Genomic DNA, 1153433 nt, shown 5'->3' with positions numbered 1-1153433 from the left:
AGTGTTTCTCCACCACGGGAAGTGAAATAAATAACATTTGGAGGCCTTTATTGTTCAATCAAAAATGCCTGATTTTTGACGAAAGAGATACCCCCCTTACGACATGCTCCAGAAACTAAAAAAATGTGCCGTTTTCAAATGTTGCGTCTTTGAACTAAAATTCACACTTGTACGTGGATAATCACTTTTAGAGATCAAATGAGATGTTTAAAGTGATTTTCATGCTTCCAGGGGCCCTGAACGCAAAATTTGTGGAATGGGTAAACATGAATGAAAATGGCCAATTTACTCACTCTGAGGCCTTAAAAAGTGTTTATCCACCTCGGGAAGTGAAATAAATAACATTTGGAGGCCTTTATTGTTCAATCAAAAATGCCCAATTTTTGACAAAAGAGATAACCACCCCCCCTTACGACATGCTTCAGAAACTAAAAAAATGATCAGTTTTCAAATGTTGCGTCTTTGAACTAAAATTCACATTTGTACGTGGATAATCACTTTTAAAGATAAAATGAGATGTTTAAAGTGATTTTCATGCTTCCAGGGGCCCTGAACGCAAGATTTGTGGAATGGGTAAACGTGAATGAAAATGGCCAATTTACTCACTCTGAGGCCTTAAAAAGTGTTTATCCACCTCGGGAAGTGAAATAAATAACATTTGGAGGCCTTTATTGTTCAATCAAAAATGCCAAATTTTTGACGAAAGAGATAACCACCCCCCCTTACGACATGCTTCAGAAACTAAAAAAATGGTCCGTTTTCAAATGTTGCGTCTTTGAACTAAAATTCACATTTGTACGTGGATAATCACTTTTAGAGATAAAATGAGATGTTTAAAGTGATTTTCATGCTTCCAGGGGATATGAACGCAAAATTTGTGGAATGGGTAAACGTGAATGAAAAGGGACAATTTACTCACTCTGAGGCCTTAAAAAGTGTTTCTCCACCACGGGAAGTGAATTAAATAACATTTTTAGGCCTTTATTGTTCAATCAAAAATGCCCAATTTTTGACAAAAGAGATAACCACCCCCCCTTACGACATGCTTCAGAAACTAAAAAAATGGTCTGTTTTCAAATGTTGCGTCTTTGAACTAAAATTCACATTTGTACGTGGATAATCACTTTTAGAGATAAAATGAGATGTTTAAAGTGATTTGCATGCTTCCAGGGGCCCTGAACGCAAGATTTCTGGAATGGGTAAACGTGAATGAAAATGGCCAATTTACTCACTCTGAGGCCTTAAAAAGTGTTTCTCCACCACAGGAAGTGAATTAAATTACATTTTTAGGCCTTTATTGTTCAATCAAAAATGCCCAATTTTTGACAAAAGAGATAACCACCCCCCCTTACGACATGCTTCAGAAACTAAAAAAATGGTCCGTTTTCAAATGTTGCATCTTTGAACTAAAATTCACATTTGTACGTGGATAATCACTTTTAGAGATAAAATGAGATGTTTAAAGTGATTTTCATGCTTCCAGGGGATATGAACGCAAAATTTGTGGAATGGGTAAACGTGAATGAAAAGGGCCAATTTACTCACTCTGAGGCCTTAAAAAGTGTTTCTCCACCACGGGAAGTGAAATAAATACCATTTGGAGGCCTTTATTGTTCAATCAAAAATGCCTGATTTTTGACAAAAGAGATAACCACCCCCCCTTACGACATGCTCCAGAAACTAAAAAAATGTGCCGTTTTCAAATGTTGCGTCTTTGAACTAAAATTCACATTTGTACGTGGATAATCACTTTAAGAGATCAAATGAGATGTTTAAAGTGATTTGCATGCTTCCAGGGGCCCTAAACGCAAGATTTCTGGAATGGGTAAACGTGAATAAAAATGGCCAATTTACTCACTCTGAGGCCTTAAAAAGTGTTTCTCCACCACAGGAAGTGATTTAAATTACATTTTTAGGCCTTTATTGTTCAATCAAAAATGCCCAATTTTTGACAAAAGAGATTACCACCCACCCTTACGACATGCTTCAGAAACTAAAAAAATGGTCCGTTTTCAAATGTTGCGTCTTTGAACTAAAATTCACATTTGTACGTGGATAATCACTTTTAGAGATAAAATGAGATGTTTAAAGTGATTTTCATGCTTCCAGGGGCCCTGAACGCAAGATTTGTGGAATGGGTAAACGTGAATGAAAATGGCCAATTTACTCACTCTGAGGCCTTAAAAAGTGTTTATCCACCTCGGGAAGTGAAATAAAAACCATTTGGAGGCCTTTATTGTTCAATCAAAAATGCCAACTTTTTGACGAAAGAGATAACCACCCCCCCTTATGACATGCTTCAGAAACTAAAAAAAATGGTCCGTTTTCAAATGTTGCGTCTTTGCACTAAAATTCACGTTTGTACGTGGATAATCACTTTTAGAGATAAAATGAGATGTTTAAAGTGATTTTCATGCTTCCAGGGGCCCTGAACGCAAGCTTTGTGGAATGGGTAAACGTGAATGAAAATGGCCAATTTACTCACTCTGAGGCCTTAAAAAGTGTTTCTCCACCACTGGAAGTGAATTAAATTACATTTTTAGGCCTTTATTGTTCAATCAAAAATGCCCAATTTTTGATAAAAGAGATAACCACCCCCCCCTTACGCCATGCTTCAGAAACTAAAAAAATGGTCCGTTTTCAAATGTTGCGTCTTTGAACTAAAATTCACATTTGTTCGTGGATAATCACTTTTAGAGATAAAATGAGATGTTTAAAGTGATTTTCATGCTTCCAGAGGCCGTGAACGCAAAATTTGTGGAATGGGTAAACGTGAATGAAAATGGCCAATTTACTCACTCTGAGGCCTTAAAAAGTGTTTCTCCACCACGGGAAGTTTAATAAATAACATTTGGAGGCCTTTATTATTCAATCAAAAATGCCCAATTTTTGACGAAAGAGATAACCACCCCCCCTTACGACATGCTTCAGAAAGTAAAAAAATGGTCCGTTTTCAAATGTTGCGTCTTTGAACTAAAATTCACGTTTGTACGTGGATAATCACTTTTAGAGATAAAATGAGATGTTTAAAGTGATTTTCATGCTTCCAGGGGCCCTGAACGCAAGCTTTGTGGAATGGGTAAACGTGAATGAAAATGGCCAATTTACTCACTCTGAGGCCTTAAAAAGTGTTTCTCCACCACTGGAAGTGAATTAAATTACATTTTTAGGCCTTTATTGTTCAATCAAAAATGCCCAATTTTTGACAAAAGAGATAACCACCCCCCCCTTACGCCATGCTTCAGAAACTAAAAAAATGGTCCGTTTTCAAATGTTGCGTCTTTGAACTAAAATTCACATTTGTTCGTGGATAATCACTTTTAGAGATAAAATGAGATGTTTAAAGTGATTTTCATGCTTCCAGAGGCCGTGAACGCAAAATTTGTGGAATGGGTAAACGTGAATGAAAATGGCCAATTTACTCACTCTGAGGCCTTAAAAAGTGTTTCTCCACCACGGGAAGTGAAATAAATAACATTTGGAGGCCTTTATTGTTCAATCAAAAATGCCCAATTTTTGACGAAAGAGATAACCACCCCCCCCTTACGACATGCTTCAGAAAGTAAAAAAATGGTCCGTTTTCAAATGTTGCGTCTTTGAACTAAAATTCACATTTGTACGTGGATAATCACTTTTAGAGATAAAATGAGATGTTTAAAGTGATTTGCATGCTTCCAGGGGCCCTGAACGCAAGATTTCTGGAATGGGTAAACGTGAATTAAAATGGCCAATTTACTCACTCTGAGGCCTTAAAAAGTGTTTCTCCACCACAGGAAGTGAATTAAATTACATTTTTAGGCCTTTATTGGTCAATCAAAAATGCCCAATTTTTGACAAAAGAGATAACCACCCCCCCTTACGACATGCTTCAGAAACTAAAAAAATGGTCCGTTTTCAAATGTTGCGTCTTTGAACTAAAATTCACATTTGTTCGTGGATAATCACTTTTAGAGATAAAATGAGATGTTTAAAGTGATTTTCATGCTTCCAGAGGCCGTGAACGCAAAATTTGTGGAATGGGTAAACGTGAATGAAAATGGCCAATTTACTCACTCTGAGGCCTTAAAAAGTGTTTCTCCACCACGGGAAGTTTAATAAATAACATTTGGAGGCCTTTATTATTCAATCAAAAATGCCCAATTTTTGACGAAAGAGATAACCACCCCCCCTTACGACATGCTTCAGAAAGTAAAAAAATGGTCCGTTTTCAAATGTTGCGTCTTTGAACTAAAATTCACGTTTGTACGTGGATAATCACTTTTAGAGATAAAATGAGATGTTTAAAGTGATTTTCATGCTTCCAGGGGCCCTGAACGCAAGCTTTGTGGAATGGGTAAACGTGAATGAAAATGGCCAATTTACTCACTCTGAGGCCTTAAAAAGTGTTTCTCCACCACTGGAAGTGAATTAAATTACATTTTTAGGCCTTTATTGTTCAATCAAAAATGCCCAATTTTTGACAAAAGAGATAACCACCCCCCCCTTACGCCATGCTTCAGAAACTAAAAAAATGGTCCGTTTTCAAATGTTGCGTCTTTGAACTAAAATTCACATTTGTTCGTGGATAATCACTTTTAGAGATAAAATGAGATGTTTAAAGTGATTTTCATGCTTCCAGGGGCCCTGAACGCAAGATTTGTGGAATGGGTAAACGTGAATGAAAATGGCCAATTTACTCACTCTGAGGCCTTAAAAAGTGTTTATCCACCTCGGGAAGTGAAATAAATAACATTGGGAGGCCTTTATTGTTCAATCAAAAATGCCCAATTTTTGACGAAAGAGATAACCACCCCCCCTTACGACATGCTTCAGAAACTAAAAAAATGGTCCGTTTTCAAATGTTGCGTCTTTGAACTAAAATTCACATTTGTACGTGGATAATCACTTTTAGAGATAAAATGAGATGTTTAAAGTGATTTGCATGCTTCCAGGGGCCCTGAACGCAAGATTTCTGGAATGGGTAAACGTGAATTAAAATGGCCAATTTACTCACTCTGAGGCCTTAAAAAGTGTTTCTCCACCACAGGAAGTGAATTAAATTACATTTTTAGGCCTTTATTGGTCAATCAAAAATGCCCAATTTTTGACAAAAGAGATAACCACCCCCCCTTACGACATGCTTCAGAAACAAAAAAAATGGTCCGTTTTCAAATGTTGCGTCTTTGAACTAAAATTAACATTTGTACGTGGATAATCACTTTTAGAGATAAAATGAGATGTTTAAAGTGATTTTCATGCTTCCAGGGGATATGAACGCAAAATTTGTGGAATGGGTAAACGTGAATGAAAAGGGCCAATTTACTCACTCTGAGGCCTTAAAAAGTGTTTCTCCACCTCGGGAAGTGAAATAAATAACATTTGGAGGCCTTTATTGTTCAATCAAAAATGCCCAATTTTTGACAAAAGAGATAACCACCCCCCCTAACGACATGCTTCAGAAACTAAAAAAATGGTCCGTTTTCAAATGTTGCGTCTTTGAACTAAAATTCACATTTGTACGTGGATAATCACTTTTAGAGATAAAATGAGATGCTTAAAGTGATTTGCATGCTTCCAGGGGCCCTGAACGCAAGATTTGTGGAATGGGTAAAAGTGAATGAAAATGGCCAATTTACTCACTCTGAGGCCTTAAAAAGTGTTTCTCCACCACGGGAAGTGAATTAAATTACATTTTTAGGCCTTTATTGTTCAATCAAAAATGCCCAATTTTTGACAAAAGAGATAACCACCCCCCCTTACGACATGCTTCAGAAACTAAAAAAATGATCAGTTTTCAAATGTTGCGTCTTTGAACTAAAATTCACATTTGTACGTGGATAATCACTTTTAAAGATAAAATGAGATGTTTAAAGTGATTTTCATGCTTCCAGGGGCCCTGAACGCAAGATTTGTGGAATGGGTAAACGTGAATGAAAATGGCCAATTTACTCACTCTGAGGCCTTAAAAAGTGTTTATCCACCTCGGGAAGTGAAATAAATAACATTTGGAGGCCTTTATTGTTCAATCAAAAATGCCAAATTTTTGACGAAAGAGATAACCACCCTCCCTTACGACATGCTTCAGAAACTAAAAAAATGGTCCGTTTTCAAATGTTGCGTCTTTGAACTAAAATTCACATTTGTACGTGGATAATCACTTTTAGAGATAAAATGAGATGTTTAAAGTGATTTTCATGCTTCCAGGGGATATGAACGCAAAATTTGTGGAATGGGTAAACGTGAATGAAAAGGGACAATTTACTCACTCTGAGGCCTTAAAAAGTGTTTCTCCACCACGGGAAGTGAATTAAATAACATTTTTAGGCCTTTATTGTTCAATCAAAAATGCCCAATTTTTGACAAAAGAGATAACCACCCCCCCCTTACGACATGCTTCAGAAACTAAAAAAATGGTCTGTTTTCAAATGTTGCGTCTTTGAACTAAAATTCACATTTGTACGTGGATAATCACTTTTAGAGATAAAATGAGATGTTTAAAGTGATTTGCATGCTTCCAGGGGCCCTGAACGCAAGATTTCTGGAATGGGTAAACGTGAATGAAAATGGCCAATTTACTCACTCTGAGGCCTTAAAAAGTGTTTCTCCACCACAGGAAGTGAATTAAATTACATTTTTAGGCCTTTATTGTTCAATCAAAAATGCCCAATTTTTGACAAAAGAGATAACCACCCCCCCTTACGACATGCTTCAGAAACTAAAAAAATGGTCCGTTTTCAAATGTTGCATCTTTGAACTAAAATTCACATTTGTACGTGGATAATCACTTTTAGAGATAAAATGAGATGTTTAAAGTGATTTTCATGCTTCCAGGGGATATGAACGCAAAATTTGTGGAATGGGTAAACGTGAATGAAAAGGGCCAATTTACTCACTCTGAGGCCTTAAAAAGTGTTTCTCCACCACGGGAAGTGAAATAAATACCATTTGGAGGCCTTTATTGTTCAATCAAAAATGCCTGATTTTTGACAAAAGAGATAACCACCCCCCCTTACGACATGCTCCAGAAACTAAAAAAATGTGCCGTTTTCAAATGTTGCGTCTTTGAACTAAAATTCACATTTGTACGTGGATAATCACTTTAAGAGATCAAATGAGATGTTTAAAGTGATTTGCATGCTTCCAGGGGCCCTGAACGCAAGATTTCTGGAATGGGTAAACGTGAATAAAAATGGCCAATTTACTCACTCTGAGGCCTTAAAAAGTGTTTCTCCACCACAGGAAGTGATTTAAATTACATTTTTAGGCCTTTATTGTTCAATCAAAAATGCCCAATTTTTGACAAAAGAGATTACCACCCCCCCTTACGACATGCTTCAGAAACTAAAAAAATGGTCCGTTTTCAAATGTTGCGTCTTTGAACTAAAATTCACATTTGTACGTGGATAATCACTTTTAGAGATAAAATGAGATGTTTAAAGTGATTTTCATGCTTCCAGGGGCCCTGAACGCAAGATTTGTGGAATGGGTAAACGTGAATGAAAATGGCCAATTTACTCACTCTGAGGCCTTAAAAAGTGTTTATCCACCTCGGGAAGTGAAATAAAAACCATTTGGAGGCCTTTATTGTTCAATCAAAAATGCCAACTTTTTGACGAAAGAGATAACCACCCCCCCTTATGACATGCTTCAGAAACTAAAAAAAATGGTCCGTTTTCAAATGTTGCGTCTTTGCACTAAAATTCACGTTTGTACGTGGATAATCACTTTTAGAGATAAAATGAGATGTTTAAAGTGATTTTCATGCTTCCAGGGGCCCTGAACGCAAGCTTTGTGGAATGGGTAAACGTGAATGAAAATGGCCAATTTACTCACTCTGAGGCCTTAAAAAGTGTTTCTCCACCACTGGAAGTGAATTAAATTACATTTTTAGGCCTTTATTGTTCAATCAAAAATGCCCAATTTTTGATAAAAGAGATAACCACCCCCCCCTTACGCCATGCTTCAGAAACTAAAAAAATGGTCCGTTTTCAAATGTTGCGTCTTTGAACTAAAATTCACATTTGTTCGTGGATAATCACTTTTAGAGATAAAATGAGATGTTTAAAGTGATTTTCATGCTTCCAGAGGCCGTGAACGCAAAATTTGTGGAATGGGTAAACGTGAATGAAAATGGCCAATTTACTCACTCTGAGGCCTTAAAAAGTGTTTCTCCACCACGGGAAGTTTAATAAATAACATTTGGAGGCCTTTATTATTCAATCAAAAATGCCCAATTTTTGACGAAAGAGATAACCACCCCCCCTTACGACATGCTTCAGAAAGTAAAAAAATGGTCCGTTTTCAAATGTTGCGTCTTCGAACTAAAATTCACATTTGTACGTGGATAATCACTTTTAGAGATAAAATGAGATGTTTAAAGTGATTTTCATGCTTCCAGGGGATATGAACGCAAAATTTGTGGAATGGGGAAACGTGAATGAAAAGGGCCAATTTACTCACTCTGAGGCCTTAAAAAGTGTTTCTCCACCACGGGAAGTGAAATAAATAACATTTGGAGGCCTTTATTGTTCAATCAAAAATGCCTGATTTTTGACAAAAGAGATAACCACCCCCCCTTACGAAATGCTCCAGAAACTAAAAAAATGTGCCGTTTTCAAATGCTGCGTCTTTGAACTAAAATTCACATTTGTACGTGGATAATCACTTTTAGAGATAAAATGAGATGTTTAAAGTGATTTTCATGCTTCCAGGGGCCCTGAACGCAAAATTTGTGGAATGGGTAAACGTGAATGAAAATGGCCAATTTACTCACTCTGAGGCCTTAAAAAGTGTTTATCCACCTCGGGAAGTGAAATAAATAACATTTGGAGGCCTTTATTGTTCAATCAAAAATGCCCAATTTTTGACAAAAGAGATAACCACCCCCCCTTACGACATGCTTCAGAAACTAAAAAAATGGTCCATTTTCAAATGTTGCGTCTTTGAACTAAAATTCACATTTGTACGTGGATAATCACTTTTAGAGATAAAATGAGATGTTTAAAGGGATTTTCATGCTTCCAGGGGCCCTGAACGCAAAATTTGTGGAATGGGTAAACGTGAATGAAAATGGCCAATTTACTCACTCTGAGGCCTTAAAAAGTGTTTCTCCACCACGGGAAGTGAAATAAATAACAGTTGGAGGCCTTTATTGTTCAATCAAAAATGCCCAATTTTTGACGAAAGAGATAACCACCCCCCCCTTACGACATGCTCCAGAAACTAAAAAAATGTGCCGTTTTCAAATGCAGCGTCTTTGAACTAAAATTCACATTTGTACGTGGATAATCACTTTTAGAGATAAAATGAGATGTTTAAAGTGATTTTCATGCTTCCAGGGGCCCTGAACGCAAGCTTTGTGGAATGGGTAAACGTGAATGAAAATGGCCAATTTACTCACTCTGAGGCCTTAAAAAGTGTTTCTCCACCACAGGAAGTGAATTAAATTACATTTTTAGGCCTTTATTGTTCAATCAAAAATGCCCAATTTTTGACAAAAGAGATAACCACCCCCCTTACGACATGCTCAAGAAACTAAAAAAATGTGCCGTTTTCAAATGTTGCGTCTTTGAACTAAAATTCACATTTGTTCGTGGATAATCACTTTTAGAGATAAAAGAGATGTTTAAAGTGATTTTCATGCTTCCAGAGGCCGTGAACGCAAAATTTGTGGAATGGGTAAACGTGAATGAAAATGGCCAATTTACTCACTCTGAGGCCTTAAAAAGTGTTTCTCCACCACGGGAAGTGAAATAAATAACATTTGGAGGCCTTTATTGTTCAATCAAAAATGCCCAATTTTTGACGAAAGAGATAACCACCCCCCCCTTACGACATGCTTCAGAAAGTAAAAAAATGGTCCGTTTTCAAATGTTGCGTCTTTGAACTAAAATTCACATTTGTACGTGGATAATCACTTTTAGAGATAAAATGAGATGTTTAAAGTGATTTTCATGCTTCCAGGGGATATGAACGCAAAATTTGTGGAATGGGTAAACGTGAATGAAAAGGGACAATTTACTCACTCTGAGGCCTTAAAAAGTGTTTCTCCACCACGGGAAGTGAATTAAATTACATTTTTAGGCCTTTATTGTTCAATCAAAAATGCCCAATTTTTGACAAAAGAGATAACCACCCCCCCTTACGCCATGCTTCAGAAACTAAAAAAATGGTCCGTTTTCAAATGTTGCGTCTTTGAACTAAAATTCACATTTGTTCGTGGATAATCACTTTTAGAGATAAAATGAGATGTTTAAAGTGATTTTCATGCTTCCAGAGGCCGTGAACGCAAAATTTGTGGAATGGGTAAACGTGAATGAAAATGGCCAATTTACTCACTCTGAGGCCTTAAAAAGTGTTTCTCCACCACGGGAAGTGAAATAAATAACATTTGGAGGCCTTTATTGTTCAATCAAAAATGCCCAATTTTTGACGAAAGAGATAACCACCCCCCCTTACGACATGCTTCAGAAAGTAAAAAAATGGTCCGTTTTCAAATGTTGCGTCTTTGAACTAAAATTCACATTTGTACGTGGATAATCACTTTTAGAGATAAAATGAGATGTTTAAAGTGATTTTCATGCTTCCAGGGGATATGAACGCAAAATTTGTGGAATGGGGAAACGTGAATGAAAAGGGCCAATTTACTCACTCTGTGGCCTTAAAAAGTGTTTCTCCACCACGGGAAGTGAAATAAATAACATTTGGAGGCCTTTATTGTTCAATCAAAAATGCCTGATTTTTGACAAAAGAGATAACCACCCCCCCTTACGAAATGCTCCAGAAACTAAAAAAATGTGCCGTTTTCAAATGCTGCGTCTTTGAACTAAAATTCACATTTGTACGTGGATAATCACTTTTAGAGATCAAATGAGATGTTTAAAGTGATTTTCATGCTTCCAGGGGCCCTGAACGCAAAATTTGTGGAATGGGTAAACGTGAATGAAAATGGCCAATTTACTCACTCTGAGGCCTTAAAAAGTGTTTATCCACCTCGGGAAGTGAAATAAATAACATTTGGAGGCCTTTATTGTTCAATCAAAAATACCCAATTTTTGACAAAAGAGATAACCCCCCCCCTTACGACATGCTTCAGAAACTAAAAAAATGGTCCATTTTCAAATGTTGCGTCTTTGAACTAAAATTCCCATTTGTACGTGGATAATCACTTTTAGAGATAAAATGAGATGTTTAAAGTGATTTTCATGCTTCCAGGGGCCCTGAACGCAAAATTTGTGGAATGGGTAAACGTGAATGAAAATGGCCAATTTACTCACTCTGAGGCCTTAAAAAGTGTTTCTCCACCACGGGAAGTGAAATAAATAACAGTTGGAGGCCTTTATTGTTCAATCAAAAATACCCAATTTTTGACGAAAGAGATAACCACCCCCCCCTTACGACATGCTCCAGAAACTAAAAAAATGTGCCGTTTTCAAATGCTGCGTCTTTGAACTAAAATTCACATTTGTACGTGGATAATCACTTTTAGAGATAAAATGAGATGTTTAAAGTGATTTTCATGCTTCCAGGGGATATGAACGCAAAATTTGTGGAATGGGTAAACGTGAATGAAAAGGGCCGATTTACTCACTCTGAGGCCTTAAAAAGTGTTTCTCCACCACGGGAAGTGAAATAAATAACATTTGGAGGCCTTTATTGTTCAATCAAAAATGCCTGATTTTTGACGAAATAGATAACCACCCCCCCTTACGACATGCTCAAGAAACTAAAAAAATGTGCCGTTTTCAAATGTTGCGTCTTTGAACTAAAATTCACATTTGTACGTGGATAATCACTTTTAGAGATAAAATGAGATGTTTAAAGTGATTTTCATGCTTCCAGGTGCCCTGAACGCAAAATTTGTGGAATGGGTAAACGTGAATCAAAATGGCCAATTTACTCACTCTGAGGCCTTAAAAAGTGTTTCTCCACCACGGGAAGTAAATTAAATAACATTTTTAGGCCTTTATTGTTCAATCAAAAATGCCCAATTTTTGACAAAAGAGATAACCACCCCCCCTTACGACATGCTTCAGAAACTAAAAAAATGGTCCGTTTTCAAATGTTGCGTCTTTGAACTAAAATTCACATTTGTTCGTGGATAATCACTTTTAGAGATAAAATGAGATGTTTAAAGTGATTTTCATGCTTCCAGGGGCCCTGAACGCAAGATTTGTGGAATGGGTAAACGTGAATGAAAATGGCCAATTTACTCACTCTGAGGCCTTAAAAAGTGTTTATCCACCTCGGGAAGTGAAATAAATAACATTGGGAGGCCTTTATTGTTCAATCAAAAATGCCCAATTTTTGACGAAAGAGATAACCACCCCCCCTTACGACATGCTTCAGAAACTAAAAAAATGGTCCGTTTTCAAATGTTGCGTCTTTGAACTAAAATTCACGTTTGTACATGGATAATCACTTTTAGAGATAAAATGAGATGTTTAAAGTGATTTGCATGCTTCCAGGGGCCCTGAACGCAAGATTTCTGGAATGGGTAAACGTGAATTAAAATGGCCAATTTACTCACTCTGAGGCCTTAAAAAGTGTTTCTCCACCACAGGAAGTGAATTAAATTACATTTTTAGGCCTTTATTGTTCAATCAAAAATGCCCAATTTTTGACAAAAGAGATAACCACCCCCCCTTACGACATGCTTCAGAAACTAAAAAAATGGTCCGTTTTCAAATGTTGCGTCTTTGAACTAAAATTCACATTTGTACGTGGATAATCACTTTTAGAGATAAAATGAGATGTTTAAAGTGATTTTCATGCTTCCAGGGGATATGAACGCAAAATTTGTGGAATGGGTAAACGTGAATGAAAAGGGCCAATTTACTCACTCTGAGGCCTTAAAAAGTGTTTCTCCACCACGGGAAGTGAAATAAATAACATTTGGAGGCCTTTATTGTTCAATCAAAAATGCCTGATTTTTGACGAAAGAGATACCCCCCTTACGACATGCTCCAGAAACTAAAAAAATGTGCCGTTTTCAAATGTTGCGTCTTTGAACTAAAATTCACACTTGTACGTGGATAATCACTTTTAGAGATCAAATGAGATGTTTAAAGTGATTTTCATGCTTCCAGGGGCCCTGAACGCAAAATTTGTGGAATGGGTAAACATGAATGAAAATGGCCAATTTACTCACTCTGAGGCCTTAAAAAGTGTTTATCCACCTCGGGAAGTGAAATAAATAACATTTGGAGGCCTTTATTGTTCAATCAAAAATGCCCAATTTTTGACAAAAGAGATAACCACCCCCCCTAACGACATGCTTCAGAAACTAAAAAAATGGTCCGTTTTCAAATGTTGCGTCTTTGAACTAAAATTCACATTTGTACGTGGATAATCACTTTTAGAGATAAAATGAGATGCTTAAAGTGATTTGCATGCTTCCAGGGGCCCTGAACGCAAGATTTGTGGAATGGGTAAAAGTGAATGAAAATGGCCAATTTACTCACTCTGAGGCCTTAAAAAGTGTTTCTCCACCACGGGAAGTGAATTAAATTACATTTTTAGGCCTTTATTGTTCAATCAAAAATGCCCAATTTTTGACAAAAGAGATAACCACCCCCCCTTACGACATGCTTCAGAAACTAAAAAAATGATCAGTTTTCAAATGTTGCGTCTTTGAACTAAAATTCACATTTGTACGTGGATAATCACTTTTAAAGATAAAATGAGATGTTTAAAGTGATTTTCATGCTTCCAGGGGCCCTGAACGCAAGATTTGTGGAATGGGTAAACGTGAATGAAAATGGCCAATTTACTCACTCTGAGGCCTTAAAAAGTGTTTATCCACCTCGGGAAGTGAAATAAATAACATTTGGAGGCCTTTATTGTTCAATCAAAAATGCCAAATTTTTGACGAAAGAGATAACCACCCCCCCTTACGACATGCTTCAGAAACTAAAAAAATGGTCCGTTTTCAAATGTTGCGTCTTTGAACTAAAATTCACATTTGTACGTGGATAATCACTTTTAGAGATAAAATGAGATGTTTAAAGTGATTTTCATGCTTCCAGGGGATATGAACGCAAAATTTGTGGAATGGGTAAACGTGAATGAAAAGGGACAATTTACTCACTCTGAGGCCTTAAAAAGTGTTTCTCCACCACGGGAAGTGAATTAAATAACATTTTTAGGCCTTTATTGTTCAATCAAAAATGCCCAATTTTTGACAAAAGAGATAACCACCCCCCCTTACGACATGCTTCAGAAACTAAAAAAATGGTCTGTTTTCAAATGTTGCGTCTTTGAACTAAAATTCACATTTGTACGTGGATAATCACTTTTAGAGATAAAATGAGATGTTTAAAGTGATTTGCATGCTTCCAGGGGCCCTGAACGTAAGATTTCTGGAATGGGTAAACGTGAATGAAAATGGCCAATTTACTCACTCTGAGGCCTTAAAAAGTGTTTCTCCACCACAGGAAGTGAATTAAATTACATTTTTAGGCCTTTATTGTTCAATCAAAAATGCCCAATTTTTGACAAAAGAGATAACCACCCCCCCTTACGACATGCTTCAGAAACTAAAAAAATGGTCCGTTTTCAAATGTTGCATCTTTGAACTAAAATTCACATTTGTACGTGGATAATCACTTTTAGAGATAAAATGAGATGTTTAAAGTGATTTTCATGCTTCCAGGGGATATGAACGCAAAATTTGTGGAATGGGTAAACGTGAATGAAAAGGGCCAATTTACTCACTCTGAGGCCTTAAAAAGTGTTTCTCCACCACGGGAAGTGAAATAAATACCATTTGGAGGCCTTTATTGTTCAATCAAAAATGCCTGATTTTTGACAAAAGAGATAACCACCCCCCCTTACGACATGCTCCAGAAACTAAAAAAATGTGCCGTTTTCAAATGTTGCGTCTTTGAACTAAAATTCACATTTGTACGTGGATAATCACTTTAAGAGATCAAATGAGATGTTTAAAGTGATTTGCATGCTTCCAGGGGCCCTGAACGCAAGATTTCTGGAATGGGTAAACGTGAATAAAAATGGCCAATTTACTCACTCTGAGGCCTTAAAAAGTGTTTATCCTCCTCGGGAAGTGAAATAAATAACATTTGGAGGCCTTTATTGTTCAATCAAAAATGCCCAATTTTTGACGAAAGAGATAACCACCCCCCCTTACGACATGCTTCAGAAACTAAAAAAATGGTCCGTTTTCAAATGTTGCGTCTTTGAACTAAAATTCACGTTTGTACGTGGATAATCACTTTTAGAGATAAAATGAGATGTTTAAAGTGATTTTCATGCTTCCAGGGGCCCTGAACGCAAGCTTTGTGGAATGGGTAAACGTGAATGAAAATGGCCAATTTACTCACTCTGAGGCCTTAAAAAGTGTTTCTCCACCACTGGAAGTGAATTAAATTACATTTTTAGGCCTTTATTGTTCAATCAAAAATGCCCAATTTTTGACAAAAGAGATAACCACCCCCCCCCTTACGCCACGCTTCAGAAACTAAAAAAATGGTCCGTTTTCAAATGTTGCGTCTTTGAACTAAAATTCACATTTGTTCGTGGATAATCACTTTTAGAGATAAAATGAGATGTTTAAAGTGATTTGCATGCTTCCAGGGGCCCTGAACGCAAGATTTCTGGAATGGGTAAACGGGAATGAAAATGGCAAATTTACTCACTCTGAGGCCTTAAAAAGTGTTTCTCCACCACAGGAAGTGAATTAAATTACATTTTTAGGCCTTTATTGTTCAATCAAAAATGCCCAATTTTTGACAAAAGAGATAACCACCCCCCCTTACGACATGCTTCAGAAACTAAAAAAATGGTCCGTTTTCAAATGTTGCGTCTTTGAACTAAAATTCACATTTGTACGTGGATAATCACTTTTAGAGATAAAATGAGATGTTTAAAGTGATTTTCATGCTTCCAGGGGCCCTGAACGCAAGATTTGTGGAATGGGTAAACGTGAATGAAAATGGCCAATTTACTCACTCTGAGGCCTTAAAAAGTGTTTATCCACCTCGGGAAGTGAAATAAAAACCATTTGGAGGCCTTTATTGTTCAATCAAAAATGCCTGATTTTTGACGAAATAGATAACCACCCCCCCTTACGACATGCTCAAGAAACTAAAAAAATGTGCCGTTTTCAAATGTTGCGTCTTTGAACTAAAATTCACATTTGTACGTGGATAATCACTTTTAGAGATAAAATGAGATGTTTAAAGTGATTTTCATGCTTCCAGGTGCCCTGAACGCAAAATTTGTGGAATGGGTAAACGTGAATCAAAATGGCCAATTTACTCACTCTGAGGCCTTAAAAAGTGTTTCTCCACCACGGGAAGTAAATTAAATAACATTTTTAGGCCTTTATTGTTCAATCAAAAATGCCCAATTTTTGACAAAAGAGATAACCACCCCCCCTTACGACATGCTTCAGAAACTAAAAAAATGGTCCGTTTTCAAATGTTGCGTCTTTGAACTAACATTCACATTTGTTCGTGGATAATCACTTTTAGAGATAAAATGAGATGTTTAAAGTGATTTTCATGCTTCCAGGGGCCCTGAACGCAAGATTTGTGGAATGGGTAAACGTGAATGAAAATGGCCAATTTACTCACTCTGAGGCCTTAAAAAGTGTTTATCCACCTCGGGAAGTGAAATAAATAACATTGGGAGGCCTTTATTGTTCAATCAAAAATGCCCAATTTTTGACGAAAGAGATAACCACCCCCCCTTACGACATGCTTCAGAAACTAAAAAAATGGTCCGTTTTCAAATGTTGCGTCTTTGAACTAAAATTCACGTTTGTACATGGATAATCACTTTTAGAGATAAAATGAGATGTTTAAAGTGATTTGCATGCTTCCAGGGGCCCTGAACGCAAGATTTCTGGAATGGGTAAACGTGAATTAAAATGGCCAATTTACTCACTCTGAGGCCTTAAAAAGTGTTTCTCCACCACAGGAAGTGAATTAAATTACATTTTTAGGCCTTTATTGTTCAATCAAAAATGCCCAATTTTTGACAAAAGAGATAACCACCCCCCCTTACGACATGCTTCAGAAACTAAAAAAATGGTCCGTTTTCAAATGTTGCGTCTTTGAACTAAAATTCACATTTGTACGTGGATAATCACTTTTAGAGATAAAATGAGATGTTTAAAGTGATTTTCATGCTTCCAGGGGATATGAACGCAAAATTTGTGGAATGGGTAAACGTGAATGAAAAGGGCCAATTTACTCACTCTGAGGCCTTAAAAAGTGTTTCTCCACCACGGGAAGTGAAATAAATAACATTTGGAGGCCTTTATTGTTCAATCAAAAATGCCTGATTTTTGACGAAAGAGATAACCCCCCTTACGACATGCTCCAGAAACTAAAAAAATGTGCCGTTTTCAAATGTTGCGTCTTTGAACTAAAATTCACACTTGTACGTGGATAATCACTTTTAGAGATCAAATGAGATGTTTAAAGTGATTTTCATGCTTCCAGGGGCCCTGAACGCAAAATTTGTGGAATGGGTAAACATGAATGAAAATGGCCAATTTACTCACTCTGAGGCCTTAAAAAGTGTTTATCCACCTCGGGAAGTGAAATAAATAACATTTGGAGGCCTTTATTGTTCAATCAAAAATGCCCAATTTTTGACAAAAGAGATAACCACCCCCCCTAACGACATGCTTCAGAAACTAAAAAAATGGTCCGTTTTCAAATGTTGCGTCTTTGAACTAAAATTCACATTTGTACGTGGATAATCACTTTTAGAGATAAAATGAGATGCTTAAAGTGATTTGCATGCTTCCAGGGGCCCTGAACGCAAGATTTGTGGAATGGGTAAAAGTGAATGAAAATGGCCAATTTACTCACTCTGAGGCCTTAAAAAGTGTTTCTCCACCACGGGAAGTGAATTAAATTACATTTTTAGGCCTTTATTGTTCAATCAAAAATGCCCAATTTTTGACAAAAGAGATAACCACCCCCCCTTACGACATGCTTCAGAAACTAAAAAAATGATCAGTTTTCAAATGTTGCGTCTTTGAACTAAAATTCACATTTGTACGTGGATAATCACTTTTAAAGATAAAATGAGATGTTTAAAGTGATTTTCATGCTTCCAGGGGCCCTGAAAGCAAGATTTGTGGAATGGGTAAACGTGAATGAAAATGGCCAATTTACTCACTCTGAGGCCTTAAAAAGTGTTTATCCACCTCGGGAAGTGAAATAAATAACATTTGGAGGCCTTTATTGTTCAATCAAAAATGCCAAATTTTTGACGAAAGAGATAACCACCCCCCCTTACGACATGCTTCAGAAACTAAAAAAATGGTCCGTTTTCAAATGTTGCGTCTTTGAACTAAAATTCACATTTGTACGTGGATAATCACTTTTAGAGATAAAATGAGATGTTTAAAGTGATTTTCATGCTTCCAGGGGATATGAACGCAAAATTTGTGGAATGGGTAAACGTGAATGAAAAGGGACAATTTACTCACTCTGAGGCCTTAAAAAGTGTTTCTCCACCACGGGAAGTGAATTAAATAACATTTTTAGGCCTTTATTGTTCAATCAAAAATGCCCAATTTTTGACAAAAGAGATAACCACCCCCCCTTACGACATGCTTCAGAAACTAAAAAAATGGTCTGTTTTCAAATGTTGCGTCTTTGAACTAAAATTCACATTTGTAATGTGGAAATGTGGATTTTCCTGGTCAGTTATGTCCCCTATCTTGGACCCCAACGGTTCTATATGCATGTTACAAGTACATGTATGTTCCCTCCAGTTCCAGTTTCTAAGACGCAAACATATGTGTGTCTACCGTCAACATGTTCTCTGTCAGATCCGCCATCTATGGGCTGGATATTCGATTCCTAGGTATGAAAGGCCACCGACTTTACATGGCTAAGTTACTCCATTTTTACAGTTCAGGCGAGTAGGCCCGATTCTGTCCTCAAAGCCTTTCCCTGCTCTCTGTCTCTGACAGCTTCAGCTTGAGCTCGCATCTGTATCCATGAACTTTGTCCTACTCCCTGTGCAGCTAACGGTGCCTGCCTCGGCCAGTTTTCGCTTGTCTGCCAAGAAGTTGTATTTCACCTTCGAATTATCTATTTTGCTCTCCAGCCGATGCATTCCTGCCTAGTGATTTAGGTAAACATTTCCTTTAGCTCACAAGCAAAGGACTCAGCCTTTCCGTCCTCCTGCAAGTGATTCATAGCCCTGTTGCTATGGAAAGTTTTCTGCCCCTCGCATCTCATATAGACACTTAGACGCTCACGCACATAGTCAGTATAGAATAGATTCTGTCCGAGAGTCTCTTCCTTGTGGATAACATAGTTCTTTAAACATAGGATGTTAGATATGATTTGGGATTAGGTTGACATAACCCCAGACTTCTCGTCTCCACATGTAGAGCTAAATGTCAAGTCCCCTTCACCCCCTAGTTACACGTCAATTACACGTCATGCTGCTGCGCGCGCATCTATGCCAAGTATTATCTTATAGATCCACCTATGTCTGATAATTCTAACCAATTATGTTTCTTTTATTCTTTATTACGCCTAGTTTCGATTATGTCACTGTCACGTCATTTTTCTTATCAAATGTTACGCCTTCTACATTCGTTTCATTGTAATGTACTTATTATAAAAATACATGTCTGTTAATAAATTATTGTACTTCACTTCCTGAACCTTCGTGGTGACGGAACCTGAGGGCCGCGACTCGAGTCGGCCATTTTGAATGGAATAAAGCCCATTAGAAACCTCTTATACCACGGATTCTGCCTCTTGTTATTTTGAGCTATTTACTTTAATTTAAGATTCCGCATGAAATTCAGTCCGGTAATATTTATTTTATTTACCACATAATGGCGCCCGAATAGGGACACTTTCTCATCTCACGCGCCGGCGGTGCGTTGCAGGCCCGGTCTCCTGCCACAGCTGGACGGACCATAAACGCGTACCAGCAGGATTTCCTGTAAGCTCCCTCCGGTCAAGCGGGGGCGACTGAGGCTGCGATCAACCCAGACGAGGCGGTGAGAAGTGCGAAGTATCCCGACCAGAGCCTAGCTGAGAGAGCAAGATCCGAGGTATACAGAGGCCCACCAGGTTTTCCGAAATTCCGATGTGCAGAGGGCCCGATGTCCACAGTCGTCGAGTCCTGTCCATTCTCTGAGGCCTTCCGTTTCAAGGAGCTACTCGGTGAGTACCATCGCCGGGGAGGCGTGTTGACGCGCACATAGGTTGTGCCGGTCAAGACGGATTTGGGTACACAAATCCGGTCTGCACTGTTTAGCAGTGTATATGTACTGTTTAGCAGTATATCAAGTATTCCGAAGTATTCAGTTATTGTCAAGAATTCAGCGTGGTGATTAGTTAAGCAGACTGTCATCATTGTCGACCATTATTAAATGTTTAATGTTTAATGTTTAAAGTATTCAGAAAATGTCTTGCATATTGTGGTATGAATGACTGTTCATTGTTCACTGTTCATTATTGTGTTTCTCGTATTAAGTAAGTTCAAGAGTAAGTATCAGATCAGTTGTTAATATGCCGCTCTTCTCGAAGTTAAGACAGATTACCACCAGAAAAGGGGTGCTTGAAGAAGCAGTTCCTATTCCTCCTAGAGACACTCCAGGACATTTCATGTACCATAAACATGGCTTAGATGCCATATTGTTTCTTGATCTATGGGTAGATTATACCAAGGGATTACCGGAAAGTCAAAGGTGGCCCGCAACGGGAACCTGGGATGCAGAGTGCATCATGAAAGTGGAGGAAGAGTTATGGAAAAGAAAGGTCAGACAGTCACAGAAAGACGCTATCGAGTTATGGCGTAAAGAATCTCATAGACGAACAGAAAAAGTACGTAGACAAGAAGAGAGGAGTAAAGAAAGTTCAAATAAAGTTCAAGAAAATCTATTAATTGAGGAAGGGATCCGAGTGAAATCAGAACAAGTAAATAGACAAAGTAATGCTCTTATGAATGGTATGTATCCCCTTCTAGCCGAAGGACTACCTAAGGCTGCTCCAGAGATGCCAAAAGACTTGCCACCCCCATTATTTCCAATTAAGGTACATCCAAAAGGGCATCCCAGAACCGCAGAAGACGTTTTCCTTTCCTCATATCTAGATGATGCAGCCCCCGAGTATGCTAACGCCACACCACATAGACCGTCTGGCGGAGGGGTTCAACGTCAGGATCAGGTATCTGTCCCCGTGCAACAGCAAGTCCCGACGCAAGCTTCGGCAAGCACATCTGTTTCCGCATCTGTCTCCGCAGTCGACTCTACAGGGGTATCGACACCCATAGTTGCCGTGTCACGTTCAACGAATCCTTTCACACCCGACGCCCCAGATGGGGCCACGGGAGGTGCTAGCAGTATTTTTACACCACCTAGAATAAATAAACTTGTTTTTCAAGAGTCAGCACATTCACGTACACCTAAGTTCGTAAATGAACGTACGCTTAAGGAACTCCTTGTAAATTGTAGATATGACCCCGTGGTTGGTAAAGAGGACGAAATGGTCCTGGCATCATTACGTATCAGACGAGCCGCAGAGTATTTAGCAAGGTTACCAGGGATGGCTACGCATCTAGATAACATATATCATTTTGTTCAAACAGGACGAGATCCAGGATGTATTAACAGAGCTATGGAATTCCAGAAAGTAGAGATACAAGGGGAACTGTTACGTTTCCTCATAAACTGTGTGATCAGAAATCAAGATCGTCCGGGGGTAGACCGGAATGCAATGCTTATTCTTACAAGATGGAGTCAGAATATATCAGAAGGGAGACACGATAAGCAAAATTGTATAATAGCCATGTGCCGAAAAATACGTAAAGAAATAGAGCGTATTCATGAAGAGAGATTGGGAACAGACGAGTTTGAGCAAGATGAAGTGTCCGAATCAGGGGACTCTGCAAGACAGTCAGAGACCATAGCCTATGTAGGCAGAGGAAGATCTTGTGAAAATACTAGATGTTTTTCTGATCCAATACACTCTGTATGTCCAAATAATAGCAGAACGTATCCGACGCCTGTAATAAATCTGAAATCTCCTGAACATTCGTTTCAAGCCGCAGATAAAATACTACGAGAACGAAGGGGTTATCACCTCCTCGATTCCATGGATGAGCAAGAATTAGCCAGATCAGCCGTTCACTGGATTGTTAGTCCTGAAAAATACGGTGATGAGACCGTAGCACACACGTTTCTCAACCTCAGTACAGATGAACAACGTTTAGCTGGAATCTATATGATTCAGCAACTCCTCATATTATATAAGAGCCAACATGCTGACCCTGGTCCTTTACCTGATATATTAACGGAACTACTTACGTACAGATGGAGAGGTTCTAGTAACAAGCTAATTAAAGAGATATTAGTGTCACGTAAGCAGTACGTCCTTTTTGTAAATCCAGATTCTCTCTCCCTGCCCCCCAGAGAAAGAGCACCGTACTACATGGATAGACAAAATCCTCTACGAGAAGTGCACCCAATAAAAGGCGAAGACAATGAGTTGCACCGTGTATTTGTTTACACACCCATATCAAAAATGGAATTATTAGAAATGAAAAAAGTAGTACCTAGTCATGACAAAGACCCAGCGGGTTTCCACCGAGAAATTAAAGACATGTTACTGATGGGAGAGTACACCTTTCCTGATATTATGACGATTTTAAAAGTGCTTTTGCCTGCTGGCATATATGAAAAACTGAAAGAAAAAGAGTGGGAAGTGGGAGACCAAAAGATAGACTGGACAGCATTAGCAGAGGAAGAAAGGGGCCGAGCCGCAGGTTCAGGGCTCGGGGATAAAGTTAAACTATTACCAGGTTTACTAGTACAGGTACTGCCACGTTTATTAACTACAAAAAAGGAAGATTGGGGTGCAATCACAGCCTGCAAACAAAAGCAAGATGAAGACACAAGCGATTATTATGCTCGATTTGAAAAATGTTTTGGTATAAATAGTGGTATAAAAGCAAGTAGTGACTCATATCCACATTTATTTGTGACAAAATTAGTGGAAAATGCATTGCCTCCAGTGAAGAATAGAATATTGAAATTCGAGAGTACCTGGCAAAGTAACACTCCGTCGCAAATGCTACAAATGTTACAGTATCATCACAATAGAATTAGGGATGAACAAGAACACGAGCATAGACGCATGAAGGATACAAAAATGAAAATGCTAGTTTCTCAGACAGTACCAGCAGATGGTCACAAAAAGGGTGTGACACATTCTGGTGATTCTGCAGTTCCTGTAAAGGGAACCTGCAATTACTGTAAACAACTAGGCCATTATGTACATGATTGTCAAGTCCTGAAACGAAATATAGCTACAGGTATTGCAAAAGAGAGACCACGATTAGTTAGACAAGATCAGAATGAAAAAGGAGCTATGCAGCATGGACAGTCCGTGCCAGTTCAGCAACAGTCTATGCCAGCCTCACAGCAACCCATACAGTTTGTGCCAGCTGCACCACCGTTGCCTACTACTGCCACACAAACCACAACACAACAAATGTATCAGACTGCACAGTATGAATACCCTGAGTATCAGCGTTACGCATGAACCAGCCTAGAGAGGGAAGTTGACTTACCGCTTATCGAGATTCCGGTAGATCAAGAAGGACCTTATGTACATAGTGAATTATTAGGTCAAGATAGAAAATTCTTACTCGATACAGGGGCAAGTCGAACAACCATAAAACGTAGTGAAGTTCCAGGGGCACCCCTCTCAGGCTCTCAAAATGTTTCCCTTGGTTTTTCAGGAAAACCTATTGTTAATGAAGTATCACAGCCTCTACCACTTACGATAGGACCTTTGACACGAATTACAGATTTATTGCTTACTAAATCATGCCCAGAAAATTTGTTAGGAATTAAAACTCTGAAAGCACTAGGAGCCATAATATGTTGTTCTCCGGAAGGAGTAAGGTTGTTTTTGCGTGATTTTAAAGGTCACTATGTGTCTAGAGACATGGATCCCCGACTACAGATTTTACCAGTACATCTATGGGCACAAGGCCCTACGGATGTTGGCTGCATGAACATTACACCCTATCGAGTTACATTGAAAGCAGGAGTGGTACTACCACGAATGCGACAATACAAGTTACCGCATGATGCTGTAGTGGCTTTGTTGAAAATCATTGATGAACTAATTGCCCAGGGAGTAGTTGTAGAAACAGACTCCAATGTATGTAATTCACCGATAATTCCGATTCTTAAACGAACTGATCCTACTGCTCCACCAGTGTACCGATTGGTTATTGATTTGCGTGAACTAAACAAGTGTATTGTACCACAATTCCCTGTGGTCCCTGATATATCATCATTATTGACAGCAATTGATTCCGAAGCAACATTTTTTACTGTAATTGATCTCAAGAATGCTTTTTTCAGCGTCCCAATAGATCCGGAAAGCCAATACTTGTTCGGATTCAGTTTAAATGGGCGCAGCTTTAAATTCTCACGCGCTCCCCAAGGATTCACAGAAAGCCCCAGCATCTACAGCCAAGCACTGAAACGAGAACTTGACAGTATCCACATGCCAGTCGATACAGCACTGCTTCAATATGTCGATGATCTGCTGATCACCGCGAGAAGCGAGCCAGAATGTGAAAAAGCTTCTCTGACAGTTTTACATTTCCTAGCCGACAAGGGGCACAAGGTGTCCCCTTCTAAGCTGCAATTCTGTGTTCAGCGAGTTATTTATCTTGGTCACTCGCTGTCCAAGGAGGGAAGGCAGCTTACACCAGACCGTATCCAGTTAATTGCTAACATGTCAATACCCCAGACACAGAAGGAGGTGCGGGCTTTCATAGGCCTCACTTCATATTGTAGACAGTGGATCCCTCAGTACGCATTTCTAGCAAAACCACTCATTCAGTTAACCACACAGGAGGCAGCCACATCGACTGTTCTCCCTTGGACTCAGGAACATACACAAGCTTTTGAAAGCCTAAAAGAAGCCTTATGTCAAGCACCTGTTTTAGCAACACCATGTTATAGCAAACATTTTACACTCTTTGTTACAGAACGCGAAGGTACTGCCTTGTCAGTACTCACTCAGGATCAAGCAGGATCACGCAAGCCATGTGCTTATTTTTCCAGTACATTAGATCCCGTAGCTCAGGCTTTGCCTGCATGCCTGAAATCAGTGGCAGCGACAGCTTTAGCAATCAGACAAAGCGATGCCATAGTATTAGGACACCCATTGACAGTACAAGTACCACATGCAGTAGAGATTCTTGTGAACCGAACACAAACACAACACTTGACCATAGCAAGACTTACCGGTTATGAACTGACATTGTTTCAACCACACATAGAGATCCGACGGTGTAATACATTGAATCCTGCTACACTATTACCTGTAATTGGAACAGACCCACTAGCTCATGATTGTGTTGAAATCATTGAAATAAAGACGAAACCTAGACAAGACTTGACAGACGTTCCATTGTTAGATCCAGACCTGACGTTGTATGTAGACGGATCGTGCATGAGAACAAATACAGGAGATTTAGTGGCCGCGTATGCAGTCACAACAGACACTGAAGTTATTGAGACAAATTGTATAGATACTTTGTCAGCCCAAGCAGCAGAACTTATTGCTCTAACACAAGCCTGTATTCAAGCCACAAATAAGAAAGTTAATGTATACACTGACTCACGTTATGCATTCGGAGTTGTACACGACTTCGGCGTGCTATGGCGAGAGAGAGGTTATTTAACGTCCCATGGTGCCCACATTCAGCACGGACCCCTCATTCATGCCTTGTTAGACGCAATACATCTACCCACTGCTATATCGATTATGAAATGTAAAGCACACACGAAGGTTACTGATACCATTTCTCAAGGCAATGATTTAGCTGACAGAACAGCTAAACAGACTGCTCAGAATCGCACATTAGACATGACAAAGCCAATAGTTCAGACCCCAACACAGTGTATGGCAATTAAGGATCCCACACTTGACGTAATTGACATACAGACACATGCCACAGCAGAAGAAATAAAGAAGTGGACGGAATTAGGAGGGATCCAGACAGATCAAGGATGGATGACGAAGGAGAAATCTGTATGGTTTCTCCCTGATTCCATGGTTCAAGCCATTATAGCTACAGTTCACAGTCCAGCACATTTAGGAGAGAAGGCTATGCTAGACAGCATTCAGCACATTTGGTTCAACAAACATTTACGAGCAGCAGCTAAACAAAAAGTTCGTACCTGTATGATATGTTGTCAGTTTAATCCAGGAAAGAGTGTTCCCGTAGAGCAGGGTGGATTTCAGCCTCCTGACCATCCTTTTGAAGTCCTCCAGATGGATTATATTCAGATGGAACGTTGTCGAGGATTCAAATATGTCCTCGTAGTTGTCTGCGCTCTCTCCCGTTGGACAGAGGCGTATCCCGTATCAGATTACACTGCCCCGACTACTGCCAAACAGTTAGTTCGAGAATTCTTCCCACGGTACGGTTTACCACGTGTTGTATATTCAGATAACGGTCAGCCTTTCTCATCCGAATTAATGAAACATGTCTCACTCTTGTTGGGATATCAGTGGAAATTCCACTGTGTCCGACACCCCGAGGCAGCAGGTCTCGTAGAAAGACATAACCAGACACTGAAAATCAGACTGTCCAAAATATGTAGAGAGAAAGGTGTCGACTGGATAGTAGCATTACCAGTTGCACTCTTTTACATGAGAATGGTAGCACACTCTAGAACAGGGCTATCCCCGTATGAGGTGATCTTTGGTAGACCACCGAATATGTGGGGGACGCCTATACCCCGTAAAATAACTGATGTTGACTGTAATATGCTGACAGATTACCTGGCTTCCTTGATGTCTGCACTACAATCTTCTCGTTCACAGGTAGCTGCAGCCTTTCCCGACAACACTGAGGCGAAACCCCATGACGTTGTTCCGGGTAATCTTGTCTTTGTGAGAAATTTCGACAGGAAGAGTCAATTGGAGCCCAGGTGGAAAGCACCCAAGTTGGTCCTGTTGACCACAAGAACAGCCGTGAAGATCGAGGGACGAAAAGGGTGGATTCATTCCAGTCACGTAAAAAAATTTCATGGACTACCTTCAGATATAGACACTGTGCCCTGCACTCCCTCACAGACTGATTCAAAACTTCCTTTTGTTGAACTGAATGACTCTCAGTGCTATAAACAGAAACTCAGGTCCAGATCTAAACTGTCGGACGATTTGATTGTTTAAGTCCTCTCCAAGGTGAAGCGGTTGAATCTGTCCCGACATGTACCCTTTAGGTCTGAATCATGTAGAGTCCAGAATCATAATGAAACGACATGCTTATTGTAAATTACTGCGTAACCACTGTATTGTGACATTATTAATTTTGTTTTTATTGAGTATTTTAGTAATTATTACGAGTATGATTTTGCACATATATCATCCTGTTTCTAAACGTGTTTTCAATATAACTGATGAACATTCTTTTAGTGACCTACCGCCACATGAATTATCTTATAGACTTGCGCTGCGCAATAACACATTCATTAGTATGTTACATCATTCCCATCAGACTAGTAATGCGACCAATTGTTGGGTGTGTGGCCGACTCCCTCCCTATCAGAATAACAAAGGAGTTCTGCCTTTCTTTCCACATCCATTTACACGCAATGGCTCCTGTGGAGCATGGTTTAGTTTATTAAATTCCATAGACCCAGACACAGCAGTTTATCAACAACATTGGATATGGGGAAATCTGAATCTAGTTTTATTCAAAGTCTGTCACCCTAATAAGGAGGGTTACCCCAGTAGAACAGGAACTGATTTAGAAAATGAAGTGTATAAATTAAGTAATTTTACGCCTAATCTTATGATTTTGAATGTCAAATCCGAAGTTGAACTAATTCTGCCCACTATGTCAGTATTTCCAGTTAAGGGTGAATTATGTGTGAGAAAAGTTGGTTCCATACATATGGGCCATAGCCAATGCGTTACTACAGTAGAATATAGTGATCAAGGCAAATCTTCATTTAGAGCTTCTCGCCATTCTTACTTTATATGTGGTCAGACGGCATATATGCGTCTGCCTCTAGATTGGGATGGTACCTGTTATATAGCATTCCTTTTGCCACCTGTTTTCCTAGCTCCCCCTGATTATTATCGAAATGTTCATTTAGTACACAATAGAGAGCGAAGAGATCTCCCAGTTGTCGATTATACTGAGACGGCATGGGACAAGTATGTAGATTTCAATAAAGGTATCTTTCCCTATATAGGTACTATATCAAATAGTAAGCTGATACGCAGACTCACCAAGACTCTTGAAGCTGTAGTAAACGAGACTATAGCCGCCCTAGGCAATCTGACAGAGGAACAATCAGTGATGAGAATTGTTGTTCTCCAGAATCGTCTTGTCCTTGACGTCATCCTGGCCGATAGGGGCGGAGCTTGCAGGGTCATCGGATCCAGCTGCTGCATATTCATACCAGAAAATTCGCCATCTGTATATAAAGCTATAACACGCCTTCATAAGATTGTAAGCCAGATACACGAGAATTCAGGCACTTGGACGTGGTCCGGGTGGTTTTGGAGTGTGATATCAGCCTGGGGATGGAGAGTTCTATCCTTCCTAGGTATTGGCCTTCTTATGCTCTTCAGTTGTTGTCTATGCCTGCAATGTGGACCAGCGATTTGTGGTCTGTGTGCCACATCGTGTATTCCACATCAAGGTTTTGGCTCAAGATCCCGGAAGAAGAAAGAAGAAGAAATGATGCTCCATGAGCAAATCGATGGAATGATGAAGATTAATATCTCTTGAAGGGCAAGAAGGGGACAAGGAGGGAATGTGGAAATGTGGATTTTCCTGGTCAGTTATGTCCCCTATCTTGGACCCCAACGGTTCTATATGCATGTTACAAGTACATGTATGTTCCCTCCAGTTCCAGTTTCTAAGACGCAAACATATGTGTGTCTACCGTCAACATGTTCTCTGTCAGATCCGCCATCTATGGGCTGGATATTCGATTCCTAGGTATGAAAGGCCACCGACTTTACATGGCTAAGTTACTCCATTTTTACAGTTCAGGCGAGTAGGCCCGATTCTGTCCTCAAAGCCTTTCCCTGCTCTCTGTCTCTGACAGCTTCAGCTTGAGCTCGCATCTGTATCCATGAACTTTGTCCTACTCCCTGTGCAGCTAACGGTGCCTGCCTCGGCCAGTTTTCGCTTGTCTGCCAAGAAGTTGTATTTCACCTTCGAATTATCTATTTTGCTCTCCAGCCGATGCATTCCTGCCTAGTGATTTAGGTAAACATTTCCTTTAGCTCACAAGCAAAGGACTCAGCCTTTCCGTCCTCCTGCAAGTGATTCATAGCCCTGTTGCTATGGAAAGTTTTCTGCCCCTCGCATCTCATATAGACACTTAGACGCTCACGCACATAGTCAGTATAGAATAGATTCTGTCCGAGAGTCTCTTCCTTGTGGATAACATAGTTCTTTAAACATAGGATGTTAGATATGATTTGGGATTAGGTTGACATAACCCCAGACTTCTCGTCTCCACATGTAGAGCTAAATGTCAAGTCCCCTTCACCCCCTAGTTACACGTCAATTACACGTCATGCTGCTGCGCGCGCATCTATGCCAAGTATTATCTTATAGATCCACCTATGTCTGATAATTCTAACCAATTATGTTTCTTTTATTCTTTATTACGCCTAGTTTCGATTATGTCACTGTCACGTCATTTTTCTTATCAAATGTTACGCCTTCTACATTCGTTTCATTGTAATGTACTTATTATAAAAATACATGTCTGTTAATAAATTATTGTACTTCACTTCCTGAACCTTCGTGGTGACGGAACCTGAGGGCCGCGACTCGAGTCGGCCATTTTGAATGGAATAAAGCCCATTAGAAACCTCTTATACCACGGATTCTGCCTCTTGTTATTTTGAGCTATTTACTTTAATTTAAGATTCCGCATGAAATTCAGTCCGGTAATATTTATTTTATTTACCACAGTACGTGGATAATCACTTTTAGAGATAAAATGAGATGTTTAAAGTGATTTGCATGCTTCCAGGGGCCCTGAACGCAAGATTTCTGGAATGGGTAAACGTGAATGAAAATGGCCAATTTACTCACTCTGAGGCCTTAAAAAGTGTTTCTCCACCACAGGAAGTGATTTAAATTACATTTTTAGGCCTTTATTGTTCAATCAAAAATGCCCAATTTTTGACAAAAGAGATTACCACCCCCCCTTACGACATGCTTCAGAAACTAAAAAAATGGTCCGTTTTCAAATGTTGCATCTTTGAACTAAAATTCACATTTGTAAGTGGATAATCACTTTTAGAGATAAAATGAGATGTTTAAAGTGATTTTCATGCTTCCAGGGGATATGAACGCAAAATTTGTGGAATGGGTAAACGTGAATGAAAAGGGCCAATTTACTCACTCTGAGGCCTTAAAAAGTGTTTCTCCACCACGGGAAGTGAAATAAATACCATTTGGAGGCCTTTATTGTTCAATCAAAAATGCCCAATTTTTGACAAAAGAGATTACCACCCCCCCTTACGACATGCTCCAGAAACTAAAAAAATGTGCCGTTTTCAAATGTTGCGTCTTTGAACTAAAATTCACATTTGTACGTGGATAATCACTTTAAGAGATCAAATGAGATGTTTAAAGTGATTTGCATGCTTCCAGGGGCCCTGAACGCAAGATTTCTGGAATGGGTAAACGTGAATAAAAATGGCCAATTTACTCACTCTGAGGCCTTAAAAAGTGTTTCTCCACCACAGGAAGTGATTTAAATTACATTTTTAGGCCTTTATTGTTCAATCAAAAATGCCCAATTTTTGACAAAAGAGATTACCACCCCCCCTTACGACATGCTTCAGAAACTAAAAAAATGGTCCGTTTTCAAATGTTGCGTCTTTGAACAAAAATTCACATTTGTACGTGGATAATCACTTTTAGAGATAAAATGAGATGTTTAAAGTGATTTTCATGCTTCCAGGGGCCCTGAACGCAAGATTTGTGGAATGGGTAAACGTGAATGAAAATGGCCAATTTACTCACTCTGAGGCCTTAAAAAGTGTTTATCCTCCTCGGGAAGTGAAATAAACAACATTTGGAGGCCTTTATTGTTCAATCAAAAATGCCCAATTTTTGACGAAAGAGATAACCACCCCCCCTTACGCCATGCTTCAGAAACTTAAAAAAATGGTCCGTTTTCAAATGTTGCGTCTTTGAACTAAAATTCACATTTGTTCGTGGATAATCACTTTTAGAGATAAAATGAGATGTTTAAAGTGATTTGCATGCTTCCAGGGGCCCTGAACGCAAAATTTGTGGAATGGGTAAACATGAATGAAAATGGCCAATTTACTCACTCTGAGGCCTTAAAAAGTGTTTATCCACCTCAGGAAGTGAAATAAATAACATTTGGAGGCCTTTATTGTTCAATCAAAAATGCCCAATTTTTGACAAAAGAGATAACCACCCCCCCTAACGACATGCTTCAGAAACTAAAAAAATGGTCCGTTTTCAAATGTTGCGTCTTTGAACTAAAATTCACATTTGTACGTGGATAATCACTTTTAGAGATAAAATGAGATGCTTAAAGTGATTTGCATGCTTCCAGGGGCCCTGAACGCAAGATTTGTGGAATGGGTAAAAGTGAATGAAAATGGCCAATTTACTGACTCTGAGGCCTTAAAAAGTGTTTCTCCACCACAGGAAGTGAATTAAATTACATTTTTAGGCCTTTATTGTTCAATCAAAAATGCCCAATTTTTGACAAAAGAGATAACCACCCCCCCTTACGACATGCTTCAGAAACTAAAAAAATGGTCCGTTTTCAAATGTTGCATCTTTGAACTAAAATTCACATTTGTACGTGGATAATCACTTTTAGAGATAAAATGAGATGTTTAAAGTGATTTTCATGCTTCCAGGGGATATGAACGCAAAATTTGTGGAATGGGTAAACGTGAATGAAAAGGGCCAATTTACTCACTCTGAGGCCTTAAAAAGTGTTTCTCCACCACGGGAAGTGAAATAAATACCATTTGGAGGCCTTTATTGTTCAATCAAAAATGCCTGATTTTTGACAAAAGAGATAACCACCCCCCCTTACGACATGCTCCAGAAACTAAAAAAATGTGCCGTTTTCAAATGTTGCGTCTTTGAACTAAAATTCACATTTGTACGTGGATAATCACTTTAAGAGATCAAATGAGATGTTTAAAGTGATTTGCATGCTTCCAGGGGCCCTGAACGCAAGATTTCTGGAATGGGTAAACGTGAATAAAAATGGCCAATTTACTCACTCTGAGGCCTTAAAAAGTGTTTCTCCACCACAGGAAGTGATTTAAATTACATTTTTAGGCCTTTATTGTTCAATCAAAAATGCCCAATTTTTGACAAAAGAGATTACCACCCCCCCTTACGACATGCTTCAGAAACTAAAAAAATGGTCCGTTTTCAAATGTTGCGTCTTTGAACTAAAATTCACATTTGTACGTGGATAATCACTTTTAGAGATAAAATGAGATGTTTAAAGTGATTTTCATGCTTCCAGGGGCCCTGAACGCAAGATTTGTGGAATGGGTAAACGTGAATGAAAATGGCCAATTTACTCACTCTGAGGCCTTAAAAAGTGTTTATCCTCCTCGGGAAGTGAAATAAATAACATTTGGAGGCCTTTATTGTTCAATCAAAAATGCCCAATTTTTGACGAAAGAGATAACCACCCCCCCTTACGACATGCTTCAGAAACTAAAAAAATGGTCAGTTTTCAAATGTTGCGTCTTTGAACTAAAATTCACGTTTGTACGTGGATAATCACTTTTAGAGATAAAATGAGATGTTTAAAGTGATTTTCATGCTTCCAGGGGCCCTGAACGCAAGCTTTGTGGAATGGGTAAACGTGAATGAAAATGGCCAATTTACTCACTCTGAGGCCTTAAAAAGTGTTTCTCCACCACTGGAAGTGAATTAAATTACATTTTTAGGCCTTTATTGTTCAATCAAAAATGCCCAATTTTTGACAAAAGAGATAACCACCCCCCCCCTTACGCCATGCTTCAGAAACTAAAAAAATGGTCCGTTTTCAAATGTTGCGTCTTTGAACTAAAATTCACATTTGTTCGTGGATAATCACTTTTAGAGATAAAATGAGATGTTTAAAGTGATTTGCATGCTTCCAGGGGCCCTGAACGCAAGATTTCTGGAATGGGTAAACGGGAATGAAAATGGCAAATTTACTCACTCTGAGGCCTTAAAAAGTGTTTCTCCACCACAGGAAGTGAATTAAATTACATTTTTAGGCCTTTATTGTTCAATCAAAAATGCCCAATTTTTGACAAAAGAGATAACCACCCCCCCTTACGACATGCTTCAGAAACTAAAAAAATGGTCCGTTTTCAAATGTTGCGTCTTTGAACTAAAATTCACATTTGTACGTGGATAATCACTTTTAGAGATAAAATGAGATGTTTAAAGTGATTTTCATGCTTCCAGGGGCCCTGAACGCAAGATTTGTGGAATGGGTAAACGTGAATGAAAATGGCCAATTTACTCACTCTGAGGCCTTAAAAAGTGTTTATCCACCTCGGGAAGTGAAATAAAAACCATTTGGAGGCCTTTATTGTTCAATCAAAAATGCCAAATTTTTGACGAAAGAGATAACCACCCCCCCTTATGACATGCTTCAGAAACTAAAAAAAATGGTCCGTTTTCAAATGTTGCGTCTTTGAACTAAAATTCACACTTGTACGTGGATAATCACATTTAGAGATCAAATGAGATGTTTAAAGTGATTTTCATGCTTCCAGGAGCCCTGAACGCAAAATTTGTGGAATGGGTAAACATGAATGAAAATGGCCAATTTACTCACTCTGAGGCCTTAAAAAGTGTTTATCCACCTCAGGAAGTGAAATAAATAACATTTGGAGGCCTTTATTGTTCAATCAAAAATGCCCAATTTTTGACAAAAGAGATAACCACCCCCCCTAACGACATGCTTCAGAAACTAAAAAAATGGTCCGTTTTCAAATGTTGCGTCTTTGAACTAAAATTCACATTTGTACGTGGATAATCACTTTTAGAGATAAAATGAGATGCTTAAAGTGATTTGCATGCTTCCAGGGGCCCTGAACGCAAGATTTGTGGAATGGGTAAAAGTGAATGAAAATGGCCAATTTACTGACTCTGAGGCCTTAAAAAGTGTTTCTCCACCACAGGAAGTGAATTAAATTACATTTTTAGGCCTTTATTGTTCAATCAAAAATGCCCAATTTTTGACAAAAGAGATAACCACCCCCCCTTACGACATGCTTCAGAAACTAAAAAAATGGTCCGTTTTCAAATGTTGCATCTTTGAACTAAAATTCACATTTGTACGTGGATAATCACTTTTAGAGATAAAATGAGATGTTTAAAGTGATTTTCATGCTTCCAGGGGATATGAACGCAAAATTTGTGGAATGGGTAAACGTGAATGAAAAGGGCCAATTTACTCACTCTGAGGCCTTAAAAAGTGTTTCTCCACCACGGGAAGTGAAATAAATACCATTTGGAGGCCTTTATTGTTCAATCAAAAATGCCTGATTTTTGACAAAAGAGATAACCACCCCCCCTTACGACATGCTCCAGAAACTAAAAAAATGTGCCGTTTTCAAATGTTGCGTCTTTGAACTAAAATTCACATTTGTACGTGGATAATCACTTTAAGAGATCAAATGAGATGTTTAAAGTGATTTGCATGCTTCCAGGGGCCCTGAACGCAAGATTTCTGGAATGGGTAAACGTGAATAAAAATGGCCAATTTACTCACTCTGAGGCCTTAAAAAGTGTTTCTCCACCACAGGAAGTGATTTAAATTACATTTTTAGGCCTTTATTGTTCAATCAAAAATGCCCAATTTTTGACAAAAGAGATTACCACCCCCCCTTACGACATGCTTCAGAAACTAAAAAAATGGTCCGTTTTCAAATGTTGCGTCTTTGAACTAAAATTCACATTTGTACGTGGATAATCACTTTTAGAGATAAAATGAGATGTTTAAAGTGATTTTCATGCTTCCAGGGGCCCTGAACGCAAGATTTGTGGAATGGGTAAACGTGAATGAAAATGGCCAATTTACTCACTCTGAGGCCTTAAAAAGTGTTTATCCACCTCGGGAAGTGAAATAAAAACCATTTGGAGGCCTTTATTGTTCAATCAAAAATGCCAACTTTTTGACGAAAGAGATAACCACCCCCCCTTATGACATGCTTCAGAAACTAAAAAAAATGGTCCGTTTTCAAATGTTGCGTCTTTGCACTAAAATTCACGTTTGTACGTGGATAATCACTTTTAGAGATAAAATGAGATGTTTAAAGTGATTTTCATGCTTCCAGGGGCCCTGAACGCAAGCTTTGTGGAATGGGTAAACGTGAATGAAAATGGCCAATTTACTCACTCTGAGGCCTTAAAAAGTGTTTCTCCACCACTGGAAGTGAATTAAATTACATTTTTAGGCCTTTATTGTTCAATCAAAAATGCCCAATTTTTGATAAAAGAGATAACCACCCCCCCCTTACGCCATGCTTCAGAAACTAAAAAAATGGTCCGTTTTCAAATGTTGCGTCTTTGAACTAAAATTCACATTTGTTCGTGGATAATCACTTTTAGAGATAAAATGAGATGTTTAAAGTGATTTTCATGCTTCCAGAGGCCGTGCACGCAAAATTTGTGGAATGGGTAAACGTGAATGAAAATGGCCAATTTACTCACTCTGAGGCCTTAAAAAGTGTTTCTCCACCACGGGAAGTTTAATAAATAACATTTGGAGGCCTTTATTATTCAATCAAAAATGCCCAATTTTTGACGAAAGAGATAACCACCCCCCCTTACGACATGCTTCAGAAAGTAAAAAAATGGTCCGTTTTCAAATGTTGCGTCTTTGAACTAAAATTCACATTTGTACGTGGATAATCACTTTTAGAGATAAAATGAGATGTTTAAAGTGATTTTCATGCTTCCAGGGGATATGAACGCAAAATTTGTGGAATGGGGAAACGTGAATGAAAAGGGCCAATTTACTCACTCTGAGGCCTTAAAAAGTGTTTCTCCACCACGGGAAGTGAAATAAATAACATTTGGAGGCCTTTATTGTTCAATCAAAAATGCCTGATTTTTGACAAAAGAGATAACCACCCCCCCTTACGAAATGCTCCAGAAACTAAAAAAATGTGCCGTTTTCAAATGCTGCGTCTTTGAACTAAAATTCACATTTGTACGTGGATAATCACTTTTAGAGATCAAATGAGATGTTTAAAGTGATTTTCATGCTTCCAGGGGCCCTGAACGCAAAATTTGTGGAATGGGTAAACGTGAATGAAAATGGCCAATTTACTCACTCTGAGGCCTTAAAAAGTGTTTCTCCACCACGGGAAGTGAAATAAATAACAGTTGGAGGCCTTTATTGTTCAATCAAAAATGCCCAATTTTTGACGAAAGAGATAACCACCCCCCCCTTACGACATGCTCCAGAAACTAAAAAAATGTGCCGTTTTCAAATGCAGCGTCTTTGAACTAAAATTCACATTTGTACGTGGATAATCACTTTTAGAGATAAAATGAGATGTTTAAAGTGATTTTCATGCTTCCAGGGGCCCTGAACGCAAGCTTTGTGGAATGGGTAAACGTGAATGAAAATGGCCAATTTACTCACTCTGAGGCCTTAAAAAGTGTTTCTCCACCACAGGAAGTGAATTAAATTACATTTTTAGGCCTTTATTGTTCAATCAAAAATGCCCAATTTTTGACAAAAGAGATAACCACCCCCCCTTACGACATGCTCAAGAAACTAAAAAAATGTGCCGTTTTCAAATGTTGCGTCTTTGAACTAAAACTCACATTTGTACGTGGATAATCACTTTTAGAGATAAAATGAGATGTTTAAAGTGATTTTCATGCTTCCAGGGGCCCTGAACGCAAAATTTGTGGAATGGGTAAACGTGAATCAAAATGGCCAATTTACTCACTCTGAGGCCTTAAAAAGTGTTTCTCCACCACTGGAAGTGAATTAAATAACATTTTTAGGCCTTTATTGTTCAATCAAAAATGCCCAATTTTTGACAAAAGAGATAACCACCCCCCCTTACGCCATGCTTCAGAAACTAAAAAAATGGTCAGTTTTCAAATGTTGCGTCTTTGAACTAAAATTCACATTTGTTCGTGGATAATCACTTTTAGAGATAAAATGAGATGTTTAAAGTGATTTTCATGCTTCCAGGGGCCCTGAACGCAAAATTTGTGGAATGGGTAAACTTGAATGAAAATGGCCAATTTACTCACTCTGAGGCCTTAAAAAGTGTTTCTCCACCACGGGAAGTGAAATAAATAACATTTGGAGGCCTTTATTGTTCAATCAAAAATGCCCAATTTTTGACGAAAGAGATAACCACCCCCCCCTTACGACATGCTTCAGAAAGTAAAAAAATGGTCCGTTTTCAAATGTTGCGTCTTTGAACTAAAATTCACATTTGTACGTGGATAATCACTTTTAGAGATAAAATGAGATGTTTAAAGTGATTTTCATGCTTCCAGGGGATATGAACGCAAAATTTGTGGAATGGGTAAACGTGAATGAAAAGGGACAATTTACTCACTCTGAGGCCTTAAAAAGTGTTTCTCCACCACGGGAAGTGAATTAAATAACATTTTTAGGCCTTTATTGTTCAATCAAAAATGCCCAATTTTTGACAAAAGAGATAACCACCCCCCCTTACGACATGCTTCAGAAACTAAAAAAATGGTCTGTTTTCAAATGTTGCGTCTTTGAACTAAAATTCACATTTGTACGTGGATAATCACTTTTAGAGATAAAATGAGATGTTTAAAGTGATTTTCATGCTTCCAGGGGCCCTGAACGCAAGATTTGTGGAATGGGTAAACGTGAATGAAAATGGCCAATTTACTCACTCTGAGGCCTTAAAAAGTGTTTCTCCACCACAGGAAGTGAATTAAATTACATTTTTAGGCCTTTATTGTTCAATTAAAAATGCCCAATTTTTGACAAAAGAGATAACCACCCCCCTTACGACATGCTTCAGAAACTAAAAAAATGGTCCGTTTTCAAATGTTGCGTCTTTGAACTAAAATTCACATTTGTACGTGGATAATCACTTTTAGAGATAAAATGAGATGTTTAAAGTGATTTTCATGCTTCCAGGGGCCCTGAACGCAAGATTTGTGGAATGGGTAAACGTGAATGAAAATGGCCAATTTACTCACTCTGAGGCCTTAAAAAGTGTTTATCCACCTCGGGAAGTGAAATAAAAACCATTTGGAGGCCTTTATTGTTCAATCAAAAATGCCAAATTTTTGACGAAAGAGATAACCACCCCCCCCTTACGACATGCTTCAGAAAGTAAAAAAATGGTCCGTTTTCAAATGTTGCGTCTTTGAACTAAAATTCACATTTGTACGTGCATAATCACTTTTAGAGATAAAATGAGATGTTTAAAGTGATTTTCATGCTTCCAGGGGATATGAACTCAAAATTTGTGGAATGGGTAAACGTGAATGAAAAGGGACAATTTACTCACTCTGAGGCCTCAAAAAGTGTTTCTTCACCACGGGAAGTGAATTAAATAACATTTTTAGGCCTTTATTGTTCAATCAAAAATGCCCAATTTTTGACAAAAGAGATAACCACCCCCCCTTACGACATGCTTCAGAAACTAAAAAAATGGTCTGTTTTCAAATGTTGCGTCTTTGAACTAAAATTCACATTTGTACGTGGATAATCACTTTTAGAGATAAAATGAGATGTTTAAAGTGATTTTCATGCTTCCAGGGGCCCTGAACGCAAGATTTGTGGAATGGGTAAACGTGAATGAAAATGGCCAATTTACTCACTCTGAGGCCTTAAAAAGTGTTTCTCCACCACAGGAAGTGAATTAAATTACATTTTTAGGCCTTTATTGTTCAATCAAAAATGCCAAATTTTTGACGAAAGAGATAACCACCCCCCCCTTATGACATGCTTCAGAAACTAAAAAAAATGGTCCGTTTTCAAATGTTGCGTCTTTGAACTAAAATTCACATTTGTACGTGGATAATCACTTTTAGAGATAAAATGAGATGTTTAAAGTGATTTTCATGCTTCCAGGGGATATGAACGCAAAATTTGTGGAATGGGTAAACGTGAATGAAAAGGGCCAATTTACTCACTCTGAGGCCTTAAAAAGTGTTTCTCCACCACGGGAAGTGAATTAAATAACATTTTTAGGCCTTTATTGTTCAATCAAAAATGCCCAATTTTTGACAAAAGAGATAACCACCCCCCCTTACGACATGCTTCAGAAACTAAAAAAATGGTCCGTTTTCAAATGTTGCGTCTTTGAACTAAAATTCACGTTTGTACGTGGATAATCACTTTTAGAGATAAAATGAGATGTTTAAAGTGATTTTCATGCTTCCAGGGGCCCTGAACGCAAGCTTTGTGGAATGGGTAAACGTGAATGAAAATGGCCAATTTACTCACTCTGAGGCCTTAAAAAGTGTTTCTCCACCACTGGAAGTGAATTAAATTACATTTTTAGGCCTTTATTGTTCAATCAAAAATGCCCAATTTTTGACAAAAGAGATAACCACCCCCCCCTTACGCCATGCTTCAGAAACTAAAAAAATGGTCCGTTTTCAAATGTTGCGTCTTTGAACTAAAATTCACATTTGTTCGTGGATAATCACTTTTAGAGATAAAATGAGATGTTTAAAGTGATTTTCATGCTTCCAGAGGCCGTGAACGCAAAATTTGTGGAATGGGTAAACGTGAATGAAAATGGCCAATTTACTCACTCTGAGGCCTTAAAAAGTGTTTCTCCACCACGGGAAGTGAAATAAATAACATTTGGAGGCCTTTATTGTTCAATCAAAAATGCCCAATTTTTGACGAAAGAGATAACCACCCCCCTTACGACATGCTTCAGAAAGTAAAAAAATGGTCCGTTTTCAAATGTTGCGTCTTTGAACTAAAATTCACATTTGTACGTGGATAATCACTTTTAGAGATAAAATGAGATGTTTAAAGTGATTTTCATGCTTCCAGGGGATATGAACGCAAAATTTGTGGAATGGGGAAACGTGAATGAAAAGGGCCAATTTACTCACTCTGTGGCCTTAAAAAGTGTTTCTCCACCACGGGAAGTGAAATAAATAACATTTGGAGGCCTTTATTGTTCAATCAAAAATGCCTGATTTTTGACAAAAGAGATAACCACCCCCCCTTACGAAATGCTCCAGAAACTAAAAAAATGTGCCGTTTTCAAATGCTGCGTCTTTGAACTAAAATTCACATTTGTACGTGGATAATCACTTTTAGAGATCAAATGAGATGTTTAAAGTGATTTTCATGCTTCTAGGGGCCCTGAACGCAAAATTTGTGGAATGGGTAAACGTGAATGAAAATGGCCAATTTACTCACTCTGAGGCCTTAAAAAGTGTTTATCCACCTCTGGAAGTGAAATAAATAACATTTGGAGGCCTTTATTGTTCAATCAAAAATACCCAATTTTTGACAAAAGAGATAACCACCCCCCTTACGACATGCTTCAGAAACTAAAAAAATGGTCCATTTTCAAATGTTGCGTCTTTGAACTAAAATTCCCATTTGTACGTGGATAATCACTTTTAGAGATAAAATGAGATGTTTAAAGTGATTTTCATGCTTCCAGGGGCCCTGAACGCAAAATTTGTGGAATGGGTAAACGTGAATGAAAATGGCCAATTTACTCACTCTGAGGCCTTAAAAAGTGTTTCTCCACCACGGGAAGTGAAATAAATAACAGTTGGAGGCCTTTATTGTTCAATCAAAAATACCCAATTTTTGACGAAAGAGATAACCACCCCCCCCTTACGACATGCTCCAGAAACTAAAAAAATGTGCCGTTTTCAAATGCTGCGTCTTTGAACTAAAATTCACATTTGTACGTGGATAATCACTTTTAGAGATAAAATGAGATGTTTGAAGTGATTTTCATGCTTCCAGGGGCCCTGAACGCAAGCTTTGTGGAATGGGTAAACGTGAATGAAAATGACCAATTTACTCACTCTGAGGCCTTAAAAAGTGTTTCTCCACCACAGGAAGTGAATTAAATTACATTTTTAGGCCTTTATTGTTCAATCAAAAATGCCCAATTTTTGACAAAAGAGATAACCACCCCCCCTTACGACATGCTTCAGAAACTAAAAAAATGGTCCGTTTTCAAATGTTGCGTCTTTGAACTAAAATTCACATTTGTACGTGGATAATCACCTTTAGAGATAAAATGAGATGTTTAAAGTGATTTTCATGCTTCCAGGGGATATGAACGCAAAATTTGTGGAATGGGTAAACGTGAATGAAAAGGGCCAATTTACTCACTCTGAGGCCTTAAAAAGTGTTTCTCCACCACGGGAAGTGAAATAAATAACATTTGGAGGCCTTTATTGTTCAATCAAAAATGCCTGATTTTTGACGAAATAGATAACCACCCCCCCTTACGACATGCTCAAGAAACTAAAAAAATGTGCCGTTTTCAAATGTTGCGTCTTTGAACTAAAATTCACATTTGTACGTGGATAATCACTTTTAGAGATAAAATGAGATGTTTAAAGTGATTTTCATGCTTCCAGGTGCCCTGAACGCAAAATTTGTGGAATGGGTAAACGTGAATCAAAATGGCCAATTTACTCACTCTGAGGCCTTAAAAAGTGTTTCTCAACCACGGGAAGTAAATTAAATAACATTTTTAGGCCTTTATTGTTCAATCAAAAATGCCCAATTTTTGACAAAAGAGATAACCACCCCCCCTTACGACATGCTTCAGAAACTAAAAAAATGGTCCGTTTTCAAATGTTGCGTCTTTGAACTAACATTCACATTTGTTCGTGGATAATCACTTTTAGAGATAAAATGAGATGTTTAAAGTGATTTTCATGCTTCCAGGGGCCCTGAACGCAAGATTTGTGGAATGGGTAAACGTGAATGAAAATGGCCAATTTACTCACTCTGAGGCCTTAAAAAGTGTTTATCCACCTCGGGAAGTGAAATAAATAACATTGGGAGGCCTTTATTGTTCAATCAAAAATGCCCAATTTTTGACGAAAGAGATAACCACCCCCCCTTACGACATGCTTCAGAAACTAAAAAAATGGTCCGTTTTCAAATGTTGCGTCTTTGAACTAAAATTCACGTTTGTACATGGATAATCACTTTTAGAGATAAAATGAGATGTTTAAAGTGATTTGCATGCTTCCAGGGGCCCTGAACGCAAGATTTCTGGAATGGGTAAACGTGAATTAAAATGGCCAATTTACTCACTCTGAGGCCTTAAAAAGTGTTTCTCCACCACAGGAAGTGAATTAAATTACATTTTTAGGCCTTTATTGTTCAATCAAAAATGCCCAATTTTTGACAAAAGAGATAACCACCCCCCCTTACGACATGCTTCAGAAACTAAAAAAATGGTCCGTTTTCAAATGTTGCGTCTTTGAACTAAAATTCACATTTGTACGTGGATAATCACTTTTAGAGATAAAATGAGATGTTTAAAGTGATTTTCATGCTTCCAGGGGATATGAACGCAAAATTTGTGGAATGGGTAAACGTGAATGAAAAGGGCCAATTTACTCACTCTGAGGCCTTAAAAAGTGTTTCTCCACCACGGGAAGTGAAATAAATAACATTTGGAGGCCTTTATTGTTCAATCAAAAATGCCTGATTTTTGACGAAAGAGATAACCCCCCTTACGACATGCTCCAGAAACTAAAAAAATGTGCCGTTTTCAAATGTTGCGTCTTTGAACTAAAATTCACACTTGTACGTGGATAATCACTTTTAGAGATCAAATGAGATGTTTAAAGTGATTTTCATGCTTCCAGGGGCCCTGAACGCAAAATTTGTGGAATGGGTAAACATGAATGAAAATGGCCAATTTACTCACTCTGAGGCCTTAAAAAGTGTTTATCCACCTCGGGAAGTGAAATAAATAACATTTGGAGGCCTTTATTGTTCAATCAAAAATGCCCAATTTTTGACAAAAGAGATAACCACCCCCCCTAACGACATGCTTCAGAAACTAAAAAAATGGTCCGTTTTCAAATGTTGCGTCTTTGAACTAAAATTCACATTTGTACGTGGATAATCACTTTTAGAGATAAAATGAGATGCTTAAAGTGATTTGCATGCTTCCAGGGGCCCTGAACGCAAGATTTGTGGAATGGGTAAAAGTGAATGAAAATGGCCAATTTACTCACTCTGAGGCCTTAAAAAGTGTTTCTCCACCACGGGAAGTGAATTAAATTACATTTTTAGGCCTTTATTGTTCAATCAAAAATGCCCAATTTTTGACAAAAGAGATAACCACCCCCCCTTACGACATGCTTCAGAAACTAAAAAAATGATCAGTTTTCAAATGTTGCGTCTTTGAACTAAAATTCACATTTGTACGTGGATAATCACTTTTAAAGATAAAATGAGATGTTTAAAGTGATTTTCATGCTTCCAGGGGCCCTGAACGCAAGATTTGTGGAATGGGTAAACGTGAATGAAAATGGCCAATTTACTCACTCTGAGGCCTTAAAAAGTGTTTATCCACCTCGGGAAGTGAAATAAATAACATTTGGAGGCCTTTATTGTTCAATCAAAAATGCCAAATTTTTGACGAAAGAGATAACCACCCCCCCCTTACGACATGCTTCAGAAACTAAAAAAATGGTCCGTTTTCAAATGTTGCGTCTTTGAACTAAAATTCACATTTGTACGTGGATAATCACTTTTAGAGATAAAATGAGATGTTTAAAGTGATTTTCATGCTTCCAGGGGATATGAACGCAAAATTTGTGGAATGGGTAAACGTGAATGAAAAGGGACAATTTACTCACTCTGAGGCCTTAAAAAGTGTTTCTCCACCACGGGAAGTGAATTAAATAACATTTTTAGGCCTTTATTGTTCAATCAAAAATGCCCAATTTTTGACAAAAGAGATAACCACCCCCCCTTACGACATGCTTCAGAAACTAAAAAAATGGTCTGTTTTCAAATGTTGCGTCTTTGAACTAAAATTCACATTTGTACGTGGATAATCACTTTTAGAGATAAAATGAGATGTTTAAAGTGATTTGCATGCTTCCAGGGGCCCTGAACGCAAGATTTCTGGAATGGGTAAACGTGAATGAAAATGGCCAATTTACTCACTCTGAGGCCTTAAAAAGTGTTTCTCCACCACAGGAAGTGAATTAAATTACATTTTTAGGCCTTTATTGTTCAATCAAAAATGCCCAATTTTTGACAAAAGAGATAACCACCCCCCCTTACGACATGCTTCAGAAACTAAAAAAATGGTCCGTTTTCAAATGTTGCATCTTTGAACTAAAATTCACATTTGTACGTGGATAATCACTTTTAGAGATAAAATGAGATGTTTAAAGTGATTTTCATGCTTCCAGGGGATATGAACGCAAAATTTGTGGAATGGGTAAACGTGAATGAAAAGGGCCAATTTACTCACTCTGAGGCCTTAAAAAGTGTTTCTCCACCACGGGAAGTGAAATAAATACCATTTGGAGGCCTTTATTGTTCAATCAAAAATGCCTGATTTTTGACAAAAGAGATAACCACCCCCCCTTACGACATGCTCCAGAAACTAAAAAAATGTGCCGTTTTCAAATGTTGCGTCTTTGAACTAAAATTCACATTTGTACGTGGATAATCACTTTAAGAGATCAAATGAGATGTTTAAAGTGATTTGCATGCTTCCAGGGGCCCTGAACGCAAGATTTCTGGAATGGGTAAACGTGAATAAAAATGGCCAATTTACTCACTCTGAGGCCTTAAAAAGTGTTTTTCCACCACAGGAAGTGATTTAAATTACATTTTTAGGCCTTTATTGTTCAATCAAAAATGCCCAATTTTTGACAAAAGAGATTACCACCCCCCCTTACGACATGCTTCAGAAACTAAAAAAATGGTCCGTTTTCAAATGTTGCGTCTTTGAACTAAAATTCACATTTGTACGTGGATAATCACTTTTAGAGATAAAATGAGATGTTTAAAGTGATTTTCATGCTTCCAGGGGCCCTGAACGCAAGATTTGTGGAATGGGTAAACGTGAATGAAAATGGCCAATTTACTCACTCTGAGGCCTTAAAAAGTGTTTATCCTCCTCGGGAAGTGAAATAAATAACATTTGGAGGCCTTTATTGTTCAATCAAAAATGCCCAATTTTTGACGAAAGAGATAACCACCCCCCCTTACGACATGCTTCAGAAACTAAAAAAATGGTCCGTTTTCAAATGTTGCGTCTTTGAACTAAAATTCACGTTTGTACGTGGATAATCACTTTTAGAGATAAAATGAGATGTTTAAAGTGATTTTCATGCTTCCAGGGGCCCTGAACGCAAGCTTTGTGGAATGGGTAAACGTGAATGAAAATGGCCAATTTACTCACTCTGAGGCCTTAAAAAGTGTTTCTCCACCACTGGAAGTGAATTAAATTACATTTTTAGGCCTTTATTGTTCAATCAAAAATGCCCAATTTTTGACAAAAGAGATAACCACCCCCCCCTTACGCCATGCTTCAGAAACTAAAAAAATGGTCCGTTTTCAAATGTTGCGTCTTTGAACTAAAATTCACATTTGTTCGTGGATAATCACTTTTAGAGATAAAATGAGATGTTTAAAGTGATTTGCATGCTTCCAGGGGCCCTGAACGCAAGATTTCTGGAATGGGTAAACGGGAATGAAAATGGCAAATTTACTCACTCTGAGGCCTTAAAAAGTGTTTCTCCACCACAGGAAGTGAATTAAATTACATTTTTAGGCCTTTATTGTTCAATCAAAAATGCCCAATTTTTGACAAAAGAGATAACCACCCCCCCTTACGACATGCTTCAGAAACTAAAAAAATGGTCCGTTTTCAAATGTTGCGTCTTTGAACTAAAATTCACATTTGTACGTGGATAATCACTTTTAGAGATAAAATGAGATGTTTAAAGTGATTTTCATGCTTCCAGGGGCCCTGAACGCAAGATTTGTGGAATGGGTAAACGTGAATGAAAATGGCCAATTTACTCACTCTGAGGCCTTAAAAAGTGTTTATCCACCTCGGGAAGTGAAATAAAAACCATTTGGAGGCCTTTATTGTTCAATCAAAAATGCCAAATTTTTGACGAAAGAGATAACCACCCCCCCCTTATGACATGCTTCAGAAACTAAAAAAAATGGTCCGTTTTCAAATGTTGCGTCTTTGAACTAAAATTCACACTTGTACGTGGATAATCACTTTTAGAGATCAAATGAGATGTTTAAAGTGATTTTCATGCTTCCAGGAGCCCTGAACGCAAAATTTGTGGAATGGGTAAACATGAATGAAAATGGCCAATTTACTCACTCTGAGGCCTTAAAAAGTGTTTATCCACCTCAGGAAGTGAAATAAATAACATTTGGAGGCCTTTATTGTTCAATCAAAAATGCCCAATTTTTGACAAAAGAGATAACCACCCCCCCTAACGACATGCTTCAGAAACTAAAAAAATGGTCCGTTTTCAAATGTTGCGTCTTTGAACTAAAATTCACATTTGTACGTGGATAATCACTTTTAGAGATAAAATGAGATGCTTAAAGTGATTTTCATGCTTCCAGGGGATATGAACGCAAAATTTGTGGAATGGGTAAACGTGAATGAAAAGGGACAATTTACTCACTCTGAGGCCTTAAAAAGTGTTTCTCCACCACGGGAAGTGAATTAAATAACATTTTTAGGCCTTTATTGTTCAATCAAAAATGCCCAATTTTTGACAAAAGAGATAACCACCCCCCCTTACGACATGCTTCAGAAACTAAAAAAATGGTCTGTTTTCAAATGTTGCGTCTTTGAACTAAAATTCACATTTGTACGTGGATAATCACTTTTAGAGATAAAATGAGATGTTTAAAGTGATTTTCATGCTTCCAGGGGCCCTGAACGCAAGATTTGTGGAATGGGTAAACGTGAATGAAAATGGCCAATTTACTCACTCTGAGGCCTTAAAAAGTGTTTCTCCACCACAGGAAGTGAATTAAATTACATTTTTAGGCCTTTATTGTTCAATCAAAAATGCCCAATTTTTGACAAAAGAGATAACCACCCCCCTTACGACATGCTTCAGAAACTAAAAAAATGGTCCATTTTCAAATGTTGCGTCTTTGAACTAAAATTCACATTTGTACGTGGATAATCACTTTTAGAGATAAAATGAGATGTTTAAAGTGATTTTCATGCTTCCAGGGGCCCTGAACGCAAGATTTGTGGAATGGGTAAACGTGAATGAAAATGGCCAATTTACTCACTCTGAGGCCTTAAAAAGTGTTTATCCACCTCGGGAAGTGAAATAAAAACCATTTGGAGGCCTTTATTGTTCAATCAAAAATGCCAAATTTTTGACGAAAGAGATAACCACCCCCCCTTATGACATGCTTCAGAAACTAAAAAAAATGGTCCGTTTTCAAATGTTGCGGCTTTGAACTAAAATTCACATTTGTACGTGGATAATCACTTTTAGAGATAAAATGAGATGTTTAAAGTGATTTTCATGCTTCCAGGGGATATGAACGCAAAATTTGTGGAATGGGTAAACGTGAATGAAAAGGGCCAATTTACTCACTCTGAGGCCTTAAAAAGTGTTTCTCCACCACGGGAAGTGAATTAAATAACATTTTTAGGCCTTTATTGTTCAATCAAAAATGCCCAATTTTTGACAAAAGAGATAACCACCCCCCCTTACGACATGCTTCAGAAACTAAAAAAATGGTCCGTTTTCAAATGTTGCGTCTTTGAACTAAAATTCACGTTTGTACGTGGATAATCATTTTTAGAGATAAAATGAGATGTTTAAAGTGATTTTCATGCTTCCAGGGTCCCTGAACGCAAGCTTTGTGGAATGGGTAAACGTGAATGAAAATGGCCAATTTACTCACTCTGAGGCCTTAAAAAGTGTTTCTCCACCACGGGAAGTGAAATAAATAACATTTGGAGGCCTTTATTGTTCAATCAAAAATGCCCAATTTTTGACAAAAGAGATAACCACCCCCCCTTACGACATGCTTCAGAAACTAAAAAAATGGTCCATTTTCAAATGTTGCGTCTTTGAACTAAAATTCACATTTGTACGTGGATAATCACTTTTAGAGATAAAATGAGATGTTTAAAGTGATTTTCATGCTTCCAGGGGCCCTGAACGCAAAATTTGTGGAATGGGTAAAAGTGAATGAAAATGGCCAATTTACTCACTCTGAGGCCTTAAAAAGTGTTTCTCCACCACGGGAAGTGAAATAAATAACAGTTGGAGGCCTTAATTGTTCAATCAAAAATGCCCAATTTTTGACGAAAGAGATAACCACCCCCCCCTTACGACATGCTCCAGAAACTAAAAAAATGTGCCGTTTTCAAATGCTGCGTCTTTGAACTAAAATTCACATTTGTACGTGGATAATCACTTTTAGAGATAAAATGAGATGTTTAAAGTGATTTTCATGCTTCCAGGGGCCCTGAACGCAAGCTTTGTGGAATGGGTAAACGTGAATGAAAATGGCCAATTTACTCACTCTGAGGCCTTAAAAAGTGTTTCTCCACCACAGGAAGTGAATTAAATTACATTTTTAGGCCTTTATTGTTCAATCAAAAATGCCCAATTTTTGACAAAAGAGATAACCACCCCCCCTTACGACATGCTTCAGAAACTAAAAAAATGGTCCGTTTTCAAATGTTGCGTCTTTGAACTAAAATTCACATTTGTACGTGGATAATCACTTTTAGAGATAAAATGAGATGTTTAAAGTGATTTTCATGCTTCCAGGGGATATGAACGCAAAATTTGTGGAATGGGTAAACGTGAATGAAAAGGGCCAATTTACTCACTCTGAGGCCTTAAAAAGTGTTTCTCCACCACGGGAAGTGAAATAAATAACATTTGGAGGCCTTTATTGTTCAATCAAAAATGCCTGATTTTTGACAAAAGAGATAACCACCCCCCCTTACGACATGCTCCAGAAACTAAAAAAATGTGCCGTTTTCAAATGTTGCGTCTTTGAACTAAAATTCACATTTGTACGTGGATAATCACTTTTAGAGATCAAATGAGATGTTTAAAGTGATTTTCATGCTTCCAGGGGCCCTGAACGCAAAATTTGTGGAATGGGTAAACGTGAATGAAAATGGCCAATTTACTCACTCTGAGGCCTTAAAAAGTGTTTATCCACCTCGGGAAGTGAAATAAATTTACATTTGGAGGCCTTCATTGTTCAATCAAAAATGCCCAATTTTTGACAAAAGAGATAACCACCCCCCCTTACGACATGCTTCAGAAATAAAAAAAATGGTCCGTTTTCAAATGTTGCGTCTTTGAACTAAAATTCACATTTGTACGTGGATAATCACTTTTAGAGATAAAATGAGATGTTTAAAGTGATTTTCATGCTTCCAGGAGATATGAACGCAAAATTTGTGGAATGGGTAAACGTGAATGAAAAGGGCCAATTTACTCACTCTGAGGCCTTAAAAAGTGTTTCTCCACCACGGGAAGTGAAATAAATAACATTTTTAGGCCTTCATTGTTCAATCAAAAATGCCCAATTTTTGACGAAAGAGATAACCACCCCCCCTTACGACATGCTTCAGAAACTAAAAAAATGGTCCGTTTTCAAATGTTGCGTCTTTGAACTAAAATTCACATTTGTACGTGGATAATCACCTTTAGAGATAAAATGAGATGTTTAAAGTGATTTTCATGCTTCCAGGGGATATGAACGCAAAATTTGTGGAATGGGTAAACGTGAATGAAAAGGGCCAATTTACTCACTCTGAGGCCTTAAAAAGTGTTTCTCCACCACGGGAAGTGAAATAAATAACATTTGGAGGCCTTTATTGTTCAATCAAAAATGCCTGATTTTTGACGAAATAGATAACCACCCCCCCTTACGACATGCTCAAGAAACTAAAAAAATGTGCCGTTTTCAAATGTTGCGTCTTTGAACTAAAATTCACATTTGTACGTGGATAATCAATTTTAGAGATAAAATGAGATGTTTAAAGTGATTTTCATGCTTCCAGGTGCCCTGAACGCAAAATTTGTGGAATGGGTAAACGTGAATCAAAATGGCCAATTTACTCACTCTGAGGCCTTAAAAAGTGTTTATCCACCTCGGGAAGTGAAATAAATAACATTTGGAGGCCTTTATTGTTCAATCAAAAATGCCCAATTTTTGACGAAAGAGATAACCACCCCCCCTTACGACATGCTTCAGAAACTAAAAAAATGGTCCGTTTTCAAATGTTGCGTCTTTGAACTAAAATTCACATTTGTGTGTGGATAATCACTTTTAGAGATAAAATGAGATGTTTAAAGTGATTTTCATGCTTCCAGGGGCCCTGAACGCAAGATTTGTGGAATGGGTAAACGTGAATGAAAATGGCCAATTTACTCACTCTGAGGCCTTAAAAAGTGTTTCTCCACCACTGGAAGTGAATTAAATAACATTTTTAGGCCTTTATTGTTCAATCAAAAATGCCCAATTTTTGACAAAAGAGATAACCACCCCCCCTTACGCCATGCTTCAGAAACTAAAAAAATGGTCCGTTTTCAAATGTTGCGTCTTTGAACTAAAATTCACATTTGTTCGTGGATAATCACTTTTAGAGATAAAATGAGATGTTTAAAGTGATTTTCATGCTTCCAGAGGCCGTGAACGCAAAATTTGTGGAATGGGTAAACGTGAATGAAAATGGCCAATTTACTCACTCTGAGGCCTTAAAAAGTGTTTCTCCACCACGGGAAGTGAAATAAATAACATTTGGAGGCCTTTATTGTTCAATCAAAAATGCCCAATTTTTGACGAAAGAGATAACCACCCCCCCTTACGACATGCTTCAGAAAGTAAAAAAATGGTCCGTTTTCAAATGTTGCGTCTTTGAACTAAAATTCACATTTGTACGTGGATAATCACTTTTAGAGATAAAATGAGATGTTTAAAGTGATTTGCATGCTTCCAGGGGCCCTGAACGCAAGATTTCTGGAATGGGTAAACGTGAATAAAAATGGCCAATTTACTCACTCTGAGGCCTTAAAAAGTGTTTCTCCACCACAGGAAGTGAATTGAATTACATTTTTAGGCCTTTATTGTTCAATCAAAAATGCCCAATTTTTGACAAAAGAGATAACCACCCCCCCTTACGACATGCTTCAGAAACTAAAAAAATGGTCCGTTTTCAAATGTTGCATCTTTGAACTAAAATTCACATTTGTACGTGGATAATCACTTTTAGAGATAAAATGAGATGTTTAAAGTGATTTTCATGCTTCCAGGGGATATGAACGCAAAATTTGTGGAATGGGTAAACGTGAATGAAAAGGGCCAATTTACTCACTCTGAGGCCTTAAAAAGTGTTTGTCCACCACGGGAAGTGAAATAAATACCATTTGGAGGCCTTTATTGTTCAATCAAAAATGCCTGATTTTTGACAAAAGAGATAACCACCCCCCCTTACGACATGCTCCAGAAACTAAAAAAATGTGCCGTTTTCAAATGTTGCGTCTTTGAACTAAAATTCACATTTGTACGTGGATAATCACTTTAAGAGATCAAATGAGATGTTTAAAGTGATTTTCATGCTTCCAGGGGCCCTGAACGCAAGCTTTGTGGAATGGGTAAACGTGAATGAAAATGGCCAATTTACTCACTCTGAGGCCTTAAAAAGTGTTTCTCCACCACTGGAAGTGAATTAAATAACATTTTTAGGCCTTTATTGTTCAATCAAAAATGCCCAATTTTTGACAAAAGAGATAACCACCCCCCCTTACTCCATGCTTCAGAAACTAAAAAAATGGTCCGTTTTCAAATGTTGCGTCTTTGACCTAAAATTCACATTTGTTCGTGGATAATCACTTTTAGAGATAAAATGAGATGTTTAAAGTGATTTTCATGCTTCCAGAGGCCGTGAACGCAAAATGTGTGGAATGGGTAAACGTGAATGAAAATGGCCAATTTACTCACTCTGAGGCCTTAAAAAGTGTTTCTCCACCACGGGAAGTGAAATAAATAACATTTGGAGGCCTTTATTGTTCAATCAAAAATGCCCATTTTTTTGACGAAAGAGATAACCACCCCCCCTTACGACATGCTTCAGAAAGTAAAAAAATGGTCCGTTTTCAAATGTTGCGTCTTTGAACTAAAATTCACATTTGTACGTGGATAATCACTTTTAGAGATAAAATGAGATGTTTAAAGTGATTTGCATGCTTCCAGGGGCCCTGAACGCAAGATTTCTGGAATGGGTAAACGTGAATGAAAATGGCCAATTTACTCACTCTGAGGCCTTAAAAAGTGTTTCTCCACCACAGGAAGTGAATTAAATTACATTTTTAGGCCTTTATTGTTCAATCAAAAATGCCCAATTTTTGACAAAAGAGATAACCACCCCCCTTACGACATGCTTCAGAAACTAAAAAAATGGTCCGTTTTCAAATGTTGCGTCTTTGAACTAAAATTCACATTTGTACGTGGATAATCACTTTTAGAGATAAAATGAGATGTTTAAAGTGATTTTCATGCTTCCAGGGGCCCCGAACGCAAGATTTGTGGAATGGGTAAATGTGAATGAAAATGGCCAATTTACTCACTCTGAGGCCTTAAAAAGTGTTTCTCCACCACTGGAAGTGAATTAAATAACATTTTTAGGCCTTTATTGTTCAATCAAAAATGCCCAATTTTTGACAAAAGAGATAACCACCCCCCCTTACGCCATGCTTCAGAAACTAAAAAAATGGTCCGTTTTCAAATGTTGCGTCTTTGAACTAAAATTCACATTTGTTCGTGGATAATCACTTTTAGAGATAAAATGAGATGTTTAAAGTGATTTTCATGCTTCCAGGGGCCCTGAACGCAAAATTTGTGGAATGGGTAAACGTGAATGAAAATGGCCAATTTACTCACTCTGAGGCCTTAAAAAGTGTTTCTCCACCACGGGAAGTGAAATAAATAACATTTGGAGGCCTTTATTGTTCAATCAAAAATGCCCATTTTTTTGACGAAAGAGTTAACCACCCCCCCTTACGACATGCTTCAGAAAGTAAAAAAATGGTCCGTTTTCAAATGTTGCGTCTTTGACCTAAAATTCACATTTGTTCGTGGATAATCACTTTTAGAGATAAAATGAGATGTTTAAAGTGATTTTCATGCTTCCAGAGGCCGTGAACGCAAAATGTGTGGAATGGGTAAACGTGAATGAAAATGGCCAATTTACTCACTCTGAGGCCTTAAAAAGTGTTTCTCCACCACGGGAAGTGAAATAAATAACATTTGGAGGCCTTTATTGTTCAATCAAAAATGCCCATTTTTTTGACGAAAGAGATAACCACCCCCCCTTACGACATGCTTCAGAAAGTAAAAAAATGGTCCGTTTTCAAATGTTGCGTCTTTGAACTAAAATTCACATTTGTACGTGGATAATCACTTTTAGAGATAAAATGAGATGTTTAAAGTGATTTGCATGCTTCCAGGGGCCCTGAACGCAAGTTTTCTGGAATGGGTAAACGTGAATGAAAATGGCCAATTTACTCACTCTGAGGCCTTAAAAAGTGTTTCTCCACCACAGGAAGTGAATTAAATTACATTTTTAGGCCTTTATTGTTCAATCAAAAATGCCCAATTTTTGACAAAAGAGATAACCACCCCTCCTTACGACATGCTTCAGAAACTAAAAAAATGGTCCGTTTTCAAATGTTGCGTCTTTGAACTAAAATTCACATTTGTACGTGGATAATCACTTTTAGAGATAAAATGAGATGTTTAAAGTGATTTTCATGCTTCCAGGGGATATGAACGCAAAATTTGTGGAATGGGTAAACGTGAATGAAAAGGGCCAATTTACTCACTCTGAGGCCTTAAAAAGTGTTTCTCCACCACAGGAAGTGAAATAAATAACATTTGGAGGCCTTTATTGTTCAATCAAAAATGCCTGATTTTTGACAAAAGAGATAACCACCCCCCCTTACGACATGCTCCAGAAACTAAAAAAATGTGCCGTTTTCAAATGTTGCGTCTTTGAACTAAAATTCACATTTGTACGTGGATAATCACTTTTAGAGTTCAAATGAGATGTTTAAAGTGATTTTCATGCTTCCAGGGGCCCTGAACGCAAAATTTGTGGAATGGGTAAACGTGAATGAAAATGGCCAATTTACTCACTCTGAGGCCTTAAAAAGTGTTTATCCACCTCGGGAAGTGAAATAAATAACATTTGGAGGCCTTTATTGTTCAATCAAAAATGCCCAATTTTTGACAAAAGAGATAACCACCCCCCCTTACGACATGCTCCAGAAACTAAAAAAATGTGCCGTTTTCAAATGTTGCGTCTTTGAACTAAAATTCACATTTGTACGTGGATAATCACTTTTAGAGTTCAAATGAGATGTTTAAAGTGATTTTCATGCTTCCAGGGGCCCTGAACGCAAGCTTTGTGGAATGGGTAAACGTGAATGAAAATGGCCAATTTACTCACTCTGAGGCCTTAAAAAGTGTTTCTCCACCACTGGAAGTGAATTAAATAACATTTTTAGGCCTTTATTGTTCAATCAAAAATGCCCAATTTTTGACAAAAGAGATAACCACCCCCCCTTACTCCATGCTTCAGAAACTAAAAAAATGGTCCGTTTTCAAATGTTGCGTCTTTGACCTAAAATTCACATTTGTTCGTGGATAATCACTTTTAGAGATAAAATGAGATGTTTAAAGTGATTTTCATGCTTCCAGAGGCCGTGAACGCAAAATGTGTGGAATGGGTAAACGTGAATGAAAATGGCCAATTTACTCACTCTGAGGCCTTAAAAAGTGTTTCTCCACCACGGGAAGTGAAATAAATAACATTTGGAGGCCTTTATTGTTCAATCAAAAATGCCCATTTTTTTGACGAAAGAGATAACCACCCCCCCTTACGACATGCTTCAGAAAGTAAAAAAATGGTCCGTTTTCAAATGTTGCGTCTTTGAACTAAAATTCACATTTGTACGTGGATAATCACTTTTAGAGATAAAATGAGATGTTTAAAGTGATTTGCATGCTTCCAGGGGCCCTGAACGCAAGATTTCTGGAATGGGTAAACGTGAATGAAAATGGCCAATTTACTCACTCTGAGGCCTTAAAAAGTGTTTCTCCACCACAGGAAGTGAATTAAATTACATTTTTAGGCCTTTATTGTTCAATCAAAAATGCCCAATTTTTGACAAAAGAGATAACCACCCCCCTTACGACATGCTTCAGAAACTAAAAAAATGGTCCGTTTTCAAATGTTGCGTCTTTGAACTAAAATTCACATTTGTACGTGGATAATCACTTTTAGAGATAAAATGAGATGTTTAAAGTGATTTTCATGCTTCCAGGGGCCCCGAACGCAAGATTTGTGGAATGGGTAAATGTGAATGAAAATGGCCAATTTACTCACTCTGAGGCCTTAAAAAGTGTTTCTCCACCACTGGAAGTGAATTAAATAACATTTTTAGGCCTTTATTGTTCAATCAAAAATGCCCAATTTTTGACAAAAGAGATAACCACCCCCCCTTACGCCATGCTTCAGAAACTAAAAAAATGGTCCGTTTTCAAATGTTGCGTCTTTGAACTAAAATTCACATTTGTTCGTGGATAATCAGTTTTAGAGATAAAATGAGATGTTTAAAGTGATTTTCATGCTTCCAGGGGCCCTGAACGCAAAATTTGTGGAATGGGTAAACGTGAATGAAAATGGCCAATTTACTCACTCTGAGGCCTTAAAAAGTGTTTCTCCACCACGGGAAGTGAAATAAATAACATTTGGAGGCCTTTATTGTTCAATCAAAAATGCCCATTTTTTTGACGAAAGAGATAACCACCCCCCCTTACGACATGCTTCAGAAAGTAAAAAAATGGTCCGTTTTCAAATGTTGCGTCTTTGACCTAAAATTCACATTTGTTCGTGGATAATCACTTTTAGAGATAAAATGAGATGTTTAAAGTGATTTTCATGCTTCCAGAGGCCGTGAACGCAAAATGTGTGGAATGGGTAAACATGAATGAAAATGGCCAATTTACTCACTCTGAGGCCTTAAAAAGTGTTTCTCCACCACGGGAAGTGAAATAAATAACATTTGGAGGCCTTTATTGTTCAATCAAAAATGCCCATTTTTTTGACGAAAGAGATAACCACCCCCCCTTACGACATGCTTCAGAAAGTAAAAAAATGGTCCGTTTTCAAATGTTGCGTCTTTGAACTAAAATTCACATTTGTACGTGGATAATCACTTTTAGAGATAAAATGAGATGTTTAAAGTGATTTGCATGCTTCCAGGGGCCCTGAACGCAAGATTTCTGGAATGGGTAAACGTGAATGAAAATGGCCAATTTACTCACTCTGAGGCCTTAAAAAGTGTTTCTCCACCACAGGAAGTGAATTAAATTACATTTTTAGGCCTTTATTGTTCAATCAAAAATGCCCAATTTTTGACAAAAGAGATAACCACCCCCCTTACGACATGCTTCAGAAACTAAAAAAATGGTCCGTTTTCAAATGTTGCGTCTTTGAACTAAAATTCACATTTGTACGTGGATAATCACTTTTAGAGATAAAATTAGATGTTTAAAGTGATTTTCATGCTTCCAGGGGCCCCGAACGCAAGATTTGTGGAATGGGTAAATGTGAATGAAAATGGCCAATTTACTCACTCTGAGGCCTTAAAAAGTGTTTCTCCACCACTGGAAGTGAATTAAATAACATTTTTAGGCCTTTATTGTTCAATCAAAAATGCCCAATTTTTGACAAAAGAGATAACCACCCCCCCTTACGCCATGCTTCAGAAACTAAAAAAATGGTCCGTTTTCAAATGTTGCGTCTTTGAACTAAAATTCACATTTGTTCGTGGATAATCACTTTTAGAGATAAAATGAGATGTTTAAAGTGATTTTCATGCTTCCAGGGGCCCTGAACGCAAAATTTGTGGAATGGGTAAACGTGAATGAAAATGGCCAATTTACTCACTCTGAGGCCTTAAAAAGTGTTTCTCCACCACGGGAAGTGAAATAAATAACATTTGGAGGCCTTTATTGTTCAATCAAAAATGCCCAATTTTTGACGAAAGAGAGAACCACCCCCCCTTACGACATGCTTCAGAAACTAAAAAAATGGTCCGTTTTCAAATGTTGCGTCTTTGAACTAAAATTCACATTTGTACGTGGATAATCACTTTTAGAGATAAAATGAGATGTTTAAAGTGATTTGCATGCTTCCAGGGGCCCTGAACGCAAGTTTTCTGGAATGGGTAAACGTGAATGAAAATGGCCAATTTACTCACTCTGAGGCCTTAAAAAGTGTTTCTCCACCACAGGAAGTGAATTAAATTACATTTTTAGGCCTTTATTGTTCAATCAAAAATGCCCAATTTTTGACAAAAGAGATAACCACCCCTCCTTACGACATGCTTCAGAAACTAAAAAAATGGTCCGTTTTCAAATGTTGCGTCTTTGAACTAAAATTCACATTTGTACGTGGATAATCACTTTTAGAGATAAAATGAGATGTTTAAAGTGATTTTCATGCTTCCAGGGGATATGAACGCAAAATTTGTGGAATGGGTAAACGTGAATGAAAAGGGCCAATTTACTCACTCTGAGGCCTTAAAAAGTGTTTCTCCACCACAGGAAGTGAAATAAATAACATTTGGAGGCCTTTATTGTTCAATCAAAAATGCCTGATTTTTGACAAAAGAGATAACCACCCCCCCTTACGACATGCTCCAGAAACTAAAAAAATGTGCCGTTTTCAAATGTTGCGTCTTTGAACTAAAATTCACATTTGTACGTGGATAATCACTTTTAGAGTTCAAATGAGATGTTTAAAGTGATTTTCATGCTTCCAGGGGCCCTGAACGCAAAATTTGTGGAATGGGTAAACGTGAATGAAAATGGCCAATTTACTCACTCTGAGGCCTTAAAAAGTGTTTATCCACCTCGGGAAGTGAAATAAATAACATTTGGAGGCCTTTATTGTTCAATCAAAAATGCCCAATTTTTGACAAAAGAGATAACCACCCCCCCTTACGACATGCTCCAGAAACTAAAAAAATGTGCCGTTTTCAAATGTTGCGTCTTTGAACTAAAATTCACATTTGTACGTGGATAATCACTTTTAGAGTTCAAATGAGATGTTTAAAGTGATTTTCATGCTTCCAGGGGCCCTGAACGCAAGCTTTGTGGAATGGGTAAACGTGAATGAAAATGGCCAATTTACTCACTCTGAGGCCTTAAAAAGTGTTTCTCCACCACTGGAAGTGAATTAAATAACATTTTTAGGCCTTTATTGTTCAATCAAAAATGCCCAATTTTTGACAAAAGAGATAACCACCCCCCCTTACTCCATGCTTCAGAAACTAAAAAAATGGTCCGTTTTCAAATGTTGCGTCTTTGACCTAAAATTCACATTTGTTCGTGGATAATCACTTTTAGAGATAAAATGAGATGTTTAAAGTGATTTTCATGCTTCCAGAGGCCGTGAACGCAAAATGTGTGGAATGGGTAAACGTGAATGAAAATGGCCAATTTACTCACTCTGAGGCCTTAAAAAGTGTTTCTCCACCACGGGAAGTGAAATAAATAACATTTGGAGGCCTTTATTGTTCAATCAAAAATGCCCATTTTTTTGACGAAAGAGATAACCACCCCCCCTTACGACATGCTTCAGAAAGTAAAAAAATGGTCCGTTTTCAAATGTTGCGTCTTTGAACTAAAATTCACATTTGTACGTGGATAATCACTTTTAGAGATAAAATGAGATGTTTAAAGTGATTTGCATGCTTCCAGGGGCCCTGAACGCAAGATTTCTGGAATGGGTAAACGTGAATGAAAATGGCCAATTTACTCACTCTGAGGCCTTAAAAAGTGTTTCTCCACCACAGGAAGTGAATTAAATTACATTTTTAGGCCTTTATTGTTCAATCAAAAATGCCCAATTTTTGACAAAAGAGATAACCACCCCCCTTACGACATGCTTCAGAAACTAAAAAAATGGTCCGTTTTCAAATGTTGCGTCTTTGAACTAAAATTCACATTTGTACGTGGATAATCACTTTTAGAGATAAAATGAGATGTTTAAAGTGATTTTCATGCTTCCAGGGGCCCCGAACGCAAGATTTGTGGAATGGGTAAATGTGAATGAAAATGGCCAATTTACTCACTCTGAGGCCTTAAAAAGTGTTTCTCCACCACTGGAAGTGAATTAAATAACATTTTTAGGCCTTTATTGTTCAATCAAAAATGCCCAATTTTTGACAAAAGAGATAACCACCCCCCCTTACGCCATGCTTCAGAAACTAAAAAAATGGTCCGTTTTCAAATGTTGCGTCTTTGAACTAAAATTCACATTTGTTCGTGGATAATCACTTTTAGAGATAAAATGAGATGTTTAAAGTGATTTTCATGCTTCCAGGGGCCCTGAACGCAAAATTTGTGGAATGGGTAAACGTGAATGAAAATGGCCAATTTACTCACTCTGAGGCCTTAAAAAGTGTTTCTCCACCACGGGAAGTGAAATAAATAACATTTGGAGGCCTTTATTGTTCAATCAAAAATGCCCATTTTTTTGACGAAAGAGATAACCACCCCCCCTTACGACATGCTTCAGAAAGTAAAAAAATGGTCCGTTTTCAAATGTTGCGTCTTTGACCTAAAATTCACATTTGTTCGTGGATAATCACTTTTAGAGATAAAATGAGATGTTTAAAGTGATTTTCATGCTTCCAGAGGCCGTGAACGCAAAATGTGTGGAATGGGTAAACGTGAATGAAAATGGCCAATTTACTCACTCTGAGGCCTTAAAAAGTGTTTCTCCACCACGGGAAGTGAAATAAATAACATTTGGAGGCCTTTATTGTTCAATCAAAAATGCCCATTTTTTTGACGAAAGAGATAACCACCCCCCCTTACGACATGCTTCAGAAAGTAAAAAAATGGTCCGTTTTCAAATGTTGCGTCTTTGAACTAAAATTCACATTTGTACGTGGATAATCACTTTTAGAGATAAAATGAGATGTTTAAAGTGATTTGCATGCTTCCAGGGGCCCTGAACGCAAGATTTCTGGAATGGGTAAACGTGAATGAAAATGGCCAATTTACTCACTCTGAGGCCTTAAAAAGTGTTTCTCCACCACAGGAAGTGAATTAAATTACATTTTTAGGCCTTTATTGTTCAATCAAAAATGCCCAATTTTTGACAAAAGAGATAACCACCCCCCTTACGACATGCTTCAGAAACTAAAAAAATGGTCCGTTTTCAAATGTTGCGTCTTTGAACTAAAATTCACATTTGTACGTGGATAATCACTTTTAGAGATAAAATGAGATGTTTAAAGTGATTTTCATGCTTCCAGGGGCCCCGAACGCAAGATTTGTGGAATGGGTAAATGTGAATGAAAATGGCCAATTTACTCACTCTGAGGCCTTAAAAAGTGTTTCTCCACCACTGGAAGTGAATTAAATAACATTTTTAGGCCTTTATTGTTCAATCAAAAATGCCCAATTTTTGACAAAAGAGATAACCACCCCCCCTTACGCCATGCTTCAGAAACTAAAAAAATGGTCCGTTTTCAAATGTTGCGTCTTTGAACTAAAATTCACATTTGTTCGTGGATAATCACTTTTAGAGATAAAATGAGATGTTTAAAGTGATTTTCATGCTTCCAGGGGCCCTGAACGCAAAATTTGTGGAATGGGTAAACGTGAATGAAAATGGCCAATTTACTCACTCTGAGGCCTTAAAAAGTGTTTCTCCACCACGGGAAGTGAAATAAATAACATTTGGAGGCCTTTATTGTTCAATCAAAAATGCCCAATTTTTGACGAAAGAGAGAACCACCCCCCCTTACGACATGCTTCAGAAACTAAAAAAATGGTCCGTTTTCAAATGTTGCGTCTTTGAACTAAAATTCACATTTGTACGTGGATAATCACTTTTAGAGATAAAATGAGATGTTTAAAGTGATTTGCATGCTTCCAGGGGCCCTGAACGCAAGTTTTCTGGAATGGGTAAACGTGAATGAAAATGGCCAATTTACTCACTCTGAGGCCTTAAAAAGTGTTTCTCCACCACAGGAAGTGAATTAAATTACATTTTTAGGCCTTTATTGTTCAATCAAAAATGCCCAATTTTTGACAAAAGAGATAACCACCCCTCCTTACGACATGCTTCAGAAACTAAAAAAATGGTCCGTTTTCAAATGTTGCGTCTTTGAACTAAAATTCACATTTGTACGTGGATAATCACTTTTAGAGATAAAATGAGATGTTTAAAGTGATTTTCATGCTTCCAGGGGATATGAACGCAAAATTTGTGGAATGGGTAAACGTGAATGAAAAGGGCCAATTTACTCACTCTGAGGCCTTAAAAAGTGTTTCTCCACCACAGGAAGTGAAATAAATAACATTTGGAGGCCTTTATTGTTCAATCAAAAATGCCTGATTTTTGACAAAAGAGATAACCACCCCCCCTTACGACATGCTCCAGAAACTAAAAAAATGTGCCGTTTTCAAATGTTGCGTCTTTGAACTAAAATTCACATTTGTACGTGGATAATCACTTTTAGAGTTCAAATGAGATGTTTAAAGTGATTTTCATGCTTCCAGGGGCCCTGAACGCAAAATTTGTGGAATGGGTAAACGTGAATGAAAATGGCCAATTTACTCACTCTGAGGCCTTAAAAAGTGTTTATCCACCTCGGGAAGTGAAATAAATAACATTTGGAGGCCTTTATTGTTCAATCAAAAATGCCCAATTTTTGACAAAAGAGATAACCACCCCCCCTTACGACATGCTCCAGAAACTAAAAAAATGTGCCGTTTTCAAATGTTGCGTCTTTGAACTAAAATTCACATTTGTACGTGGATAATCACTTTTAGAGTTCAAATGAGATGTTTAAAGTGATTTTCATGCTTCCAGGGGCCCTGAACGCAAGCTTTGTGGAATGGGTAAACGTGAATGAAAATGGCCAATTTACTCACTCTGAGGCCTTAAAAAGTGTTTCTCCACCACTGGAAGTGAATTAAATAACATTTTTAGGCCTTTATTGTTCAATCAAAAATGCCCAATTTTTGACAAAAGAGATAACCACCCCCCCTTACTCCATGCTTCAGAAACTAAAAAAATGGTCCGTTTTCAAATGTTGCGTCTTTGACCTAAAATTCACATTTGTTCGTGGATAATCACTTTTAGAGATAAAATGAGATGTTTAAAGTGATTTTCATGCTTCCAGAGGCCGTGAACGCAAAATGTGTGGAATGGGTAAACGTGAATGAAAATGGCCAATTTACTCACTCTGAGGCCTTAAAAAGTGTTTCTCCACCACGGGAAGTGAAATAAATAACATTTGGAGGCCTTTATTGTTCAATCAAAAATGCCCATTTTTTTGACGAAAGAGATAACCACCCCCCCTTACGACATGCTTCAGAAAGTAAAAAAATGGTCCGTTTTCAAATGTTGCGTCTTTGAACTAAAATTCACATTTGTACGTGGATAATCACTTTTAGAGATAAAATGAGATGTTTAAAGTGATTTGCATGCTTCCAGGGGCCCTGAACGCAAGATTTCTGGAATGGGTAAACGTGAATGAAAATGGCCAATTTACTCACTCTGAGGCCTTAAAAAGTGTTTCTCCACCACAGGAAGTGAATTAAATTACATTTTTAGGCCTTTATTGTTCAATCAAAAATGCCCAATTTTTGACAAAAGAGATAACCACCCCCCCTTACGCCATGCTTCAGAAACTAAAAAAATGGTCCGTTTTCAAATGTTGCGTCTTTGAACTAAAATTCACATTTGTTCGTGGATAATCACTTTTAGAGATAAAATGAGATGTTTAAAGTGATTTTCATGCTTCCAGGGGCCCTGAACGCAAAATTTGTGGAATGGGTAAACGTGAATGAAAATGGCCAATTTACTCACTCTGAGGCCTTAAAAAGTGTTTCTCCACCACGGGAAGTGAAATAAATAACATTTGGAGGCCTTTATTGTTCAATCAAAAATGCCCATTTTTTTGACGAAAGAGATAACCACCCCCCCTTACGACATGCTTCAGAAAGTAAAAAAATGGTCCGTTTTCAAATGTTGCGTCTTTGACCTAAAATTCACATTTGTTCGTGGATAATCACTTTTAGAGATAAAATGAGATGTTTAAAGTGATTTTCATGCTTCCAGAGGCCGTGAACGCAAAATGTGCGGAATGGGTAAACGTGAATGAAAATGGCCAATTTACTCACTCTGAGGCCTTAAAAAGTGTTTCTCCACCACGGGAAGTGAAATAAATAACATTTGGAGGCCTTTATTGTTCAATCAAAAATGCCCATTTTTTTGACGAAAGAGATAACCACCCCCCCTTACGACATGCTTCAGAAAGTAAAAAAATGGTCCGTTTTCAAATGTTGCGTCTTTGAACTAAAATTCACATTTGTACGTGGATAATCACTTTTAGAGATAAAATGAGATGTTTAAAGTGATTTGCATGCTTCCAGGGGCCCTGAACGCAAGATTTCTGGAATGGGTAAACGTGAATGAAAATGGCCAATTTACTCACTCTGAGGCCTTAAAAAGTGTTTCTCCACCACAGGAAGTGAATTAAATTACATTTTTAGGCCTTTATTGTTCAATCAAAAATGCCCAATTTTTGACAAAAGAGATAACCACCCCCCTTACGACATGCTTCAGAAACTAAAAAAATGGTCCGTTTTCAAATGTTGCGTCTTTGAACTAAAATTCACATTTGTACGTGGATAATCACTTTTAGAGATAAAATGAGATGTTTAAAGTGATTTTCATGCTTCCAGGGGCCCCGAACGCAAGATTTGTGGAATGGGTAAATGTGAATGAAAATGGCCAATTTACTCACTCTGAGGCCTTAAAAAGTGTTTCTCCACCACTGGAAGTGAATTAAATAACATTTTTAGGCCTTTATTGTTCAATCAAAAATGCCCAATTTTTGACAAAAGAGATAACCACCCCCCCTTACGCCATGCTTCAGAAACTAAAAAAATGGTCCGTTTTCAAATGTTGCGTCTTTGAACTAAAATTCACATTTGTTCGTGGATAATCACTTTTAGAGATAAAATGAGATGTTTAAAGTGATTTTCATGCTTCCAGGGGCCCTGAACGCAAAATTTGTGGAATGGGTAAACGTGAATGAAAATGGCCAATTTACTCACTCTGAGGCCTTAAAAAGTGTTTCTCCACCACGGGAAGTGAAATAAATAACATTTGGAGGCCTTTATTGTTCAATCAAAAATGCCCAATTTTTGACGAAAGAGAGAACCACCCCCCCTTACGACATGCTTCAGAAACTAAAAAAATGGTCCGTTTTCAAATGTTGCGTCTTTGAACTAAAATTCACATTTGTACGTGGATAATCACTTTTAGAGATAAAATGAGATGTTTAAAGTGATTTGCATGCTTCCAGGGGCCCTGAACGCAAGTTTTCTGGAATGGGTAAACGTGAATGAAAATGGCCAATTTACTCACTCTGAGGCCTTAAAAAGTGTTTCTCCACCACAGGAAGTGAATTAAATTACATTTTTAGGCCTTTATTGTTCAATCAAAAATGCCCAATTTTTGACAAAAGAGATAACCACCCCTCCTTACGACATGCTTCAGAAACTAAAAAAATGGTCCGTTTTCAAATGTTGCGTCTTTGAACTAAAATTCACATTTGTACGTGGATAATCACTTTTAGAGATAAAATGAGATGTTTAAAGTGATTTTCATGCTTCCAGGGGATATGAACGCAAAATTTGTGGAATGGGTAAACGTGAATGAAAAGGGCCAATTTACTCACTCTGAGGCCTTAAAAAGTGTTTCTCCACCACAGGAAGTGAAATAAATAACATTTGGAGGCCTTTATTGTTCAATCAAAAATGCCTGATTTTTGACAAAAGAGATAACCACCCCCCCTTACGACATGCTCCAGAAACTAAAAAAATGTGCCGTTTTCAAATGTTGCGTCTTTGAACTAAAATTCACATTTGTACGTGGATAATCACTTTTAGAGTTCAAATGAGATGTTTAAAGTGATTTTCATGCTTCCAGGGGCCCTGAACGCAAAATTTGTGGAATGGGTAAACGTGAATGAAAATGGCCAATTTACTCACTCTGAGGCCTTAAAAAGTGTTTATCCACCTCGGGAAGTGAAATAAATAACATTTGGAGGCCTTTATTGTTCAATCAAAAATGCCCAATTTTTGACAAAAGAGATAACCACCCCCCCTTACGACATGCTCCAGAAACTAAAAAAATGTGCCGTTTTCAAATGTTGCGTCTTTGAACTAAAATTCACATTTGTACGTGGATAATCACTTTTAGAGTTCAAATGAGATGTTTAAAGTGATTTTCATGCTTCCAGGGGCCCTGAACGCAAGCTTTGTGGAATGGGTAAACGTGAATGAAAATGGCCAATTTACTCACTCTGAGGCCTTAAAATGTGTTTCTCCACCACTGGAAGTGAATTAAATAACATTTTTAGGCCTTTATTGTTCAATCAAAAATGCCCAATTTTTGACAAAAGAGATAACCACCCCCCCTTACTCCATGCTTCAGAAACTAAAAAAATGGTCCGTTTTCAAATGTTGCGTCTTTGACCTAAAATTCACATTTGTTCGTGGATAATCACTTTTAGAGATAAAATGAGATGTTTAAAGTGATTTTCATGCTTCCAGAGGCCGTGAACGCAAAATGTGTGGAATGGGTAAACGTGAATGAAAATGGCCAATTTACTCACTCTGAGGCCTTAAAAAGTGTTTCTCCACCACGGGAAGTGAAATAAATAACATTTGGAGGCCTTTATTGTTCAATCAAAAATGCCCATTTTTTTGACGAAAGAGATAACCACCCCCCCTTACGACATGCTTCAGAAAGTAAAAAAATGGTCCGTTTTCAAATGTTGCGTCTTTGAACTAAAATTCACATTTGTACGTGGATAATCACTTTTAGAGATAAAATGAGATGTTTAAAGTGATTTGCATGCTTCCAGGGGCCCTGAACGCAAGATTTCTGGAATGGGTAAACGTGAATGAAAATGGCCAATTTACTCACTCTGAGGCCTTAAAAAGTGTTTCTCCACCACAGGAAGTGAATTAAATTACATTTTTAGGCCTTTATTGTTCAATCAAAAATGCCCAATTTTTGACAAAAGAGATAACCACCCCCCTTACGACATGCTTCAGAAACTAAAAAAATGGTCCGTTTTCAAATGTTGCGTCTTTGAACTAAAATTCACATTTGTACGTGGATAATCACTTTTAGAGATAAAATGAGATGTTTAAAGTGATTTTCATGCTTCCAGGGGCCCCGAACGCAAGATTTGTGGAATGGGTAAATGTGAATGAAAATGGCCAATTTACTCACTCTGAGGCCTTAAAAAGTGTTTCTCCACCACTGGAAGTGAATTAAATAACATTTTTAGGCCTTTATTGTTCAATCAAAAATGCCCAATTTTTGACAAAAGAGATAACCACCCCCCCTTACGCCATGCTTCAGAAACTAAAAAAATGGTCCGTTTTCAAATGTTGCGTCTTTGAACTAAAATTCACATTTGTTCGTGGATAATCACTTTTAGAGATAAAATGAGATGTTTAAAGTGATTTTCATGCTTCCAGGGGCCCTGAACGCAAAATTTGTGGAATGGGTAAACGTGAATGAAAATGGCCAATTTACTCACTCTGAGGCCTTAAAAAGTGTTTCTCCACCACGGGAAGTGAAATAAATAACATTTGGAGGCCTTTATTGTTCAATCAAAAATGCCAATTTTTTTGACGAAAGAGATAACCACCCCCCCTTACGACATGCTTCAGAAAGTAAAAAAATGGTCCGTTTTCAAATGTTGCGTCTTTGACCTAAAATTCACATTTGTTCGTGGATAATCACTTTTAGAGATAAAATGAGATGTTTAAAGTGATTTTCATGCTTCCAGAGGCCGTGAACGCAAAATGTGTGGAATGGGTAAACGTGAATGAAAATGGCCAATTTACTCACTCTGAGGCCTTAAAAAGTGTTTCTCCACCACAGGAAGTGAAATAAATAACATTTGGAGGCCTTTATTGTTCAATCAAAAATGCCTGATTTTTGACAAAAGAGATAACCACCCCCCCTTACGACATGCTCCAGAAACTAAAAAAATTTGCCGTTTTCAAATGTTGCGTCTTTGAACTAAAATTCACATTTGTACGTGGATAATCACTTTTAGAGTTCAAATGAGATGTTTAAAGTGATTTTCATGCTTCCAGGGGCCCTGAACGCAAAATTTGTGGAATGGGTAAACGTGAATGAAAATGGCCAATTTACTCACTCTGAGGCCTTAAAAAGTGTTTATCCACCTCGGGAAGTGAAATAAATAACATTTGGAGGCCTTTATTGTTCAATCAAAAATGCCCAATTTTTGACAAAAGAGATAACCACCCCCCCTTACGACATGCTTCAGAAACTAAAAAAATGGTCCGTTTTCAAATGTTGCGTCTTTGAACTAAAATTCACATTTGTACGTGGATAATCACTTTTAGAGATAAAATGAGATGTTTAAAGTGATTTTCATGCTTCCAGGGGCCCTGAACGCAAGCTTTGTGGAATGGGTAAACGTGAATGAAAATGGCCAATTTACTCACTCTGAGGCCTTAAAAAGTGTTTCTCCACCACTGGAAGTGAATTAAATAACATTTTTAGGCCTTTATTGTTCAATCAAAAATGCCCAATTTGTGACAAAAGAGATAACCACCCCCCCTTACGCCATGCTTCAGAAACTAAAAAAATGGTCCGTTTTCAAATGCTGCGTCTTTGAACTAAAATTCACATTTGTACGTGGATAATCACTTTTAGAGATAAAATGAGATGTTTAAAGTGATTTGCATGCTTCCAGGGGCCCTGAACGCAAGTTTTCTGGAATGGGTAAACGTGAATGAAAATGGCCAATTTACTCACTCTGAGGCCTTAAAAAGTGTTTCTCCACCACAGGAAGTGAATTAAATTACATTTTTAGGCCTTTATTGTTCAATCAAAAATGCCCAATTTTTGACAAAAGAGATAACCACCCCTCCTTACGACATGCTTCAGAAACTAAAAAAATGGTCCGTTTTCAAATGTTGCGTCTTTGAACTAAAATTCACATTTGTACGTGGATAATCACTTTTAGAGATAAAATGAGATGTTTAAAGTGATTTTCATGCTTCCAGGGGATATGAACGCAAAATTTGTGGAATGGGTAAACGTGAATGAAAAGGGCCAATTTACTCACTCTGAGGCCTTAAAAAGTGTTTCTCCACCACAGGAAGTGAAATAAATAACATTTGGAGGCCTTTATTGTTCAATCAAAAATGCCTGATTTTTGACAAAAGAGATAACCACCCCCCCTTACGACATGCTCCAGAAACTAAAAAAATGTGCCGTTTTCAAATGTTGCGTCTTTGAACTAAAATTCACATTTGTACGTGGATAATCACTTTTAGAGTTCAAATGAGATGTTTAAAGTGATTTTCATGCTTCCAGGGGCCCTGAACGCAAAATTTGTGGAATGGGTAAACGTGAATGAAAATGGCCAATTTACTCACTCTGAGGCCTTAAAAAGTGTTTATCCACCTCGGGAAGTGAAATAAATAACATTTGGAGGCCTTTATTGTTCAATCAAAAATGCCCAATTTTTGACAAAAGAGATAACCACCCCCCCTTACGACATGCTCCAGAAACTAAAAAAATGTGCCGTTTTCAAATGTTGCGTCTTTGAACTAAAATTCACATTTGTACGTGGATAATCACTTTTAGAGTTCAAATGAGATGTTTAAAGTGATTTTCATGCTTCCAGGGGCCCTGAACGCAAGCTTTGTGGAATGGGTAAACGTGAATGAAAATGGCCAATTTACTCACTCTGAGGCCTTAAAAAGTGTTTCTCCACCACTGGAAGTGAATTAAATAACATTTTTAGGCCTTTATTGTTCAATCAAAAATGCCCAATTTTTGACAAAAGAGATAACCACCCCCCCTTACTCCATGCTTCAGAAACTAAAAAAATGGTCCGTTTTCAAATGTTGCGTCTTTGACCTAAAATTCACATTTGTTCGTGGATAATCACTTTTAGAGATAAAATGAGATGTTTAAAGTGATTTTCATGCTTCCAGAGGCCGTGAACGCAAAATGTGTGGAATGGGTAAACGTGAATGAAAATGGCCAATTTACTCACTCTGAGGCCTTAAAAAGTGTTTCTCCACCACGGGAAGTGAAATAAATAACATTTGGAGGCCTTTATTGTTCAATCAAAAATGCCCATTTTTTTGACGAAAGAGATAACCACCCCCCCTTACGACATGCTTCAGAAAGTAAAAAAATGGTCCGTTTTCAAATGTTGCGTCTTTGAACTAAAATTCACATTTGTACGTGGATAATCACTTTTAGAGATAAAATGAGATGTTTAAAGTGATTTGCATGCTTCCAGGGGCCCTGAACGCAAGATTTCTGGAATGGGTAAACGTGAATGAAAATGGCCAATTTACTCACTCTGAGGCCTTAAAAAGTGTTTCTCCACCACAGGAAGTGAATTAAATTACATTTTTAGGCCTTTATTGTTCAATCAAAAATGCCCAATTTTTGACAAAAGAGATAACCACCCCCCTTACGACATGCTTCAGAAACTAAAAAAATGGTCCGTTTTCAAATGTTGCGTCTTTGAACTAAAATTCACATTTGTACGTGGATAATCACTTTTAGAGATAAAATGAGATGTTTAAAGTGATTTTCATGCTTCCAGGGGCCCCGAACGCAAGATTTGTGGAATGGGTAAATGTGAATGAAAATGGCCAATTTACTCACTCTGAGGCCTTAAAAAGTGTTTCTCCACCACTGGAAGTGAATTAAATAACATTTTTAGGCCTTTATTGTTCAATCAAAAATGCCCAATTTTTGACAAAAGAGATAACCACCCCCCCTTACGCCATGCTTCAGAAACTAAAAAAATGGTCCGTTTTCAAATGTTGCGTCTTTGAACTAAAATTCACATTTGTTCGTGGATAATCACTTTTAGAGATAAAATGAGATGTTTAAAGTGATTTTCATGCTTCCAGGGGCCCTGAACGCAAAATTTGTGGAATGGGTAAACGTGAATGAAAATGGCCAATTTACTCACTCTGAGGCCTTAAAAAGTGTTTCTCCACCACGGGAAGTGAAATAAATAACATTTGGAGGCCTTTATTGTTCAATCAAAAATGCCAATTTTTTTGACGAAAGAGATAACCACCCCCCCTTACGACATGCTTCAGAAAGTAAAAAAATGGTCCGTTTTCAAATGTTGCGTCTTTGACCTAAAATTCACATTTGTTCGTGGATAATCACTTTTAGAGATAAAATGAGATGTTTAAAGTGATTTTCATGCTTCCAGAGGCCGTGAACGCAAAATGTGTGGAATGGGTAAACGTGAATGAAAATGGCCAATTTACTCACTCTGAGGCCTTAAAAAGTGTTTCTCCACCACAGGAAGTGAAATAAATAACATTTGGAGGCCTTTATTGTTCAATCAAAAATGCCTGATTCTTGACAAAAGAGATAACCACCCCCCCTTACGACATGCTCCAGAAACTAAAAAAATTTGCCGTTTTCAAATGTTGCGTCTTTGAACTAAAATTCACATTTGTACGTGGATAATCACTTTTAGAGTTCAAATGAGATGTTTAAAGTGATTTTCATGCTTCCAGGGGCCCTGAACGCAAAATTTGTGGAATGGGTAAACGTGAATGAAAATGGCCAATTTACTCACTCTGAGGCCTTAAAAAGTGTTTATCCACCTCGGGAAGTGAAATAAATAACATTTGGAGGCCTTTATTGTTCAATCAAAAATGCCCAATTTTTGACAAAAGAGATAACCACCCCCCCTTACGACATGCTTCAGAAACTAAAAAAATGGTCCGTTTTCAAATGTTGCGTCTTTGAACTAAAATTCACATTTGTACGTGGATAATCACTTTTAGAGATAAAATGAGATGTTTAAAGTGATTTTCATGCTTCCAGGGGCCCTGAACGCAAGCTTTGTGGAATGGGTAAACGTGAATGAAAATGGCCAATTTACTCACTCTGAGGCCTTAAAAAGTGTTTCTCCACCACTGGAAGTGAATTAAATAACATTTTTAGGCCTTTATTGTTCAATCAAAAATGCCCAATTTGTGACAAAAGAGATAACCACCCCCCCTTACGCCATGCTTCAGAAACTAAAAAAATGGTCCGTTTTCAAATGCTGCGTCTTTGAACTAAAATTCACATTTATACGTGGATAATCACTTTTAGAGATAAAATGAGATGTTTAAAGTGATTTGCATGCTTCCAAAGGCCCTGAACGCAAGATTTCTGGAATGGGTAAACGTGAATGAAAATGGCCAATTTACTCACTCTGAGGCCTTAAAAAGTGTTTCTCCACCACAGGAAGTGAACTAAATTACATTTTTAGGCCTTTATTGTTCAATCAAAAATGCCCAATTTTTGACAAAAGAGATAACCACCCCCCCTTACGACATGCTTCAGAAACTAAAAAAATGGTCCGTTTTCAAATGTTGCGTCTTTGAACTAAAATTCACATTTGTACGTGGATAATCACTTTTAGAGATAAAATGAGATGTTTAAAGTGATTTTCATGCTTCCAGGGGATATGAACGCAAAATTTGTGGAATGGGTAAACGTGAATGAAAAGGGCCAATTTACTCACTCTGAGTCCTTAAAAAGTGTTTCTCCACCACGGGAAGGGAAATAAATAACATTTGGAGGCCTTTATTGTTCAATCAAAAATGCCCAATTTTTGACAAAAGAGATAACCACCCCCCCTTACGACATGCTCCAGAAACTAAAAAAATGTGCCGTTTTCAAATGTTGCGTCTTTGAACTAAAATTCACATTTGTACGTGGATAATCACTTTTAGAGATCAAATGAGATTTTTAAAGTGATTTTCATGCTTCCAGGGGCCCTGAACGCAAAATTTGTGGAATGGGTAAACGTGAATGAAAATGGCCAATTTACTCACTCTGAGGCCTTAAAAAGTGTTTATCCACCTCGGGAAGTGAAATAAATTTACATTTGGAGGCCTTTATTGTTCAATCAAAAATGCCCAATTTTTGACAAAAGAGATAACCACCCCCCCTTACGACATGCTTCAGAAATAAAAAAAATGGTCCGTTTTCAAATGTTGCGTCTTTGAACTAAAATTCACATTTGTACGTGGATAATCACTTTTAGAGATAAAATGAGATGTTTAAAGTGATTTTCATGCTTCCAGGAGATATGAACGCAAAATTTGTGGAATGGGTAAACGTGAATGAAAAGGGCCAATTTACTCACTCTGAGGCCTTAAAAAGTGTTTCTCCACCACGGGAAGTGAAATAAATAACATTTTTAGGCCTTCATTGTTCAATCAAAAATGCCCAATTTTTGACGAAAGAGATAACCACCCCCCCTTACGACATGCTTCAGAAACTAAAAAAATGGTCCGTTTTCAAATGTTGCGTCTTTGAACTAAAATTCACATTTGTACGTGGATAATCACCTTTAGAGATAAAATGAGATGTTTAAAGTGATTTTCATGCTTCCAGGGGATATGAACGCAAAATTTGTGGAATGGGTAAACGTGAATGAAAAGGGCCAATTTACTCACTCTGAGGCCTTAAAAAGTGTTTCTCCACCACAGGAAGTGAAATAAATAACATTTGGAGGCCTTTCTTGTTCAATCAAAAATGCCTGATTTTTGACGAAATAGATAACCACCCCCCCTTACGACATGCTCAAGAAACTAAAAAAATGTGCCGTTTTCAAATGTTGCGTCTTTGAACTAAAATTCACATTTGTACGTGGATAATCACTTTTAGAGATAAAATGAGATGTTTAAAGTGATTTTCATGCTTCCAGGGGCCCTGAACGCAAGATTTGTGGAATGGGTAAACGTGAATGAAAATGGCCAATTTACTCACTCTGAGGCCTTAAAAAGTGTTTCTCCACCACTGGAAGTGAATTAAATACCATTTTTAGGCCTTTATTGTTCAATCAAAAATGCCCAATTTTTGACAAAAGAGATAACCACCCCCCCTTACGCCATGCTTCAGAAACTAAAAAAATGGTCCGTTTTCAAATGTTGCGTCTTTGAACTAAAATTCACATTTGTTCGTGGATAATCACTTTTAGAGATAAAATGAGATGTTTAAAGTGATTTTCATGCTTCCAGAGGCCGTGAACGCAAAATTTGTGGAATGGGTAAACGTGAATGAAAATGGCCAATTTACTCACTCTGAGGCCTTAAAAAGTGTTTCTCCACCACGGGAAGTGAAATAAATAACATTTGGAGGCCTTTATTGTTCAATCAAAAATGCCCAATTTTTGACGAAAGAGATAACCACCCCCCCTTACGACATGCTTCAGAAAGTAAAAAAATGGTCCGTTTTCAAATGTTGCGTCTTTGAACTAAAATTCACATTTGTACGTGGATAATCACTTTTAGAGATAAAATGAGATGTTTAAAGTGATTTGCATGCTTCCAGGGGCCCTGAACGCAAGATTTCTGGAATGGGTAAACGTGAATAAAAATGGCCAATTTACTCACTCTGAGGCCTTAAAAAGTGTTTCTCCACCACAGGAAGTGAATTAAATTACATTTTTAGGCCTTTATTGTTCAATCAAAAATGCCCAGTTTTTGACAAAAGAGATAACCACCCCCCCTTACGACATGCTTCAGAAACTAAAAAAATGGTCCGTTTTCAAATGTTGCATCTTTGAACTAAAATTCACATTTGTACGTGGATAATCACTTTTAGAGATAAAATGAGATGTTTAAAGTGATTTTCATGCTTCCAGGGGATATGAACGCAAAATTTGTGGAATGGGTAAACGTGAATGAAAAGGGCCAATTTACTCACTCTGAGGCCTTAAAAAGTGTTTCTCCACCACGGGAAGTGAAATAAATACCATTTGGAGGCCTTTATTGTTCAATCAAAAATGCCTGATTTTTGACAAAAGAGATAACCACCCCCCCTTACGACATGCTCCAGAAACTAAAAAAATGTGCCGTTTTCAAATGTTGCGTCTTTGGACTAAAATTCACATTTGTACGTGGATAATCACTTTAAGAGATCAAATGAGATGTTTAAAGTGATTTTCATGCTTCCAGGGGCCCTGAACGCAAGCTTTGTGGAATGGGTAAACGTGAATGAAAATGGCCAATTTACTCACTCTGAGGCCTTAAAAAGTGTTTCTCCACCACTGGAAGTGAATTAAATAACATTTTTAGGCCTTTATTGTTCAATCAAAAATGCCCAATTTTTGACAAAAGAGATAACCACCCCCCCTTACTCCGTGCTTCAGAAACTAAAAAAATGGTCCGTTTTCAAATGTTGCGTCTTTGACCTAAAATTCACATTTGTTCGTGGATAATCACTTTTAGAGATAAAATGAGATGTTTAAAGTGATTTTCATGCTTCCAGAGGCCGTGAACGCAAAATATGTGGAATGGGTAAACGTGAATGAAAATGGCCAATTTACTCACTCTGAGGCCTTAAAAAGTGTTTCTCCACCACAGGAAGTGAATTAAATTAAATTTTTAGGCCTTTATTGTTCAATCAAAAATGCCCAATTTTTGACAAAAGAGATAACCACCCCCCTTACGACATGCTTCAGAAACTAAAAAAATGGTCCGTTTTCAAATGTTGCGTCTTTGAACTAAAATTCACATTTGTACGTGGATAATCACTTTTAGAGATAAAATGAGATGTTTAAAGTGATTTTCATGCTTCCAGGGGCCCCGAACGCAAGATTTGTGGAATGGGTAAACGTGAATGAAAATGGCCAATTTACTCACTCTGAGGCCTTAAAAAGTGTTTCTCCACCACTGGAAGTGAAATAAATAACATTTGGAGGCCTTTATTGTTCAATCAAAAATGCCCAATTTTTGACAAAAGAGATAACCACCCCCCCCTTACGACATGCTTCAGAAACTAAAAAAATGGTCCGTTTTCAAATGTTGCGTCTTTGAACTAAAATTCACATTTGTACGTGGATAATCACTTTTAGAGATAAAATGAGATGTTTAAAGTGATTTTCATGCTTCCAGGGGCCCTGAACGCAAGCTTTGTGGAATGGGTAAACGTGAATGAAAATGGCCAATTTACTCACTCTGAGGCCTTAAAAAGTGTTTCTCCACCACTGGAAGTGAATTAAATAACATTTTTAGGCCTTTATTGTTCAATCAAAAATGCCCAATTTGTGACAAAAGAGATAACCACCCCCCCTTACGCCATGCTTCAGAAACTAAAAAAATGGTCCGTTTTCAAATGTTGCGTCTTTGAACTAAAATTCACATTTATACGTGGATAATCACTTTTAGAGATAAAATGAGATGTTTAAAGTGATTTGCATGCTTCCAGGGGCCCTGAACGCAAGATTTCTGGAATGGGTAAACGTGAATGAAAATGGCCAATTTACTCACTCTGAGGCCTTAAAAAGTGTTTCTCCACCACAGGAAGTGAACTAAATTACATTTTTAGGCCTTTATTGTTCAATCAAAAATGCCCAATTTTTGACAAAAGAGATACCCACCCCCCCTTACGACATGCTTCAGAAACTAAAAAAATGGTCCGTTTTCAAATGTTGCGTCTTTGAACTAAAATTCACATTTGTACGTGGATAATCACCTTTAGAGATAAAAGGAGATGTTTAAAGTGATTTTCATGCTTCCAGGGGATATGAACGCAAAATTTGTGGAATGGGTAAACGTGAATGAAAAGGGCCAATTTACTCACTCTGAGGCCTTAAAAAGTGTTTCTCCACCACTGGAAGTGAATTAAATAACATTTTTAGGCCTTTATTGTTCAATCAAAAATGCCCAATTTTTGACAAAAGAGATAACCACCCCCCCTTACGACATGCTTCAGAAACTAAAAAAATGGTCCGTTTTCAAATGTTGCGTCTTTGAACTAAAATTCACATTTGTACGTGGATAATCACCTTTAGAGATAAAAGGAGATGTTTAAAGTGATTTTCATGCTTCCAGGGGCCCTGAACGCAAAATTTGTGGAATGGGTAAACGTGAATGAAAATGGCCAATTTACTCACTCTGAGGCCTTAAAAAGTGTTTCTCCACCACGGGAAGTGAAATAAATAACATTTGGAGGCCTTTATTGTTCAATCAAAAATGCCCATTTTTTTGACGAAAGAGATAACCACCCCCCCTTACGACATGCTTCAGAAAGTAAAAAAATGGTCCGTTTTCAAATGTTGCGTCTTTGACCTAAAATTCACATTTGTTCGTGGATAATCACTTTTAGAGATAAAATGAGATGTTTAAAGTGATTTTCATGCTTCCAGAGGCCGTGAACGCAAAATGTGTGGAATGGGTAAACGTGAATGAAAATGGCCAATTTACTCACTCTGAGGCCTTAAAAAGTGTTTCTCCACCACGGGAAGTGAAATAAATAACATTTGGAGGCCTTTATTGTTCAATCAAAAATGCCCATTTTTTTGACGAAAGAGATAACCACCCCCCCTTACGACATGCTTCAGAAAGTAAAAAAATGGTCCGTTTTCAAATGTTGCGTCTTTGAACTAAAATTCACATTTGTACGTGGATAATCACTTTTAGAGATAAAATGAGATGTTTAAAGTGATTTGCATGCTTCCAGGGGCCCTGAACGCAAGATTTCTGGAATGGGTAAACGTGAATGAAAATGGCCAATTTACTCACTCTGAGGCCTTAAAAAGTGTTTCTCCACCACAGGAAGTGAATTAAATTACATTTTTAGGCCTTTATTGTTCAATCAAAAATGCCCAATTTTTGACAAAAGAGATAACCACCCCCCTTACGACATGCTTCAGAAACTAAAAAAATGGTCCGTTTTCAAATGTTGCGTCTTTGAACTAAAATTCACATTTGTACGTGGATAATCACTTTTAGAGATAAAATGAGATGTTTAAAGTGATTTTCATGCTTCCAGGGGCCCCGAACGCAAGATTTGTGGAATGGGTAAATGTGAATGAAAATGGCCAATTTACTCACTCTGAGGCCTTAAAAAGTGTTTCTCCACCACTGGAAGTGAATTAAATAACATTTTTAGGCCTTTATTGTTCAATCAAAAATGCCCAATTTTTGACAAAAGAGATAACCACCCCCCCTTACGCCATGCTTCAGAAACTAAAAAAATGGTCCGTTTTCAAATGTTGCGTCTTTGAACTAAAATTCACATTTGTTCGTGGATAATCACTTTTAGAGATAAAATGAGATGTTTAAAGTGATTTTCATGCTTCCAGGGGCCCTGAACGCAAAATTTGTGGAATGGGTAAACGTGAATGAAAATGGCCAATTTACTCACTCTGAGGCCTTAAAAAGTGTTTCTCCACCACGGGAAGTGAAATAAATAACATTTGGAGGCCTTTATTGTTCAATCAAAAATGCCCAATTTTTGACGAAAGAGAGAACCACCCCCCCTTACGACATGCTTCAGAAACTAAAAAAATGGTCCGTTTTCAAATGTTGCGTCTTTGAACTAAAATTCACATTTGTACGTGGATAATCACTTTTAGAGATAAAATGAGATGTTTAAAGTGATTTGCATGCTTCCAGGGGCCCTGAACGCAAGTTTTCTGGAATGGGTAAACGTGAATGAAAATGGCCAATTTACTCACTCTGAGGCCTTAAAAAGTGTTTCTCCACCACAGGAAGTGAATTAAATTACATTTTTAGGCCTTTATTGTTCAATCAAAAATGCCCAATTTTTGACAAAAGAGATAACCACCCCTCCTTACGACATGCTTCAGAAACTAAAAAAATGGTCCGTTTTCAAATGTTGCGTCTTTGAACTAAAATTCACATTTGTACGTGGATAATCACTTTTAGAGATAAAATGAGATGTTTAAAGTGATTTTCATGCTTCCAGGGGATATGAACGCAAAATTTGTGGAATGGGTAAACGTGAATGAAAAGGGCCAATTTACTCACTCTGAGGCCTTAAAAAGTGTTTCTCCACCACAGGAAGTGAAATAAATAACATTTGGAGGCCTTTATTGTTCAATCAAAAATGCCTGATTTTTGACAAAAGAGATAACCACCCCCCCTTACGACATGCTCCAGAAACTAAAAAAATTTGCCGTTTTCAAATGTTGCGTCTTTGAACTAAAATTCACATTTGTACGTGGATAATCACTTTTAGAGTTCAAATGAGATGTTTAAAGTGATTTTCATGCTTCCAGGGGCCCTGAACGCAAAATTTGTGGAATGGGTAAACGTGAATGAAAATGGCCAATTTACTCACTCTGAGGCCTTAAAAAGTGTTTATCCACCTCGGGAAGTGAAATAAATAACATTTGGAGGCCTTTATTGTTCAATCAAAAATGCCCAATTTTTGACAAAAGAGATAACCACCCCCCCTTACGACATGCTTCAGAAACTAAAAAAATGGTCCGTTTTCAAATGTTGCGTCTTTGAACTAAAATTCACATTTGTACGTGGATAATCACTTTTAGAGATAAAATGAGATGTTTAAAGTGATTTTCATGCTTCCAGGGGCCCTGAACGCAAGCTTTGTGGAATGGGTAAACGTGAATGAAAATGGCCAATTTACTCACTCTGAGGCCTTAAAAAGTGTTTCTCCACCACTGGAAGTGAATTAAATAACATTTTTAGGCCTTTATTGTTCAATCAAAAATGCCCAATTTGTGACAAAAGAGATAACCACCCCCCCTTACGCCATGCTTCAGAAACTAAAAAAATGGTCCGTTTTCAAATGTTGCGTCTTTGAACTAAAATTCACATTTATACGTGGATAATCACTTTTAGAGATAAAATGAGATGTTTAAAGTGATTTGCATGCTTCCAGGGGCCCTGAACGCAAGATTTCTGGAATGGGTAAACGTGAATGAAAATGGCCAATTTACTCACTCTGAGGCCTTAAAAAGTGTTTCTCCCCACAGGAAGTGAACTAAATTACATTTTTAGGCCTTTATTGTTCAATCAAAAATGCCCAATTTTTGACAAAAGAGATAACCACCCCCCCTTACGACATGCTTCAGAAACTAAAAAAATGGTCCGTTTTCAAATGTTGCGTCTTTGAACTAAAATTCACATTTGTACGTGGATAATCACTTTTAGAGATAAAATGAGATGTTTAAAGTGATTTTCATGCTTCCAGGGGATATGAACGCAAAATTTGTGGAATGGGTAAACGTGAATGAAAAGGGCCAATTTACTCACTCTGAGTCCTTAAAAAGTGTTTCTCCACCACGGGAAGGGAAATAAATAACATTTGGAGGCCTTTATTGTTCAATCAAAAATGCCCAATTTTTGACAAAAGAGATAACCACCCCCCCTTACGACATGCTCCAGAAACTAAAAAAATGTGCCGTTTTCAAATGTTGCGTCTTTGAACTAAAATTCACATTTGTACGTGGATAATCACTTTTAGAGATCAAATGAGATGTTTAAAGTGATTTTCATGCTTCCAGGGGCCCTGAACGCAAAATTTGTGGAATGGGTAAACGTGAATGAAAATGGCCAATTTACTCACTCTGAGGCCTTAAAAAGTGTTTATCCACCTCGGGAAGTGAAATAAATAACATTTGGAGGCCTTTATTGTTCAATCAAAAATGCCCAATTTTTGACAAAAGAGATAACTACCCCCCCTTACGACATGCTTCAGAAACTAAAAAAATGGTCCGTTTTCAAATGTTGCGTCTTTGAACTAAAATTCACATTTGTACGTGGATAATCACTTTTAGAGATAAAATGAGATGTTTAAAGTGATTTTCATGCTTCCAGGGGATATGAACGCAAAATTTGTGGAATGGGTAAACGTGAATGAAAAGGGCCAATTTACTCACTCTGAGGCCTTAAAAAGTGTTTCTCCACCACGGGAAGTGAAATAAATAACATTTTTAGGCCTTCATTGTTCAATCAAAAATGCCCAATTTTTGACGAAAGAGATAACCACCCCCCTTACGACATGCTTCAGAAACTAAAAAAATGGTCCGTTTTCAAATGTTGCGTCTTTGAACTAAAATTCACATTTGTACGTGGATAATCACCTTTAGAGATAAAAGGAGATGTTTAAAGTGATTTTCATGCTTCCAGGGGATATGAACGCAAAATTTGTGGAATGGGTAAACGTGAATGAAAAGGGCCAATTTACTCACTCTGAGGCCTTAAAAAGTGTTTCTCCACCACGGGAAGTGAAATAAATAACATTTGGAGGCCTTTATTGTTCAATCAAAAATGCCTGATTTTTGACAAAAGAGATAACCACCCCCCCCTTACGACATGCTCCAGAAACTAAAAAAATGTGCCGTTTTCAAATGTTGCTTCTTTGAACTAAAATTCACATTTGTACGTGGATAATCACTTTTAGAGATAAAATGAGATGTTTAAAGTGATTTTCATGCTTCCAGGAGATATGAACGCAAAATTTGTGGAATGGGTAAACGTGAATGAAAAGGGCCAATTTACTCACTCTGAGGCCTTAAAAAGTGTTTCTCCACCACTGGAAGTGAATTAAATACCATTTTTAGGCCTTTATTGTTCAATCAAAAATGCCCAATTTTTGACAAAAGAGATAACCACCCCCCCTTACGCCATGCTTCAGAAACTAAAAAAATGGTCCGTTTTCAAATGTTGCGTCTTTGAACTAAAATTCACATTTGTTCGTGGATAATCACTTTTAGAGATAAAATGAGATGTTTAAAGTGATTTTCATGCTTCCAGAGGCCGTGAACGCAAAATGTGTGGAATCAAGATTTGTGGAATGGGTAAACGTGAATGAAAATGGCCAATTTACTCACTCTGAGGCCTTAAAAAGTGTTTCTCCACCACTGGAAGTGAATTAAATACCATTTTTAGGCCTTTATTGTTCAATCAAAAATGCCCAATTTTTGACAAAAGAGATAACCACCCCCCCTTACGCCATGCTTCAGAAACTAAAAAAATGGTCCGTTTTCAAATGTTGCGTCTTTGAACTAAAATTCACATTTGTTCGTGGATAATCACTTTTAGAGATAAAATGAGATGTTTAAAGTGATTTTCATGCTTCCAGAGGCCGTGAACGCAAAATTTGTGGAATGGGTAAACGTGAATGAAAATGGCCAATTTACTCACTCTGAGGCCTTAAAAAGTGTTTCTCCACCACGGGAAGTGAAATAAATAACATTTGGAGGCCTTTATTGTTCAATCAAAAATGCCCAATTTTTGACGAAAGAGATAACCACCCCCCCTTACGACATGCTTCAGAAAGTAAAAAAATGGTCCGTTTTCAAATGTTGCGTCTTTGACCTAAAATTCACATTTGTTCGTGGATAATCACTTTTAGAGATAAAATGAGATGTTTAAAGTGATTTTCATGCTTCCAGAGGCCGTGAACGCAAAATGTGTGGAATGGGTAAACGTGAATGAAAATGGCCAATTTACTCACTCTGAGGCCTTAAAAAGTGTTTCTCCACCACGGGAAGTGAAATAAATAACATTTGGAGGCCTTTATTGTTCAATCAAAAATGCCCATTTTTTTGACGAAAGAGATAACCACCCCCCCTTACGACATGCTTCAGAAAGTAAAAAAATGGTCCGTTTTCAAATGTTGCGTCTTTGAACTAAAATTCACATTTGTACGTGGATAATCACTTTTAGAGATAAAATGAGATGTTTAAAGTGATTTGCATGCTTCCAGGGGCCCTGAACGCAAGATTTGTGGAATGGGTAAACGTGAATGAAAATGGCCAATTTACTCACTCTGAGGCCTTAAAAAGTGTTTCTCCACCACAGGAAGTGAATTAAATTACATTTTTAGGCCTTTATTGTTCAATCAAAAATGCCCAATTTTTGACAAAAGAGATAACCACCCCTCCTTACGACATGCTTCAGAAACTAAAAAAATGGTCCGTTTTCAAATGTTGCGTCTTTGAACTAAAATTCACATTTGTACGTGGATAATCACTTTTAGAGATAAAATGAGATGTTTAAAGTGATTTTCATGCTTCCAGGGGATATGAACGCAAAATTTGTGGAATGGGTAAACGTGAATGAAAAGGGCCAATTTACTCACTCTGAGGCCTTAAAAAGTGTTTATCCACCTCGGGAAGTGAAATAAATAACATTTGGAGGCCTTTATTGTTCAATCAAAAATGCCCAATTTTTGACAAAAGAGATAACCACCCCCCCTTACGACATGCTTCAGAAACTAAAAAAATGGTCCGTTTTCAAATGTTGCGTCTTTGAACTAAAATTCACATTTGTACGTGGATAATCACTTTTAGAGATAAAATGAGATGTTTAAAGTGATTTTCATGCTTCCAGGGGCCCTGAACGCAAGCTTTGTGGAATGGGTAAACGTGAATGAAAATGGCCAATTTACTCACTCTGAGGCCTTAAAAAGTGTTTCTCCACCACTGGAAGTGAATTAAATAACATTTTTAGGCCTTTATTGTTCAATCAAAAATGCCCAATTTGTGACAAAAGAGATAACCACCCCCCCTTATGCCATGCTTCAGAAACTAAAAAAATGGTCCGTTTTCAAATGTTGCGTCTTTGAACTAAAATTCACATTTATACATGGATAATCACTTTTAGAGATAAAATGAGATGTTTAAAGTGATTTGCATGCTTCCAGGGGCCCTGAACGCAAGATTTCTGGAATGGGTAAACGTGAATGAAAATGGCCAATTTACTCACTCTGAGGCCTTAAAAAGTGTTTCTCCACCACAGGAAGTGAACTAAATTACATTTTTAGGCCTTTATTGTTCAATCAAAAATGCCCAATTTTTGACAAAAGAGATAACCACCCCCCCTTACGACATGCTTCAGAAACTAAAAAAATGGTCCGTTTTCAAATGTTGCGTCTTTGAACTAAAATTCACATTTGTACGTGGATAATCACTTTTAGAGATCAAATGAGATGTTTAAAGTGATTTTCATGCTTCCAGGGGCCCTGAACGCAAAATTTGTGGAATGGGTAAACGTGAATGAAAATGGCCAATTTACTCACTCTGAGGCCTTAAAAAGTGTTTATCCACCTCGGGAAGTGAAATAAATAACATTTGGAGGCCTTTATTGTTCAATCAAAAATGCCCAATTTTTGACAAAAGAGATAACCACCCCCCCTTACGACATGCTTCAGAAACTAAAAAAATGGTCCGTTTTCAAATGTTGCGTCTTTGAACTAAAATTCACATTTGTACGTGGATAATCACTTTTAGAGATAAAATGAGATGTTTAAAGTGATTTTCATGCTTCCAGGGGATATGAACGCAAAATTTGTGGAATGGGTAAACGTGAATGAAAAGGGCCAATTTACTCACTCTGAGGCCTTAAAAAGTGTTTCTCCACCACGGGAAGTGAAATAAATAACATTTTTAGGCCTTCATTGTTCAATCAAAAATGCCCAATTTTTGACGAAAGAGATAACCACCCCCCCTTACGACATGCTTCAGAAACTAAAAAAATGGTCCGTTTTCAAATGTTGCGTCTTTGAACTAAAATTCACATTTGTACGTGGATAATCACCTTTAGAGATAAAAGGAGATGTTTAAAGTGATTTTCATGCTTCCAGGGGATATGAACGCAAAATTTGTGAAATGGGTAAACGTGAATGAAAAGGGCCAATTTACTCACTCTGAGGCCTTAAAAAGTGTTTCTCCACCACGGGAAGTGAAATAAATAACATTTGGAGGCCTTTATTGTTCAATCAAAAATGCCTGATTTTTGACAAAAGAGATAACCACCCCCCCCTTACGACATGCTCCAGAAACTAAAAAAATGTGCCGTTTTCAAATGTTGCTTCTTTGAACTAAAATTCACATTTGTACGTGGATAATCACTTTTAGAGATCAAATGAGATGTTTAAAAGTGATTTTCATGCTTCCAGGGGCCCTGAACGCAAAATTTGTGGAATGGGTAAACGTGAATGAAAATGGCCAATTTACTCACTCTGAGGCCTTAAAAAGTGTTTATCCACCTCGGGAAGTGAAATAAATTTACATTTGGAGGCCTTTATTGTTCAATCAAAAATGCCCAATTTTTGACAAAAGAGATAACCACCCCCCCTTACGACATGCTTCAGAAATAAAAAAAATGGTCCGTTTTCAAATGTTGCGTCTTTGAACTAAAATTCACATTTGTACGTGGATAATCACTTTTAGAGATAAAATGAGATGTTTAAAGTGATTTTCATGCTTCCAGGAGATATGAACGCAAAATTTGTGGAATGGGTAAACGTGAATGAAAAGGGCCAATTTACTCACTCTGAGGCCTTAAAAAGTGTTTCTCCACCACGGGAAGTGAAATAAATAACATTTTTAGGCCTTCATTGTTCAATCAAAAATGCCCAATTTTTGACGAAAGAGATAACCACCCCCCCTTACGACATGCTTCAGAAACTAAAAAAATGGTCCGTTTTCAAATGTTGCGTCTTTGAACTAAAATTCACATTTGTACGTGGATAATCACCTTTAGAGATAAAATGAGATGTTTAAAGTGATTTTCATGCTTCCAGGGGATATGAACGCAAAATTTGTGGAATGGGTAAACGTGAATGAAAAGGGCCAATTTACTCACTCTGAGGCCTTAAAAAGTGTTTCTCCACCACGGGAAGTGAAATAAATAACATTTGGAGGCCTTTCTTGTTCAATCAAAAATGCCTGATTTTTGACGAAAGAGATAACCACCCCCCCTTACGACATGCTTCAGAAAGTAAAAAAATGGTCCGTTTTCAAATGTTGCGTCTTTGAACTAAAATTCACATTTGTACGTGGATAATCACTTTTAGAGATAAAATGAGATGTTTAAAGTGATTTGCATGCTTCCAGGGGCCCTGAACGCAAGATTTCTGGAATGGGTAAACGTGAATAAAAATGGCCAATTTACTCACTCTGAGGCCTTAAAAAGTGTTTCTCCACCACAGGAAGTGAATTAAATTACATTTTTAGGCCTTTATTGTTCAATCAAAAATGCCCAATTTTTGACAAAAGAGATAACCACCCCCCCTTACGACATGCTTCAGAAACTAAAAAAATGGTCCGTTTTCAAATGTTGCATCTTTGAACTAAAATTCACATTTGTACGTGGATAATCACTTTTAGAGATAAAATGAGATGTTTAAAGTGATTTTCATGCTTCCAGGGGATATGAACGCAAAATTTGTGGAATGGGTAAACGTGAATGAAAAGGGCCAATTTACTCACTCTGAGGCCTTAAAAAGTGTTTCTCCACCACGGGAAGTGAAATGAATACCATTTGGAGGCCTTTATTGTTCAATCAAAAATGCCTGATTTTTGACAAAAGAGATAACCACCCCCCCTTACGACATGCTCCAGAAACTAAAAAAATGTGCCGTTTTCAAATGTTGCGTCTTTGGACTAAAATTCACATTTGTACGTGGATAATCACTTTAAGAGATCAAATGAGATGTTTAAAGTGATTTTCATGCTTCCAGGGGCCCTGAACGCAAGCTTTGTGGAATGGGTAAACGTGAATGAAAATGGCCAATTTACTCACTCTGAGGCCTTAAAAAGTGTTTCTCCACCACTGGAAGTGAATTAAATAACATTTTTAGGCCTTTATTGTTCAATCAAAAATGCCCAATTTTTGACAAAAGAGATAACCACCCCCCCTTACTCCATGCTTCAGAAACTAAAAAAATGGTCCGTTTTCAAATGTTGCGTCTTTGACCTAAAATTCACATTTGTTCGTGGATAATCACTTTTAGAGATAAAATGAGATGTTTAAAGTGATTTTCATGCTTCCAGAGCCCGTGAACGCAAAATGTGTGGAATGGGTAAACGTGAATGAAAATGGCCAATTTACTCACTCTGAGGCCTTAAAAAGTGTTTCTCCACCACAGGAAGTGAATTAAATTAAATTTTTAGTCCTTTATTGTTCAATCAAAAATGCCCAATTTTTGACAAAAGAGATAACCACCCCCCTTACGACATGCTTCAGAAACTAAAAAAATGGTCCGTTTTCAAATGTTGCGTCTTTGAACTAAAATTCACATTTGTACATGGATAATCACTTTTAGAGATAAAATGAGATGTTTAAAGTGATTTTCATGCTTCCAGGGGCCCCGAACGCAAGATTTGTGGAATGGGTAAACGTGAATGAAAATGGCCAATTTACTCACTCTGAGGCCTTAAAAAGTGTTTCTCCACCACTGGAAGTGAAATAAATAACATTTGGAGGCCTTTATTGTTCAATCAAAAATGCCCAATTTTTGACAAAAGAGATAACCACCCCCCCCTTACGACATGCTTCAGAAACTAAAAAAATGGTCCGTTTTCAAATGTTGCGTCTTTGAACTAAAATTCACATTTGTACGTGGATAATCACTTTTAGAGATAAAATGAGATGTTTAAAGTGATTTTCATGCTTCCAGGGGCCCTGAACGCAAGCTTTGTGGAATGGGTAAACGTGAATGAAAATGGCCAATTTACTCACTCTGAGGCCTTAAAAAGTGTTTCTCCACCACTGGAAGTGAATTAAATAACATTTTTAGGCCTTTATTGTTCAATCAAAAATGCCCAATTTGTGACAAAAGAGATAACCACCCCCCCTTACGCCATGCTTCAGAAACTAAAAAAATGGTCCGTTTTCAAATGTTGCGTCTTTGAACTAAAATTCACATTTATACGTGGATAATCACTTTTAGAGATAAAATGAGATGTTTAAAGTGATTTGCATGCTTCCAGGGGCCCTGAACGCAAGATTTCTGGAATGGGTAAACGTGAATGAAAATGGCCAATTTACTCACTCTGAGGCCTTAAAAAGTGTTTCTCCACCACAGGAAGTGAACTAAATTACATTTTTAGGCCTTTATTGTTCAATCAAAAATGCCCAATTTTTGACAAAAGAGATAACCACCCCCCCTTACGACATGCTTCAGAAACTAAAAAAATGGTCCGTTTTCAAATGTTGCGTCTTTGAACTAAAATTCACATTTGTACGTGGATAATCACTTTTAGAGATAAAATGAGATGTTTAAAGTGATTTTCATGCTTCCAGGAGATATGAACGCAAAATTTGTGGAATGGGTAAACGTGAATGAAAAGGGCCAATTTACTCACTCTGAGTCCTTAAAAAGTGTTTCTCCACCACGGGAAGGGAAATAAATAACATTTGGAGGCCTTTATTGTTCAATCAAAAATGCCCAATTTTTGACAAAAGAGATAACCACCCCCCCTTACGACATGCTCCAGAAACTAAAAAAATGTGCCGTTTTCAAATGTTGCGTCTTTGAACTAAAATTCACATTTGTACGTGGATAATCACTTTTAGAGATCAAATGAGATGTTTAAAGTGATTTTCATGCTTCCAGGGGCCCTGAACGCAAAATTTGTGGAATGGGTAAACGTGAATGAAAATGGCCAATTTACTCACTCTGAGGCCTTAAAAAGTGTTTATCCACCTCGGGAAGTGAAATAAATAACATTTGGAGGCCTTTATTGTTCAATCAAAAATGCCCAATTTTTGACAAAAGAGATAACCACCCCCCCTTACGACATGCTTCAGAAACTAAAAAAATGGTCCGTTTTCAAATGTTGCGTCTTTGAACTAAAATTCACATTTGTACGTGGATAATCACTTTTAGAGATAAAATGAGATGTTTAAAGTGATTTTCATGCTTCCAGGGGATATGAACGCAAAATTTGTGGAATGGGTAAACGTGAATGAAAAGGGCCAATTTACTCACTCTGAGGCCTTAAAAAGTGTTTCTCCACCACGGGAAGTGAAATAAATAACATTTTTAGGCCTTCATTGTTCAATCAAAAATGCCCAATTTTTGACGAAAGAGATAACCACCCCCCCTTACGACATGCTTCAGAAACTAAAAAAATGGTCCGTTTTCAAATGTTGCGTCTTTGAACTAAAATTCACATTTGTACGTGGATAATCACCTTTAGAGATAAAAGGAGATGTTTAAAGTGATTTTCATGCTTCCAGGGGATATGAACGCAAAATTTGTGGAATGGGTAAACGTGAATGAAAAGGGCCAATTTACTCACTCTGAGGCCTTAAAAAGTGTTTCTCCACCACGGGAAGTGAAATAAATAACATTTGGAGGCCTTTATTGTTCAATCAAAAATGCCTGATTTTTGACGAAATAGATAACCCCCCCCCCTTACGACATGCTCAAGAAACTAAAAAAATGTGCCGTTTTCAAATGTTGCGTCTTTGAACTAAATATCACATTTGTACGTGGATAATCACTTTTAGAGATAAAATGAGATGTTTAAAGTGATTTTCATGCTTCCAGGGGCCCTGAACGCAAAATTTCTGGAAAGGGTAAACGTGAATGAAAATGGCCAATTTACTCACTCTGAGGCCTTAAAAAGTGTTTATCCACCTCGGGAAGTGAAATAAATAACATTTGGAGGCCTTTATTGTTCAATCAAAAATGCCCAATTTTTGACAAAAGAGATAACCACCCCCCCTTACGACATGCTTCAGAAACTAAAAAAATGGTCCGTTTTCAAATGTTGCGTCTTTGAACTAAAATTCACATTTGTACGTGGATAATCACTTTTAGAGATAAAATGACATGTTTAAAGTGATTTTCAGGCTTCCAGGGGATATGAACGCAAAATTTGTGGAATGGGTAAACGTGAATGAAAAGGGCCAATTTACTCACTCTGAGGCCTTAAAAAGTGTTTCTCCACCACGGGAAGTGAAATAAATAACATTTTTAGGCCTTCATTGTTCAATCAAAAATGCCCAATTTTTGACAAAAGAGATAACCACCCCCCCTTACGACATGCTTCAGAAACTAAAAAAATGGTCCGTTTTCAAATGTTGCGTCTTTGAACTGAAATTCACATTTGTACGTGGATAATCACCTTTAGAGATAAAAGGAGATGTTTAAAGTGATTTTCATGCTTCCAGGGGATATGAACGCAAAATTTGTGGAATGGGTAAACGTGAATGAAAAGGGCCAATTTACTCACTCTGAGGCCTTAAAAAGTGTTTCTCCACCACGGGAAGTGAAATAAATAACATTTGGAGGCCTTTATTGTTCAATCAAAAATGCCTGATTTTTGACGAAATAGATAACCACCCCCCCCTTACGACATGCTCAAGAAACTAAAAAAATGTGCCGTTTTCAAATGTTGCGTCTTTGAACTAAAATTCACATTTGTACGTGGATAATCACTTTTAGAGATAAAATGAGATGTTTAAAGTGATTTTCATGCTTCCAGGGGCCCTGAACGCAAAATTTCTGGAATGGGTAAACGTGAATGAAAATGGCCAATTTACTCACTCTGAGGCCTTAAAAAGTGTTTCTCCACCACAGGAAGTGAATTAAATTACATTTTTAGGCCTTTATTGTTCAATCAACAATGCCCAATTTTTGACAAAAGAGATAACCACCCCCCCTTACGCCATGCTTCAGAAACTAAAAAAATGGTCCGTTTTCAAATGTTGCGTCTTTGAACTAAAATTCACATTTGTTCGTGGATAATCACTTTTAGAGATAAAATGAGATGTTTAAAGTGATTTTCATGCTTCCAGAGGCCGTGAACGCAAAATTTGTGGAATGGGTAAACGTGAATGAAAATGGCCAATTTACTCACTCTGAGGCCTTAAAAAGTGTTTCTCCACCACGGGAAGTGAAATAAATAACATTTGGAGGCCTTTATTGTTCAATCAACAATGCCCAATTTTTGACAAAAGAGATAACCACCCCCCTTACGACATGCTTCAGAAACTAAAAAAATGGTCCGTTTTCAAATGTTGCGTCTTTGAACTAAAATTCACATTTGTACGTGGATAATCACTTTTAGAGATAAAATGAGATGTTTAAAGTGATTTTCATGCTTCCAGGGGCCCCGAACGCAAGATTTGTGGAATGGGTAAATGTGAATGAAAATGGCCAATTTACTCACTCTGAGGCCTTAAAAAGTGTTTCTCCACCACTGGAAGTGAATTAAATAACATTTTTAGGCCTTTATTGTTCAATCAAAAATGCCCAATTTTTGACAAAAGAGATAACCACCCCCCCTTACGCCATGCTTCAGAAACTAAAAAAATGGTCCGTTTTCAAATGTTGCGTCTTTGAACTAAAATTCACATTTGTTCGTGGATAATCACTTTTAGAGATAAAATGAGATGTTTAAAGTGATTTTCATGCTTCCAGGGGCCCTGAACGCAAAATTTGTGGAATGGGTAAACGTGAATGAAAATGGCCAATTTACTCACTCTGAGGCCTTAAAAAGTGTTTCTCCACCACGGGAAGTGAAATAAATAACATTTGGAGGCCTTTATTGTTCAATCAAAAATGCCCATTTTTTTGACGAAAGAGATAACCACCCCCCCTTACGACATGCTTCAGAAAGTAAAAAAATGGTCCGTTTTCAAATGTTGCGTCTTTGACCTAAAATTCACATTTGTTCGTGGATAATCACTTTTAGAGATAAAATGAGATGTTTAAAGTGATTTTCATGCTTCCCGAGGCCGTGAACGCAAAATGTGTGGAATGGGTAAACGTGAATGAAAATGGCCAATTTACTCACTCTGAGGCCTTAAAAAGTGTTTCTCCACCACGGGAAGTGAAATAAATAACATTTGGAGGCCTTTATTGTTCAATCAAAAATGCCCATTTTTTTGACGAAAGAGATAACCACCCCCCCTTACGACATGCTTCAGAAAGTAAAAAAATGGTCCGTTTTCAAATGTTGCGTCTTTGAACTAAAATTCACATTTGTACGTGGATAATCACTTTTAGAGATAAAATGAGATGTTTAAAGTGATTTGCATGCTTCCAGGGGCCCTGAACGCAAGATTTCTGGAATGGGTAAACGTGAATGAAAATGGCCAATTTACTCACTCTGAGGCCTTAAAAAGTGTTTCTCCACCACAGGAAGTGAATTAAATTACATTTTTAGGCCTTTATTGTTCAATCAAAAATGCCCAATTTTTGACAAAAGAGATAACCACCCCCCTTACGACATGCTTCAGAAACTAAAAAAATGGTCCGTTTTCAAATGTTGCGTCTTTGAACTAAAATTCACATTTGTACGTGGATAATCACTTTTAGAGATAAAATGAGATGTTTAAAGTGATTTTCATGCTTCCAGGGGCCCCGAACGCAAGATTTGTGGAATGGGTAAATGTGAATGAAAATGGCCAATTTACTCACTCTGAGGCCTTAAAAAGTGTTTCTCCACCACTGGAAGTGAATTAAATAACATTTTTAGGCCTTTATTGTTCAATCAAAAATGCCCAATTTTTGACAAAAGAGATAACCACCCCCCCTTACGCCATGCTTCAGAAACTAAAAAAATGGTCCGTTTTCAAATGTTGCGTCTTTGAACTAAAATTCACATTTGTTCGTGGATAATCACTTTTAGAGATAAAATGAGATGTTTAAAGTGATTTTCATGCTTCCAGGGGCCCTGAACGCAAAATTTGTGGAATGGGTAAACGTGAATGAAAATGGCCAATTTACTCACTCTGAGGCCTTAAAAAGTGTTTCTCCACCACTGGAAGTGAATTAAATAACATTTTTAGGCCTTTATTGTTCAATCAAAAATGCCCAATTTTTGACAAAAGAGATAACCACCCCTCCTTACGACATGCTTCAGAAACTAAAAAAATGGTCCGTTTTCAAATGTTGCGTCTTTGACCTAAAATTCACATTTGTTCGTGGATAATCACTTTTAGAGATAAAATGAGATGTTTAAAGTGATTTTCATGCTTCCCGAGGCCGTGAACGCAAAATGTGTGGAATGGGTAAACGTGAATGAAAATGGCCAATTTACTCACTCTGAGGCCTTAAAAAGTGTTTCTCCACCACGGGAAGTGAAATAAATAACATTTGGAGGCCTTTATTGTTCAATCAAAAATGCCCATTTTTTTGACGAAAGAGATAACCACCCCCCTTACGCCATGCTTCAGAAACTAAAAAAATGGTCCGTTTTCAAATGTTGCGTCTTTGAACTAAAATTCACATTTGTTCGTGGATAATCACTTTTAGAGATAAAATGAGATGTTTAAAGTGATTTTCATGCTTCCAGGGGCCCTGAACGCAAAATTTGTGGAATGGGTAAACGTGAATGAAAATGGCCAATTTACTCACTCTGAGGCCTTAAAAAGTGTTTCTCCACCACGGGAAGTGAAATAAATAACATTTGGAGGCCTTTATTGTTCAATCAAAAATGCCCAATTTTTGACGAAAGAGAGAACCACCCCCCCTTACGACATGCTTCAGAAACTAAAAAAAGGTCCGTTTTCAAATGTTGCGTCTTTGAACTAAAATTCACATTTGTACGTGGATAATCACTTTTAGAGATAAAATGAGATGTTTAAAGTGATTTGCATGCTTCCAGGGGCCCTGAACGCAAGTTTTCTGGAATGGGTAAACGTGAATGAAAATGGCCAATTTACTCACTCTGAGGCCTTAAAAAGTGTTTCTCCACCACAGGAAGTGAATTAAATTACATTTTTAGGCCTTTATTGTTCAATCAAAAATGCCCAATTTTTGACAAAAGAGATAACCACCCCTCCTTACGACATGCTTCAGAAACTAAAAAAATGGTCCGTTTTCAAATGTTGCGTCTTTGAACTAAAATTCACATTTGTACGTGGATAATCACTTTTAGAGATAAAATGAGATGTTTAAAGTGATTTTCATGCTTCCAGGGGATATGAACGCAAAATTTGTGGAATGGGTAAACGTGAATGAAAAGGGCCAATTTACTCACTCTGAGGCCTTAAAAAGTGTTTCTCCACCACAGGAAGTGAAATAAATAACATTTGGAGGCCTTTATTGTTCAATCAAAAATGCCTGATTTTTGACAAAAGAGATAACCACCCCCCCCTTACGACATGCTCCAGAAACTAAAAAAATTTGCCGTTTTCAAATGTTGCGTCTTTGAACTAAAATTCACATTTGTACGTGGATAATCACTTTTAGAGTTCAAATGAGATGTTTAAAGTGATTTTCATGCTTCCAGGGGCCCTGAACGCAAAATTTGTGGAATGGGTAAACGTGAATGAAAATGGCCAATTTACTCACTCTGAGGCCTTAAAAAGTGTTTATCCACCTCGGGAAGTGAAATAAATAACATTTGGAGGCCTTTATTGTTCAATCAAAAATGCCCAATTTTTGACAAAAGAGATAACCAACCCCCTTACGACATGCTTCAGAAACTAAAAAAATGGTCCGTTTTCAAATGTTGCGTCTTTGAACTAAAATTCACATTTGTACGTGGATAATCACTTTTAGAGATAAAATGAGATGTTTAAAGTGATTTGCATGCTTCCAGGGGCCCTGAACGCAAGTTTTCTGGAATGGGTAAACGTGAATGAAAATGGCCAATTTACTCACTCTGAGGCCTTAAAAAGTGTTTCTCCACCACAGGAAGTGAACTAAATTACATTTTTAGGCCTTTATTGTTCAATCAAAAATGCCCAATTTTTGACAAAAGAGATAACCACCCCCCCTTACGACATGCTCCAGAAACTAAAAAAATGTGCCGTTTTCAAATGTTGCGTCTTTGAACTAAAATTCACATTTGTACGTGGATAATCACTTTTAGAGATCAAATGAGATGTTTAAAGTGATTTTCATGCTTCCAGGGGCCCTGAACGCAAAATTTGTGGAATGGGTAAACGTGAACAAAATGGCCAATTTACTCACTCTGAGGCCTTAAAAAGTGTTTATCCACCTCGGGAAGTGAAATAAATAACATTTGGAGGCCTTTATTGTTCAATCAAAAATGCCCAATTTTTGACAAAAGAGATAACCACCCCCCCTTACGACATGCTTCAGAAACTAAAAAAATGGTCCGTTTTCAAATGTTGCGTCTTTGAACTAAAATTCACATTTGTACGTGGATAATCACTTTTAGAGATAAAATGAGATGTTTAAAGTGATTTTCATGCTTCCAGGGGATATGAACGCAAAATTTGTGGAATGGGTAAACGTGAATGAAAAGGGCCAATTTACTCACTCTGAGGCCTTAAAAAGTGTTTCTCCACCACGGAAAGTGAAATAAATAACATTTTTAGGCCTTCATTGTTCAATCAAAAATGCCCAATTTTTGACGAAAGAGATAACCACCCCCCCTTACGACATGCTTCAGAAACTAAAAAAATGGTCCGTTTTCAAATGTTGCGTCTTTGAACTAAAATTCACATTTGTACGTGGATAATCACCTTTAGAGATAAAAGGAGATGTTTAAAGTGATTTTCATGCTTCCAGGGGATATGAACGCAAAATTTGTGGAATGGGTAAACGTGAATGAAAAGGGCCAATTTACTCACTCTGAGGCCTTAAAAAGTGTTTCTCCACCACGGGAAGTGAAATAAATAACATTTGGAGGCCTTTATTGTTCAATCAAAAATGCCTGATTTTTGACAAAAGAGATAACCACCCCCCCCTTACGACATGCTCCAGAAACTAAAAAAATGTGCCGTTTTCAAATGTTGCTTCTTTGAACTAAAATTCACATTTGTACGTGGATAATCACTTTTAGAGATCAAATGAGATGTTTAAAGTGATTTTCATGCTTCCAGGGGCCCTGAACGCAAAATTTGTGGAATGGGTAAACGTGAATGAAAATGGCCAATTTACTCACTCTGAGGCCTTAAAAAGTGTTTATCCACCTCGGGAAGTGAAATAAATTTACATTTGGAGGCCTTTATTGTTCAATCAAAAATGCCCAATTTTTGACAAAAGAGATAACCACCCCCCCTTACGACATGCTTCAGAAATAAAAAAAATGGTCCGTTTTCAAATGTTGCGTCTTTGAACTAAAATTCACGTTTGTACGTGGATAATCACTTTTAGAGATAAAATGAGATGTTTAAAGTGATTTTCATGCTTCCAGGAGATATGAACGCAAAATTTGTGGAATGGGTAAACGTGAATGAAAAGGGCCAATTTACTCACTCTGAGGCCTTAAAAAGTGTTTCTCCACCACGGGAAGTGAAATAAATAACATTTTTAGGCCTTCATTGTTCAATCGAAAATGCCCAATTTTTGACGAAAGAGATAACCACCCCCCCTTACGACATGCTTCAGAAACTAAAAAAATGGTCCGTTTTCAAATGTTGCGTCTTTGAACTAAAATTCACATTTGTACGTGGATAATCACCTTTAGAGATAAAATGAGATGTTTAAAGTGATTTTCATGCTTCCAGGGGATATGAACGCAAAACTTGTGGAATGGGTAAACGTGAATGAAAAGGGCCAATTTACTCACTCTGAGGCCTTAAAAAGTGTTTCTCCACCACGGGAAGTGAAATAAATAACATTTGGAGGCCTTTCTTGTTCAATCAAAAATGCCTGATTTTTGACGAAATAGATAACCACCCCCCCTTACGACATGCTCAAGAAACTAAAAAAATGTGCCGTTTTCAAATGTTGCGTCTTTGAACTAAAATTCACATTTGTACGTGGATAATCACTTTTAGAGATAAAATGAGATGTTTAAAGTGATTTTCATGCTTCCAGGGGCCCTGAACGCAAGATTTGTGGAATGGGTAAACGTGAATGAAAATGGCCAATTTACTCACTCTGAGGCCTTAAAAAGTGTTTCTCCACCACTGGAAGTGAATTAAATACCATTTTTAGGCCTTTATTGTTCAATCAAAAATGCCCAATTTTTGACAAAAGAGATAACCACCCCCCCTTACGCCATGCTTCAGAAACTAAAAAAATGGTCCGTTTTCAAATGTTGCGTCTTTGAACTAAAATTCACATTTGTTCGTGGATAATCACTTTTAGAGATAAAATGAGATGTTTAAAGTGATTTTCATGCTTCCAGAGGCCGTGAACGCAAAATTTGTGGAATGGGTAAACGTGAATGAAAATGGCCAATTTACTCACTCTGAGGCCTTAAAAAGTGTTTCTCCACCACGGGAAGTGAAATAAATAACATTTGGAGGCCTTTATTGTTCAATCAAAAATGCCCAATTTTTGACGAAAGAGATAACCACCCCCCCTTACGACATGCTTCAGAAAGTAAAAAAATGGTCCGTTTTCAAATGTTGCGTCTTTGAACTAAAATTCACATTTGTACGTGGATAATCACTTTTAGAGATAAAATGAGATGTTTAAAGTGATTTGCATGCTTCCAGGGGCCCTGAACGCAAGATTTCTGGAATGGGTAAACGTGAATAAAAATGGCCAATTTACTCACTCTGAGGCCTTAAAAAGTGTTTCTCCACCACAGGAAGTGAATTAAATTACATTTTTAGGCCTTTATTGTTCAATCAAAAATGCCCAATTTTTGACAAAAGAGATAACCACCCCCCCTTACGACATGCTTCAGAAACTAAAAAAATGGTCCGTTTTCAAATGTTGCATCTTTGAACTAAAATTCACATTTGTACGTGGATAATCACTTTTAGAGATAAAATGAGATGTTTAAAGTGATTTTCATGCTTCCAGGGGATATGAACGCAAAATTTGTGGAATGGGTAAACGTGAATGAAAAGGGCCAATTTACTCACTCTGAGGCCTTAAAAAGTGTTTCTCCACCACGGGAAGTGAAATAAATACCATTTGGAGGCCTTTATTGTTCAATCAAAAATGCCTGATTTTTGACAAAAGAGGTAACCACCCCCCCTTACGACATGCTCCAGAAACTAAAAAAATGTGCCGTTTTCAAATGTTGCGTCTTTGGACTAAAATTCACATTTGTACGTGGATAATCACTTTAAGAGATCAAATGAGATGTTTAAAGTGATTTTCATGCTTCCAGGGGCTCTGAACGCAAGCTTTGTGGAATGGGTAAACGTGAATGAAAATGGCCAATTTACTCACTCTGAGGCCTTAAAAAGTGTTTCTCCACCACTGGAAGTGAATTAAATAACATTTTTAGGCCTTTATTGTTCAATCAAAAATGCCCAATTTTTGACAAAAGAGATAACCACCCCCCCTTACTCCATGCTTCAGAAACTAAAAAAATGGTCCGTTTTCAAATGTTGCGTAGTTGACCTAAAATTCACATTTGTTCGTGGATAATCACTTTTAGAGATAAAATGAGATGTTTAAAGTGATTTTCATGCTTCCAGAGGCCGTGAACGCAAAATGTGTGGAATGGGTAAACGTGAATGAAAATGGCCAATTTACTCACTCTGAGGCCTTAAAAAGTGTTTCTCCACCACAGGAAGTGAATTAAATTAAATTTTTAGGCCTTTATTGTTCAATCAAAAATGCCCAATTTTTGACAAAAGAGATAACCACCCCCCTTACGACATGCTTCAGAAACTAAAAAATTGGTCCGTTTTCAAATGTTGCGTCTTTGAACTAAAATTCACATTTGTACGTGGATAATCACTTTTAGAGATAAAATGAGATGTTTAAAGTGATTTTCATGCTTCCAGGGGCCCCGAACGCAAGATTTGTGGAATGGGTAAACGTGAATGAAAATGGCCAATTTACTCACTCTGAGGCCTTAAAAAGTGTTTCTCCACCACTGGAAGTGAAATAAATAACATTTGGAGGCCTTTATTGTTCAATCAAAAATGCCCAATTTTTGACAAAAGAGATAACCACCCCCCCCTTACGACATGCTTCAGAAACTAAAAAAATGGTCCGTTTTCAAATGTTGCGTCTTTGAACTAAAATTCACATTTGTACGTGGATAATCACTTTTAGAGATAAAATGAGATGTTTAAAGTGATTTTCATGCTTCCAGGGGCCCTGAACGCAAGCTTTGTGGAATGGGTAAACGTGAATGAAAATGGCCAATTTACTCACTCTGAGGCCTTAAAAAGTGTTTCTCCACCACTGGAAGTGAATTAAATAACATTTTTAGGCCTTTATTGTTCAATCAAAAATGCCCAATTTGTGACAAAAGAGATAACCACCCCCCCTTACGCCATGCTTCAGAAACTAAAAAAATGGTCCGTTTTCAAATGTTGCGTCTTTGAACTAAAATTCACATTTATACGTGGATAATCACTTTTAGAGATAAAATGAGATGTTTAAAGTGATTTGCATGCTTCCAGGGGCCCTGAACGCAAGATTTCTGGAATGGGTAAACGTGAATGAAAATGGCCAATTTACTCACTCTGAGGCCTTAAAAAGTGTTTCTCCACCACAGGAAGTGAACTAAATTACATTTTTAGGCCTTTATTGTTCAATCAAAAATGCCCAATTTTTGACAAAAGAGATAACCACCCCCCCTTACGACATGCTTCAGAAACTTAAAAAATGGTCCGTTTTCAAATGTTGCGTCTTTGAACTAAAATTCACATTTGTACGTGGATAATCACTTTTAGAGATAAAATGAGATGTTTAAAGTGATTTTCATGCTTCCAGGGGATATGAACGCAAAATTTGTGGAATGGGTAAACGTGAATGAAAAGGGCCAATTTACTCACTCTGAGTCCTTAAAAAGTGTTTCTCCACCACGGGAAGGGAAATAAATAACATTTGGAGGCCTTTATTGTTCAATCAAAAATGCCCAATTTTTGACAAAAGAGATAACCACCCCCCCTTACGACATGCTCCAGAAACTAAAAAAATGTGCCGTTTTCAAATGTTGCGTCTTTGAACTAAAATTCACATTTGTACGTGGATAATCACTTTTAGAGATCAAATGAGATGTTTAAAGTGATTTTCATGCTTCCAGGGGCCCTGAACGCAAAATTTGTGGAATGGGTAAACGTGAATGAAAATGGCCAATTTACTCACTCTGAGGCCTTAAAAAGTGTTTATCCACCTCGGGAAGTGAAATAAATAACATTTGGAGGCCTTTATTGTTCAATCAAAAATGCCCAATTTTTGACAAAAGAGATAACCACCCCCCCTTACGACATGCTTCAGAAACTAAAAAAATGGTCCGTTTTCAAATGTTGCGTCTTTGAACTAAAATTCACATTTGTACGTGGATAATCACTTTTAGAGATAAAATGAGATGTTTAAAGTGATTTTCATGCTTCCAGGGGATATGAACGCAAAATTTGTGGAATGGGTAAACGTGAATGAAAAGGGCCAATTTACTCACTCTGAGGCCTTAAAAAGTGTTTCTCCACCACGGGAAGTGAAATAAATAACATTTTTAGGCCTTCATTGTTCAATCAAAAATGCCCAATTTTTGACGAAAGAGATAACCACCCCCCCTTACGACATGCTTCAGAAACTAAAAAAATGGTCCGTTTTCAAATGTTGCGTCTTTGAACTAAAATTCACATTTGTACGTGGATAATCACCTTTAGAGATAAAAGGAGATGTTTAAAGTGATTTTCATGCTTCCAGGGGATATGAACGCAAAATTTGTGGAATGGGTAAACGTGAATGAAAAGGGCCAATTTACTCACTCTGAGGCCTTAAAAAGTGTTTCTCCACCACGGGAAGTGAAATAAATAACATTTGGAGGCCTTTATTGTTCAATCAAAAATGCCTGATTTTTGACGAAATAGATAACCCCCCCCCCCCCTTACGACATGCTCAAGAAACTAAAAAAATGTGCCGTTTTCAAATGTTGCGTCTTTGAACTAAAATTCACATTTGTACGTGGATAATCACTTTTAGAGATAAAATGAGATGTTTAAAGTGATTTTCATGCTTCCAGGGGCCCTGAACGCAAAATTTCTGGAATGGGTAAACGTGAATGAAAATGGCCAATTTACTCACTCTGAGGCCTTAAAAAGTGTTTATCCACCTCGGGAAGTGAAATAAATAACATTTGGAGGCCTTTATTGTTCAATCAAAAATGCCCAATTTTTGACAAAAGAGATAACCACCCCCCCTTACGACATGCTTCAGAAACTAAAAAAATGGTCCGTTTTCAAATGTTGCGTCTTTGAACTAAAATTCACATTTGTACGTGGATAATCACTTTTAGAGATAAAATGACATGTTTAAAGTGATTTTCATGCTTCCAGGGGATATGAACGCAAAATTTGTGGAATGGGTAAACGTGAATGAAAAGGGCCAATTTACTCACTCTGAGGCCTTAAAAAGTGTTTCTCCACCACGGGAAGTGAAATAAATAACATTTGGAGGCCTTTATTGTTCAATCAAAAATGCCTGATTTTTGACGAAATAGATAACCACCCCCCCCTTACGACATGCTCAAGAAACTAAAAAAATGTGCCGTTTTCAAATGTTGCGTCTTTGAACTAAAATTCACATTTGTACGTGGATAATCACTTTTAGAGATAAAATGAGATGTTTAAAGTGATTTTCATGCTTCCAGGGGCCCTGAACGCAAAATTTCTGGAATGGGTAAACGTGAATGAAAATGGCCAATTTACTCACTCTGAGGCCTTAAAAAGTGTTTCTCCACCACAGGAAGTGAATTAAATTACATTTTTAGGCCTTTATTGTTCAATCAAAAATGCCCAATTTTTGACAAAAGAGATAACCACCCCCCCTTACGACATGCTTCAGAAACTAAAAAAATGGTCCGTTTTCAAATGTTGCGTCTTTGAACTAAAATTCACATTTGTACGTGGATAATCACTTTTAGAGATAAAATGAGATGTTTAAAGTGATTTTCATGCTTCCAGGGGATATGAACGCAAAATTTGTGGAATGGGTAAACGTGAATGAAAAGGGCCAATTTACTCACTCTGAGGCCTTAAAAAGTGTTTCTCCACCACGGGAAGTGAAATAAATAACATTTGGAGGCCTTTATTGTTCAATCAAAAATGCCTGATTTTTGACAAAAGAGATAACCACCCCCCCTTACGACATGCTCCAGAAACTAAAAAAATGTGCCGTTTTCAAATGTTGCGTCTTTGAACTAAAATTCACATTTGTACGTGGATAATCACTTTTAGAGATCAAATGAGATGTTTAAAGTGATTTTCATGCTTCCAGGGGCCCTGAACGCAAAATTTGTGGAATGGGTAAACGTGAATGAAAATGGCCAATTTACTCACTCTGAGGCCTTAAAAAGTGTTTATCCACCTCGGGAAGTGAAATAAATAACATTTGGAGGCCTTTATTGTTCAATCGAAAATGCCCAATTTTTGACAAAAGAGATAACCACCCCCCCTTACGACATGCTTCAGAAACTAAAAAAATGGTCCGTTTTCAAATGTTGCGTCTTTGAACTAAAATTCACATTTGTACGTGGATAATCACTTTTAGAGATACAATGAGATGTTTAAAGTGATTTTCATGCTTCCAGGGGATATGAACGCAAAATTTGTGGAATGGGTAAACGTGAATGAAAAGGGCCAATTTACTCACTCTGAGGCCTTAAAAAGTGTTTCTCCACCACGGGAAGTGAAATAAATAACATTTTTAGGCCTTCATTGTTCAATCAAAAATGCCCAATTTTTGACGAAAGAGATAACCACCCCCCCTTACGACATGCTTCAGAAACTAAAAAAATGGTCCGTTTTCAAATGTTGCGTCTTTGAACTAAAATTCACATTTGTACGTGGATAATCACCTTTAGAGATAAAATGAGATGTTTAAAGTGATTTTCATGCTTCCAGGGGATATGAACGCAAAATTTGTGGAATGGGTAAACGTGAATGAAAAGGGCCAATTTACTCACTCTGAGGCCTTAAAAAGTGTTTCTCCACCACGGGAAGTGAAATAAATAACATTTGGAGGCCTTTATTGTTCAATCAAAAATGCCTGATTTTTGACGAAATAGATAACCACCCCCCCTTACGACATGCTCAAGAAACTAAAAAAATGTGCCGTTTTCAAATGTTGCGTCTTTGAACTAAAACTCACATTTGTACGTGGATAATCACTTTTAGAGATAAAATGAGATGTTTAAAGTGATTTTCATGCTTCCAGGGGCCCTGAACGCAAAATTTATGGAATGGGTAAACGTGAATCAAAATGGCCAATTTACTCACTCTGAGGCCTTAAAAAGTGTTTCTCCACCACGGGAAGTAAATTAAATAACATTTTTAGGCCTTTATTGTTCAATCAAAAAGGCCCAATTTTTGACAAAAGAGATAACCACCCCCCCTTACGACATGCTTCAGAAACTAAAAAAATGGTCCGTTTTCAAATGTTGCGTCTTTGAACTAACATTCACATTTGTTCGTGGATAATCACTTTTAGAGATAAAATGAGATGTTTAAAGTGATTTTCATGCTTCCAGGGGCCCTGAACGCAAGATTTGTGGAATGGGTAAACGTGAATGAAAATGGCCAATTTACTCACTCTGAGGCCTTAAAAAGTGTTTATCCACCTCGGGAAGTGAAATAAATAACATTTGGAGGCCTTTATTGTTCAATCAAAAATGCCCAATTTTTGACGAAAGAGATAACCACCCCCCCTTACGACATGCTTCAGAAACTAAAAAAATGGTCAGTTTTCAAATGTTGCGTCTTTGAACTAAAATTCACATTTGTACGTGGATAATCACTTTTAGAGATAAAATGAGATGTTTAAAGTGATTTTCATGCTTCCAGGGGCCCTGAACGCAAGCTTTGTGGAATGGGTAAACGTGAATGAAAATGGCCAATTTACTCACTCTGAGGCCTTAAAAAGTGTTTCTCCACCACTGGAAGTGAATTAAATAACATTTTTAGGCCTTTATTGTTCAATCAAAAATGCCCAATTTTTGACAAAAGAGATAACCACCCCCCCTTACGCCATGCTTCAGAAACTAAAAAAATGGTCCGTTTTCAAATGTTGCGTCTTTGAACTAAAATTCACATTTGTTCGTGGATAATCACTTTTAGAGATAAAATGAGATGTTTAAAGTGATTTTCATGCTTCCAGAGGCCGTGAACGCAAAATTTGTGGAATGGGTAAACGTGAATGAAAATGGCCAATTTACTCACTCTGAGGCCTTAAAAAGTGTTTCTCCACCACGGGAAGTGAAATAAATAACATTTGGAGGCCTTTATTGTTCAATCAAAAATGCCCAATTTTTGACGAAAGAGATAACCACCCCCCCTTACGACATGCTTCAGAAAGTAAAAAAATGGTCCGTTTTCAAATGTTGCGTCTTTGAACTAAAATTCACATTTGTACGTGGATAATCACTTTTAGAGATAAAATGAGATGTTTAAAGTGATTTGCATGCTTCCAGGGGCCCTGAACGCAAGATTTCTGGAATGGGTAAACGTGAATGAAAATGGCCAATTTACTCACTCTGAGGCCTTAAAAAGTGTTTCTCCACCACAGGAAGTGAATTAAATTACATTTTTAGGCCTTTATTGTTCAATCAAAAATGCCCAATTTTTGACAAAAGAGATAACCACCCCCCCCCTTACGACATGCTTCAGAAACTAAAAAAATGGTCCGTTTTCAAATGTTGCGTCTTTGAACTAAAATTCACATTTGTACGTGGATAATCACTTTTAGAGATAAAATGAGATGTTTAAAGTGATTTTCATGCTTCCAGGGGATATGAACGCAAAATTTGTGGAATGGGAAAACGTGAATGAAAATGGCCAATTTACTCACTCTGAGGCCTTAAAAAGTGTTTCTCCACCACGGGAAGTGAAATAAATAACATTTGGAGGCCTTTATTGTTCAATCAAAAATGCCCAATTTTTGACGAAAGAGATAACCACCCCCCCTTACGACATGCTTCAGAAAGTAAAAAAATGGTCCGTTTTCAAATGTTGCGTCTTTGAACTAAAATTCACATTTGTACGTGGATAATCACTTTTAGAGATAAAATGAGATGTTTAAAGTGATTTGCATGCTTCCAGGGGCCCTGAACGCAAGATTTCTGGAATGGGTAAACGTGAATAAAAATGGCCAATTTACTCACTCTGAGGCCTTAAAAAGTGTTTCTCCACCACAGGAAGTGAATTAAATTACATTTTTAGGCCTTTATTGTTCAATCAAAAATGCCCAATTTTTGACAAAAGAGATAACCACCCCCCCTTACGACATGCTTCAGAAACTAAAAAAATGGTCCGTTTTCAAATGTTGCATCTTTGAACTAAAATTCACATTTGTACGTGGATAATCACTTTTAGAGATAAAATGAGATGTTTAAAGTGATTTTCATGCTTCCAGGGGATATGAACGCAAAATTTGTGGAATGGGTAAACGTGAATGAAAAGGGCCAATTTACTCACTCTGAGGCCTTAAAAAGTGTTTCTCCACCACGGGAAGTGAAATAAATACCATTTGGAGGCCTTTATTGTTCAATCAAAAATGCCTGATTTTTGACAAAAGAGATAACCACCCCCCCTTACGACATGCTCCAGAAACTAAAAAAATGTGCCGTTTTCAAATGTTGCGTCTTTGGACTAAAATTCACATTTGTACGTGGATAATCACTTTAAGAGATCAAATGAGATGTTTAAAGTGATTTTCATGCTTCCAGGGGCCCTGAACGCAAGCTTTGTGGAATGGGTAAACGTGAATGAAAATGGCCAATTTACTCACTCTGAGGCCTTAAAAAGTGTTTCTCCACCACTGGAAGTGAATTAAATAACATTTTTAGGCCTTTATTGTTCAATCAAAAATGCCCAATTTTTGACAAAAGAGATAACCACCCCCCCTTACTCCATGCTTCAGAAACTAAAAAAATGGTCCGTTTTCAAATGTTGCGTAGTTGACCTAAAATTCACATTTGTTCGTGGATAATCACTTTTAGAGATAAAATGAGATGTTTAAAGTGATTTTCATGCTTCCAGAGGCCGTGAACGCAAAATGTGTGGAATGGGTAAACGTGAATGAAAATGGCCAATTTACTCACTCTGAGGCCTTAAAAAGTGTTTCTCCACCACAGGAAGTGAATTAAATTAAATTTTTAGGCCTTTATTGTTCAATCAAAAATGCCCAATTTTTGACAAAAGAGATAACCACCCCCCTTACGACATGCTTCAGAAACTAAAAAATTGGTCCGTTTTCAAATGTTGCGTCTTTGAACTAAAATTCACATTTGTACGTGGATAATCACTTTTAGAGATAAAATGAGATGTTTAAAGTGATTTTCATGCTTCCAGGGGCCCCGAACGCAAGATTTGTGGAATGGGTAAACGTGAATGAAAATGGCCAATTTACTCACTCTGAGGCCTTAAAAAGTGTTTCTCCACCACTGGAAGTGAAATAAATAACATTTGGAGGCCTTTATTGTTCAATCAAAAATGCCCAATTTTTGACAAAAGAGATAACCACCCCCCCCTTACGACATGCTTCAGAAACTAAAAAAATGGTCCGTTTTCAAATGTTGCGTCTTTGAACTAAAATTCACATTTGTACGTGGATAATCACTTTTAGAGATAAAATGAGATGTTTAAAGTGATTTTCATGCTTCCAGGGGCCCTGAACGCAAGCTTTGTGGAATGGGTAAACGTGAATGAAAATGGCCAATTTACTCACTCTGAGGCCTTAAAAAGTGTTTCTCCACCACTGGAAGTGAATTAAATAACATTTTTAGGCCTTTATTGTTCAATCAAAAATGCCCAATTTGTGACAAAAGAGATAACCACCCCCCTTACGCCATGCTTCAGAAACTAAAAAAATGGTCCGTTTTCAAATGTTGCGTCTTTGAACTAAAATTCACATTTATACGTGGATAATCACTTTTAGAGATAAAATGAGATGTTTAAAGTGATTTGCATGCTTCCAGGGGCCCTGAACGCAAGATTTCTGGAATGGGTAAACGTGAATGAAAATGGCCAATTTACTCACTCTGAGGCCTTAAAAAGTGTTTCTCCACCACAGGAAGTGAACTAAATTACATTTTTAGGCCTTTATTGTTCAATCAAAAATGCCCAATTTTTGACAAAAGAGATAACCACCCCCCCTTACGACATGCTTCAGAAACTTAAAAAATGGTCCGTTTTCAAATGTTGCGTCTTTGAACTAAAATTCACATTTGTACGTGGATAATCACTTTTAGAGATAAAATGAGATGTTTAAAGTGATTTTCATGCTTCCAGGGGATATGAACGCAAAATTTGTGGAATGGGTAAACGTGAATGAAAAGGGCCAATTTACTCACTCTGAGTCCTTAAAAAGTGTTTCTCCACCACGGGAAGGGAAATAAATAACATTTGGAGGCCTTTATTGTTCAATCAAAAATGCCCAATTTTTGACAAAAGAGATAACCACCCCCCCTTACGACATGCTCCAGAAACTAAAAAAATGTGCCGTTTTCAAATGTTGCGTCTTTGAACTAAAATTCACATTTGTACGTGGATAATCACTTTTAGAGATCAAATGAGATGTTTAAAGTGATTTTCATGCTTCCAGGGGCCCTGAACGCAAAATTTGTGGAATGGGTAAACGTGAATGAAAATGGCCAATTTACTCACTCTGAGGCCTTAAAAAGTGTTTATCCACCTCGGGAAGTGAAATAAATAACATTTGGAGGCCTTTATTGTTCAATCAAAAATGCCCAATTTTTGACAAAAGAGATAACCACCCCCCCTTACGACATGCTTCAGAAACTAAAAAAATGGTCCGTTTTCAAATGTTGCGTCTTTGAACTAAAATTCACATTTGTACGTGGATAATCACTTTTAGAGATAAAATGAGATGTTTAAAGTGATTTTCATGCTTCCAGGGGATATGAACGCAAAATTTGTGGAATGGGTAAACGTGAATGAAAAGGGCCAATTTACTCACTCTGAGGCCTTAAAAAGTGTTTCTCCACCACGGGAAGTGAAATAAATAACATTTTTAGGCCTTCATTGTTCAATCAAAAATGCCCAATTTTTGACGAAAGAGATAACCACCCCCCCTTACGACATGCTTCAGAAACTAAAAAAATGGTCCGTTTTCAAATGTTGCGTCTTTGAACTAAAATTCACATTTGTACGTGGATAATCACCTTTAGAGATAAAAGGAGATGTTTAAAGTGATTTTCATGCTTCCAGGGGATATGAACGCAAAATTTGTGGAATGGGTAAACGTGAATGAAAAGGGCCAATTTACTCACTCTGAGGCCTTAAAAAGTGTTTCTCCACCACGGGAAGTGAAATAAATAACATTTGGAGGCCTTTATTGTTCAATCAAAAATGCCTGATTTTTGACGAAATAGATAACCCCCCCCCCCCTTACGACATGCTCAAGAAACTAAAAAAATGTGCCGTTTTCAAATGTTGCGTCTTTGAACTAAAATTCACATTTGTACGTGGATAATCACTTTTAGAGATAAAATGAGATGTTTAAAGTGATTTTCATGCTTCCAGGGGCCCTGAACGCAAAATTTCTGGAATGGGTAAACGTGAATGAAAATGGCCAATTTACTCACTCTGAGGCCTTAAAAAGTGTTTATCCACCTCGGGAAGTGAAATAAATAACATTTGGAGGCCTTTATTGTTCAATCAAAAATGCCCAATTTTTGACAAAAGAGATAACCACCCCCCCTTACGACATGCTTCAGAAACTAAAAAAATGGTCCGTTTTCAAATGTTGCGTCTTTGAACTAAAATTCACATTTGTACGTGGATAATCACTTTTAGAGATAAAATGACATGTTTAAAGTGATTTTCATGCTTCCAGGGGATATGAACGCAAAATTTGTGGAATGGGTAAACGTGAATGAAAAGGGCCAATTTACTCACTCTGAGGCCTTAAAAAGTGTTTCTCCACCACGGGAAGTGAAATAAATAACATTTGGAGGCCTTTATTGTTCAATCAAAAATGCCTGATTTTTGACGAAATAGATAACCACCCCCCCCTTACGACATGCTCAAGAAACTAAAAAAATGTGCCGTTTTCAAATGTTGCGTCTTTGAACTAAAATTCACATTTGTACGTGGATAATCACTTTTAGAGATAAAATGAGATGTTTAAAGTGATTTTCATGCTTCCAGGGGCCCTGAACGCAAAATTTCTGGAATGGGTAAACGTGAATGAAAATGGCCAATTTACTCACTCTGAGGCCTTAAAAAGTGTTTCTCCACCACAGGAAGTGAATTAAATTACATTTTTAGGCCTTTATTGTTCAATCAAAAATGCCCAATTTTTGACAAAAGAGATAACCACCCCCCCTTACGACATGCTTCAGAAACTAAAAAAATGGTCCGTTTTCAAATGTTGCGTCTTTGAACTAAAATTCACATTTGTACGTGGATAATCACTTTTAGAGATAAAATGAGATGTTTAAAGTGATTTTCATGCTTCCAGGGGATATGAACGCAAAATTTGTGGAATGGGTAAACGTGAATGAAAAGGGCCAATTTACTCACTCTGAGGCCTTAAAAAGTGTTTCTCCACCACGGGAAGTGAAATAAATAACATTTGGAGGCCTTTATTGTTCAATCAAAAATGCCTGATTTTTGACAAAAGAGATAACCACCCCCCCTTACGACATGCTCCAGAAACTAAAAAAATGTGCCGTTTTCAAATGTTGCGTCTTTGAACTAAAATTCACATTTGTACGTGGATAATCACTTTTAGAGATCAAATGAGATGTTTAAAGTGATTTTCATGCTTCCAGGGGCCCTGAACGCAAAATTTGTGGAATGGGTAAACGTGAATGAAAATGGCCAATTTACTCACTCTGAGGCCTTAAAAAGTGTTTATCCACCTCGGGAAGTGAAATAAATAACATTTGGAGGCCTTTATTGTTCAATCGAAAATGCCCAATTTTTGACAAAAGAGATAACCACCCCCCCTTACGACATGCTTCAGAAACTAAAAAAATGGTCCGTTTTCAAATGTTGCGTCTTTGAACTAAAATTCACATTTGTACGTGGATAATCACTTTTAGAGATACAATGAGATGTTTAAAGTGATTTTCATGCTTCCAGGGGATATGAACGCAAAATTTGTGGAATGGGTAAACGTGAATGAAAAGGGCCAATTTACTCACTCTGAGGCCTTAAAAAGTGTTTCTCCACCACGGGAAGTGAAATAAATAACATTTTTAGGCCTTCATTGTTCAATCAAAAATGCCCAATTTTTGACGAAAGAGATAACCACCCCCCCTTACGACATGCTTCAGAAACTAAAAAAATGGTCCGTTTTCAAATGTTGCGTCTTTGAACTAAAATTCACATTTGTACGTGGATAATCACCTTTAGAGATAAAATGAGATGTTTAAAGTGATTTTCATGCTTCCAGGGGATATGAACGCAAAATTTGTGGAATGGGTAAACGTGAATGAAAAGGGCCAATTTACTCACTCTGAGGCCTTAAAAAGTGTTTCTCCACCACGGGAAGTGAAATAAATAACATTTGGAGGCCTTTATTGTTCAATCAAAAATGCCTGATTTTTGACGAAATAGATAACCACCCCCCCTTACGACATGCTCAAGAAACTAAAAAAATGTGCCGTTTTCAAATGTTGCGTCTTTGAACTAAAACTCACATTTGTACGTGGATAATCACTTTTAGAGATAAAATGAGATGTTTAAAGTGATTTTCATGCTTCCAGGGGCCCTGAACGCAAAATTTATGGAATGGGTAAACGTGAATCAAAATGGCCAATTTACTCACTCTGAGGCCTTAAAAAGTGTTTCTCCACCACGGGAAGTAAATTAAATAACATTTTTAGGCCTTTATTGTTCAATCAAAAAGGCCCAATTTTTGACAAAAGAGATAACCACCCCCCCTTACGACATGCTTCAGAAACTAAAAAAATGGTCCGTTTTCAAATGTTGCGTCTTTGAACTAACATTCACATTTGTTCGTGGATAATCACTTTTAGAGATAAAATGAGATGTTTAAAGTGATTTTCATGCTTCCAGGGGCCCTGAACGCAAGATTTGTGGAATGGGTAAACGTGAATGAAAATGGCCAATTTACTCACTCTGAGGCCTTAAAAAGTGTTTATCCACCTCGGGAAGTGAAATAAATAACATTTGGAGGCCTTTATTGTTCAATCAAAAATGCCCAATTTTTGACGAAAGAGATAACCACCCCCCCTTACGACATGCTTCAGAAACTAAAAAAATGGTCAGTTTTCAAATGTTGCGTCTTTGAACTAAAATTCACATTTGTACGTGGATAATCACTTTTAGAGATAAAATGAGATGTTTAAAGTGATTTTCATGCTTCCAGGGGCCCTGAACGCAAGCTTTGTGGAATGGGTAAACGTGAATGAAAATGGCCAATTTACTCACTCTGAGGCCTTAAAAAGTGTTTCTCCACCACTGGAAGTGAATTAAATAACATTTTTAGGCCTTTATTGTTCAATCAAAAATGCCCAATTTTTGACAAAAGAGATAACCACCCCCCCTTACGCCATGCTTCAGAAACTAAAAAAATGGTCCGTTTTCAAATGTTGCGTCTTTGAACTAAAATTCACATTTGTTCGTGGATAATCACTTTTAGAGATAAAATGAGATGTTTAAAGTGATTTTCATGCTTCCAGAGGCCGTGAACGCAAAATTTGTGGAATGGGTAAACGTGAATGAAAATGGCCAATTTACTCACTCTGAGGCCTTAAAAAGTGTTTCTCCACCACGGGAAGTGAAATAAATAACATTTGGAGGCCTTTATTGTTCAATCAAAAATGCCCAATTTTTGACGAAAGAGATAACCACCCCCCCTTACGACATGCTTCAGAAAGTAAAAAAATGGTCCGTTTTCAAATGTTGCGTCTTTGAACTAAAATTCACATTTGTACGTGGATAATCACTTTTAGAGATAAAATGAGATGTTTAAAGTGATTTGCATGCTTCCAGGGGCCCTGAACGCAAGATTTCTGGAATGGGTAAACGTGAATGAAAATGGCCAATTTACTCACTCTGAGGCCTTAAAAAGTGTTTCTCCACCACAGGAAGTGAATTAAATTACATTTTTAGGCCTTTATTGTTCAATCAAAAATGCCCAATTTTTGACAAAAGAGATAACCACCCCCCCCCTTACGACATGCTTCAGAAACTAAAAAAATGGTCCGTTTTCAAATGTTGCGTCTTTGAACTAAAATTCACATTTGTACGTGGATAATCACTTTTAGAGATAAAATGAGATGTTTAAAGTGATTTTCATGCTTCCAGGGGATATGAACGCAAAATTTGTGGAATGGGAAAACGTGAATGAAAATGGCCAATTTACTCACTCTGAGGCCTTAAAAAGTGTTTCTCCACCACGGGAAGTGAAATAAATAACATTTGGAGGCCTTTATTGTTCAATCAAAAATGCCCAATTTTTGACGAAAGAGATAACCACCCCCCCTTACGACATGCTTCAGAAAGTAAAAAAATGGTCCGTTTTCAAATGTTGCGTCTTTGAACTAAAATTCACATTTGTACGTGGATAATCACTTTTAGAGATAAAATGAGATGTTTAAAGTGATTTGCATGCTTCCAGGGGCCCTGAACGCAAGATTTCTGGAATGGGTAAACGTGAATAAAAATGGCCAATTTACTCACTCTGAGGCCTTAAAAAGTGTTTCTCCACCACAGGAAGTGAATTAAAATACATTTTTAGGCCTTTATTGTTCAATCAAAAATGCCCAATTTTTGACAAAAGAGATAACCACCCCCCCTTACGACATGCTTCAGAAACTAAAAAAATGGTCCGTTTTCAAATGTTGCATCTTTGAACTAAAATTCACATTTGTACGTGGATAATCACTTTTAGAGATAAAATGAGATGTTTAAAGTGATTTTCATGCTTCCAGGGGATATGAACGCAAAATTTGTGGAATGGGTAAACGTGAATGAAAAGGGCCAATTTACTCACTCTGAGGCCTTAAAAAGTGTTTCTCCACCACGGGAAGTGAAATAAATACCATTTGGAGGCCTTTATTGTTCAATCAAAAATGCCTGATTTTTGACAAAAGAGATAACCACCCCCCCTTACGACATGCTCCAGAAACTAAAAAAATGTGCCGTTTTCAAATGTTGCGTCTTTGGACTAAAATTCACATTTGTACGTGGATAATCACTTTAAGAGATCAAATGAGATGTTTAAAGTGATTTTCATGCTTCCAGGGGCCCTGAACGCAAGCTTTGTGGAATGGGTAAACGTGAATGAAAATGGCCAATTTACTCACTCTGAGGCCTTAAAAAGTGTTTCTCCACCACTGGAAGTGAATTAAATAACATTTTTAGGCCTTTATTGTTCAATCAAAAATGCCCAATTTTTGACAAAAGAGATAACCACCCCCCCTTACTCCATGCTTCAGAAACTAAAAAAATGGTCCGTTTTCAAATGTTGCGTCTTTGACCTAAAATTCACATTTGTTCGTGGATAATCACTTTTAGAGATAAAATGAGATGTTTAAAGTGATTTTCATGCTTCTAGAGGCCGTGAACGCAAAATGTGTGGAATGGGTAAACGTGAATGAAAATGGCCAATTTACTCACTCTGAGGCCTTAAAAAGTGTTTCTCCACCACAGGAAGTGAATTAAATTAAATTTTTAGGCCTTTATTGTTCAATCAAAAATGCCCAATTTTTGACAAAAGAGATAACCACCCCCCTTACGACATGCTTCAGAAACTAAAAAAATGGTCCGTTTTCAAATGTTGCGTCTTTGAACTAAAATTCACATTTGTACGTGGATAATCACTTTTAGAGATAAAATGAGATGTTTAAAGTGATTTTCATGCTTCCAGGGGCCCCGAACGCAAGATTTGTGGAATGGGTAAACGTGAATGAAAATGGCCAATTTACTCACTCTGAGGCCTTAAAAAGTGTTTCTCCACCACTGGAAGTGAAATAAATAACATTTGGAGGCCTTTATTGTTCAATCAAAAATGCCCAATTTTTGACAAAAGAGATAACCACCCCCCCCTTACGACATGCTTCAGAAACTAAAAAAATGGTCCGTTTTCAAATGTTGCGTCTTTGAACTAAAATTCACATTTGTACGTGGATAATCACTTTTAGAGATAAAATGAGATGTTTAAAGTGATTTTCATGCTTCCAGGGGCCCTGAACGCAAGCTTTGTGGAATGGGTAAACGTGAATGAAAATGGCCAATTTACTCACTCTGAGGCCTTAAAAAGTGTTTCTCCACCACTGGAAGTGAATTAAATAACATTTTTAGGCCTTTATTGTTCAATCAAAAATGCCCAATTTGTGACAAAAGAGATAACCACCCCCCCTTACGCCATGCTTCAGAAACTAAAAAAATGGTCCGTTTTCAAATGTTGCGTCTTTGAACTAAAATTCACATTTATACGTGGATAATCACTTTTAGAGATAAAATGAGATGTTTAAAGTGATTTGCATGCTTCCAGGGGCCCAGAACGCAAGATTTCTGGAATGGGTAAACGTGAATGAAAATGGCCAATTTACTCACTCTGAGGCCTTAAAAAGTGTTTCTCCACCACAGGAAGTGAACTAAATTACATTTTTAGGCCTTTATTGTTCAATCAAAAATGCCCAATTTTTGACAAAAGAGATAACCACCCCCCCTTACGACATGCTTCAGAAACTAAAAAAATGGTCCGTTTTCAAATGTTGCGTCTTTGAACTAAAATTCACATTTGTACGTGGATAATCACTTTTAGAGATAAAATGAGATGTTTAAAGTGATTTTCATGCTTCCAGGGGATATGAACGCAAAATTTGTGGAATGGGTAAACGTGAATGAAAAGGGCCAATTTACTCACTCTGAGTCCTTAAAAAGTGTTTCTCCACCACGGGAAGGGAAATAAATAACATTTGGAGGCCTTTATTGTTCAATCAAAAATGCCCAATTTTTGACAAAAGAGATAACCACCCCCCCTTACGACATGCTCCAGAAACTAAAAAAATGTGCCGTTTTCAAATGTTGCGTCTTTGAACTAAAATTCACATTTGTACGTGGATAATCACTTTTAGAGATCAAATGAGATGTTTAAAGTGATTTTCATGCTTCCAGGGGCCCTGAACGCAAAATTTGTGGAATGGGTAAACGTGAATGAAAATGGCCAATTTACTCACTCTGAGGCCTTAAAAAGTGTTTATCCACCTCGGGAAGTGAAATAAATAACATTTGGAGGCCTTTATTGTTCAATCAAAAATGCCCAATTTTTGACAAAAGAGATAACCACCCCCCCTTACGACATGCTTCAGAAACTAAAAAAATGGTCCGTTTTCAAATGTTGCGTCTTTGAACTAAAATTCACATTTGTACGTGGATAATCACTTTTAGAGATAAAATGAGATGTTTAAAGTGATTTTCATGCTTCCAGGGGATATGAACGCAAAATTTGTGGAATGGGTAAACGTGAATGAAAAGGGCCAATTTACTCACTCTGAGGCCTTAAAAAGTGTTTCTCCACCACGGGAAGTGAAATAAATAACATTTTTAGGCCTTCATTGTTCAATCAAAAATGCCCAATTTTTGACGAAAGAGATAACCACCCCCCCTTACGACATGCTTCAGAAACTAAAAAAATGGTCCGTTTTCAAATGTTGCGTCTTTGAACTAAAATTCACATTTGTACGTGGATAATCACCTTTAGAGATAAAAGGAGATGTTTAAAGTGATTTTCATGCTTCCAGGGGATATGAACGCAAAATTTGTGGAATGGGTAAACGTGAATGAAAAGGGCCAATTTACTCACTCTGAGGCCTTAAAAAGTGTTTCTCCACCACGGGAAGTGAAATAAATAACATTTGGAGGCCTTTATTGTTCAATCAAAAATGCCTGATTTTTGACGAAATAGATAACCCCCCCCCCCTTACGACATGCTCAAGAAACTAAAAAAATGGTCCGTTTTCAAATGTTGCGTCTTTGAACTAAAATTCACATTTGTACGTGGATAATCACTTTTAGAGATAAAATGAGATGTTTAAAGTGATTTTCATGCTTCCAGGGGCCCTGAACGCAAAATTTCTGGAATGGGTAAACGTGAATGAAAATGGCCAATTTACTCACTCTGAGGCCTTAAAAAGTGTTTATCCACCTCGGAAAGTGAAATAAATAACATTTGGAGGCCTTTATTGTTCAATCAAAAATGCCCAATTTTTGACAAAAGAGATAACCACCCCCCCTTACGACATGCTTCAGAAACTAAAAAAATGGTCCGTTTTCAAATGTTGCGTCTTTGAACTAAAATTCACATTTGTACGTGGATAATCACTTTTAGAGATAAAATGACATGTTTAAAGTGATTTTCATGCTTCCAGGGGATATGAACGCAAAATTTGTGGAATGGGTAAACGTGAATGAAAAGGGCCAATTTACTCACTCTGAGGCCTTAAAAAGTGTTTCTCCACCACGGGAAGTGAAATAAATAACATTTTTAGGCCTTCATTGTTCAATCAAAAATGCCCAATTTTTGACAAAAGAGATAACCACCCCCCCTTACGACATGCTTCAGAAACTAAAAAAATGGTCCGTTTTCAAATGTTGCGTCTTTGAACTAAAATTCACATTTGTACGTGGATAATCACCTTTAGAGATAAAAGGAGATGTTTAAAGTGATTTTCATGCTTCCAGGGGATATGAACGCAAAATTTGTGGAATGGGTAAACGTGAATGAAAAGGGCCAATTTACTCACTCTGAGGCCTTAAAAAGTGTTTCTCCACCACGGGAAGTGAAATAAATAACATTTGGAGGCCTTTATTGTTCAATCAAAAATGCCTGATTTTTGACGAAATAGATAACCACCCCCCCCTTACGACATGCTCAAGAAACTAAAAAAATGTGCCGTTTTCAAATGTTGCGTCTTTGAACTAAAATTCACATTTGTACGTGGATAATCACTTTTAGAGATAAAATGAGATGTTTAAAGTGATTTTCATGCTTCCAGGGGCCCTGAACGCAAAATTTCTGGAATGGGTAAACGTGAATGAAAATGGCCAATTTACTCACTCTGAGGCCTTAAAAAGTGTTTCTCCACCACAGGAAGTGAATTAAATTACATTTTTAGGCCTTTATTGTTCAATCAAAAATGCCCAATTTTTGACAAAAGAGATAACCACCCCCCCTTACGACATGCTTCAGAAACTAAAAAAATGGTCCGTTTTCAAATGTTGCATCTTTGAACTAAAATTCACATTTGTACGTGGATAATCACTTTTAGAGATAAAATGAGATGTTTAAAGTGATTTTCATGCTTCCAGGGGATATGAACGCAAAATTTGTGGAATGGGTAAACGTGAATGAAAAGGGCCAATTTACTCACTCTGAGGCCTTAAAAAGTGTTTCTCCACCACGGGAAGTGAAATAAATAACATTTGGAGGCCTTTATTGTTCAATCAAAAATGCCTGATTTTTGACAAAAGAGATAACCACCCCCCCTTACGACATGCTCCAGAAACTAAAAAAATGTGCCGTTTTCAAATGTTGCGTCTTTGAACTAAAATTCACATTTGTACGTGGATAATCACTTTTAGAGATCAAATGAGATGTTTAAAGTGATTTTCATGCTTCCAGGGGCCCTGAACGCAAAATTTGTGGAATGGGTAAACGTGAATGAAAATGGCCAATTTACTCACTCTGAGGCCTTAAAAAGTGTTTATCCACCTCGGGAAGTGAAATAAATAACATTTGGAGGCCTTTATTGTTCAATCGAAAATGCCCAATTTTTGACAAAAGAGATAACCACCCCCCCTTACGACATGCTTCAGAAACTAAAAAAATGGTCCGTTTTCAAATGTTGCGTCTTTGAACTAAAATTCACATTTGTACGTGGATAATCACTTTTAGAGATACAATGAGATGTTTAAAGTGATTTTCATGCTTCCAGGGGATATGAACGCAAAATTTGTGGAATGGGTAAACGTGAATGAAAAGGGCCAATTTACTCACTCTGAGGCCTTAAAAAGTGTTTCTCCACCACGGGAAGTGAAATAAATAACATTTTTAGGCCTTCATTGTTCAATCAAAAATGCCCAATTTTTGACGAAAGAGATAACCACCCCCCCTTACGACATGCTTCAGAAACTAAAAAAATGGTCCGTTTTCAAATGTTGCGTCTTTGAACTAAAATTCACATTTGTACGTGGATAATCACCTTTAGAGATAAAATGAGATGTTTAAAGTGATTTTCATGCTTCCAGGGGATATGAACGCAAAATTTGTGGAATGGGTAAACGTGAATGAAAAGGGCCAATTTACTCACTCTGAGGCCTTAAAAAGTGTTTCTCCACCACGGGAAGTGAAATAAATAACATTTGGAGGCCTTTATTGTTCAATCAAAAATGCCTGATTTTTGACGAAATAGATAACCACCCCCCCTTACGACATGCTCAAGAAACTAAAAAAATGTGCCGTTTTCAAATGTTGCGTCTTTGAACTAAAACTCACATTTGTACGTGGATAATCACTTTTAGAGATAAAATGAGATGTTTAAAGTGATTTTCATGCTTCCAGGGGCCCTGAACGCAAAATTTATGGAATGGGTAAACGTGAATCAAAATGGCCAATTTACTCACTCTGAGGCCTTAAAAAGTGTTTCTCCACCACGGGAAGTAAATTAAATAACATTTTTAGGCCTTTATTGTTCAATCAAAAAGGCCCAATTTTTGACAAAAGAGATAACCACCCCCCCTTACGACATGCTTCAGAAACTAAAAAAATGGTCCGTTTTCAAAGTTGCGTCTTTGAACTAACATTCACATTTGTTCGTGGATAATCACTTTTAGAGATAAAATGAGATGTTTAAAGTGATTTTCATGCTTCCAGGGGCCCTGAACGCAAGATTTGTGGAATGGGTAAACGTGAATGAAAATGGCCAATTTACTCACTCTGAGGCCTTAAAAAGTGTTTATCCACCTCGGGAAGTGAAATAAATAACATTTGGAGGCCTTTATTGTTCAATCAAAAATGCCCAATTTTTGACGAAAGAGATAACTACCCCCCCTTACGACATGCTTCAGAAACTAAAAAAATGGTCAGTTTTCAAATGTTGCGTCTTTGAACTAAAATTCACATTTGTACGTGGATAATCACTTTTAGAGATAAAATGAGATGTTTAAAGTGATTTTCATGCTTCCAGGGGCCCTGAACGCAAGCTTTGTGGAATGGGTAAACGTGAATGAAAATGGCCAATTTACTCACTCTGAGGCCTTAAAAAGTGTTTCTCCACCACTGGAAGTGAATTAAATAACATTTTTAGGCCTTTATTGTTCAATCAAAAATGCCCAATTTTTGACAAAAGAGATAACCACCCCCCCCTTACGCCATGCTTCAGAAACTAAAAAAATGGTCCGTTTTCAAATGTTGCGTCTTTGAACTAAAACTCACATTTGTACGTGGATAATCACTTTTAGAGATAAAATGAGATGTTTAAAGTGATTTTCATGCTTCCAGGGGCCCTGAACGCAAAATTTGTGGAATGGGTAAACGTGAATGAAAATGGCCAATTTACTCACTCTGAGGCCTTAAAAAGTGTTTCTCCACCACGGGAAGTGAAATAAATAACATTTGGAGGCCTTTATTGTTCAATCAAAAATGCCCAATTTTTGACGAAAGAGATAACCACCCCCCCTTACGACATGCTTCAGAAAGTAAAAAAATGGTCCGTTTTCAAATGTTGCGTCTTTGAACTAAAATTCACATTTGTACGTGGATAATCACTTTTAGAGATAAAATGAGATGTTTAAAGTGATTTGCATGCTTCCAGGGGCCCTGAACGCAAGATTTCTGGAATGGGTAAACGTGAATGAAAATGGCCAATTTACTCACTCTGAGGCCTTAAAAAGTGTTTCTCCACCACAGGAAGTGAATTAAATTACATTTTTAGGCCTTTATTGTTCAATCAAAAATGCCCAATTTTTGACAAAAGAGATAACCACCCCCACCTTACGACATGCTTCAGAAACTAAAAAAATGGTCCGTTTTCAAATGTTGCGTCTTTGAACTAAAATTCACATTTGTACGTGGATAATCACTTTTAGAGATAAAATGAGATGTTTAAAGTGATTTTCATGCTTCCAGGGGATATGAACGCAAAATTTGTGGAATGGGAAAACGTGAATGAAAAGGGCCAATTTACTCACTCTGAGGCCTTAAAAAGTGTTACTCCACCACGGGAAGTGAAATAAATACCATTTGGAGGCCTTTATTGTTCAATCAAAAATGCCTGATTTTTGACAAAAGAGATAACCACCCCCCCTTACGACATGCTCCAGAAACTAAAAAAATGTGCCGTTTTCAAATGTTGCGTCTTTGAACTAAAATTCACATTTGTACGTGGATAATCACTTTAAGAGATCAAATGAGATGTTTAAAGTGATTTTCATGCTTCCAGGGGCCCTGAACGCAAGCTTCTTGGAATGGGTAAACGTGAATGAAAATGGCCAATTTACTCACTCTGAGGCCTTAAAAAGTGTTTCTCCACCACTGGAAGTGAATTAAATAACATTTTTAGGCCTTTATTGTTCAATCAAAAATGCCCAATTTTTGACAAAAGAGATAACCACCCCCCCTTAAGCCATGCTTCAGAAACTAAAAAAATGGTCCGTTTTCAAATGTTGCGTCTTTGAACTAAAATTCACATTTGTTCGTGGATAATCACTTTTAGAGATAAACTGAGATGTTTAAAGTGATTTTCATGCTTCCAGAGGCCGTGAACGCAAAATTTGTGGAATGGGTAAACGTGAATGAAAATGGCCAATTTACTCACTCTAAGGCCTTAAAAAGTGTTTCTCCACCACGGGAAGTGAAATAAATAACATTTGGAGGCCTTTATTGTTCAATCAAAAATGCCCAATTTTTGACGAAAGAGATAACCACCCCCCCTTACGACATGCTTCAGAAAGTAAAAAAATGGTCCGTTTTCAAATGTTGCGTCTTTGAACTAAAATTCACATTTGTACGTGGATAATCACTTTTAGAGATAAAATGAGATGTTTAAAGTGATTTGCATGCTTCCAGGGGCCCTGAACGCAAGATTTCTGGAATGGGTAAACGTGAATAAAAATGGCCAATTTACTCACTCTGAGGCCTTAAAAAGTGTTTCTCCACCACAGGAAGTGAATTAAATTACATTTTTAGGCCTTTATTGTTCAATCAAAAATGCCTAATTTTTGACAAAAGAGATAACCACCCCCCCTTACGACATGCTTCAGAAACTAAAAAAATGGTCCGTTTTCAAATGTTGCGTCTTTGAACTAAAATTCACATTGGTACGTGGATAATCACTTTTAGAGATAAAATGAGATGTTTAAAGTGATTTTCATGCTTCCAGGGGCCCTGAACGCAAGATTTGTGGAATGGGTAAACGTGAATGAAAATGGCCAATTTACTCACTCTGAGGCCTTAAAAAGTGTTTCTCCACCACTGGAAGTGAATTAAATAACATTTTTAGGCCTTTATTGTTCAATCAAAAATGCCCAATTTTTGACAAAAGAGATAACCACCCCCCCTTACGACATGCTTCAGAAACTAAAAAAATGGTCCGTTTTCAAATGTTGCGTCTTTGAACTAAAATTCACATTTGTTCGTGGATAATCACTTTTAGAGATAAAATGAGATGTTTAAAGTGATTTTCATGCTTCCAGGGGCCCTGAACGTAAAATTTGTGGAATGGGTAAACGTGAATGAAAATGGCCAATTTACTCACTCTGAGGCCTTAAAAAGTGTTTCTCCACCACGGGAAGTGAAATAAATAACATTTGGAGGCCTTTATTGTTCAATCAAAAATGTCCAATTTTTGACGAAAGAGAGAACCACCCCCCCTTACGACATGCTTCAGAAACTAAAAAAATGGTCCGTTTTCAAATGTTGCGTCTTTGAACTAAAATTCACATTTGTACGTGGATAATCACTTTTAGAGATAAAATGAGATGTTTAAAGTGATTTGCATGCTTCCAGGGGCCCTGAACGCAAGTTTTCTGGAATGGGTAAACGTGAATGAAAATGGCCAATTTACTCACTCTGAGGCCTTAAAAAGTGTTTCTCCACCACAGGAAGTGAATTAAATTACATTTTTAGGCCTTTATTGTTCAATCAAAAATGCCCAATTTTTGACAAAAGAGATAACCACCCCCCCTTACGACATGCTTCAGAAACTAAAAAAATGGTCATTTTTCAAATGTTGCGTCTTTGAACTAAAATTCACATTTGTACGTGGATAATCACTTTTAGAGATAAAATGAGATGTTTAAAGTGATTTTCATGCTTCCAGGGGATATGAACGCAAAATTTGTGGAATGGGTAAACGTGAATGAAAAGGGCCAATTTACTCACTCTGAGGCCTTAAAAAGTGTTTCTCCACCACAGGAAGTGAAATAAATAACATTTGGAGGCCTTTATTGTTCAATCAAAAATGCCTGATTTTTGACAAAAGAGATAACCACCCCCCCTTACGACATGCTCCAGAAACTAAAAAAATGTGCCGTTTTCAAATGTTGCGTCTTTGAACTAAAATTCACATTTGTACGTGGATAATCACTTTTAGAGATCAAATGAGATGTTTAAAGTGATTTTCATGCTTCCAGGGGCCCTGAACGCAAAATTTGTGGAATGGGTAAACGTGAATGAAAATGGCCAATTTACTCACTCTGAGGCCTTAAAAAGTGTTTATCCACCTCGGGAAGTGAAATAAATAACATTTGGAGGCCTTTATTGTTCAATCAAAAATGCCCAATTTTTGACAAAAGAGATAACCACCCCCCCTTACGACATGCTTCAGAAACTAAAAAAATGGTCCGTTTTCAAATGTTGCGTCTTTGAACTAAAATTCACATTTGTACGTGGATAATCACTTTTAGAGATAAAATGAGATGTTTAAAGTGATTTTCATGCTTCCAGGGGCCCTGAACGCAAGCTTTGTGGAATGGGTAAACGTGAATGAAAATGGCCAATTTACTCACTCTGAGGCCTTAAAAAGTGTTTCTCCACCACTGGAAGTGAATTAAATAACATTTTTAGGCCTTTATTGTTCAATCAAAAACGCCCAATTTTTGACAAAAGAGATAACCACCCCCCCCTTACGCCATGCTTCAGAAACTAAAAAAATGGTCCGTTTTCAAATGTTGCGTCTTTGAACTAAAATTCACATTTGTACGTGGATAATCACTTTTAGAGATAAAATGAGATGTTTAAAGTGATTTGCATGCTTCCAGGGGCCCTGAACGCAAGATTTCTGGAATGGGTAAACGTGAATGAAAATGGCCAATTTACTCACTCTGAGGCCTTAAAAAGTGTTTCTCCACCACAGGAAGTGAATTAAATTACATTTTTAGGCCTTTATTGTTCAATCAAAAATGCCCAATTTTTGACAATAGAGATAACCACCCCCCCTTACGACATGCTTCAGAAACTAAAAAAATGGTCCGTTTTCAAATGTTGCGTCTTTGAACTAAAATTCACATTTGTACGTGGATAATCCCTTTTAGAGATCAAATGAGATGTTTAAAGTTATTTTCATGCTTCCAGGGGCCCTGAACGCAAAATTTGTGGAATGGGTAAACGTGAATGAAAATGGCCAATTTACTCACTCTGAGGCCTTAAAAAGTGTTTATCCACCTCGGGAAGTGAAATAAATAACATTTGGAGGCCTTTATTGTTCAATCAAAAATGCCCAATTTTTGACAAAAGAGATAACCACCCCCCCTTACGACATGCTTCAGAAACTAAAAAAATGGTCCGTTTTCAAATGTTGCGTCTTTGAACTAAAATTCACATTTGTACGTGGATAATCACTTTTAGAGATAAAATGAGATGTTTAAAGTGATTTTCATGCTTCCAGGGGATATGAACGCAAAATTTGTGGAATGGGTAAACGTGAATGAAAAGGGCCAATTTACTCACTCTGAGGCCTTAAAAAGTGTTTCTCCACCACGGGAAGTGAAATAAATAACATTTTTAGGCCTTCATTGTTCAATCAAAAATGCCCAATTTTTGATGAAAGAGATAACCACCCCCCCTTACGACATGCTTCAGAAACTAAAAAAATGGTCCGTTTTCAAATGTTGCGTCTTTGAACTAAAATTCACATTTGTACGTGGATAATCACCTTTAGAGATAAAATGAGATGTTTAAAGTGATTTTCATGCTTCCAGGGGATATGAACGCAAAATTTGTGGAATGGGTAAACGTGAATGAAAAGGGCCAATTTACTCACTCTGAGACCTTAAAAAGTGTTTCTCCACCACGGGAAGTGAAATAAATAACATTTGGAGGCCTTTATTGTTCAATCAAAAATGCCCAATTTTTGACGAAAGAGATAACAACCCCCCCTTACGACATGCTTCAGAAAGTAAAAAAATGGTCCGTTTTCAAATGTTGCGTCTTTGAACTAAAATTCACATTTGTACGTGGATAATCACTTTTAGAGATAAAATGAGATGTTTAAAGTGATTTGCATGCTTCCAGGGGCCCTGAACGCAAGATTTCTGGAATGGGTAAACGTGAATGAAAATGGCCAATTTACTCACTCTGAGGCCTTAAAAAGTGTTTCTCCACCACTGGAAGTGAATTAAATAACATTTTTAGGCCTTTATTGTTCAATCAAAAATGCCCAATTTTTGACAAAAGAGATAACCACCCCCCCTTACGCCATGCTTCAGGCACTAAAAAAATGGTCCGTTTTCAAATGTTGCGTCTTTGAACTAAAATTCACATTTGTTCGTGGATAATCACTTTTAGAGATAAAATGAGATGTTTAAAGTGATTTTCATGCTTCCAGGGGCCCTGAACGTAAAATTTGTGGAATGGGTAAACGTGAATGAAAAGGGCCAATTTACTCACTCTGAGGCCTTAAAAAGTGTTTCTCCACCACGGGAAGTGAAATAAATACCATTTGGAGGCCTTTATTGTTCAATCAAAAATGCCTGATTTTTGACAAAAGAGATAACCACCCCCCCTTACGACATGCTCCAGAAACTAAAAAAATGTGCCGTTTTCAAATGTTGCGTCTTTGAACTAAAATTCACATTTGTACGTGGATAATCACTTTTAGAGATAAAATGAGATGTTTAAAGTGATTTGCATGCTTCCAGGGGCCCTGAACGCAAGATTTCTGGAATGGGTAAACGTGAATAAAAATGGCCAATTTACTCACTCTGAGGCCTTAAAAAGTGTTTCTCCACCACAGGAAGTGAATTAAATTACATTTTTAGGCCTTTATTGTTCAATCAAAAATGCCCAATTTTTGACAAAAGAGATAACCACCCCCCCTTACGACATGCTTCAGAAACTAAAAAAATGGTCCGTTTTCAAATGTTGCGTCTTTGAACTAAAATTCACATTGGTACGTGGATAATCACTTTTAGAGATAAAATGAGATGTTTAAAGTGATTTTCATGCTTCCAGGGGCCCTGAACGCAAGATTTGTGGAATGGGTAAACGTGAATGAAAATGGCCAATTTACTCACTCTGAGGCCTTAAAAAGTGTTTCTCCACCACTGGAAGTGAATTAAATAACATTTTTAGGCCTTTATTGTTCAATCAAAAATGCCCAATTTTTGACAAAAGAGATAACCACCCCCCCTTACGCCATGCTTCAGGCACTAAAAAAATGGTCCGTTTTCAAATGTTGCGTCTTTGAACTAAAATTCACATTTGTTCGTGGATAATCACTTTTAGAGATAAAATGAGATGTTTAAAGTGATTTTCATGCTTCCAGGGGCCCTGAACGTAAAATTTGTGGAATGGGTAAACGTGAATGAAAATGGCCAATTTACTCACTCTGAGGCCTTAAAAAGTGTTTCTCCACCACGGGAAGTGAAATAAATAACATTTGGAGGCCTTTATTGTTCAATCAAAAATGCCCAATTTTTGACGAAAGAGAGAACCACCCCCCCTTACGACATGCTTCAGAAACTAAAAAAATGGTCCGTTTTCAAATGTTGCGTCTTTGAACTAAAATTCACATTTGTACGTGGATAATCACTTTTAGAGATAAAATGAGATGTTTAAAGTGATTTTCATGCTTCCAGGGGATATGAACGCAAAATTTGTGGAATGGGTAAACGTGAATGAAAAGGGCCAATTTACTCACTCTGAGGCCTTAAAAAGTGTTTCTCCACCACAGGGAGTGAAATAAATAACATTTGGAGGCCTTTATTGTTCAATCAAAAATGCCTGATTTTTGACAAAAGAGATAACCACCCCCCCTTACGACATGCTCCAGAAACTAAAAAAATGTGCCGTTTTCAAATGTTGCGTCTTTGAACTAAAATTCACATTTGTACGTGGATAATCACTTTTAGAGATCAAATGAGATGTTTAAAGTGATTTTCATGCTTCCAGGGGCCCTGAACGCAAAATTTGTGGAATGGGTAAACGTGAATGAAAATGGCCAATTTACTCACTCTGAGGCCTTAAAAAGTGTTTATCCACCTCGGGAAGTGAAATAAATAACATTTGGAGGCCTTTATTGTTCAATCAAAAATGCCCAATTTTTGACAAAAGAGATAACCACCCCCCCTTACGACATGCTTCAGAAACTAAAAAAATGGTCCGTTTTCAAATGTTGCGTCTTTGAACTAAAATTCACATTTGTACGTGGATAATCACTTTTAGAGATAAAATGAGATGTTTAAAGTGATTTGCATGCTTCCAGGGGCCCTGAACGCAAGATTTCTGGAATGGGTAAACGTGAATGAAAATGGCCAATTTACTCACTCTGAGGCCTTAAAAAGTGTTTCTCCACCACAGGAAGTGAATTAAATTACATTTTTAGGCCTTTATTGTTCAATCAAAAATGCCCAATTTTTGACAAAAGAGATAACCACCCCCCCCCTTACGACATGCTTCAGAAACTAAAAAAATGGTCCGTTTTCAAATGTTGCGTCTTTGAACTAAAATTCACATTTGTACGTGGATAATCACTTTTAGAGATAAAATGAGATGTTTAAAGTGATTTTCATGCTTCCAGGGGATATGAACGCAAAATTTGTGGAATGGGAAAACGTGAATGAAAATGGCCAATTTACTCACTCTGAGGCCTTAAAAAGTGTTTCTCCACCACGGGAAGTGAAATAAATAACATTTGGAGGCCTTTATTGTTCAATCAAAAATGCCCAATTTTTGACGAAAGAGATAACCACCCCCCCTTACGACATGCTTCAGAAAGTAAAAAAATGGTCCGTTTTCAAATGTTGCGTCTTTGAACTAAAATTTACATTTGTACGTGGATAATCACTTTTAGAGATAAAATGAGATGTTTAAAGTGATTTGCATGCTTCCAGGGGCCCTGAACGCAAGATTTCTGGAATGGGTAAACGTGAATAAAAATGGCCAATTTACTCACTCTGAGGCCTTAAAAAGTGTTTCTCCACCACAGGAAGTGAATTAAATTACATTTTTAGGCCTTTATTGTTCAATCAAAAATGCCCAATTTTTGACAAAAGAGATAACCACCCCCCCTTACGACATGCTTCAGAAACTAAAAAAATGGTCCGTTTTCAAATGTTGCGTCTTTGAACTAAAATTCACATTTGTACGTGGATAATCACTTTTAGAGATCAAATGAGATGTTTAAAGTTATTTTCATGCTTCCAGGGGCCATGAACGCAAAATTTGTGGAATGGGTAAACGTGAATGAAAATGGCCAATTTACTCACTCTGAGGCCTTAAAAAGTGTTTATCCACCTCGGGAAGTGAAATAAATAACATTTGGAGGCCTTTATTGTTCAATCAAAAATGCCCAATTTTTGACAAAAGAGATAACCACCCCCCCTTACGACATGCTTCAGAAACTAAAAAAATGTGCCGTTTTCAAATGTTGCGTCTTTGAACTAAAACTCACATTTGTACGTGGATAATCACTTTTAGAGATAAAATGAGATGTTTAAAGTGATTTTCATGCTTCCAGGGGCCCTGAACGCAAAATTTATGGAATGGGTAAACGTGAATCAAAATGGCCAATTTACTCACTCTGAGGCCTTAAAAAGTGTTTCTCCACCACGGGAAGTAAATTAAATAACATTTTTAGGCCTTTATTGTTCAATCAAAAAGGCCCAATTTTTGACAAAAGAGATAACCACCCCCCCTTACGACATGCTTCAGAAACTAAAAAAATGGTCCGTTTTCAAAGTTGCGTCTTTGAACTAACATTCACATTTGTTCGTGGATAATCACTTTTAGAGATAAAATGAGATGTTTAAAGTGATTTTCATGCTTCCAGGGGCCCTGAACGCAAGATTTGTGGAATGGGTAAACGTGAATGAAAATGGCCAATTTACTCACTCTGAGGCCTTAAAAAGTGTTTATCCACCTCGGGAAGTGAAATAAATAACATTTGGAGGCCTTTATTGTTCAATCAAAAATGCCGAATTTTTGACGAAAGAGATAACTACCCCCCCTTACGACATGCTTCAGAAACTAAAAAAATGGTCAGTTTTCAAATGTTGCGTCTTTGAACTAAAATTCACATTTGTACGTGGATAATCACTTTTAGAGATAAAATGAGATGTTTAAAGTGATTTTCATGCTTCCAGGGGCCCTGAACGCAAGCTTTGTGGAATGGGTAAACGTGAATGAAAATGGCCAATTTACTCACTCTGAGGCCTTAAAAAGTGTTTCTCCACCACTGGAAGTGAATTAAATAACATTTTTAGGCCTTTATTGTTCAATCAAAAATGCCCAATTTTTGACAAAAGAGATAACCACCCCCCCCTTACGCCATGCTTCAGAAACTAAAAAAATGGTCCGTTTTCAAATGTTGCGTCTTTGAACTAAAACTCACATTTGTACGTGGATAATCACTTTTAGAGATAAAATGAGATGTTTAAAGTGATTTTCATGCTTCCAGGGGCCCTGAACGCAAAATTTGTGGAATGGGTAAACGTGAATGAAAATGGCCAATTTACTCACTCTGAGGCCTTAAAAAGTGTTTCTCCACCACGGGAAGTGAAATAAATAACATTTGGAGGCCTTTATTGTTCAATCAAAAATGCCCAATTTTTGACGAAAGAGATAACCACCCCCCCTTACGACATGCTTCAGAAAGTAAAAAAATGGTCCGTTTTCAAATGTTGCGTCTTTGAACTAAAATTCACATTTGTACGTGGATAATCACTTTTAGAGATAAAATGAGATGTTTAAAGTGATTTGCATGCTTCCAGGGGCCCTGAACGCAAGATTTCTGGAATGGGTAAACGTGAATGAAAATGGCCAATTTACTCACTCTGAGGCCTTAAAAAGTGTTTCTCCACCACAGGAAGTGACTTAAATTACATTTTTAGGCCTTTATTGTTCAATCAAAAATGCCCAATTTTTGACAAAAGAGATAACCACCCCCACCTTACGACATGCTTCAGAAACTAAAAAAATGGTCCGTTTTCAAATGTTGCGTCTTTGAACTAAAATTCACATTTGTACGTGGATAATCACTTTTAGAGATAAAATGAGATGTTTAAAGTGATTTTCATGCTTCCAGGGGATATGAACGCAAAATTTGTGGAATGGGAAAACGTGAATGAAAAGGGCCAATTTACTCACTCTGAGGCCTTAAAAAGTGTTACTCCACCACGGGAAGTGAAATAAATACCATTTGGAGGCCTTTATTGTTCAATCAAAAATGCCTGATTTTTGACAAAAGAGATAACCACCCCCCCTTACGACATGCTCCAGAAACTAAAAAAATGTGCCGTTTTCAAATGTTGCGTCTTTGAACTAAAATTCACATTTGTACGTGGATAATCACTTTAAGAGATCAAATGAGATGTTTAAAGTGATTTTCATGCTTCCAGGGGCCCTGAACGCAAGCTTCTTGGAATGGGTAAACGTGAATGAAAATGGCCAATTTACTCACTCTGAGGCCTTAAAAAGTGTTTCTCCACCACTGGAAGTGAATTAAATAACATTTTTAGGCCTTTATTGTTCAATCAAAAATGCCCAATTTTTGACAAAAGAGATAACCACCCCCCCTTAAGCCATGCTTCAGAAACTAAAAAAATGGTCCGTTTTCAAATGTTGCGTCTTTGAACTAAAATTCACATTTGTTCGTGGATAATCACTTTTAGAGATAAACTGAGATGTTTAAAGTGATTTTCATGCTTCCAGAGGCCGTGAACGCAAAATTTGTGGAATGGGTAAACGTGAATGAAAATGGCCAATTTACTCACTCTAAGGCCTTAAAAAGTGTTTCTCCACCACGGGAAGTGAAATAAATAACATTTGGAGGCCTTTATTGTTCAATCAAAAATGCCCAATTTTTGACGAAAGAGATAACCACCCCCCCTTACGACATGCTTCAGAAAGTAAAAAAATGGTCCGTTTTCAAATGTTGCGTCTTTGAACTAAAATTCACATTTGTACGTGGATAATCACTTTTAGAGATAAAATGAGATGTTTAAAGTGATTTGCATGCTTCCAGGGGCCCTGAACGCAAGATTTCTGGAATGGGTAAACGTGAATAAAAATGGCCAATTTACTCACTCTGAGGCCTTAAAAAGTGTTTCTCCACCACAGGAAGTGAATTAAATTACATTTTTAGGCCTTTATTGTTCAATCAAAAATGCCTAATTTTTGACAAAAGAGATAACCACCCCCCCTTACGACATGCTTCAGAAACTAAAAAAATGGTCCGTTTTCAAATGTTGCGTCTTTGAACTAAAATTCACATTGGTACGTGGATAATCACTTTTAGAGATAAAATGAGATGTTTAAAGTGATTTTCATGCTTCCAGGGGCCCTGAACGCAAGATTTGTGGAATGGGTAAACGTGAATGAAAATGGCCAATTTACTCACTCTGAGGCCTTAAAAAGTGTTTCTCCACCACTGGAAGTGAATTAAATAACATTTTTAGGCCTTTATTGTTCAATCAAAAATGCCCAATTTTTGACAAAAGAGATAACCACCCCCCCTTACGACATGCTTCAGAAACTAAAAAAATGGTCCGTTTTCAAATGTTGCGTCTTTGAACTAAAATTCACATTTGTTCGTGGATAATCACTTTTAGAGATAAAATGAGATGTTTAAAGTGATTTTCATGCTTCCAGGGGCCCTGAACGTAAAATTTGTGGAATGGGTAAACGTGAATGAAAATGGCCAATTTACTCACTCTGAGGCCTTAAAAAGTGTTTCTCCACCACGGGAAGTGAAATAAATAACATTTGGAGGCCTTTATTGTTCAATCAAAAATGTCCAATTTTTGACGAAAGAGAGAACCACCCCCCCTTACGACATGCTTCAGAAACTAAAAAAATGGTCCGTTTTCAAATGTTGCGTCTTTGAACTAAAATTCACATTTGTACGTGGATAATCACTTTTAGAGATAAAATGAGATGTTTAAAGTGATTTGCATGCTTCCAGGGGCCCTGAACGCAAGTTTTCTGGAATGGGTAAACGTGAATGAAAATGGCCAATTTACTCACTCTGAGGCCTTAAAAAGTGTTTCTCCACCACAGGAAGTGAATTAAATTACATTTTTAGGCCTTTATTGTTCAATCAAAAATGCCCAATTTTTGACAAAAGAGATAACCACCCCCCCTTACGACATGCTTCAGAAACTAAAAAAATGGTCAGTTTTCAAATGTTGCGTCTTTGAACTAAAATTCACATTTGTACGTGGATAATCACTTTTAGAGATAAAATGAGATGTTTAAAGTGATTTTCATGCTTCCAGGGGATATGAACGCAAAATTTGTGGAATGGGTAAACGTGAATGAAAAGGGCCAATTTACTCACTCTGAGGCCTTAAAAAGTGTTTCTCCACCACAGGAAGTGAAATAAATAACATTTGGAGGCCTTTATTGTTCAATCAAAAATGCCTGATTTTTGACAAAAGAGATAACCACCCCCCCTTACGACATGCTCCAGAAACTAAAAAAATGTGCCGTTTTCAAATGTTGCGTCTTTGAACTAAAATTCACATTTGTACGTGGATAATCACTTTTAGAGATCAAATGAGATGTTTAAAGTGATTTTCATGCTTCCAGGGGCCCTGAACGCAAAATTTGTGGAATGGGTAAACGTGAATGAAAATGGCCAATTTACTCACTCTGAGGCCTTAAAAAGTGTTTCTCCACCACAGGAAGTGAATTAAATTACATTTTTAGGCCTTTATTGTTCAATCAAAAATGCCCAATTTTTGACAAAAGAGATAACCACCCCCCCTTACGACATGCTTCAGAAACTAAAAAAATGGTCAGTTTTCAAATGTTGCGTCTTTGAACTAAAATTCACATTTGTACGTGGATAATCACTTTTAGAGATAAAATGAGATGTTTAAAGTGATTTTCATGCTTCCAGGGGATATGAACGCAAAATTTGTGGAATGGGTAAACGTGAATGAAAAGGGCCAATTTACTCACTCTGAGGCCTTAAAAAGTGTTTCTCCACCACAGGAAGTGAAATAAATAACATTTGGAGGCCTTTATTGTTCAATCAAAAATGTCCAATTTTTGACGAAAGAGAGAACCACCCCCCCTTACGACATGCTTCAGAAACTAAAAAAATGGTCCGTTTTCAAATGTTGCGTCTTTGAACTAAAATTCACATTTGTACGTGGATAATCACTTTTAGAGATAAAATGAGATGTTTAAAGTGATTTGCATGCTTCCAGGGGCCCTGAACGCAAGTTTTCTGGAATGGGTAAACGTGAATGAAAATGGCCAATTTACTCACTCTGAGGCCTTAAAAAGTGTTTCTCCACCACAGGAAGTGAATTAAATTACATTTTTAGGCCTTTATTGTTCAATCAAAAATGCCCAATTTTTGACAAAAGAGATAACCACCCCCCCTTACGACATGCTTCAGAAACTAAAAAAATGGTCAGTTTTCAAATGTTGCGTCTTTGAACTAAAATTCACATTTGTACGTGGATAATCACTTTTAGAGATAAAATGAGATGTTTAAAGTGATTTTCATGCTTCCAGGGGATATGAACGCAAAATTTGTGGAATGGGTAAACGTGAATGAAAAGGGCCAATTTACTCACTCTGAGGCCTTAAAAAGTGTTTCTCCACCACAGGAAGTGAAATAAATAACATTTGGAGGCCTTTATTGTTCAATCAAAAATGCCTGATTTTTGACAAAAGAGATAACCACCCCCCCTTACGACATGCTCCAGAAACTAAAAAAATGTGCCGTTTTCAAATGTTGCGTCTTTGAACTAAAATTCACATTTGTACGTGGATAATCACTTTTAGAGATCAAATGAGATGTTTAAAGTGATTTTCATGCTTCCAGGGGCCCTGAACGCAAAATTTGTGGAATGGGTAAACGTGAATGAAAATGGCCAATTTACTCACTCTGAGGCCTTAAAAAGTGTTTCTCCACCACAGGAAGTGAATTAAATTACATTTTTAGGCCTTTATTGTTCAATCAAAAATGCCCAATTTTTGACAAAAGAGATAACCACCCCCCCTTACGACATGCTTCAGAAACTAAAAAAATGGTCAGTTTTCAAATGTTGCGTCTTTGAACTAAAATTCACATTTGTACGTGGATAATCACTTTTAGAGATAAAATGAGATGTTTAAAGTGATTTTCATGCTTCCAGGGGATATGAACGCAAAATTTGTGGAATGGGTAAACGTGAATGAAAAGGGCCAATTTACTCACTCTGAGGCCTTAAAAAGTGTTTCTCCACCACAGGAAGTGAAATAAATAACATTTGGAGGCCTTTATTGTTCAATCAAAAATGCCTGATTTTTGACAAAAGAGATAACCACCCCCCCTTACGACATGCTCCAGAAACTAAAAAAATGTGCCGTTTTCAAATGTTGCGTCTTTGAACTAAAATTCACATTTGTACGTGGATAATCACTTTTAGAGATCAAATGAGATGTTTAAAGTGATTTTCATGCTTCCAGGGGCCCTGAACGCAAAATTTGTGGAATGGGTAAACGTGAATGAAAATGGCCAATTTACTCACTCTGAGGCCTTAAAAAGTGTTTATCCACCTCGGGAAGTGAAATAAATAACATTTGGAGGCCTTTATTGTTCAATCAAAAATGCCCAATTTTTGACAAAAGAGATAACCACCCCCCCTTACGACATGCTTCAGAAACTAAAAAAATGGTCCGTTTTCAAATGTTGCGTCTTTGAACTAAAATTCACATTTGTACGTGGATAATCACTTTTAGAGATAAAATGAGATGTTTAAAGTGATTTGCATGCTTCCAGGGGCCCTGAACGCAAGATTTCTGGAATGGGTAAACGTGAATGAAAATGGCCAATTTACTCACTCTGAGGCCTTAAAAAGTGTTTCTCCACCACAGGAAGTGACTTAAATTACATTTTTAGGCCTTTATTGTTCAATCAAAAATGCCCAATTTTTGACAAAAGAGATAACCACCCCCACCTTACGACATGCTTCAGAAACTAAAAAAATGGTCCGTTTTCAAATGTTGCGTCTTTGAACTAAAATTCACATTTGTACGTGGATAATCACTTTTAGAGATAAAATGAGATGTTTAAAGTGATTTTCATGCTTCCAGGGGATATGAACGCAAAATTTGTGGAATGGGAAAACGTGAATGAAAAGGGCCAATTTACTCACTCTGAGGCCTTAAAAAGTGTTACTCCACCACGGGAAGTGAAATAAATACCATTTGGAGGCCTTTATTGTTCAATCAAAAATGCCTGATTTTTGACAAAAGAGATAACCACCCCCCCTTACGACATGCTCCAGAAACTAAAAAAATGTGCCGTTTTCAAATGTTGCGTCTTTGAACTAAAATTCACATTTGTACGTGGATAATCACTTTAAGAGATCAAATGAGATGTTTAAAGTGATTTTCATGCTTCCAGGGGCCCTGAACGCAAGCTTCTTGGAATGGGTAAACGTGAATGAAAATGGCCAATTTACTCACTCTGAGGCCTTAAAAAGTGTTTCTCCACCACTGGAAGTGAATTAAATAACATTTTTAGGCCTTTATTGTTCAATCAAAAATGCCCAATTTTTGACAAAAGAGATAACCACCCCCCCTTAAGCCATGCTTCAGAAACTAAAAAAATGGTCCGTTTTCAAATGTTGCGTCTTTGAACTAAAATTCACATTTGTTCGTGGATAATCACTTTTAGAGATAAACTGAGATGTTTAAAGTGATTTTCATGCTTCCAGAGGCCGTGAACGCAAAATTTGTGGAATGGGTAAACGTGAATGAAAATGGCCAATTTACTCACTCTAAGGCCTTAAAAAGTGTTTCTCCACCACGGGAAGTGAAATAAATAACATTTGGAGGCCTTTATTGTTCAATCAAAAATGCCCAATTTTTGACGAAAGAGATAACCACCCCCCCTTACGACATGCTTCAGAAAGTAAAAAAATGGTCCGTTTTCAAATGTTGCGTCTTTGAACTAAAATTCACATTTGTACGTGGATAATCACTTTTAGAGATAAAATGAGATGTTTAAAGTGATTTGCATGCTTCCAGGGGCCCTGAACGCAAGATTTCTGGAATGGGTAAACGTGAATAAAAATGGCCAATTTACTCACTCTGAGGCCTTAAAAAGTGTTTCTCCACCACAGGAAGTGAATTAAATTACATTTTTAGGCCTTTATTGTTCAATCAAAAATGCCTAATTTTTGACAAAAGAGATAACCACCCCCCCTTACGACATGCTTCAGAAACTAAAAAAATGGTCCGTTTTCAAATGTTGCGTCTTTGAACTAAAATTCACATTGGTACGTGGATAATCACTTTTAGAGATAAAATGAGATGTTTAAAGTGATTTTCATGCTTCCAGGGGCCCTGAACGCAAGATTTGTGGAATGGGTAAACGTGAATGAAAATGGCCAATTTACTCACTCTGAGGCCTTAAAAAGTGTTTCTCCACCACTGGAAGTGAATTAAATAACATTTTTAGGCCTTTATTGTTCAATCAAAAATGCCCAATTTTTGACAAAAGAGATAACCACCCCCCCTTACGACATGCTTCAGAAACTAAAAAAATGGTCCGTTTTCAAATGTTGCGTCTTTGAACTAAAATTCACATTTGTTCGTGGATAATCACTTTTAGAGATAAAATGAGATGTTTAAAGTGATTTTCATGCTTCCAGGGGCCCTGAACGTAAAATTTGTGGAATGGGTAAACGTGAATGAAAATGGCCAATTTACTCACTCTGAGGCCTTAAAAAGTGTTTCTCCACCACGGGAAGTGAAATAAATAACATTTGGAGGCCTTTATTGTTCAATCAAAAATGTCCAATTTTTGACGAAAGAGAGAACCACCCCCCCTTACGACATGCTTCAGAAACTAAAAAAATGGTCAGTTTTCAAATGTTGCGTCTTTGAACTAAAATTCACATTTGTACGTGGATAATCACTTTTAGAGATAAAATGAGATGTTTAAAGTGATTTGCATGCTTCCAGGGGCCCTGAACGCAAGTTTTCTGGAATGGGTAAACGTGAATGAAAATGGCCAATTTACTCACTCTGAGGCCTTAAAAAGTGTTTCTCCACCACAGGAAGTGAATTAAATTACATTTTTAGGCCTTTATTGTTCAATCAAAAATGCCCAATTTTTGACAAAAGAGATAACCACCCCCCCTTACGACATGCTTCAGAAACTAAAAAAATGGTCAGTTTTCAAATGTTGCGTCTTTGAACTAAAATTCACATTTGTACGTGGATAATCACTTTTAGAGATAAAATGAGATGTTTAAAGTGATTTTCATGCTTCCAGGGGATATGAACGCAAAATTTGTGGAATGGGTAAACGTGAATGAAAAGGGCCAATTTACTCACTCTGAGGCCTTAAAAAGTGTTTCTCCACCACAGGAAGTGAAATAAATAACATTTGGAGGCCTTTATTGTTCAATCAAAAATGCCTGATTTTTGACAAAAGAGATAACCACCCCCCCTTACGACATGCTCCAGAAACTAAAAAAATGTGCCGTTTTCAAATGTTGCGTCTTTGAACTAAAATTCACATTTGTACGTGGATAATCACTTTTAGAGATCAAATGAGATGTTTAAAGTGATTTTCATGCTTCCAGGGGCCCTGAACGCAAAATTTGTGGAATGGGTAAACGTGAATGAAAATGGCCAATTTACTCACTCTGAGGCCTTAAAAAGTGTTTATCCACCTCGGGAAGTGAAATAAATAACATTTGGAGGCCTTTATTGTTCAATCAAAAATGCCCAATTTTTGACAAAAGAGATAACCACCCCCCCTTACGACATGCTTCAGAAACTAAAAAAATGGTCCGTTTTCAAATGTTGCGTCTTTGAACTAAAATTCACATTTGTACGTGGATAATCACTTTTAGAGATAAAATGAGATGTTTAAAGTGATTTTCATGCTTCCAGGGGCCCTGAACGCAAGCTTTGTGGAATGGGTAAACGTGAATGAAAATGGCCAATTTACTCACTCTGAGGCCTTAAAAAGTGTTTCTCCACCACTGGAAGTGAATTAAATAACATTTTTAGGCCTTTATTGTTCAATCAAAAACGCCCAATTTTTGACAAAAGAGATAACCACCCCCCCCTTACGCCATGCTTCAGAAACTAAAAAAATGGTCCGTTTTCAAATGTTGCGTCTTTGAACTAAAATTCACATTTGTACGTGGATAATCACTTTTAGAGATAAAATGAGATGTTTAAAGTGATTTGCATGCTTCCAGGGGCCCTGAACGCAAGATTTCTGGAATGGGTAAACGTGAATGAAAATGGCCAATTTACTCACTCTGAGGCCTTAAAAAGTGTTTATCCACCTCGGGAAGTGAAATAAATAACATTTGGAGGCCTTTATTGTTCAATCAAAAATGCCCAATTTTTGACAAAAGAGATAACCACCCCCCCTTACGACATGCTTCAGAAACTAAAAAAATGGTCCGTTTTCAAATGTTGCGTCTTTGAACTAAAATTCACATTTGTACGTGGATAATCACTTTTAGAGATAAAATGAGATGTTTAAAGTGATTTTCATGCTTCCAGGGGATATGAACGCAAAATTTGTGGAATGGGTAAACGTGAATGAAAAGGGCCAATTTACTCACTCTGAGGCCTTAAAAAGTGTTTCTCCACCACGGGAAGTGAAATAAATAACATTTTTAGGCCTTCATTGTTCAATCAAAAATGCCCAATTTTTGATGAAAGAGATAACCACCCCCCCTTACGACATGCTTCAGAAACTAAAAAAATGGTCCGTTTTCAAATGTTGCGTCTTTGAACTAAAATTCACATTTGTACGTGGATAATCACCTTTAGAGATAAAATGAGATGTTTAAAGTGATTTTCATGCTTCCAGGGGATATGAACGCAAAATTTGTGGAATGGGTAAACGTGAATGAAAAGGGCCAATTTACTCACTCTGAGACCTTAAAAAGTGTTTCTCCACCACGGGAAGTGAAATAAATAACATTTGGAGGCCTTTATTGTTCAATCAAAAATGCCCAATTTTTGACGAAAGAGATAACAACCCCCCCTTACGACATGCTTCAGAAAGTAAAAAAATGGTCCGTTTTCAAATGTTGCGTCTTTGAACTAAAATTCACATTTGTACGTGGATAATCACTTTTAGAGATAAAATGAGATGTTTAAAGTGATTTGCATGCTTCCAGGGGCCCTGAACGCAAGATTTCTGGAATGGGTAAACGTGAATGAAAATGGCCAATTTACTCACTCTGAGGCCTTAAAAAGTGTTTCTCCACCACTGGAAGTGAATTAAATAACATTTTTAGGCCTTTATTGTTCAATCAAAAATGCCCAATTTTTGACAAAAGAGATAACCACCCCCCCTTACGCCATGCTTCAGGCACTAAAAAAATGGTCCGTTTTCAAATGTTGCGTCTTTGAACTAAAATTCACATTTGTTCGTGGATAATCACTTTTAGAGATAAAATGAGATGTTTAAAGTGATTTTCATGCTTCCAGGGGCCCTGAACGTAAAATTTGTGGAATGGGTAAACGTGAATGAAAAGGGCCAATTTACTCACTCTGAGGCCTTAAAAAGTGTTTCTCCACCACGGGAAGTGAAATAAATACCATTTGGAGGCCTTTATTGTTCAATCAAAAATGCCTGATTTTTGACAAAAGAGATAACCACCCCCCCTTACGACATGCTCCAGAAACTAAAAAAATGTGCCGTTTTCAAATGTTGCGTCTTTGAACTAAAATTCACATTTGTACGTGGATAATCACTTTTAGAGATAAAATGAGATGTTTAAAGTGATTTGCATGCTTCCAGGGGCCCTGAACGCAAGATTTCTGGAATGGGTAAACGTGAATAAAAATGGCCAATTTACTCACTCTGAGGCCTTAAAAAGTGTTTCTCCACCACAGGAAGTGAATTAAATTACATTTTTAGGCCTTTATTGTTCAATCAAAAATGCCCAATTTTTGACAAAAGAGATAACCACCCCCCCTTACGACATGCTTCAGAAACTAAAAAAATGGTCCGTTTTCAAATGTTGCGTCTTTGAACTAAAATTCACATTGGTACGTGGATAATCACTTTTAGAGATAAAATGAGATGTTTAAAGTGATTTTCATGCTTCCAGGGGCCCTGAACGCAAGATTTGTGGAATGGGTAAACGTGAATGAAAATGGCCAATTTACTCACTCTGAGGCCTTAAAAAGTGTTTCTCCACCACTGGAAGTGAATTAAATAACATTTTTAGGCCTTTATTGTTCAATCAAAAATGCCCAATTTTTGACAAAAGAGATAACCACCCCCCCTTACGCCATGCTTCAGGCACTAAAAAAATGGTCCGTTTTCAAATGTTGCGTCTTTGAACTAAAATTCACATTTGTTCGTGGATAATCACTTTTAGAGATAAAATGAGATGTTTAAAGTGATTTTCATGCTTCCAGGGGCCCTGAACGTAAAATTTGTGGAATGGGTAAACGTGAATGAAAATGGCCAATTTACTCACTCTGAGGCCTTAAAAAGTGTTTCTCCACCACGGGAAGTGAAATAAATAACATTTGGAGGCCTTTATTGTTCAATCAAAAATGCCCAATTTTTGACGAAAGAGAGAACCACCCCCCCTTACGACATGCTTCAGAAACTAAAAAAATGGTCCGTTTTCAAATGTTGCGTCTTTGAACTAAAATTCACATTTGTACGTGGATAATCACTTTTAGAGATAAAATGAGATGTTTAAAGTGATTTTCATGCTTCCAGGGGATATGAACGCAAAATTTGTGGAATGGGTAAACGTGAATGAAAAGGGCCAATTTACTCACTCTGAGGCCTTAAAAAGTGTTTCTCCACCACAGGGAGTGAAATAAATAACATTTGGAGGCCTTTATTGTTCAATCAAAAATGCCTGATTTTTGACAAAAGAGATAACCACCCCCCCTTACGACATGCTCCAGAAACTAAAAAAATGTGCCGTTTTCAAATGTTGCGTCTTTGAACTAAAATTCACATTTGTACGTGGATAATCACTTTTAGAGATCAAATGAGATGTTTAAAGTGATTTTCATGCTTCCAGGGGCCCTGAACGCAAAATTTGTGGAATGGGTAAACGTGAATGAAAATGGCCAATTTACTCACTCTGAGGCCTTAAAAAGTGTTTATCCACCTCGGGAAGTGAAATAAATAACATTTGGAGGCCTTTATTGTTCAATCAAAAATGCCCAATTTTTGACAAAAGAGATAACCACCCCCCCTTACGACATGCTTCAGAAACTAAAAAAATGGTCCGTTTTCAAATGTTGCGTCTTTGAACTAAAATTCACATTTGTACGTGGATAATCACTTTTAGAGATAAAATGAGATGTTTAAAGTGATTTGCATGCTTCCAGGGGCCCTGAACGCAAGATTTCTGGAATGGGTAAACGTGAATGAAAATGGCCAATTTACTCACTCTGAGGCCTTAAAAAGTGTTTCTCCACCACAGGAAGTGAATTAAATTACATTTTTAGGCCTTTATTGTTCAATCAAAAATGCCCAATTTTTGACAAAAGAGATAACCACCCCCCCCCTTACGACATGCTTCAGAAACTAAAAAAATGGTCCGTTTTCAAATGTTGCGTCTTTGAACTAAAATTCACATTTGTACGTGGATAATCACTTTTAGAGATAAAATGAGATGTTTAAAGTGATTTTCATGCTTCCAGGGGATATGAACGCAAAATTTGTGGAATGGGAAAACGTGAATGAAAATGGCCAATTTACTCACTCTGAGGCCTTAAAAAGTGTTTCTCCACCACGGGAAGTGAAATAAATAACATTTGGAGGCCTTTATTGTTCAATCAAAAATGCCCAATTTTTGACGAAAGAGATAACCACCCCCCCTTACGACATGCTTCAGAAAGTGAAAAAATGGTCCGTTTTCAAATGTTGCGTCTTTGAACTAAAATTTACATTTGTACGTGGATAATCACTTTTAGAGATAACATGAGATGTTTAAAGTGATTTGCATGCTTCCAGGGGCCCTGAACGCAAGATTTCTGGAATGGGTAAACGTGAATAAAAATGGCCAATTTACTCACTCTGAGGCCTTAAAAAGTGTTTCTCCACCACAGGAAGTGAATTAAATTACATTTTTAGGCCTTTATTGTTCAATCAAAAATGCCCAATTTTTGACAAAAGAGATAACCACCCCCCCTTACGACATGCTTCAGAAACTAAAAAAATGGTCCGTTTTCAAATGTTGCGTCTTTGAACTAAAATTCACATTTGTACGTGGATAATCACTTTTAGAGATCAAATGAGATGTTTAAAGTTATTTTCATGCTTCCAGGGGCCATGAACGCAAAATTTGTGGAATGGGTAAACGTGAATGAAAATGGCCAATTTACTCACTCTGAGGCCTTAAAAAGTGTTTATCCACCTCGGGAAGTGAAATAAATAACATTTGGAGGCCTTTATTGTTCAATCAAAAATGCCCAATTTTTGACAAAAGAGATAACCACCCCCCCTTACGACATGCTTCAGAAACTAAAAAAATGGTCCGTTTTCAAATGTTGCGTCTTTGAACTAAAATTCACATTTGTACGTGGATAATCACTTTTAGAGATAAAATGAGATGTTTAAAGTGATTTTCATGCTTCCAGGGGATATGAACGCAAAATTTGTGGAATGGGTAAACGTGAATGAAAAGGGCCAATTTACTCACTCTGAGGCCTTAAAAAGTGTTTCTCCACCACGGGAAGTGAAATAAATAACATTTTTAGGCCTTCATTGTTCAATCAAAAATGCCCAATTTTTGACAAAAGAGATAACCACCCCCCCTTACGACATGCTTCAGAAACTAAAAAAATGGTCCGTTTTCAAATGTTGCGTCTTTGAACTAAAATTCACATTGGTACGTGGATAATCACTTTTAGAGATAAAATGACATGTTTAAAGTGATTTTCATGCTTCCAGGGGCCCTGAACGCAAGATTTGTGGAATGGGTAAACGTGAATGAAAATGGCCAATTTACTCACTCTGAGGCCTTAAAAAGTGTTTCTCCACCACTGGAAGTGAATTAAATAACATTTTTAGGCCTTTATTGTTCAATCAAAAATGCCCAATTTTTGACAAAAGAGATAACCACCCCCCCTTACGCCATGCTTCAGGCACTAAAAAAATGGTCCGTTTTCAAATGTTGCGTCTTTGAACTAAAATTCACATTTGTTCGTGGATAATCACTTTTAGAGATAAAATGAGATGTTTAAAGTGATTTTCATGCTTCCAGGGGCCCTGAACGTAAAATTTGTGGAATGGGTAAACGTGAATGAAAATGGCCAATTTACTCACTCTGAGGCCTTAAAAAGTGTTTCTCCACCACGGGAAGTGAAATAAATAACATTTGGAGGCCTTTATTGTTCAATCAAAAATGCCCAATTTTTGACGAAAGAGAGAACCACCCCCCCTTACGACATGCTTCAGAAACTAAAAAAATGGTCCGTTTTCAAATGTTGCGTCTTTGAACTAAAATTCACATTTGTACGTGGATAATCACTTTTAGAGATACAATGAGATGTTTAAAGTGATTTTCATGCTTCCAGGGTATATGAACGCAAAATTTGTGGAATGGGTAAACGTGAATGAAAAGGGCCAATTTACTCACTCTGAGGCCTTAAAAAGTGTTTCTCCACCACGGGAAGTGAAATAAATAACATTTTTAGGCCTTCATTGTTCAATCAAAAATGCCCAATTTTTGACGAAAGAGATAACCACCCCCCCTTACGACATGCTTCAGAAACTAAAAAAATGGTCCGTTTTCAAATGTTGCGTCTTTGAACTAAAATTCACATTTGTACGTGGATAATCACCTTTAGAGATAAAATGAGATGTTTAAAGTGATTTTCATGCTTCCAGGGGATATGAACGCAAAATTTGTGGAATGGGTAAACGTGAATGAAAAGGGCCAATTTACTCACTCTGAGGCCTTAAAAAGTGTTTCTCCACCACGGGAAGTGAAATAAATAACATTTGGAGGCCTTTATTGTTCAATCAAAAATGCCTGATTTTTGACGAAATAGATAACCACCCCCCCTTACGACATGCTCAAGAAACTAAAAAAATGTGCCGTTTTCAAATGTTGCGTCTTTGAACTAAAACTCACATTTGTACGTGGATAATCACTTTTAGAGATAAAATGAGATGTTTAAAGTGATTTTCATCCTTCCAGGGGCCCTGAACGCAAAATTTATGGAATGGGTAAACGTGAATCAAAATGGCCAATTTACTCACTCTGAGGCCTTAAAAAGTGTTTCTCCACCACGGGAAGTAAATTAAATAACATTTTTAGGCCTTTATTGTTCAATCAAAAAGGCCCAATTTTTGACAAAAGAGATAACCACCCCCCCTTACGACATGCTTCAGAAACTAAAAAAATGGTCCGTTTTCAAATGTTGCATCTTTGAACTAACATTCACATTTGTTCGTGGATAATCACTTTTAGAGATAAAATGAGATGTTTAAAGTGATTTTCATGCTTCCAGGGGCCCTGAACGCAAGATTTGTGGAATGGGTAAACGTGAATGAAAATGGCCAATTTACTCACTCTGAGGCCTTAAAAAGTGTTTATCCACCTCGGGAAGTGAAATAAATAACATTTGGAGGCCTTTATTGTTCAATCAAAAATGCCCAATTTTTGACGAAAGAGATAACTACCCCCCCTTACGACATGCTTCAGAAACTAAAAAAATGGTCAGTTTTCAAATGTTGCGTCTTTGAACTAAAATTCACATTTGTACGTGGATAATCACTTTTAGAGATAAAATGAGATGTTTAAAGTGATTTTCATGCTTCCAGGGGCCCTGAACGCAAGCTTTGTGGAATGGGTAAACGTGAATGAAAATGGCCAATTTACTCACTCTGAGGCCTTAAAAAGTGTTTCTCCACCACTGGAAGTGAATTAAATAACATTTTTAGGCCTTTATTGTTCAATCAAAAATGCCCAATTTTTGACAAAAGAGATAACCACCCCCCCTTACGCCATGCTTCAGAAACTAAAAAAATGGTCCGTTTTCAAATGTTGCGTCTTTGAACTAAAATTCACATTTGTTCGTGGATAATCACTTTTAGAGATAAAATGAGATGTTTAAAGTGATTTTCATGCTTCCAGAGGCCGTGAACGCAAAATTTGTGGAATGGGTAAACGTGAATGAAAATGGCCAATTTACTCACTCTGAGGCCTTAAAAAGTGTTTCTCCACCACGGGAAGTGAAATAAATAACATTTGGAGGCCTTTATTGTTCAATCAAAAATGCCCAATTTTTGACGAAAGAGATAACCACCCCCCCTTACGACATGCTTCAGAAAGTAAAAAAATGGTCCGTTTTCAAATGTTGCGTCTTTGAACTAAAATTCACATTTGTACGTGGATAATCACTTTTAGAGATAAAATGAGATGTTTAAAGTGATTTGCATGCTTCCAGGGGCCCTGAACGCAAGATTTCTGGAATGGGTAAACGTGAATGAAAATGGCCAATTTACTCACTCTGAGGCCTTAAAAAGTGTTTCTCCACCACAGGAAGTGAATTAAATTACATTTTTAGGCCTTTATTGTTCAATCAAAAATGCCCAATTTTTGACAAAAGAGATAACCACCCCCCCCTTACGACATGCTTCAGAAACTAAAAAAATGGTCCGTTTTCAAATGTTGCGTCTTTGAACTAAAATTCACATTTGTACGTGGATAATCACTTTTAGAGATAAAATGAGATGTTTAAAGTGATTTTCATGCTTCCAGGGGATATGAACGCAAAATTTGTGGAATGGGAAAACGTGAATGAAAAGGGCCAATTTACTCACTCTGAGGCCTTAAAAAGTGTTTCTCCACCACGGGAAGTGAAATAAATACCATTTGGAGGCCTTTATTGTTCAATCAAAAATGCCTGATTTTTGACAAAAGAGATAACCACCCCCCCTTACGACATGCTCCAGAAACTAAAAAAATGTGCCGTTTTCAAATGTTGCGTCTTTGAACTAAAATTCACATTTGTACGTGGATAATCACTTTTAGAGATAAAATGAGATGTTTAAAGTGATTTTCATGCTTCCAGGGGCCCTGAACGTAAAATTTGTGGAATGGGTAAACGTGAATGAAAATGGCCAATTTACTCACTCTGAGGCCTTAAAAAGTGTTTCTCCACCACGGGAAGTGAAATAAATAACATTTGGAGGCCTTTATTGTTCAATCAAAAATGCCCAATTTTTGACGAAAGAGAGAACCACCCCCCCTTACGACATGCTTCAGAAACTAAAAAAATGGTCCGTTTTCAAATGTTGCGTCTTTGAACTAAAATTCACATTTGTACGTGGATAATCACTTTTAGAGATAAAATGAGATGTTTAAAGTGATTTGCATGCTTCCAGGGGCCCTGAACGCAAGTTTTCTGGAATGGGTAAACGTGAATGAAAATGGCCAATTTACTCACTCTGAGGCCTTAAAAAGTGTTTATCCACCTCGGGAAGTGAAATAAATAACATTTGGAGGCCTTTATTGTTCAATCAAAAATGCCCAATTTTTGACAAAAGAGATAACCACCCCCCCTTACGACATGCTTCAGAAACTAAAAAAATGGTCCGTTTTCAAATGTTGCGTCTTTGAACTAAAATTCACATTTGTACGTGGATAATCACTTTTAGAGATAAAATGAGATGTTTAAAGTGATTTTCATGCTTCCAGGGGATATGAACGCAAAATTTGTGGAATGGGTAAACGTGAATGAAAAGGGCCAATTTACTCACTCTGAGGCCTTAAAAAGTGTTTCTCCACCACGGGAAGTGAAATAAATAACATTTTTAGGCCTTCATTGTTCAATCAAAAATGCCCAATTTTTGACAAAAGAGATAACCACCCCCCCTTACGACATGCTTCAGAAACTAAAAAAATGGTCCGTTTTCAAATGTTGCGTCTTTGAACTAAAATTCACATTGGTACGTGGATAATCACTTTTAGAGATAAAATGACATGTTTAAAGTGATTTTCATGCTTCCAGGGGCCCTGAACGCAAGATTTGTGGAATGGGTAAACGTGAATGAAAATGGCCAATTTACTCACTCTGAGGCCTTAAAAAGTGTTTCTCCACCACTGGAAGTGAATTAAATAACATTTTTAGGCCTTTATTGTTCAATCAAAAATGCCCAATTTTTGACAAAAGAGATAACCACCCCCCCTTACGCCATGCTTCAGGCACTAAAAAAATGGTCCGTTTTCAAATGTTGCGTCTTTGAACTAAAATTCACATTTGTACGTGGATAATCACTTTTAGAGATAAAATGAGATGTTTAAAGTGATTTGCATGCTTCCAGGGGCCCTGAACGCAAGATTTCTGGAATGGGTAAACGTGAATGAAAATGGCCAATTTACTCACTCTGAGGCCTTAAAAAGTGTTTCTCCACCACAGGAAGTGAATTAAATTACATTTTTAGGCCTTTATTGTTCAATCAAAAATGCCCAATTTTTGACAAAAGAGATAACCACCCCCCCCCTTACGACATGCTTCAGAAACTAAAAAAATGGTCCGTTTTCAAATGTTGCGTCTTTGAACTAAAATTCACATTTGTACGTGGATAATCACTTTTAGAGATAAAATGAGATGTTTAAAGTGATTTTCATGCTTCCAGGGGATATGAACGCAAAATTTGTGGAATGGGTAAACGTGAATGAAAAGGGCCAATTTACTCACTCTGAGGCCTTAAAAAGTGTTTCTCCACCACGGGAAGTGAAATAAATAACATTTGGAGGCCTTTATTGTTCAATCAAAAATGCCCAATTTTTGACGAAAGAGATAACAACCCCCCCTTACGACATGCTTCAGAAAGTAAAAAAATGGTCCGTTTTCAAATGTTGCGTCTTTGAACTAAAATTCACATTTGTACGTGGATAATCACTTTTAGAGATAAAATGAGATGTTTAAAGTGATTTGCATGCTTCCAGGGGCCCTGAACGCAAGATTTCTGGAATGGGTAAACGTGAATGAAAATGGCCAATTTACTCACTCTGAGGCCTTAAAAAGTGTTTCTCCACCACTGGAAGTGAATTAAATAACATTTTTAGGCCTTTATTGTTCAATCAAAAATGCCCAATTTTTGACAAAAGAGATAACCACCCCCCCTTACGCCATGCTTCAGGCACTAAAAAAATGGTCCGTTTTCAAATGTTGCGTCTTTGAACTAAAATTCACATTTGTTCGTGGATAATCACTTTTAGAGATAAAATGAGATGTTTAAAGTGATTTTCATGCTTCCAGGGGCCCTGAACGTAAAATTTGTGGAATGGGTAAACGTGAATGAAAAGGGCCAATTTACTCACTCTGAGGCCTTAAAAAGTGTTTCTCCACCACGGGAAGTGAAATAAATACCATTTGGAGGCCTTTATTGTTCAATCAAAAATGCCCAATTTTTGACAAAAGAGATAACCACCCCCCCTTACGACATGCTTCAGAAACTAAAAAAATGGTCCGTTTTCAAATGTTGCGTCTTTGAACTAAAATTCACATTTGTACGTGGATAATCACTTTTAGAGATAAAATGAGATGTTTAAAGTGATTTTCATGCTTCCAGGGGATATGAACGCAAAATTTGTGGAATGGGTAAACGTGAATGAAAAGGGCCAATTTACTCACTCTGAGGCCTTAAAAAGTGTTTCTCCACCACGGGAAGTGAAATAAATAACATTTTTAGGCCTTCATTGTTCAATCAAAAATGCCCAATTTTTGACAAAAGAGATAACCACCCCCCCTTACGACATGCTTCAGAAACTAAAAAAATGGTCCGTTTTCAAATGTTGCGTCTTTGAACTAAAATTCACATTGGTACGTGGATAATCACTTTTAGAGATAAAATGACACGTTTAAAGTGATTTTCATGCTTCCAGGGGCCCTGAACGCAAGATTTGTGGAATGGGTAAACGTGAATGAAAATGGCCAATTTACTCACTCTGAGGCCTTAAAAAGTGTTTCTCCACCACTGGAAGTGAATTAAATAACATTTTTAGGCCTTTATTGTTCAATCAAAAATGCCCAATTTTTGACAAAAGAGATAACCACCCCCCCTTACGCCATGCTTCAGGCACTAAAAAAATGGTCCGTTTTCAAATGTTGCGTCTTTGAACTAAAATTCACATTTGTTCGTGGATAATCACTTTTAGAGATAAAATGAGATGTTTAAAGTGATTTTCATGCTTCCAGGGGCCCTGAACGTAAAATTTGTGGAATGGGTAAACGTGAATGAAAATGGCCAATTTACTCACTCTGAGGCCTTAAAAAGTGTTTCTCCACCACGGGAAGTGAAATAAATAACATTTGGAGGCCTTTATTGTTCAATCAAAAATGCCCAATTTTTGACGAAAGAGAGAACCACCCCCCCTTACGACATGCTTCAGAAACTAAAAAAATGGTCCGTTTTCAAATGTTGCGTCTTTGAACTAAAATTCACATTTGTACGTGGATAATCACTTTTAGAGATACAATGAGATGTTTAAAGTGATTTTCATGCTTCCAGGGTATATGAACGCAAAATTTGTGGAATGGGTAAACGTGAATGAAAAGGGCCAATTTACTCACTCTGAGGCCTTAAAAAGTGTTTCTCCACCACGGGAAGTGAAATAAATAACATTTTTAGGCCTTCATTGTTCAATCAAAAATGCCCAATTTTTGACGAAAGAGATAACCACCCCCCCTTACGACATGCTTCAGAAACTAAAAAAATGGTCCGTTTTCAAATGTTGCGTCTTTGAACTAAAATTCACATTTGTACGTGGATAATCACCTTTAGAGATAAAATGAGATGTTTAAAGTGATTTTCATGCTTCCAGGGGATATGAACGCAAAATTTGTGGAATGGGTAAACGTGAATGAAAAGGGCCAATTTACTCACTCTGAGGCCTTAAAAAGTGTTTCTCCACCACGGGAAGTGAAATAAATAACATTTGGAGGCCTTTATTGTTCAATCAAAAATGCCTGATTTTTGACGAAATAGATAACCACCCCCCCTTACGACATGCTCAAGAAACTAAAAAAATGTGCCGTTTTCAAATGTTGCGTCTTTGAACTAAAACTCACATTTGTACGTGGATAATCACTTTTAGAGATAAAATGAGATGTTTAAAGTGATTTTCATCCTTCCAGGGGCCCTGAACGCAAAATTTATGGAATGGGTAAACGTGAATCAAAATGGCCAATTTACTCACTCTGAGGCCTTAAAAAGTGTTTCTCCACCACGGGAAGTAAATTAAATAACATTTTTAGGCCTTTATTGTTCAATCAAAAAGGCCCAATTTTTGACAAAAGAGATAACCACCCCCCCTTACGACATGCTTCAGAAACTAAAAAAATGGTCCGTTTTCAAATGTTGCGTCTTTGAACTAACATTCACATTTGTTCGTGGATAATCACTTTTAGAGATAAAATGAGATGTTTAAAGTGATTTTCATGCTTCCAGGGGCCCTGAACGCAAGATTTGTGGAATGGGTACACGTGAATGAAAATGGCCAATTTACTCACTCTGAGGCCTTAAAAAGTGTTTATCCACCTCGGGAAGTGAAATAAATAACATTTGGAGGCCTTTATTGTTCAATCAAAAATGCCCAATTTTTGACGAAAGAGATAACTACCCCCCCTTACGACATGCTTCAGAAACTAAAAAAATGGTCAGTTTTCAAATGTTGCGTCTTTGAACTAAAATTCACATTTGTACGTGGATAATCACTTTTAGAGATAAAATGAGATGTTTAAAGTGATTTTCATGCTTCCAGGGGCCCTGAACGCAAGCTTTGTGGAATGGGTAAACGTGAATGAAAATGGCCAATTTACTCACTCTGAGGCCTTAAAAAGTGTTTCTCCACCACTGGAAGTGAATTAAATAACATTTTTAGGCCTTTATTGTTCAATCAAAAATGCCCAATTTTTGACAAAAGAGATAACCACCCCCCCTTACGCCATGCTTCAGAAACTAAAAAAATGGTCCGTTTTCAAATGTTGCGTCTTTGAACTAAAATTCACATTTGTTCGTGGATAATCACTTTTAGAGATAAAATGAGATGTTTAAAGTGATTTTCATGCTTCCAGAGGCCGTGAACGCAAAATTTGTGGAATGGGTAAACGTGAATGAAAATGGCCAATTTACTCACTCTGAGGCCTTAAAAAGTGTTTCTCCACCACGGGAAGTGAAATAAATAACATTTGGAGGCCTTTATTGTTCAATCAAAAATGCCCAATTTTTGACGAAAGAGATAACCACCCCCCCTTACGACATGCTTCAGAAAGTAAAAAAATGGTCCGTTTTCAAATGTTGCGTCTTTGAACTAAAATTCACATTTGTACGTGGATAATCACTTTTAGAGATAAAATGAGATGTTTAAAGTGATTTGCATGCTTCCAGGGGCCCTGAACGCAAGATTTCTGGAATGGGTAAACGTGAATGAAAATGGCCAATTTACTCACTCTGAGGCCTTAAAAAGTGTTTCTCCACCACAGGAAGTGAATTAAATTACATTTTTAGGCCTTTATTGTTCAATCAAAAATGCCCAATTTTTGACAAAAGAGATAACCACCCCCCCCTTACGACATGCTTCAGAAACTAAAAAAATGGTCCGTTTTCAAATGTTGCGTCTTTGAACTAAAATTCACATTTGTTCGTGGATAATCACTTTTAGAGATAAAATGAGATGTTTAAAGTGATTTTCATGCTTCCAGGGGATATGAACGCAAAATTTGTGGAATGGGAAAACGTGAATGAAAAGGGCCAATTTACTCACTCTGAGGCCTTAAAAAGTGTTTCTCCACCACGGGAAGTGAAATAAATACCATTTGGAGGCCTTTATTGTTCAATCAAAAATGCCTGATTTTTGACAAAAGAGATAACCACCCCCCCTTACGACATGCTCCAGAAACTAAAAAAATGTGCCGTTTTCAAATGTTGCGTCTTTGAACTAAAATTCACATTTGTACGTGGATAATCACTTTTAGAGATAAAATGAGATGTTTAAAGTGATTTTCATGCTTCCAGGGGCCCTGAACGTAAAATTTGTGGAATGGGTAAACGTGAATGAAAATGGCCAATTTACTCACTCTGAGGCCTTAAAAAGTGTTTCTCCACCACGGGAAGTGAAATAAATAACATTTGGAGGCCTTTATTGTTCAATCAAAAATGCCCAATTTTTGACGAAAGAGAGAACCACCCCCCCTTACGACATGCTTCAGAAACTAAAAAAATGGTCCGTTTTCAAATGTTGCGTCTTTGAACTAAAATTCACATTTGTACGTGGATAATCACTTTTAGAGATAAAATGAGATGTTTAAAGTGATTTGCATGCTTCCAGGGGCCCTGAACGCAAGTTTTCTGGAATGGGTAAACGTGAATGAAAATGGCCAATTTACTCACTCTGAGGCCTTAAAAAGTGTTTATCCACCTCGGGAAGTGAAATAAATAACATTTGGAGGCCTTTATTGTTCAATCAAAAATGCCCAATTTTTGACAAAAGAGATAACCACCCCCCCTTACGACATGCTTCAGAAACTAAAAAAATGGTCCGTTTTCAAATGTTGCGTCTTTGAACTAAAATTCACATTTGTACGTGGATAATCACTTTTAGAGATAAAATGAGATGTTTAAAGTGATTTTCATGCTTCCAGGGGATATGAACGCAAAATTTGTGGAATGGGTAAACGTGAATGAAAAGGGCCAATTTACTCACTCTGAGGCCTTAAAAAGTGTTTCTCCACCACGGGAAGTGAAATAAATAACATTTTTAGGCCTTCATTGTTCAATCAAAAATGCCCAATTTTTGACAAAAGAGATAACCACCCCCCCTTACGACATGCTTCAGAAACTAAAAAAATGGTCCGTTTTCAAATGTTGCGTCTTTGAACTAAAATTCACATTGGTACGTGGATAATCACTTTTAGAGATAAAATGACATGTTTAAAGTGATTTTCATGCTTCCAGGGGCCCTGAACGCAAGATTTGTGGAATGGGTAAACGTGAATGAAAATGGCCAATTTACTCACTCTGAGGCCTTAAAAAGTGTTTCTCCACCACTGGAAGTGAATTAAATAACATTTTTAGGCCTTTATTGTTCAATCAAAAATGCCCAATTTTTGACAAAAGAGATAACCACCCCCCCTTACGCCATGCTTCAGGCACTAAAAAAATGGTCCGTTTTCAAATGTTGCGTCTTTGAACTAAAATTCACATTTGTACGTGGATAATCACTTTTAGAGATAAAATGAGATGTTTAAAGTGATTTGCATGCTTCCAGGGGCCCTGAACGCAAGATTTCTGGAATGGGTAAACGTGAATGAAAATGGCCAATTTACTCACTCTGAGGCCTTAAAAAGTGTTTCTCCACCACAGGAAGTGAATTAAATTACATTTTTAGGCCTTTATTGTTCAATCAAAAATGCCCAATTTTTGACAAAAGAGATAACCACCCCCCCCCTTACGACATGCTTCAGAAACTAAAAAAATGGTCCGTTTTCAAATGTTGCGTCTTTGAACTAAAATTCACATTTGTACGTGGATAATCACTTTTAGAGATAAAATGAGATGTTTAAAGTGATTTTCATGCTTCCAGGGGATATGAACGCAAAATTTGTGGAATGGGTAAACGTGAATGAAAAGGGCCAATTTACTCACTCTGAGGCCTTAAAAAGTGTTTCTCCACCACGGGAAGTGAAATAAATAACATTTGGAGGCCTTTATTGTTCAATCAAAAATGCCCAATTTTTGACGAAAGAGATAACAACCCCCCCTTACGACATGCTTCAGAAAGTAAAAAAATGGTCCGTTTTCAAATGTTGCGTCTTTGAACTAAAATTCACATTTGTACGTGGATAATCACTTTTAGAGATAAAATGAGATGTTTAAAGTGATTTGCATGCTTCCAGGGGCCCTGAACGCAAGATTTCTGGAATGGGTAAACGTGAATGAAAATGGCCAATTTACTCACTCTGAGGCCTTAAAAAGTGTTTCTCCACCACTGGAAGTGAATTAAATAACATTTTTAGGCCTTTATTGTTCAATCAAAAATGCCCAATTTTTGACAAAAGAGATAACCACCCCCCCTTACGCCATGCTTCAGGCACTAAAAAAATGGTCCGTTTTCAAATGTTGCGTCTTTGAACTAAAATTCACATTTGTTCGTGGATAATCACTTTTAGAGATAAAATGAGATGTTTAAAGTGATTTTCATGCTTCCAGGGGCCCTGAACGTAAAATTTGTGGAATGGGTAAACGTGAATGAAAAGGGCCAATTTACTCACTCTGAGGCCTTAAAAAGTGTTTCTCCACCACGGGAAGTGAAATAAATACCATTTGGAGGCCTTTATTGTTCAATCAAAAATGCCTGATTTTTGACAAAAGAGATAACCACCCCCCCTTACGACATGCTCCAGAAACTAAAAAAATGTGCCGTTTTCAAATGTTGCGTCTTTGAACTAAAATTCACATTTGTACGTGGATAATCACTTTTAGAGATAAAATGAGATGTTTAAAGTGATTTGCATGCTTCCAGGGGCCCTGAACGCAAGATTTCTGGAATGGGTAAACGTGAATAAAAATGGCCAATTTACTCACTCTGAGGCCTTAAAAAGTGTTTCTCCACCACAGGAAGTGAATTAAATTACATTTTTAGGCCTTTATTGTTCAATCAAAAATGCCCAATTTTTGACAAAAGAGATAACCACCCCCCCTTACGACATGCTTCAGAAACTAAAAAAATGGTCCGTTTTCAAATGTTGCGTCTTTGAACTAAAATTCACATTGGTACGTGGATAATCACTTTTAGAGATAAAATGAGATGTTTAAAGTGATTTTCATGCTTCCAGGGGCCCTGAACGCAAGATTTGTGGAATGGGTAAACGTGAATGAAAATGGCCAATTTACTCACTCTGAGGCCTTAAAAAGTGTTTCTCCACCACTGGAAGTGAATTAAATAACATTTTTAGGCCTTTATTGTTCAATCAAAAATGCCCAATTTTTGACAAAAGAGATAACCACCCCCCCTTACGCCATGCTTCAGGCACTAAAAAAATGGTCCGTTTTCAAATGTTGCGTCTTTGAACTAAAATTCACATTTGTTCGTGGATAATCACTTTTAGAGATAAAATGAGATGTTTAAAGTGATTTTCATGCTTCCAGGGGCCCTGAACGTAAAATTTGTGGAATGGGTAAACGTGAATGAAAATGGCCAATTTACTCACTCTGAGGCCTTAAAAAGTGTTTCTCCACCACGGGAAGTGAAATAAATAACATTTGGAGGCCTTTATTGTTCAATCAAAAATGCCCAATTTTTGACGAAAGAGAGAACCACCCCCCCTTACGACATGCTTCAGAAACTAAAAAAATGGTCCGTTTTCAAATGTTGCGTCTTTGAACTAAAATTCACATTTGTACGTGGATAATCACTTTTAGAGATAAAATGAGATGTTTAAAGTGATTTTCATGCTTCCAGGGGATATGAACGCAAAATTTGTGGAATGGGTAAACGTGAATGAAAAGGGCCAATTTACTCACTCTGAGGCCTTAAAAAGTGTTTCTCCACCACAGGGAGTGAAATAAATAACATTTGGAGGCCTTTATTGTTCAATCAAAAATGCCTGATTTTTGACAAAAGAGATAACCACCCCCCCTTACGACATGCTCCAGAAACTAAAAAAATGTGCCGTTTTCAAATGTTGCGTCTTTGAACTAAAATTCACATTTGTACGTGGATAATCACTTTTAGAGATCAAATGAGATGTTTAAAGTGATTTTCATGCTTCCAGGGGCCCTGAACGCAAAATTTGTGGAATGGGTAAACGTGAATGAAAATGGCCAATTTACTCACTCTGAGGCCTTAAAAAGTGTTTATCCACCTCGGGAAGTGAAATAAATAACATTTGGAGGCCTTTATTGTTCAATCAAAAATGCCCAATTTTTGACAAAAGAGATAACCACCCCCCCTTACGACATGCTTCAGAAACTAAAAAAATGGTCCGTTTTCAAATGTTGCGTCTTTGAACTAAAATTCACATTTGTACGTGGATAATCACTTTTAGAGATAAAATGAGATGTTTAAAGTGATTTGCATGCTTCCAGGGGCCCTGAACGCAAGATTTCTGGAATGGGTAAACGTGAATGAAAATGGCCAATTTACTCACTCTGAGGCCTTAAAAAGTGTTTCTCCACCACAGGAAGTGAATTAAATTACATTTTTAGGCCTTTATTGTTCAATCAAAAATGCCCAATTTTTGACAAAAGAGATAACCACCCCCCCCCTTACGACATGCTTCAGAAACTAAAAAAATGGTCCGTTTTCAAATGTTGCGTCTTTGAACTAAAATTCACATTTGTACGTGGATAATCACTTTTAGAGATAAAATGAGATGTTTAAAGTGATTTTCATGCTTCCAGGGGATATGAACGCAAAATTTGTGGAATGGGAAAACGTGAATGAAAATGGCCAATTTACTCACTCTGAGGCCTTAAAAAGTGTTTCTCCACCACGGGAAGTGAAATAAATAACATTTGGAGGCCTTTATTGTTCAATCAAAAATGCCCAATTTTTGACGAAAGAGATAACCACCCCCCCTTACGACATGCTTCAGAAAGTAAAAAAATGGTCCGTTTTCAAATGTTGCGTCTTTGAACTAAAATTTACATTTGTACGTGGATAATCACTTTTAGAGATAAAATGAGATGTTTAAAGTGATTTGCATGCTTCCAGGGGCCCTGAACGCAAGATTTCTGGAATGGGTAAACGTGAATAAAAATGGCCAATTTACTCACTCTGAGGCCTTAAAAAGTGTTTCTCCACCACAGGAAGTGAATTAAATTACATTTTTAGGCCTTTATTGTTCAATCAAAAATGCCCAATTTTTGACAAAAGAGATAACCACCCCCCCTTACGACATGCTTCAGAAACTAAAAAAATGGTCCGTTTTCAAATGTTGCGTCTTTGAACTAAAATTCACATTTGTACGTGGATAATCACTTTTAGAGATCAAATGAGATGTTTAAAGTTATTTTCATGCTTCCAGGGGCCATGAACGCAAAATTTGTGGAATGGGTAAACGTGAATGAAAATGGCCAATTTACTCACTCTGAGGCCTTAAAAAGTGTTTATCCACCTCGGGAAGTGAAATAAATAACATTTGGAGGCCTTTATTGTTCAATCAAAAATGCCCAATTTTTGACAAAAGAGATAACCACCCCCCCTTACGACATGCTTCAGAAACTAAAAAAATGGTCCGTTTTCAAATGTTGCGTCTTTGAACTAAAATTCACATTTGTACGTGGATAATCACTTTTAGAGATAAAATGAGATGTTTAAAGTGATTTTCATGCTTCCAGGGGATATGAACGCAAAATTTGTGGAATGGGTAAACGTGAATGAAAAGGGCCAATTTACTCACTCTGAGGCCTTAAAAAGTGTTTCTCCACCACGGGAAGTGAAATAAATAACATTTTTAGGCCTTCATTGTTCAATCAAAAATGCCCAATTTTTGACAAAAGAGATAACCACCCCCCCTTACGACATGCTTCAGAAACTAAAAAAATGGTCCGTTTTCAAATGTTGCGTCTTTGAACTAAAATTCACATTGGTACGTGGATAATCACTTTTAGAGATAAAATGACATGTTTAAAGTGATTTTCATGCTTCCAGGGGCCCTGAACGCAAGATTTGTGGAATGGGTAAACGTGAATGAAAATGGCCAATTTACTCACTCTGAGGCCTTAAAAAGTGTTTCTCCACCACTGGAAGTGAATTAAATAACATTTTTAGGCCTTTATTGTTCAATCAAAAATGCCCAATTTTTGACAAAAGAGATAACCACCCCCCCTTACGCCATGCTTCAGGCACTAAAAAAATGGTCCGTTTTCAAATGTTGCGTCTTTGAACTAAAATTCACATTTGTTCGTGGATAATCACTTTTAGAGATAAAATGAGATGTTTAAAGTGATTTTCATGCTTCCAGGGGCCCTGAACGTAAAATTTGTGGAATGGGTAAACGTGAATGAAAATGGCCAATTTACTCACTCTGAGGCCTTAAAAAGTGTTTCTCCACCACGGGAAGTGAAATAAATAACATTTGGAGGCCTTTATTGTTCAATCAAAAATGCCCAATTTTTGACGAAAGAGAGAACCACCCCCCCTTACGACATGCTTCAGAAACTAAAAAAATGGTCCGTTTTCAAATGTTGCGTCTTTGAACTAAAATTCACATTTGTACGTGGATAATCACTTTTAGAGATACAATGAGATGTTTAAAGTGATTTTCATGCTTCCAGGGGATATGAACGCAAAATTTGTGGAATGGGTAAACGTGAATGAAAAGGGCCAATTTACTCACTCTGAGGCCTTAAAAAGTGTTTCTCCACCACGGGAAGTGAAATAAATAACATTTTTAGGCCTTCATTGTTCAATCAAAAATGCCCAATTTTTGACGAAAGAGATAACCACCCCCCCTTACGACATGCTTCAGAAACTAAAAAAATGGTCCGTTTTCAAATGTTGCGTCTTTGAACTAAAATTCACATTTGTACGTGGATAATCACCTTTAGAGATAAAATGAGAGGTTTAAAGTGATTTTCATGCTTCCAGGGGATATGAACGCAAAATTTGTGGAATGGGTAAACGTGAATGAAAAGGGCCAATTTACTCACTCTGAGGCCTTAAAAAGTGTTTCTCCACCACGGGAAGTGAAATAAATAACATTTGGAGGCCTTTATTGTTCAATCAAAAATGCCTGATTTTTGACGAAATAGATAACCACCCCCCCTTACGACATGCTCAAGAAACTAAAAAAATGTGCCGTTTTCAAATGTTGCGTCTTTGAACTAAAACTCACATTTGTACGTGGATAATCACTTTTAGAGATAAAATGAGATGTTTAAAGTGATTTTCATCCTTCCAGGGGCCCTGAACGCAAAATTTATGGAATGGGTAAACGTGAATCAAAATGGCCAATTTACTCACTCTGAGGCCTTAAAAAGTGTTTCTCCACCACGGGAAGTAAATTAAATAACATTTTTAGGCCTTTATTGTTCAATCAAAAAGGCCCAATTTTTGACAAAAGAGATAACCACCCCCCCTTACGACATGCTTCAGAAACTAAAAAAATGGTCCGTTTTCAAATGTTGCGTCTTTGAACTAACATTCACATTTGTTCGTGGATAATCACTTTTAGAGATAAAATGAGATGTTTAAAGTGATTTTCATGCTTCCAGGGGCCCTGAACGCAAGATTTGTGGAATGGGTAAACGTGAATGAAAATGGCCAATTTACTCACTCTGAGGCCTTAAAAAGTGTTTATCCACCTCGGGAAGTGAAATAAATAACATTTGGAGGCCTTTATTGTTCAATCAAAAATGCCCAATTTTTGACGAAAGAGATAACTACCCCCCCTTACGACATGCTTCAGAAACTAAAAAAATGGTCAGTTTTCAAATGTTGCGTCTTTGAACTAAAATTCACATTTGTACGTGGATAATCACTTTTAGAGATAAAATGAGATGTTTAAAGTGATTTTCATGCTTCCAGGGGCCCTGAACGCAAGCTTTGTGGAATGGGTAAACGTGAATGAAAATGGCCAATTTACTCACTCTGAGGCCTTAAAAAGTGTTTCTCCACCACTGGAAGTGAATTAAATAACATTTTTAGGCCTTTATTGTTCAATCAAAAATGCCCAATTTTTGACAAAAGAGATAACCACCCCCCCTTACGCCATGCTTCAGAAACTAAAAAAATGGTCCGTTTTCAAATGTTGCGTCTTTGAACTAAAATTCACATTTGTTCGTGGATAATCACTTTTAGAGATAAAATGAGATGTTTAAAGTGATTTTCATGCTTCCAGAGGCCGTGAACGCAAAATTTGTGGAATGGGTAAACGTGAATGAAAATGGCCAATTTACTCACTCTGAGGCCTTAAAAAGTGTTTCTCCACCACGGGAAGTGAAATAAATAACATTTGGAGGCCTTTATTGTTCAATCAAAAATGCCCAATTTTTGACGAAAGAGATAACCACCCCCCCTTACGACATGCTTCAGAAAGTAAAAAAATGGTCCGTTTTCAAATGTTGCGTCTTTGAACTAAAATTCACATTTGTACGTGGATAATCACTTTTAGAGATAAAATGAGATGTTTAAAGTGATTTGCATGCTTCCAGGGGCCCTGAACGCAAGATTTCTGGAATGGGTAAACGTGAATGAAAATGGCCAATTTACTCACTCTGAGGCCTTAAAAAGTGTTTCTCCACCACAGGAAGTGAATTAAATTACATTTTTAGGCCTTTATTGTTCAATCAAAAATGCCCAATTTTTGACAAAAGAGATAACCACCCCCCCCTTACGACATGCTTCAGAAACTAAAAAAATGGTCCGTTTTCAAATGTTGCGTCTTTGAACTAAAATTCACATTTGTACGTGGATAATCACTTTTAGAGATAAAATGAGATGTTTAAAGTGATTTTCATGCTTCCAGGGGATATGAACGCAAAATTTGTGGAATGGGAAAACGTGAATGAAAAGGGCCAATTTACTCACTCTGAGGCCTTAAAAAGTGTTTCTCCACCACGGGAAGTGAAATAAATACCATTTGGAGGCCTTTATTGTTCAATCAAAAATGCCTGATTTTTGACAAAAGAGATAACCACCCCCCCTTACGACATGCTCCAGAAACTAAAAAAATGTGCCGTTTTCAAATGTTGCGTCTTTGAACTAAAATTCACATTTGTACGTGGATAATCACTTTTAGAGATAAAATGAGATGTTTAAAGTGATTTTCATGCTTCCAGGGGCCCTGAACGTAAAATTTGTGGAATGGGTAAACGTGAATGAAAATGGCCAATTTACTCACTCTGAGGCCTTAAAAAGTGTTTCTCCACCACGGGAAGTGAAATAAATAACATTTGGAGGCCTTTATTGTTCAATCAAAAATGCCCAATTTTTGACGAAAGAGAGAACCACCCCCCCTTACGACATGCTTCAGAAACTAAAAAAATGGTCCGTTTTCAAATGTTGCGTCTTTGAACTAAAATTCACATTTGTACGTGGATAATCACTTTTAGAGATAAAATGAGATGTTTAAAGTGATTTGCATGCTTCCAGGGGCCCTGAACGCAAGTTTTCTGGAATGGGTAAACGTGAATGAAAATGGCCAATTTACTCACTCTGAGGCCTTAAAAAGTGTTTATCCACCTCGGGAAGTGAAATAAATAACATTTGGAGGCCTTTATTGTTCAATCAAAAATGCCCAATTTTTGACAAAAGAGATAACCACCCCCCCTTACGACATGCTTCAGAAACTAAAAAAATGGTCCGTTTTCAAATGTTGCGTCTTTGAACTAAAATTCACATTTGTACGTGGATAATCACTTTTAGAGATAAAATGAGATGTTTAAAGTGATTTTCATGCTTCCAGGGGATATGAACGCAAAATTTGTGGAATGGGTAAACGTGAATGAAAAGGGCCAATTTACTCACTCTGAGGCCTTAAAAAGTGTTTCTCCACCACGGGAAGTGAAATAAATAACATTTTTAGGCCTTCATTGTTCAATCAAAAATGCCCAATTTTTGACAAAAGAGATAACCACCCCCCCTTACGACATGCTTCAGAAACTAAAAAAATGGTCCATTTTCAAATGTTGCGTCTTTGAACTAAAATTCACATTGGTACGTGGATAATCACTTTTAGAGATAAAATGACATGTTTAAAGTGATTTTCATGCTTCCAGGGGCCCTGAACGCAAGATTTGTGGAATGGGTAAACGTGAATGAAAATGGCCAATTTACTCACTCTGAGGCCTTAAAAAGTGTTTCTCCACCACTGGAAGTGAATTAAATAACATTTTTAGGCCTTTATTGTTCAATCAAAAATGCCCAATTTTTGACAAAAGAGATAACCACCCCCCCTTACGCCATGCTTCAGGCACTAAAAAAATGGTCCGTTTTCAAATGTTGCGTCTTTGAACTAAAATTCACATTTGTACGTGGATAATCACTTTTAGAGATAAAATGAGATGTTTAAAGTGATTTGCATGCTTCCAGGGGCCCTGAACGCAAGATTTCTGGAATGGGTAAACGTGAATGAAAATGGCCAATTTACTCACTCTGAGGCCTTAAAAAGTGTTTCTCCACCACAGGAAGTGAATTAAATTACATTTTTAGGCCTTTATTGTTCAATCAAAAATGCCCAATTTTTGACAAAAGAGATAACCACCCCCCCCCTTACGACATGCTTCAGAAACTAAAAAAATGGTCCGTTTTCAAATGTTGCGTCTTTGAACTAAAATTCACATTTGTACGTGGATAATCACTTTTAGAGATAAAATGAGATGTTTAAAGTGATTTTCATGCTTCCAGGGGATATGAACGCAAAATTTGTGGAATGGGAAAACGTGAATGAAAATGGCCAATTTACTCACTCTGAGGCCTTAAAAAGTGTTTCTCCACCACGGGAAGTGAAATAAATAACATTTGGAGGCCTTTATTGTTCAATCAAAAATGCCCAATTTTTGACGAAAGAGATAACCACCCCCCCTTACGACATGCTTCAGAAAGTAAAAAAATGGTCCGTTTTCAAATGTTGCGTCTTTGAACTAAAATTCACATTTGTACGTGGATAATCACTTTTAGAGATAAAATGAGATGTTTAAAGTGATTTGCATGCTTCCAGGGGCCCTGAACGCAAGATTTCTGGAATGGGTAAACGTGAATAAAAATGGCCAATTTACTCACTCTGAGGCCTTAAAAAGTGTTTCTCCACCACAGGAAGTGAATTAAATTACATTTTTAGGCCTTTATTGTTCAATCAAAAATGCCCAATTTTTGACAAAAGAGATAACCACCCCCCCTTACGACATGCTTCAGAAACTAAAAAAATGGTCCGTTTTCAAATGTTGCATCTTTGAACTAAAATTCACATTTGTACGTGGATAATCACTTTTAGAGATAAAATGAGATGTTTAAAGTGATTTTCATGCTTCCAGGGGATATGAACGCAAAATTTGTGGAATGGGTAAACGTGAATGAAAAGGGCCAATTTACTCACTCTGAGGCCTTAAAAAGTGTTTCTCCACCACGGGAAGTGAAATAAATACCATTTGGAGGCCTTTATTGTTCAATCAAAAATGCCTGATTTTTGACAAAAGAGATAACCACCCCCCCTTACGACATGCTCCAGAAACTAAAAAAATGTGCAGTTTTCAAATGTTGCGTCTTTGGACTAAAATTCACATTTGTACGTGGATAATCACTTTAAGAGATCAAATGAGATGTTTAAAGTGATTTTCATGCTTCCAGGGGCCCTGAACGCAAGCTTTGTGGAATGGGTAAACGTGAATGAAAATGGCCAATTTACTCACTCTGAGGCCTTAAAAAGTGTTTCTCCACCACTGGAAGTGAATTAAATAACATTTTTAGGCCTTTATTGTTCAATCAAAAATGCCCAATTTTTGACAAAAGAGATAACCACCCCCCCTTACTCCATGCTTCAGAAACTAAAAAAATGGTCCGTTTTCAAATGTTGCGTCTTTGACCTAAAATTCACATTTGTTCGTGGATAATCACTTTTAGAGATAAAATGAGATGTTTAAAGTGATTTTCATGCTTCCAGAGGCCGTGAACGCAAAATGTGTGGAATGGGTAAACGTGAATGAAAATGGCCAATTTACTCACTCTGAGGCCTTAAAAAGTGTTTCTCCACCACAGGAAGTGAATTAAATTAAATTTTTAGGCCTTTATTGTTCAATCAAAAATGCCCAATTTTTGACAAAAGAGATAACCACCCCCCTTACGACATGCTTCAGAAACTAAAAAAATGGTCCGTTTTCAAATGTTGCGTCTTTGAACTAAAATTCACATTTGTACGTGGATAATCACTTTTAGAGATAAAATGAGATGTTTAAAGTGATTTTCATGCTTCCAGGGGCCCCGAACGCAAGATTTGTGGAATGGGTAAACGTGAATGAAAATGGCCAATTTACTCACTCTGAGGCCTTAAAAAGTGTTTCTCCACCACTGGAAGTGAAATAAATAACATTTGGAGGCCTTTATTGTTCAATCAAAAATGCCCAATTTTTGACAAAAGAGATAACCACCCCCCCCTTACGACATGCTTCAGAAACTAAAAAAATGGTCCGTTTTCAAATGTTGCGTCTTTGAACTAAAATTCACATTTGTACGTGGATAATCACTTTTAGAGATAAAATGAGATGTTTAAAGTGATTTTCATGCTTCCAGGGGCCCTGAACGCAAGCTTTGTGGAATGGGTAAACGTGAATGAAAATGGCCAATTTACTCACTCTGAGGCCTTAAAAAGTGTTTCTCCACCACTGGAAGTGAATTAAATAACATTTTTAGGCCTTTATTGTTCAATCAAAAATGCCCAATTTGTGACAAAAGAGATAACCACCCCCCCTTACGCCATGCTTCAGAAACTAAAAAAATGGTCCGTTTTCAAATGTTGCGTCTTTGAACTAAAATTCACATTTATACGTGGATAATCACTTTTAGAGATAAAATGAGATGTTTAAAGTGATTTGCATGCTTCCAGGGGCCCTGAACGCAAGATTTCTGGAATGGGTAAACGTGAATGAAAATGGCCAATTTACTCACTCTGAGGCCTTAAAAAGTGTTTCTCCACCACAGGAAGTGAACTAAATTACATTTTTAGGCCTTTATTGTTCAATCAAAAATGCCCAATTTTTGACAAAAGAGATAACCACCCCCCCTTACGACATGCTTCAGAAACTAAAAAAATGGTCCGTTTTCAAATGTTGCGTCTTTGAACTAAAATTCACATTTGTACGTGGATAATCACTTTTAGAGATAAAATGAGATGTTTAAAGTGATTTTCATGCTTCCAGGGGATATGAACGCAAAATTTGTGGAATGGGTAAACGTGAATGAAAAGGGCCAATTTACTCACTCTGAGTCCTTAAAAAGTGTTTCTCCACCACGGGAAGGGAAATAAATAACATTTGGAGGCCTTTATTGTTCAATCAAAAATGCCCAATTTTTGACAAAAGAGATAACCACCCCCCCTTACGACATGCTCCAGAAACTAAAAAAATGTGCCGTTTTCAAATGTTGCGTCTTTGAACTAAAATTCACATTTGTACGTGGATAATCACTTTTAGAGATCAAATGAGATGTTTAAAGTGATTTTCATGCTTCCAGGGGCCCTGAACGCAAAATTTGTGGAATGGGTAAACGTGAATGAAAATGGCCAATTTACTCACTCTGAGGCCTTAAAAAGTGTTTATCCACCTCGAGAAGTGAAATAAATAACATTTGGAGGCCTTTATTGTTCAATCAAAAATGCCCAATTTTTGACAAAAGAGATAACCACCCCCCCTTACGACATGCTTCAGAAACTAAAAAAATGGTCCGTTTTCAAATGTTGCGTCTTTGAACTAAAATTCACATTTGTACGTGGATAATCACTTTTAGAGATAAAATGAGATGTTTAAAGTGATTTTCATGCTTCCAGGGGATATGAACGCAAAATTTGTGGAATGGGTAAACGTGAATGAAAAGGGCCAATTTACTCACTCTGAGGCCTTAAAAAGTGTTTCTCCACCACGGGAAGTGAAATAAATAACATTTTTAGGCCTTCATTGTTCAATCAAAAATGCCCAATTTTTGACGAAAGAGATAACCACCCCCCCTTACGACATGCTTCAGAAACTAAAAAAATGGTCCGTTTTCAAATGTTGCGTCTTTGAACTAAAATTCACATTTGTACGTGGATAATCACCTTTAGAGATAAAAGGAGATGTTTAAAGTGATTTTCATGCTTCCAGGGGATATGAACGCAAAATTTGTGGAATGGGTAAACGTGAATGAAAAGGGCCAATTTACTCACTCTGAGGCCTTAAAAAGTGTTTCTCCACCACGGGAAGTGAAATAAATAACATTTGGAGGCCTTTATTGTTCAATCAAAAATGCCTGATTTTTGACAAAAGAGATAACCACCCCCCCTTACGACATGCTCCAGAAACTAAAAAAATGTGCCGTTTTCAAATGTTGCGTCTTTGAACTAAAATTCACATTTGTACGTGGATAATCACTTTTAGAGATCAAATGAGATGTTTAAAGTGATTTTCATGCTTCCAGGGGCCCTGAACGCAAAATTTGTGGAATGGGTAAACGTGAATGAAAATGGCCAATTTACTCACTCTGAGGCCTTAAAAAGTGTTTATCCACCTCGGGAAGTGAAATAAATAACATTTGGAGGCCTTTATTGTTCAATCAAAAATGCCCAATTTTTGACAAAAGAGATAACCACCCCCCCTTACGACATGCTTCAGAAACTAAAAAAATGGTCCGTTTTCAAATGTTGCGTCTTTGAACTAAAATTCACATTTGTACGTGGATAATCACTTTTAGAGATAAAATGAGATGTTTAAAGTGATTTTCATGCTTCCAGGGGCCCTGAACGCAAGCTTTGTGGAATGGGTAAACGTGAATGAAAATGGCCAATTTACTCACTCTGAGGCCTTAAAAAGTGTTTCTCCACCACTGGAAGTGAATTAAATAACATTTTTAGGCCTTTATTGTTCAATCAAAAATGCCCAATTTTTGACAAAAGAGATAACCACCCCCCCCTTACGCCATGCTTCAGAAACTAAAAAAATGGTCCGTTTTCAAATGTTGCGTCTTTGAACTAAAATTCACATTTGTACGTGGATAATCACTTTTAGAGATAAAATGAGATGTTTAAAGTGATTTGCATGCTTCCAGGGGCCCTGAACGCAAGATTTCTGGAATGGGTAAACGTGAATGAAAATGGCCAATTTACTCACTCTGAGGCCTTAAAAAGTGTTTCTCCACCACAGGAAGTGAATTAAATTACATTTTTAGGCCTTTATTGTTCAATCAAAAATGCCCAATTTTTGACAAAAGAGATAACCACCCCCCCTTACGACATGCTTCAGAAACTAAAAAAATGGTCCGTTTTCAAATGTTGCGTCTTTGAACTAAAATTCACATTTGTACGTGGATAATCCCTTTTAGAGATCAAATGAGATGTTTAAAGTTATTTTCATGCTTCCAGGGGCCCTGAACGCAAAATTTGTGGAATGGGTAAACGTGAATGAAAATGGCCAATTTACTCACTCTGAGGCCTTAAAAAGTGTTTATCCACCTCGGGAAGTGAAATAAATAACATTTGGAGGCCTTTATTGTTCAATCAAAAATGCCCAATTTTTGACAAAAGAGATAACCACCCCCCCTTACGACATGCTTCAGAAACTAAAAAAATGGTCCGTTTTCAAATGTTGCGTCTTTGAACTAAAATTCACATTTGTACGTGGATAATCACTTTTAGAGATAAAATGAGATGTTTAAAGTGATTTTCATGCTTCCAGGGGATATGAACGCAAAATTTGTGGAATGGGTAAACGTGAATGAAAAGGGCCAATTTACTCACTCTGAGGCCTTAAAAAGTGTTTCTCCACCACGGGAAGTGAAATAAATAACATTTTTAGGCCTTCATTGTTCAATCAAAAATGCCCAATTTTTGATGAAAGAGATAACCACCCCCCCTTACGACATGCTTCAGAAACTAAAAAAATGGTCCGTTTTCAAATGTTGCGTCTTTGAACTAAAATTCACATTTGTACGTGGATAATCACCTTTAGAGATAAAATGAGATGTTTAAAGTGATTTTCATGCTTCCAGGGGATATGAACGCAAAATTTGTGGAATGGGTAAACGTGAATGAAAAGGGCCAATTTACTCACTCTGAGACCTTAAAAAGTGTTTCTCCACCACGGGAAGTGAAATAAATAACATTTGGAGGCCTTTATTGTTCAATCAAAAATGCCCAATTTTTGACGAAAGAGATAACCACCCCCCCTTACGACATGCTTCAGAAAGTAAAAAAATGGTCCGTTTTCAAATGTTGCGTCTTTGAACTAAAATTCACATTTGTACGTGGATAATCACTTTTAGAGATAAAATGAGATGTTTAAAGTGATTTGCATGCTTCCAGGGGCCCTGAACGCAAGATTTCTGGAATGGGTAAACGTGAATGAAAATGGCCAATTTACTCACTCTGAGGCCTTAAAAAGTGTTTCTCCACCACTGGAAGTGAATTAAATAACATTTTTAGGCCTTTATTGTTCAATCAAAAATGCCCAATTTTTGACAAAAGAGATAACCACCCCCCCTTACGCCATGCTTCAGGCACTAAAAAAATGGTCCGTTTTCAAATGTTGCGTCTTTGAACTAAAATTCACATTTGTTCGTGGATAATCACTTTTAGAGATAAAATGAGATGTTTAAAGTGATTTTCATGCTTCCAGGGGCCCTGAACGTAAAATTTGTGGAATGGGTAAACGTGAATGAAAAGGGCCAATTTACTCACTCTGAGGCCTTAAAAAGTGTTTCTCCACCACGGGAAGTGAAATAAATACCATTTGGAGGCCTTTATTGTTCAATCAAAAATGCCTGATTTTTGACAAAAGAGATAACCACCCCCCCTTACGACATGCTCCAGAAACTAAAAAAATGTGCCGTTTTCAAATGTTGCGTCTTTGAACTAAAATTCACATTTGTACGTGGATAATCACTTTTAGAGATAAAATGAGATGTTTAAAGTGATTTGCATGCTTCCAGGGGCCCTGAACGCAAGATTTCTGGAATGGGTAAACGTGAATAAAAATGGCCAATTTACTCACTCTGAGGCCTTAAAAAGTGTTTCTCCACCACAGGAAGTGAATTAAATTACATTTTTAGGCCTTTATTGTTCAATCAAAAATGCCCAATTTTTGACAAAAGAGATAACCACCCCCCCTTACGACATGCTTCAGAAACTAAAAAAATGGTCCGTTTTCAAATGTTGCGTCTTTGAACTAAAATTCACATTGGTACGTGGATAATCACTTTTAGAGATAAAATGAGATGTTTAAAGTGATTTTCATGCTTCCAGGGGCCCTGAACGCAAGATTTGTGGAATGGGTAAACGTGAATGAAAATGGCCAATTTACTCACTCTGAGGCCTTAAAAAGTGTTTCTCCACCACTGGAAGTGAATTAAATAACATTTTTAGGCCTTTATTGTTCAATCAAAAATGCCCAATTTTTGACAAAAGAGATAACCACCCCCCCTTACGCCATGCTTCAGGCACTAAAAAAATGGTCCGTTTTCAAATGTTGCGTCTTTGAACTAAAATTCACATTTGTTCGTGGATAATCACTTTTAGAGATAAAATGAGATGTTTAAAGTGATTTTCATGCTTCCAGGGGCCCTGAACGTAAAATTTGTGGAATGGGTAAACGTGAATGAAAATGGCCAATTTACTCACTCTGAGGCCTTAAAAAGTGTTTCTCCACCACGGGAAGTGAAATAAATAACATTTGGAGGCCTTTATTGTTCAATCAAAAATGCCCAATTTTTGACGAAAGAGAGAACCACCCCCCCTTACGACATGCTTCAGAAACTAAAAAAATGGTCCGTTTTCAAATGTTGCGTCTTTGAACTAAAATTCACATTTGTACGTGGATAATCACTTTTAGAGATAAAATGAGATGTTTAAAGTGATTTTCATGCTTCCAGGGGATATGAACGCAAAATTTGTGGAATGGGTAAACGTGAATGAAAAGGGCCAATTTACTCACTCTGAGGCCTTAAAAAGTGTTTCTCCATCACAGGGAGTGAAATAAATAACATTTGGAGGCCTTTATTGTTCAATCAAAAATGCCTGATTTTTGACAAAAGAGATAACCACCCCCCCTTACGACATGCTCCAGAAACTAAAAAAATGTGCCGTTTTCAAATGTTGCGTCTTTGAACTAAAATTCACATTTGTACGTGGATAATCACTTTTAGAGATCAAATGAGATGTTTAAAGTGATTTTCATGCTTCCAGGGGCCCTGAACGCAAAATTTGTGGAATGGGTAAACGTGAATGAAAATGGCCAATTTACTCACTCTGAGGCCTTAAAAAGTGTTTATCCACCTCGGGAAGTGAAATAAATAACATTTGGAGGCCTTTATTGTTCAATCAAAAATGCCCAATTTTTGACAAAAGAGATAACCACCCCCCCTTACGACATGCTTCAGAAACTAAAAAAATGGTCCGTTTTCAAATGTTGCGTCTTTGAACTAAAATTCACATTTGTACGTGGATAATCACTTTTAGAGATAAAATGAGATGTTTAAAGTGATTTGCATGCTTCCAGGGGCCCTGAACGCAAGATTTCTGGAATGGGTAAACGTGAATGAAAATGGCCAATTTACTCACTCTGAGGCCTTAAAAAGTGTTTCTCCACCACAGGAAGTGAATTAAATTACATTTTTAGGCCTTTATTGTTCAATCAAAAATGCCCAATTTTTGACAAAAGAGATAACCACCCCCCCTTACGACATGCTTCAGAAACTAAAAAAATGGTCCGTTTTCAAATGTTGCGTCTTTGAACTAAAATTCACATTTGTACGTGGATAATCACTTTTAGAGATAAAATGAGATGTTTAAAGTGATTTTCATGCTTCCAGGGGATATGAACGCAAAATTTGTGGAATGGGTAAACGTGAATGAAAAGGGCCAATTTACTCACTCTGAGGCCTTAAAAAGTGTTTCTCCACCACGGGAAGTGAAATAAATAACATTTGGAGGCCTTTATTGTTCAATCAAAAATGCCTGATTTTTGACAAAAGAGATAACCACCCCCCCTTACGACATGCTCCAGAAACTAAAAAAATGTGCCGTTTTCAAATGTTGCGTCTTTGAACTAAAATTCACATTTGTACGTGGATAATCACTTTTAGAGATCAAATGAGATGTTTAAAGTTATTTTCATGCTTCCAGGGGCCATGAACGCAAAATTTGTGGAATGGGTAAACGTGAATGAAAATGGCCAATTTACTCACTCTGAGGCCTTAAAAAGTGTTTATCCACCTCGGGAAGTGAAATAAATAACATTTGGAGGCCTTTATTGTTCAATCAAAAATGCCCAATTTTTGACAAAAGAGATAACCACCCCCCCTTACGACATGCTTCAGAAACTAAAAAAATGGTCCGTTTTCAAATGTTGCGTCTTTGAACTAAAATTCACATTTGTACGTGGATAATCACTTTTAGAGATAAAATGAGATGTTTAAAGTGATTTTCATGCTTCCAGGGGATATGAACGCAAAATTTGTGGAATGGGTAAACGTGAATGAAAAGGGCCAATTTACTCACTCTGAGGCCTTAAAAAGTGTTTCTCCACCACGGGAAGTGAAATAAATAACATTTTTAGGCCTTCATTGTTCAATCAAAAATGCCCAATTTTTGACAAAAGAGATAACCACCCCCCCTTACGACATGCTTCAGAAACTAAAAAAATGGTCCGTTTTCAAATGTTGCGTCTTTGAACTTAAATTCACATTGGTACGTGGATAATCACTTTTAGAGATAAAATGACATGTTTAAAGTGATTTTCATGCTTCCAGGGGCCCTGAACGCAAGATTTGTGGAATGGGTAAACGTGAATGAAAATGGCCAATTTACTCACTCTGAGGCCTTAAAAAGTGTTTCTCCACCACTGGAAGTGAATTAAATAACATTTTTAGGCCTTTATTGTTCAATCAAAAATGCCCAATTTTTGACAAAAGAGATAACCACCCCCCCTTACGCCATGCTTCAGGCACTAAAAAAATGGTCCGTTTTCAAATGTTGCGTCTTTGAACTAAAATTCACATTTGTTCGTGGATAATCACTTTTAGAGATAAAATGAGATGTTTAAAGTGATTTTCATGCTTCCAGGGGCCCTGAACGTAAAATTTGTGGAATGGGTAAACGTGAATGAAAATGGCCAATTTACTCACTCTGAGGCCTTAAAAAGTGTTTCTCCACCACGGGAAGTGAAATAAATAACATTTGGAGGCCTTTATTGTTCAATCAAAAATGCCCAATTTTTGACGAAAGAGAGAACCACCCCCCCTTACGACATGCTTCAGAAACTAAAAAAATGGTCCGTTTTCAAATGTTGCGTCTTTGAACTAAAATTCACATTTGTACGTGGATAATCACTTTTAGAGATACAATGAGATGTTTAAAGTGATTTTCATGCTTCCAGGGGATATGAACGCAAAATTTGTGGAATGGGTAAACGTGAATGAAAAGGGCCAATTTACTCACTCTGAGGCCTTAAAAAGTGTTTCTCCACCACGGGAAGTGAAATAAATAACATTTTTAGGCCTTCATTGTTCAATCAAAAATGCCCAATTTTTGACGAAAGAGATAACCACCCCCCCTTACGACATGCTTCAGAAACTAAAAAAATGGTCCGTTTTCAAATGTTGCGTCTTTGAACTAAAATTCACATTTGTACGTGGATAATCACCTTTAGAGATAAAATGAGATGTTTAAAGTGATTTTCATGCTTCCAGGGGATATGAACGCAAAATTTGTGGAATGGGTAAACGTGAATGAAAAGGGCCAATTTACTCACTCTGAGGCCTTAAAAAGTGTTTCTCCACCACGGGAAGTGAAATAAATAACATTTGGAGGCCTTTATTGTTCAATCAAAAATGCCTGATTTTTGACGAAATAGATAACCACCCCCCCTTACGACATGCTCAAGAAACTAAAAAAATGTGCCGTTTTCAAATGTTGCGTCTTTGAACTAAAACTCACATTTGTACGTGGATAATCACTTTTAGAGATAAAATGAGATGTTTAAAGTGATTTTCATGCTTCCAGGGGCCCTGAACGCAAAATTTATGGAATGGGTAAACGTGAATCAAAATGGCCAATTTACTCACTCTGAGGCCTTAAAAAGTGTTTCTCCACCACGGGAAGTAAATTAAATAACATTTTTAGGCCTTTATTGTTCAATCAAAAAGGCCCAATTTTTGACAAAAGAGATAACCACCCCCCCTTACGACATGCTTCAGAAACTAAAAAAATGGTCCGTTTTCAAATGTTGCGTCTTTGAACTAACATTCACATTTGTTCGTGGATAATCACTTTTAGAGATAAAATGAGATGTTTAAAGTGATTTTCATGCTTCCAGGGGCCCTGAACGCAAGATTTGTGGAATGGGTAAACGTGAATGAAAATGGCCAATTTACTCACTCTGAGGCCTTAAAAAGTGTTTATCCACCTCGGGAAGTGAAATAAATAACATTTGGAGGCCTTTATTGTTCAATCAAAAATGCCCAATTTTTGACGAAAGAGATAACTACCCCCCCTTACGACATGCTTCAGAAACTAAAAAAATGGTCAGTTTTCAAATGTTGCATCTTTGAACTAAAATTCACATTTGTACGTGGATAATCACTTTTAGAGATAAAATGAGATGTTTAAAGTGATTTTCATGCTTCCAGGGGCCCTGAACGCAAGCTTTGTGGAATGGGTAAACGTGAATGAAAATGGCCAATTTACTCACTCTGAGGCCTTAAAAAGTGTTTCTCCACCACTGGAAGTGAATTAAATAACATTTTTAGGCCTTTATTGTTCAATCAAAAATGCCCAATTTTTGACAAAAGAGATAACCACCCCCCCTTACGCCATGCTTCAGAAACTAAAAAAATGGTCCGTTTTCAAATGTTGCGTCTTTGAACTAAAATTCACATTTGTTCGTGGATAATCACTTTTAGAGATAAAATGAGATGTTTAAAGTGATTTTCATGCTTCCAGAGGCCGTGAACGCAAAATTTGTGGAATGGGTAAACGTGAATGAAAATGGCCAATTTACTCACTCTGAGGCCTTAAAAAGTGTTTCTCCACCACGGGAAGTGAAATAAATAACATTTGGAGGCCTTTATTGTTCAATCAAAAATGCCCAATTTTTGACGAAAGAGATAACCACCCCCCCTTACGACATGCTTCAGAAAGTAAAAAAATGGTCCGTTTTCAAATGTTGCGTCTTTGAACTAAAATTCACATTTGTACGTGGATAATCACTTTTAGAGATAAAATTAGATGTTTAAAGTGATTTGCATGCTTCCAGGGGCCCTGAACGCAAGATTTCTGGAATGGGTAAACGTGAATGAAAATGGCCAATTTACTCACTCTGAGGCCTTAAAAAGTGTTTCTCCACCACAGGAAGTGAATTAAATTACATTTTTAGGCCTTTATTGTTCAATCAAAAATGCCCAATTTTTGACAAAAGAGATAACCACCCCCCCCTTACGACATGCTTCAGAAACTAAAAAAATGGTCCGTTTTCAAATGTTGCGTCTTTGAACTAAAATTCACATTTGTACGTGGATAATCACTTTTAGAGATAAAATGAGATGTTTAAAGTGATTTTCATGCTTCCAGGGGATATGAACGCAAAATTTGTGGAATGGGAAAACGTGAATGAAAAGGGCCAATTTACTCACTCTGAGGCCTTAAAAAGTGTTTCTCCACCACGGGAAGTGAAATAAATACCATTTGGAGGCCTTTATTGTTCAATCAAAAATGCCTGATTTTTGACAAAAGAGATAACCACCCCCCCTTACGACATGCTCCAGAAACTAAAAAAATGTGCCGTTTTCAAATGTTGCGTCTTTGAACTAAAATTCACATTTGTACGTGGATAATCACTTTTAGAGATAAAATGAGATGTTTAAAGTGATTTTCATGCTTCCAGGGGCCCTGAACGTAAAATTTGTGGAATGGGTAAACGTGAATGAAAATGGCCAATTTACTCACTCTGAGGCCTTAAAAAGTGTTTCTCCACCACGGGAAGTGAAATAAATAACATTTGGAGGCCTTTATTGTTCAATCAAAAATGCCCAATTTTTGACGAAAGAGAGAACCACCCCCCCTTACGACATGCTTCAGAAACTAAAAAAATGGTCCGTTTTCAAATGTTGCGTCTTTGAACTAAAATTCACATTTGTACGTGGATAATCACTTTTAGAGATAAAATGAGATGTTTAAAGTGATTTGCATGCTTCCAGGGGCCCTGAACGCAAGTTTTCTGGAATGGGTAAACGTGAATGAAAATGGCCAATTTACTCACTCTGAGGCCTTAAAAAGTGTTTATCCACCTCGGGAAGTGAAATAAATAACATTTGGAGGCCTTTATTGTTCAATCAAAAATGCCCAATTTTTGACAAAAGAGATAACCACCCCCCCTTACGACATGCTTCAGAAACTAAAAAAATGGTCCGTTTTCAAATGTTGCGTCTTTGACCTAAAATTCACATTTGTACGTGGATAATCACTTTTAGAGATAAAATGAGATGTTTAAAGTGATTTTCATGCTTCCAGGGGATATGAACGCAAAATTTGTGGAATGGGTAAACGTGAATGAAAAGGGCCAATTTACTCACTCTGAGGCCTTAAAAAGTGTTTCTCCACCACGGGAAGTGAAATAAATAACATTTTTAGGCCTTCATTGTTCAATCAAAAATGCCCAATTTTTGACAAAAGAGATAACCACCCCCCCTTACGACATGCTTCAGAAACTAAAAAAACGGTCCGTTTTCAAATGTTGCGTCTTTGAACTAAAATTCACATTGGTACGTGGATAATCACTTTTAGAGATAAAATGACATGTTTAAAGTGATTTTCATGCTTCCAGGGGCCCTGAACGCAAGATTTGTGGAATGGGTAAACGTGAATGAAAATGGCCAATTTACTCACTCTGAGGCCTTAAAAAGTGTTTCTCCACCACTGGAAGTGAATTAAATAACATTTTTAGGCCTTTATTGTTCAATCAAAAATGCCCAATTTTTGACAAAAGAGATAACCACCCCCCCTTACGCCATGCTTCAGGCACTAAAAAAATGGTCCGTTTTCAAATGTTGCGTCTTTGAACTAAAATTCACATTTGTTCGTGGATAATCACTTTTAGAGATAAAATGAGATGTTTAAAGTGATTTTCATGCTTCCAGGGGCCCTGAACGTAAAATTTGTGGAATGGGTAAACGTGAATGAAAATGGCCAATTTACTCACTCTGAGGCCTTAAAAAGTGTTTCTCCACCACGGGAAGTGAAATAAATAACATTTGGAGGCCTTTATTGTTCAATCAAAAATGCCCAATTTTTGACGAAAGAGAGAACCACCCCCCCTTACGACATGCTTCAGAAACTAAAAAAATGGTCCGTTTTCAAATGTTGCGTCTTTGAACTAAAATTCACATTTGTACGTGGATAATCACTTTTAGAGATACAATGAGATGTTTAAAGTGATTTTCATGCTTCCAGGGGATATGAACGCAAAATTTGTGGAATGGGTAAACGTGAATGAAAAGGGCCAATTTACTCACTCTGAGGCCTTAAAAAGTGTTTCTCCACCACGGGAAGTGAAATAAATAACATTTTTAGGCCTTCATTGTTCAATCAAAAATGCCCAATTTTTGACGAAAGAGATAACCACCCCCCCTTACGACATGCTTCAGAAACTAAAAAAATGGTCCGTTTTCAAATGTTGCGTCTTTGAACTAAAATTCACATTTGTACGTGGATAATCACCTTTAGAGATAAAATGAGATGTTTAAAGTGATTTTCATGCTTCCAGGGGATATGAACGCAAAATTTGTGGAATGGGTAAACGTGAATGAAAAGGGCCAATTTACTCACTCTGAGGCCTTAAAAAGTGTTTCTCCACCACGGGAAGTGAAATAAATAACATTTGGAGGCCTTTATTGTTCAATCAAAAATGCCTGATTTTTGACGAAATAGATAACCACCCCCCCTTACGACATGCTCAAGAAACTAAAAAAATGTGCCGTTTTCAAATGTTGCGTCTTTGAACTAAAACTCACATTTGTACGTGGATAATCACTTTTAGAGATAAAATGAGATGTTTAAAGTGATTTTCATGCTTCCAGGGGCCCTGAACGCAAAATTTATGGAATGGGTAAACGTGAATCAAAATGGCCAATTTACTCACTCTGAGGCCTTAAAAAGTGTTTCTCCACCACGGGAAGTAAATTAAATAACATTTTTAGGCCTTTATTGTTCAATCAAAAAGGCCCAATTTTTGACAAAAGAGATAACCACCCCCCCTTACGACATGCTTCAGAAACTAAAAAAATGGTCCGTTTTCAAATGTTGCGTCTTTGAACTAACATTCACATTTGTTCGTGGATAATCACTTTTAGAGATAAAATGAGATGTTTAAAGTGATTTTCATGCTTCCAGGGGCCCTGAACGCAAGATTTGTGGAATGGGTAAACGTGAATGAAAATGGCCAATTTACTCACTCTGAGGCCTTAAAAAGTGTTTATCCACCTCGGGAAGTGAAATAAATAACATTTGGAGGCCTTTATTGTTCAATCAAAAATGCCCAATTTTTGACGAAAGAGATAACCACCCCCCCTTACGCCATGCTTCAGAAACTAAAAAAATGGTCCGTTTTCAAATGTTGCGTCTTTGAACTAAAATTCACATTGGTACGTGGATAATCACTTTTAGAGATAAAATGAGATGTTTAAAGTGATTTTCATGCTTCCAGGGGCCCTGAACGCAAGATTTGTGGAATGGGTAAACGTGAATGAAAATGGCCAATTTACTCACTCTGAGGCCTTAAAAAGTGTTTCTCCACCACTGGAAGTGAATTAAATAACATTTTTAGGCCTTTATTGTTCAATCAAAAATGCCCAATTTTTGACAAAAGAGATAACCACCCCCCCTTACGCCATGCTTCAGGCACTAAAAAAATGGTCCGTTTTCAAATGTTGCGTCTTTGAACTAAAATTCACATTTGTTCGTGGATAATCACTTTTAGAGATAAAATGAGATGTTTAAAGTGATTTTCATGCTTCCAGGGGCCCTGAACGTAAAATTTGTGGAATGGGTAAACGTGAATGAAAATGGCCAATTTACTCACTCTGAGGCCTTAAAAAGTGTTTCTCCACCACGGGAAGTGAAATAAATAACATTTGGAGGCCTTTATTGTTCAATCAAAAATGCCCAATTTTTGACGAAAGAGAGAACCACCCCCCCTTACGACATGCTTCAGAAACTAAAAAAATGGTCCGTTTTCAAATGTTGCGTCTTTGAACTAAAATTCACATTTGTACGTGGATAATCACTTTTAGAGATAAAATGAGATGTTTAAAGTGATTTGCATGCTTCCAGGGGCCCTGAACGCAAGTTTTCTGGAATGGGTAAACGTGAATGAAAATGGCCAATTTACTCACTCTGAGGCCTTAAAAAGTGTTTCTCCACCACAGGAAGTGAATTAAATTACATTTTTAGGCCTTTATTGTTCAATCAAAAATGCCCAATTTTTGACAAAAGAGATAACCACCCCCCCTTACGACATGCTTCAGAAACTAAAAAAATGGTCAGTTTTCAAATGTTGCGTCTTTGAACTAAAATTCACATTTGTACGTGGATAATCACTTTTAGAGATAAAATGAGATGTTTAAAGTGATTTTCATGCTTCCAGGGGATATGAACGCAAAATTTGTGGAATGGGTAAACGTGAATGAAAAGGGCCAATTTACTCACTCTGAGGCCTTAAAAAGTGTTTCTCCACCACAGGAAGTGAAATACATAACATTTGGAGGCCTTTATTGTTCAATCAAAAATGCCTGATTTTTGACAAAAGAGATAACCACCCCCCCTTACGACATGCTCCAGAAACTAAAAAAATGTGCCGTTTTCAAATGTTGCGTCTTTGAACTAAAATTCACATTTGTACGTGGATAATCACTTTTAGAGATCAAATGAGATGTTTAAAGTGATTTTCATGCTTCCAGGGGCCCTGAACGCAAAATTTGTGGAATGGGTAAACGTGAATGAAAATGGCCAATTTACTCACTCTGAGGCCTTAAAAAGTGTTTATCCACCTCGGGAAGTGAAATAAATAACATTTGGAGGCCTTTATTGTTCAATCAAAAATGCCCAATTTTTGACAAAAGAGATAACCACCCCCCCTTACGACATGCTTCGGAAACTAAAAAAATGGTCCGTTTTCAAATGTTGCGTCTTTGAACTAAAATTCACATTTGTACGTGGATAATCACTTTTAGAGATAAAATGAGATGTTTAAAGTGATTTTCATGCTTCCAGGGGCCCTGAACGCAAGCTTTGTGGAATGGGTAAACGTGAATGAAAATGGCCAATTTACTCACTCTGAGGCCTTAAAAAGTGTTTCTCCACCACTGGAAGTGAATTAAATAACATTTTTAGGCCTTTATTGTTCAATCAAAAATGCCCAATTTTTGACAAAAGAGATAACCACCCCCCCCTTACGACATGCTTCAGAAACTAAAAAAATGGTCCGTTTTCAAATGTTGCGTCTTTGAACTAAAATTCACATTTGTACGTGGATAATCACTTTTAGAGATAAAATGAGATGTTTAAAGTGATTTGCATGCTTCCAGGGGCCCTGAACGCAAGATTTCTGGAATGGGTAAACGTGAATGAAAATGGCCAATTTACTCACTCTGAGGCCTTAAAAAGTGTTTCTCCACCACAGGAAGTGAATTAAATTACATTTTTAGGCCTTTATTGTTCAATCAAAAATGCCCAATTTTTGACAAAAGAGATAACCACCCCCCCTTACGACATGCTTCAGAAACTAAAAAAATGGTCCGTTTTCAAATGTTGCGTCTTTGAACTAAAATTCACATTTGTACGTGGATAATCCCTTTTAGAGATCAAATGAGATGTTTAAAGTTATTTTCATGCTTCCAGGGGCCCTGAACGCAAAATTTGTGGAATGGGTAAACGTGAATGAAAATGGCCAATTTACTCACTCTGAGGCCTTAAAAAGTGTTTATCCACCTCGGGAAGTGAAATAAATAACATTTGGAGGCCTTTATTGTTCAATCAAAAATGCCCAATTTTTGACAAAAGAGATAACCACCCCCCCTTACGACATGCTTCAGAAACTAAAAAAATGGTCCGTTTTCAAATGTTGCGTCTTTGAACTAAAATTCACATTTGTACGTGGATAATCACTTTTAGAGATAAAATGAGATGTTTAAAGTGATTTTCATGCTTCCAGGGGATATGAACGCAAAATTTGTGGAATGGGTAAACGTGAATGAAAAGGGCCAATTTACTCACTCTGAGGCCTTAAAAAGTGTTTCTCCACCACGGGAAGTGAAATAAATAACATTTTTAGGCCTTCATTGTTCAATCAAAAATGCCCAATTTTTGATGAAAGAGATAACCACCCCCCCTTACGACATGCTTCAGAAACTAAAAAAATGGTCCGTTTTCAAATGTTGCGTCTTTGAACTAAAATTCACATTTGTACGTGGATAATCACCTTTAGAGATAAAATGAGATGTTTAAAGTGATTTTCATGCTTCCAGGGGATATGAACGCAAAATTTGTGGAATGGGTAAACGTGAATGAAAAGGGCCAATTTACTCACTCTGAGACCTTAAAAAGTGTTTCTCCACCACGGGAAGTGAAATAAATAACATTTGGAGGCCTTTATTGTTCAATCAAAAATGCCCAATTTTTGACGAAAGAGATAACCACCCCCCCTTACGACATGCTTCAGAAAGTAAAAAAATGGTCCGTTTTCAAATGTTGCGTCTTTGAACTAAAATTCACATTTGTACGTGGATAATCACTTTTAGAGATAAAATGAGATGTTTAAAGTGATTTGCATGCTTCCAGGGGCCCTGAACGCAAGATTTCTGGAATGGGTAAACGTGAATGAAAATGGCCAATTTACTCACTCTGAGGCCTTAAAAAGTGTTTCTCCACCACTGGAAGTGAATTAAATAACATTTTTAGGCCTTTATTGTTCAATCAAAAATGCCCAATTTTTGACAAAAGAGATAACCACCCCCCCTTACGCCATGCTTCAGGCACTAAAAAAATGGTCCGTTTTCAAATGTTGCGTCTTTGAACTAAAATTCACATTTGTTCGTGGATAATCACTTTTAGAGATAAAATGAGATGTTTAAAGTGATTTTCATGCTTCCAGGGGCCCTGAACGTAAAATTTGTGGAATGGGTAAACGTGAATGAAAAGGGCCAATTTACTCACTCTGAGGCCTTAAAAAGTGTTTCTCCACCACGGGAAGTGAAATAAATACCATTTGGAGGCCTTTATTGTTCAATCAAAAATGCCTGATTTTTGACAAAAGAGATAACCACCCCCCCTTACGACATGCTCCAGAAACTAAAAAAATGTGCCGTTTTCAAATGTTGCGTCTTTGAACTAAAATTCACATTTGTACGTGGATAATCACTTTTAGAGATAAAATGAGATGTTTAAAGTGATTTGCATGCTTCCAGGGGCCCTGAACGCAAGATTTCTGGAATGGGTAAACGTGAATAAAAATGGCCAATTTACTCACTCTGAGGCCTTAAAAAGTGTTTCTCCACCACAGGAAGTGAATTAAATTACATTTTTAGGCCTTTATTGTTCAATCAAAAATGCCCAATTTTTGACAAAAGAGATAACCACCCCCCCTTACGACATGCTTCAGAAACTAAAAAAATGGTCCGTTTTCAAATGTTGCGTCTTTGAACTAAAATTCACATTGGTACGTGGATAATCACTTTTAGAGATAAAATGAGATGTTTAAAGTGATTTTCATGCTTCCAGGGGCCCTGAACGCAAGATTTGTGGAATGGGTAAACGTGAATGAAAATGGCCAATTTACTCACTCTGAGGCCTTAAAAAGTGTTTCTCCACCACTGGAAGTGAATTAAATAACATTTTTAGGCCTTTATTGTTCAATCAAAAATGCCCAATTTTTGACAAAAGAGATAACCACCCCCCCTTACGCCATGCTTCAGGCACTAAAAAAATGGTCCGTTTTCAAATGTTGCGTCTTTGAACTAAAATTCACATTTGTTCGTGGATAATCACTTTTAGAGATAAAATGAGATGTTTAAAGTGATTTTCATGCTTCCAGGGGCCCTGAACGTAAAATTTGTGGAATGGGTAAACGTGAATGAAAATGGCCAATTTACTCACTCTGAGGCCTTAAAAAGTGTTTCTCCACCACTGGAAGTGAATTAAATAACATTTTTAGGCCTTTATTGTTCAATCAAAAATGCCCAATTTTTGACAAAAGAGATAACCACCCCCCCTTACGCCATGCTTCAGGCACTAAAAAAATGGTCCGTTTTCAAATGTTGCGTCTTTGAACTAAAATTCACATTTGTACGTGGATAATCACTTTTAGAGATAAAATGAGATGTTTAAAGTGATTTTCATGCTTCCAGGGGATATGAACGCAAAATTTGTGGAATGGGTAAACGTGAATGAAAAGGGCCAATTTACTCACTCTGAGGCCTTAAAAAGTGTTTCTCCACCACAGGGAGTGAAATAAATAACATTTGGAGGCCTTTATTGTTCAATCAAAAATGCCTGATTTTTGACAAAAGAGATAACCACCCCCCCCTTACGACATGCTCCAGAAACTAAAAAAATGTGCCGTTTTCAAATGTTGCGTCTTTGAACTAAAATTCACATTTGTACGTGGATAATCACTTTTAGAGATCAAATGAGATGTTTAAAGTGATTTTCATGCTTCCAGGGGCCCTGAACGCAAAATTTGTGGAATGGGTAAACGTGAATGAAAATGGCCAATTTACTCACTCTGAGGCCTTAAAAAGTGTTTATCCACCTCGGGAAGTGAAATAAATAACATTTGGAGGCCTTTATTGTTCAATCAAAAATGCCCAATTTTTGACAAAAGAGATAACCACCCCCCCTTACGACATGCTTCAGAAACTAAAAAAATGGTCCGTTTTCAAATGTTGCGTCTTTGAACTAAAATTCACATTTGTACGTGGATAATCACTTTTAGAGATAAAATGAGATGTTTAAAGTGATTTGCATGCTTCCAGGGGCCCTGAACGCAAGATTTCTGGAATGGGTAAACGTGAATGAAAATGGCCAATTTACTCACTCTGAGGCCTTAAAAAGTGTTTCTCCACCACAGGAAGTGAATTAAATTACATTTTTAGGCCTTTATTGTTCAATCAAAAATGCCCAATTTTTGACAAAAGAGATAACCACCCCCCCTTACGACATGCTTCAGAAACTAAAAAAATGGTCCGTTTTCAAATGTTGCGTCTTTGAACTAAAATTCACATTTGTACGTGGATAATCACTTTTAGAGATAAAATGAGATGTTTAAAGTGATTTTCATGCTTCCAGGGGATATGAACGCAAAATTTGTGGAATGGGTAAACGTGAATGAAAAGGGCCAATTTACTCACTCTGAGGCCTTAAAAAGTGTTTCTCCACCACGGGAAGTGAAATAAATAACATTTGGAGGCCTTTATTGTTCAATCAAAAATGCCTGATTTTTGACAAAAGAGATAACCACCCCCCCTTACGACATGCTCCAGAAACTAAAAAAATGTGCCGTTTTCAAATGTTGCGTCTTTGAACTAAAATTCACATTTGTACGTGGATAATCACTTTTAGAGATCAAATGAGATGTTTAAAGTTATTTTCATGCTTCCAGGGGCCATGAACGCAAAATTTGTGGAATGGGTAAACGTGAATGAAAATGGCCAATTTACTCACTCTGAGGCCTTAAAAAGTGTTTATCCACCTCGGGAAGTGAAATAAATAACATTTGGAGGCCTTTATTGTTCAATCAAAAATGCCCAATTTTTGACAAAAGAGATAACCACCCCCCCTTACGACATGCTTCAGAAACTAAAAAAATGGTCCGTTTTCAAATGTTGCGTCTTTGAACTAAAATTCACATTTGTACGTGGATAATCACTTTTAGAGATAAAATGAGATGTTTAAAGTGATTTTCATGCTTCCAGGGGATATGAACGCAAAATTTGTGGAATGGGTAAACGTGAATGAAAAGGGCCAATTTACTCACTCTGAGGCCTTAAAAAGTGTTTCTCCACCACGGGAAGTGAAATAAATAACATTTTTAGGCCTTCATTGTTCAATCAAAAATGCCCAATTTTTGACAAAAGAGATAACCACCCCCCCTTACGCCATGCTTCAGGCACTAAAAAAATGGTCCGTTTTCAAATGTTGCGTCTTTGAACTAAAATTCACATTTGTTCGTGGATAATCACTTTTAGAGATAAAATGAGATGTTTAAAGTGATTTTCATGCTTCCAGGGGCCCTGAACGTAAAATTTGTGGAATGGGTAAACGTGAATGAAAATGGCCAATTTACTCACTCTGAGGCCTTAAAAAGTGTTTCTCCACCACGGGAAGTGAAATAAATAACATTTGGAGGCCTTTATTGTTCAATCAAAAATGCCCAATTTTTGACGAAAGAGAGAACCACCCCCCCTTACGACATGCTTCAGAAACTAAAAAAATGGTCCGTTTTCAAATGTTGTGTCTTTGAACTAAAATTCACATTTGTACGTGGATAATCACTTTTAGAGATAAAATGAGATGTTTAAAGTGATTTGCATGCTTCCAGGGGCACTGAACGCAAGTTTTCTGGAATGGGTAAACGTGAATGAAAATGGCCAATTTACTCACTCTGAGGCCTTAAAAAGTGTTTCTCCACCACAGGAAGTGAATTAAATAACATTTTTAGGCCTTTATTGTTCAATCAAAAATGCCCAATTTTTGACAAAAGAGATAACCACCCCACTTACGACATGCTTCAGAAACTAAAAAAATGGTCCGTTTTCAAATGTTGCGTCTTTGAACTAAAATTCACATTTGTACATGGATAATCACTTTTAGAGATAAAATGAGATGTTTAAAGTGATTTTCATGCTTCCAGGGGATATGAACGCAAAATTTGTGAAATGGGTAAACGTGAATGAAAAGGGCCAATTTACTCACTCTGAGGCCTTAAAAAGTGTTTCTCCACCACAGGAAGTGAAATAAATAACATTTGGAGGCCTTTATTGTTCAATCAAAAATGCCTGATTTTTGACAAAAGAGATAACCACCCCCCCTTACGACATGCTCCAGAAACTAAAAAAATGTGCCGTTTTCAAATGTTGCGTCTTTGAACTAAAATTTACATTTGTACGTGGATAATCACTTTTAGAGATCAAATGAGATGTTTAAAGTGATTTTCAGGCTTCCAGGGGCCCTGAACGCAAAATTTGTGGAATGGGTAAACGTGAATGAAAATGGCCAATTTACTCACTCTGAGGCCTTAAAAAGTGTTTATCCACCTCGGGAAGTGAAATAAATAACATTTGGAGGCCTTTATTGTTCAATCAAAAATGCCCAATTTTTGACAAAAGAGATAACCACCCCCCCTTACGACATGCTTCAGAAACTAAAAAAATGGTCCGTTTTCAAATGTTGCGTCTTTGAACTAAAATTCACATTTGTACGTGGATAATCACTTTTAGAGATAAAATGAGATGTTTAAAGTGATTTGCATGCTTCCAGGGGCCCTGAACGCAAGATTTCTGGAATGGGTAAACGTGAATGAAAATGGCCAATTTACTCACTCTGAGGCCTTAAAAAGTGTTTCTCCACCACAGGAAGTGAATTAAATTACATTTTTAGGCCTTTATTGTTCAATCAAAAATGCCCAATTTTTGACAAAAGAGATAACCACCCCCCCTTACGACATGCTTCAGAAACTAAAAAAATGGTCCGTTTTCAAATGTTGCGTCTTTGAACTAAAATTCACATTTGTGCGTGGATAATCACTTTTAGAGATAAAATGAGATGTTTAAAGTGATTTTCATGCTTCCAGGGGATATGAACGCAAAATTTGTGGAATGGGTAAACGTGAATGAAAAGGGCCAATTTACTCACTCTGAGGCCTTAAAAAGTGTTTCTCCACCACGGGAAGTGAAATAAATAACATTTGGAGGCCTTTATTGTTCAATCAAAAATGCCTGATTTTTGACAAAAGAGATAACCACCCCCCCTTACGACATGCTCCAGAAACTAAAAAAATGTGCCGTTTTCAAATGTTGCGTCTTTGAACTAAAATTCACATTTGTACGTGGATAATCACTTTTAGAGATCAAATGAGATGTTTAAAGTTATTTTCATGCTTCCAGGGGCCATGAACGCAAAATTTGTGGAATGGGTAAACGTGAATGAAAATGGCCAATTTACTCACTCTGAGGCCTTAAAAAGTGTTTATCCACCTCGGGAAGTGAAATAAATAACATTTGGAGGCCTTTATTGTTCAATCAAAAATGCCCAATTTTTGACAAAAGAGATAACCACCCCCCCTTACGACATGCTTCAGAAACTAAAAAAATGGTCCGTTTTCAAATGTTGCGTCTTTGAACTAAAATTCACATTTGTACGTGGATAATCACTTTTAGAGATAAAATGAGATGTTTAAAGTGATTTTCATGCTTCCAGGGGATATGAACGCAAAATTTGTGGAATGGGTAAACGTGAATGAAAAGGGCCAATTTACTCACTCTGAGGCCTTAAAAAGTGTTTCTCCACCACGGGAAGTGAAATAAATAACATTTTTAGGCCTTCATTGTTCAATCAAAAATGCCCAATTTTTGATGAAAGAGATAACCCCCCCCCTTACGACATGCTTCAGAAACTAAAAAAATGGTCCGTTTTCAAATGTTGCGTCTTTGAACTAAAATTCACATTTGTACGTGGATAATCACCTTTAGAGATAAAATGAGATGTTTAAAGTGATTTTCATGCTTCCAGGGGATATGAACGCAAAATTTGTGGAATGGGTAAACGTGAATGAAAAGGGCCAATTTACTCACTCTGAGGCCTTAAAAAGTGTTTCTCCACCACGGGAAGTGAAATAAATAACATTTGGAGGCCTTTATTGTTCAATCAAAAATGCCTGATTTTTGACGAAATAGATAACCACCCCCCCTTACGACATGCTCAAGAAACTAAAAAAATGTGCCGCTTTCAAATGTTGCGTCTTTGAACTAAAATTCACATTTGTACGTGGATAATCACTTTTAGAGATAAAATGAGATGTTTAAAGTGATTTTCATGCTTCCAGGGGCCCTGAACGCAAAATTTGTGGAATGGGTAAACGTGAATCAAAATGGCCAATTTACTCACTCTGAGGCCTTAAAAAGTGTTTCTCCACCACGGGAAGTAAATTAAATAACATTTTTAGGCCTTTATTGTTCAATCAAAAATGCCCAATTTTTGACAAAAGAGATAACCACCCCCCCTTACGACATGCTTCAGAAACTAAAAAAATGGTCCGTTTTCAAATGTTGCGTCTTTGAACTAACATTCACATTTGTTCGTGGATAATCACTTTTAGAGATGAAATGAGATGTTTAAAGTGATTTTCATGCTTCCAGGGGATATGAACGCAAAATTTGTGGAATGGGTAAACGTGAATGAAAAGGGCCAATTTACTCACTCTGAGGCCTTAAAAAGTGTTTCTCCACCACGGGAAGTGAAATAAATAACATTTGGAGGCCTTTATTGTTCAATCAAAAATGCCTGATTTTTGACGAAATAGATAACCACCCCCCTTACGACATGCTCAAGAAACTAAAAAAATGTGCCGTTTTCAAATGTTGCGTCTTTGAACTAAAATTCATATTTGTACGCGGATAATAACTTTTAGAGATAAAATGAGATGTTTAAAGTGATTTGCATGCTTCCAGGGGCCCTGAACGCAAGATTTCTGGAATGGATAAACGTGAATGAAAATGGCCAATTTACTCACTCTGAGGCCTTAAAAAGTGTTTCTCCACCACAGGAAGTGAATTAAATTACATTTTTAGGCCTTTATTGTTCAATCAAAAATGCCCAATTTTTGACAAAAGAGATAACCACCCCCCCTTACGACATAATTCAGAAACTAAAAAAATGGTCCGTTTTCAAATGTTGCGTCTTTGAACTAAAATTCACATTTGTACGTGGATAATCACTTTTAGTGATAAAATGAGATGTTTAAAGTGATTTTCATGCTTCCAGGGGAGATGAACGCAAAATTTGTGGAATGGGTAAACGTGAATGAAAAGGGCCAATTTACTCACTCTGAGGCCTTAAAAAGTGTTTCTCCACCACGGGAAGTGAAATAAATAACATTTGGAGGCCTTTATTGTTCAATCAAAAATGCCTGATTTTTGACAAAAGAGATAACCACCCCCCCTTACGACATGCTCCAGAAACTAAAAAAATGTGCCGTTTTCAAATGTTGCGTCTTTGAACTAAAATTCACATTTGTACGTGGATAATCACTTTTAAACATCAAATGAGATGTTTAAAGTGATTTTCATGCTTCCAGGGGCCCTGAACGCAAAATTTGTGGAATGGCTAAACGTGAATGAAAATGGCCAATTTACTCACTCTGAGGCCTTAAAAAGTGTTTATCCACCTCGGGAACTGAAATAAATAACATTTGGAGGCCTTTATTGTTCAATCAAAAATGCCCAATTTTTGACAAAAGAGATAACCACCCCCCCTTACGACATGCTTCAGAAACTAAAAAAATGGTCCGTTTTCAAATGTTGCGTCTTTGAACTAAAATTCACATTTGTACGTGGATAATCACTTTTAGAGATAAAATGAGATGTTTAAAGTGATTTTCATGCTTCCAGGGGATATGAACGCAAAATTTGTGGAATGGGTAAACGTGAATGAAAAGGGCCAATTTACTCACTCTGAGGCCTTAAAAAGTGTTTCTCCACCACGGGAAGTGAAATAAATAAAATTTTTAGGCCTTCATTGTTCAATCAAAAATGCCCAATTTTTGACAAAAGAGATAACCACCCCCCCTTACGCCATGCTTCAGAAACTAAAAAAATGGTCCGTTTTCAAATGTTGCGTCTTTGAACTAAAATTCACATTTGTTCGTGGATAATCACTTTTAGAGATAAAATGAGATGTTTAAAGTGATTTTCATGCTTCCAGAGGCCGTGAACGCAAAATTTGTGGAATGGGTAAACGTGAATGAAAATGGCCAATTTACTCACTCTGAGGCCTTAAAAAGTGTTTCTCCACCACGGGAAGTGAAATAAATAACATTTGGAGGCCTTTATTGTTCAATCAAAAATGCCCAATTTTTGACGAAAGAGATAACCACCCCCCCTTACGACATGCTTCAGAAAGTAAAAAAATGGTCCGTTTTCAAATGTTGCGTCTTTGAACTAAAATTCACATTTGTACGTGGATAATCACTTTTAGAGATAAAATGAGATGTTTAAAGTGATTTGCATGCTTCCAGGGGCCCTGAACGCAAGATTTCTGGAATGGGTAAACGTGAATGAAAATGGCCAATTTACTCACTCTGAGGCCTTAAAAAGTGTTTCTCCACCACAGGAAGTGAATTAAATTACATTTTTAGGCCTTTATTGTTCAATCAAAAATGCCCAATTTTTGGCAAAAGAGATAACCACCCCCCCCTTACGACATGCTTCAGAAACTAAAAAAATGGTCCGTTTTCAAATGTTGCGTCTTTGAACTAAAATTCACATTTGTACGTGGATAATCACTTTTAGAGAGAAAATGAGATGTTTAAAGTGATTTTCATGCTTCCAGGGGATATGAACGCAAAATTTGTGGAATGGGAAAACGTGAATGAAAAGGGCCAATTTACTCACTCTGAGGCCTTAAAAAGTGTTTCTCCACCACGGGAAGTGAAATAAATACCATTTGGAGGCCTTTATTGTTCAATCAAAAATGCCTGATTTTTGACAAAAGAGATAACCACCCCCCCTTACGACATGCTCCAGAAACTAAAAAAATGTGCCGTTTTCAAATGTTGCGTCTTTGAACTAAAATTCACATTTGTACGTGGATAATCACTTTAAGAGATCAAATGAGATGTTTAAAGTGATTTTCATGCTTCCAGGGGCCCTGAACGCAAGCTTCTTGGAAAGGGTAAACGTGAATGAAAATGGACAATTTACTCACTCTGAGGCCTTAAAAAGTGTTTCTCCACCACTGGAAGTGAATTAAATAACATTTTTAGGCCTTTATTGTTCAATCAAAAATGCCCAATTTTTGACAAAAGAGATAACCACCCCCCCTTAAGCCATGCTTCAGAAACTAAAAAAATGGTCCGTTTTCAAATGTTGCGTCTTTGAACTAAAATTCACATTTGTTCGTGGATAATCACTTTTAGAGATAAACTGAGATGTTTAAAGTGATTTTCATGCTTCCAGAGGCCGTGAACGCAAAATTTGTGGAATGGGTAAACGTGAATGAAAATGGCCAATTTACTCACTCTAAGGCCTTAAAAAGTGTTTCTCCACCACGGGAAGTGAAATAAATAACATTTGGAGGCCTTTATTGTTCAATCAAAAATGCCCAATTTTTGACGAAAGAGATAACCACCCCCCCTTACGACATGCTTCAGAAAGTAAAAAAATGGTCCGTTTTCAAATGTTGCGTCTTTGAACTAAAATTCACATTTGTACGTGGATAATCACTTTTAGAGATAAAATGAGATGTTTAAAGTGATTTGCATGCTTCCAGGGGCCCTGAACGCAAGATTTCTGGAATGGGTAAACGTGAATAAAAATGGCCAATTTACTCACTCTGAGGCCTTAAAAAGTGTTTCTCCACCACAGGAAGTGAATTAAATTACATTTTTAGGCCTTTATTGTTCAATCAAAAATGCCTAATTTTTGACAAAAGAGATAACCACCCCCCTTACGACATGCTTCAGAAACTAAAAAAATGGTCCGTTTTCAAATGTTGCGTCTTTGAACTAAAATTCACATTGGTACGTGGATAATCACTTTTAGAGATAAAATGAGATGTTTAAAGTGATTTTCATGCTTCCAGGGGCCCTGAACGCAAGATTTGTGGAATGGGTAAACGTGAATGAAAATGGCCAATTTACTCACTCTGAGGCCTTAAAAAGTGTTTCTCCACCACTGGAAGTGAATTAAATAACATTTTTAGGCCTTTATTGTTCAATCAAAAATGCCTAATTTTTGACAAAAGAGATAACCACCCCCCCTTACGCCATGCTTCAGGCACTAAAAAAATGGTCCGTTTTCAAATGTTGCGTCTTTGAACTAAAATTCACATTTGTTCGTGGATAATCACTTTTAGAGATAAAATGAGATGTTTAAAGTGATTTTCATGCTTCCAGGGGCCCTGAACGTAAAATTTGTGGAATGGGTAAACGTGAATGAAAATGGCCAATTTACTCACTCTGAGGCCTTAAAAAGTGTTTCTCCACCACGGGAAGTGAAATAAATAACATTTGGAGGCCTTTATTGTTCAATCAAAAATGCCCAATTTTTGACGAAAGAGAGAACCACCCCCCCTTACGACATGCTTCAGAAACTAAAAAAATGGTCCGTTTTCAAATGTTGCGTCTTTGAACTAAAATTCACATTTGTACGTGGATAATCACTTTTAGAGATAAAATGAGATGTTTAAAGTGATTTGCATGCTTCCAGGGGCCCTGAACGCAAGTTTTCTGGAATGGGTAAACGTGAATGAAAATGGCCAATTTACTCACTCTGAGGCCTTAAAAAGTGTTTCTCCACCACAGGAAGTGAATTAAATTACATTTTTAGGCCTTTATTGTTCAATCAAAAATGCCCAATTTTTGACAAAAGAGATAACCACCCCCCCTTACGACATGCTTCAGAAACTAAAAAAATGGTCAGTTTTCAAATGTTGCGTCTTTGAACTAAAATTCACATTTGTACGTGGATAATCACTTTTAGAGATAAAATGAGATGTTTAAAGTGATTTTCATGCTTCCAGGGGATATGAACGCAAAATTTGTGGAATGGGTAAACGTGAATGAAAAGGGCCAATTTACTCACTCTGAGGCCTTAAAAAGTGTTTCTCCACCACAGGAAGTGAAATAAATAACATTTGGAGGCCTTTATTGTTCAATCAAAAATGCCTGATTTTTGACAAAAGAGATAACCACCCCCCCTTACGACATACTCCAGAAACTAAAAAAATGTGCCGTTTTCAAATGTTGCGTCTTTGAACTAAAATTCACATTTGTACGTGGATAATCACTTTTAGAGATCAAATGAGATGTTTAAAGTGATTTTCATGCTTCCAGGGGCCCTGAACGCAAAATTTGTGGAATGGGTAAACGTGAATGAAAATGGCCAATTTACTCACTCTGAGGCCTTAAAAAGTGTTTATCCACCTCGGGAAGTGAAATAAATAACATTTGGAGGCCTTTATTGTTCAATCAAAAATGCCCAATTTTTGACAAAAGAGATAACCACCCCCCCTTACGACATGCTTCAGAAACTAAAAAAATGGTCCGTTTTCAAATGTTGCGTCTTTGAACTAAAATTCACATTTGTACGTGGATAATCACTTTTAGAGATAAAATGAGATGTTTAAAGTGATTTTCATGCTTCCAGGGGCCCTGAACGCAAGCTTTGTGGAATGGGTAAACGTGAATGAAAATGGCCAATTTACTCACTCTGAGGCCTTAAAAAGTGTATCTCCACCACTGGAAGTGAATTAAATAACATTTTTAGGCCTTTATTGTTCAATCAAAAATGCCCAATTTTTGACAAAAGAGATAACCACCCCCCCCTTACGCCATGCTTCAGAAACTAAAAAAATGGTCCGTTTTCAAATGTTGCGTCTTTGAACTAAAATTCACATTTGTACGTGGATAATCACTTTTAGAGATAAAATGAGATGTTTAAAGTGATTTGCATGCTTCCAGGGGCCCTGAACGCAAGATTTCTGGAATGGGTAAACGTGAATGAAAATGGCCAATTTACTCACTCTGAGGCCTTAAAAAGTGTTTCTCCACCACAGGAAGTGAATTAAATTACATTTTTAGGCCTTTATTGTTCAATCAAAAATGCCCAATTTTTGACAAAAGAGATAACCACCCCCCCTTACGACATGCTTCAGAAACTAAAAAAATGGTCCGTTTTCAAATGTTGCGTCTTTGAACTAAAATTCACATTTGTACGTGGATAATCCCTTTTAGAGATCAAATGAGATGTTTAAAGTTATTTTCATGCTTCCAGGGGCCCTGAACGCAAAATTTGTGGAATGGGTAAACGTGAATGAAAATGGCCAATTTACTCACTCTGAGGCCTTAAAAAGTGTTTATCCACCTCGGGAAGTGAAATAAATAACATTTGGAGGCCTTTATTGTTCAATCAAAAATGCCCAATTTTTGACAAAAGAGATAACCACCCCCCCTTACGACATGCTTCAGAAACTAAAAAAATGGTCCGTTTTCAAATGTTGCGTCTTTGAACTAAAATTCACATTTGTACGTGGATAATCACTTTTAGAGATAAAATGAGATGTTTAAAGTGATTTTCATGCTTCCAGGGGATATGAACGCAAAATTTGTGGAATGGGTAAACGTGAATGAAAAGGGCCAATTTACTCACTCTGAGACCTTAAAAAGTGTTTCTCCACCACGGGAAGTGAAATAAATAACATTTGGAGGCCTTTATTGTTCAATCAAAAATGCCCAATTTTTGACGAAAGAGATAACCACCCCCCCTTACGACATGCTTCAGAAAGTAAAAAAATGGTCCGTTTTCAAATGTTGCGTCTTTGAACTAAAATTCACATTTGTACGTGGATAATCACTTTTAGAGATAAAATGAGATGTTTAAAGTGATTTGCATGCCTCCAGGGGCCCTGAACGCAAGATTTCTGGAATGGGTAAACGTGAATGAAAATGGCCAATTTACTCACTCTGAGGCCTTAAAAAGTGTTTCTCCACCACTGGAAGTGAATTAAATAACATTTTTAGGCCTTTATTGTTCAATCAAAAATGCCCAATTTTTGACAAAAGAGATAACCACCCCCCCTTACGCCATGCTTCAGGCACTAAAAAAATGGTCCGTTTTCAAATGTTGCGTCTTTGAACTAAAATTCACATTTGTTCGTGGATAATCACTTTTAGAGATAAAATGAGATGTTTAAAGTGATTTTCATGCTTCCAGGGGCCCTGAACGTAAAATTTGTGGAATGGGTAAACGTGAATGAAAAGGGCCAATTTACTCACTCTGAGGCCTTAAAAAGTGTTTCTCCACCACGGGAAGTGAAATAAATACCATTTGGAGGCCTTTATTGTTCAATCAAAAATGCCTGATTTTTGACAAAAGAGATAACCACCCCCCCTTACGACATGCTCCAGAAACTAAAAAAATGTGCCGTTTTCAAATGTTGCGTCTTTGAACTAAAATTCACATTTGTACGTGGATAATCACTTTTAGAGATAAAATGAGATGTTTAAAGTGATTTGCATGCTTCCAGGGGCCCTGAACGCAAGATTTCTGGAATGGGTAAACGTGAATAAAAATGGCCAATTTACTCACTCTGAGGCCTTAAAAAGTGTTTCTCCACCACAGGAAGTGAATTAAATTACATTTTTAGGCCTTTATTGTTCAATCAAAAATGCCCAATTTTTGACAAAAGAGATAACCACCCCCCCTTACGACATGCTTCAGAAACTAAAAAAATGGTCCGTTTTCAAATGTTGCGTCTTTGAACTAAAATTCACATTGGTACGTGGATAATCACTTTTAGAGATAAAATGAGATGTTTAAAGTGATTTTCATGCTTCCAGGGGCCCTGAACGCAAGATTTGTGGAATGGGTAAACGTGAATGAAAATGGCCAATTTACTCACTCTGAGGCCTTAAAAAGTGTTTCTCCACCACTGGAAGTGAATTAAATAACATTTTTAGGCCTTTATTGTTCAATCAAAAATGCCCAATTTTTGACAAAAGAGATAACCACCCCCCCTTACGCCATGCTTCAGGCACTAAAAAAATGGTCCGTTTTCAAATGTTGCGTCTTTGAACTAAAATTCACATTTGTTCGTGGATAATCACTTTTAGAGATAAAATGAGATGTTTAAAGTGATTTTCATGCTTCCAGGGGCCCTGAACGTAAAATTTGTGGAATGGGTAAACGTGAATGAAAATGGCCAATTTACTCACTCTGAGGCCTTAAAAAGTGTTTCTCCACCACGGGAAGTGAAATAAATAACATTTGGAGGCCTTTATTGTTCAATCAAAAATGCCCAATTTTTGACGAAAGAGAGAACCACCCCCCCTTACGACATGCTTCAGAAACAAAAAAAATGGTCCGTTTTCAAATGTTGCGTCTTTGAACTAAAATTCACATTTGTACGTGGATAATCACTTTTAGAGATAAAATTAGATGTTTAAAGTGATTTTCATGCTTCCAGGGGATATGAACGCAAAATTTGTGGAATGGGTAAACGTGAATGAAAAGGGCCAATTTACTCACTCTGAGGCCTTAAAAAGTGTTTCTCCACCACAGGGAGTGAAATAAATAACATTTGGAGGCCTTTATTGTTCAATCAAAAATGCCTGATTTTTGACAAAAGAGATAACCACCCCCCCTTACGACATGCTCCAGAAACTAAAAAAATGTGCCGTTTTCAAATGTTGCGTCTTTGAACTAAAATTCACATTTGTACGTGGATAATCACTTTTAGAGATCAAATGAGATGTTTAAAGTGATTTTCATGCTTCCAGGGGCCCTGAACGCAAAATTTGTGGAGTGGGTAAACGTGAATGAAAATGGCCAATTTACTCACTCTGAGGCCTTAAAAAGTGTTTATCCACCTCGGGAAGTGAAATAAATAACATTTGGAGGCCTTTATTGTTCAATCAAAAATGCCCAATTTTTGACAAAAGAGATAACCACCCCCCCTTACGACATGCTTCAGAAACTAAAAAAATGGTCCGTTTTCAAATGTTGCGTCTTTGAACTAAAATTCACATTTGTACGTGGATAATCACTTTTAGAGATAAAATGAGATGTTTAAAGTGATTTGCATGCTTCCAGGGGCCCTGAACGCAAAATTTGTGGAATGGGTAAACGTGAATGAAAAGGGCCAATTTACTCACTCTGAGGCCTTAAAAAGTGTTTCTCCACCACGGGAAGTGAAATAAATAACATTTTTAGGCCTTCATTGTTCAATCAAAAATGCCCAATTTTTGACAAAAGAGATAACCACCCCCCCTTACGACATGCTTCAGAAACTAAAAAAATGGTCCGTTTTCAAATGTTGCGTCTTTGAACTAAAATTCACATTGGTACGTGGATAATCACTTTTAGAGATAAAATGACATGTTTAAAGTGATTTTCATGCTTCCAGGGGCCCTGAACGCAAGATTTGTGGAATGGGTAAACGTGAATGAAAATGGCCAATTTACTCACTCTGAGGCCTTAAAAAGTGTTTCTCCACCACTGGAAGTGAATTAAATAACATTTTTAGGCCTTTATTGTTCAATCAAAAATGCCCAATTTTTGACAAAAGAGATAACCACCCCCCCTTACGCCATGCTTCAGGCACTAAAAAAATGGTCCGTTTTCAAATGTTGCGTCTTTGAACTAAAATTCACATTTGTTCGTGGATAATCACTTTTAGAGATAAAATGAGATGTTTAAAGTGATTTTCATGCTTCCAGGGGCCCTGAACGTAAAATTTGTGGAATGGGTAAACGTGAATGAAAATGGCCAATTTACTCACTCTGAGGCCTTAAAAAGTGTTTCTCCACCACGGGAAGTGAAATAAATAACATTTGGAGGCCTTTATTGTTCAATCAAAAATGCCCAATTTTTGACGAAAGAGAGAACCACCCCCCCTTACGACATGCTTCAGAAACTAAAAAAATGGTCCGTTTTCAAATGTTGCGTCTTTGAACTAAAATTCACATTTGTACGTGGATAATCACTTTTAGAGATAAAATGAGATGTTTAAAGTGATTTGCATGCTTCCAGGGGCCCTGAACGCAAGTTTTCTGGAATGGGTAAACGTGAATGAAAATGGCCAATTTACTCACTCTGAGGCCTTAAAAAGTGTTTCTCCACCACAGGAAGTGAATTAAATAACATTTTTAGGCCTTTATTGTTCAATCAAAAATGCCCAATTTTTGACAAAAGAGATAACCACCCCCCTTACGACATGCTTCAGAAACTAAAAAAATGGTCCGTTTTCAAATGTTGCGTCTTTGAACTAAAATTCACATTTGTACGTGGATAATCACTTTTAGAGATAAAATGAGATGTTTAAAGTGATTTTCATGCTTCCAGGGGATATGAACGCAACATTTGTGGAATGGGTAAACGTGAATGAAAAGGGCCAATTTACTCACTCTGAGGCCTTAAAAAGTGTTTCTCCACCACAGGAAGTGAAATAAATAACATTTGGAGGCCTTTATTGTTCAATCAAAAATGCCTGATTTTTGACAAAAGAGATAACCACCCCCCCTTACGACATGCTCCAGAAACTAAAAAAATGTGCCGTTTTCAAATGTTGCGTCTTTGAACTAAAATTTACATTTGTACGTGGATAATCACTTTTAGAGATCAAATGAGATGTTTAAAGTGATTTTCAGGCTTCCAGGGGCCCTGAACGCAAAATTTGTGGAATGGGTAAACGTGAATGAAAATGGCCAATTTACTCACTCTGAGGCCTTAAAAAGTGTTTATCCACCTCGGGAAGTGAAATAAATAACATTTGGAGGCCTTTATTGTTCAATCAAAAATGCCCAATTTTTGACAAAAGAGATAACCACCCCCCCTTACGACATGCTTCAGAAACTAAAAAAATGGTCCGTTTTCAAATGTTGCGTCTTTGAACTAAAATTCACATTTGTACGTGGATAATCACTTTTAGAGATAAAATGAGATGTTTAAAGTGATTTGCATGCTTCCAGGGGCCCTGAACGCAAGATTTCTGGAATGGGTAAACGTGAATGAAAATGGCCAATTTACTCACTCTGAGGCCTTAAAAAGTGTTTCTCCACCACAGGAAGTGAATTAAATTACATTTTTAGGCCTTTATTGTTCAATCAAAAATGCCCAATTTTTGACAAAAGAGATAACCACCCCCCCTTACGACATGCTTCAGAAACTAAAAAAATGGTCCGTTTTCAAATGTTGCGTCTTTGAACTAAAATTCACATTTGTTCGTGGATAATCACTTTTAGAGATAAAATGAGATGTTTAAAGTGATTTTCATGCTTCCAGAGGCCGTGAACGCAAAATTTGTGGAATGGGTAAACGTGAATGAAAAGGGCCAATTTACTCACTCTGAGGCCTTAAAAAGTGTTTCTCCACCACAGGAAGTGAAATAAATAACATTTGGAGGCCTTTATTGTTCAATCAAAAATGCCTGATTTTTGACAAAAGAGATAACCACCCCCCCTTACGACATGCTCCAGAAACTAAAAAAATGTGCCGTTTTCAAATGTTGCGTCTTTGAACTAAAATTTACATTTGTACGTGGATAATCACTTTTAGAGATCAAATGAGATGTTTAAAGTGATTTTCAGGCTTCCAGGGGCCCTGAACGCAAAATTTGTGGAATGGGTAAACGTGAATGAAAATGGCCAATTTACTCACTCTGAGGCCTTAAAAAGTGTTTATCCACCTCGGGAAGTGAAATAAATAACATTTGGAGGCCTTTATTGTTCAATCAAAAATGCCCAATTTTTGACAAAAGAGATAACCACCCCCCCTTACGACATGCTTCAGAAACTAAAAAAATGGTCCGTTTTCAAATGTTGCGTCTTTGAACTAAAATTCACATTTGTACGTGGATAATCACTTTTAGAGATAAAATGAGATGTTTAAAGTGATTTTCATGCTTCCAGGGGATATGAACGCAAAATTTGTGGAATGGGTAAACGTGAATGAAAAGGGCCAATTTACTCACTCTGAGGCCTTAAAAAGTGTTTCTCCACCACGGGAAGTGAAATAAATAACATTTGGAGGCCTTTATTGTTCAATCAAAAATGCCTGATTTTTGACAAAAGAGATAACCACCCCCCCTTACGACATGCTCCAGAAACTAAAAAAATGTGCCGTTTTCAAATGTTGCGTCTTTGAACTAAAATTCACATTTGTACGTGGATAATCACTTTTAGAGATAAAATGAGATGTTTAAAGTGATTTTCATGCTTCCAGGGGCCCTGAACGCAAAATTTCTGGAATGGGTAAACGTGAATGAAAATGGCCAATTTACTCACTCTGAGGCCTTAAAAAGTGTTTATCCACCTCGGGAAGTGAATTAAATAACATTTTTAGGCCTTTATTGTTCAATCAAAAATGCCCAATTTTTGACAAAAGAGATAACCACCCCCCCTTACGACATGCTTCAGAAACTAAAAAAATGGTCCGTTTTCAAATGTTGCGTCTTTGAACTAACATTCACATTTGTTCGTGGATAATCACTTTTAGAGATGAAATGAGATGTTTAAAGTGATTTTCATGCTTCCAGGGGATATGAACGCAAAATTTGTGGAATGGGTAAACGTGAATGAAAAGGGCCAATTTACTCACTCTGAGGCCTTAAAAAGTGTTTCTCCACCACGGGAAGTGAAATAAATAACATTTGGAGGCCTTTATTGTTCAATCAAAAATGCCTGATTTTTGACGAAATAGATAACCACCCCCCTTACGACATGCTCAAGAAACTAAAAAAATGTGCCGTTTTCAAATGTTGCGTCTTTGAACTAAAATTCACATTTGTACGCGGATAATAACTTTTAGAGATAAAATGAGATGTTTAAAGTGATTTGCATGCTTCCAGGGGCCCTGAACGCAAGATTTCTGGAATGGATAAACGTGAATGAAAATGGCCAATTTACTCACTCTGAGGCCTTAAAAAGTGTTTCTCCACCACAGGAAGTGAATTAAATTACATTTTTAGGCCTTTATTGTTCAATCAAAAATGCCCAATTTTTGACAAAAGAGATAACCACCCCCCCTTACGACATAATTCAGAAACTAAAAAAATGGTCCGTTTTCAAATGTTGCGTCTTTGAACTAAAATTCACATTTGTACGTGGATAATCACTTTTAGTGATAAAATGAGATGTTTAAAGTGATTTTCATGCTTCCAGGGGAGATGAACGCAAAATTTGTGGAATGGGTAAACGTGAATGAAAAGGGCCAATTTACTCACTCTGAGGCCTTAAAAAGTGTTTCTCCACCACGGGAAGTGAAATAAATAACATTTGGAGGCCTTTATTGTTCAATCAAAAATGCCTGATTTTTGACAAAAGAGATAACCACCCCCCCTTACGACATGCTCCAGAAACTAAAAAAATGTGCCGTTTTCAAATGTTGCGTCTTTGAACTAAAATTCACATTTGTACGTGGATAATCACTTTTAGACATCAAATGAGATGTTTAAAGTGATTTTCATGCTTCCAGGGGCCCTGAACGCAAAATTTGTGGAATGGGTAAACGTGAATGAAAATGGCCAATTTACTCACTCTGAGGCCTTAAAAAGTGTTTATCCACCTCGGGAACTGAAATAAATAACATTTGGAGGCCTTTATTGTTCAATCAAAAATGCCCAATTTTTGACAAAAGAGATAACCACCCCCCCTTACGACATGCTTCAGAAACTAAAAAAATGGTCCGTTTTCAAATGTTGCGTCTTTGAACTAAAATTCACATTTGTACGTGGATAATCACTTTTAGAGATAAAATGAGATGTTTAAAGTGATTTTCATGCTTCCAGGGGATATGAACGCAAAATTTGTGGAATGGGTAAACGTGAATGAAAAGGGCCAATTTACTCACTCTGAGGCCTTAAAAAGTGTTTCTCCACCACGGGAAGTGAAATAAATAACATTTTTAGGCCTTCATTGTTCAATCAAAAATGCCCAATTTTTGACAAAAGAGATAACCACCCCCCCTTACGACATGCTTCAGAAACTAAAAAAATGGTCCGTTTTCAAATGTTGCGTCTTTGAACTAACATTCACATTTGTTCGTGGATAATCACTTTTAGAGATAAAATGAGATGTTTAAAGTGATTTTCATGCTTCCAGGGGCCCTGAACGTAAGATTTGTGGAATGAGTAAATGTGAATGAAAATGGCCAATTTACTCACTCTGAGGCCTTAAAAAGTGTTTATCCACCTCGGGAAGTGAAATAAATAACATTTGGAGGCCTTTATTGTTCAATCAACAATGCCCAATTTTTGACGAAAGAGATAACCACCCCCCCTTACGACATGCTTCAGAAACTAAAAAAATGGTCAGTTTTCAAATGTTGCGTCTTTGAACTAAAATTCACATTTGTACGTGGATAATCACTTTTAGAGATAAAATGAGATGTTTAGAGTGATTTTCATGCTTCCAGGGGCCCTGAACGCAAGCTTTGTGGAATGGGTAAACGTGAATGAAAATGGCCAATTTACTCACTCTGAGGCCTTAAAAAGTGTTTCTCCACCACTGGAAGTGAATTAAATAACATTTTTAGGCCTTTATTGTTCAATCAAAAATGCCCAATTTTTGACAAAAGAGATAACCCCCCCCCCTTACGCCATGCTTCAGAAACTAAAAAAATGGTCCGTTTTCAAATGTTGCGTCTTTGAACTAAAATTCACATTTGTTCGTGGATAATCACTTTTAGAGATAAAATGAGATGTTTAAAGTGATTTTCATGCTTCCAGAGGCCGTGAACGCAAAATTTGTGGAATGGGTAAACGTGAATGAAAATGGCCAATTTACTCACTCTGAGGCCTTAAAAAGTGTTTCTCCACCACGGGAAGTGAAATAAATAACATTTGGAGGCCTTTATTGTTCAATCAAAAATGCCCAATTTTTGACGAAAGAGATAACCACCCCCCCCCTTACGACATGCTTCAGAAAGTAAAAAAATGGTCCGTTTTCAAATGATGCGTCTTTGAACTAAAATTCACATTTGTACGTGGATAATCACTTTTAGAGATAAAATGAGAGGTTTAAAGTGATTTGCATGCTTCCAGGGGCCCTGAACGCAAGATTTCTGGAATGGGTAAACGTGAATGAAAATGGCCAATTTACTCACTCTGAGGCCTTAAAAAGTGTTTCTCCACCACAGGAAGTGAATTAAATTACATTTTTAGGCCTTTATTGTTCAATCAAAAATGCCCAATTTTTGACAAAAGAGATAACCACCCCCCCCTTACGACATGCTTCAGAAACTAAAAAAATGGTCCGTTTTCAAATGTTGCGTCTTTGAACTAAAATTCACATTTGTACGTGGATAATCACTTTTAGAGATAAAATGAGATGTTTAAAGTGATTTTCATGCTTCCAGGGGATATGAACGCAAAATTTGTGGAATGGGTAAACGTGAATGAAAAGGGCCAATTTACTCACTCTGAGGCCTTAAAAAGTGTTTCTCCACCACGGGAAGTGAAATAAATACCATTTGGAGGCCTTTATTGTTCAATCAAAAATGCCTGATTTTTGACAAAAGAGATAACCACCCCCCCTTACGACATGCTCCAGAAACTAAAAAAATGTGCCGTTTTCAAATGTTGCGTCTTTGAACTAAAATTCACATTTGTACGTGGATAATCACTTTAAGAGATCAAATGAGATGTTTAAAGTGATTTTCATGCTTCCAGGGGCCCTGAACGCAAGCTTTGTGGAATGGGTAAACGTGAATGAAAATGGCCAATTTACTCACTCTGAGGCCTTAAAAAGTGTTTCTCCACCACTGGAAGTGAATTAAATAACATTTTTAGGCCTTTATTGTTCAATCAAAAATGCCCAATTTTTGACAAAAGAGATAACCACCCCCCCTTACGCCATGCTTCAGAAACTAAAAAAATGGTCCGTTTTCAAATGTTGCGTCTTTGAACTAACATTCACATTTGTTCGTGGATAATCACTTTTAGAGATAAAATGAGATGTTTAAAGTGATTTTCATGCTTCCAGGGGCCCTGAACGCAAGATTTGTGGAATGGGTAAACGTGAATGAAAATGGCCAATTTACTCACTCTGAGGCCTTAAAAAGTGTTTATCCACCTCGGGAAGTGAAATAAATAACATTTGGAGGCCTTTATTGTTCAATCAAAAATGCCCAATTTTTGACAAAAAAGATAACCACCCCCCCCCTTACGACATGCTTCAGAAACTAAAAAAAGGTCCGTTTTCAAATGTTGCGTCTTTGAACTAAAATTCACATTTGTACGTGGATAATCACTTTTAGAGATAAAATGAGATGTTTAAAGTGATTTTCATGCTTCCAGGGGCCCTGAACGCAAGCTTTGTGGAATGGGTAAACGTGAATGAAAATGGCCAATTTACTCACTCTGAGGCCTTAAAAAGTGTTTCTCCACCACTGGAAGTGAATTAAATAACATTTTTAGGCCTTTATTGTTCAATCAAAAATGCCCAATTTTTGACAAAAGAGATAACCACCCCCCCTTACGCCATGCTTCAGAAACTAAAAAAATGGTCCGTTTTCAAATGTTGCGTCTTTGAACTAAAATTCACATTTGTACGTGGATAATCACTTTAAGAGATAAAATGAGATGTTTAAAGTGATTTGCATGCTTCCAGGGGCCCTGAACGCAAGATTTCTGGAATGGGTAAACGTGAATGAAAATGGCCAATTTACTCACTCTGAGGCCTTAAAAAGTGTTTCTCCACCACAGGAAGTGAATTAAATTACATTTTTAGGCCTTTAATGTTCAATCAAAAATGCCCAATTTTTGACAAAAGAGATAACCACCCCCCCTTACGACATGCTTCAGAAACTAAAAAAATGGTCCGTTTTCAAATGTTGCGTCTTTGAACTAAAATTCACATTTGTACGTGGATAATCACTTTTAGAGATAAAATGAGATGTTTAAAGTGATTTTCATGCTTCCAGGGGATATGAACGCAAAATTTGTGGAATGGGTAAACGTGAATGAAAAGGGCCAATTTACTCACTCTGAGGCCTTAAAAAGTGTTTCTCCACCACGTGAAGTGAAATAAATAACATTTGGAGGCCTTTATTGTTCAATCAAAAATGCCTGATTTTTGACAAAAGAGATAACCACCCCCCCTTACGACATGCTCCAGAAACTAAAAAAATGTGCCGTTTTCAAATGTTGCGTCTTTGAACTAAAATTCACATTTGTACGTGGATAATCACTTTTAGAGATAAAATGAGATGTTTAAAGTGATTTGCATTCTTCCAGGGGCCCTGAACGCAAGATTTGTGGAATGGGTAAACGTGAATGAAAATGGCCAATTTACTCACTCTGAGGCCTTAAAAAGTGTTTCTCCACCACGGGAAGTGAATTAAATTACATTTTTAGGCCTTTATTGTTCAATCAATAATGCCCAATTTTTGACAAAAGAGATAACCACCCCCCCTTACGACATGCTTCAGAAACTAAAAAAATGGTCCGTTTTCAAATGTTGCGTCTTTGAACTAAAATTCACATTTGTACGTGGATAATCACTTTTAGAGATAAAATGAGATGTTTAAAGTTATTTTCATGCTTCCAGGGGCCATGAACGCAAAATTTGTGGAATGGGTAAACGTGAATGAAAATGGCCAATTTACTCACTCTGAGGCCTTAAAAAGTGTTTATCCACCTCGGGAAGTGAAATAAATAACATTTGGAGGCCTTTATTGTTCAATCAAAAATGCCCAATTTTTGACAAAAGAGATAACCACCCCCCCTTACGACATGCTTCAGAAACTAAAAAAATGGTCCGTTTTCAAATGTTGCGTCTTTGAACTAAAATTCACATTTGTACGTGGATAATCACTTTTAGAGATAAAATGAGATGTTTAAAGTGATTTTCATGCTTCCAGGGGATATGAACGCAAAATTTGTGGAATGGGTAAACGTGAATGAAAAGGGCCAATTTACTCACTCTGAGGCCTTAAAAAGTGTTTCTCCACCACGGGAAGTGAAATAAATAACATTTGGAGGCCTTTATTGTTCAATCAAAAATGCCTGATTTTTGACGAAATAGATAACCACCCCCCCTTACGACATGCTCAAGAAACTAAAAAAATGTGCCGTTTTCAAATGTTGCGTCTTTGAACTAAAATTCACATTTGTACGTGGATAATCACTTTTAGAGATAAAATGAGATGTTTAAAGTGATTTTCATGCTTCCAGGGGCCCTGAACGCAAAATTTGTGGAATGGGTAAACGTGAATCAAAATGGCCAATTTACTCACTCTGAGGCCTTAAAAAGTGTTTCTCCACCACGGGAAGTAAATTAAATAACATTTTTAGGCCTTTATTGTTCAATCAAAAATGCCCAATTTTTGACAAAAGAGATAACCACCCCCCCTTACGACATGCTTCAGAAACTAAAAAAATGGTCCGTTTTCAAATGTTGCGTCTTTGAACTAACATTCACATTTGTTCGTGGATAATCACTTTTAGAGATGAAATGAGATGTTTAAAGTGATTTTCATGCTTCCAGGGGATATGAACGCAAAATTTGTGGAATGGGTAAACGTGAATGAAAAGGGCCAATTTACTCACTCTGAGGCCTTAAAAAGTGTTTCTCCACCACGGGAAGTGAAATAAATAACATTTGGAGGCCTTTATTGTTCAATCAAAAATGCCTGATTTTTGACGAAATAGATAACCACCCCCCTTACGACATGCTCAAGAAACTAAAAAAATGTGCCGTTTTCAAATGTTGCGTCTTTGAACTAAAATTCACATTTGTACGCGGATAATAACTTTTAGAGATAAAATGAGATGTTTAAAGTGATTTGCATGCTTCCAGGGGCCCTGAACGCAAGATTTCTGGAATGGGTAAACGTGAATGAAAATGGCCAATTTACTCACTCTGAGGCCTTAAAAAGTGTTTCTCCACCACAGGAAGTGAATTAAATTACATTTTTAGGCCTTTATTGTTCAATCAAAAATGCCCAATTTTTGACAAAAGAGATAACCACCCCCCCTTACGACATAATTCAGAAACTAAAAAAATGGTCCGTTTTCAAATGTTGCGTCTTTGAACTAAAATTCACATTTGTACGTGGATAATCACTTTTAGTGATAAAATGAGATGTTTAAAGTGATTTTCATGCTTCCAGGGGAGATGAACGCAAAATTTGTGGAATGGGTAAACGTGAATGAAAAGGGCCAATTTACTCACTCTGAGGCCTTAAAAAGTGTTTCTCCACCACGGGAAGTGAAATAAATAACATTTGGAGGCCTTTATTGTTCAATCAAAAATGCCTGATTTTTGACAAAAGAGATAACCACCCCCCCCTTACGACATGCTCCAGAAACTAAAAAAATGTGCCGTTTTCAAATGTTGCGTCTTTGAACTAAAATTCACATTTGTACGTGGATAATCACTTTTAGACATCAAATGAGATGTTTAAAGTGATTTTCATGCTTCCAGGGGCCCTGAACGCAAAATTTGTGGAATGGGTAAACGTGAATGAAAATGGCCAATTTACTCACTCTGAGGCCTTAAAAAGTGTTTATCCACCTCGGGAACTGAAATAAATAACATTTGGAGGCCTTTATTGTTCAATCAAAAATGCCCAATTTTTGACAAAAGAGATAACCACCCCCCCCTTACGACATGCTTCAGAAACTAAAAAAATGGTCCGTTTTCAAATGTTGCGTCTTTGAACTAAAATTCACATTTGTACGTGGATAATCACTTTTAGAGATAAAATGAGATGTTTAAAGTGATTTTCATGCTTCCAGGGGATATGAACGCAAAATTTGTGGAATGGGTAAACGTGAATGAAAAGGGCCAATTTACTCACTCTGAGGCCTTAAAAAGTGTTTCTCCACCACGGGAAGTGAAATAAATAACATTTTTAGGCCTTCATTGTTCAATCAAAAATGCCCAATTTTTGACAAAAGAGATAACCACCCCCCCTTACGACATGCTTCAGAAACTAAAAAAATGGTCCGTTTTCAAATGTTGCGTCTTTGAACTAACATTCACATTTGTTCGTGGATAATCACTTTTAGAGATAAAATGAGATGTTTAAAGTGATTTTCATGCTTCCAGGGGCCCTGAACGTAAGATTTGTGGAATGAGTAAATGTGAATGAAAATGGCCAATTTACTCACTCTGAGGCCTTAAAAAGTGTTTATCCACCTCGGGAAGTGAAATAAATAACATTTGGAGGCCTTTATTGTTCAATCAACAATGCCCAATTTTTGACGAAAGAGATAACCACCCCCCCTTACGACATGCTTCAGAAACTAAAAAAATGGTCAGTTTTCAAATGTTGCGTCTTTGAACTAAAATTCACATTTGTACGTGGATAATCACTTTTAGAGATAAAATGAGATGTTTAGAGTGATTTTCATGCTTCCAGGGGCCCTGAACGCAAGCTTTGTGGAATGGGTAAACGTGAATGAAAATGGCCAATTTACTCACTCTGAGGCCTTAAAAAGTGTTTCTCCACCACTGGAAGTGAATTAAATAACATTTTTAGGCCTTTATTGTTCAATCAAAAATGCCCAATTTTTGACAAAAGAGATAACCCCCCCCCTTACGCCATGCTTCAGAAACTAAAAAAATGGTCCGTTTTCAAATGTTGCGTCTTTGAACTAAAATTCACATTTGTTCGTGGATAATCACTTTTAGAGATAAAATGAGATGTTTAAAGTGATTTTCATGCTTCCAGAGGCCGTGAACGCAAAATTTGTGGAATGGGTAAACGTGAATGAAAATGGCCAATTTACTCACTCTGAGGCCTTAAAAAGTGTTTCTCCACCACGGGAAGTGAAATAAATAACATTTGGAGGCCTTTATTGTTCAATCAAAAATGCCCAATTTTTGACGAAAGAGATAACCACCCCCCCCTTACGACATGCTTCAGAAAGTAAAAAAATGGTCCGTTTTCAAATGATGCGTCTTTGAACTAAAATTCACATTTGTACGTGGATAATCACTTTTAGAGATAAAATGAGAGGTTTAAAGTGATTTGCATGCTTCCAGGGGCCCTGAACGCAAGATTTCTGGAATGGGTAAACGTGAATGAAAATGGCCAATTTACTCACTCTGAGGCCTTAAAAAGTGTTTCTCCACCACAGGAAGTGAATTAAATTACATTTTTAGGCCTTTATTGTTCAATCAAAAATGCCCAATTTTTGACAAAAGAGATAACCACCCCCCCCTTACGACATGCTTCAGAAACTAAAAAAATGGTCCGTTTTCAAATGTTGCGTCTTTGAACTAAAATTCACATTTGTACGTGGATAATCACTTTTAGAGATAAAATGAGATGTTTAAAGTGATTTTCATGCTTCCAGGGGATATGAACGCAAAATTTGTGGAATGGGTAAACGTGAATGAAAAGGGCCAATTTACTCACTCTGAGGCCTTAAAAAGTGTTTCTCCACCACGGGAAGTGAAATAAATACCATTTGGAGGCCTTTATTGTTCAATCAAAAATGCCTGATTTTTGACAAAAGAGATAACCACCCCCCCTTACGACATGCTCCAGAAACTAAAAAAATGTGCCGTTTTCAAATGTTGCGTCTTTGAACTAAAATTCACATTTGTACGTGGATAATCACTTTAAGAGATCAAATGAGATGTTTAAAGTGATTTTCATGCTTCCAGGGGCACTGAACGCAAGCTTAGTGGAATGGGTAAACGTGAATGAAAATGGCCAATTTACTCACTCTGAGGCCTTAAAAAGTGTTTCTCCACCACTGGAAGTGAATTAAATAACATTTTTAGGCCTTTATTGTTCAATCAAAAATGCCCAATTTTTGACAAAAGAGATAACCACCCCCCCTTACGCCATGCTTCAGAAACTAAAAAAATGGTCCGTTTTCAAATGTTGCGTCTTTGAACTAACATTCACATTTGTTCGTGGATAATCACTTTTAGAGATAAAATGAGATGTTTAAAGTGATTTTCATGCTTCCAGGGGCCCTGAACGCAAGATTTGTGGAATGGGTAAACGTGAATGAAAATGGCCAATTTACTCACTCTGAGGCCTTAAAAAGTGTTTATCCACCTCGGGAAGTGAAATAAATAACATTTGGAGGCCTTTATTGTTCAATCAAAAATGCCCAATTTTTGACAAAAGAGATAACCACCCACCCCTTACGACATGCTTCAGAAACTAAAAAAAGGTCCGTTTTCAAATGTTGCGTCTTTGAACTAAAATTCACATTTGTACGTGGATAATCACTTTTAGAGATAAAATGAGATGTTTAAAGTGATTTTCATGCTTCCAGGGGCCCTGAACGCAAGCTTTGTGGAATGGGTAAACGTGAATGAAAATGGCCAATTTACTCACTCTGAGGCCTTAAAAAGTGTTTCTCCACCACTGGAAGTGAATTAAATAACATTTTTAGGCCTTTATTGTTCAATCAAAAATGCCCAATTTTTGACAAAAGAGATAACCACCCCCCCTTACGCCATGCTTCAGAAACTAAAAAAATGGTCCGTTTTCAAATGTTGCGTCTTTGAACTAAAATTCACATTTGTACGTGGATAATCACTTTAAGAGATAAAATGAGATGTTTAAAGTGATTTGCATGCTTCCAGGGGCCCTGAACGCAAGATTTCTGGAATGGGTAAACGTGAATGAAAATGGCCAATTTACTCACTCTGAGGCCTTAAAAAGTGTTTCTCCACCACAGGAAGTGAATTAAATTACATTTTTAGGCCTTTAATGTTCAATCAAAAATGCCCAATTTTTGACAAAAGAGATAACCACCCCCCCTTACGACATGCTTCAGAAACTAAAAAAATGGTCCGTTTTCAAATGTTGCGTCTTTGAACTAAAATTCACATTTGTACGTGGATAATCACTTTTAGAGATAAAATGAGATGTTTAAAGTGATTTTCATGCTTCCAGGGGATATGAACGCAAAATTTGTGGAATGGGTAAACGTGAATGAAAAGGGCCAATTTACTCACTCTGAGGCCTTAAAAAGTGTTTCTCCACCACGTGAAGTGAAATAAATAACATTTGGAGGCCTTTATTGTTCAATCAAAAATGCCTGATTTCTGACAAAAGACATAACCACCCCCGCTTACGACATGCTCCAGAAACTAAAAAAATGTGCCGTTTTCAAATGTCGCGTCTTTGAACTAAAATTCACATTTGTACGTGGATAATCACTTTTAGAGATCAAATGAGATGTTTAAAGTGATTTTCATGCTTTCAGGGGCCCTGAACGCAAAATTTGTGGAATGGGTAAACATGAATGAAAATGGCCAATTTACTCACTCTGAGGCCTTAAAAAGTGTTTATCCACCTCGGGAAGTGAAATAAATAACATTTGGAGGCCTTTATTGTTCAATCAAAAATGCCCAATTTTTGACAAAAGACATAACCACCCCCCCTTACGACATGCTTCAGAAACTAAAAAAATGGTCCGTTTTCAAATGTTGCGTCTTTGAACTAAAATTCACATTTGTACGTGGATAATCACTTTTAGAGATAAAATGAGATGTTTAAAGTGATTTTCATGCTTCCAGGGGATATGAACGCAAAATTTGTGGAATGGGTAAACGTGAATTAAAATGGCCAATTTACTCACTCTGAGGCCTTAAAAAGTGTTTATCCACCTCGGGAAGTGAAATAAATAACATTTGGAGGCCTTTATTGTTCAATCAAAAATGCCCAATTTTTGACGAAAGAGATAACCACCCCCCCTTACGACATGCTTCAGAAACTAAAAAAATGGTCAGTTTTCAAATGTTGCGTCTTTGAACTAAAATTCACATTTGTACGTGGATAATCACTTTTAGAGATAAAATGAGATGTTTGAAGTGATTTTCATGCTTCCAGGGGCCCTGAACGCAAGCTTTGTGGAATGGGTAAACGTGAATGAAAATGGCCAATTTACTCACTCTGAGGCCTTAAAAAGTGTTTCTCCACCACAGGAAGTGAATTAAATTACATTTTTAGGCCTTTATTGTTCAATCAAAAATGCCCAATTTTTGACAAAAGAGATAACCACCCCCCCTTACGTCATGCTTCAGAAACTAAAAAAATGGTCCGTTTTCAAATGTTGTGTCTTTGAACTAAAATTCACATTTGTACGTGGATAATCACTTTTAGAGATAAAATGAGATGTTTAAAGTGATTTTCATGCTTCCAGGGGATATGAACGCAAAATTTGTGGAATGGGTAAACGTGAATGAAAAGGGCCAATTTACTCACTCTGAGGCCTTAAAAAGTGTTTCCCCACCACGGGAAGTGAAATAAATACCATTTGGAGGCCTTTATTGTTCAATCAAAAATGCCTGATTTTTGACAAAAGAGATAACCACCCCCCCTTACGACATGCTCCAGAAACTAAAAAAATGTGCCGTTTTCAAATGTTGCGTCTTTGAACTAAAATTCACATTTGTACGTGGATAATCACTTTTAGAGATAAAATGAGATGTTTAAAGTGATTTGCATGCTTCCAGGGGCCCTGAACGCAAGATTTCTGGAATGGGTAAACGTGAATAAAAATGGCCAATTTACTCACTCTGAGGCCTTAAAAAGTGTTTCTCCACCACAGGAAGTGAATTAAATTACATTTTTAGGCCTTTATTGTTCAATCAAAAATGCCCAATTTTTGACAAAAGAGATAACCACCCCCCCTTACGACATGCTTCAGAAACTAAAAAAATGGTCCGTTTTCAAAAGTTGCGTCTTTGAACTAAAATTCACATTGGTACGTGGATAATCACTTTTAGAGATAAAATGAGATGTTTAAAGTGATTTTCATGCTTCCAGGGGCCCTGAACGCAAGATTTGTGGAATGGGTAAACGTGAATGAAAATGGCCAATTTACTCACTCTGAGGCCTTAAAAAGTGTTTCTCCACCACTGGAAGTGAATTAAATAACATTTTTAGGCCTTTATTGTTCAATCAAAAATGCCCAATTTTTGACAAAAGAGATAACCACCCCCCCCTTACGCCATGCTTCAGGCACTAAAAAAATGGTCCGTTTTCAAATGTTGCGTCTTTGAACTAAAATTCACATTTGTTCGTGGATAATCACTTTTAGAGATAAAATGAGATGTTTAAAGTGATTTTCATGCTTCCAGGGGCCCTGAACGTAAAATTTGTGGAATGGGTAAACGTGAATGAAAATGGCCAATTTACTCACTCTGAGGCCTTAAAAAGTGTTTCTCCACCACGGGAAGTGAAATAAATAACATTTGGAGGCCTTTATTGTTCAATCAAAAATGCCCAATTTTTGACGAAAGAGAGAACCACCCCCCCTTACGACATGCTTCAGAAACTAAAAAAATGGTCCGTTTTCAAATGTTGCGTCTTTGAACTAAAATTCACATTTGTACGTGGATAATCACTTTTAGAGATAAAATGAGATGTTTAAAGTGATTTGCATGCTTCCAGGGGCCCTGAACGCAAGTTTTCTGGAATGGGTAAACGTGAATGAAAATGGCCAATTTACTCACTCTGAGGCCTTAAAAAGTGTTTATCCACCACAGGAAGTGAATTAAATTACATTTTTAGGCCTTTATTGTTCAATCAAAAAAGCCCAATTTTTGACAAAAGAGATAACCACCCCCCCTTACGACATGCTTCAGAAACTAAAAAAATGGTCCGTTTTCAAATGTTGCGTCTTTGAACTAAAATTCACATTTGTACGTGGATAATCACTTTTAGAGATAAAATGAGATGTTTAAAGTGATTTTCATGCTTCCAGGGGATATGAACGCAAAATTTGTGGAATGGGTAAACGTGAATGAAAAGGGCCAATTTACTCACTCTGAGGCCTTAAAAAGTGTTTCTCCACCACAGGAAGTGAAATAAATAACATTTGGAGGCCTTTATTGTTCAATCAAAAATGCCTGATTTTTGACAAAAGAGATAACCACCCCCCCTTACGACATGCTCCAGAAACTAAAAAAATGTGCCGTTTTCAAATGTTGCGTCTTTGAACTAAAATTCACATTTGTACGTGGATAATCACTTTTAGAGATCAAATGAGATGTTTAAAGTGATTTTCATGCTTCCAGGGGCCCTGAATGCAAAATTTGTGGAATGGGTAAACGTGAATGAAAATGGCCAATTTACTCACTCTGAGGCCTTAAAAAGCGTTTATCCACCTCGGGAAGTGAAATAAATACCATTTGGAGGCCTTTATTGTTCAATCAAAAATGCCCAATTTTTGACAAAAGAGATAACCACCCCCCCTTACGACATGCTTCAGAAACTAAAAAAATGGTCCGTTTTCAAATGTTGCGTCTTTGAACTAAAATTCACATTTGTACGTGGATAATCACTTTTAGAGATAAAATGAGATGTTTAAAGTGATTTGCATGCTTCCAGGGGCCCTGAACGCAAGATTTCTGGAATGGGTAAACGTGAATGAAAATGGCCAATTTACTCACTCTGAGGCCTTAAAAAGTGTTTCTCCACCACAGGAAGTGAATTAAATTACATTTTTAGGCCTTTATTGTTCAATCAAAAATGCCCAATTTTTGACAAAAGAGATAACCACCCCCCCTTACGACATGCTTCAGAAACTAAAAAAATGGTCCGTTTTCAAATGTTGCGTCTTTGAACTAAAATTCACATTTGTACGTGGATAATCACTTTTAGAGATAAAATGAGATGTTTAAAGTGATTTACATGCTTCCAGGGGATATGAACGCAAAATTTGTGGAATGGGTAAACGTGAATGAAAAGGGCCAATTTACTCACTCTGAGGCCTTAAAAAGTGTTTCTCCACCACGGGAAGTGAAATAAATAACATTTGGAGGCCTTTATTGTTCAATCAAAAATGCCTGATTTTTGACAAAAGAGATAACCACCCCCCCTTACGACATGCTCCAGAAACTAAAAAAATGTGCCGTTTTCAAATGTTGCGTCTTTGAACTAAAATTCACATTTGTACGTGGATAATCACTTTTAGAGATCAAATGAGATGTTTAAAGTTATTTTCATGCTTCCAGGGGCCATGAACGCAAAATTTGTGGAATGGGTAAACGTGAATGAAAATGGCCAATTTACTCACTCTGAGGCCTTAAATAGTGTTTATCCACCTCGGGAAGTGAAATAAATAACATTTGGAGGCCTTTATTGTTCAATCAAAAATGCCCAATTTTTGACAAAAGAGATAACCACCCCCCCTTACGACATGCTTCAGAAACTAAAAAAATGGTCCGTTTTCAAATGTTGCGTCTTTGAACTAAAATTCACATTTGTACGTGGATAATCACTTTTAGAGATAAAATGAGATGTTTAAAGTGATTTTCATGCTTCCAGGGGATATGAACGCAAAATTTGTGGAATGGGTAAACGTGAATGAAAAGGGCCAATTTACTCACTCTGAGGCCTTAAAAAGTGTTTCTCCACCACGGGAAGTGAAATAAATAACATTTTTAGGCCTTCATTGTTCAATCAAAAATGCCCAATTTTTGACAAAAGAGATAACCACCCCCCCTTACGCCATGCTTCAGGCACTAAAAAAATGGTCCATTTTCAAATGTTGCGTCTTTGAACTAAAATTCACATTTGTTCGTGGATAATCACTTTTAGAGATAAAATGAGATGTTTAAAGTGATTTTCATGCTTCCAGGGGCCCTGAACGTAAAATTTGTGGAATGGGTAAACGTGAATGAAAATGGCCAATTTACTCACTCTGAGGCCTTAAAAAGTGTTTCTCCACCACGGGAAGTGAAATAAATAACATTTGGAGGCCTTTATTGTTCAATCAAAAATGCCCAATTTTTGACGAAAGAGAGAACCACCCCCCCTTACGACATGCTTCAGAAACTAAAAAAATGGTCCGTTTTCAAATGTTGCGTCTTTGAACTAAAATTCACATTTGTACGTGGATAATCACTTTTAGAGATAAAATGAGATGTTTAAAGTGATTTTCATGCTTCCAGGGGATATGAACGCAAAATTTGTGGAATGGGTAAACGTGAATGAAAAGGGCCAATTTACTCACTCTGAGGCCTTAAAAAGTGTTTCTCCACCACAGGAAGTGAAATAAATAACATTTGGAGGCCTTTATTGTTCAATCAAAAATGCCTGATTTTTGACAAAAGAGATAACCACCCCCCCTTACGACATGCTCCAGAAACTAAAAAAATGTGCCGTTTTCAAATGTTGCGTCTTTGAACTAAAATTCACATTTGTACGCGGATAATAACTTTTAGAGATAAAATGAGATGTTTAAAGTGATTTGCATGCTTCCAGGGGCCCTGAACGCAAGATTTCTGGAATGGGTAAACGTGAATGAAAATGGCCAATTTACTCACTCTGAGGCCTTAAAAAGTGTTTCTCCACCACAGGAAGTGAATTAAATTACATTTTTAGGCCTTTATTGTTCAATCAAAAATGCCCAATTTTTGACAAAAGAGATAACCACCCCCCCTTACGACATAATTCAGAAACTAAAAAAATGGTCCGTTTTCAAATGTTGCGTCTTTGAACTAAAATTCACATTTGTACGTGGATAATCACTTTTAGTGATAAAATGAGATGTTTAAAGTGATTTTCATGCTTCCAGGGGAGATGAACGCAAAATTTGTGGAATGGGTAAACGTGAATGAAAAGGGCCAATTTACTCACTCTGAGGCCTTAAAAAGTGTTTCTCCACCACGGGAAGTGAAATAAATAACATTTGGAGGCCTTTATTGTTCAATCAAAAATGCCTGATTTTTGACAAAAGAGATAACCACCCCCCCCTTACGACATGCTCCAGAAACTAAAAAAATGTGCCGTTTTCAAATGTTGCGTCTTTGAACTAAAATTCACATTTGTACGTGGATAATCACTTTTAGACATCAAATGAGATGTTTAAAGTGATTTTCATGCTTCCAGGGGCCCTGAACGCAAAATTTGTGGAATGGGTAAACGTGAATGAAAATGGCCAATTTACTCACTCTGAGGCCTTAAAAAGTGTTTATCCACCTCGGGAACTGAAATAAATAACATTTGGAGGCCTTTATTGTTCAATCAAAAATGCCCAATTTTTGACAAAAGAGATAACCACCCCCCCCTTACGACATGCTTCAGAAACTAAAAAAATGGTCCGTTTTCAAATGTTGCGTCTTTGAACTAAAATTCACATTTGTACGTGGATAATCACTTTTAGAGATAAAATGAGATGTTTAAAGTGATTTTCATGCTTCCAGGGGATATGAACGCAAAATTTGTGGAATGGGTAAACGTGAATGAAAAGGGCCAATTTACTCACTCTGAGGCCTTAAAAAGTGTTTCTCCACCACGGGAAGTGAAATAAATAACATTTTTAGGCCTTCATTGTTCAATCAAAAATGCCCAATTTTTGACAAAAGAGATAACCACCCCCCCTTACGACATGCTTCAGAAACTAAAAAAATGGTCCGTTTTCAAATGTTGCGTCTTTGAACTAACATTCACATTTGTTCGTGGATAATCACTTTTAGAGATAAAATGAGATGTTTAAAGTGATTTTCATGCTTCCAGGGGCCCTGAACGTAAGATTTGTGGAATGAGTAAATGTGAATGAAAATGGCCAATTTACTCACTCTGAGGCCTTAAAAAGTGTTTATCCACCTCGGGAAGTGAAATAAATAACATTTGGAGGCCTTTATTGTTCAATCAACAATGCCCAATTTTTGACGAAAGAGATAACCACCCCCCCTTACGACATGCTTCAGAAACTAAAAAAATGGTCAGTTTTCAAATGTTGCGTCTTTGAACTAAAATTCACATTTGTACGTGGATAATCACTTTTAGAGATAAAATGAGATGTTTAAAGTGATTTTCATGCTTCCAGGGGATATGAACGCAAAATTTGTGGAATGGGTAAACGTGAATGAAAAGGGCCAATTTACTCACTCTGAGGCCTTAAAAAGTGTTTCTCCACCACGGGAAGTGAAATAAATAACATTTGGAGGCCTTTATTGTTCAATCAAAAATGCCCAATTTTTGACGAAAGAGATAACCACCCCCCCCTTACGACATGCTTCAGAAAGTAAAAAAATGGTCCGTTTTCAAATGATGCGTCTTTGAACTAAAATTCACATTTGTACGTGGATAATCACTTTTAGAGATAAAATGAGAGGTTTAAAGTGATTTGCATGCTTCCAGGGGCCCTGAACGCAAGATTTCTGGAATGGGTAAACGTGAATGAAAATGGCCAATTTACTCACTCTGAGGCCTTAAAAAGTGTTTCTCCACCACAGGAAGTGAATTAAATTACATTTTTAGGCCTTTATTGTTCAATCAAAAATGCCCAATTTTTGACAAAAGAGATAACCACCCCCCCCTTACGACATGCTTCAGAAACTAAAAAAATGGTCCGTTTTCAAATGTTGCGTCTTTGAACTAAAATTCACATTTGTACGTGGATAATCACTTTTAGAGATAAAATGAGATGTTTAAAGTGATTTTCATGCTTCCAGGGGATATGAACGCAAAATTTGTGGAATGGGTAAACGTGAATGAAAAGGGCCAATTTACTCACTCTGAGGCCTTAAAAAGTGTTTCTCCACCACGGGAAGTGAAATAAATACCATTTGGAGGCCTTTATTGTTCAATCAAAAATGCCTGATTTTTGACAAAAGAGATAACCACCCCCCCTTACGACATGCTCCAGAAACTAAAAAAATGTGCCGTTTTCAAATGTTGCGTCTTTGAACTAAAATTCACATTTGTACGTGGATAATCACTTTAAGAGATCAAATGAGATGTTTAAAGTGATTTTCATGCTTCCAGGGGCACTGAACGCAAGCTTTGTGGAATGGGTAAACGTGAATGAAAATGGCCAATTTACTCACTCTGAGGCCTTAAAAAGTGTTTCTCCACCACTGGAAGTGAATTAAATAACATTTTTAGGCCTTTATTGTTCAATCAAAAATGCCCAATTTTTGACAAAAGAGATAACCACCCCCCCCTTACGCCATGCTTCAGAAACTAAAAAAATGGTCCGTTTTCAAATGTTGCGTCTTTGAACTAACATTCACATTTGTTCGTGGATAATCACTTTTAGAGATAAAATGAGATGTTTAAAGTGATTTTCATGCTTCCAGGGGCCCTGAACGCAAGATTTGTGGAATGGGTAAACGTGAATGAAAATGGCCAATTTACTCACTCTGAGGCCTTAAAAAGTGTTTATCCACCTCGGGAAGTGAAATAAATAACATTTGGAGGCCTTTATTGTTCAATCAAAAATGCCCAATTTTTGACAAAAGAGATAACCACCCACCCCTTACGACATGCTTCAGAAACTAAAAAAAGGTCCGTTTTCAAATGTTGCGTCTTTGAACTAAAATTCACATTTGTACGTGGATAATCACTTTTAGAGATAAAATGAGATGTTTAAAGTGATTTTCATGCTTCCAGGGGCCCTGAACGCAAGCTTTGTGGAATGGGTAAACGTGAATGAAAATGGCCAATTTACTCACTCTGAGGCCTTAAAAAGTGTTTCTCCACCACTGGAAGTGAATTAAATAACATTTTTAGGCCTTTATTGTTCAATCAAAAGTGCCCAATTTTTGACAAAAGAGATAACCACCCCCCCTTACGCCATGCTTCAGAAACTAAAAAAATGGTCCGTTTTCAAATGTTGCGTCTTTGAACTAAAATTCACATTTGTACGTGGATAATCACTTTAAGAGATAAAATGAGATGTTTAAAGTGATTTGCATGCTTCCAGGGGCCCTGAACGCAAGATTTCTGGAATGGGTAAACGTGAATGAAAATGGCCAATTTACTCACTCTGAGGCCTTAAAAAGTGTTTCTCCACCACAGGAAGTGAATTAAATTACATTTTTAGGCCTTTAATGTTCAATCAAAAATGCCCAATTTTTGACAAAAGAGATAACCACCCCCCCTTACGACATGCTTCAGAAACTAAAAAAATGGTCCGTTTTCAAATGTTGCGTCTTTGAACTAAAATTCACATTTGTACGTGGATAATCACTTTAAGAGATAAAATGAGATGTTTAAAGTGATTTTCATGCTTCCAGGGGATATGAACGCAAAATTTGTGGAATGGGTAAACGTGAATGAAAAGGGCCAATTTACTCACTCTGAGGCCTTAAAAAGTGTTTCTCCACCACGTGAAGTGAAATAAATAACATTTGGAGGCCTTTATTGTTCAATCAAAAATGCCTGATTTCTGACAAAAGACATAACCACCCCCGCTTACGACATGCTCCAGAAACTAAAAAAATGTGCCGTTTTCAAATGTCGCGTCTTTGAACTAAAATTCACATTTGTACGTGGATAATCACTTTTAGAGATCAAATGAGATGTTTAAAGTGATTTTCATGCTTTCAGGGGCCCTGAACGCAAAATTTGTGGAATGGGTAAACATGAATGAAAATGGCCAATTTACTCACTCTGAGGCCTTAAAAAGTGTTTATCCACCTCGGGAAGTGAAATAAATAACATTTGGAGGCCTTTATTGTTCAATCAAAAATGCCCAATTTTTGACAAAAGACATAACCACCCCCCCTTACGACATGCTTCAGAAACTAAAAAAATGGTCCGTTTTCAAATGTTGCGTCTTTGAACTAAAATTCACATTTGTACGTGGATAATCACTTTTAGAGATAAAATGAGATGTTTAAAGTGATTTTCATGCTTCCAGGGGATATGAACGCAAAATTTGTGGAATGGGTAAACGTGAATTAAAATGGCCAATTTACTCACTCTGAGGCCTTAAAAAGTGTTTATCCACCTCGGGAAGTGAAATAAATAACATTTGGAGGCCTTTATTGTTCAATCAAAAATGCCCAATTTTTGACGAAAGAGATAACCACCCCCCCTTACGACATGCTTCAGAAACTAAAAAAATGGTCAGTTTTCAAATGTTGCGTCTTTGAACTAAAATTCACATTTGTACGTGGATAATCACTTTTAGAGATAAAATGAGATGTTTGAAGTGATTTTCATGCTTCCAGGGGCCCTGAACGCAAGCTTTGTGGAATGGGTAAACGTGAATGAAAATGGCCAATTTACTCACTCTGAGGCCTTAAAAAGTGTTTCTCCACCACAGGAAGTGAATTAAATTACATTTTTAGGCCTTTATTGTTCAATCAAAAATGCCCAATTTTTGACAAAAGAGATAACCACCCCCCCTTACGACATGCTTCAGAAACTAAAAAAATGGTCCGTTTTCAAATGTTGTGTCTTTGAACTAAAATTCACATTTGTACGTGGATAATCACTTTTAGAGATAAAATGAGATGTTTAAAGTGATTTTCATGCTTCCAGGGGATATGAACGCAAAATTTGTGGAATGGGTAAACGTGAATGAAAAGGGCCAATTTACTCACTCTGAGGCCTTAAAAAGTGTTTCTCCACCACGGGAAGTGAAATAAATACCATTTGGAGGCCTTTATTGTTCAATCAAAAATGCCTGATTTTTGACAAAAGAGATAACCACCCCCCCTTACGACATGCTCCAGAAACTAAAAAATGTGCCGTTTTCAAATGTTGCGTCTTTGAACTAAAATTCACATTTGTACGTGGATAATCACTTTTAGAGATAAAATGAGATGTTTAAAGTGATTTGCATGCTTCCAGGGGCCCTGAACGCAAGATTTCTGGAATGGGTAAACGTGAATAAAAATGGCCAATTTACTCACTCTGAGGCCTTAAAAAGTGTTTCTCCACCACAGGAAGTGAATTAAATTACATTTTTAGGCCTTTATTGTTCAATCAAAAATGCCCAATTTTTGAAAAAAGAGATAACCACCCCCCCTTACGCCATGCTTCAGGCACTAAAAAAATGGTCCGTTTTCAAATGTTGCGTCTTTGAACTAAAATTCACATTTGTTCGTGGATAATCACTTTTAGAGCTAAAATGAGATGTTTAAAGTGATTTTCATGCTTCCAGGGGCCTGAACGTAAAATTTGTGGAATGGGTAAACGTGAATGAAAATGGCCAATTTACTCACTCTGAGGCCTTAAAAAGTGTTTCTCCACCACGGGAAGTGAAATAAATAACATTTGGAGGCCTTTATTGTTCAATCAAAAATGCCCAATTTTTGACGAAAGAGAGAACCACCCCCCCTTACGACATGCTTCAGAAACTAAAAAAATGGTCCGTTTTCAAATGTTGCGTCTTTGAACTAAAATTCACATTTGTACGTGGATAATCACTTTTAGAGATAAAATGAGATGTTTAAAGTGATTTGCATGCTTCCAGGGGCCCTGAACGCAAGTTTTCTGGAATGGGTAAACGTGAATGAAAATGGCCAATTTACTCACTCTGAGGCCTTAAAAAGTGTTTCTCCACCACAGGAAGTGAATTAAATTACATTTTTAGGCCTTTATTGTTCAATCAAAAATGCCCAATTTTTGACAAAAGAGATAACCACCCCCCCTTACGACATGCTTCAGAAACTAAAAAAATGGTCCGTTTTCAAATGTTGCGTCTTTGAACTAAAATTCACATTTGTACGTGGATAATCACTTTTAGAGATAAAATGAGATGTTTAAAGTGATTTTCATGCTTCCAGGGGATATGAACGCAAAATTTGTGGAATGGGTAAACGTGAATGAAAAGGGCCAATTTACTCACTCTGAGGCCTTAAAAAGTGTTTCTCCACCACAGGAAGTGAAATAAATAACATTTGGAGGCCTTTATTGTTCAATCAAAAATGCCTGATTTTTGACAAAAGAGATAACCACCCCCCCTTACGACATGCTCCAGAAACTAAAAAAATGTGCCGTTTTCAAATGTTGCGTCTTTGAACTAAAATTCACATTTGTACGTGGATAATCACTTTTAGAGATCAAATGAGATGTTTAAAGTGATTTTCATGCTTCCAGGGGCCCTGAACGCAAAATTTGTGGAATGGGTAAACGTGAATGAAAATGGCCAATTTACTCACTCTGAGGCCTTAAAAAGCGTTTATCCACCTCGGGAAGTGAAATAAATACCATTTGGAGGCCTTTATTGTTCAATCAAAAATGCCCAATTTTTGACAAAAGAGATAACCACCCCCCCTTACGACATGCTTCAGAAACTAAAAAAATGGTCCGTTTTCAAATGTTGCGTCTTTGAACTAAAATTCACATTTGTACGTGGATAATCACTTTTAGAGATAAAATGAGATGTTTAAAGTGATTTGCATGCTTCCAGGGGCCCTGAACGCAAGATTTCTGGAATGGGTAAACGTGAATGAAAATGGCCAATTTACTCACTCTGAGGCCTTAAAAAGTGTTTCTCCACCACAGGAAGTGAATTAAATTACATTTTTAGGCCTTTATTGTTCAATCAAAAATGCCCAATTTTTGACAAAAGAGATAACCACCCCCCCTTACGACATGCTTCAGAAACTAAAAAAATGGTCCGTTTTCAAATGTTGCGTCTTTGAACTAACATTCACATTTGTTCGTGGATAATCACTTTTAGAGATAAAATGAGATGTTTAAAGTGATTTTCATGCTTCCAGGGGATATGAACGCAAAATTTGTGGAATGGGTAAACGTGAATGAAAAGGGCCAATTTACTCACTCTGAGGCCTTAAAAAGTGTTTCTCCATCACGGGAAGTGAAATAAATAACATTTGGAGGCCTTTATTGTTCAATCAAAAATGCCTGATTTTTGACGAAATAGATAACCACCCCCCTTACGACATGCTCAAGAAACTAAAAAAATGTGCCGTTTTCAAATGTTGCGTCTTTGAACTAAAATTCACATTTGTACGCGGATAATAACTTTTAGAGATAAAATGAGATGTTTAAAGTGATTTGCATGCTTCCAGGGGCCCTGAACGCAAGATTTCTGGAATGGGTAAACGTGAATGAAAATGGCCAATTTACTCACTCTGAGGCCTTAAAAAGTGTTTCTCCACCACAGGAAGTGAATTAAATTACATTTTTAGGCCTTTATTGTTCAATCAAAAATGCCCAATTTTTGACAAAAGAGATAACCACCCCCCCTTACGACATAATTCAGAAACTAAAAAAATGGTCCGTTTTCAAATGTTGCGTCTTTGAACTAAAATTCACATTTGTACGTGGATAATCACTTTTAGTGATAAAATGAGATGTTTAAAGTGATTTTCATGCTTCCAGGGGAGATGAACGCAAAATTTGTGGAATGGGTAAACGTGAATGAAAAGGGCCAATTTACTCACTCTGAGGCCTTAAAAAGTGTTTCTCCACCACGGGAAGTGAAATAAATAACATTTGGAGGCCTTTATTGTTCAATCAAAAATGCCTGATTTTTGACAAAAGAGATAACCACCCCCCCCTTACGACATGCTCCAGAAACTAAAAAAATGTGCCGTTTTCAAATGTTGCGTCTTTGAACTAAAATTCACATTTGTACGTGGATAATCACTTTTAGACATCAAATGAGATGTTTAAAGTGATTTTCATGCTTCCAGGGGCCCTGAACGCAAAATTTGTGGAATGGGTAAACGTGAATGAAAATGGCCAATTTACTCACTCTGAGGCCTTAAAAAGTGTTTATCCACCTCGGGAACTGAAATAAATAACATTTGGAGGCCTTTATTGTTCAATCAAAAATGCCCAATTTTTGACAAAAGAGATAACCACCCCCCCCCCTTACGACATGCTTCAGAAACTAAAAAAATGGTCCGTTTTCAAATGTTGCGTCTTTGAACTAAAATTCACATTTGTACGTGGATAATCACTTTTAGAGATAAAATGAGATGTTTAAAGTGATTTTCATGCTTCCAGGGGATATGAACGCAAAATTTGTGGAATGGGTAAACGTGAATGAAAAGGGCCAATTTACTCACTCTGAGGCCTTAAAAAGTGTTTCTCCACCACGGGAAGTGAAATAAATAACATTTTTAGGCCTTCATTGTTCAATCAAAAATGCCCAATTTTTGACAAAAGAGATAACCACCCCCCCTTACGACATGCTTCAGAAACTAAAAAAATGGTCCGTTTTCAAATGTTGCGTCTTTGAACTAACATTCACATTTGTTCGTGGATAATCACTTTTAGAGATAAAATGAGATGTTTAAAGTGATTTTCATGCTTCCAGGGGCCCTGAACGTAAGATTTGTGGAATGAGTAAATGTGAATGAAAATGGCCAATTTACTCACTCTGAGGCCTTAAAAAGTGTTTATCCACCTCGGGAAGTGAAATAAATAACATTTGGAGGCCTTTATTGTTCAATCAACAATGCCCAATTTTTGACGAAAGAGATAACCACCCCCCCTTACGACATGCTTCAGAAACTAAAAAAATGGTCAGTTTTCAAATGTTGCGTCTTTGAACTAAAATTCACATTTGTACGTGGATAATCACTTTTAGAGATAAAATGAGATGTTTAGAGTGATTTTCATGCTTCCAGGGGCCCTGAACGCAAGCTTTGTGGAATGGGTAAACGTGAATGAAAATGGCCAATTTACTCACTCTGAGGCCTTAAAAAGTGTTTCTCCACCACTGGAAGTGAATTAAATAACATTTTTAGGCCTTTATTGTTCAATCAAAAATGCCCAATTTTTGACAAAAGAGATAACCCCCCCCCTTACGCCATGCTTCAGAAACTAAAAAAATGGTCCGTTTTCAAATGTTGCGTCTTTGAACTAAAATTCACATTTGTTCGTGGATAATCACTTTTAGAGATAAAATGAGATGTTTAAAGTGATTTTCATGCTTCCAGAGGCCGTGAACGCAAAATTTGTGGAATGGGTAAACGTGAATGAAAATGGCCAATTTACTCACTCTGAGGCCTTAAAAAGTGTTTCTCCACCACGGGAAGTGAAATAAATAACATTTGGAGGCCTTTATTGTTCAATCAAAAATGCCCAATTTTTGACGAAAGAGATAACCACCCCCCCCCTTACGACATGCTTCAGAAAGTAAAAAAATGGTCCGTTTTCAAATGATGCGTCTTTGAACTAAAATTCACATTTGTACGTGGATAATCACTTTTAGAGATAAAATGAGAGGTTTAAAGTGATTTGCATGCTTCCAGGGGCCCTGAACGCAAGATTTCTGGAATGGGTAAACGTGAATGAAAATGGCCAATTTACTCACTCTGAGGCCTTAAAAAGTGTTTCTCCACCACAGGAAGTGAATTAAATTACATTTTTAGGCCTTTATTGTTCAATCAAAAATGCCCAATTTTTGACAAAAGAGATAACCACCCCCCCCTTACGACATGCTTCAGAAACTAAAAAAATGGTCCGTTTTCAAATGTTGCGTCTTTGAACTAAAATTCACATTTGTACGTGGATAATCACTTTTAGAGATAAAATGAGATGTTTAAAGTGATTTTCATGCTTCCAGGGGATATGAACGCAAAATTTGTGGAATGGGTAAACGTGAATGAAAAGGGCCAATTTACTCACTCTGAGGCCTTAAAAAGTGTTTCTCCACCACGGGAAGTGAAATAAATACCATTTGGAGGCCTTTATTGTTCAATCAAAAATGCCTGATTTTTGACAAAAGAGATAACCACCCCCCCTTACGACATGCTCCAGAAACTAAAAAAATGTGCCGTTTTCAAATGTTGCGTCTTTGAACTAAAATTCACATTTGTACGTGGATAATCACTTTAAGAGATCAAATGAGATGTTTAAAGTGATTTTCATGCTTCCAGGGGCACTGAACGCAAGCTTTGTGGAATGGGTAAACGTGAATGAAAATGGCCAATTTACTCACTCTGAGGCCTTAAAAAGTGTTTCTCCACCACTGGAAGTGAATTAAATAACATTTTTAGGCCTTTATTGTTCAATCAAAAATGCCCAATTTTTGACAAAAGAGATAACCACCCCCCCTTACGCCATGCTTCAGAAACTAAAAAAATGGTCCGTTTTCAAATGTTGCGTCTTTGAACTAACATTCACATTTGTTCGTGGATAATCACTTTTAGAGATAAAATGAGATGTTTAAAGTGATTTTCATGCTTCCAGGGGCCCTGAACGCAAGATTTGTGGAATGGGTAAACGTGAATGAAAATGGCCAATTTACTCACTCTGAGGCCTTAAAAAGTGTTTATCCACCTCGGGAAGTGAAATAAATAACATTTGGAGGCCTTTATTGTTCAATCAAAAATGCCCAATTTTTGACAAAAGAGATAACCACCCACCCCTTACGACATGCTTCAGAAACTAAAAAAAGGTCCGTTTTCAAATGTTGCGTCTTTGAACTAAAATTCACATTTGTACGTGGATAATCACTTTTAGAGATAAAATGAGATGTTTAAAGTGATTTTCATGCTTCCAGGGGCCCTGAACGCAAGCTTTGTGGAATGGGTAAACGTGAATGAAAATGGCCAATTTACTCACTCTGAGGCCTTAAAAAGTGTTTCTCCACCACTGGAAGTGAATTAAATAACATTTTTAGGCCTTTATTGTTCAATCAAAAATGCCCAATTTTTGACAAAAGAGATAACCACCCTCCCTTACGCCATGCTTCAGAAACTAAAAAAATGGTCCGTTTTCAAATGTTGCGTCTTTGAACTAAAATTCACATTTGTACGTGGATAATCACTTTAAGAGATAAAATGAGATGTTTAAAGTGATTTGCATGCTTCCAGGGGCCCTGAACGCAAGATTTCTGGAATGGGTAAACGTGAATGAAAATGGCCAATTTACTCACTCTGAGGCCTTAAAAAGTGTTTCTCCACCACAGGAAGTGAATTAAATTACATTTTTAGGCCTTTAATGTTCAATCAAAAATGCCCAATTTTTGACAAAAGAGATAACCACCCCCCCTTACGACATGCTTCAGAAACTAAAAAAATGGTCCGTTTTCAAATGTTGCGTCTTTGAACTAAAATTCACATTTGTACGTGGATAATCACTTTTAGAGATAAAATGAGATGTTTAAAGTGATTTTCATGCTTCCAGGGGATATGAACGCAAAATTTGTGGAATGGGTAAACGTGAATGAAAAGGGCCAATTTACTCACTCTGAGGCCTTAAAAAGTGTTTCTCCACCACGTGAAGTGAAATAAATAACATTTGGAGGCCTTTATTGTTCAATCAAAAATGCCTGATTTCTGACAAAAGACATAACCACCCCCGCTTACGACATGCTCCAGAAACTAAAAAAATGTGCCGTTTTCAAATGTCGCGTCTTTGAACTAAAATTCACATTTGTACGTGGATAATCACTTTTAGAGATCAAATGAGATGTTTAAAGTGATTTTCATGCTTTCAGGGGCCCTGAACGCAAAATTTGTGGAATGGGTAAACATGAATGAAAATGGCCAATTTACTCACTCTGAGGCCTTAAAAAGTGTTTATCCACCTCGGGAAGTGAAATAAATAACATTTGGAGGCCTTTATTGTTCAATCAAAAATGCCCAATTTTTGACAAAAGACATAACCACCCCCCCTTACGACATGCTTCAGAAACTAAAAAAATGGTCCGTTTTCAAATGTTGCGTCTTTGAACTAAAATTCACATTTGTACGTGGATAATCACTTTTAGAGATAAAATGAGATGTTTAAAGTGATTTTCATGCTTCCAGGGGATATGAACGCAAAATTTGTGGAATGGGTAAACGTGAATTAAAATGGCCAATTTACTCACTCTGAGGCCTTAAAAAGTGTTTATCCACCTCGGGAAGTGAAATAAATAACATTTGGAGGCCTTTATTGTTCAATCAAAAATGCCCAATTTTTGACGAAAGAGATAACCACCCCCCCTTACGACATGCTTCAGAAACTAAAAAAATGGTCAGTTTTCAAATGTTGCGTCTTTGAACTAAAATTCACATTTGTACGTGGATAATCACTTTTAGAGATAAAATGAGATGTTTGAAGTGATTTTCATGCTTCCAGGGGCCCTGAACGCAAGCTTTGTGGAATGGGTAAACGTGAATGAAAATGGCCAATTTACTCACTCTGAGGCCTTAAAAAGTGTTTCTCCACCACAGGAAGTGAATTAAATTACATTTTTAGGCCTTTATTGTTCAATCAAAAATGCCCAATTTTTGACAAAAGAGATAACCACCCCCCCTTACGACATGCTTCAGAAACTAAAAAAATGGTCCGTTTTCAAATGTTGTGTCTTTGAACTAAAATTCACATTTGTACGTGGATAATCACTTTTAGAGATAAAATGAGATGTTTAAAGTGATTTTCATGCTTCCAGGGGATATGAACGCAAAATTTGTGGAATGGGTAAACGTGAATGAAAAGGGCCAATTTACTCACTCTGAGGCCTTAAAAAGTGTTTCTCCACCACGGGAAGTGAAATAAATACCATTTGGAGGCCTTTATTGTTCAATCAAAAATGCCTGATTTTTGACAAAAGAGATAACCACCCCCCCTTACGACATGCTCCAGAAACTAAAAAAATGTGCCGTTTTCAAATGTTGCGTCTTTGAACTAAAATTCACATTTGTACGTGGATAATCACTTTTAGAGATAAAATGAGATGTTTAAAGTGATTTGCATGCTTCCAGGGGCCCTGAACGCAAGATTTCTGGAATGGGTAAACGTGAATAAAAATGGCCAATTTACTCACTCTGAGGCCTTAAAAAGTGTTTCTCCACCACAGGAAGTGAATTAAATTACATTTTTAGGCCTTTATTGTTCAATCAAAAATGCCCAATTTTTGACAAAAGAGATAACCACCCCCCCTTACGACATGCTTCAGAAACTAAAAAAATGGTCCGTTTTCAAAAGTTGCGTCTTTGAACTAAAATTCACATTGGTACGTGGATAATCACTTTTAGAGATAAAATGAGATGTTTAAAGTGATTTTCATGCTTCCAGGGGCCCTGAACGCAAGATTTGTGGAATGGGTAAACATGAATGAAAATGGCCAATTTACTCACTCTGAGGCCTTAAAAAGTGTTTATCCACCTCGGGAAGTGAAATAAATAACATTTGGAGGCCTTTATTGTTCAATCAAAAATGCCCAATTTTTGACAAAAGACATAACCACCCCCCCTTACGACATGCTTCAGAAACTAAAAAAATGGTCCGTTTTCAAATGTTGCGTCTTTGAACTAAAATTCACATTTGTACGTGGATAATCACTTTTAGAGATAAAATGAGATGTTTAAAGTGATTTTCATGCTTCCAGGGGATATGAACGCAAAATTTGTGGAATGGGTAAACGTGAATTAAAATGGCCAATTTACTCACTCTGAGGCCTTAAAAAGTGTTTATCCACCTCGGGAAGTGAAATAAATAACATTTGGAGGCCTTTATTGTTCAATCAAAAATGCCCAATTTTTGACGAAAGAGATAACCACCCCCCCTTACGACATGCTTCAGAAACTAAAAAAATGGTCAGTTTTCAAATGTTGCGTCTTTGAACTAAAATTCACATTTGTACGTGGATAATCACTTTTAGAGATAAAATGAGATGTTTGAAGTGATTTTCATGCTTCCAGGGGCCCTGAACGCAAGCTTTGTGGAATGGGTAAACGTGAATGAAAATGGCCAATTTACTCACTCTGAGGCCTTAAAAAGTGTTTCTCCACCACAGGAAGTGAATTAAATTACATTTTTAGGCCTTTATTGTTCAATCAAAAATGCCCAATTTTTGACAAAAGAGATAACCACCCCCCCTTACGACATGCTTCAGAAACTAAAAAAATGGTCCGTTTTCAAATGTTGCGTCTTTGAACTAAAATTCACATTTGTACGTGGATAATCACTTTTAGAGATAAAATGAGATGTTTAAAGTGATTTGCATGCTTCCAGGGGCCCTGAACGCAAGATTTCTGGAATGGGTAAACGTGAATGAAAATGGCCAATTTACTCACTCTGAGGCCTTAAAAAGTGTTTCTCCACCACAGGAAGTGAATTAAATTACATTTTTAGGCCTTTATTGTTCAATCAAAAATGCCCAATTTTTGACAAAAGAGATAACCACCCCCCCTTACGACATGCTTCAGAAACTAAAAAAATGGTCCGTTTTCAAATGTTGCGTCTTTGAACTAAAATTCACATTTGTACGTGGATAATCACTTTTAGAGATAAAATGAGATGTTTAAAGTGATTTACATGCTTCCAGGGGATATGAACGCAAAATTTGTGGAATGGGTAAACGTGAATGAAAAGGGCCAATTTACTCACTCTGAGGCCTTAAAAAGTGTTTCTCCACCACGGGAAGTGAAATAAATAACATTTGGAGGCCTTTATTGTTCAATCAAAAATGCCTGATTTTTGACAAAAGAGATAACCACCCCCCCTTACGACATGCTCCAGAAACTAAAAAAATGTGCCGTTTTCAAATGTTGCGTCTTTGAACTAAAATTCACATTTGTACGTGGATAATCACTTTTAGAGATCAAATGAGATGTTTAAAGTTATTTTCATGCTTCCAGGGGCCATGAACGCAAAATTTGTGGAATGGGTAAACGTGAATGAAAATGGCCAATTTACTCACTCTGAGGCCTTAAAAAGTGTTTATCCACCTCGGGAAGTGAAATAAATAACATTTGGAGGCCTTTATTGTTCAATCAAAAATGCCCAATTTTTGACAAAAGAGATAACCACCCCCCCTTACGACATGCTTCAGAAACTAAAAAAATGGTCCGTTTTCAAATGTTGCGTCTTTGAACTAAAATTCACATTTGTACGTGGATAATCACTTTTAGAGATAAAATGAGATGTTTAAAGTGATTTTCATGCTTCCAGGGGATATGAACGCAAAATTTGTGGAATGGGTAAACGTGAATGAAAAGGGCCAATTTACTCACTCTGAGGCCTTAAAAAGTGTTTCTCCACCACGGGAAGTGAAATAAATAACATTTTTAGGCCTTCATTGTTCAATCAAAAATGCCCAATTTTTGACAAAAGAGATAACCACCCCCCTTACGCCATGCTTCAGGCACTAAAAAAATGGTCCGTTTTCAAATGTTGCGTCTTTGAACTAAAATTCACATTTGTTCGTGGATAATCACTTTTAGAGATAAAATGAGATGTTTAAAGTGATTTTCATGCTTCCAGGGGCCCTGAACGTAAAATTTGTGGAATGGGTAAACGTGAATGAAAATGGCCAATTTACTCACTCTGAGGCCTTAAAAAGTGTTTCTCCACCACGGGAAGTGAAATAAATAACATTTGGAGGCCTTTATTGTTCAATCAAAAATGCCCAATTTTTGACGAAAGAGAGAACCACCCCCCCTTACGACATGCTTCAGAAACTAAAAAAATGGTCCGTTTTCAAATGTTGCGTCTTTGAACTAAAATTCACATTTGTACGTGGATAATCACTTTTAGAGATAAAATGAGATGTTTAAAGTGATTTTCATGCTTCCAGGGGATATGAAGGCAAAATTTGTGGAATGGGTAAACGTGAATGAAAAGGGCCAATTTACTCACTCTGAGGCCTTAAAAAGTGTTTCTCCACCACAGGAAGTGAAATAAATAACATTTGGAGGCCTTTATTGTTCAATCAAAAATGCCTGATTTTTGACAAAAGAGATAACCACCCCCCCTTACGACATGCTCCAGAAACTAAAAAAATGTGTCGTTTTCAAATGTTGCGTCTTTGAACTAAAATTCACATTTGTACGTGGATAATCACTTTTAGAGATCAAATGAGATGTTTAAAGTGATTTTCAGGCTTCCAGGGGCCCTGAACGCAAAATTTGTGGAATGGGTAAACGTGAATGAAAATGGCCAATTTACTCACTCTGAGGCCTTAAAAAGTGTTTATCCACCTCGGGAAGTGAAATAAATAACATTTGGAGGCCTTTATTGTTCAATCAAAAATGCCCAATTTTTGACAAAAGAGATAACCACCCCCCCTTACGACATGCTTCAGAAACTAAAAAAATGGTCCGTTTTCAAATGTTGCGTCTTTGAACTAAAATTCACATTTGTACGTGGATAATCACTTTTAGAGATAAAATGAGATGTTTAAAGTGATTTGCATGCTTCCAGGGGCCCTGAACGCAAGATTTCTGGAATGGGTAAACGTGAATGAAAATGGCCAATTTACTCACTCTGAGGCCTTAAAAAGTGTTTCTCCACCACAGGAAGTGAATTAAATTACATTTTTAGGCCTTTATTGTTCAATCAAAAATGCCCAATTTTTGACAAAAGAGATAAGCACCCCCCCTTACGACATGCTTCAGAAACTAAAAAAATGGTCCGTTTTCAAATGTTGCGTCTTTGAACTAAAATTCACATTTGTACGTGGATAATCACTTTTAGAGATAAAATGAGATGTTTAAAGTGATTTTCATGCTTCCAGGGGATATGAACGCAAAATTTGTGGAATGGGTAAACGTGAATGAAAAGGGCCAATTTACTCACTCTGAGGCCTTAAAAAGTGTTTCTCCACCACGGGAAGTGAAATAAATAACATTTGGAGGCCTTTATTGTTCAATCAAAAATGCCTGATTTTTGACAAAAGAGATAACCACCCCCCCTTACGACATGCTCCAGAAACTAAAAAAATGTGCCGTTTTCAAATGTTGCGTCTTTGAACTAAAATTCACATTTGTACGTGGATAATCACTTTTAGAGATCAAATGAGATGTTTAAAGTTATTTTCATGCTTCCAGGGGCCATGAACGCAAAATTTGTGGAATGGGTAAACGTGAATGAAAATGGCCAATTTACTCACTCTGAGGCCTTAAAAAGTGTTTATCCACCTCGGGAAGTGAAATAAATAACATTTGGAGGCCTTTATTGTTCAATCAAAAATGCCCAATTTTTGACAAAAGAGATAACCACCCCCCCTTACGACATGCTTCAGAAACTAAAAAAATGGTCCGTTTTCAAATGTTGCGTCTTTGAACTAAAATTCACATTTGTACGTGGATAATCACTTTTAGAGATAAAATGAGATGTTTAAAGTGATTTTCATGCTTCCAGGGGATATGAACGCAAAATTTGTGGAATGGGTAAACGTGAATGAAAAGGGCCAATTTACTCACTCTGAGGCCTTAAAAAGTGTTTCTCCACCACGGGAAGTGAAATAAATAACATTTTTAGGCCTTCATTGTTCAATCAAAAATGCCCAATTTTTGATGAAAGAGATAACCACCCCCCCTTACGACATGCTTCAGAAACTAAAAAAATGGTCCGTTTTCAAATGTTGCGTCTTTGAACTAAAATTCACATTTGTACGTGGATAATCACCTTTAGAGATAAAATGAGATGTTTAAAGTGATTTTCATGCTTCCAGGGGATATGAACGCAAAATTTGTGGAATGGGTAAACGTGAATGAAAGGGCCAATTTACTCACTCTGAGGCCTTAAAAAGTGTTTCTCCACCACGGGAAGTGAAATAAATAACATTTGGAGGCCTTTATTGTTCAATCAAAAATGCCTGATTTTTGACGAAATAGATAACCACCCCCCCTTACGACATGCTCAAGAAACTAAAAAAATGTGCCGTTTTCAAATGTTGCGTCTTTGAACTAAAATTCACATTTGTACGTGGATAATCACTTTTAGAGATAAAATGAGATGTTTAAAGTGATTTTCATGCTTCCAGGGGCCCTGAACGCAAAATTTGTGGAATGGGTAAACGTGAATCAAAATGGCCAATTTACTCACTCTGAGGCCTTAAAAAGTGTTTCTCCACCACGGGAAGTAAATTAAATAACATTTTTAGGCCTTTATTGTTCAATCAAAAATGCCCAATTTTTGACAAAAGAGATAACCACCCCCCCTTACGACATGCTTCAGAAACTAAAAAAATGGTCCGTTTTCAAATGTTGCGTCTTTGAACTAACATTCACATTTGTTCGTGGATAATCACTTTTAGAGATAAAATGAGATGTTTAAAGTGATTTTCATGCTTCCAGGGGATATGAACGCAAAATTTGTGGAATGGGTAAACGTGAATGAAAAGGGCCAATTTACTCACTCTGAGGCCTTAAAAAGTGTTTCTCCATCACGGGAAGTGAAATAAATAACATTTGGAGGCCTTTATTGTTCAATCAAAAATGCCTGATTTTTGACGAAATAGATAACCACCCCCCTTACGACATGCTCAAGAAACTAAAAAAATGTGCCGTTTTCAAATGTTGCGTCTTTGAACTAAAATTCACATTTGTACGCGGATAATAACTTTTAGAGATAAAATGAGATGTTTAAAGTGATTTGCATGCTTCCAGGGGCCCTGAACGCAAGATTTCTGGAATGGGTAAACGTGAATGAAAATGGCCAATTTACTCACTCTGAGGCCTTAAAAAGTGTTTCTCCACCACAGGAAGTGAATTAAATTACATTTTTAGGCCTTTATTGTTCAATCAAAAATGCCCAATTTTTGACAAAAGAGATAACCACCCCCCCTTACGACATAATTCAGAAACTAAAAAAATGGTCCGTTTTCAAATGTTGCGTCTTTGAACTAAAATTCACATTTGTACGTGGATAATCACTTTTAGTGATAAAATGAGATGTTTAAAGTGATTTTCATGCTTCCAGGGGAGATGAACGCAAAATTTGTGGAATGGGTAAACGTGAATGAAAAGGGCCAATTTACTCACTCTGAGGCCTTAAAAAGTGTTTCTCCACCACGGGAAGTGAAATAAATAACATTTGGAGGCCTTTATTGTTCAATCAAAAATGCCTGATTTTTGACAAAAGAGATAACCACCCCCCCCTTACGACATGCTCCAGAAACTAAAAAAATGTGCCGTTTTCAAATGTTGCGTCTTTGAACTAAAATTCACATTTGTACGTGGATAATCACTTTTAGACATCAAATGAGATGTTTAAAGTGATTTTCATGCTTCCAGGGGCCCTGAACGCAAAATTTGTGGAATGGGTAAACGTGAATGAAAATGGCCAATTTACTCACTCTGAGGCCTTAAAAAGTGTTTATCCACCTCGGGAACTGAAATAAATAACATTTGGAGGCCTTTATTGTTCAATCAAAAATGCCCAATTTTTGACAAAAGAGATAACCACCCCCCCTTACGACATGCTTCAGAAACTAAAAAAATGGTCCGTTTTCAAATGTTGCGTCTTTGAACTAAAATTCACATTTGTACGTGGATAATCACTTTTAGAGATAAAATGAGATGTTTAAAGTGATTTTCATGCTTCCAGGGGATATGAACGCAAAATTTGTGGAATGGGTAAACGTGAATGAAAAGGGCCAATTTACTAACTCTGAGGCCTTAAAAAGTGTTTCTCCACCACGGGAAGTGAAATAAATAACATTTTTAGGCCTTCATTGTTCAATCAAAAATGCCCAATTTTTGACAAAAGAGATAACCACCCCCCCTTACGACATGCTTCAGAAACTAAAAAAATGGTCCGTTTTCAAATGTTGCGTCTTTGAACTAACATTCACATTTGTTCGTGGATAATCACTTTTAGAGATAAAATGAGATGTTTAAAGTGATTTTCATGCTTCCAGGGGCCCTGAACGTAAGATTTGTGGAATGAGTAAATGTGAATGAAAATGGCCAATTTACTCACTCTGAGGCCTTAAAAAGTGTTTATCCACCACTGGAAGTGAATTAAATAACATTTTTAGGCCTTTATTGTTCAATCAAAAATGCCCAATTTTTGACAAAAGAGATAACCCCCCCCCCTTACGCCATGCTTCAGAAACTAAAAAAATGGTCCGTTTTCAAATGTTGCGTCTTTGAACTAAAATTCACATTTGTTCGTGGATAATCACTTTTAGAGATAAAATGAGATGTTTAAAGTGATTTTCATGCTTCCAGAGGCCGTGAACGCAAAATTTGTGGAATGGGTAAACGTGAATGAAAATGGCCAATTTACTCACTCTGAGGCCTTAAAAAGTGTTTCTCCACCACGGGAAGTGAAATAAATAACATTTGGAGGCCTTTATTGTTCAATCAAAAATGCCCAATTTTTGACGAAAGAGATAACCACCCCCCCCTTACGACATGCTTCAGAAAGTAAAAAAATGGTCCGTTTTCAAATGATGCGTCTTTGAACTAAAATTCACATTTGTACGTGGATAATCACTTTTAGAGATAAAATGAGAGGTTTAAAGTGATTTGCATGCTTCCAGGGGCCCTGAACGCAAGATTTCTGGAATGGGTAAACGTGAATGAAAATGGCCAATTTACTCACTCTGAGGCCTTAAAAAGTGTTTCTCCACCACAGGAAGTGAATTAAATTACATTTTTAGGCCTTTATTGTTCAATCAAAAATGCCCAATTTTTGACAAAAGAGATAACCACCCCCCCCTTACGACATGCTTCAGAAACTAAAAAAATGGTCCGTTTTCAAATGTTGCGTCTTTGAACTAAAATTCACATTTGTACGTGGATAATCACTTTTAGAGATAAAATGAGATGTTTAAAGTGATTTTCATGCTTCCAGGGGATATGAACGCAAAATTTGTGGAATGGGTAAACGTGAATGAAAAGGGCCAATTTACTCACTCTGAGGCCTTAAAAAGTGTTTCTCCACCACGGGAAGTGAAATAAATACCATTTGGAGGCCTTTATTGTTCAATCAAAAATGCCTGATTTTTGACAAAAGAGATAACCACCCCCCCTTACGACATGCTCCAGAAACTAAAAAAATGTGCCGTTTTCAAATGTTGCGTCTTTGAACTAAAATTCACATTTGTACGTGGATAATCACTTTAAGAGATCAAATGAGATGTTTAAAGTGATTTTCATGCTTCCAGGGGCCCTGAACGCAAGCTTTGTGGAATGGGTAAACGTGAATGAAAATGGCCAATTTACTCACTCTGAGGCCTTAAAAAGTGTTTCTCCACCACTGGAAGTGAATTAAATAACATTTTTAGGCCTTTATTGTTCAATCAAAAATGCCCAATTTTTGACAAAAGAGATAACCACCCCCCCTTACGCCATGCTTCAGAAACTAAAAAAATGGTCCGTTTTCAAATGTTGCGTCTTTGAACTAACATTCACATTTGTTCGTGGATAATCACTTTTAGAGATAAAATGAGATGTTTAAAGTGATTTTCATGCTTCCAGGGGCCCTGAACGCAAGATTTGTGGAATGGGTAAACGTGAATGAAAATGGCCAATTTACTCACTCTGAGGCCTTAAAAAGTGTTTATCCACCTCGGGAAGTGAAATAAATAACATTTGGAGGCCTTTATTGTTCAATCAAAAATGCCCAATTTTTGACAAAAGAGATAACCACCCCCCCCTTACGACATGCTTCAGAAACTAAAAAAAGGTCTGTTTTCAAATGTTGCGTCTTTGAACTAAAATTCACATTTGTACGTGGATAATCACTTTTAGAGATAAAATGAGATGTTTAAAGTGATTTTCATGCTTCCAGGGGCCCTGAACGCAAGCTTTGTGGAATGGGTAAACGTGAATGAAAATGGCCAATTTACTCACTCTGAGGCCTTAAAAAGTGTTTCTCCACCACTGGAAGTGAATTAAATAACATTTTTAGGCCTTTATTGTTCAATCAAAAATGCCCAATTTTTGACAAAAGAGATAACCACCCCCCCTTACGCCATGCTTCAGAAACTAAAAAAATGGTCCGTTTTCAAATGTTGCGTCTTTGAACTAAAATTCACATTTGTACGTGGATAATCACTTTAAGAGATAAAATGAGATGTTTAAAGTGATTTGCATGCTTCCAGGGGCCCTGAACGCAAGATTTCTGGAATGGGTAAACGTGAATGAAAATGGCCAATTTACTCACTCTGAGGCCTTAAAAAGTGTTTCTCCACCACAGGAAGTGAATTAAATTACATTTTTAGGCCTTTATTGTTCAATCAAAAATGCCCAATTTTTGACAAAAGAGATAACCACCCCCCCTTACGACATGCTCCAGAAACTAAAAAAATGTGCCGTTTTCAAATGTTGCGTCTTTGAACTAAAATTTAAATTTGTACGTGGATAATCACTTTTAGAGATAAAATGAGATGTTTAAAGTGATTTTCATGCTTCCAGGGGCCCTGAACGCAAAATTTGTGGAATGGGTAAACGTGAATGAAAATGGACAATTTACTCACTCTGAGGCCTTTAAAAGTGTTTCTCCACCACGGGAAGTGAAATAAATAACATTTGGAGGCCTTTATTGTTCAATCAAAAATGCCCAATTTTTGACGAAAGAGATAACCACCCCCCCTTACGACATGCTTCAGAAACTAAAAAAATGGTCCGTTTTCAAATGTTGCGTCTTTGAACTAAAATTCACATTTGTACGTGGATAATCACTTTTAGAGATAAAATGAGATGTTTAAAGTGATTTTCATGCTTCCAGGGGATATGAACGCAAAATTTGTGGAATGGGTAAACGTGAATGAAAAGGGCCAATTTACTCACTCTGAGGCCTTAAAAAGTGTTTCTCCACCACGTGAAGTGAAATAAATAACATTTGGAGGCCTTTATTGTTCAATCAAAAATGCCTGATTTCTGACAAAAGAGATAACCACCCCCGCTTACGACATGCTCCAGAAACTAAAAAAATGTGCCGTTTTCAAATGTTGCGTCTTTGAACTAAAATTCACATTTGTACGTGGATAATCACTTTTAGAGATCAAATGAGATGTTTAAAGTGATTTTCATGCTTCCAGGGGCCCTGAACGCAAAATTTGTGGAATGGGTAAACATGAATGAAAATGGCCAATTTACTCACTCTGAGGCCTTAAAAAGTGTTTATCCACCTCGGGAAGTGAAATAAATAACATTTGGAGGCCTTTATTGTTCAATCAAAAATGCCCAATTTTTGACAAAAGACATAACCACCCCCCCTTACGACATGCTTCAGAAATTAAAAAAATGGTCCGTTTTCAAATGTTGCGTCTTTGAACTAAAATTCACATTTGTACGTGGATAATCACTTTTAGAGATAAAATGAGATGTTTAAAGTGATTTTCATGCTTCCAGGGGATATGAACGCAAAATTTGTGGAATGGGTAAACGTGAATTAAAATGGCCAATTTACTCACTCTGAGGCCTTAAAAAGTGTTTATCCACCTCGGGAAGTGAAATAAATAACATTTGGAGGCCTTTATTGTTCAATCAAAAATGCCCAATTTTTGACGAAAGAGATAACCACCCCCCCTTACGACATGCTTCAGAAACTAAAAAAATGGTCAGTTTTCAAATGTTGCGTCTTTGAACTAAAATTCACATTTGTACGTGGATAATCACTTTTAGAGATAAAATGAGATGTTTGAAGTGATTTTCATGCTTCCAGGGGCCCTGAACGCAAGCTTTGTGGAATGGGTAAACGTGAATGAAAATGGCCAATTTACTCACTCTGAGGCCTTAAAAAGTGTTTCTCCACCACTGGAAGTGAATTAAATAACATTTTTAGGCCTTTATTGTTCAATCAAAAATGCCCAATTTTTGACAAAAGAGATAACCACCCCCCCTTACGACATGCTTCAGAAACTAAAAAAATGGTCCGTTTTCAAATGTTGCGTCTTTGAACTAAAATTCACATTTGTACGTGGATAATCACTTTTAGAGATAAAATGAGATGTTTAAAGTGATTTTCATGCTTCCAGGGGATATGAACGCAAAATTTGTGGAATGGGTAAACGTGAATGAAAAGGGCCAATTTACTCACTCTGAGGCCTTAAAAAGTGTTTCTCCACCACGGGAAGTGAAATAAATACCATTTGGAGGCCTTTATTGTTCAATCAAAAATGACTGATTTTTGACAAAAGAGATAACCACCCCCCCTTACGACATGCTCCAGAAACTAAAAAAATGTGCCGTTTTCAAATGTTGCGTCTTTGAACTAAAATTCACATTTGTACGTGGATAATCACTTTAAGAGATCAAATGAGATGTTTAAAGTGATTTTCATGCTTCCAGGGGCCCTGAACGCAAGCTTTGTGGAATGGGTAAACGTGAATGAAAATGGGCAATTTACTCACTCTGAGGCCTTAAAAAGTGTTTCTCCACCACTGGAAGTGAATTAAATAACATTTTTAGGCCTTTATTGTTCAATCAAAAATGCCCAATTTTTGACAAAAGAGATAACCACCCCCCCTTAAGCCATGCTTCAGAAACTAAAAAAATGGTCCGTTTTCAAATGTTGCGTCTTTGAACTAAAATTCACATTGGTACGTGGATAATCACTTTTAGAGATAAAATGAGATGTTTAAAGTGATTTTCATGCTTCCAGGGGCCCTGAACGCAAGATTTGTGGAATGGGTAAACATGAATGAAAATGGCCAATTTACTCACTCTGAGGCCTTAAAAAGTGTTTATCCACCTCGGGAAGTGAAATAAATAACATTTGGAGGCCTTTATTGTTCAATCAAAAATGCCCAATTTTTGACAAAAGACATAACCACCCCCCCTTACGACATGCTTCAGAAACTAAAAAAATGGTCCGTTTTCAAATGTTGCGTCTTTGAACTAAAATTCACATTTGTACGTGGATAATCACTTTTAGAGATAAAATGAGATGTTTAAAGTGATTTTCATGCTTCCAGGGGATATGAACGCAAAATTTGTGGAATGGGTAAACGTGAATTAAAATGGCCAATTTACTCACTCTGAGGCCTTAAAAAGTGTTTATCCACCTCGGGAAGTGAAATAAATAACATTTGGAGGCCTTTATTGTTCAATCAAAAATGCCCAATTTTTGACGAAAGAGATAACCACCCCCCCTTACGACATGCTTCAGAAACTAAAAAAATGGTCAGTTTTCAAATGTTGCGTCTTTGAACTAAAATTCACATTTGTACGTGGATAATCACTTTTAGAGATAAAATGAGATGTTTGAAGTGATTTTCATGCTTCCAGGGGCCCTGAACGCAAGCTTTGTGGAATGGGTAAACGTGAATGAAAATGGCCAATTTACTCACTCTGAGGCCTTAAAAAGTGTTTCTCCACCACAGGAAGTGAATTAAATTACATTTTTAGGCCTTTATTGTTCAATCAAAAATGCCCAATTTTTGACAAAAGAGATAACCACCCCCCCTTACGACATGCTTCAGAAACTAAAAAAATGGTCCGTTTTCAAATGTTGTGTCTTTGAACTAAAATTCACATTTGTACGTGGATAATCACTTTTAGAGATAAAATGAGATGTTTAAAGTGATTTTCATGCTTCCAGGGGATATGAACGCAAAATTTGTGGAATGGGTAAACGTGAATGAAAAGGGCCAATTTACTCACTCTGAGGCCTTAAAAAGTGTTTCTCCACCACGGGAAGTGAAATAAATACCATTTGGAGGCCTTTATTGTTCAATCAAAAATGCCTGATTTTTGACAAAAGAGATAACCACCCCCCCTTACGACATGCTCCAGAAACTAAAAAAATGTGCCGTTTTCAAATGTTGCGTCTTTGAACTAAAATTCACATTTGTACGTGGATAATCACTTTTAGAGATAAAATGAGATGTTTAAAGTGATTTGCATGCTTCCAGGGGCCCTGAACGCAAGATTTCTGGAATGGGTAAACGTGAATAAAAATGGCCAATTTACTCACTCTGAGGCCTTAAAAAGTGTTTCTCCACCACAGGAAGTGAATTAAATTACATTTTTAGGCCTTTATTGTTCAATCAAAAATGCCCAATTTTTGACAAAAGAGATAACCACCCCCCCTTACGACATGCTTCAGAAACTAAAAAAATGGTCCGTTTTCAAAAGTTGCGTCTTTGAACTAAAATTCACATTGGTACGTGGATAATCACTTTTAGAGATAAAATGAGATGTTTAAAGTGATTTTCATGCTTCCAGGGGCCCTGAACCCAAGATTTGTGGAATGGGTAAACGTGAATGAAAATGGCCAATTTACTCACTCTGAGGCCTTAAAAAGTGTTTCTCCACCACTGGAAGTGAATTAAATAACATTTTTAGGCCTTTATTGTTCAATCAAAAATGCCCAATTTTTGACAAAAGAGATAACCACCCCCCCCCTTACGCCATGCTTCAGGCACTAAAAAAATGGTCCGTTTTCAAATGTTGCGTCTTTGAACTAAAATTCACATTTGTACGTGGATAATCACTTTTAGAGATAAAATGAGATGTTTAAAGTGATTTTCATGCTTCCAGGGGATATGAACGCAAAATTTGTGGAATGGGTAAACGTGAATGAAAAGGGCCAATTTACTCACTCTGAGGCCTTAAAAAGTGTTTCTCCACCACGGGAAGTGAAATAAATAACATTTGGAGGCCTTTATTGTTCAATCAAAAATGCCCAATTTTTGACGAAAGAGAGAACCACCCCCCCTTACGACATGCTTCAGAAACTAAAAAAATGGTCCGTTTTCAAATGTTGCGTCTTTAAACTAAAATTCACATTTGTACGTGGATAATCACTTTTAGAGATAAAATGAGATGTTTAAAGTGATTTGCATGCTTCCAGGGGCCCTGAACGCAAGTTTTCTGGAATGGGTAAACGTGAATGAAAATGGCCAATTTACTCACTCTGAGGCCTTAAAAAGTGTTTCTCCACCACAGGAAGTGAATTAAATTACATTTTTAGGCCTTTATTGTTCAATCAAAAATGCCCAATTTTTGACAAAAGAGATAACCACCCCCCCTTACGACATGCTTCAGAAACTAAAAAAATGGTCCGTTTTCAAATGTTGCGTCTTTGAACTAAAATTCACATTTGTACGTGGATAATCACTTTTAGAGATAAAATGAGATGTTTAAAGTGATTTTCATGCTTCCAGGGGATATGAACGCAAAATTTGTGGAATGGGTAAACGTGAATGAAAAGGGCCAATTTACTCACTCTGAGGCCTTAAAAAGTGTTTCTCCACCACAGGAAGTGAAATAAATAACATTTGGAGGCCTTTATTGTTCAATCAAAAATGCCTGATTTTTGACAAAAGAGATAACCACCCCCCCTTACGACATGCTCCAGAAACTAAAAAAATGTGCCGTTTTCAAATGTTGCGTCTTTGAACTAAAATTCACATTTGTACGTGGATAATCACTTTTAGAGATCAAATGAGATGTTTAAAGTGATTTTCATGCTTCCAGGGGCCCTGAACGCAAAATTTGTGGAATGGGTAAACGTGAATGAAAATGGCCAATTTACTCACTCTGAGGCCTTAAAAAGCGTTTATCCACCTCGGGAAGTGAAATAAATACCATTTGGAGGCCTTTATTGTTCAATCAAAAATGCCCAATTTTTGACAAAAGAGATAACCACCCCCCCTTACGACATGCTTCAGAAACTAAAAAAATGGTCCGTTTTCAAATGTTGCGTCTTTGAACTAAAATTCACATTTGTACGTGGATAATCACTTTTAGAGATAAAATGAGATGTTTAAAGTGATTTGCATGCTTCCAGGGGCCCTGAACGCAAGATTTCTGGAATGGGTAAACGTGAATGAAAATGGCCAATTTACTCACTCTGAGGCCTTAAAAAGTGTTTCTCCACCACAGGAAGTGAATTAAATTACATTTTTAGGCCTTTATTGTTCAATCAAAAATGCCCAATTTTTGACAAAAGAGATAACCACCCCCCCTTACGACATGCTTCAGAAACTAAAAAAATGGTCCGTTTTCAAATGTTGCGTCTTTGAACTAAAATTCACATTTGTACGTGGATAATCACTTTTAGAGATAAAATGAGATGTTTAAAGTGATTTACATGCTTCCAGGGGATATGAACGCAAAATTTGTGGAATGGGTAAACGTGAATGAAAAGGGCCAATTTACTCACTCTGAGGCCTTAAAAAGTGTTTCTCCACCACGGGAAGTGAAATAAATAACATTTGGAGGCCTTTATTGTTCAATCAAAAATGCCTGATTTTTGACAAAAGAGATAACCACCCCCCCTTACGACATGCTCCAGAAACTAAAAAAATGTGCCGTTTTCAAATGTTGCGTCTTTGAACTAAAATTCACATTTGTACGTGGATAATCACTTTTAGAGATCAAATGAGATGTTTAAAGTTATTTTCATGCTTCCAGGGGCCATGAACGCAAAATTTGTGGAATGGGTAAACGTGAATGAAAATGGCCAATTTACTCACTCTGAGGCCTTAAAAAGTGTTTATCCACCTCGGGAAGTGAAATAAATAACATTTGGAGGCCTTTATTGTTCAATCAAAAATGCCCAATTTTTGACAAAAGAGATAACCACCCCCCCTTACGACATGCTTCAGAAACTAAAAAAATGGTCCGTTTTCAAATGTTGCGTCTTTGAACTAAAATTCACATTTGTACGTGGATAATCACTTTTAGAGATAAAATGAGATGTTTAAAGTGATTTTCATGCTTCCAGGGGATATGAACGCAAAATTTGTGGAATGGGTAAACGTGAATGAAAAGGGCCAATTTACTCACTCTGAGGCCTTAAAAAGTGTTTCTCCACCACGGGAAGTGAAATAAATAACATTTTTAGGCCTTCATTGTTCAATCAAAAATGCCCAATTTTTGACAAAAGAGATAACCACCCCCCTTACGCCATGCTTCAGGCACTAAAAAAATGGTCCGTTTTCAAATGTTGCGTCTTTGAACTAAAATTCACATTTGTTCGTGGATAATCACTTTTAGAGATAAAATGAGATGTTTAAAGTGATTTTCATGCTTCCAGGGGCCCTGAACGTAAAATTTGTGGAATGGGTAAACGTGAATGAAAATGGCCAATTTACTCACTCTGAGGCCTTAAAAAGTGTTTCTCCACCACGGGAAGTGAAATAAATAACATTTGGAGGCCTTTATTGTTCAATCAAAAATGCCCAATTTTTGACGAAAGAGAGAACCACCCCCCCTTACGACATGCTTCAGAAACTAAAAAAATGGTCCGTTTTCAAATGTTGCGTCTTTGAACTAAAATTCACATTTGTACGTGGATAATCACTTTTAGAGATAAAATGAGATGTTTAAAGTGATTTTCATGCTTCCAGGGGATATGAAGGCAAAATTTGTGGAATGGGTAAACGTGAATGAAAAGGGCCAATTTACTCACTCTGAGGCCTTAAAAAGTGTTTCTCCACCACAGGAAGTGAAATAAATAACATTTGGAGGCCTTTATTGTTCAATCAAAAATGCCTGATTTTTGACAAAAGAGATAACCACCCCCCCTTACGACATGCTCCAGAAACTAAAAAAATGTGTCGTTTTCAAATGTTGCGTCTTTGAACTAAAATTCACATTTGTACGTGGATAATCACTTTTAGAGATCAAATGAGATGTTTAAAGTGATTTTCAGGCTTCCAGGGGCCCTGAACGCAAAATTTGTGGAATGGGTAAACGTGAATGAAAATGGCCAATTTACTCACTCTGAGGCCTTAAAAAGTGTTTATCCACCTCGGGAAGTGAAATAAATAACATTTGGAGGCCTTTATTGTTCAATCAAAAATGCCCAATTTTTGACAAAAGAGATAACCACCCCCCCTTACGACATGCTTCAGAAACTAAAAAAATGGTCCGTTTTCAAATGTTGCGTCTTTGAACTAAAATTCACATTTGTACGTGGATAATCACTTTTAGAGATAAAATGAGATGTTTAAAGTGATTTGCATGCTTCCAGGGGCCCTGAACGCAAGATTTCTGGAATGGGTAAACGTGAATGAAAATGGCCAATTTACTCACTCTGAGGCCTTAAAAAGTGTTTCTCCACCACAGGAAGTGAATTAAATTACATTTTTAGGCCTTTATTGTTCAATCAAAAATGCCCAATTTTTGACAAAAGAGATAAGCACCCCCCCTTACGACATGCTTCAGAAACTAAAAAAATGGTCCGTTTTCAAATGTTGCGTCTTTGAACTAAAATTCACATTTGTACGTGGATAATCACTTTTAGAGATAAAATGAGATGTTTAAAGTGATTTTCATGCTTCCAGGGGATATGAACGCAAAATTTGTGGAATGGGTAAACGTGAATGAAAAGGGCCAATTTACTCACTCTGAGGCCTTAAAAAGTGTTTCTCCACCACGGGAAGTGAAATAAATAACATTTGGAGGCCTTTATTGTTCAATCAAAAATGCCTGATTTTTGACAAAAGAGATAACCACCCCCCCTTACGACATGCTCCAGAAACTAAAAAAATGTGCCGTTTTCAAATGTTGCGTCTTTGAACTAAAATTCACATTTGTACGTGGATAATCACTTTTAGAGATCAAATGAGATGTTTAAAGTTATTTTCATGCTTCCAGGGGCCATGAACGCAAAATTTGTGGAATGGGTAAACGTGAATGAAAATGGCCAATTTACTCACTCTGAGGCCTTAAAAAGTGTTTATCCACCTCGGGAAGTGAAATAAATAACATTTGGAGGCCTTTATTGTTCAATCAAAAATGCCCAATTTTTGACAAAAGAGATAACCACCCCCCCTTACGACATGCTTCAGAAACTAAAAAAATGGTCCGTTTTCAAATGTTGCGTCTTTGAACTAAAATTCACATTTGTACGTGGATAATCACTTTTAGAGATAAAATGAGATGTTTAAAGTGATTTTCATGCTTCCAGGGGATATGAACGCAAAATTTGTGGAATGGGTAAACGTGAATGAAAAGGGCCAATTTACTCACTCTGAGGCCTTAAAAAGTGTTTCTCCACCACGGGAAGTGAAATAAATAACATTTTTAGGCCTTCATTGTTCAATCAAAAATGCCCAATTTTTGATGAAAGAGATAACCACCCCCCCTTACGACATGCTTCAGAAACTAAAAAAATGGTCCGTTTTCAAATGTTGCGTCTTTGAACTAAAATTCACATTTGTACGTGGATAATCACCTTTAGAGATAAAATGAGATGTTTAAAGTGATTTTCATGCTTCCAGGGGATATGAACGCAAAATTTGTGGAATGGGTAAACGTGAATGAAAGGGCCAATTTACTCACTCTGAGGCCTTAAAAAGTGTTTCTCCACCACGGGAAGTGAAATAAATAACATTTGGAGGCCTTTATTGTTCAATCAAAAATGCCTGATTTTTGACGAAATAGATAACCACCCCCCCTTACGACATGCTCAAGAAACTAAAAAAATGTGCCGTTTTCAAATGTTGCGTCTTTGAACTAAAATTCACATTTGTACGTGGATAATCACTTTTAGAGATAAAATGAGATGTTTAAAGTGATTTTCATGCTTCCAGGGGCCCTGAACGCAAAATTTGTGGAATGGGTAAACGTGAATCAAAATGGCCAATTTACTCACTCTGAGGCCTTAAAAAGTGTTTCTCCACCACGGGAAGTAAATTAAATAACATTTTTAGGCCTTTATTGTTCAATCAAAAATGCCCAATTTTTGACAAAAGAGATAACCACCCCCCCTTACGACATGCTTCAGAAACTAAAAAAATGGTCCGTTTTCAAATGTTGCGTCTTTGAACTAACATTCACATTTGTTCGTGGATAATCACTTTTAGAGATAAAATGAGATGTTTAAAGTGATTTTCATGCTTCCAGGGGATATGAACGCAAAATTTGTGGAATGGGTAAACGTGAATGAAAAGGGCCAATTTACTCACTCTGAGGCCTTAAAAAGTGTTTCTCCATCACGGGAAGTGAAATAAATAACATTTGGAGGCCTTTATTGTTCAATCAAAAATGCCTGATTTTTGACGAAATAGATAACCACCCCCCTTACGACATGCTCAAGAAACTAAAAAAATGTGCCGTTTTCAAATGTTGCGTCTTTGAACTAAAATTCACATTTGTACGCGGATAATAACTTTTAGAGATAAAATGAGATGTTTAAAGTGATTTGCATGCTTCCAGGGGCCCTGAACGCAAGATTTCTGGAATGGGTAAACGTGAATGAAAATGGCCAATTTACTCACTCTGAGGCCTTAAAAAGTGTTTCTCCACCACAGGAAGTGAATTAAATTACATTTTTAGGCCTTTATTGTTCAATCAAAAATGCCCAATTTTTGACAAAAGAGATAACCACCCCCCCTTACGACATAATTCAGAAACTAAAAAAATGGTCCGTTTTCAAATGTTGCGTCTTTGAACTAAAATTCACATTTGTACGTGGATAATCACTTTTAGTGATAAAATGAGATGTTTAAAGTGATTTTCATGCTTCCAGGGGAGATGAACGCAAAATTTGTGGAATGGGTAAACGTGAATGAAAAGGGCCAATTTACTCACTCTGAGGCCTTAAAAAGTGTTTCTCCACCACGGGAAGTGAAATAAATAACATTTGGAGGCCTTTATTGTTCAATCAAAAATGCCTGATTTTTGACAAAAGAGATAACCACCCCCCCCTTACGACATGCTCCAGAAACTAAAAAAATGTGCCGTTTTCAAATGTTGCGTCTTTGAACTAAAATTCACATTTGTACGTGGATAATCACTTTTAGACATCAAATGAGATGTTTAAAGTGATTTTCATGCTTCCAGGGGCCCTGAACGCAAAATTTGTGGAATGGGTAAACGTGAATGAAAATGGCCAATTTACTCACTCTGAGGCCTTAAAAAGTGTTTATCCACCTCGGGAACTGAAATAAATAACATTTGGAGGCCTTTATTGTTCAATCAAAAATGCCCAATTTTTGACAAAAGAGATAACCACCCCCCCTTACGACATGCTTCAGAAACTAAAAAAATGGTCCATTTTCAAATGTTGCGTCTTTGAACTAAAATTCACATTTGTACGTGGATAATCACTTTTAGAGATAAAATGAGATGTTTAAAGTGATTTTCATGCTTCCAGGGGATATGAACGCAAAATTTGTGGAATGGGTAAACGTGAATGAAAAGGGCCAATTTACTAACTCTGAGGCCTTAAAAAGTGTTTCTCCACCACGGGAAGTGAAATAAATAACATTTTTAGGCCTTCATTGTTCAATCAAAAATGCCCAATTTTTGACAAAAGAGATAACCACCCCCCCTTACGACATGCTTCAGAAACTAAAAAAATGGTCCGTTTTCAAATGTTGCGTCTTTGAACTAACATTCACATTTGTTCGTGGATAATCACTTTTAGAGATAAAATGAGATGTTTAAAGTGATTTTCATGCTTCCAGGGGCCCTGAACGTAAGATTTGTGGAATGAGTAAATGTGAATGAAAATGGCCAATTTACTCACTCTGAGGCCTTAAAAAGTGTTTATCCACCACTGGAAGTGAATTAAATAACATTTTTAGGCCTTTATTGTTCAATCAAAAATGCCCAATTTTTGACAAAAGAGATAACCCCCCCCCCTTACGCCATGCTTCAGAAACTAAAAAAATGGTCCGTTTTCAAATGTTGCGTCTTTGAACTAAAATTCACATTTGTTCGTGGATAATCACTTTTAGAGATAAAATGAGATGTTTAAAGTGATTTTCATGCTTCCAGAGGCCGTGAACGCAAAATTTGTGGAATGGGTAAACGTGAATGAAAATGGCCAATTTACTCACTCTGAGGCCTTAAAAAGTGTTTCTCCACCACGGGAAGTGAAATAAATAACATTTGGAGGCCTTTATTGTTCAATCAAAAATGCCGAATTTTTGACGAAAGAGATAACCACCCCCCCCTTACGACATGCTTCAGAAAGTAAAAAAATGGTCCGTTTTCAAATGATGCGTCTTTGAACTAAAATTCACATTTGTACGTGGATAATCACTTTTAGAGATAAAATGAGAGGTTTAAAGTGATTTGCATGCTTCCAGGGGCCCTGAACGCAAGATTTCTGGAATGGGTAAACGTGAATGAAAATGGCCAATTTACTCACTCTGAGGCCTTAAAAAGTGTTTCTCCACCACAGGAAGTGAATTAAATTACATTTTTAGGCCTTTATTGTTCAATCAAAAATGCCCAATTTTTGACAAAAGAGATAACCACCCCCCCCTTACGACATGCTTCAGAAACTAAAAAAATGGTCCGTTTTCAAATGTTGCGTCTTTGAACTAAAATTCACATTTGTACGTGGATAATCACTTTTAGAGATAAAATGAGATGTTTAAAGTGATTTTCATGCTTCCAGGGGATATGAACGCAAAATTTGTGGAATGGGTAAACGTGAATGAAAAGGGCCAATTTACTCACTCTGAGGCCTTAAAAAGTGTTTCTCCACCACGGGAAGTGAAATAAATACCATTTGGAGGCCTTTATTGTTCAATCAAAAATGCCTGATTTTTGACAAAAGAGATAACCACCCCCCCTTACGACATGCTCCAGAAACTAAAAAAATGTGCCGTTTTCAAATGTTGCGTCTTTGAACTAAAATTCACATTTGTACGTGGATAATCACTTTAAGAGATCAAATGAGATGTTTAAAGTGATTTTCATGCTTCCAGGGGCCCTGAACGCAAGCTTTGTGGAATGGGTAAACGTGAATGAAAATGGCCAATTTACTCACTCTGAGGCCTTAAAAAGTGTTTCTCCACCACTGGAAGTGAATTAAATAACATTTTTAGGCCTTTATTGTTCAATCAAAAATGCCCAATTTTTGACAAAAGAGATAACCACCCCCCCTTACGCCATGCTTCAGAAACTAAAAAAATGGTCCGTTTTCAAATGTTGCGTCTTTGAACTAACATTCACATTTGTTCGTGGATAATCACTTTTAGAGATAAAATGAGATGTTTAAAGTGATTTTCATGCTTCCAGGGGCCCTGAACGCAAGATTTGTGGAATGGGTAAACGTGAATGAAAATGGCCAATTTACTCACTCTGAGGCCTTAAAAAGTGTTTATCCACCTCGGGAAGTGAAATAAATAACATTTGGAGGCCTTTATTGTTCAATCAAAAATGCCCAATTTTTGACAAAAGAGATAACCACCCCCCCCTTACGACATGCTTCAGAAACTAAAAAAAGGTCTGTTTTCAAATGTTGCGTCTTTGAACTAAAATTCACATTTGTACGTGGATAATCACTTTTAGAGATAAAATGAGATGTTTAAAGTGATTTTCATGCTTCCAGGGGCCCTGAACGCAAGCTTTGTGGAATGGGTAAACGTGAATGAAAATGGCCAATTTACTCACTCTGAGGCCTTAAAAAGTGTTTCTCCACCACTGGAAGTGAATTAAATAACATTTTTAGGCCTTTATTGTTCAATCAAAAATGCCCAATTTTTGACAAAAGAGATAACCACCCCCCCTTACGCCATGCTTCAGAAACTAAAAAAATGGTCCGTTTTCAAATGTTGCGTCTTTGAACTAAAATTCACATTTGTACGTGGATAATCACTTTAAGAGATAAAATGAGATGTTTAAAGTGATTTGCATGCTTCCAGGGGCCCTGAACGCAAGATTTCTGGAATGGGTAAACGTGAATGAAAATGGCCAATTTACTCACTCTGAGGCCTTAAAAAGTGTTTCTCCACCACAGGAAGTGAATTAAATTACATTTTTAGGCCTTTATTGTTCAATCAAAAATGCCCAATTTTTGACAAAAGAGATAACCACCCCCCCTTACGACATGCTCCAGAAACTAAAAAAATGTGCCGTTTTCAAATGTTGCGTCTTTGAACTAAAATTTAAATTTGTACGTGGATAATCACTTTTAGAGATAAAATGAGATGTTTAAAGTGATTTTCATGCTTCCAGGGGCCCTGAACGCAAAATTTGTGGAATGGGTAAACGTGAATGAAAATGGACAATTTACTCACTCTGAGGCCTTTAAAAGTGTTTCTCCACCACGGGAAGTGAAATAAATAACATTTGGAGGCCTTTATTGTTCAATCAAAAATGCCCAATTTTTGACGAAAGAGATAACCACCCCCCCTTACGACATGCTTCAGAAACTAAAAAAATGGTCCGTTTTCAAATGTTGCGTCTTTGAACTAAAATTCACATTTGTACGTGGATAATCACTTTTAGAGATAAAATGAGATGTTTAAAGTGATTTTCATGCTTCCAGGGGATATGAACGCAAAATTTGTGGAATGGGTAAACGTGAATGAAAAGGGCCAATTTACTCACTCTGAGGCCTTAAAAAGTGTTTCTCCACCACGTGAAGTGAAATAAATAACATTTGGAGGCCTTTATTGTTCAATCAAAAATGCCTGATTTCTGACAAAAGAGATAACCACCCCCGCTTACGACATGCTCCAGAAACTAAAAAAATGTGCCGTTTTCAAATGTTGCGTCTTTGAACTAAAATTCACATTTGTACGTGGATAATCACTTTTAGAGATCAAATGAGATGTTTAAAGTGATTTTCATGCTTCCAGGGGCCCTGAACGCAAAATTTGTGGAATGGGTAAACATGAATGAAAATGGCCAATTTACTCACTCTGAGGCCTTAAAAAGTGTTTATCCACCTCGGGAAGTGAAATAAATAACATTTGGAGGCCTTTATTGTTCAATCAAAAATGCCCAATTTTTGACAAAAGACATAACCACCCCCCCTTACGACATGCTTCAGAAATTAAAAAAATGGTCCGTTTTCAAATGTTGCGTCTTTGAACTAAAATTCACATTTGTACGTGGATAATCACTTTTAGAGATAAAATGAGATGTTTAAAGTGATTTTCATGCTTCCAGGGGATATGAACGCAAAATTTGTGGAATGGGTAAACGTGAATTAAAATGGCCAATTTACTCACTCTGAGGCCTTAAAAAGTGTTTATCCACCTCGGGAAGTGAAATAAATAACATTTGGAGGCCTTTATTGTTCAATCAAAAATGCCCAATTTTTGACGAAAGAGATAACCACCCCCCCTTACGACATGCTTCAGAAACTAAAAAAATGGTCAGTTTTCAAATGTTGCGTCTTTGAACTAAAATTCACATTTGTACGTGGATAATCACTTTTAGAGATAAAATGAGATGTTTGAAGTGATTTTCATGCTTCCAGGGGCCCTGAACGCAAGCTTTGTGGAATGGGTAAACGTGAATGAAAATGGCCAATTTACTCACTCTGAGGCCTTAAAAAGTGTTTCTCCACCACTGGAAGTGAATTAAATAACATTTTTAGGCCTTTATTGTTCAATCAAAAATGCCCAATTTTTGACAAAAGAGATAACCACCCCCCCCTTACGACATGCTTCAGAAACTAAAAAAATGGTCCGTTTTCAAATGTTGCGTCTTTGAACTAAAATTCACATTTGTACGTGGATAATCACTTTTAGAGATAAAATGAGATGTTTAAAGTGATTTTCATGCTTCCAGGGGATATGAACGCAAAATTTGTGGAATGGGTAAACGTGAATGAAAAGGGCCAATTTACTCACTCTGAGGCCTTAAAAAGTGTTTCTCCACCACGGGAAGTGAAATAAATACCATTTGGAGGCCTTTATTGTTCAATCAAAAATGACTGATTTTTGACAAAAGAGATAACCACCCCCCCTTACGACATGCTCCAGAAACTAAAAAAATGTGCCGTTTTCAAATGTTGCGTCTTTGAACTAAAATTCACATTTGTACGTGGATAATCACTTTAAGAGATCAAATGAGATGTTTAAAGTGATTTTCATGCTTCCAGGGGCCCTGAACGCAAGCTTTGTGGAATGGGTAAACGTGAATGAAAATGGGCAATTTACTCACTCTGAGGCCTTAAAAAGTGTTTCTCCACCACTGGAAGTGAATTAAATAACATTTTTAGGCCTTTATTGTTCAATCAAAAATGCCCAATTTTTGACAAAAGAGATAACCACCCCCCCTTAAGCCATGCTTCAGAAACTAAAAAAATGGTCCGTTTTCAAATGTTGCGTCTTTGAACTAAAATTCACATTTGTTCGTGGATAATCACTTTTAGAGATAAACTGAGATGTTTAAAGTGATTTTCATGCTTCCAGAGGCCGTGAACGCAAAATTTGTGGAATGGGTAAACGTGAATGAAAATGGCCAATTTACTCACTCTAAGGCCTTAAAAAGTGTTTCTCCACCACGGGAAGTGAAATAAATAACATTTGGAGGCCTTTATTGTTCAATCAAAAATGCCCAATTTTTGACGAAAGAGATAACCACCCCCCCTTACGACATGCTTCAGAAAGTAAAAAAATGGTCCGTTTTCAAATGTTGCGTCTTTGAACTAAAATTCACATTTGTACGTGGATAATCACTTTTAGAGATAAAATGAGATGTTTAAAGTGATTTTCATGCTTCCAGGGGCCCTGAACGCAAGATTTGTGGAATGGGTAAACGTGAATGAAAATGGCCAATTTACTCACTCTGAGGCCTTAAAAAGTGTTTCTCCACCACTGGAAGTGAATTAAATAACATTTTTAGGCCTTTATTGTTCAATCAAAAATGCCCAATTTTTGACAAAAGAGATAACCACCCCCCCTTACGCCATGCTTCAGGCACTAAAAAAATGGTCCGTTTTCAAATGTTGCGTCTTTGAACTAAAATTCACATTTGTTCGTAGATAATCACTTTTAGAGATAAAATGAGATGTTTAAAGTGATTTTCATGCTTCCAGGGGCCCTGAACGTAAAATTTGTGGAATGGGTAAACGTGAATGAAAATGGCCAATTTACTCACTCTGAGGCCTTAAAAAGTGTTTCTCCACCACGGGAAGTGAAATAAATAACATTTGGAGGCCTTTATTGTTCAATCAAAAATGCCCAATTTTTGACGAAAGAGATAACCACCCCCCATTACGACATGCTTCAGAAAGTAAAAAAATGGTCCGTTTTCAAATGTTGCGTCTTTGAACTAAAATTCACATTTGTACGTGGATAATCACTTTTAGAGATAAAATGAGATGTTTAAAGTGATTTGCATGCTTCCAGGGGCCCTGAACGCAAGTTTTCTGGAATGGGTAAACGTGAATGAAAATGGCCAATTTACTCACTCTGAGGCCTTAAAAAGTGTCTCTCCACCACAGGAAGTGAATTAAATTACATTTTTAGGCCTTTATTGTTCAATCAAAAATGCCCAATTTTTGACAAAAGAGATAACCACCCCCCCTTACGACATGCTTCAGAAACTAAAAAAATGGTCCGTTTTCAAATGTTGCGTCTTTGAACTAAAATTCACATTTGTACGTGGATAATCACTTTTAGAGATAAAATGAGATGTTTAAAGTGATTTTCATGCTTCCAGGGGATATGAACGCAAAATTTGTGGAATGGGTAAACGTGAATGAAAAGGGCCAATTTACTCACTCTGAGGCCTTAAAAAGTGTTTCTCCACCACAGGAAGTGAAATAAATAACATTTGGAGGCCTTTATTGTTCAATCAAAAATGCCTGATTTTTGACAAAAGAGATAACCACCCCCCCTTACGACATGCTCCAGAAACTAAAAAAATGTGCCGTTTTCAAATGTTGCGTCTTTGAACTAAAATTCACATTTGTACGTGGATAATCACTTTTAGAGATCAAATGAGATGTTTAAAGTGATTTTCATGCTTCCAGGGGCCCTGAACGCAAAATTTGTGGAATGGGTAAACGTGAATGAAAATGGCCAATTTACTCACTCTGAGGCCTTAAAAAGTGTTTATCCACCTCGGGAAGTGAAATAAATAACATTTGGAGGCCTTTATTGTTCAATCAAAAATGCCCAATTTTTGACAAAAGAGATAACCACCCCCCCTTACGACATGCTTCAGAAACTAAAAAAATGGTCCGTTTTCAAATGTTGCGTCTTTGAACTAAAATTCACATTTGTACGTGGATAATCACTTTTAGAGATAAAATGAGATGTTTAAAGTGATTTTCATGCTTCCAGGGGCCCTGAACGCAAGCTTTGTGGAATGGGTAAACGTGAATGAAAATGGCCAATTTACTCACTCTGAGGCCTTAAGAAGTGTTTCTCCACCACTGGAAGTGAATTAAATACCATTTTTAGGCCTTTATTGTTCAATCAAAAATGCCCAATTTTTGACAAAAGAGATAGCCACCCCCCCTTACGCCATGCTTCAGAAACTAAAAAAATGGTCCGTTTTCAAATGTTGCGTCTTTTAACTAAAATTCACATTTGTACGTGGATAATCACTTTTAGAGATAAAATGAGATGTTTAAAGTGATTTGCATGCTTCCAGGGGCCCTGAACGCAAGATTTCTGGAATGGGTAAACGTGAATGAAAATGGCCAATTTACTCACTCTGAGGCCTTAAAAAGTGTTTCTCCACCACAGGAAGTGAATTAAATTACATTTTTAGGCCTTTATTGTTCAATCAAAAATGCCCAATTTTTGACAAAAGAGATAACCACCCCGCCTTACGACATGCTTCAGAAACTAAAAAAATGGTCCGTTTTCAAATGTTGTGTCTTTGAACTAAAATTCACATTTGTACGTGGATAATCACTTTTAGAGATAAAATGAGATGTTTAAAGTGATTTTCATGCTTCCAGGGGATATGAACGCAAAATTTGTGGAATGGGTAAACGTGAATGAAAAGGGCCAATTTACTCACTCTGAGGCCTTAAAAAGTGTTTCTCCACCACGGGAAGTGAAATAAATAACATTTGGAGGCCTTTATTGTTCAATCAAAAATGCCTGATTTTTGACAAAAGAGATAACCACCCCCCCTTACGACATGCTCCAGAAACTAAAAAAATGTGCCGTTTTCAAATGTTGCGTCTTTGAACTAAAATTCACATTTGTACGTGGATAATCACTTTTAGAGATCAAATGAGATGTTTAAAGTTATTTTCATGCTTCCAGGGGCCCTGAACGCAAAATTTGTGGAATGGGTAAACGTGAATGAAAATGGCCAATTTACTCACTCTGAGGCCTTAAAAAGTGTTTATCCACCTCGGGAAGTGAAATAAATAACATTTGGAGGCCTTTATTGTTCAATCAAAAATGCCCAATTTTTGACAAAAGAGATAACCACCCCCCCTTACGACATGCTTCAGAAACTAAAAAAATGGTCCGTTTTCAAATGTTGCGTCTTTGAACTAAAATTCACATTTGTACGTGGATAATCACTTTTAGAGATAAAATGAGATGTTTAAAGTGATTTTCATGCTTCCAGGGGATATGAACGCAAAATTTGTGGAATGGGTAAACGTGAATGAAAAGGGCCAATTTACTCACTCTGAGGCCTTAAAAAGTGTTTCTCCACCACGGGAAGTGAAATAAATAACATTTTTAGGCCTTCATTGTTCAATCAAAAATGCCCAATTTTTGATGAAAGAGATAACCACCCCCCCTTACGACATGCTTCAGAAACTAAAAAAATGGTCCGTTTTCAAATGTTGCGTCTTTGAACTAAAATTCACATTTGTACGTGGATAATCACCTTTAGAGATAAAATGAGATGTTTAAAGTGATTTTCATGCTTCCAGGGGATATGAACGCAAAATTTGTGGAATGGGTAAACGTGAATGAAAAGGGCCAATTTACTCACTCTGAGGCCTTAAAAAGTGTTTCTCCACCACGGGAAGTGAAATAAATAACATTTGGAGGCCTTTATTGTTCAATCAAAAATGCCCAATTTTTGACGAAAGAGATAACCACCCCCCCTTACGACATGCTTCAGAAAGTAAAAAAATGGTCCGTTTTCAAATGTTGCGTCTTTGAACTAAAATTCACATTTGTACGTGGATAATCACTTTTAGAGATAAAATGAGATGTTTAAAGTGATTTGCATGCTTCCAGGGGCCCTGAACGCAAGATTTCTGGAATGGGTAAACGTGAATGAAAATGGCCAATTTACTCACTCTGAGGCCTTAAAAAGTGTTTCTCCACCACAGGAAGTGAATTAAATTACATTTTTAGGCCTTTATTGTTCAATCAAAAATGCCCAATTTTTGACAAAAGAGATAACCACCCCCCCCTTACGACATGCTTCAGAAACTAAAAAAATGGTCCGTTTTCAAATGTTGCGTCTTTGAACTAAAATTCACATTTGTACGTGGATAATCACTTTTAGAGATAAAATGAGATGTTTAAAGTGATTTTCATGCTTCCAGGGGATATGAACGCAAAATTTGTGGAATGGGTAAACGTGAATGAAAAGGGCCAATTTACTCACTCTGAGGCCTTAAAAAGTGTTTATCCACCTCGGGAAGTGAAATAAATACCATTTGGAGGCCTTTATTGTTCAATCAAAAATGCCTGATTTTTGACAAAAGAGATAACCACCCCCCCTTACGACATGCTCCAGAAACTAAAAAAATGTGCCGTTTTCAAATGTTGCGTCTTTGAACTAAAATTCACATTTGTACGTGGATAATCACTTTAAGAGATCAAATGAGATGTTTAAAGTGATTTTCATGCTTCCAGGGGCCCTGAACGCAAGCTTTGTGGAATGGGTAAACGTGAATGAAAATGGCCAATTTACTCACTCTGAGGCCTTAAAAAGTGTTTCTCCACCACTGGAAGTGAATTAAATAACATTTTTAGGCCTTTATTGTTCAATCAAAAATGCCCAATTTTTGACAAAAGAGATAACCACCCCCCATTACGACATGCTTCAGAAAGTAAAAAAATGGTCCGTTTTCAAATGTTGCGTCTTTGAACTAAAATTCACATTTGTACGTGGATAATCACTTTTAGGGATAAAATGAGATGTTTAAAGTGATTTGCATGCTTCCAGGGGCCCTGAACGCAAGATTTCTGGAATGGGTAAACGTGAATAAAAATGGCCAATTTACTCACTCTGAGGCCTTAAAAAGTGTTTCTCCACCACAGGAAGTGAATTAAATTACATTTTTAGGCCTTTATTGTTCAATCAAAAATGCCCAATTTTTGACAAAAGAGATATCCACCCCCCCTTACGACATGCTTCAGAAACTAAAAAAATGGTCCGTTTTCAAATGTTGCGTCTTTGAACTAAAATTCACATTGGTACGTGGATAATCACTTTTAGAGATAAAATGAGATGTTTAAAGTGATTTTCATGCTTCCAGGGGCCCTGAACGCAAGATTTGTGGAATGGGTAAACGTGAATGAAAATGGCCAATTTACTCACTCTGAGGCCTTAAAAAGTGTTTCTCCACCACTGGAAGTGAATTAAATAACATTTTTAGGCCTTTATTGTTCAATCAAAAATGCCCAATTTTTGACAAAAGAGATAACCACCCCCCCTTACGCCATGCTTCAGGCACTAAAAAAATGGTCCGTTTTCAAATGTTGCGTCTTTGAACTAAAATTCACATTTGTTCGTGGATAATCACTTTTAGAGATAAAATGAGATGTTTAAAGTGATTTTCATGCTTCCAGGGGCCCTGAACGTAAAATTTGTGGAATGGGTAAACGTGAATGAAAATGGCCAATTTACTCACTCTGAGGCCTTAAAAAGTGTTTCTCCACCACGGGAAGTGAAATAAATACCATTTGGAGGCCTTTATTGTTCAATCAAAAATGCCCAATTTTTGACGAAAGAGAGAACCACCCCCCCTTACGACATGCTTCAGAAACTAAAAAAATGGTCCGTTTTCAAATGTTGCGTCTTTGAACTAAAATTCACATTTGTACGTGGATAATCACTTTTAGAGATAAAATGAGATGTTTAAAGTGATTTGCATGCTTCCAGGGGCCCTGAACGCAAGTTTTCTGGAATGGGTAAACGTGAATGAAAATGGCCAATTTACTCACTCTGAGGCCTTAAAAAGTGTTTCTCCACCACAGGAAGTGAATTAAATTACATTTTTAGGCCTTTATTGTTCAATCAAAAATGCCCAATTTTTGACAAAAGAGATAACCACCCCCCCTTACGACATGCTTCAGAAACTAAAAAAATGGTCCGTTTTCAAATGTTGCGTCTTTGAACTAAAATTCACATTTGTACGTGGATAATCACTTTTAGAGATAAAATGAGATGTTTAAAGTGATTTTCATGCTTCCAGGGGATATGAACGCAAAATTTGTGGAATGGGTAAACGTGAATGAAAAGGGCCAATTTACTCACTCTGAGGCCTTAAAAAGTGTTTCTCCACCACGGGAAGTGAAATAAATAACATTTTTAGGCCTTCATTGTTCAATCAAAAATGCCCAATTTTTGATGAAAGAGATAACCACCCCCCTTACGACATGCTTCAGAAACTAAAAAAATGGTCAGTTTTCAAATGTTGCGTCTTTGAAATAAATTCACATTTGTACGTGGATAATCACCTTTAGAGATAAAATGAGATGTTTAAAGTGATTTTCATGCTTCCAGGGGATATGAACGCAAAATTTGTGGAATGGGTAAACGTGAATGAAAAGGGCCAATTTACTCACTCTGAGGCCTTAAAAAGTGTTTCTCCACCACGGGAAGTGAAATAAATAACATTTGGAGGCCTTTATTGTTCAATCAAAAATGCCCAATTTTTGACGAAAGAGATAACCACCCCCCCTTACGACATGCTTCAGAAAGTAAAAATATGGTCCGTTTTCAAATGTTGCGTCTTTGAACTAAAATTCACATTTGTACGTGGATAATCACTTTTAGAGATAAAATGAGATGTTTAAAGTGATTTGCATGCTTCCAGGGGCCCTGAACGCAAGATTTCTGGAATGGGTAAACGTGAATGAAAATGGCCAATTTACTCACTCTGAGGCCTTAAAAAGTGTTTCTCCACCACAGGAAGTGAATTAAATTACATTTTTAGGCCTTTATTGTTCAATCAAAAATGCCCAATTTTTGACAAAAGAGATAACCACCCCCCCCTTACGACATGCTTCAGAAACTAAAAAAATGGTCCGTTTTCAAATGTTGCGTCTTTGAACTAAAATTCACATTTGTACGTGGATAATCACTTTTAGAGATAAAATGAGATGTTTAAAGTGATTTTCATGCTTCCAGGGGATATGAACGCAAAATTTGTGGAATGGGTAAACGTGAATGAAAAGGGCCAATTTACTCACTCTGAGGCCTTAAAAAGTGTTTCTCCACCACGGGAAGTGAAATAAATACCATTTGGAGGCCTTTATTGTTCAATCAAAAATGCCTGATTTTTGACAAAAGAGATAACCACCCCCACTTACGACATGCTTCAGAAACTAAAAAAATGGTCCGTTTTCAAATGTTGCGTCTTTGAACTAAAATTCACATTTGTTCGTGGATAATCACTTTTAGAGATAAACTGAGATGTTTAAAGTGATTTTCATGCTTCCAGAGGCCGTGAACGCAAAATTTGTGGAATGGGTAAACGTGAATGAAAATGGCCAATTTACTCACTCTAAGGCCTTAAAAAGTGTTTCTCCACCACGGGAAGTGAAATAAATAACATTTGGAGGCCTTTATTGTTCAATCAAAAATGCCCAATTTTTGACGAAAGAGATAACCACCCCCCCTTACGACATGCTTCAGAAAGTAAAAAAATGGTCCGTTTTCAAATGTTGCGTCTTTGAACTAAAATTCACATTTGTACGTGGATAATCACTTTTAGAGATAAAATGAGATGTTTAAAGTGATTTGCATGCTTCCAGGGGCCCTGAACGCAAGATTTCTGGAATGGGTAAACGTGAATAAAAATGGCCAATTTACTCACTCTGAGGCCTTAAAAAGTGTTTCTCCACCACAGGAAGTGAATTAAATTACATTTTTAGGCCTTTATTGTTTAATCAAAAATGCCCAATTTTTGACAAAATAGATAACCACCCCCCCTTACGACATGCTTCAGAAACTAAAAAAATGGTCCGTTTTCAAATGTTGCGTCTTTGAACTAAAATTCACATTGGTACGTGGATAATCACTTTTAGAGATAAAATGAGATGTTTAAAGTGATTTTCATGCTTCCAGGGGCCCTGAACGTAAAATTTGTGGAATGGGTAAACGTGAATGAAAATGGCCAATTTACTCACTCTGAGGCCTTAAAAAGTGTTTCTCCACCACGGGAAGTGAAATAAATAACATTTGGAGGCCTTTATTGTTCAATCAAAAATGCCCAATTTTTGACGAAAGAGAGAACCACCCCCCCTTACGACATGCTTCAGAAACTAAAAAAATGGTCCGTTTTCAAATGTTGCGTCTTTGAACTAAAATTCACATTTGTACGTGGATAATCACTTTTAGAGATAAAATGAGATGTTTAAAGTGATTTGCATGCTTCCAGGGGCCCTGAACGCAAGTTTTCTGGAATGGGTAAACGTGAATGAAAATGGCCAATTTACTCACTCTGAGGCCTTAAAAAGTGTTTCTCCACCACAGGAAGTGAATTAAATTACATTTTTAGGCCTTTATTGTTCAATCAAAAATGCCCAATTTTTGACAAAAGAGATAACCACCCCCCCTTACGACATGCTTCAGAAACTAAAAAAATGGTCCGTTTTCAAATGTTGCGTCTTTGAACTAAAATTCACATTTGTACGTGGATAATCACTTTTAGAGATAAAATGAGATGTTTAAAGTGATTTTCATGCTTCCAGGGGATATGAACGCAAAATTTGTGGAATGGGTAAACGTGAATGAAAAGGGCCAATTTACTCACTCTGAGGCCTTAAAAAGTGTTTCTCCACCACAGGAAGTGAAATAAATAACATTTGGAGGCCTTTATTGTTCAATCAAAAATGCCTGATTTTTGACAAAAGAGATAACCACCCCCCCTTACGACATGCTCCAGAAACTAAAAAAATGTGCCGTTTTCAAATGTTGCGTCTTTGAACTAAAATTCACATTTGTACGTGGATAATCACTTTTAGAGATCAAATGAGATGTTTAAAGTGATTTTCATGCTTCCAGGGGCCCTGAACGCAAGCTTTGTGGAATGGGTAAACGTGAATGAAAATGGCCAATTTACTCACTCTGAGGCCTTAAGAAGTGTTTCTCCACCACTGGAAGTGAATTAAATAACATTTTTAGGCCTTTATTGTTCAATCAAAAATGCCTGATTTTTGACAAAAGAGATAACCACCCCCCCTTACGACATGCTCCAGAAACTAAAAAAATGTGCCGTTTTCAAATGTTGCGTCTTTGAACTAAAATTCACATTTGTACGTGGATAATCACTTTTAGAGATAAAATGAGATGTTTAAAGTGATTTGCATGCTTCCAGGGGCCCTGAACGCAAGTTTTCTGGAATGGGTAAACGTGAATGAAAATGGCCAATTTACTCACTCTGAGGCCTTAAAAAGTGTTTCTCCACCACAGGAAGTGAATTAAATTACATTTTTAGGCCTTTATTGTTCAATCAAAAATGCCCAATTTTTGACAAAAGAGATAACCACCCCCCCTTACGACATGCTTCAGAAACTAAAAAAATGGTCCGTTTTCAAATGTTGCGTCTTTGAACTAAAATTCACATTTGTACGTGGATAATCACTTTTAGAGATAAAATGAGATGTTTAAAGTGATTTTCATGCTTCCAGGGGATATGAACGCAAAATTTGTGGAATGGGTAAACGTGAATGAAAAGGGCCAATTTACTCACTCTGAGGCCTTAAAAAGTGTTTCTCCACCACAGGAAGTGAAATAAATAACATTTGGAGGCCTTTATTGTTCAATCAAAAATGCCTGATTTTTGACAAAAGAGATAACCACCCCCCCTTACGACATGCTCCAGAAACTAAAAAAATGTGCCGTTTTCAAATGTTGCGTCTTTGAACTAAAATTCACATTTGTACGTGGATAATCACTTTTAGAGATCAAATGAGATGTTTAAAGTGATTTTCATGCTTCCAGGGGCCCTGAACGCAAAATTTGTGGAATGGGTAAACGTGAATGAAAATGGCCAATTTACTCACTCTGAGGCCTTAAAAAGTGTTTATCCACCTCGGGAAGTGAAATAAATAACATTTGGAGAACTTTATTGTTCAATCAAAAATGCCCAATTTTTGACAAAAGAGATAACCACCCCCCCTTACGACATGCTTCAGAAACTAAAAAAATGGTCCGTTTTCAAATGTTGCGTCTTTGAACTAAAATTCACATTTGTACGTGGATAATCACTTTTAGAGATAAAATGAGATGTTTAAAGTGATTTTCATGCTTCCAGGGGCCCTGAACGCAAGCTTTGTGGAATGGGTAAACGTGAATGAAAATGGCCAATTTACTCACTCTGAGGCCTTAAAAAAAGTTTCTCCACCACTGGAAGTGAATTAAATAACATTTTTAGGCCTTTATTGTTCAATCAAAAATGCCCAATTTTTGACAAAAGAGATAACCACCCCCCCTTACGCCATGCTTCAGAAACTAAAAAAATGGTCCGTTTTCAAATGTTGCGTCTTTGAACTAAAATTCACATTTGTACGTGAATAATCACTTTTAGAGATAAAATGAGATGTTTAAAGTGATTTGCATGCTTCCAGGGGCCCTGAACGCAAGATTTCTGGAATGGGTAAACGTGAATGAAAATGGCCAATTTACTCACTCTGAGGCCTTAAAAAGTGTTTCTCCACCACAGGAAGTGAATTAAATTACATTTTTAGGCCTTTGTTGTTCAATCAAAAATGCCCAATTTTTGACAAAAGAGATAACCACCCCCCCTTACGACATGCTTCAGAAACTAAAAAAATGGTCCGTTTTCAAATGTTGCGTCTTTGAACTAAAATTCACATTTGTACGTGGATAATCACTTTTAGAGATAAAATGAGATGTTTAAAGTGATTTTCATGCTTCCAGGGGATATGAACGCAAAATTTGTGGAATGGGTAAACGTGAATGAAAAGGGCCAATTTACTCACTCTGAGGCCTTAAAAAGTGTTTCTCCACCACGGGAAGTGAAATAAATAACATTTGGAGGCCTTTATTGTTCAATCAAAAATGCCTGATTTTTGACAAAAGAGATAACCACCCCCCCTTACGCCATGCTTCAGAAACTAAAAAAATGGTCCGTTTTCAAATGTTGCGTCTTTGAACTAAAATTCACATTTGTACGTGAATAATCACTTTTAGAGATAAAATGAGATGTTTAAAGTGATTTGCATGCTTCCAGGGGCCCTGAACGCAAGATTTCTGGAATGGGTAAACGTGAATGAAAATGGCCAATTTACTCACTCTGAGGCCTTAAAAAGTGTTTCTCCACCACAGGAAGTGAATTAAATTACATTTTTAGGCCTTTGTTGTTCAATCAAAAATGCCCAATTTTTGACAAAAGAGATAACCACCCCCCCTTACGACATGCTTCAGAAACTAAAAAAATGGTCCGTTTTCAAATGTTGCGTCTTTGAACTAAAATTCACATTTGTACGTGGATAATCACTTTTAGAGATAAAATGAGATGTTTAAAGTGATTTTCATGCTTCCAGGGGATATGAACGCAAAATTTGTGGAATGGGTAAACGTGAATGAAAAGGGCCAATTTACTCACTCTGAGGCCTTAAAAAGTGTTTCTCCACCACGGGAAGTGAAATAAATAACATTTGGAGGCCTTTATTGTTCAATCAAAAATGCCTGATTTTTGACAAAAGAGATAACCACCCCCCCTTACGACATGCTCCAGAAACTAAAAAAATGTGCCGTTTTCAAATGTTGCGTCTTTGAACTAAAATTCACATTTGTACGTGGATAATCACTTTTAGAGATCAAATGAGATGTTTAAAGTTATTTTCATGCTTCCAGGGGCCCTGAACGCAAAATTTGTGGAATGGGTAAACGTGAATGAAAATGGCCAATTTACTCACGCTGAGGCCTTAAAAAGTGTTTATCCACCTCGGGAAGGGAAATAAATAACATTTGGAGGCCTTTATTGTTCAATCAAAAATGCCCAATTTTTGACAAAAGAGATAACCACCCCCCCTTACGACATGCTTCAGAAACTAAAAAAATGGTCCGTTTTCAAATGTTGCGTCTTTGAACTAAAATTCACATTTGTACGTGGATAATCACTTTTAGAGATAAAATGAGATGTTTAAAGTGATTTTCATGCTTCCAGGGGATATGAACGCAAAATTTGTGGAATGGGTAAACGTGAATGAAAAGGGCCAATTTACTCACTCTGAGGCCTTAAAAAGTGTTTCTCCACCACGGGAAGTGAAATAAATAACATTTTTAGGCCTTCATTGTTCAATCAAAAATGCCCAATTTTTGATGAAAGAGATAACCACCCCCCCTTACGACATGCTTCAGAAACTAAAAAAATGGTCCGTTTTCAAATGTTGCGTCTTTGAAATAAATTCACATTTGTACGTGGATAATCACCTTTAGAGATAAAATGAGATGTTTAAAGTGATTTTCATGCTTCCAGGGGATATGAACGCAAAATTTGTGGAATGGGTAAACGTGAATGAAAAGGGCCAATTTACTCACTCTGAGGCCTTAAAAAGTGTTTCTCCACCACGGGAAGTGAAATAAATAACATTTGGAGGCCTTTATTGTTCAATCAAAAATGCCCAATTTTTGACGAAAGAGATAACCACCCCCCCTTACGACATGCTTCAGAAAGTAAAAAAATGGTCCGTTTTCAAATGTTGCGTCTTTGAACTAAAATTCACATTTGTACGTGGATAATCACTTTTAGAGATAAAATGAGATGTTTAAAGTGATTTGCATGCTTCCAGGGGCCCTGAACGCAAGATTTCTGGAATGGGTAAACGTGAATGAAAATGGCCAATTTACTCTCTCTGAGGCCTTAAAAAGTGTTTCTCCACCACAGGAAGTGAATTAAATTACATTTTTAGGCCTTTATTGTTCAATCAAAAATGCCCAATTTTTGACAAAAGAGATAACCACCCCCCCCTTACGACATGCTTCAGAAACTAAAAAAATGGTCCGTTTTCAAATGTTGCGTCTTTGAACTAAAATTCACATTTGTACGTGGATAATCACTTTTAGAGATAAAATGAGATGTTTAAAGTGATTTTCATGCTTCCAGGGGATATGAACGCACAATTTGTGGAATGGGTAAACGTGAATGAAAAGGGCCAATTTACTCACTCTGAGGCCTTAAAAAGTGTTTCTCCACCACGGGAAGTGAAATAAATACCATTTGGAGGCCTTTATTGTTCAATCAAAAATGCCTGATTTTTGACAAAAGAGATAACCACCCCCACTTACGACATGCTTCAGAAACTAAAAAAATGGTCCGTTTTCAAATGTTGCGTCTTTGAACTAAAATTCACATTTGTTCGTGGATAATCACTTTTAGAGATAAACTGAGATGTTTAAAGTGATTTTCATGCTTCCAGAGGCCGTGAACGCAAAATTTGTGGAATGGGTAAACGTGAATGAAAATGGCCAATTTACTCACTCTAAGGCCTTAAAAAGTGTTTCTCCACCACGGGAAGTGAAATAAATAACATTTGGAGGCCTTTATTGTGCAATCAAAATGCCCAATTTTTGACGAAAGAGATAACCACCCCCCCTTACGACATGCTTCAGAAAGTAAAAAAATGGTCCGTTTTCAAATGTTGCGTCTTTGAACTAAAATTCACATTTGTACGTGGATGATCACTTTTAGAGATAAAATGAGATGTTTAAAGTGATTTGCATGCTTCCAGGGGCCCTGAACGCAAGATTTCTGGAATGGGTAAACGTGAATAAAAATGGCCAATTTACTCACTCTGAGGCCTTAAAAAGTGTTTCTCCACCACAGGAAGTGAATTAAATTACATTTTTAGGCCTTTATTGTTTAATCAAAAATGCCCAATTTTTGACAAAATAGATAACCACCCCCCCTTACGACATGCTTCAGAAACTAAAAAAATGGTCCGTTTTCAAATGTTGCGTCTTTGAACTAAAATTCACATTGGTACGTGGATAATCACTTTTAGAGATAAAATGAGATGTTTAAAGTGATTTTCATGCTTCCAGGGGCCCTGAACGCAAGATTTGTGGAATGGGTAAAAGTGAATGAAAATGGCCAATTTACTCACTCTGAGGCCTTAAAAAATGTTTCTCCACCACTGGAAGTGAATTAAATAACATTTTTAGGCCTTTATTGTTCAATCAAAAATGCCCAATTTTTGACAAAAGAGATAACCACCCCCCCTTACGCCATGCTTCAGGCACTAAAAAAATGGTCCGTTTTCAAATGTTGCGTCTTTGAACTAAAATTCACATTTGTTCGTGGATAATCACTTTTAGAGATAAAATGAGATGTTTAAAGTGATTTTCATGCTTCCAGGGGCCCTGAACGTAAAATTTGTGGAATGGGTAAACGTGAATGAAAATGGCCAATTTACTCACTCTGAGGCCTTAAAAAGTGTTTCTCCACCACGGGAAGTGAAATAAATAACATTTGGAGGCCTTTATTGTTCAATCAAAAATGCCCAATTTTTGACGAAAGAGAGAACCACCCCCCCTTACGACATGCTTCAGAAACTAAAAAAATGGTCCGTTTTCAAATGTTGCGTCTTTGAACTAAAATTCACATTTGTACGTGGATAATCACTTTTAGAGATAAAATGAGATGTTTAAAGTGATTTGCATGCTTCCAGGGGCCCTGAACGCAAGTTTTCTGGAATGGGTAAACGTGAATGAAAATGGCCAATTTACTCACTCTGAGGCCTTAAAAAGTGTTTCTCCACCACAGGAAGTGAATTAAATTACATTTTTAGGCCTTTATTGTTCAATCAAAAATGCCCAATTTTTGACAAAAGAGATAACCACCCCCCCTTACGACATGCTTCAGAAACTAAAAAAATGGTCCGTTTTCAAATGTTGCGTCTTTGAACTAAAATTCACATTTGTACGTGGATAATCACTTTTAGAGATAAAATGAGATGTTTAAAGTGACTTTCATGCTTCCAGGGGATATGAACGCAAAATTTGTGGAATGGGTAAACGTGAATGAAAAGGGCCAATTTACTCACTCTGAGGCCTTAAAAAGTGTTTCTCCACCACAGGAAGTGAAATAAATAACATTTGGAGGCCTTTATTGTTCAATCAAAAATGCCTGATTTTTGACAAAAGAGATAACCACCCCCCCTTACGACATGCTCCAGAAACTAAAAAAATGTGCCGTTTTCAAATGTTGCGTCTTTGAACTAAAATTCACATTTGTACGTGGATAATCACTTTTAGAGATCAAATGAGATGTTTAAAGTGATTTTCATGCTTCCAGGGGCCCTGAACGCAAAATTTGTGGAATGGGTAAACGTGAATGAAAATGGCCAATTTACTCACTCTGAGGCCTTAAAAAGTGTTTATCCACCTCGGGAAGTGAAATAAATAACATTTGGAGAACTTTATTGTTCAATCAAAAATGCCCAATTTTTGACAAAAGAGATAACCACCCCCCCTTACGACATGCTTCAGAAACTAAAAAAATGGTCCGTTTTCAAATGTTGCGTCTTTGAACTAAAATTCACATTTGTACGTGGATAATCACTTTTAGAGATAAAATGAGATGTTTAAAGTGATTTTCATGCTTCCAGGGGCCCTGAACGCAAGCTTTGTGGAATGGGTAAACGTGAATGAAAATGGCCAATTTACTCACTCTGAGGCCTTAAAAAAAGTTTCTCCACCACTGGAAGTGAATTAAATAACATTTTTAGGCCTTTATTGTTCAATCAAAAATGCCCAATTTTTGACAAAAGAGATAACCACCCCCCCTTACGCCATGCTTCAGAAACTAAAAAAATGGTCCGTTTTCAAATGTTGCGTCTTTGAACTAAAATTCACATTTGTACGTGAATAATCACTTTTAGAGATAAAATGAGATGTTTAAAGTGATTTGCATGCTTCCAGGGGCCCTGAACGCAAGATTTCTGGAATGGGTAAACGTGAATGAAAATGGCCAATTTACTCACTCTGAGGCCTTAAAAAGTGTTTCTCCACCACAGGAAGTGAATTAAATTACATTTTTAGGCCTTTGTTGTTCAATCAAAAATGCCCAATTTTTGACAAAAGAGATAACCACCCCCCCTTACGACATGCTTCAGAAACTAAAAAAATGGTCCGTTTTCAAATGTTGCGTCTTTGAACTAAAATTCACATTTGTACGTGGATAATCACTTTTAGAGATAAAATGAGATGTTTAAAGTGATTTTCATGCTTCCAGGGGATATGAACGCAAAATTTGTGGAATGGGTAAACGTGAATGAAAAGGGCCAATTTACTCACTCTGAGGCCTTAAAAAGTGTTTCTCCACCACGGGAAGTGAAATAAATAACATTTGGAGGCCTTTATTGTTCAATCAAAAATGCCTGATTTTTGACAAAAGAGATAACCACCCCCCCTTACGACATGCTCCAGAAACTAAAAAAATGTGCCGTTTTCAAATGTTGCGTCTTTGAACTAAAATTCACATTTGTACGTGGATAATCACTTTTAGAGATCAAATGAGATGTTTAAAGTGATTTTCATGCTTCCAGGGGATATGAACGCAAAATTTGTGGAATGGGTAAACGTGAATGAAAAGGGCAAATTTACTCACTCTGAGGCCTTAAAAAGTGTTTATCCACCTCGGGAAGTGAAATAAATAACATTTGGAGGCCTTTATTGTTCAATCAAAAATGCCCAATTTTTGACAAAAGAGATAACCACCCCCCCTTACGACATGCTTCAGAAACTAAAAAAATGGTCCGTTTTCAAATGTTGCGTCTTTGAACTAAAATTCACATTTGTACGTGGATAATCACTTTTAGAGATAAAATGAGATGTTTAAAGTGATTTTCATGCTTCCAGGGGATATGAACGCAAAATTTGTGGAATGGGTAAACGTGAATGAAAAGGGCCAATTTACTCACTCTGAGGCCTTAAAAAGTGTTTCTCCACCACGGGAAGTAAATTAAATAACATTTTTAGGCCTTTATTGTTCAATCAAAAATGCCCAATTTTTGACAAAAGAGATAACCACCCCCCCTTACGACATGCTTCAGAAACTAAAAAAATGGTCCGTTTTCAAATGTTGCGTCTTTGAACTAACATTCACATTTGTTCGTGGATAATCACTTTTAGAGATAAAATGAGATGTTTAAAGTGATTTTCATGCTTCCAGGGGATATGAACGCAAAATTTGTAGAATGGGTAAACGTGAATGAAAAGGGCCAATTTACTCACTCTGAGGCCTTAAAAAGTGTTTCTCCACCACGGGAAGTGAAATAAATAACATTTGGAGGCCTTTATTGTTCAATCAAAAATGCCTGATTTTTGACGAAATAGATAACCACCCCCCTTACGACATGCTCAAGAAACTAAAAAAATGTGCCGTTTTCAAATGTTGCGTCTTTGAACTAAAATTCACATTTGTACGTGGATAATAACTTTTAGAGATAAAATGAGATGTTTAAAGTGATTTGCATGCTTCCAGGGGCCCTGAACGCAAGATTTCTGGAATGGGTAAACGTGAATGAAAATGGCCAATTTACTCACTCTGAGGCCTTAAAAAGTGTTTCTCCACCACAGGAAGTGAATTAAATTACATTTTTAGGCCTTTATTGTTCAATCAAAAATGCCCAATTTTTGACAAAAGAGATAACCACCCCCCCTTACGACATAATTCAGAAACTAAAAAAATGGTCCGTTTTCAAATGTTGCGTCTTTGAACTAAAATTCACATTTGTACGTGGATAATCACTTTTAGAGATAAAATGAGATGTTTAAAGTGATTTTCATGCTTCCAGGGGAGATGAACGCAAAATTTGTGGAATGGGTAAACGTGAATGAAAAGGGCCAATTTACTCACTCTGAGGCCTTAAAAAGTGTTTCTCCACCACGGGAAGTGAAATAAATAACATTTGGAGGCCTTTATTGTTCAATCAAAAATGCCTGATTTTTGACAAAAGAGATAACCACCCCCCCTTACGACATGCTCCAGAAACTAAAAAAATGTGCCGTTTTCAAATGTTGCGTCTTTGAACTAAAATTCACATTTGTACGTGGATAATCACTTTTAGACATCAAATGAGATGTTTAAAGTGATTTTCATGCTTCCAGGGGCCCTGAACGCAAAATTTGTGGAATGGGTAAACGTGAATGAAAATGGCCAATTTACTCACTCTGAGGCCTTAAAAAGTGTTTATCCACCTCGGGAAGTGAAATAAATAACATTTGGAGGCCTTTATTGTTCAATCAAAAATGCCCAATTTTTGACAAAAGAGATAACCACCCCCCCTTACGACATGCTTCAGAAACTAAAAAAATGGTCCGTTTTCAAATGTTGCGTCTTTGAACTAAAATTCACATTTGTACGTGGATAATCACTTTTAGAGATAAAATGAGATGTTTAAAGTGATTTTCATGCTTCCAGGGGATATGAACGCAAAATTTGTGGAATGGGTAAACGTGAATGAAAAGGGCCAATTTACTCACTCTGAGGCCTTAAAAAGTGTTTATCCACCTCGGGAAGTGAAATAAATAACATTTGGAGGCCTTTATTGTTCAATCAACAATGCCCAATTTTTGACGAAAGAGATAACCACCCCCCCTTACGACATGCTTCAGAAACTAAAAAAATGGTCAGTTTTCAAATGTTGCGTCTTTGAACTAAAATTCACATTTGTACATGGATAATCACTTTTAGAGATAAAATGAGATGTTTAAAGTGATTTTCATGCTTCCAGGGGCCCTGAACGCAAGCTTTGTGGGATGGGTAAACGTGAATGAAAATGGCCAATTTACTCACTCTGAGGCCTTAAAAAGTGTTTCTCCACCACTGGAAGTGAATTAAATAACATTTTTAGGCCTTTATTGTTCAATCACAAATGCCCAATTTTTGACAAAAGAGATAACCCCCCCCTTACGCCATGCTTCAGAAACTAAAAAAATTGTCCGTTTTCAAATGTTGCGTCTTTGAACTAAAATTCACATTTGTTCGTGGATAATCACTTTTAGAGATAAAATGAGATGTTTAAAGTGATTTTCATGCTTCCAGAGGCCGTGAACGCAAAATTTGTGGAATGGGTAAACGTGAATGAAAATGGCCAATTTACTCACTCTGAGGCCTTAAAAAGTGTTTCTCCACCACGGGAAGTGAAATAAATAACATTTGGAGGCCTTTATTGTTCAATCAAAAATGCCCAATTTTTGACGAAAGAGATAACCACCCCCCCTTACGACATGCTTCAGAAAGTAAAAAAATGGTCCGTTTTCAAATGATGCGTCTTTGAACTAAAATTCACATTTGTACGTGGATAATCACTTTTAGAGATAAAATGAGATGTTTAAAGTGATTTGCATGCTTCCAGGGGCCCTGAACGCAAGATTTCTGGAATGGGTAAACGTGAATGAAAATGGCCAATTTACTCACTCTGAGGCCTTAAAAAGTGTTTCTCCACCACAGGAAGTGAATTAAATTACATTTTTAGGCCTTTATTGTTCAATCAAAAATGCCCAATTTTTGACAAAAGAGATAACCACCCCCCCTTACGACATGCTTCAGAAACTAAAAAAATGGTCCGTTTTCAAATGTTGCGTCTTTGAACTAAAATTCACATTTGTACGTGGATAATCACTTTTAGAGATAAAATGAGATGTTTAAAGTGATTTTCATGCTTCCAGGGGATATGAACGCAAAATTTGTGGAATGGGTAAACGTGAATGAAAAGGGCCAATTTACTCACTCTGAGGCCTTAAAAAGTGTTTCTCCACCACGGGAAGTGAAATAAATACCATTTGGAGGCCTTTATTGTTCAATCAAAAATGCCTGATTTTTGACAAAAGAGATAACCACCCCCCCTTACGACATGCTCCAGAAACTAAAAAAATGTGCCATTTTCAAATGTTGCGTCTTTGAACTAAAATTCACATTTGTACGTGGATAATCACTTTAAGAGATCAAATGAGATGTTTAAAGTGATTTTCATGCTTCCAGGGGCCCTGAACGCAAGCTTTGTGGAATGGGTAAACGTGAATGAAAATGGCCAATTTACTCACTCTGAGGCCTTAAAAAGTGTTTCTCCACCACAGGAAGTGAAATAAATAACATTTGGAGGCCTTTATTGTTCAATCAAAAATGCCTGATTTTTGACAAAAGAGATAACCACCCCCCCTTACGACATGCTCCAGAAACTAAAAAAATTTGCCGTTTTCAAATGTTGCGTCTTTGAACTAAAATTCACATTTGTACGTGGATAATCACTTTTAGAGATCAAATGAGATGTTTAAAGTGATTTTCATGCTTCCAGGGGCCCTGAACGCAAAATTTGTGGAATGGGTAAACGTGAATGAAAATGGCCAATTTACTCACTCTGAGGCCTTAAAAAGTGTTTATCCACCTCGGGAAGTGAAATAAATAACATTTGGAGAACTTTATTGTTCAATCAAAAATGCCCAATTTTTGACAAAAGAGATAACCACCCCCCCTTACGACATGCTTCAGAAACTAAAAAAATGGTCCGTTTTCAAATGTTGCGTCTTTGAACTAAAATTCACATTTGTACGTGGATAATCACTTTTAGAGATAAAATGAGATGTTTAAAGTGATTTTCATGCTTCCAGGGGCCCTGAACGCAAGCTTTGTGGAATGGGTAAACGTGAATGAAAATGGCCAATTTACTCACTCTGAGGCCTTAAAAAGTGTTTCTCCACCACTGGAAGTGAATTAAATAACATTTTTAGGCCTTTATTGTTCAATCAAAAATGCCCAATTTTTGACAAAAGAGATAACCACCCCCCCTTACGCCATGCTTCAGAAACTAATAAAATGGTCCGTTTTCAAATGTTGCGTCTTTGAACTAAAATTCACATTTGTACGTGGATAATCACTTTTAGAGATAAAATGAGATGTTTAAAGTGATTTGCATGCTTCCAGGGGCCCTGAACGCAAGATTTCTGGAATGGGTAAACGTGAATGAAAATGGCCAATTTACTCACTCTGAGGCCTTAAAAAGTGTTTCTCCACCACAGGAAGTGAATTAAATTACATTTTTAGGCCTTTGTTGTTCAATCAAAAATGCCCAATTTTTGACAAAAGAGATAACCACCCCCCCTTACGACATGCTTCAGAAACTAAAAAAATGGTCCGTTTTCAAATGTTGCGTCTTTGAACTAAAATTCACATTTGTACGTGGATAATCACTTTTAGAGATAAAATGAGATGTTTAAAGTGATTTTCATGCTTCCAGGGGATATGAACGCAAAATTTGTGGAATGGGTAAACGTGAATGAAAAGGGCCAATTTACTCACTCTGAGGCCTTAAAAAGTGTTTCTCCACCACGGGAAGTGAAATAAATACCATTTGGAGGCCTTTATTGTTCAATCAAAAATGCCTGATTTTTGACAAAAGAGATAACCACCCCCCCTTACGACATGCTCCAGAAACTAAAAAAAATGTGCCGTTTTCAAATGTTGCGTCTTAGAACTAAAATTCACATTTGTACGTGGATAATCACTTTTAGAGATAAAATGAGATGTTTAAAGTGATTTGCATGCTTCCAGGGGCCCTGAACGCAAGTTTTCTGGAATGGGTAAACGTGAATGAAAATGGCCAATTTACTCACTCTGAGGCCTTAAAAAGTGTTTCTCCACCACAGGAAGTGAATTAAATTACATTTTTAGCCCTTTATTGTTCAATCAAAAATGCCCAATTTTTGACAAAAGAGATAACCACCCCCCCTTACGACATGCTTCAGAAACTAAAAAAATGGTCCGTTTTCAAATGTTGCGTCTTTGAACTAAAATTCACATTTGTACGTGGATAATCACTTTTAGAGATAAAATGAGATGTTTAAAGTGACTTTCATGCTTCCAGGGGATATGAACGCAAAATTTGTGGAATGGGTAAACGTGAATGAAAAGGGCCAATTTACTCACTCTGAGGCCTTAAAAAGTGTTTCTCCACCACAGGAAGTGAAATAAATAACATTTGGAGGCCTTTATTGTTCAATCAAAAATGCCTGATTTTTGACAAAAGAGATAACCACCCCCCCTTACGACATGCTTCAGAAACTAAAAAAATGGTCCGTTTTCAAATGTTGCGTCTTTGAACTAAAATTCACATTTGTACGTGGATAATCACTTTTAGAGATAAAATGAGATGTTTAAAGTGATTTTCATGCTTCCAGGGGCCCTGAACGCAAGCTTTGTGGAATGGGTAAACGTGAATGAAAATGGCCAATTTACTCACTCTGAGGCCTTAAAAAGTGTTTCTCCACCACTGGAAGTGAATTAAATAACATTTTTAGGCCTTTATTGTTCAATCAAAAATGCCCAATTTTTGACAAAAGAGATAACCACCCCCCCTTACGCCATGCTTCAGAAACTAATAAAATGGTCCGTTTTCAAATGTTGCGTCTTTGAACTAAAATTCACATTTGTACGTGGATAATCACTTTTAGAGATAAAATGAGATGTTTAAAGTGATTTGCATGTTTCCAGGGGCCCTGAACGCAAGATTTCTGGAATGGGTAAACGTGAATGAAAATGGCCAATTTACTCACTCTGAGGCCTTAAAAAGTGTTTCTCCACCACAGGAAGTGAATTAAATTACATTTTTAGGCCTTTGTTGTTCAATCAAAAATGCCCAATTTTTGACAAAAGAGATAACCACCCCCCCTTACGACATGCTTCAGAAACTAAAAAAATGGTCCGTTTTCAAATGTTGCGTCTTTGAACTAAAATTCACATTTGTACGTGGATAATCACTTTTAGAGATAAAATGAGATGTTTAAAGTGATTTTCATGCTTCCAGGGGATATGAACGCAAAATTTGTGGAATGGGTAAACGTGAATGAAAAGGGCCAATTTACTCACTCTGAGGCCTTAAAAAGTGTTTCTCCACCACGGGAAGTGAAATAAATACCATTTGGAGGCCTTTATTGTTCAATCAAAAATGCCCAATTTTTGACGAAAGAGATAACCACCCCCCCTTACGACATGCTTCAGAAAGTAAAAAAATGGTCCATTTTCAAATGTTGCGTCTTTGAACTAAAATTCACATTTGTACGTGGATAATCACTTTTAGAGATAAAATGAGATGTTTAAAGTGATTTTCATGCTTCCAGAGGCCGTGAACGCAAAATTTGTGGAATGGGTAAACGTGAATGAAAATGGCCAATTTACTCACTCTGAGGCCTTAAAAAGTGTTTCTCCACCACGGGAAGTGAAATAAATAACATTTGGAGGCCTTTATTGTTCAATCAAAAATGCCTGATTTTTGACAAAAGAGATAACCACCCCCCCTTACGACATGCTCCAGAAACTAAAAAAATGTGCCGTTTTCAAATGTTGCGTCTTTGAACTAAAATTCACATTTGTACGTGGATAATCACTTTTAGACATCAAATGAGATGTTTAAAGTGATTTTCATGCTTCCAGGGGCCCTGAACGCAAAATTTGTGGAATGGGTAAACGTGAATGAAAATGGCCAATTTACTCACTCTGAGGCCTTAAAAAGTGTTTATCCACCTCGGGAAGTGAAATAAATAACATTTGGAGGCCTTTATTGTTCAATCAAAAATGCCCAATTTTTGACAAAAGAGATAACCACCCCCCCTTACGACATGCTTCAGAAACTAAAAAAATGGTCCGTTTTCAAATGTTGCGTCTTTGAACTAAAATTCACATTTGTACGTGGATAATCACTTTTAGAGATAAAATGAGATGTTTAAAGTGATTTTCATGCTTCCAGGGGATATGAACGCAAAATTTGTGGAATGGGTAAACGTGAATGAAAAGGGCCAATTTACTCACTCTGAGGCCTTAAAAAGTGTTTCTCCACCACGGGAAGTGAAATAAATAACATTTTTAGGCCTTCATTGTTCAATCAAAAATGCCCAATTTTTGACGAAAGAGATAACCACCCCCCCCTTACGACATGCTTCAGAAACTAAAAAAATGGTCCGTTTTCAAATGTTGCGTCTTTGAACTAAAATTCACATTTGTACGTGGATAATCACCTTTAGAGATAAAATGAGATGTTTAAAGTGATTTTCATGCTTCCAGGGGATATGAACGCAAAATTTGTGGAATGGGTGAACGTGAATGAAAAGGGCCAATTTACTCACTCTGAGGCCTTAAAAAGTGTCTCTCCACCACGGGAAGTGAAATAAATAACATTTGGAGGCCTTTATTGTGCAATCAAAAATGTCTGATTTTTGACGATATAGATAACCACCCCCCCTTACGACATGCTCAAGAAACTAAAAAAATGTGCCGTTTTCAAATGTTGCGTCTTTGAACTAACATTCACATTTGTTCGTGGATAATCACTTTTAGAGATAAAATGAGATGTTTAAAGTGATTTTCATGCTTCCAGAGGCCATGAACGCAAAATTTGTGGAATGGGTAAACGTGAATGAAAATGGCCAATTTACTCACTCTGAGGCCTTAAAAAGTGTTTCTCCACCACGGGAAGTGAAATAAATAACATTTGGAGGCCTTTATTGTTCAATCAAAAATGCCCAATTTTTGACAAAAGAGATAACCACCCCCCCTTACGACATGCTTCAGAAACTAAAAAAATGGTCAGTTTTCAAATGTTGCGTCTTTGAACTAAAATTCACATTTGTACGTGGATAATCACTTTTAGAGATAAAATGAGATGTTTAAAGTGATTTTCATGCTTCCAGGGGCCCTGAACGCAAGCTTTGTGGAATGGGTAAACGTGAATGAAAATGGCCAATTTACTCACTCTGAGGCCTTAAAAAGTGTTTCTCCACCACTGGAAGTGAATTAAATAACATTTTTAGGCCTTTATTGTTCAATCAAAAATGCCCAATTTTTGACAAAAGAGATAACCACCCCCCCTTACGCCATGCTTCAGAAACTAAAAAAATGGTCCGTTTTCAAATGTTGCGTCTTTGAACTAAAATTCACATTTGTTCGTGGATAATCACTTTTAGAGATAAAATGAGATGTTTAAAGTGATTTTCATGCTTCCAGAGGCCGTGAACGCAAAATTTGTGGAATGGGTAAACGTGAATGAAAATGGCCAATTTACTCACTCTGAGGCCTTAAAAAGTGTTTCTCCACCACGGGAAGTGAAATAAATAACATTTGGAGGCCTTTATTGTTCAATCAAAAATGCCCAATTTTTGACGAAAGAGATAACCACCCCCCCTTACGACATGCTTCAGAAAGTAAAAAAATGGTCCGTTTTCAAATGTTGCGTCTTTGAACTAAAATTCACATTTGTACGTGGATAATCACCTTTAGAGATAAAATGAGATGTTTAAAGTGATTTTCATGCTTCCAGGGGATATGAACGCAAAATTTGTGGAATGGGTGAACGTGAATGAAAAGGGCCAATTTACTCACTCTGAGGCCTTAAAAAGTGTCTCTCCACCACGGGAAGTGAAATAAATAACATTTGGAGGCCTTTATTGTTCAATCAAAAATGCCTGATTTTTGACGATATAGATAACCACCCCCCCTTACGACATGCTCAAGAAACTAAAAAAATGTGCCGTTTTCAAATGTTGCGTCTTTGAACTAACATTCACATTTGTTCGTGGATAATCACTTTTAGAGATAAAATGAGATGTTTAAAGTGATTTTCATGCTTCCAGAGGCCATGAACGCAAAATTTGTGGAATGGGTAAACGTGAATGAAAATGGCCAATTTACTCACTCTGAGGCCTTAAAAAGTGTTTCTCCACCACGGGAAGTGAAATAAATAACATTTGGAGGCCTTTATTGTTCAATCAAAAATGCCCAATTTTTGACGAAAGAGATAACCACCCCCCCTTACGACATGCTTCAGAAAGTAAAAAAATGGTCCGTTTTCAAATGTTGCGTCTTTGAACTAAAATTCACATTTGTACGTGGATAATCACTTTTAGAGATAAAATGAGATGTTTAAAGTGATTTGCATGCTTCCAGGGGCCCTGAATGCAAGATTTCTGGAATGGGTAAACGTGAATGAAAATGGCCAATTTACTCACTCTGAGGCCTTAAAAAGTGTTTCTCCACCACAGGAAGTGAACTAAATTACATTTTTAGGCCTTTATTGTTCAATCAAAAATGCCCAATTTTTGACAAAAGAGATAACCACCCCCCCCCTTACGACATGCTTCAGAAACTAAAAAAATGGTCCGTTTTCAAATGTTGCGTCTTTGAACTAAAATTCACATTTGTACGTGGATAATCACTTTTAGAGATAAAATGAGATGTTTAAAGTGATTTTCATGCTTCCAGGGGATATGAACGCAAAATTTGTGGAATGGGTAAACGTGAATGAAAAGGGCCAATTTACTCACTCTGAGGCCTTAAAAAGTGTTTCTCCACCACGGGAAGTGAAATAAATACCATTTGGAGGCCTTTATTGTTCAATCAAAAATGCCTGATTTTTGACAAAAGAGATAACCACCCCCCCTTACGACATGCTCCAGAAACTAAAAAAAATGTGCCGTTTTCAAATGTTGCGTCTTTGAACTAAAATTCACATTTGTACGTGGATAATCACTTTAAGAGATCAAATGAGATGTTTAAAGTGATTTTCATGCTTCCAGGGGCCCTGAACGCAAGCTTTGTGGAATGGGTAAACGTGAATGAAAATGGCCAATTTACTCACTCTGAGGCCTTAAAAAGTGTTTCTCCACCACTGGAAGTGAATTAAATAACATTTTTAGGCCTTTATTGTTCAATCAAAAATGCCCAATTTTTGACAAAAGAGATAACCACCCCCCCTTACGCCATGCTTCAGAAAGTAAAAAAATGGTCCGTTTTCAAATGTTGCGTCTTTGAACTAACATTCACATTTGTTCGTGGATAATCACTTTTAGAGATAAAATGAGATGTTTAAAGTGATTTTCATGCTTCCAGAGGCCGTGAACGCAAAATTTGTGGAATGGGTAAACGTGAATGAAAATGGCCAATTTACTCACTCTGGGGCCTTAAAAAGTGTTTCTCCACCACGGGAAGTGAAATAAATAACATTTGGAGGCCTTTATTGTTCAATCAAAAATGCCCAATTTTTGACGAAAGAGATAACCACCCCCCCTTACGACATGCTTCAGAAAGTAAAAAAATGGTCCATTTTCAAATGTTGCGTCTTTGAACTAAAATTCACATTTGTACGTGGATAATCACTTTTAGAGATAAAATGAGATGTTTAAAGTGATTTTCATGCTTCCAGAGGCCGTGAACGCAAAATTTGTGGAATGGGTAAACGTGAATGAAAATGGCCAATTTACTCACTCTGAGGCCTTAAAAAGTGTTTCTCCACCACGGGAAGTGAAATAAATAACATTTGGAGGCCTTTATTGTTCAATCAAAAATGCCCAATTTTTGACGAAAGAGATAACCACCCCCCCTTACGACATGCTTCAGAAAGTAAAAAAATGGTCCGTTTTCAAATGTTGCGTCTTTGAACTAAAATTCACATTTGTACGTGGATAATCACTTTTAGAGATAAAATGAGATGTTTAAAGTGATTTTCATGCTTCCAGGGGAGATGAACGCAAAATTTGTGGAATGGGTAAACGTGAATGAAAAGGGCCAATTTACTCACTCTGAGGCCTTAAAAAGTGTTTCTCCACCACGGGAAGTGAAATAAATAACATTTGGAGGCCTTTATTGTTCAATCAAAAATGCCTGATTTTTGACAAAAGAGATAACCACCCCCCCTTACGACATGCTCCAGAAACTAAAAAAATGTGCCGTTTTCAAATGTTGCGTCTTTGAACTAAAATTCACATTTGTACGTGGATAATCACTTTTAGACATCAAATGAGATGTTTAAAGTGATTTTCATGCTTCCAGGGGCCCTGAACGCAAAATTTGTGGAATGGGTAAACGTGAATGAAAATGGCCAATTTACTCACTCTGAGGCCTTAAAAAGTGTTTATCCACCTCGGGAAGTGAAATAAATAACATTTGGAGGCCTTTATTGTTCAATCAAAAATGCCCAATTTTTGACAAAAGAGATAACCACCCCCCCTTACGACATGCTTCAGAAACTAAAAAAATGGTCCATTTTCAAATGTTGCGTCTTTGAACTAAAATTCACATTTGTACGTGGATAATCACTTTTAGAGATAAAATGAGATGTTTAAAGTGATTTTCATGCTTCCAGGGGATATGAACGCAAAATTTGTGGAATGGGTAAACGTGAATGAAAAGGGCCAATTTACTCACTCTGAGGCCTTAAAAAGTGTTTCTCCACCACGGGAAGTGAAATAAATAACATTTTTAGGCCTTCATTGTTCAATCAAAAATGCCCAATTTTTGACGAAAGAGATAACCACCCCCCCCTTACGACATGCTTCAGAAACTAAAAAAATGGTCCGTTTTCAAATGTTGCGTCTTTGAACTAAAATTCACATTTGTACGTGGATAATCACCTTTAGAGATAAAATGAGATGTTTAAAGTGATTTTCATGCTTCCAGGGGATATGAACGCAAAATTTGTGGAATGGGTGAACGTGAATGAAAAGGGCCAATTTACTCACTCTGAGGCCTTAAAAAGTGTTTCTCCACCACGGGAAGTGAAATAAATAACATTTGGAGGCCTTTATTGTTCAATCAAAAATGCCTGATTTTTGACGATATAGATAACCACCCCCCCTTACGACATGCTCAAGAAACTAAAAAAATGTACCGTTTTCAAATGTTGCGTCTTTGAACTAACATTCACATTTGTTCGTGGATAATCACTTTTAGAGATAAAATGAGATGTTTAAAGTGATTTTCATGCTTCCAGGGGCCCTGAACGCAAGATTTGTGGAATGGGTAAATGTGAATGAAAATGGCCAATTTACTCACTCTGAGGCCTTATAAAGTGTTTATCCACCTCGGGAAGTGAAATAAATAACATTTGGAGGCCTTTATTGTTCAATCAACAATGCCCAATTTTTGACGAAAGAGATAACCACCCCCCCTTACGACATGCTTCAGAAACTAAAAAAATGGTCAGTTTTCAAATGTTGCGTCTTTGAACTAAAATTCACATTTGTACGTGGATAATCACTTTTAGAGATAAAATGAGATGTTTAAAGTGATTTTCATGCTTCCAGGGGCCCTGAACGCAAGCTTTGTTGAATGGGTAAACGTGAATGAAAATGGCCAATTTACTCACTCTGAGGCCTTAAAAAGTGTTTCTCCACCACTGGAAGTGAATTAAATAACATTTTTAGGCCTTTATTGTTCAATCAAAAATGCCCAATTTTTGACAAAAGAGATAACCACCCCCCCTTACGCCATGCTTCAGAAACTAAAAAAATGGTCCGTTTTCAAATGTTGCGTCTTTGAACTAAAATTCACATTTGTTCATGGATAATCACTTTTAGAGATAAAATGAGATGTTTAAAGTGATTTTCATGCTTCCAGAGGCCGTGAACGCAAAATTTGTGGAATGGGTAAACGTGAATGAAAATGGCCAATTTACTCACTCTGAGGCCTTAAAAAGTGTTTCTCCACCACAGGAAGTGAATTAAATTACATTTTTAGGCCTTTATTGTTCAATCAAAAATGCCCAATTTTTGACAAAAGAGATAACCACCCCCCCCTTACGACATGCTTCAGAAACTAAAAAAATGGTCCATTTTCAAATGTTGCGTCTTTGAACTAAAATTCACATTTGTACGTGGATAATCACCTTTAGAGATAAAATGAGATGTTTAAAGTGATTTTCATGCTTCCAGGGGATATGAACGCAAAATTTGTGGAATGGGTGAACGTGAATGAAAAGGGCCAATTTACTCACTCTGACCCCTTAAAAAGTGTTTCTCCACCACGGGAAGTGAAATAAATAACATTTGGAGGCCTTTATTGTTCAATCAAAAATGCCTGATTTTTGACGATATAGATAACCACCCCCCCTTACGACATGCTCAAGAAACTAAAAAAATGTACCGTTTTCAAATGTTGCGTCTTTGAACTAACATTCACATTTGTTCGTGGATAATCACTTTTAGAGATAAAATGAGATGTTTAAAGTGATTTTCATGCTTCCAGGGGCCCTGAACGCAAGCTTTGTTGAATGGGTAAACGTGAATGAAAATGGCCAATTTACTCACTCTGAGGCCTTAAAAAGTGTTTCTCCACCACTGGAAGTGAATTAAATAACATTTTTAGGCCTTTATTGTTCAATCAAAAATGCCCAATTTTTGACAAAAGAGATAACCACCCCCCCTTACGCCATGCTTCAGAAACTAAAAAAATGGTCCGTTTTCAAATGTTGCGTCTTTGAACTAAAATTCACATTTGTTCATGGATAATCACTTTTAGAGATAAAATGAGATGTTTAAAGTGATTTTCATGCTTCCAGAGGCCGTGAACGCAAAATTTGTGGAATGGGTAAACGTGAATGAAAATGGCCAATTTACTCACTCTGAGGCCTTAAAAAGTGTTTCTCCACCACAGGAAGTGAATTAAATTACATTTTTAGGCCTTTATTGTTCAATCAAAAATGCCCAATTTTTGACAAAAGAGATAACCACCCCCCCCTTACGACATGCTTCAGAAACTAAAAAAATGGTCCGTTTTCAAATGTTGCGTCTTTGAACTAAAATTCACATTTGTACGTGGATAATCACTTTTAGAGATAAAATGAGATGTTTAAAGTGATTTTCATGCTTCCAGGGGATATGAACGCAAAATTTGTGGAATGGGTAAACGTGAATGAAAAGGGCCAATTTACTCACTCTGAGGCCTTAAAAAGTGTTTCTCCACCACGGGAAGTGAAATAAATACCATTTGGAGGCCTTTATTGTTCAATCAAAAATGCCTGATTTTTGACAAAAGAGATAACCACCCCCCCTTACGACATGCTCCAGAAACTAAAAAAATGTGCCGTTTTCAAATGTTGCGTCTTTGAACTAAAATTCACATTTGTACGTGGATAATCACTTTAAGAGATCAAATGAGATGTTTAAAGTGATTTTCATGCTTTCAGGGGCCCTGAACGCAAGCTTTGTGGAATGGGTAAACGTGAATGAAAATGGCCAATTTACTCACTCTGAGGCCTTAAAAAGTGTTTCTCCACCACTGGAAGTGAATTAAATAACATTTTTAGGCCTTTATTGTTCAATCAAAAATGCCCAATTTTTGACAAAAGAGATAACCACCCCCCCTTACGCCATGCTTCAGAAACTAAAAAAATGGTCCGTTTTCAAATGTTGCGTCTTTGAACTAACATTCACATTTGTTCGTGGATAATCACTTTTAGAGATAAAATGAGATGTTTAAAGTGATTTTCATGCTTCCAGAGGCCGTGAACGCAAAATTTGTGGAATGGGTAAACGTGAATGAAAATGGCCAATTTACTCACTCTGAGGCCTTAAAAAGTGTTTCTCCACCACGGGAAGTGAAATAAATAACATTTGGAGGCCTTTATTGTTCAATCAAAAATGCCCAATTTTTGACGAAAGAGATAACCACCCCCCCTTACGACATGCTTCAGAAAGTAAAAAAATGGTCCGTTTTCAAATGTTGCGTCTTTGAACTAAAATTCACATTTGTACGTGGATAATCACTTTTAGAGATAAAATGAGATGTTTAAAGTGATTTGCATGCTTCCAGGGGCCCTGAACGCAAGATTTCTGGAATGGGTAAACGTGAATGAAAATGGCCAATTTACTCACTCTGAGGCCTTAAAAAGTGTTTCTCCACCACAGGAAGTGAATTAAATTACATTTTTAGGCCTTTATTGTTCAATCAAAAATGCCCAATTTTTGACAAAAGAGATAACCACCCCCCCTTACGACATGCTTCAGAAACTAAAAAAATGGTCCGTTTTCAAATGTTGCGTCTTTGAACTAAAATTCACATTTGTACGTGGATAATCACTTTTAGAGATAAAATGAGATGTTTAAAGTGATTTTCATGCTTCCAGGGGATATGAACGCAAAATTTGTGGAATGGGTAAACGTGAATGAAAAGGGCCAATTTACTCACTCTGAGGCCTTAGAAAGTGTTTCTCCACCACTGGAAGTGAATTAAATAACATTTTTAGGCCTTTAATGTTCAATCAAAAATGCCCAATTTTTGACAAAAGAGATAACCACCCCCCCTCACGCCATGCTTCAGAAACTAAAAAAATGGTCCGTTTTCAAATGTTGCGTCTTTGAACTAACATTCACATTTGTTCGTGGATAATCACTTTTAGAGATAAAATGAGATGTTTAAAGTGATTTTCATGCTTCCAGGGGCCCTGAACGCAAGATTTGTGGAATGGGTAAACGTGAATGAAAATGGCCAATTTACTCACTCTGAGGCCTTAAAAAGTGTTTATCCACCTCGGGAAGTGAAATAAATAACATTTGGAGGCCTTTATTGTTCAATCAAAAATGCCCAATTTTTGACAAAAGAGATAACCACCCCCCCCTTACGACATGCTTCAGAAACTAAAAAAATGGTCCGTTTTCAAATGTTGTGTCTTTGAACTAAAATTCACATTTGTACGTGGATAATCACTTTTAGAGATAAAATGAGATGTTTAAAGTGATTTTCATGCTTCCAGGGGCCCTGAACGCAAGCTTTGTGGAATGGGTAAACGTGAATGAAAATGGCCAATTTACTCACTCTGAGGCCTTAAAAAGTTTCTCCACCACTGGAAGTGAATTAAATAACATTTTTAGGCCTTTATTGTTCAATCAAAAATGCCCAATTTTTGACAAAAGAGATAACCACCCCCCCTTACGCCATGCTTCAGAAACTAAAAAAATGGTCCGTTTTCAAATGTTGCGTCTTTGAACTAAAATTGACATTTGTACGTGGATAATCACTTTAAGAGATAAAATGAGATGTTTAAAGTGATTTGCATGCTTCCAGGGGCCCTGAACGCAAGATTTCTAGAATGAGTAAACGTGAATGAAAATGGCCAATTTACTCACTCTGAGGCCTTAAAAAGTGTTTCTCCACCACAGGAAGTGAATTAAATTACATTTTTAGGCCTTTATTGTTCAATCAAAAATGCCCAATTTTTGACAAAAGAGATAACCACCCCCCCTTACGACATGCTTCAGAAACTAAAAAAATGGTCCGTTTTCAAATGTTGCGTCTTTGAACTAAAATTCACATTTGTACGTGGATAATCACTTTTAGAGATAAAATGAGATGTTTAAAGTGATTTTCATGCTTCCAGGGGATATGAACGCAAAATTTGTGGAATGGGTAAACGTGAATGAAAAGGGCCAATTTACTCACTCTGAGGCCTTAAAAAGTGTTTCTCCACCACGGGAAGTGAAATAAATAACATTTGGAGGCCTTTATTGTTCAATCAAAAATGCCTGATTTTTGACGAAATAGATAACCACCCCCCCTTACGACATGCTCAAGAAACTAAAAAAATGTGCCGTTTTCAAATGTTGCGTCTTTGAACTAAAATTCACATTTGTACGTGGATAATCACTTTTAGAGATAAAATGAGATGTTTAAAGTGATTTTCATGCTTCCAGGGGCCCTGAACGCAAAATTTGTGGAATGGGTAAACGTGAATCAAAATGGCCAATTTACTCACTCTGAGGCCTTAAAAAGTGTTTCTCCACCACGGGAAGTAAATTAAATAACATTTTTAGGCCTTTATTGTTCAATCAAAAATGCCCAATTTTTGACAAAAGAGATAACCACCACCCCTTACGACATGCTTCAGAAACTAAAAAAATGGTCCGTTTTCAAATGTTGCGTCTTTGAACTCACATTCACATTTGTTCGTGGATAATCACTTTTAGAGATAAAATGAGATGTTTAAAGTGATTTTCATGCTTCCAGGGGCCCTGAACGCAAGATTTGTGGAATGGGTAAACGTGAATGAAAATGGCCAATTTACTCACTCTGAGGCCTTAAAAAGTGTTTATCCACCTCGGGAAGTGAAATAAATAACATTTGGAGGCCTTTATTGTTCAATCAAAAATGCCCAATTTTTGACGAAAGAGATAACCACCCCCCCTTACGACATGCTTCAGAAACTAAAAAAATGGTCAGTTTTCAAATGTTGCGTCTTTGAACTAACATTCACATTTGTTCGTGGATAATCACTTTTAGAGATAAAATGAGATGTTTAAAGTGATTTTCATGCTTCCAGAGGCCGTGAACGCAAAATTTGTGGAATGGGTAAACGTGAATGAAAATGGCCAATTTACTCACTCTGAGGCCTTAAAAAGTGTTTCTCCACCACGGGAAGTGAAATAAATAACATTTGGAGGCCTTTATTGTTCAATCAAAAATGCCTGATTTTTGACAAAAGAGATAACCACCCCCCCTTACGACATGCTCCAGAAACTAAAAAAATGTGCCGTTTTCAAATGTTGCGTCTTTGAACTAAAATTCACATTTGTACGTGGATAATCACTTTAAGAGATCAAATGAGATGTTTAAAGTGATTTTCATGCTTCCAGGGGCCCTGAACGCAAGCTTTGTGGAATGGGTAAACGTGAATGAAAATGGCCAATTTACTCACTCTGAGGCCTTAAAAAGTGTTTCTCCACCACTGGAAGTGAATTAAATAACATTTTTAGGCCTTTATTGTTCAATCAAAAATGCCCAATTTTTGACAAAAGAGATAACCACCCCCCCTTACGCCATGCTTCAGAAACTAAAAAAATGGTCCGTTTTCAAATGTTGCGTCTTTGAACTAACATTCACATTTGTTCGTGGATAATCACTTTTAGAGATAAAATGAGATGTTTAAAGTGATTTTCATGCTTCCAGAGGCCGTGAATGCAAAATTTGTGGAATGGGTAAACGTGAATGAAAATGGCCAATTTACTCACTCTGAGGCCTTAAAAAGTGTTTCTCCACCACGGGAAGTGAAATAAATAACATTTGGAGGCCTTTATTGTTCAATCAAAAATGCCCAATTTTTGACGAAAGAGATAACCACCCCCCCTTACGACATGCTTCAGAAAGTAAAAAAATGGTCCGTTTTCAAATGTTGCGTCTTTGAACTAAAATTCACATTTGTACGTGGATAATCACTTTTAGAGATAAAATGAGATGTTTAAAGTGATTTGCATGCTTCCAGGGGCCCTGAACGCAAGATTTCTGGAATGGGTAAACGTGAATGAAAATGGCCAATTTACTCACTCTGAGGCCTTAAAAAGTGTTTCTCCACCACAGGAAGTGAATTAAATTACATTTTTAGGCCTTTTTTGTTCAATCAAAAATGCCCAATTTTTGACAAAAGAGATAACCACCCCCCCCTTACGACATGCTTCAGAAACTAAAAAAATGGTCCGTTTTCAAATGTTGCGTCTTTGAACTAAAATTCACATTTGTTCGTGGATAATCACTTTTAGAGATAAAATGAGATGTTTAAAGTGATTTTCATGCTTCCAGGGGATATGAACGCAAAATTTGTGGAATGGGTAAACGTGAATGAAAAGGGCCAATTTACTCACTCTGAGGCCTTAAAAAGTGTTTCTCCACCACGGGAAGTGAAATAAATACCATTTGGAGGCCTTTATTGTTCAATCAAAAATGCCTGATTTTTGACAAAAGAGATAACCACCCCCCCTTACGACATGCTCCAGAAACTAAAAAAATGTGCCGTTTTCAAATGTTGCGTCTTTGAACTAAAATTCACATTTGTACGTGGATAATCACTTTAAGAGATCAAATGAGATGTTTAAAGTGATTTTCATGCTTCCAGGGGCCCTGAACGCAAGCTTTGTGGAATGGGTAAACGTGAATGAAAATGGCCAATTTACTCACTCTGAGGCCTTAAAAAGTGTTTATCCACCTCAGGAAGTGAAATAAATAACATTTGGAGGCCTTTATTGTTCAATCAAAAATGCCCAATTTTTGACGAAAGAGATAACCACCCCCCCTTACAACATGCTTCAGAAACTAAAAAAATGGTCAGTTTTCAAATGTTGCGTCTTTGAACTAAAATTCACATTTGTACGTGGATAATCACTTTTAGAGATAAAATGAGATGTTTAAAGTGATTTTCATGCTTCCAGGGGCCCTGAACGCAAGCTTTGTGGAATGGGTAAACGTGAATGAAAATGGCCAATTTACTCACTCTGAGGCCTTAAAAAGTGTTTCTCCACCACTGGAAGTGAACTAAATAACATTTTTAGGCCTTTATTGTTCAATCAAAAATGCCCAATTTTTGACAAAAGAGATAACCACCCCCCCTTACGCCATGCTTCAGAAACTAAAAAAATGGTCCGTTTTCAAATGTTGCGTCTTTGAACTAAAATTCACATTTGTTCGTGGATAATCACTTTTAGAGATAAAATGAGACGTTTAAAGTGATTTTCATGCTTCCAGATGCCGTGAACGCAAAATTTGTGGAATGGGTAAACGTGAATGAAAATGGCCAATTTACTCACTCTGAGGCCTTAAAAAGTGTTTCTCCACCACGGGAAGTGAAATAAATAACCTTTGGAGGCCTTAACTGTTCAATCAAAAATGCCCAATTTTTGACGAAAGAGATAACCACCCCCCCTTACGACATGCTTCAGAAAGTAAAAAAATGGTCCGTTTTCAAATGTTGCGTCTTTGAACTAAAATTCACATTTGTACGTGGATAATCACTTTTAGAGATAAAATGAGATGTTTAAAGTGATTTGCATGCTTCCAGGGGCCCTGAACGCAAGATTTCTGGAATGGGTAAACGTGAATGAAAATGGCCAATTTACTCACTCTGAGGCCTTAAAAAGTGTTTCTCCACCACAGGAAGTGAATTAAATTACATTTTTAGGCCTTTTTTGTTCAATCAAAAATGCCCAATTTTTGACAAAAGAGATAACCACCACCCCTTACGACATGCTTCAGAAACTAAAAAAATGGTCCGTTTTCAAATGTTGCGTCTTTGAACTAAAATTCACATTTGTACGTGGATAATCACTTTTAGAGATAAAATGAGATGTTTAAAGTGATTTTCATGCTTCCAGGGGATATGAACGCAAAATTTGTGGAATGGGTAAACGTGAATGAAAAGGGCCAATTTACTCACTCTGAGGCCTTAAAAAGTGTTTCTCCACCACGGGAAGTAAAATAAATACCATTTGGAGGCCTTTATTGTTCAATCAAAAATGCCTGATTTTTGACAAAAGAGATAACCACCCCCCCTTACGACATGCTCCAGAAACTAAAAAAATGTGCCGTTTTCAATTGTTGCGTCTTTGAACTAAAATTCACATTTGTACGTGGATAATCACTTTAAGAGATCAAATGAGATGTTTAAAGTGATTTTCATGCTTCCAGGGGCCCTGAACGCAAGCTTTGTGGAATGGGTAAACGTGAATGAAAATGGCCAATTTACTCACTCTGAGGCCTTAAAAAGTGTTTCTCCACCACTGGAAGTGAATTAAATAACATTTTTAGGCCTTTATTGTTCAATCAAAAATGCCCAATTTTTGACAAAAGAGATAACCACCCCCCCTTACGCCATGCTTCAGAAACTAAAAAAAATGGTCCGTTTTCAAATGTTGCGTCTTTGAACTAAAATTCACATTTGTTCGTGGATAATCACTTTTAGAGATAAAATGAGATGTTTAAAGTGATTTTCATGCTTCCAGAGGCCGTGAACGCAAAATTTGTGGAATGGGTAAACGTGAATGAAAATGGCCAATTTACTCACTCTGAGGCCTTAAAAAGTGTTTCTCCACCACGGGAAGTGAAATAAATAACATTTGGAGGCCTTTATTGTTCAATCAAAAATGCCCAATTTTTGACGAAAGAGATAACCACCCCCCCTTACGACATGCTTCAGAAAGTAAAAAAATGGTCCGTTTTCAAATGTTGCGTCTTTGAACTAAAATTCACATTTGTACGTGGATAATCACTTTTAGAGATAAAATGAGATGTTTAAAGTGATTTTCATGCTTCCAAGGGATATGAACGCAAAATTTGTGGAATGGGTAAACGTGAATGAAAAGGGCCAATTTACTCACTCTGAGGCCTTAAAAAGTGTTTCTCCACCACGGGAAGTGAAATAAATACCATTTGGAGGCCTTTATTGTTCAATCAAAAATGCCTGATTTTTGACAAAAGAGATAACCACCCCCCCTTACGACATGCTCCAGAAACTAAAAAAATGTGCCGTTTTCAAATGTTGCGTCTTTGAACTAAAATTCACATTTGTACGTGGATAATCACTTTAAGAGATCAAATGAGATGTTTAAAGTGATTTTCATGCTTCCAGGGGCCCTGAACGCAAGCTTTGTGGAATGGGTAAACGTGAATGAAAATGGCCAATTTACTCACTCTGAGGCCTTAAAAAGTGTTTCTCCACCACTGGAAGTGAATTAAATAACATTTTTAGGCCTTTATTGTTCAATCAAAAATGCCCAATTTTTGACAAAAGAGATAACCACCCCCCCTTACGCCATGCTTCAGAAACTAAAAAAATGGTCCGTTTTCAAATGTTGCGTCTTTGAACTAAAATTCACATTTGTTCGTGGATAATCACTTTTAGAGATAAAATGAGATGTTTAAAGTGATTTTCATGCTTCCAGAGGCCGTGAACGCAAAATTTGTGGAATGGGTAAACGTGAATGAAAATGGCCAATTTACTCACTCTGAGGCCTTAAAAAGTGTTTCTCCACCACGGGAAGTGAAATAAATAACATTTGGAGGCCTTTATTGTTCAATCAAAAATGCCCAATTTTTGACAAAAGAGATAACCACCCCCCCTTACGCCATGCTTCAGAAACTAAAAAAATGGTCCGTTTTCAAATGTTGCGTCTTTGAACTAAAATTCACATTTGTTCGTGGATAATCACTTTTAGAGATAAAATGAGATGTTTAAAGTGATTTTCATGCTTCCAGAGGCCGTGAACGCAAAATTTGTGGAATGGGTAAACGTGAATGAAAATGGCCAATTTACTCACTCTGAGGCCTTAAAAAGTGTCTCTCCACCACAGGAAGTGAATTAAATTACATTTGGAGGCCTTTATTGTTCAATCAAAAATGCCCAATTTTTGACGAAAGAGATAACCACCCCCCCTTACGACATGCTTCAGAAAGTAAAAAAATGGTCCGTTTTCAAATGTTGCGTCTTTGAACTAAAATTCACATTTGTACATGGATAATCACTTTTAGAGATAAAATGAGATGTTTAAAGTGATTTGCATGCTTCCAGGGGCCCTGAACGCAAGATTTGTGGAATGGGTAAACGTGAATGAAAATGGCCAATTTACTCACTCTGAGGCCTTAAAAAGTGTTTCTCCACCACAGGAAGTGAATTAAATTACATTTTTAGGCCTTTATTGTTCAATCAAAAATGCCCAATTTTTGACAAAAGAGATAACCACCCCCCCTTACGACATGCTTCAGAAACTAAAAAAATGGTCCGTTTTCAAATGTTGCGTCTTTGAACTAAAATTCACATTTGTACGTGGATAATCACTTTTAGAGATAAAATGAGATGTTTAAAGTGATTTTCATGCTTCCAGGGGCCCTGAACGCAAGATTTGTGGAATGGGTAAACGTGAATGAAAATGGCCAATTTACTCACTCTGAGGCCTTAAAAAGTGTTTCTCCACCACTGGAAGTGAATTAAATAACATTTTTAGGCCTTTATTGTTCAATCAAAAATGCCCAATTTTTGACAAAAGAGATAACCACCCCCCCTTACGCCATGCTTCAGAAACTAAAAAAATGGTCCGTTTTCAAATGTTGCGTCTTTGAACTAAAATTCACATTTGTTCGTGGATAATCACTTTTAGAGATAAAATGAGATGTTTAAAGTGATTTTCATGCTTCCAGGGGCCCTGAACGCAAAATTTGTGGAATGGGTAAACGTGAATGAAAATGGCCAATTTACTCACTCTGAGGCCTTAAAAAGTGTTTCTCCACCACGGGAAGTGAAATAAATAACATTTGGAGGCCTTTATTGTTCAATCAAAAATGCCCAATTTTTGACGAAAGAGATAACCACCCCCCCTTACGACATGCTTCAGAAACTAAAAAAATGGTCCGTTTTCAAATGTTGCGTCTTTGAACTAAAATTCACATTTGTACGTGGATAATCACTTTTAGAGATAAAATGAGATGTTTAAAGTGATTTGCATGCTTCCAGGGGCCCTGAACGCAAGATTTCTGGAATGGGTAAACGTGAATGAAAATGGCCAATTTACTCACTCTGAGGCCTTAAAAAGTGTTTCTCCACCACAGGAAGTGAATTAAATTACATTTTTAGGCCTTTATTGTTCAATCAAAAATGCCCAATTTTTGACAAAAGAGATAACCACCCCCCCTTACGACATGCTTCAGAAACTAAAAAAATGGTCCGTTTTCAAATGTTGCGTCTTTGAACTAAAATTCACATTTGTACGTGGATAATCACTTTTAGAGATAAAATGAGATGTTTAAAGTGATTTTCATGATTCCAGGGGCCCTGAACGCAAAATTTGTGGAATGGGTAAACGTGAATGAAAATGGCCAATTTACTCACTCTGAGGCCTTAAAAAGTGTTTCTCCACCACGGGAAGTGAAATAAATAACATTTGGAGGCCTTTATTGTTCAATCAAAAATGCCCAATTTTTGACGAAAGAGATAACCACCCCCCCTTACGACATGCTTCAGAAAGTAAAAAAATGGTCCATTTTCAAATGTTGCGTCTTTGAACTAAAATTCACATTTGTACGTGGATAATCACTTTTAGAGATAAAATGAGATGTTTAAAGTGATTTTCATGCTTCCAGAGGCCGTGAACGCAAAATTTGTGGAATGGGTAAACGTGAATGAAAATGGCCAATTTACTCACTCTGAGGCCTTAAAAAGTGTTTCTCCACCACGGGAAGTGAAATAAATAACATTTGGAGGCCTTTATTGTTCAATCAAAAATGCCCTATTTTTGACGAAAGAGATAACCACCCCCCCTTACGACATGCTTCAGAAAGTAAAAAAATGGTCCGTTTTCAAATGTTGCGTCTTTGAACTAAAATTCACATTTGTACGTGGATAATCACTTTTAGAGATAAAATGAGATGTTTAAAGTGATTTTCATGCTTCCAGGGGAGATGAACGCAAAATTTGTGGAATGGGTAAACGTGAATGAAAAGGGCCAATTTACTCACTCTGAGGCCTTAAAAAGTGTTTCTCCACCACGGGAAGTGAAATAAATAACATTTGGAGGCCTTTATTGTTCAATCAAAAAGGCCTGATTTTTGACAAAAGAGATAACCACCCCCCCTTACGACATGCTCCAGAAACTAAAAAAATGTGCCGTTTTCAAATGTTGCGTCTTTGAACTAAAATTCACATTTGTACGTGGATAATCACTTTTAGACATCAAATGAGATGTTTAAAGTGATTTTCATGCTTCCAGGGGCCCTGAACGCAAAATTTGTGGAATGGGTAAACGTGAATGAAAATGGCCAATTTACTCACTCTGAGGCCTTAAAAAGTGTTTATCCACCTCGGGAAGTGAAATAAATAACATTTGGAGGCCTTTATTGTTCAATCAAAAATGCCCAATTTTTGACAAAAGAGATAACCACCCCCCCTTACGACATGCTTCAGAAACTAAAAAAATGGTCCGTTTTCAAATGTTGCGTCTTTGAACTAAAATTCACATTTGTACGTGGATAATCACTTTTAGAGATAAAATGAGATGTTTAAAGTGATTTTCATGCTTCCAGGGGATATGAACGCAAAATTTGTGGAATGGGTAAACGTGAATGAAAAGGGCCAATTTACTCACTCTGAGGCCTTAAAAAGTGTTTCTCCACCACGGGAAGTGAAATAAATAACATTTTTAGGCCTTCATTGTTCAATCAAAAATGCCCAATTTTTGACGAAAGAGATAACCACCCCCCCCCTTACGACATGCTTCAGAAACTAAAAAAATGGTCCGTTTTCAAATGTTGCGTCTTTGAACTAAAATTCACATTTGTACGTGGATAATCACCTTTAGAGATAAAATGAGATGTTTAAAGTGATTTTCATGCTTCCAGGGGATATGAACGCAAAATTTGTGGAATGGGTGAACGTGAATGAAAAGGGCCAATTTACTCACTCTGAGGCCTTAAAAAGTGTTTCTCCACCACGGGAAGTGAAATAAATAACATTTGGAGGCCTTTATTGTTCAATCAAAAATGCCTGATTTTTGACGATATAGATAACCACCCCCCCTTACGACATGCTCAAGAAACTAAAAAAATGTACCGTTTTCAAATGTTGCGTCTTTGAACTAACATTCACATTTGTTCGTGGATAATCACTTTTAGAGATAAAATGAGATGTTTAAAGTGATTTTCATGCTTCCAGGGGCCCTGAACGCAAGATTTGTGGAATGGGTAAATGTGAATGAAAATGGCCAATTTACTCACTCTGAGGCCTTAAAAAGTGTTTATCCACCTCGGGAAGTGAAATAAATAACATTTGGAGGCCTTTATTGTTCAATCAACAATGCCCAATTTTTGACGAAAGAGATAACCACCCCCCCTTACGACATGCTTCAGAAACTAAAAAAATGGTCAGTTTTCAAATGTTGCGTCTTTGAACTAAAATTCACATTTGTACGTGGATAATCACTTTTAGAGATAAAATGAGATGTTTAAAGTGATTTTCATTCTTCCAGGGGCCCTGAACGCAAGCTTTGTGGAATGGGTAAACATGAATGAAAATGGCCAATTTACTCACTCTGAGGCCTTAAAAAGTGTTTCTCCACCACTGGAAGTGAATTAAATAACATTTTTAGGCCTTTATTGTTCAATCAAAAATGCCCAATTTTTGACAAAAGAGATAACCACCCCCCCTTACGCCATGCTTCAGAAACTAAAAAAATGGTCCGTTTTCAAATGTTGCGTCTTTGAACTAAAATTCACATTTGTTCATGGATAATCACTTTTAGAGATAAAATGAGATGTTTAAAGTGATTTTCATGCTTCCAGAGGCCGTGAACGCAAAATTTGTGGAATGGGTAAACGTGAATGAAAATGGCCAATTTACTCACTCTGAGGCCTTAAAAAGTGTTTCTCCACCACAGGAAGTGAATTAAATTACATTTTTAGGCCTTTATTGTTCAATCAAAAATGCCCAATTTTTGACAAAAGAGATAACCACCCCCCCCTTACGACATGCTTCAGAAACTAAAAAAATGGTCCGTTTTCAAATGTTGCGTCTTTGAACTAAAATTCACATTTGTACGTGGATAATCACCTTTAGAGATAAAATGAGATGTTTAAAGTGATTTTCATGCTTCCAGGGGATATGAACGCAAAATTTGTGGAATGGGTGAACGTGAATGAAAAGGGCCAATTTACTCACTCTGAGGCCTTAAAAAGTGTTTCTCCACCACGGGAAGTGAAATAAATAACATTTGGAGGCCTTTATTGTTCAATCAAAAATGCCTGATTTTTGACGATATAGATAACCACCCCCCCTTACGACATGCTCAAGAAACTAAAAAAATGTACCGTTTTCAAATGTTGTGTCTTTGAACTAACATTCACATTTGTTCGTGGATAATCACTTTTAGAGATAAAATGAGATGTTTAAAGTGATTTTCATGCTTCCAGGGGCCCTGAACGCAAGATTTGTGGAATGGGTAAATGTGAATGAAAATGGCCAATTTACTCACTCTGAGGCCTTAAAAAGTGTTTATCCACCTCGGGAAGTGAAATAAATAACATTTGGAGGCCTTTATTGTTCAATCAACAATGCCCAATTTTTGACGAAAGAGATAACCACCCCCCCTTACGACATGCTTCAGAAACTAAAAAAATGGTCAGTTTTCAAATGTTGCGTCTTTGAACTAAAATTCACATTTGTACGTGGATAATCACTTTTAGAGATAAAATGAGATGTTTAAAGTGATTTTCATGCTTCCAGGGGCCCTGAACGCAAGCTTTGTGGAATGGGTAAACGTGAATGAAAATGGCCAATTTACTCACTCTGAGGCCTTAAAAAGTGTTTCTCCACCACTGGAAGTGAATTAAATAACATTTTTTAGGCCTTTATTGTTCAATCAAAAATGCCCAATTTTTGACAAAAGAGATAACCACCCCCCCTTACGCCATGCTTCAGAATCTAAAAAAATGGTCCGTTTTCAAATGTTGCGTCTTTGAACTAAAATTCACATTTGTTCATGGATAATCACTTTTAGAGATAAAATGAGATGTTTAAAGTGATTTTCATGCTTCCAGAGGCCGTGAACGCAAAATTTGTGGAATGGGTAAACGTGAATGAAAATGGCCAATTTACTCACTCTGAGGCCTTAAAAAGTGTTTCTCCACCACAGGAAGTGAATTAAATTACATTTTTAGGCCTTTATTGTTCAATCAAAAATGCCCAATTTTTGACAAAAGAGATAACCACCCCCCCTTACGACATGCTTCAGAAACTAAAAAAATGGTCCATTTTCAAATGTTGCGTCTTTGAACTAAAATTCACATTTGTACGTGGATAATCACTTTTAGAGATAAAATGAGATGTTTAAAGTGATTTTCATGCTTCCAGGGGATATGAACGCAAAATTTGTGGAATGGGTAAACGTGAATGAAAAGGGCCAATTTACTCACTCTGAGGCCTTAAAAAGTGTTTCTCCACCACGGGAAGTGAAATAAATACCATTTGGAGGCCTTTATTGTTCAATCAAAAATGCCTGATTTTTGACAAAAGAGATAACCACCCCCCCTTACGACATGCTCCAGAAACTAAAAAAATGTGCCGTTTTCAAATGTTGCGTCTTTGAACTAAAATTCACATTTGTACGTGGATAATCACTTTAAGAGATCAAATGAGATGTTTAAAGTGATTTTCATGCTTCCAGGGGCCCTGAACGCAAGCTTTGTGGAATGGGTAAACGTGAATGAAAATGGCCAATTTACTCACTCTGAGGCCTTAAAAAGTGTTTCTCCACCACTGGAAGTGAATTAAATAACATTTTTAGGCCTTTATTGTTCAATCAAAAATGCCCAATTTTTGACAAAAGAGATAACCACCCCCCCTTACGCCATGCTTCAGAAACTAAAAAAATGGTCCGTTTTCAAATGTTGCGTCTTTGAACTAACATTCACATTTGTTCGTGGATAATCACTTTTAGAGATAAAATGAGATGTTTAAAGTGATTTTCATGCTTCCAGAGGCCGTGAACGCAAAATTTGTGGAATGGGTAAACGTGAATGAAAATGGCCAATTTACTCACTCTGAGGCCTTAAAAAGTGTTTCTCCACCACGGGAAGTGAAATAAATAACATTTGGAGGCCTTTATTGTTCAATCAAAAATGCCCAATTTTTGACGAAAGAGATAACCACCCCCCCTTACGACATGCTTCAGAAACTAAAAAAATGGTCCGTTTTCAAATGTTGTGTCTTTGAACTAAAATTCACATTTGTACGTGGATAATCACTTTTAGAGATAAAATGAGATGTTTAAAGTGATTTTCATGCTTCCAGGGGCCCTGAACGCAAGCTTTGTGGAATGGGTAAACGTGAATGAAAATGGCCAATTTACTCACTCTGAGGCCTTAAAAAGTTTCTCCACCACTGGAAGTGAATTAAATAACATTTTTAGGCCTTTATTGTTCAATCAAAAATGCCCAATTTTTGACAAAAGAGATAACCACCCCCCCTTACGCCATGCTTCAGAAACTAAAAAAATGGTCCGTTTTCAAATGTTGCGTCTTTGAACTAAAATTCACATTTGTACGTGGATAATCACTTTTAGAGATAAAATGAGATGTTTAAAGTGATTTTCATGCTTCCAGGGGATATGAACGCAAAATTTGTGGAATTGGTAAACGTGAATGAAAAAGGCCAATTTACTCACTCTGAGGCCTTAAAAAGTGTTTCTCCACCACGGGAAGTGAAATAAATACCATTTGGAGGCCTTTATTGTTCAATCAAAAATGCCTGATTTTTGACAAAAGAGATAACCACCCCCCCCTTACGACATGCTCCAGAAACAAAAAAAATGTGCCGTTTTCAAATGTTGCGTCTTTGAACTAAAATTCACATTTGTACGTGGATAATCACTTTAAGAGATCAAATGAGATGTTTAAAGTGATTTTCATGCTTCCAGGGGCCCTGAACGCAAGCTTTGTGGAATGGGTAAACGTGAATGAAAATGGCCAATTTACTCACTCTGAGGCCTTAAAAAGTGTTTCTCCACCACTGGAAGTGAATTAAATAACATTTTTAGGCCTTTATTGTTCAATCAAAAATGCCCAATTTTTGACAAAAGAGATAACCACCCCCCCTTACGCCATGCTTCAGAAACCAAAAAAATGGTCAGTTTTCAAATGTTGCGTCTTTGAACTAAAATTCACATTTGTACGTGGATAATCACTTTTAGAGATAAAATGAGATGTTTAAAGTGATTTTCATGCTTCCAGGGGCCCTGAACGCAAGCTTTGTGGAATGGGTAAACGTGAATGAAAATGGCCAATTTACTCACTCTGAGGCCTTAAAAAGTGTTTCTCCACCACTGGAAGTGAACTAAATAACATTTTTAGGCCTTTATTGTTCAATCAAAAATGCCCAATTTTTGACAAAAGAGATAACCACCCCCCCTTACGCCATGCTTCAGAAACTAAAAAAATGGTCCGTTTTCAAATGTTGCGTCTTTGAACTAAAATTCACATTTGTTCGTGGATAATCACTTTTAGAGATAAAATGAGACGTTTAAAGTGATTTTCATGCTTCCAGATGCCGTGAACGCAAAATTTGTGGAATGGGTAAACGTGAATGAAAATGGCCAATTTACTCACTCTGAGGCCTTAAAAAGTGTTTCTCCACCACGGGAAGTGAAATAAATAACCTTTGGAGGCCTTAACTGTTCAATCAAAAATGCCCAATTTTTGACGAAAGAGATAACCACCCCCCCTTACGACATGCTTCAGAAAGTAAAAAAATGGTCCATTTTCAAATGTTGCGTCTTTGAACTAAAATTCACATTTGTACGTGGATAATCACTTTTAGAGATAAAATGAGATGTTTAAAGTGATTTGCATGCTTCCAGGGGCCCTGAACGCAAGGTTTCTGGAATGGGTAAACGTGAATGAAAATGGCCAATTTACTCACTCTGAGGCCTTAAAAAGTGTTTCTCCACCACAGGAAGTGAATTAAATTACATTTTTAGGCCTTTTTTGTTCAATCAAAAATGGCCAATTTTTGACAAAAGAGATAACCACCCCCCCCCTTACGACATGCTTCAGAAACTAAAAAAATGGTCCGTTTTCAAATGTTGCGTCTTTGAACTAAAATTCACATTTGTACGTGGATAATCACTTTTAGAGATAAAATGAGATGTTTAAAGTGATTTTCATGCTTCCAGGGGATATGAACGCAAAATTTGTGGAATTGGTAAACGTGAATGAAAAAGGCCAATTTACTCACTCTGAGGCCTTAAAAAGTGTTTCTCCACCACGGGAAGTGAAATAAATACCATTTGGAGGCCTTTATTGTTCAATCAAAAATGCCTGATTTTTGACAAAAGAGATAACCACCCCCCCCTTACGACATGCTCCAGAAACAAAAAAAATGTGCCGTTTTCAAATGTTGCGTCTTTGAACTAAAATTCACATTTGTACGTGGATAATCACTTTAAGAGATCAAATGAGATGTTTAAAGTGATTTTCATGCTTCCAGGGGCCCTGAACGCAAGCTTTGTGGAATGGGTAAACGTGAATGAAAATGGCCAATTTACTCACTCTGAGGCCTTAAAAAGTGTTTCTCCACCACTGGAAGTGAATTAAATAACATTTTTAGGCCTTTATTGTTCAATCAAAAATGCCCAATTTTTGACAAAAGAGATAACCACCCCCCCCTTACGCCATGCTTCAGAAACCAAAAAAATGGTCAGTTTTCAAATGTTGCGTCTTTGAACTAAAATTCACATTTGTACGTGGATAATCACTTTTAGAGATAAAATGAGATGTTTAAAGTGATTTTCATGCTTCCAGGGGCCCTGAACGCAAGCTTTGTGGAATGGGTAAACGTGAATGAAAATGGCCAATTTACTCACTCTGAGGCCTTAAAAAGTTTCTCCACCACTGGAAGTGAATTAAATAACATTTTTAGGCCTTTATTGTTCAATCAAAAATGCCCAATTTTTGACAAAAGAGATAACCACCCCCCCTTACGCCATGCTTCAGAAACTAAAAAAATGGTCCGTTTTCAAATGTTGCGTCTTTGAACTAAAATTCACATTTGTACGTGGATAATCACTTTTAGAGATAAAATGAGATGTTTAAAGTGATTTTCATGCTTCCAGGGGATATGAACGCAAAATTTGTGGAATTGGTAAACGTGAATGAAAAAGGCCAATTTACTCACTCTGAGGCCTTAAAAAGTGTTTCTCCACCACGGGAAGTGAAATAAATACCATTTGGAGGCCTTTATTGTTCAATCAAAAATGCCTGATTTTTGACAAAAGAGATAACCACCCCCCCCTTACGACATGCTCCAGAAACAAAAAAAATGTGCCGTTTTCAAATGTTGCGTCTTTGAACTAAAATTCACATTTGTACGTGGATAATCACTTTAAGAGATCAAATGAGATGTTTAAAGTGATTTTCATGCTTCCAGGGGCCCTGAACGCAAGCTTTGTGGAATGGGTAAACGTGAATGAAAATGGCCAATTTACTCACTCTGAGGCCTTAAAAAGTGTTTCTCCACCACTGGAAGTGAACTAAATAACATTTTTAGGCCTTTATTGTTCAATCAAAAATGCCCAATTTTTGACAAAAGAGATAACCACCCCCCCTTACGCCATGCTTCAGAAACTAAAAAAATGGTCCGTTTTCAAATGTTGCGTCTTTGAACTAAAATTCACATTTGTACGTGGATAATCACTTTTAGAGATAAAATGAGATGTTTAAAGTGATTTTCATGCTTCCAGGGGCCCTGAACGCAAGCTTTGTGGAATGGGTAAACGTGAATGAAAATGGCCAATTTACTCACTCTGAGGCCTTAAAAAGTGTTTCTCCACCACTGGAAGTGAACTAAATAACATTTTTAGGCCTTTATTGTTCAATCAAAAATGCCCAATTTTTGACAAAAGAGATAACCACCCCCCCTTACGCCATGCTTCAGAAACTAAAAAAATGGTCCGTTTTCAAATGATGCGTCTTTGAACTAAAATTCACATTTGTTCGTGGATAATCACTTTTAGAGATAAAATGAGACGTTTAAAGTGATTTTCATGCTTCCAGATGCCGTGAACGCAAAATTTGTGGAATGGGTAAACGTGAATGAAAATGGCCAATTTACTCACTCTGAGGCCTTAAAAAGTGTTTCTCCACCACGGGAAGTGAAATAAATAACCTTTGGAGGCCTTAACTGTTCAATCAAAAATGCCCAATTTTTGACGAAAGAGATAACCACCCCCCCTTACGACATGCTTCAGAAAGTAAAAAAATGGTCCATTTTCAAATGTTGCGTCTTTGAACTAAAATTCACATTTGTACGTGGATAATCACTTTTAGAGATAAAATGAGATGTTTAAAGTGATTTGCATGCTTCCAGGGGCCCTGAACGCAAGGTTTCTGGAATGGGTAAACGTGAATGAAAATGGCCAATTTACTCACTCTGAGGCCTTAAAAAGTGTTTCTCCACCACAGGAAGTGAATTAAATTACATTTTTAGGCCTTTTTTGTTCAATCAAAAATGGCCAATTTTTGACAAAAGAGATAACCACCCCCCCCCTTACGACATGCTTCAGAAACTAAAAAAATGGTCCGTTTTCAAATGTTGCGTCTTTGAACTAAAATTCACATTTGTACGTGGATAATCACTTTTAGAGATAAAATGAGATGTTTAAAGTGATTTTCATGCTTCCAGGGGATATGAACGCAAAATTTGTGGAATTGGTAAACGTGAATGAAAAAGGCCAATTTACTCACTCTGAGGCCTTAAAAAGTGTTTCTCCACCACGGGAAGTGAAATAAATACCATTTGGAGGCCTTTATTGTTCAATCAAAAATGCCTGATTTTTGACAAAAGAGATAACCACCCCCCCCTTACGACATGCTCCAGAAACAAAAAAAATGTGCCGTTTTCAAATGTTGCGTCTTTGAACTAAAATTCACATTTGTACGTGGATAATCACTTTAAGAGATCAAATGAGATGTTTAAAGTGATTTTCATGCTTCCAGGGGCCCTGAACGCAAGCTTTGTGGAATGGGTAAACGTGAATGAAAATGGCCAATTTACTCACTCTGAGGCCTTAAAAAGTGTTTCTCCACCACTGGAAGTGAATTAAATAACATTTTTAGGCCTTTATTGTTCAATCAAAAATGCCCAATTTTTGACAAAAGAGATAACCACCCCCCCTTACGCCATGCTTCAGAAACCAAAAAAATGGTCAGTTTTCAAATGTTGCGTCTTTGAACTAAAATTCACATTTGTACGTGGATAATCACTTTTAGAGATAAAATGAGATGTTTAAAGTGATTTTCATGCTTCCAGGGGCCCTGAACGCAAGCTTTGTGGAATGGGTAAACGTGAATGAAAATGGCCAATTTACTCACTCTGAGGCCTTAAAAAGTGTTTCTCCACCACTGGAAGTGAACTAAATAACATTTTTAGGCCTTTATTGTTCAATCAAAAATGCCCAATTTTTGACAAAAGAGATAACCACCCCCCCTTACGCCATGCTTCAGAAACTAAAAAAATGGTCCGTTTTCAAATGTTGCGTCTTTGAACTAAAATTCACATTTGTTCGTGGATAATCACTTTTAGAGATAAAATGAGACGTTTAAAGTGATTTTCATGCTTCCAGATGCCGTGAACGCAAAATTTGTGGAATGGGTAAACGTGAATGAAAATGGCCAATTTACTCACTCTGAGGCCTTAAAAAGTGTTTCTCCACCACGGGAAGTGAAATAAATAACCTTTGGAGGCCTTAACTGTTCAATCAAAAATGCCCAATTTTTGACGAAAGAGATAACCACCCCCCCTTACGACATGCTTCAGAAAGTAAAAAAATGGTCCATTTTCAAATGTTGCGTCTTTGAACTAAAATTCACATTTGTACGTGGATAATCACTTTTAGAGATAAAATGAGATGTTTAAAGTGATTTGCATGCTTCCAGGGGCCCTGAACGCAAGGTTTCTGGAATGGGTAAACGTGAATGAAAATGGCCAATTTACTCACTCTGAGGCCTTAAAAAGTGTTTCTCCACCACAGGAAGTGAATTAAATTACATTTTTAGGCCTTTTTTGTTCAATCAAAAATGGCCAATTTTTGACAAAAGAGATAACCACCCCCCCCCTTACGACATGCTTCAGAAACTAAAAAAATGGTCCGTTTTCAAATGTTGCGTCTTTGAACTAAAATTCACATTTGTACGTGGATAATCACTTTTAGAGATAAAATGAGATGTTTAAAGTGATTTTCATGCTTCCAGGGGATATGAATGCAAAATTTGTGGAATGGGTAAACGTGAATGAAAAGGGCCAATTTACTCACTCTGAGGCCTTAAAAAGTGTTTCTCCACCACGGGAAGTGAAATAAATACCATTTGGAGGCCTTTATTGTTCAATCAAAAATGCCTGATTTTTGACAAAAGAGATAACCACCCCCCCTTACGACATGCTCCAGAAACTAAAAAAATGTGCCGTTTTCAAATGTTGCGTCTTTGAACTAAAATTCACATTTGTACGTGGATAATCACTTTAAGAGATCAAATGAGATGTTTAAAGTGATTTTCATGCTTCCAGGGGCCCTGAACGCAAGCTTTGTGGAATGGGTAAACGTGAATGAAAATGGCCAATTTACTCACTCTGAGGCCTTAAAAAGTGTTTCTCCACCACGGGAAGTGAAATAAATAACATTTGGAGGCCTTTATTGTTCAATCAAAAATGCCCAATTTTTGACGAAAGAGATAACCACCCCCCCTTACGACATGCTTCAGAAAGTAAAAAAATGGTCCGTTTTCAAATGTTGCGTCTTTGAACTAAAATTCACATTTGTACGTGGATAATCACTTTTAGAGATAAAATGAGATGTTTAAAGTGATTTGCATGCTTCCAGGGGCCCTGAACGCAAGATTTCTGGAATGGGTAAACGTGAATGAAAATGGCCAATTTACTCACTCTGAGGCCTTAAAAAGTGTTTCTCCACCACAGGAAGTGAATTAAATTACATTTTTAGGCCTTTATTGTTCAATCAAAAATGCCCAATTTTTGACAAAAGAGATAACCACCCCCCCCTTACGACATGCTTCAGAAACTAAAAAAATGGTCCGTTTTCAAATGTTGCGTCTTTGAACTAAAATTCACATTTGTACGTGGATAATCACTTTTAGAGATAAAATGAGATGTTTAAAGTGATTTTCATGCTTCCAGGGGATATGAACGCAAAATTTGTGGAATGGGTAAACGTGAATGAAAAGGGCCAATTTACTCACTCTGAGGCCTTAAAAAGTGTTTCTCCACCACGGGAAGTGAAATAAATACCATTTGGAGGCCTTTATTGTTCAATCAAAAATGCCTGATTTTTGACAAAAGAGATAACCACCCCCCCTTACGACATGCTCCAGAAACTAAAAAAATGTGCCGTTTTCAAATGTTGCGTCTTTGAACTAAAATTCACATTTGTACGTGGATAATCACTTTAAGAGATCAAATGAGATGTTTAAAGTGATTTTCATGCTTCCAGGGGCCCTGAATGCAAGCTTTGTGGAATGGGTAAACGTGAATGAAAATGGCCAATTTACTCACTCTGAGGCCTTAAAAAGTGTTTCTCCACCACTGGAAGTGAATTAAATAACATTTTTAGGCCTTTATTGTTCAATCAAAAATGCCCAATTTTTGACAAAAGAGATAACCACCCCCCCTTACGCCATGCTTCAGAAACTAAAAAAATGGTCCGTTTTCAAATGTTGCGTCTTTGAACTAAAATTCACATTTGTTCGTGGATAATCACTTTTAGAGATAAAATGAGATGTTTAAAGTGATTTTCATGCTTCCAGAGGCCGTGAACGCAAAATTTGTGGAATGGGTAAACGTGAATGAAAATGGCCAATTTACTCACTCTGAGGCCTTAAAAAGTGTTTCTCCACCACGGGAATTGAAATAAATAACATTTGGAGGCCTTTATTGTTCAATCAAAAATGCCCAATTTTTGACGAAAGAGATAACCACCCCCCCTTACGACATGCTTCAGAAAGTAAAAAAATGGTCCGTTTTCAAATGTTGCGTCTTTGAACTAAAATTCACATTTGTACGTGGATAATCACTTTTAGAGATAAAATGAGATGTTTAAAGTGATTTGCATGCTTCCAGGGGCCCTGAACGCAAGATTTCTGGAATGGGTAAACGTGAATGAAAATGGCCAATTTACTCACTCTGAGGCCTTAAAAAGTGTTTCTCCACCACAGGAAGTGAATTAAATTACATTTTTAGGCCTTTATTGTTCAATCAAAAATGCCCAATTTTTGACAAAAGAGATAACCACCCCCCCTTACGACATGCTTCAGAAACTAAAAAAATGGTCCGTTTTCAAATGTTGCGTCTTTGAACTAAAATTCACATTTGTACGTGGATAATCACTTTTAGAGATAAAATGAGATGTTTAAAGTGATTTTCATGCTTCCAGGGGCCCTGAACGCAAGATTTGTGGAATGGGTAAACGTGAATGAAAATGGCCAATTTACTCACTCTGAGGCCTTAAAAAGTGTTTCTCCACCACTGGAAGTGAATTAAATAACATTTTTAGGCCTTTATTGTTCAATCAAAAATGCCCAATTTTTGACAAAAGAGATAACCACCCCCCCTTACGCCATGCTTCAGAAACTAAAAAAATGGTCCGTTTTCAAATGTTGCGTCTTTGAACTAAAATTCACATTTGTTCGTGGATAATCACTTTTAGAGATAAAATGAGATGTTTAAAGTGATTTTCATGCTTCCAGGGGCCCTGAACGCAAAATTTGTGGAATGGGTAAACGTGAATGAAAATGGCCAATTTACTCACTCTGAGGCCTTAAAAAGTGTTTCTCCACCACGGGAAGTGAAATAAATAACATTTTTAGGCCTTTATTGTTCAATCAAAAATGCCCAATTTTTGACAAAAGAGATAACCACCCCCCCTTACAACATGCTTCAGAAACTAAAAAAATGGTCAGTTTTCAAATGTTGCGTCTTTGAACTAAAATTCACATTTGTACGTGGATAATCACTTTTAGAGATAAAATGAGATGTTTAAAGTGATTTTCATGCTTCCAGGGGCCCTGAACGCAAGCTTTGTGGAATGGGTAAACGTGAATGAAAATGGCCAATTTACTCACTCTGAGGCCTTAAAAAGTGTTTCTCCACCACTGGAAGTGAACTAAATAACATTTTTAGGCCTTTATTGTTCAATCAAAAATGCCCAATTTTTGACAAAAGAGATAACCACCCCCCCTTACGCCATGCTTCAGAAACTAAAAAAATGGTCCGTTTTCAAATGTTGCGTCTTTGAACTAAAATTCACATTTGTTCGTGGATAATCACTTTTAGAGATAAAATGAGACGTTTAAAGTGATTTTCATGCTTCCAGATGCCGTGAACGCAAAATTTGTGGAATGGGTAAACGTGAATGAAAATGGCCAATTTACTCACTCTGAGGCCTTAAAAAGTGTTTCTCCACCACGGGAAGTGAAATAAATAACCTTTGGAGGCCTTAACTGTTCAATCAAAAATGCCCAATTTTTGACGAAAGAGATAACCACCCCCCCTTACGACATGCTTCAGAAAGTAAAAAAATGGTCCATTTTCAAATGTTGCGTCTTTGAACTAAAATTCACATTTGTACGTGGATAATCACTTTTAGAGATAAAATGAGATGTTTAAAGTGATTTGCATGCTTCCAGGGGCCCTGAACGCAAGCTTTGTGGAATGGGTAAACGTGAATGAAAATGGCCAATTTACTCACTCTGAGGCCTTAAAAAGTGTTTCTCCACCACTGGAAGTGAATTAAATAACATTTTTAGGCCTTTATTGTTCAATCAAAAATGCCCAATTTTTGACAAAAGAGATAACCACCCCCCCTTACGCCATGCTTCAGAAACTAAAAAAAATGGTCCGTTTTCAAATGTTGCGTCTTTGAACTAAAATTCACATTTGTACGTGGATAATCACTTTTAGAGATAAAATGAGATGTTTAAAGTGATTTTCATGCTTCCAGGGGATATGAACGCAAAATTTGTGGAATGGGTAAACGTGAATGAAAAGGGCCAATTTACTCACTCTGAGGCCTTAAAAATTGTTTCTCCACCACGGGAAGTGAAATAAATAACATTTGGAGGCCTTTATTGTGCAATCAAAAATGCCTGATTTTTGACAAAAGAGATAACCACCCCCCCTTACGACATGCTCCAGAAACTAAAAAAATGTGCCGTTTTCAAATGTTGCGTCTTTGAACTAAAATTCACATTTGTACGTGGATAATCACTTTTAGAGATCAAATGAGATGTTTAAAGTGATTTTCATGCTTCCAGGGGCCCTGAACGCAAAATTTGTGGAATGGGTAAACGTGAATGAAAATGGCCAATTTACTCACTCTGAGGCCTTAAAAAGTGTTTATCCACCTCGGGAAGTGAAATAAATAACATTTGGAGGCCTTTATTGTTCAATCAAAAATGCCCAATTTTTGACAAACGAGATAACCACCCCCCCTTACGACATGCTTCAGAAACTAAAAAATTGGTCCGTTTTCAAATGTTCCGTCTTTGAACTAAAATTCACATTTATACGTGGATAATCACTTTTAGAGATAAAATGAGATGTTTAAAGTGATTTTCATGCTTCCAGGGGCCCTGAACGCAAAATTTGTGGAATGGGTAAAGGTGAATCAAAATGGCCAATTTACTCACTCTGAGGCCTTAAAAAGTGTTTCTCCACCACGGGAAGTAAATTAAATAACATTTTTAGGCCTTTATTGTTCAATCAAAAATGCCCAATTTTTGACAAAAGAGATAACCACCACCCCTTACGACATGCTTCAGAAACTAAAAAAATGGTCCATTTTCAAATGTTGCGTCTTTGAACTCACATTCACATTTGTTCGTGGATAATCACTTTTAGAGATAAAATGAGATGTTTAAAGTGATTTTCATGCTTCCAGGGGCCCTGAACGCAAGATTTGTGGAATGGGTAAACGTGAATGAAAATGGCCAATTTACTCACTCTGAGGCCTTAAAAAGTGTTTATCCACCTCGGGAAGTGAAATAAAAAACATTTGGAGGCCTTTATTGTTCAATCAAAAATGCCCAATTTTTGACGAAAGAGATAACCACCCCCCCTTACGACATGCTTCAGAAACTAAAAAAATGGTCAGTTTTCAAATGTTGCGTCTTTGAACTAAAATTCACATTTGTTCGTGGATAATCACTTTTAGAGATAAAATGAGATGTTTAAAGTGATTTTCATGCTTCCAGAGGCCGTGAACGCAAAATTTGTGGAATGGGTAAACGTGAATGAAAATGGCCAATTTACTCACTCTGAGGCCTTAAAAAGTGTTTCTCCACCACGGGAAGTGAAATAAATAACATTTGGAGGCCTTTATTGTTCAATCAAAAATGCCCAATTTTTGACGAAAGAGATAACCACCCCCCCTTACGACATGCTTCAGAAAGTAAAAAAATGGTCCGTTTTCAAATGTTGCGTCTTTGAACTAAAATTCACATTTGTACGTGGATAATCACTTTTAGAGATAAAATGAGATGTTTAAAGTGATTTGCATGCTTCCAGGGGCCCTGAACGCAAGATTTCTGGAATGGGTAAACGTGAATAAAAATGGCCAATTTACTCACTCTGAGGCCTTAAAAAGTGTTTCTCCACCACAGGAAGTGAATTAAATTACATTTTTAGGCCTTTATTGTTCAATCAAAAATGCCCAATTTTTGACAAAAGAGATAACCACCCCCCCTTACGCCATGCTTCAGAAACTAAAAAAATGGTCCGTTTTCAAATGTTGCGTCTTTGAACTAAAATTCACATTTGTTCGTGGATAATCACTTTTAGAGATAAAATGAGATGTTTAAAGTGATTTTCATGCTTCCAGAGGCCGTGAACGCAAAATTTGTGGAATGGGTAAACGTGAATGAAAATGGCCAATTTACTCACTCTGAGGCCTTAAAAAGTGTTTCTCCACCACGGGAAGTGAAATAAATAACATTTGGAGGCCTTTATTGTTCAATCAAAAATGCCCAATTTTTGACGAAAGAGATAACCACCCCCCCTTACGACATGCTTCAGAAAGTAAAAAAATGGTCCGTTTTCAAATGTTGCGTCTTTGAACTAAAATTCACATTTGTACGTGGATAATCACTTTCAGAGATAAAATGAGATGTTTAAAGTGATTTGCATGCTTCCAGGGGCCCTGAACGCAAGATTTCTGGAATGGGTAAACGTGAATGAAAATGGCCAATTTACTCACTCTGAGGCCTTAAAAAGTGTTTCTCCACCACAGGAAGTGAATTAAATTACATTTTTAGGCCTTTATTGTTCAATCAAAAATGCCCAATTTTTGACAAAAGAGATAACCACCCCCCCTTACGACATGCTTCAGAAACTAAAAAAATGGTCCGTTTTCAAATGTTGCGTCTTTGAACAAAAATTCACATTTGTACGTGGATAATCACTTTTAGAGATAAAATGAGATGTTTAAAGTGATTTTCATGCTTCCAGGGGCCCTGAACGCAAGATTTGTGGAATGGGTAAACGTGAATGAAAATGGCCAATTTACTCACTCTGAGGCCTTAAAAAGTGTTTCTCCACCACTGGAAGTGAATTAAATAACATTTTTAGGCCTTTATTGTTCAATCAAAAATGCCCAATTTTTGACAAAAGAGATAACCACCCCCCCTTACGCCATGCTTCAGAAACTAAAAAAATGGTCCGTTTTCAAATGTTGCGTCTTTGAACTAAAATTCACATTTGTTCGTGGATAATCACTTTTAGAGATAAAATGAGATGTTTAAAGTGATTTTCATGCTTCCAGGGGCCCTGAACGCAAAATTTGTGGAATGGGTAAACGTGAATGAAAATGGCCAATTTACTCACTCTGAGGCCTTAAAAAGTGTTTCTCCACCACGGGAAGTGAAATAAATAACATTTGGAGGCCTTTATTGTTCAATCAAAAATGCCCAATTTTTGACGAAAGAGATAACCACCCCCCCTTACGACATGCTTCAGAAACTAAAAAAATGGTCCGTTTTCAAATGTTGCGTCTTTGAACTAAAATTCACATTTGTACGTGGATAATCACTTTTAGAGATAAAATGAGATGTTTAAAGTGATTTGCATGCTTCCAGGGGCCCTGAACGCAAGATTTCTGGAATGGGTAAACGTGAATGAAAATGGCCAATTTACTCACTCTGAGGCCTTAAAAAGTGTATCTCCACCACAGGAAGTGAATTAAATTACATTTTTAGGCCTTTATTGTTCAATCAAAAATGCCCAATTTTTGACAAAAGAGATAACCACCCCCCCTTACGACATGCTTCAGAAACTAAAAAAATGGTCCGTTTTCAAATGTTGCGTCTTTGAACTAAAATTCACATTTGTACGTGGATAATCACTTTTAGAGATAAAATGAGATGTTTAAAGTGATTTTCATGCTTCCAGGGGATATGAACGCAAAATTTGTGGAATGGGTAAACGTGAATGAAAATGGCCAATTTACTCACTCTGAGGCCTTAAAAAGTGTTTCTCCACCACAGGAAGTGAATTAAATTACATTTTTAGGCCTTTATTGTTCAATCAAAAATGCCCAATTTTTGACAAAAGAGATAACCACCCCCCCTTACGCCATGCTTCAGAAACTAAAAAAATGGTCCGTTTTCAAATGTTGCGTCTTTGAACTAAAATTCACATTTGTTCGTGGATCATCACTTTTAGAGATAAAATGAGATGTTTAAAGTGATTTTCATGATTCCAGGGGCCCTGAACGCAAAATTTGTGGAATGGGTAAACGTGAATGAAAATGGCCAATTTACTCACTCTGAGGCCTTAAAAAGTGTTTCTCCACCACGGGAAGTGAAATAAATAACATTTGGAGGCCTTTATTGTTCAATCAAAAATGCCCAATTTTTGACGAAAGAGATAACCACCCCCCCTTACGACATGCTTCAGAAACTAAAAAAATGGTCCGTTTTCAAATGTTGCGTCTTTGAACTAAAATTCACATTTGTACGTGGATAATCACTTTTAGAGATAAAATGAGATGTTTAAAGTGATTTGCATGCTTCCAGGGGCCCTGAACGCAAGATTTCTGGAATGGGTAAACGTGAATGAAAATGGCCAATTTACTCACTCTGAGGCCTTAAAAAGTGTATCTCCACCACAGGAAGTGAATTAAATTACATTTTTAGGCCTTTATTGTTCAATCAAAAATGCCCAATTTTTGACAAAAGAGATAACCACCCCCCCTTACGACATGCTTCAGAAACTAAAAAAATGGTCCGTTTTCAAATGTTGCGTCTTTGAACTAAAATTCACATTTGTACGTGGATAATCACTTTTAGAGATAAAATGAGATGTTTAAAGTGATTTTCATGCTTCCAGGGGATATGAACGCAAAGCTTGTGGAATGGGTAAACGTGAATGAAAAGGGCCAATTTACTCACTCTGAGGCCTTAAAAAGTGTTTCTCCACCACAGGAAGTGAAATAAATAACATTTGGAGGCCTTTATTGTTCAATCAAAAATGCCTGATTTTTGACAAAAGAGATAACCACCCCCCCTTACGACATGCTCCAGAAACTAAAAAAATGTGCCGTTTTCAAATGTTGCGTCTTTGAACTAAAATTCACATTTGTACGTGGATAATCACTTTTAGAGATCAAATGAGATGTTTAAAGTGATTTTCATGCTTCCAGGGGCCCTGAACGCAAGCTTTGTGGAATGGGTAAACGTGAATGAAAATGGCCAATTTACTCACTCTGAGGCCTTAAAAAGTGTTTCTCCACCACTGGAAGTGAATTAAATAACATTTTTAGGCCTTTATTGTTCAATCAAAAATGCCCAATTTTTGACAAAAGAGATAACCACCCCCTTACGCCATGCTTCAGAAACTAAAAAAATGGTCCGTTTTCAAATGTTGCGTCTTTGAACTAAAATTCACATTTGTATGTGGATAATCACTTTTAGAGATAAAATGAGATGTTTAAAGTGATTTGCATGCTTCCAGGGGCCCTGAACGCAAGATTTCTGGAGTAGGTAAACGTGAATGAAAATGGGCAATTTACTCACTCTGAGGCCTTAAAAAGTGTTTCTCCACCACAGGAAGTGAATTAAATTACATTTTTAGGCCTTTATTGTTCAATCAAAAATGCCCAATTTTTGACAAAAGAGATAACCACCCCCCCTTACGACATGCTTCAGAAACTAAAAAAATGGTCCGTTTTCAAATGTTGCGTCTTTGAACTAAAATTCACATTTGTACGTGGATAATCACTTTTAGAGATAAAATGAGATGTTTAAAGTGATTTTCATGCTTCCAGGGGATATGAACGCAAAATTTGTGGAATGGGTAAACGTGAATGAAAAGGGCCAATTTACTCACTCTGAGGCCTTAAAAATTGTTTCTCCACCACGGGAAGTGAAATAAATAACATTTGGAGGCCTTTATTGTTCAATCAAAAATGCCTGATTTTTGACAAAAGAGATAACCACCCCCCCTTACGACATGCTCCAGAAACAAAAAAATGTGCCGTTTTCAAATGTTGCGTCTTTGAACTAAAATTCACATTTGTACGTGGATAATCACTTTTAGAGATCAAATGAGATGTTTAAAGTGATTTTCATGCTTCCAGGGGCCCTGAACGCAAAATTTGTGGAATGGGTAAACGTGAATGAAAATGGCCAATTTACTCACTCTGAGGCCTTAAAAAGTGTTTATCCACCTCGGGAAGTGAAATAAATAACATTTGGAGGCCTTTATTGTTCAATCAAAAATGCCCAATTTTTGACAAAAGAGATAACCACCACCCCTTACGACATGCTTCAGAAACTAAAAAAATGGTCCGTTTTCAAATGTTGCGTCTTTGAACTCACATTCACATTTGTTCATGGATAATCACTTTTAGAGATAAAATGAGATGTTTAAAGTGATTTTCATGCTTCCAGGGGCCCTGAACGCAAGATTTGTGGAATGGGTAAACGTGAATGAAAATGGCCAATTTACTCACTCTGAGGCCTTAAAAAGTGTTTATCCACCTCGGGAAGTAAAATAAATAACATTTGGAGGCCTTTATTGTTCAATCAAAAATGCCCAATTTTTGACGAAAGAGATAACCACCCCCCCTTACGACATGCTTCAGAAACTAAAAAAATGGTCAGTTTTCAAATGTTGCGTCTTTGAACTAAAATTCACATTTGTTCGTGGATAATCACTTTTAGAGATAAAATGAGATGTTTAAAGTGATTTTCATGCTTCCAGAGGCCGTGAACGCAAAATTTGTGGAATGGGTAAACGTGAATGAAAATGGCCAATTTACTCACTCTGAGGCCTTAAAAAGTGTTTCTCCACCACGGGAAGTGAAATAAATCACATTTGGAGGCCTTTATTGTTCAATCAAAAATGCCCAATTTTTGACGAAAGAGATAACCACCCCCCCTTACGACATGCTTCAGAAAGTAAAAAAATGGTCCGTTTTCAAATGTTGCGTCTTTGAACTAAAATTCACATTTGTACGTGGATAATCACTTTTAGAGATAAAATGAGATGTTTAAAGTGATTTGCATGCTTCCAGGGGCCCTGAACGCAAGATTTCTGGAATGGGTAAACGTGAATAAAAATGGCCAATTTACTCACTCTGAGGCCTTAAAAAGTGTTTCTCCACCACAGGAAGTGAATTAAATTACATTTTTAGGCCTTTATTGTTCAATCAAAAATGCCCAATTTTTGACAAAAGAGATAACCACCCCCCCTTACGACATGCTTCAGAAACTAAAAAAATGGTCCGTTTTCAAATGTTGCGTCTTTGAACTAAAATTCACATTTGTACGTGGATAATCACTTTTAGAGATAAAATGAGATGTTTAAAGTGATTTTCATGCTTCCAGGGGATATGAACGCAAAATTTGTGGAATGGGTAAACGTGAATGAAAAGGGCCAATTTACTCACTCTGAGGCCTTAAAAAGTGTTTCTCCACCACGGGAAGTGAAATAAATACCATTTGGAGGCCTTTATTGTTCAATCAAAAATGCCTGATTTTTGACAAAAGAGATAACCACCCCCCCCTTACGACATGCTCCAGAAACAAAAAAAATGTGCCGTTTTCAAATGTTGCGTCTTTGAACTAAAATTCACATTTGTACGTGGATAATCACTTTAAGAGATCAAATGAGATGTTTAAAGTGATTTTCATGCTTCCAGGGGCCCTGAACGCAAGCTTTGTGGAATGGGTAAACGTGAATGAAAATGGCCAATTTACTCACTCTGAGGCCTTAAAAAGTGTTTATCCACCTCGGGAAGTGAAATAAATAACATTTGGAGGCCTTTATTGTTCAATCAAAAATGCCCAATTTTTGACGAAAGAGATAACCACCCCCCCTTACGCCATGCTTCAGAAACTAAAAAAATGGTCCGTTTTCAAATGTTGCGTCTTTGAACTAAAATTCACATTTGTTCGTGGATAATCACTTTTAGAGATAAAATGAGATGTTTAAAGTGATTTTCATGCTTCCAGGGGATATGAACGCAAAATTTGTGGAATGGGTAAACGTGAATGAAAAGGGCCAATTTACTCACTCTGAGGCCTTAAAAATTGTTTCTCCACCACGGGAAGTGAAATAAATAACATTTGGAGGCCTTTATTGTTCAATCAAAAATGCCTGATTTTTGACAAAAGAGATAACCACCCCCCCTTACGACATGCTCCAGAAACTAAAAAAATGTGCCGTTTTCAAATGTTGCGTCTTTGAACTAAAATTCACATTTGTACGTGGATAATCACTTTTAGAGATCAAATGAGATGTTTAAAGTGATTTTCATGCTTCCAGGGGCCCTGAACGCAAAATTTGTGGAATGGGTAAACGTGAATGAAAATGGCCAATTTACTCACTCTGAGGCCTTAAAAAGTGTTTATCCACCTCGGGAAGTGAAATAAATAACATTTGGAGGCCTTTATTGTTCAATCAAAAATGCCCAATTTTTGACAAACGAGATAACCACCCCCCCTTACGACATGCTTCAGAAACTAAAAAATTGGTCCGTTTTCAAATGTTGCGTCTTTGAACTAAAATTCACATTTATACGTGGATAATCACTTTTAGAGATAAAATGAGATGTTTAAAGTGATTTTCATGATTCCAGGGGCCCTGAACGCAAAATTTGTGGAATGGGTAAACGTGAATCAAATGGCCAATTTACTCTTTCTGAGGCCTTAAAAAGTGTTTCTCCACCACGGGAAGTAAATTAAATAACATTTTTAGGCCTTTATTGTTCAATCAAAAATGCCCAATTTTTGACAAAAGAGATAACCACCACCCCTTACGACATGCTTCAGAAACTAAAAAAATGGTCCGTTTTCAAATGTTGCGTCTTTGAACTCACATTCACATTTGTTCGTGGATAATCACTTTTAGAGATAAAATGAGATGTTTAAAGTGATTTTCATGCTTCCAGGGGCCCTGAACGCAAGATTTGTGGAATGGGTAAACGTGAATGAAAATGGCCAATTTACTCACTCTGAGGCCTTAAAAAGTGTTTATCCACCTCGGGAAGTGAAATAAATAACATTTGGAGGCCTTTATTGTTCAATCAAAAATGCCCAATTTTTGACGAAAGAGATAACCACCCCCCCTTACGACATGCTTCAGAAACTAAAAAAATGGTCAGTTTTCAAATGTTGCGTCTTTGAACTAAAATTCACATTTGTTCGTGGATAATCACTTTTAGAGATAAAATGAGATGTTTAAAGTGATTTTCATGCTTCCAGAGGCCGTGAACGCAAAATTTGTGGAATGGGTAAACGTGAATGAAAATGGCCAATTTACTCACTCTGAGGCCTTAAAAAGTGTTTCTCCACCACGGGAAGTGAAATAAATAACATTTGGAGGCCTTTATTGTTCAATCAAAAATGCCCAATTTTTGACGAAAGAGATAACCACCCCCCCTTACGACATGCTTCAGAAACTAAAAAAATGGTCCGTTTTCAAATGTTGCGTCTTTGAACTAAAATTCACATTTGTACGTGGATAATCACTTTTAGAGATCAAATGAGATGTTTAAAGTGATTTTCATGCTTCCAGGGGCCCTGAACGCAAAATTTGTGGAATGGGTAAACGTGAATGAAAATGGCCAATTTACTCACTCTGAGGCCTTAAAAAGTGTTTATCCACCTCGGGAAGTGAAATAAATAACATTTGGAGGCCTTTATTGTTCAATCAAAAATGCCCAATTTTTGACAAACGAGATAACCACCCCCCCTTACGACATGCTTCAGAAACTAAAAAATTGGTCCGTTTTCAAATGTTGCGTCTTTGAACTAAAATTCACATTTATACGTGGATAATCACTTTTAGAGATAAAATGAGATGTTTAAAGTGATTTTCATGCTTCCAGGGGCCCTGAACGCAAAATTTGTGGAATGGCTAAACGTGAATCAAAATGGCCAATTTACTTACTCTGAGGCCTTAAAAAGTGTTTCTCCACCACGGGAAGTAAATTAAATAACATTTTTAGGCCTTTATTGTTCAATCAAAAATGCCCAATTTTTGACAAAAGAGATAACCACCACCCCTTACGACATGCTTCAGAAACTAAAAAAATGGTCCGTTTTCAAATGTTGCGTCTTTGAACTCACATTCACATTTGTACGTGGATAATCACTTTAAGAGATCAAATGAGATGTTTAAAGTGATTTTCATGCTTCCAGGGGCCCTGAACGCAAGCTTTGTGGAATGGGTAAACGTGAATGAAAATGGCCAATTTACTCACTCTGAGGCCTTAAAAAGTGTTTATCCACCTCGGGAAGTGAAATAAATAACATTTGGAGGCCTTTATTGTTCAATCAAAAATGCCCAATTTTTGACGAAAGAGATAACCACCCCCCCTTACAACATGCTTCAGAAACTAAAAAAATGGTCCGTTTTCAAATGTTGCGTCTTTGAACTAAAATTCACATTTGTACGTGGATAATCACTTTTAGAGATAAAATGAGATGTTTAAAGTGATTTTCATGCTTCCAGGGGCCCTGAACGCAAGCTTTGTGGAATGGGTAAACGTGAATGAAAATGGCCAATTTACTCACTCTGAGGCCTTAAAAAGTGTTTCTCCACCACTGGAAGTGAATTAAATAACATTTTTAGGCCTTTATTGTTCAATCAAAAATGCCCAATTTTTGACAAAAGAGATAACCACCCCCCCCTTACGACATGCTCCAGAAACAAAAAAAATGTGCCGTTTTCAAATGTTGCGTCTTTGAACTAAAATTCACATTTGTACGTGGATAATCACTTTAAGAGATCAAATGAGATGTTTAAAGTGATTTTCATGCTTCCAGGGGCCCTGAACGCAAGCTTTGTGGAATGGGTAAACGTGAATGAAAATGGCCAATTTACTCACTCTGAGGCCTTAAAAAGTGTTTATCCACCTCGGGAAGTGAAATAAATAACATTTGGAGGCCTTTATTGTTCAATCAAAAATGCCCAATTTTTGACGAAAGAGATAACCACCCCCCCTTACGCCATGCTTCAGAAACTAAAAAAATGGTCCGTTTTCAAATGTTGCGTCTTTGAACTAAAATTCACATTTGTTCGTGGATAATCACTTTTAGAGATAAAATGAGATGTTTAAAGTGATTTTCATGCTTCCAGGGGATATGAACGCAAAATTTGTGGAATGGGTAAACGTGAATGAAAAGGGCCAATTTACTCACTCTGAGGCCTTAAAAATTGTTTCTCCACCACGGGAAGTGAAATAAATAACATTTGGAGGCCTTTATTGTTCAATCAAAAATGCCTGATTTTTGACAAAAGAGATAACCACCCCCCCTTACGACATGCTCCAGAAACTAAAAAAATGTGCCGTTTTCAAATGTTGCGTCTTTGAACTAAAATTCACATTTGTACGTGGATAATCACTTTTAGAGATCAAATGAGATGTTTAAAGTGATTTTCATGCTTCCAGGGGCCCTGAATGCAAAATTTGTGGAATGGGTAAACGTGAATGAAAATGGCCAATTTACTCACTCTGAGGCCTTAAAAAGTGTTTATCCACCTCGGGAAGTGAAATAAATAACATTTGGAGGCCTTTATTGTTCAATCAAAAATGCCCAATTTTTGACAAACGAGATAACCACCCCCCCTTACGACATGCTTCAGAAACTAAAAAATTGGTCCGTTTTCAAATGTTGCGTCTTTGAACTAAAATTCACATTTATACGTGGATAATCACTTTTAGAGATAAAATGAGATGTTTAAAGTGATTTTCATGCTTCCAGGGGCCCTGAACGCAAAATTTGTGGAATGGCTAAACGTGAATCAAAATGGCCAATTTACTTACTCTGAGGCCTTAAAAAGTGTTTCTCCACCACGGGAAGTAAATTAAATAACATTTTTAGGCCTTTATTGTTCAATCAAAAATGCCCAATTTTTGACAAAAGAGATAACCACCACCCCTTACGACATGCTTCAGAAACTAAAAAAATGGTCCGTTTTCAAATGTTGCGTCTTTGAACTCACATTCACATTTGTTCGTGGATAATCACTTTTAGAGATAAAATGAGATGTTTAAAGTGATTTTCATGCTTCCAGGGGCCCTGAACGCAAGATTTGTGGAATGGGTAAACGTGAATGAAAATGGCCAATTTACTCACTCTGAGGCCTTAAAAAGTGTTTATCCACCTCGGGAAGTGAAATAAATAACATTTGGAGGCCTTTATTGTTCAATCAAAAATGCCCAATTTTTGACGAAAGAGATAACCACCCCCCCTTACGACATGCTTCAGAAACTAAAAAAATGGTCAGTTTTCAAATGTTGCTTCTTTGAACTAAAATTCACATTTGTTCGTGGATAATCACTTTTAGAGATAAAATGAGATGTTTAAAGTGATTTTCATGATTCCAGGGGCCCTGAACGCAAAATTTGTGGAATGGGTAAACGTGAATGAAAATGGCCAATTTACTCACTCTGAGGCCTTAGAAAGTGTTTCTCCACCACTGGAAGTGAATTAAATAACATTTTTAGGCCTTTATTGTTCAATCAAAAATGCCCAATTTTTGACAAAAGAGATAACCACCCCCCCTTACGACATGCTTCAGAAACTAAAAAAATGGTCCGTTTTCAAATGTTGCGTCTTTGAACTAAAATTCACATTTGTACGTGGATAATCACTTTTAGAGATAAAATGAGATGTTTAAAGTGATTTTCATGCTTCCAGGGGATATGAACGCAAAATTTGTGGAATTGGTAAACGTGAATGAAAAGGGCCAATTTACTCACTCTGAGGCCTTAAAAAGTGTTTCTCCACCACGGGAAGTGAAATAAATACCATTTGGAGGCCTTTATTGTTCAATCAAAAATGCCTGATTTTTGACAAAAGAGATAACCACCCCCCCCTTACGACATGCTCCAGAAACAAAAAAAATGTGCCGTTTTCAAATGTTGCGTCTTTGAACTAAAATTCACATTTGTACGTGGATAATCACTTTAAGAGATCAAATGAGATGTTTAAAGTGATTTTCATGCTTCCAGGGGCCCTGAACGCAAGCTTTGTGGAATGGGTAAACGTGAATGAAAATGGCCAATTTACTCACTCTGAGGCCTTAAAAAGTGTTTATCCAACTCGGGAAGTGAAATAAATAACATTTGGAGGCCTTTATTGTTCAATCAAAAATGCCCAATTTTTGACGAAAGAGATAACCACCCCCCCTTACAACATGCTTCAGAAACTAAAAAAATGGTCCGTTTTCAAATGTTGCGTCTTTGAACTAAAATTCACATTTGTACGTGGATAATCACTTTTAGAGATAAAATGAGATGTTTAAAGTGATTTTCATGCTTCCAGGGGCCCTGAACGCAAGCTTTGTGGAATGGGTAAACGTGAATGAAAATGGCCAATTTACTCACTCTGAGGCCTTAAAAAGTGTTTCTCCACCACTGGAAGTGAATTAAATAACATTTTTAGGCCTTTATTGTTCAATCAAAAATGCCCAATTTTTGACAAAAGAGATAACCACCCCCCCTTACGCCATGCTTCAGAAACTAAAAAAATGGTCCGTTTTCAAATGTTGCGTCTTTGAACTAAAATTCACATTTGTTCGTGGATAATCACTTTTAGAGATAAAATGAGATGTTTAAAGTGATTTTCATGCTTCCAGAGGCCGTGAACGCAAAATTTGTGGAATGGGTAAACGTGAATGAAAATGGCCAATTTACTCACTCTGAGGCCTTAAAAAGTTTTTCTCCACCACGGGAAGTGAAATAAATAACATTTGGAGGCCTTTATTGTTCAATCAAAAATGCCCAATTTTTGACGAAAGAGATAACCACCCCCCCTTACGACATGCTTCAGAAAGTAAAAAAATGGTCCGTTTTCAAATGTTGCGTCTTTGAACTAAAATTCACATTTGTACGTGGATAATCACTTTTAGAGATAAAATGAGATGTTTAAAGTGATTTGCATGCTTCCAGGGGCCCTGAACGCAAGATTTCTGGAATGGGTAAACGTGAATGAAAATGGCCAATTTACTCACTCTGAGGCCTTAAAAAGTGTTTCTCCACCACAGGAAGTGAATTAAATTACATTTTTAGGCCTTTATTGTTCAATCAAAAATGCCCAATTTTTGACAAAAGAGATAACCACCCCCCCTTACGACATGCTTCAGAAACTAAAAAAATGGTCCGTTTTCAAATGTTGCGTCTTTGAACTAAAATTCACATTTGTACGTGGATAATCACTTTTAGAGATAAAATGAGATGTTTAAAGTGATTTTCATGCTTCCAGGGGCCCTGAACGCAAGATTTGTGGAATGGGTAAACGTGAATGAAAATGGCCAATTTACTCACTCTGAGGCCTTAAAAAGTGTTTCTCCACCACTGGAAGTGAATTAAATAACATTTTTAGGCCTTTATTGTTCAATCAAAAATGCCCAATTTTTGACAAAAGAGATAACCACCCCCCCTCACGCCATGGTTCAGAAACTAAAAAAATGGTCCGTTTTCAAATGTTGCGTCTTTGAACTAAAATTCACATTTGTTCGTGGATAATCACTTTTAGAGATAAAATGAGATGTTTAAAGTGATTTTCATGCTTCCAGGGGCCCTGAACGCAAAATTTGTGGAATGGGTAAACGTGAATGAAAATGGCCAATTTACTCACTCTGAGGCCTTAAAAAGTGTTTCTCCACCACGGGAAGTGAAATAAATAACATTTGGAGGCCTTTATTGTTCAATCAAAAATGCCCAATTTTTGACGAAAGAGATAACCACCCCCCCTTACGACATGCTTCAGAAACTAAAAAAATGGTCCGTTTTCAAATGTTGCGTCTTTGAACTAAAATTCACATTTGTACGTGGATAATCACTTTTAGAGATAAAATGAGATGTTTAAAGTGAGTTTCATGCTTCCAGGGGCCCTGAACGCAAGATTTATGGAATGGGTAAACGTGAATGAAAATGGCCAATTTACTCACTCTGAGGCCTTAAAAAGTGTTTCTCCACCACTGGAAGTGAATTAAATAACATTTTTAGGCCTTTATTGTTCAATCAAAAATGCACAATTTTTGACAAAAGAGATAACCACCCCCCCTTACGACATGCTTCAGAAACTAAAAAAATGGTCCGTTTTCAAATGTTGCGTCTTTGAACTAAAATTCACATTTGTACGTGGATAATCACTTTTAGAGATAAAATGAGATGTTTAAAGTGATTTTCATGCTTCCAGGGGATATGAACGCAAAATTTGTGGAATGGGTAAACGTGAATTAAAATGGCCAATTTACTCACTCTGAGGCCTTAAAAAGTGTTTCTCCACCACAGGAAGTGAATTAAATTACATTTTTAGGCCTTTATTGTTCAATCAAAAATGCCCAATTTTTGACAAAAGAGATAACCACCCCCCCCTTACGACATGCTTCAGAAACTAAAAAAATGGTCCGTTTTCAAATGTTGCGTCTTTGAACTAAAATTCACATTTGTACGTGGATAATCACTTTTAGAGATAAAATGAGATGTTTAAAGTGATTTTCATGCTTCCAGGGGCCCTGAACGCAAGATTTATGGAATGGGTAAACGTGAATGAAAATGGCCAATTTACTCACTCTGAGGCCTTAAAAAGTGTTTCTCCACCACTGGAAGTGAATTAAATAACATTTTTAGGCCTTTATTGTTCAATCAAAAATGCACAATTTTTGACAAAAGAGATAACCACCCCCCCTTACGCCATGCTTCAGAAACTAAAAAAATGGTCCGTTTTCAAATGTTGCGTCTTTGAACTAAAATTCACATTTGTTCGTGGATAATCACTTTTAGAGATAAAATGAGATGTTTAAAGTGATTTTCATGATTCCAGGGGCCCTGAACGCAAAATTTGTGGAATGGGTAAACGTGAATGAAAATGGCCAATTTACTCACTCTGAGGCCTTAAAAAGTGTTTCTCCACCACGGGAAGTGAAATAAATAACATTTGGAGGCCTTTATTGTTCAATCAAAAATGCCCAATTTTTGACGAAAGAGATAACCACCCCCCCTTACGACATGCTTCAGAAAGTAAAAAAATGGTCCGTTTTCAAATGTTGCGTCTTTGAACTAAAATTCACATTTGTACGTGGATAATCACTTTTAGAGATAAAATGAGATGTTTAAAGTGATTTGCATGCTTCCACGGGCCCTGAACGCAAGATTTGTGGAATGGGTAAACGTGAATGAAAATGGCCAATTTACTCACTCTGAGGCCTTAAAAAGTGTTTCTCCACCACAGGAAGTGAATTAAATTACATTTTTAGGCCTTTATTGTTCAATCAAAAATGCCCAATTTTTGACAAAAGAGATAACCACCCCCCCTTACGACATGCTTCAGAAACTAAAAAAACTGGTCCGTTTTCAAATGTTGCGTCTTTGAACTAAAATTCACATTTGTACGTGGATAATCACTTTTAGAGATAAAATGAGATGTTTAAAGTGATTTTCATGCTTCCAGGGGCCCTGAACGCAAGATTTGTGGAATGGGTAAACGTGAATGAAAATGGCCAATTTACTCACTCTGAGGCCTTAAAAAGTGTTTCTCCACCACTGGAAGTGAATTAAATAACATTTTTAGGCCTTTATTGTTCAATCAAAAATGCCCAATTTTTGACGAAAGAGATAACCACCCCCCCTTACGACATGCTTCAGAAACTAAAAAAATGGTCCGTTTTCAAATGTTGCGTCTTTGAACTAAAATTCACATTTGTACGTGGATAATCACTTTTAGAGATAAAATGAGATGTTTAAAGTGATTTGCATGCTTCCAGGGGCCCTGAACGCAAGATTTCTGGAATGGGTAAACGTGAATGAAAATGGCCAATTTACTCACTCTGAGGCCTTAAAAAGTGTATCTCCACCACAGGAAGTGAATTAAATTACATTTTTAGGCCTTTATTGTTCAATCAAAAATGCCCAATTTTTGACAAAAGAGATAACCACCCCCCCTTACGACATGCTTCAGAAACTAAAAAAATGGTCCGTTTTCAAATGTTGCGTCTTTGAACTAAAATTCACATTTGTTCGTGGATAATCACTTTTAGAGATAAAATGAGATGTTTAAAGTGATTTTCATGCTTCCAGAGGCCGTGAACGCAAAATTTGTGGAATGGGTAAACGTGAATGAAAATGGCCAATTTACTCACTCTGAGGCCTTAAAAAGTTTTTCTCCACCACGGGAAGTGAAATAAATAACATTTGGAGGCCTTTATTGTTCAATCAAAAATGCCCAATTTTTGACGAAAGAGATAACCACCCCCCCTTACGACATGCTTCAGAAAGTAAAAAAATGGTCCGTTTTCAAATGTTGCGTCTTTGAACTAAAATTCACATTTGTACGTGGATAATCACTTTTAGAGATAAAATGAGATGTTTAAAGTGATTTGCATGCTTCCAGGGGCCCTGAACGCAAGATTTCTGGAATGGGTAAACGTGAATGAAAATGGCCAATTTACTCACTCTGAGGCCTTAAAAAGTGTTTCTCCACCACAGGAAGTGAATTAAATTACATTTTTAGGCCTTTATTGTTCAATCAAAAATGCCCAATTTTTGACAAAAGAGATAACCACCCCCCCTTACGACATGCTTCAGAAACTAAAAAAATGGTCCGTTTTCAAATGTTGCGTCTTTGAACTAAAATTCACATTTGTACGTGGATAATCACTTTTAGAGATAAAATGAGATGTTTAAAGTGATTTTCATGCTTCCAGGGGCCCTGAACGCAAGATTTGTGGAATGGGTAAACGTGAATGAAAATGGCCAATTTACTCACTCTGAGGCCTTAAAAAGTGTTTCTCCACCACTGGAAGTGAATTAAATAACATTTTTAGGCCTTTATTGTTCAATCAAAAATGCCCAATTTTTGACAAAAGAGATAACCACCCCCCCTCACGCCATGGTTCAGAAACTAAAAAAATGGTCCGTTTTCAAATGTTGCGTCTTTGAACTAAAATTCACATTTGTTCGTGGATAATCACTTTTAGAGATAAAATGAGATGTTTAAAGTGATTTTCATGCTTCCAGGGGCCCTGAACGCAAAATTTGTGGAATGGGTAAACGTGAATGAAAATGGCCAATTTACTCACTCTGAGGCCTTAAAAAGTGTTTCTCCACCACGGGAAGTGAAATAAATAACATTTGGAGGCCTTTATTGTTCAATCAAAAATGCCCAATTTTTGACGAAAGAGATAACCACCCCCCCTTACGACATGCTTCAGAAACTAAAAAAATGGTCCGTTTTCAAATGTTGCGTCTTTGAACTAAAATTCACATTTGTACGTGGATAATCACTTTTAGAGATAAAATGAGATGTTTAAAGTGAGTTTCATGCTTCCAGGGGCCCTGAACGCAAGATTTATGGAATGGGTAAACGTGAATGAAAATGGCCAATTTACTCACTCTGAGGCCTTAAAAAGTGTTTCTCCACCACTGGAAGTGAATTAAATAACATTTTTAGGCCTTTATTGTTCAATCAAAAATGCACAATTTTTGACAAAAGAGATAACCACCCCCCCTTACGACATGCTTCAGAAACTAAAAAAATGGTCCGTTTTCAAATGTTGCGTCTTTGAACTAAAATTCACATTTGTACGTGGATAATCACTTTTAGAGATAAAATGAGATGTTTAAAGTGATTTTCATGCTTCCAGGGGATATGAACGCAAAATTTGTGGAATGGGTAAACGTGAATTAAAATGGCCAATTTACTCACTCTGAGGCCTTAAAAAGTGTTTCTCCACCACAGGAAGTGAATTAAATTACATTTTTAGGCCTTTATTGTTCAATCAAAAATGCCCAATTTTTGACAAAAGAGATAACCACCCCCCCTTACGACATGCTTCAGAAACTAAAAAAATGGTCCGTTTTCAAATGTTGCGTCTTTGAACTAAAATTCACATTTGTACGTGGATAATCACTTTTAGAGATAAAATGAGATGTTTAAAGTGATTTTCATGCTTCCAGGGGCCCTGAACGCAAGATTTATGGAATGGGTAAACGTGAATGAAAATGGCCAATTTACTCACTCTGAGGCCTTAAAAAGTGTTTCTCCACCACTGGAAGTGAATTAAATAACATTTTTAGGCCTTTATTGTTCAATCAAAAATGCACAATTTTTGACAAAAGAGATAACCACCCCCCCTTACGCCATGCTTCAGAAACTAAAAAAATGGTCCGTTTTCAAATGTTGCGTCTTTGAACTAAAATTCACATTTGTTCGTGGATAATCACTTTTAGAGATAAAATGAGATGTTTAAAGTGATTTTCATGATTCCAGGGGCCCTGAACGCAAAATTTGTGGAATGGGTAAACGTGAATGAAAATGGCCAATTTACTCACTCTGAGGCCTTAAAAAGTGTTTCTCCACCACGGGAAGTGAAATAAATAACATTTGGAGGCCTTTATTGTTCAATCAAAAATGCCCAATTTTTGACGAAAGAGATAACCACCCCCCCTTACGACATGCTTCAGAAAGTAAAAAAATGGTCCGTTTTCAAATGTTGCGTCTTTGAACTAAAATTCACATTTGTACGTGGATAATCACTTTTAGAGATAAAATGAGATGTTTAAAGTGATTTGCATGCTTCCACGGGCCCTGAACGCAAGATTTGTGGAATGGGTAAACGTGAATGAAAATGGCCAATTTACTCACTCTGAGGCCTTAAAAAGTGTTTCTCCACCACAGGAAGTGAATTAAATTACATTTTTAGGCCTTTATTGTTCAATCAAAAATGCCCAATTTTTGACAAAAGAGATAACCACCCCCCCTTACGACATGCTTCAGAAACTAAAAAAACTGGTCCGTTTTCAAATGTTGCGTCTTTGAACTAAAATTCACATTTGTACGTGGATAATCACTTTTAGAGATAAAATGAGATGTTTAAAGTGATTTTCATGCTTCCAGGGGCCCTGAACGCAAGATTTGTGGAATGGGTAAACGTGAATGAAAATGGCCAATTTACTCACTCTGAGGCCTTAAAAAGTGTTTCTCCACCACTGGAAGTGAATTAAATAACATTTTTAGGCCTTTATTGTTCAATCAAAAATGCCCAATTTTTGACAAAAGAGATAACCACCCCCCCTTACGCCATGCTTCAGAAACTAAAAAAATGGTCCGTTTTCAAATGTTGCGTCTTTGAACTAAAATTCACATTTGTTCGTGGATAATCACTTTTAGAGATAAAATGAGATGTTTAAAGTGATTTTCATGCTTCCAGGGGCCCTGAACGCAAAATTTGTGGAATGGGTAAACGTGAATGAAAATGGCCAATTTACTCACTCTGAGGACTTGAAAAGTGTTTCTCCACCACGGGAAGTGAAATAAATAACATTTGGAGGCCTTTATTGTTCAATCAAAAATGCCCAATTTTTGACGAAAGAGATAACCACCCCCCCTTACGACATGCTTCAGAAACTAAAAAAATGGTCCTTTTTTCAAATGTTGCGTCTTTGAACTAAAATTCACATTTGTACGTGGATAATCACTTTTAGAGATAAAATGAGATGTTTAAAGTGATTTGCATGCTTCCAGGGGCCCTGAACGCAAGATTTCTGGAATGGGTAAACGTGAATGAAAATGGCCAATTTACTCACTCTGAGGCCTTAAAAAGTGTATCTCCACCACAGGAAGTGAATTAAATTACATTTTTAGGCCTTTATTGTTCAATCAAAAATGCCCAATTTTTGACAAAAGAGATAACCACCCCCCTTACGACATGCTTCAGAAACTAAAAAAATGGTCCGTTTTCAAATGTTGCGTCTTTGAACTAAAATTCACATTTGTACGTGGATAATCACTTTTAGAGATAAAATGAGATGTTTAAAGTGATTTTCATGCTTCCAGGGGATATGAACGCAAAATTTGTGGAATGGGTAAACGTGAATGAAAATGGCCAATTTACTCACTCTGAGGCCTTAAAAAGTGTTTCTCCACCACAGGAAGTGAATTAAATTACATTTTTAGGCCTTTATTGTTCAATCAAAAATGCCCAATTTTTGACAAAAGAGATAACCACCCCCCCTTACGACATGCTTCAGAAACTAAAAAAATGGTCCGTTTTCAAATGTTGCGTCTTTGAACTAAAATTCACATTTGTACGTGGATAATCACTTTTAGAGATAAAATGAGATGTTTAAAGTGATTTTCATGCTTCCAGGGGCCCTGAACGCAAGATTTATGGAATGGGTAAACGTGAATGAAAATGGCCAATTTACTCACTCTGAGGCCTTAAAAAGTGTTTCTCCACCACTGGAAGTGAATTAAATAACATTTTTAGGCCTTTATTGTTCAATCAAAAATGCACAATTTTTGACAAAAGAGATAACCACCCCCCCTTACGCCATGCTTCAGAAACTAAAAAAATGGTCCGTTTTCAAATGTTGCGTCTTTGAACTAAAATTCACATTTGTTCGTGGATAATCACTTTTAGAGATAAAATGAGATGTTTAAAGTGATTTTCATGATTCCAGGGGCCCTGAACGCAAAATTTGTGGAATGGGTAAACGTGAATGAAAATGGCCAATTTACTCACTCTGAGGCCTTAAAAAGTGTTTCTCCACCACGGGAAGTGAAATAAATAACATTTGGAGGCCTTTATTGTTCAATCAAAAATGCCCAATTTTTGACGAAAGAGATAACCACCCCCCCTTACGACATGCTTCAGAAACTAAAAAAATGGTCCGTTTTCAAATGTTGCGTCTTTGAACTAAAATTCACATTTGTACGTGGATAATCACTTTTAGAGATAAAATGAGATGTTTAAAGTGATTTGCATGCTTCCAGGGGCCCTGAACGCAAGATTTCTGGAATGGGTAAACGTGAATGAAAATGGCCAATTTACTCACTCTGAGGCCTTAAAAAGTGTATCTCCACCACAGGAAGTGAATTAAATTACATTTTTAGGCCTTTATTGTTCAATCAAAAATGCCCAATTTTTGACAAAAGAGATAACCACCCCCCCTTACGACATGCTTCAGAAACTAAAAAAATGGTCCGTTTTCAAATGTTGCGTCTTTGAACTAAAATTCTCATTTGTACGTGGATAATCACTTTTAGAGATAAAATGAGATGTTTAAAGTGATTTTCATGCTTCCAGGGGATATGAACGCAAAGCTTGTGGAATGGGTAAACGTGAATGAAAAGGGCCAATTTACTCACTCTGAGGCCTTAAAAAGTGTTTCTCCACCACAGGAAGTGAAATAAATAACATTTGGAGGCCTTTATTGTTCAATCAAAAATGCCTGATTTTTGACAAAAGAGAAAACCACCCCCCCTTACGACATGCTCCAGAAACTAAAAAAATGTGCCGTTTTCAAATGTTGCGTCTTTGAACTAAAATTCACATTTGTACGTGGATAATCACTTTTAGAGATAAAATGAGATGTTTAAAGTGATTTTCATGCTTTCAGGGGCCCTGAACGCAAGCTTTGTGGAATGGGTAAACGTGAATGAAAATGGCCAATTTACTCACTCTGAGGCCTTAAAAAGTGTTTCTCCACCACTGGAAGTGAATTAAATAACATTTTTAGGCCTTTATTGTTCAATCAAAAATGCCCAATTTTTGACAAAAGAGATAACCACCCCTTTACGCCATGCTTCAGAAACTAAAAAAATGGTCCGTTTTCAAATGTTGCGTCTTTGAACTAAAATTCACATTTGTATGTGGATAATCACTTTTAGAGATAAAATGAGATGTTTAAAGTGATTTGCATGCTTCCAGGGGCCCTGAACGCAAGATTTCTGGAGTAGGTAAACGTGAATGAAAATGGCCAATTTACTCACTCTGAGGCCTTAAAAAGTGTTTATCCACCTCGGGAAGTGAAATAAATAACATTTGGAGGCCTTTATTGTTCAATCAAAAATGCCCAATTTTTGACAAAAGAGATAACCACCCCCCCTTACGACATGCTTCAGAAACTAAAAAATTGGTCCGTTTTCAAATGTTGCGTCTTTGAACTAAAATTCACATTTATACGTGGATAATCACTTTTAGAGATAAAATGAGATGTTTAAAGTGATTTTCATGCTTCCAGGGGCCCTGAACGCAAAATTTGTGGAATGGGTAAACGTGAATCAAAATGGCCAATTTACTCACTCTGAGGCCTTAAAAAGTGTTTCTCCACCACGGGAAGTAAATTAAATAACATTTTTAGGCCTTTATTGTTCAATCAAAAATGCCCAATTTTTGACAAAAGAGATAACCACCCCCCCTTACGACATGCTTCAGAAACTAAAAAAACTGGTCCGTTTTCAAATGTTGCGTCTTTGAACTAAAATTCACATTTGTACGTGGATAATCACTTTTAGAGATAAAATGAGATGTTTAAAGTGATTTTCATGCTTCCAGGGGCCCTGAACGCAAGATTTGTGGAATGGGTAAACGTGAATGAAAATGGCCAATTTACTCACTCTGAGGCCTTAAAAAGTGTTTCTCCACCACTGGAAGTGAATTAAATAACATTTTTAGGCCTTTATTGTTCAATCAAAAATGCCCAATTTTTGACAAAAGAGATAACCACCCCCCTTACGCCATGCTTCAGAAACTAAAAAAATGGTCCGTTTTCAAATGTTGCGTCTTTGAACTAAAATTCACATTTGTTCGTGGATAATCACTTTTAGAGATAAAATGAGATGTTTAAAGTGATTTTCATGCTTCCAGGGGCCCTGAACGCAAAATTTGTGGAATGGGTAAACGTGAATGAAAATGGCCAATTTACTCACTCTGAGGACTTGAAAAGTGTTTCTCCACCACGGGAAGTGAAATAAATAACATTTGGAGGCCTTTATTGTTCAATCAAAAATGCCCAATTTTTGACGAAAGAAATAACCACCCCCCCTTACGACATGCTTCAGAAACTAAAAAAATGGTCCGTTTTCAAATGTTGCGTCTTTGAACTAAAATTCACATTTGTACGTGGATAATCACTTTTAGAGATAAAATGAGATGTTTAAAGTGATTTGCATGCTTCCAGGGGCCCTGAACGCAAGATTTCTGGAATGGGTAAACGTGAATGAAAATGGCCAATTTACTCACTCTGAGGCCTTAAAAAGTGTATCTCCACCACAGGAAGTGAATTAAATTACATTTTTAGGCCTTTATTGTTCAATCAAAAATGCCCAATTTTTGACAAAAGAGATAACCACCCCCCCTTACGACATGCTTCAGAAACTAAAAAAATGGTCCGTTTTCAAATGTTGCGTCTTTGAACTAAAATTCACATTTGTACGTGGATAATCACTTTTAGAGATAAAATGAGATGTTTAAAGTGATTTTCATGCTTCCAGGGGATATGAACGCAAAATTTGTGGAATGGGTAAACGTGAATGAAAATGGCCAATTTACTCACTCTGAGGCCTTAAAAAGTGTTTCTCCACCACAGGAAGTGAATTAAATTACATTTTTAGGCCTTTATTGTTCAATCAAAAATGCCCAATTTTTGACAAAAGAGATAACCACCCCCCCTTACGACATGCTTCAGAAACTAAAAAAATGGTCCGTTTTCAAATGTTGCGTCTTTGAACTAAAATTCACATTTGTACGTGGATAATCACTTTTAGAGATAAAATGAGATGTTTAAAGTGATTTTCATGCTTCCAGGGGCCCTGAACGCAAGATTTATGGAATGGGTAAACGTGAATGAAAATGGCCAATTTACTCACTCTGAGGCCTTAAAAAGTGTTTCTCCACCACTGGAAGTGAATTAAATAACATTTTTAGGCCTTTATTGTTCAATCAAAAATGCACAATTTTTGACAAAAGAGATAACCACCCCCCCTTACGCCATGCTTCAGAAACTAAAAAAATGGTCCGTTTTCAAATGTTGCGTCTTTGAACTAAAATTCACATTTGTTCGTGGATAATCACTTTTAGAGATAAAATGAGATGTTTAAAGTGATTTTCATGATTCCAGGGGCCCTGAACGCAAAATTTGTGGAATGGGTAAACGTGAATGAAAATGGCCAATTTACTCACTCTGAGGCCTTAAAAAGTGTTTCTCCACCACGGGAAGTGAATTAAATAACATTTGGAGGCCTTTATTGTTCAATCAAAAATGCCCAATTTTTGACGAAAGAGATAACCACCCCCCCTTACGACATGCTTCAGAAACTAAAAAAATGGTCCGTTTTCTAATGTTGCGTCTTTGAACTAAAATTCACATTTGTACGTGGATAATCACTTTTAGAGATAAAATGAGATGTTTAAAGTGATTTGCATGCTTCCAGGGGCCCTGAACGCAAGATTTCTGGAATGGGTAAACGTGAATGAAAATGGCCAATTTACTCACTCTGAGGCCTTAAAAAGTGTATCTCCACCACAGGAAGTGAATTAAATTACATTTTTAGGCCTTTATTGTTCAATCAAAAATGCCCAATTTTTGACAAAAGAGATAACCACCCCCCCTTACGACATGCTTCAGAAACTAAAAAAATGGTCCGTTTTCAAATGTTGCGTCTTTGAACTAAAATTCTCATTTGTACGTGGATAATCACTTTTAGAGATAAAATGAGATGTTTAAAGTGATTTTCATGCTTCCAGGGGATATGAACGCAAAGCTTGTGGAATGGGTAAACGTGAATGAAAAGGGCCAATTTACTCACTCTGAGGCCTTAAAAAGTGTTTCTCCACCACAGGAAGTGAAATAAATAACATTTGGAGGCCTTTATTGTTCAATCAAAAATGCCTGATTTTTGACAAAAGAGATAACCACCCCCCCTTACGACATGCTCCAGAAACTAAAAAAATGTGCCGTTTTCAAATGTTGCGTCTTTGAACTAAAATTCACATTTGTACGTGGATAATCACTTTTAGAGATAAAATGAGATGTTTAAAGTGATTTTCATGCTTTCAGGGGCCCTGAACGCAAGCTTTGTGGAATGGGTAAACGTGAATGAAAATGGCCAATTTACTCACTCTGAGGCCTTAAAAAGTGTTTCTCCACCACTGGAAGTGAATTAAATAACATTTTTAGGCCTTTATTGTTCAATCAAAAATGCCCAATTTTTGACAAAAGAGATAACCACCCCCTTACGCCATGCTTCAGAAACTAAAAAAATGGTCCGTTTTCAAATGTTGCGTCTTTGAACTAAAATTCACATTTGTATGTGGATAATCACTTTTAGAGATAAAATGAGATGTTTAAAGTGATTTGCATGCTTCCAGGGGCCCTGAACGCAAGATTTCTGGAGTAGGTAAACGTGAATGAAAATGGCCAATTTACTCACTCTGAGGCCTTAAAAAGTGTTTATCCACCTCGGGAAGTGAAATAAATAACATTTGGAGGCCTTTATTGTTCAATCAAAAATGCCCAATTTTTGACAAAAGAGATAACCACCCCCCCTTACGACATGCTTCAGAAACTAAAAAATTGGTCCGTTTTCAAATGTTGCGTCTTTGAACTAAAATTCACATTTATACGTGGATAATCACTTTTAGAGATAAAATGAGATGTTTAAAGTGATTTTCATGCTTCCAGGGGCCCTGAACGCAAAATTTGTGGAATGGGTAAACGTGAATCAAAATGGCCAATTTACTCACTCTGAGGCCTTAAAAAGTGTTTCTCCACCACGGGAAGTAAATTAAATAACATTTTTAGGCCTTTATTGTTCAATCAAAAATGCCCAATTTTTGACAAAAGAGATAACCACCACCCCTTACGACATGCTTCAGAAACTAAAAAAATGGTCCGTTTTCAAATGTTGCGTCTTTGAACTCACATTCACATTTGTTCGTGGATAATCACTTTTAGAGATAAAATGAGATGTTTAAAGTGATTTTCATGCTTCCAGGGGCCCTGAACGCAAGATTTGTGGAATGGGTAAACGTGAATGAAAATGGCCAATTTACTCACTCTGAGGCCTTAAAAAGTGTTTATCCACCTCGGGAAGTGAAATAAATAACATTTGGAGGCCTTTATTGTTCAATCAAAAATGCCCAATTTTTGACGAAAGAGAGAACCACCCCCCCTTACGACATGCTTCAGAAACTAAAAAAATGGTCAGTTTTCAAATGTTGCGTCTTTGAACTAAAATTCACATTTGTTCGTGGATAATCACTTTTAGAGATAAAATGAGATGTTTAAAGTGATTTTCATGCTTCCAGAGGCCGTGAACGCAAAATTTGTGGAATGGGTAAACGTGAATGAAAATGGCCAATTTACTCACTCTGAGGCCTTAAAAAGTGTTTCTCCACCACGGGAAGTGAAATAAATAACATTTGGAGGCCTTTATTGTTCAATCAAAAATGCCCAATTTTTGACGAAAGAGATAACCACCCCCCCTTACGACATGCTTCAGAAAGTAAAAAAATGGTCCGTTTTCAAATGTTGCGTCTTTGAACTAAAATTCACATTTGTACGTGGATAATCACTTTTAGAGATAAAATGAGATGTTTAAAGTGATTTGCATGCTTCCAGGGGCCCTGAACGCAAGATTTCTGGAATGGGTAAACGTGAATAAAAATGGCCAATTTACTCACTCTGAGGCCTTAAAAAGTGTTTCTCCACCACAGGAAGTGAATTAAATTACATTTTTAGGCCTTTATTGTTCAATCAAAAATGCCCAATTTTTGACAAAAGAGATAACCACCCCCCCTTACGACATGCTTCAGAAACTAAAAAAATGGTCCGTTTTCAAATGTTGCGTCTTTGAACTAAAATTCACATTTGTACGTGGATAATCACTTTTAGAGATAAAATGAGATGTTTAAAGTGATTTTCATGCTTCCAGGGGATATGAACGCAAAATTTGTGGAATTGGTAAACGTGAATGAAAAGGGCCAATTTACTCACTCTGAGGCCTTAAAAAGTGTTTCTCCACCACGGGAAGTGAAATAAATACCATTTGGAGGCCTTTATTGTTCAATCAAAAATGCCTGATTTTTGACAAAAGAGATAACCACCCCCCCTTACGACATGCTCCAGAAACAAAAAAAATGTGCCGTTTTCAAATGTTGCGTCTTTGAACTAAAATTCACATTTGTACGTGGATAATCACTTTAAGAGATCAAATGAGATGTTTAAAGTGATTTTCATGCTTCCAGGGGCCCTGAACGCAAGCTTTGTGGAATGGGTAAACGTGAATGAAAATGGCCAATTTACTCACTCTGAGGCCTTAAAAAGTGTTTCTCCACCACTGGAAGTGAATTAAATAACATTTTTAGGCCTTTATTGTTCAATCAAAAATGCCCAATTTTTGACAAAAGAGATAACCACCCCCCCTTACGCCATGCTTCAGAAACCAAAAAAATGGTCCGTTTTCAAATGTTGCGTCTTTGAACTAACATTCACATTTGTTCGTGGATAATCACTTTTAGAGATAAAATGAGATGTTTAAAGTGATTTTCATGCTTCCAGGGGCCCTGAACGCAAGATTTGTGGAATGGGTAAACGTGAATGAAAATGGCCAATTTACTCACTCTGAGGCCTTAAAAAGTGTTTATCCACCTTGGGAAGTGAAATAAATAACATTTGGAGGCCTTTATTGTTCAATCAAAAATGCCCAATTTTTGACGAAAGTGATAACCACCCCCCCTTACAACATGCTTCAGAAACTAAAAAAATGGTCAGTTTTCAAATGTTGCGTCTTTGAACTAAAATTCACATTTGTACGTGGATAATCACTTTTAGAGATAAAATGAGATGTTTAAAGTGATTTTCATGCTTCCAGGGGCCCTGAACGCAAGCTTTGTGGAATGGGTAAACGTGAATGAAAATGGCCAATTTACTCACTCTGAGGCCTTAAAAAGTGTTTCTCCACCACTGGAAGTGAATTAAATAACATTTTTAGGCCTTTATTGTTCAATCAAAAATGCCCAATTTTTGACAAAAGAGATAACCACCCCCTTACGCCATGCTTCAGAAACTAAAAAAATGGTCCGTTTTCAAATGTTGCGTCTTTGAACTAAAATTCACATTTGTATGTGGATAATCACTTTTAGAGATAAAATGAGATGTTTAAAGTGATTTTCATGCTTCCAGGGGATATGAACGCAAAATTTGTGGAATGGGTAAACGTGAATGAAAAGGGCCAATTTACTCACTCTGAGGCCTTAAAAATTGTTTCTCCACCACGGGAAGTGAAATAAATAACATTTGGAGGCCTTTATTGTTCAATCAAAAATGCCTGATTTTTGACAAAAGAGATAACCACCCCCCCTTACGACATGCTCCAGAAACAAAAAAAATGTGCCGTTTTCAAATGTTGCGTCTTTGAACTAAAATTCACATTTGTACGTGGATAATCACTTTTAGAGATCAAATGAGATGTTTAAAGTGATTTTCATGCTTCCAGGGGCCCTGAACGCAAAATTTGTGGAATGGGTAAACGTGAATGAAAATGGCCAATTTACTCACTCTGAGGCCTTAAAAAGTGTTTATCCACCTCGGGAAGTGAAATAAATAACATTTGGAGGCCTTGATTGTTCAATCAAAAATGCCCAATTTTTGACAAACGAGATAACCACCCCCCCTTACGACATGCTTCAGAAACTAAAAAATTGGTCCGTTTTCAAATGTTGCATCTTTGAACTAAAATTCACATTTATACGTGGATAATCACTTTTAGAGATAAAATGAGATGTTTAAAGTGATTTTCATGCTTCCAGGGGCCCTGAACGCAAAATTTGTGGAATGGGTAAACGTGAATCAAAATGGCCAATTTACTCACTCTGAGGCCTTAAAAAGTGTTTCTCCACCACGGGAAGTAAATTAAATAACATTTTTAGGCCTTTATTGTTCAATCAAAAATGCCCAATTTTTGACAAAAGAGATAACCACCACCCCTTACGACATGCTTCAGAAACTAAAAAAATGGTCCGTTTTCAAATGTTGCGTCTTTGAACTCACATTCACATTTGTTCGTGGATAATCACTTTTAGAGATAAAATGAGATGTTTAAAGTGATTTTCATGCTTCCAGGGGCCCTGAACGCAAGATTTGTGGAATGGGTAAACGTGAATGAAAATGGCCAATTTACTCACTCTGAGGCCTTAAAAAGTGTTTATCCACCTCGGGAAGTGAAATAAATAACATTTGGAGGCCTTTATTGTTCAATCAAAAATGCCCAATTTTTGACGAAAGAGATAACCACCCCCCCTTACGACATGCTTCAGAAACTAAAAAAATGGTCAGTTTTCAAATGTTGCGTCTTTGAACTAAAATTCACATTTGTTCGTGGATAATCACTTTTAGAGATAAAATGAGATGTTTAAAGTGATTTTCATGCTTCCAGAGGCCGTGAACGCAAAATTTGTGGAATGGGTAAACGTGAATGAAAATGGCCAATTTACTCACTCTGAGGCCTTAAAAAGTGTTTCTCCACCACGGGAAGTGAAATAAATAACATTTGGGGGCCTTTATTGTTCAATCAAAAATGCCCAATTTTTGACGAAAGAGATAACCACCCCCCCTTACGACATGCTTCAGAAAGTAAAAAAATGGTCCGTTTTCAAATGTTGCGTCTTTGAACTAAAATTCACATTTGTACGTGGATAATCACTTTTAGAGATAAAATGAGATGTTTAAAGTGATTTGCATGCTTCCAGGGGCCCTGAACGCAAGATTTCTGGAATGGGTAAACGTGAATAAAAATGGCCAATTTACTCACTCTGAGGCCTTAAAAAGTGTTTCTCCACCACAGGAAGTGAATTAAATTACATTTTTAGGCCTTTATTGTTCAATCAAAAATGCCCAATTTTTGACAAAAGAGATAACCCCCCTCCCCTTACGACATGCTTCAGAAACTAAAAAAATGGTCCGTTTTCAAATGTTGCGTCTTTGAACTAAAATTCACATTTGTACGTGGATAATCACTTTTAGAGATAAAATGAGATGTTTAAAGTGATTTTCATGCTTCCAGGGGATATGAACGCAAAATTTGTGGAATTGGTAAACGTGAATGAAAAGGGCCAATTTACTCACTCTGAGGCCTTAAAAAGTGTTTCTCCACCACGGGAAGTGAAATAAATACCATTTGGAGGCCTTTATTGTTCAATCAAAAATGCCTGATTTTTGACAAAAGAGATAACCACCCCCCCCTTACGACATGCTCCAGAAACAAAAAAAATGTGCCGTTTTCAAATGTTGCGTCTTTGAACTAAAATTCACATTTGTACGTGGATAATCACTTTAAGAGATCAAATGAGATGTTTAAAGTGATTTTCATGCTTCCAGGGGCCCTGAACGCAAGCTTTGTGGAATGGGTAAACGTGAATGAAAATGGCCAATTTACTCACTCTGAGGCCTTAAAAAGTGTTTCTCCACCACTGGAAGTGAATTAAATAACATTTTTAGGCCTTTATTGTTCAATCAAAAATGCCCAATTTTTGACAAAAGAGATAACCACCCCCCCTTACGCCATGCTTCAGAAACAAAAAAAATGGTCCGTTTTCAAATGTTGCGTCTTTGAACTAACATTCACATTTGTTCGTGGATAATCACTTTTAGAGATAAAATGAGATGTTTAAAGTGATTTTCATGCTTCCAGGGGCCCTGAACGCAAGATTTGTGGAATGGGTAAACGTGAATGAAAATGGCCAATTTACTCACTCTGAGGCCTTAAAAAGTGTTTATCCACCTTGGGAAGTGAAATAAATAACATTTGGAGGCCTTTATTGTTCAATCAAAAATGCCCAATTTTTGACGAAAGAGATAACCACCCCCCCTTACAACATGCTTCAGAAACTAAAAAAATGGTCAGTTTTCAAATGTTGCGTCTTTGAACTAAAATTCACATTTGTACGTGGATAATCACTTTTAAAGATAAAATGAGATGTTTAAAGTGATTTTCATGCTTCCAGGGGCCCTGAACGCAAGCTTTGTGGAATGGGTAAACGTGAATGAAAATGGCCAATTTACTCACTCTGAGGCCTTAAAAAGTGTTTCTCCACCACTGGAAGTGAACTAAATAACATTTTTAGGCCTTTATTGTTCAATCAAAAATGCCCAATTTTTGACAAAAGAGATAACCACCCCCCCTTACGCCATGCTTCAGAAACTAAAAAAATGGTCCGTTTTCAAATGTTGCGTCTTTGAACTAAAATTCACATTTGTTCGTGGATAATCACTTTTAGAGATAAAATGAGACGTTTAAAGTGATTTTCATGCTTCCAGATGCCGTGAACGCAAAATTTGTGGAATGGGTAAACGTGAATGAAAATGGCCAATTTACTCACTCTGAGGCCCTAAAAAGTGTTTCTCCACCACGGGAAGTGAAATAAATAACCTTTGGAGGCCTTAACTGTTCAATAAAAAATGCCCAATTTTTGACGAAAGAGATAACCACCCCCCCTTACGACATGCTTCAGAAAGTAAAAAAATGGTCCGTTTTCAAATGTTGCGTCTTTGAACTAAAATTCACATTTGTACGTGGATAATCACTTTTAGAGATAAAATGAGATGTTTAAAGTGATTTGCATGCTTCCAGGGGCCCTGAACGCAAGATTTCTGGAATGGGTAAACGTGAATGAAAATGGCCAATTTACTCACTCTGAGGCCTTAAAAAGTGTTTCTCCACCACAGGAAGTGAATTAAATTACATTTTTAGGCCTTTTTTGTTCAATCAAAAATGCCCAATTTTTGACAAAAGAGATAACCACCCCCCCCTTACGACATGCTTCAGAAACTAAAAAAATGGTCCGTTTTCAAATGTTGCGTCTTTGAACTAAAATTCACATTTGTACGTGGATAATCACTTTTAGAGATAAAATGAGATGTTTAAAGTGATTTTCATGCTTCCAGGGGATATGAACGCAAAATTTGTGGAATGGGTAAACGTGAATGAAAAGGGCCAATTTACTCACTCTGAGGCCTTAAAAAGTGTTTCTCCATCACGGGAAGTGAAATAAATACCATTTGGAGGCCTTTATTGTTCAATCAAAAATGCCTGATTTTTGACAAAAGAGATAACCACCCCCCCTTACGACATGCTCCAGAAACTAAAAAAATGTGCCGTTTTCAAATGTTGCGTCTTTGAACTAAAATTCACATTTGTACGTGGATAATCACTTTAAGAGATCAAATGAGATGTTTAAAGTGATTTTCATGCTTCCAGGGGCCCTGAACGCAAGCTTTGTGGAATGGGTAAACGTGAATGAAAATGGCCAATTTACTCACTCTGAGGCCTTAAAAAGTGTTTCTCCACCACTGGAAGTGAATTAAATAACATTTTTAGGCCTTTATTGTTCAATCAAAAATGCCCAATTTTTGACAAAAGAGATAACCACCCCCCCTTACGCCATGCTTCAGAAACTAAAAAAATGGTCCGTTTTCAAATGTTGCGTCTTTGAACTAAAATTCACATTTGTTCGTGGATAATCACTTTTAGAGATAAAATGAGATGTTTAAAGTGATTTTCATGCTTCCAGAGGCCGTGAACGCAAAATTTGTGGAATGGGTAAACGTGAATGAAAATGGCCAATTTACTCACTCTGAGGCCTTAAAAAGTGTTTCTCCACCACGGGAAGTGAAATAAATAACATTTGGAGGCCTTTATTGTTCAATCAAAAATGCCCAATTTTTGACGAAAGAGATAACCACCCCCCCTTACGACATGCTTCAGAAAGTAAAAAAATGGTCCGTTTTCAAATGTTGCGTCTTTGAACTAAAATTCACATTTGTACGTAGATAATCACTTTTAGAGATAAAATGAGATGTTTAAAGTGATTTGCATGCTTCCAGGGGCCCTGAACGCAAGTTTTGTGGAATGGGTAAACGTGAATGAAAATGGCCAATTTACTCACTCTGAGGCCTTAAAAAGTGTTTCTCCACCACAGGAAGTGAATTAAATTACATTTTTAGGCCTTTATTGTTCAATCAAAAATGCCCAATTTTTGACAAAAGAGAAAACCACCCCCCCTTACGACATGCTTCAGAAACTAAAAAAATGGTCCGTTTTCAAATGTTGCGTCTTTGAACTAAAATTCACATTTGTACGTGGATAATCACTTTTAGAGATCAAATGAGATGTTTAAAGTGATTTTCATGCTTCCAGGGGCCCTGAACGCAAAATTTGTGGAATGGGTAAACGTGAATGAAAATGGCCAATTTACTCACTCTGAGGCCTTAAAAAGTGTTTATCCACCTCGGGAAGTGAAATAAATAACATTTGGAGGCCTTGATTGTTCAATCAAAAATGCCCAATTTTTGACAAACGAGATAACCACCCCCCCTTACGACATGCTTCAGAAACTAAAAAATTGGTCCGTTTTCAAATGTTGCGTCTTTGAACTAAAATTCACATTTATACGTGGATAATCACTTTTAGAGATAAAATGAGATGTTTAAAGTGATTTTCATGCTTCCAGGGGCCCTGAACGCAAAATTTGTGGAATGGGTAAACGTGAATCAAAATGGCCAATTTACTCACTCTGAGGCCTTAAAAAGTGTTTCTCCACCACGGGAAGTAAATTAAATAACATTTTTAGGCCTTTATTGTTCAATCAAAAATGCCCAATTTTTGACAAAAGAGATAACCACCACCCCTTACGACATGCTTCAGAAACTAAAAAAATGGTCCGTTTTCAAATGTTGCGTCTTTGAACTCACATTCACATTTGTTCGTGGATAATCACTTTTAGAGATAAAATGAGATGTTTAAAGTGATTTTCATGCTTCCAGGGGCCCTGAACGCAAGATTTGTGGAATGGGTAAACGTGAATGAAAATGGCCAATTTACTCACTCTGAGGCCTTAAAAAGTGTTTATCCACCTCGGGAAGTGAAATAAATAACATTTGGAGGCCTTTATTGTTCAATCAAAAATGCCCAATTTTTGACGAAAGAGATAACCACCCCCCCTTACGACATGCTTCAGAAACTAAAAAAATGGTCAGTTTTCAAATGTTGCGTCTTTGAACTAAAATTCACATTTGTTCGTGGATAATCACTTTTAGAGATAAAATGAGATGTTTAAAGTGATTTTCATGCTTCCAGAGGCCGTGAACGCAAAATTTGTGGAATGGGTAAACGTGAATGAAAATGGCCAATTTACTCACTCTGAGGCCTTAAAAAGTGTTTCTCCACCACGGGAAGTGAAATAAATAACATTTGGGGGCCTTTATTGTTCAATCAAAAATGCCCAATTTTTGACGAAAGAGATAACCACCCCCCCTTACGACATGCTTCAGAAAGTAAAAAAATGGTCCGTTTTCAAATGTTGCGTCTTTGAACTAAAATTCACATTTGTACGTGGATAATCACTTTTAGAGATAAAATGAGATGTTTAAAGTGATTTGCATGCTTCCAGGGGCCCTGAACGCAAGATTTCTGGAATGGGTAAACGTGAATAAAAATGGCCAATTTACTCACTCTGAGGCCTTAAAAAGTGTTTCTCCACCACAGGAAGTGAATTAAATTACATTTTTAGGCCTTTATTGTTCAATCAAAAATGCCCAATTTTTGACAAAAGAGATAACCCCCCTCCCCTTACGACATGCTTCAGAAACTAAAAAAATGGTCCGTTTTCAAATGTTGCGTCTTTGAACTAAAATTCACATTTGTACGTGGATAATCACTTTTAGAGATAAAATGAGATGTTTAAAGTGATTTTCATGCTTCCAGGGGATATGAACGCAAAATTTGTGGAATTGGTAAACGTGAATGAAAAGGGCCAATTTACTCACTCTGAGGCCTTAAAAAGTGTTTCTCCACCACGGGAAGTGAAATAAATACCATTTGGAGGCCTTTATTGTTCAATCAAAAATGCCTGATTTTTGACAAAAGAGATAACCACCCCCCCCTTACGACATGCTCCAGAAACAAAAAAAATGTGCCGTTTTCAAATGTTGCGTCTTTGAACTAAAATTCACATTTGTACGTGGATAATCACTTTAAGAGATCAAATGAGATGTTTAAAGTGATTTTCATGCTTCCAGGGGCCCTGAACGCAAGCTTTGTGGAATGGGTAAACGTGAATGAAAATGGCCAATTTACTCACTCTGAGGCCTTAAAAAGTGTTTCTCCACCACTGGAAGTGAATTAAATAACATTTTTAGGCCTTTATTGTTCAATCAAAAATGCCCAATTTTTGACAAAAGAGATAACCACCCCCCCTTACGCCATGCTTCAGAAACAAAAAAAATGGTCCGTTTTCAAATGTTGCGTCTTTGAACTAACATTCACATTTGTTCGTGGATAATCACTTTTAGAGATAAAATGAGATGTTTAAAGTGATTTTCATGCTTCCAGGGGCCCTGAACGCAAGATTTGTGGAATGGGTAAACGTGAATGAAAATGGCCAATTTACTCACTCTGAGGCCTTAAAAAGTGTTTATCCACCTTGGGAAGTGAAATAAATAACATTTGGAGGCCTTTATTGTTCAATCAAAAATGCCCAATTTTTGACGAAAGAGATAACCACCCCCCCTTACAACATGCTTCAGAAACTAAAAAAATGGTCAGTTTTCAAATGTTGCGTCTTTGAACTAAAATTCACATTTGTACGTGGATAATCACTTTTAAAGATAAAATGAGATGTTTAAAGTGATTTTCATGCTTCCAGGGGCCCTGAACGCAAGCTTTGTGGAATGGGTAAACGTGAATGAAAATGGCCAATTTACTCACTCTGAGGCCTTAAAAAGTGTTTCTCCACCACTGGAAGTGAACTAAATAACATTTTTAGGCCTTTATTGTTCAATCAAAAATGCCCAATTTTTGACAAAAGAGATAACCACCCCCCCTTACGCCATGCTTCAGAAACTAAAAAAATGGTCCGTTTTCAAATGTTGCGTCTTTGAACTAAAATTCACATTTGTTCGTGGATAATCACTTTTAGAGATAAAATGAGACGTTTAAAGTGATTTTCATGCTTCCAGATGCCGTGAACGCAAAATTTGTGGAATGGGTAAACGTGAATGAAAATGGCCAATTTACTCACTCTGAGGCCCTAAAAAGTGTTTCTCCACCACGGGAAGTGAAATAAATAACCTTTGGAGGCCTTAACTGTTCAATAAAAAATGCCCAATTTTTGACGAAAGAGATAACCACCCCCCCTTACGACATGCTTCAGAAAGTAAAAAAATGGTCCGTTTTCAAATGTTGCGTCTTTGAACTAAAATTCACATTTGTACGTGGATAATCACTTTTAGAGATAAAATGAGATGTTTAAAGTGATTTGCATGCTTCCAGGGGCCCTGAACGCAAGATTTCTGGAATGGGTAAACGTGAATGAAAATGGCCAATTTACTCACTCTGAGGCCTTAAAAAGTGTTTCTCCACCACAGGAAGTGAATTAAATTACATTTTTAGGCCTTTTTTGTTCAATCAAAAATGCCCAATTTTTGACAAAAGAGATAACCACCCCCCCCTTACGACATGCTTCAGAAACTAAAAAAATGGTCCGTTTTCAAATGTTGCGTCTTTGAACTAAAATTCACATTTGTACGTGGATAATCACTTTTAGAGATAAAATGAGATGTTTAAAGTGATTTTCATGCTTCCAGGGGATATGAACGCAAAATTTGTGGAATGGGTAAACGTGAATGAAAAGGGCCAATTTACTCACTCTGAGGCCTTAAAAAGTGTTTCTCCATCACGGGAAGTGAAATAAATACCATTTGGAGGCCTTTATTGTTCAATCAAAAATGCCTGATTTTTGACAAAAGAGATAACCACCCCCCCTTACGACATGCTCCAGAAACTAAAAAAATGTGCCGTTTTCAAATGTTGCGTCTTTGAACTAAAATTCACATTTGTACGTGGATAATCACTTTAAGAGATCAAATGAGATGTTTAAAGTGATTTTCATGCTTCCAGGGGCCCTGAACGCAAGCTTTGTGGAATGGGTAAACGTGAATGAAAATGGCCAATTTACTCACTCTGAGGCCTTAAAAAGTGTTTCTCCACCACTGGAAGTGAATTAAATAACATTTTTAGGCCTTTATTGTTCAATCAAAAATGCCCAATTTTTGACAAAAGAGATAACCACCCCCCCTTACGCCATGCTTCAGAAACTAAAAAAATGGTCCGTTTTCAAATGTTGCGTCTTTGAACTAAAATTCACATTTGTTCGTGGATAATCACTTTTAGAGATAAAATGAGATGTTTAAAGTGATTTTCATGCTTCCAGAGGCCGTGAACGCAAAATTTGTGGAATGGGTAAACGTGAATGAAAATGGCCAATTTACTCACTCTGAGGCCTTAAAAAGTGTTTCTCCACCACGGGAAGTGAAATAAATAACATTTGGAGGCCTTTATTGTTCAATCAAAAATGCCCAATTTTTGACGAAAGAGATAACCACCCCCCCTTACGACATGCTTCAGAAAGTAAAAAAATGGTCCGTTTTCAAATGTTGCGTCTTTGAACTAAAATTCACATTTGTACGTAGATAATCACTTTTAGAGATAAAATGAGATGTTTAAAGTGATTTGCATGCTTCCAGGGGCCCTGAACGCAAGTTTTGTGGAATGGGTAAACGTGAATGAAAATGGCCAATTTACTCACTCTGAGGCCTTAAAAAGTGTTTCTCCACCACAGGAAGTGAATTAAATTACATTTTTAGGCCTTTATTGTTCAATCAAAAATGCCCAATTTTTGACAAAAGAGAAAACCACCCCCCCTTACGACATGCTTCAGAAACTAAAAAAATGGTCCGTTTTCAAATGTTGCGTCTTTGAACTAAAATTCACATTTGTACGTGGATAATCACTTTTAGAGATCAAATGAGATGTTTAAAGTGATTTTCATGCTTCCAGGGGCCCTGAACGCAAAATTTGTGGAATGGGTAAACGTGAATGAAAATGGCCAATTTACTCACTCTGAGGCCTTAAAAAGTGTTTATCCACCTCGGGAAGTGAAATAAATAACATTTGGAGGCCTTGATTGTTCAATCAAAAATGCCCAATTTTTGACAAACGAGATAACCACCCCCCCTTACGACATGCTTCAGAAACTAAAAAATTGGTCCGTTTTCAAATGTTGCGTCTTTGAACTAAAATTCACATTTATACGTGGATAATCACTTTTAGAGATAAAATGAGATGTTTAAAGTGATTTTCATGCTTCCAGGGGCCCTGAACGCAAAATTTGTGGAATGGGTAAACGTGAATCAAAATGGCCAATTTACTCACTCTGAGGCCTTAAAAAGTGTTTCTCCACCACGGGAAGTAAATTAAATAACATTTTTAGGCCTTTATTGTTCAATCAAAAATGCCCAATTTTTGACAAAAGAGATAACCACCACCCCTTACGACATGCTTCAGAAACTAAAAAAATGGTCCGTTTTCAAATGTTGCGTCTTTGAACTCACATTCACATTTGTTCGTGGATAATCACTTTTAGAGATAAAATGAGATGTTTAAAGTGATTTTCATGCTTCCAGGGGCCCTGAACGCAAGATTTGTGGAATGGGTAAACGTGAATGAAAATGGCCAATTTACTCACTCTGAGGCCTTAAAAAGTGTTTATCCACCTCGGGAAGTGAAATAAATAACATTTGGAGGCCTTTATTGTTCAATCAAAAATGCCCAATTTTTGACGAAAGAGATAACCACCCCCCCTTACGACATGCTTCAGAAACTAAAAAAATGGTCAGTTTTCAAATGTTGCGTCTTTGAACTAAAATTCACATTTGTTCGTGGATAATCACTTTTAGAGATAAAATGAGATGTTTAAAGTGATTTTCATGCTTCCAGAGGCCGTGAACGCAAAATTTGTGGAATGGGTAAACGTGAATGAAAATGGCCAATTTACTCACTCTGAGGCCTTAAAAAGTGTTTCTCCACCACGGGAAGTGAAATAAATAACATTTGGGGGCCTTTATTGTTCAATCAAAAATGCCCAATTTTTGACGAAAGAGATAACCACCCCCCCTTACGACATGCTTCAGAAAGTAAAAAAATGGTCCGTTTTCAAATGTTGCGTCTTTGAACTAAAATTCACATTTGTACGTGGATAATCACTTTTAGAGATAAAATGAGATGTTTAAAGTGATTTGCATGCTTCCAGGGGCCCTGAACGCAAGATTTCTGGAATGGGTAAACGTGAATAAAAATGGCCAATTTACTCACTCTGAGGCCTTAAAAAGTGTTTCTCCACCACAGGAAGTGAATTAAATTACATTTTTAGGCCTTTATTGTTCAATCAAAAATGCCCAATTTTTGACAAAAGAGATAACCCCCCTCCCCTTACGACATGCTTCAGAAACTAAAAAAATGGTCCGTTTTCAAATGTTGCGTCTTTGAACTAAAATTCACATTTGTACGTGGATAATCACTTTTAGAGATAAAATGAGATGTTTAAAGTGATTTTCATGCTTCCAGGGGATATGAACGCAAAATTTGTGGAATTGGTAAACGTGAATGAAAAGGGCCAATTTACTCACTCTGAGGCCTTAAAAAGTGTTTCTCCACCACGGGAAGTGAAATAAATACCATTTGGAGGCCTTTATTGTTCAATCAAAAATGCCTGATTTTTGACAAAAGAGATAACCACCCCCCCCTTACGACATGCTCCAGAAACAAAAAAAATGTGCCGTTTTCAAATGTTGCGTCTTTGAACTAAAATTCACATTTGTACGTGGATAATCACTTTAAGAGATCAAATGAGATGTTTAAAGTGATTTTCATGCTTCCAGGGGCCCTGAACGCAAGCTTTGTGGAATGGGTAAACGTGAATGAAAATGGCCAATTTACTCACTCTGAGGCCTTAAAAAGTGTTTCTCCACCACTGGAAGTGAATTAAATAACATTTTTAGGCCTTTATTGTTCAATCAAAAATGCCCAATTTTTGACAAAAGAGATAACCACCCCCCCTTACGCCATGCTTCAGAAACAAAAAAAATGGTCCGTTTTCAAATGTTGCGTCTTTGAACTAACATTCACATTTGTTCGTGGATAATCACTTTTAGAGATAAAATGAGATGTTTAAAGTGATTTTCATGCTTCCAGGGGCCCTGAACGCAAGATTTGTGGAATGGGTAAACGTGAATGAAAATGGCCAATTTACTCACTCTGAGGCCTTAAAAAGTGTTTATCCACCTTGGGAAGTGAAATAAATAACATTTGGAGGCCTTTATTGTTCAATCAAAAATGCCCAATTTTTGACGAAAGAGATAACCACCCCCCCTTACAACATGCTTCAGAAACTAAAAAAATGGTCAGTTTTCAAATGTTGCGTCTTTGAACTAAAATTCACATTTGTACGTGGATAATCACTTTTAAAGATAAAATGAGATGTTTAAAGTGATTTTCATGCTTCCAGGGGCCCTGAACGCAAGCTTTGTGGAATGGGTAAACGTGAATGAAAATGGCCAATTTACTCACTCTGAGGCCTTAAAAAGTGTTTCTCCACCACTGGAAGTGAACTAAATAACATTTTTAGGCCTTTATTGTTCAATCAAAAATGCCCAATTTTTGACAAAAGAGATAACCACCCCCCCTTACGCCATGCTTCAGAAACTAAAAAAATGGTCCGTTTTCAAATGTTGCGTCTTTGAACTAAAATTCACATTTGTTCGTGGATAATCACTTTTAGAGATAAAATGAGACGTTTAAAGTGATTTTCATGCTTCCAGATGCCGTGAACGCAAAATTTGTGGAATGGGTAAACGTGATGAAAATGGCCAATTTACTCACTCTGAGGCCTAAAAAAGTGTTTCTCCACCACGGGAAGTGAAATAAATAACCTTTGGAGGCCTTAACTGTTCAATAAAAAATGCCCAATTTTTGACGAAAGAGATAACCACCCCCCCTTACGACATGCTTCAGAAAGTAAAAAAATGGTCCGTTTTCAAATGTTGCGTCTTTGAACTAAAATTCACATTTGTACGTGGATAATCACTTTAGAGATAAATGAGATGTTTAAAGTGATTTGCATGCTTCCAGGGGCCCTGAACGCAAGATTTCTGGAATGGGTAAACGTGAATGAAAAAGGCCAATTTACTCACTCTGAGGCCTTAAAAAGTGTTTCTCCACCACAGGAAGTGAATTAAATTACATTTTTAGGCCTTTTTGTTCAATCAAAAAATGCCCAATTTTTGACAAAAGAGATAACCACCCCCCCCTTACGACATGCTCAGAAACTAAAAAAATGGTCCGTTTCAAATGTTGCGTCTTTGAACTAAAATTCACATTTGTACGTGGATAATCACTTTTAGAGTAAAATGAGATGTTAAAGTGATTTTCATGCTTCCAGGGGATATGAACGCAAAAATTTGTGGAATGGGTAAACGTGAATGAAAAGGGCCAATTTACTCACTCTGAGGCCTTAAAAAGTGTTTCTCCATCACGGGAAGTGAAATAAATACCATTTGGAGGCCTTTATTGTTCAATCAAAAATGCCTGATTTTTTGACAAAAGAGATAACCACCCCCCTTACGACATGCTCCAGAAACTAAAAAAATGTGCCCGTTTTCAAATGTTGCGTCTTTGAACTAAAATTCACATCTTGTACGTGGATAATCACTTTAAGAGATCAATGAGATGTTTAAAGTGATTTTCATGCTTCCAGGGGCCCTGAACGCAAGCTTTGTGGAATGGGTAAACGTGAATGAAAATGGCCAATTTACTCACTCTGAGGCCTTAAAAAGTGTTTCTCCACCACTGGAAGTGAATTAAATAACATTTTTAGGCCTTTATTGTTCAATCAAAAATGCCCAATTTTGACAAAAGAGATAACCACCCCCCCTTACGCCATGCTTCAGAAACTAAAAAAATGGTCCGTTTTCAAATGTTGCGTCTTTGAACTAAAATTCACATTTGTTCGTGGATAATCACTTTTAGAGATAAAATGAGATGTTTAAAGTGATTTTCATGCTTCCCAGAGGCCGTGAACGCAAATTTGTGGAATGGGTAAACGTGAATGAAAATGGCCAATTTACTCACTCTGAGGCCTTAAAAAGTGTTTCTCCACCACGGGAAAGTGAAATAAATAACATTTGGGAGGCCTTTATTGTTCAATCAAAAATGCCCAATTTTTGACGAAAGAGGATAACCACCCCCCCTTACGACATGCTTCAGAAAGTAAAAAATGGTCCGTTTTCAAATGTTGCGTCTTTGAACTAAAATTCACATTTGTACGTAGATAATCACTTTTAGAGATAAATGAGATGTTTAAAGTGATTTGCATGCTTCCAGGGGCCCTGAACGCAAGTTTTGTGGAATGGGTAAACGTGAATGAAAATGGCCAATTTACTCACTCTGAGGCCTTAAAAAGTGTTTCTCCACCACAGGAAGTGAATTAAATTACATTTTTAGGCCTTTATTGTTCAATCAAAAATGCCCAATTTTTGACAAAAGAGAAACCACCCCCCCTTACGACATGCTTCAGAAACTAAAAAAATGGTCCGTTTTCAAATGTTGCGTCTTTGAACTAAAATTCACATTTGTACGTGGATAATCACTTTTAGAGATAAAATGAGATGTTTAAAGTGATTTTCTTGCTTCCAGGGAGCCCTGAACGCAAGATTTGTGGAATGGGTAAACGTGAATGAAAATGGCCAATTTACTCAACTCACTCTGAGGCCTTAAAAAGTGTTTCTCCACCACTGGAAGTGAATTAAATAACATTTTTAGGCCTTTATTGTTCAATCAAAAATGCCCAATTTTTGACAAAAGAGATAACCACCCCCCCTTACGCCATGCTTCAGAAACTAAAAAAATGGTCCGTTTTCAAATGTTGCGTCTTTGAACTAAAATTCACATTTGTTCGTGGATAATCACTTTTAGAGATAAAATGAGATGTTTAAAGTGATTTTCATGCTTCCAGGGGCCCTGAATGCAAAATTTGTGGAATGGGTAAACGTGAATGAAAATGGCCAATTTACTCACTCTGAGGCCTTAAAAAGTGTTTCTCCACCACGGGAAGTGAAATAAATAACATTTGGAGGCCTTTATTGTTCAATCAAAAATGCCCAATTTTTGACGAAAGAGATAACCACCCCCCCTTACGACATGCTTCAGAAACTAAAAAAATGGTCCGTTTTCAAATGTTGCGTCTTTGAACTAAAATTCACATTTGTACGTGGATAATCACTTTTAGAGATAAAATGAGATGTTTAAAGTGATTTGCATGCTTCCAGGGGCCCTGAACGCAAGATTTCTGGAATGGGTAAACGTGAATGAAAATGGCCAATTTACTCACTCTGAGGCCTTAAAAAGTGTATCTCCACCACAGGAAGTGAATTAAATTACATTTTTAGGCCTTTATTGTTCAATCAAAAATGCCCAATTTTTGACAAAAGAGATAACCACCCCCCCTTACGACATGCTTCAGAAACTAAAAAAATGGTCCGTTTTCAAATGTTGCGTCTTTGAACTAAAATTCACATTTGTACGTGGATAATCACTTTTAGAGATAAAATGAGATGTTTAAAGTGATTTTCATGCTTCCAGGGGATATGAACGCAAAATTTGTGGAATGGGTAAACGTGAATGAAAATGGCCAATTTACTCACTCTGAGGCCTTAAAAAGTGTTTCTCCACCACAGGAAGTGAATTAAATTACATTTTTAGGCCTTTATTGTTCAATCAAAAATGCCCAATTTTTGACAAAAGAGATAACCACCCCCCCTTACGACATGCTTCAGAAACTAAAAAAATGGTCCGTTTTCAAATGTTGCGTCTTTGAACTAAAATTCACATTTGTACGTGGATAATCACTTTTAGAGATAAAATGAGATGTTTAAAGTGATTTTCATGCTTCCAGGGGCCCTGAACGCAAGATTTATGGAATGGGTAAACGTGAATGAAAATGGCCAATTTACTCACTCTGAGGCCTTAAAAAGTGTTTCTCCACCACTGGAAGTGAAATAAATAACATTTTTAGGCCTTTATTGTTCAATCAAAAATGCCCAATTTTTGACGAAAGAGATAACCACCCCCCCTTACGACATGCTTCAGAAACTAAAAAAATGTGCCGTTTTCAAATGTTGCGTCTTTGAACTAAAATTCACATTTGTACGTGGATAATCACTTTTAGAGATAAAATGAGATGTTTAAAGTGATTTTCATGCTTCCAGGGGCCCTGAACGCAAGCTTTGTGGAATGGGTAAACGTGAATGAAAATGGCCAATTTACTCACTCTGAGGCCTTAAAAAGTGTTTCTCCACCACTGGAAGTGAATTAAATAACATTTTTAGGCCTTTATTGTTCAATCAAAAATGCCCAATTTTTGACAAAAGAGATAACCACCCCCTTACGCCATGCTTCAGAAACTAAAAAAATGGTCCGTTTTCAAATGTTGCGTCTTTGAACTAAAATTCACATTTGTATGTGGATAATCACTTTTAGAGATAAAATGAGATGTTTAAAGTGATTTGCATGCTTCCAGGGGCCCTGAACGCAAGATTTCTGGAGTAGGTAAACGTGAATGAAAATGGGCAATTTACTCACTCTGAGGCCTTAAAAAGTGTTTCTCCACCACAGGAAGTGAATTAAATTACATTTTTAGGCCTTTATTGTTCAATCAAAAATGCCCAATTTTTGACAAAAGAGATAACCACCCCCCCTTACGACATGCTTCAGAAACTAAAAAAAATGGTCCGTTTTCAAATGTTGCGTCTTTGAACTAAAATTCACATTTGTACGTGGATAATCACTTTTAGAGATAAAATGAGATGTTTAAAGTGATTTTCATGCTTCCAGGGGATATGAACGCAAAATTTGTGGAATGGGTAAACGTGAATGAAAAGGGCCAATTTACTCACTCTGAGGCCTTAAAAATTGTTTCTCCACCACGGGAAGTGAAATAAATAACATTTGGAGGCCTTTATTGTTCAATCAAAAATGCCTGATTTTTGACAAAAGAGATAACCACCCCCCCTTACGACATGCTCCAGAAACTAAAAAAATGTGCCGTTTTCAAATGTTGCGTCTTTGAACTAAAATTCACATTTGTACGTGGATAATCACTTTTAGAGATCAAATGAGATGTTTAAAGTGATTTTCATGCTTCCAGGGGCCCTGAACGCAAAATTTGTGGAATGGGTAAACGTGAATGAAAATGGCCAATTTACTCACTCTGAGGCCTTAAAAAGTGTTTATCCACCTCGGGAAGTGAAATAAATAACATTTGGAGGCCTTTATTGTTCAATCAAAAATGCCCAATTTTTGACAAACGAGATAACCACCCCCCCTTACGACATGCTTCAGAAACTAAAAAATTGGTCCGTTTTCAAATGTTGCGTCTTTGAACTAAAATTCACATTTATACGTGGATAATCACTTTTAGAGATAAAATGAGATGTTTAAAGTGATTTTCATGCTTCCAGGGGATATGAACGCAAAATTTGTGGAATGGGTAAACGTGAATGAAAAGGGCCAATTTACTCACTCTGAGGCCTTAAAAAGTGTTTCTCCACCACGGGAAGTGAAATAAATAACATTTTTAGGCCTTCATTGTTCAATCAAAAATGCCCAATTTTTGACGAAAGAGATAACCACCCCACCTTACGACATGCTTCAGAAACAAAAAAAATGGTCCGTTTTCAAATGTTGCGTCTTTGAACTAAAATTCACATTTGTACGTGGATAATCACCTTTAGAGATAAAATGAGATGTTTAAAGTGATTTTCATGCTTCCAGGGGATATGAACGCAAAATTTGTGGAATGGGTAAACGTGAATGAAAAGGGCCAATTTACTCACTCTGAGGCCTTAAAAAGTGTTTCTCCACCACGGGAAGTGAAATGAATAACATTTGGAGGCCTTTATTGTTCAATCAAAAATGCCTGATTTTTGACAAAAGAGATAACCACCCCCCCTTACGACATGCTTCAGAAACTAAAAAAATGGTCCGTTTTCAAATGTTGCGTCTTTGAACTAACATTTACATTTGTTCGTGGATAATCACTTTTAGAGATAAAATGAGATGTTTAAAGTGATTTTCATGCTTCCAGGGGCCCTGAACGCAAGATTTGTGGAATGGGTAAACGTGAATGAAAATGGCCAATTTACTCACTCTGAGGCCTTAAAAAGTGTTTATCCACCTCGGGAAGTGAAATAAATAACATTTGGAGGCCTTTATTGTTCAATCAAAAATGCCCAATTTTTGACGAAAGAGATAACCACCCCCCCTTACGACATGCTTCAGAAACTAAAAAAATGGTCAGTTTTCAAATGTTGCGTCTTTGAACTAAAATTCACATTTGTACGTGGATAATCACTTTTAGAGATAAAATGAGATGTTTAAAGTGATTTTCATGCTTCCAGGGGCCCTGAACGCAAGCTTTGTGGAATGGGTAAACGTGAATGAAAATGGCCAATTTACTCACTCTGAGGCCTTAAAAAGTGTTTCTCCACCACTGGAAGTGAATTAAATAACATTTTTAGGCCTTTATTGTTCAATCAAAAATGCCCAATTTTTGACGAAAGAGATAACCACCCCCCCTTACGACATGCTTCAGAAACTAAAAAAATGGTCCGTTTTCAAATGTTGCGTCTTTGAACTAAAATTCACATTTGTACGTGGATAATCACTTTTAGAGATAAAATGAGATGTTTAAAGTGATTTGCATGCTTCCAGGGGCCCTGAACGCAAGATTTCTGGAATGGGTAAACGTGAATGAAAATGGCCAATTTACTCACTCTGAGGCCTTAAAAAGTGTATCTCCACCACAGGAAGTGAATTAAATTACATTTTTATGCCTTTATTGTTCAATCAAAAATGCCCAATTTTTGACAAAAGAGATAACCACCCCCCCTTACGACATGCTTCAGAAACTAAAAAAATGGTCCGTTTTCAAATGTTGCGTCTTTGAACTAAAATTCACATTTGTACGTGGATAATCACTTTTAGAGATAAAATGAGATGTTTAAAGTGATTTTCATGCTTCCAGGGGATATGAACGCAAAATTTGTGGAATGGGTAAATGTGAATGAAAATGGCCAATTTACTCACTCTGAGGCCTTAAAAAGTGTTTCTCCACCACAGGAAGTGAATTAAATTACATTTTTAGGCCTTTATTGTTCAATCAAAAATGCCCAATTTTTGACAAAAGAGATAACCACCCCCCCTTACGACATGCTTCAGAAACTAAAAAAATGGTCCGTTTTCAAATGTTGCGTCTTTGAACTAAAATTCACATTTGTACGTGGATAATCACTTTTAGAGATAAAATGAGATGTTTAAAGTGATTTTCATGCTTCCAGGGGCACTGAACGCAAGATTTGTGGAATGGGTAAACGTGAATGAAAATGGCCAATTTACTCACTCTGAGGCCTTAAAAAGTGTTTCTCCACCACTGGAAGTGAATTAAATAACATTTTTAGGCCTTTATTGTTCAATCAAAAATGCCCAATTTTTGACAAAAGAGATAACCACCCCCCCTTACGCCATGCTTCAGAAACTAAAAAAATGGTCCGTTTTCAAATGTTGCGTCTTTGAACTAAAATTCACATTTGTTCGTGGATAATCACTTTTAGAGATAAAATGAGATGTTTAAAGTTATTTTCATGATTCCAGGGGCCCTGAACGCAAAATTTGTGGAATGGGTAAACGTGAATGAAAATGGCCAATTTACTCACTCTGAGGCCTTAAAAAGTGTTTCTCCACCACGGGAAGTGAAATAAATAACATTTGGAGGCCTTTATTGTTCAATCAAAAATGCCCAATTTTTGACGAAAGAGATAACCACCCCCCCTTACGACATGCTTCAGAAACTAAAAAAAATGGTCCGTTTTCAAATGTTGCGTCTTTGAACTAAAATTCACATTTGTACGTGGATAATCACTTTTAGAGATAAAATGAGATGTTTAAAGTGATTTGCATGCTTCCAGGGGCCCTGAACGCAAGATTTCTGGAATGGGTAAACGTGAATGAAAAGGGCCAATTTACTCACTCTGAGGCCTTAAAAATTGTTTCTCCACCACGGGAAGTGAAATAAATAACATTTGGAGGCCTTTATTGTTCAATCAAAAATGCCTGATTTTTGACAAAAGAGATAACCACCCCCCCTTACGACATGCTCCAGAAACTAAAAAAATGTGCCGTTTTCAAATGTTGCGTCTTTGAACTAAAATTCACATTTGTACGTGGATAATCACTTTTAGAGATCAAATGAGATGTTTAAAGTGATTTTCATGCTTCCAGGGGCCCTGAACGCAAAATTTGTTTAATGGGTAAACGTGAATGAAAATGGCCAATTTACTCACTCTGAGGCCTTAAAAAGTGTTTATCCACCTCGGGAAGTGAAATAAATAACATTTGGAGGCCTTTATTGTTCAATCAAAAATGCCCAATTTTTGACAAACGAGATAACCACCCCCCCTTACGACATGCTTCAGAAACTAAAAAATTGGTCCGTTTTCAAATGTTGCGTCTTTGAACTAAAATTCACATTTATACGTGGATAATCACTTTTAGAGATAAAATGAGATGTTTAAAGTGATTTTCATGCTTCCAGGGGATATGAACGCAAAATTTGTGGAATGGGTAAACGTGAATGAAAAGGGCCAATTTACTCACTCTGAGGCCTTAAAAAGTGTTTCTCCACCACGGGAAGTGAAATAAATAACATTTTTAGGCCTTTATTGTTCAATCAAAAATGCCCAATTTTTGACGAAAGAGATAACCACCCCCCCTTACGACATGCTTCAGAAACAAAAAAAATGGTCCGTTTTCAAATGTTGCGTCTTTGAACTAAAATTCACATTTGTACGTGGATAATCACCTTTAGAGATAAAATGAGATGTTTAAAGTGATTTTCATGCTTCCAGGGGATATGAACGCAAAATTTGTGGAATGGGTAAACGTGAATGAAAAGGGCCAATTTACTCACTCTGAGGCCTTAAAAAGTGTTTCTCCACCACGGGAAGTGAAATGAATAACATTTGGAGGCCTTTATTGTTCAATCAAAAATGCCTGATTTTTGACAAAAGAGATAACCACCCCCCCTTACGACATGCTTCAGAAACTAAAAAAATGTCCCGTTTTCAAATGTTGCGTCTTTGAACTAACATTTACATTTGTTCGTGGATAATCACTTTTAGAGATAAAATGAGATGTTTAAAGTGATTTTCATGCTTCCAGGGGCCCTGAACGCAAGATTTGTGGAATGGGTAAACTTGAATGAAAATGGCCAATTTACTCACTCTGAGGCCTTAAAAAGTGTTTATCCACCTCGGGAAGTGAAATAAATAACATTTGGAGGCCTTTATTGTTCAATCAAAAATGCCCAATTTTTGACGAAAGAGATAACCACCCCCCCTTACGACATGCTTCAGAAACTAAAAAAATGGTCAGTTTTCAAATGTTGCGTCTTTGAACTAAAATTCACATTTGTACGTGGATAATCACTTTTAGAGATAAAATGAGATGTTTAAAGTGATTTTCATGCTTCCAGGGGCCCTGAACGCAAGCTTTGTGGAATGGGTAAACGTGAATGAAAATGGCCAATTTACTCACTCTGAGGCCTTAAAAAGTGTATCTCCACCACAGGAAGTGAATTAAATTACATTTTTATGCCTTTATTGTTCAATCAAAAATGCCCAATTTTTGACAAAAGAGATAACCCCCCCCCCTTACGCCATGCTTCAGAAACTAAAAAAATGGTCCGTTTTCAAATGTTGCGTCTTTGAACTAAAATTCACATTTGTACGTGGATAATCACTTTTAGAGATAAAATGAGATGTTTAAAGTGATTTGCATGCTTCCAGGGGCCCTGAACGCAAGATTTCTGGAATGGGTAAACGTGAATGAAAATGGCCAATTTACTCACTCTGAGGCCTTAAAAAGTGTATCTCCACCACAGGAAGTGAATTAAATTACATTTTTATGCCTTTATTGTTCAATCAAAAATGCCCAATTTTTGACAAAAGAGATAACCACCCCCCCTTACGACATGCTTCAGAAACTAAAAAAATGGTCCGTTTTCAAATGTTGCGTCATTGAACTAAAATTCACATTTGTACGTGGATAATCACTTTTAGAGATAAAATGAGATGTTTAAAGTGATTTTCATGCTTCCAGGGGATATGAACGCAAAATTTGTGGAATGGGTAAATGTGAATGAAAATGGCCAATTTACTCACTCTGAGGCCTTAAAAAGTGTTTCTCCACCACAGGAAGTGAATTAAATTACATTTTTAGGCCTTTATTGTTCAATCAAAAATGCCCAATTTTTGACAAAAGAGATAACCACCCCCCCTTACGACATGCTTCAGAAACTAAAAAAATGGTCCGTTTTCAAATGTTGCGTCTTTGAACTAAAATTCACATTTGTACGTGGATAATCACTTTTAGAGATAAAATGAGATGTTTAAAGTGATTTTCATGCTTCCAGGGGCCCTGAACGCAAGATTTGTGGAATGGGTAAACGTGAATGAAAATGGCCAATTTACTCACTCTGAGGCCTTAAAAAGTGTTTCTCCACCACTGGAAGTGAATTAAATAACATTTTTAGGCCTTTATTGTTCAATCAAAAATGCCCAATTTTTGACAAAAGAGATAACCACCCCCCCTTACGCCATGCTTCAGAAACTAAAAAAATGGTCCGTTTTCAAATGTTGCGTCTTTGAACTAAAATTCACATTTGTTCGTGGATAATCACTTTTAGAGATAAAATGAGATGTTTAAAGTTATTTTCATGATTCCAGGGGCCCTGAACGCAAAATTTGTGGAATGGGTAAACGTGAATGAAAATGGCCAATTTACTCACTCTGAGGCCTTAAAAAGTGTTTCTCCACCACGGGAAGTGAAATAAATAACATTTGGAGGCCTTTATTGTTCAATCAAAAATGCCCAATTTTTGACGAAAGAGATAACCACCCAACCTTACGACATGCTTCAGAAACTAAAAAAAATGGTCCGTTTTCAAATGTTGCGTCTTTGAACTAAAATTCACATTTGTACGTGGATAATCACTTTTAGAGATAAAATGAGATGTTTAAAGTGATTTGCATGCTTCCAGGGGCCCTGAACGCAAGATTTCTGGAATGGGTAAACGTGAATGAAAATGGCCAATTTACTCACTCTGAGGCCTTAAAAAGTGTATCTCCACCACAGGAAGTGAATTAAATTACATTTTTAGGCCTTTATTGTTCAATCAAAAATGCCCAATTTTTGACGAAAGAGATAACCACCCCCCCTTACGACATGCTTCAGAAACTAAAAAAATGGTCAGTTTTCAAATGTTGCGTCTTTGAACTAAAATTCACATTTGTACGTGGATAATCACTTTTAGGGATAAAATGAGATGTTTAAAGTGATTTTCATGCTTCCAGGGGATATGAACGCAAAATTTGTGGAATGGGTAAACGTGAATGAAAAGGGCCAATTTACTCACTCTGAGGCCTTAAAAAGTGTTTCTCCACCACAGGAAGTGAAATAAATAACATTTGGAGGCCTTTATTGTTCAATCAAAAATGCCCAATTTTTGACGAAAGAGATAACCACCCCCCCTTACGACATGCTTCAGAAACTAAAAAAATGGTCCGTTTTCAAATGTTGCGTCTATGAACTAAAATTCACATTTGTACGTGGATAATCACTTTTAGAGATAAAATGAGATGTTTAAAGTGATTTGCATGCTTCCAGGTGCCCTGAACGCAAGATTTCTGGAATGGGTAAACGTGAATGAAAATGGCCAATTTACTCACTCTGAGGCCTTAAAAAGTGTATCTCCACCACAGGAAGTGAATTAAATTACATTTTTAGGCCTTTATTGTTCAATCAAAAATGCCCAATTTTTGACAAAAGAGATAACCACCCCCTTACGCCATGCTTCAGAAACTAAAAAAATGGTCCGTTTTCAAATGTTGCGTCTTTGAACTAAAATTCACATTTGTGCGTGGATAATCACTTTTAGAGATAAAATGAGATGTTTAAAGTGATTTTCATGCTTCCAGGGGATATGAACGCAAAATTTGTGGAATGGGTAAACGTGAATGAAAAGGGCCAATTTACTCACTCTGAGGCCTTAAAAAGTGTTTCTCCACCACGGGAAGTGAAATAAATAACATTTTTAGGCCTTCATTGTTCAATCAAAAATGCCCAATTTTTGACGAAAGAGATAACCACCCCCCCTTACGACATGCTTCAGAAACAAAAAAAATGGTCAGTTTTCAAATGTTGCGTCTTTGAACTAAAATTCACATTTGTACGTGGATAATCACTTTTAGGGATAAAATGAGATGTTTAAAGTGATTTTCATGCTTCCAGGGGATATGAACGCAAAATTTGTGGAATGGGTAAACGTGAATGAAAAGGGCCAATTTACTCACTCTGAGGCCTTAAAAAGTGTTTCTCCACCACAGGAAGTGAAATAAATAACATTTGGAGGCCTTTATTGTTTAATCAAAAATGCCTGATTTTTGACAAAAGAGATAACCACCCCCCCTTACGACATGCTCCAGAAACTAAAAAAATGTGCCGTTTTCAAATGTTGCGTCTTTGAACTAAAATTCACATTTGTACGTGGATAATCACTTTAAGAGATAAAATGAGATGTTTAAAGTGATTTTCATGCTTCCAGGGGCCCTGAACGCAAGCTTTGTGGAATGGGTAAACGTGAATGAAAATGGCCAATTTACTCACTCTGAGGCCTTAAAAAGTGTTTCTCCACCACTGGAAGTGAATTAAATAACATTTTTAGGCCTTTATTGTTCAATCAAAAATGCCCAATTTTTGACAAAAGAGATAACCACCCCCTTACGCCATGCTTCAGAAACTAAAAAAATGGTCCGTTTTCAAATGTTGCGTCTTTGAACTAAAATTCACATTTGTGCGTGGATAATCACTTTTAGAGATAAAATGAGATGTTTAAAGTGATTTTCATGCTTCCAGGGGATATGAACGCAAAATTTGTGGAATGGGTAAACGTGAATGAAAAGGGCCAATTTACTCACTCTGAGGCCTTAAAAAGTGTTTCTCCACCACGGGAAGTGAAATAAATAACATTTGGAGGCCTTCATTGTTCAATCAAAAATGCCCAATTTTTGACGAAATAGATAACCACCCCCCCTTACGACATGCTCAAGAAACTAAAAAAATGTGCCGTTTTCAAATGTTGCGTCTTTGAACTAAAATTCAGATTTGTACGTGGATAATCACTTTTAGAGATAAAATGAGATGTTTAAAGTGATTTTCATGCTTCCAGGGGCCCTGAACGCAAAATTTGTGGAATGGGTAAACGTGAATCAAAATGGCCAATTTACTCACTCTGAGGCCTTAAAAAGTGTTTCTCCACCACGGGAAGTAAATTAAATAACATTTTTAGGCCTTTATTGTTCAATCAAAAATGCCCAATTTTTGACAAAAGAGATAACCCCCCCCCTTACGCCATGCTTCAGAAACTAAAAAAATGGTCCGTTTTCAAATGTTGCGTCTTTGAACTAAAATTCCCATTTGTTCGTGGATAATCACTTTTAGAGATAAAATGAGATGTTTAAAGTGATTTTCATGCTTCCAGAGGCCGTGAACGCAAAATTTGTGGAATGGGTAAACGTGAATGAAAATGGCCAATTTACTCACTCTGAGGCCTTAGAAAGTGTTTCTCCACCACGGGAAGTGAAATAAATAACATTTGGAGGCCTTTATTGTTCAATCAAAAATGCCCAATTTTTGACGAAAGAGATTACCACCCCCCCTTACGACATGCTTCAGAAAGTAAAAAAATGGTCCGTTTTCAAATGTTGCGTCTTTGAACTAAAATTCACATTTGTACGTGGATAATCACTTTTAGAGATAAAATGAGATGTTTAAAGTGATTTGCATGCTTCCAGGGGCCCTGAACGCAAGGTTTGTGGAATGGGTAAACGTGAATGAAAATGGCCAATTTACTCACTCTGAGGCCTTAAAAAGTGTTTCTCCACCACTGGAAGTGAATTAAATAACATTTTTAGGCCTTTATTGTTCAATCAAAAATGCCCAATTTTTGACGAAAGAGATAACCACCCCCCCTTACGACATGCTTCAGAAACTAAAAAAATGGTCCGTTTTCAAATGTTGCGTCTTTGAACTAAAATTCACATTTGTACGTGGATAATCACTTTTAGAGATAAAATGAGATGTTTAAAGTGATTTGCATGCTTCCAGGGGCCCTGAACGCAAGATTTCTGGAATGGGTAAACGTGAATGAAAATGGCCAATTTACTCACTCTGAGGCCTTAAAAAGTGTATCTCCACCACAGGAAGTGAATTAAATTACATTTTTATGCCTTTATTGTTCAATCAAAAATGCCCAATTTTTGACAAAAGAGATAACCACCCCCCCTTACGACATGCTTCAGAAACTAAAAAAATGGTCCGTTTTCAAATGTTGCGTCTTTGAACTAAAATTCACATTTGTACGTGGATAATCACTTTTAGAGATAAAATGAGATGTTTAAAGTGATTTTCATGCTTCCAGGGGATATGAACGCAAAATTTGTGGAATGGGTAAACGTGAATGAAAATGGCCAATTTACTCACTCTGAGGCCTTAAAAAGTGTTTCTCCACCACAGGAAGTGAATTAAATTACATTTTTAGGCCTTTATTGTTCAATCAAAAATGCCCAATTTTTGACAAAAGAGATAACCACCCCCCCTTACGACATGCTTCAGAAACTAAAAAAATGGTCCGTTTTCAAATGTTGCGTCTTTGAACTAAAATTCACATTTGTACGTGGATAATCACTTTTAGAGATAAAATGAGATGTTTAAAGTGATTTTCATGCTTCCAGGGGCCCTGAACGCAAGATTTGTGGAATGGGTAAACGTGAATGAAAATGGCCAATTTACTCACTCTGAGGCCTTAAAAAGTGTTTCTCCACCACTGGAAGTGAATTAAATAACATTTTTAGGCCTTTATTGTTCAAGCAATAATGCCCAATTTTTGACAAAAGAGATAACCACCCCCCCTTACGCCATGCTTCAGAAACTAAAAAAATGGTCCGTTTTCAAATGTTGCGTCTTTGAACTAAAATTCACATTTGTACGTGGATAATCACTTTTAGAGATAAAATGAGATGTTTAAAGTGATTTTCATGCTTCCAGGGGCCCTGAACCCAAGATTTGTGGAATGGGTAAACGTGAATGAAAATGGCCAATTTACTCACTCTGAGGCCTTAAAAAGTGTTTCTCCACCACGGGAAGTGAAATAAATAACATTTGGAGGCCTTTATTGTTCAATCAAAAATGCCCAATTTTTGACGAAAGAGATAACCACCCCCCCTTACGACATGCTTCAGAAACTAAAAAAAATGGTCCGTTTTCAAATGTTGCGTCTTTGAACTAAAATTCACATTTGTACGTGGATAATCACTTTTAGAGATAAAATGAGATGTTTAAAGTGATTTGCATGCTTCCAGGGGCCCTGAACGCAAGATTTCTGGAATGGGTAAACGTGAATGAAAATGGCCAATTTACTCACTCTGAGGCCTTAAAAAGTGTATCTCCACCACAGGAAGTGAATTAAATTACATTTTTAGGCCTTTATTGTTCAATCAAAAATGCCCAATTTTTGACAAAAGAGATAACCACCCCCCCTTACGACATGCTTCAGAAACTAAAAAAATGGTCAGTTTTCAAATGTTGCGTCTTTGAACTAAAATTCACATTTGTACGTGGATAATCACTTTTAGAGATAAAATGAGATGTTTAAAGTGATTTTCATGCTTCCAGGGGATATGAACGCAAAATTTGTGGAATGGGTAAACGTGAATGAAAAGGGCCAATTTACTCACTCTGAGGCCTTAAAAAGTGTTTCTCCACCACAGGAAGTGAAATAAATAACATTTGGAGGCCTTTATTGTTCAATCAAAAATGCCTGATTTTTGACAAAAGAGATAACCACCCCCCCTTACGACATGCTCCAGAAACTAAAAAAATGTGCCGTTTTCAAATCTTGCGTCTTTGAACTAAAATTCACATTTGTACGTGGATAATCACTTTAAGAGATAAAATGAGATGTTTAAAGTGATTTTCATGCTTCCAGGGGCCCTGAACGCAAGCTTTGTGGAATGGGTAAACGTGAATGAAAATGGCCAATTTACTCACTCTGAGGCCTTAAAAAGTGTTTCTCCACCACTGGAAGTGAATTAAATAACATTTTTAGGCCTTTATTGTTCAATCAAAAATGCCCAATTTTTGACAAAAGAGATAACCACCCCCTTACGCCATGCTTCAGAAACTAAAAAAATGGTCCGTTTTCAAATGTTGCGTCTTTGAACTAAAATTCACATTTGTATGTGGATAATCACTTTTAGAGATAAAATGAGATGTTTAAAGTGATTTTCATGCTTCCAGAGGCCGTGAATGCAAAATTTGTGGAATGGGTAAACGTGAATGAAAATGGCCAATTTACTCACTCTGAGGCCTTAAAAAGTGTTTCTCCACCACGGGAAGTGAAATAAATAACGTTTGGAGGCCTTTATTGTTCAATCAAAAATACCCAATTTTTCACGAAAGAGATAACCACCCCCCCTTACGACATGCTTCAGAAAGTAAAAAAATGGTCCATTTTCAAATGTTGCGTCTTTGAACTAAAATTCACATTTGTACGTGGATAATCACTTTTAGAGATAAAATGAGATGTTTAAAGTGATTTGCATGCTTCCAGGGGCCCTGAACGCAAGATTTCTGGAATGGGTAAACGTGAATGAAAAGGGCCAATTTACTCACTCTGAGGCCTTAAAAAGTGTTTCTCCACCACAGGAAGTGAATTAAATTACATTTTTAGGCCTTTATTGTTCAATCAAAAATGCCCAATTTTTGACAAAAGAGATAACCACCCCCCCTTACGACATGCTTCAGAAACTAAAAAAATGGTCCGTTTTCAAATGTTGCGTCTTTGAACTAAAATTCACATTTGTACGTGGATAATCACTTTTAGAGATAAAATGAGATGTTTAAAGTGATTTTCATGCTTCCAGGGGATATGAACGCAAAATTTGTGGAATGGGTAAACGTGAATGAAAAGGGCCAATTTACTCACTCTGAGGCCTTAAAAAGTGTTTCTCCACCACGGGAAGTGAAATAAATAACATTTGGAGGCCTTTATTGTTCAATCAAAAATGCCTGATTTTTGACAAAAGAGATAACCACCCCCCCTTACGACATGCTTCAGAAACTAAAAAAATGGTCCGTTTTCAAATGTTGCGTCTTTGAATTAAAATTCACATTTGTACGTGGATAATCACTTTTAGAGATAAAATGAGATGTTTAAAGTGATTTGCATGCTTCCAGGGGCCCTGAACGCAAGATTTCTGGAATGGGTAAACGTGAATGAAAATGGCCAATTTACTCACTCTGAGGCCTTAAAAAGTGTTTCTCCACCACAGTGAGTGAATTAAATTACATTTTTAGGCCTTTATTGTTCAATCAAAAATGCCCAATTTTTGACAAAAGAGATAACCACCCCCCCTTACGACATGCTTCAGAAACTAAAAAAATGGTCCGTTTTCAAATGTTGCGTCTTTGAACTAAAATTCACATTTGTACGTGGATAATCACTTTTAGAGATAAAATGAGATGTTTAAAGTGATTTTCATGCTTCCAGGGGCCCTGAACGCAAGATTTGTGGAATGGGTAAACGTGAATGAAAATGGCCAATTTACTCACTCTGAGGCCTTAAAAAGTGTTTATCCACCTCGGGAAGTGAAATAAATAACATTTGGAGGCCTTTATTGTTCAATCAAAAATGCCTGATTTTTGACGAAATAGATAACCACCCCCCCTTACGACATGCTCAAGAAACTAAAAAAATGTGCCGTTTTCAAATGTTGCGTCTTTGAACTAAAATTCACATTTGTACGTGGATAATCACTTTTAGAGATAAAATGAGATGTTTAAAGTGATTTTCATGCTTCCAGGGGCCCTGAACGCAAAATTTGTGGAATGGGTAAACGTGAATCAAAATGGCCAATTTACTCACTCTGAGGCCTTAAAAAGTGTTTCTCCACCACGGGAAGTGAATTAAATAACATTTTTAGGCCTTTATTGTTCAATCAAAAATGCCCAATTTTTGACAAAAGAGATAACCACCCCCCCTTACGACATGCTTCAGAAACTAAAAAAATGGTCCGTTTTCAAATGTTGCGTCTTTGAACTAAAATTCACATTTGTACGTGGATAATCACTTTTAGAGATAAAATGAGATGTTTAAAGTGATTTTCATGCTTCCAGGGGCCCTGAACCCAAGATTTGTGGAATGGGTAAACGTGAATGAAAATGGCCAATTTACTCACTCTGAGGCCTTAAAAAGTGTTTATCCACCTCGGGAAGTGAAATAAATAACATTTGGAGGCCTTTATTGTTCAATCAAAAATGCCCAATTTTTGACAAAAGAGATAACCACACCCCCTTACGCCATGCTTCAGAAACTAAAAAAATGGTCCGTTTTCAAATGTTGCGTCTTTGAACTAAAATTCACATTTGTTCGTGGATAATCACTTTTAGAGATAAAATGAGATGTTTAAAGAGATTTTCATGCTTCCAGAGGCCGTGAACGCAAAATTTGTGGAATGGGTAAACGTGAATGAAAATGGCCAATTTACTCACTCTGAGGCCTTAAAAAGTTTTTCTCCACCACGGAAAGTGAAATAAATAACATTTGGAGGCCTTTATTGTTCAATCAAAAATGCCCAATTTTTGACGAAAGAGATAACCACCCCCCCCCTTACGACATGCTTCAGAAAGTAAAAAAATGGTCCGTTTTCAAATGTTGCGTCTTTGAACTAAAATTCACATTTGTACGTGGATAATCACTTTTAGAGATAAAATGAGATGTTTAAAGTGATTTGCATGCTTCCAGGGGCCCTGAACGCAAGATTTCTGGAATGGGTAAACGTGAATGAAAATGGCCAATTTACTCACTCTGAGGCCTTAAAAAGTGTTTCTCCACCACGGGAAGTGAAATAAATAACATTTGGAGGCCTTTATTGTTCAATCAAAAATGCCCAATTTTTGACGAAAGAGATAACCACCCCCCCTTACGACATGCTTCAGAAACTAAAAAAATGGTCTGTTTTCAAATGTTGCGTCTTTGAATTAAAATTCACATTTGTACGTGGATAATCACTTTTAGAGATAAAATGAGATGTTTAAAGTGATTTGCATGCTTCCAGGGGCCCTGAACGCAAGATTTCTGGAATGGGTAAACGTGAATGAAAATGGCCAATTTACTCACTCTGAGGCCTTAAAAAGTGTTTCTCCACCACAGTGAGTGAATTAAATTACATTTTTAGGCCTTTATTGTTCAATCAAAAATGCCCAATTTTTGACAAAAGAGATAACCACCCCCCCTTACGACATGCTTCAGAAACTAAAAAAATGGTCCGTTTTCAAATGTTGCGTCTTTGAACTAAAATTCACATTTGTACGTGGATAATCACTTTTAGAGATAAAATGAGATGTTTAAAGTGATTTTCATGCTTCCAGGGGCCCTGAACGCAAGATTTGTGGAATGGGTAAACGTGAATAAAAATGGCCAATTTACTCACTCTGAGGCCTTAAAAAGTGTTTATCCACCTCGGGAAGTGAAATAAATAACATTTGGAGGCCTTTATTGTTCAATCAAAAATGCCTGATTTTTGACGAAATAGATAACCACCCCCCCTTACGACATGCTCAAGAAACTAAAAAAATGTGCCGTTTTCAAATGTTGCGTCTTTGAACTAAAATTCACATTTGTACGTGGATAATCACTTTTAGAGATAAAATGAGATGTTTAAAGTGATTTTCATGCTTCCAGGGGCCCTGAACGCAAAATTTGTGGAATGGGTAAACGTGAATCAAAATGGCCAATTTACTCACTCTGAGGCCTTAAAAAGTGTTTCTCCACCACGGGAAGTGAATTAAATAACATTTTTAGGCCTTTATTGTTCAATCAAAAATGCCCAATTTTTGACAAAAGAGATAACCACCCCCCCTTACGACATGCTTCAGAAACTAAAAAAATGGTCCGTTTTCAAATGTTGCGTCTTTGAACTAAAATTCACATTTGTACGTGGATAATCACTTTTAGAGATAAAATGAGATGTTTAAAGTGATTTTCATGCTTCCAGGGGCCCTGAACCCAAGATTTGTGGAATGGGTAAACGTGAATGAAAATGGCCAATTTACTCACTCTGAGGCCTTAAAAAGTGTTTATCCACCTCGGGAAGTGAAATAAATAACATTTGGAGGCCTTTATTGTTCAATCAAAAATGCCCAATTTTTGACAAAAGAGATAACCACACCCCCTTACGCCATGCTTCAGAAACTAAAAAAATGGTCCGTTTTCAAATGTTGCGTCTTTGAACTAAAATTCACATTTGTTCGTGGATAATCACTTTTAGAGATAAAATGAGATGTTTAAAGAGATTTTCATGCTTCCAGAGGCCGTGAACGCAAAATTTGTGGAATGGGTAAACGTGAATGAAAATGGCCAATTTACTCACTCTGAGGCCTTAAAAAGTTTTTCTCCACCACGGAAAGTGAAATAAATAACATTTGGAGGCCTTTATTGTTCAATCAAAAATGCCCAATTTTTGACGAAAGAGATAACCACCCCCCCCTTACGACATGCTTCAGAAAGTAAAAAAATGGTCCGTTTTCAAATGTTGCGTCTTTGAACTAAAATTCACATTTGTACGTGGATAATCACTTTTAGAGATAAAATGAGATGTTTAAAGTGATTTGCATGCTTCCAGGGGCCCTGAACGCAAGATTTCTGGAATGGGTAAACGTGAATGAAAATGGCCAATTTACTCACTCTGAGGCCTTAAAAAGTGTTTCTCCACCACAGGAAGTGAATTAAATTACATTTTTAGGCCTTTATTGTTCAATCAAAAATGCCCAATTTTTGACAAAAGAGATAACCACCCCCCCTTACGACATGCTTCAGAAACAAAAAAAATGGTCCGTTTTCAAATGTTGCGTCTTTGAACTAAAATTCACATTTGTACGTGGATAATCACTTTTAGAGATAAAATGAGATGTTTAAAGTGATTTTCATGCTTCCAGGGGATATGAACGCAAAATTTGTGGAATGGTTAAACGTGAATGAAAAGGGCCAATTTACTCACTCTGAGGCCTTAAAAAGTGTTTCTCCACCACGGGAAGTGAAATAAATAACATTTGGAGGCCTTTATTGTTCAATCAAAAATGCCTGATTTTTGACAAAAGAGATAACCACCCCCCCTTACGACATGCTCCAGAAACTAAAAAAATGTGCCGTTTTCAAATGTTGCGTCTTTGAACTAAAATTCACATTTGTACGTGGATAATCCCTTTTAGAGATAAAATGAGATGTTTAAAGTGATTTTCATGCTTCCAGGGGCCCTGAACGCAAGATTTGTGGAATGGGTAAACGTGAATGAAAATGGCCAATTTACTCACTCTGAGGCCTTAAAAAGTGTTTCTCCACCACTGGAAGTGAAGTAAATAACATTTTTAGGCCTTTATTGTTCAATCAAAAATGCCCAATTTTTGACAAAAGAGATAACCACCCCCCCTTTCGCCATGCTTCAGAAAGTAAAAAAATGGTCCGTTTTCAAATGTTGCGTCTTTGAACTAAAATTCACATTTGTTCGTGGATAATCACTTTTAGAGATAAAATGAGATGTTTAAAGTGATTTTCATGCTTCCAGGGGCCCTGAACGCAAAATTTGTGGAATGGGTAAACGTGAATGAAAATGGCCAATTTACTCACTCTGAGGCCTTAAAAAGTGTTTCTCCACCACGGGAAGTGAAATAAATAACATTTGGAGGCCTTTACTGTTCAATCAAAAATGCCCAATTTTTGACGAAAGAGATAACCACCCCCCCTTACGACATGCTTCAGAAACTAAAAAAATGGTCCGTTTTCAAATGTTGCGTCTTTGAACTAAAATTCACATTTGTACCTGGATAATCACTTTTAGAGATAAAATGAGATGTTTAAAGTGATTTGCATGCTTCCAGGGGCCCTGAACGCAAGATTTCTGGAATGGGTAAACGTGAATGAAAATGGCCAATTTACTCACTCTGAGGCCTTAAAAAGTGTTTCTCCACCACAGGAAGTGAATTAAATTACATTTTTAGGCCTTTATTGTTCAATCAAAAATGCCCAATTTTTGACAAAAGAGATAACCACCCCCCCTTACGACATGCTTCAGAAACTAAAAAAATGGTCCGTTTTCAAATGTTGCGTCTTTGAACTAAAATTCACATTTGTACGTGGATAATCACTTTTAGAGATAAAATGAGATGTTTAAAGTGATTTTCATGCTTCCAGGGGATATGAACGCAAAATTTGTGGAATGGGTAAACGTGAATGAAAAGGGCCAATTTACTCACTCTGAGGCCTTAAAAAGTGTTTCTCCACCACGGGAAGTGAAATAAATAACATTTTTAGGCCTTCATTGTTCAATCAAAAATGCCCAATTTTTGACAAAAGAGATAACCACCCCCCCTTACGACATGCTTCAGAAACTAAAAAAAATGGTCCGTTTTCAAATGTTGCGTCTTTGAACTAAAATTCACATTTGTACGTGGATAATCACTTTTAGAGATAAAATGAGATGTTTAAAGTGATTTTCATGCTTCCAGGGGATATGAACGCAAAATTTGTGGAATGGGTAAACGTGAATGAAAATGGCCAATTTATTCACTCTGAGGCCTTAAAAAGTGTTTCTCCACCACGGGAAGTGAAATAAATAACATGTGGAGGCCTTTATTGTTCAATCAAAAATGCCTGATTTTTGACGAAATAGATAACCACCCCCCCTTACGACATGCTCAAGAAACTAAAAAATTGTGCCGTTTTCAAATGTTGCGTCTTTGAACTAAAATTCACATTTGTACGTGGATAATCACTTTTAGAGATAAAATGAGATGTTTAAAGTGATTTTCATGCTTCCAGGGGCCCTGAACGCAAGATTTGTGGAATGGGTAAACGTGAATGAAAATGGCCAATTTACTCACTCTGAGGCCTTAAAAAGTGTTTCTCCACCACTGGAAGTGAAGTAAATAACATTTTTAGGCCTTTATTGTTCAATCAAAAATGCCCAATTTTTGACAAAAGAGATAACCACCCCCCCTTACGCCATGCTTCAGAAACTACAAAAATGGTCCGTTTTCAAATGTTGCGTCTTTGAACTAAAATTCACATTTGTACGTGGATAATCACTTTTAGAGATAAAATGAGATGTTTAAAGTGATTTTCATGCTTCCAGGGGATATGAACGCAAAATTTGTGGAATGGGTAAACGTGAATGAAAATGGCCAATTTACTCACTCTGATGCCTTAAAAAGTGTTTCTCCACCACGGGAAGTGAAATAAATAACATTTGGAGGCCTTTATTGTTCAATCAAAAATGCCTGATTTTTGACGAAATAGATAACCACCCCCCCTTACGACATGCTCAAGAAACTAAAAAAATGTGCCGTTTTCAAATGTTGCGTCTTTGAACTAAAATTCACATTTGTACGTGGATAATCACTTTTAGAGATAAAATGAGATGTTTAAAGTGATTTTCATGCTTCCAGGGGCTCTGAACGCAAAATTTGTTGAATGGGTAAACGTGAATGAAAATGGCCAATTTACTCACTCTGAGGCCTTAAAAAGTGTTTCTCCACCACTGGAAGTGAAGTAAATAACATTTTTAGGCCTTTATTGTTCAATCAAAAATGCCCAATTTTTGACAAAAGAGATAACCACCCCCCCTTACGCCATGCTTCAGAAACTACAAAAATGGCCCGTTTTCAAATGTTGCGTCTTTGAACTAAAATTCACATTTGTTCGTGGATAATCACTTTTAGAGATAAAATGAGATGTTTAAAGTGATTTTCATGCTTCCAGGGGCCCTGAACGCAAAATTTGTGGAATGGGTAAACGTGAATGAAAATGGCCAATTTACTCACTCTGAGGCCTTAAAAAGTGTTTCTCCACCACGGGAAGTGAAATAAATAACATTTGGAAGCCTTTATTGTTCAATCAAAACTGCCCAATTTTTGACGAAAGAGATAACCACCCCCCCTTACGACATGCTTCAGAAACTAAAAAAATGGTCCGTTTTCAAATGTTGCGTCTTTGAACTAAAATTCACATTTGTACCTGGATAATCACTTTTAGAGATAAAATGAGATGTTTAAAGTGATTTTCATGCTTCCAGGGGCCCTGAACGCAAGCTTTGTGGAATGGGTAAACGTGAATGAAAATGGCCAATTTACTCACTCTGAGGCCTTAAAAAGTGTTTCTCCACCACTGGAAGTGAATTAAATAACATTTTTAGGCCTTTATTGTTCAATCAAAAATGCCCAATTTTTGACAAAAGAGATAACCACCCCCTTACGCCATGCTTCAGAAACTAAAAAAATGGTCCGTTTTCAAATGTTGCGTCTTTGAACTAAAATTCACATTTGTGCGTGGATAATCACTTTTAGAGATAAAATGAGATGTTTAAAGTGATTTTCATGCTTCCAGGGGATATGAACGCAAAATTTGTGGAATGGGTAAACGTGAATGAAAAGGGCCAATTTACTCACTCTGAGGCCTTAAAAAGTGTTTCTCCACCACAGGAAGTGAAATAAATAACATTTGGAGGCCTTTATTGTTTAATCAAAAATGCCTGATTTTTGACAAAAGAGATAACCACCCCCCCTTACGACATGCTCCAGAAACTAAAAAAATGTGCCGTTTTCAAATGTTGCGTCTTTGAACTAAAATTCACATTTGTACGTGGATAATCACTTTAAGAGATAAAATGAGATGTTTAAAGTGATTTTCATGCTTCCAGGGGCCCTGAACGCAAGCTTTGTGGAATGGGTAAACGTGAATGAAAATGGCCAATTTACTCACTCTGAGGCCTTAAAAAGTGTTTCTCCACCACTGGAAGTGAATTAAATAACATTTTTAGGCCTTTATTGTTCAATCAAAAATGCCCAATTTTTGACAAAAGAGATAACCACCCCCTTACGCCATGCTTCAGAAACTAAAAAAATGGTCCGTTTTCAAATGTTGCGTCTTTGAACTAAAATTCACATTTGTGCGTGGATAATCACTTTTAGAGATAAAATGAGATGTTTAAAGTGATTTTCATGCTTCCAGGGGATATGAACGCAAAATTTGTGGAATGGGTAAACGTGAATCAAAAGGGCCAATTTACTCACTCTGAGGCCTTAAAAAGTGTTTCTCCACCACGGGAAGTGAAATAAATAACATTTGGAGGCCTTCATTGTTCAATCAAAAATGCCCAATTTTTGACGAAATAGATAACCACCCCCCCTTACGACATGCTCAAGAAACTAAAAAAATGTGCCGTTTTCAAATGTTGCGTCTTTGAACTAAAATTCAGATTTGTACGTGGATAATCACTTTTAGAGATAAAATGAGATGTTTAAAGTGATTTTCATGCTTCCAGGGGCCCTGAACGCAAAATTTGTGGAATGGGTAAACGTGAATCAAAATGGCCAATTTACTCACTCTGAGGCCTTAAAAAGTGTTTCTCCACCACGGGAAGTAAATTAAATAACATTTTTAGGCCTTTATTGTTCAATCAAAAATGCCCAATTTTTGACAAAAGAGATAACCCCCCCCCTTACGCCATGCTTCAGAAACTAAAAAAATGGTCCGTTTTCAAATGTTGCGTCTTTGAACTAAAATTCCCATTTGTTCGTGGATAATCACTTTTAGAGATAAAATGAGATGTTTAAAGTGATTTTCATGCTTCCAGAGGCCGTGAACGCAAAATTTGTGGAATGGGTAAACGTGAATGAAAATGGCCAATTTACTCACTCTGAGGCCTTAAAAAGTGTATCTCCACCACAGGAAGTGAATTAAATTACATTTTTATGCCTTTATTGTTCAATCAAAAATGCCCAATTTTTGACAAAAGAGATAACCACCCCCCCTTACGACATGCTTCAGAAACTAAAAAAATGGTCCGTTTTCAAATGTTGCGTCTTTGAACTAAAATTCACATTTGTACGTGGATAATCACTTTTAGAGATAAAATGAGATGTTTAAAGTGATTTTCATGCTTCCAGGGGATATGAACGCAAAATTTGTGGAATGGGTAAACGTGAATGAAAATGGCCAATTTACTCACTCTGAGGCCTTAAAAAGTGTTTCTCCACCACAGGAAGTGAATTAAATTACATTTTTAGGCCTTTATTGTTCAATCAAAAATGCCCAATTTTTGACAAAAGAGATAACCACCCCCCCTTACGACATGCTTCAGAAACTAAAAAAATGGTCCGTTTTCAAATGTTGCGTCTTTGAACTAAAATTCACATTTGTACGTGGATAATCACTTTTAGAGATAAAATGAGATGTTTAAAGTGATTTTCATGCTTCCAGGGGATATGAACGCAAAATTTGTGGAATGGGTAAACGTGAATGAAAATGGCCAATTTATTCACTCTGAGGCCTTAAAAAGTGTTTCTCCACCACGGGAAGTGAAATAAATAACATGTGGAGGCCTTTATTGTTCAATCAAAAATGCCTGATTTTTGACGAAATAGATAACCACCCCCCCTTACGACATGCTCAAGAAACTAAAAAATTGTGCCGTTTTCAAATGTTGCGTCTTTGAACTAAAATTCACATTTGTACGTGGATAATCACTTTTAGAGATAAAATGAGATGTTTAAAGTGATTTTCATGCTTCCAGGGGCCCTGAACGCAAGATTTGTGGAATGGGTAAACGTGAATGAAAATGGCCAATTTACTCACTCTGAGGCCTTAAAAAGTGTTTCTCCACCACTGGAAGTGAAGTAAATAACATTTTTAGGCCTTTATTGTTCAATCAAAAATGCCCAATTTTTGACAAAAGAGATAACCACCCCCCCTTACGCCATGCTTCAGAAACTACAAAAATGGTCCGTTTTCAAATGTTGCGTCTTTGAACTAAAATTCACATTTGTACGTGGATAATCACTTTTAGAGATAAAATGAGATGTTTAAAGTGATTTTCATGCTTCCAGGGGATATGAACGCAAAATTTGTGGAATGGGTAAACGTGAATGAAAATGGCCAATTTACTCACTCTGATGCCTTAAAAAGTGTTTCTCCACCACGGGAAGTGAAATAAATAACATTTGGAGGCCTTTATTGTTCAATCAAAAATGCCTGATTTTTGACGAAATAGATAACCACCCCCCCTTACGACATGCTCAAGAAACTAAAAAAATGTGCCGTTTTCAAATGTTGCGTCTTTGAACTAAAATTCACATTTGTACGTGGATAATCACTTTTAGAGATAAAATGAGATGTTTAAAGTGATTTTCATGCTTCCAGGGGCTCTGAACGCAAAATTTGTTGAATGGGTAAACGTGAATGAAAATGGCCAATTTACTCACTCTGAGGCCTTAAAAAGTGTTTCTCCACCACTGGAAGTGAAGTAAATAACATTTTTAGGCCTTTATTGTTCAATCAAAAATGCCCAATTTTTGACAAAAGAGATAACCACCCCCCCTTACGCCATGCTTCAGAAACTACAAAAATGGCCCGTTTTCAAATGTTGCGTCTTTGAACTAAAATTCACATTTGTTCGTGGATAATCACTTTTAGAGATAAAATGAGATGTTTAAAGTGATTTTCATGCTTCCAGGGGCCCTGAACGCAAAATTTGTGGAATGGGTAAACGTGAATGAAAATGGCCAATTTACTCACTCTGAGGCCTTAAAAAGTGTTTCTCCACCACGGGAAGTGAAATAAATAACATTTGGAAGCCTTTATTGTTCAATCAAAACTGCCCAATTTTTGACGAAAGAGATAACCACCCCCCCTTACGACATGCTTCAGAAACTAAAAAAATGGTCCGTTTTCAAATGTTGCGTCTTTGAACTAAAATTCACATTTGTACCTGGATAATCACTTTTAGAGATAAAATGAGATGTTTAAAGTGATTTTCATGCTTCCAGGGGCCCTGAACGCAAGCTTTGTGGAATGGGTAAACGTGAATGAAAATGGCCAATTTACTCACTCTGAGGCCTTAAAAAGTGTTTCTCCACCACTGGAAGTGAATTAAATAACATTTTTAGGCCTTTATTGTTCAATCAAAAATGCCCAATTTTTGACAAAAGAGATAACCACCCCCTTACGCCATGCTTCAGAAACTAAAAAAATGGTCCGTTTTCAAATGTTGCGTCTTTGAACTAAAATTCACATTTGTGCGTGGATAATCACTTTTAGAGATAAAATGAGATGTTTAAAGTGATTTTCATGCTTCCAGGGGATATGAACGCAAAATTTGTGGAATGGGTAAACGTGAATGAAAAGGGCCAATTTACTCACTCTGAGGCCTTAAAAAGTGTTTCTCCACCACAGGAAGTGAAATAAATAACATTTGGAGGCCTTTATTGTTTAATCAAAAATGCCTGATTTTTGACAAAAGAGATAACCACCCCCCCTTACGACATGCTCCAGAAACTAAAAAAATGTGCCGTTTTCAAATGTTGCGTCTTTGAACTAAAATTCACATTTGTACGTGGATAATCACTTTAAGAGATAAAATGAGATGTTTAAAGTGATTTTCATGCTTCCAGGGGCCCTGAACGCAAGCTTTGTGGAATGGGTAAACGTGAATGAAAATGGCCAATTTACTCACTCTGAGGCCTTAAAAAGTGTTTCTCCACCACTGGAAGTGAATTAAATAACATTTTTAGGCCTTTATTGTTCAATCAAAAATGCCCAATTTTTGACAAAAGAGATAACCACCCCCTTACGCCATGCTTCAGAAACTAAAAAAATGGTCCGTTTTCAAATGTTGCGTCTTTGAACTAAAATTCACATTTGTGCGTGGATAATCACTTTTAGAGATAAAATGAGATGTTTAAAGTGATTTTCATGCTTCCAGGGGATATGAACGCAAAATTTGTGGAATGGGTAAACGTGAATCAAAAGGGCCAATTTACTCACTCTGAGGCCTTAAAAAGTGTTTCTCCACCACGGGAAGTGAAATAAATAACATTTGGAGGCCTTCATTGTTCAATCAAAAATGCCCAATTTTTGACGAAATAGATAACCACCCCCCCTTACGACATGCTCAAGAAACTAAAAAAATGTGCCGTTTTCAAATGTTGCGTCTTTGAACTAAAATTCAGATTTGTACGTGGATAATCACTTTTAGAGATAAAATGAGATGTTTAAAGTGATTTTCATGCTTCCAGGGGCCCTGAACGCAAAATTTGTGGAATGGGTAAACGTGAATCAAAATGGCCAATTTACTCACTCTGAGGCCTTAAAAAGTGTTTCTCCACCACGGGAAGTAAATTAAATAACATTTTTAGGCCTTTATTGTTCAATCAAAAATGCCCAATTTTTGACAAAAGAGATAACCCCCCCCCTTACGCCATGCTTCAGAAACTAAAAAAATGGTCCGTTTTCAAATGTTGCGTCTTTGAACTAAAATTCCCATTTGTTCGTGGATAATCACTTTTAGAGATAAAATGAGATGTTTAAAGTGATTTTCATGCTTCCAGAGGCCGTGAACGCAAAATTTGTGGAATGGGTAAACGTGAATGAAAATGGCCAATTTACTCACTCTGAGGCCTTAAAAAGTGTATCTCCACCACAGGAAGTGAATTAAATTACATTTTTATGCCTTTATTGTTCAATCAAAAATGCCCAATTTTTGACAAAAGAGATAACCACCCCCCCTTACGACATGCTTCAGAAACTAAAAAAATGGTCCGTTTTCAAATGTTGCGTCTTTGAACTAAAATTCACATTTGTACGTGGATAATCACTTTTAGAGATAAAATGAGATGTTTAAAGTGATTTTCATGCTTCCAGGGGATATGAACGCAAAATTTGTGGAATGGGTAAACGTGAATGAAAATGGCCAATTTACTCACTCTGAGGCCTTAAAAAGTGTTTCTCCACCACAGGAAGTGAATTAAATTACATTTTTAGGCCTTTATTGTTCAATCAAAAATGCCCAATTTTTGACAAAAGAGATAACCACCCCCCCTTACGACATGCTTCAGAAACTAAAAAAATGGTCCGTTTTCAAATGTTGCGTCTTTGAACTAAAATTCACATTTGTACGTGGATAATCACTTTTAGAGATAAAATGAGATGTTTAAAGTGATTTTCATGCTTCCAGGGGCCCTGAACGCAAGATTTGTGGAATGGGTAAACGTGAATGAAAATGGCCAATTTACTCACTCTGAGGCCTTAAAAAGTGTTTCTCCACCACTGGAAGTGAATTAAATAACATTTTTAGGCCTTTATTGTTCAAGCAATAATGCCCAATTTTTGACAAAAGAGATAACCACCCCCCCTTACGCCATGCTTCAGAAACTAAAAAAATGGTCCGTTTTCAAATGTTGCGTCTTTGAACTAAAATTCACATTTGTACGTGGATAATCACTTTTAGAGATAAAATGAGATGTTTAAAGTGATTTTCATGCTTCCAGGGGCCCTGAACCCAAGATTTGTGGAATGGGTAAACGTGAATGAAAATGGCCAATTTACTCACTCTGAGGCCTTAGAAAGTGTTTCTCCACCACGGGAAGTGAAATAAATAACATTTGGAGGCCTTTATTGTTCAATCAAAAATGCCCAATTTTTGACGAAAGAGATAACCACCCCCCCTTACGACATGCTTCAGAAACTAAAAAAAATGGTCCGTTTTCAAATGTTGCGTCTTTGAACTAAAATTCACATTTGTACGTGGATAATCACTTTTAGAGATAAAATGAGATGTTTAAAGTGATTTGCATGCTTCCAGGGGCCCTGAACGCAAGATTTCTGGAATGGGTAAACGTGAATGAAAATGGCCAATTTACTCACTCTGAGGCCTTAAAAAGTGTTTCTCCACCACGGGAAGTGAATTAAATAACATTTTTAGGCCTTTATTGTTCAATCAAAAATGCCCAATTTTTGACAAAAGAGATAACCACCCCCCCTTACGACATGCTTCAGAAACTAAAAAAATGGTCCGTTTTCAAATGTTGCGTCTTTGAACTAAAATTCACATTTGTACGTGGATAATCACTTTTAGAGATAAAATGAGATGTTTAAAGTGATTTTCATGCTTCCAGGGGCCCTGAACCCAAGATTTGTGGAATGGGTAAACGTGAATGAAAATGGCCAATTTACTCACTCTGAGGCCTTAAAAAGTGTTTATCCACCTCGGGAAGTGAAATAAATAACATTTGGAGGCCTTTATTGTTCAATCAAAAATGCCCAATTTTTGACAAAAGAGATAACCACACCCCCTTACGCCATGCTTCAGAAACTAAAAAAATGGTCCGTTTTCAAATGTTGCGTCTTTGAACTAAAATTCACATTTGTTCGTGGATAATCACTTTTAGAGATAAAATGAGATGTTTAAAGAGATTTTCATGCTTCCAGAGGCCGTGAACGCAAAATTTGTGGAATGGGTAAACGTGAATGAAAATGGCCAATTTACTCACTCTGAGGCCTTAAAAAGTTTTTCTCCACCACGGAAAGTGAAATAAATAACATTTTTAGGCCTTTATTGTTCAATCAAAAATGCCCAATTTTTGACAAAAGAGATAACCACCCCCCCTTACGCCATGCTTCAGAAACTACAAAAATGGCCCGTTTTCAAATGTTGCGTCTTTGAACTAAAATTCACATTTGTTCGTGGATAATCACTTTTAGAGATAAAATGAGATGTTTAAAGTGATTTTCATGCTTCCAGGGGCCCTGAACGCAAAATTTGTGGAATGGGTAAACGTGAATGAAAATGGCCAATTTACTCACTCTGAGGCCTTAAAAAGTGTTTCTCCACCACGGGAAGTGAAATAAATAACATTTGGAAGCCTTTATTGTTCAATCAAAACTGCCCAATTTTTGACGAAAGAGATAACCACCCCCCCTTACGACATGCTTCAGAAACTAAAAAAATGGTCCGTTTTCAAATGTTGCGTCTTTGAACTAAAATTCACATTTGTACCTGGATAATCACTTTTAGAGATAAAATGAGATGTTTAAAGTGATTTTCATGCTTCCAGGGGCCCTGAACGCAAGCTTTGTGGAATGGGTAAACGTGAATGAAAATGGCCAATTTACTCACTCTGAGGCCTTAAAAAGTGTTTCTCCACCACTGGAAGTGAATTAAATAACATTTTTAGGCCTTTATTGTTCAATCAAAAATGCCCAATTTTTGACAAAAGAGATAACCACCCCCTTACGCCATGCTTCAGAAACTAAAAAAATGGTCCGTTTTCAAATGTTGCGTCTTTGAACTAAAATTCACATTTGTGCGTGGATAATCACTTTTAGAGATAAAATGAGATGTTTAAAGTGATTTTCATGCTTCCAGGGGATATGAACGCAAAATTTGTGGAATGGGTAAACGTGAATGAAAAGGGCCAATTTACTCACTCTGAGGCCTTAAAAAGTGTTTCTCCACCACAGGAAGTGAAATAAATAACATTTGGAGGCCTTTATTGTTTAATCAAAAATGCCTGATTTTTGACAAAAGAGATAACCACCCCCCCTTACGACATGCTCCAGAAACTAAAAAAATGTGCCGTTTTCAAATGTTGCGTCTTTGAACTAAAATTCACATTTGTACGTGGATAATCACTTTAAGAGATAAAATGAGATGTTTAAAGTGATTTTCATGCTTCCAGGGGCCCTGAACGCAAGCTTTGTGGAATGGGTAAACGTGAATGAAAATGGCCAATTTACTCACTCTGAGGCCTTAAAAAGTGTTTCTCCACCACTGGAAGTGAATTAAATAACATTTTTAGGCCTTTATTGTTCAATCAAAAATGCCCAATTTTTGACAAAAGAGATAACCACCCCCTTACGCCATGCTTCAGAAACTAAAAAAATGGTCCGTTTTCAAATGTTGCGTCTTTGAACTAAAATTCACATTTGTGCGTGGATAATCACTTTTAGAGATAAAATGAGATGTTTAAAGTGATTTTCATGCTTCCAGGGGATATGAACGCAAAATTTGTGGAATGGGTAAACGTGAATGAAAATGGCCAATTTACTCACTCTGAGGCCTTAAAAAGTTTTTCTCCACCACGGAAAGTGAAATAAATAACATTTTTAGGCCTTTATTGTTCAATCAAAAATGCCCAATTTTTGACAAAAGAGATAACCACCCCCCCTTACGCCATGCTTCAGAAACTACAAAAATGGCCCGTTTTCAAATGTTGCGTCTTTGAACTAAAATTCACATTTGTTCGTGGATAATCACTTTTAGAGATAAAATGAGATGTTTAAAGTGATTTTCATGCTTCCAGGGGCCCTGAACGCAAAATTTGTGGAATGGGTAAACGTGAATGAAAATGGCCAATTTACTCACTCTGAGGCCTTAAAAAGTGTTTCTCCACCACGGGAAGTGAAATAAATAACATTTGGAAGCCTTTATTGTTCAATCAAAACTGCCCAATTTTTGACGAAAGAGATAACCACCCCCCCTTACGACATGCTTCAGAAACTAAAAAAATGGTCCGTTTTCAAATGTTGCGTCTTTGAACTAAAATTCACATTTGTACCTGGATAATCACTTTTAGAGATAAAATGAGATGTTTAAAGTGATTTTCATGCTTCCAGGGGCCCTGAACGCAAGCTTTGTGGAATGGGTAAACGTGAATGAAAATGGCCAATTTACTCACTCTGAGGCCTTAAAAAGTGTTTCTCCACCACTGGAAGTGAATTAAATAACATTTTTAGGCCTTTATTGTTCAATCAAAAATGCCCAATTTTTGACAAAAGAGATAACCACCCCCTTACGCCATGCTTCAGAAACTAAAAAAATGGTCCGTTTTCAAATGTTGCGTCTTTGAACTAAAATTCACATTTGTGCGTGGATAATCACTTTTAGAGATAAAATGAGATGTTTAAAGTGATTTTCATGCTTCCAGGGGATATGAACGCAAAATTTGTGGAATGGGTAAACGTGAATGAAAAGGGCCAATTTACTCACTCTGAGGCCTTAAAAAGTGTTTCTCCACCACAGGAAGTGAAATAAATAACATTTGGAGGCCTTTATTGTTTAATCAAAAATGCCTGATTTTTGACAAAAGAGATAACCACCCCCCCTTACGACATGCTCCAGAAACTAAAAAAATGTGCCGTTTTCAAATGTTGCGTCTTTGAACTAAAATTCACATTTGTACGTGGATAATCACTTTAAGAGATAAAATGAGATGTTTAAAGTGATTTTCATGCTTCCAGGGGCCCTGAACGCAAGCTTTGTGGAATGGGTAAACGTGAATGAAAATGGCCAATTTACTCACTCTGAGGCCTTAAAAAGTGTTTCTCCACCACTGGAAGTGAATTAAATAACATTTTTAGGCCTTTATTGTTCAATCAAAAATGCCCAATTTTTGACAAAAGAGATAACCACCCCCTTACGCCATGCTTCAGAAACTAAAAAAATGGTCCGTTTTCAAATGTTGCGTCTTTGAACTAAAATTCACATTTGTGCGTGGATAATCACTTTTAGAGATAAAATGAGATGTTTAAAGTGATTTTCATGCTTCCAGGGGCCCTGAACGCAAAATTTGTGGAATGGGTAAACGTGAATCAAAATGGCCAATTTACTCACTCTGAGGCCTTAAAAAGTGTTTCTCCACCACGGGAAGTAAATTAAATAACATTTTTAGGCCTTTATTGTTCAATCAAAAATGCCCAATTTTTGACAAAAGAGATAACCCCCCCCCTTACGCCATGCTTCAGAAACTAAAAAAATGGTCCGTTTTCAAATGTTGCGTCTTTGAACTAAAATTCCCATTTGTTCGTGGATAATCACTTTTAGAGATAAAATGAGATGTTTAAAGTGATTTTCATGCTTCCAGAGGCCGTGAACGCAAAATTTGTGGAATGGGTAAACGTGAATGAAAATGGCCAATTTACTCACTCTGAGGCCTTAAAAAGTGTATCTCCACCACAGGAAGTGAATTAAATTACATTTTTATGCCTTTATTGTTCAATCAAAAATGCCCAATTTTTGACAAAAGAGATAACCACCCCCCCTTACGACATGCTTCAGAAACTAAAAAAATGGTCCGTTTTCAAATGTTGCGTCTTTGAACTAAAATTCACATTTGTACGTGGATAATCACTTTTAGAGATAAAATGAGATGTTTAAAGTGATTTTCATGCTTCCAGGGGATATGAACGCAAAATTTGTGGAATGGGTAAACGTGAATGAAAATGGCCAATTTACTCACTCTGAGGCCTTAAAAAGTGTTTCTCCACCACAGGAAGTGAATTAAATTACATTTTTAGGCCTTTATTGTTCAATCAAAAATGCCCAATTTTTGACAAAAGAGATAACCACCCCCCCTTACGACATGCTTCAGAAACTAAAAAAATGGTCCGTTTTCAAATGTTGCGTCTTTGAACTAAAATTCACATTTGTACGTGGATAATCACTTTTAGAGATAAAATGAGATGTTTAAAGTGATTTTCATGCTTCCAGGGGCCCTGAACGCAAGATTTGTGGAATGGGTAAACGTGAATGAAAATGGCCAATTTACTCACTCTGAGGCCTTAAAAAGTGTTTCTCCACCACTGGAAGTGAATTAAATAACATTTTTAGGCCTTTATTGTTCAAGCAATAATGCCCAATTTTTGACAAAAGAGATAACCACCCCCCCTTACGCCATGCTTCAGAAACTAAAAAAATGGTCCGTTTTCAAATGTTGCGTCTTTGAACTAAAATTCACATTTGTACGTGGATAATCACTTTTAGAGATAAAATGAGATGTTTAAAGTGATTTTCATGCTTCCAGGGGCCCTGAACCCAAGATTTGTGGAATGGGTAAACGTGAATGAAAATGGCCAATTTACTCACTCTGAGGCCTTAAAAAGTGTTTCTCCACCACGGGAAGTGAAATAAATAACATTTGGAGGCCTTTATTGTTCAATCAAAAATGCCCAATTTTTGACGAAAGAGATAACCACCCCCCCTTACGACATGCTTCAGAAACTAAAAAAAATGGTCCGTTTTCAAATGTTGCGTCTTTGAACTAAAATTCACATTTGTACGTGGATAATCACTTTTAGAGATAAAATGAGATGTTTAAAGTGATTTGCATGCTTCCAGGGGCCCTGAACGCAAGATTTCTGGAATGGGTAAACGTGAATGAAAATGGCCAATTTACTCACTCTGAGGCCTTAAAAAGTGTTTCTCCACCACGGGAAGTGAATTAAATAACATTTTTAGGCCTTTATTGTTCAATCAAAAATGCCCAATTTTTGACAAAAGAGATAACCACCCCCCCTTACGACATGCTTCAGAAACTAAAAAAATGGTCCGTTTTCAAATGTTGCGTCTTTGAACTAAAATTCACATTTGTACGTGGATAATCACTTTTAGAGATAAAATGAGATGTTTAAAGTGATTTTCATGCTTCCAGGGGCCCTGAACCCAAGATTTGTGGAATGGGTAAACGTGAATGAAAATGGCCAATTTACTCACTCTGAGGCCTTAAAAAGTGTTTATCCACCTCGGGAAGTGAAATAAATAACATTTGGAGGCCTTTATTGTTCAATCAAAAATGCCCAATTTTTGACAAAAGAGATAACCACACCCCCTTACGCCATGCTTCAGAAACTAAAAAAATGGTCCGTTTTCAAATGTTGCGTCTTTGAACTAAAATTCACATTTGTTCGTGGATAATCACTTTTAGAGATAAAATGAGATGTTTAAAGAGATTTTCATGCTTCCAGAGGCCGTGAACGCAAAATTTGTGGAATGGGTAAACGTGAATGAAAATGGCCAATTTACTCACTCTGAGGCCTTAAAAAGTTTTTCTCCACCACGGAAAGTGAAATAAATAACATTTTTAGGCCTTTATTGTTCAATCAAAAATGCCCAATTTTTGACAAAAGAGATAACCACCCCCCCTTACGCCATGCTTCAGAAACTACAAAAATGGCCCGTTTTCAAATGTTGCGTCTTTGAACTAAAATTCACATTTGTTCGTGGATAATCACTTTTAGAGATAAAATGAGATGTTTAAAGTGATTTTCATGCTTCCAGGGGCCCTGAACGCAAAATTTGTGGAATGGGTAAACGTGAATGAAAATGGCCAATTTACTCACTCTGAGGCCTTAAAAAGTGTTTCTCCACCACGGGAAGTGAAATAAATAACATTTGGAAGCCTTTATTGTTCAATCAAAACTGCCCAATTTTTGACGAAAGAGATAACCACCCCCCCTTACGACATGCTTCAGAAACTAAAAAAATGGTCCGTTTTCAAATGTTGCGTCTTTGAACTAAAATTCACATTTGTACCTGGATAATCACTTTTAGAGATAAAATGAGATGTTTAAAGTGATTTTCATGCTTCCAGGGGCCCTGAACGCAAGCTTTGTGGAATGGGTAAACGTGAATGAAAATGGCCAATTTACTCACTCTGAGGCCTTAAAAAGTGTTTCTCCACCACTGGAAGTGAATTAAATAACATTTTTAGGCCTTTATTGTTCAATCAAAAATGCCCAATTTTTGACAAAAGAGATAACCACCCCCTTACGCCATGCTTCAGAAACTAAAAAAATGGTCCGTTTTCAAATGTTGCGTCTTTGAACTAAAATTCACATTTGTGCGTGGATAATCACTTTTAGAGATAAAATGAGATGTTTAAAGTGATTTTCATGCTTCCAGGGGATATGAACGCAAAATTTGTGGAATGGGTAAACGTGAATGAAAAGGGCCAATTTACTCACTCTGAGGCCTTAAAAAGTGTTTCTCCACCACAGGAAGTGAAATAAATAACATTTGGAGGCCTTTATTGTTTAATCAAAAATGCCTGATTTTTGACAAAAGAGATAACCACCCCCCCTTACGACATGCTCCAGAAACTAAAAAAATGTGCCGTTTTCAAATGTTGCGTCTTTGAACTAAAATTCACATTTGTACGTGGATAATCACTTTAAGAGATAAAATGAGATGTTTAAAGTGATTTTCATGCTTCCAGGGGCCCTGAACGCAAGCTTTGTGGAATGGGTAAACGTGAATGAAAATGGCCAATTTACTCACTCTGAGGCCTTAAAAAGTGTTTCTCCACCACTGGAAGTGAATTAAATAACATTTTTAGGCCTTTATTGTTCAATCAAAAATGCCCAATTTTTGACAAAAGAGATAACCACCCCCTTACGCCATGCTTCAGAAACTAAAAAAATGGTCCGTTTTCAAATGTTGCGTCTTTGAACTAAAATTCACATTTGTGCGTGGATAATCACTTTTAGAGATAAAATGAGATGTTTAAAGTGATTTTCATGCTTCCAGGGGATATGAACGCAAAATTTGTGGAATGGGTAAACGTGAATGAAAAGGGCCAATTTACTCACTCTGAGGCCTTAAAAAGTGTTTCTCCACCACGGGAAGTGAAATAAATAACATTTGGAGGCCTTCATTGTTCAATCAAAAATGCCCAATTTTTGACGAAATAGATAACCACCCCCCCTTACGACATGCTCAAGAAACTAAAAAAATGTGCCGTTTTCAAATGTTGCGTCTTTGAACTAAAATTCAGATTTGTACGTGGATAATCACTTTTAGAGATAAAATGAGATGTTTAAAGTGATTTTCATGCTTCCAGGGGCCCTGAACGCAAAATTTGTGGAATGGGTAAACGTGAATCAAAATGGCCAATTTACTCACTCTGAGGCCTTAAAAAGTGTTTCTCCACCACGGGAAGTAAATTAAATAACATTTTTAGGCCTTTATTGTTCAATCAAAAATGCCCAATTTTTGACAAAAGAGATAACCCCCCCCCTTACGCCATGCTTCAGAAACTAAAAAAATGGTCCGTTTTCAAATGTTGCGTCTTTGAACTAAAATTCCCATTTGTTCGTGGATAATCACTTTTAGAGATAAAATGAGATGTTTAAAGTGATTTTCATGCTTCCAGAGGCCGTGAACGCAAAATTTGTGGAATGGGTAAACGTGAATGAAAATGGCCAATTTACTCACTCTGAGGCCTTAAAAAGTGTATCTCCACCACAGGAAGTGAATTAAATTACATTTTTATGCCTTTATTGTTCAATCAAAAATGCCCAATTTTTGACAAAAGAGATAACCACCCCCCCTTACGACATGCTTCAGAAACTAAAAAAATGGTCCGTTTTCAAATGTTGCGTCTTTGAACTAAAATTCACATTTGTACGTGGATAATCACTTTTAGAGATAAAATGAGATGTTTAAAGTGATTTTCATGCTTCCAGGGGATATGAACGCAAAATTTGTGGAATGGGTAAACGTGAATGAAAATGGCCAATTTACTCACTCTGAGGCCTTAAAAAGTGTTTCTCCACCACAGGAAGTGAATTAAATTACGTTTTTAGGCCTTTATTGTTCAATCAAAAATGCCCAATTTTTGACAAAAGAGATAACCACCCCCCCTTACGACATGCTTCAGAAACTAAAAAAATGGTCCGTTTTCAAATGTTGCGTCTTTGAACTAAAATTCACATTTGTACGTGGATAATCACTTTTAGAGATAAAATGAGATGTTTAAAGTGATTTTCATGCTTCCAGGGGCCCTGAACCCAAGATTTGTGGAATGGGTAAACGTGAATGAAAATGGCCAATTTACTCACTCTGAGGCCTTAAAAAGTGTTTATCCACCTCGGGAAGTGAAATAAATAACATTTGGAGGCCTTTATTGTTCAATCAAAAATGCCCAATTTTTGACAAAAGAGATAACCACACCCCCTTACGCCATGCTTCAGAAACTAAAAAAATGGTCCGTTTTCAAATGTTGCGTCTTTGAACTAAAATTCACATTTGTTCGTGGATAATCACTTTTAGAGATAAAATGAGATGTTTAAAGAGATTTTCATGCTTCCAGAGGCCGTGAACGCAAAATTTGTGGAATGGGTAAACGTGAATGAAAATGGCCAATTTACTCACTCTGAGGCCTTAAAAAGTTTTTCTCCACCACGGAAAGTGAAATAAATAACATTTGGAGGCCTTTATTGTTCAATCAAAAATGCCCAATTTTTGACGAAAGAGATAACCACCCCCCCCTTACGACATGCTTCAGAAAGTAAAAAAATGGTCCGTTTTCAAATGTTGCGTCTTTGAACTAAAATTCACATTTGTACGTGGATAATCACTTTTAGAGATAAAATGAGATGTTTAAAGTGATTTGCATGCTTCCAGGGGCCCTGAACGCAAGATTTCTGGAATGGGTAAACGTGAATGAAAATGGCCAATTTACTCACTCTGAGGCCTTAAAAAGTGTTTCTCCACCACGGGAAGTGAAATAAATAACATTTGGAGGCCTTTATTGTTCAATCAAAAATGTCCAATTTTTGACGAAAGAGATAACCACCCCCCCTTACGACATGCTTCAGAAACTAAAAAAATGGTCCGTTTTCAAATGTTGCGTCTTTGAATTAAAATTCACATTTGTACGTGGATAATCACTTTTAGAGATAAAATGAGATGTTTAAAGTGATTTGCATGCTTCCAGGGGCCCTGAACGCAAGATTTCTGGAATGGGTAAACGTGAATGAAAATGGCCAATTTACTCACTCTGAGGCCTTAAAAAGTGTTTCTCCACCACAGTGAGTGAATTAAATTACATTTTTAGGCCTTTATTGTTCAATCAAAAATGCCCAATTTTTGACAAAAGAGATAACCACCCCCCCTTACGACATGCTTCAGAAACTAAAAAAATGGTCCGTTTTCAAATGTTGCGTCTTTGAACTAAAATTCACATTTGTACGTGGATAATCACTTTTAGAGATAAAATGAGATGTTTAAAGTGATTTTCATGCTTCCAGGGGCCCTGAACGCAAGATTTGTGGAATGGGTAAACGTGAATAAAAATGGCCAATTTACTCACTCTGAGGCCTTAAAAAGTGTTTATCCACCTCGGGAAGTGAAATAAATAACATTTGGAGGCCTTTATTGTTCAATCAAAAATGCCCAATTTTTGACAAAAGAGATAACCCCCCCCCTTACGCCATGCTTCAGAAACTAAAAAAATGTGCCGTTTTCAAATGTTGCGTCTTTGAACTAAAATTCACATTTGTACGTGGATAATCACTTTAAGAGATAAAATGAGATGTTTAAAGTGATTTTCATGCTTCCAGGGGCCCTGAACGCAAGCTTTGTGGAATGGGTAAACGTGAATGAAAATGGCCAATTTACTCACTCTGAGGCCTTAAAAAGTGTTTCTCCACCACTGGAAGTGAATTAAATAACATTTTTAGGCCTTTATTGTTCAATCAAAAATGCCCAATTTTTGACAAAAGAGATAACCACCCCCTTACGCCATGCTTCAGAAACTAAAAAAATGGTCCGTTTTCAAATGTTGCGTCTTTGAACTAAAATTCACATTTGTGCGTGGATAATCACTTTTAGAGATAAAATGAGATGTTTAAAGTGATTTTCATGCTTCCAGGGGATATGAACGCAAAATTTGTGGAATGGGTAAACGTGAATCAAAAGGGCCAATTTACTCACTCTGAGGCCTTAAAAAGTGTTTCTCCACCACGGGAAGTGAAATAAATAACATTTGGAGGCCTTCATTGTTCAATCAAAAATGCCCAATTTTTGACGAAATAGATAACCACCCCCCCTTACGACATGCTCAAGAAACTAAAAAAATGTGCCGTTTTCAAATGTTGCGTCTTTGAACTAAAATTCAGATTTGTACGTGGATAATCACTTTTAGAGATAAAATGAGATGTTTAAAGTGATTTTCATGCTTCCAGGGGCCCTGAACGCAAAATTTGTGGAATGGGTAAACGTGAATCAAAATGGCCAATTTACTCACTCTGAGGCCTTAAAAAGTGTTTCTCCACCACGGGAAGTAAATTAAATAACATTTTTAGGCCTTTATTGTTCAATCAAAAATGCCCAATTTTTGACAAAAGAGATAACCCCCCCCCTTACGCCATGCTTCAGAAACTAAAAAAATGGTCCGTTTTCAAATGTTGCGTCTTTGAACTAAAATTCCCATTTGTTCGTGGATAATCACTTTTAGAGATAAAATGAGATGTTTAAAGTGATTTTCATGCTTCCAGAGGCCGTGAACGCAAAATTTGTGGAATGGGTAAACGTGAATGAAAATGGCCAATTTACTCACTCTGAGGCCTTAAAAAGTGTATCTCCACCACAGGAAGTGAATTAAATTACATTTTTATGCCTTTATTGTTCAATCAAAAATGCCCAATTTTTGACAAAAGAGATAACCACCCCCCCTTACGACATGCTTCAGAAACTAAAAAAATGGTCCGTTTTCAAATGTTGCGTCTTTGAACTAAAATTCACATTTGTACGTGGATAATCACTTTTAGAGATAAAATGAGATGTTTAAAGTGATTTTCATGCTTCCAGGGGATATGAACGCAAAATTTGTGGAATGGGTAAACGTGAATGAAAATGGCCAATTTACTCACTCTGAGGCCTTAAAAAGTGTTTCTCCACCACAGGAAGTGAATTAAATTACATTTTTAGGCCTTTATTGTTCAATCAAAAATGCCCAATTTTTGACAAAAGAGATAACCACCCCCCCTTACGACATGCTTCAGAAACTAAAAAAATGGTCCGTTTTCAAATGTTGCGTCTTTGAACTAAAATTCACATTTGTACGTGGATAATCACTTTTAGAGATAAAATGAGATGTTTAAAGTGATTTTCATGCTTCCAGGGGCCCTGAACGCAAGATTTGTGGAATGGGTAAACGTGATTGAAAATGGCCAATTTACTCACTCTGAGGCCTTAAAAAGTGTTTCTCCACCACTGGAAGTGAATTAAATAACATTTTTAGGCCTTTATTGTTCAAGCAATAATGCCCAATTTTTGACAAAAGAGATAACCACCCCCCCTTACGCCATGCTTCAGAAACTAAAAAAATGGTCCGTTTTCAAATGTTGCGTCTTTGAACTAAAATTCACATTTGTACGTGGATAATCACTTTTAGAGATAAAATGAGATGTTTAAAGTGATTTTCATGCTTCCAGGGGCCCTGAACCCAAGATTTGTGGAATGGGTAAACGTGAATGAAAATGGCCAATTTACTCACTCTGAGGCCTTAAAAAGTGTTTCTCCACCACGGGAAGTGAAATAAATAACATTTGGAGGCCTTTATTGTTCAATCAAAAATGCCCAATTTTTGACGAAAGAGATAACCACCCCCCCTTACGACATGCTTCAGAAACTAAAAAAAATGGTCCGTTTTCAAATGTTGCGTCTTTGAACTAAAATTCACATTTGTACGTGGATAATCACTTTTAGAGATAAAATGAGATGTTTAAAGTGATTTGCATTCTTCCAGGGGCCCTGAACGCAAGATTTCTGGAATGGGTAAACGTGAATGAAAATGGCCAATTTACTCACTCTGAGGCCTTAAAAAGTGTTTCTCCACCACGGGAAGTGAATTAAATAACATTTTTAGGCCTTTATTGTTCAATCAAAAATGCCCAATTTTTGACAAAAGAGATAACCACCCCCCCTTACGACATGCTTCAGAAACTAAAAAAATGGTCCGTTTTCAAATGTTGCGTCTTTGAACTAAAATTCACATTTGTACGTGGATAATCACTTTTAGAGATAAAATGAGATGTTTAAAGTGATTTTCATGCTTCCAGGGGCCCTGAACCCAAGATTTGTGGAATGGGTAAACGTGAATGAAAATGGCCAATTTACTCACTCTGAGGCCTTAAAAAGTGTTTATCCACCTCGGGAAGTGAAATAAATAACATTTGGAGGCCTTTATTGTTCAATCAAAAATGCCCAATTTTTGACAAAAGAGATAACCACACCCCCTTACGCCATGCTTCAGAAACTAAAAAAATGGTCCGTTTTCAAATGTTGCGTCTTTGAACTAAAATTCACATTTGTTCGTGGATAATCACTTTTAGAGATAAAATGAGATGTTTAAAGAGATTTTCATGCTTCCAGAGGCCGTGAACGCAAAATTTGTGGAATGGGTAAACGTGAATGAAAATGGCCAATTTACTCACTCTGAGGCCTTAAAAAGTTTTTCTCCACCACGGAAAGTGAAATAAATAACATTTTTAGGCCTTTATTGTTCAATCAAAAATGCCCAATTTTTGACAAAAGAGATAACCACCCCCCCTTACGCCATGCTTCAGAAACTACAAAAATGGCCCGTTTTCAAATGTTGCGTCTTTGAACTAAAATTCACATTTGTTCGTGGATAATCACTTTTAGAGATAAAATGAGATGTTTAAAGTGATTTTCATGCTTCCAGGGGCCCTGAACGCAAAATTTGTGGAATGGGTAAACGTGAATGAAAATGGCCAATTTACTCACTCTGAGGCCTTAAAAAGTGTTTCTCCACCACGGGAAGTGAAATAAATAACATTTGGAAGCCTTTATTGTTCAATCAAAACTGCCCAATTTTTGACGAAAGAGATAACCACCCCCCCTTACGACATGCTTCAGAAACTAAAAAAATGGTCCGTTTTCAAATGTTGCGTCTTTGAACTAAAATTCACATTTGTACCTGGATAATCACTTTTAGAGATAAAATGAGATGTTTAAAGTGATTTTCATGCTTCCAGGGGCCCTGAACGCAAGCTTTGTGGAATGGGTAAACGTGAATGAAAATGGCCAATTTACTCACTCTGAGGCCTTAAAAAGTGTTTCTCCACCACTGGAAGTGAATTAAATAACATTTTTAGGCCTTTATTGTTCAATCAAAAATGCCCAATTTTTGACAAAAGAGATAACCACCCCCTTACGCCATGCTTCAGAAACTAAAAAAATGGTCCGTTTTCAAATGTTGCGTCTTTGAACTAAAATTCACATTTGTGCGTGGATAATCACTTTTAGAGATAAAATGAGATGTTTAAAGTGATTTTCATGCTTCCAGGGGATATGAACGCAAAATTTGTGGAATGGGTAAACGTGAATGAAAAGGGCCAATTTACTCACTCTGAGGCCTTAAAAAGTGTTTCTCCACCACAGGAAGTGAAATAAATAACATTTGGAGGCCTTTATTGTTTAATCAAAAATGCCTGATTTTTGACAAAAGAGATAACCACCCCCCCTTACGACATGCTCCAGAAACTAAAAAAATGTGCCGTTTTCAAATGTTGCGTCTTTGAACTAAAATTCACATTTGTACGTGGATAATCACTTTAAGAGATAAAATGAGATGTTTAAAGTGATTTTCATGCTTCCAGGGGCCCTGAACGCAAGCTTTGTGGAATGGGTAAACGTGAATGAAAATGGCCAATTTACTCACTCTGAGGCCTTAAAAAGTGTTTCTCCACCACTGGAAGTGAATTAAATAACATTTTTAGGCCTTTATTGTTCAATCAAAAATGCCCAATTTTTGACAAAAGAGATAACCACCCCCTTACGCCATGCTTCAGAAACTAAAAAAATGGTCCGTTTTCAAATGTTGCGTCTTTGAACTAAAATTCACATTTGTGCGTGGATAATCACTTTTAGAGATAAAATGAGATGTTTAAAGTGATTTTCATGCTTCCAGGGGATATGAACGCAAAATTTGTGGAATGGGTAAACGTGAATGAAAATGGCCAATTTACTCACTCTGAGGCCTTAAAAAGTTTTTCTCCACCACGGAAAGTGAAATAAATAACATTTTTAGGCCTTTATTGTTCAATCAAAAATGCCCAATTTTTGACAAAAGAGATAACCACCCCCCCTTACGCCATGCTTCAGAAACTACAAAAATGGCCCGTTTTCAAATGTTGCGTCTTTGAACTAAAATTCACATTTGTTCGTGGATAATCACTTTTAGAGATAAAATGAGATGTTTAAAGTGATTTTCATGCTTCCAGGGGCCCTGAACGCAAAATTTGTGGAATGGGTAAACGTGAATGAAAATGGCCAATTTACTCACTCTGAGGCCTTAAAAAGTGTTTCTCCACCACGGGAAGTGAAATAAATAACATTTGGAAGCCTTTATTGTTCAATCAAAACTGCCCAATTTTTGACGAAAGAGATAACCACCCCCCCTTACGACATGCTTCAGAAACTAAAAAAATGGTCCGTTTTCAAATGTTGCGTCTTTGAACTAAAATTCACATTTGTACCTGGATAATCACTTTTAGAGATAAAATGAGATGTTTAAAGTGATTTTCATGCTTCCAGGGGCCCTGAACGCAAGCTTTGTGGAATGGGTAAACGTGAATGAAAATGGCCAATTTACTCACTCTGAGGCCTTAAAAAGTGTTTCTCCACCACTGGAAGTGAATTAAATAACATTTTTAGGCCTTTATTGTTCAATCAAAAATGCCCAATTTTTGACAAAAGAGATAACCACCCCCTTACGCCATGCTTCAGAAACTAAAAAAATGGTCCGTTTTCAAATGTTGCGTCTTTGAACTAAAATTCACATTTGTGCGTGGATAATCACTTTTAGAGATAAAATGAGATGTTTAAAGTGATTTTCATGCTTCCAGGGGATATGAACGCAAAATTTGTGGAATGGGTAAACGTGAATGAAAAGGGCCAATTTACTCACTCTGAGGCCTTAAAAAGTGTTTCTCCACCACAGGAAGTGAAATAAATAACATTTGGAGGCCTTTATTGTTTAATCAAAAATGCCTGATTTTTGACAAAAGAGATAACCACCCCCCCTTACGACATGCTCCAGAAACTAAAAAAATGTGCCGTTTTCAAATGTTGCGTCTTTGAACTAAAATTCACATTTGTACGTGGATAATCACTTTAAGAGATAAAATGAGATGTTTAAAGTGATTTTCATGCTTCCAGGGGCCCTGAACGCAAGCTTTGTGGAATGGGTAAACGTGAATGAAAATGGCCAATTTACTCACTCTGAGGCCTTAAAAAGTGTTTCTCCACCACTGGAAGTGAATTAAATAACATTTTTAGGCCTTTATTGTTCAATCAAAAATGCCCAATTTTTGACAAAAGAGATAACCACCCCCTTACGCCATGCTTCAGAAACTAAAAAAATGGTCCGTTTTCAAATGTTGCGTCTTTGAACTAAAATTCACATTTGTGCGTGGATAATCACTTTTAGAGATAAAATGAGATGTTTAAAGTGATTTTCATGCTTCCAGGGGCCCTGAACGCAAAATTTGTGGAATGGGTAAACGTGAATCAAAATGGCCAATTTACTCACTCTGAGGCCTTAAAAAGTGTTTCTCCACCACGGGAAGTAAATTAAATAACATTTTTAGGCCTTTATTGTTCAATCAAAAATGCCCAATTTTTGACAAAAGAGATAACCCCCCCCCTTACGCCATGCTTCAGAAACTAAAAAAATGGTCCGTTTTCAAATGTTGCGTCTTTGAACTAAAATTCCCATTTGTTCGTGGATAATCACTTTTAGAGATAAAATGAGATGTTTAAAGTGATTTTCATGCTTCCAGAGGCCGTGAACGCAAAATTTGTGGAATGGGTAAACGTGAATGAAAATGGCCAATTTACTCACTCTGAGGCCTTAAAAAGTGTATCTCCACCACAGGAAGTGAATTAAATTACATTTTTATGCCTTTATTGTTCAATCAAAAATGCCCAATTTTTGACAAAAGAGATAACCACCCCCCCTTACGACATGCTTCAGAAACTAAAAAAATGGTCCGTTTTCAAATGTTGCGTCTTTGAACTAAAATTCACATTTGTACGTGGATAATCACTTTTAGAGATAAAATGAGATGTTTAAAGTGATTTTCATGCTTCCAGGGGATATGAACGCAAAATTTGTGGAATGGGTAAACGTGAATGAAAATGGCCAATTTACTCACTCTGAGGCCTTAAAAAGTGTTTCTCCACCACAGGAAGTGAATTAAATTACATTTTTAGGCCTTTATTGTTCAATCAAAAATGCCCAATTTTTGACAAAAGAGATAACCACCCCCCCTTACGACATGCTTCAGAAACTAAAAAAATGGTCCGTTTTCAAATGTTGCGTCTTTGAACTAAAATTCACATTTGTACGTGGATAATCACTTTTAGAGATAAAATGAGATGTTTAAAGTGATTTTCATGCTTCCAGGGGCCCTGAACGCAAGATTTGTGGAATGGGTAAACGTGAATGAAAATGGCCAATTTACTCACTCTGAGGCCTTAAAAAGTGTTTCTCCACCACTGGAAGTGAATTAAATAACATTTTTAGGCCTTTATTGTTCAAGCAATAATGCCCAATTTTTGACAAAAGAGATAACCACCCCCCCTTACGCCATGCTTCAGAAACTAAAAAAATGGTCCGTTTTCAAATGTTGCGTCTTTGAACTAAAATTCACATTTGTACGTGGATAATCACTTTTAGAGATAAAATGAGATGTTTAAAGTGATTTTCATGCTTCCAGGGGCCCTGAACCCAAGATTTGTGGAATGGGTAAACGTGAATGAAAATGGCCAATTTACTCACTCTGAGGCCTTAAAAAGTGTTTCTCCACCACGGGAAGTGAAATAAATAACATTTGGAGGCCTTTATTGTTCAATCAAAAATGCCCAATTTTTGACGAAAGAGATAACCACCCCCCCTTACGACATGCTTCAGAAACTAAAAAAAATGGTCCGTTTTCAAATGTTGCGTCTTTGAACTAAAATTCACATTTGTACGTGGATAATCACTTTTAGAGATAAAATGAGATGTTTAAAGTGATTTGCATGCTTCCAGGGGCCCTGAACGCAAGATTTCTGGAATGGGTAAACGTGAATGAAAATGGCCAATTTACTCACTCTGAGGCCTTAAAAAGTGTTTCTCCACCACGGGAAGTGAATTAAATAACATTTTTAGGCCTTTATTGTTCAATCAAAAATGCCCAATTTTTGACAAAAGAGATAACCACCCCCCCTTACGACATGCTTCAGAAACTAAAAAAATGGTCCGTTTTCAAATGTTGCGTCTTTGAACTAAAATTCACATTTGTACGTGGATAATCACTTTTAGAGATAAAATGAGATGTTTAAAGTGATTTTCATGCTTCCAGGGGCCCTGAACCCAAGATTTGTGGAATGGGTAAACGTGAATGAAAATGGCCAATTTACTCACTCTGAGGCCTTAAAAAGTGTTTATCCACCTCGGGAAGTGAAATAAATAACATTTGGAGGCCTTTATTGTTCAATCAAAAATGCCCAATTTTTGACAAAAGAGATAACCACACCCCCTTACGCCATGCTTCAGAAACTAAAAAAATGGTCCGTTTTCAAATGTTGCGTCTTTGAACTAAAATTCACATTTGTTCGTGGATAATCACTTTTAGAGATAAAATGAGATGTTTAAAGAGATTTTCATGCTTCCAGAGGCCGTGAACGCAAAATTTGTGGAATGGGTAAACGTGAATGAAAATGGCCAATTTACTCACTCTGAGGCCTTAAAAAGTTTTTCTCCACCACGGAAAGTGAAATAAATAACATTTTTAGGCCTTTATTGTTCAATCAAAAATGCCCAATTTTTGACAAAAGAGATAACCACCCCCCCTTACGCCATGCTTCAGAAACTACAAAAATGGCCCGTTTTCAAATGTTGCGTCTTTGAACTAAAATTCACATTTGTTCGTGGATAATCACTTTTAGAGATAAAATGAGATGTTTAAAGTGATTTTCATGCTTCCAGGGGCCCTGAACGCAAAATTTGTGGAATGGGTAAACGTGAATGAAAATGGCCAATTTACTCACTCTGAGGCCTTAAAAAGTGTTTCTCCACCACGGGAAGTGAAATAAATAACATTTGGAAGCCTTTATTGTTCAATCAAAACTGCCCAATTTTTGACGAAAGAGATAACCACCCCCCCTTACGACATGCTTCAGAAACTAAAAAAATGGTCCGTTTTCAAATGTTGCGTCTTTGAACTAAAATTCACATTTGTACCTGGATAATCACTTTTAGAGATAAAATGAGATGTTTAAAGTGATTTTCATGCTTCCAGGGGCCCTGAACGCAAGCTTTGTGGAATGGGTAAACGTGAATGAAAATGGCCAATTTACTCACTCTGAGGCCTTAAAAAGTGTTTCTCCACCACTGGAAGTGAATTAAATAACATTTTTAGGCCTTTATTGTTCAATCAAAAATGCCCAATTTTTGACAAAAGAGATAACCACCCCCTTACGCCATGCTTCAGAAACTAAAAAAATGGTCCGTTTTCAAATGTTGCGTCTTTGAACTAAAATTCACATTTGTGCGTGGATAATCACTTTTAGAGATAAAATGAGATGTTTAAAGTGATTTTCATGCTTCCAGGGGATATGAACGCAAAATTTGTGGAATGGGTAAACGTGAATGAAAAGGGCCAATTTACTCACTCTGAGGCCTTAAAAAGTGTTTCTCCACCACAGGAAGTGAAATAAATAACATTTGGAGGCCTTTATTGTTTAATCAAAAATGCCTGATTTTTGACAAAAGAGATAACCACCCCCCCTTACGACATGCTCCAGAAACTAAAAAAATGTGCCGTTTTCAAATGTTGCGTCTTTGAACTAAAATTCACATTTGTACGTGGATAATCACTTTAAGAGATAAAATGAGATGTTTAAAGTGATTTTCATGCTTCCAGGGGCCCTGAACGCAAGCTTTGTGGAATGGGTAAACGTGAATGAAAATGGCCAATTTACTCACTCTGAGGCCTTAAAAAGTGTTTCTCCACCACTGGAAGTGAATTAAATAACATTTTTAGGCCTTTATTGTTCAATCAAAAATGCCCAATTTTTGACAAAAGAGATAACCACCCCCTTACGCCATGCTTCAGAAACTAAAAAAATGGTCCGTTTTCAAATGTTGCGTCTTTGAACTAAAATTCACATTTGTGCGTGGATAATCACTTTTAGAGATAAAATGAGATGTTTAAAGTGATTTTCATGCTTCCAGGGGATATGAACGCAAAATTTGTGGAATGGGTAAACGTGAATGAAAAGGGCCAATTTACTCACTCTGAGGCCTTAAAAAGTGTTTCTCCACCACGGGAAGTGAAATAAATAACATTTGGAGGCCTTCATTGTTCAATCAAAAATGCCCAATTTTTGACGAAATAGATAACCACCCCCCCTTACGACATGCTCAAGAAACTAAAAAAATGTGCCGTTTTCAAATGTTGCGTCTTTGAACTAAAATTCAGATTTGTACGTGGATAATCACTTTTAGAGATAAAATGAGATGTTTAAAGTGATTTTCATGCTTCCAGGGGCCCTGAACGCAAAATTTGTGGAATGGGTAAACGTGAATCAAAATGGCCAATTTACTCACTCTGAGGCCTTAAAAAGTGTTTCTCCACCACGGGAAGTAAATTAAATAACATTTTTAGGCCTTTATTGTTCAATCAAAAATGCCCAATTTTTGACAAAAGAGATAACCCCCCCCCTTACGCCATGCTTCAGAAACTAAAAAAATGGTCCGTTTTCAAATGTTGCGTCTTTGAACTAAAATTCCCATTTGTTCGTGGATAATCACTTTTAGAGATAAAATGAGATGTTTAAAGTGATTTTCATGCTTCCAGAGGCCGTGAACGCAAAATTTGTGGAATGGGTAAACGTGAATGAAAATGGCCAATTTACTCACTCTGAGGCCTTAAAAAGTGTATCTCCACCACAGGAAGTGAATTAAATTACATTTTTATGCCTTTATTGTTCAATCAAAAATGCCCAATTTTTGACAAAAGAGATAACCACCCCCCCTTACGACATGCTTCAGAAACTAAAAAAATGGTCCGTTTTCAAATGTTGCGTCTTTGAACTAAAATTCACATTTGTACGTGGATAATCACTTTTAGAGATAAAATGAGATGTTTAAAGTGATTTTCATGCTTCCAGGGGATATGAACGCAAAATTTGTGGAATGGGTAAACGTGAATGAAAATGGCCAATTTACTCACTCTGAGGCCTTAAAAAGTGTTTCTCCACCACAGGAAGTGAATTAAATTACGTTTTTAGGCCTTTATTGTTCAATCAAAAATGCCCAATTTTTGACAAAAGAGATAACCACCCCCCCTTACGACATGCTTCAGAAACTAAAAAAATGGTCCGTTTTCAAATGTTGCGTCTTTGAACTAAAATTCACATTTGTACGTGGATAATCACTTTTAGAGATAAAATGAGATGTTTAAAGTGATTTTCATGCTTCCAGGGGCCCTGAACCCAAGATTTGTGGAATGGGTAAACGTGAATGAAAATGGCCAATTTACTCACTCTGAGGCCTTAAAAAGTGTTTATCCACCTCGGGAAGTGAAATAAATAACATTTGGAGGCCTTTATTGTTCAATCAAAAATGCCCAATTTTTGACAAAAGAGATAACCACACCCCCTTACGCCATGCTTCAGAAACTAAAAAAATGGTCCGTTTTCAAATGTTGCGTCTTTGAACTAAAATTCACATTTGTTCGTGGATAATCACTTTTAGAGATAAAATGAGATGTTTAAAGAGATTTTCATGCTTCCAGAGGCCGTGAACGCAAAATTTGTGGAATGGGTAAACGTGAATGAAAATGGCCAATTTACTCACTCTGAGGCCTTAAAAAGTTTTTCTCCACCACGGAAAGTGAAATAAATAACATTTGGAGGCCTTTATTGTTCAATCAAAAATGCCCAATTTTTGACGAAAGAGATAACCACCCCCCCCTTACGACATGCTTCAGAAAGTAAAAAAATGGTCCGTTTTCAAATGTTGCGTCTTTGAACTAAAATTCACATTTGTACGTGGATAATCACTTTTAGAGATAAAATGAGATGTTTAAAGTGATTTGCATGCTTCCAGGGGCCCTGAACGCAAGATTTCTGGAATGGGTAAACGTGAATGAAAATGGCCAATTTACTCACTCTGAGGCCTTAAAAAGTGTTTCTCCACCACGGGAAGTGAAATAAATAACATTTGGAGGCCTTTATTGTTCAATCAAAAATGTCCAATTTTTGACGAAAGAGATAACCACCCCCCCTTACGACATGCTTCAGAAACTAAAAAAATGGTCCGTTTTCAAATGTTGCGTCTTTGAATTAAAATTCACATTTGTACGTGGATAATCACTTTTAGAGATAAAATGAGATGTTTAAAGTGATTTGCATGCTTCCAGGGGCCCTGAACGCAAGATTTCTGGAATGGGTAAACGTGAATGAAAATGGCCAATTTACTCACTCTGAGGCCTTAAAAAGTGTTTCTCCACCACAGTGAGTGAATTAAATTACATTTTTAGGCCTTTATTGTTCAATCAAAAATGCCCAATTTTTGACAAAAGAGATAACCACCCCCCCTTACGACATGCTTCAGAAACTAAAAAAATGGTCCGTTTTCAAATGTTGCGTCTTTGAACTAAAATTCACATTTGTACGTGGATAATCACTTTTAGAGATAAAATGAGATGTTTAAAGTGATTTTCATGCTTCCAGGGGCCCTGAACGCAAGATTTGTGGAATGGGTAAACGTGAATAAAAATGGCCAATTTACTCACTCTGAGGCCTTAAAAAGTGTTTATCCACCTCGGGAAGTGAAATAAATAACATTTGGAGGCCTTTATTGTTCAATCAAAAATGCCCAATTTTTGACAAAAGAGATAACCCCCCCCCTTACGCCATGCTTCAGAAACTAAAAAAATGTGCCGTTTTCAAATGTTGCGTCTTTGAACTAAAATTCACATTTGTACGTGGATAATCACTTTAAGAGATAAAATGAGATGTTTAAAGTGATTTTCATGCTTCCAGGGGCCCTGAACGCAAGCTTTGTGGAATGGGTAAACGTGAATGAAAATGGCCAATTTACTCACTCTGAGGCCTTAAAAAGTGTTTCTCCACCACTGGAAGTGAATTAAATAACATTTTTAGGCCTTTATTGTTCAATCAAAAATGCCCAATTTTTGACAAAAGAGATAACCACCCCCTTACGCCATGCTTCAGAAACTAAAAAAATGGTCCGTTTTCAAATGTTGCGTCTTTGAACTAAAATTCACATTTGTGCGTGGATAATCACTTTTAGAGATAAAATGAGATGTTTAAAGTGATTTTCATGCTTCCAGGGGATATGAACGCAAAATTTGTGGAATGGGTAAACGTGAATCAAAAGGGCCAATTTACTCACTCTGAGGCCTTAAAAAGTGTTTCTCCACCACGGGAAGTGAAATAAATAACATTTGGAGGCCTTCATTGTTCAATCAAAAATGCCCAATTTTTGACGAAATAGATAACCACCCCCCTTACGACATGCTCAAGAAACTAAAAAAATGTGCCGTTTTCAAATGTTGCGTCTTTGAACTAAAATTCAGATTTGTACGTGGATAATCACTTTTAGAGATAAAATGAGATGTTTAAAGTGATTTTCATGCTTCCAGGGGCCCTGAACGCAAAATTTGTGGAATGGGTAAACGTGAATCAAAATGGCCAATTTACTCACTCTGAGGCCTTAAAAAGTGTTTCTCCACCACGGGAAGTAAATTAAATAACATTTTTAGGCCTTTATTGTTCAATCAAAAATGCCCAATTTTTGACAAAAGAGATAACCCCCCCCCTTACGCCATGCTTCAGAAACTAAAAAAATGGTCCGTTTTCAAATGTTGCGTCTTTGAACTAAAATTCCCATTTGTTCGTGGATAATCACTTTTAGAGATAAAATGAGATGTTTAAAGTGATTTTCATGCTTCCAGAGGCCGTGAACGCAAAATTTGTGGAATGGGTAAACGTGAATGAAAATGGCCAATTTACTCACTCTGAGGCCTTAAAAAGTGTATCTCCACCACAGGAAGTGAATTAAATTACATTTTTATGCCTTTATTGTTCAATCAAAAATGCCCAATTTTTGACAAAAGAGATAACCACCCCCCCTTACGACATGCTTCAGAAACTAAAAAAATGGTCCGTTTTCAAATGTTGCGTCTTTGAACTAAAATTCACATTTGTACGTGGATAATCACTTTTAGAGATAAAATGAGATGTTTAAAGTGATTTTCATGCTTCCAGGGGATATGAACGCAAAATTTGTGGAATGGGTAAACGTGAATGAAAATGGCCAATTTACTCACTCTGAGGCCTTAAAAAGTGTTTCTCCACCACAGGAAGTGAATTAAATTACATTTTTAGGCCTTTATTGTTCAATCAAAAATGCCCAATTTTTGACAAAAGAGATAACCACCCCCCCTTACGACATGCTTCAGAAACTAAAAAAATGGTCCGTTTTCAAATGTTGCGTCTTTGAACTAAAATTCACATTTGTACGTGGATAATCACTTTTAGAGATAAAATGAGATGTTTAAAGTGATTTTCATGCTTCCAGGGGCCCTGAACGCAAGATTTGTGGAATGGGTAAACGTGATTGAAAATGGCCAATTTACTCACTCTGAGGCCTTAAAAAGTGTTTCTCCACCACTGGAAGTGAATTAAATAACATTTTTAGGCCTTTATTGTTCAAGCAATAATGCCCAATTTTTGACAAAAGAGATAACCACCCCCCCTTACGCCATGCTTCAGAAACTAAAAAAATGGTCCGTTTTCAAATGTTGCGTCTTTGAACTAAAATTCACATTTGTACGTGGATAATCACTTTTAGAGATAAAATGAGATGTTTAAAGTGATTTTCATGCTTCCAGGGGCCCTGAACCCAAGATTTGTGGAATGGGTAAACGTGAATGAAAATGGCCAATTTACTCACTCTGAGGCCTTAAAAAGTGTTTCTCCACCACGGGAAGTGAAATAAATAACATTTGGAGGCCTTTATTGTTCAATCAAAAATGCCCAATTTTTGACGAAAGAGATAACCACCCCCCCTTACGACATGCTTCAGAAACTAAAAAAAATGGTCCGTTTTCAAATGTTGCGTCTTTGAACTAAAATTCACATTTGTACGTGGATAATCACTTTTAGAGATAAAATGAGATGTTTAAAGTGATTTGCATTCTTCCAGGGGCCCTGAACGCAAGATTTCTGGAATGGGTAAACGTGAATGAAAATGGCCAATTTACTCACTCTGAGGCCTTAAAAAGTGTTTCTCCACCACGGGAAGTGAATTAAATAACATTTTTAGGCCTTTATTGTTCAATCAAAAATGCCCAATTTTTGACAAAAGAGATAACCACCCCCCCTTACGACATGCTTCAGAAACTAAAAAAATGGTCCGTTTTCAAATGTTGCGTCTTTGAACTAAAATTCACATTTGTACGTGGATAATCACTTTTAGAGATAAAATGAGATGTTTAAAGTGATTTTCATGCTTCCAGGGGCCCTGAACCCAAGATTTGTGGAATGGGTAAACGTGAATGAAAATGGCCAATTTACTCACTCTGAGGCCTTAAAAAGTGTTTATCCACCTCGGGAAGTGAAATAAATAACATTTGGAGGCCTTTATTGTTCAATCAAAAATGCCCAATTTTTGACAAAAGAGATAACCACACCCCCTTACGCCATGCTTCAGAAACTAAAAAAATGGTCCGTTTTCAAATGTTGCGTCTTTGAACTAAAATTCACATTTGTTCGTGGATAATCACTTTTAGAGATAAAATGAGATGTTTAAAGAGATTTTCATGCTTCCAGAGGCCGTGAACGCAAAATTTGTGGAATGGGTAAACGTGAATGAAAATGGCCAATTTACTCACTCTGAGGCCTTAAAAAGTTTTTCTCCACCACGGAAAGTGAAATAAATAACATTTTTAGGCCTTTATTGTTCAATCAAAAATGCCCAATTTTTGACAAAAGAGATAACCACCCCCCCTTACGCCATGCTTCAGAAACTACAAAAATGGCCCGTTTTCAAATGTTGCGTCTTTGAACTAAAATTCACATTTGTTCGTGGATAATCACTTTTAGAGATAAAATGAGATGTTTAAAGTGATTTTCATGCTTCCAGGGGCCCTGAACGCAAAATTTGTGGAATGGGTAAACGTGAATGAAAATGGCCAATTTACTCACTCTGAGGCCTTAAAAAGTGTTTCTCCACCACGGGAAGTGAAATAAATAACATTTGGAAGCCTTTATTGTTCAATCAAAACTGCCCAATTTTTGACGAAAGAGATAACCACCCCCCCTTACGACATGCTTCAGAAACTAAAAAAATGGTCCGTTTTCAAATGTTGCGTCTTTGAACTAAAATTCACATTTGTACCTGGATAATCACTTTTAGAGATAAAATGAGATGTTTAAAGTGATTTTCATGCTTCCAGGGGCCCTGAACGCAAGCTTTGTGGAATGGGTAAACGTGAATGAAAATGGCCAATTTACTCACTCTGAGGCCTTAAAAAGTGTTTCTCCACCACTGGAAGTGAATTAAATAACATTTTTAGGCCTTTATTGTTCAATCAAAAATGCCCAATTTTTGACAAAAGAGATAACCACCCCCTTACGCCATGCTTCAGAAACTAAAAAAATGGTCCGTTTTCAAATGTTGCGTCTTTGAACTAAAATTCACATTTGTGCGTGGATAATCACTTTTAGAGATAAAATGAGATGTTTAAAGTGATTTTCATGCTTCCAGGGGATATGAACGCAAAATTTGTGGAATGGGTAAACGTGAATGAAAAGGGCCAATTTACTCACTCTGAGGCCTTAAAAAGTGTTTCTCCACCACAGGAAGTGAAATAAATAACATTTGGAGGCCTTTATTGTTTAATCAAAAATGCCTGATTTTTGACAAAAGAGATAACCACCCCCCCTTACGACATGCTCCAGAAACTAAAAAAATGTGCCGTTTTCAAATGTTGCGTCTTTGAACTAAAATTCACATTTGTACGTGGATAATCACTTTAAGAGATAAAATGAGATGTTTAAAGTGATTTTCATGCTTCCAGGGGCCCTGAACGCAAGCTTTGTGGAATGGGTAAACGTGAATGAAAATGGCCAATTTACTCACTCTGAGGCCTTAAAAAGTGTTTCTCCACCACTGGAAGTGAATTAAATAACATTTTTAGGCCTTTATTGTTCAATCAAAAATGCCCAATTTTTGACAAAAGAGATAACCACCCCCTTACGCCATGCTTCAGAAACTAAAAAAATGGTCCGTTTTCAAATGTTGCGTCTTTGAACTAAAATTCACATTTGTGCGTGGATAATCACTTTTAGAGATAAAATGAGATGTTTAAAGTGATTTTCATGCTTCCAGGGGATATGAACGCAAAATTTGTGGAATGGGTAAACGTGAATGAAAAGGGCCAATTTACTCACTCTGAGGCCTTAAAAAGTGTTTCTCCACCACGGGAAGTGAAATAAATAACATTTGGAGGCCTTCATTGTTCAATCAAAAATGCCCAATTTTTGACGAAATAGATAACCACCCCCCCTTACGACATGCTCAAGAAACTAAAAAAATGTGCCGTTTTCAAATGTTGCGTCTTTGAACTAAAATTCAGATTTGTACGTGGATAATCACTTTTAGAGATAAAATGAGATGTTTAAAGTGATTTTCATGCTTCCAGGGGCCCTGAACGCAAAATTTGTGGAATGGGTAAACGTGAATCAAAATGGCCAATTTACTCACTCTGAGGCCTTAAAAAGTGTTTCTCCACCACGGGAAGTAAATTAAATAACATTTTTAGGCCTTTATTGTTCAATCAAAAATGCCCAATTTTTGACAAAAGAGATAACCCCCCCCCTTACGCCATGCTTCAGAAACTAAAAAAATGGTCCGTTTTCAAATGTTGCGTCTTTGAACTAAAATTCCCATTTGTTCGTGGATAATCACTTTTAGAGATAAAATGAGATGTTTAAAGTGATTTTCATGCTTCCAGAGGCCGTGAACGCAAAATTTGTGGAATGGGTAAACGTGAATGAAAATGGCCAATTTACTCACTCTGAGGCCTTAAAAAGTGTATCTCCACCACAGGAAGTGAATTAAATTACATTTTTATGCCTTTATTGTTCAATCAAAAATGCCCAATTTTTGACAAAAGAGATAACCACCCCCCCTTACGACATGCTTCAGAAACTAAAAAAATGGTCCGTTTTCAAATGTTGCGTCTTTGAACTAAAATTCACATTTGTACGTGGATAATCACTTTTAGAGATAAAATGAGATGTTTAAAGTGATTTTCATGCTTCCAGGGGATATGAACGCAAAATTTGTGGAATGGGTAAACGTGAATGAAAATGGCCAATTTACTCACTCTGAGGCCTTAAAAAGTGTTTCTCCACCACAGGAAGTGAATTAAATTACATTTTTAGGCCTTTATTGTTCAATCAAAAATGCCCAATTTTTGACAAAAGAGATAACCACCCCCCCTTACGACATGCTTCAGAAACTAAAAAAATGGTCCGTTTTCAAATGTTGCGTCTTTGAACTAAAATTCACATTTGTACGTGGATAATCACTTTTAGAGATAAAATGAGATGTTTAAAGTGATTTTCATGCTTCCAGGGGCCCTGAACCCAAGATTTGTGGAATGGGTAAACGTGAATGAAAATGGCCAATTTACTCACTCTGAGGCCTTAAAAAGTGTTTATCCACCTCGGGAAGTGAAATAAATAACATTTGGAGGCCTTTATTGTTCAATCAAAAATGCCCAATTTTTGACAAAAGAGATAACCACACCCCCTTACGCCATGCTTCAGAAACTAAAAAAATGGTCCGTTTTCAAATGTTGCGTCTTTGAACTAAAATTCACATTTGTTCGTGGATAATCACTTTTAGAGATAAAATGAGATGTTTAAAGAGATTTTCATGCTTCCAGAGGCCGTGAACGCAAAATTTGTGGAATGGGTAAACGTGAATGAAAATGGCCAATTTACTCACTCTGAGGCCTTAAAAAGTTTTTCTCCACCACGGAAAGTGAAATAAATAACATTTGGAGGCCTTTATTGTTCAATCAAAAATGCCCAATTTTTGACGAAAGAGATAACCACCCCCCCCTTACGACATGCTTCAGAAAGTAAAAAAATGGTCCGTTTTCAAATGTTGCGTCTTTGAACTAAAATTCACATTTGTACGTGGATAATCACTTTTAGAGATAAAATGAGATGTTTAAAGTGATTTGCATGCTTCCAGGGGCCCTGAACGCAAGATTTCTGGAATGGGTAAACGTGAATGAAAATGGCCAATTTACTCACTCTGAGGCCTTAAAAAGTGTTTCTCCACCACGGGAAGTGAAATAAATAACATTTGGAGGCCTTTATTGTTCAATCAAAAATGTCCAATTTTTGACGAAAGAGATAACCACCCCCCCTTACGACATGCTTCAGAAACTAAAAAAATGGTCCGTTTTCAAATGTTGCGTCTTTGAATTAAAATTCACATTTGTACGTGGATAATCACTTTTAGAGATAAAATGAGATGTTTAAAGTGATTTGCATGCTTCCAGGGGCCCTGAACGCAAGATTTCTGGAATGGGTAAACGTGAATGAAAATGGCCAATTTACTCACTCTGAGGCCTTAAAAAGTGTTTCTCCACCACAGTGAGTGAATTAAATTACATTTTTAGGCCTTTATTGTTCAATCAAAAATGCCCAATTTTTGACAAAAGAGATAACCACCCCCCCTTACGACATGCTTCAGAAACTAAAAAAATGGTCCGTTTTCAAATGTTGCGTCTTTGAACTAAAATTCACATTTGTACGTGGATAATCACTTTTAGAGATAAAATGAGATGTTTAAAGTGATTTTCATGCTTCCAGGGGCCCTGAACGCAAGATTTGTGGAATGGGTAAACGTGAATAAAAATGGCCAATTTACTCACTCTGAGGCCTTAAAAAGTGTTTATCCACCTCGGGAAGTGAAATAAATAACATTTGGAGGCCTTTATTGTTCAATCAAAAATGCCTGATTTTTGACGAAATAGATAACCACCCCCCCTTATGACATGCTCAAGAAACTAAAAAAATGTGCCGTTTTCAAATGTTGCGTCTTTGAACTAAAATTCACATTTGTACGTGGATAATCACTTTTAGAGATAAAATGAGATGTTTAAAGTGATTTTCATGCTTCCAGGGGCCCTGAACGCAAAATTTGTGGAATGGGTAAACGTGAATCAAAATGGCCAATTTACTCACTCTGAGGCCTTAAAAAGTGTTTCTCCACCACGGGAAGTGAATTAAATAACATTTTTAGGCCTTTATTGTTCAATCAAAAATGCCCAATTTTTGACAAAAGAGATAACCACCCCCCCTTACGACATGCTTCAGAAACTAAAAAAATGGTCCGTTTTCAAATGTTGCGTCTTTGAACTAAAATTCACATTTGTACGTGGATAATCACTTTTAGAGATAAAATGAGATGTTTAAAGTGATTTTCATGCTTCCAGGGGCCCTGAACCCAAGATTTGTGGAATGGGTAAACGTGAATGAAAATGGCCAATTTACTCACTCTGAGGCCTTAAAAAGTGTTTATCCACCTCGGGAAGTGAAATAAATAACATTTGGAGGCCTTTATTGTTCAATCAAAAATGCCCAATTTTTGACAAAAGAGATAACCACACCCCCTTACGCCATGCTTCAGAAACTAAAAAAATGGTCCGTTTTCAAATGTTGCGTCTTTGAACTAAAATTCACATTTGTTCGTGGATAATCACTTTTAGAGATAAAATGAGATGTTTAAAGAGATTTTCATGCTTCCAGAGGCCGTGAACGCAAAATTTGTGGAATGGGTAAACGTGAATGAAAATGGCCAATTTACTCACTCTGAGGCCTTAAAAAGTTTTTCTCCACCACGGAAAGTGAAATAAATAACATTTGGAGGCCTTTATTGTTCAATCAAAAATGCCCAATTTTTGACAAAAGAGATAACCACCCCCCCCTTACGACATGCTTCAGAAAGTAAAAAAATGGTCCGTTTTCAAATGTTGCGTCTTTGAACTAAAATTCACATTTGTACGTGGATAATCACTTTTAGAGATAAAATGAGATGTTTAAAGTGATTTGCATGCTTCCAGGGGCCCTGAACGCAAGATTTCTGGAATGGGTAAACGTGAATGAAAATGGCCAATTTACTCACTCTGAGGCCTTAAAAAGTGTTTCTCCACCACAGGAAGTGAATTAAATTACATTTTTAGGCCTTTATTGTTCAATCAAAAATGCCCAATTTTTGACAAAAGAGATAACCACCCCCCCTTACGACATGCTTCAGAAACAAAAAAAATGGTCCGTTTTCAAATGTTGCGTCTTTGAACTAAAATTCACATTTGTACGTGGATAATCACTTTTAGAGATAAAATGAGATGTTTAAAGTGATTTTCATGCTTCCAGGGGATATGAACGCAAAATTTGTGGAATGGTTAAACGTGAATGAAAAGGGCCAATTTACTCACTCTGAGGCCTTAAAAAGTGTTTCTCCACCACGGGAAGTGAAATAAATAACATTTGGAGGCCTTTATTGTTCAATCAAAAATGCCTGATTTTTGACAAAAGAGATAACCACCCCCCCTTACGACATGCTCCAGAAACTAAAAAAATGTGCCGTTTTCAAATGTTGCGTCTTTGAACTAAAATTCACATTTGTACGTGGATAATCCCTTTTAGAGATAAAATGAGATGTTTAAAGTGATTTTCATGCTTCCAGGGGCCCTGAACGCAAGATTTGTGGAATGGGTAAACGTGAATGAAAATGGCCAATTTACTCACTCTGAGGCCTTAAAAAGTGTTTCTCCACCACTGGAAGTGAAGTAAATAACATTTTTAGGCCTTTATTGTTCAATCAAAAATGCCCAATTTTTGACAAAAGAGATAACCACCCCCCCTTTCGCCATGCTTCAGAAAGTAAAAAAATGGTCCGTTTTCAAATGTTGCGTCTTTGAACTAAAATTCACATTTGTTCGTGGATAATCACTTTTAGAGATAAAATGAGATGTTTAAAGTGATTTTCATGCTTCCAGGGGCCCTGAACGCAAAATTTGTGGAATGGGTAAACGTGAATGAAAATGGCCAATTTACTCACTCTGAGGCCTTAAAAAGTGTTTCTCCACCACGGGAAGTGAAATAAATAACATTTGGAGGCCTTTACTGTTCAATCAAAAATGCCCAATTTTTGACGAAAGAGATAACCACCCCCCCTTACGACATGCTTCAGAAACTAAAAAAATGGTCCGTTTTCAAATGTTGCGTCTTTGAACTAAAATTCACATTTGTACCTGGATAATCACTTTTAGAGATAAAATGAGATGTTTAAAGTGATTTGCATGCTTCCAGGGGCCCTGAACGCAAGATTTCTGGAATGGGTAAACGTGAATGAAAATGGCCAATTTACTCACTCTGAGGCCTTAAAAAGTGTTACTCCACCACAGGAAGTGAATTAAATTACATTTTTAGGCCTTTATTGTTCAATCAAAAATGCCCAATTTTTGACAAAAGAGATAACCACCCCCCCTTACGACATGCTTCAGAAACTAAAAAAATGGTCCGTTTTCAAATGTTGCGTCTTTGAACTAAAATTCACATTTGTACGTGGATAATCACTTTTAGAGATAAAATGAGATGTTTAAAGTGATTTTCATGCTTCCAGGGGATATGAACGCAAAATTTGTGGAATGGGTAAACGTGAATGAAAAGGGCCAATTTACTCACTCTGAGGCCTTAAAAAGTGTTTCTCCACCACGGGAAGTGAAATAAATAACATTTTTAGGCCTTCATTGTTCAATCAAAAATGCCCAATTTTTGACAAAAGAGATAACCACCCCCCCTTACGACATGCTTCAGAAACTAAAAAAAATGGTCCGTTTTCAAATGTTGTGTCTTTGAACTAAAATTCACATTTGTACGTGGATAATCACTTTTAGAGATAAAATGAGATGTTTAAAGTGATTTTCATGCTTCCAGGGGATATGAACGCAAAATTTGTGGAATGGGTAAACGTGAATGAAAATGGCCAATTTATTCACTCTGAGGCCTTAAAAAGTGTTTCTCCACCACGGGAAGTGAAATAAATAACATGTGGAGGCCTTTATTGTTCAATCAAAAATGCCTGATTTTTGACGAAATAGATAACCACCCCCCCTTACGACATGCTCAAGAAACTAAAAAATTGTGCCGTTTTCAAATGTTGCGTCTTTGAACTAAAATTCACATTTGTACGTGGATAATCACTTTTAGAGATAAAATGAGATGTTTAAAGTGATTTTCATGCTTCCAGGGGCCCTGAACGCAAGATTTGTGGAATGGGTAAACGTGAATGAAAATGGCCAATTTACTCACTCTGAGGCCTTAAAAAGTGTTTCTCCACCACTGGAAGTGAAGTAAATAACATTTTTAGGCCTTTATTGTTCAATCAAAAATGCCCAATTTTTGACAAAAGAGATAACCACCCCCCCTTACGCCATGCTTCAGAAACTACAAAAATGGTCCGTTTTCAAATGTTGCGTCTTTGAACTAAAATTCACATTTGTACGTGGATAATCACTTTTAGAGATAAAATGAGATGTTTAAAGTGATTTTCATGCTTCCAGGGGATATGAACGCAAAATTTGTGGAATGGGTAAACGTGAATGAAAATGGCCAATTTACTCACTCTGATGCCTTAAAAAGTGTTTCTCCACCACGGGAAGTGAAATAAATAACATTTGGAGGCCTTTATTGTTCAATCAAAAATGCCTGATTTTTGACGAAATAGATAACCACCCCCCTTACGACATGCTCAAGAAACTAAAAAAATGTGCCGTTTTCAAATGTTGCGTCTTTGAACTAAAATTCACATTTGTACGTGGATAATCACTTTTAGAGATAAAATGAGATGTTTAAAGTGATTTTCATGCTTCCAGGGGCTCTGAACGCAAAATTTGTTGAATGGGTAAACGTGAATGAAAATGGCCAATTTACTCACTCTGAGGCCTTAAAAAGTGTTTCTCCACCACTGGAAGTGAAGTAAATAACATTTTTAGGCCTTTATTGTTCAATCAAAAATGCCCAATTTTTGACAAAAGAGATAACCACCCCCCCCTTACGCCATGCTTCAGAAACTACAAAAATGGCCCGTTTTCAAATGTTGCGTCTTTGAACTAAAATTCACATTTGTTCGTGGATAATCACTTTTAGAGATAAAATGAGATGTTTAAAGTGATTTTCATGCTTCCAGGGGCCCTGAACGCAAAATTTGTGGAATGGGTAAACGTGAATGAAAATGGCCAATTTACTCACTCTGAGGCCTTAAAAAGTGTTTCTCCACCACGGGAAGTGAAATAAATAACATTTGGAAGCCTTTATTGTTCAATCAAAACTGCCCAATTTTTGACGAAAGAGATAACCACCCCCCCTTACGACATGCTTCAGAAACTAAAAAAATGGTCCGTTTTCAAATGTTGCGTCTTTGAACTAAAATTCACATTTGTACCTGGATAATCACTTTTAGAGATAAAATGAGATGTTTAAAGTGATTTTCATGCTTCCAGGGGCCCTGAACGCAAGCTTTGTGGAATGGGTAAACGTGAATGAAAATGGCCAATTTACTCACTCTGAGGCCTTAAAAAGTGTTTCTCCACCACTGGAAGTGAATTAAATAACATTTTTAGGCCTTTATTGTTCAATCAAAAATGCCCAATTTTTGACAAAAGAGATAACCACCCCCTTACGCCATGCTTCAGAAACTAAAAAAATGGTCCGTTTTCAAATGTTGCGTCTTTGAACTAAAATTCACATTTGTGCGTGGATAATCACTTTTAGAGATAAAATGAGATGGTTAAAGTGATTTTCATGCTTCCAGGGGATATGAACGCAAAATTTGTGGAATGGGTAAACGTGAATGAAAAGGGCCAATTTACTCACTCTGAGGCCTTAAAAAGTGTTTCTCCACCACAGGAAGTGAAATAAATAACATTTGGAGGCCTTTATTGTTTAATCAAAAATGCCTGATTTTTGACAAAAGAGATAACCACCCCCCCTTACGACATGCTCCAGAAACTAAAAAAATGTGCCGTTTTCAAATGTTGCGTCTTTGAACTAAAATTCACATTTGTACGTGGATAATCACTTTAAGAGATAAAATGAGATGTTTAAAGTGATTTTCATGCTTCCAGGGGCCCTGAACGCAAGCTTTGTGGAATGGGTAAACGTGAATGAAAAGGGCCAATTTACTCACTCTGAGGCCTTAAAAAGTGTTTCTCCACCACGGGAAGTGAAATAAATAACATTTGGAGGCCTTCATTGTTCAATCAAAAATGCCCAATTTTTGACGAAATAGATAACCACCCCCCCTTACGACATGCTCAAGAAACTAAAAAAATGTGCCGTTTTCAAATGTTGCGTCTTTGAACTAAAATTCAGATTTGTACGTGGATAATCACTTTTAGAGATAAAATGAGATGTTTAAAGTGATTTTCATGCTTCCAGGGGCCCTGAACGCAAAATTTGTGGAATGGGTAAACGTGAATCAAAATGGCCAATTTACTCACTCTGAGGCCTTAAAAAGTGTTTCTCCACCACGGGAAGTAAATTAAATAACATTTTTAGGCCTTTATTGTTCAATCAAAAATGCCCAATTTTTGACAAAAGAGATAACCCCCCCCCTTACGCCATGCTTCAGAAACTAAAAAAATGGTCCGTTTTCAAATGTTGCGTCTTTGAACTAAAATTCCCATTTGTTCGTGGATAATCACTTTTAGAGATAAAATGAGATGTTTAAAGTGATTTTCATGCTTCCAGAGGCCGTGAACGCAAAATTTGTGGAATGGGTAAACGTGAATGAAAATGGCCAATTTACTCACTCTGAGGCCTTAAAAACTGTATCTCCACCACAGGAAGTGAATTAAATTACATTTTTATGCCTTTATTGTTCAATCAAAAATGCCCAATTTTTGACAAAAGAGATAACCACCCCCCCTTACGACATGCTTCAGAAACTAAAAAAATGGTCCGTTTTCAAATGTTGCGTCTTTGAACTAAAATTCACATTTGTACGTGGATAATCACTTTTAGAGATAAAATGAGATGTTTAAAGTGATTTTCATGCTTCCAGGGGATATGAACGCAAAATTTGTGGAATGGGTAAACGTGAATGAAAATGGCCAATTTACTCACTCTGAGGCCTTAAAAAGTGTTTCTCCACCACAGGAAGTGAATTAAATTACATTTTTAGGCCTTTATTGTTCAATCAAAAATGCCCAATTTTTGACAAAAGAGATAACCACCCCCCCTTACGACATGCTTCAGAAACTAAAAAAATGGTCCGTTTTCAAATGTTGCGTCTTTGAACTAAAATTCACATTTGTACGTGGATAATCACTTTTAGAGATAAAATGAGATGTTTAAAGTGATTTTCATGCTTCCAGGGGCCCTGAACGCAAGATTTGTGGAATGGGTAAACGTGAATGAAAATGGCCAATTTACTCACTCTGAGGCCTTAAAAAGTGTTTCTCCACCACTGGAAGTGAATTAAATAACATTTTTAGGCCTTTATTGTTCAAGCAATAATGCCCAATTTTTGACAAAAGAGATAACCACCCCCCCTTACGCCATGCTTCAGAAACTAAAAAAATGGTCCGTTTTCAAATGTTGCGTCTTTGAACTAAAATTCACATTTGTACGTGGATAATCACTTTTAGAGATAAAATGAGATGTTTAAAGTGATTTTCATGCTTCCAGGGGCCCTGAACCCAAGATTTGTGGAATGGGTAAACGTGAATGAAAATGGCCAATTTACTCACTCTGAGGCCTTAAAAAGTGTTTCTCCACCACGGGAAGTGAAATAAATAACATTTGGAGGCCTTTATTGTTCAATCAAAAATGCCCAATTTTTGACGAAAGAGATAACCACCCCCCCTTACGACATGCTTCAGAAACTAAAAAAAATGGTCCGTTTTCAAATGTTGCGTCTTTGAACTAAAATTCACATTTGTACGTGGATAATCACTTTTAGAGATAAAATGAGATGTTTAAAGTGATTTGCATGCTTCCAGGGGCCCTGAACGCAAGATTTCTGGAATGGGTAAACGTGAATGAAAATGGCCAATTTACTCACTCTGAGGCTTAAAAAGTGTATCTCCACCACAGGAAGTGAATTAAATTACATTTTTAGGCCTTTATTGTTCAATCAAAAATGCCCAATTTTTGACAAAAGAGATAACCACCCCCTTACGCCATGCTTCAGAAACTAAAAAAATGGTCCGTTTTCAAATGTTGCGTCTTTGAACTAAAATTCACATATGTATGTGGATAATCACTTTTAGAGATAAAATGAGATGTTTAAAGTGATTTTCATGCTTCCAGAGGCCGTGAATGCAAAATTTGTGGAATGGGTAAACGTGAATGAAAATGGCCAATTTACTCACTCTGAGGCCTTAAAAAGTGTTTCTCCACCACGGGAAGTGAAATAAATAACGTTTGGAGGCCTTTATTGTTCAATCAAAAATGCCCAATTTTTCACGAAAGAGATAACCACCCCCCCTTACGACATGCTTCAGAAAGTAAAAAAATGGTCCATTTTCAAATGTTGCGTCTTTGAACTAAAATTCACATTTGTACGTGGATAATCACTTTTAGAGATAAAATGAGATGTTTAAAGTGATTTGCATGCTTCCAGGGGCCCTGAACGCAAGATTTCTGGAATGGGTAAACGTGAATGAAAAGGGCCAATTTACTCACTCTGAGGCCTTAAAAAGTGTTTCTCCACCACAGGAAGTGAATTAAATTACATTTTTAGGCCTTTATTGTTCAATCAAAAATGCCCAATTTTTGACAAAAGAGATAACCACCCCCCCTTACGACATGCTTCAGAAACTAAAAAAATGGTCCGTTTTCAAATGTTGCGTCTTTGAACTAAAATTCACATTTGTACGTGGATAATCACTTTTAGAGATAAAATGAGATGTTTAAAGTGATTTTCATGCTTCCAGGGGATATGAACGCAAAATTTGTGGAATGGGTAAACGTGAATGAAAAGGGCCAATTTACTCACTCTGAGGCCTTAAAAAGTGTTTCTCCACCACGGGAAGTGAAATAAATAACATTTGGAGGCCTTTATTGTTCAATCAAAAATGCCTGATTTTTGACAAAAGAGATAACCACCCCCCCTTACGACATGCTCCAGAAACTAAAAAAATGTGCCGTTTTCAAATGTTGCGTCTTTGAACTAAAATTCACATTTGTACGTGGATAATCACTTTTAGAGATAAAATGAGATGTTTAAAGTGATTTTCATGCTTCCAGGGGCCCTGAACGCAAGATTTGTGGAATGGGTAAACGTGAATGAAAATGGCCAATTTACTCACTCTGAGGCCTTAAAAAGTGTTTCTCCACCACTGGAAGTGAATTAAATAACATTTTTAGGCCTTTATTGTTCAATCAAAAATGCCCAATTTTTGACAAAAGAGATAACCACACCCCCTTACGCCATGCTTCAGAAACTAAAAAAATGGTCCGTTTTCAAATGTTGCGTCTTTGAACTAAAATTCACATTTGTTCGTGGATAATCACTTTTAGAGATAAAATGAGATGTTTAAAGAGATTTTCATGCTTCCAGAGGCCGTGAACGCAAAATTTGTGGAATGGGTAAACGTGAATGAAAATGGCCAATTTACTCACTCTGAGGCCTTAAAAAGTTTTTCTCCACCACGGAAAGTGAAATAAATAACATTTGGAGGCCTTTATTGTTCAATCAAAAATGCCCAATTTTTGACGAAAGAGATAACCACCCCCCCCTTACGACATGCTTCAGAAAGTAAAAAAATGGTCCGTTTTCAAATGTTGCGTCTTTGAACTAAAATTCACATTTGTACGTGGATAATCACTTTTAGAGATAAAATGAGATGTTTAAAGTGATTTGCATGCTTCCAGGGGCCCTGAACGCAAGATTTCTGGAATGGGTAAACGTGAATGAAAATGGCCAATTTACTCACTCTGAGGCCTTAAAAAGTGTTTCTCCACCACGGGAAGTGAAATAAATAACATTTGGAGGCCTTTATTGTTCAATCAAAAATGCCCAATTTTTGACGAAAGAGATAACCACCCCCCCTTACGACATGCTTCAGAAACTAAAAAAATGGTCCGTTTTCAAATGTTGCGTCTTTGAATTAAAATTCACATTTGTACGTGGATAATCACTTTTAGAGATAAAATGAGATGTTTAAAGTGATTTGCATGCTTCCAGGGGCCCTGAACGCAAGATTTCTGGAATGGGTAAACGTGAATGAAAATGGCCAATTTACTCACTCTGAGGCCTTAAAAAGTGTTTCTCCGCCACAGTGAGTGAATTAAATTACATTTTTAGGCCTTTATTGTTCAATCAAAAATGCCCAATTTTTGACAAAAGAGATAACCACCCCCCCTTACGACATGCTTCAGAAACTAAAAAAATGGTCCGTTTTCAAATGTTGCGTCTTTGAACTAAAATTCACATTTGTACGTGGATAATCACTTTTAGAGATAAAATGAGATGTTTAAAGTGATTTTCATGCTTCCAGGGGCCCTGAACGCAAGATTTGTGGAATGGGTAAACGTGAATAAAAATGGCCAATTTACTCACTCTGAGGCCTTAAAAAGTGTTTATCCACCTCGGGAAGTGAAATAAATAACATTTGGAGGCCTTTATTGTTCAATCAAAAATGCCTGATTTTTGACGAAATAGATAACCACCCCCCCTTACGACATGCTCAAGAAACTAAAAAAATGTGCCGTTTTCAAATGTTGCGTCTTTGAACTAAAATTCACATTTGTACGTGGATAATCACTTTTAGAGATAAAATGAGATGTTTAAAGTGATTTTCATGCTTCCAGGGGCCCTGAACGCAAAATTTGTGGAATGGGTAAACGTGAATCAAAATGGCCAATTTACTCACTCTGAGGCCTTAAAAAGTGTTTCTCCACCACGGGAAGTGAATTAAATAACATTTTTAGGCCTTTATTGTTCAATCAAAAATGCCCAATTTTTGACAAAAGAGATAACCACCCCCCCTTACGACATGCTTCAGAAACTAAAAAAATGGTCCGTTTTCAAATGTTGCGTCTTTGAACTAAAATTCACATTTGTACGTGGATAATCACTTTTAGAGATAAAATGAGATGTTTAAAGTGATTTTCATGCTTCCAGGGGCCCTGAACCCAAGATTTGTGGAATGGGTAAACGTGAATGAAAATGGCCAATTTACTCACTCTGAGGCCTTAAAAAGTGTTTATCCACCTCGGGAAGTGAAATAAATAACATTTGGAGGCCTTTATTGTTCAATCAAAAATGCCCAATTTTTGACAAAAGAGATAACCACACCCCCTTACGCCATGCTTCAGAAACTAAAAAAATGGTCCGTTTTCAAATGTTGCGTCTTTGAACTAAAATTCACATTTGTTCGTGGATAATCACTTTTAGAGATAAAATGAGATGTTTAAAGAGATTTTCATGCTTCCAGAGGCCGTGAACGCAAAATTTATGGAATGGGTAAACGTGAATGAAAATGGCCAATTTACTCACTCTGAGGCCTTAAAAAGTTTTTCTCCACCACGGAAAGTGAAATAAATAACATTTGGAGGCCTTTATTGTTCAATCAAAAATGCCCAATTTTTGACGAAAGAGATAACCACCCCCCCCTTACGACATGCTTCAGAAAGTAAAAAAATGGTCCGTTTTCAAATGTTGCGTCTTTGAACTAAAATTCACATTTGTACGTGGATAATCACTTTTAGAGATAAAATGAGATGTTTAAAGTGATTTGCATGCTTCCAGGGGCCCTGAACGCAAGATTTCTGGAATGGGTAAACGTGAATGAAAATGGCCAATTTACTCACTCTGAGGCCTTAAAAAGTGTTTCTCCACCACAGGAAGTGAATTAAATTACATTTTTAGGCCTTTATTGTTCAATCAAAAATGCCCAATTTTTGACAAAAGAGATAACCACCCCCCCTTACGACATGCTTCAGAAACAAAAAAAATGGTCCGTTTTCAAATGTTGCGTCTTTGAACTAAAATTCACATTTGTACGTGGATAATCACTTTTAGAGATAAAATGAGATGTTTAAAGTGATTTTCATGCTTCCAGGGGATATGAACGCAAAATTTGTGGAATGGTTAAACGTGAATGAAAAGGGCCAATTTACTCACTCTGAGGCCTTAAAAAGTGTTTCTCCACCACGGGAAGTGAAATAAATAACATTTGGAGGCCTTTATTGTTCAATCAAAAATGCCTGATTTTTGACAAAAGAGATAACCACCCCCCCTTACGACATGCTCCAGAAACTAAAAAAATGTGCCGTTTTCAAATGTTGCGTCTTTGAACTAAAATTCACATTTGTACGTGGATAATCCCTTTTAGAGATAAAATGAGATGTTTAAAGTGATTTTCATGCTTCCAGGGGCCCTGAACGCAAGATTTGTGGAATGGGTAAACGTGAATGAAAATGGCCAATTTACTCACTCTGAGGCCTTAAAAAGTGTTTCTCCACCACTGGAAGTGAAGTAAATAACATTTTTAGGCCTTTATTGTTCAATCAAAAATGCCCAATTTTTGACAAAAGAGATAACCACCCCCCCTTTCGCCATGCTTCAGAAAGTAAAAAAATGGTCCGTTTTCAAATGTTGCGTCTTTGAACTAAAATTCACATTTGTTCGTGGATAATCACTTTTAGAGATAAAATGAGATGTTTAAAGTGATTTTCATGCTTCCAGGGGCCCTGAACGCAAAATTTGTGGAATGGGTAAACGTGAATGAAAATGGCCAATTTACTCACTCTGAGGCCTTAAAAAGTGTTTCTCCACCACGGGAAGTGAAATAAATAACATTTGGAGGCCTTTACTGTTCAATCAAAAATGCCCAATTTTTGACGAAAGAGATAACCACCCCCCCTTACGACATGCTTCAGAAACTAAAAAAATGGTCCGTTTTCAAATGTTGCGTCTTTGAACTAAAATTCACATTTGTACCTGGATAATCACTTTTAGAGATAAAATGAGATGTTTAAAGTGATTTGCATGCTTCCAGGGGCCCTGAACGCAAGATTTCTGGAATGGGTAAACGTGAATGAAAATGGCCAATTTACTCACTCTGAGGCCTTAAAAAGTGTTTCTCCACCACAGGAAGTGAATTAAATTACATTTTTAGGCCTTTATTGTTCAATCAAAAATGCCCAATTTTTGACAAAAGAGATAACCACCCCCCCTTACGACATGCTTCAGAAACTAAAAAAATGGTCCGTTTTCAAATGTTGCGTCTTTGAACTAAAATTCACATTTGTACGTGGATAATCACTTTTAGAGATAAAATGAGATGTTTAAAGTGATTTTCATGCTTCCAGGGGATATGAACGCAAAATTTGTGGAATGGGTAAACGTGAATGAAAAGGGCCAATTTACTCACTCTGAGGCCTTAAAAAGTGTTTCTCCACCACGGGAAGTGAAATAAATAACATTTTTAGGCCTTCATTGTTCAATCAAAAATGCCCAATTTTTGACAAAAGAGATAACCACCCCCCCTTACGACATGCTTCAGAAACTAAAAAAAATGGTCCGTTTTCAAATGTTGCGTCTTTGAACTAAAATTCACATTTGTACGTGGATAATCACTTTTAGAGATAAAATGAGATGTTTAAAGTGATTTTCATGCTTCCAGGGGATATGAACGCAAAATTTGTGGAATGGGTAAACGTGAATGAAAATGGCCAATTTATTCACTCTGAGGCCTTAAAAAGTGTTTCTCCACCACGGGAAGTGAAATAAATAACATGTGGAGGCCTTTATTGTTCAATCAAAAATGCCTGATTTTTGACGAAATAGATAACCACCCCCCCTTACGACATGCTCAAGAAACTAAAAAATTGTGCCGTTTTCAAATGTTGCGTCTTTGAACTAAAATTCACATTTGTACGTGGATAATCACTTTTAGAGATAAAATGAGATGTTTAAAGTGATTTTCATGCTTCCAGGGGCCCTGAACGCAAGATTTGTGGAATGGGTAAACGTGAATGAAAATGGCCAATTTACTCACTCTGAGGCCTTAAAAAGTGTTTCTCCACCACTGGAAGTGAAGTAAATAACATTTTTAGGCCTTTATTGTTCAATCAAAAATGCCCAATTTTTGACAAAAGAGATAACCACCCCCCCTTACGCCATGCTTCAGAAACTACAAAAATGGTCCGTTTTCAAATGTTGCGTCTTTGAACTAAAATTCACATTTGTACGTGGATAATCACTTTTAGAGATAAAATGAGATGTTTAAAGTGATTTTCATGCTTCCAGGGGATATGAACGCAAAATTTGTGGAATGGGTAAACGTGAATGAAAATGGCCAATTTACTCACTCTGATGCCTTAAAAAGTGTTTCTCCACCACGGGAAGTGAAATAAATAACATTTGGAGGCCTTTATTGTTCAATCAAAAATGCCTGATTTTTGACGAAATAGATAACCACCCCCCCTTACGACATGCTCAAGAAACTAAAAAAATGTGCCGTTTTCAAATGTTGCGTCTTTGAACTAAAATTCACATTTGTACGTGGATAATCACTTTTAGAGATAAAATGAGATGTTTAAAGTGATTTTCATGCTTCCAGGGGCTCTGAACGCAAAATTTGTTGAATGGGTAAACGTGAATGAAAATGGCCAATTTACTCACTCTGAGGCCTTAAAAAGTGTTTCTCCACCACTGGAAGTGAAGTAAATAACATTTTTAGGCCTTTATTGTTCAATCAAAAATGCCCAATTTTTGACAAAAGAGATAACCACCCCCCCTTACGCCATGCTTCAGAAACTACAAAAATGGCCCGTTTTCAAATGTTGCGTCTTTGAACTAAAATTCACATTTGTTCGTGGATAATCACTTTTAGAGATAAAATGAGATGTTTAAAGTGATTTTCATGCTTCCAGGGGCCCTGAACGCAAAATTTGTGGAATGGGTAAACGTGAATGAAAATGGCCAATTTACTCACTCTGAGGCCTTAAAAAGTGTTTCTCCACCACGGGAAGTGAAATAAATAACATTTGGAAGCCTTTATTGTTCAATCAAAACTGCCCAATTTTTGACGAAAGAGATAACCACCCCCCCTTACGACATGCTTCAGAAACTAAAAAAATGGTCCGTTTTCAAATGTTGCGTCTTTGAACTAAAATTCACATTTGTACCTGGATAATCACTTTTAGAGATAAAATGAGATGTTTAAAGTGATTTTCATGCTTCCAGGGGCCCTGAACGCAAGCTTTGTGGAATGGGTAAACGTGAATGAAAATGGCCAATTTACTCACTCTGAGGCCTTAAAAAGTGTTTCTCCACCACTGGAAGTGAATTAAATAACATTTTTAGGCCTTTATTGTTCAATCAAAAATGCCCAATTTTTGACAAAAGAGATAACCACCCCCTTACGCCATGCTTCAGAAACTAAAAAAATGGTCCGTTTTCAAATGTTGCGTCTTTGAACTAAAATTCACATTTGTGCGTGGATAATCACTTTTAGAGATAAAATGAGATGTTTAAAGTGATTTTCATGCTTCCAGGGGATATGAACGCAAAATTTGTGGAATGGGTAAACGTGAATGAAAAGGGCCAATTTACTCACTCTGAGGCCTTAAAAAGTGTTTCTCCACCACAGGAAGTGAAATAAATAACATTTGGAGGCCTTTATTGTTTAATCAAAAATGCCTGATTTTTGACAAAAGAGATAACCACCCCCCCTTACGACATGCTCCAGAAACTAAAAAAATGTGCCGTTTTCAAATGTTGCGTCTTTGAACTAAAATTCACATTTGTACGTGGATAATCACTTTAAGAGATAAAATGAGATGTTTAAAGTGATTTTCATGCTTCCAGGGGCCCTGAACGCAAGCTTTGTGGAATGGGTAAACGTGAATGAAAATGGCCAATTTACTCACTCTGAGGCCTTAAAAAGTGTTTCTCCACCACTGGAAGTGAATTAAATAACATTTTTAGGCCTTTATTGTTCAATCAAAAATGCCCAATTTTTGACAAAAGAGATAACCACCCCCTTACGCCATGCTTCAGAAACTAAAAAAATGGTCCGTTTTCAAATGTTGCGTCTTTGAACTAAAATTCACATTTGTGCGTGGATAATCACTTTTAGAGATAAAATGAGATGTTTAAAGTGATTTTCATGCTTCCAGGGGATATGAACGCAAAATTTGTGGAATGGGTAAACGTGAATGAAAAGGGCCAATTTACTCACTCTGAGGCCTTAAAAAGTGTTTCTCCACCACGGGAAGTGAAATAAATAACATTTGGAGGCCTTCATTGTTCAATCAAGAATGCCCAATTTTTGACGAAATAGATAACCACCCCCCCTTACGACATGCTCAAGAAACTAAAAAAATGTGCCGTTTTCAAATGTTGCGTCTTTGAACTAAAATTCAGATTTGTACGTGGATAATCACTTTTAGAGATAAAATGAGATGTTTAAAGTGATTTTCATGCTTCCAGGGGCCCTGAACGCAAAATTTGTGGAATGGGTAAACGTGAATCAAAATGGCCAATTTACTCACTCTGAGGCCTTAAAAAGTGTTTCTCCACCACGGGAAGTAAATTAAATAACATTTTTAGGCCTTTATTGTTCAATCAAAAATGCCCAATTTTTGACAAAAGAGATAACCCCCCCCCTTACGCCATGCTTCAGAAACTAAAAAAATGGTCCGTTTTCAAATGTTGCGTCTTTGAACTAAAATTCCCATTTGTTCGTGGATAATCACTTTTAGAGATAAAATGAGATGTTTAAAGTGATTTTCATGCTTCCAGAGGCCGTGAACGCAAAATTTGTGGAATGGGTAAACGTGAATGAAAATGGCCAATTTACTCACTCTGAGGCCTTAAAAAGTGTATCTCCACCACAGGAAGTGAATTAAATTACATTTTTATGCCTTTATTGTTCAATCAAAAATGCCCAATTTTTGACAAAAGAGATAACCACCCCCCCTTACGACATGCTTCAGAAACTAAAAAAATGGTCCGTTTTCAAATGTTGCGTCTTTGAACTAAAATTCACATTTGTACGTGGATAATCACTTTTAGAGATAAAATGAGATGTTTAAAGTGATTTTCATGCTTCCAGGGGCCCTGAACGCAAGATTTGTGGAATGGGTAAACGTGAATGAAAATGGCCAATTTACTCACTCTGAGGCCTTAAAAAGTGTTTCTCCACCACTGGAAGTGAATTAAATAACATTTTTAGGCCTTTATTGTTCAAGCAATAATGCCCAATTTTTTGACAAAAGAGATAACCACCCCCCCTTACGCCATGCTTCAGAAACTAAAAAAATGGTCCGTTTTCAAATGTTGCGTCTTTGAACTAAAATTCACATTTGTACGTGGATAATCACTTTTAGAGATAAAATGAGATGTTTAAAGTGATTTTCATGCTTCCAGGGGCCCTGAACCCAAGATTTGTGGAATGGGTAAACGTGAATGAAAATGGCCAATTTACTCACTCTGAGGCCTTAAAAAGTGTTTCTCCACCACGGGAAGTGAAATAAATAACATTTGGAGGCCTTTATTGTTCAATCAAAAATGCCCAATTTTTGACGAAAGAGATAACCACCCCCCCTTACGACATGCTTCAGAAACTAAAAAAAATGGTCCGTTTTCAAATGTTGCGTCTTTGAACTAAAATTCACATTTGTACGTGGATAATCACTTTTAGAGATAAAATGAGATGTTTAAAGTGATTTGCATGCTTCCAGGGGCCCTGAACGCAAGATTTCTGGAATGGGTAAACGTGAATGAAAATGGCCAATTTACTCACTCTGAGGCCTTAAAAAGTGTATCTCCACCACAGGAAGTGAATTAAATTACATTTTTAGGCCTTTATTGTTCAATCAAAAATGCCCAATTTTTGACAAAAGAGATAACCACCCCCTTACGCCATGCTTCAGAAACTAAAAAAATGGTCCGTTTTCAAATGTTGCGTCTTTGAACTAAAATTCACATATGTATGTGGATAATCACTTTTAGAGATAAAATGAGATGTTTAAAGTGATTTTCATGCTTCCAGAGGCCGTGAATGCAAAATTTGTGGAATGGGTAAACGTGAATGAAAATGGCCAATTTACTCACTCTGAGGCCTTAAAAAGTGTTTCTCCACCACGGGAAGTGAAATAAATAACGTTTGGAGGCCTTTATTGTTCAATCAAAAATGCCCAATTTTTCACGAAAGAGATAACCACCCCCCCTTACGACATGCTTCAGAAAGTAAAAAAATGGTCCATTTTCAAATGTTGCGTCTTTGAACTAAAATTCACATTTGTACGTGGATAATCACTTTTAGAGATAAAATGAGATGTTTAAAGTGATTTGCATGCTTCCAGGGGCCCTGAACGCAAGATTTCTGGAATGGGTAAACGTGAATGAAAAGGGCCAATTTACTCACTCTGAGGCCTTAAAAAGTGTTTCTCCACCACAGGAAGTGAATTAAATTACATTTTTAGGCCTTTATTGTTCAATCAAAAATGCCCAATTTTTGACAAAAGAGATAACCACCCCCCCTTACGACATGCTTCAGAAACTAAAAAAATGGTCCGTTTTCAAATGTTGCGTCTTTGAACTAAAATTCACATTTGTACGTGGATAATCACTTTTAGAGATAAAATGAGATGTTTAAAGTGATTTTCATGCTTCCAGGGGATATGAACGCAAAATTTGTGGAATGGGTAAACGTGAATGAAAAGGGCCAATTTACTCACTCTGAGGCCTTAAAAAGTGTTTCTCCACCACGGGAAGTGAAATAAATAACATTTGGAGGCCTTTATTGTTCAATCAAAAATGCCTGATTTTTGACAAAAGAGATAACCACCCCCCCTTACGACATGCTCCAGAAACTAAAAAAATGTGCCGTTTTCAAATGTTGCGTCTTTGAACTAAAATTCACATTTGTACGTGGATAATCACTTTTAGAGATAAAATGAGATGTTTAAAGGGATTTTCATGCTTCCAGGGGCCCTGAACGCAAGATTTGTGGAATGGGTAAACGTGAATGAAAATGGCCAATTTACTCACTCTGAGGCCTTAAAAAGTGTTTCTCCACCACTGGAAGTGAATTAAATAACATTTTTAGGCCTTTATTGTTCAATCAAAAATGCCCAATTTTTGACAAAAGAGATAACCACCCCCCCTTACGCCATGCTTCAGAAACAAAAAAAATGGTCCGTTTTCAAATGTTGCGTCTTTGAACTAAAATTCACATTTGTTCGTGGATAATCACTTTTAGAGATAAAATGAGATGTTTGAAGTGATTTTCATGCTTCCAGGGGCCCTGAACGCAAAATTTGTGGAATGGGTAAACGTGAATGAAAATGGCCAATTTACTCACTCTGAGGCCTTAAAAAGTGTTTCTCCACCACGGGAAGTGAAATAAATAACATTTGGAGGCCTTTATTGTTCAATCAAAAATGCCCAATTTTTGACGAAAGAGATAACCACCCCCCCTTACGACATGCTTCAGAAACTAAAAAAATGGTCCGTTTTCAAATGTTGCGTCTTTGAACTAAAATTCACATTTGTACGTGGATAATCACTTTTAGAGATAAAATGAGATGTTTAAAGTGATTTTCATGCTTCCAGGGGCCCTGAACGCAAGATTTGTGGAATGGGTAAACGTGAATGAAAATGGCCAATTTACTCACTCTGAGGCCTTAAAAAGTGTTTATCCACCTCGGGAAGTGAAATAAATAACATTTGGAGGCCTTTATTGTTCAATCAAAAATGCCTGATTTTTGACGAAATAGATAACCACCCCCCCTTACGACATGCTCAAGAAACTAAAAAAATGTGCCGTTTTCAAATGTTGCGTCTTTGAACTAAAATTCACATTTGTACGTGGATAATCACTTTTAGAGATAAAATGAGATGTTTAAAGTGATTTTCATGCTTCCAGGGGCCCTGAACGCAAAATTTGTGGAATGGGTAAACGTGAATCAAAATGGCCAATTTACTCACTCTGAGGCCTTAAAAAGTGTTTCTCCACCACGGGAAGTGAATTAAATAACATTTTTAGGCCTTTATTGTTCAATCAAAAATGCCCAATTTTTGACAAAAGAGATAACCACCCCCCCTTACGACATGCTTCAGAAACTAAAAAAATGGTCCGTTTTCAAATGTTGCGTCTTTGAACTAAAATTCACATTTGTACGTGGATAATCACTTTTAGAGATAAAATGAGATGTTTAAAGTGATTTTCATGCTTCCAGGGGCCCTGAACCCAAGATTTGTGGAATGGGTAAACGTGAATGAAAATGGCCAATTTACTCACTCTGAGGCCTTAAAAAGTGTTTATCCACCTCGGGAAGTGAAATAAATAACATTTGGAGGCCTTTATTGTTCAATCAAAAATGCCCAATTTTTGACAAAAGAGATAACCACACCCCCTTACGCCATGCTTCAGAAACTAAAAAAATGGTCCGTTTTCAAATGTTGCGTCTTTGAACTAAAATTCACATTTGTTCGTGGATAATCACTTTTAGAGATAAAATGAGATGTTTAAAGAGATTTTCATGCTTCCAGAGGCCGTGAACGCAAAATTTGTGGAATGGGTAAACGTGAATGAAAATGGCCAATTTACTCACTCTGAGGCCTTAAAAAGTTTTTCTCCACCACGGAAAGTGAAATAAATAACATTTGGAGGCCTTTATTGTTCAATCAAAAATGCCCAATTTTTGACGAAAGAGATAACCACCCCCCCCTTACGACATGCTTCAGAAAGTAAAAAAATGGTCCGTTTTCAAATGTTGCGTCTTTGAACTAAAATTCACATTTGTACGTGGATAATCACTTTTAGAGATAAAATGAGATGTTTAAAGTGATTTGCATGCTTCCAGGGGCCCTGAATGCAAGATTTCTGGAATGGGTAAACGTGAATGAAAATGGCCAATTTACTCACTCTGAGGCCTTAAAAAGTGTTTCTCCACCACGGGAAGTGAAATAAATAACATTTGGAGGCCTTTATTGTTCAATCAAAAATGCCCAATTTTTGACGAAAGAGATAACCACCCCCCCTTACGACATGCTTCAGAAACTAAAAAAATGGTCCGTTTTCAAATGTTGCGTCTTTGAATTAAAATTCACATTTGTACGTGGATAATCACTTTTAGAGATAAAATGAGATGTTTAAAGTGATTTGCATGCTTCCAGGGGCCCTGAACGCAAGATTTCTGGAATGGGTAAACGTGAATGAAAATGGCCAATTTACTCACTCTGAGGCCTTAAAAAGTGTTTCTCCACCACAGTGAGTGAATTAAATTACATTTTTAGGCCTTTATTGTTCAATCAAAAATGCCCAATTTTTGACAAAAGAGATAACCACCCCCCCTTACGACATGCTTCAGAAACTAAAAAAATGGTCCGTTTTCAAATGTTGCGTCTTTGAACTAAAATTCACATTTGTACGTGGATAATCACTTTTAGAGATAAAATGAGATGTTTAAAGTGATTTTCATGCTTCCAGGGGCCCTGAACGCAAGATTTGTGGAATGGGTAAACGTGAATAAAAATGGCCAATTTACTCACTCTGAGGCCTTAAAAAGTGTTTATCCACCTCGGGAAGTGAAATAAATAACATTTGGAGGCCTTTATTGTTCAATCAAAAATGCCTGATTTTTGACGAAATAGATAACCACCCCCCCTTACGACATGCTCAAGAAACTAAAAAAATGTGCCGTTTTCAAATGTTGCGTCTTTGAACTAAAATTCACATTTGTACGTGGATAATCACTTTTAGAGATAAAATGAGATGTTTAAAGTGATTTTCATGCTTCCAGGGGCCCTGAACGCAAAATTTGTGGAATGGGTAAACGTGAATCAAAATGGCCAATTTACTCACTCTGAGGCCTTAAAAAGTGTTTCTCCACCACGGGAAGTGAATTAAATAACATTTTTAGGCCTTTATTGTTCAATCAAAAATGCCCAATTTTTGACAAAAGAGATAACCACCCCCCCTTACGACATGCTTCAGAAACTAAAAAAATGGTCCGTTTTCAAATGTTGCGTCTTTGAACTAAAATTCACATTTGTTCGTGGATAATCACTTTTAGAGATAAAATGAGATGTTTAAAGAGATTTTCATGCTTCCAGAGGCCGTGAACGCAAAATTTGTGGAATGGGTAAACGTGAATGAAAATGGCCAATTTACTCACTCTGAGGCCTTAAAAAGTTTTTCTCCACCACGGAAAGTGAAATAAATAACATTTGGAGGCCTTTATTGTTCAATCAAAAATGCCCAATTTTTGACGAAAGAGATAACCACCCCCCCCTTACGACATGCTTCAGAAAGTAAAAAAATGGTCCGTTTTCAAATGTTGCGTCTTTGAACTAAAATTCACATTTGTACGTGGATAATCACTTTTAGAGATAAAATGAGATGTTTAAAGTGATTTGCATGCTTCCAGGGGCCCTGAACGCAAGATTTCTGGAATGGGTAAACGTGAATGAAAATGGCCAATTTACTCACTCTGAGGCCTTAAAAAGTGTTTCTCCACCACAGGAAGTGAATTAAATTACATTTTTAGGCCTTTATTGTTCAATCAAAAATGCCCAATTTTTGACAAAAGAGATAACCACCCCCCCTTACGACATGCTTCAGAAACAAAAAAAATGGTCCGTTTTCAAATGTTGCGTCTTTGAACTAAAATTCACATTTGTACGTGGATAATCACTTTTAGAGATAAAATGAGATGTTTAAAGTGATTTTCATGCTTCCAGGGGATATGAACGCAAAATTTGTGGAATGGTTAAACGTGAATGAAAAGGGCCAATTTACTCACTCTGAGGCCTTAAAAAGTGTTTCTCCACCACGGGAAGTGAAATAAATAACATTTGGAGGCCTTTATTGTTCAATCAAAAATGCCTGATTTTTGACAAAAGAGATAACCACCCCCCCTTACGACATGCTCCAGAAACTAAAAAAATGTGCCGTTTTCAAATGTTGCGTCTTTGAACTAAAATTCACATTTGTACGTGGATAATCCCTTTTAGAGATAAAATGAGATGTTTAAAGTGATTTTCATGCTTCCAGGGGCCCTGAACGCAAGATTTGTGGAATGGGTAAACGTGAATGAAAATGGCCAATTTACTCACTCTGAGGCCTTAAAAAGTGTTTCTCCACCACTGGAAGTGAAGTAAATAACATTTTTAGGCCTTTATTGTTCAATCAAAAATGCCCAATTTTTGACAAAAGAGATAACCACCCCCCCTTTCGCCATGCTTCAGAAAGTAAAAAAATGGTCCGTTTTCAAATGTTGCGTCTTTGAACTAAAATTCACATTTGTTCGTGGATAATCACTTTTAGAGATAAAATGAGATGTTTAAAGTGATTTTCATGCTTCCAGGGGCCCTGAACGCAAAATTTGTGGAATGGGTAAACGTGAATGAAAATGGCCAATTTACTCACTCTGAGGCCTTAAAAAGTGTTTCTCCACCACGGGAAGTGAAATAAATAACATTTGGAGGCCTTTACTGTTCAATCAAAAATGCCCAATTTTTGACGAAAGAGATAACCACCCCCCCTTACGACATGCTTCAGAAACTAAAAAAATGGTCCGTTTTCAAATGTTGCGTCTTTGAACTAAAATTCACATTTGTACCTGGATAATCACTTTTAGAGATAAAATGAGATGTTTAAAGTGATTTGCATGCTTCCAGGGGCCCTGAACGCAAGATTTCTGGAATGGGTAAACGTGAATGAAAATGGCCAATTTACTCACTCTGAGGCCTTAAAAAGTGTTTCTCCACCACAGGAAGTGAATTAAATTACATTTTTAGGCCTTTATTGTTCAATCAAAAATGCCCAATTTTTGACAAAAGAGATAACCACCCCCCCTTACGACATGCTTCAGAAACTAAAAAAATGGTCCGTTTTCAAATGTTGCGTCTTTGAACTAAAATTCACATTTGTACGTGGATAATCACTTTTAGAGATAAAATGAGATGTTTAAAGTGATTTTCATGCTTCCAGGGGATATGAACGCAAAATTTGTGGAATGGGTAAACGTGAATGAAAAGGGCCAATTTACTCACTCTGAGGCCTTAAAAAGTGTTTCTCCACCACGGGAAGTGAAATAAATAACATTTTTAGGCCTTCATTGTTCAATCAAAAATGCCCAATTTTTGACAAAAGAGATAACCACCCCCCCTTACGACATGCTTCAGAAACTAAAAAAAATGGTCCGTTTTCAAATGTTGCGTCTTTGAACTAAAATTCACATTTGTACGTGGATAATCACTTTTAGAGATAAAATGAGATGTTTAAAGTGATTTTCATGCTTCCAGGGGATATGAACGCAAAATTTGTGGAATGGGTAAACGTGAATGAAAATGGCCAATTTATTCACTCTGAGGCCTTAAAAAGTGTTTCTCCACCACGGGAAGTGAAATAAATAACATGTGGAGGCCTTTATTGTTCAATCAAAAATGCCTGATTTTTGACGAAATAGATAACCACCCCCCCTTACGACATGCTCAAGAAACTAAAAAATTGTGCCGTTTTCAAATGTTGCGTCTTTGAACTAAAATTCACATTTGTACGTGGATAATCACTTTTAGAGATAAAATGAGATGTTTAAAGTGATTTTCATGCTTCCAGGGGCCCTGAACGCAAGATTTGTGGAATGGGTAAACGTGAATGAAAATGGCCAATTTACTCACTCTGAGGCCTTAAAAAGTGTTTCTCCACCACTGGAAGTGAAGTAAATAACATTTTTAGGCCTTTATTGTTCAATCAAAAATGCCCAATTTTTGACAAAAGAGATAACCACCCCCCCTTACGCCATGCTTCAGAAACTACAAAAATGGTCCGTTTTCAAATGTTGCGTCTTTGAACTAAAATTCACATTTGTACGTGGATAATCACTTTTAGAGATAAAATGAGATGTTTAAAGTGATTTTCATGCTTCCAGGGGATATGAACGCAAAATTTGTGGAATGGGTAAACGTGAATGAAAATGGCCAATTTACTCACTCTGATGCCTTAAAAAGTGTTTCTCCACCACGGGAAGTGAAATAAATAACATTTGGAGGCCTTTATTGTTCAATCAAAAATGCCTGATTTTTGACGAAATAGATAACCACCCCCCCTTACGACATGCTCAAGAAACTAAAAAAATGTGCCGTTTTCAAATGTTGCGTCTTTGAACTAAAATTCACATTTGTACGTGGATAATCACTTTTAGAGATAAAATGAGATGTTTAAAGTGATTTTCATGCTTCCAGGGGCTCTGAACGCAAAATTTGTTGAATGGGTAAACGTGAATGAAAATGGCCAATTTACTCACTCTGAGGCCTTAAAAAGTGTTTCTCCACCACTGGAAGTGAAGTAAATAACATTTTTAGGCCTTTATTGTTCAATCAAAAATGCCCAATTTTTGACAAAAGAGATAACCACCCCCCCTTACGCCATGCTTCAGAAACTACAAAAATGGCCCGTTTTCAAATGTTGCGTCTTTGAACTAAAATTCACATTTGTTCGTGGATAATCACTTTTAGAGATAAAATGAGATGTTTAAAGTGATTTTCATGCTTCCAGGGGCCCTGAACGCAAAATTTGTGGAATGGGTAAACGTGAATGAAAATGGCCAATTTACTCACTCTGAGGCCTTAAAAAGTGTTTCTCCACCACGGGAAGTGAAATAAATAACATTTGGAAGCCTTTATTGTTCAATCAAAACTGCCCAATTTTTGACGAAAGAGATAACCACCCCCCCTTACGACATGCTTCAGAAACTAAAAAAATGGTCCGTTTTCAAATGTTGCGTCTTTGAACTAAAATTCACATTTGTACCTGGATAATCACTTTTAGAGATAAAATGAGATGTTTAAAGTGATTTGCATGCTTCCAGGGGCCCTGAATGCAAGATTTCTGGAATGGGTAAACGTGAATGAAAATGGCCAATTTACTCACTCTGAGGCCTTAAAAAGTGTTTCTCCACCACAGGAAGTGAATTAAATTACATTTTTAGGCCTTTATTGTTCAATCAAAAATGCCCAATTTTTGACAAAAGAGATAACCACCCCCCCTTACGACATGCTTCAGAAACTAAAAAAATGGTCCGTTTTCAAATGTTGCGTCTTTGAACTAAAATTCACATTTGTACGTGGATAATCACTTTTAGAGATAAAATGAGATGTTTAAAGTGATTTTCATGCTTCTAGGGGCCCTGAACGCAAGATTTGTGGAATGGGTAAACGTGAATGAAAATGGCCAATTTACTCACTCTGAGGCCTTAAAAAGTGTTTATCCACCTCGGGAAGTGAAATAAATAACATTTGGAGGCCTTTATTGTTCAATCAAAAATGCCAAATTTTTGACGAAAGAGATAACCACCCCCCCTTATGACATGCTTCAGAAACTAAAAAAAATGGTCCGTTTTCAAATGTTGCGTCTTTGAACTAAAATTCACATTTGTACGTGGATAATCACTTTTAGAGATAAAATGAGATGTTTAAAGTGATTTTCATGCTTCCAGGGGATATGAACGCAAAATTTGTGGAATGGGTAAACGTGAATGAAAATGGCCAATTTACTCACTCTGAGGCCTTAAAAAGTGTTTCTCCACCACGGGAAGTGAAATAAATAAGATTTGGAGGCCTTTATTGTTCAATCAAAAATGCCTGATTTTTGACGAAATAGATAACCACCCCCCCTTACGACATGCTCAAGAAACTAAAAAAATGTGCCATTTTCAAATGTTGCGTCTTTGAACTAAAATTCACATTTGTACGTGGATAATCACTTTTAGAGATAAAATGCGATGTTTAAAGTGATTTTCATGCTTCCAGGGGCCCTGAACGCAAGATTTGTGGAATGGGTAAACGTGAATGAAAATGGCCAATTTACTCACTCTGGGGCCTTAAAAAGTGTTTATCCACCTCGGGAAGTGAATTAAATAACATTTTTAGGCCTTTATTGTTCAATCAAAAATGCCCAATTTTTGACAAAAGAGATAACCACACCCCCTTACGCCATGCTTTAGAAACTAAAAAAATGGTCCGTTTTCAAATGTTGCGTCTTTGAACTAAAATTCACATTTGTACGTGGATAATCACTTTTAGAGATAAAATGAGATGTTTAAAGTGATTTTCATGCTTCCAGGGGCTCTGAACGCAAAATTTGTTGAATGGGTAAACGTGAATGAAAATGGCCAATTTACTCACTCTGAGGCCTTAAAAAGTGTTTATCCACCTCGGGAAGTGAAATAAATAACATTTGGAGGCCTTTATTGTTCAATCAAAAATGCCCAATTTTTGACAAAAGAGATAACCACCCCCCCTTACGACATGCTTCAGAAACGAAAAAAATGGTCCGTTTTCAAATGTTGCGTCTTTGAACTAAAATTCACATTTGTACGTGGATAATCACTTTTAGAGATAAAATGAGATGTTTAAAGTGATTTTCATGCTTCCAGGGGATATGAACGCAAAATTTGTGGAATGGGTAAACGTGAATGAAAAGGGCCAATTTACTCACTCTGAGGCCTTAAAAGGTGTTTCTCCACCACGGGAAGTGAAATAAATAACATTTTTAGGCCTTCATTGTTCAATCAAAAATGCCCAATTTTTGACGAAAGAGATAACCACCCCCCCTTACGACATGCTTCAGAAACTAAAAAAATGGTCCGTTTTCAAATGTTGCGTCTTTGAACTAAAATTCACATTTGTACGTGGATAATCACTTTTAGAGATAAAATGAGATGTTTAAAGTGATTTTCATGCTTCCAGGGGATATGAACGCAAAATTTGTGGAATGGGTAAACGTGAATGAAAATGGCCAATTTACTCACTCTGAGGCCTTAAAAAGTGTTTCTCCACCACGGGAAGTGAAATAAATAAGATTTGGAGGCCTTTATTGTTCAATCAAAAATGCCTGATTTTTCACGAAATAGATAACCACCCCCCCTTACGACATGCTCAAGAAACTAAAAAAATGTGCCGTTTTCAAATGTTGCGTCTTTGAACTAAAATTCACATTTGTACGTGGATAATCACTTTTAGAGATAAAATGCGATGTTTAAAGTGATTTTCATGCTTCCAGGGGCCCTGAACGCAAGATTTGTGGAATGGGTAAACGTGAATGAAAATGGCCAATTTACTCACTCTGGGGCCTTAAAAAGTGTTTATCCACCTCGGGAAGTGAATTAAATAACATTTTTAGGCCTTTATTGTTCAATCAAAAATGCCCAATTTTTGACAAAAGAGATAACCACACCCCCTTACGCCATGCTTTAGAAACTAAAAAAATGGTCCGTTTTCAAATGTTGCGTCTTTGAACTAAAATTCACATTTGTACGTGGATAATCACTTTTAGAGATAAAATGAGATGTTTAAAGTGATTTTCATGCTTCCAGGGGCTCTGAACGCAAAATTTGTTGAATGGGTAAACGTGAATGAAAATGGCCAATTTACTCACTCTGAGGCCTTAAAAAGTGTTTATCCACCTCGGGAAGTGAAATAAATAACATTTGGAGGCCTTTATTGTTCAATCAAAAATGCCCAATTTTTGACAAAAGAGATAACCACCCCCCCTTACGACATGCTTCAGAAACTAAAAAAATGGTCCGTTTTCAAATGTTGCGTCTTTGAACTAAAATTCACATTTGTACGTGGATAATCACTTTTAGAGATAAAATGAGATGTTTAAAGTGATTTTCATGCTTCCAGGGGATATGAACGCAAAATTTGTGGAATGGGTAAACGTGAATGAAAAGGGCCAATTTACTCACTCTGAGGCCTTAAAAGGTGTTTCTCCACCACGGGAAGTGAAATAAATAACATTTTTAGGCCTTCATTGTTCAATCAAAAATGCCCAATTTTTGACGAAAGAGATAACCACCCCCCCTTACGACATGCTTCAGAAACTAAAAAAATGGTCCGTTTTCAAATGTTGCGTCTTTGAACTAAAATTCACATTTGTACGTGGATAATCACTTTTAGAGATAAAATGAGATGTTTAAAGTGATTTTCATGCTTCCAGGGGATATGAACGCAAAATTTGTGGAATGGGTAAACGTGAATGAAAAGGGCCAATTTACTCACTCTGAGGCCTTAAAAAGTGTTTCTCCACCACGGGAAGTGAATTAAATAACATTTTTAGGCCTTTATTGTTCAATCAAAAATGCCCAATTTTTGACAAAAGAGATAACCACCCCCCCTTACGCCATGCTTCAGAAACTAAAAAATGGTCCGTTTTCAAATGTTGCGTCTTTGAACTAAAATTCACATTTGTTCGTGGATAATCACTTTTAGAGATAAAATGAGATGTTTAAAGTGATTTTCATGCTTCCAGGGGCCCTGAACGCAAAATTTGTGGAATGGGTAAACGTGAATGAAAATGGCCAATTTACTCACTCTGAGGCCTTAAAAAGTGTTTCTCCACCACGGGAAGTGAAATAAATAACATTTGGAGGCCTTTATTGTTCAATCAAAAATGCCCAATTTTTGACAAAAGAGATAACCACCCCCCCTTACGACATGCTTCAGAAACTAAAAAAATGGTCCGTTTTCAAATGTTGCGTCTTTGAACTAAAATTCACATTTGTACGTGGATAATCACTTTTAGAGATAAAATGAGATGTTTAAAGTGATTTTCATGCTTCCAGGGGATATGAACGCAAAATTTGTGGAATGGGTAAACGTGAATGAAAAGGGCCAATTTACTCACTCTGAGGCCTTAAAAAGTGTTTCTCCACCACGGGAAGTGAAATAAATAACATTTGGAGGCTTTTATTGTTCAATCAAAAATGCCTGATTTTTGACAAAAGAGATAACCACCCCCCCTTACGACATGCTCCAGAAACAAAAAAAATGTGCCGTTTTCAAATGTTGCGTCTTTGAACTAAAATTCACATTTGTACGTGGATAATCACTTTTAGAGATCAAATGAGATGTTTAAAGTGATTTTCATGCTTCCAGGGGCCCTGAACGCAAAATTTGTTGAATGGGTAAACGTGAATGAAAATGGCCAATTTACTCACTCTGAGGCCTTAAAAAGTGTTTATCCACCTCGGGAAGTGAAATAAATAACATTTGGAGGCCTTTATTGTTCAATCAAAAATGCCCAATTTTTGACAAAAGAGATAACCACCCCCCTACGACATGCTTCAGAAACTAAAAAAATGGTCCGTTTTCAAATGTTGCGTCTTTGAACTAAAATTCACATTTGTACGTGGATAATCACTTTTAGAGATAAAATGAGAAGTTTAAAGTGATTTTCATGCTTCCAGGGGCCCTGAACGCAAAATTTGTGGAATGGGTAAACATGAATGAAAATGGCCAATTTATTCACTCTGAGGCCTTAAAAAGTGTTTCTCCACCACGGGAAGTGAAATAAATAACATTTGGAGGCCTTTATTGTTCAATCAAAAATGCCCAATTTTTGACGAAAGAGATAACCACCCCGCCTTACGACATGCTTCAGAAACTAAAAAAATGGTCCGTTTTCAAATGTTGCGTCTTTGAACTAAAATTCACATTTGTACGTGGACAATCACTTTTAGAGATAAAATGAGATGTTTAAAGTGATTTGCATGCTTCCAGGGGCCCTGAATGCAAAATTTCTGGAATGGGTAAACGTGAATGAAAATGGCCAATTTACTCACTCTGAGGCCTTAAAAAGTGTTTCTCCACCACAGGAAGTGAATTAAATTACATTTTTAGGCCTTTATTGTTCAATCAAAAATGCCCAATTTTTGACAAAAGAGATAACCACCCCCCCTTACGACATGCTTCAGAAACTAAAAAAATGGTCCGTTTTCAAATGTTGCGTCTTTGAACTAAAATTCACATTTGTACGTGGATAATCACTTTTAGAGATAAAATGAGATGTTTAAAGTGATTTTCATGCTTCCAGGGGATATGAACGCAAAATTTGTGGAATGGGTAAACGTGAATGAAAAGGGCCAATTTACTCACTCTGAGGCCTTAAAAAGTGTTTCTCCACCACGGGAAGTGAAATAAATAACATTTGGAGGCTTTTATTGTTCAATCAAAAATGCCTGATTTTTGACAAAAGAGATAACCACCCCCCCTTACGACATGCTCCAGAAACAAAAAAAATGTGCCGTTTTCAAATGTTGCGTCTTTGAACTAAAATTCACATTTGTACGTGGATAATCACTTTTAGAGATCAAATGAGATGTTTAAAGTGATTTTCATGCTTCCAGGGGCCCTGAACGCAAAATTTGTTGAATGGGTAAACGTGAATGAAAATGGCCAATTTACTCACTCTGAGGCCTTAAAAAGTGTTTATCCACCTCGGGAAGTGAAATAAATAACATTTGGAGGCCTTTATTGTTCAATCAAAAATGCCTGATTTTTGACGAAATAGATAACCACCCCCCCTTACGACATGCTCAAGAAACTAAAAAAATGTGCCGTTTTCAAATGTTGCGTCTTTGAACTAAAATTCACATTTGTACGTGGATAATCACTTTTAGAGATAAAATGAGATGTTTAAAGTGATTTTCATGCTTCCAGGGGCCCTGAACGCAAAATTTGTGGAATGGGTAAACGTGAATCAAAATGGCCAATTTACTCACTCTGAGGCCTTAAAAAGTGTTTCTCCACCACGGGAAGTGAATTAAATAACATTTTTAGGCCTTTATTGTTCAATCAAAAATGCCCAATTTTTGACAAAAGAGATAACCACCCCCCCTTACGACATGCTTCAGAAACTAAAAAAATGGTCCGTTTTCAAATGTTGCGTCTTTGAACTAAAATTCACATTTGTACGTGGATAATCACTTTTAGAGATAAAATGAGATGTTTAAAGTGATTTTCATGCTTCCAGGGGCCCTGAACCCAAGATTTGTGGAATGGGTAAACGTGAATGAAAATGGCCAATTTACTCACTCTGAGGCCTTAAAAAGTGTTTATCCACCTCGGGAAGTGAAATAAATAACATTTGGAGGCCTTTATTGTTCAATCAAAAATGCCCAATTTTTGACAAAAGAGATAACCACACCCCCTTACGCCATGCTTCAGAAACTAAAAAAATGGTCCGTTTTCAAATGTTGCGTCTTTGAACTAAAATTCACATTTGTTCGTGGATAATCACTTTTAGAGATAAAATGAGATGTTTAAAGAGATTTTCATGCTTCCAGAGGCCGTGAACGCAAAATTTGTGGAATGGGTAAACGTGAATGAAAATGGCCAATTTACTCACTCTGAGGCCTTAAAAAGTTTTTCTCCACCACGGAAAGTGAAATAAATAACATTTGGAGGCCTTTATTGTTCAATCAAAAATGCCCAATTTTTGACGAAAGAGATAACCACCCCCCCCTTACGACATGCTTCAGAAAGTAAAAAAATGGTCCGTTTTCAAATGTTGCGTCTTTGAACTAAAATTCACATTTGTACGTGGATAATCACTTTTAGAGATAAAATGAGATGTTTAAAGTGATTTGCATGCTTCCAGGGGCCCTGAACGCAAGATTTCTGGAATGGGTAAACGTGAATGAAAATGGCCAATTTACTCACTCTGAGGCCTTAAAAAGTGTTTCTCCACCACGGGAAGTGAAATAAATAACATTTGGAGGCCTTTATTGTTCAATCAAAAATGCCCAATTTTTGACGAAAGAGATAACCACCCCCCCTTACGACATGCTTCAGAAACTAAAAAAATGGTCCGTTTTCAAATGTTGCGTCTTTGAATTAAAATTCACATTTGTACGTGGATAATCACTTTTAGAGATAAAATGAGATGTTTAAAGTGATTTGCATGCTTCCAGGGGCCCTGAACGCAAGATTTCTGGAATGGGTAAACGTGAATGAAAATGGCCAATTTACTCACTCTGAGGCCTTAAAAAGTGTTTCTCCACCACAGTGAGTGAATTAAATTACATTTTTAGGCCTTTATTGTTCAATCAAAAATGCCCAATTTTTGACAAAAGAGATAACCACCCCCCCTTACGACATGCTTCAGAAACTAAAAAAATGGTCCGTTTTCAAATGTTGCGTCTTTGAACTAAAATTCACATTTGTACGTGGATAATCACTTTTAGAGATAAAATGAGATGTTTAAAGTGATTTTCATGCTTCCAGGGGCCCTGAACGCAAGATTTGTGGAATGGGTAAACGTGAATAAAAATGGCCAATTTACTCACTCTGAGGCCTTAAAAAGTGTTTATCCACCTCGGGAAGTGAAATAAATAACATTTGGAGGCCTTTATTGTTCAATCAAAAATGCCTGATTTTTGACGAAATAGATAACCACCCCCCCTTACGACATGCTCAAGAAACTAAAAAAATGTGCCGTTTTCAAATGTTGCGTCTTTGAACTAAAATTCACATTTGTACGTGGATAATCACTTTTAGAGATAAAATGAGATGTTTAAAGTGATTTTCATGCTTCCAGGGGCCCTGAACGCAAAATTTGTGGAATGGGTAAACGTGAATCAAAATGGCCAATTTACTCACTCTGAGGCCTTAAAAAGTGTTTCTCCACCACGGGAAGTGAATTAAATAACATTTTTAGGCCTTTATTGTTCAATCAAAAATGCCCAATTTTTGACAAAAGAGATAACCACCCCCCCTTACGACATGCTTCAGAAACTAAAAAAATGGTCCGTTTTCAAATGTTGCGTCTTTGAACTAAAATTCACATTTGTACGTGGATAATCACTTTTAGAGATAAAATGAGATGTTTAAAGTGATTTTCATGCTTCCAGGGGCCCTGAACCCAAGATTTGTGGAATGGGTAAACGTGAATGAAAATGGCCAATTTACTCACTCTGAGGCCTTAAAAAGTGTTTATCCACCTCGGGAAGTGAAATAAATAACATTTGGAGGCCTTTATTGTTCAATCAAAAATGCCCAATTTTTGACAAAAGAGATAACCACACCCCCTTACGCCATGCTTCAGAAACTAAAAAAATGGTCCGTTTTCAAATGTTGCGTCTTTGAACTAAAATTCACATTTGTTCGTGGATAATCACTTTTAGAGATAAAATGAGATGTTTAAAGAGATTTTCATGCTTCCAGAGGCCGTGAACGCAAAATTTGTGGAATGGGTAAACGTGAATGAAAATGGCCAATTTACTCACTCTGAGGCCTTAAAAAGTTTTTCTCCACCACGGAAAGTGAAATAAATAACATTTGGAGGCCTTTATTGTTCAATCAAAAATGCCCAATTTTTGACGAAAGAGATAACCACCCCCCCCTTACGACATGCTTCAGAAAGTAAAAAAATGGTCCGTTTTCAAATGTTGCGTCTTTGAACTAAAATTCACATTTGTACGTGGATAATCACTTTTAGAGATAAAATGAGATGTTTAAAGTGATTTGCATGCTTCCAGGGGCCCTGAACGCAAGATTTCTGGAATGGGTAAACATGAATGAAAATGGCCAATTTACTCACTCTGAGGCCTTAAAAAGTGTTTATCCACCTCGGGAAGTGAAATAAATAACATTTGGAGGCCTTTATTGTTCAATCAAAAATGCCCAATTTTTGACAAAAGAGATAACCACCCCCCTTACGACATGCTTCAGAAACTAAAAAAATGGTCCGTTTTCAAATGTTGCGTCTTTGAACTAAAATTCACATTTGTACGTGGATAATCACTTTTAGAGATAAAATGAGATGTTTAAAGTGATTTTCATGCTTCCAGGGGATATGAACGCAAAATTTGTGGAATGGTTAAACGTGAATGAAAAGGGCCAATTTACTCACTCTGAGGCCTTAAAAAGTGTTTCTCCACCACGGGAAGTGAAATAAATAACATTTGGAGGCCTTTATTGTTCAATCAAAAATGCCTGATTTTTGACAAAAGAGATAACCACCCCCCCTTACGACATGCTCCAGAAACTAAAAAAATGTGCCGTTTTCAAATGTTGCGTCTTTGAACTAAAATTCACATTTGTACGTGGATAATCCCTTTTAGAGATAAAATGAGATGTTTAAAGTGATTTTCATGCTTCCAGGGGCCCTGAACGCAAGATTTGTGGAATGGGTAAACGTGAATGAAAATGGCCAATTTACTCACTCTGAGGCCTTAAAAAGTGTTTCTCCACCACTGGAAGTGAAGTAAATAACATTTTTAGGCCTTTATTGTTCAATCAAAAATGCCCAATTTTTGACAAAAGAGATAACCACCCCCCCTTTCGCCATGCTTCAGAAAGTAAAAAAATGGTCCGTTTTCAAATGTTGCGTCTTTGAACTAAAATTCACATTTGTTCGTGGATAATCACTTTTAGAGATAAAATGAGATGTTTAAAGTGATTTTCATGCTTCCAGGGGCCCTGAACGCAAAATTTGTGGAATGGGTAAACGTGAATGAAAATGGCCAATTTACTCACTCTGAGGCCTTAAAAAGTGTTTCTCCACCACAGGAAGTGAAATAAATAACATTTGGAGGCCTTTACTGTTCAATCAAAAATGGCCAATTTTTGACGAAAGAGATAACCACCCCCCCTTACGACATGCTTCAGAAACTAAAAAAATGGTCCGTTTTCAAATGTTGCGTCTTTGAACTAAAATTCACATTTGTACCTGGATAATCACTTTTAGAGATAAAATGAGATGTTTAAAGTGATTTGCATGCTTCCAGGGGCCCTGAACGCAAGATTTCTGGAATGGGTAAACGTGAATGAAAATGGCCAATTTACTCACTCTGAGGCCTTAAAAAGTGTTTCTCCACCACAGGAAGTGAATTAAATTACATTTTTAGGCCTTTATTGTTCAATCAAAAATGCCCAATTTTTGACAAAAGAGATAACCACCCCCCCTTACGACATGCTTCAGAAACTAAAAAAATGGTCCGTTTTCAAATGTTGCGTCTTTGAACTAAAATTCACATTTGTACGTGGATAATCACTTTTAGAGATAAAATGAGATGTTTAAAGTGATTTTCATGCTTCCAGGGGATATGAACGCAAAATTTGTGGAATGGGTAAACGTGAATGAAAAGGGCCAATTTACTCACTCTGAGGCCTTAAAAAGTGTTTCTCCACCACGGGAAGTGAAATAAATAACATTTTTAGGCCTTCATTGTTCAATCAAAAATGCCCAATTTTTGACAAAAGAGATAACCACCCCCCCTTACGACATGCTTCAGAAACTAAAAAAAATGGTCCGTTTTCAAATGTTGCGTCTTTGAACTAAAATTCACATTTGTACGTGGATAATCACTTTTAGAGATAAAATGAGATGTTTAAAGTGATTTTCATGCTTCCAGGGGATATGAACGCAAAATTTGTGGAATGGGTAAACGTGAATGAAAATGGCCAATTTATTCACTCTGAGGCCTTAAAAAGTGTTTCTCCACCACGGGAAGTGAAATAAATAACATGTGGAGGCCTTTATTGTTCAATCAAAAATGCCTGATTTTTGACGAAATAGATAACCACCCCCCCTTACGACATGCTCAAGAAACTAAAAAATTGTGCCGTTTTCAAATGTTGCGTCTTTGAACTAAAATTCACATTTGTACGTGGATAATCACTTTTAGAGATAAAATGAGATGTTTAAAGTGATTTTCATGCTTCCAGGGGCCCTGAACGCAAGATTTGTGGAATGGGTAAACGTGAATGAAAATGGCCAATTTACTCACTCTGAGGCCTTAAAAAGTGTTTCTCCACCACTGGAAGTGAAGTAAATAACATTTTTAGGCCTTTATTGTTCAATCAAAAATGCCCAATTTTTGACAAAAGAGATAACCACCCCCCCTTACGCCATGCTTCAGAAACTACAAAAATGGTCCGTTTTCAAATGTTGCGTCTTTGAACTAAAATTCACATTTGTACGTGGATAATCACTTTTAGAGATAAAATGAGATGTTTAAAGTGATTTTCATGCTTCCAGGGGATATGAACGCAAAATTTGTGGAATGGGTAAACGTGAATGAAAATGGCCAATTTACTCACTCTGATGCCTTAAAAAGTGTTTCTCCACCACGGGAAGTGAAATAAATAACATTTGGAGGCCTTTATTGTTCAATCAAAAATGCCTGATTTTTGACGAAATAGATAACCACCCCCCCTTACGACATGCTCAAGAAACTAAAAAAATGTGCCGTTTTCAAATGTTGCGTCTTTGAACTAAAATTCACATTTGTACGTGGATAATCACTTTTAGAGATAAAATGAGATGTTTAAAGTGATTTTCATGCTTCCAGGGGCTCTGAACGCAAAATTTGTTGAATGGGTAAACGTGAATGAAAATGGCCAATTTACTCACTCTGAGGCCTTAAAAAGTGTTTCTCCACCACTGGAAGTGAAGTAAATAACATTTTTAGGCCTTTATTGTTCAATCAAAAATGCCCAATTTTTGACAAAAGAGATAACCACCCCCCCTTACGCCATGCTTCAGAAACTACAAAAATGGCCCGTTTTCAAATGTTGCGTCTTTGAACTAAAATTCACATTTGTTCGTGGATAATCACTTTTAGAGATAAAATGAGATGTTTAAAGTGATTTTCATGCTTCCAGGGGCCCTGAACGCAAAATTTGTGGAATGGGTAAACGTGAATGAAAATGGCCAATTTACTCACTCTGAGGCCTTAAAAAGTGTTTCTCCACCACGGGAAGTGAAATAAATAACATTTGGAAGCCTTTATTGTTCAATCAAAACTGCCCAATTTTTGACGAAAGAGATAACCACCCCCCCTTACGACATGCTTCAGAAACTAAAAAAATGGTCCGTTTTCAAATGTTGCGTCTTTGAACTAAAATTCACATTTGTACCTGGATAATCACTTTTAGAGATAAAATGAGATGTTTAAAGTGATTTGCATGCTTCCAGGGGCCCTGAATGCAAGATTTCTGGAATGGGTAAACGTGAATGAAAATGGCCAATTTACTCACTCTGAGGCCTTAAAAAGTGTTTCTCCACCACAGGAAGTGAATTAAATTACATTTTTAGGCCTTTATTGTTCAATCAAAAATGCCCAATTTTTGACAAAAGAGATAACCACCCCCCCTTACGACATGCTTCAGAAACTAAAAAAATGGTCCGTTTTCAAATGTTGCGTCTTTGAACTAAAATTCACATTTGTACGTGGATAATCACTTTTAGAGATAAAATGAGATGTTTAAAGTGATTTTCATGCTTCTAGGGGCCCTGAACGCAAGATTTGTGGAATGGGTAAACGTGAATGAAAATGGCCAATTTACTCACTCTGAGGCCTTAAAAAGTGTTTATCCACCTCGGGAAGTGAAATAAATAACATTTGGAGGCCTTTATTGTTCAATCAAAAATGCCAAATTTTTGACGAAAGAGATAACCACCCCCCCTTATGACATGCTTCAGAAACTAAAAAAAATGGTCCGTTTTCAAATGTTGCGTCTTTGAACTAAAATTCACATTTGTACGTGGATAATCACTTTTAGAGATAAAATGAGATGTTTAAAGTGATTTTCATGCTTCCAGGGGATATGAACGCAAAATTTGTGGAATGGGTAAACGTGAATGAAAATGGCCAATTTACTCACTCTGAGGCCTTAAAAAGTGTTTCTCCACCACGGGAAGTGAAATAAATAAGATTTGGAGGCCTTTATTGTTCAATCAAAAATGCCTGATTTTTGACGAAATAGATAACCACCCCCCCTTACGACATGCTCAAGAAACTAAAAAAATGTGCCGTTTTCAAATGTTGCGTCTTTGAACTAAAATTCACATTTGTACGTGGATAATCACTTTTAGAGATAAAATGCGATGTTTAAAGTGATTTTCATGCTTCCAGGGGCCCTGAACGCAAGATTTGTGGAATGGGTAAACGTGAATGAAAATGGCCAATTTACTCACTCTGGGGCCTTAAAAAGTGTTTATCCACCTCGGGAAGTGAATTAAATAACATTTTTAGGCCTTTATTGTTCAATCAAAAATGCCCAATTTTTGACAAAAGAGATAACCACACCCCCTTACGCCATGCTTTAGAAACTAAAAAAATGGTCCGTTTTCAAATGTTGCGTCTTTGAACTAAAATTCACATTTGTACGTGGATAATCACTTTTAGAGATAAAATGAGATGTTTAAAGTGATTTTCATGCTTCCAGGGGCTCTGAACGCAAAATTTGTTGAATGGGTAAACGTGAATGAAAATGGCCAATTTACTCACTCTGAGGCCTTAAAAAGTGTTTATCCACCTCGGGAAGTGAAATAAATAACATTTGGAGGCCTTTATTGTTCAATCAAAAATGCCCAATTTTTGACAAAAGAGATAACCACCCCCCCTTACGACATGCTTCAGAAACTAAAAAAATGGTCCGTTTTCAAATGTTGCGTCTTTGAACTAAAATTCACATTTGTACGTGGATAATCACTTTTAGAGATAAAATGAGATGTTTAAAGTGATTTTCATGCTTCCAGGGGATATGAACGCAAAATTTGTGGAATGGGTAAACGTGAATGAAAAGGGCCAATTTACTCACTCTGAGGCCTTAAAAGGTGTTTCTCCACCACGGGAAGTGAAATAAATAACATTTTTAGGCCTTCATTGTTCAATCAAAAATGCCCAATTTTTGACGAAAGAGATAACCACCCCCCCTTACGACATGCTTCAGAAACTAAAAAAATGGTCCGTTTTCAAATGTTGCGTCTTTGAACTAAAATTCACATTTGTACGTGGATAATCACTTTTAGAGATAAAATGAGATGTTTAAAGTGATTTTCATGCTTCCAGGGGATATGAACGCAAAATTTGTGGAATGGGTAAACGTGAATGAAAATGGCCAATTTACTCACTCTGAGGCCTTAAAAAGTGTTTCTCCACCACGGGAAGTGAAATAAATAAGATTTGGAGGCCTTTATTGTTCAATCAAAAATGCCTGATTTTTGACGAAATAGATAACCACCCCCCCTTACGACATGCTCAAGAAACTAAAAAAATGTGCCGTTTTCAAATGTTGCGTCTTTGAACTAAAATTCACATTTGTACGTGGATAATCACTTTTAGAGATAAAATGCGATGTTTAAAGTGATTTTCATGCTTCCAGGGGCCCTGAACGCAAGATTTGTGGAATGGGTAAACGTGAATGAAAATGGCCAATTTACTCACTCTGGGGCCTTAAAAAGTGTTTATCCACCTCGGGAAGTGAATTAAATAACATTTTTAGGCCTTTATTGTTCAATCAAAAATGCCCAATTTTTGACAAAAGAGATAACCACACCCCCTTACGCCATGCTTTAGAAACTAAAAAAATGGTCCGTTTTCAAATGTTGCGTCTTTGAACTAAAATTCACATTTGTACGTGGATAATCACTTTTAGAGATAAAATGAGATGTTTAAAGTGATTTTCATGCTTCCAGGGGCTCTGAACGCAAAATTTGTTGAATGGGTAAACGTGAATGAAAATGGCCAATTTACTCACTCTGAGGCCTTAAAAAGTGTTTATCCACCTCGGGAAGTGAAATAAATAACATTTGGAGGCCTTTATTGTTCAATCAAAAATGCCCAATTTTTGACAAAAGAGATAACCACCACCCCTTACGACATGCTTCAGAAACTAAAAAAATGGTCCGTTTTCAAATGTTGCGTCTTTGAACTAAAATTCACATTTGTACGTGGATAATCACTTTTAGAGATAAAATGAGATGTTTAAAGTGATTTTCATGCTTCCAGGGGATATGAATGCAAAATTTGTGGAATGGGTAAACGTGAATGAAAAGGGCCAATTTACTCACTCTGAGGCCTTAAAAGGTGTTTCTCCACCACGGGAAGTGAAATAAATAACATTTTTAGGCCTTCATTGTTCAATCAAAAATGCCCAATTTTTGACGAAAGAGATAACCACCCCCCCTTACGACATGCTTCAGAAACTAAAAAAATGGTCCGTTTTCAAATGTTGCGTCTTTGAACTAAAATTCACATTTGTACGTGGATAATCACTTTTAGAGATAAAATGAGATGTTTAAAGTGATTTTCATGCTTCCAGGGGATATGAACGCAAAATTTGTGGAATGGGTAAACGTGAATGAAAAGGGCCAATTTACTCACTCTGAGGCCTTAAAAAGTGTTTCTCCACCACGGGAAGTGAATTAAATAACATTTTTAGGCCTTTATTAATCAATCAAAAATGCCCAATTTTTGACAAAAGAGATAACCACCCCCCCTTACGCCATGCTTCAGAAACTAAAAAATGGTCCGTTTTCAAATGTTGCGTCTTTGAACTAAAATTCACATTTGTTCGTGGATAATCACTTTTAGAGATAAAATGAGATGTTTAAAGTGATTTTCATGCTTCCAGGGGCCCTGAACGCAAAATTTGTGGAATGGGTAAACGTGAATGAAAATGGCCAATTTACTCACTCTGAGGCCTTAAAAAGTGTTTCTCCACCACGGGAAGTGAAATAAATAACATTTGGAGGCCTTTATTGTTCAATCAAAAATGCCCAATTTTTGACGAAAGAGATAACCACCCCCCCTTACGACATGCTCAAGAAACTAAAAAAATGTGCCGTTTTCAAATGGGCGTCTTTGAACTAAAATTCACATTTGTACGTGGATAATCACTTTTAGAGATAAAATGAGATGTTTAAAGTGATTTGCATGCTTCCAGGGGCCCTGAACGCAAGATTTCTGGAATGGGTAAACGTGAATGAAAATGGCCAATTTACTCACTCTGAGGCCTTAAAAAGTGTTTCCCCACCACAGGAAGTGAATTAAATTACATTTTTAGGCCTTTATTGTTCAATCAAAAATGCCCAATTTTTGACAAAAGAGATAACCACCCCCCCTTACGACATGCTTCAGAAACTAAAAAAATGGTCCGTTTTCAAATGTTGCGTCTTTGAACTAAAATTCACATTTGTACGTGGATAATCACTTTTAGAGATAAAATGAGATGTTTAAAGTGATTTTCATGCTTCCAGGGGATATGAACGCAAAATTTGTGGAATGGGTAAACGTGAATGAAAAGGGCCAATTTACTCACTCTGAGGCCTTAAAAAGTGTTTCTCCACCACGGGAAGTGAAATAAATAACATTTGGAGGCTTTTATTGTTCAATCAAAAATGCCTGATTTTTGACAAAAGAGATAACCACCCCCCCTTACGACATGCTCCAGAAACAAAAAAAATGTGCCGTTTTCAAATGTTGCGTCTTTGAACTAAAATTCACATTTGTACGTGGATAATCACTTTTAGAGATCAAATGAGATGTTTAAAGTGATTTTCATGCTTCCAGGGGCCCTGAACGCAAAATTTGTTGAATGGGTAAACGTGAATGAAAATGGCCAATTTACTCACTCTGAGGCCTTAAAAAGTGTTTATCCACCTCGGGAAGTGAAATAAATAACATTTGGAGGCCTTTATTGTTCAATCAAAAATGCCCAATTTTTGACAAAAGAGATAACCACCCCCCTACGACATGCTTCAGAAACTAAAAAAATGGTCCGTTTTCAAATGTTGCGTCTTTGAACTAAAATTCACATTTGTACGTGGATAATCACTTTTAGAGATAAAATGAGAAGTTTAAAGTGATTTTCATGCTTCCAGGGGCCCTGAACGCAAAATTTGTGGAATGGGTAAACATGAATGAAAATGGCCAATTTATTCACTCTGAGGCCTTAAAAAGTGTTTCTCCACCACGGGAAGTGAAATAAATAACACTTGGAGGCCTTTATTGTTCAATCAAAAATGCCCAATTTTTGACGAAAGAGATAACCACCCCGCCTTACGACATGCTTCAGAAACTAAAAAAATGGTCCGTTTTCAAATGTTGCGTCTTTGAACTAAAATTCACATTTGTACGTGGATAATCACTTTTAGAGATAAAATGAGATGTTTAAAGTGATTTGCATGCTTCCAGGGGCCCTGAATGCAAAATTTCTGGAATGGGTAAACGTGAATGAAAATGGCCAATTTACTCACTCTGAGGCCTTAAAAAGTGTTTCTCCACCACAGGAAGTGAATTAAATTACATTTTTAGGCCTTTATTGTTCAATCAAAAATGCCCAATTTTTGACAAAAGAGATAACCACCCCCCCTTACGACATGCTTCAGAAACTAAAAAAATGGTCCGTTTTCAAATGTTGCGTCTTTGAACTAAAATTCACATTTGTACGTGGATAATCACTTTTAGAGATAAAATGAGATGTTTAAAGTGATTTTCATGCTTCCAGGGGATATGAACGCAAAATTTGTGGAATGGGTAAACGTGAATGAAAAGGGCCAATTTACTCACTCTGAGGCCTTAAAAAGTGTTTCTCCACCACGGGAAGTGAAATAAATAACATTTTTAGGCCTTCATTGTTCAATCAAAAATGCCCAATTTTTGACGAAAGAGATAACCACCCCCCCTTACGACATGCTTCAGAAACTAAAAAAACTGGTCCGTTTTCAAATGTTGCGTCTTTGAACTAAAATTCACATTTGTACGTGGATAATCACTTTTAGAGATAAAATGAGATGTTTAAAGTGATTTTCATGCTTCCAGGGGATATGAACGCAAAATTTGTGGAATGGGTAAACGTGAATGAAAAGGGCCAATTTACTCACTCTGAGGCCTTAAAAAGTGTTTCTCCACCACGGGAAGTGAATTAAATAACATTTTTAGGCCTTTATTGTTCAATCAAAAATGCCCAATTTTTGACAAAAGAGATAACCACCCCCCTTACGACATGCTTCAGAATCTAAAAAAATGGTCTGTTTTCAAATGTTGCGTCTTTGAACTAAAATTCACATTTGTACGTGGATAATCACTTTTAGAGATAAAATGAGATGTTTAAAGTGATTTTCATGCTTCCAGGGGCCCTGAACGCAAGATTTGTGGAATGGGTAAACGTGAATGAAAATGGCCAATTTACTCACTCTGAGGCCTTAAAAAGTGTTTCTCCACCACGGGAAGTGAATTAAATTACATTTTTAGGCCTTTATTGTTCAATCAAAAATGCCCAATTTTTGACAAAAGAGATAACCACCCCCCCTTACGACATGCTTCAGAAACTAAAAAAATGGTCCATTTTCAAATGTTGCGTCTTTGAACTAAAATTCACATTTGTACGTGGATAATCACTTTTAGAGATAAAATGAGATGTTTAAAGTGATTTTCATGCTTCCAGGGGATATGAACGCAAAATTTGTGGAATGGGTAAACGTGAATGAAAATCGCCAATTTATTCACTCTCAGGCCTTAAAAAGTGTTTCTCCACCACGGGAAGTGAAATAAATAACATTTGGAGGCCTTTATTGTTCAATCAAAAATGCCCAATTTTTGACGAAAGAGATAACCACCCCGCCTTACGACATGCTTCAGAAACTAAAAAAATGGTCCGTTTTCAAATGTTGCGTCTTTGAACTAAAATTCACATTTGTACGTGGATAATCACTTTTAGAGATAAAATGAGATGTTTAAAGTGATTTGCATGCTTCCAGGGGCCCTGAATGCAAAATTTCTGGAATGGGTAAACGTGAATGAAAATGGCCAATTTACTCACTCTGAGGCCTTAAAAAGTGTTTCTCCACCACAGGAAGTGAATTAAATTACATTTTTAGGCCTTTATTGTTCAATCAAAAATGCCCAATTTTTGACAAAAGAGATAACCACCCCCCCCTTACGACATGCTTCAGAAACTAAAAAAATGGTCCGTTTTCAAATGTTGCGTCTTTGAACTAAAATTCACATTTGTACGTGGATAATCACTTTTAGAGATAAAATGAGATGTTTAAAGTGATTTTCATGCTTCCAGGGGATATGAACGCAAAATTTGTGGAATGGGTAAACGTGAATGAAAAGGGCCAATTTACTCACTCTGAGGCCTTAAAAAGTGTTTCTCCACCACGGGAAGTGAAATAAATAACATTTTTAGGCCTTCATTGTTCAATCAAAAATGCCCAATTTTTGAAGAAAGAGATAACCACCCCCCCTTACGACATGCTTCAGAAACTAAAAAAATGGTCCGTTTTCAAATGTTGCGTCTTTGAACTAAAATTCACATTTGTACGTGGATAATCACTTTTAGAGATAAAATGAGATGTTTAAAGTGATTTTCATGCTTCCAGGGGATATGAACGCAAAATTTGTGGAATGGGTAAACGTGAATGAAAAGGGCCAATTTACTCACTCTGAGGCCTTAAAAAGTGTTTCTCCACCACGGGAAGTGAATTAAATAACATTTTTAGGCCTTTATTGTTCAATCAAAAATGCCCAATTTTTGACAAAAGAGATAACCACCCCCCTTACGACATGCTTCAGAATCTAAAAAAATGGTCTGTTTTCAAATGTTGCGTCTTTGAACTAAAATTCACATTTGTACGTGGATAATCACTTTTAGAGATAAAATGAGATGTTTAAAGTGATTTTCATGCTTCCAGGGGCCCTGAACGCAAGATTTGTGGAATGGGTAAACGTGAATGAAAATGGCCAATTTACTCACTCTGAGGCCTTAAAAAGTGTTTCTCCACCACGGGAAGTGAATTAAATTACATTTTTAGGCCTTTATTGTTCAATCAAAAATGCCCAATTTTTGACAAAAGAGATAACCACCCCCCCTTACGACATGCTTCAGAAACTAAAAAAATGGTCCATTTTTAAATGTTGCGTCTTTGAACTAAAATTCACATTTGTAGGTGGATAATCACTTTTAGAGATAAAATGAGATGTTTAAAGTGATTTTCATGCTTCCAGGGGCCCTGAACGCAAGATTTGTGGAATGGGTAAACGTGAATGAAAATGGCCAATTTACTCACTCTGAGGCCTTAAAAAGTGTTTCTCCACCACTGGAAGTGAATTAAATAACATTTTTAGGCCTTTATTGTTCAATCAAAAATGCCCAATTTTTGACAAAAGAGATAACCACCCCCCCTTACGCCATGCTTCAGAAACTAAAAAATGGTCCGTTTTCAAATGTTGCGTCTTTGAACTAAAATTCACATTTGTTCGTGGATAATCACTTTTAGAGATAAAATGAGATGTTTAAAGTGATTTTCATGCTTCCAGGGGCCCTGAACGCAAAATTTGTGGAATGGGTAAACGTGAATGAAAATGGCCAATTTACTCACTCTGAGGCCTTAAAAAGTGTTTCTCCACCACGGGAAGTGAAATAAATAACATTTGGAGGCCTTTATTGTTCAATCAAAAATGCCCAATTTTTGACGAAAGAGATAACCACCCCCCCTTACGACATGCTCAAGAAACTAAAAAAATGTGCCGTTTTCAAATGGGCGTCTTTGAACTAAAATTCACATTTGTACGTGGATAATCACTTTTAGAGATAAAATGAGATGTTTAAAGTGATTTGCATGCTTCCAGGGGCCCTGAACGCAAGATTTCTGGAATGGGTAAACGTGAATGAAAATGGCCAATTTACTCACTCTGAGGCCTTAAAAAGTGTTTCCCCACCACAGGAAGTGAATTAAATTACATTTTTAGGCCTTTATTGTTCAATCAAAAATGCCCAATTTTTGACAAAAGAGATAACCACCCCCCCTTACGACATGCTTCAGAAACTAAAAAAATGGTCCGTTTTCAAATGTTGCGTCTTTGAACTAAAATTCACATTTGTACGTGGATAATCACTTTTAGAGATAAAATGAGATGTTTAAAGTGATTTTCATGCTTCCAGGGGATATGAACGCAAAATTTGTGGAATGGGTAAACGTGAATGAAAAGGGCCAATTTACTCACTCTGAGGCCTTAAAAAGTGTTTCTCCACCACGGGAAGTGAAATAAATAACATTTGGAGGCTTTTGTTGTTCAATCAAAAATGCCTGATTTTTGACAAAAGAGATAACCACCCCCCCCTTACGACATGCTCCAGAAACAAAAAAAATGTGCCGTTTTCAAATGTTGCGTCTTTGAACTAAAATTCACATTTGTACGTGGATAATCACTTTTAGAGATCAAATGAGATGTTTAAAGTGATTTTCATGCTTCCAGGGGCCCTGAACGCAAAATTTGTTGAATGGGTAAACGTGAATGAAAATGGCCAATTTACTCACTCTGAGGCCTTAAAAAGTGTTTATCCACCTCGGGAAGTGAAATAAATAACATTTGGAGGCCTTTATTGTTCAATCAAAAATGCCCAATTTTTGACAAAAGAGATAACCACCCCCCTTACGACATGCTTCAGAAACTAAAAAAATGGTCCGTTTTCAAATGTTGCGTCTTTGAACTAAAATTCACATTTGTACGTGGATAATCACTTTTAGAGATAAAATGAGAAGTTTAAAGTGATTTTCATGCTTCCAGGGGCCCTGAACGCAAAATTTGTGGAATGGGTAAACATGAATGAAAATGGCCAATTTATTCACTCTGAGGCCTTAAAAAGTGTTTCTCCACCACGGGAAGTGAAATAAATAACATTTGGAGGCCTTTATTGTTCAATCAAAAATGCCCAATTTTTGACGAAAGAGATAACCACCCCGCCTTACGACATGCTTCAGAAACTAAAAAAATGGTCCGTTTTCAAATGTTGCGTCTTTGAACTAAAATTCACATTTGTACGTGGATAATCACTTTTAGAGATAAAATGAGATGTTTAAATTGATTTTCATGCTTCCAGGGGCCCTGAACGCAAAATTTGTGGAATGGGTAAACGTGAATGAAAATGGCCAATTTACTCACTCTGAGGCCTTAAAAAGTGTTTCTCCACCACGGGAAGTGAAATAAATAACATTTGGAGGCCTTTATTGTTCAATCAAAAATGCCCAATTTTTGACGAAAGAGATAACCACCCCCCCTTACGACATGCTCAAGAAACTAAAAAAATGTGCCGTTTTCAAATGGGCGTCTTTGAACTAAAATTCACATTTGTACGTGGATAATCACTTTTAGAGATAAAATGAGATGTTTAAAGTGATTTGCATGCTTCCAGGGGCCCTGAACGCAAGATTTCTGGAATGGGTAAACGTGAATGAAAATGGCCAATTTACTCACTCTGAGGCCTTAAAAAGTGTTTCTCCACCACGGGAAGTGAATTAAATTACATTTTTAGGCCTTTATTGTTCAATCAAAAATGCCCAATTTTTGACAAAAGAGATAACCACCCCCCCTTACGACATGCTTCAGAAACTAAAAAAATGGTCCATTTTCAAATGTTGCGTCTTTGAACTAAAATTCACATTTGTACGTGGATAATCACTTTTAGAGATAAAATGAGATGTTTAAAGTGATTTTCATGCTTCCAGGGGATATGAACGCAAAATTTGTGGAATGGGTAAACGTGAATGAAAATCGCCAATTTATTCACTCTCAGGCCTTAAAAAGTGTTTCTCCACCACGGGAAGTGAAATAAATAACATTTGGAGGCCTTTATTGTTCAATCAAAAATGCCCAATTTTTGACGAAAGAGATAACCACCCCGCCTTACGACATGCTTCAGAAACTAAAAAAATGGTCCGTTTTCAAATGTTGCGTCTTTGAACTAAAATTCACATTTGTACGTGGATAATCACTTTTAGAGATAAAATGAGATGTTTAAAGTGATTTGCATGCTTCCAGGGGCCCTGAATGCAAAATTTCTGGAATGGGTAAACGTGAATGAAAATGGCCAATTTACTCACTCTGAGGCCTTAAAAAGTGTTTCTCCACCACAGGAAGTGAATTAAATTACATTTTTAGGCCTTTATTGTTCAATCAAAAATGCCCAATTTTTGACAAAAGAGATAACCACCCCCCCTTACGACATGCTTCAGAAACTAAAAAAATGGTCCGTTTTCAAATGTTGCGTCTTTGAACTAAAATTCACATTTGTACGTGGATAATCACTTTTAGAGATAAAATGAGATGTTTAAAGTGATTTTCATGCTTCCAGGGGATATGAACGCAAAATTTGTGGAATGGGTAAACGTGAATGAAAAGGGCCAATTTACTCACTCTGAGGCCTTAAAAAGTGTTTCTCCACCACGGGAAGTGAAATAAATAACATTTTTAGGCCTTCATTGTTCAATCAAAAATGCCCAATTTTTGAAGAAAGAGATAACCACCCCCCCTTACGACATGCTTCAGAAACTAAAAAAATGGTCCGTTTTCAAATGTTGCGTCTTTGAACTAAAATTCACATTTGTACGTGGATAATCACTTTTAGAGATAAAATGAGATGTTTAAAGTGATTTTCATGCTTCCAGGGGATATGAACGCAAAATTTGTGGAATGGGTAAACGTGAATGAAAAGGGCCAATTTACTCACTCTGAGGCCTTAAAAAGTGTTTCTCCACCACGGGAAGTGAATTAAATAACATTTTTAGGCCTTTATTGTTCAATCAAAAATGCCCAATTTTTGACAAAAGAGATAACCACCCCCCTTACGACATGCTTCAGAATCTAAAAAAATGGTCTGTTTTCAAATGTTGCGTCTTTGAACTAAAATTCACATTTGTACGTGGATAATCACTTTTAGAGATAAAATGAGATGTTTAAAGTGATTTTCATGCTTCCAGGGGCCCTGAACGCAAGATTTGTGGAATGGGTAAACGTGAATGAAAATGGCCAATTTACTCACTCTGAGGCCTTAAAAAGTGTTTCTCCACCACGGGAAGTGAATTAAATTACATTTTTAGGCCTTTATTGTTCAATCAAAAATGCCCAATTTTTGACAAAAGAGATAACCACCCCCCCTTACGACATGCTTCAGAAACTAAAAAAATGGTCCATTTTCAAATGTTGCGTCTTTGAACTAAAATTCACATTTGTACGTGGATAATCACTTTTAGAGATAAAATGAGATGTTTAAAGTGATTTTCATGCTTCCAGGGGCCCTGAACGCAAGATTTGTGGAATGGGTAAACGTGAATGAAAATGGCCAATTTACTCACTCTGAGGCCTTAAAAAGTGTTTCTCCACCACTGGAAGTGAATTAAATAACATTTTTAGGCCTTTATTGTTCAATCAAAAATGCCCAATTTTTGACAAAAGAGATAACCACCCCCCCTTACGCCATGCTTCAGAAACTAAAAAATGGTCCGTTTTCAAATGTTGCGTCTTTGAACTAAAATTCACATTTGTTCGTGGATAATCACTTTTAGAGATAAAATGAGATGTTTAAAGTGATTTTCATGCTTCCAGGGGCCCTGAACGCAAAATTTGTGGAATGGGTAAACGTGAATGAAAATGGCCAATTTACTCACTCTGAGGCCTTAAAAAGTGTTTCTCCACCACGGGAAGTGAAATAAATAACATTTGGAGGCCTTTATTGTTCAATCAAAAATGCCCAATTTTTGACGAAAGAGATAACCACCCCCCCTTACGACATGCTCAAGAAACTAAAAAAATGTGCCGTTTTCAAATGGGCGTCTTTGAACTAAAATTCACATTTGTACGTGGATAATCACTTTTAGAGATAAAATGAGATGTTTAAAGTGATTTGCATGCTTCCAGGGGCCCTGAACGCAAGATTTCTGGAATGGGTAAACGTGAATGAAAATGGCCAATTTACTCACTCTGAGGCCTTAAAAAGTGTTTCTCCACCACGGGAAGTGAATTAAATTACATTTTTAGGCCTTTATTGTTCAATCAAAAATGCCCAATTTTTGACAAAAGAGATAACCACCCCCCCTTACGACATGCTTCAGAAACTAAAAAAATGGTCCGTTTTCAAATGTTGCGTCTTTGAACTAAAATTCACATTTGTACGTGGATAATCACTTTTAGAGATAAAATGAGATGTTTAAAGTGATTTTCATGCTTCCAGGGGATATGAACGCAAAATTTGTGGAATGGGTAAACGTGAATGAAAAGGGCCAATTTACTCACTCTGAGGCCTTAAAAAGTGTTTCTCCACCACGGGAAGTGAAATAAATAACATTTTTAGGCCTTCATTGTTCAATCAAAAATGCCCAATTTTTGACGAAAGAGATAACCACCCCCCCTTACGACATGCTTCAGAAACTAAAAAAATGGTCCGTTTTCAAATGTTGCGTCTTTGAACTAAAATTCACATTTGTACGTGGATAATCACTTTTAGAGATAAAATGAGATGTTTAAAGTGATTTTCATGCTTCCAGGGGATATGAACGCAAAATTTGTGGAATGGGTAAACGTGAATGAAAAGGGCCAATTTACTCACTCTGAGGCCTTAAAAAGTGTTTCTCCACCACGGGAAGTGAATTAAATAACATTTTTAGGCCTTTATTGTTCAATCAAAAATGCCCAATTTTTGACAAAAGAGATAACCACCCCCCTTACGACATGCTTCAGAATCTAAAAAAATGGTCTGTTTTCAAATGTTGCGTCTTTGAACTAAAATTCACATTTGTACGTGGATAATCACTTTTAGAGATAAAATGAGATGTTTAAAGTGATTTTCATGCTTCCAGGGGCCCTGAACGCAAGATTTGTGGAATGGGTAAACGTGAATGAAAATGGCCAATTTACTCACTCTGAGGCCTTAAAAAGTGTTTCTCCACCACGGGAAGTGAATTAAATTACATTTTTAGGCCTTTATTGTTCAATCAAAAATGCCCAATTTTTGACAAAAGAGATAACCACCCCCCCTTACGCCATGCTTCAGAAACTAAAAAATGGTCCGTTTTCAAATGTTGCGTCTTTGAACTAAAATTCACATTTGTTCGTGGATAATCACTTTTAGAGATAAAATGAGATGTTTAAAGTGATTTTCATGCTTCCAGGGGCCCTGAACGCAAAATTTGTGGAATGGGTAAACGTGAATGAAAATGGCCAATTTACTCACTCTGAGGCCTTAAAAAGTGTTTCTCCACCACGGGAAGTGAAATAAATAACATTTGGAGGCCTTTATTGTTCAATCAAAAATGCCCAATTTTTGACGAAAGAGATAACCACCCCCCCTTACGACATGCTCAAGAAACTAAAAAAATGTGCCGTTTTCAAATGGGCGTCTTTGAACTAAAATTCACATTTGTACGTGGATAATCACTTTTAGAGATAAAATGAGATGTTTAAAGTGATTTGCATGCTTCCAGGGGCCCTGAACGCAAGATTTCTGGAATGGGTAAACGTGAATGAAAATGGCCAATTTACTCACTCTGAGGCCTTAAAAAGTGTTTCCCCACCACAGGAAGTGAATTAAATTACATTTTTAGGCCTTTATTGTTCAATCAAAAATGCCCAATTTTTGACAAAAGAGATAACCACCCCCCCTTACGACATGCTTCAGAAACTAAAAAAATGGTCCGTTTTCAAATGTTGCGTCTTTGAACTAAAATTCACATTTGTACGTGGATAATCACTTTTAGAGATAAAATGAGATGTTTAAAGTGATTTTCATGCTTCCAGGGGATATGAACGCAAAATTTGTGGAATGGGTAAACGTGAATGAAAAGGGCCAATTTACTCACTCTGAGGCCTTAAAAAGTGTTTCTCCACCACGGGAAGTGAAATAAATAACATTTGGAGGCTTTTGTTGTTCAATCAAAAATGCCTGATTTTTGACAAAAGAGATAACCACCCCCCCCTTACGACATGCTCCAGAAACAAAAAAAATGTGCCGTTTTCAAATGTTGCGTCTTTGAACTAAAATTCACATTTGTACGTGGATAATCACTTTTAGAGATCAAATGAGATGTTTAAAGTGATTTTCATGCTTCCAGGGGCCCTGAACGCAAAATTTGTTGAATGGGTAAACGTGAATGAAAATGGCCAATTTACTCACTCTGAGGCCTTAAAAAGTGTTTATCCACCTCGGGAAGTGAAATAAATAACATTTGAAGGCCTTTATTGTTCAATCAAAAATGCCCAATTTTTGACAAAAGAGATAACCACCCCCCTTACGACATGCTTCAGAAACTAAAAAAATGGTCCGTTTTCAAATGTTGCGTCTTTGAACTAAAATTCACATTTGTACGTGGATAATCACTTTTAGAGATAAAATGAGAAGTTTAAAGTGATTTTCATGCTTCCAGGGGCCCTGAACGCAAAATTTGTGGAATGGGTAAACATGAATGAAAATGGCCAATTTATTCACTCTGAGGCCTTAAAAAGTGTTTCTCCACCACGGGAAGTGAAATAAATAACATTTGGAGGCCTTTATTGTTCAATCAAAAATGCCCAATTTTTGACGAAAGAGATAACCACCCCGCCTTACGACATGCTTCAGAAACTAAAAAAATGGTCCGTTTTCAAATGTTGCGTCTTTGAACTAAAATTCACATTTGTACGTGGATAATCACTTTTAGAGATAAAATGAGATGTTTAAAGTGATTTGCATGCTTCCAGGGGCCCTGAATGCAAAATTTCTGGAATGGGTAAACGTGAATGAAAATGGCCAGTTTACTCACTCTGAGGCCTTAAAAAGTGTTTCTCCACCACAGGAAGTGAATTAAATTACATTTTTAGGCCTTTATTGTTCAATCAAAAATGCCCAATTTTTGACAAAAGAGATAACCACCCCCCCTTACGACATGCTTCAGAAACTAAAAAAATGGTCCGTTTTCAAATGTTGCGTCTTTGAACTAAAATTCACATTTGTACGTGGATAATCACTTTTAGAGATAAAATGAGATGTTTAAAGTGATTTTCATGCTTCCAGGGGATATGAACGCAAAATTTGTGGAATGGGTAAACGTGAATGAAAAGGGCCAATTTACTCACTCTGAGGCCTTAAAAAGTGTTTCTCCACCACGGGAAGTGAAATAAATAACATTTTTAGGCCTTCATTGTTCAATCAAAAATGCCCAATTTTTGACGAAAGAGATAACCACCCCCCCTTACGACATGCTTCAGAAACTAAAAAAATGGTCCGTTTTCAAATGTTGCGTCTTTGAACTAAAATTCACATTTGTACGTGGATAATCACTTTTAGAGATAAAATGAGATGTTTAAAGTGATTTTCATGCTTCCACGGGATATGAACGCAAAATTTGTGGAAAGGGTAAACGTGAATGAAAAGGGCCAATTTACTCACTCTGAGGCCTTAAAAAGTGTTTCTCCACCACGGGAAGTGAATTAAATAACATTTTTAGGCCTTTATTGTTCAATCAAAAGTGCCCAATTTTTGACAAAAGAGATAACCACCCCCCTTACGACATGCTTCAGAATCTAAAAAAATGGTCTGTTTTCAAATGTTGCGTCTTTGAACTAAAATTCACATTTGTACGTGGATAATCACTTTTAGAGATAAAATGAGATGTTTAAAGTGATTTTCATGCTTCCAGGGGCCCTGAACGCAAGATTTGTGGAATGGGTAAACGTGAATGAAAATGGCCAATTTACTCACTCTGAGGCCTTAAAAAGTGTTTCTCCACCACGGGAAGTGAATTAAATTACATTTTTAGGCCTTTATTGTTCAATCAAAAATGCCCAATTTTTGACAAAAGAGATAACCACCCCCCCTTACGACATGCTTCAGAAACTAAAAAAATGGTCCATTTTCAAATGTTGCGTCTTTGAACTAAAATTCACATTTGTACGTGGATAATCACTCTTAGAGATAAAATGAGATGTTTAAAGTGATTTTCATGCTTCCAGGGGCCCTGAACGCAAGATTTCTGGAATGGGTAAACGTGAATGAAAATGGCCAATTTACTCACTCTGAGGCCTTAAAAAGTGTTTCCCCACCACAGGAAGTGAATTAAATTACATTTTTAGCCCTTTATTGTTCAATCAAAAATGCCCAATTTTTGACAAAAGAGATAACCACCCCCCCTTACGACATGCTTCAGAAACTAAAAAAATGGTCCGTTTTCAAATGTTGCGTCTTTGAACTAAAATTCACATTTGTACGTGGATAATCACTTTTAGAGATAAAATGAGATGTTTAAAGTGATTTTCATGCTTCCAGGGGATATGAACGCAAAATTTGTGGAATGGGTAAACGTGAATGAAAAGGGCCAATTTACTCACTCTGAGGCCTTAAAAAGTGTTTCTCCACCACGGGAAGTGAAATAAATAACATTTGGAGGCTTTTATTGTTCAATCAAAAATGCCTGATTTTTGACAAAAGAGATAACCACCCCCCCTTACGACATGCTCCAGAAACAAAAAAAATGTGCCGTTTTCAAATGTTGCGTCTTTGAACTAAAATTCACATTTGTACGTGGATAATCACTTTTAGAGGTCAAATGAGATGTTTAAAGTGATTTTCATGCTTCCAGGGGCCCTGAACGCAAAATTTGTTGAATGGGTAAACGTGAATGAAAATGGCCAATTTACTCACTCTGAGGCCTTAAAAAGTGTTTATCCACCTCGGGAAGTGAAATAAATAACATTTGGAGGCCTTTATTGTTCAATCAAAAATGCCCAATTTTTGACAAAAGAGATAACCACCCCCCTTACGACATGCTTCAGAAACTAAAAAAATGGTCCGTTTTCAAATGTTGCGTCTTTGAACTAAAATTCACATTTGTACGTGGATAATCACTTTTAGAGATAAAATGAGAAGTTTAAAGTGATTTTCATGCTTCCAGGGGCCCTGAACGCAAAATTTGTGGAATGGGTAAACATGAATGAAAATGGCCAATTTATTCACTCTGAGGCCTTAAAAAGTGTTTCTCCACCACGGGAAGTGAAATAAATAACATTTGGAGGCCTTTATTGTTCAATCAAAAATGCCCAATTTTTGACGAAAGAGATAACCACCCCGCCTTACGACATGCTTCAGAAACTAAAAAAATGGTCCGTTTTCAAATGTTGCGTCTTTGAACTAAAATTCACATTTGTACGTGGATAATCACTTTTAGAGATAAAATGAGATGTTTAAAGTGATTTGCATGCTTCCAGGGGCCCTGAATGCAAAATTTCTGGAATGGGTAAACGTGAATGAAAATGGCCAATTTACTCACTCTGAGGCCTTAAAAAGTGTTTCTCCACCACAGGAAGTGAATTAAATTACATTTTTAGGCCTTTATTGTTCAATCAAAAATGCCCAATTTTTGACAAAAGACATAACCACCCCCCCTTACGACATGCTTCAGAAACTAAAAAAATGGTCCGTTTTCAAATGTTGCGTCTTTGAACTAAAATTCACATTTGTACGTGGATAATCACTTTTAGAGATAAAATGAGATGTTTAAAGTGATTTTCATGCTTCCAGGGGATATGAACGCAAAATTTGTGGAATGGGTAAACGTGAATGAAAAGGGCCAATTTACTCACTCTGAGGCCTTAAAAAGTGTTTCTCCACCACGGGAAGTGAAATAAATAACATTTGGAGGCCTTTATTGTTCAATCAAAAATGCCTGATTTTTGACAAAAGAGATAACCACCCCCCCTTACGACATGCTCCAGAAACTAAAAAAATGTGCCGTTTTCAAATGTTGCGTCTTTGAACTAAAATTCACATTTGTACGTGGATAATCACTTTTAGAGATCAAATGAGATGTTTAAAGTGATTTTCATGCTTCAAGGGGCCCTGAACGCAAAATTTGTGGAATGGGTAAACGTGAATGAAAATGGCCAATTTACTCACTCTGAGGCCTTAAAAAGTGTTTATCCACCTCGAGAAGTGAAATAAATAACATTTGGAGGCCTTTATTGTTCAATCAAAAATGCCCAATTTTTGACAAAAGAGATAACCACCCCCCCTTACGACATGCTTCAGAAACTAAAAAAATGGTCCGTTTTCAAATGTTGCGTCTTTGAACTAAAATTCACATTTGTACGTGGATAATCACTTTTAGAGATAAAATGAGATGTTTAAAGTGATTTTCATGCTTCCAGGGGATATGATTGCAAAATTTGTGGAATGGGTAAACGTGAATGAAAAGGGCCAATTTACTCACTCTGAGGCCTTAAAAAGTGTTTCTCCACCACGGGAAGTGAAATAAATAACATTTTTAGGCCTTCATTGTTCAATCAAAAATGCCCAATTTTTGACGAAAGAGATAAACCACCCCCCCTACGACATGCTTCAGAAACTAAAAAAATGGTCCGTTTTCAAATGTTGCGTCTTTGAACTAAAATTCACATTTGTACGTGGATAATCACTTTTAGAGATAAAATGAGATGTTTAAAGTGATTTTCATGCTTCCAGGGGATATGAACGCAAAATTTGTGGAATGGGTAAACGTGAATGAAAAGGGCCAATTTACTCACTCTGAGGCCTTAAAAAGTGTTTCTCCACCACGGGAAGTGAATTAAATAACATTTTTAGGCCTTTATTGTTCAATCAAATATGCCCAATTTTTGACAAAAGAGATAACCACCTCCCCTTACGACATGCTTCAGAAACTAAAAAAATGGTCTGTTTTCAAATGTTGCGTCTTTGAACTAAAATTCACATTTGTACGCGGATAATCACTTTTAGAGATAAAATGAGATGTTTAAAGTGATTTTCATGCTTCCAGGGGCCCTGAACGCAAGATTTGTGGAATGGGTAAACGTGAATGAAAATGGCCAATTTACTCACTCTGAGGCCTTAAAAAGTGTTTCTCCACCACGGGAAGTGAATTAAATAACATTTTTAGGCCTTTATTGTTCAATCAAAAATGCCCAATTTTTGACAAAAGAGATAACCACCCCCCCTTACGCCATGCTTCAGAAACTAAAAAAATGGTCCGTTTTCAAATGTTGCGTCTTTGAACTAAAATTCACATTTGTTCGTGGATAATCACTTTTAGAGATAAAATGAGATGTTTGAAGTGATTTTCATGCTTCCAGGGGCCCTGAACGCAAAATTTGTGGAATGGGTAAACGTGAATGAAAATGGCCAATTTACTCACTCTGAGGCCTTAAAAAGTGTTTCTCCACCACGGGAAGTGAAATAAATAACATTTGGAGGCCTTATTGTTCAATCAAAAATGCCCAATTTTTGACGAAAGAGATAACCACCCCCCCTTACGACATGCTTCAGAAAGTAAAAAAATGGTCCGTTTTCAAATGTTGCGTCTTTGAACTAAAATTCACATTTGTACGTGGATAATCACTTTTAGAGATAAAATGAGATGTTTAAAGTGATTTTCATGCTTCCAGGGGATATGAACGCAAAATTTGTGGAATGGGTAAACGTGAATGAAAAGGGCCAATTTACTCACTCTGAGGCCTTAAAAAGTGTTTCTCCACCACGGGAAGTGAATTAAATAACATTTTTAGGCCTTTATTGTTCAATCAAAAATGCCCAATTTTTGACAAAAGAGATAACCACCTCCCCTTACGACATGCTTCAGAAACTAAAAAAATGGTCTGTTTTCAAATGTTGCGTCTTTGAACTAAAATTCACATTTGTACGTGGATAATCACTTTTAGAGATAAAATGAGATGTTTAAAGTGATTTTCATGCTTCCAGGGGCCCTGAACGCAAGATTTGTGGAATGGGTAAACGTGAATGAAAATGGCCAATTTACTCACTCTGAGGCCTTAAAACGTGTTTCTCCACCACGGGAAGTGAATTAAATTACATTTTTAGGCCTTTATTGTTCAATCAAAAATGCCCAATTTTTGACAAAAGAGATAACCACCCCCCCTTACGCCATGCTTCAGGAACTAAAAAAATGGTCCGTTTTCAAATGTTGCGTCTTTGAACTAAAATTCACATTTGTTCGTGGATAATCACTTTTAGAGATAAAATGAGATGTTTAAAGTGATTTTCATGCTTCTAGAGGCCGTGAATGCAAAATTTGTGGAATGGGTAAACGTGAATGAAAATGGCCAATTTACTCACTCTGAGGCCTTAAAAAGTGTTTCTCCACCACGGGAAGTGAAATAAATAACATTTGGTGGCCTTTATTGTTCAATCAAAAATGCCCAATTTTTGACGAAAGAGATAACCACCCCCCTTACGACGTGCTTCAGAAAGTAAAAAAATGGTCCGTTTTCAAATGTTGCGTCTTTGAACTAAAATTCACATTTGTACGTGGATAATCACTTTTAGAGATAAAATGAGATGTTTAAAGTGATGTGCATGCTTCCAGGGGCCCTGAACGCAAGATTTCTGGAATGGGTAAACGTGAATGAAAATGGCCAATTTACTCACTCTGAGGCCTTAAAAAGTGTTTCTCCACCACAGGAAGTGAATTAAATTAAATTTTTAGGCCTTTATTGTTCAATCAAAAATGCCCAATTTTTGACAAAAGAGATAACCACCCCCCCCTTACGACATGCTCCAGAAACTAAAAAAATGGTCCGTTTTCAAATGTGGCGTCTTTGAACTAAAATTCACATTTGTACGTGGATAATCACTTTTAGAGATAAAATGAGATGTTTAAAGTGATTTTCATGCTTCCAGGGGATATGAACGCAAAATTTGTGGAATGGGTAAACGTGAATGAAAAGGGACAATTTACTCACTCTGAGGCCTTAAAAAGTGTTTCTCCACCACGGGAAGTGAAATAAATAACATTTGGAGGCCTTTATTGTTCAATCAAAAATGCCTGATTTTTGACAAAAGAGATAACCACCCCCCCCTTACGACATGCTCCAGAAACTAAAAAAATGTGCCGTTTTCAAATGTTGCGTCTTTGAACTAAAATTCACATTTGTACGTGGATAATCACTTTTAGAGATCAAATGAGATGTTTAAAGTGATTTTCATGCTTCCAGGGGCCCTGAACGCAAAATTTGTGGAATGGGTAAACGTGAATGAAAAGGGCCAATTTACTCACTCTGAGGCCTTAAAAAGTGTTTCTCCACCACGGGAAGTGAAATAAATAACATTTGGAGGCTTTTATTGTTCAATCAAAAATGCCTGATTTTTGACAAAAGAGATAACCACCCCCCCTTACGACATGCTCCAGAAACAAAAAAAATGTGCCGTTTTCAAATGTTGCGTCTTTGAACTAAAATTCACATTTGTACGTGGATAATCACTTTTAGAGATCAAATGAGATGTTTAAAGTGATTTTCATGCTTCCAGGGGCCCTGAACGCAAAATTTGTTGAATGGGTAAACGTGAATGAAAATGGCCAATTTACTCACTCTGAGGCCTTAAAAAGTGTTTATCCACCTCGGGAAGTGAAATAAATAACATTTGGAGGCCTTTATTGTTCAATCAAAAATGCCCAATTTTTGACAAAAGAGATAACCACCCCCCCTTACGACATGCTTCAGAAACTAAAAAAATGGTCCGTTTTCAAATGTTGCGTCTTTGAACTAAAATTCACATTTGTACGTGGATAATCACTTTTAGAGATAAAATGAGAAGTTTAAAGTGATTTTCATGCTTCCAGGGGCCCTGAACGCAAAATTTGTGGAATGGGTAAACATGAATGAAAATGGCCAATTTATTCACTCTGAGGCCTTAAAAAGTGTTTCTCCACCACGGGAAGTGAAATAAATAACATTTGGAGGCCTTTATTGTTCAATCAAAAATGCCCAATTTTTGACGAAAGAGATAACCACCCCGCCTTACGACATGCTTCAGAAACTAAAAAAATGGTCCGTTTTCAAATGTTGCGTCTTTGAACTAAAATTCACATTTGTACGTGGATAATCACTTTTAGAGATAAAATGAGATGTTTAAAGTGATTTGCATGCTTCCAGGGGCCCTGAATGCAAAATTTCTGGAATGGGTAAACGTGAATGAAAATGGCCAATTTACTCACTCTGAGGCCTTAAAAAGTGTTTCTCCACCACAGGAAGTGAATTAAATTACATTTTTAGGCCTTTATTGTTCAATCAAAAATGCCCAATTTTTGACAAAAGAGATAACCACCCCCCCTTACGACATGCTTCAGAAACTAAAAAAATGGTCCGTTTTCAAATGTTGCGTCTTTGAACTAAAATTCACATTTGTACGTGGATAATCACTTTTAGAGATAAAATGAGATGTTTAAAGTGATTTTCATGCTTCCAGGGGATATGAACGCAAAATTTGTGGAATGGGTAAACGTGAATGAAAAGGGCCAATTTACTCACTCTGAGGCCTTAAAAAGTGTTTCTCCACCACGGGAAGTGAAATAAATAACATTTGGAGGCCTTTATTGTTCAATCAAAAATGCCTGATTTTTGACAAAAGAGATAACCACCCCCCCTTACGACATGCTCCAGAAACTAAAAAAATGTGCCGTTTTCAAATGTTGCGTCTTTGAACTAAAATTCACATTTGTACGTGGATAATCACTTTTAGAGATCAAATGAGATGTTTAAAGTGATTTTCATGCTTCAAGGGGCCCTGAACGCAAAATTTGTGGAATGGGTAAACGTGAATGAAAATGGCCAATTTACTCACTCTGAGGCCTTAAAAAGTGTTTATCCACCTCGAGAAGTGAAATAAATAACATTTGGAGGCCTTTATTGTTCAATCAAAAATGCCCAATTTTTGACAAAAGAGATAACCACCCCCCACTTACGACATGCTTCAGAAACTAAAAAAATGGTCCGTTTTCAAATGTTGCGTCTTTGAACTAAAATTCACATTTGTACGTGGATAATCACTTTTAGAGATAAAATGAGATGTTTAAAGTGATTTTCATGCTTCCAGGGGATATGATTGCAAAATTTGTGGAATGGGTAAACGTGAATGAAAAGGGCCAATTTACTCACTCTGAGGCCTTAAAAAGTGTTTCTCCACCACGGGAAGTGAAATAAATAACATTTTTAGGCCTTCATTGTTCAATCAAAAATGCCCAATTTTTGACGAAAGAGATAAACCACCCCCCCTTACGACATGCTTCAGAAACTAAAAAAATGGTCCGTTTTCAAATGTTGCGTCTTTGAACTAAAATTCACATTTGTACGTGGATAATCACTTTTAGAGATAAAATGAGATGTTTAAAGTGATTTTCATGCTTCCAGGGGATATGAACGCAAAATTTGTGGAATGGGTAAACGTGAATGAAAAGGGCCAATTTACTCACTCTGAGGCCTTAAAAAGTGTTTCTCCACCACGGGAAGTGAATTAAATAACATTTTTAGGCCTTTATTGTTCAATCAAATATGCCCAATTTTTGACAAGAGATAACCACCTCCCCTTACGACATGCTTCAGAAACTAAAAAAATGGTCTGTTTTCAAATGTTGCGTCTTTGAACTAAAATTCACATTTGTACGCGGATAATCACTTTTAGAGATAAAATGAGATGTTTAAAGTGATTTTCATGCTTCCAGGGGCCCTGAACGCAAGATTTGTGGAATGGGTAAACGTGAATGAAAATGGCCAATTTACTCACTCTGATGCCTTAAAAAGTGTTTCTCCACCACGGGAAGTGAATTAAATAACATTTTTAGGCCTTTATTGTTCAATCAAAAATGCCCAATTTTTGACAAAAGAGATAACCACCCCCCCTTACGCCATGCTTCAGAAACTAAAAAAATGGTCCGTTTTCAAATGTTGCGTCTTTGAACTAAAATTCACATTTGTTCGTGGATAATCACTTTTAGAGATAAAATGAGATGTTTGAAGTGATTTTCATGCTTCCAGGGGCCCTGAACGCAAAATTTGTGGAATGGGTAAACGTGAATGAAAATGGCCAATTTACTCACTCTGAGGCCTTAAAAAGTGTTTCTCCACCACGGGAAGTGAAATAAATAACATTTGGAGGCCTTTATTGTTCAATCAAAAATGCCCAATTTTTGACGAAAGAGATAACCACCCCCCCTTACGACATGCTTCAGAAAGTAAAAAAATGGTCCGTTTTCAAATGTTGCGTCTTTGAACTAAAATTCACATTTGTACGTGGATAATCACTTTTAGAGATAAAATGAGATGTTTAAAGTGATTTTCATGCTTCCAGGGGATATGAACGCAAAATTTGTGGAATGGGTAAACGTGAATGAAAAGGGCCAATTTACTCACTCTGAGGCCTTAAAAAGTGTTTCTCCACCACGGGAAGTGAATTAAATAACATTTTTAGGCCTTTATTGTTCAATCAAAAATGCCCAATTTTTGACAAAAGAGATAACCACCTCCCCTTACGACATGCTTCAGAAACTAAAAAAATGGTCTGTTTTCAAATGTTGCGTCTTTGAACTAAAATTCACATTTGTACGTGGATAATCACTTTTAGAGATAAAATGAGATGTTTAAAGTGATTTTCATGCTTCCAGGGGCCCTGAACACAAGATTTGTGGAATGGGTAAACGTGAATGAAAATGGCCAATTTACTCACTCTGAGGCCTTAAAACGTGTTTCTCCACCACGGGAAGTGAATTAAATTACATTTTTAGGCCTTTATTGTTCAATCAAAAATTCCCAATTTTTGACAAAAGAGATAACCACCCCCCCTTACGCCATGCTTCAGAAACTAAAAAAATGGTCCGTTTTCAAATGTTGCGTCTTTGAACTAAAATTCACATTTGTTCGTGGATAATCACTTTTAGAGATAAAATGAGATGTTTAAAGTGATTTTCATGCTTCTAGAGGCCGTGAATGCAAAATTTGTGGAATGGGTAAACGTGAATGAAAAGGGACAATTTACTCACTCTGAGGCCTTAAAAAGTGTTTCTCCACCACGGGAAGTGAAATAAATAACATTTGGAGGCCTTTATTGTTCAATCAAAAATGCCTGATTTTTGACAAAAGAGATAACCACCCCCCCCTTACGACATGCTCCAGAAACTAAAAAAATGTGCCGTTTTCAAATGTTGCGTCTTTGAACTAAAATTCACATTTGTACGTGGATAATCACTTTTAGAGGTCAAATGAGATGTTTAAAGTGATTTTCATGCTTCCAGGGGCCCTGAACGCAAAATTTGTGGAATGGGTAAACGTGAATGAAAATGGCCAATTTACTCACTCTGAGGCCTTAAAAAGTGTTTATCCACCTCGGGAAGTGAAATAAATAACATTTGGAGGCCTTTATTGTTCAATCAAAAATGCCCAATTTTTGACAAAAGAGATAACCACCCCCCCTTACGACATGCTTCAGAAACTAAAAAAATGGTCCGTTTTCAAATGTTGCGTCTTTGAACTAAAATTCACATTTGTACGTGGATAATCACTTTTAGAGATAAAATGAGATGTTTAAAGTGATTTTCATGCTTCCAGGGGATATGAACGCAAAATTTCTGGAATGGGTAAACGTGAATGAAAATGGCCAATTTACTCACTCTGAGGCCTTAAAAAGTGTTTCTCCACCACGGGAAGTGAATTAAATTACATTTTTAGGCCTTTATTGTTCAATCAAAAATGCCCAATTTTTGACAAAAGAGATAACCACCCCCCCTTACGACATGCTTCAGAAACTAAAAAAATGGTCCGTTTTCAAATGTTGCGTCTTTGAACTAAAATTCACATTTGTACGTGGATAATCACTTTTAGAGATAAAATGAGATGTTTAAAGTGATTTTCATGCTTCCAGGGGATATGAACGCAAAATTTGTGGAATGGGTAAACGTGAATGAAAAGGGCCAATTTACTCACTCTGAGGCCTTAAAAAGTGTTTCTCCACCACGGGAAGTGAAATAAATAACATTTTTAGGCCTTCATTGTTCAATCAAAAATGCCCAATTTTTGACGAAAGAGATAACCACCCCCCCTTACGACATGCTTCAGAAACTAAAAAAATGGTCCGTTTTCAAATGTTGCGTCTTTGAACTAAAATTCACATTTGTACGTGGATAATCACTTTTAGAGATAAAATGAGATGTTTAAAGTGATTTTCATGCTTCCAGGGGATATGAACGCAAAATTTGTGGAATGGGTAAACGTGAATGAAAAGGGCCAATTTACTCACTCTGAGGCCTTAAAAAGTGTTTCTCCACCACGGGAAGTGAATTAAATAACATTTTTAGGCCTTTATTGTTCAATCAAAAATGCCCAATTTTTGACAAAAGAGATAACCACCCCCCTTACGACATGCTTCAGAATCTAAAAAAATGGTCTGTTTTCAAATGTTGCGTCTTTGAACTAAAATTCACATTTGTACGTGGATAATCACTTTTAGAGATAAAATGAGATGTTTAAAGTGATTTTCATGCTTCCAGGGGCCCTGAACGCAAGATTTGTGGAATGGGTAAACGTGAATGAAAATGGCCAATTTACTCACTCTGAGGCCTTAAAAAGTGTTTCTCCACCACGGGAAGTGAATTAAATTACATTTTTAGGCCTTTATTGTTCAATCAAAAATGCCCAATTTTTGACAAAAGAGATAACCACCCCCCCTTACGACATGCTTCAGAAACTAAAAAAATGGTCCATTTTCAAATGTTGCGTCTTTGAACTAAAATTCACATTTGTACGTGGATAATCACTTTTAGAGATAAAATGAGATGTTTAAAGTGATTTTCATGCTTCCAGGGGCCCTGAACGCAAGATTTGTGGAATGGGTAAACGTGAATGAAAATGGCCAATTTACTCACTCTGAGGCCTTAAAAAGTGTTTCTCCACCACTGGAAGTGAATTAAATAACATTTTTAGGCCTTTATTGTTCAATCAAAAATGCCCAATTTTTGACAAAAGAGATAACCACCCCCCCTTACGCCATGCTTCAGAAACTAAAAAATGGTCCGTTTTCAAATGTTGCGTCTTTGAACTAAAATTCACATTTGTTCGTGGATAATCACTTTTAGAGATAAAATGAGATGTTTAAAGTGATTTTCATGCTTCCAGGGGCCCTGAACGCAAAATTTGTGGAATGGGTAAACGTGAATGAAAATGGCCAATTTACTCACTCTGAGGCCTTAAAAAGTGTTTCTCCACCACGGGAAGTGAAATAAATAACATTTGGAGGCCTTTATTGTTCAATCAAAAATGCCCAATTTTTGACGAAAGAGATAACCACCCCCCCTTACGACATGCTCAAGAAACTAAAAAAATGTGCCGTTTTCAAATGGGCGTCTTTGAACTAAAATTCACATTTGTACGTGGATAATCACTTTTAGAGATAAAATGAGATGTTTAAAGTGATTTGCATGCTTCCAGGGGCCCTGAACGCAAGATTTCTGGAATGGGTAAACGTGAATGAAAATGGCCAATTTACTCACTCTGAGGCCTTAAAAAGTGTTTCCCCACCACAGGAAGTGAATTAAATTACATTTTTAGGCCTTTATTGTTCAATCAAAAATGCCTGATTTTTGACAAAAGAGATAACCACCCCCCCTTACGACATGCTCCAGAAACTAAAAAAATGTGCCGTTTTCAAATGTTGCGTCTTTGAACTAAAATTCACATTTGTACGTGGATAATCACTTTTAGAGATCAAATGAGATGTTTAAAGTGATTTTCATGCTTCAAGGGGCCCTGAACGCAAAATTTGTGGAATGGGTAAACGTGAATGAAAATGGCCAATTTACTCACTCTGAGGCCTTAAAAAGTGTTTATCCACCTCGAGAAGTGAAATAAATAACATTTGGAGGCCTTTATTGTTCAATCAAAAATGCCCAATTTTTGACAAAAGAGATAACCACCCCCCCTTACGACATGCTTCAGAAACTAAAAAAATGGTCCGTTTTCAAATGTTGCGTCTTTGAACTAAAATTCACATTTGTACGTGGATAATCACTTTTAGAGATAAAATGAGATGTTTAAAGTGATTTTCATGCTTCCAGGGGATATGATTGCAAAATTTGTGGAATGGGTAAACGTGAATGAAAAGGGCCAATTTACTCACTCTGAGGCCTTAAAAAGTGTTTCTCCACCACGGGAAGTGAAATAAATAACATTTTTAGGCCTTCATTGTTCAATCAAAAATGCCCAATTTTTGACGAAAGAGATAAACCACCCCCCCTACGACATGCTTCAGAAACTAAAAAAATGGTCCGTTTTCAAATGTTGCGTCTTTGAACTAAAATTCACATTTGTACGTGGATAATCACTTTTAGAGATAAAATGAGATGTTTAAAGTGATTTTCATGCTTCCAGGGGATATGAACGCAAAATTTGTGGAATGGGTAAACGTGAATGAAAAGGGCCAATTTACTCACTCTGAGGCCTTAAAAAGTGTTTCTCCACCACGGGAAGTGAATTAAATAACATTTTTAGGCCTTTATTGTTCAATCAAATATGCCCAATTTTTGACAAAAGAGATAACCACCTCCCCTTACGACATGCTTCAGAAACTAAAAAAATGGTCTGTTTTCAAATGTTGCGTCTTTGAACTAAAATTCACATTTGTACGCGGATAATCACTTTTAGAGATAAAATGAGATGTTTAAAGTGATTTTCATGCTTCCAGGGGCCCTGAACGCAAGATTTGTGGAATGGGTAAACGTGAATGAAAATGGCCAATTTACTCACTCTGAGGCCTTAAAAAGTGTTTCTCCACCACGGGAAGTGAATTAAATAACATTTTTAGGCCTTTATTGTTCAATCAAAAATGCCCAATTTTTGACAAAAGAGATAACCACCCCCCCTTACGCCATGCTTCAGAAACTAAAAAAATGGTCCGTTTTCAAATGTTGCGTCTTTGAACTAAAATTCACATTTGTTCGTGGATAATCACTTTTAGAGATAAAATGAGATGTTTGAAGTGATTTTCATGCTTCCAGGGGCCCTGAACGCAAAATTTGTGGAATGGGTAAACGTGAATGAAAATGGCCAATTTACTCACTCTGAGGCCTTAAAAAGTGTTTCTCCACCACGGGAAGTGAAATAAATAACATTTGGAGGCCTTATTGTTCAATCAAAAATGCCCAATTTTTGACGAAAGAGATAACCACCCCCCCTTACGACATGCTTCAGAAAGTAAAAAAATGGTCCGTTTTCAAATGTTGCGTCTTTGAACTAAAATTCACATTTGTACGTGGATAATCACTTTTAGAGATAAAATGAGATGTTTAAAGTGATTTTCATGCTTCCAGGGGATATGAACGCAAAATTTGTGGAATGGGTAAACGTGAATGAAAAGGGCCAATTTACTCACTCTGAGGCCTTAAAAAGTGTTTCTCCACCACGGGAAGTGAATTAAATAACATTTTTAGGCCTTTATTGTTCAATCAAAAATGCCCAATTTTTGACAAAAGAAATAACCACCTCCCCTTACGACATGCTTCAGAAACTAAAAAAATGGTCTGTTTTCAAATGTTGCGTCTTTGAACTAAAATTCACATTTGTACGTGGATAATCACTTTTAGAGATAAAATGAGATGTTTAAAGTGATTTTCATGCTTCCAGGGGCCCTGAACGCAAGATTTGTGGAATGGGTAAACGTGAATGAAAATGGCCAATTTACTCACTCTGAGGCCTTAAAACGTGTTTCTCCACCACGGGAAGTGAATTAAATTACATTTTTAGGCCTTTATTGTTCAATCAAAAATGCCCAATTTTTGACAAAAGAGATAACCACCCCCCCTTACGCCATGCTTCAGAAACTAAAAAAATGGTCCGTTTTCAAATGTTGCGTCTTTGAACTAAAATTCACATTTGTTCGTGGATAATCACTTTTAGAGATAAAATGAGATGTTTAAAGTGATTTTCATGCTTCTAGAGGCCGTGAATGCAAAATTTGTGGAATGGGTAAACGTGAATGAAAATGGCCAATTTACTCACTCTGAGGCCTTAAAAAGTGTTTCTCCACCACGGGAAGTGAAATAAATAACATTTGGTGGCCTTTAATGTTGAATCAAAAATGCCCAATTTTTGACGAAAGAGATAACCACCCCCCTTACGACGTGCTTCAGAAAGTAAAAAAATGGTCCGTTTTCAAATGTTGCGTCTTTGAACTAAAATTCACATTTGTACGTGGATAATCACTTTTAGAGATAAAATGAGATGTTTAAAGTGATGTGCATGCTTCCAGGGGCCCTGAACGCAAGATTTCTGGAATGGGTAAACGTGAATGAAAATGGCCAATTTACTCACTCTGAGGCCTTAAAAAGTGTTTCTCCACCACAGGAAGTGAATTAAATTAAATTTTTAGGCCTTTATTGTTCAATCAAAAATGCCCAATTTTTGACAAAAGAGATAACCACCCCCCCCTTACGACATGCTCCAGAAACTAAAAAAATGGTCCGTTTTCAAATGTGGCGTCTTTGAACTAAAATTCACATTTGTACGTGGATAATCACTTTTAGAGATAAAATGAGATGTTTAAAGTGATTTTCATGCTTCCAGGGGATATGAACGCAAAATTTGTGGAATGGGTAAACGTGAATGAAAAGGGACAATTTACTCACTCTGAGGCCTTAAAAAGTGTTTCTCCACCACGGGAAGTGAAATAAATAACATTTGGAGGCCTTTATTGTTCAATCAAAAATGCCTGATTTTTGACAAAAGAGATAACCACCCCCCCCTTACGACATGCTCCAGAAACTAAAAAAATGTGCCGTTTTCAAATGTTGCGTCTTTGAACTAAAATTCACATTTGTACGTGGATAATCACTTTTAGAGATCAAATGAGATGTTTAAAGTGATTTTCATGCTTCCAGGGGCCCTGAACGCAAAATTTGTGGAATGGGTAAACGTGAATGAAAAGGGCCAATTTACTCTCTCTGAGGCCTTAAAAAGTGTTTCTCCACCACGGGAAGTGAAATAAATAACATTTGGAGGCTTTTATTGTTCAATCAAAAATGCCTGATTTTTGACAAAAGAGATAACCACCCCCCCTTACGACATGCTCCAGAAACAAAAAAAATGTGCCGTTTTCAAATGTTGCGTCTTTGAACTAAAATTCACATTTGTACGTGGATAATCACTTTTAGAGATCAAATGAGATGTTTAAAGTGATTTTCATGCTTCCAGGGGCCCTGAACGCAAAATTTGTTGAATGGGTAAACGTGAATGAAAATGGCCAATTTACTCACTCTGAGGCCTTAAAAAGTGTTTATCCACCTCGGGAAGTGAAATAAATAACATTTGGAGGCCTTTATTGTTCAATCAAAAATGCCCAATTTTTGACAAAAGAGATAACCACCCCCCCTTACGACATGCTTCAGAAACTAAAAAAATGGTCCGTTTTCAAATGTTGCGTCTTTGAACTAAAATTCACATTTGTACGTGGATAATCACTTTTAGAGATAAAATGAGAAGTTTAAAGTGATTTTCATGCTTCCAGGGGCCCTGAACGCAAAATTTGTGGAATGGGTAAACATGAATGAAAATGGCCAATTTATTCACTCTGAGGCCTTAAAAAGTGTTTCTCCACCACGGGAAGTGAAATAAATAACATTTGGAGGCCTTTATTGTTCAATCAAAAATGCCCAATTTTTGACGAAAGAGATAACCACCCCGCCTTACGACATGCTTCAGAAACTAAAAAAATGGTCCGTTTTCAAATGTTGCGTCTTTGAACTAAAATTCACATTTGTACGTGGATAATCACTTTTAGAGATAAAATGAGATGTTTAAAGTGATTTGCATGCTTCCAGGGGCCCTGAATGCAAAATTTCTGGAATGGGTAAACGTGAATGAAAATGGCCAATTTACTCACTCTGAGGCCTTAAAAAGTGTTTCTCCACCACAGGAAGTGAATTAAATTACATTTTTAGGCCTTTATTGTTCAATCAAAAATGCCCAATTTTTGACAAAAGAGATAACCACCCCCCCTTACGACATGCTTCAGAAACTAAAAAAATGGTCCGTTTTCAAATGTTGCGTCTTTGAACTAAAATTCACATTTGTACGTGGATAATCACTTTTAGAGATAAAATGAGATGTTTAAAGTGATTTTCATGCTTCCAGGGGATATGAACGCAAAATTTGTGGAATGGGTAAACGTGAATGAAAAGGGCCAATTTACTCACTCTGAGGCCTTAAAAAGTGTTTCTCCACCACGGGAAGTGAAATAAATAACATTTGGAGGCCTTTATTGTTCAATCAAAAATGCCTGATTTTTGACAAAAGAGATAACCACCCCCCCTTACGACATGCTCCAGAAACTAAAAAAATGTGCCGTTTTCAAATGTTGCGTCTTTGAACTAAAATTCACATTTGTACGTGGATAATCACTTTTAGAGATCAAATGAGATGTTTAAAGTGATTTTCATGCTTCAAGGGGCCCTGAACGCAAAATTTGTGGAATGGGTAAACGTGAATGAAAATGGCCAATTTACTCACTCTGAGGCCTTAAAAAGTGTTTATCCACCTCGAGAAGTGAAATAAATAACATTTGGAGGCCTTTATTGTTCAATCAAAAATGCCCAATTTTTGACAAAAGAGATAACCACCCCCCACTTACGACATGCTTCAGAAACTAAAAAAATGGTCCGTTTTCAAATGTTGCGTCTTTGAACTAAAATTCACATTTGTACGTGGATAATCACTTTTAGAGATAAAATGAGATGTTTAAAGTGATTTTCATGCTTCCAGGGGATATGATTGCAAAATTTGTGGAATGGGTAAACGTGAATGAAAAGGGCCAATTTACTCACTCTGAGGCCTTAAAAAGTGTTTCTCCACCACGGGAAGTGAAATAAATAACATTTTTAGGCCTTCATTGTTCAATCAAAAATGCCCAATTTTTGACGAAAGAGATAAACCACCCCCCCTTACGACATGCTTCAGAAACTAAAAAAATGGTCCGTTTTCAAATGTTGCGTCTTTGAACTAAAATTCACATTTGTACGTGGATAATCACTTTTAGAGATAAAATGAGATGTTTAAAGTGATTTTCATGCTTCCAGGGGATATGAACGCAAAATTTGTGGAATGGGTAAACGTGAATGAAAAGGGCCAATTTACTCACTCTGAGGCCTTAAAAAGTGTTTCTCCACCACGGGAAGTGAATTAAATAACATTTTTAGGCCTTTATTGTTCAATCAAATATGCCCAATTTTTGACAAAAGAGATAACCACCTCCCCTTACGACATGCTTCAGAAACTAAAAAAATGGTCTGTTTTCAAATGTTGCGTCTTTGAACTAAAATTCACATTTGTACGCGGATAATCACTTTTAGAGATAAAATGAGATGTTTAAAGTGATTTTCATGCTTCCAGGGGCCCTGAACGCAAGATTTGTGGAATGGGTAAACGTGAATGAAAATGGCCAATTTACTCACTCTGAGGCCTTAAAAAGTGTTTCTCCACCACGGGAAGTGAATTAAATAACATTTTTAGGCCTTTATTGTTCAATCAAAAATGCCCAATTTTTGACAAAAGAGATAACCACCCCCCCTTACGCCATGCTTCAGAAACTAAAAAAATGGTCCGTTTTCAAATGTTGCGTCTTTGAACTAAAATTCACATTTGTTCGTGGATAATCACTTTTAGAGATAAAATGAGATGTTTGAAGTGATTTTCATGCTTCCAGGGGCCCTGAACGCAAAATTTGTGGAATGGGTAAACGTGAATGAAAATGGCCAATTTACTCACTCTGAGGCCTTAAAAAGTGTTTCTCCACCACGGGAAGTGAAATAAATAACATTTGGAGGCCTTTATTGTTCAATCAAAAATGCCCAATTTTTGACGAAAGAGATAACCACCCCCCCTTACGACATGCTTCAGAAAGTAAAAAAATGGTCCGTTTTCAAATGTTGCGTTTTTGAACTAAAATTCACATTTGTACGTGGATAATCACTTTTAGAGATAAAATGAGATGTTTAAAGTGATTTTCATGCTTCTAGAGGCCGTGAATGCAAAATTTGTGGAATGGGTAAACGTGAATGAAAATGGCCAATTTACTCACTCTGAGGCCTTAAAAAGTGTTTCTCCACCACGGGAAGTGAAATAAATAACATTTGGTGGCCTTTAATGTTGAATCAAAAATGCCCAATTTTTGACGAAAGAGATAACCACCCCCCTTACGACGTGCTTCAGAAAGTAAAAAAATGGTCCGTTTTCAAATGTTGCGTCTTTGAACTAAAATTCACATTTGTACGTGGATAATCACTTTTAGAGATAAAATGAGATGTTTAAAGTGATGTGCATGCTTCCAGGGGCCCTGAACGCAAGATTTCTGGAATGGGTAAACGTGAATGAAAATGGCCAATTTACTCACTCTGAGGCCTTAAAAAGTGTTTCTCCACCACAGGAAGTGAATTAAATTAAATTTTTAGGCCTTTATTGTTCAATCAAAAATGCCCAATTTTTGACAAAAGAGATAACCACCCCCCCCTTACGACATGCTCCAGAAACTAAAAAAATGGTCCGTTTTCAAATGTGGCGTCTTTGAACTAAAATTCACATTTGTACGTGGATAATCACTTTTAGAGATAAAATGAGATGTTTAAAGTGATTTTCATGCTTCCAGGGGATATGAACGCAAAATTTGTGGAATGGGTAAACGTGAATGAAAAGGGACAATTTACTCACTCTGAGGCCTTAAAAAGTGTTTCTCCACCACGGGAAGTGAAATAAATAACATTTGGAGGCCTTTATTGTTCAATCAAAAATGCCTGATTTTTGACAAAAGAGATAACCACCCCCCCCTTACGACATGCTCCAGAAACTAAAAAAATGTGCCTTTTTCAAATGTTGCGTCTTTGAACTAAAATTCACATTTGTACGTGGATAATCACTTTTAGAGATCAAATGAGATGTTTAAAGTGATTTTCATGCTTCCAGGGGCCCTGAACGCAAAATTTGTGGAATGGGTAAACGTGAATGAAAAGGGCCAATTTACTCACTCTGAGGCCTTAAAAAGTGTTTCTCCACCACGGGAAGTGAAATAAATAACATTTGGAGGCTTTTATTGTTCAATCAAAAATGCCTGATTTTTGACAAAAGAGATAACCACCCCCCCTTACGACATGCTCCAGAAACAAAAAAAATGTGCCGTTTTCAAATGTTGCGTCTTTGAACTAAAATTCACATTTGTACGTGGATAATCACTTTTAGAGATCAAATGAGATGTTTAAAGTGATTTTCATGCTTCCAGGGGCCCTGAACGCAAAATTTGTTGAATGGGTAAACGTGAATGAAAATGGCCAATTTACTCACTCTGAGGCCTTAAAAAGTGTTTATCCACCTCGGGAAGTGAAATAAATAACATTTGGAGGCCTTTATTGTTCAATCAAAAATGCCCAATTTTTGACAAAAGAGATAACCACCCCCCCTTACGACATGCTTCAGAAACTAAAAAAATGGTCCGTTTTCAAATGTTGCGTCTTTGAACTAAAATTCACATTTGTACGTGGATAATCACTTTTAGAGATAAAATGAGAAGTTTAAAGTGATTTTCATGCTTCCAGGGGCCCTGAACGCAAAATTTGTGGAATGGGTAAACATGAATGAAAATGGCCAATTTATTCACTCTGAGGCCTTAAAAAGTGTTTCTCCACCACGGGAAGTGAAATAAATAACATTTGGAGGCCTTTATTGTTCAATCAAAAATGCCCAATTTTTGACGAAAGAGATAACCACCCCGCCTTACGACATGCTTCAGAAACTAAAAAAATGGTCCGTTTTCAAATGTTGCGTCTTTGAACTAAAATTCACATTTGTACGTGGATAATCACTTTTAGAGATAAAATGAGATGTTTAAAGTGATTTGCATGCTTCCAGGGGCCCTGAATGCAAAATTTCTGGAATGGGTAAACGTGAATGAAAATGGCCAATTTACTCACTCTGAGGCCTTAAAAAGTGTTTCTCCACCACAGGAAGTGAATTAAATTACATTTTTAGGCCTTTATTGTTCAATCAAAAATGCCCAATTTTTGACAAAAGAGATAACCACCCCCCCTTACGACATGCTTCAGAAACTAAAAAAATGGTCCGTTTTCAAATGTTGCGTCTTTGAACTAAAATTCACATTTGTACGTGGATAATCACTTTTAGAGATAAAATGAGATGTTTAAAGTGATTTTCATGCTTCCAGGGGATATGAACGCAAAATTTGTGGAATGGGTAAACGTGAATGAAAAGGGCCAATTTACTCACTCTGAGGCCTTAAAAAGTGTTTCTCCACCACGGGAAGTGAAATAAATAACATTTGGAGGCCTTTATTGTTCAATCAAAAATGCCTGATTTTTGACAAAAGAGATAACCACCCCCCCTTACGACATGCTCCAGAAACTAAAAAAATGTGCCGTTTTCAAATGTTGCGTCTTTGAACTAAAATTCACATTTGTACGTGGATAATCACTTTTAGAGATCAAATGAGATGTTTAAAGTGATTTTCATGCTTCAAGGGGCCCTGAACGCAAAATTTGTGGAATGGGTAAACGTGAATGAAAATGGCCAATTTACTCACTCTGAGGCCTTAAAAAGTGTTTATCCACCTCGAGAAGTGAAATAAATAACATTTGGAGGCCTTTATTGTTCAATCAAAAATGCCCAATTTTTGACAAAAGAGATAACCACCCCCCACTTACGACATGCTTCAGAAACTAAAAAAATGGTCCGTTTTCAAATGTTGCGTCTTTGAACTAAAATTCACATTTGTACGTGGATAATCACTTTTAGAGATAAAATGAGATGTTTAAAGTGATTTTCATGCTTCCAGGGGATATGATTGCAAAATTTGTGGAATGGGTAAACGTGAATGAAAAGGGCCAATTTACTCACTCTGAGGCCTTAAAAAGTGTTTCTCCACCACGGGAAGTGAAATAAATAACATTTTTAGGCCTTCATTGTTCAATCAAAAATGCCCAATTTTTGACGAAAGAGATAAACCACCCCCCCTTACGACATGCTTCAGAAACTAAAAAAATGGTCCGTTTTCAAATGTTGCGTCTTTGAACTAAAATTCACATTTGTACGTGGATAATCACTTTTAGAGATAAAATGAGATGTTTAAAGTGATTTTCATGCTTCCAGGGGATATGAACGCAAAATTTGTGGAATGGGTAAACGTGAATGAAAAGGGCCAATTTACTCACTCTGAGGCCTTAAAAAGTGTTTCTCCACCACGGGAAGTGAATTAAATAACATTTTTAGGCCTTTATTGTTCAATCAAATATGCCCAATTTTTGACAAAAGAGATAACCACCTCCCCTTACGACATGCTTCAGAAACTAAAAAAATGGTCTGTTTTCAAATGTTGCGTCTTTGAACTAAAATTCACATTTGTACGCGGATAATCACTTTTAGAGATAAAATGAGATGTTTAAAGTGATTTTCATGCTTCCAGGGGCCCTGAACGCAAGATTTGTGGAATGGGTAAACGTGAATGAAAATGGCCAATTTACTCACTCTGAGGCCTTAAAAAGTGTTTCTCCACCACGGGAAGTGAATTAAATAACATTTTTAGGCCTTTATTGTTCAATCAAAAATGCCCAATTTTTGACAAAAGAGATAACCACCCCCCCTTACGCCATGCTTCAGAAACTAAAAAAATGGTCCGTTTTCAAATGTTGCGTCTTTGAACTAAAATTCACATTTGTTCGTGGATAATCACTTTTAGAGATAAAATGAGATGTTTGAAGTGATTTTCATGCTTCCAGGGGCCCTGAACGCAAAATTTGTGGAATGGGTAAACGTGAATGAAAATGGCCAATTTACTCACTCTGAGGCCTTAAAAAGTGTTTCTCCACCACGGGAAGTGAAATAAATAACATTTGGAGGCCTTTATTGTTCAATCAAAAATGCCCAATTTTTGACGAAAGAGATAACCACCCCCCCTTACGACATGCTTCAGAAAGTAAAAAAATGGTCCGTTTTCAAATGTTGCGTCTTTGAACTAAAATTCACATTTGTACGTGGATAATCACTTTTAGAGATAAAATGAGATGTTTAAAGTGATTTTCATGCTTCCAGGGGATATGAACGCAAAATTTGTGGAATGGGTAAACGTGAATGAAAAGGGCCAATTTACTCACTCTGAGGCCTTAAAAAGTGTTTCTCCACCACGGGAAGTGAATTAAATAACATTTTTAGGCCTTTATTGTTCAATCAAAAATGCCCAATTTTTGACAAAAGAGATAACCACCTCCCCTTACGACATGCTTCAGAAACTAAAAAAATGGTCTGTTTTCAAATGTTGCGTCTTTGAACTAAAATTCACATTTGTACGTGGATAATCACTTTTAGAGATAAAATGAGATGTTTAAAGTGATTTTCATGCTTCCAGGGGCCCTGAACACAAGATTTGTGGAATGGGTAAACGTGAATGAAAATGGCCAATTTACTCACTCTGAGGCCTTAAAACGTGTTTCTCCACCACGGGAAGTGAATTAAATTACATTTTTAGGCCTTTATTGTTCAATCAAAAATTCCCAATTTTTGACAAAAGAGATAACCACCCCCCCTTACGCCATGCTTCAGAAACTAAAAAAATGGTCCGTTTTCAAATGTTGCGTCTTTGAACTAAAATTCACATTTGTTCGTGGATAATCACTTTTAGAGATAAAATGAGATGTTTAAAGTGATTTTCATGCTTCTAGAGGCCGTGAATGCAAAATTTGTGGAATGGGTAAACGTGAATGAAAAGGGACAATTTACTCACTCTGAGGCCTTAAAAAGTGTTTCTCCACCACGGGAAGTGAAATAAATAACATTTGGAGGCCTTTATTGTTCAATCAAAAATGCCTGATTTTTGACAAAAGAAATAACCACCCCCCCCTTACGACATGCTCCAGAAACTAAAAAAATGTGCCGTTTTCAAATGTTGCGTCTTTGAACTAAAATTCACATTTGTACGTGGATAATCACTTTTAGAGGTCAAATGAGATGTTTAAAGTGATTTTCATGCTTCCAGGGGCCCTGAACGCAAAATTTGTGGAATGGGTAAACGTGAATGAAAATGGCCAATTTACTCACTCTGAGGCCTTAAAAAGTGTTTATCCACCTCGGGAAGTGAAATAAATAACATTTGGAGGCCTTTATTGTTCAATCAAAAAGGCCCAATTTTTGACAAAAGAGATAACCACCCCCCCTTACGACATGCTTCAGAAACTAAAAAAATGGTCCGTTTTCAAATGTTGCGTCTTTGAACTAAAATTCACATTTGTACGTGGATAATCACTTTTAGAGATAAAATGAGATGTTTAAAGTGATTTTCATGCTTCCAGGGGATATGAACGCAAAATTTGTGGAATGGGTAAACGTGAATGAAAAGGGCCAATTTACTCACTCTGAGGCCTTAAAAAGTGTTTCTCCACCACGGGAAGTGAAATAAATAACATTTTTAGGCCTTCATTGTTCAATCAAAAACGCCCAATTTTTGACGAAAGAGATAACCACCCCCCCTTACGACATGCTCCAGAAACTAAAAAAATGTGCCGTTTTCAAATGTTGCGTCTTTGAACTAAAATTTAAATTTGTACGTGGATAATCACTTTTAGAGATAAAATGAGATGTTTAAAGTGATTTTCATGCTTCCAGGGGCCCTGAACGCAAAATTTGTGGAATGGGTAAACGTGAATGAAAATGGCCAATTTACTCACTCTGAGGCCTTTAAAAGTGTTTCTCCACCACGGGAAGTGAAATAAATAACATTTGGAGGCCTTTATTGTTCAATCAAAAATGCCCAATTTTTGACGAAAGAGATAACCACCCCGCCTTACGACATGCTTCAGAAACTAAAAAAATGGTCCGTTTTCAAATGTTGCGTCTTTGAACTAAAATTCACATTTGTACGTGGATAATCACTTTTAGAGATAAAATGAGATGTTTAAAGTGATTTTCATGCTTCCAGGGGCCCTGAACGCAAGATTTGTGGAATGGGTAAACGTGAATGAAAATGGCCAATTTACTCACTCTGAGGCCTTAAAAAGTGTTTCTCCACCACAGGAAGTGAATTAAATTACATTTTTAGGCCTTTATTGTTCAATCAAAAATGCCCAATTTTTGACAAAAGAGATAACCACCCCCCCTTACGACATGCTTCAGAAACTAAAAAAATGGTCCGTTTTCAAATGTTGCGTCTTTGAACTAAAATTCACATTTGTACGTGGATAATCACTTTTAGAGATAAAATGAGATGTTTAAAGTGATTTTCATGCTTCCAGGGGATATGAACGCAAAATTTGTGGAATGGGTAAACGTGAATGAAAAGGGCCAATTTACTCACTCTGAGGCCTTAAAAAGTGTTTCTCCACCACGGGAAGTGAAATAAATAACATTTGGAGGCCTTTATTGTTCAATCAAAAATGCCTGATTTTTGACAAAAGAGATAACCACCCCCCCTTACGACATGCTCCAGAAACTAAAAAAATGTGCCGTTTTCAAATGTTGCGTCTTTGAACTAAAATTCACATTTGTACGTGGATAATCACTTTTAGAGATCAAATGAGATGTTTAAAGTGATTTTCATGCTTCAAGGGGCCCTGAACGCAAAATTTGTGGAATGGGTAAACGTGAATGAAAATGGCCAATTTACTCACTCTGAGGCCTTAAAAAGTGTTTATCCACCTCGAGAAGTGAAATAAATAACATTTGGAGGCCTTTATTGTTCAATCAAAAATGCCCAATTTTTGACAAAAGAGATAACCACCCCCCCTTACGACATGCTCCAGAAACTAAAAAAATGTGCCGTTTTCAAATGTTGCGTCTTTGAACTAAAATTCACATTTGTACGTGGATAATCACTTTTAGAGATAAAATGAGATGTTTAAAGTGATTTTCATGCTTCCAGGGGATATGATTGCAAAATTTGTGGAATGGGTAAACGTGAATGAAAAGGGCCAATTTACTCACTCTGAGGCCTTAAAAAGTGTTTCTCCACCACGGGAAGTGAAATAAATAACATTTTTAGGCCTTCATTGTTCAATCAAAAATGCCCAATTTTTGACGAAAGAGATAAACCACCCCCCCTTACGACATGCTTCAGAAACTAAAAAAATGGTCCGTTTTCAAATGTTGCGTCTTTGAACTAAAATTCACATTTGTACGTGGATAATCACTTTTAGAGATAAAATGAGATGTTTAAAGTGATTTTCATGCTTCCAGGGGATATGAACGCAAAATTTGTGGAATGGGTAAACGTGAATGAAAAGGGCCAATTTACTCACTCTGAGGCCTTAAAAAGTGTTTCTCCACCACGGGAAGTGAATTAAATAACATTTTTAGGCCTTTATTGTTCAATCAAATATGCCCAATTTTTGACAAAAGAGATAACCACCTCCCCTTACGACATGCTTCAGAAACTAAAAAAATGGTCTGTTTTCAAATGTTGCGTCTTTGAACTAAAATTCACATTTGTACGCGGATAATCACTTTTAGAGATAAAATGAGATGTTTAAAGTGATTTTCATGCTTCCAGGGGCCCTGAACGCAAGATTTGTGGAATGGGTAAACGTGAATGAAAATGGCCAATTTACTCACTCTGAGGCCTTAAAAAGTGTTTCTCCACCACGGGAAGTGAATTAAATAACATTTTTAGGCCTTTATTGTTCAATCAAAAATGCCCAATTTTTGACAAAAGAGATAACCACCCCCCCTTACGCCATGCTTCAGAAACTAAAAAAATGGTCCGTTTTCAAATGTTGCGTCTTTGAACTAAAATTCACATTTGTTCTTGGATAATCACTTTTAGAGATAAAATGAGATGTTTGAAGTGATTTTCATGCTTCCAGGGGCCCTGAACGCAAAATTTGTGGAATGGGTAAACGTGAATGAAAATGGCCAATTTACTCACTCTGAGGCCTTAAAAAGTGTTTCTCCACCACGCGAAGTGAAATAAATAACATTTGGAGGCCTTTACTGTTCAATCAAAAATGCCCAATTTTTGACGAAAGAGATAACCACCCCCCCTTACGACATGCTTCAGAAAGTAAAAAAATGGTCCGTTTTCAAATGTTGCGTCTTTGAACTAAAATTCACATTTGTACGTGGATAATCACTTTTAGAGATAAAATGAGATGTTTAAAGTGATTTTCATGCTTCCAGGGGATATGAACGCAAAATTTGTGGAATGGGTAAACGTGAATGAAAAGGGCCAATTTACTCACTCTGAGGCCTTAAAAAGTGTTTCTCCACCACGGGAAGTGAATTAAATAACATTTTTAGGCCTTTATTGTTCAATCAAAAATGCCCAATTTTTGACAAAAGAGATAACCACCTCCCCTTACGACATGCTTCAGAAACTAAAAAAATGGTCTGTTTTCAAATGTTGCGTCTTTGAACTAAAATTCACATTTGTACGTGGATAATCACTTTTAGAGATAAAATGAGATGTTTAAAGTGATTTTCATGCTTCCAGGGGCCCTGAACGCAAGATTTGTGGAATGGGTAAACGTGAATGAAAATGGCCAATTTACTCACTCTGAGGCCTTAAAACGTGTTTCTCCACCACGGGAAGTGAATTAAATTACATTTTTAGGCCTTTATTGTTCAATCAAAAATGCCCAATTTTTGACAAAAGAGATAACCACCCCCCCTTACGCCATGCTTCAGAAACTAAAAAAATGGTCAGTTTTCAAATGTTGCGTCTTTGAACTAAAATTCACATTTGTTCGTGGATAATCACTTTTAGAGATAAAATGAGATGTTTAAAGTGATTTTCATGCTTCTAGAGGCCGTGAATGCAAAATTTGTGGAATGGGTAAACGTGAATGAAAATGGCCAATTTACTCACTCTGAGGCCTTAAAAAGTGTTTCTCCACCACGGGAAGTGAAATAAATAACATTTGGTGGCCTTTATTGTTCAATCAAAAATGCCCAATTTTTGACGAAAGAGATAACCACCCCCCTTACGACGTGCTTCAGAAAGTAAAAAAATGGTCCGTTTTCAAATGTTGCGTCTTTGAACTAAAATTCACATTTGTACGTGGATAATCACTTTTAGAGATAAAATGAGATGTTTAAAGTGATGTGCATGCTTCCAGGGGCCCTGAACGCAAGATTTCTGGAATGGGTAAACGTGAATGAAAATGGCCAATTTACTCACTCTGAGGCCTTAAAAAGTGTTTCTCCACCACAGGAAGTGAATTAAATTAAATTTTTAGGCCTTTATTGTTCAATCAAAAATGGCCAATTTTTGACAAAAGAGATAACCACCCCCCCCTTACGACATGCTTCAGAAACTAAAAAAATGGTCCGTTTTCAAATGTTGCGTCTTTGAACTAAAATTCACATTTGTACGTGGATAATCACTTTTAGAGATAAAATGAGATGTTTAAAGTGATTTTCATGCTTCCAGGGGATATGAACGCAAAATTTGTGGAATGGGTAAACGTGAATGAAAAGGGACAATTTACTCACTCTGAGGCCTTAAAAAGTGTTTCTCCACCACGGGAAGTGAAATAAATAACATTTGGAGGCCTTTATTGTTCAATCAAAAATGCCTGATTTTTGACAAAAGAGATAACCACCCCCCCCTTACGACATGCTCCAGAAACTAAAAAAATGTGCCGTTTTCAAATGTTGCGTCTTTGAACTAAAATTCACATTTGTACGTGGATAATCACTTTTAGAGATCAAATGAGATGTTTAAAGTGATTTTCATGCTTCCAGGGGCCCTGAACGCAAAATTTGTGGAATGGGTAAACGTGAATGAAAATGGCCAATTTACTCACTCTGAGGCCTTAAAAAGTGTTTATCCACCTCCGGAAGTGAAATAAATAACATTTGGAGGCCTTTATTGTTCAATCAAAAATGCCCAATTTTTGACAAAAGAGATAACCACCCCCCCTTACGACATGCTTCAGAAACTAAAAAAATGGTCCGTTTTCAAATGTTGCGTCTTTGAACTAAAATTCACATTTGTACGTGGATAATCACTTTTAGAGATAAAATGAGATGTTTAAAGTGATTTTCATGCTTCCAGGGGATATGAACGCAAAATTTGTGGAATGGGTAAACGTGAATGAAAAGGGCCAATTTACTCACTCTGAGGCCTTAAAAAGTGTTTCTCCACCACGGGAAGTGAAATAAATAACATTTTTAGGCCTTCATTGTTCAATCAAAAATGCCCAATTTTTGACGAAAGAGATAACCACCCCCCCTTACGACATGCTCCAGAAACTAAAAAAATGTGCCGTTTTCAAATGTTGCGTCTTTGAACTAAAATTTAAATTTGTACGTGGATAATCACTTTTAGAGATAAAATGAGATGTTTAAAGTGATTTTCATGCTTCCAGGGGCCCTGAACGCAAAATTTGTGGAATGGGTAAACGTGAATGAAAATTTCCAATTTACTCACTCTGAGGCCTTTAAAAGTGTTTCTCCACCACGGGAAGTGAAATAAATAACATTTGGAGGCCTTTATTGTTCAATCAAAAATGCCCAATTTTTGACGAAAGAGATAACCACCCCCCCTTACGACATGCTTCAGAAACTAAAAAAATGGTCCGTTTTCAAATGTTGCGTCTTTGAACTAAAATTCACATTTGTACGTGGATAATCACTTTTAGAGATAAAATGAGATGTTTAAAGTGATTTTCATGCTTCCAGGGGCCCTGAACGCAAGATTTGTGGAATGGGTAAACGTGAATGAAAATGGCCAATTTACTCACTCTGAGGCCGTAAAAAGTGTTTCTCCACCACTGGAAGTGAATTACATAACATTTTTAGGCCTTTATTGTTCAATCAAAAATGCCCAATTTTTGACAAAAGAGATAACCACCCCCCCTTACGCAATGCTTCAGAAACTAAAAAAATGGTCCGTTTTCAAATGTTGCGTCTTTGAACTAAAATTCACATTTGTTCGTGGATAATCACTTTTAGAGATAAAATGAGATGTTTTAAGTGATTTTCGTGCTTCCAGGGGCCCTGAACGCAAAATTTGTGGAATGGGTAAACGTGAATGAAAATGGCCAATTTACTCACTCTGAGGCCTTAAAAAGTGTTTATCCACCTCAGGAAGTAAAATAAATAACATTTGGAGGCCTTTATTGTTCAATCAAAAATGCCCAATTTTTGACGAAAGAGATAACCACCCCCCTTACGACATGCTTCAGAAACTAAAAAAATGGTCCGTTTTCAAATGTTGCGTCTTTGAACTAAAATTCACATTTGTACGTGGATAATCACTTTTAGAGATAAAATGAGATGTTTAAAGTGATTTTCATGCTTCCAGGGGCCCTGAACGCAAGCTTTGTGGAATGGGTAAACGTGAATGAAAATGGCCAATTTACTCACTCTGAGGCCTTAAAAAGTGTTTCTCCACCACTGGAAGTGAATTAAATAACATTTTTAGGCCTTTATTGTTCAATCAAAAATGCCCATTTTTTGACAAAAGAGATAACCACCCCCCCTTACGCCATGCTTCAGAAACTAAAAAAATGGTCCGTTTTCAAATGTTGCGTCTTTGAACTAAAATTCACATTTGTTCGTGGATAATCACTTTTAGAGATAAAATGAGATGTTTAAAGTGATTTTCATGCTTCCAGAGGCCGTGAACGCAAAATTTGTGGAATGGGTAAACGTGAATGAAAATGGCCAATTTACTCACTCTGAGGCCTTAAAAAGTGTTTCTCCACCACGGGAAGTGAAATAAATAACATTTGGAGGCCTTTATTGTTCAATCAAAAATGCCCAATTTTTGACGAAAGAGATAACCACCCCCCCTTACGACATGCTTCAGAAAGTAAAAAAATGGTCCGTTTTCAAATGTTGCGTCTTTGAACTAAAATTCACATTTGTACGTGGATAATCACTTTTAGAGATCAAATGAGATGTTTAAAGTGATTTGCATGCTTCCAGGGGCCCTGAACGCAAGATTTCTGGAATGGGTAAACGTGAATGAAAATGGCCAATTTACTCACTCTGAGGCCTTAAAAAGTGTTTCTCCACCACAGGAAGTGAAATAAATAACATTTTTAGGCCTTTATTGTTCAATCAAAAATGCCCAATTTTTGACAAAAGAGATAACCACCCCTCTTACGACATGCTTCAGAAACTAAAAAAATGGTCCGTTTTCAAATGTTGCGTCTTTGAACTAAAATTCACATTTGTACGTGGATAATCACTTTTAGAGATAAAATGAGATGTTTAAAGTGATTTGCATGCTTCCAGGGGCCCTGAACGCAAGATTTCTGGAATGGGTAAACGTGAATGAAAATGGCCAATTTACTCACTCTGAGGCCTTAAAAAGTGTTTCTCCACCACAGGAAGTGAATTAAATTACATTTTTAGGCCTTTATTGTTCAATCAAAAATGCCTAATTTTTGACAAAAGAGATAACCACCCCCCCTTACGACATGCTTCAGAAACTAAAAAAATGGTCCGTTTTCAAATGTTGCGTCTTTGAACTAAAATTCACATTTGTACGTGGATAATCACTTTTAAAGATAAAATGAGATGTTTAAAGTGATTTTCATGCTTCCAGGGGATATGAACGCAAAATTTGTGGAATGGGTAAACGTGAATGAAAAGGGCCAATTTACTCACTCTGAGACCTTAAAAAGTGTTTCTCCACCACGGGAAGTGAAATAAATAACATTTGGAGGCCTTTATTGTTCAATCAAAAATGCCTGATTTTTGACAAAAGAGATAACCACCCCCCCTTACGACATGCTCCAGAAACTAAAAAAATGTGCCGTTTTCAAATGTTGCGTCTTTGAACTAAAATTCACATTTGTACGTGGATAATCACTTTTAGAGATCAAATGAGATGTTTAAATTGATTTTCATGCTTCCAGGGGCCCTGAACGCAAAATTTAAGGAATGGGTAAACGTGAATGAAAATGGCCAAGTTACTCACTCTGAGGCCTTAAAAAGTGTTTATCCACCTCGAGAAGTGAAATAAATAACATTTGGAGGCCTTTATTGTTCAATCAAAAATGCCCAATTTTTGACAAAAGAGATAACCACCCCCCCTTACGACATGCTTCAGAAACTAAAAAAATGGTCCGTTTTCAAATGTTGCGTCTTTGAACTAAAATTCACATTTGTACGTGGATAATCACTTTTAGAGATAAAATGAGATGTTTAAAGTGATTTTCATGCTTCCAGGGGATATGATTGCAAAATTTGTGGAATGGGTAAACGTGAATGAAAAGGGCCAATTTACTCACTCTGAGGCCTTAAAAAGTGTTTCTCCACCACGGGAAGTGAAATAAATAACATTTTTAGGCCTTCATTGTTCAATCAAAAATGCCCAATTTTTGACGAAAGAGATAAACCACCCCCCCTTACGACATGCTTCAGAAACTAAAAAAATGGTCCGTTTTCAAATGTTGCGTCTTTGAACTAAAATTCACATTTGTACGTGGATAATCACTTTTAGAGATAAAATGAGATGTTTAAAGTGATTTTTATGCTTCCAGGGGATATGAACGCAAAATTTGTGGAATGGGTAAACGTGAATGAAAAGGGCCAATTTACTCACTCTGAGGCCTTAAAAAGTGTTTCTCCACCACGGGAAGTGAATTAAATAACATTTTTAGGCCTTTATTGTTCAATCAAATATGCCCAATTTTTGACAAAAGAGATAACCACCTCCCCTTACGACATGCTTCAGAAACTAAAAAAATGGTCTGTTTTCAAATGTTGCGTCTTTGAACTAAAATTCACATTTGTACGCGGATAATCACTTTTAGAGATAAAATGAGATGTTTAAAGTGATTTTCATGCTTCCAGGGGCCCTGAACGCAAGATTTGTGGAATGGGTAAACGTGAATGAAAATGGCCAATTTACTCACTCTGAGGCCTTAAAAAGTGTTTCTCCACCACGGGAAGTGAATTAAATAACATTTTTAGGCCTTTATTGTTCAATCAAAAATGCCCAATTTTTGACAAAAGAGATAACCACCCCCCCTTACGCCATGCTTCAGAAACTAAAAAAATGGTCCGTTTTCAAATGTTGCGTCTTTGAACTAAAATTCACATTTGTTCGTGGATAATCACTTTTAGAGATAAAATGAGATGTTTGAAGTGATTTTCATGCTTCCAGGGGCCCTGAACGCAAAATTTGTGGAATGGGTAAACGTGAATGAAAATGGCCAATTTACTCACTCTGAGGCCTTAAAAAGTGTTTCTCCACCACGCGAAGTGAAATAAATAACATTTGGAGGCCTTTATTGTTCAATCAAAAATGCCCAATTTTTGACGAAAGAGATAACCACCCCCCCTTACGACATGCTTCAGAAAGTAAAAAAATGGTCCGTTTTCAAATGTTGCGTCTTTGAACTAAAATTCACATTTGTACGTGGATAATCACTTTTAGAGATAAAATGAGATGTTTAAAGTGATTTTCATGCTTCCAGGGGATATGAACGCAAAATTTGTGGAATGGGTAAACGTGAATGAAAAGGGCCAATTTACTCACTCTGAGGCCTTAAAAAGTGTTTCTCCACCACGGGAAGTGAATTAAATAACATTTTTAGGCCTTTATTGTTCAATCAAAAATGCCCAATTTTTGACAAAAGAGATAACCACCTCCCCTTACGACATGCTTCAGAAACTAAAAAAATGGTCTGTTTTCAAATGTTGCGTCTTTGAACTAAAATTCACATTTGTACGTGGATAATCACTTTTAGAGATAAAATGAGATGTTTAAAGTGATTTTCATGCTTCCAGGGGCCCTGAACGCAAGATTTGTGGAATGGGTAAACGTGAATGAAAATGGCCAATTTACTCACTCTGAGGCCTTAAAACGTGTTTCTCCACCACGGGAAGTGAATTAAATTACATTTTTAGGCCTTTATTGTTCAATCAAAAATGCCCAATTTTTGACAAAAGAGATAACCACCCCCCCTTACGCCATGCTTCAGAAACTAAAAAAATGGTCAGTTTTCAAATGTTGCGTCTTTGAACTAAAATTCACATTTGTTCGTGGATAATCACTTTTAGAGATAAAATGAGATGTTTAAAGTGATTTTCATGCTTCTAGAGGCCGTGAATGCAAATTTTGTGGAATGGGTAAACGTGAATGAAAATGGCCAATTTACTCACTCTGAGGCCTTAAAAAGTGTTTCTCCACCACGGGAAGTGAAATAAATAACATTTGGTGGCCTTTATTGTTCAATCAAAAATGCCCAATTTTTGACGAAAGAGATAACCACCCCCCTTACGACGTGCTTCAGAAAGTAAAAAAATGGTCCGTTTTCAAATGTTGCGTCTTTGAACTAAAATTCACATTTGTACGTGGATAATCACTTTTAGAGATAAAATGAGATGTTTAAAGTGATGTGCATGCTTCCAGGGGCCCTGAACGCAAGATTTCTGGAATGGGTAAACGTGAATGAAAATGGCCAATTTACTCACTCTGAGGCCTTAAAAAGTGTTTCTCCACCACAGGAAGTGAATTAAATTAAATTTTTAGGCCTTTATTGTTCAATCAAAAATGCCCAATTTTTGACAAAAGAGATAACCACCCCCCCCTTACGACATGCTTCAGAAACTAAAAAAATGGTCCGTTTTCAAATGTTGCGTCTTTGAACTAAAATTCACATTTGTACGTGGATAATCACTTTTAGAGATAAAATGAGATGTTTAAAGTGATTTTCATGCTTCCAGGGGATATGAACGCAAAATTTGTGGAATGGGTAAACGTGAATGAAAAGGGACAATTTACTCACTCTGAGGCCTTAAAAAGTGTTTCTCCACCACGGGAAGTGAAATAAATAACATTTGGAGGCCTTTATTGTTCAATCAAAAATGCCTGATTTTTGACAAAAGAGATAACCACCCCCCCTTACGACATGCTCCAGAAACTAAAAAAATGTGCCGTTTTCAAATGTTGCGTCTTTGAACTAAAATTCACATTTGTACGTGGATAATCACTTTTAGAGATCAAATGAGATGTTTAAAGTGATTTTCATGCTTCCAGGGGCCCTGAACGCAAAATTTGTGGAATGGGTAAACGTGAATGAAAATGGCCAATTTACTCACTCTGAGGCCTTAAAAAGTGTTTATCCACCTCGGGAAGTGAAATAAATAACATTTGGAGGCCTTTATTGTTCAATCAAAAATGCCCAATTTTTGACAAAAGAGATAACCACCCCCCCTTACGACATGCTTCAGAAACTAAAAAAATGGTCCGTTTTCAAATGTTGCGTCTTTGAACTAAAATTCACATTTGTACGTGGATAATCACTTTTAGAGATAAAATGAGATGTTTAAAGTGATTTTCATGCTTCCAGGGGATATGAACGCAAAATTTGTGGAATGGGTAAACGTGAATGAAAAGGGCCAATTTACTCACTCTGAGGCCTTAAAAAGTGTTTCTCCACCACGGGAAGTGAAATAAATAACATTTTTAGGCCTTCATTGTTCAATCAAAAATGCCCAATTTTTGACGAAAGAGATAACCACCCCCCCTTACGACATGCTCCAGAAACTAAAAAAATGTGCCGTTTTCAAATGTTGCGTCTTTGAACTAAAATTTAAATTTGTACGTGGATAATCACTTTTAGAGATAAAATGAGATGTTTAAAGTGATTTTCATGCTTCCAGGGGCCCTGAACGCAAAATTTGTGGAATGGGTAAACGTGAATGAAAATGGCCAATTTACTCACTCTGAGGCCTTTAAAAGTGTTTCTCCACCACGGGAAGTGAAATAAATAACATTTGGAGGCCTTTATTGTTCAATCAAAAATGCCCAATTTTTGACGAAAGAGATAACCACCCCCCCTTACGACATGCTTCAGAAACTAAAAAAATGGTCCGTTTTCAAATGTTGCGTCTTTGAACTAAAATTCACATTTGTACGTGGATAATCACTTTTAGAGATAAAATGAGATGTTTAAAGTGATTTTCATGCTTCCAGGGGCCCTGAACGCAAGATTTGTGGAATGGGTAAACGTGAATGAAAATGGCCAATTTACTCACTCTGAGGCCGTAAAAAGTGTTTCTCCACCACTGGAAGTGAATTACATAACATTTTTAGGCCTTTATTGTTCAATCAAAAATGCCCAATTTTTGACAAAAGAGATAACCACCCCCCCTTACGCAATGCTTCAGAAACTAAAAAAATGGTCCGTTTTCAAATGTTGCGTCTTTGAACTAAAATTCACATTTGTTCGTGGATAATCACTTTTAGAGATAAAATGAGATGTTTTAAGTGATTTTCGTGCTTCCAGGGGCCCTGAACGCAAAATTTGTGGAATGGGTAAACGTGAATGAAAATGGCCAATTTACTCACTCTGAGGCCTTAAAAAGTGTTTATCCACCTCAGGAAGTGAAATAAATAACATTTGGAGGCCTTTATTGTTCAATCAAAAATGCCCAATTTTTGACGAAAGAGATAACCACCCCCCTTACGACATGCTTCAGAAACTAAAAAAATGGTCCGTTTTCAAATGTTGCGTCTTTGAACTAAAATTCACATTTGTACGTGGATAATCACTTTTAGAGATAAAATGAGATGTTTAAAGTGATTTTCATGCTTCCAGGGGCCCTGAACGCAAGCTTTGTGGAATGGGTAAACGTGAATGAAAATGGCCAATTTACTCACTCTGAGGCCTTAAAAAGTGTTTCTCCACCACTGGAAGTGAATTAAATAACATTTTTAGGCCTTTATTGTTCAATCAAAAATGCCCATTTTTTGACAAAAGAGATAACCACCCCCCCTTACGCCATGCTTCAGAAACTAAAAAAATGGTCCGTTTTCAAATGTTGCGTCTTTGAACTAAAATTCACATTTGTTCGTGGATAATCACTTTTAGAGATAAAATGAGATGTTTAAAGTGATTTTCATGCTTCCAGAGGCCGTGAACGCAAAATTTGTGGAATGGGTAAACGTGAATGAAAATGGCCAATTTACTCACTCTGAGGCCTTAAAAAGTGTTTCTCCACCACGGGAAGTGAAATAAATAACATTTGGAGGCCTTTATTATTCAATCAAAAATGCCCAATTTTTGACGAAAGAGATAACCACCCCCCCTTACGACATGCTTCAGAAAGTAAAAAAATGGTCCGTTTTCAAATGTTGCGTCTTTGAACTAAAATTCACATTTGTACGTGGATAATCACTTTTAGAGATCAAATGAGATGTTTAAAGTGATTTGCATGCTTCCAGGGGCCCTGAACGCAAGATTTCTGGAATGGGTAAACGTGAATGAAAATGGCCAATTTACTCACTCTGAGGCCTTAAAAAGTGTTTCTCCACCACAGGAAGTGAAATAAATAACATTTTTAGGCCTTTATTGTTCAATCAAAAATGCCCAATTTTTGACAAAAGAGATAACCACCCCTCTTACGACATGCTTCAGAAACTAAAAAAATGGTCCGTTTTCAAATGTTGCGTCTTTGAACTAAAATTCACATTTGTACGTGGATAATCACTTTTAGAGATAAAATGAGATGTTTAAAGTGATTTGCATGCTTCCAGGGGCCCTGAACGCAAGATTTCTGGAATGGGTAAACGTGAATGAAAATGGCCAATTTACTCACTCTGAGGCCTTAAAAAGTGTTTCTCCACCACAGGAAGTGAATTAAATTACATTTTTAGGCCTTTATTGTTCAATCAAAAATGCCTAATTTTTGACAAAAGAGATAACCACCCCCCCTTACGACATGCTTCAGAAACTAAAAAAATGGTCCGTTTTCAAATGTTGCGTCTTTGAACTAAAATTCACATTTGTACGTGGATAATCACTTTTAGAGATAAAATGAGATGTTTAAAGTGATTTTCATGCTTCCAGGGGATATGATTGCAAAATTTGTGGAATGGGTAAACGTGAATGAAAAGGGCCAATTTACTCACTCTGAGACCTTAAAAAGTGTTTCTCCACCACGGGAAGTGAAATAAATAACATTTGGAGGCCTTTATTGTTCAATCAAAAATGCCTGATTTTTGACAAAAGAGATAACCACCCCCCCTTACGACATGCTCCAGAAACTAAAAAAATGTGCCGTTTTCAAATGTTGCGTCTTTGAACTAAAATTCACATTTGTACGTGGATAATCACTTTTAGAGATCAAATGAGATGTTTAAATTGATTTTCATGCTTCCAGGGGCCCTGAACGCAAAATTTAAGGAATGGGTAAACGTGAATGAAAATGGCCAAGTTACTCACTCTGAGGCCTTAAAAAGTGTTTATCCACCTCGAGAAGTGAAATAAATAACATTTGGAGGCCTTTATTGTTCAATCAAAAATGCCCAATTTTTGACAAAAGAGATAACCACCCCCCCTTACGACATGCTTCAGAAACTAAAAAAATGGTCCGTTTTCAAATGTTGCGTCTTTGAACTAAAATTCACATTTGTACGTGGATAATCACTTTTAGAGATAAAATGAGATGTTTAAAGTGATTTTCATGCTTCCAGGGGATATGATTGCAAAATTTGTGGAATGGGTAAACGTGAATGAAAAGGGCCAATTTACTCACTCTGAGGCCTTAAAAAGTGTTTCTCCACCACGGGAAGTGAAATAAATAACATTTTTAGGCCTTCATTGTTCAATCAAAAATGCCCAATTTTTGACGAAAGAGATAAACCACCCCCCCTTACGACATGCTTCAGAAACTAAAAAAATGGTCCGTTTTCAAATGTTGCGTCTTTGAACTAAAATTCACATTTGTACGTGGATAATCACTTTTAGAGATAAAATGAGATGTTTAAAGTGATTTTTATGCTTCCAGGGGATATGAACGCAAAATTTGTGGAATGGGTAAACGTGAATGAAAAGGGCCAATTTACTCACTCTGAGGCCTTAAAAAGTGTTTCTCCACCACGGGAAGTGAATTAAATAACATTTTTAGGCCTTTATTGTTCAATCAAATATGCCCAATTTTTGACAAAAGAGATAACCACCTCCCCTTACGACATGCTTCAGAAACTAAAAAAATGGTCTGTTTTCAAATGTTGCGTCTTTGAACTAAAATTCACATTTGTACGCGGATAATCACTTTTAGAGATAAAATGAGATGTTTAAAGTGATTTTCATGCTTCCAGGGGCCCTGAACGCAAGATTTGTGGAATGGGTAAACGTGAATGAAAATGGCCAATTTACTCACTCTGAGGCCTTAAAAAGTGTTTCTCCACCACGGGAAGTGAATTAAATAACATTTTTAGGCCTTTATTGTTCAATCAAAAATGCCCAATTTTTGACAAAAGAGATAACCACCCCCCCTTACGCCATGCTTCAGAAACTAAAAAAATGGTCCGTTTTCAAATGTTGCGTCTTTGAACTAAAATTCACATTTGTTCGTGGATAATCACTTTTAGAGATAAAATGAGATGTTTGAAGTGATTTTCATGCTTCCAGGGGCCCTGAACGCAAAATTTGTGGAATGGGTAAACGTGAATGAAAATGGCCAATTTACTCACTCTGAGGCCTTAAAAAGTGTTTCTCCACCACGCGAAGTGAAATAAATAACATTTGGAGGCCTTTATTGTTCAATCAAAAATGCCCAATTTTTGACGAAAGAGATAACCACCCCCCCTTACGACATGCTTCAGAAACTAAAAAAATGGTCCGTTTTCAAATGTTGCGTCTTTGAACTAAAATTCGCATTTGTACGTGGATAATCACTTTTAGAGATAAAATGAGATGTTTAAAGTGATTTTCATGCTTCCAGGGGCCCTGAACGCAAAATTTGTGGAATGGGTAAACGTGAATGAAAATGGCCAATTTATTCACTCTGAGGCCTTAAAAAGTGTTTCTCCACCACGGGAAGTGAAATAAATAACATTTGGAGGCCTTTATTGTTCAATCAAAAATGCCCAATTTTTGACGAAAGAGATAACCACCCCCCCTTACGACATGTTTCAGAAACTAAAAAAATGGTCCGTTTTCAAATGTTGCGTCTTTGAACTAAAATTCACATTTGTACGTGGATAATCACTTTTAGAGATAAAATGAGATGTTTAAAGTGATTTGCATGCTTCCAGGGGCCCTGAACGCAAGATTTGTGGAATGGGTAAACGTGAATGAAAATGGCCAATTTACTCACTCTGAGGCCTTAAAAAGTGTTTCTCCACCACAGGAAGTGAAATAAATAACATTTGGAGGCCTTTATTGTTCAATCAAAAATGCCCAATTTTTGACAAAAGAGATAACCACCCCCCCTTACGACATGCTTCAGAAACTAAAAAAATGGTACGTTTTCAAATGTTGCGTCTTTGAACTAAAATTCACATTTGTACGTGGATAATCACTTTTAGAGATAAAATGAGATGTTTAAAGTGATTTTCATGCTTCCAGGGGATATGAACGCAAAATTTGTGGAATGGGTAAACGTGAATGAAAAGGGCCAATTTACTCACTCTGAGGCCTTAAAAAGTGTTTCTCCACCACGGGAAGTGAAATAAATAACATTTGGAGGCCTTTATTGTTCAATCAAAAATGCCTGATTTTTGACAAAAGAGATAACCACCCCCCCTTACGACATGCTCCAGAAACTAAAAAAATGTGCCGTTTTCAAATGTTGCGTCTTTGAACTAAAATTCACATTTGTACGTGGATAATCACTTTTAGAGATCAAATGAGATGTTTAAAGTGATTTTCATGCTTCCAGGGGCCCTGAACGCAAAATTTGTTGAATGGGTAAACGTGAATGAAAATTGCCAATTTACTCACTCTGAGGCCTTAAAAAGTGTTTATCCACCTCGGGAAGTGAAATAAATAACATTTGGAGGCCTTTATTGTTCAATCAAAAATGCCCAATTTTTGACAAAAGAGATAACCACCCCCCCTTACGACATGCTTCAGAAACTAAAAAAATGGTACGTTGTCAAATGTTGCGTCTTTGAACTAAAATTCACATTTGTACGTGGATAATCACTTTTAGAGATAAAATGAGATGTTTAAAGTGATTTTCATGCTTCCAGGGGCCCTGAACGCAAAATTTGTGGAATGGGTAAACATGAATGAAAATGGCCAATTTATTCACTCTGAGGCCTTAAAAAGTGTTTCTCCACCACGGGAAGTGAAATAAATACCATTTGGAGGCCTTTATTGTTCAATCAAAAATGCCCAATTTTTGACGAAAGAGATAACCACCCCGCCTTACGATATGCTTCAGAAACTAAAAAAATGGTCCGTTTTCAAATGTTGCGTCTTTGAACTAAAATTCACATTTGTACGTGGATAATCACTTTTAGAGATAAAATGAGATGTTTAAAGTGATTTGCATGCTTCCAGGGGCCCTGAACGCAAGATTTCTGGAATGGGTAAACGTGAATGAAAATGGCCAATTTACTCACTCTGAGGCCTTAAAAAGTGTTTCTCCACCACAGGAAGTGAATTAAATTACATTTTTAGGCCTTTATTGTTCAATCAAAAATGCCCAATTTTTGACAAAAGAGATAACCACCCCCCCTTATGACATGCTTCAGAAACTAAAAAAAATGGTCCGTTTTCAAATGTTGCGTCTTTGAACTAAAATTCACATTTGTACGTGGATAATCACTTTTAGAGATAAAATGAGATGTTTAAAGTGATTTTCATGCTTCCAGGGGATATGAACGCAAAATTTGTGGAATGGGTAAACGTGAATGAAAATGGCCAATTTACTCACTCTGAGGCCTTAAAAAGTGTTTCTCCACCACGGGAAGTGAAATAAATAAGATTTGGAGGCCTTTATTGTTCAATCAAAAATGCCTGATTTTTGACGAAATAGATAACCACCCCCCCTTACGACATGCTCAAGAAACTAAAAAAATGTGCCGTTTTCAAATGTTGCGTCTTTGAACTAAAATTCACATTTGTACGTGGATAATCACTTTTAGAGATAAAATGAGATGTTTAAAGTGATTTTCATGCTTCCAGGGGCCCTGAACGCAAGATTTGTGGAATGGGTAAACGTGAATGAAAATGGCCAATTTACTCACTCTGGGGCCTTAAAAAGTGTTTATCCACCTCGGGAAGTGAATTAAATAACATTTTTAGGCCTTTATTGTTCAATCAAAAATGCCCAATTTTTGACAAAAGAGATAACCACACCCCCTTACGCCATGCTTTAGAAACTAAAAAAATGGTCCGTTTTCAAATGTTGCGTCTTTGAACTAAAATTCACATTTGTACGTGGATAATCACTTTTAGAGATAAAATGAGATGTTTAAAGTGATTTTCATGCTTCCAGGGGCCCTGAACGCAAAATTTGTGGAATGGGTAAACGTGAATGAAAATGGCCAATTTACTCACTCTGAGGCCTTAAAAAGTGTTTCTCCACCACGGGAAGTGAAATAAATAACATTTGGAAGCCTTTATTGTTCAATCAAAACTGCCCAATTTTTGACGAAAGAGATAACCACCCCCCCTTACGACATGCTTCAGAAACTAAAAAAATGGTCCGTTTTCAAATGTTGCGTCTTTGAACTAAAATTCACATTTGTACCTGGATAATCACTTTTAGAGATAAAATGAGATGTTTAAAGTGATTTGCATGCTTCCAGGGGCCCTGAATGCAAGATTTCTGGAATGGGTAAACGTGAATGAAAATGGCCAATTTACTCACTCTGAGGTCTTAAAAAGTGTTTCTCCACCACAGGAAGTGAATTAAATTACATTTTTAGGCCTTTATTGTTCAATCAAAAATGCCCAATTTTTGACAAAAGAGATAACCACCCCCCCTTACGACATGCTTCAGAAACTAAAAAAATGGTCCGTTTTCAAATGTTGCGTCTTTGAACTAAAATTCACATTTGTACGTGGATAATCACTTTTAGAGATAAAATGAGATGTTTAAAGTGATTTTCATGCTTCTAGGGGCCCTGAACGCAAGATTTGTGGAATGGGTAAACGTGAATGAAAATGGCCAATTTACTCACTCTGAGGCCTTAAAAAGTGTTTATCCACCTCGGGAAGTGAAATAAATAACATTTGGAGGCCTTTATTGTTCAATCAAAAATGCCAAATTTTTGACGAAAGAGATAACCACCCCCCCTTATGACATGCTTCAGAAACTAAAAAAAATGGTCCGTTTTCAAATGTTGCGTCTTTGAACTAAAATTCACATTTGTACGTGGATAATCACTTTTAGAGATAAAATGAGATGTTTAAAGTGATTTTCATGCTTCCAGGGGATATGAACGCAAAATTTGTGGAATGGGTAAACGTGAATGAAAATGGCCAATTTACTCACTCTGAGGCCTTAAAAAGTGTTTCTCCACCACGGGAAGTGAAATAAATAAGATTTGGAGGCCTTTATTGTTCAATCAAAAATGCCTGATTTTTGACGAAATAGATAACCACCCCCCCTTACGACATGCTCAAGAAACTAAAAAAATGTGCCGTTTTCAAATGTTGCGTCTTTGAACTAAAATTCACATTTGTACGTGGATAATCACTTTTAGAGATAAAATGAGATGTTTAAAGTGATTTTCATGCTTCCAGGGGCCCTGAACGCAAGATTTGTGGAATGGGTAAACGTGAATGAAAATGGCCAATTTACTCACTCTGGGGCCTTAAAAAGTGTTTATCCACCTCGGGAAGTGAATTAAATAACATTTTTAGGCCTTTATTGTTCAATCAAAAATGCCCAATTTTTGACAAAAGAGATAACCACACCCCCTTACGCCATGCTTTAGAAACTAAAAAAATGGTCCGTTTTCAAATGTTGCGTCTTTGAACTAAAATTCACATTTGTACGTGGATAATCACTTTTAGAGATAAAATGAGATGTTTAAAGTGATTTTCATGCTTCCAGGGGCTCTGAACGCAAAATTTGTTGAATGGGTAAACGTGAATGAAAATGGCCAATTTACTCACTCTGAGGCCTTAAAAAGTGTTTATCCACCTCGGGAAGTGAAATAAATAACATTTGGAGGCCTTTATTGTTCAATCAAAAATGCCCAATTTTTGACAAAAGAGATAACCACCCCCCCTTACGACATGCTTCAGAAACTAAAAAAATGGTCCGTTTTCAAATGTTGCGTCTTTGAACTAAAATTCACATTTGTACGTGGATAATCACTTTTAGAGATAAAATGAGATGTTTAAAGTGATTTTCATGCTTCCAGGGGATATGAACGCAAAATTTGTGGAATGGGTAAACGTGAATGAAAAGGGCCAATTTACTCACTCTGAGGCCTTAAAAAGTGTTTCTCCACCACGGGAAGTGAAATAAATAACATTTTTAGGCCTTCATTGTTCAATCAAAAATGCCCAATTTTTGACGAAAGAGATAACCACCCCCCCTTACGACATGCTTCAGAAACTAAAAAAATGGTCCGTTTTCAAATGTTGCGTCTTTGAACTAAAATTCACATTTGTACGTGGATAATCACTTTTAGAGATAAAATGAGATGTTTAAAGTGATTTTCATGCTTCCAGGGGATATGAACGCAAAATTGGTGGAATGGGTAAACGTGAATGAAAAGGGCCAATTTACTCACTCTGAGGCCTTAAAAAGTGTTTCTCCACCACGGGAAGTGAATTAAATAACATTTTTAGGCCTTTATTGTTCAATCAAAAATGCCCAATTTTTGACAAAAGAGATAACCACCCCCCTTACGACATGCTTCAGAATCTAAAAAAATGGTCTGTTTTCAAATGTTGCGTCTTTGAACTAAAATTCACATTTGTACGTGGATAATCACTTTTAGAGATAAAATGAGATGTTTAAAGTGATTTTCATGCTTCCAGGGGCCCTGAACGCAAGATTTGTGGAATGGGTAAACGTGAATGAAAATGGCCAATTTACTCACTCTGGGGCCTTAAAAAGTGTTTATCCACCTCGGGAAGTGAATTAAATAACATTTTTAGGCCTTTATTGTTCAATCAAAAATGCCCAATTTTTGACAAAAGAGATAACCACACCCCCTTACGCCATGCTTTAGAAACTAAAAAAATGGTCCATTTTCAAATGTTGCGTCTTTGAACTAAAATTCACATTTGTACGTGGATAATCACTTTTAGAGATAAAATGAGATGTTTAAAGTGATTTTCATGCTTCCAGGGGCCCTGAACACAAAATTTGTGGAATGGGTAAACGTGAATGAAAATGGCCAATTTACTCACTCTGAGGCCTTAAAAAGTGTTTCTCCACCACGGGAAGTGAAATAAATAACATTTGGAAGCCTTTATTGTTCAATCAAAACTGCCCAATTTTTGACGAAAGAGATAACCACCCCCCCTTACGACATGCTTCAGAAACTAAAAAAATGGTCCGTTTTCAAATGTTGCGTCTTTGAACTAAAATTCACATTTGTACCTGGATAATCACTTTTAGAGATAAAATGAGATGTTTAAAGTGATTTGCATGCTTCCAGGGGCCCTGAATGCAAGATTTCTGGAATGGGTAAACGTGAATGAAAATGGCCAATTTACTCACTCTGAGGTCTTAAAAAGTGTTTCTCCACCACAGGAAGTGAATTAAATTACATTTTTAGGCCTTTATTGTTCAATCAAAAATGCCCAATTTTTGACAAAAGAGATAACCACCCCCCCTTACGACATGCTTCAGAAACTAAAAAAATGGTCCGTTTTCAAATGTTGCGTCTTTGAACTAAAATTCACATTTGTACGTGGATAATCACTTTTAGAGATAAAATGAGATGTTTAAAGTGATTTTCATGCTTCTAGGGGCCCTGAACGCAAGATTTGTGGAATGGGTAAACGTGAATGAAAATGGCCAATTTACTCACTCTGAGGCCTTAAAAAGTGTTTATCCACCTCGGGAAGTGAAATAAATAACATTTGGAGGCCTTTATTGTTCAATCAAAAATGCCAAATTTTTGACGAAAGAGATAACCACCCCCCCTTATGACATGCTTCAGAAACTACAAAAAATGGTCCGTTTTCAAATGTTGCGTCTTTGAACTAAAATTCACATTTGTACGTGGATAATCACTTTTAGAGATAAAATGAGATGTTTAAAGTGATTTTCATGCTTCCAGGGGATATGAACGCAAAATTTGTGGAATGGGTAAACGTGAATGAAAATGGCCAATTTACTCACTCTGAGGCCTTAAAAAGTGTTTCTCCACCACGGGAAGTGAAATAAATAAGATTTGGAGGCCTTTATTGTTCAATCAAAAATGCCTGATTTTTGACGAAATAGATAACCACCCCCCCTTACGACATGCTCAAGAAACTAAAAAAATGTGCCGTTTTCAAATGTTGCGTCTTTGAACTAAAATTCACATTTGTACGTGGATAATCACTTTTAGAGATAAAATGAGATGTTTAAAGTGATTTTCATGCTTCCAGGGGCCCTGAACGCAAGATTTGTGGAATGGGTAAACGTGAATGAAAATGGCCAATTTACTCACTCTGGGGCCTTAAAAAGTGTTTATCCACCTCGGGAAGTGAATTAAATAACATTTTTAGGCCTTTATTGTTCAATCAAAAATGCCCAATTTTTGACAAAAGAGATAACCACACCCCCTTACGCCATGCTTTAGAAACTAAAAAAATGGTCCGTTTTCAAATGTTGCGTCTTTGAACTAAAATTCACATTTGTACGTGGATAATCACTTTTAGAGATAAAATGAGATGTTTAAAGTGATTTTCATGCTTCCAGGGGCTCTGAACGCAAAATTTGTTGAATGGGTAAACGTGAATGAAAATGGCCAATTTACTCACTCTGAGGCCTTAAAAAGTGTTTATCCACCTCGGGAAGTGAAATAAATAACATTTGGAGGCCTTTATTGTTCAATCAAAAATGCCCAGTTTTTGACAAAAGAGATAACCACCCCCCCTTACGACATGCTTCAGAAACTAAAAAAATGGTCCGTTTTCAAATGTTGCGTCTTTGAACTAAAATTCACATTTGTACGTGGATAATCACTTTTAGAGATAAAATGAGATGTTTAAAGTGATTTTCATGCTTCCAGGGGATATGAACGCAAAATTTGTGGAATGGGTAAACGTGAATGAAAAGGGCCAATTTACTCACTCTGAGGCCTTAAAAAGTGTTTCTCCACCACGGGAAGTGAAATAAATAACATTTTTAGGCCTTCATTGTTCAATCAAAAATGCCCAATTTTTGACGAAAGAGATAACCACCCCCCCTTACGACATGCTTCAGAAACTAAAAAAATGGTCCGTTTTCAAATGTTGCGTCTTTGAACTAAAATTCACATTTGTACGTGGATAATCACTTTTAGAGATAAAATGAGATGTTTAAAGTGATTTTCATGCTTCCAGGGGATATGAACGCAAAATTGGTGGAATGGGTAAACGTGAATGAAAAGGGCCAATTTACTCACTCTGAGGCCTTAAAAAGTGTTTCTCCACCACGGGAAGTGAATTAAATAACATTTTTAGGCCTTTATTGTTCAATCAAAAATGCCCAATTTTTGACAAAAGAGATAACCACCCCCCTTACGACATGCTTCAGAATCTAAAAAAATGGTCTGTTTTCAAATGTTGCGTCTTTGAACTAAAATTCACATTTGTACGTGGATAATCACTTTTAGAGATAAAATGAGATGTTTAAAGTGATTTTCATGCTTCCAGGGGCCCTGAACGCAAGATTTGTGGAATGGGTAAACGTGAATGAAAATGGCCAATTTACTCACTCTGAGGCCTTAAAAAGTGTTTCTCCACCACTGGAAGTGAATTAAATAACATTTTTAGGCCTTTATTGTTCAATCAAAAATGCCCAATTTTTGACAAAAGAGATAACCACCCCCCCTTACGCCATGCTTCAGAAACTAAAAAATGGTCCGTTTTCAAATGTTGCGTCTTTGAACTAAAATTCACATTTGTTCGTGGATAATCACTTTTAGAGATAAAATGAGATGTTTAAAGTGATTTTCATGCTTCCAGGGGCCCTGAACGCAAAATTTGTGGAATGGGTAAACGTGAATGAAAATGGCCAATTTACTCACTCTGAGGCCTTAAAAAGTGTTTCTCCACCACGGGAAGTGAAATAAATAACATTTGGAGGCCTTTATTGTTCAATCAAAAATGCCCAATTTTTGACGAAAGAGATAACCACCCCCCCTTACGACATGCTCAAGAAACTAAAAATATGTGCCGTTTTCAAATGGGCGTCTTTGAACTAAAATTCACATTTGTACGTGGATAATCACTTTTAGAGATAAAATGAGATGTTTAAAGTGATTTGCATGCTTCCAGGGGCCCTGAACGCAAGATTTCTGGAATGGGTAAACGTGAATGAAAATGGCCAATTTACTCACTCTGAGGCCTTAAAAAGTGTTTCCCCACCACAGGAAGTGAATTAAATTACATTTTTAGGCCTTTATTGTTCAATCAAAAATGCCCAATTTTTGACAAAAGAGATAACCACCCCCCCTTACGACATGCTTCAGAAACTAAAAAAATGGTCCGTTTTCAAATGTTGCGTCTTTGAACTAAAATTCACATTTGTACGTGGATAATCACTTTTAGAGATAAAATGAGATGTTTAAAGTGATTTTCATGCTTCCAGGGGATATGAACGCAAAATTTGTGGAATGGGTAAACGTGAATGAAAAGGGCCAATTTACTCACTCTGAGGCCTTAAAAAGTGTTTCTCCACCACGGGAAGTGAAATAAATAACATTTGGAGGCTTTTATTGTTCAATCAAAAATGCCTGATTTTTGACAAAAGAGATAACCACCCCCCCTTACGACATGCTCCAGAAACAAAAAAAATGTGCCGTTTTCAAATGTTGCGTCTTTGAACTAAAATTCACATTTGTACGTGGATAATCACTTTTAGAGACCAAATGAGATGTTTAAAGTGATTTTCATGCTTCCAGGGGCCCTGAACGCAAAATTTGTTGAATGGGTAAACGTGAATGAAAATGGCCAATTTACTCACTCTGAGGCCTTAAAAAGTGTTTATCCACCTCGGGAAGTGAAATAAATAACATTTGGAGGCCTTTATTGTTCAATCAAAAATGCCCAATTTTTGACAAAAGAGATAACCACCCCCCCTTACGACATGCTTCAGAAACTAAAAAAATGGTCCGTTTTCAAATGTTGCGTCTTTGAACTAAAATTCACATTTGTACGTGGATAATCACTTTTAGAGATAAAATGAGAAGTTTAAAGTGATTTTCATGCTTCCAGGGGCCCTGAACGCAAAATTTGTGGAATGGGTAAACATGAATGAAAATGGCCAATTTATTCACTCTGAGGCCTTAAAAAGTGTTTCTCCACCACGGGAAGTGAAATAAATAACATTTGGAGGCCTTTATTGTTCAATCAAAAATGCCCAATTTTTGACGAAAGAGATAACCACCCCGCCTTACGACATGCTTCAGAAACTAAAAAAATGGTCCGTTTTCAAATGTTGCGTCTTTGAACTAAAATTCACATTTGTACGTGGATAATCACTTTTAGAGATAAAATGAGATGTTTAAAGTGATTTGCATGCTTCCAGGGGCCCTGAATGCAAAATTTCTGGAATGGGTAAACGTGAATGAAAATGGCCAATTTACTCACTCTGAGGCCTTAAAAAGTGTTTCTCCACCACAGGAAGTGAATTAAATTACATTTTTAGGCCTTTATTGTTCAATCAAAAATGCCCAATTTTTGACAAAAGAGATAACCACCCCCCCTTACGACATGCTTCAGAAACTAAAAAAATGGTCCGTTTTCAAATGTTGCGTCTTTGAACTAAAATTCACATTTGTACGTGGATAATCACTTTTAGAGATAAAATGAGATGTTTAAAGTGATTTTCATGCTTCCAGGGGATATGAACGCAAAATTTGTGGAATGGGTAAACGTGAATGAAAAGGGCCAATTTACTCACTCTGAGGCCTTAAAAAGTGTTTCTCCACCACGGGAAGTGAAATAAATAACATTTGGAGGCCTTTATTGTTCAATCAAAAATGCCTGATTTTTGACAAAAGAGATAACCACCCCCCCTTACGACATGCTCCAGAAACTAAAAAAATGTGCCGTTTTCAAATGTTGCGTCTTTGAACTAAAATTCACATTTGTACGTGGATAATCACTTTTAGAGATAAAATGAGATGTTTGAAGTGATTTTCATGCTTCCAGGGGCCCTGAACGCAAAATTTGTGGAATGGGTAAACGTGAATGAAAATGGCCAATTTACTCACTCTGAGGCCTTAAAAAGTGTTTCTCCACCACGGGAAGTGAAATAAATAACATTTGGAGGCCTTTATTGTTCAATCAAAAATGCCCAATTTTTGACGAAAGAGATAACCACCCCCCCTTACGACATGCTTCAGAAAGTAAAAAAATGGTCCGTTTTCAAATGTTGCGTCTTTGAACTAAAATTCACATTTGTACGTGGATAATCACTTTTAGAGATAAAATGAGATGTTTAAAGTGATTTTCATGCTTCCAGGGGATATGAACGCAAAATTTGTGGAATGGGTAAACGTGAATGAAAAGGGCCAATTTACTCACTCTGAGGCCTTAAACAGTGTTTCTCCACCACGGGAAGTGAATTAAATAACATTTTTAGGCCTTTATTGTTCAATCAAAAATGCCCAATTTTTGACAAAAGAGATAACTACCTCCCCTTACGACATGCTTCAGAAACTAAAAAAATGGTCTGTTTTCAAATGTTGCGTCTTTGAACTAAAATTCACATTTGTACGTGGATAATCACTTTTAGAGATAAAATGAGATGTTTAAAGTGATTTTCATGCTTCCAGGGGCCCTGAACGCAAGATTTGTGGAATGGGTAAACGTGAATGAAAATGGCCAATTTACTCACTCTGAGGCCTTAAAACGTGTTTCTCCACCACGGGAAGTGAATTAAATTACATTTTTAGGCCTTTATTGTTCAATCAAAAATGCCCAATTTTTGACAAAAGAGATAACCACCCCCCCTTACGCCATGCTTCAGAAACTAAAAAAATGGTCCGTTTTCAAATGTTGCGTCTTTGAACTAAAATTCACATTTGTTCGTGGATAATCACTTTTAGAGATAAAATGAGATGTTTAAAGTGATTTTCATGCTTCTAGAGGCCGTGAATGCAAAATTTGTGGAATGGGTAAACGTGAATGAAAATGGCCAATTTACTCACTCTGAGGCCTTAAAAAGTGTTTCTCCACCACGGGAAGTGAAATAAATAACATTTGGTGGCCTTTATTGTTCAATCAAAAATGCCCAATTTTTGACGAAAGAGATAACCACCCCCCTTACGACGTGCTTCAGAAAGTAAAAAAATGGTCCGTTTTCAAATGTTGCGTCTTTGAACTAAAATTCACATTTGTACGTGGATAATCACTTTTAGAGATAAAATGAGATGTTTAAAGTGATGTGCATGCTTCCAGGGGCCCTGAACGCAAGATTTCTGGAATGGGTAAACGTGAATGAAAATGGCCAATTTACTCACTCTGAGGCCTTAAAAAGTGTTTCTCCACCACAGGAAGTGAATTAAATTAAATTTTTAGGCCTTTATTGTTCAATCAAAAATGCCCAATTTTTGACAAAAGAGATAACCACCCCCCCTTACGACATGCTTCAGAAACTAAAAAAATGGTCCGTTTTCAAATGTTGCGTCTTTGAACTAAAATTCACATTTGTACGTGGATAATCACTTTTAGAGATAAAATGAGATGTTTAAAGTGATTTTCATGCTTCCAGGGGATATGAACGCAAAATTTGTGGAATGGGTAAACGTGAATGAAAAGGGACAATTTACTCACTCTGAGGCCTTAAAAAGTGTTTCTCCACCACGGGAAGTGAAATAAATAACATTTGGAGGCCTTTATTGTTCAATCAAAAATGCCTGATTTTTGACAAAAGAGATAACCACCCCCCCCTTACGACATGCTCCAGAAACTAAAAAAATGTGCCGTTTTCAAATGTTGCGTCTTTGAACTAAAATTCACATTTGTACGTGGATAATCACTTTTAGAGATCAAATGAGATGTTTAAAGTGATTTTCATGCTTCCAGGGGCCCTGAACGCAAAATTTGTGGAATGGGTAAACGTGAATGAAAATGGCCAATTTACTCACTCTGAGGCCTTAAAAAGTGTTTATCCACCTCGGGAAGTGAAATAAAAAACATTTGGAGGCCTTTATTGTTCAATCAAAAATGCCCAATTTTTGACGAAAGAGATAACCACCCCCCCTTACGACATGCTCCAGAAACTAAAAAAATGTGCCGTTTTCAAATGTTGCGTCTTTGAACTAAAATTTAAATTTGTACGTGGATAATCACTTTTAGAGATAAAATGAGATGTTTAAAGTGATTTTCATGCTTCCAGGGGCCCTGAACGCAAAATTTGTGGAATGGGTAAACGTGAATGAAAATGGACAATTTACTCACTCTGAGGCCTTTAAAAGTGTTTCTCCACCACGGGAAGTGAAATAAATAACATTTGGAGGCCTTTATTGTTCAATCAAAAATGCCCAATTTTTGACGAAAGAGATAACCACCCCCCCTTACGACATGCTTCAGAAACTAAAAAAATGGTCCGTTTTCAAATGTTGCGTCTTTGAACTAAAATTCACATTTGTACGTGGATAATCACTTTTAGAGATAAAATGAGATGTTTAAAGTGATTTTCATGCTTCCAAGGGCCCTGAACGCAAGATTTGTGGAATGGGTAAACGTGAATGAAAATGGCCAATTTACTCACTCTGAGGCCGTAAAAAGTGTTTCTCCACCACTGGAAGTGAATTACATAACATTTTTAGGCCTTTATTGTTCAATCAAAAATGCCCAATTTTTGACAAAAGAGATAACCACCCCCCCTTACGCAATGCTTCAGAAACTAAAAAAATGGTCCGTTTTCAAATGTTGCGTCTTTGAACTAAAATTCACATTTGTTCGTGGATAATCACTTTTAGAGATAAAATGAGATGTTTTAAGTGATTTTCGTGCTTCCAGGGGCCCTGAACGCAAAATTTGTGGAATGGGTAAACGTGAATGAAAATGGCCAATTTACTCACTCTGAGGCCTTAAAAAGTGTTTATCCACCTCAGGAAGTGAAATAAATAACATTTGGAGGCCTTTATTGTTCAATCAAAAATGCCCAATTTTTGACGAAAGAGATAACCACCCCCCTTACGACATGCTTCAGAAACTAAAAAAATGGTCCGTTTTCAAATGTTGCGTCTTTGAACTAAAATTCACATTTGTACGTGGATAATCACTTTTAGAGATAAAATGAGATGTTTAAAGTGATTTTCATGCTTCCAGGGGCCCTGAACGCAAGCTTTGTGGAATGGGTAAACGTGAATGAAAATGGCCAATTTACTCACTCTGAGGCCTTAAAAAGTGTTTCTCCACCACTGGAAGTGAATTAAATAACATTTTTAGGCCTTTATTGTTCAATCAAAAATGCCCATTTTTTGACAAAATAGATAACCACCCCCCCTTACGCCATGCTTCAGAAACAAAAAAAATGGTCCGTTTTCAAATGTTGCGTCTTTGAACTAAAATTCACATTTGTTCGTGGATAATCACTTTTAGAGATAAAATGAGATGTTTAAAGTGATTTTCATGCTTCCAGAGGCCGTGAACGCAAAATTTGTGGAATGGGTAAACGTGAATGAAAATGGCCAATTTACTCACTCTGAGGCCTTAAAAAGTGTTTCTCCACCACGGGAAGTGAAATAAATAACATTTGGAGGCCTTTATTGTTCAATCAAAAATGCCCAATTTTTGACGAAAGAGATAACCACCCCCCCTTACGACATGCTTCAGAAAGTAAAAAAATGGTCCGTTTTCAAATGTTGCGTCTTTGAACTAAAATTCACATTTGTACGTGGATAATCACTTTTAGAGATCAAATGAGATGTTTAAAGTGATTTGCATGCTTCCAGGGGCCCTGAACGCAAGATTTCTGGAATGGGTAAACGTGAATGAAAATGGCCAATTTACTCACTCTGAGGCCTTAAAAAGTGTTTCTCCACCACAGGAAGTGAAATAAAAACCATTTTTAGGCCTTTATTGTTCAATCAAAAATGCCCAATTTTTGACAAAAGAGATAACCACCCCCCCTTACGACATGCTTCAGAAACTAAAAAAATGGTCCGTTTTCAAATGTTGCGTCTTTGTACTAAAATTCATATTTGTACGTGGATAATCACTTTTAAAGATAAAATGAGATGTTTAAAGTGATTTTCATGCTTCCAGGGGATATGAACGCAAAATTTGTGGAATGGGTAAACGTGAATGAAAAGGGCCAATTTACTCACTCTGAGACCTTAAAAAGTGTTTCTCCACCACGGGAAGTGAAATAAATAACATTTGGAGGCCTTTATTGTTCAATCAAAAATGCCTGATTTTTGACAAAAGAGATAACCACCCCCCCTTACGACATGCTCCAGAAACTAAAAAAATGTGCCGTTTTCAAATGTTGCGTCTTTGAACTAAAATTCACATTTGTACGTGGATAATCACTTTTAGAGATCAAATGAGATGTTTAAATTGATTTTCATGCTTCCAGGGGCCCTGAACGCAAAATTTAAGGAATGGGTAAACGTGAATGAAAATGGCCAAGTTACTCACTCTGAGGCCTTAAAAAGTGTTTATCCACCTCGGGAAGTGAAATAAATAACATTTGGAGGCCTTTATTGTTCAATCAAAAATGCCCAATTTTTGACAAAAGAGATAACCACCCCCCCTTACGACATGCTTCAGAAACTAAAAAAATGGTCCGTTTTCAAATGTTGCGTCTTTGAACTAAAATTCACATTTGTACGTGGATAATCACTTTTAGAGATAAAATGAGATGTTTAAAGTGATTTTCATGCTTCCAGGGGCCCTGAACGCAAAATTTGTGGAATGGGTAAACGTGAATGAAAATGGCCAATTTATTCACTCTGAGGCCTTAAAAAGTGTTTCTCCACCACGGGAAGTGAAATAAATAACATTTGGAGGCCTTTATTGTTCAATCAAAAATGCCCAATTTTTGACGAAAGAGATAACCACCCCCCCTTACGACATGTTTCAGAAACTAAAAAAATGGTCCGTTTTCAAATGTTGCGTCTTTGAACTAAAATTCACATTTGTACGTGGATAATCACTTTTAGAGATAAAATGAGATGTTTAAAGTGATTTGCATGCTTCCAGGGGCCCTGAACGCAAGATTTCTGGAATGGGTAAACGTGAATGAAAATGGCCAATTTACTCACTCTGAGGCCTTAAAAAGTGTTTCTCCACCACAGGAAGTGAATTAAATTACATTTTTAGGCCTTTATTGTTCAATCAAAAATGCCCAATTTTTGACAAAAGAGATAACCACCCCCCCTTACGACATGCTTCAGAAACTAAAAAAATGGTCCGTTTTCAAATGTTGCGTCTTTGAACTAAAATTCACATTTGTACGTGGATAATCACTTTTAGAGATAAAATGAGATGTTTAAAGTGATTTTCATGCTTCCAGGGGATATGAACGCAAAATTTGTGGAATGGGTAAACGTGAATGAAAAGGGCCAATTTACTCACTCTGAGGCCTTAAAAAGTGTTTCTCCACCACGGGAAGTGAAATAAATAACATTTTTAGGCCTTCATTGTTCAATCAAAAATGCCCAATTTTTGACGAAAGAGATAACCACCCCCCCTTACGACATGCTTCAGAAACTAAAAAAATGGTCCGTTTTCAAATGTTGCGTCTTTGAACTAAAATTCACATTTGTACGTGGATAATCACTTTTAGAGATAAAATGAGATGTTTAAAGTGATTTTCATGCTTCCAGGGGATATGAACGCAAAATTTGTGGAATGGGTAAACGTGAATGAAAAGGGCCAATTTACTCACTCTGAGGCCTTAAAAAGTGTTTCTCCACCACGGGAAGTGAAATAAATAACATTTTTAGGCCTTCATTGTTCAATCAAAAATGCCCAATTTTTGACGAAAGAGATAACCACCCCCCCTTACGACATGCTTCAGAAACTAAAAAAATGGTCCGTTTTCAAATGTTGCGTCTTTGAACTAAAATTCACATTTGTACGTGGATAATCACTTTTAGAGATAAAATGAGATGTTTAAAGTGATTTTCATGCTTCCAGGGGATATGAACGCAAAATTGGTGGAATGGGTAAACGTGAATGAAAAGGGCCAATTTACTCACTCTGAGGCCTTAAAAAGTGTTTCTCCACCACGGGAAGTGAATTAAATAACATTTTTAGGCCTTTATTGTTCAATCAAAAATGCCCAATTTTTGACAAAAGAGATAACCACCCCCCTTACGACATGCTTCAGAATCTAAAAAAATGGTCTGTTTTCAAATGTTGCGTCTTTGAACTAAAATTCACATTTGTACGTGGATAATCACTTTTAGAGATAAAATGAGATGTTTAAAGTGATTTTCATGCTTCCAGGGGCCCTGAACGCAAGATTTGTGGAATGGGTAAACGTGAATGAAAATGGCCAATTTACTCACTCTGAGGCCTTAAAAAGTGTTTCTCCACCACGGGAAGTGAATTAAATTACATTTTTAGGCCTTTATTGTTCAATCAAAAATGCCCAATTTTTGACAAAAGAGATAACCACCCCCCCTTACGACATGCTTCAGAAACTAAAAAAATGGTCCGTTTTCAAATGTTGCGTCTTTGAACTAAAATTCACATTTGTACGTGGATAATCACTTTTAGAGATAAAATGAGATGTTTAAAGTGATTTTCATGCTTCCAGGGGCCCTGAACGCAAGATTTGTGGAATGGGTAAACGTGAATGAAAATGGCCAATTTACTCACTCTGAGGCCTTAAAAAGTGTTTCTCCACCACTGGAAGTGAATTAAATAACATTTTTAGGCCTTTATTGTTCAATCAAAAATGCCCAATTTTTGACAAAAGAGATAACCACCCCCCCTTACGCCATGCTTCAGAAACTAAAAAATGGTCCGTTTTCAAATGTTGCGTCTTTGAACTAAAATTCACATTTGTTCGTGGATAATCACTTTTAGAGATAAAATGAGATGTTTAAAGTGATTTTCATGCTTCCAGGGGCCCTGAACGCAAAATTTGTGGAATGGGTAAACGTGAATGAAAATGGCCAATTTACTCACTCTGAGGCCTTAAAAAGTGTTTCTCCACCACGGGAAGTGAAATAAATAACATTTGGAGGCCTTTATTGTTCAATCAAAAATGCCCAATTTTTGACGAAAGAGATAACCACCCCCCCTTACGACATGCTCAAGAAACTAAAAAAATGTGCCGTTTTCAAATGGGCGTCTTTGAACTAAAATTCACATTTGTACGTGGATAATCACTTTTAGAGATAAAATGAGATGTTTAAAGTGATTTGCATGCTTCCAGGGGCCCTGAACGCAAGATTTCTGGAATGGGTAAACGTGAATGAAAATGGCCAATTTACTCACTCTGAGGCCTTAAAAAGTGTTTCCCCACCACAGGAAGTGAATTAAATTACATTTTTAGGCCTTTATTGTTCAATCAAAAATGCCCAATTTTTGACAAAAGAGATAACCACCCCCCCTTACGACATGCTTCAGAAACTAAAAAAATGGTCCGTTTTCAAATGTTGCGTCTTTGAACTAAAATTCACATTTGTACGTGGATAATCACTTTTAGAGATAAAATGAGATGTTTAAAGTGATTTTCATGCTTCCAGGGGATATGAACGCAAAATTTGTGGAATGGGTAAACGTGAATGAAAAGGGCCAATTTACTCACTCTGAGGCCTTAAAAAGTGTTTCTCCACCACGGGAAGTGAAATAAATAACATTTGGAGGCTTTTATTGTTCAATCAAAAATGCCTGATTTTTGACAAAAGAGATAACCACCCCCCCTTACGACATGCTCCAGAAACAAAAAAAATGTGCCGTTTTCAAATGTTGCGTCTTTGAACTAAAATTCACATTTGTACGTGGATAATCACTTTTAGAGACCAAATGAGATGTTTAAAGTGATTTTCATGCTTCCAGGGGCCCTGAACGCAAAATTTGTTGAATGGGTAAACGTGAATGAAAATGGCCAATTTACTCACTCTGAGGCCTTAAAAAGTGTTTATCCACCTCGGGAAGTGAAATAAATAACATTTGGAGGCCTTTATTGTTCAATCAAAAATGCCCAATTTTTGACAAAAGAGATAACCACCCCCCCTTACGACATGCTTCAGAAACTAAAAAAATGGTCCGTTTTCAAATGTTGCGTCTTTGAACTAAAATTCACATTTGTACGTGGATAATCACTTTTAGAGATAAAATGAGAAGTTTAAAGTGATTTTCATGCTTCCAGGGGCCCTGAACGCAAAATTTGTGGAATGGGTAAACATGAATGAAAATGGCCAATTTATTCACTCTGAGGCCTTAAAAAGTGTTTCTCCACCACGGGAAGTGAAATAAATAACATTTGGAGGCCTTTATTGTTCAATCAAAAATGCCCAATTTTTGACGAAAGAGATAACCACCCCGCCTTACGACATGCTTCAGAAACTAAAAAAATGGTCCGTTTTCAAATGTTGCGTCTTTGAACTAAAATTCACATTTGTACGTGGATAATCACTTTTAGAGATAAAATGAGATGTTTAAAGTGATTTGCATGCTTCCAGGGGCCCTGAATGCAAAATTTCTGGAATGGGTAAACGTGAATGAAAATGGCCAATTTACTCACTCTGAGGCCTTAAAAAGTGTTTCTCCACCACAGGAAGTGAATTAAATTACATTTTTAGGCCTTTATTGTTCAATCAAAAATGCCCAATTTTTGACAAAAGAGATAACCACCCCCCCTTACGACATGCTTCAGAAACTAAAAAAATGGTCCGTTTTCAAATGTTGCGTCTTTGAACTAAAATTCACATTTGTACGTGGATAATCACTTTTAGAGATAAAATGAGATGTTTAAAGTGATTTTCATGCTTCCAGGGGATATGAACGCAAAATTTGTGGAATGGGTAAACGTGAATGAAAAGGGCCAATTTACTCACTCTGAGGCCTTAAAAAGTGTTTCTCCACCACGGGAAGTGAAATAAATAACATTTGGAGGCCTTTATTGTTCAATCAAAAATGCCTGATTTTTGACAAAAGAGATAACCACCCCCCCTTACGACATGCTCCAGAAACTAAAAAAATGTGCCGTTTTCAAATGTTGCGTCTTTGAACTAAAATTCACATTTGTACGTGGATAATCACTTTTAGAGATAAAATGAGATGTTTGAAGTGATTTTCATGCTTCCAGGGGCCCTGAACGCAAAATTTGTGGAATGGGTAAACGTGAATGAAAATGGCCAATTTACTCACTCTGAGGCCTTAAAAAGTGTTTCTCCACCACGGGAAGTGAAATAAATAACATTTGGAGGCCTTTATTGTTCAATCAAAAATGCCCAATTTTTGACGAAAGAGATAACCACCCCCCCTTACGACATGCTTCAGAAAGTAAAAAAATGGTCCGTTTTCAAATGTTGCGTCTTTGAACTAAAATTCACATTTGTACGTGGATAATCACTTTTAGAGATAAAATGAGATGTTTAAAGTGATTTTCATGCTTCCAGGGGATATGAACGCAAAATTTGTGGAATGGGTAAACGTGAATGAAAAGGGCCAATTTACTCACTCTGAGGCCTTAAAAAGTGTTTCTCCACCACGGGAAGTGAATTAAATAACATTTTTAGGCCTTTATTGTTCAATCAAAAATGCCCAATTTTTGACAAAAGAGATAACTACCTCCCCTTACGACATGCTTCAGAAACTAAAAAAATGGTCTGTTTTCAAATGTTGCGTCTTTGAACTAAAATTCACATTTGTACGTGGATAATCACTTTTAGAGATAAAATGAGATGTTTAAAGTGATTTTCATGCTTCCAGGGGCCCTGAACGCAAGATTTGTGGAATGGGTAAACGTGAATGAAAATGGCCAATTTACTCACTCTGAGGCCTTAAAACGTGTTTCTCCACCACGGGAAGTGAATTAAATTACATTTTTAGGCCTTTATTGTTCAATCAAAAATGCCCAATTTTTGACAAAAGAGATAACCACCCCCCCTTACGCCATGCTTCAGAAACTAAAAAAATGGTCCGTTTTCAAATGTTGCGTCTTTGAACTAAAATTCACATTTGTTCGTGGATAATCACTTTTAGAGATAAAATGAGATGTTTAAAGTGATTTTCATGCTTCTAGAGGCCGTGAATGCAAAATTTGTGGAATGGGTAAACGTGAATGAAAATGGCCAATTTACTCACTCTGAGGCCTTAAAAAGTGTTTCTCCACCACGGGAAGTGAAATAAATAACATTTGGTGGCCTTTATTGTTCAATCAAAAATGCCCAATTTTTGACGAAAGAGATAACCACCCCCCTTACGACGTGCTTCAGAAAGTAAAAAAATGGTCCGTTTTCAAATGTTGCGTCTTTGAACTAAAATTCACATTTGTACGTGGATAATCACTTTTAGAGATAAAATGAGATGTTTAAAGTGATGTGCATGCTTCCAGGGGCCCTGAACGCAAGATTTCTGGAATGGGTAAACGTGAATGAAAATGGCCAATTTACTCACTCTGAGGCCTTAAAAAGTGTTTCTCCACCACAGGAAGTGAATTAAATTAAATTTTTAGGCCTTTATTGTTCAATCAAAAATGCCCAATTTTTGACAAAAGAGATAACCACCCCCCCTTACGACATGCTTCAGAAACTAAAAAAATGGTCCGTTTTCAAATGTTGCGTCTTTGAACTAAAATTCACATTTGTACGTGGATAATCACTTTTAGAGATAAAATGAGATGTTTAAAGTGATTTTCATGCTTCCAGGGGATATGAACGCAAAATTTGTGGAATGGGTAAACGTGAATGAAAAGGGACAATTTACTCACTCTGAGGCCTTAAAAAGTGTTTCTCCACCACGGGAAGTGAAATAAATAACATTTGGAGGCCTTTATTGTTCAATCAAAAATGCCTGATTTTTGACAAAAGAGATAACCACCCCCCCCTTACGACATGCTCCAGAAACTAAAAAAATGTGCCGTTTTCAAATGTTGCGTCTTTGAACTAAAATTCACATTTGTACGTGGATAATCACTTTTAGAGATCAAATGAGATGTTTAAAGTGATTTTCATGCTTCCAGGGGCCCTGAACGCAAAATTTGTGGAATGGGTAAACGTGAATGAAAATGGCCAATTTACTCACTCTGAGGCCTTAAAAAGTGTTTATCCACCTCGGGAAGTGAAATAAAAAACATTTGGAGGCCTTTATTGTTCAATCAAAAATGCCCAATTTTTGACGAAAGAGATAACCACCCCCCCTTACGACATGCTCCAGAAACTAAAAAAATGTGCCGTTTTCAAATGTTGCGTCTTTGAACTAAAATTTAAATTTGTACGTGGATAATCACTTTTAGAGATAAAATGAGATGTTTAAAGTGATTTTCATGCTTCCAGGGGCCCTGAACGCAAAATTTGTGGAATGGGTAAACGTGAATGAAAATGGACAATTTACTCACTCTGAGGCCTTTAAAAGTGTTTCTCCACCACGGGAAGTGAAATAAATAACATTTGGAGGCCTTTATTGTTCAATCAAAAATGCCCAATTTTTGACGAAAGAGATAACCACCCCCCCTTACGACATGCTTCAGAAACTAAAAAAATGGTCCGTTTTCAAATGTTGCGTCTTTGAACTAAAATTCACATTTGTACGTGGATAATCACTTTTAGAGATAAAATGAGATGTTTAAAGTGATTTTCATGCTTCCAAGGGCCCTGAACGCAAGATTTGTGGAATGGGTAAACGTGAATGAAAATGGCCAATTTACTCACTCTGAGGCCGTAAAAAGTGTTTCTCCACCACTGGAAGTGAATTACATAACATTTTTAGGCCTTTATTGTTCAATCAAAAATGCCCAATTTTTGACAAAAGAGATAACCACCCCCCCTTACGCAATGCTTCAGAAACTAAAAAAATGGTCCGTTTTCAAATGTTGCGTCTTTGAACTAAAATTCACATTTGTTCGTGGATAATCACTTTTAGAGATAAAATGAGATGTTTTAAGTGATTTTCGTGCTTCCAGGGGCCCTGAACGCAAAATTTGTGGAATGGGTAAACGTGAATGAAAATGGCCAATTTACTCACTCTGAGGCCTTAAAAAGTGTTTATCCACCTCAGGAAGTGAAATAAATAACATTTGGAGGCCTTTATTGTTCAATCAAAAATGCCCAATTTTTGACGAAAGAGATAACCACCCCCCTTACGACATGCTTCAGAAACTAAAAAAATGGTCCGTTTTCAAATGTTGCGTCTTTGAACTAAAATTCACATTTGTACGTGGATAATCACTTTTAGAGATAAAATGAGATGTTTAAAGTGATTTTCATGCTTCCAGGGGCCCTGAACGCAAGCTTTGTGGAATGGGTAAACGTGAATGAAAATGGCCAATTTACTCACTCTGAGGCCTTAAAAAGTGTTTCTCCACCACTGGAAGTGAATTAAATAACATTTTTAGGCCTTTATTGTTCAATCAAAAATGCCCATTTTTTGACAAAAGAGATAACCACCCCCCCTTACGCCATGCTTCAGAAACAAAAAAAATGGTCCGTTTTCAAATGTTGCGTCTTTGAACTAAAATTCACATTTGTTCGTGGATAATCACTTTTAGAGATAAAATGAGATGTTTAAAGTGATTTTCATGCTTCCAGAGGCCGTGAACGCAAAATTTGTGGAATGGGTAAACGTGAATGAAAATGGCCAATTTACTCACTCTGAGGCCTTAAAAAGTGTTTCTCCACCACGGGAAGTGAAATAAATAACATTTGGAGGCCTTTATTGTTCAATCAAAAATGTCCAATTTTTGACGAAAGAGATAACCACCCCCCCTTACGACATGCTTCAGAAAGTAAAAAAATGGTCCGTTTTCAAATGTTGCGTCTTTGAACTAAAATTCACATTTGTACGTGGATAATCACTTTTAGAGATCAAATGAGATGTTTAAAGTGATTTGCATGCTTCCAGGGGCCCTGAACGCAAGATTTCTGGAATGGGTAAACGTGAATGAAAATGGCCAATTTACTCACTCTGAGGCCTTAAAAAGTGTTTCTCCACCACAGGAAGTGAAATAAATAACATTTTTAGGCCTTTATTGTTCAATCAAAAATGCCCAATTTTTGACAAAAGAGATAACCACCCCCCCTTACGACATGCTTCAGAAACTAAAAAAATGGTCCGTTTTCAAATGTTGCGTCTTTGTACTAAAATTCACATTTGTACGTGGATAATCACTTTTAAAGATAAAATGAGATGTTTAAAGTGATTTTCATGCTTCCAGGGGATATGAACGCAAAATTTGTGGAATGGGTAAACGTGAATGAAAAGGGCCAATTTACTCACTCTGAGACCTTAAAAAGTGTTTCTCCACCACGGGAAGTGAAATAAATAACATTTGGAGGCCTTTATTGTTCAATCAAAAATGCCTGATTTTTGACAAAAGAGATAACCACCCCCCCTTACGACATGCTCCAGAAACTAAAAAAATGTGCCGTTTTCAAATGTTGCGTCTTTGAACTAAAATTCACATTTGTACGTGGATAATCACTTTTAGAGATCAAATGAGATGTTTAAATTGATTTTCATGCTTCCAGGGGCCCTGAACGCAAAATTTAAGGAATGGGTAAACGTGAATGAAAATGGCCAAGTTACTCACTCTGAGGCCTTAAAAAGTGTTTATCCACCTCGGGAAGTGAAATAAATAACATTTGGAGGCCTTTATTGTTCAATCAAAAATGCCCAATTTTTGACAAAAGAGATAACCACCCCCCCTTACGACATGCTTCAGAAACTAAAAAAATGGTCCGTTTTCAAATGTTGCGTCTTTGAACTAAAATTCACATTTGTACGTGGATAATCACTTTTAGAGATAAAATGAGATGTTTAAAGTGATTTTCATGCTTCCAGGGGCCCTGAACGCAAAATTTGTGGAATGGGTAAACGTGAATGAAAATGGCCAATTTATTCACTCTGAGGCCTTAAAAAGTGTTTCTCCACCACGGGAAGTGAAATAAATAACATTTGGAGGCCTTTATTGTTCAATCAAAAATGCCCAATTTTTGACGAAAGAGATAACCACCCCCCCTTACGACATGTTTCAGAAACTAAAAAAATGGTCCGTCTTCAAATGTTGCGTCTTTGAACTAAAATTCACATTTGTACGTGGATAATCACTTTTAGAGATAAAATGAGATCTTTAAAGTGATTTGCATGCTTCCAGGGGCCCTGAACGCAAGATTTCTGGAATGGGTAAACGTGAATGAAAATGGCCAATTTACTCACTCTGAGGCCTTAAAAAGTGTTTCTCCACCACAGGAAGTGAATTAAATTACATTTTTAGGCCTTTATTGTTCAATCAAAAATGCCCAATTTTTGACAAAAGAGATAACCACCCCCCCTTACGACATGCTTCAGAAACTAAAAAAATGGTCCGTTTTCAAATGTTGCGTCTTTGAACTAAAATTCACATTTGTACGTGGATAATCACTTTTAGAGATAAAATGAGATGTTTAAAGTGATTTTCATGCTTCCAGGGGATATGAACGCAACATTTGTGGAATGGGTAAACGTGAATGAAAAGGGCCAATTTACTCACTCTGAGGCCTTAAAAAGTGTTTCTCCACCACGGGAAGTGAAATAAATAACATTTTTAGGCCTTCATTGTTCAATCAAAAATGCCCAATTTTTGACGAAAGAGATAACCACCCCCCCTTACGACATGCTTCAGAAACTAAAAAAATGGTCCGTTTTCAAATGTTGCGTCTTTGAACTAAAATTCACATTTGTACGTGGATAATCACTTTTAGAGATAAAATGAGATGTTTAAAGTGATTTTCATGCTTCCAGGGGATATGAACGCAAAATTGGTGGAATGGGTAAACGTGAATGAAAAGGGCCAATTTACTCACTCTGAGGCCTTAAAAAGTGTTTCTCCACCACGGGAAGTGAATTAAATAACATTTTTAGGCCTTTATTGTTCAATCAAAAATGCCCAATTTTTGACAAAAGAGATAACCACCCCCCTTACGACATTCTTCAGAATCTAAAAAAATGGTCTGTTTTCAAATGTTGCGTCTTTGAACTAAAATTCACATTTGTACGTGGATAATCACTTTTAGAGATAAAATGAGATGTTTAAAGTGATTTTCATGCTTCCAGGGGCCCTGAACGCAAGATTTGTGGAATGGGTAAACGTGAATGAAAATGGCCAATTTACTCACTCTGAGGCCTTAAAAAGTGTTTCTCCACCACGGGAAGTGAATTAAATTACATTTTTAGGCCTTTATTGTTCAATCAAAAATGCCCAATTTTTGACAAAAGAGATAACTACCCCCCCTTACGACATGCTTCAGAAACTAAAAAAATGGTCCGTTTTCAAATGTTGCGTCTTTGAACTAAAATTCACATTTGTACGTGGATAATCACTTTTAGAGATAAAATGAGATGTTTAAAGTGATTTTCATGCTTCCAGGGGCCCTGAACGCAAGATTTGTGGAATGGGTAAACGTGAATGAAAATGGCCAATTTACTCACTCTGAGGCCTTAAAAAGTGTTTCTCCACCACTGGAAGTGAATTAAATAACATTTTTAGGCCTTTATTGTTCAATCAAAAATGCCCAATTTTTGACAAAAGAGATAACCACCCCCCCTTACGCCATGCTTCAGAAACTAAAAAATGGTCCGTTTTCAAATGTTGCGTCTTTGAACTAAAATTCACATTTGTTCGTGGATAATCACTTTTAGAGATAAAATGAGATGTTTAAAGTGATTTTCATGCTTCCAGGGACCCTGAACGCAAAATTTGTGGAATGGGTAAACGTGAATGAAAATGGCCAATTTACTCACTCTGAGGCCTTAAAAAGTGTTTCTCCACCACGGGAAGTGAAATAAATAACATTTGGAGGCCTTTATTGTTCAATCAAAAATGCCCAATTTTTGACGAAAGAGATAACCACCCCCCCTTACGACATGCTCAAGAAACTAAAAAAATGTGCCGTTTTCAAATGGGCGTCTTTGAACTAAAATTCACATTTGTACGTGGATAATCACTTTTAGAGATAAAATGAGATGTTTAAAGTGATTTGCATGCTTCCAGGGGCCCTGAACGCAAGATTTCTGGAATGGGTAAACGTGAATGAAAATGGCCAATTTACTCACTCTGAGGCCTTAAAAAGTGTTTCCCCACCACAGGAAGTGAATTAAATTACATTTTTAGGCCTTTATTGTTCAATCAAAAATGCCCAATTTTTGACAAAAGAGATAACCACCCCCCCTTACGACATGCTTCAGAAACTAAAAAAATGGTCCGTTTTCAAATGTTGCGTCTTTGAACTAAAATTCACATTTGTACGTGGATAATCACTTTTAGAGATAAAATGAGATGTTTAAAGTGATTTTCATGCTTCCAGGGGATATGAACGCAAAATTTGTGGAATGGGTAAACGTGAATGAAAAGGGCCAATTTACTCACTCTGAGGCCTTAAAAAGTGTTTCTCCACCACAGGAAGTGAAATAAATAACATTTGGAGGCTTTTATTGTTCAATCAAAAATGCCTGATTTTTGACAAAAGAGATAACCACCCCCCCTTACGACATGCTCCAGAAACAAAAAAAATGTGCCGTTTTCAAATGTTGCGTCTTTGAACTAAAATTCACATTTGTACGTGGATAATCACTTTTAGAGATCAAATGAGATGTTTAAAGTGATTTTCATGCTTCCAGGGGCCCTGAACGCAAAATTTGTTGAATGGGTAAACGTGAATGAAAATGGCCAATTTACTCACTCTGAGGCCTTAAAAAGTGTTTATCCACCTCGGGAAGTGAAATAAATAACATTTGGAGGCCTTTATTGTTCAATCAAAAATGCCCAATTTTTGACAAAAGAGATAACCACCCCCCCTTACGACATGCTTCAGAAACTAAAAAAATGGTCCGTTTTCAAATGTTGCGTCTTTGAACTAAAATTCACATTTGTACGTGGATAATCACTTTTAGAGATAAAATGAGAAGTTTAAAGTGATTTTCATGCTTCCAGGGGCCCTGAACGCAAAATTTGTGGAATGGGTAAACATGAATGAAAATGGCCAATTTATTCACTCTGAGGCCTTAAAAAGTGTTTCTCCACCACGGGAAGTGAAATAAATAACATTTGGAGGCCTTTATTGTTCAATCAAAAATGCCCAATTTTTGACGAAAGAGATAACCACCCCGCCTTACGACATGCTTCAGAAACTAAAAAAATGGTCCGTTTTCAAATGTTGCGTCTTTGAACTAAAATTCACATTTGTACGTGGATAATCACTTTTAGAGATAAAATGAGATGTTTAAAGTGATTTGCATGCTTCCAGGGGCCCTGAATGCAAAATTTCTGGAATGGGTAAACGTGAATGAAAATGGCCAATTTACTCACTCTGAGGCCTTAAAAAGTGTTTCTCCACCACAGGAAGTGAATTAAATTACATTTTTAGGCCTTTATTGTTCAATCAAAAATGCCCAATTTTTGACAAAAGAGATAACCACCCCCCCTTACGACATGCTTCAGAAACTAAAAAAATGGTCCGTTTTCAAATGTTGCGTCTTTGAACTAAAATTTACATTTGTACGTGGATAATCACTTTTAGAGATAAAATGAGATGTTTAAAGTGATTTTCATGCTTCCAGGGGATATGAACGCAAAATTTGTGGAATGGGTAAACGTGAATGAAAAGGGCCAATTTACTCACTCTGAGGCCTTAAAAAGTGTTTCTCCACCACGGGAAGTGAAATAAATAACATTTGGAGGCCTTTATTGTTCAATCAAAAATGCCTGATTTTTGACAAAAGAGATAACCACCCCCCCTTACGACATGCTCCAGAAACTAAAAAAATGTGCCGTTTTCAAATGTTGCGTCTTTGAACTAAAATTCACATTTGTACGTGGATAATCACTTTTAGAGATAAAATGAGATGTTTGAAGTGATTTTCATGCTTCCAGGGGCCCTGAACGCAAAATTTGTGGAATGGGTAAACGTGAATGAAAATGGCCAATTTACTCACTCTGAGGCCTTAAAAAGTGTTTCTCCACCACGGGAAGTGAAATAAATAACATTTGGAGGCCTTTATTGTTCAATCAAAAATGCCCAATTTTTGACGAAAGAGATAACCACCCCCCCTTACGACATGCTTCAGAAAGTAAAAAAAATGGTCCGTTTTCAAATGTTGCGTCTTTGAACTAAAATTCACATTTGTACGTGGATAATCACTTTTAGAGATAAAATGAGATGTTTAAAGTGATTTTCATGCTTCCAGGGGATATGAACGCAAAATTTGTGGAATGGGTAAACGTGAATGAAAAGGGCCAATTTACTCACTCTGAGGCCTTAAAAAGTGTTTCTCCACCACGGGAAGTGAATTAAATAACATTTTTAGGCCTTTATTGTTCAATCAAAAATGCCCAATTTTTGACAAAAGAGATAACTACCTCCCCTTACGACATGCTTCAGAAACTAAAAAAATGGTCTGTTTTCAAATGTTGCGTCTTTGAACTAAAATTCACATTTGTACGTGGATAATCACTTTTAGAGATAAAATGAGATGTTTAAAGTGATTTTCATGCTTCCAGGGGCCCTGAACGCAAGATTTGTGGAATGGGTAAACGTGAATGAAAATGGCCAATTTACTCACTCTGAGGCCTTAAAACGTGTTTCTCCACCACGGGAAGTGAATTAAATTACATTTTTAGGCCTTTATTGTTCAATCAAAAATGCCCAATTTTTGACAAAAGAGATAACCACCCCCCCTTACGCCATGCTTCAGAAACTAAAAAAATGGTCCGTTTTCAAATGTTGCGTCTTTGAACTAAAATTCACATTTGTTCGTGGATAATCACTTTTAGAGATAAAATGAGATGTTTAAAGTGATTTTCATGCTTCTAGAGGCCGTGAATGCAAAATTTGTGGAATGGGTAAACGTGAATGAAAATGGCCAATTTACTCACTCTGAGGCCTTAAAAAGTGTTTCTCCACCACGGGAAGTGAAATAAATAACATTTGGTGGCCTTTATTGTTCAATCAAAAATGCCCAATTTTTGACGAAAGAGATAACCACCCCCCTTACGACGTGCTTCAGAAAGTAAAAAAATGGTCCGTTTTCAAATGTTGCGTCTTTGAACTAAAATTCACATTTGTACGTGGATAATCACTTTTAGAGATAAAATGAGATGTTTAAAGTGATGTGCATGCTTCCAGGGGCCCTGAACGCAAGATTTCTGGAATGGGTAAACGTGAATGAAAATGGCCAATTTACTCACTCTGAGGCCTTAAAAAGTGTTTCTCCACCACAGGAAGTGAATTAAATTAAATTTTTAGGCCTTTATTGTTCAATCAAAAATGCCCAATTTTTGACAAAAGAGATAACCACCCCCCCTTACGACATGCTTCAGAAACTAAAAAAATGGTCCGTTTTCAAATGTTGCGTCTTTGAACTAAAATTCACATTTGTACGTGGATAATCACTTTTAGAGATAAAATGAGATGTTTAAAGTGATTTTCATGCTTCCAGGGGATATGAACGCAAAATTTGTGGAATGGGTAAACGTGAATGAAAAGGGACAATTTACTCACTCTGAGGCCTTAAAAAGTGTTTCTCCACCACGGGAAGTGAAATAAATAACATTTGGAGGCCTTTATTGTTCAATCAAAAATGCCTGATTTTTGACAAAAGAGATAACCACCCCCCCCTTACGACATGCTCCAGAAACTAAAAAAATGCGCCGTTTTCAAATGTTGCGTCTTTGAACTAAAATTCACATTTGTACGTGGATAATCACTTTTAGAGATCAAATGAGATGTTTAAAGTGATTTTCATGCTTCCAGGGGCCCTGAACGCAAAATTTGTGGAATGGGTAAACGTGAATGAAAATGGCCAATTTACTCACTCTGAGGCCTTAAAAAGTGTTTATCCACCTCGGGAAGTGAAATAAAAAACATTTGGAGGCCTTTATTGTTCAATCAAAAATGCCCAATTTTTGACGAAAGAGATAACCACTCCCCCTTACGACATGCTCCAGAAACTAAAAAAATGTGCCGTTTTCAAATGTTGCGTCTTTGAACTAAAATTTAAATTTGTACGTGGATAATCACTTTTAGAGATAAAATGAGATGTTTAAAGTGATTTTCATGCTTCCAGGGGCCCTGAACGCAAAATTTGTGGAATGGGTAAACGTGAATGAAAATGGACAATTTACTCACTCTGAGGCCTTTAAAAGTGTTTCTCCACCACGGGAAGTGAAATAAATAACATTTGGAGGCCTTTATTGTTCAATCAAAAATGCCCAATTTTTGACGAAAGAGATAACCACCCCCCCTTACGACATGCTTCAGAAACTAAAAAAATGGTCCGTTTTCAAATGTTGCGTCTTTGAACTAAAATTCACATTTGTACGTGGATAATCACTTTTAGAGATAAAATGAGATGTTTAAAGTGATTTTCATGCTTCCAAGGGCCCTGAACGCAAGATTTGTGGAATGGGTAAACGTGAATGAAAATGGCCAATTTACTCACTCTGAGGCCGTAAAAAGTGTTTCTCCACCACTGGAAGTGAATTACATAACATTTTTAGGCCTTTATTGTTCAATCAAAAATGCCCAATTTTTGACAAAAGAGATAACCACCCCCCCTTACGCAATGCTTCAGAAACTAAAAAAATGGTCCGTTTTCAAATGTTGCGTCTTTGAACTAAAATTCACATTTGTTCGTGGATAATCACTTTTAGAGATAAAATGAGATGTTTTAAGTGATTTTCGTGCTTCCAGGGGCCCTGAACGCAAAATTTGTGGAATGGGTAAACGTGAATGAAAATGGCCAATTTACTCACTCTGAGGCCTTAAAAAGTGTTTATCCACCTCAGGAAGTGAAATAAATAACATTTGGAGGCCTTTATTGTTCAATCAAAAATGCCCAATTTTTGACGAAAGAGATAACCACCCCCCTTACGACATGCTTCAGAAACTAAAAAAATGGTCCGTTTTCAAATGTTGCGTCTTTGAACTAAAATTCACATTTGTACGTGGATAATCACTTTTAGAGATAAAATGAGATGTTTAAAGTGATTTTCATGCTTCCAGGGGCCCTGAACGCAAGCTTTGTGGAATGGGTAAACGTGAATGAAAATGGCCAATTTACTCACTCTGAGGCCTTAAAAAGTGTTTCTCCACCACTGGAAGTGAATTAAATAACATTTTTAGGCCTTTATTGTTCAATCAAAAATGCCCATTTTTTGACAAAAGAGATAACCACCCCCCCTTACGCCATGCTTCAGAAATAAAAAAAATGGTCCGTTTTCAAATGTTGCGTCTTTGAACTAAAATTCACATTTGTTCGTGGATAATCACTTTTAGAGATAAAATGAGATGTTTAAAGTGATTTTCATGCTTCCAGAGGCCGTGAACGCAAAATTTGTGGAATGGGTAAACGTGAATGAAAATGGCCAATTTACTCACTCTGAGGCCTTAAAAAGTGTTTCTCCACCACGGGAAGTGAAATAAATAACATTTGGAGGCCTTTATTGTTCAATCAAAAATGCCCAATTTTTGACGAAAGAGATAACCACCCCCCCTTACGACATGCTTCAGAAAGTAAAAAAATGGTCCGTTTTCAAATGTTGCGTCTTTGAACTAAAATTCACATTTGTACGTGGATAATCACTTTTAGAGATCAAATGAGATGTTTAAAGTGATTTGCATGCTTCCAGGGGCCCTGAACGCAAGATTTCTGGAATGGGTAAACGTGAATGAAAATGGCCAATTTACTCACTCTGAGGCCTTAAAAAGTGTTTCTCCACCACAGGAAGTGAAATAAATAACATTTTTAGGCCTTTATTGTTCAATCAAAAATGCCCAATTTTTGACAAAAGAGATAACCACCCCCCCTTACGACATGCTTCAGAAACTAAAAAAATGGTCCGTTTTCAAATGTTGCGTCTTTGTACTAAAATTCACATTTGTACGTGGATAATCACTTTTAAAGATAAAATGAGATGTTTAAAGTGATTTTCATGCTTCCAGGGGATATGAACGCAAAATTTGTGGAATGGGTAAACGTGAATGAAAAGGGCCAATTTACTCACTCTGAGACCTTAAAAAGTGTTTCTCCACCACGGGAAGTGAAATAAATAACATTTGGAGGCCTTTATTGTTCAATCAAAAATGCCTGATTTTTGACAAAAGAGATAACCACCCCCCCTTACGACATGCTCCAGAAACTAAAAAAATGTGCCGTTTTCAAATGTTGCGTCTTTGAACTAAAATTCACATTTGTACGTGGATAATCACTTTTAGAGATCAAATGAGATGTTTAAATTGATTTTCATGCTTCCAGGGGCCCTGAACGCAAAATTTAAGGAATGGGTAAACGTGAATGAAAATGGCCAAGTTACTCACTCTGAGGCCTTAAAAAGTGTTTATCCACCTCGGGAAGTGAAATAAATAACATTTGGAGGCCTTTATTGTTCAATCAAAAATGCCCAATTTTTGACAAAAGAGATAACCACCCCCCCTTACGACATGCTTCAGAAACTAAAAAAATGGTCCGTTTTCAAATGTTGCGTCTTTGAACTAAAATTCACATTTGTACGTGGATAATCACTTTTAGAGATAAAATGAGATGTTTAAAGTGATTTTCATGCTTCCAGGGGCCCTGAACGCAAAATTTGTGGAATGGGTAAACGTGAATGAAAATGGCCAATTTATTCACTCTGAGGCCTTAAAAAGTGTTTCTCCACCACGGGAAGTGAAATAAATAACATTTGGAGGCCTTTATTGTTCAATCAAAAATGCCCAATTTTTGACGAAAGAGATAACCACCCCCCCTTACGACATGTTTCAGAAACTAAAAAAATGGTCCGTTTTCAAATGTTGCGTCTTTGAACTAAAATTCACATTTGTACGTGGATAATCACTTTTAGAGATAAAATGAGATGTTTAAAGTGATTTTCATGCTTCCAGGGGATATGAACGCAAAATTGGTGGAATGGGTAAACGTGAATGAAAAGGGCCAATTTACTCACTCTGAGGCCTTAAAAAGTGTTTCTCCACCACGGGAAGTGAATTAAATAACATTTTTAGGCCTTTATTGTTCAATCAAAAATGCCCAATTTTTGACAAAAGAGATAACCACCCCCCTGACGACATGCTTCAGAATCTAAAAAAATGGTCTGTTTTCAAATGTTGCGTCTTTGAACTAAAATTCACATTTGTACGTGGATAATCACTTTTAGAGATAAAATGAGATGTTTAAAGTGATTTTCATGCTTCCAGGGGCCCTGAACGCAAGATTTGTGGAATGGGTAAACGTGAATGAAAATGGCCAATTTACTCACTCTGAGGCCTTAAAACGTGTTTCTCCACCACGGGAAGTGAATTAAATTACATTTTTAGGCCTTTATTGTTCAATCAAAAATGCCCAATTTTTGACAAAAGAGATAACCACCCCCCCTTACGCCATGCTTCAGAAACTAAAAAAATGGTCCGTTTTCAAATGTTGCGTCTTTGAACTAAAATTCACATTTGTTCGTGGATAATCACTTTTAGAGATAAAATGAGATGTTTAAAGTGATTTTCATGCTTCTAGAGGCCGTGAATGCAAAATTTGTGGAATGGGTAAACGTGAATGAAAATGGCCAATTTACTCACTCTGAGGCCTTAAAAAGTGTTTCTCCACCACGGGAAGTGAAATAAATAACATTTGGTGGCCTTTATTGTTCAATCAAAAATGCCCAATTTTTGACGAAAGAGATAACCACCCCCCTTACGACGTGCTTCAGAAAGTAAAAAAATGGTCCGTTTTCAAATGTTGCGTCTTTGAACTAAAATTCACATTTGTACGTGGATAATCACTTTTAGAGATAAAATGAGATGTTTAAAGTGATGTGCATGCTTCCAGGGGCCCTGAACGCAAGATTTCTAGAATGGGTAAACGTGAATGAAAATGGCCAATTTACTCACTCTGAGGCCTTAAAAAGTGTTTCTCCACCACAGGAAGTGAATTAAATTAAATTTTTAGGCCTTTATTGTTCAATCAAAAATGCCCAATTTTTGACAAAAGAGATAACCACCCCCCCTTACGACATGCTTCAGAAACTAAAAAAATGGTCCGTTTTCAAATGTTGCGTCTTTGAACTAAAATTCACATTTGTACGTGGATAATCACTTTTAGAGATAAAATGAGATGTTTAAAGTGATTTTCATGCTTCCAGGGGATATGAACGCAAAATTTGTGGAATGGGTAAACGTGAATGAAAAGGGACAATTTACTCACTCTGAGGCCTTAAAAAGTGTTTCTCCACCACGGGAAGTGAAATAAATAACATTTGGAGGCCTTTATTGTTCAATCAAAAATGCCTGATTTTTGACAAAAGAGATAACCACCCCCCCCTTACGACATGCTCCAGAAACTAAAAAAATGTGCCGTTTTCAAATGTTGCGTCTTTGAACTAAAATTCACATTTGTACGTGGATAATCACTTTTAGAGATCAAATGAGATGTTTAAAGTGATTTTCATGCTTCCAGGGGCCCTGAACGCAAAATTTGTGGAATGGGTAAACGTGAATGAAAATGGCCAATTTACTCACTCTGAGGCCTTAAAAAGTGTTTATCCACCTCGGGAAGTGAAATAAAAAACATTTGGAGGCCTTTATTGTTCAATCAAAAATGCCCAATTTTTGACGAAAGAGATAACCACCCCCCCTTACGACATGCTCCAGAAACTAAAAAAATGTGCCGTTTTCAAATGTTGCGTCTTTGAACTAAAATTTAAATTTGTACGTGGATAATCACTTTTAGAGATAAAATGAGATGTTTAAAGTGATTTTCATGCTTCCAGGGGCCCTGAACGCAAAATTTGTGGAATGGGTAAACGTGAATGAAAATGGACAATTTACTCACTCTGAGGCCTTTAAAAGTGTTTCTCCACCACGGGAAGTGAAATAAATAACATTTGGAGGCCTTTATTGTTCAATCAAAAATGCCCAATTTTTGACGAAAGAGATAACCACCCCCCCTTACGACATGCTTCAGAAACTAAAAAAATGGTCCGTTTTCAAATGTTGCGTCTTTGAACTAAAATTCACATTTGTACGTGGATAATCACTTTTAGAGATAAAATGAGATGTTTAAAGTGATTTTCATGCTTCCAAGGGCCCTGAACGCAAGATTTGTGGAATGGGTAAACGTGAATGAAAATGGCCAATTTACTCACTCTGAGGCCGTAAAAAGTGTTTCTCCACCACTGGAAGTGAATTACATAACATTTTTAGGCCTTTATTGTTCAATCAAAAATGCCCAATTTTTGACAAAAGAGATAACCACCCCCCCTTACGCAATGCTTCAGAAACTAAAAAAATGGTCCGTTTTCAAATGTTGCGTCTTTGAACTAAAATTCACATTTGTTCGTGGATAATCACTTTTAGAGATAAAATGAGATGTTTTAAGTGATTTTCGTGCTTCCAGGGGCCCTGAACGCAAAATTTGTGGAATGGGTAAACGTGAATGAAAATGGCCAATTTACTCACTCTGAGGCCTTAAAAAGTGTTTATCCACCTCAGGAAGTGAAATAAATAACATTTGGAGGCCTTTATTGTTCAATCAAAAATGCCCAATTTTTGACGAAAGAGATAACCACCCCCCTTACGACATGCTTCAGAAACTAAAAAAATGGTCCGTTTTCAAATGTTGCGTCTTTGAACTAAAATTCACATTTGTACGTGGATAATCACTTTTAGAGATAAAATGAGATGTTTAAAGTGATTTTCATGCTTCCAGGGGCCCTGAACGCAAGCTTTGTGGAATGGGTAAACGTGAATGAAAATGGCCAATTTACTCACTCTGAGGCCTTAAAAAGTGTTTCTCCACCACTGGAAGTGAATTAAATAACATTTTTAGGCCTTTATTGTTCAATCAAAAATGCCCATTTTTTGACAAAAGAGATAACCACCCCCCCTTACGCCATGCTTCAGAAACAAAAAAAATGGTCCGTTTTCAAATGTTGCGTCTTTGAACTAAAATTCACATTTGTTCGTGGATAATCACTTTTAGAGATAAAATGAGATGTTTAAAGTGATTTTCATGCTTCCAGAGGCCGTGAACGCAAAATTTGTGGAATGGGTAAACGTGAATGAAAATGGCCAATTTACTCACTCTGAGGCCTTAAAAAGTGTTTCTCCACCACGGGAAGTGAAATAAATAACATTTGGAGGCCTTTATTGTTCAATCAAAAATGCCCAATTTTTGACGAAAGAGATAACCACCCCCCCTTACGACATGCTTCAGAAAGTAAAAAAATGGTCCGTTTTCAAATGTTGCGTCTTTGAACTAAAATTCACATTTGTACGTGGATAATCACTTTTAGAGATCAAATGAGATGTTTAAAGTGATTTGCATGCTTCCAGGGGCCCTGAACGCAAGATTTCTGGAATGGGTAAACGTGAATGAAAATGGCCAATTTACTCACTCTGAGGCCTTAAAAAGTGTTTCTCCACCACAGGAAGTGAAATAAATAACATTTTTAGGCCTTTATTGTTCAATCAAAAATGCCCAATTTTTGACAAAAGAGATAACCACCCCCCCTTACGACATGCTTCAGAAACTAAAAAAATGGTCCGTTTTCAAATGTTGCGTCTTTGTACTAAAATTCACATTTGTACGTGGATAATCACTTTTAAAGATAAAATGAGATGTTTAAAGTGATTTTCATGCTTCCAGGGGATATGAACGCAAAATTTGTGGAATGGGTAAACGTGAATGAAAAGGGCCAATTTACTCACTCTGAGACCTTAAAAAGTGTTTCTCCACCACGGGAAGTGAAATAAATAACATTTGGAGGCCTTTATTGTTCAATCAAAAATGCCTGATTTTTGACAAAAGAGATAACCACCCCCCCTTACGACATGCTCCAGAAACTAAAAAAATGTGCCGTTTTCAAATGTTGCGTCTTTGAACTAAAATTCACATTTGTACGTGGATAATCACTTTTAGAGATCAAATGAGATGTTTAAATTGATTTTCATGCTTCCAGGGGCCCTGAACGCAAAATTTAAGGAATGGGTAAACGTGAATGAAAATGGCCAAGTTACTCACTCTGAGGCCTTAAAAAGTGTTTATCCACCTCGGGAAGTGAAATAAATAACATTTGGAGGCCTTTATTGTTCAATCAAAAATGCCCAATTTTTGACAAAAGAGATAACCACCCCCCCTTACGACATGCTTCAGAAACTAAAAAAATGGTCCGTTTTCAAATGTTGCGTCTTTGAACTAAAATTCACATTTGTACGTGGATAATCACTTTTAGAGATAAAATGAGATGTTTAAAGTGATTTTCATGCTTCCAGGGGCCCTGAACGCAAAATTTGTGGAATGGGTAAACGTGAATGAAAATGGCCAATTTATTCACTCTGAGGCCTTAAAAAGTGTTTCTCCACCACGGGAAGTGAAATAAATAACATTTGGAGGCCTTTATTGTTCAATCAAAAATGCCCAATTTTTGACGAAAGAGATAACCACCCCCCCTTACGACATGTTTCAGAAACTAAAAAAATGGTCCGTTTTCAAATGTTGCGTCTTTGAACTAAAATTCACATTTGTACGTGGATAATCACTTTTAGAGATAAAATGAGATGTTTAAAGTGATTTTCATGCTTCCAGGGGCCCTGAACGCAAGATTTGTGGAATGGGTAAACGTGAATGAAAAGGGCCAATTTACTCACTCTGAGGCCTTAAAAAGTGTTTCTCCACCACGGGAAGTGAATTAAATAACATTTTTAGGCCTTTATTGTTCAATCAAAAATGCCCAATTTTTGACAAAAGAGATAACCACCCCCCTTACGACATGCTTCAGAATCTAAAAAAATGGTCTGTTTTCAAATGTTGCGTCTTTGAACTAAAATTCACATTTGTACGTGGATAATCACTTTTAGAGATAAAATGAGATGTTTAAAGTGATTTTCATGCTTCCAGGGGCCCTGAACGCAAGATTTGTGGAATGGGTAAACGTGAATGAAAATGGCCAAGTTACTCACTCTGAGGCCTTAAAAAGTGTTTATCCACCTCGGGAAGTGAAATAAATAACATTTGGAGGCCTTTATTGTTCAATCAAAAATGCCCAATTTTTGACAAAAGAGATAACCACCCCCCCTTACGACATGCTTCAGAAACTAAAAAAATGGTCCGTTTTCAAATGTTGCGTCTTTGAACTAAAATTCACATTTGTACGTGGATAATCACTTTTAGAGATAAAATGAGATGTTTAAAGTGATTTTCATGCTTCCAGGGGCCCTGAACGCAAAATTTGTGGAATGGGTAAACGTGAATGAAAATGGCCAATTTATTCACTCTGAGGCCTTAAAAAGTGTTTCTCCACCACGGGAAGTGAAATAAATAACATTTGGAGGCCTTTATTGTTCAATCAAAAATGCCCAATTTTTGACGAAAGAGATAACCACCCCCCCTTACGACATGTTTCAGAAACTAAAAAAATGGTCCGTTTTCAAATGTTGCGTCTTTGAACTAAAATTCACATTTGTACGTGGATAATCACTTTTAGAGATAAAATGAGATGTTTAAAGTGATTTTCATGCTTCCAGGGGCCCTGAACGCAAGATTTGTGGAATGGGTAAACGTGAATGAAAAGGGCCAATTTACTCACTCTGAGGCCTTAAAAAGTGTTTCTCCACCACGGGAAGTGAATTAAATAACATTTTTAGGCCTTTATTGTTCAATCAAAAATGCCCAATTTTTGACAAAAGAGATAACCACCCCCCTTACGACATGCTTCAGAATCTAAAAAAATGGTCTGTTTTCAAATGTTGCGTCTTTGAACTAAAATTCACATTTGTACGTGGATAATCACTTTTAGAGATAAAATGAGATGTTTAAAGTGATTTTCATGCTTCCAGGGGCCCTGAACGCAAGATTTGTGGAATGGGTAAACGTGAATGAAAATGGCCAATTTACTCACTCTGAGGCCTTAAAAAGTGTTTCTCCACCACGGGAAGTGAATTAAATTACATTTTTAGGCCTTTATTGTTCAATCAAAAATGCCCAATTTTTGACAAAAGAGATAACCACCCCCCCTTACGACATGCTTCAGAAACTAAAAAAATGGTCCGTTTTCAAATGTTGCGTCTTTGAACTAAAATTCACATTTGTACGTGGATAATCACTTTTAGAGATAAAATGAGATGTTTAAAGTGATTTTCATGCTTCCAGGGGCCCTGAACGCAAAATTTGTGGAATGGGTAAACGTGAATGAAAATGGCCAATTTACTCACTCTGAGGCCTTAAAAAGTGTTTCTCCACCACGGGAAGTGAAATAAATAACATTTGGAGGCCTTTATTGTTCAATCAAAAATGCCCAATTTTTGACGAAAGAGATAACCACCCCCCCTTACGACATGCTCAAGAAACTAAAAAAATGTGCCGTTTTCAAATGGGCGTCTTTGAACTAAAATTCACATTTGTACGTGGATAATCACTTTTAGAGATAAAATGAGATGTTTAAAGTGATTTGCATGCTTCCAGGGGCCCTGAACGCAAGATTTCTGGAATGGGTAAACGTGAATGAAAATGGCCAATTTACTCACTCTGAGGCCTTAAAAAGTGTTTCCCCACCACAGGAAGTGAATTAAATTACATTTTTAGGCCTTTATTGTTCAATCAAAAATGCCCAATTTTTGACAAAAGAGATAACCACCCCCCCTTACGACATGCTTCAGAAACTAAAAAAATGGTCCGTTTTCAAATGTTGCGTCTTTGAACTAAAATTCACATTTGTACGTGGATAATCACTTTTAGAGATAAAATGAGATGTTTAAAGTGATTTTCATGCTTCCAGGGGATATGAACGCAAAATTTGTGGAATGGGTAAACGTGAATGAAAAGGGCCAATTTACTCACTCTGAGGCCTTAAAAAGTGTTTCTCCACCACAGGAAGTGAAATAAATAACATTTGGAGGCTTTTATTGTTCAATCAAAAATGCCTGATTTTTGACAAAAGAGATAACCACCCCCCCTTACGACATGCTCCAGAAACAAAAAAAATGTGCCGTTTTCAAATGTTGCGTCTTTGAACTAAAATTCACATTTGTACGTGGATAATCACTTTTAGAGATCAAATGAGATGTTTAAAGTGATTTTCATGCTTCCAGGGGCCCTGAACGCAAAATTTGTTGAATGGGTAAACGTGAATGAAAATGGCCAATTTACTCACTCTGAGGCCTTAAAAAGTGTTTATCCACCTCGGGAAGTGAAATAAATAACATTTGGAGGCCTTTATTGTTCAATCAAAAATGCCCAATTTTTGACAAAAGAGATAACCACCCCCCCTTACGACATGCTTCAGAAACTAAAAAAATGGTCCGTTTTCAAATGTTGCGTCTTTGAACTAAAATTCACATTTGTACGTGGATAATCACTTTTAGAGATAAAATGAGAAGTTTAAAGTGATTTTCATGCTTCCAGGGGCCCTGAACGCAAAATTTGTGGAATGGGTAAACATGAATGAAAATGGCCAATTTATTCACTCTGAGGCCTTAAAAAGTGTTTCTCCACCACGGGAAGTGAAATAAATAACATTTGGAGGCCTTTATTGTTCAATCAAAAATGCCCAATTTTTGACGAAAGAGATAACCACCCCGCCTTACGACATGCTTCAGAAACTAAAAAAATGGTCCGTTTTCAAATGTTGCGTCTTTGAACTAAAATTCACATTTGTACGTGGATAATCACTTTTAGAGATAAAATGAGATGTTTAAAGTGATTTGCATGCTTCCAGGGGCCCTGAATGCAAAATTTCTGGAATGGGTAAACGTGAATGAAAATGGCCAATTTACTCACTCTGAGGCCTTAAAAAGTGTTTCTCCACCACAGGAAGTGAATTAAATTACATTTTTAGGCCTTTATTGTTCAATCAAAAATGCCCAATTTTTGACAAAAGAGATAACCACCCCCCCTTACGACATGCTTCAGAAACTAAAAAAATGGTCCGTTTTCAAATGTTGCGTCTTTGAACTAAAATTCACATTTGTACGTGGATAATCACTTTTAGAGATAAAATGAGATGTTTAAAGTGATTTTCATGCTTCCAGGGGATATGAACGCAAAATTTGTGGAATGGGTAAACGTGAATGAAAAGGGCCAATTTACTCACTCTGAGGCCTTAAAAAGTGTTTCTCCACCACGGGAAGTGAAATAAATAACATTTGGAGGCCTTTATTGTTCAATCAAAAATGCCTGATTTTTGACAAAAGAGATAACCACCCCCCCTTACGACATGCTCCAGAAACTAAAAAAATGTGCCGTTTTCAAATGTTGCGTCTTTGAACTAAAATTCACATTTGTACGTGGATAATCACTTTTAGAGATAAAATGAGATGTTTGAAGTGATTTTCATGCTTCCAGGGGCCCTGAACGCAAAATTTGTGGAATGGGTAAACGTGAATGAAAATGGCCAATTTACTCACTCTGAGGCCTTAAAAAGTGTTTCTCCACCACGGGAAGTGAAATAAATAACATTTGGAGGCCTTTATTGTTCAATCAAAAATGCCCAATTTTTGACGAAAGAGATAACCACCCCCCCTTACGACATGCTTCAGAAAGTAAAAAAATGGTCCGTTTTCAAATGTTGCGTCTTTGAACTAAAATTCACATTTGTACGTGGATAATCACTTTTAGAGATAAAATGAGATGTTTAAAGTGATTTTCATGCTTCCAGGGGATATGAACGCAAAATTTGTGGAATGGGTAAACGTGAATGAAAAGGGCCAATTTACTCACTCTGAGGCCTTAAAAAGTGTTTCTCCACCACGGGAAGTGAATTAAATAACATTTTTAGGCCTTTATTGTTCAATCAAAAATGCCCAATTTTTGACAAAAGAGATAACTACCTCCCCTTACGACATGCTTCAGAAACTAAAAAAATGGTCTGTTTTCAAATGTTGCGTCTTTGAACTAAAATTCACATTTGTACGTGGATAATCACTTTTAGAGATAAAATGAGATGTTTAAAGTGATTTTCATGCTTCCAGGGGCCCTGAACGCAAGATTTGTGGAATGGGTAAACGTGAATGAAAATGGCCAATTTACTCACTCTGAGGCCTTAAAACGTGTTTCTCCACCACGGGAAGTGAATTAAATTACATTTTTAGGCCTTTATTGTTCAATCAAAAATGCCCAATTTTTGACAAAAGAGATAACCACCCCCCCTTACGCCATGCTTCAGAAACTAAAAAAATGGTCCGTTTTCAAATGTTGCGTCTTTGAACTAAAATTCACATTTGTTCGTGGATAATCACTTTTAGAGATAAAATGAGATGTTTAAAGTGATTTTCATGCTTCTAGAGGCCGTGAATGCAAAATTTGTGGAATGGGTAAACGTGAATGAAAATGGCCAATTTACTCACTCTGAGGCCTTAAAAAGTGTTTCTCCACCACGGGAAGTGAAATAAATAACATTTGGTGGCCTTTATTGTTCAATCAAAAATGCCCAATTTTTGACGACAGAGATAACCACCCCCCTTACGACGTGCTTCAGAAAGTAAAAAAATGGTCCGTTTTCAAATGTTGCGTCTTTGAACTAAAATTCACATTTGTACGTGGATAATCACTTTTAGAGATAAAATGAGATGTTTAAAGTGATGTGCATGCTTCCAGGGGCCCTGAACGCAAGATTTCTGGAATGGGTAAACGTGAATGAAAATGGCCAATTTACTCACTCTGAGGCCTTAAAAAGTGTTTCTCCACCACAGGAAGTGAATTAAATTAAATTTTTAGGCCTTTATTGTTCAATCAAAAATGCCCAATTTTTGACAAAAGAGATAACCACCCCCCCTTACGACATGCTTCAGAAACTAAAAAAATGGTCCGTTTTCAAATGTTGCGTCTTTGAACTAAAATTCACATTTGTACGTGGATAATCACTTTTAGAGATAAAATGAGATGTTTAAAGTGATTTTCATGCTTCCAGGGGATATGAACGCAAAATTTGTGGAATGGGTAAACGTGAATGAAAAGGGACAATTTACTCACTCTGAGGCCTTAAAAAGTGTTTCTCCACCACGGGAAGTGAAATAAATAACATTTGGAGGCCTTTATTGTTCAATCAAAAATGCCTGATTTTTGACAAAAGAGATAACCACCCCCCCCTTACGACATGCTCCAGAAACTAAAAAAATGTGCCGTTTTCAAATGTTGCGTCTTTGAACTAAAATTCACATTTGTACGTGGATAATCACTTTTAGAGATCAAATGAGATGTTTAAAGTGATTTTCATGCTTCCAGGGGCCCTGAACGCAAAATTTGTGGAATGGGTAAACGTGAATGAAAATGGCCAATTTACTCACTCTGAGGCCTTAAAAAGTGTTTATCCACCTCGGGAAGTGAAATAAAAAACATTTGGAGGCCTTTATTGTTCAATCAAAAATGCCCAATTTTTGACGAAAGAGATAACCACCCCCCCTTACGACATGCTCCAGAAACTAAAAAAATGTGCCGTTTTCAAATGTTGCGTCTTTGAACTAAAATTTAAATTTGTACGTGGATAATCACTTTTAGAGATAAAATGAGATGTTTAAAGTGATTTTCATGCTTCCAGGGGCCCTGAACGCAAAATTTGTGGAATGGGTAAACGTGAATGAAAATGGACAATTTACTCACTCTGAGGCCTTTAAAAGTGTTTCTCCACCACGGGAAGTGAAATAAATAACATTTGGAGGCCTTTATTGTTCAATCAAAAATGCCCAATTTTTGACGAAAGAGATAACCACCCCCCCTTACGACATGCTTCAGAAACTAAAAAAATGGTCCGTTTTCAAATGTTGCGTCTTTGAACTAAAATTCACATTTGTACGTGGATAATCACTTTTAGAGATAAAATGAGATGTTTAAAGTGATTTTCATGCTTCCAAGGGCCCTGAACGCAAGATTTGTGGAATGGGTAAACGTGAATGAAAATGGCCAATTTACTCACTCTGAGGCCGTAAAAAGTGTTTCTCCACCACTGGAAGTGAATTACATAACATTTTTAGGCCTTTATTGTTCAATCAAAAATGCCCAATTTTTGACAAAAGAGATAACCACCCCCCCTTACGCAATGCTTCAGAAACTAAAAAAATGGTCCGTTTTCAAATGTTGCGTCTTTGAACTAAAATTCACATTTGTTCGTGGATAATCACTTTTAGAGATAAAATGAGATGTTTTAAGTGATTTTCGTGCTTCCAGGGGCCCTGAACGCAAAATTTGTGGAATGGGTAAACGTGAATGAAAATGGCCAATTTACTCACTCTGAGGCCTTAAAAAGTGTTTATCCACCTCAGGAAGTGAAATAAATAACATTTGGAGGCCTTTATTGTTCAATCAAAAATGCCCAATTTTTGACGAAAGAGATAACCACCCCCCTTACGACATGCTTCAGAAACTAAAAAAATGGTCCGTTTTCAAATGTTGCGTCTTTGAACTAAAATTCACATTTGTACGTGGATAATCACTTTTAGAGATAAAATGAGATGTTTAAAGTGATTTTCATGCTTCCAGGGGCCCTGAACGCAAGCTTTGTGGAATGGGTAAACGTGAATGAAAATGGCCAATTTACTCACTCTGAGGCCTTAAAAAGTGTTTCTCCACCACTGGAAGTGAATTAAATAACATTTTTAGGCCTTTATTGTTCAATCAAAAATGCCCATTTTTTGACAAAAGAGATAACCACCCCCCCTTACGCCATGCTTCAGAAACAAAAAAAATGGTCCGTTTTCAAATGTTGCGTCTTTGAACTAAAATTCACATTTGTTCGTGGATAATCACTTTTAGAGATAAAATGAGATGTTTAAAGTGATTTTCATGCTTCCAGAGGCCGTGAACGCAAAATTTGTGGAATGGGTAAACGTGAATGAAAATGGCCAATTTACTCACTCTGAGGCCTTAAAAAGTGTTTCTCCACCACGGGAAGTGAAATAAATAACATTTGGAGGCCTTTATTGTTCAATCAAAAATGCCCAATTTTTGACGAAAGAGATAACCACCCCCCCTTACGACATGCTTCAGAAAGTAAAAAAATGGTCCGTTTTCAAATGTTGCGTCTTTGAACTAAAATTCACATTTGTACGTGGATAATCACTTTTAGAGATCAAATGAGATGTTTAAAGTGATTTGCATGCTTCCAGGGGCCCTGAACGCAAGATTTCTGGAATGGGTAAACGTGAATGAAAATGGCCAATTTACTCACTCTGAGGCCTTAAAAAGTGTTTCTCCACCACAGGAAGTGAAATAAATAACATTTTTAGGCCTTTATTGTTCAATCAAAAATGCCCAATTTTTGACAAAAGAGATAACCACCCCCCCTTACGACATGCTTCAGAAACTAAAAAAATGGTCCGTTTTCAAATGTTGCGTCTTTGTACTAAAATTCACATTTGTACGTGGATAATCACTTTTAAAGATAAAATGAGATGTTTAAAGTGATTTTCATGCTTCCAGGGGATATGAACGCAAAATTTGTGGAATGGGTAAACGTGAATGAAAAGGGCCAATTTACTCACTCTGAGACCTTAAAAAGTGTTTCTCCACCACGGGAAGTGAAATAAATAACATTTGGAGGCCTTTATTGTTCAATCAAAAATGCCTGATTTTTGACAAAAGAGATAACCACCCCCCCTTACGACATGCTCCAGAAACTAAAAAAATGTGCCGTTTTCAAATGTTGCGTCTTTGAACTAAAATTCACATTTGTACGTGGATAATCACTTTTAGAGATCAAATGAGATGTTTAAATTGATTTTCATGCTTCCAGGGGCCCTGAACGCAAAATTTAAGGAATGGGTAAACGTGAATGAAAATGGCCAAGTTACTCACTCTGAGGCCTTAAAAAGTGTTTATCCACCTCGGGAAGTGAAATAAATAACATTTGGAGGCCTTTATTGTTCAATCAAAAATGCCCAATTTTTGACAAAAGAGATAACCACCCCCCCTTACGACATGCTTCAGAAACTAAAAAAATGGTCCGTTTTCAAATGTTGCGTCTTTGAACTAAAATTCACATTTGTACGTGGATAATCACTTTTAGAGATAAAATGAGATGTTTAAAGTGATTTTCATGCTTCCAGGGGCCCTGAACGCAAAATTTGTGGAATGGGTAAACGTGAATGAAAATGGCCAATTTATTCACTCTGAGGCCTTAAAAAGTGTTTCTCCACCACGGGAAGTGAAATAAATAACATTTGGAGGCCTTTATTGTTCAATCAAAAATGCCCAATTTTTGACGAAAGAGATAACCACCCCCCCTTACGACATGTTTCAGAAACTAAAAAAATGGTCCGTTTTCAAATGTTGCGTCTTTGAACTAAAATTCACATTTGTACGTGGATAATCACTTTTAGAGATAAAATGAGATGTTTAAAGTGATTTGCATGCTTCCAGGGGCCCTGAACGCAAGATTTCTGGAATGGGTAAACGTGAATGAAAATGGCCAATTTACTCACTCTGAGGCCTTAAAAAGTGTTTCTCCACCACAGGAAGTGAATTAAATTACATTTTTAGGCCTTTATTGTTCAATCAAAAATGCCCAATTTTTGACAAAAGAGATAACCACCCCCCCTTACGACATGCTTCAGAAACTAAAAAAATGGTACGTTTTCAAATGTTGCGTCTTTGAACTAAAATTCACATTTGTACGTGGATAATCACTTTTAGAGATAAAATGAGATGTTTAAAGTGATTTTCATGCTTCCAGGGGCCCTGAACGCAAAATTTGTGGAATGGGTAAACATGAATGAAAATGGCCAATTTATTCACTCTGAGGCCTTAAAAAGTGTTTCTCCACCACGGGAAGTGAAATAAATACCGTTTGGAGGCCTTTATTGTTCAATCAAAAATGCCCAATTTTTGACGAAAGAGATAACCACCCCGCCTTACGACATGCTTCAGAAACTAAAAAAATGGTCCGTTTTCAAATGTTGCGTCTTTGAACTAAAATTCACATTTGTACGTGGATAATCACTTTTAGAGATAAAATGAGATGTTTAAAGTGATTTGCATGCTTCCAGGGGCCCTGAACGCAAGATTTCTGGAATGGGTAAACGTGAATGAAAATGGCCAATTTACTCACTCTGAGGCCTTAAAAAGTGTTTCTCCACCACAGGAAGTGAATTAAATTACATTTTTAGGCCTTTATTGTTCAATCAAAAATGCCCAATTTTTGACAAAAGAGATAACCACCCCCCCTTACGACATGCTTCAGAAACTAAAAAAATGGTCCGTTTTCAAATGTTGCGTCTTTGAACTAAAATTCACATTTGTACGTGGATAATCACTTTTAGAGATAAAATGAGATGTTTAAAGTGATTTTCATGCTTCCAGGGGATATGAACGCAAAATTTGTGGAATGGGTAAACGTGAATGAAAAGGGCCAATTTACTCACTCTGAGGCCTTAAAAAGTGTTTCTCCACCACGGGAAGTGAAATAAATAAAATTTTTAGGCCTTCATTGTTCATTGAAAAATGCCCAATTTTTGACGAAAGAGATAACCACCCCCCCTTACGCCATGCTTCAGAAACTAAAAAAATGGTCCGTTTTCAAATGTTGCGTCTTTGAACTAAAATTCACATTTGTTCGTGGATAATCACTTTTAGAGATAAAATGAGATGTTTAAAGTGATTTGCATGCTTCCAGGGGCCCTGAACGCAAGATTTCTGGAATGGGTAAACGTGAATGAAAATGGCCAATTTACTCACTCTGAGGCCTTAAAAAGTGTTTCTCCACCACAGGAAGTGAATTAAATTACATTTTTAGGCCTTTATTGTTCAATCAAAAATGCCCAATTTTTGACAAAAGAGATAACCACCCCCCCTTACGCCATGCTTCAGAAACTAAAAAAATGGTCCGTTTTCAAATGTTGCGTCTTTGAACTAAAATTCACATTTGTTCGTGGATAATCACTTTTAGAGATAAAATGAGATGTTTAAAGTGATTTTCATGCTTCCAGAGGCCGTGAACGCAAAATTTGTGGAATGGGTAAACGTGAATGAAAATGGCCAATTTACTCACTCTGAGGCCTTAAAAAGTGTTTCTCCACCACGGGAAGTGAAATAAATAACATTTGGAGGCCTTTATTGTTCAATCAAAAATGCCCAATTTTTGACGAAAGAGATAACCACCCCCCTTACGACATGCTTCAGAAAGTAAAAAAATGGTCCGTTTTCAAATGTTGCGTCTTTGAACTAAAATTCACATTTGTACGTGGATAATCACTTTTAGAGATAAAATGAGATGTTTAAAGTGATTTGCATGCTTCCAGGGGCCCTGAACGCAAGATTTCTGGAATGGGTAAACGTGAATGAAAATGGCCAATTTACTCACTCTGAGGCCTTAAAAAGGGTTTCTCCACCACAGGAAGTGAATTAAATTACATTTTTAGGCCTTTATTGTTCAATCAAAAATGCCCAATTTTTGACAAAAGAGATAACCACCCCCCCTTACGACATGCTCCAGAAACTAAAAAAATGTGCCGTTTTCAAATGTTGCGTCTTTGAACTAAAATTCACATTTGTACGTGGATAATCACTTTTAGAGATCACATGAGATGTTTAAAGTGATTTGCATGCTTCCAGGGGCCCTGAACGCAAGATTTCTGGAATGGGTAAACGTGAATGAAAATGGCCAATTTACTCACTCTGAGGCCTTAAAAAGTGTTTCTCCACCACAGGAAGTGAAATAAATAACATTTTTAGGCCTTTATTGTTCAATCAAAAATGCCCAATTTTTGACAAAAAGAGATAACCACCCCCCCTTACGACATGCTTCAGAAACTAAAAAAATGGTCCGTTTTCAAATGTTGCGTCTTTGAACTAAAATTCACATTTGTACGTGGATAATCACTTTTAGAGATAAAATGAGATGTTTAAAGTGATTTGCATGCTTCCAGGGGCCCTGAACGCAAGATTTCTGGAATGGGTAAACGTGAATGAAAATGGCCAATTTACTCACTCTGAGGCCTTAAAAAGTGTTTCTCCACCACAGGAAGTGAATTAAATTACATTTTTAGGCCTTTATTGTTCAATCAAAAATGCCCAATTTTTGACAAAAGAGATAACCACCCCCCCTTACGACATGCTTCAGAAACTAAAAAAATGGTCCGTTTTCAAATGTTGCGTCTTTGAACTAAAATTCACATTTGTACGTGGATAATCACTTTTAGAGATCAAATGAGATGTTTAAAGTGATTTTCATGCTTCCAGGGGCCCTGAACGCAAAATTTGTGGAATGGGTAAACGTGAATGAAAATGGCCAAGTTACTCACTCTGAGGCCTTAAAAAGTATTTATCCACCTCGGGAAGTGAAATAAATAACATTTGGAGGCCTTTATTGTTCAATCAAAAATGCCCAATTTTTGACAAAAGAGATAACCACCCCCCCTTACGACATGCTTCAGAAACTAAAAAAATGGTCCGTTTTCAAATGTTGCGTCTTTGAACTAAAATTCACATTTGTACGTGGATAATCACTTTTAGAGATAAAATGAGATGTTTAAAGTGATTTTCATGCTTCCAGGGGCCCTGAACGCAAAATTTGTGGAATGGGTAAACGTGAATGAAAATGGCCAATTTATTCACTCTGAGGCCTTAAAAAGTGTTTCTCCACCACGGGAAGTGAAATAAATTACATTTTTAGGCCTTTATTGTTCAATCAAAAATGCCCAATTTTTGACAAAAGAGATAACCACCCCCCCTTACGACATGCTTCAAAAACTAAAAAAATGGTCCGTTTTCAAATGTTGCGTCTTTGAACTAAAATTCACATTTGTACGTGGATAATCACTTTTAGAGATAAAATGAGATGTTTAAAGTGATTTTCATGCTTCCAGGATATATGAACGCAAAATTTGTGGAATGGGTAAACGTGAATGAAAAGGGCCAATTTACTCACTCTGAGGCCTTAAAAAGTGTTTCTCCACCACGGGAAGTGAAATAAATAACATTTGGAGGCCTTTATTGTTCAATCAAAAATGCCTGATTTTTGACAAAAGAGATAACCACCCCCCCTTACGACATGCTCCAGAAACTAAAAAAATGTGCCGTTTTCAAATGTTGCGTCATTGAACTAAAATTCACATTTGTACGTGGATAATCACTTTTAGAGATCAAATGAGATGTTTAAAGTGATTTTCATGCTTCAAGGGGCCCTGAACGCAAAATTTGTGGAATGGGTAAACGTGAATGAAAATGCCCAATTTACTCACTCTGAGGCCTTAAAAAGTGTTTATCCACCACGGGAAGTGAAATAAATAACATTTGGAGGCCTTTATTGTTCAATCAAAAATGCCCAATTTTTGACAAAAGAGATAACCACCCCCCCTTACGACATGCTTCAGAAACTAAAAAAATGGTCCGTTTTCAAATGTTGCGTCTTTGAACTAAAATTCACATTTGTACGTGGATAATCACTTTTAGAGATAAAATGAGATGTTTAAAGTGATTTTCATGCTTCCAGGGGATATGAACGCAAAATTTGTGGAATGGGTAAACGTGAATGAAAAGGGCCAATTTACTCACTCTGAGGCCTTAAAAAGTGTTTCTCCACCACGGGAAGTGAATTAAATAACATTTTTAGGCCTTTATTGTTCAATCAAAAATGCCCAATTTTTGACAAAAGAGATAACCACCTCCCCTTACGACATGCTTCAGAAACTAAAAAAATGGTCTGTTTTCAAATATTGCGTCTTTGAACTAAAATTCACATTTGTACGTGGATAATCACTTTTAGAGATAAAATGAGATGTTTGAAGTGATTTTCATGCTTCCAGGGGCCCTGAACGCAAGATTTGTGTAATGGGTAAACGTGAATGAAAATGGCCAATTTACTCACTCTGAGGCCTTAAAAAGTGTTTCTCCACCACGGGAAGTGAATTAAATTACATTTTTAGGCCTTTATTGTTCAATCAAAAATGCCCAATTTTTGACAAAAGAGATAACCACCCCCCCTTACGACATGCTTCAGTAACTAAAAAAATGGTCCGTTTTCAAATGTTGCGTCTTTGAACTAAAATTCACATTTGTACGTGGATAATCACTTTTAGAGATAAAATGAGATGTTTAAAGTGATTTTCATGCTTCCAGGGGATATGAACGCAAAATTTGTGGAATGGGTAAACGTGAATGAAAAGGGCCAATTTACTCACTCTGAGGCCTTAAAAAGTGTTTCTCCACCACGGGAAGTGAAATAAATAACATTTGGAGGCCTTTATTGTTCAATCAAAAATGCCTGATTTTTGACGAAATAGATAACCACCCCCCCCTTACGACATGCTCAAGAAACTAAAAAAATGTGCCGTTTTCAAATGTTGCGTCTTTGAACTAAAATTCACATGTGTACGTGGATAATCACTTTTAGAGATAAAATGAGATGTTTAAAGTGATTTTCATGCTTCCAGGGGCCCTGAACGCAAGATTTGTGGAATGGGTAAACCTGAATGAAAATGGCCAATTTACTCACTCTGAGGCCTTAAAAAGTGTTTATCCACCTCGGGAAGTGAAATAAATAACATTTGGAGGCCTTTATTGTTCAATCAAAAATGCCCAATTTTTGACGAAAGAGATAACCACCCCCCCTTACGACATGCTTCAGAAACTAAAAAAATTGTACGTTTTCAAATGTTGCGTCTTTGAACTAAAATTCACATTTGTTCGTGGATAATCACTTTTAGAGATAAAATGAGATGTTTAAAGTGATTTTCATGCTTCCAGAGGCCGTGAACGCAAAATTTGTGGAATGGGTAAACGTGAATGAAAATGGCCAATTTACTCACTCTGAGGCCTTAAAAAGTGTTTCTCCACCACGGGAAGTGAAATAAATAACATTTGGAGGCCTTTATTATTCAATCAAAAATGCCCAATTTTTGACGAAAGAGATAACCACCCCCCCTTACGACATGCTTCAGAAAGTAAAAAAATGGTCCGTTTTCAAATGTTGCGTCTTTGAACTAAAATTCACATTTGTACGTGGATAATCACTTTTAGAGATCACATGAGATGTTTAAAGTGATTTGCATGCTTCCAGGGGCCCTGAACGCAAGATTTCTGGAATGGGTAAACGTGAATGAAAATGGCCAATTTACTCACTCTGAGGCCTTAAAAAGTGTTTCTCCACCACAGGAAGTGAAATAAATAACATTTTTAGGCCTTTATTGTTCAATCAAAAATGCCCAATTTTTGACAAAAGAGATAACCACCCCCCCTTACGACATGCTTCAGAAACTAAAAAAATGGTCCGTTTTCAAATGTTGCGTCTTTGAACTAAAATTCACATTTGTACGTGGATAATCACTTTTAGAGATAAAATGAGATGTTTAAAGTGATTTGCATGCTTCCAGGGGCCCTGAACGCAAGATTTCTGGAATGGGTAAACGTGAATGAAAATGGCCAATTTACTCACTCTGAGGCCTTAAAAAGTGTTTCTCCACCACAGGAAGTGAATTAAATTACATTTTTAGGCCTTTATTGTTCAATCAAAAATGCCCAATTTTTGACAAAAGAGATAACCACCCCCCCTTACGACATGCTTCAGAAACTAAAAAAATGGTCCGTTTTCAAATGTTGCGTCTTTGAACTAAAATTCACATTTGTACGTGGATAATCACTTTTAGAGATCAAATGAGATGTTTAAAGTGATTTTCATGCTTCCAGGGGCCCTGAACGCAAAATTTGTGGAATGGGTAAACGTGAATGAAAATGGCCAAGTTACTCACTCTGAGGCCTTAAAAAGTGTTTATCCACCTCGGGAAGTGAAATAAATAACATTTGGAGGCCTTTATTGTTCAATCAAAAATGCCCAATTTTTGACAAAAGAGATAACCACCCCCCCTTACGACATGCTTCAGAAACTAAAAAAATGGTCCGTTTTCAAATGTTGCGTCTTTGAACTAAAATTCACATTTGTACGTGGATAATCACTTTTAGAGATAAAATGAGATGTTTAAAGTGATTTTCATGCTTCCAGGGGCCCTGAACGCAAAATTTGTGGAATGGGTAAACGTGAATGAAAATGGCCAATTTATTCACTCTGAGGCCTTAAAAAGTGTTTCTCCACCACGGGAAGTGAAATAAATAACATTTGGAGGGCTTTATTGTTCAATCAAAAATGCCCAAGTTTTTGACGAAAGAGATAACCACCCCCCCTTACGACATGCTTCAGAAACTAAAAAAATGGTCCGTTTTCAAATGTTGCGTCTTTGAACTAAAATTCACATTTGTACGTGGATAATCACTTTTAGAGATAAAATGAGATGTTTAAAGTGATTTGCATGCTTCCAGGGGCCCTGAACGCAAGATTTCTGGAATGGGTAAACGTGAATGAAAATGGCCAATTTACTCACTCTGAGGCCTTAAAAAGTGTTTCTCCACCACAGGAAGTGAATTAAATTACATTTTTAGGCCTTTATTGTTCAATCAAAAATGCCCAATTTTTGACAAAAGAGATAACCACCCCCCCTTACGACATGCTTCAGAAACTAAAAAAATGGTCCGTTTTCAAATGTTGCGTCTTTGAACTAAAATTCACATTTGTACGTGGATAATCACTTTTAGAGATAAAATGAGATGTTTAAAGTGATTTTCATGCTTCCAGGGGATATGAACGCAAAATTTGTGGAATGGGTAAACGTGAATGAAAAGGGCCAATTTACTCACTCTGAGGCCTTAAAAAGTGTTTCTCCACCACGGGAAGTGAAATAAATAACATTTGGAGGCCTTTATTGTTCAATCAAAAATGCCTGATTTTTGACAAAAGAGATAACCACCAACCCTTACGACATGCTCCAGAAACTAAAAAAATGTGCCGTTTTCAAATGTTGCGTCATTGAACTAAAATTCACATTTGTACGTGGATAATCACTTTTAGAGATCAAATGAGATGTTTAAAGTGATTTTCATGCTTCAAGGGGCCCTGAACGCAAAATTTGTGGAATGGGTAAACGTGAATGAAAATGCCCAATTTACTCACTCTGAGGCCTTAAAAAGTGTTTATCCACCACGGGAAGTGAAATAAATAACATTTGGAGGCCTTTATTGTTCAATCAAAAATGCCCAATTTTTGACAAAAGAGATAACCACCCCCCCTTACGACATGCTTCAGAAACTAAAAAAATGGTCCGTTTTCAAATGTTGCGTCTTTGAACTAAAATTCACATTTGTACGTGGATAATCACTTTTAGAGATAAAATGAGATGTTTAAAGTGATTTTCATGCTTCCAGGGGATATGAACGCAAAATTTGTGGAATGGGTAAACGTGAATGAAAAGGGCCAATTTACTCACTCTGAGGCCTTAAAAAGTGTTTCTCCACCACGGGAAGTGAATTAAATAACATTTTTAGGCCTTTATTGTTCAATCAAAAATGCCCAATTTTTGACAAAAGAGATAACCACCTCCCCTTACGGCATGCTTCAGAAACTAAAAAAATGGTCTGTTTTCAAATGTTGCGTCTTTGAACTAAAATTCACATTTGTACGTGGATAATCACTTTTAGAGATAAAATGAGATGTTTAAAGTGATTTTCATGCTTCCAGGGGCCCTGAACGCAAGATTTGTGGAATGGGTAAACGTGAATGAAAATGGCCAATTTACTCACTCTGAGGCCTTAAAAAGTGTTTATCCACCTCGGGAAGTGAAATAAATAAAATTTGGAGGCCTTTATTGTTCAATCAAAAATGCCCAATTTTTGACGAAAGAGATAACCACCCCCCCTTACGACAAGCTTCAGAAACTAAAAAAATGGTCCGTTTTCAAATGTTGCGTCTTTGAATTAAAATTCACATTTGTACGTGGATAATCACTTTTAGAGATAAAATGAGATGTTTAAAGTGATTTGCATGCTTCCAGGGGCCCTGAACGCAAGATTTCTGGAATGGGTAAACGTGAATGAAAATGGCCAATTTACTCACTCTGAGGCCTTAAAAAGGGTTTCTCCACCACAGGAAGTGAATTAAATTACATTTTTAGGCCTTTATTGTTCAATCAAAAATGCCCAATTTTTGACAAAAGAGATAACCACCCCCCCTTACGACATGCTTCACAAACTAAAAAAATGGTCCGTTTTCAAATGTTGCGTCTTTGAACTAAAATTCACATTTGTACGTGGATAATCACTTTTAGAGATAAAATGAGATGTTTAAAGTGATTTGCATGCTTCCAGGGGCCCTGAACGCAAGATTTCTGGAATGGGTAAACGTGAATGAAAATGGCCAATTTACTCACTCTGAGGCCTTAAAAAGTGTTTCTCCACCACAGGAAGTGAAATAAATAACATTTTTAGGCCATTATTGTTCAATCAAAAATGCCCAATTTTTGACAAAAGAGATAACCACCCCCCCTTACGACATGCTTCAGAAACTAAAAAAATGGTCCGTTTTCAAATGTTGCGTCTTTGAACTAAAATTCACATTTGTACGTGGATAATCACTTTTAGAGATAAAATGAGATGTTTAAAGTGATTTGCATGCTTCCAGGGGCCCTGAACGCAAGATTTCTGGAATGGGTAAACGTGAATGAAAATGGCCAATTTACTCACTCTGAGGCCTTAAAAAGTGTTTCTCCACCACAGGAAGTGAATTAAATTACATTTTTAGGCCTTTATTGTTCAATCAAAAATGCCCAATTTTTGACAAAAGAGATAACCACCCCCCCTTACGACATGCTTCAGAAACTAAAAAAATGGTCCGTTTTCAAATGTTGCGTCTTTGAACTAAAATTCACATTTGTACGTGGATAATCACTTTTAGAGATCAAATGAGATGTTTAAAGTGATTTTCATGCTTCCAGGGGCCCTGAACGCAAAATTTGTGGAATGGGTAAACGTGAATGAAAATGGCCAAGTTACTCACTCTGAGGCCTTAAAAAGTGTTTATCCACCTCGGGAAGTGAAATAAATAACATTTGGAGGCCTTTATTGTTCAATCAAAAATGCCCAATTTTTGACAAAAGAGATAACCACCCCCCCTTACGACATGCTTCAGAAACTAAAAAAATGGTCCGTTTTCAAATGTTGCGTCTTTGAACTAAAATTCACATTTGTACGTGGATAATCACTTTTAGAGATAAAATGAGATGTTTAAAGTGATTTTCATGCTTCCAGGGGCCCTGAACGCAAAATTTGTGGAATGGGTAAACGTGAATGAAAATGGCCAATTTATTCACTCTGAGGCCTTAAAAAGTGTTTCTCCACCACGGGAAGTGAAATAAATAACATTTGGAGGCCTTTATTGTTCAATCAAAAATGCCCAATTTTTGACGAAAGAGATAACCACCCCCCCTTACGACATGCTTCAGAAACTAAAAAAATGGTCCATTTTCAAATGTTGCGTCTTTGAACTAAAATTCACATTTGTACGTGGATAATCACTTTTAGAGATAAAATGAGATGTTTAAAGTGATTTGCATGCTTCCAGGGGCCCTGAACGCAAGATTTCTGGAATGGGTAAACGTGAATGAAAATGGCCAATTTACTCACTCTGAGGCCTTAAAAAGTGTTTCTCCACCACAGGAAGTGAATTAAATTACATTTTTAGGCCTTTATTGTTCAATCAAAAATGCCCAATTTTTGACAAAAGAGATAACCACCCCCCCTTAAGACATGCTTCAGAAACTAAAAAAATGGTCCGTTTTCAAATGTTGCGTCTTTGAACTAAAATTCACATTTGTACGTGGATAATCACTTTTAGAGATAAAATGAGATGTTTAGAGTGATTTTCATGCTTCAAGGGGCCCTGAACGCAAAATTTGTTGAATGGGTAAACGTGAATGAAAAGGCCCAATTTACTCACTCTGAGGCCTTAAAAAGTGTTTATCCACCTCGGGAAGTGAAATAAATAACATTTGGAGGCCTTTATTGTTCAATCAAAAATGCCCAATTTTTGACAAAAGAGATAACCACCCCCCCTTACGACATGCTTCAGAAACTAAAAAAATGGTCCGTTTTCAAATGTTCCGTCTTTGAACTAAAATTCACATTTGTACGTGGATAATCACTTTTAGAGATAAAATGAGATGTTTAAAGTGATTTTCATGCTTCCAGGGGATATGAACGCAAAATTTGTGGAATGGGTAAACGTGAATGAAAAGGGCCAATTTACTCACTCTGAGGCCTTAAAAAGTGTTTCTCCACCACGGGAAGTGAAATAAATAACATTTGGAGGCCTTTATTGTTCAATCAAAAATGCCTGATTTTTGACGAAATAGATAACCACCCCCCCTTACGACATGCTCAAGAAACTAAAAAAATGTGCCGTTTTCAAATGTTGCGTCTTTGAACTAAAATTCACATTTGTACGTGGATAATCACTTTTAGAGATAAAATGAGATGTTTAAAGTGATTTTCATGCTTCCAGGGGCCCTGAACGCAAGATTTGTGGAATGGGTAAACGTGAATGAAAATGGCCAATTTACTCACTCTGAGGCCTTAAAAAGTGTTTATCCACCTCGGGAAGTGAAATAAATAACATTTGGAGGCCTTTATTGTTCAATCAAAAATGCCCAATTTTTGACGAAAGAGATAACCACCCCCCCTTACGACATGCTTCAGAAACTAAAAAAATGGTCCGTTTTCAAATGTTGCGTCTTTGAATTAAAATTCACATTTGTACGTGGATAATCACTTTTAGAGATAAAATGAGATGTTTAAAGTGATTTTCATGCTTCCAGGGGCCCTGAACGCAAGCTTTGTGGAATGGGTAAACGTGAATGAAAATGGTCAATTTACTCACTCTGATTCCTTAAAAAGTGTTTCTCCACCACTGGAAGTGAATTAAATAACATTTTTAGGCCTTTATTGTTCAATCAAAAATGCCCAATTTTTGACAAAAGAGATAACCACCCCCCCTTACGCCATGCTTCAGAAACTAAAAAAATGGTCCGTTTTCAAATGTTGCGTCTTTGAACTAAAATTCACATTTGTTCGTGGATAATCACTTTTAGAGATAAAATGAGATGTTTAAAGTGATTTTCATGCTTCCAGAGGCCGTGAACGCAAAATTTGTGGAATGGGTAAACGTGAATGAAAATGGCCAATTTACTCACTCTGAGGCCTTAAAAAGTGTTTCTCCACCACGGGAAGTGAAATAAATAACATTTGGAGGCCTTTATTGTTCAATCAAAAATGCCCAATTTTTGACGAAACAGATAACCACCCCCCTTACGACATGCTTCAGAAAGTAAAAAAATGGTCCGTTTTCAAATGTTGCGTCTTTGAACTAAAATTCACATTTGTACGTGGATAATCACTTTTAGAGATAAAATGAGATGTTTAAAGTGATTTGCATGCTTCCAGGGGCCCTGAACGCAAGATTTCTGGAATGGGTAAACGTGAATGAAAATGGCCAATTTACTCACTCTGAGGCCTTAAAAAGGGTTTCTCCACCACAGGAAGTGAATTAAATTACATTTTTAGGCCTTTATTGTTCAATCAAAAATGCCCAATTTTTGACAAAAGAGATAACCACCCCCCCTTACGACATGCTTCAGAAACTAAAAAAATGGTCCGTTTTCAAATGTTGCGTCTTTGAACTAAAATTCACATTTGTACGTGGATAATCACTTTTAGAGATAAAATGAGATGTTTAAAGTGATTTGCATGCTTCCAGGGGCCCTGAACGCAAGATTTCTGGAATGGGTAAACGTGAATGAAAATGGCCAATTTACTCACTCTGAGGCCTTAAAAAGGGTTTCTCCACCACAGGAAGTGAATTAAATTACATTTTTAGGCCTTTATTGTTCAATCAAAAATGCCCAATTTTTGACAAAAGAGATAACCACCCCCCTTACGACATGCTCCAGAAACTAAAAAAATGTGCCGTTTTCAAATGTTGCGTCTTTGAACTAAAATTCACATTTGTACGTGGATAATCACTTTTAGAGATCAAATGAGATGTTTAAAGTGATTTTCATGCTTCCAGGGGCCCTGAACGCAAAATTTGTGGAATGGGTAAACGTGAATGAGAATGGCCAATTTACTCACTCTGAGGCCTTAAAAAGTGTTTATCCACCTCGGGAAGTGAAATAAATAACATTTGGAGGCCTTTATTGTTCAATCAAAAATGCCCAATTTTTGACAAAAGAGATAACCACCCCCCCCTTACGACATGCTTCAGAAACAAAAAAAATGGTCCGTTTTCAAATGTTGCGTCTTTGAACTAAAATTCACATTTGTACGTGGATAATCACTTTTAGAGATAAAATGAGATGTTTAAAGTGATTTTCATGCTTCCAGGGGATATGAACGCAAAATTTGTGGAATGGGTAAACGTGAATGAAAAGGGCCAATTTACTCACTCTGAGGCCTTAAAAAGTGTTTCTCCACCACGGGAAGTGAAATAAATAACATTGCGTCTTTGAACTAAAATTTAAATTTGTACGTGGATAATCACTTTTAGAGATAAAATGAGATGTTTAAAGTGATTTTCATGCTTCCAGGGGCCCTGAACGCAAGATTTGTGGAATGGGTAAACGTGAATGAAAATGGCCAATTTACTCACTCTGAGGCCTTAAAAAGTCTTTCTCCACCACGGGAAGTGAATTAAATAACATTTTTAGGCCTTTATTGTTCAATCAAAAATGCCCAATTTTTGACAAAAGAGATAACCACCCCCCCTTACGACATGCTTCAGAAACTAAAAAAATGGTCTGTTTTCAAATGTTGCGTCTTTGAACTAAAATTCACATTTGTACGTGGATAATCACTTTTAGAGATAAAATGAGATGTTTAAAGTGATTTTCATGCTTCCAGGGGCCCTGAACGCAAGATTTGTGGAATGGGTAAACGTGAATGAAAATGGCCAATTTACTCACTCTGAGGCCTTAAAAAGTGTTTCTCCACCTCGGGAAGTGAAATAAATAACATTTGGAGGCCTTTATTGTTCAATCAAAAATGCCCAATTTTTGACGAAAGAGATAACCACCCCCCCTTACGCCATGCTTCAGAAAATAAAAAAATGGTCCGTTTTCAAATGTTGCGTCTTTGAACTAAAATTCACATTTGTTCGTGGATAATCACTTTTAGAGATAAAATGAGATGTTTAAAGTGATTTGCATGCTTCCACGGGCCCTGAACGCAAGATTTCTGGAATGGGTAAACGTGAATGAAAATGGCCAAATTACTCACTCTGAGGCCTTAAAAAGGGTTTCTCCACCACAGGAAGTGAATTAAATTACATTTTTAGGCCTTTATTGTTCAATCAAAAATGCCCAATTTTTGACAAAAGAGATAACCACCCCCCCTTACGACATGCTTCAGAAACTAAAAAAATGGTCCGTTTTCAAATGTTGCGTCTTTGAACTAAAATTCACATTTGTACGTGGATAATCACTTTTAGAGATAAAATGAGATGTTTAAAGTGATTTTCATGCTTCCAGGGGATATGAACGCAAAATTTGTGGAATGGGTAAACGTGAATGAAAAGGGCCAATTTACTCACTCTGAGGCCTTAAAAAGTGTTTCTCCACCACGGGAAGTGAAATAAATAACATTTGGAGGCCTTTATTGTTCAATCAAAAATGCCCAATTTTTGACAAAAGAAATAACCACCCCCCCTTACGACATGCTCCAGAAACTAAAAAAAGTGCCGTTTTCAAATGTTGCGTCTTTGAACTAAAATTCACATTTGTACGTGGATAATCACTTTTAGAGATCAAATGAGATGTTTAAAGTGATTTTCATGCTTCCAGGGGCCCTGAACGCAAAATTTGTGGAATGGGTAAACGTGAATGAGAATGGCCAATTTACTCACTCTGAGGCCTTAAAAAGTGTTTATCCACCTCGGGAAGTGAAATAAATAACATTTGGAGGCCTTTATTGTTCAATCAAAAATGCCCAATTTTTGACAAAAGAGATAACCACCCCCCCTTACGACATGCTTCAGAAACTAAAAAAATGGTCCGTTTTCAAATGTTGCGTCTTTGAACTAAAATTCACATTTGTACGTGGATAATCACTTTTAGAGATAAAATGAGATGTTTAAAGTGATTTTCATGCTTCCAGTGGATATGAACGCAAAATTTGTGGAATGGGTAAACGTGAATGAAAAGGGCCAATTTACTCACTCTGAGGCCTTAAAAAGTGTTTCTCCACCACGGGAAGTGAAATAAATAACATTGCGTCTTTGAACTAAAATTTAAATTTGTATGTGGATAATCACTTTTAGAGATAAAATGAGATGTTTAAAGTGATTTTCATGCTTCCAGGGGCCCTGAACGCAAAATTTGTGGAATGGGTAAACGTGAATGAAAATGGCCAATTTACTCACTCTGAGGCCTTAAAAAGTGATTCTCCACCACGGGAAGTGAATTAAATAACATTTTTAGGCCTTTATTGTTCAATCAAAAATGCCCAATTTTTGACAAAAGAGATAACCACCCCCCCTTACGACATGCTTCAGAAACTAAAAAAATGGTCTGTTTTCAAATGTTGCGTCTTTGAACTAAAATTCACATTTGTACGTGGATAATCACTTTTAGAGATAAAATGAGATGTTTAAAGTGATTTTCATGCTTCCAGGGGCCCTGAACGCAAGATTTGTGGAATGGGTAAACGTGAATGAAAATGGCCAATTTACTCACTCTGAGGCCTTAAAAAGTGTTTCTCCACCTCGGGAAGTGAAATAAATAACATTTGGAGGCCTTTATTGTTCAATCAAAAATGCCCAATTTTTGACGAAAGAGATAACCACCCCCCTTACGACATGCTTCAGAAACTAAAAAAATGGTCCATTTTCAAATGTTGGGTCTTTGAACTAAAATTCACATTTGTACGTGGATAATCACTTTTAGAGATAAAATGAGATGTTTAAAGTGATTTTCATGCTTCCAGGGGCCCTGAACGCAAGATTTGTGGAATGGGTAAACGTGAATGAAAATGGCCAATTTACTCACTCTGAGGCCTTAAAAAGTCTTTCTCCACCACTGGAAGTGAATTAAATAACATTTTTAGGCCTTTATTGTTCAATCAAAAATGCCCAATTTTTGACAAAAGAGATAACCACCCCCCCTTACGCCATGCTTCAGAAAATAAAAAAATGGTCCGTTTTCAAATGTTGCGTCTTTGAACTAAAATTCACATTTGTTCGTGGATAATCATTTTTAGAGATAAAATGAGATGTTTAAAGTGATTTTCATGCTTCCAGGGGCCCTGAACGCAAAATTTGTGGAATGGGTAAACGGGAATGATAATGGCCAATTTACTCACTCTGAGGCCTTAAAAAGTGTTTCTCCACCACGGGAAGTGAATTAAATTACATTTTTAGGCCTTTATTGTTCAATCAAAAATGCCCAATTTTTGACAAAAGAGATAACCACCCCCCCTTACGACATGCTTCCGAAACTAAAAAAATGGTCCGTTTTCAAATGTTGCGTCTTTGAACTAAAATTCACATTTGTACGTGGATAATCACTTTTAGAGATAAAATGAGATGTTTAAAGTGATTTTCATGCTACCAGGGGCCCTGAACGCAAGATTTGTGGAATGGGTAAACGTGAATGAAAATGGCCAGTTTACTCACTCTGAGGCCTTAAAAAGTGTTTATCCACCTCGGGAAGTGAAATAAATAACATTTGGAGGCCTTTATTGTTCAATCAAAAATGCCCAATTTTTGACAAAAGAGATAACCACCCCCCCTAACGCCATGCTTCAGAAACTAAAAAAATGGTCCCTTTTCAAATGTTGCGTCTTTGAACTAAAATTCACATTTGTACGTGGATAATCACTTTTAGAGATAAAATGAGATGTTTAAAGTGATTTTCATGCTTCCAGGGGCCCTGAACGCAAGATTTGTGGAATGGGTAAACGTGAATGAAAATGGCCAATTTACTCACTCTGAGGCCTTAAAAAGTGTTTATCCACCTCGGGAAGTGAAATAAATAACATTTGGAGGCCTTTATTGTTCAATCAAAAATGCCCAATTTTTGACGAAAGAGATAACCACCCCCCCTTACGACATGCTTCAGAAACTAAAAAAATGGTCCGTTTTCAAATGTTGCGTCTTTGAATTAAAATTCACATTTGTACGTGGATAATCACTTTTAGAGATAAAATGAGATGTTTAAAGTGATTTTCATGCTTCCAGGGGCCCTGAACTCAAGCTTTGTGGAATGGGTAAACGTGAATGAAAATGGCCAATTTACTCACTCTGAGGCCTTAAAAAGTGTTTCTCCACCACTGGAAGTGAATTAAATAACATTTTTAGGCCTTTATTGTTCAATCAAAAATGCCCAATTTTTGACAAAAGAGATAACCACCCCCCCTTACGCCATGCTTCAGAAACTAAAAAAATGGTCCGTTTTCAAATGTTGCGTCTTTGAACTAAAATTCACATTTGTTCGTGGATAATCACTTTTAGAGATAAAATGAGATGTTTAAAGTGATTTTCATGCTTCCAGGGGCCCTGAATGCAAGCTTTGTGGAATGGGTAAACGTGAATGAAAATGGCCAATTTACTCACTCTGAGGCCTTAAAAAGTGTTTCTCGACCACTGGAAGTGAATTAAATAACATTTTTAGGCCTTTATTGTTCAATCAAAAATGCCCATTTTTTGACAAAAGAGATAACCACCCCCCCTTACGCCATGCTTCAGAAACTAAAAAAAATGGTCCGTTTTCAAATGTTGCGTCTTTGAACTAAAATTCACATTTGTTCGTGGATAATCACTTTTAGAGATAAAATGAGATGTTTAAAGTGATTTTCATGCTTCCAGAGGCCGTGAACGCAAAATTTGTGGAATGGGTAAACGTGAATGAAAATGGCCAATTTACTCACTCTGAGGCCTTAAAAAGTGTTTCTCCACCACGGGAAGTGAAATAAATAACATTTGGAGGCCTTTATTATTCAATCAAAAATGCCCAATTTTTGACGAAAGAGATAACCACCCCCCCTTACGACATGCTTCAGAAAGTAAAAAAATGGTCCGTTTTCAAATGTTGAGTCTTTGAACTAAAATTCACATTTGTACGTGGATAATCACTTTTAGAGATAAAATGAGATGTTTAAAGTGATTTGCATGCTTCCAGGGGCCCTGAACGCAAGATTTCTGGAATGGGTAAACGTGAATGAAAATGGCCAATTTACTCACTCTGAGGCCTTAAGAAGTGTTTCTCCACCACAGGAAGTGAATTAAATTACATTTTTAGGCCTTTATTGTTCAATCAAAAATGCCCAATTTTTGACAAAAGAGATAACCACCCCCCCTTACGACATGCTTCAGAAACTAAAAAAATGGTCCGTTTTCAAATGTTGCGTCTTTGAACTAAAATTCACATTTGTACGTGGATAATCACTTTTAGAGATAAAATGAGATGTTTAAAGTGATTTTCATGCTTCCAGGGGCCCTGAACGCAAGATTTGTGGAATGGGTAAACGTGAATGAAAATGGCCAATTTACTCACTCTGAGGCCGTAAAAAGTGTTTCTCCACCACTGGAAGTGAATTACATAACATTTTTAGGCCTTTATTGTTCAATCAAAAATGCCCAATTTTTGACAAAAGAGATAACCACCCCCCCTTACGCAATGCTTCAGAAACTAAAAAAATGGTCCGTTTTCAAATGTTGCGTCTTTGAACTAAAATTCACATTTGTTCGTGGATAATCACTTTTAGAGATAAAATGAGATGTTTAAAGTGATTTTCATGCTTCCAGGGGCCCTGAACGCAAGCTTTGTGGAATGGGTAAACGTGAATGAAAATGGCCAATTTACTCACTCTGAGGCCTTAAAAAGTGTTTCTCCACCACTGGAAGTGAATTAAATAACATTTTTAGGCCTTTATTGTTCTATCAAAAATGCCCATTTTTTGACAAAAGAGATAACCACCCCCCCTTACGCCATGCTTCAGAAACTAAAAAAAATGGTCCGTTTTCAAATGTTGCGTCTTTGAACTAAAATTCACATTTGTTCGTGGATAATCACTTTTAGAGATAAAATGAGATGTTTAAAGTGATTTTCATGCTTCCAGGGGCCCTGAACGCAAGATTTCTGGAATGGGTAAACGAGAATGAAAATGGCCAATTTACTCACTCTGAGGCCTTAAGAAGTGTTTCTCCACCACAGGAAGTGAATTAAATTACATTTTTAGGCCTTTATTGTTCAATCAAAAATGCCCAATTTTTGACAAAAGAGATAACCACCCCCCCTTACGACATGCTCCAGAAACTAAAAAAATGTGCCGTTTTCAAATGTTGCGTCTTTGAACTAAAATTCACATTTGTACGTGGATAATCACTTTTAGAGATCAAATGAGATGTTTAAAGTGATTTTCATGCTTCCAGGGGCCCTGAACGCAAAATTTGTGGAATGGGTAAACGTGAATGAGAATGGCCAATTTACTCACTCTGAGGCCTTAAAAAGTGTTTATCCACCTCGGGAAGTGAAATAAATAACATTTGGAGGCCTTTATTGTTCAATCAAAAATGCCCAATTTTTGACAAAAGAGATAACCACCCCCCCTTACGACATGCTTCAGAAACTAAAAAAATGGTCCGTTTTCAAATGTTGCGTCTTTGAACTAAAATTCACATTTGTACGTGGATAATCACTTTTAGAGATAAAATGAGATGTTTAAAGTGATTTGCATGCTTCCAGGGGCCCTGAACGCAAGATTTCTGGAATGGGTAAACGTGAATGAAAATGGCCAATTTACTCACTCTGAGGCCTTAAAAAGTGTTTCTCCACCACAGGAAGTGAATTAAATTACATTTTTAGGCCTTTATTGTTCAATCAAAAATGCCCAATTTTTGACAAAAGAGATAACCACCCCCCCTTACGACATGCTTCAGAAACTAAAAAAATGGTCCGTTTTCAAATGTTGCGTCTTTGAACTAAAATTCACATTTGTACGTGGATAATCACTTTTAGAGATAAAATGAGATGTTTAAAGTGATTTTCATGCTTCCAGGGGATATGAACGCAAAATTTGTGGAATGGGTAAACGTGAATGAAAAGGGCCAATTTACTCACTCTGAGGCCTTAAAAAGTGTTTCTCCACCACGGGAAGTGAAATAAATAACATTTGGAGGCCTTTATTGTTCAATCAAAAATGCCTGATTTTTGACAAAAGAGATAACCACCCCCCCTTACGACATGCTCCAGAAACTAAAAAAATGTGCCGTTTTCAAATGTTGCGTCATTGAACTAAAATTCACATTTGTACGTGGATAATCACTTTTAGAGATCAAATGAGATGTTTAAAGTGGTTTTCATGCTTCAAGGGGCCCTGAACGCAAAATTTGTGGAATGGGTAAACGTGAATGAAAATGCCCAATTTACTCACTCTGAGGCCTTAAAAAGTGTTTATCCACCACGGGAAGTGAAATAAATAACATTTGGAGGCCTTTATTGTTCAATCAAAAATGCCCAATTTTTGACGAAAGAGATAACCACCCCCCCTTACGACATGCTTCAGAAACTAAAAAAATGGTCCGTTTTCAAATGTTGCGTCTTTGAATTAAAATTCACATTTGTACGTGGATAATCACTTTTAGAGATAAAATGAGATGTTTAAAGTGATTTTCATGCTTCCAGGGGCCCTGAACGCAAGATTTCTGGAATGGTTAAACGTGAATGAAAATGGCCAATTTACTCACTCTGAGGCCTTAAAAAGTGTTTCTCCACCACAGGAAGTGAATTAAATAACATTTTTAGGCCTTTATTGTTCAATCAAAAATGCCCATTTTTTGACAAAAGAGATAACCACCCCCCCTTACGCCATGCTTCAGAAACTAAAAAAAATGGTCCGTTTTCAAATGTTGCGTCTTTGAACTAAAATTCACATTTGTTCGTGGATAATCACTTTTAGAGATAAAATGAGATGTTTAAAGTGATTTTCATGCTTCCAGAGGCCGTGAACGCAACATTTGTGGAATGGGTAAACGTGAATGAAAATGGCCAATTTACTCACTCTGAGGCCTTAAAAAGTGTTTCTCCACCACGGGAAGTGAAATAAATAACATTTGGAGGCCTTTATTATTCAATCAAAAATGCCCAATTTTTGACGAAAGAGATAACCACCCCCCTTACGACATGCTTCAGAAAGTAAAAAAATGGTCCGTTTTCAAATGTTGCGTCTTTGAACTAAAATTCACATTTGTACGTGGATAATCACTTTTAGAGATCACATGAGATGTTTAAAGTGATTTGCATGCTTCCAGGGGCCCTGAACGCAAGATTTCTGGAATGGGTAAACGTGAATGAAAATGGCCAATTTACTCACTCTGAGGCCTTAAAAAGTGTTTCTCCACCACAGGAAGTGAAATAAATTACATTTTTAGGCCTTTATTGTTCAATCAAAAATGCCCAATTTTTGACAAAAGAGATAACCACCCCCCCTTACGACATGCTTCAGAAACTAAAAAAATGGTCAGTTTTCAAATGTTGCGTCTTTGAACTAAAATTCACATTTGTACGTGGATAATCACTTTTAGAGATCAAATGAGATGTTTAAAGTGATTTTCATGCTTCCAGGGGCCCTGAACGCAAAATTTGTGGAATGGGTAAACGTGAATGAAAATGGCCAAGTTACTCACTCTGAGGCCTTAAAAAGTGTTTATCCACCTCGGGAAGTGAAATAAATAACATTTGGAGGCCTTTATTGTTCAATCAAAAATGCCCAATTTTTGACAAAAGAGATAACCACCCCCCCTTACGACATGCTTCAGAAACTAAAAAAATGGTCCGTTTTCAAATGTTGCGTCTTTGAACTAAAATTCACATTTGTACGTGGATAATCACTTTTAGAGATAAAATGAGATGTTTAAAGTGATTTTCATGCTTCCAGGGGCCCTGAACGCAAAATTTGTGGAATGGGTAAACGTGAATGAAAATGGCCAATTTATTCACTCTGAGGCCTTAAAAAGTGTTTCTCCACCACGGGAAGTGAAATAAATAACATTTGGAGGCCTTTATTGTTCAATCAAAAATGCCCAATTTTTGACAAAAGAGATAACCACCCCCCCTTACGACATGCTTCAGAAACTAAAAAAATGGTCCGTTTTCAAATGTTGCGTCTTTGAACTAAAATTCACATTTGTACGTGGATAATCACTTTTAGAGATAAAATGAGATGTTTAAAGTGATTTTCATGCTTCCAGGGGATATGAACGCAAAATTTGTGGAATGGGTAAACGTGAATGAAAAGGGCCAATTTACTCACTCTGAGGCCTTAAAAAGTGTTTCTCTACCACGGGAAGTGAAATAAATAACATTTGGAGGCCTTTATTGTTCAATCAAAAATGCCTGATTTTTGACAAAAGAGATAACCACCCCCCCTTACGACATGCTCCAGAAACTAAAAAAATGTGCCGTTTTCAAATGTTGCGTCATTGAACTAAAATTCACATTTGTACGTGGATAATCACTTTTAGAGATCAAATGAGATGTTTAAAGTGATTTTCATGCTTCCAGGGGCCCTGAACGCAAAATTTGTGGAATGGGTAAACGTGAATGAGAATGGCCAATTTACTCACTCTGAGGCCTTAAAAAGTGTTTATCCACCTCGGGAAGTGAAATAAATAACATTTGGAGGCCTTTATTGTTCAATCAAAAATGCCCAATTTTTGACAAAAGAGATAACCACCCCCCCTTACGACATGCTTCAGAAACTAAAAAAATGGTCCGTTTTCAAATGTTGCGTCTTTAAACTAAAATTCACATTTGTACGTGGATAATCACTTTTAGAGATAAAATGAGATGTTTAAAGTGATTTTCATGCTTCCAGGGGATATGAACGCAAAATTTGTGGAATGGGTAAACGTGAATGAAAAGGGCCAATTTACTCACTCTGAGGCCTTAAAAAGTGTTTCTCCACCACGGGAAGTGAAATAAATAACTTTTTTAGGCCTTCATTGTTCAATCAAAAATGCCCAATTTTTGACGAAAGAGATAACCACCCCCCCTTACGACATGCTTCAGAAACTAAAAAAATGGTCCGTTTTCAAATGTTGCGTCTTTGAACTAAAATTCACATTTGTACGTGGATAATCACTTTTAGAGATAAAATGAGATGTTTAAAGTGATTTTCATGCTTCCAGGGGATATGAACGCAAAATTTGTGGAATGGGTAAACGTGAATGAAAAGGGCCAATTTACTCACTCTGAGGCCTTAAAAAGTGTTTCTCCACCACGGGAAGTGAAATAAATAACATTTGGAGGCCTTTATTGTTCAATCAAAAATGCCTGATTTTTGACGAAATAGATAACCACCCCCCCTTACGACATGCTCAAGAAACTAAAAAAATGTGCCGTTTTCAAATGTTGCGTCTTTGAACTAAAATTCACATTTGTACGTGGATAATCACTTTTAGAGATCAAATGAGATGTTTAAAGTGATTTTCATGCTTCCAGGGGCCCTGAACGCAAAATTTTTGGAATGGGTAAACGTGAATGAGAATGGCCAATTTACTCACTCTGAGGCCTTAAAAAGTGTTTATCCACCTCGGGAAGTGAAATAAATAACATTTGGAGGCCTTTATTGTTCAATCAAAAATGCCCAATTTTTGACAAAAGAGATAACCACCCCCCCTTACGACATGCTTCAGAAACTAAAAAAATGGTCCGTTTTCAAATGTTGCGTCTTTGAACTAAAATTCACATTTGTACGTGGATAATCACTTTTAGAGATAAAATGAGATGTTTAAAGTGATTTTCATGCTTCCAGTGGATATGAACGCAAAATTTGTGGAATGGGTAAACGTGAATGAAAAGGGCCAATTTACTCACTCTGAGGCCTTAAAAAGTGTTTCTCCACCACGGGAAGTGAAATAAATAACATTGCGTCTTTGAACTAAAATGTAAATTTGTATGTGGATAATCACTTTTAGAGATAAAATGAGATGTTTAAAGTGATTTTCATGCTTCCAGGGGCCCTGAACGCAAAATTTGTGGAATGGGTAAACGTGAATGAAAATGGCCAATTTACTCACTCTGAGGCCTTAAAAAGTGATTCTCCACCACGGGAAGTGAATTAAATAACATTTTTAGGCCTTTATTGTTCAATCAAAAATGCCCAATTTTTGACAAAAGAGATAACCACCCCCCCTTACGACATGCTTCAGAAACTAAAAAAATGGTCCGTTTTCAAATGTTGGGTCTTTGAACTAAAATTCACATTTGTACGTGGATAATCACTTTTAGAGATAAAATGAGATGTTTAAAGTGATTTTCATGCTTCCAGGGGCCCTGAACGCAAGATTTGTGGAATGGGTAAACGTGAATGAAAATGGCCAATTTACTCACTCTGAGGCCTTAAAAAGTCTTTCTCCACCACGGGAAGTGAATTAAATAACATTTTTAGGCCTTTATTGTTCAATCAAAAATGCCCAATTTCTGACAAAAGAGATAACCACCCCCCCTTACGACATGCTTCAGAAACTAAAAAAATGGTATTTTTCAAATGTTGCGTCTTTGAACTAAAATTCACATTTGTACGTGGATAATCACTTTTAGAGATAAAATGAGATGTTTAAAGTGATTTTCATGCTTCCAGGGGCCCTGAACGCAAGATTTGTGGAATGGGTAAACGTGAATGAAAATGGCCAATTTACTCACTCTGAGGCCTTAAAAAGTGTTTCTCCACCTCGGGAAGTGAAATAAATAACATTTGGAGGCCTTTATTGTTCAATCAAAAATGCCCAATTTTTGACGAAAGAGATAACCACCCCCCCTTACGCCATGCTTCAGAAAATAAAAAAATGGTCCGTTTTCAAATGTTGCGTCTTTGAACTAAAATTCACATTTGTTCGTGGATAATCACTTTTAGAGATAAAATGAGATGTTTAAAGTGATTTGCATGCTTCCACGGGCCCTGAACGCAAGATTTCTGGAATGGGTAAACGTGAATGAAAATGGCCAATTTACTCACTCTGAGGCCTTAAAAAGGGTTTCTCCACCACAGGAAGTGAATTAAATTACATTTTTAGGCCTTTATTGTTCAATCAAAAATGCCCAATTTTTGACAAAAGAGATAACCACCCCCCCTTACGACATGATTCAGAAACTAAAAAAATGGTCCGTTTTCAAATGTTGCGTCTTTGAACTAAAATTCACATTTGTACGTGGATAATCACTTTTAGAGATAAAATGAGATGTTTAAAGTGATTTTCATGCTTCCAGGGGATATGAACGCAAAATTTGTGGAATGGGTAAACGTGAATGAAAAGGGCCAATTTACTCACTCTGAGGCCTTAAAAAGTGTTTCTCCACCACGGGAAGTGAAATAAATAACATTTGGAGGCCTTTATTGTTCAATCAAAAATGCCCAATTTTTGACAAAAGAGATAACCACCCCCCTTACGACATGCTCCAGAAACTAAAAAAAGTGCCGTTTTCAAATGTTGCGTCTTTGAACTAAAATTCACATTTGTACGTGGATAATCACTTTTAGAGATCAAATGAGATGTTTAAAGTGATTTTCATGCTTCCAGGGGCCCTGAACGCAAAATTTGTGGAATGGGTAAACGTGAATGAGAATGGCCAATTTACTCACTCTGAGGCCTTAAAAAGTGTTTATCCACCTCGGGAAGTGAAATAAATAACATTTGGAGGCCTTTATTGTTCAATCAAAAATGCCCAATTTTTGACAAAAGAGATAACCACCCCCCCTTACGACATGCTTCAGAAACTAAAAAAATGGTCCGTTTTCAAATGTTGCGTCTTTGAACTAAAATTCACATTTGTACGTGGATAATCACTTTTAGAGATAAAATTAGATGTTTAAAGTGATTTTCATGCTTCCAGTGGATATGAACGCAAAATTTGTGGAATGGGTAAACGTGAATGAAAAGGGCCAATTTACTCACTCTGAGGCCTTAAAAAGTGTTTCTCCACCACGGGAAGTGAAATAAATAACATTGCGTCTTTGAACTAAAATTTAAATTTGTATGTGGATAATCACTTTTAGAGATAAAATGAGATGTTTAAAGTGATTTTCATGCTTCCAGGGGCCCTGAACGCAAAATTTGTGGAATGGGTAAACGTGAATGAAAATGGCCAATTTACTCACTCTGAGGCCTTAAAAAGTGATTCTCCACCACGGGAAGTGAATTAAATAACATTTTTAGGCCTTTATTGTTCAATCAAAAATGCCCAATTTTTGACAAAAGAGATAACCACCCCCCCTTACGACATGCTTCAGAAACTAAAAAAATGGTCTGTTTTCAAATGTTGCGTCTTTGAACTAAAATTCACATTTGTACGTGGATAATCACTTTTAGAGATAAAATGAGATGTTTAAAGTGATTTTCATGCTTCCAGGGGCCCTGAACGCAAGATTTGTGGAATGGGTAAACGTGAATGAAAATGGCCAATTTACTCACTCTGAGGCCTTAAAAAGTGTTTCTCCACCTCGGGAAGTGAAATAAATAACATTTGGAGGCCTTTATTGTTCAATCAAAAATGCCCAATTTTTGACGAAAGAGATAACCACCCCCCCTTACGACATGCTTCAGAAACTAAAAAAATGGTCCGTTTTCAAATGTTGGGTCTTTGAACTAAAATTCACATTTGTACGTGGATAATCACTTTTAGAGATAAAATGAGATGTTTAAAGTGATTTTCATGCTACCAGGGGCCCTGAACGCAAGCTTTGTGGAATGGGTAAACGTGAATGAAAATGGCCAATTTACTCACTCTGAGGCCTTAAAAAGTGTTTCTCCACCACTGGAAGTGAATTAAATAACATTTTTAGGCCTTTATTGTTCAATCAAAAATGCCCATTTTTTGACAAAAGAGATAACCACCCCCCCTTACGCCATGCTTCAGAAACTAAAAAAAATGGTCCGTTTTCAAATGTTGCGTCTTTGAACTAAAATTCACATTTGTTCGTGGATGATCACTTTTAGAGATAAAATGAGATGTTTAAAGTGATTTTCATGCTTCCAGAGGCCGTGAACGCAAAATTTGTGGAATGGGTAAACGTGAATGAAAATGGCCAATTTACTCACTCTGAGGCCTTAAAAAGTGTTTCTCCACCACGGGAAGTGAAATAAATAACATTTGGAGGCCTTTATTATTCAATCAAAAATGCCCAATTTTTGACGAAAGAGATAACCACCCCCCCTTACGACATGCTTCAGAAAGTAAAAAAATGGTCCGTTTTCAAATGTTGCGTCTTTGAACTAAAATTCACATTTGTACGTGGATAATCACTTTTAGAGATAAAATGAGATGTTTAAAGTGATTTGCATGCTTCCAGGGGCCCTGAACGCAAGATTTCTGGAATGGGTAAACGTGAATGAAAATGGCCAATTTACTCACTCTGAGGCCTTAAGAAGTGTTTCTCCACCACAGGAAGTGAATTAAATTACATTTTTAGGCCTTTATTGTTCAATCAAAAATGCCCAATTTTTGACAAAAGAGATAACCACCCCCCCTTACGACATGCTTCAGAAACTAAAAAAATGGTCCGTTTTCAAATGTTGCGTCTTTGAACTAAAATTCACATTTGTACGTGGATAATCACTTTTAGAGATAAAATGAGATGTTTAAAGTGATTTTCATGCTTCCAGGGGCCCTGAACGCAAGATTTGTGGAATGGGTAAACGTGAATGAAAATGGCCAATTTACTCACTCTGAGGCCGTAAAAAGTGTTTCTCCACCACTGGAAGTGAATTACATAACATTTTTAGGCCTTTATTGTTCAATCAAAAATGCCCAATTTTTGACAAAAGAGATAACCACCCCCCCTTACGCAATGCTTCAGAAACTAAAAAAATGGTCCGTTTTCAAATGTTGCGTCTTTGAACTAAAATTCACATTTGTTCGTGGATAATCACTTTTAGAGATAAAATGAGATGTTTAAAGTGATTTTCATGCTTCCAGGGGCCCTGAACGCAAGCTTTGTGGAATGGGTAAACGTGAATGAAAATGGCCAATTTACTCACTCTGAGGCCTTAAAAAGTGTTTCTCCACCACTGGAAGTGAATTAAATAACATTTTTAGGCCTTTATTGTTCAATCAAAAATGCCCATTTTTTGACAAAAGAGATAACCACCCCCCCTTACGCCATGCTTCAGAAACTAAAAAAAATGGTCCGTTTTCAAATGTTGCGTCTTTGAACTAAAATTCACATTTGTTCGTGGATAATCACTTTTAGAGATAAAATGAGATGTTTAAAGTGATTTTCATGCTTCCAGGGGCCCTGAACGCAAGATTTCTGGAATGGGTAAACGTGAATGAAAATGGCCAATTTACTCACTCTGAGGCCTTAAGAAGTGTTTCTCCACCACAGGAAGTGAATTAAATTACATTTTTAGGCCTTTATTGTTCAATCAAAAATGCCCAATTTTTGACAAAAGAGATAACCACCCCCCCTTACGACATGCTCCAGAAACTAAAAAAATGTGCCGTTTTCAAATGTTGCGTCTTTGAACTAAAATTCACATTTGTACGTGGATAATCACTTTTAGAGATCAAATGAGATGTTTAAAGTGATTTTCATGCTTCCAGGGGCCCTGAACGCAAAATTTGTGGAATGGGTAAACGTGAATGAGAATGGCCAATTTACTCACTCTGAGGCCTTAAAAAGTGTTTATCCACCTCGGGAAGTGAAATAAATAACATTTGGAGGCCTTTATTGTTCAATCAAAAATGCCCAATTTTTGACAAAAGAGATAACCACCCCCCCTTACGACATGCTTCAGAAACTAAAAAAATGGTCCGTTTTCAAATGTTGCGTCTTTGAACTAAAATTCACATTTGTACGTGGATAATCACTTTTAGAGATAAAATGAGATGTTTAAAGTGATTTGCATGCTTCCAGGGGCCCTGAACGCAAGATTTCTGGAATGGGTAAACGTGAATGAAAATGGCCAATTTACTCACTCTGAGGCCTTAAAAAGTGTTTCTCCACCACAGGAAGTGAATTAAATTACATTTTTAGGCCTTTATTGTTCAATCAAAAATGCCCAATTTTTGACAAAAGAGATAACCACCCCCCCTTACGACATGCTTCAGAAACTAAAAAAATGGTCCATTTTCAAATGTTGCGTCTTTGAACTAAAATTCACATTTGTACGTGGATAATCACTTTTAGAGATAAAATGAGATGTTTAAAGTGATTTTCATGCTTCCAGGGGATATGAACGCAAAATTTGTGGAATGGGTAAACGTGAATGAAAAGGGCCAATTTACTCACTCTGAGGCCTTAAAAAGTGTTTCTCCACCACGGGAAGTGAAATAAATAACATTTGGAGGCCTTTATTGTTCAATCAAAAATGCCTGATTTTTGACAAAAGAGATAACCACCCCCCCTTACGACATGCTCCAGAAACTAAAAAAATGTGCCGTTTTCAAATGTTGCGTCATTGAACTAAAATTCACATTTGTACGTGGATAATCACTTTTAGAGATCAAATGAGATGTTTAAAGTGGTTTTCATGCTTCAAGGGGCCCTGAACGCAAAATTTGTGGAATGGGTAAACGTGAATGAAAATGCCCAATTTACTCACTCTGAGGCCTTAAAAAGTGTTTATCCACCACGGGAAGTGAAATAAATAACATTTGGAGGCCTTTATTGTTCAATCAAAAATGCCCAATTTTTGACGAAAGAGATAACCACCCCCCCTTACGACATGCTTCAGAAACTAAAAAAATGGTCCGTTTTCAAATGTTGCGTCTTTGAATTAAAATTCACATTTGTACGTGGATAATCACTTTTAGAGATAAAATGAGATGTTTAAAGTGATTTTCATGCTTCCAGGGGCCCTGAACGCAAGCTTTGTGGAATGGGTAAACGTGAATGAAAATGGCCAATTTACTCACTCTGAGGCCTTAAAAAGTGTTTCTCCACCACTGGAAGTGAATTAAATAACATTTTTAGGCCTTTATTGTTCAATCAAAAATGCCCAATTTTTGACAAAAGAGATAACCACCCCCCCTTACGCCATGCTTCAGAAACTAAAAAAATGGCCCGTTTTCAAATGTTGCGTCTTTGAACTAAAATTCACATTTGTTCGTGGATAATCACTTTTAGAGATAAAATGAGATGTTTAAAGTGATTTTCATGCTTCCAGGGGCCCTGAACGCAAGCTTTGTGGAATGGGTAAACGTGAATGAAAATGGCCAATTTACTCACTCTGAGGCCTTAAAAAGTGTTTCTCCACCACTGGAAGTGAATTAAATAACATTTTTAGGCCTTTATTGTTCAATCAAAAATGCCCATTTTTTGACAAAAGAGATAACCACCCCCCCTTACGCCATGCTTCAGAAACTAAAAAAAATGGTCCGTTTTCAAATGTTGCGTCTTTGAACTAAAATTCACATTTGTTCGTGGATAATCACTTTTAGAGATAAAATGAGATGTTTAAAGTGATTTTCATGCTTCCAGAGGCCGTGAACGCAAAATTTGTGGAATGGGTAAACGTGAATGAAAATGGCCAATTTACTCACTCTGAGGCCTTAAAAAGTGTTTCTCCACCACGGGAAGTGAAATAAATAACATTTGGAGGCCTTTATTATTCAATCAAAAATGCCCAATTTTTGACGAAAGAGATAACCACCCCCCCTTACGACATGCTTCAGAAAGTAAAAAAATGGTCCGTTTTCAAATGTTGCGTCTTTGAACTAAAATTCACATTTGTACGTGGATAATCACTTTTAGAGATAAAATGAGATGTTTAAAGTGATTTGCATGCTTCCAGGGGCCCTGAACGCAAGATTTCTGGAATGGGTAAACGTGAATGAAAATGGCCAATTTACTCACTCTGAGGCCTTAAGAAGTGTTTCTCCACCACAGGAAGTGAATTAAATTACATTTTTAGGCCTTTATTGTTCAATCAAAAATGCCCAATTTTTGACAAAAGAGATAACCACCCCCCCTTACGACATGCTTCAGAAACTAAAAAAATGGTCCGTTTTCAAATGTTGCGTCTTTGAACTAAAATTCACATTTGTACGTGGATAATCACTTTTAGAGATAAAATGAGATGTTTAAAGTGATTTTCATGCTTCCAGGGGCCCTGAACGCAAGATTTGTGGAATGGGTAAACGTGAATGAAAATGGCCAATTTACTCACTCTGAGGCCGTAAAAAGTGTTTCTCCACCACTGGAAGTGAATTACATAACATTTTTAGGCCTTTATTGTTCAATCAAAAATGCCCAATTTTTGACAAAAGAGATAACCACCCCCCCTTACGCAATGCTTCAGAAACTAAAAAAATGGTCCGTTTTCAAATGTTGCGTCTTTGAACTAAAATTCACATTTGTTCGTGGATAATCACTTTTAGAGATAAAATGAGATGTTTAAAGTGATTTTCATGCTTCCAGGGGCCCTGAACGCAAGCTTTGTGGAATGGGTAAACGTGAATGAAAATGGCCAATTTACTCACTCTGAGGCCTTAAAAAGTGTTTCTCCACCACTGGAAGTGAATTAAATAACATTTTTAGGCCTTTATTGTTCAATCAAAAATGCCCATTTTTTGACAAAAGAGATAACCACCCCCCCTTACGCCATGCTTCAGAAACTAAAAAAAATGGTCCGTTTTCAAATGTTGCGTCTTTGAACTAAAATTCACATTTGTTCGTGGATAATCACTTTTAGAGATAAAATGAGATGTTTAAAGTGATTTTCATGCTTCCAGGGGCCCTGAACGCAAGATTTCTGGAATGGGTAAACGTGAATGAAAATGGCCAATTTACTCACTCTGAGGCCTTAAGAAGTGTTTCTCCACCACAGGAAGTGAATTAAATTACATTTTTAGGCATTTATTGTTCAATCAAAAATGCCCAATTTTTGACAAAAGAGATAACCACCCCCCCTTACGACATGCTCCAGAAACTAAAAAAATGTGCCGTTTTCAAATGTTGCGTCTTTGAACTAAAATTCACATTTGTACGTGGATAATCACTTTTAGAGATCAAATGAGATGTTTAAAGTGATTTTCATGCTTCCAGGGGCCCTGAACGCAAAATTTGTGGAATGGGTAAACGTGAATGAGAATGGCCAATTTACTCACTCTGAGGCCTTAAAAAGTGTTTATCCACCTCGGGAAGTAAAATAAATAACATTTGGAGGCCTTTATTGTTCAATCAAAAATGCCCAATTTTTGACAAAAGAGATAACCACCCCCCCTTACGACATGCTTCAGAAACTAAAAAAATGGTCCGTTTTCAAATGTTGCGTCTTTGAACTAAAATTCACATTTGTACGTGGATAATCACTTTTAGAGATAAAATGAGATGTTTAAAGTGATTTGCATGCTTCCAGGGGCCCTGAACGCAAGATTTCTGGAATGGGTAAACGTGAATGAAAATGGCCAATTTACTCACTCTGAGGCCTTAAAAAGTGTTTCTCCACCACAGGAAGTGAATTAAATTACATTTTTAGGCCTTTATTGTTCAATCAAAAATGCCCAATTTTTGACAAAAGAGATAACCACCCCCCCTTACGACATGCTTCAGAAACTAAAAAAATGGTCCGTTTTCAAATGTTGCGTCTTTGAACTAAAATTCACATTTGTACGTGGATAATCACTTTTAGAGATAAAATGAGATGTTTAAAGTGATTTTCATGCTTCCAGGGGATATGAACGCAAAATTTGTGGAATGGGTAAACGTGAATGAAAAGGGCCAATTTACTCACTCTGAGGCCTTAAAAAGTGTTTCTCCACCACGGGAAGTGAAATAAATAACATTTGGAGGCCTTTATTGTTCAATCAAAAATGCCTGATTTTTGACAAAAGAGATAACCACCCCCCCTTACGACATGCTCCAGAAACTAAAAAAATGTGCCGTTTTCAAATGTTGCGTCATTGAACTAAAATTCACATTTGTACGTGGATAATCACTTTTAGAGATCAAATGAGATGTTTAAAGTGGTTTTCATGCTTCAAGGGGCCCTGAACGCAAAATTTGTGGAATGGGTAAACGTGAATGAAAATGCCCAATTTACTCACTCTGAGGCCTTAAAAAGTGTTTATCCACCACGGGAAGTGAAATAAATAACATTTGGAGGCCTTTATTGTTCAATCAAAAATGCCCAATTTTTGACGAAAGAGATAACCACCCCCCCTTACGACATGCTTCAGAAACTAAAAAAATGGTCCGTTTTCAAATGTTGCGTCTTTGAATTAAAATTCACATTTGTACGTGGATAATCACTTTTAGAGATAAAATGAGATGTTTAAAGTGATTTTCATGCTTCCAGGGGCCCTGAACGCAAGATTTCTGGAATGGTTAAACGTGAATGAAAATGGCCAATTTACTCACTCTGAGGCCTTAAAAAGTGTTTCTCCACCACAGGAAGTGAATTAAATTACATTTTTAGGCCTTTATTGTTCAATCAAAAATGCCCAATTTTTGACAAAAGAGATAACCACCACCCCTTACGCAATGCTTCAGAAACTAAAAAAATGGTCCGTTTTCAAATGTTGCGTCTTTGAACTAAAATTCACATTTGTTCGTGGATAATCACTTTTAGAGATAAAATGAGATGTTTAAAGTGATTTTCATGCTTCCAGGGGCCCTGAACGCAAGCTTTGTGGAATGGGTAAACGTGAATGAAAATGGCCAATTTACTCACTCTGAGGCCTTAAAAAGTGTTTCTCCACCACTGGAAGTGAATTAAATAACATTTTTAGGCCTTTATTGTTCAATCAAAAATGCCCATTTTTTGACAAAAGAGATAACCACCCCCCCTTACGCCATGCTTCAGAAACTAAAAAAAATGGTCCGTTTTCAAATGTTGCGTCTTTGAACTAAAATTCACATTTGTTCGTGGATAATCACTTTTAGAGATAAAATGAGATGTTTAAAGTGATTTTCATGCTTCCAGAGGCCGTGAACGCAAAATTTGTGGAATGGGTAAACGTGAATGAAAATGGCCAATTTACTCACTCTGAGGCCTTAAAAAGTGTTTCTCCACCACGGGAAGTGAAATAAATAACATTTGGAGGCCTTTATTATTCAATCAAAAATGCCCAATTTTTGACGAAAGAGATAACCACCCCCCCTTACGACATGCTTCAGAAAGTAAAAAAATGGTCCGTTTTCAAATGTTGCGTCTTTGAACTAAAATTCACATTTGTACGTGGATAATCACTTTTAGAGATCACATGAGATGTTTAAAGTGATTTTCATGCTTCCAGGGGCCCTGAACGCAAGATTTGTGGAATGGGTAAACGTGAATGAAAATGGCCAATTTACTCACTCTGAGGCCGTAAAAAGTGTTTCTCCACCACTGGAAGTGAATTACATAACATTTTTAGGCCTTTATTGTTCAATCAAAAATGCCCAATTTTTGACAAAAGAGATATCCACCCCCCCTTATGCAATGCTTCAGAAACTAAAAAAATGGTCCGTTTTCAAATGTTGCGTCTTTGAACTAAAATTCACATTTGTTCGTGGATAATCACTTTTAGAGATAAAATGAGATGTTTAAAGTGATTTTCATGCTTCCAGGGGCCCTGAACGCAAGCTTTGTGGAATGGGTAAACGTGAATGAAAATGGCCAATTTACTCACTCTGAGGCCTTAAAAAGTGTTTCTCCACCACTGGAAGTGAATTAAATAACATTTTTAGGCCTTTATTGTTCAATCAAAAATGCCCATTTTTTGACAAAAGAGATAACCACCCCCCCTTACGCCATGCTTCAGAAACTAAAAAAAATGGTCCGTTTTCAAATGTTGCGTCTTTGAACTAAAATTCACATTTGTTCGTGGATAATCACTTTTAGAGATAAAATGAGATGTTTAAAGTGATTTTCATGCTTCCAGAGGCCGTGAACGCAAAATTTGTGGAATGGGTAAACGTGAATGAAAATGGCCAATTTACTCACTCTGAGGCCTTAAAAAGTGTTTCTCCACCACGGGAAGTGAAATAAATAACATTTGGAGGCCTTTATTATTCAATCAAAAATGCCCAATTTTTGACGAAAGAGATAACCACCCCCCTTACGACATGCTTCAGAAAGTAAAAAAATGGTCCGTTTTCAAATGTTGCGTCTTTGAACTAAAATTCACATTTGTACGTGGATAATCACTTTTAGAGATCACATGAGATGTTTAAAGTGATTTGCATGCTTCCAGGGGCCCTGAACGCAAGATTTCTGGAATGGGTAAACGTGAATGAAAATGGCCAATTTACTCACTCTGAGGCCTTAAAAAGTGTTTCTCCACCACAGGAAGTGAAATAAATAACATTTTTAGGCCTTTATTGTTCAATCAAAAATGCCCAATTTTTGACAAAAGAGATAACCACCCCCCCTTACGACATGCTTCAGAAACAAAAAAAATGGTCCGTTTTCAAATGTTGCGTCTTTGAACTAAAATTCACATTTGTACGTGGATAATCACTTTTAGAGATAAAATGAGATGTTTAAAGTGATTTGCATGCTTCCAGGGGCCCTGAACGCAAGATTTCTGGAATGGGTAAATGTGAATGAAAATGGCCAATTTACTCACTCTGAGGCCTTAAAAAGTGTTTCTCCACCACAGGAAGTGAATTAAATTACATTTTTAGGCCTTTATTGTTCAATCAAAAATGCCCAATTTTTGACAAAAGAGATAACCACCCCCCCTTACGACATGCTTCAGAAACTAAAAAAATGGTCAGTTTTCAAATGTTGCGTCTTTGAACTAAAATTCACATTTGTACGTGGATAATCACTTTTAGAGATCAAATGAGATGTTTAAAGTGATTTTCATGCTTCCAGGGGCCCTGAACGCAAAATTTGTGGAATGGGTAAACGTGAATGAAAATGGCCAAGTTACTCACTCTGAGGCCTTAAAAAGTGTTTATCCACCTCGGGAAGTGAAATAAATAACATTTGGAGGCCTTTATTGTTCAATCAAAAATGCCCAATTTTTGACAAAAGAGATAACCACCCCCCCTTACGACATGCTTCAGAAACTAAAAAAATGGTCCGTTTTCAAATGTTGCGTCTTTGAACTAAAATTCACATTTGTACGTGGATAATCACTTTTAGAGATAAAATGAGATGTTTAAAGTGATTTTCATGCTTCCAGGGGCCCTGAACGCAAAATTTGTGGAATGGGTAAACGTGAATGAAAATGGCCAATTTATTCACTCTGAGGCCTTAAAAAGTGTTTCTCCACCACGGGAAGTGAAATAAATAACATTTGGAGGCCTTTATTGTTCAATCAAAAATGCCCAATTTTTGACAAAAGAGATAACCACCCCCCCTTACGACATGCTTCAGAAACTAAAAAAATGGTCCGTTTTCAAATGTTGCGTCTTTGAACTAAAATTCACATTTGTACGTGGATAATCACTTTTAGAGATAAAATGAGATGTTTAAAGTGATTTTCATGCTTCCAGGGGATATGAACGCAAAATTTGTGGAATGGGTAAACGTGAATGAAAAGGGCCAATTTACTCACTCTGAGGCCTTAAAAAGTGTTTCTCCACCACGGGAAGTGAAATAAATAACATTTGGAGGCCTTTATTGTTCAATCAAAAATGCCTGATTTTTGACAAAAGAGATAACCACCCCCCCTTACGACATGCTCCAGAAACTAAAAAAATGTGCCGTTTTCAAATGTTGCGTCATTGAACTAAAATTCACATTTGTACGTGGATAATCACTTTTAGAGATCAAATGAGATGTTTAAAGTGATTTTCATGCTTCAAGGGGCCCTGAACGCAAAATTTGTGGAATGGGTAAACGTGAATGAAAATGCCCAATTTACTCACTCTGAGGCCTTAAAAAGTGTTTATCCACCACGGGAAGTGAAATAAATAACATTTGGAGGCCTTTATTGTTCAATCAAAAATGCCCAATTTTTGACAAAAGAGATAACCACCCCCCCCTTACGACATGCTTCAGAAACTAAAAAAATGGTCCGTTTTCAAATGTTGCGTCTTTGAACTAAAATTCACATTTGTACGTGGATAATCACTTTTAGAGATAAAATGAGATGTTTAAAGTGATTTTCATGCTTCCAGGGGATATGAACGCAAAATTTGTGGAATGGGTAAACGTGAATGAAAATGGCCAATTTACTCACTCTGAGGCCTTAAAAAGTGTTTATCCACCTCGGGAAGTGAAATAAATAACATTTGGAGGCCTTTATTGTTCAATCAAAAATGCCCAATTTTTGACGAAAGAGATAACCACCCCCCCTTACGACATGCTTCAGAAACTAAAAAAATGGTCCGTTTTCAAATGTTGCGTCTTTGAATTAAAATTCACATTTGTACGTGGATAATCACTTTTAGAGATAAAATGAGATGTTTAAAGTGATGTTCATGGTTCCAGGGGCCCTGAACGCAAGCTTTGTGGAATGGGTAAACGTGAATGAAAATGGCCAATTTACTCACTCTGAGGCCTTAAAAAGTGTTTCTCCACCACTGGAAGTGAATTAAATAACATTTTTAGGCCTTTATTGTTCAATCAAAAATGCCCAATTTTTGACGAAACAGATAACCACCCCCCTTACGACATGCTTCAGAAAGTAAAAAAATGGTCCGTTTTCAAATGTTGCGTCTTTGAACTAAAATTCACATTTGTACGTGGATAATCACTTTTAGAGATAAAATGAGATGTTTAAAGTGATTTGCATGCTTCCAGGGGCCCTGAACGCAAGATTTCTGGAATGGGTAAACGTGAATGAAAATGGCCAATTTACTCACTCTGAGGCCTTAAAAAGGGTTTCTCCACCACAGGAAGTGAATTAAATTACATTTTTAGGCCTTTATTGTTCAATCAAAAATGCCCAATTTTTGACAAAAGAGATAACCACCCCCCCTTACGACATGCTTCAGAAACTAAAAAAATGGTCCGTTTTCAAATGTTGCGTCTTTGAACTAAAATTCACATTTGTACGTGGATAATCACTTTTAGAGATAAAATGAGATGTTTAAAGTGATTTGCATGCTTCCAGGGGCCCTGAACGCAAGATTTCAGGAATGGGTAAACGTGAATGAAAATGGCCAATTTACTCACTCTGAGGCCTTAAAAAGTGTTTCTCCACCACAGGAAGTGAATTAAATTACATTTTTAGGCCTTTATTGTTCAATCAAAAATGCCCAATTTTTGACAAAAGAGATAACCACCCCCCCTTACGACATGCTTCAGAAACTAAAAAAATGGTCCGTTTTCAAATGTTGCGTCTTTGAACTAAAATTCACATTTGTACGTGGATAATCACTTTTAGAGATCAAATGAGATGTTTAAAGTGATTTTCATGCTTCCAGGGGCCCTGAACGCAAAATTTGTGGAATGGGTAAACGTGAATGAAAATGGCCAAGTTACTCACTCTGAGGCCTTAAAAAGTGTTTATCCACCTCGGGAAGTGAAATAAATAACATTTGGAGGCCTTTATTGTTCAATCAAAAATGCCCAATTTTTGACAAAAGAGATAACCACCCCCCCTTACGACATGCTTCAGAAACTAAAAAAATGGTCCGTTTTCAAATGTTGCGTCTTTGAACTAAAATTCACATTTGTACGTGGATAATCACTTTTAGAGATAAAATGAGATGTTTAAAGTGATTTTCATGCTTCCAGGGGCCCTGAACGCAAAATTTGTGGAATGGGTAAACGTGAATGAAAATGGCCAATTTATTCACTCTGAGGCCTTAAAAAGTGTTTCTCCACCACGGGAAGTGAAATAAATAACATTTGGAGGCCTTTATTGTTCAATCAAAAATGCCCAATTTTTGACAAAAGAGATAACCACCCCCCCTTACGACATGCTTCAGAAACTAAAAAAATGGTCCGTTTTCAAATGTTGCGTCTTTGAACTAAAATTCACATTTGTACGTGGATAATCACTTTTAGAGATAAAATGAGATGTTTAAAGTGATTTTCATGCTTCCAGGGGATATGAACGCAAAATTTGTGGAATGGGTAAACGTGAATGAAAAGGGCCAATTTACTCACTCTGAGGCCTTAAAAAGTGTTTCTCCACCACGGGAAGTGAAATAAATAACATTTGGAGGCCTTTATTGTTCAATCAAAAATGCCTGATTTTTGACAAAAGAGATAACCACCCCCCCTTACGACATGCTCCAGAAACTAAAAAAATGTGCCGTTTTCAAATGTTGCGTCATTGAACTAAAATTCACATTTGTACGTGGATAATCACTTTTAGAGATCAAATGAGATGTTTAAAGTGATTTTCATGCTTCAAGGGGCCCTGAACGCAAAATTTGTGGAATGGGTAAACGTGAATGAAAATGGCCAATTTACTCACTCTGAGGCCGTAAAAAGTGTTTCTCCACCACTGGAAGTGAATTACATAACATTTTTAGGCCTTTATTGTTCAATCAAAAATGCCCAATTTTTGACAAAAGAGATATCCACCCCCCCTTATGCAATGCTTCAGAAACTAAAAAAATGGTCCGTTTTCAAATGTTGCGTCTTTGAACTAAAATTCACATTTGTTCGTGGATAATCACTTTTAGAGATAAAATGAGATGTTTAAAGTGATTTTCATGCTTCCAGGGGCCCTGAACGCAAGCTTTGTGGAATGGGTAAACGTGAATGAAAATGGCCAATTTACTCACTCTGAGGCCTTAAAAAGTGTTTCTCCACCACTGGAAGTGAATTAAATAACATTTTTAGGCCTTTATTGTTCAATCAAAAATGCCCATTTTTTGACAAAAGAGATAACCACCCCCCCTTACGCCATGCTTCAGAAACTAAAAAAAATGGTCCGTTTTCAAATGTTGCGTCTTTGAACTAAAATTCACATTTGTTCGTGGATAATCACTTTTAGAGATAAAATGAGATGTTTAAAGTGATTTTCATGCTTCCAGAGGCCGTGAACGCAAAATTTGTGGAATGGGTAAACGTGAATGAAAATGGCCAATTTACTCACTCTGAGGCCTTAAAAAGTGTTTCTCCACCACGGGAAGTGAAATAAATAACATTTGGAGGCCTTTATTATTCAATCAAAAATGCCCAATTTTTGACGAAAGAGATAACCACCCCCCTTACGACATGCTTCAGAAAGTAAAAAAATGGTCCGTTTTCAAATGTTGCGTCTTTGAACTAAAATTCACATTTGTACGTGGATAATCACTTTTAGAGATCACATGAGATGTTTAAAGTGATTTGCATGCTTCCAGGGGCCCTGAACGCAAGATTTCTGGAATGGGTAAACGTGAATGAAAATGGCCAATTTACTCACTCTGAGGCCTTAAAAAGTGTTTCTCCACCACAGGAAGTGAAATAAATAACATTTTTAGGCCTTTATTGTTCAATCAAAAATGCCCAATTTTTGACAAAAGAGATAACCACCCCCCCTTACGACATGCTTCAGAAACTAAAAAAATGGTCCGTTTTCAAATGTTGCGTCTTTGAACTAAAATTCACATTTGTACGTGGATAATCACTTTTAGAGATAAAATGAGATGTTTAAAGTGATTTGCATGCTTCCAGGGGCCCTGAACGCAAGATTTCTGGAATGGGTAAATGTGAATGAAAATGGCCAATTTACTCACTCTGAGGCCTTAAAAAGTGTTTCTCCACCACAGGAAGTGAATTAAATTACATTTTTAGGCCTTTATTGTTCAATCAAAAATGCCCAATTTTTGACAAAAGAGATAACCACCCCCCCTTACGACATGCTTCAGAAACTAAAAAAATGGTCAGTTTTCAAATGTTGCGTCTTTGAACTAAAATTCACATTTGTACGTGGATAATCACTTTTAGAGATCAAATGAGATGTTTAAAGTGATTTTCATGCTTCCAGGGGCCCTGAACGCAAAATTTGTGGAATGGGTAAACGTGAATGAAAATGGCCAAGTTACTCACTCTGAGGCCTTAAAAAGTGTTTATCCACCTCGGGAAGTGAAATAAATAACATTTGGAGGCCTTTATTGTTCAATCAAAAATGCCCAATTTTTGACAAAAGAGATAACCACCCCCCCTTACGACATGCTTCAGAAACTAAAAAAATGGTCCGTTTTCAAATGTTGCGTCTTTGAACTAAAATTCACATTTGTACGTGGATAATCACTTTTAGAGATAAAATGAGATGTTTAAAGTGATTTTCATGCTTCCAGGGGCCCTGAACGCAAAATTTGTGGAATGGGTAAACGTGAATGAAAATGGCCAATTTATTCACTCTGAGGCCTTAAAAAGTGTTTCTCCACCACGGGAAGTGAAATAAATAACATTTGGAGGCCTTTATTGTTCAATCAAAAATGCCCAATTTTTGACAAAAGAGATAACCACCCCCCCTTACGACATGCTTCAGAAACTAAAAAAATGGTCCGTTTTCAAATGTTGCGTCTTTGAACTAAAATTCACATTTGTACGTGGATAATCACTTTTAGAGATAAAATGAGATGTTTAAAGTGATTTTCATGCTTCCAGGGGATATGAACGCAAAATTTGTGGAATGGGTAAACGTGAATGAAAAGGGCCAATTTACTCACTCTGAGGCCTTAAAAAGTGTTTCTCCACCACGGGAAGTGAAATAAATAACATTTGGAGGCCTTTATTGTTCAATCAAAAATGCCTGATTTTTGACAAAAGAGATAACCACCCCCCCTTACGACATGCTCCAGAAACTAAAAAAATGTGCCGTTTTCAAATGTTGCGTCATTGAACTAAAATTCACATTTGTACGTGGATAATCACTTTTAGAGATCAAATGAGATGTTTAAAGTGATTTTCATGCTTCAAGGGGCCCTGAACGCAAAATTTGTGGAATGGGTAAACGTGAATGAAAATGCCCAATTTACTCACTCTGAGGCCTTAAAAAGTGTTTATCCACCACGGGAAGTGAAATAAATAACATTTGGAGGCCTTTATTGTTCAATCAAAAATGCCCAATTTTTGACAAAAGAGATAACCACCCCCCCCTTACGACATGCTTCAGAAACTAAAAAAATGGTCCGTTTTCAAATGTTGCGTCTTTGAACTAAAATTCACATTTGTACGTGGATAATCACTTTTAGAGATAAAATGAGATGTTTAAAGTGATTTTCATGCTTCCAGGGGATATGAACGCAAAATTTGTGGAATGGGTAAACGTGAATGAAAATGGCCAATTTACTCACTCTGAGGCCTTAAAAAGTGTTTATCCACCTCGGGAAGTGAAATAAATAACATTTGGAGGCCTTTATTGTTCAATCAAAAATGCCCAATTTTTGACGAAAGAGATAACCACCCCCCCTTACGACATGCTTCAGAAACTAAAAAAATGGTCCGTTTTCAAATGTTGCGTCTTTGAATTAAAATTCACATTTGTACGTGGATAATCACTTTTAGAGATAAAATGAGATGTTTAAAGTGATGTTCATGGTTCCAGGGGCCCTGAACGCAAGCTTTGTGGAATGGGTAAACGTGAATGAAAATGGCCAATTTACTCACTCTGAGGCCTTAAAAAGTGTTTCTCCACCACTGGAAGTGAATTAAATAACATTTTTAGGCCTTTATTGTTCAATCAAAAATGCCCAATTTTTGACGAAACAGATAACCACCCCCCTTACGACATGCTTCAGAAAGTAAAAAAATGGTCCGTTTTCAAATGTTGCGTCTTTGAACTAAAATTCACATTTGTACGTGGATAATCACTTTTAGAGATAAAATGAGATGTTTAAAGTGATTTGCATGCTTCCAGGGGCCCTGAACGCAAGATTTCTGGAATGGGTAAACGTGAATGAAAATGGCCAATTTACTCACTCTGAGGCCTTAAAAAGGGTTTCTCCACCACAGGAAGTGAATTAAATTACATTTTTAGGCCTTTATTGTTCAATCAAAAATGCCCAATTTTTGACAAAAGAGATAACCACCCCCCCTTACGACATGCTTCAGAAACTAAAAAAATGGTCCGTTTTCAAATGTTGCGTCTTTGAACTAAAATTCACATTTGTACGTGGATAATCACTTTTAGAGATAAAATGAGATGTTTAAAGTGATTTGCATGCTTCCAGGGGCCCTGAACGCAAGATTTCAGGAATGGGTAAACGTGAATGAAAATGGCCAATTTACTCACTCTGAGGCCTTAAAAAGTGTTTCTCCACCACAGGAAGTGAATTAAATTACATTTTTAGGCCTTTATTGTTCAATCAAAAATGCCCAATTTTTGACAAAAGAGATAACCACCCCCCCTTACGACATGCTTCAGAAACTAAAAAAATGGTCCGTTTTCAAATGTTGCGTCTTTGAACTAAAATTCACATTTGTACGTGGATAATCACTTTTAGAGATCAAATGAGATGTTTAAAGTGATTTTCATGCTTCCAGGGGCCCTGAACGCAAAATTTGTGGAATGGGTAAACGTGAATGAAAATGGCCAAGTTACTCACTCTGAGGCCTTAAAAAGTGTTTATCCACCTCGGGAAGTGAAATAAATAACATTTGGAGGCCTTTATTGTTCAATCAAAAATGCCCAATTTTTGACAAAAGAGATAACCACCCCCCCTTACGACATGCTTCAGAAACTAAAAAAATGGTCCGTTTTCAAATGTTGCGTCTTTGAACTAAAATTCACATTTGTACGTGGATAATCACTTTTAGAGATAAAATGAGATGTTTAAAGTGATTTTCATGCTTCCAGGGGCCCTGAACGCAAAATTTGTGGAATGGGTAAACGTGAATGAAAATGGCCAATTTATTCACTCTGAGGCCTTAAAAAGTGTTTCTCCACCACGGGAAGTGAAATAAATAACATTTGGAGGCCTTTATTGTTCAATCAAAAATGCCCAATTTTTGACAAAAGAGATAACCACCCCCCCTTACGACATGCTTCAGAAACTAAAAAAATGGTCCGTTTTCAAATGTTGCGTCTTTGAACTAAAATTCACATTTGTACGTGGATAATCACTTTTAGAGATAAAATGAGATGTTTAAAGTGATTTTCATGCTTCCAGGGGATATGAACGCAAAATTTGTGGAATGGGTAAACGTGAATGAAAAGGGCCAATTTACTCACTCTGAGGCCTTAAAAAGTGTTTCTCCACCACGGGAAGTGAAATAAATAACATTTGGAGGCCTTTATTGTTCAATCAAAAATGCCTGATTTTTGACAAAAGAGATAACCACCCCCCCTTACGACATGCTCCAGAAACTAAAAAAATGTGCCGTTTTCAAATGTTGCGTCATTGAACTAAAATTCACATTTGTACGTGGATAATCACTTTTAGAGATCAAATGAGATGTTTAAAGTGATTTTCATGCTTCAAGGGGCCCTGAACGCAAAATTTGTGGAATGGGTAAACGTGAATGAAAATGCCCAATTTACTCACTCTGAGGCCTTAAAAAGTGTTTATCCACCACGGGAAGTGAAATAAATAACATTTGGAGGCCTTTATTGTTCAATCAAAAATGCCCAATTTTTGACAAAAGAGATAACCACCCCCCCTTACGACATGCTTCAGAAACTAAAAAAATGGTCCGTTTTCAAATGTTGCGTCTTTGAACTAAAATTCACATTTGTACGTGGATAATCACTTTTAGAGATAAAATGAGATGTTTAAAGTGATTTTCATGCTTCCAGGGGATATGAACGCAAAATTTGTGGAATGGGTAAACGTGAATGAAAAGGGCCAATTTACTCACTCTGAGGCCTTAAAAAGTGTTTCTCCACCACGGGAAGTGAAATAAATAACATTTGGAGGCCTTTATTGTTCAATCAAAAATGCCTGATTTTTGACAAAAGAGATAACCACCCCCCCTTACGACATGCTCCAGAAACTAAAAAAATGGTCCGTTTTCAAATGTTGCGTATTTGAACTAAAATTCACATTTGTACGTGGATAATCACTTTTAGAGATAAAATGAGATGTTTAAAGTGATTTGCATGCTTCCAGGGGCCCTGAACGCAAGATTTCTGGAATGGGTAAACGTGAATGAAAATGGCCAATTTACTCACTCTGAGGCCTTAAAAAGGGTTTCTCCACCACAGGAAGTGAATTAAATTACATTTTTAGGCCTTTATTGTTCAATCAAAAATGCCCAATTTTTGACAAAAGAGATAACCACCCCCCCTTACGACATGCTTCAGAAACTAAAAAAATGGTCCTCTTTCAAATGTTGCGTCTTTGAACTAAAATTCACATTTGTACGTGGATAATCACTTTTAGAGATAAAATGAGATGTTTAAAGTGATTTGCATGCTTCCAGGGGCCCTGAACGCAAGATTTCTGGAATGGGTAAACGTGAATGAAAATGGCCAATTTACTCACTCTGAGGCCTTAAAAAGGGTTTCTCCACCACAGGAAGTGAATTAAATTACATTTTTAGGCCTTTATTGTTCAATCAAAAATGCCCAATTTTTGACAAAAGAGATAACCACCCCCCTTACGACATGCTCCAGAAACTAAAAAAATGTGCCGTTTTCAAATGTTGCGTCTTTGAACTAAAATTCACATTTGTACGTGGATAATCACTTTTAGAGATAAAATGAGATGTTTAAAGTGATTTTCATGCTTCCAGGGGCCCTGAACGCAAAATTTGTGGAATGGGTAAACGTGAATGAGAATGGCCAATTTACTCACTCTGAGGCCTTAAAAAGTGTTTATCCACCTCGGGAAGTGAAATAAATAACATTTGGAGGCCTTTATTGTTCAATCAAAAATGCCCAATTTTTGACAAAAGAGATAACCACCCCCCCCTTACGACATGCTTCAGAAACTAAAAAAATGGTCCGTTTTCAAATGTTGCGTCTTTGAACTAAAATTCACATTTGTACGTGGATAATCACTTTTAGAGATAAAATGAGATGTTTAAAGTGATTTTCATGCTTCCAGGGGATATGAACGCAAAATTTGTGGAATGGGTAAACGTGAATGAAAAGGGCCAATTTACTCACTCTGAGGCCTTAAAAAGTGTTTCTCCACCACGGGAAGTGAAATAAATAACATTGCGTCTTTGAACTAAAATTTAAATTTGTACGTGGATAATCACTTTTAGAGATAAAATGAGATGTTTAAAGTGATTTTCATGCTTCCAGGGGCCCTGAACGCAAAATTTGTGGAATGGGTAAACGTGAATGAAAATGGCCAATTTACTGACTCTGAGGCCTTAAAAAGTGATTCTCCACCACGGGAAGTGAATTAAATAACATTTTTAGGCCTTTATTGTTCAATCAAAAATGCCCAATTTTTGACAAAAGAGATAACCACCCCCCCTTACGACATGCTTCAGAAACTAAAAAAATGGTCTGTTTTCAAATGTTGCGTCTTTGAACTAAAATTCACATTTGTACGTGGATAATCACTTTTAGAGATAAAATGAGATGTTTAAAGTGATTTTCATGCTTCCAGGGGCCCTGAACGCAAGATTTGTGGAATGGGTAAACGTGAATGAAAATGGCCAATTTACTCACTCTGAGGCCTTAAAAAGTGTTTATCCACCTCGGGAAGTGAAATAAATAACATTTGGAGGCCTTTATTGTTCAATCAAAAATGCCCAATTTTTGACGAAAGAGATAACCACCCCCCCTTACGACATGCTTCAGAAACTAAAAAAATGGTCCGTTTTCAAATGTTGCGTCTTTGAATTAAAATTCACATTTGTACGTGGATAATCACTTTTAGAGATAAAATGAGATGTTTAAAGTGATTTTCATGCTTCCAGGGGCCCTGAACGCAAGCTTTGTGGAATGGGTAAACGTGAATGAAAATGGCCAATTTACTCACTCTGAGGCCTTAAAAAGTGTTTCTCCACCACTGGAAGTGAATTAAATAACATTTTTAGGCCTTTATTGTTCAATCAAAAATGCCCAATTTTTGACAAAAGAGATAACCACCCCCCCTTACGCCATGCTTCAGAAACTAAAAAAATGGTCCGTTTTCAAATGTTGCGTCTTTGAACTAAAATTCACATTTGTTCGTGGATAATCACTTTTAGAGATAAAATGAGATGTTTAAAGTGATTTTCATGCTTCCAGAGGCCGTGAACGCAAAATTTGTGGAATGGGTAAACGTGAATGAAAATGGCCAATTTACTCACTCTGAGGCCTTAAAAAGTGTTTCTCCACCACGGGAAGTGAAATAAATAACATTTGGAGGCCTTTATTGTTCAATCAAAAATGCCCAATTTTTGACGAAACAGATAACCACCCCCCTTACGACATGCTTCAGAAAGTAAAAAAATGGTCCGTTTTCAAATGTTGCGTCTTTGAACTAAAATTCACATTTGTACGTGGATAATCACTTTTAGAGATAAAATGAGATGTTTAAAGTGATTTGCATGCTTCCAGGGGCCCTGAACGCAAGATTTCTGGAATGGGTAAACGTGAATGAAAATGGCCAATTTACTCACTCTGAGGCCTTAAAAAGGGTTTCTCCACCACAGGAAGTGAATTAAATTACATTTTTAGGCCTTTATTGTTCAATCAAAAATGCCCAATTTTTGACAAAAGAGATAACCACCCCCCCTTACGACATGCTTCAGAAACTAAAAAAATGGTCCGTTTTCAAATGTTGCGTCTTTGAACTAAAATTCACATTTGTACGTGGATAATCACTTTTAGAGATCAAATGAGATGTTTAAAGTGATTTTCATGCTTCCAGGGGCCCTGAACGCAAAATTTGTGGAATGGGTAAACGTGAATGAAAATGGCCAAGTTACTCACTCTGAGGCCTTAAAAAGTGTTTATCCACCTCGGGAAGTGAAATAAATAACATTTGGAGGCCTTTATTGTTCAATCAAAAATGCCCAATTTTTGACAAAAGAGATAACCACCCCCCCTTACGACATGCTTCAGAAACTAAAAAAATGGTCCGTTTTCAAATGTTGCGTCTTTGAACTAAAATTCACATTTGTACGTGGATAATCACTTTTAGAGATAAAATGAGATGTTTAAAGTGATTTTCATGCTTCCAGGGGCCCTGAACGCAAAATTTGTGGAATGGGTAAACGTGAATGAAAATGGCCAATTTATTCACTCTGAGGCCTTAAAAAGTGTTTCTCCACCACGGGAAGTGAAATAAATAACATTTGGAGGCCTTTATTGTTCAATCAAAAATGCCCAATTTTTGACGAAAGAGATAACCACCCACCCTTACGACATGCTTCAGAAACAAAAAAAATGGTCCATTTTCAAATGTTGCGTCTTTGAACTAAAATTCACATTTGTACGTGGATAATCACTTTTAGAGATAAAATGAGATGTTTAAAGTGATTTGCATGCTTCCAGGGGCCCTGAACGCAAGATTTCTGGAATGGGTAAACGTGAATGAAAATGGCCAATTTACTCACTCTGAGGCCTTAAAAAGTGTTTCTCCACCACAGGAAGTGAATTAAATTACATTTTTAGGCCTTTATTGTTCAATCAAAAATGCCCAATTTTTGACAAAAGAGATAACCACCCCCCCTTAAGACATGCTTCAGAAACTAAAAAAATGGTCCGTTTTCAAATGTTGCGTCTTTGAACTAAAATTCACATTTGTACGTGGATAATCACTTTTAGAGATAAAATGAGATGTTTAAAGTGATTTTCATGCTTCCAGGGGATATGAACGCAAAATTTGTGGAATGGGTAAACGTGAATGAAAAGGGCCAATTTACTCACTCTGAGGCCTTAAAAAGTGTTTCTCCACCACGGGAAGTGAAATAAATAACATTTGGAGGCCTTTATTGTTCAATCAAAAATGCCTGATTTTTGACAAAAGAGATAACCACCCCCCCTTACGACATGCTCCAGAAACTAAAAAAATGTGCCGTTTTCAAATGTTGCGTCATTGAACTAAAATTCACATTTGTACGTGGATAATCACTTTTAGAGATCAAATGAGATGTTTAAAGTGATTTTCATGCTTCAAGGGGCCCTGAACGCAAAATTTGTGGAATGGGTAAACGTGAATGAAAATGCCCAATTTACTCACTCTGAGGCCTTAAAAAGTGTTTATCCACCTCGGGAAGTGAAATAAATAACATTTGGAGGCCTTCATTGTTCAATCAAAAATGCCCAATTTTTGACAAAAGAGATAACCACCCCCCCTTACGACATGCTTCAGAAACTAAAAAAATGGTCCGTTTTCAAATGTTGCGTCTTTGAACTAAAATTCACATTTGTACGTGGATAATCACTTTTAGAGATAAAATGAGATGTTTAAAGTGATTTTCATGCTTCCAGGGGATATGAACGCAAAATTTGTGGAATGGGTAAACGTGAATGAAAAGGGCCAATTTACTCACTCTGAGGCCTTAAAAAGTGTTTCTCCACCACGGGAAGTGAAATAAATAACATTTTTAGGCCTTCATTGTTCAATCAAAAATGCCCAATTTTGGACGAAAGAGATAACCACCCCCCCTTACGACATGCTTCAGAAACTAAAAAAATGGTCCGTTTTCAAATGTTGCGTCTTTGAACTAAAATTCACATTTGTACGTGGATAATCACTTTTAGAGATAAAATGAGATGTTTAAAGTGATTTTCATGCTTCCAGGGGATATGAACGCAAAATTTGTGGAATGGGTAAACGTGAATGAAAAGTGCCAATTTACTCACTCTGAGGCCTTAAAAAGTGTTTCTCCACCACGGGAAGTGAATTAAATAACATTTTTAGGCCTTTATTGTTCAATCAAAAATGCCCAATTTTTGACAAAAGAGATAACCACCTCCCCTTACGACATGCTTCAGAAACTAAAAAAATGGTCTGTTTTCAAATATTGCGTCTTTGAACTAAAATTCACATTTGTACGTGGATAATCACTTTTAGAGATAAAATGAGATGTTTACAGTGATTTTCATGCTTCCAGGGGCCCTGAACGCAAGATTTGTGTAATGGGTAAACGTGAATGAAAATGGCCAATTTACTCACTCTGAGGCCTTAAAAAGTGTTTCTCCACCACGGGAAGTGAATTAAATTACATTTTTAGGCCTTTATTGTTCAATCAAAAATGCCCAATTTTTGACAAAAGAGATAACCACCCCCCTTACGACATGCTTCAGAAACTAAAAAAATGGTCCGTTTTCAAATGTTGCGTCTTTGAACTAAAATTCACATTTGTACGTGGATAATCACTTTTAGAGATAAAATGAGATGTTTAAAGTGATTTTCATGCTTCCAGGGGATATGAACGCAAAATTTGTGGAATGGGTAAACGTGAATGAAAAGGGCCAATTTACTCACTCTGAGGCCTTAAAAAGTGTTTCTCCACCACGGGAAGTGAAATAAATAACATTTGGAGGCCTTTATTGTTCAATCAAAAATGCCTGATTTTTGACGAAATAGATAACCACCCCCCCTTACAACATGCTCAAGAAACTAAAAAAATGTGCCGTTTTCAAATGTTGCGTCTTTGAACTAAAATTCACATTTGTACGTGGATAATCACTTTTAGAGATAAAATGAGATGTTTAAAGTGATTTTCATGCTTCCAGGGGCCCTGAACGCAAGATTTGTGGAATGGGTAAACGTGAATGAAAATGGCCAATTTACTCACTCTGAGGCCTTAAAAAGTGTTTATCCACCTCGGGAAGTGAAATAAATAACATTTGGAGGCCTTTATTGTTCAATCAAAAATGCCCAATTTTTGACGAAAGAGATAACCACCCCCCCTTACGACATGCTTCAGAAACTAAAAAAATGGTCCGTTTTCAAATGTTGCGTCTTTGAACTAAAATTCACATTTGTACGTGGATAATCACTTTTAGAGATAAAATGAGATGTTTAAAGTGATTTTCATGCTTCCAGAGGCCGTGAACGCAAAATTTGTGGAATGGGTAAACGTGAATGAAAATGGCCAATTTACTTACTCTGAGGCCTTAAAAAGTGTTTCTCCACCACGGGAAGTGAAATAAATAACATTTGGAGGCCTTTATTGTTCAATCAAAAATGCCCAATTTTTGACGAAACAGATAACCACCCCCCTTACGACATGCTTCAGAAAGTAAAAAAATGGTCCGTTTTCAAATGTTGCGTCTTTGAACTAAAATTCACATTTGTACGTGGATAATCACTTTTAGAGATAAAATGAGATGTTTAAAGTGATTTGCATGCTTCCAGGGGCCCTGAACGCAAGATTTCTGGAATGGGTAAACGTGAATGAAAATGGCCAATTTACTCACTCTGAGGCCTTAAAAAGGGTTTCTCCACCACAGGAAGTGAATTAAATTACATTTTTAGGCCTTTATTGTTCAATCAAAAATGCCCAATTTTTGACAAAAGAGATAACCACCCCCCTTACGACATGCTCCAGAAACTAAAAAAATGTGCCGTTTTCAAATGTTGCGTCTTTGAACTAAAATTCACATTTGTACGTGGATAATCACTTTTAGAGATAAAATGAGATGTTTAAAGTGATTTTCATGCTTCCAGGGGCCCTGAACGCAAAATTTGTGGAATGGGTAAACGTGAATGAGAATGGCCAATTTACTCACTCTGAGGCCTTAAAAAGTGTTTATCCACCTCGGGAAGTGAAATAAATAACATTTGGAGGCCTTTATTGTTCAATCAAAAATGCCCAATTTTTGACAAAAGAGATAACCACCCCCCCCTTACGACATGCTTCAGAAACTAAAAAAATGGTCTGTTTTCAAATGTTGCGTCTTTGAACTAAAATTCACATTTGTACGTGGATAATCACTTTTAGAGATAAAATGAGATGTTTAAAGTGATTTTCATGCTTCCAGGGGATATGAACGCAAAATTTGTGGAATGGGTAAACGTGAATGAAAAGGGCCAATTTACTCACTCTGAGGCCTTAAAAAGTGTTTCTCCACCACGGGAAGTGAAATAAATAACATTTGGAGGCCTTTATTGTTCAATCAAAAATGCCCAATTTTTGACAAAAGAGATAACCACCCCCCCTTACGACATGCTCCAGAAACTAAAAAAATGTGCCGTTTTCAAATGTTGCGTCTTTGAACTAAAATTCACATTTGTACGTGGATAATCACTTTTAGAGATCAAATTAGATGTTTAAAGTGATTTTCATGCTTCCAGGGGCCCTGAACGCAAAATTTGTGGAATGGGTAAACGTGAATGAGAATGGCCAATTTACTCACTCTGAGGCCTTAAAAAGGGTTTATCCACCTCGGGAAGTGAAATAAATAACATTTGGAGGCCTTTATTGTTCAATCAAAAATGCCCAATTTTTGACAAAAGAGATAACCACCCCACCTTACGACATGCTTCAGAAACTAAAAAAATGGTCCGTTTTCAAATGTTGCGTCTTTGAACTAAAATTCACATTTGTACGTGGATAATCACTTTTAGAGATAAAATGAGATGTTTAAAGTGATTTTCATGCTTCCAGGGGATATGAACGCAAAATTTGTGGAATGGGTAAACGTGAATGAAAAGGGCCAATTTACTCACTCTGAGGCCTTAAAAAGTGTTTCTCCACCACGGGAAGTGAAATAAATAACATTGCGTCTTTGAACTAAAATTTAAATTTGTACGTGGATAATCACTTTTAGAGATAAAATGAGATGTTTAAAGTGATTTTCATGCTTCCAGGGGCCCTGAACGCAAAATTTGTGGAATGGGTAAACGTGAATGAAAATGGCCAATTTACTCACTCTGAGGCCTTAAAAAGTGATACTCCACCACGGGAAGTGAATTAAATAACATTTTTAGGCCTTTATTGTTCAATCAAAAATGCCCAATTTTTGACAAAAGAGATAACCACCCCCCCTTACGACATGCTTCAGAAACTAAAAAAATGGTCTGTTTTCAAATGTTGCGTCTTTGAACTAAAATTCACATTTGTACGTGGATAATCACTTTTAGAGATAAAATGAGATGTTTAAAGTGATTTTCATGCTTCCAGGGGCCCTGAACGCAAGATTTGTGGAATGGGTAAACGTGAATGAAAATGGCCAATTTACTCACTCTGAGGCCTTAAAAAGTGTTTCTCCACCACTGGAAGTGAATTAAATAACATTTTTAGGCCTTTATTGTTCAATCAAAAATGCCCAATTTTTGACGAAAGAGATAACCACCCCCCCTTACGCCATGCTTCAGAAAATAAAAAAATGGTCCGTTTTCAAATGTTGCGTCTTTGAACTAAAATTCACATTTGTTCGTGGATAATCACTTTTAGAGATAAAATGAGATGTTTAAAGTGATTTGCATGCTTCCATGGGCCCTGAACGCAAGATTTCTGGAATGGGTAAACGTGAATGAAAATGGCCAATTTACTCACTCTGAGGCCTTAAAAAGGGTTTCTCCACCACAGGAAGTGAATTAAATTACATTTTTAGGCCTTTATTGTTCAATCAAAAATGCCCAATTTTTGACAAAAGAGATAACCACCCCCCCTTACGACATGCTTCAGAAACTAAAAAAATGGTCTGTTTTCAAATGTTGCGTCTTTGAACTAAAATTCACATTTGTACGTGGATAATCACTTTTAGAGATAAAATGAGATGTTTAAAGTGATTTTCATGCTTCCAGGGGATATGAACGCAAAATTTGTGGAATGGGTAAACGTGAATGAAAAGGGCCAATTTACTCACTCTGAGGCCTTAAAAAGTGTTTCTCCACCACGGGAAGTGAAATAAATAACATTTGGAGGCCTTTATTGTTCAATCAAAAATGCCCAATTTTTGACAAAAGAGATAACCACCCCCCCTTACGACATGCTTCAGAAACTAAAAAAATGGTCTGTTTTCAAATGTTGCGTCTTTGAACTAAAATTCACATTTGTACGTGGATAATCACTTTTAGAGATCAAATTAGATGTTTAAAGTGATTTTCATGCTTCCAGGGGCCCTGAACGCAAAATTTGTGGAATGGGTAAACGTGAATGAGAATGGCCAATTTACTCACTCTGAGGCCTTAAAAAGTGTTTCTCCACCACGGGAAGTGAAATAAATAACATTGCGTCTTTGAACTAAAATTTAAATTTGTACGTGGATAATCACTTTTAGAGATAAAATGAGATGTTTAAAGTGATTTTCATGCTTCCAGGGGCCCTGAACGCAAAATTTGTGGAATGGGTAAACGTGAATGAAAATGGCCAATTTACTCACTCTGAGGCCTTAAAAAGTGATACTCCACCACGGGAAGTGAATTAAATAACATTTTTAGGCCTTTATTGTTCAATCAAAAATGCCCAATTTTTGACGAAACAGATAACCACCCCCCTTACGACATGCTTCAGAAAGTAAAAAAATGGTCCGTTTTCAAATGTTGCGTCTTTGAACTAAAATTCACATTTGTACGTGGATATTCACTTTTAGAGATAAAATGAGATGTTTAAAGTGATTTGCATGCTTCCAGGGGCCCTGAACGCAAGATTTCTGGAATGGGTAAACGTGAATGAAAATGGCCAATTTACTCACTCTGAGGCCTTAAAAAGGGTTTCTCCACCACAGGAAGTGAATTAAATTACATTTTTAGGCCTTTATTGTTCAATCAAAAATGCCCAATTTTTGACAAAAGAGATAACCACCTCCCCTTACGACATGCTTCAGAAACTAAAAAAATGGTCCGTTTTCAAATGTTGCGTCTTTGAACTAAAATTCACATTTGTACAAGGATAATCACTTTTAGAGATAAAATGAGATGTTTAAAGTGATTTGCATGCTTCCAGGGGCCCTGAACGCAAGATTTCTGGAATGGGTAAACGTGAATGAAAATGGCCAATTTACTCACTCTGAGGCCTTAAAAAGTGTTTCTCCACCACAGGAAGTGAAATAAATAACATTTTTAGGCCTTTATTGTTCAATCAAAAATGCCCAATTTTTGACAAAAGAGATAACCACCCCCCCTTACGACATGCTTCAGAAACTAAAAAAATGGTCCGTTTTCAAAAGTTGCGTCTTTGAACTAAAATTCACATTTGTACGTGGATAATCACTTTTAGAGATAAAATGAGATGTTTAAAGTGATTTGCATGCTTCCAGGGGCCCTGAACGCAAGATTTCTGGAATGGGTAAACGTGAATGAAAATGGCCAATTTACTCACTCTGAGGCCTTAAAAAGTGTTTCTCCACCACAGGAAGTGAATTAAATTACATTTTTAGGCCTTTATTGTTCAATCAAAAATGCCCAATTTTTGACAAAAGAGATAACCACCCCCCCTTACGACATGCTTCAGAAACTAAAAAAATGGTCCGTTTTCAAATGTTGCGTCTTTGAACTAAAATTCACATTTGTACGTGGATAATCACTTTTAGAGATCAAATGAGATGTTTAAAGTGATTTTCATGCTTCCAGGGGCCCTGAACGCAAAATTTGTGGAATGGGTAAACGTGAATGAAAATGGCCAAGTTACTCACTCTGAGGCCTTAAAAAGTGTTTATCCACCTCGGGAAGTGAAATAAATAACATTTGGAGGCCTTTATTGTTCAATCAAAAATGCCCAATTTTTGACAAAAGAGATAACCACCCCCCCTTACGACATGCTTCAGAAACTAAAAAAATGGTCCGTTTTCAAATGTTGCGTCTTTGAACTAAAATTCACATTTGTACGTGGATAATCACTTTTAGAGATAAAATGAGATGTTTAAAGTGATTTTCATGCTTCCAGGGGCCCTGAACGCAAAATTTGTGGAATGGGTAAACGTGAATGAAAATGGCCAATTTATTCACTCTGAGGCCTTAAAAAGTGTTTCTCCACCACGGGAAGTGAAATAAATAACATTTGGAGGCCTTTATTGTTCAATCAAAAATGCCCAATTTTTGACGAAAGAGATAACCACCCCCCCTTACGACATGCTTCAGAAACTAAAAAAATGGTCCATTTTCAAATGTTGCGTCTTTGAACTAAAATTCACATTTGTACGTGGATAATCACTTTTAGAGATAAAATGAGATGTTTAAAGTGATTTGCATGCTTCCAGGGGCCCTGAACGCAAGATTTCTGGAATGGGTAAACGTGAATGAAAATGGCCAATTTACTCACTCTGAGGCCTTAAAAAGTGTTTCTCCACCACAGGAAGTGAATTAAATTACATTTTTAGGCCTTTATTGTTCAATCAAAAATGCCCAATTTTTGACAAAAGAGATAACCACCCCCCCTTAAGACATGCTTCAGAAACTAAAAAAATGGTCCGTTTTCAAATGTTGCGTCTTTGAACTAAAATTCACATTTGTACGTGGATAATCACTTTTAGAGATAAAATGAGATGTTTAAAGTGATTTTCATGCTTCCAGGGGATATGAACGCAAAATTTGTGGAATGGGTAAACGTGAATGAAAAGGGCCAATTTACTCTCTCTGAGGCCTTAAAAAGTGTTTCTCCACCACGGGAAGTGAAATAAATAACATTTGGAGGCCTTTATTGTTCAATCAAAAATGCCTGATTTTTGACAAAAGAGATAACCACCCCCCCTTACGACATGCTCCAGAAACTAAAAAAATGTGCCGTTTTCAAATGTTGCGTCATTGAACTAAAATTCACATTTGTACGTGGATAATCACTTTTAGAGATCAAATGAGATGTTTAAAGTGATTTTCATGCTTCAAGGGGCCCTGAACGCAAAATTTGTGGAATGGGTAAACGTGAATGAAAATGCCCAATTTACTCACTCTGAGGCCTTAAAAAGTGTTTATCCACCTCGGGAAGTGAAATAAATAACATTTGGAGGCCTTCATTGTTCAATCAAAAATGCCCAATTTTTGACAAAAGAGATAACCACCCCCCCTTACGACATGCTTCAGAAACTAAAAAAATGGTCCGTTTTCAAATGTTGCGTCTTTGAACTAAAATTCACATTTGTACGTGGATAATCACTTTTAGAGATAAAATGAGATGTTTAAAGTGATTTTCATGCTTCCAGGGGCCCTGAACGCAAGATTTGTGGAATGGGTAAACGTGAATGAAAATGGCCAATTTACTCACTCTGAGGCCTTAAAAAGTGTTTATCCACCTCGGGAAGTGAAATAAATAACATTTGGAGGCCTTTATTGTTCAATCAAAAATGCCCAATTTTTGACGAAAGAGATAACCACCCCCCCTTACGACATGCTTCAGAAACTAAAAAAATGGTCCGTTTTCAAATGTTGCGTCTTTGAATTAAAATTCACATTTGTACGTGGATAATCACTTTTAGAGATAAAATGAGATGTTTAAAGTGATTTTCATGCTTCCAGGGGCCCTGAACGCAAGCTTTGTGGAATGGGTAAACGTGAATGAAAATGGCCAATTTACTCACTCTGAGGCCTTAAAAAGTGTTTCTCCACCACTGGAAGTGAATTAAATAACATTTTTAGGCCTTTATTGTTCAATCAAAAATGCCCAATTTTTGACAAAAGAGATAACCACCCCCCCTTACGCCATGCTTCAGAAACTAAAAAAATGGTCCGTTTTCAAATGTTGCGTCTTTGAACTAAAATTCACATTTGTTCGTGGATAATCACTTTTAGAGATAAAATGAGATGTTTAAAGTGATTTTCATGCTTCCAGAGGCCGTGAACGCAAAATTTGTGGAATGGGTAAACGTGAATGAAAATGGCCAATTTACTTACTCTGAGGCCTTAAAAAGTGTTTCTCCACCACGGGAAGTGAAATAAATAACATTTGGAGGCCTTTATTGTTCAATCAAAAATGCCCAATTTTTGACGAAACAGATAACCACCCCCCTTACGACATGCTTCAGAAAGTAAAAAAATGGTCCGTTTTCAAATGTTGCGTCTTTGAACTAAAATTCACATTTGTACGTGGATAATCACTTTTAGAGATAAAATGAGATGTTTAAAGTGATTTGCATGCTTCCAGGGGCCCTGAACGCAAGATTTCTGGAATGGGTAAACGTGAATGAAAATGGCCAATTTACTCACTCTGAGGCCTTAAAAAGGGTTTCTCCACCACAGGAAGTGAATTAAATTACATTTTTAGGCCTTTATTGTTCAATCAAAAATGCCCAATTTTTGACAAAAGAGATAACCACCCCCCCTTACGACATGCTTCAGAAAGTAAAAAAATGGTCCGTTTTCAAATGTTGCGTCTTTGAACTAAAATTCACATTTGTACGTGGATAATCACTTTTAGAGATAAAATGAGATGTTTAAAGTGATTTGCATGCTTCCAGGGGCCCTGAACGCAAGATTTCTGGAATGGGTAAACGTGAATGAAAATGGCCAATTTACTCACTCTGAGGCCTTAAAAAGGGTTTCTCCACCACAGGAAGTGAATTAAATTACATTTTTAGGCCTTTATTGTTCAATCAAAAATGCCCAATTTTTGACAAAAGAGATAACCACCCCCCTTACGACATGCTCCAGAAACTAAAAAAATGTGCCGTTTTCAAATGTTGCGTCTTTGAACTAAAATTCACATTTGTACGTGGATAATCACTTTTAGAGATAAAATGAGATGTTTAAAGTGATTTTCATGCTTCCAGGGGCCCTGAACGCAAAATTTGTGGAATGGGTAAACGTGAATGAGAATGGCCAATTTACTCACTCTGAGGCCTTAAAAAGTGTTTATCCACCTCGGGAAGTGAAATAAATAACATTTGGAGGCCTTTATTGTTCAATCAAAAATGCCCAATTTTTGACAAAAGAGATAACCACTCCCCCCTTACGACATGCTTCAGAAACTAAAAAAATGGTCCGTTTTCAAATGTTGCGTCTTTGAACTAAAATTCACATTTGTACGTGGATAATCACTTTTAGAGATAAAATGAGATGTTTAAAGTGATTTTCATGCTTCCAGGGGATATGAACGCAAAATTTGTGGAATGGGTAAACGTGAATGAAAAGGGCCAATTTACTCACTCTGAGGCCTTAAAAAGTGTTTCTCCACCACGGGAAGTGAAATAAATAACATTGCGTCTTTGAACTAAAATTTAAATTTGTACGTGGATAATCACTTTTAGAGATAAAATGAGATGTTTAAAGTGATTTTCATGCTTCCAGGGGCCCTGAACGCAAAATTTGTGGAATGGGTAAACGTGAATGAAAATGGCCAATTTACTCACTCTGAGGCCTTAAAAAGTGATTCTCCACCACGGGAAGTGAATTAAATAACATTTTTAGGCCTTTATTGTTCAATCAAAAATGCCCAATTTTTGACAAAAGAGATAACCACCCCCCCTTACGACATGCTTCAGAAACTAAAAAAATGGTCTGTTTTCAAATGTTGCGTCTTTGAACTAAAATTCACATTTGTACGTGGATAATCACTTTTAGAGATAAAATGAGATGTTTAAAGTGATTTTCATGCTTCCAGGGGCCCTGAACGCAAGATTTGTGGAATGGGTAAACGTGAATGAAAATGGCCAATTTACTCACTCTGAGGCCTTAAAAAGTGTTTCTCCACCACTGGAAGTGAATTAAATAACATTTTTAGGCCTTTATTGTTCAATCAAAAATGCCCAATTTTTGACGAAAGAGATAACCACCCCCCCCTTACGCCATGCTTCAGAAAATAAAAAAATGGTCCGTTTTCAAATGTTGCGTCTTTGAACTAAAATTCACATTTGTTCGTGGATAATCACTTTTAGAGATAAAATGAGATGTTTAAAGTGATTTGCATGCTTCCACGGGCCCTGAACGCAAGATTTCTGGAATGTGTAAACGTGAATGAAAATGGCCAATTTACTCACTCTGAGGCCTTAAAAAGGGTTTCTCCACCACAGGAAGTGAATTAAATTACATTTTTAGGCCTTTATTGTTCAATCAAAAATGCCCAATTTTTGACAAAAGAGATAACCACCCCCCCTTACGACATGCTTCAGAAACTAAAAAAATGGTCTGTTTTCAAATGTTGCGTCTTTGAACTAAAATTCACATTTGTACGTGGATAATCACTTTTAGAGATAAAATGAGATGTTTAAAGTGATTTTCATGCTTCCAGGGGATATGAACGCAAAATTTGTGGAATGGGTAAACGTGAATGAAAAGGGCCAATTTACTCACTCTGAGGCCTTAAAAAGTGTTTCTCCACCACGGGAAGTGAAATAAATAACATTTGGAGGCCTTTATTGTTCAATCAAAAATGCCCAATTTTTGACAAAAGAGATAACCACCCCCCCTTACGACATGCTCCAGAAACTAAAAAAATGTGCCGTTTTCAAATGTTGCGTCTTTGAACTAAAATTCACATTTGTACGTGGATAATCACTTTTAGAGATCAAATGAGATGTTTAAAGTGATTTTCATGCTTCCAGGGGCCCTGAACGCAAAATTTGTGGAATGGGTAAACGTGAATGAGAATGGCCAATTTACTCACTCTGAGGCCTTAAAAAGGGTTTATCCACCTCGGGAAGTGAAATAAATAACATTTGGAGGCCTTTATTGTTCAATCAAAAATGCCCAATTTTTGACAAAAGAGATAACCACCCCCCCTTACGACATGCTTCAGAAACTAAAAAAATGGTCCGTTTTCAAATGTTGCGTCTTTGAACTAAAATTCACATTTGTACGTGGATAATCACTTTTAGAGATAAAATGAGATGTTTAAAGTGATTTTCATGCTTCCAGGGGATATGAACGCAAAATTTGTGGAATGGGTAAACGTGAATGAAAAGGGCCAATTTACTCACTCTGAGGCCTTAAAAAGTGTTTCTCCACCACGGGAACTGAAATAAATAACATTGCGTCCTTGAACTAAAATTTAAATTTGTACGTGGATAATCACTTTTAGAGATAAAATGAGATGTTTAAAGTGATTTTCATGCTTCCAGGGGCCCTGAACGCAAAATTTGTGGAATGGGTAAACGTGAATGAAAATGGCCAATTTACTCACTCTGAGGCCTTAAAAAGTGATTCTCCACCACGGGAAGTGAATTAAATAACATTTTTAGGCCTTTATTGTTCAATCAAAAATGCCCAATTTTTGACGAAACAGATAACCACCCCCCTTACGACATGCTTCAGAAAGTAAAAAAATGGTCCGTTTTCAAATGTTGCGTCTTTGAACTAAAATTCACATTTGTATGTGGATAATCACTTTTAGAGATAAAATGAGATGTTTAAAGTGATTTGCATGTTTCCAGGGGCCCTGAACGCAAGATTTCTGGAATGGGTAAACGTGAATGAAAATGGCCAATTTACTCACTCTGAGGCCTTAAAAAGGGTTTCTCCACCACAGGAAGTGAATTAAATTACATTTTTAGGCCTTTATTGTTCAATCAAAAATGCCCAATTTTTGACAAAAGAGATAACCACCCCCCCTTACGACATGCTTCAGAAACTAAAAAAATGGTCCGTTTTCAAATGTTGCGTCTTTGAACTAAAATTCACATTTGTACAAGGATAATCACTTTTAGAGATAAAATGAGATGTTTAAAGTGATTTGCATGCTTCCAGGGGCCCTGAACGCAAGATTTCTGGAATGGGTAAACGTGAATGAAAATGGCCAATTTACTCACTCTGAGGCCTTAAAAAGTGTTTCTCCACCACAGGAAGTGAAATAAATAACATTTTTAGGCCTTTATTGTTCAATCAAAAATGCCCAATTTTTGACAAAAGAGATAACCACCCCCCCCTTACGACATGCTTCAGAAACTAAAAAAATGGTCTGTTTTCAAATGTTGCGTCTTTGAACTAAAATTCACATTTGTACGTGGATAATCACTTTTAGAGATAAAATGAGATGTTTAAAGTGATTTTCATGCTTCCAGTGGATATGAACGCAAAATTTGTGGAATGGGTAAACGTGAATGAAAAGGGCCAATTTACTCACTCTGAGGCCTTAAAAAGTGTTTCTCCACCACGGGAAGTGAAATAAATAACATTTGGAGGCCTTTATTGTTCAATCAAAAATGCCCAATTTTTGACAAAAGAGATAACCACCCCCCCTTACGACATGCTCCAGAAACTAAAAAAATGTCCCGTTTTCAAATGTTGCGTCTTTGAACTAAAATTCACATTTGTACGTGGATAATCACTTTTAGAGATCAAATGAGATGTTTAAAGTGATTTTCATGCTTCCAGGGGCCCTGAACGCAAAATTTGTGGAATGGGTAAACGTGAATGAGAATGGCCAATTTACTCACTCTGAGGCCTTAAAAAGGGTTTATCCACCTCGGGAAGTGAAATAAATAACATTTGGAGGCCTTTATTGTTCAATCAAAAATGCCCAATTTTTGACAAAAGAGATAACCACCCCACCTTACGACATGCTTCAGAAACTAAAAAAATGGTCCGTTTTCAAATGTTGCGTCTTTGAACTAAAATTCACATTTGTACGTGGATAATCACTTTTAGAGATAAAATGAGATGTTTAAAGTGATTTTCATGCTTCCAGGGGATATGAACGCAAAATTTGTGGAATGGGTAAACGTGAATGAAAAGGGCCAATTTACTCACTCTGAGGCCTTAAAAAGTGTTTCTCCACCACGGGAAGTGAAATAAATAACATTGCGTCTTTGAACTAAAATTTAAATTTGTACGTGGATAATCACTTTTAGAGATAAAATGAGATGTTTAAAGTGATTTTCATGCTTCCAGGGGCCCTGAACGCAAAATTTGTGGAATGGGTAAACGTGAATGAAAATGGCCAATTTACTCACTCTGAGGCCTTAAAAAGTGATACTCCACCACGGGAAGTGAATTAAATAACATTTTTAGGCCTTTATTGTTCAATCAAAAATGCCCAATTTTTGACAAAAGAGATAACCACCCCCCCTTACGACATGCTTCAGAAACTAAAAAAATGGTCTGTTTTCAAATGTTGCGTCTTTGAACTAAAATTCACATTTGTACGTGGATAATCACTTTTAGAGATAAAATGAGATGTTTAAAGTGATTTTCATGCTTCCAGGGGCCCTGAACGCAAGATTTGTGGAATGGGTAAACGTGAATGAAAATGGCCAATTTACTCACTCTGAGGCCTTAAAAAGTGTTTCTCCACCACTGGAAGTGAATTAAATAACATTTTTAGGCCTTTATTGTTCAATCAAAAATGCCCAATTTTTGACGAAAGAGATAACCACCCCCCCTTACGCCATGCTTCAGAAAATAAAAAAATGGTCCGTTTTCAAATGTTGCGTCTTTGAACTAAAATTCACATTTGTTCGTGGATAATCACTTTTAGAGATAAAATGAGATGTTTAAAGTGATTTGCATGCTTCCACGGGCCCTGAACGCAAGATTTCTGGAATGGGTAAACGTGAATGAAAATGGCCAATTTACTCACTCTGAGGCCTTAAAAAGGGTTTCTCCACCACAGGAAGTGAATTAAATTACATTTTTAGGCCTTTATTGTTCAATCAAAAATGTCCAATTTTTGACAAAAGAGATAACCACCCCCCCTTACGACATGCTTCAGAAACTAAAAAAACGGTCTGTTTTCAAATGTTGCGTCTTTGAACTAAAATTCACATTTGTACGTGGATAATCACTTTTAGAGATAAAATGAGATGTTTAAAGTGATTTTCATGCTTCCAGGGGATATGAACGCAAAATTTGTGGAATGGGTAAACGTGAATGAAAAGGGCCAATTTACTCACTCTGAGGCCTTAAAAAGTGTTTCTCCACCACGGGAAGTGAAATAAATAACATTTGGAGGCCTTTATTGTTCAATCAAAAATGCCCAATTTTTGACAAAAGAGATAACCACCCCCCCTTACGACATGCTTCAGAAACTAAAAAAATGGTCTGTTTTCAAATGTTGCGTCTTTGAACTAAAATTCACATTTGTACGTGGATAATCACTTTTAGAGATCAAATTAGATGTTTAAAGTGATTTTCATGCTTCCAGGGGCCCTGAACGCAAAATTTGTGGAATGGGTAAACGTGAATGAGAATGGCCAATTTACTCACTCTGAGGCCTTAAAAAGTGTTTCTCCACCACGGGAAGTGAAATAAATAACATTGCGTCTTTGAACTAAAATTTAAATTTGTACGTGGATAATCACTTTTAGAGATAAAATGAGATGTTTAAAGTGATTTTCATGCTTCCAGGGGCCCTGAACGCAAAATTTGTGGAATGGGTAAACGTGAATGAAAATGGCCAATTTACTCACTCTGAGGCCTTAAAAAGTGATACTCCACCACGGGAAGTGAATTAAATAACATTTTTAGGCCTTTATTGTTCAATCAAAAATGCCCAATTTTTGACGAAACAGATAACCACCCCCCTTACGACATGCTTCAGAAAGTAAAAAAATGGTCCGTTTTCAAATGTTGCGTCTTTGAACTAAAATTCACATTTGTACGTGGATATTCACTTTTAGAGATAAAATGAGATGTTTAAAGTGATTTGCATGCTTCCAGGGGCCCTGAACGCAAGATTTCTGGAATGGGTAAACGTGAATGAAAATGGCCAATTTACTCACTCTGAGGCCTTAAAAAGGGTTTCTCCACCACAGGAAGTGAATTAAATTACATTTTTAGGCCTTTATTGTTCAATCAAAAATGCCCAATTTTTGACAAAAGAGATAACCACCTCCCCTTACGACATGCTTCAGAAACTAAAAAAATGGTCCGTTTTCAAATGTTGCGTCTTTGAACTAAAATTCACAATTTTACAAGGATAATCACTTTTAGAGATAAAATGAGATGTTTAAAGTGATTTGCATGCTTCCAGGGGCCCTGAACGCAAGATTTCTGGAATGGGTAAACGTGAATGAAAATGGCCAATTTACTCACTCTGAGGCCTTAAAAAGTGTTTCTCCACCACAGGAAGTGAAATAAATAACATTTTTAGGCCTTTATTGTTCAATCAAAAATGCCCAATTTTTGACAAAAGAGATAACCACCCCCCCTTACGACATGCTTCAGAAACTAAAAAAATGGTCCGTTTTCAAAAGTTGCGTCTTTGAACTAAAATTCACATTTGTACGTGGATAATCACTTTAAGAGATAAAATGAGATGTTTAAAGTGATTTGCATGCTTCCAGGGGCCCTGAACGCAAGATTTCTGGAATGGGTAAACGTGAATGAAAATGGCCAATTTACTCACTCTGAGGCCTTAAAAAGTGTTTCTCCACCACAGGAAGTGAATTAAATTACATTTTTAGGCCTTTATTGTTCAATCAAAAATGCCCAATTTTTGACAAAAGAGATAACCACCCCCCCTTACGACATGCTTCAGAAACTAAAAAAATGGTCCGTTTTCAAATGTTGCGTCTTTGAACTAAAATTCACATTTGTACGTGGATAATCACTTTTAGAGATCAAATGAGATGTTTAAAGTGATTTTCATGCTTCCAGGGGCCCTGAACGCAAAATTTGTGGAATGGGTAAACGTGAATGAAAATGGCCAAGTTACTCACTCTGAGGCCTTAAAAAGTGTTTATCCACCTCGGGAAGTGAAATAAATAACATTTGGAGGCCTTTATTGTTCAATCAAAAATGCCCAATTTTTGACAAAAGAGATAACCACCCCCCCTTACGACATGCTTCAGAAACTAAAAAAATGGTCCGTTTTCAAATGTTGCGTCTTTGAACTAAAATTCACATTTGTACGTGGATAATCACTTTTAGAGATAAAATGAGATGTTTAAAGTGATTTTCATGCTTCCAGGGGCCCTGAACGCAAAATTTGTGGAATGGGTAAACGTGAATGAAAATGGCCAATTTATTCACTCTGAGGCCTTAAAAAGTGTTTCTCCACCACGGGAAGTGAAATAAATAACATTTGGAGGCCTTTATTGTTCAATCAAAAATGCCCAATTTTTGACGAAAGAGATAACCACCCCCCCTTACGACATGCTTCAGAAACTAAAAAAATGGTCCATTTTCAAATGTTGCGTCTTTGAACTAAAATTCACATTTGTACGTGGATAATCACTTTTAGAGATAAAATGAGATGTTTAAAGTGATTTGCATGCTTCCAGGGGCCCTGAACGCAAGATTTCTGGAATGGGTAAACGTGAATGAAAATGGCCAATTTACTCACTCTGAGGCCTTAAAAAGTGTTTCTCCACCACAGGAAGTGAATTAAATTACATTTTTAGGCCTTTATTGTTCAATCAAAAATGCCCAATTTTTGACAAAAGAGATAACCACCCCCCCTTACGACATGCTCCAGAAACTAAAAAAATGTGCCGTTTTCAAATGTTGCGTCATTGAACTAAAATTCACATTTGTACGTGGATAATCACTTTTAGAGATCAAATGAGATGTTTAAAGTGATTTTCATGCTTCAAGGGGCCCTGAACGCAAAATTTGTGGAATGGGTAAACGTGAATGAAAATGCCCAATTTACTCACTCTGAGGCCTTAAAAAGTGTTTATCCACCTCGGGAAGTGAAATAAATAACATTTGGAGGCCTTCATTGTTCAATCAAAAATGCCCAATTTTTGACAAAAGAGATAACCACCCCCCCTTACGACATGCTTCAGAAACTAAAAAAATGGTCCGTTTTCAAATGTTGCGTCTTTGAACTAAAATTCACATTTGTACGTGGATAATCACTTTTAGAGATAAAATGAGATGTTTAAAGTGATTTTCATGCTTCCAGGGGATATGAACGCAAAATTTGTGGAATGGGTAAACGTGAATGAAAAGGGCCAATTTACTCACTCTGAGGCCTTAAAAAGTGTTTCTCCACCACGGGAAGTGAAATAAATACCATTTTTAGGCCTTCATTGTTCAATCAAAAATGCCCAATTTTGGACGAAAGAGATAACCACCCCCCCTTACGACATGCTTCAGAAACTAAAAAAATGGTCCGTTTTCAAATGTTGCGTCTTTGAACTAAAATTCACATTTGTACGTGGATAATCACTTTTAGAGATAAAATGAGATGTTTAAAGTGATTTTCATGCTTCGGGGATATGAACGCAAAATTTGTGGAATGGGTAAACGTGAATGAAAAGTGCCAATTTACTCACTCTGAGGCCTTAAAAAGTGTTTCTCCACCACGGGAAGTGAATTAAATAACATTTTTAGGCCTTTATTGTTCAATCAAAAATGCCCAATTTTTGACAAAAGAGATAACCACCTCCCCTTACGACATGCTTCAGAAACTAAAAAAATGGTCTGTTTTCAAATATTGCGTCTTTGAACTAAAATTCACATTTGTACGTGGATAATCACTTTTAGAGATAAAATGAGATGTTTAAAGTGATTTTCATGCTTCCAGGGGCCCTGAACGCAAGATTTGTGTAATGGGTAAACGTGAATGAAAATGGCCAATTTACTCACTCTGAGGCCTTAAAAAGTGTTTCTCCACCACGGGAAGTGAATTAAATTACATTTTTAGGCCTTTATTGTTCAATCAAAAGTGCCCAATTTTTGACAAAAGAGATAACCACCCCCCTTACGACATGCTTCAGAAACTAAAAAAATGGTCCGTTTTCAAATGTTGCGTCTTTGAACTAAAATTCACATTTGTACGTGGATAATCACTTTTAGAGATAAAATGAGCTGTTTAAAGTGATTTTCATGCTTCCAGGGGATATGAACGCAAAATTTGTGGAATGGGTAAACGTGAATGAAAAGGGCCAATTTACTCACTCTGAGGCCTTAAAAAGTGTTTCTCCACCACGGGAAGTGAAATAAATAACATTTGGAGGCCTTTATTGTTCAATCAAAAATGCCTGATTTTTGACGAAATAGATAACCACCCCCCCTTACGACATGCTCAAGAAACTAAAAAAATGTGCCGTTTTCAAATGTTGCGTCTTTGAACTAAAATTCACATTTGTACGTGGATAATCACTTTTAGAGATAAAATGAGATGTTTAAAGTGATTTTCATGCTTCCAGGGGCCCTGAACGCAAGATTTGTGGAATGGGTAAACGTGAATGAAAATGGCCAATTTACTCACTCTGAGGCCTTAAAAAGTGTTTATCCACCTCGGGAAGTGAAATAAATAACATTTGGAGGCCTTTATTGTTCAATCAAAAATGCCCAATTTTTGACGAAAGAGATAACCACCCCCCCTTACGACATGCTTCAGAAACTAAAAAAATGGTCCGTTTTCAAATGTTGCGTCTTTGAATTAAAATTCACATTTGTACGTGGATAATCACTTTTAGAGATAAAATGAGATGTTTAAAGTGATTTTCATGCTTCCAGGGGCCCTGAACGCAAGCTTTGTGGAATGGGTAAACGTGAATGAAAATGGCCAATTTACTCACTCTGAGGCCTTAAAAAGTGTTTCTCCACCACTGGAAGTGAATTAAATAACATTTTTAGGCCTTTATTGTTCAATCAAAAATGCCCAATTTTTGACAAAAGAGATAACCACCCCCCCTTACGCCATGCTTCAGAAACTAAAAAAATGGTCCGTTTTCAAATGTTGCGTCTTTGAACTAAAATTCACATTTGTTCGTGGATAATCACTTTTAGAGATAAAATGAGATGTTTAAAGTGATTTTCATGCTTCCAGAGGCCGTGAACGCAAAATTTGTGGAATGGGTAAACGTGAATGAAAATGGCCAATTTACTTACTCTGAGGCCTTAAAAAGTGTTTCTCCACCACGGGAAGTGAAATAAATAACATTTGGAGGCCTTTATTGTTCAATCAAAAATGCCCAATTTTTGACGAAACAGATAACCACCCCCCTTACGACATGCTTCAGAAAGTAAAAAAATGGTCCGTTTTCAAATGTTGCGTCTTTGAACTAAAATTCACATTTGTACGTGGATAATCACTTTTAGAGATAAAATGAGATGTTTAAAGTGATTTGCATGCTTCCAGGGGCCCTGAACGCAAGATTTCTGGAATGGGTAAACGTGAATGAAAATGGCCAATTTACTCACTCTGAGGCCTTAAAAAGGGTTTCTCCACCACAGGAAGTGAATTAAATTACATTTTTAGGCCTTTATTGTTCAATCAAAAATGCCCAATTTTTGACAAAAGAGATAACCACCCCCCCTTACGACATGCTTCAGAAAGTAAAAAAATGGTCCGTTTTCAAATGTTGCGTCTTTGAACTAAAATTCACATTTGTACGTGGATAATCACTTTTAGAGATAAAATGAGATGTTTAAAGTGATTTGCATGCTTCCAGGGGCCCTGAACGCAAGATTTCTGGAATGGGTAAACGTGAATGAAAATGGCCAATTTACTCACTCTGAGGCCTTAAAAAGGGTTTCTCCACCACAGGAAGTGAATTAAATTACATTTTTAGGCCTTTATTGTTCAATCAAAAATGCCCAATTTTTGACAAAAGAGATAACCACCCCCCTTACGACATGCTCCAGAAACTAAAAAAATGTGCCGTTTTCAAATGTTGCGTCTTTGAACTAAAATTCACATTTGTACGTGGATAATCACTTTTAGAGATAAAATGAGATGTTTAAAGTGATTTTCATGCTTCCAGTGGATATGAACGCAAAATTTGTGGAATGGGTAAACGTGAATGAAAAGGGCCAATTTACTCACTCTGAGGCCTTAAAAAGTGTTTCTCCACCACGGGAAGTGAAATAAATAACATTTGGAGGCCTTTATTGTTCAATCAAAAATGCCCAATTTTTGACAAAAGAGATAACCACTCCCCCCTTACGACATGCTTCAGAAACTAAAAAAATGGTCCGTTTTCAAATGTTGCGTCTTTGAACTAAAATTCACATTTGTACGTGGATAATCACTTTTAGAGATAAAATGAGATGTTTAAAGTGATTTTCATGCTTCCAGGGGATATGAACGCAAAATTTGTGGAATGGGTAAACGTGAATGAAAAGGGCCAATTTACTCACTCTGAGGCCTTAAAAAGTGTTTCTCCACCACGGGAAGTGAAATAAATAACATTGCGTCTTTGAACTAAAATTTAAATTTGTACGTGGATAATCACTTTTAGAGATAAAATGAGATGTTTAAAGTGATTTTCATGCTTCCAGGGGCCCTGAACGCAAAATTTGTGGAATGGGTAAACGTGAATGAAAATGGCCAATTTACTCACTCTGAGGCCTTAAAAAGTGATTCTCCACCACGGGAAGTGAATTAAATAACATTTTTAGGCCTTTATTGTTCAATCAAAAATGCCCAATTTTTGACAAAAGAGATAACCACCCCCCCCTTACGACATGCTTCAGAAACTAAAAAAATGGTCTGTTTTCAAATGTTGCGTCTTTGAACTAAAATTCACATTTGTACGTGGATAATCACTTTTAGAGATAAAATGAGATGTTTAAAGTGATTTTCATGCTTCCAGGGGCCCTGAACGCAAGATTTGTGGAATGGGTAAACGTGAATGAAAATGGCCAATTTACTCACTCTGAGGCCTTAAAAAGTGTTTCTCCACCACTGGAAGTGAATTAAATAACATTTTTAGGCCTTTATTGTTCAATCAAAAATGCCCAATTTTTGACGAAAGAGATAACCACCCCCCCCTTACGCCATGCTTCAGAAAATAAAAAAATGGTCCGTTTTCAAATGTTGCGTCTTTGAACTAAAATTCACATTTGTTCGTGGATAATCACTTTTAGAGATAAAATGAGATGTTTAAAGTGATTTGCATGCTTCCACGGGCCCTGAACGCAAGATTTCTGGAATGTGTAAACGTGAATGAAAATGGCCAATTTACTCACTCTGAGGCCTTAAAAAGGGTTTCTCCACCACAGGAAGTGAATTAAATTACATTTTTAGGCCTTTATTGTTCAATCAAAAATGCCCAATTTTTGACAAAAGAGATAACCACCCCCCCTTACGACATGCTTCAGAAACTAAAAAAATGGTCTGTTTTCAAATGTTGCGTCTTTGAACTAAAATTCACATTTGTACGTGGATAATCACTTTTAGAGATAAAATGAGATGTTTAAAGTGATTTTCATGCTTCCAGGGGATATGAACGCAAAATTTGTGGAATGGGTAAACGTGAATGAAAAGGGCCAATTTACTCACTCTGAGGCCTTAAAAAGTGTTTCTCCACCACGGGAAGTGAAATAAATAACATTTGGAGGCCTTTATTGTTCAATCAAAAATGCCCAATTTTTGACAAAAGAGATAACCACCCCCCCTTACGACATGCTCCAGAAACTAAAAAAATGTGCCGTTTTCAAATGTTGCGTCTTTGAACTAAAATTCACATTTGTACGTGGATAATCACTTTTAGAGATCAAATGAGATGTTTAAAGTGATTTTCATGCTTCCAGGGGCCCTGAACGCAAAATTTGTGGAATGGGTAAACGTGAATGAGAATGGCCAATTTACTCACTCTGAGGCCTTAAAAAGGGTTTATCCACCTCGGGAAGTGAAATAAATAACATTTGGAGGCCTTTATTGTTCAATCAAAAATGCCCAATTTTTGACAAAAGAGATAACCACCCCCCCTTACGACATGCTTCAGAAACTAAAAAAATGGTCCGTTTTCAAATGTTGCGTCTTTGAACTAAAATTCACATTTGTACGTGGATAATCACTTTTAGAGATAAAATGAGATGTTTAAAGTGATTTTCATGCTTCCAGGGGATATGAACGCAAAATTTGTGGAATGGGTAAACGTGAATGAAAAGGGCCAATTTACTCACTCTGAGGCCTTAAAAAGTGTTTCTCCACCACGGGAACTGAAATAAATAACATTGCGTCCTTGAACTAAAATTTAAATTTGTACGTGGATAATCACTTTTAGAGATAAAATGAGATGTTTAAAGTGATTTTCATGCTTCCAGGGGCCCTGAACGCAAAATTTGTGGAATGGGTAAACGTGAATGAAAATGGCCAATTTACTCACTCTGAGGCCTTAAAAAGTGATTCTCCACCACGGGAAGTGAATTAAATAACATTTTTAGGCCTTTATTGTTCAATCAAAAATGCCCAATTTTTGACGAAACAGATAACCACCCCCCTTACGACATGCTTCAGAAAGTAAAAAAATGGTCCGTTTTCAAATGTTGCGTCTTTGAACTAAAATTCACATTTGTATGTGGATAATCACTTTTAGAGATAAAATGAGATGTTTAAAGTGATTTGCATGTTTCCAGGGGCCCTGAACGCAAGATTTCTGGAATGGGTAAACGTGAATGAAAATGGCCAATTTACTCACTCTGAGGCCTTAAAAAGGGTTTCTCCACCACAGGAAGTGAATTAAATTACATTTTTAGGCCTTTATTGTTCAATCAAAAATGCCCAATTTTTGACAAAAGAGATAACCACCCCCCCTTACGACATGCTTCAGAAACTAAAAAAATGGTCCGTTTTCAAATGTTGCGTCTTTGAACTAAAATTCACATTTGTACAAGGATAATCACTTTTAGAGATAAAATGAGATGTTTAAAGTGATTTGCATGCTTCCAGGGGCCCTGAACGCAAGATTTCTGGAATGGGTAAACGTGAATGAAAATGGCCAATTTACTCACTCTGAGGCCTTAAAAAGTGTTTCTCCACCACAGGAAGTGAAATAAATAACATTTTTAGGCCTTTATTGTTCAATCAAAAATGCCCAATTTTTGACAAAAGAGATAACCACCCCCCCCTTACGACATGCTTCAGAAACTAAAAAAATGGTCTGTTTTCAAATGTTGCGTCTTTGAACTAAAATTCACATTTGTACGTGGATAATCACTTTTAGAGATAAAATGAGATGTTTAAAGTGATTTTCATGCTTCCAGTGGATATGAACGCAAAATTTGTGGAATGGGTAAACGTGAATGAAAAGGGCCAATTTACTCACTCTGAGGCCTTAAAAAGTGTTTCTCCACCACGGGAAGTGAAATAAATAACATTTGGAGGCCTTTATTGTTCAATCAAAAATGCCCAATTTTTGACAAAAGAGATAACCACCCCCCCTTACGACATGCTCCAGAAACTAAAAAAATGTCCCGTTTTCAAATGTTGCGTCTTTGAACTAAAATTCACATTTGTACGTGGATAATCACTTTTAGAGATCAAATGAGATGTTTAAAGTGATTTTCATGCTTCCAGGGGCCCTGAACGCAAAATTTGTGGAATGGGTAAACGTGAATGAGAATGGCCAATTTACTCACTCTGAGGCCTTAAAAAGGGTTTATCCACCTCGGGAAGTGAAATAAATAACATTTGGAGGCCTTTATTGTTCAATCAAAAATGCCCAATTTTTGACAAAAGAGATAACCACCCCACCTTACGACATGCTTCAGAAACTAAAAAAATGGTCCGTTTTCAAATGTTGCGTCTTTGAACTAAAATTCACATTTGTACGTGGATAATCACTTTTAGAGATAAAATGAGATGTTTAAAGTGATTTTCATGCTTCCAGGGGATATGAACGCAAAATTTGTGGAATGGGTAAACGTGAATGAAAAGGGCCAATTTACTCACTCTGAGGCCTTAAAAAGTGTTTCTCCACCACGGGAAGTGAAATAAATAACATTGCGTCTTTGAACTAAAATTTAAATTTGTACGTGGATAATCACTTTTAGAGATAAAATGAGATGTTTAAAGTGATTTTCATGCTTCCAGGGGCCCTGAACGCAAAATTTGTGGAATGGGTAAACGTGAATGAAAATGGCCAATTTACTCACTCTGAGGCCTTAAAAAGTGATACTCCACCACGGGAAGTGAATTAAATAACATTTTTAGGCCTTTATTGTTCAATCAAAAATGCCCAATTTTTGACAAAAGAGATAACCACCCCCCCTTACGACATGCTTCAGAAACTAAAAAAATGGTCTGTTTTCAAATGTTGCGTCTTTGAACTAAAATTCACATTTGTACGTGGATAATCACTTTTAGAGATAAAATGAGATGTTTAAAGTGATTTTCATGCTTCCAGGGGCCCTGAACGCAAGATTTGTGGAATGGGTAAACGTGAATGAAAATGGCCAATTTACTCACTCTGAGGCCTTAAAAAGTGTTTCTCCACCACTGGAAGTGAATTAAATAACATTTTTAGGCCTTTATTGTTCAATCAAAAATGCCCAATTTTTGACGAAAGAGATAACCACCCCCCCTTACGCCATGCTTCAGAAAATAAAAAAATGGTCCGTTTTCAAATGTTGCGTCTTTGAACTAAAATTCACATTTGTTCGTGGATAATCACTTTTAGAGATAAAATGAGATGTTTAAAGTGATTTGCATGCTTCCACGGGCCCTGAACGCAAGATTTCTGGAATGGGTAAACGTGAATGAAAATGGCCAATTTACTCACTCTGAGGCCTTAAAAAGGGTTTCTCCACCACAGGAAGTGAATTAAATTACATTTTTAGGCCTTTATTGTTCAATCAAAAATGTCCAATTTTTGACAAAAGAGATAACCACCCCCCCTTACGACATGCTTCAGAAACTAAAAAAACGGTCTGTTTTCAAATGTTGCGTCTTTGAACTAAAATTCACATTTGTACGTGGATAATCACTTTTAGAGATAAAATGAGATGTTTAAAGTGATTTTCATGCTTCCAGGGGATATGAACGCAAAATTTGTGGAATGGGTAAACGTGAATGAAAAGGGCCAATTTACTCACTCTGAGGCCTTAAAAAGTGTTTCTCCACCACGGGAAGTGAAATAAATAACATTTGGAGGCCTTTATTGTTCAATCAAAAATGCCCAATTTTTGACAAAAGAGATAACCACCCCCCCTTACGACATGCTTCAGAAACTAAAAAAATGGTCTGTTTTCAAATGTTGCGTCTTTGAACTAAAATTCACATTTGTACGTGGATAATCACTTTTAGAGATCAAATTAGATGTTTAAAGTGATTTTCATGCTTCCAGGGGCCCTGAACGCAAAATTTGTGGAATGGGTAAACGTGAATGAGAATGGCCAATTTACTCACTCTGAGGCCTTAAAAAGTGTTTCTCCACCACGGGAAGTGAAATAAATAACATTGCGTCTTTGAACTAAAATTTAAATTTGTACGTGGATAATCACTTTTAGAGATAAAATGAGATGTTTAAAGTGATTTTCATGCTTCCAGGGGCCCTGAACGCAAAATTTGTGGAATGGGTAAACGTGAATGAAAATGGCCAATTTACTCACTCTGAGGCCTTAAAAAGTGATACTCCACCACGGGAAGTGAATTAAATAACATTTTTAGGCCTTTATTGTTCAATCAAAAATGCCCAATTTTTGACGAAACAGATAACCACCCCCCTTACGACATGCTTCAGAAAGTAAAAAAATGGTCCGTTTTCAAATGTTGCGTCTTTGAACTAAAATTCACATTTGTACGTGGATATTCACTTTTAGAGATAAAATGAGATGTTTAAAGTGATTTGCATGCTTCCAGGGGCCCTGAACGCAAGATTTCTGGAATGGGTAAACGTGAATGAAAATGGCCAATTTACTCACTCTGAGGCCTTAAAAAGGGTTTCTCCACCACAGGAAGTGAATTAAATTACATTTTTAGGCCTTTATTGTTCAATCAAAAATGCCCAATTTTTGACAAAAGAGATAACCACCTCCCCTTACGACATGCTTCAGAAACTAAAAAAATGGTCCGTTTTCAAATGTTGCGTCTTTGAACTAAAATTCACATTTGTACAAGGATAATCACTTTTAGAGATAAAATGAGATGTTTAAAGTGATTTGCATGCTTCCAGGGGCCCTGAACGCAAGATTTCTGGAATGGGTAAACGTGAATGAAAATGGCCAATTTACTCACTCTGAGGCCTTAAAAAGTGTTTCTCCACCACAGGAAGTGAAATAAATAACATTTTTAGGCCTTTATTGTTCAATCAAAAATGCCCAATTTTTGACAAAAGAGATAACCACCCCCCCTTACGACATGCTTCAGAAACTAAAAAAATGGTCCGTTTTCAAAAGTTGCGTCTTTGAACTAAAATTCACATTTGTACGTGGATAATCACTTTTAGAGATAAAATGAGATGTTTAAAGTGATTTGCATGCTTCCAGGGGCCCTGAACGCAAGATTTCTGGAATGGGTAAACGTGAATGAAAATGGCCAATTTACTCACTCTGAGGCCTTAAAAAGTGTTTCTCCACCACAGGAAGTGAATTAAATTACATTTTTAGGCCTTTATTGTTCAATCAAAAATGCCCAATTTTTGACAAAAGAGATAACCACCCCCCCTTACGACATGCTTCAGAAACTAAAAAAATGGTCCGTTTTCAAATGTTGCGTCTTTGAACTAAAATTCACATTTGTACGTGGATAATCACTTTTAGAGATCAAATGAGATGTTTAAAGTGATTTTCATGCTTCCAGGGGCCCTGAACGCAAAATTTGTGGAATGGGTAAACGTGAATGAAAATGGCCAAGTTACTCACTCTGAGGCCTTAAAAAGTGTTTATCCACCTCGGGAAGTGAAATAAATAACATTTGGAGGCCTTTATTGTTCAATCAAAAATGCCCAATTTTTGACAAAAGAGATAACCACCCCCCCTTACGACATGCTTCAGAAACTAAAAAAATGGTCCGTTTTCAAATGTTGCGTCTTTGAACTAAAATTCACATTTGTACGTGGATAATCACTTTTAGAGATAAAATGAGATGTTTAAAGTGATTTTCATGCTTCCAGGGGCCCTGAACGCAAAATTTGTGGAATGGGTAAACGTGAATGAAAATGGCCAATTTATTCACTCTGAGGCCTTAAAAAGTGTTTCTCCACCACGGGAAGTGAAATAAATAACATTTGGAGGCCTTTATTGTTCAATCAAAAATGCCCAATTTTTGACGAAAGAGATAACCACCCCCCCTTACGACATGCTTCAGAAACTAAAAAAATGGTCCATTTTCAAATGTTGCGTCTTTGAACTAAAATTCACATTTGTACGTGGATAATCACTTTTAGAGATAAAATGAGATGTTTAAAGTGATTTGCATGCTTCCAGGGGCCCTGAACGCAAGATTTCTGGAATGGGTAAACGTGAATGAAAATGGCCAATTTACTCACTCTGAGGCCTTAAAAAGTGTTTCTCCACCACAGGAAGTGAATTAAATTACATTTTTAGGCCTTTATTGTTCAATCAAAAATGCCCAATTTTTGACAAAAGAGATAACCACCCCCCTTACGACATGCTCCAGAAACTAAAAAAATGTGCCGTTTTCAAATGTTGCGTCATTGAACTAAAATTCACATTTGTACGTGGATAATCACTTTTAGAGATCAAATGAGATGTTTAAAGTGATTTTCATGCTTCAAGGGGCCCTGAACGCAAAATTTGTGGAATGGGTAAACGTGAATGAAAATGCCCAATTTACTCACTCTGAGGCCTTAAAAAGTGTTTATCCACCTCGGGAAGTGAAATAAATAACATTTGGAGGCCTTCATTGTTCAATCAAAAATGCCCAATTTTTGACAAAAGAGATAACCACCCCCCCTTACGACATGCTTCAGAAACTAAAAAAATGGTCCGTTTTCAAATGTTGCGTCTTTGAACTAAAATTCACATTTGTACGTGGATAATCACTTTTAGAGATAAAATGAGATGTTTAAAGTGATTTTCATGCTTCCAGGGGATATGAACGCAAAATTTGTGGAATGGGTAAACGTGAATGAAAAGGGCCAATTTACTCACTCTGAGGCCTTAAAAAGTGTTTCTCCACCACGGGAAGTGAAATAAATACCATTTTTAGGCCTTCATTGTTCAATCAAAAATGCCCAATTTTGGACGAAAGAGATAACCACCCCCCCTTACGACATGCTTCAGAAACTAAAAAAATGGTCCGTTTTCAAATGTTGCGTCTTTGAACTAAAATTCACATTTGTACGTGGATAATCACTTTTAGAGATAAAATGAGATGTTTAAAGTGATTTTCATGCTTCGGGGATATGAACGCAAAATTTGTGGAATGGGTAAACGTGAATGAAAAGTGCCAATTTACTCACTCTGAGGCCTTAAAAAGTGTTTCTCCACCACGGGAAGTGAATTAAATACCATTTTTAGGCCTTTATTGTTCAATCAAAAATGCCCAATTTTTGACAAAAGAGATAACCACCTCCCCTTACGACATGCTTCAGAAACTAAAAAAATGGTCTGTTTTCAAATATTGCGTCTTTGAACTAAAATTCACATTTGTACGTGGATAATCACTTTTAGAGATAAAATGAGATGTTTAAAGTGATTTTCATGCTTCCAGGGGCCCTGAACGCAAGATTTGTGTAATGGGTAAACGTGAATGAAAATGGCCAATTTACTCACTCTGAGGCCTTAAAAAGTGTTTCTCCACCACGGGAAGTGAATTAAATTACATTTTTAGGCCTTTATTGTTCAATCAAAAGTGCCCAATTTTTGACAAAAGAGATAACCACCCCCCTTACGACATGCTTCAGAAACTAAAAAAATGGTCCGTTTTCAAATGTTGCGTCTTTGAACTAAAATTCACATTTGTACGTGGATAATCACTTTTAGAGATAAAATGAGATGTTTAAAGTGATTTTCATGCTTCCAGGGGATATGAACGCAAAATTTGTGGAATGGGTAAACGTGAATGAAAAGGGCCAATTTACTCACTCTGAGGCCTTAAAAAGTGTTTCTCCACCACGGGAAGTGAAATAAATAACATTTGGAGGCCTTTATTGTTCAATCAAAAATGCCTGATTTTTGACGAAATAGATAACCACCCCCCCTTACGACATGCTCAAGAAACTAAAAAAATGTGCCGTTTTCAAATGTTGCGTCTTTGAACTAAAATTCACATTTGTACGTGGATAATCACTTTTAGAGATAAAATGAGATGTTTAAAGTGATTTTCATGCTTCCAGGGGCCCTGAACGCAAGATTTGTGGAATGGGTAAACGTGAATGAAAATGGCCAATTTACTCACTCTGAGGCCTTAAAAAGTGTTTATCCACCTCGGGAAGTGAAATAAATAACATTTGGAGGCCTTTATTGTTCAATCAAAAATGCCCAATTTTTGACGAAAGAGATAACCACCCCCCCTTACGACATGCTTCAGAAACTAAAAAAATGGTCCGTTTTCAAATGTTGCGTCTTTGAATTAAAATTCACATTTGTACGTGGATAATCACTTTTAGAGATAAAATGAGATGTTTAAAGTGATTTTCATGCTTCCAGGGGCCCTGAACGCAAGCTTTGTGGAATGGGTAAACGTGAATGAAAATGGCCAATTTACTCACTCTGAGGCCTTAAAAAGTGTTTCTCCACCACTGGAAGTGAATTAAATAACATTTTTAGGCCTTTATTGTTCAATCAAAAATGCCCAATTTTTGACAAAAGAGATAACCACCCCCCCTTACGCCATGCTTCAGAAACTAAAAAAATGGTCCGTTTTCAAATGTTGCGTCTTTGAACTAAAATTCACATTTGTTCGTGGATAATCACTTTTAGAGATAAAATGAGATGTTTAAAGTGATTTTCATGCTTCCAGAGGCCGTGAACGCAAAATTTGTGGAATGGGTAAACGTGAATGAAAATGGCCAATTTACTTACTCTGAGGCCTTAAAAAGTGTTTCTCCACCACGGGAAGTGAAATAAATAACATTTGGAGGCCTTTATTGTTCAATCAAAAATGCCCAATTTTTGACGAAACAGATAACCACCCCCCTTACGACATGCTTCAGAAAGTAAAAAAATGGTCCGTTTTCAAATGTTGCGTCTTTGAACTAAAATTCACATTTGTACGTGGATAATCACTTTTAGAGATAAAATGAGATGTTTAAAGTGATTTGCATGCTTCCAGGGGCCCTGAACGCAAGATTTCTGGAATGGGTAAACGTGAATGAAAATGGCCAATTTACTCACTCTGAGGCCTTAAAAAGGGTTTCTCCACCACAGGAAGTGAATTAAATTACATTTTTAGGCCTTTATTGTTCAATCAAAAATGCCCAATTTTTGACAAAAGAGATAACCACCCCCCCTTACGACATGCTTCAGAAAGTAAAAAAATGGTCCGTTTTCAAATGTTGCGTCTTTGAACTAAAATTCACATTTGTACGTGGATAATCACTTTTAGAGATAAAATGAGATGTTTAAAGTGATTTGCATGCTTCCAGGGGCCCTGAACGCAAGATTTCTGGAATGGGTAAACGTGAATGAAAATGGCCAATTTACTCACTCTGAGGCCTTAAAAAGGGTTTCTCCACCACAGGAAGTGAATTAAATTACATTTTTAGGCCTTTATTGTTCAATCAAAAATGCCCAATTTTTGACAAAAGAGATAACCACCCCCCTTACGACATGCTCCAGAAACTAAAAAAATGTGCCGTTTTCAAATGTTGCGTCTTTGAACTAAAATTCACATTTGTACGTGGATAATCACTTTTAGAGATAAAATGAGATGTTTAAAGTGATTTTCATGCTTCCAGTGGATATGAACGCAAAATTTGTGGAATGGGTAAACGTGAATGAAAAGGGCCAATTTACTCACTCTGAGGCCTTAAAAAGTGTTTCTCCACCACGGGAAGTGAAATAAATAACATTTGGAGGCCTTTATTGTTCAATCAAAAATGCCCAATTTTTGACAAAAGAGATAACCACCCCCCCTTACGACATGCTCCAGAAACTAAAAAAATGTCCCGTTTTCAAATGTTGCGTCTTTGAACTAAAATTCACATTTGTACGTGGATAATCACTTTTAGAGATCAAATGAGATGTTTAAAGTGATTTTCATGCTTCCAGGGGCCCTGAACGCAAAATTTGTGGAATGGGTAAACGTGAATGAGAATGGCCAATTTACTCACTCTGAGGCCTTAAAAAGGGTTTATCCACCTCGGGAAGTGAAATAAATAACATTTGGAGGCCTTTATTGTTCAATCAAAAATGCCCAATTTTTGACAAAAGAGATAACCACCCCACCTTACGACATGCTTCAGAAACTAAAAAAATGGTCCGTTTTCAAATGTTGCGTCTTTGAACTAAAATTCACATTTGTACGTGGATAATCACTTTTAGAGATAAAATGAGATGTTTAAAGTGATTTTCATGCTTCCAGGGGATATGAACGCAAAATTTGTGGAATGGGTAAACGTGAATGAAAAGGGCCAATTTACTCACTCTGAGGCCTTAAAAAGTGTTTCTCCACCACGGGAAGTGAAATAAATAACATTGCGTCTTTGAACTAAAATTTAAATTTGTACGTGGATAATCACTTTTAGAGATAAAATGAGATGTTTAAAGTGATTTTCATGCTTCCAGGGGCCCTGAACGCAAAATTTGTGGAATGGGTAAACGTGAATGAAAATGGCCAATTTACTCACTCTGAGGCCTTAAAAAGTGATACTCCACCACGGGAAGTGAATTAAATAACATTTTTAGGCCTTTATTGTTCAATCAAAAATGCCCAATTTTTGACAAAAGAGATAACCACCCCCCCTTACGACATGCTTCAGAAACTAAAAAAATGGTCTGTTTTCAAATGTTGCGTCTTTGAACTAAAATTCACATTTGTACGTGGATAATCACTTTTAGAGATAAAATGAGATGTTTAAAGTGATTTTCATGCTTCCAGGGGCCCTGAACGCAAGATTTGTGGAATGGGTAAACGTGAATGAAAATGGCCAATTTACTCACTCTGAGGCCTTAAAAAGTGTTTCTCCACCACTGGAAGTGAATTAAATAACATTTTTAGGCCTTTATTGTTCAATCAAAAATGCCCAATTTTTGACGAAAGAGATAACCACCCCCCCTTACGCCATGCTTCAGAAAATAAAAAAATGGTCCGTTTTCAAATGTTGCGTCTTTGAACTAAAATTCACATTTGTTCGTGGATAATCACTTTTAGAGATAAAATGAGATGTTTAAAGTGATTTGCATGCTTCCACGGGCCCTGAACGCAAGATTTCTGGAATGGGTAAACGTGAATGAAAATGGCCAATTTACTCACTCTGAGGCCTTAAAAAGGGTTTCTCCACCACAGGAAGTGAATTAAATTACATTTTTAGGCCTTTATTGTTCAATCAAAAATGTCCAATTTTTGACAAAAGAGATAACCACCCCCCCTTACGACATGCTTCAGAAACTAAAAAAATGGTCTGTTTTCAAATGTTGCGTCTTTGAACTAAAATTCACATTTGTACGTGGATAATCACTTTTAGAGATAAAATGAGATGTTTAAAGTGATTTTCATGCTTCCAGGGGATATGAACGCAAAATTTGTGGAATGGGTAAACGTGAATGAAAAGGGCCAATTTACTCACTCTGAGGCCTTAAAAAGTGTTTCTCCACCACGGGAAGTGAAATAAATAACATTTGGAGGCCTTTATTGTTCAATCAAAAATGCCCAATTTTTGACAAAAGAGATAACCACCCCCCCTTACGACATGCTTCAGAAACTAAAAAAATGGTCTGTTTTCAAATGTTGCGTCTTTGAACTAAAATTCACATTTGTACGTGGATAATCACTTTTAGAGATCAAATTAGATGTTTAAAGTGATTTTCATGCTTCCAGGGGCCCTGAACGCAAAATTTGTGGAATGGGTAAACGTGAATGAGAATGGCCAATTTACTCACTCTGAGGCCTTAAAAAGTGTTTCTCCACCACGGGAAGTGAAATAAATAACATTGCGTCTTTGAACTAAAATTTAAATTTGTACGTGGATAATCACTTTTAGAGATAAAATGAGATGTTTAAAGTGATTTTCATGCTTCCAGGGGCCCTGAACGCAAAATTTGTGGAATGGGTAAACGTGAATGAAAATGGCCAATTTACTCACTCTGAGGCCTTAAAAAGTGATACTCCACCACGGGAAGTGAATTAAATAACATTTTTAGGCCTTTATTGTTCAATCAAAAATGCCCAATTTTTGACGAAACAGATAACCACCCCCCTTACGACATGCTTCAGAAAGTAAAAAAATGGTCCGTTTTCAAATGTTGCGTCTTTGAACTAAAATTCACATTTGTACGTGGATATTCACTTTTAGAGATAAAATGAGATGTTTAAAGTGATTTGCATGCTTCCAGGGGCCCTGAACGCAAGATTTCTGGAATGGGTAAACGTGAATGAAAATGGCCAATTTACTCACTCTGAGGCCTTAAAAAGGGTTTCTCCATCACAGGAAGTGAATTAAATTACATTTTTAGGCCTTTATTGTTCAATCAAAAATGCCCAATTTTTGACAAAAGAGATAACCACCTCCCCTTACGACATGCTTCAGAAACTAAAAAAATGGTCCGTTTTCAAATGTTGCGTCTTTGAACTAAAATTCACATTTGTACAAGGATAATCACTTTTAGAGATAAAATGAGATGTTTAAAGTGATTTGCATGCTTCCAGGGGCCCTGAACGCAAGATTTCTGGAATGGGTAAACGTGAATGAAAATGGCCAATTTACTCACTCTGAGGCCTTAAAAAGTGTTTCTCCACCACAGGAAGTGAAATAAATAACATTTTTAGGCCTTTATTGTTCAATCAAAAATGCCCAATTTTTGACAAAAGAGATAACCACCCCCCCTTACGACATGCTTCAGAAACTAAAAAAATGGTCCGTTTTCAAAAGTTGCGTCTTTGAACTAAAATTCACATTTGTACGTGGATAATCACTTTTAGAGATAAAATGAGATGTTTAAAGTGATTTGCATGCTTCCAGGGGCCCTGAACGCAAGATTTCTGGAATGGGTAAACGTGAATGAAAATGGCCAATTTACTCACTCTGAGGCCTTAAAAAGTGTTTCTCCACCACAGGAAGTGAATTAAATTACATTTTTAGGCCTTTATTGTTCAATCAAAAATGCCCAATTTTTGACAAAAGAGATAACCACCCCCCCTTACGACATGCTTCAGAAACTAAAAAAATGGTCCGTTTTCAAATGTTGCGTCTTTGAACTAAAATTCACATTTGTACGTGGATAATCACTTTTAGAGATCAAATGAGATGTTTAAAGTGATTTTCATGCTTCCAGGGGCCCTGAACGCAAAATTTGTGGAATGGGTAAACGTGAATGAAAATGGCCAAGTTACTCACTCTGAGGCCTTAAAAAGTGTTTATCCACCTCGGGAAGTGAAATAAATAACATTTGGAGGCCTTTATTGTTCAATCAAAAATGCCCAATTTTTGACAAAAGAGATAACCACCCCCCCTTACGACATGCTTCAGAAACTAAAAAAATGGTCCGTTTTCAAATGTTGCGTCTTTGAACTAAAATTCACATTTGTACGTGGATAATCACTTTTAGAGATAAAATGAGATGTTTAAAGTGATTTTCATGCTTCCAGGGGCCCTGAACGCAAAATTTGTGGAATGGGTAAACGTGAATGAAAATGGCCAATTTATTCACTCTGAGGCCTTAAAAAGTGTTTCTCCACCACGGGAAGTGAAATAAATAACATTTGGAGGCCTTTATTGTTCAATCAAAAATGCCCAATTTTTGACGAAAGAGATAACCACCCCCCCTTACGACATGCTTCAGAAACTAAAAAAATGGTCCATTTTCAAATGTTGCGTCTTTGAACTAAAATTCACATTTGTACGTGGATAATCACTTTTAGAGATAAAATGAGATGTTTAAAGTGATTTGCATGCTTCCAGGGGCCCTGAACGCAAGATTTCTGGAATGGGTAAACGTGAATGAAAATGGCCAATTTACTCACTCTGAGGCCTTAAAAAGTGTTTCTCCACCACAGGAAGTGAATTAAATTACATTTTTAGGCCTTTATTGTTCAATCAAAAATGCCCAATTTTTGACAAAAGAGATAACCACCCCCCCTTACGACATGCTCCAGAAACTAAAAAAATGTGCCGTTTTCAAATGTTGCGTCATTGAACTAAAATTCACATTTGTACGTGGATAATCACTTTTAGAGATCAAATGAGATGTTTAAAGTGATTTTCATGCTTTAAGGGGCCCTGAACGCAAAATTTGTGGAATGGGTAAACGTGAATGAAAATGCCCAATTTACTCACTCTGAGGCCTTAAAAAGTGTTTATCCACCTCGGGAAGTGAAATAAATAACATTTGGAGGCCTTCATTGTTCAATCAAAAATGCCCAATTTTTGACAAAAGAGATAACCACCCCCCCTTACGACATGCTTCAGAAACTAAAAAAATGGTCCGTTTTCAAATGTTGCGTCTTTGAACTAAAATTCACATTTGTACGTGGATAATCACTTTTAGAGATAAAATGAGATGTTTAAAGTGATTTTCATGCTTCCAGGGGATATGAACGCAAAATTTGTGGAATGGGTAAACGTGAATGAAAAGGGCCAATTTACTCACTCTGAGGCCTTAAAAAGTGTTTCTCCACCACGGGAAGTGAAATAAATACCATTTTTAGGCCTTCATTGTTCAATCAAAAATGCCCAATTTTGGACGAAAGAGATAACCACCCCCCCTTACGACATGCTTCAGAAACTAAAAAAATGGTCCGTTTTCAAATGTTGCGTCTTTGAACTAAAATTCACATTTGTACGTGGATAATCACTTTTAGAGATAAAATGAGATGTTTAAAGTGATTTTCATGCTTCGGGGATATGAACGCAAAATTTGTGGAATGGGTAAACGTGAATGAAAAGTGCCAATTTACTCACTCTGAGGCCTTAAAAAGTGTTTCTCCACCACGGGAAGTGAATTAAATAACATTTTTAGGCCTTTATTGTTCAATCAAAAATGCCCAATTTTTGACAAAAGAGATAACCACCTCCCCTTACGACATGCTTCAGAAACTAAAAAAATGGTCTGTTTTCAAATATTGCGTCTTTGAACTAAAATTCACATTTGTACGTGGATAATCACTTTTAGAGATAAAATGAGATGTTTAAAGTGATTTTCATGCTTCCAGGGGCCCTGAACGCAAGATTTGTGTAATGGGTAAACGTGAATGAAAATGGCCAATTTACTCACTCTGAGGCCTTAAAAAGTGTTTCTCCACCACGGGAAGTGAATTAAATTACATTTTTAGGCCTTTATTGTTCAATCAAAAGTGCCCAATTTTTGACAAAAGAGATAACCACCCCCCTTACGACATGCTTCAGAAACTAAAAAAATGGTCCGTTTTCAAATGTTGCGTCTTTGAACTAAAATTCACATTTGTACGTGGATAATCACTTTTAGAGATAAAATGAGATGTTTAAAGTGATTTTCATGCTTCCAGGGGATATGAACGCAAAATTTGTGGAATGGGTAAACGTGAATGAAAAGGGCCAATTTACTCACTCTGAGGCCTTAAAAAGTGTTTCTCCACCACGGGAAGTGAAATAAATAACATTTGGAGGCCTTTATTGTTCAATCAAAAATGCCTGATTTTTGACGAAATAGATAACCACCCCCCCTTACGACATGCTCAAGAAACTAAAAAAATGTGCCGTTTTCAAATGTTGCGTCTTTGAACTAAAATTCACATTTGTACGTGGATAATCACTTTTAGAGATAAAATGAGATGTTTAAAGTGATTTTCATGCTTCCAGGGGCCCTGAACGCAAGATTTGTGGAATGGGTAAACGTGAATGAAAATGGCCAATTTACTCACTCTGAGGCCTTAAAAAGTGTTTATCCACCTCGGGAAGTGAAATAAATAACATTTGGAGGCCTTTATTGTTCAATCAAAAATGCCCAATTTTTGACGAAAGAGATAACCACCCCCCCTTACGACATGCTTCAGAAACTAAAAAAATGGTCCGTTTTCAAATGTTGCGTCTTTGAATTAAAATTCACATTTGTACGTGGATAATCACTTTTAGAGATAAAATGAGATGTTTAAAGTGATTTTCATGCTTCCAGGGGCCCTGAACGCAAGCTTTGTGGAATGGGTAAACGTGAATGAAAATGGCCAATTTACTCACTCTGAGGCCTTAAAAAGTGTTTCTCCACCACTGGAAGTGAATTAAATAACATTTTTAGGCCTTTATTGTTCAATCAAAAATGCCCAATTTTTGACAAAAGAGATAACCACCCCCCCTTACGCCATGCTTCAGAAACTAAAAAAATGGTCCGTTTTCAAATGTTGCGTCTTTGAACTAAAATTCACATTTGTTCGTGGATAATCACTTTTAGAGATAAAATGAGATGTTTAAAGTGATTTTCATGCTTCCAGAGGCCGTGAACGCAAAATTTGTGGAATGGGTAAACGTGAATGAAAATGGCCAATTTACTTACTCTGAGGCCTTAAAAAGTGTTTCTCCACCACGGGAAGTGAAATAAATAACATTTGGAGGCCTTTATTGTTCAATCAAAAATGCCCAATTTTTGACGAAACAGATAACCACCCCCCTTACGACATGCTTCAGAAAGTAAAAAAATGGTCCGTTTTCAAATGTTGCGTCTTTGAACTAAAATTCACATTTGTACGTGGATAATCACTTTTAGAGATAAAATGAGATGTTTAAAGTGATTTGCATGCTTCCAGGGGCCCTGAACGCAAGATTTCTGGAATGGGTAAACGTGAATGAAAATGGCCAATTTACTCACTCTGAGGCCTTAAAAAGGGTTTCTCCACCACAGGAAGTGAATTAAATTACATTTTTAGGCCTTTATTGTTCAATCAAAAATGCCCAATTTTTGACAAAAGAGATAACCACCCCCCCTTACGACATGCTTCAGAAAGTAAAAAAATGGTCCGTTTTCAAATGTTGCGTCTTTGAACTAAAATTCACATTTGTACGTGGATAATCACTTTTAGAGATAAAATGAGATGTTTAAAGTGATTTGCATGCTTCCAGGGGCCCTGAACGCAAGATTTCTGGAATGGGTAAACGTGAATGAAAATGGCCAATTTACTCACTCTGAGGCCTTAAAAAGGGTTTCTCCACCACAGGAAGTGAATTAAATTACATTTTTAGGCCTTTATTGTTCAATCAAAAATGCCCAATTTTTGACAAAAGAGATAACCACCCCCCTTACGACATGCTCCAGAAACTAAAAAAATGTGCCGTTTTCAAATGTTGCGTCTTTGAACTAAAATTCACATTTGTACGTGGATAATCACTTTTAGAGATAAAATGAGATGTTTAAAGTGATTTTCATGCTTCCAGGGGCCCTGAACGCAAAATTTGTGGAATGGGTAAACGTGAATGAGAATGGCCAATTTACTCACTCTGAGGCCTTAAAAAGTGTTTATCCACCTCGGGAAGTGAAATAAATAACATTTGGAGGCCTTTATTGTTCAATCAAAAATGCCCAATTTTTGACAAAAGAGATAACCACTCCCCCCTTACGACATGCTTCAGAAACTAAAAAAATGGTCCGTTTTCAAATGTTGCGTCTTTGAACTAAAATTCACATTTGTACGTGGATAATCACTTTTAGAGATAAAATGAGATGTTTAAAGTGATTTTCATGCTTCCAGGGGATATGAACGCAAAATTTGTGGAATGGGTAAACGTGAATGAAAAGGGCCAATTTACTCACTCTGAGGCCTTAAAAAGTGTTTCTCCACCACGGGAAGTGAAATAAATAACATTGCGTCTTTGAACTAAAATTTAAATTTGTACGTGGATAATCACTTTTAGAGATAAAATGAGATGTTTAAAGTGATTTTCATGCTTCCAGGGGCCCTGAACGCAAAATTTGTGGAATGGGTAAACGTGAATGAAAATGGCCAATTTACTCACTCTGAGGCCTTAAAAAGTGATTCTCCACCACGGGAAGTGAATTAAATAACATTTTTAGGCCTTTATTGTTCAATCAAAAATGCCCAATTTTTGACAAAAGAGATAACCACCCCCCCTTACGCCATGCTTCAGAAAATAAAAAAATGGTCCGTTTTCAAATGTTGCGTCTTTGAACTAAAATTCACATTTGTTCGTGGATAATCACTTTTAGAGATAAAATGAGATGTTTAAAGTGATTTGCATGCTTCCACGGGCCCTGAACGCAAGATTTCTGGAATGTGTAAACGTGAATGAAAATGGCCAATTTACTCACTCTGAGGCCTTAAAAAGGGTTTCTCCACCACAGGAAGTGAATTAAATTACATTTTTAGGCCTTTATTGTTCAATCAAAAATGCCCAATTTTTGACAAAAGAGATAACCACCCCCCCTTACGACATGCTTCAGAAACTAAAAAAATGGTCTGTTTTCAAATGTTGCGTCTTTGAACTAAAATTCACATTTGTACGTGGATAATCACTTTTAGAGATAAAATGAGATGTTTAAAGTGATTTTCATGCTTCCAGGGGATATGAACGCAAAATTTGTGGAATGGGTAAACGTGAATGAAAAGGGCCAATTTACTCACTCTGAGGCCTTAAAAAGTGTTTCTCCACCACGGGAAGTGAAATAAATAACATTTGGAGGCCTTTATTGTTCAATCAAAAATGCCCAATTTTTGACAAAAGAGATAACCACCCCCCCTTACGACATGCTCCAGAAACTAAAAAAATGTGCCGTTTTCAAATGTTGCGTCTTTGAACTAAAATTCACATTTGTACGTGGATAATCACTTTTAGAGATCAAATGAGATGTTTAAAGTGATTTTCATGCTTCCAGGGGCCCTGAACGCAAAATTTGTGGAATGGGTAAACGTGAATGAGAATGGCCAATTTACTCACTCTGAGGCCTTAAAAAGGGTTTATCCACCTCGGGAAGTGAAATAAATAACATTTGGAGGCCTTTATTGTTCAATCAAAAATGCCCAATTTTTGACAAAAGAGATAACCACCCCCCCTTACGACATGCTTCAGAAACTAAAAAAATGGTCCGTTTTCAAATGTTGCGTCTTTGAACTAAAATTCACATTTGTACGTGGATAATCACTTTTAGAGATAAAATGAGATGTTTAAAGTGATTTTCATGCTTCCAGGGGATATGAACGCAAAATTTGTGGAATGGGTAAACGTGAATGAAAAGGGCCAATTTACTCACTCTGAGGCCTTAAAAAGTGTTTCTCCACCACGGGAACTGAAATAAATAACATTGCGTCCTTGAACTAAAATTTAAATTTGTACGTGGATAATCACTTTTAGAGATAAAATGAGATGTTTAAAGTGATTTTCATGCTTCCAGGGGCCCTGAACGCAAAATTTGTGGAATGGGTAAACGTGAATGAAAATGGCCAATTTACTCACTCTGAGGCCTTAAAAAGTGATTCTCCACCACGGGAAGTGAATTAAATAACATTTTTAGGCCTTTATTGTTCAATCAAAAATGCCCAATTTTTGACGAAACAGATAACCACCCCCCTTACGACATGCTTCAGAAAGTAAAAAAATGGTCCGTTTTCAAATGTTGCGTCTTTGAACTAAAATTCACATTTGTACGTGGATAATCACTTTTAGAGATAAAATGAGATGTTTAAAGTGATTTGCATGTTTCCAGGGGCCCTGAACGCAAGATTTCTGGAATGGGTAAACGTGAATGAAAATGGCCAATTTACTCACTCTGAGGCCTTAAAAAGGGTTTCTCCACCACAGGAAGTGAATTAAATTACATTTTTAGGCCTTTATTGTTCAATCAAAAATGCCCAATTTTTGACAAAAGAGATAACCACCCCCCCTTACGACATGCTTCAGAAACTAAAAAAATGGTCCGTTTTCAAATGTTGCGTCTTTGAACTAAAATTCACATTTGTACAAGGATAATCACTTTTAGAGATAAAATGAGATGTTTAAAGTGATTTGCATGCTTCCAGGGGCCCTGAACGCAAGATTTCTGGAATGGGTAAACGTGAATGAAAATGGCCAATTTACTCACTCTGAGGCCTTAAAAAGTGTTTCTCCACCACAGGAAGTGAAATAAATAACATTTTTAGGCCTTTATTGTTCAATCAAAAATGCCCAATTTTTGACAAAAGAGATAACCACCCCCCCCTTACGACATGCTTCAGAAACTAAAAAAATGGTCTGTTTTCAAATGTTGCGTCTTTGAACTAAAATTCACATTTGTACGTGGATAATCACTTTTAGAGATAAAATGAGATGTTTAAAGTGATTTTCATGCTTCCAGGGGATATGAACGCAAAATTTGTGGAATGGGTAAACGTGAATGAAAAGGGCCAATTTACTCACTCTGAGGCCTTAAAAAGTGTTTCTCCACCACGGGAAGTGAAATAAATAACATTTGGAGGCCTTTATTGTTCAATCAAAAATGCCCAATTTTTGACAAAAGAGATAACCACCCCCCCTTACGACATGCTCCAGAAACTAAAAAAATGTCCCGTTTTCAAATGTTGCGTCTTTGAACTAAAATTCACATTTGTACGTGGATAATCACTTTTAGAGATCAAATGAGATGTTTAAAGTGATTTTCATGCTTCCAGGGGCCCTGAACGCAAAATTTGTGGAATGGGTAAACGTGAATGAGAATGGCCAATTTACTCACTCTGAGGCCTTAAAAAGGGTTTATCCACCTCGGGAAGTGAAATAAATAACATTTGGAGGCCTTTATTGTTCAATCAAAAATGCCCAATTTTTGACAAAAGAGATAACCACCCCCCCTTACGACATGCTTCAGAAACTAAAAAAATGGTCCGTTTTCAAATGTTGCGTCTTTGAACTAAAATTCACATTTGTACGTGGATAATCACTTTTAGAGATAAAATGAGATGTTTAAAGTGATTTTCATGCTTCCAGGGGATATGAACGCAAAATTTGTGGAATGGGTAAACGTGAATGAAAAGGGCCAATTTACTCACTCTGAGGCCTTAAAAAGTGTTTCTCCACCACGGGAACTGAAATAAATAACATTGCGTCCTTGAACTAAAATTTAAATTTGTACGTGGATAATCACTTTTAGAGATAAAATGAGATGTTTAAAGTGATTTTCATGCTTCCAGGGGCCCTGAACGCAAAATTTGTGGAATGGGTAAACGTGAATGAAAATGGCCAATTTACTCACTCTGAGGCCTTAAAAAGTGATTCTCCACCACGGGAAGTGAATTAAATAACATTTTTAGGCCTTTATTGTTCAATCAAAAATGCCCAATTTTTGACGAAACAGATAACCACCCCCCTTACGACATGCTTCAGAAAGTAAAAAAATGGTCCGTTTTCAAATGTTGCGTCTTTGAACTAAAATTCACATTTGTACGTGGATAATCACTTTTAGAGATAAAATGAGATGTTTAAAGTGATTTGCATGTTTCCAGGGGCCCTGAACGCAAGATTTCTGGAATGGGTAAACGTGAATGAAAATGGCCAATTTACTCACTCTGAGGCCTTAAAAAGGGTTTCTCCACCACAGGAAGTGAATTAAATTACATTTTTAGGCCTTTATTGTTCAATCAAAAATGCCCAATTTTTGACAAAAGAGATAACCACCCCCCCTTACGACATGCTTCAGAAACTAAAAAAATGGTCCGTTTTCAAATGTTGCGTCTTTGAACTAAAATTCACATTTGTACAAGGATAATCACTTTTAGAGATAAAATGAGATGTTTAAAGTGATTTGCATGCTTCCAGGGGCCCTGAACGCAAGATTTCTGGAATGGGTAAACGTGAATGAAAATGGCCAATTTACTCACTCTGAGGCCTTAAAAAGTGTTTCTCCACCACAGGAAGTGAAATAAATAACATTTTTAGGCCTTTATTGTTCAATCAAAAATGCCCAATTTTTGACAAAAGAGATAACCACCCCCCCTTACGACATGCTTCAGAAACTAAAAAAATGGTCCGTTTTCAAAAGTTGCGTCTTTGAACTAAAATTCACATTTGTACGTGGATAATCACTTTTAGAGATAAAATGAGATGTTTAAAGTGATTTGCATGCTTCCAGGGGCCCTGAACGCAAGATTTCTGGAATGGGTAAACGTGAATGAAAATGGCCAATTTACTCACTCTGAGGCCTTAAAAAGTGTTTCTCCACCACAGGAAGTGAATTAAATTACATTTTTAGGCCTTTATTGTTCAATCAAAAATGCCCAATTTTTGACAAAAGAGATAACCACCCCCCCTTACGACATGCTTCAGAAACTAAAAAAATGGTCCGTTTTCAAATGTTGCGTCTTTGAACTAAAATTCACATTTGTACGTGGATAATCACTTTTAGAGATCAAATGAGATGTTTAAAGTGATTTTCATGCTTCCAGGGGCCCTGAACGCAAAATTTGTGGAATGGGTAAACGTGAATGAAAATGGCCAAGTTACTCACTCTGAGGCCTTAAAAAGTGTTTATCCACCTCGGGAAGTGAAATAAATAACATTTGGAGGCCTTTATTGTTCAATCAAAAATGCCCAATTTTTGACAAAAGAGATAACCACCCCCCCTTACGACATGCTTCAGAAACTAAAAAAATGGTCCGTTTTCAAATGTTGCGTCTTTGAACTAAAATTCACATTTGTACGTGGATAATCACTTTTAGAGATAAAATGAGATGTTTAAAGTGATTTTCATGCTTCCAGGGGCCCTGAACGCAAAATTTGTGGAATGGGTAAACGTGAATGAAAATGGCCAATTTATTCACTCTGAGGCCTTAAAAAGTGTTTCTCCACCACGGGAAGTGAAATAAATAACATTTGGAGGCCTTTATTGTTCAATCAAAAATGCCCAATTTTTGACGAAAGAGATAACCACCCCCCCTTACGACATGCTTCAGAAACTAAAAAAATGGTCCATTTTCAAATGTTGCGTCTTTGAACTAAAATTCACATTTGTACGTGGATAATCACTTTTAGAGATAAAATGAGATGTTTAAAGTGATTTGCATGCTTCCAGGGGCCCTGAACGCAAGATTTCTGGAATGGGTAAACGTGAATGAAAATGGCCAATTTACTCACTCTGAGGCCTTAAAAAGTGTTTCTCCACCACAGGAAGTGAATTAAATTACATTTTTAGGCCTTTATTGTTCAATCAAAAATGCCCAATTTTTGACAAAAGAGATAACCACCCCCCCTTAAGACATGCTTCAGAAACTAAAAAAATGGTCCGTTTTCAAATATTGCGTCTTTGAACTAAAATTCACATTTGTACGTGGATAATCACTTTTAGAGATAAAATGAGATGTTTAAAGTGATTTTCATGCTTCCAGGGGATATGAACGCAAAATTTGTGGAATGGGTAAACGTGAATGAAAAGGGCCAATTTACTCACTCTGAGGCCTTAAAAAGTGTTTCTCCACCACGGGAAGTGAAATAAATAACATTTGGAGGCCTTTATTGTTCAATCAAAAATGCCTGATTTTTGACAAAAGAGATAACCACCCCCCCTTACGACATGCTCCAGAAACTAAAAAAATGTGCCGTTTTCAAATGTTGCGTCATTGAACTAAAATTCACATTTGTACGTGGATAATCACTTTTAGAGATCAAATGAGATGTTTAAAGTGATTTTCATGCTTCAAGGGGCCCTGAACGCAAAATTTGTGGAATGGGTAAACGTGAATGAAAATGCCCAATTTACTCACTCTGAGGCCTTAAAAAGTGTTTATCCACCTCGGGAAGTGAAATAAATAACATTTGGAGGCCTTCATTGTTCAATCAAAAATGCCCAATTTTTGACAAAAGAGATAACCACCCCCCCTTACGACATGCTTCAGAAACTAAAAAAAATGGTCCGTTTTCAAATGTTGCGTCTTTGAACTAAAATTCACATTTGTACGTGGATAATCACTTTTAGAGATAAAATGAGATGTTTAAAGTGATTTTCATGCTTCCAGGGGATATGAACGCAAAATTTGTGGAATGGGTAAACGTGAATGAAAAGGGCCAATTTACTCACTCTGAGGCCTTAAAAAGTGTTTCTCCACCACGGGAAGTGAAATAAATAACATTTTTAGGCCTTCATTGTTCAATCAAAAATGCCCAATTTTGGATGAAAGAGATAACCACCCCCCCTTACGACATGCTTCAGAAACTAAAAAAATGGTCCGTTTTCAAATGTTGCGTCTTTGAACTAAAATTCACATTTGTACGTGGATAATCACTTTTAGAGATAAAATGAGATGTTTAAAGTGATTTTCATGCTTCCAGGGGATATGAACGCAAAATTTGTGGAATGGGTAAACGTGAATGAAAAGTGCCAATTTACTCACTCTGAGGCCTTAAAAAGTGTTTCTCCACCACGGGAAGTGAATTAAATAACATTTTTAGGCCTTTATTGTTCAATCAAAAATGCCCAATTTTTGACAAAAGAGATAACCACCTCCCCTTACGACATGCTTCAGAAACTAAAAAAATGGTCTGTTTTCAAATATTGCGTCTTTGAACTAAAATTCACATTTGTACGTGGATAATCACTTTTAGAGATAAAATGAGATGTTTAAAGTGATTTTCATGCTTCCAGGGGCCCTGAACGCAAGATTTGTGTAATGGGTAAACGTGAATGAAAATGGCCAATTTACTCACTCTGAGGCCTTAAAAAGTGTTTCTCCACCACGGGAAGTGAATTAAATTACATTTTTAGGCCTTTATTGTTCAATCAAAAATGCCCAATTTTTGACAAAAGAGATAACCACCCCCCTTACGACATGCTTCAGAAACTAAAAAAATGGTCCGTTTTCAAATGTTGCGTCTTTGAACTAAAATTCACATTTGTACGTGGATAATCACTTTTAGAGATAAAATGAGATGTTTAAAGTGATTTTCATGCTTCCAGGGGCCCTGAACGCAAAATTTGTGGAATGGGTAAACGTGAATGAGAATGGCCAATTTACTCACTCTGAGGCCTTAAAAAGTGTTTATCCACCTCGGGAAGTGAAATAAATAACATTTGGAGGCCTTTATTGTTCAATCAAAAATGCCCAATTTTTGACAAAAGAGATAACCACCCCCCCTTACGACATGCTTCAGAAACTAAAAAAATGGTCCGTTTTCAAATGTTGCGTCTTTGAACTAAAATTCACATTTGTACGTGGATAATCACTTTTAGAGATAAAATGAGATGTTTAAAGTGATTTTCATGCTTCCAGGGGATATGAACGCAAAATTTGTGGAATGGGTAAACGTGAATGAAAAGGGCCAATTTACTCACTCTGAGGCCTTAAAAAGTGTTTCTCCACCACGGGAAGTGAAATAAATAACATTTTTAGGCCTTCATTGTTCAATCAAAAATGCCCAATTTTGGACGAAAGAGATAACCACCCCCCCTTACGACATGCTTCAGAAACTAAAAAAATGGTCCGTTTTCAAATGTTGCGTCTTTGAACTAAAATTCACATTTGTACGTGGATAATCACTTTTAGAGATAAAATGAGATGTTTAAAGTGATTTTCATGCTTCCAGGGGATATGAACGCAAAATTTGTGGAATGGGTAAACGTGAATGAAAAGTGCCAATTTACTCACTCTGAGGCCTTAAAAAGTGTTTCTCCACCACGGGAAGTGAATTAAATAACATTTTTAGGCCTTTATTGTTCAATCAAAAATGCCCAATTTTTGACAAAAGAGATAACCACCTCCCCTTACGACATGCTTCAGAAACTAAAAAAATGGTCTGTTTTCAAATATTGCGTCTTTGAACTAAAATTCACATTTGTACGTGGATAATCACTTTTAGAGATAAAATGAGATGTTTAAAGTGATTTTCATGCTTCCAGGGGCCCTGAACGCAAGATTTGTGTAATGGGTAAACGTGAATGAAAATGGCCAATTTACTCACTCTGAGGCCTTAAAAAGTGTTTCTCCACCACGGGAAGTGAATTAAATTACATTTTTAGGCCTTTATTGTTCAATCAAAAATGCCCAATTTTTGACAAAAGAGATAACCACCCCCCTTACGACATGCTTCAGAAACTAAAAAAATGGTCCGTTTTCAAATGTTGCGTCTTTGAACTAAAATTCACATTTGTACGTGGATAATCACTTTTAGAGATAAAATGAGATGTTTAAAGTGATTTTCATGATTCCAGGGGATATGAACGCAAAATTTGTGGAATGTGTAAACGTGAATGAAAAGGGCCAATTTACTCACTCTGAGGCCTTAAAAAGTGTTTCTCCACCACGGGAAGTGAAATAAATAACATTTGGAGGCCTTTATTGTTCAATCAAAAATGCCTGATTTTTGACGAAATAGATAACCACCCCCCCTTACGACATGCTCAAGAAACTAAAAAAATGTGCCGTTTTCAAATGTTGCGTCTTTGAACTAAAATTCACATTTGTACGTGGATAATCACTTTTAGAGATAAAATGAGATGTTTAAAGTGATTTTCATGCTTCCAGGGGCCCTGAACGCAAGATTTGTGGAATGGGTAAACGTGAATGAAAATGGCCAATTTACTCACTCTGAGGCCTTAAAAAGTGTTTATCCACCTCGGGAAGTGAAATAAATAACATTTGGAGGCCTTTATTGTTTAATCAAAAATGCCCAATTTTTGACGAAAGAGATAACCACCCCCCCTTACGACATGCTTCAGAAACTAAAAAAATGGTCCGTTTTCAAATGTTGCGTCTTTGAATTAAAATTCACATTTGTACGTGGATAATCACTTTTAGAGATAAAATGAGATGTTTAAAGTGATTTTCATGCTTCCAGGGGCCCTGAACGCAAGCTTTGTGGAATGGGTAAACGTGAATGAAAATGGCCAATTTACTCACTCTGAGGCCTTAAAAAGTGTTTGTCCACCACTGGAAGTGAATTAAATAACATTTTTAGGCCTTTATTGTTCAATCAAAAATGCCCAATTTTTGACAAAAGAGATAACCACCCCCCCTTACGCCATGCTTCAGAAACTAAAAAAATGGTCCGTTTTCAAATGTTGCGTCTTTGAACTAAAATTCACATTTGTTCGTGGATAATCACTTTTAGAGATAAAATGAGATGTTTAAAGTGATTTTCATGCTTCCAGAGGCCGTGAACGCAAAATTTGTGGAATGGGTAAACGTGAATGAAAATGGCCAATTTACTTACTCTGAGGCCTTAAAAAGTGTTTCTCCACCACGGGAAGTGAAATAAATAACATTTGGAGGCCTTTATTGTTCAATCAAAAATGCCCAATTTTTGACGAAACAGATAACCACCCCCCTTACGACATGCTTCAGAAAGTAAAAAAATGGTCCGTTTTCAAATGTTGCGTCTTTGAACTAAAATTCACATTTGTACGTGGATAATCACTTTTAGAGATAAAATGAGATGTTTAAAGTGATTTGCATGCTTCCAGGGGCCCTGAACGCAAGATTTCTGGAATGGGTAAACGTGAATGAAAATGGCCAATTTACTCACTCTGAGGCCTTAAAAAGGGTTTCTCCCCCACAGGAAGTGAATTAAATTACATTTTTAGGCCTTTATTGTTCAATCAAAAATGCCCAATTTTTGACAAAAGAGATAACCACCCCCCCTTACGACATGCTTCAGAAACTAAAAAAATGGTCCGTTTTCAAATGTTGCGTCTTTGAACTAAAATTCACATTTGTACGTGGATAATCACTTTTAGAGATAAAATGAGATGTTTAAAGTGATTTGCATGCTTCCAGGGGCCCTGAACGCAAGATTTCTGGAATGGGTAAACGTGAATGAAAATGGCCAATTTACTCACTCTGAGGCCTTAAAAAGGGTTTCTCCACCACAGGAAGTGAATTAAATTACATTTTTAGGCCTTTATTGTTCAATCAAAAATGCCCAATTTTTGACAAAAGAGATAACCACCCCCCTTACGACATGCTCCAGAAACTAAAAAAATGTGCCGTTTTCAAATGTTGCGTCTTTGAACTAAAATTCACATTTGTACGTGGATAATCACTTTTAGAGATAAAATGAGATGTTTAAAGTGATTTTCATGCTTCCAGGGGCCCTGAACGCAAAATTTGTGGAATGGGTAAACGTGAATGAGAATGGCCAATTTACTCACTCTGAGGCCTTAAAAAGTGTTTATCCACCTCGGGAAGTGAAATAAATAACATTTGGAGGCCTTTATTGTTCAATCAAAAATGCCCAATTTTTGACAAAAGAGATAACCACCCCCCCCTTACGACATGCTTCAGAAACTAAAAAAATGGTCCGTTTTCAAATGTTGCGTCTTTGAACTAAAATTCACATTTGTACGTGGATAATCACTTTTAGAGATAAAATGAGATGTTTAAAGTGATTTTCATGCTTCCAGGGGATATGAACGCAAAATTTGTGGAATGGGTAAACGTGAATGAAAAGGGCCAATTTACTCACTCTGAGGCCTTAAAAAGTGTTTCTCCACCACGGGAAGTGAAATAAATAACATTGCGTCTTTGAACTAAAATTTAAATTTGTACGTGGATAATCACTTTTAGAGATAAAATGAGATGTTTAAAGTGATTTTCATGCTTCCAGGGGCCCTGAACGCAAAATTTGTGGAATGGGTAAACGTGAATGAAAATGGCCAATTTACTCACTCTGAGGCCTTAAAAAGTGATTCTCCACCACGGGAAGTGAATTAAATAACATTTTTAGGCCTTTATTGTTCAATCAAAAATGCCCAATTTTTGACAAAAGAGATAACCACCCCCCCTTACGACATGCTTCAGAAACTAAAAAAATGGTCTGTTTTCAAATGTTGCGTCTTTGAACTAAAATTCACATTTGTACGTGGATAATCACTTTTAGAGATAAAATGAGATGTTTAAAGTGATTTTCATGCTTCCAGGGGCCCTGAACGCAAGATTTGTGGAATGGGTAAACGTGAATGAAAATGGCCAATTTACTCACTCTGAGGCCTTAAAAAGTGTTTCTCCACCACTGGAAGTGAATTAAATAACATTTTTAGGCCTTTATTGTTCAATCAAAAATGCCCAATTTTTGACGAAAGAGATAACCACCCCCCCTTACGCCATGCTTCAGAAAATAAAAAAATGGTCCGTTTTCAAATGTTGCGTCTTTGAACTAAAATTCACATTTGTTCGTGGATAATCACTTTTAGAGATAAAATGAGATGTTTAAAGTGATTTGCATGCTTCCACGGGCCCTGAACGCAAGATTTCTGGAATGGGTAAACGTGAATGAAAATGGCCAATTTACTCACTCTGAGGCCTTAAAAAGGGTTTCTCCACCACAGGAAGTGAATTAAATTACATTTTTAGGCCTTTATTGTTCAATCAAAAATGCCCAATTTTTGACAAAAGAGATAACCACCCCCCCTTACGACATGCTTCAGAAACTAAAAAAATGGTCTGTTTTCAAATGTTGCGTCTTTGAACTAAAATTCACATTTGTACGTGGATAATCACTTTTAGAGATAAAATGAGATGTTTAAAGTGATTTTCATGCTTCCAGGGGATATGAACGCAAAATTTGTGGAATGGGTAAACGTGAATGAAAAGGGCCAATTTACTCACTCTGAGGCCTTAAAAAGTGTTTCTCCACCACGGGAAGTGAAATAAATAACATTTGGAGGCCTTTATTGTTCAATCAAAAATGCCCAATTTTTGACAAAAGAGATAACCACCCCCCCTTACGACATGCTCCAGAAACTAAAAAAATGTGCCGTTTTCAAATGTTGCGTCTTTGAACTAAAATTCACATTTGTACGTGGATAATCACTTTTAGAGATCAAATGAGATGTTTAAAGTGATTTTCATGCTTCCAGGGGCCCTGAACGCAAAATTTGTGGAATGGGTAAACGTGAATGAGAATGGCCAATTTACTCACTCTGAGGCCTTAAAAAGGGTTTATCCACCTCGGGAAGTGAAATAAATAACATTTGGAGGCCTTTATTGTTCAATCAAAAATGCCCAATTTTTGACAAAAGAGATAACCACCCCCCCCTTACGACATGCTTCAGAAACTAAAAAAATGGTCCGTTTTCAAATGTTGCGTCTTTGAACTAAAATTCACATTTGTACGTGGATAATCACTTTTAGAGATAAAATGAGATGTTTAAAGTGATTTTCATGCTTCCAGGGGATATGAACGCAAAATTTGTGGAATGGGTAAACGTGAATGAAAAGGGCCAATTTACTCACTCTGAGGCCTTAAAAAGTGTTTCTCCACCACGGGAAGTGAAATAAATAACATTGCGTCTTTGAACTAAAATTTAAATTTGTACGTGGATAATCACTTTTAGAGATAAAATGAGATGTTTAAAGTGATTTTCATGCTTCCAGGGGCCCTGAACGCAAAATTTGTGGAATGGGTAAACGTGAATGAAAATGGCCAATTTACTCACTCTGAGGCCTTAAAAAGTGATTCTCCACCACGGGAAGTGAATTAAATAACATTTTTAGGCCTTTATTGTTCAATCAAAAATGCCCAATTTTTGACAAAAGAGATAACCACCCCCCCTTACGACATGCTTCAGAAACTAAAAAAATGGTCTGTTTTCAAATGTTGCGTCTTTGAACTAAAATTCACATTTGTACGTGGATAATCACTTTTAGAGATAAAATGAGATGTTTAAAGTGATTTTCATGCTTCCAGGGGCCCTGAACGCAAGATTTGTGGAATGGGTAAACGTGAATGAAAATGGCCAATTTACTCACTCTGAGGCCTTAAAAAGTGTTTCTCCACCTCGGGAAGTGAAATAAATAACATTTGGAGGCCTTTATTGTTCAATCAAAAATGCCCAATTTTTGACGAAAGAGATAACCACCCCCCCTTACGACATGCTTCAGAAACTAAAAAAATGGTCCGTTTTCAAATGTTGGGTCTTTGAACTAAAATTCACATTTGTACGTGGATAATCACTTTTAGAGATAAAATGAGATGTTTAAAGTGATTTTCATGCTTCCAGGGGCCCTGAACGCAAGATTTGTGGAATGGGTAAACGTGAATGAAAATGGCCAATTTACTCACTCTGAGGCCTTAAAAAGTCTTTCTCCACCACTGGAAGTGAATTAAATAACATTTTTAGGCCTTTATTGTTCAATCAAAAATGCCCAATTTTTGACAAAAGAGATAACCACCCCCCCTTACGCCATGCTTCAGAAAATAAAAAAATGGTCCGTTTTCAAATGTTGCGTCTTTGAACTAAAATTCACATTTGTTCGTGGATAATCACTTTTAGAGATAAAATGAGATGTTTAAAGTGATTTTCATGCTTCCAGGGGCCCTGAACGCAAAATTTGTGGAATGGGTAAACGGGAATGATAATGGCCAATTTACTCACTCTGAGGCCTTAAAAAGTGTTTCTCCACCACGGGAAGTGAATTAAATTACATTTTTAGGCCTTTATTGTTCAATCAAAAATGCCCAATTTTTGATAAAAGAGATAACCACCCCCCCTTACGACATGCTTCAGAAACTAAAAAAATGGTCCCTTTTCAAATGTTGCGTCTTTGAACTAAAATTCACATTTGTACGTGGATAATCACTTTTAGAGATAAAATGAGATGTTTAAAGTGATTTTCATGCTTCCAGGGGCCCTGAACGCAAGATTTGTGGAATGGGTAAACGTGAATGAAAATGGCCAATTTACTCACTCTGAGGCCTTAAAAAGTGTTTATCCACCTCGGGAAGTGAAATAAATAACATTTGGAGGCCTTTATTGTTCAATCAAAAATGCCCAATTTTTGACGAAAGAGATAACCACCCCCCCTTACGACATGCTTCAGAAACTAAAAAAATGGTCCGTTTTCAAATGTTGCGTCTTTGAATTAAAATTCACATTTGTACGTGGATAATCACTTTTAGAGATAAAATGAGATGTTTAAAGTGATTTTCATGCTTCCAGGGGCCCTGAACGCAAGCTTTGTGGAATGGGTAAACGTGAATGAAAATGGCCAATTTACTCACTCTGAGGCCTTAAAAAGTGTTTCTCCACCACTGGAAGTGAATTAAATAACATTTTTAGGCCTTTATTGTTCAATCAAAAATGCCCAATTTTTGACAAAAGAGATAACCACCCCCCCTTACGCCATGCTTCAGAAACTAAAAAAATGGTCCGTTTTCAAATGTTGCGTCTTTGAACTAAAATTCACATTTGTTCGTGGATAATCACTTTTAGAGATAAAATGAGATGTTTAAAGTGATTTTCATGCTTCCAGAGGCCGTGAACGCAAAATTTGTGGAATGGGTAAACGTGAATGAAAATGGCCAATTTACTCACTCTGAGGCCTTAAAAAGTGTTTCTCCACCACGGGAAGTGAAATAAATAACATTTGGAGGCCTTTATTGTTCAATCAAAAATGCCCAATTTTTGACGAAACAGATAACCACCCCCCTTACGACATGCTTCAGAAAGTAAAAAAATGGTCCGTTTTCAAATGTTGCGTCTTTGAACTAAAATTCACATTTGTACGTGGATAATCACTTTTAGAGATAAAATGAGATGTTTAAAGTGATTTGCATGCTTCCAGGGGCCCTGAACGCAAGATTTCTGGAATGGGTAAACGTGAATGAAAATGGCCAATTTACTCACTCTGAGGCCTTAAAAAGGGTTTCTCCACCACAGGAAGTGAATTAAATTACATTTTTAGGCCTTTATTGTTCAATCAAAAATGCCCAATTTTTGACAAAAGAGATAACCACCCCCCTTACGACATGCTTCAGAAACTAAAAAAATGGTCCATTTTCAAATGTTGCGTCTTTGAACTAAAATTCACATTTGTACGTGGATAATCACTTTTAGAGATAAAATGAGATGTTTAAAGTGATTTGCATGCTTCCAGGGGCCCTGAACGCAAGATTTCTGGAATGGGTAAACGTGAATGAAAATGGCCAATTTACTCACTCTGAGGCCTTAAAAAGGGTTTCTCCACCACAGGAAGTGAATTAAATTACATTTTTAGGCCTTTATTGTTCAATCAAAAATGCCCAATTTTTGACAAAAGAGATAACCACCCCCCTTACGACATGCTCCAGAAACTAAAAAAATGTGCCGTTTTCAAATGTTGCGTCTTTGAACTAAAATTCACATTTGTACGTGGATAATCACTTTTAGAGATCAAATGAGATGTTTAAAGTGATTTTCATGCTTCCAGGGGCCCTGAACGCAAAATTTGTGGAATGGGTAAACGTGAATGAGAATGGCCAATTTACTCACTCTGAGGCCTTAAAAAGTGTTTATCCACCTCGGGAAGTGAAATAAATAACATTTGGAGGCCTTTATTGTTCAATCAAAAATGCCCAATTTTTGACAAAAGAGATAACCACCCCCCCCCTTACGACATGCTTCAGAAACTAAAAAAATGGTCCGTTTTCAAATGTTGCGTCTTTGAACTAAAATTCACATTTGTTCGTGGATAATCACTTTTAGAGATAAAATGAGATGTTTAAAGTGATTTTCATGCTTCCAGAGGCCGTGAACGCAAAATTTGTGGAATGGGTAAACGTGAATGAAAATGGCCAATTTACTCACTCTGAGGCCTTAAAAAGTGTTTTTCCACCACGGGAAGTGAAATAAATAACATTTGGAGGCCTTTATTGTTCAATCAAAAATGCCCAATTTTTGACGAAACAGATAACCACCCCCCTTACGACATGCTTCAGAAACTAAAAAAATGGTCCGTTTTCAAATGTTGCGTCTTTGAACTAAAATTCACATTTGTACGTGGATAATCACTTTTAGAGATCAAATGAGATGTTTAAAGTGATTTTCATGCTTCCAGGGGCCCTGAACGCAAAATTTGTGGAATGGGTAAACGTGAATGAGAATGGCCAATTTACTCACTCTGAGGCCTTAAAAAGTGTTTATCCACCTCGGGAAGTGAAATAAATAACATTTGGAGGCCTTTATTGTTCAATCAAAAATGCCCAATTTTTGACAAAAGAGATAACCACCCCCCCCTTACGACATGCTTCAGAAACTAAAAAAATGGTCCGTTTTCAAATGTTGCGTCTTTGAACTAAAATTCACATTTGTACGTGGATAATCACTTTTAGAGATAAAATGAGATGTTTAAAGTGATTTTCATGCTTCCAGGGGCCCTGAACGCAAGATTTGTGGAATGGGTAAACGTGAATGAAAATGGCCAATTTACTCACTCTGAGGCCTTAAAAAGTGTTTCTCCACCTCGGGAAGTGAAATAAATAACATTTGGAGGCCTTTATTGTTCAATCAAAAATGCCCAATTTTTGACGAAAGAGATAACCACCCCCCCTTACGCCATGCTTCAGAAAATAAAAAAAATGGTCCGTTTTCAAATGTTGCGTCTTTGAACTAAAATTCACATTTGTTCGTGGATAATCACTTTTAGAGATAAAATGAGATGTTTAAAGTGATTTTCATGCTTCCAGGGGATATGAACGCAAAATTTGTGGAATGGGTAAACGTGTATGAAAAGGGCCAATTTACTCACTCTGAGGCCTTAAAAAGTGTTTCTCCACCACGGGAAGTGAAATAAATAACATTGCGTCTTTGAACTAAAATTTAAATTTGTACGTGGATAATCACTTTTAGAGATAAAATGAGATGTTTAAAGTGATTTTCATGCTTCCAGGGGCCCTGAACGCAAAATTTGTGGAATGGGTAAACGTGAATGAAAATGGCCAATTTACTCACTCTGAGGCCTTAAAAAGTGATTCTCCACCACGGGAAGTGAATTAAATAACATTTTTAGGCCTTTATTGTTCAATCAAAAATGCCCAATTTTTGACAAAAGAGATAACCACCCCCCCTTACGACATGCTTCAGAAACTAAAAAAATGGTCTGTTTTCAAATGTTGCGTCTTTGAACTAAAATTCACATTTGTACGTGGATAATCACTTTTAGAGATAAAATGAGATGTTTAAAGTGATTTTCATGCTTCCAGGGGCCCTGAACGCAAGATTTGTGGAATGGGTAAACGTGAATGAAAATGGCCAATTTACTCACTCTGAGGCCTTAAAAAGGGTTTCTCCACCACAGGAAGTGAATTAAATTACATTTTTAGGCCTTTATTGTTCAATCAAAAATGCCCAATTTTTGACAAAAGAGATAACCACCCCCCCTTACGACATGCTTCAGAAACTAAAAAAATGGTCCGTTTTCAAATGTTGCGTCTTTGAACTAAAATTCACATTTGTACGTGGATAATCACTTTTAGAGATAAAATGAGATGTTTAAAGTGATTTTCATGCTTCCAGGGGATATGAACGCAAAATTTGTGGAATGGGTAAACGTGAATGAAAAGGGCCAATTTACTCACTCTGAGGCCTTAAAAAGTGTTTCTCCACCACGGGAAGTGAAATAAATAACATTTGGAGGCCTTTATTGTTCAATCAAAAATGCCCAATTTTTGACAAAAGAGATAACCACCCCCCCTTACGACATGCTCCAGAAACTAAAAAAATGTGCCGTTTTCAAATGTTGCGTCTTTGAACTAAAATTCACATTTGTACGTGGATAATCACTTTTAGAGATCAAATGAGATGTTTAAAGTGATTTTCATGCTTCCAGGGGCCCTGAACGCAAAATTTGTGGAATGGGTAAACGTGAATGAGAATGGCCAATTTACTCACTCTGAGGCCTTAAAAAGTGTTTATCCACCTCGGGAAGTGAAATAAATAACATTTGGAGGCCTTTATTGTTCAATCAAAAATGCCCAATTTTTGACAAAAGAGATAACCACCCCCCCTTACGACATGCTTCAGAAACTAAAAAAATGGTCCGTTTTCAAATGTTGCGTCTTTGAACTAAAATTCACATTTGTACGTGGATAATCACTTTTAGAGATAAAATGAGATGTTTAAAGTGATTTTCATGCTTCCAGGGGATATGAACGCAAAATTTGTGGAATGGGTAAACGTGAATGAAAAGGGCCAATTTACTCACTCTGAGGCCGTAAAAAGTGTTTCTCCACCACGGGAAGTGAAATAAATAACATTGCGTCTTTGAACTAAAATTTAAATTTGTACGTGGATAATCACTTTTAGAGATAAAATGAGATGTTTAAAGTGATTTTCATGCTTCCAGGGGCCCTGAACGCAAAATTTGTGGAATGGGTAAACGTGAATGAAAATGGCCAATTTACTCACTCTGAGGCCTTAAAAAGTGATTCTCCACCACGGGAAGTGAATTAAATAACATTTTTAGGCCTTTATTGTTCAATCAAAAATGCCCAATTTTTGACAAAAGAGATAACCACCCCCCCTTACGACATACTTCAGAAACTAAAAAAATGGTCTGTTTTCAAATGTTGCGTCTTTGAACTAAAATTCACATTTGTACGTGGATAATCACTTTTAGAGATAAAATGAGATGTTTAAAGTGATTTTCATGCTTCCAGGGGCCCTGAACGCAAGATTTGTGGAATGGGTAAACGTGAATGAAAATGGCCAATTTACTCACTCTGAGGCCTTAAAAAGTGTTTCTCCACCTCGGGAAGTGAAATAAATAACATTTGGAGGCCTTTATTGTTCAATCAAAAATGCCCAATTTTTGACGAAAGAGATAACCACCCCCCTTACGACATGCTTTAGAAACTAAAAAAATGGTCCGTTTTCAAATGTTGGGTCTTTGAACTAAAATTCACATTTGTACGTGGATAATCACTTTTAGAGATAAAATGAGATGTTTAAAGTGATTTTCATGCTTCCAGGGGCCCTGAACGCAAAATTTGTGGAATGGGTAAACGTGAATCAAAATGGCCAATTTACTCACTCTGAGGCCTTAAAAAGTGTTTCTCCACCACGGGAAGTGAATTAAATAACATTTTTAGGCCTTTATTGTTCAATCAAAAATGCCCAATTTTTGACAAAAGAGATAACCACCCCCCCTTACGACATGCTTCAGAAACTAAAAAAATGGTCCGTTTTCAAATGTTGCGTCTTTGAACTAAAATTCACATTTGTTCGTGGATAATCACTTTTAGAGATAAAATGAGATGTTTAAAGTGATTTGCATGCTTCCACGGGCCCTGAACGCAAGATTTCTGGAATGGGTAAACGTGAATAAAAATGGCCAATTTACTCACTCTGAGGCCTTAAAAAGGGTTTCTCCACCACAGGAAGTGAATTAAATTACATTTTTAGGCCTTTATTGTTCAATCAAAAATGCCCAATTTTTGACAAAAGAGATAACCACCCCCCCTTACGACATGCTTCAGAAACTAAAAAAATGGTCCGTTTTCAAATGTTGCGTCTTTGAACTAAAATTCACATTTGTACGTGGATAATCACTTTTAGAGATAAAATGAGATGTTTAAAGTGATTTTCATGCTTCCAGGGGATATGAACGCAAAATTTGTGGAATGGGTAAACGTGAATGAAAAGGGCCAATTTACTCACTCTGAGGCCTTAAAAAGTGTTTCTCCACCACGGGAAGTGAAATAAATAACATTTGGAGGCCTTTATTGTTCAATCAAAAATGCCCAATTTTTGACAAAAGAGATAACCACCCCCCCTTACGACATGCTCCAGAAACTAAAAAAATGTGCCGTTTTCAAATGTTGCGTCTTTGAACTAAAATTCACATTTGTACGTGGATAATCACTTTTAGAGATCAAATGAGATGTTTAAAGTGATTTTCATGCTTCCAGGGGCCCTGAACGCAAAATTTGTGGAATGGGTAAACGTGAATGAGAATGGCCAATTTACTCACTCTGAGGCCTTAAAAAGTGTTTATCCACCTCGGGAAGTGAAATAAATAACATTTGGAGGCCTTTATTGTTCAATCAAAAATGCCCAATTTTTGACAAAAGAGATAACCACCCCCCCTTACGACATGCTTCAGAAACTAAAAAAATGGTCCGTTTTCAAATGTTGCGTCTTTGAACTAAAATTCACATTTGTACGTGGATAATCACTTTTAGAGATAAAATGAGATGTTTAAAGTGATTTTCATGCTTCCAGGGGATATGAACGCAAAATTTGTGGAATGGGTAAACGTGAATGAAAAGGGCCAATTTACTCACTCTGAGGCCTTAAAAAGTGTTTCTCCACCACGGGAAGTGAAATAAATAACATTGCGTCTTTGAACTAAAATTTAAATTTGTACGTGGATAATCACTTTTAGAGATAAAATGAGATGTTTAAAGTGATTTTCATGCTTCCAGGGGCCCTGAACGCAAAATTTGTGGAATGGGTAAACGTGAATGAAAATGGCCAATTTACTCACTCTGAGGCCTTAAAAAGTGATTCTCCACCACGGGAAGTGAATTAAATAACATTTTTAGGCCTTTATTGTTCAATCAAAAATGCCCAATTTTTGACAAAAGAGATAACCACCCCCCCTTACGACATGCTTCAGAAACTAAAAAAATGGTCCGTTTTCAAATGTTGGGTCTTTGAACTAAAATTCACATTTGTACGTGGATAATCACTTTTAGAGATAAAATGAGATGTTTAAAGTGATTTTCATGCTTCCAGGGGCCCTGAACGCAAGATTTGTGGAATGGGTAAACGTGAATGAAAATGGCCAATTTACTCACTCTGAGGCCTTAAAAAGTCTTTCTCCACCACTGGAAGTGAATTAAATAACATTTTTAGGCCTTTATTGTTCAATCAAAAATGCCCAATTTTTGACAAAAGAGATAACCACCCCCCCTTACGCCATGCTTCAGAAAATAAAAAAATGGTCCGTTTTCAAATGTTGCGTCTTTGAACTAAAATTCACATTTGTTCGTGGATAATCACTTTTAGAGATAAAATGAGATGTTTAAAGTGATTTTCATGCTTCCAGGGGCCCTGAACGCAAAATTTGTGGAATGGGTAAACGGGAATGATAATGGCCAATTTACTCACTCTGAGGCCTTAAAAAGTGTTTCTCCACCACGGGAAGTGAAATAAATAATATTTGGAGGCCTTTATTGTTCAATCAAAAATGCCCAATTTTTGACAAAAGAGATAACCACCCCCCCTTACGACATGCTCCAGAAACTAAAAAAATGTGCCGTTTTCAAATGTTGCGTCTTTGAACTAAAATTCACATTTGTACGTGGATAATCACTTTTAGAGATCAAATGAGATGTTTAAAGTGATTTTCATGCTTCCAGGGGCCCTGAACGCAAAATTTGTGGAATGGGTAAACGTGAATGAGAATGGCCAATTTACTCACTCTGAGGCCTTAAAAAGTGTTTATCCACCTCGGGAAGTGAAATAAATAACATTTGGAGGCCTTTATTGTTCAATCAAAAATGCCCAATTTTTGACAAAAGAGATAACCACCCCCCCTTACGACATGCTTCAGAAACTAAAAAAATGGTCCGTTTTCAAATGTTGCGTCTTTGAACTAAAATTCACATTTGTACGTGGATAATCACTTTTAGAGATAAAATGAGATGTTTAAAGTGATTTTCATGCTTCCAGGGGATATGAACGCAAAATTTATGGAATGGGTAAACGTGAATGAAAAGGGCCAATTTACTCACTCTGAGGCCTTAAAAAGTGTTTCTCCACCACGGGAAGTGAAATAAATAACATTGCGTCTTTGAACTAAAATTTAAATTTGTACGTGGATAATCACTTTTAGAGATAAAATGAGATGATTAAAGTGATTTTCATGCTTCCAGGGGCCCTGAACGCAAAATTTGTGGAATGGGTAAACGTGAATGAAAATGGCCAATTTACTCACTCTGAGGCCTTAAAAAGTGATTCTCCACCACGGGAAGTGAATTAAATAACATTTTTAGGCCTTTATTGTTCAATCAAAAATGCCCAATTTTTGACAAAAGAGATAACCACCCCCCCTTACGACATGCTTCAGAAACTAAAAAAATGGTCTGTTTTCAAATGTTGCGTCTTTGAACTAAAATTCACATTTGTACGTGGATAATCACTTTTAGAGATAAAATGAGATGTTTAAAGTGATTTTCATGCTTCCAGGGGCCCTGAACGCAAGATTTGTGGAATGGGTAAACGTGAATGAAAATGGCCAATTTACTCACTCTGAGGCCTTAAAAAGTGTTTCTCCACCTCGGGAAGTGAAATAAATAACATTTGGAGGCCTTTATTGTTCAATCAAAAATGCCCAATTTTTGACGAAAGAGATAACCACCCCCCCTTACGACATGCTTCAGAAACTAAAAAAATGGTCCGTTTTCAAATGTTGGGTCTTTGAACTAAAATTCACATTTGTATGTGGATAATCACTTTTAGAGATAAAATGAGATGTTTAAAGTGATTTTCATGCTTCCAGGGGCCCTGAACGCAAGATTTGTGGAATGGGTAAACGTGAATGAAAATGGCCAATTTACTCACTCTGAGGCCTTAAAAAGTCTTTCTCCACCACTGGAAGTGAATTAAATAACATTTTTAGGCCTTTATTGTTCAATCAAAAATGCCCAATTTTTGACAAAAGAGATAACCACCCCCCCTTACGCCATGCTTCAGAAAATAAAAAAATGGTCCGTTTTCAAATGTTGCGTCTTTGAACTAAAATTCACATTTGTTCGTGGATAATCACTTTTAGAGATAAAATGAGATGTTTAAAGTGATTTTCATGCTTCCAGGGGATATGAACGCAAAATTTGTGGAATGGGTAAACGTGAATGAAAAGGGCCAATTTACTCACTCTGAGGCCTTAAAAAGTGTTTCTCCACCACGGGAAGTGAAATAAATAACATTGCGTCTTTGAACTAAAATTTAAATTTGTACGTGGATAATCACTTTTAGAGATAAAATGAGATGTTTAAAGTGATTTTCATGCTTCCAGGGGCCCTGAACGCAAAATTTGTGGAATGGGTAAACGTGAATGAAAATGGCCAATTTACTCACTCTGAGGCCTTAAAAAGTGATTCTCCACCACGGGAAGTGAATTAAATAACATTTTTAGGCCTTTATTGTTCAATCAAAAATGCCCAATTTTTGACAAAAGAGATAACCACCCCCCCTTACGACATGCTTCAGAAACTAAAAAAATGGTCTGTTTTCAAATGTTGCGTCTTTGAACTAAAATTCACATTTGTACGTGGATAATCACTTTTAGAGATAAAATGAGATGTTTAAAGTGATTTTCATGCTTCCAGGGGCCCTGAACGCAAGATTTGTGGAATGGGTAAACGTGAATGAAAATGGCCAATTTACTCACTCTGAGGCCTTAAAAAGTGTTTCTCCACCTCGGGAAGTGAAATAAATAACATTTGGAGGCCTTTATTGTTCAATCAAAAATGCCCAATTTTTGACGAAAAAGATAACCACCCCCCCTTACGACATGCTTCAGAAACTAAAAAAATGGTCCGTTTTCAAATGTTGGGTCTTTGAACTAAAATTCACATTTGTACGTGGATAATCACTTTTAGAGATAAAATGAGATGTTTAAAGTGATTTTCATGCTTCCAGGGGCCCTGAACGCAAAATTTGTGGAATGGGTAAACGTGAATCAAAATGGCCAATTTACTCACTCTGAGGCCTTAAAAAGTGTTTCTCCACCACGGGAAGTGAAATAAATAACATTTGGAGGCCTTTATTGTTCAATCAAAAATGCCCAATTTTTGACGAAAGAGATAACCACCCCCCCTTACGACATGCTTCAGAAACTAAAAAAATGGTCCGTTTTCAAATGTTGGGTCTTTGAACTAAAATTCACATTTGTACGTGGATAATCACTTTTAGAGATAAAATGAGATGTTTAAAGTGATTTTCATGCTTCCAGGGGCCCTGAACGCAAGATTTGTGGAATGGGTAAACGTGAATGAAAATGGCCAATTTACTCACTCTGAGGCCTTAAAATGTCTTTCTCCACCACTGGAAGTGAATTAAATAACATTTTTAGGCCTTTATTGTTCAATCAAAAATGCCCAATTTTTGACAAAAGAGATAACCACCCCCCCTTACGCCATGCTTCAGAAAATAAAAAAATGGTCCGTTTTCAAATGTTGCGTCTTTGAACTAAAATTCACATTTGTTCGTGGATAATCACTTTTAGAGATAAAATGAGATGTTTAAAGTGATTTTCATGCTTCCAGGGGCCCTGAACGCAAAATTTGTGGAATGGGTAAACGGGAATGATAATGGCCAATTTACTCACTCTGGGGCCTTAAAAAGTGTTTCTCCACCACGGGAAGTGAAATAAATAACATTTGGAGGCCTTTATTGTTCAATCAAAAATGCCCAATTTTTGACAAAAGAGATAACCACCCCCCCTTACGACATGCTCCAGAAACTAAAAAAATGTGCCATTTTCAAATGTTGCGTCTTTGAACTAAAATTCACATTTGTACGTGGATAATCACTTTTAGAGATCAAATGAGATGTTTAAAGTGATTTTCATGCTTCCAGGGGCCCTGAACGCAAAATTTGTGGAATGGGTAAACGTGAATGAGAATGGCCAATTTACTCACTCTGAGGCCTTAAAAAGTGTTTATCCACCTCGGGAAGTGAAATAAATAACATTTGGAGGCCTTTATTGTTCAATCAAAAATGCCCAATTTTTGACAAAAGAGATAACCACCCCCCCTTACGACATGCTTCAGAAACTAAAAAAATGGTCCGTTTTCAAATGTTGCGTCTTTGAACTAAAATTCACATTTGTACGTGGATAATCACTTTTAGAGATAAAATGAGATGTTTAAAGTGATTTTCATGCTTCCAGGGGATATGAACGCAAAATTTGTGGAATGGGTAAACGTGAATGAAAAGGGCCAATTTACTCACTCTGAGGCCTTAAAAAGTGTTTCTCCACCACGGGAAGTGAAATAAATAACATTGCGTCTTTGAACTAAAATTTAAATTTGTACGTGGATAATCACTTTTAGAGATAAAATGAGATGTTTAAAGTGATTTTCATGCTTCCAGGGGCCCTGAACGCAAAATTTGTGGAATGGGTAAACTTGAATGAAAATGGCCAATTTACTCACTCTGAGGCCTTAAAAAGTGATTCTCCACCACGGGAAGTGAATTAAATAACATTTTTAGGCCTTTATTGTTCAATCAAAAATGCCCAATTTTTGACAAAAGAGATAACCACCCCCCCTTACGACATGCTTCAGAAACTAAAAAAATGGTCTGTTTTCAAATGTTGCGTCTTTTAACTAAAATTCACATTTGTACGTGGATAATCACTTTTAGAGATAAAATGAGATGTTTAAAGTGATTTTCATGCTTCCCGGGGCCCTGAACGCAAGATTTGTGGAATGGGTAAACGTGAATGAAAATGGCCAATTTACTCACTCTGAGGCCTTAAAAAGTGTTTCTCCACCTCGGGAAGTGAAATAAATAACATTTGGAGGCCTTTATTGTTCAATCAAAAATGCCCAATTTTTGACGAAAGAGATAACCACCCCCCCTTACGACATGCTTCAGAAACTAAAAAAATGGTCCGTTTTCAAATGTTGGGTCTTTGAACTAAAATTCACATTTGTACGTGGATAATCACTTTTAGAGATAAAATGAGATGTTTAAAGTGATTTTCATGCTTCCAGGGGCCCTGAACGCAAGATTTGTGGAATGGGTAAACGTGAATGAAAATGGCCAATTTACTCACTCTGAGGCCTTAAAAAGTCTTTCTCCACCACTGGAAGTGAATTAAATAACATTTTTAGGCCTTTATTGTTCAATCAAAAATGCCCAATTTTTGACAAAAGAGATAACCACCCCCCCTTACGCCATGCTTCAGAAAATAAAAAAATGGTCCGTTTTCAAATGTTGCGTCTTTGAACTAAAATTCACATTTGTTCGTGGATAATCACTTTTAGAGATAAAATGAGATGTTTAAAGTGATTTTCATGCTTCCAGGGGATATGAACGCAAAATTTGTGGAATGGGTAAACGTGAATGAAAAGGGCCAATTTACTCACTCTGAGGCCTTAAAAAGTGTTTCTCCACCACGGGAAGTGAAATAAATAACATTGCGTCTTTGAACTAAAATTTAAATTTGTACGTGGATAATCACTTTTAGAGATAAAATGAGATGTTTAAAGTGATTTTCATGCTTCCAGGGGCCCTGAACGCAAAATTTGTGGAATGGGTAAACGTGAATGAAAATGGCCAATTTACTCACTCTGAGGCCTTAAAAAGTGATTCTCCACCACGGGAAGTGAATTAAATAACATTTTTAGGCCTTTATTGTTCAATCAAAAATGCCCAATTTTTGACAAAAGAGATAACCACCCCCCCTTACGACATGCTTCAGAAACTAAAAAAATGGTCTGTTTTCAAATGTTGCGTCTTTGAACTAAAATTCACATTTGTACGTGGATAATCACTTTTAGAGATAAAATGAGATGTTTAAAGTGATTTTCATGCTTCCAGGGGCCCTGAACGCAAGATTTGTGGAATGGGTAAACGTGAATGAAAATGGCCAATTTACTCACTCTGAGGCCTTAAAAAGTGTTTCTCCACCTCGGGAAGTGAAATAAATAACATTTGGAGGCCTTTATTGTTCAATCAAAAATGCCCAATTTTTGACGAAAGAGATAACCACCCCCCCTTACGACATGCTTCAGAAACTAAAAAAATGGTCCGTTTTCAAATGTTGGGTCTTTGAACTAAAATTCACATTTGTACGTGGATAATCACTTTTAGAGATAAAATGAGATGTTTAAAGTGATTTTCATGCTTCCAGGGGCCCTGAACGCAAAATTTGTGGAATGGGTAAACGTGAATCAAAATGGCCAATTTACTCACTCTGAGGCCTTAAAAAGTGTTTCTCCACCACGGGAAGTGAATTAAATAACATTTTTAGGCCTTTATTGTTCAATCAAAAATGCCCAATTTTTGACAAAAGAGATAACCACCCCCCCTTACGACATGCTTCAGAAACTAAAAAAATGGTCCGTTTTCAAATGTTGCGTCTTTGAACTAAAATTCACATTTGTTCGTGGATAATCACTTTTAGAGATAAAATGAGATGTTTAAAGTGATTTGCATGCTTCCACGGGCCCTGAACGCAAGATTTCTGGAATGGGTAAACGTGAATGAAAATGGCCAATTTACTCACTCTGAGGCCTTAAAAAGGGTTTCTCCACCACAGGAAGTGAATTAAATTACATTTTTAGGCCTTTATTGTTCAATCAAAAATGCCCAATTTTTGACAAAAGAGATAACCACCCCCCCTTACGACATGCTTCAGAAACTAAAAAAATGGTCCGTTTTCAAATGTTGCGTCTTTGAACTAAAATTCACATTTGTACGTGGATAATCACTTTTAGAGATAAAATGAGATGTTTAAAGTGATTTTCATGCTTCCAGGGGATATGAACGCAAAATTTGTGGAATGGGTAAACGTGAATGAAAAGGGCCAATTTACTCACTCTGAGGCCTTAAAAAGTGTTTCTCCACCACGGGAAGTGAAATAAATAACATTTGGAGGCCTTTATTGTTCAATCAAAAATGCCCAATTTTTGACAAAAGAGATAACCACCCCCCCTTACGACATGCTCCAGAAACTAAAAAAATGTGCCGTTTTCAAATGTTGCGTCTTTGAACTAAAATTCACATTTGTACGTGGATAATCACTTTTAGAGATCAAATGAGATGTTTAAAGTGATTTTCATGCTTCCAGGGGCCCTGAACGCAAAATTTGTGGAATGGGTAAACGTGAATGAGAATGGCCAATTTACTCACTCTGAGGCCTTAAAAAGTGTTTATCCACCTCGGGAAGTGAAATAAATAACATTTGGAGGCCTTTATTGTTCAATCAAAAATGCCCAATTTTTGACAAAAGAGATAACCACCCCCCCTTACGACATGTTTCAGAAACTAAAAAAATGGTCCGTTTTCAAATGTTGCGTCTTTGAACTAAAATTCACATTTGTACGTGGATAATCACTTTTAGAGATAAAATGAGATGTTTAAAGTGATTTTCATGCTTCCAGGGGATATGAACGCAAAATTTGTGGAATGGGTAAACGTGAATGAAAAGGGCCAATTTACTCACTCTGAGGCCTTAAAAAGTGTTTCTCCACCACGGGAAGTGAAATAAATAACATTGCGTCTTTGAACTAAAATTTAAATTTGTACGTGGATAATCACTTTTAGAGATAAAATGAGATGTTTAAAGTGATTTTCATGCTTCCAGGGCCCTGAACGCAAAATTTGTGGAATGGGTAAACGTGAATGAAAATGGCCAATTTACTCACTCTGAGGCCTTAAAAAGTGATTCTCCACCACGGGAAGTGAATTAAATAACATTTTTAGGCCTTTATTGTTCAATCAAAAATGCCCAATTTTTGACAAAAGAGATAACCACCCCCCCTTACGACATGCTTCAGAAACTAAAAAAATGGTCTGTTTTCAAATGTTGCGTCTTTGAACTAAAATTCACATTTGTACGTGGATAATCACTTTTAGAGATAAAATGAGATGTTTAAAGTGATTTTCATGCTTCCAGGGGCCCTGAACGCAAGATTTGTGGAATGGGTAAACGTGAATGAAAATGGCCAATTTACTCACTCTGAGGCCTTAAAAAGTGTTTCTCAACCTCGGGAAGTGAAATAAATAACATTTGGAGGCCTTTATTGTTCAATCAAAAATGCCCAATTTTTGACGAAAGAGATAACCACCCCCCCTTACGCCATGCTTCAGAAACTAAAAAAATGGTCCGTTTTCAAATGTTGCGTCTTTGAACTAAAATTCACATTTGTTCGTGAATAATCACTTTTAGAGATAAAATGAGATGTTTAAAGTGATTTTCATGCTTCCAGAGGCCGTGAACGCAAAATTTGTGGAATGGGTAAACGTGAATGAAAATGGCCAATTTACTCACTCTGAGGCCTTAAAAAGTCTTTCTCCACCACTGGAAGTGAATTAAATAACATTTTTAGGCCTTTATTGTTCAATCAAAAATGCCCAATTTTTGACAAAAGAGATAACCACCCCCCCTTACGCCATGCTTCAGAAAATAAAAAAATGGTCCGTTTTCAAATGTTGCGTCTTTGAACTAAAATTCACATTTGTTCGTGGATAATCACTTTTAGAGATAAAATGAGATGTTTAAAGTGATTTTCATGCTTCCAGGGGCCCTGAACGCAAAATTTGTGGAATGGGTAAACGGGAATGATAATGGCCAATTTACTCACTCTGAGGCCTTAAAAAGTGTTTCTCCACCACGGGAAGTGAAATAAATAATATTTGGAGGCCTTTATTGTTCAATCAAAAATGCCCAATTTTTGACAAAAGAGATAACCACCCCCCCTTACGACATGCTCCAGAAACTAAAAAAATGTGCCGTTTTCAAATGTTGCGTCTTTGAACTAAAATTCACATTTGTACGTGGATAATCACTTTTAGAGATCAAATGAGATGTTTAAAGTGATTTTCATGCTTCCAGGGGCCCTGAACGCAAAATTTGTGGAATGGGTAAACGTGAATGAGAATGGCCAATTTACTCACTCTGAGGCCTTAAAAAGTGTTTATCCACCTCGGGAAGTGAAATAAATAACATTTGGAGGCCTTTATTGTTCAATCAAAAATGCCCAATTTTTGACAAAAGAGATAACCACCCCCCCTTACGACATGCTTCAGAAACTAAAAAAATGGTCCGTTTTCAAATGTTGCGTCTTTGAACTAAAATTCACATTTGTACGTGGATAATCACTTTTAGAGATAAAATGAGATGTTTAAAGTGATTTTCATGCTTCCAGGGGATATGAACGCAAAATTTGTGGAATGGGTAAACGTGAATGAAAAGGGCCAATTTACTCACTCTGAGGCCTTAAAAAGTGTTTCTCCACCACGGGAAGTGAAATAAATAACATTGCGTCTTTGAACTAAAATTTAAATTTGTACGTGGATAATCACTTTTAGAGATAAAATGAGATGATTAAAGTGATTTTCATGCTTCCAGGGGCCCTGAACGCAAAATTTGTGGAATGGGTAAACGTGAATGAAAATGGCCAATTTACTCACTCTGAGGCCTTAAAAAGTGATTCTCCACCACGGGAAGTGAATTAAATAACATTTTTAGGCCTTTATTGTTCAATCAAAAATGCCCAATTTTTGACAAAAGAGATAACCACCCCCCCTTACGACATGCTTCAGAAACTAAAAAAATGGTCTGTTTTCAAATGTTGCGTCTTTGAACTAAAATTCACATTTGTACGTGGATAATCACTTTTAGAGATAAAATGAGATGTTTAAAGTGATTTTCATGCTTCCAGGGGCCCTGAACGCAAGATTTGTGGAATGGGTAAACGTGAATGAAAATGGCCAATTTACTCACTCTGAGGCCTTAAAAAGTGTTTCTCCACCTCGGGAAGTGAAATAAATAACATTTGGAGGCCTTTATTGTTCAATCAAAAATGCCCAATTTTTGACGAAAGAGATAACCACCCCCCCTTACGACATGCTTCAGAAACTAAAAAAATGGTCCGTTTTCAAATGTTGGGTCTTTGAACTAAAATTCACATTTGTACGTGGATAATCACTTTTAGAGATAAAATGAGATGTTTAAAGTGATTTTCATGCTTCCAGGGGCCCTGAACGCAAGATTTGTGGAATGGGTAAACGTGAATGAAAATGGCCAATTTACTCACTCTGAGGCCTTAAAAAGTCTTTCTCCACCACTGGAAGTGAATTAAATAACATTTTTAGGCCTTTATTGTTCAATCAAAAATGCCCAATTTTTGACAAAAGAGATAACCACCCCCCCCTTACGCCATGCTTCAGAAAATAAAAAAATGGTCCGTTTTCAAATGTTGCGTCTTTGAACTAAAATTCACATTTGTTCGTGGATAATCACTTTTAGAGATAAAATGAGATGTTTAAAGTGATTTTCATGCTTCCAGGGGATATGAACGCAAAATTTGTGGAATGGGTAAACGTGAATGAAAAGGGCCAATTTACTCACTCTGAGGCCTTAAAAAGTGTTTCTCCACCACGGGAAGTGAAATAAATAACATTGCGTCTTTGAATTAAAATTTAAATTTGTACGTGGATAATCACTTTTAGAGATAAAATGAGATGTTTAAAGTGATTTTCATGCTTCCAGGGGCCCTGAACGCAAAATTTGTGGAATGGGTAAACGTGAATGAAAATGGCCAATTTACTCACTCTGAGGCCTTAAAAAGTGATTCTCCACCACGGGAAGTGAATTAAATAACATTTTTAGGCCTTTATTGTTCAATCAAAAATGCCCAATTTTTGACAAAAGAGATAACCACCCCCCCTTACGACATGCTTCAGAAACTAAAAAAATGGTCTGTTTTCAAATGTTGCGTCTTTGAACTAAAATTCACATTTGTACGTGGATAATCACTTTTAGAGATAAAATGAGATGTTTAAAGTGATTTTCATGCTTCCAGGGGCCCTGAACGCAAGATTTGTGGAATGGGTAAACGTGAATGAAAATGGCCAATTTACTCACTCTGAGGCCTTAAAAAGTGTTTCTCCACCTCGGGAAGTGAAATAAATAACATTTGGAGGCCTTTATTGTTCAATCAAAAATGCCCAATTTTTGACGAAAGAGATAACCACCCCCCCTTACGACATGCTTCAGAAACTAAAAAAATGGTCCGTTTTCAAATGTTGGGTCTTTGAACTAAAATTCACATTTGTACGTGGATAATCACTTTTAGAGATAAAATGAGATGTTTAACCCCTTCGATGCGTGTGACGGAGCGGTTCCGTCATGCGCGTCGGTCGCGCTGTGCGGATGACGGAACCGCTCCGTCACGGCCCCGCCCGTGCATGAATCCTTCAGCACAGCGCGGTAATCCGCGCCGCGCTGAAGGGGTTAAAGTGATTTTCATGCTTCCAGGGGCCCTGAACGCAAAATTTGTGGAATGGGTAAACGTGAATCAAAATGGCCAATTTACTCACTCTGAGGCCTTAAAAAGTGTTTCTCCACCACGGGAAGTGAATTAAATAACATTTTTAGGCCTTTATTGTTCAATCAAAAATGCCCAATTTTTGACAAAAGAGATAACCACCCCCCCTTACGACATGCTTCAGAAACTAAAAAAATGGTCCGTTTTCAAATGTTGCGTCTTTGAACTAAAATTCACATTTGTTCGTGGATAATCACTTTTAGAGATAAAATGAGATGTTTAAAGTGATTTGCATGCTTCCACGGTCCCTGAACGCAAGATTTCTGGAATGGGTAAACGTGAATGAAAATGGCCAATTTACTCACTCTGAGGCCTTAAAAAGGGTTTCTCCACCACAGGAAGTGAATTAAATTACATTTTTAGGCCTTTATTGTTCAATCAAAAATGCCCAATTTTTGACAAAAGAGATAACCACCCCCCCTTACGACATGCTTCAGAAACTAAAAAAATGGTCCGTTTTCAAATGTTGCGTCTTTGAACTAAAATTCACATTTGTGCGTGGATAATCACTTTTAGAGATAAAATGAGATGTTTAAAGTGATTTTCATGCTTCCAGGGGATATGAACGCAAAATTTGTGGAATGGGTAAACGTGAATGAAAAGGGCCAATTTACTCACTCTGAGGCCTTAAAAAGTGTTTCTCCACCACGGGAAGTGAAATAAATAACATTTGGAGGCCTTTATTGTTCAATCAAAAATGCCCAATTTTTGACAAAAGAGATAACCACCCCCCCTTACGACATGCTCCAGAAACTAAAAAAATGTGCCGTTTTCAAATGTTGCGTCTTTGAACTAAAATTCACATTTGTACGTGGATAATCACTTTTAGAGATCAAATGAGATGTTTAAAGTGATTTTCATGCTTCCAGGGGCCCTGAACGCAAAATTTGTGGAATGGGTAAACGTGAATGAGAATGGCCAATTTACTCACTCTGAGGCCTTAAAAAGTGTTTATCCACCTCGGGAAGTGAAATAAATAACATTTGGAGGCCTTTATTGTTCAATCAAAAATGCCCAATTTTTGACAAAAGAGATAACCACCCCCCCTTACGACATGCTTCAGAAACTAAAAAAATGGTCCGTTTTCAAATGTTGCGTCTTTGAACTAAAATTCACATTTGTACGTGGATAATCACTTTTAGAGATAAAATGAGATGTTTAAAGTGATTTTCATGCTTCCAGGGGATATGAACGCAAAATTTGTGGAATGGGTAAACGTGAATGAAAAGGGCCAATTTACTCACTCTGAGGCCTTAAAAAGTGTTTCTCCACCACGGGAAGTGAAATAAATAACATTGCGTCTTTGAACTAAAATTTAAATTTGTACGTGGATGATCACTTTTAGAGATAAAATGAGATGTTTAAAGTGATTTTCATGCTTCCAGGGGCCCTGAACGCAAAATTTGTGGAATGGGTAAACGTGAATGAAAATGGCCAATTTACTCACTCTGAGGCCTTAAAAAGTGATTCTCCACCACGGGAAGTGAATTAAATAACATTTTTAGGCCTTTATTGTTCAATCAAAAATGCCCAATTTTTGACAAAAGAGATAACCACCCCCCCTTACGACATGCTTCAGAAACTAAAAAAATGGTCTGTTTTCAAATGTTGCGTCTTTGAACTAAAATTCACATTTGTACGTGGATAATCACTTTTAGAGATAAAATGAGATGTTTAAAGTGATTTTCATGCTTCCAGGGGCCCTGAACGCAAGATTTGTGGAATGGGTAAACGTGAATGAAAATGGCCAATTTACTCACTCTGAGGCCTTAAAAAGTGTTTCTCCACCTCGGGAAGTGAAATAAATAACATTTGGAGGCCTTTATTGTTCAATCAAAAATGCCCAATTTTTGACGAAAGAGATAACCACCCCCCCTTACGACATGCTTCAGAAACTAAAAAAATGGTCCGTTTTCAAATGTTGGGTCTTTGAACTAAAATTCACATTTGTACGTGGATAATCACTTTTAGAGATAAAATGAGATGTTTAAAGTGATTTTCATGCTTCCAGGGGCCCTGAACGCAAGATTTGTGGAATGGGTAAACGTGAATGAAAATGGCCAATTTACTCACTCTGAGGCCTTAAAAAGTCTTTCTCCACCACTGGAAGTGAATTAAATAACATTTTTAGGCCTTTATTGTTCAATCAAAAATGCCCAATTTTTGACAAAAGAGATAACCACCCCCCCTTACGCCATGCTTCAGAAAATAAAAAAATGGTCCGTTTTCAAATGTTGCGTCTTTGAACTAAAATTCACATTTGTTCGTGGATAATCACTTTTAGAGATAAAATGAGATGTTTAAAGTGATTTTCATGCTTCCAGGGGATATGAACGCAAAATTTGTGGAATGGGTAAACGTGAATGAAAAGGGCCAATTTACTCACTCTGAGGCCTTAAAAAGTGTTTCTCCACCACGGGAAGTGAAATAAATAACATTGCGTCTTTGAACTAAAATTTAAATTTGTACGTGGATAATCACTTTTAGAGATAAAATGAGATGTTTAAAGTGATTTTCATGCTTCCAGGGGCCCTGAACGCAAAATTTGTGGAATGGGTAAACGTGAATGAAAATGGCCAATTTACTCACTCTGAGGCCTTAAAAAGTGATTCTCCACCACGGGAAGTGAATTAAATAACATTTTTAGGCCTTTATTGTTCAATCAAAAATGCCCAATTTTTGACAAAAGAGATAACCACCCCCCCTTACGACATGCTTCAGAAACTAAAAAAATGGTCCGTTTTCAAATGTTGCGTCTTTGAACTAAAATTCACATTTGTTCGTGGATAATCACTTTTAGAGATAAAATGAGATGTTTAAAGTGATTTGCATGCTTCCACGGGCCCTGAACGCAAGATTTCTGGAATGGGTAAACGTGAATGAAAATGGCCAATTTACTCACTCTGAGGCCTTAAAAAGGGTTTCTCCACCACAGGAAGTGAATTAAATTACATTTTTAGGCCTTTATTGTTCAATCAAAAATGCCCAATTTTTGACAAAAGCGATAACCACCCCCCCTTACGACATGCTTCAGAAACTAAAAAAATGGTCCGTTTTCAAATGTTGCGTCTTTGAACTAAAATTCACATTTGTACGTGGATAATCACTTTTAGAGATAAAATGAGATGTTTAAAGTGATTTTCATGCTTCCAGGGGATATGAACGCAAAATTTGAGGTATGGGTAAACGTGAATGAAAAGGGCCAATTTACTCACTCTGAGGCCTTAAAAAGTGTTTCTCCACCACGGGAAGTGAAATAAATAACATTTGGAGGCCTTTATTGTTCAATCAAAAATGCCCAATTTTTGACAAAAGAGATAACCACCCCCCCTTACGACATGCTCCAGAAACTAAAAAAATGTGCCGTTTTCAAATGTTGCGTCTTTGAACTAAAATTCACATTTGTACGTGGATAATCACTTTTAGAGATTAAATGAGATGTTTAAAGTGATTTTCATGCTTCCAGGGGCCCTGAACGCAAAATTTGTGGAATGGGTAAACGTGAATGAGAATGGCCAATTTACTCACTCTGAGGCCTTAAAAAGTGTTTATCCACCTCGGGAAGTGAAATAAATAACATTTGGAGGCCTTTATTGTTCAATCAAAAATGCCCAATTTTTGACAAAAGAGATAACCACCCCCCCTTACGACATGTTTCAGAAACTAAAAAAATGGTCCGTTTTCAAATGTTGCGTCTTTGAACTAAAATTCACATTTGTACGTGGATAATCACTTTTAGAGATAAAATGAGATGTTTAAAGTGATTTTCATGCTTCCAGGGGATATGAACGCAAAATTTGTGGAATGGGTAAACGTGAATGAAAAGGGCCAATTTACTCACTCTGAGGCCTTAAAAAGTGTTTCTCCACCACGGGAAGTGAAATAAATAACATTGCGTCTTTGAACTAAAATTTAAATTTGTACGTGGATAATCACTTTTAGAGATAAAATGAGATGTTTAAAGTGATTTTCATGCTTCCAGGGGCCCTGAACGCAAAATTTGTGGAATGGGTAAACGTGAATGAAAATGGCCAATTTACTCACTCTGAGGCCTTAAAAAGTGATTCTCCACCACGGGAAGTGAATTAAATAACATTTTTAGGCCTTTATTGTTCAATCAAAAATGCCCAATTTTTGACAAAAGAGATAACCACCCCCCCTTACGACATGCTTCAGAAACTAAAAAAATGGTCTGTTTTCAAATGTTGCGTCTTTGAACTAAAATTCACATTTGTACGTGGATAATCACTTTTAGAGATAAAATGAGATGTTTAAAGTGATTTTCATGCTTCCAGGGGCCCTGAACGCAAGATTTGTGGAATGGGTAAACGTGAATGAAAATGGCCAATTTACTCACTCTGAGGCCTTAAAAAGTGTTTCTCCACCTCGGGAAGTGAAATAAATAACATTTGGAGGCCTTTATTGTTCAATCAAAAATGCCCAATTTTTGACAAAAGAGATAACCACCCCCCCTTACGACATGCTTCAGAAACTAAAAAAATGGTCTGTTTTCAAATGTTGCGTCTTTGAACTAAAATTCACATTTGTACGTGGATAATCACTTTTAGAGATAAAATGAGATGTTTAAAGTGATTTTCATGCTTCCAGGGGCCCTGAACGCAAGATTTGTGGAATGGGTAAACGTGAATGAAAATGGCCAATTTACTCACTCTGAGGCCTTAAAAAGTGTTTCTCCACCTCGGGAAGTGAAATAAATAACATTTGGAGGCCTTTATTGTTCAATCAAAAATGCCCAATTTTTGACGAAAGAGATAACCACCCCCCCTTACGACATGCTTCAGAAACTAAAAAAATGGTCCGTTTTCAAATGTTGGGTCTTTGAACTAAAATTCACATTTGTACGTGGATAATCACTTTTAGAGATAAAATGAGATGTTTAACCCCTTCGATGCGTGTGACGGAGCGGTTCCGTCATGCGCGTCGGTCGCGCTGTGCGGATGACGGAACCGCTCCGTCACGGCCCCGCCCGTGCATGAATCCTTCAGCACAGCGCGGTAATCCGCGCCGCGCTGAAGGGGTTAAAGTGATTTTCATGCTTCCAGGGGCCCTGAACGCAAAATTTGTGGAATGGGTAAACGTGAATCAAAATGGCCAATTTACTCACTCTGAGGCCTTAAAAAGTGTTTCTCCACCACGGGAAGTGAATTAAATAACATTTTTAGGCCTTTATTGTTCAATCAAAAATGCCCAATTTTTGACAAAAGAGATAACCACCCCCCCTTACGACATGCTTCAGAAACTAAAAAAATGGTCCGTTTTCAAATGTTGCGTCTTTGAACTAAAATTCACATTTGTTCGTGGATAATCACTTTTAGAGATAAAATGAGATGTTTAAAGTGATTTGCATGCTTCCACGGTCCCTGAACGCAAGATTTCTGGAATGGGTAAACGTGAATGAAAATGGCCAATTTACTCACTCTGAGGCCTTAAAAAGGGTTTCTCCACCACAGGAAGTGAATTAAATTACATTTTTAGGCCTTTATTGTTCAATCAAAAATGCCCAATTTTTGACAAAAGAGATAACCACCCCCCCTTACGACATGCTTCAGAAACTAAAAAAATGGTCCGTTTTCAAATGTTGCGTCTTTGAACTAAAATTCACATTTGTGCGTGGATAATCACTTTTAGAGATAAAATGAGATGTTTAAAGTGATTTTCATGCTTCCAGGGGATATGAACGCAAAATTTGTGGAATGGGTAAACGTGAATGAAAAGGGCCAATTTACTCACTCTGAGGCCTTAAAAAGTGTTTCTCCACCACGGGAAGTGAAATAAATAACATTTGGAGGCCTTTATTGTTCAATCAAAAATGCCCAATTTTTGACAAAAGAGATAACCACCCCCCCTTACGACATGCTCCAGAAACTAAAAAAATGTGCCGTTTTCAAATGTTGCGTCTTTGAACTAAAATTCACATTTGTACGTGGATAATCACTTTTAGAGATCAAATGAGATGTTTAAAGTGATTTTCATGCTTCCAGGGGCCCTGAACGCAAAATTTGTGGAATGGGTAAACGTGAATGAGAATGGCCAATTTACTCACTCTGAGGCCTTAAAAAGTGTTTATCCACCTCGGGAAGTGAAATAAATAACATTTGGAGGCCTTTATTGTTCAATCAAAAATGCCCAATTTTTGACAAAAGAGATAACCACCCCCCCTTACGACATGCTTCAGAAACTAAAAAAATGGTCCGTTTTCAAATGTTGCGTCTTTGAACTAAAATTCACATTTGTACGTGGATAATCACTTTTAGAGATAAAATGAGATGTTTAAAGTGATTTTCATGCTTCCAGGGGATATGAACGCAAAATTTGTGGAATGGGTAAACGTGAATGAAAAGGGCCAATTTACTCACTCTGAGGCCTTAAAAAGTGTTTCTCCACCACGGGAAGTGAAATAAATAACATTGCGTCTTTGAACTAAAATTTAAATTTGTACGTGGATGATCACTTTTAGAGATAAAATGAGATGTTTAAAGTGATTTTCATGCTTCCAGGGGCCCTGAACGCAAAATTTGTGGAATGGGTAAACGTGAATGAAAATGGCCAATTTACTCACTCTGAGGCCTTAAAAAGTGATTCTCCACCACGGGAAGTGAATTAAATAACATTTTTAGGCCTTTATTGTTCAATCAAAAATGCCCAATTTTTGACAAAAGAGATAACCACCCCCCCTTACGACATGCTTCAGAAACTAAAAAAATGGTCTGTTTTCAAATGTTGCGTCTTTGAACTAAAATTCACATTTGTACGTGGATAATCACTTTTAGAGATAAAATGAGATGTTTAAAGTGATTTTCATGCTTCCAGGGGCCCTGAACGCAAGATTTGTGGAATGGGTAAACGTGAATGAAAATGGCCAATTTACTCACTCTGAGGCCTTAAAAAGTGTTTCTCCACCTCGGGAAGTGAAATAAATAACATTTGGAGGCCTTTATTGTTCAATCAAAAATGCCCAATTTTTGACGAAAGAGATAACCACCCCCCCTTACGACATGCTTCAGAAACTAAAAAAATGGTCCGTTTTCAAATGTTGGGTCTTTGAACTAAAATTCACATTTGTACGTGGATAATCACTTTTAGAGATAAAATGAGATGTTTAAAGTGATTTTCATGCTTCCAGGGGCCCTGAACGCAAGATTTGTGGAATGGGTAAACGTGAATGAAAATGGCCAATTTACTCACTCTGAGGCCTTAAAAAGTCTTTCTCCACCACTGGAAGTGAATTAAATAACATTTTTAGGCCTTTATTGTTCAATCAAAAATGCCCAATTTTTGACAAAAGAGATAACCACCCCCCCTTACGCCATGCTTCAGAAAATAAAAAAATGGTCCGTTTTCAAATGTTGCGTCTTTGAACTAAAATTCACATTTGTTCGTGGATAATCACTTTTAGAGATAAAATGAGATGTTTAAAGTGATTTTCATGCTTCCAGGGGATATGAACGCAAAATTTGTGGAATGGGTAAACGTGAATGAAAAGGGCCAATTTACTCACTCTGAGGCCTTAAAAAGTGTTTCTCCACCACGGGAAGTGAAATAAATAACATTGCGTCTTTGAACTAAAATTTAAATTTGTACGTGGATAATCACTTTTAGAGATAAAATGAGATGTTTAAAGTGATTTTCATGCTTCCAGGGGCCCTGAACGCAAAATTTGTGGAATGGGTAAACGTGAATGAAAATGGCCAATTTACTCACTCTGAGGCCTTAAAAAGTGATTCTCCACCACGGGAAGTGAATTAAATAACATTTTTAGGCCTTTATTGTTCAATCAAAAATGCCCAATTTTTGACAAAAGAGATAACCACCCCCCCTTACGACATGCTTCAGAAACTAAAAAAATGGTCCGTTTTCAAATGTTGCGTCTTTGAACTAAAATTCACATTTGTTCGTGGATAATCACTTTTAGAGATAAAATGAGATGTTTAAAGTGATTTGCATGCTTCCACGGGCCCTGAACGCAAGATTTCTGGAATGGGTAAACGTGAATGAAAATGGCCAATTTACTCACTCTGAGGCCTTAAAAAGGGTTTCTCCACCACAGGAAGTGAATTAAATTACATTTTTAGGCCTTTATTGTTCAATCAAAAATGCCCAATTTTTGACAAAAGCGATAACCACCCCCCCTTACGACATGCTTCAGAAACTAAAAAAATGGTCCGTTTTCAAATGTTGCGTCTTTGAACTAAAATTCACATTTGTACGTGGATAATCACTTTTAGAGATAAAATGAGATGTTTAAAGTGATTTTCATGCTTCCAGGGGATATGAACGCAAAATTTGAGGTATGGGTAAACGTGAATGAAAAGGGCCAATTTACTCACTCTGAGGCCTTAAAAAGTGTTTCTCCACCACGGGAAGTGAAATAAATAACATTTGGAGGCCTTTATTGTTCAATCAAAAATGCCCAATTTTTGACAAAAGAGATAACCACCCCCCCTTACGACATGCTCCAGAAACTAAAAAAATGTGCCGTTTTCAAATGTTGCGTCTTTGAACTAAAATTCACATTTGTACGTGGATAATCACTTTTAGAGATTAAATGAGATGTTTAAAGTGATTTTCATGCTTCCAGGGGCCCTGAACGCAAAATTTGTGGAATGGGTAAACGTGAATGAGAATGGCCAATTTACTCACTCTGAGGCCTTAAAAAGTGTTTATCCACCTCGGGAAGTGAAATAAATAACATTTGGAGGCCTTTATTGTTCAATCAAAAATGCCCAATTTTTGACAAAAGAGATAACCACCCCCCCTTACGACATGTTTCAGAAACTAAAAAAATGGTCCGTTTTCAAATGTTGCGTCTTTGAACTAAAATTCACATTTGTACGTGGATAATCACTTTTAGAGATAAAATGAGATGTTTAAAGTGATTTTCATGCTTCCAGGGGATATGAACGCAAAATTTGTGGAATGGGTAAACGTGAATGAAAAGGGCCAATTTACTCACTCTGAGGCCTTAAAAAGTGTTTCTCCACCACGGGAAGTGAAATAAATAACATTGCGTCTTTGAACTAAAATTTAAATTTGTACGTGGATAATCACTTTTAGAGATAAAATGAGATGTTTAAAGTGATTTTCATGCTTCCAGGGGCCCTGAACGCAAAATTTGTGGAATGGGTAAACGTGAATGAAAATGGCCAATTTACTCACTCTGAGGCCTTAAAAAGTGATTCTCCACCACGGGAAGTGAATTAAATAACATTTTTAGGCCTTTATTGTTCAATCAAAAATGCCCAATTTTTGACAAAAGAGATAACCACCCCCCCTTACGACATGCTTCAGAAACTAAAAAAATGGTCTGTTTTCAAATGTTGCGTCTTTGAACTAAAATTCACATTTGTACGTGGATAATCACTTTTAGAGATAAAATGAGATGTTTAAAGTGATTTTCATGCTTCCAGGGGCCCTGAACGCAAGATTTGTGGAATGGGTAAACGTGAATGAAAATGGCCAATTTACTCACTCTGAGGCCTTAAAAAGTGTTTCTCCACCTCGGGAAGTGAAATAAATAACATTTGGAGGCCTTTATTGTTCAATCAAAAATGCCCAATTTTTGACGAAAGAGATAACCACCCCCCCTTACGACATGCTTCAGAAACTAAAAAAATGGTCCGTTTTCAAATGTTGGGTCTTTGAACTAAAATTCACATTTGTACGTGGATAATCACTTTTAGAGATAAAATGAGATGTTTAAAGTGATTTTCATGCTTCCAGGGGCCCTGAACGCAAGATTTGTGGAATGGGTAAACGTGAATGAAAATGGCCAATTTACTCACTCTGAGGCCTTAAAAAGTCTTTCTCCACCACTGGAAGTGAATTAAATAACATTTTTAGGCCTTTATTGTTCAATCAAAAATGCCCAATTTTTGACAAAAGAGATAACCACCCCCCCTTACGCCATGCTTCAGAAAATAAAAAAATGGTCCGTTTTCAAATGTTGCGTCTTTGAACTAAAATTCACATTTGTTCGTGGATAATCACTTTTAGAGATAAAATGAGATGTTTAAAGTGATTTTCATGCTTCCAGGGGATATGAACGCAAAATTTGTGGAATGGGTAAACGTGAATGAAAAGGGCCAATTTACTCACTCTGAGGCCTTAAAAAGTGTTTCTCCACCACGGGAAGTGAAATAAATAACATTGCGTCTTTGAACTAAAATTTAAATTTGTACGTGGATAATCACTTTTAGAGATAAAATGAGATGTTTAAAGTGATTTTCATGCTTCCAGGGGCCCTGAACGCAAAATTTGTGGAATGGGTAAACGTGAATGAAAATGGCCAATTTACTCACTCTGAGGCCTTAAAAAGTGATTCTCCACCACGGGAAGTGAATTAAATAACATTTTTAGGCCTTTATTGTTCAATCAAAATTGCCCAATTTTTGACAAAAGAGATAACCACCCCCCCTTACGACATGCTTCAGAAACTAAAAAAATGGTCTGTTTTCAAATGTTGCGTCTTTGAACTAAAATTCACATTTGTACATGGATAATCACTTTTAGAGATAAAATTAGATGTTTAAAGTGATTTTCATGCTTCCAGGGGCCCTGAACGCAAGATTTGTGGAATGGGTAAACGTGAATGAAAATGGCCAATTTACTCACTCTGAGGCCTTAAAAAGTGTTTCTCCACCTCGGGAAGTGAAATAAATAACATTTGGAGGCCTTTATTGTTCAATCAAAAATGCCCAATTTTTGACGAAAGAGATAACCACCCCCCCTTACGACATGCTTCAGAAACTAAAAAAATGGTCTGTTTTCAAATGTTGGGTCTTTGAACTAAAATTCACATTTGTACGTGGATAATCACTTTTAGAGATAAAATGAGATGTTTAAAGTGATTTTCATGCTTCCAGGGGCCCTGAACGCAAGATTTGTGGAATGGGTAAACGTGAATGAAAATGGCCAATTTACTCACTCTGAGGCCTTAAAAAGTCTTTCTCCACCACTGGAAGTGAATTAAATAACATTTTTAGGCCTTTATTGTTCAATCAAAAATGCCCAATTTTTGACAAAAGAGATAACCACCCCCCCTTACGCCATGCTTCAGAAAATAAAAAAATGGTCCGTTTTCAAATGTTGGGTCTTTGAACTAAAATTCACATTTTTTCGTGGATAATCACTTTTAGAGATAAAATGAGATGTTTAAAGTGATTTTCATGCTTCCAAGGGCCATGAACCGAAAATTTGTGGAATGGGTAAACGGGAATGATAATGGCCAATTTACTCACTCTGAGGCCTTAAAAAGTGTTTCTCCACCACGGGAAGTGAAATAAATAACATTTGGAGGCCTTTATTGTTCAATCAAAAATGCCCAATTTTTGACAAAAGAGATAACCACCCCCCCTTACGACATGCTCCAGAAACTAAAAAAATGTGCCGTTTTCAAATGTTGCGTCTTTGAACTAAAATTCACATTTGTACGTGGATAATCACTTTTAGAGATCAAATGAGATGTTTAAAATGATTTTCATGCTTCCAGGGGCCCTGAACGCAAAATTTGTGGAATGGGTAAACGTGAATGAGAATGGCCAATTTACTCACTCTGAGGCCTTAAAAAGTGTTTATCCACCTCGGGAAGTGAAATAAATAACATTTGGAGGCCTTTATTGTTCAATCAAAAATGCCCAATTTTTGACAAAAGAGATAACCACCCCCCCTTACGACATGCTTCAGAAACGAAAAAAATGGTCCGTTTTCAAATGTTGCGTCTTTGAACTAAAATTCACATTTGTACGTGGATAATCACTTTTAGAGATAAAATGAGATGTTTAAAGTGATTTTCATGCTTCCAGGGGATATGAACGCAAAATTTGTGGAATGGGTAAACGTGAATGAAAAGGGCCAATTTACTCACTCTGAGGCCTTAAAAAGTGTTTCTCCACCACGGGAAGTGAAATAAATAACATTGCGTCTTTGAACTAAAATTTAAATTTGTACGTGGATAATCACTTTTAGAGATAAAATGAGATGTTTAAAGTGATTTTCATGCTTCCAGGGGCCCTGAACGCAAAATTTGTGGAATGGGTAAACGTGAATGAAAATGGCCAATTTACTCACTCTGAGGCCTTAAAAAGTGATTCTCCACCACGGGAAGTGAATTAAATAACATTTTTAGGCCTTTATTGTTCAATCAAAAATGCCCAATTTTTGACAAAAGAGATAACCACCCCCCCTTACGACATGCTTCAGAAACTAAAAAAATGGTCTGTTTTCAAATGTTGCGTCTTTGAACTAAAATTCACATTTGTACGTGGATAATCACTTTTAGAGATAAAATGAGATGTTTAAAGTGATTTTCATGCTTCCAGGGGCCCTGAACGCAAGATTTGTGGAATGGGTAAACGTGAATGAAAATGGCCAATTTACTCACTCTGAGGCCTTAAAAAGTGTTTCTCCACCTCGGGAAGTGAAATAAATAACATTTGGAGGCCTTTATTGTTCAATCAAAAATGCCCAATTTTTGACGAAAGAGATAACCACCCCCCCTTACGACATGCTTCAGAAACTAAAAAAATGGTCCGTTTTCAAATGTTGGGTCTTTGAACTAAAATTCACATTTGTACGTGGATAATCACTTTTAGAGATAAAATGAGATGTTTAAAGTGATTTTCATGCTTCCCGGGGCCCTGAACGCAAGATTTGTGGAATGGGTAAACGTGAATGAAAATGGCCAATTTACTCACTCTGAGGCCTTAAAAAGTGTTTCTCCACCTCGGGAAGTGAAATAAATAACATTTGGAGGCCTTTATTGTTCAATCAAAAATGCCCAATTTTTGACGAAAGAGATAACCACCCCCCCTTACGACATGCTTCAGAAACTAAAAAAATGGTCCGTTTTCAAATGTTGGGTCTTTGAACTAAAATTCACATTTGTACGTGGATAATCACTTTTAGAGATAAAATGAGATGTTTAAAGTGATTTTCATGCTTCCAGGGGCCCTGAACGCAAGATTTGTGGAATGGGTAAACGTGAATGAAAATGGCCAATTTACTCACTCTGAGGCCTTAAAAAGTCTTTCTCCACCACTGGAAGTGAATTAAATAACATTTTTAGGCCTTTATTGTTCAATCAAAAATGCCCAATTTTTGACAAAAGAGATAACCACCCCCCCTTACGCCATGCTTCAGAAAATAAAAAAATGGTCCGTTTTCAAATGTTGCGTCTTTGAACTAAAATTCACATTTGTTCGTGGATAATCACTTTTAGAGATAAAATGAGATGTTTAAAGTGATTTTCATGCTTCCAGGGGATATGAACGCAAAATTTGTGGAATGGGTAAACGTGAATGAAAAGGGCCAATTTACTCACTCTGAGGCCTTAAAAAGTGTTTCTCCACCACGGGAAGTGAAATAAATAACATTGCGTCTTTGAACTAAAATTTAAATTTGTACGTGGATAATCACTTTTAGAGATAAAATGAGATGTTTAAAGTGATTTTCATGCTTCCAGGGGCCCTGAACGCAAAATTTGTGGAATGGGTAAACGTGAATGAAAATGGCCAATTTACTCACTCTGAGGCCTTAAAAAGTGATTCTCCACCACGGGAAGTGAATTAAATAACATTTTTAGGCCTTTATTGTTCAATCAAAAATGCCCAATTTTTGACAAAAGAGATAACCACCCCCCCTTACGACATGCTTCAGAAACTAAAAAAATGGTCTGTTTTCAAATGTTGCGTCTTTGAACTAAAATTCACATTTGTACGTGGATAATCACTTTTAGAGATAAAATGAGATGTTTAAAGTGATTTTCATGCTTCCAGGGGCCCTGAACGCAAGATTTGTGGAATGGGTAAACGTGAATGAAAATGGCCAATTTACTCACTCTGAGGCCTTAAAAAGTGTTTCTCCACCTCGGGAAGTGAAATAAATAACATTTGGAGGCCTTTATTGTTCAATCAAAAATGCCCAATTTTTGACGAAAGAGATAACCACCCCCCCTTACGACATGCTTCAGAAACTAAAAAAATGGTCCGTTTTCAAATGTTGGGTCTTTGAACTAAAATTCACATTTGTACGTGGATAATCACTTTTAGAGATAAAATGAGATGTTTAAAGTGATTTTCATGCTTCCAGGGGCCCTGAACGCAAAATTTGTGGAATGGGTAAACGTGAATCAAAATGGCCAATTTACTCACTCTGAGGCCTTAAAAAGTGTTTCTCCACCACGGGAAGTGAATTAAATAACATTTTTAGGCCTTTATTGTTCAATCAAAAATGCCCAATTTTTGACAAAAGAGATAACCACCCCCCCTTACGACATGCTTCAGAAACTAAAAAAATGGTCCGTTTTCAAATGTTGCGTCTTTGAACTAAAATTCACATTTGTTCGTGGATAATCACTTTTAGAGATAAAATGAGATGTTTAAAGTGATTTTCATGCTTCCAGGGGCCCTGAACGCAAAATTTGTGGAATGGGTAAACGTGAATCAAAATGGCCAATTTACTCACTCTGAGGCCTTAAAAAGTGTTTCTCCACCACGGGAAGTGAATTAAATAACATTTTTAGGCCTTTATTGTTCAATCAAAAATGCCCAATTTTTGACAAAAGAGATAACCACCCCCCCTTACGACATGCTTCAGAAACTAAAAAAATGGTCCGTTTTCAAATGTTGCGTCTTTGAACTAAAATTCACATTTGTACGTGGATAATCACTTTTAGAGATAAAATGAGATGTTTAAAGTGATTTTCATGCTTCCAGGGGATATGAACGCAAAATTTGTGGAATGGGTAAACGTGAATGAAAAGGGCCAATTTACTCACTCTGAGGCCTTAAAAAGTGTTTCTCCACCACGGGAAGTGAAATAAATAACATTTGGAGGCCTTTATTGTTCAATCAAAAATGCCCAATTTTTGACAAAAGAGATAACCACCCCCCCTTACGACATGCTCCAGAAACTAAAAAAATGTGCCGTTTTCAAATGTTGCGTCTTTGAACTAAAATTCACATTTGTACGTGGATAATCACTTTTAGAGATCAAATGAGATGTTTAAAGTGATTTTCATGCTTCCAGGGGCCCTGAACGCAAAATTTGTGGAATGGGTAAACGTGAATGAGAATGGCCAATTTACTCACTCTGAGGCCTTAAAAAGTGTTTATCCACCTCGGGAAGTGAAATAAATAACATTTGGAGGCCTTTATTGTTCAATCAAAAATGCCCAATTTTTGACAAAAGAGATAACCACCCCCCCTTACGACATGTTTCAGAAACTAAAAAAATGGTCCGTTTTCAAATGTTGCGTCTTTGAACTAAAATTCACATTTGTACGTGGATAATCACTTTTAGAGATAAAATGAGATGTTTAAAGTGATTTTCATGCTTCCAGGGGATATGAACGCAAAATTTGTGGAATGGGTAAACGTGAATGAAAAGGGCCAATTTACTCACTCTGAGGCCTTAAAAAGTGTTTCTCCACCACGGGAAGTGAAATAAATAACATTGCGTCTTTGAACTAAAATTTAAATTTGTACGTGGATAATCACTTTTAGAGATAAAATGAGATGTTTAAAGTGATTTTCATGCTTCCAGGGGCCCTGAACGCAAAATTTGTGGAATGGGTAAACGTGAATGAAAATGGCCAATTTACTCACTCTGAGGCCTTAAAAAGTGATTCTCCACCACGGGAAGTGAATTAAATAACATTTTTAGGCCTTTATTGTTCAATCAAAAATGCCCAATTTTTGACAAAAGAGATAACCACCCCCCCTTACGACATGCTTCAGAAACTAAAAAAATGGTCTGTTTTCAAATGTTGCGTCTTTGAACTAAAATTCACATTTGTACGTGGATAATCACTTTTAGAGATAAAATGAGATGTTTAAAGTGATTTTCATGCTTCCAGGGGCCCTGAACGCAAGATTTGTGGAATGGGTAAACGTGAATGAAAATGGCCAATTTACTCACTCTGAGGCCTTAAAAAGTGTTTCTCAACCTCGGGAAGTGAAATAAATAACATTTGGAGGCCTTTATTGTTCAATCAAAAATGCCCAATTTTTGACGAAAGAGATAACCACCCCCCCTTACGCCATGCTTCAGAAACTAAAAAAATGGTCCGTTTTCAAATGTTGCGTCTTTGAACTAAAATTCACATTTGTTCGTGAATAATCACTTTTAGAGATAAAATGAGATGTTTAAAGTGATTTTCATGCTTCCAGAGGCCGTGAACGCAAAATTTGTGGAATGGGTAAACGTGAATGAAAATGGCCAATTTACTCACTCTGAGGCCTTAAAAAGTCTTTCTCCACCACTGGAAGTGAATTAAATAACATTTTTAGGCCTTTATTGTTCAATCAAAAATGCCCAATTTTTGACAAAAGAGATAACCACCCCCCCTTACGCCATGCTTCAGAAAATAAAAAAATGGTCCGTTTTCAAATGTTGCGTCTTTGAACTAAAATTCACATTTGTTCGTGGATAATCACTTTTAGAGATAAAATGAGATGTTTAAAGTGATTTTCATGCTTCCAGGGGCCCTGAACGCAAAATTTGTGGAATGGGTAAACGGGAATGATAATGGCCAATTTACTCACTCTGAGGCCTTAAAAAGTGTTTCTCCACCACGGGAAGTGAAATAAATAATATTTGGAGGCCTTTATTGTTCAATCAAAAATGCCCAATTTTTGACAAAAGAGATAACCACCCCCCCTTACGACATGCTCCAGAAACTAAAAAAATGTGCCGTTTTCAAATGTTGCGTCTTTGAACTAAAATTCACATTTGTACGTGGATAATCACTTTTAGAGATCAAATGAGATGTTTAAAGTGATTTTCATGCTTCCAGGGGCCCTGAACGCAAAATTTGTGGAATGGGTAAACGTGAATGAGAATGGCCAATTTACTCACTCTGAGGCCTTAAAAAGTGTTTATCCACCTCGGGAAGTGAAATAAATAACATTTGGAGGCCTTTATTGTTCAATCAAAAATGCCCAATTTTTGACAAAAGAGATAACCACCCCCCCTTACGACATGCTTCAGAAACTAAAAAAATGGTCCGTTTTCAAATGTTGCGTCTTTGAACTAAAATTCACATTTGTACGTGGATAATCACTTTTAGAGATAAAATGAGATGTTTAAAGTGATTTTCATGCTTCCAGGGGATATGAACGCAAAATTTGTGGAATGGGTAAACGTGAATGAAAATGGCCAATTTACTCACTCTGAGGCCTTAAAAAGTCTTTCTCCACCACTGGAAGTGAATTAAATAACATTTTTAGGCCTTTATTGTTCAATCAAAAATGCCCAATTTTTGACAAAAGAGATAACCACCCCCCCTTACGCCATGCTTCAGAAAATAAAAAAATGGTCCGTTTTCAAATGTTGCGTCTTTGAACTAAAATTCACATTTGTTCGTGGATAATCACTTTTAGAGATAAAATGAGATGTTTAAAGTGATTTTCATGCTTCCAGGGGCCCTGAACGCAAAATTTGTGGAATGGGTAAACGGGAATGATAATGGCCAATTTACTCACTCTGAGGCCTTAAAAAGTGTTTCTCCACCACGGGAAGTGAAATAAATAATATTTGGAGGCCTTTATTGTTCAATCAAAAATGCCCAATTTTTGACAAAAGAGATAACCACCCCCCCTTACGACATGCTCCAGAAACTAAAAAAATGTGCCGTTTTCAAATGTTGCGTCTTTGAACTAAAATTCACATTTGTACGTGGATAATCACTTTTAGAGATCAAATGAGATGTTTAAAGTGATTTTCATGCTTCCAGGGGCCCTGAACGCAAAATTTGTGGAATGGGTAAACGTGAATGAGAATGGCCAATTTACTCACTCTGAGGCCTTAAAAAGTGTTTATCCACCTCGGGAAGTGAAATAAATAACATTTGGAGGCCTTTATTGTTCAATCAAAAATGCCCAATTTTTGACAAAAGAGATAACCACCCCCCCTTACGACATGCTTCAGAAACTAAAAAAATGGTCCGTTTTCAAATGTTGCGTCTTTGAACTAAAATTCACATTTGTACGTGGATAATCACTTTTAGAGATAAAATGAGATGTTTAAAGTGATTTTCATGCTTCCAGGGGATATGAACGCAAAATTTGTGGAATGGGTAAACGTGAATGAAAAGGGCCAATTTACTCACTCTGAGGCCTTAAAAAGTGTTTCTCCACCACGGGAAGTGAAATAAATAACATTGCGTCTTTGAACTAAAATTTAAATTTGTACGTGGATAATCACTTTTAGAGATAAAATGAGATGATTAAAGTGATTTTCATGCTTCCAGGGGCCCTGAACGCAAAATTTGTGGAATGGGTAAACGTGAATGAAAATGGCCAATTTACTCACTCTGAGGCCTTAAAAAGTGATTCTCCACCACGGGAAGTGAATTAAATAACATTTTTAGGCCTTTATTGTTCAATCAAAAATGCCCAATTTTTGACAAAAGAGATAACCACCCCCCCTTACGACATGCTTCAGAAACTAAAAAAATGGTCTGTTTTCAAATGTTGCGTCTTTGAACTAAAATTCACATTTGTACGTGGATAATCACTTTTAGAGATAAAATGAGATGTTTAAAGTGATTTTCATGCTTCCAGGGGCCCTGAACGCAAGATTTGTGGAATGGGTAAACGTGAATGAAAATGGCCAATTTACTCACTCTGAGGCCTTAAAAAGTGTTTCTCCACCTCGGGAAGTGAAATAAATAACATTTGGAGGCCTTTATTGTTCAATCAAAAATGCCCAATTTTTGACGAAAGAGATAACCACCCCCCCTTACGACATGCTTCAGAAACTAAAAAAATGGTCCGTTTTCAAATGTTGGGTCTTTGAACTAAAATTCACATTTGTACGTGGATAATCACTTTTAGAGATAAAATGAGATGTTTAAAGTGATTTTCATGCTTCCAGGGGCCCTGAACGCAAGATTTGTGGAATGGGTAAACGTGAATGAAAATGGCCAATTTACTCACTCTGAGGCCTTAAAAAGTGATTCTCCACCACGGGAAGTGAATTAAATAACATTTTTAGGCCTTTATTGTTCAATCAAAAATGCCCAATTTTTGACAAAAGAGATAACCACCCCCCCTTACGACATGCTTCAGAAACTAAAAAAATGGTCTGTTTTCAAATGTTGCGTCTTTGAACTAAAATTCACATTTGTACGTGGATAATCACTTTTAGAGATAAAATGAGATGTTTAAAGTGATTTTCATGCTTCCAGGGGCCCTGAACGCAAGATTTGTGGAATGGGTAAACGTGAATGAAAATGGCCAATTTACTCACTCTGAGGCCTTAAAAAGTGTTTCTCCACCTCGGGAAGTGAAATAAATAACATTTGGAGGCCTTTATTGTTCAATCAAAAATGCCCAATTTTTGACGAAAGAGATAACCACCCCCCCTTACGACATGCTTCAGAAACTAAAAAAATGGTCCGTTTTCAAATGTTGGGTCTTTGAACTAAAATTCACATTTGTACGTGGATAATCACTTTTAGAGATAAAATGAGATGTTTAACCCCTTCGATGCGTGTGACGGAGCGGTTCCGTCATGCGCGTCGGTCGCGCTGTGCGGATGACGGAACCGCTCCGTCACGGCCCCGCCCGTGCATGAATCCTTCAGCACAGCGCGGTAATCCGCGCCGCGCTGAAGGGGTTAAAGTGATTTTCATGCTTCCAGGGGCCCTGAACGCAAAATTTGTGGAATGGGTAAACGTGAATCAAAATGGCCAATTTACTCACTCTGAGGCCTTAAAAAGTGTTTCTCCACCACGGGAAGTGAATTAAATAACATTTTTAGGCCTTTATTGTTCAATCAAAAATGCCCAATTTTTGACAAAAGAGATAACCACCCCCCCTTACGACATGCTTCAGAAACTAAAAAAATGGTCCGTTTTCAAATGTTGCGTCTTTGAACTAAAATTCACATTTGTTCGTGGATAATCACTTTTAGAGATAAAATGAGATGTTTAAAGTGATTTGCATGCTTCCACGGGCCCTGAACGCAAGATTTCTGGAATGGGTAAACGTGAATGAAAATGGCCAATTTACTCACTCTGAGGCCTTAAAAAGGGTTTCTCCACCACAGGAAGTGAATTAAATTACATTTTTAGGCCTTTATTGTTCAATCAAAAATGCCCAATTTTTGACAAAAGAGATAACCACCCCCCCTTACGACATGCTTCAGAAACTAAAAAAATGGTCCGTTTTCAAATGTTGCGTCTTTGAACTAAAATTCACATTTGTGCGTGGATAATCACTTTTAGAGATAAAATGAGATGTTTAAAGTGATTTTCATGCTTCCAGGGGATATGAACGCAAAATTTGTGGAATGGGTAAACGTGAATGAAAAGGGCCAATTTACTCACTCTGAGGCCTTAAAAAGTGTTTCTCCACCACGGGAAGTGAAATAAATAACATTTGGAGGCCTTTATTGTTCAATCAAAAATGCCCAATTTTTGACAAAAGAGATAACCACCCCCCCTTACGACATGCTCCAGAAACTAAAAAAATGTGCCGTTTTCAAATGTTGCGTCTTTGAACTAAAATTCACATTTGTACGTGGATAATCACTTTTAGAGATCAAATGAGATGTTTAAAGTGATTTTCATGCTTCCAGGGGCCCTGAACGCAAAATTTGTGGAATGGGTAAACATGAATGAGAATGGCCAATTTACTCACTCTGAGGCCTTAAAAAGTGTTTATCCACCTCGGGAAGTGAAATAAATAACATTTGGAGGCCTTTATTGTTCAATCAAAAATGCCCAATTTTTGACAAAAGAGATAACCACCCCCCCTTACGACATGCTTCAGAAACTAAAAAAATGGTCCGTTTTCAAATGTTGCGTCTTTGAACTAAAATTCACATTTGTACGTGGATAATCACTTTTAGAGATAAAATGAGATGTTTAAAGTGATTTTCATGCTTCCAGGGGATATGAACGCAAAATTTGTGGAATGGGTAAACGTGAATGAAAAGGGCCAATTTACTCACTCTGAGGCCTTAAAAAGTGTTTCTCCACCACGGGAAGTGAAATAAATAACATTGCGTCTTTGAACTAAAATTTAAATTTGTACGTGGATAATCACTTTTAGAGATAAAATGAGATGTTTAAAGTGATTTTCATGCTTCCAGGGGCCCTGAACGCAAAATTTGTGGAATGGGTAAACGTGAATGAAAATGGCCAATTTACTCACTCTGAGGCCTTAAAAAGTGATTCTCCACCACGGGAAGTGAATTAAATAACATTTTTAGGCCTTTATTGTTCAATCAAAAATGCCCAATTTTTGACAAAAGAGATAACCACCCCCCCTTACGACATGCTTCAGAAACTAAAAAAATGGTCTGTTTTCAAATGTTGCGTCTTTGAACTAAAATTCACATTTGTACGTGGATAATCACTTTTAGAGATAAAATGAGATGTTTAAAGTGATTTTCATGCTTCCAGGGGCCCTGAACGCAAGATTTGTGGAATGGGTAAACGTGAATGAAAATGGCCAATTTACTCACTCTGAGGCCTTAAAAAGTGTTTCTCCACCTCGGGAAGTGAAATAAATAACATTTGGAGGCCTTTATTGTTCAATCAAAAATGCCCAATTTTTGACGAAAGAGATAACCACCCCCCCTTACGACATGCTTCAGAAACTAAAAAAATGATCCGTTTTCAAATGTTGGGTCTTTGAACTAAAATTCACATTTGTACGTGGATAATCACTTTTAGAGATAAAATGAGATGTTTAAAGTGATTTTCATGCTTCCAGGGGCCCTGAACGCAAGATTTGTGGAATGGGTAAACGTGAATGAAAATGGCCAATTTACTCACTCTGAGGCCTTAAAAAGTCTTTCTCCACCACTGGAAGTGAATTAAATAACATTTTTAGGCCTTTATTGTTCAATCAAAAATGCCCAATTTTTGACAAAAGAGATAACCACCCCCCCTTACGCCATGCTTCAGAAAATAAAAAAATGGTCCGTTTTCAAATGTTGCGTCTTTGAACTAAAATTCACATTTGTTCGTGGATAATCACTTTTAGAGATAAAATGAGATGTTTAAAGTGATTTTCATGCTTCCAGGGGATATGAACGCAAAATTTGTGGAATGGGTAAACGTGAATGAAAAGGGCCAATTTACTCACTCTGAGGCCTTAAAAAGTGTTTCTCCACCACGGGAAGTGAAATAAATAACATTGCGTCTTTGAACTAAAATTTAAATTTGTACGTGGATAATCACTTTTAGAGATAAAATGAGATGTTTAAAGTGATTTTCATGCTTCCAGGGGCCCTGAACGCAAAATTTGTGGAATGGGTAAACGTGAATGAAAATGGCCAATTTACTCACTCTGAGGCCTTAAAAAGGGTTTCTCCACCACAGGAAGTGAATTAAATTACATTTTTAGGCCTTTATTGTTCAATCAAAAATGCCCAATTTTTGACAAAAGAGATAACCACCCCCCCTTACGACATGCTTCAGAAACTAAAAAAATGGTCCGTTTTCAAATGTTGCGTCTTTGAACTAAAATTCACATTTGTGCGTGGATAATCACTTTTAGAGATAAAATGAGATGTTTAAAGTGATTTTCATGCTTCCAGGGGATATGAACGCAAAATTTGTGGAATGGGTAAACGTGAATGAAAAGGGCCAATTTACTCACTCTGAGGCCTTAAAAAGTGTTTCTCCACCACGGGAAGTGAAATAAATAACATTTGGAGGCCTTTATTGTTCAATCAAAAATGCCCAATTTTTGACAAAAGAGATAACCACCCCCCCTTACGACATGCTCCAGAAACTAAAAAAATGTGCCGTTTTCAAATGTTGCGTCTTTGAACTAAAATTCACATTTGTACGTGGATAATCACTTTTAGAGATCAAATGAGATGTTTAAAGTGATTTTCATGCTTCCAGGGGCCCTGAACGCAAAATTTGTGGAATGGGTAAACATGAATGAGAATGGCCAATTTACTCACTCTGAGGCCTTAAAAAGTGTTTATCCACCTCGGGAAGTGAAATAAATAACATTTGGAGGCCTTTATTGTTCAATCAAAAATGCCCAATTTTTGACAAAAGAGATAACCACCCCCCCTTACGACATGCTTCAGAAACTAAAAAAATGGTCCGTTTTCAAATGTTGCGTCTTTGAACTAAAATTCACATTTGTACGTGGATAATCACTTTTAGAGATAAAATGAGATGTTTAAAGTGATTTTCATGCTTCCAGGGGATATGAACGCAAAATTTGTGGAATGGGTAAACGTGAATGAAAAGGGCCAATTTACTCACTCTGAGGCCTTAAAAAGTGTTTCTCCACCACGGGAAGTGAAATAAATAACATTGCGTCTTTGAACTAAAATTTAAATTTGTACGTGGATAATCACTTTTAGAGATAAAATGAGATGATTAAAGTGATTTTCATGCTTCCAGGGGCCCTGAACGCAAAATTTGTGGAATGGGTAAACGTGAATGAAAATGGCCAATTTACTCACTCTGAGGCCTTAAAAAGTGATTCTCCACCACGGGAAGTGAATTAAATAACATTTTTAGGCCTTTATTGTTCAATCAAAAATGCCCAATTTTTGACAAAAGAGATAACCACCCCCCCTTACGACATGCTTCAGAAACTAAAAAAATGGTCTGTTTTCAAATGTTGCGTCTTTGAACTAAAATTCACATTTGTACGTGGATAATCACTTTTAGAGATAAAATGAGATGTTTAAAGTGATTTTCATGCTTCCAGGGGCCCTGAACGCAAGATTTGTGGAATGGGTAAACGTGAATGAAAATGGCCAATTTACTCACTCTGAGGCCTTAAAAAGTGTTTCTCCACCTCGGGAAGTGAAATAAATAACATTTGGAGGCCTTTATTGTTCAATCAAAAATGCCCAATTTTTGACGAAAGAGATAACCACCCCCCCTTACGACATGCTTCAGAAACTAAAAAAATGGTCCGTTTTCAAATGTTGGGTCTTTGAACTAAAATTCACATTTGTACGTGGATAATCACTTTTAGAGATAAAATGAGATGTTTAAAGTGATTTTCATGCTTCCAGGGGCCCTGAACGCAAGATTTGTGGAATGGGTAAACGTGAATGAAAATGGCCAATTTACTCACTCTGAGGCCTTAAAAAGTGATTCTCCACCACGGGAAGTGAATTAAATAACATTTTTAGGCCTTTATTGTTCAATCAAAAATGCCCAATTTTTGACAAAAGAGATAACCACCCCCCCTTACGACATGCTTCAGAAACTAAAAAAATGGTCTGTTTTCAAATGTTGCGTCTTTGAACTAAAATTCACATTTGTACGTGGATAATCACTTTTAGAGATAAAATGAGATGTTTAAAGTGATTTTCATGCTTCCAGGGGCCCTGAACGCAAGATTTGTGGAATGGGTAAACGTGAATGAAAATGGCCAATTTACTCACTCTGAGGCCTTAAAAAGTGTTTCTCCACCTCGGGAAGTGAAATAAATAACATTTGGAGGCCTTTATTGTTCAATCAAAAATGCCCAATTTTTGACGAAAGAGATAACCACCCCCCCTTACGACATGCTTCAGAAACTAAAAAAATGGTCCGTTTTCAAATGTTGGGTCTTTGAACTAAAATTCACATTTGTACGTGGATAATCACTTTTAGAGATAAAATGAGATGTTTAACCCCTTCGATGCGTGTGACGGAGCGGTTCCGTCATGCGCGTCGGTCGCGCTGTGCGGATGACGGAACCGCTCCGTCACGGCCCCGCCCGTGCATGAATCCTTCAGCACAGCGCGGTAATCCGCGCCGCGCTGAAGGGGTTAAAGTGATTTTCATGCTTCCAGGGGCCCTGAACGCAAAATTTGTGGAATGGGTAAACGTGAATCAAAATGGCCAATTTACTCACTCTGAGGCCTTAAAAAGTGTTTCTCCACCACGGGAAGTGAATTAAATAACATTTTTAGGCCTTTATTGTTCAATCAAAAATGCCCAATTTTTGACAAAAGAGATAACCACCCCCCCTTACGACATGCTTCAGAAACTAAAAAAATGGTCCGTTTTCAAATGTTGCGTCTTTGAACTAAAATTCACATTTGTTCGTGGATAATCACTTTTAGAGATAAAATGAGATGTTTAAAGTGATTTGCATGCTTCCACGGGCCCTGAACGCAAGATTTCTGGAATGGGTAAACGTGAATGAAAATGGCCAATTTACTCACTCTGAGGCCTTAAAAAGGGTTTCTCCACCACAGGAAGTGAATTAAATTACATTTTTAGGCCTTTATTGTTCAATCAAAAATGCCCAATTTTTGACAAAAGAGATAACCACCCCCCCTTACGACATGCTTCAGAAACTAAAAAAATGGTCCGTTTTCAAATGTTGCGTCTTTGAACTAAAATTCACATTTGTGCGTGGATAATCACTTTTAGAGATAAAATGAGATGTTTAAAGTGATTTTCATGCTTCCAGGGGATATGAACGCAAAATTTGTGGAATGGGTAAACGTGAATGAAAAGGGCCAATTTACTCACTCTGAGGCCTTAAAAAGTGTTTCTCCACCACGGGAAGTGAAATAAATAACATTTGGAGGCCTTTATTGTTCAATCAAAAATGCCCAATTTTTGACAAAAGAGATAACCACCCCCCCTTACGACATGCTCCAGAAACTAAAAAAATGTGCCGTTTTCAAATGTTGCGTCTTTGAACTAAAATTCACATTTGTACGTGGATATTCACTTTTAGAGATCAAATGAGATGTTTAAAGTGATTTTCATGCTTCCAGGGGCCCTGAACGCAAAATTTGTGGAATGGGTAAACATGAATGAGAATGGCCAATTTACTCACTCTGAGGCCTTAAAAAGTGTTTATCCACCTCGGGAAGTGAAATAAATAACATTTGGAGGCCTTTATTGTTCAATCAAAAATGCCCAATTTTTGACAAAAGAGATAACCACCCCCCCTTACGACATGCTTCAGAAACTAAAAAAATGGTCCGTTTTCAAATGTTGCGTCTTTGAACTAAAATTCACATTTGTACGTGGATAATCACTTTTAGAGATAAAATGAGATGTTTAAAGTGATTTTCATGCTTCCAGGGGATATGAACGCAAAATTTGTGGAATGGGTAAACGTGAATGAAAAGGGCCAATTTACTCACTCTGAGGCCTTAAAAAGTGTTTCTCCACCACGGGAAGTGAAATAAATAACATTGCGTCTTTGAACTAAAATTTAAATTTGTACGTGGATAATCACTTTTAGAGATAAAATGAGATGTTTAAAGTGATTTTCATGCTTCCAGGGGCCCTGAACGCAAAATTTGTGGAATGGGTAAACGTGAATGAAAATGGCCAATTTACTCACTCTGAGGCCTTAAAAAGTGATTCTCCACCACGGGAAGTGAATTAAATAACATTTTTAGGCCTTTATTGTTCAATCAAAAATGCCCAATTTTTGACAAAAGAGATAACCACCCCCCCTTACGACATGCTTCAGAAACTGAAAAAATGGTCTGTTTTCAAATGTTGCGTCTTTGAACTAAAATTCACATTTGTACGTGGATAATCACTTTTAGAGATAAAATGAGATGTTTAAAGTGATTTTCATGCTTCCAGGGGCCCTGAACGCAAGATTTGTGGAATGGGTAAACGTGAATGAAAATGGCCAATTTACTCACTCTGAGGCCTTAAAAAGTGTTTCTCCACCTCGGGAAGTGAAATAAATAACATTTGGAGGCCTTTATTGTTCAATCAAAAATGCCCAATTTTTGACGAAAGAGATAACCACCCCCCCTTACGACATGCTTCAGAAACTAAAAAAATGATCCGTTTTCAAATGTTGGGTCTTTGAACTAAAATTCACATTTGTACGTGGATAATCACTTTTAGAGATAAAATGAGATGTTTAAAGTGATTTTCATGCTTCCAGGGGCCCTGAACGCAAGATTTGTGGAATGGGTAAACGTGAATGAAAATGGCCAATTTACTCACTCTGAGGCCTTAAAAAGTCTTTCTCCACCACTGGAAGTGAATTAAATAACATTTTTAGGCCTTTATTGTTCAATCAAAAATGCCCAATTTTTGACAAAAGAGATAACCACCCCCCCTTACGCCATGCTTCAGAAAATAAAAAAATGGTCCGTTTTCAAATGTTGCGTCTTTGAACTAAAATTCACATTTGTTCGTGGATAATCACTTTTAGAGATAAAATGAGATGTTTAAAGTGATTTTCATGCTTCCAGGGGATATGAACGCAAAATTTGTGGAATGGGTAAACGTGAATGAAAAGGGCCAATTTACTCACTCTGAGGCCTTAAAAAGTGTTTCTCCACCACGGGAAGTGAAATAAATAACATTGCGTCTTTGAACTAAAATTTAAATTTGTACGTGGATAATCACTTTTAGAGATAAAATGAGATGTTTAAAGTGATTTTCATGCTTCCAGGGGCCCTGAACGCAAAATTTGTGGAATGGGTAAACGTGAATGAAAATGGCCAATTTACTCACTCTGAGGCCTTAAAAAGGGTTTCTCCACCACAGGAAGTGAATTAAATTACATTTTTAGGCCTTTATTGTTCAATCAAAAATGCCCAATTTTTGACAAAAGAGATAACCACCCCCCCTTACGACATGCTTCAGAAACTAAAAAAATGGTCCGTTTTCAAATGTTGCGTCTTTGAACTAAAATTCACATTTGTGCGTGGATAATCACTTTTAGAGATAAAATGAGATGTTTAAAGTGATTTTCATGCTTCCAGGGGATATGAACGCAAAATTTGTGGAATGGGTAAACGTGAATGAAAAGGGCCAATTTACTCACTCTGAGGCCTTAAAAAGTGTTTCTCCACCACGGGAAGTGAAATAAATAACATTTGGAGGCCTTTATTGTTCAATCAAAAATGCCCAATTTTTGACAAAAGAGATAACCACCCCCCATTACGACATGCTCCAGAAACTAAAAAAATGTGCCGTTTTCAAATGTTGCGTCTTTGAACTAAAATTCACATTTGTACGTGGATAATCACTTTTAGAGATCAAATGAGATGTTTAAAGTGATTTTCATGCTTCCAGGGGCCCTGAACGCAAAATTTGTGGAATGGGTAAACATGAATGAGAATGGCCAATTTACTCACTCTGAGGCCTTAAAAAGTGTTTATCCACCTCGGGAAGTGAAATAAATAACATTTGGAGGCCTTTATTGTTCAATCAAAAATGCCCAATTTTTGACAAAAGAGATAACCACCCCCCCTTACGACATGCTTCAGAAACTAAAAAAATGGTCCGTTTTCAAATGTTGCGTCTTTGAACTAAAATTCACATTTGTACGTGGATAATCACTTTTAGAGATAAAATGAGATGTTTAAAGTGATTTTCATGCTTCCAGGGGATATGAACGCAAAATTTGTGGAATGGGTAAACGTGAATGAAAAGGGCCAATTTACTCACTCTGAGGCCTTAAAAAGTGTTTCTCCACCACGACAAGTGAAATAAATAACATTGCGTCTTTGAACTAAAATTTAAATTTGTACGTGGATAATCACTTTTAGAGATAAAATGAGATGTTTAAAGTGATTTTCATGCTTCCAGGGGCCCTGAACGCAAAATTTGTGGAATGGGTAAACGTGAATGAAAATGGCCAATTTACTCACTCTGAGGCCTTAAAAAGTGATTCTCCACCACGGGAAGTGAATTAAATAACATTTTTAGGCCTTTATTGTTCAATCAAAAATGCCCAATTTTTGACAAAAGAGATAACCACCCCCCCTTACGACATGCTTCAGAAACTAAAAAAATGGTCTGTTTTCAAATGTTGCGTCTTTGAACTAAAATTCACATTTGTACGTGGATAATCACTTTTAGAGATAAAATGAGATGTTTAAAGTGATTTTCATGCTTCCAGGGGCCCTGAACGCAAGATTTGTGGAATGGGTAAACGTGAATGAAAATGGCCAATTTACTCACTCTGAGGCCTTAAAAAGTGTTTCTCCACCTCGGGAAGTGAAATAAATAACATTTGGAGGCCTTTATTGTTCAATCAAAAATGCCCAATTTTTGACGAAAGAGATAACCACCCCCCCTTACGACATGCTTCAGAAACTAAAAAAATGGTCCGTTTTCAAATGTTGGGTCTTTGAACTAAAATTCACATTTGTACGTGGATAATCACTTTTAGAGATAAAATGAGATGTTTAAAGTGATTTTCATGCTTCCAGGGGCCCTGAACGCAAGATTTGTGGAATGGGTAAACGTGAATGAAAATGGCCAATTTACTCACTCTGAGGCCTTAAAAAGTCTTTCTCCACCACTGGAAGTGAATTAAATAACATTTTTAGGCCTTTATTGTTCAATCAAAAATGCCCAATTTTTGACAAAAGAGATAACCACCCCCCCTTACGCCATGCTTCAGAAAATAAAAAAATGGTCCGTTTTCAAATGTTGCGTCTTTGAACTAAAATTCACATTTGTTCGTGGATAATCACTTTTAGAGATAAAATGAGATGTTTAAAGTGATTTTCATGCTTCCAGGGGATATGAACGCAAAATTTGTGGAATGGGTAAACGTGAATGAAAAGGGCCAATTTACTCACTCTGAGGCCTTAAAAAGTGTTTCTCCACCACGGGAAGTGAAATAAATAACATTGCGTCTTTGAACTAAAATTTAAATTTGTACGTGGATAATCACTTTTAGAGATAAAATGAGATGTTTAAAGTGATTTTCATGCTTCCAGGGGCCCTGAACGCAAAATTTGTGGAATGGGTAAACGTGAATGAAAATGGCCAATTTACTCACTCTGAGGCCTTAAAAAGTGATTCTCCACCACGGGAAGTGAATTAAATAACATTTTTAGGCCTTTATTGTTCAATCAAAAATGCCCAATTTTTGACAAAAGAGATAACCACCCCCCCTTACGACATGCTTCAGAAACTAAAAAAATGGTCTGTTTTCAAATGTTGCGTCTTTGAACTAAAATTCACATTTGTACATGGATAATCACTTTTAGAGATAAAATTAGATGTTTAAAGTGATTTTCATGCTTCCAGGGGCCCTGAACGCAAGATTTGTGGAATGGGTAAACGTGAATGAAAATGGCCAATTTACTCACTCTGAGGCCTTAAAAAGTGTTTCTCCACCTCGGGAAGTGAAATAAATAACATTTGGAGGCCTTTATTGTTCAATCAAAAATGCCCAATTTTTGACGAAAGAGATAACCACCCCCCCTTACGACATGCTTCAGAAACTAAAAAAATGGTCTGTTTTCAAATGTTGGGTCTTTGAACTAAAATTCACATTTGTACGTGGATAATCACTTTTAGAGATAAAATGAGATGTTTAAAGTGATTTTCATGCTTCCAGGGGCCCTGAACGCAAGATTTGTGGAATGGGTAAACGTGAATGAAAATGGCCAATTTACTCACTCTGAGGCCTTAAAAAGTCTTTCTCCACCACTGGAAGTGAATTAAATAACATTTTTAGGCCTTTATTGTTCAATCAAAAATGCCCAATTTTTGACAAAAGAGATAACCACCCCCCCTTACGCCATGCTTCAGAAAATAAAAAAATGGTCCGTTTTCAAATGTTGCGTCTTTGAACTAAAATTCACATTTTTTCGTGGATAATCACTTTTAGAGATAAAATGAGATGTTTAAAGTGATTTTCATGCTTCCAAGGGCCATGAACCGAAAATTTGTGGAATGGGTAAACGGGAATGATAATGGCCAATTTACTCACTCTGAGGCCTTAAAAAGTGTTTCTCCACCACGGGAAGTGAAATAAATAACATTTGGAGGCCTTTATTGTTCAATCAAAAATGCCCAATTTTTGACAAAAGAGATAACCACCCCCCCTTACGACATGCTCCAGAAACTAAAAAAATGTGCCGTTTTCAAATGTTGCGTCTTTGAACTAAAATTCACATTTGTACGTGGATAATCACTTTTAGAGATCAAATGAGATGTTTAAAGTGATTTTCATGCTTCCAGGGGCCCTGAACGCAAAATTTGTGGAATGGGTAAACGTGAATGAGAATGGCCAATTTACTCACTCTGAGGCCTTAAAAAGTGTTTATCCACCTCGGGAAGTGAAATAAATAACATTTGGAGGCCTTTATTGTTCAATCAAAAATGCCCAATTTTTGACAAAAGAGATAACCACCCCCCCTTACGACATGCTTCAGAAACGAAAAAAATGGTCCGTTTTCAAATGTTGCGTCTTTGAACTAAAATTCACATTTGTACGTGGATAATCACTTTTAGAGATAAAATGAGATGTTTAAAGTGATTTTCATGCTTCCAGGGGATATGAACGCAAAATTTGTGGAATGGGTAAACGTGAATGAAAAGGGCCAATTTACTCACTCTGAGGCCTTAAAAAGTGTTTCTCCACCACGGGAAGTGAAATAAATAACATTGCGTCTTTGAACTAAAATTTAAATTTGTACGTGGATAATCACTTTTAGAGATAAAATGAGATGTTTAAAGTGATTTTCATGCTTCCAGGGGCCCTGAACGCAAAATTTGTGGAATGGGTAAACGTGAATGAAAATGGCCAATTTACTCACTCTGAGGCCTTAAAAAGTGATTCTCCACCACGGGAAGTGAATTAAATAACATTTTTAGGCCTTTATTGTTCAATCAAAAATGCCCAATTTTTGACAAAAGAGATAACCACCCCCCCTTACGACATGCTTCAGAAACTAAAAAAATGGTCTGTTTTCAAATGTTGCGTCTTTGAACTAAAATTCACATTTGTACGTGGATAATCACTTTTAGAGATAAAATGAGATGTTTAAAGTGATTTTCATGCTTCCAGGGGCCCTGAACGCAAGATTTGTGGAATGGGTAAACGTGAATGAAAATGGCCAATTTACTCACTCTGAGGCCTTAAAAAGTGTTTCTCCACCTCGGGAAGTGAAATAAATAACATTTGGAGGCCTTTATTGTTCAATCAAAAATGCCCAATTTTTGACGAAAGAGATAACCACCCCCCCTTACGACATGCTTCAGAAACTAAAAAAATGGTCCGTTTTCAAATGTTGGGTCTTTGAACTAAAATTCACATTTGTACGTGGATAATCACTTTTAGAGATAAAATGAGATGTTTAAAGTGATTTTCATGCTTCCCGGGGCCCTGAACGCAAGATTTGTGGAATGGGTAAACGTGAATGAAAATGGCCAATTTACTCACTCTGAGGCCTTAAAAAGTGTTTCTCCACCTCGGGAAGTGAAATAAATAACATTTGGAGGCCTTTATTGTTCAATCAAAAATGCCCAATTTTTGACGAAAGAGATAACCACCCCCCCTTACGACATGCTTCAGAAACTAAAAAAATGGTCCGTTTTCAAATGTTGGGTCTTTGAACTAAAATTCACATTTGTACGTGGATAATCACTTTTAGAGATAAAATGAGATGTTTAAAGTGATTTTCATGCTTCCAGGGGCCCTGAACGCAAGATTTGTGGAATGGGTAAACGTGAATGAAAATGGCCAATTTACTCACTCTGAGGCCTTAAAAAGTCTTTCTCCACCACTGGAAGTGAATTAAATAACATTTTTAGGCCTTTATTGTTCAATCAAAAATGCCCAATTTTTGACAAAAGAGATAACCACCCCCCCTTACGCCATGCTTCAGAAAATAAAAAAATGGTCCGTTTTCAAATGTTGCGTCTTTGAACTAAAATTCACATTTTTTCGTGGATAATCACTTTTAGAGATAAAATGAGATGTTTAAAGTGATTTTCATGCTTCCAAGGGCCATGAACCGAAAATTTGTGGAATGGGTAAAAGGAATGATAATGGCCAATTTACTCACTCTGAGGCCTTAAAAAGTGTTTCTCCACCACGGGAAGTGAAATAAATAACATTTGGAGGCCTTTATTGTTCAATCAAAAATGCCCAATTTTTGACAAAAGAGATAACCACCCCCCCTTACGACATGCTCCAGAAACTAAAAAAATGTGCCGTTTTCAAATGTTGCGTCTTTGAACTAAAATTCACATTTGTACGTGGATAATCACTTTTAGAGATCAAATGAGATGTTTAAAGTGATTTTCATGCTTCCAGGGGCCCTGAACGCAAAATTTGTGGAATGGGTAAACGTGAATGAGAATGGCCAATTTACTCACTCTGAGGCCTTAAAAAGTGTTTATCCACCTCGGGAAGTGAAATAAATAACATTTGGAGGCCTTTATTGTTCAATCAAAAATGCCCAATTTTTGACAAAAGAGATAACCACCCCCCCTTACGACATGCTTCAGAAACGAAAAAAATGGTCCGTTTTCAAATGTTGCGTCTTTGAACTAAAATTCACATTTGTACGTGGATAATCACTTTTAGAGATAAAATGAGATGTTTAAAGTGATTTTCATGCTTCCAGGGGATATGAACGCAAAATTTGTGGAATGGGTAAACGTGAATGAAAAGGGCCAATTTACTCACTCTGAGGCCTTAAAAAGTGTTTCTCCACCACGGGAAGTGAAATAAATAACATTGCGTCTTTGAACTAAAATTTAAATTTGTACGTGGATAATCACTTTTAGAGATAAAATGAGATGTTTAAAGTGATTTTCATGCTTCCAGGGGCCCTGAACGCAAAATTTGTGGAATGGGTAAACGTGAATGAAAATGGCCAATTTACTCACTCTGAGGCCTTAAAAAGTGATTCTCCACCACGGGAAGTGAATTAAATAACATTTTTAGGCCTTTATTGTTCAATCAAAAATGCCCAATTTTTGACAAAAGAGATAACCACCCCCCCTTACGACATGCTTCAGAAACTAAAAAAATGGTCTGTTTTCAAATGTTGCGTCTTTGAACTAAAATTCACATTTGTACGTGGATAATCACTTTTAGAGATAAAATGAGATGTTTAAAGTGATTTTCATGCTTCCAGGGGCCCTGAACGCAAGATTTGTGGAATGGGTAAACGTGAATGAAAATGGCCAATTTACTCACTCTGAGGCCTTAAAAAGTGTTTCTCCACCTCGGGAAGTGAAATAAATAACATTTGGAGGCCTTTATTGTTCAATCAAAAATGCCCAATTTTTGACGAAAGAGATAACCACCCCCCCTTACGACATGCTTCAGAAACTAAAAAAATGGTCCGTTTTCAAATGTTGGGTCTTTGAACTAAAATTCACATTTGTACGTGGATAATCACTTTTAGAGATAAAATGAGATGTTTAAAGTGATTTTCATGCTTCCCGGGGCCCTGAACGCAAGATTTGTGGAATGGGTAAACGTGAATGAAAATGGCCAATTTACTCACTCTGAGGCCTTAAAAAGTGTTTCTCCACCTCGGGAAGTGAAATAAATAACATTTGGAGGCCTTTATTGTTCAATCAAAAATGCCCAATTTTTGACGAAAGAGATAACCACCCCCCCTTACGACATGCTTCAGAAACTAAAAAAATGGTCCGTTTTCAAATGTTGGGTCTTTGAACTAAAATTCACATTTGTACGTGGATAATCACTTTTAGAGATAAAATGAGATGTTTAAAGTGATTTTCATGCTTCCAGGGGCCCTGAACGCAAGATTTGTGGAATGGGTAAACGTGAATGAAAATGGCCAATTTACTCACTCTGAGGCCTTAAAAAGTCTTTCTCCACCACTGGAAGTGAATTAAATAACATTTTTAGGCCTTTATTGTTCAATCAAAAATGCCCAATTTTTGACAAAAGAGATAACCACCCCCCCTTACGCCATGCTTCAGAAAATAAAAAAATGGTCCGTTTTCAAATGTTGCGTCTTTGAACTAAAATTCACATTTGTTCGTGGATAATCACTTTTAGAGATAAAATGAGATGTTTAAAGTGATTTTCATGCTTCCAGGGGATATGAACGCAAAATTTGTGGAATGGGTAAACGTGAATGAAAAGGGCCAATTTACTCACTCTGAGGCCTTAAAAAGTGTTTCTCCACCACGGGAAGTGAAATAAATAACATTGCGTCTTTGAACTAAAATTTAAATTTGTACGTGGATAATCACTTTTAGAGATAAAATGAGATGTTTAAAGTGATTTTCATGCTTCCAGGGGCCCTGAACGCAAAATTTGTGGAATGGGTAAACGTGAATGAAAATGGCCAATTTACTCACTCTGAGGCCTTAAAAAGTGATTCTCCACCACGGGAAGTGAATTAAATAACATTTTTAGGCCTTTATTGTTCAATCAAAAATGCCCAATTTTTGACAAAAGAGATAACCACCCCCCCTTACGACATGCTTCAGAAACTAAAAAAATGGTCTGTTTTCAAATGTTGCGTCTTTGAACTAAAATTCACATTTGTACGTGGATAATCACTTTTAGAGATAAAATGAGATGTTTAAAGTGATTTTCATGCTTCCAGGGGCCCTGAACGCAAGATTTGTGGAATGGGTAAACGTGAATGAAAATGGCCAATTTACTCACTCTGAGGCCTTAAAAAGTGTTTCTCCACCTCGGGAAGTGAAATAAATAACATTTGGAGGCCTTTATTGTTCAATCAAAAATGCCCAATTTTTGACGAAAGAGATAACCACCCCCCCTTACGACATGCTTCAGAAACTAAAAAAATGGTCCGTTTTCAAATGTTGGGTCTTTGAACTAAAATTCACATTTGTACGTGGATAATCACTTTTAGAGATAAAATGAGATGTTTAAAGTGATTTTCATGCTTCCAGGGGCCCTGAACGCAAAATTTGTGGAATGGGTAAACGTGAATCAAAATGGCCAATTTACTCACTCTGAGGCCTTAAAAAGTGTTTCTCCACCACGGGAAGTGAATTAAATAACATTTTTAGGCCTTTATTGTTCAATCAAAAATGCCCAATTTTTGACAAAAGAGATAACCACCCCCCTTACGACATGCTTCAGAAACTAAAAAAATGGTCCGTTTTCAAATGTTGCGTCTTTGAACTAAAATTCACATTTGTTCGTGGATAATCACTTTTAGAGATAAAATGAGATGTTTAAAGTGATTTTCATGCTTCCAGGGGCCCTGAACGCAAAATTTGTGGAATGGGTAAACGTGAATCAAAATGGCCAATTTACTCACTCTGAGGCCTTAAAAAGTGTTTCTCCACCACGGGAAGTGAATTAAATAACATTTTTAGGCCTTTATTGTTCAATCAAAAATGCCCAATTTTTGACAAAAGAGATAACCACCCCCCCTTACGACATGCTTCAGAAACTAAAAAAATGGTCCGTTTTCAAATGTTGCGTCTTTGAACTAAAATTCACATTTGTACGTGGATAATCACTTTTAGAGATAAAATGAGATGTTTAAAGTGATTTTCATGCTTCCAGGGGATATGAACGCAAAATTTGTGGAATGGGTAAACGTGAATGAAAAGGGCCAATTTACTCACTCTGAGGCCTTAAAAAGTGTTTCTCCACCACGGGAAGTGAAATAAATAACATTTGGAGGCCTTTATTGTTCAATCAAAAATGCCCAATTTTTGACAAAAGAGATAACCACCCCCCCTTACGACATGCTCCAGAAACTAAAAAAATGTGCCGTTTTCAAATGTTGCGTCTTTGAACTAAAATTCACATTTGTACGTGGATAATCACTTTTAGAGATCAAATGAGATGTTTAAAGTGATTTTCATGCTTCCAGGGGCCCTGAACGCAAAATTTGTGGAATGGGTAAACGTGAATGAGAATGGCCAATTTACTCACTCTGAGGCCTTAAAAAGTGTTTATCCACCTCGGGAAGTGAAATAAATAACATTTGGAGGCCTTTATTGTTCAATCAAAAATGCCCAATTTTTGACAAAAGAGATAACCACCCCCCCTTACGACATGTTTCAGAAACTAAAAAAATGGTCCGTTTTCAAATGTTGCGTCTTTGAACTAAAATTCACATTTGTACGTGGATAATCACTTTTAGAGATAAAATGAGATGTTTAAAGTGATTTTCATGCTTCCAGGGGATATGAACGCAAAATTTGTGGAATGGGTAAACGTGAATGAAAAGGGCCAATTTACTCACTCTGAGGCCTTAAAAAGTGTTTCTCCACCACGGGAAGTGAAATAAATAACATTGCGTCTTTGAACTAAAATTTAAATTTGTACGTGGATAATCACTTTTAGAGATAAAATGAGATGTTTAAAGTGATTTTCATGCTTCCAGGGGCCCTGAACGCAAAATTTGTGGAATGGGTAAACGTGAATGAAAATGGCCAATTTACTCACTCTGAGGCCTTAAAAAGTCTTTCTCCACCACTGGAAGTGAATTAAATAACATTTTTAGGCCTTTATTGTTCAATCAAAAATGCCCAATTTTTGACAAAAGAGATAACCACCCCCCCTTACGCCATGCTTCAGAAAATAAAAAAATGGTCCGTTTTCAAATGTTGCGTCTTTGAACTAAAATTCACATTTGTTCGTGGATAATCACTTTTAGAGATAAAATGAGATGTTTAAAGTGATTTTCATGCTTCCAGGGGATATGAACGCAAAATTTGTGGAATGGGTAAACGTGAATGAAAAGGGCCAATTTACTCACTCTGAGGCCTTAAAAAGTGTTTCTCCACCACGGGAAGTGAAATAAATAACATTGCGTCTTTGAACTAAAATTTAAATTTGTACGTGGATAATCACTTTTAGAGATAAAATGAGATGTTTAAAGTGATTTTCATGCTTCCAGGGGCCCTGAACGCAAAATTTGTGGAATGGGTAAACGTGAATGAAAATGGCCAATTTACTCACTCTGAGGCCTTAAAAAGGGTTTTTCCACCACAGGAAGTGAATTAAATTACATTTTTAGGCCTTTATTGTTCAATCAAAAATGCCCAATTTTTGACAAAAGAGATAACCACCCCCCCTTACGACATGCTTCAGAAACTAAAAAAATGGTCCGTTTTCAAATGTTGCGTCTTTGAACTAAAATTCACATTTGTGCGTGGATAATCACTTTTAGAGATAAAATGAGATGTTTAAAGTGATTTTCATGCTTCCAGGGGATATGAACGCAAAATTTGTGGAATGGGTAAACGTGAATGAAAAGGGCCAATTTACTCACTCTGAGGCCTTAAAAAGTGTTTCTCCACCACGGGAAGTGAAATAAATAACATTTGGAGGCCTTTATTGTTCAATCAAAAATGCCCAATTTTTGACAAAAGAGATAACCACCCCCCCTTACGACATGCTCCAGAAACTAAAAAAATGTGCCGTTTTCAAATGTTGCGTCTTTGAACTAAAATTCACATTTGTACGTGGATAATCACTTTTAGAGATCAAATGAGATGTTTAAAGTGATTTTCATGCTTCCAGGGGCCCTGAACGCAAAATTTGTGGAATGGGTAAACATGAATGAGAATGGCCAATTTACTCACTCTGAGGCCTTAAAAAGTGTTTATCCACCTCGGGAAGTGAAATAAATAACATTTGGAGGCCTTTATTGTTCAATCAAAAATGCCCAATTTTTGACAAAAGAGATAACCACCCCCCCTTACGACATGCTTCAGAAACTAAAAAAATGGTCCGTTTTCAAATGTTGCGTCTTTGAACTAAAATTCACATTTGTACGTGGATAATCACTTTTAGAGATAAAATGAGATGTTTAAAGTGATTTTCATGCTTCCAGGGGATATGAACGCAAAATTTGTGGAATGGGTAAACGTGAATGAAAAGGGCCAATTTACTCACTCTGAGGCCTTAAAAAGTGTTTCTCCACCACGGGAAGTGAAATAAATAACATTGCGTCTTTGAACTAAAATTTAAATTTGTACGTGGATAATCACTTTTAGAGATAAAATGAGATGATTAAAGTGATTTTCATGCTTCCAGGGGCCCTGAACGCAAAATTTGTGGAATGGGTAAACGTGAATGAAAATGGCCAATTTACTCACTCTGAGGCCTTAAAAAGTGATTCTCCACCACGGGAAGTGAATTAAATAACATTTTTAGGCCTTTATTGTTCAATCAAAAATGCCCAATTTTTGACAAAAGAGATAACCACCCCCCCTTACGACATGCTTCAGAAACTAAAAAAATGGTCTGTTTTCAAATGTTGCGTCTTTGAACTAAAATTCACATTTGTACGTGGATAATCACTTTTAGAGATAAAATGAGATGTTTAAAGTGATTTTCATGCTTCCAGGGGCCCTGAACGCAAGATTTGTGGAATGGGTAAACGTGAATGAAAATGGCCAATTTACTCACTCTGAGGCCTTAAAAAGTGTTTCTCCACCTCGGGAAGTGAAATAAATAACATTTGGAGGCCTTTATTGTTCAATCAAAAATGCCCAATTTTTGACGAAAGAGATAACCACCCCCCCTTACGACATGCTTCAGAAACTAAAAAAATGGTCCGTTTTCAAATGTTGGGTCTTTGAACTAAAATTCACATTTGTACGTGGATAATCACTTTTAGAGATAAAATGAGATGTTTAAAGTGATTTTCATGCTTCCAGGGGCCCTGAACGCAAGATTTGTGGAATGGGTAAACGTGAATGAAAATGGCCAATTTACTCACTCTGAGGCCTTAAAAAGTGATTCTCCACCACGGGAAGTGAATTAAATAACATTTTTAGGCCTTTATTGTTCAATCAAAAATGCCCAATTTTTGACAAAAGAGATAACCACCCCCCCTTACGACATGCTTCAGAAACTAAAAAAATGGTCTGTTTTCAAATGTTGCGTCTTTGAACTAAAATTCACATTTGTACGTGGATAATCACTTTTAGAGATAAAATGAGATGTTTAAAGTGATTTTCATGCTTCCAGGGGCCCTGAACGCAAGATTTGTGGAATGGGTAAACGTGAATGAAAATGGCCAATTTACTCACTCTGAGGCCTTAAAAAGTGTTTCTCCACCTCGGGAAGTGAAATAAATAACATTTGGAGGCCTTTATTGTTCAATCAAAAATGCCCAATTTTTGACGAAAGAGATAACCACCCCCCCTTACGACATGCTTCAGAAACTAAAAAAATGGTCCGTTTTCAAATGTTGGGTCTTTGAACTAAAATTCACATTTGTACGTGGATAATCACTTTTAGAGATAAAATGAGATGTTTAACCCCTTCGATGCGTGTGACGGAGCGGTTCCGTCATGCGCGTCGGTCGCGCTGTGCGGATGACGGAACCGCTCCGTCACGGCCCCGCCCGTGCATGAATCCTTCAGCACAGCGCGGTAATCCGCGCCGCGCTGAAGGGGTTAAAGTGATTTTCATGCTTCCAGGGGCCCTGAACGCAAAATTTGTGGAATGGGTAAACGTGAATCAAAATGGCCAATTTACTCACTCTGAGGCCTTAAAAAGTGTTTCTCCACCACGGGAAGTGAATTAAATAACATTTTTAGGCCTTTATTGTTCAATCAAAAATGCCCAATTTTTGACAAAAGAGATAACCACCCCCCCTTACGACATGCTTCAGAAACTAAAAAAATGGTCCGTTTTCAAATGTTGCGTCTTTGAACTAAAATTCACATTTGTTCGTGGATAATCACTTTTAGAGATAAAATGAGATGTTTAAAGTGATTTGCATGCTTCCACGGGCCCTGAACGCAAGATTTCTGGAATGGGTAAACGTGAATGAAAATGGCCAATTTACTCACTCTGAGGCCTTAAAAAGGGTTTCTCCACCACAGGAAGTGAATTAAATTACATTTTTAGGCCTTTATTGTTCAATCAAAAATGCCCAATTTTTGACAAAAGAGATAACCACCCCCCCTTACGACATGCTTCAGAAACTAAAAAAATGGTCCGTTTTCAAATGTTGCGTCTTTGAACTAAAATTCACATTTGTGCGTGGATAATCACTTTTAGAGATAAAATGAGATGTTTAAAGTGATTTTCATGCTTCCAGGGGATATGAACGCAAAATTTGTGGAATGGGTAAACGTGAATGAAAAGGGCCAATTTACTCACTCTGAGGCCTTAAAAAGTGTTTCTCCACCACGGGAAGTGAAATAAATAACATTTGGAGGCCTTTATTGTTCAATCAAAAATGCCCAATTTTTGACAAAAGAGATAACCACCCCCCCTTACGACATGCTCCAGAAACTAAAAAAATGTGCCGTTTTCAAATGTTGCGTCTTTGAACTAAAATTCACATTTGTACGTGGATATTCACTTTTAGAGATCAAATGAGATGTTTAAAGTGATTTTCATGCTTCCAGGGGCCCTGAACGCAAAATTTGTGGAATGGGTAAACATGAATGAGAATGGCCAATTTACTCACTCTGAGGCCTTAAAAAGTGTTTATCCACCTCGGGAAGTGAAATAAATAACATTTGGAGGCCTTTATTGTTCAATCAAAAATGCCCAATTTTTGACAAAAGAGATAACCACCCCCCCTTACGACATGCTTCAGAAACTAAAAAAATGGTCCGTTTTCAAATGTTGCGTCTTTGAACTAAAATTCACATTTGTACGTGGATAATCACTTTTAGAGATAAAATGAGATGTTTAAAGTGATTTTCATGCTTCCAGGGGATATGAACGCAAAATTTGTGGAATGGGTAAACGTGAATGAAAAGGGCCAATTTACTCACTCTGAGGCCTTAAAAAGTGTTTCTCCACCACGGGAAGTGAAATAAATAACATTGCGTCTTTGAACTAAAATTTAAATTTGTACGTGGATAATCACTTTTAGAGATAAAATGAGATGTTTAAAGTGATTTTCATGCTTCCAGGGGCCCTGAACGCAAAATTTGTGGAATGGGTAAACGTGAATGAAAATGGCCAATTTACTCACTCTGAGGCCTTAAAAAGTGATTCTCCACCACGGGAAGTGAATTAAATAACATTTTTAGGCCTTTATTGTTCAATCAAAAATGCCCAATTTTTGACAAAAGAGATAACCACCCCCCCTTACGACATGCTTCAGAAACTGAAAAAATGGTCTGTTTTCAAATGTTGCGTCTTTGAACTAAAATTCACATTTGTACGTGGATAATCACTTTTAGAGATAAAATGAGATGTTTAAAGTGATTTTCATGCTTCCAGGGGCCCTGAACGCAAGATTTGTGGAATGGGTAAACGTGAATGAAAATGGCCAATTTACTCACTCTGAGGCCTTAAAAAGTGTTTCTCCACCTCGGGAAGTGAAATAAATAACATTTGGAGGCCTTTATTGTTCAATCAAAAATGCCCAATTTTTGACGAAAGAGATAACCACCCCCCCTTACGACATGCTTCAGAAACTAAAAAAATGATCCGTTTTCAAATGTTGGGTCTTTGAACTAAAATTCACATTTGTACGTGGATAATCACTTTTAGAGATAAAATGAGATGTTTAAAGTGATTTTCATGCTTCCAGGGGCCCTGAACGCAAGATTTGTGGAATGGGTAAACGTGAATGAAAATGGCCAATTTACTCACTCTGAGGCCTTAAAAAGTCTTTCTCCACCACTGGAAGTGAATTAAATAACATTTTTAGGCCTTTATTGTTCAATCAAAAATGCCCAATTTTTGACAAAAGAGATAACCACCCCCCCTTACGCCATGCTTCAGAAAATAAAAAAATGGTCCGTTTTCAAATGTTGCGTCTTTGAACTAAAATTCACATTTGTTCGTGGATAATCACTTTTAGAGATAAAATGAGATGTTTAAAGTGATTTTCATGCTTCCAGGGGATATGAACGCAAAATTTGTGGAATGGGTAAACGTGAATGAAAAGGGCCAATTTACTCACTCTGAGGCCTTAAAAAGTGTTTCTCCACCACGGGAAGTGAAATAAATAACATTGCGTCTTTGAACTAAAATTTAAATTTGTACGTGGATAATCACTTTTAGAGATAAAATGAGATGTTTAAAGTGATTTTCATGCTTCCAGGGGCCCTGAACGCAAAATTTGTGGAATGGGTAAACGTGAATGAAAATGGCCAATTTACTCACTCTGAGGCCTTAAAAAGGGTTTCTCCACCACAGGAAGTGAATTAAATTACATTTTTAGGCCTTTATTGTTCAATCAAAAATGCCCAATTTTTGACAAAAGAGATAACCACCCCCCCTTACGACATGCTTCAGAAACTAAAAAAATGGTCCGTTTTCAAATGTTGCGTCTTTGAACTAAAATTCACATTTGTGCGTGGATAATCACTTTTAGAGATAAAATGAGATGTTTAAAGTGATTTTCATGCTTCCAGGGGATATGAACGCAAAATTTGTGGAATGGGTAAACGTGAATGAAAAGGGCCAATTTACTCACTCTGAGGCCTTAAAAAGTGTTTCTCCACCACGGGAAGTGAAATAAATAACATTTGGAGGCCTTTATTGTTCAATCAAAAATGCCCAATTTTTGACAAAAGAGATAACCACCCCCCATTACGACATGCTCCAGAAACTAAAAAAATGTGCCGTTTTCAAATGTTGCGTCTTTGAACTAAAATTCACATTTGTACGTGGATAATCACTTTTAGAGATCAAATGAGATGTTTAAAGTGATTTTCATGCTTCCAGGGGCCCTGAACGCAAAATTTGTGGAATGGGTAAACATGAATGAGAATGGCCAATTTACTCACTCTGAGGCCTTAAAAAGTGTTTATCCACCTCGGGAAGTGAAATAAATAACATTTGGAGGCCTTTATTGTTCAATCAAAAATGCCCAATTTTTGACAAAAGAGATAACCACCCCCCCTTACGACATGCTTCAGAAACTAAAAAAATGGTCCGTTTTCAAATGTTGCGTCTTTGAACTAAAATTCACATTTGTACGTGGATAATCACTTTTAGAGATAAAATGAGATGTTTAAAGTGATTTTCATGCTTCCAGGGGATATGAACGCAAAATTTGTGGAATGGGTAAACGTGAATGAAAAGGGCCAATTTACTCACTCTGAGGCCTTAAAAAGTGTTTCTCCACCACGACAAGTGAAATAAATAACATTGCGTCTTTGAACTAAAATTTAAATTTGTACGTGGATAATCACTTTTAGAGATAAAATGAGATGTTTAAAGTGATTTTCATGCTTCCAGGGGCCCTGAACGCAAAATTTGTGGAATGGGTAAACGTGAATGAAAATGGCCAATTTACTCACTCTGAGGCCTTAAAAAGTGATTCTCCACCACGGGAAGTGAATTAAATAACATTTTTAGGCCTTTATTGTTCAATCAAAAATGCCCAATTTTTGACAAAAGAGATAACCACCCCCCCTTACGACATGCTTCAGAAACTAAAAAAATGGTCTGTTTTCAAATGTTGCGTCTTTGAACTAAAATTCACATTTGTACGTGGATAATCACTTTTAGAGATAAAATGAGATGTTTAAAGTGATTTTCATGCTTCCAGGGGCCCTGAACGCAAGATTTGTGGAATGGGTAAACGTGAATGAAAATGGCCAATTTACTCACTCTGAGGCCTTAAAAAGTGTTTCTCCACCTCGGGAAGTGAAATAAATAACATTTGGAGGCCTTTATTGTTCAATCAAAAATGCCCAATTTTTGACGAAAGAGATAACCACCCCCCCTTACGACATGCTTCAGAAACTAAAAAAATGGTCCGTTTTCAAATGTTGGGTCTTTGAACTAAAATTCACATTTGTACGTGGATAATCACTTTTAGAGATAAAATGAGATGTTTAAAGTGATTTTCATGCTTCCAGGGGCCCTGAACGCAAGATTTGTGGAATGGGTAAACGTGAATGAAAATGGCCAATTTACTCACTCTGAGGCCTTAAAAAGTCTTTCTCCACCACTGGAAGTGAATTAAATAACATTTTTAGGCCTTTATTGTTCAATCAAAAATGCCCAATTTTTGACAAAAGAGATAACCACCCCCCCTTACGCCATGCTTCAGAAAATAAAAAAATGGTCCGTTTTCAAATGTTGCGTCTTTGAACTAAAATTCACATTTGTTCGTGGATAATCACTTTTAGAGATAAAATGAGATGTTTAAAGTGATTTTCATGCTTCCAGGGGATATGAACGCAAAATTTGTGGAATGGGTAAACGTGAATGAAAAGGGCCAATTTACTCACTCTGAGGCCTTAAAAAGTGTTTCTCCACCACGGGAAGTGAAATAAATAACATTGCGTCTTTGAACTAAAATTTAAATTTGTACGTGGATAATCACTTTTAGAGATAAAATGAGATGTTTAAAGTGATTTTCATGCTTCCAGGGGCCCTGAACGCAAAATTTGTGGAATGGGTAAACGTGAATGAAAATGGCCAATTTACTCACTCTGAGGCCTTAAAAAGTGATTCTCCACCACGGGAAGTGAATTAAATAACATTTTTAGGCCTTTATTGTTCAATCAAAAATGCCCAATTTTTGACAAAAGAGATAACCACCCCCCCTTACGACATGCTTCAGAAACTAAAAAAATGGTCTGTTTTCAAATGTTGCGTCTTTGAACTAAAATTCACATTTGTACATGGATAATCACTTTTAGAGATAAAATTAGATGTTTAAAGTGATTTTCATGCTTCCAGGGGCCCTGAACGCAAGATTTGTGGAATGGGTAAACGTGAATGAAAATGGCCAATTTACTCACTCTGAGGCCTTAAAAAGTGTTTCTCCACCTCGGGAAGTGAAATAAATAACATTTGGAGGCCTTTATTGTTCAATCAAAAATGCCCAATTTTTGACGAAAGAGATAACCACCCCCCCTTACGACATGCTTCAGAAACTAAAAAAATGGTCTGTTTTCAAATGTTGGGTCTTTGAACTAAAATTCACATTTGTACGTGGATAATCACTTTTAGAGATAAAATGAGATGTTTAAAGTGATTTTCATGCTTCCAGGGGCCCTGAACGCAAGATTTGTGGAATGGGTAAACGTGAATGAAAATGGCCAATTTACTCACTCTGAGGCCTTAAAAAGTCTTTCTCCACCACTGGAAGTGAATTAAATAACATTTTTAGGCCTTTATTGTTCAATCAAAAATGCCCAATTTTTGACAAAAGAGATAACCACCCCCCCTTACGCCATGCTTCAGAAAATAAAAAAATGGTCCGTTTTCAAATGTTGCGTCTTTGAACTAAAATTCACATTTGTACGTGGATAATCACTTTTAGAGATCAAATGAGATGTTTAAAGTGATTTTCATGCTTCCAGGGGCCCTGAACGCAAAATTTGTGGAATGGGTAAACGTGAATGAGAATGGCCAATTTACTCACTCTGAGGCCTTAAAAAGTGTTTATCCACCTCGGGAAGTGAAATAAATAACATTTGGAGGCCTTTATTGTTCAATCAAAAATGCCCAATTTTTGACAAAAGAGATAACCACCCCCCCTTACGACATGCTTCAGAAACGAAAAAAATGGTCCGTTTTCAAATGTTGCGTCTTTGAACTAAAATTCACATTTGTACGTGGATAATCACTTTTAGAGATAAAATGAGATGTTTAAAGTGATTTTCATGCTTCCAGGGGATATGAACGCAAAATTTGTGGAATGGGTAAACGTGAATGAAAAGGGCCAATTTACTCACTCTGAGGCCTTAAAAAGTGTTTCTCCACCACGGGAAGTGAAATAAATAACATTGCGTCTTTGAACTAAAATTTAAATTTGTACGTGGATAATCACTTTTAGAGATAAAATGAGATGTTTAAAGTGATTTTCATGCTTCCAGGGGCCCTGAACGCAAAATTTGTGGAATGGGTAAACGTGAATGAAAATGGCCAATTTACTCACTCTGAGGCCTTAAAAAGTGATTCTCCACCACGGGAAGTGAATTAAATAACATTTTTAGGCCTTTATTGTTCAATCAAAAATGCCCAATTTTTGACAAAAGAGATAACCACCCCCCCTTACGACATGCTTCAGAAACTAAAAAAATGGTCTGTTTTCAAATGTTGCGTCTTTGAACTAAAATTCACATTTGTACGTGGATAATCACTTTTAGAGATAAAATGAGATGTTTAAAGTGATTTTCATGCTTCCAGGGGCCCTGAACGCAAGATTTGTGGAATGGGTAAACGTGAATGAAAATGGCCAATTTACTCACTCTGAGGCCTTAAAAAGTGTTTCTCCACCTCGGGAAGTGAAATAAATAACATTTGGAGGCCTTTATTGTTCAATCAAAAATGCCCAATTTTTGACGAAAGAGATAACCACCCCCCCTTACGACATGCTTCAGAAACTAAAAAAATGGTCCGTTTTCAAATGTTGGGTCTTTGAACTAAAATTCACATTTGTACGTGGATAATCACTTTTAGAGATAAAATGAGATGTTTAAAGTGATTTTCATGCTTCCCGGGGCCCTGAACGCAAGATTTGTGGAATGGGTAAACGTGAATGAAAATGGCCAATTTACTCACTCTGAGGCCTTAAAAAGTGTTTCTCCACCTCGGGAAGTGAAATAAATAACATTTGGAGGCCTTTATTGTTCAATCAAAAATGCCCAATTTTTGACGAAAGAGATAACCACCCCCCCTTACGACATGCTTCAGAAACTAAAAAAATGGTCCGTTTTCAAATGTTGGGTCTTTGAACTAAAATTCACATTTGTACGTGGATAATCACTTTTAGAGATAAAATGAGATGTTTAAAGTGATTTTCATGCTTCCAGGGGCCCTGAACGCAAGATTTGTGGAATGGGTAAACGTGAATGAAAATGGCCAATTTACTCACTCTGAGGCCTTAAAAAGTCTTTCTCCACCACTGGAAGTGAATTAAATAACATTTTTAGGCCTTTATTGTTCAATCAAAAATGCCCAATTTTTGACAAAAGAGATAACCACCCCCCCTTACGCCATGCTTCAGAAAATAAAAAAATGGTCCGTTTTCAAATGTTGCGTCTTTGAACTAAAATTCACATTTTTTCGTGGATAATCACTTTTAGAGATAAAATGAGATGTTTAAAGTGATTTTCATGCTTCCAAGGGCCATGAACCGAAAATTTGTGGAATGGGTAAACGGGAATGATAATGGCCAATTTACTCACTCTGAGGCCTTAAAAAGTGTTTCTCCACCACGGGAAGTGAAATAAATAACATTTGGAGGCCTTTATTGTTCAATCAAAAATGCCCAATTTTTGACAAAAGAGATAACCACCCCCCCTTACGACATGCTCCAGAAACTAAAAAAATGTGCCGTTTTCAAATGTTGCGTCTTTGAACTAAAATTCACATTTGTACGTGGATAATCACTTTTAGAGATCAAATGAGATGTTTAAAGTGATTTTCATGCTTCCAGGGGCCCTGAACGCAAAATTTGTGGAATGGGTAAACGTGAATGAGAATGGCCAATTTACTCACTCTGAGGCCTTAAAAAGTGTTTATCCACCTCGGGAAGTGAAATAAATAACATTTGGAGGCCTTTATTGTTCAATCAAAAATGCCCAATTTTTGACAAAAGAGATAACCACCCCCCCTTACGACATGCTTCAGAAACGAAAAAAATGGTCCGTTTTCAAATGTTGCGTCTTTGAACTAAAATTCACATTTGTACGTGGATAATCACTTTTAGAGATAAAATGAGATGTTTAAAGTGATTTTCATGCTTCCAGGGGATATGAACGCAAAATTTGTGGAATGGGTAAACGTGAATGAAAAGGGCCAATTTACTCACTCTGAGGCCTTAAAAAGTGTTTCTCCACCACGGGAAGTGAAATAAATAACATTGCGTCTTTGAACTAAAATTTAAATTTGTACGTGGATAATCACTTTTAGAGATAAAATGAGATGTTTAAAGTGATTTTCATGCTTCCAGGGGCCCTGAACGCAAAATTTGTGGAATGGGTAAACGTGAATGAAAATGGCCAATTTACTCACTCTGAGGCCTTAAAAAGTGATTCTCCACCACGGGAAGTGAATTAAATAACATTTTTAGGCCTTTATTGTTCAATCAAAAATGCCCAATTTTTGACAAAAGAGATAACCACCCCCCCTTACGACATGCTTCAGAAACTAAAAAAATGGTCTGTTTTCAAATGTTGCGTCTTTGAACTAAAATTCACATTTGTACGTGGATAATCACTTTTAGAGATAAAATGAGATGTTTAAAGTGATTTTCATGCTTCCAGGGGCCCTGAACGCAAGATTTGTGGAATGGGTAAACGTGAATGAAAATGGCCAATTTACTCACTCTGAGGCCTTAAAAAGTGTTTCTCCACCTCGGGAAGTGAAATAAATAACATTTGGAGGCCTTTATTGTTCAATCAAAAATGCCCAATTTTTGACGAAAGAGATAACCACCCCCCCTTACGACATGCTTCAGAAACTAAAAAAATGGTCCGTTTTCAAATGTTGGGTCTTTGAACTAAAATTCACATTTGTACGTGGATAATCACTTTTAGAGATAAAATGAGATGTTTAAAGTGATTTTCATGCTTCCCGGGGCCCTGAACGCAAGATTTGTGGAATGGGTAAACGTGAATGAAAATGGCCAATTTACTCACTCTGAGGCCTTAAAAAGTGTTTCTCCACCTCGGGAAGTGAAATAAATAACATTTGGAGGCCTTTATTGTTCAATCAAAAATGCCCAATTTTTGACGAAAGAGATAACCACCCCCCCTTACGACATGCTTCAGAAACTAAAAAAATGGTCCGTTTTCAAATGTTGGGTCTTTGAACTAAAATTCACATTTGTACGTGGATAATCACTTTTAGAGATAAAATGAGATGTTTAAAGTGATTTTCATGCTTCCAGGGGCCCTGAACGCAAGATTTGTGGAATGGGTAAACGTGAATGAAAATGGCCAATTTACTCACTCTGAGGCCTTAAAAAGTCTTTCTCCACCACTGGAAGTGAATTAAATAACATTTTTAGGCCTTTATTGTTCAATCAAAAATGCCCAATTTTTGACAAAAGAGATAACCACCCCCCCTTACGCCATGCTTCAGAAAATAAAAAAATGGTCCGTTTTCAAATGTTGCGTCTTTGAACTAAAATTCACATTTGTTCGTGGATAATCACTTTTAGAGATAAAATGAGATGTTTAAAGTGATTTTCATGCTTCCAGGGGATATGAACGCAAAATTTGTGGAATGGGTAAACGTGAATGAAAAGGGCCAATTTACTCACTCTGAGGCCTTAAAAAGTGTTTCTCCACCACGGGAAGTGAAATAAATAACATTGCGTCTTTGAACTAAAATTTAAATTTGTACGTGGATAATCACTTTTAGAGATAAAATGAGATGTTTAAAGTGATTTTCATGCTTCCAGGGGCCCTGAACGCAAAATTTGTGGAATGGGTAAACGTGAATGAAAATGGCCAATTTACTCACTCTGAGGCCTTAAAAAGTGATTCTCCACCACGGGAAGTGAATTAAATAACATTTTTAGGCCTTTATTGTTCAATCAAAAATGCCCAATTTTTGACAAAAGAGATAACCACCCCCCCTTACGACATGCTTCAGAAACTAAAAAAATGGTCTGTTTTCAAATGTTGCGTCTTTGAACTAAAATTCACATTTGTACGTGGATAATCACTTTTAGAGATAAAATGAGATGTTTAAAGTGATTTTCATGCTTCCAGGGGCCCTGAACGCAAGATTTGTGGAATGGGTAAACGTGAATGAAAATGGCCAATTTACTCACTCTGAGGCCTTAAAAAGTGTTTCTCCACCTCGGGAAGTGAAATAAATAACATTTGGAGGCCTTTATTGTTCAATCAAAAATGCCCAATTTTTGACGAAAGAGATAACCACCCCCCCTTACGACATGCTTCAGAAACTAAAAAAATGGTCCGTTTTCAAATGTTGGGTCTTTGAACTAAAATTCACATTTGTACGTGGATAATCACTTTTAGAGATAAAATGAGATGTTTAAAGTGATTTTCATGCTTCCAGGGGCCCTGAACGCAAAATTTGTGGAATGGGTAAACGTGAATCAAAATGGCCAATTTACTCACTCTGAGGCCTTAAAAAGTGTTTCTCCACCACGGGAAGTGAATTAAATAACATTTTTAGGCCTTTATTGTTCAATCAAAAATGCCCAATTTTTGACAAAAGAGATAACCACCCCCCTTACGACATGCTTCAGAAACTAAAAAAATGGTCCGTTTTCAAATGTTGCGTCTTTGAACTAAAATTCACATTTGTTCGTGGATAATCACTTTTAGAGATAAAATGAGATGTTTAAAGTGATTTTCATGCTTCCAGGGGCCCTGAACGCAAAATTTGTGGAATGGGTAAACGTGAATCAAAATGGCCAATTTACTCACTCTGAGGCCTTAAAAAGTGTTTCTCCACCACGGGAAGTGAATTAAATAACATTTTTAGGCCTTTATTGTTCAATCAAAAATGCCCAATTTTTGACAAAAGAGATAACCACCCCCCCTTACGACATGCTTCAGAAACTAAAAAAATGGTCCGTTTTCAAATGTTGCGTCTTTGAACTAAAATTCACATTTGTACGTGGATAATCACTTTTAGAGATAAAATGAGATGTTTAAAGTGATTTTCATGCTTCCAGGGGATATGAACGCAAAATTTGTGGAATGGGTAAACGTGAATGAAAAGGGCCAATTTACTCACTCTGAGGCCTTAAAAAGTGTTTCTCCACCACGGGAAGTGAAATAAATAACATTTGGAGGCCTTTATTGTTCAATCAAAAATGCCCAATTTTTGACAAAAGAGATAACCACCCCCCCTTACGACATGCTCCAGAAACTAAAAAAATGTGCCGTTTTCAAATGTTGCGTCTTTGAACTAAAATTCACATTTGTACGTGGATAATCACTTTTAGAGATCAAATGAGATGTTTAAAGTGATTTTCATGCTTCCAGGGGCCCTGAACGCAAAATTTGTGGAATGGGTAAACGTGAATGAGAATGGCCAATTTACTCACTCTGAGGCCTTAAAAAGTGTTTATCCACCTCGGGAAGTGAAATAAATAACATTTGGAGGCCTTTATTGTTCAATCAAAAATGCCCAATTTTTGACAAAAGAGATAACCACCCCCCCTTACGACATGTTTCAGAAACTAAAAAAATGGTCCGTTTTCAAATGTTGCGTCTTTGAACTAAAATTCACATTTGTACGTGGATAATCACTTTTAGAGATAAAATGAGATGTTTAAAGTGATTTTCATGCTTCCAGGGGATATGAACGCAAAATTTGTGGAATGGGTAAACGTGAATGAAAAGGGCCAATTTACTCACTCTGAGGCCTTAAAAAGTGTTTCTCCACCACGGGAAGTGAAATAAATAACATTGCGTCTTTGAACTAAAATTTAAATTTGTACGTGGATAATCACTTTTAGAGATAAAATGAGATGTTTAAAGTGATTTTCATGCTTCCAGGGGCCCTGAACGCAAAATTTGTGGAATGGGTAAACGTGAATGAAAATGGCCAATTTACTCACTCTGAGGCCTTAAAAAGTGATTCTCCACCACGGGAAGTGAATTAAATAACATTTTTAGGCCTTTATTGTTCAATCAAAAATGCCCAATTTTTGACAAAAGAGATAACCACCCCCCCTTACGACATGCTTCAGAAACTAAAAAAATGGTCTGTTTTCAAATGTTGCGTCTTTGAACTAAAATTCACATTTGTACGTGGATAATCACTTTTAGAGATAAAATGAGATGTTTAAAGTGATTTTCATGCTTCCAGGGGCCCTGAACGCAAGATTTGTGGAATGGGTAAACGTGAATGAAAATGGCCAATTTACTCACTCTGAGGCCTTAAAAAGTGTTTCTCCACCTCGGGAAGTGAAATAAATAACATTTGGAGGCCTTTATTGTTCAATCAAAAATGCCCAATTTTTGACGAAAGAGATAACCACCCCCCCTTACGACATGCTTCAGAAACTAAAAAAATGGTCCGTTTTCAAATGTTGGGTCTTTGAACTAAAATTCACATTTGTACGTGGATAATCACTTTTAGAGATAAAATGAGATGTTTAAAGTGATTTTCATGCTTCCAGGGGCCCTGAACGCAAAATTTGTGGAATGGGTAAACGTGAATCAAAATGGCCAATTTACTCACTCTGAGGCCTTAAAAAGTGTTTCTCCACCACGGGAAGTGAATTAAATAACATTTTTAGGCCTTTATTGTTCAATCAAAAATGCCCAATTTTTGACAAAAGAGATAACCACCCCCCTTACGACATGCTTCAGAAACTAAAAAAATGGTCCGTTTTCAAATGTTGCGTCTTTGAACTAAAATTCACATTTGTTCGTGGATAATCACTTTTAGAGATAAAATGAGATGTTTAAAGTGATTTTCATGCTTCCAGGGGCCCTGAACGCAAAATTTGTGGAATGGGTAAACGTGAATCAAAATGGCCAATTTACTCACTCTGAGGCCTTAAAAAGTGTTTCTCCACCACGGGAAGTGAATTAAATAACATTTTTAGGCCTTTATTGTTCAATCAAAAATGCCCAATTTTTGACAAAAGAGATAACCACCCCCCCTTACGACATGCTTCAGAAACTAAAAAAATGGTCCGTTTTCAAATGTTGCGTCTTTGAACTAAAATTCACATTTGTACGTGGATAATCACTTTTAGAGATAAAATGAGATGTTTAAAGTGATTTTCATGCTTCCAGGGGATATGAACGCAAAATTTGTGGAATGGGTAAACGTGAATGAAAAGGGCCAATTTACTCACTCTGAGGCCTTAAAAAGTGTTTCTCCACCACGGGAAGTGAAATAAATAACATTTGGAGGCCTTTATTGTTCAATCAAAAATGCCCAATTTTTGACAAAAGAGATAACCACCCCCCCTTACGACATGCTCCAGAAACTAAAAAAATGTGCCGTTTTCAAATGTTGCGTCTTTGAACTAAAATTCACATTTGTACGTGGATAATCACTTTTAGAGATCAAATGAGATGTTTAAAGTGATTTTCATGCTTCCAGGGGCCCTGAACGCAAAATTTGTGGAATGGGTAAACGTGAATGAGAATGGCCAATTTACTCACTCTGAGGCCTTAAAAAGTGTTTATCCACCTCGGGAAGTGAAATAAATAACATTTGGAGGCCTTTATTGTTCAATCAAAAATGCCCAATTTTTGACAAAAGAGATAACCACCCCCCCTTACGACATGTTTCAGAAACTAAAAAAATGGTCCGTTTTCAAATGTTGCGTCTTTGAACTAAAATTCACATTTGTACGTGGATAATCACTTTTAGAGATAAAATGAGATGTTTAAAGTGATTTTCATGCTTCCAGGGGATATGAACGCAAAATTTGTGGAATGGGTAAACGTGAATGAAAAGGGCCAATTTACTCACTCTGAGGCCTTAAAAAGTGTTTCTCCACCACGGGAAGTGAAATAAATAACATTGCGTCTTTGAACTAAAATTTAAATTTGTACGTGGATAATCACTTTTAGAGATAAAATGAGATGTTTAAAGTGATTTTCATGCTTCCAGGGGCCCTGAACGCAAAATTTGTGGAATGGGTAAACGTGAATGAAAATGGCCAATTTACTCACTCTGAGGCCTTAAAAAGTGATTCTCCACCACGGGAAGTGAATTAAATAACATTTTTAGGCCTTTATTGTTCAATCAAAAATGCCCAATTTTTGACAAAAGAGATAACCACCCCCCCTTACGACATGCTTCAGAAACTAAAAAAATGGTCTGTTTTCAAATGTTGCGTCTTTGAACTAAAATTCACATTTGTACGTGGATAATCACTTTTAGAGATAAAATGAGATGTTTAAAGTGATTTTCATGCTTCCAGGGGCCCTGAACGCAAGATTTGTGGAATGGGTAAACGTGAATGAAAATGGCCAATTTACTCACTCTGAGGCCTTAAAAAGTGTTTCTCAACCTCGGGAAGTGAAATAAATAATATTTGGAGGCCTTTATTGTTCAATCAAAAATGCCCAATTTTTGACAAAAGAGATAACCACCCCCCTTACGACATGCTCCAGAAACTAAAAAAATGTGCCGTTTTCAAATGTTGCGTCTTTGAACTAAAATTCACATTTGTACGTGGATAATCACTTTTAGAGATCAAATGAGATGTTTAAAGTGATTTTCATGCTTCCAGGGGCCCTGAACGCAAAATTTGTGGAATGGGTAAACGTGAATGAGAATGGCCAATTTACTCACTCTGAGGCCTTAAAAAGTGTTTATCCACCTCGGGAAGTGAAATAAATAACATTTGGAGGCCTTTATTGTTCAATCAAAAATGCCCAATTTTTGACAAAAGAGATAACCACCCCCCCTTACGACATGCTTCAGAAACTAAAAAAATGGTCCGTTTTCAAATGTTGCGTCTTTGAACTAAAATTCACATTTGTACGTGGATAATCACTTTTAGAGATAAAATGAGATGTTTAAAGTGATTTTCATGCTTCCAGGGGATATGAACGCAAAATTTGTGGAATGGGTAAACGTGAATGAAAATGGCCAATTTACTCACTCTGAGGCCTTAAAAAGTCTTTCTCCACCACTGGAAGTGAATTAAATAACATTTTTAGGCCTTTATTGTTCAATCAAAAATGCCCAATTTTTGACAAAAGAGATAACCACCCCCCCTTACGCCATGCTTCAGAAAATAAAAAAATGGTCCGTTTTCAAATGTTGCGTCTTTGAACTAAAATTCACATTTGTTCGTGGATAATCACTTTTAGAGATAAAATGAGATGTTTAAAGTGATTTTCATGCTTCCAGGGGCCCTGAACGCAAAATTTGTGGAATGGGTAAACGGGAATGATAATGGCCAATTTACTCACTCTGAGGCCTTAAAAAGTGTTTCTCCACCACGGGAAGTGAAATAAATAATATTTGGAGGCCTTTATTGTTCAATCAAAAATGCCCAATTTTTGACAAAAGAGATAACCACCCCCCCTTACGACATGCTCCAGAAACTAAAAAAATGTGCCGTTTTCAAATGTTGCGTCTTTGAACTAAAATTCACATTTGTACGTGGATAATCACTTTTAGAGATCAAATGAGATGTTTAAAGTGATTTTCATGCTTCCAGGGGCCCTGAACGCAAAATTTGTGGAATGGGTAAACGTGAATGAGAATGGCCAATTTACTCACTCTGAGGCCTTAAAAAGTGTTTATCCACCTCGGGAAGTGAAATAAATAACATTTGGAGGCCTTTATTGTTCAATCAAAAATGCCCAATTTTTGACAAAAGAGATAACCACCCCCCCTTACGACATGCTTCAGAAACTAAAAAAATGGTCCGTTTTCAAATGTTGCGTCTTTGAACTAAAATTCACATTTGTACGTGGATAATCACTTTTAGAGATAAAATGAGATGTTTAAAGTGATTTTCATGCTTCCAGGGGATATGAACGCAAAATTTGTGGAATGGGTAAACGTGAATGAAAAGGGCCAATTTACTCACTCTGAGGCCTTAAAAAGTGTTTCTCCACCACGGGAAGTGAAATAAATAACATTGCGTCTTTGAACTAAAATTTAAATTTGTACGTGGATAATCACTTTTAGAGATAAAATGAGATGATTAAAGTGATTTTCATGCTTCCAGGGGCCCTGAACGCAAAATTTGTGGAATGGGTAAACGTGAATGAAAATGGCCAATTTACTCACTCTGAGGCCTTAAAAAGTGATTCTCCACCACGGGAAGTGAATTAAATAACATTTTTAGGCCTTTATTGTTCAATCAAAAATGCCCAATTTTTGACAAAAGAGATAACCACCCCCCCTTACGACATGCTTCAGAAACTAAAAAAATGGTCTGTTTTCAAATGTTGCGTCTTTGAACTAAAATTCACATTTGTACGTGGATAATCACTTTTAGAGATAAAATGAGATGTTTAAAGTGATTTTCATGCTTCCAGGGGCCCTGAACGCAAGATTTGTGGAATGGGTAAACGTGAATGAAAATGGCCAATTTACTCACTCTGAGGCCTTAAAAAGTGTTTCTCCACCTCGGGAAGTGAAATAAATAACATTTGGAGGCCTTTATTGTTCAATCAAAAATGCCCAATTTTTGACGAAAGAGATAACCACCCCCCCTTACGACATGCTTCAGAAACTAAAAAAATGGTCCGTTTTCAAATGTTGGGTCTTTGAACTAAAATTCACATTTGTACGTGGATAATCACTTTTAGAGATAAAATGAGATGTTTAAAGTGATTTTCATGCTTCCAGGGGCCCTGAACGCAAGATTTGTGGAATGGGTAAACGTGAATGAAAATGGCCAATTTACTCACTCTGAGGCCTTAAAAAGTGATTCTCCACCACGGGAAGTGAATTAAATAACATTTTTAGGCCTTTATTGTTCAATCAAAAATGCCCAATTTTTGACAAAAGAGATAACCACCCCCCCTTACGACATGCTTCAGAAACTAAAAAAATGGTCTGTTTTCAAATGTTGCGTCTTTGAACTAAAATTCACATTTGTACGTGGATAATCACTTTTAGAGATAAAATGAGATGTTTAAAGTGATTTTCATGCTTCCAGGGGCCCTGAACGCAAGATTTGTGGAATGGGTAAACGTGAATGAAAATGGCCAATTTACTCACTCTGAGGCCTTAAAAAGTGTTTCTCCACCTCGGGAAGTGAAATAAATAACATTTTTAGGCCTTTATTGTTCAATCAAAAATGCCCAATTTTTGACAAAAGAGATAACCACCCCCCCTTACGACATGCTTCAGAAACTAAAAAAATGGTCTGTTTTCAAATGTTGCGTCTTTGAACTAAAATTCACATTTGTACGTGGATAATCACTTTTAGAGATAAAATGAGATGTTTAAAGTGATTTTCATGCTTCCAGGGGCCCTGAACGCAAGATTTGTGGAATGGGTAAACGTGAATGAAAATGGCCAATTTATTCACTCTGAGGCCTTAAAAAGTGTTTCTCCACCTCGGGAAGTGAAATAAATAACATTTGGAGGCCTTTATTGTTCAATCAAAAATGCCCAATTTTTGACGAAAGAGATAACCACCCCCCCTTACGACATGCTTCAGAAACTAAAAAAATGGTCCGTTTTCAAATGTTGGGTCTTTGAACTAAAATTCACATTTGTACGTGGATAATCACTTTTAGAGATAAAATGAGATGTTTAACCCCTTCGATGCGTGTGACGGAGCGGTTCCGTCATGCGCGTCGGTCGCGCTGTGCGGATGACGGAACCGCTCCGTCACGGCCCCGCCCGTGCATGAATCCTTCAGCACAGCGCGGTAATCCGCGCCGCGCTGAAGGGGTTAAAGTGATTTTCATGCTTCCAGGGGCCCTGAACGCAAAATTTGTGGAATGGGTAAACGTGAATCAAAATGGCCAATTTACTCACTCTGAGGCCTTAAAAAGTGTTTCTCCACCACGGGAAGTGAATTAAATAACATTTTTAGGCCTTTATTGTTCAATCAAAAATGCCCAATTTTTGACAAAAGAGATAACCACCCCCCCTTACGACATGCTTCAGAAACTAAAAAAATGGTCCGTTTTCAAATGTTGCGTCTTTGAACTAAAATTCACATTTGTTCGTGGATAATCACTTTTAGAGATAAAATGAGATGTTTAAAGTGATTTGCATGCTTCCACGGGCCCTGAACGCAAGATTTCTGGAATGGGTAAACGTGAATGAAAATGGCCAATTTACTCACTCTGAGGCCTTAAAAAGGGTTTCTCCACCACAGGAAGTGAATTAAATTACATTTTTAGGCCTTTATTGTTCAATCAAAAATGCCCAATTTTTGACAAAAGAGATAACCACCCCCCCTTACGACATGCTTCAGAAACTAAAAAAATGGTCCGTTTTCAAATGTTGCGTCTTTGAACTAAAATTCACATTTGTGCGTGGATAATCACTTTTAGAGATAAAATGAGATGTTTAAAGTGATTTTCATGCTTCCAGGGGATATGAACGCAAAATTTGTGGAATGGGTAAACGTGAATGAAAAGGGCCAATTTACTCACTCTGAGGCCTTAAAAAGTGTTTCTCCACCACGGGAAGTGAAATAAATAACATTTGGAGGCCTTTATTGTTCAATCAAAAATGCCCAATTTTTGACAAAAGAGATAACCACCCCCCCTTACGACATGCTCCAGAAACTAAAAAAATGTGCCGTTTTCAAATGTTGCGTCTTTGAACTAAAATTCACATTTGTACGTGGATAATCACTTTTAGAGATCAAATGAGATGTTTAAAGTGATTTTCATGCTTCCAGGGGCCCTGAACGCAAAATTTGTGGAATGGGTAAACATGAATGAGAATGGCCAATTTACTCACTCTGAGGCCTTAAAAAGTGTTTATCCACCTCGGGAAGTGAAATAAATAACATTTGGAGGCCTTTATTGTTCAATCAAAAATGCCCAATTTTTGACAAAAGAGATAACCACCCCCCCTTACGACATGCTTCAGAAACTAAAAAAATGGTCCGTTTTCAAATGTTGCGTCTTTGAACTAAAATTCACATTTGTACGTGGATAATCACTTTTAGAGATAAAATGAGATGTTTAAAGTGATTTTCATGCTTCCAGGGGATATGAACGCAAAATTTGTGGAATGGGTAAACGTGAATGAAAAGGGCCAATTTACTCACTCTGAGGCCTTAAAAAGTGTTTCTCCACCACGGGAAGTGAAATAAATAACATTGCGTCTTTGAACTAAAATTTAAATTTGTACGTGGATAATCACTTTTAGAGATAAAATGAGATGTTTAAAGTGATTTTCATGCTTCCAGGGGCCCTGAACGCAAAATTTGTGGAATGGGTAAACGTGAATGAAAATGGCCAATTTACTCACTCTGAGGCCTTAAAAAGTGATTCTCCACCACGGGAAGTGAATTAAATAACATTTTTAGGCCTTTATTGTTCAATCAAAAATGCCCAATTTTTGACAAAAGAGATAACCACCCCCCCTTACGACATGCTTCAGAAACTAAAAAAATGGTCTGTTTTCAAATGTTGCGTCTTTGAACTAAAATTCACATTTGTACGTGGATAATCACTTTTAGAGATAAAATGAGATGTTTAAAGTGATTTTCATGCTTCCAGGGGCCCTGAACGCAAGATTTGTGGAATGGGTAAACGTGAATGAAAATGGCCAATTTACTCACTCTGAGGCCTTAAAAAGTGTTTCTCCACCTCGGGAAGTGAAATAAATAACATTTGGAGGCCTTTATTGTTCAATCAAAAATGCCCAATTTTTGACGAAAGAGATAACCACCCCCCCTTACGACATGCTTCAGAAAATAAAAAAATGGTCCGTTTTCAAATGTTGCGTCTTTGAACTAAAATTCACATTTGTTCGTGGATAATCACTTTTAGAGATAAAATGAGATGTTTAAAGTGATTTTCATGCTTCCAGGGGATATGAACGCAAAATTTGTGGAATGGGTAAACGTGAATGAAAAGGGCCAATTTACTCACTCTGAGGCCTTAAAAAGGGTTTCTCCACCACGGGAAGTGAAATAAATAACATTGCGTCTTTGAACTAAAATTTAAATTTGTACGTGGATAATCACTTTTAGAGATAAAATGAGATGTTTAAAGTGATTTTCATGCTTCCAGGGGCCCTGAACGCAAAATTTGTGGAATGGGTAAACGTGAATGAAAATGGCCAATTTACTCACTCTGAGGCCTTAAAAAGGGTTTCTCCACCACAGGAAGTGAATTAAATTACATTTTTAGGCCTTTATTGTTCAATCAAAAATGCCCAATTTTTGACAAAAGAGATAACCACCCCCCCTTACGACATGCTTCAGAAACTAAAAAAATGGTCCGTTTTCAAATGTTGCGTCTTTGAACTAAAATTCACATTTGTGCGTGGATAATCACTTTTAGAGATAAAATGAGATGTTTAAAGTGATTTTCATGCTTCCAGGGGATATGAACGCAAAATTTGTGGAATGGGTAAACGTGAATGAAAAGGGCCAATTTACTCACTCTGAGGCCTTAAAAAGTGTTTCTCCACCACGGGAAGTGAAATAAATAACATTTGGAGGCCTTTATTGTTCAATCAAAAATGCCCAATTTTTGACAAAAGAGATAACCACCCCCCCTTACGACATGCTCCAGAAACTAAAAAAATGTGCCGTTTTCAAATGTTGCGTCTTTGAACTAAAATTCACATTTGTACGTGGATAATCACTTTTAGAGATCAAATGAGATGTTTAAAGTGATTTTCATGCTTCCAGGGGCCCTGAACGCAAAATTTGTGGAATGGGTAAACATGAATGAGAATGGCCAATTTACTCACTCTGAGGCCTTAAAAAGTGTTTATCCACCTCGGGAAGTGAAATAAATAACATTTGGAGGCCTTTATTGTTCAATCAAAAATGCCCAATTTTTGACAAAAGAGATAACCACCCCCCCTTACGACATGCTTCAGAAACTAAAAAAATGGTCCGTTTTCAAATGTTGCGTCTTTGAACTAAAATTCACATTTGTACGTGGATAATCACTTTTAGAGATAAAATGAGATGTTTAAAGTGATTTTCATGCTTCCAGGGGATATGAACGCAAAATTTGTGGAATGGGTAAACGTGAATGAAAAGGGCCAATTTACTCACTCTGAGGCCTTAAAAAGTGTTTCTCCACCACGGGAAGTGAAATAAATAACATTGCGTCTTTGAACTAAAATTTAAATTTGTACGTGGATAATCACTTTTAGAGATAAAATGAGATGATTAAAGTGATTTTCATGCTTCCAGGGGCCCTGAACGCAAAATTTGTGGAATGGGTAAACGTGAATGAAAATGGCCAATGTACTCACTCTGAGGCCTTAAAAAGTGATTCTCCACCACGGGAAGTGAATTAAATAACATTTTTAGGCCTTTATTGTTCAATCAAAAATGCCCAATTTTTGACAAAAGAGATAACCACCCCCCCTTACGACATGCTTCAGAAACTAAAAAAATGGTCTGTTTTCAAATGTTGCGTCTTTGAACTAAAATTCACATTTGTACGTGGATAATCACTTTTAGAGATAAAATGAGATGTTTAAAGTGATTTTCATGCTTCCAGGGGCCCTGAACGCAAGATTTGTGGAATGGGTAAACGTGAATGAAAATGGCCAATTTACTCACTCTGAGGCCTTAAAAAGTGTTTCTCCACCTCGGGAAGTGAAATAAATAACATTTGGAGGCCTTTATTGTTCAATCAAAAATGCCCAATTTTTGACGAAAGAGATAACCACCCCCCCTTACGACATGCTTCAGAAACTAAAAAAATGGTCCGTTTTCAAATGTTGGGTCTTTGAACTAAAATTCACATTTGTACGTGGATAATCACTTTTAGAGATAAAATGAGATGTTTAAAGTGATTTTCATGCTTCCAGGGGCCCTGAACGCAAGATTTGTGGAATGGGTAAACGTGAATGAAAATGGCCAATTTACTCACTCTGAGGCCTTAAAAAGTGATTCTCCACCACGGGAAGTGAATTAAATAACATTTTTAGGCCTTTATTGTTCAATCAAAAATGCCCAATTTTTGACAAAAGAGATAACCACCCCCCCTTACGACATGCTTCAGAAACTAAAAAAATGGTCTGTTTTCAAATGTTGCGTCTTTGAACTAAAATTCACATTTGTACGTGGATAATCACTTTTAGAGATAAAATGAGATGTTTAAAGTGATTTTCATGCTTCCAGGGGCCCTGAACGCAAGATTTGTGGAATGGGTAAACGTGAATGAAAATGGCCAATTTACTCACTCTGAGGCCTTAAAAAGTGTTTCTCCACCTCGGGAAGTGAAATAAATAACATTTGGAGGCCTTTATTGTTCAATCAAAAATGCCCAATTTTTGACGAAAGAGATAACCACCCCCCCTTACGACATGCTTCAGAAACTAAAAAAATGGTCCGTTTTCAAATGTTGGGTCTTTGAACTAAAATTCACATTTGTACGTGGATAATCACTTTTAGAGATAAAATGAGATGTTTAACCCCTTCGATGCGTGTGACGGAGCGGTTCCGTCATGCGCGTCGGTCGCGCTGTGCGGATGACGGAACCGCTCCGTCACGGCCCCGCCCGTGCATGAATCCTTCAGCACAGCGCGGTAATCCGCGCCGCGCTGAAGGGGTTAAAGTGATTTTCATGCTTCCAGGGGCCCTGAACGCAAAATTTGTGGAATGGGTAAACGTGAATCAAAATGGCCAATTTACTCACTCTGAGGCCTTAAAAAGTGTTTCTCCACCACGGGAAGTGAATTAAATAACATTTTTAGGCCTTTATTGTTCAATCAAAAATGCCCAATTTTTGACAAAAGAGATAACCACCCCCCCTTACGACATGCTTCAGAAACTAAAAAAATGGTCCGTTTTCAAATGTTGCGTCTTTGAACTAAAATTCACATTTGTTCGTGGATAATCACTTTTAGAGATAAAATGAGATGTTTAAAGTGATTTGCATGCTTCCACGGGCCCTGAACGCAAGATTTCTGGAATGGGTAAACGTGAATGAAAATGGCCAATTTACTCACTCTGAGGCCTTAAAAAGGGTTTCTCCACCACAGGAAGTGAATTAAATTACATTTTTAGGCCTTTATTGTTCAATCAAAAATGCCCAATTTTTGACAAAAGAGATAACCACCCCCCCTTACGACATGCTTCAGAAACTAAAAAAATGGTCCGTTTTCAAATGTTGCGTCTTTGAACTAAAATTCACATTTGTGCGTGGATAATCACTTTTAGAGATAAAATGAGATGTTTAAAGTGATTTTCATGCTTCCAGGGGATATGAACGCAAAATTTGTGGAATGGGTAAACGTGAATGAAAAGGGCCAATTTACTCACTCTGAGGCCTTAAAAAGTGTTTCTCCACCACGGGAAGTGAAATAAATAACATTTGGAGGCCTTTATTGTTCAATCAAAAATGCCCAATTTTTGACAAAAGAGATAACCACCCCCCCTTACGACATGCTCCAGAAACTAAAAAAATGTGCCGTTTTCAAATGTTGCGTCTTTGAACTAAAATTCACATTTGTACGTGGATAATCACTTTTAGAGATCAAATGAGATGTTTAAAGTGATTTTCATGCTTCCAGGGGCCCTGAACGCAAAATTTGTGGAATGGGTAAACATGAATGAGAATGGCCAATTTACTCACTCTGAGGCCTTAAAAAGTGTTTATCCACCTCGGGAAGTGAAATAAATAACATTTGGAGGCCTTTATTGTTCAATCAAAAATGCCCAATTTTTGACAAAAGAGATAACCACCCCCCCTTACGACATGCTTCAGAAACTAAAAAAATGGTCCGTTTTCAAATGTTGCGTCTTTGAACTAAAATTCACATTTGTACGTGGATAATCACTTTTAGAGATAAAATGAGATGTTTAAAGTGATTTTCATGCTTCCAGGGGATATGAACGCAAAATTTGTGGAATGGGTAAACGTGAATGAAAAGGGCCAATTTACTCACTCTGAGGCCTTAAAAAGTGTTTCTCCACCACGGGAAGTGAAATAAATAACATTGCGTCTTTGAACTAAAATTTAAATTTGTACGTGGATAATCACTTTTAGAGATAAAATGAGATGTTTAAAGTGATTTTCATGCTTCCAGGGGCCCTGAACGCAAAATTTGTGGAATGGGTAAACGTGAATGAAAATGGCCAATTTACTCACTCTGAGGCCTTAAAAAGTGATTCTCCACCACGGGAAGTGAATTAAATAACATTTTTAGGCCTTTATTGTTCAATCAAAAATGCCCAATTTTTGACAAAAGAGATAACCACCCCCCCTTACGACATGCTTCAGAAACTAAAAAAATGGTCTGTTTTCAAATGTTGCGTCTTTGAACTAAAATTCACATTTGTACGTGGATAATCACTTTTAGAGATAAAATGAGATGTTTAAAGTGATTTTCATGCTTCCAGGGGCCCTGAACGCAAGATTTGTGGAATGGGTAAACGTGAATGAAAATGGCCAATTTACTCACTCTGAGGCCTTAAAAAGTGTTTCTCCACCTCGGGAAGTGAAATAAATAACATTTGGAGGCCTTTATTGTTCAATCAAAAATGCCCAATTTTTGACGAAAGAGATAACCACCCCCCCTTACGACATGCTTCAGAAACTAAAAAAATGATCCGTTTTCAAATGTTGGGTCTTTGAACTAAAATTCACATTTGTACGTGGATAATCACTTTTAGAGATAAAATGAGATGTTTAAAGTGATTTTCATGCTTCCAGGGGCCCTGAACGCAAGATTTGTGGAATGGGTAAACGTGAATGAAAATGGCCAATTTACTCACTCTGAGGCCTTAAAAAGTCTTTCTCCACCACTGGAAGTGAATTAAATAACATTTTTAGGCCTTTATTGTTCAATCAAAAATGCCCAATTTTTGACAAAAGAGATAACCACCCCCCCTTACGCCATGCTTCAGAAAATAAAAAAATGGTCCGTTTTCAAATGTTGCGTCTTTGAACTAAAATTCACATTTGTTCGTGGATAATCACTTTTAGAGATAAAATGAGATGTTTAAAGTGATTTTCATGCTTCCAGGGGATATGAACGCAAAATTTGTGGAATGGGTAAACGTGAATGAAAAGGGCCAATTTACTCACTCTGAGGCCTTAAAAAGTGTTTCTCCACCACGGGAAGTGAAATAAATAACATTGCGTCTTTGAACTAAAATTTAAATTTGTACGTGGATAATCACTTTTAGAGATAAAATGAGATGTTTAAAGTGATTTTCATGCTTCCAGGGGCCCTGAACGCAAAATTTGTGGAATGGGTAAACGTGAATGAAAATGGCCAATTTACTCACTCTGAGGCCTTAAAAAGGGTTTCTCCACCACAGGAAGTGAATTAAATTACATTTTTAGGCCTTTATTGTTCAATCAAAAATGCCCAATTTTTGACAAAAGAGATAACCACCCCCCCTTACGACATGCTTCAGAAACTAAAAAAATGGTCCGTTTTCAAATGTTGCGTCTTTGAACTAAAATTCACATTTGTACGTGGATAATCACTTTTAGAGATAAAATGAGATGTTTAAAGTGATTTTCATGCTTCCAGGGGATATGAACGCAAAATTTGTGGAATGGGTAAACGTGAATGAAAAGGGCCAATTTACTCACTCTGAGGCCTTAAAAAGTGTTTCTCCACCACGGGAAGTGAAATAAATAACATTGCGTCTTTGAACTAAAATTTAAATTTGTACGTGGATAATCACTTTTAGAGATAAAATGAGATGTTTAAAGTGATTTTCATGCTTCCAGGGGCCCTGAACGCAAAATTTGTGGAATGGGTAAACGTGAATGAAAATGGCCAATTTACTCACTCTGAGGCCTTAAAAAGTGATTCTCCACCACGGGAAGTGAATTAAATAACATTTTTAGGCCTTTATTGTTCAATCAAAAATGCCCAATTTTTGACAAAAGAGATAACCACCCCCCCTTACGACATGCTTCAGAAACTAAAAAAATGGTCTGTTTTCAAATGTTGCGTCTTTGAACTAAAATTCACATTTGTACGTGGATAATCACTTTTAGAGATAAAATGAGATGTTTAAAGTGATTTTCATGCTTCCAGGGGCCCTGAACGCAAGATTTGTGGAATGGGTAAACGTGAATGAAAATGGCCAATTTACTCACTCTGAGGCCTTAAAAAGTGTTTCTCCACCTCGGGAAGTGAAATAAATAACATTTGGAGGCCTTTATTGTTCAATCAAAAATGCCCAATTTTTGACGAAAGAGATAACCACCCCCCCTTACGACATGCTTCAGAAACTAAAAAAATGATCCGTTTTCAAATGTTGGGTCTTTGAACTAAAATTCACATTTGTACGTGGATAATCACTTTTAGAGATAAAATGAGATGTTTAAAGTGATTTTCATGCTTCCAGGGGCCCTGAACGCAAGATTTGTGGAATGGGTAAACGTGAATGAAAATGGCCAATTTACTCACTCTGAGGCCTTAAAAAGTCTTTCTCCACCACTGGAAGTGAATTAAATAACATTTTTAGGCCTTTATTGTTCAATCAAAAATGCCCAATTTTTGACAAAAGAGATAACCACCCCCCCTTACGCCATGCTTCAGAAAATAAAAAAATGGTCCGTTTTCAAATGTTGCGTCTTTGAACTAAAATTCACATTTGTTCGTGGATAATCACTTTTAGAGATAAAATGAGATGTTTAAAGTGATTTTCATGCTTCCAGGGGATATGAACGCAAAATTTGTGGAATGGGTAAACGTGAATGAAAAGGGCCAATTTACTCACTCTGAGGCCTTAAAAAGTGTTTCTCCACCACGGGAAGTGAAATAAATAACATTGCGTCTTTGAACTAAAATTTAAATTTGTACGTGGATAATCACTTTTAGAGATAAAATGAGATGTTTAAAGTGATTTTCATGCTTCCAGGGGCCCTGAACGCAAAATTTGTGGAATGGGTAAACGTGAATGAAAATGGCCAATTTACTCACTCTGAGGCCTTAAAAAGGGTTTCTCCACCACAGGAAGTGAATTAAATTACATTTTTAGGCCTTTATTGTTCAATCAAAAATGCCCAATTTTTGACAAAAGAGATAACCACCCCCCCTTACGACATGCTTCAGAAACTAAAAAAATGGTCCGTTTTCAAATGTTGCGTCTTTGAACTAAAATTCACATTTGTGCGTGGATAATCACTTTTAGAGATAAAATGAGATGTTTAAAGTGATTTTCATGCTTCCAGGGGATATGAACGCAAAATTTGTGGAATGGGTAAACGTGAATGAAAAGGGCCAATTTACTCACTCTGAGGCCTTAAAAAGTGTTTCTCCACCACGGGAAGTGAAATAAATAACATTTGGAGGCCTTTATTGTTCAATCAAAAATGCCCAATTTTTGACAAAAGAGATAACCACCCCCCCTTACGACATGCTCCAGAAACTAAAAAAATGTGCCGTTTTCAAATGTTGCGTCTTTGAACTAAAATTCACATTTGTACGTGGATAATCACTTTTAGAGATCAAATTAGATGTTTAAAGTGATTTTCATGCTTCCAGGGGCCCTGAACGCAAAATTTGTGGAATGGGTAAACATGAATGAGAATGGCCAATTTACTCACTCTGAGGCCTTAAAAAGTGTTTATCCACCTCGGGAAGTGAAATAAATAACATTTGGAGGCCTTTATTGTTCAATCAAAAATGCCCAATTTTTGACAAAAGAGATAACCACCCCCCCTTACGACATGCTTCAGAAACTAAAAAAATGGTCCGTTTTCAAATGTTGCGTCTTTGAACTAAAATTCACATTTGTACGTGGATAATCACTTTTAGAGATAAAATGAGATGTTTAAAGTGATTTTCATGCTTCCAGGGGCCCTGAACGCAAAATTTGTGGAATGGGTAAACGTGAATGAAAATGGCCAATTTACTCACTCTGAGGCCTTAAAAAGTGATTCTCCACCACGGGAAGTGAATTAAATAACATTTTTAGGCCTTTATTGTTCAATCAAAAATGCCCAATTTTTGACAAAAGAGATAACCACCCCCCCTTACGACATGCTTCAGAAACTAAAAAAATGGTCTGTTTTCAAATGTTGCGTCTTTGAACTAAAATTCACATTTGTACGTGGATAATCACTTTTAGAGATAAAATGAGATGTTTAAAGTGATTTTCATGCTTCCAGGGGCCCTGAACGCAAGATTTGTGGAATGGGTAAACGTGAATGAAAATGGCCAATTTACTCACTCTGAGGCCTTAAAAAGTGTTTCTCCACCTCGGGAAGTGAAATAAATAACATTTGGAGGCCTTTATTGTTCAATCAAAAATGCCCAATTTTTGACGAAAGAGATAACCACCCCCCCTTACGACATGCTTCAGAAACTAAAAAAATGATCCGTTTTCAAATGTTGGGTCTTTGAACTAAAATTCACATTTGTACGTGGATAATCACTTTTAGAGATAAAATGAGATGTTTAAAGTGATTTTCATGCTTCCAGGGGCCCTGAACGCAAGATTTGTGGAATGGGTAAACGTGAATGAAAATGGCCAATTTACTCACTCTGAGGCCTTAAAAAGTCTTTCTCCACCACTGGAAGTGAATTAAATAACATTTTTAGGCCTTTATTGTTCAATCAAAAATGCCCAATTTTTGACAAAAGAGATAACCACCCCCCCTTACGCCATGCTTCAGAAAATAAAAAAATGGTCCGTTTTCAAATGTTGCGTCTTTGAACTAAAATTCACATTTGTTCGTGGATAATCACTTTTAGAGATAAAATGAGATGTTTAAAGTGATTTTCATGCTTCCAGGGGATATGAACGCAAAATTTGTGGAATGGGTAAACGTGAATGAAAAGGGCCAATTTACTCACTCTGAGGCCTTAAAAAGTGTTTCTCCACCACGGGAAGTGAAATAAATAACATTGCGTCTTTGAACTAAAATTTAAATTTGTACGTGGATAATCACTTTTAGAGATAAAATGAGATGTTTAAAGTGATTTTCATGCTTCCAGGGGCCCTGAACGCAAAATTTGTGGAATGGGTAAACGTGAATGAAAATGGCCAATTTACTCACTCTGAGGCCTTAAAAAGTGATTCTCCACCACGGGAAGTGAATTAAATAACATTTTTAGGCCTTTATTGTTCAATCAAAAATGCCCAATTTTTGACAAAAGAGATAACCACCCCCCCTTACGACATGCTTCAGAAACTAAAAAAATGGTCCGTTTTCAAATGTTGCGTCTTTGAACTAAAATTCACATTTGTTCGTGGATAATCACTTTTAGAGATAAAATGAGATGTTTAAAGTGATTTGCATGCTTCCACGGGCCCTGAACGCAAGATTTCTGGAATGGGTAAACGTGAATGAAAATGGCCAATTTACTCACTCTGAGGCCTTAAAAAGGGTTTCTCCACCACAGGAAGTGAATTAAATTACATTTTTAGGCCTTTATTGTTCAATCAAAAATGCCCAATTTTTGACAAAAGAGATAACCAGCCCCCCTTACGACATGCTTCAGAAACTAAAAAAATGGTCCGTTTTCAAATGTTGCGTCTTTGAACTAAAATTCACATTTGTACGTGGATAATCACTTTTAGAGATAAAATGAGATGTTTAAAGTGATTTTCATGCTTCCAGGGGATATGAACGCAAAATTTGTGGAATGGGTAAACGTGAATGAAAAGGGCCAATTTACTCACTCTGAGGCCTTAAAAAGTGTTTCTCCACCACGGGAAGTGAAATAAATAACATTTGGAGGCCTTTATTGTTCAATCAAAAATGCCCAATTTTTGACAAAAGAGATAACCACCCCCCCTTACGACATGCTCCAGAAACTAAAAAAATGTGCCGTTTTCAAATGTTGCGTCTTTGAACTAAAATTCACATTTGTACGTGGATAATCACTTTTAGAGATCAAATGAGATGTTTAAAGTGATTTTCATGCTTCCAGGGGCCCTGAACGCAAAATTTGTGGAATGGGTAAACATGAATGAGAATGGCCAATTTACTCACTCTGAGGCCTTAAAAAGTGTTTATCCACCTCGGGAAGTGAAATAAATAACATTTGGAGGCCTTTATTGTTCAATCAAAAATGCCCAATTTTTGACAAAAGAGATAACCACCCCCCCTTACGACATGCTTCAGAAACTAAAAAAATGGTCCGTTTTCAAATGTTGCGTCTTTGAACTAAAATTCACATTTGTACGTGGATAATCACTTTTAGAGATAAAATGAGATGTTTAAAGTGATTTTCATGCTTCCAGGGGATATGAACGCAAAATTTGTGGAATGGGTAAACGTGAATGAAAAGGGCCAATTTACTCACTCTGAGGCCTTAAAAAGTGTTTCTCCACCACGGGAAGTGAAATAAATAACATTGCGTCTTTGAACTAAAATTTAAATTTGTACGTGGATAATCACTTTTAGAGATAAAATGAGATGTTTAAAGTGATTTTCATGCTTCCAGGGGCCCTGAACGCAAAATTTGTGGAATGGGTAAACGTGAATGAAAATGGCCAATTTACTCACTCTGAGGCCTTAAAAAGTGATTCTCCACCACGGGAAGTGAATTAAATAACATTTTTAGGCCTTTATTGTTCAATCAAAAATGCCCAATTTTTGACAAAAGAGATAACCACCCCCCCTTACGACATGCTTCAGAAACTAAAAAAATGGTCTGTTTTCAAATGTTGCGTCTTTGAACTAAAATTCACATTTGTACGTGGATAATCACTTTTAGAGATAAAATGAGATGTTTAAAGTGATTTTCATGCTTCCAGGGGCCCTGAACGCAAGATTTGTGGAATGGGTAAACGTGAATGAAAATGGCCAATTTACTCACTCTGAGGCCTTAAAAAGTGTTTCTCCACCTCGGGAAGTGAAATAAATAACATTTGGAGGCCTTTATTGTTCAATCAAAAATGCCCAATTTTTGACGAAAGAGATAACCACCCCCCCTTACGACATGCTTCAGAAAATAAAAAAATGGTCCGTTTTCAAATGTTGCGTCTTTGAACTAAAATTCACATTTGTTCGTGGATAATCACTTTTAGAGATAAAATGAGATGTTTAAAGTGATTTTCATGCTTCCAGGGGATATGAACGCAAAATTTGTGGAATGGGTAAACGTGAATGAAAAGGGCCAATTTACTCACTCTGAGGCCTTAAAAAGTGTTTCTCCACCACGGGAAGTGAAATAAATAACATTGCGTCTTTGAACTAAAATTTAAATTTGTACGTGGATAATCACTTTTAGAGATAAAATGAGATGTTTAAAGTGATTTTCATGCTTCCAGGGGCCCTGAACGCAAAATTTGTGGAATGGGTAAACGTGAATGAAAATGGCCAATTTACTCACTCTGAGGCCTTAAAAAGGGTTTCTCCACCACAGGAAGTGAATTAAATTACATTTTTATGCCTTTATTGTTCAATCAAAAATGCCCAATTTTTGACAAAAGAGATAACCACCCCCCCTTACGACATGCTTCAGAAACTAAAAAAATGGTCCGTTTTCAAATGTTGCGTCTTTGAACTAAAATTCACATTTGTGCGTGGATAATCACTTTTAGAGATAAAATGAGATGTTTAAAGTGATTTTCATGCTTCCAGGGGATATGAACGCAAAATTTGTGGAATGGGTAAACGTGAATGAAAAGGGCCAATTTACTCACTCTGAGGCCTTAAAAAGTGTTTCTCCACCACGGGAAGTGAAATAAATAACATTTGGAGGCCTTTATTGTTCAATCAAAAATGCCCAATTTTTGACAAAAGAGATAACCACCCCCCCTTACGACATGCTCCAGAAACTAAAAAAATGTGCCGTTTTCAAATGTTGCGTCTTTGAACTAAAATTCACATTTGTACGTGGATAATCACTTTTAGAGATCAAATGAGATGTTTAAAGTGATTTTCATGCTTCCAGGGGCCCTGAACGCAAAATTTGTGGAATGGGTAAACATGAATGAGAATGGCCAATTTACTCACTCTGAGGCCTTAAAAAGTGTTTATCCACCTCGGGAAGTGAAATAAATAACATTTGGAGGCCTTTATTGTTCAATCAAAAATGCCCAATTTTTGACAAAAGAGATAACCACCCCCCCTTACGACATGCTTCAGAAACTAAAAAAATGGTCCGTTTTCAAATGTTGCGTCTTTGAACTAAAATTCACATTTGTACGTGGATAATCACTTTTAGAGATAAAATGAGATGTTTAAAGTGATTTTCATGCTTCCAGGGGATATGAACGCAAAATTTGTGGAATGGGTAAACGTGAATGAAAAGGGCCAATTTACTCACTCTGAGGCCTTAAAAAGTGTTTCTCCACCACGGGAAGTGAAATAAATAACATTGCGTCTTTGAACTAAAATTTAAATTTGTACGTGGATAATCACTTTTAGAGATAAAATGAGATGATTAAAGTGATTTTCATGCTTCCAGGGGCCCTGAACGCAAAATTTGTGGAATGGGTAAACGTGAATGAAAATGGCCAATGTACTCACTCTGAGGCCTTAAAAAGTGATTCTCCACCACGGGAAGTGAATTAAATAACATTTTTAGGCCTTTATTGTTCAATCAAAAATGCCCAATTTTTGACAAAAGAGATAACCACCCCCCCTTACGACATGCTTCAGAAACTAAAAAAATGGTCTGTTTTCAAATGTTGCGTCTTTGAACTAAAATTCACATTTGTACGTGGATAATCACTTTTAGAGATAAAATGAGATGTTTAAAGTGATTTTCATGCTTCCAGGGGCCCTGAACGCAAGATTTGTGGAATGGGTAAACGTGAATGAAAATGGCCAATTTACTCACTCTGAGGCCTTAAAAAGTGTTTCTCCACCTCGGGAAGTGAAATAAATAACATTTGGAGGCCTTTATTGTTCAATCAAAAATGCCCAATTTTTGACGAAAGAGATAACCACCCCCCCTTACGACATGCTTCAGAAACTAAAAAAATGGTCCGTTTTCAAATGTTGGGTCTTTGAACTAAAATTCACATTTGTACGTGGATAATCACTTTTAGAGATAAAATGAGATGTTTAAAGTGATTTTCATGCTTCCAGGGGCCCTGAACGCAAGATTTGTGGAATGGGTAAACGTGAATGAAAATGGCCAATTTACTCACTCTGAGGCCTTAAAAAGTGATTCTCCACCACGGGAAGTGAATTAAATAACATTTTTAGGCCTTTATTGTTCAATCAAAAATGCCCAATTTTTGACAAAAGAGATAACCACCCCCCCTTACGACATGCTTCAGAAACTAAAAAAATGGTCTGTTTTCAAATGTTGCGTCTTTGAACTAAAATTCACATTTGTACGTGGATAATCACTTTTAGAGATAAAATGAGATGTTTAAAGTGATTTTCATGCTTCCAGGGGCCCTGAACGCAAGATTTGTGGAATGGGTAAACGTGAATGAAAATGGCCAATTTACTCACTCTGAGGCCTTAAAAAGTGTTTCTCCACCTCGGGAAGTGAAATAAATAACATTTGGAGGCCTTTATTGTTCAATCAAAAATGCCCAATTTTTGACGAAAGAGATAACCACCCCCCCTTACGACATGCTTCAGAAACTAAAAAAATGGTCCGTTTTCAAATGTTGGGTCTTTGAACTAAAATTCACATTTGTACGTGGATAATCACTTTTAGAGATAAAATGAGATGTTTAACCCCTTCGATGCGTGTGACGGAGCGGTTCCGTCATGCGCGTCGGTCGCGCTGTGCGGATGACGGAACCGCTCCGTCACGGCCCCGCCCGTGCATGAATCCTTCAGCACAGCGCGGTAATCCGCGCCGCGCTGAAGGGGTTAAAGTGATTTTCATGCTTCCAGGGGCCCTGAACGCAAAATTTGTGGAATGGGTAAACGTGAATCAAAATGGCCAATTTACTCACTCTGAGGCCTTAAAAAGTGTTTCTCCACCACGGGAAGTGAATTAAATAACATTTTTAGGCCTTTATTGTTCAATCAAAAATGCCCAATTTTTGACAAAAGAGATAACCACCCCCCCTTACGACATGCTTCAGAAACTAAAAAAATGGTCCGTTTTCAAATGTTGCGTCTTTGAACTAAAATTCACATTTGTTCGTGGATAATCACTTTTAGAGATAAAATGAGATGTTTAAAGTGATTTGCATGCTTCCACGGGCCCTGAACGCAAGATTTCTGGAATGGGTAAACGTGAATGAAAATGGCCAATTTACTCACTCTGAGGCCTTAAAAAGGGTTTCTCCACCACAGGAAGTGAATTAAATTACATTTTTAGGCCTTTATTGTTCAATCAAAAATGCCCAATTTTTGACAAAAGAGATAACCACCCCCCCTTACGACATGCTTCAGAAACTAAAAAAATGGTCCGTTTTCAAATGTTGCGTCTTTGAACTAAAATTCACATTTGTGCGTGGATAATCACTTTTAGAGATAAAATGAGATGTTTAAAGTGATTTTCATGCTTCCAGGGGATATGAACGCAAAATTTGTGGAATGGGTAAACGTGAATGAAAAGGGCCAATTTACTCACTCTGAGGCCTTAAAAAGTGTTTCTCCACCACGGGAAGTGAAATAAATAACATTTGGAGGCCTTTATTGTTCAATCAAAAATGCCCAATTTTTGACAAAAGAGATAACCACCCCCCCTTACGACATGCTCCAGAAACTAAAAAAATGTGCCGTTTTCAAATGTTGCGTCTTTGAACTAAAATTCACATTTGTACGTGGATAATCACTTTTAGAGATCAAATGAGATGTTTAAAGTGATTTTCATGCTTCCAGGGGCCCTGAACGCAAAATTTGTGGAATGGGTAAACATGAATGAGAATGGCCAATTTACTCACTCTGAGGCCTTAAAAAGTGTTTATCCACCTCGGGAAGTGAAATAAATAACATTTGGAGGCCTTTATTGTTCAATCAAAAATGCCCAATTTTTGACAAAAGAGATAACCACCCCCCCTTACAACATGCTTCAGAAACTAAAAAAATGGTCCGTTTTCAAATGTTGCGTCTTTGAACTAAAATTCACATTTGTACGTGGATAATCACTTTTAGAGATAAAATGAGATGTTTAAAGTGATTTTCATGCTTCCAGGGGATATGAACGCAAAATTTGTGGAATGGGTAAACGTGAATGAAAAGGGCCAATTTACTCACTCTGAGGCCTTAAAAAGTGTTTCTCCACCACGGGAAGTGAAATAAATAACATTGCGTCTTTGAACTAAAATTTAAATTTGTACGTGGATAATCACTTTTAGAGATAAAATGAGATGTTTAAAGTGATTTTCATGCTTCCAGGGGCCCTGAACGCAAAATTTGTGGAATGGGTAAACGTGAATGAAAATGGCCAATTTACTCACTCTGAGGCCTTAAAAAGTGATTCTCCACCACGGGAAGTGAATTAAATAACATTTTTAGGCCTTTATTGTTCAATCAAAAATGCCCAATTTTTGACAGAAGAGATAACCACCCCCCCTTACGACATGCTTCAGAAACTAAAAAAATGGTCTGTTTTCAAATGTTGCGTCTTTGAACTAAAATTCACATTTGTACGTGGATAATCACTTTTAGAGATAAAATGAGATGTTTAAAGTGATTTTCATGCTTCCAGGGGCCCTGAACGCAAGATTTGTGGAATGGGTAAACGTGAATGAAAATGGCCAATTTACTCACTCTGAGGCCTTAAAAAGTGTTTCTCCACCTCGGGAAGTGAAATAAATAACATTTGGAGGCCTTTATTGTTCAATCAAAAATGCCCAATTTTTGACGAAAGAGATAACCACCCCCCCTTACGACATGCTTCAGAAACTAAAAAAATGATCCGTTTTCAAATGTTGGGTCTTTGAACTAAAATTCACATTTGTACGTGGATAATCACTTTTAGAGATAAAATGAGATGTTTAAAGTGATTTTCATGCTTCCAGGGGCCCTGAACGCAAGATTTGTGGAATGGGTAAACGTGAATGAAAATGGCCAATTTACTCACTCTGAGGCCTTAAAAAGTCTTTCTCCACCACTGGAAGTGAATTAAATAACATTTTTAGGCCTTTATTGTTCAATCAAAAATGCCCAATTTTTGACAAAAGAGATAACCACCCCCCCTTACGCCATGCTTCAGAAAATAAAAAAATGGTCCGTTTTCAAATGTTGCGTCTTTGAACTAAAATTCACATTTGTTCGTGGATAATCACTTTTAGAGATAAAATGAGATGTTTAAAGTGATTTTCATGCTTCCAGGGGATATGAACGCAAAATTTGTGGAATGGGTAAACGTGAATGAAAAGGGCCAATTTACTCACTCTGAGGCCTTAAAAAGTGTTTCTCCACCACGGGAAGTGAAATAAATAACATTGCGTCTTTGAACTAAAATTTAAATTTGTACGTGGATAATCACTTTTAGAGATAAAATGAGATGTTTAAAGTGATTTTCATGCTTCCAGGGGCCCTGAACGCAAAATTTGTGGAATGGGTAAACGTGAATGAAAATGGCCAATTTACTCACTCTGAGGCCTTAAAAAGGGTTTCTCCACCACAGGAAGTGAATTAAATTACATTTTTAGGCCTTTATTGTTCAATCAAAAATGCCCAATTTTTGACAAAAGAGATAACCACCCCCCCTTACGACATGCTTCAGAAACTAAAAAAATGGTCCGTTTTCAAATGTTGCGTCTTTGAACTAAAATTCACATTTGTACGTGGATAATCACTTTTAGAGATAAAATGAGATGTTTAAAGTGATTTTCATGCTTCCAGGGGATATGAACGCAAAATTTGTGGAATGGGTAAACGTGAATGAAAAGGGCCAATTTACTCACTCTGAGGCCTTAAAAAGTGTTTCTCCACCACGGGAAGTGAAATAAATAACATTGCGTCTTTGAACTAAAATTTAAATTTGTACGTGGATAATCACTTTTAGAGATAAAATGAGATGTTTAAAGTGATTTTCATGCTTCCAGGGGCCCTGAACGCAAAATTTGTGGAATGGGTAAACGTGAATGAAAATGGCCAATTTACTCACTCTGAGGCCTTAAAAAGTGATTCTCCACCACGGGAAGTGAATTAAATAACATTTTTAGGCCTTTATTGTTCAATCAAAAATGCCCAATTTTTGACAAAAGAGATAACCACCCCCCCTTACGACATGCTTCAGAAACTAAAAAAATGGTCTGTTTTCAAATGTTGCGTCTTTGAACTAAAATTCACATTTGTACGTGGATAATCACTTTTAGAGATAAAATGAGATGTTTAAAGTGATTTTCATGCTTCCAGGGGCCCTGAACGCAAGATTTGTGGAATGGGTAAACGTGAATGAAAATGGCCAATTTACTCACTCTGAGGCCTTAAAAAGTGTTTCTCCACCTCGGGAAGTGAAATAAATAACATTTGGAGGCCTTTATTGTTCAATCAAAAATGCCCAATTTTTGACGAAAGAGATAACCACCCCCCCTTACGACATGCTTCAGAAACTAAAAAAATGATCCGTTTTCAAATGTTGGGTCTTTGAACTAAAATTCACATTTGTACGTGGATAATCACTTTTAGAGATAAAATGAGATGTTTAAAGTGATTTTCATGCTTCCAGGGGCCCTGAACGCAAGATTTGTGGAATGGGTAAACGTGAATGAAAATGGCCAATTTACTCACTCTGAGGCCTTAAAAAGTCTTTCTCCACCACTGGAAGTGAATTAAATAACATTTTTAGGCCTTTATTGTTCAATCAAAAATGCCCAATTTTTGACAAAAGAGATAACCACCCCCCCTTACGCCATGCTTCAGAAAATAAAAAAATGGTCCGTTTTCAAATGTTGCGTCTTTGAACTAAAATTCACATTTGTTCGTGGATAATCACTTTTAGAGATAAAATGAGATGTTTAAAGTGATTTTCATGCTTCCAGGGGATATGAACGCAAAATTTGTGGAATGGGTAAACGTGAATGAAAAGGGCCAATTTACTCACTCTGAGGCCTTAAAAAGTGTTTCTCCACCACGGGAAGTGAAATAAATAACATTGCGTCTTTGAACTAAAATTTAAATTTGTACGTGGATAATCACTTTTAGAGATAAAATGAGATGTTTAAAGTGATTTTCATGCTTCCAGGGGCCCTGAACGCAAAATTTGTGGAATGGGTAAACGTGAATGAAAATGGCCAATTTACTCACTCTGAGGCCTTAAAAAGGGTTTCTCCACCACAGGAAGTGAATTAAATTACATTTTTAGGCCTTTATTGTTCAATCAAAAATGCCCAATTTTTGACAAAAGAGATAACCACCCCCCCTTACGACATGCTTCAGAAACTAAAAAAATGGTCCGTTTTCAAATGTTGCGTCTTTGAACTAAAATTCACATTTGTGCGTGGATAATCACTTTTAGAGATAAAATGAGATGTTTAAAGTGATTTTCATGCTTCCAGGGGATATGAACGCAAAATTTGTGGAATGGGTAAACGTGAATGAAAAGGGCCAATTTACTCACTCTGAGGCCTTAAAAAGTGTTTCTCCACCACGGGAAGTGAAATAAATAACATTTGGAGGCCTTTATTGTTCAATCAAAAATGCCCAATTTTTGACAAAAGAGATAACCACCCCCCCTTACGACATGCTCCAGAAACTAAAAAAATGTGCCGTTTTCAAATGTTGCGTCTTTGAACTAAAATTCACATTTGTACGTGGATAATCACTTTTAGAGATCAAATGAGATGTTTAAAGTGATTTTCATGCTTCCAGGGGCCCTGAACGCAAAATTTGTGGAATGGGTAAACATGAATGAGAATGGCCAATTTACTCACTCTGAGGCCTTAAAAAGTGTTTATCCACCTCGGGAAGTGAAATAAATAACATTTGGAGGCCTTTATTGTTCAATCAAAAATGCCCAATTTTTGACAAAAGAGATAACCACCCCCCCTTACGACATGCTTCAGAAACTAAAAAAATGGTCCGTTTTCAAATGTTGCGTCTTTGAACTAAAATTCACATTTGTACGTGGATAATCACTTTTAGAGATAAAATGAGATGTTTAAAGTGATTTTCATGCTTCCAGGGGCCCTGAACGCAAAATTTGTGGAATGGGTAAACGTGAATGAAAATGGCCAATTTACTCACTCTGAGGCCTTAAAAAGTGATTCTCCACCACGGGAAGTGAATTAAATAACATTTTTAGGCCTTTATTGTTCAATCAAAAATGCCCAATTTTTGACAAAAGAGATAACCACCCCCCCTTACGACATGCTTCAGAAACTAAAAAAATGGTCTGTTTTCAAATGTTGCGTCTTTGAACTAAAATTCACATTTGTACGTGGATAATCACTTTTAGAGATAAAATGAGATGTTTAAAGTGATTTTCATGCTTCCAGGGGCCCTGAACGCAAGATTTGTGGAATGGGTAAACGTGAATGAAAATGGCCAATTTACTCACTCTGAGGCCTTAAAAAGTGTTTCTCCACCTCGGGAAGTGAAATAAATAACATTTGGAGGCCTTTATTGTTCAATCAAAAATGCCCAATTTTTGACGAAAGAGATAACCACCCCCCCTTACGACATGCTTCAGAAACTAAAAAAATGATCCGTTTTCAAATGTTGGGTCTTTGAACTAAAATTCACATTTGTACGTGGATAATCACTTTTAGAGATAAAATGAGATGTTTAAAGTGATTTTCATGCTTCCAGGGGCCCTGAACGCAAGATTTGTGGAATGGGTAAACGTGAATGAAAATGGCCAATTTACTCACTCTGAGGCCTTAAAAAGTCTTTCTCCACCACTGGAAGTGAATTAAATAACATTTTTAGGCCTTTATTGTTCAATCAAAAATGCCCAATTTTTGACAAAAGAGATAACCACCCCCCCTTACGCCATGCTTCAGAAAATAAAAAAATGGTCCGTTTTCAAATGTTGCGTCTTTGAACTAAAATTCACATTTGTTCGTGGATAATCACTTTTAGAGATAAAATGAGATGTTTAAAGTGATTTTCATGCTTCCAGGGGATATGAACGCAAAATTTGTGGAATGGGTAAACGTGAATGAAAAGGGCCAATTTACTCACTCTGAGGCCTTAAAAAGTGTTTCTCCACCACGGGAAGTGAAATAAATAACATTGCGTCTTTGAACTAAAATTTAAATTTGTACGTGGATAATCACTTTTAGAGATAAAATGAGATGTTTAAAGTGATTTTCATGCTTCCAGGGGCCCTGAACGCAAAATTTGTGGAATGGGTAAACGTGAATGAAAATGGCCAATTTACTCACTCTGAGGCCTTAAAAAGTGATTCTCCACCACGGGAAGTGAATTAAATAACATTTTTAGGCCTTTATTGTTCAATCAAAAATGCCCAATTTTTGACAAAAGAGATAACCACCCCCCCTTACGACATGCTTCAGAAACTAAAAAAATGGTCCGTTTTCAAATGTTGCGTCTTTGAACTAAAATTCACATTTGTTCGTGGATAATCACTTTTAGAGATAAAATGAGATGTTTAAAGTGATTTGCATGCTTCCACGGGCCCTGAACGCAAGATTTCTGGAATGGGTAAACGTGAATGAAAATGGCCAATTTACTCACTCTGAGGCCTTAAAAAGGGTTTCTCCACCACAGGAAGTGAATTAAATTACATTTTTAGGCCTTTATTGTTCAATCAAAAATGCCCAATTTTTGACAAAAGAGATAACCAGCCCCCCTTACGACATGCTTCAGAAACTAAAAAAATGGTCCGTTTTCAAATGTTGCGTCTTTGAACTAAAATTCACATTTGTACGTGGATAATCACTTTTAGAGATAAAATGAGATGTTTAAAGTGATTTTCATGCTTCCAGGGGATATGAACGCAAAATTTGTGGAATGGGTAAACGTGAATGAAAAGGGCCAATTTACTCACTCTGAGGCCTTAAAAAGTGTTTCTCCACCACGGGAAGTGAAATAAATAACATTTGGAGGCCTTTATTGTTCAATCAAAAATGCCCAATTTTTGACAAAAGAGATAACCACCCCCCCTTACGACATGCTCCAGAAACTAAAAAAATGTGCCGTTTTCAAATGTTGCGTCTTTGAACTAAAATTCACATTTGTACGTGGATAATCACTTTTAGAGATCAAATGAGATGTTTAAAGTGATTTTCATGCTTCCAGGGGCCCTGAACGCAAAATTTGTGGAATGGGTAAACGTGAATGAGAATGGCCAATTTACTCACTCTGAGGCCTTAAAAAGTGTTTATCCACCTCGGGAAGTGAAATAAATAACATTTGGAGGCCTTTATTGTTCAATCAAAAATGCCCAATTTTTGACAAAAGAGATAACCACCCCCCCTTACGACATGTTTCAGAAACTAAAAAAATGGTCCGTTTTCAAATGTTGCGTCTTTGAACTAAAATTCACATTTGTACGTGGATAATCACTTTTAGAGATAAAATGAGATGTTTAAAGTGATTTTCATGCTTCCAGGGGATATGAACGCAAAATTTGTGGAATGGGTAAACGTGAATGAAAAGGGCCAATTTACTCACTCTGAGGCCTTAAAAAGTGTTTCTCCACCACGGGAAGTGAAATAAATAACATTGCGTCTTTGAACTAAAATTTAAATTTGTACGTGGATAATCACTTTTAGAGATAAAATGAGATGTTTAAAGTGATTTTCATGCTTCCAGGGGCCCTGAACGCAAAATTTGTGGAATGGGTAAACGTGAATGAAAATGGCCAATTTACTCACTCTGAGGCCTTAAAAAGTGATTCTCCACCACGGGAAGTGAATTAAATAACATTTTTAGGCCTTTATTGTTCAATCAAAAATGCCCAATTTTTGACAAAAGAGATAACCACCCCCCCTTACGACATGCTTCAGAAACTAAAAAAATGGTCTGTTTTCAAATGTTGCGTCTTTGAACTAAAATTCACATTTGTACGTGGATAATCACTTTTAGAGATAAAATGAGATGTTTAAAGTGATTTTCATGCTTCCAGGGGCCCTGAACGCAAGATTTGTGGAATGGGTAAACGTGAATGAAAATGGCCAATTTACTCACTCTGAGGCCCTAAAAAGTGTTTCTCCACCTCGGGAAGTGAAATAAATAACATTTGGAGGCCTTTATTGTTCAATCAAAAATGCCCAATTTTTGACGAAAGAGATAACCACCCCCCCTTACGACATGCTTCAGAAACTAAAAAAATGGTCCGTTTTCAAATGTTGGGTCTTTGAACTAAAATTCACATTTGTACGTGGATAATCACTTTTAGAGATAAAATGAGATGTTTAAAGTGATTTTCATGCTTCCAGGGGCCCTGAACGCAAGATTTGTGGAATGGGTAAACGTGAATGAAAATGGCCAATTTACTCACTCTGAGGCCTTAAAAAGTCTTTCTCCACCACTGGAAGTGAATTAAATAACATTTTTAGGCCTTTATTGTTCAATCAAAAATGCCCAATTTTTGACAAAAGAGATAACCACCCCCCCTTACGCCATGCTTCAGAAAATAAAAAAATGGTCCGTTTTCAAATGTTGCGTCTTTGAACTAAAATTCACATTTTTTCGTGGATAATCACTTTTAGAGATAAAATGAGATGTTTAAAGTGATTTTCATGCTTCCAAGGGCCATGAACCGAAAATTTGTGGAATGGGTAAACGGGAATGATAATGGCCAATTTACTCACTCTGAGGCCTTAAAAAGTGTTTCTCCACCACGGGAAGTGAAATAAATAACATTTGGAGGCCTTTATTGTTCAATCAAAAATGCCCAATTTTTGACAAAAGAGATAACCACCCCCCCTTACGACATGCTCCAGAAACTAAAAAAATGTGCCGTTTTCAAATGTTGCGTCTTTGAACTAAAATTCACATTTGTACGTGGATAATCACTTTTAGAGATCAAATGAGATGTTTAAAGTGATTTTCATGCTTCCAGGGGCCCTGAACGCAAAATTTGTGGAATGGGTAAACGTGAATGAGAATGGCCAATTTACTCACTCTGAGGCCTTAAAAAGTGTTTATCCACCTCGGGAAGTGAAATAAATAACATTTGGAGGCCTTTATTGTTCAATCAAAAATGCCCAATTTTTGACAAAAGAGATAACCACCCCCCCTTACGACATGCTTCAGAAACTAAAAAAATGGTCCGTTTTCAAATGTTGCGTCTTTGAACTAAAATTCACATTTGTACGTGGATAATCACTTTTAGAGATAAAATGAGATGTTTAAAGTGATTTTCATGCTTCCAGGGGATATGAACGCAAAATTTGTGGAATGGGTAAACGTGAATGAAAAGGGCCAATTTACTCACTCTGAGGCCTTAAAAAGTGTTTCTCCACCTCGGGAAGTGAAATAAATAACATTTGGAGGCCTTTATTGTTCAATCAAAAATGCCCAATTTTTGACGAAAGAGATAACCACCCCCCCTTACGACATGCTTCAGAAACTAAAAAAATGGTCCGTTTTCAAATGTTGGGTCTTTGAACTAAAATTCACATTTGTACGTGGATAATCACTTTTAGAGATAAAATGAGATGTTTAAAGTGATTTTCATGCTTCCCGGGGCCCTGAACGCAAGATTTGTGGAATGGGTAAACGTGAATGAAAATGGCCAATTTACTCACTCTGAGGCCTTAAAAAGTGTTTCTCCACCTCGGGAAGTGAAATAAATAACATTTGGAGGCCTTTATTGTTCAATCAAAAATGCCCAATTTTTGACGAAAGAGATAACCACCCCCCCTTACGACATGCTTCAGAAACTAAAAAAATGGTCCGTTTTCAAATGTTGGGTCTTTGAACTAAAATTCACATTTGTACATGGATAATCACTTTTAGAGATAAAATGAGATGTTTAAAGTGATTTTCATGCTTCCAGGGGCCCTGAACGCAAGATTTGTGGAATGGGTAAACGTGAATGAAAATGGCCAATTTACTCACTCTGAGGCCTTAAAAAGTCTTTCTCCACCACTGGAAGTGAATTAAATAACATTTTTAGGCCTTTATTGTTCAATCAAAAATGCCCAATTTTTGACAAAAGAGATAACCACCCCCCCTTACGCCATGCTTCAGAAAATAAAAAAATGGTCCGTTTTCAAATGTTGCGTCTTTGAACTAAAATTCACATTTGTTCGTGGATAATCACTTTTAGAGATAAAATGAGATGTTTAAAGTGATTTTCATGCTTCCAGGGGATATGAACGCAAAATTTGTGGAATGGGTAAACGTGAATGAAAAGGGCCAATTTACTCACTCTGAGGCCTTAAAAAGTGTTTCTCCACCACGGGAAGTGAAATAAATAACATTGCGTCTTTGAACTAAAATTTAAATTTGTACGTGGATAATCACTTTTAGAGATAAAATGAGATGTTTAAAGTGATTTTCATGCTTCCAGGGGCCCTGAACGCAAAATTTGTGGAATGGGTAAACGTGAATGAAAATGGCCAATTTACTCACTCTGAGGCCTTAAAAAGTGATTCTCCACCACGGGAAGTGAATTAAATAACATTTTTAGGCCTTTATTGTTCAATCAAAAATGCCCAATTTTTGACAAAAGAGATAACCACCCCCCCTTACGACATGCTTCAGAAACTAAAAAAATGGTCTGTTTTCAAATGTTGCGTCTTTGAACTAAAATTCACATTTGTACGTGGATAATCACTTTTAGAGATAAAATGAGATGTTTAAAGTGATTTTCATGCTTCCAGGGGCCCTGAACGCAAGATTTGTGGAATGGGTAAACGTGAATGAAAATGGCCAATTTACTCACTCTGAGGCCTTAAAAAGTGTTTCTCCACCTCGGGAAGTGAAATAAATAACATTTGGAGGCCTTTATTGTTCAATCAAAAATGCCCAATTTTTGACGAAAGAGATAACCACCCCCCCTTACGACATGCTTCAGAAACTAAAAAAATGGTCCGTTTTCAAATGTTGGGTCTTTGAACTAAAATTCACATTTGTACGTGGATAATCACTTTTAGAGATAAAATGAGATGTTTAAAGTGATTTTCATGCTTCCAGGGGCCCTGAACGCAAAATTTGTGGAATGGGTAAACGTGAATCAAAATGGCCAATTTACTCACTCTGAGGCCTTAAAAAGTGTTTCTCCACCACGGGAAGTGAATTAAATAACATTTTTAGGCCTTTATTGTTCAATCAAAAATGCCCAATTTTTGACAAAAGAGATAACCACCCCCCCTTACGACATGCTTCAGAAACTAAAAAAATGGTCCGTTTTCAAATGTTGCGTCTTTGAACTAAAATTCACATTTGTTCGTGGATAATCACTTTTAGAGATAAAATGAGATGTTTAAAGTGATTTGCATGCTTCCACGGGCCCTGAACGCAAGATTTCTGGAATGGGTAAACGTGAATGAAAATGGCCAATTTACTCACTCTGAGGCCTTAAAAAGGGTTTCTCCACCACAGGAAGTGAATTAAATTACATTTTTAGGCCTTTATTGTTCAATCAAAAATGCCCAATTTTTGACAAAAGAGATAACCACCCCCCCTTACGACATGTTTCAGAAACTAAAAAAATGGTCCGTTTTCAAATGTTGCGTCTTTGAACTAAAATTCACATTTGTACGTGGATAATCACTTTTAGAGATAAAATGAGATGTTTAAAGTGATTTTCATGCTTCCAGGGGATATGAACGCAAAATTTGTGGAATGGGTAAACGTGAATGAAAAGGGCCAATTTACTCACTCTGAGGCCTTAAAAAGTGTTTCTCCACCACGGGAAGTGAAATAAATAACATTGCGTCTTTGAACTAAAATTTAAATTTGTACGTGGATAATCACTTTTAGAGATAAAATGAGATGTTTAAAGTGATTTTCATGCTTCCAGGGGCCCTGAACGCAAAATTTGTGGAATGGGTAAACGTGAATGAAAATGGCCAATTTACTCACTCTGAGGCCTTAAAAAGTGATTCTCCACCACGGGAAGTGAATTAAATAACATTTTTAGGCCTTTATTGTTCAATCAAAAATGCCCAATTTTTGACAAAAGAGATAACCACCCCCCCTTACGACATGCTTCAGAAACTAAAAAAATGGTCTGTTTTCAAATGTTGCGTCTTTGAACTAAAATTCACATTTGTACGTGGATAATCACTTTTAGAGATAAAATGAGATGTTTAAAGTGATTTTCATGCTTCCAGGGGATATGAACGCAAAATTTGTGGAATGGGTAAACGTGAATGAAAAGGGCCAATTTACTCACTCTGAGGCCTTAAAAAGTGTTTCTCCACCACGGGAAGTGAAATAAATAACATTTGGAGGCCTTTATTGTTCAATCAAAAATGCCCAATTTTTGACAAAAGAGATAACCACCCCCCCTTACGACATGCTCCAGAAACTAAAAAAATGTGCCGTTTTCAAATGTTGCGTCTTTGAACTAAAATTCACATTTGTACGTGGATAATCACTTTTAGAGATCAAATGAGATGTTTAAAGTGATTTTCATGCTTCCAGGGGCCCTGAACGCAAAATTTGTGGAATGGGTAAACATGAATGAGAATGGCCAATTTACTCACTCTGAGGCCTTAAAAAGTGTTTATCCACCTCGGGAAGTGAAATAAATAACATTTGGAGGCCTTTATTGTTCAATCAAAAATGCCCAATTTTTGACAAAAGAGATAACCACCCCCCCTTACGACATGCTTCAGAAACTAAAAAAATGGTCCGTTTTCAAATGTTGCGTCTTTGAACTAAAATTCACATTTGTACGTGGATAATCACTTTTAGAGATAAAATGAGATGTTTAAAGTGATTTTCATGCTTCCAGGGGATATGAACGCAAAATTTGTGGAATGGGTAAACGTGAATGAAAAGGGCCAATTTACTCACTCTGAGGCCTTAAAAAGTGTTTCTCCACCACGGGAAGTGAAATAAATAACATTGCGTCTTTGAACTAAAATTTAAATTTGTACGTGGATAATCACTTTTAGAGATAAAATGAGATGATTAAAGTGATTTTCATGCTTCCAGGGGCCCTGAACGCAAAATTTGTGGAATGGGTAAACGTGAATGAAAATGGCCAATGTACTCACTCTGAGGCCTTAAAAAGTGATTCTCCACCACGGGAAGTGAATTAAATAACATTTTTAGGCCTTTATTGTTCAATCAAAAATGCCCAATTTTTGACAAAAGAGATAACCACCCCCCCTTACGACATGCTTCAGAAACTAAAAAAATGGTCTGTTTTCAAATGTTGCGTCTTTGAACTAAAATTCACATTTGTACGTGGATAATCACTTTTAGAGATAAAATGAGATGTTTAAAGTGATTTTCATGCTTCCAGGGGCCCTGAACGCAAGATTTGTGGAATGGGTAAACGTGAATGAAAATGGCCAATTTACTCACTCTGAGGCCTTAAAAAGTGTTTCTCCACCTCGGGAAGTGAAATAAATAACATTTGGAGGCCTTTATTGTTCAATCAAAAATGCCCAATTTTTGACGAAAGAGATAACCACCCCCCCTTACGACATGCTTCAGAAACTAAAAAAATGGTCCGTTTTCAAATGTTGGGTCTTTGAACTAAAATTCACATTTGTACGTGGATAATCACTTTTAGAGATAAAATAAGATGTTTAAAGTGATTTTCATGCTTCCAGGGGCCCTGAACGCAAGATTTGTGGAATGGGTAAACGTGAATGAAAATGGCCAATTTACTCACTCTGAGGCCTTAAAAAGTGATTCTCCACCACGGGAAGTGAATTAAATAACATTTTTAGGCCTTTATTGTTCAATCAAAAATGCCCAATTTTTGACAAAAGAGATAACCACCCCCCCTTACGACATGCTTCAGAAACTAAAAAAATGGTCTGTTTTCAAATGTTGCGTCTTTGAACTAAAATTCACATTTGTACGTGGATAATCACTTTTAGAGATAAAATGAGATGTTTAAAGTGATTTTCATGCTTCCAGGGGCCCTGAACGCAAGATTTGTGGAATGGGTAAACGTGAATGAAAATGGCCAATTTACTCACTCTGAGGCCTTAAAAAGTGTTTCTCCACCTCGGGAAGTGAAATAAATAACATTTGGAGGCCTTTATTGTTCAATCAAAAATGCCCAATTTTTGACGAAAGAGATAACCACCCCCCCTTACGACATGCTTCAGAAACTAAAAAAATGGTCCGTTTTCAAATGTTGGGTCTTTGAACTAAAATTCACATTTGTACGTGGATAATCACTTTTAGAGATAAAATGAGATGTTTAACCCCTTCGATGCGTGTGACGGAGCGGTTCCGTCATGCGCGTCGGTCGCGCTGTGCGGATGACGGAACCGCTCCGTCACGGCCCCGCCCGTGCATGAATCCTTCAGCACAGCGCGGTAATCCGCGCCGCGCTGAAGGGGTTAAAGTGATTTTCATGCTTCCAGGGGCCCTGAACGCAAAATTTGTGGAATGGGTAAACGTGAATCAAAATGGCCAATTTACTCACTCTGAGGCCTTAAAAAGTGTTTCTCCACCACGGGAAGTGAATTAAATAACATTTTTAGGCCTTTATTGTTCAATCAAAAATGCCCAATTTTTGACAAAAGAGATAACCACCCCCCCTTACGACATGCTTCAGAAACTAAAAAAATGGTCCGTTTTCAAATGTTGCGTCTTTGAACTAAAATTCACATTTGTTCGTGGATAATCACTTTTAGAGATAAAATGAGATGTTTAAAGTGATTTGCATGCTTCCACGGGCCCTGAACGCAAGATTTCTGGAATGGGTAAACGTGAATGAAAATGGCCAATTTACTCACTCTGAGGCCTTAAAAAGGGTTTCTCCACCACAGGAAGTGAATTAAATTACATTTTTAGGCCTTTATTGTTCAATCAAAAATGCCCAATTTTTGACAAAAGAGATAACCACCCCCCCTTACGACATGCTTCAGAAACTAAAAAAATGGTCCGTTTTCAAATGTTGCGTCTTTGAACTAAAATTCACATTTGTGCGTGGATAATCACTTTTAGAGATAAAATGAGATGTTTAAAGTGATTTTCATGCTTCCAGGGGATATGAACGCAAAATTTGTGGAATGGGTAAACGTGAATGAAAAGGGCCAATTTACTCACTCTGAGGCCTTAAAAAGTGTTTCTCCACCACGGGAAGTGAAATAAATAACATTTGGAGGCCTTTATTGTTCAATCAAAAATGCCCAATTTTTGACAAAAGAGATAACCACCCCCCCTTACGACATGCTCCAGAAACTAAAAAAATGTGCCGTTTTCAAATGTTGCGTCTTTGAACTAAAATTCACATTTGTACGTGGATAATCACTTTTAGAGATCAAATGAGATGTTTAAAGTGATTTTCATGCTTCCAGGGGCCCTGAACGCAAAATTTGTGGAATGGGTAAACATGAATGAGAATGGCCAATTTACTCACTCTGAGGCCTTAAAAAGTGTTTATCCACCTCGGGAAGTGAAATAAATAACATTTGGAGGCCTTTATTGTTCAATCAAAAATGCCCAATTTTTGACAAAAGAGATAACCACCCCCCCTTACAACATGCTTCAGAAACTAAAAAAATGGTCCGTTTTCAAATGTTGCGTCTTTGAACTAAAATTCACATTTGTACGTGGATAATCACTTTTAGAGATAAAATGAGATGTTTAAAGTGATTTTCATGCTTCCAGGGGATATGAACGCAAAATTTGTGGAATGGGTAAACGTGAATGAAAAGGGCCAATTTACTCACTCTGAGGCCTTAAAAAGTGTTTCTCCACCACGGGAAGTGAAATAAATAACATTGCGTCTTTGAACTAAAATTTAAATTTGTACGTGGATAATCACTTTTAGAGATAAAATGAGATGTTTAAAGTGATTTTCATGCTTCCAGGGGCCCTGAACGCAAAATTTGTGGAATGGGTAAACGTGAATGAAAATGGCCAATTTACTCACTCTGAGGCCTTAAAAAGTGATTCTCCACCACGGGAAGTGAATTAAATAACATTTTTAGGCCTTTATTGTTCAATCAAAAATGCCCAATTTTTGACAAAAGAGATAACCACCCCCCCTTACGACATGCTTCAGAAACTAAAAAAATGGTCTGTTTTCAAATGTTGCGTCTTTGAACTAAAATTCACATTTGTACGTGGATAATCACTTTTAGAGATAAAATGAGATGTTTAAAGTGATTTTCATGCTTCCAGGGGCCCTGAACGCAAGATTTGTGGAATGGGTAAACGTGAATGAAAATGGCCAATTTACTCACTCTGAGGCCTTAAAAAGTGTTTCTCCACCTCGGGAAGTGAAATAAATAACATTTGGAGGCCTTTATTGTTCAATCAAAAATGCCCAATTTTTGACGAAAGAGATAACCACCCCCCCTTACGACATGCTTCAGAAACTAAAAAAATGATCCGTTTTCAAATGTTGGGTCTTTGAACTAAAATTCACATTTGTACGTGGATAATCACTTTTAGAGATAAAATGAGATGTTTAAAGTGATTTTCATGCTTCCAGGGGCCCTGAACGCAAGATTTGTGGAATGGGTAAACGTGAATGAAAATGGCCAATTTACTCACTCTGAGGCCTTAAAAAGTCTTTCTCCACCACTGGAAGTGAATTAAATAACATTTTTAGGCCTTTATTGTTCAATCAAAAATGCCCAATTTTTGACAAAAGAGATAACCACCCCCCCTTACGCCATGCTTCAGAAAATAAAAAAATGGTCCGTTTTCAAATGTTGCGTCTTTGAACTAAAATTCACATTTGTTCGTGGATAATCACTTTTAGAGATAAAATGAGATGTTTAAAGTGATTTTCATGCTTCCAGGGGATATGAACGCAAAATTTGTGGAATGGGTAAACGTGAATGAAAAGGGCCAATTTACTCACTCTGAGGCCTTAAAAAGTGTTTCTCCACCACGGGAAGTGAAATAAATAACATTGCGTCTTTGAACTAAAATTTAAATTTGTACGTGGATAATCACTTTTAGAGATAAAATGAGATGTTTAAAGTGATTTTCATGCTTCCAGGGGCCCTGAACGCAAAATTTGTGGAATGGGTAAACGTGAATGAAAATGGCCAATTTACTCACTCTGAGGCCTTAAAAAGGGTTTCTCCACCACAGGAAGTGAATTAAATTACATTTTTAGGCCTTTATTGTTCAATCAAAAATGCCCAATTTTTGACAAAAGAGATAACCACCCCCCCTTACGACATGCTTCAGAAACTAAAAAAATGGTCCGTTTTCAAATGTTGCGTCTTTGAACTAAAATTCACATTTGTACGTGGATAATCACTTTTAGAGATAAAATGAGATGTTTAAAGTGATTTTCATGCTTCCAGGGGATATGAACGCAAAATTTGTGGAATGGGTAAACGTGAATGAAAAGGGCCAATTTACTCACTCTGAGGCCTTAAAAAGTGTTTCTCCACCACGGGAAGTGAAATAAATAACATTGCGTCTTTGAACTAAAATTTAAATTTGTACGTGGATAATCACTTTTAGAGATAAAATGAGATGTTTAAAGTGATTTTCATGCTTCCAGGGGCCCTGAACGCAAAATTTGTGGAATGGGTAAACGTGAATGAAAATGGCCAATTTACTCACTCTGAGGCCTTAAAAAGTGATTCTCCACCACGGGAAGTGAATTAAATAACATTTTTAGGCCTTTATTGTTCAATCAAAAATGCCCAATTTTTGACAAAAGAGATAACCACCCCCCCTTACGACATGCTTCAGAAACTAAAAAAATGGTCTGTTTTCAAATGTTGCGTCTTTGAACTAAAATTCACATTTGTACGTGGATAATCACTTTTAGAGATAAAATGAGATGTTTAAAGTGATTTTCATGCTTCCAGGGGCCCTGAACGCAAGATTTGTGGAATGGGTAAACGTGAATGAAAATGGCCAATTTACTCACTCTGAGGCCTTAAAAAGTGTTTCTCCACCTCGGGAAGTGAAATAAATAACATTTGGAGGCCTTTATTGTTCAATCAAAAATGCCCAATTTTTGACGAAAGAGATAACCACCCCCCCTTACGACATGCTTCAGAAACTAAAAAAATGATCCGTTTTCAAATGTTGGGTCTTTGAACTAAAATTCACATTTGTACGTGGATAATCACTTTTAGAGATAAAATGAGATGTTTAAAGTGATTTTCATGCTTCCAGGGGCCCTGAACGCAAGATTTGTGGAATGGGTAAACGTGAATGAAAATGGCCAATTTACTCACTCTGAGGCCTTAAAAAGTCTTTCTCCACCACTGGAAGTGAATTAAATAACATTTTTAGGCCTTTATTGTTCAATCAAAAATGCCCAATTTTTGACAAAAGAGATAACCACCCCCCCTTACGCCATGCTTCAGAAAATAAAAAAATGGTCCGTTTTCAAATGTTGCGTCTTTGAACTAAAATTCACATTTGTTCGTGGATAATCACTTTTAGAGATAAAATGAGATGTTTAAAGTGATTTTCATGCTTCCAGGGGATATGAACGCAAAATTTGTGGAATGGGTAAACGTGAATGAAAAGGGCCAATTTACTCACTCTGAGGCCTTAAAAAGTGTTTCTCCACCACGGGAAGTGAAATAAATAACATTGCGTCTTTGAACTAAAATTTAAATTTGTACGTGGATAATCACTTTTAGAGATAAAATGAGATGTTTAAAGTGATTTTCATGCTTCCAGGGGCCCTGAACGCAAAATTTGTGGAATGGGTAAACGTGAATGAAAATGGCCAATTTACTCACTCTGAGGCCTTAAAAAGGGTTTCTCCACCACAGGAAGTGAATTAAATTACATTTTTAGGCCTTTATTGTTCAATCAAAAATGCCCAATTTTTGACAAAAGAGATAACCACCCCCCCTTACGACATGCTTCAGAAACTAAAAAAATGGTCCGTTTTCAAATGTTGCGTCTTTGAACTAAAATTCACATTTGTGCGTGGATAATCACTTTTAGAGATAAAATGAGATGTTTAAAGTGATTTTCATGCTTCCAGGGGATATGAACGCAAAATTTGTGGAATGGGTAAACGTGAATGAAAAGGGCCAATTTACTCACTCTGAGGCCTTAAAAAGTGTTTCTCCACCACGGGAAGTGAAATAAATAACATTTGGAGGCCTTTATTGTTCAATCAAAAATGCCCAATTTTTGACAAAAGAGATAACCACCCCCCCTTACGACATGCTCCAGAAACTAAAAAAATGTGCCGTTTTCAAATGTTGCGTCTTTGAACTAAAATTCACATTTGTACGTGGATAATCACTTTTAGAGATCAAATGAGATGTTTAAAGTGATTTTCATGCTTCCAGGGGCCCTGAACGCAAAATTTGTGGAATGGGTAAACATGAATGAGAATGGCCAATTTACTCACTCTGAGGCCTTAAAAAGTGTTTATCCACCTCGGGAAGTGAAATAAATAACATTTGGAGGCCTTTATTGTTCAATCAAAAATGCCCAATTTTTGACAAAAGAGATAACCACCCCCCCTTACGACATGCTTCAGAAACTAAAAAAATGGTCCGTTTTCAAATGTTGCGTCTTTGAACTAAAATTCACATTTGTACGTGGATAATCACTTTTAGAGATAAAATGAGATGTTTAAAGTGATTTTCATGCTTCCAGGGGCCCTGAACGCAAAATTTGTGGAATGGGTAAACGTGAATGAAAATGGCCAATTTACTCACTCTGAGGCCTTAAAAAGTGATTCTCCACCACGGGAAGTGAATTAAATAACATTTTTAGGCCTTTATTGTTCAATCAAAAATGCCCAATTTTTGACAAAAGAGATAACCACCCCCCCTTACGACATGCTTCAGAAACTAAAAAAATGGTCTGTTTTCAAATGTTGCGTCTTTGAACTAAAATTCACATTTGTACGTGGATAATCACTTTTAGAGATAAAATGAGATGTTTAAAGTGATTTTCATGCTTCCAGGGGCCCTGAACGCAAGATTTGTGGAATGGGTAAACGTGAATGAAAATGGCCAATTTACTCACTCTGAGGCCTTAAAAAGTGTTTCTCCACCTCGGGAAGTGAAATAAATAACATTTGGAGGCCTTTATTGTTCAATCAAAAATGCCCAATTTTTGACGAAAGAGATAACCACCCCCCCTTACGACATGCTTCAGAAACTAAAAAAATGATCCGTTTTCAAATGTTGGGTCTTTGAACTAAAATTCACATTTGTACGTGGATAATCACTTTTAGAGATAAAATGAGATGTTTAAAGTGATTTTCATGCTTCCAGGGGCCCTGAACGCAAGATTTGTGGAATGGGTAAACGTGAATGAAAATGGCCAATTTACTCACTCTGAGGCCTTAAAAAGTCTTTCTCCACCACTGGAAGTGAATTAAATAACATTTTTAGGCCTTTATTGTTCAATCAAAAATGCCCAATTTTTGACAAAAGAGATAACCACCCCCCCTTACGCCATGCTTCAGAAAATAAAAAAATGGTCCGTTTTCAAATGTTGCGTCTTTGAACTAAAATTCACATTTGTTCGTGGATAATCACTTTTAGAGATAAAATGAGATGTTTAAAGTGATTTTCATGCTTCCAGGGGATATGAACGCAAAATTTGTGGAATGGGTAAACGTGAATGAAAAGGGCCAATTTACTCACTCTGAGGCCTTAAAAAGTGTTTCTCCACCACGGGAAGTGAAATAAATAACATTGCGTCTTTGAACTAAAATTTAAATTTGTACGTGGATAATCACTTTTAGAGATAAAATGAGATGTTTAAAGTGATTTTCATGCTTCCAGGGGCCCTGAACGCAAAATTTGTGGAATGGGTAAACGTGAATGAAAATGGCCAATTTACTCACTCTGAGGCCTTAAAAAGTGATTCTCCACCACGGGAAGTGAATTAAATAACATTTTTAGGCCTTTATTGTTCAATCAAAAATGCCCAATTTTTGACAAAAGAGATAACCACCCCCCCTTACGACATGCTTCAGAAACTAAAAAAATGGTCCGTTTTCAAATGTTGCGTCTTTGAACTAAAATTCACATTTGTTCGTGGATAATCACTTTTAGAGATAAAATGAGATGTTTAAAGTGATTTGCATGCTTCCACGGGCCCTGAACGCAAGATTTCTGGAATGGGTAAACGTGAATGAAAATGGCCAATTTACTCACTCTGAGGCCTTAAAAAGGGTTTCTCCACCACAGGAAGTGAATTAAATTACATTTTTAGGCCTTTATTGTTCAATCAAAAATGCCCAATTTTTGACAAAAGAGATAACCAGCCCCCCTTACGACATGCTTCAGAAACTAAAAAAATGGTCCGTTTTCAAATGTTGCGTCTTTGAACTAAAATTCACATTTGTACGTGGATAATCACTTTTAGAGATAAAATGAGATGTTTAAAGTGATTTTCATGCTTCCAGGGGATATGAACGCAAAATTTGTGGAATGGGTAAACGTGAATGAAAAGGGCCAATTTACTCACTCTGAGGCCTTAAAAAGTGTTTCTCCACCACGGGAAGTGAAATAAATAACATTTGGAGGCCTTTATTGTTCAATCAAAAATGCCCAATTTTTGACAAAAGAGATAACCACCCCCCCTTACGACATGCTCCAGAAACTAAAAAAATGTGCCGTTTTCAAATGTTGCGTCTTTGAACTAAAATTCACATTTGTACGTGGATAATCACTTTTAGAGATCAAATGAGATGTTTAAAGTGATTTTCATGCTTCCAGGGGCCCTGAACGCAAAATTTGTGGAATGGGTAAACGTGAATGAGAATGGCCAATTTACTCACTCTGAGGCCTTAAAAAGTGTTTATCCACCTCGGGAAGTGAAATAAATAACATTTGGAGGCCTTTATTGTTCAATCAAAAATGCCCAATTTTTGACAAAAGAGATAACCACCCCCCCTTACGACATGTTTCAGAAACTAAAAAAATGGTCCGTTTTCAAATGTTGCGTCTTTGAACTAAAATTCACATTTGTACGTGGATAATCACTTTTAGAGATAAAATGAGATGTTTAAAGTGATTTTCATGCTTCCAGGGGATATGAACGCAAAATTTGTGGAATGGGTAAACGTGAATGAAAAGGGCCAATTTACTCACTCTGAGGCCTTAAAAAGTGTTTCTCCACCACGGGAAGTGAAATAAATAACATTGCGTCTTTGAACTAAAATTTAAATTTGTACGTGGATAATCACTTTTAGAGATAAAATGAGATGTTTAAAGTGATTTTCATGCTTCCAGGGGCCCTGAACGCAAAATTTGTGGAATGGGTAAACGTGAATGAAAATGGCCAATTTACTCACTCTGAGGCCTTAAAAAGTGATTCTCCACCACGGGAAGTGAATTAAATAACATTTTTAGGCCTTTATTGTTCAATCAAAAATGCCCAATTTTTGACAAAAGAGATAACCACCCCCCCTTACGACATGCTTCAGAAACTAAAAAAATGGTCTGTTTTCAAATGTTGCGTCTTTGAACTAAAATTCACATTTGTACGTGGATAATCACTTTTAGAGATAAAATGAGATGTTTAAAGTGATTTTCATGCTTCCAGGGGCCCTGAACGCAAGATTTGTGGAATGGGTAAACGTGAATGAAAATGGCCAATTTACTCACTCTGAGGCCTTAAAAAGTGTTTCTCCACCTCGGGAAGTGAAATAAATAACATTTGGAGGCCTTTATTGTTCAATCAAAAATGCCCAATTTTTGACGAAAGAGATAACCACCCCCCCTTACGACATGCTTCAGAAACTAAAAAAATGGTCCGTTTTCAAATGTTGGGTCTTTGAACTAAAATTCACATTTGTACGTGGATAATCACTTTTAGAGATAAAATGAGATGTTTAAAGTGATTTTCATGCTTCCAGGGGCCCTGAACGCAAGATTTGTGGAATGGGTAAACGTGAATGAAAATGGCCAATTTACTCACTCTGAGGCCTTAAAAAGTCTTTCTCCACCACTGGAAGTGAATTAAATAACATTTTTAGGCCTTTATTGTTCAATCAAAAATGCCCAATTTTTGACAAAAGAGATAACCACCCCCCCTTACGCCATGCTTCAGAAAATAAAAAAATGGTCCGTTTTCAAATGTTGCGTCTTTGAACTAAAATTCACATTTGTTCGTGGATAATCACTTTTAGAGATAAAATGAGATGTTTAAAGTGATTTTCATGCTTCCAGGGGATATGAACGCAAAATTTGTGGAATGGGTAAACGTGAATGAAAAGGGCCAATTTACTCACTCTGAGGCCTTAAAAAGTGTTTCTCCACCACGGGAAGTGAAATAAATAACATTGCGTCTTTGAACTAAAATTTAAATTTGTACGTGGATAATCACTTTTAGAGATAAAATGAGATGTTTAAAGTGATTTTCATGCTTCCAGGGGCCCTGAACACAAAATTTGTGGAATGGGTAAACGTGAATGAAAATGGCCAATTTACTCACTCTGAGGCCTTAAAAAGTGATTCTCCACCACGGGAAGTGAATTAAATAACATTTTTAGGCCTTTATTGTTCAATCAAAAATGCCCAATTTTTGACAAAAGAGATAACCACCCCCCCTTACGACATGCTTCAGAAACTAAAAAAATGGTCTGTTTTCAAATGTTGCGTCTTTGAACTAAAATTCACATTTGTACGTGGATAATCACTTTTAGAGATAAAATGAGATGTTTAAAGTGATTTTCATGCTTCCAGGGGCCCTGAACGCAAGATTTGTGGAATGGGTAAACGTGAATGAAAATGGCCAATTTACTCACTCTGAGGCCCTAAAAAGTGTTTCTCCACCTCGGGAAGTGAAATAAATAACATTTGGAGGCCTTTATTGTTCAATCAAAAATGCCCAATTTTTGACGAAAGAGATAACCACCCCCCCTTACGACATGCTTCAGAAACTAAAAAAATGGTCCGTTTTCAAATGTTGGGTCTTTGAACTAAAATTCACATTTGTACGTGGATAATCACTTTTAGAGATAAAATGAGATGTTTAAAGTGATTTTCATGCTTCCAGGGGCCCTGAACGCAAGATTTGTGGAATGGGTAAACGTGAATGAAAATGGCCAATTTACTCACTCTGAGGCCTTAAAAAGTCTTTCTCCACCACTGGAAGTGAATTAAATAACATTTTTAGGCCTTTATTGTTCAATCAAAAATGCCCAATTTTTGACAAAAGAGATAACCACCCCCCCTTACGCCATGCTTCAGAAAATAAAAAAATGGTCCGTTTTCAAATGTTGCGTCTTTGAACTAAAATTCACATTTTTTCGTGGATAATCACTTTTAGAGATAAAATGAGATGTTTAAAGTGATTTTCATGCTTCCAAGGGCCATGAACCGAAAATTTGTGGAATGGGTAAACGGGAATGATAATGGCCAATTTACTCACTCTGAGGCCTTAAAAAGTGTTTCTCCACCACGGGAAGTGAAATAAATAACATTTGGAGGCCTTTATTGTTCAATCAAAAATGCCCAATTTTTGACAAAAGAGATAACCACCCCCCCTTACGACATGCTCCAGAAACTAAAAAAATGTGCCGTTTTCAAATGTTGCGTCTTTGAACTAAAATTCACATTTGTACGTGGATAATCACTTTTAGAGATCAAATGAGATGTTTAAAGTGATTTTCATGCTTCCAGGGGCCCTGAACGCAAAATTTGTGGAATGGGTAAACGTGAATGAGAATGGCCAATTTACTCACTCTGAGGCCTTAAAAAGTGTTTATCCACCTCGGGAAGTGAAATAAATAACATTTGGAGGCCTTTATTGTTCAATCAAAAATGCCCAATTTTTGACAAAAGAGATAACCACCCCCCCTTACGACATGCTTCAGAAACTAAAAAAATGGTCCGTTTTCAAATGTTGCGTCTTTGAACTAAAATTCACATTTGTACGTGGATAATCACTTTTAGAGATAAAATGAGATGTTTAAAGTGATTTTCATGCTTCCAGGGGATATGAACGCAAAATTTGTGGAATGGGTAAACGTGAATGAAAAGGGCCAATTTACTCACTCTGAGGCCTTAAAAAGTGTTTCTCCACCTCGGGAAGTGAAATAAATAACATTTGGAGGCCTTTATTGTTCAATCAAAAATGCCCAATTTTTGACGAAAGAGATAACCACCCCCCCTTACGACATGCTTCAGAAACTAAAAAAATGGTCCGTTTTCAAATGTTGGGTCTTTGAACTAAAATTCACATTTGTACGTGGATAATCACTTTTAGAGATAAAATGAGATGTTTAAAGTGATTTTCATGCTTCCCGGGGCCCTGAACGCAAGATTTGTGGAATGGGTAAACGTGAATGAAAATGGCCAATTTACTCACTCTGAGGCCTTAAAAAGTGTTTCTCCACCTCGGGAAGTGAAATAAATAACATTTGGAGGCCTTTATTGTTCAATCAAAAATGCCCAATTTTTGACGAAAGAGATAACCACCCCCCCTTACGACATGCTTCAGAAACTAAAAAAATGGTCCGTTTTCAAATGTTGGGTCTTTGAACTAAAATTCACATTTGTACATGGATAATCACTTTTAGAGATAAAATGAGATGTTTAAAGTGATTTTCATGCTTCCAGGGGCCCTGAACGCAAGATTTGTGGAATGGGTAAACGTGAATGAAAATGGCCAATTTACTCACTCTGAGGCCTTAAAAAGTCTTTCTCCACCACTGGAAGTGAATTAAATAACATTTTTAGGCCTTTATTGTTCAATCAAAAATGCCCAATTTTTGACAAAAGAGATAACCACCCCCCCTTACGCCATGCTTCAGAAAATAAAAAAATGGTCCGTTTTCAAATGTTGCGTCTTTGAACTAAAATTCACATTTGTTCGTGGATAATCACTTTTAGAGATAAAATGAGATGTTTAAAGTGATTTTCATGCTTCCAGGGGATATGAACGCAAAATTTGTGGAATGGGTAAACGTGAATGAAAAGGGCCAATTTACTCACTCTGAGGCCTTAAAAAGTGTTTCTCCACCACGGGAAGTGAAATAAATAACATTGCGTCTTTGAACTAAAATTTAAATTTGTACGTGGATAATCACTTTTAGAGATAAAATGAGATGTTTAAAGTGATTTTCATGCTTCCAGGGGCCCTGAACGCAAAATTTGTGGAATGGGTAAACGTGAATGAAAATGGCCAATTTACTCACTCTGAGGCCTTAAAAAGTGATTCTCCACCACGGGAAGTGAATTAAATAACATTTTTAGGCCTTTATTGTTCAATCAAAAATGCCCAATTTTTGACAAAAGAGATAACCACCCCCCCTTACGACATGCTTCAGAAACTAAAAAAATGGTCTGTTTTCAAATGTTGCGTCTTTGAACTAAAATTCACATTTGTACGTGGATAATCACTTTTAGAGATAAAATGAGATGTTTAAAGTGATTTTCATGCTTCCAGGGGCCCTGAACGCAAGATTTGTGGAATGGGTAAACGTGAATGAAAATGGCCAATTTACTCACTCTGAGGCCTTAAAAAGTGTTTCTCCACCTCGGGAAGTGAAATAAATAACATTTGGAGGCCTTTATTGTTCAATCAAAAATGCCCAATTTTTGACGAAAGAGATAACCACCCCCCCTTACGACATGCTTCAGAAACTAAAAAAATGGTCCGTTTTCAAATGTTGGGTCTTTGAACTAAAATTCACATTTGTACGTGGATAATCACTTTTAGAGATAAAATGAGATGTTTAAAGTGATTTTCATGCTTCCAGGGGCCCTGAACGCAAAATTTGTGGAATGGGTAAACGTGAATCAAAATGGCCAATTTACTCACTCTGAGGCCTTAAAAAGTGTTTCTCCACCACGGGAAGTGAATTAAATAACATTTTTAGGCCTTTATTGTTCAATCAAAAATGCCCAATTTTTGACAAAAGAGATAACCACCCCCCCTTACGACATGCTTCAGAAACTAAAAAAATGGTCCGTTTTCAAATGTTGCGTCTTTGAACTAAAATTCACATTTGTTCGTGGATAATCACTTTTAGAGATAAAATGAGATGTTTAAAGTGATTTGCATGCTTCCACGGGCCCTGAACGCAAGATTTCTGGAATGGGTAAACGTGAATGAAAATGGCCAATTTACTCACTCTGAGGCCTTAAAAAGGGTTTCTCCACCACAGGAAGTGAATTAAATTACATTTTTAGGCCTTTATTGTTCAATCAAAAATGCCCAATTTTTGACAAAAGAGATAACCACCCCCCCTTACGACATGCTTCAGAAACTAAAAAAATGGTCCGTTTTCAAATGTTGCGTCTTTGAACTAAAATTCACATTTGTACGTGGATAATCACTTTTAGAGATAAAATGAGATGTTTAAAGTGATTTTCATGCTTCCAGGGGATATGAACGCAAAATTTGTGGAATGGGTAAACGTGAATGAAAAGGGCCAATTTACTCACTCTGAGGCCTTAAAAAGTGTTTCTCCACCACGGGAAGTGAAATAAATAACATTTGGAGGCCTTTATTGTTCAATCAAAAATGCCCAATTTTTGACAAAAGAGATAACCACCCCCCCTTACGACATGCTCCAGAAACTAAAAAAATGTGCCGTTTTCAAATGTTGCGTCTTTGAACTAAAATTCACATTTGTACGTGGATAATCACTTTTAGAGATCAAATGAGATGTTTAAAGTGATTTTCATGCTTCCAGGGGCCCTGAACGCAAAATTTGTGGAATGGGTAAACGTGAATGAGAATGGCCAATTTACTCACTCTGAGGCCTTAAAAAGTGTTTATCCACCTCGGGAAGTGAAATAAATAACATTTGGAGGCCTTTATTGTTCAATCAAAAATGCCCAATTTTTGACAAAAGAGATAACCACCCCCCCTTACGACATGTTTCAGAAACTAAAAAAATGGTCCGTTTTCAAATGTTGCGTCTTTGAACTAAAATTCACATTTGTACGTGGATAATCACTTTTAGAGATAAAATGAGATGTTTAAAGTGATTTTCATGCTTCCAGGGGATATGAACGCAAAATTTGTGGAATGGGTAAACGTGAATGAAAAGGGCCAATTTACTCACTCTGAGGCCTTAAAAAGTGTTTCTCCACCACGGGAAGTGAAATAAATAACATTGCGTCTTTGAACTAAAATTTAAATTTGTACGTGGATAATCACTTTTAGAGATAAAATGAGATGTTTAAAGTGATTTTCATGCTTCCAGGGGCCCTGAACGCAAAATTTGTGGAATGGGTAAACGTGAATGAAAATGGCCAATTTACTCACTCTGAGGCCTTAAAAAGTGTTTCTCCACCACTGGAAGTGAATTAAATAACATTTTTAGGCCTTTATTGTTCAATCAAAAATGCCCAATTTTTGACAAAAGAGATAACCACCCCCCCTTACGCCATGCTTCAGAAACTAAAAAAATGGTCCGTTTTCAAATGTTGCGTCTTTGAACTAAAATTCACATTTGTTCGTGGATAATCACTTTTAGAGATAAAATGAGATGTTTAAAGTGATTTTCATGCTTCCAGGGGATATGAACGCAAGATTTGTGGAATGGGTAAACGTGAATGAAAATGGCCAATTTACTCACTCTGAGGCCTTAAAAAGTGTTTCTCCACCTCGGGAAGTGAAATAAATAACATTTGGAGGCCTTTATTGTTCAATCAAAAATGCCCAATTTTTGACGAAAGAGATAACCACCCCCCCTTACGACATGCTTCAGAAACTAAAAAAATGATCCGTTTTCAAATGTTGGGTCTTTGAACTAAAATTCACATTTGTACGTGGATAATCACTTTTAGAGATAAAATGAGATGTTTAAAGTGATTTTCATGCTTCCAGGGGCCCTGAACGCAAGATTTGTGGAATGGGTAAACGTGAATGAAAATGGCCAATTTACTCACTCTGAGGCCTTAAAAAGTCTTTCTCCACCACTGGAAGTGAATTAAATAACATTTTTAGGCCTTTATTGTTCAATCAAAAATGCCCAATTTTTGACAAAAGAGATAACCACCCCCCCTTACGCCATGCTTCAGAAAATAAAAAAATGGTCCGTTTTCAAATGTTGCGTCTTTGAACTAAAATTCACATTTGTTCGTGGATAATCACTTTTAGAGATAAAATGAGATGTTTAAAGTGATTTTCATGCTTCCAGGGGATATGAACGCAAAATTTGTGGAATGGGTAAACGTGAATGAAAAGGGCCAATTTACTCACTCTGAGGCCTTAAAAAGTGTTTCTCCACCACGGGAAGTGAAATAAATAACATTGCGTCTTTGAACTAAAATTTAAATTTGTACGTGGATAATCACTTTTAGAGATAAAATGAGATGTTTAAAGTGATTTTCATGCTTCCAGGGGCCCTGAACGCAAAATTTGTGGAATGGGTAAACGTGAATGAAAATGGCCAATTTACTCACTCTGAGGCCTTAAAAAGGGTTTCTCCACCACAGGAAGTGAATTAAATTACATTTTTAGGCCTTTATTGTTCAATCAAAAATGCCCAATTTTTGACAAAAGAGATAACCACCCCCCCTTACGACATGCTTCAGAAACTAAAAAAATGGTCCGTTTTCAAATGTTGCGTCTTTGAACTAAAATTCACATTTGTGCGTGGATAATCACTTTTAGAGATAAAATGAGATGTTTAAAGTGATTTTCATGCTTCCAGGGGATATGAACGCAAAATTTGTGGAATGGGTAAACGTGAATGAAAAGGGCCAATTTACTCACTCTGAGGCCTTAAAAAGTGTTTCTCCACCACGGGAAGTGAAATAAATAACATTTGGAGGCCTTTATTGTTCAATCAAAAATGCCCAATTTTTGACAAAAGAGATAACCACCCCCCCTTACGACATGCTCCAGAAACTAAAAAAATGTGCCGTTTTCAAATGTTGCGTCTTTGAACTAAAATTCACATTTGTACGTGGATAATCACTTTTAGAGATCAAATGAGATGTTTAAAGTGATTTTCATGCTTCCAGGGGCCCTGAACGCAAAATTTGTGGAATGGGTAAACATGAATGAGAATGGCCAATTTACTCACTCTGAGGCCTTAAAAAGTGTTTATCCACCTCGGGAAGTGAAATAAATAACATTTGGAGGCCTTTATTGTTCAATCAAAAATGCCCAATTTTTGACAAAAGAGATAACCACCCCCCCTTACGACATGCTTCAGAAACTAAAAAAATGGTCCGTTTTCAAATGTTGCGTCTTTGAACTAAAATTCACATTTGTACGTGGATAATCACTTTTAGAGATAAAATGAGATGTTTAAAGTGATTTTCATGCTTCCAGGGGCCCTGAACGCAAAATTTGTGGAATGGGTAAACGTGAATGAAAATGGCCAATTTACTCACTCTGAGGCCTTAAAAAGTGATTCTCCACCACGGGAAGTGAATTAAATAACATTTTTAGGCCTTTATTGTTCAATCAAAAATGCCCAATTTTTGACAAAAGAGATAACCACCCCCCCTTACGACATGCTTCAGAAACTAAAAAAATGGTCTGTTTTCAAATGTTGCGTCTTTGAACTAAAATTCACATTTGTACGTGGATAATCACTTTTAGAGATAAAATGAGATGTTTAAAGTGATTTTCATGCTTCCAGGGGCCCTGAACGCAAGATTTGTGGAATGGGTAAACGTGAATGAAAATGGCCAATTTACTCACTCTGAGGCCTTAAAAAGTGTTTCTCCACCTCGGGAAGTGAAATAAATAACATTTGGAGGCCTTTATTGTTCAATCAAAAATGCCCAATTTTTGACGAAAGAGATAACCACCCCCCCTTACGACATGCTTCAGAAACTAAAAAAATGATCCGTTTTCAAATGTTGGGTCTTTGAACTAAAATTCACATTTGTACGTGGATAATCACTTTTAGAGATAAAATGAGATGTTTAAAGTGATTTTCATGCTTCCAGGGGCCCTGAACGCAAGATTTGTGGAATGGGTAAACGTGAATGAAAATGGCCAATTTACTCACTCTGAGGCCTTAAAAAGTCTTTCTCCACCACTGGAAGTGAATTAAATAACATTTTTAGGCCTTTATTGTTCAATCAAAAATGCCCAATTTTTGACAAAAGAGATAACCACCCCCCCTTACGCCATGCTTCAGAAAATAAAAAAATGGTCCGTTTTCAAATGTTGCGTCTTTGAACTAAAATTCACATTTGTTCGTGGATAATCACTTTTAGAGATAAAATGAGATGTTTAAAGTGATTTTCATGCTTCCAGGGGATATGAACGCAAAATTTGTGGAATGGGTAAACGTGAATGAAAAGGGCCAATTTACTCACTCTGAGGCCTTAAAAAGTGTTTCTCCACCACGGGAAGTGAAATAAATAACATTGCGTCTTTGAACTAAAATTTAAATTTGTACGTGGATAATCACTTTTAGAGATAAAATGAGATGTTTAAAGTGATTTTCATGCTTCCAGGGGCCCTGAACGCAAAATTTGTGGAATGGGTAAACGTGAATGAAAATGGCCAATTTACTCACTCTGAGGCCTTAAAAAGTGATTCTCCACCACGGGAAGTGAATTAAATAACATTTTTAGGCCTTTATTGTTCAATCAAAAATGCCCAATTTTTGACAAAAGAGATAACCACCCCCCCTTACGACATGCTTCAGAAACTAAAAAAATGGTCCGTTTTCAAATGTTGCGTCTTTGAACTAAAATTCACATTTGTTCGTGGATAATCACTTTTAGAGATAAAATGAGATGTTTAAAGTGATTTGCATGCTTCCACGGGCCCTGAACGCAAGATTTCTGGAATGGGTAAACGTGAATGAAAATGGCCAATTTACTCACTCTGAGGCCTTAAAAAGGGTTTCTCCACCACAGGAAGTGAATTAAATTACATTTTTAGGCCTTTATTGTTCAATCAAAAATGCCCAATTTTTGACAAAAGAGATAACCAGCCCCCCTTACGACATGCTTCAGAAACTAAAAAAATGGTCCGTTTTCAAATGTTGCGTCTTTGAACTAAAATTCACATTTGTACGTGGATAATCACTTTTAGAGATAAAATGAGATGTTTAAAGTGATTTTCATGCTTCCAGGGGATATGAACGCAAAATTTGTGGAATGGGTAAACGTGAATGAAAAGGGCCAATTTACTCACTCTGAGGCCTTAAAAAGTGTTTCTCCACCACGGGAAGTGAAATAAATAACATTTGGAGGCCTTTATTGTTCAATCAAAAATGCCCAATTTTTGACAAAAGAGATAACCACCCCCCCTTACGACATGCTCCAGAAACTAAAAAAATGTGCCGTTTTCAAATGTTGCGTCTTTGAACTAAAATTCACATTTGTACGTGGATAATCACTTTTAGAGATCAAATGAGATGTTTAAAGTGATTTTCATGCTTCCAGGGGCCCTGAACGCAAAATTTGTGGAATGGGTAAACGTGAATGAGAATGGCCAATTTACTCACTCTGAGGCCTTAAAAAGTGTTTATCCACCTCGGGAAGTGAAATAAATAACATTTGGAGGCCTTTATTGTTCAATCAAAAATGCCCAATTTTTGACAAAAGAGATAACCACCCCCCCTTACGACATGTTTCAGAAACTAAAAAAATGGTCCGTTTTCAAATGTTGCGTCTTTGAACTAAAATTCACATTTGTACGTGGATAATCACTTTTAGAGATAAAATGAGATGTTTAAAGTGATTTTCATGCTTCCAGGGGATATGAACGCAAAATTTGTGGAATGGGTAAACGTGAATGAAAAGGGCCAATTTACTCACTCTGAGGCCTTAAAAAGTGTTTCTCCACCACGGGAAGTGAAATAAATAACATTGCGTCTTTGAACTAAAATTTAAATTTGTACGTGGATAATCACTTTTAGAGATAAAATGAGATGTTTAAAGTGATTTTCATGCTTCCAGGGGCCCTGAACGCAAAATTTGTGGAATGGGTAAACGTGAATGAAAATGGCCAATTTACTCACTCTGAGGCCTTAAAAAGTGATTCTCCACCACGGGAAGTGAATTAAATAACATTTTTAGGCCTTTATTGTTCAATCAAAAATGCCCAATTTTTGACAAAAGAGATAACCACCCCCCCTTACGACATGCTTCAGAAACTAAAAAAATGGTCTGTTTTCAAATGTTGCGTCTTTGAACTAAAATTCACATTTGTACGTGGATAATCACTTTTAGAGATAAAATGAGATGTTTAAAGTGATTTTCATGCTTCCAGGGGCCCTGAACGCAAGATTTGTGGAATGGGTAAACGTGAATGAAAATGGCCAATTTACTCACTCTGAGGCCTTAAAAAGTGTTTCTCCACCTCGGGAAGTGAAATAAATAACATTTGGAGGCCTTTATTGTTCAATCAAAAATGCCCAATTTTTGACGAAAGAGATAACCACCCCCCCTTACGACATGCTTCAGAAACTAAAAAAATGGTCCGTTTTCAAATGTTGGGTCTTTGAACTAAAATTCACATTTGTACGTGGATAATCACTTTTAGAGATAAAATGAGATGTTTAAAGTGATTTTCATGCTTCCAGGGGCCCTGAACGCAAGATTTGTGGAATGGGTAAACGTGAATGAAAATGGCCAATTTACTCACTCTGAGGCCTTAAAAAGTCTTTCTCCACCACTGGAAGTGAATTAAATAACATTTTTAGGCCTTTATTGTTCAATCAAAAATGCCCAATTTTTGACAAAAGAGATAACCACCCCCCCTTACGCCATGCTTCAGAAAATAAAAAAATGGTCCGTTTTCAAATGTTGCGTCTTTGAACTAAAATTCACATTTGTTCGTGGATAATCACTTTTAGAGATAAAATGAGATGTTTAAAGTGATTTTCATGCTTCCAGGGGATATGAACGCAAAATTTGTGGAATGGGTAAACGTGAATGAAAAGGGCCAATTTACTCACTCTGAGGCCTTAAAAAGTGTTTCTCCACCACGGGAAGTGAAATAAATAACATTGCGTCTTTGAACTAAAATTTAAATTTGTACGTGGATAATCACTTTTAGAGATAAAATGAGATGTTTAAAGTGATTTTCATGCTTCCAGGGGCCCTGAACACAAAATTTGTGGAATGGGTAAACGTGAATGAAAATGGCCAATTTACTCACTCTGAGGCCTTAAAAAGTGATTCTCCACCACGGGAAGTGAATTAAATAACATTTTTAGGCCTTTATTGTTCAATCAAAAATGCCCAATTTTTGACAAAAGAGATAACCACCCCCCCTTACGACATGCTTCAGAAACTAAAAAAATGGTCTGTTTTCAAATGTTGCGTCTTTGAACTAAAATTCACATTTGTACGTGGATAATCACTTTTAGAGATAAAATGAGATGTTTAAAGTGATTTTCATGCTTCCAGGGGCCCTGAACGCAAGATTTGTGGAATGGGTAAACGTGAATGAAAATGGCCAATTTACTCACTCTGAGGCCCTAAAAAGTGTTTCTCCACCTCGGGAAGTGAAATAAATAACATTTGGAGGCCTTTATTGTTCAATCAAAAATGCCCAATTTTTGACGAAAGAGATAACCACCCCCCCTTACGACATGCTTCAGAAACTAAAAAAATGGTCCGTTTTCAAATGTTGGGTCTTTGAACTAAAATTCACATTTGTACGTGGATAATCACTTTTAGAGATAAAATGAGATGTTTAAAGTGATTTTCATGCTTCCAGGGGCCCTGAACGCAAGATTTGTGGAATGGGTAAACGTGAATGAAAATGGCCAATTTACTCACTCTGAGGCCTTAAAAAGTCTTTCTCCACCACTGGAAGTGAATTAAATAACATTTTTAGGCCTTTATTGTTCAATCAAAAATGCCCAATTTTTGACAAAAGAGATAACCACCCCCCCTTACGCCATGCTTCAGAAAATAAAAAAATGGTCCGTTTTCAAATGTTGCGTCTTTGAACTAAAATTCACATTTTTTCGTGGATAATCACTTTTAGAGATAAAATGAGATGTTTAAAGTGATTTTCATGCTTCCAAGGGCCATGAACCGAAAATTTGTGGAATGGGTAAACGGGAATGATAATGGCCAATTTACTCACTCTGAGGCCTTAAAAAGTGTTTCTCCACCACGGGAAGTGAAATAAATAACATTTGGAGGCCTTTATTGTTCAATCAAAAATGCCCAATTTTTGACAAAAGAGATAACCACCCCCCCTTACGACATGCTCCAGAAACTAAAAAAATGTGCCGTTTTCAAATGTTGCGTCTTTGAACTAAAATTCACATTTGTACGTGGATAATCACTTTTAGAGATCAAATGAGATGTTTAAAGTGATTTTCATGCTTCCAGGGGCCCTGAACGCAAAATTTGTGGAATGGGTAAACGTGAATGAGAATGGCCAATTTACTCACTCTGAGGCCTTAAAAAGTGTTTATCCACCTCGGGAAGTGAAATAAATAACATTTGGAGGCCTTTATTGTTCAATCAAAAATGCCCAATTTTTGACAAAAGAGATAACCACCCCCCCTTACGACATGCTTCAGAAACTAAAAAAATGGTCCGTTTTCAAATGTTGCGTCTTTGAACTAAAATTCACATTTGTACGTGGATAATCACTTTTAGAGATAAAATGAGATGTTTAAAGTGATTTTCATGCTTCCAGGGGATATGAACGCAAAATTTGTGGAATGGGTAAACGTGAATGAAAAGGGCCAATTTACTCACTCTGAGGCCTTAAAAAGTGTTTCTCCACCTCGGGAAGTGAAATAAATAACATTTGGAGGCCTTTATTGTTCAATCAAAAATGCCCAATTTTTGACGAAAGAGATAACCACCCCCCCTTACGACATGCTTCAGAAACTAAAAAAATGGTCCGTTTTCAAATGTTGGGTCTTTGAACTAAAATTCACATTTGTACGTGGATAATCACTTTTAGAGATAAAATGAGATGTTTAAAGTGATTTTCATGCTTCCCGGGGCCCTGAACGCAAGATTTGTGGAATGGGTAAACGTGAATGAAAATGGCCAATTTACTCACTCTGAGGCCTTAAAAAGTGTTTCTCCACCTCGGGAAGTGAAATAAATAACATTTGGAGGCCTTTATTGTTCAATCAAAAATGCCCAATTTTTGACGAAAGAGATAACCACCCCCCCTTACGACATGCTTCAGAAACTAAAAAAATGGTCCGTTTTCAAATGTTGGGTCTTTGAACTAAAATTCACATTTGTACATGGATAATCACTTTTAGAGATAAAATGAGATGTTTAAAGTGATTTTCATGCTTCCAGGGGCCCTGAACGCAAGATTTGTGGAATGGGTAAACGTGAATGAAAATGGCCAATTTACTCACTCTGAGGCCTTAAAAAGTCTTTCTCCACCACTGGAAGTGAATTAAATAACATTTTTAGGCCTTTATTGTTCAATCAAAAATGCCCAATTTTTGACAAAAGAGATAACCACCCCCCCTTACGCCATGCTTCAGAAAATAAAAAAATGGTCCGTTTTCAAATGTTGCGTCTTTGAACTAAAATTCACATTTGTTCGTGGATAATCACTTTTAGAGATAAAATGAGATGTTTAAAGTGATTTTCATGCTTCCAGGGGATATGAACGCAAAATTTGTGGAATGGGTAAACGTGAATGAAAAGGGCCAATTTACTCACTCTGAGGCCTTAAAAAGTGTTTCTCCACCACGGGAAGTGAAATAAATAACATTGCGTCTTTGAACTAAAATTTAAATTTGTACGTGGATAATCACTTTTAGAGATAAAATGAGATGTTTAAAGTGATTTTCATGCTTCCAGGGGCCCTGAACGCAAAATTTGTGGAATGGGTAAACGTGAATGAAAATGGCCAATTTACTCACTCTGAGGCCTTAAAAAGTGATTCTCCACCACGGGAAGTGAATTAAATAACATTTTTAGGCCTTTATTGTTCAATCAAAAATGCCCAATTTTTGACAAAAGAGATAACCACCCCCCCTTACGACATGCTTCAGAAACTAAAAAAATGGTCTGTTTTCAAATGTTGCGTCTTTGAACTAAAATTCACATTTGTACGTGGATAATCACTTTTAGAGATAAAATGAGATGTTTAAAGTGATTTTCATGCTTCCAGGGGCCCTGAACGCAAGATTTGTGGAATGGGTAAACGTGAATGAAAATGGCCAATTTACTCACTCTGAGGCCTTAAAAAGTGTTTCTCCACCTCGGGAAGTGAAATAAATAACATTTGGAGGCCTTTATTGTTCAATCAAAAATGCCCAATTTTTGACGAAAGAGATAACCACCCCCCCTTACGACATGCTTCAGAAACTAAAAAAATGGTCCGTTTTCAAATGTTGGGTCTTTGAACTAAAATTCACATTTGTACGTGGATAATCACTTTTAGAGATAAAATGAGATGTTTAAAGTGATTTTCATGCTTCCAGGGGCCCTGAACGCAAAATTTGTGGAATGGGTAAACGTGAATCAAAATGGCCAATTTACTCACTCTGAGGCCTTAAAAAGTGTTTCTCCACCACGGGAAGTGAATTAAATAACATTTTTAGGCCTTTATTGTTCAATCAAAAATGCCCAATTTTTGACAAAAGAGATAACCACCCCCCCTTACGACATGCTTCAGAAACTAAAAAAATGGTCCGTTTTCAAATGTTGCGTCTTTGAACTAAAATTCACATTTGTTCGTGGATAATCACTTTTAGAGATAAAATGAGATGTTTAAAGTGATTTGCATGCTTCCACGGGCCCTGAACGCAAGATTTCTGGAATGGGTAAACGTGAATGAAAATGGCCAATTTACTCACTCTGAGGCCTTAAAAAGGGTTTCTCCACCACAGGAAGTGAATTAAATTACATTTTTAGGCCTTTATTGTTCAATCAAAAATGCCCAATTTTTGACAAAAGAGATAACCACCCCCCCTTACGACATGCTTCAGAAACTAAAAAAATGGTCCGTTTTCAAATGTTGCGTCTTTGAACTAAAATTCACATTTGTACGTGGATAATCACTTTTAGAGATAAAATGAGATGTTTAAAGTGATTTTCATGCTTCCAGGGGATATGAACGCAAAATTTGTGGAATGGGTAAACGTGAATGAAAAGGGCCAATTTACTCACTCTGAGGCCTTAAAAAGTGTTTCTCCACCACGGGAAGTGAAATAAATAACATTTGGAGGCCTTTATTGTTCAATCAAAAATGCCCAATTTTTGACAAAAGAGATAACCACCCCCCCTTACGACATGCTCCAGAAACTAAAAAAATGTGCCGTTTTCAAATGTTGCGTCTTTGAACTAAAATTCACATTTGTACGTGGATAATCACTTTTAGAGATCAAATGAGATGTTTAAAGTGATTTTCATGCTTCCAGGGGCCCTGAACGCAAAATTTGTGGAATGGGTAAACGTGAATGAGAATGGCCAATTTACTCACTCTGAGGCCTTAAAAAGTGTTTATCCACCTCGGGAAGTGAAATAAATAACATTTGGAGGCCTTTATTGTTCAATCAAAAATGCCCAATTTTTGACAAAAGAGATAACCACCCCCCCTTACGACATGTTTCAGAAACTAAAAAAATGGTCCGTTTTCAAATGTTGCGTCTTTGAACTAAAATTCACATTTGTACGTGGATAATCACTTTTAGAGATAAAATGAGATGTTTAAAGTGATTTTCATGCTTCCAGGGGATATGAACGCAAAATTTGTGGAATGGGTAAACGTGAATGAAAAGGGCCAATTTACTCACTCTGAGGCCTTAAAAAGTGTTTCTCCACCACGGGAAGTGAAATAAATAACATTGCGTCTTTGAACTAAAATTTAAATTTGTACGTGGATAATCACTTTTAGAGATAAAATGAGATGTTTAAAGTGATTTTCATGCTTCCAGGGGCCCTGAACGCAAAATTTGTGGAATGGGTAAACGTGAATGAAAATGGCCAATTTACTCACTCTGAGGCCTTAAAAAGTGATTCTCCACCACGGGAAGTGAATTAAATAACATTTTTAGGCCTTTATTGTTCAATCAAAAATGCCCAATTTTTGACAAAAGAGATAACCACCCCCCCTTACGACATGCTTCAGAAACTAAAAAAATGGTCTGTTTTCAAATGTTGCGTCTTTGAACTAAAATTCACATTTGTACGTGGATAATCACTTTTAGAGATAAAATGAGATGTTTAAAGTGATTTTCATGCTTCCAGGGGCCCTGAACGCAAGATTTGTGGAATGGGTAAACGTGAATGAAAATGGCCAATTTACTCACTCTGAGGCCTTAAAAAGTGTTTCTCAACCTCGGGAAGTGAAATAAATAACATTTGGAGGCCTTTATTGTTCAATCAAAAATGCCCAATTTTTGACGAAAGAGATAACCACCCCCCCTTACGCCATGCTTCAGAAACTAAAAAAATGGTCCGTTTTCAAATGTTGCGTCTTTGAACTAAAATTCACATTTGTTCGTGAATAATCACTTTTAGAGATAAAATGAGATGTTTAAAGTGATTTTCATGCTTCCAGAGGCCGTGAACGCAAAATTTGTGGAATGGGTAAACGTGAATGAAAATGGCCAATTTACTCACTCTGAGGCCTTAAAAAGTCTTTCTCCACCACTGGAAGTGAATTAAATAACATTTTTAGGCCTTTATTGTTCAATCAAAAATGCCCAATTTTTGACAAAAGAGATAACCACCCCCCCTTACGCCATGCTTCAGAAAATAAAAAAATGGTCCGTTTTCAAATGTTGCGTCTTTGAACTAAAATTCACATTTGTTCGTGGATAATCACTTTTAGAGATAAAATGAGATGTTTAAAGTGATTTTCATGCTTCCAGGGGCCCTGAACGCAAAATTTGTGGAATGGGTAAACGGGAATGATAATGGCCAATTTACTCACTCTGAGGCCTTAAAAAGTGTTTCTCCACCACGGGAAGTGAAATAAATAATATTTGGAGGCCTTTATTGTTCAATCAAAAATGCCCAATTTTTGACAAAAGAGATAACCACCCCCCCTTACGACATGCTCCAGAAACTAAAAAAATGTGCCGTTTTCAAATGTTGCGTCTTTGAACTAAAATTCACATTTGTACGTGGATAATCACTTTTAGAGATCAAATGAGATGTTTAAAGTGATTTTCATGCTTCCAGGGGCCCTGAACGCAAAATTTGTGGAATGGGTAAACGTGAATGAGAATGGCCAATTTACTCACTCTGAGGCCTTAAAAAGTGTTTATCCACCTCGGGAAGTGAAATAAATAACATTTGGAGGCCTTTATTGTTCAATCAAAAATGCCCAATTTTTGACAAAAGAGATAACCACCCCCCCTTACGACATGCTTCAGAAACTAAAAAAATGGTCCGTTTTCAAATGTTGCGTCTTTGAACTAAAATTCACATTTGTACGTGGATAATCACTTTTAGAGATAAAATGAGATGTTTAAAGTGATTTTCATGCTTCCAGGGGATATGAACGCAAAATTTGTGGAATGGGTAAACGTGAATGAAAAGGGCCAATTTACTCACTCTGAGGCCTTAAAAAGTGTTTCTCCACCACGGGAAGTGAAATAAATAACATTGCGTCTTTGAACTAAAATTTAAATTTGTACGTGGATAATCACTTTTAGAGATAAAATGAGATGATTAAAGTGATTTTCATGCTTCCAGGGGCCCTGAACGCAAAATTTGTGGAATGGGTAAACGTGAATGAAAATGGCCAATTTACTCACTCTGAGGCCTTAAAAAGTGATTCTCCACCACGGGAAGTGAATTAAATAACATTTTTAGGCCTTTATTGTTCAATCAAAAATGCCCAATTTTTGACAAAAGAGATAACCACCCCCCCTTACGACATGCTTCAGAAACTAAAAAAATGGTCTGTTTTCAAATGTTGCGTCTTTGAACTAAAATTCACATTTGTACGTGGATAATCACTTTTAGAGATAAAATGAGATGTTTAAAGTGATTTTCATGCTTCCAGGGGCCCTGAACGCAAGATTTGTGGAATGGGTAAACGTGAATGAAAATGGCCAATTTACTCACTCTGAGGCCTTAAAAAGTGTTTCTCCACCTCGGGAAGTGAAATAAATAACATTTGGAGGCCTTTATTGTTCAATCAAAAATGCCCAATTTTTGACGAAAGAGATAACCACCCCCCCTTACGACATGCTTCAGAAACTAAAAAAATGGTCCGTTTTCAAATGTTGGGTCTTTGAACTAAAATTCACATTTGTACGTGGATAATCACTTTTAGAGATAAAATGAGATGTTTAAAGTGATTTTCATGCTTCCAGGGGCCCTGAACGCAAGATTTGTGGAATGGGTAAACGTGAATGAAAATGGCCAATTTACTCACTCTGAGGCCTTAAAAAGTGATTCTCCACCACGGGAAGTGAATTAAATAACATTTTTAGGCCTTTATTGTTCAATCAAAAATGCCCAATTTTTGACAAAAGAGATAACCACCCCCCCTTACGACATGCTTCAGAAACTAAAAAAATGGTCTGTTTTCAAATGTTGCGTCTTTGAACTAAAATTCACATTTGTACGTGGATAATCACTTTTAGAGATAAAATGAGATGTTTAAAGTGATTTTCATGCTTCCAGGGGCCCTGAACGCAAGATTTGTGGAATGGGTAAACGTGAATGAAAATGGCCAATTTACTCACTCTGAGGCCTTAAAAAGTGTTTCTCCACCTCGGGAAGTGAAATAAATAACATTTGGAGGCCTTTATTGTTCAATCAAAAATGCCCAATTTTTGACGAAAGAGATAACCACCCCCCCTTACGACATGCTTCAGAAACTAAAAAAATGGTCCGTTTTCAAATGTTGGGTCTTTGAACTAAAATTCACATTTGTACGTGGATAATCACTTTTAGAGATAAAATGAGATGTTTAAAGTGATTTTCATGCTTCCAGGGGCCCTGAACGCAAGATTTGTGGAATGGGTAAACGTGAATGAAAATGGCCAATTTACTCACTCTGAGGCCTTAAAAAGTCTTTCTCCACCACTGGAAGTGAATTAAATAACATTTTTAGGCCTTTATTGTTCAATCAAAAATGCCCAATTTTTGACAAAAGAGATAACCACCCCCCCTTACGCCATGCTTCAGAAAATAAAAAAATGGTCCGTTTTCAAATGTTGCGTCTTTGAACTAAAATTCACATTTGTTCGTGGATAATCACTTTTAGAGATAAAATGAGATGTTTAAAGTGATTTTCATGCTTCCAGGGGCCCTGAACGCAAAATTTGTGGAATGGGTAAACGTGAATGAAAATGGCCAATTTACTCACTCTGAGGCCTTAAAAAGTGATTCTCCACCACGGGAAGTGAATTAAATAACATTTTTAGGCCTTTATTGTTCAATCAAAAATGCCCAATTTTTGACAAAAGAGATAACCACCCCCCCTTACGACATGCTTCAGAAACTAAAAAAATGGTCTGTTTTCAAATGTTGCGTCTTTGAACTAAAATTCACATTTGTACGTGGATAATCACTTTTAGAGATAAAATGAGATGTTTAAAGTGATTTTCATGCTTCCAGGGACCCTGAACGCAAGATTTGTGGAATGGGTAAACGTGAATGAAAATGGCCAATTTACTCACTCTGAGGCCTTAAAAAGTGTTTCTCCACCTCGGGAAGTGAAATAAATAACATTTGGAGGCCTTTATTGTTCAATCAAAAATGCCCAATTTTTGACGAAAGAGATAACCACCCCCCCCTTACGACATGCTTCAGAAACTAAAAAAATGGTCCGTTTTCAAATGTTGGGTCTTTGAACTAAAATTCACATTTGTACGTGGATAATCACTTTTAGAGATAATATGAGATGTTTAAAGTGATTTTCATGCTTCCAGGGGCCCTGAACGCAAGATTTGTGGAATGGGTAAACGTGAATGAAAATGGCCAATTTACTCACTCTGAGGCCTTAAAAAGTCTTTCTCCACCACTGGAAGTGAATTAAATAACATTTTTAGGCCTTTATTGTTCAATCAAAAATGCCCAATTTTTGACAAAAGAGATAACCACCCCCCCTTACGCCATGCTTCAGAAAATAAAAAAATGGTCCGTTTTCAAATGTTGCGTCTTTGAACTAAAATTCACATTTGTTCGTGGATAATCACTTTTAGAGATAAAATGAGATGTTTAAAGTGATTTTCATGCTTCCAGGGGATATGAACGCAAAATTTGTGGAATGGGTAAACGTGAATGAAAAGGGCCAATTTACTCACTCTGAGGCCTTAAAAAGTGTTTCTCCACCACGGGAAGTGAAATAAATAACATTGCGTCTTTGAACTAAAATTTAAATTTGTACGTGGATAATCACTTTTAGAGATAAAATGAGATGTTTAAAGTGATTTTCATGCTTCCAGGGGCCCTGAACGCAAAATTTGTGGAATGGGTAAACGTGAATGAAAATGGCCAATTTACTCACTCTGAGGCCTTAAAAAGTGATTCTCCACCACGGGAAGTGAATTAAATAACATTTTTAGGCCTTTATTGTTCAATCAAAAATGCCCAATTTTTGACAAAAGAGATAACCACCCCCCCTTACGACATGCTTCAGAAACTAAAAAAATGGTCTGTTTTCAAATGTTGCGTCTTTGAACTAAAATTCACATTTGTACGTGGATAATCACTTTTAGAGATAAAATGAGATGTTTAAAGTGATTTTCATGCTTCCAGGGGCCCTGAACGCAAGATTTGTGGAATGAGTAAACGTGAATGAAAATGGCCAATTTACTCACTCTGAGGCCTTAAAAAGTGTTTCTCCACCTCGGGAAGTGAAATAAATAACATTTGGAGGCCTTTATTGTTCAATCAAAAATGCCCAATTTTTGACGAAAGAGATAACCACCCCCCCTTACGACATGCTTCAGAAACTAAAAAAATGGTCCGTTTTCAAATGTTGGGTCTTTGAACTAAAATTCACATTTGTACGTGGATAATCACTTTTAGAGATAAAATGAGATGTTTAAAGTGATTTTCATGCTTCCAGGGGCCCTGAACGCAAGATTTGTGGAATGGGTAAACGTGAATGAAAATGGCCAATTTACTCACTCTGAGGCCTTAAAAAGTCTTTCTCCACCACTGGAAGTGAATTAAATAACATTGCGTCTTTGAACTAAAATTTAAATTTGTACGTGGATAATCACTTTTAGAGATAAAATGAGATGTTTAAAGTGATTTTCATGCTTCCAGGGGCCCTGAACGCAAAATTTGTGGAATGGGTAAACGTGAATGAAAATGGCCAATTTACTCACTCTGAGGCCTTAAAAAGTGATTCTCCACCACGGGAAGTGAATTAAATACCATTTTTAGGCCTTTATTGTTCAATCAAAAATGCCCAATTTTTGACAAAAGAGATAACCACCCCCCCTTACGACATGCTTCAGAAACTAAAAAAATGGTCTGTTTTCAAATGTTGCGTCTTTGAACTAAAATTCACATTTGTACATGGATAATCACTTTTAGAGATAAAATGAGATGTTTAAAGTGATTTTCATGCTTCCAGGGGCCCTGAACGCAAGATTTGTGGAATGGGTAAACGTGAATGAAAATGGCCAATTTACTCACTCTGAGGCCTTAAAAAGTGTTTCTCCACCTCGGGAAGTGAAATAAATAACATTTGGAGGCCTTTATTGTTCAATCAAAAATGCCCAATTTTTGACGAAAGAGATAACCACCCCCCCTTACGACATGCTTCAGAAACTAAAAAAATGGTCCGTTTTCAAATGTTGGGTCTTTGAACTAAAATTCACATTTGTACGTGGATAATCACTTTTAGAGATAAAATGAGATGTTTAAAGTGATTTTCATGCTTCCAGGGGCCCTGAACGCAAGATTTGTGGAATGGGTAAACGTGAATGAAAATGGCCAATTTACTCACTCTGAGGCCTTAAAAAGTCTTTCTCCACCACTGGAAGTGAATTAAATAACATTTTTAGGCCTTTATTGTTCAATCAAAAATGCCCAATTTTTGACAAAAGAGATAACCACCCCCCCTTACGCCATGCTTCAGAAAATAAAAAAATGGTCCGTTTTCAAATGTTGCGTCTTTGAACTAAAATTCACATTTGTTCGTGGATAATCACTTTTAGAGATAAAATGAGATGTTTAAAGTGATTTTCATGCTTCCAGGGGCCCTGAACCGAAAATTTGTGGAATGGGTAAACGGGAATGATAATGGCCAATTTACTCACTCTGAGGCCTTAAAAAGTGTTTCTCCACCACGGGAAGTGAAATAAATAACATTTGGAGGCCTTTATTGTTCAATCAAAAATGCCCAATTTTTGACAAAAGAGATAACCACCCCCCCTTACGACATGCTCCAGAAACTAAAAAAATGTGCCGTTTTCAAATGTTGCGTCTTTGAACTAAAATTCACATTTGTACGTGGATAATCACTTTTAGAGATCAAATGAGATGTTTAAAGTGATTTTCATGCTTCCAGGGGCCCTGAACGCAAAATTTGTGGAATGGGTAAACGTGAATGAGAATGGCCAATTTACTCACTCTGAGGCCTTAAAAAGTGTTTATCCACCTCGGGAAGTGAAATAAATAACATTTGGAGGCCTTTATTGTTCAATCAAAAATGCCCAATTTTTGACAAAAGAGATAACCACCCCCCCTTACGACATGCTTCAGAAACTAAAAAAATGGTCCGTTTTCAAATGTTGCGTCTTTGAACTAAAATTCACATTTGTACGTGGATAATCACTTTTAGAGATAAAATGAGATGTTTAAAGTGATTTTCATGCTTCCAGGGGATATGAACGCAAAATTTGTGGAATGGGTAAACGTGAATGAAAAGGGCCAATTTACTCACTCTGAGGCCTTAAAAAGTGTTTCTCCACCACGGGAAGTGAAATAAATAACATTGCGTCTTTGAACTAAAATTTAAATTTGTACGTGGATAATCACTTTTAGAGATAAAATGAGATGTTTAAAGTGATTTTCATGCTTCCAGAGGCCCTGAACGCAAAATTTGTGGAATGGGTAAACGTGAATGAAAATGGCCAATTTACTCACTCTGAGGCCTTAAAAAGTGATTCTCCACCACGGGAAGTGAATTAAATAACATTTTTAGGCCTTTATTGTTCAATCAAAAATGCCCAATTTTTGACAAAAGAGATAACCACCCCCCCCTTACGACATGCTTCAGAAACTAAAAAAATGGTCTGTTTTCAAATGTTGCGTCTTTGAACTAAAATTCACATTTGTACGTGGATAATCACTTTTAGAGATAAAATGAGATGTTTAAAGTGATTTTCATGCTTCCAGGGGCCCTGAACGCAAGATTTGTGGAATGGGTAAACGTGAATGAAAATGGCCAATTTACTCACTCTGAGGCCTTAAAAAGTGTTTCTCCACCTCGGGAAGTGAAATAAATAACATTTGGAGGCCTTTATTGTTCAATCAAAAATGCCCAATTTTTGACGAAAGAGATAACCACCCCCCCTTACGACATGCTTCAGAAACTAAAAAAATGGTCCGTTTTCAAATGTTGGGTCTTTGAACTAAAATTCACATTTGTACGTGGATAATCACTTTTAGAGATAAAATGAGATGTTTAAAGTGATTTTCATGCTTCCAGGGGCCCTGAACGCAAGATTTGTGGAATGGGTAAACGTGAATGAAAATGGCCAATTTACTCACTCTGAGGCCTTAAAAAGTCTTTCTCCACCACTGGAAGTGAATTAAATAACATTTTTAGGCCTTTATTGTTCAATCAAAAATGCCCAATTTTTGACAAAAGAGATAACCACCCCCCCTTACGCCATGCTTCAGAAAATAAAAAAATGGTCCGTTTTCAAATGTTGCGTCTTTGAACTAAAATTCACATTTGTTCGTGGATAATCACTTTTAGAGATAAAATGAGATGTTTAAAGTGATTTTCATGCTTCCAGGGGCCCTGAACGCAAAATTTGTGGAATGGGTAAACGGGAATGATAATGGCCAATTTACTCACTCTGAGGCCTTAAAAAGTGTTTCTCCACCACGGGAAGTGAATTAAATTACATTTTTAGGCCTTTATTGTTCAATCAAAAATGCCCAATTTTTGACAAAAGAGATAACCACCCCCCCTTACGACATGCTTCAGAAACTAAAAAAATGGTCCGTTGTCAAATGTTGCGTCTTTGAACTAAAATTCACATTTGTACGTGGATAATCACTTTTAGAGATAAAATGAGATGTTTAAAGTGATTTTCATGCTACCAGGGGCCCTGAACGCAAGATTTGTGGAATGGGTAAACGTGAATGAAAATGGCCAATTTACTCACTCTGAGGCCTTAAAAAGTGTTTATCCACCTCGGGAAGTGAAATAAATAACATTTGGAGGCCTTTATTGTTCAATCAAAAATGCCCAATTTTTGACAAAAGAGATAACCACCCCCCCTAACGCCATGCTTCAGAAACTAAAAAAATGGTCCCTTTTCAAATGTTGCGTCTTTGAACTAAAATTCACATTCGTACGTGGATAATCACTTTTAGAGATAAAATGAGATGTTTAAAGTGATTTTCATGCTTCCAGGGGCCCTGAACGCAAGATTTGTGGAATGGGTAAACGTGAATGAAAATGGCCAATTTACTCACTCTGAGGCCTTAAAAAGTGTTTATCCAACTCGGGAAGTGAAATAAATAACATTTGGAGGCCTTTATTGTTCAATTAAAAATGCCCAATTTTTGACAAAAGAGATAACCACCCCCCCTTACGACATGCTTCAGAAACTAAAAAAATGGTCCGTTTTCAAATGTTGCGTCTTTGAACTAAAATTCACATTTGTACGTGGATAATCACTTTTTGAGATAAAATGAGATGTTTAAAGTGATTTTCATGCTTCCAGGGGATATGAACACAAAATTTGTGGAATGGGAAAACGTGAATGAAAAGCGCCAATTTACTCACTCTGAGGCCTTAAAAAGTGTTTCTCCACCACGGGAAGTGAAATAAATAACATTTTTAGGCCTTCATTGTTCAATCAAAAATGCCCAATTTTTGACGGAAGAGATAACCACCCCCCCTTACGACATGCTTCAGAAACTAAAAAAATGGTCCGTTTTCAAATGTTGCGTCTTTGAACTAAAATTCACATTTGTACGTGGATAATCACTTTTAGAGATAAAATGAGATGTTTAAAGTGATTTTCATGCTTCCAGGGGCCCTGAACGCAAGATTTGTGGAATGGGTAAACGTGAATGAAAATGGCCAATTTACTCACTCTGAGGCCTTAAAAAGTGTTTCTCCACCACTGGAAGTGAATTAAATAACATTTTTAGGCCTTTATTGTTCAATCAAAAATGCCCAATTTTTGACAAAAGAGATAACCACCCCCCCTTACGCCATGCTTCAGAAACTAAAAAAATGGTCCGTTTTCAAATGCTGCGTCTTTGAACTAAAATTCACATTTGTTCGTGGATAATCACTTTTAGAGATAAAATGAGATGTTTAAAGTGATTTTTATGCTTCCAGGGGCCCTGAACGCAAAATTTGTGGAATGGGTAAACGTGAATGAAAATTTCAATTTACTCACTCTGAGGCCTTAAAAAGTGATTCTCCACCACGGGAAGTGAATTAAATACCATTTTTAGGCCTTTATTGTTCAATCAAAAATGCCCAATTTTTGACAAAAGAGATACCCACCCCCCCTTACGACATGCTTCAGAAACGGTCTGTTTTCAAATGTTGCGTCTTTGAACTAAAATTCACATTTGTACGTGGATAATCACTTTTAGAGATAAAATGAGATGTTTAAAGTGATTTTCATGCTTCCAGGGGCCCTGAACGCAAGATTTGTGGAATGGGTAAACGTGAATGAAAATGGCCAATTTACTCACTCTGAGGCCTTAAAAAGTGTTTCTCCACCTCGGGAAGTGAAATAAATAACATTTGGAGGCCTTTATTGTTCAATCAAAAATGCCCAATTTTTGACGAAAGAGATAACCACCCCCCCTTACGACATGCTTCAGAAACTAAAAAAATGGTCCGTTTTCAAATGTTGGGTCTTTGAACTAAAATTCACATTTGTACGTGGATAATCACTTTTAGAGATAAAATGAGATGTTTAAAGTGATTTTCATGCTTCCAGGGGCCCTGAACGCAAGATTTGTGGAATGGGTAAACGTGAATGAAAATGGCCAATTTACTCACTCTGAGGCCTTAAAAAGTCTTTCTCCACCACTGGAAGTGAATTAAATAACATTTTTAGGCCTTTATTGTTCAATCAAAAATGCCCAATTTTTGACAAAAGAGATAACCACCCCCCCTTACGCCATGCTTCAGAAAATAAAAAAATGGTCCGTTTTCAAATGTTGCGTCTTTGAACTAAAATTCACATTTGTTCGTGGATAATCACTTTTAGAGATAAAATGAGATGTTTAAAGTGATTTTCATGCTTCCAGGGGCCCTGAACGCAAAATTTGTGGAATGGGTAAACGGGAATGAAAATGGCCAATTTACTCACTCTGAGGCCTTAAAAAGTGTTTCTCCACCACGGGAAGTGAATTAAATTACATTTTTAGGCCTTTATTGTTCAATCAAAAATGCCCAATTTTTGACAAAAGAGATAACCACCCCCCTTACGACATGCTTCAGAAACTAAAAAAATGGTCCGTTTTCAAATGTTGCGTCTTTGAACTAAAATTCACATTCGTACGTGGATAATCACTTTTAGAGATAAAATGAGATGTTTAAAGTGATTTTCATGCTTCCAGGGGCCCTGAACGCAAGATTTGTGGAATGGGTAAACGTGAATGAAAATGGCCAATTTACTCACTCTGAGGCCTTAAAAAGTGTTTATCCAACTCGCGAAGTGAAATAAATAACATTTGGAGGCCTTTATTGTTCAATCAAAAATGCCCAATTTTTGACAAAAGAGATAACCACCCCCCCTTACGCCATGCTTCAGAAACTAAAAAAATGGTCCGTTTTCAAATGCTGCGTCTTTGAACTAAAATTCACATTTGTTCGTGGGTAATCACTTTTAGAGATAAAATGAGATGTTTAATGTGATTTTCATGCTTCCAGGGGCCCTGAACGCAAAATTTGTGGAATGGGTAAACGTGAATGAAAATGGCCAATTTACTCACTCTGAGGCCTTAAAAAGTGTTTATCCACCTCGGGAAGTGAAATAAATAACATTTGGAGGCCTTTATTGTTCAATCAAAAATGCCCAATTTTTGACGAAAGAGATAACCACCCCCCCTTACGCAATGCTTCAGAAACTAAAAAAATGGTCCGTTTTCAAATGTTGCGTCTTTGAACTAAAATTCACATTTGTTCATGGATAATCACTTTTAGAGATAAACTGAGATGTTTAAAGTGATTTTCATGCTTCCAGGGGCTCTGAACGCAAGATTTGTGGAATGGGTAAACGTGAATGAAAATGTCCAATTTACTCACTCTGAGGCCTTAAAAAGTGTTTCTTCACCACTGGAAGTGAATTAAATAACATTTTTAGGCCTTCATTGTTCAATCAAAAATGCCCAATTTTTGACGAAAGAGATAACCACCCCCCCTTACGACATGCTTCAGAAACTAAAAAAATGGTCCGTTTTCAAATGTTGCGTCTTTGAACTAAAATTCACATTTGTACGTGGATGATCACTTTTAGAGATAAAATGAGATGTTTAAAGTGATTTTCATGCTTCCAGGGGCCCTGAACGCAAGCTTTGTGGAATGGGTAAACGTGAATGAAAATGGCCAATTTACTCACTCTGAGGCCTTAAAAAGTGTTTCTCCACCACTGGAAGTGAATTAAATAACATTTTTAGGCCTTTATTGTTCAATCAAAAATGCCCATTTTTTGACAAAAGAGATAACCACCCCCCCTTACGCCATGCTTCAGAAACTAAAAAAATGGTCCGTTTTCAAATGTTGCGTCTTTGAACTAAAATTCACATTTGTTCGTGAATAATCACTTTTAGAGATAAAATGAGATGTTTAAAGTGATTTTCATGCTTCCAGAGGCCGTGAACGCAAAATTTGTGGAATGGGTAAACGTGAATGAAAATGGCCAATTTACTCACTCTGAGGCCTTAAAAAGTGTTTCTCCACCACGGGAAGTGAAATAAATAACATTTGGAGGCCTTTATTGTTCAATCAAAAATGCCCAATTTTTGACGAAAGAGATAACCACCCCCCCTTACGACATGCTTCAGAAAGTAAAAAAATGGTCCGTTTTCAAATGTTGCGTCTTTGAACTAAAATTCACATTTGTACGTGGATAATCACTTTTAGAGATCAAATGAGATGTTTAAAGTGATTTGCATGCTTCCAGGGGCCCTGAACGCAAGATTTCTGGAATGGGTAAACGTGAATGAAAATGGCCAATTTACTCACTCTGAGGCCTTAAAAAGTGTTTCTCCACCACAGGAAGTGAAATCAATAACATTTTTAGGCCTTTATTGTTCAATCAAAAATGCCTAATTTTTGACAAAAGAGATAACCACCCCCCCTTACGACATGCTTCAGAAACTAAAAAAATGGTCCGTTTTCAAATGTTGCGTCTTTGAACTAAAATTCACATTTGTACGTGGATAATCACTTTTAGAGATAAAATGAGATGTTTAAAGTGATTTGCATGCTTCCAGGGGCCCTGAACGCAAGATTTCTGGAATGGGTTAACGTGAATGAAAATGGCCAATTTACTCACTCTGAGGCCTTAAAAAGTGTTTCTCCGCCACAGGAAGTGAATTAAATTACATTTTTAGGCCTTTATTGTTCAATCAAAAATGCCCAATTTTTGACAAAAGAGATAACCACCCCCCCTTACGACATGCTTCAGAAACTAAAAAAATGGTCCGTTTTCAAATGTTGCGTCTTTGAACTAAAATTCACATTTGTACGTGGATAATCACTTTTAGAGATAAAATGAGATGTTTAAAGTGATTTTCATGCTTCCAGGGGATATGAACGCAAAATTTGTGGAATGGGTAAACGTGAATGAAAAGGGCCAATTTACTCACTCTGAGGCCTTAAAAAGTGTTTCTCCACCACGGGAAGTGAAATAAATAACATTTGGAGGCCTTTATTGTTCAATCAAAAATGCCTGATTTTTGACAAAAGAGATAACCACCCCCCTTACGCCATGCTCCAGAAACTAAAAAAATGTGCCGTTTTCAAATGTTGCGTCTTTGAACTAAAATTCACATTTGTACGTGGATAATCACTTTTAGAGATCAAATGAGATGTTTAAAGTGATTTTCATGCTTCCAGGGGCCCTGAACGCAAGATTTGTGGAATGGGTAAACGTGAATGAAAATGGCCAATTTACTCACTCTGAGGCCTTAAAAAGTGTTTATCCACCTCGGGAAGTGAAATAAATAACATTTGGAGGCCTTTATTGTTCAATCAAAAATGCCCAATTTTTGACGAAAGAGATAACCACCCCCCCTTACGACATGCTTCAGAAACTAAAAAAATGGTCCGTTTTCAAATGTTGCGTCTTTGAACTAAAATTCACATTTGTACGTGGATGATCACTTTTAGAGATAAAATGAGATGTTTAAAGTGATTTTCATGCTTCCAGGGGCCCTGAACGCAAGCTTTGTGGAATGGGTAAACGTGAATGAAAATGGCCAATTTACTCACTCTGAGGCCTTAAAAAGTGTTTCTCCACCACTGGAAGTGAATTAAATAACATTTTTAGGCCTTTATTGTTCAATCAAAAATGCCCATTTTTTGACAAAAGAGATAACCACCCCCCCTTACGCCATGCTTCAGAAACTAAAAAAATGGTCCGTTTTCAAATGTTGCGTCTTTGAACTAAAATTCACATTTGTTCGTGAATAATCACTTTTAGAGATAAAATGAGATGTTTAAAGTGATTTTCATGCTTCCAGAGGCCGTGAACGCAAAATTTGTGGAATGGGTAAACGTGAATGAAAATGGCCAATTTACTCACTCTGAGGCCTTAAAAAGTGTTTCTCCACCACGGGAAGTGAAATAAATAACATTTGGAGGCCTTTATTGTTCAATCAAAAATGCCCAATTTTTGACGAAAGAGATAACCACCCCCCCTTACGACATGCTTCAGAAAGTAAAAAAATGGTCCGTTTTCAAATGTTGCGTCTTTGAACTAAAATTCACATTTGTACGTGGATAATCACTTTTAGAGATCAAATGAGATGTTTAAAGTGATTTTCATGCTTCCAGGGGCCCTGAACGCAAGATTTGTGGAATGGGTAAACGTGAATGAAAATGGCCAATTTACTCACTCTGAGGCCTTAAAAAGTCTTTCTCCACCACTGGAAGTGAATTAAATAACATTTTTAGGCCTTTATTGTTCAATCAAAAATGCCCAATTTTTGACAAAAGAGATAACCACCCCCCCTTACGCCATGCTTCAGAAAATAAAAAAATGGTCCGTTTTCAAATGTTGCGTCTTTGAACTAAAATTCACATTTGTTCGTGGATAATCACTTTTAGAGATAAAATGAGATGTTTAAAGTGATTTTCATGCTTCCAGGGGCCCTGAACGCAAAATTTGTGGAATGGGTAAACGGGAATGAAAATGGCCAATTTACTCACTCTGAGGCCTTAAAAAGTGTTTCTCCACCACGGGAAGTGAATTAAATTACATTTTTAGGCCTTTATTGTTCAATCAAAAATGCCCAATTTTTGACAAAAGAGATAACCACCCCCCTTACGACATGCTTCAGAAACTAAAAAAATGGTCCGTTTTCAAATGTTGCGTCTTTGAACTAAAATTCACATTCGTACGTGGATAATCACTTTTAGAGATAAAATGAGATGTTTAAAGTGATTTTCATGCTTCCAGGGGCCCTGAACGCAAGATTTGTGGAATGGGTAAACGTGAATGAAAATGGCCAATTTACTCACTCTGAGGCCTTAAAAAGTGTTTATCCAACTCGCGAAGTGAAATAAATAACATTTGGAGGCCTTTATTGTTCAATCAAAAATGCCCAATTTTTGACAAAAGAGATAACCACCCCCCCTTACGCCATGCTTCAGAAACTAAAAAAATGGTCCGTTTTCAAATGCTGCGTCTTTGAACTAAAATTCACATTTGTTCGTGGGTAATCACTTTTAGAGATAAAATGAGATGTTTAAAGTGATTTTCATGCTTCCAGGGGCCCTGAACGCAAAATTTGTGGAATGGGTAAACGTGAATGAAAATGGCCAATTTACTCACTCTGAGGCCTTAAAAAGTGTTTATCCACCTCGGGAAGTGAAATAAATAACATTTGGAGGCCTTTATTGTTCAATCAAAAATGCCCAATTTTTGACGAAAGAGATAACCACCCCCCCTTACGCAATGCTTCAGAAACTAAAAAAATGGTCCGTTTTCAAATGTTGCGTCTTTGAACTAAAATTCACATTTGTTCATGGATAATCACTTTTAGAGATAAACTGAGATGTTTAAAGTGATTTTCATGCTTCCAGGGGCTCTGAACGCAAGATTTGTGGAATGGGTAAACGTGAATGAAAATGTCCAATTTACTCACTCTGAGGCCTTAAAAAGTGTTTCTTCACCACTGGAAGTGAATTAAATAACATTTTTAGGCCTTCATTGTTCAATCAAAAATGCCCAATTTTTGACGAAAGAGATAACCACCCCCCCTTACGACATGCTTCAGAAACTAAAAAAATGGTCCGTTTTCAAATGTTGCGTCTTTGAACTAAAATTCACATTTGTACGTGGATGATCACTTTTAGAGATAAAATGAGATGTTTAAAGTGATTTTCATGCTTCCAGGGGCCCTGAACGCAAGCTTTGTGGAATGGGTAAACGTGAATGAAAATGGCCAATTTACTCACTCTGAGGCCTTAAAAAGTGTTTCTCCACCACTGGAAGTGAATTAAATAACATTTTTAGGCCTTTATTGTTCAATCAAAAATGCCCATTTTTTGACAAAAGAGATAACCACCCCCCCTTACGCCATGCTTCAGAAACTAAAAAAATGGTCCGTTTTCAAATGTTGCGTCTTTGAACTAAAATTCACATTTGTTCGTGAATAATCACTTTTAGAGATAAAATGAGATGTTTAAAGTGATTTTCATGCTTCCAGAGGCCGTGAACGCAAAATTTGTGGAATGGGTAAACGTGAATGAAAATGGCCAATTTACTCACTCTGAGGCCTTAAAAAGTGTTTCTCCACCACGGGAAGTGAAATAAATAACATTTGGAGGCCTTTATTGTTCAATCAAAAATGCCCAATTTTTGACGAAAGAGATAACCACCCCCCCTTACGACATGCTTCAGAAAGTAAAAAAATGGTCCGTTTTCAAATGTTGCGTCTTTGAACTAAAATTCACATTTGTACGTGGATAATCACTTTTAGAGATCAAATGAGATGTTTAAAGTGATTTGCATGCTTCCAGGGGCCCTGAACGCAAGATTTCTGGAATGGGTAAACGTGAATGAAAATGGCCAATTTACTCACTCTGAGGCCTTAAAAAGTGTTTCTCCACCACAGGAAGTGAAATCAATAACATTTTTAGGCCTTTATTGTTCAATCAAAAATGCCTAATTTTTGACAAAAGAGATAACCACCCCCCCTTACGACATGCTTCAGAAACTAAAAAAATGGTCCGTTTTCAAATGTTGCGTCTTTGAACTAAAATTCACATTTGTACGTGGATAATCACTTTTAGAGATAAAATGAGATGTTTAAAGTGATTTGCATGCTTCCAGGGGCCCTGAACGCAAGATTTCTGGAATGGGTTAACGTGAATGAAAATGGCCAATTTACTCACTCTGAGGCCTTAAAAAGTGTTTCTCCGCCACAGGAAGTGAATTAAATTACATTTTTAGGCCTTTATTGTTCAATCAAAAATGCCCAATTTTTGACAAAAGAGATAACCACCCCCCCTTACGACATGCTTCAGAAACTAAAAAAATGGTCCGTTTTCAAATGTTGCGTCTTTGAACTAAAATTCACATTTGTACGTGGATAATCACTTTTAGAGATAAAATGAGATGTTTAAAGTGATTTTCATGCTTCCAGGGGATATGAACGCAAAATTTGTGGAATGGGTAAACGTGAATGAAAAGGGCCAATTTACTCACTCTGAGGCCTTAAAAAGTGTTTCTCCACCACGGGAAGTGAAATAAATAACATTTGGAGGCCTTTATTGTTCAATCAAAAATGCCTGATTTTTGACAAAAGAGATAACCACCCCCCTTACGCCATGCTCCAGAAACTAAAAAAATGTGCCGTTTTCAAATGTTGCGTCTTTGAACTAAAATTCACATTTGTACGTGGATAATCACTTTTAGAGATCAAATGAGATGTTTAAAGTGATTTTCATGCTTCCAGGGGCCCTGAACGCAAGATTTGTGGAATGGGTAAACGTGAATGAAAATGGCCAATTTACTCACTCTGAGGCCTTAAAAAGTGTTTATCCACCTCGGGAAGTGAAATAAATAACATTTGGAGGCCTTTATTGTTCAATCAAAAATGCCCAATTTTTGACGAAAGAGATAACCACCCCCCCTTACGACATGCTTCAGAAACTAAAAAAATGGTCCGTTTTCAAATGTTGCGTCTTTGAACTAAAATTCACATTTGTACGTGGATGATCACTTTTAGAGATAAAATGAGATGTTTAAAGTGATTTTCATGCTTCCAGGGGCCCTGAACGCAAGCTTTGTGGAATGGGTAAACGTGAATGAAAATGGCCAATTTACTCACTCTGAGGCCTTAAAAAGTGTTTCTCCACCACTGGAAGTGAATTAAATAACATTTTTAGGCCTTTATTGTTCAATCAAAAATGCCCATTTTTTGACAAAAGAGATAACCACCCCCCCTTACGCCATGCTTCAGAAACTAAAAAAATGGTCCGTTTTCAAATGTTGCGTCTTTGAACTAAAATTCACATTTGTTCGTGAATAATCACTTTTAGAGATAAAATGAGATGTTTAAAGTGATTTTCATGCTTCCAGAGGCCGTGAACGCAAAATTTGTGGAATGGGTAAACGTGAATGAAAATGGCCAATTTACTCACTCTGAGGCCTTAAAAAGTGTTTCTCCACCACGGGAAGTGAAATAAATAACATTTGGAGGCCTTTATTGTTCAATCAAAAATGCCCAATTTTTGACGAAAGAGATAACCACCCCCCCTTACGACATGCTTCAGAAAGTAAAAAAATGGTCCGTTTTCAAATGTTGCGTCTTTGAACTAAAATTCACATTTGTACGTGGATAATCACTTTTAGAGATCAAATGAGATGTTTAAAGTGATTTGCATGCTTCCAGGGGCCCTGAACGCAAGATTTCTGGAATGGGTAAACGTGAATGAAAATGGCCAATTTACTCACTCTGAGGCCTTAAAAAGTGTTTCTCCACCACAGGAAGTGAAATCAATAACATTTTTAGGCCTTTATTGTTCAATCAAAAATGCCTAATTTTTGACAAAAGAGATAACCACCCCCCCTTACGACATGCTTCAGAAACTAAAAAAATGGTCCGTTTTCAAATGTTGCGTCTTTGAACTAAAATTCACATTTGTACGTGGATAATCACTTTTAGAGATAAAATGAGATGTTTAAAGTGATTTGCATGCTTCCAGGGGCCCTGAACGCAAGATTTCTGGAATGGGTTAACGTGAATGAAAATGGCCAATTTACTCACTCTGAGGCCTTAAAAAGTGTTTCTCCGCCACAGGAAGTGAATTAAATTACATTTTTAGGCCTTTATTGTTCAATCAAAAATGCCCAATTTTTGACAAAAGAGATAACCACCCCCCCTTACGACATGCTTCAGAAACTAAAAAAATGGTCCGTTTTCAAATGTTGCGTCTTTGAACTAAAATTCACATTTGTACGTGGATAATCACTTTTAGAGATAAAATGAGATGTTTAAAGTGATTTTCATGCTTCCAGGGGATATGAACGCAAAATTTGTGGAATGGGTAAACGTGAATGAAAAGGGCCAATTTACTCACTCTGAGGCCTTAAAAAGTGTTTCTCCACCACGGGAAGTGAAATAAATAACATTTGGAGGCCTTTATTGTTCAATCAAAAATGCCTGATTTTTGACAAAAGAGATAACCACCCCCCTTACGACATGCTCCAGAAACTAAAAAAATGTGCCGTTTTCAAATGTTGCGTCTTTGAACTAAAATTCACATTTGTACGTGGATAATCACTTTTAGAGATCAAATGAGATGTTTAAAGTGATTTTCATGCTTCCAGGGGCCCTGAACGCAAAATTTGTGGAATGGGTAAACGTGAATGAAAATGGCCAAGTTACTCACTCTGAGGCCTTAAAAAGTGTTTATCCACCTCGGGAAGTGAAATAAATAACATTTGGAGGCCTTTATTGTTCAATCAAAAATGCCCAATTTTTGACAAAAGAGATAACCACCCCCCCTTACGACATGCTTCAGAAACTAAAAAAATGGTCCGTTTTCAAATGTTGCGTCTTTGAACTAAAATTCACATTTGTACGTGGATAATCACTTTTAGAGATAAAATGAGATGTTTAAAGTGATTTGCATGCTTCCAGGGGCCCTGAACGCAAGATTTCTGGAATGGGTAAACGTGAATGAAAATGGCCAATTTACTCACTCTGAGGCCTTAAAAAGTGTTTCTCCACCACAGGAAGTGAATTAAATTACATTTTTAGGCCTTTATTGTTCAATCAAAAATGCCCAATTTTTGACAAAAGAGATAACCACCCCCCCTTACGACATGCTTCAGAAACTAAAAAAATGGTCCGTTTTCAAATGTTGCGTCTTTGAACTAAAATTCACATTTGTACGTGGATAATCACTTTTAGAGATCAAATGAGATGTTTAAAGTGATTTTCATGCTTCCAGGGGCCCTGAACGCAAAATTTGTGGAATGGGTAAACGTGAATGAAAATGGCCAATTTATTCACTCTGAGGCCTTAAAAAGTGTTTCTCCACCACGGGAAGTGAAATAAATAACATTTGGAGGCCTTTATTGTTCAATCAAAAATGCCCAATTTTTGACGAAAGAGATAACCACCCCCCCTTACGACATGCTTCAGAAACTAAAAAAATGGTCCGTTTTCAAATGTTGCGTCTTTGAACTAAAATTCACATTTGTACGTGGATAATCACTTTTAGAGATAAAATGAGATGTTTAAAGTGATTTGCATGCTTCCAGGGGCCCTGAACGCAAGATTTCTGGAATGGGTAAACGTGAATGAAAATGGCCAATTTACTCACTCTGAGGCCTTAAAAAGTGTTTCTCCACCACAGGAAGTTAATTAAATTACATTTTTAGGCCTTTATTGTTCAATCAAAAATGCCCAATTTTTGACAAAAGAGATAACCACCCCCCCTTACGACATGCTTCAGAAACTAAAAAATTGGTCCGTTTTCAAATGTTGCGTCTTTGAACTAAAATTCACATTTGTACGTGGATAATCACTTTTAGAGACAAAATGAGATGTTTAAAGTGATTTTCATGCTTCCAGGGGATATGAACGCAAAATTTGTGGAATGGGTAAACGTGAATGAAAAGGGCCAATTTACTCACTCTGAGGCCTTAAAAAGTGTTTCTCCACCACGGGAAGTGAAATAAATAACATTTGGAGGCCTTTATTGTTCAATCAAAAATGCCTGATTTTTGACAAAAGAGATAACCACCCCCCCTTACGACATGCTCCAGAAATTAAAAAAATGTGCCGTTTTCAAATGTTGCGTCATTGAACTAAAATTCACATTTGTACGTGGATAATCACTTTTAGAGATCAAATGAGATGTTTAAAGTGATTTTCATGCTTCAAGGGGCCCTGAACGCAAAATTTGTGGAATGGGTAAACGTGAATGAAAATGGCCAATTTACTCACTCTGAGGCCTTAAAAAGTGTTTATCCACCACGGGAAGTGAAATAAATAACATTTGGAGGCCTTTATTGTTCAATCAAAAATGCCCAATTTTTGACAAAAGAGATAACCACCCCCCCTTACGACATGCTCCAGAAACTAAAAAAATGGTCTGTTTTCAAATGTTGCGTCTTTGAACTAAAATTCACATTTGTACGTGGATAATCACTTTTAGAGATAAAATGAGATGTTTAAAGTGATTTTCATGCTTCCAGGGGATATGAACGCAAAATTTGTGGAATGGGTAAACGTGAATGAAAAGGGCCAATTTACTCACTCTGAGGCCTTAAAAAGTGTTTCTCCACCACGGGAAGTGAAATAAATAACATTTTTAGGCCTTCATTGTTCAATCAAAAATGCCCAATTTTTGACAAAAGAGATAACCACCCCCCCTTACGACATGCTTCAGAAACTAAAAAAATGGTCCGTTTTCAAATGTTGCGTCTTTGAACTAAAATTCACATTTGTACGTGGATAATCACTTTTAGAGATAAAATGAGATGTTTAAAGTGATTTTCATGCTTCCAGGGGCCCTGAACGCAAGATTTGTGTAATGGGTAAACGTGAATGAAAATGGCCAATTTACTCACTCTGAGGCCTTAAAAAGTGTTTCTCCACCACGGGAAGTGAATTAAATTACATTTTTAGGCCTTTATTGTTCAATCAAAAATGCCCAATTTTTGACAAAAGAGATAACCACCCCCCCTTACGACATGCTTCAGAAACTAAAAAAATGGTCCGTTTTCAAATGTTGCGTCTTTGAACTAAAATTCACATTTGTACGTGGATAATCACTTTTAGAGATAAAATGAGATGTTTAAAGTGATTTTCATGCTTCCAGGGGATATGAACGCAAAATTTGTGGAATGGGTAAACGTGAATGAAAAGGGCCAATTTACTCACTCTGAGGCCTTAAAAAGTGTTTCTCCACCACGGGAAGTGAAATAAATAACATTTGGAGGCCTTTATTGTTCAATCAAAAATGCCTGATTTTTGACGAAATAGATAACCACCCCCACTTACGACATGCTCAAGAAACTAAAAAAATGTGCCGTTTTCAAATGTTGCGTCTTTGAACTAAAATTCACATTTGTACGTGGATAATCACTTTTAGAGATAAAATGAGATGTTTAAAGTGATTTTCATGCTTCCAGGGGCCCTGAACGCAAGATTTGTGGAATGGGTAAACGTGAATGAAAATGGCCAATTTACTCACTCTGAGGCCTTAAAAAGTGTTTATCCACCTCGGGAAGTGAAATAAATAACATTTGGAGGCCTTTATTGTTCAATCAAAAATGCCCAATTTTTGACGAAAGAGATAACCACCCCCCCTTACGACATGCTTCAGAAACTAAAAAAATGGTCCGTTTTCAAATGTTGCGTCTTTGAATTAAAATTCACATTTGTACGTGGATAATCACTTTTAGAGATAAAATGAGATGTTTAAAGTGATTTTCATGCTTCCAGGGGCCCTGAACGCAAGCTTTGTGGAATGGGTAAACGTGAATGAAAATGGCCAATTTACTCACTCTGAGGCCTTAAAAAGTGTTTCTCCACCACTGGAAGTGAATTAAATAACATTTTTAGGCCTTTATTGTTCAATCAAAAATGCCCAATTTTTGACAAAAGAGATAACCACCCCCCCTTACGCCATGCTTCAGAAACTAAAAAAATGGTCCGTTTTCAAATGTTGCGTCTTTGAACTAAAATTCACATTTGTTCGTGGATAATCACTTTTAGAGATAAAATGAGATGTTTAAAGTGATTTTCATGCTTCCAGAGGCCGTGAACGCAAAATTTGTGGAATGGGTAAACGTGAATGAAAATGGCCAATTTACTCACTCTCAGGCCTTAAAAAGTGTTTCTCCACCACGGGAAGTGAAATAAATAACATTTGGAGGCCTTTATTGTTCAATCAAAAATGCCCAATTTTTGACGAAACAGATAACCACCCCCCTTACGACATGCTTCAGAAAGTAAAAAAATGGTCCGTTTTCAAATGTTGCGTCTTTGAACTAAAATTCACATTTGTACGTGGATAATCACTTTTAGAGATAAAATGAGATGTTTAAAGTGATTTGCATGCTTCCAGGGGCCCTGAACGCAAGATTTCTGGAATGGGTAAACGTGAATGAAAATGGCCAATTTACTCACTCTGAGGCCTTAAAAAGGGTTTCTCCACCACAGGAAGTGAATTAAATTACATTTTTAGGCCTTTATTGTTCAATCAAAAATGCCCAATTTTTGACAAAAGAGATAACCACCCCCCCTTACGACATGCTTCAGAAACTAAAAAAATGGTCCGTTTTCAAATGTTGAGTCTTTGAACTAAAATTCACATTTGTACGTGGATAATCACTTTTAGAGATAAAATGAGATGTTTAAAGTGATTTGCATGCTTCCAGGGGCCCTGAACGCAAGATTTCTGGAATGGGTAAACGTGAATGAAAATGGCCAATTTACTCACTCTGAGGCCTTAAAAAGGGTTTATCCACCTCGGGAAGTGAATTAAATTACATTTTTAGGCCTTTATTGTTCAATCAAAAATGCCCAATTTTTGACAAAAGAGATAACCACCCCCCTTACGACATGCTCCAGAAACTAAAAAAATGTGCCGTTTTCAAATGTTGCGTCTTTGAACTAAAATTCACATTTGTACGTGGATAATCACTTTTAGAGATAAAATGAGATGTTTAAAGTGATTTTCATGCTTCCAGGGGATATGAACGCAAAATTTGTGGAATGGGTAAACGTGAATGAAAAGGGCCAATTTACTCACTCTGAGGCCTTAAAAAGTGTTTCTCCACCACGGGAAGTGAAATAAATAACATTGCGTCTTTGAACTAAAATTTAAATTTGTACGTGGATAATCACTTTTAGAGATAAAATGAGATGTTTAAAGTGATTTTCATGCTTCCAGGGGCCCTGAACGCAAAATTTGTGGAATGGGTAAACGTGAATGAAAATGGCCAATTTACTCACTCTGAGGCCTTAAAAAGTGATTCTCCACCACGGGAAGTGAATTAAATAACATTTTTAGGCCTTTATTGTTCAATCAAAAATGCCCAATTTTTGACAAAAGAGATAACCACCCCCCCTTACGACATGCTTCAGAAACTAAAAAAATGGTCTGTTTTCAAATGTTGCGTCTTTGAACTAAAATTCACATTTGTACGTGGATAATCACTTTTAGAGATAAAATGAGATGTTTAAAGTGATTTTCATGCTTCCAGGGGCCCTGAACGCAAGATTTGTGGAATGGGTAAACGTGAATGAAAATGGCCAATTTACTCACTCTGAGGCCTTAAAAAGTGTTTCTCCACCTCGGGAAGTGAAATAAATAACATTTGGAGGCCTTTATTGTTCAATCAAAAATGCCCAATTTTTGACGAAAGAGATAACCACCCCCCCTTACGACATGCTTCAGAAACTAAAAAAATGGTCCGTTTTTAAATGTTGGGTCTTTGAACTAAAATTCACATTTGTACGTGGATAATCACTTTTAGAGATAAAATGAGATGTTTAAAGTGATTTTCATGCTTCCAGGGGCCCTGAACGCAAGATTTGTGGAATGGGTAAACGTGAATGAAAATGGCCATTTTACTCACTCTGAGGCCTTAAAAAGTCTTTCTCCACCACTGGAAGTGAATTAAATAACATTTTTAGGCCTTTATTGTTCAATCAAAAATGCCCAATTTTTGACAAAAGAGATAACCACCCCCCCTTACGCCATGCTTCAGAAAATAAAAAAATGGTCCGTTTTCAAATGTTGCGTCTTTGAACTAAAATTCACATTTGTTCGTGGATAATCACTTTTAGAGATAAAATGAGATGTTTAAAGTGATTTGCATGCTTCCACGGGCCCTGAACGCAAGATTTCTGGAATGGGTAAACGTGAATGAAAATGGCCAATTTACTCACTCTGAGGCCTTAAAAAGGGTTTCTCCACCACAGGAAGTGAATTAAATTACATTTTTAGGCCTTTATTGTTCAATCAAAAATGCCCAATTTTTGACAAAAGAGATAACCACCCCCCCTTACGACATGCTTCAGAAACTAAAAAAATGGTCCGTTTTCAAATGTTGCGTCTTTGAACTAAAATTCACATTTGTACGTGGATAATCACTTTTAGAGATAAAATGAGATGTTTAAAGTGATTTTCATGCTTCCAGGGGATATGAACGCAAAATTTGTGGAATGGGTAAACGTGAATGAAAAGGGCCAATTTACTCACTCTGAGGCCTTAAAAAGTGTTTCTCCACCACGGGAAGTGAAATAAATAACATTTGGAGGCCTTTATTGTTCAATCAAAAATGCCTGATTTTTGACAAAAGAGATAACCACCCCCCTTAACACATGCTCCAGAAACTAAAAAAATGTGCCGTTTTCAAATGTTGCGTCTTTGAACTAAAATTCACATTTGTACGTGGATAATCACTTTTAGAGATCAAATGAGATGTTTAAAGTGATTTTCATGCTTCCAGGGGCCCTGAACGCAAAATTTGTGGAATGGGTAAACGTGAATGAGAATGGCCAATTTACTCACTCTGAGGCCTTAAAAAGTGTTTATCCACCTCGGGAAGTGAAATAAATAACATTTGGAGGCCTTTATTGTTCAATCAAAAATGCCCAATTTTTGACAAAAGAGATAACCACCCCCCCTTACGACATGCTTCAGAAACTAAAAAAATGGTCCGTTTTCAAATGTTGCGTCTTTGAACTAAAATTCACATTTGTACGTGGATAATCACTTTTAGAGATAAAATGAGATGTTTAAAGTGATTTTCATGCTACCAGGGGCCCTGAACGCAAGATTTGTGGAATGGGTAAACGTGAATGAAAATGGCCAATTTACTCACTCTGAGGCCTTAAAAAGTGTTTATCCACCTCGGGAAGTGAAATAAATAACATTTGGAGGCCTTTTTTGTCAATCAAAAATGCCCAATTTTTGACAAAAGAGATAACCACCCCCCCTAACGCCATGCTTCAGAAACTAAAAAAATGGTCCCTTTTCAAATGTTGCGTCTTTGAACTAAAATTCACATTCGTACGTGGATAATCACTTTTAGAGATAAAATGAGATGTTTAAAGTGATTTTCATGCTTCCAGGGGCCCTGAACGCAAGATTTGTGGAATGGGTAAACGTGAATGAAAATGGCCAATTTACTCACTCTGAGGCCTTAAAAAGTGTTTATCCAACTCGGGAAGTGAAATAAATAACATTTGGAGGCCTTTATTGTTCAATTAAAAATGCCCAATTTTTGACAAAAGAGATAACCACCCCCCCTTACGACATGCTTCAGAAACTAAAAAAATGGTCCGTTTTCAAATGTTGCGTCTTTGAACTAAAATTCACATTTGTACGTGGATAATCACTTTTTGAGATAAAATGAGATGTTTAAAGTGATTTTCATGCTTCCAGGGGATATGAACACAAAATTTGTGGAATGGGAAAACGTGAATGAAAAGGGCCAATTTACTCACTCTGAGGCCTTAAAAAGTGTTTCTCCACCACGGGAAGTGAAATAAATAACATTTTTAGGCCTTCATTGTTCAATCAAAAATGCCCAATTTTTGACGGAAGAGATAACCACCCCCCCCTTACGACATGCTTCAGAAACTAAAAAAATGGTCCGTTTTCAAATGTTGCGTCTTTGAACTAAAATTCACATTTGTACGTGGATAATCACTTTTAGAGATAAAATGAGATGTTTAAAGTGATTTTCATGCTTCCAGGGGCCCTGAACGCAAGATTTGTGGAATGGGTAAACGTGAATGAAAATGGCCAATTTACTCACTCTGAGGCCTTAAAAAGTGTTTCTCCACCACTGGAAGTGAATTAAATAACATTTTTAGGCCTTTATTGTTCAATCAAAAATGCCCAATTTTTGACAAAAGAGATAACCACCCCCCCTTACGCCATGCTTCAGAAACTAAAAAAATGGTCCGTTTTCAAATGCTGCGTCTTTGAACTAAAATTCACATTTGTTCGTGGATAATCACTTTTAGAGATAAAATGAGATGTTTAAAGTGATTTTTATGCTTCCAGGGGCCCTGAACGCAAAATTTGTGGAATGGGTAAACGTGAATGAAAATTTCAATTTACTCACTCTGAGGCCTTAAAAAGTGATTCTCCACCACGGGAAGTGAATTAAATACCATTTTTAGGCCTTTATTGTTCAATCAAAAATGCCCAATTTTTGACAAAAGAGATACCCACCCCCCCTTACGACATGCTTCAGAAACGGTCTGTTTTCAAATGTTGCGTCTTTGAACTAAAATTCACATTTGTACGTGGATAATCACTTTTAGAGATAAAATGAGATGTTTAAAGTGATTTTCATGCTTCCAGGGGCCCTGAACGCAAGATTTGTGGAATGGGTAAACGTGAATGAAAATGGCCAATTTACTCACTCTGAGGCCTTAAAAAGTGTTTCTCCACCTCGGGAAGTGAAATAAATAACATTTGGAGGCCTTTATTGTTCAATCAAAAATGCCCAATTTTTGACGAAAGAGATAACCACCCCCCCTTACGACATGCTTCAGAAACTAAAAAAATGGTCCGTTTTCAAATGTTGGGTCTTTGAACTAAAATTCACATTTGTACGTGGATAATCACTTTTAGAGATAAAATGAGATGTTTAAAGTGATTTTCATGCTTCCAGGGGCCCTGAACGCAAGATTTGTGGAATGGGTAAACGTGAATGAAAATGGCCAATTTACTCACTCTGAGGCCTTAAAAAGTCTTTCTCCACCACTGGAAGTGAATTAAATAACATTTTTAGGCCTTTATTGTTCAATCAAAAATGCCCAATTTTTGACAAAAGAGATAACCACCCCCCCTTACGCCATGCTTCAGAAAATAAAAAAATGGTCCGTTTTCAAATGTTGCGTCTTTGAACTAAAATTCACATTTGTTCGTGGATAATCACTTTTAGAGATAAAATGAGATGTTTAAAGTGATTTTCATGCTTCCAGGGGCCCTGAACGCAAAATTTGTGGAATGGGTAAACGGGAATGAAAATGGCCAATTTACTCACTCTGAGGCCTTAAAAAGTGTTTCTCCACCACGGGAAGTGAATTAAATTACATTTTTAGGCCTTTATTGTTCAATCAAAAATGCCCAATTTTTGACAAAAGAGATAACCACCCCCCTTACGACATGCTTCAGAAACTAAAAAAATGGTCCGTTTTCAAATGTTGCGTCTTTGAACTAAAATTCACATTCGTACGTGGATAATCACTTTTAGAGATAAAATGAGATGTTTAAAGTGATTTTCATGCTTCCAGGGGCCCTGAACGCAAGATTTGTGGAATGGGTAAACGTGAATGAAAATGGCCAATTTACTCACTCTGAGGCCTTAAAAAGTGTTTATCCAACTCGCGAAGTGAAATAAATAACATTTGGAGGCCTTTATTGTTCAATCAAAAATGCCCAATTTTTGACAAAAGAGATAACCACCCCCCCTTACGCCATGCTTCAGAAACTAAAAAAATGGTCCGTTTTCAAATGCTGCGTCTTTGAACTAAAATTCACATTTGTTCGTGGGTAATCACTTTTAGAGATAAAATGAGATGTTTAAAGTGATTTTCATGCTTCCAGGGGCCCTGAACGCAAAATTTGTGGAATGGGTAAACGTGAATGAAAATGGCCAATTTACTCACTCTGAGGCCTTAAAAAGTGTTTATCCACCTCGGGAAGTGAAATAAATAACATTTGGAGGCCTTTATTGTTCAATCAAAAATGCCCAATTTTTGACGAAAGAGATAACCACCCCCCCTTACGCAATGCTTCAGAAACTAAAAAAATGGTCCGTTTTCAAATGTTGCGTCTTTGAACTAAAATTCACATTTGTTCATGGATAATCACTTTTAGAGATAAACTGAGATGTTTAAAGTGATTTTCATGCTTCCAGGGGCTCTGAACGCAAGATTTGTGGAATGGGTAAACGTGAATGAAAATGTCCAATTTACTCACTCTGAGGCCTTAAAAAGTGTTTCTTCACCACTGGAAGTGAATTAAATAACATTTTTAGGCCTTCATTGTTCAATCAAAAATGCCCAATTTTTGACAAAAGAGATAACCACCCCCCCTTACGCCATGCTTCAGAAACTAAAAAAAATGGTCCGTTTTCAAATGTTGCGTCTTTGAACTAAAATTCACATTTGTACGTGGATAATCACTTTTAGAGATAAAATGAGATGTTTAAAGTGATTTTCATGCTTCCAGGGGCCCTGAACGCAAGATTTGTGGAATGGGTAAACGTGAATGAAAATGGCCAATTTACTCACTCTGAGGCCTTAAAAAGTGTTTATCCACCTCGGGAAGTGAAATAAATAACATTTGGAGGCCTTTATTGTTCAATCAAAAATGCCCAATTTTTGACGAAAGAGATAACCACCCCCCCTTACGACATGCTTCAGAAACTAAAAAAATGGTCCGTTTTCAAATGTTGCGTCTTTGAACTAAAATTCACATTTGTACGTGGATGATCACTTTTAGAGATAAAATGAGATGTTTAAAGTGATTTTCATGCTTCCAGGGGCCCTGAACGCAAGCTTTGTGGAATGGGTAAACGTGAATGAAAATGGCCAATTTACTCACTCTGAGGCCTTAAAAAGTGTTTCTCCACCACTGGAAGTGAATTAAATAACATTTTTAGGCCTTTATTGTTCAATCAAAAATGCCCATTTTTTGACAAAAGAGATAACCACCCCCCCTTACGCCATGCTTCAGAAACTAAAAAAATGGTCCGTTTTCAAATGTTGCGTCTTTGAACTAAAATTCACATTTGTTCGTGAATAATCACTTTTAGAGATAAAATGAGATGTTTAAAGTGATTTTCATGCTTCCAGAGGCCGTGAACGCAAAATTTGTGGAATGGGTAAACGTGAATGAAAATGGCCAATTTACTCACTCTGAGGCCTTAAAAAGTGTTTCTCCACCACGGGAAGTGAAATAAATAACATTTGGAGGCCTTTATTGTTCAATCAAAAATGCCCAATTTTTGACGAAAGAGATAACCACCCCCCCTTACGACATGCTTCAGAAAGTAAAAAAATGGTCCGTTTTCAAATGTTGCGTCTTTGAACTAAAATTCACATTTGTACGTGGATAATCACTTTTAGAGATCAAATGAGATGTTTAAAGTGATTTGCATGCTTCCAGGGGCCCTGAACGCAAGATTTCTGGAATGGGTAAACGTGAATGAAAATGGCCAATTTACTCACTCTGAGGCCTTAAAAAGTGTTTCTCCACCACAGGAAGTGAAATCAATAACATTTTTAGGCCTTTATTGTTCAATCAAAAATGCCTAATTTTTGACAAAAGAGATAACCACCCCCCCTTACGACATGCTTCAGAAACTAAAAAAATGGTCCGTTTTCAAATGTTGCGTCTTTGAACTAAAATTCACATTTGTACGTGGATAATCACTTTTAGAGATAAAATGAGATGTTTAAAGTGATTTGCATGCTTCCAGGGGCCCTGAACGCAAGATTTCTGGAATGGGTTAACGTGAATGAAAATGGCCAATTTACTCACTCTGAGGCCTTAAAAAGTGTTTCTCCGCCACAGGAAGTGAATTAAATTACATTTTTAGGCCTTTATTGTTCAATCAAAAATGCCCAATTTTTGACAAAAGAGATAACCACCCCCCCTTACGACATGCTTCAGAAACTAAAAAAATGGTCCGTTTTCAAATGTTGCGTCTTTGAACTAAAATTCACATTTGTACGTGGATAATCACTTTTAGAGATAAAATGAGATGTTTAAAGTGATTTTCATGCTTCCAGGGGATATGAACGCAAAATTTGTGGAATGGGTAAACGTGAATGAAAAGGGCCAATTTACTCACTCTGAGGCCTTAAAAAGTGTTTCTCCACCACGGGAAGTGAAATAAATAACATTTGGAGGCCTTTATTGTTCAATCAAAAATGCCTGATTTTTGACAAAAGAGATAACCACCCCCCTTACGACATGCTCCAGAAACTAAAAAAATGTGCCGTTTTCAAATGTTGCGTCTTTGAACTAAAATTCACATTTGTACGTGGATAATCACTTTTAGAGATCAAATGAGATGTTTAAAGTGATTTGCATGCTTCCAGGGGCCCTGAACGCAAGATTTCTGGAATGGGTAAACGTGAATGAAAATGGCCAATTTACTCACTCTGAGGCCTTAAAAAGTGTTTCTCCACCACAGGAAGTGAATTAAATTACATTTTTAGGCCTTTATTGTTCAATCAAAAATGCCCAATTTTTGACAAAAGAGATAACCACCCCCCCTTACGACATGCTTCAGAAACTAAAAAAATGGTCCGTTTTCAAATGTTGCGTCTTTGAACTAAAATTCACATTTGTACGTGGATAATCACTTTTAGAGATCAAATGAGATGTTTAAAGTGATTTTCATGCTTCCAGGGGCCCTGAACGCAAAATTTGTGGAATGGGTAAACGTGAATGAAAATGGCCAATTTATTCACTCTGAGGCCTTAAAAAGTGTTTCTCCACCACGGGAAGTGAAATAAATAACATTTGGAGGCCTTTATTGTTCAATCAAAAATGCCCAATTTTTGACGAAAGAGATAACCACCCCCCCTTACGACATGCTTCAGAAACTAAAAAAATGGTCCGTTTTCAAATGTTGCGTCTTTGAACTAAAATTCACATTTGTACGTGGATAATCACTTTTAGAGATAAAATGAGATGTTTAAAGTGATTTGCATGCTTCCAGGGGCCCTGAACGCAAGATTTCTGGAATGGGTAAACGTGAATGAAAATGGCCAATTTACTCACTCTGAGGCCTTAAAAAGTGTTTCTCCACCACAGGAAGTGAATTAAATTACATTTTTAGGCCTTTATTGTTCAATCAAAAATGCCCAATTTTTGACAAAAGAGATAACCACCCCCCCTTACGACATGCTTCAGAAACTAAAAAATTGGTCCGTTTTCAAATGTTGCGTCTTTGAACTAAAATTCACATTTGTACGTGGATAATCACTTTTAGAGATAAAATGAGATGTTTAAAGTGATTTTCATGCTTCCAGGGGATATGAACGCAAAATTTGTGGAATGGGTAAACGTGAATGAAAAGGGCCAATTTACTCACTCTGAGGCCTTAAAAAGTGTTTCTCCACCACGGGAAGTGAAATAAATAACATTTGGAGGCCTTTATTGTTCAATCAAAAATGCCTGATTTTTGACAAAAGAGATAACCACCCCCCCTTACGACATGCTCCAGAAATTAAAAAAATGTGCCGTTTTCAAATGTTGCGTCATTGAACTAAAATTCACATTTGTACGTGGATAATCACTTTTAGAGATCAAATGAGATGTTTAAAGTGATTTTCATGCTTCAAGGGGCCCTGAACGCAAAATTTGTGGAATGGGTAAACGTGAATGAAAATGGCCAATTTACTCACTCTGAGGCCTTAAAAAGTGTTTATCCACCACGGGAAGTGAAATAAATAACATTTGGAGGCCTTTATTGTTCAATCAAAAATGCCCAATTTTTGACAAAAGAGATAACCACCCCCCCTTACGACATGCTCCAGAAACTAAAAAAATGGTCTGTTTTCAAATGTTGCGTCTTTGAACTAAAATTCACATTTGTACGTGGATAATCACTTTTAGAGATAAAATGAGATGTTTAAAGTGATTTTCATGCTTCCAGGGGATATGAACGCAAAATTTGTGGAATGGGTAAACGTGAATGAAAAGGGCCAATTTACTCACTCTGAGGCCTTAAAAAGTGTTTCTCCACCACGGGAAGTGAAATAAATAACATTTTTAGGCCTTCATTGTTCAATCAAAAATGCCCAATTTTTGACAAAAGAGATAACCACCCCCCCTTACGACATGCTTCAGAAACTAAAAAAATGGTCCGTTTTCAAATGTTGCGTCTTTGAACTAAAATTCACATTTGTACGTGGATAATCACTTTTAGAGATAAAATGAGATGTTTAAAGTGATTTTCATGCTTCCAGGGGCCCTGAACGCAAGATTTGTGTAATGGGTAAACGTGAATGAAAATGGCCAATTTACTCACTCTGAGGCCTTAAAAAGTGTTTCTCCACCACGGGAAGTGAATTAAATTACATTTTTAGGCCTTTATTGTTCAATCAAAAATGCCCAATTTTTGACAAAAGAGATAACCACCCCCCTTACGACATGCTCCAGAAACTAAAAAAATGTGCCGTTTTCAAATGTTGCGTCTTTGAACTAAAATTCACATTTGTACGTGGATAATCACTTTTAGAGATAAAATGAGATGTTTAAAGTGATTTTCATGCTTCCAGGGGATATGAACGCAAAATTTGTGGAATGGGTAAACGTGAATGAAAAGGGCCAATTTACTCACTCTGAGGCCTTAAAAAGTGTTTCTCCACCACGGGAAGTGAAATAAATAACATTTGGAGGCCTTTATTGTTCAATCAAAAATGCCTGATTTTTGACGAAATAGATAACCACCCCCACTTACGACATGCTCAAGAAACTAAAAAAATGTGCCGTTTTCAAATGTTGCGTCTTTGAACTAAAATTCACATTTGTACGTGGATAATCACTTTTAGAGATAAAATGAGATGTTTAAAGTGATTTTCATGCTTCCAGGGGCCCTGAACGCAAGATTTGTGGAATGGGTAAACGTGAATGAAAATGGCCAATTTACTCACTCTGAGGCCTTAAAAAGTGTTTATCCACCTCGGGAAGTGAAATAAATAACATTTGGAGGCCTTTATTGTTCAATCAAAAATGCCCAATTTTTGACGAAAGAGATAACCACCCCCCCTTACGACATGCTTCAGAAACTAAAAAAATGGTCCGTTTTCAAATGTTGCGTCTTTGAATTAAAATTCACATTTGTACGTGGATAATCACTTTTAGAGATAAAATGAGATGTTTAAAGTGATTTTCATGCTTCCAGGGGCCCTGAACGCAAGCTTTGTGGAATGGGTAAACGTGAATGAAAATGGCCAATTTACTCACTCTGAGGCCTTAAAAAGTGTTTCTCCACCACTGGAAGTGAATTAAATAACATTTTTAGGCCTTTATTGTTCAATCAAAAATGCCCAATTTTTGACAAAAGAGATAACCACCCCCCCTTACGCCATGCTTCAGAAACTAAAAAAATGGTCCGTTTTCAAATGTTGCGTCTTTGAACTAAAATTCACATTTGTTCGTGGATAATCACTTTTAGAGATAAAATGAGATGTTTAAAGTGATTTTCATGCTTCCAGAGGCCGTGAACGCAAAATTTGTGGAATGGGTAAACGTGAATGAAAATGGCCAATTTACTCACTCTGAGGCCTTAAAAAGTGTTTCTCCACCACGGGAAGTGAAATAAATAACATTTGGAGGCCTTTATTGTTCAATCAAAAATGCCCAATTTTTGACGAAACAGATAACCACCCCCCTTACGACATGCTTCAGAAAGTAAAAAAATGGTCCGTTTTCAAATGTTGCGTCTTTGAACTAAAATTCACATTTGTACGTGGATAATCACTTTTAGAGATAAAATGAGATGTTTAAAGTGATTTGCATGCTTCCAGGGGCCCTGAACGCAAGATTTCTGGAATGGGTAAACGTGAATGAAAATGGCCAATTTACTCACTCTGAGGCCTTAAAAAGGGTTTCTCCACCACAGGAAGTGAATTAAATTACATTTTTAGGCCTTTATTGTTCAATCAAAAATGCCCAATTTTTGACAAAAGAGATAACCACCCCCCCTTACGACATGCTTCAGAAACTAAAAAAATGGTCCGTTTTCAAATGTTGCGTCTTTGAACTAAAATTCACATTTGTACGTGGATAATCACTTTTAGAGATAAAATGAGATGTTTAAAGTGATTTGCATGCTTCCAGGGGCCCTGAACGCAAGATTTCTGGAATGGGTAAACGTGAATGAAAATGGCCAATTTACTCACTCTGAGGCCTTAAAAAGGGTTTATCCACCTCGGGAAGTGAATTAAATTACATTTTTAGGCCTTTATTGTTCAATCAAAAATGCCCAATTTTTGACAAAAGAGATAACCACCCCCCTTACGACATGCTCCAGAAACTAAAAAAATGTGCCGTTTTCAAATGTTGCGTCTTTGAACTAAAATTCACATTTGTACGTGGATAATCACTTTTAGAGATAAAATGAGATGTTTAAAGTGATTTTCATGCTTCCAGGGGATATGAACGCAAAATTTGTGGAATGGGTAAACGTGAATGAAAAGGGCCAATTTACTCACTCTGAGGCCTTAAAAAGTGTTTCTCCACCACGGGAAGTGAAATAAATAACATTGCGTCTTTGAACTAAAATTTAAATTTGTACGTGGATAATCACTTTTAGAGATAAAATGAGATGTTTAAAGTGATTTTCATGCTTCCAGGGGCCCTGAACGCAAAATTTGTGGAATGGGTAAACGTGAATGAAAATGGCCAATTTACTCACTCTGAGGCCTTAAAAAGTGATTCTCCACCACGGGAAGTGAATTAAATAACATTTTTAGGCCTTTATTGTTCAATCAAAAATGCCCAATTTTTGACAAAAGAGATAACCACCCCCCCTTACGACATGCTTCAGAAACTAAAAAAATGGTCTGTTTTCAAATGTTGCGTCTTTGAACTAAAATTCACATTTGTACGTGGATAATCACTTTTATGTTTAAAACGTTTTTATTGAGACAAAACAAACCATGGGGGAGGGGGACAGGAGGCAGGATACGTGGAATACAGTCAAAGAAGAAGGGATGCATCTCCAGAGGGTTGGCAATAGGTGAAGCGTTGGCTCAGAGGGAAGAACACAGTAAATGAACGCTAGAATTACAAGCTGTGGAATCCCACGCGCGTATCCGACACCCAAAAGCAGAGCAATAAAACCCCCCCCAATCAACCCCTCAACAGAACACAGTCCCCCCCCTCCCATCCCCCATCCTCCCAGTACAAAAACAACAACACTCCCCCCTCCCCCCGTCCTATGGTCCCGCAGCAAAGTAGCCCTAACCAGGAAGCCCCGCACAGCCCCCCCCCCCCCGCCGGGGGTCCCCATCTCACATGTAAGCTAGTCCGCCGGGGTCACCGGCGGCCGCAGCCTGAGAAGCCTAAGATACCTCGGGCAGGTGAGCTCCCGGAATTCAGTGGACAGCAGCGCTAGAAAGGGTTGCCATAGCTCCTCAAATTGGTCTATCTCCCCCGCAACCGTAAGCGACAGCTTCTCCATCCCCAGCACATGCCAGAGTCTGTGCAACCAACCGGTGATGGAGGGGGCGGTGGATGTGCGCCAGTGGATCAGAATGTTCTGAACCGCAGACCCCAGCGCTATCGCAATCTGCCTACCCCTGCGGGACTTCAGTGGGTACATTAGGTCATTGGGGAGGCCCAGCAGGACATACGCCGGGAGGCGCGGCAGCTCTATGCCAAAGTGCTCATCCACCTCGTCCAGAACTTCCTTCCAGTAGGCGGTCAGCACTGGGCAATCCCATAGGATGTGTGTAAGGGTACCTTCCTGCCCGCAGCTCCGCCAGCACCCCTTGTCAGTGTGTCTATGCATTTCATACAGTCTCTCCGGGGTGTAGTACCAGTATGTGGACACTTTAGTGAAGGTTTCCGTAAGGCCCGTGTGGTATGCAGAGTGCCGCGCCCGATACGCAATTTTGTCCCATTCCTTGTGGCTGAGTGTCCTACCCAATTCCCTGTGCCAACGCTCCCTCCCCGGATTGTAGTAGTGAAACGGCGGGGGTTGTAGGTGTTTGTACAGATCAGTGATCAGTTTAGCGTCGGAGGTCCGAGTAGCCAACCACCGCTCATACGGTGTAATTGGACGGGCAGCGGCGGCACGCACCTGAGGCTGGAGGGCCCAATGCCGAACTTGCATGTAGCGCAATCTGTCCAGCTCCGTCAGGCCGAACTCCTGGCGGAGTTGCTGAAAAGGAACCACTCCTTCCGGGCCATAGATCTGGAAGAGTGCCCTGCAGCCCGCCTGCACCCAGTGGGAGAAAACCCCCGGCTCCATCCCAGGGGAGAAGTCCGGGTTGCCCGCAATGGGCGTGAGCGGCGAAGGGAAGGTGGTAAGGCCCCGGGCCTCACAGACCGCGTCCCACACACGCAGGGGGACCCGCGTAACAAAGGAAGCGTAAAGATTAGCGGGGCGGTGCGCGCGGCGCAGGAATGGAACCTCTTGTAAGGTGCGGCCCGCCACTGCCTGGTCTTGGAAGAGCCAATGTTTGTCGGACTCCCACCTGCTCCACTCCACCAGATAGCGGAGCTGTGCCGCCTGAAAGTACTTACGGAGGTCCGGAATGCCGAGACCCCCCGCTTCCGGAGCAAGCGTGGAGAGGACCCTCTTCATGCGTGGCCTGCGGCCCTGCCAGACAAAGCGGGAGATGTCAGCCTGCATTTGTCGTATCCAGCCCACCGGGGGTTGGAGTGGAAGGGCCCGGAAAAGATATAGTATCTGGGGCAGCACCGTCATTTTGACCGCCGCGATTCGCCCCAGCCAGGACAGCAGGCCCTTGTTCCAGCGGCCAAGCTCGTCCTTGATCTTCCTGCTGAGGGAGGCATAATTGGCCGTAACCATCTCCGACAGTGTAGGCGCCAGCAGAATCCCCAGATACGGCACCGTGGACGAGGACCACTGCATGGGGAAGAGCCGTTGAAGATCCCTCCTGGTTTCCGCAGCCAGGGACACGTCCAGTGCCATCGACTTGCTCATATTCATTTTGAAGCCGGCCACCCCCGCGAAGGCGTCCAACTCTCGGAGGCAAGTAGGCAGCGACCTCCTAGGGTCGTCCAAAGTCAGCAGGACATCGTCCGCATAGAGACTGACGGTGTGGACGTACTGGCCCATCCGGACCCCGACAGCATCCGGATTGTCACGAATCCTCTGAGCAAACGGCTCCATGTAGAGGGCAAACAGGAGCGGCGAGAGAGGGCAGCCCTGCCGCGTGCCGCGCTCGATGGCAAAGCTACCAGAGCTACACCCGTTTACCCGCACCGACGCTGAAGGATGCTTATAGCAATTAAATACCATGGTGCGGAACTTATCGCCGATTCCCAGTTTCTTAAGGACCCGCTCAAGATACGGCCAGTGAACTCTGTCGAAGGCCTTCTCTGCATCAACGGACAACAACATCCGCTCCCCCGAGATCCTTGAGGCCTTCTCCAGAACATGTGTCACCCTCTTGGTGTTGTCAACCGTCTGTCTACCGGGCACAAAACCAGCCTGGTCCGCCTCCACCAGGTCGGGGAGGTGTGGACCCAGCCTGGCTGCGAGAATCCCCGTGTACAACTTGAGGTCGACATTTAGGAGAGAGATGGGCCGGTATGAGCCGCAAAGGGCCCGGTCCTTCCCAGGCTTCGGGATTACCGCGACCGTCGCCCTCAGGAGATCCGGAGGGATGGCTCCCGGTGCGGAGAAAGAGTTAAACAGCCGCGTAAGGACAGGGGCCACGGCCGTGCAAAAAGTCTTGTAGAATAGCGACGTGAACCCGTCCGGGCCCGGGGCCTTGCCATGTTTCAGCCGCGCAATAGCTGAAATCACTTCCTCCACATGGATGTCCCGCTCCAGGTGGTCAGCCTGAGCCGGGTCCAGTACCGGGAGGGTCACCGACTCCAAATAGCTATCGGTCTCCCGTGGCGGGGAGGGCTCCTCAGAATACAGCGCCTCGTAGAAGCCGCGGAAAGACTCCGCTACTTCCGCGTCCCCGGAGACAACCCCCCCGTCCGCGCCCACCAATTCTTTCACGACGCTGCGCTGTTGCGCGACCCGGAGCCGGTGTGCTAGGAGCTTGCCACATCTGTCCCCCCCAGTGTAGTAGGCATGTTTCAAACGTAAGGCGGCGTACTCCGCCCTATCAAGATCCAGAGCCGAGAGGAGCTTCCTCGCTGCCTTCAACTGCCTCCAGACCCTCGGCGCTCCCGTACGGCGGTGGACCTGCTCAAGCTCCCGAACTTGAGCCGTCAACTCATCCCTCTTCAGTTGTCGCTCCTTATTCTCGGCTGCAGAGATAGAGATGAATTCCCCCCGTAGGACGGCCTTCAATGCCGCCCACTGTGTCGCCTGCGAGGTGTCAGTGTTGCTATTGTGAGTGAGATAGTCCTGTATGACCTCCCCGATGCGTTGCACCACCGATTTTTTGTGTAGAAGTGTGTCCCGGAGGCGCCACACCCCCCGAGAGGGGGAGGCCGCCGGCCACTGGAAAACGCCGATAACTGGAGAGTGGTCAGACAGGGTCAGGACCCCGATGTCCGCCGCCGTGGCAGCGGCACGCATCGGTCCACTCACCAGGAGGTAGTCCAGCCGTGAGTAAGTGCGGTGTGCGTGCGAGAAGAAAGAGTAGTCCCTATCCGTGGGGTGCAGGGAGCGCCAGAGATCATGCAAGTCCATGTCCGCAATTCGGGCCTTCCCAGCCTGGGACAGTTCCCCCGTCTGCGGGAAGCGCTGCGCCGATCTGTCCATCCCAGAGTCAAAGACAATGTTGAGGTCTCCGCCCAAGATAACGTGTCGGTCCGGGGAAGCAGTGACATCCACCAGCGCGGAGTCTAGGAAGCGCTCCTGGTGCTCGTTTGGGCTATAAACGGAGCCAACCGTAAATGCTATGCCTCCCAGGCTCATGCGATACGCAAGGAGCCTCCCCTTCTGTTCAGCACACTTATGCAACACCTCCCCCCGAAAGGAGCTCGCTAGGAGAATGGCTACCCCTGCCGTCTTGTTCGCTGCCGAGGAAAAGAACTGGGTGGGGAACTTAGCAGAGCGCATCCTGTGGCAGTCTCGGGGCAATAAGTGTGTCTCCTGCAAAAGGCAAATGTCCGCCTGCGTCCCCTCCAGCAACGACAGGATCGCCCTGCGCTTCACCGGGTTATTCAGACCCTGAACATTAAGGGTCACTACCTTTAGGCCCGGCATTCCTCGCAGGGATCGGGAGCGCCATGCAATGGGTAGGGAATCAGCGGGTGGGGCGCGCGGGGCCGCAGCGCGGGACAAGCCAAGACAAAGCGGGCAAAGACAGCATCGGACGGGACCTTCCCAACCCCAAAACAACCCCCTCCCCCACCCAAAACACAACCTTGGCAACTAGCCATCCCCAAACTCAAACACCCCATAGTCTCAGTCAAGCCCCAAAACGGGCAAGTCCGTAGAAAATAGCAAAGTGGACGTCCAGCCACTCACCTCCGCCCGCTCCCCCCCAACCCCCCCGCCCCGTGCCAAGCATGTTAAGAAGCTAAAGACATCTCCCCCCGGAGTGTATGTTAGGCCGTCAAGGCCACGCTAGAGGAGCCGATCGAGTCCCCGGCCGCCGCCCTCAGGGCGTCTGCCATGTCCGCCCTAATGGTCGGGGAGTCCGGGCGCCCTGCACTGGTCGCTGAGCGCCGCCTCGATGACCTCCGCCGATTCCGTCCCTCCGAGGACCTCCACGACGGCGTAGCTCCCTCTTCCTCCGCTGCCGTGAGCCCCAGGACACCACAAATGTCTTGCAAGGAGCGTAGCTGATGCAATACCCCGTTCCACCGAAAAATCAAGCGGAAGGGGTGACCCCAAGAGTACGGCGTCTCATGCTCGCGCAAAAAGTCAGTGGCAATCCTAAAGGACCTGCGTTTCTGTAGAGTGATGGCAGAGAGGTCCTGGTACAGCGCCACCGGCCGATCCCGAAAGGTCAGGGGCTGTTTCCTGCGGGCTTCAGCCATGATACGCTCCTTTAGTGGAAAGTCGGGCAGGAAGGCCAGAATGTCCGGTGGGGGTGCCGATGGCTGGCGCTGGCGGCCAACCCTCTGCGCCCTGTCGATGCTGATGGGAAAGTCCGCGGCCTCCCCCAGGATTCCTCGGAACAGGGCCCGCAGATAGCCCCCCAGATCGGACCCCTCATCCGCAGTCGGCACGCCACGCACTCGGATGTTGTTCCTCCGAGATCTGTTCTCGAGGTCCTCAGAGTGGGCCTGGAGCTCCACACACTGTTCCCGGAGGCGAAGAACGTCCTGCTGGAGGTGGACTATCTCCTCCGCTCGCTGTTGGCCCTCCGTCTCCACCGCCTCCACACGCTCACCTAGGCCCTCCACCTCTCTGCGCACTTCTCGGACCTCGCTGGCCACCTCCCGCTTCAGTGTCTGGAAGTCCTCCCTGAGGGAGCTAAACAGTTCCTCCATGAAGGCCCTCGTGACGGGTGGCTCCCCTCCAGTCACATCCGCCGGAGCCCGGGAGGGCCCCGGCGAGGGCTGTGTCCTGTCCCGCAAGTGCTGGGCCCTGCCAAGCATGTCCGGCAGAGTACGGTCCCCTTTCTTCGGGCCTCCTTTCCCAGCCATCGTCAGCTCCGCAGTCGGGCCCCGATCCAGGCGCCCCAGAGATGCTCAGCCGCCGGCAAGCACTCGGGCCGGGGGATCCCCCACAAGTGAGGTCGCTGCGTCACAGGTGACAAAATGGCGGCCGAGCCCGGTCACCGTCAGCCGCAAGAGCTAGCGTGAGACAACCAAGGGGGCCGCAGCGAGGGGGTCCCAACAGCTAATCCCTCCGGTAGTCAAGACAGCAATATCGGGAGGTCGTGTGCAGCCAGCATCCAGGGCTCAGCGGAGGTCGCCACCACTGCTCCTTCGGGGACAAAATGGCGGCCGGGCGGAGCAAGCCACACCGACTAGGCCCGGCGACACCCCCGGGGCCTCCGAGGTGCCCCGCCGTGAAATAAGTTCCACCACCGGCCCCCGTTAGTCACGCACAGGGGGCCAGATGATCCGGCCCCAACAAGGAGTCCGCCGTACCTCGGCTAGGGGTCAGGGCCTCCGCAGTGCCAGGTGTCGCCGTCACCAGTCCGAGTGCCGGGGCACCCGTCCCAAGCCCTCCACACCGTCGGGCCCCTTCCCGCCAGGCTCCTTCAGTCACCGTCGAGCGGCGGGCCAGATCCCCTCCAGACCGCAGCTTTCAGCACCAGGCCCAACCGAGGCGCCCGGACAGCTCTCCAATACGCTCCGCCCCTCGGGCTCACCGCCGTCGTCCCCTGATCTCAGACGAACTTTTGGGGGGGTTCCCCCGGGGCGATCCGGACCAAAACAGCACCGATGTGTGCCCCTGATGTTCCGCCACGCTCCTCTCCCGCGCTGAGCCTCAGCGGGGGGAGAAAAGCATAACAAAAAGGCTTTAGCTTGGCCGGGCCGGAGGAGCTACGGGAGGAAGCGTCCGCTCACCCCGCCATCTTGGCCACGCCCCCCGGATAATCACTTTTAGAGATAAAATGAGATGTTTAAAGTGATTTTCATGCTTCCAGGGGCCCTGAACGCAAGATTTGTGGAATGGGTAAACGTGAATGAAAATGGCCAATTTACTCACTCTGAGGCCTTAAAAAGTGTTTCTCCACCTCGGGAAGTGAAATAAATAACATTTGGAGGCCTTTATTGTTCAATCAAAAATGCCCAATTTTTGACGAAAGAGATAACCACCCCCCCTTACGACATGCTTCAGAAACTAAAAAAATGGTCCGTTTTCAAATGTTGGGTCTTTGAACTAAAATTCACATTTGTACGTGGATAATCACTTTTAGAGATAAAATGAGATGTTTAAAGTGATTTTCATGCTTCCAGGGGCCCTGAACGCAAGATTTGTGGAATGGGTAAACGTGAATGAAAATGGCCAATTTACTCACTCTGAGGCCTTAAAAAGTCTTTCTCCACCACTGGAAGTGAATTAAATAACATTTTTAGGCCTTTATTGTTCAATCAAAAATGCCCAATTTTTGACAAAAGAGATAACCACCCCCCCTTACGCCATGCTTCAGAAAATAAAAAAATGGTCCGTTTTCAAATGTTGCGTCTTTGAACTAAAATTCACATTTGTTCGTGGATAATCACTTTTAGAGATAAAATGAGATGTTTAAAGTGATTTGCATGCTTCCACGGGCCCTGAACGCAAGATTTCTGGAATGGGTAAACGTGAATGAAAATGGCCAATTTACTCACTCTGAGGCCTTAAAAAGGGTTTCTCCACCACAGGAAGTGAATTAAATTACATTTTTAGGCCTTTATTGTTCAATCAAAAATGCCCAATTTTTGACAAAAGAGATAACCACCCCCCCTTACGACATGCTTCAGAAACTAAAAAAATGGTCCGTTTTCAAATGTTGCGTCTTTGAACTAAAATTCACATTTGTACGTGGATAATCACTTTTAGAGATAAAATGAGATGTTTAAAGTGATTTTCATGCTTCCAGGGGATATGAAAGCAAAATTTGTGGAATGGGTAAACGTGAATGAAAAGGGCCAATTTACTCACTCTGAGGCCTTAAAAAGTGTTTCTCCACCACGGGAAGTGAAATAAATAACATTTGGAGGCCTTTATTGTTCAATCAAAAATGCCTGATTTTTGACAAAAGAGATAACCACCCCCCTTACGACATGCTCCAGAAACTAAAAAAATGTGCCGTTTTCAAATGTTGCGTCTTTGAACTAAAATTCACATTTGTACGTGGATAATCACTTTTAGAGATCAAATGAGATGTTTAAAGTGATTTTCATGCTTCCAGGGGCCCTGAACGCAAAATTTGTGGAATGGGTAAACGTGAATGAGAATGGCCAATTTACTCACTCTGAGGCCTTAAAAAGTGTTTATCCACCTCGGGAAGTGAAATAAATAACATTTGGAGGCCTTTATTGTTCAATCAAAAATGCCCAATTTTTGACAAAAGAGATAACCACCCCCCCTTACGACATGCTTCAGAAACTAAAAAAATGGTCCGTTTTCAAATGTTGCGTCTATGAACTAAAATTCACATTTGTACGTGGATAATCACTTTTAGAGATAAAATGAGATGTTTAAAGTGATTTTCATGCTTCCAGGGGATATGAACGCAAAATTTGTGGAATGGGTAAACGTGAATGAAAAGGGCCAATTTACTCACTCTGAGGCCTTAAAAAGTGTTTCTCCACCACGGGAAGTGAAATAAATAACATTGCGTCTTTGAACTAAAATTTAAATTTGTACGTGGATAATCACTTTTAGAGATAAAATGAGATGTTTAAAGTGATTTTCATGCTTCCAGGGGCCCTGAACGCAAAATTTGTGGAATGGGTAAACGTGAATGAAAATGGCCAATTTACTCACTCTGAGGCCTTAAAAAGGGTTTCTCCACCACAGGAAGTGAATTAAATTACATTTTTAGGCCTTTATTGTTCAATCAAAAATGCCCAATTTTTGACAAAAGAGATAACCACCCCCCCTTACGACATGCTTCAGAAACTAAAAAAATGGTCCGTTTTCAAATGTTGCGTCTTTGAACTAAAATTCACATTTGTACGTGGATAATCACTTTTAGAGATAAAATGAGATGTTTAAAGTGATTTGCATGCTTCCAGGGGCCCTGAACGCAAGATTTCTGGAATGGGTAAACGTGAATGAAAATGGCCAATTTACTCACTCTGAGGCCTTAAAAAGTGTTTCTCCACCACAGGAAGTGAATTAAATTACATTTTTAGGCCTTTATTGTTCAATCAAAAATGCCCAATTTTTGACAAAAGAGATAACCACCCCCCCTTACGACATGCTTCAGAAACTAAAAAATTGGTCCGTTTTCAAATGTTGCGTCTTTGAACTAAAATTCACATTTGTACGTGGATAATCACTTTTAGAGATAAAATGAGATGTTTAAAGTGATTTTCATGCTTCCAGGGGATATGAACGCAAAATTTGTGGAATGGGTAAACGTGAATGAAAAGGGCCAATTTACTCACTCTGAGGCCTTAAAAAGTGTTTCTCCACCACGGGAAGTGAAATAAATAACATTTGGAGGCCTTTATTGTTCAATCAAAAATGCCTGATTTTTGACAAAAGAGATAACCACCCCCCCTTACGACATGCTCCAGAAATTAAAAAAATGTGCCGTTTTCAAATGTTGCGTCATTGAACTAAAATTCACATTTGTACGTGGATAATCACTTTTAGAGATCAAATGAGATGTTTAAAGTGATTTTCATGCTTCAAGGGGCCCTGAACGCAAAATTTGTGGAATGGGTAAACGTGAATGAAAATGGCCAATTTACTCACTCTGAGGCCTTAAAAAGTGTTTATCCACCACGGGAAGTGAAATAAATAACATTTGGAGGCCTTTATTGTTCAATCAAAAATGCCCAATTTTTGACAAAAGAGATAACCACCCCCCCTTACGACATGCTCCAGAAACTAAAAAAATGGTCTGTTTTCAAATGTTGCGTCTTTGAACTAAAATTCACATTTGTACGTGGATAATCACTTTTAGAGATAAAATGAGATGTTTAAAGTGATTTTCATGCTTCCAGGGGATATGAACGCAAAATTTGTGGAATGGGTAAACGTGAATGAAAAGGGCCAATTTACTCACTCTGAGGCCTTAAAAAGTGTTTCTCCACCACGGGAAGTGAAATAAATAACATTTTTAGGCCTTCATTGTTCAATCAAAAATGCCCAATTTTTGACAAAAGAGATAACCACCCCCCCTTACGACATGCTTCAGAAACTAAAAAAATGGTCCGTTTTCAAATGTTGCGTCTTTGAACTAAAATTCACATTTGTACGTGGATAATCACTTTTAGAGATAAAATGAGATGTTTAAAGTGATTTTCATGCTTCCAGGGGCCCTGAACGCAAGATTTGTGTAATGGGTAAACGTGAATGAAAATGGCCAATTTACTCACTCTGAGGCCTTAAAAAGTGTTTCTCCACCACGGGAAGTGAATTAAATTACATTTTTAGGCCTTTATTGTTCAATCAAAAATGCCCAATTTTTGACAAAAGAGATAACCACCCCCCTTACGACATGCTCCAGAAACTAAAAAAATGTGCCGTTTTCAAATGTTGCGTCTTTGAACTAAAATTCACATTTGTACGTGGATAATCACTTTTAGAGATAAAATGAGATGTTTAAAGTGATTTTCATGCTTCCAGGGGATATGAACGCAAAATTTGTGGAATGGGTAAACGTGAATGAAAAGGGCCAATTTACTCACTCTGAGGCCTTAAAAAGTGTTTCTCCACCACGGGAAGTGAAATAAATAACATTTGGAGGCCTTTATTGTTCAATCAAAAATGCCTGATTTTTGACGAAATAGATAACCACCCCCACTTACGACATGCTCAAGAAACTAAAAAAATGTGCCGTTTTCAAATGTTGCGTCTTTGAACTAAAATTCACATTTGTACGTGGATAATCACTTTTAGAGATAAAATGAGATGTTTAAAGTGATTTTCATGCTTCCAGGGGCCCTGAACGCAAGATTTGTGGAATGGGTAAACGTGAATGAAAATGGCCAATTTACTCACTCTGAGGCCTTAAAAAGTGTTTATCCACCTCGGGAAGTGAAATAAATAACATTTGGAGGCCTTTATTGTTCAATCAAAAATGCCCAATTTTTGACGAAAGAGATAACCACCCCCCCTTACGACATGCTTCAGAAACTAAAAAAATGGTCCGTTTTCAAATGTTGCGTCTTTGAATTAAAATTCACATTTGTACGTGGATAATCACTTTTAGAGATAAAATGAGATGTTTAAAGTGATTTTCATGCTTCCAGGGGCCCTGAACGCAAGCTTTGTGGAATGGGTAAACGTGAATGAAAATGGCCAATTTACTCACTCTGAGGCCTTAAAAAGTGTTTCTCCACCACTGGAAGTGAATTAAATAACATTTTTAGGCCTTTATTGTTCAATCAAAAATGCCCAATTTTTGACAAAAGAGATAACCACCCCCCCTTACGCCATGCTTCAGAAACTAAAAAAATGGTCCGTTTTCAAATGTTGCGTCTTTGAACTAAAATTCACATTTGTTCGTGGATAATCACTTTTAGAGATAAAATGAGATGTTTAAAGTGATTTTCATGCTTCCAGAGGCCGTGAACGCAAAATTTGTGGAATGGGTAAACGTGAATGAAAATGGCCAATTTACTCACTCTGAGGCCTTAAAAAGTGTTTCTCCACCACGGGAAGTGAAATAAATAACATTTGGAGGCCTTTATTGTTCAATCAAAAATGCCCAATTTTTGACGAAACAGATAACCACCCCCCTTACGACATGCTTCAGAAAGTAAAAAAATGGTCCGTTTTCAAATGTTGCGTCTTTGAACTAAAATTCACATTTGTACGTGGATAATCACTTTTAGAGATAAAATGAGATGTTTAAAGTGATTTGCATGCTTCCAGGGGCCCTGAACGCAAGATTTCTGGAATGGGTAAACGTGAATGAAAATGGCCAATTTACTCACTCTGAGGCCTTAAAAAGGGTTTCTCCACCACAGGAAGTGAATTAAATTACATTTTTAGGCCTTTATTGTTCAATCAAAAATGCCCAATTTTTGACAAAAGAGATAACCACCCCCCCTTACGACATGCTTCAGAAACTAAAAAAATGGTCCGTTTTCAAATGTTGCGTCTTTGAACTAAAATTCACATTTGTACGTGGATAATCACTTTTAGAGATAAAATGAGATGTTTAAAGTGATTTGCATGCTTCCAGGGGCCCTGAACGCAAGATTTCTGGAATGGGTAAACGTGAATGAAAATGGCCAATTTACTCACTCTGAGGCCTTAAAAAGGGTTTATCCACCTCGGGAAGTGAATTAAATTACATTTTTAGGCCTTTATTGTTCAATCAAAAATGCCCAATTTTTGACAAAAGAGATAACCACCCCCCTTACGACATGCTCCAGAAACTAAAAAAATGTGCCGTTTTCAAATGTTGCGTCTTTGAACTAAAATTCACATTTGTACGTGGATAATCACTTTTAGAGATAAAATGAGATGTTTAAAGTGATTTTCATGCTTCCAGGGGATATGAACGCAAAATTTGTGGAATGGGTAAACGTGAATGAAAAGGGCCAATTTACTCACTCTGAGGCCTTAAAAAGTGTTTCTCCACCACGGGAAGTGAAATAAATAACATTGCGTCTTTGAACTAAAATTTAAATTTGTACGTGGATAATCACTTTTAGAGATAAAATGAGATGTTTAAAGTGATTTTCATGCTTCCAGGGGCCCTGAACGCAAAATTTGTGGAATGGGTAAACGTGAATGAAAATGGCCAATTTACTCACTCTGAGGCCTTAAAAAGTGATTCTCCACCACGGGAAGTGAATTAAATAACATTTTTAGGCCTTTATTGTTCAATCAAAAATGCCCAATTTTTGACAAAAGAGATAACCACCCCCCCTTACGACATGCTTCAGAAACTAAAAAAATGGTCTGTTTTCAAATGTTGCGTCTTTGAACTAAAATTCACATTTGTACGTGGATAATCACTTTTAGAGATAAAATGAGATGTTTAAAGTGATTTTCATGCTTCCAGGGGCCCTGAACGCAAGATTTGTGGAATGGGTAAACGTGAATGAAAATGGCCAATTTACTCACTCTGAGGCCTTAAAAAGTGTTTCTCCACCTCGGGAAGTGAAATAAATAACATTTGGAGGCCTTTATTGTTCAATCAAAAATGCCCAATTTTTGACGAAAGAGATAACCACCCCCCCTTACGACATGCTTCAGAAACTAAAAAAATGGTCCGTTTTCAAATGTTGGGTCTTTGAACTAAAATTCACATTTGTACGTGGATAATCACTTTTAGAGATAAAATGAGATGTTTAAAGTGATTTTCATGCTTCCAGGGGCCCTGAACGCAAGATTTGTGGAATGGGTAAACGTGAATGAAAATGGCCAATTTACTCACTCTGAGGCCTTAAAAAGTCTTTCTCCACCACTGGAAGTGAATTAAATAACATTTTTAGGCCTTTATTGTTCAATCAAAAATGCCCAATTTTTGACAAAAGAGATAACCACCCCCCCTTACGCCATGCTTCAGAAAATAAAAAAATGGTCCGTTTTCAAATGTTGCGTCTTTGAACTAAAATTCACATTTGTTCGTGGATAATCACTTTTAGAGATAAAATGAGATGTTTAAAGTGATTTGCATGCTTCCACGGGCCCTGAACGCAAGATTTCTGGAATGGGTAAACGTGAATGAAAATGGCCAATTTACTCACTCTGAGGCCTTAAAAAGGGTTTCTCCACCACAGGAAGTGAATTAAATTACATTTTTAGGCCTTTATTGTTCAATCAAAAATGCCCAATTTTTGACAAAAGAGATAACCACCCCCCCTTACGACATGCTTCAGAAACTAAAAAAATGGTCCGTTTTCAAATGTTGCGTCTTTGAACTAAAATTCACATTTGTACGTGGATAATCACTTTTAGAGATAAAATGAGATGTTTAAAGTGATTTTCATGCTTCCAGGGGATATGAACGCAAAATTTGTGGAATGGGTAAACGTGAATGAAAAGGGCCAATTTACTCACTCTGAGGCCTTAAAAAGTGTTTCTCCACCACGGGAAGTGAAATAAATAACATTTGGAGGCCTTTATTGTTCAATCAAAAATGCCTGATTTTTGACAAAAGAGATAACCACCCCCCTTACGACATGCTCCAGAAACTAAAAAAATGTGCCGTTTTCAAATGTTGCGTCTTTGAACTAAAATTCACATTTGTACGTGGATAATCACTTTTAGAGATCAAATGAGATGTTTAAAGTGATTTTCATGCTTCCAGGGGCCCTGAACGCAAAATTTGTGGAATGGGTAAACGTGAATGAGAATGGCCAATTTACTCACTCTGAGGCCTTAAAAAGTGTTTATCCACCTCGGGAAGTGAAATAAATAACATTTGGAGGCCTTTATTGTTCAATCAAAAATGCCCAATTTTTGACAAAAGAGATAACCACCCCCCCTTACGACATGCTTCAGAAACTAAAAAAATGGTCCGTTTTCAAATGTTGCGTCTTTGAACTAAAATTCACATTTGTACGTGGATAATCACTTTTAGAGATAAAATGAGATGTTTAAAGTGATTTTCATGCTTCCAGGGGATATGAACGCAAAATTTGTGGAATGGGTAAACGTGAATGAAAAGGGCCAATTTACTCACTCTGAGGCCTTAAAAAGTGTTTCTCCACCACGGGAAGTGAAATAAATAACATTGCGTCTTTGAACTAAAATTTAAATTTGTACGTGGATAATCACTTTTAGAGATAAAATGAGATGTTTAAAGTGATTTTCATGCTTCCAGGGGCCCTGAACGCAAAATTTGTGGAATGGGTAAACGTGTATGAAAATGGCCAATTTACTCACTCTGAGGCCTTAAAAAGTGATTCTCCACCACGGGAAGTGAATTAAATAACATTTTTAGGCCTTTATTGTTCAATCAAAAATGCCCAATTTTTGACAAAAGAGATAACCACCCCCCCTTACGACATGCTTCAGAAACTAAAAAAATGGTCTGTTTTCAAATGTTGCGTCTTTGAACTAAAATTCACATTTGTACGTGGATAATCACTTTTAGAGATAAAATGAGATGTTTAAAGTGATTTTCATGCTTCCAGGGGCCCTGAACGCAAGATTTGTGGAATGGGTAAACGTGAATGAAAATGGCCAATTTACTCACTCTGAGGCCTTAAAAAGTGTTTCTCCACCTCGGGAAGTGAAATAAATAACATTTGGAGGCCTTTATTGTTCAATCAAAAATGCCCAATTTTTGACGAAAGAGATAACCACCCCCCCTTACGACATGCTTCAGAAACTAAAAAAATGGTCCGTTTTCAAATGTTGGGACTTTGAACTAAAATTCACATTTGTACGTGGATAATCACTTTTAGAGATAAAATGAGATGTTTAAAGTGATTTTCATGCTTCCAGGGGCCCTGAACGCAAGATTTGTGGAATGGGTAAACGTGAATGAAAATGGCCAATTTACTCACTCTGAGGCCTTAAAAAGTCTTTCTCCACCACTGGAAGTGAATTAAATAACATTTTTAGGCCTTTATTGTTCAATCAAAAATGCCCAATTTTTGACAAAAGAGATAACCACCCCCCCTTACGCCATGCTTCAGAAAATAAAAAAATGGTCCGTTTTCAAATGTTGCGTCTTTGAACTAAAATTCACATTTGTTCGTGGATAATCACTTTTAGAGATAAAATGAGATGTTTAAAGTGATTTTCATGCTTCCAGGGGCCCTGAACGCAAAATTTGTGGAATGGGTAAACGGGAATGATAATGGCCAATTTACTCACTCTGAGGCCTTAAAAAGTGTTTCTCCACCACGGGAAGTGAATTAAATTACATTTTTAGGCCTTTATTGTTCAATCAAAAATGCCCAATTTTTGACAAAAGAGATAACCACCCCCCCTTACGCCATGCTTCAGAAAATAAAAAAATGGTCCGTTTTCAAATGTTGCGTCTTTGAACTAAAATTCACATTTGTTCGTGGATAATCACTTTTAGAGATAAAATGAGATGTTTAAAGTGATTTGCATGCTTCCACGGGCCCTGAACGCAAGATTTCTGGAATGGGTAAACGTGAATGAAAATGGCCAATTTACTCACTCTGAGGCCTTAAAAAGGGTTTCTCCACCACAGGAAGTGAATTAAATTACATTTTTAGGCCTTTATTGTTCAATCAAAAATGCCCAATTTTTGACAAAAGAGATAACCACCCCCCCTTACGACATGCTTCAGAAACTAAAAAAATGGTCCGTTTTCAAATGTTGCGTCTTTGAACTAAAATTCACATTTGTACGTGGATAATCACTTTTAGAGATAAAATGAGATGTTTAAAGTGATTTTCATGCTTCCAGGGGATATGAACGCAAAATTTGTGGAATGGGTAAACGTGAATGAAAAGGGCCAATTTACTCACTCTGAGGCCTTAAAAAGTGTTTCTCCACCACGGGAAGTGAAATAAATAACATTTGGAGGCCTTTATTGTTCAATCAAAAATGCCTGATTTTTGACAAAAGAGATAACCACCCCCCTTACGACATGCTCCAGAAACTAAAAAAATGTGCCGTTTTCAAATGTTGCGTCTTTGAACTAAAATTCACATTTGTACGTGGATAATCACTTTTAGAGATCAAATGAGATGTTTAAAGTGATTTTCATGCTTCCAGGGGCCCTGAACGCAAAATTTGTGGAATGGGTAAACGTGAATGAGAATGGCCAATTTACTCACTCTGAGGCCTTAAAAAGTGTTTATCCACCTCGGGAAGTGAAATAAATAACATTTGGAGGCCATTATTGTTCAATCAAAAATGCCCAATTTTTGACAAAAGAGATAACCACCCCCCCTTACGACATGCTTCAGAAACTAAAAAAATGGTCCGTTTTCAAATGTTGCGTCTTTGAACTAAAATTCACATTTGTACGTGGATAATCACTTTTAGAGATAAAATGAGATGTTTAAAGTGATTTTCATGCTTCCAGGGGATATGAACGCAAAATTTGTGGAATGGGTAAACGTGAATGAAAAGGGCCAATTTACTCACTCTGAGGCCTTAAAAAGTGTTTCTCCACCACGGGAAGTGAAATAAATAACATTGCGTCTTTGAACTAAAATTTAAATTTGTACGTGGATAATCACTTTTAGAGATAAAATGAGATGTTTAAAGTGATTTTCATGCTTCCAGGGGCCCTGAACGCAAAATTTGTGGAATGGGTAAACGTGAATGAAAATGGCCAATTTACTCACTCTGAGGCCTTAAAAAGTGATTCTCCACCACGGGAAGTGAATTAAATAACATTTTTAGGCCTTTATTGTTCAATCAAAAATGCCCAATTTTTGACAAAAGAGATAACCACCCCCCCTTACGACATGCTTCAGAAACTAAAAAAATGGTCTGTTTTCAAATGTTGCGTCTTTGAACTAAAATTCACATTTGTACGTGGATAATCACTTTTAGAGATAAAATGAGATGTTTAAAGTGATTTTCATGCTTCCAGGGGCCCTGAACGCAAGATTTGTGGAATGGGTAAACGTGAATGAAAATGGCCAATTTACTCACTCTGAGGCCTTAAAAAGTGTTTCTCCACCTCGGGAAGTGAAATAAATAACATTTGGAGGCCTTTATTGTTCAATCAAAAATGCCCAATTTTTGACGAAAGAGATAACCACCCCCCCTTACGACATGCTTCAGAAACTAAAAAAATGGTCCGTTTTCAAATGTTGGGACTTTGAACTAAAATTCACATTTGTACGTGGATAATCACTTTTAGAGATAAAATGAGATGTTTAAAGTGATTTTCATGCTTCCAGGGGCCCTGAACGCAAGATTTGTGGAATGGGTAAACGTGAATGAAAATGGCCAATTTACTCACTCTGAGGCCTTAAAAAGTCTTTCTCCACCACTGGAAGTGAATTAAATAACATTTTTAGGCCTTTATTGTTCAATCAAAAATGCCCAATTTTTGACAAAAGAGATAACCACCCCCCCTTACGCCATGCTTCAGAAAATAAAAAAATGGTCCGTTTTCAAATGTTGCGTCTTTGAACTAAAATTCACATTTGTTCGTGGATAATCACTTTTAGAGATAAAATGAGATGTTTAAAGTGATTTTCATGCTTCCAGGGGCCCTGAACGCAAAATTTGTGGAATGGGTAAACGGGAATGATAATGGCCAATTTACTCACTCTGAGGCCTTAAAAAGTGTTTCTCCACCACGGGAAGTGAATTAAATTACATTTTTAGGCCTTTATTGTTCAATCAAAAATGCCCAATTTTTGACAAAAGAGATAACCACCCCCCCTTACGACATGCTTCAGAAACTAAAAAAATGGTCCGTTTTCAAATGTTGCGTCTTTGAACTAAAATTCACATTTGTACGTGGATAATCACTTTTAGAGATAAAATGAGATGTTTAAAGTGATTTTCATGCTACCAGGGGCCCTGAACGCAAGATTTGTGGAATGGGTAAACGTGAATGAAAATGGCCAATTTACTCACTCTGAGGCCTTAAAAAGTGTTTATCCACCTCGGGAAGTGAAATAAATAACATTTGGAGGCCTTTTTTGTTCAATCAAAAATGCCCAATTTTTGACAAAAGAGATAACCACCCCCCCTAACGCCATGCTTCAGAAACTAAAAAAATGGTCCGTTTTCAAATGTTGCGTCTTTGAACTAAAATTCACATTCGTACGTGGATAATCACTTTTAGAGATAAAATGAGATGTTTAAAGTGATTTTCATGCTTCCAGGGGCCCTGAACGCAAGATTTGTGGAATGGGTAAACGTGAATGAAAATGGCCAATTTACTCACTCTGAGGCCTTAAAAAGTGTTTATCCAACTCGGGAAGTGAAATAAATAACATTTGGAGGCCTTTATTGTTCAATCAAAAATGCCCAATTTTTGACAAAAGAGATAACCACCCCCCCTTACGACATGCTTCAGAAACTAAAAAAATGGTCCGTTTTCAAATGTTGCGTCTTTGAACTAAAATTCACATTTGTACGTGGATAATCACTTTTAGAGATAAAATGAGATGTTTAAAGTGATTTTCATGCTTCCAGGGGATATGAACACAAAATTTGTGGAATTGGTAAACGTGAATGGAAAGGGCCAATTTACTCACTCTGAGGCCTTAAAAAGTGTTTCTCCACCACGGGAAGTGAAATAAATAACTTTTTTTAGGCCTTCATTGTTCAATCAAAAATGCCCAATTTTTGACGGAAGAGATAACCACCCCCCCCTTACGACATGCTTCAGAAACTAAAAAAATGGTCCGTTTTCAAATGTTGCGTCTTTGAACTAAAATTCACATTTGTACGTGGATAATCACTTTTAGAGATAAAATGAGATGTTTAAAGTGATTTTCATGCTTCCAGGGGCCCTGAACGCAAGATTTGTGGAATGGGTAAACGTGAATGAAAATGGCCAATTTACTCACTCTGAGGCCTTAAAAAGTGTTTCTCCACCTCGGGAAGTGAAATAAATAACATTTGGAGGCCTTTATTGTTCAATCAAAAATGCCCAATTTTTGACGAAAGAGATAACCACCCCCCCTTACGACATGCTTCAGAAACTAAAAAAATGGTCCGTTTTCAAATGTTGGGACTTTGAACTAAAATTCACATTTGTACGTGGATAATCACTTTTAGAGATAAAATGAGATATTTAAAGTGATTTTCATGCTTCCAGGGGCCCTGAACGCAAGATTTGTGGAATGGGTAAACGTGAATGAAAATGGCCAATTTACTCACTCTGAGGCCTTAAAAAGTCTTTCTCCACCACTGGAAGTGAATTAAATAACATTTTTAGGCCTTTATTGTTCAATCAAAAATGCCCAATTTTTGACAAAAGAGATAACCACCCCCCCTTACGCCATGCTTCAGAAAATAAAAAAATGGTCCGTTTTCAAATGTTGCGTCTTTGAACTAAAATTCACATTTGTTCGTGGATAATCACTTTTAGAGATAAAATGAGATGTTTAAAGTGATTTTCATGCTTCCAGGGGCCCTGAACGCAAGATTTGTGGAATGGGTAAACGTGAATGAAAATGGCCAATTTACTCACTCTGAGGCCTTAAAAAGTGTTTATCCAACTCGGGAAGTGAAATAAATAACATTTGGAGGCCTTTATTGTTCAATCAAAAATGCCCAATTTTTGACAAAAGAGATAACCACCCCCCCTTACGACATGCTTCAGAAACTAAAAAAATGGTCCGTTTTCAAATGTTGCGTCTTTGAACTAAAATTCACATTTGTACGTGGATAATCACTTTTAGAGATAAAATGAGATGTTTAAAGTGATTTTCATGCTTCCAGGGGATATGAACACAAAATTTGTGGAATGGGTAAACGTGAATGAAAAGGGCCAATTTACTCACTCTGAGGCCTTAAAAAGTGTTTCTCCACCACGGGAAGTGAAATAAATAACATTTTTAGGCCTTCATTGTTCAATCAAAAATGCCCAATTTTTGACGGAAGAGATAACCACCCCCCCCTTACGACATGCTTCAGAAACTAAAAAAATGGTCCGTTTTCAAATGTTGCGTCTTTGAACTAAAATTCACATTTGTACGTGGATAATCACTTTTAGAGATAAAATGAGATGTTTAAAGTGATTTTCATGCTTCCAGGGGCCCTGAACGCAAGATTTGTGGAATGGGTAAACGTGAATGAAAATGGCCAATTTACTCACTCTGAGGCCTTAAAAAGTGTTTCTCCACCACTGGAAGTGAATTAAATAACATTTTTAGGCCTTTATTGTTCAATCAAAAATGCCCAATTTTTGACAAAAGAGATAACCACCCCCCCTTACGCCATGCTTCAGAAACTAAAAAAATGGTCCGTTTTCAAATGCTGCGTCTTTGAACTAAAATTCACATTTGTTCGTGGATAATCACTTTTAGAGATAAAATGAGATGTTTAAAGTGATTTTCATGCTTCCAGGTGCCCTGAACGCAAAATTTGTGGAATGGGTAAACGTGAATGAAAATGGCCAATTTACTCACTCTGAGGCCTTAAAAAGTGATTCTCCACCACGGGAAGTGAATTAAATAACATTTTAGGCCTTTATTGTTCAATCAAAAATGCCCAATTTTTGACAAAAGAGATACCCACCCCCCCTCACGACATGCTTCAGAAACTAAAAAAATGGTCTGTTTTCAAATGTTGCGTCTTTGAACTAAAATTCACATTTGTACGTGGATAATCACTTTTAGAGATAAAATGAGATGTTTAAAGTGATTTTCATGCATCCAGGGGCCCTGAACGCAAAATTTGTGGAATGGGTAAACGGGAATGAAAATGGACAATTTACTCACTCTGAGGCCTTAAAAAGTGTTTCTCCACCACGGGAAGTGAATTAAATTACATTTTTAGGCCTTTATTGTTCAATCAAAAATGCCCAATTTTTTACAAAAGAGATAACCACCCCCCTTACGACATGCTTCAGAAACTAAAAAAATGGTCCGTTGTCAAATGTTGCGTCTTTGAACTAAAATTCACATTTGTACGTGGATAATCACTTTTAGAGATAAAATGAGATGTTTAAAGTGATTTTCATGCTTCCAGGGGCCCTGAACGCAAGATTTGTGGAATGGGTAAACGTGAATGAAAATGGCCAATTTACTCACTCTGAGGCCTTAAAAAGTGTTTCTCCACCTCGGGAAGTGAAATAAATAACATTTGGAGGCCTTTATTGTTCAATCAAAAATGCCCAATTTTTGACAAAAGAGATAACCACCCCCCCCCTTACGACATGCTTCAGAAACTAAAAAAATGGTCCGTTTTCAAATGTTGCGTCTTTGAACTAAAATTCACATTTGTACGTGGATAATCACTTTTAGAGATAAAATGAGATGTTTAAAGTGATTTGCATGCTTCCAGGGGCCCTGAACGCAAGATTTGTGGAATGGGTAAACGTGAATGAAAATGGCCAATTTACTCACTCTGAGGCCTTAAAAAGTGTTTCTCCACCACGGGAAGTGAATTAAATTACATTTTTAGGCCTTTATTGTTCAATCAAAAATGCCCAATTTTTGACAAAAGAGATAACCACCCCCCTTACGACATGCTTCAGAAACTAAAAAAATGGTCCGTTTTCAAATGTTGCGTCTTTGAACTAAAATTCACATTCGTACGTGGATAATCACTTTTAGAGATAAAATGAGATGTTTAAAGTGATTTTCATGCTTCCAGGGGCCCTGAACGCAAGATTTGTGGAATGGGTAAACGTGAATGAAAATGGCCAATTTACTCACTCTGAGGCCTTAAAAAGTGTTTATCCACCTCGGGAAGTGAAATAAATAACATTTGGAGGCCTTTATTGTTCAATCAAAAATGCCCAATTTTTGACGAAAGAGATAACCACCCCCCCTTACGCAATGCTTCAGAAACTAAAAAAATGGTCCGTTTTCAAATGTTGCGTCTTTGAACTAAAATTCACATTTGTTCATGGATAATCACTTTTAGAGATAAAATGAGATGTTTAAAGTGATTTTCATGCTTCCAGGGGCTCTGAACGCAAGATTTGTGGAATGGGTAAACGTGAATGAAAATGTCCAATTTACTCACTCTGAGGCCTTAAAAAGTGTTTCTTCACCACTGGAAGTGAATTAAATAACATTTTTAGGCCTTCATTGTTCAATCAAAAATGCCCAATTTTTGACAAAAGAGATAACCACCCCCCCCTTACGCCATGCTTCAGAAACTAAAAAAAATGGTCCGTTTTCAAATGATGCGTCTTTGAACTAAAATTCACATTTGTTCGTGGATAATCACTTTTAGAGATAAAATGAGATGTTTTAAGTGATTTTCGTGCTTCCAGGGGCCCTGAACGCAAAATTTGTGGAATGGGTAAACGTGAATGAAAATGGCCAATTTACTCACTCTGAGGCCTTAAAAAGTGTTTATCCACCTCAGGAAGTGAAATAAATAACATTTGGAGGCCTTTATTGTTCAATCAAAAATGCCCAATTTTTGACGAAAGAGATAACCACCCCCCCTTACGACATGCTTCAGAAACTAAAAAAATGGTCCGTTTTCAAATGTTGCGTCTTTGAACTAAAATTCACATTTGTTCGTGAATAATCACTTTTAGAGATAAAATGAGATGTTTAAAGTGATTTTCATGCTTCCAGAGGCCGTGAACGCAAAATTTGTGGAATGGGTAAACGTGAATGAAAATGGCCAATTTACTCACTCTGAGGCCTTAAAAAGTGTTTCTCCACCACGGGAAGTGAAATAAATAACATTTGGAGGCCTTTATTGTTCAATCAAAAATGCCCAATTTTTGACGAAAGAGATAACCACCCCCCTTACGACATGCTTCAGAAACTAAAAAAATGGTCCGTTTTCAAATGTTGCGTCTTTGAACTAAAATTCACATTTGTACGTGGATAATCACTTTTAGAGATAAAATGAGATGTTTAAAGTGATTTGCATGCTTCCAGGGGCCCTGAACGCAAGATTTCTGGAATGGGTTAACGTGAATGAAAATGGCCAATTTACTCACTCTGAGGCCTTAAAAAGTGTTTCTCCGCCACAGGAAGTGAATTAAATTACATTTTTAGGCCTTTATTGTTCAATCAAAAATGCCCAATTTTTGACAAAAGAGATAACCACCCCCCCTTACGACATGCTTCAGAAACTAAAAAAATGGTCCGTTTTCAAATGTTGCGTCTTTGAACTAAAATTCACATTTGTACGTGGATAATCACTTTTAGAGATAAAATGAGATGTTTAAAGTGATTTTCATGCTTCCAGGGGCCCTGAACGCAAGATTTGTAAAATGGGTAAACGTGAATGAAAATGGCCAAGTTACTCACTCTGAGGCCTTAAAAAGTGTTTATCCACCTCGGGAAGTGAAATAAATAACATTTGGAGGCCTTTATTGTTCAATCAAAAATGCCTGATTTTTGACAAAAGAGATAACCACCCCCCTTACGACATGCTCCAGAAACTAAAAAAATGTGCCGTTTTCAAATGTTGCGTCTTTGAACTAAAATTCACATTTGTACGTGGATAATCACTTTTAGAGATCAAATGAGATGTTTAAAGTGATTTTCATGCTTCCAGGGGCCCTGAACGCAAAATTTGTAAAATGGGTAAACGTGAATGAAAATGGCCAAGTTACTCACTCTGAGGCCTTAAAAAGTGTTTATCCACCTCGGGAAGTGAAATAAATAACATTTGGAGGCCTTTATTGTTCAATCAAAAATGCCCAATTTTTGACAAAAGAGATAACCACCCCCCCTTACGACATGCTTCAGAAACTAAAAAAATGGTCCGTTTTCAAATGTTGCGTCTTTGAACTAAAATTCACATTTGTACGTGGATAATCACTTTTAGAGATAAAATGAGATGTTTAAAGTGATTTGCATGCTTCCAGGGGCCCTGAACGCAAGATTTCTGGAATGGGTAAACGTGAATGAAAATGGCCAATTTACTCACTCTGAGGCCTTAAAAAGTGTTTCTCCACCACGGGAAGTGAAATAAATAACATTTGGAGGCCTTTATTGTTCAATCAAAAATGCCCAATTTTTGACGAAAGAGATAACCACCCCCCCTTACGACATGCTTCAGAAACTAAAAAAATGGTCCGTTTTCAAATGTTGCGTCTTTGAACTAAAATTCACATTTGTACGTGGATAATCACTTTTAGAGATAAAATGAGATGTTTAAAGTGATTTGCATGCTTCCAGGGGCCCTGAACGCAAGATTTCTGGTATGGGTAAACGTGAATGAAAATGGCCAATTTACTCACTCTGAGGCCTTAAAAAGTGTTTCTCCACCACGGGAAGTGAAATAAATAACATTTGGAGGCCTTTATTGTTCAATCAAAAATGCCCAATTTTTGACGAAAGAGATAACCACCCCCCCTTACGACATGCTTCAGAAACTAAAAAATTGGTCCGTTTTCAAATGTTGCGTCTTTGAACTAAAATTCACATTTGTACGTGGATAATCACTTTTAGAGATAAAATGAGATGTTTAAAGTGATTTTCATGCTTCCAGGGGATATGAACGCAAAATTTGTGGAATGGGTAAACGTGAATGAAAAGGGCCAATTTACTCACTCTGAGGCCTTAAAAAGTGTTTCTCCACCACGGGAAGTGAAATAAATAACATTTGGAGGCCTTTATTGTTCAATCAAAAATGCCTGATTTTTGACAAAAGAGATAACCACCCCCCCTTACGACATGCTCCAGAAACTAAAAAAATGTGCCGTTTTCAAATGTTGCGTCATTGAACTAAAATTCACATTTGTACGTGGATAATCACTTTTAGAGATCAAATGAGATGTTTAAAGTGATTTTCATGCTTCAAGGGGCCCTGAACGCAAAATTTGTGGAATGGGTAAACGTGAATGAAAATGGCCAATTTACTCACTCTGAGGCCTTAAAAAGTGTTTATCCACCACGGGAAGTGAAATAAATAACATTTGGAGGCCTTTATTGTTCAATCAAAAATGCCCAATTTTTGACAAAAGAGATAACCACCCCCCCTTACGACATGCTCCAGAAACTAAAAAAATGGTCTGTTTTCAAATGTTGCGTCTTTGAACTAAAATTCACATTTGTACGTGGATAATCACTTTTAGAGATAAAATGAGATGTTTAAAGTGATTTTCATGCTTCCAGGGGATATGAACGCAAAATTTGTGGAATGGGTAAACGTGAATGAAAAGGGCCAATTTACTCACTCTGAGGCCTTAAAAAGTGTTTCTCCACCACGGGAAGTGAAATAAATAACATTTTTAGGCCTTCATTGTTCAATCAAAAATGCCCAATTTTTGACAAAAGAGATAACCACCCCCCCTTACGACATGCTTCAGAAACTAAAAAAAATGGTCCGTTTTCAAATGTTGCGTCTTTGAACTAAAATTCACATTTGTACGTGGATAATCACTTTTAGAGATAAAATGAGATGTTTAAAGTGATTTTCATGCTTCCAGGGGCCCTGAACGCAAGATTTGTGTAATGGGTAAACGTGAATGAAAATGGCCAATTTACTCACTCTGAGGCCTTAAAAAGTGTTTCTCCACCACGGGAAGTGAATTAAATTACATTTTTAGGCCTTTATTGTTCAATCAAAAATGCCCAATTTTTGACAAAAGAGATAACCACCCCCCCTTACGACATGCTTCAGAAACGAAAAAAATGGTCCGTTTTCAAATGTTGCGTCTTTGAACTAAAATTCACATTTGTACGTGGATAATCACTTTTAGAGATAAAATGAGATGTTTAAAGTGATTTTCATGCTTCCAGGGGATATGAACGCAAAATTTGTGGAATGGGTAAACGTGAATGAAAAGGGCCAATTTACTCACTCTGAGGCCTTAAAAAGTGTTTCTCCACCACGGGAAGTGAAATAAATAACATTTGGAGGCCTTTATTGTTCAATCAAAAATGCCCAATTTTTGACGAAAGAGATAACCACCCCCCCCTTACGACATGCTTCAGAAACTAAAAAAATGGTCCGTTTTCAAATGTTGCGTCTTTGAATTAAAATTCACATTTGTACGTGGATAATCACTTTTAGAGATAAAATGAGATGTTTAAAGTGATTTTCATGCTTCCAGGGGCCCTGAACGCAAGCTTTGTGGAATGGGTAAACGTGAATGAAAATGGCCAATTTACTCACTCTGAGGCCTTAAAAAGTGTTTCTCCACCACTGGAAGTGAATTAAATAACATTTTTAGGCCTTTATTGTTCAATCAAAAATGCCCAATTTTTGACAAAAGAGATAACCACCCCCCCTTACGCCATGCTTCAGAAACTAAAAAAATGGTCCGTTTTCAAATGTTGCGTCTTTGAACTAAAATTCACATTTGTTCGTGGATAATCACTTTTAGAGATAAAATGAGATGTTTAAAGTGATTTTCATGCTTCCAGAGGCCGTGAACGCAAAATTTGTGGAATGGGTAAACGTGAATGAAAATGGCCAATTTACTCACTCTGAGGCCTTAAAAAGTGTTTCTCCACCACGGGAAGTGAAATAAATAACATTTGGAGGCCTTTATTGTTCAATCAAAAATGCCCAATTTTTGACGAAACAGATAACCACCCCCCTTACGACATGCTTCAGAAAGTAAAAAAATGCTCCGTTTTCAAATGTTGCGTCTTTGAACTAAAATTCACATTTGTACGTGGATAATCACTTTTAGAGATAAAATGAGATGTTTAAAGTGATTTGCATGCTTCCAGGGGCCCTGAACGCAAGATTTCTGGAATGGGTAAACGTGAATGAAAATGGCCAATTTACTCACTCTGAGGCCTTAAAAAGGGTTTCTCCACCACAGGAAGTGAATTAAATTACATTTTTAGGCCTTTATTGTTCAATCAAAAATGCCCAATTTTTGACAAAAGAGATAACCACCCCCCCTTACGACATGCTTCAGAAACTAAAAAAATGGTCCGTTTTCAAATGTTGCGTCTTTGAACTAAAATTCACATTTGTACGTGGATAATCACTTTTAGAGATAAAATGAGATGTTTAAAGTGATTTGCATGCTTCCAGGGGCCCTGAACGCAAGATTTCTGGAATGGGTAAACGTGAATGAAAATGGCCAATTTACTCACTCTGAGGCCTTAAAAAGGGTTTATCCACCTCGGGAAGTGAATTAAATTACATTTTTAGGCCTTTATTGTTCAATCAAAAATGCCCAATTTTTGACAAAAGAGATAACCACCCCCCTTACGACATGCTCCAGAAACTAAAAAAATGTGCCGTTTTCAAATGTTGCGTCTTTGAACTAAAATTCACATTTGTACGTGGATAATCACTTTTAGAGATAAAATGAGATGTTTAAAGTGATTTTCATGCTTCCAGGGGATATGAACGCAAAATTTGTGGAATGGGTAAACGTGAATGAAAAGGGCCAATTTACTCACTCTGAGGCCTTAAAAAGTGTTTCTCCACCACGGGAAGTGAAATAAATAACATTGCGTCTTTGAACTAAAATTTAAATTTGTACGTGGATAATCACTTTTAGAGATAAAATGAGATGTTTAAAGTGATTTTCATGCTTCCAGGGGCCCTGAACGCAAAATTTGTGGAATGGGTAAACGTGAATGAAAATGGCCAATTTACTCACTCTGAGGCCTTAAAAAGTGATTCTCCACCACGGGAAGTGAATTAAATAACATTTTTAGGCCTTTATTGTTCAATCAAAAATGCCCAATTTTTGACAAAAGAGATAACCACCCCCCCTTACGACATGCTTCAGAAACTAAAAAAATGGTCTGTTTTCAAATGTTGCGTCTTTGAACTAAAATTCACATTTGTACGTGGATAATCACTTTTAGAGATAAAATGAGATGTTTAAAGTGATTTTCATGCTTCCAGGGGCCCTGAACGCAAGATTTGTGGAATGGGTAAACGTGAATGAAAATGGCCAATTTACTCACTCTGAGGCCTTAAAAAGTGTTTCTCCACCTCGGGAAGTGAAATAAATAACATTTGGAGGCCTTTATTGTTCAATCAAAAATGCCCAATTTTTGACGAAAGAGATAACCACCCCCCCTTACGACATGCTCCAGAAACTAAAAAAATGTGCCGTTTTCAAATGTTGCGTCTTTGAACTAAAATTCACATTTGTTCGTGGATAATCACTTTTAGAGATAAAATGAGATGTTTAAAGTGATTTTCATGCTTCCAGGGGCCCTGAACGCAAAATTTGTGGAATGGGTAAACGTGAATGAGAATGGCCAATTTACTCACTCTGAGGCCTTAAAAAGTGTTTATCCACCTCGGGAAGTGAAATAAATAACATTTGGAGGCCTTTATTGTTCAATCAAAAATGCCCAATTTTTGACAAAAGAGATAACCACCCCCCCTTACGACATGCTTCAGAAACTAAAAAAATGGTCCGTTTTCAAATGTTGCGTCTTTGAACTAAAATTCACATTTGTACGTGGATAATCACTTTTAGAGATAAAATGAGATGTTTAAAGTGATTTTCATGCTTCCAGGGGATATGAACGCAAAATTTGTGGAATGGGTAAACGTGAATGAAAAGGGCCAATTTACTCACTCTGAGGCCTTAAAAAGTGTTTCTCCACCACGGGAAGTGAAATAAATAACATTGCGTCTTTGAACTAAAATTTAAATTTGTACGTGGATAATCACTTTTAGAGATAAAATGAGATGTTTAAAGTGATTTTCATGCTTCCAGGGGCCCTGAACGCAAAATTTGTGGAATGGGTAAACGTGAATGAAAATGGCCAATTTACTCACTCTGAGGCCTTAAAAAGTGATTCTCCACCACGGGAAGTGAATTAAATAACATTTTTAGGCCTTTATTGTTCAATCAAAAATGCCCAATTTTTGACAAAAGAGATAACCACCCCCCCTTACGACATGCTTCAGAAACTAAAAAAATGGTCTGTTTTCAAATGTTGCGTCTTTGAACTAAAATTCACATTTGTACGTGGATAATCACTTTTAGAGATAAAATGAGATGTTTAAAGTGATTTTCATGCTTCCAGGGGCCCTGAACGCAAGATTTGTGGAATGGGTAAACGTGAATGAAAATGGCCAATTTACTCACTCTGAGGCCTTAAAAAGTGTTTCTCCACCTCGGGAAGTGAAATAAATAACATTTGGAGGCCTTTATTGTTCAATCAAAAATGCCCAATTTTTGACGAAAGAGATAACCACCCCCCCTTACGACATGCTTCAGAAACTAAAAAAATGGTCCGTTTTCAAATGTTGGGACTTTGAACTAAAATTCACATTTGTACGTGGATAATCACTTTTAGAGATAAAATGAGATGTTTAAAGTGATTTTCATGCTTCCAGGGGATATGAACGCAAAATTTGTGGAATGGGTAAACGTGAATGAAAAGGGCCAATTTACTCACTCTGAGGCCTTAAAAAGTGTTTCTCCACCACGGGAAGTGAAATAAATAACATTGCGTCTTTGAACTAAAATTTAAATTTGTACGTGGATAATCACTTTTAGAGATAAAATGAGATGTTTAAAGTGATTTTCATGCTTCCAGGGGCCCTGAACGCAAAATTTGTGGAATGGGTAAACGTGAATGAAAATGGCCAATTTACTCACTCTGAGGCCTTAAAAAGTGATTCTCCACCACGGGAAGTGAATTAAATAACATTTTTAGGCCTTTATTGTTCAATCAAAAATGCCCAATTTTTGACAAAAGAGATAACCACCCCCCCTTACGACATGCTTCAGAAACTAAAAAAATGGTCTGTTTTCAAATGTTGCGTCTTTGAACTAAAATTCACATTTGTACGTGGATAATCACTTTTAGAGATAAAATGAGATGTTTAAAGTGATTTTCATGCTTCCAGGGGCCCTGAACGCAAGATTTGTGGAATGGGTAAACGTGAATGAAAATGGCCAATTTACTCACTCTGAGGCCTTAAAAAGTGTTTCTCCACCTCGGGAAGTGAAATAAATAACATTTGGAGGCCTTTATTGTTCAATCAAAAATGCCCAATTTTTGACGAAAGAGATAACCACCCCCCCTTACGACATGCTTCAGAAACTAAAAAAATGGTCCGTTTTCAAATGTTGGGACTTTGAACTAAAATTCACATTTGTACGTGGATAATCACTTTTAGAGATAAAATGAGATGTTTAAAGTGATTTTCATGCTTCCAGGGGCCCTGAACGCAAGATTTGTGGAATGGGTAAACGTGAATGAAAATGGCCAATTTACTCACTCTGAGGCCTTAAAAAGTCTTTCTCCACCACTGGAAGTGAATTAAATAACATTTTTAGGCCTTTATTGTTCAATCAAAAATGCCCAATTTTTGACAAAAGAGATAACCACCCCCCTTACGCCATGCTTCAGAAAATAAAAAAATGGTCCGTTTTCAAATGTTGCGTCTTTGAACTAAAATTCACATTTGTTCGTGGATAATCACTTTTAGAGATAAAATGAGATGTTTAAAGTGATTTTCATGCTTCCAGGGGCCCTGAACGCAAAATTTGTGGAATGGGTAAACGGGAATGATAATGGCCAATTTACTCACTCTGAGGCCTTAAAAAGTGTTTCTCCACCACGGGAAGTGAATTAAATTACATTTTTAGGCCTTTATTGTTCAATCAAAAATGCCCAATTTTTGACAAAAGAGATAACCACCCCCCCTTACGACATGCTTCAGAAACTAAAAAAATGGTCCGTTTTCAAATGTTGCGTCTTTGAACTAAAATTCACATTTGTACGTGGATAATCACTTTTAGAGATAAAATGAGATGTTTAAAGTGATTTTCATGCTACCAGGGGCCCTGAACGCAAGATTTGTGGAATGGGTAAACGTGAATGAAAATGGCCAATTTACTCACTCTGAGGCCTTAAAAAGTGTTTATCCACCTCGGGAAGTGAAATAAATAACATTTGGAGGCCTTTTTTGTTCAATCAAAAATGCCCAATTTTTGACAAAAGAGATAACCACCCCCCCTAACGCCATGCTTCAGAAACTAAAAAAATGGTCCGTTTTCAAATGTTGCGTCTTTGAACTAAAATTCACATTCGTACGTGGATAATCACTTTTAGAGATAAAATGAGATGTTTAAAGTGATTTTCATGCTTCCAGGGGCCCTGAACGCAAGATTTGTGGAATGGGTAAACGTGAATGAAAATGGCCAATTTACTCACTCTGAGGCCTTAAAAAGTGTTTATCCAACTCGGGAAGTGAAATAAATAACATTTGGAGGCCTTTATTGTTCAATCAAAAATGCCCAATTTTTGACAAAAGAGATAACCACCCCCCCTTACGACATGCTTCAGAAACTAAAAAAATGGTCCGTTTTCAAATGTTGCGTCTTTGAACTAAAATTCACATTTGTACGTGGATAATCACTTTTAGAGATAAAATGAGATGTTTAAAGTGATTTTCATGCTTCCAGGGGATATGAACACAAAATTTGTGGAATGGGTAAACGTGAATGAAAAGGGCCAATTTACTCACTCTGAGGCCTTAAAAAGTGTTTCTCCACCACGGGAAGTGAAATAAATAACATTTTTAGGCCTTCATTGTTCAATCAAAAATGCCCAATTTTTGACGGAAGAGATAACCACCCCCCCCTTACGACATGCTTCAGAAACTAAAAAAATGGTCCGTTTTCAAATGTTGCGTCTTTGAACTAAAATTCACATTTGTACGTGGATAATCACTTTTAGAGATAAAATGAGATGTTTAAAGTGATTTTCATGCTTCCAGGGGCCCTGAACGCAAGATTTGTGGAATGGGTAAACGTGAATGAAAATGGCCAATTTACTCACTCTGAGGCCTTAAAAAGTGTTTCTCCACCACTGGAAGTGAATTAAATAACATTTTTAGGCCTTTATTGTTCAATCAAAAATGCCCAATTTTTGACAAAAGAGATAACCACCCCCCCTTACGCCATGCTTCAGAAACTAAAAAAATGGTCCGTTTTCAAATGCTGCGTCTTTGAACTAAAATTCACATTTGTTCGTGGATAATCACTTTTAGAGATAAAATGAGATGTTTAAAGTGATTTTCATGCTTCCAGGGGCCCTGAACGCAAAATTTGTGGAATGGGTAAACGTGAATGAAAATGGCCAATTTACTCACTCTGAGGCCTTAAAAAGTGATTCTCCACCACGGGAAGTGAATTAAATAACATTTTAGGCCTTTATTGTTCAATCAAAAATGCCCAATTTTTGACAAAAGAGATACCCACCCCCCCTTACGACATGCTTCAGAAACTAAAAAAATGGTCTGTTTTCAAATGTTGCGTCTTTGAACTAAAATTCACATTTGTACGTGGATAATCACTTTTAGAGATAAAATGAGATGTTTAAAGTGATTTTCATGCTTCCAGGGGCCCTGAACGCAAAATTTGTGGAATGGGTAAACGGGAATGAAAATGGACAATTTACTCACTCTGAGGCCTTAAAAAGTGTTTCTCCACCACGGGAAGTGAATTAAATTACATTTTTAGGCCTTTATTGTTCAATCAAAAATGCCCAATTTTTTACAAAAGAGATAACCACCCCCCTTACGACATGCTTCAGAAACTAAAAAAATGGTCCGTTGTCAAATGTTGCGTCTTTGAACTAAAATTCACATTTGTACGTGGATAATCACTTTTAGAGATAAAATGAGATGTTTAAAGTGATTTTCATGCTTCCAGGGGCCCTGAACGCAAGATTTGTGGAATGGGTAAACGTGAATGAAAATGGCCAATTTACTCACTCTGAGGCCTTAAAAAGTGTTTCTCCACCTCGGGAAGTGAAATAATTAACATTTGGAGGCCTTTATTGTTCAATCAAAAATGCCCAATTTTTGACAAAAGAGATAACCACCCCCCCTTACGACATGCTTCAGAAACTAAAAAAATGGTCCGTTTTCAAATGTTGCGTCTTTGAACTAAAATTCACATTTGTACGTGGATAATCACTTTTAGAGATAAAATGAGATGTTTAAAGTGATTTGCATGCTTCCAGGGGCCCTGAACGCAAGATTTGTGGAATGGGTAAACGTGAATGAAAATGGCCAATTTACTCACTCTGAGGCCTTAAAAAGTGTTTCTCCACCACGGGAAGTGAATTAAATTACATTTTTAGGCCTTTATTGTTCAATCAAAAATGCCCAATTTTTGACAAAAGAGATAACCACCCCCCTTACGACATGCTTCAGAAACTAAAAAAATGGTCCGTTTTCAAATGTTGCGTCTTTGAACTAAAATTCACATTCGTACGTGGATAATCACTTTTAGAGATAAAATGAGATGTTTAAAGTGATTTTCATGCTTCCAGGGGCCCTGAACGCAAGATTTGTGGAATGGGTAAACGTGAATGAAAATGGCCAATTTACTCACTCTGAGGCCTTAAAAAGTGTTTATCCAACTCGCGAAGTGAAATAAATAACATTTGGAGGCCTTTATTGTTCAATCAAAAATGCCCAATTTTTGACAAAAGAGATAACCACCCCCCCTTACGCCATGCTTCAGAAACTAAAAAAATGGTCCGTTTTCAAATGCTGCGTCTTTGAACTAAAATTCACATTTGTTCGTGGATAATCACTTTTAGAGATAAAATGAGATGTTTAAAGTGATTTTCATGCTTCCAGGGGCCCTGAACGCAAAATTTGTGGAATGGGTAAACGTGAATGAAAATGGCCAATTTACTCACTCTGAGGCCTTAAAAAGTGTTTCTCCACCACTGGAAGTGAATTAAATAACATTTTTAGGCCTTTATTGTTCAATCAAAAATGCCCAATTTTTGACAAAAGAGATAACCACCCCCCCTTACGCCATGCTTCAGAAACTAAAAAAATGGTCCGTTTTCAAATGCTGCGTCTTTGAACTAAAATTCACATTTGTTCGTGGATAATCACTTTTAGAGATAAAATGAGATGTTTAAAGTGATTTTCATGCTTCCAGGGGCCCTGAACACAAAATTTGTGGAATGGGTAAACGTGAATGAAAATGGCCAATTTACTCACTCTGAGGCCTTAAAAAGTGATTCTCCACCACGGGAAGTGAATTAAATAACATTTTAGGCCTTTATTGTTCAATCAAAAATGCCCAATTTTTGACAAAAGAGATACCCACCCCCCCTTACGACATGCTTCAGAAACTAAAAAAATGGTCTGTTTTCAAATGTTGCGTCTTTGAACTAAAATTCACATTTGTACGTGGATAATCACTTTTAGAGATAAAATGAGATGTTTAAAGTGATTTTCATGCTTCCAGGGGCCCTGAACGCAAAATTTGTGGAATGGGTAAACGGGAATGAAAATGGACAATTTACTCACTCTGAGGCCTTAAAAAGTGTTTCTCCACCACGGGAAGTGAATTAAATTACATTTTTAGGCCTTTATTGTTCAATCAAAAATGCCCAATTTTTTACAAAAGAGATAACCACCCCCCTTACGACATGCTTCAGAAACTAAAAAAATGGTCCGTTGTCAAATGTTGCGTCTTTGAACTAAAATTCACATTTGTACGTGGATAATCACTTTTAGAGATAAAATGAGATGTTTAAAGTGATTTTCATGCTTCCAGGGGCCCTGAACGCAAGATTTGTGGAATGGGTAAACGTGAATGAAAATGGCCAATTTACTCACTCTGAGGCCTTAAAAAGTGTTTCTCCACCTCGGGAAGTGAAATAAATAACATTTGGAGGCCTTTATTGTTCAATCAAAAATGCCCAATTTTTGACAAAAGAGATAACCACCCCCCCTTACGACATGCTTCAGAAACTAAAAAAATGGTCCGTTTTCAAATGTTGCGTCTTTGAACTAAAATTCACATTTGTACGTGGATAATCACTTTTAGAGATAAAATGAGATGTTTAAAGTGATTTGCATGCTTCCAGGGGCCCTGAACGCAAGATTTGTGGAATGGGTAAACGTGAATGAAAATGGCCAATTTACTCACTCTGAGGCCTTAAAAAGTGTTTCTCCACCACGGGAAGTGAATTAAATTACATTTTTAGGCCTTTATTGTTCAATCAAAAATGCCCAATTTTTGACAAAAGAGATAACCACCCCCCTTACGACATGCTTCAGAAACTAAAAAAATGGTCCGTTTTCAAATGTTGCGTCTTTGAACTAAAATTCACATTCGTACGTGGATAATCACTTTTAGAGATAAAATGAGATGTTTAAAGTGATTTTCATGCTTCCAGGGGCCCTGAACGCAAGATTTGTGGAATGGGTAAACGTGAATGAAAATGGCCAATTTACTCACTCTGAGGCCTTAAAAAGTGTTTATCCAACTCGCGAAGTGAAATAAATAACATTTGGAGGCCTTTATTGTTCAATCAAAAATGCCCAATTTTTGACAAAAGAGATAACCACCCCCCCTTACGCCATGCTTCAGAAACTAAAAAAATGGTCCGTTTTCAAATGCTGCGTCTTTGAACTAAAATTCACATTTGTTCGTGGATAATCACTTTTAGAGATAAAATGAGATGTTTAAAGTGATTTTCATGCTTCCAGGGGCCCTGAACGCAAAATTTGTGGAATGGGTAAACGTGAATGAAAATGGCCAATTTACTCACTCTGAGGCCTTAAAAAGTGTTTCTCCACCACTGGAAGTGAATTAAATAACATTTTTAGGCCTTTATTGTTCAATCAAAAATGCCCAATTTTTGACAAAAGAGATAACCACCCCCCCTTACGCCATGCTTCAGAAACTAAAAAAATGGTCCGTTTTCAAATGCTGCGTCTTTGAACTAAAATTCACATTTGTTCGTGGATAATCACTTTTAGAGATAAAATGAGATGTTTAAAGTGATTTTCATGCTTCCAGGGGCCCTGAACGCAAAATTTGTGGAATGGGTAAACGTGAATGAAAATGGCCAATTTACTCACTCTGAGGCCTTAAAAAGTGATTCTCCACCACGGGAAGTGAATTAAATAACATTTTAGGCCTTTATTGTTCAATCAAAAATGCCCAATTTTTGACAAAAGAGATACCCACCCCCCCTTACGACATGCTTCAGAAACTAAAAAAATGGTCTGTTTTCAAATGTTGCGTCTTTGAACTAAAATTCACATTTGTACGTGGATAATCACTTTTAGAGATAAAATGAGATGTTTAAAGTGATTTTCATGCTTCCAGGGGCCCTGAACGCAAAATTTGTGGAATGGGTAAACGGGAATGAAAATGGACAATTTACTCACTCTGAGGCCTTAAAAAGTGTTTCTCCACCACGGGAAGTGAATTAAATTACATTTTTAGGCCTTTATTGTTCAATCAAAAATGCCCAATTTTTTACAAAAGAGATAACCACCCCCCTTACGACATGCTTCAGAAACTAAAAAAATGGTCCGTTGTCAAATGTTGCGTCTTTGAACTAAAATTCACATTTGTACGTGGATAATCACTTTTAGAGATAAAATGAGATGTTTAAAGTGATTTTCATGCTTCCAGGGGCCCTGAACGCAAGATTTGTGGAATGGGTAAACGTGAATGAAAATGGCCAATTTACTCACTCTGAGGCCTTAAAAAGTGTTTCTCCACCTCGGGAAGTGAAATAAATAACATTTGGAGGCCTTTATTGTTCAATCAAAAATGCCCAATTTTTGACAAAAGAGATAACCACCCCCCCTTACGACATGCTTCAGAAACTAAAAAAATGGTCCGTTTTCAAATGTTGCGTCTTTGAACTAAAATTCACATTTGTACGTGGATAATCACTTTTAGAGATAAAATGAGATGTTTAAAGTGATTTGCATGCTTCCAGGGGCCCTGAACGCAAGATTTGTGGAATGGGTAAACGTGAATGAAAATGGCCAATTTACTCACTCTGAGGCCTTAAAAAGTGTTTCTCCACCACGGGAAGTGAATTAAATTACATTTTTAGGCCTTTATTGTTCAATCAAAAATGCCCAATTTTTGACAAAAGAGATAACCACCCCCCTTACGACATGCTTCAGAAACTAAAAAAATGGTCCGTTTTCAAATGTTGCGTCTTTGAACTAAAATTCACATTCGTACGTGGATAATCACTTTTAGAGATAAAATGAGATGTTTAAAGTGATTTTCATGCTTCCAGGGGCCCTGAACGCAAGATTTGTGGAATGGGTAAACGTGAATGAAAATGGCCAATTTACTCACTCTGAGGCCTTAAAAAGTGTTTATCCAACTCGCGAAGTGAAATAAATAACATTTGGAGGCCTTTATTGTTCAATCAAAAATGCCCAATTTTTGACAAAAGAGATAACCACCCCCCCTTACGCCATGCTTCAGAAACTAAAAAAATGGTCCGTTTTCAAATGCTGCGTCTTTGAACTAAAATTCACATTTGTTCGTGGATAATCACTTTTAGAGATAAAATGAGATGTTTAAAGTGATTTTCATGCTTCCAGGGGCCCTGAACGCAAAATTTGTGGAATGGGTAAACGTGAATGAAAATGGCCAATTTACTCACTCTGAGGCCTTAAAAAGTGTTTATCCACCTCGGGAAGTGAAATAAATAACATTTGGAGGCCTTTATTGTTCAATCAAAAATGCCCAATTTTTGACGAAAGAGATAACCACCCCCCCTTACGCAATGCTTCAGAAACTAAAAAAATGGTCCGTTTTCAAATGTTGCGTCTTTGAACTAAAATTCACATTTGTTCATGGATAATCACTTTTAGAGATAAAATGAGATGTTTAAAGTGATTTTCATGCTTCCAGGGGCTCTGAACGCAAGATTTGTGGAATGGGTAAACGTGAATGAAAATGTCCAATTTACTCACTCTGAGGCCTTAAAAAGTGTTTCTTCACCACTGGAAGTGAATTAAATAACATTTTTAGGCCTTCATTGTTCAATCAAAAATGCCCAATTTTTGACAAAAGAGATAACCACCCCCCCCTTACGCCATGCTTCAGAAACTAAAAAAAATGGTCCGTTTTCAAATGTTGCGTCTTTGAACTAAAATTCACATTTGTTCGTGGATAATCACTTTTAGAGATAAAATGAGATGTTTTAAGTGATTTTCGTGCTTCCAGGGGCCCTGAACGCAAAATTTGTGGAATGGGTAAACGTGAATGAAAATGGCCAATTTACTCACTCTGAGGCCTTAAAAAGTGTTTATCCACCTCAGGAAGTGAAATAAATAACATTTGGAGGCCTTTATTGTTCAATCAAAAATGCCCAATTTTTGACGAAAGAGATAACCACCCCCCCTTACGACATGCTTCAGAAACTAAAAAAATGGTCCGTTTTCAAATGTTGCGTCTTTGAACTAAAATTCACATTTGTACGTGGATGATCACTTTTAGAGATAAAATGAGATGTTTAAAGTGATTTTCATGCTTCCAGGGGCCCTGAACGCAAGCTTTGTGGAATGGGTAAACGTGAATGAAAATGGCCAATTTACTCACTCTGAGGCCTTAAAAAGTGTTTCTCCACCACTGGAAGTGAATTAAATAACATTTTTAGGCCTTTATTGTTCAATCAAAAATGCCCATTTTTTGACAAAAGAGATAACCACCCCCCCTTACGCCATGCTTCAGAAACTAAAAAAATGGTCCGTTTTCAAATGTTGCGTCTTTGAACTAAAATTCACATTTGTTCGTGAATAATCACTTTTAGAGATAAAATGAGATGTTTAAAGTGATTTTCATGCTTCCAGAGGCCGTGAACGCAAAATTTGTGGAATGGGTAAACGTGAATGAAAATGGCCAATTTACTCACTCTGAGGCCTTAAAAAGTGTTTCTCCACCACGGGAAGTGAAATAAATAACATTTGGAGGCCTTTATTGTTCAATCAAAAATGCCCAATTTTTGACGAAAGAGATAACCACCCCCCCTTACGACATGCTTCAGAAAGTAAAAAAATGGTCCGTTTTCAAATGTTGCGTCTTTGAACTAAAATTCACATTTGTACGTGGATAATCACTTTTAGAGATCAAATGAGATGTTTAAAGTGATTTGCATGCTTCCAGGGGCCCTGAACGCAAGATTTCTGGAATGGGTAAACGTGAATGAAAATGGCCAATTTACTCACTCTGAGGCCTTAAAAAGTGTTTCTCCACCACAGGAAGTGAAATAAATAACATTTTTAGGCCTTTATTGTTCAATCAAAAATGCCCAATTTTTGACAAAAGAGATAACCACCCCCCCTTACGACATGCTTCAGAAACTAAAAAAAATGGTCCGTTTTCAAATGTTGCGTCTTTGAACTAAAATTCACATTTGTACGTGGATAATCACTTTTAGAGATAAAATGAGATGTTTAAAGTGATTTGCATGCTTCCAGGGGCCCTGAACGCAACATTTCTGGAATGGGTAAACGTGAATGAAAATGGCCAATTTACTCACTCTGAGGCCTTAAAAAGTGTTTCTCCGCCACAGGAAGTGAATTAAATTACATTTTTAGGCCTTTATTGTTCAATCAAAAATGCCCAATTTTTGACAAAAGAGATAACCACCCCCCCTTACGACATGCTTCAGAAACTAAAAAAATGGTCCGTTTTCAAATGTTGCGTCTTTGAACTAAAATTCACATTTGTACGTGGATAATCACTTTTAGAGATAAAATGAGATGTTTAAAGTGATTTTCATGCTTCCAGGGGATATGAACGCAAAATTTGTGGAATGGGTAAACGTGAATGAAAAGGGCCAATTTACTCACTCTGAGGCCTTAAAAAGTGTTTCTCCACCACGGGAAGTGAAATAAATAACATTTGGAGGCCTTTATTGTTCAATCAAAAATGCCTGATTTTTGATAAAAGAGATAACCACCCCCCCTTACGACATGCTCCAGAAACTAAAAAAATGTGCCGTTTTCAAATGTTGCGTCTTTGAACTAAAATTCACATTTGTACGTGGATAATCACTTTTAGAGATCAAATGAGATGTTTAAAGTGATTTTCATGCTTCCAGGGGCCCTGAACGCAAAATTTGTGGAATGGGTAAACGTGAATGAAAATGGCCAAGTTACTCACTCTGAGGCCTTAAAAAGTGTTTATCCACCTCGGGAAGTGAAATAAATAACATTTGGAGGCCTTTATTGTTCAATCAAAAATGCCCAATTTTTGACAAAAGAGATAACCACCCCCCCTTACGACATGCTTCAGAAACTAAAAAAATGGTCCGTTTTCAAATGTTGCGTCTTTGAACTAAAATTCACATTTGTACGTGGATAATCACTTTTAGAGATAAAATGAGATGTTTAAAGTGATTTTCATGCTTCCAGGGGCCCTGAACGCAAAATTTGTGGAATGGGTAAACGTGAATGAAAATGGCCAATTTATTCACTCTGAGGCCTTAAAAAGTGTTTCTCCACCACGGGAAGTGAAATAAATAACATTTGGAGGCCTTTATTGTTCAATCAAAAATGCCCAGTTTTTGACGAAAGAGATAACCACCCCCCCTTACGACATGCTTCAGAAACTAAAAAAATGGTCCGTTTTCAAATGTTGCGTCTTTGAACTAAAATTCACATTTGTACGTGGATAATCACTTTTAGAGATAAAATGAGATGTTTAAAGTGATTTGCATGCTTCCAAGGGCCCTGAACGCAAGATTTCTGGAATGGGTAAACGTGAATGAAAATGGCCAATTTACTCACTCTGAGGCCTTAAAAAGTGTTTCTCCACCACAGGAAGTGAATTAAATTACATTTTTAGGCCTTTATTGTTCAATCAAAAATGCCCAATTTTTGACAAAAGAGATAACCACCCCCCCTTACGACATGCTTCAGAAACTAAAAAAATGGTCCGTTTTCAAATGTTGCGTCTTTGAACTAAAATTCACATTTGTACGTGGATAATCACTTTTAGAGATAAAATGAGATGTTTAAAGTGATTTTCATGCTTCCAGGGGATATGAACGCAAAATTTGTGGAATGGGTAAACGTGAATGAAAAGGGCCAATTTACTCACTCTGAGGCCTTAAAGTGTTTCTCCACCACGGGAAGTGAAATAAATAACATTGCGTCTTTGAACTAAAATTTAAATTTGTACGTGGATAATCACTTTTAGAGATAAAATGAGATGTTTAAAGTGATTTTCATGCTTCCAGGGGCCCTGAACGCAAAATTTGTGGAATGGGTAAACGTGAATGAAAATGGCCAATTTACTCACTCTGAGGCCTTAAAAAGTGATTCTCCACCACGGGAAGTGAATTAAATAACATTTTTAGGCCTTTATTGTTCAATCAAAAATGCCCAATTTTTGACAAAAGAGATAACCACCCCCCCTTACGACATGCTTCAGAAACTAAAAAAATGGTCTGTTTTCAAATGTTGCGTCTTTGAACTAAAATTCACATTTGTACGTGGATAATCACTTTTAGAGATAAAATGAGATGTTTAAAGTGATTTTCATGCTTCCAGGGGCCCTGAACGCAAGATTTGTGGAATGGGTAAACGTGAATGAAAATGGCCAATTTACTCACTCTGAGGCCTTAAAAAGGGTTTCTCCACCACAGGAAGTGAATTAAATTACATTTTTAGGCCTTTATTGTTCAATCAAAAATGCCCAATTTTTGACAAAAGAGATAACCACCCCCCCTTACGACATGCTTCAGAAACTAAAAAAATGGTCCGTTTTCAAATGTTGCGTCTTTGAACTAAAATTCACATTTGTACGTGGATAATCACTTTTAGAGATAAAATGAGATGTTTAAAGTGATTTTCATGCTTCCAGGGGATATGAACGCAAAATTTGTGGAATGGGTAAACGTGAATGAAAAGGGCCAATTTACTCACTCTGAGGCCTTAAAAAGTGTTTCTCCACCACGGGAAGTGAAATAAATAACATTTGGAGGCCTTTATTGTTCAATCAAAAATGCCTGATTTTTGACAAAAGAGATAACCACCCCCCTTACGACATGCTCCAGAAACTAAAAAAATGTGCCATTTTCAAATGTTGCGTCTTTGAACTAAAATTCACATTTGTACGTGGATAATCACTTTTAGAGATCAAATGAGATGTTTAAAGTGATTTTCATGCTTCCAGGGGCTCTGAACGCAAGATTTGTGGAATGGGTAAACGGGAATGAAAATGTCCAATTTACTCACTCTGAGGCCTTAAAAAGTGTTTCTTCACCACTGGAAGTGAATTAAATAACATTTTTAGGCCTTTATTGTTCAATCAAAAATGCCCAATTTTTGACAAAAGAGATAACCACCCCCCTTACGCCATGCTTCAGAAAATAAAAAAATGGTCCGTTTTCAAATGTTGCGTCTTTGAACTAAAATTCACATTTGTTCGTGGATAATCACTTTTAGAGATAAAATGAGATGTTTAAAGTGATTTTCATGCTTCCAGGGGCCCTGAACGCAAAATTTGTGGAATGGGTAAACGGGAATGATAATGGCCAATTTACTCACTCTGAGGCCTTAAAAAGTGTTTCTCCACCACGGGAAGTGAATTAAATTACATTTTTAGGCCTTTATTGTTCAATCAAAAATGCCCAATTTTTGACAAAAGAGATAACCACCCCCCCTTACGACATGCTTCAGAAACTAAAAAAATGGTCCGTTTTCAAATGTTGCGTCTTTGAACTAAAATTCACATTTGTACGTGGATAATCACTTTTAGAGATAAAATGAGATGTTTAAAGTGATTTTCATGCTACCAGGGGCCCTGAACGCAAGATTTGTGGAATGGGTAAACGTGAATGAAAATGGCCAATTTACTCACTCTGAGGCCTTAAAAAGTGTTTATCCACCTCGGGAAGTGAAATAAATAACATTTGGAGGCCTTTTTTGTTCAATCAAAAATGCCCAATTTTTGACAAAAGAGATAACCACCCCCCCTAACGCCATGCTTCAGAAACTAAAAAAATGGTCCGTTTTCAAATGTTGCGTCTTTGAACTAAAATTCACATTCGTACGTGGATAATCACTTTTAGAGATAAAATGAGATGTTTAAAGTGATTTTCATGCTTCCAGGGGCCCTGAACGCAAGATTTGTGGAATGGGTAAACGTGAATGAAAATGGCCAATTTACTCACTCTGAGGCCTTAAAAAGTGTTTATCCAACTCGGGAAGTGAAATAAATAACATTTGGAGGCCTTTATTGTTCAATCAAAAATGCCAAATTTTTGACAAAAGAGATAACCACCCCCCCTTACGACATGCTTCAGAAACTAAAAAAATGGTCCGTTTTCAAATGTTGCGTCTTTGAACTAAAATTCACATTTGTACGTGGATAATCACTTTTAGAGATAAAATGAGATGTTTAAAGTGATTTTCATGCTTCCAGGGGATATGAACACAAAATTTGTGGAATGGGTAAACGTGAATGAAAAGGGCCAATTTACTCACTCTGAGGCCTTAAAAAGTGTTTCTCCACCACGGGAAGTGAAATAAATAACATTTTTAGGCCTTCATTGTTCAATCAAAAATGCCCAATTTTTGACGGAAGAGATAACCACCCCCCCCCTTACGACATGCTTCAGAAACTAAAAAAATGGTCCGTTTTCAAATGTTGCGTCTTTGAACTAAAATTCACATTTGTACGTGGATAATCACTTTTAGAGATAAAATGAGATGTTTAAAGTGATTTTCATGCTTCCAGGGGCCCTGAACGCAAGATTTGTGGAATGGGTAAACGTGAATGAAAATGGCCAATTTACTCACTCTGAGGCCTTAAAAAGTGTTTCTCCACCACTGGAAGTGAATTAAATAACATTTTTAGGCCTTTATTGTTCAATCAAAAATGCCCAATTTTTGACAAAAGAGATAACCACCCCCCCTTACGCCATGCTTCAGAAACTAAAAAAATGGTCCGTTTTCAAATGCTGCGTCTTTGAACTAAAATTCACATTTGTTCGTGGATAATCACTTTTAGAGATAAAATGAGATGTTTAAAGTGATTTTCATGCTTCCAGGGGCCCTGAACGCAAAATTTGTGGAATGGGTAAACGTGAATGAAAATGGCCAATTTACTCACTCTGAGGCCTTAAAAAGTGATTCTCCACCACGGGAAGTGAATTAAATAACATTTTAGGCCTTTATTGTTCAATCAAAAATGCCCAATTTTTGACAAAAGAGATACCCACCCCCCCTTACGACATGCTTCAGAAACTAAAAAAATGGTCTGTTTTCAAATGTTGCGTCTTTGAACTAAAATTCACATTTGTACGTGGATAATCACTTTTAGAGATAAAATGAGATGTTTAAAGTGATTTTCATGCATCCAGGGGCCCTGAACGCAAAATTTGTGGAATGGGTAAACGGGAATGAAAATGGACAATTTACTCACTCTGAGGCCTTAAAAAGTGTTTCTCCACCACGGGAAGTGAATTAAATTACATTTTTAGGCCTTTATTGTTCAATCAAAAATGCCCAATTTTTTACAAAAGAGATAACCACCCCCTTACGACATGCTTCAGAAACTAAAAAAATGGTCCGTTGTCAAATGTTGCGTCTTTGAACTAAAATTCACATTTGTACGTGGATAATCACTTTTAGAGATAAAATGAGATGTTTAAAGTGATTTTCATGCTTCCAGGGGCCCTGAACGCAAGATTTGTGGAATGGGTAAACGTGAATGAAAATGGCCAATTTACTCACTCTGAGGCCTTAAAAAGTGTTTCTCCACCTCGGGAAGTGAAATAAATAACATTTGGAGGCCTTTATTGTTCAATCAAAAATGCCCAATTTTTGACAAAAGAGATAACCACCCCCCCCCTTACGACATGCTTCAGAAACTAAAAAAATGGTCCGTTTTCAAATGTTGCGTCTTTGAACTAAAATTCACATTTGTACGTGGATAATCACTTTTAGAGATAAAATGAGATGTTTAAAGTGATTTGCATGCTTCCAGGGGCCCTGAACGCAAGATTTGTGGAATGGGTAAACGTGAATGAAAATGGCCAATTTACTCACTCTGAGGCCTTAAAAAGTGTTTCTCCACCACGGGAAGTGAATTAAATTACATTTTTAGGCCTTTATTGTTCAATCAAAAATGCCCAATTTTTGACAAAAGAGATAACCACCCCCCTTACGACATGCTTCAGACACTAAAAAAATGGTCCGTTTTCAAATGTTGCGTCTTTGAACTAAAATTCACATTCGTACGTGGATAATCAATTTTAGAGATAAAATGAGATGTTTAAAGTGATTTTCATGCTTCCAGGGGCCCTGAACGCAAGATTTGTGGAATGGGTAAACGTGAATGAAAATGGCCAATTTACTCACTCTGAGGCCTTAAAAAGTGTTTATCCAACTCGCGAAGTGAAATAAATAACATTTGGAGGCCTTTATTGTTCAATCAAAAATGCCCAATTTTTGACAAAAGAGATAACCACCCCCCCTTACGCCATGCTTCAGAAACTAAAAAAATGGTCCGTTTTCAAATGCTGCGTCTTTGAACTAAAATTCACATTTGTTCGTGGATAATCACTTTTAGAGATAAAATGAGATGTTTAAAGTGATTTTCATGCTTCCAGGGGCCCTGAACGCAAAATTTGTGGAAAGGGTAAACGTGAATGAAAATGGCCAATTTACTCACTCTGAGGCCTTAAAAAGTGTTTATCCACCTCAGGAAGTGAAATAAATAACATTTGGAGGCCTTTATTGTTCAATCAAAAATGCCCAATTTTTGACGAAAGAGATAACCACCCCCCCTTACGACATGCTTCAGAAACTAAAAAAATGGTCCGTTTTCAAATGTTGCGTCTTTGAACTAAAATTCACATTTGTTCGTGAATAATCACTTTTAGAGATAAAATGAGATGTTTAAAGTGATTTTCATGCTTCCAGAGGCCGTGAACGCAAAATTTGTGGAATGGGTAAACGTGAATGAAAATGGCCAATTTACTCACTCTGAGGCCTTAAAAAGTGTTTCTCCACCACGGGAAGTGAAATAAATAACATTTGGAGGCCTTTATTGTTCAATCAAAAATGCCCAATTTTTGACGAAAGAGATAACCACCCCCCCTTACGACATGCTTCAGAAAGTAAAAAAATGGTCCGTTTTCAAATGTTGCGTCTTTGAACTAAAATTCACATTTGTACGTGGATAATCACTTTTAGAGATCAAATGAGATGTTTAAAGTGATTTGCATGCTTCCAGGGGCCCTGAACGCAAGATTTCTGGAATGGGGAAACGTGAATGAAAATGGCCAATTTACTCACTCTGAGGCCTTAAAAAGTGTTTCTCCACCACAGGAAGTGAAATAAATAACATTTTTAGGCCTTTATTGTTCAATCAAAAATGCCTAATTTTTGACAAAAGAGATAACCACCCCCCCTTACGACATGCTTCAGAAACTAAAAAAATGGTCCGTTTTCAAATGTTGCGTCTTTGAACTAAAATTCACATTTGTACGTGGATAATCACTTTTAGAGATAAAATGAGATGTTTAAAGTGATTTGCATGCTTCCAGGGGCCCTGAACGCAAGATTTCTGGAATGGGTTAACGTGAATGAAAATGGCCAATTTACTCACTCTGAGGCCTTAAAAAGTGTTTCTCCGCCACAGGAAGTGAATTAAATTACATTTTTAGGCCTTTATTGTTCAATCAAAAATGCCCAATTTTTGACAAAAGAGATAACCACCCCCCCTTACGACATGCTTCAGAAACTAAAAAAATGGTCCGTTTTCAAATGTTGCGTCTTTGAACTAAAATTCACATTTGTACGTGGATAATCACTTTTAGAGATAAAATGAGATGTTTAAAGTGATTTTCATGCTTCCAGGGGATATGAACGCAAAATTTGTGGAATGGGTAAACGTGAATGAAAAGGGCCAATTTACTCACTCTGAGGCCTTAAAAAGTGTTTCTCCACCACGGGAAGTGAAATAAATAACATTTGGAGGCCTTTATTGTTCAATCAAAAATGCCTGATTTTTGACAAAAGAGATAACCACCCCCCTTACGACATGCTCCAGAAACTAAAAAAATGTGCCGTTTTCAAATGTTGCGTCTTTGAACTAAAATTCACATTTGTACGTGGATAATCACTTTTAGAGATCAAATGAGATGTTTAAAGTGATTTTCATGCTTCCAGGGGCCCTGAACGCAAAATTTGTGGAATGGGTAAACGTGAATGAAAATGGCCAAGTTACTCACTCTGAGGCCTTAAAAAGTGTTTATCCACCTCGGGAAGTGAAATAAATAACATTTGGAGGCCTTTATTGTTCAATCAAAAATGCCCAATTTTTAACAAAAGAGATAACCACCCCCCCTTACGACATGCTTCAGAAACTAAAAAAATGGTCCGTTTTCAAATGTTGCGTCTTTGAACTAAAATTCACATTTGTACGTGGATAATCACTTTTAGAGATAAAATGAGATGTTTAAAGTGATTTGCATGCTTCCAGGGGCCCTGAACGCAAGATTTCTGGAATGGGTAAACGTGAATGAAAATGGCCAATTTACTCACTCTGAGGCCTTAAAAAGTGTTTCTCCACCACGGGAAGTGAAATAAATAACATTTGGAGGCCTTTATTGTTCAATCAAAAATGCCCAATTTTTGACGAAAGAGATAACCACCCCCCCTTACGACATGCTTCAGAAACTAAAAAAATGGTCCGTTTTCAAATGTTGCGTCTTTGAACTAAAATTCACATTTGTACGTGGATAATCACTTTTAGAGATAAAATGAGATGTTTAAAGTGATTTTCATGCTTCCAGGGGCCCTGAACGCAAGATTTGTGGAATGGGTAAACGTGAATGAAAATGGCCAATTTACTCACTCTGAGGCCTTAAAAAGTGTTTCTCCACCTCGGGAAGTGAAATAAATAACATTTGGAGGCCTTTATTGTTCAATCAAAAATGCCCAATTTTTGACAAAAGAGATAACCACCCCCCCCCTTACGACATGCTTCAGAAACTAAAAAAATGGTCCGTTTTCAAATGTTGCGTCTTTGAACTAAAATTCACATTTGTACGTGGATAATCACTTTTAGAGATAAAATGAGATGTTTAAAGTGATTTGCATGCTTCCAGGGGCCCTGAACGCAAGATTTGTGGAATGGGTAAACGTGAATGAAAATGGCCAATTTACTCACTCTGAGGCCTTAAAAAGTGTTTCTCCACCACGGGAAGTGAATTAAATTACATTTTTAGGCCTTTATTGTTCAATCAAAAATGCCCAATTTTTGACAAAAGAGATAACCACCCCCCTTACGACATGCTTCAGAAACTAAAAAAATGGTCCGTTTTCAAATGTTGCGTCTTTGAACTAAAATTCACATTCGTACGTGGATAATCACTTTTAGAGATAAAATGAGATGTTTAAAGTGATTTTCATGCTTCCAGGGGCCCTGAACGCAAGATTTGTGGAATGGGTAAACGTGAATGAAAATGGCCAATTTACTCACTCTGAGGCCTTAAAAAGTGTTTATCCACCTCGGGAAGTGAAATAAATAACATTTGGAGGCCTTTATTGTTCAATCAAAAATGCCCAATTTTTGACGAAAGAGATAACCACCCCCCCTTACGCAATGCTTCAGAAACTAAAAAAATGGTCCGTTTTCAAATGTTGCGTCTTTGAACTAAAATTCACATTTGTTCATGGATAATCACTTTTAGAGATAAAATGAGATGTTTAAAGTGATTTTCATGCTTCCAGGGGCTCTGAACGCAAGATTTGTGGAATGGGTAAACGTGAATGAAAATGTCCAATTTACTCACTCTGAGGCCTTAAAAAGTGTTTCTTCACCACTGGAAGTGAATTAAATAACATTTTTAGGCCTTCATTGTTCAATCAAAAATGCCCAATTTTTGACAAAAGAGATAACCACCCCCCCCTTACGCCATGCTTCAGAAACTAAAAAAAATGGTCCGTTTTCAAATGATGCGTCTTTGAACTAAAATTCACATTTGTTCGTGGATAATCACTTTTAGAGATAAAATGAGATGTTTTAAGTGATTTTCGTGCTTCCAGGGGCCCTGAACGCAAAATTTGTGGAATGGGTAAACGTGAATGAAAATGGCCAATTTACTCACTCTGAGGCCTTAAAAAGTGTTTATCCACCTCAGGAAGTGAAATAAATAACATTTGGAGGCCTTTATTGTTCAATCAAAAATGCCCAATTTTTGACGAAAGAGATAACCACCCCCCCTTACGACATGCTTCAGAAACTAAAAAAATGGTCCGTTTTCAAATGTTGCGTCTTTGAACTAAAATTCACATTTGTTCGTGAATAATCACTTTTAGAGATAAAATGAGATGTTTAAAGTGATTTTCATGCTTCCAGAGGCCGTGAACGCAAAATTTGTGGAATGGGTAAACGTGAATGAAAATGGCCAATTTACTCACTCTGAGGCCTTAAAAAGTGTTTCTCCACCACGGGAAGTGAAATAAATAACATTTGGAGGCCTTTATTGTTCAATCAAAAATGCCCAATTTTTGACGAAAGAGATAACCACCCCCCCTTACGACATGCTTCAGAAAGTAAAAAAATGGTCCGTTTTCAAATGTTGCGTCTTTGAACTAAAATTCACATTTGTACGTGGATAATCACTTTTAGAGATCAAATGAGATGTTTAAAGTGATTTGCATGCTTCCAGGGGCCCTGAACGCAAGATTTCTGGAATGGGTAAACGTGAATGAAAATGGCCAATTTACTCACTCTGAGGCCTTAAAAAGTGTTTCTCCACCACAGGAAGTGAAATAAATAACATTTTTAGGCCTTTATTGTTCAATCAAAAATGCCTAATTTTTGACAAAAGAGATAACCACCCCCCTTACGACATGCTTCAGAAACTAAAAAAATGGTCCGTTTTCAAATGTTGCGTCTTTGAACTAAAATTCACATTTGTACGTGGATAATCACTTTTAGAGATAAAATGAGATGTTTAAAGTGATTTGCATGCTTCCAGGGGCCCTGAACGCAAGATTTCTGGAATGGGTTAACGTGAATGAAAATGGCCAATTTACTCACTCTGAGGCCTTAAAAAGTGTTTCTCCGCCACAGGAAGTGAATTAAATTACATTTTTAGGCCTTTATTGTTCAATCAAAAATGCCCAATTTTTGACAAAAGAGATAACCACCCCCCCTTACGACATGCTTCAGAAACTAAAAAAATGGTCCGTTTTCAAATGTTGCGTCTTTGAACTAAAATTCACATTTGTACGTGGATAATCACTTTTAGAGATAAAATGAGATGTTTAAAGTGATTTTCATGCTTCCAGGGGCCCTGAACGCAAGATTTGTAAAATGGGTAAACGTGAATGAAAATGGCCAAGTTACTCACTCTGAGGCCTTAAAAAGTGTTTATCCACCTCGGGAAGTGAAATAAATAACATTTGGAGGCCTTTATTGTTCAATCAAAAATGCCTGATTTTTGACAAAAGAGATAACCACCCCCCTTACGACATGCTCCAGAAACTAAAAAAATGTGCCGTTTTCAAATGTTGCGTCTTTGAACTAAAATTCACATTTGTACGTGGATAATCACTTTTAGAGATCAAATGAGATGTTTAAAGTGATTTTCATGCTTCCAGGGGCCCTGAACGCAAAATTTGTAAAATGGGTAAACGTGAATGAAAATGGCCAAGTTACTCACTCTGAGGCCTTAAAAAGTGTTTATCCACCTCGGGAAGTGAAATAAATAACATTTGGAGGCCTTTATTGTTCAATCAAAAATGCCCAATTTTTGACAAAAGAGATAACCACCCCCCCTTACGACATGCTTCAGAAACTAAAAAAATGGTCCGTTTTCAAATGTTGCGTCTTTGAACTAAAATTCACATTTGTACGTGGATAATCACTTTTAGAGATAAAATGAGATGTTTAAAGTGATTTGCATGCTTCCAGGGGCCCTGAACGCAAGATTTCTGGAATGGGTAAACGTGAATGAAAATGGCCAATTTACTCACTCTGAGGCCTTAAAAAGTGTTTCTCCACCACGGGAAGTGAAATAAATAACATTTGGAGGCCTTTATTGTTCAATCAAAAATGCCCAATTTTTGACGAAAGAGATAACCACCCCCCCTTACGACATGCTTCAGAAACTAAAAAAATGGTCCGTTTTCAAATGTTGCGTCTTTGAACTAAAATTCACATTTGTACGTGGATAATCACTTTTAGAGATAAAATGAGATGTTTAAAGTGATTTGCATGCTTCCAGGGGCCCTGAACGCAAGATTTCTGGTATGGGTAAACGTGAATGAAAATGGCCAATTTACTCACTCTGAGGCCTTAAAAAGTGTTTCTCCACCACGGGAAGTGAAATAAATAACATTTGGAGGCCTTTATTGTTCAATCAAAAATGCCCAATTTTTGACGAAAGAGATAACCACCCCCCCTTACGACATGCTTCAGAAACTAAAAAATTGGTCCGTTTTCAAATGTTGCGTCTTTGAACTAAAATTCACATTTGTACGTGGATAATCACTTTTAGAGATAAAATGAGATGTTTAAAGTGATTTTCATGCTTCCAGGGGATATGAACGCAAAATTTGTGGAATGGGTAAACGTGAATGAAAAGGGCCAATTTACTCACTCTGAGGCCTTAAAAAGTGTTTCTCCACCACGGGAAGTGAAATAAATAACATTTGGAGGCCTTTATTGTTCAATCAAAAATGCCTGATTTTTGACAAAAGAGATAACCACCCCCCCTTACGACATGCTCCAGAAACTAAAAAAATGTGCCGTTTTCAAATGTTGCGTCATTGAACTAAAATTCACATTTGTACGTGGATAATCACTTTTAGAGATCAAATGAGATGTTTAAAGTGATTTTCATGCTTCAAGGGGCCCTGAACGCAAAATTTGTGGAATGGGTAAACGTGAATGAAAATGGCCAATTTACTCACTCTGAGGCCTTAAAAAGTGTTTATCCACCACGGGAAGTGAAATAAATAACATTTGGAGGCCTTTATTGTTCAATCAAAAATGCCCAATTTTTGACAAAAGAGATAACCACCCCCCCTTACGACATGCTCCAGAAACTAAAAAAATGGTCTGTTTTCAAATGTTGCGTCTTTGAACTAAAATTCACATTTGTACGTGGATAATCACTTTTAGAGATAAAATGAGATGTTTAAAGTGATTTTCATGCTTCCAGGGGATATGAACGCAAAATTTGTGGAATGGGTAAACGTGAATGAAAAGGGCCAATTTACTCACTCTGATGCCTTAAAAAGTGTTTCTCCACCACGGGAAGTGAAATAAATAACATTTTTAGGCCTTCATTGTTCAATCAAAAATGCCCAATTTTTGACAAAAGAGATAACCACCCCCCCTTACGACATGCTTCAGAAACTAAAAAAAATGGTCCGTTTTCAAATGTTGCGTCTTTGAACTAAAATTCACATTTGTACGTGGATAATCACTTTTAGAGATAAAATGAGATGTTTAAAGTGATTTTCATGCTTCCAGGGGCCCTGAACGCAAGATTTGTGTAATGGGTAAACGTGAATGAAAATGGCCAATTTACTCACTCTGAGGCCTTAAAAAGTGTTTCTCCACCACGGGAAGTGAATTAAATTACATTTTTAGGCCTTTATTGTTCAATCAAAAATGCCCAATTTTTGACAAAAGAGATAACCACCCCCCCTTACGACATGCTTCAGAAACGAAAAAAATGGTCCGTTTTCAAATGTTGCGTCTTTGAACTAAAATTCACATTTGTACGTGGATAATCACTTTTAGAGATAAAATGAGATGTTTAAAGTGATTTTCATGCTTCCAGGGGATATGAACGCAAAATTTGTGGAATGGGTAAACGTGAATGAAAAGGGCCAATTTACTCACTCTGAGGCCTTAAAAAGTGTTTCTCCACCACGGGAAGTGAAATAAATAACATTTGGAGGCCTTTATTGTTCAATCAAAAATGCCCAATTTTTGACGAAAGAGATAACCACCCCCCCCTTACGACATGCTTCAGAAACTAAAAAAATGGTCCGTTTTCAAATGTTGCGTCTTTGAATTAAAATTCACATTTGTACGTGGATAATCACTTTTAGAGATAAAATGAGATGTTTAAAGTGATTTTCATGCTTCCAGGGGCCCTGAACGCAAGCTTTGTGGAATGGGTAAACGTGAATGAAAATGGCCAATTTACTCACTCTGAGGCCTTAAAAAGTGTTTCTCCACCACTGGAAGTGAATTAAATAACATTTTTAGGCCTTTATTGTTCAATCAAAAATGCCCAATTTTTGACAAAAGAGATAACCACCCCCCCTTACGCCATGCTTCAGAAACTAAAAAAATGGTCCGTTTTCAAATGTTGCGTCTTTGAACTAAAATTCACATTTGTTCGTGGATAATCACTTTTAGAGATAAAATGAGATGTTTAAAGTGATTTTCATGCTTCCAGAGGCCGTGAACGCAAAATTTGTGGAATGGGTAAACGTGAATGAAAATGGCCAATTTACTCACTCTGAGGCCTTAAAAAGTGTTTCTCCACCACGGGAAGTGAAATAAATAACATTTGGAGGCCTTTATTGTTCAATCAAAAATGCCCAATTTTTGACGAAACAGATAACCACCCCCCTTACGACATGCTTCAGAAAGTAAAAAAATGGTCCGTTTTCAAATGTTGCGTCTTTGAACTAAAATTCACATTTGTACGTGGATAATCACTTTTAGAGATAAAATGAGATGTTTAAAGTGATTTGCATGCTTCCAGGGGCCCTGAACGCAAGATTTCTGGAATGGGTAAACGTGAATGAAAATGGCCAATTTACTCACTCTGAGGCCTTAAAAAGGGTTTCTCCACCACAGGAAGTGAATTAAATTACATTTTTAGGCCTTTATTGTTCAATCAAAAATGCCCAATTTTTGACAAAAGAGATAACCACCCCCCCTTACGACATGCTTCAGAAACTAAAAAAATGGTCCGTTTTCAAATGTTGCGTCTTTGAACTAAAATTCACATTTGTACGTGGATAATCACTTTTAGAGATAAAATGAGATGTTTAAAGTGATTTGCATGCTTCCAGGGGCCCTGAACGCAAGATTTCTGGAATGGGTAAACGTGAATGAAAATGGCCAATTTACTCACTCTGAGGCCTTAAAAAGGGTTTATCCACCTCGGGAAGTGAATTAAATTACATTTTTAGGCCTTTATTGTTCAATCAAAAATGCCCAATTTTTGACAAAAGAGATAACCACCCCCCTTACGACATGCTCCAGAAACTAAAAAAATGTGCCGTTTTCAAATGTTGCGTCTTTGAACTAAAATTCACATTTGTACGTGGATAATCACTTTTAGAGATAAAATGAGATGTTTAAAGTGATTTTCATGCTTCCAGGGGATATGAACGCAAAATTTGTGGAATGGGTAAACGTGAATGAAAAGGGCCAATTTACTCACTCTGAGGCCTTAAAAAGTGTTTCTCCACCACGGGAAGTGAAATAAATAACATTGCGTCTTTGAACTAAAATTTAAATTTGTACGTGGATAATCACTTTTAGAGATAAAATGAGATGTTTAAAGTGATTTTCATGCTTCCAGGGGCCCTGAACGCAAAATTTGTGGAATGGGTAAACGTGAATGAAAATGGCCAATTTACTCACTCTGAGGCCTTAAAAAGTGATTCTCCACCACGGGAAGTGAATTAAATAACATTTTTAGGCCTTTATTGTTCAATCAAAAATGCCCAATTTTTGACAAAAGAGATAACCACCCCCCCTTACGACATGCTTCAGAAACTAAAAAAATGGTCTGTTTTCAAATGTTGCGTCTTTGAACTAAAATTCACATTTGTACGTGGATAATCACTTTTAGAGATAAAATGAGATGTTTAAAGTGATTTTCATGCTTCCAGGGGCCCTGAACGCAAGATTTGTGGAATGGGTAAACGTGAATGAAAATGGCCAATTTACTCACTCTGAGGCCTTAAAAAGTGTTTCTCCACCTCGGGAAGTGAAATAAATAACATTTGGAGGCCTTTATTGTTCAATCAAAAATGCCCAATTTTTGACGAAAGAGATAACCACCCCCCCTTACGACATGCTCCAGAAACTAAAAAAATGTGCCGTTTTCAAATGTTGCGTCTTTGAACTAAAATTCACATTTGTTCGTGGATAATCACTTTTAGAGATAAAATGAGATGTTTAAAGTGATTTTCATGCTTCCAGGGGCCCTGAACGCAAAATTTGTGGAATGGGTAAACGTGAATGAGAATGGCCAATTTACTCACTCTGAGGCCTTAAAAAGTGTTTATCCACCTCGGGAAGTGAAATAAATAACATTTGGAGGCCTTTATTGTTCAATCAAAAATGCCCAATTTTTGACAAAAGAGATAACCACCCCCCCTTACGACATGCTTCAGAAACTAAAAAAATGGTCCGTTTTCAAATGTTGCGTCTTTGAACTAAAATTCACATTTGTACGTGGATAATCACTTTTAGAGATAAAATGAGATGTTTAAAGTGATTTTCATGCTTCCAGGGGATATGAACGCAAAATTTGTGGAATGGGTAAACGTGAATGAAAAGGGCCAATTTACTCACTCTGAGGCCTTAAAAAGTGTTTCTCCACCACGGGAAGTGAAATAAATAACATTGCGTCTTTGAACTAAAATTTAAATTTGTACGTGGATAATCACTTTTAGAGATAAAATGAGATGTTTAAAGTGATTTTCATGCTTCCAGGGGCCCTGAACGCAAAATTTGTGGAATGGGTAAACGTGAATGAAAATGGCCAATTTACTCACTCTGAGGCCTTAAAAAGTGATTCTCCACCACGGGAAGTGAATTAAATAACATTTTTAGGCCTTTATTGTTCAATCAAAAATGCCCAATTTTTGACAAAAGAGATAACCACCCCCCCTTACGACATGCTTCAGAAACTAAAAAAATGGTCTGTTTTCAAATGTTGCGTCTTTGAACTAAAATTCACATTTGTACGTGGATAATCACTTTTAGAGATAAAATGAGATGTTTAAAGTGATTTTCATGCTTCCAGGGGCCCTGAACGCAAGATTTGTGGAATGGGTAAACGTGAATGAAAATGGCCAATTTACTCACTCTGAGGCCTTAAAAAGTGTTTCTCCACCTCGGGAAGTGAAATAAATAACATTTGGAGGCCTTTATTGTTCAATCAAAAATGCCCAATTTTTGACGAAAGAGATAACCACCCCCCCTTACGACATGCTTCAGAAACTAAAAAAATGGTCCGTTTTCAAATGTTGGGACTTTGAACTAAAATTCACATTTGTACGTGGATAATCACTTTTAGAGATAAAATGAGATGTTTAAAGTGATTTTCATGCTTCCAGGGGATATGAACGCAAAATTTGTGGAATGGGTAAACGTGAATGAAAAGGGCCAATTTACTCACTCTGAGGCCTTAAAAAGTGTTTCTCCACCACGGGAAGTGAAATAAATAACATTGCGTCTTTGAACTAAAATTTAAATTTGTACGTGGATAATCACTTTTAGAGATAAAATGAGATGTTTAAAGTGATTTTCATGCTTCCAGGGGCCCTGAACGCAAAATTTGTGGAATGGGTAAACGTGAATGAAAATGGCCAATTTACTCACTCTGAGGCCTTAAAAAGTGATTCTCCACCACGGGAAGTGAATTAAATAACATTTTTAGGCCTTTATTGTTCAATCAAAAATGCCCAATTTTTGACAAAAGAGATAACCACCCCCCCTTACGACATGCTTCAGAAACTAAAAAAATGGTCTGTTTTCAAATGTTGCGTCTTTGAACTAAAATTCACATTTGTACGTGGATAATCACTTTTAGAGATAAAATGAGATGTTTAAAGTGATTTTCATGCTTCCAGGGGCCCTGAACGCAAGATTTGTGGAATGGGTAAACGTGAATGAAAATGGCCAATTTACTCACTCTGAGGCCTTAAAAAGTGTTTCTCCACCTCGGGAAGTGAAATAAATAACATTTGGAGGCCTTTATTGTTCAATCAAAAATGCCCAATTTTTGACGAAAGAGATAACCACCCCCCCTTACGACATGCTTCAGAAACTAAAAAAATGGTCCGTTTTCAAATGTTGGGACTTTGAACTAAAATTCACATTTGTACGTGGATAATCACTTTTAGAGATAAAATGAGATGTTTAAAGTGATTTTCATGCTTCCAGGGGCCCTGAACGCAAGATTTGTGGAATGGGTAAACGTGAATGAAAATGGCCAATTTACTCACTCTGAGGCCTTAAAAAGTCTTTCTCCACCACTGGAAGTGAATTAAATAACATTTTTAGGCCTTTATTGTTCAATCAAAAATGCCCAATTTTTGACAAAAGAGATAACCACCCCCCTTACGCCATGCTTCAGAAAATAAAAAAATGGTCCGTTTTCAAATGTTGCGTCTTTGAACTAAAATTCACATTTGTTCGTGGATAATCACTTTTAGAGATAAAATGAGATGTTTAAAGTGATTTTCATGCTTCCAGGGGCCCTGAACGCAAAATTTGTGGAATGGGTAAACGGGAATGATAATGGCCAATTTACTCACTCTGAGGCCTTAAAAAGTGTTTCTCCACCACGGGAAGTGAATTAAATTACATTTTTAGGCCTTTATTGTTCAATCAAAAATGCCCAATTTTTGACAAAAGAGATAACCACCCCCCCTTACGACATGCTTCAGAAACTAAAAAAATGGTCCGTTTTCAAATGTTGCGTCTTTGAACTAAAATTCACATTTGTACGTGGATAATCACTTTTAGAGATAAAATGAGATGTTTAAAGTGATTTTCATGCTACCAGGGGCCCTGAACGCAAGATTTGTGGAATGGGTAAACGTGAATGAAAATGGCCAATTTACTCACTCTGAGGCCTTAAAAAGTGTTTATCCACCTCGGGAAGTGAAATAAATAACATTTGGAGGCCTTTTTTGTTCAATCAAAAATGCCCAATTTTTGACAAAAGAGATAACCACCCCCCCTAACGCCATGCTTCAGAAACTAAAAAAATGGTCCGTTTTCAAATGTTGCGTCTTTGAACTAAAATTCACATTCGTACGTGGATAATCACTTTTAGAGATAAAATGAGATGTTTAAAGTGATTTTCATGCTTCCAGGGGCCCTGAACGCAAGATTTGTGGAATGGGTAAACGTGAATGAAAATGGCCAATTTACTCACTCTGAGGCCTTAAAAAGTGTTTATCCAACTCGGGAAGTGAAATAAATAACATTTGGAGGCCTTTATTGTTCAATCAAAAATGCCCAATTTTTGACAAAAGAGATAACCACCCCCCCTTACGACATGCTTCAGAAACTAAAAAAATGGTCCGTTTTCAAATGTTGCGTCTTTGAACTAAAATTCACATTTGTACGTGGATAATCACTTTTAGAGATAAAATGAGATGTTTAAAGTGATTTTCATGCTTCCAGGGGATATGAACACAAAATTTGTGGAATGGGTAAACGTGAATGAAAAGGGCCAATTTACTCACTCTGAGGCCTTAAAAAGTGTTTCTCCACCACGGGAAGTGAAATAAATAACATTTTTAGGCCTTCATTGTTCAATCAAAAATGCCCAATTTTTGACGGAAGAGATAACCACCCCCCCCTTACGACATGCTTCAGAAACTAAAAAAATGGTCCGTTTTCAAATGTTGCGTCTTTGAACTAAAATTCACATTTGTACGTGGATAATCACTTTTAGAGATAAAATGAGATGTTTAAAGTGATTTTCATGCTTCCAGGGGCCCTGAACGCAAGATTTGTGGAATGGGTAAACGTGAATGAAAATGGCCAATTTACTCACTCTGAGGCCTTAAAAAGTGTTTCTCCACCACTGGAAGTGAATTAAATAACATTTTTAGGCCTTTATTGTTCAATCAAAAATGCCCAATTTTTGACAAAAGAGATAACCACCCCCCCTTACGCCATGCTTCAGAAACTAAAAAAATGGTCCGTTTTCAAATGCTGCGTCTTTGAACTAAAATTCACATTTGTTCGTGGATAATCACTTTTAGAGATAAAATGAGATGTTTAAAGTGATTTTCATGCTTCCAGGGGCCCTGAACGCAAAATTTGTGGAATGGGTAAACGTGAATGAAAATGGCCAATTTACTCACTCTGAGGCCTTAAAAAGTGATTCTCCACCACGGGAAGTGAATTAAATAACATTTTAGGCCTTTATTGTTCAATCAAAAATGCCCAATTTTTGACAAAAGAGATACCCACCCCCCCTTACGACATGCTTCAGAAACTAAAAAAATGGTCTGTTTTCAAATGTTGCGTCTTTGAACTAAAATTCACATTTGTACGTGGATAATCACTTTTAGAGATAAAATGAGATGTTTAAAGTGATTTTCATGCTTCCAGGGGCCCTGAACGCAAAATTTGTGGAATGGGTAAACGGGAATGAAAATGGACAATTTACTCACTCTGAGGCCTTAAAAAGTGTTTCTCCACCACGGGAAGTGAATTAAATTACATTTTTAGGCCTTTATTGTTCAATCAAAAATGCCCAATTTTTTACAAAAGAGATAACCACCCCCCTTACGACATGCTTCAGAAACTAAAAAAATGGTCCGTTGTCAAATGTTGCGTCTTTGAACTAAAATTCACATTTGTACGTGGATAATCACTTTTAGAGATAAAATGAGATGTTTAAAGTGATTTTCATGCTTCCAGGGGCCCTGAACGCAAGATTTGTGGAATGGGTAAACGTGAATGAAAATGGCCAATTTACTCACTCTGAGGCCTTAAAAAGTGTTTCTCCACCTCGGGAAGTGAAATAAATAACATTTGGAGGCCTTTATTGTTCAATCAAAAATGCCCAATTTTTGACAAAAGAGATAACCACCCCCCCTTACGACATGCTTCAGAAACTAAAAAAATGGTCCGTTTTCAAATGTTGCGTCTTTGAACTAAAATTCACATTTGTACGTGGATAATCACTTTTAGAGATAAAATGAGATGTTTAAAGTGATTTGCATGCTTCCAGGGGCCCTGAACGCAAGATTTGTGGAATGGGTAAACGTGAATGAAAATGGCCAATTTACTCACTCTGAGGCCTTAAAAAGTGTTTCTCCACCACGGGAAGTGAATTAAATTACATTTTTAGGCCTTTATTGTTCAATCAAAAATGCCCAATTTTTGACAAAAGAGATAACCACCCCCCTTACGACATGCTTCAGAAACTAAAAAAATGGTCCGTTTTCAAATGTTGCGTCTTTGAACTAAAATTCACATTCGTACGTGGATAATCACTTTTAGAGATAAAATGAGATGTTTAAAGTGATTTTCATGCTTCCAGGGGCCCTGAACGCAAGATTTGTGGAATGGGTAAACGTGAATGAAAATGGCCAATTTACTCACTCTGAGGCCTTAAAAAGTGTTTATCCAACTCGCGAAGTGAAATAAATAACATTTGGAGGCCTTTATTGTTCAATCAAAAATGCCCAATTTTTGACAAAAGAGATAACCACCCCCCCTTACGCCATGCTTCAGAAACTAAAAAAATGGTCCGTTTTCAAATGCTGCGTCTTTGAACTAAAATTCACATTTGTTCGTGGATAATCACTTTTAGAGATAAAATGAGATGTTTAAAGTGATTTTCATGCTTCCAGGGGCCCTGAACGCAAAATTTGTGGAATGGGTAAACGTGAATGAAAATGGCCAATTTACTCACTCTGAGGCCTTAAAAAGTGTTTCTCCACCACTGGAAGTGAATTAAATAACATTTTTAGGCCTTTATTGTTCAATCAAAAATGCCCAATTTTTGACAAAAGAGATAACCACCCCCCCTTACGCCATGCTTCAGAAACTAAAAAAATGGTCCGTTTTCAAATGCTGCGTCTTTGAACTAAAATTCACATTTGTTCGTGGATAATCACTTTTAGAGATAAAATGAGATGTTTAAAGTGATTTTCATGCTTCCAGGGGCCCTGAACGCAAGATTTGTGGAATGGGTAAACGTGAATGAAAATGGCCAATTTACTCACTCTGAGGCCTTAAAAAGTGTTTCTCCACCTCGGGAAGTGAAATAAATAACATTTGGAGGCCTTTATTGTTCAATCAAAAATGCCCAATTTTTGACGAAAGAGATAACCACCCCCCCTTACGACATGCTTCAGAAACTAAAAAAATGGTCCGTTTTCAAATGTTGGGACTTTGAACTAAAATTCACATTTGTACGTGGATAATCACTTTTAGAGATAAAATGAGATGTTTAAAGTGATTTTCATGCTTCCAGGGGCCCTGAACGCAAGATTTGTGGAATGGGTAAACGTGAATGAAAATGGCCAATTTACTCACTCTGAGGCCTTAAAAAGTCTTTCTCCACCACTGGAAGTGAATTAAATAACATTTTTAGGCCTTTATTGTTCAATCAAAAATGCCCAATTTTTGACAAAAGAGATAACCACCCCCCTTACGCCATGCTTCAGAAAATAAAAAAATGGTCCGTTTTCAAATGTTGCGTCTTTGAACTAAAATTCACATTTGTTCGTGGATAATCACTTTTAGAGATAAAATGAGATGTTTAAAGTGATTTTCATGCTTCCAGGGGCCCTGAACGCAAAATTTGTGGAATGGGTAAACGGGAATGATAATGGCCAATTTACTCACTCTGAGGCCTTAAAAAGTGTTTCTCCACCACGGGAAGTGAATTAAATTACATTTTTAGGCCTTTATTGTTCAATCAAAAATGCCCAATTTTTGACAAAAGAGATAACCACCCCCCCTTACGACATGCTTCAGAAACTAAAAAAATGGTCCGTTTTCAAATGTTGCGTCTTTGAACTAAAATTCACATTTGTACGTGGATAATCACTTTTAGAGATAAAATGAGATGTTTAAAGTGATTTTCATGCTACCAGGGGCCCTGAACGCAAGATTTGTGGAATGGGTAAACGTGAATGAAAATGGCCAATTTACTCACTCTGAGGCCTTAAAAAGTGTTTATCCACCTCGGGAAGTGAAATAAATAACATTTGGAGGCCTTTTTTGTTCAATCAAAAATGCCCAATTTTTGACAAAAGAGATAACCACCCCCCTAACGCCATGCTTCAGAAACTAAAAAAATGGTCCGTTTTCAAATGTTGCGTCTTTGAACTAAAATTCACATTCGTACGTGGATAATCACTTTTAGAGATAAAATGAGATGTTTAAAGTGATTTTCATGCTTCCAGGGGCCCTGAACGCAAGATTTGTGGAATGGGTAAACGTGAATGAAAATGGCCAATTTACTCACTCTGAGGCCTTAAAAAGTGTTTATCCAACTCGGGAAGTGAAATAAATAACATTTGGAGGCCTTTATTGTTCAATCAAAAATGCCCAATTTTTGACAAAAGAGATAACCACCCCCCCTTACGACATGCTTCAGAAACTAAAAAAATGGTCCGTTTTCAAATGTTGCGTCTTTGAACTAAAATTCACATTTGTACGTGGATAATCACTTTTAGAGATAAAATGAGATGTTTAAAGTGATTTTCATGCTTCCAGGGGATATGAACACAAAATTTGTGGAATGGGTAAACGTGAATGAAAAGGGCCAATTTACTCACTCTGAGGCCTTAAAAAGTGTTTCTCCACCACGGGAAGTGAAATAAATAACATTTTTAGGCCTTCATTGTTCAATCAAAAATGCCCAATTTTTGACGGAAGAGATAACCACCCCCCCCTTACGACATGCTTCAGAAACTAAAAAAATGGTCCGTTTTCAAATGTTGCGTCTTTGAACTAAAATTCACATTTGTACGTGGATAATCACTTTTAGAGATAAAATGAGATGTTTAAAGTGATTTTCATGCTTCCAGGGGCCCTGAACGCAAGATTTGTGGAATGGGTAAACGTGAATGAAAATGGCCAATTTACTCACTCTGAGGCCTTAAAAAGTGTTTCTCCACCACTGGAAGTGAATTAAATAACATTTTTAGGCCTTTATTGTTCAATCAAAAATGCCCAATTTTTGACAAAAGAGATAACCACCCCCCCTTACGCCATGCTTCAGAAACTAAAAAAATGGTCCGTTTTCAAATGCTGCGTCTTTGAACTAAAATTCACATTTGTTCGTGGATAATCACTTTTAGAGATAAAATGAGATGTTTAAAGTGATTTTCATGCTTCCAGGGGCCCTGAACGCAAAATTTGTGGAATGGGTAAACGTGAATGAAAATGGCCAATTTACTCACTCTGAGGCCTTAAAAAGTGATTCTCCACCACGGGAAGTGAATTAAATAACATTTTAGGCCTTTATTGTTCAATCAAAAATGCCCAATTTTTGACAAAAGAGATACCCACCCCCCCTTACGACATGCTTCAGAAACTAAAAAAATGGTCTGTTTTCAAATGTTGCGTCTTTGAACTAAAATTCACATTTGTACGTGGATAATCACTTTTAGAGATAAAATGAGATGTTTAAAGTGATTTTCATGCTTCCAGGGGCCCTGAACGCAAAATTTGTGGAATGGGTAAACGGGAATGAAAATGGACAATTTACTCACTCTGAGGCCTTAAAAAGTGTTTCTCCACCACGGGAAGTGAATTAAATTACATTTTTAGGCCTTTATTGTTCAATCAAAAATGCCCAATTTTTTACAAAAGAGATAACCACCCCCCTTACGACATGCTTCAGAAACTAAAAAAATGGTCCGTTGTCAAATGTTGCGTCTTTGAACTAAAATTCACATTTGTACGTGGATAATCACTTTTAGAGATAAAATGAGATGTTTAAAGTGATTTTCATGCTTCCAGGGGCCCTGAACGCAAGATTTGTGGAATGGGTAAACGTGAATGAAAATGGCCAATTTACTCACTCTGAGGCCTTAAAAAGTGTTTCTCCACCTCGGGAAGTGAAATAAATAACATTTGGAGGCCTTTATTGTTCAATCAAAAATGCCCAATTTTTGACAAAAGAGATAACCACCCCCCCTTACGACATGCTTCAGAAACTAAAAAAATGGTCCGTTTTCAAATGTTGCGTCTTTGAACTAAAATTCACATTTGTACGTGGATAATCACTTTTAGAGATAAAATGAGATGTTTAAAGTGATTTGCATGCTTCCAGGGGCCCTGAACGCAAGATTTGTGGAATGGGTAAACGTGAATGAAAATGGCCAATTTACTCACTCTGAGGCCTTAAAAAGTGTTTCTCCACCACGGGAAGTGAATTAAATTACATTTTTAGGCCTTTATTGTTCAATCAAAAATGCCCAATTTTTGACAAAAGAGATAACCACCCCCCTTACGACATGCTTCAGAAACTAAAAAAATGGTCCGTTTTCAAATGTTGCGTCTTTGAACTAAAATTCACATTCGTACGTGGATAATCACTTTTAGAGATAAAATGAGATGTTTAAAGTGATTTTCATGCTTCCAGGGGCCCTGAACGCAAGATTTGTGGAATGGGTAAACGTGAATGAAAATGGCCAATTTACTCACTCTGAGGCCTTAAAAAGTGTTTATCCAACTCGCGAAGTGAAATAAATAACATTTGGAGGCCTTTATTGTTCAATCAAAAATGCCCAATTTTTGACAAAAGAGATAACCACCCCCCCTTACGCCATGCTTCAGAAACTAAAAAAATGGTCCGTTTTCAAATGCTGCGTCTTTGAACTAAAATTCACATTTGTTCGTGGATAATCACTTTTAGAGATAAAATGAGATGTTTAAAGTGATTTTCATGCTTCCAGGGGCCCTGAACGCAAAATTTGTGGAATGGGTAAACGTGAATGAAAATGGCCAATTTACTCACTCTGAGGCCTTAAAAAGTGTTTCTCCACCACTGGAAGTGAATTAAATAACATTTTTAGGCCTTTATTGTTCAATCAAAAATGCCCAATTTTTGACAAAAGAGATAACCACCCCCCCTTACGCCATGCTTCAGAAACTAAAAAAATGGTCCGTTTTCAAATGCTGCGTCTTTGAACTAAAATTCACATTTGTTCGTGGATAATCACTTTTAGAGATAAAATGAGATGTTTAAAGTGATTTTCATGCTTCCAGGGGCCCTGAACGCAAAATTTGTGGAATGGGTAAACGTGAATGAAAATGGCCAATTTACTCACTCTGAGGCCTTAAAAAGTGATTCTCCACCACGGGAAGTGAATTAAATAACATTTTAGGCCTTTATTGTTCAATCAAAAATGCCCAATTTTTGACAAAAGAGATACCCACCCCCCCTTACGACATGCTTCAGAAACTAAAAAAATGGTCTGTTTTCAAATGTTGCGTCTTTGAACTAAAATTCACATTTGTACGTGGATAATCACTTTTAGAGATAAAATGAGATGTTTAAAGTGATTTTCATGCTTCCAGGGGCCCTGAACGCAAAATTTGTGGAATGGGTAAACGGGAATGAAAATGGACAATTTACTCACTCTGAGGCCTTAAAAAGTGTTTCTCCACCACGGGAAGTGAATTAAATTACATTTTTAGGCCTTTATTGTTCAATCAAAAATGCCCAATTTTTTACAAAAGAGATAACCACCCCCCTTACGACATGCTTCAGAAACTAAAAAAATGGTCCGTTGTCAAATGTTGCGTCTTTGAACTAAAATTCACATTTGTACGTGGATAATCACTTTTAGAGATAAAATGAGATGTTTAAAGTGATTTTCATGCTTCCAGGGGCCCTGAACGCAAGATTTGTGGAATGGGTAAACGTGAATGAAAATGGCCAATTTACTCACTCTGAGGCCTTAAAAAGTGTTTCTCCACCTCGGGAAGTGAAATAAATAACATTTGGAGGCCTTTATTGTTCAATCAAAAATGCCCAATTTTTGACAAAAGAGATAACCACCCCCCCTTACGACATGCTTCAGAAACTAAAAAAATGGTCCGTTTTCAAATGTTGCGTCTTTGAACTAAAATTCACATTTGTACGTGGATAATCACTTTTAGAGATAAAATGAGATGTTTAAAGTGATTTGCATGCTTCCAGGGGCCCTGAACGCAAGATTTGTGGAATGGGTAAACGTGAATGAAAATGGCCAATTTACTCACTCTGAGGCCTTAAAAAGTGTTTCTCCACCACGGGAAGTGAATTAAATTACATTTTTAGGCCTTTATTGTTCAATCAAAAATGCCCAATTTTTGACAAAAGAGATAACCACCCCCCTTACGACATGCTTCAGAAACTAAAAAAATGGTCCGTTTTCAAATGTTGCGTCTTTGAACTAAAATTCACATTCGTACGTGGATAATCACTTTTAGAGATAAAATGAGATGTTTAAAGTGATTTTCATGCTTCCAGGGGCCCTGAACGCAAGATTTGTGGAATGGGTAAACGTGAATGAAAATGGCCAATTTACTCACTCTGAGGCCTTAAAAAGTGTTTATCCAACTCGCGAAGTGAAATAAATAACATTTGGAGGCCTTTATTGTTCAATCAAAAATGCCCAATTTTTGACAAAAGAGATAACCACCCCCCCTTACGCCATGCTTCAGAAACTAAAAAAATGGTCCGTTTTCAAATGCTGCGTCTTTGAACTAAAATTCACATTTGTTCGTGGATAATCACTTTTAGAGATAAAATGAGATGTTTAAAGTGATTTTCATGCTTCCAGGGGCCCTGAACGCAAAATTTGTGGAATGGGTAAACGTGAATGAAAATGGCCAATTTACTCACTCTGAGGCCTTAAAAAGTGTTTCTCCACCACTGGAAGTGAATTAAATAACATTTTTAGGCCTTTATTGTTCAATCAAAAATGCCCAATTTTTGACAAAAGAGATAACCACCCCCCCTTACGCCATGCTTCAGAAACTAAAAAAATGGTCCGTTTTCAAATGCTGCGTCTTTGAACTAAAATTCACATTTGTTCGTGGATAATCACTTTTAGAGATAAAATGAGATGTTTAAAGTGATTTTCATGCTTCCAGGGGCCCTGAACGCAAAATTTGTGGAATGGGTAAACGTGAATGAAAATGGCCAATTTACTCACTCTGAGGCCTTAAAAAGTGATTCTCCACCACGGGAAGTGAATTAAATAACATTTTAGGCCTTTATTGTTCAATCAAAAATGCCCAATTTTTGACAAAAGAGATACCCACCCCCCCTTACGACATGCTTCAGAAACTAAAAAAATGGTCTGTTTTCAAATGTTGCGTCTTTGAACTAAAATTCACATTTGTACGTGGATAATCACTTTTAGAGATAAAATGAGATGTTTAAAGTGATTTTCATGCTTCCAGGGGCCCTGAACGCAAAATTTGTGGAATGGGTAAACGGGAATGAAAATGGACAATTTACTCACTCTGAGGCCTTAAAAAGTGTTTCTCCACCACGGGAAGTGAATTAAATTACATTTTTAGGCCTTTATTGTTCAATCAAAAATGCCCAATTTTTTACAAAAGAGATAACCACCCCCCTTACGACATGCTTCAGAAACTAAAAAAATGGTCCGTTGTCAAATGTTGCGTCTTTGAACTAAAATTCACATTTGTACGTGGATAATCACTTTTAGAGATAAAATGAGATGTTTAAAGTGATTTTCATGCTTCCAGGGGCCCTGAACGCAAGATTTGTGGAATGGGTAAACGTGAATGAAAATGGCCAATTTACTCACTCTGAGGCCTTAAAAAGTGTTTCTCCACCTCGGGAAGTGAAATAAATAACATTTGGAGGCCTTTATTGTTCAATCAAAAATGCCCAATTTTTGACAAAAGAGATAACCACCCCCCCTTACGACATGCTTCAGAAACTAAAAAAATGGTCCGTTTTCAAATGTTGCGTCTTTGAACTAAAATTCACATTTGTACGTGGATAATCACTTTTAGAGATAAAATGAGATGTTTAAAGTGATTTGCATGCTTCCAGGGGCCCTGAACGCAAGATTTGTGGAATGGGTAAACGTGAATGAAAATGGCCAATTTACTCACTCTGAGGCCTTAAAAAGTGTTTCTCCACCACGGGAAGTGAATTAAATTACATTTTTAGGCCTTTATTGTTCAATCAAAAATGCCCAATTTTTGACAAAAGAGATAACCACCCCCCTTACGACATGCTTCAGAAACTAAAAAAATGGTCCGTTTTCAAATGTTGCGTCTTTGAACTAAAATTCACATTCGTACGTGGATAATCACTTTTAGAGATAAAATGAGATGTTTAAAGTGATTTTCATGCTTCCAGGGGCCCTGAACGCAAGATTTGTGGAATGGGTAAACGTGAATGAAAATGGCCAATTTACTCACTCTGAGGCCTTAAAAAGTGTTTATCCAACTCGCGAAGTGAAATAAATAACATTTGGAGGCCTTTATTGTTCAATCAAAAATGCCCAATTTTTGACAAAAGAGATAACCACCCCCCCTTACGCCATGCTTCAGAAACTAAAAAAATGGTCCGTTTTCAAATGCTGCGTCTTTGAACTAAAATTCACATTTGTTCGTGGATAATCACTTTTAGAGATAAAATGAGATGTTTAAAGTGATTTTCATGCTTCCAGGGGCCCTGAACGCAAAATTTGTGGAATGGGTAAACGTGAATGAAAATGGCCAATTTACTCACTCTGAGGCCTTAAAAAGTGTTTCTCCACCACTGGAAGTGAATTAAATAACATTTTTAGGCCTTTATTGTTCAATCAAAAATGCCCAATTTTTGACAAAAGAGATAACCACCCCCCCTTACGCCATGCTTCAGAAACTAAAAAAATGGTCCGTTTTCAAATGCTGCGTCTTTGAACTAAAATTCACATTTGTTCGTGGATAATCACTTTTAGAGATAAAATGAGATGTTTAAAGTGATTTTCATGCTTCCAGGGGCCCTGAACGCAAAATTTGTGGAATGGGTAAACGTGAATGAAAATGGCCAATTTACTCACTCTGAGGCCTTAAAAAGTGATTCTCCACCACGGGAAGTGAATTAAATAACATTTTAGGCCTTTATTGTTCAATCAAAAATGCCCAATTTTTGACAAAAGAGATACCCACCCCCCCTTACGACATGCTTCAGAAACTAAAAAAATGGTCTGTTTTCAAATGTTGCGTCTTTGAACTAAAATTCACATTTGTACGTGGATAATCACTTTTAGAGATAAAATGAGATGTTTAAAGTGATTTTCATGCTTCCAGGGGCCCTGAACGCAAAATTTGTGGAATGGGTAAACGGGAATGAAAATGGACAATTTACTCACTCTGAGGCCTTAAAAAGTGTTTCTCCACCACGGGAAGTGAATTAAATTACATTTTTAGGCCTTTATTGTTCAATCAAAAATGCCCAATTTTTTACAAAAGAGATAACCACCCCCCTTACGACATGCTTCAGAAACTAAAAAAATGGTCCGTTGTCAAATGTTGCGTCTTTGAACTAAAATTCACATTTGTACGTGGATAATCACTTTTAGAGATAAAATGAGATGTTTAAAGTGATTTTCATGCTTCCAGGGGCCCTGAACGCAAGATTTGTGGAATGGGTAAACGTGAATGAAAATGGCCAATTTACTCACTCTGAGGCCTTAAAAAGTGTTTCTCCACCTCGGGAAGTGAAATAAATAACATTTGGAGGCCTTTATTGTTCAATCAAAAATGCCCAATTTTTGACAAAAGAGATAACCACCCCCCCTTACGACATGCTTCAGAAACTAAAAAAATGGTCCGTTTTCAAATGTTGCGTCTTTGAACTAAAATTCACATTTGTACGTGGATAATCACTTTTAGAGATAAAATGAGATGTTTAAAGTGATTTGCATGCTTCCAGGGGCCCTGAACGCAAGATTTGTGGAATGGGTAAACGTGAATGAAAATGGCCAATTTACTCACTCTGAGGCCTTAAAAAGTGTTTCTCCACCACGGGAAGTGAATTAAATTACATTTTTAGCCCTTTATTGTTCAATCAAAAATGCCCAATTTTTGACAAAAGAGATAACCACCCCCCTTACGACATGCTTCAGAAACTAAAAAAATGGTCCGTTTTCAAATGTTGCGTCTTTGAACTAAAATTCACATTCGTACGTGGATAATCACTTTTAGAGATAAAATGAGATGTTTAAAGTGATTTTCATGCTTCCAGGGGCCCTGAACGCAAGATTTGTGGAATGGGTAAACGTGAATGAAAATGGCCAATTTACTCACTCTGAGGCCTTAAAAAGTGTTTCTCCACCTCGGGAAGTGAAATAAATAACATTTGGAGGCCTTTATTGTTCAATCAAAAATGCCCAATTTTTGACAAAAGAGATAACCACCCCCCCTTACGACATGCTTCAGAAACTAAAAAAATGGTCCGTTTTCAAATGTTGCGTCTTTGAACTAAAATTCACATTTGTACGTGGATAATCACTTTTAGAGATAAAATGAGATGTTTAAAGTGATTTGCATGCTTCCAGGGGCCCTGAACGCAAGATTTGTGGAATGGGTAAACGTGAATGAAAATGGCCAATTTACTCACTCTGAGGCCTTAAAAAGTGTTTCTCCACCACGGGAAGTGAATTAAATTACATTTTTAGGCCTTTATTGTTCAATCAAAAATGCCCAATTTTTGACAAAAGAGATAACCACCCCCCTTACGACATGCTTCAGAAACTAAAAAAATGGTCCGTTTTCAAATGTTGCGTCTTTGAACTAAAATTCACATTCGTACGTGGATAATCACTTTTAGAGATAAAATGAGATGTTTAAAGTGATTTTCATGCTTCCAGGGGCCCTGAACGCAAGATTTGTGGAATGGGTAAACGTGAATGAAAATGGCCAATTTACTCACTCTGAGGCCTTAAAAAGTGTTTATCCAACTCGCGAAGTGAAATAAATAACATTTGGAGGCCTTTATTGTTCAATCAAAAATGCCCAATTTTTGACAAAAGAGATAACCACCCCCCCTTACGCCATGCTTCAGAAACTAAAAAAATGGTCCGTTTTCAAATGCTGCGTCTTTGAACTAAAATTCACATTTGTTCGTGGATAATCACTTTTAGAGATAAAATGAGATGTTTAAAGTGATTTTCATGCTTCCAGGGGCCCTGAACGCAAAATTTGTGGAATGGGTAAACGTGAATGAAAATGGCCAATTTACTCACTCTGAGGCCTTAAAAAGTGTTTATCCACCTCGGGAAGTGAAATAAATAACATTTGGAGGCCTTTATTGTTCAATCAAAAATGCCCAATTTTTGACGAAAGAGATAACCACCCCCCCTTACGCAATGCTTCAGAAACTAAAAAAATGGTCCGTTTTCAAATGTTGCGTCTTTGAACTAAAATTCACATTTGTTCATGGATAATCACTTTTAGAGATAAAATGAGATGTTTAAAGTGATTTTCATGCTTCCAGGGGCTCTGAACGCAAGATTTGTGGAATGGGTAAACGTGAATGAAAATGTCCAATTTACTCACTCTGAGGCCTTAAAAAGTGTTTCTTCACCACTGGAAGTGAATTAAATAACATTTTTAGGCCTTCATTGTTCAATCAAAAATGCCCAATTTTTGACAAAAGAGATAACCACCCCCCCCTTACGCCATGCTTCAGAAACTAAAAAAAATGGTCCGTTTTCAAATGTTGCGTCTTTGAACTAAAATTCACATTTGTTCGTGGATAATCACTTTTAGAGATAAAATGAGATGTTTTAAGTGATTTTCGTGCTTCCAGGGGCCCTGAACGCAAAATTTGTGGAATGGGTAAACGTGAATGAAAATGGCCAATTTACTCACTCTGAGGCCTTAAAAAGTGTTTATCCACCTCAGGAAGTGAAATAAATAACATTTGGAGGCCTTTATTGTTCAATCAAAAATGCCCAATTTTTGACGAAAGAGATAACCACCCCCCCTTACGACATGCTTCAGAAACTAAAAAAATGGTCCGTTTTCAAATGTTGCGTCTTTGAACTAAAATTCACATTTGTACGTGGATGATCACTTTTAGAGATAAAATGAGATGTTTAAAGTGATTTTCATGCTTCCAGGGGCCCTGAACGCAAGCTTTGTGGAATGGGTAAACGTGAATGAAAATGGCCAATTTACTCACTCTGAGGCCTTAAAAAGTGTTTCTCCACCACGGGAAGTGAAATAAATAACATTTGGAGGCCTTTATTGTTCAATCAAAAATGCCCAATTTTTGACGAAAGAGATAACCACCCCCCCTTACGACATGCTTCAGAAAGTAAAAAAATGGTCCGTTTTCAAATGTTGCGTCTTTGAACTAAAATTCACATTTGTACGTGGATAATCACTTTTAGAGATCAAATGAGATGTTTAAAGTGATTTGCATGCTTCCAGGGGCCCTGAACGCAAGATTTCTGGAATGGGTAAACGTGAATGAAAATGGCCAATTTACTCACTCTGAGGCCTTAAAAAGTGTTTCTCCACCACAGGAAGTGAAATAAATAACATTTTTAGGCCTTTATTGTTCAATCAAAAATGCCCAATTTTTGACAAAAGAGATAACCACCCCCCCTTACGACATGCTTCAGAAACTAAAAAAAATGGTCCGTTTTCAAATGTTGCGTCTTTGAACTAAAATTCACATTTGTACGTGGATAATCACTTTTAGAGATAAAATGAGATGTTTAAAGTGATTTGCATGCTTCCAGGGGCCCTGAACGCAACATTTCTGGAATGGGTAAACGTGAATGAAAATGGCCAATTTACTCACTCTGAGGCCTTAAAAAGTGTTTCTCCGCCACAGGAAGTGAATTAAATTACATTTTTAGGCCTTTATTGTTCAATCAAAAATGCCCAATTTTTGACAAAAGAGATAACCACCCCCCCTTACGACATGCTTCAGAAACTAAAAAAATGGTCCGTTTTCAAATGTTGCGTCTTTGAACTAAAATTCACATTTGTACGTGGATAATCACTTTTAGAGATAAAATGAGATGTTTAAAGTGATTTTCATGCTTCCAGGGGATATGAACGCAAAATTTGTGGAATGGGTAAACGTGAATGAAAAGGGCCAATTTACTCACTCTGAGGCCTTAAAAAGTGTTTCTCCACCACGGGAAGTGAAATAAATAACATTTGGAGGCCTTTATTGTTCAATCAAAAATGCCTGATTTTTGATAAAAGAGATAACCACCCCCCCTTACGACATGCTCCAGAAACTAAAAAAATGTGCCGTTTTCAAATGTTGCGTCTTTGAACTAAAATTCACATTTGTACGTGGATAATCACTTTTAGAGATCAAATGAGATGTTTAAAGTGATTTTCATGCTTCCAGGGGCCCTGAACGCAAAATTTGTGGAATGGGTAAACGTGAATGAAAATGGCCAAGTTACTCACTCTGAGGCCTTAAAAAGTGTTTATCCACCTCGGGAAGTGAAATAAATAACATTTGGAGGCCTTTATTGTTCAATCAAAAATGCCCAATTTTTGACAAAAGAGATAACCACCCCCCCTTACGACATGCTTCAGAAACTAAAAAAATGGTCCGTTTTCAAATGTTGCGTCTTTGAACTAAAATTCACATTTGTACGTGGATAATCACTTTTAGAGATAAAATGAGATGTTTAAAGTGATTTTCATGCTTCCAGGGGCCCTGAACGCAAAATTTGTGGAATGGGTAAACGTGAATGAAAATGGCCAATTTATTCACTCTGAGGCCTTAAAAAGTGTTTCTCCACCACGGGAAGTGAAATAAATAACATTTGGAGGCCTTTATTGTTCAATCAAAAATGCCCAGTTTTTGACGAAAGAGATAACCACCCCCCCTTACGACATGCTTCAGAAACTAAAAAAATGGTCCGTTTTCAAATGTTGCGTCTTTGAACTAAAATTCACATTTGTACGTGGATAATCACTTTTAGAGATAAAATGAGATGTTTAAAGTGATTTGCATGCTTCCAAGGGCCCTGAACGCAAGATTTCTGGAATGGGTAAACGTGAATGAAAATGGCCAATTTACTCACTCTGAGGCCTTAAAAAGTGTTTCTCCACCACAGGAAGTGAATTAAATTACATTTTTAGGCCTTTATTGTTCAATCAAAAATGCCCAATTTTTGACAAAAGAGATAACCACCCCCCCTTACGACATGCTTCAGAAACTAAAAAAATGGTCCGTTTTCAAATGTTGCGTCTTTGAACTAAAATTCACATTTGTACGTGGATAATCACTTTTAGAGATAAAATGAGATGTTTAAAGTGATTTTCATGCTTCCAGGGGATATGAACGCAAAATTTGTGGAATGGGTAAACGTGAATGAAAAGGGCCAATTTACTCACTCTGAGGCCTTAAAGTGTTTCTCCACCACGGGAAGTGAAATAAATAACATTGCGTCTTTGAACTAAAATTTAAATTTGTACGTGGATAATCACTTTTAGAGATAAAATGAGATGTTTAAAGTGATTTTCATGCTTCCAGGGGCCCTGAACGCAAAATTTGTGGAATGGGTAAACGTGAATGAAAATGGCCAATTTACTCACTCTGAGGCCTTAAAAAGTGATTCTCCACCACGGGAAGTGAATTAAATAACATTTTTAGGCCTTTATTGTTCAATCAAAAATGCCCAATTTTTGACAAAAGAGATAACCACCCCCCCTTACGACATGCTTCAGAAACTAAAAAAATGGTCTGTTTTCAAATGTTGCGTCTTTGAACTAAAATTCACATTTGTACGTGGATAATCACTTTTAGAGATAAAATGAGATGTTTAAAGTGATTTTCATGCTTCCAGGGGCCCTGAACGCAAGATTTGTGGAATGGGTAAACGTGAATGAAAATGGCCAATTTACTCACTCTGAGGCCTTAAAAAGGGTTTCTCCACCACAGGAAGTGAATTAAATTACATTTTTAGGCCTTTATTGTTCAATCAAAAATGCCCAATTTTTGACAAAAGAGATAACCACCCCCCCTTACGACATGCTTCAGAAACTAAAAAAATGGTCCGTTTTCAAATGTTGCGTCTTTGAACTAAAATTCACATTTGTACGTGGATAATCACTTTTAGAGATAAAATGAGATGTTTAAAGTGATTTTCATGCTTCCAGGGGATATGAACGCAAAATTTGTGGAATGGGTAAACGTGAATGAAAAGGGCCAATTTACTCACTCTGAGGCCTTAAAAAGTGTTTCTCCACCACGGGAAGTGAAATAAATAACATTTGGAGGCCTTTATTGTTCAATCAAAAATGCCTGATTTTTGACAAAAGAGATAACCACCCCCCTTACGACATGCTCCAGAAACTAAAAAAATGTGCCATTTTCAAATGTTGCGTCTTTGAACTAAAATTCACATTTGTACGTGGATAATCACTTTTAGAGATCAAATGAGATGTTTAAAGTGATTTTCATGCTTCCAGGGGCTCTGAACGCAAGATTTGTGGAATGGGTAAACGGGAATGAAAATGTCCAATTTACTCACTCTGAGGCCTTAAAAAGTGTTTCTTCACCACTGGAAGTGAATTAAATAACATTTTTAGGCCTTTATTGTTCAATCAAAAATGCCCAATTTTTGACAAAAGAGATAACCACCCCCCTTACGCCATGCTTCAGAAAATAAAAAAATGGTCCGTTTTCAAATGTTGCGTCTTTGAACTAAAATTCACATTTGTTCGTGGATAATCACTTTTAGAGATAAAATGAGATGTTTAAAGTGATTTTCATGCTTCCAGGGGCCCTGAACGCAAAATTTGTGGAATGGGTAAACGGGAATGATAATGGCCAATTTACTCACTCTGAGGCCTTAAAAAGTGTTTCTCCACCACGGGAAGTGAATTAAATTACATTTTTAGGCCTTTATTGTTCAATCAAAAATGCCCAATTTTTGACAAAAGAGATAACCACCCCCCCTTACGACATGCTTCAGAAACTAAAAAAATGGTCCGTTTTCAAATGTTGCGTCTTTGAACTAAAATTCACATTTGTACGTGGATAATCACTTTTAGAGATAAAATGAGATGTTTAAAGTGATTTTCATGCTACCAGGGGCCCTGAACGCAAGATTTGTGGAATGGGTAAACGTGAATGAAAATGGCCAATTTACTCACTCTGAGGCCTTAAAAAGTGTTTATCCACCTCGGGAAGTGAAATAAATAACATTTGGAGGCCTTTTTTGTTCAATCAAAAATGCCCAATTTTTGACAAAAGAGATAACCACCCCCCCTAACGCCATGCTTCAGAAACTAAAAAAATGGTCCGTTTTCAAATGTTGCGTCTTTGAACTAAAATTCACATTCGTACGTGGATAATCACTTTTAGAGATAAAATGAGATGTTTAAAGTGATTTTCATGCTTCCAGGGGCCCTGAACGCAAGATTTGTGGAATGGGTAAACGTGAATGAAAATGGCCAATTTACTCACTCTGAGGCCTTAAAAAGTGTTTATCCAACTCGGGAAGTGAAATAAATAACATTTGGAGGCCTTTATTGTTCAATCAAAAATGCCAAATTTTTGACAAAAGAGATAACCACCCCCCCTTACGACATGCTTCAGAAACTAAAAAAATGGTCCGTTTTCAAATGTTGCGTCTTTGAACTAAAATTCACATTTGTACGTGGATAATCACTTATAGAGATAAAATGAGATGTTTAAAGTGATTTTCATGCTTCCAGGGGATATGAACACAAAATTTGTGGAATGGGTAAACGTGAATGAAAAGGGCCAATTTACTCACTCTGAGGCCTTAAAAAGTGTTTCTCCACCACGGGAAGTGAAATAAATAACATTTTTAGGCCTTCATTGTTCAATCAAAAATGCCCAATTTTTGACGGAAGAGATAACCACCCCCCCCCTTACGACATGCTTCAGAAACTAAAAAAATGGTCCGTTTTCAAATGTTGCGTCTTTGAACTAAAATTCACATTTGTACGTGGATAATCACTTTTAGAGATAAAATGAGATGTTTAAAGTGATTTTCATGCTTCCAGGGGCCCTGAACGCAAGATTTGTGGAATGGGTAAACGTGAATGAAAATGGCCAATTTACTCACTCTGAGGCCTTAAAAAGTGTTTCTCCACCACTGGAAGTGAATTAAATAACATTTTTAGGCCTTTATTGTTCAATCAAAAATGCCCAATTTTTGACAAAAGAGATAACCACCCCCCCTTACGCCATGCTTCAGAAACTAAAAAAATGGTCCGTTTTCAAATGCTGCGTCTTTGAACTAAAATTCACATTTGTTCGTGGATAATCACTTTTAGAGATAAAATGAGATGTTTAAAGTGATTTTCATGCTTCCAGGGGCCCTGAACGCAAAATTTGTGGAATGGGTAAACGTGAATGAAAATGGCCAATTTACTCACTCTGAGGCCTTAAAAAGTGATTCTCCACCACGGGAAGTGAATTAAATAACATTTTAGGCCTTTATTGTTCAATCAAAAATGCCCAATTTTTGACAAAAGAGATACCCACCCCCCCTTACGACATGCTTCAGAAACTAAAAAAATGGTCTGTTTTCAAATGTTGCGTCTTTGAACTAAAATTCACATTTGTACGTGGATAATCACTTTTAGAGATAAAATGAGATGTTTAAAGTGATTTTCATGCATCCAGGGGCCCTGAACGCAAAATTTGTGGAATGGGTAAACGGGAATGAAAATGGACAATTTACTCACTCTGAGGCCTTAAAAAGTGTTTCTCCACCACGGGAAGTGAATTAAATTACATTTTTAGGCCTTTATTGTTCAATCAAAAATGCCCAATTTTTTACAAAAGAGATAACCACCCCCTTACGACATGCTTCAGAAACTAAAAAAATGGTCCGTTGTCAAATGTTGCGTCTTTGAACTAAAATTCACATTTGTACGTGGATAATCACTTTTAGAGATAAAATGAGATGTTTAAAGTGATTTTCATGCTTCCAGGGGCCCTGAACGCAAGATTTGTGGAATGGGTAAACGTGAATGAAAATGGCCAATTTACTCACTCTGAGGCCTTAAAAAGTGTTTCTCCACCTCGGGAAGTGAAATAAATAACATTTGGAGGCCTTTATTGTTCAATCAAAAATGCCCAATTTTTGACAAAAGAGATAACCACCCCCCCCCTTACGACATGCTTCAGAAACTAAAAAAATGGTCCGTTTTCAAATGTTGCGTCTTTGAACTAAAATTCACATTTGTACGTGGATAATCACTTTTAGAGATAAAATGAGATGTTTAAAGTGATTTGCATGCTTCCAGGGGCCCTGAACGCAAGATTTGTGGAATGGGTAAACGTGAATGAAAATGGCCAATTTACTCACTCTGAGGCCTTAAAAAGTGTTTCTCCACCACGGGAAGTGAATTAAATTACATTTTTAGGCCTTTATTGTTCAATCAAAAATGCCCAATTTTTGACAAAAGAGATAACCACCCCCCTTACGACATGCTTCAGACACTAAAAAAATGGTCCGTTTTCAAATGTTGCGTCTTTGAACTAAAATTCACATTCGTACGTGGATAATCAATTTTAGAGATAAAATGAGATGTTTAAAGTGATTTTCATGCTTCCAGGGGCCCTGAACGCAAGATTTGTGGAATGGGTAAACGTGAATGAAAATGGCCAATTTACTCACTCTGAGGCCTTAAAAAGTGTTTATCCAACTCGCGAAGTGAAATAAATAACATTTGGAGGCCTTTATTGTTCAATCAAAAATGCCCAATTTTTGACAAAAGAGATAACCACCCCCCCTTACGCCATGCTTCAGAAACTAAAAAAATGGTCCGTTTTCAAATGCTGCGTCTTTGAACTAAAATTCACATTTGTTCGTGGATAATCACTTTTAGAGATAAAATGAGATGTTTAAAGTGATTTTCATGCTTCCAGGGGCCCTGAACGCAAAATTTGTGGAATGGGTAAACGTGAATGAAAATGGCCAATTTACTCACTCTGAGGCCTTAAAAAGTGTTTATCCACCTCAGGAAGTGAAATAAATAACATTTGGAGGCCTTTATTGTTCAATCAAAAATGCCCAATTTTTGACGAAAGAGATAACCACCCCCCCTTACGACATGCTTCAGAAACTAAAAAAATGGTCCGTTTTCAAATGTTGCGTCTTTGAACTAAAATTCACATTTGTTCGTGAATAATCACTTTTAGAGATAAAATGAGATGTTTAAAGTGATTTTCATGCTTCCAGAGGCCGTGAACGCAAAATTTGTGGAATGGGTAAACGTGAATGAAAATGGCCAATTTACTCACTCTGAGGCCTTAAAAAGTGTTTCTCCACCACGGGAAGTGAAATAAATAACATTTGGAGGCCTTTATTGTTCAATCAAAAATGCCCAATTTTTGACGAAAGAGATAACCACCCCCCCTTACGACATGCTTCAGAAAGTAAAAAAATGGTCCGTTTTCAAATGTTGCGTCTTTGAACTAAAATTCACATTTGTACGTGGATAATCACTTTTAGAGATCAAATGAGATGTTTAAAGTGATTTGCATGCTTCCAGGGGCCCTGAACGCAAGATTTCTGGAATGGGGAAACGTGAATGAAAATGGCCAATTTACTCACTCTGAGGCCTTAAAAAGTGTTTCTCCACCACAGGAAGTGAAATAAATAACATTTTTAGGCCTTTATTGTTCAATCAAAAATGCCTAATTTTTGACAAAAGAGATAACCACCCCCCCTTACGACATGCTTCAGAAACTAAAAAAATGGTCCGTTTTCAAATGTTGCGTCTTTGAACTAAAATTCACATTTGTACGTGGATAATCACTTTTAGAGATAAAATGAGATGTTTAAAGTGATTTGCATGCTTCCAGGGGCCCTGAACGCAAGATTTCTGGAATGGGTTAACGTGAATGAAAATGGCCAATTTACTCACTCTGAGGCCTTAAAAAGTGTTTCTCCGCCACAGGAAGTGAATTAAATTACATTTTTAGGCCTTTATTGTTCAATCAAAAATGCCCAATTTTTGACAAAAGAGATAACCACCCCCCCTTACGACATGCTTCAGAAACTAAAAAAATGGTCCGTTTTCAAATGTTGCGTCTTTGAACTAAAATTCACATTTGTACGTGGATAATCACTTTTAGAGATAAAATGAGATGTTTAAAGTGATTTTCATGCTTCCAGGGGATATGAACGCAAAATTTGTGGAATGGGTAAACGTGAATGAAAAGGGCCAATTTACTCACTCTGAGGCCTTAAAAAGTGTTTCTCCACCACGGGAAGTGAAATAAATAACATTTGGAGGCCTTTATTGTTCAATCAAAAATGCCTGATTTTTGACAAAAGAGATAACCACCCCCCTTACGACATGCTCCAGAAACTAAAAAAATGTGCCGTTTTCAAATGTTGCGTCTTTGAACTAAAATTCACATTTGTACGTGGATAATCACTTTTAGAGATCAAATGAGATGTTTAAAGTGATTTTCATGCTTCCAGGGGCCCTGAACGCAAAATTTGTGGAATGGGTAAACGTGAATGAAAATGGCCAAGTTACTCACTCTGAGGCCTTAAAAAGTGTTTATCCACCTCGGGAAGTGAAATAAATAACATTTGGAGGCCTTTATTGTTCAATCAAAAATGCCCAATTTTTAACAAAAGAGATAACCACCCCCCCTTACGACATGCTTCAGAAACTAAAAAAATGGTCCGTTTTCAAATGTTGCGTCTTTGAACTAAAATTCACATTTGTACGTGGATAATCACTTTTAGAGATAAAATGAGATGTTTAAAGTGATTTGCATGCTTCCAGGGGCCCTGAACGCAAGATTTCTGGAATGGGTAAACGTGAATGAAAATGGCCAATTTACTCACTCTGAGGCCTTAAAAAGTGTTTCTCCACCACGGGAAGTGAAATAAATAACATTTGGAGGCCTTTATTGTTCAATCAAAAATGCCCAATTTTTGACGAAAGAGATAACCACCCCCCCTTACGACATGCTTCAGAAACTAAAAAAATGGTCCGTTTTCAAATGTTGCGTCTTTGAACTAAAATTCACATTTGTACGTGGATAATCACTTTTAGAGATAAAATGAGATGTTTAAAGTGATTTGCATGCTTCCAGGGGCCCTGAACGCAAGATTTCTGGAATGGGTAAACGTGAATGAAAATGGCCAATTTACTCACTCTGAGGCCTTAAAAAGTGTTTCTCCACCACGGGAAGTGAAATAAATAACATTTGGAGGCCTTTATTGTTCAATCAAAAATGCCCAATTTTTGACGAAAGAGATAACCACCCCCCCTTAAGACATGCTTCAGAAACTAAAAAATTGGTCCGTTTTCAAATGTTGCGTCTTTGAACTAAAATTCACATTTGTACGTGGATAATCACTTTTAGAGATAAAATGAGATGTTTAAAGTGATTTTCATGCTTCCAGGGGATATGAACGCAAAATTTGTGGAATGGGTAAACGTGAATGAAAAGGGCCAATTTACTCACTCTGAGGCCTTAAAAAGTGTTTCTCCACCACGGGAAGTGAAATAAATAACATTTGGAGGCCTTTATTGTTCAATCAAAAATGCCTGATTTTTGACAAAAGAGATAACCACCCCCCCTTACGACATGCTCCAGAAACTAAAAAAATGTGCCGTTTTCAAATGTTGCGTCATTGAACTAAAATTCACATTTGTACGTGGATAATCACTTTTAGAGATCAAATGAGATGTTTAAAGTGATTTTCATGCTTCAAGGGGCCCTGAACGCAAAATTTGTGGAATGGGTAAACGTGAATGAAAATGGCCAATTTACTCACTCTGAGGCCTTAAAAAGTGTTTATCCACCACGGGAAGTGAAATAAATAACATTTGGAGGCCTTTATTGTTCAATCAAAAATGCCCAATTTTTGACAAAAGAGATAACCACCCCCCCTTACGACATGCTCCAGAAACTAAAAAAATGGTCTGTTTTCAAATGTTGCGTCTTTGAACTAAAATTCACATTTGTACGTGGATAATCACTTTTAGAGATAAAATGAGATGTTTAAAGTGATTTTCATGCTTCCAGGGGATATGAACGCAAAATTTGTGGAATGGGTAAACGTGAATGAAAAGGGCCAATTTACTCACTCTGAGGCCTTAAAAAGTGTTTCTCCACCACGGGAAGTGAAATAAATAACATTTTTAGGCCTTCATTGTTCAATCAAAAATGCCCAATTTTTGACAAAAGAGATAACCACCCCCCCTTACGACATGCTTCAGAAACTAAAAAAATGGTCCGTTTTCAAATGTTGCGTCTTTGAACTAAAATTCACATTTGTACGTGGATAATCACTTTTAGAGATAAAATGAGATGTTTAAAGTGATTTTCATGCTTCCAGGGGCCCTGAACGCAAGATTTGTGTAATGGGTAAACGTGAATGAAAATGGCCAATTTACTCACTCTGAGGCCTTAAAAAGTGTTTCTCCACCACGGGAAGTGAATTAAATTACATTTTTAGGCCTTTATTGTTCAATCAAAAATGCCCAATTTTTGACAAAAGAGATAACCACCCCCCCTTACGACATGCTTCAGAAACGAAAAAAATGGTCCGTTTTCAAATGTTGCGTCTTTGAACTAAAATTCACATTTGTACGTGGATAATCACTTTTAGAGATAAAATGAGATGTTTAAAGTGATTTTCATGCTTCCAGGGGATATGAACGCAAAATTTGTGGAATGGGTAAACGTGAATGAAAAGGGCCAATTTACTCACTCTGAGGCCTTAAAAAGTGTTTCTCCACCACGGGAAGTGAAATAAATAACATTTGGAGGCCTTTATTGTTCAATCAAAAATGCCTGATTTTTGACGAAATAGATAACCACCCCCACTTACGACATGCTCAAGAAACTAAAAAAATGTGCCGTTTTCAAATGTTGCGTCTTTGAACTAAATTTCACATTTGTACGTGGATAATCACTTTTAGAGATAAAATGAGATGTTTAAAGTGATTTTCATGCTTCCAGGGGCCCTGAACGCAAGATTTGTGGAATGGGTAAACGTGAATGAAAATGGCCAATTTACTCACTCTGAGGCCTTAAAAAGTGTTTATCCACCTCGGGAAGTGAAATAAATAACATTTGGAGGCCTTTATTGTTCAATCAAAAATGCCCAATTTTTGACGAAAGAGATAACCACCCCCCCCCTTACGACATGCTTCAGAAACTAAAAAAATGGTCCGTTTTCAAATGTTGCGTCTTTGAATTAAAATTCACATTTGTACGTGGATAATCACTTTTAGAGATAAAATGAGATGTTTAAAGTGATTTTCATGCTTCCAGGGGCCCTGAACGCAAGCTTTGTGGAATGGGTAAACGTGAATGAAAAGGGCCAATTTACTCACTCTGAGGCCTTAAAAAGTGTTTCTCCACCACGGGAAGTGAAATAAATAACATTTGGAGGCCTTTATTGTTCAATCAAAAATGCCTGATTTTTGACGAAATAGATAACCACCCCCACTTACGACATGCTCAAGAAACTAAAAAAATGTGCCGTTTTCAAATGTTGCGTCTTTGAACTAAAATTCACATTTGTACGTGGATAATCACTTTTAGAGATAAAATGAGATGTTTAAAGTGATTTTCATGCTTCCAGGGGCCCTGAACGCAAGATTTGTGGAATGGGTAAACGTGAATGAAAATGGCCAATTTACTCACTCTGAGGCCTTAAAAAGTGTTTATCCACCTCGGGAAGTGAAATAAATAACATTTGGAGGCCTTTATTGTTCAATCAAAAATGCCCAATTTTTGACGAAAGAGATAACCACCCCCCCCTTACGACATGCTTCAGAAACTAAAAAAATGGTCCGTTTTCAAATGTTGCGTCTTTGAATTAAAATTCACATTTGTACGTGGATAATCACTTTTAGAGATAAAATGAGATGTTTAAAGTGATTTTCATGCTTCCAGGGGCCCTGAACGCAAGCTTTGTGGAATGGGTAAACGTGAATGAAAATGGCCAATTTACTCACTCTGAGGCCTTAAAAAGTGTTTCTCCACCACTGGAAGTGAATTAAATAACATTTTTAGGCCTTTATTGTTCAATCAAAAATGCCCAATTTTTGACAAAAGAGATAACCACCCCCCCTTACGCCATGCTTCAGAAACTAAAAAAATGGTCCGTTTTCAAATGTTGCGTCTTTGAACTAAAATTCACATTTGTTCGTGGATAATCACTTTTAGAGATAAAATGAGATGTTTAAAGTGATTTTCATGCTTCCAGAGGCCGTGAACGCAAAATTTGTGGAATGGGTAAACGTGAATGAAAATGGCCAATTTACTCACTCTGAGGCCTTAAAAAGTGTTTCTCCACCACGGGAAGTGAAATAAATAACATTTGGAGGCCTTTATTGTTCAATCAAAAATGCCCAATTTTTGACGAAACAGATAACCACCCCCCTTACGACATGCTTCAGAAAGTAAAAAAATGGTCCGTTTTCAAATGTTGCGTCTTTGAACTAAAATTCACATTTGTACGTGGATAATCACTTTTAGAGATAAAATGAGATGTTTAAAGTGATTTGCATGCTTCCAGGGGCCCTGAACGCAAGATTTCTGGAATGGGTAAACGTGAATGAAAATGGCCAATTTACTCACTCTGAGGCCTTAAAAAGGGTTTCTCCACCACAGGAAGTGAATTAAATTACATTTTTAGGCCTTTATTGTTCAATCAAAAATGCCCAATTTTTGACAAAAGAGATAACCACCCCCCCTTACGACATGCTTCAGAAACTAAAAAAATGGTCCGTTTTCAAATGTTGCGTCTTTGAACTAAAATTCACATTTGTACGTGGATAATCACTTTTAGAGATAAAATGAGATGTTTAAAGTGATTTGCATGCTTCCAGGGGCCCTGAACGCAAGATTTCTGGAATGGGTAAACGTGAATGAAAATGGCCAATTTACTCACTCTGAGGCCTTAAAAAGGGTTTATCCACCTCGGGAAGTGAATTAAATTACATTTTTAGGCCTTTATTGTTCAATCAAAAATGCCCAATTTTTGACAAAAGAGATAACCACCCCCCTTACGACATGCTCCAGAAACTAAAAAAATGTGCCGTTTTCAAATGTTGCGTCTTTGAACTAAAATTCACATTTGTACGTGGATAATCACTTTTAGAGATAAAATGAGATGTTTAAAGTGATTTTCATGCTTCCAGGGGATATGAACGCAAAATTTGTGGAATGGGTAAACGTGAATGAAAAGGGCCAATTTACTCACTCTGAGGCCTTAAAAAGTGTTTCTCCACCACGGGAAGTGAAATAAATAACATTGCCTCTTTGAACTAAAATTTAAATTTGTACGTGGATAATCACTTTTAGAGATAAAATGAGATGTTTAAAGTGATTTTCATGCTTCCAGGGGCCCTGAACGCAAAATTTGTAGAATGGGTAAACGTGAATGAAAATGGCCAATTTACTCACTCTGAGGCCTTAAAAAGTGATTCTCCACCACGGGAAGTGAATTAAATAACATTTTTAGGCCTTTATTGTTCAATCAAAAATGCCCAATTTTTGACAAAAGAGATAACCACCCCCCCTTACGACATGCTTCAGAAACTAAAAAAATGGTCTGTTTTCAAATGTTGCGTCTTTGAACTAAAATTCACATTTGTACGTGGATAATCACTTTTAGAGATAAAATGAGATGTTTAAAGTGATTTTCATGCTTCCAGGGGCCCTGAACGCAAGATTTGTGGAATGGGTAAACGTGAATGAAAATGGCCAATTTACTCACTCTGAGGCCTTAAAAAGTGTTTCTCCACCTCGGGAAGTGAAATAAATAACATTTGGAGGCCTTTATTGTTCAATCAAAAATGCCTGATTTTTGACAAAAGAGATAACCACCCCCCTTACGACATGCTCCAGAAACTAAAAAAATGTGCCGTTTTCAAATGTTGCGTCTTTGAACTAAAATTCACGTTTGTACGTGGATAATCACTTTTAGAGATCAAATGAGATGTTTAAAGTGATTTTCATGCTTCCAGGGGCCCTGAACGCAAAATTTGTGGAATGGGTAAACGTGAATGAGAATGGCCAATTTACTCACTCTGAGGCCTTAAAAAGTGTTTATCCACCTCGGGAAGTGAAATAAATAACATTTGGAGGCCTTTATTGTTCAATCAAAAATGCCCAATTTTTGACAAAAGAGATAACCACCCCCCCTTACGACATGCTTCAGAAACTAAAAAAATGGTCCGTTTTCAAATGTTGCGTCTTTGAACTAAAATTCACATTTGTACGTGGATAATCACTTTTAGAGATAAAATGAGATGTTTAAAGTGATTTTCATGCTTCCAGGGGATATGAACGCAAAATTTGTGGAATGGGTAAACGTGAATGAAAAGGGCCAATTTACTCACTCTGAGGCCTTAAAAAGTGTTTCTCCACCACGGGAAGTGAAATAAATAACATTGCGTCTTTGAACTAAAATTTAAATTTGTACGTGGATAATCACTTTTAGAGATAAAATGAGATGTTTAAAGTGATTTTCATGCTTCCAGGGGCCCTGAACGCAAAATTTGTGGAATGGGTAAACGTGAATGAAAATGGCCAATTTACTCACTCTGAGGCCTTAAAAAGTGATTCTCCACCACGGGAAGTGAATTAAATAACATTTTTAGGCCTTTATTGTTCAATCAAAAATGCCCAATTTTTGACAAAAGAGATAACCACCCCCCCTTACGACATGCTTCAGAAACTAAAAAAATGGTCTGTTTTCAAATGTTGCGTCTTTGAACTAAAATTCACATTTGTACGTGGATAATCACTTTTAGAGATAAAATGAGATGTTTAAAGTGATTTTCATGCTTCCAGGGGCCCTGAACGCAAGATTTGTGGAATGGGTAAACGTGAATGAAAATGGCCAATTTACTCACTCTGAGGCCTTAAAAAGTGTTTCTCCACCTCGGGAAGTGAAATAAATAACATTTGGAGGCCTTTATTGTTCAATCAAAAATGCCCAATTTTTGACGAAAGAGATAACCACCCCCCCTTACGACATGCTTCAGAAACTAAAAAAATGGTCCGTTTTCAAATGTTGGGACTTTGAACTAAAATTCACATTTGTACGTGGATAATCACTTTTAGAGATAAAATGAGATGTTTAAAGTGATTTTCATGCTTCCAGGGGCCCTGAACGCAAGATTTGTGGAATGGGTAAACGTGAATGAAAATGGCCAATTTACTCACTCTGAGGCCTTAAAAAGTCTTTCTCCACCACTGGAAGTGAATTAAATAACATTTTTAGGCCTTTATTGTTCAATCAAAAATGCCCAATTTTTGACAAAAGAGATAACCACCCCCCTTACGCCATGCTTCAGAAAATAAAAAAATGGTCCATTTTCAAATGTTGCGTCTTTGAACTAAAATTCACATTTGTTCGTGGATAATCACTTTTAGAGATAAAATGAGATGTTTAAAGTGATTTTCATGCTTCCAGGGGCCCTGAACGCAAAATTTGTGGAATGGGTAAACGGGAATGATAATGGCCAATTTACTCACTCTGAGGCCTTAAAAAGTGTTTCTCCACCACGGGAAGTGAATTAAATTACATTTTTAGGCCTTTATTGTTCAATCAAAAATGCCCAATTTTTGACAAAAGAGATAACCACCCCCCCTTACGACATGCTTCAGAAACTAAAAAAATGGTCCGTTTTCAAATGTTGCGTCTTTGAACTAAAATTCACATTTGTACGTGGATAATCACTTTTAGAGATAAAATGAGATGTTTAAAGTGATTTTCATGCTACCAGGGGCCCTGAACGCAAGATTTGTGGAATGGGTAAACGTGAATGAAAATGGCCAATTTACTCACTCTGAGGCCTTAAAAAGTGTTTATCCACCTCGGGAAGTGAAATAAATAACATTTGGAGGCCTTTTTTGTTCAATCAAAAATGCCCAATTTTTGACAAAAGAGATAACCACCCCCCCTAACGCCATGCTTCAGAAACTAAAAAAATGGTCCGTTTTCAAATGTTGCGTCTTTGAACTAAAATTCACATTCGTACGTGGATAATCACTTTTAGAGATAAAATGAGATGTTTAAAGTGATTTTCATGCTTCCAGGGGCCCTGAACGCAAGATTTGTGGAATGGGTAAACGTGAATGAAAATGGCCAATTTACTCACTCTGAGGCCTTAAAAAGTGTTTATCCAACTCGGGAAGTGAAATAAATAACATTTGGAGGCCTTTATTGTTCAATCAAAAATGCCCAATTTTTGACAAAAGAGATAACCACCCCCCCTTACGACATGCTTCAGAAACTAAAAAAATGGTCCGTTTTCAAATGTTGCGTCTTTGAACTAAAATTCACATTTGTACGTGGATAATCACTTTTAGAGATAAAATGAGATGTTTAAAGTGATTTTCATGCTTCCAGGGGATATGAACACAAAATTTGTGGAATGGGTAAACGTGAATGAAAAGGGCCAATTTACTCACTCTGAGGCCTTAAAAAGTGTTTCTCCACCACGGGAAGTGAAATAAATAACATTTTTAGGCCTTCATTGTTCAATCAAAAATGCCCAATTTTTGACGGAAGAGATAACCACCCCCCCCTTACGACATGCTTCAGAAACTAAAAAAATGGTCCGTTTTCAAATGTTGCGTCTTTGAACTAAAATTCACATTTGTACGTGGATAATCACTTTTAGAGATAAAATGAGATGTTTAAAGTGATTTTCATGCTTCCAGGGGCCCTGAACGCAAGATTTGTGGAATGGGTAAACGTGAATGAAAATGGCCAATTTACTCACTCTGAGGCCTTAAAAAGTGTTTCTCCACCACTGGAAGTGAATTAAATAACATTTTTAGGCCTTTATTGTTCAATCAAAAATGCCCAATTTTTGACAAAAGAGATAACCACCCCCCCTTACGCCATGCTTCAGAAACTAAAAAAATGGTCCGTTTTCAAATGCTGCGTCTTTGAACTAAAATTCACATTTGTTCGTGGATAATCACTTTTAGAGATAAAATGAGATGTTTAAAGTGATTTTCATGCTTCCAGGGGCCCTGAACGCAAAATTTGTGGAATGGGTAAACGTGAATGAAAATGGCCAATTTACTCACTCTGAGGCCTTAAAAAGTGATTCTCCACCACGGGAAGTGAATTAAATAACATTTTAGGCCTTTATTGTTCAATCAAAAATGCCCAATTTTTGACAAAAGAGATACCCACCCCCCCTTACGACATGCTTCAGAAACTAAAAAAATGGTCTGTTTTCAAATGTTGCGTCTTTGAACTAAAATTCACATTTGTACGTGGATAATCACTTTTAGAGATAAAATGAGATGTTTAAAGTGATTTTCATGCTTCCAGGGGCCCTGAACGCAAAATTTGTGGAATGGGTAAACGGGAATGAAAATGGACAATTTACTCACTCTGAGGCCTTAAAAAGTGTTTCTCCACCACGGGAAGTGAATTAAATTACATTTTTAGGCCTTTATTGTTCAATCAAAAATGCCCAATTTTTTACAAAAGAGATAACCACCCCCCTTACGACATGCTTCAGAAACTAAAAAAATGGTCCGTTGTCAAATGTTGCGTCTTTGAACTAAAATTCACATTTGTACGTGGATAATCACTTTTAGAGATACAATGAGATGTTTAAAGTGATTTTCATGCTTCCAGGGGCCCTGAACGCAAGATTTGTGGAATGGGTAAACGTGAATGAAAATGGCCAATTTACTCACTCTGAGGCCTTAAAAAGTGTTTCTCCACCTCGGGAAGTGAAATAAATAACATTTGGAGGCCTTTATTGTTCAATCAAAAATGCCCAATTTTTGACAAAAGAGATAACCACCCCCCCTTACGACATGCTTCAGAAACTAAAAAAATGGTCCGTTTTCAAATGTTGCGTCTTTGAACTAAAATTCACATTTGTACGTGGATAATCACTTTTAGAGATAAAATGAGATGTTTAAAGTGATTTGCATGCTTCCAGGGGCCCTGAACGCAAGATTTGTGGAATGGGTAAACGTGAATGAAAATGGCCAATTTACTCACTCTGAGGCCTTAAAAAGTGTTTCTCCACCACGGGAAGTGAATTAAATTACATTTTTAGGCCTTTATTGTTCAATCAAAAATGCCCAATTTTTGACAAAAGAGATAACCACCCCCCTTACGACATGCTTCAGAAACTAAAAAAATGGTCCGTTTTCAAATGTTGCGTCTTTGAACTAAAATTCACATTCGTACGTGGATAATCACTTTTAGAGATAAAATGAGATGTTTAAAGTGATTTTCATGCTTCCAGGGGCCCTGAACGCAAGATTTGTGGAATGGGTAAACGTGAATGAAAATGGCCAATTTACTCACTCTGAGGCCTTAAAAAGTGTTTATCCAACTCGCGAAGTGAAATAAATAACATTTGGAGGCCTTTATTGTTCAATCAAAAATGCCCAATTTTTGACAAAAGAGATAACCACCCCCCCTTACGCCATGCTTCAGAAACTAAAAAAATGGTCCGTTTTCAAATGCTGCGTCTTTGAACTAAAATTCACATTTGTTCGTGGATAATCACTTTTAGAGATAAAATGAGATGTTTAAAGTGATTTTCATGCTTCCAGGGGCCCTGAACGCAAAATTTGTGGAATGGGTAAACGTGAATGAAAATGGCCAATTTACTCACTCTGAGGCCTTAAAAAGTGTTTATCCACCTCGGGAAGTGAAATAAATAACATTTGGAGGCCTTTATTGTTCAATCAAAAATGCCCAATTTTTGACGAAAGAGATAACCACCCCCCCTTACGCAATGCTTCAGAAACTAAAAAAATGGTCCGTTTTCAAATGTTGTGTCTTTGAACTAAAATTCACATTTGTTCATGGATAATCACTTTTAGAGATAAAATGAGATGTTTAAAGTGATTTTCATGCTTCCAGGGGCTCTGAACGCAAGATTTGTGGAATGGGTAAACGTGAATGAAAATGTCCAATTTACTCACTCTGAGGCCTTAAAAAGTGTTTCTTCACCACTGGAAGTGAATTAAATAACATTTTTAGGCCTTCATTGTTCAATCAAAAATGCCCAATTTTTGACAAAAGAGATAACCACCCCCCCCTTACGCCATGCTTCAGAAACTAAAAAAAATGGTCCGTTTTCAAATGTTGCGTCTTTGAACTAAAATTCACATTTGTTCGTGGATAATCACTTTTAGAGATAAAATGAGATGTTTTAAGTGATTTTCGTGCTTCCAGGGGCCCTGAACGCAAAATTTGTGGAATGGGTAAACGTGAATGAAAATGGCCAATTTACTCACTCTGAGGCCTTAAAAAGTGTTTATCCACCTCAGGAAGTGAAATAAATAACATTTGGAGGCCTTTATTGTTCAATCAAAAATGCCCAATTTTTGACGAAAGAGATAACCACCCCCCCTTACGACATGCTTCAGAAACTAAAAAAATGGTCCGTTTTCAAATGTTGCGTCTTTGAACTAAAATTCACATTTGTACGTGGATGATCACTTTTAGAGATAAAATGAGATGTTTAAAGTGATTTTCATGCTTCCAGGGGCCCTGAACGCAAGCTTTGTGGAATGGGTAAACGTGAATGAAAATGGCCAATTTACTCACTCTGAGGCCTTAAAAAGTGTTTCTCCACCACGGGAAGTGAATTAAATGACATTTTTAGGCCTTTATTGTTCAATCAAAAATGCCCAATTTTTGACAAAAGAGATAACCACCCCCCCTTACGACATGCTTCAGAAACTAAAAAATTGGTCCGTTTTCAAATGTTGCGTCTTTGAACTAAAATTCACATTTGTACGTGGATAATCACTTTTAGAGATAAAATGAGATGTTTAAAGTGATTTTCATGCTTCCAGGGGATATGAACGCAAAATTTGTGGAATGGGTAAACGTGAATGAAAAGGGCCAATTTACTCACTCTGAGGCCTTAAAAAGTGTTTCTCCACCACGGGAAGTGAAATAAATAACATTTGGAGGCCTTTATTGTTCAATCAAAAATGCCTGATTTTTGACAAAAGAGATAACCACCCCCCCTTACGACATGCTCCAGAAACTAAAAAAATGTGCCGTTTTCAAATGTTGTGTCATTGAACTAAAATTCACATTTGTACGTGGATAATCACTTTTAGAGATCAAATGAGATGTTTAAAGTGATTTTCATGCTTCAAGGGGCCCTGAACGCAAAATTTGTGGAATGGGTAAACGTGAATGAAAATGGCCAATTTACTCACTCTGAGGCCTTAAAAACACCACGGGAAGTGAAATAAATACCATTTGGAGGCCTTTATTGTTCAATCAAAAATGCCCAATTTTTGACAAAAGAGATAACCACCCCCCCTTACGACATGCTCCAGAAACTAAAAAAATGGTCTGTTTTCAAATGTTGCGTCTTTGAACTAAAATTCACATTTGTACGTGGATAATCACTTTTAGAGATAAAATGAGATGTTTAAAGTGATTTTCATGCTTCCAGGGGATATGAACGCAAAATTTGTGGAATGGGTAAACGTGAATGAAAAGGGCCAATTTACTCACTCTGAGGCCTTAAAAAGTGTTTCTCCACCACGGGAAGTGAAATAAATAACATTTTTAGGCCTTCATTGTTCAATCAAAAATGCCCAATTTTTGACAAAAGAGATAACCACCCCCCCTTACGACATGCTTCAGAAACTAAAAAAATGGTCCGTTTTCAAATGTTGCGTCTTTGAACTAAAATTCACATTTGTACGTGGATAATCACTTTTAGAGATCAAATGAGATGTTTAAAGTGATTTTCATGCTTCCAGGGGCCCTGAACGCAAGATTTGTGTAATGGGTAAACGTGAATGAAAATGGCCAATTTACTCACTCTGAGGCCTTAAAAAGTGTTTCTCCACCACGGGAAGTGAATTAAATTACATTTTTAGGCCTTTATTGTTCAATCAAAAATGCCCAATTTTTGACAAAAGAGATAACCACCCCCCCTTACGACATGCTTCAGAAACGAAAAAAATGGTCCGTTTTCAAATGTTGCGTCTTTGAACTAAAATTCACATTTGTACGTGGATAATCACTTTTAGAGATAAAATGAGATGTTTAAAGTGATTTTCATGCTTCCAGGGGATATGAACGCAAAATTTGTGGAATGGGTAAACGTGAATGAAAAGGGCCAATTTACTCACTCTGAGGCCTTAAAAAGTGTTTCTCCACCACGGGAAGTGAAATAAATAACATTTGGAGGCCTTTATTGTTCAATCAAAAATGCCTGATTTTTGACGAAATAGATAACCACCCCCACTTACGACATGCTCAAGAAACTAAAAAAATGTGCCGTTTTCAAATGTTGCGTCTTTGAACTAAAATTCACATTTGTACGTGGATAATCACTTTTAGAGATAAAATGAGATGTTTAAAGTGATTTTCATGCTTCCAGGGGCCCTGAACGCAAGATTTGTGGAATGGGTAAACGTGAATGAAAATGGCCAATTTACTCACTCTGAGGCCTTAAAAAGTGTTTATCCACCTCGGGAAGTGAAATAAATAACATTTGGAGGCCTTTATTGTTCAATCGAAAATGCCTGATTTTTGACGAAATAGATAACCACCCCCACTTACGACATGCTCAAGAAACTAAAAAAATGTGCCGTTTTCAAATGTTGCGTCTTTGAACTAAAATTCACATTTGTACGTGGATAATCACTTTTAGAGATAAAATGAGATGTTTAAAGTGATTTTCATGCTTCCAGGGGCCCTGAACGCAAGATTTGTGGAATGGGTAAACGTGAATGAAAATGGCCAATTTACTCACTCTGAGGCCTTAAAAAGTGTTTATCCACCTCGTGAAGTGAAATAAATAACATTTGGAGGCCTTTATTGTTCAATCAAAAATGCCCAATTTTTGACGAAAGAGATAACCACCCCCCCCTTACGACATGCTTCAGAAACTAAAAAAATGGTCCGTTTTCAAATGTTGCGTCTTTGAATTAAAATTCACATTTGTACGTGGATAATCACTTTTAGAGATAAAATGAGATGTTTAAAGTGATTTTCATGCTTCCAGGGGCCCTGAACGCAAGCTTTGTGGAATGGGTAAACGTGAATGAAAATGGCCAATTTACTCACTCTGAGGCCTTAAAAAGTGTTTCTCCACCACTGGAAGTGAATTAAATAACATTTTTAGGCCTTTATTGTTCAATCAAAAATGCCCAATTTTTGACAAAAGAGATAACCACCCCCCCTTACGCCATGCTTCAGAAACTAAAAAAATGGTCCGTTTTCAAATGTTGCGTCTTTGAACTAAAATTCACATTTGTTCGTGGATAATCACTTTTAGAGATAAAATGAGATGTTTAAAGTGATTTTCATGCTTCCAGAGGCCGTGAACGCAAAATTTGTGGAATGGGTAAACGTGAATGAAAATGGCCAATTTACTCACTCTGAGGCCTTAAAAAGTGTTTCTCCACCACGGGAAGTGAAATAAATAACATTTGGAGGCCTTTATTGTTCAATCAAAAATGCCCAATTTTTGACGAAACAGATAACCACCCCCCTTACGACATGCTTCAGAAAGTAAAAAAATGGTCCGTTTTCAAATGTTGCGTCTTTGAACTAAAATTCACATTTGTACGTGGATAATCACTTTTAGAGATAAAATGAGATGTTTAAAGTGATTTGCATGCTTCCAGGGGCCCTGAACGCAAGATTTCTGGAATGGGTAAACGTGAATGAAAATGGCCAATTTACTCACTCTGAGGCCTTAAAAAGGGTTTCTCCACCACAGGAAGTGAATTAAATTACATTTTTAGGCCTTTATTGTTCAATCAAAAATGCCCAATTTTTGACAAAAGAGATAACCACCCCCCCTTACGACATGCTTCAGAAACTAAAAAAATGGTCCGTTTTCAAATGTTGCGTCTTTGAACTAAAATTCACATTTGTACGTGGATAATCACTTTTAGAGATAAAATGAGATGTTTAAAGTGATTTGCATGCTTCCAGGGGCCCTGAACGCAAGATTTCTGGAATGGGTAAACGTGAATGAAAATGGCCAATTTACTCACTCTGAGGCCTTAAAAAGGGTTTATCCACCTCGGGAAGTGAATTAAATTACATTTTTAGGCCTTTATTGTTCAATCAAAAATGCCCAATTTTTGACAAAAGAGATAACCACCCCCCTTACGACATGCTCCAGAAACTAAAAAAATGTGCCGTTTTCAAATGTTGCGTCTTTGAACTAAAATTCACATTTGTACGTGGATAATCACTTTTAGAGATAAAATGAGATGTTTAAAGTGATTTTCATGCTTCCAGGGGATATGAACGCAAAATTTGTGGAATGGGTAAACGTGAATGAAAAGGGCCAATTTACTCACTCTGAGGCCTTAAAAAGTGTTTCTCCACCACGGGAAGTGAAATAAATAACATTGCGTCTTTGAACTAAAATTTAAATTTGTACGTGGATAATCACTTTTAGAGATAAAATGAGATGTTTAAAGTGATTTTCATGCTTCCAGGGGCCCTGAACGCAAAATTTGTGGAATGGGTAAACGTGAATGAAAATGGCCAATTTACTCACTCTGAGGCCTTAAAAAGTGATTCTCCACCACGGGAAGTGAATTAAATAACATTTTTAGGCCTTTATTGTTCAATCAAAAATGCCCAATTTTTGACAAAAGAGATAACCACCCCCCCTTACGACATGCTTCAGAAACTAAAAAAATGGTCTGTTTTCAAATGTTGCGTCTTTGAACTAAAATTCACATTTGTACGTGGATAATCACTTTTAGAGATAAAATGAGATGTTTAAAGTGATTTTCATGCTTCCAGGGGCCCTGAACGCAAGATTTGTGGAATGGGTAAACGTGAATGAAAATGGCCAATTTACTCACTCTGAGGCCTTAAAAAGTGTTTCTCCACCTCGGGAAGTGAAATAAATAACATTTGGAGGCCTTTATTGTTCAATCAAAAATGCCCAATTTTTGACGAAAGAGATAACCACCCCCCCTTACGACATGCTTCAGAAAATAAAAAAATGGTCCGTTTTCAAATGTTGCGTCTTTGAACTAAAATTCACATTTGTTCGTGGATAATCACTTTTAGAGATAAAATGAGATGTTTAAAGTGATTTGCATGCTTCCACGGGCCCTGAACGCAAGATTTCTGGAATGGGTAAACGTGAATGAAAATGGCCAATTTACTCACTCTGAGGCCTTAAAAAGGGTTTCTCCACCACAGGAAGTGAATTAAATTACATTTTTAGGCCTTTATTGTTCAATCAAAAATGCCCAATTTTTGACAAAAGAGATAACCACCCCCCCTTACGACATGCTTCAGAAACTAAAAAAATGGTCCGTTTTCAAATGTTGCGTCTTTGAACTAAAATTCACATTTGTACGTGGATAATCACTTTTAGAGATAAAATGAGATGTTTAAAGTGATTTTCATGCTTCCAGGGGATATGAACGCATAATTTGTGGAATGGGTAAACGTAAATGAAAAGGGCCAATTTACTCACTCTGAGGCCTTAAAAAGTGTTTCTCCACCACGGGAAGTGAAATAAATAACATTTGGAGGCCTTTATTGTTCAATCAAAAATGCCTGATTTTTGACAAAAGAGATAACCACCCCCCTTACGACATGCTCCAGAAACTAAAAAAATGTGCCGTTTTAAAATGTTGCGTCTTTGAACTAAAATTCACATTTGTACGTGGATAATCACTTTTAGAGATCAAATGAGATGTTTAAAGTGATTTTCATGCTTCCAGGGGCCCTGAACGCAAAATTTGTGGAATGGGTAAACGTGAATGAGAATGGCCAATTTACTCACTCTGAGGCCTTAAAAAGTGTTTATCCACCTCGGGAAGTGAAATAAATAACATTTGGAGGCCTTTATTGTTCAATCAAAAATGCCCAATTTTTGACAAAAGAGATAACCACCCCCCCTTACGACATGCTTCAGAAACTAAAAAAATGGTCCGTTTTCAAATGTTGCGTCTTTGAACTAAAATTCACATTTGTACGTGGATAATCACTTTTAGAGATAAAATGAGATGTTTAAAGTGATTTTCATGCTTCCAGGGGATATGAACGCAAAATTTGTGGAATGGGTAAACGTGAATGAAAAGGGCCAATTTACTCACTCTGAGGCCTTAAAAAGTGTTTCTCCACCACGGGAAGTGAAATAAATAACATTGCGTCTTTGAACTAAAATTTAAATTTGTACGTGGATAATCACTTTTAGAGATAAAATGAGATGTTTAAAGTGATTTTCATGCTTCCAGGGGCCCTGAACGCAAAATTTGTGGAATGGGTAAACGTGAATGAAAATGGCCAATTTACTCACTCTGAGGCCTTAAAAAGTGATTCTCCACCACGGGAAGTGAATTAAATAACATTTTTAGGCCTTTATTGTTCAATCAAAAATGCCCAATTTTTGACAAAAGAGATAACCACCCCCCCTTACGACATGCTTCAGAAACTAAAAAAATGGTCTGTTTTCAAATGTTGCGTCTTTGAACTAAAATTCACATTTGTACGTGGATAATCACTTTTAGAGATAAAATGAGATGTTTAAAGTGATTTTCATGCTTCCAGGGGCCCTGAACGCAAGATTTCTGGAATGGGTAAACGTGAATGAAAATGGCCAATTTACTCACTCTGAGGCCTTAAAAAGTGTTTCTCCACCTCGGGAAGTGAAATAAATAACATTTGGAGGCCTTTATTGTTCAATCAAAAATGCCCAATTTTTGACGAAAGAGATAACCACCCCCCCTTACGACATGCTTCAGAAACTAAAAAAATGGTCCGTTTTCAAATGTTGGGACTTTGAACTAAAATTCACATTTGTACGTGGATAATCACTTTTAGAGATAAAATGAGATGTTTAAAGTGATTTTCATGCTTCCAGGGGCCCTGAACGCAAGATTTGTGGAATGGGTAAACGTGAATGAAAATGGCCAATTTACTCACTCTGAGGCCTTAAAAAGTCTTTCTCCACCACTGGAAGTGAATTAAATAACATTTTTAGGCCTTTATTGTTCAATCAAAAATGCCCAATTTTTGACAAAAGAGATAACCACCCCCCTTACGCCATGCTTCAGAAAATAAAAAAATGGTCCGTTTTCAAATGTTGCGTCTTTGAACTAAAATTCACATTTGTTCGTGGATAATCACTTTTAGAGATAAAATGAGATGTTTAAAGTGATTTTCATGCTTCCAGGGGCCCTGAACGCAAAATTTGTGGAATGGGTAAACGGGAATGATAATGGCCAATTTACTCACTCTGAGGCCTTAAAAAGTGTTTCTCCACCACGGGAAGTGAATTAAATTACATTTTTAGGCCTTTATTGTTCAATCAAAAATGCCCAATTTTTGACAAAAGAGATAACCACCCCCCCTTACGACATGCTTCAGAAACTAAAAAAATGGTCCGTTTTCAAATGTTGCGTCTTTGAACTAAAATTCACATTTGTACGTGGATAATCACTTTTAGAGATAAAATGAGATGTTTAAAGTGATTTTCATGCTACCAGAGGCCCTGAACGCAAGATTTGTGGAATGGGTAAACGTGAATGAAAATGGCCAATTTACTCACTCTGAGGCCTTAAAAAGTGTTTATCCACCTCGGGAAGTGAAATAAATAACATTTGGAGGCCTTTTTTGTTCAATCAAAAATGCCCAATTTTTGACAAAAGAGATAACCACCCCCCCTAACGCCATGCTTCAGAAACTAAAAAAATGGTCCGTTTTCAAATGTTGCGTCTTTGAACTAAAATTCACATTCGTACGTGGATAATCACTTTTAGAGATAAAATGAGATGTTTAAAGTGATTTTCATGCTTCCAGGGGCCCTGAACGCAAGATTTGTGGAATGGGTAAACGTGAATGAAAATGGCCAATTTACTCACTCTGAGGCCTTAAAAAGTGTTTATCCAACTCGGGAAGTGAAATAAATAACATTTGGAGGCCTTTATTGTTCAATCAAAAATGCCCAATTTTTGACAAAAGAGATAACCACCCCCCCTTACGACATGCTTCAGAAACTAAAAAAATGGTCCGTTTTCAAATGTTGCGTCTTTGAACTAAAATTCACATTTGTACGTGGATAATCACTTTTAGAGATAAAATGAGATGTTTAAAGTGATTTTCATGCTTCCAGGGGATATGAACACAAAATTTGTGGAATGGGTAAACGTGAATGAAAAGGGCCAATTTACTCACTCTGAGGCCTTAAAAAGTGTTTCTCCACCACGGGAAGTGAAATAAATAACATTTTTAGGCCTTCATTGTTCAATCAAAAATGCCCAATTTTTGACGGAAGAGATAACCACCCCCCCCTTACGACATGCTTCAGAAACTAAAAAAATGGTCCGTTTTCAAATGTTGCGTCTTTGAACTAAAATTCACATTTGTACGTGGATAATCACTTTTAGAGATAAAATGAGATGTTTAAAGTGATTTTCATGCTTCCAGGGGCCCTGAACGCAAGATTTGTGGAATGGGTAAACGTGAATGAAAATGGCCAATTTACTCACTCTGAGGCCTTAAAAAGTGTTTCTCCACCACTGGAAGTGAATTAAATAACATTTTTAGGCCTTTATTGTTCAATCAAAAATGCCCAATTTTTGACAAAAGAGATAACCACCCCCCCTTACGCCATGCTTCAGAAACTAAAAAAATGGTCCGTTTTCAAATGCTGCGTCTTTGAACTAAAATTCACATTTGTTCGTGGATAATCACTTTTAGAGATAAAATGAGATGTTTAAAGTGATTTTCATGCTTCCAGGGGCCCTGAACGCAAAATTTGTGGAATGGGTAAACGTGAATGAAAATGGCCAATTTACTCACTCTGAGGCCTTAAAAAGTGATTCTCCACCACGGGAAGTGAATTAAATAACATTTTAGGCCTTTATTGTTCAATCAAAAATGCCCAATTTTTGACAAAAGAGATACCCACCCCCCCTTACGACATGCTTCAGAAACTAAAAAAATGGTCTGTTTTCAAATGTTGCGTCTTTGAACTAAAATTCACATTTGTACGTGGATAATCACTTTTAGAGATAAAATGAGATGTTTAAAGTGATTTTCATGCTTCCAGGGGCCCTGAACGCAAAATTTGTGGAATGGGTAAACGGGAATGAAAATGGACAATTTACTCACTCTGAGGCCTTAAAAAGTGTTTCTCCACCACGGGAAGTGAATTAAATTACATTTTTAGGCCTTTATTGTTCAATCAAAAATGCCCAATTTTTTACAAAAGAGATAACCACCCCCCTTACGACATGCTTCAGAAACTAAAAAAATGGTCCGTTGTCAAATGTTGCGTCTTTGAACTAAAATTCACATTTGTACGTGGATAATCACTTTTAGAGATACAATGAGATGTTTAAAGTGATTTTCATGCTTCCAGGGGCCCTGAACGCAAGATTTGTGGAATGGGTAAACGTGAATGAAAATGGCCAATTTACTCACTCTGAGGCCTTAAAAAGTGTTTCTCCACCTCGGGAAGTGAAATAAATAACATTTGGAGGCCTTTATTGTTCAATCAAAAATGCCCAATTTTTGACAAAAGAGATAACCACCCCCCCTTACGACATGCTTCAGAAACTAAAAAAATGGTCCGTTTTCAAATGTTGCGTCTTTGAACTAAAATTCACATTTGTACGTGGATAATCACTTTTAGAGATAAAATGAGATGTTTAAAGTGATTTGCATGCTTCCAGGGGCCCTGAACGCAAGATTTGTGGAATGGGTAAACGTGAATGAAAATGGCCAATTTACTCACTCTGAGGCCTTAAAAAGTGTTTCTCCACCACGGGAAGTGAATTAAATTACATTTTTAGGCCTTTATTGTTCAATCAAAAATGCCCAATTTTTGACAAAAGAGATAACCACCCCCCTTACGACATGCTTCAGAAACTAAAAAAATGGTCCGTTTTCAAATGTTGCGTCTTTGAACTAAAATTCACATTCGTACGTGGATAATCACTTTTAGAGATAAAATGAGATGTTTAAAGTGATTTTCATGCTTCCAGGGGCCCTGAACGCAAGATTTGTGGAATGGGTAAACGTGAATGAAAATGGCCAATTTACTCACTCTGAGGCCTTAAAAAGTGTTTATCCAACTCGCGAAGTGAAATAAATAACATTTGGAGGCCTTTATTGTTCAATCAAAAATGCCCAATTTTTGACAAAAGAGATAACCACCCCCCCTTACGCCATGCTTCAGAAACTAAAAAAATGGTCCGTTTTCAAATGCTGCGTCTTTGAACTAAAATTCACATTTGTTCGTGGATAATCACTTTTAGAGATAAAATGAGATGTTTAAAGTGATTTTCATGCTTCCAGGGGCCCTGAACGCAAAATTTGTGGAATGGGTAAACGTGAATGAAAATGGCCAATTTACTCACTCTGAGGCCTTAAAAAGTGTTTATCCACCTCGGGAAGTGAAATAAATAACATTTGGAGGCCTTTATTGTTCAATCAAAAATGCCCAATTTTTGACGAAAGAGATAACCACCCCCCCTTACGCAATGCTTCAGAAACTAAAAAAATGGTCCGTTTTCAAATGTTGTGTCTTTGAACTAAAATTCACATTTGTTCATGGATAATCACTTTTAGAGATAAAATGAGATGTTTAAAGTGATTTTCATGCTTCCAGGGGCTCTGAACGCAAGATTTGTGGAATGGGTAAACGTGAATGAAAATGTCCAATTTACTCACTCTGAGGCCTTAAAAAGTGTTTCTTCACCACTGGAAGTGAATTAAATAACATTTTTAGGCCTTCATTGTTCAATCAAAAATGCCCAATTTTTGACAAAAGAGATAACCACCCCCCCCTTACGCCATGCTTCAGAAACTAAAAAAAATGGTCCGTTTTCAAATGTTGCGTCTTTGAACTAAAATTCACATTTGTTCGTGGATAATCACTTTTAGAGATAAAATGAGATGTTTTAAGTGATTTTCGTGCTTCCAGGGGCCCTGAACGCAAAATTTGTGGAATGGGTAAACGTGAATGAAAATGGCCAATTTACTCACTCTGAGGCCTTAAAAAGTGTTTCTCCACCACTGGAAGTGAATTAAATAACATTTTTAGGCCTTTATTGTTCAATCAAAAATGCCCATTTTTTGACAAAAGAGATAACCACCCCCCCTTACGCCATGCTTCAGAAACTAAAAAAATGGTCCGTTTTCAAATGTTGCGTCTTTGAACTAAAATTCACATTTGTTCGTGAATAATCACTTTTAGAGATAAAATGAGATGTTTAAAGTGATTTTCATGCTTCCAGAGGCCGTGAACGCAAAATTTGTGGAATGGGTAAACGTGAATGAAAATGGCCAATTTACTCACTCTGAGGCCTTAAAAAGTGTTTCTCCACCACGGGAAGTGAAATAAATAACATTTGGAGGCCTTTATTGTTCAATCAAAAATGCCCAATTTTTGACGAAAGAGATAACCACCCCCCCTTACGACATGCTTCAGAAAGTAAAAAAATGGTCCGTTTTCAAATGTTGCGTCTTTGAACTAAAATTCACATTTGTACGTGGATAATCACTTTTAGAGATCAAATGAGATGTTTAAAGTGATTTGCATGCTTCCAGGGGCCCTGAACGCAAGATTTCTGGAATGGGTAAACGTGAATGAAAATGGCCAATTTACTCACTCTGAGGCCTTAAAAAGTGTTTCTCCACCACAGGAAGTGAAATAAATAACATTTTTAGGCCTTTATTGTTCAATCAAAAATGCCCAATTTTTGACAAAAGAGATAACCACCCCCCCTTACGACATGCTTCAGAAACTAAAAAAAATGGTCCTTTTCAAATGTTGCGTCTTTGAACTAAAATTCACATTTGTACGTGGATAATCACTTTTAGAGATAAAATGAGATGTTTAAAGTGATTTGCATGCTTCCAGGGGCCCTGAACGCAACATTTCTGGAATGGGTAAACGTGAATGAAAATGGCCAATTTACTCACTCTGAGGCCTTAAAAAGTGTTTCTCCGCCACAGGAAGTGAATTAAATTACATTTTTAGGCCTTTATTGTTCAATCAAAAATGCCCAATTTTTGACAAAAGAGATAACCACCCCCCCTTACGACATGCTTCAGAAACTAAAAAAATGGTCCGTTTTCAAATGTTGCGTCTTTGAACTAAAATTCACATTTGTACGTGGATAATCACTTTTAGAGATAAAATGAGATGTTTAAAGTGATTTTCATGCTTCCAGGGGATATGAACGCAAAATTTGTGGAATGGGTAAACGTGAATGAAAAGGGCCAATTTACTCACTCTGAGGCCTTAAAAAGTGTTTCTCCACCACGGGAAGTGAAATAAATAACATTTGGAGGCCTTTATTGTTCAATCAAAAATGCCTGATTTTTGATAAAAGAGATAACCACCCCCCCTTACGACATGCTCCAGAAACTAAAAAAATGTGCCGTTTTCAAATGTTGCGTCTTTGAACTAAAATTCACATTTGTACGTGGATAATCACTTTTAGAGATCAAATGAGATGTTTAAAGTGATTTTCATGCTTCCAGGGGCCCTGAACGCAAAATTTGTGGAATGGGTAAACGTGAATGAAAATGGCCAAGTTACTCACTCTGAGGCCTTAAAAAGTGTTTATCCACCTCGGGAAGTGAAATAAATAACATTTGGAGGCCTTTATTGTTCAATCAAAAATGCCCAATTTTTGACAAAAGAGATAACCACCCCCCCTTACGACATGCTTCAGAAACTAAAAAAATGGTCCGTTTTCAAATGTTGCGTCTTTGAACTAAAATTCACATTTGTACGTGGATAATCACTTTTAGAGATAAAATGAGATGTTTAAAGTGATTTTCATGCTACCAGGGGCCCTGAACGCAAGATTTGTGGAATGGGTAAACGTGAATGAAAATGGCCAATTTACTCACTCTGAGGCCTTAAAAAGTGTTTATCCACCTCGGGAAGTGAAATAAATAACATTTGGAGGCCTTTTTTGTTCAATCAAAAATGCCCAATTTTTGACAAAAGAGATAACCACCCCCCCTAACGCCATGCTTCAGAAACTAAAAAAATGGTCCGTTTTCAAATGTTGCGTCTTTGAACTAAAATTCACATTCGTACGTGGATAATCACTTTTAGAGATAAAATGAGATGTTTAAAGTGATTTTCATGCTTCCAGGGGCCCTGAACGCAAGATTTGTGGAATGGGTAAACGTGAATGAAAATGGCCAATTTACTCACTCTGAGGCCTTAAAAAGTGTTTATCCAACTCGGGAAGTGAAATAAATAACATTTGGAGGCCTTTATTGTTCAATCAAAAATGCCCAATTTTTGACAAAAGAGATAACCACCCCCCCTTACGACATGCTTCAGAAACTAAAAAAATGGTCCGTTTTCAAATGTTGCGTCTTTGAACTAAAATTCACATTTGTACGTGGATAATCACTTTTAGAGATAAAATGAGATGTTTAAAGTGATTTTCATGCTTCCAGGGGATATGAACACAAAATTTGTGGAATGGGTAAACGTGAATGAAAAGGGCCAATTTACTCACTCTGAGGCCTTAAAAAGTGTTTCTCCACCACGGGAAGTGAAATAAATAACATTTTTAGGCCTTCATTGTTCAATCAAAAATGCCCAATTTTTGACGGAAGAGATAACCACCCCCCCCTTACGACATGCTTCAGAAACTAAAAAAATGGTCCGTTTTCAAATGTTGCGTCTTTGAACTAAAATTCACATTTGTACGTGGATAATCACTTTTAGAGATAAAATGAGATGTTTAAAGTGATTTTCATGCTTCCAGGGGCCCTGAACGCAAGATTTGTGGAATGGGTAAACGTGAATGAAAATGGCCAATTTACTCACTCTGAGGCCTTAAAAAGTGTTTCTCCACCACTGGAAGTGAATTAAATAACATTTTTAGGCCTTTATTGTTCAATCAAAAATGCCCAATTTTTGACAAAAGAGATAACCACCCCCCCTTACGCCATGCTTCAGAAACTAAAAAAATGGTCCGTTTTCAAATGCTGCGTCTTTGAACTAAAATTCACATTTGTTCGTGGATAATCACTTTTAGAGATAAAATGAGATGTTTAAAGTGATTTTCATGCTTCCAGGGGCCCTGAACGCAAAATTTGTGGAATGGGTAAACGTGAATGAAAATGGCCAATTTACTCACTCTGAGGCCTTAAAAAGTGATTCTCCACCACGGGAAGTGAATTAAATAACATTTTAGGCCTTTATTGTTCAATCAAAAATGCCCAATTTTTGACAAAAGAGATACCCACCCCCCCTTACGACATGCTTCAGAAACTAAAAAAATGGTCTGTTTTCAAATGTTGCGTCTTTGAACTAAAATTCACATTTGTACGTGGATAATCACTTTTAGAGATAAAATGAGATGTTTAAAGTGATTTTCATGCTTCCAGGGGCCCTGAACGCAAAATTTGTGGAATGGGTAAACGGGAATGAAAATGGACAATTTACTCACTCTGAGGCCTTAAAAAGTGTTTCTCCACCACGGGAAGTGAATTAAATTACATTTTTAGGCCTTTATTGTTCAATCAAAAATGCCCAATTTTTTACAAAAGAGATAACCACCCCCCTTACGACATGCTTCAGAAACTAAAAAAATGGTCCGTTGTCAAATGTTGCGTCTTTGAACTAAAATTCACATTTGTACGTGGATAATCACTTTTAGAGATACAATGAGATGTTTAAAGTGATTTTCATGCTTCCAGGGGCCCTGAACGCAAGATTTGTGGAATGGGTAAACGTGAATGAAAATGGCCAATTTACTCACTCTGAGGCCTTAAAAAGTGTTTCTCCACCTCGGGAAGTGAAATAAATAACATTTGGAGGCCTTTATTGTTCAATCAAAAATGCCCAATTTTTGACAAAAGAGATAACCACCCCCCCTTACGACATGCTTCAGAAACTAAAAAAATGGTCCGTTTTCAAATGTTGCGTCTTTGAACTAAAATTCACATTTGTACGTGGATAATCACTTTTAGAGATAAAATGAGATGTTTAAAGTGATTTGCATGCTTCCAGGGGCCCTGAACGCAAGATTTGTGGAATGGGTAAACGTGAATGAAAATGGCCAATTTACTCACTCTGAGGCCTTAAAAAGTGTTTCTCCACCACGGGAAGTGAATTAAATTACATTTTTAGGCCTTTATTGTTCAATCAAAAATGCCCAATTTTTGACAAAAGAGATAACCACCCCCCTTACGACATGCTTCAGAAACTAAAAAAATGGTCCGTTTTCAAATGTTGCGTCTTTGAACTAAAATTCACATTCGTACGTGGATAATCACTTTTAGAGATAAAATGAGATGTTTAAAGTGATTTTCATGCTTCCAGGGGCCCTGAACGCAAGATTTGTGGAATGGGTAAACGTGAATGAAAATGGCCAATTTACTCACTCTGAGGCCTTAAAAAGTGTTTATCCAACTCGCGAAGTGAAATAAATAACATTTGGAGGCCTTTATTGTTCAATCAAAAATGCCCAATTTTTGACAAAAGAGATAACCACCCCCCCTTACGCCATGCTTCAGAAACTAAAAAAATGGTCCGTTTTCAAATGCTGCGTCTTTGAACTAAAATTCACATTTGTTCGTGGATAATCACTTTTAGAGATAAAATGAGATGTTTAAAGTGATTTTCATGCTTCCAGGGGCCCTGAACGCAAAATTTGTGGAATGGGTAAACGTGAATGAAAATGGCCAATTTACTCACTCTGAGGCCTTAAAAAGTGTTTCTCCACCACGGGAAGTGAATTAAATTACATTTTTAGGCCTTTATTGTTCAATCAAAAATGCCCAATTTTTGACAAAAGAGATAACCACCCCCCTTACGACATGCTCCAGAAACTAAAAAAATGTGCCGTTTTCAAATGTTGCGTCTTTGAACTAAAATTCACATTTGTACGTGGATAATCACTTTTAGAGATAAAATGAGATGTTTAAAGTGATTTTCATGCTTCCAGGGGATATGAACGCAAAATTTGTGGAATGGGTAAACGTGAATGAAAAGGGCCAATTTACTCACTCTGAGGCCTTAAAAAGTGTTTCTCCACCACGGGAAGTGAAATAAATAACATTGCGTCTTTGAACTAAAATTTAAATTTGTACGTGGATAATCACTTTTAGAGATAAAATGAGATGTTTAAAGTGATTTTCATGCTTCCAGGGGCCCTGAACGCAAAATTTGTGGAATGGGTAAACGTGAATGAAAATGGCCAATTTACTCACTCTGAGGCCTTAAAAAGTGATTCTCCACCACGGGAAGTGAATTAAATAACATTTTTAGGCCTTTATTGTTCAATCAAAAATGCCCAATTTTTGACAAAAGAGATAACCACCCCCCCTTACGACATGCTTCAGAAACTAAAAAAATGGTCTGTTTTCAAATGTTGCGTCTTTGAACTAAAATTCACATTTGTACGTGGATAATCACTTTTAGAGATAAAATGAGATGTTTAAAGTGATTTTCATGCTTCCAGGGGCCCTGAACGCAAGATTTGTGGAATGGGTAAACGTGAATGAAAATGGCCAATTTACTCACTCTGAGGCCTTAAAAAGTGTTTCTCCACCTCGGGAAGTGAAATAAATAACATTTGGAGGCCTTTATTGTTCAATCAAAAATGCCCAATTTTTGACGAAAGAGATAACCACCCCCCCTTACGACATGCTTCAGAAAATAAAAAAATGGTCCGTTTTCAAATGTTGCGTCTTTGAACTAAAATTCACATTTGTTCGTGGATAATCACTTTTAGAGATAAAATGAGATGTTTAAAGTGATTTGCATGCTTCCACGGGCCCTGAACGCAAGATTTCTGGAATGGGTAAACGTGAATGAAAATGGCCAATTTACTCACTCTGAGGCCTTAAAAAGGGTTTCTCCACCACAGGAAGTGAATTAAATTACATTTTTAGGCCTTTATTGTTCAATCAAAAATGCCCAATTTTTGACAAAAGAGATAACCACCCCCCCTTACGACATGCTTCAGAAACTAAAAAAATGGTCCGTTTTCAAATGTTGCGTCTTTGAACTAAAATTCACATTTGTACGTGGATAATCACTTTTAGAGATAAAATGAGATGTTTAAAGTGATTTTCATGCTTCCAGGGGATATGAACGCATAATTTGTGGAATGGGTAAACGTAAATGAAAAGGGCCAATTTACTCACTCTGAGGCCTTAAAAAGTGTTTCTCCACCACGGGAAGTGAAATAAATAACATTTGGAGGCCTTTATTGTTCAATCAAAAATGCCTGATTTTTGACAAAAGAGATAACCACCCCCCTTACGACATGCTCCAGAAACTAAAAAAATGTGCCGTTTTAAAATGTTGCGTCTTTGAACTAAAATTCACATTTGTACGTGGATAATCACTTTTAGAGATCAAATGAGATGTTTAAAGTGATTTTCATGCTTCCAGGGGCCCTGAACGCAAAATTTGTGGAATGGGTAAACGTGAATGAGAATGGCCAATTTACTCACTCTGAGGCCTTAAAAAGTGTTTATCCACCTCGGGAAGTGAAATAAATAACATTTGGAGGCCTTTATTGTTCAATCAAAAATGCCCAATTTTTGACAAAAGAGATAACCACCCCCCCTTACGACATGCTTCAGAAACTAAAAAAATGGTCCGTTTTCAAATGTTGCGTCTTTGAACTAAAATTCACATTTGTACGTGGATAATCACTTTTAGAGATAAAATGAGATGTTTAAAGTGATTTTCATGCTTCCAGGGGATATGAACGCAAAATTTGTGGAATGGGTAAACGTGAATGAAAAGGGCCAATTTACTCACTCTGAGGCCTTAAAAAGTGTTTCTCCACCACGGGAAGTGAAATAAATAACATTGCGTCTTTGAACTAAAATTTAAATTTGTACGTGGATAATCACTTTTAGAGATAAAATGAGATGTTTAAAGTGATTTTCATGCTTCCAGGGGCCCTGAACGCAAAATTTGTGGAATGGGTAAACGTGAATGAAAATGGCCAATTTACTCACTCTGAGGCCTTAAAAAGTGATTCTCCACCACGGGAAGTGAATTAAATAACATTTTTAGGCCTTTATTGTTCAATCAAAAATGCCCAATTTTTGACAAAAGAGATAACCACCCCCCCTTACGACATGCTTCAGAAACTAAAAAAATGGTCTGTTTTCAAATGTTGCGTCTTTGAACTAAAATTCACATTTGTACGTGGATAATCACTTTTAGAGATAAAATGAGATGTTTAAAGTGATTTTCATGCTTCCAGGGGCCCTGAACGCAAGATTTCTGGAATGGGTAAACGTGAATGAAAATGGCCAATTTACTCACTCTGAGGCCTTAAAAAGTGTTTCTCCACCTCGGGAAGTGAAATAAATAACATTTGGAGGCCTTTATTGTTCAATCAAAAATGCCCAATTTTTGACGAAAGAGATAACCACCCCCCCTTACGACATGCTTCAGAAACTAAAAAAATGGTCCGTTTTCAAATGTTGGGACTTTGAACTAAAATTCACATTTGTACGTGGATAATCACTTTTAGAGATAAAATGAGATGTTTAAAGTGATTTTCATGCTTCCAGGGGCCCTGAACGCAAGATTTGTGGAATGGGTAAACGTGAATGAAAATGGCCAATTTACTCACTCTGAGGCCTTAAAAAGTCTTTCTCCACCACTGGAAGTGAATTAAATAACATTTTTAGGCCTTTATTGTTCAATCAAAAATGCCCAATTTTTGACAAAAGAGATAACCACCCCCCTTACGCCATGCTTCAGAAAATAAAAAAATGGTCCGTTTTCAAATGTTGCGTCTTTGAACTAAAATTCACATTTGTTCGTGGATAATCACTTTTAGAGATAAAATGAGATGTTTAAAGTGATTTTCATGCTTCCAGGGGCCCTGAACGCAAAATTTGTGGAATGGGTAAACGGGAATGATAATGGCCAATTTACTCACTCTGAGGCCTTAAAAAGTGTTTCTCCACCACGGGAAGTGAATTAAATTACATTTTTAGGCCTTTATTGTTCAATCAAAAATGCCCAATTTTTGACAAAAGAGATAACCACCCCCCCTTACGACATGCTTCAGAAACTAAAAAAATGGTCCGTTTTCAAATGTTGCGTCTTTGAACTAAAATTCACATTTGTACGTGGATAATCACTTTTAGAGATAAAATGAGATGTTTAAAGTGATTTTCATGCTACCAGAGGCCCTGAACGCAAGATTTGTGGAATGGGTAAACGTGAATGAAAATGGCCAATTTACTCACTCTGAGGCCTTAAAAAGTGTTTATCCACCTCGGGAAGTGAAATAAATAACATTTGGAGGCCTTTTTTGTTCAATCAAAAATGCCCAATTTTTGACAAAAGAGATAACCACCCCCCCTAACGCCATGCTTCAGAAACTAAAAAAATGGTCCGTTTTCAAATGTTGCGTCTTTGAACTAAAATTCACATTCGTACGTGGATAATCACTTTTAGAGATAAAATGAGATGTTTAAAGTGATTTTCATGCTTCCAGGGGCCCTGAACGCAAGATTTGTGGAATGGGTAAACGTGAATGAAAATGGCCAATTTACTCACTCTGAGGCCTTAAAAAGTGTTTATCCAACTCGGGAAGTGAAATAAATAACATTTGGAGGCCTTTATTGTTCAATCAAAAATGCCCAATTTTTGACAAAAGAGATAACCACCCCCCCTTACGACATGCTTCAGAAACTAAAAAAATGGTCCGTTTTCAAATGTTGCGTCTTTGAACTAAAATTCACATTTGTACGTGGATAATCACTTTTAGAGATAAAATGAGATGTTTAAAGTGATTTTCATGCTTCCAGGGGATATGAACACAAAATTTGTGGAATGGGTAAACGTGAATGAAAAGGGCCAATTTACTCACTCTGAGGCCTTAAAAAGTGTTTCTCCACCACGGGAAGTGAAATAAATAACATTTTTAGGCCTTCATTGTTCAATCAAAAATGCCCAATTTTTGACGGAAGAGATAACCACCCCCCCCTTACGACATGCTTCAGAAACTAAAAAAATGGTCCGTTTTCAAATGTTGCGTCTTTGAACTAAAATTCACATTTGTACGTGGATAATCACTTTTAGAGATAAAATGAGATGTTTAAAGTGATTTTCATGCTTCCAGGGGCCCTGAACGCAAGATTTGTGGAATGGGTAAACGTGAATGAAAATGGCCAATTTACTCACTCTGAGGCCTTAAAAAGTGTTTCTCCACCACTGGAAGTGAATTAAATAACATTTTTAGGCCTTTATTGTTCAATCAAAAATGCCCAATTTTTGACAAAAGAGATAACCACCCCCCCTTACGCCATGCTTCAGAAACTAAAAAAATGGTCCGTTTTCAAATGCTGCGTCTTTGAACTAAAATTCACATTTGTTCGTGGATAATCACTTTTAGAGATAAAATGAGATGTTTAAAGTGATTTTCATGCTTCCAGGGGCCCTGAACGCAAAATTTGTGGAATGGGTAAACGTGAATGAAAATGGCCAATTTACTCACTCTGAGGCCTTAAAAAGTGATTCTCCACCACGGGAAGTGAATTAAATAACATTTTAGGCCTTTATTGTTCAATCAAAAATGCCCAATTTTTGACAAAAGAGATACCCACCCCCCCTTACGACATGCTTCAGAAACTAAAAAAATGGTCTGTTTTCAAATGTTGCGTCTTTGAACTAAAATTCACATTTGTACGTGGATAATCACTTTTAGAGATAAAATGAGATGTTTAAAGTGATTTTCATGCTTCCAGGGGCCCTGAACGCAAAATTTGTGGAATGGGTAAACGGGAATGAAAATGGACAATTTACTCACTCTGAGGCCTTAAAAAGTGTTTCTCCACCACGGGAAGTGAATTAAATTACATTTTTAGGCCTTTATTGTTCAATCAAAAATGCCCAATTTTTTACAAAAGAGATAACCACCCCCCTTACGACATGCTTCAGAAACTAAAAAAATGGTCCGTTGTCAAATGTTGCGTCTTTGAACTAAAATTCACATTTGTACGTGGATAATCACTTTTAGAGATACAATGAGATGTTTAAAGTGATTTTCATGCTTCCAGGGGCCCTGAACGCAAGATTTGTGGAATGGGTAAACGTGAATGAAAATGGCCAATTTACTCACTCTGAGGCCTTAAAAAGTGTTTCTCCACCTCGGGAAGTGAAATAAATAACATTTGGAGGCCTTTATTGTTCAATCAAAAATGCCCAATTTTTGACAAAAGAGATAACCACCCCCCCTTACGACATGCTTCAGAAACTAAAAAAATGGTCCGTTTTCAAATGTTGCGTCTTTGAACTAAAATTCACATTTGTACGTGGATAATCACTTTTAGAGATAAAATGAGATGTTTAAAGTGATTTGCATGCTTCCAGGGGCCCTGAACGCAAGATTTGTGGAATGGGTAAACGTGAATGAAAATGGCCAATTTACTCACTCTGAGGCCTTAAAAAGTGTTTCTCCACCACGGGAAGTGAATTAAATTACATTTTTAGGCCTTTATTGTTCAATCAAAAATGCCCAATTTTTGACAAAAGAGATAACCACCCCCCTTACGACATGCTTCAGAAACTAAAAAAATGGTCCGTTTTCAAATGTTGCGTCTTTGAACTAAAATTCACATTCGTACGTGGATAATCACTTTTAGAGATAAAATGAGATGTTTAAAGTGATTTTCATGCTTCCAGGGGCCCTGAACGCAAGATTTGTGGAATGGGTAAACGTGAATGAAAATGGCCAATTTACTCACTCTGAGGCCTTAAAAAGTGTTTATCCAACTCGCGAAGTGAAATAAATAACATTTGGAGGCCTTTATTGTTCAATCAAAAATGCCCAATTTTTGACAAAAGAGATAACCACCCCCCCTTACGCCATGCTTCAGAAACTAAAAAAATGGTCCGTTTTCAAATGCTGCGTCTTTGAACTAAAATTCACATTTGTTCGTGGATAATCACTTTTAGAGATAAAATGAGATGTTTAAAGTGATTTTCATGCTTCCAGGGGCCCTGAACGCAAAATTTGTGGAATGGGTAAACGTGAATGAAAATGGCCAATTTACTCACTCTGAGGCCTTAAAAAGTGTTTATCCACCTCGGGAAGTGAAATAAATAACATTTGGAGGCCTTTATTGTTCAATCAAAAATGCCCAATTTTTGACGAAAGAGATAACCACCCCCCCTTACGCAATGCTTCAGAAACTAAAAAAATGGTCCGTTTTCAAATGTTGTGTCTTTGAACTAAAATTCACATTTGTTCATGGATAATCACTTTTAGAGATAAAATGAGATGTTTAAAGTGATTTTCATGCTTCCAGGGGCTCTGAACGCAAGATTTGTGGAATGGGTAAACGTGAATGAAAATGTCCAATTTACTCACTCTGAGGCCTTAAAAAGTGTTTCTTCACCACTGGAAGTGAATTAAATAACATTTTTAGGCCTTCATTGTTCAATCAAAAATGCCCAATTTTTGACAAAAGAGATAACCACCCCCCCCTTACGCCATGCTTCAGAAACTAAAAAAAATGGTCCGTTTTCAAATGTTGCGTCTTTGAACTAAAATTCACATTTGTTCGTGGATAATCACTTTTAGAGATAAAATGAGATGTTTTAAGTGATTTTCGTGCTTCCAGGGGCCCTGAACGCAAAATTTGTGGAATGGGTAAACGTGAATGAAAATGGCCAATTTACTCACTCTGAGGCCTTAAAAAGTGTTTCTCCACCACTGGAAGTGAATTAAATAACATTTTTAGGCCTTTATTGTTCAATCAAAAATGCCCATTTTTTGACAAAAGAGATAACCACCCCCCCTTACGCCATGCTTCAGAAACTAAAAAAATGGTCCGTTTTCAAATGTTGCGTCTTTGAACTAAAATTCACATTTGTTCGTGAATAATCACTTTTAGAGATAAAATGAGATGTTTAAAGTGATTTTCATGCTTCCAGAGGCCGTGAACGCAAAATTTGTGGAATGGGTAAACGTGAATGAAAATGGCCAATTTACTCACTCTGAGGCCTTAAAAAGTGTTTCTCCACCACGGGAAGTGAAATAAATAACATTTGGAGGCCTTTATTGTTCAATCAAAAATGCCCAATTTTTGACGAAAGAGATAACCACCCCCCCTTACGACATGCTTCAGAAAGTAAAAAAATGGTCCGTTTTCAAATGTTGCGTCTTTGAACTAAAATTCACATTTGTACGTGGATAATCACTTTTAGAGATCAAATGAGATGTTTAAAGTGATTTGCATGCTTCCAGGGGCCCTGAACGCAAGATTTCTGGAATGGGTAAACGTGAATGAAAATGGCCAATTTACTCACTCTGAGGCCTTAAAAAGTGTTTCTCCACCACAGGAAGTGAAATAAATAACATTTTTAGGCCTTTATTGTTCAATCAAAAATGCCCAATTTTTGACAAAAGAGATAACCACCCCCCCTTACGACATGCTTCAGAAACTAAAAAAAATGGTCCTTTTCAAATGTTGCGTCTTTGAACTAAAATTCACATTTGTACGTGGATAATCACTTTTAGAGATAAAATGAGATGTTTAAAGTGATTTGCATGCTTCCAGGGGCCCTGAACGCAACATTTCTGGAATGGGTAAACGTGAATGAAAATGGCCAATTTACTCACTCTGAGGCCTTAAAAAGTGTTTCTCCGCCACAGGAAGTGAATTAAATTACATTTTTAGGCCTTTATTGTTCAATCAAAAATGCCCAATTTTTGACAAAAGAGATAACCACCCCCCCTTACGACATGCTTCAGAAACTAAAAAAATGGTCCGTTTTCAAATGTTGCGTCTTTGAACTAAAATTCACATTTGTACGTGGATAATCACTTTTAGAGATAAAATGAGATGTTTAAAGTGATTTTCATGCTTCCAGGGGATATGAACGCAAAATTTGTGGAATGGGTAAACGTGAATGAAAAGGGCCAATTTACTCACTCTGAGGCCTTAAAAAGTGTTTCTCCACCACGGGAAGTGAAATAAATAACATTTGGAGGCCTTTATTGTTCAATCAAAAATGCCTGATTTTTGATAAAAGAGATAACCACCCCCCCTTACGACATGCTCCAGAAACTAAAAAAATGTGCCGTTTTCAAATGTTGCGTCTTTGAACTAAAATTCACATTTGTACGTGGATAATCACTTTTAGAGATCAAATGAGATGTTTAAAGTGATTTTCATGCTTCCAGGGGCCCTGAACGCAAAATTTGTGGAATGGGTAAACGTGAATGAAAATGGCCAAGTTACTCACTCTGAGGCCTTAAAAAGTGTTTATCCACCTCGGGAAGTGAAATAAATAACATTTGGAGGCCTTTATTGTTCAATCAAAAATGCCCAATTTTTGACAAAAGAGATAACCACCCCCCCTTACGACATGCTTCAGAAACTAAAAAAATGGTCCGTTTTCAAATGTTGCGTCTTTGAACTAAAATTCACATTTGTACGTGGATAATCACTTTTAGAGATAAAATGAGATGTTTAAAGTGATTTTCATGCTACCAGGGGCCCTGAACGCAAGATTTGTGGAATGGGTAAACGTGAATGAAAATGGCCAATTTACTCACTCTGAGGCCTTAAAAAGTGTTTATCCACCTCGGGAAGTGAAATAAATAACATTTGGAGGCCTTTTTTGTTCAATCAAAAATGCCCAATTTTTGACAAAAGAGATAACCACCCCCCCTAACGCCATGCTTCAGAAACTAAAAAAATGGTCCGTTTTCAAATGTTGCGTCTTTGAACTAAAATTCACATTCGTACGTGGATAATCACTTTTAGAGATAAAATGAGATGTTTAAAGTGATTTTCATGCTTCCAGGGGCCCTGAACGCAAGATTTGTGGAATGGGTAAACGTGAATGAAAATGGCCAATTTACTCACTCTGAGGCCTTAAAAAGTGTTTATCCAACTCGGGAAGTGAAATAAATAACATTTGGAGGCCTTTATTGTTCAATCAAAAATGCCCAATTTTTGACAAAAGAGATAACCACCCCCCCTTACGACATGCTTCAGAAACTAAAAAAATGGTCCGTTTTCAAATGTTGCGTCTTTGAACTAAAATTCACATTTGTACGTGGATAATCACTTTTAGAGATAAAATGAGATGTTTAAAGTGATTTTCATGCTTCCAGGGGATATGAACACAAAATTTGTGGAATGGGTAAACGTGAATGAAAAGGGCCAATTTACTCACTCTGAGGCCTTAAAAAGTGTTTCTCCACCACGGGAAGTGAAATAAATAACATTTTTAGGCCTTCATTGTTCAATCAAAAATGCCCAATTTTTGACGGAAGAGATAACCACCCCCCCCTTACGACATGCTTCAGAAACTAAAAAAATGGTCCGTTTTCAAATGTTGCGTCTTTGAACTAAAATTCACATTTGTACGTGGATAATCACTTTTAGAGATAAAATGAGATGTTTAAAGTGATTTTCATGCTTCCAGGGGCCCTGAACGCAAGATTTGTGGAATGGGTAAACGTGAATGAAAATGGCCAATTTACTCACTCTGAGGCCTTAAAAAGTGTTTCTCCACCACTGGAAGTGAATTAAATAACATTTTTAGGCCTTTATTGTTCAATCAAAAATGCCCAATTTTTGACAAAAGAGATAACCACCCCCCCTTACGCCATGCTTCAGAAACTAAAAAAATGGTCCGTTTTCAAATGCTGCGTCTTTGAACTAAAATTCACATTTGTTCGTGGATAATCACTTTTAGAGATAAAATGAGATGTTTAAAGTGATTTTCATGCTTCCAGGGGCCCTGAACGCAAAATTTGTGGAATGGGTAAACGTGAATGAAAATGGCCAATTTACTCACTCTGAGGCCTTAAAAAGTGATTCTCCACCACGGGAAGTGAATTAAATAACATTTTAGGCCTTTATTGTTCAATCAAAAATGCCCAATTTTTGACAAAAGAGATACCCACCCCCCCTTACGACATGCTTCAGAAACTAAAAAAATGGTCTGTTTTCAAATGTTGCGTCTTTGAACTAAAATTCACATTTGTACGTGGATAATCACTTTTAGAGATAAAATGAGATGTTTAAAGTGATTTTCATGCTTCCAGGGGCCCTGAACGCAAAATTTGTGGAATGGGTAAACGGGAATGAAAATGGACAATTTACTCACTCTGAGGCCTTAAAAAGTGTTTCTCCACCACGGGAAGTGAATTAAATTACATTTTTAGGCCTTTATTGTTCAATCAAAAATGCCCAATTTTTTACAAAAGAGATAACCACCCCCCTTACGACATGCTTCAGAAACTAAAAAAATGGTCCGTTGTCAAATGTTGCGTCTTTGAACTAAAATTCACATTTGTACGTGGATAATCACTTTTAGAGATACAATGAGATGTTTAAAGTGATTTTCATGCTTCCAGGGGCCCTGAACGCAAGATTTGTGGAATGGGTAAACGTGAATGAAAATGGCCAATTTACTCACTCTGAGGCCTTAAAAAGTGTTTCTCCACCTCGGGAAGTGAAATAAATAACATTTGGAGGCCTTTATTGTTCAATCAAAAATGCCCAATTTTTGACAAAAGAGATAACCACCCCCCCTTACGACATGCTTCAGAAACTAAAAAAATGGTCCGTTTTCAAATGTTGCGTCTTTGAACTAAAATTCACATTTGTACGTGGATAATCACTTTTAGAGATAAAATGAGATGTTTAAAGTGATTTGCATGCTTCCAGGGGCCCTGAACGCAAGATTTGTGGAATGGGTAAACGTGAATGAAAATGGCCAATTTACTCACTCTGAGGCCTTAAAAAGTGTTTCTCCACCACGGGAAGTGAATTAAATTACATTTTTAGGCCTTTATTGTTCAATCAAAAATGCCCAATTTTTGACAAAAGAGATAACCACCCCCCTTACGACATGCTTCAGAAACTAAAAAAATGGTCCGTTTTCAAATGTTGCGTCTTTGAACTAAAATTCACATTCGTACGTGGATAATCACTTTTAGAGATAAAATGAGATGTTTAAAGTGATTTTCATGCTTCCAGGGGCCCTGAACGCAAGATTTGTGGAATGGGTAAACGTGAATGAAAATGGCCAATTTACTCACTCTGAGGCCTTAAAAAGTGTTTATCCAACTCGCGAAGTGAAATAAATAACATTTGGAGGCCTTTATTGTTCAATCAAAAATGCCCAATTTTTGACAAAAGAGATAACCACCCCCCCTTACGCCATGCTTCAGAAACTAAAAAAATGGTCCGTTTTCAAATGCTGCGTCTTTGAACTAAAATTCACATTTGTTCGTGGATAATCACTTTTAGAGATAAAATGAGATGTTTAAAGTGATTTTCATGCTTCCAGGGGCCCTGAACGCAAAATTTGTGGAATGGGTAAACGTGAATGAAAATGGCCAATTTACTCACTCTGAGGCCTTAAAAAGTGTTTATCCACCTCGGGAAGTGAAATAAATAACATTTGGAGGCCTTTATTGTTCAATCAAAAATGCCCAATTTTTGACGAAAGAGATAACCACCCCCCCTTACGCAATGCTTCAGAAACTAAAAAAATGGTCCGTTTTCAAATGTTGTGTCTTTGAACTAAAATTCACATTTGTTCATGGATAATCACTTTTAAAGATAAAATGAGATGTTTAAAGTGATTTTCATGCTTCCAGGGGCTCTGAACGCAAGATTTGTGGAATGGGTAAACGTGAATGAAAATGTCCAATTTACTCACTCTGAGGCCTTAAAAAGTGTTTCTTCACCACTGGAAGTGAATTAAATAACATTTTTAGGCCTTCATTGTTCAATCAAAAATGCCCAATTTTTGACAAAAGAGATAACCACCCCCCCCTTACGCCATGCTTCAGAAACTAAAAAAAATGGTCCGTTTTCAAATGTTGCGTCTTTGAACTAAAATTCACATTTGTTCGTGGATAATCACTTTTAGAGATAAAATGAGATGTTTTAAGTGATTTTCGTGCTTCCAGGGGCCCTGAACGCAAAATTTGTGGAATGGGTAAACGTGAATGAAAATGGCCAATTTACTCACTCTGAGGCCTTAAAAAGTGTTTATCCACCTCAGGAAGTGAAATAAATAACATTTGGAGGCCTTTATTGTTCAATCAAAAATGCCCAATTTTTGACGAAAGAGATAACCACCCCCCCTTACGACATGCTTCAGAAACTAAAAAAATGGTCCGTTTTCAAATGTTGCGTCTTTGAACTAAAATTCACATTTGTACGTGGATGATCACTTTTAGAGATAAAATGAGATGTTTAAAGTGATTTTCATGCTTCCAGGGGCCCTGAACGCAAGCTTTGTGGAATGGGTAAACGTGAATGAAAATGGCCAATTTACTCACTCTGAGGCCTTAAAAAGTGTTTCTCCACCACTGGAAGTGAATTAAATAACATTTTTAGGCCTTTATTGTTCAATCAAAAATGCCCATTTTTTGACAAAAGAGATAACCACCCCCCCTTACGCCATGCTTCAGAAACTAAAAAAATGGTCCGTTTTCAAATGTTGCGTCTTTGAACTAAAATTCACATTTGTTCGTGAATAATCACTTTTAGAGATAAAATGAGATGTTTAAAGTGATTTTCATGCTTCCAGAGGCCGTGAACGCAAAATTTGTGGAATGGGTAAACGTGAATGAAAATGGCCAATTTACTCACTCTGAGGCCTTAAAAAGTGTTTCTCCACCACGGGAAGTGAAATAAATAACATTTGGAGGCCTTTATTGTTCAATCAAAAATGCCCAATTTTTGACGAAAGAGATAACCACCCCCCCTTACGACATGCTTCAGAAAGTAAAAAAATGGTCCGTTTTCAAATGTTGCGTCTTTGAACTAAAATTCACATTTGTACGTGGATAATCACTTTTAGAGATCAAATGAGATGTTTAAAGTGATTTGCATGCTTCCAGGGGCCCTGAACGCAAGATTTCTGGAATGGGTAAACGTGAATGAAAATGGCCAATTTACTCACTCTGAGGCCTTAAAAAGTGTTTCTCCACCACAGGAAGTGAAATAAATAACATTTTTAGGCCTTTATTGTTCAATCAAAAATGCCCAATTTTTGACAAAAGAGATAACCACCCCCCCTTACGACATGCTTCAGAAACTAAAAAAAATGGTCCGTTTTCAAATGTTGCGTCTTTGAACTAAAATTCACATTTGTACGTGGATAATCACTTTTAGAGATAAAATGAGATGTTTAAAGTGATTTGCATGCTTCCAGGGGCCCTGAACGCAACATTTCTGGAATGGGTAAACGTGAATGAAAATGGCCAATTTACTCACTCTGAGGCCTTAAAAAGTGTTTCTCCGCCACAGGAAGTGAATTAAATTACATTTTTAGGCCTTTATTGTTCAATCAAAAATGCCCAATTTTTGACAAAAGAGATAACCACCCCCCCTTACGACATGCTTCAGAAACTAAAAAAATGGTCCGTTTTCAAATGTTGCGTCTTTGAACTAAAATTCACATTTGTACGTGGATAATCACTTTTAGAGATAAAATGAGATGTTTAAAGTGATTTTCATGCTTCCAGGGGATATGAACGCAAAATTTGTGGAATGGGTAAACGTGAATGAAAAGGGCCAATTTACTCACTCTGAGGCCTTAAAAAGTGTTTCTCCACCACGGGAAGTGAAATAAATAACATTTGGAGGCCTTTATTGTTCAATCAAAAATGCCTGATTTTTGATAAAAGAGATAACCACCCCCCCTTACGACATGCTCCAGAAACTAAAAAAATGTGCCGTTTTCAAATGTTGCGTCTTTGAACTAAAATTCACATTTGTACGTGGATAATCACTTTTAGAGATCAAATGAGATGTTTAAAGTGATTTTCATGCTTCCAGGGGCCCTGAACGCAAAATTTGTGGAATGGGTAAACGTGAATGAAAATGGCCAAGTTACTCACTCTGAGGCCTTAAAAAGTGTTTATCCACCTCGGGAAGTGAAATAAATAACATTTGGAGGCCTTTATTGTTCAATCAAAAATGCCCAATTTTTGACAAAAGAGATAACCACCCCCCCTTACGACATGCTTCAGAAACTAAAAAAATGGTCCGTTTTCAAATGTTGCGTCTTTGAACTAAAATTCACATTTGTACGTGGATAATCACTTTTAGAGATAAAATGAGATGTTTAAAGTGATTTTCATGCTTCCAGGGGCCCTGAACGCAAAATTTGTGGAATGGGTAAACGTGAATGAAAATGGCCAATTTATTCACTCTGAGGCCTTAAAAAGTGTTTCTCCACCACGGGAAGTGAAATAAATAACATTTGGAGGCCTTTATTGTTCAATCAAAAATGCCCAGTTTTTGACGAAAGAGATAACCACCCCCCCTTACGACATGCTTCAGAAACTAAAAAAATGGTCCGTTTTCAAATGTTGCGTCTTTGAACTAAAATTCACATTTGTACGTGGATAATCACTTTTAGAGATAAAATGAGATGTTTAAAGTGATTTGCATGCTTCCAAGGGCCCTGAACGCAAGATTTCTGGAATGGGTAAACGTGAATGAAAATGGCCAATTTACTCACTCTGAGGCCTTAAAAAGTGTTTCTCCACCACAGGAAGTGAATTAAATTACATTTTTAGGCCTTTATTGTTCAATCAAAAATGCCCAATTTTTGACAAAAGAGATAACCAACCCCCCTTACGACATGCTTCAGAAACTAAAAAAATGGTCCGTTTTCAAATGTTGCGTCTTTGAACTAAAATTCACATTTGTACGTGGATAATCACTTTTAGAGATAAAATGAGATGTTTAAAGTGATTTTCATGCTTCCAGGGGATATGAACGCAAAATTTGTGGAATGGGTAAACGTGAATGAAAAGGGCCAATTTACTCACTCTGAGGCCTTAAAAAGTGTTTCTCCACCACGGGAAGTGAAATAAATAACATTTGGAGGCCTTTATTGTTCAATCAAAAATGCCTGATTTTTGACAAAAGAGATAACCACCCCCCCTTACGAAATGCTCCAGAAACTAAAAAAATGTGCCGTTTTCAAATGTTGCGTCATTGAACTAAAATTCACATTTGTACGTGGATAATCACTTTTAGAGATCAAATGAGATGTTTAAAGTGATTTTCATGCTTCAAGGGGCCCTGAACGCAAAATTTGTGGAATGGGTAAACGTGAATGAAAATGGCCAATTTACTCACTCTGAGGCCTTAAAAAGTGTTTATCCACCACGGGAAGTGAAATAAATAACATTTGGAGGCCTTTATTGTTCAATCAAAAATGCCCAATTTTTGACAAAAGAGATAACCACCCCCCCTTACGACATGCTTCAGAAACTAAAAAAATGGTCCGTTTTCAAATGTTGCGTCTTTGAACTAAAATTCACATTTGTACGTGGATAATCACTTTTAGAGATAAAATGAGATGTTTAAAGTGATTTTCATGCTTCCAGGGGCCCTGAACGCAAAATTTGTGGAATGGGTAAACGTGAATGAAAATGGCCAATTTATTCACTCTGAGGCCTTAAAAAGTGTTTCTCCACCACGGGAAGTGAAATAAATAACATTTGGAGGCCTTTATTGTTCAATCAAAAATGCCCAATTTTTGACGAAAGAGATAACCACCCCCCCTTACGACATGCTTCAGAAACTAAAAAAATGGTCCATTTTCAAATGTTGCGTCTTTGAACTAAAATTCACATTTGTACGTGGATAATCACTTTTAGAGATAAAATGAGATGTTTAAAGTGATTTGCATGCTTCCAGGGGCCCTGAACGCAAGATTTCTGGAATGGGTAAACGTGAATGAAAAGTGCCAATTTACTCACTCTGAGGCCTTAAAAAGTGTTTCTCCACCACGGGAAGTGAAATAAATAAAATTTTTAGGCCTTCATTGTTCAATCAAAAATGCCCAATTTTTGACGAAAGAGATAACCACCCCCCCTTACGACATGCTTCAGAAACTAAAAAAATAGTCTGTTTTCAAATGTTGCGTCTTTGAACTAAAATTCACATTTGTACGTGGATAATCACTTTTAGAGATAAAATGAGATGTTTAAAGTGATTTTCATGCTTCCAGGGGATATGAACGCAAAATTTGTGGAATGGGTAAACGTGAATGAAAAGTGCCAATTTACTCACTCTGAGGCCTTAAAAAGTGTTTCTCCACCACGGGAAGTGAATTAAATAACATTTTTAGGCCTTTATTGTTCAATCAAAAATGCCCAATTTTTGACAAAAGAGATAACCACCTCCCCTTACGACATGCTTCAGAAACTAAAAAAATGGTCTGTTTTCAAATGTTGCGTCTTTGAACTAAAATTCACATTTGTACGTGGATAATCACTTTTAGAGATAAAATGAGATGTTTAAAGTGATTTTCATGCTTCCAGGGGCCCTGAACGCAAGATTTGTGGAATGGGTAAACGTGAATGAAAAGGGCCAATTTACTCACTCTGAGGCCTTAAAAAGTGTTTCTCCACCACGGGAAGTGAAATAAATAACATTTGGAGGCCTTTATTGTTCAATCAAAAATGCCTGATTTTTGACGAAATAGATAACCACCCCCCCTTACGACATGCTCAAGAAACTAAAAAAATGTGCCGTTTTCAAATGTTGCGTCTTTGAACTAAAATTCACATTTGTACGTGGATAATCACTTTTAGAGATAAAATGAGATGTTTAAAGTGATTTTCATGCTTCCAGGGGCCCTGAACGCAAAATTTGTGGAATGGGTAAACGTGAATCAAAATGGCCAATTTACTCACTCTGAGGCCTTAAAAAGTGTTTCTCCACCACGGGAAGTGAATTAAATAACATTTTTAGGCCTTTATTGTTCAATCAAAAATGCCCAATTTTTGACAAAAGAGATAACCACCCCCCCTTACGACATGCTTCAGAAACTAAAAAAATGGTCCGTTTTCAAATGTTGCGTCTTTGAACTAAAATTCATATTTGTACGTGGATAATCACTTTTAGAGACAAAATGAGATGTTTAAAGTGATTTTCATGCTTCCAGGGGCCCTGAACGCAAGATTTCTGGAATGGGTAAACGTGAATGAAAATGGCCAATTTACTCACTCTGAGGCCTTAAAAAGTGTTTCTCCACCACAGGAAGTGAATTAAATTACATTTTTAGGCCTTTATTGTTCAATCAAAAATGCCCAATTTTTGACAAAAGAGATAACCACCCCCCCTTACGACATGCTTCAGAAACTAAAAAAATGGTCCGTTTTCAAATGTTGCGTCTTTGAACTAAAATTCACATTTGTATGTGGATAATCACTTTTAGAGATAAAATGAGATGTTTAAAGTGATTTTCATGCTTCCAGGGGATATGAACGCAAAATTTGTGGAATGGGTAAACGTGAATGAAAAGGGCCAATTTACTCACTCTGAGGCCTTAAAAAGTGTTTCTCCACCTCGGGAAGTGAAATAAATAACATTTGGAGGCCTTTATTGTTCAATCAAAAATGCCCAATTTTTGACGAAAGAGATAACCACCCCCCCTTACGACATGCTTCAGAAACTAAAAAAATGGTCCGTTTTCAAATGTTGGGTCTTTGAACTAAAATTCACATTTGTACGTGGATAATCACTTTTAGAGATAAAATGAGATGTTTAAAGTGATTTGCATGCTTCCACGGGCCCTGAACGCAAGATTTCTGGAATGGGTAAACGTGAATGAAAATGGCCAATTTACTCACTCTGAGGCCTTAAAAAGGGTTTCTCCACCACAGGAAGTGAATTAAATTACATTTTTAGGCCTTTATTGTTCAATCAAAAATGCCCAATTTTTGACAAAAGAGATAACCACCCCCCCTTACGACATGCTTCAGAAACTAAAAAAATGGTCCGTTTTCAAATGTTGCGTCTTTGAACTAAAATTCACATTTGTACGTGGATAATCACTTTTAGAGATAAAATGAGATGTTTAAAGTGATTTTCATTCTTCCAGGGGATATGAACGCAAAATTTGTGGAATGGGTAAACGTGAATGAAAAGGGCCAATTTACTCACTCTGAGGCCTTAAAAAGTGTTTCTCCACCACGGGAAGTGAAATAAATAACATTTGGAGGCCTTTATTGTTCAATCAAAAATGCCTGATTTTTGATAAAAGAGATAACCACCCCCCCTTACGACATGCTCCAGAAACTAAAAAAATGTGCCGTTTTCAAATGTTGCGTCTTTGAACTAAAATTCACATTTGTACGTGGATAATCACTTTTAGAGATCAAATGAGATGTTTAAAGTGATTTTCATGCTTCCAGGGGCCCTGAACGCAAAATTTGTGGAATGGGTAAACGTGAATGAAAATGGCCAAGTTACTCACTCTGAGGCCTTAAAAAGTGTTTATCCACCTCGGGAAGTGAAATAAATAACATTTGGAGGCCTTTATTGTTCAATCAAAAATGCCTGATTTTTGACAAAAGAGATAACCACCCCCCCTTACGAAATGCTCCAGAAACTAAAAAAATGTGCCGTTTTCAAATGTTGCGTCATTGAACTAAAATTCACATTTGTACGTGGATAATCACTTTTAGAGATCAAATGAGATGTTTAAAGTGATTTTCATGCTTCAAGGGGCCCTGAACGCAAAATTTGTGGAATGGGTAAACGTGAATGAAAATGGCCAATTTACTCACTCTGAGGCCTTAAAAAGTGTTTATCCACCACGGGAAGTGAAATAAATAACATTTGGAGGCCTTTATTGTTCAATCAAAAATGCCCAATTTTTGACAAAAGAGATAACCACCCCCCCTTACGACATGCTTCGGAAACTAAAAAAATGGTCTGTTTTCAAATGTTGCGTCTTTGAACTAAAATTCACATTTGTACGTGGATAATCACTTTTAGAGATAAAATGAGATGTTTAAAGTGATTTTCATGCTTCCAGGGGATATGAACGCAAAATTTGTGGAATGGGTAAACGTGAATGAAAAGTGCCAATTTACTCACTCTGAGGCCTTAAAAAGTGTTTCTCCACCACGGGAAGTGAAATAAATAAAATTTTTAGGCCTTCATTGTTCAATCAAAAATGCCCAATTTTTGACGAAAGAGATAACCACCCCCCCTTACGACATGCTTCAGAAACTAAAAAAATAGTCTGTTTTCAAATGTTGCGTCTTTGAACTAAAATTCACATTTGTACGTGGATAATCACTTTTAGAGATAAAATGAGATGTTTAAAGTGATTTTCATGCTTCCAGGGGATATGAACGCAAAATTTGTGGAATGGGTAAACGTGAATGAAAAGTGCCAATTTACTCACTCTGAGGCCTTAAAAAGTGTTTCTCCACCACGGGAAGTGAATTAAATAACATTTTTAGGCCTTTATTGTTCAATCAAAAATGCCCAATTTTTGACAAAAGAGATAACCACCTCCCCTTACGACATGCTTCAGAAACTAAAAAAATGGTCTGTTTTCAAATGTTGCGTCTTTGAACTAAAATTCACATTTGTACGTGGATAATCACTTTTAGAGATAAAATGAGATGTTTAAAGTGATTTTCATGCTTCCAGGGGCCCTGAACGCAAGATTTGTGGAATGGGTAAACGTGAATGAAAAGGGCCAATTTACTCACTCTGAGGCCTTAAAAAGTGTTTCTCCACCACGGGAAGTGAAATAAATAACATTTGGAGGCCTTTATTGTTCAATCAAAAATGCCTGATTTTTGACGAAATAGATAACCACCCCCCCTTACGACATGCTCAAGAAACTAAAAAAATGTGCCGTTTTCAAATGTTGCGTCTTTGAACTAAAATTCACATTTGTACGTGGATAATCACTTTTAGAGATAAAATGAGATGTTTAAAGTGATTTTCATGCTTCCAGGGGCCCTGAACGCAAAATTTGTGGAATGGGTAAACGTGAATCAAAATGGCCAATTTACTCACTCTGAGGCCTTAAAAAGTGTTTCTCCACCACGGGAAGTGAATTAAATAACATTTTTAGGCCTTTATTGTTCAATCAAAAATGCCCAATTTTTGACAAAAGAGATAACCACCCCCCCTTACGACATGCTTCAGAAACTAAAAAAATGGTCCGTTTTCAAATGTTGCGTCTTTGAACTAAAATTCATATTTGTACGTGGATAATCACTTTTAGAGACAAAATGAGATGTTTAAAGTGATTTTCATGCTTCCAGGGGCCCTGAACGCAAGATTTCTGGAATGGGTAAACGTGAATGAAAATGGCCAATTTACTCACTCTGAGGCCTTAAAAAGTGTTTCTCCACCACAGGAAGTGAATTAAATTACATTTTTAGGCCTTTATTGTTCAATCAAAAATGCCCAATTTTTGACAAAAGAGATAACCACCCCCCCTTACGACATGCTTCAGAAACTAAAAAAATGGTCCGTTTTCAAATGTTGCGTCTTTGAACTAAAATTCACATTTGTACGTGGATAATCACTTTTAGAGATAAAATGAGATGTTTAAAGTGATTTTCATGCTTCCAGGGGATATGAACGCAAAATTTGTGGAATGGGTAAACGTGAATGAAAAGGGCCAATTTACTCACTCTGAGGCCTTAAAAAGTGTTTCTCCACCTCGGGAAGTGAAATAAATAACATTTGGAGGCCTTTATTGTTCAATCAAAAATGCCCAATTTTTGACGAAAGAGATAACCACCCCCCCTTACGACATGCTTCAGAAACTAAAAAAATGGTCCGTTTTCAAATGTTGGGTCTTTGAACTAAAATTCACATTTGTACGTGGATAATCACTTTTAGAGATAAAATGAGATGTTTAAAGTGATTTGCATGCTTCCACGGGCCCTGAACGCAAGATTTCTGGAATGGGTAAACGTGAATGAAAATGGCCAATTTACTCACTCTGAGGCCTTAAAAAGGGTTTCTCCACCACAGGAAGTGAATTAAATTACATTTTTAGGCCTTTATTGTTCAATCAAAAATGCCCAATTTTTGACAAAAGAGATAACCACCCCCCCTTACGACATGCTTCAGAAACTAAAAAAATGGTCCGTTTTCAAATGTTGCGTCTTTGAACTAAAATTCACATTTGTACGTGGATAATCACTTTTAGAGATAAAATGAGATGTTTAAAGTGATTTTCATGCTTCCAGGGGATATGAACGCAAAATTTGTGGAATGGGTAAACGTGAATGAAAAGGGCCAATTTACTCACTCTGAGGCCTTAAAAAGTGTTTCTCCACCACGGGAAGTGAAATAAATAACATTTGGAGGCCTTTATTGTTCAATCAAAAATGCCTGATTTTTGACAAAAGAGATAACCACCCCCCTTACGACATGCTCCAGAAACTAAAAAAATGTGCCATTTTCAAATGTTGCGTCTTTGAACTAAAATTCACATTTGTACGTGGATAATCACTTTTAGAGATCAAATGAGATGTTTAAAGTGATTTTCATGCTTCCAGGGGCCCTGAACGCAAAATTTGTGGAATGGGTAAACGTGAATGAGAATGGCCAATTTACTCACTCTGAGGCCTTAAAAAGTGTTTATCCACCTCGGGAAGTGAAATAAATAACATTTGGAGGCCTTTATTGTTCAATCAAAAATGCCCAATTTTTGACAAAAGAGATAACCACCCCCCCTTACGACATGCTTCAGAAACTAAAAAAATGGTCCGTTTTCAAATGTTGCGTCTTTGAACTAAAATTCACATTTGTACGTGGATAATCACTTTTAGAGATAAAATGAGATGTTTAAAGTGATTTTCATGCTTCCAGGGGATATGAACGCAAAATTTGTGGAATGGGTAAACGTGAATGAAAAGGGCCAATTTACTCACTCTGAGGCCTTAAAAAGTGTTTCTCCACCACGGGAAGTGAAATAAATAACATTGCGTCTTTGAACTAAAATTTAAATTTGTACGTGGATAATCACTTTTAGAGATAAAATGAGATGTTTAAAGTGATTTTCATGCTTCCAGGGGCCCTGAACGCAAAATTTGTGGAATGGGTAAACGTGAATGAAAATGGCCAATTTACTCACTCTGAGGCCTTAAAAAGTGATTCTCCACCACGGGAAGTGAATTAAATAACATTTTTAGGCCTTTATTGTTCAATCAAAAATGCCCAATTTTTGACGAAAGAGATAACCACCCCCCTTACGACATGCTTCAGAAACTAAAAAAATGGTCTGTTTTCAAATGTTGCGTCTTTGAACTAAAATTCACATTTGTACGTGGATAATCACTTTTAGAGATAAAATGAGATGTTTAAAGTGATTTTCATGCTTCCAGGGGCCCTGAACGCAAGATTTGTGGAATGGGTAAACGTGAATGAAAATGGCCAATTTACTCACTCTGAGGCCTTAAAAAGTGTTTCTCCACCTCGGGAAGTGAAATAAATAACATTTGGAGGCCTTTATTGTTCAATCAAAAATGCCCAATTTTTGACGAAAGAGATAACCACCCCCCCTTACGACATGCTTCAGAAACTAAAAAAATGGTCCGTTTTCAAATGTTGGGTCTTTGAACTAAAATTCACATTTGTACGTGGATAATCACTTTTAGAGATAAAATGAGATGTTTAAAGTGATTTTCATGCTTCCAGGGGCCCTGAACGCAAGATTTGTGGAATGGGTAAACGTGAATGAAAATGGCCAATTTACTCACTCTGAGGCCTTAAAAAGTCTTTCTCCACCACTGGAAGTGAATTAAATAACATTTTTAGGCCTTTATTGTTCAATCAAAAATGCCCAATTTTTGACAAAAGAGATAACCACCCCCCCTTACGCCATGCTTCAGAAAATAAAAAAATGGTCCGTTTTCAAATGTTGCGTCTTTGAACTGAAATTCACATTTGTTCGTGGATAATCACTTTTAGAGATAAAATGAGATGTTTAAAGTGATTTTCATGCTTCCAGGGGCCCTGAACGCAAAATTTGTGGAATGGGTAAACGGGAATGATAATGGCCAATTTACTCACTCTGAGGCCTTAAAAAGTGTTTCTCCACCACAGGAAGTGAATTAAATTACATTTTTAGGCCTTTATTGTTCAATCAAAAATGCCCAATTTTTGACAAAAGAGATAACCACCCCCCCTTACGACATGCTTCAGAAACTAAAAAAAGGTCAGTTTTCAAATGTTGCGTCTTTGAACTAAAATTCACATTTGTACGTGGATAATCACTTTTAGAGATAAAATGAGATGTTTAAAGTGATTTTCATGCTACCAGGGGCCCTGAACGCAAGATTTGTGGAATGGGTAAACGTGAATGAAAATGGCCAATTTACTCACTCTGAGGCCTTAAAAAGTGTTTATCCACCTCGGGAAGTGAAATAAATAACATTTGGAGGCCTTTATTGTTCAATCAAAAATGCCCAATTTTTGACAAAAGAGATAACCACCCCCCCTAACGCCATGCTTCAGAAACTAAAAAAATGGTCCGTTTTCAAATGTTGCGTCTTTGAACTAAAATTCACATTCGTACGTGGATAATCACTTTTAGAGATAAAATGAGATGTTTAAAGTGATTTTCATGCTTCCAGGGGCCCTGAACGCAAGATTTGTGGAATGGGTAAACGTGAATGAAAATGGCCAATTTACTCACTCTGAGGCCTTAAAAAGTGTTTATCCAACTCGGGAAGTGAAATAAATAACATTTGGAGGCCTTTATTGTTCAATCAAAAATGCCCAATTTTTGACAAAAGAGATAACCACCCCCCCTTACGACATGCTTCAGAAACTAAAAAAATGGTCCGTTTTCAAATGTTGCGTCTTTGAACTAAAATTCACATTTGTACGTGGATAATCACTTTTAGAGATAAAATGAGATGTTTAAAGTGATTTTCATGCTTCCAGGGGATATGAACACAACATTTGTGGAATGGGTAAACGTGAATGAAAAGGGCCAATTTACTCACTCTGAGGCCTTAAAAAGTGTTTCTCCACCACGGGAAGTGAAATAAATAACATTTTTAGGCCTTCATTGTTCAATCAAAAATGCCCAATTTTTGACGGAAGAGATAACCACCCCCCCCTTACGACATGCTTCAGAAACTAAAAAAATGGTCCGTTTTCAAATGTTGCGTCTTTGAACTAAAATTCACATTTGTACGTGGATAATCACTTTTAGAGATAAAATGAGATGTTTAAAGTGATTTTCATGCTTCCAGGGGCCCTGAACGCAAGATTTGTGGAATGGGTAAACGTGAATGAAAATGGCCAATTTACTCACTCTGAGGCCTTAAAAAGTGTTTCTCCACCACTGGAAGTGAATTAAATAACATTTTTAGGCCTTTATTGTTCAATCAAAAATGCCCAATTTTTGACAAAAGAGATAACCACCCCCCCTTACGCCATGCTTCAGAAACTAAAAAAATGGTCCGTTTTCAAATGCTGCGTCTTTGAACTAAAATTCACATTTGTTCGTGGATAATCACTTTTAGAGATAAAATGAGATGTTTAAAGTGATTTTCATGCTTCCAGGGGCCCTGAACGCAAAATTTGTGGAATGGGTAAACGTGAATGAAAATGGCCAATTTACTCACTCTGAGGCCTTAAAAAGTGATTCTCCACCACGGGAAGTGAATTAAATAACATTTTTAGGCCTTTATTGTTCAATCAAAAATGCCCAATTTTTGACAAAAGAGATACCCACCCCCCCTTACGACATGCTTCAGAAACTAAAAAAATGGTCTGTTTTCAAATGTTGCGTCTTTGAACTAAAATTCACATTTGTACGTGGATAATCACTTTTAGAGATAAAATGAGATGTTTAAAGTGATTTTCATGCTTCCAGGGGCCCTGAACGCAAGATTTGTGGAATGGGTAAACTTGAATGAAAATGGCCAATTTACTCACTCTGAGGCCTTAAAAAGTGTTTCTCCACCTCGGGAAGTGAAATAAATAACATTTGGAGGCCTTTATTGTTCAATCAAAAATGCCCAATTTTTGACGAAAGAGATAACCACCCCCCCTTACGACATGCTTCAGAAACTAAAAAAATGGTCCGTTTTCAAATGTTGCGTCTTTGAACTAAAATTCACATTTGTACGTGGATAATCACTTTTAGAGATAAAATGAGATGTTTAAAGTGATTTTCATGCTTCCAGGGGCCCTGAACGCAAGATTTGTGGAATGGGTAAACGTGAATGAAAATGGCCAATTTACTCACTCTGAGGCCTTAAAAAGTCTTTCTCCACCACTGGAAGTGAATTAAATAACATTTTTAGGCCTTTATTGTTCAATCAAAAATGCCCAATTTTTGACAAAAGAGATAACCACCCCCCTTACGCCATGCTTCAGAAAATAAAAAAATGGTCCGTTTTCAAATGTTGCGTCTTTGAACTAAAATTCACATTTGTTCGTGGATAATCACTTTTAGAGATAAAATGAGATGTTTAAAGTGATTTTCATGCTTCCAGGGGCCCTGAACGCAAAATTTGTGGAATGGGTAAACGGGAATGATAATGGCCAATTTACTCACTCTGAGGCCTTAAAAAGTGTTTCTCCACCACGGGAAGTGAATTAAATTACATTTTTAGGCCTTTATTGTTCAATCAAAAATGCCCAATTTTTGACAAAAGAGATAACCACCCCCCCTTACGACATGCTTCAGAAACTAAAAAAATGGTCCGTTTTCAAATGTTGCGTCTTTGAACTAAAATTCACATTTGTACGTGGATAATCACTTTTAGAGATAAAATGAGATGTTTAAAGTGATTTTCATGCTACCAGGGGCCCTGAACGCAAGATTTGTGGAATGGGTAAACGTGAATGAAAATGGCCAATTTACTCACTCTGAGGCCTTAAAAAGTGTTTATCCACCTCGGGAAGTGAAATAAATAACATTTGGAGGCCTTTTTTGTTCAATCAAAAATGCCCAATTTTTGACAAAAGAGATAACCACCCCCCCTAACGCCATGCTTCAGAAACTAAAAAAATGGTCCGTTTTCAAATGTTGCGTCTTTGAACTAAAATTCACATTCGTACGTGGATAATCACTTTTAGAGATAAAATGAGATGTTTAAAGTGATTTTCATGCTTCCAGGGGCCCTGAACGCAAGATTTGTGGAATGGGTAAACGTGAATGAAAATGGCCAATTTACTCACTCTGAGGCCTTAAAAAGTGTTTATCCAACTCGGGAAGTGAAATAAATAACATTTGGAGGCCTTTATTGTTCAATCAAAAATGCCCAATTTTTGACAAAAGAGATAACCACCCCCCCTTACGACATGCTTCAGAAACTAAAAAAATGGTCCGTTTTCAAATGTTGCGTCTTTGAACTAAAATTCACATTTGTACGTGGATAATCACTTTTAGAGATAAAATGAGATGTTTAAAGTGATTTTCATGCTTCCAGGGGATATGAACACAAAATTTGTGGAATGGGTAAACGTGAATGAAAAGGGCCAATTTACTCACTCTGAGGCCTTAAAAAGTGTTTCTCCACCACGGGAAGTGAAATAAATAACATTTTTAGGCCTTCATTGTTCAATCAAAAATGCCCAATTTTTGACGGAAGAGATAACCACCCCCCCCTTACGACATGCTTCAGAAACTAAAAAAATGGTCCGTTTTCAAATGTTGCGTCTTTGAACTAAAATTCACATTTGTACGTGGATAATCACTTTTAGAGATAAAATGAGATGTTTAAAGTGATTTTCATGCTTCCAGGGGCCCTGAACGCAAGATTTGTGGAATGGGTAAACGTGAATGAAAATGGCCAATTTACTCACTCTGAGGCCTTAAAAAGTGTTTCTCCACCACTGGAAGTGAATTAAATAACATTTTTAGGCCTTTATTGTTCAATCAAAAATGCCCAATTTTTGACAAAAGAGATAACCACCCCCCCTTACGCCATGCTTCAGAAACTAAAAAAATGGTCCGTTTTCAAATGCTGCGTCTTTGAACTAAAATTCACATTTGTTCGTGGATAATCACTTTTAGAGATAAAATGAGATGTTTAAAGTGATTTTCATGCTTCCAGGGGCCCTGAACGCAAAATTTGTGGAATGGGTAAACGTGAATGAAAATGGCCAATTTACTCACTCTGAGGCCTTAAAAAGTGATTCTCCACCACGGGAAGTGAATTAAATAACATTTTAGGCCTTTATTGTTCAATCAAAAATGCCCAATTTTTGACAAAAGAGATACCCACCCCCCCTTACGACATGCTTCAGAAACTAAAAAAATGGTCTGTTTTCAAATGTTGCGTCTTTGAACTAAAATTCACATTTGTACGTGGATAATCACTTTTAGAGATAAAATGAGATGTTTAAAGTGATTTTCATGCTTCCAGGGGCCCTGAACGCAAAATTTGTGGAATGGGTAAACGGGAATGAAAATGGACAATTTACTCACTCTGAGGCCTTAAAAAGTGTTTCTCCACCACGGGAAGTGAATTAAATTACATTTTTAGGCCTTTATTGTTCAATCAAAAATGCCCAATTTTTTACAAAAGAGATAACCACCCCCCTTACGACATGCTTCAGAAACTAAAAAAATGGTCCGTTGTCAAATGTTGCGTCTTTGAACTAAAATTCACATTTGTACGTGGATAATCACTTTTAGAGATACAATGAGATGTTTAAAGTGATTTTCATGCTTCCAGGGGCCCTGAACGCAAGATTTGTGGAATGGGTAAACGTGAATGAAAATGGCCAATTTACTCACTCTGAGGCCTTAAAAAGTGTTTCTCCACCTCGGGAAGTGAAATAAATAACATTTGGAGGCCTTTATTGTTCAATCAAAAATGCCCAATTTTTGACAAAAGAGATAACCACCCCCCCTTACGACATGCTTCAGAAACTAAAAAAATGGTCCGTTTTCAAATGTTGCGTCTTTGAACTAAAATTCACATTTGTACGTGGATAATCACTTTTAGAGATAAAATGAGATGTTTAAAGTGATTTGCATGCTTCCAGGGGCCCTGAACGCAAGATTTGTGGAATGGGTAAACGTGAATGAAAATGGCCAATTTACTCACTCTGAGGCCTTAAAAAGTGTTTCTCCACCACGGGAAGTGAATTAAATTACATTTTTAGGCCTTTATTGTTCAATCAAAAATGCCCAATTTTTGACAAAAGAGATAACCACCCCCCTTACGACATGCTTCAGAAACTAAAAAAATGGTCCGTTTTCAAATGTTGCGTCTTTGAACTAAAATTCACATTCGTACGTGGATAATCACTTTTAGAGATAAAATGAGATGTTTAAAGTGATTTTCATGCTTCCAGGGGCCCTGAACGCAAGATTTGTGGAATGGGTAAACGTGAATGAAAATGGCCAATTTACTCACTCTGAGGCCTTAAAAAGTGTTTATCCAACTCGCGAAGTGAAATAAATAACATTTGGAGGCCTTTATTGTTCAATCAAAAATGCCCAATTTTTGACAAAAGAGATAACCACCCCCCCTTACGCCATGCTTCAGAAACTAAAAAAATGGTCCGTTTTCAAATGCTGCGTCTTTGAACTAAAATTCACATTTGTTCGTGGATAATCACTTTTAGAGATAAAATGAGATGTTTAAAGTGATTTTCATGCTTCCAGGGGCCCTGAACGCAAAATTTGTGGAATGGGTAAACGTGAATGAAAATGGCCAATTTACTCACTCTGAGGCCTTAAAAAGTGTTTATCCACCTCGGGAAGTGAAATAAATAACATTTGGAGGCCTTTATTGTTCAATCAAAAATGCCCAATTTTTGACGAAAGAGATAACCACCCCCCCTTACGCAATGCTTCAGAAACTAAAAAAATGGTCCGTTTTCAAATGTTGTGTCTTTGAACTAAAATTCACATTTGTTCATGGATAAAAACCCCTTTAGAGATAAAATGAGATGTTTAAAGTGATTTTCATGCTTCCAGGGGCTCTGAACGCAAGATTTGTGGAATGGGTAAACGTGAATGAAAATGTCCAATTTACTCACTCTGAGGCCTTAAAAAGTGTTTCTTCACCACTGGAAGTGAATTAAATAACATTTTTAGGCCTTCATTGTTCAATCAAAAATGCCCAATTTTTGACAAAAGAGATAACCACCCCCCCCTTACGCCATGCTTCAGAAACTAAAAAAAATGGTCCGTTTTCAAATGTTGCGTCTTTGAACTAAAATTCACATTTGTTCGTGGATAATCACTTTTAGAGATAAAATGAGATGTTTTAAGTGATTTTCGTGCTTCCAGAGGCCGTGAACGCAAAATTTGTGGAATGGGTAAACGTGAATGAAAATGGCCAATTTACTCACTCTGAGGCCTTAAAAAGTGTTTCTCCACCACGGGAAGTGAAATAAATAACATTTGGAGGCCTTTATTGTTCAATCAAAAATGCCCAATTTTTGACGAAAGAGATAACCACCCCCCCTTACGACATGCTTCAGAAAGTAAAAAAATGGTCCGTTTTCAAATGTTGCGTCTTTGAACTAAAATTCACATTTGTACGTGGATAATCACTTTTAGAGATCAAATGAGATGTTTAAAGTGATTTGCATGCTTCCAGGGGCCCTGAACGCAAGATTTCTGGAATGGGTAAACGTGAATGAAAATGGCCAATTTACTCACTCTGAGGCCTTAAAAAGTGTTTCTCCACCACAGGAAGTGAAATAAATAACATTTTTAGGCCTTTATTGTTCAATCAAAAATGCCCAATTTTTGACAAAAGAGATAACCACCCCCCCTTACGACATGCTTCAGAAACTAAAAAAAATGGTCCGTTTTCAAATGTTGCGTCTTTGAACTAAAATTCACATTTGTACGTGGATAATCACTTTTAGAGATAAAATGAGATGTTTAAAGTGATTTGCATGCTTCCAGGGGCCCTGAACGCAACATTTCTGGAATGGGTAAACGTGAATGAAAATGGCCAATTTACTCACTCTGAGGCCTTAAAAAGTGTTTCTCCGCCACAGGAAGTGAATTAAATTACATTTTTAGGCCTTTATTGTTCAATCAAAAATGCCCAATTTTTGACAAAAGAGATAACCACCCCCCCTTACGACATGCTTCAGAAACTAAAAAAATGGTCCGTTTTCAAATGTTGCGTCTTTGAACTAAAATTCACATTTGTACGTGGATAATCACTTTTAGAGATAAAATGAGATGTTTAAAGTGATTTTCATGCTTCCAGGGGATATGAACGCAAAATTTGTGGAATGGGTAAACGTGAATGAAAAGGGCCAATTTACTCACTCTGAGGCCTTAAAAAGTGTTTCTCCACCACGGGAAGTGAAATAAATAACATTTGGAGGCCTTTATTGTTCAATCAAAAATGCCTGATTTTTGATAAAAGAGATAACCACCCCCCCTTACGACATGCTCCAGAAACTAAAAAAATGTGCCGTTTTCAAATGTTGCGTCTTTGAACTAAAATTCACATTTGTACGTGGATAATCACTTTTAGAGATCAAATGAGATGTTTAAAGTGATTTTCATGCTTCCAGGGGCCCTGAACGCAAAATTTGTGGAATGGGTAAACGTGAATGAAAATGGCCAAGTTACTCACTCTGAGGCCTTAAAAAGTGTTTATCCACCTCGGGAAGTGAAATAAATAACATTTGGAGGCCTTTATTGTTCAATCAAAAATGCCCAATTTTTGACAAAAGAGATAACCACCCCCCCTTACGACATGCTTCAGAAACTAAAAAAATGGTCCGTTTTCAAATGTTGCGTCTTTGAACTAAAATTCACATTTGTACGTGGATAATCACTTTTAGAGATAAAATGAGATGTTTAAAGTGATTTTCATGCTTCCAGGGGCCCTGAACGCAAAATTTGTGGAATGGGTAAACGTGAATGAAAATGGCCAATTTATTCACTCTGAGGCCTTAAAAAGTGTTTCTCCACCACGGGAAGTGAAATAAATAACATTTGGAGGCCTTTATTGTTCAATCAAAAATGCCCAGTTTTTGACGAAAGAGATAACCACCCCCCCTTACGACATGCTTCAGAAACTAAAAAAATGGTCCGTTTTCAAATGTTGCGTCTTTGAACTAAAATTCACATTTGTACGTGGATAATCACTTTTAGAGATAAAATGAGATGTTTAAAGTGATTTGCATGCTTCCAAGGGCCCTGAACGCAAGATTTCTGGAATGGGTAAACGTGAATGAAAATGGCCAATTTACTCACTCTGAGGCCTTAAAAAGTGTTTCTCCACCACAGGAAGTGAATTAAATTACATTTTTAGGCCTTTATTGTTCAATCAAAAATGCCCAATTTTTGACAAAAGAGATAACCAACCCCCCTTACGACATGCTTCAGAAACTAAAAAAATGGTCCGTTTTCAAATGTTGCGTCTTTGAACTAAAATTCACATTTGTACGTGGATAATCACTTTTAGAGATAAAATGAGATGTTTAAAGTGATTTTCATGCTTCCAGGGGATATGAACGCAAAATTTGTGGAATGGGTAAACGTGAATGAAAAGGGCCAATTTACTCACTCTGAGGCCTTAAAAAGTGTTTCTCCACCACGGGAAGTGAAATAAATAACATTTGGAGGCCTTTATTGTTCAATCAAAAATGCCTGATTTTTGACAAAAGAGATAACCACCCCCCCTTACGAAATGCTCCAGAAACTAAAAAAATGTGCCGTTTTCAAATGTTGCGTCATTGAACTAAAATTCACATTTGTACGTGGATAATCACTTTTAGAGATCAAATGAGATGTTTAAAGTGATTTTCATGCTTCAAGGGGCCCTGAACGCAAAATTTGTGGAATGGGTAAACGTGAATGAAAATGGCCAATTTACTCACTCTGAGGCCTTAAAAAGTGTTTATCCACCACGGGAAGTGAAATAAATAACATTTGGAGGCCTTTATTGTTCAATCAAAAATGCCCAATTTTTGACAAAAGAGATAACCACCCTCCCTTACGACATGCTTCGGAAACTAAAAAAATGGTCTGTTTTCAAATGTTGCGTCTTTGAACTAAAATTCACATTTGTACGTGGATAATCACTTTTAGAGATAAAATGAGATGTTTAAAGTGATTTTCATGCTTCCAGGGGATATGAACGCAAAATTTGTGGAATGGGTAAACGTGAATGAAAAGTGCCAATTTACTCACTCTGAGGCCTTAAAAAGTGTTTCTCCACCACGGGAAGTGAAATAAATAAAATTTTTAGGCCTTCATTGTTCAATCAAAAATGCCCAATTTTTGACGAAAGAGATAACCACCCCCCCTTACGACATGCTTCAGAAACTAAAAAAATATTCTGTTTTCAAATGTTGCGTCTTTGAACTAAAATTCACATTTGTACGTGGATAATCACTTTCAGAGATAAAATGAGATGTTTAAAGTGATTTTCATGCTTCCAGGGGATATGAACGCAAAATTTGTGGAATGGGTAAACGTGAATGAAAAGTGCCAATTTACTCACTCTGAGGCCTTAAAAAGTGTTTCTCCACCACGGGAAGTGAATTAAATAACATTTTTAGGCCTTTATTGTTCAATCAAAAATGCCCAATTTTTGACAAAAGAGATAACCACCTCCCCTTACGACATGCTTCAGAAACTAAAAAAATGGTCTGTTTTCAAATGTTGCGTCTTTGAACTAAAATTCACATTTGTACGTGGATAATCACTTTTAGAGATAAAATGAGATGTTTAAAGTGATTTTCATGCTTCCAGGGGCCCTGAACGCAAGATTTGTGGAATGGGTAAACGTGAATGAAAAGGGCCAATTTACTCACTCTGAGGCCTTAAAAAGTGTTTCTCCACCACGGGAAGTGAAATAAATAACATTTGGAGGCCTTTATTGTTCAATCAAAAATGCCTGATTTTTGACGAAATAGATAACCACCCCCCCTTACGACATGCTCAAGAAACTAAAAAAATGTGCCGTTTTCAAATGTTGCGTCTTTGAACTAAAATTCACATTTGTACGTGGATAATCACTTTTAGAGATAAAATGAGATGTTTAAAGTGATTTTCATGCTTCCAGGGGCCCTGAACGCAAAATTTGTGGAATGGGTAAACGTGAATCAAAATGGCCAATTTACTCACTCTGAGGCCTTAAAAAGTGTTTCTCCACCACGGGAAGTGAATTAAATAACATTTTTAGGCCTTTATTGTTCAATCAAAAATGCCCAATTTTTGACAAAAGAGATAACCACCCCCCCTTACGACATGCTTCAGAAACTAAAAAAATGGTCCGTTTTCAAATGTTGCGTCTTTGAACTAAAATTCATATTTGTACGTGGATAATCACTTTTAGAGACAAAATGAGATGTTTAAAGTGATTTTCATGCTTCCAGGGGCCCTGAACGCAAGATTTCTGGAATGGGTAAACGTGAATGAAAATGGCCAATTTACTCACTCTGAGGCCTTAAAAAGTGTTTCTCCACCACAGGAAGTGAATTAAATTACATTTTTAGGCCTTTATTGTTCAATCAAAAATGCCCAATTTTTGACAAAAGAGATAACCACCCCCCCTTACGACATGCTTCAGAAACTAAAAAAATGGTCCGTTTTCAAATGTTGCGTCTTTGAACTAAAATTCACATTTGTACGTGGATAATCACTTTTAGAGATAAAATGAGATGTTTAAAGTGATTTTCATGCTTCCAGGGGATATGAACGCAAAATTTGTGGAATGGGTAAACGTGAATGAAAAGGGCCAATTTACTCACTCTGAGGCCTTAAAAAGTGTTTCTCCACCTCGGGAAGTGAAATAAATAACATTTGGAGGCCTTTATTGTTCAATCAAAAATGCCCAATTTTTGACGAAAGAGATAACCACCCCCCCTTACGACATGCTTCAGAAACTAAAAAAATGGTCCGTTTTCAAATGTTGGGTCTTTGAACTAAAATTCACATTTGTACGTGGATAATCACTTTTAGAGATAAAATGAGATGTTTAAAGTGATTTGCATGCTTCCACGGGCCCTGAACGCAAGATTTCTGGAATGGGTAAACGTGAATGAAAATGGCCAATTTACTCACTCTGAGGCCTTAAAAAGGGTTTCTCCACCACAGGAAGTGAATTAAATTACATTTTTAGGCCTTTATTGTTCAATCAAAAATGCCCAATTTTTGACAAAAGAGATAACCACCCCCCCTTACGACATGCTTCAGAAACTAAAAAAATGGTCCGTTTTCAAATGTTGCGTCTTTGAACTAAAATTCACATTTGTACGTGGATAATCACTTTTAGAGATAAAATGAGATGTTTAAAGTGATTTTCATGCTTCCAGGGGATATGAACGCAAAATTTGTGGAATGGGTAAACGTGAATGAAAAGGGCCAATTTACTCACTCTGAGGCCTTAAAAAGTGTTTCTCCACCACGGGAAGTGAAATAAATAACATTTGGAGGCCTTTATTGTTCAATCAAAAATGCCTGATTTTTGACAAAAGAGATAACCACCCCCCTTACGACATGCTCCAGAAACTAAAAAAATGTGCCATTTTCAAATGTTGCGTCTTTGAACTAAAATTCACATTTGTACGTGGATAATCACTTTTAGAGATCAAATGAGATGTTTAAAGTGATTTTCATGCTTCCAGGGGCCCTGAACGCAAAATTTGTGGAATGGGTAAACGTGAATGAGAATGGCCAATTTACTCACTCTGAGGCCTTAAAAAGTGTTTATCCACCTCGGGAAGTGAAATAAATAACATTTGGAGGCCTTTATTGTTCAATCAAAAATGCCCAATTTTTGACAAAAGAGATAACCACCCCCCCTTACGACATGCTTCAGAAACTAAAAAAATGGTCCGTTTTCAAATGTTGCGTCTTTGAACTAAAATTTAAATTTGTACGTGGATAATCACTTTTAGAGATAAAATGAGATGTTTAAAGTGATTTTCATGCTTCCAGGGGCCCTGAACGCAAAATTTGTGGAATGGGTAAACGTGAATGAAAATGGCCAATTTACTCACTCTGAGGCCTTAAAAAGTGATTCTCCACCACGGGAAGTGAATTAAATAACATTTTTAGGCCTTTATTGTTCAATCAAAAATGCCCAATTTTTGACGAAAGAGATAACCACCCCCCTTACGACATGCTTCAGAAACTAAAAAAATGGTCTGTTTTCAAATGTTGCGTCTTTGAACTAAAATTCACATTTGTACGTGGATAATCACTTTTAGAGATAAAATGAGATGTTTAAAGTGATTTTCATGCTTCCAGGGGCCCTGAACGCAAGATTTGTGGAATGGGTAAACGTGAATGAAAATGGCCAATTTACTCACTCTGAGGCCTTAAAAAGTGTTTCTCCACCTCGGGAAGTGAAATAAATAACATTTGGAGGCCTTTATTGTTCAATCAAAAATGCCCAATTTTTGACGAAAGAGATAACCACCCCCCCTTACGACATGCTTCAGAAACTAAAAAAATGGTCCGTTTTCAAATGTTGGGTCTTTGAACTAAAATTCACATTTGTACGTGGATAATCACTTTTAGAGATAAAATGAGATGTTTAAAGTGATTTTCATGCTTCCAGGGGCCCTGAACGCAAGATTTGTGGAATGGGTAAACGTGAATGAAAATGGCCAATTTACTCACTCTGAGGCCTTAAAAAGTCTTTCTCCACCACTGGAAGTGAATTAAATAACATTTTTAGGCCTTTATTGTTCAATCAGAAATGCCCAATTTTTGACAAAAGAGATAACCACCCCCCCTTACGCCATGCTTCAGAAAATAAAAAAATGGTCCGTTTTCAAATGTTGCGTCTTTGAACTAAAATTCACATTTGTTCGTGGATAATCACTTTTAGAGATAAAATGAGATGTTTAAAGTGATTTTCATGCTTCCAGGGGCCCTGAACGCAAAATTTGTGGAATGGGTAAACGGGAATGATAATGGCCAATTTACTCACTCTGAGGCCTTAAAAAGTGTTTCTCCACCACAGGAAGTGAATTAAATTACATTTTTAGGCCTTTATTGTTCAATCAAAAATGCCCAATTTTTGACAAAAGAGATAACCACCCCCCCTTACGACATGCTTCAGAAACTAAAAAAAGGTCAGTTTTCAAATGTTGCGTCTTTGAACTAAAATTCACATTTGTACGTGGATAATCACTTTTAGAGATAAAATGAGATGTTTAAAGTGATTTTCATGCTACCAGGGGCCCTGAACGCAAGATTTGTGGAATGGGTAAACGTGAATGAAAATGGCCAATTTACTCACTCTGAGGCCTTAAAAAGTGTTTATCCACCTCGGGAAGTGAAATAAATAACATTTGGAGGCCTTTATTGTTCAATCAAAAATGCCCAATTTTTGACAAAAGAGATAACCACCCCCCCTAACGCCATGCTTCAGAAACTAAAAAAATGGTCCGTTTTCAAATGTTGCGTCTTTGAACTAAAATTCACATTCGTACGTGGATAATCACTTTTAGAGATAAAATGAGATGTTTAAAGTGATTTTCATGCTTCCAGGGGCCCTGAACGCAAGATTTGTGGAATGGGTAAACGTGAATGAAAATGGCCAATTTACTCACTCTGAGGCCTTAAAAAGTGTTTATCCAACTCGGGAAGTGAAATAAATAACATTTGGAGGCCTTTATTGTTCAATCAAAAATGCCCAATTTTTGACAAAAGAGATAACCACCCCCCCTTACGACATGCTTCAGAAACTAAAAAAATGGTCCGTTTTCAAATGTTGCGTCTTTGAACTAAAATTCACATTTGTACGTGGATAATCACTTTTAGAGATAAAATGAGATGTTTAAAGTGATTTTCATGCTTCCAGGGGATATGAACACAACATTTGTGGAATGGGTAAACGTGAATGAAAAGGGCCAATTTACTCACTCTGAGGCCTTAAAAAGTGTTTCTCCACCACGGGAAGTGAAATAAATAACATTTTTAGGCCTTCATTGTTCAATCAAAAATGCCCAATTTTTGACGGAAGAGATAACCACCCCCCCCTTACGACATGCTTCAGAAACTAAAAAAATGGTCCGTTTTCAAATGTTGCGTCTTTGAACTAAAATTCACATTTGTACGTGGATAATCACTTTTAGAGATAAAATGAGATGTTTAAAGTGATTTTCATGCTTCCAGGGGCCCTGAACGCAAGATTTGTGGAATGGGTAAACGTGAATGAAAATGGCCAATTTACTCACTCTGAGGCCTTAAAAAGTGTTTCTCCACCACTGGAAGTGAATTAAATAACATTTTTAGGCCTTTATTGTTCAATCAAAAATGCCCAATTTTTGACAAAAGAGATAACCACCCCCCCTTACGCCATGCTTCAGAAACTAAAAAAATGGTCCGTTTTCAAATGCTGCGTCTTTGAACTAAAATTCACATTTGTTCGTGGATAATCACTTTTAGAGATAAAATGAGATGTTTAAAGTGATTTTCATGCTTCCAGGGGCCCTGAACGCAAAATTTGTGGAATGGGTAAACGTGAATGAAAATGGCCAATTTACTCACTCTGAGGCCTTAAAAAGTGATTCTCCACCACGGGAAGTGAATTAAATAACATTTTTAGGCCTTTATTGTTCAATCAAAAATGCCCAATTTTTGACAAAAGAGATACCCACCCCCCCTTACGACATGCTTCAGAAACTAAAAAAATGGTCTGTTTTCAAATGTTGCGTCTTTGAACTAAAATTCACATTTGTACGTGGATAATCACTTTTAGAGATAAAATGAGATGTTTAAAGTGATTTTCATGCTTCCAGGGGCCCTGAACGCAAGATTTGTGGAATGGGTAAACTTGAATGAAAATGGCCAATTTACTCACTCTGAGGCCTTAAAAAGTGTTTCTCCACCTCGGGAAGTGAAATAAATAACATTTGGAGGCCTTTATTGTTCAATCAAAAATGCCCAATTTTTGACGAAAGAGATAACCACCCCCCCTTACGACATGCTTCAGAAACTAAAAAAATGGTCCGTTTTCAAATGTTGCGTCTTTGAACTAAAATTCACATTTGTACGTGGATAATCACTTTTAGAGATAAAATGAGATGTTTAAAGTGATTTTCATGCTTCCAGGGGCCCTGAACGCAAGATTTGTGGAATGGGTAAACGTGAATGAAAATGGCCAATTTACTCACTCTGAGGCCTTAAAAAGTCTTTCTCCACCACTGGAAGTGAATTAAATAACATTTTTAGGCCTTTATTGTTCAATCAAAAATGCCCAATTTTTGACAAAAGAGATAACCACCCCCCCTTACGCCATGCTTCAGAAAATAAAAAAATGGTCCGTTTTCAAATGTTGCGTCTTTGAACTAAAATTCACATTTGTTCGTGGATAATCACTTTTAGAGATAAAATGAGATGTTTAAAGTGATTTTCATGCTTCCAGGGGCCCTGAACGCAAAATTTGTGGAATGGGTAAACGTGAATGAAAATGGCCAACTTACTCACTCTGAGGCCTTAAAAAGTGATTCTCCACCACGGGAAGTGAATTAAATAACATTTTTAGGCCTTTATTGTTCAATCAAAAATGCCCAATTTTTGACAAAAGAGATAACCACCCCCCCTTACGACATGCTTCAGAAACTAAAAAAATGGTCTGTTTTCAAATGTTGCGTCTTTGAACTAAAATTCACATTTGTACGTGGATAATCACTTTTAGAGATAAAATGAGATGTTTAAAGTGATTTTCATGCTTCCAGGGGCCCTGAACGCAAGATTTGTGGAATGGGTAAACGTGAATGAAAATGGCCAATTTACTCACTCTGAGGCCTTAAAAAGTGTTTCTCCACCTCGGGAAGTGAAATAAATAAAATTTGGAGGCCTTTATTGTTCAATCAAAAATGCCCAATTTTTGACGAAAGAGATAACCACCCCCCCTTACGACATGCTTCAGAAACTAAAAAAATGGTCCGTTTTCAAATGTTGGGTCTTTGAACTAAAATTCACATTTGTACGTGGATAATCACTTTTAGAGATAAAATGAGATGTTTAAAGTGATTTTCATGCTTCCAGGGGCCCTGAACGCAAGATTTGTGGAATGGGTAAACGTGAATGAAAATGGCCAATTTACTCACTCTGAGGCCCTAAAAAGTCTTTCTCCACCACTGGAAGTGAATTAAATAACATTTTTAGGCCTTTATTGTTCAATCAAAAATGCCCAATTTTTGACAAAAGAGATAACCACCCCCCCTTACGCCATGCTTCAGAAAATAAAAAAATGGTCCGTTTTCAAATGTTGCGTCTTTGAACTAAAATTCACATTTGTTCGTGGATAATCACTTTTAGAGATAAAATGAGATGTTTAAAGTGATTTGCATGCTTCCACGGGCCCTGAACGCAAGATTTCTGGAATGGGTAAACGTGAATGAAAATGGCCAATTTACTCACTCTGAGGCCTTAAAAAGGGTTTCTCCACCACAGGAAGTGAATTAAATTACATTTTTAGGCCTTTATTGTTCAATCAAAAATGCCCAATTTTTGACAAAAGAGATAACCACCCCCCTTACGCCATGCTTCAGAAAATAAAAAAATGGTCCGTTTTCAAATGTTGCGTCTTTGAACTAAAATTCACATTTGTTCGTGGATAATCACTTTTAGAGATAAAATGAGATGTTTAAAGTGATTTTCATGCTTCCAGGGGCCCTGAACGCAAAATTTGTGGAATGGGTAAACGTGAATGAAAATGGCCAATTTACTCACTCTGAGGCCTTAAAAAGTGTTTCTCCACCTCGGGAAGTGAAATAAATAACATTTGGAGGCCTTTATTGTTCAATCAAAAATGCCCAATTTTTGACGAAAGAGATAACCACCCCCCCTTACGACATGCTTCAGAAACTAAAAAAATGGTCCGTTTTCAAATGTTGGGTCTTTGAACTAAAATTCACATTTGTACGTGGATAATCACTTTTAGAGATAAAATGAGATGTTTAAAGTGATTTTCATGCTTCCAGGGGCCCTGAACGCAAGATTTGTGGAATGGGTAAACGTGAATTAAAATGGCCAATTTACTCACTCTGAGGCCCTAAAAAGTCTTTCTCCACCACTGGAAGTGAATTAAATAACATTTTTAGGCCTTTATTGTTCAATCAAAAATGCCCAATTTTTGACAAAAGAGATAACCACCCCCCCTTACGCCATGCTTCAGAAAATAAAAAAATGGTCCGTTTTCAAATGTTGCGTCTTTGAACTAAAATTCACATTTGTTCGTGGATAATCACTTTTAGAGATAAAATGAGATGTTTAAAGTGATTTGCATGCTTCCACGGGCCCTGAACGCAAGATTTCTGGAATGGGTAAACGTGAATGAAAATGGCCAATTTACTCACTGTGAGGCCTTAAAAAGGGTTTCTCCACCACAGGAAGTGAATTAAATTACATTTTTAGGCCTTTATTGTTCAATCAAAAATGCCCAATTTTTGACAAAAGAGATAACCACCCCCCCTTACGACATGCTTCAGAAACTAAAAAAATGGTCCGTTTTCAAATGTTGCGTCTTTGAACTAAAATTCACATTTGTACGTGGATAATCACTTTTAGAGATAAAATGAGATGTTTAAAGTGATTTTCATGCTTCCAGGGGATATGAACGCAAAATTTGTGGAATGGGTAAACGTGAATGAAAAGGGCCAATTTACTCACTCTGAGGCCTTAAAAAGTGTTTCTCCACCACGGGAAGTGAAATAAATAACATTTGGAGGCCTTTATTGTTCAATCAAAAATGCCTGATTTTTGACAAAAGAGATAACCACCCCCCTTACGACATGCTCCAGAAACTAAAAAAATGTGCCATTTTCAAATGTTGCGTCTTTGAACTAAAATTCACATTTGTACGTGGATAATCACTTTTAGAGATCAAATGAGATGTTTAAAGTGATTTTCATGCTTCCAGGGGCCCTGAACGCAAAATTTGTGGAATGGGTAAACGTGAATGAGAATGGCCAATTTACTCACTCTGAGGCCTTAAAAAGTGTTTATCCACCTCGGGAAGTGAAATAAATAACATTTGGAGGCCTTTATTGTTCAATCAAAAATGCCCAATTTTTGACAAAAGAGATAACCACCCCCCCTTACGACATGCTTCAGAAACTAAAAAAATGGTCCGTTTTCAAATGTTGCGTCTTTGAACTAAAATTCACATTTGTACGTGGATAATCACTTTTAGAGATAAAATGAGATGTTTAAAGTGATTTTCATGCTTCCCGGGGATATGAACGCAAAATTTGTGGAATGGGTAAACGTGAATGAAAAGGGCCAATTTACTCACTCTGAGGCCTTAAAAAGTGTTTCTCCACCACGGGAAGTGAAATAAATAACATTGCGTCTTTGAACTAAAATTTAAATTTGTACGTGGATAATCACTTTTAGAGATAAAATGAGATGTTTAAAGTGATTTTCATGCTTCCAGGGGCCCTGAACGCAAAATTTGTGGAATGGGTAAACGTGAATGAAAATGGCCAATTTACTCACTCTGAGGCCTTAAAAAGTGATTCTCCACCACGGGAAGTGAATTAAATAACATTTTTAGGCCTTTATTGTTCAATCAAAAATGCCCAATTTTTGACGAAAGAGATAACCACCCCCCTTACGACATGCTTCAGAAACTAAAAAAATGGTCTGTTTTCAAATGTTGCGTCTTTGAACTAAAATTCACATTTGTACGTGGATAATCACTTTTAGAGATAAAATGAGATGTTTAAAGTGATTTTCATGCTTCCAGGGGCCCTGAACGCAAGATTTGTGGAATGGGTAAACGTGAATGAAAATGGCCAATTTACTCACTCTGAGGCCTTAAAAAGTGTTTCTCCACCTCGGGAAGTGAAATAAATAACATTTGGAGGCCTTTATTGTTCAATCAAAAATGCCCAATTTTTGACGAAAGAGATAACCACCCCCCCTTACGACATGCTTCAGAAACTAAAAAAAGGTCCGTTTTCAAATGTTGGGTCTTTGAACTAAAATTCACATTTGTACGTGGATAATCACTTTTAGAGATAAAATGAGATGTTTAAAGTGATTTTCATGCTTCCAGGGGCCCTGAACGCAAGATTTGTGGAATGGGTAAACGTGAATGAAAATGGCCAATTTACTCACTCTGAGGCCTTAAAAAGTCTTTCTCCACCACTGGAAGTGAATTAAATAACATTTTTAGGCCTTTATTGTTCAATCAAAAATGCCCAATTTTTGACAAAAGAGATAACCGTCCCCCCTTACGCCATGCTTCAGAAAATAAAAAAATGGTCCGTTTTCAAATGTTGCGTCTTTGAACTAAAATTAACATTTGTTCGTGGATAATCACTTTTAGAGATAAAATGAGATGTTTAAAGTGATTTTCATGCTTCCAGGGGCCCTGAACGCAAAATTTGTGGAATGGGTAAACGGGAATGATAATGGCCAATTTACTCACTCTGAGGCCTTAAAAAGTGTTTCTCCACCACAGGAAGTGAATTAAATTACATTTTTAGGCCTTTATTGTTCAATCAAAAATGCCCAATTTTTGACAAAAGAGATAACCACCCCCCCTTACGACATGCTTCAGAAACTAAAAAAAGGTCAGTATTCAAATGTTGCGTCTTTGAACTAAAATTCACATTTGTACGTGGATAATCACTTTTAGAGATAAAATGAGATGTTTAAAGTGATTTTCATGCTACCAGGGGCCCTGAACGCAAGATTTGTGGAATGGGTAAACGTGAATGAAAATGGCCAATTTACTCACTCTGAGGCCTTAAAAAGTGTTTATCCACCTCGGGAAGTGAAATAAATAACATTTGGAGGCCTTTATTGTTCAATCAAAAATGCCCAATTTTTGACAAAAGAGATAACCACCCCCCCTAACGCCATGCTTCAGAAACTAAAAAAATGGTCCGTTTTCAAATGTTGCGTCTTTGAACTAAAATTCACATTCGTACGTGGATAATCACTTTTAGAGATAAAATGAGATGTTTAAAGTGATTTTCATGCTTCCAGGGGCCCTGAACGCAAGATTTGTGGAATGGGTAAACGTGAATGAAAATGGCCAATTTACTCACTCTGAGGCCTTAAAAAGTGTTTATCCAACTCGGGAAGTGAAATAAATAACATTTGGAGGCCTTTATTGTTCAATCAAAAATGCCCAATTTTTGACAAAAGAGATAACCACCCCCCCTTACGCCATGCTTCAGAAACTAAAAAAATGGTCCGTTTTCAAATGTTGCGTCTTTGAACTAAAATTCACATTTGTACGTGGATAATCACTTTTAGAGATAAAATGAGATGTTTAAAGTGATTTTCATGCTTCCAGGGGATATGAACACAACATTTGTGGAATGGGTAAACGTGAATGAAAAGGGCCAATTTACTCACTCTGAGGCCTTAAAAAGTGTTTCTCCACCACGGGAAGTGAAATAAATAACATTTTTAGGCCTTCATTGTTCAATCAAAAATGCCCAATTTTTGACGGAAGAGATAACCACCCCCCCCCTTACGACATGCTTCAGAAACTAAAAAAATGGTCCGTTTTCAAATGTTGCGTCTTTGAACTAAAATTCACATTTGTACGTGGATAATCACTTTTAGAGATAAAATGAGATGTTTAAAGTGATTTTCATGCTTCCAGGGGCCCTGAACGCAAGATTTGTGGAATGGGTAAACGTGAATGAAAATGGCCAATTTACTCACTCTGAGGCCTTAAAAAGTGTTTCTCCACCACTGGAAGTGAATTAAATAACATTTTTAGGCCTTTATTGTTCAATCAAAAATGCCCAATTTTTGACAAAAGAGATAACCACCCCCCCTTACGCCATGCTTCAGAAACTAAAAAAATGGTCCGTTTTCAAATGCTGCGTCTTTGAACTAAAATTCACATTTGTTCGTGGATAATCACTTTTAGAGATAAAATGAGATGTTTAAAGTGATTTTCATGCTTCCAGGGGCCCTGAACGCAAAATTTGTGGAATGGGTAAACGTGAATGAAAATGGCCAATTTACTCACTCTGAGGCCTTAAAAAGTGATTCTCCACCACGGGAAGAAGATTAAATAACATTTTAAGTCCTTTAATGTTCAATCAAAAATGCCCAATTTTTGACAATAGAGATACCCACCCCCCCTTACGACATGCTTCAGAAACTAAAAAAATGGTCTGTTTTCAAATGTTGCGTCTTTGAACTAAAATTCACATTTGTACGTGGATAATCACTTTTAGAGATAAAATGAGATGTTTAAAGTGATTTTCATGCTTCCAGGGGCCCTGAACGCAAGATTTGTGGAATGGGTAAACTTGAATGAAAATGGCCAATTTACTCACTCTGAGGCCTTAAAAAGTGTTTCTCCACCTCGGGAAGTGAAATAAATAACATTTGGAGGCCTTTATTGTTCAATCAAAAATGCCCAATTTTTGACGAAAGAGATAACCACCCCCCCTTACGACATGCTTCAGAAACTAAAAAAATGGTCCGTTTTCAAATGTTGCGTCTTTGAACTAAAATTCACATTTGTTCGTGGATAATCACTTTTAGAGATAAAATGAGATGTTTAAAGTGATTTTCATGCTTCCAGGGGCCCTGAACGCAAAATTTGTGGAATGGGTAAACGTGAATGAAAATGGCCAATTTACTCACTCTGAGGCCTTAAAAAGTGTTTCTTCACCACGGGAAGTGAAATAAATAACATTTGGAGGCCTTTATTGTTCAATCAAAAATGCCCAATTTTTGACAAAAGAGATAACCACCCCCCTTACGACATGCTTCAGAAACTAAAAAAATGGTCCGTTTTCAAATGTTGCGTCTTTTTTTTTTTAAACATATTTTTATTGCCATTTTCATATTTCACACATCGTACATCATACAAAGTTATCGAATAGTGAGGTTAGACTGTATATTCCATGGTGGTACATAATATCTGTATATACTGGTGATACATCAAGTGGGAGCATAAACAACTTACAGATATATCGTGATGAGTGTACCCTGTTGTCTCAGGTTCCAGACATGGCACAGGAACTGGGGTGTAACGGGGCATAACCTAGGGAACGGGCATGGAAGAACCTCTCCAGAATCTCTAGCGAGGGTATGGAACGTCGTATGGGTAAGGCACCACTGTGACTCACGGTTGCCTATCAGATTCGATTCGATCTGAAGCCACGATAGCACCCCTGATGCTGGTGTTCGTGTGGAGTTCATGCGGTCGTTATTTCGAGAGATTGGTTGGGTGGGGTCTGTGACTGCGTGTGCAGGGCTGACAATGTGGGCGGGCCGTCTGTTGGATCTGCTCCCGGGGTTAGCTGCTTGAACTGATATAATAGCATGGCCCATTCCATGGATATTGGGTGTTTGCGGACCCCTCGCACCTCCTCCTCCCGTAATGTCTCCTCCTCAGCCGCCGCCCATTTGTGTGTTGCTCCCACCCAAGCCGCCAGCGGTGGACCGGTGGGGGAGCGCCAGTGCATGGCGATGCTGCGTTTGGCTAAGAGCACCGCAAGGGAGAGAAAACGGGTCCGCACCTTGTGCTGCTTACTTGCGCGAAAGACGCCTATGGCGCAGGCCTCCCACGTGTTCATGCAGGCCAGCCCTGTGAGAGTACCCAAAGCAGTATGAATATGGTGCCAGAAAGTTTTAATGACGGAACAAATCCAAAACATATGCTGGAAATCCGCATTCCGTTCGTGGCATCTGGGACATAGGATCTGAGTGTCGGGGTAGAATCGTTGGAGGCGTGCAGGCGTTAAATAGGCCCTGTGCAGAATGTAATATTGGATATTCTTAAAGCGTGCGTTTCTTGAGACCTTCTTAGGGTACTCCAAAGCCCTCTCCCACTCCCCATCATGTAGTGCGCGCCCGATTTCAGCCTCCCAGGTAGCCCTCAGGGTCTCCAGTGGTTTATTAGTCAGTTCCCGAATGGCTTTATAAAGCCATGTCGTTAAATGTTGCCCTGCTCCCATGTGTAGGATCGTGTGAAGAACTGGATGTGTGCGTGGTTCCCCTTTGATTAGGTCCTGATATGGTCGGTAGCTATCTAGGAGTTGGCGGTGAAGCAGGAATTGTCCCGGGGGAAGATCGTATTCTGCCACAAGACTGTGGAACGGTCTTAGTTGCCCGTCCTCAAAAAGGGACTCCACTTCCGTTATACCACACGATGTCCACGTGCGGACCGCGTTTGTTGTGTAGTAGTGTTCCTGTTTGGGCCATCCCGCCAGGGTGAGTAGAGGGGAGTACAACGGGGTCCCCGGGGACATGCGGTGTATCCTCAGCATGCACCTACGTGCCACTGACACTTGCAGAGGGTATGTGCGTTTTGGTTTGGTGCCAGGGAGGAGTAGGCGACGGATCTCCGGGACCGATATCTGTCCTGCGATGGTGTGAGTTTCCACAGTATACCTGTCTGCCGTCCAGTGCGACAGCCACTGCAGCTGTGCTGCTAGGAAGTAGGCCTCGAATGAGGGGGCTCCCAGGCCACCCTGTGAGGTGGGCAACTGCAATTTTTTCAGGGCTTTTCTGTGTCTGGCGGACCCCCAGATGAGTGCGCTGAGGAGGGAGTCTAGGTCCCGAAAAAAGGCTCTGGGCGGAATTACTGGCAAATTGGTAAAGAAATACAATAATCTTGGGACCATGATCATTTTGGCCAATGCCACTCTCCCTATTGGAGCCAACGGAAGGCTCCTCCAGAATCCAACCGTAGCCCTAATACTCGCCAATGCCCTAATATGGTTACCCTCGAACATATCTGTGGAGGAGTGGTATAGGCGGACCCCGAGGTATCGAGGGGCCTCCGCACTCCAGGGCACCCGCTGAGCGCCCATGCGAACCTCCTGTGGGATGAGGCCCGGATGCAGTGGGTATATCGTGGACTTATCCCAGTTCACCCGCAGTCCCGAGGCCGCTGTAAATTCCGTCAAAGTCTCCCAAAGGGGAGTCAGGTCGTCCGCAATGTCCCGCACATAAATCAACAGGTCGTCCGCGTATAAGGAAACACTATGCACTGTGCCTGCCACCGGGATACCCCAACTCTCCCCCTCCCGCCGAAGTCGTATGGCGAGGGGCTCAACCGCCAGAGCAAAAAGTAGAGGGGACAGTGGGCAGCCCTGTCGCGTGCCCCTCTGAACCGCAAACTCCGTCGATATATACCGGCCCAGGCGTATCCGTGATGTCAGCCCGGTGTACAGTAGGCGTGTGTACGCTAAGAGGGTAGACCCGATGCCCGCTCTCTGTAGCACTGAAAACAGAAACTGCCACGTGAGGGAATCAAAGGCCTTCTCAAGATCCAGGATGGGACAGGCCGCTCGAGGGTATATCCCCTTCACCTGATCCTGAATGTGAAAAACCCGACGTATGTTCTGAGATGTGCGTCTGCCGGGTATAAATCCGCACTGATCTGGGTGGACCAAGGAGCGTATGATTTGTACGTATCTGTCCGCAAGAGTTTTCCCGAGGAGTTTGCAATCAGCGGACAACAGTGATATGGGGCGATAGGAGGCCATTTGTTGCGGGTCCCTATGGGGTTTCAAGAACGTCACGATTACGGATTCTCGCATGGATTTCGGTAGTTCCCCCTTCTTCAGTGCCGCCGCGAACATCTCTACCAATCGAGGAACCAAGTGCACCGAGAATGTCGTGTAATATTCTAAGGGAAACCCGTCTAGCCCCGGAGCTTTATTTCGGGCTAGGGCCCGCAGGGCCCGTGTCACATCTGCCGCGGTGATTACGGCGTCTAGGGCCTCCCTCTCTGTCTTCGTAATGATTGGGATAGGTAGGGGATCGAGAAATCGATCCACTACAGCTTGTGGGGTAGAGGCAGGGTCGCTATATATCGCCGCATAGTAGTCGCGAAAGGCCCCGAGAATCCCTGCCTGGGAACGCACCAGTAGCCCCTCAGGGTTCACTATCTCGGTAATGGGCTTGATGTCTGTGTCCTGCTTGGCCAGCCATGCTAAGAGAGTGCCCGTTTTGTCCCTCTCTTTATGCATCCGTGTAGCGTACGACCGGAAGTTGTATCGTCGCAAATCCGCGGAGGCAGCATGATAGGCAGTTTTTGCTTCGGCTATACGCCGCGTCTCACCCTCGGACGTGGAATCCCGTTTGGTGAGAGCAGCCAAGTGTTGCTCAGCCGTGGTAAGAGCCTGCTCCAGTACGCGCCTAGCTCCTGTTATTTGCTTCAAGCACTCTCCCCGAGCCACCACCTTAAATGCATCCCATTCCACCAATGTGGATGATGCTGTGCCCGAGTTGCGGAGGAAATAGTCTTGAATGCTACTCTCCTGTTCGTGCCGGAAGACCTGGTCCGATAGACAGTCCCGCGGCAAGCGCCAGGTGGGAACCGGCGGGTGTGGGGGCTGCCAGTGTAACTGGAGGATGTGTGCATCGTGATCGGAGATGACCCTGCCCAAGTAGTCTGTGTGGGCAATCTTGGGTAATATAGTCGCCGAGCATAAAAATCGATCAAGACGGACGCGCAAATTGTGTGGGATGGAGTGGAAGGAGTACAAACGGATCGAAGGGTGACGCATGCGCCAAGCATCGGTGAGCGACCAGTGTGTAATCCAAGCCCGGAATCTGTCAGTCTGCTTTTGTGCCGGGGAGTGTGGTGGAGGGGGGTGTGAGCGGTCAAGGCTCAAGTCGAGTGTGCAGTTATAGTCTCCTCCCAGGACCCAGGGTATGGAAGCAAATGGGGCAAGGACCCCCGTGAGATGGTCCCAGAATTTATCTTGTTCTACATTAGGGGCATAAATGCTACCGAGAAGTACAAGCTGCCCATCCAAAAGACCCTCCAGTAGCGCATATCTACCTTCTTTGTCTACCACCCTCCGAAGCTCTTGAAAGGGGGTTCCCGGTCGCACCCAAATCAACGCCCCCCGTGCATATGCAGAATAAGTCGTGGCGCAAATGAGACCCCTCCATTTTGACTGTAGCTTCCCAACCTCTTTCTCAATGAGGTGTGTCTCTTGTAGCAAGACTATCGGGGCGTTGTGGCGCTTTGCATAAGAGTACACCGCATATCTTTTGCGCGGAGTGTGAAGCGCCCTAACATTTAGAGTGAGGATGGTGACATCAGTGTGAGGCGTATGAGGTGTCATGTCTTTGTGTCTTTTCGCCATGTGTGGGGCTGCTTCTCTTAAGGTGTGGAAAGCTTGGTCGAGTTATCTGACTAAGGGCGCCTGCCTCCCCCAACTCCGTATAATCCTGTGTAGCGGACGTCTGGATCCGTGTCCTTCCATGTAGGGGGATAGGGAAGTGCTGAACTGGGGCAAATAACTTAACAATCGGGGTCGGGGAACATTCCCAATGCCTAGGGCCCATCGCCAAAAACGATGCGTCCAAACCTGTTTACCCAATGAAGGGGGGTACAACTATATACGAAAGGGGCAGCGGTGCATGCATACTGGGCTAGAAACGAGTCGGGCCATTAGCAGAGAAAATGGGCGTTCGTCCTGCTTTAGCGAGTAGTGAGACTGATGTGTATGTCCGATGGGTGGGGAGACAGTGTACTTAGCTCTATGCCAGTCTCAGAAGACCCGTCTCATTTCGCTCGGGAGCCAGATTGTTCGTCCAGAATAAGGTCCGCCGTCTGAGGAGTGACCATGGGGGGCGTCACCGAGTCTTCCCCCGACACCGTTCCATCGCTTTCATTCTCCCCCTCCGAGGTAAAGATATGCGGTGGTCGGTCTATGTCGTCCGGCAGGGGAGATGCTTGCAAATCGATCACTGCTTGTAGGGCCTCCCTCCGCTCTTTCACAATTTGCTCTAGATCGGGAGAGTCCTGGGTGCGTGCATGGGCTCTGCCACCCACTCCGCTGCGTGGGCGTCGCTGCGATCTCCTTCCAGAACGTGAGGGCTTAGGGTGCGGGTCTCTTGCGATCTCCGCTCTAGATTGTCGTGTGCAATGTAGGTCTGCCCAATCTTGTGCTTCCGAGGCGTTTGTGAAAAATACAGTGGAATCGGCGTGGACCACTCTGAGGCGAGCCGGGAACAGTAGGGAGTATTGGATATTGTTCTCGCGCAGCCGGCGTTTTACACTCAGAAAGGAGGCCCGTTGTTGTTGAACTGCTCTCGCATAGTCTGGGAACACCATGATACGTTGATTGGCGACCTGCAGGGCGCCCGCCACTCGGGCCGCGCGCAGCACTGCATCTCTGTCTCGGAAATGGAGGAACTTCGCCAGCATCGGCCGTGGGGCCGCCCCAGGGGGTGGCCTGCGGGCCGGGACCCTGTGGGCTCTCTCCATAGAGAAGAATGCGGAGCGATCTTTTTCCGGAGTGAAGGATTTCACCCATGTCTCCAAGTACTGCAGGGGGTTCGTGCCTTCAATTCCTTCGGGTAGCCCCAGTACGCGAATGTTACAGCGTCGGGAGCGTCCTTCTAAATCGTCCGCACGTTCCTCCACGAGTGTCAGGCGATGTAGCACCCCCTGGAGGGTCTGCTGGTGCTTATCGATCTTCGGCTGTATGTCCTCTAACTTCCTTTCTCTGTCTTTCACTCTATCCACCAGTTTCCGATGGTCGTCACGGATAAGGCTGATGTCTGTCGCCAGCGTCCCGAGCCGCTCCTCCATCGAGACTCTAGAATGCTCTATAGCGGCTAGAACCTGGTCCAACTTGACGGAGACCGAGGAGTCGGACTGCGTCTCCACCGCACCCACCCATGTCCGGGTTTTCGGCATCTTCTCAGGGGCCGTCTCGGGAACCGACGTCTGTTGGGTCCCCCGGGGTTTCCCCATCGCGGTTGTCCGGGTACGTCAGTGCCTCGAGCTTGTCCGCCGAGTTCGTGGAGTCCCTCTCCCCTCAGGGAGGCTGGGGGGCGCCTCGTTGTCAGTCCTGCCCTCTCCAGCAACCTGCGTTCCCGCCCGGGGCGTCTGTACACTGCTGCAGGCCGCCTCCGGTCCCACGGACACTCCACTGCTCTTCCCCTGCCCGTGGGTCACACGGAGGCTACCGACTGTCGCCTCCAGGGATTATCGGGCAGAGCACAGGTCCGGAATCGTCCCACCGCTAAGCTCCTCATGAGGCAGGGCTCCCCAGGTCCCGTGGACACTCTGCCGCCCGGCGCTCTCCAGTAGGTTGCCAGGGGGCTGCCCTTCGTCAACTCGTCAGGCGCTGAATGAATATTGAAGCCTGGTGTCAGCCAAACGGGCTCAGGCGCCCCGATCCTGCATCAAGACACGCTAGGCCTCCACCCTCAGTGCCGCTCTCCACGCAGGGGATGAGTTGTCCCGTGTCTGCACCTGGTTGCTAGGGGGCTGCTCTCCGTCGACACGCAGGGCGCTGTGTTGACATTGATGCTTGGTGTCTACCAAACTTGTGTCTCCCTGTAAGGGGGGGTGTCCCAGGCCTGATAAGGGGGAAGCGCAGGACGTGCCTCGCCAGCGCTGGCTGTCTTTTTCCCGCACCTCGAGCTCCAAGCTTCGTTATTGCAATGTCCCGCCGGGCGCCATCTTAGGGTCAGGCGCCCCGATCCGAGAAACACCAGGACTCCCCCTCGGTGCTGCTCTCGCCACAGAAGTCCCAGCGTTTAAACGCCCTGCAGGGGATGAATTGTCCCGGGCCCGTACCGCCTCGCCTTTTCACCTGTGGAGCCGGTCACAGCGCGAGGCGCGCGTCGTTGTAGTCATGGCCGCCCAGCTTCTGCGCGCCGATATGCACTCTCTCGTCAGGCCTCCAGGGCTCCGCCGTCCGCCAGTGCTGAGCCCTCGTCACTGCCGCTGCAAGTGTAAGGCACGGGGAGCTTCACCAGTTATGTCCGTGTCGGAGCCGTCCCCCGGGTGCGTTATCGCGGACCTCCTGAATCGCCCGCCGCCATCTTGGGTCATCGAGTCCCGGTAAGAGGTTTCCCTGCGCCTCCGTTGCTCTTCCTCCTTTCAATGCCCCGCGGCTGCACAGTAGGGGACGCCAGGACCGTTCCGGTGCCCAGGGATGCGTGTCTCTGCAGGAGCAACGCCTGGAGACGGTCAGTTGTCCGGCCCGGTCTCGGAGCCCTAGCAAGCTGCTGCCGCCATGGTAGCCGGCTTGGCCACGCCCCCCTTCAAATGTTGCGTCTTTGAACTAAAATTCACATTTGTACGTGGATAATCACTTTTAGAGATAAAATGAGATGTTTAAAGTGATTTGCATGCTTCCAGGGGCCCTGAACGCAAGATTTGTGGAATGGGTAAACGTGAATGAAAATGGCCAATTTACTCACTCTGAGGCCTTAAAAAGTGTTTCTCCACCACGGGAAGTGAATTAAATTACATTTTTAGGCCTTTATTGTTCAATCAAAAATGCCCAATTTTTGACAAAAGAGATAACCACCCCCCTTACGACATGCTTCAGAAACTAAAAAAATGGTCCGTTTTCAAATGTTGCGTCTTTGAACTAAAATTCACATTCGTACGTGGATAATCACTTTTAGAGATAAAATGAGATGTTTAAAGTGATTTTCATGCTTCCAGGGGCCCTGAACGCAAGATTTGTGGAATGGGTAAACGTGAATGAAAATGGCCAATTTACTCACTCTGAGGCCTTAAAAAGTGTTTATCCAACTCGCGAAGTGAAATAAATAACATTTGGAGGCCTTTATTGTTCAATCAAAAATGCCCAATTTTTGACAAAAGAGATAACCACCCCCCCTTACGCCATGCTTCAGAAACTAAAAAAATGGTCCGTTTTCAAATGCTGCGTCTTTGAACTAAAATTCACATTTGTTCGTGGATAATCACTTTTAGAGATAAAATGAGATGTTTAAAGTGATTTTCATGCTTCCAGGGGCCCTGAACGCAAAATTTGTGGAATGGGTAAACGTGAATGAAAATGGCCAATTTACTCACTCTGAGGCCTTAAAAAGTGTTTATCCACCTCGGGAAGTGAAATAAATAACATTTGGAGGCCTTTATTGTTCAATCAAAAATGCCCAATTTTTGACGAAAGAGATAACCACCCCCCCTTACGCAATGCTTCAGAAACTAAAAAAATGGTCCGTTTTCAAATGTTGCGTCTTTGAACTAAAATTCACATTTGTACGTGGATGATCACTTTTAGAGATAAAATGAGATGTTTAAAGTGATTTTCATGCTTCCAGGGGCCCTGAACGCAAGCTTTGTGGAATGGGTAAACGTGAATGAAAATGACCAATTTACTCACTCTGAGGCCTTAAAAAGTGTTTCTCCACCACTGGAAGTGAATTAAATAACATTTTTAGGCCTTTATTGTTCAATCAAAAATGCCCATTTTTTGACAAAAGAGATAACCACCCCCCTTACGCCATGCTTCAGAAACTAAAAAAATGGTCCGTTTTCAAATGTTGCGTCTTTGAACTAAAATTCACATTTGTTCGTGAATAATCACTTTTAGAGATATAATGAGATGTTTAAAGTGATTTTCATGCTTCCAGAGGCCGTGAACGCAAAATTTGTGGAATGGGTAAACGTGAATGAAAATGGCCAATTTACTCACTCTGAGGCCTTAAAAAGTGTTTCTCTACCACGGGAAGTGAAATAAATAACATTTGGAGGCCTTTATTGTTCAATCAAAAATGCCCAATTTTTGTCGAAAGAGATAACCACCCCCCCTTACGACATGCTTCAGAAAGTAAAAAAATGGTCCGTTTTCAAATGTTGCGTCTTTGAACTAAAATTCACATTTGTACGTGGATAATCACTTTTAGAGATCAAATGAGATGTTTAAAGTGATTTGCATGCTTCCAGGGGCCCTGAACGCAAGATTTCTGGAATGGGTAAACGTGAATGAAAATGGCCAATTTACTCACTCTGAGGCCTTAAAAAGTGTTTCTCCACCACAGGAAGTGAAATAAATAACATTTTTAGGCCTTTATTGTTCAATCAAAAATGCCCAATTTTTGACAAAAGAGATAACCACCCCCCCTTACGACATGCTTCAGAAACTAAAAAAATGGTCCGTTTTCAAATGTTGCGTCTTTGAACTAAAATTCACATTTGTACGTGGATAATCACTTTTAGAGATAAAATGAGATGTTTAAAGTGATTTGCATGCTTCCAGGGGCCCTGAACGCAACATTTCTGGAATGGGTAAACGTGAATGAAAATGGCCAATTTACTCACTCTGAGGCCTTAAAAAGTGTTTCTCCGCCACAGGAAGTGAATTAAATTACATTTTTAGGCCTTTATTGTTCAATCAAAAATGCCCAATTTTTGACAAAAGAGATAACCACCCCCCCTTACGACATGCTTCAGAAACTAAAAAAATGGTCCGTTTTCAAATGTTGCGTCTTTGAACTAAAATTCACATTTGTACGTGGATAATCACTTTTAGAGATAAAATGAGATGTTTAAAGTGATTTTCATGCTTCCAGGGGATATGAACGCAAAATTTGTGGAATGGGTAAACGTGAATGAAAAGGGCCAATTTACTCAGTCTGAGGCCTTAAAAAGTGTTTCTCCACCACGGGAAGTGAAATAAATAACATTTGGAGGCCTTTATTGTTCAATCAAAAATGCCTGATTTTTGACAAAAGAGATAACCACCCCCCCTTACGACATGCTCCAGAAACTAAAAAAATGTGCCGTTTTCAAATGTTGCGTCTTTGAACTAAAATTCACATTTGTACATGGATAATCACTTTTAGAGATCAAATGAGATGTTTAAAGTGATTTTCATGCTTCCAGGGGCCCTGAACGCAAAATTTGTGGAATGGGTAAACGTGAATGAAAATGGCCAAGTTACTCACTCTGAGGCCTTAAAAAGTGTTTATCCACCTCGGGAAGTGAAATAAATAACATTTGGAGGCCTTTATTGTTCAATCAAAAATGCCCAATTTTTGACAAAAGAGATAACCACCCCCCCTTACGACATGCTTCAGAAACTAAAAAAATGGTCCGTTTTCAAATGTTGCGTCTTTGAACTAAAATTCACATTTGTACGTGGATAATCACTTTTAGAGATAAAATGAGATGTTTAAAGTGATTTTCATGCTTCCAGGGGCCCTGAACGCAAAATTTGTGGAATGGGTAAACGTGAATGAAAATGGCCAATTTATTCACTCTGAGGCCTTAAAAAGTGTTTCTCCACCACGGGAAGTGAAATAAATAACATTTGGAGGCCTTTATTGTTCAATCAAAAATGCCCAGTTTTTGACGAAAGAGATAACCACCCCCCCTTACGACATGCTTCAGAAACTAAAAAAATGGTCCGTTTTCAAATGTTGCGTCTTTGAACTAAAATTCACATTTGTACGTGGATAATCACTTTTAGAGATAAAATGAGATGTTTAAAGTGATTTGCATGCTTCCAGGGGCCCTGAACGCAAGATTTCTGGAATGGGTAAACGTGAATGAAAATGGCCAATTTACTCACTCTGAGGCCTTAAAAAGTGTTTCTCCACCACAGGAAGTGAATTAAATTACATTTTTAGGCCTTTATTGTTCAATCAAAAATGCCCAATTTTTGACAAAAGAGATAACCACCCCCCCTTACGACATGCTTCAGAAACTAAAAAAATGGTCCGTTTTCAAATGTTGCGTCTTTGAACTAAAATTCACATTTGTACGTGGATAATCACTTTTAGAGATAAAATGAGATGTTTAAAGTGATTTTCATGCTTCCAGGGGATATGAACGCAACATTTGTGGAATGGGTAAACGTGAATGATAAGGGCCAATTTACTCACTCTGAGGCCTTAAAAAGTGTTTCTCCACCACGGGAAGTGAAATAAATAACATTTGGAGGCCTTTATTGTTCAATCAAAAATGCCTGATTTTTGACAAAAGAGATAACCACCCCCCCTTACGACATGCTCCAGAAACTAAAAAAATGTGCCGTTTTCAAATGTTGCGTCATTGAACTAAAATTCACATTTGTACGTGGATAATCACTTTTAGAGATCAAATGAGATGTTTAAAGTGATTTTCATGCTTCTAGGGGCCCTGAACGCAAAATTTGTGGATTGGGTAAACGTGAATGAAAATGGCCAATTTACTCACTCTGAGGCCTTAAAAAGTGTTTATCCACCACGGGAAGTGAAATAAATAACATTTGGAGGCCTTTATTGTTCAATCAAAAATGCCCAATTTTTGACAAAAGAGATAACCACCTCCCCTTACGACATGCTTCAGAAACTAAAAAAATGGTCTGTTTTCAAATGTTGCGTCTTTGAACTAAAATTCACATTTGTACGTGGATAATCACTTTTAGAGATAAAATGAGATGTTTAAAGTGATTTTCATGCTTCCAGGGGCCCTGAACGCAAGATTTGTGGAATGGGTAAACGTGAATGAAAATGGCCAATTTACTCACTCTGAGGCCTTAAAAAGTGTTTATCCAACTCGCGAAGTGAAATAAATAACATTTGGAGGCCTTTATTGTTCAATCAAAAATGCCCAATTTTTGACAAAAGAGATAACCACCCCCCCTTACGCCATGCTTCAGAAACTAAAAAAATGGTCCGTTTTCAAATGCTGCGTCTTTGAACTAAAATTCACATTTGTTCGTGGATAATCACTTTTAGAGATAAAATGAGATGTTTAAAGTGATTTTCATGCTTCCAGGGGCCCTGAACGCAAAATTTGTGGAATGGGTAAACGTGAATGAAAATGGCCAATTTACTCACTCTGAGGCCTTAAAAAGTGTTTCTCCACCACGGGAAGTGAATTAAATTACATTTTTAGGCCTTTATTGTTCAATCAAAAATGCCCAATTTTTGACAAAAGAGATAACCACCCCCCTTACGACATGCTTCAGAAACTAAAAAAATCGTCCGTTTTCAAATGTTGCGTCTTTGAACTAAAATTCACATTCGTACGTGGATAATCACTTTTAGAGATAAAATGAGATGTTTAAAGTGATTTTCATGCTTCCAGGGGCCCTGAACGCAAGATTTGTGGAATGGGTAAACGTGAATGAAAATGGCCAATTTACTCACTCTGAGGCCTTAAAAAGTGTTTATCCAACTCGCGAAGTGAAATAAATAACATTTGGAGGCCTTTATTGTTCAATCAAAAATGCCCAATTTTTGACAAAAGAGATAACCACCCCCCCTTACGCCATGCTTCAGAAACTAAAAAAATGGTCCGTTTTCAAATGCTGCGTCTTTGAACTAAAATTCACATTTGTTCGTGGATAATCACTTTTAGAGATAAAATGAGATGTTTAAAGTGATTTTCATGCTTCCAGGGGCCCTGAACGCAAAATTTGTGGAATGGGTAAACGTGAATGAAAATGGCCAATTGACTCACTCTGAGGCCTTAAAAAGTGTTTATCCACCTCGGGAAGTGAAATAAATAACATTTGGAGGCCTTTATTGTTCAATCAAAAATGCCCAATTTTTGACGAAAGAGATAACCACCCCCCCTTACGCAATGCTTCAGAAACTAAAAAAATGGTCCGTTTTCACATGTTGCGTCTTTGAACTAAAATTCACATTTGTTCATGGATAATCACTTTTAGAGATAAAATGAGATGTTTAAAGTGATTTTCATGCTTCCAGGGGCTCTGAACGCAAGATTTGTGGAATGGGTAAACGTGAATGAAAATGTCCAATTTACTCACTCTGAGGCCTTAAAAAGTGTTTCTTCACCACTGGAAGTGAATTAAATAACATTTTTAGGCCTTCATTGTTCAATCAAAAATGCCCAATTTTTGACAAAAGAGATAACCACCCCCCCTTACGCCATGCTTCAGAAACTAAAAAAAATGGTCCGTTTTCAAATGTTGCGTCTTTGAACTAAAATTCACATTTGTTCGTGGATAATCACTTTTAGAGATAAAATGAGATGTTTTAAGTGATTTTCGTGCTTCCAGGGGCCCTGAACGCAAAATTTGTGGAATGGGTAAACGTGAATGAAAATGGCCAATTTACTCACTCTGAGGCCTTAAAAAGTGTTTATCCACCTCAGGAAGTGAAATAAATAACATTTGGAGGCCTTTATTGTTCAATCAAAAATGCCCAATTTTTGACGAAAGAGATAACCACCCCCCCTTACGACATGCTTCAGAAACTAAAAAAATGGTCCGTTTTCAAATGTTGCGTCTTTGAACTAAAATTCACATTTGTACGTGGATGATCACTTTTAGAGATAAAATGAGATGTTTAAAGTGATTTTCATGCTTCCAGGGGCCCTGAACGCAAGCTTTGTGGAATGGGTAAACGTGAATGAAAATGGCCAATTTACTCACTCTGAGGCCTTAAAAAGTGTTTCTCCACCACTGGAAGTGAATTAAATAACATTTTTAGGCCTTTATTATTCAATCAAAAATGCCCAATTTTTGACAAAAGAGATAACCACCCCCCCCTTACGACATGCTTCAGAAACTAAAAAAATGGTCCGTTTTCAAATGTTGCGTCTTTGAACTAAAATTCACATTTGTACGTGGATAATCACTTTTAGAGATAAAATGAGATGTTTAAAGTGATTTTCATGCTTCCAGGGGATATGAACGCAAAATTTGTGGAATGGGTAAACGTGAATGAAAAGGGCCAATTTACTCACTCTGAGGCCTTAAAAAGTGTTTCTCCACCACAGGAAGTGAAATAAATAACATTTGGAGGCCTTTATTGTTCAATCAAAAATGCCTGATTTTTGACAAAAGAGATAACCACCCCCCCTTACGACATGCTCCAGAAACTAAAAAAATGTGCCGTTTTCAAATGTTGCGTCATTGAACTAAAATTCACATTTGTACGTGGATAATCACTTTTAGAGATCAAATGAGATGTTTAAAGTGATTTTCATGCTTCAAGGGGCCCTGAACGCAAAATTTGTGGAATGGGTAAACGTGAATGAAAATGGCCAATTTACTCACTCTGAGGCCTTAAAAAGTGTTTATCCACCACGGGAAGTGAAATAAATAACATTTGGAGGCCTTTATTGTTCAATCAAAAATGCCCAATTTTTGACAAAAGAGATAACCACCCCCCCTTACGACATGCTTCAGAAACTAAAAAAATGGTCTGTTTTCAAATGTTGCGTCTTTGAACTAAAATTCACATTTGTACGTGGATAATCACTTTTAGAGATAAAATGAGATGTTTAAAGTGATTTTCATGCTTCCAGGGGCCCTGAACGCAAAATTTGTGGAATGGGTAAACGTGAATGAAAATGGCCAAGTTACTCACTCTGAGGCCTTAAAAAGTGTTTATCCACCTCGGGAAGTGAAATAAATAACATTTGGAGGCCTTTATTGTTCAATCAAAAATGCCCAATTTTTGACAAAAGAGATAACCACCCCCCCTAACGCCATGCTTCAGAAACTAAAAAAATGGTCCGTTTTCAAATGTTGCGTCTTTGAACTAAAATTCACATTCGTACGTGGATAATCACTTTTAGAGATAAAATGAGATGTTTAAAGTGATTTTCATGCTTCCAGGGGCCCTGAACGCAAGATTTGTGGAATGGGTAAACGTGAATGAAAATGGCCAATTTACTCACTCTGAGGCCTTAAAAAGTGTTTATCCAACTCGGGAAGTGAAATAAATAACATTTGGAGGCCTTTATTGTTCAATCAAAAATGCCCAATTTTTGACAAAAGAGATAACCACCCCCCCTTACGACATGCTTCAGAAACTAAAAAAATGGTCCGTTTTCAAATGTTGCGTCTTTGAACTAAAATTCACATTTGTACGTGGATAATCACTTTTAGAGATAAAATGAGATGTTTAAAGTGATTTTCATGCTTCCAGGGGCCCTGAACGCAAGATTTGTGGAATGGGTAAACGTGAATGAAAATGGCCAATTTACTCACTCTGAGGCCTTAAAAAGTGTTTCTCCACCACTGGAAGTGAATTAAATAACATTTTTAGGCCTTTATTGTTCAATCAAAAATGCCCAATTTTTGACAAAAGAGATAACCACCCCCCCTTACGCCATGCTTCAGAAACTAAAAAAATGGTCCGTTTTCAAATGCTGCGTCTTTGAACTAAAATTCACATTTGTTCGTGGATAATCACTTTTAGAGATAAAATGAGATGTTTAAAGTGATTTTCATGCTTCCAGGGGCCCTGAACGCAAAATTTGTGGAATGGGTAAACGTGAATGAAAATGGCCAATTTACTCACTCTGAGGCCTTAAAAAGTGATTCTCCACCACGGGAAGTGAATTAAATAACATTTTTAGGCCTTTATTGTTCAATCAAAAATGCCCACTTTTTGACAAAAGAGATACCCACCCCCCCTTACGACATGCTTCAGAAACTAAAAAAACGGTCTGTTTTCAAATGTTGCGTCTTTGAACTAAAATTCACATTTGTACGTGGATAATCACTTTTAGCGATAAAATGAGATGTTTAAAGTGATTTTCATGCTTCCAGGGGCCCTGAACGCAAGATTTGTGGAATGGGTAAACTTGAATGAAAATGGCCAATTTACTCACTCTGAGGCCTTAAAAAGTGTTTCTCCACCTCGGGAAGTGAAATAAATAACATTTGGAGGCCTTTATTGTTCAATCAAAAATGCCCAATTTTTGACGAAAGAGATAACCACCCCCCCTTACGACATGCTTCAGAAACTAAAAAAATGGTCCGTTTTCAAATGTTGGGTCTTTGAACTAAAATTCACATTTGTACGTGGATAATCACTTTTAGAGATAAAATGAGATGTTTAAAGTGATTTTCATGCTTCAAGGGGCCCTGAACGCAAGATTTGTGGAATGGGTAAACGTGAATGAAAATGGCCAATTTACTCACTCTGAGGCCTTAAAAAGTCTTTCTCCACCACTGGAAGTGAATTAAATAACATTTTTAGGCCTTTATTGTTCAATCAAAAATGCCCAATTTTTGACAAAAGAGATAACCACCCCCCCTTACGCCATGCTTCAGAAAATAAAAAAATGGTCCGTTTTCAAATGTTGCGTCTTTGAACTAAAATTCACATTTGTTCGTGGATAATCACTTTTAGAGATAAAATGAGATGTTTAAAGTGATTTTCATGCTTCCAGGGGCCCTGAACGCAAAATTTGTGGAATGGGTAAACGGGAATGAAAATGGCCAATTTACTCACTCTGAGGCCTTAAAAAGTGTTTCTCCACCACGGGAAGTGAATTAAATTACATTTTTAGGCCTTTATTGTTCAATCAAAAATGCCCAATTTTTTAAAAAGAGATAACCACCCCCCTTACGACATGCTTCAGAAACAAAAAAAATGGTCCGTTGTCAAATGTTGCGTCTTTGAACTAAAATTCACATTTGTACGTGGATAATCACTTTTAGAGATAAAATGAGATGTTTAAAGTGATTTTCATGCTTCCAGGGGCCCTGAACGCAAGATTTGTGGAATGGGTAAACGTGAATGAAAATGGCCAATTTACTCACTCTGAGGCCTTAAAAAGTGTTTATCCACCTCGGGAAGTGAAATAAATAACATTTGGAGGCCTTTATTGTTCAATCAAAAATGCCCAATTTTTGACAAAAGAGATAACCACCCCCCCTTACGCCATGCTTCAGAAACTAAAAAAATGGTCCGTTTTCAAATGTTGCGTCTTTGAACTAAAATTCACATTTGTTCGTGGATAATCACTTTTAGAGATAAAATGAGATGTTTAAAGTGATTTTCATGCTTCCAGGGGCCCTGAACGCAAAATTTGTGGAATGGGTAAACGTGAATGAAAATGGCCAATTTACTCACTCTGAGGCCTTAAAAAGTGTTTCTTCACCACGGGAAGTGAAATAAATAACACTTGGAGGCCTTTATTGTTCAATCAAAAATGCCCAATTTTTGACAAAAGAGATAACCACCCCCCTTACGACATGCTTCAGAAACTAAAAAAATGGTCCGTTTTCAAATGTTGCGTCTTTTTTTTTTTAAACATATTTTTATTGCCATTTTCATATTTCACACATCGTACATCATACAAAGTTATCGAATAGTGAGGTTAGACTGTATATTCCATGGTGGTACATAATATCTGTATATACTGGTGATACATCAAGTGGGAGCATAAACAACTTACAGATATATCGTGATGAGTGTACCCTGTTGTCTCAGGTTCCAGACATGGCACAGGAACTGGGGTGTAACGGGGCATAACCTAGGGAACGGGCATGGAAGAACCTCTCCAGAATCTCTAGTGAGGGTATGGAACGTCGTATGGGTAATGCACCACTGTGACTCACGGTTGCCTATCAGATTCGATTCGATCTGAAGCCACGATAGCACCCCTGATGCTGGTGTTCGTGTGGAGTTCATGCGGTCGTTATTTCGAGAGATTGGTTGGGTGGGGTCTGTGACTGCGTGTGCAGGGCTGACAATGTGGGCGGGCCGTCTGTTGGATCTGCTCCCGGGGTTAGCTGCTTGAACTGATATAATAGCATGGCCCATTCCATGGATATTGGGTGTTTGCGGACCCCTCTCACCTCCTCCTCCCGTAATGTCTCCTCCTCAGCCGCCGCCCATTTGTGTGTTGCTCCCACCCAAGCCGCCAGCGGTGGACCGGTGGGGGAGCGCCAGTGCATGGCGATGCTGCGTTTGGCTAAGAGCACCGCAAGGGAGAGAAAACGGGTCCGCACCTTGTGCTGCTTACTTGCGCGAAAGACGCCTATGGCGCAGGCCTCCCACGTGTTCATGCAGGCCAGCCCTGTGAGAGTACCCAAAGCAGTATGAATATGGTGCCAGAAAGTTTTAATGACGGAACAAATCCAAAACATATGCTGGAAATCCGCATTCCGTTCGTGGCATCTGGGACATAGGAACTGAGTGTCGGGGTAGAATCGTTGGAGGCGTGCAGGCGTTAAATAGGCCCTGTGCAGAATGTAATATTGGATATTCTTAAAGCGTGCGTTTCTTGAGACCTTCTTAGGGTACTCCAAAGCCCTCTCCCACTCCCCATCATGTAGTGCGCGCCCGATTTCAGCCTCCCAGGTAGCCCTCAGGGTCTCCAGTGGTTTATTAGTCAGTTCCCGAATGGCTTTATAAAGCCATGTCGTTAAATGTTGCCCTGCTCCCATGTGTAGGATTGTGTGAAGAACTGGATGTGTGCGTGGTTCCCCTTTGATTAGGTCCTGATATGGTCGGTAGCTATCTAGGAGTTGGCGGTGAAGCAGGAATTGTCCCGGGGGAAGATCGTATTCTGCCACAAGACTGTGGAACAGTCTTAGTTGCCCGTCCTCAAAAAGGGACTCCACTTCCGTTATACCACACGATGTCCACGTGCGGACCGCGTTTGTTGTGTAGTAGTGTTCCTGTTTGGGCCATCCCGCCAGGGTGAGTAGAGGAGAGTACAACGGGGTCCCCGGGGACATGCGGTGTATCCTCAGCATGCACCTACGTGCCACTGACACTTGCAGAGGGTATGTGCGTTTTGGTTTGGTGCCAGGGAGGAGTAGGCGACGGATCTCCGGGACCGATATCTGTCCTGCGATGGTGTGAGTTTCCACAGTATACCTGTCTGCCGTCCAGTGCGACAGCCACTGCAGCTGTGCTGCTAGGAAGTAGGCCTCGAATGAGGGGGCTCCCAGCCAACCTGTGAGGTGGGCAACTGCAATTTTTTCAGGGCTTTTCTGTGTCTGGCGGACCCCCAGATGAGTGCGCTGAGGAGGGAGTCTAGGTCCCGAAAAAAGGCTCTGGGCGGAATTACTGGCAAATTGGTAAAGAAATACAATAATCTTGGGACCATGATCATTTTGGCCAATGCCACTCTCCCTATTGGAGCCAACGGAAGGCTCCTCCAGAATCCAACCGTAACCCTAATACTCGCCAATGCCCTAATATGGTTACCCTCGAACATATCTGTGGAGGAGTGGTATAGGCGGACCCCGAGGTATCGAGGGGCCTCCGCACTCCAGGGCACCCGCTGAGCGCCCATGCGAACCTCCTGTGGGATGAGGCCCGGATGCAGTGGGTATATCGTGGACTTATCCCAGTTCACCCGCAGTCCCGAGGCCGCTGTAAATTCCGTCAAAGTCTCCCAAAGGGGAGTCAGGTCGTCCGCAATGTCCCGCACATAAATCAACAGGTCGTCCGCGTATAAGGAAACACTATGCACTGTGCCTGCCACCGGGATACCCCAACTCTCCCCCTCCCGCCGAAGTCGTATGGCGAGGGGCTCAACCGCCAGAGCAAAAAGTAGAGGGGACAGCGGGCAGCCCTGTCGCGTGCCCCTCTGAACCGCAAACTCCGTCGATATATACCGGCCCAGGCGTATCCGTGATGTCAGCCCGGTGTACAGTAGGCGTGTGTACGCTAAGAGGGTAGACCCGATGCCCGCTCTCTGTAGCACTGAAAACAGAAACTGCCACGTGAGGGAATCAAAGGCCTTCTCAAGATCCAGGATGAGACAGGCCGCTCGAGGGTATATCCCCTTCACCTGATCCTGAATGTGAAAAACCCGACGTATGTTCTGAGATGTGCGTCTGCCGGGTATAAATCCGCACTGATCTGGGTGGACCAAGGAGCGTATGATTTGTACGTATCTGTCCGCAAGAGTTTTCCCGAGGAGTTTGCAATCAGCGGACAACAGTGATATGGGGCGATAGGAGGCCATTTGTTGCGGGTCCCTATGGGGTTTCAAGAACGTCACGATTACGGATTCTCGCATGGATTTCGGTAGTTCCCCCTTCTTCAGTGCCGCCGCGAACATCTCTACCAATCGAGGAACCAAGTGCACCGAGAATGTCGTGTAATATTCTAAGGGAAACCCGTCTAACCCCGGAGCTTTATTTCGGGCTAGGGCCCGCAGGGCCCGTGTCACATCTGCCGCGGTGATTACGGCGTCTAGGGCCTCCCTCTCTGTCTTCGTAATGATTGGGATAGGTAGGGGATCGAGAAATCGATCCACTACAGCTTGTGGGGTAGAGGCAGGGTCGCTATATATCGCCGCATAGTAGTCGCGAAAGGCCCCGAGAATCCCTGCCTGGGAACGCACCAGTAGCCCCTCAGGGTTCACTATCTCGGTAATGGGCTTGATGTCTGTGTCCTGCTTGGCCAGCCATGCTAAGAGAGTGCCCGTTTTGTCCCTCTCTTTATGCATCCGTGTAGCGTACGACCGGAAGTTGTATCGTCGCAAATCCGCGGAGGCAGCATGATAGGCAGTTTTTGCTTCGGCTATACGCCGCGTCTCACCCTCGGACGTGGAATCCCGTTTGGTGAGAGCAGCCAAGTGTTGCTCAGCCGTGGTAAGAGCCTGCTCCAGTACGCGCCTAGCTCCTGTTATTTGCTTCAAGCACTCTCCCCGAGCCACCACCTTAAATGCATCCCATTCCACCAATGTGGATGATGCTGTGCCCGAGTTGCGGAGGAAATAGTCTTGGATGCTACTCTCCTGTTCGTGCCGGAAGACCTGGTCCGATAGACAGTCCCGCGGCAAGCGCCAGGTGGGAACCGGCGGGTGTGGGGGCTGCCAGTGTAACTGGAGGATGTGTGCATCGTGATCGGAGATGACCCTGCCCAAGTAGTCTGTGTGGGCAATCTTGGGTAATATAGTCGCCGAGCATAAAAATCGATCAAGACGGACGCGCAAATTGTGTGGGATGGAGTGGAAGGAGTACAAACGGATCGAAGGGTGACGCATGCGCCAAGCATCGGTGAGCGACCAGTGTGTAATCCAAGCCCGGAATCTGTCAGTCTGCCTATGTGCCGGGGAGTGTGGTGGAGGGGGGTGTGAGCGGTCAAGGCTCAAGTCGAGTGTGCAGTTATAGTCTCCTCCCAGGACCCAGGGTATGGAAGCAAATGGGGCAAGGACCCCCGTGAGATGGTCCCAGAATTTATCTTGTTCTACATTAGGGGCATAAATGCTACCGAGAAGTACAAGCTGCCCATCCAAAAGACCCTCCAGTAGCGCATATCTACCTTCTTTGTCTACCACCCTCCGAAGCTCTTGAAAGGGGGTTCCCGGTCGCACCCAAATCAACGCCCCCCGTGCATATGCAGAATAAGTCGTGGCGCAAATGAGACCCCTCCATTTTGACTGTAGCTTCCCAACCTCTTTCTCAATGAGGTGTGTCTCTTGTAGCAAGACTATCGGGGCGTTGTGGCGCTTTGCATAAGAGTACACCGCATATCTTTTGCGCGGAGTGTGAAGCCCCCTAACATTTAGAGTGAGGATGGTGACATCAGTGTGAGGCGTATGAGGTGTCATGTCTTTGTGTCTTTTCGCCATGTGTGGGGCTGCTTCTCTTAAGGTGTGGAAAGCTTGGTCGAGTTATCTGACTAAGGGCGCCTGCCTCCCCCAACTCCGTATAATCCTGTGTAGCGGACGTCTGGATCCGTGTCCTTCCATGTAGGGGGATAGGGAAGTGCTGAACTGGGGCAAATAACTTAACAATCGGGGTCGGGGAACATTCCCAATGCCTAGGGCCCATCGCCAAAAACGATGCGTCCAAACCTGTTTACCCAATGAAGGGGGGTACAACTATATACGAAAGGGGCAGCGGTGCATGCATACTGGGCTAGAAACGAGTCGGGCCATTAGCAGAGAAAATGGGCGTTCGTCCTGCTTTAGCGAGTAGTGAGACTGATGTGTATGTCCGATGGGTGGGGAGACAGTGTACTTAGCTCTATGCCAGTCTCAGAAGACCCGTCTCATTTCGCTCGGGAGCCAGATTGTTCGTCCAGAATAAGGTCCGCCGTCTGAGGAGTGACCATGGGGGGCGTCACCGAGTCTTCCCCCGACACCGTTCCATCGCTTTCATTCTCCCCCTCCGAGGTAAAGATATGCGGTGGTCGGTCTATGTCGTCCGGCAGGGGAGATGCTTGCAAATCGATCACTGCTTGTAGGGCCTCCCTCCGCTCTTTCACAATTTGCTCTAGATCGGGAGAGTCCTGGGTGCGTGCATGGGCTCTGCCACCCACTCCGCTGCGTGGGCGTCGCTGCGATCTCCTTCCAGAACGTGAGGGCTTAGGGTGCGGGTCTCTTGCGATCTCCGCTCTAGATTGTCGTGTGCAATGTAGGTCTGCCCAATCTTGTGCTTCCGAGGCGTTTGTGAAAAATACAGTGAAATCGGCGTGGACCACTCTGAGGCGAGCCGGGAACAGTAGGGAGTATTGGATATTGTTCTCGCGCAGCCGGCGTTTTACACTCAGAAAGGAGGCCCGTTGTTGTTGAACTGCTCTCGCATAGTCTGGGAACACCATGATACGTTGATTGGCGACCTGCAGGGCGCCCGCCACTCGGGCCGCGCGCAGCACTGCATCTCTGTCTCGGAAATGGAGGAACTTCGCCAGCATCGGCCGTGGGGCCGCCCCAGGGGGTGGCCTGCGGGCCGGGACCCTGTGGGCTCTCTCCATAGAGAAGAATGCGGAGCGATCTTTTTCCGGAGTGAAGGATTTCACCCATGTCTCCAAGTACTGCAGGGGGTTCGTGCCTTCAATTCCTTCGGGTAGCCCCAGTACGCGAATGTTACAGCGTCGGGAGCGTCCTTCTAAATCGTCCGCACGTTCCTCCACGAGTGTCAGGCGATGTAGCACCCCCTGGAGGGTCTGCTGGTGCTTATCGATCGTCGGCTGTATGTCCTCTAACTTCCTTTCTCTGTCTTTCACTCTATCCACCAGTTTCCGATGGTCGTCACGGATAAGGCTGATGTCTGTCGCCAGCGTCCCGAGCCGCTCCTCCATCGAGACTCTAGAATGCTCTATAGCGGCTAGAACCTGGTCCAACTTGACGGAGACCGAGGAGTCGGACTGCGTCTCCACCGCACCCACCCATGTCCGGGTTTTCGGCATCTTCTCAGGGGCCGTCTCGGGAACCGACGTCTGTTGGGTCCCCCGGGGTTTCCCCATCGCGGTTGTCCGGGTACGTCAGTGCCTCGAGCTTGTCCGCCGAGTTCGTGGAGTCCCTCTCCCCTCAGGGAGGCTGGGGGGCGCCTCGTTGTCAGTCCTGCCCTCTCCAGCAACCTGCGTTCCCGCCCGGGGCGTCTGTACACTGCTGCAGGCCGCCTCCGGTCCCACGGACACTCCACTGCTCTTCCCCTGCCCGTGGGTCACACGGAGGCTACCGACTGTCGCCTCCAGGGATTATCGGGCAGAGCACAGGTCCGGAATCGTCCCACCACTAAGCTCCTCGCGAGGCAGGGCTCCCCAGGTCCCGTGGACACTCTGCCGCCCGGCGCTCTCCAGTAGGTTGCCAGGGGGCTGCCCTTCGTCAACTCGTCAGGCGCTGAATGAATATTGAAGCCTGGTGTCAGCCAAACGGGCTCAGGCGCCCCGATCCTGCATCAAGACATGCTAGGCCTCCACCCTCAGTGCCGCTCTCCACGCAGGGGATGAGTTGTCCCGTGTCTGCACCTGGTTGCTAGAGGGCTGCTCTCCGTCGACACGCAGGGCGCTGTTTTGACATTGATGCTTGGTGTCTACCAAACTTGTGTCTCCCTGTAAGGGGGGGTGTCCCAGGCCTGATAAGGGGGAAGCGCAGGACGTGCCTCGCCAGCGCTGGCTGTCTTTTTCCCGCACCTCGAGCTCCAAGCTTCGTTATTGCAATGTCCCGCCGGGCGCCATCTTAGGGTCAGGCGCCCCGATCCGAGACACACCAGGACTCCCCCTCGGTGCTGCTCTCGCCACAGAAGTCCCAGCGTTTAAACGCCCTGCAGGGGATGAATTGTCCCGGGCCCGTACCGCCTCGCCTTTTCACCTGTGGAGCCGGTCACAGCGCGAGGCGCGCGTCGTTGTAGTCATGGCCGCCCAGCTTCTGCGCGCCGATATGCACTCTCTCGTCAGGCCTCCAGGGCTCCGCCGCCCGCCAGTGCTGAGCCCTCGTCACTGCCGCTGCAAGTGTAAGGCACGGGGAGCTTCACCAGTTATGTCCGTGTCGGAGCCGTCCCCCGGGTGCGTTATCGCGGACCTCCTGAATCGCCCGCCGCCATCTTGGGTCATCGAGTCCCGGTAAGAGGTTTCCCTGCGCCTCCGTTGCTCTTCCTCCTTTCAATGCCCCGCGGCTGCACAGTAGGGGACGCCAGGACCGTTCCGGTGCCCAGGGATGCGTGTCTCTGCAGGAGCAACGCCTGGAGACGGTCAGTTGTCCGGCCCGGTCTCGGAGCCCTAGCAAGCTGCTGCCGCCATGGTAGCCGGCTTGGCCACGCCCCCCTTCAAATGTTGCGTCTTTGAACTAAAATTCACATTTGTACGTGGATAATCACTTTTAGAGATAAAATGAGATGTTTAAAGTGATTTGCATGCTTCCAGGGGCCCTGAACGCAAGATTTGTGGAATGGGTAAACGTGAATGAAAATGGCCAATTTACTCACTCTGAGGCCTTAAAAAGTGTTTCTCCACCACGGGAAGTGAATTAAATTACATTTTTAGGCCTTTATTGTTCAATCAAAAATGCCCAATTTTTGACAAAAGAGATAACCACCCCCCTTACGACATGCTTCAGAAACTAAAAAAATGGTCCGTTTTCAAATGTTGCGTCTTTGAACTAAAATTCACATTCGTACATGGATGATCACTTTTAGAGATAAAATGAGATGTTTAAAGTGATTTTCATGCTTCCAGGGGCCCTGAACGCAAGATTTGTGGAATGGGTAAACGTGAATGAAAATGGCCAATTTACTCACTCTGAGGCCTTAAAAAGTGTTTATCCAACTCGCGAAGTGAAATAAATAACATTTGGAGGCCTTTATTGTTCAATCAAAAATGCCCAATTTTTGACAAAAGAGATAACCACCCCCCCTTACGCCATGCTTCAGAAACTAAAAAAATGGTCCGTTTTCAAATGCTGCGTCTTTGAACTAAAATTCACATTTGTTCGTGGATAATCACTTTTAGAGATAAAATGAGATGTTTAAAGTGATTTTCATGCTTCCAGGGGCCCTGAACGCAAAATTTGTGGAATGGGTAAACGTGAATGAAAATGGCCAATTTACTCACTCTGAGGCCTTAAAAAGTGTTTATCCACCTCGGGAAGTGAAATAAATAACATTTGGAGGCCTTTATTGTTCGATCAAAAATGCCCAATTTTTGACGAAAGAGATAACCACCCCCCCTTACGCAATGCTTCAGAAACTAAAAAAATGGTCCGTTTTCAAATGTTGCGTCTTTGAACTAAAATTCACATTTGTTCATGGATAATCACTTTTAGAGATAAAATGAGATGTTTAAAGTGATTTTCATGCTTCCAGGGGCTCTGAACGCAAGATTTGTGGAATGGGTAAACGTGAATGAAAATGTCCAATTTACTCACTCTGAGGCCTTAAAAAGTGTTTCTTCACCACTGGAAGTGAATTAAATAACATTTTTAGGCCTTCATTGTTCAATCAAAAATGCCCAATTTTTGACAAAAGAGATAACCACCCCCCCTTACGCCATGCTTCAGAAACTAAAAAAAATGGTCCGTTTTCAAATGTTGCGTCTTTGAACTAAAATTCACATTTGTTCGTGGATAATCACTTTTAGAGATAAAATGAGATGTTTTAAGTGATTTTCGTGCTTCCAGGGGCCCTGAACGCAAAATTTGTGGAATGGGTAAACGTGAATGAAAATGGCCAATTTACTCACTCTGAGGCCTTAAAAAGTGTTTATCCACCTCAGGAAGTTAAATAAATAACATTTGGAGGCCTTTATTGTTCAATCAAAAATGCCCAATTTTTGACGAAAGAGATAACCACCCCCCCTTACGACATGCTTCAGAAAGTAAAAAAATGGTCCGTTTTCAAATGTTGCGTCTTTGAACTAAAATTCACATTTGTACGTGGATAATCACTTTTAGAGATCAAATGAGATGTTTAAAGTGATTTGCATGCTTCCAGGGGCCCTGAACGCAAGATTTCTGGAATGGGTAAACGTGAATGAAAATGGCCAATTTACTCACTCTGAGGCCTTAAAAAGTGTTTCTCTACCACGGGAAGTGAAATAAATAACATTTGGAGGCCTTTATTGTTCAATCAAAAATGCCCAATTTTTGACGAAAGAGATAACCACCCCCCCTTACGACATGCTTCAGAAAGTAAAAAAATGGTCCGTTTTCAAATGTTGCGTCTTTGAACTAAAATTCACATTTGTACGTGGATAATCACTTTTAGAGATCAAATGAGATGTTTAAAGTGATTTGCATGCTTCCAGGGGCCCTGAACGCAAGATTTCTGGAATGGGTAAACGTGAATGAAAATGGCCAATTTACTCACTCTGAGGCCTTAAAAAGTGTTTCTCCACCACAGGAAGTGAAATAAATAACATTTTTAGGCCTTTATTGTTCAATCAAAAATGCCCAATTTTTGACAAAAGAGATAACCACCCCCCCTTACGACATGCTTCAGAAACTAAAAAAATGGTCCGTTTTCAAATGTTGCGTCTTTGAACTAAAATTCACATTTGTACGTGGATAATCACTTTTAGAGATAAAATGAGATGTTTAAAGTGATTTGCATGCTTCCAGGGGCCCTGAACGCAACATTTCTGGAATGGGTAAACGTGAATGAAAATGGCCAATTTACTCACTCTGAGGCCTTAAAAAGTGTTTCTCAGCCACAGGAAGTGAATTAAATTACATTTTTAGGCCTTTATTGTTCAATCAAAAATGCCCAATTTTTGACAAAAGAGATAACCACCCCCCCTTACGACATGCTTCAGAAACTAAAAAAATGGTCCGTTTTCAAATGTTGCGTCTTTGAACTAAAATTCACATTTGTACGTGGATAATCACTTTTAGAGATAAAATGAGATGTTTAAAGTGTTTTTCATGCTTCCAGGGGATATGAACGCAAAATTTGTGGAATGGGTAAACGTGAATGAAAAGGGCCAATTTACTCAGTCTGAGGCCTTAAAAAGTGTTTCTCCACCACGGGAAGTGAAATAAATAACATTTGGAGGCCTTTATTGTTCAATCAAAAATGCCTGATTTTTGACAAAAGAGATAACCACCCCCCCTTACGACATGCTCCAGAAACTAAAAAAATGTGCCGTTTTCAAATGTTGCGTCTTTGAACTAAAATTCACATTTGTACATGGATAATCACTTTTAGAGATCAAATGAGATGTTTAAAGTGATTTTCATGCTTCCAGGGGCCCTGAACGCAAAATTTGTGGAATGGGTAAACGTGAATGAAAATGGCCAAGTTACTCACTCTGAGGCCTTAAAAAGTGTTTATCTACCTCGGGAAGTGAAATAAATAACATTTGGAGGCCTTTATTGTTCAATCAAAAATGCCCAATTTTTGACAAAAGAGATAACCACCCCCCCTTACGACATGCTTCAGAAACTAAAAAAATGGTCCGTTTTCAAATGTTGCGTCTTTGAACTAAAATTCACATTTGTACGTGGATAATCACTTTTAGAGATAAAATGAGATGTTTAAAGTGATTTTCATGCTTCCAGGGGCCCTGAACGCAAAATTTGTGGAATGGGTAAACGTGAATGAAAATGGCCAATTTATTCACTCTGAGGCCTTAAAAAGTGTTTCTCCACCACGGGAAGTGAAATAAATAACATTTGGAGGCCTTTATTGTTCAATCAAAAATGCCCAGTTTTTGACGAAAGAGATAACCACCCCCCCTTACGACATGCTTCAGAAACTAAAAAAATGGTCCGTTTTCAAATGTTGCGTCTTTGAACTAAAATTCACATTTGTACGTGGATAATCACTTTTAGAGATAAAATGAGATGTTTAAAGTGATTTGCATGCTTCCAGGGGCCCTGAACGCAAGATTTCTGGAATGGGTAAACGTGAATGAAAATGGCCAATTTACTCACTCTGAGGCCTTAAAAAGTGTTTCTCCACCACAGGAAGTGAATTAAATTACATTTTTAGGCCTTTATTGTTCAATCAAAAATGCCCAATTTTTGACAAAAGAGATAACCACCCCCCCTTACGACATGCTTCAGAAACAAAAAAAATGGTCCGTTTTCAAATGTTGCGTCTTTGAACTAAAATTCACATTTGTACGTGGATAATCACTTTTAGAGATAAAATGAGATGTTTAAAGTGATTTTCATGCTTCCAGGGGATATGAACGCAAAATTTGTGGAATGGGTAAACGTGAATGAAAAGGGCCAATTTACTCAGTCTGAGGCCTTAAAAAGTGTTTCTCCACCACGGGAAGTGAAATAAATAACATTTGGAGGCCTTTATTGTTCAATCAAAAATGCCTGATTTTTGACAAAAGAGATAACCACCCCCCCTTACGACATGCTCCAGAAACTAAAAAAATGTGCCGTTTTCAAATGTTGCGTCTTTGAACTAAAATTCACATTTGTACATGGATAATCACTTTTAGAGATCAAATGAGATGTTTAAAGTGATTTTCATGCTTCCAGGGGCCCTGAACGCAAAATTTGTGGAATGGGTAAACGTGAATGAAAATGGCCAAGTTACTCACTCTGAGGCCTTAAAAAGTGTTTATCCACCTCGGGAAGTGAAATAAATAACATTTGGAGGCCTTTATTGTTCAATCAAAAATGCCCAATTTTTGACAAAAGAGATAACCACCCCCCCTTACGACATGCTTCAGAAACTAAAAAAATGGTCCGTTTTCAAATGTTGCGTCTTTGAACTAAAATTCACATTTGTACGTGGATAATCACTTTTAGAGATAAAATGAGATGTTTAAAGTGATTTTCATGCTTCCAGGGGCCCTGAACGCAAAATTTGTGGAATGGGTAAACGTGAATGAAAATGGCCAATTTATTCACTCTGAGGCCTTAAAAAGTGTTTCTCCACCACGGGAAGTGAAATAAATAACATTTGGAGGCCTTTATTGTTCAATCAAAAATGCCCAGTTTTTGACGAAAGAGATAACCACCCCCCCTTACGACATGCTTCAGAAACTAAAAAAATGGTCCGTTTTCAAATGTTGCGTCTTTGAACTAAAATTCACATTTGTACGTGGATAATCACTTTTAGAGATAAAATGAGATGTTTAAAGTGATTTGCATGCTTCCAGGGGCCCTGAACGCAAGATTTCTGGAATGGGTAAACGTGAATGAAAATGGCCAATATACTCACTCTGAGGCCTTAAAAAGTGTTTCTCCACCACAGGAAGTGAATTAAATTACATTTTTAGGCCTTTATTGTTCAATCAAAAATGCCCAATTTTTGACAAAAGAGATAACCACCCCCCCTTACGACATGCTTCAGAAACTAAAAAAATGGTCCGTTTTCAAATGTTGCGTCTTTGAACTAAAATTCACATTTGTACGTGGATAATCACTTTTAGAGATAAAATGAGATGTTTAAAGTGATTTTCATGCTTCCAGGGGATATGAACGCAAAATTTGTGGAATGGGTAAACGTGAATGATAAGGGCCAATTTACTCACTCTGAGGCCTTAAAAAGTGTTTCTCCACCACGGGAAGTGAAATAAATAACATTTGGAGGCCTTTATTGTTCAATCAAAAATGCCTGATTTTTGACAAAAGAGATAACCACCCCCCCTTACGACATGCTCCAGAAACTAAAAAAATGTGCCGTTTTCAAATGTTGCGTCATTGAACTAAAATTCACATTTGTACGTGGATAATCACTTTTAGAGATCAAATGAGATGTTTAAAGTGATTTTCATGCTTCAAGGGGCCCTGAACGCAAAATTTGTGGAATGGGTAAACGTGAATGAAAATGGCCAATTTACTCACTCTGAGGCCTTAAAAAGTGTTTATCCACCACGGGAAGTGAAATAAATAACATTTGGAGGCCTTTATTGTTCAATCAAAAATGCCCAATTTTTGACAAAAGAGATAACCACCCCCCCTTACGACATGCTTCAGAAACTAAAAAAATGGTCCGTTTTCAAATGTTGCGTCTTTGAACTAAAATTCACATTTGTACGTGGATAATCACTTTTAGAGATAAAATGAGATGTTTAAAGTGATTTTCATGCTTCCAGGGGCCCTGAACGCAAGATTTGTGGAATGGGTAAACGTGAATGAAAATGGCCAATTTACTCACTCTGAGGCCTTAAAAAGTGTTTATCCAACTCGCGAAGTGAAATAAATAACATTTGGAGGCCTTTATTGTTCAATCAAAAATGCCCAATTTTTGACAAAAGAGATAACCACCCCCCCTTACGCCATGCTTCAGAAACTAAAAAAATGGTCCGTTTTCAAATGCTGCGTCTTTGAACTAAAATTCACATTTGTTCGTGGATAATCACTTTTAGAGATAAAATGAGATGTTTAAAGTGATTTTCATGCTTCCAGGGGCCCTGAACGCAAAATTTGTGGAATGGGTAAACGTGAATGAAAATGGCCAATTTACTCACTCTGAGGCCTTAAAAAGTGTTTCTCCACCACGGGAAGTGAATTAAATTACATTTTTAGGCCTTTATTGTTCAATCAAAAATGCCCAATTTTTGACAAAAGAGATAACCACCCCCCTTACGACATGCTTCAGAAACTAAAAAAATGGTCCGTTTTCAAATGTTGCGTCTTTGAACTAAAATTCACATTCGTACGTGGATAATCACTTTTAGAGATAAAATGAGATGTTTAAAGTGATTTTCATGCTTCCAGGGGCCCTGAACGCAAGATTTGTGGAATGGGTAAACGTGAATGAAAATGGCCAATTTACTCACTCTGAGGCCTTAAAAAGTGTTTATCCAACTCGCGAAGTGAAATAAATAACATTTGGAGGCCTTTATTGTTCAATCAAAAATGCCCAATTTTTGACAAAAGAGATAACCACCCCCCCTTACGCCATGCTTCAGAAACTAAAAAAATGGTCCGTTTTCAAATGCTGCGTCTTTGAACTAAAATTCACATTTGTTCGTGGATAATCACTTTTAGAGATAAAATGAGATGTTTAAAGTGATTTTCATGCTTCCAGGGGCCCTGAACGCAAAATTTGTGGAATGGGTAAACGTGAATGAAAATGGCCAATTTACTCACTCTGAGGCCTTAAAAAGTGTTTATCCACCTCGGGAAGTGAAATAAATAACATTTGGAGGCCTTTATTGTTCAATAAAAAATGCCCAATTTTTGACGAAAGAGATAACCACCCCCCCTTACGCAATGCTTCAGAAACTAAAAAAATGGTCCGTTTTCAAATGTTGCGTCTTTGAACTAAAATTCACATTTGTTCATGGATAATCACTTTTAGAGATAAAATGAGATGTTTAAAGTGATTTTCATGCTTCCAGGGGCTCTGAACGCAAGATTTGTGGAATGGGTAAACGTGAATGAAAATGTCCAATTTACTCACTCTGAGGCCTTAAAAAGTGTTTCTTCACCACTGGAAGTGAATTAAATAACATTTTTAGGCCTTCATTGTTCAATCAAAAATGCCCAATTTTTGACAAAAGAGATAACCACCCCCCCTTACGCCATGCTTCAGAAACTAAAAAAAATGGTCCGTTTTCAAATGTTGCGTCTTTGAACTAAAATTCACATTTGTTCGTGGATAATCACTTTTAGAGATAAAATGAGATGTTTTAAGTGATTTTCGTGCTTCCAGGGGCCCTGAACGCAAAATTTGTGGAATGGGTAAACGTGAATGAAAATGGCCAATTTACTCACTCTGAGGCCTTAAAAAGTGTTTCTCCACCACTGGAAGTGAATTAAATAACATTTTTAGGCCTTTATCGTTCAATCAAAAATGCCCATTTTTTGACAAAAGAGATAACCACCCCCCCTTACGACATGCTTCAGAAACTAAAAAAATGGTCCGTTTTCAAATGTTGCGTCTTTGAACTAAAATTCACATTTGTACGTGGATAATCACTTTTAGAGATAAAATGAGATGTTTAAAGTGATTTGCATGCTTCCAGGGGCCCTGAACGCAACATTTCTGGAATGGGTAAACGTGAATGAAAATGGCCAATTTACTCACTCTGAGGCCTTAAAAAGTGTTTCTCCGCCACAGGAAGTGAATTAAATTACATTTTTAGGCCTTTATTGTTCAATCAAAAATGCCCAATTTTTGACAAAAGAGATAACCACCCCCCCTTACGACATGCTTCAGAAACTAAAAAAATGGTCCGTTTTCAAATGTTGCGTCTTTGAACTAAAATTCACATTTGTACGTGGATAATCACTTTTAGAGATAAAATGAGATGTTTAAAGTGATTTTCATGCTTCCAGGGGATATGAACGCAAAATTTGTGGAATGGGTAAACGTGAATGAAAAGGGCCAATTTACTCACTCTGAGGCCTTAAAAAGTGTTTCTCCACCACGGGAAGTGAAATAAATAACATTTGGAGGCCTTTATTGTTCAATCAAAAATGCCTGATTTTTGACAAAAGAGATAACCACCCCCCCTTACGACATGCTCCAGAAACTAAAAAAATGTGCCGTTTTCAAATGTTGCGTCATTGAACTAAAATTCACATTTGTACGTGGATAATCACTTTTAGAGATCAAATGAGATGTTTAAAGTGATTTTCATGCTTCAAGGGGCCCTGAACGCAAAATTTGTGGAATGGGTAAACGTGAATGAAAATGGCCAATTTACTCACTCTGAGGCCTTAAAAAGTGTTTATCCACCACGGGAAGTGAAATAAATAACATTTGGAGGCCTTTATTGTTCAATCAAAAATGCCCAATTTTTGACAAAAGAGATAACCACCCCCCCTTACGACATGCTTCAGAAACTAAAAAAATGGTCTGTTTTCAAATGTTGCGTCTTTGAACTAAAATTCACATTTGTACGTGGATAATCACTTTTAGAGATAAAATGAGATGTTTAAAGTGATTTTCATGCTTCCAGGGGCCCTGAACGCAAAATTTGTGGAATGGGTAAACGTGAATGAAAATGGCCAAGTTACTCACTCTGAGGCCTTAAAAAGTGTTTATCCACCTCGGGAAGTGAAATAAATAACATTTGGAGGCCTTTATTGTTCAATCAAAAATGCCCAATTTTTGACAAAAGAGATAACCACCCCCCCTTACGACATGCTTCAGAAACTAAAAAAATGGTCTGTTTTCAAATGTTGCGTCTTTGAACTAAAATTCACATTTGTACGTGGATAATCACTTTTAGAGATCAAATGAGATGTTTAAAGTGATTTTCATGCTTCCAGGGGCCCTGAACGCAAAATTTGTGGAATGGGTAAACGTGAATGAAAATGGCCAAGTTACTCACTCTGAGGCCTTAAAAAGTGTTTATCCACCTCGGGAAGTGAAATAAATAACATTTGGAGGCCTTTATTGTTCAATCAAAAATGCCCAATTTTTGACAAAAGAGATAACCACCCCCCCTTACGACATGCTTCAGAAACTAAAAAAATGGTCCGTTTTCAAATGTTGCGTCTTTGAACTAAAATTCACATTTGTACGTGGATAATCACTTTTAGAGATAAAATGAGATGTTTAAAGTGATTTTCATGCTTCCAGGGGCCCTGAACGCAAAATTTGTGGAATGGGTAAACGTGAATGAAAATGGCCAATTTATTCACTCTGAGGCCTTAAAAAGTGTTTCTCCACCACGGGAAGTGAAATAAATACCATTTGGAGGCCTTTATTGTTCAATCAAAAATGCCCAGTTTTTGACGAAAGAGATAACCACCCCCCCTTACGACATGCTTCAGAAACTAAAAAAATGGTCCGTTTTCAAATGTTGCGTCTTTGAACTAAAATTCACATTTGTACGTGGATAATCACTTTTAGAGATAAAATGAGATGTTTAAAGTGATTTGCATGCTTCCAGGGGCCCTGAACGCAAGATTTCTGGAATGGGTAAACGTGAATGAAAATGGCCAATTTACTCACTCTGAGGCCTTAAAAAGTGTTTCTCCACCACAGGAAGTGAATTAAATTACATTTTTAGGCCTTTATTGTTCAATCAAAAATGCCCAATTTTTGACAAAAGAGATAACCACCCCCCCTTACGACATGCTTCAGAAACTAAAAAAATGGTCCGTTTTCAAATGTTGCGTCTTTGAACTAAAATTCACATTTGTACGTGGATAATCACTTTTAGAGATAAAATGAGATGTTTAAAGTGATTTTCATGCTTCCAGGGGATATGAACGCAAAATTTGTGGAATGGGTAAACGTGAATGATAAGGGCCAATTGACTCACTCTGAGGCCTTAAAAAGTGTTTATCCACCTCGGGAAGTGAAATAAATAACATTTGGAGGCCTTTATTGTTCAATCAAAAATGCCCAATTTTTGACGAAAGAGATAACCACCCCCCCTTACGCAATGCTTCAGAAACTAAAAAAATGGTCCGTTTTCAAATGTTGCGTCTTTGAACTAAAATTCACATTTGTTCATGGATAATCACTTTTAGAGATAAAATGAGATGTTTAAAGTGATTTTCATGCTTCCAGGGGCTCTGAACGCAAGATTTGTGGAATGGGTAAACGTGAATGAAAATGTCCAATTTACTCACTCTGAGGCCTTAAAAAGTGTTTCTTCACCACTGGAAGTGAATTAAATAACATTTTTAGGCCTTCATTGTTCAATCAAAAATGCCCAATTTTTGACAAAAGAGATAACCACCCCCCCTTACGCCATGCTTCAGAAACTAAAAAAAATGGTCCGTTTTCAAATGTTGCGTCTTTGAACTAAAATTCACATTTGTTCGTGGATAATCACTTTTAGAGATAAAATGAGATGTTTTAAGTGATTTTCGTGCTTCCAGGGGCCCTGAACGCAAAATTTGTGGAATGGGTAAACGTGAATGAAAATGGCCAATTTACTCACTCTGAGGCCTTAAAAAGTGTTTATCCACCTCAGGAAGTGAAATAAATAACATTTGGAGGCCTTTATTGTTCAATCAAAAATGCCCAATTTTTGACGAAAGAGATAACCACCCCCCCTTACGACATGCTTCAGAAACTAAAAAAATGGTCCGTTTTCAAATGTTGCGTCTTTGAACTAAAATTCACATTTGTACGTGGATGATCACTTTTAGAGATAAAATGAGATGTTTAAAGTGATTTTCATGCTTCCAGGGGCCCTGAACGCAAGCTTTGTGGAATGGGTAAACGTGAATGAAAATGGCCAATTTACTCACTCTGAGGCCTTAAAAAGTGTTTCTCCACCACTGGAAGTGAATTAAATAACATTTTTAGGCCTTTATTATTCAATCAAAAATGCCCAATTTTTGACAAAAGAGATAACCACCCCCCCCTTACGACATGCTTCAGAAACTAAAAAAATGGTCCGTTTTCAAATGTTGCGTCTTTGAACTAAAATTCACATTTGTACGTGGATAATCACTTTTAGAGATAAAATGAGATGTTTAAAGTGATTTTCATGCTTCCAGGGGATATGAACGCAAAATTTGTGGAATGGGTAAACGTGAATGAAAAGGGCCAATTTACTCACTCTGAGGCCTTAAAAAGTGTTTCTCCACCACAGGAAGTGAAATAAATAACATTTGGAGGCCTTTATTGTTCAATCAAAAATGCCTGATTTTTGACAAAAGAGATAACCACCCCCCCTTACGACATGCTCCAGAAACTAAAAAAATGTGCCGTTTTCAAATGTTGCGTCATTGAACTAAAATTCACATTTGTACGTGGATAATCACTTTTAGAGATCAAATGAGATGTTTAAAGTGATTTTCATGCTTCAAGGGGCCCTGAACGCAAAATTTGTGGAATGGGTAAACGTGAATGAAAATGGCCAATTTACTCACTCTGAGGCCTTAAAAAGTGTTTATCCACCACGGGAAGTGAAATAAATAACATTTGGAGGCCTTTATTGTTCAATCAAAAATGCCCAATTTTTGACAAAAGAGATAACCACCCCCCCTTACGACATGCTTCAGAAACTAAAAAAATGGTCTGTTTTCAAATGTTGCGTCTTTGAACTAAAATTCACATTTGTACGTGGATAATCACTTTTAGAGATAAAATGAGATGTTTAAAGTGATTTTCATGCTTCCAGGGGCCCTGAACGCAAAATTTGTGGAATGGGTAAACGTGAATGAAAATGGCCAAGTTACTCACTCTGAGGCCTTAAAAAGTGTTTATCCACCTCGGGAAGTGAAATAAATAACATTTGGAGGCCTTTATTGTTCAATCAAAAATGCCCAATTTTTGACAAAAGAGATAACCACCCCCCCTAACGCCATGCTTCAGAAACTAAAAAAATGGTCCGTTTTCAAATGTTGCGTCTTTGAACTAAAATTCACATTCGTACGTGGATAATCACTTTTAGAGATAAAATGAGATGTTTAAAGTGATTTTCATGCTTCCAGGGGCCCTGAACGCAAGATTTGTGGAATGGGTAAACGTGAATGAAAATGGCCAATTTACTCACTCTGAGGCCTTAAAAAGTGTTTATCCAACTCGGGAAGTGAAATAAATAACATTTGGAGGCCTTTATTGTTCAATCAAAAATGCCCAATTTTTGACAAAAGAGATAACCACCCCCCCTTACGACATGCTTCAGAAACTAAAAAAATGGTCCGTTTTCAAATGTTGCGTCTTTGAACTAAAATTCACATTTGTACGTGGATAATCACTTTTAGAGATAAAATGAGATGTTTAAAGTGATTTTCATGCTTCCAGGGGCCCTGAACGCAAGATTTGTGGAATGGGTAAACGTGAATGAAAATGGCCAATTTACTCACTCTGAGGCCTTAAAAAGTGTTTCTCCACCACTGGAAGTGAATTAAATAACATTTTTAGGCCTTTATTGTTCAATCAAAAATGCCCAATTTTTGACAAAAGAGATAACCACCCCCCCTTACGCCATGCTTCAGAAACTAAAAAAATGGTCCGTTTTCAAATGCTGCGTCTTTGAACTAAAATTCACATTTGTTCGTGGATAATCACTTTTAGAGATAAAATGAGATGTTTAAAGTGATTTTCATGCTTCCAGGGGCCCTGAACGCAACATTTGTGGAATGGGTAAACGTGAATGAAAATGGCCAATTTACTCACTCTGAGGCCTTAAAAAGTGATTCTCCACCACGGGAAGTGAATTAAATAACATTTTTAGGCCTTTATTGTTCAATCAAAAATGCCCACTTTTTGACAAAAGAGATACCCACCCCCCCTTACGACATGCTTCAGAAACTAAAAAAATGGTCTGTTTTCAAATGTTGCGTCTTTGAACTAAAATTCACATTTGTACGTGGATAATCACTTTTAGCGATAAAATGAGATGTTTAAAGTGATTTTCATGCTTCCAGGGGCCCTGAACGCAAGATTTGTGGAATGGGTAAACTTGAATGAAAATGGCCAATTTACTCACTCTGAGGCCTTAAAAAGTGTTTCTCCACCTCGGGAAGTGAAATAAATAACATTTGGAGGCCTTTATTGTTCAATCAAAAATGCCCAATTTTTGACGAAAGAGATAACCACCCCCCCTTACGACATGCTTCAGAAACTAAAAAAATGGTCCGTTTTCAAATGTTGGGTCTTTGAACTAAAATTCACATTTGTACGTGGATAATCACTTTTAGAGATAAAATGAGATGTTTAAAGTGATTTTCATGCTTCAAGGGGCCCTGAACGCAAGATTTGTGGAATGGGTAAACGTGAATGAAAATGGCCAATTTACTCACTCTGAGGCCTTAAAAAGTCTTTCTCCACCACTGGAAGTGAATTAAATAACATTTTTAGGCCTTTATTGTTCAATCAAAAATGCCCAATTTTTGACAAAAGAGATAACCACCCCCCCTTACGCCATGCTTCAGAAAATAAAAAAATGGTCCGTTTTCAAATGTTGCGTCTTTGAACTAAAATTCACATTTGTTCGTGGATAATCACTTTTAGAGATAAAATGAGATGTTTAAAGTGATTTTCATGCTTCCAGGGGCCCTGAACGCAAAATTTGTGGAATGGGTAAACGGGAATGAAAATGGCCAATTTACTCACTCTGAGGCCTTAAAAAGTGTTTCTCCACCACGGGAAGTGAATTAAATTACATTTTTAGGCCTTTATTGTTCAATCAAAAATGCCCAATTTTTTAAAAAGAGATAACCACCCCCCTTACGACATGCTTCAGAAACAAAAAAAATGGTCCGTTGTCAAATGTTGCGTCTTTGAACTAAAATTCACATTTGTACGTGGATAATCACTTTTAGAGATAAAATGAGATGTTTAAAGTGATTTTCATGCTTCCAGGGGCCCTGAACGCAAGATTTGTGGAATGGGTAAACGTGAATGAAAATGGCCAATTTACTCACTCTGAGGCCTTAAAAAGTGTTTATCCACCTCGGGAAGTGAAATAAATAACATTTGGAGGCCTTTATTGTTCAATCAAAAATGCCCAATTTTTGACAAAAGAGATAACCACCCCCCCTTACGCCATGCTTCAGAAACTAAAAAAATGGTCCGTTTTCAAATGTTGCGTCTTTGAACTAAAATTCACATTTGTTCGTGGATAATCACTTTTAGAGATAAAATGAGATGTTTAAAGTGATTTTCATGCTTCCAGGGGCCCTGAACGCAAAATTTGTGGAATGGGTAAACGTGAATGAAAATGGCCAATTTACTCACTCTGAGGCCTTAAAAAGTGTTTCTTCACCACGGGAAGTGAAATAAATAACACTTGGAGGCCTTTATTGTTCAATCAAAAATGCCCAATTTTTGACAAAAGAGATAACCACCCCCCTTACGACATGCTTCAGAAACTAAAAAAATGGTCCGTTTTCAAATGTTGCGTCTTTTTTTTTTTAAACATATTTTTATTGCCATTTTCATATTTCACACATCGTACATCATACAAAGTTATCGAATAGTGAGGTTAGACTGTATATTCCATGGTGGTACATAATATCTGTATATACTGGTGATACATCAAGTGGGAGCATAAACAACTTACAGATATATCGTGATGAGTGTACCCTGTTGTCTCAGGTTCCAGACATGGCACAGGAACTGGGGTGTAACGGGGCATAACCTAGGGAACGGGCATGGAAGAACCTCTCCAGAATCTCTAGTGAGGGTATGGAACGTCGTATGGGTAATGCACCACTGTGACTCACGGTTGCCTATCAGATTCGATTCGATCTGAAGCCACGATAGCACCCCTGATGCTGGTGTTCGTGTGGAGTTCATGCGGTCGTTATTTCGAGAGATTGGTTGGGTGGGGTCTGTGACTGCGTGTGCAGGGCTGACAATGTGGGCGGGCCGTCTGTTGGATCTGCTCCCGGGGTTAGCTGCTTGAACTGATATAATAGCATGGCCCATTCCATGGATATTGGGTGTTTGCGGACCCCTCTCACCTCCTCCTCCCGTAATGTCTCCTCCTCAGCCGCCGCCCATTTGTGTGTTGCTCCCACCCAAGCCGCCAGCGGTGGACCGGTGGGGGAGCGCCAGTGCATGGCGATGCTGCGTTTGGCTAAGAGCACCGCAAGGGAGAGAAAACGGGTCCGCACCTTGTGCTGCTTACTTGCGCGAAAGACGCCTATGGCGCAGGCCTCCCACGTGTTCATGCAGGCCAGCCCTGTGAGAGTACCCAAAGCAGTATGAATATGGTGCCAGAAAGTTTTAATGACGGAACAAATCCAAAACATATGCTGGAAATCCGCATTCCGTTCGTGGCATCTGGGACATAGGAACTGAGTGTCGGGGTAGAATCGTTGGAGGCGTGCAGGCGTTAAATAGGCCCTGTGCAGAATGTAATATTGGATATTCTTAAAGCGTGCGTTTCTTGAGACCTTCTTAGGGTACTCCAAAGCCCTCTCCCACTCCCCATCATGTAGTGCGCGCCCGATTTCAGCCTCCCAGGTAGCCCTCAGGGTCTCCAGTGGTTTATTAGTCAGTTCCCGAATGGCTTTATAAAGCCATGTCGTTAAATGTTGCCCTGCTCCCATGTGTAGGATTGTGTGAAGAACTGGATGTGTGCGTGGTTCCCCTTTGATTAGGTCCTGATATGGTCGGTAGCTATCTAGGAGTTGGCGGTGAAGCAGGAATTGTCCCGGGGGAAGATCGTATTCTGCCACAAGACTGTGGAACAGTCTTAGTTGCCCGTCCTCAAAAAGGGACTCCACTTCCGTTATACCACACGATGTCCACGTGCGGACCGCGTTTGTTGTGTAGTAGTGTTCCTGTTTGGGCCATCCCGCCAGGGTGAGTAGAGGAGAGTACAACGGGGTCCCCGGGGACATGCGGTGTATCCTCAGCATGCACCTACGTGCCACTGACACTTGCAGAGGGTATGTGCGTTTTGGTTTGGTGCCAGGGAGGAGTAGGCGACGGATCTCCGGGACCGATATCTGTCCTGCGATGGTGTGAGTTTCCACAGTATACCTGTCTGCCGTCCAGTGCGACAGCCACTGCAGCTGTGCTGCTAGGAAGTAGGCCTCGAATGAGGGGGCTCCCAGCCAACCTGTGAGGTGGGCAACTGCAATTTTTTCAGGGCTTTTCTGTGTCTGGCGGACCCCCAGATGAGTGCGCTGAGGAGGGAGTCTAGGTCCCGAAAAAAGGCTCTGGGCGGAATTACTGGCAAATTGGTAAAGAAATACAATAATCTTGGGACCATGATCATTTTGGCCAATGCCACTCTCCCTATTGGAGCCAACGGAAGGCTCCTCCAGAATCCAACCGTAACCCTAATACTCGCCAATGCCCTAATATGGTTACCCTCGAACATATCTGTGGAGGAGTGGTATAGGCGGACCCCGAGGTATCGAGGGGCCTCCGCACTCCAGGGCACCCGCTGAGCGCCCATGCGAACCTCCTGTGGGATGAGGCCCGGATGCAGTGGGTATATCGTGGACTTATCCCAGTTCACCCGCAGTCCCGAGGCCGCTGTAAATTCCGTCAAAGTCTCCCAAAGGGGAGTCAGGTCGTCCGCAATGTCCCGCACATAAATCAACAGGTCGTCCGCGTATAAGGAAACACTATGCACTGTGCCTGCCACCGGGATACCCCAACTCTCCCCCTCCCGCCGAAGTCGTATGGCGAGGGGCTCAACCGCCAGAGCAAAAAGTAGAGGGGACAGCGGGCAGCCCTGTCGCGTGCCCCTCTGAACCGCAAACTCCGTCGATATATACCGGCCCAGGCGTATCCGTGATGTCAGCCCGGTGTACAGTAGGCGTGTGTACGCTAAGAGGGTAGACCCGATGCCCGCTCTCTGTAGCACTGAAAACAGAAACTGCCACGTGAGGGAATCAAAGGCCTTCTCAAGATCCAGGATGAGACAGGCCGCTCGAGGGTATATCCCCTTCACCTGATCCTGAATGTGAAAAACCCGACGTATGTTCTGAGATGTGCGTCTGCCGGGTATAAATCCGCACTGATCTGGGTGGACCAAGGAGCGTATGATTTGTACGTATCTGTCCGCAAGAGTTTTCCCGAGGAGTTTGCAATCAGCGGACAACAGTGATATGGGGCGATAGGAGGCCATTTGTTGCGGGTCCCTATGGGGTTTCAAGAACGTCACGATTACGGATTCTCGCATGGATTTCGGTAGTTCCCCCTTCTTCAGTGCCGCCGCGAACATCTCTACCAATCGAGGAACCAAGTGCACCGAGAATGTCGTGTAATATTCTAAGGGAAACCCGTCTAACCCCGGAGCTTTATTTCGGGCTAGGGCCCGCAGGGCCCGTGTCACATCTGCCGCGGTGATTACGGCGTCTAGGGCCTCCCTCTCTGTCTTCGTAATGATTGGGATAGGTAGGGGATCGAGAAATCGATCCACTACAGCTTGTGGGGTAGAGGCAGGGTCGCTATATATCGCCGCATAGTAGTCGCGAAAGGCCCCGAGAATCCCTGCCTGGGAACGCACCAGTAGCCCCTCAGGGTTCACTATCTCGGTAATGGGCTTGATGTCTGTGTCCTGCTTGGCCAGCCATGCTAAGAGAGTGCCCGTTTTGTCCCTCTCTTTATGCATCCGTGTAGCGTACGACCGGAAGTTGTATCGTCGCAAATCCGCGGAGGCAGCATGATAGGCAGTTTTTGCTTCGGCTATACGCCGCGTCTCACCCTCGGACGTGGAATCCCGTTTGGTGAGAGCAGCCAAGTGTTGCTCAGCCGTGGTAAGAGCCTGCTCCAGTACGCGCCTAGCTCCTGTTATTTGCTTCAAGCACTCTCCCCGAGCCACCACCTTAAATGCATCCCATTCCACCAATGTGGATGATGCTGTGCCCGAGTTGCGGAGGAAATAGTCTTGGATGCTACTCTCCTGTTCGTGCCGGAAGACCTGGTCCGATAGACAGTCCCGCGGCAAGCGCCAGGTGGGAACCGGCGGGTGTGGGGGCTGCCAGTGTAACTGGAGGATGTGTGCATCGTGATCGGAGATGACCCTGCCCAAGTAGTCTGTGTGGGCAATCTTGGGTAATATAGTCGCCGAGCATAAAAATCGATCAAGACGGACGCGCAAATTGTGTGGGATGGAGTGGAAGGAGTACAAACGGATCGAAGGGTGACGCATGCGCCAAGCATCGGTGAGCGACCAGTGTGTAATCCAAGCCCGGAATCTGTCAGTCTGCCTATGTGCCGGGGAGTGTGGTGGAGGGGGGTGTGAGCGGTCAAGGCTCAAGTCGAGTGTGCAGTTATAGTCTCCTCCCAGGACCCAGGGTATGGAAGCAAATGGGGCAAGGACCCCCGTGAGATGGTCCCAGAATTTATCTTGTTCTACATTAGGGGCATAAATGCTACCGAGAAGTACAAGCTGCCCATCCAAAAGACCCTCCAGTAGCGCATATCTACCTTCTTTGTCTACCACCCTCCGAAGCTCTTGAAAGGGGGTTCCCGGTCGCACCCAAATCAACGCCCCCCGTGCATATGCAGAATAAGTCGTGGCGCAAATGAGACCCCTCCATTTTGACTGTAGCTTCCCAACCTCTTTCTCAATGAGGTGTGTCTCTTGTAGCAAGACTATCGGGGCGTTGTGGCGCTTTGCATAAGAGTACACCGCATATCTTTTGCGCGGAGTGTGAAGCCCCCTAACATTTAGAGTGAGGATGGTGACATCAGTGTGAGGCGTATGAGGTGTCATGTCTTTGTGTCTTTTCGCCATGTGTGGGGCTGCTTCTCTTAAGGTGTGGAAAGCTTGGTCGAGTTATCTGACTAAGGGCGCCTGCCTCCCCCAACTCCGTATAATCCTGTGTAGCGGACGTCTGGATCCGTGTCCTTCCATGTAGGGGGATAGGGAAGTGCTGAACTGGGGCAAATAACTTAACAATCGGGGTCGGGGAACATTCCCAATGCCTAGGGCCCATCGCCAAAAACGATGCGTCCAAACCTGTTTACCCAATGAAGGGGGGTACAACTATATACGAAAGGGGCAGCGGTGCATGCATACTGGGCTAGAAACGAGTCGGGCCATTAGCAGAGAAAATGGGCGTTCGTCCTGCTTTAGCGAGTAGTGAGACTGATGTGTATGTCCGATGGGTGGGGAGACAGTGTACTTAGCTCTATGCCAGTCTCAGAAGACCCGTCTCATTTCGCTCGGGAGCCAGATTGTTCGTCCAGAATAAGGTCCGCCGTCTGAGGAGTGACCATGGGGGGCGTCACCGAGTCTTCCCCCGACACCGTTCCATCGCTTTCATTCTCCCCCTCCGAGGTAAAGATATGCGGTGGTCGGTCTATGTCGTCCGGCAGGGGAGATGCTTGCAAATCGATCACTGCTTGTAGGGCCTCCCTCCGCTCTTTCACAATTTGCTCTAGATCGGGAGAGTCCTGGGTGCGTGCATGGGCTCTGCCACCCACTCCGCTGCGTGGGCGTCGCTGCGATCTCCTTCCAGAACGTGAGGGCTTAGGGTGCGGGTCTCTTGCGATCTCCGCTCTAGATTGTCGTGTGCAATGTAGGTCTGCCCAATCTTGTGCTTCCGAGGCGTTTGTGAAAAATACAGTGAAATCGGCGTGGACCACTCTGAGGCGAGCCGGGAACAGTAGGGAGTATTGGATATTGTTCTCGCGCAGCCGGCGTTTTACACTCAGAAAGGAGGCCCGTTGTTGTTGAACTGCTCTCGCATAGTCTGGGAACACCATGATACGTTGATTGGCGACCTGCAGGGCGCCCGCCACTCGGGCCGCGCGCAGCACTGCATCTCTGTCTCGGAAATGGAGGAACTTCGCCAGCATCGGCCGTGGGGCCGCCCCAGGGGGTGGCCTGCGGGCCGGGACCCTGTGGGCTCTCTCCATAGAGAAGAATGCGGAGCGATCTTTTTCCGGAGTGAAGGATTTCACCCATGTCTCCAAGTACTGCAGGGGGTTCGTGCCTTCAATTCCTTCGGGTAGCCCCAGTACGCGAATGTTACAGCGTCGGGAGCGTCCTTCTAAATCGTCCGCACGTTCCTCCACGAGTGTCAGGCGATGTAGCACCCCCTGGAGGGTCTGCTGGTGCTTATCGATCGTCGGCTGTATGTCCTCTAACTTCCTTTCTCTGTCTTTCACTCTATCCACCAGTTTCCGATGGTCGTCACGGATAAGGCTGATGTCTGTCGCCAGCGTCCCGAGCCGCTCCTCCATCGAGACTCTAGAATGCTCTATAGCGGCTAGAACCTGGTCCAACTTGACGGAGACCGAGGAGTCGGACTGCGTCTCCACCGCACCCACCCATGTCCGGGTTTTCGGCATCTTCTCAGGGGCCGTCTCGGGAACCGACGTCTGTTGGGTCCCCCGGGGTTTCCCCATCGCGGTTGTCCGGGTACGTCAGTGCCTCGAGCTTGTCCGCCGAGTTCGTGGAGTCCCTCTCCCCTCAGGGAGGCTGGGGGGCGCCTCGTTGTCAGTCCTGCCCTCTCCAGCAACCTGCGTTCCCGCCCGGGGCGTCTGTACACTGCTGCAGGCCGCCTCCGGTCCCACGGACACTCCACTGCTCTTCCCCTGCCCGTGGGTCACACGGAGGCTACCGACTGTCGCCTCCAGGGATTATCGGGCAGAGCACAGGTCCGGAATCGTCCCACCACTAAGCTCCTCGCGAGGCAGGGCTCCCCAGGTCCCGTGGACACTCTGCCGCCCGGCGCTCTCCAGTAGGTTGCCAGGGGGCTGCCCTTCGTCAACTCGTCAGGCGCTGAATGAATATTGAAGCCTGGTGTCAGCCAAACGGGCTCAGGCGCCCCGATCCTGCATCAAGACATGCTAGGCCTCCACCCTCAGTGCCGCTCTCCACGCAGGGGATGAGTTGTCCCGTGTCTGCACCTGGTTGCTAGAGGGCTGCTCTCCGTCGACACGCAGGGCGCTGTTTTGACATTGATGCTTGGTGTCTACCAAACTTGTGTCTCCCTGTAAGGGGGGGTGTCCCAGGCCTGATAAGGGGGAAGCGCAGGACGTGCCTCGCCAGCGCTGGCTGTCTTTTTCCCGCACCTCGAGCTCCAAGCTTCGTTATTGCAATGTCCCGCCGGGCGCCATCTTAGGGTCAGGCGCCCCGATCCGAGACACACCAGGACTCCCCCTCGGTGCTGCTCTCGCCACAGAAGTCCCAGCGTTTAAACGCCCTGCAGGGGATGAATTGTCCCGGGCCCGTACCGCCTCGCCTTTTCACCTGTGGAGCCGGTCACAGCGCGAGGCGCGCGTCGTTGTAGTCATGGCCGCCCAGCTTCTGCGCGCCGATATGCACTCTCTCGTCAGGCCTCCAGGGCTCCGCCGCCCGCCAGTGCTGAGCCCTCGTCACTGCCGCTGCAAGTGTAAGGCACGGGGAGCTTCACCAGTTATGTCCGTGTCGGAGCCGTCCCCCGGGTGCGTTATCGCGGACCTCCTGAATCGCCCGCCGCCATCTTGGGTCATCGAGTCCCGGTAAGAGGTTTCCCTGCGCCTCCGTTGCTCTTCCTCCTTTCAATGCCCCGCGGCTGCACAGTAGGGGACGCCAGGACCGTTCCGGTGCCCAGGGATGCGTGTCTCTGCAGGAGCAACGCCTGGAGACGGTCAGTTGTCCGGCCCGGTCTCGGAGCCCTAGCAAGCTGCTGCCGCCATGGTAGCCGGCTTGGCCACGCCCCCCTTCAAATGTTGCGTCTTTGAACTAAAATTCACATTTGTACGTGGATAATCACTTTTAGAGATAAAATGAGATGTTTAAAGTGATTTGCATGCTTCCAGGGGCCCTGAACGCAAGATTTGTGGAATGGGTAAACGTGAATGAAAATGGCCAATTTACTCACTCTGAGGCCTTAAAAAGTGTTTCTCCACCACGGGAAGTGAATTAAATTACATTTTTAGGCCTTTATTGTTCAATCAAAAATGCCCAATTTTTGACAAAAGAGATAACCACCCCCCTTACGACATGCTTCAGAAACTAAAAAAATGGTCCGTTTTCAAATGTTGCGTCTTTGAACTAAAATTCACATTCGTACGTGGATGATCACTTTTAGAGATAAAATGAGATGTTTAAAGTGATTTTCATGCTTCCAGGGGCCCTGAACGCAAGATTTGTGGAATGGGTAAACGTGAATGAAAATGGCCAATTTACTCACTCTGAGGCCTTAAAAAGTGTTTATCCAACTCGCGAAGTGAAATAAATAACATTTGGAGGCCTTTATTGTTCAATCAAAAATGCCCAATTTTTGACAAAAGAGATAACCACCCCCCCTTACGCCATGCTTCAGAAACTAAAAAAATGGTCCGTTTTCAAATGCTGCGTCTTTGAACTAAAATTCACATTTGTTCGTGGATAATCACTTTTAGAGATAAAATGAGATGTTTAAAGTGATTTTCATGCTTCCAGGGGCCCTGAACGCAAAATTTGTGGAATGGGTAAACGTGAATGAAAATGGCCAATTTACTCACTCTGAGGCCTTAAAAAGTGTTTATCCACCTCGGGAAGTGAAATAAATAACATTTGGAGGCCTTTATTGTTCGATCAAAAATGCCCAATTTTTGACGAAAGAGATAACCACCCCCCCTTACGCAATGCTTCAGAAACTAAAAAAATGGTCCGTTTTCAAATGTTGCGTCTTTGAACTAAAATTCACATTTGTTCATGGATAATCACTTTTAGAGATAAAATGAGATGTTTAAAGTGATTTTCATGCTTCCAGGGGCTCTGAACGCAAGATTTGTGGAATGGGTAAACGTGAATGAAAATGTCCAATTTACTCACTCTGAGGCCTTAAAAAGTGTTTCTTCACCACTGGAAGTGAATTAAATAACATTTTTAGGCCTTCATTGTTCAATCAAAAATGCCCAATTTTTGACAAAAGAGATAACCACCCCCCCTTACGCCATGCTTCAGAAACTAAAAAAAATGGTCCGTTTTCAAATGTTGCGTCTTTGAACTAAAATTCACATTTGTTCGTGGATAATCACTTTTAGAGATAAAATGAGATGTTTTAAGTGATTTTCGTGCTTCCAGGGGCCCTGAACGCAAAATTTGTGGAATGGGTAAACGTGAATGAAAATGGCCAATTTACTCACTCTGAGGCCTTAAAAAGTGTTTATCCACCTCAGGAAGTTAAATAAATAACATTTGGAGGCCTTTATTGTTCAATCAAAAATGCCCAATTTTTGACGAAAGAGATAACCACCCCCCCTTACGACATGCTTCAGAAAGTAAAAAAATGGTCCGTTTTCAAATGTTGCGTCTTTGAACTAAAATTCACATTTGTACGTGGATAATCACTTTTAGAGATCAAATGAGATGTTTAAAGTGATTTGCATGCTTCCAGGGGCCCTGAACGCAAGATTTCTGGAATGGGTAAACGTGAATGAAAATGGCCAATTTACTCACTCTGAGGCCTTAAAAAGTGTTTCTCTACCACGGGAAGTGAAATAAATAACATTTGGAGGCCTTTATTGTTCAATCAAAAATGCCCAATTTTTGACGAAAGAGATAACCACCCCCCCTTACGACATGCTTCAGAAAGTAAAAAAATGGTCCGTTTTCAAATGTTGCGTCTTTGAACTAAAATTCACATTTGTACGTGGATAATCACTTTTAGAGATCAAATGAGATGTTTAAAGTGATTTGCATGCTTCCAGGGGCCCTGAACGCAAGATTTCTGGAATGGGTAAACGTGAATGAAAATGGCCAATTTACTCACTCTGAGGCCTTAAAAAGTGTTTCTCCACCACAGGAAGTGAAATAAATAACATTTTTAGGCCTTTATTGTTCAATCAAAAATGCCCAATTTTTGACAAAAGAGATAACCACCCCCCCTTACGACATGCTTCAGAAACTAAAAAAATGGTCCGTTTTCAAATGTTGCGTCTTTGAACTAAAATTCACATTTGTACGTGGATAATCACTTTTAGAGATAAAATGAGATGTTTAAAGTGATTTGCATGCTTCCAGGGGCCCTGAACGCAACATTTCTGGAATGGGTAAACGTGAATGAAAATGGCCAATTTACTCACTCTGAGGCCTTAAAAAGTGTCTCTCCGCCACAGGAAGTGAATTAAATTACATTTTTAGGCCTTTATTGTTCAATCAAAAATGCCCAATTTTTGACAAAAGAGATAACCACCCCCCCTTACGACATGCTTCAGAAACTAAAAAAATGGTCCGTTTTCAAATGTTGCGTCTTTGAACTAAAATTCACATTTGTACGTGGATAATCACTTTTAGAGATAAAATGAGATGTTTAAAGTGTTTTTCATGCTTCCAGGGGATATGAACGCAAAATTTGTGGAATGGGTAAACGTGAATGAAAAGGGCCAATTTACTCAGTCTGAGGCCTTAAAAAGTGTTTCTCCACCACGGGAAGTGAAATAAATAACATTTGGAGGCCTTTATTGTTCAATCAAAAATGCCTGATTTTTGACAAAAGAGATAACCACCCCCCCTTACGACATGCTCCAGAAACTAAAAAAATGTGCCGTTTTCAAATGTTGCGTCTTTGAACTAAAATTCACATTTGTACATGGATAATCACTTTTAGAGATCAAATGAGATGTTTAAAGTGATTTTCATGCTTCCAGGGGCCCTGAACGCAAAATTTGTGGAATGGGTAAACGTGAATGAAAATGGCCAAGTTACTCACTCTGAGGCCTTAAAAAGTGTTTATCCACCTCGGGAAGTGAAATAAATAACATTTGGAGGCCTTTATTGTTCAATCAAAAATGCCCAATTTTTGACAAAAGAGATAACCACCCCCCCTTACGACATGCTTCAGAAACTAAAAAAATGGTCCGTTTTCAAATGTTGCGTCTTTGAACTAAAATTCACATTTGTACGTGGATAATCACTTTTAGAGATAAAATGAGATGTTTAAAGTGATTTTCATGCTTCCAGGGGCCCTGAACGCAAAATTTGTGGAATGGGTAAACGTGAATGAAAATGGCCAATTTATTCACTCTGAGGCCTTAAAAAGTGTTTCTCCACCACGGGAAGTGAAATAAATAACATTTGGAGGCCTTTATTGTTCAATCAAAAATGCCCAGTTTTTGACGAAAGAGATAACCACCCCCCCTTACGACATGCTTCAGAAACTAAAAAAATGGTCCGTTTTCAAATGTTGCGTCTTTGAACTAAAATTCACATTTGTACGTGGATAATCACTTTTAGAGATAAAATGAGATGTTTAAAGTGATTTGCATGCTTCCAGGGGCCCTGAACGCAAGATTTCTGGAATGGGTAAACGTGAATGAAAATGGCCAATTTACTCACTCTGAGGCCTTAAAAAGTGTTTCTCCACCACAGGAAGTGAATTAAATTACATTTTTAGGCCTTTATTGTTCAATCAAAAATGCCCAATTTTTGACAAAAGAGATAACCACCCCCCCTTACGACATGCTTCAGAAACAAAAAAAAATGGTCCGTTTTCAAATGTTGCGTCTTTGAACTAAAATTCACATTTGTACGTGGATAATCACTTTTAGAGATAAAATGAGATGTTTAAAGTGATTTTCATGCTTCCAGGGGATATGAACGCAAAATTTGTGGAATGGGTAAACGTGAATGAAAAGGGCCAATTTACTCAGTCTGAGGCCTTAAAAAGTGTTTCTCCACCACGGGAAGTGAAATAAATAACATTTGGAGGCCTTTATTGTTCAATCAAAAATGCCTGATTTTTGACAAAAGAGATAACCACCCCCCCTTACGACATGCTCCAGAAACTAAAAAAATGTGCCGTTTTCAAATGTTGCGTCTTTGAACTAAAATTCACATTTGTACATGGATAATCACTTTTAGAGATCAAATGAGATGTTTAAAGTGATTTTCATGCTTCCAGGGGCCCTGAACGCAAAATTTGTGGAATGGGTAAACGTGAATGAAAATGGCCAAGTTACTCACTCTGAGGCCTTAAAAAGTGTTTATCCACCTCGGGAAGTGAAATAAATAACATTTGGAGGCCTTTATTGTTCAATCAAAAATGCCCAATTTTTGACAAAAGAGATAACCACCCCCCCTTACGACATGCTTCAGAAACTAAAAAAATGGTCCGTTTTCAAATGTTGCGTCTTTGAACTAAAATTCACATTTGTACGTGGATAATCACTTTTAGAGATAAAATGAGATGTTTAAAGTGATTTTCATGCTTCCAGGGGCCCTGAACGCAAAATTTGTGGAATGGGTAAACGTGAATGAAAATGGCCAATTTATTCACTCTGAGGCCTTAAAAAGTGTTTCTCCACCACGGGAAGTGAAATAAATAACATTTGGAGGCCTTTATTGTTCAATCAAAAATGCCCAGTTTTTGACGAAAGAGATAACCACCCCCCCTTACGACATGCTTCAGAAACTAAAAAAATGGTCCGTTTTCAAATGTTGCGTCTTTGAACTAAAATTCACATTTGTACGTGGATAATCACTTTTAGAGATAAAATGAGATGTTTAAAGTGATTTGCATGCTTCCAGGGGCCCTGAACGCAAGATTTCTGGAATGGGTAAACGTGAATGAAAATGGCCAATATACTCACTCTGAGGCCTTAAAAAGTGTTTCTCCACCACAGGAAGTGAATTAAATTACATTTTTAGGCCTTTATTGTTCAATCAAAAATGCCCAATTTTTGACAAAAGAGATAACCACCCCCCCTTACGACATGCTTCAGAAACTAAAAAAATGGTCCGTTTTCAAATGTTGCGTCTTTGAACTAAAATTCACATTTGTACGTGGATAATCACTTTTAGAGATGAAATGAGATGTTTAAAGTGATTTTCATGCTTCCAGGGGATATGAACGCAAAATTTGTGGAATGGGTAAACGTGAATGATAAGGGCCAATTTACTCACTCTGAGGCCTTAAAAAGTGTTTCTCCACCACGGGAAGTGAAATAAATAACATTTGGAGGCCTTTATTGTTCAATCAAAAATGCCTGATTTTTGACAAAAGAGATAACCACCCCCCCTTACGACATGCTCCAGAAACTAAAAAAATGTGCCGTTTTCAAATGTTGCGTCATTGAACTAAAATTCACATTTGTACGTGGATAATCACTTTTAGAGATCAAATGAGATGTTTAAAGTGATTTTCATGCTTCAAGGGGCCCTGAACGCAAAATTTGTGGAATGGGTAAACGTGAATGAAAATGGCCAATTTACTCACTCTGAGGCCTTAAAAAGTGTTTATCCACCACGGGAAGTGAAATAAATAACATTTGGAGGCCTTTATTGTTCAATCAAAAATGCCCAATTTTTGACAAAAGAGATAACCACCCCCCCTTACGACATGCTTCAGAAACTAAAAAAATGGTCCGTTTTCAAATGTTGCGTCTTTGAACTAAAATTCACATTTGTACGTGGATAATCACTTTTAGAGATAAAATGAGATGTTTAAAGTGATTTTCATGCTTCCAGGGGCCCTGAACGCAAGATTTGTGGAATGGGTAAACGTGAATGAAAATGGCCAATTTACTCACTCTGAGGCCTTAAAAAGTGTTTATCCAACTCGCGAAGTGAAATAAATAACATTTGGAGGCCTTTATTGTTCAATCAAAAATGCCCAATTTTTGACAAAAGAGATAACCACCCCCCCTTACGCCATGCTTCAGAAACTAAAAAAATGGTCCGTTTTCAAATGCTGCGTCTTTGAACTAAAATTCACATTTGTTCGTGGATAATCACTTTTAGAGATAAAATGAGATGTTTAAAGTGATTTTCATGCTTCCAGGGGCCCTGAACGCAAAATTTGTGGAATGGGTAAACGTGAATGAAAATGGCCAATTTACTCACTCTGAGGCCTTAAAAAGTGTTTCTCCACCACGGGAAGTGAATTAAATTACATTTTTAGGCCTTTATTGTTCAATCAAAAATGCCCAATTTTTGACAAAAGAGATAACCACCCCCCTTACGACATGCTTCAGAAACTAAAAAAATGGTCCGTTTTCAAATGTTGCGTCTTTGAACTAAAATTCACATTCGTACGTGGATAATCACTTTTAGAGATAAAATGAGATGTTTAAAGTGATTTTCATGCTTCCAGGGGCCCTGAACGCAAGATTTGTGGAATGGGTAAACGTGAATGAAAATGGCCAATTTACTCACTCTGAGGCCTTAAAAAGTGTTTATCCAACTCGCGAAGTGAAATAAATAACATTTGGAGGCCTTTATTGTTCAATCAAAAATGCCCAATTTTTGACAAAAGAGATAACCACCCCCCCTTACGCCATGCTTCAGAAACTAAAAAAATGGTCCGTTTTCAAATGCTGCGTCTTTGAACTAAAATTCACATTTGTTCGTGGATAATCACTTTTAGAGATAAAATGAGATGTTTAAAGTGATTTTCATGCTTCCAGGGGCCCTGAACGCAAAATTTGTGGAATGGGTAAACGTGAATGAAAATGGCCAATTTACTCACTCTGAGGCCTTAAAAAGTGTTTATCCACCTCGGGAAGTGAAATAAATAACATTTGGAGGCCTTTATTGTTCAATCAAAAATGCCCAATTTTTGACGAAAGAGATAACCACCCCCCCTTACGCAATGCTTCAGAAACTAAAAAAATGGTCCGTTTTCAAATGTTGCGTCTTTGAACTAAAATTCACATTTGTTCATGGATAATCACTTTTAGAGATAAAATGAGATGTTTAAAGTGATTTTCATGCTTCCAGGGGCTCTGAACGCAAGATTTGTGGAATGGGTAAACGTGAATGAAAATGTCCAATTTACTCACTCTGAGGCCTTAAAAAGTGTTTCTTCACCACTGGAAGTGAATTAAATAACATTTTTAGGCCTTCATTGTTCAATCAAAAATGCCCAATTTTTGACAAAAGAGATAACCACCCCCCCTTACGCCATGCTTCAGAAACTAAAAAAAATGGTCCGTTTTCAAATGTTGCGTCTTTGAACTAAAATTCACATTTGTTCGTGGATAATCACTTTTAGAGATAAAATGAGATGTTTTAAGTGATTTTCGTGCTTCCAGGGGCCCTGAACGCAAAATTTGTGGAATGGGTAAACGTGAATGAAAATGGCCAATTTACTCACTCTGAGGCCTTAAAAAGTGTTTCTCCACCACTGGAAGTGAATTAAATAACATTTTTAGGCCTTTATTGTTCAATCAAAAATGCCCATTTTTTGACAAAAGAGATAACCACCCCCCCTTACGACATGCTTCAGAAACTAAAAAAATGGTCCGTTTTCAAATGTTGCGTCTTTGAACTAAAATTCACATTTGTACGTGGATAATCACTTTTAGAGATAAAATGAGATGTTTAAAGTGATTTGCATGCTTCCAGGGGCCCTGAACGCAACATTTCTGGAATGGGTAAACGTGAATGAAAATGGCCAATTTACTCACTCTGAGGCCTTAAAAAGTGTTTCTCCGCCACAGGAAGTGAATTAAATTACATTTTTAGGCCTTTATTGTTCAATCAAAAATGCCCAATTTTTGACAAAAGAGATAACCACCCCCCCTTACGACATGCTTCAGAAACTAAAAAAATGGTCCGTTTTCAAATGTTGCGTCTTTGAACTAAAATTCACATTTGTACGTGGATAATCACTTTTAGAGATAAAATGAGATGTTTAAAGTGATTTTCATGCTTCCAGGGGATATGAACGCAAAATTTGTGGAATGGGTAAACGTGAATGAAAAGGGCCAATTTACTCACTCTGAGGCCTTAAAAAGTGTTTCTCCACCACGGGAAGTGAAATAAATAACATTTGGAGGCCTTTATTGTTCAATCAAAAATGCCTGATTTTTGACAAAAGAGATAACCACCCCCCCTTACGACATGCTCCAGAAACTAAAAAAATGTGCCGTTTTCAAATGTTGCGTCATTGAACTAAAATTCACATTTGTACGTGGATAATCACTTTTAGAGATCAAATGAGATGTTTAAAGTGATTTTCATGCTTCAAGGGGCCCTGAACGCAAAATTTGTGGAATGGGTAAACGTGAATGAAAATGGCCAATTTACTCACTCTGAGGCCTTAAAAAGTGTTTATCCACCACGGGAAGTGAAATAAATAACATTTGGAGGCCTTTATTGTTCAATCAAAAATGCCCAATTTTTGACAAAAGAGATAACCACCCCCCCTTACGACATGCTTCAGAAACTAAAAAAATGGTCCGTTTTCAAATGTTGCGTCTTTGAACTAAAATTCACATTTGTACGTGGATAATCACTTTTAGAGATAAAATGAGATGTTTAAAGTGATTTTCATGCTTCCAGGGGCCCTGAACGCAAGATTTGTGGAATGGGTAAACGTGAATGAAAATGGCCAATTTACTCACTCTGAGGCCTTAAAAAGTGTTTATCCAACTCGCGAAGTGAAATAAATAACATTTGGAGGCCTTTATTGTTCAATCAAAAATGCCCAATTTTTGACAAAAGAGATAACCACCCCCCCTTACGCCATGCTTCAGAAACTAAAAAAATGGTCCGTTTTCAAATGCTGCGTCTTTGAACTAAAATTCACATTTGTTCGTGGATAATCACTTTTAGAGATAAAATGAGATGTTTAAAGTGATTTTCATGCTTCCAGGGGCCCTGAACGCAAAATTTGTGGAATGGGTAAACGTGAATGAAAATGGCCAATTTACTCACTCTGAGGCCTTAAAAAGTGTTTCTCCACCACGGGAAGTGAATTAAATTACATTTTTAGGCCTTTATTGTTCAATCAAAAATGCCCAATTTTTGACAAAAGAGATAACCACCCCCCTTACGACATGCTTCAGAAACTAAAAAAATGGTCCGTTTTCAAATGTTGCGTCTTTGAACTAAAATTCACATTCGTACGTGGATAATCACTTTTAGAGATAAAATGAGATGTTTAAAGTGATTTTCATGCTTCAAGGGGCCCTGAACGCAAGATTTGTGGAATGGGTAAACGTGAATGAAAATGGCCAATTTACTCACTCTGAGGCCTTAAAAAGTGTTTATCCACCACGGGAAGTGAAATAAATAACATTTGGAGGCCTTTATTGTTCAATCAAAAATGCCCAATTTTTGACAAAAGAGATAACCACCCCCCCTTACGACATGCTTCAGAAACTAAAAAAATGGTCTGTTTTCAAATGTTGCGTCTTTGAACTAAAATTCACATTTGTACGTGGATAATCACTTTTAGAGATAAAATGAGATGTTTAAAGTGATTTTCATGCTTCCAGGGGCCCTGAACGCAAAATTTGTGGAATGGGTAAACGTGAATGAAAATGGCCAAGTTACTCACTCTGAGGCCTTAAAAAGTGTTTATCCACCTCGGGAAGTGAAATAAATAACATTTGGAGGCCTTTATTGTTCAATCAAAAATGCCCAATTTTTGACAAAAGAGATAACCACCCCCCCTTACGACATGCTTCAGAAACTAAAAAAATGGTCTGTTTTCAAATGTTGCGTCTTTGAACTAAAATTCACATTTGTACGTGGATAATCACTTTTAGAGATCAAATGAGATGTTTAAAGTGATTTTCATGCTTCCAGTTGCCCTGAACGCAAAATTTGTGGAATGGGTAAACGTGAATGAAAATGGCCAAGTTACTCACTCTGAGGCCTTAAAAAGTGTTTATCCACCTCGGGAAGTGAAATAAATAACATTTGGAGGCCTTTATTGTTCAATCAAAAATGCCCAATTTTTGACAAAAGAGATAACCACCCCCCCTTACGACATGCTTCAGAAACTAAAAAAATGGTCCGTTTTCAAATGTTGCGTCTTTGAACTAAAATTCACATTTGTACGTGGATAATCACTTTTAGAGATAAAATGAGATGTTTAAAGTGATTTTCATGCTTCCAGGGGCCCTGAACGCAAAATTTGTGGAATGGGTAAACGTGAATGAAAATGGCCAATTTATTCACTCTGAGGCCTTAAAAAGTGTTTCTCCACCACGGGAAGTGAAATAAATAACATTTGGAGGCCTTTATTGTTCAATCAAAAATGCCCAGTTTTTGACGAAAGAGATAACCACCCCCCCTTACGACATGCTTCAGAAACTAAAAAAATGGTCCGTTTTCAAATGTTGCGTCTTTGAACTAAAATTCACATTTGTACGTGGATAATCACTTTTAGAGATAAAATGAGATGTTTAAAGTGATTTGCATGCTTCCAGGGGCCCTGAACGCAAGATTTCTGGAATGGGTAAACGTGAATGAAAATGGCCAATTTACTCACTCTGAGGCCTTAAAAAGTGTTTCTCCACCACAGGAAGTGAATTAAATTACATTTTTAGGCCTTTATTGTTCAATCAAAAATGCCCAATTTTTGACAAAAGAGATAACCACCCCCCCTTACGACATGCTTCAGAAACTAAAAAAATGGTCCGTTTTCAAATGTTGCGTCTTTGAACTAAAATTCACATTTGTACGTGGATAATCACTTTTAGAGATAAAATGAGATGTTTAAAGTGATTTTCATGCTTCCAGGGGATATGAACGCAAGATTTGTGGAATGGGTAAACGTGAATGAAAATGGCCAATTTACTCACTCTGAGGCCTTAAAAAGTGTTTATCCAACTCGCGAAGTGAAATAAATAACATTTGGAGGCCTTTATTGTTCAATCAAAAATGCCCAATTTTTGACAAAAGAGATAACCACCCCCCCTTACGCCATGCTTCAGAAACTAAAAAAATGGTCCGTTTTCAAATGCTGCGTCTTTGAACTAAAATTCACATTTGTTCGTGGATAATCACTTTTAGAGATAAAATGAGATGTTTAAAGTGATTTTCATGCTTCCAGGGGCCCTGAACGCAAAATTTGTGGAATGGGTAAACGTGAATGAAAATGGCCAATTTACTCACTCTGAGGCCTTAAAAAGTGTTTCTCCACCACGGGAAGTGAATTAAATTACATTTTTAGGCCTTTATTGTTCAATCAAAAATGCCCAATTTTTGACAAAAGAGATAACCACCCCCCTTACGACATGCTTCAGAAACTAAAAAAATGGTCCGTTTTCAAATGTTGCGTCTTTGAACTAAAATTCACATTCGTACGTGGATAATCACTTTTAGAGATAAAATGAGATGTTTAAAGTGATTTTCATGCTTCCAGGGGCCCTGAACGCAAGATTTGTGGAATGGGTAAACGTGAATGAAAATGGCCAATTTACTCACTCTGAGGCCTTAAAAAGTGTTTATCCAACTCGCGAAGTGAAATAAATAACATTTGGAGGCCTTTATTGTTCAATCAAAAATGCCCAATTTTTGACAAAAGAGATAACCACCCCCCCTTACGCAATGCTTCAGAAACTAAAAAAATGGTCCGTTTTCAAATGTTGCGTCTTTGAACTAAAATTCACATTTGTTCATGGATAATCACTTTTAGAGATAAAATGAGATGTTTAAAGTGATTTTCATGCTTCCAGGGGCTCTGAACGCAAGATTTGTGGAATGGGTAAACGTGAATGAAAATGTCCAATTTACTCACTCTGAGGCCTTAAAAAGTGTTTCTTCACCACTGGAAGTGAATTAAATAACATTTTTAGGCCTTCATTGTTCAATCAAAAATGCCCAATTTTTGACAAAAGAGATAACCACCCCCCCTTACGCCATGCTTCAGAAACTAAAAAAAATGGTCCGTTTTCAAATGTTGCGTCTTTGAACTAAAATTCACATTTGTTCGTGGATAATCACTTTTAGAGATAAAATGAGATGTTTTAAGTGATTTTCGTGCTTCCAGGGGCCCTGAACGCAAAATTTGTGGAATGGGTAAACGTGAATGAAAATGGCCAATTTACTCACTCTGAGGCCTTAAAAAGTGTTTATCCACCTCAGGAAGTGAAATAAATAACATTTGGAGGCCTTTATTGTTCAATCAAAAATGCCCAATTTTTGACGAAAGAGATAACCACCCCCCTTACGACATGCTTCAGAAACTAAAAAAATGGTCCGTTTTCAAATGTTGCGTCTTTGAACTAAAATTCACATTTGTACGTGGATGATCACTTTTAGAGATAAAATGAGATGTTTAAAGTGATTTTCATGCTTCCAGGGGCCCTGAACGCAAGCTTTGTGGAATGGGTAAACGTGAATGAAAATGGCCAATTTACTCACTCTGAGGCCTTAAAAAGTGTTTCTCCACCACTGGAAGTGAATTAAATAACATTTTTAGGCCTTTATTGTTCAATCAAAAATGCCCATTTTTTGACAAAAGAGATAACCACCCCCCCTTACGACATGCTTCAGAAACTAAAAAAATGGTCCGTTTTCAAATGTTGCGTCTTTGAACTAAAATTCACATTTGTACGTGGATAATCACTTTTAGAGATAAAATGAGATGTTTAAAGTGATTTGCATGCTTCCAGGGGCCCTGAACGCAACATTTCTGGAATGGGTAAATGTGAATGAAAATGGCCAATTTACTCACTCTGAGGCCTTAAAAAGTGTTTCTCCGCCACAGGAAGTGAATTAAATTACATTTTTAGGCCTTTATTGTTCAATCAAAAATGCCCAATTTTTGACAAAAGAGATAACCACCCCCCCTTACGACATGCTTCAGAAACTAAAAAAATGGTCCGTTTTCAAATGTTGCGTCTTTGAACTAAAATTCACATTTGTACGTGGATAATCACTTTTAGAGATAAAATGAGATGTTTAAAGTGATTTTCATGCTTCCAGGGGATATGAACGCAAAATTTGTGGAATGGGTAAACGTGAATGAAAAGGGCCAATTTACTCACTCTGAGGCCTTAAAAAGTGTTTCTCCACCACGGGAAGTGAAATAAATAACATTTGGAGGCCTTTATTGTTCAATCAAAAATGCCTGATTTTTGACAAAAGAGATAACCACCCCCCCTTACGACATGCTCCAGAAACTAAAAAAATGTGCCGTTTTCAAATGTTGCGTCATTGAACTAAAATTCACATTTGTACGTGGATAATCACTTTTAGAGATCAAATGAGATGTTTAAAGTGATTTTCATGCTTCAAGGGGCCCTGAACGCAAAATTTGTGGAATGGGTAAACGTGAATGAAAATGGCCAATTTACTCACTCTGAGGCCTTAAAAAGTGTTTATCCACCACGGGAAGTGAAATAAATAACATTTGGAGGCCTTTATTGTTCAATCAAAAATGCCCAATTTTTGACAAAAGAGATAACCACCCCCCCTTACGACATGCTTCAGAAACTAAAAAAATGGTCTGTTTTCAAATGTTGCGTCTTTGAACTAAAATTCACATTTGTACGTGGATAATCACTTTTAGAGATAAAATGAGATGTTTAAAGTGATTTTCATGCTTCCAGGGGCCCTGAACGCAAAATTTGTGGAATGGGTAAACGTGAATGAAAATGGCCAAGTTACTCACTCTGAGGCCTTAAAAAGTGTTTATCCACCTCGGGAAGTGAAATAAATAACATTTGGAGGCCTTTATTGTTCAATCAAAAATGCCCAATTTTTGACAAAAGAGATAACCACCCCCCCTTACGACATGCTTCAGAAACTAAAAAAATGGTCTGTTTTCAAATGTTGCGTCTTTGAACTAAAATTCACATTTGTACGTGGATAATCACTTTTAGAGATCAAATGAGATGTTTAAAGTGATTTTCATGCTTCCAGGGGCCCTGAACGCAAAATTTGTGGAATGGGTAAACGTGAATGAAAATGGCCAAGTTACTCACTCTGAGGCCTTAAAAAGTGTTTATCCACCTCGGGAAGTGAAATAAATAACATTTGGAGGCCTTTATTGTTCAATCAAAAATGCCCAATTTTTGACAAAAGAGATAACCACCCCCCTTACGACATGCTTCAGAAACTAAAAAAATGGTCCGTTTTCAAATGTTGCGTCTTTGAACAAAAATTCACATTTGTACGTGGATAATCACTTTTAGAGATAAAATGAGATGTTTAAAGTGATTTGCATGCTTCCAGGGGCCCTGAACGCAAGATTTCTGGAATGGGTAAACGTGAATGAAAATGGCCAATTTACTCACTCTGAGGCCTTAAAAAGTGTTTCTCCACCACAGGAAGTGAATTAAATTACATTTTTAGGCCTTTATTGTTCAATCAAAAATGCCCAATTTTTGACAAAAGAGATAACCACCCCCCCTTACGACATGCTTCAGAAACTAAAAAAATGGTCCGTTTTCAAATGTTGCGTCTTTGAACTAAAATTCACATTTGTACGTGGATAATCACTTTTAGAGATAAAATGAGATGTTTAAAGTGATTTTCATGCTTCCAGGGGATATGAACGCAAAATTTGTGGAATGGGTAAACGTGAATGAAAAGGGCCAATTTACTCACTCTGAGGCCTTAAAAAGTGTTTATCCACCACGGGAAGTGAAATAAATAACATTTGGAGGCCTTTATTGTTCAATCAAAAATGCCCAATTTTTGACAAAAGAGATAACCACCCCCCCTTACGACATGCTTCAGAAACTAAAAAAATGGTCTGTTTTCAAATGTTGCGTCTTTGAACTAAAATTCACATTTGTACGTGGATAATCACTTTTAGAGATAAAATGAGATGTTTAAAGTGATTTTCATGCTTCCAGGGGATATGAACGCAAAATTTGTGGAATGGGTAAACGTGAATGAAAAGGGCCAATTTACTCACTCTGACGCCTTAAAAAGTGTTTCTCCACCACGAGAAGTGAAATAAATAAAATTTTTAGGCCTTCATTGTTCAATCAAAAATGCCCAATTTTTGACGAAAGAGATAACCACCCCCCCTTACGACATGCTTCAGAAACTAAAAAAATAGTCCGTTTTCAAATGTTGCGTCTTTGAACTAAAATTCACATTTGTACGTGGATAATCACTTTTAGAGATAAAATGAGATGTTTAAAGTGATTTTCATGCTTCCAGGGGCCCTGAACGCAAGCTTTGTGGAATGGGTAAACGTGAATGAAAATGGCCAATTTACTCACTCTGAGGCCTTAAAAAGTGTTTCTCCACCACTGGAAGTGAATTAAATAACATTTTTAGGCCTTTATTGTTCAATCAAAAATGCCCATTTTTTGACAAAAGAGATAACCACCCCCCCTTACGACATGCTTCAGAAACTAAAAAAATGGTCCGTTTTCAAATGTTGCGTCTTTGAACTAAAATTCACATTTGTACGTGGATAATCACTTTTAGAGATAAAATGAGATGTTTAAAGTGATTTGCATGCTTCCAGGGGCCCTGAACGCAACATTTCTGGAATGGGTAAATGTGAATGAAAATGGCCAATTTACTCACTCTGAGGCCTTAAAAAGTGTTTCTCCGCCACAGGAAGTGAATTAAATTACATTTTTAGGCCTTTATTGTTCAATCAAAAATGCCCAATTTTTGACAAAAGAGATAACCACCCCCCCTTACGACATGCTTCAGAAACTAAAAAAATGGTCCGTTTTCAAATGTTGCGTCTTTGAACTAAAATTCACATTTGTACGTGGATAATCACTTTTAGAGATAAAATGAGATGTTTAAAGTGATTTTCATGCTTCCAGGGGATATGAACGCAAAATTTGTGGAATGGGTAAACGTGAATGAAAAGGGCCAATTTACTCACTCTGAGGCCTTAAAAAGTGTTTCTCCACCACGGGAAGTGAAATAAATAACATTTGGAGGCCTTTATTGTTCAATCAAAAATGCCTGATTTTTGACAAAAGAGATAACCACCCCCCCTTACGACATGCTCCAGAAACTAAAAAAATGTGCCGTTTTCAAATGTTGCGTCATTGAACTAAAATTCACATTTGTACGTGGATAATCACTTTTAGAGATCAAATGAGATGTTTAAAGTGATTTTCATGCTTCAAGGGGCCCTGAACGCAAAATTTGTGGAATGGGTAAACGTGAATGAAAATGGCCAATTTACTCACTCTGAGGCCTTAAAAAGTGTTTATCCACCACGGGAAGTGAAATAAATAACATTTGGAGGCCTTTATTGTTCAATCAAAAATGCCCAATTTTTGACAAAAGAGATAACCACCCCCCCTTACGACATGCTTCAGAAACTAAAAAAATGGTCTGTTTTCAAATGTTGCGTCTTTGAACTAAAATTCACATTTGTACGTGGATAATCACTTTTAGAGATAAAATGAGATGTTTAAAGTGATTTTCATGCTTCCAGGGGCCCTGAACGCAAAATTTGTGGAATGGGTAAACGTGAATGAAAATGGCCAAGTTACTCACTCTGAGGCCTTAAAAAGTGTTTATCCACCTCGGGAAGTGAAATAAATAACATTTGGAGGCCTTTATTGTTCAATCAAAAATGCCCAATTTTTGACAAAAGAGATAACCACCCCCCCTTACGACATGCTTCAGAAACTAAAAAAATGGTCTGTTTTCAAATGTTGCGTCTTTGAACTAAAATTCACATTTGTACGTGGATAATCACTTTTAGAGATCAAATGAGATGTTTAAAGTGATTTTCATGCTTCCAGGGGCCCTGAACGCAAAATTTGTGGAATGGGTAAACGTGAATGAAAATGGCCAAGTTACTCACTCTGAGGCCTTAAAAAGTGTTTATCCACCTCGGGAAGTGAAATAAATAACATTTGGAGGCCTTTATTGTTCAATCAAAAATGCCCAATTTTTGACAAAAGAGATAACCACCCCCCCTTACGACATGCTTCAGAAACTAAAAAAATGGTCCGTTTTCAAATGTTGCGTCTTTGAACAAAAATTCACATTTGTACGTGGATAATCACTTTTAGAGATAAAATGAGATGTTTAAAGTGATTTGCATGCTTCCAGGGGCCCTGAACGCAAGATTTCTGGAATGGGTAAACGTGAATGAAAATGGCCAATTTACTCACTCTGAGGCCTTAAAAAGTGTTTCTCCACCACAGGAAGTGAATTAAATTACATTTTTAGGCCTTTATTGTTCAATCAAAAATGCCCAATTTTTGACAAAAGAGATAACCACCCCCCCTTACGACATGCTTCAGAAACTAAAAAAATGGTCCGTTTTCAAATGTTGCGTCTTTGAACTAAAATTCACATTTGTACGTGGATAATCACTTTTAGAGATAAAATGAGATGTTTAAAGTGATTTTCATGCTTCCAGGGGATATGAACGCAAAATTTGTGGAATGGGTAAACGTGAATGAAAAGGGCCAATTTACTCACTCTGAGGCCTTAAAAAGTGTTTATCCACCACGGGAAGTGAAATAAATAACATTTGGAGGCCTTTATTGTTCAATCAAAAATGCCCAATTTTTGACAAAAGAGATAACCACCCCCCCTTACGACATGCTTCAGAAACTAAAAAAATGGTCTGTTTTCAAATGTTGCGTCTTTGAACTAAAATTCACATTTGTACGTGGATAATCACTTTTAGAGATAAAATGAGATGTTTAAAGTGATTTTCATGCTTCCAGGGGATATGAACGCAAAATTTGTGGAATGGGTAAACGTGAATGAAAAGGGCCAATTTACTCACTCTGACGCCTTAAAAAGTGTTTCTCCACCACGAGAAGTGAAATAAATAAAATTTTTAGGCCTTCATTGTTCAATCAAAAATGCCCAATTTTTGACGAAAGAGATAACCACCCCCCCTTACGACATGCTTCAGAAACTAAAAAAATAGTCCGTTTTCAAATGTTGCGTCTTTGAACTAAAATTCACATTTGTACGTGGATAATCACTTTTAGAGATAAAATGAGATGTTTAAAGTGATTTTCATGCTTCCAGGGGACATGAACGCAAAATTTGTGGAATGGGTAAACGTGAATGAAAAGTGCCAATTTACTCACTCTGAGGCCTTAAAAAGTGTTTCTCCACCACGGGAAGTGAATTAAATAACATTTTTAGGCCTTTATTGTTCAATCAAAAATGCCCAATTTTTGACAAAAGAGATAACCACCTCCCCTTACGACATGCTTCAGAAACTAAAAAAATGGTCTGTTTTCAAATGTTGCGTCTTTGAACTAAAATTCACATTTGTACGTGGATAATCACTTTTAGAGATAAAATGAGATGTTTAAAGTGATTTTCATGCTTCCAGGGGCCCTGAACGCAAGATTTGTGGAATGGGTAAACGTGAATGAAAAGGGCCAATTTACTCACTCTAAGGCCTTAAAAAGTGTTTATCCACCTCGGGAAGTGAAATAAATAACATTTGGAGGCCTTTATTGTTCAATCAAAAATGCCAAATTTTTGACGAAAGAGATAACCACCCCCCCTTATGACATGCTTCAGAAACTAAAAAAAATGGTCCGTTTTCAAATGTTGCGTCTTTGAACTAAAATTCACATTTGTACGTGGATAATCACTTTTAGAGATAAAATGAGATGTTTAAAGTGATTTTCATGCTTCCAGGGGCCCTGAACGCAAAATTTGTGGAATGGGTAAACGTGAATGAAAATGGCCAATTTATTCACTCTGAGGCCTTAAAAAGTGTTTCTCCACCACGGGAAGTGAAATAAATAACATTTGGAGGCATTTATTGTTCAATCAAAAATGCCCAGTTTTTGACGAAAGAGATAACCACCCCCCCTTACGACATGCTTCAGAAACTAAAAAAATGGTCCGTTTTCAAATGTTGCGTCTTTGAACTAAAATTCACATTTGTACGTGGATAATCACTTTTAGAGATAAAATGAGATGTTTAAAGTGATTTGCATGCTTCCAGGGGCCCTGAACGCAAGATTTCTGGAATGGGTAAACGTGAATGAAAATGGCCAATTTACTCACTCTGAGGCCTTAAAAAGTGTTTCTCCACCACAGGAAGTGAATTAAATTACATTTTTAGGCCTTTATTGTTCAATCAAAAATGCCCAATTTTTGACAAAAGAGATAACCACCCCCCCTTACGACATGCTTCAGAAACTGAAAAAATGGTCCGTTTTCAAATGTTGCGTCTTTGAACTAAAATTCACATTTGTACGTGGATAATCACTTTTAGAGATAAAATGAGATGTTTAAAGTGATTTTCATGCTTCCAGGGGATATGAACGCAAAATTTGTGGAATGGGTAAACGTGAATGAAAAGGGCCAATTTACTCACTCTGAGGCCTTAAAAAGTGTTTCTCCACCACGGGAAGTGAAATAAATAACATTTGGAGGCCTTTATTGTTCAATCAAAAATGCCTGATTTTTGACAAAAGAGATAACCACCCCCCCTTACGACATGCTCCAGAAACTAAAAAAATGTGCCGTTTTCAAATGTTGCGTCATTGAACTAAAATTCACATTTGTACGTGGATAATCACTTTTAGAGATCAAATGAGATGTTTAAAGTGATTTTCATGCTTCAAGGGGCCCTGAACGCAAAATTTGTGGAATGGGTAAACGTGAATGAAAATGGCCAATTTACTCACTCTGAGGCCTTAAAAAGTGTTTATCCACCACGGGAAGTGAAATAAATAACATTTGGAGGCCTTTATTGTTCAATCAAAAATGCCCAATTTTTGACAAAAGAGATAACCACCCCCCTTACGACATGCTTCAGAAACTAAAAAAATGGTCTGTTTTCAAATGTTGCGTCCTTGAACTAAAATTCACATTTGTACGTGGATAATCACTTTTAGAGATAAAATGAGATGTTTAAAGTGATTTTCATGCTTCCAGGGGATATGAACGCAAAATTTGTGGAATGGGTAAACGTGAATGAAAAGGGCCAATTTACTCACTCTGAGGCCTTAAAAAGTGTTTCTCCACCACGGGAAGTGAAATAAATAACATTTGGAGGCCTTTATTGTTCAATCAAAAATGCCTGATTTTTGACGAAAGAGATAACCACCCCCCCTTACGACATGCTCAAGAAACTAAAAAAATGTGCCGTTTTCAAATGTTGCGTCTTTGAACTAAAATTCACATTTGTACGTGGATAATCACTTTTAGAGATAAAATGAGATGTTTAAAGTGATTTTCATACTTCCAGGGGCACTGAACGCAAAATTTGTGGAATGGGTAAACGTGAATCAAAATGGCCAATTTACTCACTCTGAGGCCTTAAAAAGTGTTTCTCCACCACGGGAAGTGAATTAAATAACATTTTTAGGCCTTTATTGTTCAATCAAAAATGCCCAATTTTTGACAAAAGAGATAACCACCCCCCCTTACGACATGCTTCAGAAACTAAAAAAATGGTCCGTTTTCAAATGTTGCGTCTTTGAACAAAAATTCACATTTGTACGTGGATAATCACTTTTAGAGATAAAATGAGATGTTTAAAGTGATTTGCATGCTTCCAGGGGCCCTGAACGCAAGATTTCTGGAATGGGTAAACGTGAATGAAAATGGCCAATTTACTCACTCTGAGGCCTTAAAAAGTGTTTCTCCACCACAGGAAGTGAATTAAATTACATTTTTAGGCCTTTATTGTTCAATCAAAAATGCCCAATTTTTGACAAAAGAGATAACCACCCCCCCTTACGACATGCTTCAGAAACTAAAAAAATGGTCCGTTTTCAAATGTTGCGTCTTTGAACTAAAATTCACATTTGTACGTGGATAATCACTTTTAGAGATAAAATGAGATGTTTAAAGTGATTTTCATGCTTCCAGGGGATATGAACGCAAAATTTGTGGAATGGGTAAACGTGAATGAAAAGGGCCAATTTACTCACTCTGAGGCCTTAAAAAGTGTTTATCCACCACGGGAAGTGAAATAAATAACATTTGGAGGCCTTTATTGTTCAATCAAAAATGCCCAATTTTTGACAAAAGAGATAACCACCCCCCCTTACGACATGCTTCAGAAACTAAAAAAATGGTCTGTTTTCAAATGTTGCGTCTTTGAACTAAAATTCACATTTGTACGTGGATAATCACTTTTAGAGATAAAATGAGATGTTTAAAGTGATTTTCATGCTTCCAGGGGCCCTGAACGCAAAATTTGTGGAATGGGTAAACGTGAATGAAAATGGCCAAGTTACTCACTCTGAGGCCTTAAAAAGTGTTTATCCACCTCGGGAAGTGAAATAAATAACATTTGGAGGCCTTTATTGTTCAATCAAAAATGCCCAATTTTTGACAAAAGAGATAACCACCCCCCCTTACGACATGCTTCAGAAACTAAAAAAATGGTCTGTTTTCAAATGTTGCGTCTTTGAACTAAAATTCACATTTGTACGTGGATAATCACTTTTAGAGATCAAATGAGATGTTTAAAGTGATTTTCATGCTTCCAGGGGCCCTGAACGCAAAATTTGTGGAATGGGTAAACGTGAATGAAAATGGCCAAGTTACTCACTCTGAGGCCTTAAAAAGTGTTTATCCACCTCGGGAAGTGAAATAAATAACATTTGGAGGCCTTTATTGTTCAATCAAAAATGCCCAATTTTTGACAAAAGAGATAACCACCCCCCCTTACGACATGCTTCAGAAACTAAAAAAATGGTCCGTTTTCAAATGTTGCGTCTTTGAACAAAAATTCACATTTGTACGTGGATAATCACTTTTAGAGATAAAATGAGATGTTTAAAGTGATTTGCATGCTTCCAGGGGCCCTGAACGCAAGATTTCTGGAATGGGTAAACGTGAATGAAAATGGCCAATTTACTCACTCTGAGGCCTTAAAAAGTGTTTCTCCACCACAGGAAGTGAATTAAATTACATTTTTAGGCCTTTATTGTTCAATCAAAAATGCCCAATTTTTGACAAAAGAGATAACCACCCCCCCTTACGACATGCTTCAGAAACTAAAAAAATGGTCCGTTTTCAAATGTTGCGTCTTTGAACTAAAATTCACATTTGTACGTGGATAATCACTTTTAGAGATAAAATGAGATGTTTAAAGTGATTTTCATGCTTCCAGGGGATATGAACGCAAAATTTGTGGAATGGGTAAACGTGAATGAAAAGGGCCAATTTACTCACTCTGAGGCCTTAAAAAGTGTTTATCCACCACGGGAAGTGAAATAAATAACATTTGGAGGCCTTTATTGTTCAATCAAAAATGCCCAATTTTTGACAAAAGAGATAACCACCCCCCCTTACGACATGCTTCAGAAACTAAAAAAATGGTCTGTTTTCAAATGTTGCGTCTTTGAACTAAAATTCACATTTGTACGTGGATAATCACTTTTAGAGATAAAATGAGATGTTTAAAGTGATTTTCATGCTTCCAGGGGATATGAACGCAAAATTTGTGGAATGGGTAAACGTGAATGAAAAGGGCCAATTTACTCACTCTGACGCCTTAAAAAGTGTTTCTCCACCACGAGAAGTGAAATAAATAAAATTTTTAGGCCTTCATTGTTCAATCAAAAATGCCCAATTTTTGACGAAAGAGATAACCACCCCCCCTTACGACATGCTTCAGAAACTAAAAAAATAGTCCGTTTTCAAATGTTGCGTCTTTGAACTAAAATTCACATTTGTACGTGGATAATCACTTTTAGAGATAAAATGAGATGTTTAAAGTGATTTTCATGCTTCCAGGGGACATGAACGCAAAATTTGTGGAATGGGTAAACGTGAATGAAAAGTGCCAATTTACTCACTCTGAGGCCTTAAAAAGTGTTTCTCCACCACGGGAAGTGAATTAAATAACATTTTTAGGCCTTTATTGTTCAATCAAAAATGCCCAATTTTTGACAAAAGAGATAACCACCTCCCCTTACGACATGCTTCAGAAACTAAAAAAATGGTCTGTTTTCAAATGTTGCGTCTTTGAACTAAAATTCACATTTGTACGTGGATAATCACTTTTAGAGATAAAATGAGATGTTTAAAGTGATTTTCATGCTTCCAGGGGCCCTGAACGCAAGATTTGTGGAATGGGTAAACGTGAATGAAAAGGGCCAATTTACTCACTCTAAGGCCTTAAAAAGTGTTTATCCACCTCGGGAAGTGAAATAAATAACATTTGGAGGCCTTTATTGTTCAATCAAAAATGCCAAATTTTTGACGAAAGAGATAACCACCCCCCCTTATGACATGCTTCAGAAACTAAAAAAAATGGTCCGTTTTCAAATGTTGCGTCTTTGAACTAAAATTCACATTTGTACGTGGATAATCACTTTTAGAGATAAAATGAGATGTTTAAAGTGATTTTCATGCTTCCAGGGGCCCTGAACGCAAAATTTGTGGAATGGGTAAACGTGAATGAAAATGGCCAATTTATTCACTCTGAGGCCTTAAAAAGTGTTTCTCCACCACGGGAAGTGAAATAAATAACATTTGGAGGCATTTATTGTTCAATCAAAAATGCCCAGTTTTTGACGAAAGAGATAACCACCCCCCCTTACGACATGCTTCAGAAACTAAAAAAATGGTCCGTTTTCAAATGTTGCGTCTTTGAACTAAAATTCACATTTGTACGTGGATAATCACTTTTAGAGATAAAATGAGATGTTTAAAGTGATTTGCATGCTTCCAGGGGCCCTGAACGCAAGATTTCTGGAATGGGTAAACGTGAATGAAAATGGCCAATTTACTCACTCTGAGGCCTTAAAAAGTGTTTCTCCACCACAGGAAGTGAATTAAATTACATTTTTAGGCCTTTATTGTTCAATCAAAAATGCCCAATTTTTGACAAAAGAGATAACCACCCCCCCTTACGACATGCTTCAGAAACTAAAAAAATGGTCCGTTTTCAAATGTTGCGTCTTTGAACTAAAATTCACATTTGTACGTGGATAATCACTTTTAGAGATAAAATGAGATGTTTAAAGTGATTTTCATGCTTCCAGGGGATATGAACGCAAAATTTGTGGAATGGGTAAACGTGAATGAAAAGGGCCAATTTACTCACTCTGAGGCCTTAAAAAGTGTTTCTCCACCACGGGAAGTGAAATAAATAACATTTGGAGGCCTTTATTGTTCAATCAAAAATGCCTGATTTTTGACAAAAGAGATAACCACCCCCCCTTACGACATGCTCCAGAAACTAAAAAAATGTGCCGTTTTCAAATGTTGCGTCATTGAACTAAAATTCACATTTGTACGTGGATAATCACTTTTAGAGATCAAATGAGATGTTTAAAGTGATTTTCATGCTTCAAGGGGCCCTGAACGCAAAATTTGTGGAATGGGTAAACGTGAATGAAAATGGCCAATTTACTCACTCTGAGGCCTTAAAAAGTGTTTATCCACCACGGGAAGTGAAATAAATAACATTTGGAGGCCTTTATTGTTCAATCAAAAATGCCCAATTTTTGACAAAAGAGATAACCACCCCCCTTACGACATGCTTCAGAAACTAAAAAAATGGTCTGTTTTCAAATGTTGCGTCCTTGAACTAAAATTCACATTTGTACGTGGATAATCACTTTTAGAGATAAAATGAGATGTTTAAAGTGATTTTCATGCTTCCAGGGGATATGAACGCAAAATTTGTGGAATGGGTAAACGTGAATGAAAAGGGCCAATTTACTCACTCTGAGGCCTTAAAAAGTGTTTCTCCACCACGGGAAGTGAAATAAATAACATTTGGAGGCCTTTATTGTTCAATCAAAAATGCCTGATTTTTGACGAAAGAGATAACCACCCCCCCTTACGACATGCTCAAGAAACTAAAAAAATGTGCCGTTTTCAAATGTTGCGTCTTTGAACTAAAATTCACATTTGTACGTGGATAATCACTTTTAGAGATAAAATGAGATGTTTAAAGTGATTTTCATACTTCCAGGGGCACTGAACGCAAAATTTGTGGAATGGGTAAACGTGAATCAAAATGGCCAATTTACTCACTCTGAGGCCTTAAAAAGTGTTTCTCCACCACGGGAAGTGAATTAAATAACATTTTTAGGCCTTTATTGTTCAATCAAAAATGCCCAATTTTTGACAAAAGAGATAACCACCCCCCCTTACGACATGCTTCAGAAACTAAAAAAATGGTCCGTTTTCAAATGTTGCGTCTTTGAACAAAAATTCACATTTGTACGTGGATAATCACTTTTAGAGATAAAATGAGATGTTTAAAGTGATTTGCATGCTTCCAGGGGCCCTGAACGCAAGATTTCTGGAATGGGTAAACGTGAATGAAAATGGCCAATTTACTCACTCTGAGGCCTTAAAAAGTGTTTCTCCACCACAGGAAGTGAATTAAATTACATTTTTAGGCCTTTATTGTTCAATCAAAAATGCCCAATTTTTGACAAAAGAGATAACCACCCCCCCTTACGACATGCTTCAGAAACTAAAAAAATGGTCCGTTTTCAAATGTTGCGTCTTTGAACTAAAATTCACATTTGTACGTGGATAATCACTTTTAGAGATAAAATGAGATGTTTAAAGTGATTTTCATGCTTCCAGGGGATATGAACGCAAAATTTGTGGAATGGGTAAACGTGAATGAAAAGGGCCAATTTACTCACTCTGAGGCCTTAAAAAGTGTTTATCCACCACGGGAAGTGAAATAAATAACATTTGGAGGCCTTTATTGTTCAATCAAAAATGCCCAATTTTTGACAAAAGAGATAACCACCCCCCCTTACGACATGCTTCAGAAACTAAAAAAATGGTCTGTTTTCAAATGTTGCGTCTTTGAACTAAAATTCACATTTGTACGTGGATAATCACTTTTAGAGATAAAATGAGATGTTTAAAGTGATTTTCATGCTTCCAGGGGATATGAACGCAAAATTTGTGGAATGGGTAAACGTGAATGAAAAGGGCCAATTTACTCACTCTGACGCCTTAAAAAGTGTTTCTCCACCACGAGAAGTGAAATAAATAAAATTTTTAGGCCTTCATTGTTCAATCAAAAATGCCCAATTTTTGACGAAAGAGATAACCACCCCCCCTTACGACATGCTTCAGAAACTAAAAAAATAGTCCGTTTTCAAATGTTGCGTCTTTGAACTAAAATTCACATTTGTACGTGGATAATCACTTTTAGAGATAAAATGAGATGTTTAAAGTGATTTTCATGCTTCCAGGGGACATGAACGCAAAATTTGTGGAATGGGTAAACGTGAATGAAAAGTGCCAATTTACTCACTCTGAGGCCTTAAAAAGTGTTTCTCCACCACGGGAAGTGAATTAAATAACATTTTTAGGCCTTTATTGTTCAATCAAAAATGCCCAATTTTTGACAAAAGAGATAACCACCTCCCCTTACGACATGCTTCAGAAACTAAAAAAATGGTCTGTTTTCAAATGTTGCGTCTTTGAACTAAAATTCACATTTGTACGTGGATAATCACTTTTAGAGATAAAATGAGATGTTTAAAGTGATTTTCATGCTTCCAGGGGCCCTGAACGCAAGATTTGTGGAATGGGTAAACGTGAATGAAAAGGGCCAATTTACTCACTCTAAGGCCTTAAAAAGTGTTTATCCACCTCGGGAAGTGAAATAAATAACATTTGGAGGCCTTTATTGTTCAATCAAAAATGCCAAATTTTTGACGAAAGAGATAACCACCCCCCCTTATGACATGCTTCAGAAACTAAAAAAAATGGTCCGTTTTCAAATGTTGCGTCTTTGAACTAAAATTCACATTTGTACGTGGATAATCACTTTTAGAGATAAAATGAGATGTTTAAAGTGATTTTCATGCTTCCAGGGGCCCTGAACGCAAAATTTGTGGAATGGGTAAACGTGAATGAAAATGGCCAATTTATTCACTCTGAGGCCTTAAAAAGTGTTTCTCCACCACGGGAAGTGAAATAAATAACATTTGGAGGCATTTATTGTTCAATCAAAAATGCCCAGTTTTTGACGAAAGAGATAACCACCCCCCCTTACGACATGCTTCAGAAACTAAAAAAATGGTCCGTTTTCAAATGTTGCGTCTTTGAACTAAAATTCACATTTGTACGTGGATAATCACTTTTAGAGATAAAATGAGATGTTTAAAGTGATTTGCATGCTTCCAGGGGCCCTGAACGCAAGATTTCTGGAATGGGTAAACGTGAATGAAAATGGCCAATTTACTCACTCTGAGGCCTTAAAAAGTGTTTCTCCACCACAGGAAGTGAATTAAATTACATTTTTAGGCCTTTATTGTTCAATCAAAAATGCCCAATTTTTGACAAAAGAGATAACCACCCCCCCTTACGACATGCTTCAGAAACTAAAAAAATGGTCCGTTTTCAAATGTTGCGTCTTTGAACTAAAATTCACATTTGTACGTGGATAATCACTTTTAGAGATAAAATGAGATGTTTAAAGTGATTTTCATGCTTCCAGGGGATATGAACGCAAAATTTGTGGAATGGGTAAACGTGAATGAAAAGGGCCAATTTACTCACTCTGAGGCCTTAAAAAGTGTTTCTCCACCACGGGAAGTGAAATAAATAACATTTGGAGGCCTTTATTGTTCAATCAAAAATGCCTGATTTTTGACAAAAGAGATAACCACCCCCCCTTACGACATGCTCCAGAAACTAAAAAAATGTGCCGTTTTCAAATGTTGCGTCATTGAACTAAAATTCACATTTGTACGTGGATAATCACTTTTAGAGATCAAATGAGATGTTTAAAGTGATTTTCATGCTTCAAGGGGCCCTGAACGCAAAATTTGTGGAATGGGTAAACGTGAATGAAAATGGCCAATTTACTCACTCTGAGGCCTTAAAAAGTGTTTATCCACCACGGGAAGTGAAATAAATAACATTTGGAGGCCTTTATTGTTCAATCAAAAATGCCCAATTTTTGACAAAAGAGATAACCACCCCCCTTACGACATGCTTCAGAAACTAAAAAAATGGTCTGTTTTCAAATGTTGCGTCCTTGAACTAAAATTCACATTTGTACGTGGATAATCACTTTTAGAGATAAAATGAGATGTTTAAAGTGATTTTCATGCTTCCAGGGGATATGAACGCAAAATTTGTGGAATGGGTAAACGTGAATGAAAAGGGCCAATTTACTCACTCTGAGGCCTTAAAAAGTGTTTCTCCACCACGGGAAGTGAAATAAATAACATTTGGAGGCCTTTATTGTTCAATCAAAAATGCCTGATTTTTGACGAAAGAGATAACCACCCCCCCTTACGACATGCTCAAGAAACTAAAAAAATGTGCCGTTTTCAAATGTTGCGTCTTTGAACTAAAATTCACATTTGTACGTGGATAATCACTTTTAGAGATAAAATGAGATGTTTAAAGTGATTTTCATACTTCCAGGGGCACTGAACGCAAAATTTGTGGAATGGGTAAACGTGAATCAAAATGGCCAATTTACTCACTCTGAGGCCTTAAAAAGTGTTTCTCCACCACGGGAAGTGAATTAAATAACATTTTTAGGCCTTTATTGTTCAATCAAAAATGCCCAATTTTTGACAAAAGAGATAACCACCCCCCCTTACGACATGCTTCAGAAACTAAAAAAATGGTCCGTTTTCAAATGTTGCGTCTTTGAACAAAAATTCACATTTGTACGTGGATAATCACTTTTAGAGATAAAATGAGATGTTTAAAGTGATTTGCATGCTTCCAGGGGCCCTGAACGCAAGATTTCTGGAATGGGTAAACGTGAATGAAAATGGCCAATTTACTCACTCTGAGGCCTTAAAAAGTGTTTCTCCACCACAGGAAGTGAATTAAATTACATTTTTAGGCCTTTATTGTTCAATCAAAAATGCCCAATTTTTGACAAAAGAGATAACCACCCCCCCTTACGACATGCTTCAGAAACTAAAAAAATGGTCCGTTTTCAAATGTTGCGTCTTTGAACTAAAATTCACATTTGTACGTGGATAATCACTTTTAGAGATAAAATGAGATGTTTAAAGTGATTTTCATGCTTCCAGGGGATATGAACGCAAAATTTGTGGAATGGGTAAACGTGAATGAAAAGGGCCAATTTACTCACTCTGAGGCCTTAAAAAGTGTTTATCCACCACGGGAAGTGAAATAAATAACATTTGGAGGCCTTTATTGTTCAATCAAAAATGCCCAATTTTTGACAAAAGAGATAACCACCCCCCCTTACGACATGCTTCAGAAACTAAAAAAATGGTCTGTTTTCAAATGTTGCGTCTTTGAACTAAAATTCACATTTGTACGTGGATAATCACTTTTAGAGATAAAATGAGATGTTTAAAGTGATTTTCATGCTTCCAGGGGATATGAACGCAAAATTTGTGGAATGGGTAAACGTGAATGAAAAGGGCCAATTTACTCACTCTGACGCCTTAAAAAGTGTTTCTCCACCACGAGAAGTGAAATAAATAAAATTTTTAGGCCTTCATTGTTCAATCAAAAATGCCCAATTTTTGACGAAAGAGATAACCACCCCCCCTTACGACATGCTTCAGAAACTAAAAAAATAGTCCGTTTTCAAATGTTGCGTCTTTGAACTAAAATTCACATTTGTACGTGGATAATCACTTTTAGAGATAAAATGAGATGTTTAAAGTGATTTTCATGCTTCCAGGGGACATGAACGCAAAATTTGTGGAATGGGTAAACGTGAATGAAAAGTGCCAATTTACTCACTCTGAGGCCTTAAAAAGTGTTTCTCCACCACGGGAAGTGAATTAAATAACATTTTTAGGCCTTTATTGTTCAATCAAAAATGCCCAATTTTTGACAAAAGAGATAACCACCTCCCCTTACGACATGCTTCAGAAACTAAAAAAATGGTCTGTTTTCAAATGTTGCGTCTTTGAACTAAAATTCACATTTGTACGTGGATAATCACTTTTAGAGATAAAATGAGATGTTTAAAGTGATTTTCATGCTTCCAGGGGCCCTGAACGCAAGATTTGTGGAATGGGTAAACGTGAATGAAAAGGGCCAATTTACTCACTCTAAGGCCTTAAAAAGTGTTTATCCACCTCGGGAAGTGAAATAAATAACATTTGGAGGCCTTTATTGTTCAATCAAAAATGCCAAATTTTTGACGAAAGAGATAACCACCCCCCCTTATGACATGCTTCAGAAACTAAAAAAAATGGTCCGTTTTCAAATGTTGCGTCTTTGAACTAAAATTCACATTTGTACGTGGATAATCACTTTTAGAGATAAAATGAGATGTTTAAAGTGATTTTCATGCTTCCAGGGGCCCTGAACGCAAAATTTGTGGAATGGGTAAACGTGAATGAAAATGGCCAATTTATTCACTCTGAGGCCTTAAAAAGTGTTTCTCCACCACGGGAAGTGAAATAAATAACATTTGGAGGCATTTATTGTTCAATCAAAAATGCCCAGTTTTTGACGAAAGAGATAACCACCCCCCCTTACGACATGCTTCAGAAACTAAAAAAATGGTCCGTTTTCAAATGTTGCGTCTTTGAACTAAAATTCACATTTGTACGTGGATAATCACTTTTAGAGATAAAATGAGATGTTTAAAGTGATTTGCATGCTTCCAGGGGCCCTGAACGCAAGATTTCTGGAATGGGTAAACGTGAATGAAAATGGCCAATTTACTCACTCTGAGGCCTTAAAAAGTGTTTCTCCACCACAGGAAGTGAATTAAATTACATTTTTAGGCCTTTATTGTTCAATCAAAAATGCCCAATTTTTGACAAAAGAGATAACCACCCCCCCTTACGACATGCTTCAGAAACTAAAAAAATGGTCCGTTTTCAAATGTTGCGTCTTTGAACTAAAATTCACATTTGTACGTGGATAATCACTTTTAGAGATAAAATGAGATGTTTAAAGTGATTTTCATGCTTCCAGGGGATATGAACGCAAAATTTGTGGAATGGGTAAACGTGAATGAAAAGGGCCAATTTACTCACTCTGAGGCCTTAAAAAGTGTTTCTCCACCACGGGAAGTGAAATAAATAACATTTGGAGGCCTTTATTGTTCAATCAAAAATGCCTGATTTTTGACAAAAGAGATAACCACCCCCCCTTACGACATGCTCCAGAAACTAAAAAAATGTGCCGTTTTCAAATGTTGCGTCATTGAACTAAAATTCACATTTGTACGTGGATAATCACTTTTAGAGATCAAATGAGATGTTTAAAGTGATTTTCATGCTTCAAGGGGCCCTGAACGCAAAATTTGTGGAATGGGTAAACGTGAATGAAAATGGCCAATTTACTCACTCTGAGGCCTTAAAAAGCGTTTATCCACCACGGGAAGTGAAATAAATAACATTTGGAGGCCTTTATTGTTCAATCAAAAATGCCCAATTTTTGACAAAAGAGATAACCACCCCCCTTACGACATGCTTCAGAAACTAAAAAAATGGTCTGTTTTCAAATGTTGCGTCCTTGAACTAAAATTCACATTTGTACGTGGATAATCACTTTTAGAGATAAAATGAGATGTTTAAAGTGATTTTCATGCTTCCAGGGGATATGAACGCAAAATTTGTGGAATGGGTAAACGTGAATGAAAAGGGCCAATTTACTCACTCTGAGGCCTTAAAAAGTGTTTCTCCACCACGGGAAGTGAAATAAATAACATTTGGAGGCCTTTATTGTTCAATCAAAAATGCCTGATTTTTGACGAAAGAGATAACCACCCCCCCTTACGACATGCTCAAGAAACTAAAAAAATGTGCCGTTTTCAAATGTTGCGTCTTTGAACTAAAATTCACATTTGTACGTGGATAATCACTTTTAGAGATAAAATGAGATGTTTAAAGTGATTTTCATACTTCCAGGGGCACTGAACGCAAAATTTGTGGAATGGGTAAACGTGAATCAAAATGGCCAATTTACTCACTCTGAGGCCTTAAAAAGTGTTTCTCCACCACGGGAAGTGAATTAAATAACATTTTTAGGCCTTTATTGTTCAATCAAAAATGCCCAATTTTTGACAAAAGAGATAACCACCCCCCCTTACGACATGCTTCAGAAACTAAAAAAATGGTCCGTTTTCAAATGTTGCGTCTTTGAACTAAAATTCACATTTGTACGTGGATAATCACTTTTAGAGACAAAATGAGATGTTTAAAGTGATTTTCATGCTTCCAGGGGCCCTGAACGCAAGATTTCTGGAATGGGTAAACGTGAATGAAAATGGCCAATTTACTCACTCTGAGGCCTTAAAAAGTGTTTCTCCACCACAGGAAGTGAATTAAATTACATTTTTAGGCCTTTATTGTTCAATCAAAAATGCCCAATTTTTGACAAAAGAGATAACCACCCCCCCTTACGACATGCTTCAGAAACTAAAAAAATGGTCCGTTTTCAAATGTTGCATCTTTGAACTAAAATTCACATTTGTACGTGGATAATCACTTTTAGAGATAAAATGAGATGTTTAAAGTGATTTTCATGCTTCCAGGGGATATGAATGCAAAATTTGTGGAATGGGTAAACGTGAATGAAAAGGGCCAATTTACTCACTCTGAGGCCTTAAAAAGTGTTTCTCCACCACGGGAAGTGAAATAAATAACATTTGGAGGCCTTTATTGTTCAATCAAAAATGCCTGATTTTTGACAAAAGAGATAACCACCCCCCTTACGACATGCTCCAGAAACTAAAAAAATGTGCCGTTTTCAAATGTTGCGTCATTGAACTAAAATTCACATTTGTACGTGGATAATCACTTTTAGAGATCAAATGAGATGTTTAAAGTGATTTTCATGCTTCAAGGGGCCCTGAACGCAAAATTTGTGGAATGGGTAAACGTGAATGAAAATGGCCAATTTACTCACTCTGAGGCCTTAAAAAGTGTTTATCCACCACGGGAAGTGAAATAAATAACATTTGGAGGCCTTTATTGTTCAATCAAAAATGCCCAATTTTTGACAAAAGAGATAACCACCCCCCCTTACGACATGCTTCAGAAACTAAAAAAATGGTCTGTTTTCAAATGTTGCGTCTTTGAACTAAAATTCACATTTGTACGTGGATAATCACTTTTAGAGATAAAATGAGATGTTTAAAGTGATTTTCATGCTTCCAGGGGATATGAACGCAAAATTTGTGGAATGGGTAAACGTGAATGAAAAGGGCCAATTTACTCACTCTGAGGCCTTAAAAAGTGTTTCTCCACCACGAGAAGTGAAATAAATAAAATTTTTAGGCCTTCATTGTTCAATCAAAAATGCCCAATTTTTGACGAAAGAGATAACCACCCCCCCTTACGACATGCTTCAGAAACTAAAAAAATAGTCCGTTTTCAAATGTTGCGTCTTTGAACTAAAATTCACATTTGTACGTGGATAATCACTTTTAGAGATAAAATGAGATGTTTAAAGTGATTTTCATGCTTCCAGGGGATATGAACGCAAAATTTGTGGAATGGGTAAACGTGAATGAAAAGGGCCAATTTACTCACTCTGAGGCCTTAAAAAGTGTTTATCCACCACGGGAAGTGAAATAAATAACATTTGGAGGCCTTTATTGTTCAATCAAAAATGCCCAATTTTTGACAAAAGAGATAACCACCCCCCCTTACGACATGCTTCAGAAACTAAAAAAATGGTCTGTTTTCAAATGTTGCGTCTTTGAACTAAAATTCACATTTGTACGTGGATAATCACTTTTAGAGATAAAATGAGATGTTTAAAGTGATTTTCATGCTTCCAGGGGATATGAACGCAAAATTTGTGGAATGGGTAAACGTGAATGAAAAGGGCCAATTTACTCACTCTGACGCCTTAAAAAGTGTTTCTCCACCACGAGAAGTGAAATAAATAAAATTTTTAGGCCTTCATTGTTCAATCAAAAATGCCCAATTTTTGACGAAAGAGATAACCACCCCCCCTTACGACATGCTTCAGAAACTAAAAAAATAGTCCGTTTTCAAATGTTGCGTCTTTGAACTAAAATTCACATTTGTACGTGGATAATCACTTTTAGAGATAAAATGAGATGTTTAAAGTGATTTTCATGCTTCCAGGGGACATGAACGCAAAATTTGTGGAATGGGTAAACGTGAATGAAAAGTGCCAATTTACTCACTCTGAGGCCTTAAAAAGTGTTTCTCCACCACGGGAAGTGAATTAAATAACATTTTTAGGCCTTTATTGTTCAATCAAAAATGCCCAATTTTTGACAAAAGAGATAACCACCTCCCCTTACGACATGCTTCAGAAACTAAAAAAATGGTCTGTTTTCAAATGTTGCGTCTTTGAACTAAAATTCACATTTGTACGTGGATAATCACTTTTAGAGATAAAATGAGATGTTTAAAGTGATTTTCATGCTTCCAGGGGCCCTGAACGCAAGATTTGTGGAATGGGTAAACGTGAATGAAAAGGGCCAATTTACTCACTCTAAGGCCTTAAAAAGTGTTTATCCACCTCGGGAAGTGAAATAAATAACATTTGGAGGCCTTTATTGTTCAATCAAAAATGCCAAATTTTTGACGAAAGAGATAACCACCCCCCCTTATGACATGCTTCAGAAACTAAAAAAAATGGTCCGTTTTCAAATGTTGCGTCTTTGAACTAAAATTCACATTTGTACGTGGATAATCACTTTTAGAGATAAAATGAGATGTTTAAAGTGATTTTCATGCTTCCAGGGGCCCTGAACGCAAAATTTGTGGAATGGGTAAACGTGAATGAAAATGGCCAATTTATTCACTCTGAGGCCTTAAAAAGTGTTTCTCCACCACGGGAAGTGAAATAAATAACATTTGGAGGCATTTATTGTTCAATCAAAAATGCCCAGTTTTTGACGAAAGAGATAACCACCCCCCCTTACGACATGCTTCAGAAACTAAAAAAATGGTCCGTTTTCAAATGTTGCGTCTTTGAACTAAAATTCACATTTGTACGTGGATAATCACTTTTAGAGATAAAATGAGATGTTTAAAGTGATTTGCATGCTTCCAGGGGCCCTGAACGCAAGATTTCTGGAATGGGTAAACGTGAATGAAAATGGCCAATTTACTCACTCTGAGGCCTTAAAAAGTGTTTCTCCACCACAGGAAGTGAATTAAATTACATTTTTAGGCCTTTATTGTTCAATCAAAAATGCCCAATTTTTGACAAAAGAGATAACCACCCCCCCTTACGACATGCTTCAGAAACTAAAAAAATGGTCCGTTTTCAAATGTTGCGTCTTTGAACTAAAATTCACATTTGTACGTGGATAATCACTTTTAGAGATAAAATGAGATGTTTAAAGTGATTTTCATGCTTCCAGGGGATATGAACGCAAAATTTGTGGAATGGGTAAACGTGAATGAAAAGGGCCAATTTACTCACTCTGAGGCCTTAAAAAGTGTTTCTCCACCACGGGAAGTGAAATAAATAACATTTGGAGGCCTTTATTGTTCAATCAAAAATGCCTGATTTTTGACAAAAGAGATAACCACCCCCCCTTACGACATGCTCCAGAAACTAAAAAAATGTGCCGTTTTCAAATGTTGCGTCATTGAACTAAAATTCACATTTGTACGTGGATAATCACTTTTAGAGATCAAATGAGATGTTTAAAGTGATTTTCATGCTTCAAGGGGCCCTGAACGCAAAATTTGTGGAATGGGTAAACGTGAATGAAAATGGCCAATTTACTCACTCTGAGGCCTTAAAAAGTGTTTATCCACCACGGGAAGTGAAATAAATAACATTTGGAGGCCTTTATTGTTCAATCAAAAATGCCCAATTTTTGACAAAAGAGATAACCACCCCCCTTACGACATGCTTCAGAAACTAAAAAAATGGTCTGTTTTCAAATGTTGCGTCCTTGAACTAAAATTCACATTTGTACGTGGATAATCACTTTTAGAGATAAAATGAGATGTTTAAAGTGATTTTCATGCTTCCAGGGGATATGAACGCAAAATTTGTGGAATGGGTAAACGTGAATGAAAAGGGCCAATTTACTCACTCTGAGGCCTTAAAAAGTGTTTCTCCACCACGGGAAGTGAAATAAATAACATTTGGAGGCCTTTATTGTTCAATCAAAAATGCCTGATTTTTGACGAAAGAGATAACCACCCCCCCTTACGACATGCTTCAGAAACTAAAAAAATGGTCCGTTTTCAAATGTTGCGTCTTTGAACTAAAATTCACATTTGTACGTGGATAATCACTTTTAGAGACAAAATGAGATGTTTAAAGTGATTTTCATGCTTCCAGGGGCCCTGAACGCAAGATTTCTGGAATGGGTAAACGTGAATGAAAATGGCCAATTTACTCACTCTGAGGCCTTAAAAAGTGTTTCTCCACCACAGGAAGTGAATTAAATTACATTTTTAGGCCTTTATTGTTCAATCAAAAATGCCCAATTTTTGACAAAAGAGATAACCACCCCCCCTTACGACATGCTTCAGAAACTAAAAAAATGGTCCGTTTTCAAATGTTGCATCTTTGAACTAAAATTCACATTTGTACGTGGATAATCACTTTTAGAGATAAAATGAGATGTTTAAAGTGATTTTCATGCTTCCAGGGGATATGAATGCAAAATTTGTGGAATGGGTAAACGTGAATGAAAAGGGCCAATTTACTCACTCTGAGGCCTTAAAAAGTGTTTCTCCACCACGGGAAGTGAAATAAATAACATTTGGAGGCCTTTATTGTTCAATCAAAAATGCCTGATTTTTGACAAAAGAGATAACCACCCCCCTTACGACATGCTCCAGAAACTAAAAAAATGTGCCGTTTTCAAATGTTGCGTCATTGAACTAAAATTCACATTTGTACGTGGATAATCACTTTTAGAGATCAAATGAGATGTTTAAAGTGATTTTCATGCTTCAAGGGGCCCTGAACGCAAAATTTGTGGAATGGGTAAACGTGAATGAAAATGGCCAATTTACTCACTCTGAGGCCTTAAAAAGTGTTTATCCACCACGGGAAGTGAAATAAATAACATTTGGAGGCCTTTATTGTTCAATCAAAAATGCCCAATTTTTGACAAAAGAGATAACCACCCCCCCTTACGACATGCTTCAGAAACTAAAAAAATGGTCTGTTTTCAAATGTTGCGTCTTTGAACTAAAATTCACATTTGTACGTGGATAATCACTTTTAGAGATAAAATGAGATGTTTAAAGTGATTTTCATGCTTCCAGGGGATATGAACGCAAAATTTGTGGAATGGGTAAACGTGAATGAAAAGGGCCAATTTACTCACTCTGAGGCCTTAAAAAGTGTTTCTCCACCACGAGAAGTGAAATAAATAAAATTTTTAGGCCTTCATTGTTCAATCAAAAATGCCCAATTTTTGACGAAAGAGATAACCACCCCCCCTTACGACATGCTTCAGAAACTAAAAAAATAGTCCGTTTTCAAATGTTGCGTCTTTGAACTAAAATTCACATTTGTACGTGGATAATCACTTTTAGAGATAAAATGAGATGTTTAAAGTGATTTTCATGCTTCCAGGGGATATGAACGCAAAATTTGTGGAATGGGTAAATGTGAATGAAAAGTGCCAATTTACTCACTCTGAGGCCTTAAAAAGTGTTTCTCCACCACGGAAAGTGAATTAAATAACATTTTTAGGCCTTTATTGTTCAATCAAAAATGCCCAATTTTTGACAAAAGAGATAACCACCTCCCCTTACGACATGCTTCAGAAACTAAAAAAATGGTCTGTTTTCAAATGTTGCGTCTTTGAACTAAAATTCACATTTGTACGTGGATAATCACTTTTAGAGATAAAATGAGATGTTTAAAGTGATTTTCATGCTTCCAGGGGCCCTGAACGCAAGATTTGTGGAATGGGTAAACGTGAATGAAAAGGGCCAATTTACTCACTCTGAGGCCTTAAAAAGTGTTTCTCCACCACGGGAAGTGAATTAAATCACATTTTTAGGCCTTTATTGTTCAATCAAAAATGCCCAATTTTTGACAAAAGAGATAACCACCCCCCCTTACGACATGCTTCAGAAACTAAAAAAATGGTCCGTTTTCAAATGTTGCGTCTTTGAACTAAAATTCACATTTGTACGTGGATAATCACTTTTAGAGATAAAATGAGATGTTTAAAGTGATTTTCATGCTTCCAGGGGCCCTGAACGCAAGATTTGTGGAATGGGTAAACGTGAATGAAAATGGCCAATTTACTCACTCTAAGGCCTTAAAAAGTGTTTATCCACCTCGGGAAGTGAAATAAATAACATTTGGAGGCCTTTATTGTTCAATCAAAAATGCCAAATTTTTGACGAAAGAGATAACCACCCCCCCTCATGACATGCTTCAGAAACTAAAAAAAATGGTCCGTTTTCAAATGTTGCGTCTTTGAACTAAAATTCACATTTGTACGTGGATAATCACTTTTAGAGATAAAATGAGATGTTTAAAGTGATTTTCATGCTTCCAGGGGATATGAACGCAAAATTTGTGGAATGGGTAAACGTGAATGAAAAGGGCCAATTTACTCACTCTGAGGCCTTAAAAAGTGTTTCGCCACCACGGGAAGTGAAATAAATAACATTTGGAGGCCTTTATTGTTCAATCAAAAATGCCTGATTTTTGACGAAATAGATAACCACCCCCCCTTACGACATGCTCAAGAAACTAAAAAAATGTGCCGTTTTCAAATGTTGCGTCTTTGAACTAAAATTCACATTTGTACGTGGATAATCACTTTTAGAGATAAAATGAGATGTTTAAAGTGATTTTCATGCTTCCAGGGGCCCTGAACGCAAGATTTCTGGAATGGGTAAACGTGAATGAAAATGGCCAATTTACTCTTTCTGAGGCCTTAAAAAGTGTTTCTCCGCCACAGGAAGTGAATTAAATTACATTTTTAGGCCTTTATTGTTCAATCAAAAATGCCCAATTTTTGACAAAAGAGATAACCACCCCCCCTTACGACATGCTTCAGAAACTAAAAAAATGGTCCGTTTTCAAATGTTGCGTCTTTGAACTAAAATTCACATTTGTACGTGGATAATCACTTTTAGAGATAAAATGAGATGTTTAAAGTGATTTTCATGCTTCCAGGGGATATGAACGCAAAATTTGTGGAATGGGTAAACGTGAATGAAAAGGGCCAATTTACTCACTCTGAGGCCTTAAAAAGTGTTTCTCCACCACGTGAAGTGAAATAAATAACATTTGGAGGCCTTTATTGTTCAATCAAAAATGCCTGATTTTTGACAAAAGGGATAACCACCCCCCCTTACGACATGCTCCAGAAACTAAAAAAATGTGCCGTTTTCAAATGTTGCGTCTTTGAACTAAAATTCACATTTGTACGTGGATAATCACTTTTAGAGATCAAATGAGATGTTTAAAGTGATTTTCATGCTTCCAGGGGCCCTGAACGCAAAATTTGTGGAATGGGTAAACGTGAATGAAAAGGGCCAATTTACTCACTCTGAGGCCTTAAAAAGTGTTTCTCCACCACGGGAAGTGAATTAAATTACATTTTTAGGCCTTTATTGTTCAATCCAAAATGCCCAATTTTTGACAAAAGAGATAACCACCCCCCCCTTACGACATGCTTCAGAAACTAAAAAAATGGTCCGTTTTCAAATGTTGCGTCTTTGAACTAAAATTCACATTTGTACGTGGATAATCACTTTTAGAGATAAAATGAGATGTTTAAAGTGATTTTCATGCTTCCAGGGGCCCTGAACGCAAGATTTGTGGAATGGGTAAACGTGAATGAAAATGGCCAATTTACTCACTCTAAGGCCTTAAAAAGTGTTTATCCACCTCGGGAAGTGAAATAAATAACATTTGGAGGCCTTTATTGTTCAATCAAAAATGCCAAATTTTTGACGAAAGAGATAACCACCCCCCCTTATGACATGCTTCAGAAACTAAAAAAAATGGTCCATTTTCAAATGTTGCGTCTTTGAACTAAAATTCACATTTGTACGTGGATAATCACTTTTAGAGATAAAAAGAGATGTTTAAAGTGATTTTCATGCTTCCAGGGGATATGAACGCAAAATTTGTGGAATGGGTAAACGTGAATGAAAAGGGCCAATTTACTCACTCTGAGGCCTTAAAAAGTGTTTCTCCACCACGGGAAGTGAAATAAATAACATTTGGAGGCCTTTATTGTTCAATCAAAAATGCCTGATTTTTGACGAAATAGATAACCACCCCCCCTTACGACATGCTCAAGAAACTAAAAAAATGTGCCGTTTTCAAATGTTGCGTCTTTGAACTAAAATTCACATTTGTACGTGGATAATCACTTTTAGAGATAAAATGAGATGTTTAAAGTGATTTTCATGCTTCCAGGGGCCCTGAACGCAAAATTTGTGGAATGGGTAAACGTGAATCAAAATGGCCAATTTACTCACTCTGAGGCCTTAAAAAGTGTTTCTCCACCACGGGAAGTGAATTAAATAACATTTTTAGGCCTTTATTGTTCAATCAAAAATGCCCAATTTTTGACAAAAGAGATAACCACCCCCCCTTACGACATGCTTCAGAAACTAAAAAAATGTTCCGTTTTCAAATGTTGCGTCTTTGAACTAAAATTCACATTTGTACGTGGATAATCACTTTTAGAGACAAAATGAGATGTTTAAAGTGATTTTCATGCTTCCAGGGGCCCTGAACGCAAGATTTCTGGAATGGGTAAACGTGAATGAAAATGGCCAATTTACTCACTCTAAGGCCTTAAAAAGTGTTTATCCACCTCGGGAAGTGAAATAAATAACATTTGGAGGCCTTTATTGTTCAATCAAAAATGCCAAATTTTTGACGAAAGAGATAACCACCCCCCCTTATGACATGCTTCAGAAACTAAAAAAAATGGTCCGTTTTCAAATGTTGCGTCTTTGAACTAAAATTCACATTTGTACGTGGATAATCACTTTTAGAGATAAAATGAGATGTTTAAAGTGATTTTCATGCTTCCAGGGGATATGAACGCAAAATTTGTGGAATGGGTAAACGTGAATGAAAAGGGCCAATTTACTCACTCTGAGGCCTTAAAAAGTGTTTCGCCACCACGGGAAGTGAAATAAATAACATTTGGAGGCCTTTATTGTTCAATCAAAAATGCCTGATTTTTGACGAAATAGATAACCACCCCCCCTTACGACATGCTCAAGAAACTAAAAAAATGTGCCGTTTTCAAATGTTGCGTCTTTGAACTAAAATTCACATTTGTACGTGGATAATCACTTTTAGAGATAAAATGAGATGTTTAAAGTGATTTTCATGCTTCCAGGGGCCCTGAACGCAAAATTTGTGGAATGAGTAAACGTGAATGAAAAGGGCCAATTTACTCACTCTGAGGCCTTAAAAAGTGTTTCTCCACCACGGGAAGTGAATTAAATTACATTTTTAGGCCTTTATTGTTCAATCCAAAATGCCCAATTTTTGACAAAAGAGATAACCACCCCCCCTTACGACATGCTTCAGAAACTAAAAAAATGGTCCGTTTTCAAATGTTGCGTCTTTGAACTAAAATTCACATTTGTACGTGGATAATCACTTTTAGAGATAAAAAGAGATGTTTAAAGTGATTTTCATGCTTCCAGGGGATATGAACGCAAAATTTGTGGAATGGGTAAACGTGAATGAAAAGGGCCAATTTACTCACTCTGAGGCCTTAAAAAGTGTTTCTCCACCACGGGAAGTGAAATAAATAACATTTGGAGGCCTTTATTGTTCAATCAAAAATGCCTGATTTTTGACGAAATAGATAACCACCCCCCCTTACGACATGCTCAAGAAACTAAAAAAATGTGCCGTTTTCAAATGTTGCGTCTTTGAACTAAAATTCACATTTGTACGTGGATAATCACTTTTAGAGATAAAATGAGATGTTTTAAGTGATTTTCATGCTTCCAGGGGCCCTGAACGCAAAATTTGTGGAATGGGTAAACGTGAATCAAAATGGCCAATTTACTCACTCTGAGGCCTTAAAAAGTGTTTCTCCACCACGGGAAGTGAATTAAATAACATTTTTAGGCCTTTATTGTTCAATCAAAAATGCCCAATTTTTGACAAAAGAGATAACCACCCCCCCTTACGACATGCTTCAGAAACTAAAAAAATGGTCCGTTTTCAAATGTTGCGTCTTTGAACTAAAATTCACATTTGTACGTGGATAATCACTTTTAGAGACAAAATGAGATGTTTAAAGTGATTTTCATGCTTCCAGGGGCCCTGAACGCAAGATTTCTGGAATGGGTAAACGTGAATGAAAATGGCCAATTTACTCACTCTGAGTTCTTAAAAAGTGTTTCTCCACCACAGGAAGTGAATTAAATTACATTTTTAGGCCTTTATTGTTCAATCAAAAATGCCCAATTTTTGACAAAAGAGATAACCACCCCCCCTTACGACATGCTTCAGAAACTAAAAAAATGGTCCGTTTTCAAATGTTGCGTCTTTGAACTAAAATTCACATTTGTACGTGGATAATCACTTTTAGAGATAAAATGAGATGTTTAAAGTGATTTTCATGCTTCCAGGGGATATGAATGCAAAATTTGTGGAATGGGTAAACGTGAATGAAAAGGGCCAATTTACTCACTCTGAGGCCTTAAAAAGTGTTTCTCCACCACGGGAAGTGAAATAAATAACATTTGGAGGCCTTTATTGTTCAATCAAAAATGCCTGATTTTTGACAAAAGAGATAACCACCCCCCCTTACGACATGCTCCAGAAACTAAAAAAATGTGCCGTTTTCAAATGTTGCGTCATTGAACTAAAATTCACATTTGTACGTGGATAATCACTTTTAGAGATAAAATGAGATGTTTAAAGTGATTTTCATGCTTCCAGGGGATATGAATGCAAAATTTGTGGAATGGGTAAACGTGAATGAAAAGGGCCAATTTACTCACTCTGAGGCCTTAAAAAGTGTTTCTCCACCACGGGAAGTGAAATAAATAACATTTGGAGGCCTTTATTGTTCAATCAAAAATGCCTGATTTTTGACAAAAGAGATAACCACCCCCCCTTACGACATGCTCCAGAAACTAAAAAAATGTGCCGTTTTCAAATGTTGCGTCATTGAACTAAAATTCACATTTGTACGTGGATAATCACTTTTAGAGATCAAATGAGATGTTTAAAGTGATTTTCATGCTTCAAGGGGCCCTGAACGCAAAATTTGTGGAATGGGTAAACGTGAATGAAAATGGCCAATTTACTCACTCTGAGGCCTTAAAAAGTGTTTATCCACCACGGGAAGTGAAATAAATAACATTTGGAGGCCTTTATTGTTCAATCAAAAATGCCTGATTTTTGACGAAATAGATAACCACCCCCCCTTACGACATGCTCAAGAAACTAAAAAAATGTGCCGTTTTCAAATGTTGCGTCTTTGAACTAAAATTCACATTTGTACGTGGATAATCACTTTTAGAGATAAAATGAGATGTTTAAAGTGATTTTCATGCTTCCAGGGGCCCTGAACGCAAGATTTCTGGAATGGGTAAACGTGAATGAAAATGGCCAATTTACTCTTTCTGAGGCCTTAAAAAGTGTTTCTCCGCCACAGGAAGTGAATTAAATTACATTTTTAGGCCTTTATTGTTCAATCAAAAATGCCCAATTTTTGACAAAAGAGATAACCACCCCCCCTTACGACATGCTTCAGAAACTAAAAAAATGGTCCGTTTTCAAATGTTGCGTCTTTGAACTAAAATTCACATTTGTACGTGGATAATCACTTTTAGAGATAAAATGAGATGTTTAAAGTGATTTTCATGCTTCCAGGGGATATGAACGCAAAATTTGTGGAATGGGTAAACGTGAATGAAAAGGGCCAATTTACTCACTCTGAGGCCTTAAAAAGTGTTTCTCCACCACGTGAAGTGAAATAAATACCATTTGGAGGCCTTTATTGTTCAATCAAAAATGCCTGATTTTTGACAAAAGGGATAACCACCCCCCCTTACGACATGCTCCAGAAACTAAAAAAATGTGCCGTTTTCAAATGTTGCGTCTTTGAACTAAAATTCACATTTGTACGTGGATAATCACTTTTAGAGATCAAATGAGATGTTTAAAGTGATTTTCATGCTTCCAGGGGCCCTGAACGCAAAATTTGTGGAATGAGTAAACGTGAATGAAAAGGGCCAATTTACTCACTCTGAGGCCTTAAAAAGTGTTTCTCCACCACGGGAAGTGAATTAAATTACATTTTTAGGCCTTTATTGTTCAATCCAAAATGCCCAATTTTTGACAAAAGAGATAACCACCCCCCCTTACGACATGCTTCAGAAACTAAAAAAATGGTCCGTTTTCAAATGTTGCGTCTTTGAACTAAAATTCACATTTGTACGTGGATAATCACTTTTAGAGATAAAAAGAGATGTTTAAAGTGATTTTCATGCTTCCAGGGGATATGAACGCAAAATTTGTGGAATGGGTAAACGTGAATGAAAAGGGCCAATTTACTCACTCTGAGGCCTTAAAAAGTGTTTCTCCACCACGGGAAGTGAAATAAATAACATTTGGAGGCCTTTATTGTTCAATCAAAAATGCCTGATTTTTGACGAAATAGATAACCACCCCCCCTTACGACATGCTCAAGAAACTAAAAAAATGTGCCGTTTTCAAATGTTGCGTCTTTGAACTAAAATTCACATTTGTACGTGGATAATCACTTTTAGAGATAAAATGAGATGTTTTAAGTGATTTTCATGCTTCCAGGGGCCCTGAACGCAAAATTTGTGGAATGGGTAAACGTGAATCAAAATGGCCAATTTACTCACTCTGAGGCCTTAAAAAGTGTTTCTCCACCACGGGAAGTGAATTAAATAACATTTTTAGGCCTTTATTGTTCAATCAAAAATGCCCAATTTTTGACAAAAGAGATAACCACCCCCCCTTACGACATGCTTCAGAAACTAAAAAAATGGTCCGTTTTCAAATGTTGCGTCTTTGAACTAAAATTCACATTTGTACGTGGATAATCACTTTTAGAGATAAAATGAGATGTTTAAAGTGATTTTCATGCTTCCAGGGGATATGAACGCAAAATTTGTGGAATGGGTAAACGTGAATGAAAAGGGCCAATTTACTCACTCTGAGGCCTTAAAAAGTGTTTCGCCACCACGGGAAGTGAAATAAATAACATTTGGAGGCCTTTATTGTTCAATCAAAAATGCCTGATTTTTGACGAAATAGATAACCACCCCCCCTTACGACATGCTCAAGAAACTAAAAAAATGTGCCGTTTTCAAATGTTGCGTCTTTGAACTAAAATTCACATTTGTACGTGGATAATCACTTTTAGAGATAAAATGAGATGTTTAAAGTGATTTTCATGCTTCCAGGGGCCCTGAACGCAAGATTTCTGGAATGGGTAAACGTGAATGAAAATGGCCAATTTACTCTTTCTGAGGCCTTAAAAAGTGTTTCTCCGCCACAGGAAGTGAATTAAATTACATTTTTAGGCCTTTATTGTTCAATCAAAAATGCCCAATTTTTGACAAAAGAGATAACCACCCCCCCTTACGACATGCTTCAGAAACTAAAAAAATGGTCCGTTTTCAAATGTTGCGTCTTTGAACTAAAATTCACATTTGTACGTGGATAATCACTTTTAGAGATAAAATGAGATGTTTAAAGTGATTTTCATGCTTCCAGGGGATATGAACGCAAAATTTGTGGAATGGGTAAACGTGAATGAAAAGGGCCAATTTACTCACTCTGAGGCCTTAAAAAGTGTTTCTCCACCACGTGAAGTGAAATAAATAACATTTGGAGGCCTTTATTGTTCAATCAAAAATGCCTGATTTTTGACAAAAGGGATAACCACCCCCCCTTACGACATGCTCCAGAAACTAAAAAAATGTGCCGTTTTCAAATGTTGCGTCTTTGAACTAAAATTCACATTTGTACGTGGATAATCACTTTTAGAGATCAAATGAGATGTTTAAAGTGATTTTCATGCTTCCAGGGGCCCTGAACGCAAAATTTGTGGAATGGGTAAACGTGAATGAAAAGGGCCAATTTACTCACTCTGAGGCCTTAAAAAGTGTTTCTCCACCACGGGAAGTGAATTAAATTACATTTTTAGGCCTTTATTGTTCAATCCAAAATGCCCAATTTTTGACAAAAGAGATAACCACCCCCCCCTTACGACATGCTTCAGAAACTAAAAAAATGGTCCGTTTTCAAATGTTGCGTCTTTGAACTAAAATTCACATTTGTACGTGGATAATCACTTTTAGAGATAAAATGAGATGTTTAAAGTGATTTTCATGCTTCCAGGGGCCCTGAACGCAAGATTTGTGGAATGGGTAAACGTGAATGAAAATGGCCAATTTACTCACTCTAAGGCCTTAAAAAGTGTTTATCCACCTCGGGAAGTGAAATAAATAACATTTGGAGGCCTTTATTGTTCAATCAAAAATGCCAAATTTTTGACGAAAGAGATAACCACCCCCCCTTATGACATGCTTCAGAAACTAAAAAAAATGGTCCATTTTCAAATGTTGCGTCTTTGAACTAAAATTCACATTTGTACGTGGATAATCACTTTTAGAGATAAAAAGAGATGTTTAAAGTGATTTTCATGCTTCCAGGGGATATGAACGCAAAATTTGTGGAATGGGTAAACGTGAATGAAAAGGGCCAATTTACTCACTCTGAGGCCTTAAAAAGTGTTTCTCCACCACGGGAAGTGAAATAAATAACATTTGGAGGCCTTTATTGTTCAATCAAAAATGCCTGATTTTTGACGAAATAGATAACCACCCCCCCTTACGACATGCTCAAGAAACTAAAAAAATGTGCCGTTTTCAAATGTTGCGTCTTTGAACTAAAATTCACATTTGTACGTGGATAATCACTTTTAGAGATAAAATGAGATGTTTAAAGTGATTTTCATGCTTCCAGGGGCCCTGAACGCAAAATTTGTGGAATGGGTAAACGTGAATCAAAATGGCCAATTTACTCACTCTGAGGCCTTAAAAAGTGTTTCTCCACCACGGGAAGTGAATTAAATAACATTTTTAGGCCTTTATTGTTCAATCAAAAATGCCCAATTTTTGACAAAAGAGATAACCACCCCCCCTTACGACATGCTTCAGAAACTAAAAAAATGTTCCGTTTTCAAATGTTGCGTCTTTGAACTAAAATTCACATTTGTACGTGGATAATCACTTTTAGAGACAAAATGAGATGTTTAAAGTGATTTTCATGCTTCCAGGGGCCCTGAACGCAAGATTTCTGGAATGGGTAAACGTGAATGAAAATGGCCAATTTACTCACTCTGAGGCCTTAAAAAGTGTTTCTCCACCACAGGAAGTGAATTAAATTACATTTTTAGGCCTTTATTGTTCAATCAAAAATGCCCAATTTTTGACAAAAGAGATAACCACCCCCCCTTACGACATGCTTCAGAAACTAAAAAAATGGTCCGTTTTCAAATGTTGCGTCTTTGAACTAAAATTCACATTTGTACGTGGATAATCACTTTTAGAGATAAAATGAGATGTTTAAAGTGATTTTCATGCTTCCAGGGGCCCTGAACGCAAGATTTGTGGAATGGGTAAACGTGAATGAAAATGGCCAATTTACTCACTCTAAGGCCTTAAAAAGTGTTTATCCACCTCGGGAAGTGAAATAAATAACATTTGGAGGCCTTTATTGTTCAATCAAAAATGCCAAATTTTTGACGAAAGAGATAACCACCCCCCCTTATGACATGCTTCAGAAACTAAAAAAAATGGTCCGTTTTCAAATGTTGCGTCTTTGAACTAAAATTCACATTTGTACGTGGATAATCACTTTTAGAGATAAAATGAGATGTTTAAAGTGATTTTCATGCTTCCAGGGGATATGAACGCAAAATTTGTGGAATGGGTAAACGTGAATGAAAAGGGCCAATTTACTCACTCTGAGGCCTTAAAAAGTGTTTCGCCACCACGGGAAGTGAAATAAATAACATTTGGAGGCCTTTATTGTTCAATCAAAAATGCCTGATTTTTGACGAAATAGATAACCACCCCCCCTTACGACATGCTCAAGAAACTAAAAAAATGTGCCGTTTTCAAATGTTGCGTCTTTGAACTAAAATTCACATTTGTACGTGGATAATCACTTTTAGAGATAAAATGAGATGTTTAAAGTGATTTTCATGCTTCCAGGGGCCCTGAACGCAAGATTTCTGGAATGGGTAAACGTGAATGAAAATGGCCAATTTACTCTTTCTGAGGCCTTAAAAAGTGTTTCTCCGCCACAGGAAGTGAATTAAATTACATTTTTAGGCCTTTATTGTTCAATCAAAAATGCCCAATTTTTGACAAAAGAGATAACCACCCCCCCTTACGACATGCTTCAGAAACTAAAAAAATGGTCCGTTTTCAAATGTTGCGTCTTTGAACTAAAATTCACATTTGTACGTGGATAATCACTTTTAGAGATAAAATGAGATGTTTAAAGTGATTTTCATGCTTCCAGGGGATATGAACGCAAAATTTGTGGAATGGGTAAACGTGAATGAAAAGGGCCAATTTACTCACTCTGAGGCCTTAAAAAGTGTTTCTCCACCACGTGAAGTGAAATAAATACCATTTGGAGGCCTTTATTGTTCAATCAAAAATGCCTGATTTTTGACAAAAGGGATAACCACCCCCCCTTACGACATGCTCCAGAAACTAAAAAAATGTGCCGTTTTCAAATGTTGCGTCTTTGAACTAAAATTCACATTTGTACGTGGATAATCACTTTTAGAGATCAAATGAGATGTTTAAAGTGATTTTCATGCTTCCAGGGGCCCTGAACGCAAAATTTGTGGAATGAGTAAACGTGAATGAAAAGGGCCAATTTACTCACTCTGAGGCCTTAAAAAGTGTTTCTCCACCACGGGAAGTGAATTAAATTACATTTTTAGGCCTTTATTGTTCAATCCAAAATGCCCAATTTTTGACAAAAGAGATAACCACCCCCCCTTACGACATGCTTCAGAAACTAAAAAAATGGTCCGTTTTCAAATGTTGCGTCTTTGAACTAAAATTCACATTTGTACGTGGATAATCACTTTTAGAGATAAAAAGAGATGTTTAAAGTGATTTTCATGCTTCCAGGGGATATGAACGCAAAATTTGTGGAATGGGTAAACGTGAATGAAAAGGGCCAATTTACTCACTCTGAGGCCTTAAAAAGTGTTTCTCCACCACGGGAAGTGAAATAAATAACATTTGGAGGCCTTTATTGTTCAATCAAAAATGCCTGATTTTTGACGAAATAGATAACCACCCCCCCTTACGACATGCTCAAGAAACTAAAAAAATGTGCCGTTTTCAAATGTTGCGTCTTTGAACTAAAATTCACATTTGTACGTGGATAATCACTTTTAGAGATAAAATGAGATGTTTTAAGTGATTTTCATGCTTCCAGGGGCCCTGAACGCAAAATTTGTGGAATGGGTAAACGTGAATCAAAATGGCCAATTTACTCACTCTGAGGCCTTAAAAAGTGTTTCTCCACCACGGGAAGTGAATTAAATAACATTTTTAGGCCTTTATTGTTCAATCAAAAATGCCCAATTTTTGACAAAAGAGATAACCACCCCCCTTACGACATGCTTCAGAAACTAAAAAAATGGTCCGTTTTCAAATGTTGCGTCTTTGAACTAAAATTCACATTTGTACGTGGATAATCACTTTTAGAGACAAAATGAGATGTTTAAAGTGATTTTCATGCTTCCAGGGGCCCTGAACGCAAGATTTCTGGAATGGGTAAACGTGAATGAAAATGGCCAATTTACTCACTCTGAGGCCTTAAAAAGTGTTTCTCCACCACAGGAAGTGAATTAAATTACATTTTTAGGCCTTTATTGTTCAATCAAAAATGCCCAATTTTTGACAAAAGAGATAACCACCCCCCCTTACGACATGCTTCAGAAACTAAAAAAATGGTCCGTTTTCAAATGTTGCGTCTTTGAACTAAAATTCACATTTGTACGTGGATAATCACTTTTAGAGATAAAATGAGATGTTTAAAGTGATTTTCATGCTTCCAGGGGATATGAATGCAAAATTTGTGGAATGGGTAAACGTGAATGAAAAGGGCCAATTTACTCACTCTGAGGCCTTAAAAAGTGTTTCTCCACCACGGGAAGTGAAATAAATAACATTTGGAGGCCTTTATTGTTCAATCAAAAATGCCTGATTTTTGACAAAAGAGATAACCACCCCCCCTTACGACATGCTCCAGAAACTAAAAAAATGTGCCGTTTTCAAATGTTGCGTCATTGAACTAAAATTCACATTTGTACGTGGATAATCACTTTTAGAGATAAAATGAGATGTTTAAAGTGATTTTCATGCTTCCAGGGGATATGAATGCAAAATTTGTGGAATGGGTAAACGTGAATGAAAAGGGCCAATTTACTCACTCTGAGGCCTTAAAAAGTGTTTCTCCACCACGGGAAGTGAAATAAATAACATTTGGAGGCCTTTATTGTTCAATCAAAAATGCCTGATTTTTGACAAAAGAGATAACCACCCCCCCTTACGACATGCTCCAGAAACTAAAAAAATGTGCCGTTTTCAAATGTTGCGTCATTGAACTAAAATTCACATTTGTACGTGGATAATCACTTTTAGAGATCAAATGAGATGTTTAAAGTGATTTTCATGCTTCAAGGGGCCCTGAACGCAAAATTTGTGGAATGGGTAAACGTGAATGAAAATGGCCAATTTACTCACTCTGAGGCCTTAAAAAGTGTTTATCCACCACGGGAAGTGAAATAAATAACATTTGGAGGCCTTTATTGTTCAATCAAAAATGCCTGATTTTTGACGAAATAGATAACCACCCCCCCTTACGACATGCTCAAGAAACTAAAAAAATGTGCCGTTTTCAAATGTTGCGTCTTTGAACTAAAATTCACATTTGTACGTGGATAATCACTTTTAGAGATAAAATGAGATGTTTAAAGTGATTTTCATGCTTCCAGGGGCCCTGAACGCAAGATTTCTGGAATGGGTAAACGTGAATGAAAATGGCCAATTTACTCTTTCTGAGGCCTTAAAAAGTGTTTCTCCGCCACAGGAAGTGAATTAAATTACATTTTTAGGCCTTTATTGTTCAATCAAAAATGCCCAATTTTTGACAAAAGAGATAACCACCCCCCCTTACGACATGCTTCAGAAACTAAAAAAATGGTCCGTTTTCAAATGTTGCGTCTTTGAACTAAAATTCACATTTGTACGTGGATAATCACTTTTAGAGATAAAATGAGATGTTTAAAGTGATTTTCATGCTTCCAGGGGATATGAACGCAAAATTTGTGGAATGGGTAAACGTGAATGAAAAGGGCCAATTTACTCACTCTGAGGCCTTAAAAAGTGTTTCTCCACCACGTGAAGTGAAATAAATACCATTTGGAGGCCTTTATTGTTCAATCAAAAATGCCTGATTTTTGACAAAAGGGATAACCACCCCCCCTTACGACATGCTCCAGAAACTAAAAAAATGTGCCGTTTTCAAATGTTGCGTCTTTGAACTAAAATTCACATTTGTACGTGGATAATCACTTTTAGAGATCAAATGAGATGTTTAAAGTGATTTTCATGCTTCCAGGGGCCCTGAACGCAAAATTTGTGGAATGAGTAAACGTGAATGAAAAGGGCCAATTTACTCACTCTGAGGCCTTAAAAAGTGTTTCTCCACCACGGGAAGTGAATTAAATTACATTTTTAGGCCTTTATTGTTCAATCCAAAATGCCCAATTTTTGACAAAAGAGATAACCACCCCCCCTTACGACATGCTTCAGAAACTAAAAAAATGGTCCGTTTTCAAATGTTGCGTCTTTGAACTAAAATTCACATTTGTACGTGGATAATCACTTTTAGAGATAAAAAGAGATGTTTAAAGTGATTTTCATGCTTCCAGGGGATATGAACGCAAAATTTGTGGAATGGGTAAACGTGAATGAAAAGGGCCAATTTACTCACTCTGAGGCCTTAAAAAGTGTTTCTCCACCACGGGAAGTGAAATAAATAACATTTGGAGGCCTTTATTGTTCAATCAAAAATGCCTGATTTTTGACGAAATAGATAACCACCCCCCCTTACGACATGCTCAAGAAACTAAAAAAATGTGCCGTTTTCAAATGTTGCGTCTTTGAACTAAAATTCACATTTGTACGTGGATAATCACTTTTAGAGATAAAATGAGATGTTTTAAGTGATTTTCATGCTTCCAGGGGCCCTGAACGCAAAATTTGTGGAATGGGTAAACGTGAATCAAAATGGCCAATTTACTCACTCTGAGGCCTTAAAAAGTGTTTCTCCACCACGGGAAGTGAATTAAATAACATTTTTAGGCCTTTATTGTTCAATCAAAAATGCCCAATTTTTGACAAAAGAGATAACCACCCCCCCTTACGACATGCTTCAGAAACTAAAAAAATGGTCCGTTTTCAAATGTTGCGTCTTTGAACTAAAATTCACATTTGTACGTGGATAATCACTTTTAGAGACAAAATGAGATGTTTAAAGTGATTTTCATGCTTCCAGGGGCCCTGAACGCAAGATTTCTGGAATGGGTAAACGTGAATGAAAATGGCCAATTTACTCACTCTGAGGCCTTAAAAAGTGTTTCTCCACCACAGGAAGTGAATTAAATTACATTTTTAGGCCTTTATTGTTCAATCAAAAATGCCCAATTTTTGACAAAAGAGATAACCACCCCCCCTTACGACATGCTTCAGAAACTAAAAAAATGGTCCGTTTTCAAATGTTGCGTCTTTGAACTAAAATTCACATTTGTACGTGGATAATCACTTTTAGAGATAAAATGAGATGTTTAAAGTGATTTTCATGCTTCCAGGGGATATGAATGCAAAATTTGTGGAATGGGTAAACGTGAATGAAAAGGGCCAATTTACTCACTCTGAGGCCTTAAAAAGTGTTTCTCCACCACGGGAAGTGAAATAAATAACATTTGGAGGCCTTTATTGTTCAATCAAAAATGCCTGATTTTTGACAAAAGAGATAACCACCCCCCCTTACGACATGCTCCAGAAACTAAAAAAATGTGCCGTTTTCAAATGTTGCGTCATTGAACTAAAATTCACATTTGTACGTGGATAATCACTTTTAGAGATAAAATGAGATGTTTAAAGTGATTTTCATGCTTCCAGGGGATATGAATGCAAAATTTGTGGAATGGGTAAACGTGAATGAAAAGGGCCAATTTACTCACTCTGAGGCCTTAAAAAGTGTTTCTCCACCACGGGAAGTGAAATAAATAACATTTGGAGGCCTTTATTGTTCAATCAAAAATGCCTGATTTTTGACAAAAGAGATAACCACCCCCCCTTACGACATGCTCCAGAAACTAAAAAAATGTGCCGTTTTCAAATGTTGCGTCATTGAACTAAAATTCACATTTGTACGTGGATAATCACTTTTAGAGATCAAATGAGATGTTTAAAGTGATTTTCATGCTTCAAGGGGCCCTGAACGCAAAATTTGTGGAATGGGTAAACGTGAATGAAAATGGCCAATTTACTCACTCTGAGGCCTTAAAAAGTGTTTATCCACCACGGGAAGTGAAATAAATAACATTTGGAGGCCTTTATTGTTCAATCAAAAATGCCCAATTTTTGACAAAAGAGATAACCACCCCCCCTTACGACATGCTTCAGAAACTAAAAAAATGGTCTGTTTTCAAATGTTGCGTCTTTGAACTAAAATTCACATTTGTACGTGGATAATCACTTTTAGAGATAAAATGAGATGTTTAAAGTGATTTTCATGCTTCCAGGGGCCCTGAACGCAAGATTTGTGGAATGGGTAAACGTGAATGAAAATGGCCAATTTACTCACTCTAAGGCCTTAAAAAGTGTTTATCCACCTCGGGAAGTGAAATAAATAACATTTGGAGGCCTTTATTGTTCAATCAAAAATGCCAAATTTTTGACGAAAGAGATAACCACCCCCCCTTATGACATGCTTCAGAAACTAAAAAAAATGGTCCATTTTCAAATGTTGCGTCTTTGAACTAAAATTCACATTTGTACGTGGATAATCACTTTTAGAGATAAAAAGAGATGTTTAAAGTGATTTTCATGCTTCCAGGGGATATGAACGCAAAATTTGTGGAATGGGTAAACGTGAATGAAAAGGGCCAATTTACTCACTCTGAGGCCTTAAAAAGTGTTTCTCCACCACGGGAAGTGAAATAAATAACATTTGGAGGCCTTTATTGTTCAATCAAAAATGCCTGATTTTTGACGAAATAGATAACCACCCCCCCTTACGACATGCTCAAGAAACTAAAAAAATGTGCCGTTTTCAAATGTTGCGTCTTTGAACTAAAATTCACATTTGTACGTGGATAATCACTTTTAGAGATAAAATGAGATGTTTAAAGTGATTTTCATGCTTCCAGGGGCCCTGAACGCAAAATTTGTGGAATGGGTAAACGTGAATCAAAATGGCCAATTTACTCACTCTGAGGCCTTAAAAAGTGTTTCTCCACCACGGGAAGTGAATTAAATAACATTTTTAGGCCTTTATTGTTCAATCAAAAATGCCCAATTTTTGACAAAAGAGATAACCACCCCCCTTACGACATGCTTCAGAAACTAAAAAAATGTTCCGTTTTCAAATGTTGCGTCTTTGAACTAAAATTCACATTTGTACGTGGATAATCACTTTTAGAGACAAAATGAGATGTTTAAAGTGATTTTCATGCTTCCAGGGGCCCTGAACGCAAGATTTCTGGAATGGGTAAACGTGAATGAAAATGGCCAATTTACTCACTCTGAGGCCTTAAAAAGTGTTTCTCCACCACAGGAAGTGAATTAAATTACATTTTTAGGCCTTTATTGTTCAATCAAAAATGCCCAATTTTTGACAAAAGAGATAACCACCCCCCCTTACGACATGCTTCAGAAACTAAAAAAATGGTCCGTTTTCAAATGTTGCGTCTTTGAACTAAAATTCACATTTGTACGTGGATAATCACTTTTAGAGATAAAATGAGATGTTTAAAGTGATTTTCATGCTTCCAGGGGCCCTGAACGCAAGATTTGTGGAATGGGTAAACGTGAATGAAAATGGCCAATTTACTCACTCTAAGGCCTTAAAAAGTGTTTATCCACCTCGGGAAGTGAAATAAATAACATTTGGAGGCCTTTATTGTTCAATCAAAAATGCCAAATTTTTGACGAAAGAGATAACCACCCCCCCTTATGACATGCTTCAGAAACTAAAAAAAATGGTCCGTTTTCAAATGTTGCGTCTTTGAACTAAAATTCACATTTGTACGTGGATAATCACTTTTAGAGATAAAATGAGATGTTTAAAGTGATTTTCATGCTTCCAGGGGATATGAACGCAAAATTTGTGGAATGGGTAAACGTGAATGAAAAGGGCCAATTTACTCACTCTGAGGCCTTAAAAAGTGTTTCGCCACCACGGGAAGTGAAATAAATAACATTTGGAGGCCTTTATTGTTCAATCAAAAATGCCTGATTTTTGACGAAATAGATAACCACCCCCCCTTACGACATGCTCAAGAAACTAAAAAAATGTGCCGTTTTCAAATGTTGCGTCTTTGAACTAAAATTCACATTTGTACGTGGATAATCACTTTTAGAGATAAAATGAGATGTTTAAAGTGATTTTCATGCTTCCAGGGGCCCTGAACGCAAGATTTCTGGAATGGGTAAACGTGAATGAAAATGGCCAATTTACTCTTTCTGAGGCCTTAAAAAGTGTTTCTCCGCCACAGGAAGTGAATTAAATTACATTTTTAGGCCTTTATTGTTCAATCAAAAATGCCCAATTTTTGACAAAAGAGATAACCACCCCCCCTTACGACATGCTTCAGAAACTAAAAAAATGGTCCGTTTTCAAATGTTGCGTCTTTGAACTAAAATTCACATTTGTACGTGGATAATCACTTTTAGAGATAAAATGAGATGTTTAAAGTGATTTTCATGCTTCCAGGGGATATGAACGCAAAATTTGTGGAATGGGTAAACGTGAATGAAAAGGGCCAATTTACTCACTCTGAGGCCTTAAAAAGTGTTTCTCCACCACGTGAAGTGAAATAAATACCATTTGGAGGCCTTTATTGTTCAATCAAAAATGCCTGATTTTTGACAAAAGGGATAACCACCCCCCCTTACGACATGCTCCAGAAACTAAAAAAATGTGCCGTTTTCAAATGTTGCGTCTTTGAACTAAAATTCACATTTGTACGTGGATAATCACTTTTAGAGATCAAATGAGATGTTTAAAGTGATTTTCATGCTTCCAGGGGCCCTGAACGCAAAATTTGTGGAATGAGTAAACGTGAATGAAAAGGGCCAATTTACTCACTCTGAGGCCTTAAAAAGTGTTTCTCCACCACGGGAAGTGAATTAAATTACATTTTTAGGCCTTTATTGTTCAATCCAAAATGCCCAATTTTTGACAAAAGAGATAACCACCCCCCCTTACGACATGCTTCAGAAACTAAAAAAATGGTCCGTTTTCAAATGTTGCGTCTTTGAACTAAAATTCACATTTGTACGTGGATAATCACTTTTAGAGATAAAAAGAGATGTTTAAAGTGATTTTCATGCTTCCAGGGGATATGAACGCAAAATTTGTGGAATGGGTAAACGTGAATGAAAAGGGCCAATTTACTCACTCTGAGGCCTTAAAAAGTGTTTCTCCACCACGGGAAGTGAAATAAATAACATTTGGAGGCCTTTATTGTTCAATCAAAAATGCCTGATTTTTGACGAAATAGATAACCACCCCCCCTTACGACATGCTCAAGAAACTAAAAAAATGTGCCGTTTTCAAATGTTGCGTCTTTGAACTAAAATTCACATTTGTACGTGGATAATCACTTTTAGAGATAAAATGAGATGTTTTAAGTGATTTTCATGCTTCCAGGGGCCCTGAACGCAAAATTTGTGGAATGGGTAAACGTGAATCAAAATGGCCAATTTACTCACTCTGAGGCCTTAAAAAGTGTTTCTCCACCACGGGAAGTGAATTAAATAACATTTTTAGGCCTTTATTGTTCAATCAAAAATGCCCAATTTTTGACAAAAGAGATAACCACCCCCCTTACGACATGCTTCAGAAACTAAAAAAATGGTCCGTTTTCAAATGTTGCGTCTTTGAACTAAAATTCACATTTGTACGTGGATAATCACTTTTAGAGACAAAATGAGATGTTTAAAGTGATTTTCATGCTTCCAGGGGCCCTGAACGCAAGATTTCTGGAATGGGTAAACGTGAATGAAAATGGCCAATTTACTCACTCTGAGGCCTTAAAAAGTGTTTCTCCACCACAGGAAGTGAATTAAATTACATTTTTAGGCCTTTATTGTTCAATCAAAAATGCCCAATTTTTGACAAAAGAGATAACCACCCCCCCTTACGACATGCTTCAGAAACTAAAAAAATGGTCCGTTTTCAAATGTTGCGTCTTTGAACTAAAATTCACATTTGTACGTGGATAATCACTTTTAGAGATAAAATGAGATGTTTAAAGTGATTTTCATGCTTCCAGGGGATATGAATGCAAAATTTGTGGAATGGGTAAACGTGAATGAAAAGGGCCAATTTACTCACTCTGAGGCCTTAAAAAGTGTTTCTCCACCACGGGAAGTGAAATAAATAACATTTGGAGGCCTTTATTGTTCAATCAAAAATGCCTGATTTTTGACAAAAGAGATAACCACCCCCCCTTACGACATGCTCCAGAAACTAAAAAAATGTGCCGTTTTCAAATGTTGCGTCATTGAACTAAAATTCACATTTGTACGTGGATAATCACTTTTAGAGATAAAATGAGATGTTTAAAGTGATTTTCATGCTTCCAGGGGATATGAATGCAAAATTTGTGGAATGGGTAAACGTGAATGAAAAGGGCCAATTTACTCACTCTGAGGCCTTAAAAAGTGTTTCTCCACCACGGGAAGTGAAATAAATAACATTTGGAGGCCTTTATTGTTCAATCAAAAATGCCTGATTTTTGACAAAAGAGATAACCACCCCCCCTTACGACATGCTCCAGAAACTAAAAAAATGTGCCGTTTTCAAATGTTGCGTCATTGAACTAAAATTCACATTTGTACGTGGATAATCACTTTTAGAGATCAAATGAGATGTTTAAAGTGATTTTCATGCTTCAAGGGGCCCTGAACGCAAAATTTGTGGAATGGGTAAACGTGAATGAAAATGGCCAATTTACTCACTCTGAGGCCTTAAAAAGTGTTTATCCACCACGGGAAGTGAAATAAATAACATTTGGAGGCCTTTATTGTTCAATCAAAAATGCCTGATTTTTGACGAAATAGATAACCACCCCCCCTTACGACATGCTCAAGAAACTAAAAAAATGTGCCGTTTTCAAATGTTGCGTCTTTGAACTAAAATTCACATTTGTACGTGGATAATCACTTTTAGAGATAAAATGAGATGTTTAAAGTGATTTTCATGCTTCCAGGGGCCCTGAACGCAAGATTTCTGGAATGGGTAAACGTGAATGAAAATGGCCAATTTACTCTTTCTGAGGCCTTAAAAAGTGTTTCTCCGCCACAGGAAGTGAATTAAATTACATTTTTAGGCCTTTATTGTTCAATCAAAAATGCCCAATTTTTGACAAAAGAGATAACCACCCCCCCTTACGACATGCTTCAGAAACTAAAAAAATGGTCCGTTTTCAAATGTTGCGTCTTTGAACTAAAATTCACATTTGTACGTGGATAATCACTTTTAGAGATAAAATGAGATGTTTAAAGTGATTTTCATGCTTCCAGGGGATATGAACGCAAAATTTGTGGAATGGGTAAACGTGAATGAAAAGGGCCAATTTACTCACTCTGAGGCCTTAAAAAGTGTTTCTCCACCACGTGAAGTGAAATAAATACCATTTGGAGGCCTTTATTGTTCAATCAAAAATGCCTGATTTTTGACAAAAGGGATAACCACCCCCCCTTACGACATGCTCCAGAAACTAAAAAAATGTGCCGTTTTCAAATGTTGCGTCTTTGAACTAAAATTCACATTTGTACGTGGATAATCACTTTTAGAGATCAAATGAGATGTTTAAAGTGATTTTCATGCTTCCAGGGGCCCTGAACGCAAAATTTGTGGAATGAGTAAACGTGAATGAAAAGGGCCAATTTACTCACTCTGAGGCCTTAAAAAGTGTTTCTCCACCACGGGAAGTGAATTAAATTACATTTTTAGGCCTTTATTGTTCAATCCAAAATGCCCAATTTTTGACAAAAGAGATAACCACCCCCCCTTACGACATGCTTCAGAAACTAAAAAAATGGTCCGTTTTCAAATGTTGCGTCTTTGAACTAAAATTCACATTTGTATGTGGATAATCACTTTTAGAGATAAAAAGAGATGTTTAAAGTGATTTTCATGCTTCCAGGGGATATGAACGCAAAATTTGTGGAATGGGTAAACGTGAATGAAAAGGGCCAATTTACTCACTCTGAGGCCTTAAAAAGTGTTTCTCCACCACGGGAAGTGAAATAAATAACATTTGGAGGCCTTTATTGTTCAATCAAAAATGCCTGATTTTTGACGAAATAGATAACCACCCCCCCTTACGACATGCTCAAGAAACTAAAAAAATGTGCCGTTTTCAAATGTTGCGTCTTTGAACTAAAATTCACATTTGTACGTGGATAATCACTTTTAGAGATAAAATGAGATGTTTTAAGTGATTTTCATGCTTCCAGGGGCCCTGAACGCAAAATTTGTGGAATGGGTAAACGTGAATCAAAATGGCCAATTTACTCACTCTGAGGCCTTAAAAAGTGTTTCTCCACCACGGGAAGTGAATTAAATAACATTTTTAGGCCTTTATTGTTCAATCAAAAATGCCCAATTTTTGACAAAAGAGATAACCACCCCCCCTTACGACATGCTTCAGAAACTAAAAAAATGGTCCGTTTTCAAATGTTGCGTCTTTGAACTAAAATTCACATTTGTACGTGGATAATCACTTTTAGAGACAAAATGAGATGTTTAAAGTGATTTTCATGCTTCCAGGGGCCCTGAACGCAAGATTTCTGGAATGGGTAAACGTGAATGAAAATGGCCAATTTACTCACTCTGAGGCCTTAAAAAGTGTTTCTCCACCACAGGAAGTGAATTAAATTACATTTTTAGGCCTTTATTGTTCAATCAAAAATGCCCAATTTTTGACAAAAGAGATAACCACCCCCCCTTACGACATGCTTCAGAAACTAAAAAAATGGTCCGTTTTCAAATGTTGCGTCTTTGAACTAAAATTCACATTTGTACGTGGATAATCACTTTTAGAGATAAAATGAGATGTTTAAAGTGATTTTCATGCTTCCAGGGGATATGAATGCAAAATTTGTGGAATGGGTAAACGTGAATGAAAAGGGCCAATTTACTCACTCTGAGGCCTTAAAAAGTGTTTCTCCACCACGGGAAGTGAAATAAATAACATTTGGAGGCCTTTATTGTTCAATCAAAAATGCCTGATTTTTGACAAAAGAGATAACCACCCCCCCTTACGACATGCTCCAGAAACTAAAAAAATGTGCCGTTTTCAAATGTTGCGTCATTGAACTAAAATTCACATTTGTACGTGGATAATCACTTTTAGAGATAAAATGAGATGTTTAAAGTGATTTTCATGCTTCCAGGGGATATGAATGCAAAATTTGTGGAATGGGTAAACGTGAATGAAAAGGGCCAATTTACTCACTCTGAGGCCTTAAAAAGTGTTTCTCCACCACGGGAAGTGAAATAAATAACATTTGGAGGCCTTTATTGTTCAATCAAAAATGCCTGATTTTTGACAAAAGAGATAACCACCCCCCCTTACGACATGCTCCAGAAACTAAAAAAATGTGCCGTTTTCAAATGTTGCGTCATTGAACTAAAATTCACATTTGTACGTGGATAATCACTTTTAGAGATCAAATGAGATGTTTAAAGTGATTTTCATGCTTCAAGGGGCCCTGAACGCAAAATTTGTGGAATGGGTAAACGTGAATGAAAATGGCCAATTTACTCACTCTGAGGCCTTAAAAAGTGTTTATCCACCACGGGAAGTGAAATAAATAACATTTGGAGGCCTTTATTGTTCAATCAAAAATGCCCAATTTTTGACAAAAGAGATAACCACCCCCCCTTACGACATGCTTCAGAAACTAAAAAAATGGTCTGTTTTCAAATGTTGCGTCTTTGAACTAAAATTCACATTTGTACGTGGATAATCACTTTTAGAGATAAAATGAGATGTTTAAAGTGATTTTCATGCTTCCAGGGGCCCTGAACGCAAGATTTGTGGAATGGGTAAACGTGAATGAAAATGGCCAATTTACTCACTCTAAGGCCTTAAAAAGTGTTTATCCACCTCGGGAAGTGAAATAAATAACATTTGGAGGCCTTTATTGTTCAATCAAAAATGCCAAATTTTTGACGAAAGAGATAACCACCCCCCCTTATGACATGCTTCAGAAACTAAAAAAAATGGTCCATTTTCAAATGTTGCGTCTTTGAACTAAAATTCACATTTGTACGTGGATAATCACTTTTAGAGATAAAAAGAGATGTTTAAAGTGATTTTCATGCTTCCAGGGGATATGAACGCAAAATTTGTGGAATGGGTAAACGTGAATGAAAAGGGCCAATTTACTCACTCTGAGGCCTTAAAAAGTGTTTCTCCACCACGGGAAGTGAAATAAATAACATTTGGAGGCCTTTATTGTTCAATCAAAAATGCCTGATTTTTGACGAAATAGATAACCACCCCCCCTTACGACATGCTCAAGAAACTAAAAAAATGTGCCGTTTTCAAATGTTGCGTCTTTGAACTAAAATTCACATTTGTACGTGGATAATCACTTTTAGAGATAAAATGAGATGTTTAAAGTGATTTTCATGCTTCCAGGGGCCCTGAACGCAAAATTTGTGGAATGGGTAAACGTGAATCAAAATGGCCAATTTACTCACTCTGAGGCCTTAAAAAGTGTTTCTCCACCACGGGAAGTGAATTAAATAACATTTTTAGGCCTTTATTGTTCAATCAAAAATGCCCAATTTTTGACAAAAGAGATAACCACCCCCCTTACGACATGCTTCAGAAACTAAAAAAATGTTCCGTTTTCAAATGTTGCGTCTTTGAACTAAAATTCACATTTGTACGTGGATAATCACTTTTAGAGACAAAATGAGATGTTTAAAGTGATTTTCATGCTTCCAGGGGCCCTGAACGCAAGATTTCTGGAATGGGTAAACGTGAATGAAAATGGCCAATTTACTCACTCTGAGGCCTTAAAAAGTGTTTCTCCACCACAGGAAGTGAATTAAATTACATTTTTAGGCCTTTATTGTTCAATCAAAAATGCCCAATTTTTGACAAAAGAGATAACCACCCCCCCTTACGACATGCTTCAGAAACTAAAAAAATGGTCCGTTTTCAAATGTTGCGTCTTTGAACTAAAATTCACATTTGTACGTGGATAATCACTTTTAGAGATAAAATGAGATGTTTAAAGTGATTTTCATGCTTCCAGGGGCCCTGAACGCAAGATTTGTGGAATGGGTAAACGTGAATGAAAATGGCCAATTTACTCACTCTAAGGCCTTAAAAAGTGTTTATCCACCTCGGGAAGTGAAATAAATAACATTTGGAGGCCTTTATTGTTCAATCAAAAATGCCAAATTTTTGACGAAAGAGATAACCACCCCCCCTTATGACATGCTTCAGAAACTAAAAAAAATGGTCCGTTTTCAAATGTTGCGTCTTTGAACTAAAATTCACATTTGTACGTGGATAATCACTTTTAGAGATAAAATGAGATGTTTAAAGTGATTTTCATGCTTCCAGGGGATATGAACGCAAAATTTGTGGAATGGGTAAACGTGAATGAAAAGGGCCAATTTACTCACTCTGAGGCCTTAAAAAGTGTTTCGCCACCACGGGAAGTGAAATAAATAACATTTGGAGGCCTTTATTGTTCAATCAAAAATGCCTGATTTTTGACGAAATAGATAACCACCCCCCCTTACGACATGCTCAAGAAACTAAAAAAATGTGCCGTTTTCAAATGTTGCGTCTTTGAACTAAAATTCACATTTGTACGTGGATAATCACTTTTAGAGATAAAATGAGATGTTTAAAGTGATTTTCATGCTTCCAGGGGCCCTGAACGCAAGATTTCTGGAATGGGTAAACGTGAATGAAAATGGCCAATTTACTCTTTCTGAGGCCTTAAAAAGTGTTTCTCCGCCACAGGAAGTGAATTAAATTACATTTTTAGGCCTTTATTGTTCAATCAAAAATGCCCAATTTTTGACAAAAGAGATAACCACCCCCCCTTACGACATGCTTCAGAAACTAAAAAAATGGTCCGTTTTCAAATGTTGCATCTTTGAACTAAAATTCACATTTGTACGTGGATAATCACTTTTAGAGATAAAATGAGATGTTTAAAGTGATTTTCATGCTTCCAGGGGATATGAACGCAAAATTTGTGGAATGGGTAAACGTGAATGAAAAGGGCCAATTTACTCACTCTGAGGCCTTAAAAAGTGTTTCTCCACCACATGAAGTGAAATAAATACCATTTGGAGGCCTTTATTGTTCAATCAAAAATGCCTGATTTTTGACAAAAGGGATAACCACCCCCCCTTACGACATGCTCCAGAAACTAAAAAAATGTGCCGTTTTCAAATGTTGCGTCTTTGAACTAAAATTCACATTTGTACGTGGATAATCACTTTTAGAGATCAAATGAGATGTTTAAAGTGATTTTCATGCTTCCAGGGGCCCTGAACGCAAAATTTGTGGAATGGGTAAACGTGAATGAAAAGGGCCAATTTACTCACTCTGAGGCCTTAAAAAGTGTTTCTCCACCACGGGAAGTGAATTAAATTACATTTTTAGGCCTTTATTGTTCAATCCAAAATGCCCAATTTTTGACAAAAGAGATAACCACCCCCCCTTACGACATGCTTCAGAAACTAAAAAAATGGTCCGTTTTCAAATGTTGCGTCTTTGAACTAAAATTCACATTTGCACGTGGATAATCACTTTTAGAGATAAAATGAGATGTTTAAAGTGATTTTCATGCTTCCAGGGGCCCTGAACGCAAGATTTGTGGAATGGGTAAACGTGAATGAAAATGGCCAATTTACTCACTCTAAGGCCTTAAAAAGTGTTTATCCACCTCGGGAAGTGAAATAAATAACATTTGGAGGCCTTTATTGTTCAATCAAAAATGCCAAATTTTTGACGAAAGAGATAACCACCCCCCCTTATGACATGCTTCAGAAACTAAAAAAAATGGTCCATTTTCAAATGTTGCGTCTTTGAACTAAAATTCACATTTGTACGTGGATAATCACTTTTAGAGATAAAAAGAGATGTTTAAAGTGATTTTCATGCTTCCAGGGGATATGAACGCAAAATTTGTGGAATGGGTAAACGTGAATGAAAAGGGCCAATTTACTCACTCTGAGGCCTTAAAAAGTGTTTCTCCACCACGGGAAGTGAAATAAATAACATTTGGAGGCCTTTATTGTTCAATCAAAAATGCCTGATTTTTGACGAAATAGATAACCACCCCCCCTTACGACATGCTCAAGAAACTAAAAAAATGTGCCGTTTTCAAATGTTGCGTCTTTGAACTAAAATTCACATTTGTACGTGGATAATCACTTTTAGAGATAAAATGAGATGTTTAAAGTGATTTTCATGCTTCCAGGGGCCCTGAACGCAAAATTTGTGGAATGGGTAAACGTGAATCAAAATGGCCAATTTACTCACTCTGAGGCCTTAAAAAGTGTTTCTCCACCACGGGAAGTGAATTAAATAACATTTTTAGGCCTTTATTGTTCAATCAAAAATGCCCAATTTTTGACAAAAGAGATAACCACCCCCCTTACGACATGCTTCAGAAACTAAAAAAATGTTCCGTTTTCAAATGTTGCGTCTTTGAACTAAAATTCACATTTGTACGTGGATAATCACTTTTAGAGACAAAATGAGATGTTTAAAGTGATTTTCATGCTTCCAGGGGCCCTGAACGCAAGATTTCTGGAATGGGTAAACGTGAATGAAAATGGCCAATTTACTCACTCTGAGGCCTTAAAAAGTGTTTCTCCACCACAGGAAGTGAATTAAATTACATTTTTAGGCCTTTATTGTTCAATCAAAAATGCCCAATTTTTGACAAAAGAGATAACCACCCCCCCTTACGACATGCTTCAGAAACTAAAAAAATGGTCCGTTTTCAAATGTTGCGTCTTTGAACTAAAATTCACATTTGTACGTGGATAATCACTTTTAGAGATAAAATGAGATGTTTAAAGTGATTTTCATGCTTCCAGGGGCCCTGAACGCAAGATTTGTGGAATGGGTAAACGTGAATGAAAATGGCCAATTTACTCACTCTAAGGCCTTAAAAAGTGTTTATCCACCTCGGGAAGTGAAATAAATAACATTTGGAGGCCTTTATTGTTCAATCAAAAATGCCAAATTTTTGACGAAAGAGATAACCACCCCCCCTTATGACATGCTTCAGAAACTAAAAAAAATGGTCCATTTTCAAATGTTGCGTCTTTGAACTAAAATTCACATTTGTACGTGGATAATCACTTTTAGAGATAAAATGAGATGTTTAAAGTGATTTTCATGCTTCCAGGGGATATGAACGCAAAATTTGTGGAATGGGTAAACGTGAATGAAAAGGGCCAATTTACTCACTCTGAGGCCTTAAAAAGTGTTTCGCCACCACGGGAAGTGAAATAAATAACATTTGGAGGCCTTTATTGTTCAATCAAAAATGCCTGATTTTTGACGAAATAGATAACCACCCCCCCTTACGACATGCTCAAGAAACTAAAAAAATGTGCCGTTTTCAAATGTTGCGTCTTTGAACTAAAATTCACATTTGTACGTGGATAATCACTTTTAGAGATAAAATGAGATGTTTAAAGTGATTTTCATGCTTCCAGGGGCCCTGAACGCAAGATTTCTGGAATGGGTAAACGTGAATGAAAATGGCCAATTTACTCTTTCTGAGGCCTTAAAAAGTGTTTCTCCGCCACAGGAAGTGAATTAAATTACATTTTTAGGCCTTTATTGTTCAATCAAAAATGCCCAATTTTTGACAAAAGAGATAACCACCCCCCCTTACGACATGCTTCAGAAACTAAAAAAATGGTCCGTTTTCAAATGTTGCATCTTTGAACTAAAATTCACATTTGTACGTGGATAATCACTTTTAGAGATAAAATGAGATGTTTAAAGTGATTTTCATGCTTCCAGGGGATATGAACGCAAAATTTGTGGAATGGGTAAACGTGAATGAAAAGGGCCAATTTACTCACTCTGAGGCCTTAAAAAGTGTTTCTCCACCACATGAAGTGAAATAAATACCATTTGGAGGCCTTTATTGTTCAATCAAAAATGCCTGATTTTTGACAAAAGGGATAACCACCCCCCCTTACGACATGCTCCAGAAACTAAAAAAATGTGCCGTTTTCAAATGTTGCGTCTTTGAACTAAAATTCACATTTGTACGTGGATAATCACTTTTAGAGATCAAATGAGATGTTTAAAGTGATTTTCATGCTTCCAGGGGCCCTGAACGCAAAATTTGTGGAATGGGTAAACGTGAATGAAAAGGGCCAATTTACTCACTCTGAGGCCTTAAAAAGTGTTTCTCCACCACGGGAAGTGAATTAAATTACATTTTTAGGCCTTTATTGTTCAATCCAAAATGCCCAATTTTTGACAAAAGAGATAACCACCCCCCCTTACGACATGCTTCAGAAACTAAAAAAATGGTCCGTTTTCAAATGTTGCGTCTTTGAACTAAAATTCACATTTGCACGTGGATAATCACTTTTAGAGATAAAATGAGATGTTTAAAGTGATTTTCATGCTTCCAGGGGCCCTGAACGCAAGATTTGTGGAATGGGTAAACGTGAATGAAAATGGCCAATTTACTCACTCTAAGGCCTTAAAAAGTGTTTATCCACCTCGGGAAGTGAAATAAATAACATTTGGAGGCCTTTATTGTTCAATCAAAAATGCCAAATTTTTGACGAAAGAGATAACCACCCCCCCTTATGACATGCTTCAGAAACTAAAAAAAATGGTCCATTTTCAAATGTTGCGTCTTTGAACTAAAATTCACATTTGTACGTGGATAATCACTTTTAGAGATAAAAAGAGATGTTTAAAGTGATTTTCATGCTTCCAGGGGATATGAACGCAAAATTTGTGGAATGGGTAAACGTGAATGAAAAGGGCCAATTTACTCACTCTGAGGCCTTAAAAAGTGTTTCTCCACCACGGGAAGTGAAATAAATAACATTTGGAGGCCTTTATTGTTCAATCAAAAATGCCTGATTTTTGACGAAATAGATAACCACCCCCCCTTACGACATGCTCAAGAAACTAAAAAAATGTGCCGTTTTCAAATGTTGCGTCTTTGAACTAAAATTCACATTTGTACGTGGATAATCACTTTTAGAGATAAAATGAGATGTTTAAAGTGATTTTCATGCTTCCAGGGGCCCTGAACGCAAAATTTGTGGAATGGGTAAACGTGAATCAAAATGGCCAATTTACTCACTCTGAGGCCTTAAAAAGTGTTTCTCCACCACGGGAAGTGAATTAAATAACATTTTTAGGCCTTTATTGTTCAATCAAAAATGCCCAATTTTTGACAAAAGAGATAACCACCCCCCCTTACGACATGCTTCAGAAACTAAAAAAATGGTCCGTTTTCAAATGTTGCGTCTTTGAACTAAAATTCACATTTGTACGTGGATAATCACTTTTAGAGACAAAATGAGATGTTTAAAGTGATTTTCATGCTTCCAGGGGCCCTGAACGCAAGATTTCTGGAATGGGTAAACGTGAATGAAAATGGCCAGTTTACTCACTCTGAGGCCTTAAAAAGTGTTTCTCCACCACAGGAAGTGAATTAAATTACATTTTTAGGCCTTTATTGTTCAATCAAAAATGCCCAATTTTTGACAAAAGAGATAACCACCCCCCCTTACGACATGCTTCAGAAACTAAAAAAATGGTCCGTTTTCAAATGTTGCGTCTTTGAACTAAAATTCACATTTGTACGTGGATAATCACTTTTAGAGATAAAATGAGATGTTTAAAGTGATTTTCATGCTTCCAGGGGATATGAATGCAAAATTTGTGGAATGGGTAAACGTGAATGAAAAGGGCCAATTTACTCACTCTGAGGCCTTAAAAAGTGTTTCTCCACCACGGGAAGTGAAATAAATAACATTTGGAGGCCTTTATTGTTCAATCAAAAATGCCTGATTTTTGACAAAAGAGATAACCACCCCCCCTTACGACATGCTCCAGAAACTAAAAAAATGTGCCGTTTTCAAATGTTGCGTCATTGAACTAAAATTCACATTTGTACGTGGATAATCACTTTTAGAGATAAAATGAGATGTTTAAAGTGATTTTCATGCTTCCAGGGGATATGAATGCAAAATTTGTGGAATGGGTAAACGTGAATGAAAAGGGCCAATTTACTCACTCTGAGGCCTTAAAAAGTGTTTCTCCACCACGGGAAGTGAAATAAATAACATTTGGAGGCCTTTATTGTTCAATCAAAAATGCCTGATTTTTGACAAAAGAGATAACCACCCCCCCTTACGACATGCTCCAGAAACTAAAAAAATGTGCCGTTTTCAAATGTTGCGTCATTGAACTAAAATTCACATTTGTACGTGGATAATCACTTTTAGAGATCAAATGAGATGTTTAAAGTGATTTTAATGCTTCAAGGGGCCCTGAACGCAAAATTTGTGGAATGGGTAAACGTGAATGAAAATGGCCAATTTACTCACTCTGAGGCCTTAAAAAGTGTTTATCCACCACGGGAAGTGAAATAAATAACATTTGGAGGCCTTTATTGTTCAATCAAAAATGCCCAATTTTTGACAAAAGAGATAACCACCCCCCCTTACGACATGCTTCAGAAACTAAAAAAATGGTCTGTTTTCAAATGTTGCGTCTTTGAACTAAAATTCACATTTGTACGTGGATAATCACTTTTAGAGATAAAATGAGATGTTTAAAGGGATTTTCATGCTTCCAGGGGATATGAACGCAAAATTTGTGGAATGGGTAAACGTGAATGAAAAGGGCCAATTTACTCACTCTGAGGCCTTAAAAAGTGTTTCTCCACCACGAGAAGTGAAATAAATAAAATTTTTAGGCCTTCATTGTTCAATTAAAAATGCCCAATTTTTGACGAAAGAGATAACCACCCCCCCTTACGACATGCTTCAGAAACTAAAAAAATAGTCCGTTTTCAAATGTTGCGTCTTTGAACTAAAATTCACATTTGTACGTGGATAATCACTTTTAGAGATAAAATGAGATGTTTAAAGTGATTTTCATGCTTCCAGGGGATATGAACGCAAAATTTGTGGAATGGGTAAACGTGAATGAAAAGTGCCAATTTACTCACTCTGAGGCCTTAAAAAGTGTTTCTCCACCACGGGAAGTGAATTAAATAACATTTTTAGGCCTTTATTGTTCAATCAAAAATGCCCAATTTTTGACAAAAGAGATAACCACCTCCCCTTACGACATGCTTCAGAAACTAAAAAAATGGTCTGTTTTCAAATGTTGCGTCTTTGAACTAAAATTCACATTTGTACGTGGATAATCACTTTTAGAGATAAAATGAGATGTTTAAAGTGATTTTCATGCTTCCAGGGGCCCTGAACGCAAGATTTGTGGAATGGGTAAACGTGAATGAAAAGGGCCAATTTACTCACTCTGAGGCCTTAAAAAGTGTTTCTCCACCACGGGAAGTGAATTAAATTACATTTTTAGGCCTTTATTGTTCAATCAAAAATGCCCAATTTTTGACAAAAGAGATAACCACCCCCCCTTACGACATGCTTCAGAAACTAAAAAAATGGTCCGTTTTCAAATGTTGCGTCTTTGAACTAAAATTCACATTTGTACGTGGATAATCACTTTTAGAGATAAAATGAGATGTTTAAAGTGATTTTCATGCTTCCAGGGGCCCTGAACGCAAGATTTGTGGAATGGGTAAACGTGAATGAAAATGGCCAATTTACTCACTCTAAGGCCTTAAAAAGTGTTTATCCACCTCGGGAAGTGAAATAAATAACATTTGGAGGCCTTTATTGTTCAATCAAAAATGCCAAATTTTTGACGAAAGAGATAACCACCCCCCCTCATGACATGCTTCAGAAACTTAAAAAAATGGTCCGTTTTCAAATGTTGCGTCTTTGAACTAAAATTCCCATTTGTACGTGGATAATCACTTTTAGAGATAAAATGAGATGTTTAAAGTGATTTTCATGCTTCCAGGGGATATGAACGCAAAATTTGTGGAATGGGTAAACGTGAATGAAAAGGGCCAATTTACTCACTCTGAGGCCTTAAAAAGTGTTTCGCCACCACGGGAAGTGAAATAAATAACATTTGGAGGCCTTTATTGTTCAATCAAAAATGCCTGATTTTTGACGAAATAGATAACCACCCCCCCTTACGACATGCTCAAGAAACTAAAAAAATGTGCCGTTTTCAAATGTTGCGTCTTTGAACTAAAATTCACATTTGTACGTGGATAATCACTTTTAGAGATAAAATGAGATGTTTAAAGTGATTTTCATGCTTCCAGGGGCCCTGAACGCAAGATTTCTGGAATGGGTAAACGTGAATGAAAATGGCCAATTTACTCTTTCTGAGGCCTTAAAAAGTGTTTCTCCGCCACAGGAAGTGAATTAAATTACATTTTTAGGCCTTTATGGTTCAATCAAAAATGCCCAATTTTTGACAAAAGAGATAACCACCCCCCCTTACGACATGCTTCAGAAACTAAAAAAATGGTCCGTTTTCAAATGTTGCGTCTTTGAACTAAAATTCACATTTGTACGTGGATAATCACTTTTAGAGATAAAATGAGATGTTTAAAGTGATTTTCATGCTTCCAGGGGCCCTGAACGCAAGATTTGTGGAATGGGTAAACGTGAATGAAAATGGCCAATTTACTCACTCTAAGGCCTTAAAAAGTGTTTATCCACCTCGGGAAGTGAAATAAATAACATTTGGAGGCCTTTATTGTTCAATCAAAAATGCCAAATTTTTGACGAAAGAGATAACCACCCCCCCTTATGACATGCTTCAGAAACTAAAAAAAATGGTCCGTTTTCAAATGTTGCGTCTTTGAACTAAAATTCACATTTGTACGTGGATAATCACTTTTAGAGATAAAATGAGATGTTTAAAGTGATTTTCATGCTTCCAGGGGATATGAACGCAAAATTTGTGGAATGGGTAAACGTGAATGAAAAGGGCCAATTTACTCACTCTGAGGCCTTAAAAAGTGTTTCGCCACCACGGGAAGTGAAATAAATAACATTTGGAGGCCTTTATTGTTCAATCAAAAATGCCTGATTTTTGACGAAATAGATAACCACCCCCCCTTACGACATGCTCAAGAAACTAAAAAAATGTGCCGTTTTCAAATGTTGCGTCTTTGAACTAAAATTCACATTTGTACGTGGATAATCACTTTTAGAGATAAAATGAGATGTTTAAAGTGATTTTCATGCTTCCAGGGGCCCTGAACGCAAGATTTCTGGAATGGGTAAACGTGAATGAAAATGGCCAATTTACTCTTTCTGAGGCCTTAAAAAGTGTTTCTCCGCCACAGGAAGTGAATTAAATTACATTTTTAGGCCTTTATTGTTCAATCAAAAATGCCCAATTTTTGACAAAAGAGATAACCACCCCCCCTTACGACATGCTTCAGAAACTAAAAAAATGGTCCGTTTTCAAATGTTGCATCTTTGAACTAAAATTCACATTTGTACGTGGATAATCACTTTTAGAGATAAAATGAGATGTTTAAAGTGATTTTCATGCTTCCAGGGGATATGAACGCAAAATTTGTGGAATGGGTAAACGTGAATGAAAAGGGCCAATTTACTCACTCTGAGGCCTTAAAAAGTGTTTCTCCACCACATGAAGTGAAATAAATACCATTTGGAGGCCTTTATTGTTCAATCAAAAATGCCTGATTTTTGACAAAAGGGATAACCACCCCCCCTTACGACATGCTCCAGAAACTAAAAAAATGTGCCGTTTTCAAATGTTGCGTCTTTGAACTAAAATTCACATTTGTACGTGGATAATCACTTTTAGAGATCAAATGAGATGTTTAAAGTGATTTTCATGCTTCCAGGGGCCCTGAACGCAAAATTTGTGGAATGGGTAAACGTGAATGAAAAGGGCCAATTTACTCACTCTGAGGCCTTAAAAAGTGTTTCTCCACCACGGGAAGTGAATTAAATTACATTTTTAGGCCTTTATTGTTCAATCCAAAATGCCCAATTTTTGACAAAAGAGATAACCACCCCCCCTTACGACATGCTTCAGAAACTAAAAAAATGGTCCGTTTTCAAATGTTGCGTCTTTGAACTAAAATTCACATTTGCACGTGGATAATCACTTTTAGAGATAAAATGAGATGTTTAAAGTGATTTTCATGCTTCCAGGGGCCCTGAACGCAAGATTTGTGGAATGGGTAAACGTGAATGAAAATGGCCAATTTACTCACTCTAAGGCCTTAAAAAGTGTTTATCCACCTCGGGAAGTGAAATAAATAACATTTGGAGGCCTTTATTGTTCAATCAAAAATGCCAAATTTTTGACGAAAGAGATAACCACCCCCCCTTATGACATGCTTCAGAAACTAAAAAAAATGGTCCATTTTCAAATGTTGCGTCTTTGAACTAAAATTCACATTTGTACGTGGATAATCACTTTTAGAGATAAAAAGAGATGTTTAAAGTGATTTTCATGCTTCCAGGGGATATGAACGCAAAATTTGTGGAATGGGTAAACGTGAATGAAAAGGGCCAATTTACTCACTCTGAGGCCTTAAAAAGTGTTTCTCCACCACGGGAAGTGAAATAAATAACATTTGGAGGCCTTTATTGTTCAATCAAAAATGCCTGATTTTTGACGAAATAGATAACCACCCCCCCTTACGACATGCTCAAGAAACTAAAAAAATGTGCCGTTTTCAAATGTTGCGTCTTTGAACTAAAATTCACATTTGTACGTGGATAATCACTTTTAGAGATAAAATGAGATGTTTAAAGTGATTTTCATGCTTCCAGGGGCCCTGAACGCAAAATTTGTGGAATGGGTAAACGTGAATCAAAATGGCCAATTTACTCACTCTGAGGCCTTAAAAAGTGTTTCTCCACCACGGGAAGTGAATTAAATAACATTTTTAGGCCTTTATTGTTCAATCAAAAATGCCCAATTTTTGACAAAAGAGATAACCACCCCCCTTACGACATGCTTCAGAAACTAAAAAAATGTTCCGTTTTCAAATGTTGCGTCTTTGAACTAAAATTCACATTTGTACGTGGATAATCACTTTTAGAGACAAAATGAGATGTTTAAAGTGATTTTCATGCTTCCAGGGGCCCTGAACGCAAGATTTCTGGAATGGGTAAACGTGAATGAAAATGGCCAATTTACTCACTCTGAGGCCTTAAAAAGTGTTTCTCCACCACAGGAAGTGAATTAAATTACATTTTTAGGCCTTTATTGTTCAATCAAAAATGCCCAATTTTTGACAAAAGAGATAACCACCCCCCCTTACGACATGCTTCAGAAACTAAAAAAATGGTCCGTTTTCAAATGTTGCGTCTTTGAACTAAAATTCACATTTGTACGTGGATAATCACTTTTAGAGATAAAATGAGATGTTTAAAGTGATTTTCATGCTTCCAGGGGCCCTGAACGCAAGATTTGTGGAATGGGTAAACGTGAATGAAAATGGCCAATTTACTCACTCTAAGGCCTTAAAAAGTGTTTATCCACCTCGGGAAGTGAAATAAATAACATTTGGAGGCCTTTATTGTTCAATCAAAAATGCCAAATTTTTGACGAAAGAGATAACCACCCCCCCTTATGACATGCTTCAGAAACTAAAAAAAATGGTCCATTTTCAAATGTTGCGTCTTTGAACTAAAATTCACATTTGTACGTGGATAATCACTTTTAGAGATAAAATGAGATGTTTAAAGTGATTTTCATGCTTCCAGGGGATATGAACGCAAAATTTGTGGAATGGGTAAACGTGAATGAAAAGGGCCAATTTACTCACTCTGAGGCCTTAAAAAGTGTTTCGCCACCACGGGAAGTGAAATAAATAACATTTGGAGGCCTTTATTGTTCAATCAAAAATGCCTGATTTTTGACGAAATAGATAACCACCCCCCCTTACGACATGCTCAAGAAACTAAAAAAATGTGCCGTTTTCAAATGTTGCGTCTTTGAACTAAAATTCACATTTGTACGTGGATAATCACTTTTAGAGATAAAATGAGATGTTTAAAGTGATTTTCATGCTTCCAGGGGCCCTGAACGCAAGATTTCTGGAATGGGTAAACGTGAATGAAAATGGCCAATTTACTCTTTCTGAGGCCTTAAAAAGTGTTTCTCCGCCACAGGAAGTGAATTAAATTACATTTTTAGGCCTTTATTGTTCAATCAAAAATGCCCAATTTTTGACAAAAGAGATAACCACCCCCCCTTACGACATGCTTCAGAAACTAAAAAAATGGTCCGTTTTCAAATGTTGCATCTTTGAACTAAAATTCACATTTGTACGTGGATAATCACTTTTAGAGATAAAATGAGATGTTTAAAGTGATTTTCATGCTTCCAGGGGATATGAACGCAAAATTTGTGGAATGGGTAAACGTGAATGAAAAGGGCCAATTTACTCACTCTGAGGCCTTAAAAAGTGTTTCTCCACCACATGAAGTGAAATAAATACCATTTGGAGGCCTTTATTGTTCAATCAAAAATGCCTGATTTTTGACAAAAGGGATAACCACCCCCCCTTACGACATGCTCCAGAAACTAAAAAAATGTGCCGTTTTCAAATGTTGCGTCTTTGAACTAAAATTCACATTTGTACGTGGATAATCACTTTTAGAGATCAAATGAGATGTTTAAAGTGATTTTCATGCTTCCAGGGGCCCTGAACGCAAAATTTGTGGAATGGGTAAACGTGAATGAAAAGGGCCAATTTACTCACTCTGAGGCCTTAAAAAGTGTTTCTCCACCACGGGAAGTGAATTAAATTACATTTTTAGGCCTTTATTGTTCAATCCAAAATGCCCAATTTTTGACAAAAGAGATAACCACCCCCCCTTACGACATGCTTCAGAAACTAAAAAAATGGTCCGTTTTCAAATGTTGCGTCTTTGAACTAAAATTCACATTTGCACGTGGATAATCACTTTTAGAGATAAAATGAGATGTTTAAAGTGATTTTCATGCTTCCAGGGGCCCTGAACGCAAGATTTGTGGAATGGGTAAACGTGAATGAAAATGGCCAATTTACTCACTCTAAGGCCTTAAAAAGTGTTTATCCACCTCGGGAAGTGAAATAAATAACATTTGGAGGCCTTTATTGTTCAATCAAAAATGCCAAATTTTTGACGAAAGAGATAACCACCCCCCCTTATGACATGCTTCAGAAACTAAAAAAAATGGTCCATTTTCAAATGTTGCGTCTTTGAACTAAAATTCACATTTGTACGTGGATAATCACTTTTAGAGATAAAAAGAGATGTTTAAAGTGATTTTCATGCTTCCAGGGGATATGAACGCAAAATTTGTGGAATGGGTAAACGTGAATGAAAAGGGCCAATTTACTCACTCTGAGGCCTTAAAAAGTGTTTCTCCACCACGGGAAGTGAAATAAATAACATTTGGAGGCCTTTATTGTTCAATCAAAAATGCCTGATTTTTGACGAAATAGATAACCACCCCCCCTTACGACATGCTCAAGAAACTAAAAAAATGTGCCGTTTTCAAATGTTGCGTCTTTGAACTAAAATTCACATTTGTACGTGGATAATCACTTTTAGAGATAAAATGAGATGTTTAAAGTGATTTTCATGCTTCCAGGGGCCCTGAACGCAAAATTTGTGGAATGGGTAAACGTGAATCAAAATGGCCAATTTACTCACTCTGAGGCCTTAAAAAGTGTTTCTCCACCACGGGAAGTGAATTAAATAACATTTTTAGGCCTTTATTGTTCAATCAAAAATGCCCAATTTTTGACAAAAGAGATAACCACCCCCCCTTACGACATGCTTCAGAAACTAAAAAAATGGTCCGTTTTCAAATGTTGCGTCTTTGAACTAAAATTCACATTTGTACGTGGATAATCACTTTTAGAGACAAAATGAGATGTTTAAAGTGATTTTCATGCTTCCAGGGGCCCTGAACGCAAGATTTCTGGAATGGGTAAACGTGAATGAAAATGGCCAATTTACTCACTCTGAGGCCTTAAAAAGTGTTTCTCCACCACAGGAAGTGAATTAAATTACATTTTTAGGCCTTTATTGTTCAATCAAAAATGCCCAATTTTTGACAAAAGAGATAACCACCCCCCCTTACGACATGCTTCAGAAACTAAAAAAATGGTCCGTTTTCAAATGTTGCGTCTTTGAACTAAAATTCACATTTGTACGTGGATAATCACTTTTAGAGATAAAATGAGATGTTTAAAGTGATTTTCATGCTTCCAGGGGATATGAATGCAAAATTTGTGGAATGGGTAAACGTGAATGAAAAGGGCCAATTTACTCACTCTGAGGCCTTAAAAAGTGTTTCTCCACCACGGGAAGTGAAATAAATAACATTTGGAGGCCTTTATTGTTCAATCAAAAATGCCTGATTTTTGACAAAAGAGATAACCACCCCCCCTTACGACATGCTCCAGAAACTAAAAAAATGTGCCGTTTTCAAATGTTGCGTCATTGAACTAAAATTCACATTTGTACGTGGATAATCACTTTTAGAGATAAAATGAGATGTTTAAAGTGATTTTCATGCTTCCAGGGGATATGAATGCAAAATTTGTGGAATGGGTAAACGTGAATGAAAAGGGCCAATTTACTCACTCTGAGGCCTTAAAAAGTGTTTCTCCACCACGGGAAGTGAAATAAATAACATTTGGAGGCCTTTATTGTTCAATCAAAAATGCCTGATTTTTGACAAAAGAGATAACCACCCCCCCTTACGACATGCTCCAGAAACTAAAAAAATGTGCCGTTTTCAAATGTTGCGTCATTGAACTAAAATTCACATTTGTACGTGGATAATCACTTTTAGAGATCAAATGAGATGTTTAAAGTGATTTTAATGCTTCAAGGGGCCCTGAACGCAAAATTTGTGGAATGGGTAAACGTGAATGAAAATGGCCAATTTACTCACTCTGAGGCCTTAAAAAGTGTTTATCCACCACGGGAAGTGAAATAAATAACATTTGGAGGCCTTTATTGTTCAATCAAAAATGCCCAATTTTTGACAAAAGAGATAACCACCCCCCCTTACGACATGCTTCAGAAACTAAAAAAATGGTCTGTTTTCAAATGTTGCGTCTTTGAACTAAAATTCACATTTGTACGTGGATAATCACTTTTAGAGATAAAATGAGATGTTTAAAGGGATTTTCATGCTTCCAGGGGATATGAACGCAAAATTTGTGGAATGGGTAAACGTGAATGAAAAGGGCCAATTTACTCACTCTGAGGCCTTAAAAAGTGTTTCTCCACCACGAGAAGTGAAATAAATAAAATTTTTAGGCCTTCATTGTTCAATTAAAAATGCCCAATTTTTGACGAAAGAGATAACCACCCCCCCTTACGACATGCTTCAGAAACTAAAAAAATAGTCCGTTTTCAAATGTTGCGTCTTTGAACTAAAATTCACATTTGTACGTGGATAATCACTTTTAGAGATAAAATGAGATGTTTAAAGTGATTTTCATGCTTCCAGGGGATATGAACGCAAAATTTGTGGAATGGGTAAACGTGAATGAAAAGTGCCAATTTACTCACTCTGAGGCCTTAAAAAGTGTTTCTCCACCACGGGAAGTGAATTAAATAACATTTTTAGGCCTTTATTGTTCAATCAAAAATGCCCAATTTTTGACAAAAGAGATAACCACCTCCCCTTACGACATGCTTCAGAAACTAAAAAAATGGTCTGTTTTCAAATGTTGCGTCTTTGAACTAAAATTCACATTTGTACGTGGATAATCACTTTTAGAGATAAAATGAGATGTTTAAAGTGATTTTCATGCTTCCAGGGGCCCTGAACGCAAGATTTGTGGAATGGGTAAACGTGAATGAAAAGGGCCAATTTACTCACTCTGAGGCCTTAAAAAGTGTTTCTCCACCACGGGAAGTGAATTAAATTACATTTTTAGGCCTTTATTGTTCAATCAAAAATGCCCAATTTTTGACAAAAGAGATAACCACCCCCCCTTACGACATGCTTCAGAAACTAAAAAAATGGTCCGTTTTCAAATGTTGCGTCTTTGAACTAAAATTCACATTTGTACGTGGATAATCACTTTTAGAGATAAAATGAGATGTTTAAAGTGATTTTCATGCTTCCAGGGGCCCTGAACGCAAGATTTGTGGAATGGGTAAACGTGAATGAAAATGGCCAATTTACTCACTCTAAGGCCTTAAAAAGTGTTTATCCACCTCGGGAAGTGAAATAAATAACATTTGGAGGCCTTTATTGTTCAATCAAAAATGCCAAATTTTTGACGAAAGAGATAACCACCCCCCCTCATGACATGCTTCAGAAACTTAAAAAAATGGTCCGTTTTCAAATGTTGCGTCTTTGAACTAAAATTCCCATTTGTACGTGGATAATCACTTTTAGAGATAAAATGAGATGTTTAAAGTGATTTTCATGCTTCCAGGGGATATGAACGCAAAATTTGTGGAATGGGTAAACGTGAATGAAAAGGGCCAATTTACTCACTCTGAGGCCTTAAAAAGTGTTTCGCCACCACGGGAAGTGAAATAAATAACATTTGGAGGCCTTTATTGTTCAATCAAAAATGCCTGATTTTTGACGAAATAGATAACCACCCCCCCTTACGACATGCTCAAGAAACTAAAAAAATGTGCCGTTTTCAAATGTTGCGTCTTTGAACTAAAATTCACATTTGTACGTGGATAATCACTTTTAGAGATAAAATGAGATGTTTAAAGTGATTTTCATGCTTCCAGGGGCCCTGAACGCAAGATTTCTGGAATGGGTAAACGTGAATGAAAATGGCCAATTTACTCTTTCTGAGGCCTTAAAAAGTGTTTCTCCGCCACAGGAAGTGAATTAAATTACATTTTTAGGCCTTTATGGTTCAATCAAAAATGCCCAATTTTTGACAAAAGAGATAACCACCCCCCCTTACGACATGCTTCAGAAACTAAAAAAATGGTCCGTTTTCAAATGTTGCGTCTTTGAACTAAAATTCACATTTGTACGTGGATAATCACTTTTAGAGATAAAATGAGATGTTTAAAGTGATTTTCATGCTTCCAGGGGATATGAACGCAAAATTTGTGGAATGGGTAAACGTGAATGAAAAGGGCCAATTTACTCACTCTGAGGCCTTAAAAAGTGTTTCTCCACCACGTGAAGTGAAATAAATAACATTTGGAGGCCTTTATTGTTCAATCAAAAATGCCTGATTTTTGACAAAAGGGATAACCACCCCCCCTTACGACATGCTCCAGAAACTAAAAAAATGTGCCGTTTTCAAATGTTGCGTCTTTGAACTAAAATTCACATTTGTACGTGGATAATCACTTTTAGAGATCAAATGAGATGTTTAAAGTGATTTTCATGCTTCCAGGGGCCCTGAACGCAAAATTTGTGGAATGGGTAAACGTGAATGAAAAGGGCCAATTTACTCACTCTGAGGCCTTAAAAAGTGTTTCTCCACCACGGGAAGTGAATTAAATTACATTTTTAGGCCTTTATTGTTCAATCCAAAATGCCCAATTTTTGACAAAAGAGATAACCACCCCCCCTTACGACATGCTTCAGAAACTAAAAAAATGGTCCGTTTTCAAATGTTGCGTCTTTGAACTAAAATTCACATTTGTACGTGGATAATCACTTTTAGAGATAAAATGAGATGTTTAAAGTGATTTTCATGCTTCCAGGGCCCTGAACGCAAGATTTGTGGAATGGGTAAACGTGAATGAAAATGGCCAATTTACTCACCCTAAGGCCTTAAAAAGTGTTTATCCACCTCGGGAAGTGAAATAAATAACATTTGGAGGCCTTTATTGTTCAATCAAAAATGCCAAATTTTTGACGAAAGAGATAACCACCCCCCCTTATGACATGCTTCAGAAACAAAAAAAAATGGTCCATTTTCAAATGTTGCGTCTTTGAACTAAAATTCACATTTGTACGTGGATAATCACTTTTAGAGATAAAAAGAGATGTTTAAAGTGATTTTCATGCTTCCAGGGGATATGAACGCAAAATTTGTGGAATGGGTAAACGTGAATGAAAAGGGCCAATTTACTCACTCTGAGGCCTTAAAAAGTGTTTCTCCACCACGGGAAGTGAAATAAATAACATTTGGAGGCCTTTATTGTTCAATCAAAAATGCCTGATTTTTGACGAAATAGATAACCACCCCCCCTTACGACATGCTCAAGAAACTAAAAAAATGTGCCGTTTTCAAATGTTGCGTCTTTGAACTAAAATTCACATTTGTACGTGGATAATCACTTTTAGAGATAAAATGAGATGTTTAAAGTGATTTTCATGCTTCCAGGGGCCCTGAACGCAAAATTTGTGGAATGGGTAAACGTGAATCAAAATGGCCAATTTACTCACTCTGAGGCCTTAAAAAGTGTTTCTCCACCACGGGAAGTGAATTAAATAACATTTTTAGGCCTTTATTGTTCAATCAAAAATGCCCAATTTTTGACAAAAGAGATAACCACCCCCCCTTACGACATGCTTCAGAAACTAAAAAAATGGTCCGTTTTCAAATGTTGCGTCTTTGAACTAAAATTCACATTTGTACGTGGATAATCACTTTTAGAGACAAAATGAGATGTTTAAAGTGATTTTCATGCTTCCAGGGGCCCTGAACGCAAGATTTCTGGAATGGGTAAACGTGAATGAAAATGGCCAATTTACTCACTCTGAGGCCTTAAAAAGTGTTTCTCCACCACAGGAAGTGAATTAAATTACATTTTTAGGCCTTTATTGTTCAATCAAAAATGCCCAATTTTTGACAAAAGAGATAACCACCCCCCCTTACGACATGCTTCAGAAACTAAAAAAATGGTCCGTTTTCAAATGTTGCGTCTTTGAACTAAAATTCACATTTGTACGTGGATAATCACTTTTAGAGATAAAATGAGATGTTTAAAGTGATTTTCATGCTTCCAGGGGATATGAATGCAAAATTTGTGGAATGGGTAAACGTGAATGAAAAGGGCCAATTTACTCACTCTGAGGCCTTAAAAAGTGTTTCTCCACCACGGGAAGTGAAATAAATAACATTTGGAGGCCTTTATTGTTCAATTAAAAATGCCTGATTTTTGACAAAAGAGATAATCACCCCCCCTTACGACATGCTCCAGAAACTAAAAAAATGTGCCGTTTCCAAATGTTGCGTCATTGAACTAAAATTCACATTTGTACGTGGATAATCACTTTTAGAGATCAAATGAGATGTTTAAAGTGATTTTCATGCTTCAAGGGGCCCTGAACGCAAAATTTGTGGAATGGGTAAACGTGAATGAAAATGGCCAATTTACTCACTCTGAGGCCTTAAAAAGTGTTTATCCACCAGGGGAAGTGAAATAAATAACATTTGGAGGCCTTTATTGTTCAATCAAAAATGCCCAATTTTTGACAAAAGAGATAACCACCCCCCCTTACGACATGCTTCAGAAACTAAAAAAATGGTCCGTTTTCAAATGTTGCGTCTTTGAAGTAAAATTCACATTTGTACGTGGATAATCACTTTTAGAGATAAAATGAGATGTTTAAAGTGATTTTCATGCTTCCAGGGGATATGAACGCAAAATTTGTGGAATGGGTAAACGTGAATGAAAAGGGCCAATTTACTCACTCTGAGGCCTTAAAAAGTGTTTCTCCACCACGGGAAGTGAAATAAATAACATTTTTAGGCCTTCATTGTTCAATCAAAAATGCCCAATTTTTGACGAAAGAGATAACCACCCCCCCTTACGACATGCTTCAGAAACTAAAAAAATGGTCCGTTTTCAAATGTTGCGTCTTTGAACTAAAATTCACATTTGTACGTGGATAATCACTTTTAGAGATAAAATGAGATGTTTAAAGTGATTTTCATGCTTCCAGGGGATATGAACGCAAAATTTGTGGAATGGGTAAACGTGAATGAAAAGTGCCAATTTACTCACTCTGAGGCCTTAAAAAGTGTTTCTCCACCACGGGAAGTGAATTAAATAACATTTTTAGGCCTTTATTGTTCAATCAAAAATGCCCAATTTTTGACAAAAGAGATAACCACCTCCCCTTACGACATGCTTCAGAAACTAAAAAAATGGTCTGTTTTCAAATGTTGCGTCTTTGAACTAAAATTCACATTTGTACGTGGATAATCACTTTTAGAGATAAAATGAGATGTTTAAAGTGATTTTCATGCTTCCAGGGGCCCTGAACGCAAGATTTGTGGAATGGGTAAACGTGAATGAAAATGGCCAATTTACTCACTCTGAGGCCTTAAAAAGTGTTTCTCCACCACGGGAAGTGAATTAAATTACATTTTTAGGCCTTTATTGTTCAATCAAAAATGCCCAATTTTTGACAAAAGAGATAACCACCCCCCCTTACGACATGCTTCAGAAACTAAAAAAATGGTCCGTTTTCAAATGTTGCGTCTTTGAACTAAAATTCACATTTGTACGTGGATAATCACTTTTAGAGATAAAATGAGATGTTTAAAGTGATTTTCATGCTTCCAGGGGATATGAATGCAAAATTTGTGGAATGGGTAAACGTGAATGAAAAGGGCCAATTTACTCACTCTGAGGCCTTAAAAAGTGTTTCTCCACCACGGGAAGTGAAATAAATAACATTTGGAGGCCTTTATTGTTCAATCAAAAATGCCTGATTTTTGACAAAAGAGATAACCACCCCCCCTTACGACATGCTCCAGAAACTAAAAAAATGTGCCGTTTTCAAATGTTGCGTCATTGAACTAAAATTCACATTTGTACGTGGATAATCACTTTTAGAGATCAAATGAGATGTTTAAAGTGATTTTCATGCTTCAAGGGGCCCTGAACGCAAAATTTGTGGAATGGGTAAACGTGAATGAAAATGGCCAATTTACTCACTCTGAGGCCTTAAAAAGTGTTTATCCACCACGGGAAGTGAAATAAATAACATTTGGAGGCCTTTATTGTTCAATCAAAAATGCCCGATTTTTGACAAAAGAGATAACCACCCCCCCTTACGACATGCTTCAGAAACTAAAAAAATGGTCTGTTTTCAAATGTTGCGTCTTTGAACTAAAATTCACATTTGTACGTGGATAATCACTTTTAGAGATAAAATGAGATGTTTAAAGTGATTTTCATGCTTCCAGGGGATATGAACGCAAAATTTGTGGAATGGGTAAACGTGAATGAAAAGGGCCAATTTACTCACTCTGAGGCCTTAAAAAGTGTTTCTCCACCACGAGAAGTGAAATAAATAAAATTTTTAGGCCTTCATTGTTCAATCAAAAATGCCAAATTTTTGACGAAAGAGATAACCACCCCCCCTTACGACATGCTTCAGAAACTAAAAAAATAGTCCGTTTTCAAATGTTGCGTCTTTGAACTAAAATTCACATTTGTACGTGGATAATCACTTTTAGAGATAAAATGAGATGTTTAAAGTGATTTTCATGCTTCCAGGGGATATGAACGCAAAATTTGTGGAATGGGTAAACGTGAATGAAAAGTGCCAATTTACTCACTCTGAGGCCTTAAAAAGTGTTTCTCCACCACGGGAAGTGAATTAAATAACATTTTTAGGCCTTTATTGTTCAATCAAAAATGCCCAATTTTTGACAAAAGAGATAACCACCTCCCCTTACGACATGCTTCAGCTACTAAAAAAATGGTCTGTTTTCAAATGTTGCGTCTTTGAACTAAAATTCACATTTGTACGTGGATAATCACTTTTAGAGATAAAATGAGATGTTTAAAGTGATTTTCATGCTTCCAGGGGCCCTGAACGCAAGATTTGTGGAATGGGTAAACGTGAATGAAAAGGGCCAATTTACTCACTCTGAGGCCTTAAAAAGTGTTTCTCCACCACGGGAAGTGAATTAAATTACATTTTTAGGCCTTTATTGTTCAATCAAAAATGCCCAATTTTTGACAAAAGAGATAACCACCCCCCCTTACGACATGCTTCAGAAACTAAAAAAATGGTCCGTTTTCAAATGTTGCGTCTTTGAACTAAAATTCACATTTGTACGTGGATAATCACTTTTAGAGATAAAATGAGATGTTTAAAGTGATTTTCATGCTTCCAGGGGCCCTGAACGCAAGATTTGTGGAATGGGTAAACGTGAATGAAAATGGCCAATTTACTCACTCTAAGGCCTTAAAAAGTGTTTATCCACCTCGGGAAGTGAAATAAATAACATTTGGAGGCCTTTATTGTTCAATCAAAAATGCCAAATTTTTGACGAAAGAGATAACCACCCCCCCTTATGACATGCTTCAGAAACTAAAAAAAATGGTCCGTTTTCAAATGTTGCGTCTTTGAACTAAAATTCACATTTGTACGTGGATAATCACTTTTAGAGATAAAATGAGATGTTTAAAGTGATTTTCATGCTTCCAGGGGATATGAACGCAAAATTTGTGGAATGGGTAAACGTGAATGAAAAGGGCCAATTTACTCACTCTGAGGCCTTAAAAAGTGTTTCGCCACCACGGGAAGTGAAATAAATAACATTTGGAGGCCTTTATTGTTCAATCAAAAATGCCTGATTTTTGACGAAATAGATAACCACCCCCCCTTACGACATGCTCAAGAAACTAAAAAAATGTGCCGTTTTCAAATGTTGCGTCTTTGAACTAAAATTCACATTTGTACGTGGATAATCACTTTTAGAGATAAAATGAGATGTTTAAAGTGATTTTCATGCTTCCAGGGGCCCTGAACGCAAGATTTCTGGAATGGGTAAACGTGAATGAAAATGGCCAATTTACTCTTTCTGAGGCCTTAAAAAGTGTTTCTCCGCCACAGGAAGTGAATTAAATTACATTTTTAGGCCTTTATTGTTCAATCAAAAATGCCCAATTTTTGACAAAAGAGATAACCACCCCCCCTTACGACATGCTTCAGAAACTAAAAAAATGGTCCGTTTTCAAATGTTGCGTCTTTGAACTAAAATTCACATTTGTACGTGGATAATCACTTTTAGAGATAAAATGAGATGTTTAAAGTGATTTTCATGCTTCCAGGGGATATGAACGCAAAATTTGTGGAATGGGTAAACGTGAATGAAAAGGGCCAATTTACTCACTCTGAGGCCTTAAAAAGTGTTTCTCCACCACGTGAAGTGAAATAAATAACATTTGGAGGCCTTTATTGTTCAATCAAAAATGCCTGATTTTTGACAAAAGGGATAACCACCCCCCCTTACGACATGCTCCAGAAACTAAAAAAATGTGCCGTTTTCAAATGTTGCGTCTTTGAACTAAAATTCACATTTGTACGTGGATAATCACTTTTAGAGATCAAATGAGATGTTTAAAGTGATTTTCATGCTTCCAGGGGCCCTGAACGCAAAATTTGTGGAATGGGTAAACGTGAATGAAAAGGGCCAATTTACTCACTCTGAGGCCTTAAAAAGTGTTTCTCCACCACGGGAAGTGAATTAAATTACATTTTTAGGCCTTTATTGTTCAATCCAAAATGCCCAATTTTTGACAAAAGAGATAACCACCCCCCCTTACGACATGCTTCAGAAACTAAAAAAATGGTCCGTTTTCAAATGTTGCGTCTTTGAACTAAAATTCACATTTGTACGTGGATAATCACTTTTAGAGATAAAATGAGATGTTTAAAGTGATTTTCATGCTTCCAGGGGCCCTGAACGCAAGATTTGTGGAATGGGTAAACGTGAATGAAAATGGCCAATTTACTCACTCTAAGGCCTTAAAAAGTGTTTATCCACCTCGGGAAGTGAAATAAATAACATTTGGAGGCCTTTATTGTTCAATCAAAAATGCCAAATTTTTGACGAAAGAGATAACCACCCCCCCTTATGACATGCTTCAGAAACTAAAAAAAATGGTCCATTTTCAAATGTTGCGTCTTTGAACTAAAATTCACATTTGTACGTGGATAATCACTTTTAGAGATAAAAAGAGATGTTTAAAGTGATTTTCATGCTTCCAGGGGATATGAACGCAAAATTTGTGGAATGGGTAAACGTGAATGAAAAGGGCCAATTTACTCACTCTGAGGCCTTAAAAAGTGTTTCTCCACCACGGGAAGTGAAATAAATAACATTTGGAGGCCTTTATTGTTCAATCAAAAATGCCTGATTTTTAACGAAATAGATAACCACCCCCCCTTACGACATGCTCAAGAAACTAAAAAAATGTGCCGTTTTCAAATGTTGCGTCTTTGAACTAAAATTCACATTTGTACGTGGATAATCACTTTTAGAGATAAAATGAGATGTTTAAAGTGATTTTCATGCTTCCAGGGGCCCTGAACGCAAAATTTGTGGAATGGGTAAACGTAAATGAAAAGGGCCAATTTACTCACTCTGAGGCCTTAAAAAGTGTTTCTCCACCACGGGAAGTGAATTAAATAACATTTTTAGGCCTTTATTGTTCAATCAAAAATGCCCAATTTTTGACAAAAGAGATAACCACCCCCCCTTACGACATGCTTCAGAAACTAAAAAAATGGTCCGTTTTCAAATGTTGCGTCTTTGAACTAAAATTCACATTTGTACGTGGATAATCACTTTTAGAGACAAAATGAGATGTTTAAAGTGATTTTCATGCTTCCAGGGGCCCTGAACGCAGGATTTCTGGAATGGGTAAACGTGAATGAAAATGGCCAATTTACTCACTCTGAGGCCTTAAAAAGTGTTTCTCCACCACAGGAAGTGAATTAAATTACATTTTTAGGCCTTTATTGTTCAATCAAAAATGCCCAATTTTTGACAAAAGAGATAACCACCCCCCCTTACGACATGCTTCAGAAACTAAAAAAATGGTCCGTTTTCAAATGTTGCGTCTTTGAACTAAAATTCACATTTGTACGTGGATAATCACTTTTAGAGATAAAATGAGATGTTTAAAGTGATTTTCATGCTTTCAGGGGATATGAATGCAAAATTTGTGGAATGGGTAAACGTGAATGAAAAGGGCCAATTTACTCACTCTGAGGCCTTAAAAAGTGTTTCTCCACCACGGGAAGTGAAATAAATAACATTTGGAGGCCTTTATTGTTCAATCAAAAATGCCTGATTTTTGACAAAAGAGATAACCACCCCCCCTTACGACATGCTCCAGAAACTAAAAAAATGTGCCGTTTTCAAATGTTGCGTCATTGAACTAAAATTCACATTTGTACGTGGATAATCACTTTTAGAGATCAAATGAGATGTTTAAAGTGATTTTCATGCTTCAAGGGGCCCTGAACGCAAAATTTGTGGAATGGGTAAACGTGAATGAAAATGGCCAATTTACTCACTCTGAGGCCTTAAAAAGTGTTTATCCACCAGGGGAAGTGAAATAAATAACATTTGGAGGCCTTTATTGTTCAATCAAAAATGCCCAATTTTTGACAAAAGAGATAACCACCCCCCCTTACGACATGCTTCAGAAACTAAAAAAATGGTCCGTTTTCAAATGTTGCGTCTTTGAAGTAAAATTCACATTTGTACGTGGATAATCACTTTTAGAGATAAAATGAGATGTTTAAAGTGATTTTCATGCTTCCAGGGGATATGAACGCAAAATTTGTGGAATGGGTAAACGTGAATGAAAAGGGCCAATTTACTCACTCTGAGGCCTTAAAAAGTGTTTCTCCACCACGGGAAGTGAAATAAATAACATTTTTAGGCCTTCATTGTTCAATCAAAAATTCCCAATTTTTGACGAAAGAGATAACCACCCCCCCTTACGACATGCTTCAGAAACTAAAAAAATGGTCCGTTTTCAAATGTTGCGTCTTTGAACTAAAATTCACATTTGTACGTGGATAATCACTTTTAGAGATAAAATGAGATGTTTAAAGTGATTTTCATGCTTCCAGGGGATATGAACGCAAAATTTGTGGAATGGGTAAACGTGAATGAAAAGTGCCAATTTACTCACTCTGAGGCCTTAAAAAGTGTTTCTCCACCACGGGAAGTGAATTAAATAACATTTTTAGGCCTTTATTGTTCAATCAAAAATGCCCAATTTTTGACAAAAGAGATAACCACCTCCCCTTACGACATGCTTCAGAAACTAAAAAAATGGTCTGTTTTCAAATGTTGCGTCTTTGAACTAAAATTCACATTTGTACGTGGATAATCACTTTTAGAGATAAAATGAGATGTTTAAAGTGATTTTCATGCTTCCAGGGGCCCTGAACGCAAGATTTGTGGAATGGGTAAACGTGAATGAAAATGGCCAATTTACTCACTCTGAGGCCTTAAAAAGTGTTTCTCCACCACGGGAAGTGAATTAAATTACATTTTTAGGCCTTTATTGTTCAATCAAAAATGCCCAATTTTTGACAAAAGAGATAACCACCCCCCCTTACGACATGCTTCAGAAACTAAAAAAATGGTCCGTTTTCAAATGTTGCGTCTTTGAACTAAAATTCACATTTGTACGTGGATAATCACTTTTAGAGATAAAATGAGATGTTTAAAGTGATTTTCATGCTTCCAGGGGCCCTGAACGCAAGATTTGTGGAATGGGTAAACGTGAATGAAAATGGCCAATTTACTCACTCTAAGGCCTTAAAAAGTGTTTATCCACCTCGGGAAGTGAAATAAATAACATTTGGAGGCCTTTATTGTTCAATCAAAAATGCCAAATTTTTGACGAAAGAGATAACCACCCCCCCTTATGACATGCTTCAGAAACTAAAAAAAATGGTCCGTTTTCAAATGTTGCGTCTTTGAACTAAAATTCACATTTGTACGTGGATAATCACTTTTAGAGATAAAATGAGATGTTTAAAGTGATTTTCATGCTTCCAGGGGATATGAACGCAAAATTTGTGGAATGGGTAAACGTGAATGAAAAGGGCCAATTTACTCACTCTGAGGCCTTAAAAAGTGTTTCGCCACCACGGGAAGTGAAATAAATAACATTTGGAGGCCTTTATTGTTCAATCAAAAATGCCTGATTTTTGACGAAATAGATAACCACCCCCCCTTACGACATGCTCAAGAAACTAAAAAAATGTGCCGTTTTCAAATGTTGCGTCTTTGAACTAAAATTCACATTTGTACGTGGATAATCACTTTTAGAGATAAAATGAGATGTTTAAAGTGATTTTCATGCTTCCAGGGGCCCTGAACGCAAGATTTCTGGAATGGGTAAACGTGAATGAAAATGGCCAATTTACTCTTTCTGAGGCCTTAAAAAGTGTTTCTCCGCCACAGGAAGTGAATTAAATTACATTTTTAGGCCTTTATTGTTCAATCAAAAATGCCCAATTTTTGACAAAAGAGATAACCACCCCCCCTTACGACATGCTTCAGAAACTAAAAAAATGGTCCGTTTTCAAATGTTGCGTCTTTGAACTAAAATTCACATTTGTACGTGGATAATCACTTTTAGAGATAAAATGAGATGTTTAAAGTGATTTTCATGCTTCCAGGGGATATGAACGCAAAATTTGTGGAATGGGTAAACGTGAATGAAAAGGGCCAATTTACTCACTCTGAGGCCTTAAAAAGTGTTTCTCCACCACGTGAAGTGAAATAAATAACATTTGGAGGCCTTTATTGTTCAATCAAAAATGCCTGATTTTTGACAAAAGGGATAACCACCCCCCCTTACGACATGCTCCAGAAACTAAAAAAATGTGCCGTTTTCAAATGTTGCGTCTTTGAACTAAAATTCACATTTGTACGTGGATAATCACTTTTAGAGATCAAATGAGATGTTTAAAGTGATTTTCATGCTTCCAGGGGCCCTGAACGCAAAATTTGTGGAATGGGTAAACGTGAATGAAAAGGGCCAATTTTCTCACTCTGAGGCCTTAAAAAGTGTTTCTCCACCACGGGAAGTGAATTAAATTACATTTTTAGGCCTTTATTGTTCAATCCAAAATGCCCAATTTTTGACAAAAGAGATAACCACCCCCCCTTACGACATGCTTCAGAAACTAAAAAAATGGTCCGTTTTCAAATGTTGCGTCTTTGAACTAAAATTCACATTTGTACGTGGATAATCACTTTTAGAGATAAAATGAGATGTTTAAAGTGATTTTCATGCTTCCAGGGGCCCTGAACGCAAAATTTGTGGAATGGGTAAACGTGAATGAAAAGGGCCAATTTACTCACTCTGAGGCCTTAAAAAGTGTTTCGCCACCACGGGAAGTGAAATAAATAACATTTGGAGGCCTTTATTGTTCAATCAAAAATGCCTGATTTTTGACGAAATAGATAACCACCCCCCCTTACGACATGCTCAAGAAACTAAAAAAATGTGCCGTTTTCAAATGTTGCGTCTTTGAACTAAAATTCACATTTGTACGTGGATAATCACTTTTAGAGATAAAATGAGATGTTTAAAGTGATTTTCATGCTTCCAGGGGCCCTGAACGCAAGATTTCTGGAATGGGTAAACGTGAATGAAAATGGCCAATTTACTCTTTCTGAGGCCTTAAAAAGTGTTTCTCCGCCACAGGAAGTGAATTAAATTACATTTTTAGGCCTTTATTGTTCAATCAAAAATGCCCAATTTTTGACAAAAGAGATAACCACCCCCCCTTACGACATGCTTCAGAAACTAAAAAAATGGTCGGTTTTCAAATGTTGCGTCTTTGAACTAAAATTCACATTTGTACGTGGATAATCACTTTTAGAGATAAAATGAGATGTTTAAAGTGATTTTCATGCTTCCAGGGGATATGAACGCAAAATTTGTGGAATGGGTAAACGTGAATGAAAAGGGCCAATTTACTCACTCTGAGGCCTTAAAAAGTGTTTCTCCACCACGTGAAGTGAAATAAATAACATTTGGAGGCCTTTATTGTTCAATCAAAAATGCCTGATTTTTGACAAAAGGGATAACCACCCCCCCTTACGACATGCTCCAGAAACTAAAAAAATGTGCCGTTTTCAAATGTTGCGTCTTTGAACTAAAATTCACATTTGTACGTGGATAATCACTTTTAGAGATAAAATGAGATGTTTAAAGTGATTTTCATGCTTCCAGGGGCCCTGAACGCAAAATTTGTGGAATGGGTAAACGTGAATGAAAAGGGCCAATTTACTCACTCTGAGGCCTTAAAAAGTGTTTCTCCACCACGGGAAGTGAATTAAATTACATTTTTAGGCCTTTATTGTTCAATCCAAAATGCCCAATTTTTGACAAAAGAGATAACCACCCCCCCTTACGAAATGCTTCAGAAACTAAAAAAATGGTCCGTTTTCAAATGTTGCGTCTTTGAACTAAAATTCACATTTGTACGTGGATAATCACTTTTAGAGATAAAATGAGATGTTTAAAGTGATTTTCATGCTTCCAGGGGCCCTGAACGCAAGATTTGTGGAATGGGTAAACGTGAATGAAAATGGCCAATTTACTCACTCTAAGGCCTTAAAAAGTGTTTATCCACCTCGGGAAGTGAAATAAATAACATTTGGAGGCCTTTATTGTTCAATCAAAAATGCCAAATTTTTGACGAAAGAGATAACCACCCCCCCTTATGACATGCTTCAGAAACTAAAAAAAATGGTCCATTTTCAAATGTTGCGTCTTTGAACTAAAATTCACATTTGTACGTGGATAATCACTTTTAGAGATAAAAAGAGATGTTTAAAGTGATTTTCATGCTTCCAGGGGATATGAACGCAAAATTTGTGGAATGGGTAAACGTGAATGAAAAGGGCCAATTTACTCACTCTGAGGCCTTAAAAAGTGTTTCTCCACCACGGGAAGTGAAATAAATAACATTTGGAGGCCTTTATTGTTCAATCAAAAATGCCTGATTTTTGACGAAATAGATAACCACCCCCCCTTACGACATGCTCAAGAAACTAAAAAAATGTGCCGTTTTCAAATGTTGCGTCTTTGAACTAAAATTCACATTTGTACGTGGATAATCACTTTTAGAGATAAAATGAGATGTTTAAAGTGATTTTCATGCTTCCAGGGGCCCTGAACGCAAAATTTGTGGAATGGGTAAACGTGAATCAAAATGGCCAATTTACTCACTCTGAGGCCTTAAAAAGTGTTTCTCCACCACGGGAAGTGAATTAAATAACATTTTTAGGCCTTTATTGTTCAATCAAAAATGCCCAATTTTTGACAAAAGAGATAACCACCCCCCCTTACGACATGCTTCAGAAACTAAAAAAATGGTCCGTTTTCAAATGTTGCGTCTTTGAACTAAAATTCACATTTGTACGTGGATAATCACTTTTAGAGATAAAATGAGATGTTTAAAGTGATTTTCATGCTTTCAGGGGATATGAATGCAAAATTTGTGGAATGGGTAAACGTGAATGAAAAGGGCCAATTTACTCACTCTGAGGCCTTAAAAAGTGTTTCTCCACCACGGGAAGTGAAATAAATAACATTTGGAGGCCTTTATTGTTCAATCAAAAATGCCTGATTTTTGACAAAAGAGATAACCACCCCCCCTTACGACATGCTCCAGAAACTAAAAAAATGTGCCGTTTTCAAATGTTGCGTCATTGAACTAAAATTCACATTTGTACGTGGATAATCACTTTTAGAGATCAAATGAGATGTTTAAAGTGATTTTCATGCTTCAAGGGGCCCTGAACGCAAAATTTGTGGAATGGGTAAACGTGAATGAAAATGGCCAATTTACTCACTCTGAGGCCTTAAAAAGTGTTTATCCACCAGGGGAAGTGAAATAAATAACATTTGGAGGCCTTTATTGTTCAATCAAAAATGCCCAATTTTTGACAAAAGAGATAACCACCCCCCCTTACGACATGCTTCAGAAACTAAAAAAATGGTCCGTTTTCAAATGTTGCGTCTTTGAAGTAAAATTCACATTTGTACGTGGATAATCACTTTTAGAGATAAAATGAGATGTTTAAAGTGATTTTCATGCTTCCAGGGGATATGAACGCAAAATTTGTGGAATGGGTAAACGTGAATGAAAAGGGCCAATTTACTCACTCTGAGGCCTTAAAAAGTGTTTCTCCACCACGGGAAGTGAAATAAATAACATTTTTAGGCCTTCATTGTTCAATCAAAAATGCCCAATTTTTGACGAAAGAGATAACCACCCCCCCTTACGACATGCTTCAGAAACTAAAAAAATGGTCCGTTTTCAAATGTTGCGTCTTTGAACTAAAATTCACATTTGTACGTGGATAATCACTTTTAGAGATAAAATGAGATGTTTAAAGTGATTTTCATGCTTCCAGGGGATATGAACGCAAAATTTGTGGAATGGGTAAACGTGAATGAAAAGTGCCAATTTACTCACTCTGAGGCCTTAAAAAGTGTTTCTCCACCACGGGAAGTGAATTAAATAACATTTTTAGGCCTTTATTGTTCAATCAAAAATGCCCAATTTTTGACAAAAGAGATAACCACCTCCCCTTACGACATGCTTCAGAAACTAAAAAAATGGTCTGTTTTCAAATGTTGCGTCTTTGAACTAAAATTCACATTTGTACGTGGATAATCACTTTTAGAGATAAAATGAGATGTTTAAAGTGATTTTCATGCTTCCAGGGGCCCTGAACGCAAGATTTGTGGAATGGGTAAACGTGAATGAAAATGGCCAATTTACTCACTCTGAGGCCTTAAAAAGTGTTTCTCCACCACGGGAAGTGAATTAAATTACATTTTTAGGCCTTTATTGTTCAATCAAAAATGCCCAATTTTTGACAAAAGAGATAACCACCCCCCCTTACGACATGCTTCAGAAACTAAAAAAATGGTCCGTTTTCAAATGTTGCGTCTTTGAACTAAAATTCACATTTGTACGTGGATAATCACTTTTAGAGATAAAATGAGATGTTTAAAGTGATTTTCATGCTTCCAGGGGCCCTGAACGCAAGATTTGTGGAATGGGTAAACGTGAATGAAAATGGCCAATTTACTCACTCTAAGGCCTTAAAAAGTGTTTATCCACCTCGGGAAGTGACATAAATAACATTTGGAGGCCTTTATTGTTCAATCAAAAATGCCAAATTTTTGACGAAAGAGATAACCACCCCCCCTTATGACATGCTTCAGAAACTAAAAAAAATGGTCCGTTTTCAAATGTTGCGTCTTTGAACTAAAATTCACATTTGTACGTGGATAATCACTTTTAGAGATAAAATGAGATGTTTAAAGTGATTTTCATGCTTCCAGGGGATATGAACGCAAAATTTGTGGAATGGGTAAACGTGAATGAAAAGGGCCAATTTACTCACTCTGAGGCCTTAAAAAGTGTTTCGCCACCACGGGAAGTGAAATAAATAACATTTGGAGGCCTTTATTGTTCAATCAAAAATGCCTGATTTTTGACGAAATAGATAACCACCCCCCCTTACGACATGCTCAAGAAACTAAAAAAATGTGCCGTTTTCAAATGTTGCGTCTTTGAACTAAAATTCACATTTGTACGTGGATAATCACTTTTAGAGATAAAATGAGATGTTTAAAGTGATTTTCATGCTTCCAGGGGCCCTGAACGCAAGATTTCTGGAATGGGTAAACGTGAATGAAAATGGCCAATTTACTCTTTCTGAGGCCTTAAAAAGTGTTTCTCCGCCACAGGAAGTGAATTAAATTACATTTTTAGGCCTTTATTGTTCAATCAAAAATGCCCAATTTTTGACAAAAGAGATAACCACCCCCCCTTACGACATGCTTCAGAAACTAAAAAAATGGTCCGTTTTCAAATGTTGCGTCTTTGAACTAAAATTCACATTTGTACGTGGATAATCACTTTTAGAGATAAAATGAGATGTTTAAAGTGATTTTCATGCTTCCAGGGGATATGAACGCAAAATTTGTGGAATGGGTAAACGTGAATGAAAAGGGCCAATTTACTCACTCTGAGGCCTTAAAAAGTGTTTCTCCACCACGTGAAGTGAAATAAATAACATTTGGAGGCCTTTATTGTTCAATCAAAAATGCCTGATTTTTGACAAAAGGGATAACCACCCCCCCTTACGACATGCTCCAGAAACTAAAAAAATGTGCCGTTTTCAAATGTTGCGTCTTTGAACTAAAATTCACATTTGTATGTGGATAATCACTTTTAGAGATTTGGGGCCTCATGTAGGTAAATAAATTTTACCGGTCCTTAAATACCGAGCCGTACCGAATCGGCAAATTAGAATCGGTAAGTTACATGTAGGTAAAAATTCGGTAACAGTTACCGATTCGGTAACAGTCGGTAAATACGAATCGGAATTCACCGATTCGGTAAATACCGAGGTGATAATTACCGAATCGGAAAATACCGAGGTGGTATCTACCGAATCGGAAAATACCGAGGTGGTATCTACCGAATCGGAAAATACCGAATCGGTACGTACGGATTCGGTAAATAACATCACATGACTTGACGAAACCGCTAATCCTGTGCAACGACAGCCCACCCAACCAGGAACTGCCCACAACCAGGCAGGTGTACACAATTAGCCGACCCTGGAGAGGCTCGGAGTGCAGAGGAGAGGCAGGGAGCAGTTGCATGTGCGAGCGGGAAACGAACAGCATGTCCAGCCAGAGCACACAGAAAGACGGAGGGGAAAGGAGGAGGAAGCTCAAATTCAGCCCCAAGGAACTCCAGGTGCTGGTGGAGGAGGTGGTGAAGCAGCACCAGAAGCTGTTTGGGAGGCAATCCCTGCAAGTGCCTGAGGCCGAAAAGCGCAACATATGGCTGGCCATCCAGGCGCAGGTCAATGCTGTGGGAGTGACCCACAGGGAAATTGAGGTCCTCAAAAAGCGCTGGTATGACCTGAGGATTGTGACCAAGAGGAAGATGGGCGACATCCAGAAGGAGGCCAGCCAGACCGGAGGTGGAACCAACAGGGCACCTGCCCTCACCGAACTGGAGGAGCTGGTGGCGGCCACACTCGAGCAAGAGAGCGTCGTGGGTCTTGGGGACGCCGACAGCTCTGCCAGAGCCGCAACACACCAAGGTAAGACGAAAGCACAGCAATGTAGCCGCCCCTACCCCTATCCCACATCCCCCATTGTGACACGAGAATCACACTGCAGTCCACACGTGTCAGTGCAGACAGGCAATGCATTCCGGGAGATGTAGTCAGGGCAACACTAACCATGACGTAAATGTCACAGGGCAACAAGGCATGTCACGCACTCGAGGCACAAGGAGACAGAGGACAGATTGGAATGTGAAATAATTTATTGTGACGCTTGCAATGCAGCCCTTCGGGGACACTGAGCCAATGTTGTTTTTCTGTCCACAGATGTGACATCATGCAGTACAGGGCATGCTGCAGGGGAGACGGCACACCGGCCACAAAAATCACCTCTAGCCAGCACGAGTGCAGACCAGGGAGCAGGCCCACTTGCAGCCGCACCACCTACGCAGCCAGCCTCGCCGCACACAGAGCCAGCATCACCTCACCGAGAGCCAGCATCACCACCACCAGAGCCAGCATCGCCACTCATGTTCGATTCACCGGCCACATCTCCGCTTGCAGGTGTGAGAATGAGGAGGCGTCCAGCAGCCAGGCTACGAGCCTTAGACACCTCGTCAGACGACAGCATGGGCCCAGAAGACCGCACCGGGCCCCAGGAAGGGAGCCATCCCACTGTGCCCCAAACATCACAGGCAGCACAGACGGGAGCAAGAGGGCGCCGCAGGTCGCGTGTCCAGAGTCCACCAGCACCCACTGACGGCCATGGTGTCTTCTTGGGGCTCGAGGGCCAAATGTTGAAGCAACAGCGCCTGCAATCAAAGGCAGTAATGTCAGTCCAGAGGCACATGCGGGTGATGAGGACAAGCTTAGTCAACATGGACACAAACATTGGCGGCATGGCTGCGGGCATTCGGGACATGTCCCAGTCAATCCAGCAGTTGTGCAGCAAATTAGATGCTGACATCGAAGCACGGCGCCGGGAACGCCAGAGAAGGGACACTACCAGCAGGGCACTCAACCGTCTGGCAACTGCGACTTCCCTACTTTGCCGGCGCTCTGTGACGATGCAGGAGGGCCTAACACAGTGCTGCAGCGACCTGTCACGGGGGATGGTGCAGGTGACAAGTGCACTAGGGGTGCTATTGACAAGTCAGGCGTCGACAACTGCTGCAGGGGATGCTGCGGAGAGCATCGACACCAGCAGCAGCATCACACCCCCCGTCCCCGAAGCACGCAGGAGCAGCAGGCGGCTTGGGGTTGGCTCTAGTGAGGATGCACAGGCCGTGCAATCCACCACTGCAGCGCGTATGCGCAAACATTGATGTGGCCCTGCTTATCCACTTGCCATTGGGTGACGTAACCCTGGACATACTCATTGTATAGATGGTATATTGCCAGATTGGCCTGTTCATGTGTTCATGGCGTGGTGCCACATTAAACTACGTCATGACTTCTCACGACTCGCTGTGTCCCCTCACTTACTCAGAAATAGTTGCATGTGATCTCTGCCCGTCTCTCTCTCCCATCGATTGCAGTTGGCACTCTAGCTGCGCTGCCCTCTGGCTGGCCTGACTCATCCTCGTTGTCCTCAAAATATGTTAGATCCACATCTGTACCTTTTTTCGTGGCAAGGTTGTGCAGCATTGCACAAGTGGCAATTATCTTGCAGCAGGTGATGGGTTTGTACTGGCGTGCGCCTCCGCTCTTGTGGAGGCAGCGGAACCTGCTCTTCAGCAGTCCAAACGTGCGCTCCACCACATTGCGTGTAGATTTGTGGGCCACGTTGTATCGTCTCTCACTCTGGGTTGCTGGGTGTAGGTAGGGAGTGAGGATGAATGAACGGCATGCATATGCACTGTCGCCTGGATGAGTAAAAGGGAACCATCAGTTACATGCCTCTATACACTCTGATTTGCAGGTTTCAAGGGGCGTCACTGTTACTTACCCAGCAGGTATCCCTCTCCGAATTCTCCGGCTCTCAGTCGTGTGTAGATCCCACTATTCTGGAAGATGTAAGAGTTGTGGGTGCTCCCAGGAAACTTTGCAACAATATCTGTGATGATGTTCCCTGCATCACAGATCACCTGCACATTGATGGAGTGGGTGGACTTCCTGTTCCTGTAGATGTGCTCTGTGTCAGCTGGAGGACAGATTGGGATGTGTGTACCATCAATACAGCCGATGACATGGGGGAACTGTGCCATGTGATAAAAGTCTGTTTTTGTTTTCTGCAGTGCAGCCTGTGTGTTTGGGAAGCTGATGTAGTGGTGCATTCTCTGCATCATGGCATCCAGGAACTTCCTGAAGAAACGTGACAGGCAACTCTGGGATACCCCACCCACCGCAGCTATCACCACCTGATAACTGCCGGATGCCAACAGATGTAGGCTGCAGAGCACCTGCACATGTGGGGGTATGGCGTGCGCCCTTCTTATTGGCTGGTCCAGGAGTGGGTGAAGGTCCCTGATTAAGTCCATGTTGGTTTCGGGGTGTAGCCTGTACCTCTCATGTATCTCTGCATCGGTCAGCTGGAATAGTGTGATGCGCTGTCTGTAGATTTGTTCCTCCCGTCGCCACACCCTCAGTCCTGCTGCCTGTAGACGTAGGCGCCTTGCAATGACGTACATGGCGGCCATGTTGTCCACGCTGTTGCATTTTGGGATTGCTTATGTGCATTGTTGATGGTTACCACCTGCTTTCCATCCGTGTTAATTACCGACTCTTATTTACCGATTTTCCTGGATTTCTTAATTACCGACTGCTCCTAGATGTCATTTTCAATTTTTACCACTTCATATTTACCACTTCATATTTACCGATTCGTTAATAATGTATTCGGTAAATATGAATCCGTATTTTAGAATTCGGTAACTATGAATCGGTATTTACCGCCTCATATTTACCGAAAAGTGGTTTTTGGACTCCTACATCTCACTTGTCTGAATACCGGTCGGTAACGGCATATTTACCGAAAATCGGCCGTTACCGACCGGTATTTGGCTACCTACATGAGGCCCCAAATGAGATGTTTAAAGTGATTTTCATGCTTCCAGGGGCCCTGAACGCAAAATTTGTGGAATGGGTAAACGTGAATGAAAATGGCCAAGTTACTCACTCTGAGGCCTTAAAAAGTGTTTATCCACCTCGGGAAGTGAAATAAATAACATTTGGAGGCCTTTATTGTTCAATCAAAAATGCCCAATTTTTGACAAAAGAGATAACCACCCCCCCTTACGACATGCTTCAGAAAGTAAAAAAATGGTCCGTTTTCAAATGTTGCGTCTTTGAACTAAAATTCACATTTGTACGTGGATAATCACTTTTAGAGATAAAATGAGATGTTTAAAGTGATTTTCATGCTTCCAGGGGATATGAACGCAAAATTTGTGGAATGGGTAAACGTGAATGAAAAGGGCCAATTTACTCACTCTGAGGCCTTAAAAAGTGTTTCTCCACCACGGGAAGTGAAATAAATAACATTTTTAGGCCTTCATTGTTCAATCAAAAATGCCCAATTTTTGACGAAAGAGATAACCACCCCCCCTTACGACATGCTTCAGAAACTAAAAAAATGGTCCGTTTTCAAATGTTGCGTCTTTGAACTAAAATTCACATTTGTACGTGGATAATCACTTTTAGAGATAAAATGAGATGTTTAAAGTGATTTTCATGCTTCCAGGGGATATGAACGCAAAATTTGTGGAATGGGTAAACGTGAATGAAAAGTGCCAATTTACTCACTCTGAGGCCTTAAAAAGTGTTTCTCCACCACGGGAAGTGAATTAAATAACATTTTTAGGCCTTTATTGTTCAATCAAAAATGCCCAATTTTTGACAAAAGAGATAACCACCTCCCCTTACGACATGCTTCAGAAACTAAAAAAATGGTCTGTTTTCAAATGTTGCGTCTTTGAACTAAAATTCACATTTGTACGTGGATAATCACTTTTAGAGATAAAATGAGATGTTTAAAGTGATTTTCATGCTTCCAGGGGCCCTGAACGCAAGATTTGTGGAATGGGTAAACGTGAATGAAAATGGCCAATTTACTCACTCTGAGGCCTTAAAAAGTGTTTCTCCACCACGGGAAGTGAATTAAATTACATTTTTAGGCCTTTATTGTTCAATCAAAAATGCCCAATTTTTGACAAAAGAGATAACCACCCCCCCTTACGACATGCTTCAGAAACTAAAAAAATGGTCCGTTTTCAAATGTTGCGTCTTTGAACTAAAATTCACATTTGTACGTGGATAATCACTTTTAGAGATAAAATGAGATGTTTAAAGTGATTTTCATGCTTCCAGGGGCCCTGAACGCAAGATTTGTGGAATGGGTAAACGTGAATGAAAATGGCCAATTTACTCACTCTAAGGCCTTAAAAAGTGTTTATCCACCTCGGGAAGTGAAATAAATAACATTTGGAGGCCTTTATTGTTCAATCAAAAATGCCAAATTTTTGACGAAAGAGATAACCACCCCCCCTTATGACATGCTTCAGAAACTAAAAAAAATGGTCCGTTTTCAAATGTTGCGTCTTTGAACTAAAATTCACATTTGTACGTGGATAATCACTTTTAGAGATAAAATGAGATGTTTAAAGTGATTTTCATGCTTCCAGGGGATATGAACGCAAAATTTGTGGAATGGGTAAACGTGAATGAAAAGGGCCAATTTACTCACTCTGAGGCCTTAAAAAGTGTTTCGCCACCACGGGAAGTGAAATAAATAACATTTGGAGGCCTTTATTGTTCAATCAAAAATGCCTGATTTTTGACGAAATAGATAACCACCCCCCCTTACGACGTGCTCAAGAAACTAAAAAAATGTGCCGTTTTCAAATGTTGCGTCTTTGAACTAAAATTCACATTTGTACGTGGATAATCACTTTTAGAGATAAAATGAGATGTTTAAAGTGATTTTCATGCTTCCAGGGGCCCTGAACGCAAGATTTCTGGAATGGGTAAACGTGAATGAAAATGGCCAATTTACTCTTTCTGAGGCCTTAAAAAGTGTTTCTCCGCCACAGGAAGTGAATTAAATTACATTTTTAGGCCTTTATTGTTCAATCAAAAATGCCCAATTTTTGACAAAAGAGATAACCACCCCCCCTTACGACATGCTTCAGAAACTAAAAAAATGGTCCGTTTTCAAATGTTGCGTCTTTGAACTAAAATTCACATTTGTACGTGGATAATCACTTTTAGAGATAAAATGAGATGTTTAAAGTGATTTTCATGCTTCCAGGGGATATGAACGCAAAATTTGTGGAATGGGTAAACGTGAATGAAAAGGGCCAATTTACTCACTCTGAGGCCTTAAAAAGTGTTTCTCCACCACGTGAAGTGAAATAAATAACATTTGGAGGCCTTTATTGTTCAATCAAAAATGCCTGATTTTTGACAAAAGGGATAACCACCCCCCCTTACGACATGCTCCAGAAACTAAAAAAATGTGCCGTTTTCAAATGTTGTGTCTTTGAACTAAAATTCACATTTGTATGTGGATAATCACTTTTAGAGATTTGGGGCCTCATGTAGGTAAATAAATTTTACCGGTCCTTAAATACCGAGCCGTACCGAATCGGTAAATTAGAATCGGTAAGTTACATGTAGGTAAAAATTCGGTAACAGTTACCGATTCGGTAACAGTCGGTAAATACGAATCGGAATTCACCGATTCGGTAAATACCGAGGTGATAATTACCGAATCGGAAAATACCGAGGTGGTATCTACCGAATCGGAAAATACCGAGGTGGTATCTACCGAATCGGAAAATACCGAATCGGTACGTACGGATTCGGTAAATAACATCACATGACTTGACGAAACCGCTAATCCTGTGCAATGACAGCCCACCCAACCAGGAACTGCCCACACCCAGGCAGGTGTACACAATTAGCCGAAGTGGCCACACCCAGGCAGGTGTACATAATTAGCCGACCCTGGAGAGGCTCGGAGTGCAGAGGAGAGGCAGGGAGCAGTTGCATGTGCGAGCGGGAAACGAACAGCATGTCCAGCCAGAGCACACAGAAAGACGGAGGGGAAAGGAGGAGGAAGCTCAAATTCAGCCCCAAGGAACTCCAGGTGCTGGTGGAGGAGGTGGTGAAGCAGCACCAGAAGCTGTTTGGGAGGCAATCCCTGCAAGTGCCTGAGGCCGAAAAGCGCAACATATGGCTGGCCATCCAGGCGCAGGTCAATGCTGTGGGAGTGACCCACAGGGAAATTGAGGTCCTCAAAAAGCGCTGGTATGACCTGAGGATTGTGACCAAGAGGAAGATGGGCGACATCCAGAAGGAGGCCAGCCAGACCGGAGGTGGAACCAACAGGGCACCTGCCCTCACCGAACTGGAGGAGCTGGTGGCGGCCACACTCGAGCAAGAGAGCGTCGTGGGTCTTGGGGACGCCGACAGCTCTGCCAGAGCCGCAACACACCAAGGTAAGACGAAAGCACAGCAATGTAGCCGCCCCTACCCCTATCCCACATCCCCCATTGTGACACGAGAATCACACTGCAGTCCACACGTGTCAGTGCAGACAGGCAATGCATTCCGGGAGATGTAGTCAGGGCAACACTAACCATGACGTAAATGTCACAGGGCAACAAGGCATGTCACGCACTCGAGGCACAAGGAGACAGAGGACAGATTGGAATGTGAAATGATTTATTGTGACGCTTGCAATGCAGCCCTTCGGGGACACTGAGCCAATGTTGTTTTTCTGTCCACAGATGTGACATCATGCAGTACAGGGCATGCTGCAGGGGAGACGGCACACCGGCCACAAAAATCACCTCTAGCCAGCACGAGTGCAGACCAGGGAGCAGGCCCACTTGCAGCCGCACCACCTACGCAGCCAGCCTCGCCGCACACAGAGCCAGCATCACCTCACCGAGAGCCAGCATCACCACCACCAGAGCCAGCATCGCCACTCATGTTCGATTCACCGGCCACATCTCCGCTTGCAGGTGTGAGAATGAGGAGGCGTCCAGCAGCCAGGCTACGAGCCTTAGACACCTCGTCAGACGACATCATGGGCCCAGAAGACCGCACCGGGCCCCAGGAAGGGAGCCATCCCACTGTGCCCCAAACATCACAGGCAGCACAGACGGGAGCAAGAGGGCGCCGCAGGTCGCGTGTCCAGAGTCCACCAGCACCCACTGACGGCCATGGTGTCTTCTTGGGGCTCGAGGGCCAAATGTTGAAGCAACAGCGCCTGCAATCAAAGGCAGTAATGTCAGTCCAGAGGCACATGCGGGTGATGAGGACAAGCTTAGTCAACATGGACACAAACATTGGCGGCATGGCTGCGGGCATTCGGGACATGTCCCAGTCAATCCAGCAGTTGTGCAGCAAATTAGATGCTGACATCGAAGCACGGCGCCGGGAACGCCAGAGAAGGGACACTACCAGCAGGGCACTCAACCGTCTGGCAACTGCGACTTCCCTACTTTGCCGGCGCTCTGTGACGATGCAGGAGGGCCTAACACAGTGCTGCAGCGACCTGTCACGGGGGATGGTGCAGGTGACAAGTGCACTAGGGGTGCTATTGACAAGTCAGGCGTCGACAACTGCTGCAGGGGATGCTGCGGAGAGCATCGACACCAGCAGCAGCATCACACCCCCCGTCCCCGAAGCACGCAGGAGCAGCAGGCGGCTTGGGGTTGGCTCTAGTGAGGATGCACAGGCCGTGCAATCCACCACTGCAGCGCGTATGCGCAAACATTGATGTGGCCCTGCTTATCCACTTGCCATTGGGTGACGTAACCCTGGACATACTCATTGTATAGATGGCATATTGCCAGATTGGCCTGTTCATGTGTTCATGGCGTGGTGCCACATTAAACTACGTCATGACTTCTCACGACTCGCTGTGTCCCCTCACTTACTCAGAAATAGTTGCATGTGATCTCTGCCCGTCTCTCTCTCCCATCGATTGCAGTTGGCACTCTAGCTGCGCTGCCCTCTGGCTGGCCTGACTCATCCTCGTTGTCCTCAAAATATGTTAGATCCACATCTGTACCTTTTTTCGTGGCAAGGTTGTGCAGCATTGCACAAGTGGCAATTATCTTGCAGCAGGTGATGGGTTTGTACTGGCGTGCGCCTCCGCTCTTGTGGAGGCAGCGGAACCTGCTCTTCAGCAGTCCAAACGTGCGCTCCACCACATTGCGTGTAGATTTGTGGGCCACGTTGTATCGTCTCTCACTCTGGGTTGCTGGGTGTAGGTAGGGAGTGAGGATGAATGAACGGCATGCATATGCACTGTCGCCTGGATGAGTAAAAGGGAACCATCAGTTACATGCCTCTATACACTCTGATTTGCAGGTTTCAAGGGGCGTCACTGTTACTTACCCAGCAGGTATCCCTCTCCGAATTCTCCGGCTCTCAGTCGTGTGTAGATCCCACTATTCTGGAAGATGTAAGAGTTGTGGGTGCTCCCAGGAAACTTTGCAACAATATCTGTGATGATGTTCCCTGCATCACAGATCACCTGCACATTGATGGAGTGGGTGGACTTCCTGTTCCTGTAGATGTGCTCTGTGTCAGCTGGAGGACAGATTGGGATGTGTGTACCATCAATACAGCCGATGACATGGGGGAACTGTGCCATGTGATAAAAGTCTGTTTTTGTTTTCTGCAGTGCAACCTGTGTGTTTGGGAAGCTGATGTAGTGGTGCATTCTCTGCATCATGGCATCCAGGAACTTCCTGAAGAAACGTGACAGGCAACTCTGGGATACCCCACCCACCGCAGCTATCACCACCTGATAACTGCCGGATGCCAACAGATGTAGGCTGCAGAGCACCTGCACATGTGGGGGTATGGCGTGCGCCCTTCTTATTGGCTGGTCCAGGAGTGGGTGAAGGTCCCTGATTAAGTCCATGATGGTTTCGGGGTGTAGCCTGTACCTCTCATGTATCTCTGCATCGGTCAGCTGGAATAGTGTGATGCGCTGTCTGTAGATTTGTTCCTCCCGTCGCCACACCCTCAGTCCTGCTGCCTGTAGACGTAGGCGCCTTGCAATGACGTACATGGCGGCCATGTTGTCCACGCTGTTGCATTTTGGGATTGCTTATGTGCATTGTTGATGGTTACCACCTGCTTTCCATCCGTGTTAATTACCGACTCTTATTTACCGATTTTCCTGGATTTCTTAATTACCGACTGCTCCTACATGTCATTTTCAATTTTTACCACTTCATATTTACCACTTCATATTTACCGATTCGTTAATAATGTATTCGGTAAATATGAATCGGTATTTTAGAATTCGGTAACTATGAATCGGTATTTACCGCCTCATATTTACCGAAAAGTGGTTTTTGGACTCCTACATCTCACTTGTCTGAATACCGGTCGGTAACAGCATATTTACCGAAAATCGGCCGTTACCGACCGGTATTTGGCTACCTACATGAGGCCCCAAATGAGATGTTTAAAGTGATTTTCATGCTTCCAGGGGCCCTGAACGCAAAATTTGTGGAATGGGTAAACGTGAATGAAAATGGCCAAGTTACTCACTCTGAGGCCTTAAAAAGTGTTTATCCACCTCGGGAAGTGAAATAAATAACATTTGGAGGCCTTTATTGTTCAATCAAAAATGCCCAATTTTTGACAAAAGAGATAACCACCCCCCCTTACGACATGCTTCAGAAAGTAAAAAAATGGTCCGTTTTCAAATGTTGCGTCTTTGAACTAAAATTCACATTTGTACGTGGATAATCACTTTTAGAGATAAAATGAGATGTTTAAAGTGATTTTCATGCTTCCAGGGGCCCTGAACGCAAAATTTGTGGAATGGGTAAACGTGAATGAAAATGGCCAATTTATTCACTCTGAGGCCTTAAAAAGTGTTTCTCCACCACGGGAAGTGAAATAAATAACATTTGGAGGCCTTTATTGTTCAATCAAAAATGCCCAATTTTTGACGAAAGAGATAACCACCCCCCCTTACGACATGCTTCAGAAACTAAAAAAATGGTCCGTTTTCAAATGTTGCGTCTTTGAACTAAAATTCACATTTGTACGTGGATAATCACTTTTAGAGATAAAATGAGATGTTTAAAGTGATTTGCATGCTTCCAGGGGCCCTGAACGCAAGATTTCTGGAATGGGTAAACGTGAATGAAAATGGCCAATTTACTCACTCTGAGGCCTTAAAAAGTGTTTCTCCACCACAGGAAGTGAATTAAATTACATTTTTAGGCCTTTATTGTTCAATCAAAAATGCCCAATTTTTGACAAAAGAGATAACCACCCCCCCTTACGACATGCTTCAGAAACTAAAAAAATGGTCCGTTTTCAAATGTTGCGTCTTTGAACTAAAATTCACATTTGTACGTGGATAATCACTTTTAGAGATAAAATGAGATGTTTAAAGTGATTTTCATGCTTCCAGGGGATATGAATGCAAAATTTGTGGAATGGGTAAACGTGAATGAAAAGGGCCAATTTACTCACTCTGAGGCCTTAAAAAGTGTTTCTCCACCACGGGAAGTGAAATAAATAACATTTGGAGGCCTTTATTGTTCAATTAAAAATGCCTGATTTTTGACAAAAGAGATAACCACCCCCCCTTACGACATGCTCCAGAAACTAAAAAAATGTGCCGTTTTCAAATGTTGCGTCATTGAACTAAAATTCACATTTGTACGTGGATAATCACTTTTAGAGATCAAATGAGATGTTTAAAGTGATTTTCATGCTTCAAGGGGCCCTGAACGCAAAATTTGTGGAATGGGTAAACGTGAATGAAAATGGCCAATTTACTCACTCTGAGGCCTTAAAAAGTGTTTATCCACCAGGGGAAGTGAAATAAATAACATTTGGAGGCCTTTATTGTTCAATCAAAAATGCCCAATTTTTGACAAAAGAGATAACCACCCCCCCTTACGACATGCTTCAGAAACTAAAAAAATGGTCCGTTTTCAAATGTTGCGTCTTTGAAGTAAAATTCACATTTGTACGTGGATAATCACTTTTAGAGATAAAATGAGATGTTTAAAGTGATTTTCATGCTTCCAGGGGATATGAACGCAAAATTTGTGGAATGGGTAAACGTGAATGAAAAGGGCCAATTTACTCACTCTGAGGCCTTAAAAAGTGTTTCTCCACCACGGGAAGTGAAATAAATAACATTTTTAGGCCTTCATTGTTCAATCAAAAATGCCCAATTTTTGACGAAAGAGATAACCACCCCCCCTTACGACATGCTTCAGAAACTAAAAAAATGGTCCGTTTTCAAATGTTGCGTCTTTGAACTAAAATTCACATTTGTACGTGGATAATCACTTTTAGAGATAAAATGAGATGTTTAAAGTGATTTTCATGCTTCCAGGGGATATGAACGCAAAATTTGTGGAATGGGTAAACGTGAATGAAAAGTGCCAATTTACTCACTCTGAGGCCTTAAAAAGTGTTTCTCCACCACGGGAAGTGAATTAAATAACATTTTTAGGCCTTTATTGTTCAATCAAAAATGCCCAATTTTTGACAAAAGAGATAACCACCTCCCCTTACGACATGCTTCAGAAACTAAAAAAATGGTCTGTTTTCAAATGTTGCGTCTTTGAACCAAAATTCACATTTGTACGTGGATAATCACTTTTAGAGATAAAATGAGATGTTTAAAGTGATTTTCATGCTTCCAGGGGCCCTGAACGCAAGATTTGTGGAATGGGTAAACGTGAATGAAAATGGCCAATTTACTCACTCTGAGGCCTTAAAAAGTGTTTCTCCACCACGGGAAGTGAATTAAATTACATTTTTAGGCCTTTATTGTTCAATCAAAAATGCCCAATTTTTGACAAAAGAGATAACCACCCCCCCTTACGACATGCTTCAGAAACTAAAAAAATGGTCCGTTTTCAAATGTTGCGTCTTTGAACTAAAATTCACATTTGTACGTGGATAATCACTTTTAGAGATAAAGGGCCTCATGTAGGTAAATAAATTTTACCGGTTCATAAATACCGAGCCGTACCGAATCGGTAAATTAGAACCGGTAAGTTATATGTAGGTAAAAATTCGGTAACAGTTACCGATTCGGTAACATTCGGTAAATACGAATCGGAAGTCACCGAATCGGTAAATACCGAGGTGGTATCCACCGAATCGGTAAATACCGAGGTGGTATTTAGCTAATCGGAAAATACCGAGGTGGTATTTAGCGAATCGGAAAATACCGAGGACACTACCACCTTCCCTTAACTAAGTAGCCAATATCACAATCATGTCATCATAGAAGGTCTCTCAGGCTTGAATAGGGGACCCCATACCTCAAAGATCAGCTTAGTGAAATCACATCACAGGAGCATCAGGAGTCTCCTCGCAGGAAGGCTTGTCTTCGGTCTGAATAATAAACATGACGTCTGAGATATGAAAAGCACCAACTGTCAGGTATGTGCAGCTGCGCGTGTGCCATGGCTAAATCGTGGGTCGAACAACCTAGAGTGGAAAACATGCATTGTGTAAAATTCCAGACTGTGTGTCACAGCATGTACAGACCAAGGTCGCTGCGCAGAGCTTGGGATGGGAACAACAGAATGCACTCGTCTGAAGGAAGTCTCGAGTCAGCAGTTTATTCAAGAAAGAACATGTAAACGCAGTGTCGTGTGCAAAGACACAAACATGGCTACATAACATTCAACGTGGTAATGCCAACTGAACAATGCATGTACGTATTCAGGGAGAACTCACTACACGCCCCCTTGAGCGAAGCAATATGCAATAGGCAAGAAAAGAGAGAACGCAGAGTTCAGTTTCGTCAGAGCAGAACAGGGCGTAACCAATGCAGCGCCAAAGTCCTACAGTCCAATTAATTGCAGCATACAATTCCAAAAACACAATGCAAGTATAGTAAAAAACTCAAGCAGACCATCAGGAAGAGAAAAACGAGAACTAAAATAAATAAATGTTGCGCCAGGGTGCTGTCCAGTAGCACAGGCGCAATGGACGACAATCCAGTTAATCCATGAATGTATAGGCAGCATATGTGGCCACGGCTTCCAACAAGCAATCGTTTTCAGGGCCACTAAAAGTCTCAGCCATCCAATTGAGTAAAGAAAAGGAACATACGTGTTCTCCAACCAACGGAGCCTCTAGCACAATCAGAGGGCACCCGGAATGTTCCTCCAAATAGCTCATGGACAAGAAGTCGTAGGCTGCCGCTGAGATGTCCCAATTACCCAGGATACCATGCGCCGCTCCACACGCCATGATCCGGACACCAGAACAGGACAACTCGTGAGACACTAAGGGCCTCATCAGTCGATCGAAATCCGGCACCGGAGACACCATGTTGGTCAAGCACAAATCCACAGGCCATTCAAAGGGACAATCCAGGCAGTGCAATACAGGTTGTACGCAGGTGAAGTAGGAATACCTGAAGGATAATCCATAAGCCAGGCTCAAAGTCGCCAATGGCAAAGTACCATAGAAGTCAAGCATCCTATCACGAAGAAGATGCAGACGGGACAGGTGCTCGTGTGGCACAGAAGGAGCAGCCATTCCGTAGTATGAAAAGTACAAGCAGCACACCTGCCACCAGCGCCAGAAGCAGCGGAACACCTCCAAAGATGCTCGAGAACAGTGAATGAACAAATGCCGGAATTACACCACAAATTGTTTGGAAAGAGGTCACGAGACCCGAGCCCCACATGTTAGAAAAAATTGAGCCAGGCCGGTCGTGGACGAGGCATTGATAATACTTTGGATCAAAGAGCCGAAATGCAGGGGGAGGTCAGTATTCAGAGGCGCCTGTTCCTCAGTGCGCGTAGTAGCAACGTGAAGGACAAATATTTTAACGAGAGGAAGTCAAAGGCACCTCTTTGTGGGACAATGGCGCTCTATTCTGCTCAACTTGTTGGACTCTGCTTTCAAGGTTGGAATCGAAGGCCAGATGGAAACATCCCGCCGCCCATGCGGGGGTGGAAAAAGAACAGTATTGCAGCAGACAACTTCATGCGAGACAGTTATGTACGGGATTACCACTCACATCCCGCAGCAAACTTCATCAATCATTATTAAATGAATACCGTTTGCAAGCACAGTGAAAGAAGGTGTAATCACAGGCACTGGGATACCTCGTAGGACGCACGCCAAAATCGGGGCTTGTACATTGCATGCGCCGTGTACTTGCATGTGCCTATTGTCTCATGTATGAATCCTAGAAGTGAGAGTGCTAGAGCTAATATCTATATCGGCTTAGGCCTTCTCCATGTTTGCTTGGTCAATAGCTCTCAGTCTGGAAGCCGCCTCACTGTGCGACAACTTGCAGACCTCGTTGTAAATAGCATACGCGCACCTTTTGGTTCTGCCACCCACGGGACCATTCACAATATCATTCCATTCGGTATGCACATTGATGGAGTGGGTGGACTTCCTGATCCTGTAGATGTGCTCTGTGTCAGCTGGTGGACAGAGTGGGATGTGTGTCCCATCAATGCAGCCAATATAATGGGGGAAGTAATTCCTGAAGGAACGGGACAGGCAACTCTGGGATACACCACCCACCGCAGCTGTCACCGCCTGAGAAATGCCGGATGCCAGCAGATGTGGGCTGCAGAGCACCTGCACATGTGGGGGTATGGCGTGCGCCCTTCTCATTGGCTGGTCCAGGAGTGGGTGCGGGTCCCTGATTGAGTCCATGATGGTTTCGGGGTGTAGCCTGTACCTCTCATGTATCTCTGCATCAGTCAGCTGGAATAGTGTGATGCGCTGTCTGTGGATGCGTTCCTTCCGTCGCCAAACCCTCAGTCCTGCTGCCTGTAGACGTAGGCGCATTGCAATGACGTACATAGCTGCCAGGGTGTCCACGCTGTTGCATTTTGGGATTGCTTAGCTGCACTGTTGTTGGTTACCACCTGCTTTCAATCCGTGTTAATTACCGACTCTTATTTACCGATTTTCTTGGATTTCTTAATTACCGAGTGCTCCTACATGTCATTTTAACTTTTTACCACTTCATGTTTACCGATTCGTTAATTATGTATTCGGTGAATATGAATCGGTATTTACCGCCTCATATTTACCGAAAAGTGGTTTTTGGTCTCCTACATCTCACTTGTCTGAATACCGGTCGGTAACGGAATATTTACCGAAATTGGGCCGTTACCGACCGGTATTTCGCTACCTACATGAGGCCCAAAATGAGATGTTTAAAGTGATTTTCATGCTTCCAGGGGCCCTGAACGCAAGATTTGTGGAATGGGTAAACGTGAATGAAAATGGACAATTTACTCACTCTAAGGCCTTAAAAAGTGTTTATCCACCTCGGGAAGTGAAATAAATAACATTTGGAGGCCTTTATTGTTCAATCAAAAATGCCAAATTTTTGACGAAAGAGATAACCACCCCCCCTTATGACATGCTTCAGAAACTAAAAAAAATGGTCCGTTTTCAAATGTTGCGTCTTTGAACTAAAATTCACATTTGTACGTGGATAATCACTTTTAGAGATAAAATGAGATGTTTAAAGTGATTTTCATGCTTCCAGGGGATATGAACGCAAAATTTGTGGAATGGGTAAACGTGAATGAAAAGGGCCAATTTACTCACTCTGAGGCCTTAAAAAGTGTTTCGCCACCACGGGAAGTGAAATAAATAACATTTGGAGGCCTTTATTGTTCAATCAAAAATGCCTGATTTTTGACGAAATAGATAACCACCCCCCCTTACGACATGCTCAAGAAACTAAAAAAATGTGCCGTTTTCAAATGTTGCGTCTTTGAACTAAAATTCACATTTGTACGTGGATAATCACTTTTAGAGATAAAATGAGATGTTTAAAGTGATTTTCATGCTTCCAGGGGCCCTGAACGCAAGATTTCTGGAATGGGTAAACGTGAATGAAAATGGCCAATTTACTCTTTCTGAGGCCTTAAAAAGTGTTTCTCCGCCAGGGGAAGTGAAATAAATAACATTTGGAGGCCTTTATTGTTCAATCAAAAATGCCCAATTTTTGACAAAAGAGATAACCACCCCCCCTTACGACATGCTTCAGAAACTAAAAAAATGGTCCGTTTTCAAATGTTGCGTCTTTGAAGTAAAATTCACATTTGTACGTGGATAATCACTTTTAGAGATAAAATGAGATGTTTAAAGTGATTTTCATGCTTCCAGGGGATATGAACGCAAAATTTGTGGAATGGGTAAACGTGAATGAAAAGGGCCAATTTACTCACTCTGAGGCCTTAAAAAGTGTTTCTCCACCACGGGAAGTGAAATAAATAACATTTTTAGGCCTTCATTGTTCAATCAAAAATGCCCAATTTTTGACGAAAGAGATAACCACCCCCCCTTACGACATGCTTCAGAAACTAAAAAAATGGTCCGTTTTCAAATGTTGCGTCTTTGAACTAAAATTCACATTTGTACGTGGATAATCACTTTTAGAGATAAAATGAGATGTTTAAAGTGATTTTCATGCTTCCAGGGGATATGAACGCAAAATTTGTGGAATGGGGAAACGTGAATGAAAAGTGCCAATTTACTCACTCTGAGGCCTTAAAAAGTGTTTCTCCACCACGGGACGTGAATTAAATAACATTTTTAGGCCTTTATTGTTCAATCAAAAATGCCCAATTTTTGACAAAAGAGATAACCACCTCCCCTTACGACATGCTTCAGAAACTAAAAAAATAGTCTGTTTTCAAATGTTGCGTCTTTGAACTAAAATTCACATTTGTACGTGGATAATCACTTTTAGAGATAAAATGAGATGTTTAAAGTGATTTTCATGCTTCCAGGGGCCCTGAACGCAAGATTTGTGGAATGGGTAAACGTGAATGAAAATGGCCAATTTACTCACTCTGAGGCCTTAAAAAGTGTTTCTCCACCACGGGAAGTGAATTAAATTACATTTTTAGGCCTTTATTGTTCAATCAAAAATGCCCAATTTTTGACAAAAGAGATAACCACCCCCCCTTACGACATGCTTCAGAAACTAAAAAAATGGTCCGTTTTCAAATGTTGCGTCTTTGAACTAAAATTCACATTTGTACGTGGATAATCACTTTTAGAGATAAAATGAGATGTTTAAAGTGATTTTCATGCTTCCAGGGGCCCTGAACGCAAGATTTGTGGAATGGGTAAACGTGAATGAAAATGGCCAATTTACTCACTCTAAGGCCTTAAAAAGTGTTTATCCACCTCGGGAAGTGAAATAAATAACATTTGGAGGCCTTTATTGTTCAATCAAAAATGCCAAATTTTTGACGAAAGAGATAACCACCCCCCCCTTATGACATGCTTCAGAAACTAAAAAAAATGGTCCGTTTTCAAATGTTGCGTCTTTAAACTAAAATTCACATTTGTACGTGGATAATCACTTTTAGAGATAAAATGAGATGTTTAAAGTGATTTTCATGCTTCCAGGGGATATGAACGCAAAATTTGTGGAATGGGTAAACGTGAATGAAAAGGGCCAATTTACTCACTCTGAGGCCTTAAAAAGTGTTTCGCCACCACGGGAAGTGAAATAAATAACATTTGGAGGCCTTTATTGTTCAATCAAAAATGCCTGATTTTTGACGAAATAGATAACCACCCCCCCTTACGACATGCTCAAGAAACTAAAAAAATGTGCCGTTTTCAAATGTTGCGTCTTTGAACTAAAATTCACATTTGTACGTGGATAATCACTTTTAGAGATAAAATGAGATGTTTAAAGTGATTTTCATGCTTCCAGGGGCCCTGAACGCAAGATTTCTGGAATGGGTAAACGTGAATGAAAAGGGCCAATTTACTCTTTCTGAGGCCTTAAAAAGTGTTTCTCCGCCACAGGAAGTGAATTAAATTACATTTTTAGGCCTTTATTGTTCAATCAAAAATGCCCAATTTTTGACAAAAGAGATAACCACCCCCCCTTACGACATGCTTCAGAAACTAAAAAAATGGTCCGTTTTCAAATGTTGCGTCTTTGAACTAAAATTCACATTTGTACGTGGATAATCACTTTTAGAGATAAAATGAGATGTTTAAAGTGATTTTCATGCTTCCAGGGGATATGAACGCAAAATTTGTGGAATGGGTAAACGTGAATGAAAAGGGCCAATTTACTCACTCTGAGGCCTTAAAAAGTGTTTCTCCACCACGTGAAGTGAAATAAATAACATTTGGAGGCCTTTATTGTTCAATCAAAAATGCCTGATTTTTGACAAAAGGGATAACCACCCCCCCTTACGACATGCTCCAGAAACTAAAAAAATGTGCCGTTTTCAAATGTTGCGTCTTTGAACTAAAATTCACATTTGTACGTGGATAATCACTTTTAGAGATCAAATGAGATGTTTAAAGTGATTTTCATGCTTCCAGGGGCCCTGAACGCAAAATTTGTGGAATGGGTAAACGTGAATGAAAATGGCCAAGTTACTCACTCTGAGGCCTTAAAAAGTGTTTATCCACCTCGGGAAGTGAAATAAATAACATTTGGAGGCCTTTATTGTTCAATCAAAAATGCCCAATTTTTGACGAAAGAGATAACCACCCCCCCTTACGACATGCTTCAGAAAGTAAAAAAATGGTCCGTTTTCAAATGTTGCGTCTTTGAACTAAAATTCACATTTGTACGTGGATAATCACTTTTAGAGATAAAATGAGATGTTTAAAGTGATTTTCATGCTTCCAGGGGCCCTGAACGCAAAATTTGTGGAATGGGTAAACGTGAATGAAAATGGCCAATTTATTCACTCTGAGGCCTTAAAAAGTGTTTCTCCACCACGGGAAGTGAAATAAATAACATTTGGAGGCCTTTATTGTTCAATCAAAAATGCCCAATTTTTGACGAAAGAGATAACCACCCCCCCTTACGACATGCTTCAGAAACTAAAAAAATGGTCCGTTTTCAAATGTTGCGTCTTTGAACTAAAATTCACATTTGTACGTGGATAATCACTTTTAGAGATAAAATGAGATGTTTAAAGTGATTTGCATGCTTCCAGGGGCCCTGAACGCAAGATTTCTGGAATGGGTAAACGTGAATGAAAATGGCCAATTTACTCACTCTGAGGCCTTAAAAAGTGTTTCTCCACCACAGGAAGTGAATTAAATTACATTTTTAGGCCTTTATTGTTCAATCAAAAATGCCCAATTTTTGACAAAAGAGATAACCACCCCCCCTTACGACATGCTTCAGAAACTAAAAAAATGGTCAGTTTTCAAATGTTGCATCTTTGAACTAAAATTCACATTTGTACGTGGATAATCACTTTTAGAGTTAAAATGAGATGTTTAAAGTGATTTTCATGCTTCCAGGGGCCCTGAACGCAAGATTTGTGGAATGGGTAAACGTGAATGAAAATGGCCAATTTACTCACTCTGAGGCCTTAAAAAGTGTTTCTCCACCTCGGGAAGTGCAATAAATAACATTTGGAGGCCTTTATTGTTCAATCAAAAATGCCCAATTTTTGACGAAAGAGATAACCACCCCCCCTTACGACATGCTTCAGAAACTAAAAAAATGGTCAGTTTTCAAATGTTGGGTCTTTGAACTAAAATTCACATTTGTACGTGGATAATCACTTTTAGAGATAAAATGAGATGTTTAAAGTGATTTTCATGCTTCCAGGGGCCCTGAACGCAAGATTTGTGGAATGGGTAAACGTGAATGAAAATGGCCAATTTACTCACTCTGAGGCCTTAAAAAGTCTTTCTCCACCACTGGAAGTGAATTAAATAACATTTTTAGGCCTTTATTGTTCAATCAAAAATGCCCAATTTTTGACAAAAGAGATAACCACCCCCCCTTACGCCATGCTTCAGAAAATAAAAAAATGGTCCGTTTTCAAATGTTGCGTCTTTGAACTAAAATTCACATTTGTTCGTGGATAATCACTTTTAGAGATAAAATGAGATGTTTAAAGTGATTTTCATGCTTCCAGGGGCCCTGAACGCAAAATTTGTGGAATGGGTAAACGGGAATGATAATGGCCAATTTACTCACTCTGAGGCCTTAAAAAGTGTTTCTCCACCACGGGAAGTGAATTAAATTACATTTTTAGGCCTTTATTGTTCAATCAAAAATGCCCAATTTTTGACAAAAGAGATAACCCCCCCCCCTTACGACATGCTTCAGAAACTAAAAAAATGGTCTGTTTTCAAATGTTGCGTCTTTGAACTAAAATTCACATTTGTACGTGGATAATCACTTTTAGAGATAAAATGAGATGTTTAAAGTGATTTTCATGCTTCCAGGGGCCCTGAACGCAAGATTTGTGGAATGGGTAAACTTGAATGAAAATGGCCAATTTACTCACTCTGAGGCCTTAAAAAGTGTTTCTCCACCTCGGGAAGTGAAATAAATAACATTTGGAGGCCTTTATTGTTCAATCAAAAATGCCCAATTTTTGACGAAAGAGATAACCACCCCCCCTTACGACATGCTTCAGAAAGTAAAAAAATGGTCCGTTTTCAAATGTTGCGTCTTTGAACTAAAATTCACATTTGTACGTGGATAATCACTTTTAGAGATAAAATGAGATGTTTAAAGTGATTTTCATGCTTCCAGGGGCCCTGAACGCAAGATTTGTGGAATGGGTAAACGTGAATGAAAATGGCCAATTTACTCACTCTGAGGCCTTAAAAAGTGTTTATCCACCTCGGGAAGTGAAATAAATAACATTTGGAGGCCTTTATTGTTCAATCAAAAATGCCCAATTTTTGACAAAAGAGATAACCACCCCCCCTTACGCCATGCTTCAGAAAATAAAAAAATGGTCCGTTTTCAAATGTTGCGTCTTTGAACTAAAATTCACATTTGTTCGTGGATAATCACTTTTAGAGATAAAATGAGATGTTTAAAGTGATTTTCATGCTTCCAGGGGCCCTGAACGCAAAATTTGTGGAATGGGTAAACGTGAATGAAAATGGCCAATTTACTCACTCTGAGGCCTTAAAAAGTGTTTCTTCACCACGGGAAGTGAAATAAATAACATTTGGAGGCCTTTATTGTTCAATCAAAAATGCCCAATTTTTGACAAAAGAGATAACCACCCCCCCTTACGACATGCTTCAGAAACTAAAAAAATGGTCCGTTTTCAAATGTTGCGTCTTTGAACTAAAATTCACATTTGTACGTGGATAATCACTTTTAGAGATAAAATGAGATGTTTAAAGTGATTTTCATGCTTCCAGGGGCCCTGAACGCAAGATTTGTGGAATGGGTAAACGTGAATGAAAATGGCCAATTTACTCACTCTGAGGCCTTAAAAGGTGTTTATCCAACTCGCGAAGTGAAATAAATAACATTTGGAGGCCTTTATTGTTCAATCAAAAATGCCCAATTTTTGACAAAAGAGATAACCACCCCCCCTTACGCCATGCTTCAGAAACTAAAAAAATGGTCCGTTTTCAAATGCTGCGTCTTTGAACTAAAATTCACATTCGTTCGTGGATTATCACTTTTAGAGATAAAATGAGATGTTTAAAGTGATTTTCATGCTTCCAGGGGCCCTGAACGCAAAATTTGTGGAATGGGTAAACGTGAATGAAAATGGCCAATTTACTCACTCTGAGGCCTTAAAAAGTGTTTATCCACCTCGGGAAGTGAAATAAATAACATTTGGAGGCCTTTATTGTTCAATCAAAAATGCCCAATTTTTGACAAAAGAGATAACCACCTCCCCTTACGACATGCTTCAGAAACTAAAAAAATGGTCTGTTTTCAAATGTTGCGTCTTTGAACTAAAATTCACATTTGTACGTGGATAATCACTTTTAGAGATTAAATGAGATGTTTAAAGTGATTTTCATGCTTCCAGGGGCCCTGAACGCAAGATTTGTGGAATGGGTAAACGTGAATGAAAATGGCCAATTTACTCACTCTGAGGCCTTAAAAAGTGTTTCTCCACCACGGGAAGTGAATTAAATTACATTTTTAGGCCTTTATTGTTCAATCAAAAATGCCCAATTTTTGACAAAAGAGATAACCACCCCCCCTTACGACATGCTTCAGAAACTAAAAAAATGGTCCGTTTTCAAATGTTGCGTCTTTGAACTAAAATTCACATTTGTACGTGGATAATCACTTTTAGAGATAAAATGAGATGTTTAAAGTGATTTTCATGCTTCCAGGGGCCCTGAACGCAAGATTTGTGGAATGGGTAAACGTGAATGAAAATGGCCAATTTACTCACTCTAAGGCCTTAAAAAGTGTTTATCCACCTCGGGAAGTGAAATAAATAACATTTGGAGGCCTTTATTGTTCAATCAAAAATGCCAAATTTTTGACGAAAGAGATAACCACCCCCCCTTATGACATGCTTCAGAAACTAAAAAAAATGGTCCGTTTTCAAATGTTGCGTCTTTAAACTAAAATTCACATTTGTACGTGGATAATCACTTTTAGAGATAAAATGAGATGTTTAAAGTGATTTTCATGCTTCCAGGGGATATGAACGCAAAATTTGTGGAATGGGTAAACGTGAATGAAAAGGGCCAATTTACTCACTCTGAGGCCTTAAAAAGTGTTTCGCCACCACGGGAAGTGAAATAAATAACATTTGGAGGCCTTTATTGTTCAATCAAAAATGCCTGATTTTTGACGAAATAGATAACCACCCCCCCTTACGACATGCTCAAGAAACTAAAAAAATGTGCCGTTTTCAAATGTTGCGTCTTTGAACTAAAATTCACATTTGTACGTGGATAATCACTTTTAGAGATAAAATGAGATGTTTAAAGTGATTTTCATGCTTCCAGGGGCCCTGAACGCAAGATTTCTGGAATGGGTAAACGTGAATGAAAAGGGCCAATTTACTCTTTCTGAGGCCTTAAAAAGTGTTTCTCCGCCACAGGAAGTGAATTAAATTACATTTTTAGGCCTTTATTGTTCAATCAAAAATGCCCAATTTTTGACAAAAGAGATAACCACCCCCCCTTACGACATGCTTCAGAAACTAAAAAAATGGTCCGTTTTCAAATGTTGCGTCTTTGAACTAAAATTCACATTTGTACGTGGATAATCACTTTTAGAGATAAAATGAGATGTTTAAAGTGATTTTCATGCTTCCAGGGGATATGAACGCAAAATTTGTGGAATGGGTAAACGTGAATGAAAAGGGCCAATTTACTCACTCTGAGGCCTTAAAAAGTGTTTCTCCACCACGTGAAGTGAAATAAATAACATTTGGAGGCCTTTATTGTTCAATCAAAAATGCCTGATTTTTGACAAAAGGGATAACCACCCCCCCTTACGACATGCTCCAGAAACTAAAAAAATGTGCCGTTTTCAAATGTTGCGTCTTTGAACTAAAATTCACATTTGTACGTGGATAATCACTTTTAGAGATCAAATGAGATGTTTAAAGTGATTTTCATGCTTCCAGGGGCCCTGAACGCAAAATTTGTGGAATGGGTAAATAGTGAATGAAAATGGCCAAGTTACTCACTCTGAGGCCTTAAAAAGTGTTTATCCACCTCGGGAAGTGAAATAAATAACATTTGGAGGCCTTTATTGTTCAATCAAAAATGCCCAATTTTTGACGAAAGAGATAACCACCCCCCCTTACGACATGCTTCAGAAAGTAAAAAAATGGTCCGTTTTCAAATGTTGCGTCTTTGAACTAAAATTCACATTTGTACGTGGATAATCACTTTTAGAGATAAAATGAGATGTTTAAAGTGATTTTCATGCTTCCAGGGGCCCTGAACGCAAAATTTGTGGAATGGGTAAACGTGAATGAAAATGGCCAATTTATTCACTCTGAGGCCTTAAAAAGTGTTTCTCCACCACGGGAAGTGAAATAAATAACATTTGGAGGCCTTTATTGTTCAATCAAAAATGCCCAATTTTTGACGAAAGAGATAACCACCCCCCCTTACGACATGCTTCAGAAACTAAAAAAATGGTCCGTTTTCAAATGTTGCGTCTTTAAACTAAAATTCACATTTGTACGTGGATAATCACTTTTAGAGATAAAATGAGATGTTTAAAGTGATTTGCATGCTTCCAGGGGCCCTGAACGCAAGATTTCTGGAATGGGTAAACGTGAATGAAAATGGCCAATTTACTCACTCTGAGGCCTTAAAAAGTGTTTCTCCACCACAGGAAGTGAATTAAATTACATTTTTAGGCCTTTATTGTTCAATCAAAAATGCCCAATTTTTGACAAAAGAGATAACCACCCCCCCTTACGACATGCTTCAGAAACTAAAAAAATGGTCAGTTTTCAAATGTTGCATCTTTGAACTAAAATTCACATTTGTACGTGGATAATCACTTTTAGAGTTAAAATGAGATGTTTAAAGTGATTTTCATGCTTCCAGGGGCCCTGAACGCAAGATTTGTGGAATGGGTAAACGTGAATGAAAATGGCCAATTTACTCACTCTGAGGCCTTAAAAAGTGTTTCTCCACCTCGGGAAGTGCAATAAATAACATTTGGAGGCCTTTATTGTTCAATCAAAAATGCCCAATTTTTGACGAAAGAGATAACCACCCCCCCTTACGACATGCTTCAGAAACTAAAAAAATGGTCAGTTTTCAAATGTTGGGTCTTTGAACTAAAATTCACATTTGTACGTGGATAATCACTTTTAGAGATAAAATGAGATGTTTAAAGTGATTTTCATGCTTCCAGGGGCCCTGAACGCAAGATTTGTGGAATGGGTAAACGTGAATGAAAATGGCCAATTTACTCACTCTGAGGCCTTAAAAAGTCTTTCTCCACCACTGGAAGTGAATTAAATAACATTTTTAGGCCTTTATTGTTCAATCAAAAATGCCCAATTTTTGACAAAAGAGATAACCACCCCCCCTTACGCCATGCTTCAGAAAATAAAAAAATGGTCCGTTTTCAAATGTTGCGTCTTTGAACTAAAATTCACATTTGTTCGTGGATAATCACTTTTAGAGATAAAATGAGATGTTTAAAGTGATTTTCATGCTTCCAGGGGCCCTGAACGCAAAATTTGTGGAATGGGTAAACGGGAATGATAATGGCCAATTTACTCACTCTGAGGCCTTAAAAAGTGTTTCTCCACCACGGGAAGTGAATTAAATTACATTTTTAGGCCTTTATTGTTCAATCAAAAATGCCCAATTTTTGACAAAAGAGATAACCACCCCCCCTTACGACATGCTTCAGAAACTAAAAAAATGGTCCGTTTTCAAATGTTGCGTCTTTGAACTAAAATTCACATTTGTACGTGGATAATCACTTTTAGAGATAAAATGAGATGTTTAAAGTGATTTTCATGCTACCAGGGGCCCTGAACGCAAGATTTGTGGAATGGGTAAACGTGAATGAAAATGGCCAATTTACTCACTCTGAGGCCTTAAAAAGTGTTTATCCACCTCGGGAAGTGAAATAAATAACATTTGGAGGCCTTTATTGTTCAATCAAAAATGCCCAATTTTTGACAAAAGAGATAACCACCCCCCCTAACGCCATGCTTCAGAAACTAAAAAAATGGTCCGTTTTCAAATGTTGCGTCTTTGAACTAAAATTCACATTTGTACATGGATAATCACTTTTAGAGATAAAATGAGATGTTTAAAGTGATTTTCATGCTTCCAGGGGCCCTGAACGCAAGATTTGTGGAATGGGTAAACGTGAATGAAAATGGCCAATTTACTCACTCTGAGGCCTTAAAAAGTGTTTCTCCACCACTGGAAGTGAATTAAATAACATTTTTAGGCCTTTATTGTTCAATCAAAAATGCCCAATTTTTGACAAAAGAGATAACCACCCCCCCTTACGCCATGCTTCAGAAACTAAAAAAATGGTCCGTTTTCAAATGCTGCGTCTTTGAACTAAAATTCACATTTGTTCGTGGATAATCACTTTTAGAGATAAAATGAGATGTTTAAAGTGATTTTCATGCTTCCAGGGGCCCTGAACTCAAAATTTGTGGAATGGGTAAACGTGAATGAAAATGGCCAATTTACTCACTCTGAGGCCTTAAAAAGTGATTCTCCACCACGGGAAGTGAATTAAATAACATTTTTAGGCCTTTATTGTTCAATCAAAAATGCCCAATTTTTGACAAAAGAGATACCCACCCCCCCTTACGACATGCTTCAGAAACTAAAAAAATGGTCTGTTTTCAAATGTTGCGTCTTTGAACTAAAATTCACATTTGTACGTGGATAATCACTTTTAGAGATAAAATGAGATGTTTAAAGTGATTTTCATGCTTCCAGGGGCCCTGAACGCAAGATTTGTGGAATGGGTAAACTTGAATGAAAATGGCCAATTTACTCACTCTGAGGCCTTAAAAAGTGTTTCTCCACCTCGGGAAGTGAAATAAATAACATTTGGAGGCCTTTATTGTTCAATCAAAAATGCCCAATTTTTGACGAAAGAGATAACCACCCCCCCTTACGACATGCTTCAGAAAGTAAAAAAATGGTCCGTTTTCAAATGTTGCGTCTTTGAACTAAAATTCACATTTGTACGTGGATAATCACTTTTAGAGATAAAATGAGATGTTTAAAGTGATTTTCATGCTTCCAGGGACCCTGAACGCAAGATTTGTGGAATGGGTAAACGTGAATGAAAATGGCCAATTTACTCACTCTGAGGCCTTAAAAAGTGTTTATCCACCTCGGGAAGTGAAATAAATAACATTTGGAGGCCTTTATTGTTCAATCAAAAATGCCCAATTTTTGACAAAAGAGATAACCACCCCCCCTTACGCCATGCTTCAGAAAATAAAAAAATGGTCCGTTTTCAAATGTTGCGTCTTTGAACTAAAATTCACATTTGTTCGTGGATAATCACTTTTAGAGATAAAATGAGATGTTTAAAGTGATTTTCATGCTTCCAGGGGCCCTGAACGCAAAATTTGTGGAATGGGTAAACGTGAATGAAAATGGCCAATTTACTCACTCTGAGGCCTTAAAAAGTGTTTCTTCACCACGGGAAGTGAAATAAATAACATTTGGAGGCCTTTATTGTTCAATCAAAAATGCCCAATTTTTGACAAAAGAGATAACCACCCCCCCTTACGACATGCTTCAGAAACTAAAAAAATGGTCAGTTTTCAAATGTTGCGTCTTTGAACTAAAATTCACATTTGTACGTGGATAATCACTTTTAGAGATAAAATGAGATGTTTAAAGTGATTTTCATGCTTCCAGGGGCCCTGAACGCAAGATTTGTGGAATGGGTAAACGTGAATGAAAATGGCCAATTTACTCACTCTGAGGCCTTAAAAGGTGTTTATCCAACTCGCGAAGTGAAATAAATAACATTTGGAGGCCTTTATTGTTCAATCAAAAATGCCCAATTTTTGACAAAAGAGATAACCACCCCCCCTTACGCCATGCTTCAGAAACTAAAAAAATGGTCCGTTTTCAAATGCTGCGTCTTTGAACTAAAATTCACATTTGTTCGTGGATTATCACTTTTAGAGATAAAATGAGATGTTTAAAGTGATTTTCATGCTTCCAGGGGATATGAACGCAAAATTTGTGGAATGGGGAAACGTGAATGAAAAGTGCCAATTTACTCACTCTGAGGCCTTAAAAAGTGTTTCTCCACCACGGGACGTGAATTAAATAACATTTTTAGGCCTTTATTGTTCAATCAAAAATGCCCAATTTTTGACAAAAGAGATAACCACCTCCCCTTACGACATGCTTCAGAAACTAAAAAAATAGTCTGTTTTCAAATGTTGCGTCTTTGAACTAAAATTCACATTTGTACGTGGATAATCACTTTTAGAGATAAAATGAGATGTTTAAAGTGATTTTCATGCTTCCAGGGGCCCTGAACGCAAGATTTGTGGAATGGGTAAACGTGAATGAAAATGGCCAATTTACTCACTCTGAGGCCTTAAAAAGTGTTTCTCCACCACGGGAAGTGAATTAAATTACATTTTTAGGCCTTTATTGTTCAATCAAAAATGCCCAATTTTTGACAAAAGAGATAACCACCCCCCCTTACGACATGCTTCAGAAACTAAAAAAATGGTCCGTTTTCAAATGTTGCGTCTTTGAACTAAAATTCACATTTGTACGTGGATAATCACTTTTAGAGATAAAATGAGATGTTTAAAGTGATTTTCATGCTTCCAGGGGCCCTGAACGCAAGATTTGTGGAATGGGTAAACGTGAATGAAAATGGCCAATTTACTCACTCTAAGGCCTTAAAAAGTGTTTATCCACCTCGGGAAGTGAAATAAATAACATTTGGAGGCCTTTATTGTTCAATCAAAAATGCCAAATTTTTGACGAAAGAGATAACCACCCCCCCCTTATGACATGCTTCAGAAACTAAAAAAAATGGTCCGTTTTCAAATGTTGCGTCTTTAAACTAAAATTCACATTTGTACGTGGATAATCACTTTTAGAGATAAAATGAGATGTTTAAAGTGATTTTCATGCTTCCAGGGGATATGAACGCAAAATTTGTGGAATGGGTAAACGTGAATGAAAAGGGCCAATTTACTCACTCTGAGGCCTTAAAAAGTGTTTCGCCACCACGGGAAGTGAAATAAATAACATTTGGAGGCCTTTATTGTTCAATCAAAAATGCCTGATTTTTGACGAAATAGATAACCACCCCCCCTTACGACATGCTCAAGAAACTAAAAAAATGTGCCGTTTTCAAATGTTGCGTCTTTGAACTAAAATTCACATTTGTACGTGGATAATCACTTTTAGAGATAAAATGAGATGTTTAAAGTGATTTTCATGCTTCCAGGGGCCCTGAACGCAAGATTTCTGGAATGGGTAAACGTGAATGAAAAGGGCCAATTTACTCTTTCTGAGGCCTTAAAAAGTGTTTCTCCGCCACAGGAAGTGAATTAAATTACATTTTTAGGCCTTTATTGTTCAATCAAAAATGCCCAATTTTTGACAAAAGAGATAACCACCCCCCCTTACGACATGCTTCAGAAACTAAAAAAATGGTCCGTTTTCAAATGTTGCGTCTTTGAACTAAAATTCACATTTGTACGTGGATAATCACTTTTAGAGATAAAATGAGATGTTTAAAGTGATTTTCATGCTTCCAGGGGATATGAACGCAAAATTTGTGGAATGGGTAAACGTGAATGAAAAGGGCCAATTTACTCACTCTGAGGCCTTAAAAAGTGTTTCTCCACCACGTGAAGTGAAATAAATAACATTTGGAGGCCTTTATTGTTCAATCAAAAATGCCTGATTTTTGACAAAAGGGATAACCACCCCCCCTTACGACATGCTCCAGAAACTAAAAAAATGTGCCGTTTTCAAATGTTGCGTCTTTGAACTAAAATTCACATTTGTACGTGGATAATCACTTTTAGAGATCAAATGAGATGTTTAAAGTGATTTTCATGCTTCCAGGGGCCCTGAACGCAAAATTTGTGGAATGGGTAAACGTGAATGAAAATGGCCAAGTTACTCACTCTGAGGCCTTAAAAAGTGTTTATCCACCTCGGGAAGTGAAATAAATAACATTTGGAGGCCTTTATTGTTCAATCAAAAATGCCCAATTTTTGACGAAAGAGATAACCACCCCCCCTTACGACATGCTTCAGAAAGTAAAAAAATGGTCCGTTTTCAAATGTTGCGTCTTTGAACTAAAATTCACATTTGTACGTGGATAATCACTTTTAGAGATAAAATGAGATGTTTAAAGTGATTTTCATGCTTCCAGGGGCCCTGAACGCAAAATTTGTGGAATGGGTAAACGTGAATGAAAATGGCCAATTTATTCACTCTGAGGCCTTAAAAAGTGTTTCTCCACCACGGGAAGTGAAATAAATAACATTTGGAGGCCTTTATTGTTCAATCAAAAATGCCCAATTTTTGACGAAAGAGATAACCACCCCCCCTTACGACATGCTTCAGAAACTAAAAAAATGGTCCGTTTTCAAATGTTGCGTCTTTGAACTAAAATTCACATTTGTACGTGGATAATCACTTTTAGAGATAAAATGAGATGTTTAAAGTGATTTGCATGCTTCCAGGGGCCCTGAACGCAAGATTTCTGGAATGGGTAAACGTGAATGAAAATGGCCAATTTACTCACTCTGAGGCCTTAAAAAGTGTTTCTCCACCACAGGAAGTGAATTAAATTACATTTTTAGGCCTTTATTGTTCAATCAAAAATGCCCAATTTTTGACAAAAGAGATAACCACCCCCCCTTACGACATGCTTCAGAAACTAAAAAAATGGTCAGTTTTCAAATGTTGCATCTTTGAACTAAAATTCACATTTGTACGTGGATAATCACTTTTAGAGTTAAAATGAGATGTTTAAAGTGATTTTCATGCTTCCAGGGGCCCTGAACGCAAGATTTGTGGAATGGGTAAACGTGAATGAAAATGGCCAATTTACTCACTCTGAGGCCTTAAAAAGTGTTTCTCCACCTCGGGAAGTGCAATAAATAACATTTGGAGGCCTTTATTGTTCAATCAAAAATGCCCAATTTTTGACGAAAGAGATAACCACCCCCCCTTACGACATGCTTCAGAAACTAAAAAAATGGTCAGTTTTCAAATGTTGGGTCTTTGAACTAAAATTCACATTTGTACGTGGATAATCACTTTTAGAGATAAAATGAGATGTTTAAAGTGATTTTCATGCTTCCAGGGGCCCTGAACGCAAGATTTGTGGAATGGGTAAACGTGAATGAAAATGGCCAATTTACTCACTCTGAGGCCTTAAAAAGTCTTTCTCCACCACTGGAAGTGAATTAAATAACATTTTTAGGCCTTTATTGTTCAATCAAAAATGCCCAATTTTTGACAAAAGAGATAACCACCCCCCCTTACGCCATGCTTCAGAAAATAAAAAAATGGTCCGTTTTCAAATGTTGCGTCTTTGAACTAAAATTCACATTTGTTCGTGGATAATCACTTTTAGAGATAAAATGAGATGTTTAAAGTGATTTTCATGCTTCCAGGGGCCCTGAACGCAAAATTTGTGGAATGGGTAAACGGGAATGATAATGGCCAATTTACTCACTCTGAGGCCTTAAAAAGTGTTTCTCCACCACGGGAAGTGAATTAAATTACATTTTTAGGCCTTTATTGTTCAATCAAAAATGCCCAATTTTTGACAAAAGAGATAACCCCCCCCCCTTACGACATGCTTCAGAAACTAAAAAAATGGTCTGTTTTCAAATGTTGCGTCTTTGAACTAAAATTCACATTTGTACGTGGATAATCACTTTTAGAGATAAAATGAGATGTTTAAAGTGATTTTCATGCTTCCAGGGGCCCTGAACGCAAGATTTGTGGAATGGGTAAACTTGAATGAAAATGGCCAATTTACTCACTCTGAGGCCTTAAAAAGTGTTTCTCCACCTCGGGAAGTGAAATAAATAACATTTGGAGGCCTTTATTGTTCAATCAAAAATGCCCAATTTTTGACGAAAGAGATAACCACCCCCCCTTACGACATGCTTCAGAAAGTAAAAAAATGGTCCGTTTTCAAATGTTGCGTCTTTGAACTAAAATTCACATTTGTACGTGGATAATCACTTTTAGAGATAAAATGAGATGTTTAAAGTGATTTTCATGCTTCCAGGGGCCCTGAACGCAAGATTTGTGGAATGGGTAAACGTGAATGAAAATGGCCAATTTACTCACTCTGAGGCCTTAAAAAGTGTTTATCCACCTCGGGAAGTGAAATAAATAACATTTGGAGGCCTTTATTGTTCAATCAAAAATGCCCAATTTTTGACAAAAGAGATAACCACCCCCCCTTACGCCATGCTTCAGAAAATAAAAAAATGGTCCGTTTTCAAATGTTGCGTCTTTGAACTAAAATTCACATTTGTTCGTGGATAATCACTTTTAGAGATAAAATGAGATGTTTAAAGTGATTTTCATGCTTCCAGGGGCCCTGAACGCAAAATTTGTGGAATGGGTAAACGTGAATGAAAATGGCCAATTTACTCACTCTGAGGCCTTAAAAAGTGTTTCTTCACCACGGGAAGTGAAATAAATAACATTTGGAGGCCTTTATTGTTCAATCAAAAATGCCCAATTTTTGACAAAAGAGATAACCACCCCCCCTTACGACATGCTTCAGAAACTAAAAAAATGGTCCGTTTTCAAATGTTGCGTCTTTGAACTAAAATTCACATTTGTACGTGGATAATCACTTTTAGAGATAAAATGAGATGTTTAAAGTGATTTTCATGCTTCCAGGGGCCCTGAACGCAAGATTTGTGGAATGGGTAAACGTGAATGAAAATGGCCAATTTACTCACTCTGAGGCCTTAAAAGGTGTTTATCCAACTCGCGAAGTGAAATAAATAACATTTGGAGGCCTTTATTGTTCAATCAAAAATGCCCAATTTTTGACAAAAGAGATAACCACCCCCCCTTACGCCATGCTTCAGAAACTAAAAAAATGGTCCGTTTTCAAATGCTGCGTCTTTGAACTAAAATTCACATTCGTTCGTGGATTATCACTTTTAGAGATAAAATGAGATGTTTAAAGTGATTTTCATGCTTCCAGGGGCCCTGAACGCAAAATTTGTGGAATGGGTAAACGTGAATGAAAATGGCCAATTTACTCACTCTGAGGCCTTAAAAAGTGTTTATCCACCTCGGGAAGTGAAATAAATAACATTTGGAGGCCTTTATTGTTCAATCAAAAATGCCCAATTTTTGACAAAAGAGATAACCACCTCCCCTTACGACATGCTTCAGAAACTAAAAAAATGGTCTGTTTTCAAATGTTGCGTCTTTGAACTAAAATTCACATTTGTACGTGGATAATCACTTTTAGAGATTAAATGAGATGTTTAAAGTGATTTTCATGCTTCCAGGGGCCCTGAACGCAAGATTTGTGGAATGGGTAAACGTGAATGAAAATGGCCAATTTACTCACTCTGAGGCCTTAAAAAGTGTTTCTCCACCACGGGAAGTGAATTAAATTACATTTTTAGGCCTTTATTGTTCAATCAAAAATGCCCAATTTTTGACAAAAGAGATAACCACCCCCCCTTACGACATGCTTCAGAAACTAAAAAAATGGTCCGTTTTCAAATGTTGCGTCTTTGAACTAAAATTCACATTTGTACGTGGATAATCACTTTTAGAGATAAAATGAGATGTTTAAAGTGATTTTCATGCTTCCAGGGGCCCTGAACGCAAGATTTGTGGAATGGGTAAACGTGAATGAAAATGGCCAATTTACTCACTCTAAGGCCTTAAAAAGTGTTTATCCACCTCGGGAAGTGAAATAAATAACATTTGGAGGCCTTTATTGTTCAATCAAAAATGCCAAATTTTTGACGAAAGAGATAACCACCCCCCCTTATGACATGCTTCAGAAACTAAAAAAAATGGTCCGTTTTCAAATGTTGCGTCTTTAAACTAAAATTCACATTTGTACGTGGATAATCACTTTTAGAGATAAAATGAGATGTTTAAAGTGATTTTCATGCTTCCAGGGGATATGAACGCAAAATTTGTGGAATGGGTAAACGTGAATGAAAAGGGCCAATTTACTCACTCTGAGGCCTTAAAAAGTGTTTCGCCACCACGGGAAGTGAAATAAATAACATTTGGAGGCCTTTATTGTTCAATCAAAAATGCCTGATTTTTGACGAAATAGATAACCACCCCCCCTTACGACATGCTCAAGAAACTAAAAAAATGTGCCGTTTTCAAATGTTGCGTCTTTGAACTAAAATTCACATTTGTACGTGGATAATCACTTTTAGAGATAAAATGAGATGTTTAAAGTGATTTTCATGCTTCCAGGGGCCCTGAACGCAAGATTTCTGGAATGGGTAAACGTGAATGAAAAGGGCCAATTTACTCTTTCTGAGGCCTTAAAAAGTGTTTCTCCGCCACAGGAAGTGAATTAAATTACATTTTTAGGCCTTTATTGTTCAATCAAAAATGCCCAATTTTTGACAAAAGAGATAACCACCCCCCCTTACGACATGCTTCAGAAACTAAAAAAATGGTCCGTTTTCAAATGTTGCGTCTTTGAACTAAAATTCACATTTGTACGTGGATAATCACTTTTAGAGATAAAATGAGATGTTTAAAGTGATTTTCATGCTTCCAGGGGATATGAACGCAAAATTTGTGGAATGGGTAAACGTGAATGAAAAGGGCCAATTTACTCACTCTGAGGCCTTAAAAAGTGTTTCTCCACCACGTGAAGTGAAATAAATAACATTTGGAGGCCTTTATTGTTCAATCAAAAATGCCTGATTTTTGACAAAAGGGATAACCACCCCCCCTTACGACATGCTCCAGAAACTAAAAAAATGTGCCGTTTTCAAATGTTGCGTCTTTGAACTAAAATTCACATTTGTACGTGGATAATCACTTTTAGAGATCAAATGAGATGTTTAAAGTGATTTTCATGCTTCCAGGGGCCCTGAACGCAAAATTTGTGGAATGGGTAAATAGTGAATGAAAATGGCCAAGTTACTCACTCTGAGGCCTTAAAAAGTGTTTATCCACCTCGGGAAGTGAAATAAATAACATTTGGAGGCCTTTATTGTTCAATCAAAAATGCCCAATTTTTGACGAAAGAGATAACCACCCCCCCTTACGACATGCTTCAGAAAGTAAAAAAATGGTCCGTTTTCAAATGTTGCGTCTTTGAACTAAAATTCACATTTGTACGTGGATAATCACTTTTAGAGATAAAATGAGATGTTTAAAGTGATTTTCATGCTTCCAGGGGCCCTGAACGCAAAATTTGTGGAATGGGTAAACGTGAATGAAAATGGCCAATTTATTCACTCTGAGGCCTTAAAAAGTGTTTCTCCACCACGGGAAGTGAAATAAATAACATTTGGAGGCCTTTATTGTTCAATCAAAAATGCCCAATTTTTGACGAAAGAGATAACCACCCCCCCTTACGACATGCTTCAGAAACTAAAAAAATGGTCCGTTTTCAAATGTTGCGTCTTTAAACTAAAATTCACATTTGTACGTGGATAATCACTTTTAGAGATAAAATGAGATGTTTAAAGTGATTTGCATGCTTCCAGGGGCCCTGAACGCAAGATTTCTGGAATGGGTAAACGTGAATGAAAATGGCCAATTTACTCACTCTGAGGCCTTAAAAAGTGTTTCTCCACCACAGGAAGTGAATTAAATTACATTTTTAGGCCTTTATTGTTCAATCAAAAATGCCCAATTTTTGACAAAAGAGATAACCACCCCCCCTTACGACATGCTTCAGAAACTAAAAAAATGGTCAGTTTTCAAATGTTGCATCTTTGAACTAAAATTCACATTTGTACGTGGATAATCACTTTTAGAGTTAAAATGAGATGTTTAAAGTGATTTTCATGCTTCCAGGGGCCCTGAACGCAAGATTTGTGGAATGGGTAAACGTGAATGAAAATGGCCAATTTACTCACTCTGAGGCCTTAAAAAGTGTTTCTCCACCTCGGGAAGTGCAATAAATAACATTTGGAGGCCTTTATTGTTCAATCAAAAATGCCCAATTTTTGACGAAAGAGATAACCACCCCCCCTTACGACATGCTTCAGAAACTAAAAAAATGGTCAGTTTTCAAATGTTGGGTCTTTGAACTAAAATTCACATTTGTACGTGGATAATCACTTTTAGAGATAAAATGAGATGTTTAAAGTGATTTTCATGCTTCCAGGGGCCCTGAACGCAAGATTTGTGGAATGGGTAAACGTGAATGAAAATGGCCAATTTACTCACTCTGAGGCCTTAAAAAGTCTTTCTCCACCACTGGAAGTGAATTAAATAACATTTTTAGGCCTTTATTGTTCAATCAAAAATGCCCAATTTTTGACAAAAGAGATAACCACCCCCCCTTACGCCATGCTTCAGAAAATAAAAAAATGGTCCGTTTTCAAATGTTGCGTCTTTGAACTAAAATTCACATTTGTTCGTGGATAATCACTTTTAGAGATAAAATGAGATGTTTAAAGTGATTTTCATGCTTCCAGGGGCCCTGAACGCAAAATTTGTGGAATGGGTAAACGGGAATGATAATGGCCAATTTACTCACTCTGAGGCCTTAAAAAGTGTTTCTCCACCACGGGAAGTGAATTAAATTACATTTTTAGGCCTTTATTGTTCAATCAAAAATGCCCAATTTTTGACAAAAGAGATAACCACCCCCCCTTACGACATGCTTCAGAAACTAAAAAAATGGTCCGTTTTCAAATGTTGCGTCTTTGAACTAAAATTCACATTTGTACGTGGATAATCACTTTTAGAGATAAAATGAGATGTTTAAAGTGATTTTCATGCTACCAGGGGCCCTGAACGCAAGATTTGTGGAATGGGTAAACGTGAATGAAAATGGCCAATTTACTCACTCTGAGGCCTTAAAAAGTGTTTATCCACCTCGGGAAGTGAAATAAATAACATTTGGAGGCCTTTATTGTTCAATCAAAAATGCCCAATTTTTGACAAAAGAGATAACCACCCCCCCTAACGCCATGCTTCAGAAACTAAAAAAATGGTCCGTTTTCAAATGTTGCGTCTTTGAACTAAAATTCACATTTGTACATGGATAATCACTTTTAGAGATAAAATGAGATGTTTAAAGTGATTTTCATGCTTCCAGGGGCCCTGAACGCAAGATTTGTGGAATGGGTAAACGTGAATGAAAATGGCCAATTTACTCACTCTGAGGCCTTAAAAAGTGTTTCTCCACCACTGGAAGTGAATTAAATAACATTTTTAGGCCTTTATTGTTCAATCAAAAATGCCCAATTTTTGACAAAAGAGATAACCACCCCCCCTTACGCCATGCTTCAGAAACTAAAAAAATGGTCCGTTTTCAAATGCTGCGTCTTTGAACTAAAATTCACATTTGTTCGTGGATAATCACTTTTAGAGATAAAATGAGATGTTTAAAGTGATTTTCATGCTTCCAGGGGCCCTGAACTCAAAATTTGTGGAATGGGTAAACGTGAATGAAAATGGCCAATTTACTCACTCTGAGGCCTTAAAAAGTGATTCTCCACCACGGGAAGTGAATTAAATAACATTTTTAGGCCTTTATTGTTCAATCAAAAATGCCCAATTTTTGACAAAAGAGATACCCACCCCCCCTTACGACATGCTTCAGAAACTAAAAAAATGGTCTGTTTTCAAATGTTGCGTCTTTGAACTAAAATTCACATTTGTACGTGGATAATCACTTTTAGAGATAAAATGAGATGTTTAAAGTGATTTTCATGCTTCCAGGGGCCCTGAACGCAAGATTTGTGGAATGGGTAAACTTGAATGAAAATGGCCAATTTACTCACTCTGAGGCCTTAAAAAGTGTTTCTCCACCTCGGGAAGTGAAATAAATAACATTTGGAGGCCTTTATTGTTCAATCAAAAATGCCCAATTTTTGACGAAAGAGATAACCACCCCCCCTTACGACATGCTTCAGAAAGTAAAAAAATGGTCCGTTTTCAAATGTTGCGTCTTTGAACTAAAATTCACATTTGTACGTGGATAATCACTTTTAGAGATAAAATGAGATGTTTAAAGTGATTTTCATGCTTCCAGGGACCCTGAACGCAAGATTTGTGGAATGGGTAAACGTGAATGAAAATGGCCAATTTACTCACTCTGAGGCCTTAAAAAGTGTTTATCCACCTCGGGAAGTGAAATAAATAACATTTGGAGGCCTTTATTGTTCAATCAAAAATGCCCAATTTTTGACAAAAGAGATAACCACCCCCCCTTACGCCATGCTTCAGAAAATAAAAAAATGGTCCGTTTTCAAATGTTGCGTCTTTGAACTAAAATTCACATTTGTTCGTGGATAATCACTTTTAGAGATAAAATGAGATGTTTAAAGTGATTTTCATGCTTCCAGGGGCCCTGAACGCAAAATTTGTGGAATGGGTAAACGTGAATGAAAATGGCCAATTTACTCACTCTGAGGCCTTAAAAAGTGTTTCTTCACCACGGGAAGTGAAATAAATAACATTTGGAGGCCTTTATTGTTCAATCAAAAATGCCCAATTTTTGACAAAAGAGATAACCACCCCCCCTTACGACATGCTTCAGAAACTAAAAAAATGGTCAGTTTTCAAATGTTGCGTCTTTGAACTAAAATTCACATTTGTACGTGGATAATCACTTTTAGAGATAAAATGAGATGTTTAAAGTGATTTTCATGCTTCCAGGGGCCCTGAACGCAAGATTTGTGGAATGGGTAAACGTGAATGAAAATGGCCAATTTACTCACTCTGAGGCCTTAAAAGGTGTTTATCCAACTCGCGAAGTGAAATAAATAACATTTGGAGGCCTTTATTGTTCAATCAAAAATGCCCAATTTTTGACAAAAGAGATAACCACCCCCCCTTACGCCATGCTTCAGAAACTAAAAAAATGGTCCGTTTTCAAATGCTGCGTCTTTGAACTAAAATTCACATTTGTTCGTGGATTATCACTTTTAGAGATAAAATGAGATGTTTAAAGTGATTTTCATGCTTCCAGGGGCCCTGAACGCAACATTTGTGGAATGGGTAAACGTGAATGAAAATGGCCAATTTACTCACTCTGAGGCCTTAAAAAGTGTTTATCCACCTCGGGAAGTAAAATAAATAACATTTGGAGGCCTTTATTGTTCAATCAAAAATGCCCAATTTTTGACGAAAGAGATAACCACCCCCCCTTACGCAATGCTTCAGAAACTAAAAAAATGGTCCGTTTTCAAATGTTGCGTCTTTGAACTAAAATTCACATTTGTTCATGGATAATCACTTTTAGAGATGAAATGAGATGTTTAAAGTGATTTTCATGCTTCCAGGGGCTCTGAACGCAAGATTTGTGGAATGGGTAAACGTGAATGAAAATGTCCAATTTACTCACTCTGAGGCCTTAAAAAGTGTTTCTTCACCACTGGAAGTGAATTAAATAACATTTTTAGGCCTTCATTGTTCAATCAAAAATACCCAATTTTTGACAAAAGAGATAACCACCCCCCCTTACGCCATGCTTCAGAAACTAAAAAAAATGGTCCGTTTTCAAATGTTGCGTCTTTGAACTAAAATTCACATTTGTTCGTGGATAATCACTTTTAGAGATAAAATGAGATGTTTTAAGTGATTTTCGTGCTTCCAGGGGCCACAAACGCAAAATTTGTGGAATGGGTAAACGTGAATGAAAATGGCCAATTTACTCACTCTGAGGCCTTAAAAAGTGTTTATCCACCTCAGGAAGTGAAATAAATAACATTTGGAGGCCTTTATTGTTCAATCAAAAATGCCCAATTTTTGACGAAAGAGATAACCACCCCCCCTTACGACATGCTTCAGAAACTAAAAAAATGGTCCGTTTTCAAATGTTGCGTCTTTGAACTAAAATTCACATTTGTTCGTGGATAATCACTTTTAGAGATAAAATGAGATGTTTAAAGTGATTTTCATGCTTCCAGGGGCCCTGAACGCAAAATTTGTGGAATGGGTAAACGTGAATGAAAATGGCCAATTTATTCACTCTGAGGCCTTAAAAAGTGTTTCTCCACCACGGGAAGTGAAATAAATAACATTTGGAGGCCTTTATTGTTCAATCAAAAATGCCCAGTTTTTGACGAAAGAGATAACCACCCCCCCTTACGACATGCTTCAGAAACTAAAAAAATGGTCCGTTTTCAAATGTTGCGTCTTTGAACTAAAATTCACATTTGTACGTGGATAATCACTTTTAGAGATAAAATGAGATGTTTAAAGTGATTTGCATGCTTCCAGGGGCCCTGAACGCAAGATTTCTGGAATGGGTAAACGTGAATGAAAATGGCCAATTTACTCACTCTGAGGCCTTAAAAAGTGTTTCTCCACCACAGGAAGTGAATTAAATTACATTTTTAGGCCTTTATTGTTCAATCAAAAATCCCCAATTTTTGACAAAAGAGATAACCACCCCCCCTTACGACATGCTTCAGAAACTAAAAAAATGGTCCGTTTTCAAATGTTGCGTCTTTGAACTAAAATTCACATTTGTACGTGGATAATCACTTTTAGAGATAAAATGAGATGTTTAAAGTGATTTTCATGCTTCCAGGGGATATGAACGCAAAATTTGTGGAATGGGTAAACGTGAATGAAAAGGGCCAATTTACTCACTCTGAGGCCTTAAAAAGTGTTTCTCCACCACGGGAAGTGAAATAAATAACATTTGGAGGCCTTTATTGTTCAATCAAAAATGCCTGATTTTTGACAAAAGAGATAACCACCCCCCCTTAGGACATGCTCCAGAAACTAAAAAAATGTGCCGTTTTCAAATGTTGCGTCATTGAACTAAAATTCACATTTGTACGTGGATAATCACTTTTAGAGATCAAATGAGATGTTTAAAGTGATTTTCATGCTTCAAGGGGCCCTGAACGCAAAATTTGTGGAATGGGTAAACGTGAATGAAAATGGCCAATTTACTCACTCTGAGGCCTTCAAAAGTGTTTATCCACCACGGGAAGTGAAATAAATAACATTTGGAGGCCTTTATTGTTCAATCAAAAATGCCCAATTTTTGACAAAAGAGATAACCACCCCCCCTTACGACATGCTTCAGAAACTAAAAAAATGGTCTGTTTTCAAATGTTGCGTCTTTGAACTAAAATTCACATTTGTACGTGGATAATCACTTTTAGAGATAAAATGAGATGTTTAAAGTGATTTTCATGCTTCCAGGGGATATGAACGCAAAATTTGTGGAATGGGTAAACGTGAATGAAAAGGGCCAATTTACTCACTCTGAGGCCTTAAAAAGTGTTTCTCCACCACGGGAAGTGAAATAAATAAAATTTTTAGGCCTTCATTGTTCAATCAAAAATGCCCAATTTTTGACGAAAGAGATAACCACCCCCCCTTACGACATGCTTCAGAAACTAAAAAAATAGTCCGTTTTCAAATGTTGCGTCTTTGAACTAAAATTCACATTTGTACGTGGATAATCACTTTTAGAGATAAAATGAGATGTTTAAAGTGATTTTCATGCTTCCAGGGGATATGAATGCAAAATTTGTGGAATGGGTAAACGTGAATGAAAAGGGCCAATTTACTCACTCTGAGGCCTTAAAAAGTGTTTCTCCACCACGGGAAGTGAATTAAATAACATTTTTAGGCCTTTATTGTTCAATCAAAAATGCCCAATTTTTGACAAAAGAGATAACCACCTCCCCTTACGACATGCTTCAGAAACTAAAAAAATGGTCTGTTTTCAAATGTTGCGTCTTTGAACTAAAATTCACAGTTGTACGTGGATAATCACTTTTAGAGATAAAATGAGATGTTTAAAGTGATTTTCATGCTTCCAGGGGCCCTGAACGCAAGATTTGTGGAATGGGTAAACGTGAATGAAAAGGGCCAATTTACTCACTCTGAGGCCTTAAAAAGTGTTTCTCCACCACGGGAAGTGAATTAAATTACATTTTTAGGCCTTTATTGTTCAATCAAAAATGCCCAATTTTTGACAAAAGAGATAACCACCCCCCCTTACGACATGCTTCAGAAACTAAAAAAATGGTCCGTTTTCAAATGTTGCGTCTTTGAACTAAAATTCACATTTGTACGTGGATAATCACTTTTAGAGATAAAATGAGATGTTTAAAGTGATTTTCATGCTTCCAGGGGCCCTGAACGCAAGATTTGTGGAATGGGTAAACGTGAATGAAAATGGCCAATTTACTCACTCTAAGGCCTTAAAAAGTGTTTATCCACCTCGGGAAGTGAAATAAATAACATTTGGAGGCCTTTATTGTTCAATCAAAAATGCCAAATTTTTGACGAAAGAGATAACCACCCCCCCTTATGTCATGCTTCAGAAACTAAAAAAAATGGTCCGTTTTCAAATGTTGCGTCTTTGAACTAAAATTCACATTTGTACGTGGATAATCACTTTTAGAGATAAAAAGAGATGTTTAAAGTGATTTTCATGCTTCCAGGGGATATGAACGCAAAATTTGTGGAATGGGTAAACGTGAATGAAAAGGGCCAATTTACTCACTCTGAGGCCTTAAAAAGTGTTTCTCCACCACGGGAAGTGAAATAAATAACATTTGGAGGCCTTTATTGTTCAATCAAAAATGCCTGATTTTTGACGAAATAGATAACCACCCCCCCTTACGACATGCTCAAGAAACTAAAAAAATGTGCCGTTTTCAAATGTTGCGTCTTTGAACTAAAATTCACATTTGTACGTGGATAATCACTTTTAGAGATAAAATGAGATGTTTAAAGTGATTTTCATGCTTCCAGGGGCCCTGAACGCAAAATTTGTGGAATGGGTAAACGTGAATCAAAATGGCCAATTTACTCACTCTGAGGCCTTAAAAAGTGTTTCTCCACCACGGGAAGTGAATTAAATAACATTTTTAGGCCTTTATTGTTCAATCAAAAATGCCCAATTTTTGACAAAAGAGATAACCACCCCCCCTTACGACATGCTTCAGAAACTAAAAAAATGGTCCGTTTTCAAATGTTGCGTCTTTGAACTAAAATTCACATTTGTACGTGGATAATCACTTTTAGAGACAAAAAGAGATGTTTAAAGTGATTTTCATGCTTCCAGGGGCCCTGAACGCAAGATTTCTGGAATGGGTAAACGTGAATGAAAATGGCCAATTTACTCACTCTGAGGCCTTAAAAAGTGTTTCTCCACCACAAGAAGTGAATTAAATTACATTTTTAGGCCTTTATTGTTCAATCAAAAATGCCCAATTTTTGACAAAAGAGATAACCACCCCCCCTTACGACATGCTTCAGAAACTAAAAAAATGGTCCGTTTTCAAATGTTGCGTCTTTGAACTAAAATTCACATTTGTACGTGGATAATCACTTTTAGAGATAAAATGAGATGTTTAAAGTGATTTTCATGCTTCCAGGGGATATGAATGCAAAATTTGTGGAATGGGTAAACGTGAATGAAAAGGGCCAATTTACTCACTCTGAGGCCTTAAAAAGTGTTTCTCCACCACGGGAAGTGAAATAAATAACATTTGGAGGCCTTTATTGTTCAATCAAAAATGCCTGATTTTTGACAAAAGAGATAACCACCCCCCCTTACGACATGCTCCAGAAACGAAAAAAATGTGCCGTTTTCAAATGTTGCGTCATTGAACTAAAATTCACATTTGTACGTGGATAATCACTTTTAGAGATCAAATGAGATGTTTAAAGTGATTTTCATGCTTCAAGGGGCCCTGAACGCAAAATTTGTGGAATGGGTAAACGTGAATGAAAATGGCCAATTTACTCACTCTGAGGCCTTAAAAAGTGTTTCTCCACCACAGGAAGTGAATTAAATTACATTTTTAGGCCTTTATTGTTCAATCAAAAATGCCCAATTTTTGACAAAAGAGATAACCACCCCCCCTTACGACATGCTTCAGAAACTAAAAAAATGGTCCGTTTTCAAATGTTGCGTCTTTGAACTAAAATTCACATTTGTACGTGGATAATCACTTTTAGAGATAAAATGAGATGTTTAAAGTGATTTTCATGCTTCCAGGGGATATGAATGCAAAATTTGTGGAATGGGTAAAAATGAATGAAAAGGGCCAATTTACTCACTCTGAGGCCTTAAAAAGTGTTTCTCCACCACGGGAAGTGAAATAAATAACATTTGGAGGCCTTTATTGTTCAATCAAAAATGCCTGATTTTTGACCAAAGAGATAACCACCCCCCCTTACGACATGCTCCAGAAACTAAAAAAATGTGCCGTTTTCAAATGTTGCGTCATTGAACTAAAATTCACATTTGTACGTGGATAATCACTTTTAGAGATCAAATGAGATGTTTAAAGTGATTGTCATGCTTCAAGGGGCCCTGAACGCAAAATTTGTGGAATGGGTAAACGTGAATGAAAATGGCCAATTTACTCACTCTGAGGACTTAAAAAGTGTTTATCCACCAGGGGAAGTGAAATAAATAACATTTGGAGGCCTTTATTGTTCAATCAAAAATGCCCAATTTTTGACAAAAGAGATAACCACCCCCCCTTACGACATGCTTCAGAAACTAAAAAAATGGTCCGTTTTCAAATGTTGCGTCTTTGAACTAAAATTCACATTTGTACGTGGATAATCACTTTTAGAGATAAATGAGATGTTTAAAGTGATTTTCATGCTTCCAGGGGATATGAACGCAAAATTTGTGGAATGGGTAAACGTGAATGAAAAGGGCCAATTTACTCACTCTGAGGCCTTAAAAAGTGTTTCTCCACCATGGGAAGTGAAATAAATAACATTTTTAGGCCTTCATTGTTCAATCAAAAATGCCCAATTTTTGACGAAAGAGATAACCACCCCCCCTTACGACATGCTTCAGAAACTAAAAAAGTGGTCCGTTTTCAAATGTTGCGTCTTTGAACTAAAATTCACATTTGTACGTGGATAATCACTTTTAGAGATAAAATGAGATGTTTAAAGTGATTTTCATGCTTCCAGGGGATATGAACGCAAAATTTGTGGAATGGGTAAACGTGAATGAAAAGTGCCAATTTACTCACTCTGAGGCCTTAAAAAGTGTTTCTCCACCACGGGAAGTGAATTAAATAACATTTTTAGGCCTATATTGTTCAATCAAAAATGCCCAATTTTTGACAAAAGAGATAACCACCCCCCCTTACGACATGCTTCAGAAACTAAAAAAATGGTCCGTTTTCAAATGTTGCGTCTTTGAACTAAAATTCACATTTGTACGTGGATAATCACTTTTAGAGATAAAATGAGATGTTTAAAGTGATTTTCATGCTTCCAGGGGCCCTGAACGCAAGATTTGTGGAATGGGTAAACGTGAATGAAAATGGCCAATTTACTCACTCTAAGGCCTTAAAAAGTGTTTATCCACCTCGGGAAGTGAAATAAATAACATTTGGAGGCCTTTATTGTTCAATCAAAAATGCCCAATTTTTGACAAAAGAGATAACCACCCCCCCTTACGACATGCTTCAGAAACTAAAAAAATGGTCCGTTTTCAAATGTTGCGTCTTTGAACTAAAATTCACATTTGTACGTGGATAATCACTTTTAGAGACAAAATGAGATGTTTAAAGTGATTTTCATGCTTCCAGGGGCCCTGAACGCAAGATTTCTGGAATGGGTAAACGTGAATGAAAATGGCCAATTTACTCACTCTGAGGCCTTAAAAAGTGTTTCTCCACCACAAGAAGTGAATTAAATTACATTTTTAGGCCTTTATTGTTCAATCAAAAATGCCCAATTTTTGACAAAAGAGATAACCACCCCCCCTTACGACATGCTCCAGAAACGAAAAAAATGTGCCGTTTTCAAATGTTGCGTCATTGAACTAAAATTCACATTTGTACGTGGATAATCACTTTTAGAGATCAAATGAGATGTTTAAAGTGATTTTCATGCTTCAAGGGGCCCTGAACGCAAAATTTGTGGAATGGGTAAACGTGAATGAAAATGGCCAATTTACTCACTCTGAGGCCTTAAAAAGTGTTTCTCCACCACAGGAAGTGAATTAAATTACATTTTTAGGCCTTTATTGTTCAATCAAAAATGCCCAATTTTTGACAAAAGAGATAACCACCCCCCCTTACGACATGCTTCAGAAACTAAAAAAATGGTCCGTTTTCAAATGTTGCGTCTTTGAACTAAAATTCACATTTGTACGTGGATAATCACTTTTAGAGATAAAATGAGATGTTTAAAGTGATTTTCATGCTTCCAGGGGATATGAATGCAAAATTTGTGGAATGGGTAAAAATGAATGAAAAGGGCCAATTTACTCACTCTGAGGCCTTAAAAAGTGTTTCTCCACCACGGGAAGTGAAATAAATAACATTTGGAGGCCTTTATTGTTCAATCAAAAATGCCTGATTTTTGACAAAAGAGATAACCACCCCCCCTTACGACATGCTCCAGAAACTAAAAAAATGTGCCGTTTTCAAATGTTACGTCATTGAACTAAAATTCACATTTGTACGTGGATAATCACTTTTAGAGATCAAATGAGATGTTTAAAGTGATTGTCATGCTTCAAGGGGCCCTGAACGCAAAATTTGTGGAATGGGTAAACGTGAATGAAAATGGCCAATTTACTCACTCTGAGGACTTAAAAAGTGTTTATCCACCAGGGGAAGTGAAATAAATAACATTTGGAGGCCTTTATTGTTCAATCAAAAATGCCCAATTTTTGACAAAAGAGATAACCACCCCCCCTTACGACATGCTTCAGAAACTAAAAAAATGGTCCGCTTTCAAATGTTGCGTCTTTGAACTAAAATTCACATTTGTACGTGGATAATCACTTTTAGAGATAAAATGAGATGTTTAAAGTGATTTTCATGCTTCCAGGGGATATGAACGCAAAATTTGTGGAATGGGTAAACGTGAATGAAAAGGGCCAATTTACTCACTCTGAGGCCTTAAAAAGTGTTTCTCCACCACGGGAAGTGAAATAAATAACATTTTTAGGCCTTCATTGTTCAATCAAAAATGCCCAATTTTTGACGAAAGAGATAACCACCCCCCCTTACGACATGCTTCAGAAACTAAAAAAGTGGTCCGTTTTCAAATGTTGCGTCTTTGAACTAAAATTCACATTTGTACGTGGATAATCACTTTTAGAGATAAAATGAGATGTTTAAAGTGATTTTCATGCTTCCAGGGGATATGAACGCAAAATTTGTGGAATGGGTAAACGTGAATGAAAAGTGCCAATTTACTCACTCTGAGGCCTTAAAAAGTGTTTCTCCACCACGGGAAGTGAATTAAATAACATTTTTAGGCCTATATTGTTCAATCAAAAATGCCCAATTTTTGACAAAAGAGATAACCACCCCCCCTTACGACATGCTTCAGAAACTAAAAAAATGGTCCGTTTTCAAATGTTGCGTCTTTGAACTAAAATTCACATTTGTACGTGGATAATCACTTTTAGAGATAAAATGAGATGTTTAAAGTGATTTTCATGCTTCCAGGGGCCCTGAACGCAAGATTTGTGGAATGGGTAAACGTGAATGAAAATGGCCAATTTACTCACTCTAAGGCCTTAAAAAGTGTTTATCCACCTCGGGAAGTGAAATAAATAACATTTGGAGGCCTTTATTGTTCAATCAAAAATGCCAAATTTTTGACGAAAGAGATAACCACCCCCCCTTATGACATGCTTCAGAAACTAAAAAAAATGGTCCGTTTTCAAATGTTGCGTCTTTGAACTAAAATTCACATTTGTACGTGGATAATCACTTTTAGAGATAAAATGAGATGTTTAAAGTGATTTTCATGCTTCCAGGGGATATGAACGCAAAATTTGTGGAATGGGTAAACGTGAATGAAAAGGGCCAATTTACTCACTCTGAGGCCTTAAAAAGTGTTTCGCCACCACGGGAAGTGAAATAAATAACATTTGGAGGCCTTTATTGTTCAATCAAAAATGCCAAATTTTTGACGAAAGAGATAACCACCCCCCCTTATGACATGCTTCAGAAACAAAAAAAAATGGTCCGTTTTCAAATGTTGCGTCTTTGAACTAAAATTCACATTTGTACGTGGATAATCACTTTTAGAGATAAAATGAGATGTTTAAAGTGATTTTCATGCTTCCAGGGGATATGAACGCAAAATTTGTGGAATGGGTAAACGTGAATGAAAAGGTCCAATTTACTCACTCTGAGGCCTTAAAAAGTGTTTCGCCACCACGGGAAGTGAAATAAATAACATTTGGAGGCCTTTATTGTTCAATCAAAAATGCCTGATTTTTGACGAAATAGATAACCACCCCCCCTTACGACATGCTCAAGAAACTAAAAAAATGTGCCGTTTTCAAATGTTGCGTCTTTGAACTAAAATTCACATTTGTACGTGGATAATCACTTTTAGAGATAAAATGAGATGTTTAAAGTGATTTTCATGCTTCCAGGGGCCCTGAACGCAAAATTTGTGGAATGGGTAAACGTGAATGAAAATGGCCAATTTATTCACTCTGAGGCCTTAAAAAGTGTTTCTCCACCACGGGAAGTGAAATAAATAACATTTGGAGGCCTTTATTGTTCAATCAAAAATGCCCAATTTTT

Source organism: Triturus cristatus, chromosome 12, assembly GCF_964204655.1.
Source record: "Triturus cristatus chromosome 12, aTriCri1.1, whole genome shotgun sequence".
Classification (NCBI taxonomy): Eukaryota; Metazoa; Chordata; class Amphibia; order Caudata; family Salamandridae; genus Triturus; species Triturus cristatus.
This window is presented reverse-complemented; position numbering follows the sequence as displayed.